The sequence below is a fragment of the Staurois parvus genome, unplaced genomic scaffold, assembly GCF_062004578.1.
Source record: "Staurois parvus isolate SC_StPar_1 unplaced genomic scaffold, SC_StPar_1.0 ptg000422l, whole genome shotgun sequence".
Classification (NCBI taxonomy): Eukaryota; Metazoa; Chordata; class Amphibia; order Anura; family Ranidae; genus Staurois; species Staurois parvus.
The window spans coordinates 3,829,087-4,887,500 of record NW_028318218.1 but is presented as its reverse complement, the minus strand read 5'-3'; the positions used below and the strand labels follow the sequence as shown (position 1 = coordinate 4,887,500).

General features: G+C 41.9%; 6 protein-coding genes and 1 pseudogene across 8 annotated transcripts; 5 read left to right on the top strand and 2 right to left on the bottom strand.

The window, feature by feature from the left end:
- Positions 1-101,063: 101,063 nt before the first annotated feature.
- DYNC2H1 (dynein cytoplasmic 2 heavy chain 1) lies at positions 101,064-698,181 on the bottom strand. Of its 3 annotated transcripts, none has more exons than XM_089687276.1 (90): positions 697,909-698,181; positions 670,314-670,484; positions 663,693-663,831; positions 658,785-658,903; positions 655,258-655,402; positions 653,188-653,420; positions 649,026-649,160; positions 648,831-648,944; positions 647,001-647,112; positions 627,188-627,312; positions 616,062-616,237; positions 613,766-613,961; positions 611,176-611,271; positions 609,110-609,271; positions 608,294-608,392; positions 606,737-606,876; positions 606,428-606,656; positions 595,024-595,151; positions 591,388-591,503; positions 589,181-589,308; positions 588,025-588,174; positions 586,376-586,581; positions 584,630-584,785; positions 580,548-580,662; positions 575,762-575,932; positions 574,916-575,298; positions 571,976-572,108; positions 571,597-571,714; positions 569,229-569,341; positions 568,176-568,295; positions 562,386-562,524; positions 560,440-560,648; positions 557,825-558,007; positions 556,065-556,247; positions 555,757-555,980; positions 552,182-552,297; positions 547,496-547,695; positions 544,021-544,285; positions 539,312-539,519; positions 539,095-539,224; positions 536,359-536,514; positions 535,526-535,785; positions 533,107-533,353; positions 530,739-530,890; positions 526,371-526,515; positions 525,214-525,316; positions 521,826-521,993; positions 518,994-519,124; positions 514,467-514,715; positions 511,956-512,064; positions 505,127-505,240; positions 498,794-498,936; positions 497,704-497,776; positions 492,205-492,359; positions 489,709-489,846; positions 486,808-486,921; positions 484,026-484,186; positions 477,970-478,093; positions 476,549-476,670; positions 470,434-470,520; positions 469,110-469,236; positions 466,658-466,799; positions 464,082-464,191; positions 457,128-457,148; positions 450,503-450,601; positions 443,737-443,860; positions 442,993-443,156; positions 436,799-436,918; positions 432,785-432,919; positions 426,456-426,599; positions 406,096-406,185; positions 386,695-386,760; positions 383,372-383,422; positions 382,130-382,207; positions 381,717-381,848; positions 371,780-371,852; positions 362,568-362,728; positions 355,556-355,681; positions 352,854-352,964; positions 347,167-347,322; positions 333,705-333,780; positions 329,522-329,721; positions 314,984-315,088; positions 234,941-235,057; positions 214,152-214,361; positions 209,278-209,367; positions 125,833-125,942; positions 115,674-115,755; positions 106,541-106,657; positions 101,064-101,389 (listed from the first exon to the last, which is right to left on the bottom strand). In XM_089687276.1, the coding sequence occupies exons 1-90, from the start codon at positions 698,089-698,091 to the stop codon at positions 101,231-101,233; spliced, it is 12,915 nt and encodes a 4,304-aa protein (XP_089543402.1). In that variant the 5' UTR covers positions 698,092-698,181; the 3' UTR covers positions 101,064-101,230. The 3 variants fall into 3 exon arrangements, with proteins under 3 accessions (XP_089543402.1, XP_089543404.1, XP_089543403.1); XM_089687278.1 differs by having other exon boundaries at positions 521,826-521,972; positions 697,909-698,180; XM_089687277.1 differs by lacking the exon at positions 457,128-457,148 and having other exon boundaries at positions 697,909-698,180.
- Positions 698,182-702,969: 4,788 nt separating this feature from the next.
- On the top strand, positions 702,970-737,396 carry DCUN1D5 (defective in cullin neddylation 1 domain containing 5). Its single transcript, XM_089687275.1, has 9 exons — positions 702,970-703,098; positions 709,372-709,476; positions 712,777-712,865; positions 717,213-717,283; positions 719,723-719,814; positions 721,827-721,935; positions 728,280-728,384; positions 731,654-731,756; positions 734,139-737,396. The coding sequence occupies exons 2-9, from the start codon at positions 709,409-709,411 to the stop codon at positions 734,192-734,194; spliced, it is 693 nt and encodes a 230-aa protein (XP_089543401.1). The 5' UTR covers positions 702,970-703,098; positions 709,372-709,408; the 3' UTR covers positions 734,195-737,396.
- Positions 737,397-833,338: 95,942 nt separating this feature from the next.
- On the top strand, positions 833,339-860,625 carry LOC149454625 (collagenase 3-like). Its single transcript, XM_089687249.1, has 10 exons — positions 833,339-833,524; positions 839,175-839,335; positions 842,261-842,409; positions 842,494-842,619; positions 848,858-849,019; positions 850,317-850,419; positions 854,843-854,976; positions 855,702-855,861; positions 857,969-858,075; positions 860,534-860,625. The coding sequence occupies exons 1-10, from the start codon at positions 833,339-833,341 to the stop codon at positions 860,623-860,625; spliced, it is 1,380 nt and encodes a 459-aa protein (XP_089543375.1).
- Positions 860,626-876,248: 15,623 nt separating this feature from the next.
- LOC149454624 (collagenase 3-like) lies at positions 876,249-898,007 on the top strand. The gene is made up of 10 exons (XM_089687274.1): positions 876,249-876,448; positions 883,178-883,422; positions 884,032-884,180; positions 885,313-885,438; positions 886,836-886,997; positions 889,483-889,600; positions 890,820-890,953; positions 892,513-892,672; positions 893,611-893,714; positions 895,154-898,007. Exons 1-10 carry the CDS (start codon positions 876,329-876,331, stop codon positions 895,252-895,254), a joined length of 1,419 nt encoding a protein of 472 aa, XP_089543400.1. The 5' UTR covers positions 876,249-876,328; the 3' UTR covers positions 895,255-898,007.
- A 71,952-nt stretch (positions 898,008-969,959) lies between these two features.
- On the top strand, positions 969,960-992,987 carry LOC149454623 (uncharacterized). The gene is made up of 6 exons (XM_089687244.1): positions 969,960-970,053; positions 980,070-980,162; positions 985,329-985,412; positions 986,679-986,780; positions 988,494-988,683; positions 991,909-992,987. Exons 1-5 carry the CDS (start codon positions 969,967-969,969, stop codon positions 988,674-988,676), a joined length of 549 nt encoding a protein of 182 aa, XP_089543370.1. The 5' UTR covers positions 969,960-969,966; the 3' UTR covers positions 988,677-988,683; positions 991,909-992,987.
- A 17,022-nt stretch (positions 992,988-1,010,009) lies between these two features.
- Positions 1,010,010-1,020,119, top strand: LOC149454622 (matrix metalloproteinase-18-like). The gene is made up of 10 exons (XM_089687273.1): positions 1,010,010-1,010,157; positions 1,011,842-1,012,086; positions 1,013,255-1,013,403; positions 1,013,497-1,013,622; positions 1,014,413-1,014,574; positions 1,014,707-1,014,824; positions 1,015,977-1,016,110; positions 1,017,160-1,017,316; positions 1,018,360-1,018,463; positions 1,019,810-1,020,119. Exons 1-10 carry the CDS (start codon positions 1,010,053-1,010,055, stop codon positions 1,019,908-1,019,910), a joined length of 1,401 nt encoding a protein of 466 aa, XP_089543399.1. The 5' UTR covers positions 1,010,010-1,010,052; the 3' UTR covers positions 1,019,911-1,020,119.
- A 9,554-nt stretch (positions 1,020,120-1,029,673) lies between these two features.
- LOC149454621 (U2 spliceosomal RNA) lies at positions 1,029,674-1,029,789 on the bottom strand (annotated as a pseudogene).
- Positions 1,029,790-1,058,414: the final 28,625 nt, after the last annotated feature.

The following is a 1,058,414-nucleotide window of genomic DNA, read 5'->3' as shown; positions in this document are numbered from 1 at the left end:
ATATATATGTGTGTATATATATATATGTGTGTATATATATATATGTGTGTATATATATATATGTGTGTATATATATATATGTGTGTATATATATATATGTGTGTATATATATATATGTGTGTATATATATATATGTGTGTATATATATATATGTGTGTATATATATATATGTGTGTATATATATATATGTGTGTATATATATATATGTGTGTATATATATATATGTGTGTATATATATATATGTGTGTATATATATATATGTGTGTATATATATATATGTGTGTATATATATATATGTGTGTATATATATATATATGTGTATATATATATATATATATACAGTCATGGCCGAAATTGTTGGCACCCTTGATATTTCTCCAGGAAATCATGTATTTCTCACGAAACGTATTGCATTAACACATGTTTTGCTATACACATGTTTATTCCCTTTGTGTGTATTGGGACAAAACAAAAAAAGGGAGGAAAGAAAGCAAATTCGACATAATGTCACACAAACCTCCAAAAATGGGCTGGACAAAAGTATTGGCACCCTTTCACAACTGCGGATAAATAAGAATGTTACAAGCATGTGATGCTCCTGTAAACTCACCTGGGGCAAGTAACAGGTGTGGGCAATATAGAAATCACACCTGAAAGCAGATAAAAAGGAGAGACGTTCACTTAACCTTTGCATTGTGTGTCTGTCTGTGCCACACTAAGCATGGACAACAGAAAGAGGAGACGAGAACTGTCTGAGGACCTGAGAACCAAAATTGTGGCAAAATATCAACAATCTCAAGGTTACAAGTCCATCTCCAGAGAACTAGATTTGCCTTTGTCCACAGTGCGCAACATTATCAAGAAGTTTGCAACCCATGGCACTGTAGCTAATCTCCCTGGTCGTGGACGGATGAGGAAAATTGATGAAAGATTGCAACGCAGAATAGTCCGGATGGTGGATAAGCAGCCCCAAACATGTTCCAAAGACATTCAAGCTGTCCTGCAGGCTCAGGGAGCATCAGTGTCAGCGCGAACTATCCGTCGACATTTAAATGAAATGAAACGCTATGGCAGGAGACCCAGGAGGACCCCACTGCTGACACAGAGACATAAAAAAGCAAGACTACAGTTTGCCAAAATGTACTTGAGTAAGCCAAAAGCCTTCTGGGAAAACGTCTTGTGGACAGATGAGACCAAGATAGAGCTTTTCGGTAAAGCACATCATTCTACTGTTTACCGAAAACGGAATGAGGCCTACAAAGAACAAAACACAGTACCTACGGTAAAATATGGTGGAGGTTCAATGATGTTTTGGGGTTGTTTTGCTGCCTCTGGCACTGGGTGCCTTGACTGTGTGCAAGGCATCATGAAATCTGAGGATTACCAAAGGATTTTGGGTCGCACTGTAGGGCCCAGTGTCAGAAAGCTGGGTTTGCGTCCAAGATCCTGGGTCTTCCAGCAGGACAATGACCCCAAACATACGTCAAAAAGCACTCAGAAATGGATGGCAAAGAAGCGCTGGAGAGTTCTGAAGTGGCCAGCAATGAGCCCAGATCTAAATCCCATTGAACACCTGTGGAGAGATCTTAAAATTGCTGTTGGGAAAAGGTGTCCTTCCAATAAGAGAGACCTGGAGCTGTTTGCAAAGGAAGAGTGGTCCAAAATTCCGGGTGAGAGGTGTCAGAAGCTTATTGATGGTTATAGGAAGCGACTGATTTCAGTTATGTTTTCCAAAGGGTGTGCAACCAAATATTAAGTTAAGGGTGCCAATACTTTTGTCCAGCCCATTTTTGGGGTTTTGTGTGACATTATGTCATATTTGCTTTTCTGCCTCTGTTTTATATTTGTTCCAATACATACAAAGGGAATAAACATGTGTATAGCAAAACATGTGTTAATGCAATACCTTTTTTGTGTGAAATACTTGATTTTCAGGAAAAATATCAAGGGTGCCAACAATTTCGGCCATGACTGTATATATATATATATATATATATATATATATATATATGCAGTGAAAAAAACAAATACCGTGCAAAAAATAATTCCTGTGAAAACATTATCACATATAATAAGGCAGCAAAAGTCCACTAAAGTCCAATGATAGTGCTGTTGGAATCCTCCCCACAAAAACAGTGCTCCACTACCAACAAGGAACTGGTGCCATGCGGTTTTACACTCCAAACAAATCCTAAAATGGCTAAAATGCCCGCTCACCTCCAATAAGTGACCCTACGGGCCAACACACTTTTGGATCACACCAGGATCCTATGATATAGATCTCCTTAGTAGTAATATAGTATATGTAAAAATATATGTTAAAATGACTTTTATATGTTAAAAAAACTCTGAAGAATATATTTATCAAAAATATATTTTTAAAAATATATATTTTTTAAATATATTCTTCAGATTACAATAAAGCAGCACCTCTCCCCCGGGGGGGAAATCAGGCTCTTCATCCCTCACTGGCCAGGACCGGACCATGACAGCTTCGCCTACTGTGGTGAGTGACTCTCGGCGGCCCCCCCAGTCACCTTCCAGCCCTGCACTACCCGAGTCCTAGACTTCGACCTACTCACTAGGCCACGATTCCCCTGCCTCCTCACCTTTGAGTGGTGAGATAACGGTCATCTTCTGTAGCCAGAATAGCGGCCCAAAACCTGAAGATGACAGCCCTGCTCACTCGCCAGCAATCCTTCCAGATCCACCACAATACTCAGGTGATGCAACCTTAATAGCTCGGTTCGCCGATTTACTGCAACGCAAACTGGATAGAGCTACTTCAAAATTGGAGGCTGACCTTAAACAGGATTTTCAGGAATTGGGCCAACGCCTGGACAGTATCGAGTCTAACGTTGATGCGACAGTCCACAGCGTATCCCAAAATTCCAATATGATTACCGACTTGCAAGATCGCTTGGAGGAAGCTTACTCTAAAATTGATGATTTGGAAAATGGGGCTAGGCGCTACAATTTCGCATTCGAGGACTACCTGAGTCAGTTAAAGAGCTCACTAGCTGCACATAAACCCTCATACGGTCTGCATTACCCAATATCGATGATCTTCACACTAAAATAGATTGTATCCATAGAGAATCGATCCCTCCTAGACATGGTGGGCCTCCTAGGGATATCATTGTAAAGCCTCACTTTTTTCAGGTCAAGGAAGCGGTTATGAAGTATAGTAGGGAGACTCCGGAACTGGAGTTTGCGAAACATAAGATACAAATTTTTGCTGATGTCTCTCCGACCACCATCCAGAAACGGCGATCTCTTAAGCCACTACTTTCCCACTTAGTGCAGAAGGATATCCGGTACCGATGGGCCTACCCTTTTTGCCTACAATTCAATTTTAATGGAAAGCCTTATGGGTTCTCTACATTCCAGGATGGCGAGGACTTGTTACTTCAACTGGGCATTTATAAAAACAGTGCGGCGCTACAAACAATGAATATAAACAAAAGTATAAAAACACAATCAATTATACTATTAATAAGTTACTATTAATAAGTATTATAGCCCAAATAACCATAAACATATATGGGGAGTGCAGGCTGGTGATATTACACACTCAAACAGGGGTCTCATGCACTGTAGTGATTTCAACACAGTTTAGTGGATAGTGTCCATGTGCATTTATAAATTACATGCGGATGTGAACTCTAGGTGCCAATCCTCAGTAGGTGCAGTGCCCCCTCACCTTCCTGCCCAGGCCCCTAAGGACCAATGAGCCTTGGTATATAACAAGTATCTCTCCTGGAGCTGGATGGATCCTTCAAGTAATGGTGGTGGGACCCCCTTCTTGTCTCTATCCTGGATCGTAGGTGGTATAGATATATGCCCCTCCAGAATGGTCACCAGTAAGGAAAGAAAAGCTTATATAGTGTAAAACCGTTTTATTGAGAAATATAGTTTAAAAGGAACAAAATCCTACTCACACTTTACTTCAGTAAAATCAGGCCTTCACACCACTCAAAGGGTGTACTGCATACAAGAAACAAGGAGCACCAAGATGGCGCCCGCGCCGGATATGACGTCAAGTCGTCAGTCCTTCTTTCTTGTATGCAGTAAATATCTCTTGGTTACTACGGTTAGTGCTGTGGTAGTGGCACTTCTAGTGCTGGCTGCTTAGTGACATTAGCATTCCTAGTGGCGCAGGAGACATACTCTAATTATTTTGTATTCAACTGGGCATTATCTCCCGTAGTCCACATCCCACTACCCAGCAAGATTGGCTTCTCGACCTCCACCGCTTTCACCATTGTGGACTGCTCCAAATTCTAGGAAGATGGGGTCACGGAAATTGCCCAGGAAGATTTCCTGAATTCACATATCCTTTTATGGGTTTTCTTCTGTGATTTTTGATAGGTGGTGGCTTCTCCGTGGCTTCTTGGGAACATTGGCCACCGCTGCTCCGATGTTATGAGAAGATTGGCGGGGGGGGGGGGCCTTTGGGGTTACCTCACATCCATCCACTAATTACAGTATCAGAAGGTTCGGTTATTTTATCTTTATCTGTACTACTATTTGATATATTATTGATAGGTTAATGTTATTGTTGGTGCCGGGAAGTGTCTATGTGCCCTCCTCAATTGGAAGACTCTTCCCTGAGTTATTTTCTCTGGGTAGATCCATTCCATTACAGGGCTATAGCTCTGCTATTACTGGTACACAGTTTGATTTGCTTATATTATAATATTTTGTGTACTATCACTGGTTTATTCTTTTTTCTCTCTCTTTTTCCTCCTCCTCCCCCCCCCCCCCCTTTTTTTTTTTTTTCCTTCTCTCGTTTTCTCTTCCTTTTCCAGGGTCAGCTGTCAGCATATCTGGATTCTTCAGACCATTTTCATGCTCCAAGAGTGGATGGTTCCCATCTTATTTAGTTCCTTAATTGTCGATTATGTCTTTTCTACGGTCTAATAGCGGAACTATCCATCTACTTTCTCACAACGTTCAGGGGCTCAATTCCCCCTCCAAACGTATAAAGGCCTTTAATTCATACCGCTCTTTTGGGGCGGACATAGTTGCTCTGCAGGAGACACATTTTCCCCACGATACGTTCATAAAGATTATCCTGTCTGTTATTTTGCTAATGCTACAGAGAAAAAACTGGGGGGTTGCCCTTTGCTTGTCTCGCCGTTTGTCCTTTACCGCATCTAAAATTATCCGGGACAGGGAGGGGCAGTATCTTCTGGTGAAAGGCCACTTACGAGGACACTTACTCACTTTTCTAATCTACTACACTCCGAATACCAACCAAGTGGATTATTTTCAATCCTTATTGAGCTCTATGGCTAAGGAATTTGAAGATGATGGTATTCTGGCCAGTGACTCTAATATAGCATTGGATCAGATTTTGGATCGTTCCCGAACCACCGTGCTTCAGCCCCCTTCTAGACAGAGCCGTAAGTTGGCCCAGCTACTGTATCGTTATGACTTTGTCGATGCTTGGAGAGAAGCTAACCCAACTTCTTGAGATTACTCCCATTATTCTAGGGCTCATAATTGTTATTCTCGCATTGACCATATATTTCTTCATACACACTCACTCCCCAGACTCCTCACTGCTAAAATTCTCTCCACACCTTGGTCTGACTATGACCCGATTTCTATAACATTGTCATCCTGGATATTTGGAAAAACTGCTTATTACTGGCATCTTAATGAATCTATTTTGGGTAGCCCCTCCTATTATCGGGACATCTCCTCACACTTGCAAGCATACTTTGAACTTAATAAAGCAGAGGCTACGAGCCTGGCAATTAATTAGACAGCCCAATATGCCTCGGTTAGGGGGTTTATTATTCAACTTTCCTCACAAATTAAAAAAGCCCGAAACAGCCTACTAGCCACCAAAACTCAATCATATACTGACTTGGTTGCCCAGCATAAGCAAAATCCCAGTCTGGATTTTCTGCTTAAACTCAATCAGGCCCGATTGGAACTAAACCTATGTCTTACTACCACTACTGACAAACAGCTACGATGGTCTAACTATAAATTTTTTATTTGGAGGGATAGACCTGGCACCTTATTCGCACGCAAGTTGACTCCCAGACAGTCCCAAACGGCTCTCCCTGAACTCAGATTGGATAACGAAAAGTTATCTCAAGACCCTGGTAAGATCATCCACAAATTTCATACTTTTTACACTAAACTATAAAGCTCGCCTCAGGGAGATGCTTCTTCGTCTCTTGACACCTTTTTGAGCTCTGTTCCTCTTCCCTCTCTCTAGGAAGCCCATAGAGAGTCGATGGAACAGCCTATCTCGTGCGAAGAAATGAGGAGTGCTATGAAATCTCTTGCCCCTCATAAAGTCCCAGGACCAGATGGTCTTCCTCATAACTATTACAAAGTTTTTCCTGATATCCTGATTCCCCATATGGCTCTTTATTTTAATTATCTACGGGATGGGGGACTGGTGCTCCCTGACGAAAACAAGGCATTCATCAGTGTCACCCCCAAACCCCTCAAGGACGCTTCTATAGTCTCTAATTATCGGCCTATCTCCTTAATTAATTGTGATCTAAAGATTCTAACTAAAATCCTGGCCTTACGCCTCCATAAATTTTTGGCCCTGTATATTCATGATGACCAGTCAGGATTCATAAGCGGTCGACCAACATCGGACCAAATTCGTCAGACTTTAGCCCTGCTGTCACCTGTACAATCCAATTGGGACAAATCCTCACAGAGGGAAATCCTATTGTTATCATTAGATATTCATAAAGCGTTTGACAGTATCTTGGGACTACTTATTTTAGATGTTGGATAAGTTTGGGTTTGGTCCTTTTTTCACAACATTATTACGGGCCCTATATTCTAACCCGTCAGCTCAAGTCTCCATTCGCGGATATAAATCAGCCTCCCTTTTGATAGAGCGAGGAACTAGACAGGGATGTTCTCTTTCTCCACTACTATTTGCTTTGGCAATGGAACCACTTGCGATTGCTATCCGCTCTGATCCCACCATCTCGGGCATCCACTGCAGTCAACTGGACCATAAATATGCCCTATTTGCTGATGATGTCCTTATGTATATATCCAGTCCTCAAACTTCTTTACCAGGTCTCCTCCACCTGTTTCATCGTTTCTCTGAGGCCTCTGGTCTTACACATAATTCCTCTAAGACAACTGCCTTAAATTACCTGGCTCAGAGGTTCATCACCTCCAGGATAATTTTTACTTCCAGTGGGCCTCTTGTTCTCTCCCCTATTTGGGGATCCACCTCACGAAATCTATTTCATCGTTATATAAGACCAATTATCTCCCGCTCTTCAAACGACTCAAATCTGACTTACTAGAATGGCAGGATCTTCCACTTTCCTGGTTTGGTAGAATTAATTCTATTAAAATGAAAATTAAAATTTAAAATTAAAATTAAAATTTACTTTAGGACGTTACCGATCATGGTTCACAAACGGGAACTGTTACTATTACAAGCAGCAGTCTCTAGATTCATCTGGAAGGGAAAACGTACTAGGGTTAACAAGTCAACCCTGTTTTCCCTAAAGAATGTCGGTTTGGGACTTCCTAATCTCTTGGCCTATTTTCAGGTGGCTCAAATAGCACAGTTATCTTGCACTACGGCCATGGGTTACATCCCCCAGTGGGTTGGTATTGAGGCCTTATCTTGCCATCCTTACGCTATTGGTGCTCTTATGTGGCTTCCCAGTCGATTGTATCCTCCTATTCTATGTTGTCCTATGTTGTCCTATTTGTTAACGGTGTGGGATTGATGGCGAGCTCGCAAACCTTTCTTCTCCCCACATACCCCACTAGCTCCAGTATTTTGCAATCCCAAGTTTATTCCTGGCTTATCACCATCGGTGTTCCAATGGTGGATGAATAAGGGTTTGCTGCGTATCGGAGACTACCTGGATGTGCTTCGTCCTCGTTCTCTTCAGTGCTTTTTGACAAAGTATCAGATGCCTCCAGGGTAATTGTTTCGCTACTATCAACTTATCTCATTTATCACTAGCAAACTCAAATTAATCTTAGAACCTTGCACACTCACTCCTTTAGAGGTCTCCTGTGGGGCAACTGGGATGATGAGTCGTTTGTCCATTATCTATGCTTCCCTTGTTGATCCACTCACTAAATTATGCTATATGACTCAATGGGAAAGGGATTTCAATAGCTCACTAGACCTGGATACTTGGCAGAATGAGGCCCATACTTTATCAAAGATCTCGATTAATACTGTTCTTATCGAATCCAATTATAAAATGCTACTTCGTTGGTATCTGGTTCCTACGTGCCTTGCTAAAATGTACCCTTCAGTATCATCTAGCTGCTTCCGACACTGCAGACAAGAGGGCACTATGTTCCATATCTGGTGGAAATGTCCTGTAGTGAATAGGTTTTGGATCTGAATGTTTAATTTTATCTATTCGGTAACAGGAATTAATATTCGTAGATCACCGGAAGTGGCCTTATTTCATTTGCTACCCGCTGACATTCCCAAAAAATCGATTAAATTAATTCTTTACCTCTTACTGGCGGCACGCATTGCCATAGCTGATCCCGCTAGACGGGGTTAAACAAAAACTCAATTGGATAATGGTAAATGATAAACTTACAAGCATTGTCAATAATGATGTCTCTAGATTTGAGGTAACGTGGGAACCATGGATCAGATATATATCTATATCTTAATAGTACTGCAGCTGACCCTCTCTCTCTCCCCTCCCCCTTGGGTGTCTTTTTTTTTTCCTTCTCTCTCCTCTTCTCCCCCCTCTTTTCTGTCTTATCCTAGATCTTTTTTTTCCTGTTTTCTTTATTCTTAATCCTTTTTTTTCCCCTGAATTGGTTTTTATACTTTTGGTAAATTTCTATGACAATGCCTATGTTCAATGATTGATGGAACGTTTGTTACCTGGTGGAGATGGTGTTCTCTGTATATATTGTCATTGACTAATAATATTTTTTTTTCATGTGCTTATATGTTCTATGAATATGTTTATGCACTCCATTTCACCATGCAGGTGGAAATTGTTTCTATTTCTGTGTATATCACTGTATACCAATTTTTCAATAAAAATATTGAAGTATAAAATATATTTTTCTTCCATGTGGACAGGAGCACAGTTCGAACACCATGAACAATGATTTCAGCTTCTCACCTGCTCTAGAAGTGAGACGTGTCATAATCTAGGTGACATCAGGATATTTTATAAATAGCATCCTAAATCCCAGAAGTCCCTTTCCATAGTGATTTCTACTGAAGGTTTTCAAATAACATTTTGCATTACAATTCCGTAATGACATTACAAATACAAAAGTAGACAAGGTCTACATGGAAAAATACTGTACCTATCTGGGGAGATTTACTAAAACTGGAGTGTGAAAAATCTGGTGCAGCTCTACAAAGAAACCAATCAGCTTCCAGGTTTCATTGGTAAAGCCTAATTGAACAATCTAGAAGCTAATTGGCTACCACGCACAACTGCACTAGATTCTGAGTGTTCAAGTAAAATCAAGTAACGAAAATGTATCATTCTAGTAAGGGTCTCATGTTCATTCTACTGCTTTTCTCGAGTGTGCTCTCAGACAGTTAAGTTGGGTCTTGAAATAATTAGAAATTAACCACCTCCAAAATAAAATAAATGCCCTATAACACCATCAACACCCTCCCCTAAAGGTGTGCAAAATCATATAAAGTGACAGTGAATTTACAAATTTATCCTAATGTACAATAACTGTGAAATATAATATCTCTATATACCTTTGTCCCAAAAAATGAAAATTATTATTATTTTTTTATATATCCAGTCCACTACAAAATAAAATCCACTCAAATTTATGTACAATCCACCAACTAAAAAGTCCAAAAATTTCTTCCAACGATGTCCCAAAATATATCCACCTCAAAAAAAGGAAAATCACATAGTGCATTACCCTTTATACATCACAATTTCCATATACTTCATATAGTGAATATCCGTGAAAAATTTGTGAAAAACGTGAAACAAACGTGAATCAGTGAAAAAAAATGAATGTATATAACACTCAACAGTGCCACATCAACGCCACAGCAAAGTTTAGTGCCACTTCTATTTATAGTAAGGGTACCCTTACCAACTATCCCAAAATAGTATGCTTCAAAATGCTTCAGGAACTTTCCAGGCTAGCCCTCTCATAGATTTTACTTTAGACCTCTCTTGTTTTCACGGTACTCTCTGATCTCCTCAGACACTCTGTTTGTATTCATCTCCAAGAGAACACACAGGACATAGTATAATACCGCCAGATAGATATATCAAATATACTTTAATGTAAACTGCTCACATGATAAAAGATTTAAAACCGCTTTATAGGCAATGAAAGGAGTCTCACAACCATCCAGGGAAACGTCCAAGTGTAACTCCACGATTTTCCCTTCTCCAAGATGGCCGCCAGTAAACTTCCGGTTCCGGTAAAACATCTTGACGTCACTATCCTTGACGCGTTTCGTCATCGACTTAATCATACGGGGTGTGACCGTCAAGCAGACAAGTTCTATTTGTACCCCTCCTCCTCATGGCGTCAGACTACTCGCCGCCATATTGGAACAGGGAGCAATGCCAGCAATGTCCGATACATACTTATAGGAGTACGGTATATACTTCTGTACAATACGTAAAAACGGCTTAGTACATGGTCATATATCACCATTCTCAATAACATTATATAAAACCCCGGCTGGTATTATTACAAATAGATTATAAAAACATATCATTCTATATACATATGCACAACCTACTCCTATCAAAATAGGGTCTTGAAATAGAAGGTTCAGGAGGGAAGGGAGGGCAAGTCAGCCCCTATTCAATTATTGTGCAGCGATTGATAAGGATGTCTTCTTGTGTATCTAGATGGCTGTTCCTGAACTAGATCCAGGGCTATCAGGGTAGGGTTGGCAATGGAATTGTAGGGTGGGTTGGAAGGGTTGGAATGAGAAAAAGGGATGGGAAGCCCATATATTATTAATTTTGTTTTTGTCCAAACAGCAGGAAGAACAGAAAAAAAAGATGACCTGATTCCCCCATCCACACACTTGATGTGGATGGGGGAATCCTTCCCACTGAGGTTTTGTATTCTGACAGCAGGAAGACTTTCCCACCGTCTGAATACACTCTCCAGTGCTGCCAGTGGCACTTCTCAATCGGGAAAAACCCAAAGGGGTGGTTGTACAGAAGTGGATCAATGGATCCACTTCTGTACAACCACCCTGCTGATACATAGACTAAAATTCACTGGCTGAACAAAAAAAAACATGAATAATGTATGGCCTGCTGTAGCAGGAATAGAAGAGTGTCTGGAGGGCCCGTTTGCCACTGTGCATTCTGCATAATTGGTCTATCTGTTCCTGTTTTTTAGACGTCTTCATTAATAAGATCGGTACAGCGTTTTTGGTGTTAAGGTTAATATTGGTTAGCGTTAGGTTTGGGGTTAAGGGTTTAAAGGATAGTTGTGTTTTTTTCAATTAATTTATTTATTTACCTTTCTCGGAAGACATTCCTGCACCTCCTTAATTCTTGAATAGACGAGAATGAAGTTTGCAGCACCCTCAGCCTCCTTGGATACCCACAACATGCATATCAGGAGACACTACCTTGGGTCATCATGAATCCAGCTGTCTTTTACTGGTTTTTGCAGGCATCCCTCTGATTATGTGTTGTGGCACATGCATGTCATCAGAAGGCCAGCTGCAAGAACACTCCCCATGACATCACTGAAGAAGATGCACCCAATGTGCTGCAGCTGTTCCAAAAATCCCTACAGGACATTGCTGGATTGCAAGGCATGTGAGAATGATTTCTGTGAAGTTCTTCTTTAGGGTAAACCTGACACAATCCTGGGGCAATATACGAGCACAAGGTTACCTTCAGTCAATCCAGAGATAAAGACAACTGAAATTTTCCAGTAAATACTTGGTTCCACCCTCTCCACCTTCCAAGGCTTCCTATTTATCAGTGGGGACACCCATAACATTAAATTACCAATAGGGTATGTAGCACTACCCCTTAGGGACTGCTGATGAATTTGGGTCTCCCTTTAGTCCTGGCACAGCTGGTCAGGTAGCATTTTTCACACAGCGTTCATTCACAGACAGAAATCAGGCCTTAAGCGTTGGTTTTGTTGTTTTATTGAGGGGATTAAACTTGGATAGGATAAAGGGGTGTACAGGATGCCCAAGGGAACTGAACCCTGAGAACAACTTCCTGAACTATTCACAGCTCCTTCTCTCTATGACAGTGGTTCTCAACCTTTCTAACGCCGCGACCCCTTAATACAGTTCCTCATGTTGTGGTGACCCCCAACCATAAAATTATTTTCGTTGCTACTTCAGAACTGTAATTTTGCAGTGGGAGGAATAGTGCCCCATCATTGGTATCAGTGGGAGGACTAGCGCCCCATCATTGGTATCAGTGGGAGGAATAGTGCCCCATCACTGATGTCAGTGGGAGGAATAGTGTCCCATCGTTGGTATCAGTGGGAGGAATAGTGTCCCGCCATTGGTGTCAGTGGGAGGAATAGTGCCCCATCATTGGTATCAGTGGGAGGAATAGTGCCCCATCATTGGTATCAGTGGGAGGACTAGCGCCCCATCACTGATGTCAGTGGGAGGAATAGTGTCCCATCGTTGGTATCAGTGGGAGGAATAGTGCCCCATCGTTGGTGTCAGTGGGAGGAATAGTGCCCCATCATTGGTATCAGTGGGAGGAATAGTGCCCCATCATTGGTGTCAGTGGGAGGAATAGTGCCCCATCATTGGTGTCAGTGGGGGGAATAGTGCTCCATCATTGGTGTCAGTGGGAGGAATAGTGTCCCATCATTGGTGTCAGTGGGAGGAATAGTGCCCCATCATTGGTATCAGTGGGAGGAATGGTGTCCCATCATTGGTGTCAGTGGGAGGAATAGTGTCCCATCATTGGTGTCAGTGGGAGGAATAGTGCCCCATCATTGGTGTCAGTGGGAGGAATAGTGCCCCATCATTGGTGTCAGTGGGAGGAATAGTGCCCCATCATTGGTGTCAGTGGGAGGAATAGTGCCCCATCATTGGTATCAGTGGGAGGAATAGTGCCCCATCATTGGTGTCAGTGGGAGGAATAGTGCCCCATCATTGGTATCAGTGGGAGGAATAGTGCCTCATCATTGGTATCAGTGGGAGGAATAGTGCCCCATCATTGGTGTCAGTGGGAGGAATAGTGCCTATCATTGGTGTCAGTGGGGGGAGGAATAGTGCCCCATCATTGGTGTCAGTGGGGGGAGGAATAGTGCCCCATCGTTGGTGTCAGTGGGGGGAGGAATAGTGCCCCATCGTTGGTGTCAGTGGGGGGAGGAATAGTGCCCCATCGTTGGTGTCAGTGGGGGGAGGAATAGTGCCCCATCGTTGGTGTCAGTGGGGGGAGGAATAGTGCCCCATCGTTGGTGTCAGTGGGGGGAGGAATAGTGCCCCATCGTTGGTGTCAGTGGGGGGAGGAATAGTGCCCCATCGTTGGTGTCAGTGGGGGGAGGAATAGTGCCCCATCGTTGGTGTCAGTGGGGGGAGGAATAGTGCCCCATCGTTGGTGTCAGTGGGGGGAGGAATAGTGCCCCATCGTTGGTGTCAGTGGGGGGAGGAATAGTGCCCCATCGTTGGTGTCAGTGGGGGGAGGAATAGTGCCAATCGTTGGTGTCAGTGGGGGGAGGAATAGTGCCTACCATTGGTGTCAGTAGGGGGAGGAATAGTGCCTATCATTGGTGCCAGTGGGAGGAATAGTGCCCCATCGTTGGTGTCAGTGGGGGGAGGAATAGTGCCCCATCGTTGGTGTCAGTGGGGGGAGGAATAGTGCCCCATCGTTGGTGTCAGTGGGGGGAGAAATAGTGCCCCATCGTTGGTGTCAGTGGGAGGAATAGTGCCCCATCATTGGTGTCAGTGGGAGGAATAGTGTCCCATCGTTGGTGTCAGTGGGAGGAATAGTGCCCCATCGTTGGTGTCAGTGGGGGGAGGAATAGTGCCTATCATTGGTGTCAGTGGGGGGAGGAATAGTGCCCCATCGTTGGTATTAGTGACACAAATGATGGGGCACTATTCCTCCCACTGACACCAATGATACTTACCTTGCTGACCCCTGCTCCAGCCTGGGCTCGCTCTCTCCCTCTCCCATCTACAGCCTGCAGAAGCAAAATTTGCACTTACCTGTCAGCTGTCTTCCTTCTCTGGCCTCTCTCCTCTTCACTCGGTCCTGCAGCTCCCTCGATCTTCTTCGATCTGCGCGCTCTGCCGCTCGGCTCCTCCTCTCCAAGCTCCACCTCCTCGCCGGTGATTGGCCGCCTGTGTGCCTCTCCTGAGCTACAGTTCCGGTGGCCAATCAGCGGCGAGGAGGCGGAGCTGTTGAGTGATCCCGGAGGTGTGGCCAGGTTATAGGGGCAGCATATCATCCCGCCCACAGATCGCGAGACAGAGCAGCGGTGTCTCGGTTCCTAAGACCATCGGAAATATGTTTTCCGATGGTCTTAGGCGACCCCTGGGAAATGGTCGTTCGACCCCCAAAGGGGTCGCGACCCCCAGGTTGAGAACCGCTGCTCTATGACATGGGGGGGGGGATTTACTAAAATTGGAGTACTCAGAATCTGGTGCAGCTCTGCATGGTAGCCAATCAGCTACTAACTTCAGCTTGATCAATTCAGCTTTAATATTAAAACCTGGAAGTTGATTGGTTTCTATGCAGAGCTGCACCAGATTATGCACTGTGGTTTTAGTAAATTAACTCCACAGTCTCTGTTGGAGTGCCAGCCAGCAGCTCCAGTTGTACTACCCCAGACTCTAGATGACACCTCTTCACCCACCAATCTGAAAGTGTTCTTCCTGACCAGGGGATCTGGCTCCTGTTCCCTTAACTAAGGTGCACAGTCACTAGCAGAAGGCTAATCTGGTTCCCACCAGAGTGCTCCCTCCCCTATCTACTCAGGGGGTAGAGTTGTATTCACTTAGTCCCTCTCCTGTACAGCTTGTGGAATGGTTGCTGCTACCAGGCCTATCAACTGGGCTGCTCCTTCCTTGCCACACAGGTGGTCCTTTCTCAGGGGATCAATCCGTGAGTCCTGAGGTTTCCTCCTTTCCAGCTCCAGTTTCGCAGGCAAGCCCTATCCTAGCAGGCCTTCTGGCAGCCTTCTTCTTCCAGCCTCATCTCTTTCTGACTCTCACTTCTCTTCCACCACCACACTCCAACTCCTCAACTCCTGCTACTGAGCAGACTCTAGCACCTTTTAAGTCCCTTGCCAAGCCTCCTGTTGGGGATTGGCTGAGGTCCCTAAAAGGTGCAGCCTACCACTCCTCAGATCTACCCACTCCCTCCAAGGCCCTCCTTCGAAAGCCTCAGAGCAGGAGGAAATTCCATAGAGGTGGCCTGCAGAGTTTCAGCCCTGACCCAAATTTGTCCCTGCTAGCTATTCAGCTCCTGTCTAACCATGAGGGATCTAGCTCCACCTAGTGTAACTAGGAGGGTGCTACAGGTCATTTAGGAGGCGGGAGAGGTGATGCCAAGCAGTCTGCTGCCTTCTGTATCTCTCATCTACTGAACAGGTTTTCACATAGTCTTTATTGAAGGTCTTTTTCATCACGTTCTCTTTGGATTGCTCAGGACTAGTTTGCCCAAGAGACAATTATTTCAAATGGATTGAAGTGAGTAGCTATCACTACAGAGTCCTGAAATTAAAAAAGCAAATTGAAGACTTGAAGGTAACAAGCAAGTAGGTGAAAATAGTATGAAGATGTAGCATCAAACAATAAATCAGAGGATTGAACTCAGAGATGCTGAATGTGTGGTCTAAACAGAAAATAAGAATGCCAAATGAAAGAAATAAAAATTTACAATGATAGGTTTCCCTGAGCAGATGTGCCATCTGCCAGCAGTTAAAGTGTTCAGTATTAGTGGACACTTTATTGGAGAAAGGTAGAATATTCTGGGATGCAGCATGGGATAACAGAAGCAAGTGTGGATGCTTGTACCAAAAAGGTTACCCATACAGGCTGAATGAGAGAAATCTAATAGATTCTTTCGTACACACTAACCAGCAGCAAGGGCTTCTTGAATATCCAAACAGTGACTGCATCTAATTGACTATAGTCATTATTCGGCCAACAATTTTCCACCGGGCTTTTTCAATGTTTCAATTAAAGTTTGTCAAGCCAAGTGGTGCTGGCAGGGCCACCCATGTTTTGAATTCCAACCAATTCAGCAGAAATCAAACAAAATTCAAACCATGTATGGCCAGCTTAGCTCATTGCAAACAATGGATAACATTCTCAGTATGATCACAATGTTAAGGAAAGATCTAAACTTTGTATGTTTTGAGCAGAACATAAAAAAAATCAATTTTAGTGGTTCTAAAGGCTTGTTTTCTTTTTTAAATTAACATAACAAAGAGGTTTATATTTCCCTGCTCTGTGCAATGATATTGAACAGAGTGGTATCTTACCTTTTTTTTAGTGGTCCCCCACTGGTGCAGTCCCCTCTTTCTCCTGTGAGTGCCCCCATAGTAAGCTGGCTGCTGTGGGGGCACTCTTGAAGGCAAGCTCCCGAGCCAGGCTGTGTGCATCCATAGACACATACAGTATGTCTCAGCAATTCCTCCTGCTCTCAGTGAAGCTTGTGAGAGCAGGAAGAGGGGAGAGAAGAGCTGCAGCAGGGCACAGCACTGGATCAACAGAGTAGAGTGTTTAGAGAGGGAGGGGAGGAAACATGCATTAAGGTAAAACACCTAGACTTTAAAACTACTTTAAATGTTATATATATATATATATATATATATATATATATATATATATATATATACATATATACATACACACACAGCGGGTAAAATAAGTATTGAACACATCATCGTTTTTCCATTTTTCTCAGTAAATATATTTCTAAAGGTGCTATTGACATGAACGTTTTATCATGTGTCGCTAACCCATGCAATCCATACATACAAAGAAACCAAAACAAAAAAGTTCAGACGTTATGTGTAATAAATTGGAATGACACAGGTAAAAAGTATTTAACAAATGAAGAAAGGCTAATGCAAAAAGACATGGAAAGCCAAGACACCATCTGAAATCTATCAGTAATTAGAAAGCAATCCTGCCCCTTGTCAGTGCAAATTAATATCAGCTGGTTCAGTCTCAACTGATGGCCTATAAAAAGGTGTTACCAAGGTGTCACACAAGAAAACATCTCATGATGCGAAAAAGCAAAGCAAAGAGCTCTCTGAAGACCTTTGCAAACTTATTGTTTCAAAAGATACTGATGGCATTAAAAGGTAAATATACTAATAGTGCCGCGCTCCTGTATATATTATCCCTGATGATTAGTGTTGTAATTTTCAAATCAATTAATAAATAAACATGAACAATTTAAATAAATTACCAGCTGTAAATAATATATATTCTTATATCTGGTGCAAAAAATAAATAAACATAAACCATCTATTGCCTATAACATCGTATCATAATACCCTAATGAAGTCACGTGACCCGGTGATGTAACGTGTAGGGGAGGGGCTCTGACGTCACGACGTTGTCTCGGATAAGCACGGCGAGTATAGCAGAGACTGCAGGCCAGGCTGACATTGTCTCAACTCACAGCAAACATCAACATTGTGAATGGCATATTTAGCAGCAATAAAATACATCTTTTAAAAGGATAAGGCACCATGGTTTCTTTTTCCCTTATATAATCCATCCGTGATATACTGGAGAGAGATCAATATAGGAGGAAGGAGACCCCTGGAGGGGAAAAAAGGGAGATATCCATCCAGCCATCCATTCCTGACAAGCATCAGTCATATTCAGTGCAGAGACCCCAGGTGGATTAAGATTTAATTACAACCATCCATTTGCCATTTGGAAAATCCCACACAGGAGGATCATCTCATCAGTCCTATAAGGACAAAAAGCTAGTTTTGCCTTTTTTATAAGGCAAAACTTAAGGTGAGCGCATATTAAGACCACACTGCACTTGGATTGTGGGAGCGGCATTGCACCATTGCAATTTATATTGAAAGAGGACTGTTTATGAGCACGTTTATATATATTGATTTTTGCTCACCATTAGAATTCACCAATTATCACTAGCACAATATTTAATTTTTTTTTATACGATGTTTTATTTTTATACGATGTTATAGGCAATAGATGATTTATGTTTATTTTTTTTTTGCACCAGATATAAGAATATATATTATTTACAGCTGATAATTTATTTAAATTGTTCATGTTTATTTATTAATTGATTTGAAAATTACAGCCCTAATCATCAGGGATAATATATACAGGAGTGCGGCACTATTCGTATATTTACCTTTCAATCACAGAACACTGTTTAATGAGTTGGTGTGAGTGCCAGCGAACAACAGGTGTATTATATATTTTGTTTGTCACTTTATCAAGATAAGCAATTGGAACATTTTAGGTAAACACCATAGTAGCTCACAAGTATATATATAATTTTTAATACTGATGGCATTAGTTACAAAAGGATTTCTAAATTTCTGAATGTTCCAGGGACCACTGTTAGGGCCAAAAGTGCAAGGAACATCATTTCACCATGAATCAGCCATGAGCAGGTGCTCCTCACAATTTTTCTGACAGAGGAGTGAAAAGAATTATAAGAAGAGTTGTCCAAGAGCCAAGGACCACTTGTGGAGAGCTTCAGAAAGACCTGGAATTAGCAGGTACAATTGTTTTAAAGAAAACAGTAAGCAATGCACTCAACCTCCCAAGACTCCATTGTTGACGAAAAAGCATGTTGAAGCTTGTTTAAAGTTTGCTGCACAACATTTGGACAAGCCTGTGCAATATTGGGAGAATATAGTCTGGTGAGATGAGACCAAAATTGAACTCTTTGGATGCCCTAATACACACCATGTTTGGAGGTCAAATGGCACTGCACATCACCCCAAAAACACCATACCAACAGTGGAGTTTGGAGGTGGGAACATCATGGTGATTTTCAGAATACAGTACTGGCAAATAGAGATGAGCGAATCGAAGTATCCGAAGTGGAATTCGAGTCGAATATCGGAAAAATTTCGATTCGTGCCGAATCCGAAAAACAGCCTAATTCGGACGCGCGAATCGAAATTTTTCCGAAAATGGCGGCTGACATGTGCGGCGACGGAGCGGGGATGTCGGGGAAGGCGCGCAGACAAGGCGCGCTGCCCCATAATGCATTCCTCAACGACATGTGATCGCATCAGCCAATCAGCAGCCAGCCAGCCAGCACTGTGTAATGGTCGAGGTATATATAGCGGCCATTTTGGAAATCTTCATTTGCCTGCAGTCATTGAACAGAGGCAGACCGCTCTGTACTAGGGACAGGGACAGAGTTAGGGCCACAGAAACGAGAATTGGGGACAGAGAGAAGTTACTTAGGGACAGAGAACCATTACTCAGGGACACAGACTTGTTAATGAGGGCCACAGAATCGTTATTTAGGGACAAAGAAACGCTAGTTAGGGCCACAGAATTCATACTCAGGGACAGACAGAATTGTTACTCAGTGCCAGAGAATTGTTACTTAGGGCCACAGAAACGTTATTAGGGCCACAGAATTTTTACTCAGGGACAGACAGAATTGTTACTGAGTGCCAGAGAATTGTTACTCAGGGACAGACAGAATTGTTACTGAGTGCCAGAGAATTCTTAGGGCCACAGAATTCATTCTCAGGGACAGACAGAATTGTTACTCAGGGACAGACAGAATTGTTACTGAGTGCCAGAGAATTGTTACTCAGGGACAGACAGAATTGTTACTGAGTGCCAGAGAATTGTTACTCAGGGACAGACAGAATTGTTACTGAGTGCCAGAGAATTGTTACTCAGGGACAGACAGAATTGTTACTGAGTGCCAGAGAATTGTTACTCAGGGACAGACAGAATTGTTACTGAGTGCCAGAGAATTGTTACTCAGGGACAGACAGAATTGTTACTGAGTGCCAGAGAATTGTTACTCAGGGACAGACAGAATTGTTACTGAGTGCCAGAGAATTGTTACTCAGGGACAGACAGAATTGTTACTGAGTGCCAGAGAATTGTTACTCGCACAGACACAAAATTGTTACTTGCACAGACACAGAATTGTTACTCGCACAGACACAGAATTGTTACTCAGGGCCACAGAATTCATACTCAGGGATAGACAGAATTGTTACTGAGTGCCAGAGAATTGTTACTCAGGGACAGACAGAATTGTTACTGAGTGCCAGAGAATTGTTACTCAGGGACAGACAGAATTGTTACTGAGTGCCAGAGAATTGTTACTCGCACAGACACAAAATTGTTACTTGCACAGACACAGAATTGTTACTCGCACAGACACAGAATTGTTACTCAGGGCCACAGAATTCATACTCAGGGACAGACAGAATTGTTACTGAGTGCCAGAGAATTGTTACTCAGGGACAGACAGAATTGTTACTGAGTGCCAGAGAATTGTTACTCAGGGACAGACAGAATTGTTACTGAGTGCCAGAGAATTGTTACTCAGGGACAGACAGAATTGTTACTGAGTGCCAGAGAATTGTTACTCAGGGACAGACAGAATTGTTACTGAGTGCCAGAGAATTGTTACTCGCACAGACACAAAATTGTTACTTGCACAGACACAGAATTGTTACTCGCACAGACACAGAATTGTTACTCAGGGCCACAGAATTCATACTCAGGGACAGACAGAATTGTTACTGAGTGCCAGAGAATTGTTACTCAGGGACAGACAGAATTGTTACTGAGTGCCAGAGAATTGTTACTCAGGGACAGACAGAATTGTTACTGAGTGCCAGAGAATTGTTACTCAGGGACAGACAGAATTGTTACTGAGTGCCAGAGAATTGTTACTCAGGGACAGACAGAATTGTTACTGAGTGCCAGAGAATTGTTACTCGCACAGACACAAAATTGTTACTTGCACAGACACAGAATTGTTACTCGCACAGACACAGAATTGTTACTCAGGGCCACAGAATTCATACTCAGGGATAGACAGAATTGTTACTGAGTGCCAGAGAATTGTTACTCAGGGACAGACAGAATTGTTACTGAGTGCCAGAGAATTGTTACTCAGGGACAGACAGAATTGTTACTGAGTGCCAGAGAATTGTTACTCGCACAGACACAAAATTGTTACTTGCACAGACACAGAATTGTTACTCGCACAGACACAGAATTGTTACTCAGGGCCACAGAATTCATACTCAGGGATAGACAGAATTGTTACTGAGTGCCAGAGAATTGTTACTCAGGGACAGACAGAATTGTTACTGAGTGCCAGAGAATTGTTACTCAGGGACAGACAGAATTGTTACTGAGTGCCAGAGAATTGTTACTCGCACAGACACAAAATTGTTACTTGCACAGACACAGAATTGTTACTCGCACAGACACAGAATTGTTACTCAGGGCCACAGAATTCATACTCAGGGACAGACAGAATTGTTACTGAGTGCCAGAGAATTGTTACTCAGGGACAGACAGAATTGTTACTGAGTGCCAGAGAATTGTTACTCAGGGACAGACAGAATTGTTACTGAGTGCCAGAGAATTGTTACTCGCACAGACACAAAATTGTTACTTGCACAGACACAGAATTGTTACTCGCACAGACACAGAATTGTTACTCAGGGCCACAGAATTCATACTCAGGGATAGACAGAATTGTTACTGAGTGCCAGAGAATTGTTACTCAGGGACAGACAGAATTGTTACTGAGTGCCAGAGAATTGTTACTCAGGGACAGACAGAATTGTTACTGAGTGCCAGAGAATTGTTACTCGCACAGACACAAAATTGTTACTTGCACAGACACAGAATTGTTACTCGCACAGACACAGAATTGTTACTCAGGGCCACAGAATTCATACTCAGGGACAGACAGAATTGTTACTGAGTGCCAGAGAATTGTTACTCAGGGACAGACAGAATTGTTACTGAGTGCCAGAGAATTGTTACTCGCACAGACACAAAATTGTTACTTGCACAGACACAGAATTGTTACTCGCACAGACACAGAATTGTTACTCAGGGCCACAGAATTCATACTCAGGGACAGACAGAATTGTTACTGAGTGCCAGAGAATTGTTACTCAGGGACAGACAGAATTGTTACTGAGTGCCAGAGAATTGTTACTCGCACAGACACAAAATTGTTACTTGCACAGACACAGAATTGTTACTCGCACAGACACAGAATTGTTACTCGCACAGACACATAATTGTTACTCAGGGCCACAGAATTCATACTCAGGGACAGACAGAATTGTTACTGAGTGCCAGAGAATTGTTACTCAGGGACACCTAATCGTTGAATTAAATAGTATGTCAGACAACATGCAGAGGAGTGGCAGAGGAGGCAATGTTTTAGGAGCGAGCAGACGTGGCAGCAGAGGAAGGGGTCGAGGCAGCAGTATTCGCAGCCAGAGGCCAGTGCTCCCGGTGTCATCCAGCGGTCGTGTCTCCACCGACAACCCTGCCGTCATTGATTGGTTGGCTCGGTCGTCTTCCTCTTCCCAGGTCACCTCTGACACCTACAGCCAACGGTCGGTGGGTACGTCAGACACAACCGTTAGTTGGCATGGCCCGGGACCAAGCCCACTGAAATCACGTGTCCTCTACCTGCCCCTGTCCTTTGCTGTTCCCTCACCAAGCGAAGTATCGCATGCTGTGGGCTCAGCCCCACTGTACAGTGAGGAAGAGCTAACAGAGGGCGGTCAGGAACGGGGGGAGACATCGGCCTTTTCAGCAGCCAAGCGAACAAGTACTGGCGAGGAGAGTGGCTCGGTAGCCGGTCTAGAGACAGGTCTGTCTCCTGACCCAGACGCAGCCGAGGGGGCTAGTAGTGAGGCGGAGACCCTACTTGATGATGAGGAGGTTGATCGCACTTGGCAGCCTCGTCGTCATCAGGCAATTTCTTCCGCATCATCAGGAGAAGAGGGTGGCAGCTTGGCAGCGAGCAAAACAGTCGGTGGGTTGCCCAGGAGACAGCAGCAGGGTCGCATCAGTGTCAGTGGAGCCAAACGTCCACGGAGTAGAGCACCAGCTCCACTGCAGCCTACCACCACGGCCAGTAGTGGTGCCGTTGCGCACGGAGGAAGTAGCAGTCAGCCAGTGAAGAGTAGCGGGGGCAAAGTTTCCTACTCGGTGGTGTGGCAATTTTTCCTCAAGCCGCCCGAGGAAGTAAACGTAGCCGTATGTCGACTATGTGGCCAGAAATGCAAGCGTGGCCAGGGGGCCCATGTTGGGACTACAGCGTTGCGTCAGCATATGCAGCGTCACCATTCGGTGGCCTGGGAAAACCGTGATAAACATACGGCGGTTCTGCCTGCCCCAGCCCCCGCTCCATCACCCGCTCCGTTACTTGCTCCGTCACCCGACGTCGTCAATCGCCCTCTATCAGCCAGTCAAGGCTCCAACACCTCTGCTGAGGGGAGTTGTCGCTCATTGGCATCTTCCGCTCGTTCAGATGCTCCTTCTCCTGCTACTCCTCTTCTCGGATTCCGTCAACAGTCTTTCTTGGAATCCGTATCCAAGAGACAACAGTTTGCGAGCACGCACCCGACGGTGCAAAAGCTGAACGTCCTCCTGTCCAAGTTGCTGGTGCTGCAGTCCCTCCCTTTCCAACTGGTGGACTCAGCACCTTTCCGAGAAATGATGGCTTGTGCCGCGCCGCGGTGGAGAGTGCCAAGCCGTCATTTCTTTGCCCAAAAGGCAGTGCCAGCCCTGCATTCACATGTAGAAGAGATGGTGGGCCAGTCTTTGAGCATGTCGGTCTCTGCCAAAGTGCACGGCAGCGCCGACGTGTGGAGCTGTAACTACGGTCAGGGACAGTACATGTCATTTACGGCCCACTGGGTGAACGTGGTGCCGGCACAGCCGCACCAGCAACTTGGACAGGTCACGACGCTTTTGCCTCCACGTTTGCACGTCCTTGGTCCAGCAAGCATGTCCGCCTCTACCACCTCTTTTTCCGCCGTGTCCTCAGCCGCCACCCCCGTGCCAAGTCCCATTACCCGACCGGCATATCACATGTGCAGGGCGCAACGGTGTCACGCTGTGCTGCACCTGGTATGCCTTGGCGAACGTAGTCACACAGGGGAGGAACTGCTGAGTGTAATGAACAGAGAAATCGACAGATGGCTGTCTCCGCGCAAACTAAAAATCGGAACCATGTTGACTGACAACGGAAAGAACATGGTGTCTGCTCTGCGTCAAGGAAGGTTGTGCCATGCGCCATGCATGGCTCACGTGTTCAATCTGGTTGTCAAGCGGTTCCTAAAATCCACCATCCCACTGCAAGACATCCTTAAAATGTCACGTAAACTGTGCATGCATTTCAGCCATTCCTACACCGCAAAGAACACCCTCATTGAGCTGCAGCGGCAGAACGGAATTCCACAGCATCGCCTGATCTGCGACGTTGCAACAAGGTGGAATTCAACCCTACACATGTTAGACCGCCTTTACGAGCAGCGAAAGGCCATCACCGATTTCCTGATGTTACAAGCGGATAAAGGTACTCCCCTGTGTAACTTAGATGTCAGCCATTGGCAGCTCATGCGTGACACCTGCCGCTTGCTCAGGCCCTTTGAGGAGGCCACGCTATTCGTGAGTCGGCAGGACTATGGGATGAACGACGTCATTCCTCTGTTGCACGTCCTGGAACAAATGCTGTTAACAATGGCTGGTCAGGGTGCGGTAGACGTGGCGCACAGATCTCAACGCCACATGACCCCTGTGGGGGCAGGACAGGAAGAAGAGGAGGAGGTAGAGGAGGACATTTGTGCTCAGGAATTATTGAGTGAAATGGGTGGTTTTTCCACTCAGCGGACAGGAGTGGAGGAGCAGGAGCATCTGGTAGAGGAGGAGGAGGAGGAGACAGAGGACCCAGACGCACCGTGGCAGTATGCTGTGGAGATGGAGGCAGGGAGTCCCTCGCATTCCTTGGCACAAATGGCCCATAGCATGCTCGGTTGCTTGCGTAGCGACAGCCGAATAATAACCATCAGACAGAGGGATGACTTTTGGCTGTCCACCTTGTTGGACCCTCGCTACCGGTCCAAAATGGTGGCCTTTTTCACACCTGCTGAGAGGGAGGCCAAAATTACGTACTATAAAAACCACCTATGTAGTCAGTTGGTCTCTGCCTTTGTGCGCCAACGTCCATCCTCAGACACTGTGGGCCCTGTGCGCTCGCGTTCCGCTGGCATGGCAGCAGGGGAGGGGTGGGGTGGTAGGAGCAGTGGCAGCTCCACCAGCAGTGGCTGCCTCAGTCTGCAGTCGATGATGAGTAGCTTTCTTCACCAGCGCAGTGAGGAAACTACTAACCAGCCGCAGCAGCAGCAGCAGCATCAGGTGGACCTGGAGCAGGAGCTCAAACAACAGGCTTGGGCCTACTTGGACAGCACCCTGCCAACCGAGGTAGACAATCCCCTTGACTACTGGGCAACGAAACTTGACCTTTGGCCCCAACTAGCTGAATTTGCCCTTGAAAGGCTGTCATGCCCGGCCAGTAGCGTGGCATCGGAGCGCGTGTTTAGTGCGGCAGGAGGTATTGTAACTCCGCGGAGGACACGACTGTCCACCCAAAGTGTGGAGAGACTCACGTTTGTGAAAATGAATCAGGCGTGGATTAGTCTGGATTTCAAACCACCAGTTCCTGACACAACTGACTAAATCCGCCATGAATCATGCCTCAAACATGTGCCACTTTCAGGTCTCCTCACACTGCTGGTGTGTTTAATTTTTTGACATAGGGTGCTGGCAGATTACGGGCCTCACATAGCTGCTGCCAGGCCCCTAATCTGCCATAGGCCCCTATATACCGCCTCCTCATGCTGCTGCTAGGTCCAGAGTCTCTCATGGGTCCCTGTACGGCCTCCCATTGCTGCTGTCTCCATCGCCACACTCTGCTGCCATGTGCCACTTTCAGGTCTCTTCACACTGCTGGTGTGTTTAATTTTTTGACATAGGGTGCAGGCAGATTACGGGCCTCACATAGCTGCTGCCAGGCCCCTAATCTGCCATGGGCCCCTATAAACCGCCTCCTCATGCTGCTGCCAAGTCTAGAGTCTCTCATGGGTCCCTGTACGGCCTCCCATTGCTGCTGTCTCCATCGCCACACTCTGCTGCCATGTGCCACTTTCAGGTCTCTTCACACTGCTGGTGTGTTAAATTTTTTGACATAGGGTGCAGGCAGATTACGGGCCTCACATAGCTGCTGCCAGGCCCCTAATCTGCCATGGGCCCCTATATACCGCCTCCTCATGCTGCTGCCAAGTCTAGAGTCTCTCATGGGTCCCTGTACGGCCTCCCATTGCTGCTGTCTCCATCGCCACACTCTGCTGCCATGTGCCACTTTCAGGTCTCTTCACACTGCTGGTGTGTTAAATTTTTTGACATAGGGTGCAGGCAGATTACGGGCCTCACATAGCTGCTGCCAGGCCCCTAATCTGCCATGGGCCCCTATATACCGCCTCCTCATGCTGCTGCCAAGTCCAGAGTCTCTCATGGGTCCCTGTACGGCCTCCCATTGCTGCTGTCTCCATCGCCACACTCTGCTGCCATGTGCCACTTTCAGGTCTCTTCACACTGCTGGTGTGTTAAATTTTTTGACATAGGGTGCAGGCAGATTACGGGCCTCACATAGCTGCTGCCAGGCCCCTAATCTGCCATGGGCCCCTATATACCGCCTCCTCATGCTGCTGCCAAGTCTAGAGTCTCTCATGGGTCCCTGTACGGCCTCCCATTGCTGCTGTCTCCATCGCCACACTCTGCTGCCATGTGCCACTTTCAGGTCTCTTCACACTGCTGGTGTGTTAAATTTTTTGACATAGGGTGCAGGCAGATTACGGGCCTCACATAGCTGCTGCCAGGCCCCTAATCTGCCATGGGCCCCTATATACCGCCTCCTCATGCTGCTGCCAAGTCTAGAGTCTCTCATGGGTCCCTGTACGGCCTCCCATTGCTGCTGTCTCCATCGCCACACTCTGCTGCCATGTGCCACTTTCAGGTCTCTTCACACTGCTGGTGTGTTTAATTTTTTGACATAGGGTGCTGCAAGATAACGGGCCTCACATAGCTGCTGCCAGGCCCCTAATCTGCCATGGGCCCCTATATACCGCCTCCTCATGCTGCTGCCAAGTCCAGAGTCTCTCATGGGTCCCTGTACGGCCTCCCATTGCTGCTGTCTCCATCGCCACACTCTGCTGCCATGTGCCACTTTCAGGTCTCTTCACACTGCTGGTGTGTTAAATTTTTTGACATAGGGTGCAGGCAGATTACGGGCCTCACATAGCTGCTGCCAGGCCCCTAATCTGCCATGGGCCCCTATATACCGCCTCCTCATGCTGCTGCCAAGTCCAGAGTCTCTCATGGGTCCCTGTACGGCCTCCCATTGCTGCTGTCTCCATCGCCACACTCTGCTGCCATGTGCCACTTTCAGGTCTCTTCACACTGCTGGTGTGTTAAATTTTTTGACATAGGGTGCAGGCAGATTACGGGCCTCACATAGCTGCTGCCAGGCCCCTAATCTGCCATGGGCCCCTATATACCGCCTCCTCATGCTGCTGCCAAGTCTAGAGTCTCTCATGGGTCCCTGTACGGCCTCCCATTGCTGCTGTCTCCATCGCCACACTCTGCTGCCATGTGCCACTTTCAGGTCTCTTCACACTGCTGGTGTGTTTAATTTTTTGACATAGGGTGCAGGCAGATTACGGGCCTCACATAGCTGCTGCCAGGCCCCTAATCTGCCATGGGCCCCTATAAACCGCCTCCTCATGCTGCTGCCAAGTCTAGAGTCTCTCATGGGTCCCTGTACGGCCTCCCATTGCTGCTGTCTCCATCGCCACACTCTGCTGCCATGTGCCACTTTCAGGTCTCTTCACACTGCTGGTGTGTTAAATTTTTTGACATAGGGTGCAGGCAGATTACGGGCCTCACATAGCTGCTGCCAGGCCCCTAATCTGCCATGGGCCCCTATATACCGCCTCCTCATGCTGCTGCCAAGTCTAGAGTCTCTCATGGGTCCCTGTACGGCCTCCCATTGCTGCTGTCTCCATCGCCACACTCTGCTGCCATGTGCCACTTTCAGGTCTCTTCACACTGCTGGTGTGTTAAATTTTTTGACATAGGGTGCAGGCAGATTACGGGCCTCACATAGCTGCTGCCAGGCCCCTAATCTGCCATGGGCCCCTATATACCGCCTCCTCATGCTGCTGCCAAGTCTAGAGTCTCTCATGGGTCCCTGTACGGCCTCCCATTGCTGCTGTCTCCATCGCCACACTCTGCTGCCATGTGCCACTTTCAGGTCTCTTCACACTGCTGGTGTGTTTAATTTTTTGACATAGGGTGCTGCAAGATAACGGGCCTCACATAGCTGCTGCCAGGCCCCTAATCTGCCATGGGCCCCTATATACCGCCTCCTCATGCTGCTGCCAAGTCCAGAGTCTCTCATGGGTCCCTGTACGGCCTCCCATTGCTGCTGTCTCCATCGCCACACTCTGCTGCCATGTGCCACTTTCAGGTCTCTTCACACTGCTGGTGTGTTAAATTTTTTGACATAGGGTGCAGGCAGATTACGGGCCTCACATAGCTGCTGCCAGGCCCCTAATCTGCCATGGGCCCCTATATACCGCCTCCTCATGCTGCTGCCAAGTCTAGAGTCTGTCATGGGTCCCTGTACGGCCTCCCATTGCTGCTGTCTCCATCGCCACACTCTGCTGCCATGTGCCACTTTCAGGTCTCCTCACACTGCTGGTGTGTAGAATTTTTTGACATAGGGTGCTGGCAGATTATGGGCCTCCTATAGCTGCTGCCAGGCCCCTAATCTGCCATAGGCCCCTATATACCGCTTCCTCATGCTGCTGCCAGGTCCAGAGTCTCTCATGGGTCCCTGTACGGCCTCCCATTGCTGCTGTCTCCATCGCCACACTCTGCCATGTGCCACTTTCAGGTCTCCTCACACACTGCTGGTGTGTAGAATTTTTTGACATAGGGTGCTGGCAGATTATGGGCCTCCTATAGCTGCTGCCAGGCCCCTAATCTGCCATAGGCCCCTATATACCGCTTCCTCATGCTGCTGCCAGGTCCAGAGTCTCTCATGGGTCCCTGTACGGCCTCCCATTGCTGCTGTCTCCATCGCCACACTCTGCCATGTGCCACTTTCAGGTCTCTTCACACTGCTGGTGTGTTAAATTTTTTGACATAGGGTGCAGGCAGATTACGGGCCTCACATAGCTGCTGCCAGGCCCCTAATCTGCCATGGGCCCCTATATACCGCCTCCTCATGCTGCTGCCAAGTCCAGAGTCTGTCATGGGTCCCTGTATGGCCTCCCATTGCTGCTGTCTCCATCGCCACACTCTGCTGCCATGTGCCACTTTCAGGTCTCTTCACACTGCTGGTGTGTTAAATTTTTTGACATAGGGTGCAGGCAGATTACGGGCCTCACATAGCTGCTGCCAGGCCCCTAATCTGCCATGGGCCCCTATATACCGCCTCCTCATGCTGCTGCCAAGTCTAGAGTCTGTCATGGGTCCCTGTACGGCCTCCCATTGCTGCTGTCTCCATCGCCACACTCTGCTGCCATGTGCCACTTTCAGGTCTCCTCACACTGCTGGTGTGTAGAATTTTTTGACATAGGGTGCTGGCAGATTATGGGCCTCCTATAGCTGCTGCCAGGCCCCTAATCTGCCATAGGCCCCTATATACCGCCTCCTCATGCTGCTGCCAGGTCCAGAGTCTCTCATGGGTCCCTGTACGGCCTCCCATTGCTGCTGTCTCCATCGCCACACTCTGCCATGTGCCACTTTCAGGTCTCCTCACACACTGCTGGTGTGTAGAATTTTTTGACATAGGGTGCTGGCAGATTATGGGCCTCCTATAGCTGCTGCCAGGCCCCTAATCTGCCATAGGCCCCTATATACCGCTTCCTCATGCTGCTGCCAGGTCCAGAGTCTCTCATGGGTCCCTGTACGGCCTCCCATTGCTGCTGTCTCCATCGCCACACTCTGCCATGTGCCACTTTCAGGTCTCCTCACACACTGCTGGTGTGTTAAATTTTTTGACATAGGGTGCAGGCAGATTACGGGCCTCACATAGCTGCTGCCAGGCCCCTAATCTGCCATGGGCCCCTATATACCGCCTCCTCATGCTGCTGCCAAGTCTAGAGTCTCTCATGGGTCCCTGTACGGCCTCCCATTGCTGCTGTCTCCATCGCCACACTCTGCTGCCATGTGCCACTTTCAGGTCTCTTCACACTGCTGGTGTGTTAAATTTTTTGACATAGGGTGCAGGCAGATTACGGGCCTCACATAGCTGCTGCCAGGCCCCTAATCTGCCATGGGCCCCTATATACCGCCTCCTCATGCTGCTGCCAAGTCCAGAGTCTGTCATGGGTCCCTGTATGGCCTCCCATTGCTGCTGTCTCCATCGCCACACTCTGCTGCCATGTGCCACTTTCAGGTCTCTTCACACTGCTGGTGTGTTAAATTTTTTGACATAGGGTGCAGGCAGATTACGGGCCTCACATAGCTGCTGCCAGACATGTAATCTGCCATGGGCCCCCGTACCGACTCCTCATGCTGTGACGTTGCAACAAGGTGGAATTCAACCCTACATATGTTAGACCGCCTTTACGAACAGCTAAAGGCCATCACAGATTTCCTGATGTTAAAAGCGGATAAAGGTACTCCCTGTGTAACTTAGATGTCAGCCATTGGCAGCTCATGTGTGACACCTGCGCTTGCTCAGGCCCTTTGAGGAGGCCACGCTATTCGTGAGTCGGCAGGACTATGGGATGAATGAGGTCAAATCGGCCATGGGCCCCCGTACCGCCTGTTCACGCTGATGCTGGTCCCACAGTGTGACCTGGGTCCCTGTACGGCCTTCCATTGCTTCCACTCTGCCATGTGCCACTTTGAAATCTCCTCACACTCCTGCGGTTGTCCATTTTGTCATAGGTTGCTGGCAGATTACAGGCCTTCCATAGGTGCCACCAAGCCCCATATCGGCCATGGGCCCCCGTACCGCCTGGTCACGCTGCTGCTGGGCCCATAGTGTGACCTGGGTCCCTGTACCGCCTCCCATTGCTCCCACTCTGCCATGTGCCACTTTCAGGTCTCCTCACGCTCCTGCTGGTTTCCATTTTGTCATAGGTTGCTGTATGGCCTCCCATTGCTGCTGCCTCCACCGCCACACTGTGGCTCCAAACACTGGTTTTGGCCCCGTGACTGGCCAAAGGAGTGAAGTGTGCAGTGATTCTAAGATCGACGGCACTCATCTGCATGTCATACTGACAGACAGTATTATTTCTCTTCCCCAGCAGACTCCAAGGGCATTTAAATTAAAGGTACAGTGTTCTGCACTAATATTAAGTCTCTCTGAAGCCTAGAAACACCCTTTTTTAAGTTAAATTCACAGCGAATTTATTCGACTCGAATCGAATATTGTCCACGAATTCGCCGAATCAGTCGAATCGAATTTTTCATTTCTTCGCTCATCTCTACTGGCAAACTTCATATCATTGAAGGAAGGATAAATGGAAAAGACATTCTTGATAAAAATCTGCTGCCATCTACCAGGATGATGATGATAGGAGGGTGGACATTTCAGAAAGACAATGATCCCAAACACAAAGCCAAGGAAACTCTCAGTTGGTTTCAAAAAAAGAAAATAAAGCTGCTAGAATGGCCCAGCCAATCACCTGACTTGAATCCAATAAAAAATCTAAGGAGAGAACTAAAGATCAGAATTCATAAAAGAGGCCCACAAAACCTTCAAGATTTGAAGACTGTTTTTGTGGAAGAATGGGCCAAAATCACACCTGAGCAATGCACGCGGCTAATCTCCATACAGGAAGCGTCTTGAAGCTGTCATTACCAACAAAGGATTTTGTACAAAGTATTAAATAAATTTCAGTTAGCATGTTCAATAATTTTCCCTGTGTCATTCCATTTTATTACACATAACCTAATTTCTGAACTTATTTGTTTGGATTGCATGGGTTGTTACCGATATGTGGTGAAAATATCATGTCAATAGCATCTTTAGAAATATATTTTCTGAGGAAAATGGCGACGTGTTCAATACTTCTTTTACCCGCTGTGTTCGTGTGTGTGTATATATATATACAGTGGGGATCGAAAGTTTGGGCACCCCAGCTAAAAATTTGTATTAATGTGCATAAAGAAGCCAAGGAAAGATGGAAAAATCTCCAAAAGGCATCAAATTACAGATTAGACATTCTTATAATATGTCAACAAAAGTTAGATTTTATTTCCATCATTTACACTTTCAAAATAACCAAAAACAAAAAAATGGCATCTGCAAATGTTTAGGCACCCTGCAGAATTAATATATTGTACTGCCCCCTTTGGCAAGTATCACAGCTTGTAAATGCTTTTTGTAGCCAGCCAAGAGTCTTTCAATTCTTGTTTGAGGTATCTTTGCCCATTCTTCCTTACAAAAGTCTTCCAGTTCTTTGAGATTTCTGGGCTGTCTGTCACACACTGCTGTTTTAAGGTCTATCCATAGATTTTCAATTATGTTGAGGTCAGGAGATTGTGAAGGCCATGGCAAAACCTTCAGTTTACGCCTCTTGATGTAATCCCCCGTGGATTTCGAGGTGTGTTTAGGATCATTATCCATTTGTAGAAGCCATCCTCTCTTTAACTTCAGCTTTGTCACAGATGGCATCAAGTTACCATCCAAAATTTGTTGAAATTTTATTGAATCTATTTTTCCTTCTACTCGTGAGATGTTCCCTGTGCCACTGGCTGCAACACAACCCCAAAGCATGATTGATCCAACCCCATGCTTAACAGTTGGACAGAGGTTCTTTTCATTAAATTCTGTGCCCCTTCTTCTCCAAACGTACCTTTGCTCATTCCGGCCAAAACGTTCAATTTTAACCTCATCGGTCCACAGAATGTGTTTCCAAAATGCATCAGGCTTGTCTATATGTTCATTTGCAAAGTTCAAACGATGATTTTTGTGGTGAGGACGTAGAAGAGGTTTTCTTCTGATGACTCTTCCATGAAGACCATATTTGTACAAGTATCTCTTTATAGTGGAATAGTGTACCACAACTCCAGTGTCTGCCAGATCTTTCTGGAGGGATCATGCAGTCAAACGTGGGTTTTGAATTGTTTTTCTCACAATCCTGCGAGCTGTTCTGTCTGATATTTTTCTTGGTCTTCCAGATCTTGCTTTAACTTCCACTGTTCCTGATGACTGCCATTTCTTAATTACATTCCGAACAGAGGATATTGACATCTGAAAACGCTTTGCTATCTTCTTCTCCTTCTCCAGCTTTGTGAGTGTCAACTATTTTCAGTTTCAGTTTTCTAGACAACTGCTTAGAAGAACCCATGGTGCTGATTGTTGGGGCAAGGTCAGATGAGTCTGGGCATTTAAAACCTTTGAGATTGACATCATCTGGTCTTCCCAGACGATGACTGAGAACAATCCATGACACTGGCAGGTCTCAGCTTTGCAAAGGGGGCAGTGCATGCTATAAATTCTGCAGGGTGCCCAAACTTTTGCAGACGCCATTTTTTTGTTTTCTGTTATTTTGAAAGTGTAAATGATGGAAATAAAATCTAACTTTTGTTGACATATTATAAGAATGTCTAATCTGTAATTTGATGCCTTTTGGAGATTTTTCCATCTTTCCTTGGCTTCTTTATGCACATTAATACAAATTTTTAGCTGGGGTGCCCAAACTTTCGATCCCCACTGTATATATATATATATATATATATATATATATACACACACACACACACTGTATGTAGGATCATATACAGTATATGCAATCAGCCTGTCTGTAGCTGATCATGAATATAAAATATCGCTGTAACTATGAACTCGACATGTTATTTTACTTATTCTTGTATGATTTAAATAAACCTGCGTTTTGTTTGTTGAAAAAAAAAATATGCCTATAATCTGGTTTTATGTATTTCTCCTGTTCAAAATAAAACTAGAGAACAGATTGTTTAATGGCTTGAAGTCTTAAGTTTCCAGTTGCTAGTAGATGCATTTGTGGGCAGTAAATCAGTTTGCAAATATCAATAGCTGTAATTATTGCATGTCTGTATATGGAAGAGACGGCTTCAAAATTCAAATTACTTTTAAGGAGCAAATTTTCAGTTATTAAAGGATCATAAAGTCACTCACACTGAGCTAACAAGCCTCTAAGTACTAAGTTTTCAGCCAAACATAACATTTACATTTATGATGCTTACACTCTGTGTTTAAATCTTAAAAGTAGGCAAAATAAGAAATATACTTCTAAAGCAAAGCGTATGATTGTGGGTGTGTTATATCCAGAGAAGGAGCTGTTATAGCACAGTATTCAGGAAAAAACACAATTCAGCTAGTCATTTATTATGGGATATTAGGAAGCACAGCAGAGAGATAGAAAGCAGCAGGTCTGCTTAGTAAAACACAACACAGTACACAAAAAAAAAAAATCACTCCATAACACACAGTCAACCCTTTGATCGCCCCATATGTTAACCCCTTCCTGCTCAGTGTCATTAGTACAGTGTCAGTGCTTTTTATTAGCACTGATCACTGTATTAGTGTCACTGGAGATGTCAGTGGCAGTTTGTCAGTTCCCCCAGTGTCAGATTGCCCACTGCAGTCCCGCTATAAGTCACTGATCGCCGCCATTACTAGTATAAAAAAAATATTCCAGTATATATACCGCCATTTGTAGACGCTATAACTTTCATGCAAACCAATTAATATACACTTATTGGGATTTTTTTAGCAAAGACATGGAGCAGAATACATTTTGTCCTACATTTATGACAAAATTTTATTTTTTTTTATTGGATATGTTCTATAGCAAAAAGTCAAAAATAGTTTTGGTTTTTTTTGGTTTTTTTCAAAATTGTCAGTGTGTTTTTGTTTATAGAGCAAAAATTTAAAACTGCACAGGTGATCAAATAGCACAAAAAGAAAGCTCCATTTGTGGGAAAAAATGACATAAATTCCATTTATGTACAGCGTTGCATGACCACACAATTGTCAGTTAAATTAATTGCAAAAAATGGCCTGGTCAGGAAGGGGGTAAATCTTCCGAAGGGCAAGTTGTTAAAGTCCGCATTTTTCCATGATCTCCTCTCCTTTCCATTGGGGGGTTCTTACAGAAATTATTATTGTGGTATGTAGTACTTTTGGGGATGGTGCTATTGTATTTTAAATGAAAAAACCTCCCACCCAATGTTTATACCATAGATGCAGCTACAAACTTATAAACACTGCCAAAGATGCTTTATCTTTATCAGCTAACCAATTTGCTTGACTGTGATGCAATTGGTTGGAGCTGGCAAAACCAGTTATTCTTTTTCTACACCCACTATGGGCCCCTTAAGAGACTGATAAATATATTGGGACTCTTATAATGCTACATACATGGCTTCACTCACTTTTCCTGTTACATAGTTATTCTGGCCGAAAAAAGACAAAAGTCCATCCAGTTCAACCATTACAAAAAAAATAAATAAAGTTATAATCCTATATTCACAGTTGATCCAGAGGAAGGCAAAAACACACACAAAAGCATGATCCAATTTGCTCCTGCAGGGGAAAAAATCCTTCCTGATCCCCCGAGAGGCAATCTGATATTCCCTGGATCAACTTTACATATAAATGTTAGTATCCAGTTATATTCTGTGTATCCAAGAAACAATCCAGGCCTTTTTTGAAGCAATCCACTGAGCTGGCCAGAACCAATTTGTGAAGGAGTCTATTCCAAATTTTCACGGCTCTTACTGTGAGGGAACCTTTCCATATTTGGAGATTAAATTTCTTTTCCTCCAGACGTAAAGAGTGCCCCCTTGTCCTCTGTGATGACCTCAGGGTGAATAGCTCTACACCGAGTTCACTATATGAACCACTAATGTATTTATACATGTTGATCATATCCCCCCTTAATCTCCTCTTCTCAAGAGAGAATACATTCAGTTCTTCTAATCTTTCCTCATAGCTGAGCTCCTCTATGCTTCTTATCAGTTTGGTTGGATGTCTGTGCGAAGGAGGTATGAGGTGATCATGAAAGATACATCTCTATCAGTGCACCATTTCCTCCTCTGGACCACAGTGAACATTTCTACCCATAAGGGATGTCTACCATTGCTCCAGTCTTTGTCTCATATTGTCAGGGACTGCGGGTCTCGCCGCGGCGCACGGGTCTGCGCATGCGCAGATTGCCTAGGCGCACTGGTGTGCAGGCACTAGGACCTGGGCATCGGCGGCGGCAATTGCAGGCGTGTGCCTGGCACCAATGGCGGTGCAGGGCGCACTAAACTGGCCAGGCGGTGATCAGGTCGCCGCAAGGTCTAGTACCTGTGTTTCTGAAGTGTGTTCCTGTTGCCGATCCTGCTTGTCCTGATTTGTGTTGACCTTCTCCTGCTCTGACTCCCAGCTCGTCCCTGACTACTCTTCGGCCTGTTGTTATATTACTATTGGACCCCCCGTTGCTGAACCTTGACTCGTGACCCGGCTGCTCTCTGTCTACTGCTTGGTACCTACCTGCCTCCACCGTTACCGATCCGGCTAGTCTGACTACGCTCATTCCTGACTGTCATCCATCCATCCCGCTCGGGACCTGGACTTGTCAGCCTCTTCACATCAGGCTCACCCCCAGCACATACCCTTGGCGGGACCCCTCTACCATAGTTGGGTGCACTCAGGGGTCACGACCTGGTTTCAGTCTTGCACCAAGTCCATCAGGGGCTCTGGTGAAAAGGCAGACTGGGACTTAGACTCCACGTCCTGGGGAATCCCGTTCTGTGGATCACTAGAGATCCCGCTGGGCGGTGTCTGACACATATACAATGGGTGAGTCTGTTGAAGTGTGTCTATACCTGTGTGAGGGAGGTACGAGGCAATAAAGAATAAGCATCTTCAGTCATATATTTACCCATTGTTTCCTCTTCTGGACCACAGTAACCACTCCTGTTTAAATAATCTCCAGGATTGCATCCATATCCATGATGTTGAATGAAAGCCTTTCACTGCATGTTATGGAATATTTCTATTTCTCTGGATCACTTATACTGCTGAAAATTTTAAATTAATCTAAGGATAAGGATATTTTTCAACAAACCGTGGAAGGACTTTCAGTTTGTACTCATCCATTTACCTATAGCCTTGACCCTTAGGATCCATTTACATCAGATTGTGCCCACTGATTGTTATGCATTAATAGTCAATGATATATATATAGATAGATAGATAGATAGATATATATATATATATATACACACACATATGGGGACACGTTTACCATCAGATTTAAATTGACATTGATATATAGTTTAAGATTGGTTTGAACCATAAGTCCATTTTTGGATTTTAATTTCTTTATTATGTTAGGACTTCTGTGCCCAAGAAGTCTGTGACAAGTGTGGATGAAATGTGAATGTTTTTCCTCCGTGGCAGTATTACCCATCTCATTGCAGTTCAGCTGGCACAGTTCATCTGTAATTTTAGCCTTTGAAAGTAAGATATCTCCTTTTGTGATGGCACAAGTGTCACCTTGGAAGGTCACTACATTGCCTTGTTTTGTTTGCTCCTTTACTGACAAAAGATTAGCTTCAAGAGCAGGGACATGCAGGACATTTTTCACTGGTATCCTTCTAGAGTTGGGAAATAGGGAAGAAAAAAAAACATCTCCTATTCCTTCTGATTCCTTTATTTGCCCATTAGCTGTGGTAATGTTTTCTGTTTTACTCTGGTCAAGATGAATAAAAGACATTTCTGTTGTTTGTCATGTGACTCATAGCTCCTGATCAACACCCCATGCATGCAAAGATGAGGTGCAACTTTTGGATTGAAAAACATATTCATTATCTGAAGGAAAATCTTGTTTCTTCCTTCACACTTTTGACCTTTTTGCAGTTTAGTTTGTTTTTGCATTCTAGCTTTCTAGATTAAGCAATCTGCTTTTAAATGGTCTTGTTTCTTGCACACAAAGCATTCACATGTTTCTTGTTGCATGTTACTGTTTTTATTTCTATTTTTCATCGTTAAAGCAGACTCTGCAACAGCAGTGTCACTATTAATGCTTTCTGCTTACGCTCATATTCATCCACAAGTTTGTCCTTAACATAGTCCAGTGACAGTTCATCACCTGGACGAGCATCAAGTGCTGTGACAAACGTTTCATAACTTTCTGGTAAAGTAATAGTGCTGCGACAATCTGCAAAATCTTTTATTTCTTCTCCTATACCTCTCAGGCGGTCAGCCATTTCTAAGGTGTGTCTTATGTAATCCTGCATATCCTGGCCTTTCATCAGCTTGGTTTGGTATAGCTTTCTAATCAAATATAGTTTATTGCTGACATTAGCTCTTTCATGCACCTTTTGTAACCCTGTTTCCTCACAGCGTGATTATCTGCTGATTACACTGTTCAACAAATTTTTATTTTTTTGCCAGTTTTGGAAACAAAAGGATCCATTTCTTAATGAATTTCACATTCTGAGTTCAAATATAACAATGAAATTTGTCAATTGGCTCTAGTTTTTCTGTAAACGGAAAGTTTTCTACTATAGGCGTAATGACTACATAATGCACAATAATTATATAGATAGATGTCTTTCCACAAATATAAAGCAAGTGATATTGACTACATAACAAAGCCTAAATGGCATAATATATTGCATAGGATTACCAAGAAAAATTATAGCCATAAGCTAAGTTGAATCATTTTAATACTTAGGATTCTCACTAGTTTTGTCTTCAGTTTGTGTCGGTTTTGCTTCTCTTGGCTTTTCTCTTGTATTCGAGGAAAGGGCTATCTCTTACAACTGCACGTGACTACACGCTTCAGGTTCTTCCTCACTTGACTCAACCACAAAGGATTCTGGTGCTTTAGGAATTGGTAGCCCCTCTCCATGAGGAACTGGACATATTGCCAATGGAATATTTGGATAGTGCACAGATAACTTTTTCTTCTTATTTAGCCCTTTTGTTGGAGGCACCATACAAAAGTAACAATTACTAACATGATCTGTTGGCTCTCTCCAAATCATTGGCACAGCGAAAGGCATAGATGCCTTTTTTCCATTCAACCATTGCTCCAGTGCCGTCCCACAAGAATTGCAGCATATATGTGGTGCCCAGCTCTTGTCCTGGTCTCCTATCTTGCAGCCAAAATACAAGTTGTAGGCTTTCTTAATCATTCCTGTTATCCTCCTTTTTTGTGAGATAAAAGTTATTTCACCGCAGATATAGCAGAAATTATCTGCTTTATTCACACAAGTTCGAGGCATTACTGAGTAGCCTATATAAGCATAAAACGAAATGTAAAGACGCTGTGGAACTACAATCAGCTACAGATACTGCAGCTTTTATGCAGTGAAGTGATGCAATTAAAGGCTAATATTGCATCATCTCAGTATACATGCAATTTTCTATTGGTCACCAGTATCAATTGCGCAATATGCAGCTGAAGTTGCATCATAATTTTGAATGGCTTACGTCATTAGATGGGTGAATATATCATGGAAACTAGAGCCAATCAACATTTTTTAGGGTCATTTTCGTTTTCAGCACCCCAAAATTATGTAAGATTAGCTAATTTTATGCCCAAAACTTTTTAACTGTTGAACAGTGTTATCGTGTCCAGCAGTGCCACCCATCTGTGCCCATCAGTGCCACCCATCAGTGCTGCCAGTCAGTGCCCAGCAGTGCCGCTAGTCAATGCCACCCAGCAGTGCTGCCTATCAGTGCCCATCATTGTTGCATATCAGTGCTGCCTATCAGTGCTCGTCGTTGTATATCAGTGCCAGCTCATCAGTGCCTGTCAGTGCTGCCTATCAGTGCAGCCTCATCAACGCAAATTTGTGAAGGAGAAAAATTACCTGTTTGCAAAATTTTATAATAGAAACAAAGAAAAAAAAATTTTGTTTTATAAATTTGTGCTCTCTTTTTGTTTATAGCACAAAAAATAAAATACCTAGCAGTGAGTACATAGCACCAAAAGAAAGCTCTATTTGTGTGAAAAAAATGATAATTTCATATGGGTACAGTTTTGCATGACCGCGCAATTGTCACTCAAAGTGCAACAGTGCTGAAAGCTGAAAATTGACCTCGGCAGGAAGGGGGTATAAGTGCCTGGTAGGCAAGGGGTTAATCACCACTGGGTGTTTTATTTTTTGCACTATAAATGAAAAAAGAGTGAAAATTTAAAAAAAAAGTTTTCTCTGTTTCTATTATAAAATTTTGCTAAAAGGTAATTTCTCTCCTTCACTGATGTGCGTTGATGAGGTTGCCCTGATAGGCAGCACTGATGTGGTGGCACTGGTGGGCATTGATGAGGCGGCAATGATAGGGACTGATAGCTAGCACTGACGGGCAGCACAGTTGGGCACTTTTGAGGCTACACTGATTATCAGTGCAGATGTCTGTTTTGACAGTTGCCGGTTACCAGCAGTACTTTCCTCCCACTGTGACAGTGTAAGGAAAGTACTGCCGATAACCGGCCAGTGTATTTACATGGTGCTCAGACTGGACACAGCTGATCATGTGGCAAAAGGGCGCTGTGATTGGCCTTTTACCATGTCATGTGATCAGCTGTGTCCAAAAGACACAGCAATCACATACAGCGCCGGGGGGCTCGTTCTAGGAGGACATCATATGATGCCCTCCCCGAACTGGGCTACTGCGGAGTAGCACGGTAGTAAAGTGATTCATCTATACAGGTTGCAGTTATAAAACATAAAGAGTTCTGAGACATCAGTAAAAGGCATTCCAGAAATTGTAATATCACAGTCTAAGACCTGCTCTGCTACACATCGCTCTTGCATTCTATGATTGTTTCCAGTCGGGTGCCTTCCCACTGGGCTGTGAAGAAAACCTGCCATTTGACATACACCTAAGCAGCCATTGCTGACCTTTCCTTCTGAAAATGCTAGTTTCCTGTCATGCTGATGACTTGGCTTCAATAATTTCTGAATCATTGAACTGCTAAAAGTATACATAGCAGATGTTCCCACCTTTCTCTGACTTATATTTGGCATGTCTTATTATTTATTTACATCAGTGAATCAGAGGTATTGAAGCCAGGCACAGTCTTAGTAAGGACAGACAGAAGGCATCTCACCGCAGACTGAGCAGTTCTGGACTTTTTTTAGCATTTAGTTTTCTTTTTTATTCTGCATTTTATATCGTGTGTGGACATTCACACTTTAATGTGTATCAGCTACATGAATCTTCAGCATACAGTTTTCTCTGGCTACAATCCATATTCCTACTGACATCATCAGGCCCCTTGCAGAGTATTGTATTCACCTAGTTGTATTCCATTTGTACACAGTAATGGAGATGATATAAATACTATGCATTTCTCAGCTTGGCTCCTGATGTGTTTATTAAATCATGAAAAATGTCAGGAATGGACATGCGGTTTGGTGCATTTTTCCACTCTTGTGTTTACTGTTCTGGTAAGAAAATCTAACAGAAAGAAAGGAAAAAGGGAGGCAGAGAGGGGGAAAGGGAGAGAGATGAGGAAACACGGCACCGAGAGAGTCACAGCACCCTGGGTCCAAAGCCAGAGGTGATCTGTTCTAGAACAGGGGACTTAAAGGGTATGTAAACCCAAAATCTATTTCTTATTATGTATGGCAATATGCCTCAAGGAATACAGTTTTCTTAAGGAAATAATTTTTTTTGACAACACTAAGCCACTGCCATGGATTTGCAGTCTGAGTTGTTATCCTTCCATAATAGCTCCTCTCATTGTTTGTTAGGCTTCTTATCTGAATGTTGTCAATCTGTACCAAGAAGTGATGTTACCAAAAGGCAGGGCTGCTGTTAGAAACCATGGGGCCCCATACAGCCAATCTGACAGGGCCCTCCCAAAAAAAAACAAAGTTTACAATGCTTCAGTTATCAATGAACAGTGAATGAAGGTGCTGGTAATTGTGATATATTTACTGGACCCTTCCCCTACTCTCTATCCTGAAGGATCCTATTGTGTACTTGCAGATGCCAGTAGGAAGGAAGCCGGCAGCACTGCAGGGGTGGAGGCATACAGGGGGGCCTGGGCTGCAGGGGGAAACATATTGTGCACAGGGAGGGTTGTGGGTGGGGGGGGGCTATTACTGGAACCAGAGCACTTGTATGGCTCTCTCTTCAGCAGCTAAAAATCAGTGGGAGGGAAAGGAGGAGAAACCAGCTTCCAGCTACTGAGAGAGAGCCATACAGGGGATCGGTTCCAGTAATAGCCCCCCGCCACATCCATCACCCTCCCTGCTCACATCTGATTCACCAGCTGCCTGGGTCCCCCTGCTGACCTGGACCCTGTACAAGAGCACTGGTGGTACCCCCTTATCCACGGCCCTGCCAACAGCATCTCCAAACTTTGCAAAAGATTTACAAAACATGAAAGATGTGTAGGCCAGTGCAGCCTGTTATCTCCACTGCAGGTAGCCACGTTTACAGAGTTTTTTTATGATGTCCTCTGGCACATGGGATCCAGTTAGATGCTTGTGCCTCATGTGACCTTGATGGCCATCTTGGGTCAGGCAGAGTCTTTTTAAGACTCTGACCCCTGGGGCTTGGTGAGCTTTATGCAAGTAGCTAGTGCAGGGAGATATTTCCCATCGGGCAGAGAGTACTGGGCATTAGGGAAAGGTTCCAGAGGAGGAGGGAGAGAGTAGTGCCTGGCTCATCAGGAAGTTTTCCCTTTGGGTTGGACTGCCCCTCATGGCAGAAGCTGTCAGTATCCTTGGCTCCTTGGGCTGCTGCTTCTCTGTGAATAGTTGTGTTACTGGACGGTGATCCTTCCCTCCAGGCAAGGTATACAAGTTGAATTTTTATCAATACATCGTTTCTGAAAAACAGGACTCTGAGTGTTCCCTACCTGCCACACTGCACTGCACCTACTCAACAGGTGTACAATGAGGCATGATGGCAGACTTACTAAAAAGAAGATTTATATAGCGATTTCAGGTTTACATAAACCTTAAGGCTGAAGTCTAGGTAGGATCTTTATTGCATAGCTACATTGGTCCAGCATGAGGGGGACCACTGTGGTTGTTTAGTTTCCACTACTACAGTGATCACCACAATTTTCCTTGCCCTGTGCCAAGGCATTCACAGAACACCTTGTATTTATTCAATGAATACAAGCTACTATCTGATTGGATGAGGCAGGGAGGCTATATCACAATCTCCACTTCATCCAATCAGAGAACACATTGTTTTCCTTAAAAGAATTACAAGGCTTTCTGTGAATGGTGGTAGTACTGATCGAGTGATGACTGCTACAATAATTGTCACCTTCCATAGCAGTCCCTCAGGTAAGAGAGATGCATACTAACATTGGTCAAAACTGGACCAATGTAACTGTGCAATAAAGAGTATAATTATTACTTATCAAGACTCATTACTTATTTGTTACAGGTATTTATCTAGCACCCTTAAGGAGTTTATATAAAGATCTAAGATCCCTGCCTCACATGCATGCATTCACATACTAGGGTTGCTTACCAAGACATTGTATTGCTCTGTAAAGTGTACTATCATATTTCTGGCCCAGCAGGGAATCTATATATGTACAAGGGATAGAGGCACCTGCTAGCTTCTTAGACAACGCTTCTATTGGAAGCTTTTAGGGCTGCTGAGACACTTGAAGGCAGCCTTTCTCAGCCTTTTACCCCAGATGAACCCTTGATTTGTGTGTCAGATCTTGGGGAACTCAAGTAAGTATATGCACAGGTTGCAGTATGTTAGCATGAAAACTTAATTGTGGAATATTTTATATATAGGAATAAATGGCATAGCTAGCATAATTGGCACCCTGGGAAGATAGGTTTTGTACAGTTTTTGTTCAGTACAACAAAATTGTAGTTATATTCTTGAAATTTAAGATAATACCAATAATAGAAAAAAAACATATAAAGTAAAAATAGTGTCCTCTAACATTAGTAGTCAGTATAGACGTTCCCCCTTGCATCGGTGGCTAGTGTATATAGACGATCAATTCCTCATTGCCTACTGCTCAGGGAACCCTTAGCAACCTCAGAAAGAAACCTAGGGTTCCAAGGAATCCTGGTTGAGAAAGGCTGCTCTGTGGGAAAGGTGCAAGTAATTGCAGACACCTCTGATTGTTGTATGCCATCTGTAATAACAGCTGGGGAGTTTACACTAGTTGTAGGTTTTCTTTAGGGCTTAGTGTAGACTATTGTGTCTCCTTATTAAGTGTTTGCTATTATGGGAAAATAAAATGTTAGATTGAGGGGGAATTTAGTACAACAGTCACAGATGTTGTCCTGAAAAAAGAGAACATGGATATGCAAAGGGCCAATATCTAATCATATGAGAAAGTGAACCTAACTTTACAAGAAGCATGGCTTCTTGTTTCTAAATCCTTTTAGATCTGATAAATCAGGGGTAGTGTACATCACCCTTCTTCACATATTCTGGTTGTGCGATAATTTCTGAGGCTTTTGGTCATAGGTAAGGACCATAATGAAACAATTGACATACTGTGATCTAGGGGAAGATCCAGCGATATATCTGTTACATTTATCTTATCTCCTCAGACATAAGTATAAGAAAACTATGATGATCCGTCTTTTGAACGTGGCAAAGGTGTGCATTCTTGCCTCTGGAAACAGGTACTCCCCCTGACGATCAGACTGTGGTTCTCTAAGATTACTAAGCTTCATTTTTACATAGTTAGTCTGGCAGAAAAAAGACCTCCTGCACGGGAAAAAGTTCCTTCCTGATCCCCCGAGAGACAATCGGATATTGACTGGATCAACTTTACCTATAAATGTTAGTATCCAGTTATATTCTGTGTATCTAGGAAAGAATCCAGGCCTTTTTTAAAGCAATCCCCCATTATTATCACTTTCCCAGCCCTTTTGATCTGTGCAAGGAGCTGAGTCTCCACCTCCTCATTAACACTGGGAAGCCTATAACAAACTCCATTGATTACCTTTGTAGTACGCACCCCCATGTGCAGTTCCACCCATAATACTTCAGCCTCATCACACTCTCCATCAACTAGGTCCTCTTTCACACTCGCTCTGAGATCACTTCTCACATAGAGACAGACACCACCACCTTTCCTATTTACCCTGTCTCTCCAAAAGAGAACATAGCCAGGAATATTAATGGCCCAGTCATGTGAAGAATGAAGCCAAGATTCTGCAATACCTATTAAATCATAGTTCTCTTCTTGCAGCAAAGTCTCCAACTCACCTATTTTGCTTGGCAGGCTTCTGGCATTGGTGAACAAACACTTTAATAAATTGACACCTTGTACACACATATTTTGCATATTTCATTTCATCACATGGAAAATATCATGGCTACTCTAAAAGGGAGGGAGGGAGGAAAGGTTCAGGCACACGTGGGTACATTGGACAATTATTATATGTTCTAGGGAATATGAAATTCTCCTGGCAGGTGAGGACTGAGACATCTATACCCTCTTCCTTCACTCTGGAATGGGGTGTATGGAGTGACATACCAGGATAGCCCTTCCCCTTCCCCCTCCAAAATACTCTCTTCTCCCTTTACTTCCCCTTTTTCCTTTCTTCTCCATTCTGCTTTCTTTTTCCTTGCCTTTCTCTTTCCTCTAACTGGTAATATGACCAGGTGGGAATCAAACCACCAAGCAGCCCATTTCTGATGGTCACTGTATGCAGGCAGTAATCTTGTATGCTTTTAGTCTATATTATCCTTCCTGAAAATTGTATAAATAAAGAATAACAAAAGAGCAGTGTGCACCTTCCCAGCCCTATTTTGTATGCAGCATTTTGTTTGATATGAATTTACAGTTGCACTATAAACCGGTCCATTGACTGTTATCAAGCAGGCACAACTATTCACCATAGACATTTTGACCTTTTCACCACACACTGGAAATATAAAAAAAAAAAAAAGTGTACAGGAAGGGCTGTGAAAGAAGAACGTGCTCTGCAGAGATGCGGCATTTCTGTCTTCATCTTAGAAAACATAATCTGGCAAGGTTTTCTTCCTGTCATGCTCCATCCAGCAAGAGCAACTCTTCAGTGCTCTGTGTGATTTAGTAATGATCTTTTCCAGTTTCAAAAATTCTCCTAGGAATTGTGTGAAATCTCACAAGATAGCATTTTTCTTTCTGTTATAAACTAAAAAGCAATATTGTCTGCTGATTTTTGGTTCTGTTTGCAAAGTTGCACTATCAGTTAAAATTAACCGAGTCTGGATGTGTGCAGGACAAAAAAGAATTTGATTTGGCCATGAAAACAATTTGCCTTGTTGTAAAAATTCTAATTTAAATTTTACCATGTGGCACTGCTAGCCCAGAGGATTAATATAAGAAATCTATAAAAGTATTCTAATAAATGTATTTCTAGAATGCTTGGCATTGTTAAACATTAATACATTTATTTCTTACACTGTTTGGCATGGTTAGGCCAAATATGCTACAAAATTGGTTAAGGGTTTACATATGCTTTAAGTCTCCATTTATGCACCTCAGGTTTTGGGCTCTTGGGGTGCTCTCTCTTCCTCCTCCCACTCTCTCCTTTGTCTACCCACCCCATGTCTCTCTCACCTCTTTCTGTTCTCTCTCCCTATTCCCCCTCTCTGCCTCCATTTTCCCTTTCTTTCTGTTGGATTTTCTTACCAGGATAGTAAACACAACAGTGGAAAATGCACCAAACTGCATGTCCATTCCTGACATTTTTCATGATTTAATAAACACACCAGGAGCAAAACTGAAAGATGCATAGTATTTATATCAGCAACATTACTTGAACAAATGACCAAACATGATGTCGCCCAGGATCCCCGCCCATTTGTTTACATTCGGCTACGGGGTCAGAAAATGTCATTTGCAGTAGGTGTCATCCATTGCTATTGACCTGGATATACATTGCTGCACATTATGATTGAACAATGTACAGTATTTATACTGTAAGACATTTTTGTTTAATAAAGGACTCTGTCAAATATGTGACATGTTTATGTACTACTTAATTTTTTAATGAATGAGTAACCCGGGTTGCTATGTACACTATACCAGGTGCGGACTGACCATTTGGAAACTCGGGCACTGCCCGAGGGCCTGGGGTCAGTAGGGGGCCCCATGAGATGCCCCTGGTACCTTTTTCATAGGCTTTTTTGAGTTTGGGCAAGGACACAGGGTCCCCATGAGTTGTCAGTCCGCCCCTGCCCTATACTCTATCACAAATCAAGCGGAAGGGCAGAAAACTCCTTATTTTAAAGGGGACAGTCTGTTTTTTAATTTTTTCTATTTTTATCATATTTTATAGTATTATTTTTTTGCTTAAGACAATACATAGCATATTTATAAAAAAAAAAAACACACACATCCTCCATGGCATTCATTCTCTCTTCCAGAGCAAAGATTCTTTCCTGTATTGTTTGAATCCAAGTTTATTAAAAGTTATTTCCTCTCCAAGAGCATCCATCTGAAATTGTATCCATGAAATAGAAAAGCCACATTCCTGCTCTGCAATTAAACATCTCTCACCTTGAAATTGTTCAGAGATACCTAAAGGAGTTAATGTGCTTACTGTATTCTGAGAATGTAGTATATTGCTGGCAACTAAATGCTCAAATGAGTACTGGGCTGTGCTGATACCAGTAGTGCTTAAAGCAGAGTTCCACCTAAAAAAAAAAAAAATAAATAAAAGTCAGCAGCTACAAAAACTGTAGCTGCTGACTTTTAAAATACAGACACTTACCTGTCCCTCGGGCCAGCGGTGTCCTCACCACCGCTGGTTTCACCGGCCGTCTGCTCTCCCTGGTGCCGGCATCTTCAGTGTAGGCACCAGGCTGTGACAGCTTGCGGCTTCACAGCTGGGTGCTCACTGCGCATGCGCGAGAAGCGTTGCGCTTTGTGAATGGCCCTGTAATCTTCTAGGACCTGTCACATGTCCCAGAAGACTACGGAGAGGGAGGACAACCTCCGCTTCCGATCGCCTAGGTGATTGCAGCAGAAGTGGGAGCAGGTACCTGTCAAATTTGGGTACCCGCTTCCCAAAGATGCCAATCCTTAATGGGGAACAGGGGACAAAAGCTTAAAGTGGAACTTCCCCTTTTGGATGGAGCTCTGCTTTGAGTGGTAAGCAGAGCCCTTCAGGAGCAAGGAACTGCACAGGGCAGGATACTCAAAACGCATGGACCATGGGTTCTGGTGTGAAGGAGCCCTAAAAAAGGAAAGCTTCCAGGGCAGTGTAATGATTAGCAAGTATGCTTTACAGCACTAGGGTCCTTGGTTTGATTAGCAACCAGGACACTACCTGCACAGAATTTGCATGTTCTCCCTGTGCATACGTGGGTTTCCTATAGGTACTCTAGTTTCTTCTCATATTCCAAAGACATGCTGGTAGGTTAACTTCCTCCAGTCTTGCATGTGAGAAAGGGACCTTGGATTATAAGTTCCTTGAGGGCAGGAGCAGATGTCAATGTACAAAATATATGTAAAATGTGAGCACTAAATAAATACAGTACATGTAATACATAAAATAATAGCTTCAATTTCTTCAAACAATTTTTTCTGACAGTACATTTTTTTGCTGCCCAAGTGCAGCTATAAACATATAACATATACAGTTGCAAGAAAAAGTATGTGAACCCCTTGGGATTACGTGGAGTTTTGCATGAATTGGGCATAAAATGTGTTCTGAACGTCATCTAAGTCACAACAATAGAAGAACACAGTCTGCTGAACATAATACTACACAAACATTAGATTTTGCCATGGTTTAATTGCACATAACATGTAAACATTCACAGTGGAGGGAGGAAAAAGTATGTGAGGCCCTAGCTTAATGACTTCTCCCAGAGCTAATTGGAGCCAGGAGTGAGCCAACCTTGACTCCAATCAGTGTGATTATATTGGATGTGTTGCTGTCAGCTGTCCTGCCCTTAAAAAACACACACCTGTTTTGGGTTTACTGGTTTCAAGAAGCACTGTCTGATGTGAACCATGCCTCGCAGAAAAGAGCTCTCAGAAGACCTACGATCAAGAATTGTTGACTTGCATGAAGCTGGAAAGGGTTACAAAAGTATCTCCAAAAGCCTTGATGTTCATGTGTCCATGGTAAGACAGACTGTCTACAAATGGAGAAAGTTTAGCACTGTTGCTACTCTCCCTAGGCATGGTCGTCCTGTAAAAATGACTGCAAGAGCACAGCGCAGAATGCTGCATGAGGTAAAGAAGAATCCCAGAGTGTCAGCTAAAGACCTACAGAAATCTCTGGCATATGCTAACGTTTTTGTTGACACATCTACAATAAGGAAAACATTAAACAAGAATAGAGTACATGGGAGGACACCACGGAGGAAGCCATTGCTGTCCAAAAAGAATATTGCAGCACGTTTGAAGTTTGCAAAAGAGCACCTGGATGTTTCACAGCACTACTGGCAAAATATACTGTGGACAGATGAAACCAAGATTGAGGTGTTTGGGAAGAACACACAACACTATGTGTGGAGAAAAAAAGGCACAGCACAACAACATCAAAACCTCATCCCCACTGTAAAACATGGCGGAGAGAGCATCATGGTTTGGGGCTGCTTTGCTGCCTCAGGGCCTGGACGGATTGTTGTCATTGATGAGAAAATGAATTCCAGAGTTTATCAAGACATTTTGCAGGAAAACGTACGACCATCTGTCCGCCAATTGAAGCTCCGCAGAGGATGGGTGATGCAACAGGACAATGACCCAAAGCATACAAGTAATTCAACAAAACAATGGCTGCAACAGCACAGAATACGCCTTCTGGAGTGGCCCAGTCAGAGTCCTGACCTCAACCCAATTGAAATGCTGTGGCATGACCTTAAGAGAGCAATTCACACCAGACATCCCAAGAATATTGCTACACTGAAACAGTTTTGTGAAGAGGAGTGGTCCAAAATTACTCCAGATCGTTGTGCAGGTCTGATCTGCAACTACAGGAAATGTTTGGTTGAGGTTATTGCTGCCAAAGGAGGGTCAACCAGTTATTAAGTCCAAAGGTTCACATACTTTTTCCTCCCTGCACTGTGAATGTTTACATGTTATGCGCAATTTACCATGGCAACATCTAATGTTTGTGTAGTATTAAGTTCAGCAGACTGTGTTCTTCTATTGTTGTGACTTAGATGACGTTCAGAGCACATTTTATGCCCAATTCATGCAAAACTCCACGTAATCCCAAGGGGTTCACATACTTTTTCTTGCAACTGTATAGCCCTCTTTTTTGGGGGGAGGGCTATGGGAAATGTCGCTCTCCAAACATGAATTTGCACTAAACCTGTAAGAGAACCAGAACTTCCACTAAGTGGAAGACTGGGTTTTATGATAAAGTTGGCAGTGCCTCTACCCAAGACAGGGTCTCTTTGAACAGAGGGGATAAACGTCTGGGGAAATTAATGATTAATCTAAACAAAGTATTTGAGAACAGAATAACTACTGCAACCACCATAACATTAGCTATAAATGTAGTGATGCACAACAGTATTTAAATAATACAAGCTTGGTATAAGAAAAGATTAATAGTAGTACATACATCTAATGTACAAACAGGCATTATCAGCAAAAGGCCTGATAGGAGCCCTGGTGGAATTGTGCATATACTGTATACCCATGTATATTGTATATACAGTACTTATTAACAATGATAAATCCAGATGAATGTTGCAGCAAAGTTCAGTTGCAGGGGCCCCTGAGGATGATCACAATGCAACATTTGTATTTGTCTTGAAGACAAGATCAGCATTGAAGGAGAGATCCTCCAACTTTGTGTTATCCAACCAGCATGGAACACAGCTTCTCATATGCAGTAGTTTCTAATCTGACAGGCAACTGGACTTCTATATACCTGAAGTGGTCACATGCCTAACCTGGTCCTAGTCTATGCTGGTTATTGAGCCCTAAGCTAAAACTAGCTATAGAATCCTAAACCAGAAGGAACAGAGTTAACTGAAATAACAAGAGCTGCATATAAACTCTATTGCAATAAACAGGTTCACCTACTAAAATACAGCAAGGTGGTTACTACATACAGGTCTAGCTATCTGGAACTATGCATGTGAGATAATAACATAAGGACAGAGATACTCTGTCTCTAAGATTCAGCTCAATCTATGGGCAGCTACAGCCAGAATAAAGGAACAATTACCTAATAGTCTCTGCTTCTGGTCTGGATAAAATACAGTATCGCAGTGATGCAGCTCCTCTATGTAGACATTTCCTCCTTCTGGGGTTTTCAAAGCCAGCATCCCAAAGACAGGAAGTGCTAATACATAATTAAAGGAGAAGTACAGCCAATGCTCTTTTGGCTGTACTTCTGTGGATCACAGATGTACAGTTCATTCTACACTCCTGTGACCCATTCTCAGCTGACAGCAGGGTGAAGTCCGGTGTCAGCTGATGTTAATCAGCCAGTCCAGGCTGGGGAAAGATCCAAATTTTGAAGTTGGGATCCATCCCAGAGTCTAGAGCGGCACCTGGCTCAGCCTCCCAGTGAGTCTCTGAGAGCCTGAGCCAGCAGTGAGCTCTGGGGGGGGGACACAGCAGGCAGTGATGACTGACACAGTAAAGTTCTCTCACTTAGAGCCAGCGGGGGACCAATGCTGCATCCACCCAGGAAAGTATAAATAGGTGAAAAAAGCCCTACTTCTCTTTTAAACATTACACTGTGATATTAGCAATTAATAATAGAGGACAGCAGATCCTTACACATATTTCTTTGTTTGTCCTGAATCCAAGACTACCTAGCGTGAGTATATTACTTACATTTGATGTTTATAGAAGCAACTACATTTCAGTTCACAAAGTGTGTTTTAATTTTTAATCCATTAGCATTTATGGAGAGGCTCTTTATTGCAAAACTATCATAAATTCTGCTACATGCACTCTATTTACAATGGCAAGCTCCAAAATTCATTAATATACAAATTATTCCAATTTATGTAACAACTATTTTATTTTACTCAGTGTACTCTTATAGTATGAATTGCAATATAGTAAGACAATAAAACTTTATTTTTTTCAACAACTGCTGTCTTTGAGTGTTTTTTTTCCCATTGAAATTGTTCAGTTACATTCATTTATAAAACATAAGACACTTCTGTGTTGTACAAAATGACCCCACATATGTCTTATTCATTGCCAGTCTGACTGTGATGACCATCATCCATTTCCTTTGTATTGCTTCTATTAAAAACAGCTTTAACCATAAAATGAATAGAGCACATTTTGTTTTTTCAAGGGGCATTTTTTCCATAATAGATTTCTTTACTTCATACTGGTGATAAGTGAAATTAATTGCTTTGGTTCGTCAAAATTTTTGTGAAAATATCTCCTTCCCAATGGAATGCATTGAAATCATTGTTTCTTTTTCCATAGAAAGATGACAGAAACAGCAAAAAAAAAAAGGTTAAAATAAAACATTTAGATGTATGAACAACGTATCTTTTTGGAAGAAAGTTTCTACATAAAAAAACACTAGTATGGTCTACATAGTACATGTGTTTATACACTTATATATTCATGGGAAGGGTGTGATTTGCCCTTGTTTTCATGCATAGGCACATAAAATACTGACCAGTATTGCTGATTTTTGTACTGTGGCACTAGTTCACAGATATTTATGCACCTGTGTGTACAGGCCCATTAAAATCAATGGGCTCTATTAAAATCAGTAAGAAAAAACATCTGAATATCTAAAAAGAGCCCTTAAAGTGACAGTATAGAAATAATAAAATACACAAAAAGTGTTTAAAAAAAAAAGCAAATACAATTAACACAAAATGAAATACACCAGACCAGGATTCAAAATTTTAAGTCCTGAGCTACTAGCCAGGACTTAAGAGTTACTCTCCACTCTCAACCAGTTGCCCCACCCAATTCCTAACCTGCCCTGCCCCTAATTCCACCCCTAAACAAGCCCCTGTAAATTATGTCATGAAATGGCACTGTTAAATGTTTTATGCAAGTGGAAGGAAGCGAGGGGTGGAAGGGAGGGAGGAAAGGAAAAAAGGGAGGGAAGGAAGGGGTGGGTGGGTGGAAGGAAGGAATGAAAGGGTGGGTAGAAGGAACGAAAGGAGAGGTGGAAGGCAGAGGTGGAAGGGAGGGGTGGATGGAAGGGAGGGGTGGATGGAAGGGAGGGGTGGAAGGAAGGGAGGGGTGGAAGGAAGGGAGGGTGGAAGCAAGGGAATGGTGAAAGGAAGGATGAGTGGGTGGAAGGAAGGGAGGGGTGCAAGGAAGGATTGGAGGGAAGGGAGGGGTGGGTAAAAGGAAGGGTGGGTGGAAGGAAGGAAGGGGTGGAAGGAAAGAAGGGTGGGTGGAAGAAAGGAAGGAAGGGGTGGAAGAAAGGAAGAAAGGGGTGGAAGGAAGTAAGGGTGGGTGGAAGGAAAGGGTGGGTGGAAGGAAGGGTGGGTGGAAGGAAGTGTGGGTGTAAGAAAGGGGTGGGTGGAAGGAAGGGGTTGATAGAAGGAAGGGAGGGTGGGTGGAAGGAAAGAAGGGAGAGGTGAAAGAAAGGAAGGGGTGGGTGGAAGGAAAGAAGGGAGGGTGGAAGGAAGGAAGGGAGGGATGGGAGGGTGGAAGGAAGGAAGGGAGGGATGGGAGGGTGGAAGGAAGGAAGGAAGGAAGGGAGGGAGGGAGGGAGGGAGGGAAGGAAGGAAGGAAGGAAGGAAGGAAGGAAGGAAGGAAGGAAGGAAGTGTGGGTGGATGGAAGGAAGGGGTTGGTGGAAGGAAGGAAGGGAGGGGCGGAAGAAAGGAAAGGGTGGAAGGAAGGAAGGGGTGGCTGAAAGGAAGGGAGGGGTGGAAGGAAGGAAAGAAGGGTGGGTGGAAGGAAGGAAAAAGGTGGGTGGAAGGAAGGAAAAGGTGTGTGGAAGGAAGGAAGGAAGGTAGCTCAGACTCACATGCTCATTCAGAAGCATCAGAACTGTCGGCTGCTGTGTTCAATTTCCCACCCACACATCCTCTGAAGCTCTACGGACTGGAGCATGGGCGGGCACAGGGGGAGGCAGAGCAGATCCAGCCTCTCTCTCCTTCTCCTCCCTCCTCCTTCAATGAAGCACCTGGAAGCCGCAGGAGGGAGAGGAGAGAACTGAAAGCCATACAGGAGATCGCTGATTGTCACCGCTGAACAGATCATACCTGATCATTCCGTTTCTTTCCTGCCCCTCTTCTCACTTCTTCAGTGCCTAGTCTCCTATTGGTGCGGTGGATAGGGGGAGGGGCTGGGGGGCAGGAAAGAAACAGAACGTTCGGGTATGATTTGTGCAGCGGTAAGGGCAGTGACAAGCAACGATCTCCTGTATGGCTTTCAATGAAGCAGCTGAAAGGCGCCTCTCCTCCTCTCCCTCCACCAGCTTTCAGCTGCTTCATTGAAAGCTATACAGGAGATCGCTGCTTGTCACCGCCCCCACCGCCACCCCTCCCACACACCCCTTGTTCTGGTGCTGTTTGCCCCCACCTTATTTCCACTCGCCCAATGCGAGCGGATGAGTGGAAATTTTGAGGGTTGCACTAGACTATCCTGAAATACCCTAACCAGGATGACACTTTTGGTTCTTGTAGAAAAAGACCTGCCTGTGCCTCTAGCACACTTTAGCCTTGACTTGCTCATTAAAGCTGCCCTGCTGCTGATCAATTTTTACAAAGCCGAGTTACTGTATATCCTCTTTGGTTTGGTGCTCTTAAATCTTGTAGGAAAACACCTGCCTTTGTCTTACGTGTTTTTTAATTCCTATTCTTTCTCATTAAAAATGTTCCATCATAATAGAAATCTATTCATTGATCCAAGCAGACCTTTTACACTTGAAAAATAAGCATATGTCACTTGTAATGCCTCATTCACACCTGTGTGGGTAGAGATGACTCTTACGAATTCATACACCTGTGCAAATGAAGCCTGAATCTATCGGGACAAAAAAAAACCCTTCTTTTTTAAAAACTGTCTCTAATCAGATTGGGTTACTGATGCTATATATAACCCAAACTAAATGTAAATAAAATAAATTCCACAGCCAAGTATGCGGACTGTAAAAATTGTGCTGTTCCATATCACTGTGTACAGCTTTAAGACTTACCCCAAGCTTGTAATTGAAAGAATTTGTGTGTTTTCATTATTGTCCTTGACGCAGTCTCCAGTTTCCTATGCCTTTTTTATATTTTAAATTGGTTGCTCTAAAAATGGCCAGAATTTACATTTTGTGCCCCATAGGCATCCACAGGATTCACCACTAAGCACTATTCTGCGAGGTCCCAAAACATTGTCCTGTGATGCCTGTTGCTTTATGTAACTAACACGCCGGTCACAATAAAGCCGATTTTGAAATTGTGCGACTTACAGTGAAGTCGCACGATTTCAAAGTCAGGTGACTTGCCGATTTGAGGTGCGATGTGCAAGATTTCTGGCACAGAGGTTTATGTAAATCGCACCAAAAGTAGTGCATGCACTACTTTAGAAATCGGTGCGGCTCTGACCAAGTTGGAACCACACTGATATGACAAATTGCATGCCAAGTCGCACCTGACGTGACCAGGGCGTGAAGACAAGATTATCACTATACTAAGGTGTGCTAGTGAAGGTCCTTATGAATGCATGGTGGCACCATCCACTATAGTACCCTACAGGAATGCGGGTGAGCTTGCAAGGAATGGGATGAGTACAATACAGCTTCTCCTTCCCTGCAAGGAAAATCTTAGGGCCAGATGGACAGAAATTCTAATCCTTTGACAGATAAAAAAGCACTCCTATATGAATATCTTGTGTGTATTTAACTGCATGCCTGGAGTTCACCTTTAAATGTTTGTACTTGGACAGTTGATATTTTATATACCAACACTTTAAAGAGACTGCTCCTTCAAAAAACGCACATGCAGTGGTGCTTGATATTATGAAATGTTGCTTTGAACTACAGGAATTGAACATGTATATATTATATGGCTCTTAGATTATTTTAGGATGAAAAAACAGACATCTGAAAACCAGATAATTTTCACCTCTACAGATCAATTGTTTTGACAGCATTTCATAATGACAGCCCTCTTAAGGAATGTTTGCCTGAAGATTGATGGTTTATTTAGATCACTACTTATTGTTTATGGGTATTGTGACGATCGCGCGTCAGATCCCTGACCTTCTCACCAAACGCGTGACCAAAGGACTAGCTAATTTGAAACCGCGATGTCACGTGCGTAACAATGCCACGCCCAGCTGCACCCTGCACAACGATTTTTCCATCTAATGGACCACAAATCGATGTATCGGCAGCCTGAATGCGATTGATACTGGGTCAGGTTAATTACGCAATTAACCCTTCACACTGCCACCACCTCCTTTTTGTACAGAGAAAGAGGAAACTCTGCAATATCAGCAATAACACTATGATGGTCGAGATAATCGTCTGTATAGCACGGTCACCGCAGACAGGTTAAACAGAGGGTTAATCAAACACAGTGGCGTTCTCTTAGAGGCAGGAATTCGTAAGTTGCATTACCGAGCTATAGAAACAGTTCAACACTTTCAGAAAGAATGATTTATTACTAAAAGGTCAAAAGGGTACAATAAAAATATTTACAGAGAAAAGATGTAAACAATATATATATATAAATATACAGAGCACAATAGCACAGCAAAGAGGTAACAGAAAGGAGGTTAAAGGGTTAAAGTACTTGCCAATCAGCCTTGGGTTAAGCAGATCAAGTTTCAGAGCAAAAGGGCGCCATCTCCCAAGTTGATTCTGATGTTAAACGGGAGAATTCTTCAACTTCCACTCTTAGGCCTGACAGCCTATTTTGTAGTCCCCCAGCAGGGGGTGTCTCTGAAGCCAAGGACCAATGCCTCATTTGGGGAGGGGTTGTCTGGGCGGAGACCCAAACTAGAAACAAAATCTCTCATAGTTCATATTTTGGCTCATAACTTTTCCTAGGCACAAATAACATTCCACCGCGGGTATATGAATATGCAGACGCATCTGAGGAACGGTTAGATATGAGATATGAAATACATACTTGAGTGGTTCAAGAGATGTAATGTTCTGCTTTCCTATGTACTCCAGCCAAGGAGAGTGACATATCAAACTGTTTATCTTCTCATGGCCAATCTGGAGATATGCCTGTTTTTTATGTAGGTCTCTCATATTCCAAGATATGAGACATAGGAGAAAAATGGATTTTAAAAAGTGTTATCTAGTTTCTTACTCGTCTGGAATGTCCTTGAACTCAGAGAAAGGCTTGGGTTATCTTTGTACGAGGTGCCAGATTGCTCAGCTGCCCAGCCAGCCCAGCACCCTGCTGTGCCCTGGCCAGCCTGTGACACTTCCAACACACACACACCGACCAAATGTCACTGTGACTCTCAGAGAGGGAGGGGGAGAATGAGGGGAGATATGTTTGTAGAAGATGGATGATCCTTTGCCAAGATGGAGGTTGGAGCCAAACTGGTTGAAACCCGTCCCTCTCTGTGGGCATGATTGCTACACCTTCCCCCTCAGGTGGTTGCATGGCAGGGAACTGCAATTTCCCTCCTGACGCAACCGACTTCTGCTGTCGGTTTGTCTGACCAGGGCACAGAGCCACTGTGCCCAGGGGTTCACCTTGGGGTGATATGCACTGCGGGAGAACCAGGTTCCTTCTGAGAAGAAAGCTGTTCTCCCCAGCAACACTGCTGTGCCAACCATGTGAGTGGTCATGGGTGAGCACCAGTTGGCTGTGACTATCCGGATATCTGTTCAGGGGTGTCATCTGCTAACATATTAAGCTCCCATCTTCTTCCTCAGGCCTAGGACTACATCTGACCCAAAGGTAGTGGCGCCTGTGTGCACCGGAATCGGACAGGCAAATTCTGGAACTCGCCTCCCCGATGTGTCCACAGGTACCTTCATCCAAGATGAACAGTCCTCTTTACCTGCTAGCATCCAGGACACCAGTTCCGCCAGTTTCTTGTCTGCCAGGTCAGTCACAGGTCCAGCTGAGCTGTGATAGTTGCACCCAGGCGTCTTACCGTAGCCAGCTGCACCCACAACTGACGTAACCTGCTTTTTGGCCTGGGGAGTAGGCCAGGCCACCACTGCCTCAGCCTCCCCATGCCCAGACCTCTGGGGGTCTCTTCCTACCGGTGGTTCCCAAAGCTGAACCACTGACATGCCCCTCTGAAAGTTACCATTCTCGACTGTCAGACTAGGCACGGGCAGTTTATTCCTGACTAGTGACAAGGGCCCAAGTTGCTCTTCCCAGACAGGGCCGAACACCGCAAGGCCCCTAAAGTGGGCAACTGCACCCAGTTCCACTCCACATTGCAGGTCATTCCTGACCCCTGGGGAGGTGATTGGTGCATTCTCAACCCCAACTAGCTTTCCCGTGAATTCAGGCAAGCCATATGGTGTGGTGAAGGCTGACTCATCCTGAACCTCCTGGGTTAGAGATGGTGGCCCATACCCCCTGCTCAGGTCCGTGATGGTTAAACAGAGGGCACCTTCTGGAGGCTTCATTACCTCATAGCCCCTGGGCATGGGGTGGGCCACACCCACAGGGCTGGCACTCAGTTTTCCAAGGTCCTCAAAAAGCCTGGTCATCTGATCCTGTTTGGGGATCAAGACTACCGGGGATGCCCAGACTCAAGCTGACCCCTGAATTCCTGACTGCGCTATTCCCTCTGTCTCTTTGGTCCATTCAGTCTGCACCTCCTGGGAGATGAGGTTGGCTGAAGGCATGAGGGAGGGATACACTCTGCCATCCAACTCCTGAACAGCACGGTGAGCTCTCCCTCCCCGGGTTTTCCTGAATTCTGACACCATCTCTCATAGGCCTTGCCAGCAGCTTCTGTACCTGAATGGAAAGGAGAGGTGATTGGAGCTGAAGGCCGCAGCCCCCTCTCTGAGATCCGATGATGCACTCCAAGGAGGCCCCTCGCACTTCCAATCCAGGTGTGCTGTCACTGCCTAGGACACAGGTTTTTCTACCTGGTGACACACCAGGACAGGTCAGATCTGATGACATGCTTTCAGTCTCCAAGCCCCCTGCTGGTAGACCATCATTCCATCCTCCCTGTCAGGCCTTTGTTTACCCTTCTCAGCAGGGAAGCTCACAGTTAGCTGGAGGCTGAAACCCATGTGGTGATTGCTTTCCAGTGCTGCCTTACTCGTGGAACTACAAGCCCCAGCCGGCTGTCCAGCACCATGCAAGGACAACTGCTGAGCGCTTAGGTAGAATCCTCTGGGCCTGGGCAAGGAACAGGCCTATCCAGACCATCCCTTTGCTCAGCCCCCAGAGATTGTACCTCTGCCCCCTTCACAGCACTGTGGGTGACCCCCAACAATGAAAATGCATCATTTGTATCATCATGACCATCATAATCATCATTAGCATTACCGACCTTATCATCAACATTACTGACATTATCAATATCAGCATCATCGTCATCATTATCATTATCAACAGTTACGTTTATAATATCAATGACACGAGTTCAACACCTCCCCAGGCAAGGGGATTTCTTCTCATTCTCCAGCTAATGGAGAATCCTGTAGCCCCATTCCATTCCCAGCCCCCTCCCTCTGTCCATCCACAGGTTGCCCAGACATTACCCCAACATCTGCACACAGTACCTTGGCATGTCCAGAGAGTTCCAGGGGGGCCTTCCGGGTATTCTCGGCAGGGGCATAATAGGAAGCAAGAGAGCCTAGATCAGCACCCAGCAAAACAGGGGTGGGAATTTCATCCAAGACCCCCACCTCCCTCATCCCCCTTCCCGCACCCCAATCTAGGAATACCTTGGCACAGGGTATGCATGAATGGGTCCCCCTGTGAGGGTAAGGAATTTTCCTGGGATGAGGTTCCTTTGCTCAATCACCTCTGGCCGGATCAAGGTGACTTCTGCCCCGGTGTCCCGGAAACCAGTTACAGACCGGTTGCCCACAGTGACTGGCTGCAAGTTGGCGGGGGTTACCCGCATCTTCCTGTGGACAAACAGCACAGAAGAAGAGTTTCTGGTCGGCTGGCCAGGTGATGTCATCTGCTTCTGCTCAGGACACTGCGTCCTGAGATGTCTGGCTTTCCCAAAGGTGAAACATCTGCGGTTGTCAGGCAGGGGTGGCTTGGGTCCAAGTGCTGCAGGTGTTGGTTGAGGGGGAGCTTGACTCACCGGCATAGGAGGGGTTGCTATGGGTGATTTCCCTCCTTTACAGCCGTTCGGAGGAGCCTTGCGAGGGTCAGACACCCGCGTGTGGACGTAGGTATCTGCCAAATCGGCTGCAGCTTTAGCCGATGCTGGTTCTCTTTCTAAGACAAACTGTCGTCTGCCGGGCAGATATGCAGGAGTTGATCTCTTATCATGAGATCTTCCAAAGACTCATAGGAGTCAGCTTTCAGTCCTTTAGTCCACTGCTGGAATGTGGTGCTTAAGCGACTCGTCACATCCATGTAAGAGTCCCTAGGTCCCTTTTGCAAGGACCTGAACTGCTTGCGGTACACTTCCAGGGTCATCTGGTACCTTCGGATAATGGCATCTTTTAAAGCTTCATAATCATCGTCCTGCCCCTCTGGCATTTCAACAAACGCATCCAGGGCCTTGCCTCGTAGCCCTGGTGTCAGGTACCGAGCCCATTGTGTTTGGGGCAGATGGTACTGACGGCATGTTTTTTCAAATGACAGTAAATACGTGTCAATGTCACTATCTTTTTCCATCACTGGAAACTTGGCGGCTGTGCCCACGGCCAGAGAGGCAACCCTGTGCTCTAAGGATCTGAGGTTCTGATTCTGTCGTTGCTGTAGCCTTGCCATCTCCAGTTCGTGCTGATGATCAGCTTCACTCCGGCGTTCCTCTCTCTCAGCCTGGCATTCCGCAGCTGCTCTGTCAGCCACTGCTTGGCGTTCCACAGCCTCTCTGTCAGCCGCTCTCTCAGCCTAGCGGTCAAGGAGCTGCAAGTATGCCATAGGATCTGTCTCCATGATGCGTTTCAGGGCTTCCTGCATCTGAGGAGAGTCTCTGTTGGTTACAGGCACTCCGGTGTTGGCCCGCTCAGGCGGTGGTGTGACAATACCATTCGGTGATCCTCCAGTGTCAGTCTCTGTATGCCCATCCTGCGAGGCTGTCTCTGAGCCACTGGGAACGTAGGTAGCGGGAACCCCGTCATGGTCAAGTTCCCCCGAGTTCTGATCTGCTCGGCTATCATGCTCCTGTAGGTCCCGAATCAAATCTTCATGAGTTTTGCGACCGACCTCCATTCCTCATGAGGTACATTGCGCACTCAAATCACTTTTGCTCATTTTCTCGTATTCTGCGTCACCAGGCATAATTGCAAGCAAAGATAGAATAGAAAGTAGAAAAAGGAAGGAGCTGTTGCTATATGTCTCTCTCTCTATATATATATATAAAATATGCACCGCTTGTTTCGAAGGACTGGTTACAATCCTTCAGTGCAGAGCAAATTCCTAACACTGCACTGGAGCTCTAATGCAACTATCCCACGTAAGCTGCCAGCCAATATGTGACGATCGAGCGTCAGACCCCTGACCTTATCACCAAACTCGTAACCAAAGGACTAGCTAATCTGAAACCGCGATGTCACGTGCGTAACAATGCCACGCCCAGCTGCACCCTGCACAACGATTTTTCCAGCTAATGGACCACAAATCGATGTATCGGCAGCCTGAATGCGATTGTTACTGGGTCAGGTTAATTACGCAATTAACCCTTCACACTGCCACCACCTCCTTTTTGTACAGAGAAAGAGGAAACTCTGCAATATCAGCAATAACACTATGATGGTTGAGATAATCGTCTGTATAGCACGATCACCGCAGACAGGTTATACAGAGGGTTAATCAAACACAGTAGCGCTCTCTTAGAGGCAGGAATTCGTAAGTTGCATTAATGAGCTTTAGAGACAGTTCAACACTTTCAGAAAGAAAGATTACTAAAAGGTCAAAAGGGTGCAATAAAAATATTTACAGAGAAAAGATGTAACCAATATACAGTTGTGTTCAAAATAATAGCAGTGTGTTGAAAAAAGTGAATAAAGCTCAAAATCCTTCTAATAGCTTTTATTTCCATACACACAAATGCATTGGGAACACTACACATTCTATTACAAATCAAAACATGAAGAAAAATATATCAAATTTGTGTTGTTCCTATGAAAAAATTGAAGAAAAGTGAATATTAGACTGTTCAAAAAAATAGCAGTGTTTGTATTCTTCTTTACAAACTCAAACATTCACTATATAAACTGAAAAATGTTTGAAGATTTTGCTTTCCTTTGAATCACTTAATTAATATTTAGTTGTATAAGCACTGTTTCTGAGAACTGCTGTACATCTGTGTTGCATGGAGTCAACCAACTTCTGGCACCTGTGAACAGGTATTCCAGCTCAGGATGATTGGACTACATTCCACAGTTCTCTATTTCTTGGTTTTGCCTTAGAAACTGCATTTTTGATGTCACCCCACAAGTTTTCTATTGGATTAAGATCCGATGATTGGGCTGGCCATTCCATAACGTCAATCTTGTTGGTCTGGAACCAAGATGCACGTTTACTGGTGTGTTTGGGGTCGTTGTCTTGTTGGAACACCCATTTTAAGGGCATTTCCTCTTCAGCATAAGGCAGCATCACATCTTCAAGTATTCTGATGTATTCAAACTGACCCATGATCCCTGGTATGCGATAAATAGGCCCAACACCGTAGTATGAGAAACATCCCCATATCATGATGCTTGCACAACCATGCTTCACTGTCTTCACAGTGTACTGTGGCTTGAATTCAGTGTTTGGGGGTCGTCTGACAAACTGTCTCCGGCCACTAGACCCAAAAAGAACAATCTTACTTTTATCAGTCCACAAAATGTTCCTCCATTTCTCTTTAGGCCAGTCAGTGTGCTCTTTGGCAAATTGTAACCTCTTCAGCACGTCTTTTTTTCAACAGTGGGACTTTGCGGGGGCTTCTAGCAGATAGCTTGGCTTCATATAGGCGTCTTCTAATTGTAACAGTACTCACAGGTAACTTTAGACCTTCTTTGATCTTCCTGGAGCTGATTGTTGGCTGAGTCCTTGTCATTTTAGCTATTCTTCTATCCATTCGAATGGTAGTTTTTCACTTTCTTCCATGTCTTTCAGGTTTTGGTTGCCTATTTAAAGCATTTGCGATCATTTTAGCTAAGCAGCCTATCATTTTCTGCACTTCTTTATAGGTTTCCCCTCTCCAATCAACTTTTTAATCAAGGTACGCTGTTCTGCTGAACAATGTCTGGAACGACCCATTTAACTCAGAATTTCAGAGAGAAATGCACTGTAACCAGTATGTACAACATTTGCTGCCTTCCTTCCTTAAATAAGGGCAATAATTGCCACCTGTTTTTCAAAGAATGAATGACCTCACTAATAGAACTCCACACTGCTATTATTTTGAACATGCCCCTTTCAATTAGTGATTCAATTACACAGAATCAGCAGCATGCATGTCATGACTGTTGGGTCTGTTGGATTTCTATTACTCTGCTACACCGGCTAGTAAATTATTTGCCATGTAGAAATATCATTTCTACCAAAAACAGTGATTGATCAGGTTAGTGATGTCTGACTGCTATTATTTTGAACACAACTGTATATATAAATATACAGAGAACAACAGCACAGCAAAGAGGTAACAGAAAGGAGGTTAAAGGGTTAAAGTACTTGCCAATCAGCCTTGGGTTAAGCAGATCAAGTTTCAGAGCAAAAGGGCGCCGTCTCCCAAGTTGATTCTGATGTTAAACAGGAGAATTCTTCAACTTCCACTCTTAGGCCTGACAGCCTATTTTGTAGTCCCCCAGCAGGGGGTGTCTCTGAAGCCAAGGACCAATGCCTCATTTGGGGAGGGGTTGTCTGGGCGGAGACCCAAACTAGAAACAAAATCTCTCATAGTTCATATTTTGGCTCATAACTTTTCCTAGGCACAAATAACATTCCACCAGCGGGTAGATTAATATGCAGACACATCTGAGGAACGGTTAGATATGAGATATGAAACACATACTTGAGTGGTTCAAGAGATGTAATGTTCTGCTTTCCTATGTACTCCAGCCAAGGAGAGTAATATATCAAACTGTTTGTCTTCTCGTGGCCAATCTGAAGATATGCATGTTTTTTATGTAAGTCTCTCATATTCCAAGTATGAGACAAAGGGGAAAAATGGATTTTAAAAGTGTTATCTAGTTTCTTACTCATCTGGAATGTCTTTGAACTCAGGGGAAGGCTTGGGTTATCTTTGTACGAGGTGCCAGATTGCTCAGCTTCCCAGCCAGCCCGGCAGCTAGCTCAAATATGGTTTATAGCACGGAGCTCCCTGCTGTGCCCTGGCCGGCCGGCCGGTGACACTTCCAACACACACACACACACACTGACCAAATGTCACTGTGACTCTCAGAGAGGGAGGGGGAGAATGAGGGGAGATATGTTTGTACAAGATGGATGATCCTTTGCCAAGATGGCGGTTGGAGCCAAAATGGTTGAACCGCGTGTCCCTCTCTGTGGGCATGATTGCTACAGGTATCCCACCCAAACCAAAAATAACAAGGTGTGTGTAAACCCAATTACTAAAATATCATAGAAACTTTAACGTTAATATAAGCAGCACAGTGGCTAAATGGTTAGCACTTCCGCCTGGCAGTACTAGGGTCATTGGTTCGAATCCCAGCCACGGCACCACCTGCCTGGAGTTTGCATGTTCTCCCTGTGCCTTTGTGGGTTTCCTCCAGGTACTCCGGTTTCCTCCTACACTTCAAAGACTTGCTGGTAGGTTAATTGGATCCTGTCTAAATTGCCCCTAATATGTGTATGTATGAATGTAAGTTAGGGACCTTAGATTGTACACCCCTTGAGGGTTAGGGACTGATGTACAATATATATGTGTAAAGCGCTGTGTAAATTGACGGCGCTATATAAGTACCTGAAATAAATAAATAAATAAAAGTAATATTTGGGTTCTTTGATTCCAAGAACAAACTCAGCCCCTCTGACACACTTGGTTGAATGAAAGCACTTAAAAGAACACGAGTACAGATACCTTTAACTCAGCTGTGAATGAGGCATTACTCACTCATATGCTTATTTTGCAAGTGTAAATGGTCTGCCTGGATCAATGAATAGATTTCTATTATGATGGGACATTATTAATGAGAAAGAATAGGAGGAAATAAAAAAGACAAAAGACACAGGCAGTTGTTTCCTACAAGATTTAAGAGCACCAAACCAAAGAGAATATAACTCGGCTTTGTAAAAATTGGCCAGCAGCAGGGCAGCTTTAAGGAATATGTAAATATAAGACAAGGTAGACAGTCTACTCCTTTTCACATACAGAAAATGATATAGTTTAACTGGCAAACATCCTCAGTCCCCACTGAGCATTTCATGTTAGAGTAGAGGAAGCAGAAATGCAGCAATGCCAGACCTTGTCGAACGTTTTGTGGCAGCCTCTGCTCAAGTAGGTCACCTTATACATTGATAACATCTTGTTAATCAGAGACTTCCAATATGAAATAGTGGGAGCTGAAGGTTTTTTCCAGTGGAGCAGGATGGCCTTACGGGCATAATAGAGGGTCGCTGATAGGAAGGTGCACTGCACATGTAAGGATGCCAGCTTCTGAACCAATCTGTTAGGAATGGACTGGCCAGCAATGGTGGGACTCACCTGCCTTTTGATCTGCAGTACCAGGGCTGGCCAGCGAGTGCTCCCAGCAATCAGAGACTCAACCTTTCAGCCAGCTAACACCTGGAACTGATGATGCTGGGGTATTTAAGGGATGGCCAGACCCACAGACTCTGCCTTGGTGTTGTGTTTGTCCTGGGCCCTGTATCTGTCCTGCATCCTGTTTCTGTCCCTCTGCCTGACCCTCTGTACTACGCTGCTTGTTACCTGTTTTGATCTCTGGCTTGTGGCCCTGACCATCCCTCTGCCTGACCCTCTGTACTACGCTGCTTGCTACCTGCTGAACCTGGCCTGTGACCCCGACCATTCTCTGCTTGCTCCCCCTGTACCTACCTGCCCAATTGATATTGACCCGGCCTGCCTGACGACGCTTGCTTGTATGTACTGTTATCTGTGGGTGGTTTGGTTTGGTTTGTTTGCACTGTATTATGTTTAGTATTGCACTGCGTTTATGTTTGTATGGTTAGTGTTAATAAATTGTATTGTTTATCACATATCTGAAGTCTGCGTTTCCCTGCATCAGTCACACACCTCTGGTCATACCTGGGAGCCCTGACACAATCCAAGAAGGCACACTGAAACGGTCTGCGGGTTTGCAATGTTGTGAGATCAACCAGAGACCGGAGAACCTCACGCACAACAGGCCATCTTTAAGTAGACAATGAACTTTGCAACACCAATATAAGGCATGCCCATCCTGGGGTTTCAATTAATTTGCTTTAGTACCTCAGTGCATCTCTGTTACCAGGCTCCTCTATTCCCATCAGCTCATTGCACCAGGCTAAGCTCCACCCAAAGTTTATATACAATCCTGCCAAGAAGGATGTGAATGCATCTCACTTCTGGGAAGATTAAACCACTTTACAACCATGCTATAGCCAAAAGATGGCTAAAGCACGGTTGTCCAGTTCTGGGAGGCCATCATATGACATCCTCCCAGAACTTTTTTTGTTTATAGTGCAAAAAATAAAACACCCAGTGATGATTAAATACCACCAAAAGAAATCTCTATTAGTATGAAAAAAATAATTTCATATGGGTACAATATTGCATGACCGCGCAATTGCCATACAAAGTGCGACCGCTCTGAAAATTAGCCTGGGCACGAAAGGGGTAAAAGCGCCTGGTAGGCAAGAAACGTTCTATTTTAAAGGGGCAGTGAATTACCTCCTGCCTACATGCATGTTCCTTGTGAAATGTAAGTTGGGATACAGAAAATGCATGAAGACAAGAAGCTATGTGCTCCATCCATCTGTTTTTGGATTTATATAGTAGCAGTATACTGTTGTCTGCTGAATACTGGACCATAAGAGACTAAAGAGCAGAGTAGATTGGCTGACTCTGAGTTCCAGTGACACAGTTCCAGTGCCACACCACAGTTAGAAGCTCCGTTCCAGACTGGTTGGAAACAGTTGGATGATCTCCCATTCACCATTCATCTTGTCTTCAGGTCTATGACACAAAACAGATGCTGCATCATCCTCAGGGGCCTCTGCAACTGGACTTTGCTGCAACATTTATCTGGAGCTATCTCTATTAATAACTATACAGTATACACCCAGGTATACGTGCACAATTCCACCAGGACTCCTATTGGGCCCTATGCTGATAATACGTTTGTACATTGGATGTATGCACTGTTATTAATCTCTTCTTATAAAAGCCTTGGGTTATTTCTATACTGATATGCATCTATATGCTTATGGTATGCTGATTGCAGTAGTTCTACTGCTCCCAAATACTTTGTTTAGAGTACTGATTCATTTCCCAGGAAAGGAATCCCTTCTGTTCACAGAGACCCTGTCCTGGGTGGACGTACACATGCGTACATATTTACAGCTGACCAGTGGCCTATTTAAACCTGGATCCTGCACTGGTCCTGTGCAGTATGGTCTTCAGCCTTGTCCCTGTTATTCAGTCTTGATACCTATCCGTAACGCTGTTATTGACCAAGCTACCTCTGAACTTGATCTCAGATTATCCTTGCCTGCTTATGTGTGCTGTCTGTCTATGCTACCAACTCCGACCTGGACTACTGACCATGCTTCTGCCTGGTGACTTTGTACCTTGTTGCCCAACTGTGGCAGACCTCTTCCTTTTCCTGACTCTGATTCCATGTATAGCCCCTTGACCGGCATCAATTGAACTTGGTACAACCACAGTGCATCACCAGCTATACCTCATCTTCTCATATATCCCATCGCTCCCAAGTTCCTGCTTACAGTGGCTACACCTTGGTACTTGTGCCTTTCCGTCACCCCTGCAGTCCCTGTCTCACTATCCAAAGATGCTCGGATTGGAACTGTACAAGAGGGCACCATCGTCATCTCAGATTCAACACACAGGTACGTGACAGAGGGATATAATATATATATATATACACACACATACATACAGTGCTCAGCATAAATTAGTACACCCCAACATATTTGTCAGAGAACCTTTACTTTCCTTCCAGAATCAACATTTTCTATGAGACACGATACTACAAAATACTCCCACAAATGCGGGTCATTGATTGCAAACAATATTTGTTAATTTGCACACACAAAAAAGTTTTTTTTCCTAACATATTCATTCAAGACCATGTTGCAAAAATGAATACACCCCAATAAAAGTCTTAGGGGCAAAACTGAATTTTAGACAACAAAATCCTAAAGACCAAGAATTCAACAACAGATGAGTTTAATTATTTATTAAACAGGTGTCCAGCAGACAGTTGATTATAAAAGGGCGTTACCTAACAAAGAAAATCCATTCCCATTTCATGCTGTCAGCTATGGCACCACATGGAACAAAAATGTCACAGGGCCTGAGAAAGAAAATAATTTCTTTACTCAAGAAAGATGAAGGCTACAAGAAGATCAGCAAAGCTTTACTTGTCAGTCAGAATACTGTAGCAAAATTGATACAAAAATTTAACGAAGATGGAACTGCAACCATCTCATAGAGACATCCAGGCCGCCCACAGAAGTTAACACCTCGACAGGAGTGTCTTCTGATGAAAAGGATTGAAGAAAATAACCATGCAAGTTCACTGCAGTTAGCTAAAGAAGTAGAAAGCCAAACTAGGGTGATTGTTTCCCATGACACAATACTGCATACACTGCAGAGGAATGGCATGCATGGTTGTCATCCACAAAGGAAGCCTCCCCTAAAGCCCATGTACAAAAAAGCCACCTAGAATTTGCCAGGGTCCATGCTGAAAAAACAAGACTACTGGGACTTTGTACTCTGTAGTGATGAGACCAAAATAAATGTTTATGGAACTGATCACTTCAAAACTGTATGGTGTTGCAAAGGCGAGGAGTACAAAGAAAAATGCATGGTGCCTACAGTGAAACATGGTGGTGGCAGTGTCCTTCTGTGGGGCTGCATGAGTGCTGCTTGTGTCAGGGAGCTGCATTTCATTGATGGTATCATGAATTCACAGATCTACTGCTCGATATTGAAAGAGAAGATGCTACCATCACTCCGTGCTCTTGGTCGTCGTGAACTTTTCCATAATGACAATGATCCAAAACACACATCCAAGGCCACTGTTGCATTTCTGAAGAGGAACAGGGTGAAAGTGATTCAGTGGACAAGTATGTCTCCTGATCTGAATCCAATTGAACACCTATGGGGAATTCTGAAGACACAAGCTAGCATCACTCTCCATCCAGCATCCAGGCACTAAAGAGGTCGTTCTTGAAGAATGGAAAATATTAGATGTTGCAATATGTCACCAATATGTTCATTCCATGCCTAGACTTGGTGCTGTCCTCACAAATCATGGAGGTCATACAAAATACTAGATGTAGTAGTTTTTGTTGTGGGGTGTATTTATTTTTGCATCAACTAATTTGAGTAAAACTGAAGATTTTGTAATCTAAGCTATATTATTAACCTTATTTTAATGTAATGAACTAAACAAATGTTCTATAAGACTCAGTTTTGTAAAAATTTTGGAAATTGTTCCTGTGTTCATTATTATTAAAATCTTACTTTTCGAAAGGGCTGTACTAATTTTTGCTAAGCACTATATATATACACAGACATACAGTGCCTTGAAAAAGTATTCATACCCTTGAAATTTTTCACATTTTGTCATGTTACAACCAAAAATGTAAATGTGTTTTATTGGGATTTTATGTGGTAGACTAACACAGAGTAGCACACAATTGTAAAGTGGAAGGAAAAAGATAAATGTTTTCAAAATTTTTTACAAATAAATATGTGAAAAGTGTGGCGTGCATTTGTATTCAGCCCCCCTTTTGCTGCAATTACAGCTGCAAGTCTTTTTGGGGATGTCTCTACCAGCTATGCACATCTAGAGAGTGAAATGTTTGCCCATTCTTCTTTACAAACTAGCTCAAGCTCTGTCAGATTGGATGGAGAACATCTGTGAACAGCAATTTTCAAGTCTTGCAACAGATTCTCAATTGGATTTAGGTCTGGACTTTGAGTGGGCCATTCTAACACATCAATATGCTTTGATCTAAACCATTCCATTGTAGCTCTGGCTGTATGTTTAGGGTCATTGTCCTGCTGGAAGGTGAATCTCCGCCCCAGTCTCAAGTCTTTTGCAGACTCTAACAGGTTTTCTTCTAAGATTATACAATGAATACAAAATCTGTGTCCAAGAAACAAAAATAAAATGTGAATAAATTAATACCCTATATATTGACACTTAAAAGTCACACTTTCACCTTTGAAAGTCGAAAAATATAAATAATGAATCCTCTTTAGTGTCAGTGAATCTTCCCAAATATTTCTTCAGTGTAATAATCCCAAAATATGATCTATTTTTGCCGTAACAAAATCTCCAAAAAATTAAATAAAAGCTAGATAATGTATTACCCTCAATAAATCAGTGATTAAAACTATATATACATATGTGAAAAATTGTGAAAACACAATATGAAAACAGCACGTGAAAACACATGAAATAGTGAGGCACTCCATGTACCCTTCTGTATAAAAGGGTACACGGAGTGCCCCACTATTTCACGTGTTTTCATATTGTGTTTTCACAAATTTTCACATACAGGTGAAACTCGAAAAATTAGAATATCGTGCAAAAGTTCATTTACTTCAGTAATGCAACTTAAAAGGTGAAACTAATATATGAGATAGACTCATTACATGCAAAGCAAGATAGTTTAAGCTGTGATTTGTCATAATTGTGATGATTATGGCTTACAGCTCATGAAAACCCCAAATCCACAATCTCAGAAAATTTGAATATTATATGCAATCAATAAAACAAGGACTGTACATAGAACAATATCGGACCTCTGAAAAGTATAAGCATGCATATGTACTCAATACTTGGTTTGGGCCCCTTTTGCAGCAATTACTGCCTCAATGAGGCATGGCATGGAAGCTATCAGCCTGTGGCACTGCTGAGGTGTTATGGAAGGCCAGGTTGCTTCAATAGCGGCCTTCAGCTCTTCTGCATTGTTCGGTCTCATGTCTCTCATCTTTCTCTTGGCAATGCCCCATAGATTCTCTGTGGGGTTCAGGTCAGGCGAGTTTGCTGGCCAATCAAGCACAGTAATCCCACGGTCATTGAACCAGGTTTTGGTGCTTTTGGCAGTGTGGGCAGGTGCCAAGTCCTGCTGGAAAATGAAGTCAGCATCCTCATAAAGCTCGTTTGCAGAAGGAAGCATGAATTGCTCCAAAATCTCCTGGTAGACGGCTGCGTTGACCCTGGACTTAATGAAGCACAGTGGACCAACACCAGCAGATGACATGGCTCCCCAAATCAACACAGACTGTGGAAACTTCATACTGGACTTCAAGCATCTTGCAGTGTGTGCCTCTCCATTCTTCCTCCATACTCTGGGTCTTTGGTTTCCAAATGAGATGCAAAAGTTGTTCTCATCAGAAAAGAGGACATTGGACCACCGTGCAACAGACCAGGTCTGTTTTTCTGAAGTTGTTTGTTGTTCAGGAGCGGCTTGACAAGAGGAATACAACATTTGAAGCCCATGTCCAGGATCTGTCTGTGTGTGGTGGCTCTTGATGCACTGACTCCAGCCTCAGTCCACTCCTTGTGAAAGTCCCCAACACTTTTGAATGGCCTTTTCCTGACAATCCTCTCCAGGCTGCGGTCATCCCTGCTGCTTGTGCACCTTTTTCTTCCACACTTTTCCCTTCCACATAACTTTCTATTAATGTGCTTTGATACAGCACTTTGGGAACATCCAACATCTTTTGCAATTACGTTTTGAGGCTTTCCCTCCTTATGGAGGGTGACAATGATGGTTTTCTGCACAACTGTCAGGTCAGCAGTCTTTCCCATGATTGTGATTCCTACTGAACCAGACTGAGAGACCATTTAAAGGCTCAGGAACCCTTTGCAGGTATTATGGCTTAATTTGCGGATTAGAGTGGGACACTTTGAGCCTAGAATATTGCACCTTTTCACAATATTCAAATTTTCTGAGATTGTGGATTTGGGGTTTTCATGAGCTGTAAGCCATAATCATCACAATTATAACAAATCACGGCTTGAACGATCTTGCTTTGCATGTAATGAGTCTATCTCATATATTAATTTCACCTTTTAAATTGCATTACTGAAATAAATTAACTTTTGCACGATATTCTAATTTTTTTAGTTTCACCTGTATGTATATATGGTTTTGATCACTGATTTATTGAGTGTAATACACTATCTAGCTTTTATTTCATTTTTTTGTATGTATACGGCCAAAATGGATCATATTTTGGGATTATTATACTGAAGAAATATTTGGGAAGATTCACTGATACTAAAGAGGATTCATTATTTATATTTCTTCTAAGATTGTCCTGTATTTGGCTCCATACATCTTCCCATCAACTCTGACCAGCTTCCCTGTCCCTGCTGAAGAAAAGCATCCCCACAACATGATGCTGCCACCACCATGTTTCACGGTGGGGATGGTGTGTTCAGGGTAATGTGTAGTGTTATTTTTCCGCCACACATAGCGTTTTGATTTTAGGCCAAAAAATTCAATTTGGGCCTCATCTGACCAGAGCACCTTCTTCCACATGTTTGCTGTGTCCCCCACATGGCTTCTCGCAACCTGTAAATGGGTGTCATTGATCGCGGCTCCGAAATCCGGGATCGCGGTGCCTTCCCCCGCGCATGCGCACTGGCGGCAGATCACGCCGGGACACAGGCACTAGGTCCCGGCGAGCTGCGGCTGACAGGACGCCGCGCATGCGCAGTAGGAGCCACGGGCATGCCTCAGGCGTCCAATGACAGCCGGGGGCGCGTCCTAGCCGGCCAATGACAGTGCAGGGCGCACTATTTAAAGATGCCCTGCACTGTCACAGATTGCCGCAAGGTCTATCTGTGATTCTGAGTTCCTGCACCCGTCTAGTGACCCTGATTGACCCTGACTACGCTGCCTGCCCCTGTGATTGACCCGGATTGCCCTGACTACTCTGCCTGCTCCTGTGATTGACCCGGATTGCCCTGACCATTCTACGGACTGACTACCCTGCTGATCCTGCGTGTGACCCGACTACTCTTTGCCCGCCGATTCTGTACCCCGCTTACCCCCACGGGACCCCGATCCGTTACCACCCTGCTGGGCCGCCATCCTCTTCACATCTGGCTCTCCCGGTACCTGCATACGTCCCCGGAGGTCTCCTCAGCCACTGGTGGGCCTGCTCAGAGGTCGTGACCTGGTCCGGGACTGTTTCAAGTCCATCCCCACCATCAGGGGCCCTGGTGAAAGCACAGCTCGGGCTTAGACCCCACGCTCTGGGTAGGTCTGTCAGTTGGCAGCCTGAGGCACCACCTGGCGGATCATAACAGTACCTTGCGGCCATGACAGAGCCAGGAAGTGGACCGGCGTCCCTAGAGGATATTTGCCAGCACCTGGCAACTTTAACCCAGGATTTCCAGAATTTCCACAGTAGCTGCGCCCGACTGGAGGACCGCATGGAGTCGTTAGCCCTCCTGACTCCCCCTGCTCAGAGTCCTCCATCTGCAGAACCTCCCGCTACCCCAGCATCCGGAGCGGTTGCCACATCCCTAGCTCCTGAACCCCGTGTTCCCCTGCCGGAATGATTCCGTGGTGACCGGAGCCGCTTCCGAGCCTTCCGGAATGCTTGCACCCTGTATTTCGACTTGCAGCCCCGCACGTTCACCACCGAGACCGTCAAGGTAGGGTTTATAGTCTCTCTCCTTCAGGATGAGCCCCAGGATTGGGCTCACCGTCTGATGGAGAAGCACGACCCCCATCTTGACTCCGTGACCGAGTTCTTTCAGGCCATGGCTGTTTTGTATGACGACCCTCAGCGGGCTGCTTCCGCAGAGGCTACCCTATACTCTCTACGGCAAGGCCGCCGGACAGCCGAAGAATACGCGTCCAATTTTAGGCGTTGCATGGGAGACACCAGATGGAACGATGCGGCCTTATGTCACCAGTTCCGCATCGGGCTGTCTGAGTCTCTCAAAGACGAACTAGCACGAGTAGGCCTATCTGACTCCCTGGAAAAACTGATTGAGTTGGCCATTCAAATTGACTGTAGACTAAGGGAACGTCGGCTGGAAAGGAGCAGCCAGGGTCAAAGGGTGGCATGGATTCCACCGAGAGACACAGCTCCAGCCCCAGGGAACCATCCGCGAAGCACGGAATCAGGGGACAACCCGGAACCCATGCAACTGGGACTGGCCCGTTCCCACTTATCGGTCGAGGAACGTCAGAGGAGACGATCACAGAACCTATGTCTGTACTGCGGGGAAGCTGGTCACCAGGTGCGCTCCTGTCCTGCAAAAATGAGTAAGTCCACGTCCTTTTCTTTTACTTTACCTATAGGAAGGGATGATCAGTCAAGTTACCTGGCCATACCTGTGTCTTTACAGCTCTCCGGAGGAACATTGTCGGTGACCGCAATCATTGACTCAGGAGCCTGTAGTTGTTTTATCGATCTGACTTTTGCCCACCGGCAAAAAATCCCTCTCCAGACCAAAGAAAGGGGGTTCAATATCTTCTTGGCAGATGGGTCCAGTATAAAATCAGGGGTGGTGGACCAGGAGACACCACCCATTTTCACCACAATGGCAGACCATCACCAGGAGTTCCTCCGTTTGGATGCCATCGCATCTCCCCTTTTTCCAGTCATTCTGGGGCTCCCTTGGCTGCGGGCCCATAACCCCCAGATTGACTGGGAAAAGGGAACAATTCAATTTCGGTCACCTTACTGTTTGAGTCACTGCCACGTCACAGGATCCGTGGTTCCCCGGTTCCTCCTGTGCTTGGATGGCGACACCAATCTATCCCAGGTTATTCCTCCGGCCTACCATGACTTCTTAGACGTTTTCAGTAAATGAGGAGCTGACATTCTTCCTCCGCACCGTTCCTATGATTGCCCCATAGACCTCCTGCCCGGATCTGAAATCTTGTTTGGCCGTATCTTTCCTTTGTCTGAAACGGAATCGGGAGTACTGAGGGAATATATTGACGAAAACCTTCGGAAGGGATTTATTCGTCCATCCACATCCCCAGCCGGGGCCGGGTTGTTCTTCGTAGAGAAGAAGGACAAATCATTACGGCCCTGCATAGACTACCGTGATCTGAACAAAATAACGGTAAAGAATCGTTATCCCTTACCCCTAGTCCCTGAGCTCCTCCAGAGATTGAGATCAGCAATGATATTTACTAAATTAGACCTGCAGGGGGCCTATAACCTTGTTCGTATCAGGGAGGGGGATGAGTGGAAGACGGCTTTCCGTACGAGATTCGGCCACTATGAGTATTTTGTGATGCCGTTCGGGCTCTGTAACGCACCGGCAACCTTCCAGCACTTTATCAACGATGTTTTTCGTGATTTCCTCGATGTTTTCGTGGTGGTTTATTTGGATGACATCTTAATTTTTTCCCCCTCACTGGAGGTTCATCGAGGTCACGTGTCACGGGTATTAGAACGGTTACATCAACACGGGCTATACGCTAAGGCAGAAAAGTGCTGTTTCGAACAGCGTGAAATCACATTCTTGGGACTGGTTCTCTCTTCCGCGGGGGTCGCGATGGATCCCCAGAAAGTCACGGCGATCTTAGATTGGCCAATACCCGCCGACAAAAAGGGGGTACAGCGTTTCATCGGCTTTTCTAACTTTTATAGAAAGTTTGTTAGGAACTTCTCCGGTCTGGTCTCCCCGATCACGCAACTGACGAAACAAGGGGTCCGCTTTAAGTGGACTCCCGAAGCTCAGACGGCATTCGAAAAGCTCAAGAAATTGTTCACCTCTGCTCCCATTCTCTGCCATCCGGATTCTTCTCTCCCATATGTTTTAAAAGTGGACGCCTCCGAAAACGCGGTAGGAGCGGTGCTGTCCCAAAGGAATGGTACCAAGGAACTACTGCACCCTGTGGCGTTCTTCTCCAGGAAGTTGACACCGGCAGAACGTAACTATGACATTGGAGATCGGGAGCTCCTGGCCATTAAATCCGCTCTAGAAAAATGGAGGTATTTACTGGAAGGAGCCACACACCCAATCCTAATATTCACAGATCACAAAAACCTTGAATATTTAAGAACGGCAAAACGACTGAGACCTCGCCAGGCGAGATGGGCTCTTTTCTTTTCTCGATTTATATTCCATATAACGTACCGACCCGGTACTAAGAATACAAAACCAGACGCTCTGTCCCGCATGTTTGAGGACCCCGACGACGCAGTGGTACCTGACAAAATTCTTACCTTCCGGAAGCTTCCTCGCTCTACAAACGGAACTTCGCTCCCGACTTCTCGATGCTTCTGTAGGACTACCAGTTCCGTCTGGGTCACCCCTCCAGAACCACGGTGGGCTGTTTTGGAAGGAAGACCGGATCATGGTCCCAGAAGAAGTGCGAACCTTGGTCCTAGGGCACTGCCACGACCATCCAATGGCGGGTCACTTCGGGGTTACGAAAACTCTGGAACTACTACGGCGCTCGTTCTGGTGGCCGGATATGATCAAGGATTGCGAGCGTTACGTCCAGACCTGTCCCACCTGTCAAAGGAACAAGCCCTCCAGGAGCAGGGCATGGGGATTGTTACGTCCATTACCTATACCCAAACGGGCCTGGCAGATGATAGCCATGGATTTTGTGGTCGAACTCCCACCATCCCAAGGCTACACAGCAATAATGGTGATCGTCGACCGCTTCTCAAAGATGGCACATTTCGTACCCCTAGAGAAGACCCCATCGGCACCAGAAACGGCACGGATCTTCATTAAGGAAGTAGTGAGGCTTCATGGGGTTCCCGAAGATATAGTGTCAGATCGGGGTGTCCAATTCACCTCCAGGTTCTGGAACGCCTTGTGTAAAGCGCTGGAAATCAAGCTGTCGCTTTCATCCGCCTACCATCCACAGACCAACGGCCAAACCGAGAGGACCACCAAACGCTGGAACAGTACTTACGATGCTACACATCCTACCTTCAGGATGACTGGCTGATGTTGTTGCCTTCCGCAGAATTCTCGTACAACAACTCGAATCACTCAGCTACGGGTCAATCCCCGTTCTTTTCCAATTACGGGTATCATCCCACATTCCTCCCTGATCTGATGCCTGAAAATCCGGTACCGGCGTCTCAAGACATCTTGAACTTCTTTTCTGTCAATAACAAAACGATTCAGGAAGCCATCGCTAAAGCCCAAGAGGACAGTAAAAGGGCGTTCGACTGGAAGAGAAGAGGAGAGTTACTGCTTCAACCAGGGGATCAGGTTTGGCTGGCAACGACCAACTTGAAGATGCTGTGTCCTTCAAGGAAGCTGGGACCCAAGTACATTGGCCCATTTCCGGTAAAACGAGTAGTCAACGAGGTGGCCTACGAACTCGAGCTTCCGCGAACCTTCAAGATACATCCTGTGTTTCATGTGTCTCTCCTGAAGCCATCCAGACCGGATCCCTTCCCGGACCATGAATCCAGACTTCCCGAGGCAGTCACCATAGGTGACCAGGAGGAATATGAAGTGGAGACTATCCTCAGTTGCCGAAAGAGGGGGGGGCCAGACACAGTTCCTGATAAAATGGAAGGGTTATGGCCCTGAGGAGAACTCATGGGAACCCGCCCAGAACGTTCACGCACCCAGGCTCATCCGGGAGTTTTTTCGTAGTCACCCGCGGTGGAGAGATCAGTGGGGCTCCCGGAGGGTGCCCATTGGGGGGGAGCAATGTCAGGGATCGCGGCTCTGGAATCCGGGAGCGCGGCGCCTTCCCCCGCGCATGCGCACTGGCGGCAGATCACGCCGGGACACAGGCACTAGGTCCCGGCGAGCTGCGGCTGACAGGACGCCGCGCATGCGCAGTAGGAGCCGCGGGCGCGCCTCAGGCGTCCAATGACAGCCGGGGGCGCGTCCTAGCCGGCCAATGACAGTGCAGGGCGCACTATTTAAAGATGCCCTGCACTGTCACAGATTGCCGCAAGGTCTATCTGTGATTCTGAGTTCCTGCACCCGTCTAGTGACCCTGACTACGCTGCCTGCCCCTGTGATTGACCCGGATTGCCCTGACTACGCTGCCTGCTCCTGTGATTGACCCGGATTGCCCTGACTACTCTGCTTGCTCCTGTGATTGACCCGGATTGCCCTGACCATTCTACGGACTGACTACCCTGCTGATCCTGCGTGTGACCCGACTACTCTTTGCCCGCCGATTCTGTACCCCGCGTACCCCCACGGGACCCCGATCCGTTACCACCCTGCTGGGGCCACCATCCTCTTTACATCTGTCTGTCCCGGTACCTGCATACGTCCCTGGAGGTCTCCTCAGCCACTGGTGGGCCTGCTCAGAGGTCGTGACCTGGCCCGGGACTGTTTCAAGTCCATCCCCACCATCAGGGGCCCTGGTGAAAGCACAGCCCGGGCTTAGACCCCACGCTCTGGGTAGGTCTGTCAGTTGGCAGCCTGAGGCACCACCTGGCGGATCATAACAATGGGACTTCTTATGGCTTTCTTTTAACAATGGCTTTCTTCTTGCCACTCTTCTATAAAGGCCAGATTTGTGGAGTACACGACTAAAAGTTGTCCTGTGGACGGATTCTCCCACCTGAGCTGTGGATCTCTGCAGCTTCTCTTATAAATGCTCTCCTTGCCCAGCCTATCAGTTTAGGTGGATGCCCATGTCTTGGTAGGTTTGCAGTTGTGTCATACGCTTTCCATTTCGGATGATGGATTGAACAGTGCTCTGTAAGATGTTCAAAGCTTGGGAATTTTTTTTTATAACCTAACCCTGCTTTAAACTTCTCCACAACTTTATCCCTGACCTGTCTGGTGTGTTCCTTGGCCTTCATGATGCTGTTTGTTCACTAATGTTCTTTAACAAACCACTGAGGGCTTCACAGAACAGCTGTATTTATACTGAGATTAAATTACACACAGGTAGACTCTATTTACTAATTAGGTAACTTCTGAAGGCAATTGGTTCCACTAGATTTTAGTTAGGGGTATCAGAGTAAAAGGGGGCTGAATACAAATGCAAGCTACACTTTTCAGATATTTTATTTGTAAAAAATTTTGAAAACCATTTATCATTGTCCTTCCACTTCACAATTATGTGCCACTTTGTGTTGGTATATCACATAAAATCCCAAAAAATAAATTTACGTTTTTGGTTATAACATGACAAAATGTGGAAACTTTCAAGGGGTATGAATACTTTTGCAAGGCACTGTACACACATTATATGTATATATATTTTTTTCATCTGTGTATTTAGCTGTTTGCTTGGGGTTCAGCTTTAAATTTCCTTTTTTGGGCATATCAGTTCACTTCTATGCCCTGAAAAACCATGCATTAAAACGTATCCATTGTTTTAAATTGGCAGTTTAGTAAAATGCATCCTCTGAGAACATGCTTCATAAAAGGTAATAGAAGATGTATCATCAATACAGTCAAACTGGAAAAGATTTTATTTGCTCCTCTCTATAAAATAAGGTCTGGACTGCACTGCCGACACAAATTTTTTTCTTTTATTTTCCATGCAGTAAACAGCACAATCATAATGGTCCTTCATACTGTGAACAATTGGAAGATCAGATCAGCAGTACAAATCATAAAATACCAAATAGGTTTTCAATTTAAAACCTGGGTTGCACCCTCCTAAATCAGGTTGGTAAAGAGGTTAAGGCAAATTTAATATTTTTAGCTCCTAATCAGTGGAGCGGTGTGTGATTCAGTTTGGCTTTTCTAGGTCTTATTTCATGCAGGCTCAACTACTTTGCCCTGCTTTCTAGTGGATTCTAGAATATAGTGGACTGGAAGAGGCAGACCCTGAGCCTGAATATTAATGTGCTCCAAGCCAAACCCTGGGGGAAAGAATTCCTACAAGGTGGCTAAGAAGGCATAAATAGTCTGGGGACTGGAACAGATGGGTTCTTGTCCAGGAGGAGAAGACCAAGCCTGAAGGGGAAGGGCTAAAGTTTTGAGGAGTTCATCAAGTTCCCAGCTCAGAAGGAGCTGGGGGACCTATTTTCTAAGAGGAGATGGAGCTAATTCGGAAGGGCTTCACTGAGGATCTGGCCTGGAGGCTCTCAGGAGAAGTGTCTGGGTGGTATTGGATGGTGGCACGGGAACATTGTGAGTATAGCTGGAATGAGAGATTCTAATGACTATTGCTGCTTAACCCTTTGAGCATCTGCTCCAGAGTAACTGACTTGCTCTTGTACTTGAAGTCCTCTATGTTGTTTGCTCACCTATTGCTAGTCCAGAAGGGAGTTGCCCTGAAGAGTCTATTTATGCCAGAGAGTGCCTACTGTTACTTAACCACATGCCGCCCAGCCACTGTACATATACGGAAGCAGGGCGGCACTCACAGGCAAAACCACGTTTTAAGACGTGTGTTTTGTAAACAAATAGGGGGCGCGCGCGAGGCGCGCCGCCGCCCTATTTGTCCCGTGGTTCTCTGCCGCAGATGTCAGTCGCCGGGTCACAGCCGCTCCTTAGCGGCTATGTCCCGGCGATCGGTGGCAAACAGTGACAGAGAGCACAGCTGCAGTAGCTGTGCTGTCAGTCACTTCCCTGACAGCTCGAGGATGAGCTGATCGAGAAAGAACAGTTTTTCTTTTTCGATCAGCCTTGTCCTGCACAGTACACACCCCCCGCCCCCTAGTAAAACACTCCCCTCACTCCTATAACCCTTCCCTGCTAAATAAAGTTAACCCCTTCCTCCCCATTGCCATTAGTACAGTGTCTTTTTTTTTTTTTTGCACTGATCACTGTATTAGTGTTTTTGGGGATGTCAGTGACCCCAAGTCAGTACCCCCCAATGTCAAAATGTCCGCCGCAGTCCCGCCATAGTCGCTGGTCGCTGCCATAAGTCCCTGATCGCCGCCATTATCAGTATAAAAAAAACCCCTAAAAATCCCAGTATCTTTCCCACCATTTGTAAACGCTATAACTTTCATGTAAACCAATTAATTTCAACGTATTGGGTTTTTTTTTAGCAAAGACATGTCACAGAATACATTTTGGCAGAAATTTATGACTAAATTTGATTTTTGCATTTTTTTTTAACTGGACCTGTTTTATAGCAAAAAGTCCAAAATATTGTTTTTTTTTTTCCTCAAAATTGTCAGACTTTTTTTTTTATAGCGCAAAAAATAAAAACCGCACAGGCGATCAAATACCACCAAAAGAAAGCTCAATTTGTGGGAAAAAAAAAGATGTAAATTTCATTTATGTACCATATTGCATGACCGCGCAATTGTCCGTTAAACTAGCGCAGCGCTGTATAGCAGAAAAATGGCGTAAATTGCAGTATTTATACCATAGTTTGTAGACGCTATAACTTTCACAAAAAGCAATCAATATACACTTATTGGGATTTTTTTACCAAAAACATGTAGCAGAATACATTTTGGCCTAAATTTATAACCAACTTTGAGTTTACTATATATTTTTTATAGCTGAAAATAAAAAAATATTGTTTTTCTTCAAAATTTTTGGCCTTTTTTTGTTTATAGCGTGAAAAATAAAAAGCGCACAGATGATCAAATACCACTGAAAGAAAGCTCTATTTGTGTGAAAAAAAGGACGTAAATTTCTTTTTGGTGCAGCATTGCATGACCGCGCAATTATCAGTTGAATTAGTGCAGCGCCGAGTCGCAAAAAGAGGCCTGGTCATTAAGGGGGGTAAATCCTCAGGAGCTCAAGTGGTTAATGCACCAAATTTTGAGTATCCCAAGGCATAACCTGCACCCCAACCAAGTTCAACAATCATTCACAAGACACTCACTGCCTGATCATTGTGCTGTGAGACTGTGGGATCTGCTGTGTGCCTGGTTGCTTTGCACTCTGGGAAGAGAACCTGGGGCAAATCTGCGGGGCCTGTCAGGGGTCTGAGTTACACCTGTAAAAGATACATCTGCAGATGTTTTCAAATTTTTAAGCTGAAGTTTAGCTATGGCCATTTTTACATTTTTAGCCAGGTGCCAGCTATATTATTATGCCTTTCAGGGACATTTACAGATGAAACCATGGTTAATCTGTTTTCCCCCAGTGCTGGGACTGCTACATCACTTCCTGTTAGCAGAGTGGATTCAGTTTTTCTGACAGCAGAGGATCTTGGGACCTGTAGTCCTATAGCCAATACATCCTGTATTCCTGAGTGCTCATTGAACTACAATTACCAGACAGCTGGCGAATGGGGAGGATGCAGGAAAAGCAGATATATTCTACCAGGGACTGGCTCTCTCTCTTGGCATGAGATTCAGAGCTGAACACGGGGGGGCTGTTGGTCTCCTCCAGGGAGAGACTGCTGACCTACTGCTGCGGAACTCTGCACATACTCTCAGCACAGTGGTGACAGCGCTCGCTACATCGGGATAACATTAGCTTCTCTGCATCAAGACTGTCATTGTCCGGTCTTCACAAAGACATTTCTATTTGCCGTGCTGACAGGCCGTCAGGTGGTAACTCTGCACATCCTTGCAAACATGGCATCTGTCATCACTCTAGAGACACTGCGTGCAGACACCTTTACACCTCAGTACCAGGAGACCATTGCTTTATGCAGTACCACAGTCTGCTTAATTGCATTGAATTACCAGTATTCACTAATGTTTATGGGCCCTACCATTGCTAGCAGAAAACAGATACCATATTAGGAACTTTAAAAATCACAGGACTCAAGTTGCAATCTCTAGTTAAAGGGACCTCTTCTCTTTTAAAGCCATTGCTATTCAAATTGGGGTACTTATATCTATTCATAGTGGAGTGTACATTTACATAATTCTTTGTTCTTCATTCCCCATTATGGCACCAGTGGTCTAGAGGGAGCTGATAAGTCAACAAGGCCTTGCAATTAAATGGTTGAAGCTTACTACTCATAACTGTATAATCTGCTAAATGTTGCTAATTGATTATTTCTACTTTACCAGTGTTCTGCTTTTATGTGTTAACTGGAATTGTATATCCTAAACCTATTATTCCTGTGGACTACTCTTTTGAACAAGTTTAATATAGATGAAATACTAAATAATTGTGTCTCTTGTATTATTATTATATACTGTTGAAATACACTATATTGCCAAAAGTATTGGGACACCCCTATAAAATCATTGGATTCAGGTGTTCAAATCACCTCCATGGCCACAGGTGTAAAAAATCAAGCATCTAGGCATGCAGACTACTTCTACAAACATTTGTGAAAGAACGGGTCGCTCTCAGGAGCTCAGTGAATCCAGGCGTGGTACCGTGATAGGTTGCCACCTGTGCAATAAGTCAATCTGTGAAATTTCCCTGCTACTATATATTCCCCGGTTAACCGTTAGTGGTATTGTAACAAAGTGGAAGTAACTGGGAACAACAGTAACTCAGCCACAAAGTGGTAGGCCACGTAAAATGACAGAGCAGGGTCAGCGCATGCTGAAGTGCACAGTGCACAGAAGTTGTCATCTGTCTGCAGAATCAATAGCTAAAGACCTCTAAACTTTGTGTGGTCTTCATATTTGCACAACAGTGCGTAGAGAGCTTCATGGAATGCGTTTCCATGGCCGAGCAGCTGCATCCAAGCCTTACATCACCAAGTGCAATGCAAAGCATCAGATGCAGTAGTGTAAAGCATGCCGCCACTGGACTCTAGAGCCGTGGAGACGTGTTCTCTGGAGTAATGAATCCCACTTCTCTGCCTGGCAATCCGATGGACATGTCTGGGTTTGGTGGCTGCCAGGAGAACAGTACTTGCCTGACTACATTGTGCCAATTGTAAAGTTTGGTGGAGGGGGCATTATGGTGAGGGGTTGTGTTTCAAGGGTTGGGCTTGGCCCCTTAGTTCCAGTGAAGGGAATTCTTATGACGTCAGCACACCAAGACATTTTGGACAATTTCATGCTTTAAACTTTGTGGGAACAGTTTGGGGATGGCCCCATCCTGTTCGAACATGACCACACTAATCCACAAAGGAAGGTCCATACATGGACATGGAGGAGTGAGTTTGGGGTGGAGGAACTTGAATGGCCTGCACGGAGTCCTGACCTCAACACAATAGAACACCTTCGGAATGAATTTGAGTGAAGACTGCGAGCCAGACCTTCTCGACCGACATCAGAGCCTGACCTCACAAATGAGCTTCTGGAAGAATGGTCAAACATTCCCATAGACACACTCCTTGTGGACAGCCTTGCCAGAAGAGCTAAAGCTGTTATAGCTGCAAAGGGTGGGCCAACTCAATATTGAACCCTACAGACTAAGACTGGGATGCCATTAAAGTTCATGTGCGTGTAAAGGCAGGCATCCCAATACTTTTTTATAGAAGAGTCCAAACACATCATAATTGATGCTCAAGCGGAAGGTATCCTTACTAAAACTGAGGCATCCTTCTTTTTAAAAGAATTCTTTTCCCTACTTTTATCATCTGCCTAAGATACACAAGGACCCCACTAATCCACCTGGGTGACCAATTGTTGCTGCCATGGAGAGTATCACTACTAAATACTCTCTCTCTATATTGACAACTTTCTTCAGCCGTTAGCCCAAGCATTGCCCTCTTACATTCGAGATGGTACTCATCTTCTAGAATTACTTAGGCCCTAATCTTGGGAATCTTCTTATTTATGGGTCTCATTAGATGTTCGCTCATTGTATACATTAATTCTCCATGAGTTGGGCTTATTAGCCGTTTCACTTTTTTTTAATGAATGATCCCCATCTTAACACCAAACAAATAATTTCATCCTTACTGCTACTAAGTTTTGTTTCGAACACAATTATTTTCTTTTTGAGGGTGAGTACTATTTACAAAAGCAAGGCACAGCTATGGGAGCGAATTTTGCTCCCAGTTATGCTAATCTGACAATGGGCTTCTGGGAAAACCAATATATCTGGAAACATAATCCCTTCACTAAACACCTAGTTTTCTATGGTTGATATATTGATGATGTCATCATCATCTGGGTTGGCCCCCAGACCTCAGTACAAGACTTTGTTTTTTTAATGCCAACACCTTTGGTCTAACTTTCACCTCTGTGGTGGACCCTATTTCCTTGTGTTTCTTAGATTTGGAATTTATACATCTAGATTCTACCATCATTGCTAAAAATTACAATAAACCCACGGCAGGTAATTCTTTTCCCCATTTTTCCAGTTGTCATCATCCAAGATGGGTCCGTAATGTTCCCTAAAGCCAATTCCATTGTCTGAGGCGCAACTGTACGAGATTGGACAATTAAATACAACAAATTTTTCAATAAAGGGTACCCTTCCCATTTAATTGATGAAGCCTACTCCTTTTACTTAACAGATCAATCACCCATTTCCAAAGAAGCTCATTAATCCAGATTTATGACCTAGTACCATTCTGTATATCGAAAAAATGGAAAACATTTTTAAAAAACATTGGTCTATTTTGTCCAAGGACCGACATCTGACATCCTCTATTCCTTCCTTACCAAAATTTATCTACAGGAGGGCACCAAGTGTCAAGAACAAAATTGCACCTAGTAAAATAAAAACTCTCACCAAAGGTACTAGCTTAAAGCAACTCTCTTTAATTCCATTGCTAGGTATGTTCTGATGCAATAAATCATTGTGTAACTTGTGCATATGTTCCCCATGGTAAAACAAACTTCCATTCAAATACTAAAACTTTTACGATCAGTTCCTTTTACTATTGCTCCTTAACCTATGTGGTATATTGCCTTTCCTGCCCTTGTGGTTTGTTAAACATTGGCCGAACCATAAGAACACTTCGAAAAAGGTTCGGAGAGCACCGTTTTGTGCAAGATGCCAATCCAAAACATAGTGTCCCACGTCATTTTTTCGAGTACCACCAGAAATCCATCTCTGATCTCCAAATGTGGATAACTGATTCTATATCAGAACAATATTCATCAGCTGAAAGATTAAAACTATTATGTAAGCAAGAAACTTATTGGATTTATACTTTGGACACGCTAGTCCCTCAAGGTTTAAATGAGGAGATTAAGGTTCATACCATTTTATAAAATATCTACTTGTAGTTTGACAGAATTCATAAAATCATTGCATTAACATATCTGATAGTACAGCTTATAGGGGGTTTAGGTACTTATATGTACAGATTCCATACAGTATATTCATTCATACTCATCTCACTATATATATATATATATATATATATATATATATATATATATATATACACATACATATACACACACACACACATATATACCCACACCTACCTGCAGAATATATTTTATTTTTTTTATCATTTTCATTATAATTTGTTGTTAATGAAGTATTACCTACCTATTATTATTTATACAAATTTTTTACTTTTAATTTTTTTATATGTATTCCAGAAATTTGTACATGTAATCTACAAATCAATTGTATTGGTATGTAATATATATTTAATAATATACTCGTGGAGATATGTTGGGAGAGTTTTAGATATACATATATGATGTTTCATCCATTATGTGCATTTCGCTGGTTGTATAATTGGTCACGCTCCGCCCGCTCCTCCCACATAATCTACTATAGTGACAATCGAGCCATCCTATCAGGTCTGAAGAAAAACCGGAAGCTTTGTAACGCATCACATGACTCATCCTCGCGTTCCCATTGGATGTTGCATCCGGTCCGGTCTTCCGTGCGCTCTGCGGTGGTTACGGCATTCTCGACTGATGGCCCACGTTTACACCAGATCTGTGGGGCCCAGGCTCCAGTGACATACACCAGCTCCTGCATATGTCCTTTTGGGACACGATAAATGCCAATATACTTACCCCAGCTGTGAGTAGTTATTTGGCTATTTTTAATAAACTTGTCTTTTAATACTGCACTTAGGCTGGCGCCCCCCTTGTGTTCCTTTTCATATTTCCACAGAGTCTTGCTTCACTGTATGGGGAGCTGCTGCTATATAGTGCTCATTCCATTGACTCTATGGACCTTGTAATACGTTTTCTGATATAGCAACCTTATGTTACGGTGTTTATTGTCTTCTCTCAGAGCCAGTTATATGTGTTGTCCCAATACTTTTGTCAATATAGTGTATGTCTGAATCCAGAGCATCAGAGGTGTCGGGAGGCTTGCAAGATCAGTACAACCACTGGGGACAAGCATTATCAAGCGGCTCCTGCAGTTCCACCTAGAACCAATATAAGTATATATGTACCATATCTGTGGGATCCCTGTGGAATCTGGAAAACTCTGTACTAGGCACTCCTACTCCAGTGATCTCCACTTGATTCTGGAACTAGTGTTGAGCAGCTGCCCTACTGCATCGTGAACACATGAGATCATTGCTCAGCACGGGTGCCATTAACAGAGCACTTTGATTTTCTCAATAGATGCAAAGTATGCTCTGATTGGACTAGGTGGAAATCATGAAGTCACCACCCCACCTCTCCTTGTCCTCCAATCAGAGAATACATGTGTTCATTATGAAAATGCGTGTTAACTGAATGTTGCTCAAGCAACCAACCTCTTCTGTTCAGAATGCAACAAGGCAGTTACTCAGCACAGGATTCAGAAACAAGTGATTTCCAGCTTCTACAGGGTTCAGGCACGTATGACACATATGTGTAGGCGGGCATACCGAGGATACCCAGTTCGGGAGAAACCACCATGCAGTCTCAGAGATAAATGTATTTATCCTGCAGCTGTTTTAGACTATCCAGATCAGTATTCACTGACTCACAATCACATGTGCCAGAGGAGTGCTTCCGCTTTAGTGGTGGCAGTACTGCACTGTAAACCAATGTACTGTTTCCGGCTATATATGTACCAGGTACCGGAGTGTAGAATCCACAACAGGAGGACTTTACCCTGCCCCTGGCTTGACTGGAACCTTTCCCTGGCTCTAATTGCTATCCTTAGCCAGCGGGTATCTATCTCTCTCCTCACACTTTCTCCATGCACACTCAAATGACATAGGGGCACCCATTTTATCAGGTCCCCCATCAACACAGCTGCCTCAAATCTTGTGAGATTTCAGTATCCAGTCAGACAGCTTTATTCTCCAAGGTGACTGATGGAATCCACGAGGGGAGAATTCCCTTAAACTCCTCCACCTGCCTGCCTACATACTTACATGGGTCCAAGCTGGACCAATGTATCTATGTAAACAATTGCCGTACCTGGATTTCATTTTTTGGTTGTTCATTCACACTACTCTGCAGCCCAAAACATAGCTGCCTAAACACTACACTGGTGTGGGGGAACAAGTGTTTTGAACTACCGAGCCATGAAGCAGGGAGAGGGGAGGGTGTTGCGCATTTTATCGCATCCCACAGCTTCCTTTTTTCCTTTAAGGAAATGTATTTGGAGTGTATAAAGTTACACGTCATTCATGCAACTGCACAGCAGCGTGGGGCATTGTGCTTGCTGTGTGGTGACATGAAGGGCCATCCAGAGTGGTGCGATATTATGCAAACATGTTGCATAATATGGCACAGCTCTAGAAGACAGTGGAACACTGTGTTCTGGTGTGAATATGACACACAGAAAACTATTGTTTTTGTGTGTCATTGCAGTAACCTGCACATAGTGTGAATGGATCAAGGTTGTGTGGGAGGACAGAAATACAGAGGAACTCTAGAAGGTAACACATTCCAAATATTTGGGCCACACACTCCCCCTAACAATGCAAGTTACTGGAATGTTCAGCATTGCCATAGGCAGCATTCCTTCCAGGTACTGGGGGAATTTAACAAAACAGAAATGTTAATAACAATGTACCCTTGTGGCTGACAGAAACTGTGATTCAAAATAGACTAGAAAAACTTAATATGAACAAATCACCAGGACAAGATGGCTTTCACCCAAGACTTTTCAAGGAACTTAGCATTTTATAGCCAGGCCATTATTTTTAATTTTTAAAAACAGTTTACTGACTGGAATGGTACCACCTGATTGTTGAAAAGCAAACATAGTACCAATATCAAAAAAGGGCCAGAATATACCTGGAAACTGCGTACCAGTCAGCCCAACATCAATAGTACATTATGTAAACTACTGGAAGGAATGATAAGGAACATACCCAAGAATTTGCTGATAAGAAAAGTATCATTACTAGTAACCAACATGGATTTATGAAAAACTATTCTTTCCAGATCAACCTTTTAATATTGTATGAAGAAATAAGTTGTAATTTGAAAAGACGAAGGAAGGATCTGAGTGACTGTGCTGTTGCTGCTATCCAGCTTGTACTGAAAGGAAGACATTGTTCCTGGTGTCCTTGTGTAGCTCGGCCCATGATTTGCTGCTGCATGGACTTTGCACAAAAGATAGGCTTCCTCAAGATTCTACTTAACATTGCCAGAGTATCCCATTGTTACCCTGCATCCATCCACATTCAAGTTTTTTTTTTCCAATAAAGCATCAAAAAGAATACCCCTAGACTGATCGTTGAGCCAGAGAAGTGACAGACTGTGTGCCTGGCTGCTAGAGCACCTTCTGGGGAAAGAACCTTGGGACCAAATCAACAAACCCTTTAGTGGGTTAAGCGGTAGATAAATGGCACAGAATTGATCCAGTACAGGTGGAGCTTAAATAGATGGATTCAATTTGACTGGTTCAGCAGGGTCTGGCAGAATTTTAATTCATCGAACAATAAATATCTTTCAAACAGAAAGTTTGGCAAAACACTTGTCGATCAGCTGCTGCAGCCACTGATCAATGTAGTCTGACAGTAGAATCCTGATGTCACAATACAATGTCACAGCAGGGAGGATTGCTCCATTTATCTCGCTTGTTTCTGCTGGCTGATTGAAAAAACAAAAAAACAAGTCATCTATGTGTAAGGTGGGTCTGCATTGGTTAGATATTGGTGCCATGTGGACCTTGGACCCACCCTGTTCCTTCTTACATAAAACAGTCATCCACCTGTTGTTTCAGAGAAACTCTGCCATATTACGTCATCTTCTGCTGGCCTGAAGTCTGCTCACACACAAATTCCCAACCTGAGGCCTGTTACCCGGATCAATAAATTGTTTATTACAGGTACTTACACAGCACTTTACATACACAAGGTGTGACAGTTTACATCGCAGAATGCTCACGGCGTAGCACTATGGCGGTGAGCCACAAAGCCATTCGTACTCAAGCGTGTTCTGACATGTTCTAACTTGCACTCGCCTGGGTCGCAGACGAGTTGACTCAGTCTTTACTGAAGAAATGGCGCATGTGTTGCGCTGTTAGTGGAAAATGAGTGACAGGAATCTGGAGCAGCGAATTAATATCAAATTCAGGGTGAAATTTGGCAAAATGGAAAGTGCTTTGTTACAACAGGTTTATGGTGAACATTCCATGAAAAAAATCAAGTGTTTTTGAATTATATAGGTGGTTTAAGGAGAGGCTGGAAGATGTCTACAATAACACAAGAAATGGGCAGCCAAAAATGCAAAAGACAGATGCAAATGTGCACACCTTCTTGCGCTCAGATCAAAGATTGTGTGAATGATGACAGAAGAATTGAACATGAACAGGAAAACAGTGCGACAGATTCTAATGGAGGGTTTGGGAATGAGAAACATGGCGCCTTTGCTTTGTCTTTGAATTTCATACGATTAATTAAAAAATAAGGAGGTGTTTGATAGGGTTATTAGCAGTCCATTCCGGAAAGTAAATTGTCACACCTCACATTCATACATGTACATATTAGGGCCAATTTAAACTGGAGCCAATTAACCTACTAGCATGTCTAAGGAGTGTGGGAGGAAACTGGAGGTGGAAACCCACAGAGGCACAGGGAGAACATACAAACTCCAAGTAGGTGGTTGGGATTCAAACCGACAACCCTAGTGCTGCCAGGCAGATGCGCTAACCACTTAGCTGCCCACAATGTCCAGTCAAGCTGCATATTCACTGCTTTACTGCATAAACGTCACTCCAGCACAAATCTCCAGTTACAGGAACATTGTAGCACATTTACAGTTCAAACTCACTGATAACAGTTTATAGTACAGAGCACTCTCCTCTTTTCTCATAACTTGATATTCAGTGGTCACACAAGTGCAGAACACCTAACAGTCTCTCACATCACTAAATCCATATTTCCCAGTTGTTTCAGTCTATTTAGCAAGGTATTACTCACTTCTCCCACACAAAGGAGATCCTTCAAAGTTATAGGAGCTCCCATCAAATCCTACGCATAAACCCTGGCTGAGGGTCAAGAGTGGCTAGGTTTCTCAGATCCTAAGTGTCCTCTCTCATCACTCTGGCAGTTCAGCTCCAGCTCAGCACTACATCCCTGCAGACCAGGGTTGTCCCACTCCCATACCCTAAATTCACTGGGCCCCACCCACAGCTAGCATAGAAAGAGACACTATCTCCACTCATTACATCACTACAGGAGGGGCAACAATTAAAGGGGCACCAACACCTACTAACATATGGCCAGCCTTAATTAATAAGATAAAGCTGTGTTCACTTTATGTGCTGATTAGGTATCCAAAGTGAATGTAGGTTCACCTTATTTACTATCATTTACTTGTTCAGTGACCAGCCCCTGCTCCTTTAGTAAATTTAGTCAATCAACCCCAATAAGGCATTCAATACAATATAGATTTATAGGGAAAAAAGGCTTTTTATAGTTAACGGTGCTTCAACCCTCATGAATTTTTTCTTATAGATGTTAGATTTCAATGTGTGTAGTGGAAAATAACAGATCCAGACCAATGCAATTTATGAATCCATTTGTGTGAACAAAGCATTTTAAGGTAACATATTATGGGGAAAATTAATGTATAAATGTAAAATAAGTCTTACCTGATACCCTTTATTTCTTCTTTTTGAATTGCCGAATGGCGATTTTACATCATGGGACCAATGCTTGGCTTGAATTTGTGGTGTGGCACCATTGACCTCAATTGGTGAAATTAACAGGTGCCTATCAAACTCTGCAGCCCAAAGAAAAACATTCTGCAGCATGTGTACAGCCCTCTCCGGCTGTTATGTCACAACCACACAGGGTCTGTAGCCACCTGTTTTTACACCCCATCCCTGACCGCCAGTATGAAACAGCTGTTAGTTTTGTTTCCAATTGGATTCCTCACCTTGCTTATTACGTTTGCATATATATGTAAACGAATAGGATTGTCTAATATTTATGAAACATTTCTATTATCATTTATTAGGGTTAGAGACAGATGAGCAATTACCCAGCTGCATTTTAAGTAGGGAGGTTAATCATTCCTTTGCTGAAATAAAGTAATTAATGGACCTTCATAAGAGTTTATAGTGTAGAAATGCCGGTCCTAAAACTCAATTCATCATTATGGACCTGATATGTCAAAGTATCAGTACTAAGAGCTGGAGTTATTTCCCCAGAGACACCAATCAAACTCAAAGTCTCAGGGCAGATTTGATCTGATTGGTGGCTGTGCAGAATTAACTCCAGTTCTTAGTAGCGACACTTTGATGCATAGGCCCTTTGTGTCTCAGAAGTGATTAAGCTTACCATTTAGGATGTGATTTAGAAACCCGTTATAATCAACACTGGAACATTAAAGGGATGTTAAAGGTGCCATGCTCATTGCAATCTGTTTGGACAAGCTACTAAGTTTAAGTTGAATGCCTAAAAAATACAAATATCAAAATGTAAGACTCCATATACACCTCGATCTGACACATGGGTAAGAATCATGTTGTTTAGGCATCCTCTAGCAGGCAGTAATACCTGCAACTAATTCTGGCAGTACTTATCAAACAAAAATATATTCCCAATACCTAAAAATGCCGCTTGCCCCTCCACCACTCCTTTGCAGCCGCCTGTGACATGTTTTCTATTCCAGGAGACTCCAGGAACATTCACAGAGCTGGGCACAAGTTCTCACATGCACTGTGCAGAACAGGATATAACTTCTTAGGAATCCACAGCTGGCTCTCATATCCAAGATGCAAGGCACCTGCAGCAGTGAGAAGAACCGGATGATTTTTAAAAGTCAGCAGCAACAGCATTTGTAGCTGCTGACGTAAAAAAATAAAAACAAAACAAAAAACTTAAGTTCCTCTCTAATGCAAAGAAGGATAGAAAGTGTTTTGGAATGTACACTGGTTTGGTACATACTGTACTGTATTTATAGCTGGGATTGAAAAAAATGTTTATTTTATGCAGGTAAATATGAAATATTGTGTACACAGTACAGTTTTGTATTCTACCAATAGGTTAGCCTTTGGGCTGCTTTTAATATGTTTTGCAGTTTCTCACTACTACCTGTTGTAAAATGTATTGGCTGAGGTCAATAGCTCAATATGAAATTAACACAATAATAATAAAAATGTAAAAGTGAGCGCTATCCAATCAGCAGCTAAGCACTGAAGGTAACCAACATAAACCTTACAAATAGAATAGATAAAACAGTGCAGCGCTAAAATTATGATACCAAATAAAGGACGGTATTGAACGACAAACTGCTAATAAAGTTCAATATAAATGACAGTCTATGTGACTATAAAGTGCCAGGTGACTGGTTAAAACTCGATGGTGGTGCTCCGTGAAAAATGACAGAATTACGCACTCACCAGTTGCGTAATAGTTATACACATTAAGTATCACATCCAGAGGTTTCCACATCAGATATAGGTCTGGTCAGGGCTTAGGTGAGCCTCCCTCAGGGTGGTAGACAGCAAATGCCCAGGTAACAAATTACTTGGATCCAGGGAACCAGAGGTCCCTTTAAGGGATGGATAGAAGAGGCTGCCTGCTTACAGGATAACTTCCTTCTCTGGGTAAGGCAACTGGATTACAAAAAATGGGCTCTGCAAATAAATACTCCTCAGAGGAGTAACCCTATACTATGAGAAATTGTTAATAACAACAATTTCTCTAACCTAAAGTAATGCTTCCACTTTTAATCCTCCTCAACAAACTAACTCTGCCGTTGGTCTTTTCAAAGAACAACTTTGAAGGACCTTAATAAACTCCATATTAAGAAGTTTTATGCTGACCAATCCATTAATGGTGCTGTAAAATCACTTCTAGAGAAGAAAGATTTAGTAGTTCGCCCTGCGGACAAAGGCGGCGGCGTGGTCATAATGAACAAACAGGACTATGTGGATGAGGTCTACAAGATTTTAGATGACACCTCCACCTACTTTCCGATGAAGAAAAACCCTATTTTTTCATACAAAAAATCCCTTAAAACCATTATCAAATTAGGTTATAACAATATCATTAATAAAAAGAAAATAATTTCTTTGTCCTAAGGCACCAAGGTTACCCATTCTTTATATCTTGCCAAAGATACATAAGGATCCTGTAAAAACCCCTGGTAGGCCTGTAGTCAGCGGGATCAATTCTTTGTGCTCCAAGGGTCAGACACCCGCGTGTGGACGAAGGTATCTGCCAGATCTGCTGCAGCTTTAGTAGATGCTGGCTCTCTCTCCAAGATGAACTGTCTGACGTCGGCTGGGCAAATGTGCAAATGTTGATCTCGTATCATGAGATCTTCCAAAGACTCATAGGAGTCAGCTCTCAGTCCCTTAGTCCACTGTCGGAATGTGGTGCGTAAGCGACTTGCCACATCCGTGTAAGAGTCCCCAGGTCCCTTCTGCATGGACCTGAACCGCTTGCGGTATACTTCCGGGGTCATCTGGTACTTCCGTATGATGGCTTCTTTTAAAGCTTCATAATCGTTGTCCTGCCCCTCTGGCATTTCAACAAACGCATCCAGGACCTTGCCTCGTAGCCCTGGTGTCAGGTACCGAGCCCATTGAGTTGGGGGCACATGGTACTGACGGCACGTTTTTTCAAAGGACAGTAAGTACGTGTCAATGTCACTATCTTTTTCCATCACTGGAAACTTGGCTGCTGGGCCCACGACCAGAGAGGCGTCCCTGTGCTCTAAGGACCCGAGGTTCTGGCTCTGTCGCTGCTGGAGCCTCGCCATCTCCAGTTTGTGCCGACGATCAGCTTCCCTCTGGCGTTCCTCTCTCTCAGCCTGGTGTTCCGCCGTTTCTCTGTCAGCCTGGCGTTCAATGAACCACAGGTATGCCTCAAGATCTGTCTCCATGAGGCGTTTTAGGGCTTCCTGCATCTGAGGAGAGTCTCTGCTGGTTACTGGCACTCCGGTGCTGGCCCGCTCAGGCCATGGTGTGATGATAACATTCGGTGATCTTCCAGTGTCAGTCTCTGTATGCCCATCCTGTGAGGCCATCTCTGAGCCACTGGGAATGTGGGTAACGGGAACCCCTTTATGTTCAAGTTCCCCCGAGTTCTGATCTGCTCGGATATCATACTCCACTAGATCACTAATCAAATCTTCACGATTTTTGCAACCGACGTCCAATCCTTGTGAGGCACATTCCGCCTTCAAATCACCTTTGCTATTTTACCGTATTCTGCATTACCAGGCATAATTGCAAGCAAGGATAGAATAGAAACTAGGAAAAGGAAGGAGCTGTTGCTATATGTCTCCATATATATATATATATATATATATATAAAACATATGCGCTACTTGTTTCTAAGGACTGTTTTCGCAAAGGTTACAATGCTTCAGTGCAGAGCCAATTTTATAACACTGCACTGAAGCTCTTAATGCAACTATCCAACGTACGCTGCCAACAATATGTCACGATTGCAAGATCGCCACCACCAACATGCGACAATCCCACGATCGCGACATCTAATATGTCACGATCGTGGCGTCAGACCCCAGACCTTCTCACCAAACTCCTGACCGAAGGACTAGCCAATCTAAAAATGCGATGTGACGTGCGTAACAATGCCATGCCCAGCTGCACCCTGCACAACGATTTTCCAGCTAACGGACCACAATCGATGTACCGACAGCCTGGGCGATCGTTACTGGATCAGGTTAATTACGCAACTAACCCTCCACACTGCCACCACCTCCTTTTTGTACAGAGAAAGAGGAAACTCGTGTTATCAGTTATAACACTATAATGATTGAAATAATTGTCTGTATAAAACGGTCCGCAGGCCGGTTATACAGAGGTTTAAACAAACAGTAGCGTCTCTTTAGAGGCAGGAATTCGTAAGTTGCAATACAGAGCTATAGAAACAGTTCAACACTTTCAGAAGGAAAGATTTATTACTAAAAGGTCAAACAGGAGCAATAAAAATATTTAAAGAGCAAAGATGTAACTACGTTATATATATATACATATACAAAGAACCATAGCACAGCAAAGAGATATCAGAGAGAGAGTAAAGGGTTAAGGTACTTGCCATTAAGCCTTGGATGTAAGCAGATCAAGTTTCTGAGCAGAAGGGGCACGGATCTCCCCCAGGTGGTATTGATGTTAAAATGGGAGACGTCTTCAACTCACTTATTAGGCCTGACAGCCTGTTTTAAAGTCCCCAGCAGGGGGTGGCTCTGAAGCCAGGGACCAATACCTCGTGTAGGCGTGGAGGTCTGGGTGTCGACCTAAACTAGAGCCAAAATCTTGTTTAGTTCATATTTGGGCTCATAACTTTTCCTATGCACAAGTGACATCCCACCCGCGGGTAGATTATTAAGCAGACAAGTTTGAGGATTGATTAGATATGAATTATGAAAGTGTAGGCAAAATGGTTCCCAAGATCTATTTTTCTGCTTTCCTGTGTATGCGAGACAAGTCGAGTGACCCATCAAACTGTTCGGCTCCTCCTAGCTAATCTGAGGGTATGTCTGGTTTTTATGTAAGTCTCTCATATTCCAAGATATGAGACATAGGGGAAACATGGTTTTAACAGAGGTTATCTGATTCTATCACCTATGCTGAGCTAGGTTTATGAGGTCGGAATCTCTTTCAACTCTTAAGAAAGCTTGCCTTATCTCTTAGGAGGTGTGAGATGGCACAGGGTCTTGGGACAGTGAGGCACCTCATGGCTCCCTGCTGGAATCTGGCCTGTGACACTTTTAAAACACACACATCTGTCACTGTGCCTCTCAGAGTGAGGGGGGGGAAGAATGAGGGAATAACATGGCTACTCTTAACCACTTCCCGACCGGCCGTTGTATATAAACGGCCGGACGGTGGCAGTGCAGGGGATCGGGTGGCCGTCTATAAACGGCCTCCCCGAACCCTGCTTGTGCGCGCTCCCTGGGAGCGCGCAGCACCGCGATCCGGTGCCCGCTGTGTCCTCCGGACACAGTGAAACACCGATCGTCGGACGGGACCTCTGTACGAGGTCCCGATCATGTGATCACTGATTGGCCAATCAGTGATCACATGCAAAGTAGTAAGCAAGATGTCACTTCTGACATCATTGCTTACTATGTGTGAAATCTGTGAATGATCACAGAGGTCACATGGTACAAGGCTATTCACAAAAGCCTTGTACCATGTGACAAGCTGTGACCAATCACAGCTCACTCTGTATTTCTCAATGAGTGCAGGAATGCACACAGAGAGAAAGAGAAATGATTGCTTTTACATCCTATATGGGTGTAAAAGCAATCAGTGTAAAAAAAAAAAAAAAAAAATCTTTATCACCCCTCACAAGTAGTACAGTGTCACCATGGTGACACTGTGCTGCTAGGGTGACAGTTTGTAAAAAAAAAAAAAAAAAAAAAAAAAATAATATAAAAAAATAAAATAAAAATGTAAAAAAAAATGTTTAAAAATTATAATTTTTGCTTATAAACTAATTTGAATATTTTTTTTTTATTAAAAAGATAACGGAATAAATTTTGGCTAAGATTTATGATGAAATATTATTTATTTGCAAAATTTTATAAAAAAAACACTTTTTAAAAAAATCTTTGGACATTTCATTTACATAGCAAAAAAAATACAAATCCCAGTGGTGAATAAATACCACCAAAATAAAGCTTTATCTATCTAAAAAAAATGGTAAAAAATTCATTTGGGTACAGTGTTGCATGAACGCGCAATTGTCATTCAAAGTGTGATAGCGCTAAAAGCTGAAAATTGCCCTGGTCAGGAAGGGGGTAAAAGTGTCCGGTCTGGAAGTGGTTAACAAAATGGCAGACTGCGTCAGTCTCTGGTGCGCACATTTGCGACATTACCCAGAGAAGGAAGTTATCCTGTAAGCAGGCAGCCTCTTCTACCCATCCCTTAAAGGGACCTCTGGTTCCCTGGATCTGAGTAATTTGTTACCTGGGCATTTGCTGTCTACCACCCTGAGGGAGGATCACCTAAGCCATGACCAGACCTATATCTGATGTGGAAACCTCTGGATGTGATACTTAATGCGTATAACTATTACGCATCTGGTGTGTAATTCTGCCATTTTTCACGGAGCACCACCATTGAGTTTTCCCCAGTCACCTGGCACTTTATAGTCACATAGACTGTCATTTATATCGAACTTTATTAGCAGTTTGTCTTTCAATACCGTCCTTTATTTGGTATCATAATTTTAGCGCTGACCTGTTTTAGCTATGAAATTAACACACACACAAAAAAAAATAAAACATCAGGAGGAGTGACTCATCCTTATTAGGTAGGTCAGCCTGAGGTTTCAATCAGAAAAAGCACACCTCAATGCAGCCAATCAAAATAACCCATAGGGTTCTGGAGATTGTTTTGTCATCCAATTAATATTTGTTAAATATTGTACATACAGTATTGTGGATATAGATATAAAATAATTTTTTCTCCAGAATTATTTTTTTAAATTTACATTGATCCAGCTTGTTACCTATAGTGCCGTGTTTTAATACAGCATTAGTTTTAAGTGTTAGTACACTATGTTTCATATGCTTCTCTACCATGCTTGAGTGTTTGTGGAGAAAGTGACAGAGATGTTTTTAAAGCGGGGATTTGGATATTATGTGCAATAAGATGTTTAGAATTTGAGGTCCATCGATTTTGGTGAGTATACTTTTTGAAAGAGAGCTTATATAAAGTACCCCTCTCCACCTCATTGGACGAGGAGGGGGGCGGAGACATTTCAATCTCAAACTTGTACAATAAGAGCATGCCTTGCATTTGATGAAAAAATGCTAAGACGTTCTATGAATGGCAGAGATGCTGAGTGATCCATGTTCAGCATATAGAAGGCAAGTCACTCAAGCAGCAACCAAAAGAAACCAACACTGACTGTATGAAGCACAGGCTACTACAGTGAATTTCTGCATCCCCAACAGACGTCCAGATGTTAGATATGAAGAGTTAGATGTAACCAAGCTGGACCAATGTACTGCAAGTTAAAAAAAAATCCTGGAGTTCAGCTTTTCTCTCTAAATTTAACAGATTGCTCCATTAGGTTGTAAAATGTATGGACAGACCTTTTCTGTATATCTCCTGCTTCAAAAATGCTACTTGCCTGGATATCATGCCAATTCTCTGACTTTAAGACCTTCTGAGTGATACAGCAAGAAAAGAAAACATCAAAGCCAAAGGGTCAGCATGATTGCCAGGCAATGCCATTTCATTATTGGCAATGACTACCCAAATAGTTTTCATCTTTAAAGTAAATCAATAACTTTACTCTTGCATGATTAAATTCTTATGTTACAATATAAAGCAGCTGTCGTGTGTCTGGGTGGTTTTGAACCTGGATCCTTCTGGTTCTGCAGCTTTATTCATGCTGCCACTGGAAAATCTGACTCTCTATAGCATATACTCTGCTTAGTGCTTCTGCCCCAGGGACTCTTTATCTCCACCTGCCTTCCAGCTACAGTCAATCTGCAATCAGCTCAGCCTTTAAATAGCAGGACTTCCTGTGATTTGTGCCCGTTTGTGTGGATTTGTTCCCTGGGTGTGTGCTTTTCTGTGTGAACTGCTGAACTACTGGATTCTGCCTGATTTCTTGACTACACTTTCACCTGCTGATACTGCATTCCTCTGCCAGACTATGAGTGAGCCCTGCCTGCTTTTTACTGTCCTCCTGGATTCTGATGTTGTGCCATTCTGCCAAGATTTGTTCCTGACCTGGCCTGCCTGACTACACTGATGCCTCAACCTTCAGCCTAAGCTCCACTTTGGACTCTACCTTACAGCAGCATTTTTTTTCAAAAGCCCAACCTTTTCTTTTTTTTTTAATTAAAAAGCAATTTTTAATTCTAAAATTACTGGGCAACAGAATTGTAAAAAGAGCTCAAGCTGGAGTTGAGCAACGGTCTGCTGGCTCTAAACTGAGGTGGCAAATAAGATGGCTGCTTTATGAACAAACTGGCTGCATTACAAGGATTTTAATCTGCACTTGCTTTTCTTCTTTGCATGTACTCTTGATATTTTTAAATGTAATGACTTACCAAAAATTATGATTTATGTTTGGAGGAACTGTGGCAGAGAAGTTCCTGGAAAAAGGTCTTTGGATGTTATTTTTGACAGGCACATCAACTAAATAAATAAACATCCTCTATCGATAACTTTTTGATAAACTTTCATCACATGACATTTAAATATATGCATTCTGTAATCATACTACTTTTTGGTTACCCCGTTTTGTACCTTTACACAACCTACATGACATATGTCAGTCTACATACTTAATCTGAGAGCATTTCAAAATAAAAGGAACAGCTTACTCATCATTTTTTAATCTGTCTGGTCTTCATGTAGCTACACAATATATCTTGAATTGGTATCACTGACTAATGGAGGTCAGGTACCCGAGTTTAAAAAATCCCACAACAAAGTGAGCTCTCAAATTCAACATTCATCTGTCCAGCCTTAATCAAAAGTGTTTTTTTAATTATCAGCTTACAGTAAACCCCTCTTTTTCAAAAGCTATATTTCAAAGTCCACTCACTTCAAAGTTGATTCCTTTGCTGATGAAGCCCTATTCTATAAATATCCTATTTTATAATCAGTTGATTTCCAATGCAGGAACTGTGATGCAATTAAAAATGTTAAACAGCTTCTAACAGATCTGCAGGAACCTGAGAAGCATATGGAGAGATTGAACCACAACTCCCCCATGGGGGTCTATTTACCATTTATTGCCAAAAGCAGAAATAATTGTTATCGCTGCAAATGTAAAAGTGAATGATATATGAATATGATGAGGAATCATAGATTTAGGTGTTATTTGAAAAAAAACCAAAACAAAACAGACTGAATGTATAATTTTTATAAATTCTGGAAACTCTTTAATAAAACAATCTCATAAATATAATGCAACAGAAACAATGATAAACAACTATTACAAAATATTAACTGTATATAAATATCACATGGAGGTAATATATCAGATTCCTGTATAATCAGATGTGTAATCTTCTCGTATTTCTCTACTGATTCTTCAGGAACAGTGCAGCCCCGCATTGTATCCACTTATTTTGGCTTCCTCCACATGGCACATCAATGTTGGTCACAACTCGATCCCGCTCAGCACTGGTGTATACCGGCAGAGAGATGCACTCCTCCGGAGAATATATACTAAGTGAATTCTGTTGATATATTAAAGCACAAAGGGTCAACAATAGCTATGTCCTTGTATGTGTTTACAAATGCTATTCAGCAATGCTTATAGAAGAATTCTGTTAAGCATTATTGAAATAGGTGAATGAGTTTTGGAGTGTGTGGCCTTTTGCCCTCTCTAGTGATTCTGACACTTGTGAAATGACAGGTTTTAAGGTCTTCAGTTTCACTCCCCTCAGCAAAATGCCATCATGGAGTTTGTACTGTATATGGCCTCCATATCAGTGCAGGTATCATTAATTGCTCTGGTTTAATCTCAAAAACCAAGAACACAGCCATACTGTGTATGAATGTAGTAGTAATGTTATTGAGCATAAAATGTAGCCTGTACAGTTATATGAAAATATTATGATTTGATTATAAACTCCATTGGGGATGGCACTAAGGTGAATGGTTCACTGTCCCCATTGTTGGCTTAATCTGGACTGTCTACTCACCACTTGGGTAGCTACATTCTACAGGAGTTAAAAAGTGTGCTTTTAATATGAACTATTCAGGTCATTCTGTTATTTTGTAGTCTGAAATTGTTACATGGAAACAATTTCCTTAATGTTTCTGGGTAGGCTTAAATCCTAATACAAAAATGTGTATTATTATTAAAATTATTTGCATAACTTTGTAACTACACTACTCAAAAACATTAAAGGGACACTTTTATCAGAGTATAGCATCAAGTCAATTAAACTCCTGGGATATTAATCTGGTCAGTTAAGTAGCAGAATTGTTAATCAGTTTCAGCTGCTTTGGTGTTAATGAAATTAACAACAGGTGCACTATATGGGCAACAATGAGACAACCCCCAAAACAGGAATGGTTTTACAGGTGGAAGTCACTGACATTTGTTTTCCTACTCAACTTTTCTGACTATTTTTCACTAGTTTTGCATTTGTCTCAGGTCAGTGTCACTACTATTAGCATGAGGCGATACCTGGACCCTACAGAGCTTGCACAGGCAGTCCAACTCCTCCAGGATGGCACATCAATACGTGCCATTGCCATAAGGTTTGCTGTGTCTCCCAGCATAGGCTCGAGAGCATGGAGGAGGTTCCAGGAGACAGGCAGTTACTCTAGGAGAGCTGGACAGGGCCGTAGAAGGTCCTTAACCCATCAGCAGGACCGGTATCTGCTCCTTTGTGCAAGGAGGAACGAGATGAGCACTGCCACAGCCCTACAAAATGACCTTCAGCAGGTCACTGGTGTGAATGTCTTTGACCAAACAATCAGAAACAGAATTCATGAGGGTTTCCTGAGGGCCCAATGCCCTCTATTGGGCCCTGTGCTCACTGCCAAGCACCATATAGCTCGATTGGCATTTGCCATTGAACACCAGAATTGGCAGGTTGGCCACTGGCGCCCTGTGCTTTTCACAGATGAGAGCAGATTCACCCTGAGCACATGTGACAGATGTGAAAGGGTCTGGAGAAGCCTTGGAGAACATTATGCTGCCTGTAACATCGTTCAGCATGACCGTTTTGGTGGTGGGTCAGTGATGGTCTGGGGAGGCATATCCATGGAGGGACGCACAGATCACTACCCGCTAGACAATAGCACCCTGACTGCCATTAGGTATCGGGATGAAATCATTGGACCAACTGTCAGACCCTACACTGGAGCAGTGGGTCCTGGGATTCTCCTGGTGCATAACATTGTCCGGCCTCATGTGGCGAGAGTATGCAGGCAGTTCCTGGAAGATGAAGGAATTGATACCAATGAATGCCCCCCACACTCGTGTGACCTAAATCCAATAGAACACCTTTGGGATATCATGTTTCGGTCCATCTGACGCCGCCAGGTTGCACCTCAGACTATCTAGGAGCTCAGTTATGCCCTGGTCCAGATCTGGGACCCAGACCCAGGACACCATACGTCATCTCATTAGAAGCATGCCTCGACATTGTCAGGCATGCATACAAGCACGCGGGGCCATACAAACTACTGAGTACCATTTTGAGTTGCTGCAATGAAATTTCAGCAAAATGGACTAGCCTGCTGCATCATTTTTTCACTTTGATTTTCAGGGTTTCTTTGAATTTAGTACTCTGTAGTTTGATGATCTTCATTTCCATCAAATGATGAGGCATCCTTATGTTCCTAACATATTACCCAGTCCATATCAGTATAGATATACAGCATGATATTTTTCTCCATTGAGATCTGATGTGTTTTCAAAGTGTTCCTTTAATTTTTTTGAGCAGTGTATATATTTGTACATGAAGACAGCCATATTTACTTATTACACAATCTGGATCTGCTTCTTTTAGTAATCTAAAAGACCATACATGTGTCTTTGAGAAGCTTGATCTTTTTTTTCAGGAAAATGAGCATTTGCTACATTTTGCAGTATCTACATATACAGTTGTGTTCAAAATAATAGCAGTGTGTTGAAAAACGTGAATAAAGCTCAAAATGCTTCTAATAGCTTTTATTTCCATACACACAAATGCACTGGGAAAAATAGCAGTGTTTGTATTCTTCTTTACAAACTCAAACATTCACTATATAAACTGAAAAATGTTTGAAGATTTTGTTTCCTTTGAATCACTTAATATTTAGTTGTATAGCCACTGTTTCTGAGAACTGCTGTACATCTGTGTTGCATGGAGTCAACCAACTTCTGGCACCTGTGAACAGGTATTCCAGCCCAGGATGATTGGACTACATTCCACAGTTCTTCTCTATTTCTTGGTTTTGCCTCAGAAACTGCATTTTTGATGTCACCCCACAAGTTTTCTATTGGATTAAGATCCGGGGATTGGGCTGGCCACTGCATAACGTCAATCTTGTTGGTCTGGAACCAAGATGTTGCACATTTACTGGTGTGTTTGGGGTCGTTGTCTTGTTGGAACACCCATTTCAAGGGCATTTCCTCTTCAGCATAAGGCAGCATGGCCTCTTCAAGTATTCTGATGTATTCAAACTGATCCATGATCCCTGGTATGCGATAAATAGGCCCAACACCATAGTATGAGAAACATCCCCATATCATGATGCTTGTACAACCATGCTTCACTGTCTTCACAGTGTACTGTGGCTTGAATTCAGTGTTTGGGGGTCGTCTGACAAACTGTCTCCGGCCACTAGACCCAAAAAGAACAATCTTACTTTCATCAGTCCACAAAATGTTGCGCCATTTCTCTTTAGGCCAGTCAATGTGCTCTTTGGCAAAATGTAACCTCTTCAGCACATGTCTTTTTTTCAACAGTGGGACTTTGCGGGGGCTTCTTGCAGATAGCTTGGCTTCACATAGGCGTCTTCTAATTGTAACAGTACTCACAGGTAACTTTAGACCTTCTTTGATCTTCCTGGAGCTGATTGTTGGCTGAGTCCTTGCCATTTTGGCTATTCTTCTATCCATTCGAATGGTAGTTTTTCGCTTTCTTCCACGTCTGTCAGGTTTTGGTTGCCATTTTAAAGCATTTGCGATCATTTTAGCTGAGCAGCCTATCATTTTCTGCACTTCTTTATATGTTTTCCCCTCTCCAATCAACTTTTTAATCAAGGTACGCTGTTCTTCTGAACAATGTCTGGAATGCCCCATTTTTATCAGAATTTCAGAGAGAAATGCACTGTAACCAGCATGTACAACATTTGCTGCCTTCCTTCCTTAAATAAGGGCAATAATTGCCACCTGCTTTTCAAAGAATGAATGACCTCACTAATAGAACTCCACACTGCTATTATTTTGAACATGCCCCTTTCAATTAGTGATTCAATTACACAGAATCAGCAGCATGCATGTCATGAGTGTTGGGTCTGTTGGATTTCTATTACTCTACTACACCTGCTAGTAAATTATTTGCCATGTAGAAATATCATTTTTACCAAAAATAGTGATTGATCAGGTTAGTGATGTCTGACTGCTATTATTTTGAACACAACTGTATCTGTTGAAAAAGTGAGCTGTGTACAGACCTTACAGTCACGGCACTCTATCACAGCCTTTTTCAACAAGGTTTAGTCAAAAGGTTGCTTGGAATTTCACTAAAAATTGGGATAGGGTCAGACCATATTGTTCTCAAAGTTTCAGAGGCAACAGTACAGCACCAGTGGTCCCTCTCCTATCATCTCTCAGGTAAACAACCACTGGCATCTATAATCTTTTTAGCCATCTCTTAGATAAGCATTCTTCCCACCAACTACTGATGTAAGGGAGCACCTCTCCCCTTGACCACCAATGTAAGGGGGGCCCTTTTTCCACTGGGCACCTATTTAAGGGGCCCTTTCCCACCATCCACCAATGTAGGAAGACATTTTTCCACTGAGAACCAATTAAGGCAGGCACTTCTTTACGGACCACAAATATAGGGGAACATTTTTCCACTGAAAATCAATGTAAGGGGGAACATTTTCACTAACCACCAATGTAAATGGGAACTACAATTTTCACTGTCTGCATTTCTTTTCTGGCCATTGTTATCATTTGTTTATTTTCATTAATATTACTGAAAATGATTATGTCCTGTAGAGCAAGGGTATTACCCCACCACTTGGGTGGAAAATACTCAAAACTTGCCATGTTGTTTACTGTTTCTTTAGAATATCCACAATTTACTAATGTTAATATATGTGAGGATATGTTATAGGAAATACCCAAAGAAGGGAATTACATGAGACCTCAAATTTATTTCAAGTGTTCTTCTGGGTAAAAAGGTTTAAAAAGGCTGGTCGATCGAAAAGACACGATCCCTACAGTATTATAAAAGCAAAAAACATATTTAAAATGTTAGTAGTAACCCTGTACAACAGAAGTTAGCCTTTTCTGTCAGACCTTGACTGTGCGGATGGCAGGATGGATGATTTGCTACTTCAGTGATGACATATCTGTGGCACACTACTATGATATGCTAAGGTGACAATTGAAATATGATTGCTTATAACCTTGCATGTTATTTCTGTGGAAGGGGGGATTTACAATAATTGTTTGATGGCAGTGATTGTTGGAAGCTTACACTAACACAGGAAAATTTTTTTTTAACCTTCAGATTACTCCCAGTGGCATGAAGAAAAGCCGGGGGGTACAGCACATGCCCCATTAGGGGATTGAGTACAGCCAAACAGTGCTGGCACTAGTGGCTGGATCTTTCTTGATTGCAAAAGATGTACAACTACCAGTACTGTACCTGTGTAATCCAGGCCATATAACAAGGAGGTACCATAGATACGCTTGGAGAGTCATGCTGGTTTTCTGAAAGTCGATTTCCATCAAAACTGCATCCTTCCAGCTGTAGTCCGCTGATCTAACAACACAAACACAGGAGATCATCAGCTGCAGAATGCTGCCTTAGATGCATATTCTATATTCGTGACCAACAGAATGGCAGGGTATGGAGCCTCAGATACACATGTAAATAACAGGAAGACAAGGAATGCACTGTGATGTGTGAGAAGAGGAAATCCAGATTCAAAACAAACACCTCAACTATTCCTCATTGTTAGCTTCCAGGAGACTGGAATTTGCTTTAGCAATAAAAACCATGTCGAAATGTCAAAACCTAGCAGGTGGTATTGTTTAGTAGGAAGCTGAACTGCAATATAGTGAATATACTTCTTGCATTACTCAATGGTGCCGAAAGACATCTCGAACAATGATCAAAACTTCCCGGGTCTGATAAAATGCATTTTATATATATCTACACTTTTATCCAAATTTACAAAACTATTCTACAAAGTCATCTAAAGCTAGTACTCTATTCTCGGGTAAGTTGATGAGAATGTGAGTATGTACTTCCCTGCTGTGAAGATCTACAACTGTGAGGTTACTTTGATGCTGTTGTCACTAGTCACCCCAGTCTGAGTATTCTGGAACTATCTGACTTTAATTAGGAATCTAAAAATGCAGAGTTACCTGTAGAGTGGGACATGCCTAAAACATTGAGGCTGAATTCATACACAACGGAGAGCTGCCGCAGTGCTTTATTCATGTGACATCTCTCCATTGCCAGCTGTGGTAGGGTGCAGTGTTGTGTGCGATTCAACGCAACACACGGTTCCTTTTTTTTGTACGAACTTTATTTGAAGTGTACAAAATGTACACTTCATTCACGGCAATGTACAGCAATGTGATGTGCTGCATTTCTGTAATTTGCCATGCGATTCGGCACAGTGCACTGTGATAAAATGCAGCATGTCTGCATCTTAGCACAACCCTAGGCTTCTAATTGGGATACCAATTCTAGTGACTCTGGTAAAAATGAGGGATTCCCTCTTGCCGTATTTTGGCTATGGGACAGGAAGTGAAAGGAAATCTCCCTAATAAGACACAGGTGGCAAAAAATTACAGGGGTTATATAACCCTCCTTACTGTATCTGAGATGAATAAAAATGTTGTGCCTTTAGTCAGTGGTGCCCCTAGGGGGGTGCGGGCTGCACCGGGTGACACCGTTACAGGGGGTGCAGGAGCAGGATGCCAGCAGAGCTTCTGGGCTCTGTGAAGGTCCTGGCCAATTATTGGGGTGATCCCGGATTCCCGGCACAGTGACAGCTGCCCCAGGTGTAGCAGTAAAATGAGTATCCCGTGAAGATATGTATCCCCTGAAGCAACTGCGCATGCGCCGGTTTTAGGCTGAAGCAGCTGATCTCCGATCTCTGACTTTAGCACAGAGCTGCCACAATTAACCTCTTGCAGGCTGCAACCCGCTGAAGATGATCCCGCGGATCACTATGGGTTGCAAGATCAGTTAACCCCATATAGGTTCAACCTATACAGGGTTAACTGATCTTGCAACCCATAGTGATCCGTGGGATCAGCTTCAGCAATTGCAGCCTGTAAGGGGTTAACTGTGGCAGCTCTGTGCTAAAGTCGGAAATCGGCTTCTTCGGCCTGGAACTGGAACATGCGCACTTGCTTCAGGGGATACATATCTTCACGGCATACTCATTTTACTGCTACACTGACACCGCTCCTTCCTCTCTGGAGGGGTGACACCAGATGTTACTGCACCGGGTGACACCAACCCTAGGGATGCCTCTGCCTTTAGTTCTACTTTAAACATACACGGCCTAAGCCTGCTACACACAGGACAAAAATTGGCTGGTTCCACAGGAACCAGTCAACTTGGGGTCTCTGTGTACAGCTGGAAAAGCAGCATTCAATCAGCCCTTGCAGCCAATGACTACACTGATCAGTTCATTCTGGTAGTGGGTATTCCTTGTCAGAATGCAATATCTCAGCAGAAGAGATTCCTGTATCAACATCGCTTGTGGATGCAGGGATCAGTCAGTTGTTTTATTTTCGTTCAATCAATTGGTTGAACAAAAAAATAAAAGTGTGTGTACCCAGCTTTAGTGAGATTTTCCTTTTGTATTAACAGATCTTTTTACCAGTTGAAGATCACAGAGAATGAATAGATCTCTGGCCTGCTGATACAAGTGACACATGCACACCCAATTCATTTTAATACAAACACCTAAACATAATGGCAAATTAAAGATACCTAAATGAGCAGCTATTATCATCAATCAACTTCCTTTAATTATTCTCTAATTGCTCTGCATTCAAATCCAACTATTCAGAGCTAGGCGTACTTTAATGGAACAAAGTCGTTAAACACTATTTGGTGTGGCTAAACAATGCTCAACCCAAACATAAATGAGGCCAAAGTAAATAAAATCAGTGAGAGGGGAATATTACACCCACTGAAAAACAATGGAGACATACAAGCAATCAACAGGCAGTTGTTATCTCCTGGACTCTGTAATTATGGTCCATTAAACAATATGATGTTTTTGGGTTTTAATAGGAGCTAAATTTTGCCTTTTATTTTTCTTAAATGCTATTCACGTCATACAAGTGGTGACGTCCGTGTAACAAGCGTTCTGTCCTGGAGAAAGGTCTCTGTAGAGTATAACACAGGAAGTCATTTGGTGGTACCCTATTCAACAGTAAAAAGACCATACGGTCTAATAGGTTCTGGAATCATCTGCAGTACAGACTCCAAACTTGTGTTCTCATAGACAAGTTCCTGCCATTGTCAACCACTTTACTTTAATAAGATTAGAAAGGAGAGAATATAAGACTAATATAATTCAATGGCAATTATGTGAAAGAGCTAATAGCACCATGCACAAATATATATGTTGCTTGGTAACAGAAATTGCTAATCAGCCAATCACATGGCAGCAACTCAATGCATTTAGGTATCTATATTTAGGTGAAGACGACTTGCTGTAGTTCAAACCAAGCATCAGAATTGGGAAGAAAGTGGATTTAAGAGACTTTGAACAAGGCATGGTTGTTGGTGCCAGACGGGCTGGTCTGAGTATTTCAAAAACTGCTGATCTACTTTTTCACGCACAACCAAGTTGTGTTCCCTGCCCCCCCATAATCTTCTGGCACACGTGACAGGTCCCAAAAGACTACGGGACCATTCACAAGGCACAGTACTACTAGCACATGCGCAGTGGGCACCCAGGTGTGAAGCCACAAGCTGTGACAGCCGGGTGCCCACTCTTCAGATGCCAGTGCTGGGGAGAGAGGACAGCCGGTGAACCACACCGCTGAATTAAGGAACAGATGAGTGTCTGTTTTTTAAAATTGATTTTGACTGGAGCTCCACTTTAAGGTGGAAGGCTGAGACCTACTCACCCTGAGTAAAAAAGGCAGGTCCTTGTGAAGAATCAGGAAGGGCTCTACATGAGAGCAGGGCCATAGATAATTTTTCTTCCTGAGAGGGGGTGGGGGTTGGTTCAGCTGTCTCAATTTGCAACAGTGACAGAAAATGTTTCCCACAATTGCTGATCTGGCAAAAGGTACAGTAAGGTGGGCGGGACTTAAGCAGCACTTTTAGTGCCAGCTTGGCCATATTATATCACAGTCACTGCACAGTGCACATGGGCCAGCTGCAGTGCAGATCACCCCAGCGGTCAATTTTATTTTACTGACTCGGGCACTGTTGCTGTGTCACGTGGCAGCACTGGCAAGGTTATCAACTCCATAGAACACTTTTTTACTGACAAAACAAGAACATTTACTGATGGGGCATATTTTTACTGACAATCTTAAATAGGCCAGAAACTCATATTTGCGCATGAAAATTATCAATATTTAAACAGTATGAACAAAAAATACAATACCACAACAAATAAACTGCCTTGCTTTATAGTTAAAAAGTCAAACAGGCATGACTAAATGGTTAACTGGGTGCTTTACACTCTCTTTTGAGAACTGATGTCTAGTCTACTATTGTTATCCCATCTTTGTGGCACAGGTTATCACATCTGGGATTTAAGAAGTTAGCGAGCCTACAACGGGATACCTCAAAAAGGCAATAGTGACACGCATAGCGCACCACACTGATACAGGGGTATTAGTAGCGCTGCATACATCACTCCAAAATAAAGACAATGCCTTAGGGCCTGCTACATGCATCACAGCAAGCTGAAATATGAGGCTGACAGTGACAGAGGAAAAAGTACCCTAGCACTGTGGTGTCAGTTGAAGGAAAAATTGTCAGAGAAGAGAGGAGAGGGGGAAAGCAGAAAGGGAGAAGGGATTGGGGGAAAGAGAAAAAGATGGGGGAGATAGAATACGGGACAGAAGAGAGAGAGGGAAGCCAGAATGTGTCAGAATCTTGCTTCTACTGCTGCATTTTCATAATACAAAAACAAGTTCAGTGCATTTTAATATATATAGTAAGCCAGTAGATAAATGACTGACTACAATTCAGTTCTGACACCAATCCACCCAAGACTGAAATATCTCTTCTGGCTGGACTAGCTCTATAAAATGCCTTGGGTCCATTTACATTTTTACAGTGTGTTAACCTGTATTGTGTTATGTACTAAAGCAGCTCATTAAAATGAATGGGCTGACAATGCACGAAAACATCCTGAAAATCAGACATAACTTTTTTTTTTTGTTAAGTTTTCTGGCAGTATAAATTTGTTTGTTTGAAACAAGCTGGTCCAAATGAGCTATGCCCTTCACTAACAGACTAACAGATGTGCCTGCTGTCAGCACTGTATATACTGTTATCAGCTACATACCGTGTACAGCACCCCATCCCACTATCGAAGCACAATGTTGTACACGGTATGTAGCCAATAAAGTTTATATAGCGCTGACAGCAGGCACATCTGTTAGTGAAGGGCATAGCTCATTGGGACCAGCTTGGTCCAAACGAACTAATTTAGGGCCAGTTCAATTCATGGTGCAGAAATATCAGTTTTTCTGAATGCGTTCTGTAAGGGCACAACCAATAAATTGTTCTCTGTGCCCTGTTTACAACACAACACTAGAATTTTTCTGCGCAGGAATCTACAATATGTATAAAACTCTTTGAGGCGCATATGAAAAATGAGGTCTCTGAAAGTGAAATCTGCACATCATTTTCCATCAGTTTTTCTGCACGTGTGATGTGAACGAGGCCTTAAACTGGCAGAAATCTGGAGTTGGGCTTTAACACAGCACACCACAACACAGTACTGTGCTTTAGTGCGCTGGGGTCCCACTAAATTGCACTGCAACCCACATCAAGACATGCAAAGTGTGTTACCGCACACAACCACAATGCACAAGTCTAAAAGGGTCCTCAAAGTATTTGCACACCATTCGCATAAGGCTTACAGTATATATAAGTAAATTAATGTGCAAATACTATACTAGTAGGGTCCCCCACTCTTTTATGTAAAAAGTCCCTTTCCACCAAAAATGGTGTTGTGCCCGATTAAAAAATATGTACCTCTGCAGCGTGGTCTTCCCTTCATGTTTCCCAGTCCCATCACTGAAGCAGCAGATGAGACTGTATATTTTGCACCCCTGACAGCCTAACTATAGACTCATCCATGTTGGTTAATGGCTCATGGCTGGGGAGACTCTGAATAAGCCGCCTGTGATGTGCTGGCTTTGACATCACAGCACAGGTGCCAGAGTTCAGCCAATCTTGAATCTGATGACTCGGAGCCTGCACATGCACAGGTGTGATTGACAGTGTCGGTTGACAGTGGCAATGTTTGTACTGGTGCTTGCTCCAGTCCAGACAATTATGGATGGGAGCAAAACACCACTTTTTTGGCAACCTTGGGCACTTGGGCAGGATACTCAGGGGGACGGGGTGTTGGACCCCCCTAATTCCTTCCTTATCTACGCCCCTGCATGAGAGAGCTGCTAAATCAGAAACATGTCTGACAGATGTGATAGCCAACATGGAGGCCACTTTGAAGGTCCTAATATGAGTGCTAGTAGTGGTTTCTGTAGGGCAGAGATAACCAAACTCAGATCCCAAGGAATCACAGGGTGTTGTAATAGGGGTCTGATCCATGGGACACCTTAAATTGACATTCTAGCAAATGAAAACTAAGCCTTCTGGAATAGTATGGATAAGGCTAAAACCTGTTCCTTAAGAGTACTTAACGTCAAATTCTGGTCAAGTCCCAACTGTAGAAAGGCTGAATTGCAAGGTACAGAGTAATATCTGGAGAAAAGTCTGTGTTCACACCAGCTGAAATATGATTTCCAATATATTTTCAGGTACGGCTGTATATTTTTTGTTAGGTGTCATTTCTGGCTCTGAGGTGGGAATGACAGAGTCAGAATTACCCCTGTCCATCAAGACAAATTGAAGTTGTTTGTCTCCTATGGTACAGAAAGTGTTGGTGAGGTAGAAATGTGCAGGTAGGCATCTGTAATGAAGCAAGATATTCTCCTTTTCTAAGATTGATGTACCTTGTTGATTCCATGAGAAACTTTGGAACACTAAATGTGCATGTTTAATTATTTTAGCTCCACAATAAGACAAATACCACCTTTGGGTTTTGGTATTGTAAAAAGGCTTGAATAAAATCCTTTGAACGTGTTTTCTAGTAGTACTGGAAAAACCACTTCTTGGGACAAGAGGTGGATCAGTCTGGAAATCTGACTGTCCTTTGGCAGATTTTGGCTGGTTTGCGAGAAGAAAATGGTCTGAATCCTAATGATTGGTAAGGTGCAAAATATTAAATTTTTGCTTTGTGTTTAAAACCGCTTTAACAGTGTCTCAGAATACTTAAATGAAGGAATATCTTCTATATATAGACAGAGTAAGATGTTTATTTAAGACAAAAAAGGCATATATATACACATACATACACGCACAAACACACGAGTTCAGCGAAAAATGATCAGTGTAACAAAATTGTGCCTCCTCTCCCTTGCTTAAAGGAGAAGTTTGCCTTTGGAGAAAAAAAAATGCACAGGATTTTGCAGGAAAAAAAAAATGTGCACTTATTATTTTTTTGGATCATGGGTACAATGTCAGGCTCCTGTAGACACTTAATCCAGCTTTCTTGCCATTGCCTCTGTATGGGCTTTCTGTTAGAAAGTTGGAGGAATTGTCAGTGAACTACAACTTAATTCAGAATTACAAGCTATTTCCCCCGGTAGAAAACGTGACTTGTAATATCTTCATCCACAGATTGCTGTGAATGAATGATGCGGCTGTGCGGGTAAAGCCGTGCTGATTTTGAACGTGAGAGCGAGTGTAGGAAAGAAGAATCCAAGTCCACTATCACAGAAGGAGGGAGGATTGGGGGGAGATGTTGGAGCATGTTACATGTTACACCCTAAATATGGATGTAACTAGAACATGCTCTAAATGTGAACTTCACCTTTATTATTATTGTTATTATAATAATACAGGATTTATATAGTGCATACAGTTTGTGCAGAGCTTTACATTACTTATATTGTAAAGCGCTGAGCAAACTGTTGGTGCTATATAAATCCTGTATAATAAATAATAATAAAGGGAGACTGTACAGCAACAACACAATTCAATACAAGAGGGCTAGGAGGGCCGTGCTCCTGAGAGAAAACAATCTAATAGGGAAGGGCAAGTGGAACAAAAAAGGTAATAACTGCGAGGGATAAACTCATGAGAGCCTTTAAGCCTGGGTTCACATATGTGCGGTGCGTTATATCGCATGTGATTCGCACAGGAACCGCACTGTATTTCTGTGCAAATCACATGCGATTTGTGTGCGGTGCAATTGGAGCTATACATTTTGTATGGCGCACCCGCGCCAAAAACGTGCAGGGCCCTTTTTTGGATCCGTACTAGAATCGGATCGCATAGGTATTCACACCTATGCGATCGTTTCTGCACATCACACCAAGCTTGGCCCCACCTCATTTTGCCTCCTAAGTTTCTCTATACTAATAGGGAGGCTCTGAAGTCAGAAGGAGCTGGGCTTAGCTTGACTTTTGCAAGTAACAAGATGGTTGCTTAAATATCCTGCTGCCTATAACTCTGCTTCTACTTACTGTTCTGACCTGTAGTGTTCACTGAAGGAACCCTCAGCTTATGTATTATGTGCCCAGATACACCCTGGCAATACACTTATATGCTAAACAATACAGATGGGCAAATCTCCCGACGCCTATTGTATTCTAAAAGCTGGCATCTGCGGCTGTCAGAATACTCCAATATTGGCTGCATATGATTTGAAACAGTTACTATTCAGAGGACAATTGTCCATCCAGCTCCTCCAACAAAAGTCAGCGACTTCTGTTGAGACGGGTGGTGCTGTCAGGAGTTATGCAAGAGTCAATTGAAGTTTGAGCCATGTATGGCAAGATTTATAGGGTAAAGCTATCCGGCAGTAGTTTATGTCTCAGTTCATGTTTCTAACCTCTTCCACAAGGCTGTAACTAATGGGTCATGCAACACTGGTCTTGGAAGTGATTGTAGCAGTTGTTGGACATGCATACGTCATCATTGGTATTCTAAACAGATACAAGGAGCTAGTAAGTAATTTAATTTACCAGTAGCCATGAAGATGGACAAACTCATTTAAAAAGAGGTATGATTTTCAGTTTAACACATACTTTTAATCTAAATGAAATACTTCATAAATATTTAATGCAGATGCATATTTTGGCTGTGACCCACACCATTCCTCTTTTAATAAGTGTGATTATACAAAGCAGATCTGCAGCAGAAAAACTGCTGACATGTGAAGTTCTGCAGCTTATTATTCTATAATACGGAATGGTGCCAGACAGCAGCCATTATAAACCATCCTGTGGGCTGTTAATTTAATTGTTGACTTCTACAGAGGTCACATACAGCTGTGCCCTGTTTGCAAATTATGCCAAGTAACATGGAATACACAACGGGCTGTTTGACTAATAGGGAAACACGGCAAAGGTAAATCACAATGGAGTTTTAAAGGAGTTTTATTATGTATTGAGCTGAGCTGCATACCAATGACCAGAACATCTTGTCTGAACATGACGTTTTCATTGTGCCGTGTGATGTTTATTGTGTGTTTTATTACCTTGACTTGGAGCTTGGCATCATGAATGCGTCCTTTCCAGGATGCTACAAATCTGAGGTTATCCATTGAGCAGTTCATTGTTCTAGTAGGATAAAAAATGTAGCAGAGATGTTAAAGGAAGGACGAAAAAATATATTGAAAGCTTACAGCTGCATTATGCTCATTTTTACTTAAACAAAATTCAGCAAGAGGGCAAGTATGTTCTCTAAAAACATGATTGTATAAACCACTGGCATTTATCAATCTTTATATGTACAGATAGTATGTAAACCCTAACAGTAAACTTCTATTATTTTAACTAAACACCAAGCAAAACTTTTCTTTAGTTGTGGGCACAGTGGATTAGGGTAGAGTCTCTATCTGGTTTTTATTTGCATTATGTGTCCCCCTTTGAGGAGTAGGGTTCCAATGATTATTATTACTGCTCGTGTCTTAGTGTCCCAGGGGCATACACTTCATTCATTTCTGATTACAGGTACAGGAAGTGAGGTTAAATCTCCCCAACAAGGTCAATAGGCAGCAATAAAAAACTTTCCAGAAGTATTTACTATTTTCAAGTCTAGCCAAAAAAATCCAAAACAATTAGAACTAAGTATGTTTGGCATCATGCTAAAGTTTCCTTACCTCCAATACTGTGCTAATCTAACCTGACTCCCCCCTCCCCTTCAGCTAAATACTGAAATGTTTACATGCATCTGACCATCTTCTTTTTCCACTGCCAATGAATGTGCAGTAGAGTCCCAGAGTCTGATATATGCCTAGCCTGTTCTGTGATTGATCCCAGCAGGGGGATCTTCCTTCACCCCACACAGCCTGACATATACCTATTCCACTCTGTGGCTGATCCCATATAGGCTGTTTCCCTTCATCCCATATAGGCTGTTTCCCTTCACCCCACACAGTCTGACATATACATATTCCGCTCTGTGATTGATCCTATATGGGGGTTTCCCTTCACCCCACACAGTCTGACATATGCCTATTCCATTCGGTGATTGATCTCATATGGGAGGTCTCTCTTCACCCCACACAGTCTGACAAATACAGTACCTATTCCACTCTGTGATTTATCTATGACAGCACCTTCCATGTCATCCAGTCCATCTCAGCATGGCTGATTTCAGACAGCCATCACATGGTTTTCAGCTCTCCCATGAACATAGTGAATAGAGCACTGTAAATCACTGAACAAACTGCTTGAAAACTAATGAAGATAGTTTTATGGGAACCTGTGATGAGAATACCACTGCTATCAACTGGTACCAATCCAACTGTAATTCTTAGAATTCTTTTTGCCTGGACAACTTCCCTAAGCTAGTTCTAAACAAAGTATGAAGGTCAGGGATCTTGACTTCATCACCTGCATACTTATTCTGGATTAAAGGGTCACTTTATGGCCTAGTTAAAAAGCAGGGCTGTGGTACTACCACTGCCATACTGCTACTTAAAAAAGACACATTTATTAAAAACAGAGCTGCGCTTTATAAATATGTTTGATACTTTGGTGTGGAATGTGGGAGACCTGTTCAATTTTATGAACGGAATAAAATTGTTGGTAGGTTGAAAGCAGGTCAAATGACCTGTCAAAGCTGTGCGATGGCATCTTCTCCTATCACAGGGTGTTCTATGCAGTGTTATGCACAGAACACTACAAAGGGATTAAAGACTGCACACTACACACGCTCTGCATGTTAAAAATCCCTTGTAAATTTCAGATGAAGTGTGGAGTAAATACTGTGGTTTCCAGCAGAGAATGATACAGCGGGTAAAATAAGTATTGAACACGTCACCATTTTTCTCAGTAAATATATTTCTAAAGGTGCTATTGACATGAAATTTTCACCACGTCGGTAACAACCCATGCAATCCATACATAAATAGAGACCAAAGCAAATAAGTTAGAAATTAAATTATGTGTAATGAAATGGAATACTTGGTACAAAATCCTTTGTTAGTAATGACAATTTCAGGACACCTCTTGTATGGAGAAACTAGTGACGTCCATTGCTCAGGTGTGATTTTGGCCCACTCTTCCACAGTCTTCAAATCTTGAAGGTTCCGTGGGCTTCTTCTATGAACTCTGATCTTTAGTTCTTTCCATAGATTTTCTATTGGATTCAAGTTAGGTGATTGGCTGGGCCATTCTAGCAGCTTTATGTTCTTTCTTTGAAACTAATTGAGAGTTTCCTTGGCTTTCTATTTGGGATCCTTCTCTTGCTGAAATGTCCACCATCGTATCATCTTCATCACCCTGGTAGCTGGCAGCAGATTTTTATCAAGAATGTGTTGGTACATTTTTCCATTCATCCTTCAATGACATGAAGTTTGTCAGTACCGTATGCTAAAAAATAGCCCCACATCATGATGTTCTCACCTCCAAACTTCACTGTTGGCATGGTTTGTAAAGTGCTATTGAGCTCCAAACATGGTGTGTTTTATGGCATCCAAAGAGTTCTATTTTGCTCTTAACTTACCAGGCTATATTCTCCCAGTATTTCACAGGCTTGTCTAAATGATGTGCAGCAAACTTTAAATGAGCTTCAACATACTTTTTCTTCAGCAATGGAGTCTTGCATGGGGAGAGTGCATACAGGCCATGGCAGTTGAGTGCATTGCTTATTGTTTTCTTTGAAATAATTGCACCTGCTAATTCCAGGTCTTTCTGAATCTCTCCACAAGTGGTCTTTGGCTCTTGGACAACTCTTCTGATCATTCTTTTCACTCCTCTGTTAGAAATCTTGGGAGGAGTACCTGGTCATAGCCAGTTTAATGTGAAATGATTTTCTTTCCACTTCCAGATTATGGCCCCAACAATGCTCAATGGAACATTAAAAAGTTTAGAAATTCTTCTGTAACCAATGCCATCAGTATATTTTGCAACAATTAGGTTGCGAAGGTCTTGGGAGAGCTTTTTGATTGTGTGACACCTCATTACGAGACACCTTTTTATAGGCCAGCAGTTGAGACTGAACCAGCTGATAATAATTTGCACTGACAAGGGGCAGAGTTGCTTTCTAATTACTGAAAGATTTCAGCTGCTGTCTTGACTTTCCATGCCTTTTTGCACCTCCCTTTCTTCATGTGTTCAATACTTTTTCCATGTGTCATTCCATTTCATTACAAATAATCTATTTTCTGAACTTATTTGCTTTGGTTTCTTTGTATGTGTAGATTTCATGGGTTGTTACCGACATATGGTGAAAATGTCATGTCAATAGCACCTTTAGAAATATATTTACTGAGAAAAATGGTGACGTTTTTAATACTTATTTTACCCTCTTTATTTGCTCTCTGTTTTAAATTGATAGTGTGGGTATTTTCCTTCATTTCATGTTCCCTTTAAAATTCTTCACACTCTAGCAAAAAAAAAAAAAAAAAAGGTTTTACTCAATGTTAGGCCATGTGTATGTAAAGTATGTTCTTCATTATGAGATGTAGCAGCACCAGGGGGGCGGAGCCTGAACATGGCGGCAATGTAGGAGCTCGTGGACGGAGCTCCGTGGTCTGACCTCCCCAGGCCTCCAAGCTTATCCCCTGGAGTATGTTAGAGCCTAGCGGTGGGGGACTTACCCGGTCTGACGGCTCCCGGCGGAGGAGAGACTGATGCGGGTGAGGGAAAAGAAAGGAGCGGCTGGCGATTGAGGAAGAGAGAGTCCCTGGACGCTGGGAGACGAGAGGGGCCGGCGCGATCACGTGACCGGCCGCAAAGCACCTCTGGGAGACCGGGAAGCCGGCCGGCCGGCGTTTTGTGGAGAGAGAGCAGCGCTGACCTGTTTGCCGGGGGCCGACACACTCTCACACTCTCCCACTCTCCCCCTACCCCCCTAGTAACCCTGGAGCCTAAAAGTAGGAGAAAGGAGAACTACTGAGACCTGGACAAGGAGTCTGAAGAGACCCTGGGGAGTTCCCCCCCATGAACAGACCCTCAGAGGAATCGACCGAAAAGGCACTCACTGGAAGAAGACATAGGAGGAGGGTGAGTGACACTTATGAATAGCATTTTTTGAAGATCTATCATGCTGACCTCTAAAAAGTGTGTATAAGAACGGGGGACCCCTAGAGACTGTATAAAAAGTGGAAGAGATACGCAGAGAGAAGAGGAGAGGCTCGGGGAGAAGAAGGGGGAGAGGGGGGAAGGAGGAGGAGGAGGAGAAGAGAAGGAGAAAAAACCAGCAGGGGGACAGAGCAGAGACTTGAAAGATTTAAGAAATAATTTCCCGCCCTACCCACAAACTTATAAAGGACTATAAGAAGGATAAGTGCCACAGAGAAAAATGAAAAACAAAAATGTAAAAGGAAGTGGGCTTAAAGGATCCCAGACTGGCACAATTAAAAAATACACATCCCAAGGAAACGTAACCCCAGAAAGACCTCAGAGCAGATCTGAAAAAGGAGAAGCAGACCTTAGTATGGAAAGAAGCCCTAGAGTATCAATAGGCCCGGACACTAGTAACCAGCAAATATCAGGCAATACAGAGGCGGAAAAAGACCTACAAATACCTAATAAAAAGGAAATGGCAGAAATGTTTAAAGAACTGGAGAAAACAATAAAACAAGAAATGGTAAACATTCGCAGTGATCTGGGGCACCTCTTGGAGAGAATTGAGGAAACGGAGGAGAAAGTTAAAGGTCAGACCCAGGCTATCTCTGAACTTGAAAAAGAACTAATTAATATAGGGAAAGTCCAAGAAAAACTGTTATATAAGGCTGAGATACAAGAAAATAAAGATAGGAAAAGAAACATCTTGATACGTGGGGTTTCAGAAGACCTAAAGGGAGAAAGCTTGCAAGAGATGGTTTGCAAAATATTTAACATTATAACAGACAGCTCTGAAATGGAAAGCTCTAAAATAGAAGGAACCTTTAGAAAAGGGAAAATCCTGAGAAACCTGGGGAAAGAAAGGCCGAGAGATATAATTGTCAAATTTTATGAATTTCGGGATAAAGAAAAAATCTGGAGGAAGACTAAGGGAAAATCAGTAATTAAGTATGAAGGAGGAGACATACAGATATATGCGGATCTGGCGCCAGAGACTTTGTGGAGAAGGAGAACTTTGAGACCCCTATTGAAAAGGTTGAAAGAACAAAAGGTGCAATATAGATGGGGGACTCCCGAAAGCCTAATAGGATGGAAAAATGGGACTACAGCATACCTTAGGTTTCCAGAAGATATGAAAAATTTTTGTGACAGTTTAAAAATTCAAAGAATGGAAATCCCTGGCTGGGAAGAAGAACGATGAGAAAGTAGAGCGAAGAGAAAAGAGGACTGGCAATTTGTGAGGGGGAGGAGGTGGAGGGGGCGAGAGGGATGGAGGAAGAGAGAGGTGTGTGTTTTTTTTTTTTTTTTTTTTTTTTTTATCTCCTTCTTCTCCTCTCGCCACCTACCCCCACTCTATTGCCTTTGTTATGGATTTTTTCTTCTTTTTTTTCATTTTTTTTCTCTCTCTCTCTTTTCTGCCGGTGATAATATCCAGGTGGGGCTTGGGAGGTTATGGGGAGGTTAGTCAAGGGGAAAGTCGTCCATGGACGGAGTTTTAGCCCAAGGATCAAATCAAAGGTGGATTTTTAATCCATAAATGATTAGTAGGCAAATGTTAGGCCTAAAAAGAGGGGGGAGGGGAGGGGGGAGGGAGGGGGTTGGAAGGTTGGCAGGGTGGGAAATGGGGGGGAGGGAGGGGGTTGGAAGGTTGGCAGGGTGGGAAATGGGAGAGGGAGGTTGTTTTCTCTGCAAAATAAAAGATGATATAAAAACAAGTGAGAAGGGAGAAGGAGAGAGAAATAAAAAATATAGATGGAGGAGAAAAGAGGAAATTTAAGGAAGATGGAAGAGATTCAGTTTATAACATATAACATAAATGGGTTGAACTGTCCCGGGAAAAGATATAGATTATTTAAAGAATTACATCATAGAGAAGCCTCAGTGATATTTTTACAGGAGACACATCTTGAGATAAGCTCAAATGTTAGACTGAGGTCTAAAAAATACCCAACATGGTACTATGCAGATTCCCCGGTTAAAAGAGCAAAAGGGGTAGCAATAGGCCTGGCAAAGAACGTTAGGTTTGAGTTGGAAGATAGAAAAACAGACCCAGATGGGAGATTTTTGTTCTTAAGGGGCAAGTTACAGGAGATCGAGTGTACACTGGCCAACATCTACTGCCCTAATAAAAAACCGGAGGAGTATCTGAAAAAGGTGTTGAGGAAGTTGATGGACTTTAAAAAAGGACGTTTGATCCTGGCAGGGGATTTTAACTTCTGTATGGACCCACAAAGGGATGCCACCTCCCATATAAAGACAGAAGGAAGTAAGGCCCTGAAATTATTGAAAAAAGAATTACACATAAGTCAACTGGTAGATGCCTGGAGAATTACACACACGCAAGATAGAGATTATACTTTTTTCTCAAATATGCACAAGAGATATTCAAGATTAGATTATATATTAATAGAACATCAATTAATCGACCATCTGACCCAGGTAGATATAGAGACAATAACTTTATCAGACCACGCTCCAGTTACTATGAAAATGGAATGGGGGAGAAGGAAAAGCGGAGGGCTGGGATGGAAATTGAATGAGACACTTTTAGTGGAAAGGGAAATAGCTCAGAAAATAGGGGAGGAGATCGAACGCTTTTTTAAGGAGAATGAGACAGGGGAGGTGTCAACAGCCACAGTGTGGGAGGCTCACAAAGCTTATATAAGAGGAATATTAATGGCGATTGGGGCTAGAAAGAAAAAAGAAAGAAGGGAGAAAATGAATGAGCTCTTAGAAGAAATAGATAAATTAGAACAAATACATAAGAATAGAATAACAAAAGAAATAGAGCTGAAGTTAAAAAAACAGAAGGAAGAACTGAAAGAAATGATAGAAGAGGAGAGGAGAAAAGTATATAATAGAGTTCTAAGTGAGAGATATAGATGGGGAGAAAGACCTGGAAAGTATCTGATGAGAGCCCTGAGGAAAAAGAAAAATAGAAATTATATAGAAAAAATAAAAGATGCTAAAGGAAACATGAAACACTCAAATAAAGATATCACCAAAGCCTTCATAGAATATTACAGGAAACTGTATAATATAAGCCCCTCGGAAAGTTCAGAAACTATAGACAGTGAGAAAAACCAGAAAAGAAAGAAATATTTGGAAATGGCTAGGTTATTAAAATTAAGTGAGGACCAACTAAACTCCCTAGACGCAGATATCTCACAGGAAGAAATAAAACTAGCATTAAAGGGGACAGTGTCGGGGAAAAGCCCAGGCCCAGATGGTTATACAGTGAGATACTATAAAAAATTCAGTGAAATCTTAGTACCAAAACTCAAAAACTACATGAATGCACTAGGTGGAGAGATGGAAGTAAGAAGAGAATCATTACAAGCCCAACTCGTGCTCATTCAGAAAGAGGGAAAAGATCCCTCTCAGTGTTCTAGCTATAGACCTATTTCACTACTGAACACAGACACTAAGTTGTACGCAAAGGTCCTAGCAAACAGATTGAAAGAGCTAATGCCTGGATGGATACATGAGGATCAGGTGGGCTTTGTTCCAGGGAGGGAAGGAAAAGATAATGGGGTACGATCATTGATGCTAATCCAAAAGAGTAAAAAGGGAAAAGAACCGGCGGTACTACTGTCTATAGATGCTGAAAAAGCGTTTGATAGGGTAAATTGGAGATTCATGATGGATACTCTGGAAGCTTTGGGAATCGGGCCTAGGATGAGAGAATGGATAGGAAAGCTGTACAGATACCCCTCGGTGGTCATTGGGGTAAATGGGGAGAGGTCAGAACCCATTGAGATGTCAAACGGAACAAGACAGGGATGCCCATTATCCCCATTGCTGTATGTTATATCTCTAGAACCTCTACTATCAACAATAAGACTGAATAGAGACGTAAAGGGAATCCGAATAGGAGATACGGAACATAAAGTTGCTGCCTTCGCAGACGACTTGTTGTTCTATGTAGGAAACCCCAGGATAACACTTCCAAACTTAATGAAGTCACTAAAGGAGTACGGAGAACTATCAAATTTAAAGATAAATCCAACAAAAACGGAGATTCTAAATATAAACATCTTAAAAAACGAAAAAGAAAGGATACAAAAAGAATTTCCCTTTAAATGGAAAGATAGAGATATAAAATATCTAGGAGTAAAACTCACAGCCTCACATAAACATCTATATAAACTAAACTATATTACACTGATAAATGAGATTAGAGATGAATTAAAAAGATTGGAGGGAGGAACCCCGACATGGATGGGCCGTATTAATCTGGTAAAAATGGTAATAGTACCAAAAATCATATATAGATATCAAATGATCCCAATTAAACTCCCAGAGATTTTCTTTAAAATAATTAAGAAATTGATAACAAGATACATATGGAGGAATAAAAAACCAAGACTGTCATACGAACTGCTAAGTAGGAGGAAAGAAAGAGGGGGTTTAGGGCTCCCAGACTTTAAAAGATACTACAAAGCGGTAATACTGGCAAGAACCATAGATTGGATATTTAATAATAAAAAAAGCTGGGTGAGAATAGAGAATGAACTCAGCGGAATAGACTTGGGAAGAATGATATGGGTACCAACACAGTATAGGGGTTTAAATGACAAGGTAAATACATACACTTTGAATGTTTTAAAGATTTGGGATAACTTACACAGAAGTATGAAATGGACTTTTAATTCTACACTGATTCCACTAAAAAATACAGAGTTTTTCCCCCCAGGTAGAGAAGAAATAGGAGGGAAGTGGTTTAAAAAAGATAAGGTGCAATTAGGAGATATCTTGGTGGGAGATGAAATAGGAGCATATGGCGAATTGAAAAAAAAAGAGGGAGAGATTTTCACTAAATTAGACGAATGGCGGTATTTCCAATTGAGGTGTTTTGTCGGAAGTTTGCCAAGACCTTTAAGGACAAGAGACAATTGGAACTTGTTTGAAAAGACATTGGGAACACAAGGTGATGGGAAACACGGGATTGCTAGAATTTATAAAATACTCACTGAACTAGACACAAACACGAAACCAACATATTTAACAAAATGGGAAATGGATATGGGAGTTGTGATAGATGAGGAAAAGCAGAGGAGAATGTATAGATTAACTCACGAAAACGTCTCTATGAGAGAAGTAGAAATGAACTATAAGTGTTTGACAAGATGGCACATTTCACCAGTAGTAGAAAATAAGATGTGTGGAGAGAGTACACCGCTGTGTTGGAGGGGATGTGGAGAAATAGGCACAATATACCATATATGGTGGGGATGCCCAAAAATCCAGATATTCTGGACAACAATAATCCACTTAATAAGAAAATTGACAGAAATAGATATAAATCTAGATCCAGAAGTATGTATTTTGCACATCACGGATATAACGGTAAATAAATATAAAAAATCAGGGATATGGAACTATATAAATGCTGCAAAAGCCCTGATACCCAAGTTCTGGAGGCAAATAGAGGCACCAAAGGAAGAGGACTGGATTGAAAGAGTTGAGCAGATTAAAAAGATGGAAAGGCTGTGCCATACCCAAGAAGATAAGATGGAGGTTTATCATGGGAAATGGGAGAACTGGGAAAAAGCCAGATTATATATGAGGTGTAGGAAAGAATAAAGATAACAACAGAAAAATTCCACTTGCTGATATAAGAAGACGTAGAGAAAAGATAGAATAGGCAGAGGGGACATAGGGTGGGGGGTGGAGAAGGGGGGAAAAGGTTGCATAGAGTATATAAAGTAGAAATGTTGGTTAATATAATATTATAGAATATATTTTATATATATATATATATTTATATTGTGATGATGAAATGTAATTGAAATGGAAAATTAATAAATATTTGAATTATAAAAAAAAAGAGATGTAGCAGCACCTGTCATGAAACTGGTAGTTTGCACAGGGAGGGTTCATTAGCGAATAGTTTGTAGTGGTTTGAAATAACCCAAAATACTCTTTGCAGGAATACTTTATTTGCTACAGGCCAAAAACTTTACTTTTTTTTTTTTTTTTACAAATTGCTACATGCAATAACAAAAATCAGACACAAGATAATATGAGTTTTCACGTTACTAACCTCCATATCTTCTCTGGAGATCTCCTTAACATTCATTAAACAAATGCAGACATACATATAATGTATAGATTTACCTTGCTGTTTCCTGTCGTAAAGCATTCAGGAATGTATCCGGATGAAAAATTTCTGACAGGTCTAGGGTGTCTGATAAAAGATTCTGTTTTTCTGCTTTCTCCACCCAATTCTGTTTCAAATAGCAAAACAAAAAATTAAAATGCAGGAAGAAAATCTATATTGATTACAATTCCAAAATAAAAACGTAAAACAGAGGGCACTGGATCAAGCAAATAAAAACACCTCAATGATAAACAAAAAGGTAAAATTGCACTTACACTAAAGTGATATGTTTAGGTTATATCATCAGGAATACCCATGGGAATGCAGGCCGCACCTTTTCTCCCTCTCCCGAATACCCAATATATAACTATCATATATAACTATTTAAATAAATACACACACATAAACTTTAATGGCAAAATTTTGGCCTCGGCACTTCATTGGTTTAAATAAATAAATAACAAATACTATAAATAATTAATTAATAATCACGTTTATACTTCTCTTATCAAATAACAATCAAACAGCTCAGTCGTTAAGGACTCGAGCTCAAACTGAATAAATATAACAACGGTCCCCACTTTAAACGTAAAGGATGACAATACCACATAATGTGCCTTGCGACAAAAAAAAGGGGGGGGGGCTCATTGCACTGACACTGACCAGCTGGCAATCTCCCACCTACTGAGCTCCTTTGTCTAATAAGCTCCACTGTCATGTGACCTTCTGGAATTTTCTCCCAGGTCACGTGCTACTTGTTTTCCTGCCCAAACTCTTTAAAATTTAAAGGAACAGTGTGTGTGTGTATATATATATATACACTTTTTTTAATTAAAAGAGGGAGGGGCAGCTGCCTACCCATGTGATTGGGCTCAAAGGACTGAGCCCTCTTAATGCATTCTACTGGTAACCCAGGTCACACCAAGAGATGCCAAAAGCACTCCTGCTACGTATGTTGGTGAAAGGAGAGATGTTAATAGTAATGATAACAACTGAAGTGGAGACTGAAAGAACCATGGAGAAGGAATATATAAAAAACATCCCTGAAGTGTGCAAATAGAGGACTAAAGTTGTATCCTGAATGGGTATAGTACCTCCACTAGCATGTTGCGAAGCCCACTTTCCTTCATCAGAATGGAGGTTAACCACCTCTGCTAACCTATCTCCTTTTGCAAGCTGCTTAATAAGAGTGTCTTCAGAATCTGTTAACGTGACCTGGTTTATTGATGGAATGGTTATTCCTGATTATATGCTATGATCAAGTCACTTGCAATTTTACCACTTTCCATACATTAAAAGGTGTTTTTATCTGCAGGATCTAGTGTGCTCTATTTTTTGTTTCTATTTTGTATGCGCATATGGCCTTTAGATGTGCGCATATGGCCTTTAGATATATGCAGAACCTCCATGGACAGACAGATTTCCCATGGTATCAATGAAGCACAATACATTTGAAGAGGTTATATTTTCAGCATTGCTCTAATCTCACCGCTTCTAATCTCAGCTTGTTACCTGTATGAAAGACACCTGGTAGCCAGAAATCCTGCTGAATGATAGGGGAACAAATACTTATTTCCCTCATGAACATGGAAATCAGTGCATAATTTGTTAGACATGCATTTCTTTTGAATTTTTTGTTGCTATTCTGTCTCTCAGTGTTACAATACACCTACCAGTCGATTTTTAGACTGATAATTTCAAAATCAGCAGGGGATCAAACACTTATTTCCTTCACTGTATGATCTCAAGATCCAGCTGTGTCCTTCAATGAACGGAGCAGAAAAAATAATTTGAATGGGGGATCCACTTGATATCCACTCAAATCCTATGCTAAATCCTTCCAGGGGGTAACCAAAACGAGCAAGTATCCAGCTCTCTGCTTGATGAGGACTACACAGATTAATACTCTACAGTCAATTTGATGGCTGGGGTGTTAGTGGCACGTCTTTGAAATCCTATGTCATTAAAGAGACACTGGGCAGCACATTTAACTAACATACTGTAGTAGTAACATGTTTAAATACAAATTACACTGCATGTGTGTGTGGTCAGAGGCAGGTTTTATTCTACTGCAGTGCTATTTTCCACCTGAAGGGGAATTTATAAATTAAGCTGCCAAAGTATAATATATCTGTCACAAACCTGTTTCACTGCTGCTGCTTAGCATTTTGTGTGGCTGTGAGACAGAATCAATAAATGCTCCCTCGAGAATGGTGGAATCTTGTAAAGAAGGGTTTCAGGAATGTGTATTTTTATATATAGTTCCTATATACACTCATCTACTATCACCCAAACTTTGTGGACAACTCATTATCACATCTATATGGTTTGTTGGACTTCCCAATCCAAAAGTACACAGAAAGCAATAAAAATAAAACACAGGTTTTAAGTCTTCTCAACTCTATCCAAATTTAAAAAAAAAAATTTTTTAGATATACTTTAAGCTAAATAGGACTGAATGTCAATTATGTGGATGTAGTAGTTCTCGATCCAGCACTGTGCCCGAGAGCAACGGCTCTCTCCTCTCGCTCCCACCTCACTGGACATGCTGCTGTTAATCACAGCCTCTGAGGAGGAATCACGGGGCGGGTCCGAGCTGCACTGTGTGTGTCAATGGACACACAGAGCTTGGCTCAGGATTGGGCCCACATGAGTGCCAAGAAAGGGGGATGGAGCAAGGAGCACTGGAGGGGGACCCCAGAAGAGAAGGATCAGGGATGCTCTGTACAATACCATTGCATAAAACAGGTAAGTATGGCATGTTTGTTATTTTAACAAGAAAATATTTTTATCTTTACAATCACTTTAATTAACCACTTGCCACATACCAAAAGTAAATTTACTGCTGGTGGGTGGCACAGTATCGTACCCGTACGTTGTGGTGTGCTACCTCGTTTTTGGGCACACATGTGCGCGCACCCTGCTGATCTGAGTTTGTCAGCAGAAAACAGTTAATCATTTTGTCTGTATACCTGCTGGTTGGCTGTGGCCAATCACAGCACAGAGTTCTGTGTTTACATAATGCACAGAACACTGATCTGGCTGTTTCTGAGTTCAAGGAGAAAAGAACGCTGCATCCTTTGAGAAAAAGCAGCACATATTACACACAATTAACCCCTTTATTGCCCTTCTTATCAACCCTGTCACCCAGCCATTGTCATTAGTACAGTGTATAGTATTAACATTGATCACTGTATTAGTGTCACTTGTGACGTCAGTGTCAGTGTAAATCCCAGCCAGTGGCAGTTGGCGCCAGATTGCCCACCACACTATCACAGTCACACTATAAGTTGCTGATCACTGCCATTACTGGTATAGTGTCTATAGCTTAGTAAATTCCAGTATATATACAGTTACATAGTTAGCATGGCTGAAAAAAGACAAAAGTCCATCCAGTTCAACCAAAAAAGTTATAATCCTATACCCACAGTTGATCCAGAGGAAGGCAAAAAAAACCCAGCAAAGCATGATACAATTTGCTCCTGCAGAGGAAAAAACTCCTTCCTGATCCCCTGAAAGGCAATCGGACATTCCCTGGATCAACTTTAACTGTAAATGTTAGCAACCAGTTATATTCTGTGTATCTAAGAAAGAATCCAGGCCTTTTTTAAAGCAATCCATTGAACTGGCCAGAACTAACTCTTGAGGAAGTCTATTCCACATTTTCACAGCTCTTACTGTGAAGAACCCTTTCAATGTTTGGAGATTACATTTCTTTTCCTCCAGACGTAAAGAGTGCCCCCTTGTTCTCTGTGAATAACTCTACCCCGAGTTCACTATATGAACCACTGATATATTTATACATGCTGATCATATCCCCCCTTAATCTCCTCTTCTCAAAAGAGAATAAATTTAGTTCCTCTAATCTTTCCTCATAGCTGAGCTCCTCCATGCCTCTTATCAGTTTGGTTGCCCTTCTTTGTACTTTCTCCAGTTCCCCAATGTTCTTTAGGCGAATTGGTGCCCAAAATTGAACTGTATATTCCAGATGAGGTCTTACTAATGATTTGTACCGGGGTAATATGATATCTCTCTCTCTAGAGTCTATACCTCTTTTAATACAAGAGAGGGTTTTGCTTGCTTTAGAAACCGCAGCTTGGCATTGCATGCCATTATTAAGCTTGTGGTCTACCAGAACTCCCAGATCCTTCTCCACCATTGATTCCCCCAGTTGTACCCCCCTAGTATGTAAGATGCATGCATATTCTTAGCTCCCAAGTGCATAACCTTACATTTATCAACATTAAACCTCATTTGCCACATAGTTGTCCAATTAAACAGTGCATTGAGTTTGGCTTGAAAGTCTGAAGACATCCTGTAAGGATGTTATTCCACTGCACAGCTTGGTGTCATCTGCAAAGACTGAAATGGTATTTTTAATCCCAGACCCTATAGGATTTATAAATATATTAAACAGTAAGGGTCCCAACACTGAACTTTGGGGTACACCACTGACAACCCTAGACCATTCAGAGTATGAATCATTAACCACTACTCTCTGAATACGAGCTTTTAGCCAGTTTTCTATCCATTTCCATACAGATTTTTCCAAGCCTGTAGACTTTACCTTACAGATTAGCCATGTGTGGGGAACTGTGTCAAACGCTTTTGCAAAATCCAAGTATACCAAGTCCACCGCCACCGCACTGTCCAAGGTTTTGCTCACCCCCTCATAAAAAGAAATTAGATTTGTTTAACAACTTCTGTATTTCATGAATCCATGCTGTCTGTTGCTTAAAATACATTTTTTCCAGCAATAACTTATCTATGTGGTCTTTTATTAAACTCTCCAGTATCTTCCCAACTATAGAAGTTAAACGAACAGGTCTATAATTACTTGGTAAATATTTTTACCCCTTTTTAAATATAGGCACCACATTGGACTTATGCCAATCCAGTGGTACTATGCCAATCATTAAAGAGTCTCTAAAAATTAGAAACAATTGCTTTGAAATGAGTTCAATTCTTTAAGGACCCGTGGGTGTATGCCATCCGGTCCAGGTGCTTTATTCTGTCTAAATAATTCTGGATCATATCAATTGTGAGCCAATGTGAATCATCTGGAGCTGTGTCAATACCATGCCCAATATGGACAAGAGCTCCCCCATGCTCCTTTGTATACACAGAGCTGAAGAAGGTATTTAATAAATTTGCCTTCTCTTTGTCCCCAGTCACCCACTCTAGATTATTTTGTAAAGGGCCTACATGCTGGGACCAGACCTTTTTTACTATTAATATTTTAGAAGAATTTTTTTGGGTTTGTCCTGCTATCTTTTGCAATCTGTCATTCGTGTTCAATTTTTACGGCCTTTATTTCCTTTTTGCACATTCTTTTATATTCTTTGTAATGTTTAAATGATGATAGCGTTCCTTCATGTTTATATTGAATAAAAGCTCTTTTCTTATTATCTATAGCTTTTTAACTTTGGCCGTAAGCCACACAGGTCTGATTTTTAGCCTTTTAAACTTGTTGCCCATGGGAATATATTTGCAGTGTGTTCACATACAGTCTTTTTGAAGAACTCCCATTTCTGTGCTGTGTTCATCGATGCCAATATTCCCTCCCAGTTTAAGTCTTGGAGAGCAGCTCTCAGCCTTGGAAAATTAGCTCTCTTAAAGTTGTGTTTTTATTTTTCCCGTATATGCTTGATGTTTACAGCTAACAAATTAAATCATGTTATGGTCACTGCTACCCAGATGTTCTTTTATCTAGATAATCGTAATAAGCTCTGCATGGTTTGAGATTAACAGGTCCAGCAGAGCATCATTCCTGGTTGGGGCCTCAATGAACTGTACCATAAAATTGTCCTGTAGTAGGTTTTTAAATTTATGCCCTTTAACTGTTCCTGCAGTACCATTACTCCATTCAATTTCCTGGTAGTTAAAATCTCCCATTATTATCACTGTCCCAGCCCTTTCAATCTGTGCAAGGAGCTGAGTCTCCATCTCCTCATTAACACTGGGAGGCCTATAACAAACTCCAATGATTACCTTTGTAGTACGCACTCCCATGAGCAGTTCCACCCATAATGCTTAAGCCTCATCACACTCTCCATCAACTATGTCCTCTTTCACACTCACTCAGAGATCACTTCTCACATAGAGACAGCCACCACCACCTTTTCTTTTTACCCTGTCTTTCCGAAAGAGAACATAGCCAGGAATATTAATGGCCCAGTAATGTTGAGAATTAAGCCAAGATTCTGCAATACCAATTAAATCATAGTTCTGTTCATGCACCAAAGCTTCCAACTCACCTATTTTGCTTGGCAGACTTCTGGCATTGGTAAACAAACACTTTAATACATTGACACCCTGTGCACACGTATTTTGCATATTTTTTATTTTCATACAAATGGTACCAATTCCAATGGTTGTTTGTAACATGGGAACCTTCTTATCATCTGCCATAGCCCTCCCACCATCTTTCCCCATTCCACCCACCAATAAGGATTGACCCCTGTCTGATCTGTCTACCCCATTATAATCTAATTCTCCCTCCCCCCTCGATCCTAGTTTAAATACTCCTCCAGCCTCCCCATAAACCTCTCCACCAGCACAGCAGACCCCCTTCCATTTATGTGCAAACCATCTCTAACATTTAGGTTGCACCCCAATGAAAAGTCAGCCCACTGCTCTAGAAACTCAAATCCTTCCCTCTTACACCAGGTGTTTAGCCATGCATTGAGTTCTCTAATCTCCCCGTCTTTCCTGAGTTGTGCAAGGCACAGGTAATATTTCTGAGAATATCACCTTGGAGGTCCTTCCCTTCAACTTGCAGTCTTGTTCTTTAAATTGATTCTTAAGGAGCCTCTGCACAAAACCTTCAACCCTGCTAGCACTCATATCCCAGTTACAATATTAATAATACTAATAGGAAATATCAGTTGTCACAGGTTAGTAGACGCCTGTTATAAACTCCGTTTTTTTAACTCCACTTGATCAAATGTCCACTTAGTCAAAGGTCTGGCAAGCAAAATACAAGCAAGCTCAAGAATGAGCTCTACAGAAAGTTATATGGTACTTGGAGCACCTGTGACCAATTAATCCCCTCCCCTTAATTATCAGACTGAAGGAAGGCAAGGAAAGGAAGAAAAAAAAATGCTATTTAAAAAGTGACAGAGAAGGTGATTTAAAAAATTAAAAGCTTCTAGCAAAAGCCAAATAAGAAAATAAAACAACTACAAGCACCTGGAATCACCAGCAGTCAAAAGTAAAACTGTTTCACTCTCCACCAAATTTCCCACTCTTTTTAGCTATCAGCCAGCAAAATGTGCCAGGCACAAATGTGTGCGCTACAGAAAGTTATATAGTACCTGGAGCACCTGTGACCAATTAACCCCTCCCCTTAATTAGCAGACTGAAGGAAGGCAAGGAAAGGAAGAAAAAAAATATTTAAAAAGTGACAGAAAAAGTGATTTAAAAAAGTGAAAGCTTCTAGCAAGACCTAAAGAAAAAATAAAACAACTACAAAGCACCAGCAGTCAAAAGTAAAACAGTTTTCAGCCAGAAAAATGTGCCAGACGATAGTTTGCAGATGCTATACCTTTCATACAAATCAATTAATATACACTTATGATTTTTTTTACCAAAGACATGCAGCAGAATACATTATGGCCTAAATTTATAAAGAAATTGGATTTTTTGGAATGTATCAGATTTTTTTCCAAGTTTTAGATATTTTTTATGTTTGTGTAATAAAAAAACTCAGTTGTGATCATATACCACCAAAATAAAGCTCTATTTGTGTGAAAAAATTATATAAATTTAGTTTGGGTACTGCGTTGCATGATTGTGCAATTACCAGTTAAAGTAGTGCAGTTGTTTACCCTATTTACCAATTTTCACATTGCAAAGTGAACAAACACTTTTCTAAGTGAACAGATTTTATTCCTTAAGTAAATTAATCCTGATCCTACAAAGGTCAAGTGGCTTCTTGGGATCAAGTTGATTGTAATCCCATTAAAATGTTAGCTTACAAACATAAATCCACATACAGATAGTAACACATATATATTTATTTCAGCATGTATTTTACTACACTTACGCACAGCTACTGGACAAGTGTGGCCCAATAATATTTTAAACTGCCCATTTGACAATGCTATGACAGACAATTTATCACTCAAGCTAACACTGGCTTATATCCGCCTCGGAAAATCAACAGTATTAGAGGGCAGGTGATGAAGCATTTATGTGGCCACATGCTTTCTAGTGGACTCTCCACTGGAATATAAAAATCATTCCCTTAGTGACAACTCTGCTTAAAGTCAATCACATCCTGAAAGGCCATCTTGGCATTGGGAGTGATCTCTCCATCAATAGAGACTCAATGGGCAATCAAACTCTATTCCACTCAAAATCAGAATTATCTAATTGGTAGAAATTGTCTTTAACCACTTCCTGTCCAGACACTTTTACCCCCTTCCTGTCCAGGGCAATTTTCAGCTTTCAGCAGTATCACACTTTGAATGACAATTGCGCAGTCATGCATTACTGTACCCATATGAATTTTTTACCATTTTTTTGAGACAGATAAAGCTTTATTTTGGTGTTATTTATTCACCGCTGGGATTTTTATTTTTTTTACTATGTAAATGAAAAAGTCCAAAAATTTGGAAAAAAAGTGTTTGTTTTTTTTTATAAAATTTTGCAAATAAATAATATCTCATCATAAATCTTGGCCAAAATTTATTCCGTTATTTTTTTAGTAAAAAAAAAATAATCCAAATTAGTTTATAACCAAAAATTATAATTTTTAAACATTTTTTTTTACATTTTTATTTTTTTTTTTATATTATTTTTTTTTTACATACTGTCACCCTAGCAGTACAGTGTCAACATGGTGACACTGTACTACTTGTGGGGGGTGATGAAGATTTTTTTTTTTTTTTTACACTGATTGCTTTTACACCCATATAGGATGTAAAAGCAATCATTTCTCTTTCTCTCTGTCTGCATTCTTGCAGTCATTGAGAAGTACTGAGTGAGCTGTGATTGGTCACAGCTTGTCACATGGTACAAGGCTGTTGTGAATAGCCTTGTACCATGTGACCTCTGTGATCATTCACAGATTTCACACGTAGTAAGCAATGATGTCACAAGTGACATCTTGCTTACTACTTTGCATGTGATCACTGATTCGCCAATCAGTGATCACATGATCGGGACCTCGTACAGAGGTCCCGTCCGACGATCGGTGTTTCACTGTGTCCGGAGGACACAGCAGGCACCGGATCGCGGAGCTGCCAGGGAGCGCGCACAGCTAGAAAAGGCGGGTGCCGTTTATGAACGGCAACCCGCCCCTGGACTGCAACCGCCCTGCTGTTTATAAACAGCAGGCGGACGGCAAGTGGTTAAAGTATATGTAAATCCAATCACTAAAATCTCATAAAAACTGTACTAGGTTAATATGAACTCAAAAGTCAGCTGGGCTTCCAATGGAGACTACAAGTAGCCATTTAATACACAATAAGTAGGTGTTGTCACCATCACGAAACCATGCAGCCATCGATTGAGTGAATGCAGCCAGGAGGTCAAAGCAAAAAGGTTTCAGGAGATCAAGCTCACAGAGATGCAGCAAAGGATGAAAAAAAAAAACTTTAGTTAGAAAAAATATGGCAATTGTTTATGACACACAGGGCTTTTGCAAAATAAGGGGGAGATTTACTAAAACTGGAGCACTCAGAATCTAACGTAGCTGTGCATGGTAGCCAATCAGCTTAAACGTCAGCTTGTTCAATTAAACTTTGACAATAAAACCTGGAAGCTGATCAGTTTCTATGCAGAGCTGTAACAGGTTTTGCACTCTCCAATTTTAGCAAATCTTCCCCTATGTGTCAATCAGTTATGGTTTACATCTACTTTAAGGCTAAACAGCCCTAATTAGCATTGCAAATAAAATAAAAACAAAAATAATTGCTATATTTAGCCTAAAATCCAGCTGTGCGATACAAATGTATATCTCTGGAGAAGGTTCACATTTAATCCAGGAAGACTGATTGCTGTCAAAGTAGCATAACGCCAGCTCCTCATCGACCTGTCAAAACAGCGATCACAGCATTCAAGTAATTAAGAACTCAGGGGAGGTGAGAACTATTTTAAGTTCAAGCGCACATCTCAGGTTTTGTTTTAAAATTAATTGCTTGCTGGACTGATTGTAGATCCCTGTGAGGTTGCTTTTAATAAGCGATGGAAGAGCTTTGCATCTTAGATATTCAGAGTCCATTCTGAGACAGCCAATTAAAGCACAAGAGTTGGTGGCCACTGCCAGCAATCTCTGATCACACAGAACACAATCTGCATTTTTATATGCATTACCAACTATAATCATTTCAAAGAAGACTGTTCATCCATTTATAATCAGTCATATTAATAGCTTCACACTATGTGATTTGAAAATGATTATTTATTTGAAATCTCCCTTTCTTTGCAGTTCAATGCATATGAACTCCCTACTAACTGTGCCATGGCTGACTTCTGCATCAATATCTGAAAATATCTATACCCTCGTATTTAGGGTGTAACATGGTGCAAAAGCTGGAGTTACCCTTTAAATACACCTTTTCTTTTTTTTTTTTTGCAATACACGTAATTTTAAATTAGTTCACCTTTGAAAGAATGGAGGAAAATGTGGCTATTATAGAACAATTTGGTTTTTTTTTTATGACAGAAACCCTTACTTGGCCTCTGGAATACGGGGTAAAATTATTACCGACTTGAACACAGGTGTATTATTGTCTATTGAACAACGCCAACAGCTGTATAAAGATCAGTAATACAGCGATAAGTACAATACAAAAAAAAAGAAAGTTTTACATTTGAGTTCAGTAATGTATGCACATACGCTTGTATACAGCTGAATATTGCAACACTGGCAACTAGAAGACTTCTACACATGTACTGTTCCAAGAAAAAGTATGTGAACCCCTTGGGATTACATGGAGTTTTGCATGAATTGGGCATAAAATGTGCTCTGAACGTCATCTAAGTCACAATAACAGAAGAACACAGTCTGCTGAACATAATACTACACAAACATTATATGTTGCCATGGTTTAATTGCACATAACATGTAAACATTCACAGTGCAGGGAGGAAAAAGTATGTGAACCTTTGGACTTAATAACTGGTGGACCCTCCTTTGGCAACAATAACCTCAACCAAACGTTTCCTGTAGTTGCAGATCAGACCTGCACAACAATCTGGAGTAATTTTGGACCACTCCTCTTCACAAAACTGTTTCAGTGTAGCAATATTCTTGGGATGTCTCGTGTGAATTGCTCTCTTAAGGTCATGCCACAGCATTTCAATCGGGTTGAGGTCAGGACTCTGACTGGGCCACTCCAGAAGGCGTATTCTGTGCTGTTGCAGCCATTGTTTTGTGGAATTACTTGTATGCTTTGGGTCATTGTCCTGTTGCATCACCCATCCTCTGCGGAGCTTCAGTTGGCGGACAGATGGTCGTACGTTTTCCTGCAAAATGTCTTGATAAACTCTGGAATTCATTTTCCCATCAATGACAACAATCCGTCCAGGCCCTGAGGCAGCAAAGCAGCCCCAAACCATGATGCTCCCTCCGCCATGTTTTACAGTGGGGATGAGGTTTTGATGTTGGTGTGCTGTGCCTTTTTTTCTCCACACATAGTGTTGTGTGTTCTTCCCAAACACCTCAATCTTGGTTTCATCTGTCCACAGTATATTTTGCCAGTAGTGCTGTGGAACATCCAGGTGCTCTTTTGCAAACTTCAAACGTGCTGCAGTATTCTTTTTGGACAGCAATGGCTTCCTCCGTGGTGTCCTCCCATGTACTCCATTCTTGTTTAATGTTTTCCTTATTGTAGATGTGTCAACAAAAATGTTAGCATGTGCCAGAGATTTCTGTAGATCTTTAGCTGACACTCTGGGATTCTTCTTTACCTCATGCAGCATTCTGCGCTGTGCTCTTGCAGTCATTTTTACAGGAAGACCACGCCTAGGGAGAGTAGCAACAGTGCTAAACTTTCTCCATTTGTAGACAGTCTGTGTTACCGTGGAGACATGAACATCAAGGCTTTTGGAGATACTTTTGTAACCCTTTCCAGCTTCATGCAAGTCAACAATTCTTGATCGTAGGTCTTCTGAGAGCTCTTTTCTGCGAGGCATGGTTCACATCAGGCAGTGCTTCTTGAAACCAGTAAACCCAAAACAGGTGTGTGTTTTTTAAGGGCAGGACAGCTGTCAGCAACACATCCAATATCATCACACTGATTGGAGTCAAGGTTGGCTCACTCCTGGCTCCAATTAGCTCTGGGAGAAGTCATTAAGCTAGGGCCTCACATACTTTTTCCTCCCTGCAGTGTGAATGTTTACATGTTATGTGCAATTAAACTATGGCAACATCTAATGTTTGTGTAGTATTATGTTCAGCAGACTGTGTTCTTCTATTGTTGTGACTTAGATGACGTTCAGAGCACATTTTATGCCCAATTCATGCAAAACTCCACGTAATCCCAAGGGGTTCACATATTTTTTCTTGCAACTGTATATGCATACACATTAACACAAAGTGCAGAACAAGGCACTGTATGTCAGTACTGGAGAAAATATCAGAGGCAGGGGGCCTAGTATTTGGCCCTCTACTTGGCATTTTGGGGGTAAAGCTAAATATCTTCTGTAAAACACATTACTACAAATGCATAGGTGTGCAGCCAGTCTAAAATATACATGAAGTACAGCAATTTACATGCTGAAATTTCATTTCAAATCATATACTTTCATAAGCATCCTTGTTGTCAGCATCAGCCGGCCTCTTAAAACAATTGCAGTTGATGTCTATTTTTTACTTTTATGTTTTCTATTCCTATGGTGTTTCTTTCCAAAATGCACTTTATTGATTTTCTTAGCACAGCTGCCATGTTTTCAGCTTCTATTTTAGCACATTTATTTGAAGGAATAAACTGTGAGTTCAACAAGGAATTATCTCAGATTTTCTGGGACTCCAAAGCTGCACTGCAGGTTGTAGCAAATAAGATGTCTCACTTCTGGAGCCCGGGCTGCAGTCTTTTCTGTGATGGAGCAGCCACCATGCAGGAGACGGAACACTACAACACTGTAAACATGTCAGTGTGAGCCAAGACTTGTCATTTGCAAGAACTTGTCTCAACCACAGTTCTACTTTGCAAGTAAATGAAATACTGAGCTCCAGCTGTTCCAATATAATGATTTCAGTCCTTTAATCATATCCAGTATGGTAGAGTCATGTATTTATAAACTGAAGCTTGACCTATCACTAGCTAAAGCCATTATGAGGTAGTAAGCTAAGCTGGCTAGATGAAAGGATGGGCCCCCTTCCTTTGCATTTTCACTGCCCAACCATTTCTTTTAGCTTTACCTATTTTACAATTGCAAAGGTTTTAGTGTATTTTTATTTATATATTTTACTCCCATTTACCATTGATCTTTTTATTGTATTAACTTGTTAAATAATTGTTGTTTTTTAGATTGGCTATTATATTACAATTCTGGAAACAACTCTAATATTTATATTAATATTAGATAAGTCAAAAACATATATTTGTATACTTTTAACACTTGTATTTCTAATAACACCGGACCCTTTGTGCAGCATTGCCCAATGCAGGCAGAATGCAAGGACAAGGCAAAAGTCTTGCCTTTTATAGGCCTGTTCATATCAATGCACTGTGTTGGTGTGTGCTGCCTTACATTGCAGGTAATTTTACGGCAGCACGTCACAGAATCGCAGCACTTCGCAATATGCTCCTGTGCAGAGACTTGAATGTAATTTTGTGACCCTTCCAATAAAGTTACAAAAGTAAAAAAGAAAACTAAAAAGTAAACCGTGAGATGAGCTGTAAAGGAGCATTGCACTGCCCCTTACTACATATACACATGGGTGTCCTTTTATCATGCAGTGGTAAATGACCGCTGCTCAGTTCTCCGGCATTCTCAGAGAAAGTTCTCCTCTGAATGCCGTTTTCTGAAGCGGTGTAGATCACTTCTCAGAATGAAAGAGAAGTGACCTACAAATGCTTTGAACACTGGAAAATGGCTGCTTTTACTATAATCTCACGAGATTACAGTAAGAGATCAGTCAAACATCATTTACTCGTTTGCGGTTCCTCCAATTCTCCAGCTCTGGGCTGGAGAATCTGGAGGGAGAACACAGATCGCCAGTGAAGGGCTGACATCGCTCCTTCATATACTGGCCATCTGTGTGCTGAGATGATCAGTGGAGAACATGTTCTCTACTGATCATCTCTGTTTCTTAAACCACTAATGGTCAGAGATCAGCAACGATCCTCAGGATTGCCGCTGATCTCTGCTTCATAAAAGGACACCATGGTACACTAACAATTGTGCACTGTAGAGTGATGCACTAGGTAACTTATCACTTTATTTCATACATGCACCTGCACTTCTACAGTCAAAGCAGAGACAAAATTTGCAAAAATGTGTCCATAATTATTTACAATGTTTCCATTTCATTTCATTATAGCATTATAAAAAAAAAAGGTATCAGATTGGGCTGGGGAGGCAATTAATCACATCAAATGGCTAGCGTCTCTAACATACAGTCCAAAGTCTTACAGTCCAAATACAGTCAAAACCTTTTTTTTACTTCCTTGGCGTTCAAGATTCTGCTCTCCTCTCATAATTACTGACTTACCAACATGGATGTCACACCACTTTCCCAAACTAAATCTCTCTAAAATCGAGCTGGTAATATTCCTCCCCACTAGTGCCCTCCTCCATCACTTTTCCATCAAGACCAATAATACAACTATCAGTCCTTCCCCCCACACCAGGGTACTAGGTGTAATCCTAGATTCTGACCTGTCCTTTTGGCCCCAAATTCAAACGCTTTCAAAAGCTTGTAGTCTTCACCTCTGAAACATCTCTAAAATTTGCCCCTTTTTAACTAATAAAACCACCAAACTACTAATTCACTCCCTTGTTATCTCTCACCTTGACTATTGCAATTCCCTTCTCATAGGTCTACCTCTCCATTGGTTATCCCCTTCTCATTCTATTATTAACACTTCTGCCAGACTCATCTAACTTACCAACCACTCAGTGTCTGCCATCGCTCTCTGTCAATCCCTCTATTGTTTGGGCATTGTCCAGTGAATTAAACTAAAAATACTAACAAAAACAAACATACAAAGCCATCCGCAACTCTGCCCCAAGCTATATCACCCAAACCATCCTTTCTGTTCCTCCCAAGGCCACCTGCTCTCAAGTTCTCTTGTCTCCTCCAACCTGCTTGTCTCCAGGACTTCTCCAGAGCCTCTCCCATCCTCTAGAACTCTGTACCTCAATCTGTCCAGATATCTCATACTCTGGCCACCTTTAGGCTATCCCTGAAAACTCATCTCTTCAGGGAAGCCTATCACTCCTCCAACTAACTGAACATTTAACTCTTAAATCAGCTCATACCCACATCTATAACCTTTTGTTTCATTTCCCCCACCCTATTAGATTGTAAGCTCTTATCAGCAGAGCCCTCTTAACTTTTTTGTATTTTATTGTAATGTAACTACTGTTTCCCTTTAGATTGTAAAGCACTAAGCAAACTGCTGGTGGCAGGAAATGAAAGGAAATCTCCTACATAGGACACAGTCAGCAATACAAAAAAACAGGGAGGTTTACAAACTGTTGGGTTTTCATTGCTGTCTGTGTCCCCGTGAGGTTGATTTCACTTACTTTTTGTAAGTGAACAGCTGCAGAAAGGAAAGAAGGGGATAGCTCCTCATCTGAGAAACAGACATTTTATACCTGAAAGAAGAAAACCTGAAATGATGACACAATGAACATTAAAAGTCTATGAAACATTCTGGATTAAGGTGGGAGTTCCACGAAAATTCGTCGAGGTCAAGTAGATATTAAGGCGAGATTGAACGACTGGTGGTGCCGAGGAAAGAGGTGGTAAGGAAGATGGTAAAAAAAAAACTTGCGTAAAATGCAAGTGGTCTGAGTAGCTTGACTTGCTACTTCAGGTATGGGGGGTTTGAACAGGCTTTGACCGTAAAGAAGGTCATGCCAAACATTTCCTTGTAACATAAAACTTTCTTAACATGGCCGATCGCCAGAGATTAGTGAGGTGGGATGACAACTTTGAGGTGGTGCATTGGTGTTGTAGCGGAGGTGAGTTGCAATAGGCTTATTCAGCCTCCATATTCTGGAAGTTGGTAGGTGTGGGTTGTTGTGCGTCCTCGGGATTATTTTCCAAGCTTTGAGCAGGTCTAGGCCCGCTTTGAGGTTTTTGATGGTAAAGACTTTACCGTGCTGTTTTACGGTTAGCTTTGTGGGAAAACCCCACTGATATGCTGTGCTGTGATTTCGTAGGGCTTTAGTAATGGAAATCATCTTTTTGCGGTTAAGTAGCGTGGTCTTGGAGAGGTCTGCGAATAACTGGATATTTGCATGTGATGGCGGGAGTGCAGATGTATTTTTGGCCGCCGACATAACTTTTTCTTTTATATGATAGAAGTGAATCTGGGTTAGAACATCTCTTGGGATGGATGCCAACATTAATGAGGGTTTAGGTACTCTGTGGGCTCGGTCTATAGCATGCTCTAGGTCGGAGATAGATGGAATGAGGAGCTATATATACTGTTGTATATAGGGTAGCAATGCTTCATTAGTGATGCTTTCAGGGATACCCCTGAACTTGATATTGTTACGTCTTGATCGATCTTCTAGATCAGCTAGTTTCAGATTGATTTGTTTGATGTCCGACGTATGATATGTATGTGCGTCAGTCAAATCATTGTGCGCTGTAATGATACCGCCCATTTTGGATTCAATATGTTGTAATCTGTGTTCTTGTTGTTTGACCACGTTGGTGATTTGTACTAAAGATGATGATAAATCGTTATGCAGGGTTTGCCTGAGCGATAACAACATATTCTTCATGCATATCTCAATTATGGGTTGGTCTGCTGCCGGGAATGCCTCTATGACAGGGAGGTCTGTGTGTGTCTGAGGTGTTGGATGGCTGAGGGCCTGATATGCAGGCTGTTGTTCAGGGTCTAGTCTGGGTCTAGACTTGGCCGGGCTGCTTGTGGTAGGGGACAGAGGGGGAGACAACTCACCAGGTCCCCTGGATACAGCGGGTATTGCAGCCTGTGGTCTTTCTGCTGGGCTGTGTAGTCCCCCTCCTGTCTGCTGTCTCTTATGGTGCTGCCGCCGGCGCCATCTTGAATCCCTGCTGTGATGGCAGGGAAGAATTGTGTCAGTTTCCCCGGCTGCCCCAGGGTTTTCCTCTTGCGGAGCATAGCTGGTGAGGTTCGGGCACCTCTTATGCAGGTCACTGTGGGGTTTAAAATCCCTGGGGTCTGGGTGTGCCGCGATTGCTCTGGCGGATGGACGGAGCCTCTCTCACTGCACGTCCATTCGGGAGCTCTATGAAACATTCTAAACCTTTGTCATTCTATCCGATTTTAGTGGACCTGAGCTTTAAAATGGTATAAAACCCAAAAACAAAAATTTTATATATTGCAGCTTACCACATCTCGGTGTGTTGGCTGCATTTGCTTTCTTTTTTTCTATTCACCTGTTAATCTAGCCTGTAATTGTTGTTTCTCAACAGACCAAGCTGTTCAGCAAAAGTGACAGTTAGAGGGTTGAGACAAACCATTCACCACTGGCAGGGGTGCTTACAATGGTCATCTGTAATTAATTTAATTAAAACCTTTATCACAAAAGAAAAAAGTCTGTAACTGCTTAAAAGTGTTAGCTGGAGTTTGGATTTGATTTGTCAGTTAACTCCATCTAAATCTGCTAGTGTATCTAACATCTAATCTTTCCAAACTGACAATGCAGCTGTCGAAAGGTGTCTCTGTCGCTCTTCTGTCAAGAGCAGAGACAAGCTAAGACATGAAGTGGGTTACTGGATGGATCACTAGGTAAAAATAAAGGAAAACAGCCTACAAAAAAAGAAAAAGAAAAACAAATGTATTCAACTACATGTAAGGTTTGGTAAGCTACAATATATAACATTTTTGTTTTTGGGTTTAATAATGCTTTAACAGCTTAATAGTCTCAAAAAGCAGACTGAATAAGCAGCATAACATAGGTGAAAGCCAGGTAATTGTGTGTCGAAGACAAAATGGGGGCGGCAACAGTGTCACATGAACTTTCTTCTCTGCGTCATTCAGGATCCAAGTTTTCAAACACTGTGCTTAAAATCCACATAGAAAATGACTGCATCTTCTATACACCCCTCCTGGGCAGATCACAATTAATCACTATGTATCTGCACAGATATGGTTGTTCCAACACTAATTCAATGGATACACTGGACCACCATACAGGTGAGTCAACAAGCACGTCGAAGAATAGCCTTTTGGTCCCTGGATCAACAAACACACACAGATCCCTCCAAGCTGTATTTTGTCTTACAATGTTTAGTAAAAAGTAATACACCATGAAGATTTTTGAGTTACATGCTTCCGTACTCAGACATGCTGTGACTGTTAAAGTGCAAGCCTTTACATTGATGCTGGTTTGAAACCAGAGACAAGCAAACCAGAGAACCAAAGGGGAGTGCTTACCAAAGGATGGTATCTGCTAAACCTTTTTCCCTTCTGTATCAGATAAGCAGGGACTTCAGAGTGAGTTGTGGGAGTGATAAGGAGAGAGAGCAGCTTGGAGGACCCAAATGTAACACGCTAATGATTGGTGACGCTACATAGTTATTGTTTAGTAGTACTCACGACCCATCAACCTCTACAGGATGGATAAGAAGGAACAGCCATGCAGCATATTAGGAATTCTAAAAAAAATAAATAAATATATATATATATATATATATATATATATATATATATACATACACTGGGTGGGTGGTGAACTGAGGAAGGGGGGATACAAAGCTCAAAATGGCCATTATCACTGTACAAAAAGCCCATAACATTTTCACCTGTCACTTAAACAAAAAACATACCGTGATTGTACAAAATGTTTTTTATATGCTGGGTAAAGTCTACTGAGCATGGAGCTCCTACTACCGATCACAGCTTAATCACTGAAAACATACTCTGATATGGAATGCTTTCTAACATTTTCTAAGCAGAGTCCACTATTAAGAATAATGTAAGTCCGCTCTGTGCAAACAGCACAAATATAATCATAGAGAAACTTTCAGTGTGGACATAATAAGGTGCATAATTTAATATCCTGGCTTAGGCTCGCGTTTTATTAGTGCCATGCCAAGTAAATATTGGGTTTATATAAACACAGAGTACATCTTGACACAGCGCAGGCAACTGGAACTATAAATAAGGAAAAAGATGCATAATGGAAAATTCAAATATTGTTTCATGTAGCCACAATGCACTCAGTATTTACATATTACAATGGAAAAAAGGACCAAGAAAACATTGTATACACTGAGATTTGTTTAATGTGCAAAACTAAAAAGAAATACCAAATTCTTTCCAAAAAAAAAGATTTTTTTTTTTTTTATTTTGGAACAGAAAAGGGCTATGATGCACACAAAAGAAAACATCCTACTAGGATGCTTATAGAACTGGCTGTAAAAACAAACAAAAAAAACTTAATGAAGCCATCTAAACTGGTATTAACAGATACAGATGAATATATTTCTTATTGAGAAGTTTTCCTTTAAGAAAAAATAAGCTGGTGCATCTGATGGCTTTGTCCATATAATGGGATTTATAAGTTGGTGGGAGACACCACAACACCAAACAGTTATTTTGTGTGATAATGAGACATCTCTGAAGTGAAAACATAGTTCTGGATTGAAATGGCTACAAAGCCTCATAACAGGAAAGTTGGGTATGATTTCTTTTCTACAACACTGGAGAACATTGCTGCCATTCTCCTCCTCCCCTCCCTACATTTGCTTGTTTGCAATAAGAAAATATGTTTAGATTTTATTGCAATGTTTAACGTTACAGAATGTTAAGAAACAATTAATAAAACTGTCTCCCCCCACTGTTGAAAGATCCAGTGCTTGTTTTCTTTCTAAGGGATGGGTAACTCACATTACTGCCTATCTTAATCCAGCAAGCAGTCCAGTCTTCTGCTCTTCAGCCCTGGAAGGTGGGTGGGCATTCCTACCAGTTGCCACATCCAGTGGCATGACAGCTGGTTCTGCACTGGTCATGATGATGTTAGAGAGAGGGGCGGAAACAAGACAGGTCTTGGACCAGAAAGAAAAGCAGCTTTGAGAAACTGGTCATCACAATCAGAACTGGGGTGAGGAAGATCTTACATGACTTTGGAATGGTGTGGCTTACCCTTTTTTCTTTAAAAAAAAAAACACGCATACCAAATTCAGAAAAACATGGCTTTATTGGATAGAATTTATACGCACTGACCAATTCAAGTGACTATTCATTGTCTAAAATGGTTGCTGTCAAGGCAATGTTGTGGGTGGCTTGTAGGAGCCATTTTCCATTACCTCTAACAAGACCACTGAAGACCACCCCTTTCCTTGTTCCACTCATATATCCCTCACCAGGTGCACCCCCCCCCCCTATTTCCTTTTTTGTCTCTTCACTATCATCTAACTCCCCGTCTGAATCCATTCCCTCTTTATACACTGCATCATGGGTCCTCGGTTTAGATTCCCAAATTGAGTTCTGTTTATCTACCTTCGGACTTCATGGACTTTGACCATTGCATAATGTAGCTGAGTCTCCTTATGTAGCAGATCTCCTCTCCACAAAGTCCATAATATGTCCACTCCTTTTACCAAGGGACCACCTGATTGTTATTTACCGTTATAATATTACCCCTCGAGAGTCTGTACTGTTCTTTGTTTTTTATTATAATCATTCTTGTGTTTGTGCAAAACCTTCATTACATAGAATTCTTTTTTTCAGATTACCATTGTAGCTCGCCCTCTGTTAGACTTACATGGCTATGCAATAGACTGTTATATGTGTTTTCCTTTCTTTGCTTTGTACAGACAAATCTTATATGTGCATAAATGCATAAAAGAAAAAAAAAAGTTTAGTGACTCAAGGCTACATCCAGGCCTTTTTTTTTACTGTTCCTTGCATTGTGAAATCACAAGGCTGTCATGATGCAAGTTCTTAGGACCCTGTGAGAACCTCTCTGGATTCTTACAGCCAGTGGGAAATGCCCATGTAAGTGACACTGACACTCAAAGAAGGACATTCCCACACTGCAGTCCAGAAAAAAAGAACAGAGACTTAGTCTATTACATAACCATGTTAGTACAAAATCCAGGGTTTTAGTCTTATATAAAATATTTATTTAGTAATATATAAATATTACTTACTGATTAATTAGAGGGAGTGGGGGTTATCCTGGAAAAGGGTTTTAATTTTTTTTCCCACAAAACTTTTTCAAAATCTAAAAGAGTGTCTAGCTTCCTACTTTGCAGCATTTAATCTTGCCATACTTTTCATGTACACTTTATACAAATGTCAGAATGTTGTTCTTTTTATGAATTACAGCACATTTTATTATGTAGCAAGTAAGTGAAAGTCCTCCATAGGTTTGCACCACTCAAAGAATAGACCCTAGTCAGTTATATTTTATACTGGCATAAGGATACCAAACTGAATAGATGTAGATAATATTTCTCTCGAAATGTGTCTTCAGATCCAACATGCATTACTTTAAATGATGTTATCTGTGGAGTTCAACAATCTGGCTGAAAATTCATTAGGGGTTACAAGCAGTTCTAGAATCTGCAGGGTGGCATTACTAGGAATTTGTGGCAAGGTATAGTGAAGTAGTGTGTCATTGGGGCCTCATTCTCCTTGTACTCTCCTCTCCGTTAACCGAAATATCTTCAGCAATAAAACAGGAATAGGAAATCTATTACACTAATATGTTTATGCTGTAATATACAAGAGAGTCAGGAGGACCATTGAAAGTGGGAGAAAAATGAAAAAAGAGAGGCTTGTGTCAATATGGTAGTTTGCTTGAGAAAAATACAGCTTAAGGTTTAGGAACATGGTAAACTTGTAAAAATAGCCAACTTCAATAAAGACACCTAACTCTTAAAGTGATATTAAAGGGTGTGTTATTGGTTAAAATAAAAAACAGGTTTTCCTTACCTTCTCTTCTGGCAGTCCCCCACTGGCAGTGTCTGGTCCTCCTTTCTCCAGGTCCCTCCTTAGAAAGCCCAGTGCTAAGGAGACACCCGTGTGTGCATGCTCCCAAGTCAGGCTGTGTGTATTTATAGTCAGATACAGGGCTGGTAAGCCACACTCCTGTTCCCTCCTCAATGGAGTTTGACTGACAGCAGCAGAAGCCTATGGCGCCACTGCCTTCAGCGTCTTCTGTAAAAGCAGAAAGTGGGGGGAGTGGTGCTGTAGCCAAGACAGTACTGGTGTGGTGACAGGAGCCAGGTAAGTGTTTAGGGGTAGGAGTGGGTAGGACATGTAGTGGGGTGTTTTTAACTTAATGCGAAATGTGCAATAAGGTAAAAAAACCTTTTTAGAACCACTTTAAGGGGAATAACTTTCAGCAAAAAAAAAAAAAATGAATTCTGAAGTCCAACCAGTATTTTTATTATTACTAAAATATTACCATTATGAAGGATTTATAGAGCGCCAACAGTTTGCACAGTGCTTTAAGGCGATTCTAAAAGGTTCATTTTTTTTTTGTAAAATAACAAACATGCTATACTAACCTGCTGTGTGTCGCGGTTTTGCCTGGATCCTCCTCTTCAAGGGTCCCCGCAGGCTCTCCTGGCTCCTCCTTTCTCTCAGGTGCCTTAAAACTGCTTGATATGGGGGCACCCACTGCTCCGTGTGTCCATTCACACATGGAGCCATGACTTGTCCCCACCCCCCTCTCTCCTATTTGGCTGACTGGCTGTGATTGACAGCAGTGGGAGCCAATGGCTCCAGTTTTTGTCTTAGCCAATTAGGAGGCAGAGACCTGGGATAGCTGAGGCTGTCATGTACACTGCTGCATCTCGATGGGGCTCAGGTAAGTATTAGGGGGCTGGGGGCACTGCTGCACTGAGAAGGTTTTTTTACCGTCATGCATAGAATGCAAGAAGATAAAATACCTTGAGCCTTTACAACCACTTTAAGATTATTTTTTTTTATTATTATTCATTTATTGTTGTTTAAGATTGTCATGAGTTATTGCACATTATATTATGAACTGTTTATATTAAAGTATGATCAAAAGCCAAAAAGTAGGGAATGGTTAAAAACCCTGTCAATATTTTGCCTTTTTTGTTCTATTGGGAAGGTTTCCCTTCACTTCCTTTCCTGTATAAACAATAAGAAAAGACAGGAAACCCGGCCAAAGTAAGGATAATGCAAATCTTAGTTATCATTGGAGAAACGGCCGCAGTGGAAGATCTTGTTCTGTTAACAAGACACACACCAAAACTGGACCATTCTCCCAAAAGGGATACCCAAGGTAAGCCTATAGAAAAGAAGAGACAGCAGCCACTGCTTGTAGCGCTCAGGTCTTCACACTGCTGTGTCAGCAAACATATGTGTAAATTGGGATGCTCGGCTTAATCCGCACATTGAGATACATTGCGGGTTACTTATTAAAACTGGAGCATACAAAATCTGGTGAAGCTCTTTAACCTCCCTAACGGTATTCCCGAGTGTAGCTCGGGGTAGAGTTTCAGTACCAAAAGCGGTAACCCCGAGCTACACTCGGGCTTACCATGCAGCGTTGCATAGGGAGTCCCTGCAGCGCTTACCTTGTCCTTCGCTCCCGCGATGCATCCCCTGCAGCATCCACGGCCATCTCCTCCAGCCGATGCCGGCATCCGGCTTCCGTGTTCCGGTCCCTGTGACGTCGGGACGTACGGCGGCAAATTTTAAATTCTTAAAAAAATTTCATTTTTTTAAAAATGATTATTACATAGTAAAACATTGCTGTTTCAAAACATTTCACATACATTTTGTCCCGAGTGCTTTGTCCTGTGCCCTGCCTGCATTTTGACTGTTCTTTCTGCCTGGAAACTTAGAAAAGTCCATGGCGTCCAAAAAGCGTCTCTTTATGTCAAAAGCGGTTTTAGACCAGCTAGAGAACAGCGATAGTAAATCAGAACCACTTGCAGAATTGAGTGATAATGATTTGTGGAGAAATTCGTCATCAGACACTGAAAACGATTCTGCGACTTTGCTCAGCGATGTGCGAGCTTGGCGCTATATTTCAAATTTCAGTGTTTTTGGTTTGATTATATTATTTAATTACATTTATTATTATTTTGTATAATTATTTATTAAATTATAATTTATGATTTTATGTTTCAAGTTTTATCATATCTGGAATGTTTACTAGACTCTTGTTCGGACAGATTTCAGTGAGTTATTCCTAAATGACAGGCCTACAATAAAAAAAAACACATATTTCCATGCAAAAAAATGGTACCGCTTTCAGCACCAAAAATCTGAAATAATCATACCGCTAGGGAGGTTAAAGAAACCAATCAGCTGCCAGGTTCCATTGTCAAAGCTTAATTGAACAAGCTGAAGTTAGAAGCTGATTGGCTACCATGCACAGCTGCACTAGATTCTAAGTGCTCCAGTTTTATTAACCACTTGCTTGCCTACCAGCACTGTCACCTCCTTCCTGCCTAGGCCACTTTTCAGCTTTCAGTGCTGTCACACTTTAAATGACAATTGCGCAGTCATGCAACACTGTACCCATATGAATTTTTTTTCTTCACACAAATAGATATTTCTTTTGGTGGGATTTACTTGCCACTGGGGTTTTTATTTTTTGAACTATAAAAAAAAAAAAGAGCAAAAAATTAAAAAAAAAAGGATTTCTTTGTTTTTATAATACAATTTTGCAAACAGGTAATTTTTCTCCTTCACTGATGTGCATTGATGAGGCTGTACTGATAGGCAGCACTAATAAGGTAGCACTGATGGGCACTGATGAGCTGGCGCTGGTGAGCATTGATGAGGATGCACTGATATGCAGCAACGATGGGCACTGATAGGCGGCACTACTGAGCAGCACTGACTGGAGGCACTGACAGATGGCACTGCTGGGCAGCACTGATAGTCAGTGCAGATCTCCCCTCTCACATTTGCCAGTTATCAGCAGTACTTTCCTTATGCTGTCAAAGTGCAGCCGATAACCGACAACTGTATTGACTTTGTGATCGGCTGTGACATTGGACAGAGCTGATTACGTGATAAAAGGCCGCTGGGATTGGCCATTTACCTAATCATGTGATCAGTTTTGTCTGTAGAACACAGCAATCGCCGGGTGCGCTCCGCTGGGGGCGCATTCTGGGAGGACGTCCATGGACGCCTTCCCAGAATTGGACAACCACACTGTAGCCATTTTTCGGCTATAGCACGGTTGGGAAGCAGTTAAAGGATAAGTTCACCTTTTAGCAAAAAATAATAAATGCACATTTTTTTGCAGGGAAAAAAATATGCATTTATTATTTTCTGTTTGTGGAGCCTCTAAAGCATTGCACTAGCGATCAGCAGATTGCTGGTGCCATGCAGGTCTGCCCCTGACTTGTCAGTATATTTGCTTGCTTGTACATCCCGTACAGGCAAGCAGATTATTTTTGACAGGAAGGCTCAAAGGCTGTCGGAACTGAATAAGCGAATTGGGGGGGCTGCGTTTTTTAAAAATTGTGACAGCTAGTGGGAGGGAAAAGACCCTCGTTAGCTGTCACAACGGAGATTGTGGAGGGTGCGGGGGTTGGTCCGATCGTAACATGTTACACCTTGAATATGGGTGTAACATGTTACGAAAGGTGAAATTATCCTTTAAATCTCTCAAGAGGGTATGCTTAGCAGGAATTCGAACAACCTGACAAGCACATCTCTACAATTGCACCAAAAAGATGTCCTTACTGAGCTGGAGGATTACATCATCAGAAAATATCAGAGGAATGTTTTTCACTTCAAAAAAATAGGAACATCTGAGGTTGCCCACATTAGCACATATAAATAAATTACCCTGTACATACTTTTCATATAAAAATATATTAGCCAATATAAATGTTAATTTGTGGAGCTCAGAAAACTAGATTCAAGAGATTTTGGGAGAAAGAAGGAAAAACTGACATTCAAAAGGTTTTCTGAAAATAGGATTGCAGTGCAAGATCATGAAATAAAAATAAAATCAGTGAGCATAGATATAGCTGAAGCTGGTCTTTGGACTGTCAAAGTTAATACACTTATAAAAGAAAAAAAAAGAAATCTTGCTATGTAACATACCTTCTAAAGACCATATGTGCCTTCTGTCTTCAGAAAATAAAAGTCCAAACTAATTAAACTACAGACCAAAGCCTGGAGAATTTGATGTCATGCTTCTAAGCAAAGATTAAAAAATGCAATGCTAATCACATAATATAGATTTATTCAAAAAGCAGAAAATATAACAGGCCTCTTGGATCTGTTTGTTGTATAAAACCTATGATTATGTTGTAGACACGACAGGCACTTAAATTCAAATTAAAGTGCCTCTGTTGCTTTTTTTTTCAATTGCTTTTCCTGCCTGTCAACATGTGTGTACACTGAGCTGCATATGCACAGCTCAGCATACAATTATGGCACGGGTCTGTGCTGAGACAATGTGACTCCTATGTGTATATCCTCGTCCAGCCAATCAAGCAATTGAAGATTTTGAACCTGGAAGGGTGGGAGAAGATGGAAGCACCCATGACCCACAGAAGCACTGATGCTGAAGATCTTGGGGGCATCACTTGCAATGTACACTGTTGTGAAAAAGTATTTGCCCCTTCCTGATTTTTTTTTTTTTTTGCATATTTGTTACACCTAAATGATTTAAATCATGAAACAAATTTTAATATTACACATAGATAACCTGAGTAAATACAAAATGAAGTTTTAAAATGATGATTAAAGTGGTAGTAAATTCTTTAAAAAGAAAAAAAGAAAAAGTATCCTGCTGCAAGGCAATATTATAATGTGGTAGTATTCACGGCATACTAGCGAATTATGAAAAACTTACCTTACAACAAAGCCCTCCAGTGGCACACTGTGCTGTAGAGGCTGCCATCTTTACCAGGTCTTCCTTCTGGGTTCGCAGGCTGCAGATGTTTGGATTGCCGCGGTGAACGCGGGAGTCTCGGCCACAGCACAGAGCTCTCAGGGAGCACAGAGCACATGCGCTGGTGACGTCACTGGCTGCTGCTCACTACAATATCTCCTAAATGGTGCATGGGTGCATGTGGTTCAGTAGCGCAAAATATATTAAAATAAAACGATAAAAACGAAATGTCCAAATGTGATTTTTGATGTAAAACAAAGTCCTACATAAAGTCCCAAAAAACCTTCAAATTCTCCAAACAAATTCACCACATGTACAAAATAAATAAATGTCCCCGCTTTATACATGTGGTGAATTTGTTTGGAGAATTTGAAGGTTTTTTTGGGACTTTATGTAGTATTTTTTTCACATCAAAAATCACATTTGGACATTTAGTTTTTATTGTTTTTATTTTATGATATTTTGCGCTACTGAACCACATTAAGTTGTTTTTTTTGGCACATTTATTTATTAGAAGTGGCAGCAATGATTTGAGAACCAATTGTATTTGTTGGCACGTTAATGTAAGTGCAGTTTTTGTTTGTTTTTGGATATGTATTATAAGCTTACAATCAACATTGTGACTTTACTACCACTTTAAGGGAAAAAAGTTGTCCAAAGTTGCCTGGCCCTATGTGAAAAGGTAATTGCCCCTAAACCTAATAACTGGTTTGCCACATCGCTGTGGAGGAATTTTGGCCCACTTCTGTTTTAATTCAGCCATATTGGAGGCTGATAGCACAGTAACAGCGTTAGACTGTGACTCCTCTGGGGCAAGCTCATCAGTCAAAAATTGCAACAATTCAGAATCAGAGCTTCTGCAGCCAATGTCAGCACAGTCACTTAGACCAGGGCAAATTATATCTAGAATCTGCAGGAGAGGATGTGGGAACGCACTTGTGGTTTCTGCAATCAGAGTGCGCAAATAACTGGGTGATTTGGATTATAAAAATGTGTTACTAAAAAAATCAGGAAGGGGGCAAATACTTCTTCACAGCTCTGTAAGTCTGCCTTAATGTAATAATATGGTGTGCATGCTATGGCTAAAAGCTCCTTTTTTGCAGAAATGTATTTGAGTGAGTTGTGTATTGTGGAAGCTGTGCCCCTATTACAGCCTTTTTCTGCACTGCCTCTGTGTTTTGGCAGAGAAGCAAGGCTTTGGTTACTCATGTTAGGGTTGTCCCTCTGATGACTGGTGATCTAGAGACTGGTAGAGTACTGATCAAGAAGCAGCAGGAAAGGTGACATAAGCTCCACAGAATGAAGCAGAAGAAAAGATATGTATGCACTGCAGATCATGTACATCATGTACAGTGAGTAGCGCAGTAGTGACATCACTATATCTCAGTTTAAATCTCTTAAGACCAGCAGTCACAGGCAGCAGTGCCTTAGATGATCCCACACTGTAGATCTACAACTATCAGGCTGCAAAACAGGAGTGCTTACACACACTCACATGCCTGGACACTGCTATTTTCAGGCAGAAAAATTTAAATTTTAGGGAAATGCTTAGACACTATTAACATTTCATGATAATCCCTGTAAAACAGAAAATCTTAACTTTTTGAGTTCAGGTAGAATTATTATGTGAGAAAGTATAGTGGTGATAGCCACAGAACATCATGTTTGTTCCTGTGAAGGGGATGGGTATGAAATGAGCTTCAGTGGTAGAGGCTGCTAATGCTGTTTACCTACTTAGTGCAAACTGGTGGGATGCAGGACTCATCTGTCCATCATAAGACAGGAAGTTGACCATGGGTAACGTACAAGCTCACCCTTTCTTTGTCCCCCTTCTACTCCTATCAGCCTCTGGGATCAAATAAAAAGACAAAGTGCTTCCAGGTATTAAGGAATATGTAATAAACTCCCTTTTCACAAATGTGATAGTGCATGGTGACTGGCCCAGCATTGTCATAAAAGGGTAAGGGGAGAGTAATGACTTACACAAGACTTCCTTTCTTCACTATCAGCGGCTGATTGGAGAAGAAAGAAAGGAGAGTATGTGCTGCTGGTACTGATACTTGAAATATTTTGCTCGTACACTACATGCTTAAAAGTAGTGTGGACACTGTTCAGGTTATTGAGCTCAGGGGCACAAAGCCAGGTCCATAAAGACACAGTTTACTGAGTTTGGTGTGGAGGAATTCCACAAGGATGGTATTGATGGGAGAAAATTATTTAACTTCAGGTCTTTAAAGAAGACACACGGCCACACAATGAAGTTGGGTGAGAAGCAGTTCATTCTTAAAACAATTATACAATAACCACCTCCAATTATTGTGATTCCCCTACAACAGAAATCAACACCCTTCCCTAAAGGTGTACCAAATTATATAGATGAAAATGTGTTTTTATATAATTAATCCAAAAATTAATAAATAAAATATAACACGTGAGTGCAATTCCTAAATATATCACCCAATATTAAACTTAATCCCTCAATGTTTTCATAAAAAATATATATAGTCCACTACTAAATATAAAGTCCAAAAAAATATATAATGCATAAAAATCCACAAAAAAATCCACAAAAATCAATCAAAAAAAAGGAAATCAATCAAGCCAATTCTTCCACCGAATCCACCTCAAAAAAAGAAAAATTCACATAGTGCATTATCTTTTTAAATAAATTTATCAGCTTCATATATAGTGAATCCGTGAAAAAGACAGTGAAAAAATGTGAAAAACGTGATCAAACAGTGAAAATAAAGTGTATATACCACTCTTTAGTGCCACACCAAAAAACAATTCAAACAGGTGTACACTTCTGTTTTGCTGTAAGGGTACCCTTACCAACCATCCATATAAAGTATGCCTATCACATTCCAAGGACTGCACAGACTAGACCTCATATATATCCTGTTGCTGCGACACTCTCTGGGCTCCTCAGACCTCTGCTCTCAATATCTCCAAAAAAAGATATAGGACAACATAGTATAATACCGCCAAACGGATTTATAATTTAAATATTTATTCCCAACTGCTCACGATATAAAATTAAAAACCGCTTTTAGTGCAATAGAAGGAGTCTCACAGCCATCCAGGGAGCGTCCCAATGCGCTTACACGTCCTTCTACCTTATCCAAAATGGCCATCAGTCGACTTCCGGTATGCGTCTTGACGTCACTCTCCCTTGACGCGTTTCGTCATCTACTTAGTCATAAGGGGTGACTAAGTAGATGACGAAACGCGTCAAGGGAGAGTGATGTCAAGACGCATACCGGAGGTCGACTGGCGGCCATTTTGGATAAGGGAGAAGGATGTGTAAGCGCATTGGGACGCTCCCTGGATGGCTGTGAGACTCCTTCTATTGCACTAAAAGCGGTTTTTAATTTTATATCATGTGAGCAGTTGGGAATAAATATTTAAATTATAAATCCGTTTGGTGGTATTATACTATGTTGCCCTGTATCTTTTTTTGGAGATATTGAGAGCAGAGGTCTGAGGAGCCCAGAGAGTGTCGCAGCAACAGGATATATATGAGGTCTAGTCTGTGCAGTCCTTGGAATGTGATAGGCATACTTTATATGGATGGTTGGTAAGGGTACCCTTACAGCAAAATAGAAGTGTACACCTGTTTGAATTGTTTTTTGGTGTGGCACTAAAGAGTGGTATATACACTTTATTTTCACTGTTTGATCACGTTTTTTCACATTTTTTCACTGTCTTTTTCACGGATTCACTATATATGAAGCTGATAAATTTATTTAAAAAGATAATGCACTATGTGAATTTTTCTTTTTTTGAGGTGGATTCGGTGGAAGAATTGGCTTGATTGATTTCCTTTTTTTTATTGATTTTTGTGGATTTTTTTGTGGATTATATATTTTTTTGGACTTTATATTTAGTAGTGGACTATATATATTTTTTATGAAAACATTGAGGGATTAAGTTGAATATTGGGGGATATATTTAGGAATTGCACTCACGTGTTATATTTTATTTATTAATTTTTGGATTAATTATATAAAAACACATTTTCATTCTTAAAACAGTATTAAACCCAAAACCAAAAATGTAATATATTGCAGCTTAGCAATCATTAGATGTGGTGCAGGGAGAGCTGAGGGAAATGGGAGTGTTAAATGTATTAGCAGATTTGAATTCAAATAAGAAATTAAAGCCAAAACTCCAGGTCACACTTTATAATCGGTTAGAGCAAACAGTTTTGTTCTTTTGGGATAAAGGTTTTACATGAATAAATCAGAGCTGATCATTTTAATCACCCCTGCCAGTGGTAGAAGGATGGTCTCATCCAAGTAAGCTGAAACATGCTGCTGGACAGCTTCAGCTTCTGAAAGACAGCAGAGTTGCTGGCTGAATCATCGGATGAAAATAGAAGAAAAAAAGCCAAAAAAGGAAACTAATACAGCCATTTCATCTAAGAAACGGTAATCTGCAATATAATAAATGTTTGCTTTGGGGTTTAAAACTGCTTTAACAACAACACATAAGGGGTTCTTTACTGTAAGAGAACTCCCTTCCACAGTTGATGGTGTCAGCGCAGAGTCTGAATAAATAAAAAACATTTTCTTTATACAGGAATATTGAAAATAGTGGTGACATAAACACAAACGTGCATGTGCACACACACATTGAACTGGATGGTCTTTATTGAACCTTACCAACTACTGTAAGTACCTCGAGTGGCAAGCACAGAGCTCTGAGCTCAACTCTACTGAACACCTTTGGGATAAGATAGAATGCTAGTTGTGAGCCAGGACTTCTCAGTACCTGACCTCACAAATGCTGTTACAGACATGTTTCAATATCATGTGGAAAGCCTTGGAAAGTGGGGGCTGTTTTAGCTGCATGGGGTAGGGCAGCTAACTCTAAATTAATATTCATGGTTTTGGAATGTGATACAAATGCTTTGGATTTGGAAACTAGGGTTCACTTAGCTTAGTTTTTTTGGTGAAATTTCATTTTGAAAAGAATACCCAACTAAAGGAAAGGAAAATAAAAAACAGTATTATTGCTTGCACATGATTAAATGCTGGAAGTCCACAGAGCTTCCCACCTTCACTAAGCGAAGGGAAATATTCCCCTTTAAAGTGAACTTTGTTTTGGAAAGTGAACAGTCTATTAACCTTTAGTAAATCAACTACAAAGTGTAGAGCTAATGAACATCTGTACAATAAAATAAACACACAAGCATGTTGGCCACACTGACTGATAAAATAGTTTTCTTTTTTTTTTTTTTTACTAAGTTTAGCAATAAATAAACCCATCTTTAAAAAAGCATCAGGTTAAAATAGAGGCCTTTTTAAAGTCAAAGTTACTGAACAGGTCATCACTGCAATACTTCCTCTGAAATGCTTGCTGTTGTACAGTAAAATGGTATACATTTCATGTTTTTTCTTCTTCTTTATTTCACCTCAAAAAATCAATTTGAACCACCTGTAAGTCTTTCCTATCATTTCTTTATTAAGGATATAACTTTTATCTCATATGGGCCATAGCAAAAATAAATAAGAGAAAAAAGCCCTTCTAGCAGTAAAGGTCAAGGAATATTCGGAAAAAAAACCCATTGTATTGCCACAGGGAGGGAGAAAAATCTTTATAACGTCATTTTATTTTGCACAAGCCTTTGTATAAAACTTTCTCTTTTTGAAGCCAAGACCTTGTTAAATGTCTGACAATAGAAAATTGGCATGTTTGTAGACTGAACAGTGCCATGCTTTATATCACAGGAAGAAAATGATATTCTTTTCGAAATATCTATTTTGTCTTCTTACCAGCTCTAAACTAACACAGCAAGTGACTGTTTCAACCTAAAGTCATCCAACCATGGGATGCACAATGAATGTGCTAGACAGGAGCCTGACACAGGACCTCCTCTGTACAAGGTGATTAGATCTTCATGAACCTTTTAAGGAACTGTCAAAAGACTGACGCTAAACAGCTGGAGAAGCCACTTATACTGCCTATACTGGGGCCTATACTCCTTTCAGAAATATTAAACAACAAAACTTAAACACCCTGTGAGCCATTTCATTGCAGATCAAACCTGTGCAAAACAAAAACTTCAGAATGTAGGACATAGCAATGATCCCCAAAGGAAGATGAATTGTTTGACTTTGCTATGAATTAAAAAAATGGGGTTATTATATATATATATATATATATATATAGCAGTTTTGTAAGCCACCTTTACATTAGATCTAGACGTGTCTCCATACAAAGGTGAATCAAAGTGAAAACACTGAGAATTACTGATGGAAAAAATGACTTGCTAAACTGCAGTAGAGAATATTCAGTAGTTGAAGGTGATGTCTAAACACTTATTTACGAAAAAAAAAATTGCTGTGCGAGTGCTTGAGACATTGGCACAGAAATTATTTTTTACATAAATAAACCACAAAGTGTGAAATACTGCTTGTAGTTTGCCTGTTCATTTCATATGACTCTCAGCTCCATCTAGTAGGTAATATGAGGTATTTTCTTGAAATACCTCAGTCAAGAAAATACTGAATCATGGCCACTTAATGGAGCTGATAATCAGAAAAAATAAACATACCAGGCAGCGTAATTGTTAATGGTGATGTCTAAACACTTAGTGGTCTATTTAAAAAAAAACCTCAAAATGTTGTGCAAATGCTATAATGACAACCCATGAACATGTCATAGGTGAGCTCTTAGTCATGTTCCCTAGGTTGGCTAGGTCTCAACTACAGTGCGTTTTTTTTTCAGTCAGGGTGGCATCAGATCACAGCTGTAACAAAGTCATGTGACTCTAGTGGGTCACAAACAGTAATTTCATTTTGCCCAGATGGACCATATAATGGCCCAAATAATGCCACATTTGTAGGTGATATCTGGTTTCATACCATGTTGCCCATATGGAGCCATGTCAACCACTATTAATTCCATGTTGCCAGCATGCAGCTAACATCATTACATTTCCATAAGGTAAGCTCAGAATGTCATCATTGTGGCCATACATGCCTGACTTCAATCTACAAGAGTATTCCACCATCTTCTACCCCACCCTTCTTGTGTTATGTCTCTCTACTACCTTGCCATTGAGACATTGGCAAGGAATTTTACTGTGTATCTGCCTCTTGCTCAAATATTCATTGCCAGCAGCTACAGGAAAGCCAGAAGTGGGTGATCAACAGAACACATCACAACCAGTTATGGAATATGCTGAGACCTGAAGGAGAGTGGAATCAACAGTATCATACCCCAGTTCAGCAACTGGTACAATGATGTGAAGTTGGGTTTGCACAAGTCAGCATCTGGACCACTGTCACTTATGAGCCACCTATAGGATAAGGATAAAGGCACAGCCCAGGTTAGTTGACAGATAGATGTCAAGCAATTGTGAAGCAGTGGGGCTTGGGTGACATTTCAGTTCAACCTAATATGAATGGATGACACAGCAAGGAAAGTGGCTGGGGAGTCAGACATTCTTCCTAACTACTCTGCATGAGATATTTCACCTTAAGGAATGAAAATGGGTAATATGAAATGAACCAGCATGTTTACAGAAATTTGGTTGCTCAAACTGCCGAGCACTGCACATTTCCAGCTCTTCTGAATGGTTTCCAGAACATGTGGTTATAACATCAGCTCTTGGCACTTTCTGAAGTTTTGAAATTAGCCAGGAAAATAAAGAATGGAATTCAAGTCCAAAATGTTCGGAACAACATCTGTAAACAAGGTTTCTCTTTTCTATCCACCATAATAGTTCCACTAGAATAAACATTATTTATCAGTGGTTTTAAACTTGTGAAGCAGGTATTATTTCACGTCTTGTTTGGTGTCCCTTCTATTTTAGATGGTCAATTATGAATAAACATATGCTGTCCTGCAAGTACCTGGGCACATAATGTATATGGAAATGTAAGGGCCAATAGTACTTTCTACGTTAAATTAGTGACAGGCCTGGGTGCATTTTAACAGTTTAAAAGTCTAAATGTACTTTCCACTCATGGAAACTAGCACCATCAACTTTAAACGAACACAGGAGATGCTTGTTTTACGTTAAATTCCTATAGCTGCCAGCTGCTGTATTACACATATCCCTGAATTTGAGTCTGGGAAAATGCAGGCACCATGTTTATTTTAACACGACCTGTTCTCGGATGCCACTTAATCTTCATGTACACATACTAGAGCATTTGGAGGAGCTGTGGGAAGCCTGCTGAATGTGGCTGATTATTTAAATCTTAGGCTGCCCATACATGAATCATTTCCCCCATCCACACAAGCGAGGTAGATAGAGGAATCCTCCACACTGTGGTATTGTAATCTGACAAAAGGGACTTCTCCGCTGTGGGAATACACTGATCAGCATGGTAGCCGATTGGTTGCAGGTGCTAATCACCTGAACAATTTCCAACAGTTCCGTTTGAGAGAAGTCGATGATTAGATTGACTTCAGTTGAGCAGCAAAAGCCATAGATGGATCGAAAATCGTCTGGTTCCTGCTGAACACGCCATATCTAGATCCATCTGTGGCCAGCTTTAGATTAAAAAATAACCAAGTGGATTCTTAAAGTGGACCTTTACCCGCCTTCTCAACTTTCCTCCACCCCTCCTTCCATGCTCTATAGGTTTGGCGCTGTTTTTTTTTTTCTTTTATGTTGACCTTTTTTTTTATTTCAATAAAAATATTCAGCCCTGCCTCCCCATGCTTAGGCGAATGACATGCACATTGCCCGCTGTGCCTCCTGGGGAATGCACGTCACATATCCAAGGAGACATAGCTTTCCATAGATGAAGGGAGGAGGAGGCTGGGCCTACTGGCGCATCATCAGGATTCTGCCCACTGAACCAGGAAGAGCTGGTGGGCCTTTTGATGCCGTCAGGACAGAGCTGTGGCTGGGCATGAGAGGATCTCAGTGGAACAATGCTGGATGGGTGAAATCTGCACATACCATCCTAAAGTGAGGGGGCCGGGAAAAAAAAGGGAGGGTGAGTCGGGTGCAGATCCGCTTTAGGCATGCAGTTTCCAGGTAAAGCTAAAGTTTAACCACTTGCTGTCCCGCCTACTGTTTTTCAACGGCAGGACGGTGGCACTCCAGGGACGGGTTGCCGTTCATAAATGGCACCCGCTATTCCTAGTTGTGCGCGCTCCCTGGGAGCGCACAGCAACGCGATCCGGTGCCCGCTGTGTCCTCCAGACATAGTGAAACACCGATCGTCGGACGGGACCTCTGTACGAGGTCCTGATCATGTGATCACTGATTGGCCAATCAGTGATCACATGCAAAGTATTAAGCAAGATGTCACTTGTGACATCATTGCTTACTACGTGTGAAATCTGTGAATGATCACAGAGGTCACATGGTACAAGGCTATTCACAACAGCCTTGTACCATGTGACAAGCTCTGACCAATCACAGCTCACACAGTATTTCTCAATGGCTGCAAGAATGCAGACAGAGAGAAAGAGAAATGATTGCTTTTACATCCTATATGGGTGTAAAAGCAATCACTGTAAAAAAAAAAAAAAAAAAATCTTCATCACCGCCCCACAAGTAGCACAGTGTCACCATATGTAAAAACAAAAAAAACAAATAATAATATAAAAAAATAAAATAAAAATGTAAAACAAAATGTTTAAAAATTATAATTTTTGGTTATAAACTAATTTGGCGTATTTTTTTTTTTACTAAAAAGATAACAGAATAAATTTTGGCCAAGATTTATGATGAAATATTATTTATTTGCAAAATTTTATAAGAAAAACACTTTTTTCAAAATTTTTGGACTTTTTCATTTACATAGCAAAACAAAAAAAAACCCCAGCGGTGAAAAAATACCACCAAAATAAAGCTTTATCGGTCTCAAAAAAATGGTAAATTATTCATATGGGTACAGTGTTGCATGACCACGCAATTGTCATTCAAAGTGTGATAGCGCTGAAAGCTGAAAATTGCCCTGGACAGGAAGGGGGTAAAAGTGTCCGGTCTGGAAGTGGTTAAAGTGAACCTAAACTCCAATAGTGAAGATTTGTGCTAGAGGCAGAGGGAACATCTAGACATTTGGTAGTGGTAAAAGGAACATCTAGACATGTCAACTGTTCCTGCGTACAGTAGTACCCTGAAAAATGTACTTTGTGTCTTGAATTCCTCTAGAAAACAGCAAAGCACTTCCTGTGCCTAGGAACTCCTTGATATTTATAGCTATATATCTGTGTGAGATTACCTTTGCTGGAGAGGAAACTGTACTTGAAGATCTCCAGACAAACATACTCTTGCTTTAGTTTCATTTTGTGGGCTTTTGTTTTCTGCACCTCTACTACTGCTGCTTTGTTATCCCTTCATTATTTATGAGATCAAAAGTCATTGAGGGGGGCAGCTGAGACTTTCAGTAAGCAAAGATTTGCTCTTCTTCCAAGACGACCACCTCCATAAAGAAATACAGGGTAGAATAAGGCAAGCTAAGACAGTAATGGAGAAAAATATCAGCTGCAGGGAGAAATACTTTTGTCCTTTGCTTGCTTTTTTGGGCACAACTTCCATAGATCAGATCCTCTTTAACCGACTGATCTAATTTTCAAAGTAAGAATATATTTCCCCAACTTGGTCTACACATTCACCAAAGTGCCAGCCTGGTTTGTTTAAAGTTAAATTTACATGTTTGCGGGTGATCACACTAGTATGCTGAAAAGCTTAATGTGCACATTTCATGCTGATATAAGATTTGTTTTTTTTTTAAGATAGCATTACAAAGCGTAATTTTGTGTTCCTGTGTCTATGCTGCTTTGAATACAAGAAGATTATTTTACATACAGTACAAATATCCTTCAAGATTTGTATGCAACTGGTCTTAACTGTTGACTGGACTTGTTCTTTAATCTGCTTATAGATAACAGATGATTGTCATTCATTCTCGCAAATATTGATCTGGTTCTGGATGGCAGATGTCCATAAGGTATCACAGACACACTTTGCAATACTTCTCAGTTGATATAATTTTGCTTATTTAAGAGAATAATGTCGGCTACTATTGATGACCCCATTTTGAAAATGCTCTTTGAAGGCAGCATTACTTGTAGGCAAAATCTTTCCAGGTTAGTAACTGAAGCCAGAGGATCTACATCATAGCAACTGGAACTTTTTAAGAAGAAGATTAGAAGTGGAAACCTACACATTTCTCTGTACACATTTTCTGAAAAAATGGCTCACAGTGGACAGTAATGACATACGATCCTATGGCTACAGCCATTGTCCACTATACTGGACCAACCCGCAAGCTTCTGGTACTCAATTCAGTTATATCAACAATGAAATCTTGGGTGTGTATAGCTGTGTAGGTAACATTGATACTATCTGGAAATATTCTTTAAGGCACTTGACCTTTAATATGTAGACATCTAGGTGTCATGCCAATATTGCATTCATTACCCATACAATATAAAAATGTACTTGCATCACAAGAACATTTTTAAGTGTGACCCACGCAATGGTATTTGTTACATGCTCACTTTAAAATATAATTAATCCCCAAAGCTCTCACAAATAAACTCAGAAACACATCTGTGAATGCCAAACTAATTCTTACAAAATATTAAACAAAAAAAAACACATACAGAGAAAAACATTCCAAAGCTTAACCATGATATCAAATGGAGAGTGTTCTCATGCTCACAAGCATATATAAATGTCAGAATCCCACACATTTCCAACAATTTTGACATACTCCTGTGCAAAACACTGTTATATTATGGTTTTGGCACATGGAAAATACATTTTTTTCTTGGTGTCCTGTTTTATATTGACTTTGTCCTTCCAAAAATAGTCTGCAAATATTATTATGTGTTTTAAGGAGACTGTGCTACTTTGAAGAAAAGCAAACAGTGTTCTACAAAAAAAATGTTAATATTACAATTGTAGTCATGTAATTTTACCTAATAAATACATATATTGTTTGTGGTTTCTAGCCTTGAGGCAATCTATAATATTATTACTAAAAAGGGGATTCATCCCTGCAATAACACACGAAGGGAGTTTATCAAAACTGGAGCAACTATGCATGACAAGCAATCGACTCCTATATTTCATTTTCAAAGCTTAACAAGTGTTATTGAAGTTAGAAGTTGATTAGTTACTGTGCACAGCTGCTCCAGATTCTGTCTGATCCAGTTTTGATAAATTTCCCTAAATGTTCTGCGTGCTCCTGAAAAAATCTGTAGGTATAGGCGAATTTTCCCAGCATGCTATACAGATAAATCCATTAGGGATCAGTCATGATCCACAACAACTTATTAGCCCTCCAAACTGAAATTAATCTCATGTAACAGTCTGCTTTCCCTTGGGTTGGATTTATAATAGAAAGTCTAGAAGTCAGCTTTTACTTAGCCTCTTATCCATAACATAACATATTGTGTATAATATATTTTTTTCCCTTTTACCTGCGAAGAGCTTAGATTTACATCTACCTGAAGTTCAAGACAAAATTTGTCATTCTTCATATGTACGTATTATGCATATATGCAGTTTAAAGCAATAATAAACTCAAAAACAATCAAAAATTTTCAGCTTCAATATAGAAAATGTGTAGCGCAGCTAAAATCTGTAAAATCCAATATAAATGTGAAAAAATATAAAAAAAAGAAAATAAAGGAAAACGCATGTAAATTAATCAAACACAACATGTTATATAACCGATAATATGAATAGATAAAGTGCAATGAATAACCCAATATCAAATGTGCAAAAATGTTTTTAACCGCTAGCCTACAGGGCACTTATACCCCCTTCCTGCCCAGGCCAATTTCCAGCTTTCAGCACTTTGAATGACAATTGCGCGGTCATGCAACACTGTACCTATATGACATTTTTATCATTTTTTTGTGACAGATAGAGCTTTATTTTGGTGGTATTTAATCACCTCTGGGTTTTTTATTTTTTCTTAAACAAACCAAAAACCACTGAAAATTTTGGAAAAAAATTTGTTTTCTTAGTTTTTGTTATAAAATTTTGTAAATAAGTGATTTTACTCCTTCACTGATGTGCGCTAATGAGGCTGCAGTGGTGGGCACTGATAGGCTGCACTGATGTACACTGATAGGTGGCACTGATGGGCATTGAGAGGCATCACTGATGGGCACTGAAAGGCAGCACTGATACATGGCACTGATATATGGCACTGATAGGCGGCACTGACTGGCATTGATGGGTGACAGTGAAAGGCAGCTCAGATGGGCACTGATATGTGGCATTGATGTGCACTGGTAGGCACTGATGAGCACTGACGGACACTGACAGGTGGCACTGCTGGGGCTACACTGATCATCAGTGCCCTGATGACCAGTGTACATGTCCCCTCCGCGGAAAGCCGATTACCGTCTCTCCTCTCCTCTCGAGCTGTCAGCGTGACAGCTCGAGAGGAGAGAAATGCTGATAACCGGCATTTCCCTGTTTACATGTGATCAGCTGTGATTGGACACAGCTGATCACATGACCGAACCGACATCTTCAGCTCTTTCCGTGATCGGTGATCCGCTGTGCCCGAGGGACATAGCGCACCGCCGATCGCCGCGCGCTCCCTGAGCCGCACATGCGCGGTGAGAATGGGAGGACGTCATATAACGTCCTCCCAGAACAAGAGAACCACCTTGCGCCCGTCATTGGACTATATCGCGGGCAGGAGGTGGTTAAATAAAAATGGCAAACGCATGTAAATGCATAAAACACAGTAAGTGAGATGACTGATGATATGAATAGATAACGTGCAATGAATCACAACCCAACGCATCAGGAGAGGGGGGCCACTAGACACCATTAAGCCTGAAAGTACGGGTTCGGCCATTTTAGACACTACTCCAGAAATATGCATCTTTAAGTGGGCCATATACTATTGGAATGGAAATGTAAACAAGCAATCAATCTAATGCACTGGATGTTACAAGTGCCCCGTACGTGTGTGTGTTTTTAACCAGTTGCCGACCAGCCACAGTACATTTACTGTGGCAGGGCGGGACCACTGCGCAAAATCACGTATATACAGTTGAGCTCAAAAGTTTACATACCCTGGCAGAAATTGTGAAATTTTGGCATTGATATTTAAAATATGACTGATCATGCCAAAAAATGCTCTTTAATTGAAGGATGATGATCATATGAAGCCATTTATTATCAAATAGTTGTTTGGCTCCTTTTTAAATCATAATAACAGAAATCACCCAAATGGCCATGATCAACAGTTTACATACCCTGGAATGTTTGGCCTTGGTACAGACACACAAGGTGACACACACGGGTTAAAATGCCAGTTAGAGGTTAATGTCCCACATCTGTGGATTTTTAAATTACAATTAGTGTCAGTGTATAAATAGTCGAGTTTGTTAGCTCTTACGTGGAAGCACTGACTAGGCTAGATACTGAGCCATGGGGATCAGAAAAGAACTGTCAAAAGCCCTGCGTAACAAGGTAATGGAACTTTATAAAGATAAAAAAGGACATAAAAAGATGTCCAAAGCCTTGAATATGCCAATCAGTACTGTTAAATCACCTATTAAGAAGGGGATCTCTTGATACCAAGCCAAGGTCAGGTAGACCAAGAAAGATTGCAGCCATAACTGACAGAAGAATTGTCCGGGATTCAAAGAAAAACCCACAGGCAACCTCAAAAGAAATACAGGCTGCTCTGGAAAAAGATGGTGTGGTTGTTTTTAAGGAGTACAATACGGTGATACTTGAACAAAAATGAGCTTTTTGGTCGAGGTGCCAGAAAGAAGTTTTTACTGCACCAATGCCACAAAAAAGCCCAGTTACAATATGCCTGACAACACCTTGACATGCCTAACCAGCCTTTTGTGTGTCATTGATGCAGTAAAGGCTTCTTTCTTGCACCTTGACCATGCAGCTCATTTTTGTTCAAGTGTCGTCATATTGTGCTCCTTCAAAACAACCACATTGTCTTTTTCCAGAGCCTGTATTTTTCTTGTGGTTACCCATGGGTTTCCCTTCGTATCCCGAACAATTCTTCTGGCAGTTGTGGCTGCAATCTTTCTTGGTCTACCTGTACTTAGCTTGGTATCAAGAGGTCCCTGAATTTTTGTCAGGGTCCTGTCCATGGCAGAAGTTCTGGAATATCTGGCATTTCTGCCAGTACCCTGCATGGCCGCAGAAGCACGCATCAGCCTCAAGTTGCTGGATGATCTCTAGCTCCCCATTCCTTGTTTCTGTTTCCTGTGTTATTGTGACCTGTGATTTCCTGATACCGACTTGGCTTGCTCTTGCATCTGTCTGCTCTGCTTAACCCCTGATCTGACTAACAGATACTCTCTCTCTCGCTCCTCTGTATATGACCTCGGCTATCCCATCTGACTACGTCTGCTCTGACTCCCACCTGGTACCTGACCTTGGCTTGAACCAGCTATTCATTAATCCTCTATTCCCAGAAGGGCTTGCATACCTCGCACAGGCGCCACCTGTCTACAGACCTCATCTCCGTGCATCAGCTGTGCTCCTGGGTGGACCACCAACAAGCAATGACTGGCATATTCAAGGCTTTGGACATCTTTTTATGTCCTTTTCCATCTTTATAAAGTTCCATTACCTTGTTACACAGGACGTTTGACAGTTCTTTTCTGATCCCCATGGCTCAGTATCTAGCCTAGTCAGTGCTTCCACATAAGAGCTAACAAACTCATTGACTATGTATACACCAACACTACGGTAATTGCAATTTAAAAAGCCACAGATGTGGGACATTAACCTCTAATTGGCATTATAACTCGTGTGTGTCACCTTGTGTGTCCGTACCAAGGCCAAACATTCCAGGGTATGTAAACTTTTGATCAGGGCCATTTGGGTGATTTCTGTTATCATTATGATTTAAAAAGGAGCCAAACAACTGTTAGACAATAAATTGCTTCATACGATCATCATCCTTCAATAAAAGAGCATTTTTTGGCATGATCAGTCATATTTTCAATATCAATGCGAACATTTCACAATTTCTGCCAGGGTATGCAAACTTTTGAGCACAACTGTATACATGATTTTGCATATCGTGCCGGGGGTGCGCACGAGGCGCGTGACCGCCCTACTCGTGACGCCGATCGTGGCCGTGGGTGTCAATCACCAGGTCCTGGCCGGTGATTACCTGCCGGAGCCCGGCGATTACCAGCAGTCACTGACAGGGAGCTCTCCTTCCTGTCAATTTCCAGCACACTATTCCAGAGAGCGGAGTTCAGCTTTCTGAATCAGTGTGTTCCTGTGAAGTACACATCCCCGCCCCCTAGTGAAACACTCCCCTCACACAGTTAACCCTTTGATTGCCTAAAAATGTTAACCCCTTCCTCCCCAGCGCCAGTAGTACAGTGTCAGTTTTTTTTTTTTGCACTGATCACTGTATTGGTGTCACTGGGGATGTCAGTGACCCCAAGTCAGTTCTCCCCCCAGTGTCAGAATGTCCGCCGCAGTCCCGCCATAAGACGCTGATCGCCGCCATAAGTCGCTGATCACCGCCATTATTAATATTAAAAAAAAAAAATTCCAGTATCTGTACCGCCATTTGTAAACGCTATAACTGTCACGTAAACCAATTAATTTACACGTATTGGGATTTTTTTTTAGCAAAGATGTTGCAGAATACATTTTGGCCGAAATTTATGATGAATTTTGATTTTATAATTTTTTACTGGACGTTTTATAGCAAAAGTTCCAAAATAGTTTTTTTTCTCAAAATTGTCGGTCTTTTAGTGCAAAAAATAAAAAACGCATAGGCGATCAAATGCCACTGAAAGAAAGCTCAAGGGGAAAAAAAGGACGTAAATTTAATTTGGGTGCAGCGTTGAATGACCGTGCAATTGTCAGTTAAAATAACTAAGCACCGTAACACAAACCTCTTCTGTAACCGCTTCCTGACCGCCCTATAGCAAAAATACTGCTACAGAGCGGCACGGGTGTGCAAAATCACATATATATATATAAATATACATGATTTGCGCTCCCGTGGTTTTCACACCCCTCCCAGATAGCGTCAGATTGCCCATCGGTACACCAGTAATCACATTTAACCCCTTGATTGCCAGGAAGACGCTCATGCACAATAAACCTCCATTGCTAGTATAGTGTCTAAACGGATCAATATCTTTGATCAGATCAGCACTATACCAACGTTCACATTAGTATAGTGTCCCAAAAAATGCAGCGTTAGCGGGATCAGCCCCGGCACCTGCCAGCACCTGTGTTTAGCCCCTACGCTTAACCCCCCCCCCCTTCTTCCCCAGCAAGTGCAGGTCACTGTCACTTGATACATTGAACGCAAAACCGCAGTGCTTGCAGAATCAGGCCTGATCTCTGTTAGCACTTGCCAGTAAATTTTGACTATAATACGCAGCAGAGTGCCAGTACTAGTGCCACGCTACTTTTTGGTGAACTGGCGAGCACTAGTGGCCTAGTACATCCTGGTCTTTCACATACCTCTTAGATTGTAAGCTCCCAGGATCAGGCCCTCCCAACCCTCTTGCATTAAACTGTATTGTTGCTGTATTGTCTCCGGTTATATTGTAAAGCTCTGAGCAAACTGTTGGCGCTATATAAATCCTCTATAATAATAATACCAGCACTGCAGTATGACTTGGTGATTTGGCGAGTCCCATAAGTGCAGTACAAGCTGGTGCGGTGGCAAGCACAAGTATTGTCCCATAACCAGAAAGAATTCGCACACAGGCCCATAGAGCCCCTAGTGTCCTCCCGGATGTGCTTGCAAATCCCGATTGGCAACCCACAAATTCTGCAGCACCCGTACTTCCACCATTCACTGCCCATCCCGGAATTCAGGTGGAAACAGCAAATTTAACTACTCCCCTTGATTTTTTGGAGCTGTTTATCACGGAAGATCTGTACGCATTGATTGTGGATCAAAGCAATTTATATGCACAACAATTTATCGCCGCCAACCCAAATTCAAACCTTGCCAGACCATTCACATGGAAACCCATTACGGTTTCCGAATTTATATTTTTTTTGGGAAAACCCTCAACATGGGCATTACTAAAAAAAAATTAATTGCAGTTGTATCGGTCCACAGACTTGATTCATCATATGCCCGTGCACCGTGTGACCTAATGTGTGCCCACAATTAGAAGTGGGTGGATGCAGGGCGGTATATTCTAATGGTGGGTATACCACACACTTTTTCTGGCAGAGATTTCTTCTCTTTTTTTCATTCAGTCCACAGGCTGCATACAAAAAAAAAAAAAGAACATAGCATATATACCCAACAAGGATCAGCAACGTACTGGTATATTCCTGGACTTTGAATGGCTATACCAGGATGATGCCTACAGCTGCAGGCATCATCCTGGTATCGTTTTTTTTCAGCTGGCGATCAGCTTTCATGTAAAAGCAATCCAAGTGGCTAATTAGCTGCAGGGTTGCTTTTAAAGGCAGCAGGAGATGATGCCACCTCCCCCGCTGCTTTCCATGGTCTTCTCGGGCAGTCTTGTGCCAACAGGAGAACCTGAGAATACAACCGGTGTTTCTGTCAGCTGACCATAGAGCTGATTGGAGACCAGAATGGTGCCAATCATCTCTATAGTCTAAGAAATCGGAAGCTACGAGCATTTCATCACTTAAGTTTCGCAGGATATAAACAGCGCCATTTGTAAATTGGTTTTGGTGAGATTAGATAATGTAAGGGCAGAGGAGATATCTAGAGTCTGATAGACCCCAGATTTCTCAGAAAAGAATATATAACAATGCCCATTGAAGTTATAGGGGATATTTGCATTCCCTGTGATAGCATTAAAAGTGATGGAAAAAAAAATGAAAGGGACAGTGTAAAAATAATAAAAAAAAAAATCAAACCTGTGTGCATCAGCATTGACCCTGTGCCAGTATGTAAACAGCGGTTGCACCATGCATGTGAGGTATCGCCGCGCACGTCAGATCAAGGGCAGTAATTCTAACACTAGACCTCCTCTGTAAATCTAAAATGGTAATTTGTAAAGGCTTTTAAAACGTTGCCTATGGATATTAAAAATGTATGCAGTTTGTCGCCATTGCATGGGGCATGCGCAGTTTTAAATCAGGTCATGTTTGGTATCCATTGAATCGGCATACCATCATCTTTTATATGTTATCAAATAATTGGCCAATATATTGTGTTTTTGTGCATTAAAAGTAAAAAAAAAATTTATTTTTTTTTTATTTTCTTTTGAAAAACATAAAAAATTGTAGTACCCACAATTTTATTCAGTAGGGTGTCTGCTATAAATGGATTTCCTAGCAAAAAACTGATTGTTTTTCATGTGAACAAAAAGTGAAAATGCTTGATCGTCAGGTGGTTAGAAGAGTGAATGATGTGTGGCATAAACTTTTAATGCTGGACATAAAATTCCCCCACCCCCCTTTTTGGAAAGTAGACACCCCAAACTATATGCTGAGAGGTATGTTGAATCAATAGAAGAATTTATTTTTTTACCACAAGTTTTTGGAAAATGACAAAATGACACAAAATTGTCACTTAAATGATTTACTACTCACACAAGCCATGGGTATATGTGGAATTACTCCCCAAAATGCGTTCTGCTACTTCTCCCAAGTATGGGGCTTTATTTCTTCATTACACTTCCTGACTACCCATCACAGTTTCGGAGGCCCTGAAATGCCAGGATAGCACCAAACCCCCCTAAATGACCCCTTTTTGGAAAGCATACACCCCAAATAATTTGATAAGAAGCATGGTGAGTATTTTGCAGACCTCGTTTGTTGCCACAGGTTTTTGGAAAATGAAGAAAAAAAACAAAAAACATTTTTTCTTTTTTTAGATTTCAAAACCTTGTGAGAAAAAATGAGATCTGCAAAATACTCACCTAGCCTCTTTTTAAATTCCTTGGGGTGTCTACTTTCCAAAAAAGGGGTAATTTGGGCGGTTTGGTGCTATCCTGACATTTCAGGGCCTCCCGAAACTGTGATAGGTAGCGAGGAAGGGAAAAGAGGAAATTACGCACCTTCAGGCTTTCAAAGTGGTCATTGGATTTCAGGCTCCTGTATGTGGCTAGGCTCCCAAAAAATCTCAAACGTGGTATCCCCATACTCGGTAGAAGTAGCAGAATGTATTTTGGGGTGTAATTCCACATATACCTATGGCTTGTGTGAGAAATAAATCATTTAAATGACAAGGTTGTGTAAAAAAAAAAATGTTTTTGTCGTTTTCCAGAAACTTGTGGAAAAAAAAAAAATCTTTCAAGGACTCAATATGCCTCTCAGCAAATAGCTTAGGGTGTCTACTTTCTGAAAAGGGGTCATTTGAGGGCGTTTGTACTGTCCTGGTATTTTAGCACCTCAAGAAATATGATAAGCAGTCAGAAAGTAAAAGCTATGTAAATTCCATTATCTATACCATAGTTTGTAGACGCTATAACTTTCACAAAAAGCAATCAATATACACTTATTGGGATTTTTTTAACCAAAAACATGTAGCAGAATACATTTTGGCCTAAATTTATGATGAAATTTTAGTTTTTTTTAATATTTTTTATGACCAAAATTAGAAAATATTCTTTTTTTAAAAAAAAAAAAAAATTTTCCTTCAAAGCTTTTTTTGTTTATAGCGCCAAAAATAAAAAGTGCACAGATGATCAAATACCACCAAAAGAAAGCTCTATTTGTATGAAAAAAAGGACATAAATTTCATTTATGTACCATATTGCATGACCGCGCAATTGTCCGTTAAACTAATGCAGTGCTGTATAGCAAAAAAATGGCGTAAATTGCAGTATCTATACCATAGTTTGTAGACGCTATAACTTTCACACAAAGCAATAAATATATACTTATTAGGATTTTTTTTACCAAAAACGTAGCAGAATACATTTTGGCCTAAATTTATAACTAACTTTGAGTTTACTATATATTTTTTATAGCCGAAAGTAAAAAATATTGCTTTTCTTCAAAATTTGCGGTCTTTTTTTGTTTATAGCGCGAAAAATAAAAAGCGCACAGGTGACCGAAAGAAAGCTCTATTTGAGTGAAAAAAGCACATAAATTTAATTTGGGTACAGCATTGCATGACCGTGCAATTATTAGTTGAATTAGTGCAGCGCCGAGTAGCATGGTCATTAAGGGGGGTAAATCCTCTGGAGGGCAAGTGGTTAATCTTCTTTTAATAAACAATATGAAGTTACTCTGATACTACACCATGAGATCTTTTTTGTTTTATTTTTCACATTGATTTGGTAGGAGTCTTGTGGTCTTAAAGTGATACTTTTCTATTACAAGTGAATTGGAGGAATATTGCCAGTTATTACACACAGAGTGTTGGGAAAGAGTGTTTGACCTTACCTTTGTGTAGGTCAAACCTTGAGGTAAGTGGCAGCATTGGAAGGTGAGGGTTCACTGTGGTAGAGCACATCAGCAATTTTATATTGAGCATGCATGACACGAAACGCGATATTTTGAAGAAAAATTTCTCACTGGATATTCTGGGACTCTGCTTTTTGCATTTGTTGATATTAGTTTAGAGTATGGGGGAATATGAATTATTAAGCTCTAGAGTGCCTTGAAACAGTATTCATACCCCTTGAAATTTTACACATTTTGTCATGTTACAACCAAAAATGTTAATGTTTTTTGTTGGGATTTTATGTGATAGGCCAACACAAAGTGGCACATAATTGTGAAGTGGAAGGAAAATAACTGGTTTTCAAAATTGTTTACAAATAAATATGTGAAAAGTGTGACGTGCATTTGTATTCAGCCCGCCTGAGTCAATACTTTCTAGAACCACCTTTCGCTGCAATTATAGCTGCAAGTTTTTTTGGGGGATGTCTCTACCAGCTTTGCACATCCAGAAAGTGAACGTTTTGCAAATTCCTCTTTGCAAATTAGCTTAAGCTCTGTCATATTGGATGGAGAGCGTCTGTGAACACCAATTTTCAAGTCTTGTTACAGATTCTCCATTGAATTTAGGTCTGGACTTTGACCGGGCCATTCTAACACATCAATATGCTTTGATCTAAACCATTCCATTGTAGCTCTGGCTGTATGTTTAGGGTCGTTGTCCTACTGGAAGGTGAACCTCCGCCCCAGTCTCAAGTCTTTTACAGACTCTAACAGGTTTTCTTTTAAGATTGCCCTGTATTTGGCTCCATACATCTTCCCATCAACTCTGACCAGCTTCCTCTGTCCCTGCTAAAGAAAACCATTCCTACAACATGATGCTCCCACCTCCATGTTTCACAGTGGGGATGGTGTGTTCAGGGTGATGTGTAGTGTTCGTTTTCTGCCACACATGGCGTTATGCTTTTAGGCCAAAAAGTTCAATTTTGGTCTCATCTGATCAGAACACCTTCTTCGACATGTTTGCTGTCTCCCCCACATGGCTTCTCGCAAACAGCAAACGGGACTTCTTATGGCTTTCTTTCAACAATGGCTGTCTCTTTCATAAAGGCAAAATTTGTGGAGATGCTGTTTGTTCACTAATGTTCTCTAACAAACCTCTGAGGGCTTCACAGAACAGCTGAATTTACACTGAGATTAAATTAAGCACAGGTGGACTCAATTTACTAATTAGGTGGCTTCTGAAGGCAATTGGCTCCACTAGATTTTAGTTAGGGGTATTAGAGTAAATACAAATGCATGTCACACTTTTCAGATATTGATTCATAAAAAATTTTGAAAACCATTTATCATTATTCTTCCACTTCACAATTACGTGCCACTCTGTGTTGGTCTATTACAAAAATTCCACTAAAATACATTTACGTTTTTGGTTATAACATGACAAAATGTGGAAAATTCCAAGGGGTAGGAATACTATTTAAAGGCACTGTGTGTGTGTATATTATTATTATACAGGATTTATATAGCGCCAACAGTTTGCTCAGCGCTTTACAATATAAAGGGAGACCATACAGCAACAATACAGTTCAATACAAGAGGGTTAAGAGGGCCCTGCTCCTTGGCGCTTACAATCTAATATATATATGGGAGTTTGGGATTCATTGCACGTTATCTATTCATATCATCAGTCATATCACTTACTGTGTTTTATGCATTTGCCATTTTTATTTAAAAACATTTTCTTTGCACATTTGATTGGGTTATTCATTGCAATTTATTCATATTATCAGTTATTCACAAGCGTTTCCTTTTTTAAACATTTTTTAAAATTTTTTTTGCACATTTATATTGGAGTATACACATTTTAGCTGTGCTACACTTTATCTATATTGATTTCTATTGGTGTTTGAACGCACAACAGTGAGGAGCTGCAACATAATACATAGGGTTTTGATATACAGTGGGGATCGAAAGTTTGGGCACCCCAGCTAAAAATTTGTATTAATGTGCATAAAGAAGCCAAGGAAAGATGGAAAAATCTCCAAAAGGCATCAAATTACAGATTAGACATTCTTATAATATGTGAACAAAAGTTAGATTTTATTTCCATCATTTACACTTTCAAAATAACAGAAAACAAAAAAATGGCGTCTGCAAAAGTTTGGGCACCCTGCAGAATTTATAGCATGCACTGTCCCCTTTGCAAAGCTGAGACCTGCCAGTGTCATGGATTGTTCTCAATCATCGTCTGGGAAGACCAGGTGATGTCAATCTCAAAGGTTTTAAATGCCCAGACTCATCTGACCTTGCCCCAACAATCAGCACCATGGGTTCTTCTAAGCAGTTGTCTAGAAAACTGAAACTGAAAATAGTTGACGCTCACAAAGCTGGAGAAGCCTATAAGAAGATAGCAAAGCGTTTTCAGATGTCAATATCCTCTGTTCGGAATGTAATTAAGAAATGGCAGTCATCAGGAAAAGTGGAAGTTAAAGCAAGATCTGGAAGACCAAGAAAAATATCAGACAGAACAGCTCGCAGGATTGTGAGAAAAACAATTCAAAACCCACGTTTGACAGCACGATCCCTCCAGAAAGATCTGGCAGACACTGGAGTTGTGGTACACTATTCCACTATAAAGAGATACTTGTACAAATATGGTCTTCATGGAAGAGTCATCAGAAGAAAACCTCTTCTACGTCCTCACCACAAAAATCATCGTTTGAACTTTGCAAATGAATATATAGACAAGCCTGATGCATTTTGGAAACAAGTTCTGTGGACCGATGAGGTTAAAATTGAACTTTTTGGCCGAAATGAACAAAGGTACGTTTGGAGAAGAAGGGGCACAGAATTTAATGAAAAGAACCTCTGTCCAACTGTTAAGCATGGGGTTGGATCAATCATGCTTTGGGGTTGTGTTGCAGCCAGTGGCACAGGGAACATCTCACGAGTAGAAGGAAAAATGGATTCAATAAAATTTCAGAAAATTTTGGATGGTAACTTGATGCCATCTGTGAAAAAGCTGAAGTTAAAGAGAGGATGACTTCTACAAATGGATAATGATCCTAAACACACCTCGAAATCCACGGGGGATTACATCACGAGGCGTAAACTGAAGGTTTTGCCATGGCCTTCACAATCTCCTGACCTCAACATAATTAAAAATCTATGGATAGACCTTAAAAGAGCAGTGCGTGACAGACAGCCCAGAAATCTCAAAGAACTGGAAGACTTTTGTAAGGAAGAATGGGCAAAGATACCTCAAACAAGAATTGAAAGACTCTTGGCTGGCTACAAAAAGCGTTTACAAGCTGTGATACTTGCCAAAGGGGGCAGTACAAGATATTAACTCTGCAGGGTGCCCAAACTTTTGCAGACGCCATTTTTTTGTTTTCTGTTATTTTGAAAGTGTAAATGATGGAAATAAAATCTAACTTTTGTTGACATATTATAAGAATGTCTAATCTGTAATTTGATGCCTTTTGGAGATTTTTCCATCTTTCCTTGGTTTCTTTATGCACATTAATACAAATTTTTAGCTGGGGTGCCCAAACTTTCGATCCCCACTGTATATTTTAGTTAGAGCAGAGGTTTTCATTTGTTTGGTCTATTTTTCAGCTTACTGATCCTTAGATGTAGTGGTTGTTTTGGTTTTCTTTTTTTTTTATGTTTTTTTCTTTATTTTCCCTAGGTGATCTGGCCAGTAACACACTTCCTGTCTAAGGGTGGCTCCTCTATCTACAGAGGACCAACTGAGACACCTTGAGGCAGCAGGAATGCCTGGAGAGGGTTGTGTTAGATGGACTTCAGCTAACACTTTTAAAGCAGTAACAGAAACAGTTTTTTCACTTTTGGGATAAAGGTTTTAACTAAGTAAATAAAATCTGACCATCATTAGCACCCCTCCTCTCTCAGTGTTAAATGGCTTGTTTCAGTCATCTAACTGCACTTTTTCAGGACAGCTTGGTCTGTTAAAGAAAGTTGAAAAATAATAGATTACTGCCAGATCACCAGGTGTTTGTTGTTCTTTTTTATAGAGTAAATCTTTTTTAAGTGTTTTACAAAAAAAAAAAAAAAAAGACAGTAAACAGGAAATCAACTGTAACATCAAAACATCACATACAAATTTGACAAACAGACACAACAGCAATTTTGTAAAACTTGTGACTTGTTCATAGTAGGGGCCCGAAAACCTTAGGTGCAGTGGATTTGTTTTATTTGGGGCCATGGAAATGTGGAAGTACATGCCTGTTGGATTATATAGTATAGTATATCATTCCAAGTGATTGAAACAGCGACAGGTGCCCGAATGAGGGACCCACACAAATCTCAGACCAGTGAATTGTAAGGTTGTGTAAATATTCGGACTAAGACATCTAAATGGAGTAGAACTAAAAAATGCAACCCATATGAAATTAGCCTTTAGGATGCCCTGTCCTTCCTTACAATCCATAATACGTAGCTTTTGTCAGACAGTAAACACTCCTGCCCCAAAGGCACCAAGTGGAAAAGCATTTTACATACTGTAATGCCTATGAAATGTGTTGGCCTTGGACCCTTTGTTTCTTGGGTAATTTTTACAATAAAGCATTGTTGCCCAAATGCCAGGGGCATGAGAGGTGACTGATGTGTCATTTCTCTAGGTCAAAGGAAGAAAGTCACAAGATATTCTGCTGAGAGCAAGATAAAAATTTGTTTATGGAATGAATCGTGTTTATGACATCTAGTAACCTCACATTAGGAGATAAAAACCTGTTTAAGGATGTCTAAGTTAGAAATCCTTAAGTCTGGGGGAGGTGAAAAGGGGTTTTGGGGTAGATAAAAAGCAAATGTGTGACTTTTCAGATAACGAATATGGTGGTTGAACATGACTCTTATCCTCATGGAACCCTTCTGCTAGCTCCTCCTGTGGTGGGTGTGGCACCTCCTACTATTGGACAGCTTCCAAAAAATGGGTTTATAAGGCGGAGGTCCGGGCGAGACCAGTAGAAGCCCCCCCTTAGTGGCAAGAGGACGCTCTGACACTAGGATTTTGGCCAAGGCTATATGGGCTCATCCGGCTTCTCTGTGACCCCCTGGTCAGTTTGGTTCTGATGGGATTTGTTCATCCCAGCTTCTAACATAGCTTTGGTAATGTATTAATTCTATGCTGTGATGCTGTCAAATGATGTGTCTATTTCATGCTGTAATGCTCACATTATTACTGGTGTGTGTTATTATGCAGATTGTGATGACTATAAGATATATCCTCCTGTATGTCGTGTGCTAAGAATATTGCAGTTGGATTCTGTTATTTCTTGGAGTGCCGACTGAATGCTATGATGTGCCAGGGCAGGTGTTTATTTGATAGATGGTCTTTCACATGCTTAGAATATGTAATGGTTTAAATGCTGATTAAAAGGTACCTGCATGACTACATGTTGATTGTGTGCATGTATATGACTTGTTTTTAGTTATTGCACCAAGCATTTTTTATTACACATATCTATTGTCAATTGGGCAGGAATTGAAGGAGAGTCACTCTGCTCAAAGGGTCAGAAATAGTACTGCCCTGATCACTGCTCACATATAGGTGCTGGCGTAAGGACCACCAACTGCTGCTGCTGGAGAAAAAAGATTTGTGATGTCATTTGACCTGGAATAGAGCTGGACCCCGCCAGTCACAGTGCTGCTGTGCCAACTAGTCATATAAACCCCAAGTAATAACACTTCACAGGCTGCCTGCTATAATCCAGGGCCCTCACAGTGCAACCCACACAAGCCAGGGAGCTGTATAAGCTTGATGGCTGGACTTGGGCGACTACCAGATATGTATATGTGGCCTGTCACCCAGCAAACAGCTTAAGTAGAGATCATGCTTAGATAGGAGATGAAGACAAAAATAACTTCAAAGGAAAAATAAAAATAGAAAAAAGAAATCAAAGACCTAAATCCCAGCAGAAAATTAGGTCCTAACTTTTTCACAGATGGCAAAAAAAACTAGCAAAGGGGTTTGGCCACCAGTAAGGCTGCCCCTTGATTGAGCTCTGTTTTGTGTCTAGTGTTCTATTCCTGTAGGTGGTAGGACAACTCAACCAAGGTGAATATTAAACAAGCTGTTTCTGTTAATGAAATATTGATAATTACATCGCAATTGCAAAAAAGTGCTGGGCAGGAGGGTGGAGATCACATCAAATTACAACATAAAGGTATGTGCACAGCGGTTAAACGGTCAGCACTTCCACCTAGCAGCATTAGGGTCGCTGGTTCAAATCCCAACCACGGCACCACCTGTCTGCAGTTTGCATGTTCTCCCTGTCCCCGAGTTTCCTCCCACACTCCAAAGACATGCTGGCAGGTTAATTGGCTCCTGTTTAAATTGGCCCTAGTAAGTGTATGTATGAATGTGAGTTAGGGACCTTATACTGTACGCTCCTTGAGAGTTAGGAAGTGATGTGAATGTACTATATATATATATATAAATATATATATATATATATATATGTAATGTATTGCGTAAATTGACGGCACTATATAAGTACCTATAATGCCAAATAAGTAATATAAATTCTAATTTTTTTAACATAAATGTGGACATACTTTTTAAGAGCATGCATAATACAAAAGAAGAAGAAAACATTTCCTCTTGAGGTTACTAAATTTATAGTGGAAACCAGAAGTTAACATTGATTTTTGAATGCAGAATACATGGCCTGGATAACATCCTCCTATCCCCAGGAAACCCAGTGTTTCTTTGAATGAAACTCGCCTGGCTACAGCTGCTCTTTGTCCAATTGTGCTGATTGATTTCTGGGCTCTGAAAATCTATTTTCATGCTTCAGAATGACTGTATCCAATTTAACTTTTGTAATAAGTGACCCCTGTCACATGTGAAATGAGAATATCATTAACTTCCTTCAGGAGTCTAATCACCGTCTTCAAGCACTTTGTAACGGCATCTCCATTTAAATGCTGATCTATAGACTGTAATGTAGGGCATTAAATTAACTGGTGTTTAGCTGTTTGGTAAAAAATACATAGGGGACCATCGTTCCCATGGCAACAAGTGTCTTTTTTTCTTAAATTCACACTGGTATGGAACATGTCTGGAGTATTAAGATAACACAACTCTGTTCTAAATGATGAAGCATATTATTTGCTGGCTAATGTTACATTTTTCAGGGATGATGAAGAGAGTAAGAAGATTTTTATTCTCTGGAAGTGAATATATTTCAATAATAACCTTTACCCGATAGAACTTGAAGGGAGTGCTGCTTTCCTAAAAATGGTTCTAAAGGCATAAGGTTTTGCACCTTAAAGCATTTTCTGCATAATGGTAAAAATCTTCCAATATCAGCTCGCCCTAGCCCTCCCTTAAACTCTTACCTGGCTCCTCTTTCGATCCAGCGGTGTGCTTGTCTACAGCAGTGCGGCTTTCTCTCCCTCTTCTCACAGGGCACAGGGGCAGCATCAGGAGCGATTGGCTGCTGCCAATCAAATCCTGTGATGGGGGTTGGGGGGCAGGCAAGACGCACACAGCCTGGTTTGGAAGTATGCACACATGAGTGCCTCCATAACAGGTGGCTTTCTATGGGGGCACTCAGAGAAAAGGGGGAGTGGACAGTGCAAGCGGGGGACCCCAAAAGAGGAGGTAAGAGGTCACTCTGTGCAACACCACTGCACTGCACAGAGCAGATAGAAATAATATGTTTAATATTTAAAAAAAATATTTGCCTTAACAACCGCCTAAAGAAGATGAAAACCCTAATTGAATGACATGGAGTTTATAAAGCACAGTGTAGCAAACAATTGCAGATTTAAAAAAAAAATAAAATACTTGTTTGCATCTTTATTGAAGCTCATTGATTCTGATCTCCTACGTTCCATCCGCAGCCACTTCCTGTCCACATGTACTCTACTGATGACTGCATAGCTAGGTGGGTTTCTTGATGGTGACAATGTTGGACCATGTGTGTGTAATGTATATTGAAACAGCCATCTGTATTCTCCATTGGAAACGTGCAACAGCGATATGGCTGAACCACAATTGAGAGACAGAGCTTTGTCAACCAAAAATAGGAAGTATCAGGATATTCATGGCCGGATTTCCAGGTATTATTTCAATAAAAGTGACTTTTTATATAAATCGCCATGTGAAAAAGTAATGCACACCATGGAATTTTTTGCTTTTTTTAATATATTGGAACAGGCAAACATAATTTGTTCAAACAGTGCTAATGTGATATACTTGAGCAACATGAAGAAAATATGCCTTTTTAATCATTTATTCAACAAAAACATCCACATATACTGTATATACAATATAATGGTGAATTGAGGAAAAGTTGTACACTTAGGTGGTAAAGCCCCCTTTAACACAACTTATTTCTTGTGGGTGTTTTGCATACATGCCCATCAGTCTCTGAAATTTAACCACTAGCCTACAGGGCACTTATACCCCCCTCCTGCCCAGGCCAATTTCCAGCTTTCAGCGCTGTTGAACTTTGAATAACAATTGCGCGGTCATGCAACACTGTACCCATACGAAATTTTTATCATTTTTTTTGTGACAGATAGAGCTTTATTTTGGTGGTATTTAATCACCTCTGGGTTTTTTATTTTTTCTTAAACAAACCAAAAACCACTAACAATTTTGAAAAAAAAAATGTTTTTTCTTAGTTTGTGTTTTAAAATGTTGTAAATAAGTGATTTTTCTCCTTCACTGATGTGCGCTAATGAGGCTGGAGTGATGGGCACTGATAGGTGGCACTGATTAGGAGGCACTGGTAGGTGGCACTGATGGGTAGCACTCATATATGGCAATGATAGGCGGCACTGATGCACACTGATAGGCGGCATTGATTGGCACTGATGGGTGACACTGAAAGGCAGCTCAGATGGACACTGGCAGGTGGCATGGATGAGCACTGAGAGCTGGCACTGACGGACACTGACAGGTGGCGCTGCTGGGGCTACACAGATCATCAGGGCACACTGATCATCAGTGCTCTGATGATCAGTGTACATGTCCCCTGTCCCCTCCGAGGAATGCCGATTACCGACTCTCCTCTCCCCACAAGCTGTCACGCTAACCGGCATTTCCCTGTTTACATGTGATCAGCTGTGATTGGACACAGCTGATCACATGACCGAGCCGACATCTTAGGCTCTTTCCGTTGATTGGTGATCCGCTGTGTCCGAGGGACACAGCGCACTGCCGCGCTGTGCGCTCCCGGAGCCGCGCATGCACGGTTAGAAAGGGAGAACGTCATATGACGTCCCCCAGAACGAGAGAACTGCCTTGCATCTGTCATTTTACTATATGGCGGGCGGGAGGCGGTTAAACAAGTGAAAGTTTTGACCACTCCTCCATGCAAAATTCCTTTAGCAGTAAGATGTTTGTGGGTTTCCTAACAAACTTCCCATTTCAAATCCCTCATAACATTTCAATTGGATTTAAATAAGGGATTTGACTAGGCCAATCCATAACCAATTTCTTCTTTTTGGAGTGATTTATTGATGCCCTAGTGTGCTTCAGATCAATATTGTGTTGAGTTTCTACTTTTTGAACAGAAGCCTTGTATTCTCATCAAACACACTTTAGGATTCATAGTTCATTTGATGACAGTAAGCTGCCCAGGCTCTGAAGCAGCAAAACAATCCCAAACCATACCATTCTATCACCATACTTCAGAGCTGGTAAGAGGTTCTCCTGAAATTATTATTATTATTATACCTAAAAGTGAGCAGAGTAGGCGATAATCTGATAGATTGGGGTAGAGAGTTCCAGAGGATAGGGGAGGCTCTGGAGAAGTCCTGGAGATGAGTAATGGGAGGAGGAAACAAGGGAGCTAGAGAGCAGGAGGTCATGCGAGGAGCGGAGAGTACAGTTTGGGTGATATTTGGAGACAAGATTGGTGATCTAATTTGAGGCAGAGTTATAAATGGCTTTATATGTTATTGTTAATGTTTTGAATTTTATCCATTGCGCAATGGGAAGCCAGTGGAGGGATTGGCAGAGAGGGGTGGCAGATACAGAATGGTTAGTAAGGTGGATGAGTCTGGCATCAGCATTCATGATAGACTGAAGAGGGGATAGCCTGCAATGAGGTAGGCCAATGAGGAGGGAGTTACAATAGTCAAGGCGAGAGATAACAAGGGAGTGAATAAGTTGTTTAGTGGTTTCCGAGGTTAAGAACGGGCATGTCTTGGAAATATTGCAGAGGTGAAGTCTACAAAATTTGGAGAGCAATTGGATTTGGGGCTGAAAAGACAGATGGGAGTCTAGGATTACACCTACCACCCTGGCATGAGGGGAGGAACTGATGGTTGTGTTATTGATCTAGATGGAGAAGTCAGGGGAAGGGGCACGGGCTGGAGGGAATACTAGGAGCTCAGTTTTTGAAAGATTGAGTTTGAGGAAGTGGAGTGATATCCATGCCGATATGTCGCTTAGTAGGTTAGTAATGCAAGAGGAGCAAGGATGGGTGAGGTGAGGAGTAGAAAGATAGATTTGTGTGTCATCAGCATAGAGATGGTACTTAAAGCCATGGGAGTTTATCAAGAGACTAAGGGAGGAGGTAGCCAACTTCTAACAGGAAGTCAGATCACAGAAATAAAGAAATGGAGGATGCTGATGGAAATAGAAGGAATAAAATGTTAATCTAATTGACTAAAAGTGAGTTTCTGGTCTTATCAGATGAAAATAAAGGAAAAAACCCTAACACAGTCTCCACAATTAAGGACTGATTGGCTATACCATACCTATGTACCTGGAGAGGATTTTGCCACCATAACGTATATTCCTGAGGGGGAGATCACTGCAGGGAGAGGTTCGCAGTGGCAGAGGAGTCTTGTACATGGAGGATCCTGTTTGGTGTTCTTACAGGTGTTTTGACCCTTGTGGGTCAAAGGAAGGAGGTGAGCGGGTATTTCAGCTGTTTGTGGATATCTTTCTGTGGTCACGCACATCCACTATCCACTTGCACGAGTGTTTTATATACTGGACTACGTGGTTTTATATACTGGATTACGTGGTATTTAAACACCAATTTCAACATATTCACCTTTATATATATTTTTTTTATGTTGTCATTCGTTTATTTATGCATGTTCATCGGACTTAGTGTGACACGGTGTGTTATTTCACTTCCGTGTTTATTTTTATTGTCACGTGGTATTTTTTCTGATCTTTTCACATATTTTATGTGTTTGGGTTGATATTTGTCTCGTGGGGGGTATTATACTTTTTTTTCCTTATTTGTGGGGGAGTGATTGTTCACATTTATTAAAGAGTTTTCTCCTGGATGTTCGTGCGGTTTCTTCGGTCTTTAGTCCTTTTTTGGACAGTGCTCATTTTATAGTCCCATTTGGACTATTATCTAATTCATACTTATTGTTTGAATTGTTCACCATCACTGTGGATCCAATTCAAGATCAGTTCACGTATACACTATATTTTGTGGGATTACTGGTGTGTAAACTTTAGGTATCGGTATCACTTTAGATCCCTTAGGGCAGTGGTGGGCAACCTTTTTTTTTCAACTGAGCCAAATCTCGCCAAAACCAGGATTGAAATTTATTTTGAGAGCCACATTTTTAAAACTGAAAATACATAGGATGGTACACTGTTTTTAGTTTCAATAAGTTTTTATAGTAATTCATCCCCCATATAGTAATTCATCCCCCATAGTAATTCATCCCCCATAGTAATTCATCCCCCATATAGTAATTCATCCCCCATAGTAATTCATCCCCCCATAGTAATTCATCCCCCCATAGTAATTCATCCCCCATAGTAATTCATCCCCCATAGTAATTCATCCCCCATATAGTAATTCATCCCCCATATAGTAATTCATCCCCCATAGTAATTCATCCCCCATATAGTAATTCATCCCCCATATAGTAATTCATCCCCCCATATAGTAATTCATCCCCCATAGTAATTCATCCCCCCTATAGTAATTCATCCCCCCTATAGTAATTCATCCCCCATAGTAATTCATCCCCCATAGTAATTCATCCCCCATATAGTAATTCATCCCCCATATAGTAATTCATCCCCCATATAGTAATTCATCCCCCATAGTAATTCATCCCCCATATAGTAATTCATCCCCCCATATAGTAATTCATCCCCCCATAGTAATTCATCCCCCATATTAATTCATCCCTCATATAGTAGTAGTAAGTAAGTAGCAAGTAGTAAGCCAAGTCCTCCCTGTGTCAATTCACTTACCTTTGCTCCGCGCGTTCCTCTCGCCGTGTTCCCGCGTCGTTCCGGTCTTCAGGGCGGACTGTGAGAGGAGCCTAGCTCCCCTCACGTTCGTCACGCTGCCCCGCCTACACACATCCTGACAGCCAATCACTGGCTATCAGGATGGGAGTGGCAGCGAGACTGGCCAATCATTGCATTTGAGCGCGCTGCCCTGGCTGTTTTTTTTTGGATCACGCTGCAGAGTCCCTGCCGCCTGAGAGGAGGGAGGGGAGCGGGCGCCTGGCACACAAGAGCCGCATTAAAGCGTGTAAAGAGCCGCATGTGGCTCGCGAGCCGCGGCTTGCCGACCACTGCCTTAGGGGATTGTTATTCACCTCTTTTCACATATGGATCCCTAGTGGATCAGGACACATATACACTTATAGTATTTGCGTTTGTTTATGTAATGTAATTTTATTTATGTATGAATATTATATTATTTGGTTAGTGCTACATGATTTATTTCTGTTTTGCTCATTTGTCATAAGGTATATGATTAGATGTTAGCAGCAGCTTCTTTTGTTTAGGGGTATTTTCATTTGGATTAGCACTAATTAGGAGCGCAGGAGGTTTACACCAATATATTCTGCGGGTAATTGATTGCTGCTTGGAGGAATAGGTGTTGTAGATGGTTGAATTTGATGGAAATGGATCCAAAGGTTATCTGCAGAACCCAAAATTACAAGTTCTTGGAGACTTATTTTACTGTGTAAAGGTCAGCTCTTTTGAATTTGCTGGGCTGGCCCGTCCTGGTCAAACTAAAAGTCACTAGAAATCTCTGCCACTTATGGAAATTTTTTTACCTTATTGTAAAATGATTGATTTCAAATCATTTCACAATCTTTTAAAAAAATATTCCCAGACTCATTGGCATCCGCAAGTTTCTTTCTGGGGACCTTAGCTATATTAACTTTTGGATAATGACACAAAACACATCAACAGCAAAGAGAACATCACACTCTAAATAGCTGAGGTTTAAATAAGTCAGGTTCTACCTGCATACTCCCCAAGTAGATTCTAATCATTAGCACCTAATTTGGAACACCCAATTCTTATTTCATGGTTTTGAAGTAGTGGTAAATGTAGGGAGGTGTATGTACCTTTTACAGGTGACAAATCTGCATTTTTGCTCATTTAAATTTTAATAATGAAAACCATGTCATATCATTGGTTCAATATACCACCATTATCTGTAGACACTATTTGAATCAGGATCTAATGTTTGCCTGTTCACATATGTTAAAAAAAACAATTTCTATAGAGCATACTTACTTTTTTATATGACTACATTTTAACTTTACTTTATCAGCACAGTGTCACTTCTTATGTAGATAGAAAAAAAATATACTTACCCCCTGCAGAAGTCTGCTTTATGAAACATAGCTTTTTTGCTGCTCTTGCATGTGGTGGTTCCTCCAGATGCCTTGTATGTACTGTGATAACATATGAGCTAGTGGGAGAAACCACTGCATATGGCAGGAGAGCAGGTATTCCACACTGGGAATCATGGAATACTTTCAGTAGACAGGATGCAGACTCTACAATTAGCCTGCTGAAAAGGGAATATTATATTCTATTACGCAACTATGAGATCAAGCTGCGAGATGATGTCCCACCAAAGGCTGTTCATGAAAGCATGGACTCACAGGAAGTGGGCTGAATGATTCTGGCCATCAAACAATCTGGAAGAAACTGACAGAACAGAATGGAAGGCAAAATGGGGGAAAGAGCTTTTTTTTTATACCGGAGGGGAAAGCCCTATGATTTAAAAAGGAAACTTTGGAAAATACGCTTTAATTTCCCTGTTCTATGTTCCCTTACCATTACACCACTGGCACAGGATCAAACAGCCTTTTTACACAATGTGGAGGATTAACCCCTTAGTTTCCACAGTGAGTATAACAAGCATGCTTTACTGCATATACAGACTGATTTTAACTGTTGTGGGTTTAGTAACACTTTAATTCTTCCATTTTCTCTATAAAGTAAACAATATTTTATTCATTGCATTACCATGCAACTTTTTCAGAAAATTACAACAAAGATGCAATAGGTTCGATTTTTAAGGTGCTGAACTAAAATGCAGATGTATGAGAGTAGTATACATGCTGAAAAGTACAGATTTCTTCCGCGGCATCATATCCGCAAAGATCTAAATAGGAAAAAAAGGTCAGCCATTATACAAGGTGAGCTCTCCCAGGTCCGATTCTCTGTGAATTGTGCTGTCAACCAGAAAAATACAGTGGAAGACATGCACATTTTATGCTGTAAGGTTTACGTTGTAAGGCTGTGAAAATCTCCTCATCTGCACATTGGCTTCACTCTTATATAAAAATCAGGTAGAAGTTAAAAGGTATGTCCATCCAAAATCTTTTCTGCATTGTGTCAAAGAAAACCTTGCTTTAGGCAATCAAATCTATGATTAATCTCTTGTTGATAAATACATGTAAACAAGCAGTATTCTGCGTGGCAGTACTAGGGTCGTTGGTTCGAATCCCAGCCCGAATCCCAGAGTTTGCATGTTCTCCCTGTGACTGTGTGGGTTTACTCCGGGTACCTCCCACACTCCAAAGACATGCTGGTAGGTTGTCTCTTGTCTAAATTGTTCCTAGTATGTGTATATATGAATGTGAGTTAGGGACCTTAGATTTTACGCCCCTTGAGGGTTAGGGACTGAAGTGAATATACAGTGGGGATCGAAAGTTTGGGCACCCCAGCTAAAAATTTGTATTAATGTGCATAAAGAAGCCATGGAAAGATGGAAAAATCTCCAAAAGGCATCAAATTACAGATTAGACATTCTTATAATATGTCAACAAAAGTTAGATTTTATTTCCATCATTTACACTTTCAAAATAACAGAAAACAAAAAAATGGCGTCTGCAAAAGTTTGGGCACCCTGCAGAGTTAATATCTTGTACTGCCCCCTTTGGCAAGTATCACAGCTTGTAAACGCTTTTTGTAGCCAGCCAAGAGTCTTTCAATTCTTGTTTGAGGTATCTTTGCCCATTCTTCCTTACAAAAGTCTTCCAGTTCTTTGAGATTTCTGGGCTGTCTGTCACGCACTGCTCTTTTAAGGTCTATCCATAGATTTTTAATTATGTTGAGGTCAGGAGATTGTGAAGGCCATGGCAAAACCTTCAGTTTACGCCTCTTGATGTAATCCCCCGTGGATTTCGAGGTGTGTTTAGGATCATTATCCATTTGTAGAAGCCATCCTCTCTTTAACTTCAGCTTTTTCACAGATGGCATCAAGTTACCATCCAAAATTTTCTGAAATTTTATTGAATCCATTTTTCCTTCTACTCGTGAGATGTTCCCTGTGCCACTGGCTGCAACACAACCCCAAAGCATGATTGATCCAACCCCATGCTTAACAGTTGGACAGAGGTTCTTTTCATTAAATTCTGTGCCCCTTCTTCTCCAAACGTACCTTTGCTCATTCCGGCCAAAAAGTTCAATTTTAAGCTCATCGGTCCACAGAACTTGTTTCCAAAATGCATCAGGCTTGTCTATATGTTCATTTGCAAAGTTCAAACGATGATTTTTGTGGTGAGGACGTAGAAGAGGTTTTCTTCTGATGACTCTTCCATGAAGACCATATTTGTACAAGTATCTCTTTATAGTGGAATAGTGTACCACAACTCCAGTGTCTGCCAGATCTTTCTGGAGGGATCGTGCAGTCAAACGTGGGTTTTGAATTGTTATTCTCACAATCCTGCAAGCTGTTCTGTCTGATATTTTTCTTGGTCTTCCAGATCTTGCTTTAACTTCCACTGTTCCTGATGACTGCCATTTCTTAATTACATTCCGAACAGAGGATATTGACATCTGAAAACGCTTTGCTATCTTCTTATAGCCTTCTCCAGCTTTGTGAGCGTCAACTATTTTCAGTTTCAGTTTTCTAGACAACTGCTTAGAAGAACCCATGGTGCTGATTGTTGGGGCAAGGTCAGATGAGTCTGGGCATTTAAAACCTTTGAGATTGACATCACCTGGTCTTCTCAGACAATGATTGAGAACAATCCATGACACTGGCAGGTCTCAGCTTTGCAAAGGGGACAGTGCATGCTATAAATTCTGCAGGGTGCCCAAACTTTTGCAGACGCCATTTTTTTGTTTTCTGTTATTTTGAAAGTGTAAATGATGGAAATAAAATCTAACTTTTGTTGACATATTATAAGAATGTCTAATCTGTAATTTGATGCCTTTTGGAGATTTTTCCATCTTTCCTTGGCTTCTTTATGCACATTAATACAAATTTTTAGCTGGGGTGCCCAAACTTTTGATCCCCACTGTATGTATGTAAAAGCGTTGCGTAAATTGACGGCGCTATATAAGTACCTGAAATAAATAATAAATACATTTGTGTACATTTTATATACTACTGAGTTGTTCAGAGAGATGCATCAACGGCACATGAAAAAGTAGCAGCATGCAAGTGCCTGCTTCTGTCCAGCCACAACCAGCTCATGAACTGTGCTGCGGTAAAACATTTCTGAAAAAAATATGGCATGTCAGATTTATGATTTGCTTGTGGTGTTGCTGGGAAAATGCCAACTGAACATTCAAAAGAGAAACATGGTTACATTCTGGTTTTATGGCTAGAAATCCATACCGTCAATTTAAGCACCTCAAAGAAGTCTGTAATAAGAGTAATGATAAACATTTAGTGCATAGAGAGGTCATTTTAAGAACAAATGCATGGAAATTTAGACAACAGAATTTTGTTAAGAACAAACTGTATGCATTAGAAAAAGTCCAGCTATGGTATGAAGCAAAATTAGTAACTACAACCCAAAGTCAAATCTACCAATACAGCCATTTACTTTTTTGTGTTTTCCTGCCTCTCCCTGTTCAGCAATGCCACCTCTGGTCCAATGGTGTCATGTGTCCTAGACCTAGTAAATACCTCTGCAATATGAATTCAGATTAAAACAACAAAATAAAAAGGCCAGCCAAACACAGCTCAGCAAAGGCCACTCACCAGGCAGTCAATAAGCAACAGTACAGTAATTAAACATTGTCTGTGAATGTAGTTTCTTATTTAGCAATGACATGCTGAAGATTTCTACATACTTACTAATGACTAATGTACAAAATGAAGCACAGTCAGTATAAGTTGCTGAACATGATAATAAATCAATGACTAGTTTGCTTACCTACATAATTTTTTTTCATTTTATAAAAGACATATAAAAGTGAAAAAAATATTTAAACCTTTATTAAACTTAAAAAACTTAGTCAGTGTACAGTGCTGTTTACAAACAAATCAATCTGATCACAAACTATGCAGATTGGTTTCCCTATTTGTGGAGGACCAGAACTGTCAGTGACAGTCGGGCCTAACAGTTGTCAGCTGCTAGCGTTCTCCCTACAAGCCTATATAAAAATTGTAGAAAGGAAGAGGTTAAGCAAAAATACATGCCAAATTCAGTGGTTAGGACCTCAAAAGGTATTGAGTACTGTGGAAAGTCAAGAGTTATGTTATAATACTACAATAATTCAATGCTTTATACTGGAATTCCTGTTTTAATTTGCCTTTACAGCTGTACAAAAATCTGACCCAGAGATAAATTAGAAGAATCTAAAGTAAACCTTTTAACAGTAAAAGGCCATACTATGAGACTGAACCTCAAACCACCTGCTATTATTTTAATTAACCAGAAAACCCTTCTCTGTGGGGTTGATTTAGCTCTACTTTGTTACAAAAGACTTGACTTCCCTAACTTCTGGACAAAGCCCCTCCAACCTTCATGCACCTTGACCATCAAAATTAACTTTAAAAGCCATTAAAGTGTTAGCCGGGGAGGCAGTTGATCAGGACTAATGCTTGCTTAACAAACAGACATTTTCAGATGATTTCATCCTTTCAACCTGCTTTTGATTGCTAATAATATCAAAACAAAGGCAACCTACCAATAAACTGAAAATATAGCCAAAAACGTTGTTAGTTTCAGAGTATGGGAAGGGTAAAAGCCCTATGATGCTATTGTTTGCTGGGGACATTTTTCTTTACTTTCTGTTCAGTTGATGCAATAGAAAATGAAAGGAAATCACCCTGAAGGGAGCAGAATTCTCATATTAGAGAGTTGTCATAGAAATAGGTGTCCCAATTGGAGGAATTTCCCTCACTTCTTGTTGTGCTGACCTCTCTAAAACAAGGAACAATGGGCCCACAGGACAAATAGAGAATGTGAATGCCCCTAGTTTGGACACAGACAGTAAGAAAAACCTTTGATTTTACTAACACGTTAAACTGATTTATCCCTAGTTTATACCAGTCTGACTTGTCATGTGACTTGACAGTTCAAAGTTGCATGATAAGTCGCACCCCATTTGAGGCAATGGGATTGATCAAATCGGTGCGACTCAGGTCGCACTGACTTTGAAAAAGGTGCCTGCACTATTTCTTCACTATTTCATTGACATCTGATAAATGAAGTTGTACAGAATGTCAGGAAGCCGCACCGGTGTGAACCAGGGCTTAACCAACAGATTTGGATTGACTTTAAAGATTAACACAGATTTAATAGATAGCAAGTATAACTTCAATTACATAGAAATCAAAAGAAAACAGGAAACCTGATAGAAAGTTCATCATTGCTCATCATTTTCAAGATGCCCACACGTTACAATTTGATTTTTTCATACATCCAATTAGTGAATTCAATCTTTTTTTAATTCAATTTTTGGTCTCTTAAAATTTTTTGCTTGGAGTGAAATTTAAAAATAGAAAAATGGGCACAATATTTGCTATAGGTTTCAAAGGGATGTGCAAAACATCAAATTACTGATTTTGATTCAGTCCTTGCTATTGTCAGTCAAATTTGAAGGTGATCTGATGTTTGAATAGGGTTCCATAGGAAAGTATTGATTAATTTGCAAATTGCAATTCACTGGCCTAAAAAAAATAAATTAAAACACACACACAAACACACAAAAAGAAATCCAAGATCCAATTCAAATTTTAAATTGGATATTAAAAAAAGAAATAAAAAAATCAATAAGTGTGTGGATAGCAAACCGCAGTGGTATAGAGGACATGGCGTGAGGATATGGAGAGAAAGGATGGCTGCAATGAAAGGGCTCCAGCTTTCCATTAAGAACACATTGTAATGCAGATTGCTGTCTGCCTGTCTCATTCTAGCTCACCTGCCTGATCTACATTCTACATAGAATAAAAGCATGTTTGCACTGACTTAGCTTCTGAGTGGAATGATTGAAAACTGTAAACAAAGGTGTTCTGTTATTTGGAAATGATACACAGACTGCTTTGAAAGGTTACTATTAGCATATGTGGTTGGTTTCCCATTGTAAATGTGTATAACAACCCAACAAAATGACTTGCACACATCTATGCTATTTGACCACAACAGTAGAAGTATCATTTAGATGCTCTGCTTTAAAGGGAACCTGAAGCAACAAAAAAGCCAACAGTGCTCACTAACAGAGAGCAAAGAGCGTGCCCGGCAATACATGTATCTGGAATGCTTTGAAGGTTATCATCACTCCTTTGATATCACATTATCTAGTCATTAAAAACCAGTGGCATGGCCTTATCGAATCCATACTGCTACACCTAAAAAAAAAGACAGCAGCACAATATTAAAGCACAGTGGTGAGCTTCTAGAATGTGCATTGCTCTCTGCTGGCTTCAAGAGTCTGAAGACATAGAAACACAAAAAAAATGATTGAGAAGAGAGAGAAAAAAAGAGCTATGGGGAGAGAGCCCAGCCACATGACCTGCCAAGTAATCAGCTCTGCCCAATCAAAGAGTCATTTCTCCAGGAATTTTACAGGCCACAAGCTCTATACCACAGCCAGCATTTTATAAATGGTAGGGCTGCAACTAACACATATTTTCAGAATCGATTAGTTGGCTGATTATTGTTTCGATTATTCAGATAGAAACCTCAAAAAATGTTTGGTGTATAACTTAGTTTATTTGTCTTTGAATATCTATATACAGTGGTAAATATAAATAACCAGCTATATGGTTAGGGAACAAAATATCTAATCCACTCAGAGATCAAAATTTTTATTTAAAGAAAAAAACATTTAAAAAGACCTAAAACACTGTTTTGCATATTTTCTGACAGAACTGTAATACACTACTTAAAAAAATTAAAGGAAAACTTTTTAACCAGAGTATAGCATCAAGTCAGTTAAACTCCTGGGATATTGATCTGGTCAGTTAAGTAGCAGAGGGGGTTGTTAATCAGTTTCAGCTGCTTTGGTGTTAATGAAATTACCAACAGGTGCACTATATGGGCAACAATAGACAACCCCCAAAACAGGAATGGTTTTACAGGTGGAGGCCACTGACTTTTTTCCCCTACTTATCTTTTCTGTTTTTCACAAGTTTTGCATTTGGCTAGGGTCAGTGTCACTACTGGTAGCATGAGGGGATACATGGACCCTACAGAGGTTGCACAGGCAGTCTAACTCCTCTAGGATGGCACATCAATACGTGCCATTGCCAGAAGGTTTGCTGTGTCTCCCAGCACAGTCTCAAGAGCATGGAGGAGATTCCAGGAGGCAGGCAGTTATTCTATGAGAGCTGGGCAGGTTCGTAGAAGGTTCTTAACCCAGCAGCAGGAGCTATCTGCTCCTTTGTGCAAGGAGAAACGGAATGAGCACTGCCAGAGCCCTATAAAATGACCTCCAGCAGGCCACTGGTGTGAATGTCTCTGACCAAACAATCAGAAACAGATTTCATGAGGGTGGCCTGAGGGCGCGAAGTCCTCTAGTGGGCCCTGTGCTCACTGCCCAGCACCACAGAGCTCGATTGGCATTTGCCATTGAACACCATAATTGGCAGGCCACTGGCACCCTGTGCTTTTCTCAGATAAGAGCAGGTTCACCCTGAGCACATGTGAGAAGCTGTGGAGAACGTTATGCTGCCTGTAACATCGTTCAGCTTGACTGTTTTGGTGGTGGGTCAGTGATGGTCTGGGGAGGCATATCCATGGACGGACGCACAGACCTCTACAGGCTAGACAATGGCACCCTGACTGCCATTAGGTATCGGGATGAAATCCTTGGATCCATTGTCAGACCCTAAGCTGGTGCAGTGGGTCCTGGGTTCCTCCTGGTGCATGACAATGCCCGGCCCCATGTGATGAGAGTATGCAGGCAGTTCCTGGAGGATGAAGGAATTGATACCACTGATTGGTCCCCATGCTGGCCTCACCTAAATCCAATAGAACATCTCTGGGATATCATATTTTGGTCCATCCGATGCCGCCAGCTTGCACCTCAGACTGTCCAGGAGTTCAGTGATGCCCTGGTCCAGATCTGGGAGGAAATACCCCAGGAAACCATCCGTCGCCTCATTAGGAGCATGCCCAGTCATTGCCAAGCATGCATACAAGCACATGGAGGCCATACAAACTACTGAGTACCATTTTGAGTTGCTGCAATGAAATTTCAGAAAAATGGACTAGCCTGCTGCATTATTTTTTCACTTTGACTTTCGGGGTGTCTTTGAATTCAGTACTCTGTAGGATGACCATTTTCATTTACATCAAATGCTGGGGCATCCTTACATTCCTACAACATTACCCAGGACATATCAGTATAGATACCCAGCATGATATTTTTCCCCATTGAGATCTGATGGGTTATCAAAGTGTTCCATTAATTTTTTTTTTTTGAGGAGTGTATATACAGTGGGTAAAGAAAAGAATCACCCCACCTTTAAAATAATCACATTTTGTTGCTTTACTGCTTGAAATGAAGACAGACACAGTTTTTGTTTTATCCAGCTGTATTTACTTATAACATCCAAGTGAAAGATATAACAGCCAGTCAAAAATTGAAAAAAAAAAAAAAAAATCACTGAGTTGAAAAAAGGTTCACCCCTCCTCAAATGGCACACCGAGCCATTTGACTTTCAACTGTAATCAGCTCTGGTCATTTTGATTAGCTCAGCATGAAAAAAGCTTTCCTGGGGCATTTCAGTCCCAATAGTGCAACTGAATCTTTGTTTGAGGGTCTTTATGCTTTTAGTTTTTCCTTCAGCAAGTGAAATGCATGCTCAATTGGGATGAGATCGGGTGATTGACGCGGCCATTGCAGAATATTACACTTCTTTTCCTTCAAAAGCTCCTGAGTTGCTTTTGCAGTGTGTTTTGGATCATTGTCCACCTGTACTGTGAAGCTGCGTCCAATCAACTGCTACATTTGGTTGAATCTGGGCTGACAGTATATCTCTAAACACTACAAAATTAATCCGACTGCTTCTGTCACATCATCAATAAACACCAGTGACCCAGTGTTACTGGAAGCCATGCACATCCATGCCATCACACTGCCTCCACCATGTTTTACAGATGACATTGTGTGCTTTGGATCATGAGCTGTTCTAAGCCTTCTCCACACTTTTTTCTTCCCGTCATTCTGGTACAGATTAATCTTAGTTTCATCTGTCCAAAGAATGCTTTTCCAGAACTGGTCTGGCTTTTTTAGATGTTTTTGGGAAAATCTAATATGGCTTTTTGATTTTTCAGGCTTATGAATGGTTTGCACCTTGTAGTGAACCCTCTGCATTTGCTCTCGTGAAGTCTTCTCTTGATTGTAGACTTTGACAATGATACACCCACCTCCTGAAGAGTGTCCTTCACTTGTCTGGATGTTGTGAATGGGATTTTCTTTACCATAGAGAGGATCCTGTGATCATCCACCACTGTTGTCTTCTGTGGACGTCCATGCCTTTTTATGTTGCTCACCAGTGCATTCTTCTTCCCTCAGAATGTACCAAACTGTTGATTTGGCCACTCCTAATGTTGCTATCTCTCTGATGGATTTGTTTTGTTTCTGAAGCCTTACAATGGCCTGTTTCATTTGCATGGACAGCTCCTCTGAACGCATGATGTAGGTTCACAGCAATAGATTCCAAATGCAAATACCACACTTAGAATCAACTCCAGACCTTTTACCTGCTTAATTGATTAAGAAATAAGGAAGGAGTAGCCCACTCCTGGCCATGAAACAGGTTTTGATTCAATTGTCCAATTACTTTTGGTCCCTTGAAAAAGGGGGGGTGGCTACTCTTAAGAGCTGTAATTCCTAAACCCTTCCTACAATTTGGATGTACATACCCTGAAATTAAATCTGAAAGTGTGCACTTGCAGCCCATATCCATTATATAACTATAGCTTGAATAGGTTTTGGTAAATACCTGAAATAAAGCTAACATTTTGCCTGTGTCCAAATGCATATGGACCTAACTGTATATATATATATATATATATATATATATATATATATATATTGGACCTAACTGTATATGTATATACATATATATATATTTATATATATATATATATATATATTGGACCTAACTGTATGTATATATATATATATATATATATAGGACCTAACTGTATGTATATATATATATATATATATAGGACCTATGTGTGTGTATATATATATATATATATATATACATATACATACACACACACACACATACATAAATGTACACACACACACACACACACTTTCAGTTAGTGTATATGGGGTATTGTTACTGGGAGTCAGACCTAAAACTATATGAAGGGTGGAGGGGGGATTTAAATCTTTTATATTAAAGTAGACTTTTTTCATGGATATAATCATTTTAAAATGCACAATACTGGTAAACTTTAACTTTATCTTTAATTTAAATACCTTGTATTACTTCCAGTCTATTAGCCTCCAGCTTCTCTGGATTCAGATGCTGATCTTCCCTGCACAGAGCCCTTAAAGTGATTGTAAACCTTGGATTTTTCTTAACTACAAACTTGTCATACGTACCTGCTGTGTGCAATGGTTTTGCACAGAGCAGTCCCAATCCTCCACTTTTGGGGTTCCCCACCAGCACTACTAGCTCCTCCTGCCTTCAGAGTGTCCCTATAGCAAGCCACAAGGTATAGTATAGAGTGCCCCATAGCAAGGTAAACAAACATCTGCCTTTAGAATTACTCACATCCTTCTGATGCCCAGGACTACCTGTCCAATGAGGCATTGCTCCTCACAGATTCACAAGTTCTCAGGCACCTACGACATGTATGGATGCTGTATGTGTGCTGTACTTTTTTGACATGTAACAAATAATGCATTCTGTATGCAGGCCAATTATTCGGGTGACCAACTAATTGATTATGAAAACAGTTGATAACTCTTTTCATAATGGATTATAATCGATTATGTTGTTTAGTTGTTTCAGTCATAATACATGGGCCACAAAATTCGAACTTCGGTCTGGAGAAGTTCTGCAAAATATAATGAAAAGCAAATAGCGATATCCATCCCAAAAATCTAATAAGGAAAAGTGTGAGAAAAATGGAAACACAAAAGCATACATTTCACAACGTAAGCCCTAAAGTGATGAAAGCAACTGTTAGGTCATTCAATTCACCATCATCCACCAAAAACTATAAAAAAATAAATTGGGGGGGTTGACTGACGCTCTACCTGAAGGTGTCACAGTCTACTGACCATGCATATACTACAACGTGCAAGTGTACCATATCAGCAGGATGTCTTCATAAACATAACACAGCATTGCTAATTTACACTTTCCATAAAACTGCTAATTAAATTGTTTGTGTAGCAGCAGTAAATCTTTAAAGGTTTTAGGAAGAAAGGCAGAACGTAAAAACCATATTCACAGCAGTACAGCACTACAGGGCAACGTGTCTCACCCTGACCTCCAAGGGATTTCACCGCTTTGTTACAATCATGTTAATTAAAAGCTGCATTGTTAGAAATTCACAGGAACATTTCCCAGGAATAGAAGTATATTTGTTTCTCATATAATTCTCAGCAATGCTAATTATCTCATTCCAGTCGATGAGACTGCTAAAGAGTCATATATTATGTATTCATTTTTTCCTCCACTGTTGCTGCATTTATAGATATGGCCCATACATAAGAGGGTTGGCTACTCAGTCCCATTGTTAACATTCATAAAAAGAAGGGGGGCACCTTGTAAAAAAAAACATAGGCTGCAGCATTAATGTCAACAGTCAATTTAGCACTTCTGGTGTTAGGAACATGTGCTAAGGAAAATGGAAGTTCCTGCTGCACACCAAGCGATACTACTATCCTAGGCTCAGCTTTAACATGGTTGTAAACCCTTACATATACCCAGCATTGTACAGAAAAGTGGGGATTTTTAAGGTGCTCAACAAATTTCAAACGCTTGATATTGTACTAAAATAATACAAAGCTTTATTCCATATTGTCATATAAAAAAACTACATCACATTAGTAGTTGTAAGAAATATAAAACCAGCATGATACTTCATATGGCTTGAAGTTCACAATGCAACAATTCCAACTCGACATGTTTCGCCGATTTTCTGCCTTCTTCAGGAGTTTTACAGACAGTTGCATATAATTGCCACTAGAAAACAACAGGTTTATATATATATATATATATATATATATATATATATATATATATATATATATATATACAGTCAGGTCCATAAATATTGGGACATCGACACAATTCTAACATTTTTGGCTCTATACACCACCACAATGGATTTGAAATGAAATGAACAAGATGTGCTTTAACTGCAGACTGTCAGCTTTAATTTGAGGGTATTTACATCCAAATCAGGTGAACGGTGTAGGAATTACAACAGTTTTCATATGTGCCTCCCACTTTTTAAGGGACCAAAAGTAATGGGACAATTGGCTTCTCAGCTGTTCCATGGCCAGGTGTGTGTTATCCCCTCATTATCCCAATTACAATGAGCAGATAAAAGGTCCAGAGTTCATTTCAAGTGTGCTATTTGCATTTGGAATCTGTTGCTGTCAACTCTCAAGATGAGATCCAAAGAGCTGTCACTATCAGTGAAGCAAGCCATCATTAGGCTGAAAAAACAAAACAAACCCATCAGAGAGATAGCAAAAACATTAGGCGTGGCCAAAACAACTGTTTGGAACATTCTTAAAAAGAAGGAACGCACCGGTGAGCTCAGCAACACCAAAAGACCCGGAAGACTACGGAAAACAACTGTGGTGGATGACCGAAGAATTCTTTCCCTGGTGAAGAAACACCCTTCACAACAGTTGGCCAGATCAAGAACACTCTCCAGGAGGTAGGTGTATGTGTGTCAAAGTCAACAGTCAAGAGAAGACTTCACCAGAGTGAATACAGAGGGTTCACCACAAGATGGAAACCATTGGTGAGCCTCAAAAACAGGAAGATCAGAGTTTGTCAAACGACATCTAAAAAAGCCTTCACAGTTCTGGAACAACATCCTATGGACAGATGAGACCAAGATCAACTTGTACCAGAGTGATGGGAAGAGAAGAGTATGGAGAAGGAAAGGAACTGCTCATGATCCTAAGCATACCTCCTCATCAGTGAAGCATGGTGGTGGTAGTCTCATGGCGTGGGCATGTATGGCTGCCAATGGAACTGGTTCTCTTGTATTTATTGATGATGTGACTGCTGACAAAAGCAGCAGGATGAATTCTGAAGTGTTTCGGGCAATATTATCTGCTCATATTCAGCCAAATGCTTCACAACTCATTGGACGCTTCACAGTGCAGATGGACAATGACCCAAAGCAGACTGCAAAAGCAACCAAAGAGTTTTTTAAGGGAAAGAAGTGGAATGTTATGCAATGGCCAAGTCAATCACCTGACCTGAATCCGATTGAGCATGCATTTCACTTGCTGAAGACAAAACTGAAGGGAAAATGCCCCAAGAACCAGCAGGAATTGAAGACAGTTGCAGTAGAGGCCTGGCAGAGCATCACCAGGGATGAAACCCAGCGTCTGGTGATGTCTATGCGTTCCACACTTCAGGCTGTAATTGACTGCAAAGGATTTGCAACCAAGTATTAAAAAATGAAAGTTTGATTTATGATTATTATTCTGTCCCATTACTTTTGGTCCCTTAACAAGTGGGAGGCACATATGCAAACTGTTGTACTTCCTACACCGTTCACCTGATTTGGATGTAAATACCCTCAAATTAAAGCTGACAGTCTGCAGTTAAAGCACATCTTGTTTGTTTCATTTCAAATCCGTTGTGGTGGTGTATAGAGCCAAAAATTTTAGAATTGTGTCGATGTCCCAATATTTATGGACCTGACTGTATATATATATATATATATATATATATATATATATATATATATATATATATATAGGTTCATATATAGAAAACCCAGCACAAAAGCATCCACTTCTATATCCCCAGGGGAATCCAAGATGAACCAAAAAAGGGAAAGGGTTGCAACCCATGAATACAGGCCTCCCTACAAAAGGAACTGCAGAGTCCAAGAAAAACTAATTGGCAAACTTAACTCAAACAATCCAGAGTTTGATATCGGTAACTGAATGCCCCCAAGGGATACAAGGGGGACCACACCAAACAGTTCTATAGACACCATATACTGGAGAGGTCACAAAATAGCTGGGTATAGCATGTGTACACAGAGAGTGATGAGATAAAACAAATCCTCCTATATACGTCATATATGTTGACCTGCAGTCATCTCTTCTCTACATACTTTCAAAATCTATAATTTATAAAGATTGTCAGAGCCTTGTGAAAGCAGGGGGAGGGGAGCTGAAATTACACACTGCAAAGCTCAGTGAGGAGAGCTGAGTGGAGAGAAGGGACACACCCTACCTTCACACAGCACACAGAAGCAGGTATGATGCTGTTAATCACAGGATGGAGGTCCCTCCTTTATCACTTGTATTCTCTTGGTGTCAGGAAAAGTTGTCGGAAGTGATTCAAGTTTATTCAAGTTGATAGCAGAGGAATGAGACAGCAGGCAACAATTACACTTAGTGCTCTTAATTGAGACAAGTACACACTATAGAAAGATATGCTTTGTTCACATTTCATGTCAGGTTTACAACCACTTGAAGGATGCCATGATAATCAGACAGCTGTACTGTCGAATATAAATAACACCATAATATTGCTCAATTTGAATTCATTATAAAGTCACCAGCAGGAGCAATGTTTTGGGGCTATGGAGGATTCTCCTCTCCAAGTAGACACTTGAATACTAGTGACTCTACAATAATTTTAGATTAACCACCTCATCCCCAGAAGGTTTTCCCCCCTTCCTGACCAGGCCATTTTTTGGTATTCGGCACTGCGCTATTTCAACCAGTAATAATATGGTCATGGTTATGTTTACCCAAACATAATTGATATCCTTTTTCACACAAATAGAGCTTTCTTTTGGTGGTATTTGATCACCACAGGGTTTTTTATTTTTTGTGATATAAAGGAAAAAAAAATGAAAATTTTGAAAAAAAAAAAAAAAAATTTCCCTTATGACTAAGTCCCGGATATGACGAAACGTGTCAAGAGGAAGTGACGTCAAACGCAAGGAGCAGGAACCGGAAGTGTCACGGCGGCCATCTTTGTTGGGGGAATCGCTGTACAGCTCGTGTAGGAACTGCCTGGTAATCCCCAGAAAGTGGGGTTTTGTTCCAAACCACAATTCTAATCAACTTTAAATGTAAGCAGATTCATTAAAATGGTACTATCTTGAATATATACGGAGTCACATCATGGTTAATTTCTATTACATTGGAGCCTGGGAAATCTGTGATCAAGGCTTGTGATTGAGGATGGTATTACAGTATTACTCTAGTAACAAGTGAAGGAGGAGAGGAGGAGAAAGTTCCTTTGGAGGATTTCTACAAGTTGTATTATAAAGGCGCTGGTTTTCCTACTGTTGGTAAGGGTATATTTGCCTTACTCACTAGAAGTGTCACGTGTGGGTAGGATTCTCACTGAGTGTATCACTTCAGGATTATATATTTTCTTGAGCACGAGTGTTAATAATTTTTTTCGGAATGTTTCACAAGTGTTTCACTGCTTTTTGTCTCACTTAGTGTTGCACATTCTTTTTGATATACATATGTGTGTGCATGTATGTGTATATATATATATACACACATATATATATATATATTTTTTTCTGTTTGTGTTATGTTAATGCACTATTTTGAGTTTCTTTATCTTTGAGGTTTCTCATAAAAGTTATTGGACACAATCAACATTGCAAGAAAATTTTCAAATTCTACACTATTGATTTATTGACTACCGAGACACTGGACTTTATGATTTTTTTCAGTTTGCGTATATAATTATTGCTGATATGGGGGAGGTCTTGGTGTTTTAATATAGGTGGTAAATTTGTTGAAAGAGGGAAGATTCTTTTTTGGATTAATATATTATATTTTCTACTTTGTGTTATAAAAAAAATACCCAATAAATTCAAATTTAGTGATAAATTTAGGCGAAAATCTATTCTGCTACATGTCTTTGGTAAAAAAAAATTCCCAATACATGTATGTTAATTGGTTTGTGTAAAAGTTATAGCGTCCACAAACTATGGTATATATATTGGAATATACATAGCTTTTACTTTCTTACTGCCTATCACATTTCTTGAGGTGCTAAAATGCCAGGGCAGTACAAAGACCTCCCAATTTACCCCTTTTTGGAAAGTAAACACCTCAAGGAATTTGCTGCGAGGCATATTGAGTCCATGGAAGATTTTACCACAAATTTTTGGAAATCGGCCTATTTTTTCCCCCCACAAAGTTGGCACTTAAATGATATATTGCGCACACATGCTATGAGTACATGTGGAATAACACCCCAAAACACATTCTGCTACTTATCCGGAGTATGAGACTTTATGAATTTTAATGCATACGTCACTTTGCCCAGAGCCATCACCTGCCCGCACATTGCAGGCAGGTGTCAAATAGTAGTAGTTACCATAGCGGTGGTTCAATGTTACCATAGTGGGGGGGGGGGGGTGATGGGTGACGGGTTTTTTTTTTTTGCTTTGAACTGTCATGAATGGGTTAAGTTCATGAAAGTTTAAAATACTGGCGATCTGTAATTGGCTACAGCTAAACACATGGTACAGGGTGCTGTGATTGGCCCATGTACCATGTGAGAGGTGTGGGCCAATCACAGCTCACCAGGAAGATAAGCAGAGCTGTTATGAATCAGATTGATTCATAACAGGTTTGCTAACATTCATTGTGATTGATCATGTGATCGCATAGCAACCACATAAGCACCAGGTACCGATTACCGGGACCTATCCTGCAGACGCGGTAGGGAAGGTTTGTGCACTGCGTTAGTGTTAATACAGTGTGTTAGTACAGAACTAACGACGTACCTGTAGGTTGCTCTGCCTGTAGCTGCCGCCCGTTTGCAGTACAATTACTGCGGGCAGTCAGCTACAAGGCTTCAAAAGATCAGTCCACCCATCACTGATATTTCACTAACTGGTGGGCTAAATACCTCAATAAGTTTTTATATCTTTTGAGGGCTCCAGAGGTGAGATTAGCACCTAAAACCTTTTCAAGCCCAACTTGTAGTCTCACTCTTTCAGCAACAAACGGGCTTGTACTTGCTGTACCTAGTGCTGTCTTTTAAAGATAATTAAACGCTTATCAAAAGACAGTAGGATACCCTTACAACTACCGTGGCAAACCTGAGAACTGGAGTACATGCTGTAGATCTAAACAAAGAAGAAACCAATGGGCTGTTTAAACTTGTACTAATGTAAAAGGTACCAAGCCAAGTCAGAAATTTAAAACTTAAAGTGAAAGAAAACCCTATCTATAACTATTCTTAAAAATGTTCCACCCCCCTCCTCCTACCTAACCTGTATAAAAAGATCTGTATACTTATTCATTTATACTCTTCTCCGGTATGACAAAGTCCTCCCTGTAACACCATATCTCATATGTATCACCATAAGCTTTCAAGACACTTATTTCTAATGTGTTACTGTTTAACCTCCCTAGCGGTATGATTATGTCAGTATTTCTGTACTCTAAATATGTTGTTTTTTTATTGTAGGCCTGTAATTCTTAGGAATAACTCACTGAAATCTGTCCGAACAAGAGTCTAGTAGACATCCCGGGTATGATGACATTTTAAGCAAAAAATCATAAATTATAATATAATAAATAATCATAAAAAAGAATAATATAATAATAAATTTAATTCAATAATGTAATCAAACCAAAAACACTGAAATTTGAAATAGAGCGCCAGGTTCGCACATCACTGAGCAAAGTCGCAGAATCATTTTCAGTGTCTGATGACGAATTTCCCCGCGAATCATTATAACTCAATTCTGCAAGTGGTTCTAATTTACTATCGCTGTTCTCTAGCTGGTGAAAAACCGCTTTAAACCTAAAGGGACACTTGTTGGATGCCATGGACTTTTCTGAGTTTCCAGGCAGAAAGAACAGTAAAAATGCAGGCAGGGCACTGGACAAAGCAGTAGGGACAAAATGTATGTGAATTGGATTGATACAGTAACGTATTACTATCAGATTTTAGTGTATTATGTGTATGGAAAATTTTGACATTTTTAAATTTCCCGCCTGTGACGAACGCAGGATCACTGCCACCAATATGTGACGATCCCACGATCGCTGTTACCAATATGTGACGGATGTGGCGTCAGACCCCTGACCTTCTCACCAAACTCGTGACCGAAGGACTGGCCAATCTGAAGCCGCGATGTCACGTGCGTAAAAATGCCACACCCAGCCACACCCTGCACGATTTTCCAGCTAATGGACCACAATCGATGTACCAGCAGCCTGAGCGATTGTTACTGGGTCAGGTTAACTACGCAATTAACCCTTCACGCTGCCACCACCTTAATTTTTTATGTAAGTCTCTCATATTCCAAGATATGAGACATAGGGGAAAAATGGATTTTAACAAAGGTTATCTGGTCGTGTTTCCTTGGAATGTTCTTTGAACTCCTGGGAAAGCTTGCCTTATCTTATACGAGGTGTTACATTTTACAGGTTCTTTGGACAGCGAGGCCCCGGCTCCCTTGGGGGTCCTATAGCTCATAGCCCCCCTGCTGGCTCTGGCCTGTGACACTTTTACCACACACACACGCTGCCATATGTCACTGTGCCTCTCAGAGAGGGAGGGGGGAAGAATGAGGGAATATCATGGATACTCTTAACAAAATGAAGGCTGCGTCCTTCACTTTGTGTACACTAGTTACACCACCGGTTCCGTCCCCGTACGTCCCAACGCTTGCAGGGAATGGAACCTGGAGGGCATGGCCAAGGATGCAGTGGGAGGACAGAGTGGGACAAGGTAAGTGATCCAGGGATCCCAGAGCAACGCTGCAGTGTAATCCCAAGTGTAGCTCTGGGTTACCACTTCTGGTACTGAAACTTAACCCCGAACTACACTCGGGAATACCTCCAGGGAGGTTAGATTTAAAAGGGCTATTTTAACTTTACCTAAAAACTGCCTATGTAGAAAATGAGCAGCTGTAGACAAAAACTAACTGTGCAGCTTTGACCAAAGTTGAATAATACCATTACTATGGGTGTTGCCCATTTACATACCTTTTGAAGACTGTCTGAAATACTCCTAGTAAATTGCTAGGATGTGGTTAAGAGAGGCATAGTCGTTACTGCTCACCTCCACCATCACAGGAGTGAGCTCTCAAACACTGCACTACTGCATCTCATCAGCTACATGTGAAAAGAGCTTCTGACTGGCCTTGTACCGGCTGTTTCCATTACAAACTGCTATTCATTCAGTTTTAGAGTTAAGCCACATCTGAACACTAATGACATTATAAATGTGAATAACACCTGAACTGCACAAATGTTCCTATATATACACACACATATACATATATGTATATATAAAAATCACACTTACACTTTGTATCAGGCACACTGGGGGTTAGTTACCCCTGGTGCAACCTTCTATAAATCAATGAGTAGATGGGGGTGGCTTAGTTCTATGAGGAAGTCTGCACGGATGAAATATTGCAGAGCATAACCACACGTAGGACCGCAAGTGTGGCAGACAAGCTGATTCGGAGGAGACACGGAGGTAGCGAGCTGCCCCATGAGGTGGTGAGGCATCAGAGATCCGACTTGTGCATGGAAAGCGGGCGCACTGACAGCTTTTTTTAATGGTTGAAGGCAATGCATTTTAATATGTCTGTGAGTATTTTATGGTTTTAATAAACTCTGAAGGTGTAAAGGTACTGCTATTGTGATCCTTTCTTTTTCATGGATGACGGTCGGAAGGTGAATGTTTAACAAGATCTTTCTTTCTGAAGCAAGAGAACCATGAGATACAGTGCCTTGAAAAAGTATTCATACACCTTGAAATTTTCCACATTTTGTCATGTTACAACCAAAAATGTAATTGTATTTTATTGGGATTTTATGTGAAGGAAAATAATAAATGGTTTTCAAACTTTTTTGCAAATAAATATGTGAAAAGTGTGGCATGCATTTGTACTCAGCCCCCCTGAGTTAATACTTTGTAGAACCACCTTTCACTGCAATTACATCCACAAGTCTTTTTGGGGATATCTCTATCAGCTTTTCTGATCTAGAGAGGGACATTTTTTCCCATTCTTCTTTGCAAAATAGCTCAAGCTCTGTCAGATTGGATGGAGAGCATCTGTGAACAGCAATTTTCAAGTCTTGCCACAGATTCTAAATTGGATTTAGGTCTGTACTTTGACTGGGCCATTCTAACACATCAATATGCTTTGATCTAAACCATCCCATTGTAGCTCTGGCTATATGCTTAGGGTCGCCGTCCTACTGGAAGGTGAACCTCCACCCCAGTCTCAAGTCTTTTGCAGACTCTAACAGCTTTTGCCTTGTATTTGGCTCCATTCATCTTCCCATCAACTCTGGCTAGCTAGCCCTGTCCCTGAAGAAAACCATCCCCACAACATGATGCTGCCACCACCATGATTCACGGTGGGGATGATGTGTTCAGGTTGATGTGCAGTGTTATTTTTTAGGCCAAAAAGTTCAATTTTGGTCTCATCTGACCAGAGCACCTTCTTCCACATGTTTGCTGTGTCCCCCACATTGCTTCTTACAAACTGAAAATAGGACTTCTTACGGCTTTCTTTCAACAATGGCTTTATTCTTGCCACTCTTCCATAAAGGCCAGATTTGTGGAGTGCACGACTAATAGCTGTCCTGTGGACAGTTTCTCCCACCTGAGCTGTGGATCTCTGCAGCTCCTTCAGAGTTTCCATGGGCCTGGCCACGGCCAAGTCTTGGTAGGTTTGCAGTTGTTCCATACTCTCCATTTTCAGATGATGGATTGAACAGTGCTCCGTGATATGTTCAAAGCTTGGGATTTTGTTTTTAACCTAACTCTGCTTTAAACCTCTCCACAACTTTATCCCTGACCTGTCTGGTGTGTTCCTGGGCCTTCATGATGCTCTTTGTTCATTAGTGCTCTCTAACAAAGTTCTGAGGGCTTCACAGAACAGCTGTATTTATACTGAGATTAAACTACACACAGGTAGACTCTATTTAATAATTAGATGACTTCTGAAGGCAATTGGTTCCACTAGATTTTAGTTAGTGGTAACATAGTAAAGGGGGCTAAAAACAAATGCATGCCACACTTTTCAAATATTTATTTGTAAAACATTTTAAAAACCATTTTCCTTACACTTCACAATTATGCGCCATTTTGTGTTGGTCTATCACATTAAATCCCAAAAAAATACATTTACGTTTTTGGTTGTAACACTACAAAATGTGGAAAATTTCAAGGGGTATGAATACTTTTTCAAGGCACTGTACATGTGAAGGTGTCATTAACTATTTCAGCTCTGCATGCTGATCATAGATGTGAGGCATTGCGTTTTGGCGAATCATTGAATTCACATTGAGGGAGTGGTGGTCATGAGAACTGCAGCACAAAGAAGGAAATTATCTGATTATATGAGGACAGCATTGGTGATTCATAATACGTATTGTATTGAATATGTAGTGGCGGTATGAGGATTTGCAGCGCCACCTAATGTCTGTCTATTTGATATTATTTTAACTGAATAGGTTGTTTTATAAGGTGAGGGTTTACTCATGATATATGTTAGAATACATTTTTTGTACCTGAATTGCTACTGCTCGTGATACCAGCCCTCTCAGGTACTGTAAAGGATCTTCTGGACCTTCCCATTTGCTTTGCCAGGCGAGTGGACACTGAAAAAACAGAACAATATATATACATATATATTCATTTTTTTCTCTAATAGCATCTGTATCATTTAATGCAAATAAAGTTCCAGTAAACTACCTAGCAATAGTTAGTCTCAAGTAGCTGGACATGTCAAATGATGTTAGACACCATTGGTATACTATTTAAGTACAATGTGAATTTTGTTTCAGACAGAATGGGGAAGTGTTAAGTCTTCTATAAGGTTTTTATTGCTGTCTCTTTTCCCTTCTCTAAAGGGAAACATTACTAATGCCCTTTAAAAGCAAGTGAAACAACCAATCCAGGTAACAGCAATGCTCTGGATCATGGAATGAAAGTGAAAGAACCATTTCCCAGTGGGAACACACTCCAGCCACTGTGTGGCTGGAGTTTAACTTTTAATAAGGTTGAACAGTGGCAGAGGAGCTACCACAAATCCCAGCATGTCAATGGGGACTGTTGTCAGGCCTACTGTGACGGAGGTCCCTTTCACATTTGCAGTGCATTACCACATGCACATTAGCAACTATTTTGACTGTCAATTTGAATGAGCAATTTCAATGATGTGTACCATAATGATTTCCATGTAGATGGTGTCATGTATGCTGAAATGCACATCCACCGAGTTTTTAATTTGCAAGGTACATGAAGGGGGGGGGGGGGGGTGGATTCAGTGTACTACACCATGGACCATGCATTACAACAATGCAGTAAAAAATATGTGTTTATTAGGTGTTACTGCAAGGCATAGGTGTATAAAACAGTTCTACATCTGGAGGTGTATACGTTGCTCATTGCTAGATTGCAGGATATCAGTTTGCCGGTTTCCTCGTCACATTTCCTTTAAACAAAAAACAAAAAAAACAAGAACTTGTGACTGCATCAATGCTAATGCTGTATGTTTAGAAAATCATTCTGCTCTTCCCAGAGCTCTGCGACATTGCAAAGCTTGTAAACAGTACAATATATCGGTCCATTAAAAGTCATCATGTTATTTATGGCTCCATTCTGCTCTTCTCTAGGCTGGCAAGAGCATATCGGCATTATTTCATCCCAGCTTAGGGGCCTTGTTCACACACGCACACATTTATATTAACTACAGAGGGGCAGATTTATCGAGGGAATGAAAGGAACGACTGCTATGTGAAAAGGAGATTGCAGGCATTTAATTGTGCTATGAACGATGTTCTACAATTTAACCAGGCGGTGTTAGAGCTGCAATAATTGATGTGTATATAAAAGTGTTCATAGTACAATATATTCCAGAGAAATATCTCTCAATCTTCACACTAGTATTTTTTAAAGGAAAACCCCACTTATTGCTGACTGGACGACCCAGGTGAGAAGAGTATTGTATAAACTACATCTCTGTGTCACTGATACACAACCTGCGCCTTTGAAAAATGTATTAATTCAAATCTGGAGCATTTCTGTAAAATGCTGACAAGCACTACTTAAGCTCTATAAAGATCACATGCAACTTTTTAAAAGTTGATGTCTGCATTGGCTCAAGCCCCTTCTCCCTATGTGTGACAGCTGGGAGCTGGTAATATGTCGCTGTGGAAATGAGTGCTGCATTGACAGATGAGTGAGAATGGGGAAAAGGCAAGTCATCTTTATCCCATTCCCCAAAAGTCAGGTTGGTTCAGGGGTGCTTAGAAACGCTGCAGTCATGAGTATATGTATTATGTTGTACACTCTTTAGACATTTACCAACTGTAAAAGAGAAGTATGGACAAAGTATTTTCAACCATACTTCTCTTGTGGGTCACAGCAGTACAATTACTTTTGTCCTCCTATGACCAGTGGTGTATTAAGATTTTGTGCTGCCCTAGGCAACACAAAAATGTTGTGCCCCCCCCCAGTGAGAGAGTTCAATAAGTGTGTGAATGTATATATGATTCTCTCATCTCTCCCTCTCTTCCCTCTTTCTCGCTCTCTCTTCCCTCTCTCATCTCTCACCCCTCTCTCAGATCGTATGGGACTACACACACACAGTATGATTACCCCCCCCCACCTCCTGCAAGGGCTGCTGATCTCCGTGCAGCAGGAAATGTGGGCAGGGGGTGGTAATCATACTGTGCGTGTGCAGTTACATATGATCTATCAGTGATCGTGTATCATGTGCTGCATGGAAGACAGGAGAGAGAGCCAGGAAAACATAAAACAGCTCACCTCCACCAGGCTCTTTCTTCTCTGCCACTTCTCCTCTCCCTGGCTCCAGGCTGTCCCCTGGTCCTGGCCCTGAGTGTGGGCGGGGGAAGGAGCTCAGCGGAGAGCGGCCACTCAGGAACACCCCCTCGATCCGGACAGGTCTGTATCTCCCTCCAACAGCAGAAAGCTGGTGGGAGAGGGGGAGAAACCTCAAACCGGCTTTCAGCTTCTGGAGGGAGAGATACATGAGCATCGTTCTGCAACTGCTCTCCCCCACCACACCGATCCTCCTGCTGTCCGGGTCACCTACAGGAGTACCAGTGGTACCTCTCTGATGGTGGCCCTGCATGGCTCTGTCCACCGCTGTTCACCAGGTTCCTTCTTCCAGGGTGGTGCCGCCCCCTAAAAATTGCTGCCCTAGGCAAATGCCTTGTTTGCCTCTTGGTAGATACGCCCCTGCCTATGACCCAGAGTCTGCTGATAGCTGGCTTTCTAACAGCTAAAAGGATAGAGCCGCTCCAGGCTCTGGAAGGATCCTGACCATATTGTCAGGATCCACCACACTGCACGATTGACAGCTGGCTACACCTTTCAGCATGTGGCGGAGAGCGAGTGCCAGCTGCTCTCACCCCCTCCCCAGTGTGGCAACACTCCAGTGAGTGCTGCGGGACATAGAGGAGAGCGGTGATGACAGTCAATGTTCTTCACTTGGGGTAGGCAGAGAACAGTCAGTGGTCATGTAATCACTCAGTTCTCAGTCTTAGAGAAGACGTGGGACAGCTGCAGCATGCTATAGCATGTAGGTGGGTAAAGTAAGTTTATTTTTTAATTCCTTATTTCTCCTTTAAGAGACCCATTCACGCTTTTACGTTCTGTTGTGATGTGTTACTGCAAGCATATCGATGTGGTATATTGTGCATTAACATACATTTCGTTATGGTTGCAAAATAATTTAGAATGGGCTGCAAAGCACAGGGCAATGGATAAAAATATGCCCATATAAACATTTTTTTATGCAGCACACTAACCCATGGTACCACAACCTACCTGGTAATAGGACCCTGTAGGAGAGTTGGACAACAAAGCCAAGTGAAAACCGTAAGCACATATATAAAAATGTGTTGAAAATCAATGGTATGATCTTACCATGGCCATTCCACTGCTTAAAAAAATAAATATCAATAAAGCACAGCAAACTTGCTTTACAAATGTGGTTACCACTCCTCTGGCTTCAGTACAAATTGGAGCACTAATAAATAATAGATAAAAAAACAAACAAAAACAGAGAGAACAACCTGTCCTGGCATTTGTAAACAAACTAGCTAGGGATCTTGCTTGAACCCATTGATCAAATACGGTCATGCATGTACCTGCTGCAAACACCTCCCCCCCCTTATCTTTTTTGGAAGACAGAATGTGGGGATGAGGCCCTTACATGCTTGCACAGTTTTTTTTTTTTTTGGTTAGTTTTATGGTCACTGGACTGTGAATAGGCTGGTCTCAGGTCAAACACATGTTCGACTCAAACCCAAAGTTTATCGCTAGTGGTGATTGGAATTGTTGCTGACCCAGCGCTATGGTGGAATAGAATATAAAAAAAAGTTCTAAACTGTGTGATACATGGTTTTTATTGCAACATATGAATAGTGGAATATTTATTGTGAACTACAGTATATGGCCTCATGGATGCTGAGGCCTGTATACCATGAATGGGCCATTTTTTTTCCATGCCTCTAGACTCCTGCTTATTCAAGTCTAATAGGATGCATAGACTGCAGAGATACAGATGCTAGCCTTAATGTGCCACCAAATACTTGTGATGTGCTGATTAGAATGAGCACCTGTTGTGTCCTAATAGCCTTGAAAGGGGTGCCTGCATGAACCACATGGAGTCTAGAAAAGCTGAGAAAAAAAAAAAAAGTCTGTCCACAGAACACGGGCCTCAGCACCCACGTGAGTGAGGCCTAGGTGACAGAGATACTTTTAACATTATGATGTTTTTTCACAATAATGGGAATTTACTAAGACTGGAGCAGCCAGAACCCAGAGAAGCAGTATATGAATCAGCTTCTAGCTTTCATTTTCTAATTTAACTGAACAATACAAAAATAGAAGCTGATTGGTTACATGCACAGCTGTTCCAGGCTCTGTCTGTTCAGTTTTATTAAATCCCTCATATTTTAACATAAGTTTTTGTTTTACTCTCAACTAGGAGTCCGGTCAGAATGGTTCTGTGAGCATTATATAGTATACAATACAATATATGTTATACACATGTATTGATTTTTTTTTCACGTTACCATGGGAAGAACCGTATCACTGAGGTAATTATACATTGTACACCAGATAATAGTAACATCATCAGAATAGAATTCTTTAAAAACACCATTACAACACCAGTACTACAATAGGTAAACATACAGCCTCATTTACAGTCATGGCTCAATTAAAATTTTTATACAAACACCAAGTTAAGCATAATAGTTTCATTTAATATGATGATTAATACCATGCTAAATGCATTTGGAACTGGGCTTTGAAATAATAATGGTCAGTCTTTCATTTGGCAATGCAATCATAACATTTGAAACACATTAAAGTGATTTTGTTAATAAGCCATGATACATTAACTTACCTTCTGTTCTAGTAAAGCACTTGCGAGACTCTGTACTTCCGAGCTCAACAACGATGTTCCCCGGATGACCTTACTAAGAGCCGCAAGAGATTGGTGAATACTCTGTACCAGGCGGATAGCGCTGAACTGCTCCAGGATGATGAATGACAGGATGGGTGACCCATGTCGTTCTGTAGGAGGGGATACCTTCTGATGGATCAGGTTGGAGTTCTGAAAAAAGATATTCATACAATTTTACAGTGTTCTTCATTTGGTCTCCACTAATACTACTGATATACACTGTTTTAATAGTAAAGTATGATGTGATAGAATTAAAGAGCCACTACACACCAGAATAATGTTATATGTATTATGTAAAAGAGTGGCGAATAAGGTTTAGACTAATATGGACTGGGGCCATAAAAGTACAACAGTTGAGATATCTCATATTTAAGTCACTTTGCTATGCATTACATTGCTTTGTGTTACAGCCATTGAAGGCAAAAGGAACGTAAAATTAACATCATGGTCATGAAGCTACATCTCTTTTAGCAGAGCTTATGCAAAAGTTTTCTGTGTGTATTTGCACCCACTGTGGCTGGAATTCTGGACAGCCAACTAAGACAGATTTCAAAGTTCTGGGAAAGATTTAGCACCGAAGATAAGAAAGACTTTCACTCTAAACGGACACAATGAAAGTGGAACTAATAATGTTGCGGGCTCCAGAGCTTATTCTATGGTATGCAAGTATGCATTGCATACTTCCACATTATGGCACACTTACCCCCCTAGCGTGCTCTCCCCCAGTGATACAAGGGCAGAGCTTTCCCTACATTACTTCCATCTTATCCCAGTCTGTTACTGGGTCTGACCTCTCCTGACTACTGGTTGACACGGATGAAGTAACTTCAGTGCATGCCCATGGGACTCTCATTTTCCAGTTGTACAGTGCACTGCATATGCAACACAGCCATTATCCAATTTATGAAAAAATTGTTAACAGGAAGGAAAAAGGGTAGACATAACATGCAGAGTTTCTTCTGCTCAACCTGCTAACAATTGCTAATAAAACTCAACCTGCTAACTACTGTTTATAGTAGAAATTTAGGCTACTTTTAAGAAGTAGTTGAGGAAAATTTTGTTCTGTTGATCACTTTTACATGCCACTTTACATATATAATGGATCTATTCAGAATATAATCTGCAGCATGCTAACAAATATCTAGTATCAGTGTGTCTGATCATGAATCTAAAAATTGTCATATCTATGGACATGTAGTTTATTGACAGCAAGTTTATTAGAGTACTGGGAAAGATTATATGTGTACTAGTATTGTTTGCAATCTAGTTGGTTGGCGATGTTGAAATGTTTAATAAATGGTTTTAAAGTGTTACTAAACCCACAACATTAAAATCAGTCTGCATATGCAGTAAAGAATGCTTGATATACAGTTAGGTCCATATATATTTGGACACATGCACAATTTTCATACTTTTAGCTCTGTATGCCACCAGAATAAATTAAAACGAAACAATCCAAATGAATTTGAAGTGCAGACTTTCAGCTTTAATTCAAGGGATTGAACATCACATACAAATTTTAGGAACTGCAACCATTTTTATACACAGTCCCTCCATTTACAGGGGATCAAATTTAATTGGACAAATGAATATAATCATAAATAAAATGTTCATTTTTAATATTTTGGTGAGAATTCTTTAATGGCAATGACTGTCTGAAGTCTGGAACCCATGGACTGGGTTTCCTCCTTTCTAGTGCTTTGCCAGGCTCTAACTGCAGCTGTTTTCAGATGTTCTTTGTTTGTGGGTCTTTCTGCCTTTAGTTTTGCTACAGCAAGTGAAATGCATTGCTCAATTAGGTTGAGATCAGGTGATTGACTTGCCATTGCCAAATATTCCACTTCTTTTCCTTCAAAAGCTCCTGGGTTGCTTTTGCAGTGTGTTTTGGATCATTGTCCGTCTGTACTGTGAAGCGCCGTCCAATCAACTTTGCTGCATTTGGCTGAATCTGGGTTGACAGTATATCTCTAAACACTGCAGAATTCATCCGGGTGCTTCTGTCTTTTGTCACATCATCAATAAACACCAATGACCCAGTGCCACTGCAAGCCATGCACATCCATGCCATCACACTGCCTCCACCATATTTTACAGATGACGTTGTGTGCTTTGGATCATGTGCTGTTCCAAGCCTTTTCTTCTTTTTTCTTCCCATCATTCTGGTACAGATTAATCTTAGTTTCATCCGTCCAAAGAATGCTTTTCCAGAGCTGGTCTGGCTTTTTAAGATGTTTTTTGGGAAAGTCTAATATGGCTTTTCGATTCTTCAGGCTTATGCATGGTTAGCACATTGCGGTTAAACCCTCTGTATTTGCTCTTGTGAAGTCTTCTCTTGATTGTAGACTTTGACAATGATACGCCCAATTCCTGGAATGTGTCCTTCACTTGCCTGGATGTTGTCAATGGGTTTTTCTTTACCATAGAGAGGATCCTGCAATCATCCACCACTGTTGTCTTCTGTGAACATCCATGTCTTTTTATGTTGCTGAGCTCACCAGTGCGTTCTTTTTTCCTCAGAATGTACCAAACTGTTGATTTGGCCACTCCTAATGTTGCTGCTATCTCCCTGATGGATTTGTTTTGTTTTTGAAGCCTTATAATGACCTGTTTCACTTGCATAGACATCTCCTTTGAACACATCATGTAGGTTCATAGCAATAGATTCCAAATGCAAATACCACACTTAGAATCAACTCCAGACCTTTTACCTGCTTAATTAATGAAGAAATAATGAAGGGGTAGCCCACACCTGGCCATGAAACAGGTTTTGATTCAATTGTCCAATTACTTTTGGTCCTTTGAAAAAGGGGGGTGGCTAATTTTAAGAGCTGTAATTCCTAAACCCTTCCTCCAATTTGGATGTGCATACCCTCAAATTAAACCTGAGAGTGTGCACTTTCAGCCCATATCCATTATATAACTATAGCTTGAATATGTTTTGGTATATACCTGAAAAAACTAAAATTGTGCCTGTGTCCAAATATGTATGGCCCTAGCTGTACTTACTGTGGAACCTAAGGGGTTAATCATCTGCATTGTGTAAAAAGGCTGTTTGATCCTAATGCTCTCCTTCTTTCAGTGTCCCCCTCTTATTTCCTGATAAGACATATCATGTGGAGACACTCTGCACATGTTCAGTTTGGTAAACAGGTAAAACTGTTTAAGTTAACCTCAATCACTTAATGAATTATGACCTCCTCCATAAAATTAAATACATTTTTAATTTTTTTTTTAATGTTCATTTTATTATGCCTAGATGGATATTTGATGCCCATTATATCCTCTACAACTGCTTTGGACGTGTGGGTCAATTAAGGTTCTTGATAGGTTATTTCCATTTAGCTCTGCAAGCTTTCACATCCAGGGTGAGCCATTGAGTCCCATATATATATATATATATATATATATATATATATATATATATATATATATATATACATACATACAGTTGTGTTCAAAATAATAGCAGTCAGACATCACTAACCTGATCAATCACTCTTTTTGGTAGAAATGATATTTCTACATGGCAAATAATTTACTAGCAGGTGTAGTAGAGTAATAGAAATCCAACAGACCCAACAGTCATGACATGCATGCTGCTGATTCTGTGTAATTGAATCACTAATTGAAAGGGGCATGTTCAAAATAATAGCAGTGTGGAGTTCTATTAGTGAGGTCATTCATTCTTTGAAAAACAGGTGGCAATTATTGCCCTTATTTAAGGAAGGAAGGAAGGCAGCAAATGTTGTACATGCTGGTTACAGTGCATTTCTCTCTGAAATTCTGAGGAAAATGGGTCGTTCCAGACATTGTTCAGAAGAACAGCGTACCTTGATTAAAAAGTTGATTGGAGAGGGGAAACCATATAAAGAAGTGCAGAAAATGATAGGCTGCTCAGCTAAAATGATCGCAAATGCTTTAAAATGGCAACCAAAACCTGAAAGAAAGTGAAAAACTACCATTCAAATGGATAGAAGAATAGCCAAAATGGCAAGGACTCAGCCAACAATCAGCTCTAGGAAGATCAAAGAAGGTCTAAAGTTACCTGTGAGTACTGTTACAATTAGAAGACACCTATGTGAAGCCAAGCTATCTGCAAGAAGCCCCCGCAAAGTCCCACTGTTGAAAAAAAGACGTGCTGAAGAGGTTACAATTTGCCAAAGAGCACATTGACTGGCCTAAAGAGAAATGGAGCAATATTTTGTGGACTGATGAAAGTAAGATTGTTCTTTTTGGGTCTAATGGCCGGAGACAGTTTGTCAGACGACCCCCAAACACTGAATTCAAGCCATAGTACACTGTGAAGACAGTGAAGCATGGTTGTGCAAGCATCATGATATGGGGATGTTTCTCATACTACGGTGTTGGGCCTACTTATCGCAAACCAAGAATCATGGATCAGTTTGAATACATCAGAATACTTGAAGAGGTCATGCTGCCTTATGCTGAAGAGGAACTGCCCTTGAAATGGGTGTTCCAACAGGACAACGACCCCAAACACACCAGTAAACGTGCAACATCTTGGTTCCAGACCAACAAGATTGACGTTATGGAGGGGCCAGCCCAATCCCCGGATCTTAATCCAATAGAAAACTTGTGGGGTGAGATCAAAAATGCAGTTTCTGAGGCAAAACCAAGAAATAGAGAAGAACTGTGGAATGTAGTCCAATCATCCTGGGCTGGAATACCTGTTCACAGGTGCCAGAAGTTGGCTGACTCCATGCAACACAGATGTACAGCAGTTCTCAGAAACAGTGCTTATACAACTAAATATTAATTAAGTGATTCAAAGGAAAGCAAAATCTTCAAACATTTTTCAGTTTATATAGCAAATGTTTGAGTTTGTAAAGAAGAATACAAACACTGTTTTTTTTTTTTTGAACAGTCTAATATTCACTTTTCTACAACATTAAAGTTGTTTGGTACTTGTATAGTTTTTTTAATATACTTTTAGACTGTCGTGGTGGTTGAAATCTCTTAAAAAATCTCCCCTGAAGAAGCCTGTGAGGGGGAAACATGTAGGGAGTAACTACAATTATATAATCAAGTTCAAATTTAGGTTCCACACTTAGTACTGAAATAGTTTTTATGTTTTTGTATTTCTTTTTTTGTTTTAAAAACAAAAATTATATATCTTTTTAATATGTTTGGTATTCATGTTCATGCACCCTGAAAGTCCCATCCTTTCTATTGAATATCCTATGTTCAGTTTGGTGTGTATTGCTAGAGAGTTTTTTTTTCTTGGGAGAGTGCATAGCACAGGGCCAATCAGCACTGTTCAGAGAGAGGGTCAGGGGTTCTGCATCATCCTAGAGCAGAAAGGAAACTCCTCCTACACGCTTTAACCAGTGCTCTGCTAAACACTGATAGAAGTCGCAAGACTTCTCTAACTGCTGATGAGAAAAGGTATTTATATTTACTAACATAATTGCATTTCCATGTTCTGTGTACTGTGGGAGAGCAGATAGAGAGAACGCAGGGTCCTGGGTTTAGTAACACTTTGACTTTTGGTGACAAATAAAAGTATAGAATTATAACCTCTCCTTAATCTACCCAAATAAATTTCCTCTGCAGGGGAGAGGAGAGAGCACCAACAGCTGGGACATGGGAGCCAATGAGTGACATCACAGTTGCGGAGTACTCCCTCCTCACATGAGCAAACCAAAACATTCTAAAAATAGGTTAAGCATCCACATCTTTTTTAAACAGGTTAGGCAGGATGGGGGGGGGGGGGGATTTCACTAGGTGGATATAATAAACCACGCTTTCCCTTTCAGGAATTAGCCTTTGAAGAACATAGTGAAACAAACAGCTTTTTTTTCATCAGAATAAAAAAAATAAGGTAGGAGTCTGCTACAAAGTTTGTTAAAATATTTGCAATACACATATACCACCCAAAGGGGAAGTAGTGTTACACTTTAGGGAAAAAGGAGCCATAAAGAATGAACACTTTAAAATATCTTGTAGGTTTTTATTACTGTGTCCCCGTAATGCTATTTTTGGCATATATGGTCTCCATATGAGGACCCAAATAAAAAAACCAACAGAGGTTCTGCTACTTCTTTGCTCTAATCAAAACTAAAAAAAAAAATAAAATTAATAAATAATAACTTGGGCTTTAACATAAAGGAAAATATATGTAAACTATGATATGTATCTTGCAGAAAAAAAATTTCATCAAATTTCGCAGAAGCCAAACAGGCAATTTTGTATATTTTATTTATAGCTCAGAATACAGTATGTATATTTCACATCATATACGTTAAGGACAGCAAGCCTCTCTGCTCTTTTAAAGCTCCCCTGTGATCCTACATGCTCTAATCTTCTGCTCTTAACAGTAAAGCTGTTAATAGAAATCTTTGAATTTACAAAATTTCATATGAATAAAGGACCTATGAAATCTGCTCTCCTTCACCTTGACTGCTGTGAAATCAGTTCAGATTAATGATATCAGCACAGGGCCAAAGTGGTAGATTCTAGTGTTTTTGTTGTGATTAAATCTGAGGCAATTACTTCCTGTCATAGGAGACAAATTGGAAATCCACACTCAGGAACAAGATTTTTAATTTTTTTTAACTTGTCTTTAAAACTTTTAGGAAACAAATATATTTAAACTGAACCCTGGTCACGTAATAAAATTCCCCTTGCAGTTGGGGCTTTCACATGTCTTGTCTAGGGGGAAAGGAATAAGCAACGGTACAAGGCCTTTTACCTTCACCACTCTACTAGTTTTAGAAACTCTAACGTCATGCTACCAGTTCTGCATGGTACAGGAGGACGGCAAGGGAGGGTCAAAGTGCATGATGGCCCCACTGCAAATGACATTTTTTCACTTCACCTGGATTTCAGCTGTAAAATTTCTTCAGACATTGAGGTTAATTTCACAATGGGCTGTTAAATGTTTAAATGGACCTGCAACTTTTTTTTTTCAAAGCAGTTCATGACAATATACAAATAATGTGGTGTGCATAGGGTGCCATTTAAAATGAATGGTACTGCAATGCAGTGAATGTGGTGTGTTACAGTGAGTTGCAGTTACTGGAAAGCACAGTAGCAAATCCGGCCTTAAGATTTGTTGTTGGTTTTTTTTTTTAAACAAAAGAATAATGCATTACAATCAAACTCTAAGCATTTTGTAGGCCTCATTCAAACTTGCAATGGCATTTAAACTGTATGTGTTTATAGGACATTTGCAATCACATTTAAAATTCACCCTGTGTGTTCCATGTGCATTCAGTTTAGCTGTGTTTAAAGAAAATAGAATTCTGTGCATCCAGAGGCAGATTAGATACGTTAGACATATCTGGGAAACAGAAACAGTGTTTGTTTATACTTCCCAAAAAAATCACACTAGCCTCTTGCATTCGGTTTATTTAAACCGAGGAGGCGAGTGTGAATTTAGTCTTAAACCTGCAGAAGAAAACAGAACCAGAAGGTTTCAGGAGCCAAACCCATCAACTTTGCCCCGGTGGGGGGTGAACCTCTGGGGGATTGTGGATGGATAAGGATCTGGAGGTCCTAGCAGATTACAGACTGAGAGCAATAGCACACAATGCCAAGGTGCAATAAGCAAGAACAGCAGACTATTAGCATACATTAAAAAGGGCATTTATTAAAGAGATAAAACTATAATTCTACCACTTTACAAAACTCTGGTTTGGGTGTATCTTGACTATGAAAGACGCACAGCATCGGGTGATGGAATTTGGTTTTAAAGCTTTCAGCATATCACATTTTTGTAACTGAACTTTAAATGGAGCTTAAATCTTATCTAAACCCAATTGAAGCCATGGCTATTTTTTTTTTAAATTTGGATTTTCATATTATCACTGTCATTTTTAATAATACTTGAGGAGCTAAAAAAAATGATAAATAATTTAAAACGAATTATTTAATAAATAAAATGAAATGTGGTTGGAGGTGGACTTTAATGTATTGCGGTGTACCAGTCCTCGCATGTAGAGGCAGCATTCAGTTTTCCATTTTTAGTGGGTTTTTCCCCCCTCCTTTATTTTCACCTAATCATGTCCTTGGTGACAACTCACTAAATTTATCTATTGAGGGAGCCCTGGTGGTCACCCTAGGATGCTCTCTTGATTTAGATTACAAACAAGTCCTCCTCTCTTAATTGTCATAACAAGGCATTGCTTCATATACAGGTTCAGTGAACAGAAAGTGACAAAGACCCTCTATCTCAAACCTTTGAAAAATATCAGCACGCTCCCTCTGATAAAAGCAAAGGAAAATTAGAACCTAATAATTATCATTACCATTTCTTTCCGGTTTTAATAAAAGTAAGTAAAGGCACGAATGAGTCAAGTACTATTTGCATACATTCAGCGTTCAATTAATCTATGCAGCAGGAGAGGAAAAAAATGGCATGTCTATATTTAAGATCTGTGCTTGAATCTCTTCACACTAATTCCAGGGAAGAAAAATTCCTCTGTGACTGCTTGATAGGTGATAATTAAAAGGTAAACGAGCTAATGGACTCCCCATATGTTAACTATTCCATTTCACATACTGCACTATACTACGCATTCTTAAACACGGAGCTGTAACAAACTCAAGGCAGCCTCGATCTTTGCCTGCTTGTTCACTACAGCTGTATTGTTCTGAGGAATACATAATATGATAATGAGATTTGTAAAGACTGAGCAATGAAATATGAGATAATTGACATGCTACTAGAAGTGGAACTCGGGCCAATTTGTTTTTCTTTAGTTCTGTACAGTGTTGGGAGAGTTGGAATCCCAGGCCTTTTTATCATGGCATGTTCCATTGACAAATATTCCTTTTACTTCTAGTTGGAAAAACAAAAAGTAAAAGAGTCTCCCACAACAGTGACCAAAAACATCTTGACAAAGGTTCTTTCCCATTCTATTCAGAACAAACAAACAAACAAAAAAGCTTGGACCCTTTCCTCTTGCCTCTTCTCTCCCTCTCCTCTACAATCCAATCTCAATGCCTCTTTTCTACTCCTTCCAATAAATTTAGCCTCACTACCTCTTATTTCCCCACGTTTCACAGTCTGGTCTCTCTGCTTTTTCTCTCTCCCTCCTCCATAATCCGATCTTTCTGCCTTGTCTCCCGGCTATCTACAATCAGATCTTGATGCATCTTCTCTCCCCCTTTCTATAATCTGGTGTTGCTAACTGATGAACTGTAGATACAAAACTAATGATTGCCAAAGCATGCACAATAAGTCAATAGGTAGTCTTGTGTTTTATCTGGTATGTTAGATATCCCAAAAATGTTGATGCAGCTTACACTATGCATAAAGCTTTCTCCATTAATTGCGTAAAACTGTAATAAATCAAAAACCAAAAATATAATCTATTGCAGCTTACCAATCACTAGAAGTGGTGGCTGCATTACTTTTTATTTAGACTTTTCCTCCCCACTGTTTTCGCCTGGTGATCTGGCCGTAACACACCTCCTATATTAGAGTGCCTCCACTCTGGATGAATGAGCACAGGGGGTACCTTTGGACAGCAGCATTATCAGACTGGAGGGGAGAAGAGTGCTAAATGTACTGGCAGATTTAGATACACAAATTGAAGCCAAACTCCAGCTAATACTTTATAATCAGTTACAGCAAAAGTTTTTTTCCTTTTGGGATAAAGGTTTTACATAAATAAAAGTGATCATTGTAAGCATCCCTACCAGTGGTGTTAAATGGTCTGTGTCATCCCTGTAGCTACAAGAGAGCATTTCTTAAAACAAAAAAAAAAACAAAAAAAAAATACTGGCTGGATTGCCAGATGAAAATAGAAAAAAAAGCCTAGAAAAGCAAACTAACGTAGCCACCACATCTAAGTGAGCTGCAATATAATAAATGTTTGCTCTTGGGTTTAATACCACTTTAATTAGTACTTGCAATAATAATACTCATTCTTCAATATGAACATACATAGAAAACATCATTGTATCGCTTTGTTTTGTATAGTTGGCCCCTTTATGATGCTTTCAAGGACACTACTTTGTTTCTGAGAATCTAACCAGTGTTTCCATTGCAGCACTGACAATACTGGAGGATGTATTGTGCTCATACTGTACGTCAACATAAGCTGAATGAGAGAAATTAGATGTGATGATTGCATGGTGTTTTGTTTGAGTCCATGTCATTTTCTGAGAGCAGTGAACATCTTGTTTAGTTCATAAAGTATTTGTAAAAATCTACCCTTCACAACATCAAAAATTTAACATATACAGTATAATGAATTTCCATTTGAAAAGGTGTTTGTCAGAAAAATATGCCCTTTAAAACTACACTCACATCTGGCTAAGTCCACCAATTGTTGTGAAATGGCCAGTTGCCTGTGATATCCCTGCAGGCCAAAAGATCCCAGTCCTTCTTTGCTACTGCACTACACGCTCAAATGTCTCCAAATGTGACAATGTCCTCATTTCTACTCCCCTAAAGGTGTTCTGCGATGACATTACGCACACTTATTTCAAATTTAATTAATAGAAATAGTGACATTAATTACAGAGGTATATAGTGAACGCCAGGGAAGATAAACGGGTCACTACACACTTTCAATTCTGTTATTCTGAAGCATAACTGATTATAATAAATGGACTTACAGCGCTTCAACGGAAACAATATAAAAGCAGTAGACGAGACAGGCATTGGTTTAAAGAGTATTGTATCATTTAATTGGCAATATTATTCCGAGGATGGAGCGTGAAACGCTCTGTGGTGCACAGAAAGATACGTTTTTGCCACTGATGTATAATGAAAGTAATGAAAATTAGGGAATATTCTTGCAGGTTTAATCTTTGTCATTACTTTTGTACAGTTTCTGTCATTTTCATGGTACATGGGCTATGCTGTAAAAAAGACTCAAGGAATGTTTCACTCTGCCTATGTCTCAAATGACATGTCAATGATTTCCAAGGGGTGCAGTGTATACCACATTGTTTGAAGGGGGACTGAAAAAATAGTGGAAACACCATGTGGCAATGGAAGAACATAAAAATGCAATGTCAAAGGTGAATCAAAGGTTGCCAGTTAGCAATATGTATCATTTATAATTTGTAAAAAAAAAAAAAAAAAAGAATCCATTTAGCACTTTCAATTGTGAAGTGTCAAAGCAGTGTGAGGTATCTAACTGTGCATCAAAATGTTTCATCCTTAGAGCAGGAGGAGAAGGGGAAATTTGGCCACCTCTTCCAGTGATAGGGGATAGTTCTTTACTTTAAGAGGAGATGCCATTCACTTCCTGTTGTGTCTCTGGACAGGAAGTGAAGACATAACAGACATATGCAGCACAAGAAAACACAACAGAGACTGTAGCCTCCCTAGTGGTCTGATTATGTCAGTATTTCTGTGCTCAAAGCGGTACGTTTTTTGGCATGGAAACATATTTTTTTTCTATTGTAGACCTGTCATTTTTAGGAATAACTCACTGAAATCTGTCCGAACAAGAGTCTAGTAAACATCCCGGGTATGATAAAATTTGAAACACAAAATCATAAATTATAATTTAATAAATAATCATAAAAATAATAATATAATAATACATTTAATTCAATAATATAATCAAACCAAAAACACTGAAATTTGAAATATAGCACCAAGTTCGCACATCACTGAGCAAAGTTGCAAAATTGTTTTCAGTGTCTGATGACGAATTTCCCCACGAATCATTATCACTCAATTCTGCAAGTGGTTCTAATTTACTATCGCTGTTCTCTAGCTGGTCTAAAACCACTTTTGACCTAAAGGGACGCTTTTTGGACACCATGGACATTTCTCAGTTTCCAGGCAGAAAGAACAGTAAAAATGTATGCAGGGCACAGGACAAAGCACTAGGGACAAAATGTATGTGAAATGCTTTGATACAGTAATGTTTTACTATGTGATTTTAGTGTATTTAGTGAATGTCACTTTTTGACATTTTTAAATTTCCCACCAGTTCCATCTCCTGTATGTCCCCACATCGCAGGGAACGGAACCCAGAAGATGGATGCCGGCATCGGCTGGAAGGACATTACCGGGGACACTGCAGGAGGGACATTGCGGGAGCGAAGGACAAAGTAAGTGAAGAAGGGATCCCGGAGAGGCATGCAGGGTATTCCCAAGTGTAGCTCGGGATTACCGCTTGTGGTGCTGAAACTTTACCCCGAGCTACACTCGGGAATACCTCCAGAGAGGTTAAAGCGGAACTATGATTTAAAGTAGAACTATATTCAAAACTTTTTAAATATTTTGGATAGAGTAGGTGAGGGGTATAACCCCTGTCGGTGTCCCACTGAGAAGTTTTACCTTCACTTCCTTTCCCTTAGCCATAACAGGAAGTGAGAGATAATCCCAGCAAATTAAGGGAATTCCTTGGGTCCCCCAGGTCACCAAAACTAGTGTACCCATTGGAAGATTTCCCCCTATTACTTTTCTGGGGACAACCCAAAATTTGCAGGTTTTCTTTTATTTTCACTTTTGTTGACAATGGCAAACAGGACAAATAGGGTCAATCTCCCTAAAGGGGACACAGACCGCAATAAAAACCATCTCCACTCTATCCAAAACTAAAAAAAAAAAAGTTTTGCCTTTAGTTATATTTTAATATGAAAAAGATATGAGCAGGCAGTCTTTAGTATGTTTCTTTAAAACTAAACCTTCTTACCTGCCTGTTTACCTTCTTATTGAGAATCTTCAGTGAGCTGCAAAAGCAGTGAATGTGTACATTCTCTGCATGTCTCGATGCTAGGATGAATACATCCTGGCCTTAAGAGCGAGAGAGAGCTAGGGGAGGTGAGTATAGTTATGATTTAACCATTCCCTACTCTTTTCAAAACAAGTTTTGAATTTACAATGTGTGAAAGGAACAGCTTAAAAAATGTAAGACTGTAAGATCAGATATGGGCATAGGAGATGATTTTCCAGCTAATAACAGGAAACAGTAAAAATCCTGTGACCTTTAAGACCTTGCAATGCAGCTCAAAGTAAGAGTGAGGTATTCTTCCCATCGGAGTGGGGTGCTGGCATCGGATATCACTCATCCAGAGGTGCAGACAAAGGTAGTTTGAGACACAGGTTGCCCAGCCCAAACCATGTAAATGTGCATATGTATAACAGCCTCAGCCAGTGCTGCTCCACAGACTACGTAGTCAGCGGAACAGCACTGGCTGAAGCCGTTAAACATATACACATTCCCATGGATCGGGCTGGGAAGCGGAATGAAAATATTGTGTTGTGGGCTCCTAGAATCAAATTTTACTTTCCATGAAGTATGGGTTCACATAAAACTAAAGGCTGGATGCTTTTGTTGGGCTGTCAAACACTACTTCTTTGAGGAGAAGTCGTCTGCCAAAGTCTGTTTGGAAACTGCCAATTCTGAGAGTGTTTGTCTCTTGTATGCCGCACTGCACTCAGTGGCTGCTCCTTCTTACCACCATGTCACTAGAGAAATATAAAAGTGATGTGAAAGATGACAGGATGAAGAAATGAGTGTAACAAGGAACCAGGAGAGTGACACTCACAAAGTGGATCATCCCTTCAAGGGATGATCTCTCTCTCTTTTTACTTTTTTTTTGTTTCAGCGAGAACTTTTTTGGGCAATTCTAAATTTTACATCAAAGTTGCTTTAATGAGGACAAGAATGACAGGACAGACATCAAGGACAGTCACTGTAAACAGATAAGGTTTGAAGATCATAGCTATCACAGTAAAATTGGTTCATATAGCTCTCAAACACCTTGCTTTGAAATACAAATTCCAGGACTTTAGGTAGTTCCCAGACACAGCAAAAGTGGTACATAGCTGACCTAAGTTTGAGGGTCAAGGTTTTTTTTATTTAAAAAAAAAAAAAAAAGCGCTTATTTATTTTTTGTACGCTTATTTTTTAAAAATGTTCTTGTACGCTGTACATATTGTACATTCAAATCAGTCCCTGTCCTCATGGAGCTTACGATCTAAGGAGTGCTAACCACTAAGCCACTGTATATTTTATACATAAAATATAGGTGCATGTTTGATTGTGATCCCCTTAATGTGACTGAAGTTATCACTAAGTTTAAATGTTTTAAAAAGTTTTCCAGGTAAAATCTGTAATTATATATTTACACAAGGGGAGCTGTATCTGCTCATTACATATTCAGCATGTGTTTTTAGTAATGCATAATGACTATGCTGAGTTTATCTCAATAGTCTACAAAGCTACAAGGGCAATTTTAATCTCCTATTTACTAAAAACACATTGCTGCTTTCCCTTAAAAGATAAAAGACGGCAAAAACCTTCACACATAAGTTACATTATATTAATACACAGCATTGTAGTCATTTCATTATAAACTCCTTGAGGGCAAGAACTGATGTAAATATACAAAACATGTAAAGCGCTATACAAATACATGTAATAAATAAATACATTGAATGGCCCTTTGTGATGCTGAGCAAGTCCTCTATACACCATAGAAGAGAAAGTGTGCTCCTTCAATGAACCGTAATATATATATTTTTTTTATTTTGTCAATTATAATTTTATTTCAAATGCGTTTTTATTGAGCTTTCAGCAGAGAGAATAGAGACAATATACATATAAGTATCAAACCAGTACATGATACATCAATCCAGAATAACAAAAAGTATAATATATGATAGACAGTATAGAGTTAAGTGATAAACTGAAACTAGGTGAAATCAGATCAGAACAAGTCAAAATCACCCAATGGAAGTTCTGAATTGCTTCCAGAGATTCCATTTTCGGTGAAAGTAATCAACTGAGCCATCTTAATATGCCATTGCCTGTTCATATTCAGATATATCTAGGTGTTGTTGATCCTCTAATATTCTAGGGATCAAGGCAGATTTCCATTTCCTAACAATTAGGAGACGTGCTGTAGATACAATATTCAATGATATAGGTTTTACTGGGGGGGGGGGGTATTTACCCATATTCACACTCAAAATGGCTTGTTCTGCATCGATACTGTTAAGGACACCTGTTCTTTTAGTAATCTGACCATCTTGATCCCAATATCCTCTGATGTGGGGGCAGGTCCAAACCATGTGGCCCAATGTCACAACCTGCCCACATCCTCTCCAGCAAACATTTAAATCTCCTTTAGATAATTTAGCCATTGTAGAAGGGGTAAGGTACCATCTAAGATGCATTTTTTGTGCCAATTCCCAATAGGTTGAACATTTGGAGAATGAGTAATTGTAATTGATTGCTTTTTGCCACTGAGCCTCTGTAATAGATATATTCAGTTCTCTTCCCCATTTGAATAAAGGGGTGGATTTAGTAAATACTAGTTTAGAGTGAAGCATGGGGTAAAACAGGGATATTCCCCTTTTCGCCAAAGGATAGGAAGTCCAGAAAGACCAGGCTGAAGTTGGAAGAATTAGGTCTAAGATTTTATGTTGCTTAAGACATGCCACGACTTTGGCATATAGTAAAAAATCACATTGGGAAATTGAGAATTTTGTGGTGAGTTCATCAAATGAAACCACGTTCTCTTTTTCAAAGAGATCCAAGATGTTTTTGATTCCTTTAGCTTCCCACTGAGTAAATTAAACCCCCTGGAGGAGGAGTTGAACAGAATGTAGCGGTATGGGAATTTTTGTAGTATGTAAGGATTTGTTACCGTCAGTAAGAAGGTACGTCCATGCTTCACATGCTGCTTTTATAGTAGGGTGCGATTTGGTATTTTTAATTAGACATCGTTTGGACAGCACTGATAAGGAACATAGATCCCCTGAGGGGAGAGGGGCTTGTTCTATTTGACACAAAAGTTTGAGCTTAAGGGGTAGAATCCAGAATTTCACCTGGCTGCCATGTGATAGTCTTTTAAAAAGGGTACCCCCATGCCACCTGCTGTTCTATGTTTCATAAGGACAGTGAAAGAGCATCTGGGCTTTTTGCTTAGTCAAATATATTTAGACAGTTCAGTTTGAAGATTCCAACAGAAGATGGGTAATGTTCTAAAGTAATACAAAATCTTTGCGAGAATAAGCATCTTAAACGCCGCTACTCTACCTGACCACGATAATGTTTCGCTAGTTTTCCTAGACCACGACATACTTCCTCAGTAAGGTGAATATAGTTTGCTGTATAGAGATTACAGACAGGAGAGGTAAGGAAAATGCCCAAATATTGTAAAGATCCCCTATTCCATGGGAAAGAAAACTTAGATCGTAAGGAGGATTGCAATTCTGCATTAATATTAGGACCTAAAATACTAGATTTTGTTTAATTGGCTTTGTAGTAAGACACTTCATTAAATAGTTGCAATATCTCATGTGCTTTAGACAGGGAGAAAGCTTGATTCATTAATGTCAAAATATCGTCATCCGCGAATAACGTTATGGTATGTAGTTTATCAAGTACCTTAATTCCTGTGATTTGCAAGTTTGTGTGAAGCTTTTCTGCAAGTGGTTCCATGAGCAGCGTGAAAATTAAAGAAAAAGGGGCATCCCTGCCTTGTACCATTCATAATAGAGAAACTTTTAGAGAAAAGGCCTTCTGTGAATACAAAGGCTGAAGGATATATGTATAATGCTGAGATAGCTGCGTGTATTTCTCCATTTTGACCAAACTTGTGTAACACCTGCAACAAGTAGCCCCAGTGAATCCTATCGAAGGCCTTTTCTGCTTCTACTGTAAGAAACAGAGAAGGCTCACCTGATTTTTATACCCAATGCATAAGGTTCAAAATACGCCTGGTCGCGTCTGGGGCTTGTCACCTGGCAATAAAGCCCACTTGGTCATGTTTTATTAAGTCAGGTAGGAAACGTGCAAGTCTGGTTGCAATGAGCTTGGCATAGATTTTGAGAGCTACATTGAGTAATGAAATCGGTCTAAAATGTTGAGGGGAATTCGGCTCTTTCCCTGGCTTAGGAAGTGTCACTATAGTGGCAGTTAACATTTCGGGTGGAAAAGAAGCAAAGGAGATTACTGCGTTATATACCTTCTCAAGGTGAGGGGTTAGCAAAGTAGAGAATAATTTATAATATTCGGAAGAATAACCATCAGGCCCAGGAGATTTATTATAGGGTAAAGTAGTTATTACATCAGTTAGTAGCAAATGGTTGGTTTAAAGCTAAGAGATCTGTTTGTTCTATTTTTGGTAGAGTGACTGAATCTAGAAATTCAGAAATGTGTTCAGGAGTTGGCTGTGGGATGGAGGCATTATCCCCCAAATTGTATAAGTTGCTGAAATATGTGCTAAAAGCATCGTCTATGTCCTGTGGGTTATGCATTTTATTACCATTAGTAGGATGTATCAAAAAGGGAATTTTTTCTTAGTAATTTTATCTTTACGTTGGTTGGCCAATAGCTTGCCAGCCTTGTTGCCCTGGGAATATTGATTTGCTTTTAGTGCTCGTAATCTATGATTATGATGAGACAGCAAAAGCGTTCTGAGTTCTTGTATAGCTTGAGAAAGTTTTGTGTACGTAAAGACTCTAGGCAGCTTTTTATTTATTTGCTCTAGGGTTTGAATCCTAGTAAGGAGGTTGTCTAACAATTGTGTCCTATGTCTTTTGGCTATACTACTCATTTACTTCAATATGCCTCGCATATAAGCTTTCTGTGAGTTCCACAGTGTGAAAGGGTCTAAAATAGATTTGTCATAAAAAAAATTATTTGATATGTTGGGCCAATTTACTCCTATTTGTGGGTAGAGTCATCAGGAAAACATTGTTTCTCCATCTATTGGCTTTGGTTTCTATACAACCCCCTCCAACTGACATCTGAGTTACTCTGCGGGAGCTTTTCCGTTTATGGTTTGACAGGTCAAGAAAGTTGTAATGTAAAGCGTTGAAGTCCCCACATAATATGATATGTGCTTGGAGTAAATTCTTTGCCTTCTTCCAAATTTTCTTCAAATAGCAGAGAGGTTTCTCATTAGACAGGTACACATTGACTAAGGTGTAAGTAGTGTTATTGATTTCACAGATTAAAATAATAAAGCGACCTTGATCATCTGTGGATTCAGAGATGAGCTTAAAAGCAACTGTATCTTTAATTGCTACCAGCACACCCCCTTTTTTTTTTGATGAGGTATTGGACTGGAATATAAGTGAGAAGTGCTTGTGGGAGAATGCGGTCGGTTTTCGTGAATTGAAGTGCGTCTCTTGGAAGCACAAGATATCGCATTGGAGAGATTGAGCTTCTTTCCATACCATATTCTGCTTAAATTAACTATTTAACCCTTTGACATTTAAGGATGAGATTCTGAATTGCATCTTGAGTAAGATGTAGAGAAGCTATATATATATAAGCTATAATTGATTAACTAGCTTCCACCACATAACGAGTGTGGACAGTGCTTTATGTAGAGGTAGTCTCTTGAGATTTTCCTGCTCCGGATCTTGGAAAGATACGTGGGCAAAAGTTACTGCTCAAAACCGCTGTGGATAACAGACTAATTACAGACTCCCTTGTGTGCTTCGAAAAAGAAAAACAAAAAAATACCAAGAAAGAATGAATAACACTGGAGAAAACTTCCTTTTGGTAAGACACCAACAACAAATTCTGGTGAAGCAACCAAATGGGTATAAAAATAACGATGCTTTAAAGAATCTGGGCAGATATTTATCTGCTTCACTCTTAGGGATTTTAGAAAAATAACAACTATGAACAACTTTACGTGGGCCTGCCAGAACTATACTCATGAACATGAACATTACATATACAGAGTCTATTAACGGTCTTCCAAATCTGCTAGTTTTGATCCAGGTGATGTCGACTTCTCGTTCGTTGTGCACATCCACCAAATTGTTAAAGGTGTCTGCGAATTCCCAATTTTATGTTCAATATGAGCCACTCTGTTGTTCACCTCACTGATGTCCGATTTAAATTACTGAACTAAAGTTAGGATATTAGTGTGGATAGTACTTCTTAAGGAGACCAGCATATCCTTTAAAGTGGTGTCTAAGACTGGCTGATTACTAGTAGGAAAAGCCAGTATGGAGTCTGCTAATTCCTTTGTATCTTCCAGTGAAAGATCTGAGGCACTCACCTTTATTGAAGCAGAAGCAGGAGACAACCTCTGTCTTACTTTGACTGGACTTGCAGCATTAGATGAAGCCTGAGAAGTAGGGCTGCTGTGTTGTGGCTGCATAGGTTTTGCACCTCTTTGGCTGTGTCCCTTCTTCTCCTTCCCTGAAGCATGGCTGTGCTGCATAGAGGAAGGAGTATTGCCACCATCTTGGCTGCGAGGACGGAGCGGCTGTGTAAAGAAATCCGTCAGCTGTCTCACTCTGTCTTTCCTCTTCCTGGACATGTTCTCTGATGGTGCCCGGTGCTCTAGAGCGGAAAACTGCCATTGTTTGAGGCTCTGTATCGCTGCTGTGTGCCCCGGAAGCCTTCTCACATGCAGAGCTACGCAATTAAGTGGCCATGATGCCCGAGCGCCGGTCACACCCCCCCCCCAAATCGTAATATTTTAAATAAAGGGATACTGCAAAAATGTGTGGCAATGGTAAAAAATAAACATTTTAAAATTTCTGCATAAACAGTATTGCCATACTTTCATTTGTCTTTGAGATAGATAGATAGATAGATAGATAGATAGATAGATAGATAGATAGATAGATAATCACCTTTTAATGAGTACTCTCACAATCCCAATCCTTCCTGATGTGATTTTCCTTATACTGAAATCCTATTTACACCCTGACCATGACACTATGAAAAGCAATGAACAGACTAACACATGGCAGACTATGTCTGTGAAAGTTACCATTTATCCAGGTCATGGTATAGCTAGTAGTAGTCAGAAACATTTAGTTGGACCCTAATGCTGAAACATAATAGACGAAGTCCAGCTGAATATGACTAACCTCTTCCAACTCAATGTGGTAGAAAGAAAGAAAAAAGGATACAAAGAGAAAGTAAGAAAAAAAAAAAAAAGATGTTGAAACCAACTAGAATGGAGAAAAGTAGGAAAGAAAACTAAAAAACAGATGTATACATGACGTGGATAAACAGATGCAAGTTAAATTGGACTTGGTAGATTTAAAGATTTTGTAATACTATTAGCCCCGGTTCACACCAAATGTGACACTGAAATCATGCTACTTCACTTGAAGTAGTGTGATTTCAAAGCCGCGGTCCCGGAGCGATTTCATCTGCGGCTTGCCTGACATCTGTGCAATTTTATGCACAGATGTCAATGCAAGTTGCACCTGAAATCGCCGAAATAGTGCAGAAACTATATTCAAAATAGCTGTAACTCTGACAGAGTCGGAGTCGTACCAATCTGAACAGTTCCATTGCCCACAACAGGGTGCGACTTGTCATGCTATTTGGAACTGTCAAATCGCGTTACAAGTCGCACCGGTGTGAATCGGAGCTTAGAGGAAGTAATCAGTAGTGGAGTAGAGACTGGTCATCTAATGTCAATTTTGGAGTAGAGCCTAGTCATGTAATGTCAACTGTCGAGTAGAGTCTGGTCATGTAATGTCAACAGTGGAGTAGAGTCTGGTCATGTAATGTCAACAGTGGAGTCAAGCTCGGTCATGTACTATCAACAGTGGATAGAGCCTGGTCATGTAATCTCAACAGTGGAGTACAGCCTGGTTCTGTAATCTCAATAGGCCATGTAATCTCAATAGTAGAGTAGAGCAAGGCCATGTAATTTCAATAGTGGAGTAAAGCCTGTGTATGCAATCTCAATGGATTACCCAAGTTCCTTGCTTCTTTTACATTTTTGGAAAAATGGAAACTGTACACATTTTCAGAACATATATTGTGTATTTATGATCATGACTGCACCTGGTTGAGCTTCTTCCACAGGTTGAGGACAGGAGACAGTTCATTAGACCACAATTCACGATCGAACTTGGAGCCTGCAGTTACTGAACGGCTTAGAATCCTCAGCTGCGATATCACCTGGGCAGAGCACAGATATTATGGTAAGTAAAATTTATGTTCAAACAACCTACTTTTGGAAAAAAAAAATGATATACAGTATTATACAAAAGTTTCAGGCATGTGTGAAAAAATGCTGTAAATTAAGAAAGCTTTCAGAAACAGAAGTGCTAATAGTTTATTTTTATTAAGAAAATGATTAGAAAAAAAAAAAGTAAATGAACAGAAGAGAAGTCCAAATCAATCAACATTTGGTGTGACCACCCTTTGCCTTCAAAACAACATCAATTCTTCTAGCTAGACTTACAAACAGTTTCTGATTGAACCCAGCAGATAGGTAGTTCCAATCATCTTGGAGAACTAACCACAGATCTTCTATGGATGTAGGCTGCCGCAAATCCTTCTGGTTCTACGTGTAATCCCAGACAGACTCGATGATGTGGAGCTCAGGGCTCTGTGAGCGCCAAACCACCAAATCCAAGATGCCTTGTTTGTCTGTATGCTGAAGATAGTTCGAAATGACATTGGCTGTATGTTTGGCTGTAATTTGCGGCCAATCACACACCTCCCTGATGCTATGACCTGGTGCATAAGTATCTACCTGTATTTCTCAAAACTGAGGACACTGTTGATGACCGCAGACACTCTGGTCGGCCACGGAAACACTGCGCACACAGTAGTATGAACTAGCCTAATAAAAAAATTGGGGGTGTTTTAGTTTAGCCAGGTTAGCTAGAATTTTGACTGCTTTGCTGCCTTGTTTGAAAATTCATCATAGGGGTATTATCTGATGGTCCCCCCCCCCCCCTGTAACTAATTTTTTTGGTATGAACTGTATGTGTTCTATTGTGTACATATGGTGCAAGCTTAAAGTTTGTATACATGAATTTGGGGGATTCAGACTGCATTAACATTCCATATGAATGTTTTTATTGGTAGCATTTACATATGAGATAATATTCAGTCTCAAAAAAAGCCTTAGACGTATCTCAGAAAAACTTAATATGCTGACATGGTGTAAACTGACATTTCAGCCACCAGAACGTCAAGGCTGCGGTAGAGTTTTCCTCAAGCAAAGCACTAATTCTTTGGTATTCTGATATACAATACAGGACTGATTTCACATACTTATGTATTGTGACCTGTTGTGGTACACAAAGATTTCCCTCCTACAATGTAATCTATGCTAGTCAAAGTGTGGTGAAGATGAAGGTGATAAGCACACAGCCTCCTTAAATAGGAATGTAATGTATGCATTATTACTAATACTGAGAGTAGAAAACAGTAGCTGTTGGTAGGTGACATTACATTCCCATGTGCTGCTGCTGGAGTTGAAAGTCCTTAACAGGTTTTAATAACAAGGGCCTATTCACACCATATGCATTGGGCTGCCATAGGTAACACTGCTGCTGTTGGGCAATCCCAATGCATAGACAAGGCAATTCGCCTTACATCCTATTGTTTCAGCTTACACCAATGCACTGCATTGATGTGCGATGAAAAAAAGTAGGAAGGAATGCAGTTTTATGCTGCACAGCGTGTTATGACACACTACATCACACCATGTGCTGTGGTGCAGAAAGCTGAATGAAATATTTCATGTAATTTCCAAAAAGTTTCAAAACAAAGATAAATAAAGTAAACAGTGCAATGTCCTCTAAAAAAACATTGTGCTGCCACTTCACAGTTCACACTAGCATGTGTGTGTTATACAAAGCAGAGGTGAAAATGGGTCCTTAGGGATGAATATGTAAACCTTTCAGGATATTTACAATAGAATATATTTGATGGGAAATAATATTTCCCTGCACACTGTTACAATGAACACCACCATGTTCCAATCAATCCCTTCTACTGCAGCCAAGCCTGCATACCCATAAGTACGGGAGAGGGGCTGTATGGGGCAGAACCAAGTGAAAAAACTACAGCCCTACCCAGAAAAACAGTGAAAACCCTGCTGAATCTGGCAGCAATGGATGATATAAAACTCAGATTAATGGTAACCAAAAAAAGAATATGCATCACACCTGCAGTGTTGTCAAAAGGCATGGACTGCACAAATAACAGTCCATAAAAGAACTGTTGTATGCACCAAAGTGCAACCAAGGACTGGGAATATATGTGTTGGCTTGCATAGGAAAAAAAGAAAGGCTTCCCTAATGTTTTGTATAGGTGGTTCCGTGAAAGCAGATTTTAACAGAGATATGCAGGTCTATAAATTTTTGATGAAAGAGTTGAGGAGAAACTGTTTTGGATTTTGCTTTCTTTTTAATATGCTCAATTAATATTTCACAATGCTGTCAGCAAGAACTACTATTTAATCAAACAAGAAGCAATGCTTATTAATGTAATCTTATTTCAGTGGGTTTAAAAATATAAATAAATAGGAACTGTAGCAAATGTAAATGTTTTCCACGATAGCAAACGCTATGTCAGTACAGCTATGTTTTTAAACATGAAAGAGGCGCAGGAAAATAAATACCCTTATGATGTGTATATACAAAGCATAATATAGTAAGAGAAATAACATCAGCGCTTGTCAGTTGACAGATGGTTCTAATTAAGTGCTTGCCCAAGTGAAGATTCTGGGGCTTCTCGCTATTCATGTGCCTTTTCCCAGTCAACCATGAAATTACTTCCCAGCTTTAATAACAAAATGATACATTCTATTTTTTCATACCGCAACAACAGCGCAATTAGCAACGGGTTAAAAAATGTTGATGGCAGAATGAATGGGTGACCGGTCCTTGTCGTGCTCAGGCTGAATGGATTGGATTGCTGCACTTCTCATGCGCTGAATGCACGTAGAGAGCATTGGACTGCTGGAATTCCAGTCTCTAGATGCAGCAATTGAAGAGTATGACACTGGCTGAATATTAAACAGGGGAGTCTGTACATGTATGGCAAAATGTGCCTTTTCAATGCACAGAGCATAGTGACTTTAACGTCTGCCAGAATCAAGTTCAGTGAAACAACTCCACAGGCAGCATAACAATGCAGCCATCAGGGTTACTAAGGTATTGCAGGACACACCAAACATGTGAACACATTCAAGTATGGGATCCTTAAAAAGGTGTTTTGTTGGGCAAATATATAAAAATTCAGTAAACCAGTAGTGGTTAAAGTGGATCTACCATCATATATAGGAGTAGAAAAAAATAGTTAAAGCAGAACTAAACCTTCCTATCTTTTAAAGCCAAGGAAGCCGCCATCTTAGTCTCTGTTTGACCTGCAGGTGTCGAGGTGCTGTCAGCTATGACCAGCCATTTGATGGTTTGACAGTTCAGTAAAGAACATAAGCACACTAGTAACCATAACAGCTATCTTTCAAGGCATGCCTTGAATGTAAGACCCCTTTCACATGGGGAGGAATCAGATTTGTTCAGCAGGGGATAAGCGGACAGATCAGAGCGGGTGACAGGTCCATGTCTGCTCAATTTATGCAGCACAAACATGGACAAAGCCCGCTCTGCTCTGTGGGTGGCCGGGTGTAAATGGACCGACTGTCCTTTTAGACCCGACTGCCCTTCGATCAGCCTACATGAAAGGGGACTTTCGAAGTCCCCTTCCCATTTTCTTTATTTAGCGGACTGGATCAGATTGGAGGTAGGGGGGTGTGAACAGGCACAAGTCTGTTTACACCCGCTGGTCTTATCGGGATACGTGGACCACCTGATCAGGTCCACCTGAAAAACTGACAGGTGGACCTGATTGGATCGGCTGTGTGAAAGGGACCTGTTTTGGAAAACAGTTAAAGCATACTAAACCTAACTTGTCAAAAACTGCAAGCAGGAAGCTCTTTACTGAAGAAGAGACATGCTATGCCTCCTCCGCAATAACACATATTTACTTGCCTACTCATAATCTACTAAATGTACACTGAGCTGCGGGATGACAACATCCTCAATCAGCCAATCAAGAAGCCAAAAACCCGGCACCTGAAAGTAGCCCAGAAGAAGATGACAGCGGCTGCTGAGAGATGTAAATGCTGGAAGGTGGTGATATATTCAAGCGTTTAGTTCTGCTTTACAGAGGAAGTAAACTCAGCAATCTAGCAGTTTCTCATTCCCAAAACATGTTATGTTCAGGGCATTCCTCTGGTGATAACTGTCAATCTGCTTATGTTATCTCTCATCAGAACTTTCAAGGCATCAAATTGCTGGTGTCATAGCTGATCAAATGTGCAGCACCTCAGCAAAAGCAGATTCAAACAGAAGCTAACTTTCCTTGGCTGTAAAGGCTAGGAGTATTTACAGTAGTTCCATTTTAATATACCTACCTTTCCCCTGACTTCTGTACTTGCTGCAGGGAGTGATGTCACCATCCTTCTAGTGAGATTCCGGAATGCTGAATAGCCCAAATCTACTTGAAGAAAAAACTACAACACAATCCAGGAACATCTTCTTGCAAAATTTGGGCTACTCATTGATCCTTAGAATCTCACCAGAAGGATGATGATGATGGTACCCTCATTGGGAAGGGGGCCCTCAGTGAAAAAACAGACCTGCTTTAAGTGCATGTGTGTTACATAATGTGTGGGGGTAACATATATAAGAAATTATGACCTCTTAGAGAGATCACAGTGCTGCCGCTGACATCTGCTTTTCTCTAGAGAAGTACAGCACCATCTTTGTTTAAGCATCATCCAGGATAAACATTTACTTTCTAGACTGATGACTGACACCATTAAGTAAACCCTGGTATCAGGGAAGCTTTTGGCTGTGTTCACAAATTACACAGTTCAGCTACAGCCTCTTACCTTGTGAGATGCTCCAAAGTTATAATGTATAACTGATAACTGGGACCAAGGAGACTGGGAAAAAAAAAGCTTTTTCCTGCCTCAGCAAACTGATGACATCGTTTCAGCCTAGGCAAAGTCATTTGGACTGAAGCTCTTTTGAAAAATTAGGGCTCATTCATACAACTGATTAGCCTGCTCCATTCAGATTCTATGGCTGCATACACACTGAACATGATTAGCTGTGGCCAGTATGTCTGTGGCTAGAACCACCAGCCCTGGATATAAACTGTCCGTGTCCAGGGCCTGTCAGAGGCATATGAGCAGTTACATGCAAACAGCAGTGGTGCTGCCATTTTCTGTGCACATGCTCTGTGTATACAGTATATTACAGATAGAAAACTGGAAGACAAAATGTGGGAGGAAGGAATACATTTTTTGCCCAGAAATGGGCTTTAAAGCTCATTTACTGTAGGTTAAGAATCTGTAAATAACCAAATTGTCATTGTCTGGCCACAGTTCTTTAGCCTAGACTATGGATGAAATTATCCCTAACAAGCAGAAAAAGAGAGTGAAAACATTCCATCACTGACCTCTATATCGGTTTGTACTGGGAAGTAATGTTCTCAAATATTTTAATACTTCTTGCTCAGAATATGTAAATAATTTAGTGTGCAAAGTCTGGGCAAAGGTTGACCTTGAGTCCCAATAGGAAACTTTTAATTAGGGACCACTGGTTTATACCATAGATAGCACCTAAACCCACATACAACTTTTTTCAGCTTCTTCGGTAGTAGAAAGGTAATAAATTTACGGTCTCCAATGGAACACAGCTTGAGGAGTAACATGCTGTACTTTACAATGTTTTACTGATAAGCTTTTTGTTTACTTCGGGCACACCCACCGTAATATGAATGGCTGTGTTTAAAAGAAATAGATAACTCAAATGGTTTTTCCTGGTAGTTAGCAACCCTGACACGTTCCACCTGAAACTGTAAAACAAGAAAGTTACTATAATTTTCAAATCACTCTAGCTGATTGCCTGAGTGTCGCTGATCGGTCTTCTACACGATTCATCATGCTGACAGGTGTTTTGGTACTAACTTACCACCATGACAACAGCTGTCATCACTCCGGTGGATGACAATGCCAGGCACTTCAAGCTGGAGAGCAAACCCTCTCCATAAAACATTAGCTACATTCATATTTTTAATTAAACAAAGTGCTGTGTTGGCGAACACCAAAGAGATGATGATGATATGTTTGTGGAAGTCTGCTACAATTCTTATTGAGGCCTACACATTTCTATTTTACACAATTGTGCACAACATTACTCTATGTATACTTAAATTATGAGCTGCAATTACTTTTTTGAAAAAAGATAGTAAAGTATACATCCATCAGTAAGCCTGCTTTACTGGAAATGCAATGGGTTCAGTTGTCCAGGGCTTAATGAGAATGTTGTACCCATATAACTCATTCCCATTTCCCACTCATAACCCATTCTCAATGAGAATGTTATACTTATATATGAGAATGTTGTACCCCATATTGTAATTTAAAGTATAGGTATACTCAATCACCACATTCTTACATAAAGTTTGACATTTCAATAGTAATTGTGAATCATTTTAAATCTGCAGCTTACATGAAAATGAAATTTGGAAATCCTGAAATGAAGGCCCTTGTTTAAGCACCTCCTGTTCTAATGTGACAATTCTGTTTACCTGTTTCCCAGTTGTGCCTGTGTGAATAAGGAATAAGGCTCGGTTCACACTGCTGCGACCACATTGTCACACAATTTCCAGTGTGACTTGAGGAGTCTATAGCACTCAAGACATATGATAGACGCATCGAAGTAGTGCAGGAAACAAATATGTGTATGACTTCACTCAAAATCTCAAGTGTTAAACTATCTAAAACAAGAAAAAGTATTAAAATAATACCATGTAAAATTTATCAACAAAATATTTACTTTCAAAATATTGTGCAACTCTGTTCACAATCAATGCGTCCATAATAATTATTATTAAAGTCCAATAAACAAAGTCCTTAACCACGTGCCCTCCTGACCAGGCCATTTTTTTGCTGGTAGGCACTGCGCTATTTCAACCTGTAATTGCGCGGATGTGCAATGCTGTACCCAAACAAAATTTATGTCCTTTTTTTCACACAAATAGAGCTTTCTTTTGGTGGTATTTGATCACCTCTGCGGTTTTTATTTTTTGCGCTATAAACAAAAAAAATAAAATCGAAAAGAAAACAATATTTTTCACTTTTGGTTATAAAATATATCTAATAAACTCAGTTAGTCATAAATTTAGACTAAAATGTATTCTGCTACATGTCGTTGGTAAAAAATAAACTCAATACGTGTATATTAATTGGTTTGTGTGAAAGTTATAATGTCTACAAACTATGGTATATATATTGGTATTTACATAGCCTTTACGTTCTGTCTCCCTATCACATTTCTTGAGGTGCTAAAATGCCAGGGCAGTACAACCCCCCCAAATGACCCCTTTTTGGAAAGTAGCCACCCCAAGGATTTTGCAGAGAGGCATGTTGAGTCCATGGAACATTTTATTTTTTGCTACAAATTTTTTGAATATGACAATTTTGGAAAGTAGACACCCTAAGGAATTTGATAAGAGGCATGGTGAGTATTTCACAGATATTATTTTTGTCACAGGGTTTTGAAAAAGAAAAAAAGAAAAGAAAAAATAAATTTTTTCTTTCCTTTTTTCCTTTTCCAAAAACATGTGGCAACAAATCAGATCTGCAAAACACTCACCATGCCTCTTAGCAAATAACTTGGAGTGTCTACTTTCCAAAAAGGGGTCATTTGACGGGTTGCTTCTACTATCCTGGCATCTCAGGGCCAACATTAGAAGCTTATGCCACACATCACCCACTCTTGAAGACCAAGCCTTTTCTGACACTTTTTGTCCACATGAAAAAACTGTTTTTTGCTAGAAAATTACTTTGAACCCCAAAACATTATATATTTTTTAAAGCAGAGGCCCTAGAGAATAAAACGGTGGGTGTTGAAAATTTTTACGTCACACACATTTGCGCAGCAGTTTTTCAACCACAAATCTTTTGGGAAAAATACACTTTTTAGAATTTTAATGCACAAAAATACAATATATTGCCCAATTGTTTCATAAACAATAAAAGATGATGTTACTCTGAGTAAAAAGATACCAAACAAGGCATGCTTTAAAATTGCGCATGCCCGTGCAATGGCAAAGTACATACATATTTATTATCGCTAGGCGACACTTTAAAAGCTTATACAGGTCACCAATTTATATTTACACAGGAAATCCAGTGCTAGAATTACTGCCTTGATCTGACGTTTGCGTCGATACCTCACATGCATGGTGCAACCACTGTTTATATACCGGCATGGGGTCAAAGGTGCTTCCTTTTTTTTTTTTTTTTTTTCAGTTATTTTGATTTTTAAATTATTTTTATGCTGTCCCTTTCATTTTTCTTTTTTTTTTATCACTTTTAATGCTATCACAGGGAATGCAAATATCCCCAATAACTTCAATGGGCATTGTCATATATATATATATTTTTTTTTTAGATATCTGGGGTCTATCAGACTCTAGATATCTCCTCTGCTCTTACATTATCTAATCTCACTAAGATCAGTGTGATCAGATGCTTTCCCAATTTACAAATGGTGCTTTTTATATCCTGTGAAACTGAAGTGATGAAATGCTCATAGCTTCCGATTTCTTAAGACTATAGAGATGATTGGACCCATTCTGGTCTCTGACCAGCTCTATGGTCAGCCAGCGGGACTGCTGGCTGAATTCTCGGATACCCTAGTGGGATAGGAGAGTCCAAGAAGACTGTGGAAGGCAGCAGGAGGAAGGGGGGGGGGGATGTCCCTTCCAACTGCTTGTAAAAACAATTCAGCAGCTAATTGGCCATTAGGATTGTTTTTACATGAAAGCCGACCAACAGCTGAAAAAAAAAGATACCAGGATGATGCCTATAGCTGCAGGCATCATCTCGGTATAACCACTCAAAGTCCAACGACGTACCAATACATTGCTGGTCCATGCTGGGCATATATGTAACAGCAGAGAACATGGGCATACGATGAATTGGCTCTGTGGATCAAGATAACTGCAATTCTTTCTTTTCTGTAATGCCCATGTTGGGGGTTAGGCCCAAAAGAGTTTTAAATTCAGAAACCGTGATAGGCTTCCATGAGAATTGTCTGGCAAGAGTTGAATTTGGGTGGGCGGTCATGTATTGTTGTGCGTATAAATTGCCTTTGCCCACAACCAATTGATACAAATCTTCCATGAAAAACAGCAGAGGAGCTAAACGCTAGTGCTAGCAGCGAACGGGGGTGATCCTGCTAACTCTGCGTTTTTGTGGACACTACACAAAGGAGGCACTAGTATAGTTCTGTTCATGATCAATATATTGATCTGTACAAACACTATACTAGTAATGGCGGTGATCAGCGACCTATAGCGTGAGTGCAATAGTGTGAGGGCAATCTAACGCTAGCTGACCCTGGTTGAGAGGGATGCTTACTCATCCTGATGCTATCTGATGTCGCTAGTGGCAGGAATACAGTGATCAGTGAAAAGTTCTATATACTGACACTGTACTAATGGCACTGGCTGGGTGAGGGGCGATCAAACGGTTAATAGGGGCAATCAAAGGGTTAAATGTGCTAATTTAACGCATGTGCAAAATGCAGTGGTGCTTTTACTCGGTGTAGTGTTCTCTCTTCTCTCCCTGGACTGATGGGTAGGGGCGCAGGTGCATTCACACCCCAAATGATCACGTCACTTTGCTAAGAGCTGCTGCTCGCCCGCAAAATGCGAGTAAGCGGTTGGCAAGTACTTAAAAGAGAAAAAAAACTCAATATGGTGTTATATTTTTTTTAACATTTTTATTATTTTTTTTAATACTTTTATCAGAAGAGTACAATGTTACCATAGTAACATTGTACTACTGTGTGCGTGTGGGTGATCAGAGATTTGTTTTTTTTTTTTTTTGAGAACTGTCATGAATGAGTTAAGTTGTCAACTCAGGATAGTGATCTGTGATTGACTGGAGCTGGTCACATGGTACAGGGTGCTGTGATTGGGCCCCATGTATCATGTGACAGCTGTGGGCCAATCACAGCTCACTAGGAAGAGAAGCAGAGCTGTTATGAATGACATTGATTCATAACAGCTTTGCTTACATAGTGATCATGTGATTGCATAGTGATCACATGATCACCTGGGCCAGCTCACCGGGATCTGCATTCCGCTGGACACAGCAACCGCGGGGGGTATAATTCGGGTGGTTGTGGTGGGGGGGGGGGTATTGGGGTGGGCGCAGCACCTTGTGTTAGTATAGCCAGAACGGGTACATTGCTCTGCCTGTAGCTGCCGCCTGGCTGCAGTACATTGTGGGCAGGCAGGAAGTGGTTAAGGATACAGTATATACTGTATAGTGAAATACATTGGTACAAAAAAATCACTTTGCAAAAAAGTGTGCTGTCAAAGCACCAAGTTTCCTTCACTTCAAGTAAATGGCTCACCTCTTTCAACCCAACTTATAATACAAAGTAAAAATGTGTTAATTTAAAAGGTATCATATGCAATGCAATCCACTTTCAATCTTGTTGGAGCACTATGCAATCTTTAACAGCCAACAATGGGTTAATAGATCCACTCTCTTCATTAATGGGCTTGCAAGGTTCTCACAGTTCCAGACTGTTTGCCAACATATCAAAAAACAGAAGGGAAGGTTTCACAGCAGCGTAAAACAATCTATTATTTATTAATAAAAACCATCATATGTACGCTCACATTGCCATGTGTCATGCCGACACTAAAAAGGTATGTGCATATATAATTAAGGCCGCTGGCCATTTTATTAGGTACACCTGTTCAATTGCTTGGTAACACAAATTGCTAATCAGCCAATCACATGGAAGCATCTCAATGGATTTAGACATCTAGACGTGGTGAAGACGACTTGATGAAGTTCAAACCGAGCATCAAAACTGGGAAGAAGGGGGATTTAAGTGACTTTGAGTGTGGAATGGTGGTTGGTGCCAGACGGGCTTGATCTGAGTATTTCAAAAACTGCTGATCTACTGGGATTTTTACACACAACCATCTCTGGGGTTTACAGAGAATGGTCAGAAAAGAGAAAATATCCAGTGAGCGACAGGTGTGTGGTGAAAAACGCAGTTATTTACCTGTTAACTGTATTTCCAGGAATCTTCTAGGACAGCTCACTTGAGAGATAGGGCTCCTCCCAGGAAACACCCGCTCCACCTTTTTTTCCCCTTTATAGGCGTCCTCTCTCCCATTGGCCCCCAGTATAAGAATATGACCGAAGGCCTAGGAGAAAAACAAAGAAGAAAACCAGTAATAAAGATATCCCCCATAGGTTCGCAACATACCTGCACATAATCGTGTGATCAAACAGTAATCGGGGGGGAGTTACGCTGTCCTAGAAGATTCCTGGAAATACAGTTAACAGGTAAATAACTGCGTTTTCCCGAGTCATCTTCTAGGACAGCTCACTTGAGAGGAGTAGAATAGAAATACGTACATTAGGGCGGGCACCCTGCTTGTAGGACCTTCCTGCCAAATGCCTGGTCCTTGCTGCCGATCAGATCCAGCCTGTAATGTTTAGTGAAGGTGGCGAAACTGGACCACGTCGCGGCTCTGCAGATCTGTCCGGGGGAGGCCCCCCCTTTTTCCGCCCAGGAGGCCGCAGTGGCCCTTGTGGAGTGGGCTTTTAGGCCGGGCGGTGGTGACAGGCCTGCCGACTTGTAACCTTCCGAAACTGCCTCTCTGATCCATCTGGCGATGGTGCCCTTGGAGGCACCGTCCCCCTTCCTTGGTCCCTGGAATAGGACGAAAAGCCGGGACGAGCGTCTCCATGTCTTTGTGCGTTCGATGTACGTGATCAAACACCGTCTTACGTCTAACCTGCTACAGTCCTCCGCGCTGCCCGGATCGGCCTCCAGGGAAGGTATTACTATTTCCTGAGATCTATGGAAGTGTGACGCGACCTTAGGTAGGAAGGCCGCGTCCGTGCGGAGGATGATTCTATCCAATAAGATGGTGCAGTACGGCTCGATCACTGAAAGGGCATGCAACTCGCTGACCCTGCGGGCAGAAACTAGTGCCGTGAGGAGGATGGTTTTAAGAGTCAAAGATCTGAGCGAACATTCATCCAGCGGTTCGAAAGGCCCCCGCTGAAAGCTCTTCAGGACCGTGCCCAGGTCCCATGATGGAAGTTTTGGCAAGGACGGGGCACGGCGCCTGGAGATAGCCCTCAGGAATCTGATTACTAATGGGTCTGCCGCCAACCTCAGCTCGAGAAAGTTCGACAGAGCCGCTACCTGTACTTTGAGGGTATTGGCGGCCAGACTCTTATCCGCCCCGGCTTGAAGGAATTCAAGAACTGTATGCAAAATGGGCGTGCCCGGTGCTTCGTTTCTGACCTTCCAGGCGGAAAACTTCTTCCAGACCTTGTCGTACAAGGCGTTCGTCGACCTCTTCCGGCCATCCAAAAGGGTGGCGACCACTCTTGCCGAGAGCCCCTTTTCCGCTAGCCTGTCCCACTCAGAAGCCACGCCGCTAAGGACAGCCTTTCTGGATGAGGATGCATCACCCTCCCTTGGTTGAGTAAATCGCGCGTGGGTGGTATCATCCAAGGGTCTGCTAAACTGAGCTCCTTCAACCGGGAGAACCAAGATCTCTTGGGCCAGAATGGCGCGATCAGAATAACTTTGGCTTGAGACACCCGGATCTTCTGAATCACCTTCGGCAGTAGTCTGAATGGAGGGAAGGCATAAAGGAGGTCTCCTTCCCACTGCTGGGCTAGCGCATCTATCCCCTCGCTTTTGGGGTCTTTCTGCAGGCAGAAGTACCTTTCCCACTTTGTGTTCTGGCCGTTGGCAAATAGATCGATAGAGGGGGAGCCCCACCTGGCGCAAATCTGATCGAACGCTGACTGGCTGAGGCACCATTCTGTCTGGATGACCTCTCTTCGGCTCAGTTGATCCGCCAACTGGTTCAGGTCCCCTTTCAGATGTACTGCCGTGATGAACTCCAGGTTTTCCTCCGCCCAGCTCAGGAGGGATCCGGCCAACTCCATCAGCCTTGGGGACCTTGTGCCTCCCTGCCTGTTCAAATACGCCACTGCAGTGGTATTGTCGGAGAGAATCTGGACACCTCTCCCCCTTATCTTTTCCTGAAAGGTCGTAAGTGCCTTGAAAACTGCCAGCAGCTCCCTGTAATTTGACGACCTGCTGGAGTCTGCTGCACTCCACGTGCCCTGGGCCAGGCCGTCTTCCATATGGGCGCCCCAACCAGTCATGCTTGCATCCGTGGTGATCCGCAGTGGGTTGGCCAGCCTCCAACTTCTTCCTCGTTCCAAGGTGAGGCTGCTTCCCCACCACCTTAGCGATTCCTTCACTTCGTGCGTGATGTGGATCCTGGAACTCAGACCTGCTCGGCTGCCGTCCCAGTGGGAAAGGGTGTGATTTTGCAGCACCCTGGAGTGAAGTTGCGCCCATTGCACCCCTGGAATTGCCGCTGTCATCCGCCCGATTATTCTCATCGCGGTCCTGACCGTGCAGGTCGACATCCTCCGGAGGGCCCTTGTGTCCTGCCGCAGGTTGAGGGCTTTTTCTGATGTTAGGTACGATCGGGCCTGTGCGGAGTCCAGGACGTACCCCAAGTACGTAATCCTCTTGGAGGGGGTTAGCTGTGACTTCTCCTTGTTGATAAGCCACCCCAGACTTTCCAGAAAAGATATCGTACGTTCGATGTGCGATCTCAGGCCTCCCTCTGTGTCCGCAAATACAAGCAGGTCGTCCAAATAGGGGATAATGTTTATCCCTTCCAGTCTCAAAACTCTTAAAGGCTCCGCTAAAATCTTGGTGAATATCCTCGGGGCCGACGACAGGCCGAAGGGGAGTGTGTTGAACTGAAATAGCACCGGACCCTTTTCTCCTTCCAGCGCAAACCTCAGGAATCTCCTGGAATCTTCTCTTATCGGGACATGTAGGTATGCGTCTTGCAGATCTATCGAGGCCATGAACACCCCAGGTGAAAGGAGTTCCTTCACCGTGTATATGGATTCCATACGGAATTTGCTGGGCCTCACGAACTCGTTCACCTTCCGCAGATTCAATATCATCCTGTAAGTACCTGACGGTTTTTTCCTTAGAAAGAAATGGGAGAAGAATCCACTTCCCCTTTCCTCTTCTCTCAACTGGCAGATAACGTTCTGACTGAGCATATTTTGTAGGAGGTCCACCAGCGCATCCGCCATAGCCCTGTCCTTTGGCAGGGGTGTTGCAAAGAATCTCTGAGGGGGGGCCCTTGTGAACTCTATTCTGTACCCCCTGTGGATGGCCTCCAGAATGTAGGTGTTCTGGGTTATCCTTAGCCATTGTGCGTGGAAGCGCCCCAGTCTTGCTCCCACCTGGCCTCTCCAGTCACTTCGGCTGGGTTTTGGGTCTATTCTGGCCGGGGTTGAAAAGGAAACCTCCCCTGCCTCTCGGCTCGTTCCTGCCTCTTCTTCCGCCCCAGCCTGGGCGCTGGGTTTGGAACCTAGCTTCCCTTGACGCGTATCGCCTGGATGGGCGAAACCCCTTCCGTCCAACCTGCCTGCTGGGGACCGGGAAGCTCTTTTTCCTGTCGGCCGACCTTTCCAGGACTGAATTCAGCTCCGGGCCGAAAAGGAGTTTACCTTCAAACGGCAGGCCACAGAGTTTAGATTTGGAGGCCAGATCCCCCTGCCACAATTCCAGCCAGATAGCCCTCCTTGCCGTGTTTATGAGCGCTGTAGATCTAGCAGAGAGTCTGATGGTCTCTGCTGATGCGTCCGCGATGAAGGCTACCGCTTTCTCCAGCACCGGAAGGGACTTCAGAATCTCTTCCCCCGGAGTGCCTTGTTCCAGATGCGAACGGAGCTGCCCCAACCACACATCCAGGGTTGTGGACACACAGGTCGTTGCCACTGCAGGTTTAAAATTCACTGCGGACGCTTCCCATGCCCTCTTCAGGAAGGCGTCCGCTTTCCGATCCATCGGGTCTTTTAGGGACCCACCGTCTTCAAAGGACAGATCCGTGTCCTTCGAGATCCTCGAGAGAGGGGCGTCTGGCTTTGGGCAAGTCTCCAAAACCGAGGCATCTTCCTCCTTAAAGGGGAAACGTCTCTTGAGGTTCTTGGGAAGGAAAGCCTTCTTCTCTGGCTCTTCCCATTCTCTCCTGATCGTGGACCATAGGGCAGGGTGTACTGGGAATGTACGGCTGCTTTTTGCCTGTAGCCCTGCGTACAGTTGGTCGTGGAGGGAGAGGTCCTGCTGTTCTTCCTCCAGATCCAGGGTCTCATAGATCACCTTTAACAGGTCCTCCGTGTCTTCCACCTGAAAAAGGAACCTGTCTGCCTTTGGGCCCTGAGCCTCAATCTCACCCTCCTCCGAGTCTGAGGTGTCCGACTGTTCGTCCTCCCAGTCCCTTACCGGCGCTACCAGCTTCCTCTTTTTCCCCCCTTGGGTGCCAGAAGTGCCCGGTTGGGGCTCATCCTGGGCCGGTCCCGGCTTCTGTTCTCTGAAGCTTTGAAATGTCTTGGACATCTCTTGTGTCATATTCTGTAGGAAGTCTTTAAAAAGAGATCCAGACTCCTTCTTGATGAGCTTGTCTATGCACCCCTGGCAGAGCTGCTTCCTCCAGGAGCTCGCCAGTTTCTTCCTACAAGTGGCACACTTCTTTTTCTGCTCACAAGGAGCTTCTTTCTCCCCTCTATCCTCCTCCTGTGGGCCCATCTGGGGACAAGGAGATACACGCGTTCATGCGTCTGTAACAGCAACGCCTCCCCCCCTGTGCCACTGTGCAAGCTCCAGCTGTGGGTCTGGGGGGGGGGGAGAGGGGGGCTGTGTGTGCGTGGGGGGTACCCAATCATCCCGGGGAGGGGGGAGGGGGGGGGGGGGGAGAGGGGGGGGGGGAGGAGGGGGGTAAAAACAAAAGGAAGTTTGCCAAACAAGGCCCTTACCTTACTGCAGGCCTCCCCCGCTCCTGACAGATCTGCCTCCATGCCGCCGCAGACTCTGCCTCGGTGCGACGGTTTTTCAGGGGCTGGTGGGCTCCGCCCCCCCCCTGCGATCCCCCCTCGCCGACCCCCCTCTCACGGCCGCCGGTGGAGAAGCGGCCGTGGCACGGGTTCCTTCCACGGCCCGCCGCCCATTTCCAAGATGGCGGCGGCCGTTCCCTGCTCCTGCGCCGGAAGTGACGACACCCGGCGCCCGGAAGTGACGACACCCGGCGCCCGGAAGTGACGCGATCGCAGCGTCCAGACCCACCGCAGCCGAGCCTCCTGGCCATGCTGCCGGGATCCAGGAGCAGGTAAGACTTACCTGAACCCCCAGGGAAAGGCACCAATGCCTCGGTCGGCGGAGCGGGCTCTACCCCCCTGGAGAGCCCCGCTGGGACCATCTGGGGCCGACGCCCCCACCCCACAACGGGCATCCCTGGTGAAACTGGCTGAAAGGTCCCCCCCCCTCACAAGGCCCCTGCCTTGCTTGGAGGAAGGGGGGGGCCCCAGCCAGGGACCCTCTGTACTCCGCCAGAGAGCCCAGATAAAAAATAAAAAACGGGCGTAGCTCCTTCCTGGCCGGAGGAAACACTAAAACTGGGGGCCAATGGGAGAGAGGACGCCTATAAAGGGGAAAAAAAGGTGGAGCGGGTGTTTCCTGGGAGGAGCCCTATCTCTCAAGTGAGCTGTCCTAGAAGATGACTCGGGAAAATGCCTTGTTGATGTCAGAGGTCAGAGGAGAATGGGCAGACTGGTTGCTGCGATATTCAGATGGTAAAGTCAGAATTTGGTGTAAACAACATGAAAGCATGGATCCATCCTGCCTTGTATCAACAGTTTAGGCTGGTGGTGGTGGTGTAATGGTGTGAGGGATATTTTCTTGGTGCTAGCAAGGTGTACCTAATAAAATGGCCGGTGAGTGTATGTTCAGTCAGAAGAGAGAGAGCAAAGAAAATAGCTGCTCTCCTGCACAGTGCTGGATCAAGATTGGGCTCAGGTAAATATAAGACCCCTTTCAGTTTTTCATGCAGACCTGATTGGATGGTCCACATATTTCTTACTCATGTCTATTTACACCTGCCTGCCTCGAATCTGATCTGGTCTGCTAAAAAAAAGATGAAAGGAGATCTGTCCCCCTCCATCTAGGCTGATCGGATCGGAGGGCAGATGGGTGTAAATAGACAGATGGTTTGTTTACACCCGGCCGCCCATAGAGCAGAGCAGGCTCTGGCCAGACACTGATCTGTCATCAGTCCACTCTGCTCAGCAGGGTATCAGTGGACATATCCCCTACTGTGAAAATAGGATTCCGCCTCTTGTGAAAGGGGCCTAAGCGGATGCTGGGGGGGAGGGGGCAGCAAATGGAAGTTTTTTTTTACCTTAATGCAGAGAATGCATTAAGGTAAAAAAACATTCTACCTTTACAACCACGTTATGCTCTTCCTGTCCTTTTCTTGTACTACAAGTCAATTAGTCCTTATACTACAGATAAGAAGCCGGTAGTATTGGTGGGATAGTATAACTGAAGGTAATGGGCAGGGCTGACACCAGTCCACCAAAATGCTATATGTTTTCAGTCTACAAAAGGAAAACAAAAATTGTTTCTGTATTTGCAAGGTTTTTAAAGTGATAAAACATGGGCAGGTTTGCATGTATTGCAGAGATGTACTGCTTAGGAGTTTTTGTGAATGGGGCAGATGGATGTGCTACACTATAACAGGTGAATAGACATACACTATATTGCCAGATGTATTGGGACACCCCTCCAAATCATTGGATTCAGAAGTTCCAATCACCTCTATGCCAACAGGTGTATAAAAATCAAGCACCTAGGCATGCAAACTGCTTCTACAAACATCTCTGGAGCTCAGTGAATTCAAGAATGGTACTATGATCCATCCCTGAAATTTCCTTGCTACTAATTATTCCATTGTCAATTTTTAGTGGCATTATAACAAAAGTGGAAGCTACAGCAACTCAGCCATAAAGTGGTATGACACGTAAAAAGTGGGGTCAGCCCATGCTGGAGCAGAGTGTGCAGAAGTCGCCAACTGTCTTCAGGGTTAACAGCTAAAGACTGTCAAACTTCCTGTGGCCTTCAGATTAGCACAACAACAGTACGTAGATAGCTTCATGGAATGGGTTTCTATGGCCGAGCAGCTGCATCCAAGCCTTACATCACCAAGTGCAATGCAAAGCGTCAGATGCAGTGGTATAAAGCACACCGCCACTGAACTCTAGAGCAATGGAGACGTGTTCTCTGGAGTGACGAATCATGTTTCTCTGTCTGACAATCCGATAGACATGTCTGCGTTTGGCAGTTACCAGGAGAATAGTACTTGCCTGACTGCATTGTGCCAAGTGTAAAGTTTGGTGGAGGGGGGATTATGGTGTGGGGTTGTTTTTCCAGGGGTTGGGCTTGGCCCCTTAGTTCCAGTTAAGGGAACTCTTAAGGCGTTAGCATACCAAGACATTTTGGACAATTTCATGCTCCCAACTTTTTGGGAACAGTTTGGGGATTGCCCCTTCCTGTTCCAATATGACTGCGCAACATTGCGCAAAGAAGGACCCAAAAAGACATGGATGAGCGAGTTTGGCCTGGAGGAACCTGACTGGCCTGACCCGAACTTGACAGAACACCTTTGGTATGAATTAGAGCAGAGACTGCGAGCCAGGCCTTCTCGTCCAACATCAGTGCCTGACCTCAGAAATGTGCTTCTGAAAGAATGGTAAACATTCCCATAGACACACTCCTAAACCTTGTGGACGGCCTTCCTAGAAGAGTTGAAGCTATTACAGCTGCAAAGGGTGGGCCAACTCAATATTGAACCCCACGGAATAAGACTGGGATGCTATTAAAGTTCATGTGCGTGTAAAGGCAGGTGTCCCAATACTTTTGACAATATAGTGTATATACAGTTAGGTCCATATATATATTTGAACACAGGCACAATTTTAGCTTTTTTTCAGGTATTTACCATAACATATTCAAGCTATAGTTATATAATAGGTTAGGACTGAAAGTGCACACTCTCAGGTTTAATTTGAGGGCATGTACATCCAAATTGGATGAAGGGTCTAGGAATTAAAGCTCTTATGAGTAGCCATCCCCCCTTTTTCAAGGCATCAAAAGTAATTGGACAATTGAATATAATCATAAATAAAATGTTCATTTTTAATATTTTGGTTAGAATCCATTACTGGCAATGACTGCCTGAAGTCTGGAACCCATGGACATTACCAAATATCGGGTTTCCTCCTTTCTGATGCTTTGCCAGGCTCTAACTGTAGCTGTCTTCAGTTTTTCTTTGTTTGAGGGCCTTTCTGCCTTTAGTATTGCCTTCAGCAAGTGAAATGCATGTTCAATTGGGTTGAGATCAGGTGATTGACTCAGCCATTGCAGAATATTCCACTTCTTTTCCTTCAAAAGCTCCTGGGTTGCTTTTGCAGTGTGTTTTGGATCATTGTCCATCTGTACTGTGAAGCGCCATCCAATCAACTTTGCTGCATCTTCAGAATGAATTTTGGCTTTTGGCTGAAACACTGCAGAATTCATCCGGCTGCACATCATCAATAAATACCAATGACCCAGTGCCACTGGAAGCCATGCATGCGCAAGCCATCACACTGCCTCCACCATGTTTTACAGATGACGTTGTGTGCTTTGGATCATGAGCTGTTCTAAGCCTTCTCCACACTTTTTTATTTCCACCATTCTGGTACAGATTAATCTTAGTTTCATCCGTCCAAAGAATGCATTTTCAGAACTGGTCTGGCTTTTTTTTTTTAGATGTTTTTTGTCAAAGTCTAATCTGGCTTTTCTATTCTTCAGGGTTATGAATGGTTTGCACCTTGTGGTGAACCCACTGTAGTTGCTCTCATGAAGTCTTCTCTTGATTGCAGACGTTTTTGGAGGGACATCCAGTTCTTGGTAATGTCACTGATGCGTCATATTTTCTCCACGTGATGATGACTGTCTTCACTGTGTTCCATGGTATATCTAATGCCTTGGAAATTCTTTTGTACCCTTCTCCTGATTGATACCTTTTAACAATCAGATCCCTCTGATGATTTGGAAGCTCTCTGCGGGCCATGGCTTTTGCTGTAGGATGCAACTAAGAAAATGTCAGTAAAACCTACTAGAACAGCTGAACTTTATTTGGGGTTAATCAGAGGCACTTTAAATGATGGCAGGTGTGTACTGACTCCTATTTAAAATGATTTTGAATGTGATTGCTTAAATCTGAACACATCCTCAGTTATAAAAGGATGTGCACACTTATGCAACCACATTATTTTAGTTTTTTATGTTTACCCCCCCCCCCCACCCTAAAAGATTTCAGTTTGTTTTTCAGTTGAGTTGTACAGTTTATAGACCACATTAAAGGTGGAAAAAGTTCTGAAATGATTTATCTTTGTCTCATTTTTTACATCACAGAAACCTGACATTTTAACAGGGGTGTGTAGACTTTTTAGATCCACTGTACCTGTAAAAAACTAAAATTGTGCCTGTGTCCAAATATATATGGACCTAACTGTATAAAATATATATCATATATTTTGAGAAAAAGCTCACTTCTCTGATAATAAACCTGTCAGCAGGTCCGTTTGCTCAGCAGTGGACCTGTCTGCTGATTCCCGCTGAGCAAGGGGTTGATAGGTCCGTGTCCGCTCCGCTTATGCAGAGCCCACTGTCTTCTATGGGTGTTCGGAAGAAAATGGACCTCTCTGTTTCCATCTGACTGCCATCTGATCTGATGGACAGAAGGGGAATGGATCCCCATCCATCTCTTTTTGGCAGATCAGATCCGACTGGATGTCAGACACGTCTGTTTACACCCACCACTCCATAGAAGACAATAGAGGTTCCGATCGGGTCCGCCTGAAAAACGGGCAGGCAGACCCGATTGGAACAACCGTATGAAAGGAGCCTACGTATCACAGTTGGTACTATAGGCAATTCTGCCACCAGTGAAACCACAAAAAACTTCAGCACAGTCACTGAAAAGGAGAATATGGTACTACTATTTCACTCTAATAAAAGTGCTACATGATAGTAAATATGAGTATTATGAATAATCTAGTGACCATAAGCCAAAGTGCATGTGTGCTTATATATTAAATAATAAAAAAAACGCATGTAAATTCATAGACTAGTGTCCTTAAAGTTTTATTTCATATAAACATTTGGAGCTTTATTTGAATATATTTTGAAATTTATTTGATTACATTTATTTGGATATACAGCTGTGTTCAAAATAATAGCAGTCAGACATCACTATCCTGATCAATCACTGTTTTTGGTAGAAATTATATTTCTACATGGCAAATAATTTACTAACAGGTGTAGTAGAGTAATAGAAATCCAACAGACCCAACAGTCATGACATGCATGATTCTGTGTAACTGAATCACTAATTGAAAGGGGCATGTTCAAAATAATAGCAGTGTGGAGTTCTATTAGTGAGGTCATTCATTCTTTGAAAAACAGGTGGCAATTATTGCCCTTATTTAAGGAAGGAAGGCAGCAAATGTTGTACATGCTGGTTACAGTGCGTTTCTCTCTGAAATTCTGAGGAAAATGGGTTGTTCCAGACATTGTTCGGAAGAACAGCGTACCTTGATTAAAACGTTGATTGGAGAGGGGAAAACATATAAAGAAGTGCAGAAAATGATAGGCTGCTCAGCTAAAATGATCACAAATGCTTTAAAATGGCAACCAAAACCTGAAAGACGAGGGAGAAAGCGAAAAACTACCATTCGAATGGATAGAAGAATAGCCAAAATGGCAAGGACTCAGCCAACAATCAGCTCCAGGAAAGGAAGAAGGTCTAAAGTTACCTGTGAGTACTGTTACAATTAGAAGACGCCTATGTGAAGCCAAGCTATCTGCAAGAAGCCCCCGCAAAGTCCCACTGTTGAAAAAAAGACATGTGCTGAAGAGGTTACAATTTGCCAAAGAGCACATTGACTGGCCTAAAGAGAAATGGCGCAACATTTTGTGGACTGATGAAAGTAAGATTGTTCTTTTTGGGTCTAGTGGCCGAAGACAGTTTGTCAGACGACCCCCAAACACTGAACTTTAGCCACAGTACACTGTGAAGACAGTGAAGCATGGTTGCGCAAGCATCATGATATGGGGATGTTTCTCATACTACGGTGTTGGGCCTATTTATCGCATACCAGGGATCATGGATCAGTTTGAATACATCAGAATACTTGAAGAGGTCATGCTGCCTTATGCTGAAGAGGAAATGCCCTTGAAATGGGTGTTCCAACAAGACAACGACCCCAAACACACCAGTAAACGTGCAACATCTTGGTTCCAGACCAACAAGATTGACGTTATGGAGTGGCCAGCCCAATCCCCGGATCTTAATCCAATAGAAAACTTGTGGGGGTGACATTAAAAATGCCGTTTCTGAGGCAAAACCAAGAAATAGAGAAGAACTGTGGAATGTAGTCCAATCATCCTGGGCTGGAATACCTGTTCAAGGTGCCAGAAGTTGGTTACTCCATGCAACACAGATGTACAGCAGTTCTCAGAAACAGTGCGACTACAACTAAATATTAATTAAGTGATTCAAAGGAAAGCAAAATCTTCAAACATTTTTCAGTTATTCATAGTGAATGTTTGAGTTTGTAAAGAAGAATACAAACACTGCTATTTTTTTGAACAGTCTAAGATTCACTTTTCTTCATTTTTTGTAAAGGAACAACACAAATTTGATATATTTTTTGATTTGGAATAGAATGTGTAGTGTTCCCAATTCATTTTTTTTAACACACTGCTATTATTTTGAACACAACTGTATGTGGCATATATTGCATTGGTATATGCATTGGTATATGTTTGTTAGGATAACTCACTTTATATTTTAGACGTATTTATACTGTGTGACACTGTCACAAAAGTTTACTTATAATCCTGCCACAAGCCTTATGGACAGAAGGGAAGACCCAATGAGAGTTCAAAATAGTTCCGCCCACATCATCCAGAATAGTAGTTCATTTTCAGTGAAGTTGTTCTTTGCTGATATAAGTGTGGATTCACTGGTCTTCCAAAATAAACCTCATTTTCATAAGTAAAAAAAGTAAAGAAAAAAAATGCCTATTTGCTATTTCACCTGCAAATAATTTGCACCAGCTCTGCTGGTGCCCCTCAAGGATTGTTCTCGCAAGGGATTAAATGAAATACCAGACTTCAATCTCATTGTTAGTGACTAAACACACAAAGATGGTATATGTGCATGACATAGGCACACTTTATTGTGTGTTATAATTGGAGATACTGGTTTGCCTTGTTCAGACTTTGCAGGCAGACTCAATTTGGCCTAATGAAAATCATTGAAAAAGTAATAGTCTTAATATTTAAGTATCACAGATCTTGAACTTAATATGAAACAATAAAGTAATGAGGAAATTAAACTAATTTGGAACAGTAAAACTAGTGTGTTATTAGTGTAAACACATATTAAGATGTAATAGTTCTGAACTCACTGCCGAGTACAGAAATATGGGAGAAATAATTAAAATAGCAATAAACATCAGCTTGTTCCTGTGCAGGGAATTACATGGTGTGAGCTGGCAAATCGCAATCTGGGAAAATTAAAAGGATACCTAAAAGCATATCTAAACAAAAAAAAACAAATATGTAATACATTGCAGCTAATCAGATGTGATGGCTGCTTTAGTTTTCCCAGTTTTTTCCCTTTATTTTCATTAGGTGATCTGGCCAGTGACACACCACCTGTCTTAGTATGACTCCTTTATCTATGAGGAGCAATGGAAACACCCTTGGACAACATCATTGTCTGGAAAAAGTAGTGTTAGAAAGACTAGTAGATTTAGGAGGACTAACAAATTAAGGCCTAGTTCCAGCTAAATTATTTAAGCAGAGACAGAAACCATTTTTTTCCTGTTGGAATAAAAGTTTTACAAAAATAAATGAAAGCTGGCCATTGTGTGCACCCCCCGATCAGTGATAAATGGTTTGTCTCAACCCTCTAACTTCCACTTTTGTTTTACAGTTTGACCTGTTAAAGAAAATAACAGACTTACTGACTGGATCACCAAGGAACAAATGCTTAAAAAAAGCAAATTAACGCAGCTGCCACATCTAAGGATTGGTAAGATACAATATATTACATTTTCTTGCCTTTGGATGTAAATACACTTTAAGAATATGTAAATATCCATGTCCATAGCCTGGCCACAATCACACCTTATGGAGTACCTAAATTCAAAAACAGATATTGTTTATCTTTATTATATGGGGGTTGATAAGTAGTTTCTGGTGAGATCATCAGGTATTCTTGTACTTGATGAAAATGTACTTCTGTCAGTGTTAGATGGTTTCTATCAAGTAGTGATGGGCCAAAAATCCCTGACCGATTCGCAGTCGAACATTCAAGAGGGCAATCCACTAAGCGTTATCTTACCGCATCTGAGTATGATACCACACAGCTACTAAAAACATTCCTTAATGTTTCAGCTGTCAGCGGGGTGAATATAATAATAAATGGCAGCATTGCCTGGCAAATAAAAGAATTTAAAAAAAAAAAAGGCGTGGTGCCCCCCCCCCCTATTCTTAGCAAGCTTTTCGGGTCTGGTATGGATTTTGAGGGGAACCCCCACGCCATTTAAAAAAAAAATCCATACCAGACCCTTATCTGAGTATGCAGCCCAGCAGATCAAGAAAGGGCACCTCAATATGGGTGGTGCTTTGGGGCAAGGTGGGCCATGTTGATGGAGACAAGGTCCTCTTCCCTACAACTATGGCTGGTAGTTGTGGGGGTCTGCAGGCAGGAGGCTTATCAGAATCTGGAAGCCGCCTTTTAACAAGAGGGACCCCAGATCCCACCCACCATGTGAATGAGTAAGGGGTACATAATACCACTACTCATTCTCAAAAAAAAAAAAGTGTAGTGTAAAAAATGACAGCAGTCTTTGAGAAGTCCTTTATTAAAAACAAAAATAAAAAACATATCCCCCTAAGTAGATTCAACGTCAAACACGATGCCCGCTGCCACCACTGACCAGAAAGAAAAAAAAAAAAAAGCTCTCGCCGTCTTGACAGCTGTTCTGGGATGACAGATCTTAAATACTGTGATGATGTCACAAGGGGCGGGGTCACCCTGCCCCTTGTGATGTCATCGTGCGCTGTGATTGGCCAAAGCATTGCACCTGATCTGTGGTCAGGTGCATTGCTTTTGCCAATCACAATGCACTGTCAAAGCACAGTGTTTTGTGGGGCGCGGAATACACAAACAGCCAATGTTCAAGTTGAACTTATGTTTGACTCGAACATCATGCCCAATACAACACAACTCTCAACCCTCCAAATGCCACTTTAGTTGAAAAATAACAACTTGCTGGCTGGATCAGCACGTGAAAATAAAGGAAAAAAAAAACCCACTTAAAAATAAAACTAATGTAGGTGCACCATATAAAGACTGGTAAGCTGCAATGTATCCAATTATTGTTCTGGGGTTTAGTGGGGCTTTTCCTAACGATGCTTAAACCTGCTCCCACTCCCATTCTGACTGCTATTCCAACTACCCTGTGAAAGGATGATTTGTATTCTTACCTATTCTGAGGGCACTCCAGTCCTGTCATGTTATCGGCTCCCAGCAGTGGCTTCACGGGAGAGGAGGAACAACAAACAACCAGTGCTGGGACAAAGACATCTAGCAGCCAGGGCGAATATGCCGAACTGCTCCACCCCCCTCCCCAAAGATGTATGAGGCATCATGTGTCAGCAAAAATTCTCTCCCCCCCCTAAAAAAAAATCAAGCACTAATTGGCACGTTAAGTCCCTAAGCATAAATTCTCTTTGAAAACCACAATTCTCCCCCCCAAAAAATACTCCCTCTGCCAGTAAAAATCTACCCCCTCCCATCTCCCCTCTAAGCTCAAATCCTCTCTCTCCCCAAATCTCCCCTGCTAGCACGACCCCTCCCCCACACACGAAAAAAGCACCCCCTTAGCACACATCCCCACCCCTCAAATTTCCCCTTCCACCGCATATCCTCACCCCCCCTCTAAACCCCCTCCCCCAAATTTCCCTTCCTAGCACAAATACCTCCCAGTAATGTAATCCCTACTAGCACAAATCCCCTCCCCCCCCACCAAATTCCCCCTCCTAGCACAAATACCCACCAATTATCCCTACTAGCACAACCTTCCCCCCTCCCCCCCACCAAAAAAAATGCCCTCCCTAACACCAATTCCTCCCCCCAATTTCCTCTTCTTGCACAACCCCCCCCCCCCCAAATCATCCTTTCTAGCACAACCCCCCAAATCCCCCCTCCTAGCACAAATCTTCCCCCCATCCTCGCAACAAAATGCCCAAATCACTCCTCCTAGAAACCCCCCCCCCTCAAATGTCCCTCTTAGAATAAATCTAATCCTTGTCACCCCCCAAATTTCCCCTCCCAGCAAAAATCCACCCTTCCAAATCCCCCCCCCAGCACAAACACCCCCCAATCATCCTTATTATCATAAATCCTGCTGTCACGTACCTGATGGGAGACTGAAATGACGAGATCGGCCTCACTTGTGTCACTAGTCCTGACCCCGCTGGAGTAGGAACAGAGGGAGTCTAGAACCCAGGGGAATAAGAGTACCAGTAGTTGTTGTTTGCAGCTCTTGCTGATGAAAACCTTGGAAGGCTGATGATCCTCTGATCTTGGCACAGTAGTAGTAGGCAGAGCAGGTTTTGCAGATTGCCAGGCGCTCACCAGAGCAAGGCAGGTAGTGAGGACAAGAGACAGGAGCAAATGTCAAAGAATAGCCAGGGTCATCAACAGTTGGGCAGCACGGTACAGAATCAGAAGGAAAAGCCAAGGGCAGGAGCAGACCTGAAGTCAGGAACCAGTATCAGGAGAGCAATCAGAGTCCGTTGAGGAACAAGCTGGGTCAGCAACAAAGGAATCATACAGGAACAGGCAGGACACGGGGGAGCTGAAGACCAGTCAGCACTGAACATGAGCAGAGACACTCTTTAAATAGGCCGTCTGGTGCCAATCTTCGCGGTGCGTATGCGCGATCGTGGATTTCCGGTCACGATTTGTCTTGCCGGAAATCCCTTACGTTGCCCCCCCCCCCTTAGGGGCAGCCTCCAGATGCCCATTAGGGCTTGTTTTTCATGGTGACGACGGAGATAGGCTTGAACTATCTGTGGGGCATGGACATTAGTGGATGGTTCCCAGGAGTTATCCATAACCTTTCCATTTGATGAGGAACTGGGTCTGTCCTCCCCTCTTCCTACAATTCAAGATAGCCTCAACCTCGTACTCTTCATTTCCCTCAACCAGCAGTGGAGCAGGCGCCTCCGAATTCCGGGTGGGAAACCCACTTGGGATATGTGGCTTTAACAGGGAGCAATGGAATACCGGGTGAATCTTCATGTTAGCAGGTAGTTCCAATTCAAAGGCCACAGGGTTCACCTTTCTCTTGATATTGAATGGTCCCAGGTATCTTGGACCAAGCTTTCTTGATGGACAACTTAATTTTAGATTAGCCGTGGATAACCAGACTTTATCCCCTTGTTTCAGTTTCAAGTTGCCCCTTCTCTTTCTGTCAAAAAATGTTTTGTTACTCGCCTGAGCTTCAGAAATCGTCTTCTGTAATACGTCGCCGTTCCTCCTGAAGGACTCCATCCTTTCTTGTACTGCCGGAACAGCGGCCTCCACTGGTATTTCCGGAAGAAAGGAGGGATGGTATCCGTAGTTAGAGTAAAAAGGAGATTGCTTGGTGGCGGAGTGAATGGAATTATTGTATGCAAATTCTGCTAATGGAAGAAGCGATGCCCAGTCATCCTGTGAATATGAGAAGCATCAAAGGTATTGCTCCAGAGTTTGGTTTGTCCTTTCCGTTTGTCCAATTGTTTGTGGGTGATAAGCAGAGGAAAAGCGTAACTCGATCTCTAATGCCTCACACAGAGCTTTCCAAAATTTGGATGTAAATTGCACTCCTCAATCAGACACAATATTTAGGGGAACGCCATGTAGTCTTACGATCTCCTTGATGAAAGCGGAGGCAGTTTACGTGGCAGAAGGAGTCCCTTTCAAGGGAATGAAGTGAGCCATCTTGGACAGGCGATCAATTACTACAAAAATAGTGGTGAATCCCTCTGATGGGGGAAGTTCAACAATAAAGTCCATGGAGATCATACTCCAAAGTTTTTCCGGTACGGGCAAGGATTCCAACAGGCCCCAAGTCTTGGCTTTATCAGACTTGTTCCTCAGACAGACTGTGCAAGATTTCACATAGTCCTGGCAATCCTTTATTGCGTTTGGCCACTAGAAAGAGCAAGAGACGAAATCTTAAGTCTCATGAATTCCAAAGTGACCTGCTAAGGGATGGTCGTGACATCTCTTGAGAATAAGAGTCCTGAGTTCTTTGGGCACAAAGATTTGTTCCTTGTGGAAGTACAGACCATCCTTTAATTGCAAATGCATATTTATGGGAGGTGGATGATTATCCACGACTTCTTTTATTTGCGTTACAAGGTCTGTCTGGAGAAGTAAGAAATTCTTGGCTGGCAAAATTGTGTCGGGTTCAGACTGCACAATTGGGTCGGTAAACATACGGGAGAGTGCGTAAGGTTTACCATTTTTTGATCCAGGACGGTACGTCAGATGGAAGACAAAGCGGGAGAAAAATAATACCCATCCTACTTGTCATGGACCTGAGTCGTTTTGCCGTTTTCAGGTACTCTTAGGTTTTTATGATCAGTGAAGATGAGAATAGGGTGGGATGCTCCCTCCAGTAAGTAGCGCCATTCTTCCAATGCTGTCTTGATGGCTAGTAACTCTCTGTCTCCCACATCATAATTTCTTTCCGAGACGCTTAATTTCCTGGAGAAAAATGCAACAGGATGCAGAAGGGATTTAAGTCCCTGTCTTTGTGACAATATGGCTCCTACCGCGTTCTCCGAAGTGTCCACTTCAAGGACAAAGGCTAGAGCAGGGTCTGGATGCTTCAGGATTCAGGAGGTGAACATGATTTTTAATTGCTCAAAGGCTGCTTGGGCCTCAGGAGTCCACTTGAATGGAATATGCTGCCTGGTGAGCTGTGTCACTGGTGCGATGATTCCAGAGAAGTTTTTGTTAAATTTCCTATAGAAATTTGCGAACCCTATAAAGCGCTGCACTGCTTTCCTGTCTCCTAAAATGGGCCATTCTAAGACGGCGGACACCTTTTGGGGGTCCATAGAGATGCCCTCAGAAGTGATCACAAGCCCAAGGAACTGGATGGATTGCCTCTCAATTTCGCATTTCTTGGCCTTTGCGTAGAGGCGATGCTGGCGTAGTCTATCCAAAGTTTTCTTTACGTGATCCCGATGACTTTCTATAGAACTGGAGAAAACCAGGATGTCATCCAGATAAACGATGAGGAATAGATCCAGATAGTCCCGAAATACATCATTTACTAGGTGTTGGAAGGTTGCTGGGCATTACAGAGACCAAAAGGCATTACCAGATATTCAAAATGCCCAAATCAGTGTTCGAAAGGCCGTCTTCCATTCGTCACCTTCAAGAATTCTCACTAGATTGTAAGCACCCCTCAGATCCAATTTAGAGAAAAAACATGCTCCTCGCAGCCTTTGAAATAATTCGGGGATTAGAGGAAGAGGATAACGATTCTTGACCATTATCTTGTTTAGGTCACGGTAGTCTACACAAGGTCTAAGAGTGTGATCCTTCTTCTCAACAAAGAAAATGCCGGCTCCTGCTGGTGATGGAGAAGGCCAAATAAACCCCTTTTCCCCAAACTTTCGTCTATATACCCCCGGAGGAATTCTAATTCGACTTCGGATAAGGGGTAAATTCGACTGAAAGGAATTTCGGCGCCAGGCAGGAGCTCAATCGGGCAGTCATAGGAGCGATGAGGAGGAAGGGTATTGGCACTCTTTTTATTGAAAATGTCCAGATACTCGTGATACACCACAGGAACAAGTTTCATGGTCTCAGGATCAGAGTGAATACTGAGAAGAGGAGTTGCTACACTTGTTTCTTTAGGAGTGCAGTGAGTCAGACAATATTCTTAAGGGAAGAAGATTTCTCCAGACAACCAATTGATGGTTGCGTTGTGCGCTCTTAGCCAAGGCATGCCGAGAATAACTGGAAAAATCGGGGAAGTAATAATATCCAAACATAGAAATTCCTGGTGTCCTGAAGGAGAGTAGCAGAATATTGGCATGGTTTCTTGTGTTACAGGGCCAGAACTGATACCAGACCCGTCTGCCAGATGAACTGCAAGTCTTTGTGCTTTGGTACGGAGTGGAATCTTATTCTGGGTAGCGAAGTGCAAACCCATAAAACAGCTGCAAGCACCCGAGTCTATGATGGCCGAGACCCTGATTGTCCTTTCGGCCAGTTGTAGTTGCAGATGAAAGGAGAGGTGCGTTCGGCTTGTCCCTTGGGGTTGCATCATGTAAAAACAGTTGGGAGAGGACTTATGAGGTTTTATCGGGCAGGTCGCCACAAAATGATCTGCATCACCACAGTAGAGGCAGAGGTTGGATTTCTGCCGTCAAAGGCGTTCTGCTGCGGATAACTGTGGTCTCCAAAAGCTTCTCCTAGCTGGATTGGTGGGCGATTCTGACGGAACAACATTCGTGGAGGGCACGGAGGGCCCAATTTCTGAGCATATCAGAATCTTCCCATTATTCCTCTCATCCTGTCTTTCCCGAATCCGACGGTCAATGTGGATCGTCAGGTCTATCAGACTCTCCAATCTGGTTGGTACCCCCACTCGGGCCAGCTCATCCTTCAGGGTATCAGAAAGACCAAGACGGAACTGATAGCGGAGATCAGACTCGTTCCACTGAGTATCAGAACTCCAGATGCGGAAATCAGTGACATATTCCTCCACAGGCATCTGGCCTTGCTGTAGCTTACTGAGCATAGATTCAGCGGTTCGGCGCCGGAAAGGATCAGCATAGATTTGTGCCATTGCTGTAAAAAACAAGTCCACTGAAGTTAGGGCCGGATCATGTTGTTCACGGAGGTGGTATGCCCAGGACTGAGGTTCATTCCTAAGAAGCGTGATGATAAATCCCACCTTAGTATTTGGTGAAGAGAAGGTCCTGGGGAGTAGGGAAAAATATAACTCACAGGAATTACGAAAAGTCCTGAACTTCCGGCGGTCTCCTGTAAAGAACTCAGGCGTAGGCACCCAAGGTTTCGATAGGGCAGGGTTTTCAAAGATCATATTGGTCTCCATTTGAGTGCCTGCATCAAAGGCTGCCGTGAGATCTGTGTCTGTGAGGACATTAGAGTCGGTTAGCAGTTTACTCTCCAGATGTTCTAAGTTTTTCTGCAGGTCCTGTATCATGTTAAACAAGGTAGTTACTGATTGGCGAATGTCCCCCAGTTGCGAGGCCTCCCTTTCAGACTCCATCATTTGGCTGACTCCTGCCCACCAAATCTCCACCTTTTAACATCCCCAGATTCCTCCTGATAGCACAAATCCCCCCTCCAAATCATCCCTTCAAGCAGAACACCCAATCCCCTGTCCTTTCACAAATCATCTTCCTGCCATCCCCCAGCACCCCCCCCCCCAAATTTTTACTCCTAGAACAAATCTTACTCTGTCACTCCCCAAATTCCGCCTCCTAGGACAAATCCCCCCCAGCACAGATATTTATTACTCTACCCCTGTCGCCAGTGCAATAATCCCTTCCCTCACACAGACCTGTGCCCCCACCTGTCTCTCTCCTTCGTACTACTGTCACTGTAACATTCTTGTATCAGGACTGTTAAATTGGGACTTTACAGGTTTGCTTACCTGCCTCATCTCATTCCAACAAAGAATGTGAGTAGGGGGCGGTAAACAAACTCTGTTAAATCCTGATCTGACATCATGTGGAGTTCCTGAGCAGATTTGGATTATGTAATCTGGCACTAATCTGACAGGAGTAGTGAAGCCACGGTCATTACTCCTGTCAGCTTCTAATGCCACAAATTCTGGCTGTGCTCCCCCTCACCTCGACATGTTACAGGCGCCTCCTGCCCCCACCCCCATATGCCCTATAGCAAGCCTACAGATCACGACACTATACTGCCAATTCAGTCGGCAATTTCGCCCCTCCCCTGAAGCCGGTCGCTGAAGAGATCACGTGACTGGACCAGAGCGCTCTCAGAAAAGGAAAGTATACACATGTTCTTTTGCAGGGGAGTTAGAAGGCAGGTGTGGGCAGGTTTAAGCTTAGTCAGGAATAGCTTGGACTTCCACTTTAAGTTGTACAACCAATAACACTGTTAGTAAGCCCTAGTAATCATACTGCTTAAATCAATACAGGCACATGTCAAACTAAACATATTTCTATGTAATCTATTCAGAAATCTGTACAGTATAAAGTTATACATAAGTGACAAGTTCCTCTTTGAGGATATTTCCAATTTACTAATTATCGCATCTATATCTACACTATGCTTGGTGTGAATATGTCAGAAGGGACTGGTAGTTTAGTCTCCTAGCTAACACAATGAATTTTAACATGAATTCAATGCACTGCAATTGCCACAAATTAATGTTTAAATATCATGGAACAATGTTTCTTTCTACTTAAAATGTCCTTATTTTTCACAATACCATATTTAAATGGAGAATTGTAAAAGTTTTGATAAACCCAACTGATGTTTTTTAATTCCACTATAGTTTTAATGATCTTGTTTAGAAATGGAGGTTTTTTTTTCTACAGGTGCTCTAGTGCCACCTACCTGTACAATGAAAACAAACAAAGTTTGTTCTTCAAGATTAAACTATATTCTTAGAAGCTCTCATTCTCCGAACATCTTCTAATACAAATGCACAGTACAGCAACTAGATATATACAGTTAGGTCCATATATATTTGGACACATGCACAATTTTCATACTTTTGGCTCTGTATGCCACCAGAATAAATTAAAACAAAACAATCCAAATGAATTTGAAGTGCAGACTTTCAGCTTTAATTCAAGGGGTTAAACATAAATATCAAGTACAAATTTTAGGAACTGCAACCATTTTTATACACAGTTCCTCCATTTTCAAGGACTCAAATGTAATTGGACAAATGAATATAATCATAAATAAAATGTTCAATTTTTATATTTTGTTGAGAATCCTTTACTGGCAATGACAGCCTGAAGTCTGGAACCCATGGACATTACCAAAGACTGAGTTTCCTCCTTTCTGATGCTTTGCCAGGCTCTAACTGCAGCTGTTGTTAGTTGTTCTTTGTTTGTGGGTCTTTCTGGCTTTAGTTGTGCCTTCAGAAAGTGAAATGCATACTCAATTGGGTTGAGATCAGGTGATTGACTCGGCCATTGCAGAATATTCCACTTCTTTTCCTTCAAAAGCTCTGGGGTTGCTTTTGCAGTGTGTTTTGGATCATTGTCCATCTGTACTGTGAAGCGCTGTCCAATCAACTTTACTGCATTTGGCTGAATCTGGGCTGACAGTAACTATCTAAATACTGCAGAATTCATCCGGCTGCTTCTGTCTTCTGTTACATTATCAATTATCACCACTGACCCAGTGCCACTGGAAGCCATGCATGCACATGCCATCACACTGCCTCCACCATGTTTTACAGATGGCGTTGTGTGCTTTAGATCATAAGCTGTTCCAAGCCTTCTCCACACGTTTTTCTTCCCGTCATTCTGGTACAGATTAATCTTAGTCTCATCCATCCAAAGAATGATTTTCCAGAACTGGTCTGGCTTTTTTCAGATATTTTTTGGCAAAGTCTAATCTGGCTTTTCGATTCTTCGAGCTTATGAATGGTTTGCACCTTGTGCTGAATCCTCTGTACCTGCTCTCGTGAAGTCTTCTCTTGATTGTAGACTTTGACAATGATACTCCCACCTCCTGGAAAGTGTCCTTCACTTGTCTGGATGTTGTGAATGGGTTTTTCTTTACCATAGAGAGGATCCTGTGATCATCCACCACTGTTGTCTTCCCTGGACGTCCATTCCTTTTTATGTTGCTGAGCTTACCAGTGCATTCTTCTTTCCTCCGAATGTACCAAACTGTTGATTTGGCTACTCCTAATGTTGCTGCTATCTCTTTGATGGATTTGTTTTGTTTTTTGAAGCCTTACAATGGCCTGTTTCACTTACATGGACAGCTCCTTTGAACACATGATGTAGGTTCACAGCAATGGATTCCAAATGCAAATACCACACTTAGAATCAACTCCAGACCTTTTATCTGCCTAATTGATGAAGTAATAATGAAGGAGTAGCCCACACCTGGCCATGAAACAGCTTTTCATTCAATTGTCCAATTACTTTTTTCCCTTGAAAAAGGAGGGATAGCTACTCTTAAGAGCTGTAATTCCTAAACCCTTCCTTCAATTTGGATGTATATACCCTTAAATTAAACCCAAGAGTGTGCACTTTCAGCCTATATCCATTATATAACTTTAGCTTGAATATGTTTCGGTAAATATCTGAAAAAGTTGTGCCTGTGTCCAAATATATATGGAACTAACTGTATGTGTTCCAGGAAAAGTCCTGGTTTAACAAAGGTTGCTGCTGATTGAAAAAAGCCCCTTGAAATTTAAGCATACTCATGCCTGCTGTTGCTCACAGTGCAGACCAGCCAGCCAGCTACTATTTAGCAGGGGACATGGCCTCAGCAAAGGTTTTATACATTAATAAATGTCACATGAAACTAAACAATTTTTATGAGCCTTTTTATCTTCCTTTAGCTGGCTAGGTCACCTAACTTGATTTAGTCAGTACGACGTGGCACTAAAGTAACAGGCCAAGTTTATTCCTCCTTCCGTTGTTCTATGAACTGCACCATTTCCGTATGCAGCCCTGCTTCATTAAATTGACAACATGATTTCATATTGTCAGATTCAGTGCAGTATGTTGTACAGTCTATCCTTATATAGGCAGTGGCCAATTTATGCCTATAGTGGAGAACAAAATTTCCTTCTTGTAACCATTAATGGCAATCGCATTAAAAGAAAAAAAAAACAGACTAAAAACATATCACTTCCCTCCTAAAGTAATAAATGCCCCCCCCCACCACCCAGTACTTATATTTACCTTCCCCGCTGCGATTTGCCACATCAATCCCTTTCACACCCATGATATGACTAATAATTCCTATGAATCATTGGACATGTAATTTCTAATAAGAAGACCATTTTCAGATAAAAAAAAAAAGTTTGCCTTCATATGCCTGTTTTGTTTTTAGATTTCAAAGTCAGAAAGTCGGCTAAACTGAAGAAACCCCATACTAGCAGCAATAATAGGACTTTTTTTGTACTCACCATAAAATCCTTTTCTTGCAGTTCTTTGGGGGATACAGGAAGTCTTTAACCTTCAAGTTAAATTGCCATATCTCCCAACTTTTGAACATCAGAATGAGGGAGAAAGTGACCTGTGGCATAAGTAGCTGCTCTGGCAAATGGGTGTGACCAAATGTGTAACAGGGAGAGGGGCCAAAGGGGCATGGTTAAACAAAACCCGGGCTTCCTTGTACCTATAAAATATGCTTTGATTGCTGTGCCACAAACAAGTCTCACGGACACAAACCCCAGCACAATTATTAAAAAAAAAGAATAAAGGCTTCTGTTACAAATGGTTTTGCACAAACTGTGGAAGAATGTGTTACACAAAGTCTGGAAGGATTCAGGAATGCATTATGCACAGAGTGCAGGATTCAGGAGTGTGTTATGTACAGAGTGCAGGATTTAGGAATGCGTTACGTACAGAGTGCAGGATTCAGGAGTGTGTTATGTACAGAATGCAGGATTCAGGAGTGTGTTATGTACAGAATGCAGGATTCAGGAATGCGTTACATACAGAGTGCAGAATTCAGGGATATGTTTCATACCAGGGGCGGACTGACAACTCATGGGGCCCCCGTGCAATAGGGGATCATGGGGCCCCTGTGTCCTTGCCCAAACTCAAAAAAACCTATGAAAAAGGTACCAGGGGCATCTCATGGGGCCCCCTACTGACCCCGGGCCCTCGGGCAGTGCCCGAGTTTCCAAATGGTCAGTCCGCCCCTGTTTCATACAGAGTACAAGGTTCAGGAATGTGTTATGTACAGAGTGCAGGATTCAGGAATGTGTTATGTACTGAGTGCAAGATTCAGAAGTTAAACTGCAAAGACACCAATTAAACATACAATGACATTCTAAAATCTTGATTAACAGCATACAGGACCCAAGGCAAGAATGCAGGCATCAGGTGGATAACAAATGAGTGTAGCCGAGCAGAATGTGGATCAGTGTGAACATCTAGCATAGTCAGGGATTGGTGAACAAGCAGGCGGGAGAACGGCAGCAATGACAGAGATTGCAGCTGTCAAGTCCAATCTGTGACATCAGGGATGGGCAGACCCAATGTGAGCTTCAGGGGCTCCTGCCCCCCTTTAAAAAAAAACCCCATTCATAGGGAAACAGCTGGCATTTATACAGTATCAACTGGGAAAAAGGTGGCAAGGGTCAGGACCAACTGGAACTACTGCAGGTGCACCCGCGGTGGTGTATAATTCAGGTTTATTATATACACCACTGCAGGTGCACATGCAATGGTTTCAATTGGTCCTGCCCCTTGTCACCGTCTTTCTGGCAAGCAATGTATAAATGCATTGGATTTGACAGCTGCACACTCTCTGTCATTGCAGCTGCAAGCCCCACTGGCTTGCCCGCCAATCCCTGGCTATGCTGGCTATGGGCATACTGTTCACACTACTGCAGGTCCTGCTCTGCTGGAAGTTAGCATATAAAGAATAGATAGAGTAATGCGGGACAAGGCTCCAGTACACTGGGACCGCGGGATAAAGGTGAAAATGCAGGAAAGTCCCGCCTAATCCGGGACTGTTGGGAGGTATGAATTGCCATCTACAGGAGGATTGGAAACTGGCAAACAAAAAACTGTAGGCCAGCCAAAAATAACATATTCCACAACCAGCATGTCTCAGTTTTATAGCAAAGTAATGCTGAAAACATGATCAGGAACACAGAGGGGTGGGACTTGTGTCTTTTAATGGACTTCAAGAAATGGCAAGTACAAAAAAAACCCTATTTTCTTTCTTGTCCATTATGAGACACAAGAAACTTTTTAAAAAAGGGATGACAGGCACATGGAATAAGCAGTCCGCATAGTCTTTAGGCGGAGTATGGGGTCAGGAGCCGGCAGGGGAACAAACAGTCTGGAGACACCCGGCGAGCTGTGATAGAGTGAAGCAATGACTCTGGAGTGGACAAGAAGAGAAACACAGTGCCTCCGAGTGAAGACTGTAAGATGTATTTAATGGTTAGGATAAATAAAACCACTCTAATGTAGTAAGTAGGCTCATAAGGTGTTAAAGCACATCCTAGTTGTAATCTGGAACAGTGAACAGGAATGCCAGCTGGACAGCAGGGAGCGCTGGAGAGGTGTTTAATGAAGCCTGTAGTACAAGCCGGCAAGTCTGAGTGAACTCCAGCTGGACAGCAGGGAGCGTTGAAGTGATGTTAGATGAAGCCTGGAAGCGAAAGCCTGGCAAGTCCCTGTGCACTCCGGAGCAGCGTCGATGGCGTGTGACGTCATAAGCATGCAACGCGTTTCTGAGCATGAACGGGATCCGAGGAACGGTGCGCTCCTTTCTCAAGCATAGGGAGAACTCTGACACAGAGAGAGCCTTATATGGAGCAGGGGGAGACGTGGATTGAAGCAGGAAACATATAGTTAACAATTTAAAGGGGAAGGAAAGGCTGGGAAGGTGTTCGTAGCAAAAATACAATGGGAAGGAAATAAAAAAGGAGAAATGAAGAATAAAAAATAAAAAAAGAGGAAATAGGAAGAAATAAAATGAGGAAACACAAACAACAAGAAAAAAAGGGAGGGGAATTAAAACGAGGAGGAATTAAATAGATGGGAAGTAAATGTATGGGTAGAAGTTATATCCTAACGTACACACAATAGAAGGAATCCAAAAACCACAATTAAAACAAAATAAATGCTAAACCTTATTGCAATTATAACAATGTGAAAAATAGGTCTGGGCTCTGGTTACTGATCCAAACAATATAGAATTGTGTTGTTATACATAAATAACATATACAGTATCTCACTGAAGTGAGTACACCACTCACATTTTTATCAATATTTGATTCTTTTCCATGTGACAATACTGAAGAAATGAAAATTTGCTACAATGTAAAGTAGTGAGTGTACAGCTTGTATAACAATGTAAATTTTCTGTCCCCTCAAAATAACTCAACACACAGCCATTAATGTCTAAACCACTGGCAACAAAAGTGAGTACACCCCTAAGTGAAAATGTCCAAATTGGGCCCAATTAGCCATTTTCCCTCCCTGGTGTCATGTGACTCATTAGTGTTACAAGGTCTCAGGTGTGAATGGGGAGCAGCTGTGTTAAATTTGGTGTTATCGCTCTCACTCTCTCATACTGGTCACTGGAAGTTCAACATGGCACCTCACGGCAAAGAACTCTTTGAGGAACTGAAAAAAAGAATTGTTGCTCTACATAAAGATGGCCTAGGCTATAAGAAGATTGCCAAGACCCTGAAACTGAGCTACAGCACGGTGGCCAAGACCATACAGCAGTTTAACAGGACAGGTTCCACTCAGAACAGGCCTCGCCATGGTCGACCAAAGAAGTTGAGTGCACGTGCTCAGGGTCATATCTAGAGGTTATCTTTGGGAAATAAAATGTATGAGTGCTGCCAGCATTGCTGCAGAGGTTGAAGGGGTGGGGGGGTCAGCCTGTCAGTGCTTAGACCATACACAGCACAAATTGTCTGCATGGCTGTCTTCCCAGAAGGAAGCCTCTTCTAAAGATGATGCACAAGAAAGTCCAAAAACAGTTTGCTGAAGACAAGCAGACTAAAGACATGGATTACTGGAACCATGTCCTGTGGTCTGATGAGACCAAGATAAACTTATTTTGTTCAGATGGTCTCAAGCGTGTGGGGCGGCAACCAGGTGAGGAGTACAAAGACAAGTGTGTCTTGCCTACAGTCAAGCATGGTGCTGGGAGTGTCACGGTCTGGGGCTGCATGAATGCTGCCGGCACTGGGGAGCTACAGTTCATTGAGGGAACCATGAATGCCAACATGTACTGTGACATACTGAAGCAAAGCATAATCCCCTTCCTTCGGAGACTGGGCCGCAGGGTAGTATTCCAACATGATAATGACCCCAATCACACCTCCAAGATGACCACTGCCTTGCTAAAGAAGCTGAAGGTAAAGGTGATGAACTGGCCAAGCATGTCTCCAGACCTAAACCCTATTGAGCATCTGTGGGGCATCCTCAAACAGAAGGTGGAGGGGCGCAAGGTCTCTAACATCCACCAGCTCCGTGATGTCATCATGGAGGAGTGGAAGACGCCTCCAGTGGCAACCTGTGAAGCTCTGGTGAACTCCATGCCCAAGAGGGTTAAGGCAGTGCTGGAAAATAATGGTGGCCACACAAAATATTGACACTTTCGGCTCAATTTGGACATTTTCACTTAGGGGTGTACTGGCTTTTGTTGCCAGCGGTTTAGACATTAACGGCTGTGTGTTGAGTTATTTTGAGGGGACAGCAAATTTACACTGTTATACAAGCTGTACACTCACTACTTGTAGCAAAGTGGCATTTCTTCAGTGTTGTCACAGGAAAAGATATAATAAAATATTTACAAAAATGTGAGGGGTGTATTCACTTCTGGGAGATACTATATGTATATAAAAGCAAATTACTATAACTGTATACATGCTGATGGTGACAGATAAATATATATATATAAAATGGTACGGAAACAGTAAGGAATTTTTACCAGTGTCAACCTACCCAGGTGGAATATGTAGTAAAGATGGATGTATAGAAAACCATTTGCAACACAGTGCGTATCTGAATATATATATATATATATATATATATTTATGGAAATGTTGTGTATATGTATGTCATGATGTGGATAATAGTTTCTGTATGATTTGACTATTATCCACATCACGACATACACAAAACATTTCCATACACACACATATATATATTTCCTTACTGTTTCCATACCGTTTATATGTATATTTATCAGTCACCATCAGCATGTATACAGTTACAGTAATTTGCTCTTATATATAAATATATGTTATTTATGTATAACAACACAATTCTGTATTGTTTGGATCAGTACCCAGAGCCCAGACATATTTTTCACATTGTAATAATTGCAATATGGTTTAGCCTTTATTTTGTTTTAATTGTGCTTTTTGGATTCCTTCTATTGTGAGTATGTTAGGATAAAACTTCTACCCATGCATTTAATTCCTCCTCATTAAAAGTCTCCCTTTTTTTCTAGTTTTTTGTGTTTCCTCCTTTTATTTCTTCTTTTTTTATTCTTCATTTCTTCTTTTTTATTTCCTTCCTGTTCTATTTTTGCTATGAACACCTTCCCGGTCCTTTCTTCCCCTTTAAATTGTTAACTACATGTTTCCTGCTTCAATCCACGTCTCCCCCTGCTCCATACGGCTCTCTCTGTATAAAAGTTCTTCCTATGCTTGAAAAAGGAGCATGCTGGTCTTCGGATCCTGCGCATGCTCAGAAACGCTGTGCTTTGTTAACCCCTTATGAGCCTACTTATTACCATCTACATGTGAGTGGTTTTATTTATGTTCACCATTAAATACATCTTACAGTCTACACTTAGAGGCGCTGTGTTTCTCTTCTTGTCCACACAAGACAATCTTTAACCCTCAGAACATCTAAAAGCAGTTCAACTGAGGGGTGGGCACCACGCAAACTAAGGGATGCCTGCAGCTTAGCCCATTTTCAGCTGTGGTACTTTCACAATTTAAATGACAATTGCACAGTCATGCAACACTGTACCCAAATTAAATTATTTTTTTTTTCACATAAATAGAGCTTTCTTGTGGCGGTACTTTATATTTTTTGCTAAATAAAATAAAGACTGAAAATTTGGAAATTGTATACAATTTTGCAAATGAATAATTTTTCTTCTTAAATTTAGGACAACATGTATTCAGCTACATTTGGTAAAAATAACCCAAATTAGTGTATACTATTTAGTCAGTATATATATATATATATATATATATATATATATATATATATATATATATATATATATATGAGAATCGATCAATCCTGATGTACTGATGACCTACAGTATCTAACTTCTTGAGGCTGACAATCTCAGGACAGCACAAATGCCACCAAAATGTCCCCTTTTTGGAGAATAAACAGGTATTTATTAAGAGGCATGGCAAAATTTTTGAAGTTGTACTTTTTTGTCACATATTTTTGGAGAATGGAGAACTTACATTTTTTTTTCTTTCTTTTCAACATACTGTCACCAGTGCAGTACAGCATCATCATATAACTGCTGTGGCGGTGATCAGGGACTTTTCAACTTTTTTTTTCTTTTTCTTCCATACTGTGACCAAAGCAATACAGTGGTACCATAGTAACACTGTACTACTTTGGGGAGGTGATCAGGATTTTTTTAAACTTTTTTATTTGCAAGCTTTGATTGCTTATATGATTGTTATAAGCAACCATTTTTTATTAATGGAATCCATCCAGTGTGCACTATTGTAATCAGCTGAGATTGGTCACAGCCAAACATGTGGTACAGATGGGCTGTAATTGGCCCTGTCTGTACCATGTGATCACTGTGACCAATTACAGAGATCAAAACAATAGTACACAATAAATGGATTTGAGCGGAAGCCATTCATTGTGTATAATTGCCATGTGATCTGTTGTGATTGGTCGCAGCGATCACATGGTACCGGCAGTGACCTGGTACACTAATCTCTCAACCTCTGGGTATGGTGGACTCAGTGGGTGACACATCGTGGTGCAGAGAGGCTAGTGGGGTGCGATCCTAGGGAGATGACCTTTGAGACCATAAGCTTGAATGATGGTCTGCCTGAGTCACCATGAGATGGTAGAATGAGAAGCCAGTGCACTCTTACAGGGTCCTTCCAGGAGTACGAAAAAGAAATCAGTTTTCCACGAAAAAGCAGTAGATGACAGTCTATGTCCTGGAAATATGGAAACTACCATAGGCCAGACAGAAGTCCTGGGCATCAACACTTCTAGAAAACCAAAAAGGGTTCCTTGAAAGGTAAGGTGGAAAGCTCAGTCACTCACCTTGCAGAGATGATGGCTACAAAAATACCACCTTGTAGGAGACAGTACAAAGAGAATGTGTCAGGAATGGACTGGCCAGCAATAGTGGGACTCACCTGCCTTATGAGCTGCAGTACCAGGGCTGGCCAGCGGGTGCTCCCAGCAATCAGAGACTCAACCTTGCAGCCAGTCAAACACCTGGAACTGATTATACTGGTGTATTTAAGGGATGGCCAGACCTGCAGACTCTGCCTTGGTGTGTGTTTTTCCTGGGCCCCGTATCCTGTTCCTGCATCCTGTTCCTGTCTTGTCGCTGACCCTGCCTGATCTGACCTCTGCTGACTTCTCCTGCTCTGACCCCGGCTCGTTCCTGACCATCCCTCTGCCTGACCCTCTGTACCACTCTGCCCGCTACCTGCTGAACCTGGCTTGTGACCCCGACCATTCTCCGCTTGCTCCCCCTGTACCTACCTGCCCGATTGATATTGACCAGGCCTGCCTGACGACGCTTGCATTGTATGTACTGTCATCTGTGGGTGGTTGGTTTGGTTTGTTTGCACTGTGTTATGTTTTAGTATTGCACTGCGTTTATGTTTGTATTGTTAGTGTTAATAAATTACATTGTTTATAACATATCTGAAGTCTGCGTTTCCCTGCGTCAGTCACACACCTCTGGTCATACCCGGGAGCCCTGACATTACACCAAGGCCAATCCTGACCAGAAGTGGCTGCACAGGGAAGCCATCTTGGCTAGTTGCTGGGAAAGATGGATCTTGATGAGGTTGTGTATTTATATCTGCTAGTGTTTGATGACAGAGAGTATGCTTATAAAACTCTGAAGGAGTATCCCAGGGATGAACTGCTAGAATGTATATGGCTCGCTCATGTTCTAGTAGATCAGGGCACAGAATTCTCTGAGGTGCAGCCATTGATTCAGATTTGTGCTGAGTTGGTTTCATCTGGTACCCCCGAATGCAGGGATGAATTTTTGCCGCCATTTAGTGCCGACCAGGTAGAGTCCCTGGTGTGGTTATTAGAGGATGATGTGGATTACTTTCTGGAGCGTTATTCTGCATGTTCACCACAGGTACTAAGAGATTGTATAAACGCAGTGCAGTCTTTGGTCAGACAGGCTTTGTGTAAGCTCAGCTTTGTTCAACCCATACTGCAGACATGGACAGATTTGTTGCACCCAGCCTCAGTCAGCCTACAAAAACCCAGACCTGCTTCTAATCTATTTCCTCAAAGCTCTATTCCTGCATTCCCAACAGCTCCTCCTGCCCTGCTATCTACCGCATGTCAGTACCCTGTTCCCACTCGCTGCACCTATCCTGCCTTTAACCCTGTAAGAAAGCCCTCAGTAGCAACTGTTCCCTTCCCTGTTCCATCTTCCAGCTCTTCTCTGTCTCCAGCTGCTCCATTCATTTGCAGACCTGCGTTTACTTGCAGTGCTCCAGTAGTTAAAACCAGAAAAAAGCGAAAATTCTTTCCAACCAATACCATCCTGCCAGTATCCAAACCGGTGAGCCTGCCGTCTGAGAACCTGCCTTCCGTGGTTCAGCCTGAAGCCTCTACTCAGCCTGAAGCCTGTACCCAGCCTGATGCCTGTACCCAGCCTGATGCCTGTACGCAGCCTGATGCCTGTACTCAGCCTGATGCCTGTACTCAGCCTGATGCCTGTATGCAGCCTGATGCCTGCACCCAGCCTGGTGCCTCTATTCAGCCTGATGCCTCTACTCAGCCTGATGCCTCCATTCAGCCTGATGCCTCTCGTTTGCAGACCTGCGTTTACTTGCAGTGCTCCAGTAGTTAAAACCAGAAAAAAGCGAAAATTCTTTCCAACCAATACCATCCTGCCAGTATCCAAACCGGTGAACTTGCCTTCCGTGGTTCAGCCTGAAGCCTCTACTCAGCCTGAATCCTCTACTCAGCCTGATGCCTCTACTCAGCTTGATGCCTCTACTCAGCCTGATGCCTCTACTCAGCCTGATGCCTCTACTCAGCCTGATGCCTCTACTCAGCCTGATGCCTCTACTCAGCCTGATGCCTCTACTCAGCCGGATGCCTCCATTCAGCCGGATGCCTCTACCCAGCATAATGAACTGATCCAGCCTGACGATCCTATTAGGCCAGTTGACTCGATGCCCGCTGTTGATCCAGACGATCCGGTACCTGATCCGGTGCCCGCTGTCGTGCCAGTTGACTCAGAGCCCGCTGTCGTGCCTGGTGACTCGGTGCCCACTGCCTTGCCAGATGACGCGGTGCCCGCTGGCAAGCCAAATGACCTGATGCCTGGTGACCCAGTGCCCGCTGTCATACCTGGTGACCTGATGCCCGCTGTCGAGCCAGACAATCCGGTACCTGATGACCCGGTGCCCGCTGTCGTGCCAATTGAGTCAGAGCCCACTGTCGTGCCTGGTGACTTGGTACCTACTGTCTTGCCAGATGACGCGGTGCCCGCTGTTGAGCCAAATGACCTGATGCCTGGTGACCCGATGCCCGCTGTCCAGCCAGACGATCCAATGTCTGACCCAGTGCCCGCGGTCATACCAGTTGACTCGGAGCCCACTGCCTTGCCAAATGACGCGGTGCCCGCTGTCGAGCCAAATGACCTGATGCCTGGTGACCCGATGCCCGCTGTCCAGCCAGACGATCCAATGTCTGACCCAGTGCCCGCGGTCATACCAGTTGACTCGGAGCCCACTGCCTTGCCAAATGACGCGGTGCCCGCTGTCGAGCCAAATGACCTGATGCCTGGTGACCCGATGCCCGCTGTCCAGCCAGACGATCCAATGTCTGACCCAGTGCCCGCGGTCATGCCAGTTGACTCGAAGCCCACTGCCTTGCCAGATGACGCGGTGCCCGCTGTCGAGCCAAGTGACCTGACGCCTGGTGACCCGATGCCCGCTGTCCAGCCAGACGATCCATTGTCTGACCCAGTGCCGGCGGTCATGCCAGTTGACTCGGAGCCCACTGTCGTACCTGGTGACCCGGTGTCTGTCGCTCCGCCTGGGGGTCCGGCGCCCGCCGCTCCGCCTGGGGGCCCGAGACCTGTCGCTCCGCCTGGGGGTCCGGCGCCCGCCGCTCCGCCTGGGGGCCCGAGACCTGTCGCTCCGCCTGGGAGTCCGGCACCCGCCGCTCCGCCTGGGGGCCCGAGACCTGTCGCTCCGCCTGGGGGTCCGGCGCCCGCCGCTCCGCCTGGGGGCCCGATGCCTGTCGCCCCGCCTGGGGGCCCGATGCCTGTCGCCCCGCCTGGGGGCCCGATGCCTGTCGCCCCGTCTGGGGACCCGGCGCCCGCCGCTCCGCCTGGGGGCCCGATGCCTGTCGCCCCGCCTGGGGGCCCGATGCCTGTCGCCCCGTCTGGGGGCCCGATGCCTGTCGCCCCGTCTGGGGACCCGGCGCCCGCCGCTCCGCCTGGGGGCCCGATGCCTGTCGCCCCGCCTGGTGGCCCGCTGCCTGCTGCTTCGCCTGGTGATCCGATGTGCCTCTGCCCGGAGTCCTGCCCGATGTGCCTCTGCCCGGAGTCCTGCCCGATGTGCCTCTGCCCGGAGTCCAGCCCGATGTGCCTCTGCCCGGAGTCCAGCCCGATGTGCCTCTGCCCGGAGTCCAGCCCGATGTGCCTCTGCCCGGAGTCTAGCCCGATGTGCCGCTGCCCGGAGTCCAGCCCGATGTGCCGCTGCCCGGAGTCCAGCCCGATGTGCCGCTGCCCGGAGTCCAGCCCGATGTGCCTCTGCCCGGAGTCCAGCCCGATGTGCCTCTGCCCGGAGTCCAGCCCGATGTGCCTCTGCCCGGAGTCCAGCCCGATGTGCCTCTGCCCGGAGTCCAGCCCGATGTGCCTCTGCCCGGAGTCCAGCCCGATGTGCCTCTGCCCGGAGTCCAGCCCGATGTGCCTCTGCCCGGAGTCCAGCCCGATGTGCCTCTGCCCGGATTCCAGCCCGATGTGCCTCTGCCCGGAGTCCAGCCCGATGTGCCTCTGCCCGGAGTGACTCTGCCCGGTGTGCCCCTGCCCGGTGTGCCGCTGCCCGGAGTCCTGCCCGGTGTGCCAGTCTTTGATATCCTGCCAGTTACCAGACCCGGGCGGTGGAACATTTTGCCCAGCTAGGACTGTGTGGAGCGTCCTGAGGCTGCTCCTTGAGGGGGGGGTACTGTCAGAAATGGACTGGCCAGCAATAGTGGGACTCACCTGCCTTATGAGCTGCAGTACCAGGGCTGGCCAGCGGGTGCTCCCAGCAATCAGAGACTCAACCTTGCAGCCAGTCAAACACCTGGAACTGATTATACTGGTGTATTTAAGGGATGGCCAGACCTGCAGACTCTGCCTTGGTGTGTGTTTTTTCTGGGCCCTGTATCCTGTTCCTGCATCCTGTTCCTGTCTTGTCGCTGACCCTGCCTGATCTGACCTCTGCTGACTTCTCCTGCTCTGACCCCGGCTCATTCCTGACCATCCCTCTGCCTGACCCTCTGTACCACTCTGCCTGCTACCTGCTGAACCTGGCTTGTTTTTTCTTTCTTTTCAACATACTGTCACCAGTGCAGTACAGCATCATCATATAACTGCTGTGGCGGTGATCAGGGACTTTTCAACTTTTTTTTTCTTTTTCTTTTTCTTCCATACTGTGACCAAAGCAATACAGTGGTACCATAGTAACACTGTACTACTTTGGGGAGGTGATCAGGATTTTTTAAACTTTTTTATTTGCAAGCTTTGATTGCTTATATGATTGTTATAAGCAACCATTTTTTATTAATGGAATCCATCCAGTGTGCACTATTGTAATCAGCTGAGATTGGTCACAGCCAAACATGTGGTACAGATGGGCTGTAATTGGCCCTGTCTGTACCATGTGATCACTGTGACCAATTACAGAGATCAAAACAATAGTACACAATAAATGGATTTGAGCGGAAGCCATTCATTGTGTATAATTGCCATGTGATCTGTTGTGATTGGTCGCAGCGATCACATGGTACCGGCAGTGACCTGGTACACTAATCTCTCAACCTCTGGGTATGGTGGACTCAGTGGGTGACACATCGTGGTGCAGAGAGGCTAGTGGGGTGCGATCTTAGGGAGATGACCTTTGAGACCATAAGCTTGAATGATGGTCTGCCTGAGTCACCATGAGATGGTAGAATGAGAAGCCAGTGCACTCTTACAGGGTCCTTCCAGGAGTACGAAAAAGAAATCAGTTTTCCACGAAAAAGCAGTAGATGACAGTCTATGTCCTGGAAATATGGAAACTACCATAGGCCAGACAGAAGTCCTGGGCATCAACACTTCTAGAAAACCAAAAAGGGTTCCTTGAAAGGTAAGGTGGAAAGCTCAGTCACTCACCTTGCAGAGATGATGGCTACAAAAATACCACCTTGTAGGAGACAGTACAAAGAGAATGTGTCAGGAATGGACTGGCCAGCAATAGTGGGACTCACCTGCCTTATGAGCTGCAGTACCAGGGCTGGCCAGCGGGTGCTCCCAGCAATCAGAGACTCAACCTTGCAGCCAGTCAAACACCTGGAACTGATTATACTGGTGTATTTAAGGGATGGCCAGACCTGCAGACTCTGCCTTGGTGTGTGTTTTTCCTGGGCCCCGTATCCTGTTCCTGCATCCTGTTCCTGTTCCTGTCTTGTCGCTGACCCTGCCTGATCTGACCTCTGCTGACTTCTCCTGCTCTGACCCCGGCTTGTTCCTGACCATCCCTCTGCCTGACCCTCTGTACCACTCTGCCCGCTACCTGCTGAACCTGGCTTGTGACCCCGACCATTCTCCGCTTGCTCCCCCTGTACCTAGCTGCCCGATTGATATTGACCCAGCCTGCCTGACGACGCTTGCATTGTATGTACTGTCATCTGTGGGTGGTTGGTTTGGTTTGTTTGCACTGTGTTATGTTTTAGTATTGCACTGCGTTTATGTTTGTATTGTTAGTGTTAATAAATTACATTGTTTATAACATATCTGAAGTCTGCGTTTCCCTGCGTCAGTCACACACCTCTGGTCATACCCGGGAGCCCTGACAGAATGTCTAATGGGTTCAAGCAGCAATTTCTGAAGTGCATAGAGAATCAGATTCAGATCTCATGGAGTAACAGGATAAAAGAAGAGAGGAGCTACATGGAAGACTCCCTGTAAAAAAGGCCTTAATCAAAGAGTAAGAGGCAAACTGACTACGAAATAGAATAGAAAGGGAAAAAAACCTGACCATTGATAATAATGAAAGCCATACACTGGTGCAGACCCAGCTGCAGGAAAGGGAGAATTCATCCTACAGAAAAAGCCAGCGACCATGAAGCAGGATGGCAAATCCGTCCATAGAAGAGATGATCCTAATGATACGGTAGAGCCCAAGAAGCCTCTGCTAGGTGTTTTACCAGGTCAGCACACCACATCCGTCTAGGCTTGCCTGAACCAATAAAGATAAATGAAATGCCCTCCAACGCGATCCTGGGAAGCAGATGAGGAAGAGGTTTAAGAGGAAGATAGATCATGGTGTACTGATCTCACTGAGCCACCAGAGCATCCTCTGCTTCCACCAGAGGATTTCTGCAACTGGAGACCAACCTGTCCAGTTTGATGTTGAACTTGTGGACTAGGTGGTCCACATCCATGGTCTCTCAAGTGATATTTGAATATACAAACCATTATTTTACTCTCTTGTCACAGTAAACACTTAAGGTTCCCCCCGATGACTAATATACACCAACACCATGCAACTGTCCAACTGAATTTGCATCAGATAACCCTTCAATGTACAGTCAGACAAACTGACGTTCTAGACTGTTTTCTGGGAGACAAGATTCAACAAGTCCCCTGTACTGACAAGAGTGCCCGGGACTCCTCCCCAGCCTGAGAGGATGACACCTGTTATGGGGATCCAGCAAAAGACGGGACAGAAGGAATTTCCCCATTTCAGGGCCAGATTTCTGAACCACCAGTTCAGGGACAACTTGTTCCTCAGTGACAAGTCGGTATGACCAAATAACAGATTGACTTTTTCCACTGCAACAGAATGTTGTGTTTAGGGGTCTGCAGTGAAACTGGGCAAATAGTACAATCTCAAAAGAGGCTACCATTAGACCTAGGACTCTCATATACAGGTGAAACTCGAAAAATTAGAATATCGTGCAAAAGTTCATTTATTTAAGTAATGCAACTTAAAAGGTGAAATATATAAGATAGACTCATTACATGCAAAGCAAGATAGTTCAAGCCGTGATTTGTCATAATTGTGATGATTATGGCTTACAGCTCATGAAAACCCCAAATCCACAATCTCAGAAAATTAGACAAGGATTGTACATAGAACAATATCGGACCTCTGAAAAGTATAAGCATGCATATGTACTCAGTACTTGGTTTGGGCCCCTTTTGCAGCAATTACTACTTCAATGCGGCGTGGCATGGACGCTATCAGCCTGTGGCACTGCTGAGGTGTTATGGAAGACCAGGATGCTTCAATAGCGGCCATCAGCTCTTCTGCATTGTTCAATCTCATGTCTCTCATCTTTCTCTTGGCAATGCCCCATAGATTCTCTATGGGGTTCAGCTCAGGCGAGTTTGCTGGCCAATCAAGCACAGTAATCCCACGGTCATTGAACCAGGTTTTGGTGCTTTTGGCAGTGTGGGCAGGTGCCAAGTCCTGCTGGAAAATGAAGTCAGCATCCCCATAAAGCTCGTCTGTGGAAGGAAGCATGAAGTGCTCCAAAATCTCCTGGTAGACGGCTGCGTTGACCCTGGACTTAATGAAGCACAGTGGACAAACACCAGCAGATGACATGGCTCCCCAAATCAACACAGACACTGGAAACTTCACACTGGACTTAAAACATCTTGCAGTGTGTGCCTCTCCATTCTTCCTCCATACTCTGGGTCCTTGGTTTCCAAATGAGATGCAAAAGTAGCTATAATCAGAAAAGAGGACTTTGGACCACTGAGCAACAGGCCAGATCTGTTTTTCTTTAGCCCAGGTAAGATGCTTCTGACGTTGTTTGTTGTTCAGGAATGGCTTGACAAGAGGAATACGACATTTGAAGCCCATGTCCAGGATCCATTTGTGTGTAGTGGCTCTTGATGCACTGACTCCAGCCTCAGTCCACTTATTGTGAAAGTCACCAACACTTTTGAATGGCCTTTTCCTGACAATCCCCTCCAGGCTGCAGTCATCCCTGCTGCTTGTGCACCTTTTTCTTCCACACTTTTCCCTTCCACATAACTTTCTATTAATGTGCTTTGATACAGCACTTTGGGAACATCCAGCTTCTTTTGTAATTACCTTTTGAGGCTTTCCCTCCTCATGGAGGGTGTCAATGATGGTTTTCTACACAACTGTCAGGTCAGCAGTCTTTCCCATGATTGTGATTCCTACTGAACCAGACTGAGAGACCATTTAAAGGCTCAGGAACCCTTTGCAGGTGTTATGGCTTAATTAACTGATTAGAGTGGGGCACTCTGAGCCTAGATTATTGCACCTTTTCACAATATTCTAATTTTCTGAGATTGTGAATTTGGGGATTTCATGAGCTGTAAGCCATAATCATTACAATTATGACAAATCACGGCTTGAACTATCTTGCTTTGCATGTAATGAGTCTATCTCATATATTAGTTTCACCTTTTAAGTTGCATTACTGAAATAAATGAACTTTTGCACGATATTCTAATTTTTTGAGTTTCACCTGTAGAAGTGGAGAGTAGAACGGCTCTTAGACAGTAGAGTTTGAATCTGAGATCAGAGTGCTCGAGGTTTCTCCAGTGGAAGGAATACTCTGGCTTGATCTGTGTCCAGTACTAGATGCAGATACCTCAATAAATGAGTAGTTTCAACAACAATTTCTGAAGGTTTGGGACCCATCCAAATCACTAACGTTTGGCTGCTAAATTTTAAGTTGTCCAACATAAAGGTAAGAGGCAGAAGAGCACAAGCTGGTGGAGCAGAAACCTCACAACAAAGCGTAGGAATCACTGTTGAGCTGGAAAGATGGGGACATGTAAGCATCTTTAATGTCCACAAAAGAAAAAAATAGTCTACCCAGTAAAGGGAGGCAATGACAAACCTAGTACATACAGAGTTTCAGAGCTTGAAAGAAGACACTTTTGGACCCAAGATGGGGTGGACTCCCTCTTTGGGTTTAGGAAAAGTAAGCAGGTTGGAGTAAAACTCATGAACAGTTCTTCCACAGGAACTGTGGCAATGACACCTCGATCAAGAAGACTTGAGATGGTTCCTTACAGATTTTCTATTCTGTGCAGTGACATAGGAAGGTTGGAGATGGGAAACTGATGAGGGGGCAGGGAGTCAAATTCCAGTTTGAAGCCCTTGATTATCATATCCTGCACCCAAGCATCTAAGATGCAAACTGTTCAAGTATTTGCAAAGGTTAAACAACCTTTCATATGCAGAGGAAAACTTGTCTGAGGATCTGGCAGACTTTGAGTGTGTGTGGATGCTTGGAGTGGAGTTTCTTCATGGTGGTCAACGGAGTGGAGAAACAAAAGGGGCATTTCCTAACAGAGAGGGAAGGAGAAGATGCTGCAGTTTGTTTAGGTTTCTTCTTATGGAGAAAAGCAGAGAAAAGAAAGGGAACATTCTTCACAGAGAAGTCTGCTCCTTAAGCTTCTTCTGCTGGGGAAGATGGATGTTCTTGCTACCAGTAGCATCCACGATGATATTGTCAAGAGCGGACATAAAGAGGTGCTGTCCCTTGAAGGCTTGTAACAAACACTTTTTACAATAGCTCAGCACTTCAGCCAAAGTGCCAAATGTACTGTATATGAACTGACATGCGAGAAACGAGACAAAAGCCTTCCAGAAAACCATCACAACTGTAACACTATAGTCATTTGCTCCATGTGTTCAATAAGCAAGGGATTCATCTCAGCAGCAGTTAAATCTCTTTTAAGGCAATTCGACCTGTCAGACATGGTCTGGCAAAGTAAGGTCATAGTTAGGATTGGATGAAGGGCAGGGCCCTCTAGCAAGAACAGAGCTCTGAAAAGGACTTTCAACCACTTACCACTTAGAATGGCAAGTGCCCTGTTAAGGCGAAGCACTTCGGGAACCAGAGTGCGAATAGATCACTACTGCACCAAGTACTCAATATATTGATACAAGACTAATAAGGGTTTTGAGGGAGCAAATACCCTTAGAGAAATAGTTGGAGCCCACTGTGGAGAGAGAAAATCTTTTTTGCCTTAGGAGTTTGAAATTACCCAAGGCTGGAAACAGCACTGGTAGATGCAACAGGCTGATCCTCTAGTTTCAGAGTAGTGTGCACCGCATCAGTTAGAGTTGAAACATTCTTATTTAATATGGAGTAATAGCAGTAGACTGCAACTCCTCTGGGGCAAGCTCATCAATCAAGGACTGGAGCATTTCAGGATAAGTGCCTCTGTAGCCAATGTCAGCAAAGTCGCTTAGACCAGGGCAAATCATATCTAGAATATGCAGGAGAGGATGTGGGAATGCACTTGTGGTTTTTGCAATCAGAGCCAGCAAATAATTGGGTGATTTGGATTACAAAATGTTGCACAACCATGGTAAAAACCTCACCTGGGAGGGGAGAGGGTCAAGCCACCCAAGATAGAGGCAGGGAAGTCTCCAATGATGGAAGAGACTCTAAGAGCAGAGGATAAAGAGATTCCAGGCTGCAAATTTTGGCACAGACTGTCAGTAGGCATTAGAAGAGTGTGAGCTAGGGGTACCTAGTACAGTAGTCTTTAAAGATAGGGCAAGCAATAAGGCACTGCTAAAGGCTCTGGACCTAGAAAGCACTCCACAATGAAGTCTGGAAAACAATCTTTGCAGAACCCAGTGCTGGAATGTTATTTTCAGGCTTTTATGCACATCCAGTCAAGCTTAGACAAAAAAACTGCAATCAAAGAGATGACGCTGCAATACTTAGGTAGAGAAGAGTATTGATTAAAGGGAAAAACCATAGACAAAAGTGCTAGAAAATATGTCCATTCTCCCCGGGACACTAGCAAAAAACAAGATGTGTTGGTAGTGGGAGGGTTATCCTGGGCTACAGTTTTTCAGTGTCCAATCCTCTGGTAGGCAACAGTATATCCCAAAGTTTAAAGACTTCCTGCATCTTTCAATTAATAAAAAAGAAATGCCTTTTTTGAAAGTTTTGAAACCAATGGCCCAGGGAGTGGAGGGGTGATGGGGGTAGTGTGCTACACAAATCACATTCCCAAGTTAACAATTTTGTAATTGTAATTCCTCAGGTTGCAAACAGGACCTCACACTGTAGCAAAGGCATGATTGCACACTTTCCAATGCACAGTCCCACAACCCAAACAAAAAGCATATTTGTTTGTTGCATGTTTGCATTGTTCCTGCTTCACACCTTATGTGCTAGATCTTAGACTATCCTTGGTGTTCATTTGAAAGATCGGATCACTCTAATGTACAGGTGAGTCACCATGTATTTTCTATAGTAAGATATAGCAGATGTTGTGTCACTTCAGTTGTGTACAAAAGCAATTTACTTGCTGCAGAAATTCTAGTGGTGCACAAAAATTAATATTCTGGACTGAAACCTAAAATTCAGACAGTTTTTAAAAGATACTATTTATAGACACCCACTATCACTTTATTAGGTACAACTGTTCAATTGCTTGGTAACACAAATTGCTAATCAGCCAATCACATGGAAGCAACTCAATGCATTTAGGCATCTAGATGTGGTGAAGACGATTTTCTGAAGTTCAAACTGAGCATCTGATTGGGGAAGAAAGGAGATTTAAGTGACTTTGAACGAGGCATGGTTGTTGGTGCCAGACGGGCTGGTCTGAGTATTTCAAAAACTGCTGCTCTACTGGGATTTTCACACACAACCATCTCTAGGGTTTACAGAGAATGGTCAGAAAAAGAGAAAATATCAAGTGAGTGTGTGGACGAAAATGCCTTGTTGATGTCAAAGGTCAGAGGAGAATGGGCAGACTGGTTCAGATGGTAGGGTCAGAATTTGGTGTAAACTACATGAAAGCATGGATCCATCTTGCCTTGTATCAACAGTTCAGGCTGGTAGTGGTGGTGTAATGGTGTGGGGGTGTACCTAATAAAGTGGTCAGTGAGAGTATAATTATATTGTATTTGACTTTTTAATTAATATTATAAATTTAAAAAATATAATCCAGTAACGTAAAAGAACAATAACTGAAAGTAATCTGGTGTCCACAGAGGCTACATATTACGCCATGGCACTGGCCATAATATGCGTGAGGTAAGCTAATCTTTTCGGCCAGTGCTGGAACCTTTTTTTTTCTATCAGCAAAACACCAATAACCCAATTTTCAGCCAATAATTTGTGGCAGCTGATATATCAGTGCATCACTTCACATGTAGATGGCTTGAAATGTACTTTATCATGGAGCAGCTTTGTACCCCACTAATATCCAAACAAATTATAGTTAAAATGTTACTAAGTAAACAATGACTGCACAAAGGAAAGCAATGGCTTCTTTTGGAATGTCTTCAGTAGTGTTTCTACAAATAAGAACTGTACAGTATTTATATGATTTACATGTAAAAGGAAATAATCTTGGACTTGCTATTGTACTATATGAAAACAAAGAATGGCCATTAATATTCCGCAAACTAATACATCTATTTATACTTTATTAACCCATTATACTGTAACTTCACAGGAAATGCACAGCATTCCAACTTATATGTGAGACTTCTAAACACCAGAACAGAATTGCTGGTAGAATAATGCATCTCATTTGCAGTCCTGGAAGTACCTTGAATAAAAAATGTGCTCCTTTACCTGTGTTAGGAAACAAACCCAAATAATGTCAACCCCCTCCCAGTGTACAGAAGGCACCTTTCAGTGTCTTAAAAAATATGTACTAAAAGGAAAATTTAATTGAAGCTATATATTGCTAAACTCGAGTATTGCCTTTATTGATATTAAGAAGCGCGGCACTATTTTTTATATATTATTTTGTGCTACTGATTGGTGTGGGAACACTTGTGGGTGCCTGCAGCTGTAGTGTAGTCTCTTTGGCAGTGAATAAAACACTATCTATTTATTTATTAATAACTGCCTTTATGGATATTAAGAAGCGTGGCACTATTTTTTATATATTATATTGTGCTACGGATTGGTGTGGGAACACTTGTGGGTGCCTGCAGCTGTAGTGTAGTCTCTTTGGTACTGCATAAGACACTATTTATTTATTAATAACTATTGTTAGCATTGCTATTACAATGTTGATGTTACATAATGAAAGTATATGCTATGACCATAGATCTCTTTTAAAGTTCAGAACAGAAACCAAGTTGATCTGCTGCCTTTGTTTCCCATTATTCCTCCCTCAAGGTCCCAAAATTGCCTGTTGATTTTGCCAGTGAAGTCCACATATGCTGCTTCCATTTTATGATAACACTGTTCATGAATTCGGAGGCTGATAAAAAGCGAAGACCCCCTGAAATTTTTTCCTGTGTTTTGGTGGTCTCATCGTTGGAGGATGTATATGCAAATGGAACCCTGACAATTTCTTCCTACAGTGCTGATACTATGTGTGTTTTTTTACCATCTAGATGCTGAGTTGCACCATCTCTGCCCATTGGTCAAATGCAAGTGCCTTTGAGATCACCTGAAGTGAAATTGTCACTGTTGATTCACAAGCCTGTAGGTTGTCAGTCATCAGCAGGCCATGTTTAGCCATGCCAGCTGCATTCAATATGCTCAAGTGGCTATTAAGAGCTGCATTGTATGCAGCAGCTTGTCAGTCAAAGAAAAATGACATGCAAGCATTGCAGAAGCATTCCCAACATGGGACGGTGAGACGTGTACCAGGAGGACTTTTGATATGCAGTGAGGTAAGTGACTGCTGTTTTTCATATTTAATAAATTAGCTTTCTCATTGAGATTTACATAGGGTTTTTGGAGATATTTTCATATAATCAGAAGAGCTGTTAGATGTACTTTAAGCATTAGGCATTGTTCACATGAGATAAAAGCAGCGTTTAGCCATCTCTTGCTAAGCACTGGAAATGCTTTTAACAGCTTTCTGAAGACTTAAAACAAAACTGCAGTTCCAGTATGAAGATTCCATTGGGAATAATGGTAACCTATAAAAGTAGTAGCTTTCAAAAAACTAGTCGCAGTATCTTTTTCTAACATCATCATTGTAAAAGAAACACAAACAATAGGTAATTTTGACAGTTCAATATATGCTTACTTGTAAAAATTTTAATTAAATATGGAAATTAATAAAGTGAATTAAAATGTTGAACAAAGATATACTAAATTGTGCTGAAACCTAAAGAAGCCTGCTAGCAGCTTGTTTAGAGTGACCACGCCACCATTATTATTTGTGTTTAACATTCCCACATTGGAGTTAAAGTGGAGCTTCACACAAAAGGGTAAGTTCCACTTTAAGGCCCCCTTTGCCCTCATCTTTACGAAACAGCATTTTTTTTGATGGGGGGTACCTGGTTTTAACAGGTACCCGCTCCCACTTCTGCCTGGGTCACCTAAGTAATCCAAGCAGAAGTTCTCCGAACCTCCCCTTCCCGCAGTCTTCTGGGACATGTCACAGGTCCCAGAAGACTGTGGAACCATTCACAATGCACAGAGCCGCTTGTGCATGTGCAGTGGGCACCCGATTCTGAAGATGCAAGCTGTCACAGCCAAGTGCCCACAGTTGAGATGTCGGCGCTGGGGACAGAAGACCAATGGAAAGCATGGCTTGGGTGAACACATCGCTGGATCCTGGGACAGGTGAGAGTCTGTTTATTAAAAATCAGCAGCTACATGTTTTGTAGCTGCTGACTTTTAATAAACACAAATATAACAGAAGCTTCTGTTTCAGTGGTGCTTTAAATGATTCAGCAGAGGTCCTCAAAGCTTGTGAACACCTTTGTAAATGCTGGCTATAAACACCGCTCTTATACAAACTGAAGCTTGTATTTACAAGGCTTTCGTAACCCATTGGTGTAGTGTTTATTTAATCTTTATCTGTATAACCCTATTAAAAATATAAAAAGCTCAGAAGCACTAATGCAGAGTACAATTTAAAAACACATCTAGTGAGGTTTCCACAAATATGTGGACTAAATGGAAGACCTACAGTACATTCACCCAGAGTTCGTGATTAATCCTCATTTAGGGTTGGGGGGGATTTTAGATCCATATTCTATTTCCTTATGATGACTAAGTGAAGGCAACTGTACTAAATGCATTCTTCTCAGTTAAGACTATAACATTAGTAACATATCACAGAATGTTTTGTGGATAACAAAAGCCAGTGTCCGAAAAAGACTAGAAAAGCTTAACACAAATAAATCACCAGGACGAGATGGCTTACACCCACAAGTCCTCAAAGAACTCGCTTAGGTTATAGCCAGACCACTATTCCTAATTTTTATGGACAGAATACTGAAATGAATGGTACCAGCTGATTGGCGAAGGGCCAATATGGTAGCAATATTCAAAAAATGGACAGAGATAAATTCCTGGAAACTACAGACCAGCCAATCTAACATTGATAGTATGTAAACTATTGGAGGGGATTATAGGGGACAATACCCAAGAATTTGCTGACAAAACCAGTCAGGCAATAGTTCGCTGACACCTGCCGGCATGCAATCTGATCCTGTATGCCAAAAAGAGACAGATGAGTATCCATTCCCCATCCATCCAGCGGATCGGATGACAACTGGGTGGAAACTGACAGGCAGTACGTTTCCATTTGATCATCCCCTTGAAATCAGCAGCTGCGGAGTGGACAGAGACCTGTCACCCACCTGCTCAGTGGGGATCAGCGGAGAGATCCCCCACTGAGCAGGCGGATCACGCTGACTGATCTGCCTCGTCTGAAAGGGGCCTAATAGTGAGTACTCAGAATGGTCTGGAGTGGTAAGTGAGGTACTTCAAAGCTAATTCTGTTTAACTTATTCATAAATAATATAGAGGTTGGTATAAATAGCTCAATCTCAGTGTATGCTGATTATACAAAGCTAAGTAGGGCAATAACCTTACAGCAGTATATAGAAACCTTACAAGGAGACCGCAATAAAATAAGGGGTGGGACAAATACATGACAAATGAGGTTTCATGTTGAAAAATGTCAAGTAATGCACTTGGGGGCTAAAAACATGAACCCAAGTTACCCGCTAGGAGGAGAACCCCTGGGGGAATCCTGGATGGAAAATGATCTGGGGGTCCCAGTAGATGACAGACTCAGTAATGGCATGCAATGCCAAGTTGCAGCAAGCAAAGTTAGCTGAATATTAGCATGCATAATAAAAGGGAATGTATTCAAGAGATAAAACTAGAATCCTGCCACTTTATAAAACATCTGGAGTATGCCGTCCAGTTTTGGTCACCAACCCTCAGGAAGGATGTGCTAGAATTTGGAGAGAGTCCAGAGAAGAGCAACAAAGTTAATAAGGGGACTGGAGGACCTCAGTGTCAGGGCTCTGTCCTCAGCAGGTGTTAGGAGACCTGGAACCCCTGTCAGTACCTTGCATGGCCGCAGAAGTTCACATCAGCTCAAATTTGGCTCCAAACAGCCTTTGTAAGGAAACCCTGCCCTACTCTCAGGTGCTGGTTGATCTCTGGCTTCCAGTACCTTGTTCCTGTGCTATTGTGATCTGTGATTTCTTGATACTGACTCAGCTTGCTCTTGGACCTGTCTTCTCTGCTTAACCCCTGATCTGACCTTGGCTTAGCTAACGGATACTCCCTCTGCTAATCTGTGTATGACCTTAGCTATCCCATCTGACTACATCTGCTCTGATTTCCACCTGGTACCTGACCTCGGCTTTGAACTGGCTATCCCGTGATCTTCTGTTTCCTGGAAGGCTTGCATACCTTGCACAGTCACCACCTGTCTGCAGATCCCATCTCAGTGCATCAGCTGTGCTCCTGGGTGGACCACCAACGAGCACTCCTACAGGCGACCTGTGCCACTTTGGGCCTGACTCCTGCTGTCCCACTCTCAGGGGAGTCTGGAACTTAGCAGCAAGGGAAGCCCTCTCTCCATTGGCCTCTAACACCAGGTACGTGATATTCAGTTACGAGGAAAAACTACATGCATTAAACGTACAGTATTTCTCACTGTAGAGGAGAGATATGAGAGCAATATACAAATACTTCAATGGTGACTCTAGCAGAGGGGATAAACTATTCAGTCTCAGGGAGTGTAGGAAGACACAGCCACAAAATGAAACAGGAGCAGAAGCGGTTTAACCATAAACTGTATAGGGGGTTTTCACTGTCAGGGCAGTAAGGATGTGGAACTCACTTCCACAATCGGCAGTGTCAGTGGGAAGTATTGATAGTTTTAAAAAACTCTAGGATTGGTATCTTTACGAGTACAGTGTACAGGGATATGGGAATTTCTTTATTTTTTTTTTTTTTTAACGTGGACACACACATACCCACACAGGCTGAACTGGATGGACTAGTGTCTTTTTTCAACCTTACCAACTATGTAACTATGACTAACACCCGTAATCCAGTTCTCCTGACTAAATGCCAAAGAAAAATTAATAATGTTAACTGATCAAAATCTTGGTTTAACCAATCTAGAGCACTGTAAGAGGTTTTCATAGAGAAACAAGTTAAAACATCAAGCGAAGGGATTTACAATCTACATGGTGAGATATGAATGTCTGTAAGATTGCATTTTGCTGCAGGGTTCCACTGATTTCTAAAAGAAAGAGGATGAGTCACTTTGTTGCAGGCTGTTTTCAGAGCTGTACTGCATCATTTCATCCCATATACTAACACTATCTGTCACAGCGCAACATCTTTCTACTGCACACATGATTTTTTTACAAAGCCGCATTCAAAAAGCTTGCTGAAGGTTAAGCACGAACAAAAGAAATGTCCGTACTGCTCTTGGCAGTGGAAAACCTTGGCTAATCAGTTAAGCGGAGAAGAGATATTAGATGTGGGAGAGCAAAAAAGGGTAACGGGGATGATGAGATCTATTAGATATAGATTGGCAAATGGATCATGCAGAGTGAAAAGTGTATCAGGGTCTCTTTCAAGACAGGTTAATCTGCATTCCAACACACTCCCCAGGAAATGTGCTTTGTGTGTGTGTGTATATATATATATATACACACACACACACACACACACACACACACACACACACACAGTTTTTTTCAGGTATTTATCAAAACATATTCACACTATTCACACTATAGTTGTATAATGGAAATGGGCTGCAAGTGCACACTTTCAGGTTTATTTGATGGTATGTACATCCAAATTGGAGTAAGGCTATATGGACCACTGAGCAGTAGACCAGGTCTGTTTTTCTTTAGCCCAGATAAGACGCTTCTGACGTTGTTTGTTGTTCAGGAGCGGCTTGACAAAAGGACATTTGAAGCCCATGTCCAGGATCCATCTGTGTGTGGTGGCTCTTGATGCACTGACTCCAGCCTCAGTCCACTCCTTGTGAAAGTCCCCAACACTTTTGAATGGCCTTTTCCTGACAGTTCTCTAAAGGCTGTGGTCATCCCTGCTGCTTGTGCACCTTTTTCTTCCACACTTTTCCCTTCCACATAACTTTCTATTAATGTGCTTTGATACAGCACTTTGGGAACATCCAACTTCTTTTGTAATTACCTTTTGAGACTTTCCCTCCTTATGGAGGGTGTCAATGATGGTTTTCTGCACAACTGTCAGGCCAGCAGTCTTTCCCATGATTGTGATTCCTACTGAACCAGACTGAGAGACCATTTAAAGGCTAAGGAACCCTTTGCAGGTGTTATGTCTTAATTAGCTGATTAGAGTGGGATACTTTGAGCCTAGAATATTGCACCTTTTCACAATATTCTAATTTTCTGAGATTGTGGATTTGGGGTTTTCATGAGCTGTAAGCCATAATCATCACAATTATGACAAATCACGGCTTGAACTACCTTGCTTTGCATGTAATGAGTCTATCTCATATATTAGTTTCACCTTTTAAGTTGCATTACTGAAATAAATGAACTTTTGCACGATATTCTAATTTGTCGAGTTTCACCTGTATATCAGGGGAATATTGATTGCGATAGGGGCAGAAGAAAAGAAAGAACGGGGGGAAAAAAATAAAGATGGTGATGGCGGAGCTCTATAAGTTAGAACAGTTACATTAAAAAAAGATAGGTACAGACTTATACCAGAAGAAAATTTTCAAAAGAGAAAATTAAAAGATCTTGTGGAACAGGAGTCAAGAAGGATACTTAAGAGGGTATCAAAAGAAAGATATCAGTGGGGGAATAGAATCCTGCCACTTTATAAAAGTTAAAAAATAAATTTAAAAACTTTATAGACAAAATTCAAGATGGTAAAGGAGAATTGGTGTACGCCACCACTGATCTCGCTAGCAGGTTCCAAAAATATTATAGCAACCTGTATGACGTGAGGGCCAGAAACCATAAAGAGATGGAGTATGAAAAGAAGAGAAATAGGCAGAAATACCTAAAGGAGATGTCAAGAATAACAGAAGAGAAATTAGAGGTCATAGAGAGAACTAATACCCTGCAGGAAATCATCTTTACCCTAATGAACACGGCAGCAGGAAAGAGTCCTGGCCCAGATGGATATACTGTGGGCTACTTTAAAAAAATTTAGAGATCTTCTGGTGCCTAAAATATGTGGTTATATGAATGCAATAGGAGAGGGGCAGGAAACGAGGGAAGAATCATTGCAAGCATATATAACTATCATACTTAAAGAAGGGAAGGATAGCTCACAGTGTGCAAGTTATAGGCCCATATACTTACTAAACATTGACACAAAATTATATGCTAAGGTACTGTCAACTAGACTGAAGGAGCTTATGCCAGAGTGCATACACCTGGATCAGGTAGGCCTGAGATCATTGCTCCTCTCAAAAAGAGCAAAGAGAGAGAAACAGCTGACAATATTCCTGTCGATTGATACCGAAAAGGCTTTTGACAGGGTTGAGTGGGGATTTATGTTTGCTACGTTATAGGTCTTAGGAATAGGGTCTAAAATGTTGAAGTGGATAAAAGGGCTTTACAACAGTCTGTCAGCAGCGGTTAAGGTCAATGGATCCCTCCCTCAGTTCTTTAAAATGTACAATGGTACTAGACAAGGATGTCCACTATCTCCATTGCTATTTGTATTATCCCTGGAACCCGTCCTGGCGAGGGTAAGACAGTGTGTAGATATAGCATGAATAAATATAGGGGAAATTGAACATAAGGTGGCAGCATACACAGATGATATGTTATTTTATTTTGTAAATCCTAGAATAACGTTGCTTTATTTAATCAGCTTATTAAAACAATATGGCGAGTAATCAAATCTGAAAATAAGCCCTGCAAAGTCAGAGACTTTAAACATCAACATCCCAAAGTAAGAGAAGTTGAGTCTACAAAACGGTTTTCTATTTAGCTGGAGGGAAAAGGAAATAGGCTATCTGGAAATAAAATGAACTCCTTCAATAAAAGGCCTATACCAGGCAAATTATATTCCATTAATAAATGAAATAAAAGATGAGTTGGGGAGACTTTCAAAGGGAGGAGCTTCCTGGATAGGTCGTACAAACCTGGTAAAGCTGGTGATAGTACCAAAAATCCTCTATAAGTTCCACATGTTCCCAGTAAACCTACCAGTGTCTTTCTTTGGGATAATAAAGAAAATGATACTCAGGTTTATATGGGCAAATAAGAAACCGAGAATTAGGTATGAGGTATTGTGTAGGGCAAAAGGGAATGAGGGATTGGGTTTGCCTAACTTTAGGAAATATTATGCAGCGGTGATATTATCACAAACAGTAGATTAGACAAGGGAAAGGTTGGGTAAATATGGAAAAGATTTTGAGTAAGGCACAGTTAGGGAAGATTGTTTGGATACCACATACATTTTGTACATTGGGTGTGAACACTAGTCCATTGACAAAGAACATTTTAAGTGTTTGGGATATATTATACAAGCAAAAGGGATGGAAATACAAGACTCCTTTGGTGGGTATGGAGTATTCCCCCCCCCCCCCCGGGAAGGATAATATTTCCGGAAAATGGATTAAAGATAAAAATGCACGTTTGAATGATATTTTGAATAAAGGGAATTTGCACACTTTTCCAGATTTAAAGAAAAAAAAAAAAAGTTATTTTTCACATTAGATGAGTGGCGGTACTGTCAATTAGGACATTTTGTCTCAACGCTCCCACAACCATTGTGGACGTTAGAGGATATGTATCCATTACAAAAATTGTTGAACATAAATATAGTCCCAAAACAAGCCTCCTCTAGGATACACAATATCCTTATGGATATGGAAGGAACTGCTCCTCCCGTGTTCTTGGAAAAATGGGAAAAGGAGCTTGGAACAGAATGGGAGCTTGGAATAAGCAACAAAAGAGTAAAATAGGTAAGACGGTATATTAAACCGAGTGTGGCACATAGACAGCAAGTTGATTTTTCACCTTTTTGCTGAAGAGGTTGTGGGAAAAAGAGAACAATAGCACATATATGGTGGGATTGTCCGAAAATACAGGATTACTGGAAGACCCGTGGATGTTTTTATTTTATAATTTTGAGCCTTCAGTTAAACTGCATAAAAACAGGGTACTATATCATTTAATCAGTGCGGCTAAGGGCTTGATTCCCAAATTTTGGCAAGTTCCAGAGCCACCAAGAATAAATGATTGGATAAATAGAGTTGAAAATATGTATAGGATAAATAAGTTATATCATATAGAGGAGGATAAAATAGAAACATTTAGGAAAACATGGAGTAGTTGGTTAGATTTTAAAACATCTAAAAGATATCCGGAACTGGTCTGGAGTTTAGGGGAAACAGCCTAGAGAACGTTCGACGGAGTATCTGAAAGGGAGAGTGGAGGTGAGAGGGAAAGGATATAGATATAGATAGATAAGTATGAGGAGTTAGAAATTAGTTAAGAGGATATGGACAGGGGTAACTGGATGGGGTGATGGTGGTAGGAAGGGTGGGGATAAGGTGTTGTAAAATGGAACTTATGTATATGTGAAGTGTTCCTGTATTAGGTTGTTTTATTTTTGTATTGGAAAATTTAATAAAATATATAATAATTAAAAAAAAAAAGCTGTTTCATGGCCAGACGTGAGCTACTTCTTCGTTATTTCTTCATCAATTAAGCAGATAAAATGTCTGGAGTTGATTCTAAGTGTGGTATTTGCATTTGGAATCTATTGCTGTGAACCTAAATCATGCATTCAAAGGAGCTGTCCATACAAGTGAAACAGGCCATCGTAAGGCTTCAAAAATGAAACAAATCCACCAGAGAGATAGCAGCAACATTAATAGTGGCCAGATCGACAGTTTGGTACATTGTAGTGAAAGAAGAACGCACTGGTAAGCTCAGCAACATAAAAAGGCATGGACGTCCACAGAAGACAATAGTTGTGGATGATTGCAGGATCCTTTCTATGGTAAAGAAAAACCCATTCACAACATCTAGACAAGTGAAGGACACTCTCCAGGAGGTGAGCGTATCATTGTCAAAGTCTACAATCAAGAGAAGATTTCACGAGAGCAAATACAGAGCGTTCACCACAAGGTGCAAACCATTCATAAGCCCGAAGAATAGAAAAGCCAGATTAGACTTTGACAAAAAACATCTGAAAAAAGCCAGACCAGTTCTGGAAAAGCATTCTTTGGATGGATGAGACTAAGGTTAATCTGTACCAGAATGACGGGAAGAATAAAGTGTGAAGAAGGCTTGGAACAGCTCATGATCCAAAGCACACAACACCATCTGGAAAACATGGTGGAGGCAGTGTGTGAGGCAGTGTGATGGCATGGGCTAGTGGCAATGGGTCACTGGTGTTTATTGATGATGTGACAGAAGACAGAAGCAGCCGGATGAATTCTGCAGTGTTTAAAGATATACGGTCAGCCAAGATTCAGCCAAATGCAGCAAAGTTGATTAGACGTTGTTTCACAGTACAGATGGACAATGATCCAAAACAAACTGCAAAAGCAACCCAGGAGCTTTTGAAGGAAAAGAAGTGGAATATTCTGCAATGGGGCAAGTTAATAACCTGATCTCAACCCAACTGACCATACATTTCACTTGCTGAAGGCAAAACTAAAGGCAGAAAGACCCACAAACAAAGAACAACTGAAGACAGCTGCAGTTCGATCCTGGCAAATCATCAGAAAGGAGGAAACCCAGTCTTAGGTAATGTCAATGGGTTCCAGACTTCAGGCAGTTATTGCCAGCAAAGGATTCTCAACAAAATATAAAAAAATAAAATTTTATTTAAGATTATATTAATTTGTCCAATTACATTTAAGTCCCTGAAAAAAGAGGGACTGTGTATAAAAATGGTTGCAGTTCCTAAAATGTGTACTAGATATTTATGTTCAGCCCCTTGAATTAAAACTGAAAGTCTGCACTTCAATTCTTTTTGGATTGTTTTGTATTAATTTATTCTGGTGGCATACAGAGCCAAAAGTATGAAAATTGTGCCTGTGTCCAAATATATATGGACCTGTGTGTATGTGTATATACAGTTGTGTTCAAAATAATAGCAGTCAGACATCACTAACCTGATCAATCACTGTTTTTGGTAGAAATGATATTTCTACATGGCAAATCATTTACTAGCAGGTGTAGTAGAGTAATAGAAATTCAACAGATCCAACAGTCATGACATGCATGCTGCTGATTCTGTGTAATTGAATCACTAATTGAAAGGGGCATGTTCAAAATAATAGCAGTGTGGAGATCTATTAGTGAGGTCATTCATTCTTTGAAAAACAGGTGGCAATTATTGCCCTTATTTAAGGAAGGAAGGCAGCAAATGTTGTACATGCTGGTTACAGTGCATTTCTCTCTGAAATTCTGAGGAAAATGGGTCGTTCCAGTCATTGTTCAGAAGAACAACCTACCTTGATTAAAAAGTTGATTAGGAAAACATATATAGAAGTACAGAAAATGATAAGCTGCTCAGCTAAAATGATTGCAAATGCTTTAAAATGGCAACCAAAACCTGAAAGATGTGGAAGAAAGCAAAAAACTACCATTCGAATGGATAGAAGAATAGCCAAAATGGTAAGGACTCAGCCAACAATCAGCTCCAGGAAGATCAAAGAAGGTCTAAAGTTACCTGTGAGTACTGTTACAATTAGAAGATGCCTATGTGAAGTCAAGCTATCTGCAAGAAGCCCCCGCAAGGTCCCACTGTTGAAAAAAAGACGTGCTGAAGAGGTTACAATTTGCCAAAAAGAGCACATTGACTGGCCTAAAGAGAAATGGCGCAACATTTTGTGGACTGATGAAAGTAAGATTGTTCTTTTTGGGTCTAGTGGCCGGAGAGTTTGTCAGACGACCCTCAAACACTGAATTCAAGCCACATTACCCTGTGAAGACAGTGAAGCATGGTAGCTCAAGCATCATGATATGGGGATGTTTCTCATACTATGGTGTTGGGCCTATTTATCGCATACCAGGGATCATGGATCAGTTTGAATACATCAGAATACTTGAAGAGGTCATGCTGCCTTATGCTGAAGAGGAAATGCCCTTGAAATGGGTGTTCCAACAAGACAACGACCCCAAACACACCACTAAACGTGCAACATCTTGGTTCCAGACCAACAAGATTGATGTTATGGAGTGGCCAGCCCAATCCTCGGATCTTAATCCAATAGAAAACTTGTAAATGCAGTGTCTGAGGCAAAACCAAGAAATAGAGAAGAACTGTGGAATATAGTCCAATCATCCTGGGCTGGAATACCTGTTCACAGGTGCCAGAAATTGGTTGACTCCATGCAACACAGATGTACAGCAGTTCTCAGAAACAGTGCTTATACAACTAATTATTAATTAAGTGATTCAAAGGAAAGCAAAATCTTCAAACATTTTTCAGTTTATATAGTGAATGTTTGAGTTTGTAAAGAAGAATACAAACACTGCTATTTTTTTGAACAGTCTAATACTCACTTTTCTTCAATTTTCTTTAGAGGAACAACACAAATTTGATATATTTTTCTTCATGTTTTGATTTGGAATAGAATGTGTAGTGTTCCCATTGCATTTGTGTGTATGGAAATAAAGCTATTAGAAGGATTTTGAGCTTTATTCACTTTTTTCAACACACTGCTATTATTTTGAACACAACTGTATGTGGTTATATTATTTCCTTTTAGTTTATCTATTAATAACTGTAATAAATGGTAGTAGACAAGCTATAAGCTTACAAATATTAGGGAATGCAAATTAAACTGATTGAAAAGGTTCCAATTTTTTTTTTTTGTAAATAACAAACATGTCATACTCACCTGCTCTGTGTAATGGTGAGCCTCGATGCTCCTCTTCTCAGGTCCCCTGCCAGCGCTCCTGCCCCTCCCCCCTGCTGAGTGCTACAAGGAGGGGTTTGCTTTGGGGCACTCATGCGTACTCACTCTCAAGCCACCTCTGTGTGTCTGAGATGCTTGGCCCCATCCCCTGCTTCTTTTTCACTTGCTGTGATTGGCTCCCGCTGCTGTGTCTCAGCCAATGAGGAGGCAGAGACCCAGAAGATAATAAAGATTTTTGATTTTAGTATGTAGTATTTAGTACTACAATAATATGTCCACCAACATTTATATGTGCTTTTCCCATTGTCTAAATTTCAGCCCCCGGTATTATCGGTATTTATATAGGTTAATTCCCTTATGTGGCTGCATAGTACTTAGTTTTTAAAAGAATAATATCGGGCAGGGGGGATTAGATGCTATTCCAAGCACCACCATCCACGGATGTATAAGTAGGGAGACATACTGATCAGCGTGCTTCGGCAATATGTCTGCCGGAGGTCCGCCTCCAGAATTTGAGTGACAGTCGGCCTCCAATAAATTTAACAACTCGTCACTAGGGGCGTCTACCCTGATGAAGTCACGTGACGCAATGCGTTGGTACGCAACTTCCGGTGACGCACCTCCGGGCATGGGGGCCATTTTGGTACACCCAACAACCCATGCAATACACCCATAGCATGAGGTTTAGATGCTTTATATCTATGGAGAAAATGTGAGTGGGCAATTTGTTTTTCATGTGATTTATTGAGTAATAAATGTTATTGTACCATGGAGGATCTCTTTTCTGTCTTATCAATATGATCCTGAGTGGGGAGTGAGCTGTATTGCGGTACCTGTGCCTGGAAGGACCAGAAGGGAGTAAGTGGTATTGCTGAAGGGAGCTTATGTGGCATCTTTTTCCTGTGGTGAGATAACATCCATATGGATCGTGGGGTGACCCTAAAAAGCGAGCTGGCCCTTGTGGTCACAGTTTGGAGGTGAGGGGCCATTTCTGCTATTTGAGAATTTTTCACAAGAGTGGAGATCACTTATTTCACCTCATCACCTGCATGAATTGTTTGAAGATCACGGCTATATGTTTACTGTGCATTGGACATTATTTATGATTGATTTACATTTGTGATATTTTATATGAGGTTGATTTATAAGAGGGTTCTTTTGTCATTAATTATGACTGGCACTCATCACTACTATTGATTTTTTCCCCAGATAGGGGATTCACTTGTTACACTTTTATTTTTGGTTTTGAATAGTCCCATTATTATCTATTTTGAGTCACTCTATAAGTGTGTATTCAAACAGGTCATTCCTGTGTTTTCACCAGTTTGCACTTTCATAATCACTGATTGGATCTTTGATTGGATCAGAGCACCGTTTGTGGATAATAATATGTTTGTTTATTTTTGTTATTTATTTATTGTTTAGCGCTTCATTATTTTTATTTATATTGATTTGCACACAACAATTGGGTCAGGTTGGGTGAGAGCAGCTTGGATTTAGGCACATCCATATAAGCACAGGAGGATATACCAACACTTATTGTCAGGGACCTCAGTGGTTGCTGCGATCGCGCTCGGGTCTGCGCATGTGCGGTGTGCCCGGCCGCACTAGCGTGTGAGCATTGGGACCAGGGCACCCGCGATTGCAGCGGCGCTTGGGCATGCTCACTCGCGATTGAGGGCACGAGCCTGGCACCAATCAGGGCACAGGGCGCCCTATTTAAAACAGGTTAGGACTGCATTGAATTGCCGTATGGTCTTACCTGTTTCCTGATTAGTAGACTGTCTTGTTGCCGACCCTGCTCGACCCTGATATGCTGTCTGTCTCCTGTTCTGATCTCTGGCTTGTCTGACCATTCTCCTGCTTGTACCACGCCGCCACCACTGTTACTGACCCGGCCTGCCTGACGCTGCTCTTGTGACCTCCTTACATCAGACTCTCACCTGTTATACAGCTCCAATGGTGCTTCTACCACAGCTGGGTGAACCCAGGGGCCGCGACCTGGTCTCGGCCTGCTCCAAGTCCATCCCCACCATCAGGGGCCCTGGTGAACAAGCAGGTAGGGGCTTAGATTCCGCGTCTTGGGGGAATCCGGTCTGTGGAGCGCTAGAGGCTACCGCAGTAGGATCCCTGACACTTATTTTTGTTTAGAGACCCAGAAGAGCTTAGAACCACTTTAATTCAATATAAATAGGGTTATCCAAGGCTTTCTTATGTGCTAAACTCACTTATTTCCTTGTCCCAGCATACAGTATTCATGTGTTGATCCCTTATGTCCTATTAAAAAGCACTATTAGTAGATTTCAATGGGTTCTCATCTTGGGGCGGGTGTGTGTGTGTATATATATATATATATATATATATTTTTTTTATTTTTTTTATTAGAGTTCTTTAGAAATCTGGATACGCAACACTTAGGTTCAAGTGATGAATCTGACTGCTCATGGTCAGCTTTAGTTCATACTTCCCCTAACTACACGTAAAAATTATAACTGGGAGAATCTGCTCTTTATAGGACCGAACATATCGCTGGTATCAAGAGAAAAACACTTTCCTGTCATATGTGCCTCAGTGCTTTAACATTCATGTCTCTCTCTGTTGGTCAATAACTCACACATTTTAACTTTTCCTAAAGGCTTAAGGGCTGTACTCTGCAAATCCCATAATAAGTTAAGAGTGATAATGGCAGCAAACAGTATGTGAAAAGGGTGCATATAAGCTTCCAATGACCTTGTAGATGAAAATTTTCAAGACTTATTTTCACACTGATTCACAGACAGCTCTCTTGTGCTTTGATGTTAAAATGTGGTATAAAAGGATTACAGTTTAGAAGAACTACTTTTAAACTCTATTGTTATATTTGTTTTGAATATATAACATCACACCTGAGGAAGCAGCTTTTTGCCACGATGAATGTGGAGCCATTATGATTTGACATCCACTCCACTGGTAAGTTGAATTTCCTGAGGTCTTACTTACCTTAAAGTATAAAGCCTAAACTTTTTTTTCCCCATTTTGAATAGAGTAGGGAATTTTAAACACCTATCTTTTTTTTGTCATCTGTGTTTCATTTTAGAAATTTTAGAAATTTCCGTTTGGCACAACAGGAAGGAGGTCATTAAAGCAGGTGTCTCGATCTGAAGGTTTAACCTCATTTCCTGTTTTAGTGACAGTGGAAATTCTAGAACAGAGTGAATCTCTATATTTGGTTCTAACTCGTTGCCACTTTATCCAAAAATGAAGTAATTAAAAAGTGGTCTTTAGATAAGCTTCATGTTCAGAGTTCTAGATCACTTATATCCATATTGCAATACTTTTGTATATCAATTGCTTAGTGATTTTCTTTTCAGAGACTGAATTATCTTTCTAGGTTACCATGTAATATATTTTATTAAGGTCGTTGGTTCAAATCCCAACCACGGCACCACCTGCCTGGAGTTTGCATGTTCTCCCTGTGCGGGTTTCCTCCGGGTACTTCGGTTTCCTCCCACACTCCAAAGACATGCTGGTAGGTGAATTGGCTCCTGTCTAAACTGGACCTAGTATGTGTACATATGAATGTGAGTTAGGGACCTTAGATTGTACGCCCCTTGAGGGTTAGGGACTTATGTACTGATGTGGATGCACAATAGATATGTAAAGCGCTGTGTAAAATTGATGGCGCTATAAAAAAAAAAAAGTAAGTACCTGAAATTAAAGAAATAAAATAAATGTTCATTTCTTGTACTACACTAAAATCACAACAACTGATATTAGCCTTGCCCAGTTCACCTACATAGACAACAGAACACCTTTCTCTATGTTATGGAGATTAGCAGAGGGGGAGATATTTTGTAATCCTAACACACTTCCTCCTGTCCTAGGGTGACAACACTGTTCCTCTAGCGCTTTTACCCTAGAACAGGAAGTGTGTCATGACTACAGAACATACTCTCTCCTTATCTCCATAACATAGAGGAGGTGGTGAGGTGCCCAGTCCACAGAGATAAACTGGGCAGGACTAAGAACACTGATATTTCTTTGCAGCAGAGGATATATTGCACAGGAATTTCAGAAATAATAAATGCTTTCAAAGAACTGATAAGATACAAGAAGCAGTATAACTTTTTTGTACATGGATTTTGATGAGTTTTTTATACCACCCAAAGCAGGAGAACATACATTTGTCACTACAGAACTGACGTCACTACGCGTTACGCCACCAACCACGTGGCTTCCTCAGGGAAAGGCCACCCAGTGACACTCACAGGAAATATATACAGCTCAGTAGCTATAGCAACCAGACCAATTTGACTCTGAAGAGCCCGAGGACAAACTAAATGTCCCCTAAAAGCAAAAAACCCCACACCAAGCCGTCTATCAATCAATACTAATGGTACAAATTATAAAAAAAGATAAAAAAGAAACATTTAATTACCGTATTTGCCGGCGTATAAGACGACTGGGCGTATAAGACGACCCCCCTACTTTTCCTGCTAAAATGTAGTGTTTGGGCTATACTCGCCGTATAAGACTACCCCTCTTCCAATGCACACCAGTGGGAGGAATAGTGCCCCATCATTGATGTCAGTGGGAGGAATAGTGCCCCATCATTGGTATTAGTGGCAGGAATAGTACCCTATCATTGGTATCAGTGGAGGAATAGTGCTCCATCATTGGTGTCAGTGGGAGGAACAGTGCCCCATCATTGGTGTCAGTGGGAGGAATAGTGCCCCATCATTGGTATCAGTGGCAGGAATAGTGCCCCATCATTGGTATCAGTGGCAGGAATGGTGCCCCATCATTGGTATCAGTGGCAGGAATGGTGCCCCATCATTGGTATCAGTGGCGGGAATAGTGCCCCATCATTGGTGTCAGTGGGAGGAATGGTGTCCCATCATTGGTGTCAGTGGGAGGAATGGTGTCCCATCATTGGTGTCAGTGAGGGGTGGAATAGTGCCCCATCATTGGTGTCAGTGGGGGGTGGAATAGTGCCCCATCGTTGGTGTCAGTGGGGGGGGGAATAGTGCCCCATCATTGGTGTCAGTGGGTGGGAGGAATAGTGCCCCATCGTTGGTGTCAGTGGGAGGAATAGTGCCCCATCATTGGTATCAGTGACACCAATGATGGGGCACTATTCCTCCCACTGAGACTTGCTGACCCTGTTCTCGTATGGTGCTGCTGCAGCCAGCATATGTGGTTGCAGCAGCACCTCTACACAGAACACTTACCTGCTGCTCCGGCACTCAATTTTCGCGGGGGGCCGCTCGGCTCCGCCCCCTTGCCGGTGATTGGCCGCCTGTGTGCCTTTCCTGAACTACAGTTCTGGCGGCCAATCACCGGTGAGGAGGCGGAGCCGAGCAGCCGCACGAACATCCAGTGGCCGAACTGAAGGAGACGCCGCGCTTCCTGGACCGGATCGTCGTGGGACTGGATCCAGGTAAGAGACATCAGCCCCTGCAAGCCCCTGTACTTAATGCCGCAGCCCCCCTAAACATGTGTACCGGCGTATAAGACGACCCCCGACTTTTGAGAAGATTTTCAAGGGTCAAAAAGTCGTCTTATACGCCGGCAAATACGGTATATTCTTCTCCTATAAAACTTTTTGAGGAATATAAACCCCATCTAATGGTCAAAATATATATGACATCCCAAAGCGTATTAAATAATCCTAAACCCCATTTTATATATGACATCCCTAAGTGTATTAAATAATCCTAAACCCGATCTTGTGGTGAAAACAATTACCGTATTTTTCGCTCCATAAGACGCACCTGACCATAAGACGCACCTAGGTTTTAGAGGGGAAAAACAAGAAAAAAAAATATTCTGAACCAATGGACTGCAGACACAGTACAGGGGATGACCAGAGACTGCGGACACAGTACAGGAGATGACCAGAGACTGCGGACACAGTACAGGAGATGACCAGAGATGCGGACACAGTACAGGAGATGACCAGAGACTGCGGACACAGTACAGGAGATGACCAGAGACTGCGGACACAGTACAGGAGATGACCAGAGACTGCGGACACAGTGCAGGAGATGACCAGAGACTGCGGACACAGTGCAGGAGATGACCAGAGACTGCGGACACAGTGCAGGAGATGACCAGAGACTGCGGACACAGTGCAGGAGATGACCAGAGACTGCGGACACAGTGCAGGAGATGACCAGAGACTGCGGACACAGTGCAGGAGATGACCAGAGACTGCGGACACAGTGCAGGAGATGACCAGAGACTGCGGACACAGTGCAGGGGATGACCAGAGACTGCGGACACAGTGCAGGGGATGACCAGAGACTGCGGACACAGTGCAGGGGATGACCAGAGACTGCGGACACAGTGCAGGGGATGACCAGAGACTGCGGACACAGTGCAGGGGATGACCAGAGACTGCGGACACAGTGCAGGAGATGACCAGAGACTGCGGACACAGTGCAGGAGAGGACCAGAGACTGCAGACAGTGCAGGGGATGACCAGAGACTGCAGACAGTGCAGGGAATGACCAGAGACTGCAGACAGTGCAGGGAATGACCAGAGACTGCAGACAGTGCAGGGAATGACCAGAGACTGCAGACAGTGCAGGGGATGACCAGAGACTGCAGACAGTGCAGGGGATGACCAGAGACTGCAGACAGTGCAGGGGATGACCAGAGACTGCAGACAGTGCAGGGGATGACCAGAGACTGCAGACAGTGCAGGGGATGACCAGAGACTGCAGACAGTGCAGGGGATGACCAGAGACTGCAGACAGTGCAGGGGATGACCAGAGACTGCAGACAGTGCAGGGAATGACCAGAGACTGCAGACAGTGCAGGGAATGACCAGAGACTGCAGACAGTGCAGGGAATGACCAGAGACTGCTGACCTTTGGGGAGGGAGGGGGAGCGGGTACCTGAATTTGACAGGTACCCGCTCCCACTTCCGCGGAGTTGTCCTTCCTTCCTTCTTCCCGGGCCGGCTTCTGTGACAGCCGGGTGCCCACTGCGCATGCGCGAGAAGCGCTGCGCTTTGTGAATGGCCCGGCGCCTTCTGGGACCTGTCATGTGTCCCAGAAGACACCGGATCATTCACAAAGCGCAGCACATGCGCAGTGGGCACCCGGCTGTCACAGAAGCCAGCGCGGGAAGACTGTGCAGCGCTGGAGCGAGGAACAGGTAAGGCCCTGCAGGGGAGAACAGCTGAGCGGCCGGCCCGATATTCTGACATGGTGGCGGCAGAAATACCGGACCGGCCGCTTTATATTCGCTCCATAAGACGCACTGACATTTTCCCCCCTTTTTTTGGGGGAAAAAAGTGCGTCTTATGGAGCGAAAAATACGGTATATGACACTCCAGAAATAAATAATAATAGAATATATATACCAAAATATATAAAAACCTATCTAGTGGTGAAAATATATATACCCCAAAAATCTATTAATTAATACAAAATGAATCTAAATAATTAATACAAATATTTTTAAAAAACAAATATTACATATTTCTAATAAAACAATTAAGATCAAATTCGACATTGTGACCTATTGGATATAAAGTCTGTAGCTCATATAGCCAAAAAGATTCCCGCTGACTAAGAGACCAAATTTTATTACTACCCCTCCAATGTAGATGGTAATTTTCAATTCCCCAAAATTTTAAACCAGATGGATCTTTATTGTTCACTGTGGCAAAATATCTACATACACTAAGATTTTTAAAACCTTTACAGATATTTTGAACATGTTCTCTAATTTTCTTCCATAAGGGCCTTTTGGTCCTTTCCGACATACTGTACACCACAGCTACATTCTAATGCATATACTACCCCTTCAGTTTTACCCGTGATAAAATCATTAATCCGATATTGCTTCTCTGTACTTGCTGATATAAAACTGGCTCGTTTAGGATAAAGCCCTTTAGTTTTTACACATCCAAAACACCTTCAACATGGGAAAAAAACCTTTGCCAGTAAATAGAGAAAAATTATTTTTCTTTGGAGGAATAACCACATTTTACGCTAAACAATCTCACAACCTTGGAGCTCTTCTGTAAACAAACTTCGGTTGTGCTGGTAAGCACTTGGATAAAATGTTTATCAGCCAAAAGTATTGACCAGTAATTCTTAAAAATCCTCTCTGCCTTTCTGAATTGTATACCATAGTTCAAAATAATAGGGCAATCATCTCTTTGGCCAGTTTTTTAGGCCCATCTTTAATAAGGTCTTCTCTATCTAGCTGTTCCACCTCATAGATTTTCTCTTGTATAAAAGACTCATCATAACCTTTTTCAACAAACCTCCAGCCAATCATCTTAGCTTGATCATCGTAATCCTCTTTTCTCGTGCAATATCTCCTCAATCTGACAAATTGTCCCTTAGGTACATTCAGGAAATGTGATGACAACTACTCAGGGGTATACAGCCATTACGAACTACTGTCTTAAAGAATGTTTTTGTTTATATAGAATCCTGTTTCACCATAATCTCCAAATGTAAGAAGTTGATGATCTCATCATTCATCTCCCAGGTGAAGACAATAATCTTACCATTTAAATTCAGCCGCTCAAGAAATAATAACAAATCATCTTTTTCTGCTTCCCATACGATAATATCATCAATAAACCTATTATATATCCTCAACAGTCCAGGCATATCATTATAAATGGCTTCACTCTCCCATTTTGCCATAAATAAATTAGCTATGCCAAGTGCACAGCGAGCACCCATAGCTATTCCTCTGATTTGCTTATAATAGGTATTTTCATACCAGAAATAATTATGGGTAAGGCAATAATCTAAACATTCAATCAAAAATTTCCATTGAGTGCATGGAAGAGTACTAAATTCCTTTACAGCCCACTTTACAGCTTCCACTGCATCCTGATGATTAATAATTGTGTACAATGAATTAACATCAGCTGTAACTAAGAAAGTCGGACTTCTACCTATCTCAACCTTCTCTAGTAGCTGTATAAGATGTTTAGTATCTCGCAAATAAGATTGCGTTTTCTGAACCAAAGGCTGCAAAAATTGATCCACATATTCACCCAACCTAGCCCCCACTGATTGAATCCCGTTCACTATTGGGCGACCAGGTGAATTGTCTTTATTTTTATGTAATTTGGGGATAGTGTACATAGCAGGAAGCCTGCATGAATTAGGGACTAAATATATCCCTTCATTTTTATTTAATATCCCTTTAGCCACGCCCTTATGCATCAATTTCTCCAATTCTTTCTTGTATTTAATAGTTGGATAGATGATATTGGACAATAAGTATCTATATCATCTAATTGCTGCTGTAATTCGGCCATATAATAAGATTTGGATAAAACCACAATCCCTCCCCCCCTTGTCAGCGGGTCCAATGACTATATCACCTCAACTTTCCAAACTCTTTATCCCTAAATCTAATTCTTTATTTTCTTTAAACTTCTTAACCACCATTAGATGTAAATCCTGAGATACCATCTTCTTGAAAACATCAGTATGTCCATTATCATTAATTTGCGGATTAAATAGTAACTTATTTTTCAATGCTGTATGCTGATAATTGTTAGCTTTGTTACTGACCATTTTCTCCTCTGGTTTTCCCAACATATATTTTTTAATATTTAATTTTCTCACATACTTCTGGAGATCAATGTAGGCATTAAATGTATTTATATTCTTTTTTGGGGCAAATTTTAAGCCTTTATCAAGGACTTTTTTTTCTTCCTTATGGAGGTACGGAGAGATCCTTGATTTATGATCGTATACAGTTATTCATGGTAGCCTCAATCAGCTCTCTACTGCCATCTGGAGCCTTTTTATTGGATCCCTATGCTTGGTTGACCTATAATATTATATAGGTCCTTTTTATGAGGTGAGCTGCCATCCACCGGTGGTGGTGCACTTATTGTTGCAGTGGAGCACTATCGTTTTGAAACACGTTTTTTCAAGCACATTTAAGCACAATATTGGATTTGAACTTTCACAGGATAAAGACTCTGTTTTCCTTATTTATCTTTTTATTGAGTTTAATGTGTTATGAGTTAGCACAACACAACACAATAACACATTATTTTTGATTTTGTTGTATTCAGTGTGTGATCACTTATAAGTGTATTGCAGCGGCTTATTTAATGTTCAAAGTTTTTATTTTATGATAGCGCACATTGATTTTTCTTTTAATTTCATATATTTTTGTCTACAGGAGCCTGGAAATCATTGGACCAGTGATCAGCAGATTGCTGATGCCATGAAGGTCTGTTTTAATAGTAAAGAACACTTTTCTCAATCTAAAGCTAAACCTCATTTCTTCGAACCTGATTTCATGGTTGCGTGTCTTCTTCACGGAACTTACAGTAAAGAGTTTATTACAGTTACTGGAGTCAACTTTCATATATTTGTACATTGTAATCATATCCCATTCATAAGTGCTTCTCCAGAATCAATAATTCTATTCTTTAATCAACCCTCATAGCTGAAGTCTTCCATTAATTTAGTTGCCTCTTGCTGAACCCTTTCTAATTCAACAATGTCTTTCCTGAGGATTGGTGACAAAAACTGAACAGCATAGTGAAGATGAGGCTGAATGTAAAGGGGTAGAATTATTGATTTATCTCTTGAATGTATGTCTTTTTTTAATGCTGGACAGTATTTTACTAGCTGTGGCTTGGTATTGCTTGGGTTACGTTTGCTAAATCTGTGATCTACAAGCACTCCCAGATCCCCTTCCATCACTGAATCTCACGGCAGTCCCTCATACTGCGTTGTAAATATTTTGTGTGCGTATTTTGGCATCCAAGTGCATAACTTTACTTTTCTCAGTACTGAATCTCATCTGCCTTGTAGATGCCCAAACCCCTATTTTGTCAAGGTCTTCCTGTAATGATGCTACATCCTGTGTCAAAGTGATTTCCTGACATAATTTGATAATTTGGTATCATCAGCAAACCCTTAAATTTAGCTCTTGATTCCACCCTCTATATCATTAATAAACAAACTGAGCAGCATTGCCCCCAAGATAGAAACCTGGGGCATGCCACTGACATTGTTAGACCATTCAGAGAATGGTCTGGACATGTTCCTGTAACCAGCTTCCTATCCATGTACATACAATTTCTTCAACTCCAACAGTCATTATTTTATAGATTAAATGTTTATGAGGTGCAGTATCAAATGCCTTAGCAAAATCTAGATAAACTGTTGTACGTCCACTGGACTTCCACCATCCAATTTTCCACTTATTTCCACATAGAGTGATAACAGGTTGGTCTGACAAGAATGGTCTTTCATAAATCCCTGCTGGTTATTACTTATGATATCTTTGTCAAAGACACATTTCTGTATACCATTACCATTCTCTCAAATACATTACATATAATTGATGTTATGCAGACTGGTCTGTAGTTTCCTGCTATACATCGCAATCATGTTTTGTAAATTGGCACCACATTTACACCAATTAGTTGCTACCATTCCAGTCAGTAAGATGTCTTCAAATATTAGAAACAGCGGCTTGGTTACAACGGCACAGTTTCCTAAGGACTAGCAAGTGTAAGCCATCTGGATCTGGTGATTTGTTTACATTAAGTTTCTCTAGTGCATGACTTCTTCAGGCACTAAAGAAACTTGTGCCTGATCAGTTGTGCCAGATTTACTACCACTAGATGTACTATTATCTTGGTGACAGGAACTCTCAGACATACAGCTTCCAGATATGAAGTTATAACCTCAACCAACTTTAACCGGTTGTTTACTTGTTCTAGGTCACCGATTTCAAATCAGAGTAATGATTAGCCAGGCAGCTATTTTTTTAAAAAAGTAGGGCAGCATTATCTGTTTTTCTCAGCAGAGTTTTCATTGGTAAACCCAGTCTATGTTGTGCTTTAGCAGTTTTCATTGTACTTGCTACACAAATGTAATATGATCAAATTAAGCAAAGCGCAGGGTGGTCAAACATTTATAGTTTCATAACTTTTCTAAACTTAAACTATGTTCCAGTGGACTAATGTGATCATTTTTAAGGTATTTTATATATTTAGTCATTTATATACCATTACTCATTTGTATACTATTATACACAATTAATACATCCTGAAGCTCCTGAAATAACACTAGTCATTTCCTTACATTCCCATACAGAAATGCACACATTAAGGCCACTTTGGTGCAGTTAGTTAACTAGAATATTTTAAGTTAATCTCACACAAACAGGAGAACATACAGTATAAAGTCCAGGCAGAACATCTAATAAAGATTGAACACAATCATTGAAAGGCAAATGAGCCAACTGTGTTGCCAAAAGTGGGAGTTGAGCAGACACTATTTTCTATCATACATTTATATTATTATGGTAAATACACCAGCAAGTACATTGTTCATTAAAAGACTTACAGATATTAGCACTTCGCATTTAGTAGATTTAAAGAAATCTAAAGCCATGCCTTAAGCCAAATTTTTTTTCCTTTTCGTATTGGATAGAGTGAGGAAGCGCTGAACCCCTATCAAGCTTTTATTACTGCCTGTGTCCTCACTGGGGAGACTCACCCAGCTTAGCAAGCATTATCACTGGACCAAAAAGTGATGAGAATATTCAGAATTTTACAGTAAATAGAAATTTTCCTGAAAAGGATATTAAACCATTTCTTGCTGTATTCCATTCTAAGATAAAACTATTTAGCTTACAATATTTTTCAACACATTTTGTTATTTGTTATAATAGTGCCTGCTTCAAGCTAAAAAAGACAAACTATTACATTAGAGCAGGTACCTGTGAGCTGATCATGCGCTGTGATGAACGGGCAATATTGGCTGGAAGACCAAAGAAAGCAGGCTTATCATCCTCTGGGAGACTTTCAATCACAGCGCGATAGTCCTGTAGGCAAATTGAATAATGAGCAAATTAGTTTTCTTCAGTGCATTCAAATATCATGCAAAAAGTCCAACAAGTATAATAGATGACTGAAAAAAAATACTGTAATTAGTGGAACAAATTCCAAAGATTGCTAGAGAACAACAGACTCCTGGGGAATACGGATACAGTGAGATTATTCTTTGAATAAAAAAAAATATATATATATATATATATAAAATTTATTTATTTTAATATATATGTATAATGTACACAAAAAGAGCGGAGTGCTTTACGATATGTGAGTTTGGCCGCACTCTACACTTCTACACACCTTCTGCTGGTAACAGGGCGTTTCTCCATACATATTAGTATATACTATATACATATAAACCAATCAACCATAACATTATGACCACGGACAGGTAAAGTGAATAACACTGTTATCTTGTTACAATGGCATCTAATAGTGGATAGTATATATATTAGGCAGCAAGTGAACATATTGTCCCTGAAGTTAAGGTGTTGAAAGCAGAAAAAATTTAAAAGTGTAAGGATTTGAGCTACTTTAACCACTTGTCCTTCGGAAGGTTTTACGCCCTTCCAGACCAGGCTATTTTTTGGTATGCGGCACTGCACTACTTTAACTGCCGACTGTGTGGTAATGCAATGCTGTACCTAAATGAAATTTATATAATTGGTTTCACAAAAATAGAGCTTTATTTTATTGGTATTTGATCACCCATGGGTTTTTTATTTGCTATTGGCAGGTTTTGCTGGCTGGAAGCTAAAAACAGTGGGAAATTTGAGTGCAGAGTGAAAAGTTTTGATTTTGACTGCTGGTGATTGCTGGTGCTTGTTGTTTTATTTTCTTCATTAAGGTTGCTAGCAGCTTTTACTTTTTTAAATCACTTTTTCTGTCACTTTTTAAATAGCATTTTTCTTCCTTTCCTTCCTTCAGTCTGCTAATTAAGGGGAGGGATTAATCTGGTCACAGGTGCACCAGATACGATAAAACATTCTGTAGAGCTCACTCTGAGCTTGCTCATTCTGGAGCTTGCCTGTATTTTGTTTGCTGGATCAAAGTGTGCCCGAGCTGACAGGGAGGAAGACTGTTTGTAAATAAAACGGTCTTCCTCCCCATCGGTGATTGTCAGTAATCACCGGGCGCCGGAGGGACCCGATGATTGACATCCGCGGCCGCGAATGGCAGAGCAGCTAGGGCTCGTGCGCCCCCACCAGGAAATGAAAATCACGTAAATATATATCTGATTTTGCACACTCGTGCCGCCGTGTAGCAGTAAATCTGCTATACGGCAGCGGGGAAGCGGTTAATGACTGGCATAGTACCACTGGATTGGTGCAAGACCAATGCGGTGCCTATATTTAAAAAGAGATCAAAATCTTTGCCAAGTAATTATAGACCTGTTAGTTTAACTTCTATAGTTGGGAAGATACTGGAGAGTTTAATAAAAGACCACATAGATGAGTTATTGCTGGAAAAAATATTTTAACCAACAGACAGCATGGATCCATGAAAGACAGAATGTCAAACAAATCTGATTTCTTTTTATGAGGAGGTGAGCAAAACCTTGGACAGAGGGGTGGCGGTGGACGTGGTATACTTGGATTCTGCAAAAGCGTTTGACACAGTTCCCCACACATGGCTAATGTGTAAGGTAAAGTCTACGGGCTTGGAGAAATCTGTATGTAAATGGATAGAAAACTGGCTAAAAGATCAAATTCAGATAGCAGTGGTTAATGATTCATACTCTGAATGGTCTAGGGTTGTTAGTTGTGTACCCCAAGGTCCAGTGTTGGGACCCTTACTTTTTAATTTATTTAGAAACAATATAGGGTCTGGGATTAAAAATACAATTTTAGTATTTGAAGGTGACACCAGGTAACGTCCTTACAGGATGTCTCCAACTTACAAGCCCACCTCAATGCACTGTTTAATTGGGCAACTATGTGGCAAATGAGGTTTAATGTTGATAAATGTAAGGTTATGCACTTGGGGGATAAGAATATGCATGCATCATATATACTAGGGGGGTACAACTGGGGGAATCAATGGTGGAGAAGGATCTGGGAGTTCTGGTACATCACAAGCTTAATAATGGCATGCAATACCAAGCTGTGGTTTCTAAAGCGAGCAAAATCCTCTCTTGTATTAAAAGAGGTATAGAGATATCATTTAACCCCTGTACAAATCATTAGTAAGACCTCGTCTGGAATATGCAGTTCAGTTTTGGGCACCAATTCACAAAAAGAACATTGGGGAACTGGGGAAAGTACAGAGAAGGGCAACTAAACTGGTAAGAGGCATGGAGGAGCTCAGCTATGAAGAAAGATGAAAGAAATTGAATTTATTCTCTTTTGAGAAGAGGAGATTAGGGAGGGGTATGATCAACATGTATAAAAAAATTAATGGTTCATATAGTGAACTCAATGTAGAGTTATTCACACTGAGGTAATCGCAGAGGACAAGAAGGCACCCTTTACATCTGGAGGAAAATCCATGGAATATTTGATTGCCGCTTGTGGGATCAGGAAGGAATCTTTTCCCCTACAGAAGCAAATTGGATCATGCTTTGCTGGAGGGGTTTTTGCCTTCCTCTGGATCAACTGAGGGGTATAGGATTATAACTTTTTTTTATGGATGAACTAGATGGACTTTTGTCTTTTTTCAGCCAGACTAACTATGTAACTATTATACAAACGAAAAAAGACCAACAATATTGAATAAAAAAACAGACAATATTTTTTACTTTCTGCTATAAAACATATCCCATTAAAAAATAAAAACAAATCAAATCTCTTAATACATTTTGGCCAAAATGTATTCTGCTACATGTCTGTGGTAAAAAAAAAAATCCCATTAAGTGTATATTGATTGTTTTATGTGAAAGTTATAGTGTCTTTAAAATTTTAGATATATACTGGAATTTCTATTTATTTATTTTTGATACTAGTAATGGCGGTGATCAGCGACTTATAACGGGACTGCGATAATGTGGCGGGCAATCTGATACTGATAGAAACTGACTAACTGCCAGTGACTTCACCAGTGATTACTAATAATATGAACTGTTACTGTACTAAAGACACTGGGCAGGAAGGAGTTAACAACTAGGGCACTCAAGGGGTTAAATGTGTGCTTAACAAGTGATTGTGTGTGTACTGTGTGCTGCTTTTATTGGGGATCTAGTTGTTTTCATTTACTGTTTAGCAGGAAATGAACCAAGAACATCCTCTGTCACCGAAAGTAGCTCTGTTTTCCTTACATTGCTGAGCTATGTTCGGTGAAGCTCAGAGCCGAACACCAGGTGCTAGCGGTCAATGATTGGGCGGGACCCGGTGATTGGCATGTGCCATGTTGAATCACAGCACAGCCGGGCTGGCGTGCGTGCGCCCCTGCCCAAGTAAGCAAATCATGTACTAGGTAATTGGTCCAGTGCAGGGTGGCTGCTCTGCAGCCAGCAAGTGGCTAACAAGGGCAAAATTGTAATGGCTAGACAAATAGGTCAGAACAACTCCAAAACCGCAGGTCTTGTGGGATGTTCCCAGTCTGCATCTATCAAAAGTGGCCCAAGGAAGGAAAACCACCAAACCAGCAACAGGGTCATGGGTGGCCAAGGCTCACTGGTGCATCCGGGGGAGCGAAGGCTAGCCAGTGTAGTCTGATACAATAGGTACTGTAGCTCAAATTGCTGAAAAAAAGGTAATGCTGGTAACAATAGAAAGGTGTCAGAACACACAGTGCATCAGTTTGTTGCATATGGGGTTGCATAGCCGCACACCACTCAGGGTGTCCATAGCCAAAAGCACCAACAATGGGCATGTGAGAATCAGAACTGGACCATGTGTTGGCAGGTGCACTCAGCTTGCCTGCCACTAGATAGCTCTGCTGCTATTGTGGCATGGTAAGGGGTTGTAAGCAAGTGTCAGCTCCCTTTTTAGGTCAACCCCTCCTCTAGTGATGTAATGGGTAGCGTTAGTGCCCATATACAAGGTCTGTCCGGAAAACGTTCAGCCATTATTAACATATTGAGGACGGTTTGCACAACATCGATGTAATCTTGCAGCCAAGGAAAGTGGACTTGAATGCTTATGTGTTAACAATGAAGACTTTGCTGTACTAGTCAGAAGGGGTACTAGGCACCACTGAATAATCATGTTTACCACATGGCATTCACTTTCAAAATTACTGAGCGAGTAGAGCAACAAATCTGCATCAAATTTTGTGGCAAAGCGGTAGTAAAAAAAAAAAAAAAAAAAAAAAAAAAAAAAAAAGAAGGGTTTCGGGGGACGATGCAATGCATGCAGCGCAAATAAAAGTGTAGCACAAGTGCTTCAAAGATGGTCAAGAATCTGTTGAACGTGATCCATGTTCTGAAAGCCCTGCAACAAGCAGAAGACCTGAACATATAAGGGCTGCAATCAAAGCGACTGACGAGATTGTGCGAGAACTAGAAGCATCATTGTCCTATGTTTCTTGTATCTTTCTTAAAAACTGTCTCTATTTTTCAAAGTACATTGAACTGGACACCTTAACCACTTGAGCCCCAGAGGATTTACCCCCCTTAATGACCAGGCCTTTTTTTGCTGTTTGGCGCTGCACTAATTCAAATGATAATTGCGCGGTCATGCAATGCTGTACCCAAACAAAATTTACGTCCTTTTCTTCACACAAATGGAGCTTTCTTTTGGTGGTATTTGATCACCTGTGCACTTTTTATTTTCTGCGCTATAAACAAAAAAAACACGAAAATTTTGAAAAAAAACAATTTTTTCTACTTTCAGCTATAAAAAATATATCGTAAACTCAAAGTTAGTCATAAATTTAAGCCAAAATGTATTCTGCTACATGTTTTTGGTAAAAAAAATCCCAATAAGTGTATATTGATTGCTTTGTGTGAACGTTATAGCGTCTACAAACTATGGTATAGATACTGTAATTTATGCCTTTTTTTGCTATACAGCGCTGCACTAATTCAAATGATAATTGCGCGGTCATGCAATGCTGTACCCAAACAAAATGTACGTCCTTTTTTTCACACAAATAGAGCTTTCTTTTGGTGGTATTTGATCACCTGTGCGCTTTTTATTTTCGGCGTTATAAACAAAAAAAACACGAAAATCTTGAAAAAAAAACAATTTTTTCTACTTTCAGCTATAAAAAATATATCGTAAACTCAAAGTTAGTCATAAATTTCAGCCAAAATGTATTCTGCTACATGTTTTTGGTAAAAAAAATCCCAATAAGTGTATATTGATTGCTTTGTGTGAACGTTATAGCGTCTACAAACTATGGTATAGATACTGTAATTTATGCCTTTTTTTGCTATACAGCGCTGCACTAATTCAAATGATAATTGCACGGTCATGCAATGCTGTACCCAATCGAAATTTACGTCCTTTTTTTCACACAAATAGAGCTTTCTTTTGGTGGTATTTGATCACCTGTGCGCTTTTTATTTTTGGCGCTATAAACAAAAAAACACGAAAATCTTGAAAAAAAAAACAATTTTTTCTACTTTCAGCTATAAAAAATATATCGTAAACTCAGTTAGTCATAAATTTAAGCCAAAATGTATTCTGCTACATGTTTTTGGTAAAAAAAATCCCAATAAGTGTATATTGATTGCTTTGTGTGAACGTTATAGCGTCTACAAACTATGGTATAGATAATTTGAAATTTACACAGCTTTTACTTTCTGACCGCCCATCACATCTCTTGAGGTGCTAAAATACCAGGATAGAACAAACACCCCCAAATGACCCCTTTTTGGAAAGCAGACACCCTAAGCTATCTGCTGAGAGACATATTGTGTCCATGGAAGATTTATTTTTTTTCCACAAGTTTCTGGAAAATGACAAAAACTTTTTTTTTGTTTTTTTTTTTACACAAAATTGTCATTTAAATGATTTATTTCTTGCACAAGCCATGGGTATATGTGGAAATATACCCCAAAATACATTCTGCTACTTCTACCGAGTATGAGGATACCACACGTGTGACACTTCTTGGGAGCCTAGCCACATACAGGAGCCTGAAATCCAATGAGCACTTTGAAAGCCTGAAAGTGCGTAACTTCTTCATTTCACTTCCCCACTACCTATCACAGTTTTGGAGGCCCTGACATGCCAGGATAGCACCAAACCCCCCCAAATGACCCCTTTTTGGAAAGTAGACACTCCAAGGAATTTAAAAAGAGGCATGGTAAGTATTTTGCAGATCTAATTTTTTCTCACAAGGTTTTGAAATATAAAAAAGAAAAGAAAAAATATATTTTTATTTTCTTTCTTCATTTTCCAAAAACTTGTGGTAAAAAAATAAATTCTTCTATTGATTCAACATGCCTCTCAGCAAATAGTTTGGGGTGTCTACTTTCCAAAAAGGGGTCATTTTGAGGGGTGGGGGCATTTTATGCCCAGCATTAGAGGTTTATGCCACACATCACTCACTCTTCTAACCACCTGAGGACCAAGCCTTTTCTGACACTTTTTGTTCACATTAAAAAAATCTGTATTTTTGCTAGGAAATTAAAGTGAACCCCCAAACATTATATATTTTCTTAGAGCAGACAGCCTAGTAAATAAAATGGTGGGTGGTGCAATTTTTTATCTCACATATTACTTACACAGCGATTTTTCAAACGCAATTTTTTTGAAAAATATACACTTTTTTAATTTTAATGCACAAAATTACAATATATTGGCCAATTATTTGGTATGATATAAAAGATGATGCTATGCTGAGTAAATAGATACCAAACATGACATGCTTTAAAATTACGCATGCCCTGTGCAATGGCGACAAACTGCATACATTTTTAATATCTATAGGCAACGCTTTAAAAGCCTTTACAAGCTACCATTTTAGATTTACAGAGGAGGTCTAGAGCTATAATAACTGCCCTTGTTCTGACGTTCGTGGCGATACCTCACATGCATGGTGCAATTGCTGTTTCCATACTGGGAAAGGGTCAACGCTCACGACCGCAGGTGTGCGCGTGCGCGGATGGGCGAGGGTCCTTTTTTTTTTTTTTTTTTTTTTTTTTTTCTGATTTATTTAATTATTTTTACACTGTCCCTTTAATTTATTTATTTTTTAATCACTTTTAATGCTATCTCAGGGAGGGGGAGGGGGGGCCATTTTCTCCTGCTGCTTGTAAAGGCAATTCTGCAGCTAATTAACCACTAGGAATGCTTTTACATGAAAGCCCATTGCCGGCTGAAAAAAATAAAACCAGGATGATGCCTGCAGCTGCAGGCATCACCCTGGTATAACCATTCAAAGTCCAGTGATGTACCAATACGTCACTGGTCCTTGTTGGGTGTATATGCTATGTTCTTTTTTTCTTTATGCAGCCTGTGGGCTGAATGAAAAAAAAGAGAAGAAATCTCTGCCAGAAAAAGTGTGTGGTATGCCCACCATTAGAAACCTCCCTCAATCCACCCACTTCTAATGGTGGGCACATATGAAATGTGCCAACAAATATAAAATATATATGCCGAAGCATGGGGGCCATCCACCCACTGGCCACCCCAGGCCCCCATGCTTTGGCATACATTCTCTTTTTTTTAACTGCGGATGAAAAATCTCATCCGACAGCACTGCACACACCTACTTATGTCTATTCTGAAAGCAAGACCCTGTTGCTGTCATAATAAACAGGTCAGTGCTGCAGTTTGACGTTCCTGCAAAGAAATCAACAATGGTTAACAATAAAACATAAACTCAATAAAACAACTTTATAAGGAAAAGTGTGTGGTGGTATGCCCACCATTAGAAACCTCCCTCAATCCACCCACTTCTAATGGTGGGCACACATGAAATGTGCCAACAAATATAAAATATATATGCCGAAGCATAGGGGCCATCCACCCACTGGCCACCCCAGGCCCCCATGCTTTGGCATATATTCTCTTTTTTTTAACTGCGGATGAAAAATCTCATCCAACAGCACTGCACACACCTACTTATGTCTATTCTGAAAGCAAGACCCTGTTGCTGTCAGAATAAACAGGTCAGTGCTGCAGTTTAACGTTCCTGCAAAGAAATCAACAATGGTTAACAATAAAACATAAACTCAATAAAACAACTTTATAAGGAAAAGTGTGTGGTGGTATGCCCACCATTAGAAACCTCCCTCAATCCACCCACTTCTAATGGTGGGCACATATGAAATGTGCCAACAAATATAAAATATATATGCCGAAGCATAGGGGCCATCCACCCACTGGCCACCCCAGGCCCCCATGCTTTGGCATATATTCTGTTTTTTATAACTGCGGATGAAAAATCTCATCCAACAGCGCTGCCCACGCTGACTTATGTCTATTCTGAGAGCAAGTTCCTGTTGCTGTCAGAATAAACAGGTCAACGCTGCAGCTGAAAGCATTCCTGCAAACAGAAATGGTTAACAATAAAACAACAATAAACCAGTGAAAGTCGAACAATCACAAAAATGACAACAACAAAAAAAACTATAACTATTTTTGGTTTTTATATTTTTTTATTTTTTTGGGGGGTATTTGTACTTTTATTTATTTTTTTTATTTTTTTAACTTTTTTTTTCCAAACTTCAAACATTTAAACAGCTGGTAGGGTCTCTCCAAATGCGATAGCCAGTTTCCTGACTACCTAACATCTTTTGAGACCCTGTGTAAATGTGCCCTGATCTGTGCCGTGCTGTACCCTATACTAATAGTTCACTAGTGTATGGTAGAGGCGGAAGCAGGGCTTGATGCAGAGGCCAGGTTGGCCAGGACAGGAGGGACAACAATAGCGGCTGTCACGCCTAATTCCACGTTTGCTGCAGACACGACATCTTTTTTGGGGTCTTCTTTGGGTTGGGGTACCAGGAATGGTATCGAGAAAATGTCTCTCATGCAGACGGCTAACTGCATCTGGGAGAGGGATTTGGGGCGCAGCACCTTCTGGATACAAAAGGGCCCTGATGTTCTCTAACTGGAAATTTAGGTATGATCCACTATGTCCAGTTGCTTTATAGAGAACAAAAGCATTATATAGAGCCAATTGAAATAAATAAACTGACACTTTTATGTACCAGCGTTTGGATTTTCGGGAAACTAAATACGGCTGCATCATCTGGTCATTGAAGTCCACCCCTCCCATGTTAAGGTTATAATCGTGGACACAGAGGGGCTTCTCAACAACACCACCTGCCGTGGTAATTTGGACGGTCGTATCTGCGTGAATGGAAGACAGGAGGTAAACATCCCGTTTGTCCTTCCACTTCACTGCGAGCAATTCTTCATTTCTCAAGCAGGCTTTTTCCCCCTTTTTAAGACGGGTATTTACAAGCCGTTGGGGGAAGCCTCGGCGATTAGATCGCACAGTGCCACATGTGCAAATTCCCAAATTGAACAAATGTCTAAATAGTGGCACGCTTGAATAAAAATTGTCCACGTATAAGTGGTACCCCATATGGAAATAGGATGACGCCAAGTCCCAAACTATCTTGCCACTGCTCCCCATGTAGTCTGGGCATCCGGGGGGCTCCAAGTAACTATCTTTTCCCTCGTAAATCCAAAACTTACATGTATAGCCTGTTGCCCTCTCACAGGTCTTATACATCTTGATCCCATATCTGGCACGCTTGCTGGGGAGATATTGTTTGATTACAAGGCGGCCAGAATATTGAATGAGGGACTCATCGATACAGATGTTTTTCTGGGGAGTATACACATCTGCAAATTTTTGGTTAAAGTGATTTACGAGGGGCCGAATTTTGTGGAGCCGGTCAAATTCAGGGTCACCCTGAGGACGACTGAGTGAGTTGTCGTAGAAGTGCATAAAACGCCTTATCGTCTCATATCTATGCCTGGCCATGGCAGCAGAGAACACGGACATGTGAACAAGAGGGTCGGTGGACCAATACAACCGCAATTGATTTTTATCATTAATGCCCATGTTGAGGGTTAGGCCCAAAAAAACTTTAAATTCGGAAACCGTAATGGGTTTCCATGCGAATGGTCTGGCAAGGTTTGAATTTGGGTTGGCGGCGATAAATTGGCGTGCATATAAATTGCTTTGATCCACAATCAATGCATAAAGATCTTCTGTGAAAAACAGCTCAAAAAAATTAAGGGGAGTATTTAAATTTGCTGTTTCCACCTGAATTCCGGGTTGGGCAGTGAATGGGGGAAGTACGGGTGCTGCAGAATTTGTGGGCTGCCAATCGGGATTTGCAAGCACATCCGGAAGGACACTAGGGGCTCTACGGGCCTGTCTGCGAATTCTTGGTGGCCGCGGGACACTACTTGTGCTCGCCACCGCACCAGCTTGTACTGCACTTATGGGACTCGCCACGTCACCAAGTGATACTGCAGTGCTGGTATGCCTACGACCAGGACGTACTAGGCCGCTGGTGCTCGCCAGTTCACCAAAAGATACTGCGGCACTAGTACTGGCACTCTGCTGCATATGAGAGTCATCATGCATTTGTACCACCTCAGCAACCTGTGAATGGGATCGGGTACGCCTGACCTTAGCAGGGACCACTTCCTCGTCGTCTGAGCTAGCTGTCAGGGTGCCGCTGCTGTCTATAGGTTCGTATTCTGAGCCTGGTTCTGCCAGTGAGTCTTCCCCTTCGCTCTCACTTGACATGCTCAGAATCCTATAGGCCTCTTCACTAGTGTACCTTTGCTTAGACATTTTGGCCACTAAATTTACAGGTACCTAGTGCGACTCACGGGAAAAAGAGCGCCTGGCTGTCAGGGACTGCTTGAACCGCTACAAAAAATTTACCGACAAGTGCTAACAGATATCAGGCCTGATTCTGTGAACACTGCGGTTTTGTGTGTAATATGTATCAAGTGACAGTTATCTACTGACACTGCACTTGCCGGGGGAGAAGGGGGGGGCGTAGGGGCTAAACGCAGGTGCTGGCAGGTGTTGGGGCTGATCCCGCTAACACTGCGTTTTTGGGGATACTAAAGTAATGTGAATGCTGGTATAGCGCTGATCTGATCAAAGATATTGATCCAATCAGACACTATACTAGCAATGAAGGTTTAGCGTGCAAGTAAGCGTGTTCCTGGCAATCAAGGGGTCAAATGTGATTATTTGTGTACTAGCGGGCAAACTGGTGCTATCTGGGAGGGGCGCTAAAACTATCGGAAGTCACCAGTACCAAGTCACCAGTACCAATACAGTGATCAGTAAAAATCTGTTCACTGTAATCAATGACACTGGTGACAGGGCAGTGAAGGGGTTAACTGGGGGGGGGGGGGGCGATCAAGGGGTTAAATGGGATTACTGATGTACTGGCGGGTAAACTGGCGCTATCTGGGAGGGGCGCTAACACTATTGGAAGTCGCCAGCGACACTGATACAGTGATCAGTAAAAATTGGTTCACTGATCAGTGACACTGGTGACAGGGCAGTGAAGGGGTCAACTCAGGGGGGGGGGGGGGGCGCGATTAAGGGGTTAGACGGGACTACTGGTGTATTAGCGGGCAATCTGGCGCTATCTGGGAGGGGCGCTAACACTAACGGAAGTCGCCAGCGACACTGATACAGTGATCAGTAAAAATTGGTTCACTGATCAGTGACACTGGTGAGAGGGCAGTGAAGGGGTCAACTCAGGGGGGGGGGGGGGGGGGCGATCAAGGGGTTAGACGGGACTACTGGTGTATTAGTGGGCAATCTGGCGCTATATGGGAGGGGCGCTAACACTATCGGAAGTCGCCAGCGACACTGATACAGTGATCAGTAAAAATCGCTTCACTGATCAGTGACACTGGTGACAGGGCAGTTAAGGGGTTAACTGGGGGGGTGGGGGGGGGAAATTAAGGGGTTAAATGGCTTTATTGGTGTACTGGGGGGCAAACTGGCGCTATCTGGGAGGGGCGCTAGCACTATTGGAAGTCGCCAGCGACACTGATACAGTGATCAATAAAAATCGCTTCACTGATCAGTGACACTGGTGACAGGGCAGTGAAGGGTTAACTGGGGGGGGCAATCAGGGGGTTAAATGTGTCCTAGACTGTGTTCTAACTGTCAGTGTGCTGTTTTACTCACGTTTAAATGTCTCTTCTTCTCTGTCTGGAACGGAATGTGTCCAGGCAGAGAAGAATGACATCATATCCTGCCCTGTGTAAATATCAACACAGGACAGGATAGGACAGGGACCGATCATCCGATTTCAGCCAGAAATCACTGGCTGAAATCTAATGATTGATCCCTCCTGGATCGAATCGGATCACCCGCGGGTCGGCGGGAGCGCGCGCGCGCGCCCCCCTGCCGGCGAAAGTGTCGGGAGCGCGGAACCCGTTTTTAAACGTGGTTTTGCGCTCCACTGCCGCCCTGCACACGTATATACACAGTGGCAGGGCGGCAAGCGGTTAAAGCTGCAAAGATGTAATCCTGTACTGAGCTGACCTAAAGAGCCTTGTGCAGGGCAGAATTTCCAGAAGTGGCACAGATAATGTGAGGACTAGCTGTAGTTGCCTTGTCTACCCCAACCTCCTTCTGCAGGTCTTGTAGCATGGTGGATAAGGCCTCACCAGAGTTATAAAGTTTGTTTGACGCTTTCCGTCTACTGGCTACACATGCAAGTTTTGAAATTCCCAGCACCTTTTTGAGTATGTTGCTCTGGAGGCCATTATATTCAAGCAAGCACAGAACCTGTGTGTACTTTAATACCTGAACAGTAACGGCATCTGATTGGATGCAGTCACTGTTCGGCCAACATTTTTCCACCAGGGTCAGTTTATCTTTCAACAGAGTTTAGTCAAGCTTGGTGGATCACTCACTGCACAAATGTCATCCAATTAAGCAAGAAATGGCTGATATTGGAGTTGTGCATGGTAGGCTTGGTCAATGGTCAACAGGACAAACAGAGAAGGCAAACCTCCCTAGGGTTGACACAGACATCCATAAAAAGCCAACAGCAGTTGTTGACTCTTCTGAAATCCAAAGCCATTAAAATATTGTTTTTTGATACACTTTTAAAGATGTCCCCTCCCCGCGCCCCCCCCCCCCCATCCTTTCCATCACTACCAACAACACCACCATCAATCCAGCCCCGCAAGCCAAGGTCCTTGGCGTCATTCTGGACTCAAACCTTTCCTTTCAACCTCATGTCAAATCACTTACAAACACATGCAGGCTCCACCTTCGCAACATCGCCAAGATACGCTCCTTCCTTACCCCAGACACCACTAAACTACTCGTACACTCCCCGATTGTCTCACGCCTTGACTACTGCAACTCCCTCCTCACCGGCCTACCCCAGTGCAAACTCTCCCCGCTTCAGACCATCCTGAACTCAGTGGCCAGACTCATCCACCTCACCAGCCGCTCCACCTCTGCCACCCCCCTCTGCCTCTCCCTCCACTGGCTCCCCATTGCCCAACGCATTAAATTCAAACTGCTCACTCTGACCTATAAGGCCATTCACAACACTGCCCCTAACTACCTCACCGACCTGATTCCCAGGTACCACCCTACCTGTACCCTTCGCTCTTCACGGGACCTCCTTCTATCTTGTTCCCTGGTCTCCTCCTCCCATGCACGCCTGCAAGACTTCTCCAGGTCCTCCCCCATCCTCTGGAACTCACTACCCCAATCCATCAGACTGTCACCTTCCCTCCTCACCTTCAGGCGCTCCCTGAAAACCCACCTCTTCAGGGAAGCCTACCCCACCCTCACCTAACAGCCGCTGCCCTTCCCTCCTCCTACCACTCCATTCCCCACAGCCATTTCGTCCTGTACCACTACCCCCTCCCTCCTAGATTGTAAGCTCGAAAGAGTAGGGCCCTCTAACCCCTCATGTGCTGTTTGTTGTTACTGTACTGTTTCATGTATTGTCCCCCCCCCTCTATTGTACAGCGCTGAGCAAACCCTTTGGCGCTATATAAACTCGATATAATAATAATAATAATAATGTCTAGAATGTACAAACCTGAAATATATTGGTCCTTTCATGAGGTTTTCTTTTTTTCAGGCTCGTACATTTACAACAAGTACAGAAAATATCTGTTGATCTTGCTAGAAATGCAGTGTCCATGTCAATTCCTGTAAGCATATTAGGGGAGGAGTAAATGTATCCACCCAAGCACTGGAACTGTGTTTTTTGTGAGATTACCAGGTAAATAAAGAGAACTAATACAGACACCACAACTAAAAGCTGTCAATCTACAATACAGAACACTTTTGTTTTGGGTTTAGATTTGAATATGCCGAGTTGCTACCTGTATACAAACTGTAAGGAGGGGGTGAAGATAAAAACTACTTTTTCTATGGATTTGTGATGAAAGAGATGACATTTCACAAAATGTAAAAAAGTAGTTTTGTCCTACACAGTATTCTGTTGGTGAGCTTGATAGTGGTTGCAAGCCTATTTCCTAATTGCACTCATTCTTGCATTGATCATAAAAACATAGCTCGCAAAATAAATTAATAAAAAAAAATCTTACCATAATGCTGCAGGAATTTGGCAGAGATGCAGACAACGGGAAAGTCATCTTGCTTCCCTTTAATCCTCCAGCATGAGAATTGAAAAACTGTTCCAGATAGGAGCGAAGAACTCGTAAATCAAAGTAGTTATCTACACGTCCTCCATAGATTGCGTTCTCTAAGAGACCGTGCACAAACTCCCACTGAAAGTTTCTGCCACCTGAAAAAAAAATGTCCCCAAGTTTTAAAGAGCAGTTTTGGAGTGGTTCAAATTAATTTACTTTGAGTCATTATTTTAAAATGTGGCTTTGAGATTACAGTAAGGAAATGGTGATCCATACGAACCAGCTTGAGTAAAAGATTTTTTTACTACTTTTAAAAATTACATTCGAATGCCTCTAATGCCTGTATTTATAACTCGCCCTAAATGGAACCCCCTTTTCACAACTCAGAATACACTGGTGATGGGCCAGGTAAGTTGAGTCTATTACTTCATGGATCATAGCCATATGGAGACTTGCAGCTGCCTGCTTCCTAACAATGTAGACGACTGCTACTGAAACTGACACAGCAATGTAATGTTACCATACACAGGCTTTTAAATAACCAATTGGAGTGGTTAGATCAGGCTTTAGATGAAATCACATGGGGGTATATTCTAACACTGAAGAAAGCAATAACAAATTGGTTACTGCAATATAAAGCAAGCATTTTAGCACATATATAAAGTTGCCAATTATACATTGTATTTAAAGGTTCATCCGCAAAAAAATTAAATACATTATTTGTTGCAGTAACTAGGTTAGATGTGCAAAATAACAGTGCAGTCCTGAGAATGGGCTCCTAACCTTATTCTATGGGTGTCCTTATACCAACTACCAACTGAGTGCAATTGGCTGAGTCTGTGTATGTCATACAGTTCAGCTACAATGGTGAGTAGACAGACCCTATGTGCCTCCACCAAAGGGATAAATCAGCAGGTGCTGTCTTTCAGAGGGGCCTACAATTAGTGAAAGGTTTACCTAATAATCTTTTGAAGAAAGCCTCTTTAACCACTTCAGAAAAAGCTGCTGTTTAAAGATGAACTCCAGGAAAACTGAAAATCCACTCTTGCAGTGGGGCTGCTCCCACACTGCAAGCGTTAACCGTTTGTTTAGGTCTAGGGAATTTGGAAAATAACTTTTTACCTACTCGATCCTGTGCTCCTGCAGGCTCCTTCACACTGCTCAACAGGTCCCTGCAGCCTCTTCTCCCTCACACTCCAGCAGTCTAAGGACTTCTGACATCATCAAGACGGATACAGAGTCCTTAGCCTTGCACTAGATGTGAGGATGCAAGGGACAGTCCACCATTAGAGCATGGGAGAGCAAACAAGTAAAATGCCTTTACCGTTTCCTACACAGAAGTGAGCATTTAAATCTTGCATTGTGGGCATACACCCAAGACAGCAATTAGCTAACCCATATACATATATGCATCCTACATGCTGAAAAAGCACAACTCCAGGCATTATCTTTTTTGCAAACTTGTATTGGTCCAGCTTGGTTCGATGTAAATATCCATATCTCATATATGGAGGGTTCCTGGGCATGCCAGGAACCCTAGATTGGCCACAGGTGTATAAAGAGGTGCTTTTTCGTCCACACAACTGCCACTCACTGTATATTTTCTCTTTTACAGACCATTCTCTGTAAACCCTGGAGATGGTTGTGCGTGAAAGTCCAAGTAGATCAGTCTTTAAATATTCAGACCAGCCCGCCTGGCACCAACAACCATGCCACATTCAAAGTCACAAAAATCCCCTTTCTTCCCCATTCTGATGCTTGGTGTAAACTTCAGCAAGGCGTCTTCACCATGTCTGGATGCCTAAATGCATTTAGTTGATACCATGTGATTGCCTGATTAGCAATTTGTGTTAACAACTGAACATGTGTACCTAATAAAGTGGCCGGTGAGTGTGTTTATATACACTATATCAGCCTGTCTCAACCAGGGTGCCCGGGAACCCTGGGGTGCCTTGAGGTTTCTTCAGGGGAGCCTTAGCAAAATGTCTAAAAATTGCCCAAAACTTGTCTACAAGCCAGCGGGTGGAACAAACCTGCCTTTTAGTTACACCCACATGTTTTCAATGTGCGCCATCACAACCTTCTAGCCGCCAGCGTCCTGACAACCAATGGCATCATCAATTGATAAGGAGGATGTCAGCTGCCTGCACAGAATCCTAGTTTGACCCTCCCTTGTCCTTCTCTGTCAGTGCTGGGGTCACATTAGCTCAGTGATGGAGAAAAACTGAGGGGGAAGAGAAACATTGGAATACTAGTCAGTAACAGTGTGCAAAAGTGTATTTGCTTTGGAAGAATACATCACCTCTAATGTTGGGTGTCCTACATGTGTGGGTTTTGCGGTTAGAATAGTTTTTAGAATGGGGTGCCCTTTTAAAATTATGGACAGTCTCGAGGAACCCCATTTTAGAATGGGGTGCCTCGGGACTGTCCATAATTTTAAGGGGTGTCTTGGGACTGTCCATAAGTTTAAAGGGTGCCTTGACTGAAAGAAGGTTGAGAAACACTGCACTATATTGCCAAAAGTATTGGAACACCCCTCCAAATCATTGGATTCAGGTGTTCCAATCACCTCCATGGCCACAGGTGTATAAAATCAAGCCCCGAGGCATGCAGACTGCTTCTACAAACATTTGTGAAAGAATGGGTCACTCTCAGGAGCTCAGTGAATTCAATTGTGGTACCGTGATAGGTTGCCATCTGTGCAATAAGTCCGTCCGTGAAATTTCCTTGCTACTAAATATTCCACGGTGAACTGTTAGTGGTATTATAACAAAGTGGAAGCAACTGGGAACAACAGCAACTCAGCCACCAAATAGTAGGCCATGTAAAATGACAGAGCGGGGTCAGCGCATAGTGCGCAGAAGTCACCAACTGTCTCCAGAGTCAATAGCTAAAGACCTCCAAACTTTATGTGGCCTGCATGCACAACAACAGTGTATAGAGAGCTTCATGGAATGGGTTTGCATGGCCAAGCAGCTGCAACCAAGCCTTACATTACCAAGTGCAATGCAAAGTGTCGGATGCAGTGGTGTAAAGCATGCCGCCACTGGATTCTAGAGCAGTGGAGATGTGTTCTCTGGAGTGATGAATCACGCTTTTTTGTCTGAAAATTTGCTGGACATGTCTGGGTTTGGCCGGTTGCCAGGAGAACGGTACTTGCTTGACTGCATTGTACCAAGTGTAAAGTTTGGTGGAGGGGGATTATGGTGCGGGGCTGTTTTTCAGGGGTTGGGCTTGGCCCCTTAGTTCCAGTGAAGGGAACTCTTAAGGCATCAGCATACCTAACCATTTTGGACAATTTCATGCTCCCAACTTTGTGGGAACAGTTTGGGGATGACCCCTTTCTGTTCCAACATGACTGCACACCAATGCACAAAGCAAGGTCCATACAGACATGGATGAGTGAGTTTCAGGTGGAAGAACTTGACTGGCCAACATAGAGTCCTGACCTCAACCCGATAGAACACCTCTGGGATGAATTAGAGCAGAGACTGTGAGCCATGTCTTTTTTATTTTTTACAGGGGCTTATATAGTGCCATCAATTTACGCAGCGCTTTACGTGTGTGTGTGTATATATATATATATTGTACATTCACATCAGTCCCTAACCCTCAAGGGGCATACAATCTAAGGTCCCTAACTCATACATACACATACCAGGGCCCATTTAGACAGGATTCAATTAACCTATTAGCATGTCTTTGGAGTGTGGAAGGAAACCAGAGTACCCGGAGGAAACCCACGCAGGCACAGGGAGAACATGTAAACTCCAGGCAGGTGGTGCCATGGTTGGGATTTGAACCAACAACCCTAGTACTGCCAGGCGGAAGTGCTAACCATTTAGCCACTGTGCTGCCCACCTCAAAAATGCGCTTCTGGAAGAATGGTCAAACATTCCCATAGACACAATCTTAAACCTTGTGAACAGCCTGCCTAAAAGAGTTGAAGCTGTTATAGCTGCAAAGGGTGGGCCAACTCAATATTGAACCCTACGGACTAAGACTGGGATGCCATTAAAAGTTCATGTGTGTGTAAAGGCAGGCGTGCCAAAATTTTTGGCAATATAGTATATATATATATATATATATATATATATATATATTTCACAAAGTTATAATTTCACTTGTGAAGACATACCTTCAAACAGCCGATCAATAATATCATATGCAGCACGCAGATCTGATAGAGAGAATTCGTAAAATTTTGTCCAACCCTAAAAAAAAAAATAGAAGAGTTATTTAAAAACAAAGGTAAAACATTTAGCATCTAACAAGAAAACCTTTTCAACTGAAAACATGTCCTGAGCTTCTGTCCAAAACTAACCATTTCAGGAGCAAATCAGTGAGACGTGAATTGAAGAATTAGACTAAGAATTTCATGTGAAGCATGTCACAGCTCTCATGACCAAAGAAGGTTTTAGGATTCGGAGAATCTGACAGTTTATATAAAAACTGTTCTTACAGTGAGGAACAGAAGTATTTGAACACCCTGCGATTTTGCAAGTTCTCCCACTTAGAAATCATGGAGGGGTCTGAAATTCACATTGTAGGTGCATTCCTACTCTGAGAGACAGAATTTAAAAAAAAATTCAGGAAATCACATTGTATGATTTTTAAAGAATGTATTTGTCTTGCACTGCTGAACATACGTATTTGAACACCTAAGAAACAGCAAGAATTCTGGCTCTCAAAGACCAGTTACTGTGCCTTTAAAAAGTCCACCTCTACTCCACTCATTAATCTAACTTAGTAGCACCTGTCTGAGCTCTTTAAAGACACCTGTCCACCCCACAGTCAGTCAAACTTCAACTACTACCATGGGCAAGACCACAGAGCTGTCAAAAGACACCACAGACAAAATTGTGGACCTACACAAGGCTGGAAAGGGCTACGGGGCAATTGCCAAGCAGCTTGGTGAAAATAGATCAGCAATTGTTAGAAAATGGAAGAGGCTAAAGACGACTGTCAGTCTCCCTCGGACTTGGGGCTCCATGCAAGATCTCACCTCGTGGGGTATCACTGATAAGAAAGGGGAGGAATCAGCCCAGAACTACAAGGGAGGAGCTGGTCAATGACATGAAGAGAGCTGGGACCACAGTTTCAAAGGTCATTGTCGGTAGAACACTACGCCGTCATGGTTTCAAATCATGCATTGCACGGAAGGTTCCCCTGCTCAAGTCATCACATGTCCAGGCCCATCTGAAGTTTGCCAATGACCATCTGGATGATCCAGCGGAGGCATGGGAGAAAGTCATGTGGTCAGATGAGACCAAAGTAGAACTTTTTGGTCTAAACTTCACTTGTCGTGTTTGGAGGAAAAAGAAGGATAAGTTGCATCCCAAGAACACCATCCATACTGTGAAGCATGGGGGTGGTAACATCATGCTTTGGGGGTGCTTTTCTGTGAAGGGGATAGGACGACTGCACTGTATTAAGGAGAGGATGAATGGGGCCATTTATTGTGAGATTTTGAGCAACAACCTCCTCCCTCAGTCAGAGCATTGAAGATGGGTCGTGTTTGGGTCTTCCAACATGACAACGTCCCGAAGCACACAGCCAGGATAACCAAGGAGTGGCTCCGTAAGAAGCATATCAAGGTTCTGGAGTGGCCTAGCCAGTCTCCAGACCTAAATCCAATAGAATATCTTTGAAGGGAGCTGAAACTCCGTGTTGCTCAGCGACAGCCCCGAAACCTGACAGATCTAGAGGAGATCTGTGTGGAGGAGTGGGCCAAAATCCCTGTTGCAGTGTGTGTAAACCTGGTCAAGAACTACAGGAAACGTTTGACCTCTGTAATTGCAAACAAAGGCTTCTGTACCAAATATTAACACTGATTTTCTCAGGTGTTCAGCAGTGCAAGACAAATATATTCTTTAAAAATCATACAATGTGATTTCCTGAATTTTTTTTTAAAATTCTGTCTCTCAGAGTGGGAATGCACCTACAATGTGAATTTCAGACCCCTCCATGATTTCTAAGTGGGAGAACTTGCAAAATCGCAGGCGGTTCAAATACTTCTGTTCCTCACTGTATGTGTGGAAATGTTATTTTGGGAAAAAAAAAAAACATTCCAAATTTGAAAAAATTGTTGTTGGCTCCACCTACTATTACAATATAATATCTATAAAACATAATTTAGCATGGACTGCCAGGGCACAGAAATGGATTAAAAATCAGACCCATACAGTATATTTTTAATTTTTTTATTGCTTTGGGACAAGAGGGAGAGCCAAGGTTATTTACAAGAAGTATTCTCATATTGGTTACTTGGGCTGTAAATTATCACATGACTGGAAATTAGGCTGATTGGCTCTTGGCTATTACTGATGGAAACGCATGTATCACTCAGATTACAAAACCCTAAAGCGCACAATTAAGAGGTCAAATTACTTATGAATAACACACATGGTATTTATGGTATTTGCTAAATCTTATGACCTAAATTTCTTTTTGAATGGCTAAATGTTTTATTGCATGCATTAGGTAAATTTAGAAAATGCACATTATACTGTATAGCTTAAATATTTTTTTTAATTAGCTTGGCTAAAACACAGCAACAGTCCTCCCCAATCTGATTTCAGTTTGGGAATATTTTTTTCAGGTAGCCTAATCAGAGACAAACGGTAAGCCCACTTTGACTGGCAGATAGAAATTGGTCAGTTTCTCACTGTGGCAGTCCCTGTTTTTGCTGATTTAAAACTGTCCTGCTGCTGAAAAATTTGTATCAAACTCTTGCTAAGAATTAGGAAACAGCAGATTACATAGCGGTGTAAAATTGGCCAGGAGCAGGACAATTTTAATTAGAAAGGCTAGGCTGTTTTTTGCTGTTAGCTTTTTTTTTGTTCAAATGATGCAGTTGTGTAGTTGTGAGCTGCAAAAAAACGCCACCTTAAAGATAGTCAATAACAAGTGAATACTGCACTTTACGCAATCCAAACTTAAAAAGGCCCTATCAACATAAAATAAAAGTAGTTAAAAATAAAACTTGCAGGGAAAAAAAAAGTTTAACCTAGAGGTTAAAATCCTTATTATTATAAAATAAAAACAATGCACACTGAAAACAAATGAAAACCCCAAAATGTAATCTCCTGCAATACAAGAACATTTTCTAAAGAAAAGCCTTGCAGCAAAAAAAAAAAAGAAAAAAAAAAAAAAGAGGATTGCTATGGAAGGAAAGCAGCTAAAAGTGACTGCTGATCTCAAACCAAAACACAAAATAAAATGAAAGACAAAAAAGCCCCCCACTATGAAGTACAGAAAAGACTGCAAAGGGGTTGAGCTAAGCATCAGAATTACAGTTTTTCTACTGACCCTAGTCTCTTCTTAGGCAGTTTATCAGCTTTCCCCTGGCTCTCTCTACATCAGCTTTCAATATACTGTCACTATGGCTACTTTTACCCTCCCTTTTATAGTTAGGGGCCTGGCATATCCAAAAGTCCCCTTATTGACCATCTAAGTCAACTGGCCATAATTCAAAGGTCATGCAATGGACTGTGGTTTAAAAGAATGTTCCTGGGGGACTATGCACAGGATTCACCTCAAACCAGTGGTAACAGCGAACCACCTAAAACTCATTCCTACAGCCCAGATTTCATCTTTCTAAAATGATCTAAATTTTACCCAAAGTAAGTCTGATGGATAATAAGGAGTTAATATGCAGATTTACTACTTCTGATGGCAAAAAACAAAGGGCTTGTTCACATTATGGTGCAGAGATGTCAGTTTTTCTGCAAGGGCACAACAAAATCAATTGTTCTCTATGTGTCCTGTTCACAACACAACACTGGTATCACAGGCAGATTTATTTTCTGCGCAGGAATCTGCAATGTGTATAAAACTCATTAAAGTAATGAAAACTGATGTAAACTGCTGTCTCCGCAAGTGAAATCTGTGCATCAGTTTCCATCAGTTTTTCTGCATGTATGTTGTGAACAAGACCTAAGTCTCAAATAGCTGTATTCTGCCAAAAAGAAGCTCTTGTACGTTTTTGAGCAACAGGCGTTCTGCCTCAAAACAGAATGCTTATATGTGAACAGGGGATATCGCATGAACAGGATTTGGATTGTTGAGTGTTTTAGAGCTACAAGCTTCAAGCAGAAAATCGCTCAAGTGAGAATTTGATCCAGGGTAATCATTTTGTGGAACTGTGTGAGCTAACTAAGCAGGTATTGAGGATGATTTACTAAAACTGGAGTGTGGAAATCTGGTGCAGTTGTGCATAGAAACAAATCAGCTTCCAGTTTATTATTGTCAAAGCTTCATTGAACAAGCTGAAGTTAGAAGCCAATTGGCTATCATGCACAGCTGCACCAGATTTTGCACTCTCCAATTTTAGTAAATCAACCCCATTGGTGTGTTATCATGTTTAGATGTATAGGTATACTGTACATATACCAATAAGTACAATTTTTATTTTCACTTGTGATTTATGATACATTATAGTATTTTTTATAACGGTATTCCTTTAAGCCACATGAAAATCTTTGTGGTTTTCCCTATACTGTAATATAACTGTAAAAGATTCATGTGAATGGTAAAAATTTGTCTTTTGTCTCAAGCAGAACATTTTGGTATAAATGTGAAACAACAAAATGAAGGACTGTATGCTGCTACATCTGAAGTCAATCTACATACTATAATAGCATTTCCAGCAAGGCGCAGTAAATTCTCCCAGGTGCCTATCCTTGGCCCTGTGTGTCACAGGCAGCCAGGAGGATAAATGAGGTTGGCTTACAGTGTTAAGGTGCTAAGTAATTTATTGCCATGTGGCCTCAGGATAAATTAGCATTATCGCAACTCCCAGCTAAGCACAAGGATAAGTGAGAAATAATCGCTATAGACAAAATTAAATTCCATATAATGGAAAAATAAAAAAGTAAAAGGAAGCTTTCTGAGGGCATATTAATGTTGAATTCTATTTAACTTATGAAGCAGTATTTTAACTAATAAAATACACAACATGGACACATACCATATAGCCATATGTGATCAAATTTCCAAATTATTGTGTTCAGGTGTTTCTGGTGAAGAGTACAGTTATCAATACAGCATAAAATGACATTTTAGGTAATTGTGCAATTCCAACAAGGCTCTATTCCAGCAGAATTGTGTCCCAGAGGACAAAGCCAGCTCCAAAAAAAGATGTGGTTTGATCATTTTGGTTTGGAGTAACTCAACCTGCCTGCATAGAGTCCTGACCTCAACTATACTGACAATCTTAGGGATGAACTGGAGTGCCGATTGCAAGCCAGGGCTTCTCATCCAACATCAGTACCTGCCTCCACAAATGCCCTTTTGCTAAATTGGCACCAATTTCCACAGACACATTCCAAATTCTTGTGAAAAGCCTTTGCAAATAAGTGGCGGATGTTAAAGCTGCAAAGGGGGTGCCAACTCTTAATTAATACCCATGGTTTTAGAATGGGATGTCCAAGATAATTTAGGTGTGATGGTCAAGTGTCCAAAAACATTTGGCCATGATACTAAGCATTATCATCTCACAAAAGGTGAGAAAAAAGTTGATTAAAGAGTATGGGTGTGTGTTTTTCAGTTAGTTTATCTTGAAGAAAAGGGAGTAAAATGATGCTTCAGCTTATGTTTCACTTATATATTACTGATGTGAATATTAGGGAAGTCTTGTTTTTCCACACTAGCCTTTATGAAGATTTCAGCTGTGTGTGTAACTCCATTGCCTTCTCATCTTCCTTAATCTAAATGTGGCTGTATGCATGAAAGCTGTTCACTGGGTTTCACTTTTCCATTAGATGAGTGTCACTCCCAGAAGTGTTTTCAAATGAGAATAAGCTGGACATATAGGCACACTCTAGGAAAATCTCATCAAATCAGACACCTGACAGCCAACCACTTTTGGAGGGGTGCGACACAATGAACAGATATAGAAACTTTTTTCTGATTACTGTCCCCTCCCCCAAGATAAGCTGGCGCTGTGTTCAAATGTGTCTTCCCATTATGCCTACCGTTCAGTTATTCTCCTTGTTATGAGAGACCTTTGCAAATTAAACAATGTAGACGCTGCTATGGCCAAACTCACTGTGAATAGTATATGGCACAACTGATTCTAGGCTTGGAGGTGATTGATGCAATTGCAGAAATGCTTGGTGATCTCTTCCAGAAAAGAAATATCTTATAAGCGCGTAGGAGATCTAGTCCCCCTATAAGCAACCTAAAGATGTACATATGGTAAGGCCTTATTCACACAGGCGGCTTGGAGGTGGGGGTGGGAGATAAAGCAGGTGGTTTAGCCACACTTTTACCATCCCCCCGAATGTCCCCCTACCTTCAGAAACTCAGGGCTGTACACATAGTGCAGCCCCTGATGCTGTGCTCTGTGGCCATGGCAAAAATTAAACCCCTCGTTCTGCTCAGTGGGCAGGATCACTACCAAATATGGCTCATTAAGCGAATGAGGCCCTGCCGCAACTGTTGTGCAATGCACATGGTTGCAGTGAGTCGTTATCAGGGTTAAAACAGGTTATGAGAGGATAACATACTGCCTCCCAGTCAACTGCCCTCTGAAAAGTGATCCACTGCAGAACACTTTTCAGAGGGGTGGAAAGGGCTGCCACCTGTGTGAACAAGGCCTAAAGGAAATAGTAGTTTGCCAACAAATGTGATGTTTATATTTGTTTTCTTTCACACAATCTATTCATATATTACTGAGTGACAGTGAATGACGGCACAGCCACCTTGCCTGTACTGAAATGACAGTAAGCGTTTGCAAGTATAAAAAATGTATTATATTGCAACATTTAGCCCAGCAAGAACAACTGAATAGAATTAAATTATTTTTCTAGAGAAAAAAAATGCCTAAGTGCTAATAAGTCTCATTCCAAACAGAAAATTCAACATTGCATCGACCATTTGTTTAAAAAAAGTGAAATAGGAAGGCAATTTAGTGACTATAGGATGCAAATGGAAATCAATGCCTGAGTTATAGAGTCTGTATTATTTTACATTTTAGTATATCATATCCTTTATGGATCTTCTGGGGGAACATTTTCTTTCTTCTTTTTTTTTTTTTTCCATTACTGCTACTAAAGCGGAAATAAATTTGAATTTAAAAATTGCTTAAAAACCTACCTACATGTTCACAATCCTCTTCAGAATGAAGGAACTTCCATGCGCATGGGAGTTAAATCATTCCTTGGACAGCCAGTTACGACAGTCAAAGTCTCTGCTACCAGAAATACTGAGACAGAAGATGTGGATAATGGCTAAGGACCTCACTTCGTTGACGAGAAGTGTGTATATCCTAAAACTTTTTTTGGGATACAGTGGGGAAAGAGGACTAACCCTTTTGTTTTTTATTGCAGTTTGTGTTCCTACTGGGGAGATGCAACCCCCATTTGTCCTGCTGACTATTGCCACTGGGACACAAAGGGGTTTGATTTACTAAAACTAGAGCGTGCAATAGGTGGTGCAGATATCCATAGAAACCAATCAGCTTCCAGGTTTTTTTGAGTCAAAGCTTAATTGAACAAGTTGAAGTTAGAAACTGTTACAGCTCATACACACAATAAGAAAATTGTACAAAACTTTCAGTACGAGGAACAATCAGCCAATTATCTGACTGCTAGTATAGTACTTTTGACAGCCAATTCAGACTTCGAATGACAAAAAACGAGGATGCAAGCTATGAAATTTTAATCGTACGTGAACACAACATCGATTTTCGGTTAATGTGTATAGCAATCATACAGACATAATCAAAGTTAAAAAAAATGAACAGAAGCAAAGAATGACCCTACATATCCTCTTCTACTATACTAGTATGCAGCTATATTAGCTTTTGTCGGCCGAGAGTTTTCTTACAAGTCAGTACCATTCCAACTATGTACTTTTGAGGAAAATCGGATGATCGGTCGTACGATTTACTCATAGTGTGTACTAAGCTTTAGGGCTACTATGTACAGCTGCATCAGATATTGCACTCTCCAGTTTTGGTAAATCAACCCCAAAATGTCAAAAGATTTAAGTTGCTACTGATACAGAAACAGAAGGGATGAGTTATCTAAGGAAGAGGAAATGAAAGGAAATATTCCCACATGCATGGCAAAAAGAAAACATCCTTCCCTCCTATGCTATCCAAAATGTTTTGGCTTTAGATATTCATTCAAGTTCCTTTTAGCCCTCAAAGCCAGGGAGTTTAAAATGTTTTTTTCCTGCTGTAGAACGGGGCTGAAGTGATGCCCATTACCATAGGAACTGGGTTCTGTTAACCTTTATACATGTGCTAAGGCTTGTATTCCATATTGTAGGCACTAGAGTATGTGTTCTGCTGCCTAATGCATAAGCAGTTACTAGGCAACGTATACAGTGGGGCAAAAAAGTATTTAGTCAGCCACCAATTGTTCAAGTTCTCCCACTTAAAAAGGTGAGAGAGGCCTGTAATTGGCATCATAGGTAGACCTCAACTATGAGAGACAAAATGAGAAAAAAAATCAAGACAATCACATTGGCTGATTTGGAAAGAATTTATTTGCAAATTATGGTGGAAAATAAGTATTTGGTCAATATCAAAAGTTCATCTCAATACTTTGTTATATATCCTTTGTTGGCAATGACAGAGGTCAAACGTTTCCTGTAAGTCTTCACAAGGTTGGCACACACTGTTGCTGGTATGTTGGCCCATTCCTCCATGCAGATCTCCTCTAGAGCAGTGATGTTTTGGGGCTGTCGCTGGGCAACACGGACTTTCAACTCCCTCCAAAGGTTTTCTATGGGGTTGAGATCTGGAGACTGGCTAGGCCACTCCAGGACCTTCAAATGCTTCTTACAAAGCCACTCCTTCGTCGTCCGGGCGGTATGTTTGGGATCATTGTCATGTTGGAAGACCCAGCCACATTTCATCTTCAATGCCCTTGCTGACGGAAGGAGGTTTGCACTCAAAATCTCAAGATACATGGCCCCATTCATTCTGTCCTGTACATGGATCAGTCGTCCTGGTCCCTTTGCGGAGAAACAGCCCCAAAGCATGATGTTGCCACCCCCATGCTTCACAGTAGGTATGGTGTTCTTTGGATGCAACTCAGCATTCTCTCTACTCCAAACACGACGTGTTTTGTTTCTACCAAACAATTCTATTTTGGTTTTATCTGACCATATGACATTCTCCCAATCCTCTTCTGGATCATCCAAATGCTCTCTAGCAAACTTCAGATGGGCCCGGACATGTACTGACTTAAGCAGGGGGACACATCTAGCACTGCAAGATCTGGAGTCCCTAGCGGCGTAGTGTGTTATTGATGGTAGCCTTTGTTACATTGGTCCCAGCTCTCTGCAGGTCATTCACTAGGTCCCCCGTGTGGTCCTGGGATTTTTGCTCACCGTTCTTGTGATCATTTTGACCCCACAGGGTGAGATCTTGCGTGGAGCCCCAGATCGAGGGGGAGATTATTAGTGGTCTTGTATGTCTTCCATTTTCTAATTATTGCTCCCACAGTTGATTTGTTCACACCAAGCTGCTTGCCTATTGCAGATTCAGTCTTCCCAGCCTGGTGCAGGTCTACAATTTTGTTTCTGGTGTCCTTCGACAGCTCTTTGGTCTTCACCATAGTGGCGTTTGGAGTGTGACTGTTTGAGGTTGTGGACAGGTGTCTTTTATACTGATAAGTTCAAAGAGGTGCCATTGATACAGGTAATGAGTGCAGGACAGAGGAGCCTCTTAAAGAAGAAGGTACAGGTCTGTGAGAGCCAGAAATCTTGCTTGTTTGTAGGTGACCAAATACTTATTTTCCACCATAATTTGCAAATAAATTCTTTCCAAATCAGCCAATGTGATTGTCTGGATTTGTTTTCTCATTTTGTCTCTCATAGTTGAGGTCTACCTATGATGCCAATTGCAGGCCTCTCTCATCTTTTTAAGTGCGAGAACTTGCACAATTGGTGGCTGACTAAATACTTTTTTGCCCCACTGTATATTGTTGTCTTCAACCTTATTTTTTTTTGCGAAGACACTGTCCTCACCTTACCTTCCTCAGTCTCCTGAGCACAACATTATTTTTTATCGGGCTGATCTCTGATCTTCAGGTTTTTCAATTATTTCATTAAAATGGCTTTGATAAGATTTGGATTTGATATGATTAGGGTATTACTGGTCATGACATCATGTTTTTTAACGGTTAGCTCATGTTTTTAAACTCTGACTCACTCTGTAATGTTTGAAAAGTCAAATTTGTCAATCCAAACATGTTCAAAATACGCAACACTATACTGTAAAGGACACTTTCATAAAACATCTCAGATCTTATGTTTCTAAACAAACTATATACTGTACTTTGTTTTATGCTTACAAAAAATAATACAAATCAGAATAAACATTTATTAGACTTTGTGTCACCTTACAAGTTTTGCAGTAAAGAAATAACTTTCTTTGCTGGCATCATTTACTTACTAGTTAATAGCACTTGCCTGTACTCAACCATTCCTAGGCTCTTAGGAACCTTTACAGAATAGACTTTTAACGAATAGCAACTACCGTATTACTACTTTCAGAAATCTGAAAAATGGTCTTTGAGTCATACATGCACCATCCACGTACACTCCATAGCACCATATCTTTCAATGGTATATTTTATACTGCCCCTTGAATGTCTGTTTGGTTTCTTTTCCCTGTCCTGCTGGGTATCTAATGCAGATTTGGGTATGGCTAGATGTTCGAGTCAAACACAAGTTCGACTGGAACATCGGCCATTCGTGTGTTTGTCGAACACACAAACGGTAAGGTCATTCGGCAGGCTATTCGCCCACCGTGCCCCACAATGAGCTGCAACATGACAGTGCATTGTGATTGACCAAAGCAATGCACCTGAACACAAGTCAGGTGCAATGCTTTTGTCAATCACAGCATATGATGACATCACAAGGGACGGCGGTGACCCCACCCCTTGTGACACCATCACAGTATTTAAGAACTGTCAGACTAGCGCAGCTGTCAGATTGAGGGAGTCAACGTCGAGAGCGGAATGGGTTTTTTTTTTCTGGTCGGTGGTGGTGACAGGCATCGTAATTGATGTTGGATCTACGTCAGGAGACATTTTAGTTTTTAATAAAGGACTTGTCAAAGACTGTCTACTGTCATTTTTTTGGTGAATGGGGACAAGGTGTTTTAGAGGGGGGGACCCTGCCCCAAAGCACCCCTCCCCATGTTGAGGGCATGCGGCCTGGTATGGTTCAGGAGGGCTGCATGCTGGGATAAGGGTCTGGTATAGATTTTTGGGGGGCCCCCATGCCATTAAAAAAAATATTTTGGCGTGGGGATTGCCCTCAAAAGCCATACCAGACCTAAAGGGCTTGGTATGAATGGGGAGGACCTCACGCCATTTTAAAAGAAAAAAATGTTAACTGCTGGGGATTGCTGGCAATTATTTTTACATTCAGCTGTCAGTGGGGAACCCAGAGAACACGTCCCTTAATGTGTAGCCAGACCTCCTTTTGTTTCAGGTCTGAGGATCTGGAAAGCAGTTTGTGACCATCGGTGTACACAAGCAGTGAAAAGTCTATCCAACTGTGGGATTATTTGAACTGCTATATTTGCATTGAATTTTTTGTTTGGTCACAGACTACGAATTTAGAACTTTATGAGCACATACAGTTGTGTTCAAAATAATAGCAGTGTTTTGAATAAAGTGAATAAAGCTCTAAATCCTTCTAATAGCTTTTATTTCCATACACACAAATGCATTGGGAACACTACACATTCTATTCCAAATCAAAACATGAAGAAAAATATATCAAATTTGTGTTGTTCCTCTAAAAAAAATTGAAGAAAAGTGAATATTAGACTGTTCAAAAAAATAGCAGTGTTTGTATTCTTCTTTACAAACTCAAACATTCACTATATAAACTGAAAAATGTTTGAAGATTTTGCTTTCCTTTGAATGAATATTTAGTTGTATAAGCACTGTTTCTGAGAACTGCTGTACATCTGTGTTGCATGGAGTCAACCAACTTCTGGCACCTGTGAACAGGTATTCCAGCCCAGGATGATTGGACTACTTTCCACAGTTCTTCTCTATTTCTTGGTTTTGCCTCAGAAACTGCATTTTTATTGTCACCCCACAAGTTTTCTATTGGATTAAGATCCGGGGATTGGGCTGGCCACTCCATAACGTCAATCTTGTTGGTCTGGAACCAAGATGTTGCATGTTTACTGGTGTGTTTGGGGTCGTTGTCTTGTTGGAACACCCATTTCAAGGGCATTTCCTCTTCAGCATAAGGCAGCATGACCTCTTCAAGTATTCTGATGTATTCAAACTGATCCATGATCCCTGGTATGCGATAAATAGGCCCAACACCGTAGTATGAGAAACATCCCCATATCATGATGCTTGCGCAACCATGCTTCAGTGTTTTCACAGTGTACTGTGGCTTGAATTCAGTGTTTGGGGGTAATCTGACAAATTGCCTCCGGCTACTAGACCCAAAAAGAACAATCTTACTTTCATCAGTCCACAAAATGTTGCGCCATTTCTCTTTAGGCCAGTCAATGTGCTCTTTGGCAAATTGTAACCTCTTCAGCACGTCTTTTTTTCAACAGTGGGACTTTGCGCGGGCTTCTTGCAGATACCTTGGTTTCACATAGGCGTCTTCTAATTGTAACAGTACTCACAGGTAACTTTAGACCTTCTTTGATCTTCCTGGAGCTGATTGTTGGCTGAGTCCATTTTGGCTATTTTTCTATCCATTCGAATGGTAGTTTTTTGCTGTCTTTCACGTTTTGGTTGCCATTTTAAAGCATTTGCGATCATTTTAGCTGAGCAGCCTATCATTTTCTGCACTTCTTTATATGTTATGTCTTTAATAGAACTCCACACTGCTATTATTTTGAACATGCCCCTTTCAATTAGTGATTCAATTACACAGAATCAGCAGCATGCATGTCATGATTGTTGGGTCTGTTGGATTTCTATTACTCTACTACACCTGCTAGTAAATTATTTGCCATGTAGAAATATAATTTCTACCAAAAACAGTGATTGATCAGGTTAGTGATGTCTGACTGCTATTATTTTGAACTCAACTGTATATGAACTTTTATATCTTTATGAATTAGTTATTTATTTTATGCACATGCACTTTGTATTTGTGAGCAGTGAAACAGAATTACAATAAATCGTATAAAGAATTGCTGGCTACTGACCCCCCCCCCCCCCAAGTGGAAATCTGAGGAATACTCTCTTAGCCTTTTGCCTCCTCCCTCCCTCGAACAACCCCCCTTTTATTCTTTCCCCTTCTTCTTATCTAATATTTGTGTTACATTTATAGCTCAGTCTTAAATATTTTTATTGAAAAATTTAGGTGGGATCAGTCTTTTTTTCAAAATCCCCACAAGCCACCCTCTTGTATATTCTTACTTTTATCTACAGAACTATTATCTTTTGGCATCTTCATGATATAAACAAAAAAACATTTTTGATAAGGGTTATTGTGAAACTACGCCTTCAAAGGCATCTATGTTATTGTAAGAAGCCTGGTTTAACATCGCTTTGCTTACTTTATATACTCTTTGGACATCCCGATTATTATTTTAATTCTTGGTAGGCAACAAAAACAAAGAAAGTGTAATATGGAGTAATTACCTGAGGAATATAGTTTCTTCTTTCCTGGCACACAGCATGAAACCATGCCAAGCTGAACAAAGCCTGTGCCCGAGCTGAAAGGCCATTTTTACTGACTTGTTCTGGTGTCCAAGTTTCGTATGTTCTCAGCAGATTTTTCTTTAATCCAGGTGGTGCCTTAAATAAACAAATCCCAGATTATATTAATTTCTGCTAATTTGTTTCTATTACAAAATTATCTGCAGACATTAAGTTAATGAAATAATACTTAGGGTGCCATATAGCAAGTTCCTAGAAAGGACTGCAGCCTCTGTCTAGTCATTCCACACTGTATCTACAATGAGTTCCTGGATTCTGCATAGGGGTTGGATCAAAGATGGGACTACATCTGATCTATCTGAACCACCCTGGGCTTACAGAACAGGAAATGGATGGTTCATGAATTTGCTCTGTTACGGTGTATTTAAAGTATCATTAAATGCAAACATTTTCCGCGTGTTAATTTATTTACAATTATCACCTCTACCTCTGAACCTTTCCATCCTCCAATATTTCATTTTTGGTAAATACCTGGTTGATCCTGCTATTTCCATGGACCTCGCTTTCAGTAGTGGAAATGCTTTAGCAGCTGTTCCTCTTCCAATTTCCTATAGTGGAGCTAATAATTTCTTCTTCCTTCCTATTTAATCTGCACATGTGACTTTTTTCATCAGCTTGTGGGTGGCTCCAGCTTTGTTATTGACATCCAGTGGACACAATAGTGCCAAAAAGCACTGGGTGGCCACTGGCAAAAGAAACAACCCCTTCTGTAGTGATGTCTGCAAAATCTATCAGAGGTTTCCTGCTTGCTCCACACCACCCACTGCACAGTGAAGTGCGCAGCAAGTGAAAAATTGCCAGGTTGTGTCAGGAATAAAAGAGAAATTTGGAAACAGTATTTTAATATTTAGACCTGCTCTTGCTTTACTACTATATTCACCTATCATACATATGAAGTGGTGTTCTGCATTTAATGTCACTTTAAAGACTCATACAGGTTAGAATTGAGAATCCCTAGTGGATTAGGGTAAAATCACAAGCTAAGGACGAGGCATTCACAGAACAACTGGTTAATGGCAACAAGAAAATTATACACAGCTAGAGGACCTTGTATGATAAAAAAAAAACAAAAGTCAGTGGTGAGTAGGCTGAAGGTTGGGTCCCCTGTCTCTATTCGCAAATGCCCATGCTCAATTTTGGGGAGGTGAACTTAAAAAAATGATTTATACAGACAGAATCCTACTACATTTCTACTCTTCTGAAGTCAGCAAAATCAGTTATGCCCCCCCGCCACCACAGACCTTAGAAAACATCTCAGCATACCGTATGTCAATGAGGCTAGAGGGTTGTCTTTTTTTTGACAGGCTGACCTTCGCTGAAAAGCAACTTGACTTTCTGCTTCACACAGACACACACACTTGTAGGATATTGACATACATGTGAATGTGTCCTTTGGGTGTAGAGATCTACCAGAAGTCAAATGATCAATCAGCTTTTGACCACTAACTAAAATCTGTGGGTAGCTTGAAATTGCTATTACAAGCCTTACAGTACAATAAAATTGCTGTGTGTCCGAAAGTTAAAAAAAAAAAAAAAAAAAAAAGAGGATACTTATGTAAAGCTCTTCATTTCCCAGAAATTAGCACAGCTATATGTTATGCCCTGAATAAACACTGCTTATATAACAGATACGTTTATAAACACTTATGAGCTGGAAGAAATATAAGCAGCTGCTTAACACAGGCGGGCTGAGTTTTCTAGTGTCTGAGGCTGTTTATGAGATCCTATGCTTGTGGCACTCTTGAAGCAGACGGCTATTGAAACCTGGGCATTTGTTCGTCAGATCAAAGAAAAAAATCCAATGTGTACTGCTACAGAGAGTAGGGAGAACTACATAGCAACAATGATCTTAATTAAATGAATAAAATGAAAGGGATGTCATTATCAAGACTTTATTCATGTACAAAAGTAGAATCATACTGCACAGTGGAAGAGAACACTTGGACTTAAAATAAGTCATCATAGCAGCATTTATAGCCAGGTCTTGACTTGTGGTCCCCATTCCTTATCCCTAACAGAGGCACAATAAGTCACATGACAGTTAAAGGTCCACATCTCCAGCTGATTTACTCCACCAGAGTATACGAGTACACAAAGAAAATACAATGTCAAAACGTTCAAAGTAAAAAATGACATCAAACTTTGAATAGAGACATCTACCTCACTGGAAGCCCCTCAGAATTAATTTTTTATATACATACCTTCTTCAAGATGTCTTTACTCTGGTAACATGATTAGCAGGGTCCTTTACTTGTTCATATCTTCTCCTGCCATGGGCAAAGAAAATCCAATGTAATGACATCAGTGCTGTTCACTGTACCATTACATTGTGGGCACAGGGCAAGGCAATTGCCTTTCTCACTGTCCTTCCTTTCCACCTCATCAAATCAGAGAACACCTTGTATTAATTTAAAAAACACCCCCCCCCCCCAGAACTTTCAAAATATGGTGACAGTGCCAAGCATGTGACCTCCTCTGTGGTCAGCGTGCAGAGGGAAATCATTTGCACAGGACACGGAAGATTGCAACTATCACTGTAGCAGAGCCATCTACTACACTGATTGTCAGCTTCCCCAGAGGCCCATCGGGTAGGAGCTGTGCTTATGTACATTGTGTCAAAGCAAGAATACAGAAATTCAGAGGGGAGCTCAAAGGCACCTACATCCCAAATGGCAACATGATGCATTGTTTTACATAATTATGTTGGTCCAGCTTGGAACCACAGCATATAACCATACCACAGTAGACAATGCTACTCCAGTTATTTCCAATAAAGTCTGCAAAGTCTTTTCTGATAGGACAAGGTAGGAAAGTGGACAGTGATGTCACGTTCTCCACCTTGTCCAATCAGAGAAATCTTTGCATGGTGCCCATGCTGAGTGACTGACCTACTGTGTTCACAATGAAGTAGGGCAGCTGATCAGTACATACGGTATACATTGGGTCAAAAAAGTGTTTAGTCAGCCACCAATTGTGCAAGTTCTCCCACTTAAAAAGATGAGAGAGGCCTGTAATTGGCATCATAGGTAGACCTCAACTATGAGAGACAAAATGAGAAAACAAATCCAGACAATCACATTGGCTGATTTGGAAAGAATTTATTTGCAAATTATGGTGGAAAATAAGTATTTGGTCAATATCAAAAGTTCATCTCAATACTTTGTTATATATCCTTTGTTGGCAATGACAGAGGTCAAACGTTTCCTGTAAGTCTTCACAAGGTTGGCACACACTGTTGCTGGTATGTTGGTCCATTCCTCCATGCAGATCTCCTCTAGAGCAGTGATGTTTTGGGGCTGTCGCTGGGCAACATGGACTTTCAACTCCCTCCAAAGGTTTTCTATGGGGTTGAGATCTGGAAACTGGCTAGGCCACTCCAGGACCTTTGAAATGCTTCTTACGAAGCCACTCCTTCATTGCCCGGGCGGTATGTTTGGGATCATTGTCATGTTGGAAGACCCAGCCACGTTTCATCCTCAGTGCCCTTGCTGATGGAAGGAGGTTTGCACTCAAAATCTCACGATACATGGCCCAATTCATTCTGTCCTGTACATGGATCAGTCGTCCTGGTCCCTTTGTGGAGAAACAGCCCCAAAGCATGATGTTGCCACCCTCATGCTTCACAGTAGGTATGGTGTTCTTTGGATGCAACTCAGCATTCTCTCTCCTCCAAACACGATGAGTTGTGTTTCTACCAAACAGTTCTATTTTGGTTTTATCTGACCATATGACATTCTCCCAATCCTCTTCTGGATCATCCAAATGCTCTCTAGCAAACTTCAGACGGGCCCGGACATGTACTGGCTTAAGCAGGGGGACATGTCTGGCACTGCAGGATCTGAGTCCCTGGCGGCGTAGTGTGTTACTGATGGTAGCCTTTGTTACGTTGGTCCCAGCTCTCTGTAGGTCATTCACTAGGTCCCCCCGTGTGGTCCTGGGATTTTTGCTCACCGTTCTTGTGATCATTTTGACCCCACGGGGTGAGATCTTGCGTGGAGCCCCAGATCGAGGGAGATAATCAGTGGTCTTGTATGTCTTCCATTTTCTAATTATTGCTCCCACAGTTGATTTGTTCACACCAAGCTGCTTGCCTATTGCAGATTCAGTCTTCCCAGCCTGGTGCAGGTCTACAATTTTGTTTCTGGTGTCTTTCGACAGCTCTTTGGTCTTCACCATAGTGGAGTTTGGAGTGTGACTGTTTGAACTTGTTATCAGTATAAAAGACACCTGTCCACAACCTCAAACAGGTGCCATTGATACAGGCAATGAGTGCAGGACAGAGGAGCCTCTTAACCTCCTTGGCGGTATGATTCCTTCTGATTTTTTGTGCTGAAAGCGGTACCATTTTTTCGCATGGAAATAGTTTTTTATTGTAGGCTGTAATTTTTAGGAAAATTTCCCCACAAATCATTATCACTCAATTCTGTAAGTGGTTCTGATTTACTATCGCTGTTCTCTAGCCGGTCTAAAACAGCTTTTGACGTAAAGGGACGCTTTTTGGACGCCATGGACTTTTCTAAGTTTCCAGGCAGAAAGAACAGACAAAATGCAGGCAGGGCACAGGGCAAAGTACTAGGGACAATATGTATGTGAAATGGGATGAAACAGCAATGTTTTACTATTTAAAATTGAAAAAAAAAAAATGACATTTTTTAAATTTTTTAAATTTCCCGCCGCCGGCGGCGCCCGTACGTCCCGACGTCACGGGGACCGGAACACAGAAGCCGGATGCTGGCATCGGCCGGAGGAGATGGCCGGGGACGCTGCAGGGGACACATCGTGGGAACGAAGGACAAGGTAAGTGCTGCAGGGACCCCCAGAGCAGCGCCGCATGGTAAGCCCGAGTGTAGCTCGGGGTTACCGCTTGTGGTATAGAAATTCTACCCCGAGCTACACTCGGGAAAACCGCCAGGGAGGTTAAAGAAAAAGGTACAGGTCTGTGAGAGCCAGAAATCTTGCTTGTTTGTAGGTGACCAAATACTTATTTTCCACCATAATTTGCAAATAAATTCTTTCCAAATCAGCCAATGTGATTGTCTGGATTTTTTTTCTCATTTTGTCTCTCATAGTTGAGGTCTACCTATGATGCCAATTACAGGCCTCTCTCATCTTTTTAAGTGGGAGAACTTGCACATTTGGTGGCTGACTAAATACTTTTTTGCCCCACTGTATGTATAGTTATATTGGTCCAAGGTGCGCCAATGTAACTATGTAAAAATGCCATAACTGGAAATCTTCTTTAACACATGATAAAAGAACTGTGTGTGAACCCTCAAAGAGCATAGCTCATATTATTTGTTTTTAGGCATAATGTCTCTCAATGAAACCTCAAATCTGACAAAGGATGAGCCACTTCTCTGACTCATTGAATTTTATCTGTGCATTTCAGTTTGAACTATTGAGCCTTGTAAATAGTTTTTTTTTCATCAGGTAGTAAGGAGAATAAAAAAAAAAAAAAAGTGTAAAAATTAGCTGAGAGCCCCATCTGCTCAGGTTTAGATTTATTACATGCAATGAAGAAAAGATATACATAACCACTACACATTCCCTTTAACGTCTTTTCACTATAACTAAGCACAGGATGGCATTTTACATTAGAAGAAGTTTACCTCATATGTTATCTTCAAGCTCGACTGTAATAAGATTGGGGTAAATTTGGGGTGAACTTCAGCAGTAAGCCACAGACGGAACCCGGGTTTTGGTTGAAGGGTGTTTAATTCCTGTTTATGTACAAAGATCTGGTCGTTAGAGTATACACACAGATGAAACCAACATGGAGAAGATAAACCAGGATATTAAAAACAAGGATACACTCCCTAATGTATCAAGCAAAGAGGAGAAAACTGTAAAAAACAAATTCAGACCACTCCTATAGGTAACAGAAAGGATACTAGTCACCCAAAAAATGCTTCATTCACAGTACAAGCCAGGAACAAAATGGAAAATATTGGCTAAGGTGTCTCACTCCTTACTATTATTTCACTAAGAGTTATAACAAAGGCACAATGTTTCCACTGCTATGCAGATGATTAAAAAAGGGATAGCAACTGTTTGCCCTTTTTTGAGTATCTTTGAGGATAATGTGTCTGCAGCTAAAGATGTCAGGGCTTGCTCTAAAGCGATTTTACCATTTGTTAAAATTATAGAAATACTTTAATGTCCATAGCCTGTGCACAGGTGTAGTTTCATTAAAAAAAAAACAAAAAAAAAAAAAACAAAAAAAAAAAAAACAACAAGACAGCTGTCCTATCTCTCCTGATGATTTAAACCCTTAGAACACTATTTTGGCTAACTCATTTAAACTTTGGTCTCATTATAATCCAAATTATGCTCTACAGTCACCTACACCTCTGCAAGCACCCTTTTAGGGGAGCTCAATTTTCCAGGTGCTTTTCCTAAACATAAACAGTTTGAATGATGGACCCGTCATAATCTGACAACTTGAACTCAGTTACATGATTCTTCAAGTGTGACGTTTGCCCATCTCACTCAGGAAAAACGTGTTCCACATCTTGAGCAAGTTTGATACTCTCAAATTAAACATTTTTATTCCATTCATTATGCCCTCACAAGAACCTCTCCTCCCACTCTTTGAGAGAGTGCAAAATCTGGTGCATCTGTGTATTATAGCCAATCAGCTTCTGACTTCAGCTTGTTCAATTAAGCTTTGATAATAAAACCTGGAAGCTGATTGGTTTCTACACAGAGCTGCGCCAGATTTTGCACTCTCCAGTTTTAGTAAATCAACCCGTCTGTCACAAAAACCCAATGGGTAAGGATATTGTCTCTGATTTATATAAATGTTTCACTAATGATGACCCTACTTAAAAATTAGATTACATGATAAAATGGGAAAGCAAAGGACATTTTAACCTAACACCTAAAGATTGGGATAATTCTATTGATAAACTGCGTAAATGTACGAAATCTCTTTACATTTTTTTTACCAGATGGCGCTTAACCCCAACTAAAATGAATGCAATCTATCCTACAGTATCCCTGAACTGTTTCCGAAGTTGTCCCCTTCCTGGTAACTTTGTACATATATTTTTGTCTATCGAAAAAATAGTTCCAACCTGGCACAAGGTTAATGAACTCACCTCTAAGTTAGTGGGTAACTCTATCACATTAACCATGGCTAATTGTTTCTCCCGTACGAAAAGCCTCACATGCCTCTGAAAGGTTAATACACACAGCTTGTGTGGATACCTATTGGACTATAGCTTTTCTCAGGAAATCAACAGAAGTTTTGTGTTGATAAGAAACAGACTAGATTGGACCATGCTTATGAAGCGTATTTACCATACATTGCACCATACTTTGCCCCTTTTCCACAAACAAAGGGATACTTCGTATGAATGTAGACAACTGTTGTCTTAACTTTGCAACCTTCCTAACTATACTAAAAACATAGGAACTTTTGACCTCTGTATTGTGGGATCTAACATAAGTTTAATCCGATGATTATATGTTTGGATTCATTTTCCAGTGTGTCTTTTTTCTATGTATGATATTTTTATCTATGGTTTCAAAGACTCGGTTGTATTTTGAATTTTCTCCATATGCTTGCTTTTTAGGCATCTTTGATGCCAACTTTGTTTACAAATTTCCATTCAATAAATGTTTGTAAACAAAAAAAAAAAACCAGGACAGCTGTCAGTTGCCAAAGCTCAAGCTCCTGTTTAATGCTGGAAGCTTCCATTACCTGGATACCATTAGTGATGCTAGATATGCAGCAAAATATTCTTCTGCAGCATCCTGCACAGCAACAAGCCTTTCCCATTAACTTGCACTGTTTACATGATTGAGGCAACCACAGTTTTTAGTGCTGGAGGAGAGACTATGTTATGAAATATCCACCGCCTTTAGAACACTAGGAATCATAACTCTTTGTTATAGGAAACTCTACATTACACAGTCTGCCAGTTATAGTAAATAAATAGATTCATTTGGGTTTACACGAACAGTGACCTTGATGAGCTTCAATAGTTTGGCTTGGTGGTCCAGACTATTAACCATAAAAACAGATCAGCTTGTTAAGTCTTGTAAGTAACCAGCCTTAATGTCACTTGCTTCACTAATTGCTTGTTCAAATTAAGACCAGTTAATGCCAAAAAAGGGAACTACAGGTTACGTGTAATGCCAGTCACTAGGTTCAAAGCACAGCTTTCCAGGCATCAGACATATATAAATGTTGTTCTTGAGAAGATGTCATTTTCATGATTGAGATTAAAGAATAAAAAAAATTGAAAAAAAAAGATATGTTTAGATTTTTTCAGATTCATTTAAGAAATATTTTTGTCTGACTTGCCTTTTCCAGGACTGGCAGCCAAGAGATGACAAGATGCAGATTCTTGAGGCAAAGCCATTCCCCTTCCCGGGTGCATTCTCTCAGTGTCTGGATGGCCAGATCGGCTTGGCCCTGTCCCATCGCCACCTACAAGTACAGTTTTCCACTCCAGTCAGCAAATTCTTAACAATTACACCGAGCTGATGGTGTATGGTTTTAAAGTGCCCCTATCTTCTACACACAGCAAAGGCAGGATTTTCAATGCAGAGAATTACATTTAAGCAGTTCATTACAAACTGTAAACCACTATGAGATGAAGTACAAAAACATTAACAAAAAGATAAATGGTGCATATACATGTTCACACTTACAGGAAGCTCCCAAAGTTCTCCATTCTGAGTTTTAAACTTTCAAACACTAATAATAAAAAAAGAGCACTTCTGGACTCCAGAATATATGTTTCTACTGATTATAAACTGCTCAGTGCTTATTCCATCACATGGTTAAAGCGTTGTGCAATCAACAAGAAAATGCAGCTAACAATCACTTTCCACTTAAAGAAATCTGTGTAATAAACAATTCTTTAAAAGTTCCATAGGCATTAAGCTGCCATAACTGTTCAATCTGACACATCTTCTCCCTGTCTGGATAGTATGTAATTACAAAAACAACTGGTGGAGAAGGAAGTGAATAAAAGGGAGCTCTGAGAAGATCTGGTTCCCAAAAAGAAGCTGGATCTCTGAGCCGCAAGAAAACCAGATAGGGGTGTCAGGATTGGAATGAAGGATCAATGAGTAAACAGTATAGCTCAACCACAAAGTAGGAATGAGAGATGTATTATTTTTAACCTTAGATTCAGAACTTTGACAGATTAGGAAAAATCTGTGTTATAAAAGCTTACAATTTGGAAACTCACATTGAAAAAATATTTCCAAAAAACTATTGAAAAAAGTGAGACTGTGGAAAGATTTCCTCAGGCCCAAGTCCATTTTCAATCCATGCTGAAGTTAATAAGGAAAGTAACCCCCCTTTCCCCCCAGAGACCCATAGATTCAGGAGTCGAGTCTAACACTTTCTGAATACATGGACCTCCACATACATCAATTGGTGCAAAAACTACCCTCATATCTAAAAGATATGAAGGATGTTCTAAAATATCTGGGAAATGTCCAATGGCAGGATGGATGGCACTTGGTAACTTGAGGCACTTGATATTGGCGGGTTCCCCTTATTGTATTATTTTGCCCGTTGTTGCTGGGGAGTCCTTAATATAGTTGTGCCTTATCTCCTTATGTACCCCCGGTTCTCTTTTGTGAGCTCCTTCCATGTGTGTCCATTCCCCACTGAGGTTCACGGACCCTCTGGAAGGGTTCAGTGCTTTTTGGGATTTTTTAAATTGTTTCTCCTTTGTTGTTTTCCTTCATGTTTTCTTTTTTGTTATCTTTGGGTGTCGGGTAGCTCTGCTCCCAGTGAGAGAATTTCTCTCTCCTACTATACTTTCTCTGTTCTCTCTAATATTTTTCTTTTTTCTTTGCTTTTATATCTCTTTTTACCCCTCTCCCTTCCCCCTCCCTCCCCCCTCCTTTTTTTTCTCTCTCTCTGCTCTCCTCCTATTTTCTTCCTTTTCTCTTCATTTTCTTTTCTCTTTTCTGTTGTTTCTTTTTTTAGTTTCTTCTGAGGATGACGTCCAGGGCCCACCCCCTACTCCCCTTAAGCTTTGTTCTTATAATGTTAATGGGTTAAATAACCAATCTAAGAGGGAACAAATACTATACTCCCTGCACAAGTCCCAGGTTGACATTGCATTGTTCCAGGAGACCCACTTTTGTGCTGACAGCCTCACGACTTGCACTAGGAGATACTACTCTAGATGGTTCCCCAGTATCCTTCCCTCATCTAAAATGAGGGGCATTTCCATTGCCATTCATAAACATCTCCAGATTCTCTCTTTGGAACATACGGCAGATTCCAATGGGCGGTTCTCCCTTTGGAACAGGATGGACACCGTGGCTAATTTCAATGTCCCAAACCAGGATCAGGTTACCTCTGTGACACGCTATTTGCACTTTCTTGCGGACTTTGCGGAGGGTACGGACGGTGGTGTTGGGAGGTGATTTTAATGTGGTTTTGGAACCCCTCGATTCCTCTTCCCACCGTTCCCAACTATCCTAAAGCCGTCTTCGGCTTTTGAAGAAACAATTTCATGATCATCGACTCTTGGATCTCTGGCGTTCACTTTATCCCGAGTCTCGTAACTACATGTACTTTTCGTTGGCCCATTAATCTTATAGCTGCCTTGATTATTTCTTTGCAAGCTCCCAGGTAATTGAGTGGCATCCATCTATGGATATCGGTTCTCTTATCTGGTTGGATCATTCCCCCTTCTTCCTTACTCTGCATCCTCACCGACCTGATACCCAAATACCACCCAACCCGTACTCTTCGCTCATCACTAAACCTCCCACTTTCTAGCTTCCTGGTCTCCTCCTCTCACGCCCGACTGCAGGACTTCTACAGGACTTCCCCCATCCTCTGGAACTCTCTACCCCAATCCATCAGACTGTCACCTACCCTCCTCACCTTCAGGCGCACCCTGAAAACCCAGCTCTTCAGGGAAGCCTACCCCACCCTCACCTAACAGCCGATCTCCTCCACTCCTCCTACCACTCCATCCCCCACAGCCACTTCCTCCTGTACCACTATCCCCTCCCTCCTAGATTGTAAGCTCAAAAGAGCAGGGCCCTCAAACCCCTCGTGTATTGTTTTGTTACTGTATTGTCTCATGTACTGTCCCCACTATAATGTACAGCGCTGAGCAAACCTTTTGGCGCTATATAAATACTGTATAATAATAATAATAATACCCTGCCGGCTGATCCTACATGCTGATTTCCACCACAATTGGCAATTTTTTCTCTGATCACGCCATTGGATGAACCCCCTTTACCGTTCCAATGGGAGGCCCTCAAGGCGGTGTTGTGGGGGGTTTTCATTCAACAAGGGGCTCGGCTTAACCACGAATGGTCTGAGTGTATTCAAACCACTCTTCAGAAGCTTTGTGACTTGGAAACTCGTCATAATTATTCCTACTCTGGATCTGCTTGCCTCCATCTCTGCGACCAGAACCTCTTTATAACAACTTTATACGGTTTCCCACAGTTAGTACCAACGTCTTTTAGCCTTTCGCAGATATCGTTTTGGGGACAAATGCAGTCGCCAGCTCTCCATCCTCGTACCTCGCAGACTTTTATCTCTTCAACTTGGACTTCTTCAGGTGACCTGACGTCGGACCCGGTTCGCAGGAGGTCAAATTGGCTCTTTTCGCGGATGATCTCCTGCTTTATGTCTCTAATCCTCATGTGTCTCTGCCTTCTATTTTATCAGAATTCCATCAGTACAGTGAGTTTAGCAATTTCAAGGTCAACCTAAGTTGGAGATTCTTAATGTTTCTATGTCACCTCTTCGGCTGCGAGAGCTGAGGGATAACGTTCCTTTCAAGCTTTGCTCTGGCTCTCTCAAATACCTATATGTTTCTCACATATTCTCCGTGCCTTATATTCCTGGTTCAGCCGGATCAATATATTGAAAATGGACATTGCACCCTGCTTTCTTTATTTGTTCCAGACTCTGCCTATTGCCATCCCTCGGCCCTTTTTCAGAAATTTGCAATCTGCTTTTATGAAATTCTTTTGGGGTCCTCGGAAGCCGAGATTACATAGAACGATATTGACACTTCCCAAATAGAGGAGCGGGGGCTCCCGACATGTGTCTTTATGATGCGGCGGCGGTTCTTACTCGTTTGTTAAACTGGTTCCACCACGCCTCTATGAAACAGTGGGTTTCCTCAGAACAGGCCATGGTACTATGTGATCTTCTAGCTCTTCCCTTGACGGTCACTGCATTTCAGAGTCCGTCTTCCTCTTTACCGTTTCTGACTGCTCATCTTTTGTGAACGTGGGATAATATGGTCCTGCTGCTTGAGGTTTCTTCCCCTGTTGGTTCCCTCTGCTTGGAAACCTCCAGTTTCCTTCGGCTCAATCTCGCTGCCATTTTCTTTGTTGGAGCATAGGCGTTTGGTACAAATACTTAACCGAGGGTGTCTTCCATCTTTCCGACATTCCTGCACCCTGGGTCAGGCCTCCTTTGTCCAATGGATGGAGTATAGGCAACTCTGCTCCTTTATGCGCACTTTTGTTGATTTTAATTTGCTGACCAGGGAACTCTACGCCACTTCAATCCTTGTTCCTTCGGTATCTTCCTCCCCTGCGTCCTCTTTCTATGATTTATCAGATCCTTCTCTCTAAGGTGCATCCAGATCTTACACCATATGCCTCTAAGTGGGCTGGGACTCTTGCTACCCAGATCTCGGATGAGGACTGGCTGAAATCCTTTACTCTTACCCACCGTTAGTCTCTGACCAGCAAAGCGCAGGAAACCAATTTCAAGTTGCTCACTCGGTGGTATAGATGTCCCTTCCACCTCTGATCTCTGTTGGCACTGTTGGGCTTCCCCCAGCTCTCTTCTCCATGTCTGGTGGGAATGCCCCCCCTATTCACGCATTTTGGGATCTTGTTTTGCAAGTCTATTCTGTGGTTACAGACCAAGCGGTCTCCGATACGCCTCAAGTTGTTCTGCTTTCTATCCTGCCTGGCTCCTTCAAACGTATCAAATGCGGACTTCTGTGTCACAGTTTGATAGCCGCCAGGCTGGTAATACCTCGCCATTGGAGAACTAGCTGTGTCCCGACCCTTCTAAAGTGGGTTGAGGAGATCATATTGAAAGTATGGAGTCGCTCTTGGCTCAGGAATTGGGTGCTTCCGAATGCTGTTGTCAGACCTGGCTCTCCTGGAATATGTATAGGGAGTCCTCTGCACTCCGTGCTCTCTTGGCTGCTTGAACGGGAGTTATCTCTTTCCTCCCCTTCCTCCCCTTACTGGTTTGTTGTCCCGCTGGGTGCTTTTCCTCAGGCGGGTCTATTCTTCTTCTCTTTCTTTTTCTTACTCTTCCCTCCCCTCTCCCTTTTTTCTTTTTCTTTCTTTTCTCCTTTCTTGGGCGCTGATTTACTGGAGGGGGGGGTATGGTGGACCGCTGATGGGGGGTTCCATCTCTCCTTCCCCTGGGCTGACATCTATTTCTTATTATGTTGCCTCCTCTTCCAGGTTTTTTTTTTTTTTTTTTTATTGCTCATTGTGTCTTTGTTTGTACCCTTTGGGAGCCTGACCCTATTGTACAACCAGGCTACCTGCAATGTGACCTTAGATTTTGTCATTGAAGATACTTAACACCAGCATATTTCAGTTTTTGATTGCTTCTTGCCCTACTTGCCCATCCTATTTTCTTCCCCTTCCCTTATTCTGTATTGTTTTTTGTTTGTGTGTTTCTGTTTGTTTGGTCTTATATCCCTCCAATGTTATTGTTTGTGTGAATGCTCCCTTTTTTTTTGTATTGTTTACGCAACTTTAATAAATTCAGATTGATCATAAAGATAAGTCACCATTACTGGAAAGGAATGAGACCACAGTCTTTATCTTACCAAACGGTGATGAAAATGTGAAGGTCACCAAGGTTATCAACAGATAGATTTTACTGAAGAGGGGACCAGTTTGAAATCTGTACTGCCATCTAACCTAAGTCCGTTTTTAAGAAGGCCCCAAATCTTCGAGATATCCTAGAGAAAAATGTTTTAATGGACACAAAACCTCCCCCAAGAACTTTTTTGTTGGGTGTAAAGGGATTAACAAGATGTAGGAGGTGCTTTTTAAACTCAATGCAAATAAATACATTAATATAGACACCTTTAAATCTAATGTCACAGGGAAAATGTATAAAAATGAACAATTCCCAACATGTGACTCCACAAATGGGTTATTACCTTTTTGGAGTGCATTTGGGGATATAATACATTGGAAGAACATAAAGGACTCTAGCCAAAACGGCACAGCAGCATATCCAAAATAAAATCAAAGGCAAGAATGACCACAATGTACCAAAGTACTTTAAAAAATGGCACAGTAAGGGCCCCACTCTCAAAGTTTTCAGCTATCCAACACGTCCAAGTGAAGTGAAGCGGAATTGATATGATCAATCTGCTGAGCAGAAAAGAACAAGTGTGGATGTACAGGTTAGAAACCCTGTACCCAAAATGGTTTTATATGGAATTTGATGTAAAATGTTATTTATAATCTTTTAATTCCTAATTTGTCACAGTGGGGAAGTTTTTATTGAGACATTGTGCTATTAAATAAAGTGTTATGTACTGTATGTAAATAATTTATTTGATTTGTTTATTGAATACATTTGATCTAAGGGATGTTGTGGCTAATGGGTTAATGGATAGGATAGGGTTAATCACTTTAGGGATAAAAGGAAGTAAGAGCCGTCAGTCCTCCTTCCACCCACCTTGAAGACATTCAACTCCTGAGAGCTTCCAGGTAGGAATTAGCTGCATTTCACAGTTCCAAGTGAAAAACTCTATTTTAGATAAATTGTATGTGAAAGAAGATGATGAATCACTGGATTATGAACATTTCAGATAGGGAGAAGCTAGGTCAGGTTGGGCAGTTGTTGCAGTAAAAAACAAAACCTATGAAACTTTTAAAGAACTGATTCCTTCAAGTGGAAAGTGACTGTAAGGCTCCTTGCACACCACAAGCAGAAAAAAAAAGCTGGGAAAATTCTGTATAAAAAATGCTCAATATGAGCATTTTTTCCCCAGCGTTTTTCCCTTTTGTGTGCCGACATTTTGAAGTTTAGCTGGTTCTTACGGAGCAGGCCGGCCACCGTGTCCTTCACAACCCTGCTGACAGCTGAATGTAAACAAAAGAATTGTTAGCAATGAAAATTTGAGGGAAAAAAAAACAGCATGTGGGTCCCCTTCAGGTCTGGTATGGGTTTAAAGGGAAGCCCCATGCCAAAATGAAAAAAAAAAAAACAAACCAAAAAAAAACAGCATAGAATAGTTCAATCTAGAGTTTTACATTCAAGACCTGAAGGCCAAACATAACAGACAATCCAAGTGGTCCTATATACTCACTTCCCGATAACATTCCCTGCCAACTTCAGCACTGGCCAGTTCCTGTAGTTCCTGGGATGGGTCGGCCCCGGGAGATATAATAATGAGAATGGGTTCAATAGCCAGTGTGTCCTTACTGAGACGTTTTAGGTTAAGAGGTGCAGGAGACAATTCTTTCAGTCCTAAAAAACCACACCAAAACAGAGGAGGGTTAAACAAGTCCAAATATCAGTTTCATTGCATTCAGATACTAAATAAGTGAAGAATATGTTTGCAATTGTAAATGATCTGTTGTAAAAGTACCATAAAAGCAGCCAATGTGATAGTTATCAGAGTGTATAATCTACAGTAAAGTGTACAATCCATCCTAAACATTCCAACTTTGTCAATAAAGGAAGTACCAGCAGATTTGTATGTACCTACAATGCTGATGAATGTTGCTTCATTGATAAATGAAGCATTTATAGATTTCTCTTAACCAATGAGCAGTGACAGGCCGAAGCAATATTCTACTTGGCAGTTTACCCGTAACCGCAGAAGACTTCAAGAATTATGGAGGATGTGGTTATTTAGAGGATATAGGACGTGAACCAAACAGTGCCAAACAAATTTGAAGGTCTAAGTGTAAAGTCTCTCTATTGTTATTCTGTGAACACATATTAGAAATTATAAGGGCAATACTTTATTATGGCTGTGGAACTTAAAATAAGAGAACCAGACTGATTAAGCTTTAATAAAAAAAATCAGACTAACCGCTGAAGTGTGGTAAAGGCTCTTTGGCACTTTTCTGTCATCATATCGCTAATCTGGTTGTTTATGAAGGCTCATTCAGACTGGTCCTTCCTCTCAATGTCCAAGCTCTAATGAAGGGTGTAGTCTTATATTCACCAAAAAAATTGCTGACAAAAGTGTTTTCAAAATAAATAGGTTTGAGCCTCAGTTCACTCATGTTACACTGTTCACATGTCTTGTCTGAAGCATTTCATTATTGCCTTTTTGATTTGAGAGCAGCCTAACCTGCACTGTGTAACCAAAAGTTTCTGGACACCTGACTATCACACCTATACTATATATAATCTTGCTGGACATCCCAATCCAAAACCATGAGAATTTATATGAAGTTAGCTTTCCCCTTTGCGACTACAACAGTTTCCATTCTTCTGGGAGGGCTTTTCACAAGAATTTTGAGTGTGTCTGTGGGAATTTGTGCAGATTTTTAAAAAAAGATCTAGTGAGCTTAGGTACTGATGTTGGATGAGAAGACATGGTTCGCAACTGGAGTTCCGGTTCATCACAAAGGTGTTCAGTAGGGTTAAGGTGAGGGCTCTGTGCAGATTACATGAGCTCCTCCACACCAATATACAGAAAGAGGATTTCACCAAACTGTTGCTGCCGGGGTTAAAAGCATACAACTGTTTAAACATCTTCATGTGCTGTAGCATTAACTGTGCCCTTCAATTAAAAACACCTACGGTACCTTAAAAAAGTCAGAAGTCACGTAATTAGTAAATAGAGTCTACCTGTGTGTAATTTAATCTCAGTATAAATACAGGTGTTCTGTGAAGCCCTCGGAGGATTGTTAGAGAACATTAGTGAACAAATAGCATCATAAAGGCGAAGGAACACACCAGACAGGTCAGGGATAAAGTTGTGGAGAAGTTTAACGCAGTATTAGGTTATAAAAAACCACCCCAAGCTTTGAACATATCACGGAGCACTGTTCAAACCATCATCCGAAAATAGAAAGAGCATGGCACAACTGCAAACCTACCAAGACATGGCCATCCACCTAAACAGACAGGCCAAGCAAAGAGAGCATTAATCAAAAAAGCAGCCAAGAGGCTCATGGAAACCCAGCTCAGGTGGGAGAATCTGTCCACAGGACAACTGATAGTCGTGCACTCCACAAAGATGATCTTTATAGAAGAGTGGCAAGAAGAAAGCCATTGTTGAACGAAAGCCATAAGAAGTTCTGATTGCAGTTTGCGAGAAGCCATGTGGGGGCCACAGCAAACATTTGGAAGAAGGTGCTCTGGTCAGATGAGGCCCAAATTGAACTTTTTGGCCTAAAAGCAAGATGCTATGTGTGGCAGAAAACACTGCACATAACCCTGACTACACCATCCCAACTGTGAAACATGGTGGTGGCAGAATCATGTTGTGGGGATGCTTTTCTTCATCAGGGACAGGAAAGCTGGTCGGAGTTGCTGGGAAGATCGATGGAGCTAAATACAGGGCAATCTTAGAAAAAAACATATTAGACTCTGCAAAAGACTTCTGACTGGGGCGGAGGTTCACATTCCAGCAGGAAAACGACCCTAAACATACAGCCAGAGCTACAATGGAATGGTTTAGATCAAAGCACATTCATGTGTTAGAATGGCCCAGTCAAAGTCCAGACCTAAATCCAATTGAAAAACTGTGGCAAGACTTGAAAATTGCTGTTCACCAATGCTCTCCATCCAATTGGAGCTTGAGCTATTTTGCAAAGAAGAATGGGCAAAAATGTCCCTCTCTAAATGTGCAAAGCTGGTAGAGACATCCCCAAAAAGACTTGCAGCTGTAATTGCAGTGAAAGGCGGTTCTACAAAGTATTGACTCAGGGAGGCTGAATACAAATGCATGCCACACTTTTTACATATTTATTTCTAAAAAATTTTGAAAACCATTTATTTATCATTTTCCTTCCACTTCACAATTATGTGCCACTTTGTGTTGGTCTATCACATAAAATCCCAATAAAATATTTATATTTTTGGTTGTAACATGACAAAATTTGGGAAAATTCCAAGGGGTATGAATACTTTTTCAAGGCACTGTAAGACACCTAAGTTTTAGGACTGTCTGCATGCATTTTGCCATACAGTGAACTAAGATATATGGAAACCATCTTACTACAACAGATCAAACTTTTAGATTTAACAACACAGACATAGGATGGAGAAATCAGGGTATGTGGGAATGGCTCTACTCTTCTCAATAGCTTTTTTTCTCATTCGATTATGTAAAATATATAATAGGAAACTGACAATTTCATGTAGAAAACAATTTTTAATGAGGAATGGAAAACAAATAGGAGACAACTCTAATAATCACAGGTGGAGGCCCAGACCTGCTAGTGAATTTAGAGAATATTCTGTCACTGGCTCAGAGATAGTAAAGAACACAAAGTGCTATTTCTGTTACTTGTTTATAAGCAATCTGCAACATTCCACTGGTTATTAATGTGAAATTCTTTAAAACCTCAACCTCAATTACTTGTTATTGTAAACAGCCTCCAACCACGTGCAATGACTCAGAGGAAATATGTTGAAATGGAAACTACTCCTCCTAGCAGACTGAAGACATGGACCTTAAAAATCATAAAAAACTTAATTGCAGAATCAGCTTTGGATGGGAAGAAATCTCATTACGTAAAAATAATTAAAATAAAATATTAAGCACAATTTGCCAGAAATGGCTAAATGTATGTTTTGAATGTACAAGCCATATACAAATTCAACCACAAGTATTTATTGCGGATAAGAAATAATTGGCATGGTTCCACTGAAAAGGAAAACCGCAGCCAAGCAGACAAAAAAAACAAATTATTATTTCAAGATAAAAAAAAAAATGGAGTACAAAAAAATGGGAACTGCCACTCCTGATTTGTTTTTAAAGGTGCAGATCACAGGGTTATCACAAACCCAGATACAGGTATGAAAGCTGGTAAACTCAATCCTTGTAGAGCTTATTACTATAAAAGAACAGCAGCAGCAACAGAGCAGTAGCAGTGACCATAACATTATTTAACTTAATGTAAGCTATAAACAACAAACACATGGACTGGCACTGGAAAGGTAGAAACCTTAATTTTAAAACAGCAAACTTTCCAAGGCTGAGGGCTGCTCTCAAAGACTTGGACTAGAAGAAAATGTTATCATCAAAGAACAAAGACAAAACAAAAAGACAAAGACAGAACAAAAATGGAAATATATTCACACACTGCAAAATATGTTCACATAGGCAATACAATTAAAGGTTAAAAATAAAACCTATGTGGCTCACTTCCAAAAATATTTTTTTTTTACAAAAAAGGCACTTAAAATATACAAATGAAGGAACACTCAAAAAAACAGAATATGTACAAGGAAAATCAATGCTATAAAATTCTAAAACCTTTCTTAGCTCTTACAATGCCTCTCCCTTGCATTCCTGCCTCTTCAGAATCTCCCCTTTAGAAGCCTGATTTGTGGGTGTTACTCTTGGGAAGCTCAGGGCTCATTTGATTCCATTCCATGTTTGGTGAACAAACTAAGGGGGGCTGCATACAAATGCACGGCACACTTTCAGATATTTATTTGTAAAAAATTTTGAAAACCATTTATCATTTTCCTTGAACTTGACACTTTGTGCCACTTTGTGTTGGTCTAGCACATAAAAGCCCAATAAAATACATTTTTGGTTGTAACATAACAAAATGTGGAAAATTTCAAGGGGTATGAGTACTTCGAGGCACTGTATAATAAGCAAATCACATCCACATATACATCTGAAAATGTAAGGCTGCAGATTTCCTTCAAGAGAAAAGCTCTTCTTTCCTCATGCTGACAAGCAAGACTGCCCTCTACACTCTGCATATTCCTTGCTTGACTTTATGGAAATTATTCTTTCTATAACATTAACATAAGTAGAATAGTACAGTAAATGGCTGCAAGTTTTAGGCAGCAATGTCTAATCATTTAATGTGTCTATCTTGCGCTGTCACTTTCTTTGAAAATGTCAGCAGTATAGAAACGAGTATCCCAGGAGAATCAGCTATTGCAAAGCTATTAATTCTTTCCTAATGTAGGGACGGCATATAATGTTTTATATATATATATATATATATATATATATATATATACATATATAAGTCCTGTCACAGAACTATCTCAATAAAGATACACCATTAATGCACAGTCTGCTGCTGTATCAAATCCAGTCGGCTCATCAGCACTGTGCTGTGTTACAGGAAACTAGGGAGCATTTGAGTAAATTGCAGTTCTTCGCAGGATTACTTGAATAGAACAAGCCACAACTAGGCTTATATAGCAATTGGAATACTGGAAGTGTGTAGGTTTAAGTATGAAAAAAACAAATTGGTCTCCTTATTTACGTTTACTTTGTCTGAGCCTGGTATACAGTATATATCAACATTTTTTTATAGGATAATAGGACAAGATACGGTCTGCCCTGTGCCCAAGATGTGGGCACTAGCTTGTGTGATCTTTTGATAAATCCAGGAAAATGCAATACCTGAGCCACTCCTTCAATGTGGTGTAGGAGCTGTGATTGAGCTTATGACTGATGATTTCATGCGGTGTGCTATTATAGTGATCCCTGTTCCTACCACAGGTAAAAGGAGATGACATGGACAATGCCATGACTGTTACTCTTAGGGCTCATTCACACCATGGTGCAGATAGTTGTGCAAGGGCACAACAAAATCAATTGTTCTCTAAGTGCCCTGTTCACACCACAACACGGGAATCTGAAACGTGTATTAAACTCATTGAAGCGTGTATGAAAACTGATTTAAACTGAAGTCTCTGCAAGTGAAATCAGTTTCCTTCAGTTTTATGCACATATGGTGTGAACGAGCCCTTAGAAGCATATCTTTGAAGTCTTATAATTCCAATATTTTAATCAGTTAGCTATAAGTTTTATCTATTTTTAACATACTTTATTGAACATGGATTGCAAATGGCAAAACAAATAATTTTCACAGAAATGATTTGACCAGTTGAGAGTTGGTCTGGCATTTCTTATATTTTAGTACATTTTTCCCATATAAACTTGTGGTGCATTCGTTTTTTTGTCTCATATCCCTCATTCTTAATAGCAACGCCAGATCTTCTCTACTACAAACTTTAAGTACTAATCAGTCTCAAACACTATTCATCCTCTGCCTGAGGTATTTTAATTAGTCACTGCATTAAACGAAAATGGGGGGGGGGGGGGCACCAAAGGCCAAACTCTCAGCAGTCAGGTTGTTTCAATGGAAAGAGGAAGCCTGGAAAATAGACATACAATGGGAGTTTTATACTAAAACTGCATGGTTAAATGTAATAGGTCTGCGCTATAACAATAATAATAAAGGTGAGGCTGCTAGGAATAGGCAAGCATACAACAAAACCTATGTATAACAGTAATAAAAGTGCAGTGCCTTAATATAGAAAAAACAAATTAATTAAGTAAAAAATACATTACAACATCCACTATAAATCATGTGCATAAAAATGTGAAAGTGAAATTCACACAAAAAAAAAATGCATAAATAAACTAAAAAGTCCTTTAGCTTCAGAAATGTCCATGTATTGCTTCCACCATCCAAAGAAAGGAGACACTACATACAACTGAGGGTAATACTGTACTCACAATCCCACTAGCTGCCAATGCAGCAAGCACACTTTGGGAATTAACAATCTCAGCTTCCATTCTATGGATATCCAGCTCCATCCATCCACTTGAGGTCATCTGATTGTAGCAGCAGTAGCTAGGGGAAATTTGGAAAAGCCCACAATGCCACTGGATGGAAAAGAAGCACTCGTGCAAAGAGCCAAATACCAAAACAGGCCAAATATTCTGCAGTGATATATTACGAAGGCAGAAGAATCACATAAAATGGAAGTGATGGCGTGACGTCAACGTATAGCTACTCCCTTTTGGTTTTTAGTTAATTTATGTATTTTTTGGGTATAATCTTCACTTTTGCATTTTTATGCACAGGGTTTATAGTGGAAGCTTTAATTTATTATTTACTTGATTATTTAATTTGTTGTTGCTATATTAAGGCACTTCACTTTTATTACTGTAAAACTGCATGGTGCAAAAACTGGACCGACACTGCACAGAAACTAATCAGCGTCCAGGTTTTATTGTCAACGCTTAAGTGAACAAGCTGAAGTCAAAAGCTGACTGGCTACCATGCACAGCTGAACCTGGATGCTTCAGTTTTAGTAAATCTCCCCAGTGTATCAAACTGATTAATAAAAATGATAAGTTAAATGGGACAGGTCCACTTTGAAGTACAGTATATCATCCACAGTGGCAGAACACAAAGCAGGACCCTAGTAAGAAGAGGTACCCTTAAACTTTGCACAATTGTTACAGGATTTGCTTGGCATAATACTAGAACTTTGTATCATATCACCCAACTCACTTCTTCACTCTAAACAACGTATATATGGCTGCTTGTAATAAAGTGAGCTATGTCATGGCTGAAGCAAGAGTAGAAGAAGCTGTCTGATCTGAGGACGTATAACAACCTGACAAAGGCCAATCTCATTCCCACTCAATACAAAATCAATTCACTTTTAGTAGGGACACTCTTCAAGGAATAATGCAGTACATAATGCAAAGATGAGCAGGTATCCCCAGTCACCCAATCAAAATGTGGAGATTAAGCAACATAAAAAGCAGCAGCAGTGGAATGCTGATAATTGCACTTTGTACTTTGCACACTGCTTATAAGTCAGATGTTTAGTACGTTTTAAAATTCGGCATGGCAGATTTGTGTCTTGGTAGTCAGCAGTCAAATCACATGAGAAAATTTGTAGGCACTCTATTTATCTATTAACTGCTTTGCTATTCTATGTATTTATCAGCATGATACGTAGATGTGGAGACCACAGAGACAGTGTTGTCATGGTGATAGAAGATGCAGTCTAGACGTTCACCTCCTACGATTTCATGCTCCATGAATGTTCATTTACACCAATAAAAACTAACTGAATCACTGAGCACAAAGAGCTGCTGTGGTTTTTTTTTTTTTTTGCATCATTCACGCAACTCCTATATTGCGCTCAAGGCCATTTTTCCCAATGCTGGAAACTCTATGATAACTTATTGCCTGTACTACCACCTACACACAGAACACTAAACATACACAGTATATAATTAAATATTTTTACAGGGGCTACTTACCTTCCAATAACAGCCTATGGCAAATCCTACATAGTTGTATAAACAGTTTTCAACAGTGAGGGCTCAAACATACAGATTATTATTAGCATATAGGATTTATATAGCGGCAACAGTTTCCACAGCGCTTTACAATATAAGGGAAACAGTACAATTAAAATTCATTACAAGAGGGTTAGGATGGCCCTGCTTGTGAGAGCTTACAATCTAAAAGGGATGTCAGTATTTTTAAGCTTTGGGAAAGTCGCCTCAACACTCTTCAACTACCTGTGTCAATAATTATTATGCAAGTGCCCCACGTGTTTCAAGAGCGCCAACATCATTTCACATTGATAAAAATGTTGGCTACACACATTTCAAGCTGCAACAGTGCTTATATTGCAAGTCAATGTGAATGGTGGAAAATGCAATTATTCAGGTTTAGCTGGTATATTTATTATCCCAGAATGCAGGTAGAGAACTTTGTTCTGGCATCAGAAAAGCTTTAGAAGTTTAATTGTGTTAGCACTATGCTAAAGCTTGCTAAAGCTATATAGGAATTGACAATCTGCCAAATATTTTTTTTCACCATTTTTGTCCCATTGGGGAGATTAACCTTCACTTCCTGTGATAGTGTGAATGAAGAGCCAATCCAGTAAGCCTGTAGTAACAAGCCCCCCACCACATCCACCATTCTCGCCTACTGCATTAATGCCATGGAGGCATGGAAAAGAAGAAATAAATATAAAAATATAATAAGAAATATCCTATAGCTGCCATGGGTTTAACATAGGTCTTTTTCTTCAACCACCTTAAAGTGATAATAAAGTATTTTTTTTATTAAATAACAAACATGTTATAATTACCTGCTCTGTGCAATGGTTTTGCACAGTGCAGTCCGGATCCTTCTCTTCTCTGGTCCCCCGACGATGCTCCTGGCCCCTCCCTCCTATCGGGTGCCTCCACAACAAGCAGCTTGCTATGGGGGCATTCGAGCAGGTGCACTCCTAAGCTGCGGCTCTGCAGTTCTGCATTCAAGCACAAAGCTGCGGCTCATCCCCACCCCCTCCCTTGCCTGATTGGCTTACTGGCTGCGATTAACAGCAGCTGCCTCAGCCAATCAGGAATGAGAGTCCCCAGAGAACTGAGGCTCTTGTGGACACCGCTGGATCAGAATGGGGCTCAGGTAAGTGTTAGGGGCACTTGCTACACACAGGTTTTTTTTTTTTTTTTTTACAATCATGAAGGTAAAAAACCCTGAGCCTTTACAACCACTTTAATAAACAATGCCATGAGCATTCTATTCTTACCCAAAGTCCTGCATGCAAATAATGCCATTGCACTCTGCAGTCTGTCTGGCCGAATGGCTTGTACCACTAAGATCTAGAAAACACAAACAATACATCAGTGAAGCAGTAGAGAAGATATTGTACATCTAACATATTACTCCACCCTCTATACAAAAATACAGGGGGGGTTTTCCACAGATGTGAGGATAAAACCACTGTGACCAACTATAACTTGTGCTGCCCCATTACAAATGGTTTGTAGGACCCCCGGGGTCTCCAGTTTTGAATTTCAGGGAATAATGTTATTTTTTACCTCCATTACTCATTACCTCTATTAAAAAGGAATACATCTCCACATAAGGGAGACAGCAATGCTAAACCAATTTAGAAATATTACCAGTACCCACTTACAGTTGAATATATTAAAGCAACTCTGTCATTAAAAAAAATATGGGGGCAACTATCACTGGTATTTAGTACCTGATTATGTCTGGCTTTCAAATTTTTCAGTCATTCACCTGAAACAAGCATGCTATAATTTAGTATCAGATTTCCTTATCTCTATACTTGTTTCAGATCAAAAAGCATTGCAGCCAAAGCATCAGCATGATAGCCAGGGAACAAGCATTCTCAAATAACAGGTCAATAGAGGCAGCCACATATTTATCTCATGGCTCAGTCACATTAACTACTTGTTGTCTTTTTCCCCCTTAACCCCAAGCCCTGGTGCATATTGTTTTGGAGAAGTTTTGGTTGCGCACATTTTCATTTACCGTTTGTAGAATACACTAACATATTATACAGGGGCGGACTGACAACTCATGGGGCCCCCAGGCAATAGGGGATCATGGGGCCCCTGTGTCCTTGCCCAAACTCAAAAAAGCCTATGAAAAAGGTACCAGGCAGGGGCAGACTGACAACTCATGGGGCCCCTGGGCAATAGGGGATCATGGGGCATCTCATGGGGCCCCCTACTGACCCCGGGCCCTTGGGCAGTGCCCGAGTTTCCAAATGGTCAGTCCGCACCTGATATTATACATCTTTTCTTTTCAGAACAGAAAGGGCTTTAATTTGGTAGCAGATTTGATTAACTATATTTTTGTTTTATTTTGGAAAGACATGGTGAAAAATGGAAAAATAGCATTTTACTGTAATTTTTGCAAATGCAGTATACACGTCATTTGGGGACTCTGAATATTTACCCCAAAAAATAAGCACCAAAGTCTGCATAATAAAATGCCTAATAAAATGTTATTTTTATGCAACATAGTGAAACAGTAACGCTCAAAGTATCAGCATGTATTTTACTTTAGGAGAGCTTTATTCCCCGTTCAACGCCGTACTGCAATACATGCAGGAAAAAAATTGTTATACTCTGAAAATGGGTGTAACATATTACTAACAGTAAACTTATCCTTTCAGATAAGGTAGGTGAGGTTGGCACGTGCACAACTAGCAGGGCTGCAACTTTTTCCAGGTTTGCGATCACTAAAAATCACAATGGGTTCATTTCTGCAGGCTTTAGATGCTTACACAACATTTTTTCAAAGTATTTTTTTAGAGGACATAAAATGTATATTATATTTTTTAATACTTTTCATTTTTTTTTTATCCAAAAAAGCAATAAACATTTTTTGGTAGAATTAACTTTAAATATCCAACTTATTCCTGGACAGCAATGTCACAAAGCACTACTCAAAAACACCATTTATTTCAGTTTATCCAAGCCACATTGGCCAACCATCTGCATAATAATGATGCTGTTTGCTGACTTCAGTGGAAAACAAATAGTCCTGGTAATTACAGTCTTTAGATAAAATCAGAAAGATGATAAATGTTTACCCTTTATGGGAGCTTGTGAGCTATAACGCACCAGAGACATGATAGAAAATAGACTAATAAGTTGTCCCTTCCGAATCAGCACATTACTGAAGCATACAATACTGAACAGCTAGCCTAGAAATAATGTACTGTGTGTATATATATATATATATATATATATATATATATACACACACACACACACACACAGTATCTCACAGAGTACACCCCTCACATTTTTGTAAATATTTTATTATATCTTTTCTTGTGACAACACTGAAGAAATAACACTTTGCTACAATGTGACGTAGTGAGTGTACAGCTTGTATAACAGTGTAAATTTGCTGTCCCCTCAAAATAACTCAACACACAGCCATTACTGTCTAAACCCTGGACCTTGTTTTCTCTCATCTCTGCACCCCCCACAACCTCACAAACACCCCCTTCCCTCTCTCTGACCACAACCTCATTACGTTCTCCGTCTCCCCGTCCTCAAACACCCCCCCCCCCCCAAATGTCAAACCATCACCAGCCGAAACCTCCGCAACCTGAACCCTCTCCACTCTGCAGCTGACCGACTTTACGACAGTATCCTTCCACTGTCCTGCCCTGACCTGGCCTTTACTGCTTATAACAACTCGCTGTCAGCCGCCCTAGACTCCTTAGCACCCCTAACCACACGCAGCATTAGACCCTGACTACTTCAACCCTGGCAGATTGACCACACCAAAAATCTTAAACGACGCAGTCGTGCGCTGGAGTGATTATGGCGCAACCAGATCCCCTCAAGCGTTCACCCTTTACAAATCCACCTTCCTCACCTACAACTCCTCCCTCCACGCTGCCAAACAAGCCTACTTCGTAACCCTCATCAATACCCTTTCCACCTGTCCTCGCTGGCTCTTCTCCACTTTTAACTTCCTACTCGCTCCCCCCCACCTCCACCCAGTACCTCACTCACCACCCACGAGATTGCTAACCACTTCCAAAATAAGATCGACGCTATTCGTAAAGACATCGCCAATGCTCAATCTACCACCCCACCTAGCCTCCCTCCCACGATAACCCCCTCAACACTCCCCTCCTCTGACCTCGCAACTGCCCTGACCCCCACCACACCTAACATTCCGCACACTAAAACCCCCCCAACACTCCACTCCTTCGGCCTTGCTACCACTGAAGAGGTCACTAAGGTCTTCTCAGAAGCCCGCCTCACCACCTGCCCCCTTGACCCTGTCCCCACACAACTCCTCCGGTCACCCTCCTCCTCCATCCTACACTCCCTCACCCACATCTTCAATCTCTTCATCTCTACTGGCACATTCCCCTCCCCCCTAAAGCACACGCATATCACTCCCATACTCAAAAAACCCTCCCTGGACCCCACCGACCTGAACAACCTTAGACCCATCTCCCTGTTGCCATTTACATCCAAACTCCTCTATAATCGCCTAAGCTCCCACCTCAACAACAACAACAACCTCCTTGATCCCCTACAGTCTGACTTCCGTCCCCTACACTCCACCGAAACCACCTTACTCAAAATCACCAACGATCTGCTAACCGCCAAAGCTAATGGCCACTACTCAGTCCTCCAACTCCTCGAACCTCTCCACGGCCTTCGACACAGTTGACCACCCCCTTCTCCTTAAAAAACTATACTCCCTTGGCATCAGAGACTCCGCTCTCTCCTGGCTCTCCTCCTATCTATCCTAGCGCTCCTTCAGTGTTACCTATAACGCTGCCACCTCCCCCCTCTCTGTTGGGGTCCCCCAAGGCTCTGTCCTTGGGCCCCATCTCTTCTCCATCTACACCTCCTCCCTTGTCCAACTGCTACACTCCCACCTCTATGCCGATGACACGCAAATCTACCTTTGCCTACTGAATGACATATCAGACTGGATGTCACTCCACTTCCTCAAATTAAACCTTTCCAAAACCAAGCTCCTAGTTTTCCCCCCAGCCCGTGCCCCACCCATCCTCTCCATCACGACCAATAACGCCACCATCAGTCCCACCCCGCAAGCCAAAGTCCTAGGTGTCACTCTAGACTCCAATCTGTCCTTCCAACCTCATGTCCAATCGCTGGCAAATTCATGCAGGCTCCACCTCCGCAACATCTCCAACATACGTTCGTTCCTAACCCCAGACACTACTAAACAACTCATTCACTCCCTTATTATCTCACGACTCGACTACTGCAAGTCCCTCCTCACCGGCTTACCTCATTACAGACTATCCCTGCTTCAGTCTATCCTGAACTCAGCGGCCAGACTCATCCACCTTACCAAGCGCTCCATATCTACCACCCCCCTCTGTCATTCCCTCCACTGGCTTCCGATTGCCCAACGCATATAATTCAAACTACTAACATTGACGTACAAAGCTATTCATAATACTGCCCCAAACTACCTTACGACCTGATATCCAAATACCACCCAGCACGTACTCTTCGCTCCTCACAAGACCTCCTACTCTCTAGCTCCTTAGTCTCCTCCTCCCATGCCCGACTCCAGGACTTCTCCAGGACTTCCCCCATCCTCTGGAACTCACTACCCCAATCCATCAGACTGTCACCTACCCTCCTCACCTTTAGGAGCACCCTGAAAACTCATCTCTTCAGGGAAGCCTACCCCGCCCTCACCTAACAGCCGATCTCTTCCACTCCTCCTACCACTCCATCCCCTACAGCCACTTCCTCCTGTACCACTATCCCCTCCCTCCTAGATTGTAAGCTCCAAAGAGCAGGGCCCTCAAACCCCTTGTGTATTGTATTGTTACTGTATTGTCTCATGTACTGTCCCCCACTACAATGTACAGCACTGAGCAAACGTTTTGGTGCTATATAAATACTGTATAATAATAATAATAAACCACTGGCAACAAAAGCGAGTATACCCAAGTGAAAATCGCCAAATTGGGCCCAATCAGCCTTTTCCCTCCCCGATGTCATGTGACTTGTTAGTGTTACAAGGTCTCAGGTGTGAATGGGGAGCAGGTGTGTTAAATTTGATGTTATCGCTTTCACTCTCTCATACTGGTCACAGGAAGTTCAACATGGCACCTCATGGTAAAGAACTCTCTGAGGATCTGAAAAAAGAATTGTTGCTCTACATAAAGATGGCCTAGGCTATAAGAAGATTGAGTGCACGTGCTCAGCGTCATAACCAGAGGTTGTCTTTGGGAAATAGACGTATGAGTGCTGCCAGAATGGCTGCCGAGGTTGAAGGGGTGGGAGGGATCAGCATGTCAGTGCTCAGACCATATGCCGCACAATGCGTCAAATTGGACTGCATGTCTGTCATCCCAGAAGGAAGCCTCTTTTTAAGATGATGCACAAGAAAGCCCGCAAACAGTTTACTGAAGACAAGCAGACTAAGGACATGGATTACTGGAACCATGTCCTGTGGCCTGATGAGACCAGGATAAACTTATTTTGTTCAGATGGTGTCAAGCGTGTGTGGCGGCAACCATGTGAGGAGTACAAAGACAAGTGTGTCTTGCCTACAGTCAAGCATGGTGGTGGGAGTGTCATGGTCTCCGGCACTGGGGAGCTACAGTTCATTGAGGGAACCATGAATGCCAACATGTACTGTGACATAATGAAGCAGAGCATGATCCCCTCCGCAGGGTAGTATTCCAACATGATAACAACCCCAAACACACCTCCAAGATGACCACTGCCTTACTAAAGAAGCTGAGGGTAAAAGTGATGGACTGGCCAAGCATGACCTAAATCCTATTGAGCATCTGTCGGGCATCCTCAAATGAAAAGGTTGAGGAGTGCAAGGTCTCTAACATCCAACAGCTCCGTGATGTCATCATATAGGAGTGGAAGAGGACTCCAGTGGAAACCTGTGAAGCTCTGGTGAACTCCATGACCAAGAGGGTTAAGGCAGTGCTGGAAAATAATGGCCACACACATATATTGACACTTTGGGCCAAATTTGGACATTTTCACTTAAGAGATGCACTCACTTTTGTTGCCAGTGGTTTAGACATTAATGGCTGTGTGTTGAGTTATTTTGAGAGGATAGCAAATTTACACTGTTATACAAGCTGTACACTCACTACTTTACAAAGTATAATTTCTTCAGTGTTGTCACATGAAAAGATATAATAAAATATTTACAAATACTGTGTGTATGTATGTATATATATATATATATATATATATATATATATATATATATATATATAAATAAATACATACACACATTGTTGGCCAAACCTTTTAAACCACCATTTTCCACCAATTTTTATTAAACATTTTCATTAATAATACAGAGTATGGTTATACACGAAAAAATAGAAGACAGGTATGAAAGGACTGTGGACATAGCTCGGCAAAAGTCTTAGCATGTCCAAAAAAAAAGGAAGTACACAAATTTCCATTCCAAGAGAAAGCCATTACCATTGATGAAGCATAACTAACATAGGCACATGAGTGACTATGGAAAAATACTATGTAGCTTACTTATACAAGTTAAGTGTATTGTAAGGTATTCTAAGTACAGCTGGAGATTTCCAGGTAGTAGTGATAGATCAATTGATCAGCATTATGGCTATGCAACCAGCCCAAACCACAATAATATAATAATGAAAAAAAAAAAGAAAAAAGAGAGAAAAGAAAAAAAGAAAAGGAGAAAAAGGAAGAAAAAATAAGGTAAGAGAGAAAGAGAGTAAGAGTAAGAAAGAAGTATGTGTCTCTCCAATATCTTTGTCCCTCAGTCACATAAAAAGAAAGGGAGCAAAGTAAGACCTCAGGATCCATTAACAGTGGGCCACAATTCACAAACCATGTTATGTTTCTCTAAATTGTCCCCAAGGCGAGCAATTAACATTTCCATGGCTGGCTAATAGAAATGCGCATGCGCGCAGCAATCTCCGCAGAATGGTGACCACCCGTGTGCATGTGCAATCACGCACATACACGCGCACAGTAAATATTGGCACCAGGTGGACTATTTAAAGGACGCTTCTGCCTGTGCTTAGTGCTGACTGGTCTTCAGCTGTTTTTCATGTCCTACTGTATTCTTGTATGATCCCCTTGTTGTTGACCCGGCTTGTTCCTGACCTGACATTGGATTCCGCTCCTGACTTGTTGCTATTTCCTGTCCTGAATCTGTTCCCGACTTCGACTCTGCTCATGATTTGGTACCTCGCTGCCCGCCTGTTGATCACCTTGGCTATTCATGTGACCTTGCTCCTGTCTCTGATTCCAGCTTCCTGTCCTGCTCGAGTGCCCGCCTGGCTGTCCATTATACCAGCTCTGCACACCATTGAATGGTCCTGCTTCAAGTTGGCTGGGAGATCTGACACACCACTTATCCTGAACCTGTTGTGCAAGCAGAGTGCCATTTTAACCCAGGTGGGATTTCGGAATATCACTACCGTTCCTGAACCAGTGGTTCGCGAGTCTCTGCAGAACTCCAACTGCAAGCTCTTCATGCAACATCTGCTAGCACTCTTGTTGCCCTGGTCCCTCGGCACTCTCTGTTCCACTTCCAGTGGGGACTAGTGACACAAGTGAGGAAAACCTAGTCATTTCATTCTCCTATCAGGTAATCAGGTACGTGACATTGTTCTCCCCCCCCCCCCTTTTTTTGTTTTTTAATTATTTTATTTTAACAAATGAGGATGTTCTACAGATCACAAGCTAATTTTTTTTGCCTCCTTTGAGACATAGCCATTCATATTCATATTTTATCTATGGGTCAAATGATACAATTTTTAGTTGTTTGTATTTTACCTCAGTATCTTTTGTAGTTGCCCTTAAAGTCCTGTACCATTTATTTTTGGGGGTTTTCTGATCTCTGATTTCTCTATTTGGGATGTTGGCAACAGTTGATAGACTGATGTTAGTGATCTCTTTAATTGTCTTTTTCCAGTTAAGAGCAATCAAACATTTGGTCAGGATGTGCCTCAGCAGCTTTTTGGAGGTTTGGAGAGATTTTGGGATAGCAGACCCAGTAAGAACAATTTACGGGTAAAAGGAAAAGTGGAGCCAAATATTCGTTGTACCATTTGATGATCTGCTCTCCAATGGGGTACAATTCGAGGACAAATCCAGTAAATATGGAAAAAGGAGCCTTCATTTTCCAGTTTTTATTAGAATTTAAGCAGTACAAGTCCAATCAAAGTGAAAGGTAAGCGGTGAACTGCTAGAGGTTAAAAAAATGTTAGGTTACCAAAATCTGAAAATAAAACACAATTTAGAGTTATAACCTTTAGGTCTTGTTCACACCAGCCCCACTGGGCTACACTATGCAGTGTTGCTCAGCACAGTCCCAATACACAGACAAAGCAATTTGTCTTGTCATATTGATTCAGTTCCCACCAATGAGTTGCATTGGTGTGTCCTAAAAAACACAGGACATGTTGCATTTTTTCAAAGTGCATTGCGACATATAATGTACTACAACATGCTGCCGTGTGTAGATTTAAATGGAGCGTCAGCTTTCTTAGTCCCTAATACCTATACATGCTGCATACTTTTTCCAGTTGGTGACTTAGAAAGGTTTACAGTTAGAGACAGTCAGGCACCCAGCTTTTTCAGAAAGAGGTCAGCAATAGCAGCCAACATACTCCTCTCTGTACAGGTTCCCTTTAAAGTCTTACTATACCCAGGACCCTGCATTCACTATCTGGTCTCCCACAGTACACAGAACATGGAAATGCAATTATTTTAGTAAATATAAACTGCTAAATACCTTTTCTCATCAGTGGAGCACTGGTTAAAGCTTGTAGGAGTTTTACTGCTGCTCTAGGAGGATGCAAAACTCCTGACCTCTGTCTCGACAGTGCTGATTAGTTGCAGTCCCCCAAGAAAAAAAAAACCTCTCTAGCAATACACACTAAAATGAGCTTGTGCATAATGGCTACAATTCAGTCTGTCTTTTCAAGAGATAAGATGTGGACATTTGAACAAGTGGAGGAGCAGATAAGTCAGGATCAAACGGCTTTTTTACACAATGCAGAGGATTAACCCCTTAGGTTCCACAATGAGTATAACAAGCATGCTTCACTACATATGCAGACTGATTTTCCTGTTGTGGGTTTAGTAATACTTTAAAGCTGAACTCCAGGCAGATACAAATGGCACTATATTCATCTATACAACAATAAATGTATTTGTTTAATGCACTCACAGTATAAGTACCTGACTTTGATCAGGTAATGAACTCTTCCAATCCCCCTGTACAATAGAGCTCAGACAGAGATAAGTAACACAAGAAGCCAATAATGTGAGCTGCAGTGTTCATGAGCTAAAAAAGGAACCCACTTAAAAAAGCAGACAGCAGAGTGATAGAGAGAAGAGCTCATCAGTTTGTTGCTTCTCCTTCCCTGTCCAGTCTTAGGCTGAGGTAGGAATACCCGTAAGTGCTACTTTAAGCAGCAATAAAGCTACACTGTTATAAACAGCAAGCAGGCATGTTTTTTTATTGCAGAAGAGACAAGTAATATCTCTTCTACAATAAAATACACCTACCTGTCTGCTTGCTGTCTTCTATGGCAATGTAAATAGAGCTATGCATGTGCAACTCAGCTTACATTACTGGTGTTGGGATGATGGCCTCCTGAACATGTAAAGAAACTCGTAAAGGTACCAAAAAAAAAACCCTTGGTCCCAGAAATGCTATTAAGGACATGTGTGGCTTCAATTTTCAAAAATACAACAACTTTATTCAGTATCAAAAGACACAAAAATATAAATTGCAGGAGTGACATTATCCTGCGCCAGACAAAGAAGATGGTCAAAGACTGACACTTAGGAGAAGATGCTGGCACCAGCGAGGGCCAGGAGCTGTTGAAGGATAGGTAAGTTTAGCTCACTTCAGTTCCAGGTTAAGTACAGCAGACAAAAATCAGGTACTCCGTGCTGTCAGACAGAGCTGTGTAAATTTCAGGACAGAAATAAAATTATTTTGGTAAGTAAAAAAACTTCCATGATATGCATTTGATCTGAGTATGTAGCTGTTTGCCTGAAGCTTAGTTTTAATAAATAATGACAATAAAAAGTTAAGGGTGTACCTTTAACATTTCTCATTGCCACCAACATGCAAACAAAGCTGCAGACAGTTTATCAAGCCAGATAGTGGACAGTTCATTAGAAGTGTTAGTGATAACAAATTACCTGTTGGAACAAGGACACTTTCTTGGCAATGGCTACTGGGAATTCTTGCTCGCACACCGAGCTCTTTGAGAAATGACTCCACAGATTTGAATCTTCCAGGCTTAGGCTCTGATAAAGAGCCGGAAGAGAGGCCTGTGAGATAAAACACTTGGTTCATGTTTAAATGGCTGGAAACATATTTTATATGCACAGTGATTTTAATTAAGCAATAAATTGTTTTGGACAGGGAGTATGAGGGATGAGATAAGAGTGAAAAGAATGAAGTCACTTGATCATGGTCATATGGGAACTTAAATATAGAAAATAATCACAGGAAAGCTGAATCAGCAGAATAAGTCCTGCAGTCTAGTTATCTCCGCCACCATTGTAAGTATTCAGCAATTTGGAATGTAAAAAAGAAAAGACCAAACTACCTTCAACAATGCCACAGCCCAAGCTCTTTCCTGCTCTATCCAAGATGGGATCTGATCTCGCAGAGACTTCTGAGAGTCCTTTCAATGTCAGAAAATTAAAAAATGACACAAGTTACAATGGAGCTCTCTGAACACAATATATTCACAGCAGAAAGGCATAGTCACAAACTTACACTAGTTCAAGATGAGAAATACAGTGCATACATTACACTATTAAAGAGTAACACCACTTTTGTAGAGGAAAAAAAAAAAAAGCAATCCCCTCTGGGTGATTTATGTACATTGCAGGGATTTAAGGCCTTGTTCACATCATACATGCAGAAAAACTGATGGAAATAAACACGCAGATTTCACTTGCAGAGACATCCATTTACATCAGTTTTCAATGTGGCTGCAATGAGCTTTGTACACGTTGCAGATTAGTGCGCAGAAAAAAAATTTGTACGTGATACCAGTGTTGTGGTATGAACAAGACATATAGAGAACAATTGTTTTCTTTGTGCCCTTGCAGAATGAATGCAGAAAAACTGACGTCTCTTCACCATGGTCTAAAAATAAAACTTTGCAGCAGAATCCTACCAGTTTCTGTTCTTAACAAAGAGCTCTATGTTCAACTATATCCTGGAATACCGATTCATCTATAGGAGTGTCTTTGTTCAATATAATCAGCTGATGTACTTTGAGGTTCTAATGAGGTATGTTGCATTGTCTGCATCCCTTTAGAAGTAAGCACCCTTTTTGGAGTATCTCGCCAAAAATATAATTTCTATTGCAGAGGATGCCTTAAAATTTACTCATAGCTTAGGGCAGACCTCTGGAAAAATCAGTATGCCAATCCCATGAGCAGGAAATGATATTTATGGAGGTGTGCCTCCAGGTTGTCACATTGCAATAGGTTTTGCAGAAAATTACAGTGACTGCAGATTGAAAAGGAAAGGTCGTTTTTAAAACCATGATATTACAATATGGTTTGTGTAGCAATTGTACATGCTATTTTTTATTTTATACATATAAATATTTTTTTATGACAGTGGATGTATCCTTTAAGTAGAATCTTCTATTTGCCTTTAAAGTGGTTCTCTTGAAACTAGCCTAAAACAGAACCAGGTTAAAAAAAAAAAAGCTATCTCCTACAGAAAAAAAAAAACGATATATATTTTTTTACTATTTATACAATTTATGGGTCAGCCATAATGTCATAATGTTATTTTAACAAAGTATCAGTAGAAGATGTGTACTTACCGATTTCTTGAACATATCCCCAATAATGACACCAGTGAATACATCCCACTCCTGTGAAACATAAATACTAGTGTTACAAATTTCTTAAAATGAACCTGTGATTTACCCACACAGGACAAAGTAGATGATCTGCTGTTGCTATACTCAGTTGCATGGAGTGAAGAAAACACCAAGGTAAGAGGTAGCATATGTCTTATGCCAGCCATAGACGGGTCAAAAATCGGCCGATTTTCGCACCGTTAGTGGGTTAATTGGTCGGCCGTTATTCAGGGTTGTTGCACATTTTTTTTAATCGGTCATGTTGGAAAATTCATGGCCGATTTTGCCGATCGCCCGATTTTCCCGGCAATGATGGTCAAATCAGCCGATCGTTTTACCGATAAAAAATCTGTGCATGAGCCGTGACCTGCAAGAAGAAGAAAAAGAAGAAAAGAAGAAGAAAAAGAAGAGGAAGAAAAAGAAGAGGAATTCCAGTCCGCTATTATATTTTATATGAAAAAGTCTTGCGGTTGCAACAAATGTATCCATCTGTATCCAAATAAAAACATTGCAATCCAAATAATGTATTACAATGTTTTTATTTGGATACAAATGGATACATTTGTTGCAACCGCAAGACTTTTTCATATAAAATATAATAGCGGACTGGAATTCTTTTTCTTCTTCTTCATATTCTTATGTATTGCTGTCACTTTGTATGGTGTGCTCCCTTGTCTCTGCAAGGGATAGAAGTTATGGGGTTAATAGATGGGACGAAAATTGGCCGATTTTTTTAACGTTGGTGGTAATGTCGGACGATCGAACAACCGATTTAAAAAAAAAAAAAAAAAAAAAAAAAAAAAATCGGCCAATTTTCAACCCGTCTATGGCCTGCATTACTCCCCTTCCTCTTATGTTACAACGCTGGTGCTTGACCCTGTGCTGTTACATGTGGGGGCTTAGACCTCTCTAAGCTCAAAGAAAGGTGAGTATGTAGTGGCATGGACTAAGCAGATGTTTGCTTTAAAAGGGGCCCCAAAATAAACCTAAAGGCTTTCAAATCTAAGGTTGTGAAGACAAATATAAAACAGCATCCTGGTTACAAACTGCCTATGCTGACCAGATGCATCTTGGGAAACTGAGGTCATCTGGCTTCCTCCCTTATTGATCCATCTACAGATTGGACAGAATTAGACAGATTAGGGAGAGAAGCCTGAAGATCCCAATCTCTCAAAATGCATCTGAACAGCCCAAGCAGCTTGCTAGAAGGAATTAAGTATGAATAACAGTAAAACCTTTTTTTTTTAGTTTTGGAGTGAAGAGGAATTAGATCCCCTGTAAGGTTTCATTGCTGTCGGTGCCCTCATTAAGGAGAGTTGTCCTCTCTATTTGTCCTGTTTATTATTATTATTGAAAGTGAAAGTTAAAGAAATTCCCAATTTTGGGGTCGTCCCCAGAAAAGTAATAGAGGGAAAATCTTCCAATGGGGACACTATTTCTGGTGACCTGGGAGCCCCAAGGAATTCCCTTAATTTACAGAGATTTCCTCTCACTTTCTGCTTGGCTATGAGGCATGAAGTGAAGGGAAATCTCCACAATGGGACACAGGTGGCGGAAAAAAAAATCTGACAGCCGTTATAACCCTCCCTTGCTCTATCCAAAATGAAAAAAAAAAAAGTTTTGCCTTTAAATGTTTCTGATTCGCTGATTAATCTGTCTTCCCCAAATGTGTATGTTTGGCCTATGAAGGAGGTAAGAAGAGCACATGAATTTCCAGTTCTCACTTAGAATAAAATAACAGTCATCCAGGAAAATTCAATTCTGCCTTAAACAAGGCTCAACAAAAGTATGTTGGCTGGTGCCATTGAGGAGGTACAAACATCAGAGTAGTTGACTAGATCGTGTGAACATTCCTTTATGTCTAGAGTAACTATCCTGCATATCCTCACTAGAGGATTCACTCTCTCTATTTATTCTGGTGACCATTGTCACTGGAAAAGAAGTTTAGTCTATTTTCACATTTTGGTGCCACAGCTGTTGTAATAAAAACACAAGTTTCAATGCATTTCTCATTTATTTAGATTTCTTTTATCTTTTTCTTCTTTAAACAAAAGGAAAAAGTGCAGAGTTTAACAAGGTTACAGAAGTAGCAGACAGAAAATTGTATCACAATAGAAATTTTATTTAGGATACATTCAATGCATTACTGGCAGATGGCAGAGAAACATAAAACATGATGATCACAAGTACAGAAGTGGGAAAATTGGTCTAACAGCAACCAAATAAATCATCTGTTGTTTGTGTCTTAGTTAGCAGTTGATCACAGGTACTTTACCTATCTATTCTCCTCTCAAGACATATGCTACAAGAGCACTTTAATGACCTCTGCAGTGAGGAGCACCGAGTATGGCCCACTAGTTGTACAACCCAGCAACATTATCCAAAACGAATATAAATATGTGTATTGGCCAGCTGCCCTTTTATAGAAGACCACTCCTGTTCTGGGCATCTACTTAGTGTTCCCTATGAGGGAGGTTGAGTTGTGGTGTGCCATGAGTTGCTACCTACAACAACCACAGAAGCAACACTCTGGAATGAATTCTTCCTTATCTACAGCAGCAGTGTTTCATACCAATGTGAGAAATGTGACTGCAATGGTAGGGTACGTCACCTGTGTTCCATTCTCTAGTACTCAGATCTGCAGCTCTCTGCCTCCACATTAAACTCTAGCCCTTACAAGTGACAGGCAACCAATGCCAACATTTGTAGAGCTCCTGTCTTTTTCTTGAGTCCCTTCAAATTTCAATGCCTGTACAGAGCAAGCACCAGCTATGCAGGTAAGAGTACAGTGCCAGAAGCATGTTTCATGAAACCCGTACACAATCTGTGACTCATGTAGCAAGTCCGCAGTACCTAACTGTCTCCTGTAACCTGTTTGCAATCTTTTTCTCCTCTAGAAGGCCAGTTGTCTCTTGTAGCATGTTCACACTCTCTGGCTCCTGTAGGATATCCATAGTCTCTGACTGTTTCCTGCAGCATGCCTGCAGGCCCCAACATTTTCAGTATTGCATATGCTGATTATAATGCATATCCCTTTGGTGGCATAAAGAACTATAATTGAGGATAGCTATATCTAAGCACACTGACCACTTCTAATTTACAGCGATAGCAATCAATCCACAGCCAGATTTTCTACAGCTTCCATTGTTAGTTTGTTATTTTTTTAGAGCCTGAAATAGTTTCTTCCTAAAAAAGCTCAGTGGAATAAAAAGCCTATTGGAAAACATTGGGACTCATTTGGAACCCTGACAACAAAGTGCGATACAGAATTCATATATACTTACATTCTCCTGAAAGAGCTCAGCATGCATGCCACGCACAAAATGTAAAGCAAACATCAGCTGGTCAGCCTTAAAAACATGAATTATATTTCAAATATTTAATATACAGCATAAAAACATTGCAGTGCAAATATAAAACATTCTAATCCTCAATTACATAATGGATAATGGTTACCAGCTTAATAAAGCATAACTAAAATCATTCGTTCGTGGAATAGAATGGTCATAAAAAGACTTCATATAAATATAAACACATACATAATGCTCAGCATAAATGAGTACACCCCTTTTGAAAAGAGTACGATTTTAATCAATATATCAATGAACACCAGAACAATTTCCAAAATTTGTGCATCTCATTACATGAAAGTAAGGTTAATAATAGAACTTAGATTACAAAATCTTCAGTTTTACTCAAATTAGTTGATGCAAAAATGAATACACCCCACAACAAAAACTACTACATCTAGTATGTTGTATGATCTCCATGATTTGTAAGGGCAGCACCAAGTCTTCTAGGCATGAAATGAACAAGTTGGCGACATATTGCCACATCTATCTTTTTCCATTCTTCAAGAATAACATCTTTTAGAGCCTGGATGCCGGAATGGAGAGCGATGCTCCACTTGTCTCTTCAGAATTCCCCATAGGTGGCCAACTGGGTTCAGATCAGACCACTGAATCACTTTCACCCTGTTCTTCTTCAGAAATGCAACAGTGGCCTTAGATGTGTGTTTTGGATCATTGTCATGTTGGAAGAGTACATGACGACCAAGGGCACCGAGTGATGGTAGCATCTTCTCTTTCAATACAGAGCAGTACATCTGTGAATTAATGATACCATCAATGAAATGCAGCTCCCTAACACCAACGGCACTCAAGAAGCTCCACAGAAGGACACTGCCACCACCATGTTTCACTGTAGGCACCATGCATTTTTCTTTGTACTCCTAACATTTGCAATTCCATACAGTTTTGAAGCCATCAGTTTCAAAAACATTTATCTGAGTACAGAGTCCCAGTAGTCTTCCTTTTCAGCATGGGCCCTGGCAAATTCTAGGCGGGCTTTTTTGTGCATGGTCTTTAGGAGAGGTTTCTTTCATGGACGACACCCATGCATGCCTTTCTTCTGCAGTGTACGCCATATAGTGTCACGGGAAACAATCACCCCAGTTTGGCTTTTTACTTCTTTAGCTAACTTCAGTGAACTTGCATGGCAATTTTTTTCAAACCTTCTCATCAGTGGACGCTCCTGACGAGATGTTAACTTCCATGGATGGCCTGGATGTCTGTGTGAGATGGTTGCAGTTCCATCTTTGTTAAATTTTTGTATCCCTTCTGCTACACTATTCTGACTGATAAGTAAAGCTTTGCTGATCTTCTTGTAGCCTTCACCTTTCTTGTATAAAGAAATTATTTTCTTTCTCAGGCCTTATGGTATTTCTCTTCCATGTGGTGCCATTGCTGACAGCATGAAATAGGAACTAATTTTCTTTGTTAAGTAACACCCTATTATAAACAATGGTCTGCTGGACACCTGTTTAATGAATAATTAGATTCACATGTAGTTGAATTCTCGCTAATTAGGATTTTGTTGTCTAAAATTTAGCTTTGCTCCTAAGACTAAGACTTTCATTAGGGTGTATTCATTTCTGCAACATGGTCTTGAATTAATTTGTCAGGAAAAAAAAATACTTTTCTGTGTGTGCAAATTAACAAATCTTGTTTGCATTTGTGGGAGTATTTTGTAGCATAGTGTCCCATAGACAATGTTGATTCTAAAAGGAAAGTAAAGGTTTTCTGACAAATCTGTTGGGGTGTACTCAGTAATGAAGAGCAGTGTGTGTACACTATATAGCAAGAATATTAAATCAAGCAAACACATTTTCATTAGAAAAATATACACGATTTTTTCTGATTGATATTTATGTAATACAATCATTATATGTACATATTATTCAAAAGCAAGCTATGGTCTTTTAAAGTACATAAAGTTTCAAACAGTGAAAACTGCAGCAACACTGTAACATTCTGTGCACTTACTGTATATAGAACACTCTTAGAAACCTAATTTTGTCTGACTGACTTGCTGCTTTTCTTGAAAGTCTGCACAATGCTTAAGGTAAAACTTTCAGGCTTCCCCAGCACTGTCCTTAGAATGTTGCAGTAAGTTTTATCTTTGGCGAGATATTTCGTAAGAGTATTACTGCACATCTGGAGGAAAGTCAAAATTCAAGACATCTCTCTATATAATACTACTACTGATTGTGTAAATAAAGCAGGATAATGCTCCCAATTAGCAGTCTGGAGAAGAAAGTTCATATCTGTCATGTACTCAGACACTTTAACAGGGCAAGAATCTCCAATGCAGTTCACTTAAAGCAGAACTAAAGTTGTGCTGTAAGAAACAGCAAGCAGGCAGGCTTTTATTGCAAAAAGGACATGCACTGCCTCTTCTGAAATAAAATGCCATGACCTTCCTACTCAATGTCTTTTCCGGCGCTGTAAACGGAGCTGTGCATGTGCAGGAGACCAGCACTCAGAAGAAGATGCCAGCGCCAGACCAATGGACAGGAAAGTATTTTTAGGCATTTCAAAGTCTAAAACTGAAAAAGCTTACTGATCCTTAGATGAGGTATTACATTGGTTTTCTTTTTTTTTCCTCATGTTTTTTTCCCTTTGACATTTATCTGGTAATTCTGGGAGTCACATATGTTCTTTTCCAACAGGGACTATGCTCACTCCTCCACTGTAGCCACCCAGGCTGGACTTCAATCAAGTCCGGCTTTGTTCATCTCCATGCCATGTAGGATGATGGAATTAGTAGTTTACACAATACATAAAAGATTGTTTTGGTTTTCAGTTTTGTCATAAATTTAGGCCAAAATTTATTCTGCTACATGTCTTTGCTAAAACAAAAACCCCAATATGTGTAAATGAATTGGTTTACGTTAAAGTTATAGCATCTACAAATGGCAGTATATACCGGAATTATTTTTTTAATACTAGTGCTGGCAGCGATCAGCAACTTATAGAGGTACTGCGGCGGGCATTCTGACACTGGGGGGTAAACTGACTGTCACTGACATCCCCAGTGACACTAATACAGTGATCAGTGCACTAAAAAATACTGACACTGTACTAATGACACTTGGCAGGAAGGGGTTAACATCTGGGGCAATCAAATGTTAACTGTGTGCTGTTTTACTGTGTGTGTTTTAAGGGGTTTCTGACGCTGGTAGGCGGGGTTTAGGGTAATGTGACCGCCGTGATTGGCTGTCACGGCAGTCACATGATCAGAAAGGTCCGATCGCAAGGAGAGATCGGGACCTTTCCGTGGGACACCAGCAAATGTGCTGAGAGTGCGCAGGGTGCGCATGTATGTTTGTTTACAAATGGTACGCAAATAAGCGGCCGTTCGGCGTCAAGGCCCAACTGCCGAGAGGCTGTATATTTACGTACTGTCGGAGTGAAGATGTTAAAGAGGATCTATCATCATTGTTTACAGTTATGTCCCCCTATAGAACAAAGTATATATAGTATGGTGTCCCATGTTGATAGGCATTTTCTAACCCCAGCTATGAGACCTGAACTGCCCACCCCTTCTGGCCCCCTGCAAAGGATAACCTGACAACAGCTAGGAAGGAGATGGCTGCTTCAAAATTGCATGTTATCTATGGCAAGAGCAGAGAGGGAATGTGTGACTTGGATTGGGGTGGCAGGGGAACATGGGAGCAGGTCAGACCTCATAACAAGGGTTAGGAAACACCTAGCAACATGGGATGAAGTGCTATGCTGTATAGTGGGCAGAACTGAGAAAAAAAATATGTTGGTTTCCACTAACTCAACGTATAAAATGCAAAATACTAACCTCAACATACAAAGCCAACCATATTACTGCACCTAGCTACATCACCAACTTCATCCACAGATATTGTCCAAACCACCCGCTCTGCTCCTTCCAAGACATCTTGCTCTCTAGCTCCTTTGTCATCTCCTCCCACGCTCGCCTCAAGGACTTTTCTATAGCCTCCCCCATCCTCTGGAACTCCCTACCCCAGTATGTCTGATCAGCGCTGCACAAACTGTTGAAGCTATATAAATCCTGTATGATAATAATCTTCTTTACGTTTTACTTAATCATCATTCTGTTGAAAAGTAAATGATCAATCAATGATCAATTCATGTCTATGAATGTTTGGTCTCCCCCAACCCTTATTCCACAGTTTTTCTAAAGTATGCAATAACAGTCCTTCTAAACCATATGGTCCCAGGCCTTTTCACAGAGCCACAGAAATTAGCTACATTCTTATACTTGATTGCTATCCAAACGACTGCTAAAGCTTAGAAGAACGTCACTTTCAAGAATTCAGTGTATGAATTTGATGCTGGTTAATGAGAAATACCTTGAAGTATCTTGAATGATTCACAAACTAAATTTGTAAAAATATGAGAACCATTGCTTACCTACACCTTTTCTAGTCTTGAATCCATCTAGCCTGAATTACTTGTAGGTTACTTACTCGGTTTAGTCCCAAGTCAAGGGGTCCTTATTTCCAAGTATTCCCCAAAACTCCCCTTCCCCCAGATCCCATGACCCTTTACTCCCCTCTCCCATTTTCTTACCCCCAAGAGTTTTCCTATCTCCCCTTTCTCAATAGTTCTCAGTCTCCCCTGCCCCTACTTTTTCTACTCTAATAAGACCCATAGGCTTCCATGTAGGTTTGCTGTGCTCGCCAATGCCATTTAGTCCTCAAAAGGCCCTCAGATAAGACAGGGGTTAGGGCCCTGTTAATTTACTTCCATACAAACCTTACTCTGTATTTCTATTATCTGGTTTTTGTTCCAAATATTGTAACCCCTGTTATACTTGTTATTCCTAATAAAACCCAATAAAATGATTGAAAAAGAAAACAAAACGTGGTATGGAGACTTGCCAAAAATAACTGGTTCTCTGCAATTATATGGTTAAGAATATAATTAAAAGAAAGGCCCAGATTTGTGGGCCAGAAAGTGAGGTAGATAAGAAGTACGCCATGAGAAGGTAAAAGGAAGTCAAATATATTCAGGAGTAAGGTGACATGTTTTATAAGCTAGCATTCAGGAAAGTGATGTGTTGGAACTGCTTGCTTGAACCAATACTTTATGGTTCTGTTAAAAACATATCAGGTATGTATTTGTGGTCTGTGGATGCGTTTTGAGTGTCCATTAAAAATGTGTGGCCAATTCCCTGCAATGTGCATTGTCATGCCAAAAAACGATCCCACTTTCTCACTGGTTTGAATGGGCCCTCAAACCATGTTCACTGGAGTTTTACATTTTGCAATGAAATATATACAAAACATTCTTGAGGTAAGGGGTGCGCTTATAAAGCAGTAGTGCAGTCTTCTTTGGCCATACAGCTATTTTAACAAATAAAATACACAATTAGGCATATAAACACACAATAAGGAATACCATTGTACTGTACTAATGTCCTTTAGCACTCCAAAAGAAAGCCAAGCCTCATTTCAATGAATAGTTGGAAAATTAAGTGTGAGTGGTTACATAATTTTGACAGGCCATCTGGATAAATAACAGATATTAAGGCATGACAATGTACTTTATAAATATGCAGAATATTTCAGTGTACTGAAGAAGCAAAGTCCCATTTACTTCAACAAAAGAAAAAAGCTTCTGGAGAAAGAAAGCCCAGTCACATGACCTGTTACTAGACGAGGCTCTCATTCTATCACAAAGTTCCCTCTGCAGTGTTATGCAGAGAACACTCCAATAGGACACTACAGGCTTAACATAGTGATCTGCATTTTATAAATGACTAAATTGTAAAATGTAGAGTGCAGTGTGGCGTACGCACTATGGTGTCCAGCGGAGAGCAGATAGTGTTATCTACTCTACATTAAAAATGGGCCCCTAAAGTTCCTAGAAGGATCAAAAAAGTACAACAAAAATGCATAAACTAGATAGATGTCAGATGATATCCTCTTCTTAAAATCATTCCCGGCAATGTATTCTAATTTCAGTTTTGTGTATCTAGAAAACCAGTAACCCTTGGGATGTTTTTGCCATACTCTCTACACACAAGAGAGGCTGTTCTTTGCTTTGGATTGCAGTTAATTACTGTAATCACACAGGAGGTTTCTACAAAACATAAAGCTACTTCCCCCTGTAATTCAGGTCATGGTGTTAAATAAAAAAAAAATGCTGCCTATTTCTTGGTAAGTGAAGAAGTTTTCTCAGCCTCTATTCACTGGGGAAGCTTTATATAGACTGCTAGCTGCATTACTAACCATGGTTTCATTGCCATTCACTGCAGCCAATCCTGTGTGCGCCTAAACAGTAAGAAACCGCATGTTTCATATTTTCTGTATGTTATAGCTATAACAGGTCTGTACTGGAGTCTTTATTTTCTCTAGTAAATAAAAAAAGTGTGACACAAATTCCAATACTTTAAAGTTGAACACTGGGAGTTACAAAAAATCTATCCCTGCCCCCTCTACCCCGTGGCACTGCAGGAGTTAAATGCTGGTACATACTATGGGAGCATGGATAAGGTGTATTACTTAACTTATTTATGGCTCTGGCAGCCTTCCTCTATCCATGTTCAGCACTGTTACCTCTCTAATGCGCTCTAAGTCATGGTCGCATGCTTGTTTATTCCATGTATAAATACAGAATTACGAAAAGCCCTCTGCATTTGAGCCAGTGAACAAGTACAGGTATACATTTAAACAATGGGATTTGTGGAAATAGTTGTACAGCTGTGGCTTCAGGCAGTCTGTCATTAATGTGTACAGGCTGCTTGTATGCTGCTGTACTGTCCACCTGTTATTCCAGGGCGGAGAAATACAGCCCAGTGTACGCTGTACAGCTCTCTCGCAGTTGCAAGCAATAGGCTTTAAAGTACATTGTTAACTTTAGATCTTTTAAAGTAAAAGTATCTTCAATAAGTGTATAATGAAGTTGCATGCTGCTGTTTCCAAAGAGCTAACATCAACTTTATTGTTGCAGCGCAAGAGAGAACATTCCACCCAGACTCCTATTCTGCGCATTTCACCCACTATCGGACTTAATCATAAAACTACGATGAAGCTAGAGAGCGAAACATGCCAGAAGGAGATGAGTGGAGTGTATTCTTGTATTTGAACAAAAAGTTGATTTTAGCACTTTTGAAACAGCAGTGTGCAGCTTCATTATGCAGTTCATGATCATAGTGGGAGGTGATGGACCTGACATGCAGACACCTGTGGCTAGAATGTCTAGAGGGCAAAGACCTCCGAGTGGTATGAGGGCACAGAGTGACAATTACCAAAGAATAACACAGCAATGTTTTGTTCCAGGGAATAAAACCAACAATTACAGAGTCAGAAGGATCCAAAGCGGGCTACACTTGCCTATGGTTCTGTAGATCAAAACTGTTGATGTTTATTAGTTCCTAGTCTATCTCCAGAGCAAGTGAGCAAGAGAGGGTGGCTAGTTACCTACATTTAAACTCTCAAATGCTCAACAATTTTCCTCTGCGCCACGGAAATCTTCAACTTATCATCTCACATAGACTGCTGCCACTTTAGAGCTTATAAAATATAACCCACCAAGTGCCGACGTGTTTTGTCATCACGACTTTGTATAGGATAAAGTCATGATGATGAAACGCGTCAGTGGTGGCTGTACGGCAACTGGAAGTGACATGGCACGTTAGACCGGAAATGACATTCCGTGAGTGATGGAGGAGCTGTCGGGTGACACACAGATACAGTCCGCCTGGTTAGGCTTATCCCATCACTGGAGCAATTGTGTATAGCGTTAAGGTTTTTAAGCCTTTTGGCTTATAAGTGGATTTTGAAGCAGAAAGGAATATAAAAGGTGTTTTAACATTATTACTCTCTTGAAGTTCCTCTTTTCTTTTTCTTCTATAAATGTTTTTATCATTTATGAATGAGCCGATCTGGAGGGTCCCGGTGATGGAGTGGATCAAATAAAGATAAAACACTTGCTATGCCGATCATGAGAATGTGAGACATATGAATTGGGAGTTTGTGACACTAGGCACGTGGAGTGGTGTGGATCCAAAGAAGATTTCATACATTGCATTAAGACTGTGGATTATTGGACTTTTATGTGGTTTAACCACTTCCCGACCGGCCGTTGCATATAAACGGCCGGACGGTGGCAGTACAGGGTCAGGTGGCCGTTTATGAACGGCCTCCCCGCACCCTGCTTGTGCGCGCTCCCTGGGAGCGCGCAGCACCGCGATCCGGTGCCCGCTGTGTCCTCCGGACACAGTGAAACATCGATCGTCGGACGGGACCTCTGTACGAGGTCCCGATCATGTGATCACTGATTGGCCAATCAGTGATCACATGCAAAGTAGTAAGCAAGATGTCACTTGTGACATCATTGCTTACTACGTGTGAAATCTGTGAATGATCAGAGGTCACATGGTACAAGGCTATTCACAACAGCCTTGTACCATGTGACAAGCTGTGACCAATCACAGCTCACTCTGTATTTCTCAATGAGTGCAGGAATGCACACAGAGAGAAAGAGAAATGATTGCTTTTACATCCTATATGGGTGTAAAAGCAATCATTGTAAAAAAAAAAAAGAAAAAATCTTCATCACCCTCCACAAGTAGTACAGTGTCACCATGGTGACACTGTACTGCTAGGGTGACAGTATGTAAAAAAATAAAAAAAATAAAAAATAATAATATAAAAAAATAAAATAAAAATGTAAAAAAAAATGTTTAAAAATTATAATTTTTGGTTATAAACTAATTTGTTTTTTTTTGTTTTTTTTACTAAAAAGATAACGAAATACATTTTGGCAAAGATTTATGATGAAATATTATTTATTTGCAAAATTTTATAAAAAAAACACTTTTGTTCAAAATTTTTGGACTTTTTCATTTACATAGCAGAAAAAATAAAAATCCCAGCAGTGAATAAATACCACCAAAATAAAGCTTTATCTGTCGCAAAAAAATGGTAAAAAATTAATTTGGGTACAGTGTTGCATGACTGCGCAATTGTCATTCAAAGTGTGATAGCGCTGAAAGCTGAAAATTGCCCTGGTCAGGAAGTGGGTAAAAGTGTCCGGTCTGGAAGTGGTTAAAGCACAATAAGACACTGAGTGGATTTTCTTTTTATAATTTTTTTACATTTACTATATATATTTCTATATTTTGCATATTTTTGTTCAGTTGTTTTGTCATATTTTCACTGGTTGTCTAATATAAGATAGCACTGCTGTTTTTTTTTACCTAACTGTAGGAAGTATATGGTAGGTTACACTTTCCTATTTACAGCAGGACCATGGAGAGGGAATGTAGCCACCCTCTAACAGGATGTTGCATCACAGCAAAAATAAAAAAGAATTTGGAGATCTGCAGGAGGCCAAAAACAACAGGACACAGGTTTCTGAGATAAGAATACATAGTTGAAAAGATTTTTTTAAAACCAGAGTTCAGTGTAATTTTAAAGTCCAACTCTATTCAAAACTTTTGTATTTAGATAAAGATGGTGAAGGTTTTAAACATTTGTAAGGTTTTTCTTTTGCTCCCTTTGTTGACATTAACTCTCACTTCCTATCCAATTTATATGGGATCATGGAATTATGGGAAATGTCTCCAAAATCTTCCCTCAAGATCCCTTTGCTGCTTGCACCCTTTTTCAGTGACCCTCGTTGCCCTCATTGCTCTGGTGTTACAGGGATAAAAAAGGAAACAGAAAATCCTCAATGGAATTAAAAAAAAAAAAAAATCCTACCAGAAGTTCTAACTTATTCTCACTCTATCGCAAACTGAGAAAAAGTTTTGGCTGGAGATTTGATTAAAATGCAAATATGTATTACTCAGCTAGGTCTCCATGAACTTCAATAAGCACTGAGTCAGCTTGCTAAAACAAGCCAAGAAGATGCAGCTGAACACTTTCAAGTAGTAAAGAGATATTTATATGCCACCCCAGCATAAGCTCTTTTCTCTCTCCTCATTTGAAGATGAATTAAGGAAATTAATTAATGAACACCAATGTCAAAATCCATTCCTTATTGTTTAAGGTCCATGATTCAAAACCATAGACTAAAGCTTAATAGAGAGATTAAAACATGTGAATCATACTGTAACACATTAATAAGCTGCTGGGAAGAATATATCACACATTAAATGTTAACATTCTCATTCACATTTCTGGAAATCAATGAAGGTATGATATATTCTGAGGGAACCAGAACATATCTTTTATCTAAAGATAAAAAAAAAATCGAATTCTGTCCTATAAATACATCTTAAAGTGCAATGTAATCTTTACAATTCAAGAAAAACATAGCTGAATGCTTCCCATGTGCACATACTGTATAATTCACTATTTACATATGGTTTTTATTCAGATTTTGCACATACATAAAATGCATTCACAATTGTCCTCTGAGGCTGCTGAGAGATGCAATTTGTGTGACTGGCAGTTGCTAATAGGTTAGGTTGGCTCTTGAATCCATTTGGTGCAATATAAAGTAAAATGCAGTAAAATCTGAAGACATGGGAGGGAACAGTAAGGGTCCTTTCACAAGGGCATTCCGTTCATCCATTTAGTCACCTTTTTTGGTAGAAAATCGTATGAAAAAATGGATCTAGGCTTCAGTTTTTACATCCATTGTGTACATCCATGTTTAGATCCATTTTCTATTGAAATTCTAATTTTTGGAACAATTAGAATTCCAAATCAGTCAAAAATTGATCTACCGATCCGAATTCTATTTGAAGAATAGCTCGTTGCTAAGGAGTGAGACGGAAAGCTGGCTACCGCGCCCCTTAACAACTTATGAGTCATCAGCTGTCAGCGGGATTCCCCACTGAAAGCTGAATGCAAAGAAAACATTGCTGCAGTCAAAATTGTGAAAAAAACAATGTGGGGGTCCCCCAATCCATACCAGGCCCTTCAGGTCTAGTATGGATTTTAGGGAAACCTCACATCAGAAAACCTCGGAAAAAATAAATAGCGTGGAGTCCCCCTCAAATCCACACCAGACCCTTATCCAAGCATGCAGCCCGGCAGGTCTGGAAAGGGGGGGGGGGGGTTTGACAAGTGAGCACCCCCCCCTCCTGAATCCTACCAGGCCACATGCCCTCAACATGGGGGGGGTGCTTTGGGGCATCCTCCTGCTTAGCGGGGATCAGAAGAGAGATCCCCTGCTGAGCAAGCAGATCGCAGGCAGAATCTGCCCTGTGTGAAAGGGGCCTTATTGAGATTTTCCCCTCACTTCCTTCCCTGGTGACAACAATTTCCCCCAGACAGACAGGATAAATGTCTAACACTGCTACAAAGACAGAAATTGAAAAAACAATCTTATGCTGACCATACACGGATTAAAATTTGTCCAGTTCAGCAGGGAACATATTCATTTCGATCAGTGTATAGACATCCCTGCTTGACAGAAGTTGAGCATTGGATCTACTTCTGTCGAAGAGATATGCTCAAAAATGTTGTGGAGTTGCGGCTGATAAATGTGAGACCAGTGTACTGAATGAAAACAACTAACACTGTATGGCTAGCTTAAGTAGAGTAGGGGAAGTCTAGAACACTTGTGAGCTTTAAAGTGTTACTAAACCCAGTACCCTGCATTCACTATAGCTGGTCTCCCACAGTACACATGGAAGTGCAATTATTTTAGTAAATATAAACTGCTAAATACCTTTTCTCAGCAGCAGTTAGAGCAGTCTTGTGACTTCTATCAGTGTCCAGCTGAGCACATGTTAAAGCTTGTAGAAGGAGTTTTTCTTTTGCTCTAGGAGGATGCAGAACCCTTGACCTCTGGACAGTGCTGTTTGGCCCTGTGTTGATCACATGAACTCTCCCAAGAAAAAAAACCCAAACCTCTCTAGCAATACACACCAAACTGAGCATGTGCAGAGTGACTCCACACAATATGTCTTATCAGGAGATAAGAGGGGGATATTAGAAGAAGGGGAGGATCAGAGAAGTAAGGATCAAACAGCGTTTTTACACAAGGCAGAGGATTAACCCCTTAGGTTCCAAAGTGAGTATAACAAGCATGCTTTACTGCATATACAGACTAATTTTTCTGTTGTGGGTTTAGTAACACTTTAAGTGTGGTCTGTCTCCCTGTTGCAGATTCATCCTCACTTCTTGTCTGGTGAAACCACTGTCAATAGGCCAGAGAGTGAGAGAAAATCCCTCTAATGAAGCCCTACATAGCAGTAAACCCCCCTATCCCACCCTGACAGGGGTTCTAACCCTTCTCTACTCTATCCACAGCTATAAAAAAAAGTTTTGACTGGGCAAACACTTTAATATTTTTTACATAAATTTCATATTTTATATGCTTATAGTGTCATATTTTATATTGTAATATCCCAAATACAGATTTAAGGCAACTCTCTATGGGTTGCACATCCTTGCTGAATGACTGCTATGACAACATTAGGCAAACCACTGTTAACCCTGATATTGTACTGCTATCTAGACCACCCATCTTCAAACTGTGAGGGGGGCTTGACTCAAAGGGGTCAGCTCTAGTTAGTAGCTCCTGTAATGTGCTCACTGTGTGATGACATTTAGGGAAGGCGTGAGCATCCCCTATAACTAGCATGTGAGGCATTACAGCAATAATGTTGGAGAACCTCTGATTTAAGACTGTGTTAGGAATGCATCAAGACAGACACAATGTAAATCAGTGGCCCATCAAGTGCAGGAGACCACAAATTAGAATGAAGATTTTTCTTTCATTTTTGACCCCTGTACCATCATATCATCTTTCATTCTGAGAACTAGTTCAGTTATTCTTGCCAGTGTTACTTTAGAAGTGAAGCAACCTTTCATTTCAGTTGGCTGTACATCTCTAGCTTGCTTTGATGGTGCAGTAAGATTTACTATAACTAGAGAGGAAGGATCGCAAGGAAAACTGCAACCCAATCGGACATTTCCCTATTATATTATAGAATATTATTTTGCATGAGCTGCCAGTGTGACCTTTTGTAACTATCTCATACTTGAAATATTCTGCTAAACGATACGTTCACCTTTTAACAAAACATAATAAACTAAAAAATTTTGCGCATGTGCATTTATTATTTTTTATTTGTGGAGCCTCTAAAGCATTGCACCCGTGATCAGCAGATCGTTGGTGCCATGCCGGTTTCTCCATGACCTGTCAGTATATCTGCTTGCTCATACATCCTGTAGGGACAAGCAGATACATATTGACAGGAAGGCTCAGTGAACTACCCCAGTGCTGTGGAGCACCGTGGTAGGTAATTTTAAACTACATTGTGGATGTGAGAGTCCTGGAAGGAAAAGGTTGTATATCTGCTGGAACTGAAGCCGGTTATACATAATAAACATGCCTTTAGCAAGTGATTAACATGTGAGTGGCCTTAATCTCTATTTGGAATAAGTTACTATGGTGTGACAATATTATGCTATGTGAGTTTTTTTCTTTTGGTTGGATGGTGGAGTCTATTCGGAGGGTGAAGATTTTCCCTAGCGTGGCACCAAAGAGGGTTTAGGATCCTTAAAATTCCTTAAAAGGTCTTTTACTCACCAAGTTCTGGTGAGTGTATTCAATGTTGGTGTGTGCACTGGTGGAAGGTGAAAATATTTTTTGAAGAAAAGAAGTTGGCACTTTCATTATATTATTTTTTATTTCTACAATTTAATTATGTTTTCAGCACATAGACTTTTGGGTGTTTTTGTTTATTATTAAGGGGAAACACGAATAATTTATGCACTTATTTTAATGATTTATTATATTGATTAATTATCTAAATTTGCGCTGTTTTTTTATATTTATAATTTTAAACTACAAGCTGATAGCTGCAAAGGCTGCCAGGACTTGTGGTTTTCCCATTCACAGATTACTGTGAATGAGTGACGCGGCCGGGCGGGCAGAGCCCCGAGCTCCGGGGTTTTTTTTTGCATTATGACAGCTAGCGGGGAGGAGAAGTCACAGCGATGATCAGGGAGGGGGGTTGCAGGGGCCAGTCCAATCGTAACTGGATATGGGTGTAACATGTAACATGTTATGAAAGGTGAACTTATCCTTTAATTGACATATAAAGCTTTCAGTTAAAGTGTATGTCCAACCAAAACTGCTACTGCTACTCAGAGCTTCATTAGAGAGATGTTTTCTCACTATCTTTCCCGGACAGAAGTTTATTGGGACAGAAACTGAAAGAAAATCTACAACAGGGACAAAGATAGAAATAAAAATCTGACAGGGGTTATAGCATTCCACCGCACTACCAAAAAAAAAAAAAAGAAGCAGTTTCATTTTTGTCTGTCGTTGCTGTTGGAGAGTTCCTCTCTCTGCCTGTCTGATAAAAATGCTGTCGGCAAGACAAGAACTGAGGGAAATCTCTCTGAGACAGCAAGCGGGAGCCACAGGGAGGCAGCAAATGCGGGGAGAGAGGGGACAGGGCCAAGCCACGGCTCTGTGGATGCTTGCCGTGGGGGCACCTGACAGGAGGGAGGGGAGAGGACAGCCTACAGGGGACTCATGAAGAGGAAGATCCGGGCTGCTCTGTGCAAAACCACTGCACATGGTAGGTAAGTATAGACATATTTGTTATTTTCCAAAAAAAAAAAAAAAAACCTTTAGAATAGCTTTAAAACCCAACATTTGAGCTGTCACCAAATTCTCATAAAAAAAAAACATCTGCACACAGGATTTTGTTTGTATTAAAAGTTCTTTCACTTTGCAAAAGCATGGCACTACAGACGTTTTCTCCTAGCTTCTTAAAGGGTTAGACATAGTCTGAAACATTGCTAGGTTAAAAGGGAGCTTGACATTTTTTGTACTGCCACTATTTTGCAAAAAACTAAAATAGCTTTTAATAAGGACAAATACTTCTGTGCAGATGTACCATGTTTTTTGCAGGCTTGAGGTTCTTCAGAGTTGTCAAAGGCAATTTAATTCTGGCACCAGGCACTAAAAAAGTTGTGTGCTCTGAAGGACACATACACCCTCATATAGACAGAAACAGTAAAAAACAGCCACTGGGAAAAAAGGTTTGTAGTTTGTAATCTGTATATTGTAGTCCAGTATACACTGAACTAAACGTGATATGCATTGCTGTTTCTTTTTTTTTTTTTTGCTTTACTGAACGGTAAAAAAGACTTCTTTCAACTCTTTGCACAACAGAGTCTTGAGTCGCTCTGCCATGCATCGTAACACATCGTACATTGCCCAACCCATGGTCTAAACAGTCAGCATATAATCCGAGATAGGCAAAATCACTATGCTTTATATGCTCTACAGGAAACCTAACATGCATATGCAATGAGCAAACATAGCTGCTCCCACGTTTTTATATAATTACACTCTATAAATAGCACTTTTCAAACTGATAGCTTTATATATTAACACATTAGTAAAATCATTACATAAAGCTTATGACATTCATAAACACATCTTAAAAAAATAATAAGATTTGCATTAAATTGACCTTGACCTTGGGCAATGTGGGAAACGCATCCCTGAATGAACGGCATTTTAATCAGCACTATTCCACTTGAGAAAAAAAAAATATTTTCCAAAGTGTACTATTAATGAAAATTAAAATGCTCCCATTTCGCTTCTATTAAGCTTTGACATCTGCTTTATCATCTAATTACACATGCAAAAGAAACATAATTCTCAATTAATTTGAAATCTAAGGCTGGAGCCAGTGGATGTGGAATGCTGGTGATCCTTACTGCCTGGTAGCCAAGTTTACAGATGCCCTTGCTCAGGAAGGACATGCTGCTCGCTTTGAATGCCTTGTTTTATTTTTAGTATTCTGTATAGCGTTAGACAAAACTATGAAAAGGAGTGGTAGAGAAAACTCCCTGCTGGAACTCTCCGGCGGGAAGTAAAAAACTCCCCAGCGTGCTTTTTAAGTTGGCACGCCGAAGAGAATTTACAATAAATAAATCTACCGCTTGGTCCCTGTTTGATGATATAAAAAGAAAATGAAAATAAACAAAAAACTATGCAACATGGAAAAAAATAAATATATTTTAGGTAAAAGAAAAAAAAAAGTCCAGAAAACAAAGAATGAAGCAAGCCTAAAACACTGCTGAGCTCAATAATAGAAGCACCAAATGTTTTCTACTGTTGTCGGTAGCTGGGTTCCACCAGTCATATATAAATCTCATCTTCCAGTGCTTCTAGGTCAAAATATGTCATCTAACGTTTTGAGTCACTAAACAGATAATAGTACTATATATGTATATATATATGTATACAGTTGTGTTCAAAATAATAGCAGTCAGACATCACTAACCTGATCAATCACTGTTTTTGGTAGAAATGATATTTCTACATGGCAAATAATTTACTAGCAGGTGTAGTAGAGTAATAGAAATCCAGCAGACCCAACAGTCATGACATGCATGCTGCTGATTCTGTGTAATTGAATCACTCATTGAAAGGGACATGTTCAAAATAATAGCAGTGTGGAGTTCTATTAGTGAGGTCATTCATTCTTTGAAAAACAGGTGGCAATTATTGCCCTTATTTAAGGAAGGAAGGCAGCAAATGTTGTACATGCTGGTTACAGTGCATTTCTCTCTGATATTCTGAGGAAAATGGGTTGTTCCAGACATTGTTCAGAAGAACAGCGTACCTTGATTAAAAAGTTGATTGGAGAGGGGAAAACATATAAAGAAGTGCAGAAAATGATAGGCTGATCAGCTAAAACGATTGCAAATGCTTTAAAATGACAACCAAAACCTGAAAGACGTGGAAGAAAGCAAAAAACTACCATTTGAATGGATAGAATAGCCAAAATGGCAAGGACTCAGCCAACAATCAGCTCCAGGAAGATCAAAGAAGGTCTAAAGTTCCCTGTGAGTACTGTTACAATTAGAAGACGCCTATGTGAAGCCAAGCTATCTGCAAGAAGCCCCCACAAAGTCCCACTGTTGAAAAAAAGACGTGCTGAAGAGGTACAATTTGCCAAAGAGCACATTGACTGACCTAAAGAGAAATGGTGCAACATTTTGTGGACTGATGAAAGTAAGATTGTTTTTTTTGGGTCTAGTGGCCGGAGACAGTTTGTCAGACGACCCCCAAACACTGAATTCAAGCCACAGTACACTGTGAAGACAGTGAAGCATGGTTGTGCAAGCATCATGATATGGGGATGTTTCTCATACTACGGTGTTGGGCCTATTTATCGCATACCAGGGATCATGGATCAGTTTGAATACAGCAGAATACTTGAAGAGGTCATGCTGCCTTATGCTGAAGAGGAAATGCCCTTGAAATGGGTGTTCCAACAAGACAACGACCCCAAACACACCAGTAAATGTGCAACATCTTGGTTCCAGACCAACAAGATTGACGTTATGGAGTGGCCAGCCCAATTCCCGGATCTTAATCCAATAGAAAACTTGTGGGGTGACATCAAAAATGCAGTATCTGAGGCAAAACCAAGAAATAGAGAAGAACTGTGGAATGTAGTCCAATCATCCTGGGCTGGAATACCTGTTCACAGGTGCCAGACGTTGGTTGACTCCATGCAACACAGATGTACAGCAGTTCTCAGAAACAGTGCTTATACAACGAAATATTAATTAAGTGATTCAAAGGAAAGCAAAATCTTCAAACATTTTTCAGTTTATATAGTGATTGTTTGAGTTTGTAAAGAAGAATACAAACACTGCTATTTTTTTGAACAGTCTAATATTCACTTTTCTTCAATTGTTTTAGAAGAACAACACAAATTTGATATATTTTTCTTCATGTTTTGATTTGGAATAGAATGTGTAGTGTTCCCATTGCATTTGTGTGTATGGAAATAAAAGCTATTAGAAGGATTTTGAGCTTTATTCACTTTTTTCAACACACTGCTATTATTTTGAACACAACTGTATGTAGCACAAAAAGATCATAAAATGAGCTCTACCTTGAAGCAAATGTTAAAGCCTCCTAAAACTAATAAACTAAAGTAGCCATTCTCAGCCAGGGTTCCATGGAACCCTAGGCTTCCTCTAGAGGTCATTAGGGATTCATTGTGTTGTGGCTAATTGACCTTCCTATTTGGGTGGGTAGGGCATTTCTAGTGGGAGGGGCCTGGCCCTGAAATTAGAGACAGTAAGCCCTTAGTGCAGTGGCTTAGTGGTTAGAAATGATGCTATACCCCAGGGGTCACCAAACTTTGAAAAACAAGGTCAGTTTATTTCATTACTACAGGTATTTATATAGTGCCAACAATTTATGTAGCACTTTACATACATATTTTGTACATTCACATCAGTCCCTGCCCTCAAGGAGCTTGAGACCTAAGGTCCCTAACTCACATTCATACATATACCTACTAGAGCCAATTTAGACAGGACCCAGCTAACCTACCAGCATGTCTTTGGAGTGTGGGAGGAAACCAGAGGGAACCCACACAGGCACATGGAGAACATACAAACTCTAGGCAGGTAGTGTCGTGATTGGGATTTCATGACCCTAGTGCTGCTAGGCAGAAGTGCTAACTACTTAGCCACTGTGCTACCCAGTTTTTTGTCCTTCTGACTTTGGGCTGGAGTGTGGCTAGTAAGAGTTAAGAATGCTCCAGCATCAGTGAGAGTAGACAGTGTCCTATTATTGGTGTTCGTGGGAGAAATCGTGCCCTATCGATAGTGTTAGTAGAAAGAAGAATACCCCACCAATGGTGTCAGTGGGAGGAATTATGCCCCACTGTTGGTGCCAGGAGTGGGGAGGTGGCGAGGGTGTAGTGTGTTGGTTCACTTTTTCATTGTCTGTGAAAAGGTGAACTTAAACTTTATGAAAAAATGTAACCTACCAACAACAGTTTTAATCGAATTTGTGAAATATTTGAAACTGTAGGTTGTCCTGAGTCATTTGATCATTTTGCAATGGAAAGCTGGTTGAAGGTAGTTATAATTACTACAAAACCGCTAAGCATACCACAGTCTGCTTACAATCTTTTGATGTAGCAAAATTATGCAATATGGATTACTACTTAAACATTCCGTTCAATTTGTATCTAAACAAACAGTTCCTTGTACTGCAGTGTAGACTGTACAATCAGATTGTAATGGCGGCTTTAGAGTTAGCTCACATCTGTGTCTTTGCCACAGAATGTTTGTCTAAATAGGGTGCTTAAACTTTAGAGAAAAATCAAAAACATTTTGCCTCCCTAAGCTTTAAAGCTTCACCTATGTTCTCCTCTAAGACCAGGAAAAAAAAAAACACACAGCACATAAAAATAATCAAAACCTTGCATCAATCTGTGCAATTACATGCGATAAAGTGATTTAGAGATACATGTTGCATGGGCATGTAGTATGTATACTCATACATGTGGGCAGACCCTAAATATCATTTTGGGTGAAGCTGTTCCTCAGTACACCAGAAAATGCTCTTTAACATGCTAAAAATACACTGACTTACCTTAAATAGTGAGAGACATACATACTCATAGATCGTATGCTTTAAGGAGCCTATTAGTGATTTGATCCTCAGTTCAGTGCTGCCTTGTTCCTGGAGAAAAAGAGATCATGGAAAATGAGATTCAACACAGCCAGCTATAGAAGAAACATATTAAAGCAGAAATACACTGCATCTGAACACAACGGACCGGAAACGCTATTTAATTCATTTTTAATATTCAAAGCAAATTCCCTCATCCATCCATGTCTCCATGCTTTGTTTTGCTGAGAAATCACTTTAAAAGTCACTTTAAGCATTTCTGGCTGTGGCCATCTTGAGCAAGGACAGATGATTCATGTAGCATTTACTTCCTGGAATCCATCTGCTCTTACCTCAGGCATACAGGCAGGATGGTGTGCTAAGCTGAGAAAACCCCTAGGTTCTAGGGCTGGAAACCAGGAAGTAACTTAAGACACTTAAAGTGGAGTTCCACCCAAAATGGGAAGTTCCGCTTTAAAGACTGGTACCCCGCTCCCCATTAAGGATTGGCACCTTTGGAGAGTGGGGAGCAGGTAACCGAAATTGACAGGTACCCACTCCCATTTCTGCTGTGATCGCCTAGGCGATCGGAAGCGGAAGTTGTCCTCCTACCCCTCCCTCCCCGTAGTTCTGTGGAAGGGAATTGAATTGACTCTTCCTGTAGCAGTCAAATGTTCTAGTAAGTTCAAAGGCACACTGCAAGTGAATATTTATTTAGCAATGCATACCCATATCCCCATTTTTTGTCCCTGTTGATCATCAGAAAATGCAATGTGCTCAAAACTTCCACTTTGAGTTGACTCTGCGGAACTTAAGTCTGATACAGTTCTCCCCTGTTGGACCACACATTGCATTTCCCTAAACTAGTCAGTAGGGTGTTTCCCTTGTGTCGATTCATCTGCTGTTGGTAGTAATTCTCTTCTGTCCTCCATCAGCCCTTTAGGTGCATTAGCCCCTGCCATACCGGAAAACTGCAGTGTTATATCCCTTGTGCTGATTTTTCTGTTTTTGATTTTGGCTGCACTCAGGCTTTAAGATGAGGAGAGGAGGTGATGTTCTGTAGTCAAGCAGAAGAGAAGGGCTAGGAACACTGCTTGGAATTTAAAGTGCAGCAAAGGCATGGTTTAGTCAGCTCAGACAGAATGTTAGGATCAATAGGTAATATATGTACTTGCAAGTTTAAGCTCTTTTTTAATACATGACTCAGGCATAACATTTAAAGTGTTAATACATTTCCCTGTCCCAGAGACTTTTGGTCATCAGCAAAAAAAAGAAAAAAAAGGGGAGAAACTCCCCAACAGGACCTTCTAGGGTATGCGCACCAGACAATTCAGTTTCACAAGGTTCCTATTGTTAATGTTATATAACAAACAATACAGCAATACAATGACCAATCAGGGAACAGCTAATGCTGTTCAGCAGACACTGCAGACATGCTAACATCTGAAAGGTCTACTCAGTATATATTAACCTGAGTTTTGTGTAGTCCACTTATCCCGACATGTTCAGTGGCCTGTGCATCCAGACCTCTGCCCTATAGAACTATTTCTCTCTCTTTTGCTGATCATTGGTCAGATTCTAATTTTCAAGGAAGGTCTGGATTTGATCATACTTTTGAGAAATGTTTGACTGCTGACACTTTATTACATCTGATTTTCTGCATGTGAGAGACATCAAGATCATCATGAACAGGAAAGCAAAAAGGGCACCAGGATCAACTACTAAGAAGAAAGTGGAGTAGACTAGAACACTACAGCTAAAACTGAAGCTCTGAGCAGGAAGTCTTTTCTGACTTTATGCATTTCAAAGCTAATCACACACTATTATTTTTCTAGAACGTCTGTCTGGTTTTACATGTTGCCTCAGACCTTGTTGAGAAGATTTTCCCATAGAGTAGATCTGTTTTCTCTTCCTGTTTTGTCTGAGAGCCATCTCCTGCACAGGAATGGAGAGTAACTCTACTCATTAGGACACAGGCAACAATTAAATCTGAAGTTCAAAACTTTACTCAATAGGAAATATGTTCTTAATGCGACTTCTGTGTGGGCAATTCCCCTGTTCTGTCTGACCCTTTTCAAACAGGAAGTAAGAAGAAATCGCCCAAAGGGAGAAATAAACAATAAGAAGATTACAGGTTTTCACACCCTTCCACACTGTATCCAGAATAATAATACATTTTTGCTAGAGTTGAGCTTTGGGCTCATGCACATGGGCACAAACAATGTTGTGTTTTCATCTGCTCAGGGTTTGTTTTTTGAATGCAGATATATGGAGTCTTCTATGGGCCCACAGCTGCATAAAGATCAGTAAACGTGTGCTGTGCTCAGATCTATAAAAAAAAAAAAAAATGCCACTATCAGACCTGCCCCGCAGGCCAGAGTACTTGGTGTCATTCTGGACTCCAACCTATCCTTCCAGACCCAAGTCCAATCATTAACAAACTCATGCAGACTCCACCTCCGCAACATCGCCAAAATACGACTGTTCCTAACCCCAGAAACCACTAAACAGCTCATCCACTCCCTCATCATATCACGACTCGATTACTGCAACTCCCTCCTCACTGGCCTGCCTCGCCACAGGCTATCCCTGCTTCAGTCGATCCTAAATACGGCAGCCAGACTCATTCACCTTACCAACCGCTCCGTTTCTGCCACCCCCCTCTGCCAATCCCTACACTGGCTTCCGATTGCCCAACGGATCAAATTCAAAATCCTAACACTGACGTACAAAGCTGTCCACCATACTGCCCCAAATTACATCACCGACCTAATATCCAAGTACCACCCAACACGCACACTCCGCTCCTCACAAGACCTCCTTCTCTCTAGTTCCCTGGTCTCCTCCTCCCATGCCCGCCTCCAGGATTTCTCCAGGGTGTCACCCATCCTCTGGAACTCCCTGCCCCAACCCATCAGACTATCACCTACTCTCCTCTCCTTTAGGCGCACCCTGAAAACCCAACTCTTCAGGGGAGCCTACCCCACCCCCTGCTAATTTTCAACCTCCTCCACTTTTCCTACCACTCCATCCCCCACAGCTATCTCCTCCTGTACCACTATCCCCTCCCTCCTAGATTGTAAGCTCGAAAGAGCAGGGCCCTCGAACCCCTCGCGTATCACATTGTATTGTTATTGTACTGTCGCATGTTCTGTCTCCCTTTACAATGTACAGCGCTGAGCGAACTGTTGGCGCTTTATAAATACTGTATAATAATAATAATAATAATAAAATATATCTGTTTCTGAGGTCCTATGTAAGGACCTATTGTGCACAGCACACATGTGAATTGGAAATTTACTCTACTGGAGTTGTCTGCATCCTAGCAAGCAAAGGCAATTTATGCTGTGATGCTGCATGCATGTTTGCATTGCTCAAACATTACACGAGCACAGTGTACAAAGCCCTTTTTTACACAGGATGTCCTGAGTAACATTCAAGGCATATTTTGAATTATAACTATTGTAAAATATCCCAAACCTCTCTGCTACAAGCTTCCCCTCACAGCTCCATTTACTGAAAGATGCATGCTCCAGGATGGTCCATGATCTGCCATCACCAATAAAAATCAAACAAGGATGGAGCTTCTCAACTTCTGAAAACCCAAGATATGTTTATTAAAGTCATCCAATACATAGGAGAGCCACCTGCTCCTTTTACGCGTTTCACTCCAAAAGTGAAACTACAGCTTAGCTCCTGTTGGAGTCAAATGCATAAGGAAGCAAGGGGATTTCCCCCTCTATTGGATGATATTCGTAAACATATCTTGAACTCTTGGAAAATGGGAAGCTTCATCCTTGTTTGCTTTTCATTAGTGCATGAAATTGTCACAGTTGCCTGTGGTCTCAACTGAACTGCCAAGCCCTCCAATGGCTGGTGTCATAACTGATCACACGTGCAGCACCACTGCAATTGCAAATTAAACAGAGGTGAAGATGGCAGCTTTTGTGGCTGTAACGAATAAGAGGGCTTAGTTCCACTTTTAAAGGCAACTGTTTGGGCAGAGAAGTAAGAATTATCGCTTGTCCCAGCCCCTGTCACTTTGATGGACAGCTTGGTGTGTATATAAATATAGAAAAAGAAAATAGAAATAAAGATGTATGAAATAAACAGGAAATATTATATGACATTTTAACAGAATGATGTATGTGGATTAACCTCACACAGTTATCACAGCATAACATTTTCACAACAATGGTCCATTCATTTACAATTTTCCCATTACTGTACCAAATAGGGACGTCTGATCATGTTTTAAATCCAAATATACAGTATATTTTTTTGACAGTTAAAGAAACTCTCCAACATATATACACATTCTCCACCTTTTTTGAAAGGTAGGGCTAAACTCATACTGGGGAAATAAGTCTAGGGATAGGCTCATCAATAGGATCAGCTGACCATACAAACATAGGTAAATATCTGGCTCTCTCACAATGGTAGAATAGAGAACTGGAGGGCTGTCTTTTTTGTCTTGCTGACTTTAGAATGAGATGAACACTGAAGAGTGTGTTCCTCTACATATTGAGAAAGCAGAACATTTGCTGATCATTATCATAGATTTTCTCTGCATCCAATAGCAGTCACATCCAACTCAAGCGTTCAATAAAGCTAACAAGTTAACCCTTGCACAACCAGATAAACCATTTACTGATTTTCCTGATTTAGAGCCAATCTGCACTTTAGCAATCCGTGCAGTGCATTAGTATACATACGTTAACACGAGTTACTAAACTTCGTGTGCATTAAAGTGACACCAAACTCACAAAGTTGTTTCCGCTCTCAAATTCAAGTTTTTTTTCTGCTGTTCTCAGACTTTCAGTTCTAGGATGGCTATGTTTGTTATCCATGCACTCCTTGTATATGTGAACCTAGTCACACTTTTCTGTTCACCCCACTCCCTGAGATAGACAACACATCTACCTGCAGACACATTCATTTCTATGGGAATTGTAGTAAACATAGAGCAGAGCATGTGGCCAAAAAGAATGGCACTGCTTGCTCTACCCTAGCAGCTGTGAATTGTATCATTTGAGGATACAGAGTGTGCACAGAACAAAAAAGAAGCCTGAAAAAAGTAAAAAAAAAAAAAAAAAAAAAAACAGACCCATGGAATACTTGATATTTTAGAACGATTGATGTTAAAAAAAAAAAAGAAAAGAGTTTAGTGTCACTTTAAAGAATATGTAAATCCAAAATTTTGTGTGTCTGTTGTACCATGTACTTGTATGAAAAAGTATCCTGTTCTCTTTGTATTGCTTCCTTTGAGTAAAATCTCTGGTGATTCAGCCAGTCCCTCTGCTTTCCTACTAAAAACTGACCACACTAAGCATGGCAGCACAGCTTGGTCAGTTTTCTAGCTCAGACTTTTTCAACCAGGGTGCCCAGGCACCCTGCGGTGCCTTCAGGTCTCTTCAGGGGTGCCTTGGCAAAATGCCGATAAATTGCTCAAAAATTGTATACCAGTGGGTGGATGCAGCCTGTCTTTTAGTTGCACAAAGCCACATGTTATCATTGTGCAACTTTCCAGGCACTGGCATCCTAACAACCAATGATAATCCTGGGGGTTAGGTGCTCATAGTAGAGCCAGAAAAAATGGGGGTCTCATAGTGTAGTAACATTGACAGCACAGGTCTTTTGAATTTTAGTATTACATCTGTATGTGACCAAACTTCACCACATGTATGTGTTTACTTTTATGCATCCACTTTTTAATTTTAATAAAATCTTTTATCATACTACACTATGAGACCCCCCTTTTTTCTGGCTCTATGAGCACCTAACCCCCAGGATCCAGGTTTCATCCAGCTCGGAGGAAGGAACATATTCTATGACCAGACCTTTCTTTTGATCCTGGAGAGGGACCTTGGATTCACTACCAGAGGTGGACAACATCTAGACCAGACCAGGTTCCATTAGATGGGAGTCCCCTAAGCCGGATTATATCATCTAATTGCGCATTTAAATAGCACTTCTGGTGAGTTTGCAATCCCGCTAATCTTTCGCACACCACCGGATGTTTCTCACTCCCTGGCTGATTATTCACTCCCAGATTCAATCACTTATTGAAGTCTCATCATATGAAGTGACATTTCTTTACCATTTATTCACCTACTCATTAGGACTTTTATTTGGATCATACGATATAATTTATCATTAACCCATCTTTATGACATTCATTTATTTTCAATTTATGCGCTGCACTACCGTTATGGCTTTATGATTTTCCAGAGAGGAATTGTAGTTCCTTTTTTTGTGCATTTGCCGCTATCTTAGTTAGCGCTCGCTGTTGTCATGTGTTTATAGCTCTAAGGTTTGGTGTCCTATATGCGTGGATGTTGCTGCATCATGTAAAATGTTTAGTTTAGTTCTTGACATTTAAGAATGGGGTGCCTCGAGATGGTGCAAAATTGTACAGGGTGCCATGACTGAAAAATGATTGAGTAACACTGCTCTAGCTATGCTGGGAATTCAGTGTGCTCTCCTCCAATGATGAGACTTGTCCTGACACCACCCCGGCGACATGTGCAATTAGGTTTGCGCTATTGCAGAGCGATTTGTCACACGACAATCGCGGCAGAATCACCCCGCAGTTTTAGGTGTCATTGAAATGAATGGAGTCTGAACGCGCTGGTGTGTGATTTTAAGAGTGCATTTTGAAATTGCAGGAAGAACCGCGTCAATTTCGCCTGCTATTCAAAACGCCTCTATGTGAATGCAGCCCTATAAAAAAAAAAAAGAGAAAAAAAAATGTTTAGAAATGTGTTTTCATATCTATTCACAGATGTTTTGCACCTTTCATTTAGATTTTAAACTGAATGTGTTGTTTTACAAGATTTTACATATACAAGGCAACCCATTTGTTATAAATCTACCAATGCATATTAGATCACATAATTCACATGACCCTATATTAGCAATGTAGCACACAATGCTTACAGTATGTGGTTTTTGATGTGCTGCATTGTACTCTACAGTGCGTTGGGGTGTCATTCACAATGAACAGCACCCCAACTCCCTGCACACAGAGCATGCCATTGTGTACCGCACACATTTTACACTTTGTTACTGCAATGCACAAAGGTGAATGGGCCCTTAAATTAAAAAAGAAAAACAAAAAACATTAATGCTAGCCAGATATTTTGACACTGATCACCATATGATATATCTTCCCTGACAAATCAAAAGGTTGACAGTAAATAAATAAATTGCCACAGCCTGTCACTGCCATTTCATTCACACTGCTTCATTATGTATGTGTGGAAATAATGTGCAAATGCAGATATGCGAGCCCTAGAAGAGCTCAGACTCTCCAAAAATGTACATCTGGTCAGAGAAGACAGCTGTCAAGGTCATTCTGATCTAATGGAGCTCTTTTTTAAAGATGAGTTTACAAATATTTAAAGCAGGCATGATTTTACCAGTTTACATCCCCATCTGCTTTTATCAGAAACTAGTACACAAGTGTATTACTTATAGCTATGCAAAGGGGGAGATTAATTAAGCCAAGAAAAGAGAAAGAGGGTCCTCAAGAGCAGCAGAAATTTAAGCCCAATTTCACTTTTAAATATATTGTTATGAGGACTGTCCAGAACCTTAGCAGGGGTAAAGAGGACCCGGCACATATAACACGACTGGCCTCTGCTGTAGGAAAAAAAAAAGTAGGTTAAAAAAAAAAAAAAATCAAAAATACATAAGGGGTGAGGGATCTTGGGAATGGGTAGTTGGGCTTTTAAAGCCAGTTCCACCTAAAATCCATATTGCCATGGCAAGTTGATTCTCAGTTTCCTGTATAAGTCTTGCTTTTTCAAACTGCTGCAGCCTTTACAAAGCCGAATAACGGTGTAGTACCCCCCCTATTGATTCACAGCCCCATAGTTATAATAAATGAAGAATACAGGAAGTTATAGGAAGACATTCCTGCTTAAACTCCAGCAGTACTCATGGGTTAGCAAGCCTAAAAGTTGTCAAAAAAGATGGATCAAAATTTGACCAACAGCAGCAACCGCCCAAATTTCACTGTGTGTATGTCCATCCCAATTTGACAGAAGTCAATCTTTAGATTAACACCCTGAAAAATGTTTGTCGATCAGCGCCTGCTGATCAGAGTATTCTGACAGCGGAAAGTCCCGCTGTTAGAATACAATGTCCCAGCAGGGCAGGAGATTCCTCCATCTACCTCACTGGCTGGAGGAATCTGTTCATTTTTTATTGTTCAGCATACTGGCTGAATTAAAAACACAGACCCATCTGTGCAATAGTGAATAGCTGAGGCTGGTTTTTAGCAATATGGCACAGACAAAAGCACTGCCCTCTGCCTTTTTATTGAGGACACCACATATAGTTAACATGCACCATATTGATAAAGATGGGCCTTATTCATAAAGGAATTCGTACATTCATACGTTGGTTAACAATACACACCGTTTCTGTTAAATAGTAACTCCACTTTCGTGGGAAAAAAAATTAACAAATACAAAAAAAAAAAAATATATATATATATATATATATATATATAGCGTATACAATTGTGACTCAAGTCATACTGTAATTGAATGTCATTAAAAATGACCTTTCCTTTCCAATCTGCAATGCTGTAATTTTCGATAAAATTCAAAGCAATAGGGCAACCTGGAGAGACACTGTACACAGATTGTGTACAGAACGCCCCCTGAAAATGTAATTTCCTGTTTCTGTGATTGGATACTCCCAAAGGGAAATCCAATTAAAAGGGATGCAGACATTGCCAATTTCCTCATTAGAGCCCTGCAGGTGCAGCAGCTGATTCATAAACACAAAATCACTTTGTACATGTACACAGACAAACAGACGGCTATTTCTTCAGAATAACAAAAGGTAGGAATCTGTTAAAATCCTTGCAAGGTACATTGATCACCCAGAGGGGAATGGTTTTTTTTTCAGCAAAAGCTTAATTACTCTTTAAAGCTGAATTCCAGGAAAAAAGTGAAGGCACTCAATGATTGCATGAAATCTCCTGGACTTATGTCTATTATTTATAACGGACAGGTTTGCAGTACTTCCAGAAGACAGCTATCAGTGTACCTCTGGGAGCCTGATGCTAATCTGCTAATTCTTTTGATCTTTACATCTTGAACAGTAAAGTTGTTTCAGCTGCTGCTTATGTGAACGCATTTACAAAATACAAAGGCTTCTGTGAATGGGCAGCAGAGGGGAGAGGCATGCATAGCAGCTGTGTGCTTCTTTCCTCTTACAGCCCAGAGTGTCTCTACAGGAGAGCAATAAACCTGTCAGATGGAAATATTAGAGATAAGTCCAGGAGGTGTCATGCACCTAGTTCGACTCATAGGGGTTTATTTACTAGAGCTGGAAAGTGCAACATGAGCTTCTAACCTCAGCTTGTTCAATTAAGCTTTGGCAATAAAACCTAGAAACTGATTGGTTTCTATGCAGAAGGGAGCCTGATTTTCATTTTTTACCAAGTGGCTGAATTCCTGGAATTCAGTTTAAAAAAATCACTATGACATCAGTTAACATGTGTTCTTCACTGGGAAAAAAGGTGCTTATTATGAAGCTGGCCATACACTGAGCGAAAGTTGCACAGTGGTAGTGCTTGCCTGCCAAAAGAAATCTAACACTGTAGGACCTGCTTCAAATTCACCTTATTTATAAAAGGGTAAAATATGCTCTGGGGAGAGGTACCCTGGAGTTCCCTTAGAAATCATCGCCTATATCTGGACTAATACCAAATAACAGTTTGTACTCCATTATGTCACAGAAAGACGGAATTTGTTTCCCCAGAATCACAAAATCACTGAAACAGAAGGTACACATGGTCCATTTATAAAGCAGTGGCACCTACTGACTTCAAAGGGGGCCAGGTTACATACTGTGCTTCTGACCTGTATTCTGTCCTGTACATTACATATTTCACTTTGTACAGTGTCATGTTCATTACCAACTCCAGACCTAATTCCTTAAAACTGTGCTGTATGATATACTGTATACTGCAAATCACCCCACACTGTATTGCATGTTACATAATGTGGGCAAATAAACTCTTATACAGTGTTGTACGTTACATTGTACAGCCTGTTGCGATCAATGCATTATAGTACGTTACATACTCTGAACCGCTGCATTCTATGGACAGCACAATGACTAAATGGTTAGCACTTTTGCCTGGCAGTACTAGGGTCCTTGGTTCGAATCCCAATAACGGCACCACCTGCCTGGAGTTTGCATGTTCTCCCTGTGCCTGTGTGGGTTTCCTCCGGGTACTCCGGTTTCCTCTCAGACTCCAAAGACATGCAGTTAGGTAAAATTGGCTCCTGTCTAAATTGGCCCTAGTATGTGTATGTATGAATGTGAGTTAGGGACCTTAGATTTTACGCCCCTTGAGGGTTAGGAACTAATGTGTATGTACAATATATATGTACAGCGCTGTGTAAATGGACGGCGCTATATATGTACCTGAAATATATAAAATAAATAATAAATTCTACACATAGTGCTGTATGTTATGTCATACTCTGGACCACTGCAATCTGTTCACTGAACTGTATGCTACATACTAAAGAACTTTGCACAATGTACATTTTCTTGTACATTGCAGAGAGTGGACCACTGTACTATGTATGATTTACTGTATGTTACATACTCTGGAATGCACCCCCCCCCCATTGCACCTTTAAGGCTGAACTAAACTTTATCATTCAACATTAACTATTTTTATTCCTTATATTACAAGCCTCAGTAAACAGATAAAAAGGTATATTATATTTATTTTAGCCTTGGTTGACATTCCTTCAGTTGCTTCCTGGTTTCTGGCCTAGGCCAAAATGATGTCATGCATCCCAGTAAACTTCATGGACATTTTTTTTATTCTGGGGGAGGTAGGGGCTCTCTCAGCCAAGCACATTCTCCTGACTGCACGTCTGAGCTAAGGTCCAATTCCAGGAAGTAAATGTTACATGAATAATCTAGGCTTACTCAAGATGGCCACAGCTAAAAATGCTGGGGAGGGGGGGGTTTAAACTGATTTCTCGAAAAAATAAAGTATGGAGGCATGGATGGATAGGGGAGTTTTCTGTGAATAATAAAAATGATCTAAATGGCATTTTCAGATTGTGATGCTCAGACACAGTTAAGTTCCGCTTTATGTAAGGAACATTTTAAGGCTGGTCCGAAAGCTTCAAAAGAACTTTGAAAAGACACATTTGCATTTTAAAAAGCAAAAAAAAAATAATTTCATACAGTGTACATGGCGTGTGCTTAACCTCTTGTCTGAAATGTTAAGTCATCAGAGCCATTGCTCTTTTTAAATGATTTTATCCCTGGCACATTTTCTTTCTTGACAGTCTTTCAAGGTGTTGCTGACTCATGCAAAGGATGGAAAAAAAATGCCAGTGGAAATATCAGGCAGAGCTTTTGATCCAATAAAGGTGGCACAATGTTTGTCCTACTTTTAAATAATTTACTTGTTAAAATGGAAATTTAAGTTCGCTCCACAGATGGCTTTGAAGCACAATAAACGCACACGGACAATGGCCAGAATCCTTTAATGTTAAATTCACTGAATTGGTCAACTATAAAAACTTATAACAGTGTATAATGTGTAGAAAACTACTGCTACTGTGTGCTGAACACGAAAAGTGGTAATAAAAATGGAAACAAAGCTTTTTAAAGGAAGAAGGGAAAACAATTTTGTTGCTGAATAACACAACAAATGCTCTAACTCTACTTTACCGGCCAATTTTGCTATTGCAAAGTAGGACAATTAAGTAATCAGTTTAGCAAATTGTAGTTCTCGGCTTGTCACTGTGTGCTTTGTACAGGCTCTACTGTGCATAGTGGGAAGAAATTGAAGTGTAGTGTACACAGAGGGGTTAAACTACTAAAGGCAAATACAGTATAGGCTGTTTACTTTGCAAGGGAATAATCCCTTAGCTTACTGAATGTATTGAATATTCACTTTGCAAACAATACTCAATCACATGCAAGTAAAATTTAAAAACAACATTTTTGCTTGCTCATGATTGGATGAAATACACATTTATGTGCTTCCCATTGAGTTATGAGAGGGACTTCATCAGAGTTGTTAAGTTGGAAGTACTCTTGCAAATATTTCTGAAGTTCACTAAAGTCGATTGGGTCTTTCAAAAGAGAGGAATCGAAGTGCCAGATTTTTGTACGCCATTCCGTGGATGGAAGTCAGTGTCAAAGATTAAAAATCCCATTTCAGTCTTTGCAGATGTCACCAAGCTGTGCAGTGGAATAACGTCCTTACAGGATGTCTCCAACTTACAAGCCGACCTCAATGCACTGTTTAATTGGGCAACTATGTGGTAAATGAGGTTTAATGTTGATAAATGTAAGGTTCTGCACTTGGGGGCTAAGAATATGCATGTATCATACATACTAGGGGGGGTACAACTGGGGGAAATCAATCGTGGAGAAGGATATGGGAGTTATGGTAGACCACAAGCTTAATAATGGCATGCAATGCCAAGCTGCGGTTTCTAAAGCGAGCAAAATCCTCTCTTGTATTAAAAGAGGTATAGACTCCAGAGAGAGAGATATCATATTACCCCGGTACAAATCATTAGTAACACCTCATCTGGAATATGCAGTTCAGTTTTGGGCACCAATTCACAAAAAGAACATTGGGGAACTGGGGAAAGTACAGAGAAGGGCAACCAAACTGATAAGAGGCATGGAGTTCAATTATGAGGAAAATTAGAGGAACTGAATTTATTCTCTCTTGAGAAGAGGAGATTGAGGGGGGATATGATCAACATGTATAAATACATCAGTGGTTCATATAGTGAACTCGGTGTAGAGCTAATCACCCTGAGGTCATCACAGAGGACAAGGGGGCATTCTTTACGTCTGAAGGAAAAGAAATGTAATCTCCAAACACGGAAAGGTTTCTTCACAGTGAGAGCAGTGAAAATGTGGAATAGACTCCCTCAAGAGCTGGTTCTGGCCAGCTCAGTGGATTGCTTTAAAAAAGGCCTGGATTCTTTCTTGGATACACAGAACATTACTGGATACTAACATTTATAGGTAAATGGATCAACTGTGAGTATAGTATTATAATTTTTTTTTTTTAATGGTTGAACTGGATGGACTTTTGTCTTTTTTCAGCCAGACTAACTATGTAACTATGTAAAGAGACAGAGTTGTGGTCAGAAATGACTGTGAGATCTACAGACACGTCCTTCAGATAATGTATGTCAGATTGTGAAAAGAACCAATAGTCTATCCTAGAGTATGTATTGTGTGGGGAAGAAAAGAATGTAAATTATTTCACTGTAGGATAGAGCGCTCTCCATGTGTCATGAAGATTTAGCTTGATCAGGGAATTCTTAATGCTCTGTAAAGCTCTGTAAGGTAACACGGAAGCCCCATTGGAAGTATCCAACATCAGGGTTAACGGGACATTTAAGTCCCCCCTTAAAAGTAAAATACCTTTCCTAAAGTTAAGAAGGAGAGTACAGACCTGTCTAAAGAAAGTGACCTGATTAGAGTTTGGGCTATATATATTAGCTAAGGTAATCGGCTTACCGGACAACATTCCTTTAAAAAAAAAAAGGAATCTACCCCCTCATCAGTCAGTCGGTCCTCTGATTTGAATAATGTGTGCTGGGAGAACAAATTTGCAACACCCTTTGATTTAGCAAGTGGGTTTGTGGCGTGGTAGACCGTAGGAAAGCGATGATCAGAAAGCCGAGTAATATTATCAGAACAGAAATGGGTTTCCTGCAAAAAGGCCATCTGACATCTCTTCCTGTGTAAATCCTGTATGACCATGGTTCTCTTTTCAGGCGTGTTAAGGCCCTTGACGTTGAAGGAGAGGAATTTATATTTCAAGTCAAACTCCCTGCAGCTACTGTGGGCTATCCTTGCTCCTGAAATCCAACACCGCTCGCCGTGCAACAAAAACAAGAAAGAGAACGTAAAGGGAAAAAAAAGGGGGGGGGGGGAGTTGTCACGCAAGACCCTTGGGAAAACTAAAAACCTCCCATTGGGTTTAAAAAGTTGTGGGGGGTGGTACAAATCGTAGGAAACCACAAGAGAAGGACCGAAATACAGAGCAGAAAGCTCAAATTGCATAATCGTAGAAACACAAAATATACAGATAGAGATATAACAAGCAGCCCTGTAGTATCGCATTGTAAGGATATACTATATAAGCTAAGCCATTGGGGAATCCATGTGCTAAGAAAGTATCCAATCCCATGTGCTAAGAAAGTATCCCAGATCAAAAGTGCCACCAGATTAGGGCGTGCCTATCCCTGACATAGCATAGTGTATGGCGCTAAAACGGGTAATACTCTGCTAACCCTGTTAAATCAAGGGCGGCAGCATGCACACGAACCATCCCCATTCAATAATAGGAATGGTGCTAAGCGCCTAAGAATCCATTTTAGACGACCAAAAAATCTGCGTAGAAGATAATTGCAAAATAATTGTTGCTAACAATGGAAAGTCTCTTATAGAGGAGGGAGGGCTGTCTGTCCTCGAGGGCCCAGATGAGAAGAGCGAGATCTGCGGCGGTTTCAGGATAATGTGCTGGGAGCATTCAGATCACTACTCTGCCCCGCAACAGGAAAACGGAACTCATGGTACCAGTCCAGCACTTCTGTGAGTGGGATATGCAGGGTATTGCAAAATTATTGGAGATCTGCCGGATATCTGAGGGTTGCCGTGCAGTCTGCGTGCAAGTCTGTCATACAAAACAGGAACTGCCATCTGTATGGTATCTTGCATTCTCTGAGTGCCTCTAGGAGGGGTCTAAGCGCTCTGCAATTACAGAGGGTAATTTGGGATAAGTCCTGGAAGACCTGGAGTTCAGACCAGTTGAATATAAATTCCTCTTGATCACGTACTGCACAGATCACTTCTTCCTTAATGTGAAAGTCAGTAAAGCAGCAAACAATGTCTCGAGGTGGGTCAGTGTCTCTCCCCCTAGGCCTTAAGGATCTGTGAACTCTTTCAAATGTGACCGGTGAATCCGGAGGTCGTTCTAGCAGGTCATCGAATGACATTTGTAGGGTCTGGGGTATCTGTTCAACTGCTACTGATTCTTGTATGCCTCTTACCCTCAAATTCCGTCTCCGGCCCCGATTATCCAAATCCTCCATGTGGCGTTGCATTTCTATTAGCTGAAGGTTGTGATGTGCCACTGTGGCAATCTCCATGTCATGGCATGTTACTGCGTGTTCAGTATCCGTGAGTCTGGCCGTGACTGACATGAGATCCTAAGTTCAGTGATGGCTGATGTTAAAGTTGTTTTGATGTCAGCCACGATATTCTGTAGGTCACTCATCCGCGGCATCTGTTGGAAGATTTCTGACATAGAAGTCAGTGAGTCCCCTGTTCCAGCACTCATGGCCACAGCCTGTGCGGAGGCCTGTGCTGTTGCGGCCTGAGGCGGCAGGGAGCTCCGTGTGTGGGTATCTCCATGCTGCGACTGGAACATAGGCGGTAGCTGCCATTCCAGTTCCGAGTGCGGGGATCAGGCCTGTGACGGAGTTCTTCCGATCTTTCCCATGGTCGACTGCGCTCAATAAGCTTGGCAGGGCGGCTAGACTCTCCCTCTTTGTTGCAGAGCCTCACTACAGAGCGTCCATCTTGGATGCCACAGAGACCACTCCCCCTCTAATGCATTATTAAACCTCAGGTTTACACCTTTCTAAACTCTCAACCCTACCTCTAGAACAGCCTTTCTCAACCCTTTTTACATGGAGGAACCCCTGAACTAACTTACTAAACTCAGGAAACCCCTGCTAATAATTACTATAGCTAAAGCTCACAGAATATTAGTGTGATGGTCACTAGGGAGAAAGCTCCTTACATTGGTGGTCATTGGGAAGAATCTCACCTTACAGATTGCTAAAAAAATTATTGGTTTCAGTGGTTACATATTTGAGAGTTAGAAATTGCTCACAGCTCAAGGAACTCTTAGCAAGCTCTATAGGAACCCTAGGTGAGAAAGCCTACTCTAGGGTTGCATTTTAGCAAAATTAGAACCAGCAGTTCTGTCATACTGTGTAGGCACTGAATCCAAGACAAGGAGCATGAGATCTACAGGTAGATGAACACTCAATAACACTCTATGGTTAGCTGTCAGCACATGATGAGAACTGCAGACAGCTTCACTTGGGATGATGAATTCCTGCTGGAGGTACAGAGAGTAAGTCTAATTTGATATTGTAGGAAGCAAAACGATATCAGTCTACATCTGGGGTCTAGATAATAACTACTAACCTTAATTTGGAGGGGAAGGTGCACTTACATATAAAAATGATAATAAAGGTGCAGTTATCTTTTGGCCTATTTACAAAAGAAATCCCTCCAAAGTGAGGGAATTCCTGGTTGTCATCAGGGTCACCATTGAAATATTTCTCCTCTATTACTGTTTTGGGCGGGACAGCCCAAAATTTGGGATTTTCTTTTACTTTCAGTTTTGATGATAATGGTATACATGACAAACAGAGATGGTGAATCTTCCTAACAGGGGAACAGACAGCAATAAAACAAAAACCTGCCAGTTGTTCCAATTTCACTCGATCCAAATTAAAAAAAAAAAAAGGTTTTGCCCTTAGTTATACTTTAGGTTCACACATACAATGCCCACTTGCTGCGAGAACAGTACTTAATGCAGAATAATATGCTGAATATTTTTTTTTTCATTTCTCCAGTATCTCCTGCAAGGGGGGCTCAATGCCTTGGCATTGAACATGGACTAAGTTTGCCTCCCCTCCTGATTCTCCTCTGTTTACCCTTGAGAACTGGACTAAGTGTATGGTGTGCATCCTTGTATCTGGATCTACAAGCTGATATATAAGCCAGAATTATAGTCAAGGTACTAACACATACAGCCTTTACTGGCATTAGATATACTTACTTATTTTATCTATTGTCTTCTAGGGCCAATGTGGGTCTTGAATGTGGACAGGAACCTTGTCCACAGATTGCTACCCTGATTAGTGGTTTTTATTGGGGAGCTACTTTATCGGCCACAAGATTTGTATTTTTGTCCATCCAGTCATAAGATTTAAATAGCCAAACAGCACAGCCCTGTCTGGCAGGCAAGAGAACTGATTTTGCTCTGCTGAAGTTAGGTAGCACTTGCTGATCTCTTCCCCAGCCTGGAACTGGACAGTGAAAAGAGAATTGGAAGACTGATGAGCTTTTCTCTCTGTCACTCTCTTGTTTCTTACTATCGGCATGATCCTTGTTTGGCCATGAGCACTGCAACCTATCTGACTGGCTCCTTGTGCTGCTTCTCCCTCTCCTGGTCTGAGCTCTGCCTAATAGGGATTTACAAAAAAAGGATACCAAGTCAATTCAAGTACTTACACTTCTAGCATCTCAAAAAAAATTATTAGTTTTGTACAGTCTGTGAATAAAGTGAATCTGGTTTCAACAAAACCGGGCACTGGGATTGCTTGCGCTTGCCTATCCAGGAAACGATGGTACTGCTACCTTACCGTCACATTATCCATTTAATAAATGCACCTTTTATTTTACAGCTATTTTGTAGCAAATTATTGTTGTTTTCAAGGATATCTCATGTTTTCAAGGATACCTCATTCACAGTCATGATTCATTTTTATATTTTATCCATTCAAAGTTTACAGAATGTTTGTCCATTTAGAGCTTTCTGCTCTTTTGTGAGTATTTTTATGCACATCCACAGTTGAACTGTAGAATGCAGCATTTTTTTTAAAAGAACAGTATGGGGCAGAGCATGTGAGTGCACATCTGTAAATAGACCTTGAGGCAATAATAAGAAGGAATATAAACAAACTGAAAACCTTAAAAAAAACCTGATAAATAACTTTTAACCCTTTTTGTTTGTCAATCAGGGCAGAGGAGGAGGCATGTCAGCCAGTGAAGTCACAAGTTGACAACGGGACTTCACACATGCTGTTTGTTGGCACAGTATCCTGTAATCTCAATACAAGATTGAGCATGGGATGGTGACAACAATAATGTGAAGTTTGAAGGCTGTGGCTAGTCTTCGCAGTCTGATACAGTCAAAGCAACATCAAAGAAAATACATGGAATATTAGATTTAACTTGTTTTACCATTTTCTAGGTTTACAAACACCTAAAGACCAGGTTCACACTACAGAGGACAGCTGCCAGAAAGCTTTACCTGGATACTCTATATCAGCCTCTCTCAACCTTTTCAACATGGAGGAATCCTTGAAAAAAAAATCCTGTTAATAATTACTTTACCTACAGCTTATGATACATTAGCATGATGGTCAGTAAGAATGCTGCTTATAGATGTGGACATTGGGGAGAATCTCCCCCACCTTACAGATAGCATAAAGTATTATTGTTGTCAGTGATTACACATCTGAGAGGCAAAAATTATTCAGTGCTCAAGGAACCTCTAGCAACCTTTGGAGGCACCCAAGGGTTCCACAAAAGTCTGGTTGATAAAGGCTACCCTATAGTATTAACTTTCACTTCTCCAGCATTTACATAATATATTATGTAGGGAAGTGAGAGTAAGGCCAGGGGAGCTAGCTCAGCACAGAGAGTAATAAGACACTCTCTGAAGAGGGATTTCTATGGAATAGACTTCTCATTTTTTCTAGCAAGCTCAGAGGCATACTGGAAGTGTTAAAAACATTTAGGGGAAGGAAAAAGATGTATATAAACATTTTAAATACTTCATTTTTCTGTGCTTTTCCCTGCAATTTTTTAAGTTGGTAACAAGGTCTCCTAAATTAGTCTCCAGGTATACTGCCAACCAGAACCTTTGCTCTGCTCATGCACTTTTCTCTTCCTACCAAGTCTCTATTTTTCTCTCAGACTTATTTCATTCTCTCTCGGGACTTACTTCCTTCTGCCCCCTTTTTTCTAAAATTCCCATCCACATGGCACTGAACAATGCCCAATGCTTCAAGTCTTTAAAATGCTCTCAAATGCCATCTCCAATACAACTACTGCAACCGAATTTCCCCTACTTGTATCTACTCCTAATCTTTTTAGACTATAATTTCCTTTGAGTAAGATCCTCAGTTCTATTCTTTTATGTCTCTGTGTATGTTTTAAAGAGGGCCTAGCATATATGACACATATATTTCCAATTAAGTGCATGCGTGCTGAGTAATGTGTGGAGTCTAACACTTCGAGATGTTTTTCACCTTTCATAAAGCTCACAGTACTCCATCTAACAGCACCATTGTTGGTTTTTATCATAAAGACAACACTATCTTTGTTCAGGCACTTTCTAGGGTCAGCATCTCTTTTCTTGACCTAAGGCAGAAACGATCCAAAGCTTGCAAGGTCCATCGCTGGTACCAGCATCTTCTACCTTATTTTTCCAGTGTCAGTCGTCGGCCTTCTTGATGATGACATCACTCAACCTGGCACACTGGCTCTGTGCCGGAAATGAGCAGCTCTGTTTACATTCTGTGGAAGATTGCTGACAGGTGGATAAGTGTATTTTATTGCAGAAAAACATGGCATGTCTCTTCTGCAATAAAGATCCTGCCTGTTGGCAAAAAATAAAAAAAAAAGACTTTAGGGTAATCCGCGTGCCTGCAACGGTCTTGGCTGTGTGCACAAATGTCTGACACATACATGCTATAGTAGAGTTACCATGTCGCAACGTGATTACTGAGGGAGAGGAGACTGGGGAAATGCTTTCTTCTGCCTGCAGGAGACAGATCATCTAAGCCTAGGTAAAGTCAATAGACAAGAGGTCAGGCATGGCTTTTTATTTATATATGTAGGTGGAGCCTTTCTGAAAAATGATCCTGTTGCCATATATTTTGACAATAATGTATTCCAGACGATATTTGAAAATTACTAAAAGGTGCACTTAAAAGTGGTTCTAAAAGGCTGAAGGTTCTTTACCTTCATGTATTTAATGCATGAAGGTGAAAAAACCTTCAGTGTGCAGCACCAGCGGGGGACCCAAAAAGAGGTGGATTGGGGCTGTTCTGTGCAAACCCATTGCACAGAGCAGGTAAGTATGACATGTTTATTATTTTAAAAAAATAAAAATGAATCTTTTAGTATCATGCTAAATGCTATTATAGTCACTGTAAGTTCCTCTTTTGGAAGATGCTGGAACTATATAAACAAATAAAGTTATCTTCATAAAGACAAGTTACCTCAGGACAGCATGACAGTCTGTACTTCTACTTGTCAGGACATCAGGTACAGGTTTTTACAAAGCATTTTAAATTGACTGCCCATAACTAAATGATATGTTGTCATATTGCATAATGAGGCATGAAGCATGAATGTCAAATTATTCACCTTGCTGCTTTTAGAACGGTTAATTGAGTAGAGAACATGCCATGCGGCTGACAACAGAAACATACCTGTTTGCTAAGCAAAGTTCGTTGAAAGAGTCTCAGGAAAGCGGCTAGACTAAAGCGGTACATGTTATTTATTTTGGATAAGTCACAGATAATGAAGTACATCTTGCTGGCACTTTCTGCCAGAGGAAGATAGGCATTCCGCTCCTGTAGACAGAAAGAGAAGACATGGGATGAAATCACATGTTGGGCTTTTACTGCCATCTAATGGTCAACCAGAAAAAAAAAAAAAACCTCAAAAGCTTTAACTTTTAAATTATCCCACTCATCAATCAGTTTCGTGTACATCTTGAAATTTTCCAATTTTTCTTTGTACTTGGTACAAATTACTATTTTTTAGTGCTTGAGAAAGAGCTGACCTGTCCATTTTAATGCATTCCTCCTACATCGGTCCTTTCTTCTGCCCTCGTTCCTTTTAGCACAGCTTCCTCCTGCTAGGAGTGTCAGGAAGCTACTGAATCTCTCCACTCTTTCCTTTGACTGACATTAGTACTAAACTCCAGGCACAGAAACTTTCATTTACATATATTCTTCAATAGTCACAAATGGTATTAATTGACTGTGTGTGCACCAAATACCTCTGCAAACCCAGATATTACATAGTAAAAGTAATAGTGCCATTATTACTGTGCTGCACATAGCCTACGCAGAGAGCGGAGCTGTAGTAGAGATACAGCAGATCCACCTGTAGCAATGGAGAGATGGACGCAGTTCAACCATTTTGGCTCCAACCTCCATCTTGGCAAAGGATCAACCATCTTGTACAAACATATCTCCCTTCATTCTCCCCCCTCCATCTCTGAGAGTCACAGTGACACTTGGTCGGTGTGTTGGAAGTGTCACAGGCCAGCCAGGGCACAGCTCCGAGCTATAAACCATCTTTGAGCTGGGTTCCGGGCGGGCTGGGAAGCTGAGCAATCTGGCACCTTGTAAAAAGATAACCCAAGCCTTCCCCTGAGTTCAAAGACATTCCAGAGGAGTAAGAGACTAGATAACACTCTTAAAATCCATTTTTCCCCTATGTCTCATATCTTGGAATATGAGAGACTTACATAAAAACCAGGCCTATCTTCAGATGGCCCACGATCAGACAAATAGTTTGGTAGGTCACACTCCCTGACTGGAATACCTAGGAAAGCAGAAAATTACATCTCTTGAACCCTTCAAGTATTTCATATCTACCCGTTCCTCAGAGGCGTCTGCATACTAATCTACCCGCTGCTGGAATTGTACTTATGCCTAGGAAAAGTTATGAGCCAAAATATGATTTAGGAGAGATTTTGGTTCCAGTTTGGATCTCCGCCCAGACAATCCGTCCCCAAATGAGGCATTGGTCCTTGGCTTCAGAGACACCCCCTGCTGGGGGACTACAAAATAGGCTGTCAGGCCTAAGAGAAGAAGTTGAAGAATTCTCCCGTTTAACATCAGAACCAGCTTGGGAGCCCTTTTGCTCTGAAACTTGATCTGCTTAACCCAAGGCTGATTGGCAAGTACTTTAACCCTTTAACCTCCTTTCTGTTACCTCTTTGCTGTGCTGTTCTTTGTATATTTATATATATATATTGGTTACATCTTTTTTCTGTAAATATTTTTATTGCACCCTTTTGATCTTTTAGTAATAAATCTTTCTTTCTGAAAGTGTTGAACTGTTTCTATAGCTCGTTAATGCAACTTACGAATTCCTGCCTCTAAAAGAGCGCTACTGTGTTTGTTTAACCCTCTGTATAACCTGTCTGCGGTGACAGTGCTATACAGATGATTATCTCAACCATCATAGTGTTTGTAGCTGATATTGCTCTTTCTCTGTACAAAAAGGAGTGGTGGCAGTGTGAAGGGTTAATTGCGTAATTAATCTGACCCAGTAACAATTGCATTCAGGCTGCCGGTACATCGATTTGTGGTCCATTAACTGGAAAATCGCTGTGCAGGGTGCAGCTGGGCGTGGCATTGTTACACACGTGACATCGCGGTTTCAGATTGGCTAGTCCTTCGGTTACGAGTTTGGTGAGAAGGTCAGGGGTCTGACGCACAATCGTCACACCACCCACTACCGACTGGTATGCAAGTGGCTGATGGACACATCATAATACAACACATAAACCTAAAATAAGGCTGCACACAATATAAAGAAGCTGCAGAAGCAGGCCACTACACTAGCTAGGGTGCAAGCCTGAATTGTGCATTTAATGAAGCCACTCTCTGGGTGGAAACAGTTGCAAGTATAATCCAGACTCTCAGCAGTATGAAGCAAGAGGATCTCTAAAACAAGGCAGACATTTCACAGTGTTCGCATTGTCAATAGAACTGTACCAAGACATGAGGAAAAGCATTTGTGATACTTAAGTGGCCAAACCCTTGGTTGCATCTGGATGTGCCAAGTGAAAAGAGAATATTAAGATCCCCCATCCAGCCACTTTTAGTTCTCAAGTATTTCAGCTGAACAGGTGCTCTCTGTGCGCTCGCAACATTAGTCAACTGCCAATGCACAACTGGGATTGCTTGTGGGCATGTGCCCATTTGGGGTTATGCTCTATAAAGGATCTACCTCATGTTGTTTTGTGTAAGCTGTGTTTATTGTTTTACCATGTCTACTGCCAGGCTGTCTGGGGCTTAGAGAACGATTGAAGTGTTACTAAACCCACAACAGTAAAATCAGTCTGTATATGCAGTAAAGCATGCTTATGATACTCACTGTGGAACCTAAGGGGTTAATCCTCCACAATGTTTAAAAAGGCTGTTTGATCCTGTCTTCTTTGATCCTCCCCTTCTCCCACTGTCCCCAATCCATCTGCTGATAGTACAGAGCTTTGGGGGCAAGCTGCACATGCTCAGCTTGGTGTGTATTGCTAGATAGTTTTTTTGGGAGGGTTCATGTGATCAGCACAGGGCCAATTAGCACTGTCAAGACAGAGGGTCAGGGGTTAGGCAGCCTCATAGGACAGTGATAGGAGAATGAAAACCCCTCCTAAGAGGTTTAACCAGTGCTCAGCTGGACACTGCTAAAAGTCACAAGACTGCCATATACTGCTGATGAGAAAAGGTACTTAGCAGTTTATATTTACTATAATAATTGCATTTCCATGTTCTGTGTACTGTGGGAGACCAGATATAGCGAATGCAGGGTCCTGTTTAGTAACACTTTAAGGTTGTTGGTTCCCAGGTATTCATAACACCACCCCTTTGTGGCGGGCTAAAAACTCAAGGGGAGGCAACCCTGCAAGATCCTTGGATGGGAATAGTCTTGTGAAACTGTTGCACCATGTAAGACACTTCTGTTATTCAGCTCCTACTTTGTTGGGTACCCAGTCCAGGTACAGAAGGCCGACCTATCTTAAGATGGACTTGGATAAAGAGACTCTGAGCTTGTGGAAGTATGATGCGGGGCAGCCTGAAGTGAGGTTACTTGTGTGCAAAATTAGGGAAATTATGTGTGACGAAAACGGAAATGAACATTTTGCAATGCTGAAGAATCTCCAGGAGAGTTCTGAAAGTTTCTGCTTGTTCTGCCCTAAATGGGTGCATGCATGGCATAGAGAAAGAGGACGTGGATAGTTGGGAAGAAAGCTGTGTTCATGTCTTCTATGCAGGAAGTTAACGGGTGACTTGGCCCGGGTGACTGATGCCCTGATAGTGAAGGAGCTTGTGAGCTTGGCTCCTTCCCTAGCAATTAAAACCCCACATGCTGGGTCTGAGATCATGGCAGGGGGGCACCTTAGGGACCCAGCCTGTATGTCACAGGAGTCCAAACCTAGTGTTAGGCCAAAGTCACTGGGAATGAGGTGACTGGAACCTAAACCGGTGTGATTCAGTGCAAGCTCTGCAGCACTGACTCAGAAACGCTGCAACAACGGAGGGAAAATCCAGAATATGGAGAACATCTGAACTGTGCGTGGAGTCTAAGGTTTAATCAGGCACCTGGAAGAGAGCTGCTTCTAAGACAGAGGGCCTCTTTAACATTGCACCAGTGTGACTGGCAGCCTCAGAAAATCCAAGCATTAGAGAATGCTATCTCCAGTTCCCCGAACATAAGTGCAGTAAGCCCTGCCCACTTGCTGCTTACAGAGTTTGCTGATCCCTTAGAACATCAGCTGGGCATTCCACTTTAGTCTTGTTAAGGCTGCATTAATGTGGACCAAGTCTCAGATAAATCTTTCTATACTAAGTGTGGGCAAAGGAAGGAAAGAAGGGGAAGCCATGATAAGCGCTGCTTTTTCATGATAAAAGATGTAGCTTTTCTCAAAGATTAAACTATGTATGTATGTACGGTGGATATAAAAGGTCTACACACGCCTGTTAAAATGTCAGGTTTCTGTGATGTAAAAAAATGAGGCAAAGATAAATCTTTTCAGAACTTTTTCCACCTTTAATGTGGCCCATAAACTGTACAACTCAGTTGAAAAACAAACTGAAATCTTTTAGGGGGGGACATAAAAAACTAAAATAATATGGTTGCATAAGTGTGCACATCCTCTTATAACTGGGGATGTAGCTGTGTTCAGAATTAAGAAATCAAATTCAAAAGCATGTTAAATAGGAGTCAATACACACCTGCCATCATTTAAGGTGCCTCTGCTTTGAAGCCCAACTAAAGTTCAGCTGTTCTAGAAGGTCTTTCTTGACATTTTCTTAGCCGCATCCTACAGCAAAAGCCATGGTCCACAGAGAGCTTCCAAAGCATCAGAGGGATCTCATTGTTAAGAGGTATCAGGCAGGTGAAAGGTACAAAAGAATTTCCAAGGCATTAGATATACCATGGAACACAGTGAAGACAGTCATCATCAAGTGGATAAAATATGGCGCAACAGTGACATTACCAAGAACTGGACGGCCCTCCAAAATTGATGAAAAGACAAGAAGAACACTGGTCTGGGAGGCTGCCAAGAGACCTACAGCAACATTAAAGGAGCTGCAGGAATATCTGGCAAGTACTGGCTGTGTGGTACATGTGACAACAATCTCCCGTATTCTTCATGTCAGGGCTACGGGGTAGCGTGGCAAGACGGAAGCCCTTTCTTACGAAGAAAAACATCCAAGCCCGGCTAAATTTTGAAAATACACATCTGAAGTCTCCCAAAGGAATGTGGGAAATGTGTTATGGTCTGATGAAATCAAGGTTTAATTTTTTGGCCATAATTGCAAAAGATATGTTTGGTGCAAAAACAACACTGCACATCACCAAAAGAACACCATACTCACAGTGAAGCATGGTGGTGGCAGCATCATGCTTTGTGGCTGTTTTTCTTCAGCTGGTACTGGGACCTTAGCCAAGGTAGAGGGAATTATGAACAGTTCCAAATACCAGTCAATATTGGCACAAAACCTTCGGGCTTCTGCTAGAAAGCTGAACATGAAGAGGAACTTCATCTTTCAGCCTGACGACGATCCAAAGCATACATTCAAATCAACAAAGGAATGGCTCTACCAGAAGAAGATTAAAGTTTTGGAATGGCCTACCAGAGCCCAGACATGAATCCAATTGAAAATCTGTGGGGTGATCTGAAGAGGGCTGTGCACAGGAGATGCCCTCACAATCTGACAGATTTGGTGTTTTTGCAAGGAAGAGTGGGTAAATATTGCCAAGTCAAGTTGTGTCATGCTGATAGACTCATACCCAAAAAGACTGAGTGCTGGAATCAAATCAAAAGGTACTTCAACAAAGTATTAGTTTAAGGGTGTACACACTTATGCAACCATATTATTTAGTTTTTCATTTTTACTTCCCTCCACCTAAAAGATTTCAGTTTGTTGTTCGACCGAGTTGTACAGTTTATAGTTTACATTAAAGGGAAAAAGTTCTGAAATTATTTATCTTTGCCTCATTTTTTTACATCACAGAAACCGGACATTTTAACAGGGGTGTGTAGACTTTTTATATCCACTGTATGTATATTGGAACATGTCAGAAACGTACACATGCAGTTTGTAAATTTACTCCAAGATCCACTAGGTAGAGTTAGGTACAGCCAATGCTTGGGTGGACTCTGGTCAACATTTTTCACCTATCCTAAACAGTCATAATAAAGAGAGGAATAAAATAAATATCGGACTCTCCACGCAGCCATGCATTTCCCCAGTATGTCACAGGCGGTCAGGTCTACTGACATACCAGGAGCTGCCCCTGTTCTAATCAGTGGAAACTTTGCTGTCAATCAACATGACAAATGTAAAGAGCCTGACACATGTTAACAGGGTGTCAAGTCTTGGGCTGCATATTAGAAGCTCTATTACTGCAGGGAAATTAGTCAAAAAAAGTTAATAGTATTTTATCTAACTGAAGTCTCTTAAATAGATATGATGTTTATTACGTGAATGACCACATGTAATAGCAGTACCTGATCTAGAGAAATCTGAAGTCTGTTCGATTCGCTAAGAGACTCTTGGATGAGGGCACTACTCGCTTTAGTTTGATTCAAGGAGTTTATTAACTCTTTATTGTCCAGAATGTTTCCTTGGGAAGTTGCCAGTGTCTGGAAGAACAGGAATATCAGAATTAGGGCACACAATCAAGTATGGACTTATCACTGTATTTACTGAACCTATCATATGTTTAAGTATGATATATAAGACTGAATATGACTATAGTAGACATTTATATATATAGACACACACACACACACACACAGTATATACATATATATATATATTTGTGTTCAAAATAATAGCAGAATAGCAGTCAGACATCACTAACCTGATCAATCACTGTTTTTGGTAGAAATAATATTTCTACATGGCAAATAATTTACTAGCAGATGTAGTAGAGTAATAGAAATCCAACAGACCCAACAGTCATGACATGCATGCTGCTGATTCTGTGTAATTGAATCACTAATTGAAAGGGGCATGTTCAAAATAATAGCAGTGTGGAGTTCTATTAGTGAGGTCATTCATTCTTTGAAAAACAGGTGGCAATTATTGCCCTTATTTAAGGAAGGAAGGCAGCAAACGTTGTACATGCTGGTTACAGTGCATTTCTCTCTGAAATTCTGAGGAAAATGGGTCATTCCAGACAGGCTGCTCAGCTAAAATGATCGCAATGGGGATGTTTCTCATACTATGGTGTTGGGCCTATTTATCGCATATTAGGGATCATGGATCAGTTTGAATACATCAGAATACTTGAAGAGGTCATGCTGCCTTATGCTGAAGAGGAAATGCCCTTGAAATGGGGGTTCCAACAAGACAATGACCCCAAACACACCAGTAAACGTGCAACATCTTGGTTCCAGACCAACAAGATTGACGTTATGGAGTGGCCAGCCCAATCTCCGGATCTTAATCCAATAGAAAACTTGTGGGGTGACATCAAAAATGCAGTTTCTGAGGCAAAACCAAGAAATAGAGAAGAACTGTGGAATGTAGTCCAATCATCCTGGGCTGGAATACCTGTTCACAGGTGCCAGAAGTTGGTTGACTCCATGCAACACAGATGTACAGCAGTTCTCAGAAACAGTGCTTATACAACTAAATATTCATTAAGTGATTCAAAGGAAAGCAAAATCTTCAAACATTTTTCAGTTTATATAGTGAATGTTTGAGTTTGTAAAGAAGAATACAAACACTGCTATTTTTTTGAACAGTCTAATATTCACTTTTCTTAAATTTTTTTTAGAGGAACAACACAAATTTGATATATTTTTCTTCATGTTTTGATTTGGAATAGAATGTGTAGTGTTCCCAATGCATTTGTGTGTGTGGAAATAAAAGCTATTAGAAGGATTTTGAGCTTTACTCACTTTTTTCAACACACTGCTTATATTTTGAACACAACTGTATATTCATAAACATACACACACACACTCATACCAAGTTTTCACAAGTTTTATCATCCCTCAGTCAAAATGAATCCACAGCAGAAAACACAGTGTATTCATGGTTTAAGGAAACAACTAGAAACACAGGTCCAATAAATGATTAAAACTTAATACAATAGGTTGCCTACCATATGATCTTGGTATTAAAGAGATTATGCAAGAAGATAAAGTTGCCGGTAAGAAATTTGGACTAGTGCACCTGGCTTTGTTTAATAAAACCATTATAGGCACTATGCTTTCTGCAAAGGATTCATTTAATTGAATTCGGCATTATCTGCAAAAATAATTAGAAAACTTGAGATTCACATTGTCAATTTGTTTTATATAAACCCTTTTTACTACAGAAAAAAAAGTTCACATTTCCAAGAACTAGGGGAAGGTAAAAGCAAACGTGATCCCAACAACAACCAGATAAAGAATATGTTTATGCACAACAATGGCAGGCAAATACTTAGCATTAGTGGTATGCCCTAACTCTTGTACATGGAGATCCAATGAGGTAGTCAGGGCTGTGGATAAAGGGGTACCACCGGTTCTCCTGTACTATGCCAAGGCCAGAATCAGATGTGGGCAGGGAGGGTGATCAGTATTGCTGGAGGGAAGTTACTGGAACCTATCCCCTACATGTCTCTCTCTGCAACAGTTGAAAGCTGGCTTCATCTCCTCTCCCTCCCACTTGTTTTCAGCTGCTGCAGAGAGAGCAATACATGGGAATTGGTTTGAGCAATTGCCTACCCCCCCCCCCCCCCCCCCGTTCACCCATCACCCTCCCTGTGCACCATATGTTTCCCCCTGCTGCCCAGAACCCCACTGTGTGCTCCCATCCCCGCAGTGCTTCTGGCTTCCCTCCTCTCCTTTCCACTGGCAGCTGCAAGCACACAATAGGATCCTTCAAGATGGAGAGTGGGGAAAGGGTCCAGTAAATATGTCACATTTACCAGCCCCTTCTTTTCTTGAATAAACGCAATGAGTGATTGGTACTGACCACTCAATGTGTTCATTCATAACCGAAGCATAGTAAACTGTTTTTTTAGTGTGTGTGTGTGTGTGTGTGTGGGGGGCTATCAGGTTAGCTGCATGGGGCCCCGTGGCTTCTAACAGCAGCCCTGGTTGTAGTATACTGGAAACCCAGTACAAAGCATTGCACATCTGAAAATCTAGGTGTCTCCAAAATCCAACCATATTTGAAGCCCTGATCCACAGAATACACTGAAGTAATATTAATACAAACCTAAATCAAAGAGCACAAAATGTATATATTGCAGCTGATCAGTCCTTTAATGTGATGGTTGCTTTTGTTTTCTTTTTTTCCTTTTCTCTCACCTGGTGATCTGGGCCGTAAGTCTATTTTTTTAACTTCCTTTAACAGACCAAGCTGTCCAGCAAAAGTGGCAGTTAGAGGGTTGAGACAAACCATTTTATACTGACAGGGGTGCTTACAATGGTCATCCTTTATTATTTTATGTACAACCTTTAAGAAAGAAAACATTTGCTGTAACTGCTTAAAAATTGTTAGCTGGAGCTCAGGTTCAATTTGTTAGTCAAGTCCATCTAAATCTCAAAGCCTAACACTAGCCTCTCCCCAGACACTGGTGCTGTTCATGGATGTTCACATTGCCCCTACATCCAGAGTGAAGACACTCTAAGACAGGAAGTGTGTTCTTTAAAAATAACAGGCATGTTATACTTACCTGTTCTGTGCAATGGTTTTCCACAAAGCAGCCCTCATCCACCTCTTCTGGGGTCCCCTGCTGGCGCTCCTGGCCCCCCTTCCCCCAACAAGTGCTCCCATAGCAAGCTACTTGCTATGGAGGCTATTGTGTCTCGCGACTGAGCCATGCTCTGTGTGTCCATTCACATACAAGAGTGCAGCTCGGCACCACCCCCTGCTCCCATCTCATTGGCAGTGATTAAAAGCAGCAGGAGCCAATGAGGAGGGAGAGAGCTGATATCATGCATATCGCTGGATGGAGATCGGGCTCAGGTAAGTATAAGGGAGCTGTACACAGAAGGTTTTTTACCTTCATGCAGAGAACGCAGTAAGGTAAAAAAAAAATTCTACCTTCAGAACCACTTTTGGTAAGCTGCAATGTAAAACATTTTTCTTTTTTGCTTTAGATGCACTTTAAGGCTTGCTACCAGCACATGCTACTCTAACATTGTCATTTTCTTTAATATACCTCTTTTTACTTTCTCTGCCGTATTTCTAAGCAAACACATAACAGCCATAAACTGGAGAACTGGCATTGATTAAAGGCTAGTTTTATATTTTAAAGTGTTGCTTAGTTACAGCTGCAAAAACAACAACATATTATAAAAGCTACAAAGAATTCTGTGCAACTCAGTCTTCTCAGATCTGGATTTTCATTTTTTAATAGATGACATTTTCACAGCAACATTTGTAGATTAAAAATAGCGTTCAACAGAACAAATCAAAGTAACCCTCGCTTCTGTTCTAAAGCAGCCCACAAATCACACCGGGACCGCATAAAATAAACGCTGGTTGTAAATGAAAGTTGCTTCTACATATTTTACCTCCAGGAGAGACTCTTCCAGCTTAGCCAGTTGAATTTTCTTATCTTCTTCTTGTTGTAACAATTTAGTTTTCTGTTCTTCAAGGTCTGGTTTTTCATGCTGAATGGTTAAAGCTAGAAGCTAAACAAGTATTTCCATGAATTAGCGTATATGTGCCATCGACAACAATAAATCAAGAAATTCCTTATGCAGCATGCTTAGTAATTACAAAACACTCGCTTTTCCTACTTCTTTTAACGTACTACATCAAATCATTTGCATTCTTTTCACAGAAGCCCTCGGTTTTCCAAATACATTTGCAGCATGTGATTGTCTGATCTCTCAAGGGTGACCACATGTGAAGTATTTCTCCAGTGAAAACTTGTAAGATGTAAGCACAAAGGAGTAATTATTACACGCTAGATACACATTCTGCATTTCTAACAATAGAATCAACTAGATCTACATAACAATGCAAAAAAAAAAAGGAGGCAAAGGAGAAAGCCAGTAAAGGTAGACATCGGCAGGCATGTGCTTTCCCTTCCTTGCTCCTAAAATTCATCATTATTACTTAAATCATTCTACAGCAGGGATTTTTCTTTTTAACGACATAATACATAAATTACAAAAGGCGTAATGAATTTGAGATGCATTACATAGTCCATGTCCACACTGTCAGAGCTCCTAAATTTCATCATATTCATGATTTAGGTCACTGCAATATAGATAGCAATGCTTTCTACCAAATTGTGTGAGTTTATTTACATATTACACTTTCATAGGTCCTACCTAGGATATTAAATCTGTCCAGTCATTTACCATTAATGTAAGGTCATAGAAAAAAAAAGGGTGGGGAGAGGACATCCACCGAGGAGCAGACAGGAAGAGATATCTCCTCAAGCCATAATTAAATCTCTCACAGTCATTTCCAAAATAGATAGTCTCTGTGATACTCTTCTTCACATTTGAGCACGTTAAAGTGTGAGGCGAATTATGTCTACTGACCAAAATATCCATTTAAGAACCATAAGATTTAAGGTTGTAACATGAGCATAGAGGAGAAAGGAAGAACTCAAACAAATGGAGGATAGAATATCACTTAAATACAGTGGTCAGACCTCCTATTTCTCTAATACATTCACTCCAAATAACTCCTCCACTCTAAGGAACACAAACACATTCATGCACATTTAGGAATGAAATAGGTTCCCAGTGACTAACTACAACATCCCAATCAATCATCCTTAACCCTATATGAACATGTTTCGCCATACTGTTCTGGCTTCTTCAGGAATTATTTTAAGTGCTAATATTCACCAAACAATGCTCCCAAAGCACTGTAACCACTACACACACACGCATTAAAGTGTAACTAAAGGCAAAATGTTTCTTTTTTTAGTTTGGATAGAGAGGAGAGGGATTAGAACGTAGAGTAATCTTTGGGACTGCAGTGCCTGTTCACCAGGCAAGAAAATATTTCCAGGTACAATAGTAGATCTTCCTGGAAGTGGCTTTTCTTCCTTTCAACAAGGTAGTAATAAGACTCACAAACCCCTCTATCTTTTAAGAACTAGGCTTCAACAGCCCTGCCAGGGTCTGAGACAGCAGATCTAGCCAGGGGTCATCTGCTAAAAATCCAAGTATGCCTGTTTACCATGTTCCTCCAGGTGAGTTCAGTGCAATGAAAATCATTGTTTTCCTCTCTTGCTCTATCTTTTTGAGCAGATGAGGCAGAATATGTACTGGAGGGAAGGCGTAGATTAGTCTGAATGGAGAACAGTGATTTACCAAGGCCAGTACTAGAGGATTCTTGATCCAGGAAAGGTAGTTTGCTGTTGAATCCACAGTCCACCATTTCTGACATATCAGATTAAAGATGTCTCAGTGAAGGACCCATTCCCCTTGATCCGGGCAGTGGCAGCTGAGGTACAGTAAACTATTTGAAGATATCCACTCCTGGGTTGTGGAATGCAGACAGAGATTGCTGAACAGTGAGTTTCTGTCCATTAAATTATCTGGTTTGCTTCCTTCAAGGATGCAAGGCACTTTGTGCCCCCTTGGCGGCTAATGTAATCTATAACTGTGGCATTGCCTGACTGCACCCTCATTGGGTGTCCTCACAGAAGGGGGGGGGGGGGGCGGCAGTGTTGCAGAGCCATATGAACTTCTCTGAGCTCCAGGACATTGGTGAGACTTGGCTAACCATGTTCTCTGGACTCCTCCCTTGCATGAAATACTGGCATTGTAGTTATCACTTTCCAGTAATAGATAAGGAAAGATTTAATTATCGTTATAGCAGCACTGGAGATCCATTGATGTTAGGAAATCTCTTGCTTGGCTGGACAGGAGCATGGGTAGTTCATAAGAAATAGCATGCTTGTTCCAGGTCGACAACATGTTGTGTTAGAGAGGGCCTGAATGACATTGGGTAAATGGTACACCCTCAATGGAGGCTACCAAAGACCTATTACTCTCATGGAGAATCTCATTGTGGGAGGTCTCTTTGACCTCATTTCTCAAATATAGACTCTAAAAAGAACAATTTTGTTTTCTTGAAGAAAAACCTTTGCTTGGGATGTGTCCAGGACCAGACCCAATATTCCATGCAAAGAGAAGACTGGAGTCTTTTTATGCTCAGCCAGTGAAAACCTGGAGCACCTTAATTGTCCTGTGGATGCATGCTGAGAGCTGGGAGGGTGATGAGTCCTTCTGAAAAGGTTAGGAATCCAAGTATACAAATTCAAATGCACACATTCCTGCATTAAAAGTGTGTATAAGTGGGTACTGCAGTGACCATCGGCTGGAACTGAACAGAATCAGCAAGGGAGAATGTCACCTGCACACCGAGGATCACCAATATGGGTCCAAAAGTGTTAATGAACGATCACATAGTTACAGCAAGGCAAAGTTTCGGAGCCTCGCAGGACCCCTTCATCAGCCATGTGTCACATGCCTCATGAAGGGGTCCTGCGGTACGGCGCCCGCCATTTTGCACTGTGCGCATTCCCTGGGAGCGTGCAGCACTGCGATTCGGTGCCCGCTGTGTCCTTTGGACACAGTGGAACACCGATCATCGTACCTCTGTGCGAGGTCCCGATCATGTGATAACTGATTGGCCAATCAGTGATCACATGCAGAGTAGTAAGCAAGATGTCATTTCTAACATCATTGCTTACTACGTGTGAAATCTGTGAATGATCACAGAGGTCACATGGTACAAGGCTATTCACAACCGCCTTGTACCATGTGTCAAGCTGTGACCAATCACAGCTCACACAGTATTTCTCAATGGCTGCAATAATGCAGCCAGAGAGAAGGAGAAATGATTGTTTTTACAGTCTTTATGGGTGTAAAAGCAATCAGTGTAAAAAAAAAAATCTTCATCACCCCCCACAAGTATTACAGTGTCACCATGGTGACACTGTACTGCTAGGGTGACAGTATGTAAAAAAAAACAAAACAAAAAAACAAATAATATAAAAAAAAAATAAACATGTAAAAAAAAATGTTTTAAATTAGCATTTTTGTTTATAAACTAATTTGGGTTATTTTTTTCTTACTAAAAAGATGACTGAATAAATCTTGGCCAAGATTTATGATGAAATATTATGTATTTGCAAAATTTTATAAGAAAAACACATTTTTTCAAAATTTTGGGACTTTTTTATTTATATAGTTGAGTTTCTGATCCAGTTGTCATAGACTGCATATTTTATCTGTTCATAAACAGGGAATGACTTTGAGGGTTTTACAGGTCTCTTTGTACCCATAGGGGCATGGCGAGATGGATGAACATAAAGCTGTCAATTACTTTTGCTGATGGTGGCTGTGAGCTTCTGTGTCTGCCTCGTCTAGGGTAGGAAATGGGAATAGGAGAAGATGCATGGCATTTTTAAGCCATGTCTGTGGTAAAGCCATCATTTGTCTGAGGAAATGTGACATAGCTGCAGAAAATTCAGCTTTTTACACCTAGGCTGTTTGTTGCATGCCCAAAATAGAATTGGATGCAGAGACTGGTGTTACAGTTTTGCCTGCTTTTCTGCAATAGCTCCCTTTCGCCTGGTCTCCACCTTAGCTACATGTGAAAGTAGAGTGCAGAATCCAGGGTAACTATGTCTACAAGGAGAATGCAGCAACCTAGATGTAGATCTGTAGCAAATACTCATGGTGAAAGGGCAGTAGAAAGTGTACAAAATAAGGGCTCTAGGTGGGAATGGCAATAAAATGTGCGACCTGTTGTGTGGTACTTTGAAGCAGTTGGCCAGCTTAAACATATATTGCAATATGTGTGAACCAAATATCCCTATTTATTGCAAAGTCTGCTTGAAAGGGTATATACCAGTGTGCAGAGGGTCCTTCAGAATTTTTGTGGTGTGGTATAACACTTTGTCATCCATCTGAGACTAAGCTCTGAGTTTTAGCGCCAAATTTGAAAACTTTACACTGTAGTGAATACAATTAGATATAGGGTGATCCTGTCTTACCTGTCCACAGTGCTGGACTGTATAAAGGGTCCAGGCTTTGCCTGTCTTGGTGGTCATACCCATGTAGATGTGGTTAGGGACTGGGTTTCGTATGGATGGACCACAGCCCTGGAACTGAATAGCACCCTGTGGGGTGCCAAGGTAAGGGCCCATGCAGGATTTGGTGACAAAAGCAACATTACAGGCTGCCCCACAGTGCGGCTACCAAGGTTTACCGAGTTTGTGCCAATCTGGATACACTTCTTCTATTTGTGGCAGAAATTGTAAAAAGTAATTAAGCAAAGAGTGATTTCTTCATCAAGGAGAAGGGAACCATACCATTGAGTCAGTAACACAAAACTGAGGATTCAAAAAGTTGGTTAGGGTCATAGGGGAAGCACATATGAGTCTGTCCTTGACAGATTGCCAGTATCCAATCACCTGAAAGTAAAGGCCTAAAACCCATGGTCTATGAATAATTTGCTTGTGTCCTGTATTGTACAACTCTGGCCAAAAGTTTTAAGAATTACACAAATATTACTTTTCACAAAGTCTGCTGCTTCAGTGTTTTTAGGTCTTTTTGTCAGATGTTACTATGATATACTGAAGTATAATTACAAGCATTTCAGAAATGTCAAAGGCTTTTATTGACAATTACATTAAACTTTTGCAGAAAGTCAATATTTGCAGTGTTGACCCTTCTTTTTCAAGACCTCTGCAACTCACCCTGGCATGCTGTCAATCAACTTATTGGCCACATCCTGACTGATAGCAGCCCATTCTTGCATAATCAATGCTTAAAGTTTGTAAGAATTTGTGGGTTTTTTTTGGTCACCTGCCTCATGAGGATTGACCACAAGTTCTCAATGGGATTAAGGTCTGGGAAGTTTCCTTGCCATAGACCCAAAATGTTGATGTTTTGTTCCCCAAGACGCATTGTTTGTCACCAAACAGTTCTTGGATGGTTGGGAGAAGTTACTCTCGAAGGATGTTTTTGTACCATTCATTATTCATGCCTGTGTTCTTAGGCAAAATTGTGAGTGAGCCCACTCCCTTGGCTGAGAAGCAACCCCACACATGAATGGTATCAGCATACTTCACTGTTGGCATGACACAGGACTGATGGTAACGCTCACCTTTTCTTCTTCAGACAAAGTTTTTTCCGGATGCCCCAAACAATCAGAGAGGAGATTCATCAGAGAAAACGACTTTTCCCCAGTCCTGAGCAGTCCAATCCCTGTACCTTTTGCAGAATATCAGTCTGTCCCTGTTTTTCCTGGAGAAAAGTGGCTTCTTTGCTGCCCTTCTTCACATAAGGCCATCCTCCAAAAGACTTCGCCTCACTGTGCGTGCAGATGCACTCACACCTGCCTGCTGCCATTCCTGAGCAAGCTCTGCACTGGTGGTGCCCCGGTCCGGCAGCAGAATCAACCTTAGGAGTTGGTTCTCCTTGAAGTTCTTGATGATCTGATAAATGGTTGATTTAGGTGCAAACTTAGTAACAGCAATATCCTTTCCTATGAATCCCTTTTTGTGCAAAGCAATGATGACTGCACATGTTTCCTTGCAGATAAATTAATATTTGTGTAATTCTCAAAACTTTTGGTCAGAGCTGTATGATTAGGATAAATGTTTTTAAAATAAAGCTTAGTATAATTTAATAATCGTAGAAGGAATAGACATGATCAGTAAATAAAAAGCAAAATGAAAACTAGTATTAACTAAAATTAAAGTGACAATCTGTCTGATTACCTGTCCTCGTAATCCAGCCCTAGTGGTAGTAAAATTAACTTCTGTAACAACTGATGATGCGTCGGGTGGTATGAATGGATTTGGGTTACGGGTCGCAAGAAACAAGCGGAACTCTTCATTATAATCAATGGTTTTCTCACCAATCTGGACAACATAGCGAGGCCCTGTAAAATCAAACAGTATTGTGATGAGGTATCAGTGATTAATATAAATATCTATCACGTTATGGTAAGATATTCCAAAGTGTCGTTTTATAATTTTGTACGTTAGGCACATTTTGCAGGGAAAGAATTTTTTTGACACTTTGTACACCTGAGACAAACTGGCACAGACTGGCTCTGGTCAGGTCAAGGAGCCTGTTCCTGCTCTCCATGCTTCCGATAGCAACACTAATGTGGCAAATTACTAAACACGGATATCAGCGGTTTTCAAGACCATTTATTTACAGGATGATCAGCACATACTCCCATACTCCCCACCCGAATCCCTGCCTCCTACACATTTCGCTCTTAAACAGGGCTTAATCATAGAGATACCTCTTTGTATCTCTTAGCACTGTTCAAAAAAAAGAAATCCTTAAAGTCCCAAAGATGGATTATGAGGTCCCCAATTTACAATGGTCAGCATTAATCAAAGAACAGCATTAATCAAAGCACACTCTTACTATACTTCCAATTTCTAGTATTTATCAGCAGTAGGGTAAAATGAGTGACACAACTGAATTTCCTCTGGCAGCTAGCTTACCCTGAGCAATCAAATCTTTTCTAAGTAACGGATACAACACTGGTTCCACTCCATCCATCTCCTGGATAATAAGTGTCTTGCCAAATCGGACGGCCAACTCGAGAGCTGTAATGAAGTTTGCATCCTGTGTGCACATAAAATACAACATTGCAAGTTCCAGATTACTGAACTAGCAGCTCAGAGTAAATTGCTGATATGCATGAATAAAATACAGCACAAACCCAATGATGCCGGAAAGTCTACAGAAAAAAAATATCTGCATGTTAAACACATTCGCATACATTCTTTTGGATTAACAGCCAAAACATGTTATACTGTTTATGTATATTTATATATATTTTACAGTGGATAACAGATCTTTTAAAATTGTCTGCTCAATATGCAAAACCCACCAATACAGTAAATCCGAGTTTCTTTCAGAGAGCGCATTTGTAAGTACAAGTTGTTCTTAAGCCCAACTAAGATCAGTACTTGCAGACAATGACTGTGTTCTGGCAGGGGGAGTCCCTGGTCAGAACACAAAGGCACAGCGGCGGATATCGCCACACCAACATTGCTTTTGGTATGGTAATCGGTCTGGTTTTTTTTTTTTTCAACCCAGGGGGCTGATTGTGTGTACCCAGATTTACAAGACTGGATATGCAAACACATGTTCACATCTTTTAAAGTTCGCAAGTTGATCCTTAGTATGTAGGGGAGTTACTGCACTGGTGCCTATTCAAAATGAGCATAAAAACCACTCCTTACATAGCTCACCTTGTGTTATGGGTATTTACAGAATCCCTGCTAGGACTGCCAATAGTACTTGCAGAATCCCTGCAGAACCTCCAATGGTACTCACAATGTTCCTGCCAGGACTTCCGAAGTCTCCTGGGAACAACACTGGATGTGTCCTTTGATCAAAATGGTATTTAAACTCCTGCCTTTGAACTGGCTGGTACTGTTCTTCTTGCAGCTACCTGTTAGCTGAATAGCTATAATACATATCTATAGTTGATGACCTAGATTGACCTGTCTGCTTTCTCACTTCCTACCTGCCTCGACCTCTGCATGGACCTTGACTATTCTTTTGCTTGACATCTGCCTGGACTCCGACTACTCTTGTGCCCTTCCTGACTACTACTGGCTATCAACCCTCTGCTTCATTACATCCTGTCTCCTGAACATTGCCACCCTGGTGGGGCAAACCAGAAGGCTATGTGGCTTTGAAAAACCAAAGAACTATACAATGTATGGCTCTTTCATCTCTCTTTCCCCACGTCCCTTGTTTTTTCCACTCTTATTTTTTTCCAAAGAGCGACAACGATAGAACTTTTTTTTCTAATTGTTATTAGAACAGTAACTGCTGTGCATTTTCTATTCTAATTGTGCTTAGAAAACTAACTGCCTTGCAATTTCTGTCCCACCCACTGTAAGCTGCTGGCTACCTACCACTCAGGGAAATAAATATGCACACAACAGAAGTGTGTAATCTAAAGCTGTAGCATCCACAAGAACATGCTGGAGCTTCTTAAAATCTGACTCCATTAGATAAACTGAGATATTACAAAACCAAGTGGACGTTTTGACTTTTAGCACAATTTTAATATATTCGACATACGATTAGTGGATTACATTTTGTTTGCAGCCTGGAGTTGCTCTTTTTTAAAGTAAATTCAGAACCTCTTTAATTTTGCTCCAATATAGTAGATAATAGCAGACATTCATTCACTATGTATTGATCAGTAGAATGATGCAGAAGATAAACAAATACTGTCTAAATACAAGAAGCCTGCGTATTAATTACTTAAATCTTTGTTTCATTTGTGTATTTCTTCCAGATCTGTGCAGTAATCCAGTGTGAAACTTTGCCTCTGTGCAGGAGGCTCCTGTAATGAAGACCACTCACTATTGCTCTCTCCTAGTACAGGGTGACTGGTCTTGTATTCGCCCCCTTCTGTAGTTTTCTACAGACAGCCTGTAGCGGATGGGGCTTGTGGGTCCTTTCACAGTTCTGCTCCCTCCACAGGCTAGGCACAGCAGTTAGGATGTAACCTGGCACTTTTACAAGAAACAGTAATATCTAAGTTTGAAAAGGTATTTGGCGCACACAAAGTAGATTTATATCTTTTGTGACTTAAAGAATATCCTTTAATGAAAGTTTTTGTGCCCGGAGTTCAGTTTTAATGAACACTGTTAGAGGGAAAAAAAAAAATCATTGTTTCTCTGGTGAGGTAAGGACATCCAGAAACTTATCTAGCATGAAACTACTTCCATTTATTTCTTTTCAAATCAAAGTGAAATTACGAAACAGCCCGATCCACTGCTCTGCGCCTGATAAGACTTCAGGATTGTGTTAATTCTCTGCAGTATATTTAGCAATTATCATTTATCCTGGCAGCTTTCACGATTTCAAAGTGGAAAGCCTGCCAATCCTCCCCACCCCCAATTTTTGGATAGAACAAGGACAAGCCAGAATTTTTGTTAGAATTTTGTGTACCGGCTGATTGGTGGTCATCAGGACTTCAGATAGTGAGCTGAAATATAACCAGTAGGGGCATCCAGTAAAAATAAAAGGCTTTTCGTACAGTGCAAATTGGTTAGAACCCCTATTCATTGTTTATTGCTGCTTGTGTCCACTGTTAAGGCCATACATTATTTTTCAGTATTTAAAAACTGGTGGAGGACATTTGGAGGAAAAGCTATAGGTATAATTATGAAATGTGAATTTCACTGTAAACACCCATGTCCTGTCAAATGATTAGAGCAGTGGTTCTTAACCTGGGTTCGATCGAACCCCAGGGGTTCGGTGAGTCAGTCTCGGGGGTTCGGCGGAGGTGACCCACACCCGACTCATATGATTTGTGATGACATGCCCCGCTTGTCCATCATTGGCTGCAGGTGGTCACGCAACATCGCTTAGCCCAGTGGTCGGCAAGCCGCGGCTCTTGTGTGCCGGGCGCCCGCTCCCCTCCCTCCTCTCGGGCGGCAGGGACTCAAATGCAATGATTGGCCAGTCTCGCTGCCACTCACATCCTGATAGCCAGTGATTGGCTGTCAGGATGTGTGTAGGCGGGGCAGCGTGACGAACGTGAGAGGAGCTAGGCTCCTCTCACAGTCCGCCCTGAAGACCGGAACGGCGCGGGAATACAGCGAGAGGAACGTGCGGAGCAAAGGTAAGTGAATTTACACAGGGGGGACTTGGGGACTTAATATGGGGGATGAATTAATATGGAGAATGAATTACTATAGGGGGGATGAATTACTATATGGGGGATGAATTATTATATGGGGGGTGAATTACTATATGGGGGATGTATTACTATATGGGGGATGTATTACTATATGGGGGATGAATTACTATGAGGGATGAATTACTATGGGGGATGAATTACTATGAGGGATGAATTACTATGGGGGATGAATTACTATATGGGGGATGAATTACTATATGGGGGATGAATTACTATATAGGGGATGAATTGCTATATGGGGGATGAATTACTATGGGGGATGAATTTTCATACCGTTTGTTACAACATATCTTTGCGAGCAATCCTTTTCGAGGATGCTGGACATAAAGACGAAGAAAAGGAACAGACTTTGTTGCGAAAATGACATGAGAGTGGCACTTGCCAAGGTAATGCCGCGCATTTCTGAACTGGCCTCTGAAAGACAACAGCAGAAGTCACACTGATTTGCGGTAAATATTCATTATTTTGTTTTTGTGTGAAAATCATGTTTTAATGGTTTTGTTCTTTGTTCTTAATGGTTTTGTTCATTTTGTGCACCTATGTATAAATATATACCTATGTTTTGAATTTTAAAAATCATATTTTATTTTTCCAATTAAGAAGGGTTCGGTGAATGCGCATATGAAACTGGTGGGGTTCAGTACCTCCAAAAAGGTTAAGAACCACTGGATTAGAGCCTATTCACACATAGGGTTGATTTACTAAAACTGAGGAATGCAAAATCTGGTGCAGCTAAGCATGGTAGGCAATCAACTTCTAACTTCAGCTTGTTCAATTAAGTTTTGGCAATAAAACCTGGAAGCTGATTCATTTCTATGCAAAGCTGCACCAGATTTTGCACTCTCCTGTTTTAGTAAATCAACCCCTTAGTGTGCTGTGGTTAAGTGGTATGCACTGCTTTGAAGGATAAATGAGCTGCGGTAATGCGCCATGTTACAATGAACGATAAACTGTGTTGCAACACATATGTGACTCTTGTGTAAGGTAGTGTGAAAGGGCCCTTAATTATCCTCACACTTTTCCTCACCCTCACATAAATTAGACATTGAACCCTTTACTGTCAAATAAAAAAAAAGAACATTAATTAAAGGCTGCATTAAATAAGCCTTTAACCACTTGCCACCCAAAGGACGTCCTTCTACGCCCTTACGTTTGAGTGGTTATATCGAGGCCATGGTTGCAGCTGCAGCCATGACCACGGTATCAGCCTTTTCAGCTGGCAATGCTGAATACAGTAGAAACAATCCAAGCAGCTAATTAGCCACTGGATTGGTTTTACAGGCAGTGGAGGGGAGGGGTTCCCTGGAAGCGACAAGTATTTTATCACTTCTGGTTTTGATCTAATGTAAACAGACCATTACCAGCCTGTGAAAGCATCAGGTCAAACTGATCTTGGTTTGATCTGATACTTTGAAGGGCAGGGGACAGGTCTGGGGTCTAATAGAGGTCCATAAAGAAGGCCTGTCAATGCTCCAGGTATCATGGGATGTTGTTCACCCCTTGTGACAGCCACAAAAGAGCTAAAAAAATTAAACAAGAGACAAGGTAAAAAGTAAAAAATAAATAAATAAAATGTTGAGCACCACCACCCCCTATCCCCCCGTGCTCACACGCATCGTTACCGCTGCCTGTGTACACCCCCCACCGCTGCCTCTGCAGGTAAAGGGGTAGCAGCTTGAGGAGGAAGAGTGGGGTTTTAAAGGCAGCTCAACTGTGGGATTTTACTGCCCCCCAACCTCACATGTTAACAAGCCTTAAGACGGGGGTCAGCAACCAGTACATCGCTACAATGTGACTGGTAGATCATGATCTGGGCTTCCTTACCCGCCATCCCAGAGCATCAGAGTGCAATCTAGAAGGGACTACTTGTGAAGTTGGAGCTGTAGTAGGGAGTAAGAGCAGCATAAGCCGATGCCTCCTCTGTCGTGCTGGCTCCTGTCCCATGTAAAGTGATACCAACTGCACTCCAATCACAATCATGGGGAAGACTGCTGACCTGACAGTTGTCCAGAAGACAGTCATTGACACCCTCCACAAGGACGGTAACTCATAAAAGGTCTTTATTTATCTGGAGGTACCTAGTGGAAATATTACCCATCAGAGGAGGAAGTACCACCACTACTGCTGAGGAGGTACCCAAGGTGTTGTGGGAGGATAACAGAGAGGCAATTGTCTGGATCAGTGGTCCTGCGGGGCCTGGGCAGGAAGGTGAGGGGGCACCCCTGTCACTGTGGATTCACATTACAATTGGGAGCACCTGCATGAAGATTGTTGTGTGTGTTTTTCACATAATAGGACGGATCTATATACTGGGAGGAATCACAGCACCACATGTTGTTTTTATCTTTTTGTATTAAGTTATATGGATAGGGAATTTATAGCGCTGCACTGTTTTTATAATTTTATAATTTTCTTAACTGCACTCCACCTTTTATCACGACTAGCGGTCTCCGGAGTGCTTCCAGAAATAGGAAAGAAGAGATCTTCAGGTCAGTGTGAAGCAATACACTGGCCATAATTGTATAGGTCTGCTTTCACATTGATGCACTGCAGTTTACCCACAATGTGGGTGCAGTGCACCTGCAGCTTTCCTGAGTTTGCTGCACTTAGCCATAGACGTCCATTATATCCTGTAGGTTTGGCACACTTTCTGAAAGCATAAGAAAAGCACTTTTTTTTTTCAAAATGTTTGGACTTTTTCATTTATATAGCAAAAAAAAAAAAAAAATCCCAGTGGTGAAAAAATTCCACCAAGATAAAGTTTTCTCTGTCTCAAAAAAATGCTAAAAAATTCACATGGGTACAGTGTTGCATGACTGCGAAATTGTCATTCAAAGTGTGATAGCACTGAAAGCTGAAAATTGGCCTGGACAAGAAGGGGTGAAAGTGTCCGGACTTGAAGTGGTTAAACAGTGCAGGTCACAGCATCCAAGTGAATGAGCCCCAATAACTAATTCACACAAAGAGCTTCATTTATTTCCTCAATACATTGCTTTTATTTAGCAAAAACATTATTTGATATTTCCAGTGGGGGGGTAGGGAATGCCCTGTCAGGTTGGCTGTACAGGGCCCTGTGATTTCTAACAGCAGCCCTGGCTATGACATGCAAGGAGGGTGGGGGGCTGTGCTAGGGAATTGATTCCTCTGCAGTGGTCAAATGTGCTAGCAAGTTCAAAAACACATGCAAGTGAATAAACAAAATCTATGGAAAGGAAAATGTAGACAAGCACTTATAATCGTTGATTTTTCAGTGCTCTTACCTGCAATTTTTTTAAATTGATGACAGGTCCTCTTTAAATTCATTCACAGGATCAATGGTTACAGACATGAATGTTTCAGATATAATAAGCTACCTTTCACCAAAATAGTCTATTTCTCTAAAATTATATGTGTTCAATATAGAAACAAATAGAGATTATATAGCTAAATGCCGTAAATTTCAGTAAGACATCCATTTTTCTGAATACATTTCATGTCTAGATCACGGCCCTAGAAATCAGTTGACAAGGAGTGTTAGCTTTCTCCTTATTTACCTGTTGATTGATGACTTCCAGACGAGACTCTTTCAAATGTGTTTTTAACCACTCCGTGGCTTGGGAAGAAGGATCGATTAAAAATGGGCAAACTTGACTCTGGATAACAAAGAAAAGAGCAGTAAATTGTATGCCTTATTAGGATTAATGTTCATATTAAGGGCAGGAACACAGAAAACTGCATTTAGAGATCCTACAGAAGGGTAAAGGTTACCTAAATTGCAAAAATTACTTTAAAGTGAATCTGCTGCCAAGCTATGCAAATTCAGGAACTTACGTATTCCTTATACACAGTAAATGAAATGTAAGACAAGCTCTGCCTGACTTCTGCTGGCACTGTAGAGCAATTCATCCGAGCACTCACTCCGTAATAGCGATGTCCTTGATGTTTGAGTTGAACGTGAGTTCGACTCGAGCATCGGCCGTTTGTGTGTTCACCAAACACACAAATGGTAAGGGAGTTCGGCGGGCTGTTTGCCTGTTGTGCCCCATAGTGCATTGTGCTCTGACAGTGCATTGTGATTCGCCAAAGCAATGCACCTAACCACAGGTTAGGTGTAATGCTTTGGCCAATCACAGCACAGTTGGGCTGAGCTAGCGGTGATGTCACCGCTCGCTCCACCCAATTGCTTACATCTGACCGGCAAATGTCACATAGCAGCGAGTGCTCGGCGGGTGCAGATGGGTCAGTGGGCATCGGGGTTTTTTTTTTTTTCTATTTGGGCGAGTCGACGTCGTCATGACAAAGCTGGACACCGTGACTGACAATGGATTACAACAATGATATCATTTTTTTGGCTTTTTTGACAGGACTTGTCAAAAACTGTTGTGTTTTTATTCACATTTTACACTTGTTGCTTAACAGGTACCCTGTACTTATTCACTGGGGGTGGGGGGGTGGGGGGGATATGATCTTGGGGCCCCTTTGTGAAAGGGGGCTTCCAGATTCTGATAAATCTCCTCCGCAGACCCCCACATCCACAAAAATAGAGCTTTCTTTTTGGGGTATTTACTCGCCGCTGTGTTTTATTTTTTGAAAAAAAAGTTTTCCTTTGTTTCTATTATAAAATTTTTCTCCTTCACTGATGTGTGTTGATGAGGCTGCACTGATAGGTAGCACTGATAAGCAGCACTGATTGATAAGCAGCACTGATGGGCATGGATAGGCAGCACTGATGAGCTGGCACTGATATACAACAATGATGGGCACTGATAGGCAGCACTGATGGGTGGCACTGCTGGGAAGCACTGATGAGTGGCACTGCTGGGCAGAGGTGGGTGGCACTACTAGGCACTGATCAGCACAGGTGGGTGGCAGTGCTGTGCGGCCCTAATGATCGGTGCCGATCCGTCCTCTGACAATTGGCAGTTATCGGCAGTACTTTCCTCATGCTGTGACAGCGTGGGGAAAGTGCAGCCGATAACCGGCAACTGCATTTACCGGTGATCTGCTGTGTCAATGGACATGGCTGATCATGTGGTAAGAGGCCGCTGTGATTGGCCTTTTACCACATCACGTGATCAGGTGTGCACGTAGGACACAGAGATCACGAAGATCGCCGGGTGCACGCCCCCGGGGGTGCATAGGAGGGCGTGTTCTGGAAGGACGTCATATGGCAAGTGGTTAAAAACTACTTTTTTGAATAAAAAATTATTTTCACTGATTCATGTCCCTCAGGGCAGTACCGAGTCCCCATACCCCTTTTATGGCTAATAACTTGCATATAAGCCTTCACTTTTTAGTTTACAAGTGCGAGTCCCAAAGACTTGCATTAAGTGCGAAGTTCGCGGTCGAACTTTAGCTAGGTTCGAATGTTCGACTGCAAACCAAAAAGGGGGGTGTTCGGCCCATCACTGCTCAGCAATTCCTGCACCAGCAACAACTGAAGTCAAAATGCGCTGCTGTTTGAAAACACACATGGCTACCATTCATTTTGAATGCCGCCACCACACAACTAAAAACACAGCATGTTTGCGGGTGGGAAACCGGGTGGGGAACCGTGGTGAAATTGCATGGAGCAAAAGCACCATGCAATTTCCAAGCCACTGTGTTTTTAGAATGGTTCAATAAGCTTTTTCCCACATGGATGTGAACAAGGCCTTTTTTTTTTTCTATACTAGTAATGGCAGTGACTAGCAACTTATAGTGGGACTGTAATAGTGCAGGCAATCTGACAGTAACTGATGTTATCAAGGGTTAATGTGTGCATTATCTGCTGCTTTTTACTAAAAATCTCTTTATTCCTTCTCCCTCTGTACAGATCCCTGTGTTGTTTGTCAAGGGGAGGAGGGATGCTGTCATGATTTTAGTATTTTTAGGCTGGGGGAACCTGTCAGGTAGGCTGTATTGATTTCTAACAGTGGCCCTGCATGAGAACAAAATGGAGAGATTATTATTATACAGTATTTATAAAGCGCCAATAGTTCGCTCAGCGCTGTACATTACAAAGGGGGACAGAACAATACCAATACAATGCAAAACATGAGGGGATTGAGGGCCCTGCTCTTTCGAGCTTACAATCTAGGAGGGAGGGGATGGTGGCACAGGAGGAGATAGCTGTGGGAGATGGAGTGGTAGAAAGAGTGGAGGAGGTCGGCAAGTTAGCAGGGGGTGGGGTAGGCTTCCCTGAAGAGGTGGGTTTTCAGGGTGCGCCTAAAGGAGAGGAGAGTAGGTGATAATCTGATGGGTTGGGGCAGGGAGTTCCAGAGGATGGGTGACACCCTGGAGAAGTCCTGGAGGCGGGCATGGGAGGAGGAGACCAGGGAACTAGAGAGAAGGAGGTCTTGTGAGGAGCGGAGAGTGCGTGTTGGGTGGTACTTGGATATTAGGTCGGTGATGTAGTTCGGGGCAGTATGGTGGACAGCTTTGTACGTCAGTGTTAGGATTTTGAATTTGATCCGTTGCGCAATCGGAAGCCAGTGTAGGGACTGGCAGAGGGGGGTGGCGGAAACAGAGCGGTTGTAAAGGTGAATGAGTCTGGCAGCCGTATTCAGGAGAGATGACCTCATACTACCTTCATCCAATCACACTGCACCTTTTGTTTGCTATCTTATAATATTTATGTATGTAGCAATCTATTCATGTGCAAAGTGACCTGCAGGCTTCTAGAGCTGCTGATTATATCTGATAAAGCAGTCTGGTGCTTACTTCCTACCTCTGCCATCTATTTTTTACCACAATGACAGACCTAATTTAATGAAGTACACAGGGCGGGCTTATTATTATTTAGGAGAGTCGAATAGTTTTCTAGCAAAAACAGACATGCAGATTTGATAAAACTGTGCTACGGATATATACAGTTTTATGCATTTCCCTTACTTTATTAATGATTTCTCTCAATGAAAGTTGCCAGTATGACAAAATGCTGGGAAATGATTTTACATATTCTTGAAATGCAATAAAATGGCAAAATGAACAGTTCCTCGGTATTGCAGTACATCAAATATTTCTGTGCAAGTACAAAGTCATCTTGATCATTTACCATAAACCATTAAATTACATAAGTTACTGCGACAAGAACTAAAAAATGTATTAAACACCCTTCAAGGACCATAAAGTAATAAAGAAAGAACATTTTAAACCTAGAGAGCAGTAACCACAGACCCAAGTTAGAATAGACATGATTTGCACCAGAATTTCAAATTAAATGGATACTACAAATTAAAATGAATATTCACTTTTTGACACATACTGTATGGAAAGGTTACATCATCTATGTGTTCTTATGGCTCTTAGGGCCTTTGGCGGTAATTTCTGTGCTTAAATTCCCATTTCTGCATATCTGCTGCTGCACCAAATATCAAGATATCAAAGATATATCAAACTCACTGATAGTTTTTTTATTTTAAGTGGTTGTAAAGGCAGAAGTATTTTCACCTTAATGCAATCTCTGCATTAGGGTAAAAAGAACCTTCTTGTTCAGTCCTCACTAGAAATGGAGACATCAGAGGGAGTTATTGGCTCCTGCTGCTGTCAATCATAGCTTATAAAGGAGAATGCAAGGGGCAGGGCAGGGCTGGGCAGGGCTGTGTGTGTCAATGGACACACATAGCCTAGCTCAGGACTAAGCCCGCACAAGTGCCTCCATAGCAAGCCGCTTGCTATTGAGGCACTCGGAAGAGGGGAGGAGCTCTGACAGGGACCACAGAAGAGAATGATCAGGGCTGTGCTGTGCAAAACCACTGCACAGAGAAGGTAAGTAAGACATTTGTTATTAAGAAAAAAAAAAATTACCCTTACAATAACGCTAATTCTTTAAAGTGGAAGCAAATCCTAACTATAACTATTCTTAAAAATGTTCCCTCCCCCATCTCCTACCTATCCTGTATATAAAAACAAATGTGTGTACTGATTCATATTTAATCTGCTTCAGTTTGGTCAACGGATCCCAGTGTAAGTAAGCGCCTCCTGCAGGGGAGAGGAAGGAGCACCAACAACAGCTGGGCCATTGGAAGTTTATGGGTGATGCCACGGTGGGCTGAAATCACAGCTGTTGTTCAGCATCCCCTTACACAAAACTGCAGGATCACATGACTGGATGGATTGAAAATAGGTAAGTACATATCTATTTTACACAGGTTAGGTAGGATAGGTAGCAGGATAGGGGAGAGAACATGAGTGCCTCTTGAGGAAAAATATTTTTTGTCCAAGTGTTTTGAGAGGAGGTAAGGTGAGTTTTATGTGTTAACCTAAAAGGGTAGAATGATTTTATGGGTGGGAAGGAAGGGATAGGTGCCAGTGGTTAGGTGAGAGGAAGAAGTCAGTGCCATATAAGAGTAAAACTGGGAAAGGGGGAAAGGGAGAGGTTGAGAAGGAGAAAGAGAGAGGTTTGGAAGGGGAAAGGAAGGGAAGAGGATTGGAAGGGGAAAGGGAGAGGTTTGGAAGAGGAAAGGGAGAGGTTTGGAAGGGGAAAGGGAGAGGTTTGGAAGGAGAAAGGGAGAGGTTTGGAAGAGGAAAGGGAGAGGTTTGGAAGAGGAAAGGGAGAGGTTTGGAAGGGGAAAGGGAGAGGTTTGGAAGGGGAAAGGGAGAGGTTTGGAAGGGGAAAGAGAAAGGTTTGGAAGGGGAAAGGGAGAGGTTTGGAAGGGGAAAGGGAGAGGTTTGGAAGGGGAAAGGGAGAGGTTTGGAAGGGGAAGGCAGAGCAAGCTGCATCCTTCTGGTTACCATTTGTCCCACTTGGTTCTCATGGAGCCCTGGTGCTCAACCTGCAGTCCTTTGGAATGTGTGCGGCCCTCAGGACTCCTGTAGTCACTACTCTGTGTTTCCTGTCTATTACACCTGAAGTATGTCCCTAGTCTCCTGTGGCATTTCCACAGTCTCTGGCCATCTCCTGTAGTATGTCCACAGGTTTTGACCATCTCTTGTGTCATGTCCATAGCCTCTGACAATATCATATTGTGTTTCTATTGTTTCTAACACTGAATATTTCCTGAATATTATGTGTGGCCCTTTGGTGATGTCATGGCCACACTTGAAGCTTCCTATATTTAGAAAGAGTTGACCACCACTGTCTTAGGGCTCATGTACACGGGGCGTTTGGAAAACTTTTTTGAACGATGGAAACTGACTGCTGGAAAACATATGTTAAAAAATGTCAGTTTAGCCGCGTCTGCATACCGCGTTTATGTGCATTTATGTGTGTTTGCGTTTAGAAGTGTTTTTAAAAGATAATCTCAGGAGACCTTCCCAAATGCCCAGACTGCACTGAAAAATAGTACAAAATTAACTATTTCAGACATTTTGAGAGGAATAGAGAGAGCAGAAGCAGAGAGAGCAGTATGTGTTGAGATGACCTGTCTTTTCTGGTTGTATTCACTATAAATCCCATCATAATGCAGCACATTCTACCATTTTTTCCTTCATGCAAAACCTGGAACTGACTGCGCTGGTGTACTAGGTCCTTTTGAATACATGGAAAACACTTTGCATGCATTTCAAATGATGAAAAAAGGCTCTGGATATGGAACAGTTAAAAACACTTCTAAATGCTAACACTTATAAACGCGGTGAACCGCGTTTACAAGCATTTGGCGTTTGAAACTCCTGAACGCAAGTTTAGTGCATTAAAAAAGAACTACTGTAAACGCAACTGCCTGTAAACGACTGTAAACAGTGTACATGTACACATAGGAAAACATTAGGGAGAGTTCAGGGGCTGCTGAAAAAAAACACTGAACAGCTCCTGAACGTCCGTTTAGCAGCTGCAGTGTACATGAGCCCTAAGAGTGTTGTATGTTAGTACATGAACAAGAGAAATCTCACTGATGAAGCCTTAAGAGGTATAAGAAGATAGCAAGTGACAGCCTTCCTAGATTCCCCTGATCACTTTTAGGATGACTCACCATTTAGCTGAAGTGTTTGGGTGAGATGTGTCTTTTATGTTTTTATTACTAGAATTAAAATCATATAGTATTACAGTTCTTTTTTTAAGTTTGAAAATATAAATTAAAATCCTTTTCAAAGAGCAGCCCACAAGAAATCACACTGATCTGTATGTGAAACTACTGGTGCAAGACATGTAAACTAATTCTACAACCAGGTTCCATAGAAACAAAATGAGATAAGACATCAGCTAATGAAGCCAAGAAGTTTTAGGTAGGATGTGGAGATAGGCACACAATTTCTTACCGATGATTTCAAGTAATAGATCTAATGCAGCAAAGTCAATAAAAAACAAAAACAAAAAAAACATGAATTTTTTTTTTTTTACAAATGAGATAATCATGAATTAAAAAGAAATATGAATACATATAAACTGCAGTGAGGAAAACCTACTTTCATTAAGATTCATGATATTCAAATAAGACATAAAATCCAATGAAAAAGCATATTATTTACTGCAGGTCATTCAGCCGAATGTTTATTTGCAGTACGTACAATGATATCCATGAAGGAAACCCACCTACTCTGGAAAGATGCAGTGTCTAAAATTCAACTAAATGCAAGGGTCTATCAATGAGGGAATCTTCTACCCAAGCCCCCGTTCACATCAAGCCTGACTTTGAAATGGTGCGACTTACAGTGAAGTCGCATGATTTCAAAGCCGGGGGACCCGCCAATTTCAGAATGCGATTTGCAAGACATCTGATACAGATGTATATGTAAATCGCACCAAAAGTAGTGCATGTACTACTTTAGAAATCGGTGCAACTCCGACCAAATTGGAACCGCACCGCTTTGACTGCTGTAATTTTGGACAATAGGGTGCGACTTGGCATGCGACTGGGGTGTAAAGGAAGAACAACCTGGCAAATGCACAAAGCTTAGCATCTTTATAGGACAGTATATTCTAGGCAGGCTTGCTGGCATTTCCCAGCAGTGATGCTAAGGTTTACCAGCTGAAGGAACACAGCAGTTCGGCCACCCTCGGATGTTCGCATCCGCACCTGTAACTACTTTTACAGGGTAGGCTATCTTATTGTTGACAAGCTTGATTTTAGTAGTGCACCATTACAGGGCAGTTCACCTTTTTCAGAAAAAAAATTAAAAAGTGAACTAACAGCCTACATCTTCTTCAGCCGTCCCCGTCTCCAATGTACTTCTGTGTGTGATGAACTGTTCGTGCCCACGCAGCTGGCATAGCAGTCTGGGGATCTGATATTCTTGCTTTACTTGCCCTTCTTTCTGTAGGGCTTCCAGGGCAGATCAGAGTAATTCTGACCAATCTGAATCGCTCTAATTCATCCTGGAAGCCCTGAAGAAAGAAGAGGGAGAAGAGCAGGGATTTCAAATCACCAGACTGCTGCACAGTCTGCATTGGCACAGACAGCTCATTGCCAAGAGAGGTAAGTACAGCAGGGACTGGGGAGTGTAGGATATTAGTTCATCTTTTCTGAAAAGGTGAACTTGTATACTTGAAATCTGTCATGCTCAACTTGTGGCCCTCAAGGCCCTCTGATGAGGTCCTCTACCTCAAACCAGGGGCATGCCCACGGTTGGCAACACATTGAGCGCAATCTGGGCTTGCCCCGACCCACTATCCTAGAGCATCAGAGTGCATCAAGCCTGAATACCGGAGTTTTGGTGCGTATTCAGAAAAATTCTTCAAGATATAATAGACGTCTACGGCAAAGCGCAGCTAACCCGCAGGTGCACCATAGCACATCAGTGTGAGGTGAAGTCTTATAGGGGGCTCAGGACAGTAAGGGCTTGTTTACAGTTTGTGCTTGGGGGGGTGGTAAAACCCCATAGTTGAGACTTGTTTCTACCTCACCCTCAACAACTGGTGTAGCGTTAGGGGTCACAATAGCAGCTCCACCCGATGTTCCAAGTGGTGGCCCATTCAGTCTCCCTGTCAGATTCTGTTTTCCACTTAGACAGGAGGTGCGGCAGGAGTGGCAAATATAGGAACCGATCCTCTCCATTTCATTCCTGCAAACTCTGAAAGCCAACTTTTCCTTCTCTCCCTCCCACTGGCATTCAGCAGCTTCAGAAGGAAAATGTTCATTATGCTATTCAGAAAAAAAATTCTATCTTATCAGTTATATTTCACTATGGCCCATGACCAGTTGCCAAATCACTTAAGTGGCTCTCGCTCTTCAATAGGTTGAGCACCCTTGCTTTAAATCAACAAGCAAAGCCCAACTTAGGTGTGGGCAGCACAAAGAATATTGTTTAGCTCTCTCTAACTCTTACAACTGATTAAAAGAAAGATAGGTGTGGAGAATCACTTTAAAGAGGACCTTGCAAATGAAATATTTTAACATGTAAAGTGCAGGTGTGTAAAGTAATTTGCCTTTAATTCCTGGACTTGCTGGCAAGACAATTATGTACAGTCAGGTCCATAAATATTGGGACATCGACACAATTCTAACATTGTTGGCACTATACACCCCCACAATGGATTTGAAATGAAACGAACAAGATGTGCTTTAACTGCAGACTGCCAGCTTTAATTTGAGGGTATTTACATCCAAATCAGGTGAACGGTGTAGGAATTACAACAGTTTGCATATGTGCCTCCCACTTGTTAAGGGACCAAAAGTAATGGGACAATTGGCTTCTCAGCTGTTCCATGGCCAGGTGTGTGTTATTCCCTCATTATCCCAATTACAATGAGCAGATAAAAGGTCCAGAGTTCATTTCAAGTGTGCTATTTGCATTTGGAATCTGTTGCTGTCAACTCTCAAGATGAGATCCAAAGAGCTGTCACTATCAGTGAAGCAAGCCATCATTAGGCTGAAAAAACAAAACAAACCCATCAGAGAGATAGCATAAACATTAGGCGTGGCCAAAACAACTGTTTGGAACATTCTTAAAAAGAAGGAACGCACCGGTGAGCTCAGCAACACCAAAAGACCCGGAAGACCACGGAAAACAATTGTGGTCGATGACCGAAGAATTCTTTCCCTGGTGAAGAAAACACCCTTCACAGCAGTTGGCCAGATCAAGAACACTCTCCAGGAGGTAGGTGTATGTGTGTCAAAGTCACTAATCAAGAGAAGACTTCACCAGAGTGAATACAGAGGGTTCACCACAAGATGGAAACCATTGGTGAGCCTCAAAAACAGGAAGGCCAGATTAGAGTTTGCCAAACAACATCTAAAAAAGCCTTCACAGTTCTGGAACAACATCCTATGGACAGATGAGACCAAGATCAACTTGTACCAGAGTGATGGGAAGAGAAGAGTATGGAGAAGGAAAGGAACTGCTCATGATCCTAAGCATACCACCTCATCAGTGAAGCATGGTGGTGGTAGTGTCATGGCGTGGGCATGTATGGCTGCCAATGGAACTGGTTCTCTTGTATTTATTGATGATGTGACTGCTGACAAAAGCAGCAGGATGAATTCTGAAGTGTTTCGGGAATATTATCTGCTCATATTCAGCCAAATGCTTCACAACTCATTGGACGCCGCTTCACAGTACAGATGGACAATGACCCAAAGCATACTGCAAAAGCAACCAAAGAGTTTTTTAAGGGAAAGAAGTGGAATGTTATGCAATGGCCAAGTCAATCACCTGACCTGAATCCGATTGAGCATGCATTTCACTTGCTGAAGACAAAACTGAAGGGAAAATGCCCCAAGAACAAGCAGGAACTGAAGACAGTTGCAGTAGAGGCCTGGCAGAGCATCACCAGGGATGAAACCCAGCGTCTGGTGATGTCTATGCGTTCCACACTTCAGGCTGTAATTGACTGCAAAGTATTTGCAACCAAGTATTAAAAAGTGAAAGTTTGATTTATGATTATTACTCTGTCCCATTACTTTTGGTCCCTTAAAAAGTGGGAGGCACATATGCAAACTGTTGTAATTCCTACACTGGTCACCTGATTTGGATGTAAATACCCTCAAATTACAGCTGACAGTCTGCAGTTAAAGCACATCTTGTTTGTTTCATTTCAAATCCATTGTGGTGGTGTATAGAGCCAAAAATGTTAGAATTGTGTCGATGTCCCAATATTTATGGACCTGACTGTAAATCCTGGTGCAGTTTATATGCAATTCTTTGTTGTTGTCGAAATGTCCAACACAAATCATTCCATGCTGCACCCTCTCACCTTGTGCCTTACTACAAAGTAACAGTGTGCAGTCTGATCACTGCAGAAGAAGAGACTGAGAAAATGCTTCCTCCTGCTGGCAAAAGACTAATGATATCATATCAGTCTAGACAAAGCTGTTCTTTTTTATGAAAAGAACAGCTTTTTTTTTTTTTTAAACACTGATACTGTTGCTGTAGTAATTTATTTGTGGTTTGTAAAGTTACTAAAAGATCTACTTAAACAAATTTCAAACATACAAATGATGTAGAGTGAATTTGTTTTATTACTCTAACCCAGGAGTCTTCAAACTGCGCCCCTTTATCCGGCCCTTAGGGAACTCCACTGATACAAGGCACTAATCCTCCCACTGACATCAACAATGGGGCTGTAACAGAGAACAAAAACAAAAGCGCACCAACCTTGCGCATTACCTCAGTGAGTAAAGGGGGAATTTATTAAATTGAGATAAATACTCACAAAAGTAGCAATATTAAAAAAACATATAGAATCCAACATCAGCGCACTGGGATAGAAGACACGTGCACATCCCATCGAGAGGGGAGACTCTCAGGATGAACTGACGCATTTCGAAGGGTGATCCCTTCTTCCTCAAAGCTAGCAAAACTGAGATTAGCCTCCTCTATATATAGCACTAAGCCAAGTGTGAGCCTTCCCATATGGGCAGGACATTCACATCATGGGGGGCTGGGGCAACAGTGTCACAAAGTCACAAAGCAAATATAAATAAACATAACCATAAAAACATGCTCAGAATAAAATATATGCATATGCATATATACCCATATATATGTATAAATAAATAGATTGCCTAAAAAATAAATAACAAATAAACTGCATGATGGCCGTAATTTGCTTGATTGCTCAGATAAATAATTCATTAGAAATGGTAATGAAAAACAGACATTTCACTTTACCTTAAACTTGTGCTTAGATCTTAAGCATCTTTATGCAGAGTGATCTAGACAAGGGTCCATAATTAGGGTTTTTAAAATTATTCAAAGTTTCTGAAAAGCTTCTTAGAACATCTTTAGCACCCTTTAAAAAGTGGTCAGGTAAGTGTGGGAGAATAAATTCGGCGTTTGGATGTCATAGATATGAATCCATTGAAAATGGTAGTGGATAGAGGGAATCAGATGGCGGTGGAACGCACGCTGAGAAAGACCGCTAGTGTGCACCTGCGAGATGCTTTCCAGCCGCCATCTTGAAGAGCACGTCACCAGAGGTATAACGGAGTGTTGTGCCTGCACACTACATAGAGGATGCCATAGCAACCGCTTGTATGCTGCAGTCTGTGCATTCGAGAGGACAGAGGACAGAGGGACGACTGCGCGAACTCCTCCAGCTGGAGTCCCCTGCTGTCTGAGTCTATACTATAATATGGAACATTTAAATGGGGAGCCACGCTGCAATGCAGACCTCAAAAGGATACTCAGAAGGGATGGAGGAGCACAACATCCTCCCTGCATCAATTAAGGATAATTAGATCCATAAATAAATAATGGATACCAAAAGGGGGAGGAATCTGGAATCATAAGCATAAAATATATATATATATATATATATATATATATATAAAAATATGTAAAAAACATATATACAAAATGTATATCAGTATTAATAAATAATTAATAAATACCCAATTAATAATGCTCTAAGAACTGCTCAAGTACTACTCAAAAACGCCTCCAAAAAAATAATGCTCAAAAATAGGGCTCTGACATAGAGCCCCTTAATAGTGCCCAAAAAATGAATAATAAAAATAAATAGTAAAAATAAATGATGAATAATAAAAAATAGCAACGCATAGTTACTAAATAATAAAATAATAAAGAAATAATAAAGAAGATCCCTCCATAGATACTAACAATTGAGCCATGATATTATTGGAAGGAAATTCCATAAATGTTACATGATGCATGATATTACCCAGCTGAGATAAAAAAAAAACAGAAGCGGAGGACAAGCTAGGTCTTTCTAAATAGTGGGAATACTGGAAGAGATTGCACTAAAAATATATATTATACATGAAACCAATGTGTGAATTGCATGTATGTAAGGGGCTAGACTAGGGTATGTGTTTCAAGATCATCATTCAAACCTTTCATGGATAAGGTTTCTAGTGTGAAAATCCAGTAGCTCTCTCTTCTGCAGAGTTTTTGGTGTCTCCTGCCATTGTCCAAATCTTTTGGAATGGCCTCCACAGGCTTCCCCAGCCTTGTGTTAGAGCTGCACAACCTTTGTTTGGCCACCAGATTAACTTTTATATATGGTTCAACCCACTGAATTCTGAACTGTTTCTTTGAGCGCAGGAGGTTTTGTTTCTGTATCAACAATGGAGAACTATGCCTTCCACTAACACCAATGATGGGGCACTATGCCTCCCACTAACACCAATGACGGGGCACTATGCCTCCCACTGACACCAATGATCGGGAACTATTCCTCCCACTGACACCAACAATGAAGCACTATTCCCCCCACTGACACCAACAATGGGGCACTATTTCTCCCACAGATACCAATGATCGGGCACTATTCCTGCCATTGACACCAATGAATGGGCACTATTCCTCCCATTGACACCAATGATCAGGCACTATTACTCCCACTGACACTAATTATGGGATATTATCACTCCCACTGACAACAATGAACAAGCACTATTCTTCCCACCGTCACCAATTTTACTTCTATTTAGTAAACCAAACCCATGGCATTTTCTACTCCCACTGGCCATAGTCCAGCCCCCCTAAATTTTGAAGGGCAGTAAACTGGCCCTTAGTTTCAAATTTTGGAGACCCCTAATCTACCCTACCCCTGATCTATCTCTTGCACCTATAGCCATTTCAAATTACTTGTTTATCTGCATTAATTCAATAGACCACTCCTGTTTGGCATATAGGCATTCATGCAGCAAATGCATCATTGATAAAAAAAAAAAAGTTGTATGTACTCTATCAAGCATTATGTAATATGTAAACACTATAAAAAAAAAAAAAGGGAAATAAGTATTATGCTCCATTTATTTATAATCAGTATAAAAGCAGGCAGAAAGACATTCAAGATGCAGAGCTTACCTGCAGAATAACCAGAGCATTCTCTATAGACAGCTCATCAGACGGCAGCCCTTCACTTTTCCAAATAAGCTGCTCACTTTCCGTGGACAAAAACCGTCTTAAATCAAATGCTGGCAAAACAAGGAAATCATTATCTGTTACTTTCTTCTTTAGGTAATGAGCAGAGAAAACAATAAATTAATCCTACAAGTAGCTGTGTGTAGTCAACTGACCTTAATTATTCCTTGTCATGGAGGCAAAAATGTGCATATTTACATTAAAAGCTAATTCACACACAATAGCGATACTATTGGCAACAGATTACTGCTTTAAAAGTAGTGGTGCACCGAAATAAAAATTCTGATGCCGAAAACAAACATTCAAAATGCACTTGGCCGAAAACTGAAACACGCAGTTTTTAAAAATGAATATATATTTTTTGGGAAAAAATACACTTTATGATTTAAAAAAAACAATATATACCCTAATTTTTTCATAAAATATGAAAGAGGATGTTACAGCGAGTAAATAGATACCCAACATGTCACGCTTTAAAATTGTGCATGCTCGTGGAATGCCGTGAAACTGCGGTACTTAAAAATCTCCATGGGTGATGCTTTAAAAATGTCTACAGGTTAGCAGTGTAAAGTTACAGAAGAGGTTTAGTGCGAAAATTATTGCTCTTGCTCTGGCATTCGTGGCGACACCTCATGTGTGTGGCTTGAACACCATTTACACATGTAGGCATGGCCTATGTATGCCTTCACCACTACTTGGGGGGACGGGGGCACTTTAAACTTGTTTTTTTAAGTGTATTTAATGTTTTGGGGGTTTTTCACACTGTTCCTTTAAAAAAAAATGTAATCACTTTTATTCGTATCACAAGAAATGCATGCATCCCTTGTAATAGAAATCGTAAGTGACAGATCCTCTTTATGGAGAGATATGGGGTCAATAAGACCCCATATCTCTCCCCTGCATTAAGCATTGGATAAAAAAAAAAGCATTGATTTAGTGCTTTAGAAAAAAAAAAAAAGAAGAAAAATGGCCGGAATGGAAAGTGACATCGCTCTGGTCCTCCAAGGACATAGAGATGTGTGGTGGCCTTCTTTCCTTCACTCATCTCTATGCCCAGCGCCAGGATCGATGGTTTCTGTGGTAAGGCTGAACTACCGAGCAGCGGCTGGTGGCGAGGGGCGGCGGAAGAGGGGTCTGAGAGGGGCGGGGTTTTTTCAGCACCTGTATAGGTGCTTTCTTTCATTTCGGCCGACGGCCAAATTCATTTCAGCCACCGAAGTTTCAGTGCATCCCTATTTAAAAGGTTAGAGTTTACAGAAGCACCTGGCTTGGACTAAAATGCAAATCACAAGTGGCCTAACATAGAATTGATTTTTTCATAGCAATCATTCAACAACTATGATGAATGTAACACCAATAAAAAGGGACCCAAGCAAAATATCAATTTGTTGCTGTCTCTATTTTGAAGATTCACTGACCACCCACCATAACATTATGACTACCCTTCTAATATTGAGTAGGTCCCCCTTTTTCCGCCAACACAGCCCTAACCAACTGAGGCATTAATGCAACTAGACAAAGCATCACACTGCCTGTGCCAGCTTTCCTTCTTACCATACTGAATCCTGATGCTATCTCTTCCCCAGCTGAGTGACACACATGCACCCGGCCATCCACATGATATAAAAGAAAAAATGTGATTCATCAGACCAGGTTACCTTCGTCCATTGCTCTTGTGGTTCTGTTCTGATGCCCATGCACCCATTGTAGGCAATTTTGACTGTGGATACAGGCCAGCATGGGCACCCTGACCAATCTATGGCTATGCAGCCCCATACACAAAAAACTGTGATAACCTGTGTATTCGGACACCTTTCTATCAGAACCATCATTAACTTTTTCTGCAGTCTGAGCTACAGTAGCTCTTCTATTGGATCAGACTACACAGGCCAACCTCTCCCCATGTTCATCAATAAGCCTTGGCTGCCCATAACCCTGCTGCTGGTTTGCCATTTTTCCTACCTTGGACTACTTTTGGTAGGTCCTGACCACTGCAGACTGGGAACATTCCACAAGAGCTGCATTTTGGAGTTACCCAGTCATCTAGCCATTACAATTTGGCCCTTGTCAAATTCGCTCAAATCCTTAAGCTTGCCCAAATCCTGCTTTCAACACATCAACTTCAGGGACAACATGCTTACTTGCTGCCTATAATATCCCCACCCACTTTCAGGTGTCATTGTTACAAGATATTCAGTGTCATTCACTTTACCTCTCAGTTGTATATATGTACAAGTAAATAGCTCCTTTTATTTTGTGCATTCAGAACATTTAATGCTTTTTTTGAAGACTGTTAGGACATGGTTCTTGTGAACAACCAGTGCACACTTTCACAGCTCTTACAGTAAAGAACCCTTTTACTATGTGAACTGAAATCAAAGTTAAAATAATTTTCACAATAATAGCTAGCACATTAGCTTATATATAGCATTATTTAATTTCACATTTTTGCTGTTAAAACATATGCCCAAATAAAGATGTAGATATACAGAATAAATAGGTATAAAATCAGTTATTACTTTCCAATCTCACTGCTTTCATCCATTGATCTATGCTGTCCTTCCTCTGGTCTTCAGGAGCGGCTGATATATACGTGATGAAAGCAGCTGCCAGCTGGGCTCTCTTTGGTAAAGAACTCAATTCTTCAGTTATTTCTTCCACCTAAACAAGAAAAAAGATGCGTTTATCAACAGCACCTAGAAATCTTTAGGAGGCTGGCTACTGCTTTATATTACATCCATTTATGCACAGTCTCCGTTTATGCAACATATGCTTGAATAGAAAATTTAGGTGAACATCACTTGTACTTGAGTCTTTTGGTGACCCTGAAGCTGCCCATATGCTAGATCCGTGTTTCTCAACCTTTTTCTAGTCAAGGTACCCTTTACAATTCTGGACAATCTTGAGGAACTCTCTTCTATTATGACGGCATCCACACACATAAGACACCAAACTGTAGAGATTAATTATTCTTTCAAAGCAAACACATTTTTGCACACTGGCACTGACTAGTATTCCAGCAGTTTTCTTCCTAATTTTCTATCCTCCACGTATATAACGTGACCCCAGTAAGGGCCGGAGGGGGTTGTTTGGGAGTCAAACAAGGATGTTGGGCAGGTGCCCAATGTCCTGCTTATCAAACAATAAGATTTCAGCAGTTGTTTGGATGCTGGAGGCTGCCTTGCACAAAGCTCAAGGTTGTAATGCTGCATGATGAAAACCTGTGGTTCTGTGTCATAAAAAGGCAGGCTTGATCCACCCATTAACTTGCACATAGTTTTTGGACACTTTGTGGAAATTTTTAGCCATTTTGTCAAGGCACCCCTGAAGAACCCAGAAGGCACCCCAGGGTCCCAAGGCACCTTGGTTTGTAAAGACTGTGCTACCTAGCTCATATCATCAGAAGGAACATATTACATTACATTTTGCACAACACAAATGCTGGTTTTTGCTTTTGCCTTAATTAACCTTGATATGGGGAAAACAGAAGAGACCAGTAGTATAATAGGGTCCATTAGGATCTTGAATACTTAGGTCTAGTACACTAAGTCAGTGCTGTATGAACTGTATGTAGCCTCAGCTACATACAGTATACAGTGTTGTGTTCCAGCACTGGGATGCACATTTTCTGTCTCGCTCCACTCCGCCATTCACAGGAAACTTTGAATTTTTTCAATGAATGCAAGGCTTCCTCTGATGGACTGAAGTGGAGAGGTGGGCGGAATATACAATCATTGAAAGCTTTGTATTAATTCAGAAAATACAAAGCTTCCAGTGAATGGTGGTCAACCTGACTCAATTTTGTTTCAGAAACGGAACAGGAAGTGCCCCCCATTGCCAAAACACAGAGCTGTATATTGTATGTAGCTGAGACTACAGACAGTCCATATATCCCTGAGAGCACGTTAGTGAAATAATTTGTTTGTTTGGGCCATTTAAAGTTCACTAAAACATGAAGGGAGGGAGTTTCTTACATGTCGGCTAGGTGTTGATATGCAATGTGTGGTTTGCCATAATGAATATTATTTTGAGGTCATCCGTTTATGTTAGTTAACCACTTTCTGACTGCCCCATAGCAGAAGTACTGCTACAGGGTGGCAGGGCTGTGCAAAATCGTGTATATATAGGTGATTTTGCATTTCCGGGTAGGGGGCACGCACCGCCCTACCTGCGACGCCATTGGTGGCTACAGATGCCGATCACTGGGTCCTGACCGGAGAGAAAAAAACAGCAGTATGCTTCTCTAGTAAAACACAGCACACATAGTAAAACAGCACACAGTTAACCCTTTGATCACCCCAGATGGTAACCCCTTCCTGCCCAGTGTCATTAGTACAGTGTCAGTGATTTTTATTAGCACTGATCACTGTATTAGTGTCATTGGGATGTCAGTGAGGAGGCACCAATGATGCTGCACTGATATGCAGCAATGATGGGCACTGATAGGCGGCACTAATATGCGTCACCAACAGGCAGCACTGACTGGTGGCACTGCTGGGCGGCACGAATTATCAGTGCAGATCTGCTCTGTGACATTTGCCGGTTATCGGCAGTACTTTCTTCACGCTGTAACTGTATTTACTTTGTGATCTGCTGTGTCATTGGACACAGCTGATCACATGGTAAAAGGCCACTGTGATTGGCCTTTTACCTAGTCATGTGATCAGATGTGTCCGTAGGACACAGCGCTCACTGACAGCGCTGGGTGTGGGCTGCTTGGGGCACGCATTCTGGGAGGACATCATATGATGCCCTCCCAGAACTGGACAACTGCGCTGTAGCCATCATTCAGCTATAGCAAAGATGTAAAGTGGTTAAATAGCAAGTCAAGAAAACATAAAAAAAAACTTAGAGTCATTGTTCAGGTGGCAACACTAAAGCCTTGCACTGCAGTCTTGCACCTACACATTATTCATTGCGGGTTACTGGATCCCTGTGAAGATAGTCCAATCAAAGACAGTAGATACAGACCTGTGCATTCCACCGTTTGTGCTCCCCATCCAGCTGGCCTATCAGTAGCTCAGCAGACTGAATTATTTCCTGAGCTTTTGACAATTCAGCTTCAAGTTTAGCAGCTTCAGTTGTCCGCGTCTGAAACCTGTAAAACATATTCTACTATTTAGCAAAATATTTTACACACATTTTACTCTAAACACAGACGTTAATGAGTTACATATGTACTCTTAAGGCATCCATACATGGATCGAAATTCAGTCAGTTCAGCAGGGACCAGCCAAGTTTCGATCCATGTATGGGCAGGCTGGTTGTACAGAAGTTGAACTACCGATCGACTTCTGTATAAATGGTCTGTCAGGTTTTTAAAGAATAATCGGTGCTGCCGGCAAAACACTGATCAGGGTATTCTGATGGCAAGGATGTCTCCCTGCCATCAGAACACAAAAACTCAGTAGGAGGATTCGCCATCTACATTGAATCAGATTTGAGTTTTAATGAATGGTAAAGCTTTAGCCCTTCATGCCTAGGAGTATTTTCTGCCTTTGTGATTCTGTTGTGGTTTAAACTGATGTTTTCACCACTTAGATACATAAAATGTGTTTGTCAGTCATAATTAAGTAGTTTTCCACTATGTGTCAACAATTGGCTGAAAAGTCAGGAAGCTAAAGCCTCCGCAGCAAAGTGATACTAATCTCAGACTACTCTTAGGCAGCATGAAGCAAACGGTCACAAAGATTTTATCATACCGGCCCTGGTAAATCAACATACCATAATTAAAGACTGTAGTCTCCACAAAGTCAATCAGATTCCAACCTGCCCCAGAGAGTTGGAAATTGAATGTCTGAATAATAACTTGTACTGTTGCACTGGGTATGCAGCAGTTTTAATTAAACTATTAGTTCCAATGGTTTAGCGACTGAAGAGCCAGTGTTTATCAGGGTGAAATTAAGATTGCTGTGGCAGACAAGCTATATCCCCTAAATTATTAAAGGTAACAAATGATCATTTTGAATTTTATTTATTAAAAACTGATCATGTCTAATTGTGATACAAGTTCCTTTACTCCAAACAAAACTTGATTTTGTAGAAGTTGGTATCACCGGTGGAGAGATTACAATCACTCCTGAAACAGGAACTACGGAGACATCTCTCCGAAACAGATCAGGGCTCTATCCCTTCCTTACTCTGTATGAAGCAAAAAAAGTAGGGATTTAGCCATGACAGCTTTTTCAGCAGCATAATTGGATATATATGCTGCAGGTTTTTATTTTCCACAGACAACATTCAGAATAACCTCAACAACCATCTTTTATATCACAGCATGCAATAGAACACTTACTTTTCTTTCAGCTCTGCCACTCTCTGTCCAACTGTATTAAGCTGGTCCTCCAGTTTCTTCTTCCTCTCTTCTGTCCTTTTGAAATTTCTAAAAGTGTTTCAAAAATACTCCAGTAAGTACAGATTTACAAGCACATCACTGTCTTCATAAAGGACAAGTCATGAGAGAAGTGCTAAAAATGCTAGCTGCCTGGTTGTCATAATAATGCATTGCTTCAATATTTTCTGATTCACGGATCCAGAACAAATAATGACATAAGGAAAGGTGATTGATGACTTTTCAGGTTTGTGATTCAGAGGTAAGCAAGTCATAAATAAACAGCAAACTAGCATTTTCAGAAGTCAAGCAATGTCAGCCTCCCTTATTGTTCCAATAACACTTATGTGATATCACAAATTCACAATTGCTCATTTAAATAGAGCATGGGTGTTGTTCCTTTATGCCCCAGTGGTTGACTCCTTATCCAGTTCAGATGGTTTATTAAGGGAAATGTATGTCCTTTTTGTCTGTCATTTTGTTTTCCCCCTCCATTTTAAATCTTGTATTCCATGTTGATTAATTGTTTTATATTATACCCAGAATGAGTTAATGAAAATATGCTGTGTCAGTTATGTGTTACAGAACTGTGCTCACACATTCTTTTGTTTTTTATCTTAGCTTAGCCTTGGTAGAGGCAGGGAAAGTATCCAGTTATTTCTTTGTACTAACAGCATTTGTTTCTGCTATGATATAGTTAAAAGTCAATTACTTCTGTCCCATGGGAAAATAACTGTTGGTTACTTGTAACTGATTCAAGGTTTGAGAAACCTAAATTGTTCACGTACACCCTCCCTATCCTTCTCCTCCTTCGAGGCCCACTGTGTCCGACTATTCTCCCCAACCCCCCTGAAGATTGCTGTGATATACCGGCCTCCTGGATCCATACCCCGCTTCCTGGAAGACTTCTCCTCCTGGCTACCCTTCTTCCTCTCCTCTGAGCTACCCACTATCATCCTTGGGGATTTCAACATCCCTGTCAACCTCGACAACCCGGACACAGCCCGTCTCCTCCACTTAACCTCCTCCTTTGCACTTGCACAGTGCATACAATCCACCACCCACTCCGACGGTAATATCCTTGATCTTGTCTTCTCCAACCGCTGCGCTCCCCACAACCTCACTAACACCCCCTTCCCTCTCTCTGACCACAACCTGATTACTTTCTCTATCTCCTCATCCTCCAATGCCTACCCTTCCAAATGTCACACTATTACCAGCCGTAACCTCCGCAACCTTAACCCTGCCTCCCTCCAATCCGCAGTTGATCAACTCCATGACCGCATCCTCCCCCTGTCCTGCCCCGACTTGGCTATGACCGCCTACAACAATGCGCTGTCAACAGCCCTTGACTCACTAGCGCCTTTAACCACACGCAACATCAGACCCCGACCGCTCCAGCCCTGGCAGACTGATCACACCAAAACCCTCAAACGACACAGTCGTGCCCTGGAGCGACTATGGCGCAAAACCAAATCCCAACAAGCCTTCACCCGATACAAATCTGCCTTCCACACCTACACCTCCTCCCTCCATACTGCCAAACAAGCCTACTTCCTGACCCTCATCAAGGCCCTCTCCTCCAATCCTCGCCGACTCTTCTCCGCCTTCAACTCTCTACTCTCGCCACCCCCACCTCCACCCAGCACCTCACTCACTGCCCTTGAGATTGCCAATCACTTCAAAAACAAGATTGACAAAATTCGCAAGGACATTGCCGCAACTCACACGCCGTCTCAACCCGTCCCCTCTCACACAGCTACCCCCTCATCCCCCCTCCCCCTCGACATAACCCACAGGGACTTCGTCGCTGCTCAAACTCCCTCCAACCCCCTTCCCCCTCACTCAGCTACCCCCTCTACACCCCTCTCCCACGGCCCCACCACTGCTCTAACCTCCTCTCCCACCCCACCCTACATTCCTCATACTGAAGCTCCCCCAACACTCCGCACCTTTGACCTTACTACCATCGAAGAAGTCTCCAGGATCCTCTCTGATGCCCACCTCACCACCTGCCCCCTTGACCCTATCCCCACACAACTCCTACGACCTCCCTCCCCCTCCATCCTACGCTCCCTCACCCACATCTTCAATCTCTCCCTCTCCTCCGGCACTTTCCCTTCCCCTCTGAAACATGCACACATCACCCCCATACTTAAAAAGCCCTCCCTGGACCCCAATGACCCGAACAACCTCAGACCCATCTCCCTGCTCCCATTTACATCTAAACTCCTTGAGCGCCTAGTCTACGCCCGCCTATGCTCTCACCTCAACGACAACAACCTCCTCGATCCCCTACAGTCCGGCTTCCGTCCCCTACACTCCACCGAAACTGCCTTACTCAAACTCTCCAACGACCTGCTAACCGCCAAAGCTAATGGCCACTATTCAGTGCTCCTACTCCTTGACCTCTCTGCGGCCTTTGACACAGTCGACCACCCCCTCCTCCTCAAAAAACTACACTCCCTCGGCCTCAGAGATTCTGCTCTCTCCTGGCTCTCATCCTACCTGTCACAACGCTCTTTCAGCGTTACCTATAATGCCACCACCTCCCTCTCACTCCCCCTCTCTGCTGGGGTCCCTCAAGGCTCTGTCCTCGGGCCCCTTCTCTTCTCCATCTACACCTCCTCCCTTGGCCGACTCATACACTCTCACGGCTTCAACTACCACCTCTATGCCGACGACACACAAATCTATCTCTCAACCCCCCACCTCACCCCCTCGGTCTCCGCCCGAATCACACACCTGTTGAGCGACATATCAGACTGGATGTCGCTCCACTTCCTTAAACTGAACCTCTCCAAAACCGAGTTTCTTGTCTTCCCTCCAGCCCGGACACCACCCCCCATTGACTTCTCCATCATGTCCAACAACGCCACCATCAAACCCGCCCCGCAGGCCAGAGTACTTGGTGTTATTTTGGACTCCAACCTATCCTTCCAGCCCCAAGTCCACTCTTTAACAAACTCGTGCAGACTCCACCTCCGCAACATCGCCAAAATCCGCACGTTCCTAACTCCAGAAACCACTAAACAGCTCATCCACTCCCTCATCATATCGCGACTCGACTACTGCAACTCCCTCCTCACTGGCCTGCCTCGCCGCTGGCTATCCCCGCTTCAGTCCATCCTGAATACGGCTGCCAGACTCATTCACCTTTCCAACCGCTCCGTTTCCGCCACCCCCCTCTGCCAATCCCTCCACTGGCTTCCGATTGCGCAACGGATCAAATTCAAAATCCTAACGCTGACATACAAAGCTGTCCACCATACTGCCCCGAACTACATCACTGACCTAATATCCAAGTACCGCCCAGCACGCACACTCCGCTCCTCACAAGACCTCCTTCTCTCTAGTTCCCTGGTCTCCTCCTCCCATGCCCGCCTCCAGGACTTCTCCAGGGTGTCACCCATCCTCTGGAACTCCCTGCCCCAACCCATCAGATTATCACCTACTCTCCTCTCCTTTAGGCGCACCCTGAAAACCCATCTCTTCAGGGAAGCCTACCCCGCCCCCTTCTAACTTGCCGACCTCCTCCACTCTTCCTACCACTCCATCCCCCACAGCTATCTCCTCCTGTGCCACCATCCCCTCCCTCCTAGATTGTAAGCTTGAAAGAGCAGGGCCCTCGATCCCCTCATGTTTTGCATTGTATTGGTATTGTTCTGTCACATGTTCTGTCCCCTTTGTAATGTACAGCGCTGAGCGAACTATTGGCGCTTTATAAATACTGTATAATAATAATAATAATAATAATAATACACAGCCTTGACAAGTATCCAGTAAAATTCTATTCTATGATTCTCTGTTACAATTTATCATATATAAGGAGGAATATTATGAATAAAGATTAGACTGTTCTTTGGAAGCTGGTGTGCATGTGTGGATTTCTTTCTTGCAGAGAACAGTCTCTTGGGCCCAACGGGGGGGCCAAAACCTACCAGTGGTCATTAGAGGCACAAATCCCTTTCAGTTTATAGCAGACACAGCCAAAATAATATAAAACACTATAGCCAATTAGCACTTGTCTTTTTTTTTTAGGGCTGTTACTTGCATGCAATATACAAACACCACATCTGTGATAGGATAGCAACAAGATATGAAAACAATTTAGTCCTGGTGAGGAGTCTCATATGCAAATATAAAGCTTTTTTATGGTATTTTATCCGAGGTTTTGGATCTTTTTTTTGGCCTTCTCAGCATAACCTGTCTAGTTAGAATGTGTAGCTGATTCCCAGATCACACAGTTACCAAAAAAGGTATGGAGAAGATCATGTTGTTCATATAAATCTAGCCTTATACTAAAAATATTGAGTACAAATGATTAGATTTGTCAATGTGCCAGTGAAATATATCAACTAATTATTAGGTAGGAATGCTTCTTCATTTGCCATGGTTATCCTTTTTTAAGATATATCATGTAATCTACCCTTAGCCATAACTGGGGACTTTCAAAAAACAAAGATTCTAATCCATACAATCAAGACTTCATTGCAGTCACTTTTACAGTAAGTTTCATCAGACAAGATTGTACTGGGATCACTTCATATATTCACTATGAAAAATTTTACACCATGTGAGTGCCTACAGGGCCAGTGCTTGACTATTTTGCGCCCTAAGCAAGTCCAGCTACTTGTGCCCCCCCAAAAAACAATACATAAAAAAAAAAACTTCCCCTGTAGTTCTACTTTACCTCTCCAAGCACACATCCTCTTTCCCTCAAATTTTCTACCCTAGCACGCATCCTCTTCCTCAAATCCCCCCTGCTAGCATAAATCCCCCTAATCCCGCTTCCTAGCACAAATCCCCTTAAATGACTCTTCCTAGCACAAATCCCTCTAAATTACTCTTCCCAGGACAAGTCCTTCCTCCCCACCCAAATCCCCCTCCTAGCATAACTCCTCCCAATCCCCCCTCCTAGCACAATTCACCCCCTCTCAACCCCCATTCCTAACACATATCCCCCCACCCAATCCCGCTCTCCTAGCACAAATTCCCTCACAATCCCCCATCCTAGCACAACCCCCTCCCCACCCTTCTCCATTCCCGCTCTCCTAGCACAAATTCCCCCACAATCTCCCCTCCTAGCACAACCCCCTCCAATGCCCTTCTCCTAACACAAATCCCCCTCAACCCCCTCCCAATACAAATCCTCCCTCCTAGCACCAATCCTCTTCCTACAATCCCCTCACCTAGGACAAACTCCCTCAAATACCTCCTCTAGCTAAAACTCCTCGAAATTACCTTTCCCAGCATAAAATCTTCCCACCTTACCAAAATCCCTCCCTTTTAGTACAAATCCCCCGCAAACCTCCCTCCTACTCCTAGCACATATCCCCCATTCTTTCTCCTAGTACAAATTCCCAAACCCCAATCATCCTCATTACCTTTCCCAGCACAAACAGCCCCCAAGAACAAACCTCTCATCTCAGCACAAATGACTGTTACCCCTCCCCCCTCCTTTAGGCCCCCCTGAACTTACAGGAGGGAAACCAGGTGGAGGTGAGAGTTGTTCTGTGCTCTCACTCCTGTCTGTAGAGCGATCCTCCATATTGCAGATGGCACAGGATTGCTCTTGGATCAGGCTGTACACAGTTTGATTACCCTGCCCCTATCTCTTCCAATGACTGCTCATCTCTCGGCAGCTGAGAAACAAATACTGAACATGCTAATGTAAGAGTGATCCTGCGTCATCTGCTTTATGGAGGATCACTCCACTGACAGGAGAAGAGAGCACAGCCCCCCCATCCCAGCTCTCTCGTGTTAGTTCTCCTTTGCAGGCTTCACTACTCTAGACTGCTCTCCCAGCCATGAGTGCGGGGATGGGGAAAGACACTCAGCGGCCCTGAAGGGGGGCACAACTAAAATCTTGGGAGGGTGTAGCCAACATCCCCCTAGATCTGGCCATGGCGAAGAGTAGGGGAACCAGCAGGAGTGGCTGCGCCCTAGGCGGCTACCTAGTTCACCCAGCGGTAATGCTGGCCCTGCCTGCAGATCAAGATGGGATATTCTCAAACTATAATATGCAGTCTTTTTGGGCATGACTGGAAGGTTGTATTAGATTGTAAATAATACATACGATTGCAGCACAGCTTGCTCCTTTTCCAGAGGTTGGATCTTCTCCAGCACATAGGAATACTTTACATTGGCCTTCACCCAGGCAGCAAGAGGTGCTGCAGCAGCACTGGCTCTTTTGGCATTCTGTAGATTGAATGTGAGACACAGATTAGTCAACTTGATCATGAACATCTCATATAAGCTTTAATGCGTTCATTTAATCTATAAATACATTTTTATTTGTTTTTAAATATACAGATTTCATTAAAATAAAACTTGGCAACCCCGTAAAAGGAGGGTCCTTATTCAGGAACTGCCTGTAATAGGGTGACCATGCTCTTTCCCCGTCTCCCAGATGAGATCTGGCATTGCCATACTGTCACATGTGCTTCCAATAGAGAATACAAGTGGACATTTCAACTCACATATACTTTTGTCACCGTCAGGAAAGCCCACCCTGAGAAATGCCAGGTAGCAATCCCTGGAGAACATGTAGGCAAGAAGTGTATGAAGTTAGGCTACAGGTAATCACAGCATTGAGATGCAATGAAGGAAGTAAGAAGTGAAAATAAAAAATGTCAATGGACTCAAGTACACTGGGGGAATCAAAGCTGCTGTGACACTTTTCTGGCTTTAAAGCTTATTGTTAACATACTGCGCTAAATTAATTAAAGCATTTGCAACATTTTTGGTTCAGACAGTGACTTGTGCACCAAATTCAGGTAGTTCTACAATGAGCCACTTTTACATTGTGTTGCATTGAATGTGCCACTTTTACATTGTGTCTCATTGAATGCTCCAAATGAGAAAGTGGAGCTAATTAAGACCAACTCTCTTTTGGCGTACAGAGAGAAAAACGGCTCAGACTGATTTTGCTGACTTGTCTCCCATGCATACTAAAAGTGGCGCAGCATGAGCCAAATTCACTTACATGTTCTAGACAGATACATGAATTTGTCACATTCTTTACAACTTTCAGAATGCATGAGACACACTTTTGCAAATTCTGCCTGCACCAGTCTTGAATTCTACAGTAGTGACTGTGCTTTAGAAAAGCAAACATCATTTCCTTTTGGATAAATCTACTTTAGGAATGATTTGTGCCCTTGTTATATTTAGTGTAATGTTACTAGTTTGATAATCCAGCTGCTGTCACACCCAGCCTCAGTTCTCACACTCTGAATGCAAACTGCCAAAGCAGGAAGAAACAGTATACCTGGTGGTCAATAAGAGATTGTCCTACTATAAAATTATTAGGTAGGTACCACAAGCCTTTGTACAAGCGCAGTCATTGCCAGGGTACACAGGGGCTTTAGATGACAGCAGACTAAATGTATAACAATACATTTCAGACGTGAAACAAATCTAAAAGTAAAAAGAACGTATATAAAGAACTTATAACCCTATATACTTACAGGGTCCTATAAATATGGAGCAAAGTACCTTGGCCTCAAAAGATGTATTATTCCTCTCAAGGAGTTCCTCCACACTTTCACGTATTTCTTTTGAGATGTTTCTAGCATCGAATGTCACAATCTCTTCCCGTACACCTCTTTTGGCAAGAAAGCTATAGAAGAAATGCACCAAATGACATAAAAGCGTGCTTTCAGATAGGTGTTATATAGGCATGCATTTGAAATAAATGTATTTAAAGGATAAATACAAAACATTTTTTTATAATTTTTAAATTTTTAAAAAAAATGTAAAAAAAAATAAACACATTTTTTACAGAAAAAATTTGTTTTTATTACTTTTTTTCACAGGAGCCTGAAATGCATTGCATCTGTGGATCACAGGTGCAATGGCAAGCTCTTGCAGACTCTTCCTCTAGCTCATTGCCTGTATTGATATACAGGCTTTCAGTTGGTAAGCTGGAGGAAGTGTCAATGGACTAAGAGCTCAGTGATCACAATGCTTGTGTTCCATTGAGAACTACAAGTCTTTCTACCATGGGGGCATATGCAACTTGTAGTTCATAAATCTATGTGAATGCACGATGAGCTGTACTGGCAGAGACCCACACAGCAACACCTATTTCAAAAGTAACATCTGATGCTCATGCTTTCCTTTCTTAAAATTTAAAAGAAAACATTTTGTCAGCACATACACTTTAACCACTTGCCCTCCTGAGGATTTACCCCCCTCCCCCCCCCCCCTCCTGACCAGGCCATTTTTTGCGTTACGGCGCTGTATTATTTTAACTGAGAATTGCGCGGTCATGCAACACTTCACCCAGATGAAATTTACATCCTTTTTTCCCCACAAAATGGCTTTCTCTTGGTGGCACTTGATCGCCTGTGCGTTTTTATTTTTTGCTCTATAAAAAAAAAAGACCAACAAGCTTGAGAAAAAAAACAATATTTTTGTCTTTTTGCGATTAAACATGTCCAGTAAAAAAATTCTAAAAATCAAATTTCAGCATAAATTTACACCAAAGTGTACTCTGCTACATTTCTTTGCTAAAACAAATTCCCAATACGTGCAAATTAATTGGTTTACGTGAAAATTATAGCATTTACAAATGGCGGTATACATACTGGGATTTTTATTTTTACTAATAATGGCGGCGATCAGCGACTTATAACAGGACTGTGGCGGACATTCTGACACTGGGGGGAACTGACTTGGTGTCACTGACATCCCCAGTGAAACCAATACAGTGATCAGTGCTAAAAAAAAAAAAAAAGCACTGACACTGTACTAATGGTACTGGGCAGGAAGGGGTTAACATAAGGGGCGATCAAAGGGTTAACTGTGTGCAGCGAGTGTTTTACTAGGGGGCTGTGTCAGTGTGCTTCACTGTAATCACTCTGCTCTGGATGGCTGTGCTGTGCCCGAGCTGACAGGGAGGAGAACTGTTAGTAAACAAAACAGCTCTCCTCCCTGTCGGAGATCTTTAGAAAATACTGGGCGCCGGCGAGTAATTACCGGTCAGGACCCAGTGATTGACAGTCGCGCGCCCCCTATCCAGAATTGCAAAATCACATATATATGCATGATTTTGTGCACCCGTGCCGCCCTGTAGCAGTATTTCTGCTATAGAGCAGATGGGGAGTGGTTAAATTGTTTTTGTGCCCATTATTTTACCTACAGGGTGGAGGGTGGTTGTCTGTGTAGCAAACTAGCTCATCAGAGCTGGAAGCGGAGTTCCCCTGTTCCTTGCTGTATTTGAGGTCTTCCTCGAATCATTCCTCACATCCCCCCCTTGCATTCCTGTGAGGCAGACTTTATCTCCTGGCAGATGATGTGGAACAACCGGGCTAAGACATGAGAAGTGGAGCCAGCCCGTCTGCGGAGGTGTCACTTTGGTCACCCACAGCTATGTAAGCCCACACATTATCAAATTGACCGGAGAACTGAACATTCCTCAGGTCAACCGTATGTTCATATCATGGGACATGAGCTGACAGTTTCAGTTTAAAATCTCCCAATGACCACTCCCAAAAGGTGTAGTCAGAGCCCCCCTCCCCTTTGAGAGGGACTTTCAAGAGAGTTAGAGCTTGTCACACTCACTCACACACACTCAGAGAAGTCTCCATAACATCGTAACAAAAGGAGACTAGGAGTCACACTTCTCTACCAGAATCTGCTTAAAACCAGGCAAGGCAAGTAACTTACCCTGTAATTCCCTCGCTATTCTATGTTTGCTGTGTCTTTATATACATATATATATATATTTTTGTGACATCTCCTTGTAAATATTTTATCGCACCTGTTTTGACCCTGTTAGGAATAAATCTTTCTTTCTGAAAGTGTTAAACTGTTTCTAAGCGCTTACTTGCAATTCACGAATCCCTGCCTTTGAAGAGACGCTACTGTTTGTTATATCTCTGTATAGTAGGTCCGCGGGCCATGCTATATAGATCAATATTTCAATCATTATAGTGTATATTTAAAAACGGGAGTTTCCCAGTCTCCAACAAAAGTGGTGGTGGCAGTAGAGGGTTAGTGGCGTAATTAACCCGACCCAGTAACAAGCGCATTCAGGCTGCAGGCACAGATTGTAGACAATTAGCTGGACAATCGCTGTGTAGGGTGCAGCTGAGTGTGGCCTTGTTACGCGCGTCACACCACGGTTTTAGATCGGCTGGTCCTTTGGTCACGAGTTTGGTGAGAAGGTCTGGGGTCTGACGCCGTGGGCGTGAGGTATTACTGTTAGTCGCAGCTGTGCGATTGTCGCCCTGTTGGTGGTGGCGACCGCGGGTCGTGACAGTCTGGGCTGGCAAAGTTGACACAATTAGATTTTCCCAGTAAATTTGAATATTCCTCTGCGGTAAGCCAGCCGCCAGATGCTTCCCTTCTTCACTGGCCACAAAAATCTAATTTTGTGTCCCTCACAACATGTTTTACTTATTTTGCTTTGCTCCCATCCAGATACATTCCCCAAAGAAAGCAGAGAGAATGAGTCTGTTTAGGAGTCCCCACTCATCTAGACTGGCTTCTACTCCTCAAAATATTTAGATATTTGCATAACTCCCAGGACCCAAAACACTGCTTGCATCATGCATGAGGGTCCTGAGAGCAGGAACCAGGGAATTATTATTATTAGTACACAGGATTTATATAGCACCAACAGTTTGCTCAGAGCTTTACAATATGAAGGGAGACAATACAGCAATGATACAATTCAATACAAGAGGGTTAGGATGGCCCTGCTTCTTGAAGCTTACAATCTAAGAGGGAGGGGCTGGTGTGGTGGTACAAAAGGTAATAACTGTGGGGGGATGAACCTGATAGGAGAAATAGAAGCTTCAGTAATTAGCTGAAGGCAGGATAGGCTTCCCTGAAGAGGGAGGTTTTCAGAGATTGCCTAAACATGGGCGATAATCGGATACATTGGGGTAGAAGATGGGGGAGGCTCTGGAGAAGTCCTGGAGATGAGCATGGGAGGAGGAGACAAGGGAGATAGAGAGCAGGAGGTCATGGGAGGAGCAGAGAGGATAGTTTGTGTGATATTTGAAGACAAGATTGGTGATGTAATTTGGGGCAGAGTTACAAATGGCTTTCTATGTTATTGTTAATGTTTTGAATTTTATTCGCTGGGTAATGGAAAGCCAGTGGAGGGATTGGCAGAGAGGGATGGCAGGTATAGAACAGTTGGTAAGGTGGATGAGTCTGGCAGCAGCATTCATGATAGACTGAAGAGGGGATAGCCTGCGATAAGGTAGGCCAATGAGGAGGGAGTTACAATAGTCAAGGCGAGAGATGACAAGGGAGTGAATACGTTTCTTAGTGGTTTCAGTGGTAAAACAGGGTCATATCTTGGAGATGTTCTGGAGGTGAAGTCTACAAGATTTGGACAGCGATTGGATTTGGAGCTGAAAGGACAGATGGGAGACCAGTATTACACCTAGTACCCTGGCATGAGGGGAGGGACTGATGGTTGTATTATTGATCTTGATGGAGAAGTCAGGGGAGGGGGCATGGGCTGGAGGGAATAGTATGAGCTCCGTTTTAGAAATATTTAGCTTGAGGAAGTAGAGTGACATCCATGCTGATAAGTCACTTAGTAGGTTAAAAATGCGAGAGGAGACTGAAGGGGTGAGGTGAGGAGTAGAAAGATAGATTTGTGTATCACCAGCATAGAGATGGCACTTGAAGCCATCAGAGTTTATCAAGTGCCCAAGGGAGGAGGCGTAGATGGAGAAGAGAAGGGGTCCAAAGACAGAACCTTGAGGGACCCCTACAGAAAGAGGAAGTGGAACAGAGGAGACAGAGTTACAATTAACACTGAAGGAGCGCTGCGATAGGTAGGAGGAGAACCAGCAGAGAGCAGGATCTCAGAGGCCAAGAGAGATGAGTTTTTTGTGGAGGAGGGGATGCTCAACAGTATTAAAAGCCACAGAGAAGTCAAGTAGTAAGAGTACAGAGTAGTGGCCATGGGTTTTAGCAATTAGTAAATCATTAGTGAGTTTTAGAAGGGCAATTTCAGTGAAGTGTAGTGTGCGAAAGCCAGACTGTAAAGGGTAAAGAAGGTTGTTGTCAGTGAGGTTGGTGGGGTCCAGTGAGAGCTTTTTAAGTATGGGAGTGATCTGTGCATGCTTTATAGGGGTGGGGAAGGTGCCTGTAGAGAGGGAGAGATTGAAGATGTGAGTGAGGGAGCAAAGGATAGCAGAAGAGGGTGACCATAGTAGTTGTGAAGGAACAGATCTAGAGAGCAGGTGGTGGGATGGGCTTCTGAGAAAACTTTAGTAACCTCTTCGGTAGTAGCAAGGTCAAAAGAGGAAAGTGTTGAGGGAGGTTTAGTATAAGGTATGCTAAGTGGGATAGATGTCTGTGTAGTAGAGATGCCCCTACGAATTGCATCAATCTTGTTTTTGAAATGATTGGCAATCTCGTAAGCAGCATGGAGGGAGAAATTGTATTTTAAGAAAGCAGATTTATATAGGGTGAATGCTTGCTGGGATTTGGTTTTACGCCACAATCACTCCAGTGCACGACTATGTCTCTTAAGATTTCTGGGGCGTTGTCAGTCTGCCATGGTTATAATAATTGGGGCCTGATACTTCGTGTAGTTAGAGGAGCAAGTGAGTCTAGTGTGGATGAAAGTGAACTGTTGTAGACAGCAGTGGCCAGGTCAGGGCAGGACAGGGGAGAGATTCTGTCATAGAGGTGCTCAGCTGCAGAGTAAAAAAGAGAAAGGTTAAAGTTGTGAACGGTTCTGCGGGAAATTGCTGCTTGGAGGGATAGGTGTTTGAAGATGAGGATACTGTAAAGGTAATGAGATTGTGAACAGAGAGAGGAAAGGGGGTGTTTGTGAGGTTGTAGGGAGTGCAAAGATAGGAGAAAACAAGGTCTAATGTATTCCTATCAGAGTGAGTGGAGGACTGTATCCATTGTGTTAAGGCAAAAATGAGGTTAGGTTAAAGAGTTGGGATGTAGCCGGGTAGTTCACATTAATGGGGATGTTAGAATCTCCAAGAATGATAGTGGGTATTTCAGAGGAGAGAAAGTAGGGTATCCAGGCAGAGAAGTCATTAAGAAAGGGTGACACCGGTCCAGGAGGACGATATATCACTGCAATCCTCAGAGAAATGGGAGAAAACAGCCGAATGCAGTGGGTCTCAAAAGAAGAAACAGGGAAAGCAAAACATAAGAAGAATTACCATCAGCTTAAATGTAACTTGCATGCTGTATGTTAGGTGCATGTTCAGTCATTATGCGGCAAGCTGATGAATCATCTCTTAGCACTGAACATACCTCAGACATGACATGTAGCTTCTGACCAGTTAGTTACAGTTATCTATGCAGTCACTGTGCCTCAACCTGGTCATTCATCTGTCAACGTTGAATGCAACTTAAATGCTGCAGCAAACATCTTCCTATGTTTCTGTGTGTAGTCTATTAAATACAGTCACCTTTGAAGTAACTTACTAGCAAACAAGCCACGCTTTATCTATACTCCAGACAGCATATAAATGTACCAACAAAAACTACAATGCCTTTTACAGATAATAACATCAGCCACAAAGTTGTAATACAAGAATACATAACATTACCTTTTCATGCTAAACCAAGAAGTATCAAAAATGCCCATGAGTCTTAGCACACCTTCGAGAATGTCTCTGATAATATCAGGTGGCATACGTAAGGAACGGATCTCAGACAAAGATTCCGGTTTAATGTTCCCGACTGCCTGCTTGGCTTCCTCGACCAGAGGCTGTAAAAAAACAGCAATCATGGTGTCAGCTTGTGTGAACAGTTTTGACTTTTCTTAACCTTGTTAACACAAAGGAACCCTTGAAATAATTTTCATGTCTCAGGGAAGCCCTTCTAAATGATTACATCTCTAGCTTACAGCACATTTGCATGGTCAGTAAGTTGTAAATATAATAGCACATAAAAGAAAAAAGAATGTAGTGTATCTAGCATATTTGACACCCGGAGCAGATTTAACACTACCCTGCTCTATAAGAAAAAAATTGTTTCAGTAAAAATCATGAAATGGGACAGATAATAATAATGTTCAGAAAAGAAATAACAGTGAAAATGTTAGTGCCCTTTACATTGGTGGTCAGTGGAAAAGTGCCTTTATATTGGTAGTCGGTGTAGTAGTCCCATACATTAGTGGCCAATGAAAGAAGAATCCTTTATATTAATGGTCAGTGGGAGAAGAACACTCTTACATGGTTTACCAGTGGGAAAGCACAGCTGCAAAAAATATAATTTTTATTATCAGTGGTTACTGGGAGGTAGAGAATCTTCACTGCTCGAGGAAGCCCTAGCAATCTCTGCATCTGCCCATCAACACAGGCCCTAACTCTTTAGCAAGTCACAAGGTGAAAGGTTGCAGCAAGGGCTGTTCTGGGTCCAGAGGAGGACTGGTGGGCATTTCCCCCCTTGGCCATTACAATTAAGGTGCATTGAACAGGTAACCCTAAGTGAAAATACTTCCTTTGCTGCTTTGCGATGTCACATGACTGAATGCTGAGAGCCCATAAAGAAGCGGATGCTGGAGGATGTGAAAGAAGGGGGAAACACAATTTGTTAAAGTGGTTGTAAACCCTCTCCTATACCCAGTGAAGTGACTGGCCTCAGGTGATACAGAGAGATGAAACAAATTCAACCACATAAGTTGTACATGTTTATCTGCACTCTTCTCTTCAACCATTCAAAGTGATGTATTGAAATACTTGTCTGAGATTTCAAAAAACAGGGGGTAGAGAGCTAAAGTTACACTCTGCAGAGCTCAGTGAGGAGAGCTCTAAGAACTGATTGGTGGGGAGAGACACACACCTCTCCGCACAGCAACAGAGCTGAGGCTGTCAATCTGCTGGAGGTCCCTCCCCTGTAACCATTTTTTTCTTCTGTCATGAAAACCTGTCAGAAGTCATTCATGCAGATAACAGAGGAACAAAGCAGCAGACAGAAATGTCACTTAGCGCTCTTGATTAAGACAACTACACTACAGAGGGATATGCTTTGTTCAAATTTAATGTCTGAGGTTTACAACTTTTTTAACTACTTCAGTAGTGGGCACTTTTACCCCCTTCCTACCCAGGCCAATTTTCAGCTTGCAGCGCTGTTGCACTTTAAATGACAATTAAGCGGTCATGCAACACTGTACCCACATGAATTTTTTAGCATTTTTTTCACACAAATAGAGCTTTCTTTTGGTGGTATTTAATCACCACTGAGTTTTTTTTTTTTTTTTTGCTAAATAAAACAAAATACACCTGAAACTTTTGAAAAAATGCACTTCTCTTTGTTTCGGTTATAAAATTTTGCAAATAAATACCATTTCTTCATAAATTTAGGTCAAAATGTATTCTGCTACATTTCGTTGGTGAAAATGATAATAATAATTGAATTTGTATTTTTTTTTCAAATGTTTCTATTATTTTTATTACCTTTTTCCTTTTTTTACTATTTTATTTTTCAGCACACTGTGACCAAAGCAACTACTCTGGGCTAGTGAACAGGATTTTTTTTTTCTTTAACACATTACGATTGCGAATACCAATGTATTTCATTGTTACTGAATGAAACTGATTCATTCCGTCTTTTGGTGTGATTAGCTGTGATTGGGCAAAGCTGATGATACAGATGGGCTGTGATTGGCCCTGTCTGTATCATGTGACTGCCTTGACCAATCACAGCTAACAACATAATTGTATACAATGGATGGCATGACAGGAAGCCATCCATTGTATACAATTGACATGTGATTTGCTGCTATTGGTTAAAGCGGTTACATGACACTGGCAACGGGTCGGTGTAGTGATATGCCATTGGCTGTGTCCCGTGGACACAGCCGGTGACAGATCGCGCTGCTGTGCGGCCCTGCGGCCGCGTCAGCTGCTCATTTTGACAGGATGTCATATAACGCCCAGTCATAACGAGAGTGTCCCACCCGGCCATCAATCTGCTATACGCTGGGCGGGAAGGTTTTAACATACATTAAGAAGCACTGAGTTTAGGCAGCCTGTGCATTTTAATGCGCTGGCCATGCATATCAGATGGTACATATTCGTGAGTTGTGGTACCCTGAAGTGCTTGTGCATTGGGGTTAGCTAACAAGGGGGGAGGTGGTACCACTCAAAATTTCCTGCAATGTACATTTCTAAATGGGGCCATATACCTTCTGGCTGTCCTAGGACCAGCTGGATATTGTTAAGGATAAACTCAAGTCCTCAGCTAAACTCAGCCTACTGTCCCATGACCACAGCTAAAATCAGCAGATAGAAACTTTGAAATAATGTGCATATCCCTGTACATATCTCTTCTAAATATCCGTTTTGTGCATTATATTGCTTCATAAGTTAGATCTTATCTTGTTACCTGAACGTCTTTTAGTTCATCATCAATTTGTCTTTGCCTCTCCTCAATCTTGGCAGACTCCTCTGCTATTTTATGTTTTATTTTCTCCATTTCATTTTTTTGATCACTGGCGTTCTGGAAGATAAAAAGAACATATTGCTAAGTACTTCACTCACAACAAGCGCACAAAGAGCAGATGTCTGCCACGACTGTTTTTCTGAATCGCCTCGCTTCCAGGCATGCCATTGCCTCAAAACATGAGCTGTTTGAGAAATAAACTCATCTGATAGAACATTTGTAGTTACATTTACAGGAATTTGTGAAAATATTATTCCCTATTATCTCATGCCTGGTGACTAACCCCTGGTTCACATATATGGGGCCGTACGGGCCACGTTTTGCAAAGGCATGAGAGCCCACTCATTTCAATGGACTCCCATGCTCCGTGACACGCAGGGAAGAAGTCCAAGCACTTCTTCTGAAAACACAGCCCGCACAGGAACCTTGTTTCCCAGTACAGTTGCGTTTTTCAGTGCGGGTGGCGTGCTATTAGAATTAATGGTACCCTCCCGCAGGTCCGCATTCCTCTGTGCGGGTGGTGCGGCTGCACGGATTTTCGTGCAGATTCGAAGCTGCACCACCCGAACATATTAATACTGAATTTGTGGGGGGGGGGGGGGGGGCCATGATAAAAAATACTAAAATTCAAAAAATAGGTGTAGCGCTCTCTAACCAAACAGTGACTGAAATCCCCAACAGGGAATATTGATGTGGTTAATAGTGAAAACACAACCAACTTAAAGTGTTCCAATCCTGGATACATAAACACAAGTGAATAAGCTCAATACAACGTATTGATATATAGTAAAAAAATCACACGTGATCCCAACACTGGGGGATAAATCCTGCAAAAAAAGTGACAAAAAAGTGCTCTGTGTCCAAACACTCACATCATATAATGAATATATAAATGAATATATAAACCCCTATAAAAATATATGATTGATCCAGTAATGAACCAGTAACAATATTGTGAATAGAAAACATATAAATCTTCTGTAAAATATATAAACGCAAATCCATCTGACAATACATGACACCAGTGTCCACAAAAAAAAATGTAAAAACATGCAGGTGATTCTTGTGCGTTGCAGCCTCTGGTGATGAATCCTCACACAGCTAGATTGGCTCCTTACCGTGAACCTAAAAGGGCCTACAAGCCTTTTGGATCACTCCTGGATCCTCTCAGATCAAATCGTCTCCTCCAAACAATTTCACAACAAAAAATACTAGATGCCTCCAGTTGGGCTGTGTAATGAAAACTGAAGCTGTTGCCCATAAACTCCAATCAGTTGTCAGCTTTCAAAATAAACATGCAATCTGATTGCTGTTATCAAATGCTTCTCTTATGCTCCTGGCTTTCTACATGGTGTTCCTGAAATATCAGAATATTTCCTAACAAAGCAATGTTAAACAGTGATGACACCTACAAGAATGCACATTTTTCATCTACACCTTCTTAACTGGTATCAGTTCTTTCTAAACAATCCTTTATACTTTTAAAACAATAAAACACCATTGTCTTTGTGTAACTGTTGTTTCAGTAAAATTTTATACTAGAATATTAAGTTTACTCTAAACAATCAAAGTAATCAATAGAACAAATTCTCTGTATGCAACTTAGGCTTCCATTCTACTTTCAACAAAGTATATCTGTATTATAAGGTATACAACTTTTAAACACCAAAAAGAATGACACCTAAAGCGCACAAGGGTGTCAGGGATTGCTAAGACCACATCAAAGCTTACCAGTCCTTAGATGTGGTAGTTGCATTATTTTTATTTTTCCAAGCTTTTTTTTTTTTCTTTAGCAAGAATACATGGAATTTTGGAAATGGCTTCAGTTAGGCTACAGGCCTGATTGTTATAGCATGTTCTTCTTCAGGTCCTTTAACCTTGCAGAGGGTTAATAAACAAGATTGCATGCATGTGTTATAGGTGAAGCTTGTGGGAATAGGTATGAGGAACGCTAAAGGTGCGTACATACAGATGGAAATTCACCCAGTTCCGTAGGTCCTGGCTGAATTTCGATGTGTGTTGCGTTCCCTATTTGATAAACGTTTCCACGCTGGAAAACGTTTATCGAACTACGGCAGCAGCCAATGAACAGTATATTCTGACATCGGAGAGTCCCGCAACTAGTTGACATAGCTACAATTTGAGCATGTCTTCTCGATGTTGGATGTCTAGAAGGTTACATAGGTGGGTTTGGTCCATATAAATGAATATGTCAAATGTTTATCAGGCTGTTTGCATAAACAAAATGGTATAAATTTATAAATGAAATGTTAAAAATCTACCAACTCCTTTTTACTGTTGAATTGCTACATATATACACTCAAATAACTTGAATTACATTTTTCACCACATCAGACAGTGGTCTACAACATCCTTTTTTCCATATCATAATGGGAGGTGCTCTGTAGTTCACAAAGAGAACTAGTAACAGTGCTAAGAGTCAGCAGAGGCAAACAGCATAGGAAGTTATCAGCTCACTAAATTTTTCAAAGGATCAACAGATATTGTTTGCACATATCTAACAGATTAACAGATATAGCAAAATGTTTTCAATTGTGTATTTAACAGAGCAAAAGGAACCCAATAAGAGAAACTCACTGTTGGAGTTCTTTAAAAGTTTGAAAAATTTGGTCTGGCTAACTCAAAGTATTTTTTTTGTAAAAACTTTATTTATCTATTGCTTTTTATGCAGGTTTTATTTGAAGGCCAAACAAAAAGGCAGATTCGATAGGTTTGATATTTGATAATGTTATACAGTTTAATTAGCAGGAAGATATTTCTACTCTCCCATCCATATTTATACAAAGTCCCTATGGGGCTGCAGATCACATATTCTGTCATTACCTGCATAGAGGTGGTGATCTCCTGGAGCGCAGAGTCAGCCTCAGCCTGTTTGCTTTTTAACAATAAGCTTTGTTCTCCAGCTTTCCTCTTCAGCTCATCTACCAGAGACTTGGCTTCATTCAGCTTTGATACACCAGCCTACACAAACAAAGCGTCACATCAGAAAATCAGGATAATGTACAGACAGTCCCTCTTCCTTGGGCAACAATGAGAGATTCATAGGAAGATGTAAGACCCAGATGTATCCCAACATTTATTGTGAGCCCCTACATAATAAGGGTCCTGGCAGCTATTTACCAGCGCCTTCTCTCTGTATCAGTTCAACAAACTGACAGACAACCAGTATGATGAGAGCTTGGTTTTACTTATTACATTGCTATCTTGACTAATTAAGTTGGCTTTATAATAACCTATTAGCATTCCACAGTTAAAATCCGGTCTGTTTAACATTGCTAATTCAACTGTCAATATGAATGTCTATGACTGAAAAAACAGAAAACAATTCAAATATCGTCAACATGTGTGAATGTTACATTAGGCCTACTTTACTAAGTGATAAAGAGACGTGCTCCAGTGCTGCAGCCTTCATCAGTCTCTTTGGCGATCAACACTTCCAGGAATGTTGAATATCTATGTCCACCCTCACCACGTACCATAGTTTTAGCCTCCAACACCTATGTCACTACAGGAGTCAGCTATGACATAGGGGCAAAGGGGTCAGGGGCTGGAACTACGGGGTGCAGCGGGATAGGGGGTACAGGCATCTGAAAATTCCAGAAGTGTCAAGTGTCAAAGACTGTAACAGAGGCTACAAGAGGCTGCTGGAAGCACAAGTATGGCACATCTTCTCTTGCAGGTTAATGGTTGGATTGTGATGGATAAATGCAGTGAAATAAGCCTGTGGTCAATTAAAATGTTGTTTAATGGGGAAAGAGCCTCACTATTTTTCAAATTTACCTGCACAAATGGATGTCAAAGATCACTGCACAACAGCTCATGCTGATACTGAACATGTGATCTACACATGTACAGTAAGTTGCAGACACAGTTTCACTCAAACGCTGCCCCATCACCTCCTCAGTTGCCTCCCAGGAAGAAGGGAAGAGACCCTGAGTAAGCTCTAAGCCAATCTTGCTGTAGAATTTAGTGTATAGGGCTATGGGCTCTCTTCACAGCCTAATGTGACAGCACTTGTGTCTGACAAAAATTGGCCATTAGGCATCCACATTATAATGCACATCAAAATACATGTTATAGCACATTATGGCAATTAACTGTATATGTATGTTGCAGTGCACTGCTATTGTAAATTGAATCACAAAGCACTTATACAGTATGCTGCAGTGTTACTGTGCCTGTGTTTTAAAATGCATGGCATTTAGATGTGTTGATAGCCTATTCAAAATGAGCTGCCACAACCCCATAAAATGCATTTGCTGAAGCTCATTGTGTTGTAAACTGGCCCTTAGGAGAGTAAGTCACTCATGCAACAATACTCAGAAGTACCAGGTGTTAATTTTTGCCCCTATGGCTTAAACAGTGTGGTGGGACAGCGAGTACATGCAAATGTGGGGCAAAGCACAGGTTCACTTTAAGTAAATTAAAAAATCCAATGATGACACCATGGTACCAAGATGGTAATGATATCAATTGGATTTTGTAAGATTCATTAAAAACACAATAAGTTAGATTCACAAAAGTAGAACACATGGTATTTAAATTTTTTTTTTTTTTCACAATAAAACATTAATTTTCACCAGGCATCCAGATCAGTCAGTTTACAAAGAAGATCACTAAAATTGTTGTTTCGTAAAGAGACACTACCACCGTGCCCATGCAAGGCAAATGGACAGTGACTCTGCAAAAGTCACCCCCATATATGCACCTTGCCAACACTTCCTCACAGCTTCCTTCTGGGGCCACATAAAAGTGCTTGAGCCTAATGACTATTAGACAAGAATAATGTCACAAGTGAAGAGGTCATGTGCTCCTCCATACCACTAAGTGCCAAATATTGTCACCATCTGCAGAGTAATGCTAACAATGTGAGTATTAGAATGTCGTTTAAAATACAGCTAGCTTTGAGGTAGCAGGAAAATAGTGCTTCATGTCACAAAATAATAAAATAATAAGAAAATAAGGTCTTTGACAGTAACTGTACATGTCTAACTCATTCAAAAAATAATTCTATCTTTACTATAATGTTTTAGAAGTGAACATTTTTAGGTGAACACAGACATCATCCCATCCTAGTGAGGTAAAGGAGACGTACAGCCAAAGCTTGTTTGGATGCACTTCTCCTGTGGATCACAGGAGACAGTCACCAGCTCTCAGCTCATAGAGCACTGAGAAATGAGCAATCAGCGGTTCTTTGATCGTTCAGTTCTCAGAATTAGAGACAGCGGGGGACAGACGCATCCACCTAGGCAAGTGTGATTTCTTTAAAAGAAAAAAAAAACCTTAAGTGCCCTTTTAAGCCTAATCTTTTTTACGTACCTGTAAGTGTTGTTGTTTTTTGGTTAGCTCTGTCCTTTTGCTCTCAAAAAGTGCCTCATAAACCTGAAGGAAAGTCATGTATCGTCTTGGAGTGGCACCGTGTGCTTTGCAAGACTCGTGGATCATCAGAAAGGAGTTATAAAAGTCGGCATCACCTTTGAAAGCATAACAGGAAAAGTAAAGATTGAATGAATTAAAGAGGTCTTTTATTTTAACACCATTTTCTCAATTAGGGTCCACACACAATCGCTTAAAAAAACACTGCTCCTAGAGAAGTTTAGCATTTTGCCTGTAGAAGCAACTAATGTTATCCATATATATGTCCATGAACATTAGGTCATTTAGAGGCATATTTTAAGCTCAGCAGTTAGAGGCAGAAAAAACCTCTGTCATTTTTTAGAACAGTTTTTTGGCAGAGAAACACTCCTAAATGCTCATACAAAAAACACTCAAAATTAGCATTTTTTTTCTACCAAGAGCACTGGCGTTCTTTTAAGCGAGTGTACATGGACCCTTAAAACTTAAAGCAGACAGGTTTTGTAGGATCCATGTATTCTTGTTATTACTTACTGTAATTAAGCACTGTCCTTCCAAATTACTTATGTTATTCCTGCATATACACTGACAAAGTGTTTCACTGTATCGTTCGTTCAAGCACAAGAGACTCCATTTTGGTTGCAATGTCCATTTCGTTCACAGACTGAAGTTTTCTAGAATGTTCTCACTCTCTCTCTCTCTCTCTCCTCCTCCCTTCTCAAGGTTTTAGTTTCACAACTTTTAGATACTTCTTATATTGGGTATAAAGTAGGATGTAGCAAATACATTTTAAAACAGATGCTTTGACAATTATCCAGTGCCGTCTCTTCCTGCTTTTTAAGTGTACTCTGACATTGCATATTTAGTTTAGTTTTCAGTATCTCAACCAGAAAAATCCATAACGGTTTTCGGCAGGCCCGGAGCCAGGAGTGGACAGACTCAAATAGAAAGAACTGTAATATGACCAGGACCTTCAAGAACACAGACAACTAAGTGCCTTGTGTATGCGCACAAGGGTATAGGCACAAGTAAAGAAGAGAAAAGACTGGCCAGTCATTATAGGCATTAAATTAAGGGAATAAAGGGTAAGAGAAAATGCCCAACTCAAGAGGAGCATTAAAGAATATAGGAACCAAAGGTACAGTTTCCACCTATACTAAGCCTCAAGATAAATTAGTAGAATAGACAAAATGGACTTTTGATGTAGAAGCATTGAGAACTTTTCTGCACGATTTTGGTCCCTTACTGTTCAGTGAAGGAACATGCAGAATAGCTTGCAGATGGGAGGTGGCTAGAGACAGAAATAGGCCTGAATTAATAGTAAGGTCTATCCAAATAGGTGAGGATCAACCTAACTGGGACACAGACGTGTATAGAGCAAGCACATTTGGGGTAATTGTTGTTCACACTGAGCCACATGGCTAAGAATTTCCATTTGGAGCATGATATTGCATGCTTATGAGTGGAGAACTTGAAATGATCATGGACAAATTTTGAAGTATAATTGGAGCACAGAGTCACTTTATGGTTTATTATTGTTCATGCACACAGGAGCACAAAGACACTTTATGATTTATAAAATAGATATTCATTTGATTGTATGAAGCACAGAGACACTTGATTGATTGATTGATTATTATTTGTTTAGTATAAGAATTGATTTAATAAGAAGTGTTGCACTGCTATTTGTTGATTGTTTTAGACTGTGCTTTAGTGATTTCACAGGAATGTTTAGCAGCTTCTAACACATAATTATGATAATATTTTCAATTTTCAGTTGGATTGTTTTAATAGCGCAAGGGTATTTATTGATATGTAATAAACTTAGGCTTCTTAAATTGACAGGACTAATCTTTGTACCACATAAACACATAGCCAGTCTGTGGGAGCCAGAATTATTGGTGGTTTGTAGGGGATCAAATACTTATTTTACTCACTGAATTGCAACTCAATTTATCACATTTGTATCATGTTTTTTTTTCAGGATTTTCGGTTGATATTCGGTCTCTGTCATTTAAAATACACCTATCATACAAATTGTAGACCCTTCATTTCTTTGTAAGTGGGCAAATTTACTAAATCTGCAGGGGATCAAAAAATTATTTTCATGTGTGTGTATAAACAAATATATATACAATTGTGTCCAAAATAATAGCAATCAGACACCACTAACCTGAACAATCACTGTTTTTGGTAGAAATGATATTTCTACATGGCAAATAATTTACTAGCAGGTGTAGTAGAGTAATAGAAATCCAACAGACCCAACAGTCATGACATGCATGCTGCTGATTCTGTGTAATTGAATCACTAATTGAAAGGGGCATGTTCAAAATAATAGCAGTGTGGAGTTCTATTAGTGAGGTCATTCATTCTTTGAAAAACAGGTGGCAATTATTGCCCTTATTTAAGGAAGGAAGGCAGCAAATGTTGTACATGCTGGTTACAGTTCATTTCTCTCTGAAATTCTGAGAAAAATGGGTCGTTCCAGACGTTGTTCAGAAGAACAGCGTACCTTGATTAAAAAGTTGATTGGAGAGGGGAAAACATATAAAGAAGTGCAGAAAATTATAGGCTGCTCAGCTAAAATGATCGCAAATGCTTTAAAATGGCAACCAAATTCTGAAAGACATGGAAGAAAGTTAAAAACTACCATTAGAATGGATAGAATAGCCAAAATGGCAAGGACTCAGCCAACAATCAGCTCCAGGAAGATCAAAGAAGGTGTAAAGTTACCTGTGAGTACTGTTACAATTAGAAGACGCCTATGTGAAGCCAAGCTATCTGCAAGAAGCCCCCACAAAGTCCCACTGTTGAAAAAAAGACATGTGCTGAAGAGGTTACAATTTGCCAAAGAGCACATTGACTGGCCTAAGGAGAAATGGCGCAACATTTTGTGGACTGATGAAAGTAAGATTGTTCTTTTTGGGTCCAGTGGCCGGAGACAGTTTGTCAGATGACCCCCAAACACTGAATTCAAGCCACAGTACACTGTGAAGACAGTGAAGCATGGTTGCGCAAGCATCATGATATGGGGATGTTTCTCATACTACGGTGTTGGGCCTATTTATCGCATACCAGGGATCATGGATCAGTTTGAATACATCAGAATACTTGAAGAGGTCATGCTGCCTTATGCTGAAGAGGAAATTCCCTTGAAATGGGTGTTCCAACAAGACAACGACCCCAAACACACTAGTAAACGTGCAACATCTTGGTTACAGACCAACAAGATTGACGTTATGGAGTGGCCAGCCCCATCCCCGGATCTTAATCCAATAGAAAACTTGCGGGGTGACATCAAAATGCAGTTTCTGAGGCAAAACCAAGAAATAGAGAAGAACTGTGGAATGTAGTCCAATCATCCTGGGCTGGAATACCTGTTCACAGGTGCCAGAAGTTGGTTGACTCCATGCAACACAGATGTACAGCAGTTCTCAGAAACAGTGCTTATACAACTAAATATTAATTGATTCAAAGGAAAGCAAAATCTTCAAACATTTTTCAGTTTATATAGTGAATGTTTGAGTTTGTAAAGAAGAATACAAACACTGCTATTTTTTTGAACAGTCTAATATTCACTTTTCTTCAATTTTTTTAGAGGAACAACACAAATTTGATATATGTTTCTTCATGTTTTGATTTGGAATAGAATGTGTAGTGTTCCCAATGCACTTGTGTGTTTGGAAATAAAAGTTATTAGAAGGATTTTGAGCTTTATTAACTTTTTTCAACACACTGCTATTATTTTGAACACAACTGTATGTACAACTGTAAATTATATGCCATGTAGAAATATCATTTCTACCAAAAACAGTGATTGATCAGGTTAGTGATGTCTGACTATTATTTTGAACACAACTGTAATATATATATATATATATATATATATATATATATATACACACATATTATATTGCCAAAAGTATTGGGATGCCTGCCTTTACACGCACATGAACTTTAATGGCATTCCAGTCTTCGTCCATAGGGTTCAATATTGAGTTGGCCCACCCTATATGTAGCTATAACAGCTTCTCTTCTGGGAAGGTTGTCCGCAAGGTTTAGGAGTGTGTCTATGGAATTGTTTGACCATTCTTCCAGAAGTGCATTTGTGAGGTCAGGCACTGATGTCGGACGAGAAGGCCTGGCTCGCAGTTTCCGCTCTAATTCATCCCAAAGATGTTCTATGGGATTGAGGTCAGGACTCTGTGCAGGCCAGTCAAGTTCCTCCACCCCAAACTGGCTCATCCATGTCTTTATGGACCTTGTTTTGTGCACTGTTGTGCAGTCATGTAGGAACAGGAAGGGGCCATCCCCACACTGTTCCCACAAAGTTGGGAGCATGAAATTGTTCAAAATGTCTTAGTATGCTGACACCTTAAGAGTCCCCTTCACTGGAACTAAGGGGCCAAACCCAACCCCTGAAAAAAAAACCCCACACCATAATCCCCCTCCACCAAAACCTTTCACTTGGCACAATGCAGTCAGGCAAGTACCATTCTCCTGGCAACCACCAAACCAAGACAAATCTATCGGATTGCCAGAGAAGTGTGATTGATCACTCTGGAGAACAAATCTCCACTGCTCTAGAGTCTAGTGATTCCCCCTTTACAGATAGCTAAAAAGTTCAACGGTGTCAGTAGAAACGTATCTGAGAGACAGAAACTGCTCATTGCTCAAGGAAACCCTAGTAACCTATGAAGGAATCCTGGGGTTCCGTGGAACTCTGGTTGAGAAACCCTGTTATATGGGATAGCAACAGGTTACAGAAAACATGAGTTTACATTGTTATGTTTCTGTTTTGCATACTTGTTTACTTTTTCATCAGACTGTGCTATGTACCATCAGACAGTCTACCTCCCCCAATGAACTGGTCATTTGGAGAAAGCCAAGGGAGAAATAAACATATTCATTCTGTGCCAATGTAGCAGGAGCTACCAGCAGTTGGCTGAAGGTAACGTAGAAAAGAATAGTGTTAAATAAAAAATGGCGGGAAAGGACGAACACTTTCACTGTACTGTTCATTTAAGCACAAGAGACTCAATTTTACATGCAATGTCCTTCTTGTACAGAGGCTTACCTAGAGTGTTCTATCTCGCCCCCTCTCCACCTTCCGTCTCAAGGTTTTAGTTTCACAACTTTTAGAGATAGTTTCTGACATCTGAGATGTGACATTATTCTATTTTTCTGGATTTAAAAATATCTCACACCAACCACTTACTTATCTTTGGTATAAAATTAAAGGTAACAAACTTTAGAACAGAGGCTTTGAAAACATCTGGTACCTAGTCTTTCTGTTTTATTTGTTCTCTGTAATTGCATTATTAGTTTTGTTTTCAGTGTCTCAACCAGACAAATCTATAACATGTTATATCTCACTCACTAGAACAAAATCGTGAAATGTCAGCTACATTTACCTGAATCTCAGGGAAAAGCCTAAAGTCTATAAAATAAGAAGTATACCTGAAGTAGACTTTTTGTGTTGGGAGTCTTCTTCCTTTTCCTGACTTTTTTCACAAAATAACATTTTAGGAATCTGGAAAAAATAACCAGCATTACATTATCATGTCTTTCATTCCTGTTATATCTGTTCAGTTTTTAAATATTCTCTACATTTACCCTCGTATACAATCTTAGCTTTGTTTAAAGTCTTCACCTTTGAGAGGCAGTATCATACAAGAAAGCCTCTGCAGCAAGGCACGCAGCTGTAAAGAAGAAATTGAATACTTGCCTCTCCTGCTCTGCTCAACAATACTCTGCTTTAGAGAAAATATCTCCCAAAGCCTGCTGGGAAACCGACACTTCAAAGAGTGTCAATCTCCTTAGTCCCCTGCAGCTCTCAATGGTTCCACCTGCTGACCTCCATGTTACTACAGAAAAAAGTAATGACATGGAGGCCAGGTCAGCTCAAGGAGTAGGAAACCCACACCTTAAGGAGAAATATAAAAATTGCACCATTATAATAATACAGATTAATAATTAGGAACAAATGCTGAGATTCTCGCATCACCCTAATCTTGAGGGTTCTTTCAAATGGTTGTTTTGATGAGAATTATAGATGATACATATGATCACAGGGCATAAATAAGTGATTTTCATGTCTCCACACAGTCCTACAATGATGATAAGAGTAGGCATGTCAGTTTAAGATGTAGATTTCTTGGTTAGCCACCCAGTGTCCAAGGATCCAGTGGGCCATTGGCTCTCCATAGATTTCCCTCTACTGCATGCAGAGCACATCATATTAATCATATCCATTTCTAAGCAACCATTATATTTCACTTTCTGCCACTTCAGGCTTTTTGTTCATAATAAACAGCTCCAGTTAAAAGGATTTTTTTTTAATTTTTGGATGGAGTCTGGAAGGGTTAGAACCTATGTTGGTTTATTAATGTTGTTTCTGGCACTGGAGTATAAATAGGTTTCGTGTGGCCAACAAGTTTCAGTTTAGGAAGGCACACATAGTGAGAGCCAGATTGTGATTCCTCAAGGACCCCATTCATGTCCAACAAAAATATGGTGCAATGCCACACACATAGTATAGTTAGCTTACCTTCTTCATGCTTCTGTCAGACCAGCCTTCCATCCACTGCACAGAACATTTCTTGTACAGAGCTGGATTACTTTCACAGTTTATGGTGAAATTAGTGTTTGTACAATCCATGATGAGAACAATATGCAAATTTTGTTGAACCTCTGAAACAAAAAACACCCAAAACATATCAGGGAAGATCTATAACTTTCACACAATGCAGCAGTAAACAACTTCTGTATTTGCTGCATACTGATTGCACTGAAAACCGCATTTTTATGAGGACTATCATGGTTTCTGCTACTAATGATGTACAGTGGGTATAGAAACGAATCACCCCCTTTTAAAACAATCACATGTTATTCCTTTGCAGCCTGAAATGAAGACGGACACAGTTTTTTGTTTTATCCAGCTGTATTTGCTCAGTGCAACTTATAATATCCAAGTGAAAGATATAACACCAACAAGTCAGAAAAAAATGTAATCGAAAACAGAATCACTGAGTTTGAAATAGGATCACTCCCCCCCCTCCTATAAATGACTTGTGAACTCATTCAGGTGTAGCTAATCACCTACTCAATGGCACACAAAGCCATTAACCAATTCAATACCGGGCAATTTTACACCTTCCTGCCCAGGCCAGTTTCAGCGCTCTCACACTTGGAATGACAATTGCGCGGTCATACAACATTGTACCCAAACTAAAATTTTATAATTTTCTTCACTCAACTAGAGCTTTCTTTTGTTGGTATTTAATCATCGCTGGGGTTATTTTTTGCTAAATTAACAAAAAAAGACCAAAAATTTTGAAAAAAAAACACACGTTTTTCTTTGTTTCTGTTATAAAAGTTTGCAAATAAATAATTGTTCTTCATAAATTTAGGCCAAGATGTATTCTACTACATGTCTTTGGTGAAAATAATTCAAATTAGGATGTATTTTTTAGTTTGTAGGAAAGGTTTAGAGTTCACAAACTATGGTATAGATCTGAAAATTGATCCATCCTGAAGTACTGACGGCCAATCTAATTTCTTGAGGTCCAAGAATGTCAGAATAGTACAGATATCCCCCAAATGACCCCTTTTTGCAGAGTAGACAGTCCGACGTACTTCATAAGAGGCGTGGCGGTTTTTTGAAGTTGTATTTTTTTTCGTCATAATTTTTCGGAAAACTAAAAAATGCAAAAAATTTTTTTCGCTATTTTTTTTTTTACATACTGTCACCAGTGCAGTACAGCGTCTTCATATAACTGGCACGGCGGTGATCAGGGACACTGGTGACAGTATGAAAAAAAAAAGAAAAAAAAAAATGTTATTTATTTTTGGTTTTTTTTATTTTTAATTTTTTATTACTTTTTTAAGATTTTTTTTTCCTCCATATTTCACTATGTCCAAAGTAGTACAATGTTACCATAGTAACATTGTACTACTTTGGGGAAGTGATCAGTATTTTTTTTTTTTTTACACAATTTGCTTATAGCAAAGAATTACTTTGCTATAAGCAAGCATTTACCTGAATGACATCGATTCATTCAAGGTTTTTTTTTTTTTTTTGTGCTTAGCTGTGATTTGGCCACAGCTAATCACATGACATGTGCATGTGATTAGCTGTGACCATTCACAGCTAGACACTAGTATACAATGGATGGCATGAATGAAGCCATTCATTGTATACAACTGTCATGTAACCTGCTGTGATTGGTCACAGCAGGTCACATGGTACTGGCAACGGGGCCGATACTCAGATCGGTCATCGGCCGTGTCCGAGGTACACGGCTGGTGACAGATCGCGCAGCTGCGCGCAAAAAGTGTGCATATGCGGGAGGACGCCATATGGTGTCCACCCGGAACGCTAATGACATTTGCCGGCCGCCATTCGGCCATAGGGCGGGCGGCAAATGATTAAAAAAGTACTGCCTCGTGTAATATCATCAAAATTCCCTTCCAGTTGATTTTCCCGTTGCTAAGTGAGCCCACAGTCCCGGTGATGTAAGTTTTCAATATTTGTGCTCCAACACAACCGTGATACCCAATGGCCCCTCACCTTCACAAATGAACCTACAGGTTATAGTAGGTCACAATGCGCCTCTCCCCTTCCTATGGGGTTAACCAATAGCTCTCTACTGGTCTCGATTCTCCTCACAAATCAGCCACTTCCTGGGGGGGGGGGCTCTAAATCCTCAGTATTTGTACTGTTGTCTTGCTTCTAGGATCAAACTCACAGCCACAAAACAGCATCCATAGTGTAGTATTTAAAACCATGAAAAAATATTTATTAAAATAAATACTGCAACTGGAAGGGACTTTTGATGATATACATTTATCAGAGACTTTACCACTTGTGCATGTTCTTTTTTTCCGGAGTATTTGCAGGCACCATTGGGTGGTTTTTTTTAAATTGAATTTCTAGATTATATTGTCATTACACGGGGCAGTGCAACACCTTTATTTCTTTTTTTTTTGTGTTATTTCTGTATGTCACAAACATGCATATTTGGTCATTGCAGCAGCTCAGCACAGCATACACGATTACACATTCTGAGTGGCAGCACACATTATCTTTTCTTATACACAAAGCCATTTGACTTTCAACTGTGATAAGCTGTAGTCATTTTAATTAGCTCAGTATGAAAAAGCTTTCCTGGAGCATTTCAGTGCCTGGCAGTGCAACTGAAGCAGCAATCAACTAGAGGTGGCAAGGCACTGTCAAAAGATCTCCAGGATAAAGTTGCAGACAGGAGATGGATACAAAAAAATTTCAAAGGCTTTATTGATGCTTAGAAACGCAGTGAAGTATATTATTAAGAAGTGGAAGGTATCTGGTACAACACAGACCCTCCCTGGATCAGGACATCGCTCTAAACTGGATTAAACAGCATGGAGGAAACTGATCAGAGAGGCTACCAAGAGGCCTACAGCAACTCTGAAGCAGTCGCAGGAATTTATGACAAAGAGTGGTCATTGTGTGTATGTGAAAACAATATCACATATTCTCCACAAATGTGACTTGTATGGGAGGGTTGCAAAAAAAAAGCCACTCCTCAAGAAAGCACACATACAGTCACCACTGAACTTTGCCAAAACGCACCTTGAAGAGTCTGAGGCCACATAGAAAAAAGGGTTAAAGCCAGATGAGACTAAAATTGAATTAATTGGCCTCAACACTAAACGTAATGTCTGGCGGAAAACCAATACAGCTCACCGTCCAAATAAAACCATTCCTACAGTAAAGCATGGAGGTGGTAATATACTGTTATGGGTGGGTGGGGGTTCTCTGTAACAGGGACTGGAGCACTTGTCAGGATAAAAAGAAAAATGGATGGGGAAAAAATACTGTCAAATTCTTGAGGAAAATCTGCTGCCCTCTGCCAGAAAGTTGTCAATGGAAAGAAGGTTTACCTTCCAACATGACAATGACCCAAAGCACACAGCAAAAATTACCACACAGAGGTTAAATGAGAAATAGGTGAATGTCCTTACATGGCTTAGTCAGAACCCAGACTTAAACCCCATTGAAAATCTGTGGAATGACTTGAAGACTGCAGTCCACAAATGGTCACTATCAAATATAACTGAACTTGAGCAGTTCTGCAAAGAAGAGTGGGCAAACACTGCAAAGTCAGTAAAGACATATCCCAACAGACTAAAGGCTTTTTTTCTGTCATGTTGGTGTCATATCTTTCACTTGAGTAAATATAGCTGGATGAAACAAAAACTGTGTCTGTCCTCATTTCGGGCTGCAAAGCAACAAAATGTGATTTTAAAGGAGGTGATTATTTTCTACACCCACTGTATGGGGACCACCTAGGAGTAAGTAAGGACTCCATGACAACAAATCAAGTGACTGCTTGATTAGGTCAGGAAACACACAAAGAAGATTAAAAGACCCACCACTCAAGCTCTTCAGTGTTTTCCCATTCCTATCAGGGTAGGATGAAAATATAGGATGTGAGTCTCGTAGGCCCATATTTTTTTTTTACTTCCGGCCTCCAGGTGGAGTTGCAGCATTTCCCTTTTAAAGAGTTTAATGCCTACCTAGCCAGTAAGTACTTCAAATGAAGAGAGTGGTTTAAAAAGGTGACTTTAATCTTTACTCAGTGAATCCTTCTGCCCTCTCTCTAAGCCAAGGCAAAGATGAGTCAGGTTTTAGAGCTTGCAGCAACTACCCTCTTTATAGAGGAGACGGTGCCTTCATCTTTCCTGCCCCAGCACCGTACCAGCACTGGGCTGATCACTCGGATGTAGGGCATGGGATTTGCATTACAAAGAGGGCACAACTTCCAGTTTTTAGAACACACAACTCCTGGAAGTAATGTAATTTAACACTTCATGTCAGATGCTACTGGGATAGACAGAAATGTCGCATATGAGGCATTTCTACCCTAACAATTCTGCGTACAGAAACTGGAACTTGAAAGAGTAATGGGCAGTCTTTTATCTCCTGGTCAAACATAAGAGGTCAGTAATTTTGTAGATCCACTCTGCTCCAGGTCTGAACCAGCAACACTGATCTGATACCCAGGTCAGTACTGGAAAGCAGTCACTTATTCAACAAGATTCACTTTTTATTGCTAACTGATGGAATTTCAGCAGACACACATGTATTGAGCTATTGAGCTCTGTGGACATGTTCAGCTTCCCATGACCTTTAATGTGGAGGTCAGTGTATATGCATTGGCTACATGTATAGTATTCATTTTTACTCTTTTTTTATTCATTTATAATGCTTATTTATTAGTCTGGACCTTTTGTATTCCAATTAGGTCTTTAGGCACTTCAGCTAAGAAAAATCTAAGCCTCTATTAGAGCTCCATTTATTAAAATTCTGGAAGACAAAGTAAAATTTTTATTTCTGCCAGTTAAGAACTCTTACAAGTCTTCACGACAGCCAGTAATCCACCCAGTACCATAAATAGGTTTTTCTCAAACACTGAGAAGGGGTGGGTAAGATGGGCCTTTTAATTTTCTATGTGTGTTTCCTGTCCTGATCACTGTCTATCTGCACACTGTCTGCATTCAGGGACAAGTACCCACACCCACACAGCTGTCAAACTGAGACCAGCTACTGTGTCATCGCAGCCACTGTGTCAAAACAGACATGAAGGGGACTGCCTGCACATGGAAGCAAGTAACATCTGTGCAATGCATGAGGGCAAGGATGGCCCTGTGCACAGTGTCAGCAGAAGGCTGATCTTTCGAAGAGAGCACAGCTAGAGAAATGACCACATTGTGTTCTCTTGCCTAGTGTAGTCAGTTTTTAATAGGAAAGCACAGTGACTGGCAGGAACACCAGGGATTTCACACAAAGGAAACAATACAAACAGAACAGGATACTTCTTCATACAAGTGAATGGTACAGCAGGCACATATCAGGAATATGAAATGTTGGGTTTACATATTCTTTAACCAGAACTAGCATGCATTCCATAATAAATACATAATTCCCACTCAGTTTATTCCTCAACACCTCTAGCGTTCAAGAGCCATAAAGACTGAGGGAATAAGCTATTTTGCAACCTGGTGGTACGAGAGCAAATACTTCTATACCGCCTACCAGAAGAGGTAGCAATGTATACACAACATTACCAGGATGTGAAGCATCTTCCAATATATTAATTGCTCTGCGAAGACACCTCCCCTCCCCCAATTCTTCAATGCTCGGTAAACTTTTGGTAATGCTCGCTATCTGGCTTTCATGCTAATGCTTTGGTTTCAATGCTGTCTGAGTTTCTTACCTGAAACAAGTAAAGAGATAACCAATTCTGGCATTTTTCTGCCATTCATTAAAAGCATGCTAGGTTTCAGATTCAAAAGGACATGAGTCAGCCCCCATACTTCCCTCATGACAGGTTTTTAAACAACAGACATTTACTAAAGACATTTTATGACTGTAAGTATGCAACCCAAAGCTGATAAGTCAGGTTTTAAAGGTTGCCATCATGACAAATAATCCACTAAAAACTTAAAATATCTTGGGGCATTTTACTGTACATTTTCATTTCTACCCACCTGCCAGGGTCAAGGGTCTTATTCTTGTTTAAGTCACCATTTACATGACAAAGAAGGCAAGGACGTAGCCTCACTTTCTTGTTTTATAATGCATCTGCCCCGTTGATCTACCCTGACATAGTTAATCATGGAAACCTGCAGCCTAGTTTGAGATATACCATGAATGGCAGTGTCAAATCTGGCAGATGATGACCACATTCCTTTAGAACCAGTGCACCATTTCACAAAGTGATCATGTGTTAGCATTAGATGTTAAATCATCAAACTAAATACACTTCTCGGTGCTCTGTATCACTTGACAAGCCTGAGCAACCTATGAATGTTGTGTTCCTCTAGCCAAACTTACTGCAGGTAAAATAGGAAAACACTGGTCCAGTAAAGCCGTCTTCTGATGCCTGGTCTTTCAGTGGAGACAAAAGCGGCTCCAATTCCTCTGTAGTATATAAACCGGGAACCTCACCTACGTAAAAAGAAATATATATTGAAACAAGGTATACCAAACAAAATGAAAGTGAAAAGCATGTCTAAGAATCACACAAATATCAAAGACTGAGCCCCAGAAATGTATATTGTGTGGTTTTTGTGACTAAAACTATAAAAAATATCAAGAGTGCACTAAGATCACGACAAGACCTGAAACCAGTACACTGAACTAAGTGTAAACCTTGATATTTAAACTGCATCAACCTCCTATTTTGAAATTGATGACTATCCATGGCTAGCACAGTGATGTCTTCAGTGATTTTTGAAAATTGAAGAAAAACGTGGAGGAGTTGTCCATATTTAAGAAACTTCAGGCCTCCTGTCATATACCCTTTCCATGCAACTGCATTTCATGCACCACTTTCCCAATGCTACTTGACTGATAAAAGCAAAACTTTTAGGGCTCATGTACACTGCAGCTAATAAACTCACGTTTAGGAGATGTTCAGCGTTTTTTTCAGCAGCCCCTGAACTCACCCTAATGTTTTCCTATGTGTTCTTGTACACATCTTCGTTTACAGTAATTTACAAGCATTTGAGTTTACAGTCGTTTTTTTAACACAGAAAACTTGCGTTCAGCAGTTGATTTTATCAGCATTTCAAACGCAAAATGCTTGTAAACGCAGCACATCACGTTTATAAGCGTTTGCGTCTGAAAATGTTTAACTCTTCCAGTTCCCAATGCTGTCCAGAGCCTTTTTTCATCATGAAAAATGCATGCAAAGCGTTTTCAAGGTATTCAGATGGACAAAACACTTAACACAGGATGTTCCTACCAAGCTTGTCACACATTGTAATGACCAATTGACACCTCAGACTTCTCCCACCCTTGGAAACAAAAGATATGTTAATACCCTTTTACACCCCAAATTCCTCATGAAGACCCCCTGCCAAGTGAGCTTAAGGACTCACTCCACCAGACACCTCTCCCACCCTTGGAAACAAAAGAAATGTTAATGAGCAACTCACACCTAATTATCTCAACATATACTGCTGTCTCTGCTTCTACTCTGTGTATTTCTCTGAAACAGTCTGAAATCACTAATAATTTACCACTTTTCAGTGCATTCTGGGCATTTGGGAGGTTCTCCAGTGCTTATCTTTAAAAAACGCTTCTAAACACAAACACACATAAACGCGCATAAACGCGTTATGCAAACGTGGCTAAACAGACGTTTTTTAACCTACATTTTCCAGCAGTCAGTTTCCATTGTTCAGAAGTGTCCTGTATACATGGGGCCTTAATGGCTACCTAAGAAAGACTGTCCCATTTTTCTCTTGTGACAGTTTTCATGAAATAGTCCTAATACAACGTATGGCTAAAGGTTTGTGGACACCTAAACATGAGCTTGTTGTACAACCTATTCTAAATCCATAGGTTTCACTATTCAGCTATGCTTGAGGTGATTGTAGCCCTATTAGTGCATTTGCGACAGAAACAATTGAGTACTGTCCATGATACTTGTTTTATTTGCACTAACATACAATTTTGAGGACAAGCTTTCGGGGTATGTCCCCTTCTTCAAAGTCCAAACAGTACTATTACAAATCACAAAGTTTAAGCAGAATATTATAAGGGATTGAGAAGAAAAAAAAAAGGCTACAGATAAGATACATCAAGAGCGAGGGGGGGAGGGGCGGGGGAATACTACATTCACACAGAGGGGGTCAAGCTTCAGCTAATAGATAGTCATAAAGCTGTTGGATAATGGTTGAGGAATCCCATGTCCAAGTTAAGGCCGTTATCTTTTGTGTCAAATAGAATTATCATTCTTAGTTCAAATGTTTTTCTTTCCTGGATAGATTTGAATTTTCCTTTCAGAACCAAGACATTGAGGTCTTCCATATCCCGGACATACCCCGAAAGCTTGTCCTCAAAACTGTATGTTAGTGCAAATAAAAAAAATTAAAAAAGTATCACGGACAGTACTCAATTGTTACTATTCAGCTATAACATCCTCTACTATTCTGAGAAGGATTTCCACAGGATTTTGAAGTGTGCCTGTGAAGTCTCATACACACAATGAGAATATAAGACAAAAAAAATGCTTTTAGAGTGATCATCTCATAAACTGATCATTAGTACACAGCTTTCAAGAGCCGATCATAACAATTCATGCAAAAATATGCAAAGGGGCAAGCACGAAAATTGTTTCATAAAATAACAGGATGAACTTGTAATTAGTATAGTATTTGTAAGAAAAAAGTGACAAAAAAGTTGTGTGAAAAATTGCCAAAGGCCACACATAATCGGAAACAAAAGAATACAATACAATACTTTACATCACTTATATTCTGTCTTTCCAGAATTTTTGTAACTTTAGTAATCCATTAATTTTTTATATGGAACTGGCATGCAAAAAAAAAAAAAGGATTATTCATCTGATATTCTCATTGTGTGTACTAGGTTTTAGACTTTATGCCAAAGGAAACAGGCATGCTGGAACACAAAAGGGCCTTCACCAAACAGTTGCCACAAAGTTGAAAGTGGACAATTGTCGAAAATACTTTTGTATGCTGTAGATTACCGTTGCATGCTCTAGTTTACCAATCATGGATAAGGTGGCTGCGTTAGTCTTTTTTTTTTTTTTTTTCAAACTTTTACTCCTTTATTTTCTTCTGGTGATAAGTAGGTAACACACCTCAAAATCACAGGTAACAAACTACAGCAGGTTACAGTACAGACTGCATATGCCATTTTTATTTCGGCTATAGTTACACTTTAAGAGTTCCCTTCACTGGAAAAAGCTGAACCCAACAATTTGGAGGTGTATCCACATAACTTTGACCATATATTAGATGTGATGGCTAGGTGTCCATATATTGAATGTACTGTATATATACACATTACTGCAGATAGTACCAATTATAGCTTCCTTTAAAGCCTCCTATTAGATTAGATTGTAAACACTCCCTTAGAATGTAAGCTCTTATGAGCAGACCCTCTTAACCCTCTTGTATTTCATTGTATCGTAACTGTACTGTCTCCCTTTTTTATTGTAAAGTGCTGTGCAAACTCTGTTGGTGCTATAGAAATCCTGTATATTAATAATAATAATAATAATATTAACATCCAAGTCACATCATCCCTTCTGGCAAATAGCAGAAGTGCCTCCTGTGGCCTCTATCACACTTATCTCACTTCAATCAGTTTTAACAGTCTAGTTATGAATGTTCCCCATCACCTTTCATATTGCATACATGTAAATGGCTTGGGTAGTTAATTAAAACAAAGTGAGTCTGCCACAAGCCTAATTCAGCAGCTGTTAACTACACAAGAACATAATGCTTAGTAAAATGAAACTTACACAGCTGTTGCTCTGCTTCTACTTCCATTAATTTAAAAAAAAAAGTCTCTGTCACAAAGCTAAATATCGGTCTTCTAACTGCCATTGTCTTACAACCTGCATGCTGGTTCTACTGCAATCACCAACCTGACAGTGATGACAAGCAGAAGCTTCAAAGCCCTGGAATTAGCATGCAGTTCACCATAAAACAGGTGTGACACTTGCTGACAGATTCCCTATAAAGTTCAAATTTAAGACAGATATGAAAGGTACACATTATTGCAGCTTTGTATTCATTTATACACCATTATTTGTTTTTCCAAACACAAGAAATGCATGAATTTGACCTGAAACCAGCCCCTTGCAAATGTAAGTACAGAAAAATTCAGGGTGGGAGAGGGAGAAGCAGTAAAAGGAGCCAAGCAGGTTTTCTGCAGTGTTCAAGTGCTAACAAGCAACAAACTGTTAGTGGAGAGAGCAACATAGAAATGACCTCAATCTGCCACTTCTCCTTTCAATGTACAGTCACAGTCTGTGGGAGGGACAAGACCTGTAAATGTTACTGAACTGCAGTAGAAAAAAATCCAGTCTTCTGCCAGGCCAGACAAGGCTGTGCTGTGTGGCAGAGCTGCATAAAACTCATGACTGGATGGTCAGAAGTAAAAACCCTTTTTGCAGGTAAATCAACTACTTTATATGTATTTTCTCTCTTTATTTAGTCATTTTCTGGTGTTCATCTTTAAAGAAAAGCTAGGGTGGCATGTCTAGAAGAGGCCGGGTCTCTAACGATGACACTCCTGCTCCCTGTTGCTATGTTGTCCCTTCTAAAATAGGTCAGGTCTCTGTAATGATGACACTGCTCCTGCCTGTTGCTATGGTGACATGTCTAGAAAAAGTCTGGCCTCTGTAGTCATGACACTACTTGTCAGAGCCTGGGTCCGAACCTGGGCCTTCTGCGGTGAGTGGCAATGTTTATTCTTGCTGAGCCACCTGGAATGCTGGACAGCTCCCTTGATAACTATTTGGATGATCCTACCTTGACCTTGTTTGGCATGAACCTTGAACCCCTTGCTCCTCCCATGAACTTCCTGATATACAGTGAGGAACAGAAGTATTTGAACCCCCTGCGATTTTGCAAGTTCTCCCACTTAGAAATCATGGAGGGGTCTGAAATTCACATTGTAGGTGCATTCCCACTCTGAGAGACAGAATTGAAAAAAAAATTCAGGAAATCACATTGTATGGTTTTTAAAGAATTAATTTGTCTTGCACTGCTGAACATCTTTGGAGGGAGCTGAAACTCTGTGTTGCTCAGCGACAGCCCCAAAACCTGACAGATCTAGAGGAGATCTGTGTGGAGGAGGGGCCAAAATCCCTGTTGCAGTGTGTGCAAACCTGGTCAAGAACTACAGGAAACATTTGATCTCTGTAATTGCAAACAAAGGCTTCTGTACCAAATATTAACACAGATTTTCTCAGGTGTTCAAATACTTATGTTCAGCAGTGCAAGACAAATAAATTCTTTAAAAATCATACAATGTGATTTCCTGAATTTTTTTTTAAATTCTGTCTCTCAGAGTGGGAATACACCTACAATGTGAATTTCAGACCCCTCCATGGTTTCTAAGTGGGAGAACTTAGATCGCAAAATCGCAGGGTGTTCAAATACTTCTGTTCCTCACTGTAAGCCATGTCTCTGCACTTCCTGTTTTCCAGATTATTGTGCTCTCCAGCCAGTACCTTGCTCCTTGCCTTCTCTGCTGTTATCCATATTTTGCTACCACTCGCTGGATCGTTATTTGAGGGTGGATCCCAAGCCATATAGATATAAGGACACTGGATTCTGTCCTGTGACTTCTGCCAGAGGCTCAGAGCTGGCACTGTGTCTCCACTGTTGGGCTGCCTGCTGAGTGGTCACTGCACACTGATCACTTCCAGTTCCAGCCAGCTCCTGGAAAGGGAGGGGAGTGGAGAATCCAGTGTCCTTATATCTATATGGCTTGGCGATCCACCCTCAAATCGCTTTTCAGAGGTGTTTAATAGGTAGTGAGGAGGCGATGTGATGCTAGCAAGGGAGTGGAGGTTTACTGAGCCATTTCTAAGGAGGAAGACTGACATCTATTGGTGCCGTGGCTGGGCTGAATTGAGTATTAAGGAGCAGTTCCTTCCCCTTCCCCTGTGCTGGATTGGTCTGTTGGATGTCTGGAGTGATTCCCCTGCTGTATGAGTGTGCCAGTGAAGCCACCTTCTGCACGTGACCAGATCCATGATGAACACCAGGGTTCTGTTTGGAAATTATTACTACATGCGCATATGACTTGCGCTTCTGGTAAGAGCAAGCACATATTAATTATTCACCACCTGAAGTCACGAGCACTGGAGTCATTCCTAATCCCAGTCACCAGAATCACTTTTGGGTTTGAAGTTTTGAAATCGTTCTGATTCTCATCCAATCACGAGTATACTTGATTATGAATTATAGAGCACTTTTGTTGCACTTCATGAACTGTATTTATTCAAATTGAACTTTATTTATTGATATTCAGAATTACCTTTTGGTGCAGTATTTGTGCACCTATTTTGCTCACTGTTCACATTTTTATCCAGCTACAACATTACTGGATTGCTTCCTTGCTGGCACTTTTAGGCACTTTATTTATTCATGTTTACAATCATATACTTATAGTGCAATATATATATATATATATATATATATATATATACTGTACACACATATTGGTAATGCAATAATTTTATATTTTCATGTTTACTATTAGGTATAATCATTCATCCATTCACTATATACCTTGCTACTGGATTTTAATCTTTCTATATTTTATTAGCGCTGCATATTGTTAAATGTGCAAAAAAGTAACAATTTTCTGGTTACCATTTGCAACACTGTATGTACAGCAGAAGAACTGAACACCCTGCTGTTGTCTCCTGCCTCTCCCTGTAATATAACTGAACGATCCGATATTTTGCTCAGGCTTTGGGAATTGGATTGTTGGGTGGGACAGTAGGCATGCATGTTACCCACTACCAGGATGTGAAGAATTAACAAGATATGCTTTGGGCAGCAATGGAGGGCTGAATGTAAAATATGTAGTGCCTGCTGACAGTATGTGCTATCAGCCATCTTGCCGTTCAGCCAGTTTAGGACCTTCCCATGCTGCCTATAGATTTGTTTTGAGACATTTTTAATATCTAACATAAATGGAAATATTGCAGTAACTTACCCCAATACACAATGTTTTAATTTTAAAAAAGTCATGAAACTAACTACAGTAGCAAATATGATAAGTTCATGGTGACATGGTTTCATTACATTTTGCCATAAACAGAATATAGTAACCCTGAAGCCAGGGGTTGACTGATTGCTTAGTAAACATCTACTGACAGTACCTGATGAAAGCAGGCTGTTGATCATTTCTAAGAATGTTGGATGGACAAACTGATAATCCTCAAGGAGAAGCACTACTTGCTGCCCTTCAATGCCAGCCATCTGCATGACCTGAAGACAAAGAGCCTAGTTAATTCATCAAGGCAGCAATGACAATTGCACACATTCATGTGAAAGACAGTAAAGAAAGCCCAATGCAAACAACTGCCATGGCTGAAGGATCAGAACCTTAAATAACTGACTAAACTATAACTATAGGAAGCACAAATCTGTCTGATTTCACACAGTAAATGAAAATAATTCTTCATATGCCAGACAAGCTGCTGAAAAAAGCACATATTTAAATGACACACATCATCAGCAGCTCACTTTAAAAGGTCTGATCTCAAACATGTTAATGTCTGAAAAGTGCTACTGGGCCACTATTGTCTTCCAAGCTGAACTCCATGCAGAAAGATAAGATACAAATCAATTGCTCTGTGTGGTCATTAATAAATCATATCATATTTTAATGCAATTGGTGTATGTATCTGAATTTAACTTGGCATTGGTCTCCTGCAATCCCTGTACATCAGCACACAGACTGGGTTAAAGAGGGTCAAATACCAGGGGCCAATCAGGTGTGCTAGATATAAATGTGCTAATAAACACACTTACAGCAAAGAGAGAGCAGAGTGAGCAGAGGGATGATCCAACTGTTGTGCTGCTGCTCACTGTCTAATAAGTATGCTGGATGTTACAAGATGACACCACTGTATTCATTAACTGTAAAAGACGTTTCATCTACCTGACTTTGTTCTTTTATCTGTAAATGTTAGAACTAGATGAACTGATTTTTTTTTAATGCGGCTAGTTTATGTACCTAAATTTACCTTGTATCAACCTCATGCTGTAAAGGATCAGCCAGACTAAATAAGAGGTGGTACTTGCAGAAAATCTGGTGTGCTGCATACAAGCATGCTGTCAAAGAGGCAAGTCACAAGGAACATGGTTACAGGAACAAGCCTCCCAGTTAGCAATCCCCAAATCCTGCCTTGTTGCTAATCCATGAAAACCCATTGTGAGAGTCACTCCCAGTATTACAGAAGTAAAAAAAATGGTTTTCACGTCGCGGAAACAAGGAAGAATGTGGGGATTGCTAACTGGATATGACAATAAAATCAGTGAACATTATACAAAGCTGTATAGTTTTTTAATACCCACTGGAGCCCCTTGACTGCATAGGCCTTTTTTTTTAAAAAGGATGAACTTAGCCTTTAAAATAATACTAAAGGCTCTGTTTTTTTTCCTTTTAAATAATAAACATGTCATACTTACCTGCTCTGTGCAATGGTTTAGCACAGAGCAGCCCCGATCCTCCTCTTCTCAGGTCACCCACCAGCACTCCTGGCCTCTTTTTCCTGCCAAGTGCCCCCAGAGCAAGCAGCTTCCTATGGGGGCACCCAAGCTGTGATGCTGTGAATGAACATTGTCCCAGCTCTCTCCTCATTGGCTCACTGGCTGTGATTGACAGCAGCAGGAACCAATGGCTCAAACTGCTGTGTGACCGGAGAGAGCCACTGCTCTCCAGCACATCGCTGGATCGAGATGGGGTTCAGCTAAGTATAAGGGGGACTGGGGGAAGGGGGGAGCTGCACCCAGAAGGTTTTTTTACCTTAGTGCATAAAATGCATCAAGGCGGTAGTAAACTCTAGAATTAGAAAAATAAAAGTTTTCCCCTGCAAGACAAAGGCATAATGTGATGGTATGCATTGCATACTAGCACATAAAGTGAAACTTACCTTACAATGAAGACCATCAGCAGCCCTTCACAATGTCACTGCTGACACGACTTCCATCTTCACTCTTCTTCCAGGTTCGTGGGCTCCGGCGGCTTGAATGGCTGAGCCGCGATGATGTGCACGTCACTTATGGCACACAGCTCTGAAGGAATGACAGGAACGTTCCTTCAAAGAGCATGCACTGGTGCTGCTACACAGGAAAATATATCCTAATATATATGCACCGTTTAGGAGATATTTTCCTGTGTAGAAACCAGCTTACAGTACCTATGGGTAAGCCTTATTATAAGCTTACTTGTAGGTACAAGTAAAAAAATAAACTTTACTACCACTTTAAGGTAAAAAAACCTTCTGCCTGTAGAACTTTAACTGGTATAGCAAATGTGATGTCATCCTCCAAAGTATTAAGCAGTTTTCCTGGAGTTCAGCTTTGAAAATAGAGTGTTGCACAACTTTAAATAAAATCTCTACTGAACAGGACAGATTGGTTTGGATGGTAATGTCATTCTACCCTTGTGGTCTCGGGTAACTGGCAGAACCTTACAAGTTAGAGGAATATTGAACTTGCAAGAGAAAAATTACACGGAGGCAGCAAAAAAGGCATACTGTATCTTAACAGAGTGTGACCAAAACCACACAAGGATGACTACTACAAAATTATGAAAATCATTAACAAAAGATTACACAAAGATAGCTAGTGTATACTACACTTAGACAAATGACTGTACTCACCTGCTTTAGATCATTTTTGAATTGCTTGAGCTCATATCCTCTGGAGATCTTAGGAGTGACGAGTACAGCTCCATGCATATGACTCACTAGTGAAGTGACAGTCCTACGACCAACACCACATCGTCCTGCCAGTAAAAGGGAGCCGCCAGGAAAGCTCAGAACACGGTCCACACGGGAAATATGGTCCAGTACTTCATGGAAGAGGAGGATATTCAACTCCCGGTTATCTCGGCTAAAGTGGATTAGGCCCTGAAGGTATAGGGGTTGATTAAGGCAAATAGACAGTGCACTTTCCAATTGCAGTTACACTTTCCCCAGAGCTTGGAGAATGTAGTGAAGCTTCACTATGTAAATAATACCCAATCAGGTGCAAAAAAACAATATTTTGCTTGCACATAATTGCATAATGGACATGCTACAAAAGATGAAATATAAAAAAAAAAAATATTTTCTTTAAAAAAAATGGCAATTGTTTATAAACCACAGTGCTTTGACAAATTAAATGTCTTTCAGTTAGGGAAAACATTTACTTTATGGGCTTGCCAAGTGATTGGAAAATACAGCTGCATGTAATACTGTCCGGGACACAAGTAAGAACATGGCCTTTCCTTGTGTTCAAAAATACAATATGCTCCACCATCATCACACACTGGCACAGGATGCCATTAGTCACCTAAATCTGAAGAGTGGTAACTTAGGTCAGGGGTGCTCCAGCGATGGTTAAGGGGTAAAATGCCATCATCTGTTGTGTTATCCTTGAGGTTTAAAAATATTCTCTTTATCCAAAGATTCTGTCTGAGTGGAGTGTTGTCTTGTGGTTTGGCTAACTAAAGTCCGAGTGAACAGGTGGTACAATATTAATGTGTTTTTACTAGACTAAGGAATGTACAGCATGTACAAACTACAGTTACAGGACAAAAAAGTAATATAAAGTCATGGCCAAAAATATTGTCACCCCTACATTTATGTCAGATAATGCACCACCTCGCCCATAAAATTGTTGCAATTACAAATGTTTAGGCATTTTTATGTTTATTTCTCTTGTTTGTATTGGTATGACACAAAAAAGTGGAGAAACAAAAAGCCAAATCTGACACATTCCATGCAAAACCCAAAAATGAACTGGACAAAATTACTGGCACCCTCAGTTTAATGTTTGTTAACACAGTTCTTGGAAAAAAAATTACTGAAATCAATCACTTTATATAACCATCGATGAGTTTCTTACACCTTTCTACTGGAATTTTGGACCACATTTCTTTTGCCAACTGCTCCAGGTCTCTCAGATTGGAAGGGTTCCTTTTCCCAATTGCTGTTTTGAGATCTCTCTACAGGTGCTCTATGGGACTGAGATCTGGACTCATTGCTTACCAGTTCTAAACTCACCAGAGCTTGGTCTGAAACCATTTCCATGTGCTTTTTGATGTGTGTTTTGGGATATTGTTCTACTGTAAGACCCATAACCTCTGACAGAGACCCAACTTTGTGACACTGGGTCCCACATTGCACCCCAGAATTCTTTGGTAGTCTTCAGATTTCTAATGCCATGCACATGGTCAAGACAACCAGTGTCTAAAGCAGCAAAGCAACGTTAGTGAACATCCACAAAGTTTGACTGTAGGGAATGTATACTTTTCTTTTAAAGGCCTTATTGCTTTTTCTGAACACAGTAGAATGATGGGCTTTCCCAAAAATTTTGTTTCATCTGTCCACAGCACAATCTCCCAAAAGGATTTTGGCTTCTTCAGGTAAGTTTTGGCCAACTCCAATCTGGCTTTTTTACGTTTCTGTGTCAGCAGTGGAGTCCTCCTGGGCCTCCTACTATAGCGTCCCTTTTCATTCAGATGGCGACGTATAGTGTGAGCTGAGACAGTCATACCCTGTGCCTGAAGGTCAGCTTGAATTTGTCTGAAAGTTGATCGAGGTTCTTTAGCCACCATTCAAACAATCCTTTGTTTTAATCTTTGAACAATTTTTCCTCTTTTGTCCACATCCAGGGAGACTAGCTACATTGCCATGGGCTGTAAACGTCTTGACAATGTTGCGTACAGTGGATACAGGAACATTAAGATATCTGGAGATGGACTTGTAACCTTGAGGTTGTCCATGCTTTTCCACAATTTTTGTACTCAAATCCTCAGACAATTATTTTCTGTTCTTCCTTTTCTCCATGCTCCACGTGGCACAGAGAGACACACAACAGAAAGGTTGAGTAATTTTTCACCATTTTAACTGGTTGCCAGTGTGATTTCTATTTTGTCAGCAGCTGTTAATTGATACAGGCGAGTTTAATTACAAATTACAGGAGCATCACAAACTTGGAATTAAATCATTTCTTACTATTTTGAGAAGGTGCCAATAATTTTGTCCAGTCCATTTTTGGAGTTTTGCGTGGAACGTGTCACATATGTCTTTTTGTTTCTCCACTCATACCATTCCAAACAAATGAAATAAACATAAGAATGCCTAAACATTTTGTAATTGCACCAATTTTCTGAGCGGAGTGGTGTATTATCTGACAGAAACACAGGAGTGCCAATATTTTTGGCCATAACTGTATACTGAGGGAAACACATGTTTATGTATGTGCTAGATACACTAACTTCTCTGTACATATTGCCCTATTTAATCAGTTGTACACTTTTTATACGTTTAATTTCAATAAAGATAGTCTGTCTTACACCTTATTTGTGTCAATGCCTACACTTTGAAAAGAACTGTATAGCCATAAAACTAATTAGCAATCCAAAAGAAAAGTAATATGTAGAACATCCAATACTGTACATATAGCTGACCATTACTGTACTGTTGTATTCACTATTCCTGGCACTAGACATGCTTCCTAGTGATGTTGGTGGTTTCGACATTCCTATAATACAGACTTACTGCACACAAATAGAGCCCCAAGTTCTCTCTCTGCAGAATAATCAAAGTTGATTTAAAGATTGTCATTGCTAATCAAAATGACAAATATTAAAATAATTGCCCTCATAAATTGTAATGGGTACATATAAAGCCCAATCGCTAACGGTTGTCAAAACTGATGTAGAAAAATACCATGCATTTGTATTTACTGTACATTTACTGGCACAGTCTTGCACCAAATACACCATCAATGGCCTTCACATGGTCATGTGCAGGTAACTGTTATGTTATCAGAACATTTCATACTGAAGAGAAAACAGAATATTTTGGACATTTCAGTAAAAAGTTATCTGCATCAGTAAACGTACACTAATATGTAATTTTATTGAAACTGCTACATTAGGAATTTAAAATTAAAATATACAAGTAAAATCAATGAAGCTTTCAAACATCATGGAGTGCAATAGCTTACACTAGACTTTCTCAACCTTTTTAACTGAGCAGAATCCTTGAAATATTTTCCTGGTCTCAGGGAACAGATACTAAAACCAATTAATTGATGGTCACTGGGAAATACCCCTTACATTGGTAGTCAGTGGGAAGTAAGAACCTTATATTGGGGGTCAGTGGGAAGAATGTCCATAACATTGATGGTCAGTGAGAAAAATGACCCTTATTTTGGGGGTCAGTGGGAAAAATTCACCTTATATTGGTGGTCAGTGGGAAGAATGTACCTTACGTTGGTGGTCAGTGGGGGAAAAATAACCCTTATATATGGGGTCAGTGGGAAGAATAAACCTTACATTGGTGGTCAGTGGGAAAAATGACCCTTATTTTGGGGGTCAGTGGGAAGAAAGCACCTTACATTGGTGGTCAGTGGGGAAAAATAACCCTTATATTGAAGGTCAGTGGGAAGAATGAACCTTACATTGGTGGTCAGTGAGAAAAGTGACCCTTATTTTGGGGGTCAGTGGGAAGAAATCACCTTACATTGGTGGTCAATGGGAAGAATAATCCTTATTTTGGGGGTCAGTGGGAAAAGTGCACTTTACATTGGTGGTCACTGGGATGACTGACCCTTATTTCTGAGGTCAGTGGGAAGACTGATCCTTACATTGGTGGTCACTGGTAAGAATTTTGAGGATCAGTGGGAAGAGTGCACTTTACACTAGTGGTCACTGGGATGACTAACCCTTATTTTTTGGGTCAGTGGGAAGAACGATCCTTACATTGGTGGTCACTGGTAAGAATGCCCCCCTACCCACCTTGCAGACAGCTAAAAAATATCATTGGTGTCATGTAGCTAGCTCTGCCAAGTGGTGTTGGCCCTGGAATTAGGCAAGCACCATCAAATGAGCGGTCAATCAGCTACACATCAAAGAACCCCTAACAACCACCGGAGGGTCCCTAGGTTTCCACAGAACTCTGGAGAATAGCTGACACCAACATGTCTGATGAGAACTATCTAAAAAAAGTACAACATATTCACCCACAGCGCCACACATTTTTCCCACTTGCGCACACACACAAGGTCCTAATATAACTTAGGACATTGTAACAATATGTAAATTAACTCATGATATGACTGAAATTCTACTTTGGCTCTAATGCCTATTGTGTTAAAAAGTAAAGGAAAAAACTTAAGAAAATATAGTCACTTACTTTCTTAATGACATCTTTGAAGTCTGCAGAGTTTAGCCTTCCAAGAGGCCGCCCATGAGGGGGTAAAGACTGTCCTGGGGCAAGCCTGGATCCTGCTTCATGTGGGGCACCCCAAGTGACATTGAAAAAGTCTAAAGAGGGCAAAAAGTAAACATTACACACATAGGACTCTGGATTTTTCATATAATGTATATAAAGCGCACATAGAATTAACAGGGTGTTAAGGAGCTTTGCTAACCATATATTAAAATGTATGCCCAGGCAAGATTTTTCTTAACTTTGGATAGAGGGGGAAAGGTTAGAAACCATCACTTTCTGTACTGATGACAACATTTTACCAAACAGGAAATGAGAGTAACTCTCTAACAGCAACAAACAGAAATAAAAATGATTTTTCTTTTATATAGAGGAGAAGGTTAGAAACCCAGTTACATTTTTACTTTTTTCAGTGTCTCTGTTGCAAATTTTCCCTTTACTTTCTTTCTGGTGTTAGGAGGGCATGCTAAATCTCTCTAATAAAGCCCTATATAGCAGTAAAAACAAACAGGAACTTTAATCCTCCTTAATTTCTCATTCTATCTAAATTGATGGCTATATAAGTACCTGTAATAAATAATAAAAAAAAAAATGAATGTCCATAATTTTATTTCCCTGATCCTCAATGGGGACATACAGACAGCAATCTGTGCAGGACATCCTACTTTCTCTTTACCCCCCTACACATTAAAAAAAAAAACTGAGCCAAAGTAATCAGATACTTAACAGATACATTGTGATTCATTGTTATTATGCAATGCCCATAAGGTACAGCTTAGCCCTGGTTCACACTGATGCGAATTGTCATGTGATTTGACCGTTTCGCATTGGAATTGTTCTAATCAGTGCAAGTCCGACTTCGTCAAAGTTGCACCGACTAGAAAAACAGTTCCTACTACTTTTCCAGATTTGGGGTGCGACTTGCGTAGACATCTGTGCGTGAAATTGCATAGATTTCTATGAAGTCACACTGCCATCCGACTTTGAAATTGTGCAACTTCAAGTGAAGTCGCACGATTTCAAAGTCAGATCCAGTGTGAAACAGGGCTTAATCTGATTTGTGTGGTCCAACAATTAGATATTCAATGAAAACTGTGAATCACAAACCACCAAAAAAGCATATAAATTACCCTATCTCTGGCAAATGACAGATTTTAAATAATTAATATGGAACCCAATGTTTATAGCCAATTAGTGCACATGGAAGGGGCAAGCACACACAAGAGGTTCTCAGCTGTCCTGTTTGAGTCTGGATCTCCAATCCCTAGGTTAACTTGTTATCGGTTTATTTATTGCTATGCACAGACTATTGTTGTGCATCCATAGTTTAGAGTAGGACCATAGTTTACAGAAGCTCACAGATATATTTGTAAATGTATGCAAGTGCCTTGTTTTTTCTTAAGAGACATAACATAAGGGTTTCCATCATGTGATAGGTTATTTGGCTCAATCCAGTATAACCAAATGGCTGCATGACCTAATAAGCACTTTGATTCCCCAGGGAGAAATGTGCTATAGAAATAGAAATGAAAAAAAAAAATATTAAAGCTATTCAGGGTCTTCTGACACCTCTCAGCAACTTTTGTGCCAAGTCACCCCCTACAGACTTCTTGCTACAAATAGATGGAACAGACCAAAAGAGGGAACCCTATTGCCATAACTACTGACCCATTGTGGTAAATACAGCTGGGGTAGTGCTTAGTGGCATTTACTGACAGAAGCACGTGGACTTCTACTTTTGGCTTCCTTCAGAAAATGCTGGTTTTCCTGACTGTTATTCTAACCCTATGGCTTCAATACTCTTGAGTCATTCAACTGGACCCAAAACATATATATCACTTCTGACTTCATGGGCTGCATGCTTGTTCTATATCAAAGAGTGAAGCCTTATACAGCTAGATGACTAGCATAAGAAGTAAAAGCATTGGCAGCCCTGTATTTGAGAGATTTGCTTTGTTGATTTTGCACTACACAAAAGCATTTAGTATTACCCATGTGTGAGTGTGAGCTGGTGATCTAGGCAAATACATACCTGAATGACATGTTGTAAGTATAAGCAAATATTAGAATGTCTCATAATTGCAAAAAAATTTTCATCAAAGTGTTACTGAACCCAGGACCCTGCATTCACTATATTTTGTCTTCCACAGTACACAGAACATGGAAATGCAATTATTTTAGCGAATATAAATTGCTAAATACTTTTTCTCATCAGTAGTTAGAGCAGTCTTGTGACGTCTATCAGTGCCCAGCCAAGCACTGGCAAAAGCTTGTAGAAGGAGTTTTCATTCTGCTCTGACTGTCCTAAGAGGTTGCATGACCCCTGGCCCTCTGGACAGTGCTGACTGGTCCTGAGCTGACCACATGCTCCTTCCCAAAGAAAAAAAATTCTCTAGCAATACACACTAAACTAAGCATGTGCAGTGACTCCTAGAGCTCTGTACTATCAGCAGATGGACTGGGGACAGCAGAAGAAGGGGAGGATCAGAGAAGACAGGATCAAACAGCTTTATAACACAATGCAGAGGATTGACCCCTTAGGTTCCACAGTGAGTATAACTAGCATGCTTTACTGCATATACAGACTGATTTTACTGATGTGGGTTTAGTAACACATTGTGTCATTGTTGCCAGTGTGCAATTTGCTAAGGCTTCTTATGGACCAAAAAACATTTGCCTTAAATTTACACTTACACTCATATCTTTCACAAAGCTTTCCATGTGATATTTGTAGGGCTATACTCTGCTTCATTTTAATAAAACCTTCTGAACGAATGCTTGCGATGTTGTCATTACCTGCCACGTTGTCAAGAACATCAGAACCCCAGTCTCCTTGCAGAACTGACACTAAAATATTGTCAAAGACATTGAGCTCTTTAGAGGTCACAATCCTGTCACGAAATAATCTACGAGCTTCATATGCTACAATTTCCAGAACGTGGTCTTGAGATTGTTTTCCAGATCCTAAACAGCAAGAAGGTAATTATTGTACACTGCTAGAGCACCAGACTACTACAGCACATGTATAGTGATGGATTAGAAGAAGACAGAACTTACCAAGGTAACACAAGTATGATCAGAGAATAGGGGAGATAGGAAAAAGAGGATTAACATTCACAGTTGCACACAAAGAAAATACACACAGTCATATCTTTACATGTACAAGTGCATTTCAATTCATTAGAATATCAACAAAAAGTTAATTTATTTCAGTAATTCAATTAAAAAACCCATATATTATACAGATTCATTACGCACAGTGTGATATATTTCAAGAATTTCTTTCTTTTAATTTTGATGATTATGGCTTACAGCTAGTGAAAACCCAAAACTCAGTATCTCAGAAAATTATAATATTGCAAAAACGCAATATTGTAGAATCATGGTGTCACACTCTAATCAGCTAATTAATGCAAAACACCTGTAATGGTTTTATGAGCCTTTAAACAGTCTCTCAGTCTGGTTCAGTAGGTTACACAATCATGGGGAAGACTGCTGACTTGACAGTTGTTCAGATGACAGTCATTGGCACCCTCCACAAGGAGGGCAAGTCACAAAAGGTAATTGCTAAATAAGCTGGCTTGGAGGTTTTCTCTTTATTTTTTTCTATTGTTTGAACTAGATGGACTTGTTTCTTTTCAATATAACTATGTAATGCTACAGCACAAAATATACATACACAGTTGTACCCTTTCAACCTTGTGAGAAACGTTGAGGAAGTCCCATTTCTGTTGCATCATCTTTGGGCCCTGTACACAAGGCCAGCTTTATAAAGACATGGTGTAAACAGTTGGCATGGAGGAATTTGAGTCACCTGCACAGAGCCTCAACCCCAATGAACACCTGTATTTTAAATTCAAACACTGTTTGCAAGCAAAGTCTTCTTGTTCAAAACCTAACCTTACAACATTCTTTTGGCTGAGGGCTGGTTCACACCACAAGTCCAGTGCATTTTTTTCTGCATCAAAAATGCATTGAAACCAGTGTGGTCAGTTCCAGAAAAAAAAAAAAGTGGAACATTTTGCATTGATTTTTGCACTGAATTCTACTGGAAAGCACCAAATCAAAAATGCTCTGAAACACACCAAAACACACTGGAACGCACATGTCCTTATTTAGGGCCAGTATGCACCAGAGAAATGCAGTCCAGATGCGTTTGTGCATGCACATTCTTTAAGCGTTCTGGTGTGTTTGATTAATTTTTTTGGCGACCCAGTTCATTTCCCCCCCCCTTTATTTCCACCTTAAATAAGGACATATGCGTTTTAGTGCGTTTGTGATGCACTGTGGCGCGTTCCAGTACAGTTCAGTGCAGAAAAAAAAGCAACATGTTCTTTTATCACAATTGCGACATGTGTCACAGATGTAAAAAACAAATTGAACTCAACTTCCCAATCCTTCTGCTAAGACTACCTTTCATTGCTTGAAGCCTCTGTGCAGCACATATATACTTTGGGGGAGAGGGAGAGAGAGAGACAGGCAGACAGAGAGAGAGAGGAAGGGGGAGAGGGGGGGAGAGAGAGAGAGGGGGGGGGAGATAGGGAAGGGAGAGGGAGAGAGGGAAGGTAGAGGGAGGGGGGGGGAGAGGGAGAGGGGGGGAGAGAGGGGGGGAGAGGGGGAGAGGGAGAGAGGGGAGGGAGAGGGAGAGAGGGGAGGGGGGGGAGAGGGAGAGAGGGGAGGGAGAGGGAGAGAGGGGAGAGAGGGGAGGGAGAGAGGGGAGGGAGAGGGAGAGAGGGGAGAGGGGAGAGAGGGGAGGGAGAGGGAGAGAGGGGAGAGAGGGGAGAGAGAGAGGAGAGAGAGGGGAGAGAGAGGGGAGAGAGAGGGGAGAGAGAGGGGAGAGAGAGGGGAGAGAGAGGGGAGAGAGAGGGGAGAGAGAGGGGAGAGAGAGGGGAGAGAGAGGGGAGAGAGAGGGGAGAGAGGGGAGAGAGAGGAGAGAGAGGGGAGAGAGAGGAGAGAGGGGAGGAGAGAGAGGGGAGGAGAGAGAGGGGAGGAGAGAGAGGGGAGGAGAGAGAGGGGAGGGGAGGGAGGGGGAGAGGGGGGAGAGAGAGAGGGAGGGGGGGAGAGAGAGGGGGGAGAGAGAGGGAGGGGAGGGGAGGGAGGGAGAGAGAGAGGGAGGGGAGGAGGGAGAGGGAGAGAGAGAGGGGGAGGGGAGGAGAGAGAGGGAGAGAGAGGGAGAGAGGGGGAGAGAGAGGGGGGAGCGGGGGAGAGAGAGGGGGAGGGGGGAGAGAGAGGGGGGAGGGGGGAGAGAGAGGGGGGAGAGAGAGGGGGGAGGGGGGAGAGAGAGGGGGGAGGGGGAGGGGGGAGAGAGAGGGGGGAGGGGGAGAGGGGGAGGGGGGAGAGAGAGGGGGAGGGGGAGAGAGGGAGGGGGGAGAGAGGGAGGGGGGGAGAGAGGGAGGGGGGGGAGAGAAAGAGAGAGTAAAATGTATTTTCTCCTCATACAAATAAAGCTATCACATTAAGGCCCCCCTTCATATGGACCCCAGTGGCTGACTACAATCTGCAGTAGGTCACTTTGTCAGCAGTTGATGGCCAGCAGACAATCAGGATAAGATATACTGCCTCCTGCACACCCATTTGAAGAGAGAATTCACACAGAAATCACTATTCACCACACCCATTCAATGCTGTTGCACTGCACCATGGCCTCATTCACCTCTCACTAGCATGACCTGTGCAGCCCAGACAGCATCTTCAATGCTTGTGGGTGTGGCAGGCTCTGCAATAATGCAAATGTGCTAAATAGAAATACAGGAAGGCCCAAGGAAGATATAAGCAGGTCAACAGATGGGAACATCTGATTTTCCGTCAGCGTTTGTTATTTTTGGTGAGCAGGATGATATCCAAGGTAAACTGCAGCTATCCTTTAAAGTGAGAATGACAGCTGCAATCTGTTTGCAAACCAAACTGCCTCCTTTCATTCAGCATGTAGATATCAAGTTCATGCTGAACAAGTTAGGCAACAGATTTTCCCTTTTTCATTACACAGTAATACGTAAACTGAAATATTAGGAAAAATCCTGTAAGCGAGATTCATGTCTTTTTTTTCTTTTACATCTACATTACATAAACGATAGCACACTTTACTATATTTAAGAATATTTAGTAGTAGTAGTAGTAGTAGTAGTAGTAGTAGGAGTAGTAGCACCAGTTATTAAAAACAACAACCACCTCCGTGAGCACCTACCTCCAGGTAAATCATATCTAAAGAGCCCCAGAATCCATTGAGTCAGGATACATGGTGTAAACAGATAGTGGCTATGATCATCAACTGAAAACTTTGCACGAACCTAAAATGTAGAGAGAGTGGGAATAATTCTAGTTTGTCAAAGCTGAACTCCAAGAAAACAGCTAAACACAAAGAACAAGTAAATATTAGAGAGCTGCTTTATCTACCAAAGGGTTTGTATTTCTGTCCATCCAGTTCTAAGATTCAGGAGATATCAAGCAGAGCAGGACACCGATTTTGTTTTCTAATGCACTTCAGTAATACTTACAGGCCCAGTCCTTCACCCCAACCTCTGATTGAACAGTGAAGGACAAGTGGCAAATCTACGGCTCTATTATTCTGCTTTCTCTCTATCAGTATGTCCCAGTATGAGCACTGTCAAAGAACTGTCTGGCCCCCTGTGCTGCTTCACTCTCCCAGGCTGAGTTCTATTGTACAGGAATTGCAAGAAGCTGATTCCAGGTAATATTTATGTAAGTACACTGCTTGCATTTAAAAAACACAATTTTTGTTATCATGGTCAAAACTAACAAATTTATTTTAACATTTTTTGTTTTCCTGTCAAATTATGAAATATTGCCAATTATTCTACATACTCCTTTAGAGCCAGAAGGGAGAGCTTTAGGTTCCTTTTACCATATTCCAAGCTCTCCTACTGATTTTTTATGTAAAGCTTGTATGCAGAAGTGGACAGCTCAAGCTTACATTTATACAAACACGTGGGTGATCCATGAATAATCAGTCAACCAGATCTGAATATTCAGTGAAATGAACTGTGGCTTTAATCAGGCATTGTTTGCTGTGCTATCACTTTAGCTAACCCACTGTGGGAATTGCTATTCATTTATTAGACATTAACTTGTAAAAAAAAAAAAAAGTGTAAAAAATGCCTAGGCGATCGCAGCGGAAGTGGAAACCTGTCAAATTCGGGTACCCGCTCCCCAAAGGTGCTAATCCTTACTGGGGAGTGGGGGACAAAGCATTAAAGCAGAACTTCCCCTTTTGGATGGAGCTCCGCTTTAAACTACAGAGAGCACAGGGTGGGAAGGCAAGATAGTTATAGTCAAGCAATTCATTAAATTCAGAAGATAATTTATTAGAAGTCTAATATCTACCTGTTCATAGACCTGAACCATTGACCCTGCTAACTGGTGAATCTTTGACAGAGAGCTCCACACTGGATGTTTCTTCAGATTCTTATGAAGAACTGGCTCTAAATAGGAACTACAAATTGTCTGTAGTTGGTCCCTTTCAGGATAGCTGCAATAAATTAACAATCATAAATTAATAGCAGTATCTACTTTCCTCACAGAACAAAATCTCACTTCAGTTTTGCTATATAAATCATTTAAAAAGTCAGTTAATAATCAAATATCTATGAGCAATCTGTGATCTCTGCATAAACTCCCAGGTGGACCGTTATCAGAGTGTAAATCAATAGGCTAGAGCAAATTTTTGCTAATCTTTCTTTGAGTTACTCAGGAACTTGTGACGTCCATGTGCAAAGGACCAAAACTGTGTGTAAAGACCTGAGTAATGCTGAATATAGGCCAGCAAAGGTATGTAAGCATTTAGACGAGTATAGACAAGTGAAATTCTTCTTCATTCCTAGTATTGTAATATACTCATATATACTCGCGTAAACATTATAAACGAGTAAACACACGAGTCATTTACTGCATTAAAATTAAACATTTTCTATTTTTGTTTTACTGCTGTGTACTTAATGCTGTATTACTGATCTTTATTCAGGTGTGTGCAATGACCCATAGACAACAATGAATCTCATTTCAGATCAGTAAAAAAACTAAATTTTTTACTCCCGTGTGCAACAGGCCTAACTATTGTGAAACCTTATGCTGCTAGCATTAGTAAATAGAATGCCCTCCTACCAACATGCTACATGAATCCTCTGCCACTACTCAAAATGTCTGCAGATAGAAATGCTAGGAGGTGCTTTTCAAAGGGATTTCTTTACAATATAAATCATGGAGACATTAATTAAAAAGTGTTTTCTGTTAGTGGTGCTCAGATACAGCTAAATTCCACTTTAATAAGATTACATAAGATCTGTGTTTTAAGAACAAGAGACACATGAAGCATACAGAGGAAACACTGGTACCTTTTATTAACCTCCTCTACAAGTTTAAAGCAGCCACACTGAGAATGTACTTCACTGCTTTTTTAATAGAGCATTGCGTGTGTATATAAGTGGTACTAAAATAAAAAGGCAAACTAAAATATGTAGATTATTTTTGTAAATGTTTAGTAATTAAATATGTTTAAAAAAAAATAACATAGCTAAAATGTAATAGTGTCAGCCTCCAAAGACATTTGTGCATCATTTGCGGACAGTGAATGGGATCAAGACCTTCCAGCAATTAAAGGGTTTACTCTTCCCAATTCTATGTTATTTTGTTTCTTTCAAATATGTCACATGCTTAGGGCAAAATTCCTAGTGATAATTTTGTCCCTACTACTTTTTCCATATTAGAGATGGTCTGTGGTCCCCCCCCCCTCCAAGCTGATCTCTCCTTTCTGTATAATACTCTTTACCCCTTAACCACTTCAAGTCCGGACACTTTTACCCCCTTCCTGTCCAGGCCAATTTTCAGATTTCAGCGCTGTCACACTTTGAATTGCGCGGTCATGCAACACTGTACCCATACTTTATTTTGGTGGTATTTATTCACCACTGGGATTTTTTTTTTTTGCTATATAAATGTTTTTAAAAAAGTGTTTTTGTTATAAAATTTTGCAAATAAATAATCTTTCTTCATAAATTTTAGTAAAAAAAAATAACCCAAATTAGTTTATAACCAAAAATTATAATTTTTCAAAAATGTTTTATATTATTATTTATGTGGTTTTTTAACATACTGTCACCCTAGCAGTAGAGTGTCACCATAGTGACACTGTACTACTTGTGGGGGATGATGAAGATTTTTTTTTTTTTTACACCGATTGCTTTTACACCCATAAAAGGCTGTAAAAGCAATCATTTCTCTTTCTCTCTGGCTGCATTCTTGCAGCCATTGATACATAGTGTGAGAGCTGTGATTGGTCACAGCTAGTCACATGGTACAAGGCTGTTGTGAATAGCATTGTACCATGTGATCTCTGTGATCATTCACAGATTTCACTAGTGGTAAGCAATGTCAGGAAGTGACATCTTGCTTACTACTACTCATGTGATCACTGATTGGCCAATCAGTGATCACAGGATCGGGACCTCACACAGAGGGCCCGTACAGCGATCAGTGTCCTCCGGACACAGCAGGCACCTGATCGCAGTGCCACGCGCTCCCAGGCTAAAATGGCGGGCGCTGTTTATGAACAGCAACCCGCTCCTGCACTGCTCCCGTCCGGCCGTTTATATACATGTGCCGGATGGGAAGTGGTTAAGCGATTGTGCTGGCCTACCAACCCAAACATAAGTGGGATGGGGATATTAGGGCTATGAAAGATGAGGACTGGGATGAAAACCTGTAGACCGGATAAGACTAAGTTATTTGATAGGCTTACACTGTTATATACATTATAACAGCGTAAGCCCATTATTAGGACACCCCTCAAAATCATTGGATTCAGGTGTTCCAATCACCTCCATGGACACAGGTGTGTAAAATCAAGCACCTAGGCATGCAGACTGCTTCTACAAACATTTGTGAAAGAACGGGCTTCTCTCAGGAGCTCAGTGAATTCAAGTGTGGTACTGTGCTAGGTTGCTACCTGTGCAATAAGTTCCTCTGTGAAATTTCCTTGCTACTAAATAATCCACGGCTAACTGTTAGTGGTATTATAACAAAGTGGAAGCAACTGGGAACAACAGCAACTCAGCCATAAAGTGGTAGGCCAAGTAAAGTGACAGAGCGGGGTCAGACCATGCTGAAGCGCACAGTGCACAGAAACCGCCAACTGTCTGCAGAGTCAAGAGCTAAAGACCTTTGAACTTCGTGTGGCCTTCAAATTAGCACAACAGTGCATAGAGAGCTTCATGGAATGGGTTTCCATGGCCGAGCAACTGCATCCAAGCCTTATATCTCCAAGTGCAATGCAAAGTGTCAGATGAAGTGGTGTAAAGCATTCTTCCACTGGACTCTAGAGCAGTGGAGACATGTTCTCTGGAGTGGCGAATCCCGCTTGTCTGTCTGGCAATCCGATGGACATGTCTGGGTTTTGTGGTTGTCAAGAGAATGGTACTTGCATGACTGCATTATACCAAATGCAATGGTGGAGGGGAGATTATGGTGTGGGCTGTTTTTTCTGGGGTTGGGCTTGGTCCCTTAGTTCCAGTGAAGGGAATTCTTAAGGTGTCAGCATACCAAGACATTTTGGACAATTTCATGCTCCCAACTTTGTGGGAACAGTTTGGGGATGGCCCCTTCCTGTTCCAACATGACTGTGCACCAGTGCACAAAGGAAGGTCCATACATGGACATGAATGAGCGAACCTGGGGTGGAGGAACTTTACTAGCCTGCAGAGTCCTGACCTCAACCCGAAAGAACACCTTTGGGATGAATTAGAGTGGAGACTGTGAGCCAGTTAAGTTCATGTGTGTGTAAAGGCAGGCATTACTTTTGGCAATATAGTGTATCTTGCACAAGTCCTATTTAACACCTATACATTTTTCCACATTTAGGCCTAATCACAGTCTCTTTTTTTTCCAGGTGCTCCAGGCATGTTTAAATGTTTACTCTGGGCATGCCCTTTATTTCAAGGCTACTGGCAGCAAAATATACTCTCCAGTCTCTCCAATCTCCATGAACCCAAAGTATTTGTCTTTTGGGTTTAGAAATGGATAAATGCACTATTGCCTTCATGAAACTTCATTTGCTGCTTGCAAGCAGACTGGACGTACCTGTATTCAAGCCATTCCACTGACTCTGGAATCGTGGTTTCTGCACATTAATGCCAACATTTCTTATAAAAAGAAAAACTCATATGTTCATCAAGGCTGTTCTACCACATTATCACCTATTACAGAAGATTTTGGATATGTGGATGGATTAATCAGATACCTGCAACCTGGGCTTTCCTCCCAATACCCCAGTACACCAGTTGACTGAGAGACCTTGTTGCTTCAAAATTCTTAGTCTACCTTACTGTCATGTTATAATAGTGATGTGTAACGCTACAGTATATTACTGATAATATGCCCCTTTATTTCTTGCGGAGCTTGGTTGTCGTGTAGAGCACTGTGTAATCTGTTAATTGCTGTATTGTAATTTCCTTTTTTTTTTTTGGTTGAACTGGTTGGACTTTTGTCTTTTTTCAGACAGACTAACTATGTAAATGTTCCTGCATGAGGGGGACCCCACCCCCTCACTTTTTCTAATTTTTTCTTCTGTATACCATCTCTTTGCCTTTTGCTACCTCAAAAAAATTGTTTTTGTAGATAAGAAAATGTAGCTGTCTCTGCAAAGGGTCAAATCAAAGCTGAGATACGGTATGTGGAATACTACGAGAATAATATACTCACTCTATTGCACAAATACGGACCACAGAAGTTAATCTGGTTGTCAGTTTATGTCTCCCAATAGTGCCACCGGCAGACATGGATGCCACGATCTGAATATTTTCTAAGCCAACCCATTCAAGATTGTCATCATAGAAACCATGATATGTTAAAACCTAAAACAACACCACAACATATATAATAGGTTTAAAGTGACATTAAAGACAACTTTTTTTTTATAAAAGAAATAACAAACATGTTTACCTGCAATGGTTTTGCACAGAGCAGCCCTGATTCTTCTCTTCTCACGTCCCCTGCCGGCACTTCTAGCCCCTCCCTCCTGCCCCCAGAGAAAGCAGCTTGCTATGGAAGCACCCATGCCAGCTCACTCCTGAGCTGCTGCTCTGCATGTCCATTCACACACACAGAGTCACAGCTCGGCCCTGCCCCCTTTCTCTTATTGGCTCACGAGAGCCGAGGCTCTCGTGCACATTGCTGGGTCGTGATAGGGTTCGGGTAAGTATTAGGGGGGTTGGGGTGCTGCTGCATACAAAGTTTTTGACCTTGCCATGCATAGAATTACATGAATGTAAAAATCCTTTAGCCTTTAGAACCCCTTTAAGTCATTAGTAGGATCCAAATATGTTTCTTGAACAAACTAGAACATGACAATCCTAATGAATATACTAAAACAAGAGCATTTTTCTCCCAGAAACCTTTTGGAAATCCAAACCACCAAAAGGAACACTGAAGCCATATAGCCATCTGAAACAATGAGATTCTGTCTGAATTTAACATCATGTGAAATTGGGGGTCAACTCTATCAACTCATAACCAATGACACATTTCCAAAACAGGCTTTCATTTGATTGCTGGCTATGAGAAACACCTAATACTAGGATTATTTTTTAAACCAGGAGGATGCTCCAACATCACAAAGAGGCATTTTAAGTTATCCAGATTACCAATAAGATAATGTAGTTTCCAGAGTGTCAAGGGATTTATAACATAAATCTATACATCAGTTCCTGAAGCCAAGCTCTTGTCCATCTCCCCCAACAAATTACATCTAGTCAATGAGGATTCCCATCACAGAAATGGACCAACAAGAGTTAAAAAGGGGTACATTGTTTAATAAACAAAGAGGGGGCAAGCTATTCCTAATATAAGCTTGCAAAATATTTAGCTCTACATTAACACAGTCATACAGTATGTCTGTATGAATAATGCTGTTAGGCTAACACAGAATGAGCACCTGTGTTTTACTCCAGCTGAAAGAATTGCCGGGTACATTGCTTTAATTTTATATCTTCGGTCTTCATTTAGAAAATAAGAAACAACTTTGGACCATTGGCATACTTTGTTTTCCTATAAGACACTAAGCACACTGGTGCGATGTCATTCAATTTGACATTCGGCAATGGAACCATTCAAATCTGTGTGACTTTGCGGTGCCGCACCTGAAATCGCACTGACCTGCGGCTTTGAAATCATGCGACTTCACTTAATTTTAAAGTTGGATTCAGTGTGAACCCGGGCTGCATACTACCTATATATGGTATATAACTCATAACAGAGAAGTGTTTGGAGTGTGCAAAGTGTTCTAGGCAAGGCTAATACCCACTGATCTGAAAAGTACCCCAATAAATAAGAAGCATACAGATTTGTATACAGCCAGGCTTTGTTCAGTTCAGTGACTGGTAAAAAGTCCGGATTCTCGTTATTGGGGCTCTGTTAGAGGAATTTTCCCTCACTTACTATCATGAAAACAATAGCTCCACCAGACAGAAAATGAGGGAAAATCTGCAGCTTGAACACATCAATAGCACAAAGGTAGACAAAGGTTTCAGCTTTCCCAGATTCTGCTAAATGTTAGAGATTTACCTGTCTGGTGAAACCATTGCCGCTGGGACAGTAAGTAAGGGAGAATCTCTCTAACGGAGCCTTGGATAACAGTAAAAACACAACAGAGGTTCTAATCCTTCCCCACTCTTTACAGAACTAAACAAAAGTTTCAACAGGAATTGCAACTTAGGCTTTTACATTTTAGGGACAACTCTGATTTTTTCACAAACTTATTTATGTAATTTTCCATCCTCTTATCTGATCCTAATAGGGCTGCATGAATAGTAGCCTGGACTACTCAGACCAGATTTCGGTTTGCCTTTTCATAAAATATGGTCTGTAATCATAATGGAGGAACTCTCAAGAAAATAATATGGGAAGTACAATTCAATTCCTCCATTTCATTCTAGATTAACAGTGAACACCTTCAATTGAAGCCTCCCAGTCAGGTGTTCACACCACCTCACCTGCTATTTTCTGGGCTACTATTGGCATTGCTCCATGTTTATGTGATTAACTTAACACCTGATTATAATATCTTCCTCACCTGTTGTAAAAATGCTACCAGTGAGTTTGTCCCCCACTTGTCAGGTTTGGGGAGATTGATGTCCTTTAAGTAGAGAACAAGCCGTTCACAGTCTTTTGGCCTGTAGACTCGACCAGTGTTGGTGCTGATTACCAGGCAGGTCTGGGTCAGTTTCTGTAAGACATGGCGGGAAGACGTCTGAGCGCTGCAGTGAACCGTGGCGATTTGCGTGGAGCGGAGCTGAGAAAATGCATAACGAAGAAGCATTCTGAAAAGAACAATTGCAGTATAATTTATTATGAGGAAAGCACAACTGCAAGGCACCACAACACAAATAATTTTGTTTCAAAATAGGCGTTGTTACTAAAAATAAAAAATTACTAAATATAAATATGACCAAAAGCCATGCGACCTACTTTCCTTGCAAAAAGGAAACCAACTAATATGCAAAACCTCACAAATAGTGCATCTGCTTTCCCCAACTCTTTATAATGTGAAAACTTACAGCGCAATATGCCTATCCAAATAACTATAATAAATAAATGAAAATAAAAATAAAATATTTCAGCTAACATATACAGTGTTCCCACATACAAATACTAATATACAAAAAATGCAGCGCAATATTATAAATAAATATTAAATATGCATAAATCTTGCTCTGTGACAATAATTAAATACCATATAAGTGCATATTCTGTGCTCAAAAAGTATAGCTTTAAATACAACACAATAACGCACACTTCCACATAATACCATGCGTATTCTCAATTTTATCTAATGTGCGTTTATCTTATAATAGTGTCCCAATATAAATCTTGGTGAACCGTCCCTTTAAGACTCAGTGTTCCAAGTGCTAATGTGCAATTTCTTCTCTGTATATATTCATCCAGTGATGTCAAGTGACCCCCAGTGTTAGATCCACCTCCGACACACTTATGCGCTCACCTTGTGGTTTGACCCGAACTGTCAGGTCAAACCGCGCCTTTCCCTTTAACCCGGGTAGGTATACTGGTGTATCAATCTCCAACTCTGATGACGTCAAGCCGTAACCGGTAGTGTACATAACGCCATCTTGGATAGGGGATCCTATGCAGTTTCATTCACAAAATTACTATACAAAGAGATATTGATCCTGTAGCGTCCCAGAAGGACGCAAATAAATGTGAGTGGGAGATTTTAGGAGTTTTAATAAAGTTTACAATGATTTGATATACTTCACCATCTGGAGCATTTTTTCCATTTTCTGTGGTGCGTTTTGGAGTGTGGAGGAGTTGGATATATACACCAGCAAAGGGAAAGGCACGCTTTTGACCTGGCAGTTCGGGTCAACGTCCAAGTGGTGCGTTTTGGAGTTTGGAGGTGCAGAAGGAGTTTGAGATTGATACACCAGTATACCCACCCGGGTTAAAGGGAAAGGCGCGGTTTGACCTGACGGTTCGGGTCAAACCACAAGGTGAGCGCATAAGTGTGTCGGAGGTGGATCTAACACTTCCCCGACTCTTGCTTATTAAACTGATTTAAGTTAATCTCAGCATCAACATCTTAGCATCTAAATTTCAGGGCAATACTTAATTTTTGTAAACATGGCCAATTTAAATTATCTTGCAGTGTCCAATTACATCAGCATTTCTCAACCGGGGTTCCAAGGTGATCTACCCATCAATCACAGACAGCAGACAGGTACATCTAGTCTCAGCAAACATATGCAGAGTAGTGCTGGAAAGGGCAATAATAAGACCTCTCTCATAAAGCGATCCTTAACACTGGCCCCTCCTTTCCTCCCATCCACCCCAGATGCTTGTAGGTGACATCATCTGGGGTGGATGGGAGGAAAGGAGGGGCCAGCGGGAAGGATAGCGCTATGAGAGAGGAATTATTAATGCTTCCCACTACTCTGCATTTGAAGGAAACAGTCTACAACAGTGTACCCTGTTCCCTTTTGTGTGCCCTGTACCCTGATGTTTGCCCTATACCCTGCTGTGAGCCTTGAGATATACCCTGCTGTGTGCCCCATGCCCTGCTGTGAGCCCCTTGATGTGCCCCATATTCTGCTGTGTGCCCTGTGATTTACCCCATGTTTTGCTGTGTGCCCCATGATGTGCCCTATGTTCTGCTGTGTGCCCTGTGATGTACCCCATGTTTAATATTTTTTTTCTATTATTTAATGCCATTTCCTAAAATAAATTGTTGTTATATCACAGTTCGATGATCAATGTTCTGTGAGCTGTAGGTTCCCCAAGATCCCAGACTTTTTGCCAGGGGTTCCACAAAAGGTAAAAAGGTTGAGAAACACTGGATTACAGAGTAATGCGAAGAATTCTCGCATTTATGCTGCTTTGAGATATAGAATCAAATATTAAAACAAGGGTTATCATAAATACTAACTTTCAATCTGAACTATAACACTGCTGCTGTTGAGAAGGAAAATCACACTTACCCCTTCCCGCAGCCCTCTGGTCCAACCAGTATAAAGGGCTGTTTGGTGTCAGAGCCAAGCCATGGTCTGAAGTAGTCAAGCCCTCTCTGGATGTCAGGGGTTCTGATAACTGGAAGGGCCTGAGGATTACTAAAATCTTCAATAGTTAAGTTATCTGGTTTTTCCAGGTTGTAGGACATTAAGCGTCCAGTTTTATTGTCATAATAGGTTTCCAGTGGTTTACGTGGATCAGGTGGAGATTCCCTAGCCCAGTTGAAAACCTAGAGCAAAATAAGAAAATAAACAAACAGGCCCCACGTGATAAAAAGAATTGAGAACTAACTACTAAAATAAATAAATAAACATAGGGCCTAATATAAACTGGCTTTGAGTCATGAAAAAAACATGTGGATCAAATTGGCAAGTTTGTATCCAGAATAAAAGCCAATATTGGTTTTTAATTGAGAAAGATGATACATCTTGTGTCTTATTCCAGCAATTTTAGTAGAATTACATGACTTTGCCTTTTAAGGGGCAATACAAATTGCTGAAAAAGACCTTGGAAGAAATTTTGATTAGTTGAGTACATTTTTGACAGATAAGCCATTCTCCCACTGTTCCTGACCCCCAGGGAAAAGCTAGACACTATGGACTATGAGCAAACAGTTACCAAATATCATTTTATAGACCGATTATAAAAGGTGACTTTGACAATGTTTTTAATGTTTTAGGCCTTATTTTAAAGTCTTTGATGAAGAATCACGTAAAAATGTAACAGATTTAAAAACGGTTACATGATAGCAGACCTGACATGTTACACATGACATAAATTCATGTAGGTTTTGGTTAACTACCTCTTTAGCAAAATCATTCCTAGACTTCATATTGAGATTTCCTCCGAGGCCTCGGATAAGACCGATAATGAACTCACTGCGATCAGTACAGCCATGAAGGTGAGACAATCCATTCATAACTGTTCCTATGAGACTGGTTTCCACTACAAAATCATTCTGTGGACGAGACATTAGAGAAATTAAAGTTTTTGTCAAGGGTAGGGGGGGGGGGGGGGGGACACACATTACAAGCACATTTCTTTGTTTAAAATACCTTTTCCTTTAGAAATCCAGAGAGCAACTAAATCCTCTTTATTTACTGACAACACTGCATATGTTGCTCTAAAATCCAAACTGCGCGTGAGCCAAATACAAACAATTTTGTTTAGAGTAAGGGAAGATGTAGTTCTGGGGGTTTGCCTACGTCAACAGGGACTGATATAAGGAATTCTGCTAATCCCTTTCCAAGTAGCTGTCCCTGCAAGAATATTGCACATCTGGTGATGATGTCACGCAGAGTATCAAAATTTGTTTCTTGCTACAGAGCTAGGTGAAAGACAATGAATGCTTGGCTGTGCACAGGATAGGCAAAGGAAAGCTTGATTTCCCTGAATTAGACCTACACAGCTATAAAGTATAAAAAATGGGATGGCGGCAAAACTTTGAGTGTGCGTGTATATATATATATATATATATATATAGATAGATAGATATACACACATATACATACACACAATATATACACTCACTGGCCATTTAATAGGTACTCCTTGTTAGTACCGGGTTAAACCCTCTGTAGCCTTCAGAACTGCCTTTTTTCTTCATGGCATAGATTCAACAAAGTGTTGGAAACATTCCTCAGAGATTTTGTTCCATATTTATTTTAGGTACTTCTATAACGGTGACAATTTACGCAGCGCTTTACATATATACCGTACATTCACATCAGTCCCTAAAGCTGGCCATACATGTATATATTTTTGTTCGGGAATTTTCGTTTCAAGAATATTCGCTTGATTTTCTAATCATTAGTGGGGTCAAATCAATGTTCATTTTTGACAGCAGTGATGGGAAAATTCGAAGGGGGAGGAAGGAAAACTTTTCTTGATCAAATTTTCAATCAGTGTATGTGGTTATAATCAAAACTTACATTCCTTTTAAAGTCGAATGATAAAAGCAAAAGACAATTTTCGAATGACAATAGTCCATTCATCAAATGTTCAAAGAATTTTTGTATGACATTTCTTGCAAATATTCTCGTCCGAAAATCTACACTTGTATGGCCAGCTTAACCCTCAAGGGGTGGTACAATCTAAGGTCCCTAACTTACATTTATACATACACACACACACACATACTAGGGCCAATTTAGACAGGATACAATTAACCTACCAGCATGTCTTTGGAGCGTGGTAGGAAACCGGAGTACCCAGAGAAAACCCATGCAGGCACTGTGCTTGACATAACATCACGCAGTTGCTGCAGATTTGTTGGCTGCACATCCATGATGCAAATCTCCCTTTCCACTACATCCCAAAGGTGCTCTACTGGATTGAGATCTGGTGACTGTGGAGGTCACTGGAGTACAATGGACTGATTGTCATGTTCAAGAAACCAGTTTGAGATGATTTGAGCTTTGTGACATGGTGCATTATCCTGCTGGAAGTATCCACAAGTGTACCTAATAAAGAGGCCAGTGAGTGTATACGTTCGTTGGGGGGTTCTTTAGCAGGAAATAGTGCTTAGTGAACAACAACTAACCTAGAATATAATCCAGTGTTAAGAGTAGAAGGCCAAATGTTTAACAGCACGACTCTTTTGGGAGGGCTTTCCCCAAGGTGTTTTAGTACATTTGTGGGAATCTGTCAAATTTGCCAAAAGAGATTTTGTGAGGTTAGGTATTGATGTTGGCTGAGAAGACCTGGCTTGCAAACAGCGTTCCAATTCACCCCAAAGGTGTTCAACAAATCTAAGATCTCTGCAGGACACTCATGTTTCACCACACAAAACTAGTCAATGTAGTTGACTTTATGCAAAGCGGCACAGTCATGCTGGAACAGAAAAGAGCACTTCCCAAGATGTGGCAAAACAGAAGAGCACAATTATCTAAAATTTCTATGTATGCTGTGACATAAACAGTATTATCCATGCAATTATCTAAAAGAGTGTCAACATACCTTTGACTTATTGTGTAGGTGTGATGGTCAGGTGTCCACAAACCTTTGGCAATGCTGTGTTTGTTAGCATAGCATTTATCCAAAAGAATAATCATTTTAATGCAAACTGCAAAGTCTACTGTACAACACTATTTAACATATCATAGAACCGCAAAATGTATGGCTTCTGGCAAAAAATCTCATTAACTCCAGAGTTTCACCTCCAACCAATCTCAGTTCTATCAGAAGTTTTCAAACTTCAGAAATCACCTTTTTGTACTATCTATGAGGGAAGTGCTGACTGTTAATTTGGAGGCAGTACATGATATACAGAGACAGTAATAAAAGCCTCAGCAGGCAAGAGCTGCTCATTTCATTACAATATTACGGTTTTGAAACATAAAGTTCCGCTTATTTTTTTCCCGCTCGTACACATGCCTGGAATGGATCACACTATGTAATTCAGTCAGTGCCCCAAGCACAGAACACATCAAACTCTAGTATTTCATTCCTCTGCTGCCAACAGGGAATGTAATATACTGCTGATGGCCCAGAAAAAGATATAAAAATGTAGAACAGCACATATTACTCACTAATGTACCTGTTTAAGAACCCAATTTAATGCCTTCTCAAAATAATCTCCAATCCAGTTCTCCAAATTATGTCTGTGTGCTTCTGGCTGTCCCCGAAGCCAGGAATGGATCAAAGAGTTCAAATCAGTGTTCTCGTCGCTACAGAAGAAAATCATATAAAGTTATTTCAAGAAAAGCAATAATGGATGATCAAAGGTGCTCTTGGTAGAGTGCAAGTTTGATTACCTCATGAAAATCATTCCCATTCTAGATATGGTTGCTGGAGAGGCACTGCTCAGATCATGTGTTTCAAAAATAAAGTTTACATTGGGACCAAACTGGATTCGTTCTCCACTTGGCATTGTGAGGAGCCGGTTATCGTCAAGTACAGAATTTAGAGACTCAATCCATTCTGGGTCAATATCACCATCACAGATTATCCAAGAGTTGATTTCTATTGAAAGCAATACAATTCAAGTGCTGAATTAAAAGCAGGTTTAAAGTAATCCCCTATCCAGAGAAGCTCTTTTAACTTATATAACAGTAATGACCAAACCAGGGAAAGACCCTTCTCTTTGTTCAAATTATAGGCCCATCTCCCTATTAAACACGGACACAATTTTTCCAAACTCTTAACTTCCAGACTGCAAGACCTTATTGCATCCATAGTTCACCCTGATCAAACTAGCCTCAGAGTAGGTCGAAATGCAAGAGATAACACTGTTAGAGCCCCCATTATTCGGCACTGGGCAAGGCAAGGGCCAGAAAAAGTACCCGGGGTGTGGAAATTTTTGAAAGAACTACTTGTCCAGGGACTGAATCTACTTGTTTCTCATGACATCCTACTTGTCCTGGTAAGAAAAATTTTTTTTTAACCAAAACCATATTTAAATTGGTGGTGATTTTAGGAATGTCTGGGGCTTTTAAAAACAAAAGGGGCTTTATTGCGACTTAAATGTGTAATATTTTTAACATTGTGCTGTTTATCTCCTCCTCCCCTCCCTGCCTGTCTCCAGCACCGCAACTTTATCCCTTTCACTGCCATAGCCATTGTTGCGTTTTCGCTGCCAGAGCCATTTTTGCGTTTTTTTGCACACGTTTAAAAAATCATATTAAGCCTGATGATTACATAACACCCCCAAACATTATATATTTTCTGAAAGCAGAGACCCTACAGAATAAAACAGTGGTAGTTCCAATTTTAATATCGCATGATTTTACCGCAAAATTTTAGTAAAAAATACAAGTAAGTTCATTTTAGGGCACAAAAAAAGCAATAAATTACCCTACTTTTTTGTAAAATATAAAAGATGAGGTTGCAGCTAGTAAATAGATATCCAACTGGTCAAACCTTAAATTTGCGATGAACTTCAGTACCCTATATTTTCTATATGTTGACACATTTAAAGCTCCTTATAGGTCACCAGTATAGTGTACGGAGGAGGCCTGGTGCTAGAATTATCGCTCACATCCTGGCGTGCGCGGCGATATGTGACAGGAGTATCGCAATCGCCGGTTTCATGGGTCGGCGCCCCAGCGTGTGCTTTTACGTTTGTACGTGCATATATGTGGGGGTGGAGGCCTAAATATTTTTATTGGGGAGGATGGTATGTGCTTGGGTGTAACTTTCATTTTTTTACAATAAAAAAAAAAACTTGCTTTTTTTTCATCATATAGGGGACAAAGTCCCCTATGTGATGATTTTTGGTAACAGGTTCTCTTTGAGACATCTAAGGTCTAAAAGACCCTGCATGTCTCCCCTTTGCTCCACTGAATGTAATGTGGTGCACATCTGCACCATATTACATTCATTCCTGGGGATTGTATTGCAATCTGTCATCAGGGACCCGGAAGTGACATCGTAATGTCACTTCCAGGTCAGCACAAGAAGAGGAGGGGAGCGGACATGTCCGCTCTTCTTCCCCCCCTCTAGCCGATGGCGAGCCGGTCCCGCAGATGGGCAAGTGGAGCCCGGGGGTGGGGGCGCAGAGAGGCTGGTACTGTGTGGAAGCAATCGCCGGCAGCGCTGCCGTCGATTGCATCCACCTGACAGGTGAGCCCGCTGCTTGCTCGCAACAGGGCTAAAGGAGGAAAAAAACTACTTGCCCGGCACCCGGAACTACATGTGCCGGGCGTTGGGCGATAGGAATTCAACATCCCTGAGTACCCTACCTGATATTCTCAAATGATGCAAAAAAAGCTTTTGACAGGTTGGTTGTATATGGAAGATTTGCTGTGAATGCTGGGCCTGGGTGAATAGATAACGTGTTGGATCCTTGCTTAGAAGATAGAAGGATATTAAAGGCATTCAAATAGGCTAAAACTTTCCACTTGCACAGAAGATGTCTTATTTTATGTCTCTCAGTCAATTACCACTGTCCCAGTCCTAATGCTTGAATTGCACAAATTTGGGCAATTGTCCAACTTTAAAATCAGTTATGCAAAGTCCAAAATCCTCCCAAATAATGTTTATGAGGTCTTGGCTCCCACCTGTGCAGATCTTTCCATTTGTCTGGCGGTGTGAATTCCTGCCGTATCTGGGGACTCGCATCTCATCAGATGTTTGTGCGACCATAACTATGGTACCCTCCTTAACAGACTGGGTAGGGACCTACAGACATGGCAGGGCCTTTATCCTACCTGGTTGGGGAGGACCTCCCTCAAGTCTTCTTTAGACAATTGAGGTGAATTCTCTCAACATTTGTTTGGCAAGGGAAAAATTCCAGACTAGCCTATACAATACTAAGCAGACTGAAGGTACATGGAGGTCTGGGCTTACCTGATCTAACTTTTTATTGCAAAGTGATGGCACTTGTCCGCATGGTAAATTGGCATCACAACTGAGCTGATAAACTGTGGGTGCCATTAGAAAAAACTGTAATGGAGAAACCTAGCAGGTGCCTTTTGGATACCGGCCATACATAGGGGGCTTTCCTCCTGGACATTCCCACTTACCCCAACAACTTTGAATGTTTGAGAGAGACTGAATATTAACAGTGACTTAGCCCCAAAGACTACAGGCATAGGGGATGGATGGAAATACTAAATGCGCTAAGTTTGCTCCTGCTGGAATTTTACTGCCCCTGTTAGCTATGGGACAATCTCTAGGGGTCTCCCCAAATGGTTTCCTACAGATACCAACAACTATATGATTTCACTCACAAAGTTGCCCCTAAATTATAAGCGGCTTGCAAACTCACTCCTTTTGAGTATCTATGCATAAAAGCGCAGGATATGAGACATCTTCTTTCCCGTATGAATAAACTCTTACTTATGTTACACTCCGCATAGATCCCCCTATTTTATCAGAGAATGGGAGGAGGAGTTTGAAATTTAATTCAAGTCCTCTCAACTACAAAAAATTATAAGACTTATCCATAAGCTTCAAAGTCCTGGAGGCTTGTTTTTAAATAGATAGTATAAAACTCCTTTCAGTTTGGAGCAAACCTTTCTAGGGGTGAACTTGAGATGCTTAAAAGGTCAAAAGGGTACAATTCTCCACATATAGTGGTCACATCCAAAAATTAGGATCTTTTGGGAATCAACCTCCCCTGGATTCGGATGACCACCCTTAAACCAATTAGAAGTAAACTTCTACACTACTTCTTACATGACACGCCCTCAGCTCTAAAATCTTATAAGAATAAATGAATCCGTATTTACTAATGCAGCTAAAAGCTTGATGCAGAAATTCTGAAAACAAACCCTTGTCCAACAATCTCAAACTAGAAGAGAGAGTTAGATATTATAATGGAAGCTGAACGCTGGATTCACACTTCTAAAAAGAAACAAGAAAAATTTAGGGACACGTGTACTACTCCTGTGAGATTTCAGATACTTCACAAAATGTACATACTGGGAGTACTAGGCCTTTTATGGCACCAGTACCTTTCTGCAATATCTTCTGATACCGATAATGGAGTAGAGCTTTCCCAAACAGTTCTTTTATCATGGCTATTAGTATTAGGTCTCATGACCACTTGCACTGGTTTCTGACAATTTTTTGTATCAATCTTATCACTACCTTGAGTTTCTTGTCAATATGAATGTGTTTATAGTTTAGACGACATGGCTCAGAGCACTCAAGAGTTTATAATGGAAAGAGTGCTCACACTGAACCTGTAGCTGCTCTTTCAATTGTATTTCTTGTCAACACCAGATATTGTTGTCCAGATATATAACAAATATGATATGTTGTTTATCCATTTAAGCCATGTTCACATTATCCCTTGGCGCCATTTCTAAAGGTGTGGCTTGACACACGATTCAGATGCACGGCAATCATGGCAGAATCACATTGTGTTTGAGGTGCCACTGAAGGATAATGGCACCCACACACATGCAGCACATTGTGCTGTGATTGCCACGCGATTTGGTCTGATGAATATACAACTGAAGTGTTTGCTATATCTGTGCAATACATGCACAAAATAACAGTTGATCCTGCCAGAAATCCAGTAAGCTCACAAGTTCCTGTGCATTCCTCAGCATTATCTCAAGAAGAATTATCAGTTCAGTCATGTCCACATCTGTAAACTACAGAACACATCCCATGATATAGTGCTAACACACTTTCTGACCTAGGGTGCAAATGTTGCACTTCTATAGATACAGTACAGCGAGTGAGCATTGCCCCCCTAAGGTAGGAAGTTTGTTAGTGGCAGGATCACCATAAGAGAAAAAAATGCCTAAGAAAACGAATGCAGCCACCATATCGAAGGACTGAACAGCTGCAATCTCAAGGAGAATCCAGTATATTCAAATGTAACCAAAATATGATTGAGTTTTTAAACAATACAAGACATTACAAACTGGAATAAGCATATCTAAAGTATATGTTGTAAAATTGGCCACATGCCTTACAATCATTTTATTCAATCAGTTTTCCTCACATTTTCACTGTCAGATGCTTTTTTTTTACCAATGTACCAATACTAAATGAAGAAATGACTGACCTTGAGGCCCTCTGACAACCTGACGAGCGCTGTTTGTTAGGACTCCATCTGACCACTCTCTTGTGTCCATGTCTATGTGACCCAACAGTTGGTGCCTAGGCATCGCTTTAGGGTTCATGGTATACTGTTTCACAACCTTCCCAGTCTTGGCAAGTGCTCCTCTTAACATGCGCCATAGGGTAGACTTGCCTGCGCCACTGGGCCCAACAATGACCACCCCCATTCTCTGGCGAAGCTGTTCATAGAGTTCCAGAGCTTTTTTAATCTAGATCAGGGAGAGAGAGCAATAAAAAAGATCTTCAGTGTGATTAAAGCGCATAAAAAGAAGCTGTTGAAAGGAATAAATATAATCAATAACAATGCTTTCCTTGCAATGTGAAAGAAAATAACGTGCGCACTACATGTCTGTAACCACTTCCTCCTGTATAGAAGTTGCAAGAATTTGGACCGAATGTTTGTACATGGGTTAAAGCAAAACTGTGCTCATTCAGGGCAAAGCAACAATACTTTAATACCTACTCACTAAAAGCACATATTTAGCGTTCCTTTGTTGCCCCACTGTTTCATTCTACTTCCTGGAATTCAGGAAAGGAGGCCCAGTGTACGTTCCAAGACTCTACAACTAAGTCTCTCTACAAAGTGCTGACAGCTCTCTCTCTCCTCCCCCATGTGACAACACTGAGCCATTCACCAAGCATCAGTACTGTCACCAGAGAGGAAAAGGAGTCAGCCACATGCTCCTCCATACACAGAAGCACTGGCAGACGTGCAAACAAAAGTTAAGTATGTATTGCTGGGGAGGGCAACATTAGAGTAAATCTGTTCCTTTTCTCTGCATAAGGAAACAACAGGTTGCTTTAAGAACTAACTACAGACCGAAGACAAGGTGAAGTTGTAAATTAAACAATTTGGGCTAACTTTAGCAGTGCTGTACCTCAAGGGCCGGTGTTCAGCCTAGTTATTTTCAATATATTAGTGAATGATCTAGGGAATTAAATAAAATAGCATTGTTGTACTCACTGTGTCCCTTTCCTGGAGTCCATTGAGGGACACAGGAGTTCCTAAATCTTTGGGTTTTACTACGCATATATGATTGGATAAAAGCATAAACACTATGCCAGCCCTGAGAAACCCTTCCTACTAGCAGCAATCCTCAGTTTAGAAGCAAAGCAGTACCAATACCATGTCCTAAATACAAACAGGTGGGACCTGTGTACTTCAAAGGAATCCAAGAAATGGTTTCTATTGGGAGTGCAAGAATTTTATTTTTTCTTTCTCATCCATTGAGGGACACAGGAGGTCATAAAACTTTGGGACCTCCAAAAGCAGTGCAACATAGGGGTGGACAACATACCCAAAAACAGCTAATACAAGAACAAAAGACCATCTTCAGCTCAAGGAGCTGCCTGCAGGACCTGATGTCCAAGGCTGGCAACAGATGAAGCAGATACATCCTTCTGCTGCAAACTAGTAGGAAACATTGTAATACAAATTAAGTGTCCAGTGACTAAAAGAAATTGAAAGAGTTCATGATGCAAAGACGGCCTTAATGGCCTACCCACACAGGTGAGTCTTCAGAGAAAGAGCAAACACAAAGGCCATACTTATGGCTTTGGACCTGGAAACCGCTAGTTTGCAAAGTGCTTAAGTGGAGCCCAGAGCCCGAGGGTCACTTCCAGACTTAGCCTGCAAGGTCACATACAGCTGGGTCTGCTCGCCTATAAGATCAAAGATCAAGACTGAGGACAACAATGCCAGATAGTTTCAAAAGAATGGAAGCGCCACACTAGCTTGTACATCAGGGCTAAAAATGCGATAATGTAGGCACCTGGATTGGAAAAGCTGGCCCCAGCAAAATGCGTTGGCTGTTACAAAATGAATACAAATCTTTTAAAGGACTGTACAAGCTGGTGTGGCACTCCCATTCTTTCAAGACTTTAGTAAACTTCTCTGGGGGTCCAGCAAGACCCCAGAGTTGCCAGAGAGCAGTCTCTAGGACCGTAAACCACCCATTGCGTTATAACACATCTCCATCTGGTTTAGCGCTCCTACATCACAAAGGTAGTTTAGACAAGCAAGCAAGACCTCCTGCAGCTACAGGGAGATGAATCTCAATTGAAGCAAATAATAGTTTAGTTTACTAGAAAAAAAAAAGCCAAATCTTTGAATCAGAGGACTTTATGAAATAAATTCTTCCTCCTAAGACACTTAACGTGAAACTAAGGAATGCTGGTAGTAGTTATCCCAGGGCTGACCTACAGGTTTTTTGTTTGGTAGTATCCAATCCCTGTGTAGGCAGCAGTATAACCCAAAGGTTTAAGACTTCCTATGTCTCTTAACAGACAAGAAAGAAATAGTAATGCTGACATTTTTTGCTATGAAACTAAATTATGTTGATTAATCAGGATAATGATATATTACAGAGGAATACTGAAAATATGAACAGCTAAATTGAAAACAAAATTTAAATTGGAAATAAACCAACATATCCTTTACAGCTAAGAAAGCAGCCATCTTGTAATCAGTTATGACATCAGCAACCTGATGGCTTTGGTTGAGAGCCAAAGCAACTGTGATAGTTTTCCTTCATGGTATGCCTTGAATGTAACTATTTTGGAAAACAGAAGGGGTTTCATTAAGCTTAGTGTGAGAAAAAGGTGAGGAAACAAATTTGCTACTTAAAGTGTTACTAAACCCAGGACCCTGCATTCACTATATCCCACAGTACACAGAACATGGAAGTGCAATTATTTTTGAAATTATAAACTGCTAAATACCTATTCTCATCAGCGGTCAGAGCAGTCTTGTGACTTCTATCAGTATTCAGCAGAGCACTGGTTAAAGCTAGTAGAAGTTTTCTTTCTGCTCTAGGAGGATGCAAAACCCCTGACCTCTGTCTGGACAATGCTGATTGGCACTGTGCTGATCACATGCACTCTTCCCAAGACAAAAAAAAAAGCTCTCTAGCAATATACACTGAACTGAGCATGTGCATTAGAGCTATGGGTTCAGTCTTTTTTTATCAGCATTGATATTTAAACAAGAGGAGGGGCAGAGAAGACAGGATCAAACAGCCTTTTTACACAATGCAGAGGATTAACCCCTTAAGTTCCACAGGGAGTATAATAAACATGCTTTACTGCATATACAGACTGATTTTACTGTTGTGGGTTTAGTAACACTTTAAGCAATGTCTTTACAGAAATGCCACATTCCCAAATTTCTGTCTGTAAAAATGCCCTGTCAGGATCATGTCAGAATTCACAAGAAGAACCACATTTCCCTCTAAACTAGAAATTTCAATGACTTTCCCAAGAACAGTTTGCATCTTAAATTGGAAGAAAGGAGGGTTGGACTGGCTTGCAAGGACGGTGACCCTCCAACCCACAAAGGGTTATGAAAAATAAGAAAAGTTGAAAGATTAAAGGTTTATGCTTTTACGTTAAAAACAATTTTGATATTATATGTCACATACCTGACTTTGTATAATTTCTAGATTTGCCTCTTCAAAGACTTGCTGCAAAGCAGCATTTAACTCCAAGTACTCTACATCTTTAAAATCAATCCCTGGAAAGACATCCTTAATCAAAGCATCACAGTGGGAGCAGTCAGCAAATGTCAGCTTTGACATAGTATTTAGCCTCAGGGCCTGAACCACAATATGGCTTTCGTTAACTATAAGACAGACAACAATTTTTCATTATTAAAGGTTCATCAGTAAAACAACATAAGAAAAGCAAAGGAAATGGATAATTAGTCTCTCACACCCTATTGAATAAGGAGCAATTCGTACCACATTGGGAAGCTTCATACAGATAGGCATTATTTAATTTTGGCTTGTCAATGCTTAAAGTTTGCTAAAAGTATGTTCAAAGCTGCAGCTGGACCTGTAATCAACATACCCAAACTAGAGGTGAAGGGTGCTTTATGGACTTCAATAAATCTGCTTGCTAAATGCGTGGTAAATGCTTGCCAGGTCTAATTCTCTCAGGCTCGGGTTTACAAGCTATTGGAGACTAGTAAAGGGTACAAAGAGAAACTAAATTAAATTATATTGAAAGCCAAAACTTTTTATTTCTCCTTTTTGAATGGAATGATTAACATTGATGCAATCTACGTCTCACTATGTTGGTTTTCCTTCACTTCCTGTCCTGTAGAGTAAATAGGAAGTGAAAGGATATCTTGTAATATGAGGTATACAAGGTGGAATCAAAACATTTGAAGACTAGTTTTGTAACACACCAACAGATGACAGCACAAGGCTGCATGCACAGTCACTGGGAGCACCAACCTTCATAAATCAGTGTGTTAAAAGACATTGTCTACACTGTATATAGCAGTGATGGCAAACCTTTTTGAGCCCGAGTGCCCAAAACTACAACACAAAACCAACTTTTTTATTTCAAAGTGCCAACACTGCAATTAACCACTTGCCTACCGGGCACTTCTACCCCCTTCCTGCCCAGACCAATTTTCAGCTTTCAGTGCTGTTGCACTTGACAATGACAATTGTGCGGTCATGCAACACTCATTTTTTCACACAAATAGAGCTTTTTTTGGTGGTATTTAATCACCTTTGGGCGTTTTATTTTTTGCACTATAAATGAAAAAACGAGCAAAAAATTAAAAACATAAAAGGTTTTCTTTGCTTCTATTATAACATTTTGCAAACAGGTAATATTTCTTCTTTGATGTGCATTGGTGAGGCTGCACTAATAGGCAGCACTGATGGGCAATGACGAGGCGCCACAGATAGGTAGCACTGATGAGGCGGCACTGGTGGGCATTGATGAGGAGGCACTGATGATGCACTGATATGCAGCAATGATGGGCACTGATAAGCGGCACTGACTGATAGCACCAACTGGAGGCACTGACAGACGACAGTGATCGGCGGCACTGCTGGGCATCATTGATGGGCAGCACTGATGGGCGAAACTGATGGGCGAAACTGCTGGGCACTGACAGGTGGCACTGCTGGGCAGCACTGACAGGCGACACTGCTGGGCACTGATGGGTGACACTTCTGGGCACTGATGGGTGACACTGCAAGCAGTTAATCTCACCTCTGGCAGTGTCGGTGTGGCTTCCAGCCCAGCAGCTCATTCCCATCCACGCTGAACACATCACCCCTGGCCCCGGAGCAGTGTGGGAGCCTCTTCCTCTCTTCCACGCCCATCCCCGGCTACATCACCCCTGGTGCCAGATCCGCATAGGAGCCGTTTCCTCTCGTCCACACCCACCCTGGCCCCAGAGACATGTGGGAGATGTAGTTTGATGGGGGTCCACTGTGGACGAAATCTGGATGGCCGGTCAGTGTGCGTGGTCCCTGTGCGCTCATCTTCCTCTTCTTTCTGGCGTGCCCACTGAGATGGGCCATAGGTTCGCCATCACTGGTATATAGTATACATCTATATGCTTTTAAATAAATTTGTGTTTCACCACGGTAATGCACGATGAAAGTGCGCCCTGTTTTGCTTTTGTTTACCAGTACCAAGATTTCCCGATCCTCCAAGGGCCGCACCTCAACGTTTGGCATTTAAAGTTTTCCTAGTCTGCATGAAGATTTGAGCGCTGGTTTCATTTCTACATTTGAAACGTGTAATTCTGCGTGAAACTTATTTGGCAAGTGAACTTAAGTAGTTAGTATGAAGGAAAAATGTTTCTACAACTTTCATTGGAAAAGGTTCTTTAGCATAATAGCGATTTCAGTAATACACTATCCCTTCAGTAAATTATATATAAGCTTTGTTAAAGTAATTTTCAAAGTTATTAAATCTGCAACTTTCATTGAAATAATACTTGGTGGCCCTATCAAATCATTGCGCAGACACTTTTTGTTATTGGGCGACAAAAGTTCTTTCCCTGTGTACTGATGTTTTTTCCTGTGTTGTTACCGTGTCACACGCTCTCCCCAATGTACTGTAGAATATAGAGGTTATTTACTAAAACTGGAGAGTGAAAAAACTAGTGCAGTTCTGCATAGAAAACAATCAGCTTCCAGATTTTATTTCCAAAGCTTAACAGAACAAGCTGAAGTTAGAAGCTGATTGGCTACAATGCACAGCTGCAACAGATTTTAAGTGCTCCGGTTTTAGTAAATTTTCCCCTATAAGTTGCCATGATGGCTTGCACTGCACAGGAATGTTACACGATTGTCAAGAAACCTGTCCAGAGAAATGAGGTGCTGCATATAGACAGGAAGTGCTGAAAAATGGCTGCAAGGGATCACATATATATATATTAGGATTAAAAACAGTAACATTTTATCAAGTTAGGTTATACATGCACATAAAGCTCTAAAATGCCCTATTTCAGTGAGGTAGTAACTGCAATATTAACAACAGCAGGGTCAAATAAGGAGTAACTGGTCAACCGCACACCGCTCTTTCACTGATTCAAACAATGACACTCTCAACCTCATCCTGCACAAATATTTTCCAGTTTGCGGGAGACCACAATCTAACTGCCAACAGACAGAGTGATCATCACTAGGTTTAGTTAGCTAAGCAATAGTTTAGTTAGCTAAGCAATAAACTCTTTAAAACTGCTACCAGAGACTTTTATCGAGAAGTAGGAAACGTTCACAATACTAGCAATAGCAAGTATATGATCTTAGAATAAACGTCAGTAACACACACTGTCACTACAGACAGGTATATGCAGAGATTTACCAGGCAGTAGCACTCTTCAAGAGACAGGGATTCTTTGGGCTCTACGTTAGGGCATTAGATACAATTTAACACTTTCCAAAAGGCAAACAATGGTAAAAAGAAAATTTTTACAAAAAAAGGTAATACAAAGAGCAGAAAGAGACAACACTGCAATAGCAAAACAAAAGGTTGAAGAATGAAAAATACTTATCAAGTCCTGGTGCAGCAGAGTCCAATAAATCAAGCAAGATAGTACATTGGCTCTCATATGACAAGTGTTTGTTCCAAACTGCAAGGGCAGCCCCCTTTTCTTGTCAGTGGGGGGGGGGGGGTGTTGACTGAAATGCTCTGACCAATTAAGCGGCTGAGGAGTGGCCATGAATGTCACTATGTTTACGACTGTACCATGGCCATTCATTACAGTTTTATACCGATATTAATATCTTTAAATATTTATAAGTTGCATTCTGGAAACTGGTAGATTATTGTTCAGCATTGAACTTTGTGTCCAGAGATACCAAACACGGGGTCTCTCAAATAGACCTGTCACCCAGGAGGAACTACCAGCCGCCAGTCGCTAAGGCTGTCGGGACTTGTAGTTCATTTATTCACAAAACTTTGTGAATGAATGACATGGCTGTGTGGGCAGAATCCCACATGGCCGATCTGTTTTTAAAAAGTGACAGCTAGTACATGGAACTTCTCCCCATACTGCTGTCACAGAGGGGGGGGGAGAAATCGGGCAGTGGCTGCAGTATTGGGAACATGTTACATGTTTCACCCTAAAAACAGGTGGAACAAGTAACATGTTCCCAAATTTTAACATCCTTTAATGTGACTTGGTCCTGTCTGATTTTAGGAATTGTATGTAGATTTGTTTTAAATTGTGAGGCAGAGGTCTTTGAAAGGTCGCTGCAGGCCTGGCAAGCTTTACGATACTCATTGGCCCTGGGTACAATATTTTATGGCACGCTGTATTCCTAATGGAGTTGACTGCCCTACAAACCATGGGTGACAGCACTGAATAATTTTGTGACTCTTTTATGATGGGCGAATTCCACTTCTCCCCAGAGTGAAATGATAATCTGTAGATGTTTATGGATAGCAGACAGAGCCTGACACCCTGCCAGATTCTCAAATAGATATTTACAGCTCTGGTACATGCCTGTGTACTGGTACCTGCTGTTCCTAAGTTGAGATAACAAGCTCTTTGAAATTCCAGACCATGCAGAAAGGTGACTTAATTTAAAAGACTATAGAGGTCCACTCTTAGAAATTATCTGCTGCAGTGTGTCCCCGTTCTCCAAAACCATCATGACCGACCTATGATTTCTGAACAACATGGCTGCGGGACATGGCTTTTCAAGTGCCCAGTATGTGATATCACTACAAAAGGAAGTTACTACTAGGCACTGCACACATCGGAGCTTCTAAAATATTGTGTGTTAACAGCTGGTCTTATGTCTTATGGAAATTGGACACACATGAATTGTACATATTTATCTTACTTTTGATTTTCATTCCATTTTTCTTTAATGGGTGAAGTAAATTCCCACATCCTCGGAGGACGGTCTTCAGTGCACGTAATCCCCAATCATAATGCTGTTGAGGTGTGAGGAGCTCCCTGCAATGTAAAGATTCAAGTACATTCTGAAAGATGTGTTTTGTTTAAAGCTGAAATTCAGACAAACCGCTAAATATAGAAATTAAATGCTTATCAGGGAGCTGATTTACCTGCCATAGGATTTCTGTTCCTGTACACCAGTCTCTGAGATTTGAACAGCTCTGCCACACTGTAAAGCACTGTCTGGTAGGACAGGAGACCTGCCTTTTTTTTGCTACTGCAGTTAGGATGATTGTAAACACTTTTTTTTTAAACAACAAAACAGGCTTATACTAACCCGCTCTGGGCAATTCTATTGCATAGAGTGTCCCTGATACTCCCCTTATCGGGTCCCCCACCGGCGCTCCTGATCTTCTTGGTGTGCTCCCATAGCAAGCAGATTCCTAGTATTGCTCAGCCATTCATGGGAAGGTTTGTATTCTATGAAAAAAAGGGGATTGGGGTACCCTCGGGTACTGGGTCACTGCCATGGAATATATACACTAGTGCCATGTCCTAAATTGACCAGTCAAAGAGGAAAAAGAAATACAAATGGACTTTAAAAGGCACAGAAAATGCATACACAATATTAGATCAAATCAAAATTACTTTATTTGACAATGCGTCACAAAAACATTGTTCAATTAAAAGATCATTGTACAATATCCCTGCAATGTCCCAAAGCCCACCATATATAAGGAGCAAAAACCCGTGATAAGACATACAATAAACCACCAGGATGATCCTATGGGAGGGGTGAGGGACATTCTAGCGCTGGAAAAATCCCCACAGGATCACCCTGGTGGTTTATTGTATAGTAATTTTGATTTTATCTAATAATGTGTATGTAGTTTCTTTGCCTTTAAAGTCCATTTGTATTTCTTTTTCTTTGACTTGTATTCTATGGATAAGTGGGGAGGCAGACTGATGACACCACAAACTCTGCCTCAGTCAATCAGAGGAAGCTTTGTATTCATTCATAGAACACAAGCTTTCTTTGAATGGTTGAGCAGCACTATTTTTTCCCAGGAACACAGTTAATGCAGTGCACACAGAAAGCGCACCTGTTAGTGCAGTAAATAATCTGAATGGGCCAGCTTGGGTCAAACAAACTATTTGAATGGAAAATAAATGTGATATTAGGCTTTAATATACAACAAGCTTTATTACAAGGAGTACAAAGTCAGACTGTGACACATTGCTCACCACCAGACCTTCTACTTCCTCAAATCATTTGTCCCCAATAGTGGATTAGTCATGAAGCCCTTGACTAAGCCCGTATTGGAAAGAAACACATCAAAAGAGGAGTGCTGTGTTACAGTTTGGCTTTGTGAGTTTGTTTCAATTGCAATATAATTTGGTGAGAAAAAAAAAGTGGAAGTGCAACCTGTTTTGTATTTTGATACTGCAGCGAGGAATGGTTCCTCATAGGTATTTACCTGCATCCTGTGGATGATCTGTAAGACAATCTGGAGTGGTAATATTTGTATATACTGTATGTTTTCTTACACTGTTTGCATTTAAATGCATTTAAGGATGTACAGAGTTGCATTAATTTGTGTCTTTTATATTGGTCTGGAGCAGGGCTTTTAGTCAAACCTCATTACCTGTTTATTACAGTTTAAATCAATGAAATGCAAACGTTTACATAACCTAACCACTAATAAGGCAAGAGATCACCACCCCGTCTCTTCACCTAGGCTAATCACAGAACGGCCTGCAGTCACTGAGAAGGCTCAAAGTGTTCCCTGAATGGTGCCCATGCCAAGTAAACAACCTCCTATATTCACAATGCAGAAGGGTAGCCACTCGGCATGGGACCCTGAAGCTAGTGGAGATCACTGGAGTAGCAATGTCCCCTATAGTGATTTCTAAATTACCTGGGAAACCCACGGGCATTACACAAATATACTTACATTGGTCCAAAAACAGACCAGTGTAAGTACGTAAAAATTGCTATAACTGGAATTCAGCTTTCTACAAATATATGTTGCGCTCCTAAATACTTCTCAATAAATACTAATTAAATTATTACCATTAAATTAATTCAAATTATGATACAAATAACTAATAAAAGTGTATAAATAAAAAAAAATATTTAAATAGATAGTTTCAACTAATCAATCTCCTCTAAATAAATATCAAAATAATTCCACATGAAATACTCCTCTAAAAAAATTTTTTACCAAGTGCTCATGAATCATCTATTAGTGACATGATGTACTTACTAATACCCTCAATTTCATTTAAATTCATAATACCCTCATTTAATATAATAAAAATAGTAAACCAACTAATAACCCTCAACTAAAACGCATTTAGATGATCCCCCATAAATAAAAATAACCAAATGCTCATAAATAATTAATAGTGATTAGTATGAATCCAAATATCATCAAAATAATAGTTCCATTGAATAAACAATTGTTTATATATAGTGACTTGGTGCTTGTTGTTCTTCAATTTGTGACTTTTGTGAATCCTTCAAATAGTGAAGATGTGCGCTCACCTCCTTTGATGCCTGCAATTAGGCTATACACGCTTTCGGTTCACTTTCCCTGGAACCTGCTAGACATATACTTTTGAAATAGGGAGATCCTTCCTTTAGGAGTAATGGATGTATCCTCTGGTGGCTGATTATCCCCTCAGGGATTACACACTCCTTTTGTTATCCCAGACCTCCTAATTATCCTCTCCTTGTGTTACTCCGCATGCAGGAAGAAATAGAGGACATAGTGCTTTACCTTTTAAAACTTTTTATTCCCACCATCCAAGTATTAAACTCACATTACACAGGTTTAAGTAACGCAATATCCCATTGGAAATCCTCTGCTGGCGTCTGAGTCATACACCTGCCGTCTATCGTGTTGTGCGGCACCTCTCTGAGTGATGACGTAGCCCCTCCCCTACGCGTTACGCCTCCAATCACGTGGCTTCATCAGGGGGTTGTGATAGGTCAAAGTTGGTTATTAGTTGGTTTACTATTTTTATTATATTAAATGAGGGTATTATGAATTTAAATGAAATTGAGGGTATTCGTAAGTACATCATGTCACTAATAGATGATTTATGAGCACTTGGTAAAAAAGTTTTTTAGAGGAGTATTTCATGTGGAATTATTTTGATATTTATTTGGAGGAGATTGATTAGTTGAAACTATCTATTTAAATATTTTTTGGTATTTATACACTTTTATTAGTTATTTATATCATAATTTGAATTAATTTAATGGTAATAATTTAATTAGTATTTATTGAGAAGTATTTAGGAGCGCAACATATATTTGTAGATATTTCCAACACAGTTGTAGTTATGTGTTTCATGTTTGCGATCCTCTAGTAATTATCACACCTGTAGCTCGCAAGTTACTCTGATTCATCTATACCTGTTTGGAATTCAGCTTTAAATTAGCTTTTAACTGGATTTCATAGGTAGTTCCTGAGCTGTTACTGTTATTAAATAACTTTGAAGGATATTTACCTTGCTAGGTTGAAGATAGCCACTAGCTTCCTGCCAAGTGTTTTAGCCTCCTTGAACCCTTCTGAATAGAGGATGACTTCGGCAATAAGCTCATTGTCAGGTCGCGACATGGCGACTGGTCGGAATAACTGTTTAAGGTTATCTGGTAACTTTTGGCGCCCACCATAACCTTTGCCAGCAGGGTTCATAGTTATAAAAATACCAGAATTAGGATCTAGCTCCACCTAAAAAAGAAAACAAAAAAAGTCAAAACACATACCTAAGCATCCGTTAGTGAATACAAATATCCCATGATAACCGACGATTACCTCTTTTCCCAGAAGTTCACAGGAAGATTTGTGATTCTTCAGAGCATCTTGAATGGTCTGAATTTGCATGGAGACAGCAGAAAGCACAGCTTCCTCAAGCCTGTTGAATTCATCAAAGCAACCCCAAGCGCCACACTTCACTAACCCAACAAAGATCCTTCCCATGGATTTTACATCAATACCCTGGGAGAAACATGCAAAAATGAACATGTCATGGTCTTTACTTTTATACTGATATCACAAAAACTATACATAAGTATGACTGGCTCAGATATTCAGGCTATTTGAAGTCATTTCCCATGGCGTAGCACATATAAAACACAAGGGACCTGCAGCTGTGTTGAAAAGGATGCATACACTTCACCCAAGTCACAGGAGCAAAGAGGTCCTCTTAAAACCAAACAATGTAGCATATTTTATCATGTGAAACACATGGTCAGCATGGGTCCCTGTCACTGTACTTTTAAACTGATAAATACAAAGGGGCAGAGAAACCCAGTTTGGGGCAAAACCAGGCTCTTGAATATACCAGGGCTACAAAATAAGTAATTTACAGTGTATGTATAGCCAAAACTTTTTTCTAGTTCAAGACAGAGAAGAGAAGGATTAACAGAGATTATAATAAATCTTAGTGCTAGCCTACGTATAGATGGAATATGGATTAGAGTCCAAAAACCTGTTGGCTCCAAGGGGGACAAAATAGTTCAAGGTGATGAAAATCTTGATCCAGGCATGTGACTGGATTGGGGAGGGGGGGGGCAGCATCTGCCCAGCCATCAAGAGATGGCTAACCCCCTAACAGTTCATTTCTTGCAGTCTTGTACCATCGGGGACATTTCTAAACAGGGGAATTCCACTCTTAGACAGTTGTCACTTGAACAGCAGTCCCTATTAGAAAGCATTTTCTGACTCGGTGACAATGATCTCCAGGAGAAATATAAAGGGTGAATCTACGAAGAGGGGACAAGGAAAGCAAAGAAATCTTGAATGGGGTTGTAATATTACTCCATTCAGAATACTAATTTGCAAAGCAGGACTAACAAAGCCTTAGAACAGTCATCCAATCTACTGAGCTGTGTTTGGTGCGAGATTAAAACGCGTGAAGTGTTTCAAACGCGCGAGTTTCAGCGCCTGTCTACATAAGCCCTTAAAGTGCAACTAAACTTTCTTAAGTAACATTAACTATTTTTATGATGCTAGTATTAGCAAATAGATAGGAAGGTACTATATATTATATTTATTTGTTTTAAACATTTTTTCAGTTGCTTTCTGGTTTCTCTCATACATTCCAGGGGTCTTCATGCGCATTTGTTTTCTTTCATCTGGAGGAGCGACATAGTCAGCTACATAAACTCTCCTTTAGGCATGCCTGAGCTAAGGGTAGATGAATTCCAGGAATTGTATGCTACATAAATCATCTGCCCTTACCCAAGATGACTGTGGCTAGAAATGCTGGGGGAGTGTTTTTCAAAGTGATTTCTCAACAAAATAAAGCATGGAGACATGTGGATGGATGGGTGAGTTTGTTTTGAATATTAAAAATGAACGAAAGAGCATTTTCAGTTTGTTTTGCTCAGACACAGTTTAGTTCCACTTTAGGAAGGACCTGACCTTTTTGAAATCTCTCATTCATCAATCAGTCCAATTCAAGCTATGGCATTTTCTAATGTTATATTTGGCAACCTATTTCAAAACAAGCAATAAATGAATTTATTGATAAGATTTTCCAACATTTTTATTAGACAAAAATAGCATTTTACCTCATCACAGTTGAAAACCAAAACTTGTCGTCCCAGTAGTCCACCCAAGGCTTTCACAGATTCTGTTTTGCCAGTTCCTGCAGGGCCGTATGGGTTTCCTCCGAGTCCCATCTTAATGGCCTGAGTCAGCGTAAGATAGCATTTATCTGTCAGAGGAGTGTATACCAACTTGGGTGCATTGCCCTGGAAGAAAAAAAAATACCTTTGTAAAATCTGACAGAACAAACATGCTTACTTTTCAAAGTGCAAAAGTGGGAGGGTGGGCCTTATAGGGCTTACAAGGCTCTGTCATTTTGCTCTGCATAGATATTGTGACAGTGTCTCTTTAAAACCTTCATGTACCACAATTTTCCTTCTCTGCAGCGAGCTCCAAATTTTATGGTCTAATGTATTATATCATGATATGGTGCAAAGGAAATTAGTTTTTTCCCACAAAATCCAGCCTGGATCTTTTTGTCTTGGTGGCTCAGTGGTTAGCATTTTCAGCTTGCATTCCTATACAGTTATGTTCAAAATAATAGCAGTCCAACATCACTAACCAGATCAGTCATTGTTTTTGGTACAAATTAAATTTCTACGTGGCAAATAATTTGCTAGTAGGTGAAGTAAAGTAATAGAAAACCAACAGACCCAACAGTCATGACATGCATGCTGCTGATTCTGTGTAACTGAATTATTAACTGAAAGGTGTGTGTTCAATATAATAGCAGTGTGGAGTTCTATTAGTGAGGTCATTCATTCTTTGAAAAACAGATGGTAATTATTGCCCTTATTTAAGGAAGGAAGGCAGCAAATGTTGTACATGCTGGTTACAGTGCATTTCTCTCTGAAAATATGAGTAAAATGGGTCGTTCCAGATATTGTTCAGAAGAACAGCGTACCTTGATTAAAAAGTTGATTGGAGATGGGAAACATATAAAGAAGTGCAGAAACTGATAGGCTGCTCAGCTAAAATGATCGCAAATGCTTTAAAATGGCAACCAAAACCAGAAAGATGTGGAAGAAAATGGAAAATTACCATTCAAATGGAAGAAAGAATAGCCAAAATGGCAAAGACTCAGCCAATGATCAGCTCCAGGATAATCAAAGAAGGTCTAAAGTTATCTGCGAGTATTGTAACAATTAGAAGACGCCTATGTGAAGCCAAAATATTGGCAAGAAGTTCCCGCAAAGTCCCATTGTTGAAGAAACAAAATGTGGTGAAGCGGTTACAGTTTGCCAAAGAACACAATGACTGACCTAAAGAAAAATGGCACATTTTGTGGACTGATGAAAGCAAGATTGTTCTTTTTGGGTCTAGGGGCTGCACCCCTAAACATTGGCGCCCCCCAAACACTGAATTCAAGCCACAGAACACTGTAAAGGCAGTGAAGCATGGTGGCGCAAGCATCATGATATGAGGATGTTTCTCATACTATGGTGTTGGACCTATTCATCGCATACCAGGGATCATGGCTCAGTTTGAATACATCAAACTACTTGAAAAGAGCATGATGCCTAAAGCCGAAGAGGAAATACCCTTGAAAAGGGGAAAAGGGTGTTTCAACAAGACATCAACCCCAAACACACCAGTAAGCAAGTAGCATCTTGGTCCTAGACCAACAACATTAATGTTATGGAGGGGCCAGCCCAATCCACGGACCTTAATCCAATAGAAAACTTGTGGGGTGACATCAAAAATTTTGTTTCTGAGGTAAAACCCAAAAATTCAGAGGAATTGTGGAATTTAATGCAATTGTCCTGGGATGGAATACCTGAAGCTACACAGATGTGAAGCAGTTCCCAGAAACAGCGGTTACACAACTAAACATGAGTTCAGTGATTCAGAGGAAAGCTAAATCTTAAAGCATTTTTTCACTTAATCAGTAAATATTTGAGTTTGTAAAGAAAAACGCAGACACTGCTATTTTTTTTTTGAACAGCTTAATATTCCTTTTTTTTTCGCTTTCTGTAAAGTAATAACAAATTTGAAACATTTTTCTTCATATTTTGATTTGGAATAGACTGTGTAGTGTTCCCAATGCATTTGTGTGTATGGAAATAAAAGCTATTATAAGGATTTTGAACTTTACTCACTCTTCTAAACACACTGCTATTATTTTTAACACAACTGTATGTCCAGGATTCTTTATGCATGCATTGAGGATTTAAGATAGTTCAAACAATAAAATGTGTGAATATTTATTTTAATTATCCAGTCATTTAAAAAAAAAACCCTGATTACATACTGCACATAATTAGATAATTGACGTGAGCATTCATATTTTTTTATGTGAACATTCTAAATCTTTTAGTAAATCAGCCTCATAGTTTTCTCATGTTTTCCCAAAGTGCTCATAGCAAAATACTGGTAAGTTAATTAATTAAAGTTTAAAAAAAGAAAGAAAATATTTTGATCCTTTGGATAATTTCCATAAAACCTGAAGCTAAGAACAAGTAAATGGGGGGAGGGGGGAGTGGTGGTGTAGATCAGTAAGTGGGAGTTGGTATCAGACTGGTTGAAATGGGGCATGCGTCTGTCTTTCCTATAGGTTTTCATTGAAAAACAAATCTAAAATCTGGCTCATAAGATGTTAGTAAAAGGGATTCTGGCATGGGAAGAAAGAATATAATACCTGGTACTCATAGGTGTACTCAATCTCTGCATCGACCATCTGCACATAACACTTCTTGGCGGGTGACATATAAAATCTCAGCTGTTTCTTCCATGCCCAGTCTTCAGTGCTGTATACCTGGGCTTGAATCAGCTGTTTTACCACATCGATATTGTGGATGATATCCAGGATAAGAGCCTTCAGCTTTAATTCAAGTATGCCTGCATCATCTACAATATATGGAAGAAGGATGGGTAAGGAAATTTATTTTCAAGAGGAGTTCAAGTTCAAGAACATAAATCTCTTCTCTTTAGAAAAATACCAACAGCAATAGTACTGGCAGTATTTCTGTATTTACTGAACAGGATTTTATTAGGGTCAGAGGTGGATAAACTCATGCAGAAATCAGCAGCCACTTTAAGCAATACAGACGGTAAAAAAAAAAAAAGCACCTTCAAAGACCAACTCCAGCCAAAACGTGTTTTTTAGCATTAGATACAATGTGAAAGAAAAAGCATCTCTGAAAAAAACTTTTTATTACTGACAGAATTGAAGAATCAATACACTAATAAAGTCCAGAATAAGATTTTATTTTAATTCACCAGGAAACACCTATAGTCTTCTGAGGTTACAAAAGCACCCTTCTTTAGGGCTACGAACATCTATAGCGATAAATATAGTTATATCTGTATCTAGTCTACAATTTTTTTTCATTGATGTGCCCCTCAGTTTCTGTCTATTTGTTGAGTGTCAGACAAAACAGGAAGGTTGGGGAATTTTTCCCCTCAGTGGGAGACAGACAGCAATAAAACCACATTTTCCAGTATAGTGAAGGTTTAAAGCCACTATTGGCATCAGAATAGTATCAGCACGTTTACAGCTTCCTCCCCGAGCCTGTAACTGAGTTACAGGTTTTCGTTTGCGGAGTGGGGAGTGAGTACTGACTTCTCGGTACCCGCTCCAAATTTTGTAATCTTTGCCTAGTCAAGGATGAACTCTCACTTGCCTCTCCCCCCAAATGACACATTTCCAGGAGGCTGCAGGACTATTTACAGAACACTGTGAGAGTTTGCATAGGCGCAGTGAGGAGCTATGGTTCCTCAGAAAGCCACAGACGGCTCCCATATGCAAGATGGTGGTGCCAGAAACCTGCAGCAGTAAGAACTGTCAACAAAAAATTAATTAAACTTCCACTTCTAGACTTAAAAGTTATCTGATATCTGGGATCAGTGCTGAGTCACTGCTTTGAGTGATCAAGCAGGATGAGCGGAGATAATAAGTCACTGCGGAGAGGAGAGGAGGTGCAAAGCTGGCCATACACTAATTAACATCAGTGTGTGAGCTCTCCCACTAAACAGAAGTCAACTGTTAACTGACTTCTGTTGAAGGAACATCTTGGAAAATTGTCTATCAATCAGCAGCAACCAAGCTGCAGAGACTGATCAGTGTATTATGACAATACAGTGACTCAAGCAGGGGGTGGCCACAAGCAAGGTGAATGGAGGAATTTGTTAGTTTTTTTTCTTTTTGTTTAGCCCACTGGTGAAAAAAAAAATTGTCCAACAAGCTGGTAGTCATAAATTGAAAGATCTGAAAGGCTCTAGCGTGAGCCCAGCCCTACATATAACAATACCCTGATTTAATCAGAACTAAACCCACCAATTTAATTATTTCCCAAAAGTGTCAAATTTAAGGCATGTCTTGAATTATAACTGTTAGGCTGGTCATAAATGCCTCATTTTTCTTTGGTCAGCCACAAGACTATCCCTCACTTGTTAATTGGTATGCTGAAATGACAAACTGTATGTTATCCATGTTATATTAGTATACTCAATCTTCCCTATGAGAAGTAGCAGGAATATTTCCTATTCAGATGCTCTGCACAGTGTTTGCCGTCAATATAATGCATAAGGGGCTTGAATGTTCTCCTAAAAGACCATCTACACAAGCCCTAACTCTTCTTGTACCTGAACCTGAAGTGTCATCAATGCTGGTATAATGTTCCAGTTTAGCAGTAAGTTCCAGTTCCACCTCATGGAGATTATGAGACCGTACTGCATTCTCAACATCTTCTGTGAACTGAATCTGTTCTGCTAGGCAAAGGATCTAGGAGAATAAAAGATTATTATTTAATAGGCTCAGCCAAAGTAGATTAATTATCCTCTAAAGTGAAACATGCTAGTCACACATGCATGGTGCAGCCATGGTAAATACAAACAATTTATAATTGCTACACAAAGTCATTTTGCAATTTATTATAAAACATGATCATTTACTTTTAATCTGCCTCTAACAGAGGTATTCATTGCATTCCTTCACAAACATATATGAGAGCAACACACTGCTATCATGTGACCTGACGAAGGGGGCCGCCTCGAAATATATAGTCGTTACAACTAACTGGCTGGATTACGTATTGCCTCTCCATCTGCCGCCTAAAACTGAGGGTTTGCCTTGCAGTTCCACCAAGTAGCGCGCCTTCTAAGATACAGCTTTCCCGATGCCCCTCTAGTGATGCTCCTGTGGGTTACTTCCGCCAGTCCTTTGCATCAAATCCGGCCTTGCTTACGTCACTGCTGGTTGCGGTCATCCGCTGTCCTGGGAACCCAGGGCTGCTGGAATCCCCCCTCTTCAGTATGTGGAACCGGACATTGGTGACAGCCTGGTATGTGCTGTTAAATGATCTATATATGGTATATCATCGGTATCTGGCTTATGGTATATGGCAATATGGCATAATTTTGCTTAACAAATGCAACCGTCTTTGTGGTTTTAATAAACTATGACTTTTTAATACTTATTATGCCTGAAATTTCTGGACTTTAATGCAATTCTATTACCATTTACATTATTGCTACGACAGAGCGCTCCTTTTTGGTTTCTGTTCTTTTTCTGTCATACATGTTCATAGAGTAGTGAAGCATCCTGGCATATTGCATTTTTTATACAAGATTTGTGGTATCATGTGAGTGTCCCGACTTGGTAGCAATGTAACAGGGAAATTATACATATAAAGCCAAGATGTTTATTCATTACAAACTGTTATACAGGTGGGCATTGGATAACACTGTGTGACAAATCTAAAATGGCCCAAAGAGGGACTGCTTAGACTTTCTACCTCCATGGCACATGGCAATGAAGCATGCCTGTCTAGTTCTAGGACTAAGCAAGTGGTTTGTCTCTTCTTATTCTGAGAAAAAAGGTAAACAAATCTTAACGCTTGACACGGGTTTTGCAACTTTAGTAAAACTGTGTTAGTAAAACTGTAGGTATCATCGCAACTAATTAGAGCTGATTCACACATGAACAGTGCGGAATGAAGCTCAGGTTTCACAGCTAATTGATACTGTAGTTGTTCACAGGTTCACATCAAGTTTACATCAAGTCAGGACAGGATTAGCTCAGGATCTTATTCTGTTCACACATATGCAGTTTAGAAATGGTTCCCATAGAAGTCAATAGCCTGTAATCCACAGCTGATCCAGACTGCACTTCTCAGAAATCACACATGGCTCTTTTTCAAACTGCACTGCATCCGCACTGCCAGTGCATCAGACATATGTGAACAGGCACCACAGGGAGCAACGTTTTTTCACATGCCATGCGGATTGGATGCGGTTTGAACCGGTATATATGTGAACCGGAACTTACTGTAATGTGTCCTGAATCCAGGTGAATTATACCTTGTTCTTTTTCAGGATAAATAGAGCCTTCATTTGTTTGGTAAATGTTTGTGTAGATCTCCTGGCCCAAAAGAAAGAAAAAAAAAAACACAACCCAAAACAAAATCTCCTACTCCTGACGATCTCAGTAATACCACATAGAGCACTTTTTTTTTTTTCAAATCACACCGATTGTGACCTTTTGATGCTAACCTTTACCCTAAACCCTGACACTGACCTAGCTAAAACCCTGGTCAAGCCATTTTAACTTTATTTTATTTTTTTACACAACTTTTCTTTTTTATACAATCCTCTAGCAAAGATAAAAAGACACAATGCATTTCTTTCTCTATTTTACAAGAGAAAACACAGGGGTGGGTTGTATAACTGCTGATCACTGTGCTAGCCAATCACAGGCTATTACAGTGATCACAAGATCAACAGCCAGTTCTCACAGCTCCATCTGTTTAGTACAACGCCCGTAGCTGTCGGTGAAAGCACAGTCTTTATGCTGGGAGCACACCACAAACATAAGTATGCACATACAGTCATGGCCGAAATTGTTGGCACCCTTGATATTTTTCCTGAAAATCAAGTATTTCACACAAAAAAGGTATTGCATTAACACATGTTTTGCTATACACATGTTTATTCCCTTTGTATGTATTGGAACAAATATAAAACAGAGGCAGAAAAGCAAATATGACATAATGTCACACAAAACCCCAAAAATGGGCTGGACAAAAGTATTGGCACCCTTAACTTAATATTTGGTTGCACACCCTTTGGAAAACATAACTGAAATCAGTCGCTTCCTATAACCATCAATAAGCTTCTGACACCTCTCACCCGGAATTTTGGACCACTCTTCCTTTGCAAACAGCTCCAGGTCTCTCTTATTGGAAGGACACCTTTTCCCAACAGCAATTTTAAGATCTCTCCACAGGTGTTCAATGGGATTTAGATCTGGGCTCATTGCTGGCCACTTCAGAACTCTCCAGCGCTTCTTTGCCATCCATTTCTGAGTGCTTTTTGACGTATGTTTGGGGTCATTGTCCTGCTGGAAGACCCAGGATCTTGGACGCAAACCCAGCTTTCTGACACTGGGCCCTACAGTGCGACCCAAAATCCTTTGGTAATCCTCAGATTTCATGATGCCTTGCACACAGTCAAGGCACCCAGTGCCAGAGGCAGCAAAACAACCCCAAAACATCATTGAACCTCCACCATATTTTACCGTAGGTACTGTGTTTTGTTCTTTGTAGGCCTCATTCCGTTTTCGGTAAACAGTAGAATGATGTGCTTTACCGAAAAGCTCTATCTTGGTCTCATCTGTCCACAAGACGTTTTCCCAGAAGGCTTTTGGCTTACTCAAGTACATTTTGGCAAACTGTAGTCTTGCTTTTTTATGTCTCTGTGTCAGCAGTGGGGTCCTCCTGGGTCTCCTGCCATAGCGTTTCATTTCATTTAAATGTCGACGGATAGTTCGCGCTGACACTGATGCTCCCTGAGCCTGCAGGACAGCTTGAATGTCTTTGGAACATGTTTGGGGCTGCTTATCCACCATCCGGACTATTCTGCGTTGCAATCTTTCATCAATTTTCCTCATCCGTCCACGACCAGGGAGATTAGCTACAGTGCCATGGGTTGCAAACTTCTTGATAATGTTGCGCACTGTGGACAAAGGCAAATCTAGTTCTCTGGAGATGGACTTGTAACCTTGAGATTGTTGATATTTTGCCACAATTTTGGTTCTCAGGTCCTCAGACAGTTCTCGTCTCCTCTTTCTGTTGTCCATGCTTAGTGTGGCACAGACAGACACACAATGCAAAGGTTAAGTGAACGTCTCTCCTTTTTATCTGCTTTCAGGTGTGATTTCTATATTGCCCACACCTGTTACTTGCCCCAGGTGAGTTTACAGGAGCATCACATGCTTGTAACATTCTTATTTATCCGCAGTTGTGAAAGGGTGCCAATACTTTTGTCCAGCCCATTTTTGGAGGTTTGTGTGACATTATGTCGAATTTGCTTTCTTTCCTCCCTTTTTTTGTTTTGTCCCAATACACACAAAGGGAATAAACATGTGTATAGCAAAACATGTGTTAATGCAATACGTTTCGTGAGAAATACATGATTTCCTGGAGAAATATCAAGGGTGCCAACAATTTCGGCCATGACTGTATATGGTCTCACTGAAGCAGGTCCTTTGTAAAGGGGTTAATGATCTTATTGGTTGTCTCTAAGGAGCTAATCTTCCTACTGACAGCCAATGTAAGGGGGCACTACAATTTACACTGTCATACTTTACTTTGTAGTCTAATTTCAAGATTATTACTGAAGATACTTTTGACTTAGAGAGAAGGAAGTGCTAAAAGAAATGATCTGCCTGGGATATCACATGCACTAGGTACACCAACATTGGTACACACAAAGACATTATTTAACCTCCCTGGCGGTATGATTATTTCAGATGTTTGGTGCTGAAAGCGGTACCATTATTTTGCATGGAAATTTGGCGTTTTATATTGTAGGCCTGTAATTCTTAGGAATAACTCAAAAGTCTAGTAAACATCCCGGGTAGGTTAAATTTGAAACACAAAATCATAAATTTAATAAATAATCATAAAAAATAATAATATAATAATAAATTTAATTCAATAATATAATCAAACCAAAAACACTGAAATTTGAAATATAGCGCCAAGTTCGAATCATTATCACACAATTCTGCAAGTGGTTCTGATTTACTATCGCTGTTCTCTAGCCGGTCTAAAACCGCTTTTGACCTAAAGGGACGCTTTTTGGATGTCATGGACATTTCGCAGTTTCCAGGCAATAAGAACAGTAAAAATGCAGGCAGGGCACAGGACAAAGCACTAGGGACAAAATGTATGTGAAATGGTTTGATACACTAATGTTTTACTATGCGATTTTAGTGAATGTCACTTTTTGTCATTTTCAAAATTTCCCGCCGTTCCGTCCCACGTACGTCCCAACGCTCGCAGGGGACGGAACCCAGAAGACAGATGCCGGCATCCGCCAGATTACATTGCCGAGGACACTGCAGGAGGAACATCACAGGAGCGCAGGACAAGGTAAGTGATAGAGGGATCGCGGAGCAGCGACACATGGTATTCCCAAGTGTAGCTCGGGGTTACCGCTTGTGATACTGAAACTTTACCCCGAGCTACACTCAGGAATACCGCCAGGGAGGTTAATTGTGAGACACTGGAGACCAAAATTTTCAAAGACACCGAAAAGCCTCCCATGTATAAATACCAAATGCTGAGGTCTATGTCACTGCTTGAGAAGAACACCAAAAGCCTTTCTACTGTACATGCTGTATTTCTAAATAGGAAAGAGCTTAATTCATGAGAACTCCACATTCCCAGTACAGCTAGATGGCAAAGTGAGGGCATGGGACATGTTTTTATTGCTTACTTACTGTAAATAAAATTAATTAGATCTTTCTTTCTCAAGCAAGTTATTTATATATTCAACCAAGATCTCTGGGATAAGAAAATATCATCTAAAGACAAGAGAGGTGTATTTTTACTTGAATCTTGGTGTGCTTTGTGTATTCCTTCCAGATTTGTGCAGTAATCCAGCATGACACTTTGCCTCTGTGCAAAAGCTTCCTTTATTAAGACTGGACACTGCTGCTATCTTTCCTTGTGCAGGGTGACTGGTCTTGCATCCGTCATCCTCTTCTGTAGCTTTCTGCAGCCAACCTATATTGAGTGGAGCCTACTGGGTCCCTTCTACAGCCCTGCTCTCTGCACAGGTTATGTACGTGAAAATTTGCATTTGATAAACCTCTGCATAAATATTGCGAGGCACACAAAATTGCAACAAACACCATTTTATTCTCCGGGGCCTCTGCTTAAAAATTACATGTTTGGGAGTTCTAAGTAATTTTCCAGCAAAAACAATGCAGGATTTTACATGTATGTGAACAGAATTGGCCTGGTTTAAAAGTGGTTAAGTTCACAACATGTGCTAAAAACAAAAGATGTAAAAACATTGTTTAAGTAAAAAAGCTCTTTATAAAAATCACATAAATCAGGAAACAGTGGAAACTCCATTGACACTTACCTGAGAAGGAAAGCGAAGGGGGTCTATGGTACCCTGAGACTTCTTGCCAGATGCTACGCATTCCACCAGTAATGTTTGTAAGGTGGACTTCATCTGGGAAGCCAAACTACTAAGCCAGACCTATGAGACAAAAGAACTGAAGTCAGCTGTCAAGCACTATGGGGCTGCCTTCTGGAACCTGCAGGAAAATGGCTGTCTTGTCAGCTGGATATCAGCATAGGTTTCTTTCTAACTATGACATAAAATCTGTGCACTTATCTAACCAGCACCACTTGTTTCAATCATCACAAGAAAGTCTGGAGCCTCCATTTTTTTCATAATCTTAATCTGATGCAGGATGACTCAACTCAGTGCTAATGTGTGGACTTAGGTGTCCATAGATAGGGGGTGATTATATGCATATTATATGATCTAATTGTCGTTGGACATCAAAGCCTGCCAGAGCACCAATACATGAGGGTTAAGCCAAGTATTTGTGAACGTTAGGCCAAGTACTCATTTTTACTGTATATCAATGAACAAGGGTAAAGGAAGGAGCAGTGCTGTCATCAAGCGGGGAGAGGGGAATGGCAATAGCAGTAGATGACCAGGTGAGTGCATTCTCATGTCTGTGGCTAGTTTAGCCCAGTGAAAGGTGGTGGTTTAAGTAAATCATATTTGACAAAATTTCAGCAAATAGATGGGTAGTTCTAAATGAGATGTGATGAGCAGCCTCAGTGACCAACAATGAGGCACAGCAGATGGCCAGACAGAACTCAAGTTTCCTTATTGCAATGAATAGCTTTATATTAGAACAACCGTGTTCAGAGCTTCTGAGAAAATACTGAAAACTATGTACAGGCCTCTAAATAGTTAGTTTCATTAATGTTACCACTTCATACAGGTTTTAGTAAAGAAAGATTACTGAAAGCCTTTATATTATCATCTGGAAAGAAGACATATGGGATCAGGCTTTTAGCTTAGGGCAACACGGTCGCTATTCTTCCACCAGGTCCAATACATTGAGTTTTATTAATAATGTGATTTGTTGGTACCTATATTCTTATATCTCACCTCAACATCCGTAGTGACCAGGACCTTGTTTTGTAATGGAACAACCTCACCTTCCAGAGATTTCATGGCAACTATGTTCTTGAAGTCATTATCAAAATCAACACTATTCACTCCTGTGTGGAGGATAGGAAAAATACAATATTTATCAGCAAACTAAATAAGGTAGAAGGTATTTAAGGTTTATAACCCATTTAAAGAGGTCCTGTCAGCTGTATGGGCACATAGTGGATATAAAAAGTCTACACACCCTTGTTAAAATGTCAGGTTTCAGTGATGTAAAAAAATGAGACAAAGATAAATCATTTCAGAACTTTTTCAACCTTTAACTACTTGCCCTCCTGAGGATTTACCCCCCTTTCTGACCAGGCCATTTTTTGCGTTACAGCACTACGTTACTTTAACTGACAATTGCGCAGTCATGCAATGCTGCACTCTAATGAAATGTATGTCCTTTTTTTTCCCACAAATTGAGCTTTCTTTTGATGGTATTTGATCGCCGCTGGGGTTTCTATTTTTTGCACTATAAAAAAAAGTCGTAAATTTTAAGAAAAAAACTATATTTTTGACTTTTTGCTATTAAACAAGTCCAGTAAAAAAAAAATGTAAAAATCCAATTTTGTCATAAATTTAGGCCAAAATGTGTTCTGCAACATGTCTTTGCTAAAAGAAAAAAAAATTACCAATACGTGTAAATTAGTTGGTTTACGTGAACGTTATAGCGTTTCCAAATGGCAGTATATATATATATATATATATATATATATATATAAAGGAATTTTTTTTTTTTACTATAAAAAAAGGGGTCAAATTCCAAAAAGGAGTCATTTGGGGGTGTTTGTACCGTCCTGGTATATTAACACCTCAAGAAATGTGATGAGCAGTCAGAAGGCAAAAGCGGTGTAAATTCCATTATCTATACCTTAGTTTGTAGATGCTATAACTTTCACTCAAACAATTAATATACACTTATTGCTTGTTTTTTTTACCAAAAACATGTAGCAGAATACATTTTGGCCTAAATGTATGACTAAATTTGAGTTTTTTTGATGTTGTTTATGACAGAAATGAGAAAATATTGTCTTTTTTTCGGTCTTTCTTTGTTTATAGCGCGAAAAATAAAAAGCGCACAGGTGATCAAATACCACCAAAAGATCGTGCTATTTGTGTGAAAAAAAGAACATACATTTTATTTATGTACAGCATTGCATGTACAAGCAATTGTCAGTTAAACTAGTGCATAGCTGTATAGTAAAAAATGGCGTAAATTGCAGTATTTATACCATAGTTTGTAGACGCTATAACTTTCACACAAAGCAATCAATATACACTTATTGGGATTTTTTTTTACCAAAAACATGTAGCAGAATACCTTTTGGCCTAAATTTATAACCAACTTTGAGTTTACTATATATTTTTTATAGCCGAAAGTAAACAATATCTTTTTTTGCTTTCGCTTTTTTTGTTTATAGCGCAAAAAATTAAAAGCGCACAGGTGATCAAATACCACCAAAAGAAAGCTCTATTTGTGTGAAAAAAGGACGTCAATTTTGTTTGGGTACAGCATTGCATGACCGCGCAATTACCAGCTGAAATAGTGCACCGCCAAATAGCAAAAAGAGGCCTGGTCAGGAAGGGGGTATAAATCCTCAGGATGGCAAGTGGTTAATATCACTTCAAGTGTCAACGGCATATCCATTATCACCTATTTACAACACAAATACTGCCTAAAATTACTGAATCATGTATTATACACTTGAGGCCCACACTTGACTTGTGCTAACAAGCCTGAACCAGCTGTATGAAATCTGTATAAAGGTTTAGGAAGCATAATAGAATTATTTGCACAGCACTTTTTACATTTAAAATAAATGCCTTTTTTGTTAAATTTATAATGGAAGTGCGAAAATGTAAGGCAATGGTGTGCCTGACTGTATTTTTATGAAGGACACTTTGGTCCATTTTGCCACTTTACTGCATTCTAACTAGATTTCAAATTAGACATCTGTAGTCTAGACAGCACAGCAGCATTCTGTGCTTCATGGAAAATTTGATTGAACATGGAAAATTCTCAAATAAAGCAGTTCTACAATAATGAAAGCTTTTAACAGTTTACAGTAGCATAAGTAAAATTTAATTTTACAATCCTTTTAACCCATCCATAAAAACAATAAATCGCTGGTATAACTATGGATATATAAGTGATCATCATTCTGACATAGTAACTCTGAAGGGCAACATTCTTGTCCAGACCTCTACAACCACCAACACATAGATTGAGGTCTGCTGTACCCCCAATGTCCAATGAGAAAAATAGATAAAATTCATCAATTACTATCAATTGGAATAATATATGCATTAATAATTTTACCAGCAAAAAGTTTCTTAAGGTGTGACTGGATGACTGTGGGGTTAGTGGACTGGCCCAGTATCTCAAGCAGATCATCATCTCCAATAAAATAAAATCGGGGGAAAGCTGAACGCTTTTCCTGTTAAGGCAAAACAAGGGGCACATTGTAAAGTGTGATCTGGGATAAAAAGGAAATATTGGGGGTTATTCACTAAAACTGAAGAGTGTAAAATCTGGTGCAACTCTGCATAGAAACCAATCAGCTTTCATTACCAAAGCTTAACCAAATAAACTGAAGTTAGAAGCTGATTGGCTACCATGCACAGTTGCACCAGATTCTGAGTGTACCAGTTTTAGTAAATCTACCCCTGTATGTGCGACAAACATAGGCATGTTATACCTCCAGAAACTCATTCAAGGATTTCTGGCATCTCTGAAGCTGATCCAGGATAGTTATCAAAGAGTTTCTTATTCCAACCCGTGATGTCAACATTGTCACTCTGTTGTCTCTTTTTATATCTGACATTATAGACCTGTTTATAATAATAAAAAAGCAGAATGAGATGTGACAAAATAATACAGTATATTTACAGCTTACGAGCACCCAAAGTTGGGTTACGTTAGAGGACTGGCAGGCTGCCAAGATTCTGCTTCCATATAAAGTGAAGAGGAATAGAGCTGCAATTTCAGTGCCTCTGTTGAGAATTTTGAAGACATTTTCTATACTGCCTATAGCTACATAGGGGAACAAGAGCTTATTTTAAAGTGCTTTGAATGTTTGTTCAAAATATGTAAATACTTTTGTCTAGGTACTGGATCACCAATCGACTGCAGCCATTTATCGGTGTATTCAGACAGCGCCGGGACCCGCTTCCAGAATACAATGTCCCAGCAGGGGGAATTCCTCCATCCACCTTGAGGAATATCTTCATTTTTTTTTCTGTTCAGCCTGCTGGCTAAACAAGAAAAAAAAAAAAAAACAACTCATCTACAGCCAGCTTTAGTGTCTGCATACCACTATCATGAGAATTTCACATGAAAACCAGGAATAAGCTGGCAGTTAATCAAGATGCAGCAATGCTACTCTACACATAAAATATACAGCATAATCTACATAAAATGCACGTATACTAGCTTTTTTGAAAGTCACATAGAATCATCCTCATCTTGAGTTATACAAAGTAAAAGGTGGCTTTATGATTAGGCACGATAAAAGCTCTGTGGGGGACACATAAATCTGAAGTGTCACTAGGAATGGTTCACTAATAATAAACAAAGAGGGAAGACTTTCTTCCCTCGTGCCACATACATTGCACACATACAATTCTTGTTTATTATAGGAAAATCCTCAAGCCTAAAAATCCAGCAAATGCCAACAAAATGTGAAATAAAAGTTATAAAATCAAAGGTCAAGAAAAATCACAATTTTATATTAATATATATGCATCACAGTCAAATGGGCTATTTTTATATTTAAATATACAAGTCAGCTACTTTAAATAAATAAGCCTATCAGTTACTTAGGGACTTTTAAACAAAATACCCTTTTGATCCAGTCACTGAGCTCAAATTGACGACCCTCCCTAGATGCACACTTATCAAGAAATGTTTAGTGCTCTGGCCTTCCTTTGGGGTTCTATAGAGCCAAATCCTGAGGCTGGAGCTGCTCAGAAGATGGCCTTCTTGGAATTCTTTGGGAAGATATCGTGCAGGTGCAGCCAGAATACTGAGAATCTGCTGGCTGGATGTAAAACAGTAAAGGCTGCGACTGACATCCCAGGCTTTGTTCATGCCATATATTCAGAAAAACTGATGGAGGTCGACATGCAGATTTCACTTTCAGAGACATCAGTTTATATCAGTTTTCATTCACGCTTCAATATGTTGCAGGTTCCTGTGCAAAAAAATCTGCATGTGATACTAGTGTTGTGGTGTGAACAGGGAACATAGAGAACAATTGATTTTGTTGTGTCCTTGCAGAACATGTGCAGAAAAACTGCCATCTCTGCATCATGGTGTGAACGAGTTCTCACTAAATATGTATAAGTGAAAAGGATAAGTTCACTTAGCCTGAAAGTACCCAATTATATATTTGTGGTGTGATGATGTGTGTTGTGTTAAGACACCCCATTAATTATCTCCTATAAGCCCAGAACAAACTAACAAAGGCACATACACAATTGTTAGCAATGGAGTGCACAACAATTCAAGTGAATTGGGAAAGGTCTGTTGATCCACCCTTCAGAATGAATATAAATTACAGGGTTCATTCAGAATTTCAAGTATTCAGAATGAATGGCACCGCAGTGCACAAAGGTGCATAATGAGCACTGCTGTGTGTTAAAGCAATGAAACTTTGTGAATTCATTGTTGATGCTTTCTAAACCTTGTTTTTAAGCTAGGCTCGGAATGATAAAGTATGTGTACTGTATGGATGCAGAATCTGTCTTCTTGTCATGTATACAACATGGCAAGGTAGCAGCTTTGTCCCCCCCCACCACCACCCCACCCTCCCCTCATTCCAGTGGCTGACGTTGATATGGACTGCAACAGATACAGCCATATAAAAATGCTTTGGAAGAGAGATGTCCTTTTTTTTTTTTGGTAAAGTGTATGCGACTAAGAAATATGTTTGACAGTATTGATTTTGAAATGAATGGGTTTGGATAGCTATAATTTAATGTTATATAAGGGGAGGTGGTTGTGATATCAATAATTTCATTCAGTTTCCCATCAGGACTACAACTTATGCAGAAATGAGAAGGAAAATTTATTTTTCAAAAAAGGATGGATACTGATGAAATATGCATAGAGTGATATAGCAGTCACACTTTTTTTTGTCTTGAGTAGCCTGGCTAAACTGTGGTGATTAGATTTTCTAAAGCCTGCCATAGATAGATCGAATCTCATCCGGTTCAGCCGGATCAGCCAAGATTTGATCCTTGTATGGGCAGGCTGATTGTACCCAAGTCAATCCATCAATTGACTTGGGTAAAACCAGCAGGTTGTATTTTTAGCATGCAATTGATGATAGCAGCTATAGCCGATAGCAATAATCATTGTGCTCTCCCTGCAGGGAAGGCTCCCCGCATTCCCCCTCGCCCCCTTCCCGCCAGAAGAAGACAATAGCTCTGCGGGAGGGATTTCCCCATCAACATCCATGGTTGCAGGAAAGAAAATGACATCATCTATGGCCTGCCTAAGCCAAGTGTGATATTGAAATAGCCAACAGAGACAAGTGTTATTTAGTGGAGGACAGTAAATGTAGCCAAGCATATTTTGAGGTATATTAAATGTAGATAGATCAGCACAACATTCTACTGGGCAAACTGCTAAATACCGAAAGTCTTCATCAACTCTGTTGAATCGAGCTTCTTCTCTTGGAAGGGCTCCACGACCAAAAATGGGCTCCAGGTAGACCCATTTCCTCTGAATCTGGTTGAGATTTTGAAGATACTCATCGAGTTCTGCCAGTTTTTTCTCCCAAATGGATACTTTATCCTCAAAACCTTTGTAGTAGGGAGAGTCTTTCAAAGACTGGAGGAGACAACGGTTGTCCCCCACCTGATTGACAATGTCTTTCCAATCTTTAATTAGCTTTATCATCTGTTTATGGCTGTCCTCATAATCCGTTAAGGTAAACACCGCACCAGTCCCCCAAATGTCCAGTTCTCGTAGGGCTTCTCGAATTGTTATTTCTCCTTGGGCTCGACTGTTCAAATCCTAGCAATTTTAAAAATAAATTCATTATGACAATATATAAACAGGAAAATAGAAAAAGAAGACAAAACATAGTCATGTCTAGGACCTGTTTTGATGCCAGATAAGTTTTCTATTCCTATATAAGTCTATGGGAATGTAAAAGCTGCTTATATAATGGGTCAGCTGCAGGGAAAATGCACCTAAAATTTAATTTAAAATGATATCACAAGAATCTCAAGCTGAAGCTCCCTGGGTTTCAGAGCCATTGGAGCACTGTACATGTGAGTGTGCACACTTGCTGGTACCTCTAGGTATCTGCTTTTAATATCTGCAGCCCAACTGCCACATTAAACTGACAAAAGGGATACTTTAATAAATACAAAACCAACATTATTTCCAACTGTTTCAATTTAAGCTGATTACAGGTGTGAAGTTGCAGTTCAGCACTGACCCAAATCCTAAAGTATCTTTACATTATACTCACTTTGAGTTCTGAAGCTTTTGATATTATCATATCAGATACTTTTAGTAAATCTCCAAACAGCAACTTTTCCAAAGTAGTTCCCTTTGGAAGTCCAAGAAGTCTAAAGAGGTCAAGCCAATGGTCTTGTGACAAGTGCTCGCCACGAACATACTTAAGGACAGGAACCACCAGCTGTGAAAAAATCAGCAGGACAATTATGTTAACTGTGCAAAACAAAAATAACAATATGTATATATCATTATACTTCAGTGTTTGACACAATTCTGCTGCATAATTTAGATGAGACCCAGCTGTTGGCATGTAAATGCATCTTACTAGACTTATTTTCCTTTGCCATTCACTCTGCAATCAGATCATTTAGTCTTTAAAAGTCCTTGCTCTAATGTCTAAATGTTTCTAGGAGGCTTATCGACACATGGTAAATAGTGCTCTGAACTGCCAAAGAACTTTCTGCACCAGTCAATGATAAATGATTTCTAATGACCTGCAAAAATAACAAGGGCATATATAGTGCAGAACATGGGAAATGTATTCTATATAGCCGAATACACTTAATTTTTTATAAAGACAAAAGCAACATGGCTGTGGAATGATCTTTGTTATAATTGAGAGTGTGTGAAAAATATTTTTCCTTTTTAAGCTACTTTTCAAATAAATTTTTATCACTCTTTCAGCATGTGACCAAGAACCGTTCTATATCAGCAAAGTAGGTGTTGAACAAAAGCACCCTCCTATAGCTCCACATGAACAGAAGCCTTACTTTAACCCCAGATGCCAGCATGCTCTGTAACAACACCAGCTTTCCGTTCCTCATCCTATATGAACATACGTTATACCGAGCCTAAAAAACGTGAAACTACTTAAAAAGCGATACTGGCACTTACCATAAAATCTTTTTCTTGGAGTCCTCTGAGGGACAGAGAAAGGCTTTCAGGTTATACTGCCGCCTACAGAAGGATTGAACACTGGCAAACAAAAACCTGTAGGTCAGCCTGGGATAATGCCTACTACCACCAGCATGCCTCACATATGTAGCAAAGCAGTACCAAAAGAATAATCATTAAAGGTGGTGGTGGGGTTATATCCTTCAAAGCAGTCCAAGAAAAGGGTTTTACAGTGATTACAAAAATCCACTTCTCTTTCTCATCCTTTGAAGACACAGGAAGCACAGATCTAGCAGAGTGTGTGTGGACAGAAAAGGGTGGAACCAGATCCGTTATAACTATAACCTCAATGATGTTCTGTTTGAGCCACCCAGAGATGGAGAAAAGAAAAGTCAGTGAACTGTACAGGGACCATCTGGGATGAATTATATAAAGAGGTGATAACCAGGAACTACTACAGGGTATTTCCTTACATATTTACTTTTATTAATTTATCAAGTACAAACACAACAATTATAAAGCACACTTTTCCCCAGACAATGTTTTCCAAAAAAATCGGAACTAGGCTAAGCTGGTATTAGCCTTACATCTCACCATCTGGAATGACCAAAAGGGAATTTGTTTTTCTGAAGCTTAATGTTGAGGTAAAAAGGCAGAAATTACCTTAGGTAAGAAGAAAGTTTTGGGCCTCAAAACCACCTTGTCTCTGTGCAAGATCATAAAATATTCCTTGCAGGATAACGTCACCAGTTTAGAAACTCAAATCACAGATGTTGGTGGCTGCAAGGAACACCACCGAGTAAGAAAGGAATGTCTCTAATGGGTTGAAACAGTGGTTTCTCAAATGCACAGAGAATCGGATTCAGAACCCCATCAAGCCACAGGGGAACGACAACGGCTACATGAGAGACTCCCTGTAAAAAGGTCCTAATCAAGAGGGAGAGACCAAAGTCGCAGATACAAGATAGAAAGGGCAGAAAATTGACCTTCAATAATCCTGGTCGAGGTCCAGCTGTAAGGACAATCTGTGAGGGGAAAAAGCCCCAATACTCACACCATGTGAAGTATGCCTTTCATGTCTGACCTTTCAGAAATTAGACTTTCTAGCTTTTAATACTGTAGAAACACCAATTCAGAGATGCCCGTCACTCAGAACCTCATGGCTTCAAACAAGTGTCCTTAAAGCAAAATGGTAAATCAGTTCTTGAGAAAGAATCTGGACAAACTGATAGAGCCCACAAGGCATCCACCACTTTTCAGGGGAGGAAAGGAGTAAATTAGGGTGTATTGATCACATGGAGTCACCAGCGCATCCACTGATTCCACTAGATAGAGATTCCATTGACCTGGAGAAAATTTGGTCTAGTTATTTGTTGAACCTGGAGTCCAGAAGGTGAACATCCAGTGCTACCCATCAATGACATAGGTCTGGCAATACCTCTGGGTATAGGTATCACTCCTCCTAGGTCCAGACATTGATGAAGTCTGCCTGCCCGCTGTCTAAAAAGCACACTGCAACATGAAATTCTGCCCAGGACATTATGTAATATTCCTTCCTTGCCGCAGCAAGATGGTTTCTGTGCTGCAGTTAAACTGAATCCAAATTGTATGAGCCTCCAACAGGATAGTCCAATGTTTTAAAGACAGCCATATCACCCATAGCTTCAGAATCCTGATAATGAGACAAGAATTCTCTGAAAACCAGGTCCCATTAACTTACAATGTGCCCTGGACTCTTCTCCAGCCAACAGGTTGTGAGGATCTTCCAGAAGGTGGGAAGGAAGGACTTCACCAATTTTACAGCCTGATTCCTGAGCTACCAAGCCAGGGAAAACTGAATCTCTGTGTCCAAGTGGTAATTTCAAAGGCTTGAAGGACTTGTCCCACAACAACAGAAAGTGTTGTGGAATTATGAAGTGAAACTGAACAAAGAGGACTGCTTTCAAGGAGACTACCATAAGACCCAAGACTCCCATGCAAAAGTGAAGAGTATGATGACTCTTGGACTGGATAGTCTGAATCTGAGATTGGAGAGTCTGAATTTCTCCAGCAGAAGAAACATTGTAGCCTGCACTGTGTCCAGGATAAGACCCAGATATTCCACATGATTTGGTCGCAGAAATGATTTCTGAACGTTTAGGATCCATCCAAACCACTGTATTGTCTGGACGGCCAAAGCCACATGGTCCAACAAAGCCTGTTTTGCCAGCTTCCTCAACATGTCTATCTCCTTGCCGATCAGCATGTGCCGGGGGTCATCCATTGGCCGGCACACGCTGATTGACTTCTGCTGTGACAAATCACAGCAGAAGCAGTATGATTTGATATGTGATTTCTTCAGAATCCTAAAGATTTGCTGCATAAATGATGAATATACAGCTTTTTATAGAGAACACCTGACCACTTACATCACTTTGTGGTTTGAAGGCATTCACAGTCTAATGATCATATCATAGGTATACAGACACACATATGGTGGACATCAAGGATTCATAACTACATGTCTTCATCTTGCCAGTGTATTGGCATTTCCTACACTTTGCTGTGGAACCCCTACACCACCAGTTTGTGGCCCTGCTTTTTGACTTTGTGTGCTCTCTCAGGTGTTCACTAAGGTGCTTGCTCAACTACTAGCTCTGCTTTGCTCTTGTGGCTTCAATATTGTGGAATATATAAGCTGGCTATAGACAGTTTGATTTAATTCAGCTAGTGAGCTGAAAGAAAATTAACAGATTCCTCCATCCAAGCAAACAAGGTAGATGGAGGAGTCCCCTCACTGGGACACTGTATTCGGACAAGGATTCCCGCGACTGTTGGAATACACTGATCAGCAGCTGCAACTTATTAGTGGCAGCCATTGATCAAGGAATGTTTTCCAACTTCCAGCAGATCTAAATTTGACCAGTTCAGCAGGGACCTGACAAATTTCAATCAGTGTGTGGCCATCCCTGTTTGACAGAAATCAATGGTCAAAAGTTTTCGCATGAGCCCACATTTAATGTATTTAAGAATTTTTTAACCAGTAAGGACCACCCTATAGCAGATGTAGTGCTACGGGGCGGCTGCTCTGTGCAAAATCATATATATATGTGATTTTGCACATCCTGATTTAGGGGGCATACACATGCTTCCGGCATGCTGCTTCTGTTGTGATTTGTCACAGTAGAAGCCAATCAGCGTGTGCCGGTGGTCATTCATTCAGAACACAGCTGCCTATGTTGAGGAAGCAGCCAAAGCAGGCTTTGTTGAACCATGTGGCTTTAGCTATCCAGACAATTCAGTATTGTATTGCAGAATACATATCAGCCTTAATTTATGAAGAAATTAGATTTTTTTATTTTTTTTATTGGATATGTTTTAAAGCAGAAAGTAAATAATATTGTTATTTTTTGGCTGTCTTTATTGTTTATAGCGCAACAAATAAAAAAACCCAGTGGTGATCAAATACCACCAAAAAAAAAGCTCTATTTGTGGGAAAAACTTACAAATTTAATTTATGTACAGCATTGCATGACCTCCCAATTGTCAGTTACAGGAATGCAGTGCCATATAGCAAAAAAATGGCCTGGTCAGGAAGGGGGTAAATCCTCTGGAGGAGGTCAAGTGGTTAAAAAATATATCCTAAAAGGTACCACATTTTTCTACTGTCAGTAGAAAATTTAAAATATCCTTACTACCGCTTTAATTTGTCTTTAGGATGATGTTCAGTAACTTTAAGAAAACATCTGAGCCCATATCAACGACTAAACTACCCTAATAATGGCTCTAGTTCTCTTAATCCAGAAGTAATTACACACTTACAATACAATTAGATTCCCATATAAACTATGCTCAGAATAGAGCCATCTGCTGCTCCTTACAGATCTCAGCAAGAAATGACTTCAAAATCCCAAATGATGTACCTTATATTTGTCAATTTCTGCCTGTAACTTCACAGACATGGTAGTGTGCTCCTCCATTTTCCTCAGTCTGTCGTGCCAAGACAGCAAAAACTCCTCAAAGCTGTAATATCTGCTCCTGGGAATGAAACAGATGGTTGAAATGGTTCATCCTCCATGAGAACAAAGAACAACTGTGCTCCAATTAAAATGCAGAACTCAACTCAAATTAGGAAATTGCTGACATCAATAAATACAGTATATACTAATTGTCATTTTCAGTGTGGGTTGAGCTGTTTTGGGTTTGGTGGGCAATCAGAGTAGTCTGATCCACAATACAAGAATACTTGGCCTATGTTAACTGATCCTGCAGTATAATGCAGTTCCAGCCGCCATGATGGCCCAGCTGTGATAGCAGAATTGCCATGGCTTTTTTTGTTCTCCATGCTAAAAATCAATGAACCGAAATCTGTAAAATGACTGCTTACAAAAAAAATTTGTCAAATTAAAGGCTCGCTGTAGCGAACAATGCTATATTCTGGCAACTGTATGAAGTCAAAACCTGTAATTAGTAGTAGTATTTTGTTTACAATTTTCTTTTCCATTTTACAGGCTTTCATTAATATTTTTCTCTCCTGTTTAAACATAAACCAAGCTGTCCAAAAAACCTATTGGTAGAACATAAAAATGTCAAACAGAGGTAGGCTTTAATTCGTTACTTAAATCTCATTTAGACCCCGTTTACACTTGAGCATTTTTCAGCTCGAAGCTCAAGAACAAGTAAAATGCCATTATTTACAATTGCCCCTGTTCCCACTTGAGCATTCTGTCACCTGTAGCAAAATGCCTGTTGCTTAACCAGTTGCCGCCCGGCCTATAGCCAGATAGCGGCTGGGCGAACAGCTCGTCCCCCCGGGGGGACGCCATGTGGCGTCCTTTCCGGAACACGCATTGTGCATGCCCGCAGGGCCGCGCTGCAGTGCGATCTGTCACCGGCCGTGTACCTCAGACACGGCCGATGACAGATCTGTGTATTGGCCCTGTTGTCAGTACCATGTGACCTGCTGTGACCAATCACAGCAGGTCACATGACAGTAGTATACAATGGATGGCTTCCTTTCATGCCATCAATTGTATACTAGTGTGTCTAGCTGTGAATGGTCACAGCGATCACAAGCACAAGCTGGACCAATTACAGCTCAGCTGTGTCATGTGATTAGCCATGGCCAAATCACAGCTAATCACATAAAAAAAACCCTGAATTAAATCGATTTCATTCAGGTAAAATTCTTGCTTATAGCAAAGTAATTCTTTGCTATAAGCAAATTGTGTAAACAAAAAAAATACTGATCACTTCCCCAAAGTAGTACAATGTTACTATAGTAACATTATACTACTTTGGTCATAGTGAAATATGAGAAAAAAATCTTAAAAAAAGAGAAAAATGTAATAAAAAAAATTAAAAATAATAACAAAATTTTAATTTTATTTTTTTTTCGTACTATCACCAGTCAGTGTCCCTGATCACCACCATCTCAATTATATGACGCTGTACTACACTGGTGACAGTATGTAAAAAAAAAAAAATAGTGAAAATAATTTTTTTCATTTCTTCAGTTTCCGAAAAATGATGACAAAAAAATTACAATTTCAAAAAACTCGCCATGCCTCTTATGAAATACGTCGGACTGTCTACTTTGCAAAAAGGGGTCATTTGGGGGATATCTGTACTGTTCTGACATTCTTGGACCTCAAGAAATTAGATTGGCTGTCAGTACTTCAGGATTGATCAATTTTCAGATATATCCCATAGTTTGTAAACTCTATAACTTTCATACAGACTAAATAATAAATACTAATTTGGGTTATTTTCACCAAAGAAATGTAGCAGAATACATCTTGGCCTAAATTTATGAAGAACAATTATTTATTTGCAAACTTTTATAACAAAAACAAAGAAAAACATGGTTTTTTTTAATAGCAAAAAATAAAAACCCCAGTGGTGATTAAATACCACCAAAAGAAAGCTCTTGTTCTGTAAAGAAAATGATAAAATTTTACTTTGGGTACAGTGTTGCATGACCGCGCAATTGTCATTCAAAGTGTGAGAGCACTGAAACCTGAAAATTGGCCTGGGCAGGAAGGGGGTAAAAGTGCCCTGTATGGAAGTGGTTAAAGAAGGACTTTTCAGGTAGATCTGAGCATAGTGTCCCCATAGAATTGAATGGAAAACGCCTGAACAGTGGGAATGAGAATTTTTTTCAAGCATTTTATTCAGGCGTTTTCATCTCATACAGCAGCTATTTCTATTTCTATCAGCGACAGCAAAACCGCCTAAATGAAAAATGCCTGAAAAAACACCTAATAAAATTTGCATGGCAATTGGAAATAATGGGATTTTACTTGTTGAGCTTCGAGCTGAAAAACGATCAAGTGTGAATGGGAACTTAAGCATAGCTGTCTAATTAAAACTACCCTGTCCACCAGGTGACACAGCTGAGCAATTTCACCACAGAACTGAACAGCACTGTCACTTTGTTAAAAGGAAAAAGTAATGAATCTACAGGTAATAAAACTATGTTATAGGGGAGACAAAGAATAAGAAAAATGGTGTGGTAAAGATGTTTATTCAGCTTATATTTTGATATTCTTGTTCTTCCCTGTGCTCCTCATCAATTCTCTAATTAAGTTTTTAAAAGAAACCTGTTTTCATTACATACCTCATTTTGGAGGTATGGGACAGGCCAGCATGGAACTGTACAAAGCTACCTGAAACATCACAGTACCCTGCCTAGGTGCTCTCTCAAAAGCCTTCAGTCCTGATGAAAGCAGTGGGCTGCCTCTTGCAAAGAGTTATGCACATGTATAAATGCCTAAGCCTCCATGATTTAAAGACATGAAGTCCAGTGAATAAAAGGGGCAGGCTAGGGACAGTTAGGCTGGAGGGAAAAGAGCTAGATGATGTTGGACCAAGTAAGGTAAAATAAGTTTTTGTTTACTTCATGAGGCTTGTGCATCACATTGTAATTGGATTAGGTACTTATTTAGACCGTCATACAAAAGCCTACAGTTGTACTTTAACCCTTTACAGAAACAAACTGTTTGGGAAATGGGAAAAAATGGCACCCAGTGACCAATAAAAGAGGGAGTTCCTGATGCTTGACTCAACAAGCCTACTAAGCTAAGTATTCAGAGACATGGCAAGCACAGAGGCAGTGCCAGTGGCTCTGGACCTGGAAAGGACTCCACAACTAACTCACAAAAATTGGGTGTGGAAAACGGCCCACAAGAAACTCTGTTCCCAAAAGTCTCTTCCAGGCTAGCCCCACAATATCCAGCCATCAGGATCCAGATGCAAAGCTCAAATTCCAGGCAGAGGATGGCAGCACTGGATAGTTGCTGATTCAAGGGGAAGTAGAGAGGAGTGTTGCTTGAAGAAAAATTTAAGAAAAAAGTACTATTGAATAAATTAGCCTTTACAAAAACAGAAAAAATGTTCTAATGTAATAAGATATAATCCTCCTAGGACACTAGCAAAAAAACTGCTAGTAGTCAGAGGGTTATACTCTGGGCTTAGGAACATTTTTTTTTTTTGGTTGCCAGTGCCCAAGCAGTATAACCTGAAAGTTAAAGATTTATTATGCCACTCAGTGGACAAGAAATACATTTTGTTTAAACTCTAATCTCATTAGGGACCTAGTAATATATTCCCATAAATACTAGCTAGGAACTACTATTTTTAAAGGGACACATGGCTTGGTTTGACTTTTATGTATCAGGTTTCTAATTAATTTTTTGAAATGCTTCGCCATAACATCATGATCTTAAAAACGATATTTAACAAAGAGACAGGTCTGCAGTAAGCTACCTCATCTGGATTTATACCAGTTTCTAAAAACATAGTCACACATAGTCACATTGGCAGCAGACATAGTCACTTTGGCAACTGCATACCTTCTACAAAAAATTTATTATACAAATTGGTTACACTAGACAGGTTTTAAGGCCCTGGACCTAATGCGTTACCTAGAAATTTCACAAAATTTTTACAAAAAGAAATTGAACCATTTATGTGGTAGTTAAGTCACTTTAAGGAGCTAGTGTACCTGAAAGAGATCCAGTCTTCTCTTGCCTTATCATTAAATTCTTGATAGAACTCTTCATACAGAGACCAGGTTTTCATGCAGCCGTCAATATCAAGCCGTATCTCCTCTGCTATGGAGAAGTCCAGAGCCTCCAGTTCAAAATGCAGACAGTCCTCACTGTGTGAAGTGATATGATTACAAACATGAGAAGATTGTTCAGCTTTGTCAAGCAGCAGTAAAAAATAGTAGCAATGTCATACTGCTTACTGAGACATTTCCTAAAGTCTCATTCATACATGATCCCCTTTGTTACTAAAAAGTAGCACTGAACCAATATAAAACATGCCATGGGACTATTACTTAGAGATAAACAACCCTAAAATGGTAAATCTGATGGAAATATGTGTAAAACTGTTACAGTTACATGACTATTATTGCAAAGAGAGTGTTCATAATCAAGTAGGTGAATTAATCTGTATCAATATCTTGCTGAACACATCCCATGCGGAGTTTCTTCATAATACAAATCAGACAGACCTGTGTATTTATGATTGGTTAAGTCTCAGAGCTCATTGACACCTAGTCGGTCTGCTACAGTGCATTTAGCACATTTGCATTATGTTGCACAATAATGTAAGTTGCATTAAGTCAGTCTATATATTTGTAGTATATTTTACTGCAACTTCCTGGTGTGAATGGGTCCATTAACAGATTTCCACTTTTCAAGCGTAGTCCAAACCAATACAATTATTCTGGGCTACTACTGAGGCAGCATCAAAGGACATGCTTAGTGTTTAATATTAAAGTGCAAGTCCAACTTTTGTTTTTAGATTTGGATAGAGTGGTTAGAACCCCTGTCAAGTTTTACTGCTATCCAGGGCTTAGTTGGAGATACTTCCCCTCACTTAGGGCTCATTCACATTAGCACCGTTGGTTTGCACTGAGCAGAGCTGTTCAACACAGTTCCAACAAAGGCAATCTTCTTTGTGCCTTATGGCTTCAGTTCACAGCAACAAGCAGCATTGGTGTGCACTGAAAAAAAACTGGATATGTGAATACATCACAACATGCTGCTGTGAATAGGATTGCAAAGAAGTTAAAAAAAAAAAAAAAAGTAAACTGCAATATTTTAGAACAAGGATAGCAGTGCGCATGTTTACAGTGAACATCAGTGTACACATATTACAAGCACAATAATGCACATTGTGTTTTAAATGAGCCATTACTGTCGCTATGATAATGGTTTCATACACAAAAAGTGAGGGAATATCTCCAACAGCACAGACAGCAATTGTTTTTGTTTTTTTAGTAGATGAGGGAGGAGACTAGAACACCCCCTTAAAATTGCACTGATGTCTCTGTTGCCATTAGAGATTTTGCCTCACTTCCTGTCTACTTTCCAGTGTGACAGTAACTGAGAAACACATGACACTCTCCTGCTCTCCCATAATTTTAGAGAGAGACATTTTTAAGTTAAAGCAAAACTGTAAAGAGCTAAAACAGAGAGAGGCGGTATCTAGCCTGGATAGGGAATTGTTTAGTGTAAGGTCTACTTTGTTAGTCAAAGTTCATATAGCCGGGACATTATACACGGGACGTTTTCCTTCCGGAATCCCTGAAAGAATAGAAGAATGTAACTACAGGATAATCTTCAACATCTAAACTCTGTCTTGAAACTATTTTGACCAATAACGTACTAATAAACGTTATGTTGTAGTTTTGCCTATGTTTCTTATATAGACATTCCATAAAATAGGCTTGGCTTACATCAGTTTCTTCTTTGTTGCTTCAAGCTCATCAAACTCCATTTTCTTCTCTTTTATAGACTGAGCACTTTTTTGTAAAATGTCTTCATTTCCACTTTCAATTATATCATCGCCAGGTTTAAACTGATCCCAGCGGGCTTTGAATTTTTCTAGTTCTTGGGTGTAAATCTTTACTCTTGCCTTCACATTTTCCTTCATTATTTCAATCTATATGGACATTTAAGAAGTTAAGAAACAGAACTATGACTGGATTTGTTAGCAATGTGAATAATCAAAAATGATCAAATATTCTGTTGTTGTACGCCTGATCAGAATATATTCAATACATCTTTGTGATACATGCACATTTCCCCATGTTTTGTCTCTTTAAAAAGGCAGAATGAAAATAGGAATGGGAAGGAAGAAAATGAGACTGGGAGGAATAGGAGAGATGGGATATTGAGAAGTGGGATGGAAGAGGGAAAATGAGGAGTAATGGAAGGTAGGAAGCAAGATGAAAAGGAATAAGAGGGAAGAGGTGACATTGGATGAAATGGAAAGGTGGAAGGGAGACGGGGAAGAATAGGAGGGGGGAAGTGAGATGGGAAGGAGTGGGAGGGAGGAGGGGAAATGAGGAGGAATGGGAGGGGAACTGAGGGGGAATGAGATTATGTAGAATGGAAAGGAAGAAGGGAGATGGGGAAGAATGGGGGGGGGAGATAGTGAGATGGGTAGGAATGGAAGGGAGGAAGTGATATTGGGAGGAATGGGAGGGAGGAAGTGATATTGGGAGGAATGGGAGGGAGGAAGTGATATTGGGAGGAATGGTAAAAAGGAAGTGAGAAGGTGAGGACTGGAAGGGAGGGAGGGAGGAAGGGAAATGAGGAGGAATGGGAGGAAAGATTTGAGATGTGGAGGAATGGTAGGGAGATAGTGAGACTGGGAGGAATGAGAGCAAGGAAGTGAGATTAGGAGGAATGGGAAAGAGGAAGTAAGAAGGCAAGGAATGGGAGGTAGGAAGGGAAATAAGGAGGAAAGGAAGCAAGGAAATGAGATGCGGAGAAAAAGTAGGGAGGAAGTGGAATGGAAAGGAATCAGAGGTAGGAAGTGAGATTTGGAGAAATAGGAGGGAGAAAGTGAGATGGGAAGGAAAGGAGGTAAAGATATTTGGGTGAATGGGATGGAGGAAGTATTATTGAGAGGAAAGGGAAGGAAAAACGTGAGATGGGGAGGAATAAGAGGGAGGAAATTAGATGGGGAGGAATGGGAGGGAGGAAGAGAGATGTGGAGCATTGGGAGGGTGGACGTGAGATGGGGAGGAAGTACAGTTTGGAGGAATGGGAAAGAGGAAGGGATATGGGTAAAAATAGGAGGGAGGAGATGAGATGCGGAGGAATGGGAGGGAGAAAGCAAGATGAGGAGGAATGGGAGGGAGGAAGCGAGATAGGGAAGAATGGAAGGGAGGAAGCGAGATAGGGAAGAATTGGAGGGAGGAAGCGAGATAGGGAAGAATGGGAGGGAGGAAGCGAGATGGGGAGGAATGGGAGGGAGGAAGCGAAATGGGGAGGAATGGGAGGGAGGAAGCGAAATGGGGAGGAATGGGAGGGAGGAAGCAAGATGGGGAGGAATGGGAGAGGGGGAGGGAAGGGTGAAGAGGAAGATCGTTCTTACCTGCTCCTTCACCATTAGCTGATGACTCTCTATCATTAATTCAAATTTATCCCACTTTGCCCTGAGATTACTAATGGTATCCAAGCCACTTCCTGCCACTGAGCGCAGTAACCTGTTTTTATCTTCAGCGTCTTTAAATAAAGGAAGTATCTGCAAAAAAACATATTTTAAGCAAGAAAACACATTCAGACTTCATCTATGTGAAGCTAACTTTGGACAGACTGCTGTCACAATCTTATGTTACTTTCTGGAATATGCAAAAAAGCGAGGCATGCTTTTTGGCTTTATAATTGTCTAGACCAGTGTTTTAGTGTACAACCACCGTCAGATTTTTCCGTCTTGATCAGCACTGCGGGCTATAGTCAGCAAAGCTGATCAGTGTATTCTAACAGTGGGGAAATCTCAAATGTGTGGATGGGGGAATCAGGTCAGTGTTTTTCATTCAACCCGCTGGCTGAACAAAAGAAACTGACTCATCTGTGGGCTGCTGTAGTTTTCCAAAGCAAATACTCCTTTACACATACTGTCTAGTATTTTAGCATGTCTCTTCATCGGTGCTGATAGAGAGGGGTAGCAGAGGGCAGACAAGGATGTTGGGTAGGCGCCCAACATCCTCCTTATCAACTGATGATGTCACTAATTGTTAGGACACTGGGGCTGAAAGGTTGTAATGAGGCACAATGAAACCCCATGGCTTTGTTTAACTAAAAGGCAGTCTTGATCCACTTGCTGAAAGGAGGATTCTGATAAGAGGAGAGAGTTGAGTAATAGAAGGATGAGCTCAATCTGCTGTTTCTTCCTTCACTGTTTAGTCACAGGCTGGGAAAGCGACAAGACCTTTAAGTGTTACATAACCAGAGCAGAGGGAAAATCGTGTCTCCTGCCCTGCTGTATGGTTTAACAGAACTGTGTAAATTGCAGGACTGGATGAGCAGAAATACAAATCCTTTGACAGGTAAAAAGGTCATTCTTTGGTATGTCAAAGCTCCTCTACCATATACATATTTCAGCTGTGTATTTAGCGGTTTGCCTGGAGTTCAGGTTTAAACATCCAAATGGGTATTCTGTAATATGGTGTTTATAGGAAGCGGAGTGAGTTTAAATGGAAGTGTTATATCCCAGTGTGGATAACTGGCATGAGGATAATAAATAGCACCTCAGGTTTCTTAAGTTTCAACTCTCCATGTTTCTTGTTGGCTTCTCCAATCTCTTCAATACTCTGGGGTCGGCTGGACAACATCTCCATTCCGTCGGACACAAAACTATCAATCTCATGCAATTGTGCTGAAAAGAGACAACCATGAAGAGGTCAGTAACCTAAAAAAAACTTTTTATCTTGTTTCCAATGTCCAGTAGTTTAAAACTCAATAGGACAATGATTATTATTTAAAGTATAACTTTGGCTTGGATAGAGTGGAGATGGTTTAGAACCCGTCAGGTTTTTATTGCGGTCTGTTACCCCATGGAGATTCATTATACCTATTTGTCCTGTTAGCCATTATACCATTATCAGCGTAAGAAAATCCAAAGTTTTAGGTTATCATCAAAATAAGAATAGAGGGGAAGTCTTCCAATGGGGACACTATTTTGCTGACCCTTGTGCAACCAGGAATTCACTTACATTGAAGCGATTTTCCCTCACTTTCTCTTCTGGCTGTGGGCAGGAAATAAAGAAAAACTTCTCCAATGGGACAGGAGTTATAGCGCTTTCTCAGTCTATCCAAAATAAAATAAAGTTTTATCTTAGTCTAGTTCTGCTTTATTTTTAGCTTTTGAAGTTAAAAATGTGGATGCCGGCTGTTACTCCGGTACCCACACTCACAGGAGAATATCCTTGTTACTTACTCAAACCTGTTCAGTTATGAAATGTTGAGATGAAGGAGTGGCAATAGAGGTTAGGCAAAAAAAAAAAAAAATAGAAACACTACATGATTTGCAGGTGTGAAAGTGACAATATGTTTTGCGCTGAAAGCGGAAGTGATGTAACATTCTTTTTCTTCCGCTGTGCGATGAGACACCTAGCTAACAGTTGGAAAGTCTCACTTTTAGCATTCACTGTGTGCGCGGCTAATGATGTGGAGCTGACTGAGCTTCAAAAGAGGGCAAATTGTTGTTGCCCGCTTATCTGGTGCCTCTGTGACTGGAGTTGCCAATTTATTTGCTGTGTCACGAGGCACAGTATCAAAGGTTATGACGGCATATAGAGTTTCCGGGAAGACATCATCTGATAAGCATAAGCGACAAAAGGACAGGAATGTGACGGGAATAAGAAAACAACTGCTGCAAAAGTGACTGCAGAGCTCAATCTCAGTCCCGTGAAGACTGCATTCTGCATTCTGTGAATAAGAAAACTACAAGTCCTGATGGCCTTTTTGACAGTCAGCTTGTAGTTCTTAATGACCTACCATGGTGCTGTGAAGCGCTGTGGCAGTTCATTGAGGCTTCCTGTCAGTGTATCTGCTTGCCCTGTTTTGCATGGGCAGACAGATACACTGACAGGTCTGCAATGCTTTAGGGGCTTCAGAAACAAAAAACAGTAAGTGAACATTCTTTTTACCTGCAAAAAAAATGTGCATTTGTTATTTTTTGTTAAAAGGTGAACTAATCCTTTAAATTGGTTTTAAAGCTTTGTGGGGTTTTTTTTTTTTTGCTAAAATAACAAACATGTTATACTTACCTGCTCTGTGCCGCTTCCTTTCCTTTGGTGGCACATGTGCAGGCTCGCTCCAGAGCCAGGCTGTGTGCAACCACAAACACACACAACATGGCTCGACTCCACCCCCTGGTCCCAGCATTTGATTGAGAGCAGCAGGAGCCAAATACTCTCGCTGCTGTCTCTGAGCCTGTGAGAGATGAGACAGAGAACCAGCATTGCTGCAGACAGGCACAGTGTTGGATTAATAACGGACCCAGGTAAATATTTAGGACGGGGAGTGGGGGGGGGAAACTAGTGGAAGGTTTTTTTACCTTAATGCAGGTAATGCATTAAGGTAAAAAACCTTTTGGCTATAGAATCACTTTCATTTTCTAAATATCATGTTACAATGTTATAACCACGCCACAAAATACATACTACTCTTATCGGCTTAATACTGACCATACACATAACAATAAACAATCACTTGTAATTCTGTAATTTGTAAACAATCTTTACAGCTAAATGTTCTGTTAGAACCTCTTCTAATGAAAATGGTAATTTATTTATCTATTTACTAAATTGCACATTGTGGGATTTCTAAAATAATTCTTGCTAACAATTCTAAATAAAGTGTCTCAAACTGATATAATTTTGAATACTGTATCCTGCAATAACTTTCCACAGAACTAATTCTGGAGTTTTCCATTTTGACCAGTGTTTCTTACCTTGGATGGATCTTTTTAAAGATAATACTAGAGAATCAAACAACTTCTGAATGAGATCATCTATGATGGTCTTTACTGGATTACAGTTAATGGTCATGCAGTCTATCTTCATAGTGCTGGAAAAGAAATGATTAATATAAAGCTGGTATTTCATGTTAAATTATAAAATTGTGCAACATTAAATATTAACTAGTAACACTAAAGTGTAAAATCTGAGAAGCAATGCATACAATGCACAGCTTACATGACAAGTGTTACCTACAGAACTCTGAGCTGGACACATCAAAGGAAACTGGGCCCTATGCTGGCCATATGTGGATCGAAATACCACTGGTTCAGCTGGGAGCGGCCAGATTTTGATCCATGTATTGGCACTGTGGTTGAACAGAAGCTGATCTACCGACAGACTTCTGTTCCATCAGCCTTTTAGAAAATTTCTGAATAATCAGCATTGCATGCTATAGCCTGCAGCACTGATCAGTGTTTTCTGATGGCGGGAAAGTCTCCCCGCTGTCAGAATACAATAATACAGTGGGAAGATTCACACATTCGAGGTGGACGGGGGAAACTGGTGAGTTTTTTTCCATTCAAACCACTGACTGAATGGAAAAAAAATTACCAAGGCAGCTCATACATTATTACAATTTTTTTTTCCGTTCAACCAGGTTGAACAAATGAAAATGCCTTGATTCCCCCCCATTTGATGTTGATGGGGGAATCCATCCCACTGTGATATTGTATTCGGACAGCTGGGAGCCTTCCCAGCTGAAAATAAATAATTTTCCTTTACAGGCACTTTAATGTATGGGCATACTCTTATGTAGTGAAAAGGAAACTGCTTCAAGGTATTTGTGGGCAAAGCTCTACAGCTCTAGGCACTCATTCCACTACCAAACACAAGCATAGTAAAACAATGTGATCTCACCGTGATTTAGATCTGTCAGGAGTCAAAACTTCCCTGGTTTGCATTAGAAAATGCAAAGTATTGCTGAATGGCACCCGTGCCAAGTGAGCATGGCAGCCAATTGATACAAGACCCGGAAGCTAATGAAGATCACTGTAATATCAGTGTCTGCTACAGTGATTTACAGCTTCCACTGGGATCCCACAGGCATGGCACATACACTCACCAGCCGCTTCATTAGGTACACTTTGATAGTACCGGGTTGGACCCCCTTTTACCTTCAGAACTGCCTTAATTCTTCGTGGCATAGATTCAACAAGGTGTTGGAAACATTCCTCAGAGATTTTGGTCCATATTGACAATATAGCATCACGCAGTTGCTGCAGATTTGTCGGCTGCACATCCATGATGTGAAATCTCCCATATCAACACATCCCAAAGGTGTGCTATTGGATTGAGATCTGGTGACTGTGGAGGCCATTGGAGAACCGTGAACTCATTGTCATATTCAAAAGAACAGTATGAGATGGTTTGACCTTTGTGATATGATGCATTATCCTGCTGGAAGTAGCCATCAGAACATGGGGACACTGTAGTCATAAGGGGATGGACATGGTCAGCAACAATACTCAGGTAGGCCGTGTTATTTAAACGATGCTCAATTGTTACTAGGGGGCCCAAGGTGTGCCAAGAAAATATCCCCCACACCATCATACCTCCAGCCTGCACGGTTGATACAAGGCAGGATGGATCCATGCTTTCAAGTTATTTACGCCAAATTCTGACCCTACCATGTGTCGCAGCTGAAATCGAGTCTCATCAGACCAGGCAACGTTTGTCCAATTATCTATTGTCCAATTTTGTTGAGCCTGTGCAAATTGCAGCCTCCATTTTCTGTCCTTAGCTGACAGGAGTGGCACCACGTGTGGTCTTCTGCTGCTGTAGCCCATCTTCTGCAAGGTTCGACGTGATGTGCGTTCAGATATGGTATTCTGCATACCTTGGTTGTAACAAGAGGTTATTTGAGTTACTGTTGCCTATCTATCATCTTGAACCAGTTTACTCATTCTCCTCTGACATCAACAAGGCATTTTTGTTCACACGCTGGATATTTTCTCTTTTTCAGACCATTCTTTGTAAACACTAGAAATAGCTGTGTGTGAAAATTCCAGTAGATCAGCAGTTTTTGAAATACTCAGACCAGCCCGCATGGGAGCACCAGCCATGCCACGTTCAAAGTCACTTAAATCCCATTTCGTCCACATTCTGATGCTCAGTTTGAACTTCAGCAAGTTGTCTTCACCACGTCTAGATGCCTAACTACATTGAGTTGCTGCCACGTGATTGGCTGATTAGCAATTTGTGTTACCAAGAAAGTAAACAGGTGTACTTAATAAAGAGGCTGGTGAGTGTATATACTTACGTTGGTGCAGTGACTACATAAAAATTGCCACACCTACATTTCTGCTTTCAGTTGGTCATACACGGATCAAAATTAGTCCAGTTCCTGCTGAATCTCCTGCAATTCATTCCATGGGTGTCCCTGTTGGCTCAACAAAAGTCACTTTTTCAAATGAAACAGGCGTAAAATCGTCGGCTGAACATGCAGGCAGAAAATTCTCAGCCAAAGAGCTCCTGCATGCAGTCAGATGCTGACATTGTTTGCCGTAGAATTTTTGTGGCTGTCAGACTACAATAGTCAGCACACTGTTTAGCTTCAATAGGGGAGACCCACAATGGGGGAGATTTCTCTAATTCTGTGTGTGGGCTAAGCAAGAGACATCATGATGTATAAAACCAGATTTATATAAGCTTATTGGAGATCCCATTCTTAAAACTATGGATAATAATATGGAGATGCCCCCTCTCTCTCCCCTCACCACCTTTGTAGCTATAACAGCCTCCAATCCTCCTCTCTACATGATTTTGATACAAGACCTGGAAGCTAATGAAGATCATTGTAATATCAGTGTCTGCTACAGTGATTTACAGCTTCCACTGGGATCCCACAGGCATGGCACATACACTCACCAGCCACTTTATTAGGTACACTTTAATAGTACCGGGTTGGACCCCCTTTTGCTTTCCGAACTGCCTTACTTCTTCATGGTATAGATTCAACAAGGTGTTGGAAACATTCCTCAGAGATTTTGGTCCATATTGACATGATAGCATCATGCAGTTACTGCAGATTTGTCGGCTGCACATCCATGATGTGAAATCTCCCATTCCAACACATCCCAAAGGTGTGCTATTGGATTGAGATCTGGTGACTGTGGAGGCCATTGGAGAACAGTGAACTCATTGTCACATTCAAAAACCAGTATGAAATGGTTTGACCTCCCCTCACCACCTTTGTAGCTATAACAGCCTCCACTTCTCCTCTCTACATGATTTTGCAGTGTCAGCGGGAATTTGTACCATTTCAGCTAGATATTTCCCATACTCTTGCCACAAGGATGGAAGTTACCTGTTATGGAAAATCTCTTTGTATGCTGAAGCATTAATAGTACCCTTCACTGGAAACACCTGAACTCAATCATATGGAGAGCTGTGCAAATACTTCTGGCTATATAGTGTAGCACAAGAGAAAAAAGTAGATAACCAGAAATTAGTATTTTGGTAGGTAGCACAGGTCATACAATTTCCTTTCCTTTCTGTGTCTCTTCAGTTGTCTGAAAATGTGCTTGAAACCAAGTGGTATCAGAAAAAGATGCTCAAGAATAAAATACCTTGGCAGTCGTTCAGCTTCTTTTCCTCTCATTTTAAGGGCCTTAAAGTTTTTCTCCCAGTCATGAACGTCACGTAAATGTTTTTCAATCAGGGTGTCCACATCCACTTGACCAATTACTACCCATTCCTGCCAACAAATGCAAATGGGATAAAAGTAAGCTTGCAGTGGGAGCCTTGTGCAGTGCTCCGTACCTTAAAACTTATTTGCAACCTCCAGATCCATGCACACACCCCGATACATACATTAAAGTAAGTTATTAAAATGTAGTTCTACTTTTGCAGTCAAATTGGGATAATGCCTACTCATTTATGCTTGTGACAAGGCCCCCCCCCCCCCCCCATAGCCTAACATGGCACCCTGGAGGGGATGAGCACACATGCCTTGGCTGTGCTGCTTAATGACACAAATTATACCACAGGTCATGTTTGGCAGGCAACACTGCCACCAAATGAAACCCATTCAAGTGAATAGGGCTATGGTTTTTCAAAGGTTAAAACAGTTGTCCTGAAGGTGGCATATCAACTCTGAGCCGTCTGTCAAATGCTTCTGAAAGGCGTTCCACTGCAGATCACTTTTAAAAGAAGTATAAGCTAGTCCTTGCAAAAATGTTTAAAAAAAGCTTCTTACCTGTTAAAATGCTCTTTTCTGAAAACTGGATATGAAAAATCTAACTTAAAGTGGTTGAAAACCTCAGACATGAAATATGAACAAAGAAAATCCTTCCATACTGTGTACTTGTTTCAATCCAGAGCACTAAATGTCATTTCTGTCTGCTGCCTGGTTCTTCTGATATACGCATGAGTCACTTCACTTGGTATATGTAAGGGTTTACAACCACTTTAGTTCTCCCTGTCTAGAAGGGGGCTGGAGTTGTGTGTCAAAATTGTGTGAATTGTGTTTACTGTGCTGGCTGATTTCATTATTGCATGTGTAGGTCTGTCTGTCCAAACAAAGGTTTAAAGTTTTCCAGGCTTGCCTGGCTCACTGTATGTTAATAAGTAAAAAAAGTAACAGTAATGGGGTAGAGTAGGAGGAAGTGAAATAAATAAATAAGATCAGGTTGTGCTTTAGCTTTTCCACCAGCTTTATGCAGCAATTTTGGTGAAATATTTTTATATCCCCTACAGCAGGGGTAGGCAACCCCTGGCACTAGTGCCGGAGGTGGCACGTGACAGAATCAAGGACGGCACCCAAGGGGAGTCCTGGGAGACTTTCACTAGCGGTGTACTTGCTCTCCCTCCGAACATTTCTCTCCCTCAGTATCCATGCGACTGGCTCGGACTGGAGGGAATATAGACAGAGAGGTTTATCATAAAATGGCTATTAACCCCTTCCACATCTTTTACGATTAACTCAATGCAAAGAAGGATTTAATGTTTAGGAAGATGGTTTTTCAAGGCTTTTCTGACATAACAGCTATTGGGTACTAATAATTTACGCTACCAGTCGCAAAGGCATTTAGCCACAGTGCAAATGGCAGAGGCAGGAATCTGCTGATTCTTGCTGATGTTTTTGACACCAGTAAGCAGTTAGCTGCAGCCGCCAAGCCTGTACAGTACACTATAATGACAGGTTACTGGGGGTTTCAGCTATTTGTGACTATTCACACAATCAGCGATTACCTGCAGCGATGGGTACTGGACACACACTTTGTGTGCATTCAGCAGCGATCACCACAGGTAATCACCGGTTGTGTGAACAGCCACAAATACAGTTGTGTTCAAAATAATAGCAGTGTGTTGAAAAAAGTGAATAAAGCTCAAAATCCTTCTAATAGCTTTTATTTCCATACACACAAATGCATTGGGGACACTACACATTCTATTCCAAATAAAAACATGAAGACAAATATATCAAATTTGTGTTGTTCCTCTAAAAAAATTGAAGAAAAGTGAATATTAGACTGTTCAAAAAAATAGTGTTTGTATTCTTCTTTACAAACTCAAACATTCACTATATAAACTGAAAAATGTTTGAAGATTTTGCTTTCCTTTGAATCACTTAATGAATATTTAGTTGTATAAGCACTGTTTCTGAGAACTGCTGTACATCTGTGTTGCATGGAGTCAACCAACTTCTGGCACCTGTGAACAGCTATTTCAGCCCAGGATGATTGGACTACATTCCACAGTTCTTCTCTATTTCTTGGTTTTGCCTCAGAAACTGCATTTTTGATGTCACCCCACAAGTTTTCTATTGGATTAAGATCCGGGGATTGGGCTGGGCACTCCATAACGTCAATCCTGTTGGTCTGGAACCAAGATGTTGCACGTTTACTGGTGTGTTTGGGGTCGTTGTCTTGTTGGAACACCCATTTCAAGGGCATTTCCTCTTCAGCATAAGGCAGCATGACCTCTTCAAGTATTCTGCTGTATTCAAACTGATCCATGATCCCTGGTATGTGATAAATAGGCCCAACACCATAGTATAAGAAACATCCCCATATCATGATGCTTGCGCAACCATGCTTCACTGTCTTCACAGTGTACTGTGGCTTGAATTCAGTGTTTGGGGGTCGTCTGACAAACTGTCTCCGGCCACTAGACCCAAAAAGAACAATCTTACTTTCATCAGTCCACAAAATGTTACGCCATTTCTCTTTAGGCCAGTCAATGTGCTCTTTGGCAAATTGTAACCTCTTCAGCACATGTCTTTTTTTCAACAGTGGGACTTTGCGGGGGCTTCTTGCAGATAGCTTGGCTTCACATAGGCGTCTTCTAATTGTAACAGTACTCACAGGTAACTTTACACCTTCTTTGATCTTCCTGGAGCTGATTGTTGGCTGAGTCTTTGCCATTTTGGCTATTCTTCTATCCATTCGAATGGTAGTTTTTCGCTTTCTTCCACGTCTTTCAGAATTTGGTTGCCATTTTAAAGCATTTGCGATCATTTTAGCTGAGCAGCCTATCATTTTCTGCACTTCTTTATATGTTTTCCCCTCTCCAATCAACTTTTTAATCAAGGTATGCTGTTCTTCTGAACAATGTCTGGAACGACCCATTTTCCTCAGAATTTCAGAGAGAAATGCACTGTAACCAGCATGTACAAAATTTGCTGCCTGCCTGCCTGCCTTCCTTCCTTAAATAAGGGCAATAATTGCCACCTGTTTTTCAAAGAATGAATGACCTCACTAATAGAACTCCACACTGCTATTATTTTGAACATGCCCCTTTCAATCAGTGATTCAATTACACAGAATCAGCAGCATGCATGTCATGACTGTTGGGTCTGTTGGATTTCTATTACTCTACTACACCTGCTAGTAAATTATTTGCCATGTAGAAATATCATTTCTACCAAAAACAGTGATTGATCAGGTTAGTGATGTCTGACTGCTATTATTTTGAACACAACTGTAGCTACGGCCGCCCGCCACTTGTCATAAAAGTGTACTGTACAGGCTTGATGGCTGCAGCTAGCAGTTCACAGGTTTCAAAAACAACAGCAGGAATCAGCAAACAGAGTTTGGCAACTACTACTTTAGAACTTCTATTGGGAACTACAACTTCAGAACAAATATTGGCAACTGACACCTTAGAAAAAGGAATTAGGAATTGCAAGAATTGGGACTCAATTCTCCAATACTACTGCATGGTACAGCTGGTGCTGTCTTGACTGGAGCATTGGTTGGTGTTCATTTCTGAAGCATCTATGTGGAAATGGCCTGGTCTATTTATGCCAGAAGGTACAGAAATTGGGGCTGATCTGAGGCTTGAAGGAGAAATTGGGGATGATCTGGGATGTGAAAGTGCAGGAATTGGGGTGGTCTGAGGTGTGAAAGTGCATTCATTAGGTGATCAGAGGTGTGAAAGTGCAGGAATGGCGGTGATTTCAGGTGTGAAAGTGCAGTATTTGAGGTGAGCTGAAATGTGAAGGTGCAGTAATTGGGGTGATATGCAAGGATGCAGGAATTTGATATGATCAAAGGTGTAAAGGTGCAGGTATTTGGTTGATCTGAGGTGGGAAAACGCAGGAATTGGGACTGATCTTTGGCCTGAAAGAACAGGAATTGGGGATGATCTGGGTTGTAAAAATGCAGGAATTGGGGTGAACGGAGGTCTGGAGGTGCAGAAATTAGGACTGATCTGAGGTGTGAAGGTGCAGGAATTGGGGCTGATCTGGGGTTTGGAGATGCAGGAATTGGGATGATCTAAGCTGAGAAGGTGCAGGAATTGTCGCTGGAGAATGGGTGTGAATGTGAAGAAATTAAGGCTGATCTAAGGCCTGGAGGTGCAGGGATTGGGTCTGATCTGAGATGTTCAGGTGCAGGAATTCGGGATGATCTGAGGCGTGATGGTACAGGTATTGGAGCTGATCTAAGGCCTGAAGGTACAGGAATTGTTGCTGGAGAACGGGGAGTGAAGTTACAAGAATTGAGGTGAGCTGAGGTGTGAAGGTGCAGAAATTGGGGCCAGGTGTTCTCCAGTGCTCAAGATTTCCAACAAGTTGCACTTTGAAATTTGCGATCAACAAAACAACCGTATAATTACAAAGTCAGTGATCCTAATTACAATTTCTGCAAGGTGAGGAAAGTTCTGAAAGCATAACCTGTTGGGGGAACTTGTAATGTTAACCATCCTTTAAAATAATAACACGGTCATGTACACCTGACAAAACAAAGGTATAGTGTGAGGAAAAACTATGTCATGTAGATATTACCAGCTCTGCAAGTCTCTGAAAAATTACAGAGCACAGAATACCTCAGTGACTCTGCAACCAAACTCTTGTTATGTAGACTGAAATAATATAATCTAATTACAGCATCTGGTGTTGTTGCATCAATTTCTCATACACTTATACCTGAAAAGGCGCTAAATCTGCTGAAAGAATTTGCAGCATTAAGGACAGTACCACTGGCTATATTGTGATCTCACCACACATCTTGTGTGTACTTATGCATTTAGAGCTGAACTCCAGGAATTCAGGCACTTTTTAAAATGTTCTTGATTACTAGGGGTTCACTTTGTGGACTTGTCTCTTTAAATTCCTATTTTTCTGAGCATTGGGAGCAAAGCTATGATTATGCTTTTGGCACTCTGACACTGGACCTTCTGGTCTCAGCTCTTGCAGCTGCAAAGTTGTATGCAGTTTTTTGGCCCGCCCCTCCCCTTGGCCAATCACAGAGCGCTTTGTATTATGCAACCCAATCAGAAAATATAAAGCCATCTGTGAATGGGCAGCAGTGTGGAGAGGTTAGCTGTATGAAAAGACAGCGTTTCTCATGTCAGAGCACCAGGAGTATAGCGCTAGCTATATTCCCAGTGTTACATAAAACTGTGGGATATAAATTAAAGATATACGTTCACGAGGTGGTATGCACCTCGTTGGACTTAACCCACATTAAAACAGTATATTTTAGAAAGTGTCTGAATTCCTGGAATTCAGCTTTAAAGTACAACTATACTAAATGCATAACAGTGTGAGCCAAACAAGGTTTTAGAATAATGAATAGTGTACTAAAGACTGCAGTTTCATGCTGATTTATATATTTTAGATATACTCTATTTTGCCTGCAGTGAACACAATGCAGTATTGTCAGTGTTCTAATGTGCACTGGGGAGGAGCGTTATCAAAAACTAACCAGAACTAGGGAAAGCACTCAACTGTTTCTCTAATGTTGCTTGCTTGCTGCCAGAAACTCTGTAAAATCTCACTAACCAGAACGGGAGCAGTATTGGAGCAACACCTCACTTGTTAGGCCCTTGAGGGTGTGACACTCCTGGAGCAAGAAAGAGTTTGTAGTTTGAGTCTATGATTATTTTGTTTTCGAAGGTAGATATTTCACCATTTTTTGACTTGTTTGGTAGTGTATAACCACATGACGGAAAATGTTCCATCCCTTTTAACTTTTTCAAATATATAGTACAGTTTAACCTTAACTATTAGCGAGCCACACATGACATTTTCTAAAGCAATTAATGTAGATCTAAAGATTTACAACAAGGCAGAAGAAGCATGAACTGTAGCACACCCATACTCGAGACATAGAAGGATAATGGAGCAAAGTGATTTTGTCAAGTAAAAAAGATGGTTATTAGACAAAAGATGCTTGCCTGTCTAAAAAGAGCTGACTGCTCATATACACTGAAAATCTCTGCTAGCAGTGTGAAGGGGGATCAACAGTTCTACCTCCCTTTTATCAGTATGTGTATAGAATGCTAAAAAGAAACTCTGAAGTCAAAATAGGATTTTTGTACTCACTGTCAAATTCCTTTTTTTGGAGTCCATTGAGGGAAGTCTTTAATCTCTGGTTTACACTGCTGACTACTGGAGGATTGGATGCTGGGCAAACTAAATAACTGTAGGATAGCATCTACTACCAGCATGACTTAGTTTTGTACCAAGAGCATGATCTGAAACACAGAGGGGTAGGACCTGTGTTCCTCAATGGACTCCAAGAAAAGGATTTTACAGTGAGAACAAAGAAAAAAAAATAATTTTATTTCTTATCCATTACAGGAAGTCTTTAACCTTCGGGTCATCCCAAAGCAGCAAAACGCTGCCAACAATCAATAACATACTCAATTAAAGCAACCGATAATTGGGAGCTGCTTGCAACAGAAAGAGCCACCTGAAGAACCTTACATTCAAAGCTTGCATCAGATGGGAATGAAACATTCACCTGGTTGAATTTAGAGAACATGTGAATAGAAAACCAGGTGGCAACCTCGAAAATCTAGAAAGATGCCGAAAAGCACAAGAAGCACTCATATCTAGTGGAGTTTGTGTTGACAGGAAAGGGTGGATCCCAATCCTTGCAAAAAACTTGGATAGTGGTCTGCCTGAGCAACTTAGAGATGGCTGAATGAGAACAGTCTTCCTTAAAGGATAAGTTCACTTTGAAAATAAATACCAATTTTTTTCAGATAAAAAAAATGTGCATTTACTACTTTTTTTGTTTTTGGGAGCCTGGAAAGCATTGCACCAGCAATCAGCAGTGAGTGAATCTGTGTGCTTGTACATACCTTGTACGGGCAAGCAGATATATTGTGACAGGAAGAATCAATGTACTACCACAGCGCTCAACAGGGACTTGTAGTTAATTAATTAACAGATCTCTATGAATGAATGACGTGGCCGTGTGAGCGGTCACAGTGAGAGAGGACAGTGGGCGGCGGCTGCAGCAGTGGGAACGCTTTACATGTTCCACCTCAAAAATGAGTGGAACATGTGACATGTTTCCAAAAGGTGAAGCTGGCCATACATAAATTGAAATTTGGCTGGTTCAGCATGGACCGGCTTAATTTCAATCCATGTATGGCCACTGTGGGTGAACAGAAGTCGATCCACCAATTGGATCAACTGGTTCAACTGCCCTGTTTGGGGAAAAAAAATGTTTGATCCGCACTGCAGGCTATGTAGTCTGCAGCACTGATCAATGTATTCTGATGGTGGGGAATTCTTCCCGTTGCCAGAATAAAAAGACCAGCCTCCTCGAATGTGTGGTTCCTGGAATCGGTCAGTTTTGACCTCATCTGACTCATCTATGGCCAGCAATTAGACAGGAAGGAAGGTGCCTCAACACTATCTTGTTCCTGTGTAAAAATAAAGATAAGGATCCTTGCAGAATAAGGCCACCATTTCAGACTCTTAACTCACAGAGGTGATGGCTATATCTCATGGAGTCACAGGGAAACAGACAGGTGGAGCTAGATGGCAGACCCTCTATACAAAAGTCTTATCAAACAGTGGAAAGCCAACAATGAGTCTGAAACAGAATATAAAGGAGAAAAACCAGACTCATAATAGTACTGAGCTGGCTAAGGAAAAAGAGGATTAGTCCTATGGAGAAACTCCTGGGGTGGAAGTCCCAAGACTCACGCCAAGTGAAGTGTACTCCATGTCTGAAGATGGAGCTTGTGGGATATAGACTTCCTAGCTTTTGAAATCGTAAGAATCAAAGAGCCAGGAATACCCCCATGTCTCAGAAATCAGGTTTCAACAGCCATGCCATTAGAGCCAGTGACTGTAAAGCAAGATAGAAAATCAGACCTTGGGACAGAAGATCCTGGCACTCCAGCAGTGCTCACAGGACATCTACCAGGAGTATTACTAGGTTGGAAAACTACACTCACCTTAGAGAGTTCAGAGCAATAAGAATCATTGGAATCTGAATTTTGATCCTGGATCCTGGGGTGGAAAGGCACAAATCAGGGTGTACTAATCCCATGGAGTCACCAGAATCTGCTAGAGGATCCCTGTACCTGGAGACACAACTGCAATTTGTTGCTGATCCTAGAGACCAGGAGGTACACACCTCCTGCTGGTTGAGGAAATTTGCCTGGCATTAGTCTACGCCTGAAATTAATGTGACAGAAAAGGCTGCAACATAAAGCTCTGCCCAGAACAGGATCTAATCTACTTGACTTGTTGCAGCGAGAGTTATGGTTCCTCCGTGATGATTGTTGTCCAGCTGAATCCAAATCATGTGACCATAGGATGGTTCAACACCGCAGAGACAGATAAATCTCCCAAAGTTTCAGGATGCTGATCGGGGGATGAGACTCCAACAATGATCAAGTTCCTGGCACCAAAAGGGTGCCCAGGCCTGCTCCTCAGCCCAACAAGCTAGTATCCAATATGAGGATACTCCAAAAGTTGGGAAGTTAGGACTTCCGACTACAAAGCTGGATTTGTAAGCCACCATGATAGGGACAACCTTATTCTCAGAATCAAAAAATCAGTCTGCCCAGAGACTGGATCAACTTGTCCCACGACCACAGAATGTTGCGTTGCAGAGGTCTGGACTGAAATTGGGCAAATTTCAAATTGAGTTGGATAACCTCTGGACTGAAGAGTTTGAAAATGAGACCGTAGAGTTTTTCCTGTGGAAGGAACACTCGGAGCCTGAGCGGTGTCCAGGACTAGACCCAGATACTCCAAACGATGAGTCAGTTCCAGCATTGATTTCTGAAGTTTCAGGATCCACCTGAACTGTTGTAGCATCCGGAGAGTTAGTGACAAGCTGTCTTACAAAGCCCACATTAACAGTTTCCTGGAAATGAGTCTAAGTATCTCACAACGAGGATGCTACGAGAACACAACAGGGTAAAACTGGGGCCATCGCCTTGGTAAATACCCAAAGTGCACAGAAAGGTATGAGGATTTTCCTCAGTCCAGCACTTTCTCCAAAGTACCCTATATGTATTGCATGAGACACGTGGGAAATGAGGCTCCCAGCAAACAGTCTCAATTGAAGTTTACGTTACAGCCATCTGCTCTAAGCACTCAATAGGGAAGATACCAGTTGCAGCAGTGGTTTGATAAACAAGTCACAGCCAGAATTGAGAAAGGGCAGGAACTGCCAGAGACAAAGTGGTGCTGGAGAGAGTTTCCAACCATGTGAATCCTTGAAAAAAGGTGTGTCCTCCACCAGCATGGCGAGCGTCTTATTAATACAGGATACGTCTAGATCTGCAATGGGAACAGACCACATCTGAACGAAAGCCTCACGAAAATGGACACAAGGCTAATAAGCTCTTAGGGAGCAAATAACATATCGGGATGCATTCAATCTCCACAGAAAAATAGTTGCAAAAGCAGTTGCAAATGGAAAGTCTTTGTGTCCTTATAAATTTTAAAGGACACAAGACTGGAAACAGCACTGGTAGAAGCAAAAGGCTGATATTTAGTTTCAGAGTGGTCGGCCAAATGATTGACTTCTGTCAAGCAAGGGCAGCCACACACTAATCGAAATACGGCTTGTTCTTACTGAACTGGCAGAATTTCGATTAATGTATGGCCAGCTTAACAGCAGGGGGCAACATGACTTCAGGCTATAGACATTAGCACCATCAGCAGGCATGCAGCAAGCTGCCTTGGATGCATTAGTAGAAAGTGAGCCCTCTGCAAATAAAAAATAAAAAAAAAAACACACAAAAAGGAGAATTAAGGAACCTGATGACCTATGCAAATGAAGTACCGTAGCTCCCAGTGCTCAGCCCCACTGGCCCAATCCTTAAGTGAGTTTTTACAGACAGGGCAAGCACGTATGCAATGTTTGTTGCTCTGGACCTGATAAGCGCTTCACGGCTAACTTTTACCAGACTAGATTGTGAAAAGCACCCCACGCAGAACCCAGTGCCCAAAGGTCACTTACAACCTATCCCAACAACGTCTATTCCAGAGGGGTTCAGAGAGGCCAGATAGCTGCAATCAAATAGCCAAAGCTCCAAGAGTGATAGAGAGAAGATTCTCAATTGAAAAAAAGTGCTAGGTTAGTCTTTAACACAGCAGAGATGAAGACATCCAACCTTCCAGGATGCTAGCAAACTCCTGAGGCATACTGGTAGGAGGAGTTATCCTGGGCTAGCCTACAGTTTCTTTTTTTGCTTGCATTGTCCAGTACTCTTGTAGGCTGCAGTATAACCTGAAGGTTAAAGACTTCCTGTGTCCCTTAATAGACAAAAAAGAATTAACATTTTTCCATTTAAACTGACTTGGCCTGGCGCACCTGCTGAATGGCTCCAATTGCCATCCTAGAATTCATCTTGTACACCCAGCTGCCTCGCAAAATTGCTGGTACCCCTCAAATGGTCCTGAATTTGAGAAAATTGGGTTGATGTGTTCACTGGTTTGAGCAGTTGCTTCTCTGAATCCACTGTAATTATATCTACACACACAATGCGGTGGTCAATGTAAAAAACTATTTCATGGCAGTAGATTAAGTTAAGCTCAAATGAACGTGTGGGCTTTTTTCCCCAGCAGCACCATATTCTGGATAGCATTTGCGGTTTACTGACCTATTCTTTGAAAGCAAAATAGCTGTAAAAATCACAAATTGTAAAGATCTACTTCATTACTATACAAGTTGTTTTTTAAAGGTCCCCCCATCTCCCAGAGTATAAGTCACATACCTAAATCCTTACCTTTAGCCTTGCACAGGAGATCTTACTTGGGTGGCCTGCGTGACAGAGTTTGCACAAAGTGCTGAATATGCCCTGCACCTAGTATCTATGTTTGGTGCTTACCCCATTCATTCTTACAGCTGTGGCTGTACTCCTGTAGATGGCTGTTGCCTCTATGAATGCAGAGTGAACAGAGCGAGGGGCAGGCACATGCAGGGCAGTAAGAGCAGAACGTGGCCAGGGCCTATTTATGTAAAGGTGCCAGGCAGGGTAATGCAGTGAAGCTCTCTGGAGTGGGGCTTAAGGTAAATATTTAGTTAGAGACCTTACACTGAGGGCTATGGGGTGATCTTTTAAAGGACAGCTTCACTGAAAGCAGTCTCTGTGGCTGTCCCTTACTTGATATTATTTTCTGTCTCACAAGTAAAGAAAGGTTAGGGGCCTCTGCTACAAAGGAACAGCAACTATTACCATTTGCTCTCAACAAAAACACTGCAGTAGAGTACAGCTCAGCCTTAAATACCAGACAAAGCCCTATTGAAATGCAGAGCGCACCTTAAATCGATCCATGACAGCAGATAACCTTCGGAACAAATCCTCTGCTTTACTGAACACGGTGATGAGGCCATTAGCATTCCTGTCAGGTATCGCAGTAAAAATTGGCTCGTCGCCGGGCTCACTCAGGCCCCGGAACTGGTTCGGAATAGAAATGAACCTTTTCATATCTCGGTAATATTTGGCACGGATTTCTTCGTAGGGAGGTTTAAACTGTAATCTTCCTTGCCTGCAATAGATCAGCCATCAGTACATAAGCTGATGTTTGTGCTATTCTGCATCTATTTCAGGACACAAAACTATTCTTACTTAAAGGTCAGATCAATGGTAATTTCTGGGAGATTTTCATTAAGTGCCTCCAGGCCCATTTGATACTGATGCTCAAGAGCCTTGTAAAGCTGATGATCCCAGTGTTGGCGCCAGGCCTTCATGTCACTCGACCGCATCCCCTGAAACCCAAAATAGAAAAATGAAGGAAAAAAATACAATCAAAACAGCTTCATGCATGAGAACAATGAGAATTTTTACATACATATATATAGCCAAACCCAGAGGACATTTGAGTTAAAGCTGAACTCTAAGCACAAATTAATGTAGTTCTGTAATCATTTTAATACATTCTTAAGTGTAATTTTTAAATGCAAGCAGTGCACGTTTTTTTACCTGTTACCAGCCCCTTGCAGTCCTTGTACAGCAGGGTTGGAGTGTTAGATGAAGAAGCAATACAATGAGCCAATCAATTCAAGTGCTAACAAGAAGCAAGTGCTAACAAGAAGCATACTACAGTGCCATGCAGTTTGGTGTGGCGCGATCTTTAAAAGTTACACCTGCCCTGCTTTTTATGTGTTCCTAATCGTTTGGCAGCCAACTGAAATGAATGAGCTGTCAACAACAGAACACAAGGTAATGCACAAAACAGTGTACATGACGGTGTGAACTGGCTGTAAAGGTGAATATCACAGTAAAAGCTGGTTTTGTTATTCTATATCTAATTAGACTATTAAATTATTTCTATTTTTGATTCTGTCAATCTTAAAAAAAACACACAAACAGCTGACGGGTATGAATTTCAGGCACCTGTCAAGCATTCAACTTCACCCAAATACCAGCTTAGGTAAAACTCTAAATTTCCAGGTAGTACCATTCTCCTACATTTCTAAGTCACACTTATGGGAGTGTCAATCTCCTAGGTCTTTCACAGCACTCAGTGATTAGTCCTACACACCTTCTCAAAACTATTGTATCCTGTATTGACAAGGAGGCTGCTAATAGGAACCACTGAAGGCTGCAGGAGACTAGGGATTATTACTCCAAAGTTTTGCTCTCTTTGTGGATCTCAGAGGATTTATTTATTATTTACTCCAGGTATATATATACTGTACATTCACATTAGTCCCTGCCTTCAAGAAGCAATGAATCTAAGGTCCCTAACTCACAATCATACATGCACATACTAGGGCCAATTTAGACAGGAGTGTGAGAGTATGGGAGGAAACCAGAGTAACCAGAGGAAATACATGCAGGAACAGGGAGAACATGCAAACTCCAGGCAGGTGGTGCTGTGGTTGGGATTCGAACCAACAACCCTAGTGCTGCCAGGCGGAAGTGCTAACCATTTAGCCACTGCGCTGCTCATGCCCTTTTTTTTTTTTCATGAACAGAGCAGTATTCTGTCGATATGGGCAGCGGGAAAGGCAATTATTCACAGCCTTCTTTTGCTTGTATGCCTGTTTAACGTTTTTAGGTTTTTTTTGCTTTTTTTTTTTTTTTTTAATTCTAATGAAAGGGTCACTTTAAAAAATGTATCGCTTATGTTTAATGATTCATGGTGCTATAGTTTTCACATGAAGACGACTTTTGCATTACCCGATATTCAAGATCGGAGAAGACATTGCGCATTTCCACAAGACCATCCTTCCATCGCTGTTGTTGACGTAGTAGATCAACATTCATAAGAGCAGCAACCTGCAAAAAAGGGACACTCAGAAATCTTTTAGTATGGTCAATACAACCAAAATGGGGTCCCCTTACATTTTAATCAATTAGCTACAAGGTAGGGGGAGCTCATTGGTTGAAACTCAAACATCAGCAAAATTTTGTTTGCTTACCGGGCATTGTCAGCATCACCCAAGTGTGTAATGCCAGAGACAGACATGCTGCTCTTCTTATCAGCAATGCTGAGGTAGAGCAGAAAGCGGGTGAATGCTGCCATAACTCCTAAGCATCTCAATCTTTTGGTCAAAAGGTGGGCAAGACAAACTGAGAAGGAGAGTACTTCCTTTATATTCACTCCTCCACAGGAGCCTGGAAGGTCAGTAAGTAATGATGAAAGTAACCACCATTTTGATTGATTTAAACAAGGCAGACCATGGCAAAATCTTTATTTTTAAGAAAAAATGTATTTATATTATAGCCCATATATCAATACAGGACACAGAGGTGACATAGGGTTCAGCAGATTAATTTACAGCGCTCAGTGAGGGACAAGAAATTCAGAAATGTCAGGAGTGGCGACTGTTTTCATCTTTGCAGAGAAGAGTTTATTTTGAATATTTATTTTAGCAACAGGGTCCCTTGGATTTAAATTCATCCACAGTCATTATCAAATACTACATGGACCAAAGTACCGATGAGGTGTTTGTGCTCCCTCCCTCTTCCTGCCATTCATATTTGACAGTTTACCTTCTCACAGAAGTCAAAGTGCTTCTTCCGGAGCTTCCTATTCTCAGTGGATAGCTGCTCAGCTGCACTCTGGAGCTTCTCAATATAACTCTGCAGCTCTTTAGGACTGTCCCATGTTATACGTGCCTTTTCTTCCTTTTCACCAGAATTTACTCTGGAACTCTGTCAGAACAAATGAACATTAATAAAATAACCTAATCTTGGAAGGAATAGTTGAGAAGCAACACACAAATACATACAAAATATGTGTCCACGGACTTGTAGGACAAGTAGACATATTGCAGAAATCAATCAGTTTTGGTGCATTTCATTCCACAAATTTACCGACTATGTAATATATGATGACCTATTATGAGTTAAGTCAAAGGAGGTGCATATCACCTCCTGGACGTATCTTGTTTATTTACAACTGACAGTTTTATGGAGCTCCAGCAAGTAAAGCTTTCACAAACTATCAAAGCTCTGATGCTGGACCACTCCTGTAGCTGCAGAGTTGCTTGCAGATGCTTTGTCCCTTCCTGCCCAATCACTTTGTGTTATGTGAACCCATTCAAAGTATACAAAGCCTTCTGTGAATGGGCAGCAGACAGGTTGGGAGGGGTGGACAGTGCTGGAGCTTTGTACTTGAAGACTGCAGAGAATTTTCAGTATGTCTGCATGTAAGATCCATGTATTACATCACTGATATAATACACTTTGCAAAATACTAACCTCCACCTTCCAGAGATGTAGCAATTACATCCTGGCCACTACCATATTCTCAATGGACTACTTCCAGGTCCTGGGTTTTTGGCCTCTTGAATGCGCATGCGCATGGGAGTCAGCCATTCAAGTGCTGCTGGAGTGTGCCAAGAATACACGCTGAGCTGTGCATGCGCAGTTCAGTGTACACTCAAAAGAGGATGGCAAGCAGTGTGTCTTATTGCAGAAGAGACATAGCATGTCTCACATTTTTGTAATTATAGGTTTAGTTCTTCTTTAAGAGAAGGAGGCTACTTTCAACTTGGAATATAGACAGCCACTGTCAGTGATTACAATCAGCCTTGAGGCCTTTCCCTCTAATGCCCATGTGCTCATCCTGTCCTACTGTGTTGTCATATATGAAATGATAACGTGTGAGATGACATGAGATTGAGCTGAATTAGTGAACCAGTGGATAACTGAGGGCTAAGCAAGCAGAGGGTTGAAAAACAGCTAGTAGACCACCAAGTAGTATGTTGTTTTACACTTTATTATTTTAATAACTTCGATATCAAGTAAAATATTATATATATATATATATATATATATATATATATATATACACACACACACACACACACACACACACACATATATACATACACACACACACATACACTGTATATATATTGCCTGATTTTTTTTTCCTTGCATAACTGAGGCAAGTGAGGCCTACAGTTCTTTAGATGCTGTTGTGGGCTTTTTTATGACCTCCTGGATGAGTCCTCTTTGTGCTCTTGGAGTAATTTTGGTAGACTGGCCACTCCTGGAAAGGTTCACCACTGTTCCAAGTTTTCTCCATTTGTGGATAAAGGTTCTCACCGTGGTTCGCTGGAGTCCCAAAGCTTTAGAAATGTTATAATTATCAATCAGCTAATGAGGAAAGTGGCAGGGTCTGAATCCCCTTAGATGTGATTCCAATTTGGGAGTATATCACCAAACATAAAATTTTTCTTGCAGAGGATGCCCAAAAAGTCTTGGTGCAGCCTTCTGAGAAAATCAGCAAAGCAAATCACACAAGCAGGAAACGAAATTTCAAGGGGGCGGTCTGTATACCATGTGTACAGGACACCTCCAGGTTGCCATATTGCATTGCATTTTACAGAAAATTACAGCGCTGCAGATTGAAAAGGAAAGGTCATTTATATTAACATTCAATTACAATATGACTTGTGCAGTAATTGTATATGCAATATTATATTTTTTTTACTTGCCATCCCCCCAACCCCATCTATTAAAGTGAAGTAAACTGCAGCATACCAAGCTATCATTTCTTTACAGCTATGCTGTATATATTCTTTATTGTTAGTCCTAATCACACTTACCTTTATTATCTGCTCAAAAGCCAGTGCAGACTTTAACATCATGGGCCGTTGACTTTGTATCATTTGCTGATCTATTGTATTGTAGAAATGAGCAACCTAAAGAAAACAGAATTCATCATTCATATCAGATATACATCCTACACAAACAAGCATAAAGATAAAGCACATACTTCAGTCGCAGAGGTTATTCATATATATTTAATTAACTATTTTGAGCAAATGTAAAGATTTAAAACCTCTGCCAGTTTACATTTCATTAGGGAGATTTTCCATTCCAAAACCATCAAAGTGCAATATTACTGAATAAGTGTTCTAAAAAAATATGGCAGGAGATCTCAGCCATGTTAGCGGTCAAAGTTACATATTTGGCTTTCCTCCAAAACACAGAGCTCTCTCTGCAGGGTCCACCTCGCAGACTGCTATTGAACTATGAATAGGTCCTAAAATATGGGCCATGGGGTATGAAGCAGTGTGGTGTATAACGGAGAGTGAATGGTGGAATCCTTTATAAATGGAACCCCTTTTTTTGTAAAACAAAGACTACAATCACTGTATAAAAACAGATATACAGTGGATATAAAAAGTCTACATGTCCCTGTTAAAATGTCAGGTTTCTGTGATGTAAAAAAATCACAAAGATAAAAAATTTCAGAACTTTTTCCACCCTTAAAATATACAATTGTACAGTTGAACAACAAACTGAAATCTTTTAGGTGGAGGGAAGTAAAAATAAAAAACTAAAATAATATGGTTGCATAAACTAATACTTTGTTTTGTTTGTTGTTCAGCTGAGTTGTACAGTTTATAGGTTACATTAAAGGTGGAAATAGTTCTGAAATGATTTATCTTTGTCTCAATTTTTTACATCACAGAAACCTGACATTTTAATAGGGGCGTGTAGACTTTTTATATTCACTGTAAAACAATATTTTCCTCACGCCATTTTAGTTTTATTCTAAAGGACTTTTCACTTGAAATGTTACAGATGCTGGAGAGTAAAATCAGTAAAAGGTTTATTTTGACTCTTCAGTGGAAGAATCTCTCAGCCAAGTTGCCAGTCAAGTTCCTAATATATCCAATCTTTCTGGAGGAATTTTCATTTGTTTTATATGATGAGGAATACAACAAGGAGAGCAGAACACCCACAACTTTAAAGTATTACTAAACCCAGGACCCTGCATCCACTATATCTGGTCTCCCACAGTACACAGAACATGGAAGTGCAATTATTTTAGTAAATATACACTGCTAAATACCTTTTCTCATCAGAAGTATATAGCAGTCTTGTGACTTCTGTGTCCAGCCCAGCACTAGCTAAAGCTTGAAGGAGGAGATTTCTTTCTGCTCTAGGAGGATGCAAAACCTCTGACTTCTATCTGACCAGTGCTGATTGGCCCTGTGCTGACAATACACACTAAACTGAGCATGTGCAAATGCCTACGGTTCAGTCTGTTTTATCAGGATAAGAGGTGGTCACTTGAAAAAGGGGAGGAACAGAGAAGAAAGGATCAAACAGCCTTTTTACACAATGCAGAGGATTAACCCCTTAGGTTCCACGGTGAGTATAACAAGCATGCTTTACTGCATATACAGACTGATTTTACTGTTGTGGGTCTAATAATACTTTAAAAGAGTGTTAGGCTGCCTGCCGAAAACTATAGAAGGCAGAAATAAGACCAGTCACCCTGCAGAAGGAGAGCAGTAATGACTGGTCTTTATTACAGGAAGCTGCTGCATAGAGGCATATTGCAGGAGTTGTATCATGCTGGATTACTGAACATGCCTCATGAACATACTGTAGACCAGGGGTGTCCAAACTTTTTTCAAAGAGGGCCAGATTGGATGAAGTGAACATGGTGGAGGGCCGAACATTTTTCCGAACATTCTTTGAACCATTACAATTAAATGCAAATAAATTATTTTATGCCAAGTTAATTGCAAACTACATACTTTTCATTTCATAACATTAAGATCGACTGACAGCTGAGTTTTCACAATGTATTGAAAATAAATTAAAAAAAAACTTACCTGCACTAATGTGAAGGGTGAAAAAGGTAGCTGGAGCTGAAGTCTCTGCTCGGCAGCCGGGAGGGGAAGAGAAACACACTTCACGCTGAAAGCCCGGCCCTGACGTCACCGCCCTCTGTCGATCCCAGCACGGCGCAGTCACGTATGCACACTGCTCTCAAGCAGAAGACTGTCTGCCACAGAAGGGAGGGCCGTGCGACAGCCGCATTTACACAGACCAGGGAGAACGCGCCGCAGTCAGGCATGCGCACTGCCCTCTGCTCTCAAGCAGAAGACTGTCTGCCATAGAAGGGAGGGCCGTGGGAGGGCCACATTACACAGAGCAGGGAGGGCTGTTGGAGAGCCGTATTAAACCGACCCCCGGGCCGTAAATGGCCCGCGGGCCGGACTTTGGACATGCCTGCTGTAGACAATATCTGGATTTCAGCATTACAGTAACACACTGAAACATATTCCAGGAGATATTTGGTGCCTCCAACACATGTATGTTTGCTGGTTTTAAGTCTAAGACCAAAGAAAGATACAATATCATCAATATCTCAGCAGGGTATTACTACAATACCTGTTTAAGAATCATTGCTGGTTTATAGAACTTCTCGGCAGTTTTGGTTGCTTGTTGGATCTTTGCTGGGATTAATAATCCGAGCGCTGAAAGCTGCCGAACTTCCCGCAACAGAGTTACAAGCCGGTCAGAATAGTGGATTTTCAATGCTCCATTAGCATGATCTAGTTCCATAACCAGATTGTTGGCCTGAATGCTGCACAAAAATATAAACAATGTTACACATTAACTGCTAGAGTCATCTTTCTCTGAAAACAAAACCATTTAGGAATGTATACCCCATTTTAAATCTGTCCTTGGTTCAAGTTCTGGTTAAGGCACTAGTGATATCAGTACTCCCCATTCCCATGTTTTATTCGATACTGCAGGACATCAAGTCATTGCAAACGCATTGGGTGGATACTTGTTGCTCTTTTAGGAGAAAGTAAAGTTCTGGGGCTACTAGAAAAGTAACCTCTACACCACCCATTTTAAAACCAGGGCTCGTCCAGAGGGGGCTTGGGGTTTCTTGAGCTGTGGCCGATTTACCTCCCATCTGATGGCGCCTGGTAGTCTGTGAGGGTGTAATTCTGACCACTATTGTAAGGAAGTCTTCCCATTGACCACCGATATACGAAGGTTGGGGGGGAATCTTCCTACTATCACAAATATAAGGTAGGCATTCTTCCCACTGACCACCAATATAATGAGTATACTTCCACTTACCACCATTGTAAAGGAAGCATTCTATCCACTGCTACAAATGTAAGGGGCATTCTTCCCTCTGACCACCATGGTAAGGTGCGCATTCTCCCCTTGCCCACCATCATATGGGGAATTCTTTCTACTGACCAGCAATGTAATGTGGCATGTTTCCAAATAACCCCCAACAAATTAATTCTAGCAGGGATTACCTGGAATCTGAAAATTATTTCAAGAGTTCTTTTGGGAAAAAAGTGGTTAAGGAAGGCTGTTCTATACACTATACTGCCAAATGTTTGTGGACGTCTGATCATCACATCTACATGAACTCACAAGGATGGAAGCACCCCATTGTCTCAAACATCTTTGTATATTGAAGTATTAACAGTATCCTTCTCTGGAAACTCTGGATGGCAATAATTTGGAGGGAAGTCCACTTCTGGTCATACAGTAAAGTGTATATTAGTCCCATTGACCACTATAAAAATTCTATTGAAAGGTTATTCTAATTTGTACAATCATATAGGACAAGGAATATCACATTTTATGGGAAAATGTATGTCTTTACTGATAAAAACATACTGGACGCTATCTGGAAAGCACAGACTGATTACTATTCCTCATCTGAAGTGCAGTTCACGGTTACTCATGTCACCATCTTTTGTTTCAATGCCTCCTCTAGTTGCTTTTTCTCTTAAAGGGCTGGTTCACATTTTCAGTGCTCCCTGAGGAGTGATCCACGTTCACATCCAGTTATGCCTGCAGAAAGCAACAGGGGGTATAATTGCTGCTGTGCTCGCAAAGTAAAACATTGCGGCTGTGACAAGTGTACACCCCTGGCCACTGCCTCTGCAGCTAAAGGGAGTAGCAATTGGGGGGGGGGGTTTAAAATCGTGGCTCCACCACTGAGTTTTATTCCACAGCCTCACGTGTACACAAGCTCTAAAATGGAACTCAAACATTTTCCGCCACCCCCTCTTCCATGCGCTCTTTACAACAGTTTTTACAGATACACTATACATATTTCCTGCATTCTCCAGACTAGTTTGGTGCTGTCAAGAGTCCTTACTCCTTATCTTCTGAGGATAAGTGTTGTCCTTCTTCCTGGATATAGCTGTACTTTTATCAGTTGGTATGGTATTTCATGACGTGTCAGTGCTACTCAGTACAGGAGTACTGCTAGACCAGGCTGCGTGATTATGCCTCGTAAAGGGCAGATCCATGACAGCCTGAAATCACAGAAAGTGAGCAAAATGGCATCGGCCATCATTCAAACTAAAAGACTGCCGACATTTTGTGCTAGAGATGAGGTACTTTGAGGGCCATCTCTGGACTAAAGGTGAGCACTGCAGCAAAAGCATTTTTTAATTTTACAAAGAAAAAATTTTATTTTGAAAAGGAAATCTTTCATTTATAGGTTTTATTTATTACCCTTTATTTAAAAAGAACTAACAGTATAAAAGAAAACTAAAATTAGCTTCGCATTTAATAATCCAGATTGCTCTGCAGACTTTGCACTTGTGACTTCTCCCCTAAAATTCATGGCTTGGCACCATGGCACAGTCATTCAGTCACTGTTCTCAGAAAAAAGAAGACTTTCAAGAGGAATACTGACCAGAATCCTGATTTAATGTCGGATAACCCAGCCTGAATTTCCCTCGACCAGTCGTTAAATTGTTCTTGTTCATATTCTTTGAACTGCTCCAGCAGCTCTGAAGCTTTTTTATGGAAGGACTGAAATCCAGACAAGTCAGACAGAAGGGCCTCCGCTATCTTCATTGAATCTTCCACCTTATTCGAAAAGAAAGGAGCAAAAAGCAAAAAAGACAATGGTAAAGCATTGTAAGTGTCCTGGGAGTATAGGTGGTTTCCTTTTTCCACTGAACTATTAAAGGAAAAATGGCACAAGGCTTTATTTTCTTTCAGTTAACCTGGGTAATTTTTTTTTAAATGTTTACCTTTATCTGATTTTAGCATTTTTCTACTGAGGAAAAACGTGTGAAATTGGTGATGTGAATAGAACTGAAAATAGGGAAACCGAAATAGACAGTTTGATCCAGAAGCATTGTGCTTTTGGTATCTGGGGAGAACCCCTGCCACACATATCAAGAGATGAGTCAGTTACCTGTCTTCTATATACAATGCACATATGAGGCAGTACATACAAGGCTTGCAGCTGCAGTCTATAGGAGCAGCTACAGGATTTGGCGATAAGGAAACACCATGCAGTTAGTCTCTCCTTCCCAGAGACTAGTAGCAGAAAAATCCAAAGGAAAGATGGTAACAGCAGATGAAGATCTTGTTCATTAGTTAAAGATTATGGTTTTCTAAATGGAATAGAGAATACATTCTAAAGTATTCCATATTTATAGCCATCAGTTCAATTTTAGGATTTACAGTGGGGATCGAAAGTTTGGGCACCCCAGCTAAAAATTTGTATTAATGTGCATAAAGAAGCCAAGGAAAGATGGAAAAATCTCCAAAAGGCATCAAATTACAGATTAGACATTCTTATAATATGTCAACAAAAGTTAGATTTTATTTCCATCATTTACACTTTCAAAATAACCGAAAACAAAAAAATGGCGTCTGCAAAAGAGTTAATATTTTGTACTGCCCCCTTTGGCAAGTATCACAGCTTGTAAACGCTTTTTGTAGCCAGCCAAGAGTCTTTCAATTCTTGTTTGAGGTATCTTTGCCCATTCTTCCTTACAAAAGTCTTCCAGTTCTTTGAGATTTCTGTCACGCACTGCTCTTTTAAGGTCTATCCATAGATTTTCAATTATGTTGAGGTCAGGAGATTGTGAAGGCCATGGCAAAACCTTCAGTTTACGCCTCTTGATGTAATCCCCTGTGGATTTCGAGGTGTGTTTAGGATCATTATCCATTTGTAGAAGCCATCCTCTCTTTAACTTCAGCTTTTTCACAGATGGCATCAAGTTACCATCCAAAATTTGCTGAAATTTTATTGAATCCATTTTTCCTTCTACTCGTGAGATGTTCCCTATGCCACTGGCTGCAACACAACCTCAAAGCATGATTGATCCAACCCCATGCTTAACAGTTGGACAGAGGTTCTTTTCATTAAATTCTGTGCCCCTTCTCCAAACGTACCTTTGCTCATTCCGGCCAAAAAGTTCAATTTTAACCTCATCGGTCCACAGAACTTGTTTCCAAGATGCATCAGGCTTGTCTAAATATTCATTTGCAAAGTTCAAACAATGATTTTTGTGGTGAGGACGTAGAAGAGGTTTTCTTCTGATGACTCTTCCATGAAGACCATATTTGTACAAGTATCTCTTTATAGTGGAATAGTGTACCACAACTCCAGTGTCTGCCAGATCTTTCTGGAGGGATCGTGCAGTCAAACGTGGGTTTTGAATTGTTTTTCTCACAATCCTGCGAGCTGTTCTGTCTGATATTTTTCTTGGTCTTCCAGATCTTGCTTTAACTTCCACTGTTCCTGATGACTGCCATTTCTTAATTACATTCCGAACAGAGGATATTGACATCTGAAAACGCTTTGCTATCTTCTTATAGCCTTCTCCAGCTTTGTGAGCGTCAACTATTTTCAGTTTCAGTTTTCTAGACAACTGATTAGAAGAACCCATGGTGCTGATTGTTGGGGCAAGGTCAGATGAGTCTGGGCATTTAAAACCTTTGAGATTGACATCACCTGGTCTTCCCAGACGATGATTGAGAACAATCCATGACACTGGCAGGTCTCAGCTTGGCAAAGGGGGCAGTGCATGCTATAAATTCTGCAGGGTGCCCAAACTTTTGCAGACGACATTTTTTTGTTTTCTGTTATTTTGAAAGTGTAAATGATGGAAATAAAATCTAACTTTTGTTGACATATTATAAGAATGTCTAATCTGTAATTTGATGCCTTTTGGAGATTTTTCCATCTTTCCTTGGCTTCTTTATGCACATTAATACAAATTTTTAGCTGGGGTGCCCAAACGTTCGATCCCCACTGTATGTCACAGAAGAAAAATGCAGATAAAGTCAAAGATGAAAGAAGAAATATAGATGGTTAAGTACAAAGCAACTTCCTACTGCAATCTATAGATTAATGCTAACCCTGCATTAGGCTCTGTCCTGAGCAAACATTAAAGCAACCTGAACTTAAAAGTGAAAACCATACTAACCATGCTGCCTGATAGAACCTCTCTGTTCTCCTCTGCATTCAGGAGATACCACTGGCTGAAAACCCTTCAACAGCCAACATGTCCAGGAGTGTAAGATGCTGGTGTTCCCGCTGCACTCTGTGGTTCCTTCAGCCAACCTCCACAGGACACAGTAGTGATGCAGGAACCAGAGGAATGAACTGCAGGGGGGGGGGGGGCAGGCATCCAATACACCCATAAGCGTGCCAGATACTGAAGAATCTTCAAGCCATTGGTATCTTTTAAAAACAGAGGAGAATGATAGCAAGGAAAGTGAGAAGCATACGTTTTAAATGGCTTTTCTTTAGGCAGCGTGGTTTATCATTTTCAACTCAAGATAACAAGGTTGCTTTAATATATGCTCCTCCGTTGACAGCTAGTTAGTCAACACTGTGCAAGGCTGCTAACGTTAAACTGTCACATGGGGGTTGATTTACTAAAACTGGAGAGTGCAAAATCTGGTGTAGCTCTGCATATGAACCAATCAGCTTCCAGGTTTTTTGGTCAGCTTAACTGAACAAGGTGAAGTAAAAAGCTGATTGGCTACCATGCACAGCTGCACTAGATTTTGCACTCTCCAGTTTTAGTAAATCAACCCTAGAGTGTCAAACAGGTAAAACCAGTAAAGAAATGAATGGCCAAATTTCTTAGCAGTACTTCACAAGGATGGTAATTGGGCAGCTGGATATACAGAAGACCATAAGAGGAAGAACCTTCAAACTATTATATGAAATACAGTCATAAAATATGACAGCTCAAACAAGTGACTTTTAGGTAAATTTTACAAAATCTCATCTGCTTGTCCACTTGTTAAAGTTTAGTCTGCTCCCATGATCGCAGCCCCCCACTTTTCTGTTTGAGATTTGCTCTACTACCTTGCTTGGTTCTTTGGAGCTACCCGTTTGTCCAAGCTCCTGGGAGAGGACTGCATGCAGACATAAGGAAACTACCCAACAAAAGGCAGCCCGAGAGGACAACACAGAATACTCACTTCCGAGGGAAGTGATTGACAGCACTGCCTTGGAAGACACCTTCAATCATGTGTGTAGTACTCTCGGGCTGCCTGCGCATGTCAGCATGTCGGAAATGCATGCTGGTGCAAGGAATGATGGGACATGCAGTCCGAAGTTGTGACTTGTGATATTAGGAGGGTACACTCCCCAACCAAAGGTTTGTGGAAGCAAAGCACAGTAAGCAGGAGGATGAAGTTGAAAAAGGATCAAAATACATGTTTTCATAGATCGTGTTAAAAGTAATCGATGGGGAAATTACATATTACCTTATTAAATGCTGGCCTCACAAATATCTAATAACATTAAATGACTTCAGGCCATAGGAATTGCATTGCACATTGACCATATAGACAAGCCAGTCCACTAATCTCTTTTCAGGAATGTGTGATTATAAGCTGGCGAAGTCCTTAAAGGTCATGCTATTGTTGCTTACGAGGGGAGTTGGCTGGGCGCTGTCCATTGTCTATATACTACAGTTGCAGCTTGAAACATATAGTCTCATCTTCAGTGCTTGCAATCAAGCATGCGTCTGTGGTCACTTGTGTGTCATGTTGTGTGAAAATGGGGGGACTCCGCGGCAGAAACAGCATCTTTAGTTAAGTATTGTTATATTTTCTTTATCTGTATCTGTCATTACTTATAAATGTTATGCTTGTAAGTATTTGTGTGATCTCTCTATGCACATATTGAATACAAACCCAAAACCGTAACAAAACACATGGTACCAGAAGTGGGGTTTGATCTGTGTGAACAAATAGTATAAATATACAAATAATGATGCAGAATTGTGCTAGATTGTCTGTGCTGGGTTTAATGTTATTATATGCCATAGTACATTCAGAAAGCGTAGAAAATACTTAGCTGGCTTTATTGAGATGCCTGTAGGTTATCACGTGCAAGCCCATTCCAGTGTTGGGTGGAATCCCATTGCACTCACGTTTCTTACCAATCGGTGAAAGAATTGTTTTAGTTTGATTTGTTGGGCGAGAGACTGATATACAAGGGAATGGTTCTATTGTCAGGAAGCTTCAATTTGTGATAGTAAAAGTGTTGGACTCTGTAGGCAATTTCAGAGCTATTAGCTTTTTAAGGTATGAAAACGATGAGCTGATGCTCAGATTGTGAGTACTGCAGTAACGTAAGAGATGTGTGTATGTCCGAATCTAAACGTGTTTTGTTTGTAACTAGCTAATGTTAAGGACATGGTACTTGTATGAAGACATGATGGATGCATGTTGTTTTGTCTATGGTAAATGTGACAATGTTACCTGAATTAAGATAGAAAGGTAAAGCTAAGTACAGCTGATTTGTAAAATATTTTTTTGCTACTTATATTTGTGAGTAAGTTTCTGCTGCAGTTAGTGACTGCATTTGTGTGTATGACCCCTCTGTGCTGTGTGTTTGTATAAAACAGAGACACGAGCGAGAGGGAGTTTCCAGATTGCTCCCTCTCCCCTCTCCTGTACCTGTGAAATACAGGGTCATTTGTTAATTTTTGACCATCTAAGAAATGTGTATAATGTGATGTTCAAATGTGGGTGACCTGAGTGATTTTATAAAGCAATAGGAAATATTTAATTATGTTGCAAAAGTTAAAAAAACAAAGAAAAGAAAATGGCCAATATCAGGTCGACACCCTGTAAATTGCTGAACAGCAGCCACGATTATTATAATTATTTAAATGTGTGGACAGCACAGTGGCTAAATTGTTAGCACTTCTACCTGGCAGTACTAGGGTTGTTGGTTTGAATCCCAGCCACAGCACCACCTGCCTGGAGTTTGCATGTTCTCCCTGTGCCTGAGTGGGTTTCCTCCCGGTACTCCGGTTCCATCCCGCACTCCAAAGACTTGCTGGTAGGTTAATTGGTTCCTATCTAAATTTGCCCTAGTATGTGTATGTATGAATGTGAGTTAGGGACCTTAGATTGTACACTCCTGGAGGGTTAGGGACTGATGTGAATCTACAATATATACATGTAAAGCGTTGTGTAAATCGACGGCGCTATATAAGTACCTGTAATAAATAAAAAATAAATGTTTTGCTCTCATTCCAGCCTACTGGACATGGAAAAGGAAGAAGGCTCCACCCACTGACAAAACCTGGTGGTACCCCTAACGTAACAGTCAGTTGAACAAGATAGTTGAGGTCTACATAACATGTTAAATGTATGACTAACACTGACGATGTGTCCAGATTTGAGAGGACCTGGGAGCCTTGGATTGATTATATCACTGTATCGTGAGTGTCTGGCAGCTGACCCCCCCCCACCCCTCTTGTTTCTTTTTTTTTTTTTTTCTCTCACTTTTCGCCTCTCTCTTCCTCTTTTCTTCTTACTTTATTCGTTGCAAAATTTCTTGTTTCTTTTTTCTCTCTGTTATTTCTGGTTTATTTTGGTTTAATTATTGTTTATTGATTTATGAAACTAGTATGTCCTGATGGCTATGACACTTTTTGGGTGAATTGTAATGCTACTGTCTGCAAATTTCTTTTTTTTTCATATACCGATAAGTGTTATGATTCTGATTCTATAACTTGTCCCACCATGCGGGTGGGCATCCTTTTTCTTTGTGTTTGCCATCTTGTTCTCTGTTATAATTTGCTGGTTTCTCAATAAAAATATTGAAATATAAATGTATGACTAAGCTAAAAGCAATAGAACAAGATAGGTCAATGGTGAATGATCACTAGATTTGTACATGTACCGTATTTTCCGGCGTATAAGACGACTTTTTACCCCTTGAAAATCTTCTCAAAAGTCGGGGGTCGTCTTATGCGCCGGTAACGGCATGCTGACACTTTTTAGGGGGGCGGCGTGGTGCCGCCCCCCCCCCCCTTCCAACAGAAGGGACACTAAGTACAGGGGTGGGTAGGGGCTGCTGTCTCTTACCTGGCTCCGGTCCCACGACGATCCGGCTGCTCCTTCCTTCGGTTCGTCCACTGGCTGTTCGCGCGGCTGCTCGGCTCCGCCTCCTCACTGGTGATCGGCCGCCAGAACTGTAGCTCAGGAAAGGCACACAGGCGGCCAATCACCGGCAAGTAGGCGGAGCTGAGCGGCCCCGCGAAAATCGAGTGGAGATGCAGGTAAGTGTGCCGTGCTTAGGTGCTGCTGCAACCACATATGCTGGCTGCAGCAGCACCGTACTGGAACAGGGGTCAGCAAGTGTCAGTGGGAGGAATAGTGCCCCATCGTTGGTGTCACTGATACCAATGATGGGGCATTATTCCTCCCACTGACACCAACGATGGGGCACTTTTCCTCCCCCCCACTGACACCAACGATGGGGCACTATTCCTCCCCCCCCCCACAGACACCAATGATGGGGCACTATTCCACCCCCCACTGACACCAACGATGGGGCACTATTCCTCCCCCCCCCCCCACTGACACCAATGATGGGATACTATTCCTCCCACTGACACCAAAGATGGGGCACTATTCCACTGACACCAATGATGGGGTGCTATTCCCCCCAATGATATTAATGATGGGGCACAATTCCTCCCACTGACACCAATGATGGGGCACTATTCCTCCCACTGATACCAATGATGGGACACTATTCCTTCCACTGACACCAATGATGGGGCACTATTCTTGCCACTGATACTAATGATGGGGTGCTATTCCTCCCACTGACACCAATGATGGGGAACTATTCCTGCCACTGATACCAATGATGGGGTACTATTCCTGCCACTGATACTAATGATGGGGCACTATTCCACCCACTGACACCAATGATGGGGCACTATTCCTACCACTGATACTAATGATGGGGCACTATTCCTCCAACTGACACCAATGATGGGGCACGATTTGTCGCTCTGACACCAATGATGGGACACTATTCCTCCCACTAATACCAATGATGGGACATTATTCCTCCCACTGACACCAATGATGGGGCACGATTCTTCCCACTGGTGTGCACTGGAAGAGGGGTAGTCTTATACGGCGAGTATAGCCCAAACACTACATTTTAAACAGGAAATGTAGGGGGTCGTCTTATACGCCGGAAAATATGGTATATTTTTACATTGTTCTTATGGCGATTGTAATAGTGTTCTATTCTAGAATATTACACCTAATTGTTTTTAAGTTTTTTCATCAATACAGAAGGAACCCAATATCCTAGAAGTTACCAAGATCTGTATGTGATTGTACAAAATGTTGAAATAGAAAAATCGACATGGATTTTGATGTATAATGTTTGTGCACAAATGTAATGAATCTGTGAATGTCATCTCAACCAAGGTGAATTATTGATAACTTTTGATGAACATCCTTTAATGAAAATCCACGTGGTGATAATTAATTTAATTAACTGATACGAGTTCATTTAATATGGGTAACAGAGTAGACTCATGAATCAACAATATAATGGCCATATGTTTTGTATTTTGTGGTTAAGTGTTTTGTATGGTGATTTTATCTGTTTTTTTAACAATAGATTTTTATTAAATTTTTTATACATTACAGGAAAGAGGGTCTAAGTGTTTTGTATGTTTTTTGCTAACCACTTGTTTATTTCTAGGAAGGAAAGGTGTTGTTACCTCTCTATGACCTTTTACTTTATTTAGTTCCTAGATAATACTAAACGGCATCAATATATGGTAAATTGAACAGAATTAAAGAAGAAGATTACAGATTTAATGGACAATTTGCATCAGCTTATTATTCTTTTATGTAATATGTGAATGTAATGAAAGTTTTTGTTAGAGCCAATTGTAAACAGAGCAGCTAATAATATTGGTGCTGCATGATGGCTATTTAAAGGTTTTCTCTGGTTAAGTTAAATATGAAACAATAGAGAAAAACTTAGTGTTTGATTAATAGTAATATTGTTTTCACATCTGGGATGGTTTACTTATATTGTGGTGTTTTGAAGGGTAAAGAATACCTAAACATTTACATTAAAAATGTGGTTGTACATCTTTCTGTATTGTTCTTTCCTGTGTGTATTTAAGCTAGATTATGGTGGTATGTACTTTGGTATATTCTGCCATAATCATCGTAGTGGAACTGTAAGCCAGAACCACTGGCAGAGTGAAAAACAGAACCCACAGGATGTGCACAGTACAGGTAGTGAAAGGGTGACATGAAACGTTTAACTTGGGTTTTACATAAAACTGATGTTTAATTTTGTAGATTTCTGTACATAATTGAGAGTTAAAATCACTTCAGCTAATCATTTTGTACATTAATTAAATTACTCATAACTGTTGGTTTTAATTAAAGATAACCATGTTATTGCAGTAGATGCAATTTTTTTTAAAGTAAGTCCTTTAAAATAAAGTGCTCTAAATACTGATATATACTGCCCCATAGATTGTTATCTGAGACTCAGCGATCCTTTGCCCACCACGTTTTATACACTTACTTGAGTTTTCATACATTTGCTAAATCATAAAGAAACAGGTTACCAGGTTTTTCCTCAACCCTCCCTGATTGCTTGGGTGTGGAACTGGCATCCAGAGTACGATGACACATATGTATGGGTAATTTGTATACACATACTGGGGTTAGTGTAGACAAGAGCCAGTTAGCCTGCCAGAATGTCTTTAGTATGTGGGAGGAGACCAGAGTACACAGAGGAAACATACACATTTGAAGTTTGGGCCTATAGTTTGACATTTTAGTTTAGATACATTGTAATTGAGAATTCAGGTGGTAGATGTGTGGTGTTCCTGTAACAATATTTTACCCTAAGGAAAAGGTAGGGTTTTAATGTCAGGTCACTAGGGATCATGGATTTACCTTTCAGAAATCTATAATGAGCTATATGGACATTTTTGTTAGTTATGGAATGTTGGACTGACAGTCTTGGTAACACCTACCTTGACATCAACCAGAAGCATATTGGAAAAAGGAGACAAATGCTTTTAACAGCAGCAACCGTCTATAAAGACTTTGCCACTTATCAGCAGCTCAACTGTTTGTGCAAGTTCCACCTGCTATGATGGTCAAATACCGAAACTGTTCTATCTGTTCCGCTGGTCAAGTACTAGAACTGTTGTATCTGCTATGATGGTCAAGTACCGGAACTGTTCTATCTGTTCTGCTGGTCAAGTACCTGAACTGTCTATACAAATAAGCAAAACATTCCATCTACCATGGTGCTTATGTGACTGCACGTCTATGACTTGTGAACTATAATAGTCCAGAGGAAGAAATTGGTTTTGTATTCTACAGTTCTTTGAGTTCTACAGCATTGCAATTGATGTGCTGCAGCTGCGATCTGATCATCGGATGTCTAAGACTCTGCTGTCTAGATATGGAGGACTTGTGGATAAGTTTCTACATTTCTAAACTCTTAGAAAAAGTCTTATGTTCTTATCTGCGTGCTTTCGAATTCTTGAAAGGAAAAAAAGTTTGGTGTTCTTTTGTTAGTCCAACATGTAATTTTTTGGGGGTCCTTATATTTTTTAATTTTGAATATTTTTTTTATATTTTTCAGCCCTAACATAACTGAATAAGATTTTCTGTGTAGGTAAATCAGAAAGTAGGTATCTACACTCATAACAGACACACTTTAGATCCCCCAATTTTTATTTAAGGTAAAATTTACCCAAGGGGTGGTAGGATGTAGAACTTTTGTTTACTATAGCTAGGTGCTTTCTTTCCACTGTTGACATGTTTCCTTTATGTACGGTTGGGGGCATTACTGTATGATATTTGTGAGCCAGGGGGTGGAGTGATGGGGAAATTGCATATTTCCTTATTATGGTTGGCCTCACAAATATTTAATAACCTTAAATGACTTCAGCCCATAGGAATTTCATTGTAAGCGGACCATATGGACAAGCCAGCCCAATAATCTTTTTTCAGGAATGTGTGATTACAAACTGACTAAGTCCTTAAAAAGGTCATATTGTTGCTTACGAGGGAAGTTGGCTGGGGGCTGTCCATAGTCTATATACTATAGCTGTAGCTTGAAACATTCAGTCTCGTCTTCAGAGCTTGCAATCATGTATGCGTCTGTGGTCACCTGTGTGCCAAGCCGTGTAAAAGAGGGGGGAATTTGTGGTGGAAACAGCATCTTAAGTTAAGTATGGTTATATTTTCTTTATCTGTATCTGTCGTTACTTGTAATAAATGATTTACTTATAAGTATTTGTGTGATCTCTCTTTGCACATATCAAATACAACCCAAAAACTGTTACAAAACAGTGATCACATATTGTAATGTTCTAGTTGCGTCTATACCAAGGTGTTTCTTATAGCAAAAAAAGTTTTAGTACTACTGTAAGGTGCCTACAAATGATCAGCACAAAGGGCTCCTTTATCCTCCACAATATAAACTCATGCATGGGCAAGCTACATTAGATGAAAAGAAATATGTAATTTCGAGCACCCTATCAATGAATACTGCCCATGTAACACCTTAAAAGAATGCATATTTTCCCCTGATCGACAGGTATTACCTAATTCTAAAATATTTCTGGCCATCATCATGGATTACTGAATATTAGGTATTTTATGTTGCCAATATCCAAGACACAGGAGTCCCTAATGACCTAATGTGACTGTTTAGAGGCCACTCAGGAAAAACCTTACCTTTAACTGCAGCTGGCGGACCCACACAATATTATTCACAACTTCAGGGAGGTTCTTGCCTGATAGCGGACCAGATGATTCTCCAGGCAAACCATGACAATGTGTTTCAAAATCAGACTGAATATCTAAAAAAAAAAAAAAAAGAAATCCAACAATCATGAACTATGTGTCCTATATACAGTACATTTAAAAAAAGGAAATAAGCAGCTCCCTACAAAAAGAAACACTGCCCGTGCCACCATATTCTGTTTACTGCAGGTCTAAGCTTGCAGAAAATCTTTATTTTCCAGCACACTTCTAGGAGTGTCAGATGCCTGGTCTTATCTTGAGCTCTGTGGCCTCTGCTGCCAGCCCCTTTGTCCTATATTGACGATGGGCCAGCAGAAAAAAACAACAGATGCAGAATTCGACACTCCTGGAAGTGTCAAATACTGAACATTCTTCAACAAAGCTTGGATCTTCAAAGAAGTGAAGTTTGGTTGAACTGGATGAACTTTTGTCTTTTTTCAGCCAGACTAACTATGTAACTTGGTGGTATGGGCAACAGAAAAGTTAAGTATTCTTTGCTTTCTTTGCATGGATGTTCCTTTTTTTTTTTGAGTCCTCTTAAAATGGAACTCAACTGCTGAATAAATCTCCTCCCCCCGCGCCACCATCTTTCAAAATCCACACATGCATGCCCAGCAGTTTTCTGTGCATTTGCACAAGTGCCCCCATTTCTTGGAACTGAGCGCTATAGCTGTCCACAGCATTTGCTGACCATGTAGTGACTGGACACAACACAAGTTTGTGAGCAAGTTTCATCCAATGATTTTGGCTGAAACCTGTTGTTCAGCTATAGTCAATCACAGCACAGAGTTCTTTGTTTACAATCACTCAGAGCTCTTTGTACACAGAACAGCAATTTAGCTTTTTCTTCCCCCTGTAAAGCAGGAAGAAAAAACAGCCAGATCTGTGAGTAAAAGCAGCACACATTACACTTGTAAGGCAAACAATTAACCCCTTCAATGCCCCTTGATGTTAACCCTTTCCCCGTCAGCGTCATGAGTACAGTGTACACTGATCACTGTATTAGTGTCACTAGTGACGTCAGTGTCCCTCCCAGCCAGTGTCAGTTAGCGCCAGAATGTCCGCCACACTATCACGGTCACACTATAAGTTGCTGATCACCGCCATTACTAGTATAGTGTCTATACTGATCAGTATCTTGATCTCGATCAGAACTATACCCAAAAACACAGTTTGATTTTTACCAGAGACATGTAGCACAATATATTGTGGACTAAATTTGTTTGATTTTATTGGATACGCTCTATAACAGAAAGTAGAATTTTTTTTTTCAATATTTTTGATCTTTTTTCCTTTATATAGCAAAAAAATAAAAAACTCAGTGGTGATCAAATACCGCAAAAGAAAGCTCTATTTGTGTGAAAAAAATTATATAAAATTTGTTTGGGTACAATGTTTCAGGACAGTGCAATCTCCAGTTAAAGTAGAATAGTGCTGAATAATAAAAAAAATGCCTTGGTCATGAAGGGGGTAGATCCTTCTGGAGGTCAAGTGCTGAAACGTGTAAGTTAATGCAATCATAAGAATGCAAATATTCTTATCAATATGTGTTAAGATTTCACAAAAAAAACGATTTACTGACATGAAGTAAAAGCATGAAATTGACTTTCTGGTAAACATTATGACAACACAAAAGGAATGCTCACTTAAAAATGTTCTATAATTTAATCCAAGATTATAAAATAATCCAATATATCCATAGTTCCTAGAAATGGATTCCATTTAATTTTCTTTCTGGCATCCAAGCTCATCTGAAGTTGATTTAGTCACTAAATTAAAACCATCCTGGATTATCAGAAATATGAAGATATCTAACATCTAGGAACGCGGGAAAGGTCTAATTGACCTAAATTTCTTCTCTTAGACTAGGCCTTGCAGAGTGTCCCCCATTTTCCCATCTCATCCCTCTTCTGCCCCTGCTCTCTTAGGGCTAGTTCACATTAGATGCAGTCCAGTGTGGTTTTTTTTTTCTCCATCAAAAATGCATGCACAGTGTTTTCCATGTATTCCAATGGCCCTACATCAGATCAGTGCAGTCAGTTCCAGTCAGTTTATAGTGCAGAAAAAAAAAGTAGAACATGCTGCATTTTTTCTGCACAGAACTGTACCAGAACAAAGAAAACTGCATCAAAACTGCACCGGAACTGTGTGTGGTGTGAACTGTAAACAAAACCGTATCCACAATGCATCTGGAGTGTGTTTTTGGGGTGTGAACTGGCCCTAAGTCTTTTCGCCTCTCACACCTCCCTGCCTGCTCCCATCACTGCTCGATGTGCCAACGTATTTACTTTGCTGTGCATTTGGACACGTTACCATGAGTTGCGGCATGGCAGCCCATTCACTTGATTGGGCTGCCTACTGCATTCAAATCGCAGCAAAGTCTATGACCTTTTGCCCTGTTTCACACTGAATTCAACTTTGAAATCAAGCTACTTCACTTGAAGTAGTACGATTTCAAAGCCACATGTCAGTGCGATTTCATATGCAACGTGCCTGACATCTGTGCGACTTCATGCACAGATGTCTATGCAAGTCACACATGAAATTGCAAAATATTAAAATCGCAAAGTAGTACAGGAACTTTTTTCCCCAAATCGGTGCGGCACCTCAAGTTAGAGTAGCAACGATTTGAACGGTTCCATAGGTGCCAATAGGGTGCAACTTGTCATGCAGTTTGGAACTGTCAAATCGCACAAGTCACACCAGGGTGAACCACAGCTTATTGCTTTAGGCTTGACACTTATGCGACTTTGGATTGCATCAAAGCTACATTCCAAAGTCGCACAATTTCCAATGCCAATTTGGAATGCAACTTCGATGAGTCGTACAAGTGTCAATAGAGCCTTAAATTGTGCTTCACCATAACACATGGTAATAAGTTTTTGTGCATTTCTCGGCAATGCAACGCACAATGCGATGGCTGGTTCTATGGGGTGCCATTACGAATTATTGGCATTGCAGTGCACATAGTAATAAGCAATCTCGTGTGGCACGGGAACGCATGCATTCCTGCATCGCAAATATCTGAATGTAACTAATCTTCAGTCCTAAAATGTGCATTTTAACATGTGAGCAAAAAAGTGAAAAACTGGCTCTGATAGTGAAGTAGTTAATTTTATCTTTCCTATTCAATTCAATGTATTTCACTGAATCTGTAAAATTATTTACAGTATATAATTTTGCCATTAGCCAAAATTATGCAGAAATGAGAACTCTTATTTTTACTCCCTAATGTCAGCTTTGTAAGGGATAGTTATATCTCATGTATGTGTTACAGTGGGAGGATACAAGAATCAAACTATACATTATTATTATTATTATTATACAGGACTTATATAGCGCCGACAGTTTCCTCACCGCTTTACATTATCATATGTACGTATTTATTTATCACAGTATATTCTGAGTATAGATGAGTTCAGGTGTATTTGGATCCTAGCCTGAAACCACCTGAGTGACCTCGCCAGGAAACAGTCGCTGTACCAGGGTCACGCTTAAGCACCGGAAGCATTCCCCACATCATGGCCACGTGTATTCAAAGGGAGTGTGTATATGCCGGGCATAGAATGCCCCGGCTGCTTATGATTGGCCTGGAATAGTGACAGCTTCATTGTGCGATCTCTCAGGTGGGTTTGGACTAGGAACCAAACTTACCTGAGCTTATTGTTAACCCTGAGGTGTTATACTGCCTGTAATATTTTTTTCCTTTATTGAGGAGCAGATATACTGTAGTTGTGTAAAAACTTAAAAAAATCATCACGGATCAACCCCCCCCCCCCAACCTTCCCACCTCCTATAACACACTGCTGGGGTAGGCAGAGTTCATTTCCCACAAGCTGTGCCTGTGCTCTGCACCACTGAGCATGTGCCAACCCATACCGAGTAATGATCCCATCTACTGTACACAGCATTCAAGAGAGAAGCTGAAACAAGCAAAATTAAAAACACGTAGCACAATGAAGGCAGAAGTAAGCCGATTGCTACCTATACTTTCAATATAACAAACAACTTCTTGCATTTATATACTATGGCCTTGAAGTCTAATTAGCAATGAAAAATATTTATGACAGCCAATCAGGTATAATCCATCATTATTATAGATTGTAAGCTCCAAGGAGCAGGGCCCTCCTATCCCTCTTGTATTGAACTGTATTGTTGCTGTATTGTCTCCCTATATATTGTAAAGCGCTGAGCAAACTGTTGGCGCTATATAAATCCTGTATAATAATTATTATTATTTTGAACACCATAAACTACTGAAATATAATTTGTATTTGTTTTGTATATGACACTGCACAAAGATCAGATACAATTCTAGGATCATTTCAGGCAATGAGTGAGAACGGTCAGTGAACTGGTAGGGTGATTTAGGAAAGATGCAGATTTGATAAGGTCTAGACATTCTCTCAAATTTAGCTTAAAACAAAGATGTGCAACTAAAAAATGGCAACAATGACAAATTATATTCCAGACACCTTCAAGTGTCAGCTTGGGTCTCATGCAAAGCACCATAGAATCCTACAAAACCCCAAGGGCTTTCTTTTTCTCATGTGAACAATGGCCGGTTTTCCTGATGTTTGCTATGGCGCCTCTTCTACCACCTCATGCATCACAGTAATGGGCAAAGAGCAACATGCACAAGAAGGTAGAGTGCAGACAAGATCTGGCAACCAGGGAGACAATCTGATGATTTTCTATTATTACAACACCCCACAGTTTTGAAGGATTCTGAGACCTTTTAATCCTCATTCACACAGATAGTAACATACATTATATGCATTTTTTGAGCATTTATAGGACATTTTTAATGAATATAAATACATGCAATGATTTTAAATTAAATTATTGACTTTGATGAAATTTACTAAGACTGGTGCAGACAGAATCAGGAGTCGCGGTGCATGGCAACCAATCAGGTTTTATCTTTAATTTTCGAAGTGTAAAAGAAGGATGGCCAAACCTTTCTTGCACTCTCCGGTGACCCAGAATCAGCCAACACAGTTGGTGTCACAGACCTGCTCCATGCTTCAGGCAGTGGATGCATGGACACGGAGTTGCACGCCCTAATGCGACACGTGTGCAGGTGAGCACACTGTCTGCGTTCGAGGATGCTCACCTGCACACCTGTCAAATTAGGATGCATGCCTGTGCTCATACAGACACTGTGCCCCTATAGACTTGAATGGGTTGCCTGCACTCAGCACCTGGCAGCTCCAGCCACCTAAACAAACAAACAGCCCATTCATGGTGTAGGAGCCTCAGCAGCCGTGTGAATGAGGCCTTGGAGAAAACAGATATCTGTCCATCCAGAGGCACATTAGATCCTCTGAAAGCACCTAAATTCATGCAAACCCATGCAAATGCAAGTACATTTAAATGCAGAATTTGATTTGGGAAGCGTAAAGTTTATTTATACTTCCAATATAGAATATATTATTATTAGTAATATACAGGATTTGTATAGCACCAACAGTTTGCACAGAGCTTTACAAAATGATGGTAGACATTACAGTTACAATACAATTTGGTACAAGAGGAAACAGAGGGCCCGGCTCGTTAGAGCTTACAATCTAGGAGGAAGGGTTGAGTGATACAAAAGATAATAGCTGTGGGGGATGAGCTGATGGAGGAAATAAATGGCGGTTTACTAGGTAGAAGCAGGATAGGCTTCTTTAAAGAGAAAGGTTTTCAGGGATCGTCTAAAGGTGGATAGATTAGGAGACAACCGGACAGATTAGGTTCGGGAGTTGCATAGGATGGGAGAAGCTCGGGAGACGTCCTGAAGGCGAGTATGGGAGGAGGTGATACAGGAACTAGAGAGCAGAAGGTCTTGGGAGGATCGAAGAGAGCAGTTTGGTAGATATTTTGAGACCATGTTGGTGATGTAGCTGGGGGCAGAGTTGTGGATGGCTTTGTAAGCTGCTAGTATTTTGAATTTTATTCGTTGGGCGAGTGGAAGCCAGTGGAGGGATTGGCAGAGAGGGGTAGCAGACACTGAATGGTTGATAAGGTGGATGAGTCTGGCAGCAGTAGTCATGATGGACGGGAGGGGGATAGTCTATGTAAAGGTGCGCCAATGAGGAGGGATTTGCAGTAGTCGAGGCGAGAGATGACCATGGAGTGAATTAGGAGCTTTGTGGTATGATTGGTTAAAAAGGGGCATATTCTGGACATATTCTGGAGCCCCTCTGACGTCACAACGTTTTTATAGGAGAATTACACGGAGAGTATTAGCAGTGTGGAAAACACACAGAGGAGATCAAAATCTTACAAAAAGTTACTATTATTGTTATGAAATGTGAGTGCAATAATATCTGAAGTATAAATAAATATTTTAAAGAAGATAAGGCACTATTTGATTCTTTTGGTTGCATGTCACCAACACATGGAGTAATAAGAAGAGGAGCTGTAGGAAGTGGAGAGACCCCGCTGGAGGAGAGAGGGAGATATCCATCCTGATCCAGTATTACAGAGTTTTAAAGGACGGCGAGACCCCCAGTGGAAAAAGCACATTACTACACTCATCTATCCATCCATCCATCCATCTGGGATACAGATACAGTCTGGAAAATACCCATGAGTCCAAATACAGGACACAAGCTGTTTTGACCTGACTTAACGGTTTGGTCAAAATATTAAGGTGAGCGTATAAAGGAGAAGGAATACTTTTCTGTCACCAGAACACTTTACATGGTTTATGGATAATTTTTCATTAATTTACAAGTGGAATAATAATCATTTTTATTGAGATAATTTTGCTCATATAATATAATTGGGATCACTGGAGCGCGACACAATTTTATATTATATTTTTTAGAGTCACACATTATAATGAGTATGAGTATAGTGTAAGCAAACCACATAAATATTGTTTATAAGATTAATAATTTATTTTAATACACCATATTAGCCCGCAAGCACTTCTATTATTTAATATACTTCCAATATAATTTCAATTTACTTTTGAGGGCTGGTTCACACCAAAAAAAGGAAAGGTGCATTCCATGTGCGTTTCCCACACCTAGTTCAAACATGCTGCCCATGCAATTGGGTGCCAAAGGACTGTTAACAGCACCCCAAATGCAGATTGCAAACTCAGTGCAATTACAGGCACCAAATCACATGGTACTACAGTACCACAGTCAGTCCTCAGAATAAATATTAACTACACCAAAAGACTTTTTTTGTTTTCCCCTTAGTTCACCTTTAAATGTCAGTTTACCAAATTTCATATGGCCACAGGTGTTCACTCAATAACTACTGCAATTTCTACAGATTTCAGAGAGCTCCTCACATCGAGTGGGTGAGCCTACATCCCAGTAATTGATGTTCCAAAGTATTATTGGGGCTGTGATTGGGGGCTATACTGAACTTAGTGCTAACACTCTGAAACATCATTTTATCCATATGTGAGAGCCAGCAACAGCCTATAGTAGTTGTGTTTGGGAAATGTCTGTACTGCATGAGACAAGAAACTGGGTTCACAGATCATTAGATTATTCACAAAAGGAGTATGGAGAACTGGCCCCACACAGCTATGCCTGCATGAAAAACCAAAGACCCAATTTTTACTAGAGATATACTCTGCTTCATTTGGGCAGAGGTGTACCTCTTTCAATACACAAAAAGGAGGGATTTTTAAGGTGCAAAACAATCATACCCCTGGTTCACATCTGTGAGGATGGTGCCGCTGCGGGACCCACAAAAAATACCTGCAACCGCACCACCTACACAGAGGAATGTAGGACCCGCAGGCGGGTGCCATTAATTTTAATGGCACGCCGCCCAAACTGGAAATCACAACCATACTGGGAACCTCGGTTCCTGTACGGGCTGCGACTTCTATAGTGCAGGGACTTCTTCCCTGAATGTTCCGGGGCACAGGAGTCCATTCAATTGAATGGGCTCTCGTACCCGTGCAAAGCGCGGCCCACATGAAAGCACAGATGTGAACCGTGGCTTAGAAATAGTCACAATGTTATTAAAAAGTTATATTTTATTAGATACAAAAGTATTAAAATCAAAATAAATCCCATATTGTATACATTCGCTATTTCCTAGTATTGGGCCTCAAAGTCAAACAGACATTTCCCATTTGCAGTATCATATTAGTTTTCACCATAATACAGATAACATACAATTTCCTAGTAAAAATCGGAAAAACAACATCTGTATTAAATAAGACGAGAGGTCCTACTGTTCCCCATGTGTTTCATGTTGTATCACTTCTTCGGGAGACTTTCAAAGATTTTAGGAGCTTGATAATAGTTATTTTTGCAAATAGTGCTGTATCCGAGCCAAAGAGACAGTCTGCAGGACTGGGACCCAAGATCAAAACCAAGGAGAGATGGAGCCAAAAAAAGGGAATAATCAGTTATGATAAGGGATAGCCAAAAAGAACATTACCGGGGTCCCCTGTTATCACCTACTCCTGTTATTTTGGGGTGCTCTTTATCACAACTGATGCACCCCCTTCTTTTTGGCTCCATTGCTGCCCACTCTCTCTTTGGTGTTGATCTTGGGTTTCTGTCTGCAGATTGTCTCTCTTTGGCTCGGATACAGTACTATTTGCCATAATAACCAGTATTAAGCTCCTAATATCTTTGAAGGTTTCCAGAAGAAACAATACACTGCAAAGCGCTTCGGAGCCAGTGGAGTCTCTCATCTTATTCGATACAGATGCTATTTTTCCTATTTTTACTGGAAAAATGCATATTATATGTATTATGGTGAAAACTAATGTGAAACCGCAAATGGGAAATGTCTGTTTGACTTTGAGATCCAATATTGTGAAAGAGTGAATGTTTGGATTTATTTAAACTATGGGTTTTATTTTGATTTTAATGCTTTTGTATCTAATAAAATGTAACTTAAAAGTCAAAATAAATCCTCAAGTGAATGAGGCAGGTTGCAGGAGAAGATTCTGGCATCATAAACCGTCACCAAACACCTGAATAGATAAGCCCCTTATCAGACGTTCAGACCGTATAATATCGGTCGATATGCACGGTACACAAGGAATCAATGAGGCAGGTATTTTTCACCTGTCAGACATGCTGAGGAGATTGCAGATGTCATGTGTGTGGTAGAAGAACCTATGCAGGTAACAATGTGAAGCAGGATGGGAGTTTTTCCAGCTTTTGAAGATCTTTAAAGAGGAGTATTCATCACCTTAAGGAAGATTGTTAGAGAAAAATACCTGCCTCATTGATTCCTTATGTACTGCGCATATTGACCAATATTATACGGACTGAATGTCCGATAAGTGGTTTATTTATTCGGGTGCTTGGTGAAGGTTTATGACGCCAGAATCTTCTCCTGCAACCTGTCTCATTCACGTAAGGATTTATTTGGACATTTATGTTGATATTTTAATGCATTATTGATTAGCGCTGCATTTTTGTTATTCATTTTTAAATTTGCCTTTTGTGTGCAAGCTGCTTTTCCTTACTATTTTGCTCTCTTGAATTTAGAGTGTGGTTACATCCAAGCGCAGGTTTTGTGTGTTTTAAAAAATAAAATGTAACAATTTTATAATATTGAGGTTGTGACTATTGCTGAGAGGGTTTAACATGTAAAAATCCCACCTTCTTTTGCTTTTGTGTATTGAAATGTATTTTGGGGCTTATGTCTAATATTAGAAGTCTACCTCTGATTTTATATCCAGGAGTCCCTTACACCTAGCAACTATTTGGCACCATCTACTGGCCAAATGTAAAAATGTCACTGTATGTCAAAGTTCTAACAGCACATAAATTCCAATGGGGACAATTCACTAAAAGGTTATCGCAAGCGTTATGTCGATCACGTGACCATATATTCAAATGCAATAATGAAAATGTCAATTCACTATTGCTTGTATGCGGTATTTACCGCAAGTGACAAAACCGCTTGGTAAATACCACATAAAAAGGTGATAAAGTCAAGGCACAGAAGGAAATAAATGAATCCATGCGGTAATAAAGTAGTGGTCCAGGCTTTCGATAAGCATGCGAATTGTCAAATCTGGTTTAGGTGGTCAGGGATTGGCTTAAAAAAAATAGGTGGGAAAGTGCAAGCTGGACCAGGTAGCAGCTAGATTCCACTCAGGATTTGTCTCTGGAGGCTGGCAGACTGCATAGCACAGACGATGGAGCCCTTTGTAAGCAATCTTCTGGAATGTAAAGTAATGCAGAACAGGAAGAGGAGAAGTTCAAGAGTGGTCCTATTAAAGGAATGATGCTTTAAGGAGCGCACATTGCTGGATAATTACATGGATGCTGGTAGCCTCCAGAAATTCCAGTTATCCAAGGCACTAATTATGGAGCTATATGTCCAACGCAAAGGGTACCTTGAGCCCTCAACCCAGTGAAGTCCTGCCATACCAGCCATGACTAAATTGTTGGCTGCATTAAATTTTTTTTGGAAAGCATCCTATCAGATGGTAGCTTCATATTCTCCATTTTTTTTTAATTATTTATTTATTTTAATTTGGAAGCACTTCCGGTCCTGGCTGGCTAAGCAATTACGTCACTAGGCGAATCAATATGGAATATGCAAATGAGGATTTTAGGCTAGGATCCTCATCTGCAGTGCTGGACATGAACATTAAAGTGGGGTTGAGTACACTGAGTTTCTAGCAAAAAAAAACAGAAACACAATGGGGATTGAATGATAAAATCAATGTTATGCCATTTATAAGGGAAAGGGTTTCAAAACGATTGTGTTGGTGAATCCATTATTGGCCAAATAATAAATATGGTGAATGTCACCACAACTACATACTGTATAGGCTGAATGGTGGTGAAAGCTCCCCAACCGAGTCAACACACATTAATAAGGAATGCATCTTAAATCTAAAGCCAAAAACCAACAACCACTGAGAATCAACCACTGGCTGCTTTAAAAATATGCCCCCTTAGTCAAAAAATGACCTGCGTGGTTTAAGAGTACAGGTGGCATCCAACTCAAAGGTTGTGAGGCGCCAAACCAAAGAGTACCTGGGAACTAGGGATATCAGGAAATCACTGGGCAAGGATATAGAGCAGCTCTAAACTGGAGATGAGAGTTGAGCAAAGCAGGCAAGTGCCAAAGCCCCTATAGAACGCAGGAGCAAAGGAAGAGCAACCACCCCCAAGGAAATCCTCGGAACACAGAGATGGTGACTTAACGAAGTCGACTGGTACTAAGGTTAAGGCCTTAGGATGGTAAGGGCAGGATGAACACTTTAGACCACAAACAGTGAACTGGCAAACCACAGCTGTGGAAAAGGGAAGGGTGTTTCAGAGCTCAGGACAGAGCCTGAGGGGTGAAGGCTACAGAGGAAGGCATTTTGGCCATAAGCAGTAGCAGGGGCTCTATGTTGTGGAACGTTCTCAAGTAGAGGGGAGCAGGATCCAGGGATATGAGAGTAATAATCTACACCTAGGCTTTCTCAACAAACATATGTGAGAAGTAATCTCATGAGGGACAGTTTAAGAGCACAAGAATTTTTTTTCTGTAGCATGGATCGGGAAAAAGACGGGAATGTCAAGCTATAAGGAGGGCGTCATTAGACCTTGGAGCCTAGACAAGAGTTGTAATCTCAAAGAAAGGATTAGGATTATCTATATCAGGAAAAAAAACTCACTCACAATTTCTCCAGCCCAGTTTGCCATAGTCTGGGCAAAGGGCTATATCCAGCTCTAGGGCAGGGCCTGTCAGAGCAAAGAAACACTTCAAAAGAGTCTCTAAATGCCTATCCACTGAATCTTTAAATGGAGGGGGTACACTCAAAAGAAATAGTAGATTAATCATTCAGTGTAAGAATAGTCGAGTCCACAGTGGGGAAAGACCATTTTTTGGTCCATAGAATATAAAAGTTCTGTCAGGAATCAGCGGTAGAGATGACCAGATATGTGTGACTACACTCAGAAAACTGGGAAAGACTATGCATGCTTTAAGTAAGATTTACTTACAGAGAAATAAAATTCATCCAAACGCCAACACACAGCAAATGTGAACAAAAAACCCCAGTGACAGAATTCCTAACTAATAAACCTAACAGTCAGAACATCTAAATAACAGCTCACTATATATAATATATGTAACATGGCGAACAGAGAAAAGCAGGGAAAACAGGAGATGAAGGAAGCAGATTGGAAGGGAGAACCAAAACAGGGGTCAGGAACAAAGGAGAGCAGGTACAAGACAGGTTACGAGGCAGGAGCAAATCAGGATTACTGGTAACAATATCTGGCAGCAGCAAAGTCAGGCAAGCAAAAACACTGGTGCTCAGTGTAATAGCAAAGGAGGACCTATATACCTTCCCAGCAGCCAGCATCAGGTGGAGACTGATTACTGGAAGCTGCTGGCTGCTAGGAGACACCCGCTGGTGGACATTGGAACTACAATCCTCTGCACAGGGAACCACAGTGCCATCAGCAGGCGATCCAGGTCCTAACAGCTTCAAAGTTACAAGGAAGGGGAAATTACCTCTTCAAATTTGGCCAGTTATTGTATAGTGCCAAACTTGCCTGATCCGTGGGAGGAAAAGCCTTTCTATAAAAAAGGCCCTATTTTGTGTGCAGGTGCTGTGCAGCATCAAGCGTATCTATCCATAAATTAGCATACATCCCCTCAAATCAATCCACAGTAGACCGCAAGAAGAAAGTAACTTCCCTTATCATGGCAGTAAAAAATCCTGAGCTGCCTCTGCCAAAATGCCTGAATCACCTTTGTTTTCTGCCCCTGGAAGTGTGCTAGGCAATTTTGGTTTTGGCCCATGAACATAGTCAGGGGAAAAAGAGGCAGATTAATGCTTGCAGCCTATAGCCCCAGCCAGTTCCAGAAGTGGTGATAGGCTCTGGAATATATTAGACATAGTGGCACTAATTCTGCTTTATTCAGACAGGCTGTACATTGCACAACTGTAAGGGAGCCAAAGTCATGAGGCAGGAGAGGTGTTGGTGCTAGACTTTGCTCCAGAACAGGGGAACTACTATTGGACCATCATGGGGGCACAGATACTGACCACCAAGGAGGGCATTGCCGGTCTAACCCATTCCCACTCTCACCAGCCTCCTCCTCGGGAAGAAGGTCCCAGCGGTCAGAGCGGCTGTTTGAAATCATGGGGCCCTGTATAGGCTAACTGAAAGTGCTCCCCACCCATGTGTGGGTGCAGGTGTATGGCGTTCAACACAGTTTTTTGCATTTGGGGCCGCTCACCTGCACATCTGTCAAATTAGGACTCGCCGCTGTGTTCCTACAGCCATTGCATCCCAATAGAATAAGCCCTAAGTTCACATCTATGCTTATCTGAAATGCAAGCTAAATCACACGCTTTTCTGATGTGCACAGGAATGCGATGCCATTTAGAAGACTCATGGCGATGCCATTGTTTATGGCACACCCACACATGCAAATGCGAGGTTTTTTGACAAGCTAAACCATGCGGTACGGTGTGGTGGGTTTTCAGAAAAGAGTAAGGGACTTCTTTTCGGTTTCTTGTTCATAGGGCTACCAATTGAAACAAATAGGCTTTCCTATGTGTGAAAAACACTAGGGGAAATGCACCCATGCTTGGTCGCACTTGTAGGTGTCAGCCAAGCCCAACAGGCAGCTCAATCCCCATGAACAATCCGCTCATTCACACAGCCAGAATACCTGTGAGAATGAGCATTAAAATTAAACTATACTCATCTGTTGTCCAGCAATGCAATGTCCCACCAGCACACTGCTTACATCTTTAGCCCAGCGGCTTCTGGATATCGATTCCTGACTGTTTTCAGTGGCCAGGCCGAGATGACGTCACTCCCTTGCATGCAGCTTTGCCAAAATTGTACAATGAGATGTGCTTGCACAGCTCAGTGTACGGAGGAATGGCACAAATACTGGAACTGATCCCTCTGCAGCAGCTGCAGATAGCAGGAGGGAAAGTAGGAAAAGAGAGCAGCACTGCAGGGGGGACACAGGGGTTTGGAGCTGCGGGAAGGGGTGGAATATTGTAAAGTAAGGGAGGATGATCAGAGTGCTGGGAGGGAGTGTGACGGACCATCTCTCACCCCAATTGCGTGATTCCGTCAGAGAGAACTGCTTCCTCACCGCTGTGACATAGGACCTAGGTATTATAGCTGGGTATGGGAGCCAACATTAGATGACACTAGCTTAGATGCAAACTGGAACTACTTTATTGAACAGGAACACAGGTTTTTATACACTTCAAAAAGAGGGGCAGTCCCCATATGAAAAACAAAACAAATATTAAACCTTAGGATAAACATCCCACAATGATTAGGTAACTAGGTGAAGAGGACACCAGACTAATCCCATCATGTAGGAGCCTCCAGGAGGACTGAGCCAATAGGTCACTCAATTAACCACTTGCCGACCACAGATAGCCGAATGATGGCTACCCTGCGGCCAGCCAGTTCTGGGAGGGCGTCATATGACGTCCTCCCAGAACGGGGCGAGCACCCGGCGATCTCCGTGATTGCTGTGTCCTACGGACACACCTGATCACGTGATGTAGTAAAAGGCCAATCACAGCGGCCTTTTACCACGTGATCAGCCGTGTCCAATGACACGCTGATTACCGGGAAATGCAATTGCCTGTTCTCGGCTGCACTTTCCTCACGCTGTCAGAGCGTAAAGGAAAGTACTGCCAAGAACCAGCAGTTGTCAGAGCAGGGAACAGCACCGATCATCCGGGCACTGATGATCAGTGCCCTGATGATCGGTGCCCAGCAGTGCCACCCACCAGTTCCACCCATCTGTGCCCAGCAGTGCATCCACCTGTGCCTAGCAGTGCACCCACCTGTGCCACTCAGCAGTGCCACACACCTGTGCTCAGAAGTGCCACCTACCTGTGCCCAGCAGTGCCACCCACATGTGCCCAGCAGTGCCATCCACCTGTGCCCACCAGTGCAGCCCAGCAGTGCTGCCAGTCAGTGCCAGTCGGTGCCCGGTGGTTGTGCCAGTCAGTGCCCTGCAGTTGCGCCGGTCAATGCCTAGCAGTGCCGCCAGACAGTGCCCAGCAGTGATGCCAGTCAGTGCCACCTATCAATGCTGTCTATCAGTGCTGTCTATCAGTGCCACCTATCAGTGCCGCCTATCAGTGCCGCCTCATTAGTGCTGCCTATCAGTGCCGTCTATCCGTGCCACCTCATTAGTGCTGCCTATCAGTGCCGTCTATCCGTGCCACCTCATTAGTGCTGCCTATCAGTGCCGCCCATCAGTGCTGCCTATCAGTGCCCATCAGTGCTGCCTCATCAACGCACATCAGTGAAGGAGAAAAATTACCTGTTTGAAAAATGTTATAATAAAAACAAAGAAACTTTTTTTTTTTCAATTTTTTTGCAATTTTTTGGTTTATAGCGCAAAAAGTAAAACACCCAGCAGCAATTAAATACCACCAAAAGAAAGCTCTATTTGTGAGAAAAAAATGATACAAATTTCATATGGGTACAATCTTGCATGACCGCGCAATTGTCAATCAAAGTGCGACAGCGCTGAAAGCTGAAAATTAGCCTGGTAAAGAAGGGGGTATAAGTGCCCGGTAGGCAAGTGGTTAACAATGGGACAAGGACACAGTAAACTCATACCACCTTAATAAACAAAATATAGCAGAGTCCTCAGCATCAGATTGTTTTTAGCTGATTAATCAGTGAGCCGACCCAGACAGGCCAGAGCCTACACAGGAATACACAAAGTACATTACACTCGTGCTGAGGTGTCTGGACCCCACCTGCACAATCTGTCCATTATGAAACAAAACTCACACAATATTCCAAAAGTCTGAAAAAGTGGAATTATTTTATCTTCATAGATAACTTGAGGGAGATTGCTGATAAATATTTCTGTCCCAGATAGAGGAGCTTCTCCAATCCAATCAGCATGAGGGCCACATATTTCCTCTGACCATCAACCTTTGCAAGATTAATATTACACTTTTCCATCCACTCCAGAAGGGAAGATTTATTGTCTTTATGCAGAAAATGAATCCAAGTATTGCTCTAAGCATTCACATGGGTGTGGAAATTTTTGAAAAAACTACTTGTACAGGGACTAAATCGGTGTACCAAAACTACTTGTCCCTCATGACAATCTACTTGCCCTGATAAAAAAAAAATTTTTTTAACCAAAACCGTATTTAAATCTGAGGTGCTGTTAGGAATGTCTGGGACTTTAAAAATCAAAAGGGGCTTTATGGCGACTTAAACGTTTAATTTTTTTGACATTGCACCATTTTATCTCCTCCTCCCCTCCCTGCCTGTCTCCAGCACCGAACACAGGAACTAGCAGGGAGGAGAGAGACCTTGCAGTGTAATGAGCACTGATTGGGTTCTCGTCAGGAAAGGGGAGTGTCCGGATTATCCTTTATCCCTTTTGCTGCAAGAGCAGTTTTTGCACACGTTAAAAAATAATTTTAGGCTTGAAGATGACACAAAAACCTCCAAACATTATGTATTTTCTGAAATCAGATACCCTAGAGAATAAAATAGTGCTAGCTCCAAATGTTGCATGATATTACCGCAAAGGTCTAGGAAACGCAAAAATTCAGTAAAAAATACACATTAATTTTATGGCACAAAAAAGCAATAAATTACCCTATTTTTTGGTAAGATATAAAAGATGTGGTTCCACTGAGTAAACAGATATCCAACATGTCAAACCTTAAATTTGCATGCAGTCATGAAATGGCGACAAACTTCAGTACCCTATATTTTTCATAGGCAACCCTTTTAAAGCCTGTTATAGGTCATCAGTTTAGTGTTATGGAGGAGCATAGGCACCCCAGTATGTGATTTTACTTTTGTACGTGCATATATGTGGGGGCTCAAATTTTTTTTTTGAGGGGATGTTATGTGCTTTGGTGCAACTTTGATTTTGTTTACTATTAGAAAAAAAAAATTCTACTTAACTACTTTTTTCATCATAGAGGGGACAAAGGTACCCTATGTGATGATTTTTTGGTGACAGGTTCTCTTTAATGAGACATGCAGGGTCTAAAAGACCCTGCGTGTCTCCCCCTGCTCCCCTGAATGTAATGCAGTGCACATCACACGGCATTACATTCTTTGCAGGCCTCAATAGCTGGGAATCTGTGAATGAGGACCTGGAAATGCAGTCCAACGTCACTTCCGGGTCAGGACAAGAAGGGGAGGGGAGCGGACGTGTTCGCCATCCTCTCTAGATGCCGGCGCACACTGAGCCAGTCCCGGACCCGCAGATGGGCAAGTGGAGCCCGGGAGAAATTGGCAGGTAGGGAGGAGGTTCACACGCGGGGCTGGAGGCGGAAGCTGGCAATGTAGGCTGTGTAGAAGCCCGAGTGCTTCCACCTGACAGGTGAGCCCTGCTGCTTGCCCGCAGCAGGGCTACAGGTTGGAAAAAGCTACCTGCCCAACGACTGAAAATACAGGTCACAGGCATCGTGCGTTACAAATTCAACATCCCTGATTCATAACATTGTTATTCATCATTAAGTGTTCTTGCATGGCAAGACCACTTACTGTTATCTCACATATATATTCTTATTATTATAGCCAAATTTACCACCCTAACTCCTCCCACAGTTTTTACACTACATAGACAGTAATATACCGAAACGTGCGGATTGTTCCCAGTTGGTGTGCTATTACTTTGTGGAACGTTTTGCCGAATGGTTCACGAAATATCGGTGTTTTTGTGGTGAAATTGGTCCCATAGGAATGAATGGCGGAATGTTCAAAACTAGAGTGGGAGCTGACAAAAGCTAGAGTGTGAGCTGAAAAATCAGGACATGATTTCTAAACTGCCATCACTCCCTCATTTTCAAGCCCACCTACACAAATCTTATATCAAAACGTTCAGCTATCCCTGCTGCCACTAAAACAGCTAAGCCATACTCCTGATAGTTTTCACAATATGACCATTTGTTTGCAACTCACACCGCCTATTGACATTCATTGAAACCCCACTCTAGCCACCTCAAATTCGAAGGGCAATTTCTAAACTGTGACTGTGCCTTAATTTTTAATATTTCAGAGACATACTATGCATGTAGGTCTGGGTCTTGTGATTCTCACAATATAAAGCTCTTTGGTGTAGGATTTATAATTTTTAAACTACAACCGTTTGAAGATGGCAACCGCCAGTGAAGTGAGCAAGTTGGAGCAGTTTGTTTTTAACCGCTCTTCTCTGCCCTTGCTGTACAGTGAGTTGCCATAGGAACCCAGGTGTGTGAGCAGGCAGCAGAATGACAAGCCCCTCCACCTAGTTACTCCGCCCACTCCAGTTGTACTGGTGGAGGCAAGAACACTTCACACAATTTCCCCAGAAATTGTAGCTTTTCAAGTTAGAGAATGATCTGCTCTCTCCATGGGCCATAATCAGTGGGTTTCCCCCTAGGGCTACCCCCTAGTCCTCTGCAAAAGCCCCTGTCCCGGTTGGGTCTGTCACAGGGGAGAATGGCACAATTACTGAAACAGATCCCCTATGGCTCCCCTTGCATCAGCTGAAAGCTGGCGGGAGGGAGAGGAAGAGAAGCCAGCTGCAGTGCAGGGGAGAGGACCACAGGGGGACTGGTTCCAGTAATTGCACTAATCCCCCCTTCCCCCCACGATCATCCTCCCGCCACTTTCCAAACCCCTGCCCTTTCCTGCAAGTATCAGAGGAGGCAGCCAAGTGGGACAGAAGTTGACAATTAATTTTTCAGCCAGTGCTCTAATTTAAGTCTATATGCCTGTACACTTTTGTGCAGGTACTTAAGTATACAGGTTTATAGACATAAATTTCTTTAGTCAATCTGATCTTTACACGGCGGTGTACATTGTGTCATAGGAAACAGTGCATGAGTTTAAAGATCCATAAAAACTTGGCATTTTTCACTCTAATGTGCAACTGGCCTATGTCACTAGATGCAAAGGAACTTCCGAGGTAGAAACTTTGTGAGGTGGAAAAAAAAGACCAACAAATTTAAATATGTAAAGCTATGTTACCTAAAAGGCCGGATAGCGAGACAATAAAGTTAGAGAAAACCACTAAGGATGCAAATCCCCCTACACCTGTACCTTCTATGTATGTCTTTTAAGATAAGGATGTAGTGTATGTGTATGGCTGTCATCAAGCCAGGGACCGTATGTAAAAGGATATAGGAAAACCCTGGTCTTACCTTGCCCACATAGCTGGCCCTGTTCAGGGTTCACCCATCACAGTGGGCATACCCCCAAAATCATTTTCAGAGTCTGGGTGTCATAGGAACAGATTACGGCTATGAACTTGTGTACCACCTTGCAGCTAACTACACTTGCTGCACCACATGCCAAGGTGAGCACCAAACGCAGGACCCAGTGCCCAAAGCGAACATTACAGGTCAGCCCTACTGCTTCAGTTATCAAGTTGTACTTGAGGGGCACCGATGCAAAAACTGCTCATAAGCCATGAAGGCAAGAAGCAGTCAGATCTAAAAATACGTGTTCGTTAAATGATGTAAAATAAATTTGGTGAAAGATAGGAGGAAATTCACTAAAGAACACTAACAAAAAAACTGGAGCCTCAGGAAGTGGGTGGGGTTATACTGGTGCACTAGAGGGAAGACCCAGTGAAGAATTTGCTAGTGTCAAATCATGTGAAGATAACGTATAACCCATAGCCTATCAATTCCTGTGTCCTGTACTGTGCAATAAAGATAAAATGCTTTAATACATCATAGACGCACCACAAATAAAAAAATGTGCTTGTTTTAGTTACCTTTGTGGCAAGAAAAAAAAAAATCAGCATTCTTGTATGTTTAAAAAGACTTGATTACCTTTTATATAATCCAAGAGTCTTGCCAGCAGAGTTTCTCTTTCAGTAATGAGCTGTTTCCCAATATTTGGTCTCTTCACCATTTCTTTATGTTTCTGAAAAGCTTGCAAGAGCTTAAAAATATAAAAAGAAAATATACAGAGAATAAAAAAAAATTCTCACAACAGGGAAGAGAATTATTACATGTGAGCTAGAAAAGCACTCTTTGCAAACCCCACCTTCACTTAAATATCTATCAAAAAGAGATGCTATGGCAGAAAAGTACATTTTCTTTCATGCAGATACCACACCTAGCTAAAAGCTTCCTGCAGGATAGGTAACACACTCACCTCTTTCGCAGCCTCCACTCCATTCCAGCATTGAAGCCTTTGTCAGTCTCTTCAGCATTTAAAACTTCCAGTAGTTTTGGATGCTTGTGTCCCCAACCACATAGTGTGGTTCCATTCTATGACCCCATGTCATTACAAGACTCAGCTAGGACGTAGGGGTGGGAGGATTCAACCACAGCTTGCAGCGGGAAGCACAAGTATCTAACATTCTCAAAAGTGTCAAATGATAAAGACTGGTGGAGACTCCAGTGCTGAATATAAAAAGGGAAGGTTTTTTGAGAACAGGGCAGGATTGATTTAAACATCATTAGTTCTTTTTGGTGTCTGTGAAACATTTCTGGGGACCCATGAGATTCCAGGGTGTGCTGACAGCACCAGGGGTCAGCTGAAGCCTCTGTACATTAGTACCATATACCAAAGACTTCCAGAATGTATGGTATGGTATCAAGGTAAATATACTGATATTTCACAATGAGTAGAATAGATATACCTGGCCCTAGTAAACAAAATGTGCAACTGTGTATTAATACAGTAAACCTTAATGAACATATTTTCAACAATAGGCAAAAAACAGCCAACACAACAATATACCATTCAAAGTGTTTGCTGTAAGAGTTAAGCCAGCCATAAACAGATCTAAATTTGTCCAGTTCAGCAGGAACAGGGCAAATTTCGATCCATCTATGGGCAGGCTGGTTATACTGAAGTCAATCTATCAATCAACTTCAGTAAAACCAGCCTATCAGGTTTTTTTTTTTTAAGAAGATCACTGCCAGTGGCTATTGCCACCAGCAATGATCATTGTATTCTGATGGTGGAGAAACCTCCCACTGTCAGATTCAATAGCACAGTGGGAGGGATTCCCCCATCAACACTGACTGCATTGATGGAGGTATTGAGTGATTTTCTTTCCTTCAACCCATAGTTGAAAGAAAGAAAATTGCATAATAAACCGCCAGCCATATATATTAGTGTTGAAAAACAACAGTCGTGTGCCATATACCAAAGTGCTTCCACTTTCAAGTCAGCACAAAGCCAATTACAGAATATTTAATTGTCTTGTAACTAATGAACATACAACATAACAGGTTAGCGCCAGTACTATGCAGATTCAACAATGATATTGCCTTTATATGACATTTCACCAAATACATTTCTCCATGATTAAAGAAGTGGTCCTCCCGATCCTTCCCAGGTCTTCTAAGCTGTCTGAGATACTGGGAGGTCTCACCTCATATCTATCCTAGCCCAGTAGTCACAAGCCAAGAACCTGTTCAGCCTAGCTACCTGTTGTCAAAAGCAGGTGCACTCGAGTGGATTCTTAAAAAAAAAAAAAAGCACAGGTACACAGACATGAAGACCTGGTAGTGGGTTGAATCCAGCACCATTCAACTAAATTGCATAAATGCTGTTCGTTTCAAGGAAAATAGCTATTCAAAGGATAACAATTTTTCTCTTACCATATACCATTTATAACAATAGTTTCTGCCACGTATACCAACCTGTTGTGGACTTTCATGAATCTCTGAAAAGTAGGATTTCAGTTTGCTGGCTATTTTCTCCTCTGCAGGTTCAATTATTCTTTCATACTGAGAAACTGCAGCTCTCCAGAGAGGCTGGAAGAATGTTAAAAACCATCATCAGAACCATGTTCACTATCACACAGACAGCAGATCATAAATTCAGCTTTGTACTACCTCTGTGTATGGGTTGTAATGCACTGGATTCAATCCAGAAAAAGGTTCAAACACTTTCCCATATCGCTGAGTACGATCTTCACCAGTGGGCAGGAAATGGGCCAACTTTTCATACATGATTCTTATAGTGAACACCTATAAAGGAGCAATCGTTTCCTTTGTTAATTAAATACAAAATTCATTATAGATTTTTACAGGTATATAAGCTGTACCTAAATTGTTACAATATATGTAAACCCAGTCTCTAAAGTCTCATATAGTCTTTAACATGCTATACCAATAACAGAGAATTTCAAGATTTTTAAATCTGCAGCTTTTATTTAAAGGATACCTGTTGACGCTGCCTGTTAAAGGTTAACAACAACAACAATCCCTTTCTCTTCACCATTGTCTGCGTTGTCACCCTTTCACATGCTCTCCCTATGAAGTCTTTAAGCGGCTGTACGGATGCACATTGTACAGGCATGAACCACTGTTGCCATTATTAGGAAACTTGCTTTGAGAAATGTCATGTAGCAGTTGCTAGAGTGCATGTATGAGGAAAGGCCTTCAAGAGAAACTCAGCAGTGATGTGCCGATATGTAGCAAATAAAAAAATGGGTGAAAAAAATATTTTGTTAAAAAAAATAATGGCAATTTATTTAAGGTGCTATGTACTTTAACAAACTCTAATCAAAAATAGAAACAAAGTGCACCAACCCCATTTGAACCAATTACTTTAAGGCTACGTTCACACTAGCCTTGTGTGCAGGCGGCAGAGAGGCGTTTGGGAAGCGTTTTTACCGCTTCCCAAACGCCTCTGCCAACTCTGCACATTACAGCACATGGTGCTGTTCTAACAGGAGCGTTTGCGTCGCGTCACGGCAAAACGGATGCCTCTGGTCAAGTCAGGAGGCTTTGAAGCCTCCTATTCTCGTCTATGGTGCCGCTCCGCAAACGCCCGGCCGGCGTTTGCGGTGCGGTTGCGACGCGGTTGCGGGGCGTTTGCGGAGCGGTAACACCACTCAAATGCATTATAGGCGTTTGTGGGGCGTTATTAACGCTCGGCAAACGCCTAGCAACCGCCGCTAAACCGCGCATGCGGCGTTTGCGGAGCGTTTGCCGAGCGTTAAAAACGCTCCGCAAACACCGGACCAACGCTTGCCAAACGCTATAGGGGCGTTTGGCAAGCGTTGGCAAAACAGCCTAGTGTGAACGAGCCCTAATAAGACAAAAACTGAACAACCGCACTCATAAGTGTATGGTAAACTCATTGCTTATACGTGGTTGGAGGTGGGATGGTAGTCTCCTGACTAGGGGCCCTTTCAAGGTGGCCAGCAGAGGGGCTTATAAGGAGTGAATTCACCATACACTTGTGAGCACAATTGTTCATTTTTATTCTTTTTTTTTTTTTTAATTAAAGTAGCTGTATTGTACAAGATTGTCCCACTTTGTCTCTATATTTGCTTTTAGTGCTGGTGGGTGCTCCCAACAAACCATTTGAAACTGTAAACTGCCACTTATTTCCACCTTACACCAGCAGGAATTCTACTAGATCATTGTACAGTAATACCTCGGTTGACAAATTTATTTCGTTCTGCAGGACATTTCATATAGCGAAAAATTTGTAAACCGAAACACTGCTTCCCATAGGAATGTATTGAAAACCAACTAATCCGTTCCGAAGGTCAGAAAACCAGTAAACACTACTAAAATACCGCATGAGTTATTTTATTAACTCATGCGGTATTTTAGTAGTGACAACCATGTGTTAATGTTTCAGCTGTCAGCGGGGTTCTCCACTGACAGCTGAATGTTGAAGAATTGCCGGCAAATAAAAAACTATTTAAAAAAAAAAAGGCGTGGGGTTCCCCCTCCCATCCATACCAAGCCTTTCGGGTCTGGTATGGATTTTAAGGGGAACTCCCACGCCAAAATTAAAAAAAAAAATGGCATGAGGGTCCCCCTCAAAATCCATACCAGACCCTTATCCAAGCATGCAGCCCAGCAGGTCAGGAAAGGGGGGGACAGATGAGCGAGCTCCCCCCTCCTGAACCATACCAGGCCACATGCCCTCAACATGGGGGGGTGCTTTGGGGCAGGGGGATCCCCCCCCTCCCGAAAGCACCTTGTCCCCATGTTGATGGGGACAAGGGCCTCTTCCCCACAACCCTTGCCGGTGATTGTGGGAGTCTGCGGTAAGGGGGCTTATTGGAATCTGGAAACCCCCTTTAACAAGAGGGTCCCCAGATCCAAGCCCCCCCCCATGTGAATAAGGATGGGGTACATGGTACCCCATCCTCATTCAAAAAAAAAAAAAAAAAAAGTGTAGTGTAAAAAAAATACAGGACACGGTCTTTGACAAGTCCTTTAATAAAGAAAAATCTAAAAGAATGTCCCCCGCAGTAGATCCAACGTCAATGACGATGTCCACCGCAGCCGACCTGAAAAAAGAAGGTAAAAAAAAAAAGTTCCGTTCCCGATGCTGGCTGCCAGCCTTCTGCTCTGAGCTGGCTTGACAGTTTTTAAATATGGCACATTGGGTGGAGTCACTCGGGTGATGTCCCTGGGTGGCCCCACCCTTACATATTTAAGAACTTTTAAGCCAGGTCAGAGGCAGAAGGCTGGCAGCCAGCAACGAGAACGGAACCTTTTTTTTTTTTTCCTCCTTTTTTGGGTTGGCGGCGGCGGACATCGTGATTGACGTTGGATCTACTGCGGGGACATTCTTTAAGATTTTACTTCTATTAAAGGACTTGTCAAAGACCGTGTCCTGTTTTTTTTTACGCTACAATTTTTTTTTGTTGTGAACGGGTAGCAGCACCATGTACCCAATCCTCATTCACATGGGGGGGGGGCAGGATCTGGGGGCCCCCTTGTTAAAGGTGGCTTCCAGATTCCGATAGGCCCCCTGCCCGCAGACCCCAGGGTTGTGGGGAAGAAGCCCTTGTCCCCATCAAGCACCCCCCCATGTTGAGGGCATGTGGCCTGGTATGGTTCAGGAGGGGGGGGGCGCTCGCTTGTCCCCCCCCCCCCCCCTTTCCTGACCTGCATGCTCGGATAAGGGTCTGTTATGGATATTGGTGTGGGGGACCCCAAGCCATTTTTTTTTTCATTTTGGTGTGGGAGTTCCCCTTAAAATCCATGCCAGAACCTAGGAGCTTGGTATGGATGGGAGGGGGGACCCCATGCCGTTTTTTTTTATAATTTTTTTAATTGCCGGCAATTCTTTTACACTCAGTTGCCAGGTGCCAGTTTTTAAATGTGATTACCGCTTTTTTTTTTTCTTCCTCCTCCTGCTAAAAGAGAGACATTTCTTTTAGTTTATTTCCCCAAGTTAAAAGAAACAATGTTTCCTTTCAGTTTCTTAAAAGATACAAAGTTTCCTGTAACTCTGGGGAAAGTGACAACTAATGTTGTGAGCTATAGTGAAGAAAAAAAAAAAAAAAGACAGCAATCGCACTTAAAAATTACGTTAACCGAGGCATTCGTAAACCAAGGTATTACTGTATACTGTAATACATAAGCCCTTTGGCCAGTTTTTGTTTTTTTTTGTTTTGTTTTTTTTTTACTAAGATTGAGCCTTTTTAGTTTTTCATTTTGTTTTTTATCCACTTTAACATACTAAATGTCATACAATTAAGGATTACATGTACATTAAATATAAGCATAATTAATAGATCATACCATTCCTGTAGAACAAACATTGCAATAGACCTTTAATTATTTTTTTAACCTAGAACATAGCATAAGCAGAGATCACTGATCTCCAAGAAGGGACAGAATGGCCATGCATCAAAGTGGTAAAACCTAAATGACTGGACTTGGCAAAGAACACCGAATCTTACCCTTCGGAGCCACACAGGAAAAAATACAGGAAGTATGTGTGCACAAAACTCCATGAAAAAAAATCATTCTAATTATTCAAATGCTAGAAAGGGTACTGAAATAAACTAGAAATTAAATAAATACATGTTCCTTCCTTAATCCAGCCTTCTGGAAATAGTTGGGTAGAAGGAAAGTTGCAGAGCATAGAATGACTGGCTGATTTCTGATAATGGGGTTATCAATACGTCTAAAATATATCTAGTTCCCTGGATATCATCTATTTACTGACTGATTTTTTCGGCAGCCTGGAGTTGATCTTTAAACAAGTGACCTGAAAGACACAAGAGCAGAATACCTCTTCCAGACGTTTGCCTAGTTTGTAAAGGAATTCTGGGAAATATTTCTCATTCTTCCAGGGGTGTGGAGTGTAGCGCTGCCACAGCTGACCAGTAAGGTATTCACATGCTGCTGTCCACTGCTCACAGACACTGATTCCTGCCCGCAGGTTCTCCTTCACTACAGGGAATGGGTCTGTCCAGAGGTTCATTGCTCCAAGGTTCTTCTGAACACTTCTGCCCAAAGCATTTCCTGAGACAAAAAATGATCATCACGAAAGTCAAAATATGACTGGTCAAGTTGAAAAATATGTAAGAATTTTAAATTTTTTACCAATAAAAGTACAAACACATTGTACAAAAAAATGAATTAACACACCAAATATTATGATTTTTTTAAAACCATGTTGGTTTTACTCTTCATTATAGTGAACAGCTAAGGGATACCTTTACCCGCAAGCAGCAAATTGCCTGGACTCAGACTGCCCCCAAAAAAACTAACCATTTTTGGAATGCACCTATTCTTTAAGACATTGGTAATGCTTTACAACCAGGGCCATAAACAAAAATCATGAAGCCCCATAGAAAAATTTAGAAGTGGCCCTGTAGTTAACTCTCTCTGTAGAAGCTGGCAGGGACAAAACATATCATTGATCTTACAGTTTAACTAAAGACACATTTTTTGTTTCTTAGTATTGGACACAGTGGAGAGGGATTAGAACACCTGTCGGGTTTTTACTGCGGTCTATGCCCCCATTAGGGAGATTCACACCCTATAGTTGTCCTGTTTACTATTATCATCGAAAGGGAAAGTAAAAGAAACCCCATATTTTTGGTTATCCACAGAAAAGTAATTTTCCAATGAGGACGCATTCCTTTGGGGGTCCCCAAGGAATTCCCTCAATTTGCAGAGATTTTCTCTCACTTCCTGTTTTGGTTATGGAACAGAAAATGAAAGTAAATCCCCCAATAGGACACAGATGTCAAAAAATAAACTGAGAGTGGTTATAACCCTCACTTCTATCTATCTATCCATTCAGTCGTATCCGACCCTTGGCGATTGCATGGAACGTCACTCGAAAGCGACTTTTTCCATGAATTCTCTTAGCAATTATTTTACAGGGTAGGTTGCCAGGTCTTTCCCCAACCCCTACCATGCAGGAGATCCCGCATGGCCAGGGATGAAACTAGGACAATTTAGACAGGAGCCAGTTAACCTACCAGCATGTCTTTGGAGTGTGGGAGGAAACCAGAGTACCCGCAGGAAACCCACGCAAGCACAGGGAGAACATGCAAACTCCATGCAGGAGGCGCCATGGTTGGGAATTGAGCCCATGACCCATTTACTGCACGGCAGACGTGCTAACCACTAAGCCACTGTGCCGCCCAACCCTCACTTACTCTATCAAAAATGAAAAAAAAAGGTTTTGTTTATAGTTCTAATTTATTAGAAAGTATGCCTACATTAAGGAAAGGCAACAGGAAAGCTGTCAGTATAGTCAGCCTACTTGGGACCAGTGCTTTGGACAAAAGTTATAGCAGCAATGATAATAATAATGATCACACTAATATTTTATATTATGTCAAACTTTTGTAGATTTTTGTAGAAATACAAACCTCAGATGTCCCTTGAGGTTTTATCAGTGGAGAAACTCTGGAATTTTTGACTGCATTGGACAAACAGGGTTAATTTCCATCTGTAGCAAAACTTCAGAAATAATAAATCTACACTGCTAAGGAAATGTTTCTGCAGGATCACTAGTCACAGGGGTATCTGTGACTAGTCATCCTAAAATCTGACTTCAGCCATTCTATGCCAGAAACGTCACAGATTAGTTTTCCTTAACAGCCTAATCGAGCCCCCCCTCCAATCCCAGGCCCCATAGCTGCCATATGGGCTGCTATGGCTATTGTTTTGCCACAAGTCCTTAAAGAATCTGGTGGCAAGTGACAATAAGAGATGTATTCAAAGTGTTAATTATAAAGAAATGACATGGTCCCTTCCAATTGCTTGTTTTTGTATGTTGCTTAACGGTCAAAAGATTGCATTCCATTGTGTAATTCAACCCATGAGATGCTCTTATACTTACCAATGATCTCCAACAAGTGCTTCATCCGGTGCTCAGAAAATGGCTCATGCTCAGTTTGTCTCCACACGTCATCCACTGTTTCCTTTGTAGTTTCTACCAATTCCACCACCTCAGCCAAGGGCAGATTATCCAGACTATTGTAATACTAGAACACAACAAACACAGCGTCACTAGATTAGTTACAAAATCAACTGCACACGATGATCTATCAGAATGACCACAATGAAATATTCTGGTTGTTTAAAGTAGATCTAAACCTTAATTGGATGACAGTTTTCTCTGTGCATTGTGCATCATAAACCATTGCCATTTTTTCTTTAAAATACTGTATTCACTTTTTTTCATCCTTTTTGTATCTCAGTGCGCATCTCCTTTAGTCTCTTTCAGCTAGTTCCTGTGTACATGTTATGTTTCCAGTGGTTGCATTTCATTATTCTGGAGTGACAATAGTGGACTATGTCTGTGCAAGTGTGTATACACACAAACTACAAACTCATAGTCCTCTTTTGTCACTATCTGGAAGCTGGTCCAGAACAATGAGATACAGATCAGCACTTTACATTGTGGTGGACTGTGTTACTAAAAACGCTGCGGATGTGACTTTGAGTCTATTGTGGTGTGCTTTCAATTAATAAAATGAATGATTGTCTTAACACAAGTCAACCCACAGCATAATGCATGTTAACTGTTTTCATTTGTTTGTTGTATTAAAAAGCTGCTTTAAAGTGTATCTAAACCAAAGAAAAAAAATGTTATATACCATATCTTATCAGTCCTTACATGCGGTGGCTACATTTATTTGTCAGTTTTTTTTTATTTTAACCTGAGAATCTTGCAATAACAAACTTCCTGTCCTAGGGTGACAACACTCACTGTATTGTATCTCAGAAGAGCAAAGTTGCCACCCCGAGCAAGGAAGTGTGTTAGCATAACAAAACAGTCCCAACCAGCTCCATAACATTGGCAGGCAGTGGTGATCTGTAATTCACCGAGGTAACCTGTATAGAACTGATAAGACTGTTGGAGATAGGATGACAGCACTGGATTTCTTAGGTGGCAACTTTTATTTTATTTTTGTAATGCACTCCCTGTAAATGAAGGCGGAAGAGTCTCAAACCTTTTCTGCAACGGGCTGATAGTCAAAGCCACTGCCAATTTCTTTTTTCCCCACTAAATTCCAATTCAATGTGTTTCAATAAGTTATTCACAGATTTTCTATGATCTTTCCATTAGATTTCCATCAAAGTCTCTATGAAGGCCATAATGGTAACCCTACAACGCTTTGACCCTCACCAGAACTACCGATTGCTCTTGTTTCTTTCAGTAAAAAATATATTACAATTGCCATTTTGTTTTCATTCCGAATGTCTGGCTAAGGAAAGCTTACGAATGATTCTCGATAAATATTCACTTTTAATCACTAGATGGCCCTGTTGCACAATGTATATACTAAGATCAAGCTTGGTATTCAGTGATACATTAGTTCTTTGCTCTATAAAGTAAATATTAAAAGGTATTTTTAAAAATTCCCTTGCAGTAGGTCCCCTGCATTGCAAGGGTTACATGCTGATTAAATATAGGGCATGATGAATGAGCTGTAAGCCCTGGTTCACATATTGGATGCATTGTAAATCGCATCTGATTTGCATGACGTGAACAAAACCAGCTTTCTATTTAGCCGGTTCACATATGTGTGGCCGGCCGCAGTGCGATTTTAAAAAGAGTCAGGTACGATTTTCAGTGTTATACACTTTACAAATCTGCACCTGAACCACTGAACGAAATCATACCGGACTCTTTTTACAAATCGCACTGAAACCGGCCCCGCACATATGTGAATCTGGTCTTATACTGATCCCATGGAAGTGGGCATTTAATTCTTCTCTTTGAGGGTCTGTGTTGTGGGTGGGCTGTTGTCATCTTTATGTATAGTGCAAGACTGCTGGTCTTGCATTGTATGTGATGATATCAGATGAGGCCTGCGACCAGCAGAGTGGTAAAGGGAAGTGGCTTTGGGGGACCAGTGGCACAGCATAGTTGAAGCCTGCTGAAGCGGGAATAATTTTATTACTGCTTTATTCCCTTCTCCTAGACTTATAAGCATTTAACCCTTAAAGTGTGGGGAGGCCCCACTGTAAGGGTCATTTTCTTCTGCTGCCTAGAGTGGGGCTTTAAACACCAAATAATCTTATGTTGTCACAGAAAGAGCACTATTATACCCAGGCACTAGTGAGGTGCAAGGACCAATATTTCATTTCAGATCACAAACTGATCCATTTATAAAGGCGGCTCACTTAAAGCGGAACTAAAACTGCAATACTTACTTCTCCTTCAACAGTCTGAGGTCCTTAGCCAGCGTTGTCTACCACCAGGCTTCTTCCGGGTGCTGGGCTGTGGCCATCTTCACTGGCCAGCACGGGATGACGTCACTCATGTGCATTAGAGTTCAGTCATCCCAGCACACAGGATCTGTGCCAGAATGTAAACTGAGCTACATAAGTGCATCTTAGTGCACATTCTAAAGAAGTCTGAAAGCATATGGGTAGATTTAGGTAGTCTTCCGGTTTGCAATTTTTGAAATGGAGACAATAGTTTTGTTTAAACTGATACCCGGACCTAAGCCGCACCAAGGAATGCAGCTTCCACATATTGTATATGTGCAAATGTTTTGCAACTAAAACACAAATTATTCAACAGTGTAATTTGTTTATTGTATTATTTTTACCTGGAACTATGTCTTGGGTCCTATCTTTCCTTATACATGAGCATTATAATGTTTTCAGTGTTGGGGACTCATGTAAATGTTGTAGCTGCCCCAAGTATCCCTAAAGCACCCCAAGTAGCCTGATCCCTAAAAGTCCTCAGAACACTGAACACACAATCCCCCCCTCCTCACCTCCACAACACCAAACTCTTAAGCTGCTCAATAAAGGCTAAGTCCATCATTTATATTATAATAATAAATGCATATTGTAGGAAAAAGAATATGCATTATTTTTTGTAAACCAGTCTGCAATGCATTGCAAAGAAGATCAGTGGATCACGAGTGCAGTGCCAGGCTCCTGCAGACTCTTCATCCAGCTCTATGTCTGTACTGAGGTATGGACTTTTTATTAGAGCTGGGAGAATTGTCAATGGACTACAAGTGCTGTGATCACTACACTCGTGTTCATTGAGAACTAAAAGTCTGTCTGGCGTGGTGACAGACGGGACTTGCAGTTCATTCATTCACGGATCTATGAATGAATGAAGCAGCTGATAGGGAAGAACCCCCACACACTGTTACATGGTTGTCCCATTTGCACTATGTTATACCCTAAATACGGGTGTAAGATGTAACATGGTGCAAGAGGTGGAGCTACCTTTACTTACTAACCAATCCTCTGCGCAGATAAATTAATGAATACAAATCTGTATCAATTTGTGTATTTTACATCTGCCTAGAGTTCCACTTTAAGTGTGCCCATCCAATCATTCCGTATAAGAAACAGCCTGGTAACATCACTGAGAAAAAAAAAGGGGAATACCTTTTCAATAGTTTGAAAGAGATTCGTAAAATGACCCGCTCTTTCCTTGATGTTAGGTTTACATCTGCCCTCTGCGATTTCTGCCCAGAACTGAAACTCATCACTGGGGATTACAATACCTAGAAGACACACAGGAAAAAAAAAAGAAGAAAACATTTCCATTAGATCAGCGGTTCTCAACCTGGGGGTCGCGACCCCTTTGGGGGTCGAACGACCATTTCACAGGGGTCGCCTAAGACCATCGGAAAACACATATTTCCGATGGTCTTAGGAACCGAGACACCGCTCCTGTCTCAGGCGATCTGTGGGCGGCATGATATGCTGCCCCTGTAACCTGGCCACACCTCCGGGATCACTCAACAGCTCCGCCTCCTCGCCGCTGATTGGCCACTGGAAATGTAGCTCAGGAGAGACACACAGGCGGCCAATCACCGGCGAGGAGGTGGAGCTTGGAGAGATGGAGCCGAGCGGCAGCGCGCGAACATCGAAGAAGATCGAGGGAGCTGCAGGAGCGAGTGAAGAGGAGAGCGGCCAGAGAAGGAAGACAGCTGACAGGTAAGTGCAAATTTTGCTGCTGCAGCCAGGTATGCAGGCTGTAGATGGGAGAGGGAGAGAGCGAGCCCAGGCTGGAGCAGGAGTCAGCAAGGTAAGTATCATTGGTGTCAGTGGAAGGGATAGTGCCCCATCATTTGTGTCACTAATACCAACGATGGGGCACTATTCCTCCCCCCACTGACACCAACGATGGGGCACTATTCCTCCCCCCACTGACACCAACGATGGGGCACTATTCCTCCCACTGACACCAATGATGGGGCACTATTCCTCCCACTGACACCAATGATGGGGCACTATTCCTCCCACTGACACCAATGATGGGGCACTATTCCTCCCACTGACACCAATGATGGGGCACTATTCCTCCCACTGACACCAATGATGGGGCACTATTCCTCCCACTGACACCAACGATGAGGCACTATTCCTCCCAATGACACCCACAATGGGGCACTATTCCTCCCACTGACACCCACGATGGGGCACTATTCCTCCCACTGATACCCACGATGGGGCACGATTCCTCCCACTGACACCCACGATGGGGCACTATTCCTCCCACTGACACCCACGATGGGGCACTATTCCTCCCACTGACACCCACGATGGGGCACTATTCTTCCCACTGACGCCAATGATTGGGCACTATTCCTCCCACTGACGCCAATGATTGGGCACTATTCCTCTCACTGACGCCAATGATTGGGCACTATTCCTCCCACTGATGCCAATGATGGGGCACTATTCCTCCCACTGACACCAATGATGGGGCACTATTCCTCCCACTGATACCAATGATGGGACACTATTCCTCCCACTAATGCCAATGATGGGACACTATTCCTCCCACTAATGCCAATGATGGGGCACTATTCCTCCCACTAATGCCAATGATGGGGCACTATTCCTCCCACTGATACCAATGATGGGGCACTATTCCTCCCACTAATGCCAATGATGGGGCACTATTCCTCCCACTGATACCAATGATGGGGCACTATTCCACCCACTGACACCAATGATTGGGCACTATTCCTCTCACTGACGCCAATGATTGGGCACTATTCCTCCCACTGATGCCAATGATTGTACACTATTCCTCCCACTGACGCCAATGATGGGGCACTATTCCTCCCACTGACGCCAATGATGGGGCACTATTCCTCCCACTGACGCCAATGATGGGGCACTATTCCTCCCACTGACGCCAATGATGGGGCACTATTCCTCCCACTGACGCCAATGATGGGGCACTATTCCTCCCACTGACGCCAATGATGGTACACTATTCCTCCCACTGATGCCAATGATGGGGCACTATTCCTCCCACTGACACCAATGATGGGGCACTATTCCTCCCACTGATACCAATGATGGGGCACTATTCCTCCCACTGACACCAATGATGGGACACTATTCCTCCCACTAATGCCAATGATGGGACACTATTCCTCCCACTAATGCCAATGATGGGGCACTATTCCTCCCACTGATACCAATGATGGGGCACTATTCCTCCCACTGACACCAACGATGGGACACTATTCCTCCCACTGACACCAACGATGAGGCACTATTCATCCCACGGATACCAACGATGGGGCACTATTCCTCCCACTGACATCAGTGATGGGGCGTTAGTCCTCCCACTGCAAAATTACAGTTATGAAGTAGCAACGAAAATAATTTTATGGTTGGGGGTCACCACAACATGAGGAACTGTATTAAGGGGTCGCGGCATTAGAAAGGTTGAGAACCACTGCATTAGATGTTAACACAATGAAGCCAAATTATGAAAACTGCAAGAAAGTTAATAAGGGTATTTCCAGATAAACAGATTTGCTTCAATCAATTTTCTAGCCTGTAATAAAATATTAAAAGGTAGGATTTGAAGGGGAATTAAACTCTCTTTTCAGAATGGTGCCATCTTAGCTTTCACTTAAGATCTGCACTTGCCATGGTTAACTAAAGATCAGCTATGGCACCAGCCATTTTAGGGCTTAAAGACAACTGACATAAGCCAACTGGCATGCCACCTCACCACGCTGCTCCCCTGACACTCTATTTGACCTATTTGGCAGTTTCATTATTATTATAGAGGATATATATAGTACCAGCAGTCTACGAAGAGCTTTACCACATAAGGGCAGACAGTGCAGTTACAGTCCAATTCAATACATGAGGAATCAGAGGGTCCTGCTCATTAGAGCTTACATTCTAAAAGGGAGGGTTAAGCGACACCCAAGGTAAAAACTGTGGGGGATGAGCTGACAGAGAAAACAAAAGTTTAGTTGGTTGGTGTAGGCAAGACAGGCTTCTCTAAAGAGAAGAATTTTAAGAGATTGACTAAATGTGGAAAGAGTAGGAAACAGTTAGATAGGAGTAAGGAGCTCCAAAGGATGAGAGAAGCTCTGGAGAAGTCCTGAAAGTGAGCATGGGAGGAGGTGACAAGGGAGTCAGAGAGCAGGAAGTCTTGGGAGGAGCAATTTGAGATATTTTGAGACAAGGTTAGTGAGGTAGCTGGAGGCAAAGTTGTGGGTGGTTTTGTAAGTTACTAAAGTATTTTGGATTTTATATGTTTAGTTAGCGTAAGCCAGTGGAGAGATCGTCAGAGAGGGGTAGCAGACAATAAACAGTTGGTTAGGTGGATGAGTCTGGTAGCAGCATTCATGATGGACTGAAGGCGGGCTGAGTATGTAAAGGTAAGCCAATGAGGAAGAAATTGCAGTCAAGGCAAGAGATGACCAAGGAGTGAAACAGAAGCTTTGTTGTATCATTGGTTAGGAAGGGGTGTGTTTTGGAGATGTTGCAGCTGTTGAGGCAGCAAGATTTGGAAAGCGATTGGATGCGGGACTGAAAGGAAAATTCAGAGTACAGGACTACACCTAACACTCTGGAATGCAGGGATGATAGTTGTGCCATCAATCTCAACAGAAAAGCCAGGGGAAGGGGCACTCGAGAGAAAATCTAAAACTGATTTTAGATACAGTGGGGTCGATTTACTAAAGGAAAATATGCTCTGCACTGCAAGTGCAGTTGCTCCAGACCTTAGTAAATGAGGTAAAGCTTCACTTTGCAAAGAATACACAATGAAATCCAGGGAGAATTAAAAAAACTTAATTTTTGCTTGCACATGATTGGATGATAGAAATCAGCAGAGCTTCCCCTCATTTAATGCAGGCCATAGACGGGTCGTTTATCGGCCGAATTTTCATCCGCACGAAAAATCGGCCGATATTCACGCCATTAGTGGGGCCAGCCCGTCGGCCGTTTTTGGAAGATCTTCTCATTTATTTTTATCGGTCATGCTGGAAAATCCACGAAATATGGCAGTTTTTAATGGACATTGGTGGCAGCATCGGAAACGGGGCCGACCGATTTTTCGTTTATCGGCCGAAAATTCGGCCGATAAACGGCCCGTCTATGGCCTGCATAAGAGCAACTGCACTTGTGGTGCACAGTTTATTTGCCTTTACTAAATCAACCCCATTGAGTTTGAGGAAGTGGTGTGACATGTATACTAATAAATCTGTTAGCAAATCAGTGATCTGTTATAAGATTGATGAATTGAGCTGAGGGGTAGAAAGACAGGTATGGGTGTCATCAGCATAGAAACAGTAATGGAAGCCATGGGAGGCTACCAGCTGACCCAGGGAGGAGATGTAGACTGAGAATAAGAGAAGTCCAAGAACCGAACCCTGGGGGACCCCGGAATTGGAGAGGATGAGGTAGAGTTGTAAGTAACACTGAAAGTGTGGTGCAATAGGTAAGATGAGAGCCAATGAAGAGTACAGTCACAGAGACCAAATGAGTGGAGTTTTTTGAGGAGGAGGTGGTCAACTGTATCAAATGCAGCAGAAAGGTACAAGACTAAGAGGACAGAATAGAGACCATTGATTTTAGCCATTAGAAAATTGTTGGTGAGTTTTAGGGGGAATATGGATGGAAGAAAGAGCCTTCCTCCTACAATGCAGGGAGCGACCAATCATAACAAACCAATGCTTTTACAAGGACCCAGGAAAAGACTTCTTATCTCCGTGTAAGCACTGACTGGAGTGAGCTGAAGCTTACATAGCACTAGTTCTCTTTGACACCATGGGCAAGCTAAGTAGCAGGGAAATGAAGTAAAGAATAAGCAGCTACACTGACAAAGTTCATGCTCACTATAAAGCCAAACCCTGAGCTGAATCATTTTTTATGTAAATGGTGCCACAGGCTAGCAGATCACTGCATGATCAAGGATTCAGAGGTATCCAGCATTTCCGGCCAGTAGTCAGCAATTGACATCTTATGTGTTTCTATATACACAGGATTTTTTATATAAAATGAACAAATGCAATGCACACAAACCTTGCAGGTTGTCTTCTCCACCAGACTTAGAACCCTCTCTGCTAGACACAGGCCTTCTCAGCACACTGCCTAGACCAGCCTCCAGGTCACTGAGCAAAGCTTGTAGCTTGGGATCAAAATCCTTACTCCATTTCTCATCCTTAGAAAAACACATTGATAATCAGAGATGACCAACCCAGAACCGCATATTAAAAACACCAGAATTTAAATAAAAATAAAGAAAATAAAATGTCTTTTAAAAGAGCATATATGACCAGTGACATCATGCCAAATTTATAGAGGAACTTCACTTTTTTCATTTCGTCAGCAACTATAAGTTTCGTAGATCCTGACTTTTAAAAGTAGAGTCCAGAGATAGCATTGCCGCCATTTTGGATATGGAAGCTGACTGTAACTACCTGAGGAATCACAGTCACCTCCCTGGTGCACATGTGCAAGATTTCCCAGTGCTGCAGGTTGGGAGGCATGGGCAAGGGGTGTGCCTAAGTGCAAATCATTCTCATCTATGCAAAAGTGAGGAAGTGGGAGCGGATACCTGTCCAAAAAAGGTACCTGCTAACCAATAGAATGAGAAATACATTTTCAAAAGTGTTAGGCCTAATTCACACTGCAACGCATAGCAGCAGACATGATTCAAGTTCTGGACGCTCAGTGTTGCACGATTCAGCGCATCACACGGCTCTCCTTTTTTTTTTTTTACAAGCTTTATTTGAAGTGTACAAAATGTGCATATCATTCTCATATCATTCTGCAGTGCTAGGCTGCATTGCAGTGTAAATAGAACACATAGGAAACAATAGTTTCATGTGTGTCCCTGCTGTGACAGACATTTTATCATGCAGTAAAAAGTCTGGCACCACATGTAGTGTGAATTGGCCCTTTGCACAGGGGGAGAAATTATGCCTTTTCTCCTCTGAATCCTGTTCAAACAGTGCTGCCCTGATAGATCAGTTAAAAAAAATATTGTCAAAAATATTATGGAAGGGGATGAAGAATTGAATAGACAGCACTTTCACTTTAATTGAATAACCATTTTAATTAGTATGATTTTGGTGCAGCAGTTGCACTGTGCCAACAGCTCACTACAGGAAGTTTGGAGTGGATTGCATTTCTGGCAGGATCACCATATCACCAACATTTTTAAGCCTCGGTTCACACCAGTGTGACGGTTCCAAATCGCATGACAAGTTGAACCCTATTGTGGGCAATGGAACCTGCACTATTTTTGGCGACTTCAGGTGCAGCTTGCATTGACAGCTGTGCATAAAGTTGCACAGATGTCAGGCAAGCCGCATATGAAGTTGTACCGGGACAGCGGCTTGGAAATCATGCTACTTCAAGTGAATGTCACATTTGTGTGAGCCGGGGTTAGTGGTGCACCGAAATGAAAATTCTGGTGCCGAAACCGAAAATTCAGAATGCACTTGGCCGAAAACAGAATATTTTTCAAACTCAATTTTTTTGGAAAAAATTACACTTTAATGATTAAAAAAAAACAATATATACCACAATTTTTTTGTAAAATATGAAAGATGATGTTGCGCCGAGTAAATAGATACCGAACATGTAATGCTGTAAAATTGTGCACGCTCGTGGAATGGCGGCAAACTACAGTACTTAAAAATCTCCATTGGTAACGATTTAAACATTTCTACAGGTTAGCAGTGTAAAGTTGCAGAGGAGGTCTAGTGCTAGAATTATTGCTCTTATGTTCGTGGCGATACCTCACATGTGTGGTTTGAACACCGTTTACATGTGGGTATGCCTACGTATGCGTTCACCACTACACGTGAGCATGGGGGACGGGGGCACGTTAAACTTTTTTTTTTTTTTTTTTTACACTGTACCTTTATAAAAAAATGTAATCACTTTTATTCTTATTACAAGAAATGCATGCATCTCTTGTGATTATTATTATTATACAGTATTTATAAAGCGCCAATAGTTCACTCAGCGCTGTACATTACAAAGGGGGACAGAACATGTGACAGAACAATACCAATACAATGCAAAACATGAGGGGATCGAGGGCCCTGCTCTTTCGAGCTTACAATCTAGAAGGGATGGGATAGTGGTACAGGAGGAGATAGCTGTGGGGGATGGAGTGGTAGGAAGAGTGGAGGAGGTCAGCAAGTTAGCAGGGGGTGAGGTAGGCTTCCCTGAAGAGATGGGTTTTCAGGGTGCGCCTAAAGGAGAGGAGAGTAGGTGATAATCTGATGGGTTGGGGAAGGGAGTTCCAGAGGATGGGTGACACCCTGGAGAAGTCCTGGAGGCGGGCATGGGAGGAGGAGACCAAGGAACTAGAGAGAAGGAGGTCTTGTGAGAAGCGGAGTGTGCGTGCTGGGCGGTACTTGGATATTAGGTCAGTGATGTAGTTCGGGGCAGTATGGTGGACAGCTTTGCACGTCAGTGTTAGGATTTTAAATTTGATCCATTGCGCAATCGGAAGCCAGTGGAGGGATTGGCAGAGGGGGGTGGCGGAAATGGAGCGGTTGGAAAGGTGAATGAGTCTGGCAGCCGTATTCAGGATCGACTGAAGCGGGGATAGCCAGCGGCGAGGCAGGCCAGTGAGGAGGGAGTTGCAGTAGTCGAGTCGTGATATGATGAGGGAGTGGATGAGCTGCTTAGTGGTTTCTGGGGTTAGGAACGTGTGAATTTTGGCGATGTTGCGGAGGTGGAGTCTGCACGAGTTTGTTAAAGATTGGACTTGGGGCTGGAAGGATAGGTTGGAGTCAAGAATGACACCAAGTACTCTGGCCTGCAGAGCGGGTTTGATATTGGCGTTGTTGGATGTGATGTAGAAGTCAATGGGGGGTGGGGTTCGGGCTGGGGGGAAGACAAGGAGCTCGGTTTTGGAGAGATTCAGTTTAAGGAAGTGGAGCGACATCCAATCTGATATGTCGCTCAGTAGGTGTGTGATTTGGGCAGAGACCGAGGGGGTGAGGTGGGGGGTTGAGAGATAGATTTGTGTGTCGTCGGCATAGAGGTGGTAGTTGAAGCCGTGAGAGTGTATGAGTTGGCCAAGGGAGGAGGTGTAGATGGAGAAGAGAAGGGGCCCAAGGACAGAGCCTTGAGGGACCCCAACAGAGAGGGGGAGTGAGGGGGAGGTGGTAGCATTATAGGTAACGCTGAAGGAGCGTTGTGACAGGTAGGATGAGAGCCAGGAGAGAGCAGAATCTCTGAGGCCGAGGGAGTGTAGTATTTTGAGGAGGAGGGGGTGGTCAACTGTGTCGAAGGCCGCAGAGAGGTCAAGGAGTAGGAGCACTGAATAGTGGCCATTAGCTTTGGCGGTTAGAAGGTCGTTGGAGAGTTTGAGTAAGGCGGTTTCGGTGGAGTGTAGGGGGCGGAAGCCAGACTGTAGGGGATCGAGGAGGTTGTTGTTGTTGAGGTGAGAGCATAGGCGGGTGTAGACGAGGCGCTCGAGGAGTTTAGATGTAAGTGGGAGCAGGGAGATGGGTCTGAGGTTGTTCGGGTCATTGGGGTCCAGGGAGGGCTTTTTAAGTATGGGGGTGATGTGTGCATGCTTCAGTGGGGAGGGGAAAGTGCCGGAGGAGAGGGAGAGATTAAAGATGTGGGTGAGGGAGCGTAGGATGGAGGGGGAGGGAGGTCGTAGGAATTGTGAGGGGATAGGGTCGAGGGGGCAGGTGGTGAGGCGGGCATCAGAGAGGATCTTGGAGACTTCCTCGATGGTAGTAAGGTCAAAGGTGTGGAGTGTTGGGGGAGCTTCAGTATGAGGAATGTAGGGTGGGGTGGGAGTGGAGGTCAGAGCAGTGGTGGGGCCGTGGGAGAGGGGTGATGAGGGGGTAGCTGAGTGAGGGGGAACGGGGTTGGAGGGAGTTTGAGCAGTGACGAAGTCCCTGCGGGTAATGTCGAGGGGGAGGGGGGATGAGGGGGTAGCTGTGTGAGAGGGGACGGGTTGAGAGGGGGTGTGAGTTGCGGCAATGTCCTTGCGAATTGTGTCAATCTTGTTTTTGAAGTGATTGGCAATCTCAAGGGCAGTGAGTGAGGTGCTGGGTGGAGGTGGGGGTGGAGAGAGTAGAGAGTTGAAGGTGAAGAAGAGTCGGCGAGGATTGGAGGAGAGGGCCTTGATGAGGGTCAGGAAGTAGGCTTGTTTGGCTGCGTGGAGGGAGGAGGTGTAGGTGCGGAAGGCAGATTTGTAGCAGGTGAAAGCTTGTTGGGATTTTGTTTTGAGCCCTAAGTGGCTCCAGGGCACGACTGCGTCGTTTGAGGGTTTTGGTGTGATCAGTCTGCCAGGGCTGGAGCGGTCGGAGTCTGATGTTGCGTGTGGTTAAAGGCGCTAGTGAGTCAAGGGCTGCTGACAGCGCGTTGTTGTAGGCAGTCATAGCCAAGTCGGGGCAAGACAGGGGGAGGATGCGGTCGTGGAGTTGATCAGCTGCAGAGTGGAGGGGGGCAGGGTTAAGGTTGCGGAGGTTACAGCTGGTAGTAGTGTGACATTTGGAGGGGTAGGCGTTGGAGGACGAGGAGATAGAGAAGGTGATCAGGTTGTGGTCAGAGAGAGGGAAGGGAGTGTTAGTGAGGTTGTGGGGAGCGCAGCGGTTGGAGAAGACAAGATCAAGGATATTACCGTCGGAGTGGGTGGTGGATTGTATGCACTGTGCAAGTGCAAAGGAGGAGGTTAAGTGGAGGAGACGGGCTGTGTCTGGGTTGTCAAGGTTGACAGGGATGTTGAAATCCCCAAGAATGATGGTGGGTAGCTCAGAGGAGAGGAAGAAGGGTAGCCAGGAGGAAAAGTCATCCAGGAAGCGGGGTATGGATCCAGGAGGCCGGTATATCACAGCAATCTTCAGGGGGGTTGGGGAGAATAGTCGGACGCAGTGGGCCTTGAAGGAGGAGAAGGATAGGGAGGGGGGGTTTGGGAGGACTCGGAAGGTGCTCTGCGGTGACAGGAGCAGACCAACCCCACCACCTTTACGACCGTTAGGTCTGGGTGAGTGGGTCCAGGTGAGACCTCCATAGGAGAGTGCAGCAGGGGAGGTAGTCAGTGGGCTGGATCCAGGTTTCTGTGATCGCCAGGAGGTTGAGGGAGCGGGAAACAAAGAGGTCGTGGATGGCGGTAAGCTTGTTGCACACCGATCGGGCATTCAGGAGTGCACATGAAAACGGGGGGGAGATTTTAGGGAGCAGGGGGACAGATACTAGGTTGCGGGGGTTGCGGTAGGACATGGAGGCGGGAGGGTGTTGTGCGGGGTGAGGGAGGTGGTGGAGGGCCAGGATTCGGGGAGATGTCTCCCGCGGCTAGGAGGAGGAGAAGAATGAGAAAGGTGGCATGGGAGCGGGATGTGCAGGAGCGTGAGAAACTCCTAGTGGAGGTGTTCGGGTCAGTGGGAGAGTGGAATAATAGGAGGAGGTGGTGGGTGCCATAGAGGGGCGAAGGAAGCAGTGAGGACACAATATACAAATGTTTAGGAGGAGCAGAGGGATATAGTGAATGGATTTTGGGAATGGAGGAGAGGAAAATGAGAAGGAGTAGAAGAGGCATTTTGGGGGATGATGAGAGCAGTAGTAGGGAGATGATAGCAATGAGGGGGAGATGTGCAAGTTTTGGGGTGGAGCAGAGGGGTAAAGAAATGAGATTTGGGAACAGAGGATAGTAGTATGAAGAGAAGTGTATTATATAAAAGGTACACAGAGTGGGACTCAGGCATGTAAGAGATGTTTCCCAGGGTGTTTGCTTGCAGTCTGTCCAGCATGCAGTAGAGTTTCTTGCTGTTGTGTCTTTCTCCTGCTTTAGTTCAACTGCTGTGTTTAACTGCTTCGCACTCTTTCGAAGCCGCACTCCATCAGAAGCAGCACCCCCATCAGAGACTGTGCCCCCCATCAGAGATCTCCCCCCATGAGCTGATCTAAATTTATAGGGAGATGCTCAAATGAGCATTCAACTCCACCCCAATTAGAAGCTGATAAGGCTCACATGAATAGTGGGGGATGTCTCATAAGAACCAGGCTACAGTCGTAAACTGGGTGCAACTGGAGGTGAGGACTGCTCAACATACACACAAATATAAATACACCATTTGTTCTGAATATAACAGGAGTGAAAGCGATTTTGAGTTAGGAGTGGAGGTAGGAGAGATGCATTTACCCAGGGGGAAAACAGCAGATAGAAATAAGTAGTGACAGGTCCTCTTTATGGAGAGATGTGGGGTCAATAAGACCTTGTTTACAGGGTGATGGCGCCCCAGTCCTCCAACGGCATAGCGATGAGTGGAGGCCACCTTTCCTTCACTTATCTCTATGCCCAGCGCTGGGACCATTCGGTGATTTATCAGGTAAGGCTGAGAACCACCGAGTGGCGGCGGCAGGCAGTCAGTGAGGGGCTTATTTTCGGCATCTGTATTGGTGCTTATTTCCATATCGGACAATGGCCGACAGGTGTGGTTTCGGCCGAAACGTTTCAGCCACCGAAATTTCGATGCATCCCTACCCGGGGCAAAAGGGAATAACAGTTGGGGAAATGTACATGTATTGCAGAGATGTACTACTTTTTTTTAAAGACAAAGTTCTTTTTAGTAAATTATCACATAGATAAGTAATGTCTTGGGTCTGCGCAGGACCCTTTATAAGGTATGTGATTTAACAAGACATGCCATAGCAACGCACCTTTAATAACAATGGAGCAAAGATTTGCCTGACAGCGTGGTATAGGGTATTGATTGGGGAATCCAACATAGATGAAACCAATACATTTTCATGCAGATTGTCCTCCGTGATGACATCTGGTCGTATCTTGAAATATACAAGAACTTTTTCTTTTGTGTCGCTGGAGTCCACCTAATATAACAAAGTAATCATATAAAAACAATCTTATATACTGTATATGCCACATGTATTGTAAAGGTTATTCATACACATAAAATCACGTCCTATTCGGCAGTCTTCTCTACTTTGAACAGTTATTTCCAGGAAATAAGGGTGTCCAAATACCAACTTATAAAATGTATCTAGATTTAAAGAGGAACTTCTTTGTAGTGACTTCCTCCCTTCAGCTCTAACAATGCGCATGCGCAGATGTGCCCAGGAGGCCCGGCAGAGCCCTTTGGTACATCTGCGCAGGTGATTTATCATCATAATACACTGCCTTTGCACATATGCAAAATACCAGTGTGTGCACAGCTGTTTGGAGAAACCCAGCACAAATAACGGTCCTAAATAAAAATAAATAAGTTGATGACTCAATATGAAGATGGGAGGGGAGGGGAGAGGAGGCAGACCAATATGACATTTACACTAAGGTGAAGGTCTACTTTAGGAACAAAAAAATAATGTACTGCAGCACACAAATATAATGTGTTGCAGCACACCAGTCCTTAGATGTGGTGGCTGCAATAGTTTTTAGGCTTTCTCTTTTCTTCATCATCACATCAGACTGTTCTCCTGATTTAGACTACAAACACCTCCCCTTCTCCTATTCATTTTCACAGATACATCCAAGGGTATCATTACAAAAAATTCACAAATAAACATTGTTTTGGGAGTCTATGTTAATTAATAAGACTGGAAATCAGACTTCAGAAATAAATAAAGTCGTTATCATATTTCTCTAGTCCGATTTTTTTTTTTTTTTTTTTTAATTCCCACATTTGCTTTTATACCATTTCTTCCTGCGATAGCCATCATTGGAAAGAAAACATGATCATCAAATACAGTTCTGAGCTCTAATATCTGATAGTACATATGTTCACACTTTTTTTTTTACTGCATGAGAATGTGTTTTACAAAACTGGGAGGAAACCTGTCAAAGGAAAAGTAGTAGTGTGCTTCTCAATTTGTATGCTGGAACCTGCTCAGGGTGTGTGTGTCTGCATTAAACTGTCCTGTATAAAAAGTACTCTGTGTTACTCACCCCTGACCCCTTTACTGTAAATTACTTTCTACTAACCTCTGAAACCTGCTTTAGTTTCTACTAACCTCTGAAATAAGTGTTACCTACTATGGATCTTCAAACTTTAAAGGAGAAGCCCCTTTAAAGGAGAAAGCTCTCTTAGCCACACTTCTACTGTGACCAAAATTCAGCTAACAGTGAGCTAAAGTCCACTGCTGTCAAACCTCCGGACTCCGCACTGCAGCAGAAGACCTCCGGACTCCACACTGCACCTGGAACACTTCCGCGCTGCTGCCGGAAGACCTCCGGACTCCGCGCTGCTGCCGGAAGACCTCCGGACTCCGCGCTGCTGCCGGAAGACCTCCGGACTCCGCGCTGCTGCCGGAAGACCTCCGGACTCTGCACTACTTACTCCTGAGCTCTGAACTTTGTTACCTATAATTGGTCCCAGAGTTCTAAGGGATCATCTCCTAAAGGATTCCACATGCGATATGAAGGTCACATGACTCAATTTGCAGAAATATATAATTGTATTCTATTTTGTATGCTATGCCTATGTATTGTACACTGCATTCATTGTGCACATGGCACTAATGTTTTGATTATGTCTACATTCTTTGAAGTCATGATTAGAAAATAGCCTGCCTATGTAACACCCTTTGTTACCATAACAGTTCCCTACTGCAGTAGTTATTATTCATTTGGAATCACTATGAGGATAGGAGTTGCCTACCTATAAAATTTCAGTATTAAAGTTAGCGGTGCACTAAAATGAAAATTCTTGGACCGAAACCAAAAATTCAGGATGCAAATTTTTTTATATATAATAGTATTATATTTGGCTTTTTAATTAATATCATGAATTTAGATGAATATGAATTTATTTTCAGCATCTTTCAGTCAATAGGCTGCTTTCATGCTGAGCAGTTTTGCAGCAATTTTGCATTAAAAAAAAAAAGGCACAAAAAAGCTCTAGAAAAAAGCAAGCTTTTACATTCAATGTATGTCTTCATTCTGGTCCATTGTGCTTCCCTTGCGGTGTTGAAAATTCTGCTGACCGCATTTTTGGTGCATATTTGGTGAATCTGAAAAAAAAAAAAAAAAAAAACACACCTCCCCATTGAGGCCTGGTTCACACTATGCGATGTTTTAGGGCTTTTTGCAGAAACGCACTACAGTCCATTTAACATGGTTTCCTATGGGACACGTTCACATCTATTGTTTTTTGGGCTGCTGCGGGGTCAGGGACTTTTTTTTAGATACAAACCGTTACTTCTTTGGTTCAAAAGACTTCAATGGAGACACTGCAGAAAACGTATGTTGTGTGCTTTTGCAGCATTTGTGATACATTTTGCATTTTTATCTGCCTGGCAACAACTTGGCCAAAAAAAAAAAAAAACCACATTTTAAAAAAAACGCGTAAAAAATGTGCGTGCAAAACAAACTGCAAAACGGACAAAACGCAAACTGCATTGGTGTGAACCAGGCCTGTAATGCATTGAAAAGGCACAAAATCGCACACGTGTTGCAATTTGCTGCTTTTTTTTAGTAAAATGACCTATAAAAACCAGACCCTAAATGTGGCAAAATCACGGCAAAATCATGGGTAAATTCATAGCAAAACACAGCGTGTTTTTGCCAACCATTATCGCCACCTTTTTTCCTATCGCCAAAATGTCAATAACACTATTTTCAGCTGATACATTTCCCCCCCTCCCCCCCAATCCTTATCGGAGACCCCTCCGATCCAAAGACAATCTCAACAGCCTCTGTTGTCTGGGGACTCTTGCTCCTCATTGGTCGAGACAGCAGGGGGAACCCATTGGCCAGCCAGTGAGCCAATGAGGAGAGAGCGGGGGGGGGGGGATCAAGCCGCAGCTCTATGTGTCTTATGGACGCATAGAGCATGCAGCGGTGCCCCCATGGTGAGTGGCTTTCCCTGGGGGCGCTGCTTGAGGGGGAGGAGCCAGAAGTACCGGCAGGGACCCGAAGAGGATCGGAGATACAGGTAAGTAAAAAAATAAAATAAATAACATGTCTAGAAACAAAGCTTTAGTGTCACTTTAATGTCCAAAACAGACGGTGAGCCAGTCATGAGGGGATTTACAGGTGATCCTGACAATCCAAAATGAGGAGCCTGAAACGATCTGGGAATTTCTGATAATCAGCCGGCTTACATTTGAGGTATCAGACTTCCTTGATCGGTAAGGACCCCTTAATCGGAGTGTATTGATTGGTGGATAGATGTTATCTTGTCATTGTCTACTGTCCATTGCAGTGTTATAGATAAGAAAAGGGAGAATAATGCTTAACAGGTTATATGAAGCACACATCTGCTATAATAGATCCAGAGGCAAGAGGGTATGGCACATGTACAGAAAATACTGGCGAGTCATTATGGGCATTAAATTAACTAAGGTAGTGAAAGGTAAGAGGGTACCCTCAGAAAATGCCCAGCGCAAGTGGAGCAATAGAGAAAATATGAGCCAAAAGTGCGGTTCTGCCTATACTGAGCCCCTAGATAAAACGGTTAAAGTGGACAGAGATCCACAATGGGCAACAGAGTTACCCACTCCACAGGAACTAAGAATCAGGCAGAATAAACAGCTAGAGGAACAGCTGTCTATTTGAGAAGGATTGATGAAGGGTGGCAGACAATGTAACATTAGACATAAGGGGAAATTTTGAAGATAAATTGTGGAATGAATTTAGAGTAAGGCACCACAACTAGTAAATTCTAAAACATGAGAAAAAGCTAAAACAGAGAGAGGAGAGTCAAATTGTATAGAAATAACAATTTATGGTCCTGGCCCAACCAGAATACTTCATATTGGTCTCAAAAGGAAGACTGGATGAGCACTATGGCTTCGCATCTGATCACAGAAACTGAAATAAATTGAGTACGGGATTACAGTACATGGGATTAAGGGATATTAGAGAACAAAATAAAGTAAGTAGAATTTAGGGAGATAAAACTAACTTGAGCAGGGAAATTTTGAAGAGAGTTAAAAGAAAGTGAGAGCATGATATGCATGTGTTGTGTAAAAATGGGAAAAATGTAAGCAATTTTAGAGAGATAATCATGTATGTGTGTAAATGGTTGTGCTGGGACTTTTAGTCCTACATCCATTGTGTGTTCTGTAGCTCTGCGTAGATTTCCCCCCTCCCTTTTCTTTCCCATGAGAAGAAGGTGTTGGGATGAGATGTATGATATGACTACTGGTAAAAAAAAAATAAATAAACAGAAGCAGTTACACTTACAGTAATGCCTTTTCCAGGAGTCTTTCAGTACAGCACCTTTCAGACTTCCTCCCCACTTGAGGAATCACCTCCACACCCAGATTAAAAGTGCAGCCTCCCCACACCAACCTCAGCTTATGACTTAGCACCTCCGGTTACCTGTGGAGACAATACAAGACACAAAAAAAAATACCGTACTGCAAACGATAAAAAGGGTGGGTAACTGGAGCTGTCCTGAAAGACTCCTGGAAAAGGCGTTACCAAAAGTGTAACTTTGCTTTTTCCCCTCCCCGTCTTTCAGGACAGCACCTTTGAAAGGATATGCGAGAACTCACCCCTAGAGCGGGACCACCGCTTGCAGAGCCTTGTGTCCGAAGGTCTGCTCCTCTACCGAGAACAGGTCAAGTCTATAATGCTTACCGAAGGTGTTGTAATTGGACCAGGTAGCTGCCCTACAAATCTGTCCTGGGGTTGCACCAGCTCAGCGTACGTGACCGCCATGGCCCGGGTGGAGTATCCCACAATGCCCTCTGGGACTTCTAGACCTTCAGCTATATATGCCTGTCTAATTGCCAGTCTCAGCCACTTAGCTAAGATATATTAAAATACACAGCACAAAACCCCGTGTAATTTCCCAGAAAAGTAATCCACCTCCACCCTTGAAGGCTAAACAAGTAGAAATGATCAAACTTTCCTCTTTTTCTAAAAATAAAAAATCACAATCAAATATAAAACAAACAAATGTCCAGAAAAAATGAACCCCACAGGTGTAAACAATTGTCCAACACAGTCTTTTTTTCTTCTTCCAACAACAAGTCTCTTTCTCAATACCCGCAAATCCTGATGGCAATATACCTCAAAAAACAGGCATCCATCTTGGATCCAAGATGGATGCCAGCACATGGAGTAACATAACCTCTGGGAAAATGCTTTCTGCTTGATAAAAACAGAACTCACATCTGGAAGTGCCTTTAAGTGTATGAAGGGCGGTATTTAAGGAGTCGATGCGCAGACGTCCTTTCCCTTCTGAAAAAGTCATAGGAAGTGACGAAACGCACCAGAGACACGTGACGTCAGACGCATCAACGCTGACCGGAAGTGCGATCGCGGCCATCTTGGAAGTGGGAACATGTGGCCAGTGTTCCCTAACTTGCCTATACTTGTATCCCTATGAGGAGGAGCTGCTTCATCCAAATTTTAAATGTAAGTTGCTAAAATAAAGGATGTTATCTTTGGATTCACTTTTGTAATGGCTGATTCTCTTATGAGGAAAATGGAAGAAAAACCCTAAGACTGGATGGGACCCCAATGACAAGAAGTCAACCCAGATTTGTGTTATGCCCTGTCATTTTATTTATAGGGTAATTATCCATCAGTACACGAGTTGGAGAGTGTTGGTTTGGGTTTAAAGGTGTTCACTGATGAATATAGAGTGCGGTGATACACTCCTGCATTGTTATATTTGGTTTTTTTCACAGTCTGTGTAATAGACACGTTGGGTGAGTGTTTTCACTTGTAGATATATTTTTGGTACACAAAGGAATATTTGCATGTGTGTAGATATTGCACATTGAGTGGCACGTGTGTATTTATTATTTGTAAGGTATGACACTATGTTGAGTTTTTGTTTTTTGAGGTATATTGCCATCAGGATTTGCGGATATTGAGAAAGAGACTTGTTGTTGGAAGAAGAAAAAAAGACTGTGTTGGACAATTGTTTACACCTGTGGGGTTCATTTTTTCTGGACATTTGTTTGTTTTATATTTGATTGTGATTTTTTATTTTTAGAAAAAGAGGAAAGTTTGATAATTTCCACTTAGCTAAGAGGCGCCTAGAAGCTTTACAACCCTTTCTTGCTCCTGAAAATGATACAAAAAGGGAATCTGACTTTCTGATCTCTTTAGTCCTATCAAATAAAGAAGAACACATCTTATAACATCCAACGTGTGAAATTTTCTTTCTTGGTCACACGAGGGGTTAGAACAAATGACGGTAAAGTAATCTCTTGGCCTTGATTAAATCTCAAGGCTATCTTGGGTAAGAAGGCCGGGTCCGTCCTAAACATTACCCTATCTCCAAAAATCTGGAGGAAGGGGGCACTAATTGATAGGGCTTCCAACTCACTTGCTCTCCTCGCTGTAGTAACCACTACCAGGAATACTGTCTTGAGGGTCAGGATTTTGAGGAAACCTGAATCCAGAGGTTCAAACGTGGGGCCTGTCAGAGCATTGAGCACTGTCATCAGGTTCAACTTCGGAAAGGGCCTTTCTCTTACTGGCTTTTGTCTTGTCAAGGACTTAAAGAATCTCGCCACAAGCTCATCCCTGGCTAGGGAAGACTCAAGGAATATGCTAAGAGCCAAGACTTGGCCTTTTAGCGTACTCAGCGCTAGTCCCTTGTCGGCCCCTGCCTGCACAAATTCCAGGACTGAAATTAAGCTTTTACTTCCGAGGAAGTCTGGCCACACCATCTGTTAAAGAGCTTCCAGACCTCAAGGTAGATTGAACGGGTCTCTTCTTTTTTACTATTTAGGAGGGTGGATACTACCCTAGCAGAAAACCCTTTGCTTCTCAGCAGCTGTTCCTCAGAAACCAGGCCAATAGGTTCCATCTGTCTACCTGGGGACAAAGGACCAGACACTGTGAAAGCAGGTCCTTTCTGCATGGCAATATCCAAGGAAGGTAAACAGCCCGGACCCCAGGGTCGAAAACCAAGCATGCCTGGGCCAGTGCGGGGCTATCAGGATCAGGGAAGTGCACTCGGACCTGAATTTCCTAAGAACTGCTGGCAATAAAGAGACTGGGGGGAGGCATAGCACAGGGGAAAGTCCCACCGCTGCACTAGTGCATCCACCACCAATGCCCGTCCCAACGGTTTAGGAAGAAGAAAACCAGGACTTTGGCATTCTGGCCTGACACGAAAAGGTCTATGGACGGAGACCCCCACTCCCCTATGAAGGCTTGATAAATCTCCCAACTGAGCACCCATTCCGATTTCCTCAGCTGCCTTCTGCTGAGAATGTCTGCCTTTAGGTGAACGGTGGATAGGGACGCTACATTGGTCTCAGCCGAGGTGAGCAGTTCCAAGGCTAGGGACCACAGTTTTGCTTTGAGTTCCTCCCAATCTGTTGACATACGCCACAACGGAGGAGTTGTCCGAGAGCACCCGCACATGTCCCCGCTGCTGATCCCAGAAGGAAACAAGGGCAACAAGACCCACACAGCACCTTCGTCCAGGAGTCTTTGAGGGTCACCCTGCATGAGAGGCACTTCTTTTTAGCCCTGTAGTGTGGCTTGGGTTTCTCCCTGGCTTTCACCTGAAAACAGAGCACACAGAAAACGGGGCTCCCATTACACCATAGACAAGGCTGGACTCCCCCTCCCTTCCTTACGGCCTCTGGCAGGGAATGGGAATCTTCTAAGCTGAGACCCCCTCCCACCCCCTCCCCTTGTCCCTCCAACGACCAGGAGAGCTGAGGACACCCCCTGGAGCTAGGGTCCAATCAGATAGGGGAAAAAAGCTCCACTGAGCAACCTACCTGAGACTGGCTGGTGCCATCATCTGGTCCCGATGCCTCTGCTCCGGACATGGCCCAAGGTGGTGGTCCACCCTGAGGTCCTGCGTAGCCCGCCTCTGCAGGATGCAGCCCTCTGCACCAGTAGCACTCCAGTCCACTTTTCAAAGGACGCAGCTGGAAGCTGCATCCTGGGAGGAAGTCCGGTCCCTCGACCAGAAGTGACATCATCCGGCCTGGCTAGAAGATCCATTTGCCGGCACACCATGGAGCAGCGGTACTTCTCCCTAGGTTCCCCTTGACGAAGAAAAGTGGATGCACGGCTCCCCGATCTCCCCACAGTGGGGGCCGGGCCAGAGAAACGCAGGTAACGGACACCCCCCATGCCAAGGGGGCCCGGTCCCTCCTTCCACAACCCGGGGGGAGGGCACACAGACAGACAACACCCGGTCCAACACCCTCCTCCCCATCTCCCAGACACAGCGCGACCCTCTGGCCGCCCTGGAAGGGCTTCGGAGAACGTGTCTTCCCACCGGAGGAAACACCATTACTGAGGTTGGTGTGGGGAGGCCGCCCTTTTAATCTGGGTGGAGGTGTTTCCTCAAGTGAGGAGGAGCCGAAGTCTCAAGGGTGCTGTCCTAAAAGACGGGGAGAGGAAAAAGTAATGACATTATGTGCCTGCTTAATCTGATGAACAATGTGATCACAATTATTTTTAATCTGTTTTCCAAATATGTTAAAATGAAGGATAAATTGAAAAGTGCATATAGTATAAATTAACACAAATTAAATATATTTTAATAGTGGAAACGGTGCATTAAAAAAGGGAAATGAGATAAAGCATCCTCCATTAAGGAGATGTATCTGTGTAATTGAAATTAGGGTGTAATACTGAGATTATCACTTAAGTATTAATTTCTGATATGTTAATTTTATTAATGATATTGTAACGGGGTTCGCTCTGCAGCGGGTGTGTGTGACCCCCTGGATGGGTGCACAACACAAAAACACAGGCACAGCACAACAACAGTGGAGGTGAAAAACAAAGGTGGTGCAGTTTATTTACAATATTTACAGGAAAACGTCAAACAAAAAAGAAATATCACATCAAATCCTGGCCAACGTGGCTACTTACTGTACAAATGGCTTCCCTAGCTATCCACTAGGTACAGCCTGATGCTATACCTAGTCCCTGCTAGTTGGAGGCTAGCCACACAGGCTTTTGTCTCCCTGCACTCAGATAGTATGTTGCTCCCCAGTCAGTTCAGGCACAGATCTGGCTCCAGGATGGAGCAAGTCCCTAAGCAGGCTGGGAAGTTTTAGAACGTCCTTAATGAGCCCAGTACCTTCAGCTGGGCTCATTACCTCAGTGCTGCAGGACTCAGCACTTTCCCCTAGTGCAGGGGTCTGCAACCTTTAAGACATAAAGAGCCACTTGGATCCGTTTCCGAAGGGAAAAAAAAGACTGGGAGCCGCAAAACCATTGCAACATTTATAACAAATCCGACACTGCATATATTGCAAAAAGCACTCTGGTCATGAAGGGGGTTTAAGGGCCCAGTAAGCAAAGGGTTAATCGGGGCCACAGTGTATCTTCATAATCACAATCATAGCCTTAGGTCAGTGGTGGGCAACCTTTTTTTTCAACTGAGCCAAATCTCGCCAAAACCACGATTGAAATTTATTTTGACAGCCACATTTTTAAAACTGAAAATACATCCCCCATATAGTAATTCATCCCCCATAGTAATTCATCCCCCATATAGTAATTCATCCCCCATATAGTAATTCATCCCCCATATAGTAATTCATCCCCCATAGTAATTCATCCCCCATATAGTAATTCATCCCCCATATAGTAATTCATCCCCCATATAGTAATTCTTCCCCCATAGTAATTCATCCCCCATATAGTAATTCATCCCCCATATAGTAATTCTTCCCCCATATAGTAATTCATCCCCCATAGTAATTCATCCCCCATATAGTAATTCATCCCCCATATAGTAATTCATCCCCCATATAGTAATTCATCCCCCATAGTAATTCATCCCCCACATAGTAATTCATCCCCCATAGTAATTCATCCCCCATATAGTAATTCATCCCCCATATAGTAATTCATCCCCCATAGTAATTCATCCCCCATATAGTAATTCATCCCCCATATAGTAATTCTTCCCCCATAGTAATTCATCCCCCATATAGTAATTCTTCCCCCATAGTAATTCATCCCCCATATAGTAATTCTTCCCCCATAGTAATTCATCCCCCACATAGTAATTCATCCCCCACATAGTAATTCATCCCCCACACAGTAATTCATCCCCCACACAGTAATTCATCCCCCACATAGTAATTCATCCCCCATATTGTCTCAATTCACTTACCTTTGCTCCGCGCGTTCCTCTCGCTGTGTTCCCGCGCCGTTCTGGTCTTCAGGGCGGACTGAGAGAGGAGTTCGTCACTCTGCCCCGCCTACATCCTGGCTGCCCCACCTACATCCTGACAGCCAATGTTCCACGCTCCGCGGGCCGAATTTTTGAGGAGGAAGGGGAGCGGGCGCCCGGCACACAGAAGAGCCGCATGTGGCTCGCGATCTGCGGCTTGCCGACCACCTGGTGGGCAGTGTGCTCCGGAGCCGCAGCAAAGATGAAAAAGAGCCGCATGCGGCTCCGGAGCCGCGGGTTGCCGACACCCGCCCTAGTGGAACAAATCCACATAGAGTCTATACCTTGGACAACTGTATCGTCCATCCAGGACGCAACCAGGTGATTTCACCTGCCTAGTGTCACAATATAGATATATTTTAATGGGTTTAGACAACCTTTGGTTAGAAATGTAATATATGGGTAGTAGGAAAATTTGTACATGTGTAATATGGGGTTACTTTAGATTAACATGGTGGTTATATTGCAGTTGCCTTAATACTTCATAGAGCCTAAAAGGCCGGGATACATGAGAACGTTTTCCATAAAACTTAAATCTAAAAGGTCTAATAATTTGATGTACAGTTCATGACGTGAGAGTAATAAATAAAATTACAGACCCAGCTCACCAAGTCCAAACACCCTGTTAGGACAGATGCGACTTGCAGCAGGCTCTTTTATAGTTTTTTGATCTGGCTGATGATTTTTCTATTCTTTCATATAAAGATTGTTGGTACTTATTGTTTTTATTTAATTTTTATTCTTGAATCCAAAGCAGAATGTGTGGATTGTGAAATGATGTGTCCCTTTTCCATGTAAGTGCAGTGCTAAGCTCAAGAAAACCTTAGATTAATGGACATCTCAATGAATATGCATGAATGCACGGTATCGTTATCATATATTACGTTGTGACTTTGGAAAAATATGTATGATGGAAACTAAGGATTTGTATTATCCAGCTAAAACTAACAATAGAGCAAGCAAAGAAAAATTATAATATTGCCAGGAAAAGGTTGTCTTTTTAGAACATGAAACTGGAGTTCTTACGCAAAGAGAATGATAGGAAAAAACAAGCCATTGAGATGTATTCCATGCAAGCTGGATCCTGTAACGACAACTGGCTATGGTGTCCGTTTATGACACAGAGAATAGCTGCGATTCAGAGGATCGCAGCTATTCTCTGGTCATTCACAGTTTATGACACTCAGGTGATCAGCGGAGAAAATGTTCAGCCCTTCATTGGAGATCTGTGTTCTCCCTCCAGATTCTCCAGCCCAGAGCTGGAGAATCAGAGGGACCGCAAACTAAGCAGCGATAATTTATCTCTGCTTAGTAAACTGATCTTTTACTGTAATCTCGCGAGATTATAGTAAAATCAGCCGTTTTCCACCGTTTGTAGACCGTTCTCCAGCGTTTGTAGACCGTTCTCCCTTCGTTCGGAGAACTGCTTCATAAAAGGCATTCACAGGAGAACTGTGTTCTCCGAGAATGCTGGAGAAATGAGCAGCGATCATTTATCGCTGGTTCATAAACGGACACCTACATCAGAGCAGTAGCTGCATGCAAGGTGCTACTGGACAAAGTCACTGACATTATTTTGGTCAATTATTCAACTTTAATGGTCCCACATTCTGTGCAGGAATTATTTCAAATTATTTGTCAAATTCTAGGCTCATAAAATATCAATTTGTATTGTTATTTATGTACAAAATCTAACAATGAAAAAGGCATACCATTGAACCAAGCCACCTTATTGCCTGTGTTGGAGGAGGCTGGAGACAAAGAAAAACCACGTGTGTTAAATTGTTGACACAGGAATCAGCTGCTTGTGAGCCCCGTAAGACTCACTCCTTGAAGACCCAGATATCTAATTTTTTTATGGATTTGATCCTGGTTTTATACCGAGCATGGCAAGACCCATACTGAATATGCAGCTATCACCCAGAAGGACACTCTATATTCACAGTCATGGTCCTTCTTCTCCAGCTCAAAAAGCAGAACTCTATGCTTTAGCAAAGCCTTGGAGCTATCAAAAGAGTATACAGTACATTTACACAGATAGTAGAGATTTAGAGAGCTTTTGGGCTGGTGCATGATTTTGGTTCCATTTGAAGGGCTAGATGTTTTTTTTTTTACTTCGGCAGATAGAGGTTATGCCTACCTTCATTTTATAAAGTGCTGCGCAAACTGTTGGCACTATATAAATCCTGTATAATAATAATAATAATAGTGTGTTTTCTCCCCAAATTTCAGATTCTAAACAGTTTGGAAGGATCTTGTAAGTAAACTAAAGCCAGATGACTTGTGGATTGTTAAGAGACATATATATATATATATATATATATACACACACACACATACATACACAAACATATACATACATACACTGTATATATATATATATATATATATATATATATATATATATATGGAAATGTTTGGAGACTCAATAGAGCATCTGTTTCATGCACAATTTACAAAACTTGAAGAAAAAAAAGTCACCTGGATCTACACCAGACACTGCAAGGATGACTACATGAAATTATCTCTGTGTTTCATTTGGTTTCCTCTTGGAATCACAGTCTGGGGTACTATTTTATTCAAATATTCAAATACTTTAATAAATATATAAGTAAGGGATATATGTATATTTAATGTGATTTGAAAAGTAGTTCAGTCATATTGTCTTATATATCTTCCATTTTATGTAGAATTGTCCGTGTTTACCTATGCTGCTAAGTCAGCATGTCCACAATTCAGCTACAAGACCATTCTGGCCGCAGAATCTGAGTGTACAGCCAATCACTCTGCAAATATTTTTTTATCAATCATTTGTTCTATTTAAGTTTTAGTTACAATAAAAGGTCATTTTGTAATAATATAGCTGCTCTCAGCTATTAGATTCTCCCCAGTGGAGTTTGCCTCCTAGACCAGGACTAGTTTCGCCTAAATGTAAGGAAGTTCCAGGTTAAAGGTGATAGTAGGTGTGGTCTTTGATCAAAATGTAAAATACTGTAAATTCTGTATAACATTGCATTGCTGTGCCTATGTATTGAACACTGAACTCATTGTGCACAGGGCACTAATAATGTTTTCATTATACATTTGCATTTTTTCAAATCCTGATTAGAAATTAGCCTATGTAACACCCCTTGTCACCATAAAAGTACAATTGTAATATTAATGCGATACCTACGTAATCATGTGTTTAAAAAACTTTCATATGCACCGAATAAACAGGACAGTGATTTGGAAAGATGCTGAGTGTATCTTTTTGTGTCAGTTTCCTACTGGAGGAGTTATTTATTTGGAACCATAAGCAACATGAGGATAGGAGTTCCCTATAAAATTTCAGTATTAATGCCCAGAACAAGGTTAATATTGTACATTTGTTAAAAATGTGCAGTAATTACTTAAAAAAACAAAAGAGAGATCATTAAAGTCAATAAAAAAAAAACACAGAATTTGGTGCAGGTGTGCACAGTAACCAATCAGCTTTTCACTTAAGTTTTGACAAAAAACCTGGAAGCCGATTGGTGTCTATGCAAAACTGCACTAGATTTTGCACTCTCCAGGTTTAGTAAATCAACCCCAAAGTATCAGTATGAAAATGTTCTACCCTGAGCTCTGGGTGAAAATAAATTGTAACATCACCAGAGGGAGATCGTTCTCTGAATGAAAGAACTCTAGAATGTTTTCAAAGTTTCACAATATTTCTGTGTGCATTATTTACAGAACTATCTTCCACTGGTGCATGTAAAAAAATGTAATGTTTGCTAAATATCGCAAAACAAATATTTAACACATTTGTAAAATAATGCATGTTTTTTAGCGAATCGACTAATTGTGAGATAAGTATCACATGAGTTATTTTATCTCAAAAATTCATGTGGTATCTATCTCTCTCATTGCCCTTGCGATCTGCAGCGCGGCAGTGCAAACTTAACGGCACCCCAAATGCAGGTATCAGACGCAGTGCGTTTGCCTAGACTGGATCATTTGGCACAAAACGACAAGCAATCTGATTGCAGTGTGGTTTCAAAATTGGTGCATGCATGACTATGGTGCAATCTCAGCCCCTTCAAAATGAATGGGCTCAAATCGCACTGCACTGAATCACATGTAAATTGCACAGGAATGTAGTCCATAATGTGAAGCTTAGTGAACTGACCCTTTTGTTACAAACAAATCCCTGACATCTATGTTACATACTAGTGAAGTCTGAACTATTTAGTTAAACCTTACTTTTTAATGGGATCTTGTTAGGCTCTCCTAAAAAACAAAAAAAAACAAACAACACATTGCACCTTGGTGATGAGAACCCTTTTCTCCAGGGTTGTCTACCCCTGCCTTAGTAAAAATGTTCTACTACTAACATAAAATACAGTGCTGACTTTATTTCTCTTGGCTAGAAAAGTGGCTTCAGTGAGTCCTGTGGGGATGTTCTTAACCGTGAAAGTCTTAAAGTGGTCCTTCACTGGGAAAAATGTATTTTATTTCCTTAAACCCTACCCCAAAATCAGCAAGAATCCCCCACCCCCTCCTTTTTTTTTTTTTTTTTTTTTAACAGTTCAGCCTGCTCCACCCTCCATTTTCACCCTGGAAAGAATGATGTGCTGTGCTCTCAATGCCCCATGAGATATGCACCTCACATATCCCATGAGGCATTAGCTTCCATTCATTGAAGGAAGAGGAGGGTGGGCCTAGTGGTATGTCAACGGAAGAGACAGCCATCTCCCAATAACATCACAGAAGAAGCTGGCGCTGTAGTACCCAGATGGTGGATCGTAATAGGACAACACTGGACCCGTTGGGTGGGCGAGTATGTGATTTTTGGACAACACTGCATTAGTTAATAGAGGATTTAAAAATATGCCTCTGGAGGTCATATGTACAAAAACTTCAATTGCTGGCATTCATATGAACTTGACCATCAATGTTAACCACTTCCCGACCGGCCGTTGCATATAAACGGCCGGACGGTGGCAGCGCAGGGTCGGGTGGTCGTTTATAAACGGCCTCCCCGCACCCTGCTTGTGCGCACTCCCTCGGAGCGCGCAGCACCGCGATCCGGTGCCCGCTGTGTCCTCCGGACACAGTGAAACACCGATCGTCGGACGGGACCTCTGTACGAGGTCACGATCATGTGATCACTGATTGGCCAATCAGTGATCACATGCAAAGTAGTAAGCAAGATGTCACTTGTGACATCATTGCTTACTACGTGTGAAATCTGTGAATGATCACAGAGGTCACATGGTACAAGGCTATTCACAACAGCCTTGTACCATGTGACAAGCTGTGACCAATCACAGCTCACTCAGTACTTCTCAATGAGTGCAAGAATGCACACAGAGAGAAAGAGAAATGATTGCTTTTACACCCATATAGGATGTAAAAGCAATCAGTGTAAAAAAAAAAAAAAAAATCTTCATCACCCCCCACAAGTAGTACAGTGTCACCATGGTGACACTGTACTGCTAAGGTGACAGTATTTAATAAAAAAAAAAAAAAATAATATAAAAAAATAAAAAATGTAAAAAAAATGTTTAAAAATTATAATTTTTGGTTATAAACTAATTTGGATTTTTTTTTTTACTAAAAAGATAATGGAATAAATTGTGGCAAAGATTTATGACGAAATATTAATTAATATTAATTTTAAAAAAACACTTTTTTAAAAAAAGTTTTGGACTTTTTCATTTACATAGCAAAAAAAATAAAAATCCCAGCGGTGAATAAATACCACCAAAATAAAGCTTTATCTGTCTCAAAAAAATGGTAAAAAATTCATTTGGGTACAGTGTTGCATGACCGCGCAATTGTCATTCAAAGTGTGATAGCGCTGAAAGCTGAAAATTGCCCTGGTCAGGAAGGGGGTAAAAGTGTCCGGTCTGGAAGTGGTTAACATCGTAGCCCATTCATACATCTGCGTGTGCTTGAAAAGTCCCCAATTCTGTTTAAGGATGTAGTTTGTATTGTGTAAGTTATTAAATGGCATAATAAGAATGGAAACAGTTAATTTGAGAACAGGTTTTAATATGTCACTTAACTGTGATACTATTAGATGGAATTAAAGATCGCCTAAAATCTTTAGTATTTTCTAATAAACCCCATAACTGCCATTTTCATATAAAATGAAGTCCTGATAGATCACTTCAGGCTGGCCCCTTCTACAGGTATTTAAAATAAGTACAGGTATAGCTATGTAAAACATTAAAAATAAGTGCCTATATTGTTTAGAAGAAGTGACAGGACAAACTCTGCTGCCAGGAAGACACAAATAACTTATGCTTACAAGGATAGGATCTTATCTTATCTTTCTGATATCCTCTCCTTTCTCTCTCATCAGTAGCCAGTGAACTTCAGCACCATAAAGCTTCTTTCAGCCTTCCTCTCTAACTAAGCCAAGTCATACAATCATTGCTGGAAATGTGCATAATTTAATTACAGAAAGTGACATATACAGTAGTTTTTGAGACAAAGAAGAGATGGAAAGTTCTTATTGTGACTTGGAGTGACTGCTGTAGGCTTCAACAAAATGGCAGCCACCAGCAAGAAGAAACAGGAGCAATGCTGGAGGCAATTACAGCACACATTAATTTTGGTAGCATCCTTCACTTCCCCTAGTAAAAGCACCACCTAGTGTACACCAAGCACATAGCTAGGCACACAGTTATCCCTTTGATCACAATAGATGTTTAACCCCTTCCCAGCCAGTGTCATTTGTACAGTGCCAGTGAATATTTTTAGCACCGATCATTGTATTAGTGTCACTGGTTCCCACAAAGTGACAGTTAGTGTAAAAATGTCTGCCACAGTATCGCAGTCCCCTTATAAGTTGCTGATCGCCGCCATTACTAGTATAAAAAAATTAATTAAAAAATTCCAGTATATGTCCCATAGTTTGTAGACAATATATAACGTTTGTGCAAACTAACCATTATACACCTATTGGGATTTTTTGTTTACCAAAAATATGTAGCAGAATACATTTTGGCCTAAATTTATGAAGAAATTAGATTTTTAAACATTTTTTACTGGATATGTTTTATAGCAGAAAAAAAATATTGGGGTTTTTGTACAGCGTTGCATGAGCGCACAATTATCAGTTAAAGTAATGCAGCTTCCTATCGCAAAAAATGGTCAGGAAGGTGGGGTAAATTGGAGATTAAGTGGTTAATAAACTGACCTGTGAGATCTGTGCCAAAAACGCAAGCAGAGAACAAACAATTAGTCAATATTGCTAGGTTCCCTGCAGCAAACCTTTGCCCATTACTAACTTTCTATACCTTGCTCCACACTGTCTCTCTATGTGGTGGCAGTCATACTGGTAGAGGAGAGCTTTGCTTCCTCATAACAGAGCTGTTTCTTGATGACTAGTGATCTGATGATTGGTGGGGGATTATTTAAAAAGCAATAAGAAAGGTTCAGAATTCACAGGTCCACAGAATAAATAAAAGCAGAAGCAAAGAAATCCTTGCATTGCAGGTCTTCAGATGCAGCTTTATCCCCAGCAAGGAGAACAGTGAGCAGCAAAGTAGTGACATCACCAAGTCTGATGAGACTAACAGTCGGGGGAGAAGTGTCTTAGATTATACCAGACTGCAGATATATAGCTAGCAGTGCGCCAGACCTGAACTGAAATATTTTGTATGAATTTAAGGCAAACGGGTGGGGTTTTCAGGGTACTGCTAAGGCACAAGTCGCTTTTCTGGATTAACATGTCAAATGTTCATTGTAGGAGCGCACATTTTTCTGTGGACAGAATTTGTCGATGTACTTGTACCACATTTTTTTGTGGCACAGGTACATCAATGATATTTTCATGATTTGCAGTGAGTCACGGACGGGTCTGGATGTGTTTATGAATTACATTCATTGTAATGAACTCAACTTGAAGTTTACGATGACCTGTAACCAAAAGTCATCTTTCTTGATATTCAGATGGAAATAAGCTCTGATGGCCATCTGACATCCAGTCTGTACCAAAAACCCGCTGCAGCAAATACTATTTTGCATGCTGTCACGCACATCCTAAACCTTTGAAAGAGAGTATACCTTACAGTCAGTACTTAAGTGATATTATACACACACTGCTTAATTTATATTACACCTATTTCTGTATGTGGATGATGGCACTGTAATTATTGAAAAAAAAAGTATTTTTTTTCTAATTCTAATGCAGCTGTCACATGACCCAGACTGCAGGGAAATATAAGCAGGAGGAGCTTCTAGTTCTCAGCTGCTGGTCACATGTTCAAAATACAAAAAAAAAAAAAAAATAGCCTTTGAGATACAGAGTAAAAATAAATGGTTTTAAATTGTCATACAAATATAGATCTTTGAAATCAAAGCTTTTTTATTTTGTGGAAATAACATGGTGTGGGCAGATTTCTGCTAATCACAGGCTGTGTCACACCCCTCCAGCCTGAGTATTAGAATAAGAGGGAGGTGGTTCCTCTATTAATCTACATGCTCATCTACATGCTCATGACAACACATGGGGCCCCCGGGCAATAGGGGATCATGGGGCCCCTGTGTCCTTGCCCAAACTCAAAAAAGCCTATGAAAAAGGTACCAGGGGCATCTCATGGGGCCCCCTACTGACCCCGGGCAGTGCCCGAGTTTCCAAATGGTCAGTCCGCCCCTGTCTACATGTAATATTCTGCCCCCGTTGTGTTTAGCTGGTTAATGGGCATGAAGCAGGAGGGAGGGAGTGGATTGTCATTTATCACTGTGTATATGCCCACGTGTGACTCTATAGTCACATGGGCCGCTCGGATGTGATAAGGAGTATAGAATAGAATAGAATAGAAACTCATTGAAAACTGAGCATGTGCAGGGTTGCCAACACTTTCCTGCAAAATCCCTAGCTGCATTGGGGACTTGGACAAAAGGGGGAGATAAAACAGGCAGGATCAACCAGGTTTTTTGCAGAATACAGAAAATAAATCTCACAGTGAATGAGCGGGTATGAACAGCATGCAAGGCAGCATTTTTCCATAGTTTTTATGACGTGGGTTTAGCAACACTTTAAGAATTAAAAAAAATGTTCTAGAGAAGACTTCATAGTTCAGGTTAACCATTTGCAGTATTGATGACTGCAGAGGGGGCTGCAATAAGAAATGCCTTAAAAGAGCATTTAGGAAATTCAAACTCAGAATGCGGGAATTGCTTATTCATGCATCTAAGAGATCTCAGCCAATGAATACCACCCATCCTTTACCCATTTTTCTCAGCATCACAAGCAAGTGGCAGACATTTTACACAAGCATTTACACCTATTAAGGGAAGATCTGGTGGTAGCTAAATACATAGGTGATAGGCCCCAAGTCACATTTAAACAAGCTAGGTCATTGCATGAGTATCTTATGCATAGTCACCTTAAAAATAAAATTCCCCATACTATTTGGTGACATGGAACCTTTGCTTGTGGGAGGTGTAATCTTTGTAACTGGATTCTCACAGCTAGCAGCCTATCTCTCCCTAATGGGAAGTCTTGGAGCCCATGGGTTGCCATTATTTGTCACATGACAGGAGCGGTTTACTACCTGCAACGCTCATGTATAGCGTTCTATGAGGGCAAAACGAAACGTTTTTTGGAAGCAGATCAGGGATCATATATACCTGATACGCAGTGGTAAGATGGTGACTTTTGTGAGTCCTCACGTTGGCTTGTTTAACAGTTTTGACCCAAGTGTTATCAGTTTTTTTGCCCCTGAACATGTGAAGGGGGGGGGGGGGTTAGTGGAATAAACAATCTCCTTCAGCTGGAGACTAAGGTGATCTTTCATCTGGAGGTGACCAAATTACCAGGCATTGATGAAAACATTAGCTTCAAGTCCTTCTTATAAGTGCTTCCTCACCTGTACACTGATATAGGTCACTGTCCACAATTTTTATTTTCATTTTCATAGTTTATCATATATTTTGTTTTGTTCAGTAATTTGAATTTCATTTGTATATTATGATACAAATAAGATTTTGGTATGCAGCTGTATACAGTGGAGGGGTTTCTGTATATTTCTTTATATATTTTTTGGAGATGTTACATCTGGGTTGCATTGGTTGCTGTTGCCTAGGTGGGCATATGGATGTGTGAGCCTCGCTTTTTATAATTAGAACTAGTTTGTTATATTGGATCCTAGTGGTGCACTGAAATGAAAATTCTGGTACCGAAAATTCAAAATGCACTTGGCCGAAAACTGAAATGCGCAGTTTTTAAAAATGAATATATATTTTTTGGGGGAAAAATACATGGATTAAAAAGAAACAAACAAAAAAAAACAATATATACCACAATTCTTTTGTAAAATATGAAAGAGGATGTTACGGCGAGTAAATAGATACAAAACATGTCACGCTTTAAAAATGCGCACACTCGTGGAATGGCGTGAAACTGCAGTACTTAAAAATCTCCATGTGTGATGCTTTAAAAATGTCCATAGGTTAGCAGTGTAAAGTTACGGAGGAGGTCTAGTGCTAGGATTATTGCTCTAGCTCTGACGTTTGTGGCGATACCTCACATGTGTGGTTTTAACACCGTTTACATATGTGGGCATGGCCTATGTATGCGCTCACCACTACGTGAGAGCACGGGGGGGACGGGGGCACTTTAAACTTTTTTTTCATTTATTTAATTTTTTTGTTTTGTTTAGTTTTTTTTTCACTGTCCCTTTAAAAAAAATATTAATCACTTTTATTCCTATCACAAGGAATGCATGCATCCCTTGTAATAGAAATAGTTAGTGACTGGTCCTCTTTATGGAGAGATATGGGGTCAATAAGACCCCACCCGAAAGGGGTGTTTTGAGCCACCAAAATCTCGGTGCATCCCTATTGGATCCACCTGTACTATTGTGTATTCAATATTTCTTTTTTTTGGGGGGGGGCGCCTTGTTTTCAACCCTATGAAACTGTGGTGAGAGAACAGGTGACATTCAGTTTAGTCAGTATCCTCTGCCGGTACACTATAGTTTATTTGATCCTTTAACTGTTTCTTTGATATGCCCAAGTGGGTACATCTTGATGACCAGTAACTTTGAGGAGGTACCTCATTGCTTAGCCGCCCAACATACAGGCAGGGCGGTACAGCGGAGGTCATCCAGATGAGACAAGTTAGTTGTACCTTGTTTGGTCCATTCATGTGTTCTTTTTATCCTTATTTCACTAACGTTTATACGTATGCCAAACACCATATACAGTGGGGATCGAAAGTTTGGGCACCCCAGCTAAAACTTTGTATTAATGTGCATAAAGAAGCCAAGGAAAGATGGAAAAATCTCCAAAAGGCATCAAATTACAGATTAGACATTCTTATAATATGTCAACAAAAGGTAGATTTTATTTCCATCATTTACACTTTCAAAATAAAAGAAAACAAAAAAATGGCGTCTGCAAAAGTTTGGGCACCCTGCAGAATTTATAGCATGCACTGCCCCCTTTGCAAAGCTGAGACCTGCCAGTGTCATGGATTGTTCTCAATCATCGTCTGGGAAGACCAGGTGATGTCAAGCTCAAAGGTTTTAAATGCTCATCTGACCTTGCCCCAACAATCAGCACCATGGGTTCTTCTAAGCAGTTGTCTAGAAAACTGAAACTGAAAATAGTTGACGCTCACAAAGCTGGAGAAGGCTATAAGAAGATAGCAAAGCGTTTTCAGATGTCAATATCCTCTGTTCGGAATGGAATTAAGAAATGGCAGTCATCAGGAACAGTGGAAGTTAAAGCAAGATCTGGAAGACCAAGAAAAATATCAGACAGAACAGCTCGCAGGATTGTGAGAAAAACAATTCAAAACCCACGTTTGACTGCACGATCCCTCCAGAAAGATCTGGCAGACACTGGAGTTGTGGTACACTATTCCACTATAAAGAGATACTTGTACAAATATGGTCTTCATGGAAGAGTCATCAGAAGAAAACCTCTTCTATGTCCTCACCACAAAAATCATCGTTTGAACTTTGCAAATGAACATATAGACAAGCCTGATGCATTTGGGAAACAAGTTCTGTGGACCGATGAGGTTAAAATTGAACTTTTTAGCCGGAATGAGCAAAGGTGCGTTTGGAGAAGAAGGGGCACAGAATTTAATGAAAAGAACCTCTGTCCAACTGTTAAGCATGGGGTTGGATCAATCATGCTTTGGGGTTGTGTTGCAGCCAGTGGCACAGGGTACATCTCACGAGTAGAAGATAAAATGGATTCAATAAAATTTCAGCAAATTTTGGATGGTAACTTGATGCCATCTGTGAAAAAGCTGAAGTTAAAGAGAGGATGGCTTCTACAAATGGATAATGATCCTAAACACACCTCGAAATCCACGGGGGATTACATCAAGAGGCGTAAACTGAAGGTTTTGCCATGGCCTTCACAATCTCCTGACCTCAACATAATTGAAAATCTATGGATAGACCTTAAAAGAGCAGTGCGTGACAGACAGCCCAGAAATCTCAAAGAACTGGAAGACTTTTGTAAGGAAGAATGGGCAAAGATACCTCAAACAAGAATTGAAAGACTTGGCTGGCTACAAAAAGCGTTTACAAGCTGTGATACTTGCCAAAGGGGGCAGTGCAAGATATTAACTCTGCAGGGTGCCCAAACTTTTGCAGACGCCATTTTTTTTTTTCCAGTTATTTTGAAAGTGTAAATGATGGAAATAAAATCTAACTTTTGTTGACATATTATAAGAATGTCTAATCTGTAATTTGATGCCTTTTGGAGATTTTTCCATCTTTCCTTGGCTTCTTTATGCACATTAATACAAATTTTTAGCTGGGGTGCCCAAACTTTCGATCCCAACTGTATGTGCTTTTATTTCTTTTTCTGTAATTGAAAACCACAAATAAAGATTATACAAGAAAAAAAACTGTGTATTCAGTACACTGATTGAGTGCCATACATGTGTAAAAATATTTCCCAGAGACGGGCTATATGTAGATCAAGTGTGGACTTTTTAGGTTAGTGTTTTCCTGTCTAGGGGTGAGCTTATATTGTTTATACTGGTTGTTTACATCATGTGCATTTCATTTTTTTATTATTCATTGTTATACAGGGCCTTGAAAAAGTGTTCATACCCCTTGAAATGTCAATTTACAACCAAAAACGTAAATGTATTTTATTGGGATTTTATGTGATAGACCAACACAAAGTGGCACATAATTGTGAAGTGGAAGGAAAATAATAAATGGTTTTCAAAATTTTTTACAAATAAATATGTGAAAAGTGTGGTGCATTTGTTTTCAGCCCCCCGGAGTCAATACTTTGCAGAACCACCTTTCACTGCAATTACAGCTGCAAGTCTTTTTGGGTGTCTCTCTACCAGCTTTGCACATCTAAAGTGAAATTTTTGCCCATTCTTCTTTGCAAAATAGATCAAGCTCTGTCTGATTGGATGGAGAGCATCCAGCAATTTCCAAGTCTTGCCACAGATTCTCAATTGGATTTAGGTTTGGACTTTGACTGGGCGATTCTAACACATGAATATGCTTTGATCTAAACCATTCCATTGTAGCTCTGGCTGTATGTTTAGGGTTGTCGTCCTGCTGGAAGGTGAACCCCCCTGTATTTGGATCCATCCATTTTCCCATCAACTCTGACCAGCTTCCCTGTCCCTGCTGAAGAAAAGCATCCCCACAACATGATGCTGCCACCACCATGTTTCACAGTGGGGATGGTGTGTTCAGAATGATGTGCAGTGTTAGTTTTCCGCCACACATAGCGTTTTGCATTTAGGCCAAAAGGTTAAAATTTTGGTCTCAGCTGACCAGAGCACCTTCTTCCATATGTTTGCTGTGTCCGCCACAGGGCTTCTCACAAACTACAAATGGGACTTCTAATGGCTTTCTTTCAACAATGGCTTTCTTCTTGCCACTCTTCCATAAAGACCAGATTTGTGGAGTACACGACTAATAGGTGTCCTGTAGACAGATTCTTCCACCTGAGCTGTGGATCTCTGCAGCTCCTTCAGAGTTACCATGGGCCTACTGGCTGCTTCTCTGATTAATGCTCTCCTTGCCTGGCCTGTAAGTGTAGGTGGATAGCCTTGTCTTGGTAGGTTTGCAGTTGCGCCATACTCTCTCCATTTTCGGATGATGGATTGAACAGTGCTCTGTGAGATGTTCAAAGCTTGGGATTTTTTTTTATTATAACCTAATCCTGCTTTAAACGTCTCTACAACTTTATCCCTGACCTGTCTGGTGTGTACCTTGGCGTTCATGTTTGTTTACTAATGTTCTCTAACAAACCTCTGAGGGCTTCACAGAACAGCTGTATTTATACTGAGCTTAAATTACACACAGGTGGACTCTATTTACTAATTAGGTGACTTCTGAAGGAAATTGGTTCCACAAAATTTTAGTTAGAGGTATCAGAGTAAAGGGGACTGAATACAAATGCACACCACACTTTTCAGATATTTGCAAAAAATGTTGAAAACTTATTATCAATTTTCCTTACACGTCACAATTATGTGCCACTTTGTGTTGGTCTATCACATAAAATCCCAATAAAATATATTTATGTTTTTGGTTGTAACATGACAAAATGTGAAAATTTCAAGGGGTACGAATACGTCTTCAAGGCACTGTATTTATTTCAATGAAATGACATCAGATGTAAGTATCGTGCACTCACCACCGCCGGACCTCTCAAAATGGCGCTCCCACGTCACTTCCGATTCTGGCTCCTAACATCACTTCCGGTCACCGCACAGCCTCACTGTGACGCGTTTTGTCACTTTCGTCATAGGGATGGCTGTATGGCGCGGCAACTCTCTCTATATACCCTCCTCATTGCCGCCATTGCTCAGTCTTTATCATTGGGTGGAAAGCTCTCATAGCCCGCCCATTTAAACGGATATCTCACCGCATATTATTAAGACCAAATCCAGTTAATATATTTTAACTCCTCTTTACCCAGGAGTTAATCTTTAAAAGGAAACTCCTATAACGGGATAAATGCTAAATGTAATATATAACTGCCCTATATTCTACTTAGAGGCAATAAGGGGACATACACAGTGATTACAGTCACTAAAAATTTTAGCAGTCAAAGCACAAATCATAAAACATTTCAATGTAAACTGAATACACATAAACTCAAAAAATATATATGGAAAAATAAGTAACATAAAATCAAATTTAAAATACATACTCTTCCCTCTAAAACTAGCCTACGGCCAAATTCCCATTTTGTTTCTAAAAGTCACTAATATAACAATTAATATCCAGCTCAATATTTAAGCCACCAGATGCCGTACAGCCATCCCTATGACTAAATTGGAAGAAACGAAACGCCTCAGTGAGGCTATGTGGCTACCGGAAGTGACATTAGGAGCCGGAAGTGACACGGGAGCACCATTCTGAGAGGTCCAGCGGTGGTGAGAGCACAATACTTACATCTGATGTCATTTTATTGTAATATATGAATTCTTTCATTTATATTTTGAGAGTAGCTTTTTAAACTTTTTGAACAAAATGGAGAGTATTGGTTACTGTACCATTGGAGTAGATCTTTTACTTTTTCATGATGATACCTGATGGAGAGGAGTAAGGAGGTTTTTTGAAGTCTAAAGAAGTTTACATGACGGTACTACAATTGGAGATTTAACAAACGATACAACTATGAGAGTGGGAGGCATGTGGATCTGGTGAGTGCATATCTGAAAGGGAAGGCTGTCTCACAAGCACGTGGTGATTTTGGTTTGGGATACCAAGTAACAGGAAGATTAAAACACTGGAAGTGACATCCACATGATATAATGAACTTTATTATTTCACAGTAGTGGATTGATTTATATTATAAGATTGTTAAATTGTAGTTTTCTTTCACTATTCATTATATCTCTGTAGAAGGTGTTTTGTGTATTGTTCACAGTGCCACTGCTGTATGCAATTTGTGTTATTATTCTCAGCTATTGTTTTTTAAGGTGGCAGAAGTGTTTGACAGTTACTTATCATTGTTAATTATCATAAGGAAGAGATCATTTAATTTACAGGGTTTTTATTACCAGGGGTGGACTGACAACTCATGGGGCCCCTGTGTCCTTGCCCAAACTCAAAAACGTCTATGAAAAAGGTACCAGGGGCATCTCATGGGGCCCCCTACTGACCCCGGGCCCTTGGGCAGTGCCCACGTTTCCTAATGGTCGGTCGGCCCCTGTTTAATACTGACTGTATTTGTTTTGTCCCCCTGGGTGGAGATGTGGAGCTGGTTATGCAGGGCGCCCTGGCACAGTCTGGGGGCGCAGGGGACCCTGGCACAGTCTGGGGGCGCAGGGGACCCTGGCACAGTCTGGGGGCGCAGGGGACCCTGGCACAGTCTGGGGGCGCAGGGGACCCTGGCACAGTCTGGGGGCGCAGGGGACCCTGGCACAGTCTGGGGGCGCAGGGGACTCTGGCACAGTCTGGGGGCGCAGGGGACTCTGGCACAGTCTGGGGGCACAGTCTGGGGGCGCAGGGGACCCTGGCACAGTCTGGGGGCGCAGGGGACTCTGGCACAGTCTGGGGGCACAGTCTGGGGGCGCAGGGGACTCTGGCACAGTCTGGGGGCGCAGGGGACCCTGGCACAGTCTGGGGGCGCAGGGGACCCTGGCACAGTCTGGGGGCGCAGGGGACTCTGGCACAGTCTGGGGGCGCAGGGGACTCTGGCACAGTCTGGGGGCGCAGGGGACTCTGGCACAGTCTGGGGGCGCAGGGGACTCTGGCACAGTCTGGGGGTGCAGGGGACTCTGGCACAGTCTGGGGGCACAGTCTGGGGGCGCAGGGGACTCTGGCACAGTCTGGGGGCGCAGGGGACCCTGGCACAGTCTGGGGGCGCAGGGGACCCTGGCACAGTCTGGGGGCGCAGGGGACCCTGGCACAGTCTGGGGGCGCAGGGGACTCTGGCACAGTCTGGGGGCGCAGGGGACTCTGGCACAGTCTGGGGGCGCAGGGGACTCTGGCACAGTCTGGGGGCGCAGGGGACTCTGGCACAGTCTGGGGGCGCAGGGGACTCTGGCACAGTCTGGGGGCGCAGGGGACTCTGGCACAGTCTGGGGGCGCAGGGGACTCTGGCACAGTCTGGGGGCGCAGGGGACTCAGTGACAGGGAGGAAGGAGATGGGTGACGGTGAGGTGGACACGGGGTACCGTCTGGCAGTGTGTGGCCCTCACATGGGACCCCCCAGCCCCTTCCCCGGGTGTGTACCTTGTTGGAGAGGCTGACCCGGGCCCCGCTCCTGCGGGCGGACAGGACGAACTCACTGGCATCATCCAGGAACCGGTCCAGCCCCGGACAGTCCTCCACCTCCTCCCCCGCCGGGAGCCCGAAGTAATTGTGCACAGTGGTGAGGAGGAAACGTTTCCTCGGGTCCCCGGGTCCGGCCGGCATGTTCCCCGCACTCCACACACACCTCACTCCCAGGCAGCAGCTTGTTGAAGGGCCGCTACCATAGCAACGCGGCCATAAACGCCACAGCTCGGAGAAACGCCGCGTCCCTACGTGCGCGCTCACGGAACCCCGAGCAGGCGCAATGCTGTACTCTGTTCCTTGGAGCAGGCAGAGCCATGGAGGAATCTGCACCCTACAGGGGGAAGTGTAGAGGGGCAGTCATAGGGAGGCTCAGGGATCGCCACTGCAATGCTAGTTGTCTGGCTGCTATTGTGACCCTACATGAAAGCAGTGTGTGTGTATGAGGATGGTGATACGTATTGAAGGCGGAGGATCAGTATGACAGCCGGCATTTCCTCAGACGTCAGCCCCTATGAGCCTCTCATGACTGCTAGATTAACAAATGTGCAGATTAAACGTCCCTGTATTAGAGGTGTCAGTGTAACGAGAATGAACAATCGGCACAAGGGACAGAGCGTTCATTCAGCAGGATGTGTCCCTTGTGCTGATTCCTCTTTTAGTGAAAATCTTCCCCCAACCCACAGCTGTCGCATTCCGACTCCTTGGGTTCATAGAATGAATAGGCATTCACAGGCTCGCCGCAAGAAACTGCAACTATGCCCGCCCTTTCTGCTCAGCTCCTCCAATCACAGAGGCCAGATTACATCTATGAATTATACAGGAGCCATGAATAGAGGGGGCAGGGCTATCAATCATCCACCCCTCCTCCAATCATAAAGGCCATATTACATCTATGAATTATACAGGAGCCATGACTAGAGGGGGCGAGAATATCAATCATCCACCCCTCCTCCAATCATAAAAGCCATATTACATCTATGAATTATACAGAATCCATGAACAGAGGGTGCGGGGCTATAAATAATCCACCCCTTCTCCATCAGGCTGAAAAATCTGGCTGAAAAAAGACAAAAGTCCATCCAGTTCAACCATTAAAAAAAAAGTTATAATCCTACACCCACAGTTGATCCAGAGGAAGGCAAAAAAACTCAGCAAAGCATGATCCAATTTGCTCCTGCAGGGGAAAATATTCCTTTCTGATCCCCTGAGAGGCAATCAGATGTTCCCTGGATCAACTTTACCTATAAATGTTAGTATCCAGTAATATTCTGTGTATCTAGGAAACAATCCAGGACTTTTTTAAAGCAATCCACTGAGCTGGTCAGAACCAACTCTTGAGGGAGTCTATTCCACATTTTCACAGCTCTCACTGTGAAGAACCCTTTCCGTGCTTGGAGATTAAATTTCTTTTCCTCCAGACGTAAAGAGTGCCCCCTTGTCCTCTGTGATGACCTCAGGGTGAATAACTCTACACCGAGTTCACTATATGAACCACTGATGTATTTATACATGGTGATCATATCCCCCCTTAATCTCCTCTTCTGAAGAGAGAATAAATTCAGTTCCTCTAATCTTTCCTCATAGCTGAGCTCCTCCATGCCTCTTATCAGTTTGGTTGCCCTTCTCTGTATTTTCTCCAGTTCCCCAATGTTCTTTTTGTGAATTGGTGCCCAAAACTGACCTGCATATTTCAGATTACATCTCCCAATAATTATACAGGATCCATGAACAGAGGGGGCGGAGCTATAAATCATCCACCCCCTCCTTCATTCATAGAGGCCATATTACATCTTCTATGAATTACACAGGATCCATGAATAGAGGGGTCATAACTATCAATCATCCACTCCTCCTCCATTCATAGATTCATTCATTCACGGTGGCTGTAGTACAGCTTCTATGAAGGAAGAGCTGGGTGCAAAAGAAGGCGTAGTTGTATTCTTTATGAGAGCCTGTGACAGCCCATTAGTTGTATTAACTCCCACAGCACCTGAAGATTACAGCAGCAGGGGTGGGGTGGCATGGATAGAGCAAAATTACTACTAAAAGAATCAGCACAAGGGACACGTCCTACTGTCCCTTGTGCTCATTTTTCTGTGTTTTTTTTATGTACGTTATGTCCCTTGTGCTCATTTTTCTGTTATATTCGGTAAGTTATGTCCCTTGTGCTCATTTTTCTGTTTTATTTTGTAAGTTATGCCCCTTGTGCTCATTTTCCTTTTATATTCTGTAAGCTATGCCCCTTTTGCTCATTTTTCAGGGGGGTATGCAAGTTATGTCCATTGTGCTCATTTTTCTGTTTGTTTTCTATAAGTTATGTCCCTTGTGCTCATTTTTCAGTTTTTCTATGTAAGCTACGTCCCTTGTGATCATTTTTATGTCTTATTATGTAAGTTATGTCCCTTGTGTCCATTTTTCTGTTTTATTATGTAAGTTATGTCCCTTATGCTCATTTTTCTTTTTTATTATGTACATTATGTCCCTTGTGTTAATTTTTGTTTTTTTTATGTAAGCTACATCCCTTATGCTCATTTTTCTGTTTGTTTTCTGTAAGCTGCAGCACTTGTGCTCATTTTTCTGTTTTGTATGTAAGTTCTATCCCTTGTTCTTATTTTTATGTAAGCTACGTCCCTTGTGCTCATTTTTCTGTTTTATTATGTAAGCTACATCCCTTGTGATAAGGGTGAGAAGACAGAGAGCAGGCAGGTAGGGGCATTTTATTGCAGCAGAGACGGTACGTGACTCTTCTGCAATCAAAGCCTGTCTGCTCTCTGTTTCATACAGCAGAACTTCAGTTCCACTATAACAGGCATTGCATTAAGGCAACCATTTATTGGCAAGGGCTGGTAACACACCAGAAATGGGGAATGAGTTCTTTCTGGCAGCTCCCTACACCTCAATGCATGTTAGTTGGTTGTGCTGCAAGACCTGTCTGTCGAATGGAGCATTGAGGTGTCCTTTAGAATGAATGGCACCGTACGACATCAATGCATGTGTACTGCAGCACAACTGTTAATCGGCTCTTATACTTACCTCTCTGACAGCCCGTGTCTAATACCTTCCCTTTGTTCCAGGGCTGTCTCCTCCATACGTCTCCTCAGCATTCTGCACTGTTGCGATTGAGCGTGCACCTGTTCTCCCGCGGTGCACTGTGATCCCTTTGTCTGATCCATATACAATATCAGTACAGGAGGGACATGCTGGTGATATAGAGGTCATAGCATGGAACCTCAGCACTTAGGGACAGGGCTTAGAAGATGGAACCACAGCAGGAAGGGTGAGAGGATAGAACCACAGCATCCCAGGGATCAGAGTCAGAAGATTGAGCCACAGAGGCAGGTGTCAGAGGATAGAACCACACTGCTCAGAGGTAGGTATCAGAAGATGGAACCACAGCGATAGGGATCAGAGGATGGAACCACAGCGATAGGGGTCAGAGGATTAAACCACAGCGATAGGGGTCAGAGGATGGAACCACAGCGATAGGGATAAGAGGATGGAACCACAGCGATAGGGGTCAGAGGATGGAAGCACAGCGATAGGGGTCAGAGGATGGAAGCACAGCGATAGGGATCAGAGCATGGAGTCACAGCGATAGGGGTCAGAGGATGGAGCCACAGCGATAGGGATCAGAGGATGGAGCCACAGTGATAGGGATCAGAGGATGGAGCCACAGCGATCGGGATCAGAGGATGGAGCCACAGCGATAGGGGTCAGAGGATGGAGCCACAGTGATAGGGATCAGAGGATGGAGCCACAGCGATCGGGATCAGAGGATGGAGCCACAGCGATAGGGGTCAGAGGATGGAGTCACAGCGACAGGGGTCAGAGGATGGAACCACAGCGATAGGGATCAGGGGATGGAACCACAGCGATAGGGATCAGAGGATGGAACCACAGCGATAGGGATCAGAGGATGGAACCAGAGCGATAGGGGTCAGAGGATGGAAGCACAGCGATAGGGATCAGAGGATGGAAGCACAGCGATAGGGATCAGAGGATGGAACCACAGCGATAGGGATCAGAGGATGGAACCACAGCGATAGGGATCAGAGGATGGAACCAGAGCGATAGGGGTCAGAGGATGGAAGCACAGCGATAGGGATCAGAGGATGGAAGCACAGCGATAGGGATCAGAGGATGGAAGCACAGCGATAGGGATCAGAGGATGGAGCCACAATGTTCAGCAGTGTGGTGTGAACAAGCTGTCAGTATGGCATTATGGCGTGATGTGGTGTCATACCTTTTGATTGGCTCCCTAACACATCTTGCCAACACAGACACACGTAGCAGACTTTTTGGCAGGACACATCTACTGACAAGGTGCGTTGCGGTGTCATTCAGTCGCATTTAGCATGCGTTGCTGCAGTATGACATAATATGCAACTGCTGGTTTGAATGAGCCCCTAGGCCTTGCCTACCCTTGCTTTCCGAAGAGCGATCTCCATTCGGCCTGCTCCTCAGAGAACATTTGACAGATGGTGAGGAGGCCTTGTATTCCCTCACCGCCTGCTTTAACCACCTAAATGCCAGACTACCACGCAGAAACCAATCGCGTTGATCACGGCCGCGGGGCAGATGCAGCGCAGCCTCATTAATTTGTATGGGTCTCTTCAGGCAGGACCTGCAGAGCACAACAGGGACTACAATTCCTGCTGCTTCATGTGAACACCCCCGCTGTTAGTCCAAGTAAAGGGTTGTTGAGGGGTGGTAAAAATGTGCCTCCACTGCAAGGTTTTACCACTCCCCAGCCACTAGTATGAATGAGGTTAGAGTGTACAACAGGCAGAAGTACAGAAGAGACCTGGCAGGGTCAGCAGGTTTGCCCTCAGTAGACATGTATAACAAGTGTTTTCAGTGGCACATTTACCAGCCCAGAGTGCAGAGCAGGGGAAGCTGACTGGTGGGTGTACTACAAAGCAGACATTTCTAGGGCTGTGTGTGTCCCGGTACCTATCCCCCCTCCCTATGAGGTGACCGGCACTCTCAGCACACAGTCACTGCACACGCCAGGAGAGTCGCTCCGCGTTACGTCATCAGCGTGTGCGGAGGACGTCAGTGCGGCGACGTTATCATCTGTAGACCGGCCGTTGTAGCGGACTGAGCTCCTGTCTGAGCCGCTGCAGAGAGAGCCGGAGGAGAGAGGTAACAATGGAGGGAGCCCGGGGAGGGAAGGGAGCCATGACTGAGCAACATTACAGCCTGGTGGGGAGGGTGTGCACCGTGACCAGGACACCTCCATACTGCGTGCCGGCATATGTGTGCCCCATTGCTGGGTGATCCCTGTAGCTGACAGGCACCAGGCCGGGTCACGCCAACAGTCCTGACTGTGATAGATTATATACTGCCCTAGAGCTATCAATCAGCCCCATTGCTGGCTGGATGAGTGAGCCACCGATCCCTCCATGGTGAAAACACTGCGAAATGGCATTGCCACGGCGAGGGGGGACGAGGCGTGGATGGCGGCGAGGGGGGACGAGGCGTGGATGGCGGCGAGGGGGGACGAGGCGTGGATGGCGGCGAGGGGGGACGAGGCGTGGATGGCAGCGAGGGGGGACGAGGCGTGGAAGGCGGCAAGGTGGGGACGAGGAGTGGATGGCGGCGAGGGGCCACGAGGCGTGGAAGGCGGCGTGAGGTGGGGACGAGGCGTGGATGGCGGCGAGGGGCCACGAGGCGTGGAAGGCGGCGTGAGGTGGGGACGAGGCGTGGATGGCGGCGAGGGGCCACGAGGCATGGAAGGCGGCGTGAGGTGGGGACGAGGCGTAAAAGGTGGCGAGGGGCCACAAGGCGTGGAAGGTGGCGTGAGGTGGGGACGAGGCGTGGAAGGCGGCGAGGTGGGGACGAGGCGTGGAAGGCGGCGAGGTGGGGACGAGGCGTGGAAGGCGGCGAGGTGGGGACGAGGCGTGGAAGGCGGCGAGGTGGGGACGAGGCGTGGAGGGCGGCGAGGTGGGGACGAGGCGGCGAGGTGGGGACGAGGCGTGGATGGCGGCGAGGGGGGACGAGGCGTGGATGGCGGCGAGGTGGGGACGAGGCGTGGATGGCGGCAAGGGGCCACGAGGCGTGGAAGGCGGCGTGAGGTGGGGACGAGGCGTGGATGGCGGCGAGGGGCCACGAGGCGTGGAAGGCGGCGAGAGGTGGGGACGAGGCGTGGAAGGCGGCGAGAGGTGGGGACGAGGCGTGGAAGGCGGCGAGAGGTGGGGACGAGGCGTGGAAGGCGGCGAGAGGTGGGGACGAGGCGTGGAAGGCGGCGTGAGGTGGGGACGAGGCGTGGAAGGCGGCGTGAGGTGGGGACGAGGCGTGGAAGGCGGCGTGAGGTGGGGACGGTGCGGGGGGGTGGAAGGCGATGAGGGGGAGGCGTGGAAGGTGGCAAGGGGGGAGAGGTGTGGATGGTGGAGAGGCATGGACGAGGCCTGGATAGCGGCAAGGGGGTTTGAGGCATGGAAGGTGGCGAGGGGGGGGGGGTGGAATGCGATGAGGGGGTGTTTGTTAGGCGGCAAGGGCGGAGGGAGGTGTGGAGAGGCCTGGAAGGCAGAGAGGGGGGATGAGGCGTGGAAGGAGGCGACGGCGGGGGACGTGGTGGGGGGTGAGTTGTGGAAATGGTGACCAGTAAGGGGGTGTATAGATGTGGAAGGAGGCGAGGGGGGGCAAGGCATGGAATGCAATGCGTAATCCTCATAACAATCCTGACACTGGCTGTCACCAACAAATTGATTGCCATTCCTACATGACTCTTGAAGCGGAACTAAACCCATCAATTTAAGTTTTAAAAAACAGTCACAATCCAGGAATGGTAACTGTCACAGTTGCTTGTGCTCTCAGCCAAACTGTCAAACCATCAAATGTCTGGTGTCATAACTGATCACATGTGCAGCACCATGACGAGTGCAGATCAGAGGCCAAGATGGCAGCTTCCTTGGCTACACTATAGAAACTCAGTCCAGATGCGTTCCGGATGCTTTTTTTGCATGCGTGTTTTTGGCGCGTTCTGGTGCGTTTTTGAGGCATTCCAGTTCATTTTTTTCTCCTCTTTTTCTTCAGATTAAATAGGGACATGCTTTCCAGTGTGTTCCGATGTGTTTTACCGCGTTCCAGTACAGTTCTGTACAGAAACAATTCAGCCTGTTCTACTTTTTTTTCTGCTCCCGGAATGCGCTGGAACTGCAAGCACTGATGTGAACTATGGCATTGAAAACCACATAAACTACTTTCTGTGCGCTTTGGATACAGAAATAACACAAATGAAACTCGTAGTGTGTCCTGGCCCTGAAGGATGTCATACACTGTACAATCTCCTTTAGATTTACCAGAACTGTAATAAGAGGATCCACCTAATCTCTCCAATCATGCAGGCCCTTGCACTACAGAATTGTTTTTAGATCAGAAGGAGATTGTACAATCAGATTGTATAGTGTCTTGCAAGCTTCAAGCAGAACTAAACCCTCCTCTCCTTTTCAGCCAAGAAATCTAACCCGCTCCCCTGTATCAGTCAGTACACTGCAGAATAGAGGAGGTTGTGCCAGCAACAGACAGGTCATTGAATTCTATGGATGATGTCACCACTCCAGGCTTTACTAGCTGTTGTCAGAGTGCTCTCCCCTGCAGCAGCCGCTGGCTGACACTGGGGTTTGTGTTACCAGACTGCAGTGGCCTGAAAATAAGGGAAGTATACATATCGTTCTTACTCAGGTTAGTAAGCATAGGTGTTAGGAGGGAAGAGGAGACCGATTTAGGAGTAGTTAGGGCTACCCCACAACTCCACTTTAAATATTGTTAATGTATGGGCAAGATCAAAATTGATGTGTACGATGTCGACTTTCACTAGCATTAGGACTACAGTTTTTCTCCGTTTTTTTACCCTGTAGTATAGTTTTATTACCTGTTAATTACGTGTCCGCAGCCAAAAGTGCTTGCAAGGGGCACATGAGCATCAGAACTGGACCACAGAGCAATGGAAGAAGGTTTTCATTTACATCATGTGGATGGACAGGTGCATAGATGGCACCAGGATGAATGGGAAGTCCAGTCCATGGAGGCCCCACCATGCAACATACAGGACTTAAAGGATCTGCTACTGGTGGCTTGGTGCCAGATACCACAGCATACCTTCAGAAGTTCAGTGGCATCCATGCCTTGACAGATCAGGGTCTTTTGGCTGCAAAAGAGATACCTACACCTAATTATCTGGGTCGTCCTAATGTTATGGCTGATCATTTTGTCACACACCCCCAAGACAGATTTCAGAGTATTCATGAGCCTGTTAATGATTTTCAGGGTGTGTGTTGTATTGTCCCAATCCCTGTACAGTTTGGTGGACATGTAATTGTGGAGGAAAATATCAATAAGTTTGTGAAATTCCTATTCCGAATAATATTCTTACAGTGGTGGCCCTTTTACCCCATAGAGGAGGCAGAGCAGTGGTATGGATTATATATTTCCAGGAGTTGTGATTTAACTAGTTCCAGACTTTGGACATGCTACACACTTCCAAAAATGGTCATTGTACACAGGATGTGAACGTTTCTGCCCTGCTCTCCTCTCCCAATACACAGCGATTCGGCTCTGCATATTAAGGCCAGATTAACCAGTTGCCGCCTGGCCTATAGCCATATTATTATTACACAGGATTTATATAGCGCCAACAGTTTGCTCAGCGCTTTACAATATAACGGGAGACAATACAGCAATGATACAGTTCAAAACAAGAGGGATTTGAAGGCCCTGCTCCTTGGAGCTTACAATCTAGGAATGGCGGCCGGGCGAGCAGCTCATCCCTCCGGGTGGATACCATATGGCATCCTTTCCGGAATGTTCATTGCGCGTGCCCACAGGGCTGCACTGTAGCGAGATCTGTCACCGGCCGTGTACCTCGGACATGGCCGATGACAGATCTGTGTACTGGCCCCATTGCCAGTAGCATGTGACCTAATGTGACCAATCACTGCAGGTCACATGGCAATTGTATACACTGGATGGCTTCCTTTCATGCCATTCATTGTATACAAGCGTGTCTAGCTGTGAATGGTCACAGCGATCACATACGCAAGCTGGGCCAATCACTGCCCAACTGTGTCATGTGATTAGCCATACCCGACAAAAAATTACAGCTTCAAAAAACTCGCCATGCCTTTTATGAAATACGTCGGACTGGCTACTCTGCAAAAAGGGGTCATTTGGAGGATATCTGTACTGTTCTGACATTCTTAAACCTCAAGAAATTAGATTGGCCGTCAGTACTTCAGGATTGATCAATATTCAGATATATACCATAGTTTGTGAACTCTATAACTTTCCTACAAACTAAATAAATACTGATTTGGGTTATTTTCATCAAAGACATGTAGCAGAATACATCTTGGCCTAAATTTATAAAGAACTATTTATTTGCAAACTTTTATAACAGAAACAAAGAAACGTGGGGGTTTTTTTCTATATATTTTTTTTTTTTAATTTAGCAAAACCTAAAAACCCCAGCAGTGACTAAAGACCACCAAAAGAAAGCTCTACTTGTGTGAAGAAAATGATAACATTTTAGCTTGTGTACAATGTTGTATGACCGCGCAATTGTCATTTAAAGTGTGGCAGCGATGAAACCTGAAAATTGGCCTGGGCAGGAAGGGGGTAAAAGTGCCCGGTATAGAAGTGGTTAATGTGTGCATAGAGAAGGTCTGAGAAGCTGCAGCTGGTGAAATAAAGAAATAAAAATAGCAGTCAGGCAATGTTTATCAACAATGTGCCTTGATCCTATATAAAGATACATATTGTTACTTTTGTATCTATTCTGTTCATTCATCTGCAGATCGCAGGGATAGACTTCAATCTGCAGATTTCAGTTAAAGCAACCTGACAAGTGTAAAAAAAAAAAAAAAATTTGTTTTTTTGCGGGGTTTTTTTCATTAAAATATGTTTGTTTAACCCCTTTTTAACCCTTAGTTTGCGCTAATCAGCTGCAGTGATCTCTTTATCCATTCAATTATTATTTTCCTGCTAACTTTTTTTTTTTTTCTATTTTATTATCCATAAATGTTTAAACTTTTTTTTTTTTTTAATTATGATTTGTTAATAACTTTTGCACATTTTAACATATATTTACACTTTTCACATTTAGGGTCAGTTCACACCACAAAAACACACTCCAGATGCTTTCTGGATAAGTTTTTACTTACATTTCACACCACACTTCATTCTGGTGCATTTATGGGAGTGTTTTTTCTGTGTTCCGGTACAGTTCTGTGTAGAAAGAAATTCAGCATTTTCTTTTTTTTTTTTTCTGCACCAGAAACTGACTGTATTGGTGTAAACAACCCTAGCAGGGGCAGACTGACCATTTGGAAACTTGGGCACTGCCCGAGGGCCCATGGTCAGTAGGGGCCCCCATGAGATGCCCCGGGTACCTTTTTCATAGGCTTTTTTGAGTTTAGGCAAGGGCACAGGGGCCCCATGATCCCCTATTGCCTGGGGGCCCCATGAGTTGTCAGTCCACCCCTGAACCCTAGTTCACAGCAGTACAGTCAGTTCTAGTCAGTTTCTGGTTCATGCATTTTTGATGCAGAAAAAAAATCGCACTGGACTGCATCTGGTGTGGACCAGCCCAAAGCACAAAATTAAAAAAGAAAAACAATTTGTTAATAACTTTGTAATGCTTTGCATCAGAATGATAATTTTAGTGTCATTTTAAACAGGACAAATTAAAAAAATGTGAATTTTTTTTAATTTTTTATCTGCAGTCATACTATTTTTTAATTTAACACTGGTCACAAAAAAGTGTATTTTGTTTGGCTTTGTTACATGTAATTGTCTAAGGATTGCGGGGAAAAAAAAAAAAAGGTTGTAAGACCATTATGAAAAAAGACTGTAAAAGAAAAAAAAAAAGATATAAGTATTACGTGATCTAAGTAATGACAGTTATCGCCGAATAGACATGTCCATAGCAGAATTGTAAAAATTGCTCTGGTCTGTAGGGGTGAACAGGTGTGAGAGGTGAAGCGGTTAAACACAAGGTCTGTGTATTTATTGGTTTTTTTTTTTTTCTCGTGACCAATTCCACTCAAATCTGATCAATTATGTCACCAGTGGCAAGATTTTCCTGGTGTAGTTTGTTTCCTTCACATTCTACATGGCAGCAGCTAAATTCTCAAGTTTTTTTTTTTTTTTTTTTTCTCACTTTACATTTTGCAGTCTCCATCATGGGAGACATGAATATGCTTTACAGCGGCCACAATATATGTGCAGGTGTAAGAATCTCGCCATTTTAAATTCTGGCATGTCATTTAGCATTCTAGCATCCATGCAAAAATGATGGAGCCTTCCATTGGATCATCATCAGGTCGTGTATTTCACAGCAGTGACAGGACATGCAACAGTTTATATTTTCCTCCACCTTGTTAATTCTCTCACAATAATTGCTTTTTTTTTCCCCAGTGTCTAGAGTGTGTTTCGATATTCATCTTATAACAATATGTCTGTGAAAAAAAAGAGAAAATCCACTGCCGAGGAAGTGAATGTGAAGAAATGTAGAATTACAAGGTAACTGTAATAACATTCTTGTGGGGGTATTTGCTGGGAGCAAAAAATATTCCCATGGGCAACAAGTTTTAAAAGGCTAAAAATCTATGCGGCTTACAGCCAAAGTTTAAGAAAACTATAGATAATAAGAAAAGAGCTTTTATAAAATATAAAAATTAAGGAACACTATCATCCTTTAAACATTACAAAGAATATAACAGAATATGCAAAAAGGAAATAAAGGCCGCAAAAATTGAAAACAAATGACATATTGCAAAAGGTAGCAGGACCAACCCCCAAAACATTCTTCAAATATATTAATAGTAAAAAGGTCCAGTTCGAGCATGTAGGCCCTTTACAAAATAATCTAGAGTGGGTGACTGGGGACAAAGAGAAGGCAAATTTATTAAATACCTTCTTCAGCTCTATGTATACAAAGGAGCATGGGGGAGCTCTTGTCCATAATGGGCATGGTATTGACACAGCTCCAGATGATCCACATTGGTTCACAATTGATATGATCCAGAAATATTTAGACAGAATAAAGGTGAATAAATCACTTGGACCGGATGGCATGCACCCACGGGTCCTGAAAGAATTGAGCTCTGTCATTTCAAAGCCATTGTTTCTTTTAGGGACTCTTTAATGACTGGCATAGTACCACTGGATTGGCGTAAGGCCAATGTGGTGCCAATATTTAAAAAGGGGTCCAAATCTTTACCAAGTAATTATAGACCTGTTAGTTTACCATCTATAGTTGGGAAGATACTGGAGAGTTTAATAAAAGACCACATAGATGAGTTCTTGCTGGAAAAAAATAATTAAGCAACAGACAGCATGGATTCATGAAAGACAGAAGTTGTCAAACAAATCTGATTTCTTTTTATGAGGAGGTGAGCAAAACCTTGGACAGAGGGGTGGCAGCGGACGTAGTATACTTGGACAGAGGGGTGGTGGTCGGTGTGGTATACTTGGATTTTGCAAAAGCGTTTGACACAGTTCCCCACACACGGCTAATGTGTAAGGTAAAGTCTACAGGCTTGGAAATATCCGTATGTAAATGGAGAACTGGCTAAAATATTGTATTCTGAGAGTAGTGGTTAATGATTCATACTCTGAATGGTCTAGGGTTGTCAGTGGTGTACCCCAAGGTTCAGTGTTGGGACCCTTACTTTTTATTATATTTATAAACAATATAGGGTCTGAAATTAAAAATCCCGTTTCAGTCTTTGCAGATGACACCAAGCTGTGCAGTGGAATAATGTCCTTACAGGATGTCTCCAATTTGCAAGCCGACCTCAATGCACTGTTTTAATTGGGCAACTATGTGGCAAATGAGGTTTAATGTTGACAAGTAAGAATATGCATGCGTCATACATACTAGGGGGGGTACAACTGGGGGAATAAATGGTGGAGAAGGATCTGGGAGTTCTGGTAGATCACAAGCTTAATAATGGCATGCAATGCCAAGCTCCGGTTTCTAAAGCGAGCAAAATCCTCTCTTGTATTAAGTGGTAAAGACACCAGAGAGAGAGATATCATATTACCCCGGTGCAAATCGTTAGTAATACCTCATCTGGAATATACAGTTCACTTTTGGGCACCAATTCACAAAAAGAACATTGGGGAACTGGAGAAAGTACAGAGAAGGGCAACCAAACTGATACGAGGCATGAAGGAGATCAGCTATGAGGAAAGATTAGAGGAACTGAATTTATTCTCTCTTTAGAAGTTGAGATTAAGGGGTTGGTTCTGGCCAGCTCAGTGGATTGCTTTAAAAAAGGCCTGGATTCTTTCTTGGATACACAGAATATAACTGGTTACTAATATTTATAGGTAATATTAGTAACCAGTTCAGGGAATATCCGATTTACCTCTTAGGGATCAGGAAGGATTTTTTTCCCCTGCAGGAGCCATTTGGATCACGCTTTGCTGGGTTTTTTGTTTTCCTCTGGATCAACTGCATGAGGATTCTAACTTTTTTTTTTTTTTTTTTTTTTTCAATGGTTGAACTGGATGGACTTTTTTTTTTTTTTTTCTGCCAGACTAACTATGTAAAATGACTTGATTACCCCATCCACACACTTAATGTGGGTAGAGGAATCCTCCCAGCTGTGCTATTGTATTCTGTCGATGGGGGGCCTTTCCCACTGTCAGAATACAGTGATCAGCACTGCAGGTTATAGCCAATTGGTAGATTGACTTTTAAACAACCACCCTGCCTATACAAATATAGAAATTCTGCCGGTTTCTGCTCATCTGGCCGAATTTCGATCCATGTATGGATAAAGTAAGCTATTTGATGCGTCATTATAAGGCATTTGCACCACTCCCCTCACAGCGCAAACTCACACCCATGGTATAACGCAGCCACTGGTGTGAACGAGCTTAGGCTTCAATGGCATTTTAAGACTTAAAGCTCATTAGATAAATAAAGCCTCTAGCCTTTATGTACTTATGGTCATATCTAACCATGATAACATGATTGGAAACCAGTCTGTTCCTGGTCATCAGTGGGGCCTGGAAGTGACAACCAGGATAATGAAGACACCAGCTTCGCAAAGTGTCAGCTTTTAGCCCTCAAATGGAGTCTTAAAAATGCTCTCGTGCTCTCCACCCCCCTCCCAACACCTATGCTGACTAACCTGTGTAAGAAAGATGTATATACTTACTTATTTTCAGCCCACTTCAGACCGGTCATGTGATCCCCTGTATCAGCCTGTTGAGGCTGCAGGGGAGAAAAGAGCACTCAACAACAGTTGGTAAAGCATGGAGTGGTGACATCACCCATAGGCTTCCTTGGCCCATCCGTTGTCTGTGCTCTATCTTCTCCCCTGCAGCCATCGCTGACTGACACGGGAGACGAATCCTGTAACAGAACAGAGCAGGCTAAACATAGGTATGTATACACAGGTCTGTATAGGTTTGGAGGCATTTTTTAAAACTAGTCAGATTTATTCTGGAATTCTACTTTAATGTATCCACAGATGCATATTATGGACAGGAAGGGGTAAACACTGTAGCTTGGATGATTGTTCTGATGCTGCAATGCATCAGCAGCAGCACCCTTAGAGTATGTTCTGCTGTGTGAACAGATCCATTCATCCACAGGGAAAAATAAAGCCAGTTAGATTTGTTCAAAATGTCTTCATAGAAGAAGAGTGTGTAAACCATATCTACAGGGCACAGCTCATTGACCCTTAGAAATCTTCTCAGACTGCATTGTTTTTACTGTGTCTGAGGTCTAGTTTGAGAGCCCCCTTATTCATGTGCTTTATCTGTCTATCAAATCTTTTAATGTATTTTTTTTTCTCCCCACAGCTATTGCAGGACACAGACAGCCAGTAGAATAATAAATGAAGACTTGTTTTCAAGCAAAAAGTGCCTGGCTTGGTTTTATGAGTATGCAGGTGGGTACTGAACAGATTGGGCCCTCTTTACTGCTTAGACTCTTGTATTTGTTTTTTTGCCATACACATAATAAACGTACTGTGCGACATTTGAATATAACAATCCGTACATTACAACTTGCTTAAGCCATCTTACACAGAAGTCTGAAATAGCATAGCATGTGTGCAGTTGCATACAGAAGTACTTTATCTTGTAGTCAGCTGCTGGAATTGCTGTTCAGATTATACATACAATTACCGTATTCTTTATGTTTGTATGCCATCAATCTATATATAAAGTAGAACAGTGTAAATTCAATAAACAATAGGCAAATATACAACAAAAAACAAATATTTGGAGTGCTTCATATCGCTTTTGTGTATCAGCCAAAAACCAGATCACATCTTCCCAATCTTTAACAACCACTATTATATATTCTAAATCCAAACGAAAATGTGTTAACCTATTCCTGTTTTTTTAGCGTTAATAAGCCTGTCAGTAGCCCCCCTTTGTGTTTATGGGGTGTATGTGATGAGACTAATGGAGAGGTAATACCTCCATCAACCTCTTCTATCCCACCCCCATAGTGTTTAGCAATATGAGGAGGAGGGAGGGGGAGTGTCATTTACAACTATGTACACATCCGCATGTGTGACTCTGTAGTCACATGGGTTGCACAGATAAAATAAAGAAGGAAATTAACAGCTTAGATGGGAAGTGAAACTGCTCAGTATATGTCCATAGTTGTCTACAGGATCTCAGGCTGCAGCGGGGAAACAGACAAGGAGGGAGGCACAGTGTACAGCAGGATTTTTTGCAGTCTACAGAAAACAAATTCTTTAGTGGATGAGTGAGGATGAACACAATGTGATATAGCATGTATAGACTGTTTCTGATGATTTGGGTTTAATGACACTTTAAGTCCTGTGTTCACAAAAACTAAGCAGATTGCATGGGCTGGGTTAGAGGCAGTATACATATCACATAACATGAAAACTAAAAGGTTTGCTATAATGTCAATACCTGGCTGCAGCCAACAACAGGCAGCAGGGAAGGCCAGCTTTTTGCTCCAGAACACAAAAAGGTCGCATTTTTTAGTGTTACTAATGTCTTATGGGTTTTTTTTTTAAATAATAAACATGTCTATACTTGCCTGTTCTGTGTAATGGTTTTGCACACAGCAGACCGGATCCTCCTTCTCTCATGTCCCCGTCCTGCGCTCCAGGCCCCTCCCTCCTGTCGGATGCCCCCACAGCAAGTGTGCTTCCGAGCCATGGCTCTGTGTGTCCACTCACACACAGAGCTGCTGCTCAGCCCCCTCCTAATTGGCTCACTGGCTGTGATTGACAGAAGCTAGTGCCAATGACGGCCAATCAGAAATGTGAGTCCCCGGAGAACAGAGGCTTTCATGGATATTGCTGGATCAGGATTGGGCTCGGGTAAGCATTACAGGGACTGCCACATATAGAAGGGTTTTTTTTTTTTTTTTTTTTCAAGGTAAAAATCCTTGAGCCTTTAGACCCACTTTAATGTTTTAATGCAGTTTACAAAGAAGAATGGGCAACCATATTACATCAGAGCGGAGGATAGAATAGTCAGAACCTCCTCCTTCGCGCTCACACAGCACACTCAATCCTCCACCCACATCATTGGGAACACCCTGGACCTCGTCTTCTCCCACCTCTGTACCCTCAACCAGTTCTCTAACACCCCCTTCCCTCTCTCCGACCACCACCTCCTCACGTTCTCCATCTCCCCTTCCCCTAACTCCCCCCCCCCAGAGCGCCAAACCATCACCAGCCGCAACCTTCGCAACCTGAACCCGGCCCCCCTCCACTCAGCTGCCGACCGCCTACACGACAGAATCCTTCCACTGTCTTGTCCTGACCTAGCCACTAACACGTACAACGACTCACTATCAGCTACCCTAGACTCTCTGGCACCCCTAACCACACGCTACATCAAACCCAGACCGCTCCAACCATGGCAGAACGACCACACTAAATGCCTCAAACGTCGCAGTCGTGCGCTGGAGAGACTATGGCGCAAAACCAGGTCCCCCCGTTCATTCTCCCTCTACAAATCTGCCTTCCTCACTTACACCTCCTCCCTCCACGCCGCCAAGCAGGCTTACTTCGTAAACCTGATTAACACCCTCTCCTCCTGCCCTCGCCGACTCTTCTCCACCTTCAACTCCCTGCTCTCTCCCCCCCCTCCTCCACTCAGTACCTCACTCACCGCCCACGAGATTGCCACTCATTTCCACAATAAAATTGATGCTGTCCGTCAGGACATAGTCAACTCGCAATCTACCTCCCCACCTAGCCTCCCCCCCCCTATCTCCCCCTCATCTCTTCCCTCCTCTGACCTCGCAACCGCACTGCCCCCCTCCACACCCAAGACCCCGCTTACCGTAACCCCACCAGCTCTGCACTCCTTCAGCCCCGCTACCACTGAGGAAGTCACCAGGGTCTTCTCTGAAGCCCGCCTCACTACCTGCCCCCTAGACCCTATCCCCTCTCGACTCCTCCAGTCACCCCCCTCTTCCCTCATCTGCTCCCTCACCCACATCTTCAATCTCTCCCTCTCTACCGGCGTATTCCCCTCCCCCCTAAAGCATGCGCACATCACCCCCATACTCAAAAAGCCCTCCCTGGACCCCTCTGACCCAAACAACCTCAGACCCATCTCCCTGCTGCCACTCACTTCCAAACTCCTGGAGCGCTTAGTCTACAACCGCCTAAGCGCCCACCTAACTGACAACAACCTCCTTGATCCACTACAGTCCGGCTTCCGTCCCCTACACTCCACCGAAACCGCCCTCCTCAAAATCACCAACGACCTACTTACCGCCAAAGCCAAAGGCGACTACTCTGTCCTCCTCCTCCTGGACCTCTCCGCGGCCTTCGACACAGTTGACCACCCCCTCCTCCTTAATAAACTATTCTCCCTTGGCGTCAGAGACACCGCTCTCTCCTGGTTCTCCTCTTACCTATCCCGACGCTCCTTCAGCGTTTCCTACAATGGTGCCACCTCCCCTTCCCTCCCCCTCTCTGTTGGGGTCCCCCAGGGCTCTGTCCTTGGACCCCTTCTCTTCTCCATCTACACCTCCTCCCTTGGCAAACTCATACACTCCCACGGCTTCAACTACCATCTCTATGCTGATGACACTCAAATTTACCTCTCCACCCCTCACCTCACCTCCACTTTCTCCGCCCGCATCACTCACCTCCTAAACGACATCTCTGACTGGATGTCGCTCCATTTCCTCAAACTCAACCTCTCCAAAACCGAGCTTCTCGTCTTCCCTCCTGCCCGCGCCCCCCCCCCCCCATCCTATCCATCACTACTAACATCACCACCATCAATCCCGCCCCGCAAGCCAAAGTCCTTGGGGTCATTCTGGACTCTAACCTCTCCTTCCAACCTCATGTCAAATCACTGACAAACACATGCAGGCTCCACCTCCGCAATATCGCCAAAATACGCACCTTCCTTACCCCAGACACCGCTAAACTACTTGTGCACTCCCTGATTATCTCACGCCTTGACTACTGCAACTCCCTCCTCACCGGCCTACCCCAGTGCAAACTCTCCCCGCTTCAGACCATCCTGAACTCAGCTGCCAGACTCATCCACCTCACCAGCCGCTCCACCTCTGCCACCCCCCTCTGCCTCTCCCTCCACTGGCTCCCTATCGCCCAACGCATCAAATTCAAACTACTCACTCTGACCTAGAAAACCATTCACAACACTGCCCCTAACTACCTCACCGACCTGATTCCCAAGTACCACCCTACCCGTACCCTTCGCTCTTCACAGGACCTCCTTCTATCTTGCTCCCTGGTCTCCTCCTCACACGCACGTCTGCAAGACTTCTCCAGGTCCTCCCCCATCCTCTGGAACTCACTACCCCAATCCATCAGACTGTCACCTTCCCTCCTCACCTTCAGGCGCTGCCTGAAAACCCACCTCTTCAGGGAAGCCTACCCCACCCTCACCTAACTGCTGCTCTCCTTCATTCCTCCTACCACTCCATCCCCCACAGCCACTTCCTCCTGTACCACTACCCCCTCCCTCCCAGATTGTAAGCTCGAAAGAGTAGGGCCCTCTTACCCCTCGTGTGCTGTTCGTAGCTGCTGTAATGTTTCATGTATTGTCCCCCCCTCTATTGTACAGCGCTGAGCAAACCCTTTGGCGCTATATAAACTCAATGTAATGTAATGTAATGTCAGATGAATTAATTCAGCTTCTCTTTTTAGATATTATGGAATATTTTATGGATTCGTTTTATAGGCCATATTTCCTCTAATACCGGAAGTTCGATATTCTTTAGGAAAACACTTTTGCTTTGTTTCATTTAACAGGTCCAGATGAAATTGTTGGGCCAGAAGCAATGGAAAAATTCTGTGAGGATATAGGTGTAGAACCAGAAAACGTAAGAAATGTGTTTTTAGTTTTGTTTTATTTATCGAAGTATAGATTATTTGTACTTCCTGCCCCTGGGGCGTGATTCTTATGAGAAATTGTCATATCAATTTGTGCTTTTTTCTATTTTTCTTATAAGCTGGTCATATGTACAGTGCCTTGAAAAAGTATTCATACCCCTTGAAATTTTCCACAGTTTGTCATGTTACAACCAAAACCGTAAATGTATTTTCTTGGGATTTTATGTGATAGACCAACACAAAGTGGCACATAATTGTGAAATGGAAGGAAAATGATAAATGGTTTTAAAATTTTTTTACAAATAAAATATCTGAAAAATGTGGCTTGTATTTTTATTCAGCCCCCTTTACTCTGATACCCCCTAACTAAAATCTAGTGGAACCAATTGCCTTCAGAAGTCACCTAATTAGTAAATGGAGTCCACCTGTGTGTAATTTCAGCTCATTATAAATACAGCTGTTCTGTGAAGCCCTCAGAGGTTTGTTAGAGAACACTAGTGAACAAACGGTATCATGAAGGTCAAGGATCACACCAGAATGGTCAGGGATGAAGTTGTGGAGAAGTTTAAAGAAGGGAGATCTATATAAAATATGCCAAGCTTTGAACATCTCACAGAGCATTTGTTCAATCCACCATCCGAAAATGGAAAGAGTATGGCACAACTACAAACCTACCAAGGCATGGCCCTCCACCTAAACTGACAGGCTGGGCAAGGAGAGCATTAATCATAGAAGCAGCCAAAAGGCCCATGGTAACTGGAGGAGCTAGAGATCCACAGCTCAGATGAGAGAATCTGTCCACAGGACAACTTTTAGTCGTGCACTCCACAAATCTGGCCTTTATGGAGGAGTAGCAAGAAGAAAGTCATTATTGAAAGAGAGCCATAAGAAGTCACCTTGAACACACCATCCCCACCACGAAACGTGGTGGCAGCATCATGTTGTGGGGATACTTTTCTTCAGCAGGGACAAGGAAGCTGGTCTGAGTTGAAAACCATGTTATTATTTTCCTTCCACTTCACAATTATGTTTCAATTTGTGTTGGTCTATCCACATAACATCCCAATAAAATACATTTACGTTTTTGGTTGTAACGTGACAAAATGTGGAAAAATTTCAAGAAGTATAAATACTTTTTCAAGGCACTGTATTAAAGTCTGTACAAAAAAGTTACAATAAGACACCCTTCTCAAAGAATTATGCATACACATTCACTACTTAATGGCCCTGGAAACTATTTTTTATAAAATTTTCTTTGTTTTTTTTTTTCTGTCTGATCACAGAGTTTAGTATTGCTTTAGTGTATGTGTCTGTATGAGGGACTACCTGATTTGGATTTTTATTGAAAAAGTTGTTTATATATTGACCTTACACTTTCATACACCATGAGGTTGCTTTACTAAAACTGGTGAGTGCAAGATCTAGTGCAGGTGTGCATGGTAGCCAATCGCTTCTACCTTCAGCTTGTTCAATTAATCTTTGACAACCAAAAAAAAAAAATCTGGAAACTGATTTGATTGGTTTATATGCAGAGCTTCATCAGATTTTTCACTTTCCAACTTTAGTAAATAAACCCCTATATGACCAACGTTTGTGGACCCCTTACTTGGGCTTAGCTGTATGGCCAAAAGTATACAGCTGGACACTCCTGCAAACATTTTAGTGTAAGCAGTTTATGTGGGGGCTTCCTTTAAAACGACAGCATGAAATTTGTGCGCTTTCAGTCTAGTGGCAAAAGTTAGGGGAAGACTGTTTTCTTTTCCAGTATGACCGTGGCTCCACGCACAAAGCCAGCACCATAACGATTTGGCATGAGTTTTGTGTGGAGAAACCTGAGTGACCTGCTCACAACCTTGATTTAAATCTTGCTAAACACCTATGAAATGAGTAAGCATACGGATTGTGGGTCAAGTCTTCTCATCTAACATCAGTACCTGACCTCACAAATGCTCTTTTGGCTGAACTGGCACACATTCCCACAGACAAACCCCAAAATCTTGTAGAAAGCCTTTTCTGAGGATTGAAAGAGTGAAGGCTGTAATAGCCACAAAAGGGGAGGGGGCTCCCTATTAATGCCCATGGTTTTAGAATGGGATTTTCAACCAGCTCATATACTGTAGGTTTGATGTCCACAAACCTTTCAGCGCATAGTGTATCTGATAAATCTAGAGAAAATTATTTTATATGGTATAATGGGTATGGCCAGCTTAAAGCCATCTAAATACAGTACAGTCTCCTTTTGTGTGTGTATATGTATATAATATGTAAAAACTATGTAATGCCAGGGCCTTTCTAAACAATCCACTGAATTTGTTTCAAGTTAGGAAGACCCTACGTACTGCTTAGTTATTTGTTTTTCTGAGATAAGTTGTTCAATTAGTCTTTGTGCATTACCTTATTTGTCTTCTGTTTGCTGTTGTCTTCCCCAGATAATTATGTTGGTTCTTGCATGGAAATTAGAGGCAGAAAATATGGGCTTTTTCACAAAAGAGGAGTGGTTGAAAGGAATGACCTCTCTACAGTAAGAATGGCTTTCTATCTTGTCCCAATGTTGTGCATGTGAAAGGCGTGGCATAACGTATATCAACCTGCTCATGGATTTCACCCTATTTTGTGAGAATCATGGTTGGGTTGAAGTTTCCCATTTGGGTTGGGTTGAAATTTGCCATTTTTGTACATGTATTTTTATATTGTACACTTAATAATTTTCCTGGCACCACACCAGTGTTTGTTTCTCGAATTGTATTCCTATCTACATACAGTATAAATAGTTTGGTGCATTAGCTTCCGGTGCCGGGGTCTCCTGTTTTTGGGGTGTCTAACTCCCAAGAAGAAGTAAAATGGAATTTTAAAAACTGTTCCCTATCATGAAGCACCCTTAACACATTAACAGTTAATCCTATTCTACATGAGCCTAAGTACAGGCTGGACTCCATTCCCAGCCAGCCACTTTTTTTTTTTTTTTTTTTTTTTTTTTTTGTGACTTCCTCTTATTCCTATTCCTTCTCCAGAGAGAGGCATTCTGAATGCTGGCGAAAATTGTTCACCTGATTAAGATGTAAATACCCTCAAATTAAAGCTGACAGTCTGCAGTTAAAGCACACCTTGTTCGTTTCATTTCAAATCCATTGTGGTGGTGTATAGAGCCAAAAATGTTAGAATTGTGTCGATGTCCCAATAATTATGGACCTGACTGTATTGACATCTTTGCCATTGCCTGCAGTGTTCTTCTCCTTTGTGCCCAGGCACCGAGTATTACAGTATGGGAGAAAGGGGAAGAGGCTTGTGTTCTCCCATATCACAAAGTACAACGTATGTTATTTATGCTCTGGCAGGTGAATGGGCTTTCAGGGAGCAGCGGGGTGTGTGTGGAGTCCAGCAAGCCTGTTATTGTCATGAATAGGCAAAGCACTAGTTTGCTTCAATGGTTGTCCTATTTCTTTAAACCTTTAAAACCGAAAGCTAAACCTAACTCCTATCACTTGCTTTCTGTGTACAATGCACTTAAGTTGGCATGCATTTTTTAATGAGTTGCAATGATGTGAGCAAACATACCTCTCTGTTCCTTACCACAGGTTGTAGTGCATTGTGTTACAATCAAATAAAACATCAATGCAGTACCCTAGTATGTTCTGGGCCTTTTAAAAAGAATGGACTTTAGGTTATCATTTTGTTGGGCCTGCACTGCGAAACACACATGGTGTCAATGGGCCATTACTCTTTCTCTTTAAATCCTGATCCACCTAACGCCTGAACCTAACTTAAAATGGAACTGTGGGAAAAATCAATAATTACTCATAAGATGCAGTCTATCAATCTCATGAATATGGCAGTTTTTCAGCATCCTCCTTGCAAGGTAGTTTTGTTACCTGTTGATCAGTTATTTTTCCACTTCCTGTAACTGTCCAGCAGAAGTTGCCCTTAAATGGCTTGTCCCAATCCCTCTAATACTGATAGATTCTTACAATGGTCAGCTTTTACTTTTGTGTTTTTTAAACCTTCCTTTTTTTTTTTTAACAAAAAACAACATAAAAAGTGCATATAGGACTTTTCCATCCATCAGGCAACAACACTGTTCCATTGTCACCCTGTTAAAGGAAATGACCAAATATTGACCCGCTGGCAGGTCAGCGGGTACTAAAACTGCTGTGTTAATGCTAATGACAGACTGCATTATATAATGTAATAGTTAATTTAGCCCATGGTTCCAGTTTAACCCCTTCTGCTTCATACTTGATTCGTTGTGTTGGAGCCTCTGCAGCAAAAGACAAAAGCGTGTGTTTCCTTTATCTAAAATCCTCTTCTATTGCTATTGACTAGTGTAACACTTCCCTGTGTTGGATCTAATGATAAATATTCAATAGTATATGTACAATGCTCACTGACCATGCTGTGTTTTTATTGTGAAGTCTATTGGATTGAATTGTTTTGTGAAAGGGTTCTGGCACCAGGAGCTACTGGATCATTTTGATTAGCGTTGGCAATAAGGAATTCCTCTGTGATGTTAACCTGTGTTTCATACCTGTGTTTAAGATGTGACTGCACAGAGAAGTTACAGGGTAAATTTGACTATCTTCGGGCGCAACTGAACGATAACACTGCCTTTAAGAATATTTACAGATATGCATTTGATTTTGCAAGGGTAAGTACATATCAAATTGTGTGTTTTGACAGACCGTGCCAGTCCACATACAAAATACTTACTTTGTAAGGAATTTGGGACATAATAAATCAGCAAATTTGTTTAACACACCATGAGTATGGTGTCAGCCTGTAATGTAAGAAGTTTCCCAATATAGTCAGCTTGCATTTGAGATGTTGCTGAGGGTTGTCTAGTTTTGTCTTGCTTAAATCACAGCTATTACTTACTTTAAAGTACTATGACGGTAGAAAATGGGGGAGTAGGAAGCTGGATTTTGTTCTTTTAGTAAAGAAGGTTTTGGTTTTAGGATATTTCATTTTTGGGGGCCTTCTTTTTAGTGTGTATGGTGTGCCTGTGTTGTTGTGGCAGACTAGCAGATTAAAATAAGGGAGAGTTGAATAGGACTGATCAGCTCCCCTTAACCATCTCAAAACCTCAGTAAATTGATGCCAAACTGTTCCATGGATTATATTACTTCAGTGGTCATCTACAAATGGACTCAAGGTTAAAGCTGAACTCCAGGAATTTGTAAAATTTGCTGGCATACTATGAGGTAATGCCAACAAGGTGCATGCCACCTTGTAGACTTCTCTCTTTAATTTACATCTGACAGTTTTACGGAGCTCCAGGAGTGCAGTTATCACTACACTCCTAGGGCTTTGACAGAAGTGACAGGGTGTTCTCACACACAGCATCTCCACCAACCCTGCCCCATTTCAGCTCTCCCCTCCCCTCTTGCTGTTCATTCACAGAAGGCTTTGTATTCTGTAAATTAGTTCACTTAATACAAAGTGCTCTGTGATTGGGCAGGATGAGGGGGCACAGAAGCTGCATGTGACTCTGTAGCCTCAATATGTGAGAACAGAAGGTCCTGCATCTGAGCCCCCGGAGCATAGCAATAGTTATGCTCCCAGCCCTCCAGAAAATATGAAAACTGTAAATTAAAGAGACAAGTCCACAATGTGGCATGCACCTCGTTGGAATTAACCCCTACTAATACAGCACATTGTACAAAGTAGCTGAATTCCTGGAGTTCAACTTTAAAGCGTATCTAAACCTATTAGCTATTTTGTAATGTATTGTAGCCTCCTTGGATAAGGTGGCTGAATTAGTTTTCGGTTTACTGGCTTTTTTCATCTGGTGATCCTGCCAGTAACACTCCTGTTTTAGGGGGTGACAGTGCTGTATGTATGGAGGAGCAGCCTTTTCACCTTAAGTGTGTTGACCAAAAACTAAAAAAAAAATTCAATTGTTTCCTGCATCCACACCAGCAAGGTGGATACAGGAATCTTCCCCGCCAGCACATTGCGTTCTGCCAGCGGAAACTCTCCTCTGTCAGGATACACTGAGCAGCACTGTACTTACTAATTGAAGGTTTCCAAGCGGGTCCGTTCAACAGACGCCAATATAACAATCAGCTGCTGAACAGGGAGAGCCACAGAGAGTCCCTGCTGAACTACCGAATTTCGGTCTAAGTGTACCCAGCTTTAGTACAGGACTACATTCCCATTCCCCCCCCTTCTCCATAACTTGAGGTGAAGGTATTGAATACTCTACAGAGAACCTGCAAACAGTATAACTGATAAGTTCCCTGTTGGTCCTTTTGATGTTATGTTTCTCTGTCTTTTCAGGTGAGGCAGCTAGCCCACCTGATCCATGGTTTGTTGTACTTTCTTTAGCTTTAGGGGCTCTTAGGGCCCTGCCTCTACTGTTTTATGTTTTTGTCTTTTTGATAATTTTGGTACATGATGGTAGTCATACACAATTTTGTGGATCTCCTTGCTGCATCTTTGTGGCTTGGATATTCCATAAAATGATACTGACAGACTTCACCTTACAGGTTGCAGATCCGGGTGCTCCGCAGAGAAGACAAACTTTTCTGATATGGCTCAGATGGATACAATAGATACTATTTTTGTAATATTTAGCCATGGTCATTCATTGCATCTCACATAATATCCAGGGTTTCAATTCTCCAAATAAGTGCAAAACTGACTTCCTCCAATATAGATGTCTAGGGGCGAAGATTATTCTATTACAAGAGACTCATTTCGCAGCGGCTAAACCTCCTACATTCTGTCATAGATCTTCTATGTAAGGGTTTTACACCTTACATTCCACTACGAGCAACGGTGTAGCGGTTTTTCTTCACAACTAGTTTCCCTTTGAGGTTCAACATGTCCATCGTGATCCTGAGAGCAGATTTCTCACTATTAAAGGTATCCTTTCGGGTCGTGAACTCACAATAGCCAATGTTTATGCACCGAACTCTGCTCAAGCAACTTATATATTTTTTTATTTTCTTTTTTATGTTCTTGATAAGTTCCTGTCCCCCCATTTATTAGTGGGAGGTGACTGTAATCTGGTGGCTAACCCCTTAATAGAAGTTCGTCCTCACCTTCTTCCACGGCCTTCCCAAAATCCGTCACTAAAAAACTAGAAGCATTTCAGCTAGTGGACTCCTGGAGAACACACTATGTTGGAGCAAGGGATTACTAATTTTACTCCCACCCGCATAACTCTTATGCTAGGCTAGATTACATCTACTGCTCCCCAATTTTGCTAGCCAACTTCACTAAGACAGGCATACATTTGTGGTGTTGGTCAGATCATAATATTGTGGCACTGTCAATCACCTTTATAGATCTAGCACCTACTCCCTACTCTTGGCGGTTGAATGACTCTATGTTTACAGATGCTAACTCCCGTCAAGAAGTGGCTACCTCCATCCAAGAATACTTTCAGCTGAACACAACTCCTGACACCTCCTCCGGCTACTTTATGGGTGGCCCACAAGGCGGTTCTGCAAGGCCGCCTTATCTCTATGGCGGCAGTTAGGAATAGGGAGCGTTGGAAACAAATTCAGAAACTTACTAGGGAATTGGAAACGCATTATAGAACACACGTAGGCAATCCATCTCTCCTGATCAGAACTATATCGCAAAAGCGCTTAGAATTAAATACCTTACTATCCCAGAAAACTGAAGAGGCTTTGCGCTGGTCTAAGGCTTCTTTTTTATTACATAGCAATTCAGCGTCAACTATGTTCGCACGGAAATTTAACCATTCTATGCGGTCCCCACATATCTATAAGCTACGTATTTAGAATGGTAACGTCTTCTCTTTGCCTCATCAAGTTCTGGGAATTTTTAAAGAATTTCACTCCACCCTCTTCGCTCCCCCACAAACGACTTCCACTCCCCTCGATGGCTCGTGGTTTGATTCTTTACCCCTCCCTGCTCTCACACTCTGATATCTTCTCTCAATGCCCCATGAACTCTGCAGGAAATAACCCCTGCGATTAGTGCACTGCGAACTTCTACAGCACCGGGCCCCAATGGGTTCACGGCTAGTTATTTTAAGCATTTTACTTCTCTGTTAGCTCCTTTTTTGGCGTCCCTGTTCAACGATAGTTTGCAGGGCGGCAGGTTTCCTGAGGAGATGCTGTTGGCTAACATGTCCCTGTTATCTAAACCCTTAAAAGATCATCTTCTAGCTCAAAACTATAGACCCATCTCAGTGATGAACAGCGATTTAAAGATATTTGGCCGTATTTTGGAACATAGATTGGCCCCTATTATCTCCTCATTGGTCTCACCTGACCAATCGGGATTTATCCCGGACTGACTTATCACAGACAACATACGTCTCACACTCACATTAAATGTCATTCAGGATGCTAACCTACACTTTAAAGAAGAGTTGTTATTGAGCCTGGACATCAATAAGGCCTTTGATAGTGTCCTCCTGGCCCTATTTGTTTTCACTGTTGCAGAAATTGGGCTTCAGTGATGAATTGTTATCTGGTGTACGTGCTCTGTATGCCTCCCCCCAAACAAGAATTAGACTCCCAGGCTGCAACTCTCACTTTTTTACATTGGGCAGAGGCACCCGTCAGGGTTGTCCGCTTTCGCCCTTACTATTTGTGCTGGTTTTGGAACCCTTGGCAATTGTTTTAAGATCACACCCGGATATTTCAGGGTACCCACATTTGGTCTCACAATTCAAATTCTGTATATATGCAGATTATGTCATGCTTTTCCTTACTAACCCATTAGTATCATTGCCTAATTTATGCACGTTATTCAATGATTTTGCATCCATATTGGGTCTCGCGTTAAATTTTACTAAATCCGTTGTCGTGCCTATTAATGTCAATAAATCCCTGAATGAATCCCTCCGTGGTTCTTTCCCATTTCGCTGGGCCACGGACCGGATCCTATATTTGGGTATCTATCTTACACCCAGGTACTCAGGACTATTTGCAGCTAATTATCCACCATGTGTGTCGCCTTTCTACTTTGTTAAAGATCTGGCATGGATACCCAATCTCATTTTTGGGCAGAGTCACGGCTATGAAAATGTATGTTTTACCAAAATTACTTTATTTATTCCGAGCACTCCCAATCTCGGTCTCGAAAACATTCCTTGATCGTTTTCAATGGGTGATTAATAATTTTATCTGGCGTAATAAACATCCACGTTTTACTTCATCCGTCCTATATCAGTCGCAACGGGCGGGTGACCTCAGACTCCCCAATTTTTGGCTTTATTACCGGTCTGCCCGCTTTTCACAACTATCACAATGGGCGACTATTAACTCCCAGATCCCCTGGGTCAGATATGAATCTCAATCTATACACCCGTTCTATTTACTAGGTCTATTATGGACGAAAATTCCCCCCTGCTTGTTGTTGACCTATAATTCATTTGTTGCCCACTCATTGATACTTTTGGTCCCGTTATACATTTAAATTAGATCTGGTCCCCTCTGTTTCACCGGGTTCGTCATTTTTTGGAGATCTGAATTTTCTTGTGGCATTTTTGTCTTTGCAGGCATTCCACTGGTGGTACGATTGAGCCTTTATCAGATTTTCAAAGAGGTGGATCTTCTATCACTTTTGAGACATTACAAACACTTTTCGATATCCCACTTCGTGAATACTATCGTTATTGGCAAATAAAACATTTCTTTAATTCACATTTTGGATTGACACTTTCGTCCCCCGATCACTTTTTTTTAATGCATTTGCTGTGACTCTCATAGGGGTAGGGGTCTTATTTCAGATTTTGTATTGCCTTTTTTTGGCAACTATCTTTCCCTTACCCCCCTTGTATAGACATAAATGGGAGGCTGATTGTGATATCACCTTCTATGAAGAGGATTGGGACTCCATGGTGGATAACATACGTAAGAGCTCTAGATTTTTCTGTCTGTGAGGCGGCCCTAAAGGTCTTAACCCGATGGTATTATACCCCCTCTAGACTACATATCATGTTCCCAGGGACGTCCCACCTCTGCTTCCGGGGTTGTGGCCTTGCTGGTACCCTTGTGCATATATTTTGGGCCTGTCCCGGCCTTTCATGGGTAGGTCGTAAAATTTCTGAAGTGTCTTCTGCTGTGGAAGACAATCCGGTGCATCTGTCTGTGCAGATTTGCTTATTGGGAGCCCCTATCTCGGGAATACAAACCGAGGCTATGAGGCTAATTCACACCATCTGTGTCTCAACCCTATGGGCCATTGCCCTTCATTGGAAGTCGCTTACAGTGCCATTAGCCTCAGTTCTATGAAGAGTCGATGTGGTGATGCTCATGGAACTTATTCAATATACGTTACTGGATAGGATGCACTTATTTGACAGAAAATGACATGTTTGGAAAACTCATCAACATTTATTGTCTGACTGATGAATATTCATGATTTAATTGATAGTGTTCCTCTGTTGGTAGCCTTATTGCTCTGCCTGCCTTCCTTCCTACTTTGTTCATGTACTTAATCTTTATGTCTTACATAATTGTACTTGATTGGAATGATTATTACATATGTTGTATACTCTACTTTATGCTGTTATGCTATTTTTGCAGTCTATTCCTTAATAAAAAAAAAAAAAGTTTGTAAACAAAAAATAAAACCGCAAATGCAACCTGAATAAGAATGACACCCAAATACAGTCAGTTTTTATGTGGAGTGCATTGGTAGAGTGATATGCTTGTTGCCATGTTTTCTCTACTGAGTTCTCAAATGAAAGATTATGTTCTTGCCTGCCACAAAGGGTGATTCTGCTGCATTTCCTGTAATGTAGGTTCTACCGTTGCCTTCAAATTGCAACAATTTCTAAGAATCCGCTTGGAGTCTGTTCGGTATATTGATACTTTTGTGACAAGTATGACTAATATGTAACCAATATACCCTGTACAATAATCAAGTCTATATACCCAAGTAAAATAGTCAAGTCTATAATGTCCTTTAGTTTCATGTGCTAGTTTGACTTGGTGGATTCGTCTATGAACTTTCTGTAAATAGAAATTGTATGAACTAACTAGATCTGTGTTTTTACAATAGGACAAAGTCCAGCGGAGTCTGGACATAGATACTGCAAAAACTATGTTGGCACTTTTACTTGGAAGAACATGGCCATTATTTTCTGTGTTCTACCAGTACCTGGAGGTAAGAGAGCCCAGTTTGCTGTTGTTTATGCCACTTAATATAAAAGAGAAAGCGTTCAATAGCTGCACTAACTTTGTTCGTAACTCGAGACTTTACCCATAACAGCTTTATAACAATTTAATGTTCTTTTAACAAAAGAACATACATTCCACTTCAATTATGCAACCAAAATTAGTGTGGGCTGTAAATTGCCTCCAGCATTGCTCCTTTTTCTTCTTGTTGAAGACTGCCATTTTGTTGAAGCCTAGAGCAGTTATTTCATTTGTGGAAACTCTCTCCTTCTCCTTGGTTTCAAAATCTATATGTCACTTTCTGTAATTTAAAATGGGTACATTTGCAGCCTTCATTGTGGGGTTTATTTACTAAAGCTGGTTCACTCATAATCTCGTGCACCTGTGCATGGTAGCCAATCAGCTTCTAACCTCAGCTTGTTCGGTTAAGCTTTAGCAATAAAACCTGGAAGCTGATTGGTTTCTATGCTAAGTGCATGAGATTCTGAGCGATCCAGCTTTAGTAAATAAACCCTTGTATGTCTAGGCTCAGTTAGGGCTTGTTCACACCAGATGCAGTCCACTGCCTTTTTATTCTGCTTCCAAAATGCATGGACCGTGTTTAACATGGATTCCAGTGGCCCTTGTTCACACCAGTGCAGTGCATTCCAGTGCAGTCAACGAAAGTAGAGTAAGTAAGTTGCATTTTTTTCTTTATGTAACGGCAAAACACAAACTCACTGGACTGTTTGGGGTTTATTTACTAAAGCTGGAGAGTCCAAAATCAGATTCACTTCTGCATAGAAACCAATCAGCTTCCAGGTTTCATTGCCAAAGCTTCATTGAACAAGCTGAGGTTAGAAGCTGATTGGGAGTCTGATTTTGCAGAAGGGAGTCTGATTTTGGACTCTCCAGCTTTAGTAAATAAACCCCCATGTGTCTTCAGTTGAAAGAAAAGAAAAATAAAAAAGGGAAAAAACACACTGGAATGCATCAAAAACATGCACACAGAAACGCAACCAGAATACAGAAATTTTGGTATGAACCAGCTCTCAGGCTGACAGAAGCTATACAGTGCTGAAATTCACAGATTGTTTAAGGAGAGAATATCAGGGAGATGAGACACTATCCTCGTAAGTTTAGCTCTTGTGTCTCCCTGCCAGCAGAGTTTGTCCTGTCACTTCTGCTTTTCTTTTCTTCCTCCCTAATCTGTGTTCCCTCCACACAGTCTGTCATTCCTGTTACTTTCTTCCCTCTTCAGCAACAGTGAATCTTAAAGCTGTCATCTGATCGGCCTCTATTGGCTCTGATTTTAGGCACAGTGCTGAGAATAGAGAGCAACTGAGCAAGTGCAGGGCAGACCGTGATGGAGAACAATGCATTACTGAATTTTAAATAAAATTTGGCACCTATTTTTAATGTTTTGCATAGCTATACCTGCAACATACCTCCCTTAGGATTTGTAATTCAGTTCATCCATTCCAGGCATATACACAGCCCTTCCACAGCAGGGCAAATGACACCATTTTTTCTGTTGCGCTTGCAAAATGTAGCAGGAATGCAGTTGTGTCATCTCTCCACCCTCAACATGCAGACAGGACAGTTAACACTGAACTCTAGGTATTATCTTAATTACATAGTTACATTAATCCAGCTTGGACCAATGTAAGTAATCATATATCTTACAGTCGTTTTTCAAAGAATACAAAGCTTTCTCTGATTGGATGAGGGGGAGAGGAGAGAATAGTCAATGAAAATTGCAAGGCCTTCTGTGAATGACAGTGGTCAACAACCCCTGGGTCAGGACCTGTAAAATAGCAGCAATCACTGTAGTAGCGCCAACTACAGCAATGATTGTGAGCTGCCGCAGCAGTCTCTTAGGAATGCAGTATGCATACTTGCATTTGTCCAAGCTGGACCAGCGTATTTATGCAAATAAGAGAATACCTAGAGATCAGCTATAAAGAGCAGCTGACTGATGAGATCATCTCTCTCATCACTTTGCACTCTCCACATATCATCATGTTTCATACAGCACACCTCTTGGATTTTCAGTTTGAGGGCTACTATACATAAAATTGCAAAAGATTGCTATTGAGTCGAATGTAGGTACTTACACTATTGGCATTTAAAATAATATATTCAGAGATACAAACCTGCAATCATTTGTATCTTTTTATGTAAATGCCTGGAGTTCAGCTTTAAAGTGCACCTAACCATTTTTAAGTTTTCCGGATGAGCTTGTTTTTCCAGTTTTCATGTATGTAAAATGAGTTGCAGAATCTGTATATAACAAGTGCTAAGATGATGATCTATGTATATATAAAGTGCAGCGCTAAAATAAATAAAAAACAATGTTGAAAATCAATGCAATAATGAATGGGTATAGATGAATGACCCTTAATTAATCCAGAACCCTACATATATAAATATATATGAGTTTAGATGGAAATGTGATCAAAAAGTCAAAAAAGTGACTATAGTGCTCAGGTGCCATTAGGGTCCGGTATCCATGCAATAATGGTAAAGGTATTGCGCACTCACCGGACGCGCATGTTATATGTGCTTTTTAGTGTAAAAAATCCAGATGTCATCTGATAGTGGGTGGTTCTCCCTCTACTGTTAGGTAGTATGAAGCTGGTGTGGGTGGTCCTCTTTCTTTAGAGGTCCCCCTATATTCCTGGTGGGTAGTATCCCTCTGGGTGGGCAGACTTTCACTGTGTGGCAATGATCCGTCCAGGAAATCGGTCTGTGGACTAAAGTACTCCCCCAGGGGGCGACAGAGTTACTTCCATAGTATAGTAGATGTTAAAAGCTGCGTCTTCCAGCACACAGCAACAGTAGAGGGAGGACCACCCACTATCAGATGACATCTGGATTTTTTACACTAAAAAGTGCATATAACATGCGCGCCCGGTGAGTGCGCATTACCTTTACCATTATTGCACGGATACCAGACCCTCATGGCACCTGAGCACTATAGTCACTTTATTGACTTTTTTGATCACATTTCCGTCTGAACTCATATATATTTATATGTGTAGGGTTCTGGATTAATTAAGGGTCATTCATCTATACCCATTCATTATTGCATTGACTTTCTATTGATTTTCAACATTGTTTTTTGTTCATTTTAGCGCTGCACTTTATATATACATTGATGTTCTGGGGTGATATTGGTTACCTTTTTGTGTATAGCAGCTTGCTTTTTTATATATATATATTAAGGCGCTTTTACTCATTTTTTATATAAGATGATCTTCTGTCTTGTTTTAACAGCAGTCCAAATACAGAGTAATGAACAAAGACCAGTGGTATAATGTATTAGAATTCAGTCGGACCGTTAATTCCGATCTTAGTAACTATGATGAAGATGGTGCCTGTAAGTAATGATCAATTTTTTTCGTTCTTGGGGATGCAGAATACAAAAAATGGCAGTATTTGTGCTCAAAAAGCTATTTTTTCAGTGGAAATGTAGGTGACGTTGCCTGCTGTTAGTTTACGTGCAGCCTGCCTCACCCAGGGTTGATATTTGAATGACTCACTTCCTGGCTCCTGGGGCTCCAATGGCTAGATATTCCTAGTAGATTTCCTAGATTTCACATCTAGTATGTACATTACAAACATGGATGATGTGGTCACATTATTGAGTAGATTCTGCCAATGAAGAATAAGCAGATACTTGGGGCTTCAGCTCTGACCTTTACACCTTTGTCATACCTAGTTAGCCAGAGGTAAAAACTAGGGTATTAAAATGACTGTTATGTCTCCAATTCAAGGCAAAGTGACAGTCTCTTGAAAGCTGACCCCTGATCCAAATATATTTCACTCGCATGGCTCTTGCAGAGCCCTCACAAATCAGCCGGTGGTTCTGGGTATGGGATAGCATATGACTCCTCCCAGGATGGAGCATATGGGTCTAAGCAGCCAGTGTACAGGCCTAAACACTATCGTATGATGAGGAGAAAGTTATCAATTCTTTGTAAAGGAGCCTATAGAGGGTTTACCTCCGGGGTCTGCTGGAAAAACTGATGATGCATCTTTTCTGAATGTCCTAGTTGGAAGATAAACATCTACTGAGCCATTGGTTCTTAGTTGTAGACCTATACTAGATTCTGATTGGAAACTAACCCACCTATTCAAACCTTGGGGGCATAATGTAAGTGTGCAGCATATAATTAGGGGGATATGCAGAGGCTGGACCAAAAAAATTGAACCACAACATGATTTGTAGGTGTGAAAGTGACAACATGTCTTGGGTTGAAAATGGAAGTGATGTAACATACTTTTGCTTCCACTATGTGATGAGACACCCAGCTTACAGGTGGGAAGCCTCAATTTCGTCATTTACTGTGTGCGCTGCTAGTTATACAGAGCCATGTCAGAGCTTACTGAGCAAAGAGGGCAAATTGTTGGTGCCGCTTGGGCGGTGCCTCTGTGACTGAAGTTGCCAATTTATTGGCCGTGTTGCAGTATTGAAGGTTTTGAGGGCATATACAGTTTCTGGAAAAACGTTGTCTGATAGTGCAGTCAACATGGTCAGCTGACCGAAAGAGACAAAAGGACATTGCGCAGGATTGTGACCCAGAATAGGAAAACTGCTGCAAGAATGACTGCAGAGCTCAATCACAGTCTTCACAGGACTTATATTGAGCTGTGCAGTCAGTTTTGCAGAAGTTGTTTCTGATTCCACATCACAGTCCTGCACATTGTCTTTTATATGCATATATGCTGTCATGGCCTTTGATGCTGTACTTCCTGACACTGCAAATAAATTAGCAACTTCAGTCACAGAGGCACCAGCTAAGTGGCACCATCAATTTGCCCTATTTTGAAGCTCAGTAAGCTCTGACATGATTCCATATTACTAGCAGTGCACACCGTGAATGACGAAAGTGAGGCTTCCCCCCCCCCTGTTAGCCAGGTGTCTCATCACACAGCAGAAGGTAAAGAATGTTACATCACTACTGCTTTCAATGCGAAACATGTCATCACTTTCACACCTGTAAATCATGAAGTGTTTCCATATTTGTTTTTGGTCAAACCCCTGTATGTGGCTTGTGGACTACATGTTTTTGTACATTATGCACCTTGTCGCTGCTATGAATTGGCTTTTATTCTTTAGCAGTGTTTTGCATGTAGTCTGTATTTTTGCATATCCTACTTCTTGCAAGAGGTGCCGTGGCTGGGATTCGAACCAACGACCCTAGTGCTGCCAGGCGGAAGTGCTAACCATTTAGCCACTGTGCTGCCCAATATATGACAACTGTTGCAAACATACTTGCAGGTTATTGGTTTTCATAGATTGAGCAATAAAAACTTGACAGAGTGTTAATGGAGGTCTGTCGTCACAGCATACACCTTTGTTTTATAGCATCAGCATTGTAATAACTATATATATGTATGAGCAGCACAGTGGCTAAATGGTTAGCACTTCCGCCTGGCAGTACTAGGGTTGTTGGTTCGAATCCCAGCCACGGCACCACCTGCCTGGAGTTTGCATGTTCTCCCTGTGCCTGAGTGGGTTTCCTCCCACACTCCAAAGACATGCTGGTAGGTTAATTGGATCCTGTCTAAATTGGCCCTAATATGTGTATGTGTGAATGTAAGTTAGGGACCTTAGATTGTAACGATGATTACCAACGGAGATGTGACCAACATTTCCGAAATCCTTTCCCATAGTCTTTAACCAGATTTTGCGTTGGCAAAATTTTATTTAAAAATGTACTGTATGCACCTAATGTATCTGTCTAAATCCTTTCAGGGCCAGTTCTTCTCGATGAATTTGTTGAGTGGTATAAACATCGTCCCTCATTATAGCAAGATCTGTTCTGGAAACAAAACATGAACTTTCAGATGTCCCACAAGCCCTAAACATGAAGTGTTTGAAGAATACTCTCATCTTTGCCGAAGCCTTCAAAGTCTTGCCAGTGCTAATGAAATCAGCAGAACTCTGTCCCTTGCCGATGGCTTGATTGACTTTCATCAAGAAATGCAATTCTGGATGAAAAAACCTAAAACATCGACCAAGACCCGTTTTACATTTGTTTCCCTTATTTTCCTCTAAGTTTCTGTGGCCCGAAGTGTGTACACTTTTTTCGAATCGTATTCGAATTAACTAGAATTACGAGATACTTTTTTTTTTTTATTTAGATCTCTACACAAAACCGTTTTTGGTTTTCAAGATTTCACCACTTGTTAAATCAATTTTTTTTTTTTTTTTTGCTGTTTCCCAATTTCAAAATAGATTTGGAAACCTTGTGATTGTAACAGCAATATTTTATAACACATGGTAACAATGGATTTCTTTAAAGAGGCATTCTAAAAGTCGATACATATAATCCTTTTTTTTTTTTTTCTTTTTTTTCATCTCATACATATGACTTTTTTTAACTTCATTTCGTACGAGTGCTTGGGTCCACTGACAGCTGGAAGACAGTTGTGGTCATCAACAAATGCTCACATATGTAGAATATTCTTCAGAGTTTGAGTGTTAGGAGCTGCTGATGTTGGGCAATTGTTGGTTCTTAGGATATCTGTTACCGCTTTGAACGGGTCATGTTTTTGCATATATCAGAATTCCATGTCGCTACCTCCATGTAACCAGCAGATGTTTGAAGGTCATGCCCACTCCTTACTTTATCTGCGACTCTGTTTTATCAGTCAGAGTTCAATCTTCTGATGATTTTTATAGTCTCTGATATCCAATCAAAAGCTTTTTACCACTTTAAAGTGTAACACTGCCTTTCTCATCAATGTGATGATATAAGATAGGACAGCGAAATCCTAAAATTTGTAAATAGTATCCATTACCTGTTTTGTTCAGTTGTGCCTGTGGACATATTTGAAATATCCATTGTGCCAAAACAGTTCCAATTTTTCTTATTTCATGGGGGTGTGGCTACAACTGTTATACGGTTGGCGGCAATGTTTATCACTTGATGATAGCAGCATTCCCTCTAGTGAAAGAATGGGTATTTCAAGGCTTGTGCTGACCATTTTGAATGATGGGTAATAATATTTACTGTGGATAGTTTCTCTGTCTTACCTTTAAGTTATAGGAAATGCCATAAAGGAGCAGCACTTTAACGAGCAACAAACATCTGCCTCATGTGGATGCAGCACATATTATGCCGTTTGTCTCGGATCATTAAATGTCTTTGGTTGTTTCCATATCTGAGCTATAAGCAGGTCAAGGACAGGTTCTGTATATTACTCTCTAATTCATTGTTTAATAGGACATCCCGTATTACCAGGATTTTGTTTTCAACCTACACTGGTGTTATTCTGTGGCACAAGTGTCGAGCCTACATGTCATTAAAGAACCCCTTAGTTTGCCAATCTGTTCCTCCAGTTTTGTTAATTATATTTATTGTAGTATCTGGGAAAAAAAACCATTTCACTGATTGCTGAAGATGGTCCAATAACCCCTGAAATTTTGGAGTGGGATGAAAAGGGCCATTTCTACTATACTTGCTCTTAATTTTTTTTTCTCTTCTCACAGATGTCATATTAATTGTCCAGTTTTTTTTTTGTTTTTGTTTTTTTGAGTTTACATGCAACATTAAAGACCTTGTTTTTGGAATCATTCAAGACTTTTTTTTTTTCTACCATCTTAAGACCTAAAGCTCAACCCTGCCCTCTCCCCTCCAGAGTCCCCCCTGCATGTATTTTTTGTTTCTTAAAATATACTGTATATAAAAAGAGTAAAAGGAACCTTCTCTAGATGTACTCAGGCCAGTTGTATTACCTGCTGGGTCCTCTTCTTTTTAGATCTTCCCTGGCAGGGCTTGGTCCTCAGTGATGTATCATGCAGTTCTGATGTGATGTTAGTATTGCTCTCTGTAATACTTTCCTATGAGTAATTCCACTGCATTTATTGTAGATCTAGGAAGACCTTAGATGGGTAGAACTAGGAAGAGCTCAGATGGGTATTCCAGTACTGGAAACCTTTACAGTAGATTTATCTTTCTCTCATAAGGCAAGTTGTAAGAGAACCTGCACCCAATGTTGTGTATAGAGGATATGAATTTTGAGCAGAATTTTGGGAAACTTCACTGTGATTCTAGAGCAAGCTGATGATGTCCCCTCAGAGGCAAGTCCATGATGCCCTGCTCTTGCAGTATCTCCTTAAGCTGCTTTTACACTGCTCTCTTGCAAAAATGCAGTAAAACAACATACGTGTTTTTGGCGTGTTTCCGGTGCGGTTTTGCACCTGTGAAAGTAAAATTGAAACAACACAACTGCAGATGCGTTTTTGATGTGCTTTCCGTTCTTTTAAATGGGAAGGTGTGGTTTTTTTTGTTTTTTTTTTTAGTTTACCTCACCAAATGTACCAAAAAATGCAGTAGGCAGGACTTTAAAAAAAGCGCAACAGACCTGCAACTGACCATTGTGAAGAGGTCCATAGGATTTAATGGTCATTAATTTTTCTTGCTTTCTTAACGAAAAAAAAAAAGGTCAGTGCAAAAGCAGCCTTTAGTCTTCTGAGTTGAATGGGCCAAGCTGATAGAACACCTGCTGCAACCACAAAACCTCTACGGCTTAAATATGTCCATAAATAGATGGAGAAGTTTATATCCCACAGTGGAGGTGGGGGATAATCAATTGGCCAAACCTAGTATTCCATGACAAAGACCTTGTCAGACACCTCACAAGTGGTGGCAGGAATCGCCTATACAAGGGAACCATTTCCATTAATGGAAACATTCCCTCATTGGGCCAAACCACTGCAGAGCACCACTTGCTAAGGCAGAGAGCATCCACAGAGCAACATTTTGCTTGTCTGGCTATCGAGGTAGTGACTCCATTGGAAAAGAGAACAAGTCTAGTCCCATGACTGACATGGCCGTAAAGTTGAAAAAGAAACGCTGTTCAGAGTGTAAACATGTCTGTTCGGTCATTAGCAGCATGCATGTTCACATCTGTTCAGAATAAATTGTGGAGATGTCGATACATACATTCACCTCTGTTTTTGTATCTATAACCAGCTTTAGAATAAAACCATGAGCCTGTTTGTTTATATTGCATGTTGTGTTGTCTATCGGTCTTCAGAGAAATATTATTACTGCCATTTATATCTAAAAATGCTACTTGCCTCACTGTTTTGTCTTTGATATTTTCCTCAGGCATAGGCCTAAACCATATAACAAATGCATGTTAAATTTTTTTAAGTCAGAGCATTGGTATGACAGTCAGGAATCTCGTATTTTCAAAAAGAATGGTCAGAAACCGTAGCCTGCATTTTTCTGCCCTTAAGAAAAAAAAAAAGTTTTTTTTTTTTTTTTATTCTCCCTTTAAAGGATTTTGAGTTTTCAGAAAGTACAAAAAAAGGAACAAAAATATCACAGCATGAGGAAAGTACTGTCGATAACTGGCAAATGTGATCTGCACTGATAATCAGGGCACTGATTATCATCGCCTAGTAGTGCTTCCAGATAGTGCTATCAGTGCTGCCCATCATTGCTGCATATCAGTGCTACCTGTCAGTGCCGCCTCATCAACGCACATCAGTGAAGGAGAAAAATTACCTGTGTGCAAAATGTTATAATAGAAACAAAGAAAACCTTTTTTTGTTAATAGTGCAAAAAATAAAAATCCCAATGGCGATTTAAATACCACCAAAATAAAGCTCTGTGTGAAAAAAAAAAATTAGAAAAATGTGATCTGGGCACGGTGTTGCATGACCGTGCAATTGTCATTCAAACTGCAACAGTGCTGAAAGCTGAAAATTGGCCTGGGCAGGAAGAGGGTAAAAGTGCCCGGTAGGTAAGTGGTTAAAGGCAGCCAAGCTTTTTCTCCTGAATGCAGAAGAATCGCATACAGGAGACAAGCTTTTGGGCTTTAAAAATGTCAAACGCACCTAGGCGCATTTAAGCACTTCAGTGTTTATTAATTTGAATAGCCAGAATAAATTAAAGCAGAGCTCCACCCAAAAGGGGAAGTTCTGCTTTAAGGACTGCTCCCTCTTAAGGATTTGCACCTTTTGGGGGGCGGGGGGAATGGGCACCTGAATTTGACAGGTACCCTCTCCCACTTCCGGTCCATGAGCCTAGGCGATTGGAAGCGGAAGGTGTCCTCCCTCCCTTCCTGTAGTCTTTTGGGACACATGACAGGTCCTAGAAGACTACAGGACCATTCATGCAGCGCTACTCATGCATGCGCAGTGGGTACCCAGCAGTGAAGCCGCAAGCTATCACAGCCGGATGCCCACACTGAAGATGCCGGCCTCCTGGAATACAGGACGGCCGGTGAAATTGGCTGCAGGGCACACACCGAGGGACAGGTAAGTGGCTGTTTTTTTTAAAAGTCAGCAGCTACAGTTTTTGTAACTGCTGACTTTTATTTTTTGACAGTGTGAGTGGAACTCCGCTTTAAGATTCTGGCCAATGAAACAAACAGCCAAACACTGCTAAACTGGTTTGAAAAAAGAAAAAAAACGCATCTTAGGTAAGTTTTTAACGCTGATTTTCTCCTGTTAGGAGAAACAGCTTTTACAGTAAACCATGAGCATGAGGCCTAACTCTTCTTCTGCAGGGTGACAGGTCTTGTCTTTGCCCACTTCTGTAGTTTTCTGCAGGGAGCCTGTAGTGGGCGGACCAGCTGAGCCACTCCCACAGCTCTGCTCTATGTATGGCACAGTGATGATGTTACTGCTACTTTTATAAACTAATATCTGTGTTTGCAAAGGCATTTGGTATACACAAAGTGGAATTTAGGTTAATGTGAAATATATTTCATTGAAAATTTGTGTTAAGCTATAATGAATAAAATCTATGGACTGGGTAATTTTATAGATTTGTGAAGAAATGGAGGGCAGGTTGGCCGCACTACAACGATGTTGCAGATAAAACATCATTTATTGAAGTCCTTAGGACAATACAAACAGCTCCTATAAGGACAAGGAAAAGTAGATGCATTTTACAGTAAAAATGTTTCACAGTGTAAAATATAAATAGGCTTAAAAAGATATTTATCTGGAACTGTTCTTTACCCCGGTAAAAAAAACAAATATGATATGCTGACCATAGAATTCAGCTGCCAATCATCCAGTCTGTAATTACAATGGTGGGATTTCATGTTTTTACATCGTGCACTATGTGGTGTTGTTTACCACTAGGTGTCACTGTAGTTTCAAGACTTTTATTTTGTACCGATTGATTCCCAAAAAGTAAAACACACTGCATAGCCCAAATTTTGTGCATACCTGACCATCTATATGAGCTTATTGGACATCCTATTCTAAAGACATGAATTTTGAACATGCAGCTTGTCATGGCCAAAAATATTGGTACCCCTTGCATATCTGTCAGACAGTGCACCACTTCGCCCAGAAAATTGTTGCAATTACAAATGTTTAGCTGTTCTCATGTTTATTTCTTTTTTTTGTATCGGTATGACACAAAAAAGTGGAGAAACAAAAACCCAAATGTGACACATTCCACGCAAAACCCCAAAAATGGATTGGACAAAATTGGCACCTTGTCAAAATTGTAAGAAATAATTGCATTCCAAGTTTGTAATGCTCCTATAATTTGTAATTAAACTCACCTGTATCAATGAACAGCTGCTGACAATATACAAAATCACACCGACAACCAGATAAAATAGTGAAAAATCGACACAACCTTTCTGTTGTGTGTCTCTGTTTGCCACATGGAGAAGAGAACGTGCAGCAAAGAATTGTCTGAGGATTTCAGAACAAAAATTGTGGAAAAACATGGACAATCTCAGGGTTACATGTCCATCTCCAGATATCTTAATGTACCTATGTCCACTGTGTGCAATATTGTCAAAAAATTAACAGCCCATGTCACTGGAGCTAATCTCCCTGGACGTGGACGAAAGAGAAAAATTGATCAAAGATTGCATCGAAGGATTGTTTGAATGGTGGCTAAAGAACCTCGATCAACTTTCAGACAAATTCAAGCTGACCTTCAGGCACAGGGTACGACGAGGTCAGCTCACACTGTCACCATCTGAATGAAAAGGGATGCTATGGTAGGAGACCCAGGAGGACCCCACTGCTGACACAAACATAAAAAAGCCAGATTGGAGTTGGCCAAAACTTACCTGAGGAAGCCAAAATCTTTTTGGGAGAATGTGCTGTGGACAGATGAAACAAAATTACATTTTGATAAAGCCCATCATTCTACTGTTTTCAGAAAAAGAAATGTGGCCTTTAAAGAAAAGAATACAGTCCGTACAGTCAAACATGGTGGAGGTTCACTGATGTTTTGAGGTTGCTTTGCTGCTTTACGCACTGAATGACCATGTGCATGGCCTTATGAAATCTGAAGACTGCCAAAGAATTCTGGGGTGCAATGTAGGGTCCAGTGTCAGAAAGTTGGGTCTCCGTCAGAGGACATGGGTCTTACACCAGGACAATGACCCAAAACACACGTCAAAAAGCACCCAGAAATGGTTTAAGACAAAGTGCTGAAGAGGACTGAACAGGCCAGTAATGAGTCCAGATCTCAGTCCCATAAAGCACCTGTGGAGCTATCTCAAAACAGCAGTCAGGAAAAGGAACCCTTCCAATCTGAGAGACCTGGAGCAGTTGGCGAAAGAAGAGTGGTCCAAAATTCCAGTAGAGGTGTAAGAAGCTCATTGATGGTTTCAGAAAGCAATTGATTTCAGTTATTTTTTCCAAGGGGTGTACTAACAAATATTAAAATGAGGGTGCCAATAATTTTGTCCAGTCCATTTTTGGAGTTTTGGGTGAAATGTGTCAGATTTGGCTTTTTTTGTTCCTCCACTTTGTTGTAATACCAATACAAACAAAAGAATAAACATGAGAATGCCAAAATATTTGTAATTGAAAAATTTTCTAGGTGAAGTGGTGCATTATCTGACAGAAATGCAGGGGTGCCAATATTTTGGCCATGACTGTTTAACTGCCTCCAGTCTTCTGGGAAGGTTGTCACAAGATTTTGGGAGTGCATTTTTAGGAATTTGTGCCCATTTAGCTAAAAAAAAAAGCATATATAAGGTCGGGTACTGATGTTGAATGAGAAGATCGGGCTGACAAACAGTGTTCCAATTCGCTCTAAGGCTCCATGCACATTAGCTCAAAAAATGCTGGGAATATTGTTTTTAACTGCTTAAGGCCTGCACAGAGTACATTTACTGCTGCAGGGCGGGCTCTCTCCGTAAGAGCACGTGTGTATATATACGTGATTTTGCATTTCTGGGTAGGTGGTGCGCGCGAGGCGCCCTACCTGTGCCGCCGATCACGGCCCCGGGTGTGAATCACCGGGTCCCGGCCGGTAATTACCCACTGCCGGCCAATGATTACCGGCGATCACCAACAGGGAGGAAGGCTGTAGCCCTCCTCCCTGTCAGTTTGGGCACACTGCTCGGGATGGCTGAGCACTACAGTGAAGCACCCCCCCGCCCCCTAGTAAAACACTCCCATCACACAGTTAACCCTTTGATCACCCCCAAATGTTAACCCCCTTCCTCCCCAGTGCCATTAGTACAGTGTCAGTGCTTTTTTTTTTTTTTTATTAGCACTGATCACTGTATTGGTGTCACTGGGGATGTCAGTGACACCAAGTCAGTTCCCCCCAGTGTCAGAATGTCTGATGCAGTCCCGCTATAAGTCGCTGATCACCGCCATTAGTATAAAAAAAATTCCAGTGTATATAATATATATATATATATATATATATATATATATATATATATATATATATATATATATATATATATATATACCGCCATTTGTAAACCCTATGACTTTCACGTAAACCAATTAATTTACACATATTGGGATTTTTTTTTTAGCAAAGACATGTTGCAGAATACATTTTGGCCTAAATTAAAATTTTTTTACTCGACATGTTTAATAGCAAAAAGTCCAAAATATTGTTTTTTCTTTTAATCAAAATTTTTTCTTTTTTTTATAGTGCAAAAAATAAAAAACGGATCAGATCAGCACTATACCAGAGTTCACCTTAGTATAGTGTCCCCAAAAGCGCAGCGTTATCGGGATTAGCCCTGGCACCTGCCAGCACCTGCGTTTAGGCACACAAAACCGCAGTGTTTGCAGAATCAGGCCTGATCTCTGTTAGCACTTGCCAGTAAATTTTAATGACTCATGCAGCAGAGTGCCAGTACTAGTGCTACGCCAACTTTTGGTGAACTGGCAAGCACCAGTGGCCTAGTACATCCTGGTCTTTCACATACCAGAACTGCAGTATCACTTGGTGACTTGGCAAGTCCCATAAGTGCAGTACAAACTGGTGCGGTGACTAGCACAAGTATTGTCCCGCAACCACCAAGAATTTGCACAGAAGCACATAGAGCCCCTAGTATCCTTCCGAATGTGCTTGCAAATCCCGATTAGCAGCCCAAAAATTCTGAAGCACCTGTATTTCCCCCATTCACTGCCCAACATGGAATTCAGGTGGAAACAGCAAATTTAACTTCTCCCAGTGATTTTTTTTTTTTTGGAGCTGTTTTTCACTGAAGATCTGTATGCATTGATTGAGGATCAAAGCAACTTATATGCACAAAAAGTTATCGCCGCCAACCCAAATTCAGACCTTGCCAGACCATTTGCATGGAAACCCGTTACGGTTTCTGAATTTGAATTTTTTTGGGGCCTAAACCTCAACATGGCATTATAAAAAAAATGAATTGCAGTTGTATTGGTCCACAGACCCGCTTCATCATATGCCCGTGTTCTCTGCTGCAATGGCCAGGCATAGATATGAGAGTATAATGTGTTATATGCATTTAAACGACAATACACTGTTGTCCTTGTTGATCGGCTCCACAAAATTCGGCCCCTCGTAAATCACCTAAACAAAAAATTTTCAGATGTCTATACTCCCCAGCAAAACATCTGCGTTGATGAGTCCCTCATTAATTTTTCTGGCCACCTTGCATTCAAACAATTTCTCCCCAGCAAGCATGCCAGATATGGGGTCAAGATGTAGAAGACCCGTGAGAGGACAACAGACTATACATATAAGTTTTGGATTTATGAGGAAAAAGATAGTCACGTGGAGCCCCCCAGATGCCCAGACTACATGGGGAGTAGTGGCAAGATAGTTTGGGACTTGGTGTTATCCTTTTTCCATATGGGGTACCACTTATACGTGGACAATTTTTATTCAAGCGTGCCACTAATTAGACATTTGTACAATCTTGAAATTGGCGCATGTGGCTCCGTGTGACCTAATGTGTGTCCACCATTAGAAGTGGGTGGATGCAGGCAGTATATTCTAATGGTCAGCATACCACACACTTTTTCTGGCAGAAATGTCTTCTCTTTTTTTCATTCAGCCCACAGGCTGTATACAAAAAAAAAAAACATAGCATATATACCCAACAAGGACCAGTGATGTACTGGTTCATCACTGGACTTTAGTTATACCAGGATGATGCCTACAGCTGCAGGCATCATCCTGGTATTGTTTTTTTTTCCAGCTGGCGATCGGCTTTCATGTAAAAGCAATTTTAGTGGCTAGATAGCTGCAGGATTACTTTTACAAGCAGCTGGAGACTATGCCCCCCCCTCCCCCGCTGCCTTCCATGGCCTTCTCGGGCAGTCCTGTGCCATTGGGGGAACCTGAGAATGCAGCAGGTGTTTCTGCCAGCTGACCATAGAGCTGATTGGAGACTGGAATGGTGCCAATCATCTCTATAGTCTAGAATTGGAAGCTACGAGCATTTCATCACTTCAGGTTCGCAGGATATAAACAGCGCCATTTGTAAATTGGGAAAGCATCTGATTACACCGATTTTGGTGAGATTAGATCTAAAATAAATTGAATAACTCAATCGCTAACTATGGTGAAATAAAAACAAAACAAAAATTTAAATCAAGCGTATAAATACTGTAGCCGCTAGTGCACACAACCCATATCTCAGTGGGGCAAATTATACAATCATATTGTGAAGTGAAAAAATGCTGCGCTACATGAAACAATGGCACAATCCTTATATAACAAAAAACAAAGTGAAAAAATGAAAATATATATAGAAGATAAAATAGTTGAAAAATTATTAATATTGTAAAAAATAAATAAATAGATATTTTTTTTACATTCATTTTTTCAACAATTTTATCATATATATATATATATATATATATATGATAAAATTAGCACAGCATTTTTTCACTTCACAATATGATTGGTGAGATTTAGAGATGAGCGAAGTATTCAAAAATTCGATTCGACTGATTCGGCGAATTCGTGGAAAAATTTCGATTCGAGTCGAATATATTCGCTGTGAATTTAACTTAAAAAAGGGTGTTTCTAGGCTTCAGAGAGACTTAATATTAGTGCTGAACACTGTACCTTTAATTTAAATGCCCTTGGAGTCTGCTGGGGAAGAGAAATAATACTGTCAGGCAGTATGACATGCAGATGAGTGCCGTCGATCTTAGAATCACCGCACACTTCACTCATTTGGCCAGTCACGGGGCCAAAACCAGAGTGTGGAGCCACAGTGTGGCGGTGGAGGCAGCAGCAATGGGAGGCCATACAGCACCCTATGACAAAAATGGAAACCACCAGCAGTGTGAGGAGACCTGAAAGTGGCACATGGCAGAGTGTGGCGATAGAGACAGCAGCAATGGGAGGCCGTACAGGGACCCATGACACACTCTGGACCTGGCAGCAGCATGAGGAGGCGGTACAGGGGCCCATGGCAGATTACGGGCCTGGCAGCAGCATGAGGAGTCGGTACGGGGGCCCATGGCAGATTACAGGCCTGGCAGCAGCAATGGGAGGCCGTACAGGGACCCATGACACAATCTGGACCTGGCAGCAGCATGGGGAGGCGGTACAGGGGCCCATGACAGATTACGGGTCTGGCAGCAGCATTTGGAGTCGGTACGGGGGCCCATGACACACTCTGGACCTGGCAGCAGCATGAGGAGGCGGTACAGGGGCGCATGACAGATTACGAGCCTGGCAGCAGCAACTTGGACAGGAGGACGTTCAGTTTCTGCACCGTCTGGTGCGTGCTCGCAAACTGTTGTCTCTTGGAAACGGATTCCAAGAAAGACTGCTGACGGAATCCGTGAAGAGGAGTAGCAGGAGAAGGAGCATCTGAACGAGCGGAATATGCCAACAAGCGACAACAGGGGCCCATGACAGATTACGGGCCTGGCAGCAGCATGAGGAGTCGGTACGGGGGCCCATGGCAGATTAGGGGCCTGGCAGCAGCTATGGGAGGCCCGTAATCTGCCAGCACCCTATGACAAAAAATGGAACCCACCAGCAGTGTGAGGAGACCTGAAAGTGGCACATGGCAGAGTGTGGCGATGGAGACAGCAGCAATGGGAGGCCGTACAGGGACCCATGACAGACTCTGGACCTGGCAGCAGCATGAGGAGGCGGTATAGGGGCCCATGGCAGATTAGGGGCCTGGCAGCAGCTATGGGAGGCCCGTAATCTGCCAGCACCCTATGACAAAAAATGGAATACACCAGCAGTGTGAGGAGACCTGAAAGTGGCACATGGCAGAGTGTGGCGATGGAGACAGCAGCAATGGGAGGCCGTACAGGGACCCATGAGAGACTCTGGACTTGGCAGCAGCATGAGGAGGCGGTATAGGGGCCCATGGCAGATTAGGGGCCTGGCAGCAGCTATGGGAGGCCCGTAATCTGCCAGCACCCTATGACAAAAAATGGAACACACCAGCAGTGTGAGGAGACCTGAAAGTGGCACATGTTTGGGGCATGATTCATGGCGGATTTAGTCAGTTGTGTCAGGAACTGGTGGTTTGAAATCCAGACTAATCCACGCCTGATTCATTTTCACAAACGTCAGTCTCTCCACACTTTGGGTGGACAGTCGTGTCCTCCGCGGAGTTGCAATACCTCCTGCCGCACTAAACACGCGCTCCGATGCCACGCTACTGGCCGGGCATGACAGCCTTTCAAGGGCAAATTCAGCTAGTTGGGGCCAAAGGTCAAGGTCCAAAGGTTTCGTTGCCCAGTAGTCAAGGGGATTGTCTACCTCGGTTGGCAGGGTGCTGTCCAAGTAGGCCCAAGCCTGTTGTTTGAGGTCCTGCTCCAGGTCCACCTGATGCTGCTGCTGCTGCTGCTGCTGCTGCGGCTGGTTAGTAGTTTCCTCACTGCGCTGGTGAAGAAAGCTACTCATCATCGACTGCAGACTGAGGCAGCCGCTGCTGGTGGAGCTGCCACTGCTCCTACCACCCCACCCCTCCCCTGCTGCCATGGCAGCGGAACGCGAGCGCACAGGGCCCACAGTGTCTGAGGATGGACGTTGGCGCAGACAGGCAGAGACCAGCTGACTACAAAGGTGGTTTTTATAGTACGTTATTTTGGCCTCCCTCTCAGCAGGTGTGAAAAAGGCCACCATTTTTGAACGGTAGCGAGGGTCCAACAAGGTGGACAGCCAAAAGTCATCCCTCTGTCTGATGGTTATTATTCGGCTGTCGCTACGCAAGCAACCGAGCATGCTATGGGCCATTTGTGCCAAGGAATGCGAGGGACTCCCTGCCTCCATCTCCACAGCATACTGCCACGGTGCGTCTGGGTCCTCTGTCTCCTCCTCCTCCTCCTCCTCTACCAGATGCTCCTGCTCCTCCACTCCTGTCCGCTGAGTGGAAAAACCACCCATTTCACTCAATAATTCCTGAGCACCAATGTCCTCCTCTACCTCCTCCTCTTCTTCCTGTCCTGCCCCCACAGGGGTCATGTGGCGTTGAGATCTGTGCGCCACGTCTACCGCACCCTGACCAGCCATTGTTAACAGCATTTGTTCCAGGACGTGCAACAGAGGAATGACGTCGTTCATCCCATAGTCCTGGCGACTCACGAATAGCGTGGCCTCCTCAAAGGGCCTGAGCAAGCGCAGGTGTCACGCATGAGCTGCCAATGGCTGACATCTAAGTTACACAGGGAGTACCTTTATCCGCTTTTAACATCAGGAAATCTGTGATGGCCTTTCGCTGTTCGTAAAGGCGGTCTAACATATGTAGGGTTGAATTCCACCTTGTTGCAACGTCACAGCATGAGGAGTCGGTACGGGGGCCCATGGCAGATTACGTGCCTGGCAGCAGCAATGGGAGGCCCGTAATCTGCCAGCACCCTATGTCAAAAAATTCAACACACCAGCAGTGTGAGGAGACCTGAAAGTGGCACATGGCAGAGTGTGGCTATGGAGACAGCAGCAATGGGAGGCCGTACAGGGACCCATGACACACTCTGGACTTGGCAGCAGCATGAGGAGGCGGTATAGGGGCCCATGGCAGATTAGGGGCCTGGCAGCAGCAATGGGAGGCCCGTAATCTGCCAGCACCCTATGTCAAAAAATTCTACACACCAGCAGTGTGAGGAGACCTGAAAGTGGCACATGGCAGAGTGTGGCGATGGAGACAGCAGCAATGGGAGGCCGTAAAGGGACCCATGAGAGACTCTGGACCTGGCAGCAGCATGAGGAGGCGGTATATAGGGGCCTATGGCAGATTAGGGGCCTGGCAGCAGCTATGGGAGGCCCGTAATCTGCCAGCACCCTATGTCAAAAAATTCTACACACCAGCAGTGTGAGGAGACCTGAAAGTGGCACATGGCAGAGTGTGGCGATGGAGACAGCAGCAATGGGAGGCCGTACAGGGACCCATGAGAGACTCTGGACCTGGCAGCAGCATGAGGAGGCGGTATATAGGGGCCTATGGCAGATTAGGGGCCTGGCAGCAGCTATGGGAGGCCCGTAATCTGCCAGCACCCTATGTCAAAAAATTCTACACACCAGCAGTGTGAGGAGACCTGAAAGTGGCACATGGCAGAGTTTGGCGATGGAGACAGCAGCAATGGGAGGCCGTACAGGGACCCATGAGAGACTCTGGACCTGGCAGCAGCATGAGGAGGCGGTATATAGGGGCCTATGGCAGATTAGGGGCCTGGCAGCAGCTATGGGAGGCCCGTAATCTGCCAGCACCCTATGTCAAAAAATTCTACACACCAGCAGTGTGAGGAGACCTGAAAGTGGCACATGGCAGAGTGTGGCGATGGAGACAGCAGCAATGGGAGGCCGTACAGGGACCCATGAGAGACTCTGGACCTGGCAGCAGCATGAGGAGGCGGTATATAGGGGCCTATGGCAGATTAGGGGCCTGGCAGCAGCTATGGGAGGCCCGTAATCTGCCAGCACCCTATGTCAAAAAATTCTACACACCAGCAGTGTGAGGAGACCTGAAAGTGGCACATGGCAGAGTGTGGCGATGGAGACAGCAGCAATGGGAGGCCGTACAGGGACCCATGACAGACTCTGGACCTGGCAGCAGCATGAGGAGGCGGTATATAGGGGCCTATGGCAGATTAGGGGCCTGGCAGCAGCTATAGGAGGCCCGTAATCTGCCAGCACCCTATGTCAAAAAATTCTACACACCAGCAGTGTGTGAGGAGACCTGAAAGTGGCACATGGCAGAGTGTGGCGATGGAGACAGCAGCAATGGGAGGCCGTACAGGGACCCATGAGAGACTCTGGACCTGGCAGCAGCATGAGGAGGCGGTATATAGGGGCCCATGGCAGATTAGGGGCCTGGCAGCAGCAATGGGAGGCCCGTAATCTGCCAACACCCTATGTCAAAAAATTCTACACACCAGCAGTGTGTGAGGAGACCTGAAAGTGGCACATGGCAGAGTGTGGCGATGGAGACAGCAGCAATGGGAGGCCGTACAGGGAACCATGAGAGACTCTGGACCTGGCAGCAGCATGAGGAGGCGGTATATAGGGGCCTATGGCAGATTAGGGGCCTGGCAGCAGCTATGGGAGGCCCGTAATCTGCCAGCACCCTATGTCAAAAAATTCTACACACCAGCAGTGTGTGAGGAGACCTGAAAGTGGCACATGGCAGAGTGTGGTGATGGAGACAGCAGCAATGGGAGGCCGTACAGGGACCCATGAGAGACTCTGGACCTGGCAGCAGCATGAGGAGGCGGTATATAGGGGCCTATGGCAGATTAGGGGCCTGGCAGCAGCTATGGGAGGCCCGTAATCTGCCAGCACCCTATGTCAAAAAATTCTACACACCAGCAGTGTGAGGAGACCTGAAAGTGGCACATGGCAGAGTGTGGCGATGGAGACAGCAGCAATGGGAGGCCGTACAGGGAACCATGAGAGACTCTGGACCTGGCAGCAGCATGAGGAGGCGGTATATAGGGGCCTATGGCAGATTAGGGGCCTGGCAGCAGCTATGGGAGGCCCGTAATCTGCCAGCACCCTATGTGAAAAATTCTACACACCAGCAGTGTGTGAGGAGACCTGAAAGTGGCACATGGCAGAGTGTGGCGATGGAGACAGCAGCAATGGGAGGCCGTACAGGGACCCATGAGAGACTCTGGACCTGGCAGCAGCATGAGGAGGCGGTATATAGGGGCCTATGGCAGATTAGGGGCCTGGCAGCAGCTTTGGGAGGCCCGTAATCTGCCAGCACCCTATGTCAAAAAATTCAACACACCAGCAGTGTGAGGAGACCTGAAAGTGGCACATGGCAGAGTGTGGCGATGGAGACAGCAGCAATGGGAGGCCGTACAGGGACCCATGACAGACTCTGGACCTGGCAGCAGCATGAGGAGGCGGTATATAGGGGCCTATGGCAGATTAGGGGCCTGGCAGCAGCTATAGGAGGCCCGTAATCTGCCAGCACCCTATGTCAAAAAATTCTACACACCAGCAGTGTGTGAGGAGACCTGAAAGTGGCACATGGCAGAGTGTGGCGATGGAGACAGCAGCAATGGGAGGCCGTACAGGGACCCATGAGAGACTCTGGACCTGGCAGCAGCATGAGGAGGCGGTATATAGGGGCCTATGGCAGATTAGGGGCCTGGCAGCAGCTATAGGAGGCCCATAATCTGCCAGCACCCTATGTCAAAAAATTCAACACACCAGCAGTGTGTGAGGAGACCTGAAAGTGGCACATGGCAGAGTGTGGCGATGGAGACAGCAGCAATGGGAGGCCGTACAGGGACCCATGAGAGACTCTGGACCTGGCAGCAGCATGAGGAGGCGGTATATAGGGGCCTATGGCAGATTAGGGGCCTGGCAGCAGCTATGGGAGGCCCGTAATCTGCCAGCACCCTATGTCAAAAAATTCAACACACCAGCAGTGTGTGAGGAGACCTGAAAGTGGCACATGGCAGAGTGTGGCGATGGAGACAGCAGCAATGGGAGGCCGTACAGGGACCCATGAGAGACTCTGGACCTGGCAGCAGCATGAGGAGGCGGTATATAGGGGCCTATGGCAGATTAGGGGCCTGGCAGCAGCTATGGGAGGCCCGTAATCTGCCAGCACCCTATGTCAAAAAATTCTACACACCAGCAGTGTGAGGAGACCTGAAAGTGGCACATGGCATGAGACACTGTGGACCTGGCAGCAGCATGAGGAGGCGGTATATAGGGGCCTATGGCAGATTAGGGGCCTGGCAGCAGCTATGGGAGGCCCGTAATCTGCCAGCACCCTATGTCAAAAAATTCAACACACCAGCAGTGTGTGAGGAGACCTGAAAGTGGCACATGGCAGAGTGTGGCGATGGAGACAGCAGCAATGGGAGGCCGTACAGGGACCCATGACAGACTCTGGACTTGGCAGCAGCATGAGGAGGCGGTATATAGGGGCCTATGGCAGATTAGGGGCCTGGCAGCAGCTATGGGAGGCCCGTAATCTGCCAGCACCCTATGTCAAAAAATTCTACACACCAGCAGTGTGAGGAGACCTGAAAGTGGCACATGGCAGAGTGTGGCGATGGAGACAGCAGCAATGGGAGGCCGTACAGGGACCCATGAGAGACTCTGGACCTGGCAGCAGCATGAGGAGGCGGTATATAGGGGCCTATGGCAGATTAGGGGCCTGGCAGCAGCTATGGGAGGCCCGTAATCTGCCAGCACCCTATGTCAAAAAATTCTACACACCAGCAGTGTGAGGAGACCTGAAAGTGGCACATGGCAGAGTGTGGCGATGGAGACAGCAGCAATGGGAGGCCGTACAGGGACCCATGAGAGACTCTGGACCTGGCAGCAGCATGAGGAGGCGGTATATAGGGGCCTATGGCAGATTAGGGGCCTGGCAGCAGCTATGGGAGGCCCGTAATCTGCCAGCACCCTATGTCAAAAAATTCAACACACCAGCAGTGTGTGAGGAGACCTGAAAGTGGCACATGGCAGAGTGTGGCGATGGAGACAGCAGCAATGGGAGGCCGTACAGGGACCCATGAGAGACTCTGGACCTGGCAGCAGCATGAGGAGGCGGTATATAGGGGCCTATGGCAGATTAGGGGCCTGGCAGCAGCTATAGGAGGCCCATAATCTGCCAGCACCCTATGTCAAAAAATTCAACACACCAGCAGTGTGAGGAGACCTGAAAGTGGCACATGGCATGAGACACTGTGGACCTGGCAGCAGCATGAGGAGGCGGTATATAGGGGCCCATGGCAGATTAGGGGCCTGGCAGCAGCTATGGGAGGCCCGTAATCTGCCAGCACCCTATGTCAAAAAATTCAACACACCAGCAGTGTGTGAGGAGACCTGAAAGTGGCACATGGCAGAGTGTGGCGATGGAGACAGCAGCAATGGGAGGCCATACAGGGACCCATGACAGACTCTGGACTTGGCAGCAGCATGAGGAGGCGGTATATAGGGGCCTATGGCAGATTAGGGGCCTGGCAGCAGCTATGGGAGGCCCGTAATCTGCCAGCACCCTATGTCAAAAAATTCTACACACCAGCAGTGTGTGAGGAGACCTGAAAGTGGCACATGGCAGAGTGTGGCGATGGAGACAGCAGCAATGGGAGGCCGTACAGGGACCCATGAGAGACTCTGGACCTGGCAGCAGCATGAGGAGGCGGTATATAGGGGCCTATGGCAGATTAGGGGCCTGGCAGCAGCTATGGGAGGCCCGTAATCTGCCAGCACCCTATGTCAAAAAATTCTACACACCAGCAGTGTGAGGAGACCTGAAAGTGGCACATGGCATGAGACACTGTGGACCTGGCAGCAGCATGAGGAGGCGGTATATAGGGGCCCATGGCAGATTAGGGGCCTGGCAGCAGCTATGGGAGGCCCGTAATCTGCCAGCACCCTATGTCAAAAAATTCAACACACCAGCAGTGTGTGAGGAGACCTGAAAGTGGCACATGGCAGAGTGTGGCGATGGAGACAGCAGCAATGGGAGGCCGTACAGGGACCCATGAGAGACTCTGGACCTGGCAGCAGCATGAGGAGGCGGTATATAGGGGCCTATGGCAGATTAGGGGCCTGGCAGCAGCTATGGGAGGCCCGTAATCTGCCAGCACCCTATGTCAAAAAATTCAACACACCAGCAGTGTGTGAGGAGACCTGAAAGTGGCACATGGCAGAGTGTGGCGATGGAGACAGCAGCAATGGGAGGTCTCCCATTGTCCCAACATGGCCCAAATAGTCCCAACATGGGCCCCCTGGCCACGCTTGACTTTCTGGCCACATAGTCGACATACGGCTACGTTTACTTCCTCGGGCGGCTTGACGAAAAATTGCCACACCGCCGAGTAGGAAACTTTGCCCCCGATACTCCTCACTGGCTGACTGCTGCTTCCTCGGTGCACACCGGCACCACTACTGGCCGTGCTGGTAGGCTGCAGTGGAGCTGGTGCTCTACTCCGTGGCCGTTTGGCTCCACTGACACTGCTTCCACTGACACTGCTGCGACCATGCTGCTGTCTCCTGGGCAACCCACCGACTGTTTCGCTCACTGCCAAGCTGCCACCCTCTTCTCCTGATGATGCGGAAGAAATTGCCTGATGACGACGAGGCTGCCAAGTGCGATCAACCTCCTCATCATCAAGTAGGGTCTCCGCCTCACTACTAGCCCCCTCGGCTGCGTCTGGGTCAGGAGACAGACCTGTCTCTAGACCGGCTACCGGGCCACTCTCCTCGCCACTACTTCTTCGCCTGGCTGCTGAAAAGGCGGATGTCTCCCCCCGTTCCTGACCGCCCTCTGTTAGCTCTTCCTCACTGTACAGTGGGGCTGAGCCCACAGCATGCGATACTTCGCTTGGTGAGGGAACACCAAAGGACAGGGGCAGGTAGAGGACACGTGATTTCAGTGGGCTTGGTCCCGGGCCATGCCAACTAACGGTTGTGTCTGACGTACCCACCGACCGTTGGCTGTAGGTGTCAGAGGTGACCTGGGAAGAGGAAGACGACCGAGCCAACCAATCGATGACGGCAGGGTTGTCGGTGGAGACACGACCGCTGGATGACACCGGGAGCACTGGCCTCTGGCTGCGAATAGTGCTGCCTCGACCCCTTCCTCTGCTGCCACGTCTGCTCGCTCCTAAAACATTGCCTCCTCTGCCACTCCTCTGCATGTTGTCTGACATACTCTTTAATTAAACGATTATGTGTCCCTGAGTAACAATTCTGTGTCCCTGAGTAACAATTCTGTGTCTGTGCGAGTAACAATTCTGTGGCCCTAAGTAACGGTTCTGTGGCCCTCAGTAACAGTTCTGTGTCCCTGTGTAACAATTCTGTGTCTGTGCGAGTAACAATTCTGTGGCCCTAAGTAACAGTTCTGTGGTCCTCAGTAACAATTCTGTGTCTGTGCGAGTAACAATTCTGTGGCCCTAAGTAACAGTTCTGTGGCCCTCAGTAACAATTCTGTGTCTGTCCCTGAGTAACAATTCTGTGGCCCTAACTAAAGTTTCTGTGGCCCTAAGTAACAATTCTCTGGCACTCAGTAACAATTCTGTCTGTCCCTGAGTAACAATTCTGTGGCCCTAATAACGTTTCTGTGGCCCTAAGTAACAATTATCTGGCACTCAGTAACAATTCTGTCTGTCCCTGAGTAACAATTCTCTGGCACTCAGTAACAATTCTGTCTGTCCCTGAGTAAAAATTCTGTGGCCCTTAGTAAAGTTTCTGTGGCCGTGAGTAACAATTCTCTGGCACTCCGTAACAATTCTGTCTGTCCCTGAGTAACAATTCTCTGGCACTCAGTAACAATTCTGTCTGTCCCTGAGTAAAAATTCTGTGGCCCTAAGTAAAGTTTCTGTGGCCCTGAGTAACAATTCTCTGGCACTCCGTAACAATTCTGTCTGTCCCTGAGTAACAATTCTCTGGCACTCAGTAACAATTCTGTCTGTCCCTGAGTAAACATTCTGTGGCCCTAATTAAAGTTTCTGTGGCCCTAAGTAACAATTCTCTGGCACTCAGTAACAATTCTGTCTGTCCCTGAGTAACAATTCTCTGGCACTCCGTAACAATTCTGTCTGTCCCTGAGTAACAATTCTCTGGCACTCAGTAACAATTCTGTCTGTCCCTGAGTAAAAATTCTGTGGCCCTAAGTAAAGTTTCTGTGGCCCTGAGTAACAATTCTCTGGCACTCCGTAACAATTCTGTCTGTCCCTGAGTATGAATTCTGTGGCCCTAACTAGCGTTTCTTTGTCCCTAAGTAACAGTTCTGTGGCCCTGAGTAACAATTCTGTGTCTGTGCGAGTAACAATTCTGTGGCCCTAAGTAACAGTTCTGTGGCCCTCAGTAACAGTTCTGTGTCTGTGCGAGTAACAATTCTGTGTCTGTGCGAGTAACAATTCTGTGGCCCTAAGTAAAGTTTCTGTGGCCCTCAGTAACAGTTCTGTGTCTGTGCGAGTAACAATTCTGTGTCTGTGCGAGTAACAATTCTGTGGCCCTAAGTAAAGTTTCTGTGGCCCTAAGTAACAATTCTCTGGCACTCAGTAACAATTCTGTCTGTCCCTGAGTAACAATTCTCTGGCACTCAGTAACAATTCTGTCTGTCCCTGAGTAAAAATTCTGTGGCCCTAAGTAAAGTTTCTGTGGCCCTGAGTAACAATTCTCTGGCACTCCGTAACAATTCTGTCTGTCCCTGAGTAACAATTCTCTGGCACTCAGTAACAATTCTGTCTGTCCCTGAGTAAAAATTCTGTGGCCCTAAGTAAAGTTTCTGTGGCCCTGAGTAACAATTCTCTGGCACTCCGTAACAATTCTGTCTGTCCCTGAGTATGAATTCTGTGGCCCTAACTAGCGTTTCTTTGTCCCTAAGTAACAGTTCTGTGGCCCTGAGTAACAATTCTGTGTCTGTGCGAGTAACAATTCTGTGGCCCTAAGTAACAGTTCTGTGGCCCTCAGTAACAGTTCTGTGTCTGTGCGAGTAACAATTCTGTGTCTGTGCGAGTAACAATTCTGTGGCCCTAAGTAACAGTTCTGTGGCCTTCAGTAACAATTCTGTGTCTGTGCGAGTAACAATTCTGTGTCTGTGCGAGTAACAATTCTGTGGCCCTAAGTAAAGTTTCTGTGGCCCTAAGTAACAATTCTCTGGCACTCAGTAACAATTCTGTCTGTCCGAGTAACAATTCTCTGGCACTCAGTAACAATTCTGTCTGTCCCTGAGTAAAAATTCTGTGGCCCTAAGTAAAGTTTCTGGGGCCCTGAGTAACAATTATCTGGCACTCAGTAACAATTCTGTCTGTCCCTGAGTAACAATTCTCTGGCACTCAGTAACAATTCTGTCTGTCCCTGAGTAAAAATTCTGTGGCCCTAAGTAAAGTTTCTGTGGCCTTGAGTAACAATTCTCTGGCACTCCGTAACAATTCTGTCTGTCCCTGAGTAACAATTCTCTGGCACTCAGTAACAATTCTGTCTGTCCCTGAGTAAAAATTCTGTGGCCCTAAGTAAAGTTTCTGTGGCCCTGAGTAACAATTCTCTGGCACTCCGTAACAATTCTGTCTGTCCCTGAGTATGAATTCTGTGGCCCTAACTAGCGTTTCTTTGTCCCTAAGTAACAGTTCTGTGGCCCTCAGTAACAATTCTGTGTCTGTGCGAGTAACAATTCTGTGGCCCTAAGTAACAGTTCTGTGGCCCTCAGTAACAATTCTGTGTCTGTGCGAGTAACAATTCTGTGGCCCTAAGTAACAGTTCTGTGGCCTTCAGTAACAATTCTGTGTCTGTGCGAGTAACAATTCTGTGTCTGTGCGAGTAACAATTCTGTGGCCCTAAGTAAAGTTTCTGTGGCCCTAAGTAACAATTCTCTGGCACTCAGTAACAATTCTGTCTGTCCCTCAGTAACAATTCTCTGGCACTCAGTAACAATTCTGTCTGTCCCTGAGTAAAAATTCTGTGGCCCTAAGTAAAGTTTCTGGGGCCCTGAGTAACAATTCTCTGGCACTCAGTAACAATTCTGTCTGTCCCTGAGTAACAATTCTCTGGCACTCAGTAACAATTCTGTCTGTCCCTGAGTAAAAATTCTGTGGCCCTAAGTAAAGTTTCTGTGGCCCTAAGTAACAATTCTCTGGCACTCAGTAACAATTCTGTCTGTCCCTGAGTAACAATTCTCTGGCACTCAGTAACAATTCTGTCTGTCCCTGAGTAAAAATTCTGTGGCCCTAATTAAAGTTTCTGTGGCCCTAAGTAACAATTCTCTGGCACTCAGTAACAATTCTGTCTGTCCCTGAGTAACAATTCTCTGGCACTCAGTAACAATTCTGTCTGTCCCTGAGTAAAAATTCTGTGGCCCTAATAACGTTTCTGTGGCCCTAAGTAACAATTCTCTGGCACTGAGTAACAATTCTGTCTGTCCCTGATTATGAATTCTGTGGCCCTAACTAGCGTTTCTTTGTCCCTAAATAACGATTCTGTGGCCCTCATTAACAAGTCTGTGTCCCTGAGTAATGGTTCTCTGTCCCTAAGTAACTTTTCTCTGTCCCCAATTATCGTTTCTGTGGCCCTAACTCTGTCCCTGTCCCTAGTACAGAGCGGTCTGCCTCTGTTCAATAACTGCAGGCAAATGAAGAATTCCAAAATGGCCGCTATTTATAGCTCGACCATTACACAGTGCTGGCTGGCTGGCTGCTGATTGGCTGATGCGATCACATGTAGTTGAGGAATGCATTATGGGTCAGCGCGCCTTGTCTGTGCGCGTTCCCAGACATCCCCGCTCCGTCGCCGCACATGTCAGCCGCCATTTTCTGAAAAATTTCAATTCGCGCGTCCGAATTAGGCTATTTTTCGGATTCGGCACGAATCGAAATTTTTCCGATATTCGACTCGAATTCCACTTCGGATACTTCGATTCGCTCATCTCTAGTGAGATTAGATAATGTAAGAGCAGAGGAGATATCTAGAGTCTAATAGACCCCAGATTTCTCAAAAAAGAATATATAACAATGCCCATTTGAAGTTATAGGGGATATTTGCATTCCCTGTGATAGCATTAAAAGTGATTAAAAAAAATTAAAGGGACAGTGTAAAAGTAATTTAAAAAAATCAAAATAACTAAAAAAAAAAAAAAAAAGCACCTTCGCCCGCCCACACACTGTCAGTATGTAAACAGCGGTTGTGCCATGCATGTGAGGTATCGCCATGAACATCAGATCAAGGGCAGTAATTCACGTCCTCTGTAAATCTAAAATGGTAGCTTGTAAAGTCTTTTAAAGCGTTGCCTATGGATATTAAAAATGTGTGCAGTTTTTCACCATTGCATGGGGCATGCGCAGTTTTAGAGCATGTCATGTTTGGTAACGATTTTGCTTGGAATACCACCACCTTTTATATTTTACCAAATAATTGGCCAATATATTGTGTTTTTGTGCATTTAAAAGTAAAAAAATATATATATTTTTTTAAAAATTGCATTTGAAAAATCGCTGCGCAGTTGTGTGACATAAATTGCAGCACCCACCATTATATTCACTAGGGTGTCTGCTTTTAAAAAATATACAATGTTTGGGGTTCAAAGTAATTTCCTAGCAAAAAATACAGATTTTTTTTTTCATGTAAACAAAAAGTGTCAGAAAAGGCTTGGTCTTAAGCTGGTTAGAAGACTGAATGATGTGTGGCATAAACTTATTATGCTGGGTATAAAATGCCCCCACCCCCCAAAATGACCCCTTTTTGGAAAGTAGACACCCCAAACTATTTTCTGAGAGGCATGTTGAGTCAATAGAAGAATTTATTTCTTTACAAGTTTTTTTGAAAATGACAAATTTTTTTTTAACACGAAATTGTCACTTAAATGATTTATTGCTCACACATGCCATGGGTATATGTGGAATTACTCCCCAAAATACATTCTGCTACCTCTCCCGAGTATGGGGGTACCACATGTGAGAGACATTTTGGCAGTCTAGCCAAGTACAGGACCCCAAAATCCAAAAAGGACCTTTAGGCTTTTAAAGGGCTTTATTTCCTCATTACACTTCCTGACTACCCATCACAGTTTTTCAGAGGCCCTGCAATGCCAAAATAGCAACAAACCCCCCAAATGACCCCTTTTTGGAAAGTAAACACCCCAAGGAATTTGATAAGAAGCATGTTGAGTATTTTGCAGATCTCGTTTGTTGCCACAAGTTTTTGGAAAATGAAGAAAGAAAACTTTTTTTTTTTTCATATTTCAAAACCTTGTAAGAAAAAATGAGATCTGCAATATACTCTTTTTAAATTCCTTGGGGTGTCTACTATCCAAAAAGCACCAAACCCCCAAAAATGACCTTTATCCTGGCATTTCAGGGCCTCCGAAACTGTGATAGGTAGTGAGGAAGTGAAATGAGGAAGTTACGCACCTTCAGGCTTTCAAAGTGGTCATTGGATTTCAGGCTTCTGTATGTGGCTAGTTCCCAAATAGTCTCACATGTGGTATCCCCATACTCGGTAGAAGTAGCAGAATGTATTTTGGGGTATAATTCTACATATATATTTCTTACACAAGCCATGGGTATAATTTAAATGACAACTTTGTAAAAAAATAAAAACAAAATGTTTTGTCATTTTCCAAAAACGTGTGGGAAAAAAATAAATTTTCCATGGACTCAATATGCTTCTCAGCAGATAGCTTAGGGTGTCTACCTTCTGAAAAGGGGTCATTTATACTGTTGTGGTATTTTAGCACATCAAGAAATGTGATGGGCAGTCAGAAAGTATTTGTAAATGTGTAAATTCCATTATCTATATCATAGTTTGTAGATGCTATAACTTTCACACAAAGCAATCAATATACACTTCTTGGATTTTTTTTAACCAAAAACATGTAGCAGAATATATTTTGGCCTAAATTTATGACAAAATTTTAGTTTTTTTAGATATTTTTTATGACAGAAATGAGAAAATATCGGGGGTTTTTTTCAAAACGTTTTTTGTTTATAGTGCCAAAAATAAAAAGCGCAAAAGTTACATAGTTAGTCTGGCTGAAAAAAGACAAAACTCCATTAAGTTCAACCATTAAAAAAAAAATGTAAATCCTACACCCACAGATGATCCAGAGGAAGGCAAAAAAAAACAGCAAAGCGCAATCCAATTTGCTCCTGCAGGGAAAAAAATTCCTTCCTGATCCCCCGAGAGGCAATCGGATATTCCCTGGATCAACTTTACCTATAAATGTTAGTATCCAGTTATATTCTGTGTATCTAAGAAACGATCCAGGCTTTTTTAAAGCGATCCACTGAGCTGGCCAGAAACAACTCTTGAGGGAGTCTATTCCACATTTTCACAGCTCTTACTGTGAAGAAACCTTTCCCTGTTTAGCGATTAAATTTGTTTTCCTCCAGACGTAAAGAGTGCCCCCTTGTCCTCTGTGATGACCTTAGGGTGAATAGCTCTACACCGAGTTCACTATATGAACCACTGATGTATGTATACATGTTCATCATATCCCTCCTTAATCTCCTCTTCTCAAGAGAGAATAAATTCAGTTCCTCTAATCTTTCCTCATAGCTGAGCTCCTCCATGTCCCTTATCAGTTTTGTTGCCCTTCTTTGTACTTTTTCTAGTTCAACAATTGTTCTTTTTGTGAATTGGTGCCCAAAACTGAACAGCATATTCCAGATGAGGTGTTACTAATGATTTGTACCGGGGTAATATGATATCTCTCTCTCTGGAGTCTATACCTCTTTTAATACAAGAGAGGATTTTGCTCACTTTGGAAACTGCAGCTTGGCATTGCATGTCATTATTAAGCTTGTGATCTACCAGAACTCCCAGATCCTTCTCCACCATTGATTCCCCCAGTTGTACCCCCCCTAGTATGTATGATGCATGCATATTCTTAGCCCCCAAGTGCATAACCTTACATTTATCAACATTAAACCTCATTTGCCACATAGTTGCCCAATTAAACAGTGCATTGAGGTCGGCTTGTAAATTGAAGATATTCTGTAAGGATGTTATTCCACTGCACAGCTTGGTGTCATCTGCAAAGACTGAATTGGAATTTCTAATCTCAGACCCTATATCGTTTATAAATATATTAAACATTAAGGATCCCAACACTGAACCTTGGGTTACACCACTGACAACCCTAGACCAGTGGTGGGCAACCTTTTTTTTCAACTGAGCCAAATCTCGCCAAAACCACGATTGAAATTTATTTTGAGAGCCACATTTTTAAAACTGAAAATACATCCCCCATAGTAATTCATCCCCCATATAGTAATTCATCCCCCATAGTAATTCATCCCCCATATAGTAATTCATCCCATATAGTAATTCATCCCCCATATAGTAATTCATCCCCCATAGTAATTCATCCCCCATATAGTAATTCATCCCCCATAGTAATTCATCCCCCATATAGTAATTCATCCCCCATATAGTAATTCATCCCCCATATAGTAATTCATCCCCCATAGTAATTCATCCCCCATATAGTAATTCATCCCCCATAGAAATTCATCCCCCATATAGTAATTCATCCCCCATAGTAATTAATCCCCATATAGTAATTCATCCCCCATAGTAATTAATCCCCCATATATCTAGTAGTAATTAATCCCCCACATAGTAATTAATCCCCCATAGGCGGTGATCTACTAACCGCCAAAGCCAAAGGCGACTACTCTGTCCTCCTCCTCCTAGACCTCTCCGCGGCCTTTGACACAGTCGACCACCCCCTCCTCCTTAATAAACTACTCTCCCTTGGCATCAGAGACACCGCTCTCTCTTGGTTCTCGTCCTATCTATCCCAACGCTCCTTCAGCGTTTCCTACAACGATGCCACCTCCTCTTCCCTCCCCCTCTCTGTTGGGGTCCCCCAGGGCTCTGTCCTTGGACCCCTTCTCTTCTCCATCTACACCTCCTCCCTTGGCAAACTCATACACTCCCACGGCTTCAACTACCACCTCTACGCTGATGATACTCAAATCTACCTATCCACCCCTCACCTCACCCCCACATTCTCCGCCCGCATCACTCACCTCCTAAACGACATCTCCGACTGGATGTCACTCCATTTCCTCAAGCTCAACCTCTCCAAAACCGAGCTTCTCGTCTTCCCCCCAGCCCGCGCCCCCCCCCATCCTTTCCATCACTACCAACAACACCACCATCAATCTCGCCCAGCAAGCCAAGGTCCTTGGCGTCATTCTGGACTCAAACCTTTCCTTTCAACCTCATATCAAATCACTTACAAACACATGCAGGCTCCACCTCCGGAACATCGCCAAGATACGCTCCTTCCTTACCCCAGACACCACTAAACTGCTCGTACACTCCCTGATTATCTCACGCCTTGACTACTGCAACTCCCTCCTCACCGGCCTACCCCAGTGCAAACTCTCCCCGCTTCAGGCCATCCTGAACTCAGCTGCCAGACTCATCCACCGCACCAGCCGCTCCACCTCTGCCACCCCCCTCTGCCTCTCCCTCCACTGGCTCCCCATTGCCCAACGCATTAAATTCAAATTGCTCACCCTGACCTATAAGGCCATTCACAACACTGCCCCTAACTACCTCACCGACCTGATTCCCAGGTACCACCCTACCCGTACCCTTCGCTCTTCACAGGACCTCCTTCTATCTTGCTCCCTGGTCTCCTCCTCCCACGCACGACTGCAAGACTTCTCCAGGTCCTCCCCCATCCTCTGGAACTCACTACCCCAATCCATCAGACTGTCACCTTCCCTCCTCACCTTCAGGCGCTCCCTGAAAACCCACCTCTTCAGGGAAGCCTACCCCACCCTCACCTAACAGCCGCTGCCCTTCCCTCCTCCTACCACTCCATCCCCCACAGCCGTTTCCTCCTGTGCCTCTACCCCCTCCCTCCTAGATTGTAAGCTCGAAAGAGTAGGGCCCTCTTACCCCTTGTGTACTGTTTGATGTTACTGTTCTGTTTCATGTATTGTCCCCCCCTCTATTGTACAGCGCTGAGCAAACCCTTTGGCGCTATATAAACTCGATAAATAAATAAATATAGTAATTCATCCCCCATAGTAATTCATCCCCATATAGTAATTCATCCCCCATATAGTAATTCATCCCCCATATAGTAATTAATCCCCCATATAGTAATTCATCCCCCCATAGTAATTCATCCCCCATATAGTAATTCATCCCCCCTATAGTAATTCATCCCCCCTATAGTAATTCATTCTCCATATTGTGTCAATTCACTTACCTTTGCTCCGCGCGTTCCTCTCGCCGTGTTCCCACGCTGTTCCGGTCTTCAGGGCGGACTGTGAGAGGAGAGGAGTTCGTCACGCTGCCCCGCCTACATCCTGACAGCCAATGTTTGCCACGCTCCGCGGGCCGGATTAAAAGGTCCGCCGGGCCGTAGTTTGCCCATTGCTGGGCTAGCTGCAGAGTCCTGACTTTTGGGGCGGCCGCCCAAGAGGAGGGATGGGAGCGGGCGCCCGGCACACAGAAGAGCCGCATTAAATTGTGTAAAGAGCCGATGTGGCTCGCGAGCCGCGGTTTGCCGACCACTGCCCTAGATCATTCAGAGTATGAATCATTAACTACTACTCTATGAATACGATCTTTTAGCCAGTTTTCTATCCATTTACATTCAGATTTTTCCAACCTTACACATTAGCTGTGTGTGGGAAACTGTGTCAAGCGGTTTTGCAAAATCCAAGTATACCACGTCCACCAACACCCCTCTGTCCAAGGTTTTGCTCACCTCCTCATAAAAAGAAACAGATTTGTTTGACAAATTCTGTCTTTCATGAGTCCATGCTGTCTGTTGCTTAAAATATTTTTTTCCAGCAAGAACTCATCTATGTGGTCTTTTATTAAACTCTCCAATATCTTCCCAACTATAGAAGTTAAACTAACAGGTCTATAATTACTTGGTAAAGATTTTGACCCCTTTTTAAATATTGACACCACATTGGCCTTACGCCAATCCAGTGGTACTATGCCAGTCATTAAAGAGTCCCTAAAAATTAGAAACAATGGCTTTGAAATGACAGAGCTCAATTCTTTAAGGACCCGTGGGTGTATGCCATCCAGTCCAGGTGCTTTATTCATCTTTATTCTGTCTAAATATTTTTGGAGCATATCAATTGTGAGCAAATGTGGATCATCTGGAACTGTGTCAATACCATGCCCATTATGGACAAGAGCTCCCCATGCTCCTTTGTATACAGAGCTGAAGAAGGTATTTAATACATTTGCCTTCTCTTTGTCCCCAGTCACCCACTCTAGATTATTTTGTAAAGTGCCTACATGCTCAGATACTGCTCAAAAAAATTAAAGGAACACTTTTTAATCAGAGTATAGCATCAAGTCAATTAAACTCCTGGGATATTGATCTTGTCAGTTAAGTAGCAGAGGGGGGTGTTAATCAGTTTCAGCTGCTTTGGTGTTAATGAAATTAACAGGTGCACTAGATGGGCAACAACAACAATGAGACGACCCCAAAACAGGAATGGTTTTACAGATGGAGGCTACTGACATTTTTTTCCCTACTCATCTTTTCTGACTGTTTTTCTTTAGTCTTGCATTTGGCCAGGGTCAGTGTCACTACTGGTAACATGAGGTGATACCTGGACAGAGGTTGCACAGGCAGTCCAACTCCTCCAGGATGGCACATGCCATAGCCAGAAAGTTTTCTGTGTCTCCCAGCAGAGTCTCAAGAGCATGGAGGAGATTCCAGGAGACAGGCAGTTACTCTAGGAGAGCTGGACAGGGCCGTAGAAGGTCCTTAACCCATCAGCAGGACCAGTATCTGCTCCTTTGTGCTCCTTTGAGGAACAGGATGAACACTGCCAGAACATCAGAATTGTCATGTCCGTCACTGGCACCCTTTGCTTTTCACAGATGAGAGCAGGTTCACCCTGAGCACATGTGACAGAGGTGAAAGGGTCTGGAGAAGCCATGAAGAACATTATGCTGCCTGTAACATCATTCAACATGACCGTTTTGGTGGTGGGTCATTGATGGTCTGGGGAGGCATATCCATGAAGAAACACAGACCTCTACAGGCTAGACAATGGCACACTGACTGCCATTAGGTATCGGTATGGAATCCTTGGACCCATTGTCAGACCCTACGCTGGTGGAGTGGGTTCTGGGTTCCTCCTGGTGCACTACATTGCCCAGCCTCATGTGGTGAGAGTATGCAGGCAGTTCCTGGAGGATGAAGGAATTGATACTATTGAATGGCCCCACGCTTGCCTGACCTAAATCCAATAGAACACCTCAGGGATATAATGTTTCGGTCCATCAGACACCGCCAGGTTGCACCTCAGACTCTTCAGGAGCTCAGTGATGCCCTGGTCCAGATCTGGGAGGAAATACCCCAGGACACCATCCGTTGTCTCATTAGGAGCATGTCCCGACATTGTCAGGCATGCATATGAGCATGTGGGGGCCATACAAACTACTGATTACCATTTTGAGTTGCTGCAATGAAATTTCAGCAAAATGGACTATCCTGCTGCATCATTTTTTCACTTTGATTTTTGTGGTGTCTTTGAATTCAGTCCGCTGTAGGTTGATAATTTTCATTTCCATCAAACAATGGGGCATATTTACATTCCTAACACATTACCCAGTCCATATCAGTATTGATATCCAGCATGATATTTTTCCCCATTGAGATCTGATGTGTTTTCAAAGTGTTCCTTAAAGCGGAGTTCCACCCAAAAGGGGAAGTTCCGCTTTAAAGATTGGTCTCCCGCTCCCAATTAAGGATTGGCACCTTTGGGGAGTGGGGACCCGAATTTGACAGGTACCCGCTCCCACTCGGAAATGGAAGTTGTCCTCCTACCCTCCCCGAAGTCTTGTGGGACATGTGACGGGTCCTGGAAGATGGGGCCATTCAGGAAGTGCAGCACTACTCACGCATGTGCAGTGGGTACCCGGCTGTGAAGCCACAAGCTGTCACAGCCGGGTGCCCACACTGAAGATGCCGGCCTCCTGGAATATAGGACGGCCGGTGAAATGAGCTGCGGTGGGGGCAATGCGGGATTGTGGGACAAGTGAGTGGCTGTCTTTTAAAAGTCAGCAGCTACAGTTTTTGTAGCTGCTGACTTATTTTTTAACAGAGCGAGTGGAACTCCGCTTTAAATTTTTTTAAACAGTGTACATAGTAATCATTACAACGACTAACAGCAGTATCTTTGTTCAATATTATGAAATGCAGTTTATTTAAAGCCCAACTCTGGGATGTCTGAAAATTCTCCCTTGCTGTAGAGGCACAGTTTTGGCAAGGGGAGAGTAAAAGCATTTTATTCATCTGGTCCTACGCTCACCTGACAGACAGTGTTCCAATGGTGGACTGTCCCTCAGCACCCCTACATCCAATGCAGAATTGTGGACCCTGCATCAGTCTTCATGATGTCAGGACCTTGGAATGCTGGGGTATGGGGGAAGAAGACACTGTAGGGTCCAGTCTAGCAGCGAGGAGGATTGTGTAAGTAAATCTTTTCTATGCCCCCCAGACCTAAAAGTACCATTGCATGGGAGAATTTTTGAATTTCCTGGAGTTCAACTTTAATTTCAAACTACATGCACTTTTTCTTTATTACCTGTTGATCCTTCTAGCTCTAACTTTGTTTCCTCTTCCTTTAACAAGGTGACACCATTCAGGCACATTGCATAACAGTGTTGTCACCCTGTAGACAGGATTTTCTTGGATGATTATGCTTAAATGTACTTTTTCATTATTGAAGAATTAAAAGGACTTTAAAATGTAACTAAACCCTCCTATCTGCCAAGGACGGTGTCATCTTAACTTCTGTTTAGATCTGCAGTTTCCATAGTGCTGCACATGCAACCAGCTCTATGACACCAGCCATTTGATTGCTGACATAAGCACACTGACAACTCGTGACATTTCTCACCAGAGGCATGCCTTGAATTTAGCAGACACTGCACTTGTGCTAGTAGGCAGAATGTAACTCAAAATACAGCAAAAAAACAACATTGGTATATTTCATTAACCACTTGTCCTCCGGAAGATCAACCCCCCTTCCTGACCAGGCCATTTTTTGCTATTTGGCACTGCACTATTTCAACTGGTAATTGCGCGGTCATGCAATGCTGTACCCAAACAAAGTTTATGTCCTTTTTTCTTCGCAGCCATGGGTGTCATTAACTGGGTCCTGGCCGGTAATTACCCGCCGGCGCCTGATGATTACCAGCAATCACAGACTGGGAGGAAGACTGTTTTGTTTACAATCTTCCTCCCTGTCAGCTCAAGCACTCTGCTCGGGATGGCTGTGCACAGCACAGCCATCCTGATCAGTGTGCTTACAGTAAAGCACACACCCACCATCCCCTAGTAAAACACTCCCAGCACATAGTTAACCATTTGATTTCCCCTCACATTAACCCCTTCCTGCCCAGTGCCATTAGTACAGTGTCAGTGGGGTTTTTTTTTCAGCACTGATCACTGTATTGGTGTCACTGGGGATGTCAGTGACATCAAGTTAGTCTCCCCCCCCCCCCCCAGTGTCAGAATGTCCGCCGCAGTCCCGCTAAAAGTTGCTGATTACTAGTAGAAGAAAAAAAAATCCCAGTATCTATACCACCAGTTCTAAACACTATAACTTTCACGTAAACCAATTAATTTACATGTATTGGGATTTTTTTTTAGCAAAGACATGTAGCAGAATACATTTTGGCCTAAAGTTGACAAAATTTTATTTTTTTTACTGGACATGTTTAATAGCAAAAGTCCAAATTATTTTTTTTCCCAAAATTGTAGGTCTTTTTTTGCTTACAGAGCAAAAAATAAAAAATGCACAGGTGATCAAATACCACAGAAAGAAAGCTCAATTTTTGGGGAAAAAAGGCTGTAAATTTAATTTGGGTGCAGCATTGCATGACCGCGCAATTGTCAGTTAAAGTAACGCAGCGCCGTAAAGCAAAAAATGATCTGGTTAGGAAGGGGGGTAAATCCTCAGGAGGGAGTGATTAATGAATATCACAATGAACACAAAAACAATTTCCAGAATTTTGACAAAACTGAGTTTTTTAGAACATTAGTTTAGCTCATTACATGAAAGTAAGCTTAATAATATAACTTAGACTACAAAATCTTCTGTTTTACTCAAATTAGTTGATGCAAAAATGGATACACCCCACAACAAATCTACTCCATCTAGTATTTTGTATGACCTCTATGATTTCTAAGGACAGCACCAAGTCTTCTAGGCATGGAATGAACAAGTTGGCGACATATTGCAAAACCTATCTTTTTCCATTCTTCAAGAACAACTTCTTTTAGAGCCTGGATGCTGGATGCAGAGTGATGCTCAACTTGTCTCTTCAGAATTCCCCATATGTGCTTGATTGAGTTTGGATCAGGAAGCATACTTGGCCACTGAATCACTTTCATCCTGATCTTCTTCAGAAATGTAACAGTGGTCTTAGATGTGTGTTTTAGATCATTGTCATGTTTTGGAAAAGCGCACGACGACCAAGAGCAATGGTAGCATCTTCTCATGATACCATCCATGAAATGCAGCTCCCTGACACCAGCAGCGCTCATGCAGTCCCACAGAAGGACACTGCCACCACCATGTTTTACTGCCACATTTCTTGAGGTGTTAAAATGCCAGGACAGTACAAAACCACCCAAATTACCCTTTTTTGGAAGGGAAGGAATTTGCTGAGAGGCATGTTGAGTCCATGGAACATTTTAATTTTGCCACAAATATTTGGAAAATTACTTTTTTTTTTTTTTTTACACAAAGTTGTCAATTAAATGATATATTGCTTAAGCATGCCATGGGTATATGTGGAATAACACCCCAAAACACATTGTGCTACTTCTCCCGAGTATGGAGATACCACATGTGAGAGACTTTTTGACAGCCTAGCCACATACACGCTCCCAAAATCCAATGACCACCTCTAGGCTTTCAAAGGGCATATTTCCTCATATCACTTTCTCACTACTTATTACAGTTTCGGAGGCCCTAAAATGCCAGGACAGTACAAACCCCCCCCCCCCAAATGACCCCTTTTGGAAAGTGGAAACCCAATGGAATTTGATAAAAAGCGTGGTGAGTATTTTGCAGATATAATTTTTGTCACAGGTTTTTAAAAAAGAATAAAAGAAAAAAATGGGTCATGGGGAGTTGGGGGGGGGGGGGGGGGGGGCTTTTACAATACTGGCATTTCAGGGCCAACATTAGAAGTTTATATCAGACATCACCCACTTTTTGTACCTTTTCTGACACTTTTTGTTTACTTGAAAAAAAACTGTTTTTTTTGCTAGATAATTGCTTTGAACCCCCAAATATTATAGATTGTTTTAAAAACAGAGACCCTAGAGAATAAAACGGTGGGTGTTGAATTTTTTTTATGTCACACGGTATTTGCACAGCAGTTTTTCAAATGCAATTTTATAAAAAAAAATAAAAGATGATGTAAAGCCGAGTAAATGGATACCAAACATGACATACTTTAAAATTGCACATGCCCGTGCAGCAGCAACAAATTTGTAATATCTATAGGCAACGCTTTAAAAGCCTTTACAGGTCACCACTTTAGATTTACACAGAAGGTCTAGTGCTAGAATTACTGCCCTCAATCTGACATTGTGATACCTCACATGCATGGTGCACTCTGTTTACATACTGCCATGGGACTGGGACCACTCCTTGCGTTTGCCTTTGCAAGTGAACAGGGGATGGGGGTGGGGGAGATTTTTTTTGTAAATTATTTCTTTTGATTTTTTTAATTATTTTAACTGTCCCTTTCATATTTTTTTTTTATTACTTTTGTTGTTATTACAGGCACTTTTACCCCCTTCCTACCCAGGTAAATTTTCAGCTTTCAGCGTTATCACACTTTGAATGACAATTGCGCGGTCATGCAACACTGTACCCGGCAAATTTTTATCTTTTCTTGAAACAGATAGAGTTTTCCTTTGGTGGTATTTAGCCACCACTTTATTTTTTGCTAAACAAACTAAAAAAGACTGAAAAGTTTGAAAAAAAGTTTTTACTTAGTTTCTGTTATAAAAGTTTGTAAATAAGTAATTTTTCTCTTTCACTAATGTGCGCTACTGAGGCTGCATTGATGGGCACTGATAGACTGCACTGATAAGCAACACTGATGAGGAGGCACTGATAGGCGGCACGGATGGGCATTGACAGGCTCCACTGGTGGGCACTGAAAGGCACTAATAAATGGCACTGATAGGCGGCACCAGGGGCGGACTGACAACTCCTGGGGCCCCCATACAATAGGGGATTATGGGGCCCCTGTGTCCTTGCCCACACTCAAAAAAAGCCTATAAAAAAGGTACCAGGGGCATTTCATGGGGCCCCCTACTGACCCCGGGCCCTTGGGCAGTGCCCGACTACTTGAATGGTCAGTCCGCCCCTGGGCGGCACTGATTGGAACTGGTAGGCTGCGCTGACGGGCACTGATAGGCAGCACTGATGGGCACAGATAGGCGGCACTGACTGGCACTGAAAGGCAGCTCTGATTGGCATTGATACGTGGCATTGATGTGCACTGATATGTGGCATTGATGGGCACTGATAGGTGGCAATTATGGGGCTACACTGATGACCAGTGCCCTGATGATCAGTATACATGTCCTCTCTGAGGAATGTCGCTTACTGGCTGTCCTGTCCTCACATGCTATCAGCATGAGGAGAGGTCTGCTGATAACCGGCATTTCCTATTTACATGCGATCAGCTGTGATTGGACACAGCTGATCACATGATAGAGCCTATGTCATCGGCTTTTTACTGCAATCGGTGATCCGCTGTATCCCAGGGACACACCGCACCATGGATCGGCGCGCATGCGCAGCTAGAGTGGGAGGATGTCATATGATGTCCTTCCAGAACAAGAGAACATTTTCCTTATATGGTGGGCGGGAGGCAGTTAAAGCACCTGATGACATCAAGATCGGTGTGATCAGATGCTTTCCCAATTTTAAAATGGCACTGTTTATATCTGGCATAGCGGAAATGATGAAACGCTGAAAGCTTCCAGTCTCTTAGACCATAAAGATGATTGGAAGCATTCCAGTCTCCTTTCGGTGCTTTTGTCAGCCAGCGGAACTGCCAGCTGCATTTTTGGGTTCCCCAGTGGGACAGAAGAGCTCAAGAAAACCTTGGAAGGTGGTGGGAGGGGTGGCGGAGTCCTTTCCCACTGCTTGTAAACGCAATCCAGCTGCTAATTAGCGGCTAGGATTGTTTTTACATGAAAGACGACCACCAGCTGAAAAATACAATACCAGCATGATGCCTGTAGCTGCAGACATCATCCCGGTATAACCACTCAAAGTCCAGCGACATACTAGTATGTTACTGGTCCATGTTGGACATATATGTAACAGCAAAGAACACGGGCATATGATGAATCGGGTTCGTGGACCAATATGAACATAATTCATTCTTTTTTTGTAATGCCCATGTTGAGGGTTAGGCTCAAAATAGTTTTAAATTCCAAAGCCATGATAGGTTTCCATGTAAATTGTCTGGCAAGAGCTGAATTTGGGTGGACGGCGATGTATTGTTGTGCATATAAATTGCTTTGGCCCACAATTAATTAATATAAATCTTCAGTGAAAAACAGTGGAGGGACTAAACGCTAGTGCTGACAGTGAACAGGGCTGATCCTGCTAACACTGTGTTTTTGGGGACACTATACTAAGGAGGCACTAGTATTGTTCTGTTCATGATCAATATATTGATCCGTACAAACACTATACTAGTAATGGGGGTGATCAGTGACCTATAGCGTGAGTGCGATAGTGTGAGGGCAATCTAATGCTAGCTGACCCTGGCTGGGAGGGACACTAACTGACCCTGACGCTATCTGATGTCGCTAGTGGATGTAATTCAGTGATCAGTGAAAAGTTCTATATTATGACATTGCACTAATGCCACTCTTTAGGTGACGGGGTGATCAGTGGGTTAATAGGGGCAATCAAAGAGTTAAATGTGCTAATCTAACACGTGCTTGTAAAATGTAGTGCTTTTACTCGGTACCGTGTTCTCTCTTCTCTCCCTGAATCGCACGGGGCAGCGGGGGGCGCAAGCATGCGCACACACACCCGGAAATAGAAAGCAACGTAAGATTACGTCACTTTGCGCAGAGCCGCCACTCGCCCATGCAAGTAGTTAAAAGAAAAAAAAAATTTAATTTCTATCAATAATTTTTTTAAACATAATTTTTTTTTTTTTTACTTTCATCAGAGTAGATTAGATTAGTCAGTTGCTGTCTGTGTCTGTTTTATGGAGATTCTCCCTCTCTATTTGTCCTGTTTGCTATTGTCATTAAAAGTGAAAGTAAAAGAAAATCCCAAATTTTGGGTTGTCCCCAGAAAAGTGAGGGAAAATCTTCCAATGGGGACACTAGTTCCGGCGACCTCGGGGTCTCCAAGAGATTCCCTTCATTTGAGAGATTTCCTCTCACTTTCTGTTTGGCTATGGGACAGGAAGTGAAGGAAAATCTCCCCAATGGGGCACAAATGGTGAAAAAAAATCTGACAGGGGTTATACCCTCCATTGCTTTATCCAAAATGAAGAAAAAAATTTGCCTAGAATTATTCTTTAAGCATTTAATAACATTTCTAAGTTTGTACACAGTTGGGAAACAGCTCAAGTGGTAGGTTTAGTGCCCCTTTAATGTTTTCAGAAAAGTGGAGATGGGTCAGGAGGTTAAATATCTGCTAAATACCTGCCATCCCCTGTGCTGCTACTTTTGATTCTGAGGCACTGACAACCAAAGCTAAACAGACTCTGCTTCACTGTCAAATGCAGCCTGTAAATCGATGAATGGGAATGTTGTCTGAGGCCTCTGAGATGTGTTTAGCTCTTTGAGTCTCTTTTTAACCACTTGCCTACCGGGCACTTATACCCCCTTCCTGCCCACCGGGCACTTATACCCCCTTCCTGCCCACCGGGCACTTATACCCCCTTCCTGCCGAGGCCAATTTTCAGGTTTCCTGTCCCACCTTGAATGACAATTGCGCGATCATGCAACATTGCACCCATATGAAATTTTTGTAATTTAAAAAAAAACCCATAGCTTTCTTTTGGTGGTATTTAATCGCCACTGGGTGTTTTATTGTTTGCGCTATAAACAAATAAATAGCAAAACATTTAAAAAATATAAGTTTTTCTTTGTTTCTATTATAACATTTTGCAAACAGGTAATTTGTCTCCTTCACTGATGTGCGTTGATGAGGCTGCACTGATGGGCACTGATAGGCGGCACTGATGGGCATTGATAAGCGGCACTGATAGGGGACACTGATGAGGTGGCATGGATTGGCAGCACTGATAGAAAGCACTGATGAGGTGGCACTGATGACGCTGCACTGATATGCAACAACGATGGGCACTGATAGGTGGCACTGATTGGTGGCACTGCTGGTCACTGACTGGCAGCACTGATGGATGGCACTGATGGGCAGCACTGATGGGGGGCACTGCTGGGCACTAGTGGGTGGCACTCTGGATGGAGGAGCAACAGAGACGCCTTTGGACAGCAGCATTGTCAGTCTGGGGGAGGGGAGTGTTACTCTAGGTCCACACCTAAGCGTTTCCCGCAGCGTTTTGCATTTTGCATAAACACAGTACAGTCCATTTAACATGATTTCCTATGGGACACGTTCACATCTCCGCATTTTCACCAGGTGAGTTTTTTAGAAAGGTTCAGGGAGTTTACTGAATGCGTAAAAGTTGTGTTTTTGGTTCTATAGACTTCAATGGAAACTCTGCAGAAAATCATGTAGTGCATTTTTACTGCATTTTTTTATGTGTTTTTGCCACGTTTTTATGTGTTTTTTATGCTTTTTGCGTTTTAAATCTGCCTAGCAACAAGAAAAAATAAAAACTGCAAAATGCATCACAAATGCGGCAAAAACACAGGTGCAAAATACAATACAAAACGCAATGCAGAAATGGCTCAAACGCAAACTCCATAGGTGTGAACCTAGCCTTAGACTAGCAGATTTAAATGGACCTGACTAACAAATTGAAGCTGAACTCCAGCTAACACTTTTTAAGTAGTTACAGAAAACAGTTTTTCTTCATGGGATAAATATTTGACATAAGTGAATACAAGCTGATCATTATAAACAACACTGCCAGGAGTAAATGGTTTGTGCCAACCCTCTAACTGCTACTTTGTCTGCACAGCTTAGTCTGTTGAAGGAAGTTGCAAAATAACAGGCTTACTGACTGGATTGCCAGTTGGAAAAAAAAGGGGAAAAAAGTCTGAAAAGAAAACTAATGCAGCCATCTATCTATGTATTGGTAAGCTTCAATATAATACAATTTTTTAAATATTGCTTTGATTTTGTAAATTGCTGCACAAACTCTTGGTGCTTAATAAATCCTGTATAATAATAATAATAGTAACCTGCCTCAGCCGAGACATTTGTCCAACACTGGAAGCTGCTATTGTCGACTCCTGGCAGTCCTTGTAACATAATTAGTGATAGCCAACAACTTTTTAACCCACAATATTCAGTCTTTCCTTTTAAGGTATAAAAAAAGAATTAAAAAAATGACCACAGAATGATAAAATTCTGTAATTTATGACACAACTTACCAGAAAGGCAAAATACTGAAAGCCACATGTCAGCGGAGAAGAAGAAATCAGCACAGTCAGCAAGAAGGAAGAAAGGAGAGTTAGGAAGTTGGTCATACATACCAGAGCAGCGAGCGTTGGCACACGACCTCCAATAACAACAACAAGCAGATAAACTGCGGCTGCGGCAGATGACTGCACATGTTTTCAATAAATAGAGCTGACTGCAAGCTGGAAATGATCTGTGTACGTCTTGGGAGCACTTCAGTCAGGGATTGAAGAACCCGTGACCTGCAAGTCTCTGAGAATTCCCCATTTTTCTGTTTGAAGGATGGCCTTCTTCACACACAGACTCTATTACCCTACAGCGCGGAACTCTTCTCACCAATACTGCCATACAGTAAATAGCACAAGATAAAGTTAAAGCCTAACGTCAGGCTTTGTGCTAATATAAATAGTTTGTTCTGTTTCAAATGCTGCTTTATGAACTAACATACCTCCTTAGACCCAGTCTGTGCAGAGAGTACTTGCTGACTTGGCATCAGCTACAGGCAGCTTAACTCTTCACAAGAGCTGAATTTTATTTATTTCAGGTACTTGTATAGCGCTGTCAATTTACGCAGCGCTTTACATATATACAGTATGTTGTAAATTCACATCAGTCCCTAACCCTCAAGGGGCGAGTTCAATGTAATTTTGCAGTACAGAGGATGTTTTCCAGTCTTTGAACATGAATAAGGGAGAGTTCTCAGCGCGCTAATGGCTAATGTCCAGTGTTATTTGTCCATAAGTCCCAATAAAGTCTATGGCTAGTAACAGATTCAGATAGCAGCCATCCCAGAGTAAGCCAGCTCTGTATGCAAAAAGAAAAAGGAGAAGAAAGGCGACCTCTGGGTGCAGTATGCAGGAAAAATTTAATGAACCACAATGATAAAGCACATGACAAGGGTAGAATATACGCCTTCCAACTTAACCAAGCCTGCTAAGCCATACCCTCCACCATCCCAGCTATACAACATACACAAACCAAGTTTTTGGAGTCAAAATGGCCATAGCAGCCTTTTATTTACCAAAAAATTATTTCAACATAGATAACATAACATTCCAAATTATAAACGAGGAAAAAACGTGGCGGTCATTTGAGGGCCATAAACCCAACTTCACTTTTGCAGAAAACATTCCTTCAACTTAGGCCCCCAGCCGCAACCCATCGGCTAGGGGACAATCCTACTTATCCCCAGCCACAATACACCAGCTCGGGGATAACCCTACTTATCCGCAGTGACCACCATTTTACCTGTTCCAAGTTAGACCCTTGTTAACTGGAATGTACCGAGGTCCCCATACCACTGATGGGTCCCAAATCTGTCTCCATACAGAATTCTTTCCTCCTCCAAAGACCAATCACCGCCAAGGCCACCGTGACAGTCCGAACCAAAGCACAAAGGGGAAGGAGGGTGGGAAGCTTCTTCTTCTTCCAAACTTCCCCCACTGGACTTCCTGAGGACAGACTCTCCTTTTTCTCCCTGGGAGAACCACCCCAACATCCCCTATCCAATAAGGTAAGCCTTAATCCCCAAAAGTTCCTTCCCATAATTTAACGCTCTGTTGTCCCACTATTCCCCCTAGTCATGTCGACCCTACGCTTATTTTATATTTTTTGCTCCATGCCTACCTCAATGTAAAGAAGTTAAAAAGGCCAGTAGAAGGAGCAGTTAGTTCCGAGCGTGTAGCCTTGTGTCCTCCCTTCAGTTCACCGCATCTCTTCCTGTGTGATGTCACGTCTGCCCCGTTGCGGTTCACGCTGGTCACAGATACTTCTGGTTCCAGTCGGACGACAGAGCCTTGGATTCCCTATCACCTCCAGCAGCCTGGGATTCTGCTTGACACTCATCACGAGACTGTGAGATCCTCTACTCTCTCCAGCAGCCCGGGATCCTGTCACCATCTTAAGTGGCCAGCTCCCCATGGGATGGACCCCTGCAGGACACAGTAATGGTGTACTGATGCGCTTGTTTAACTTTTTTACATTGTGGGTTTTATCATTGTGTTCATTAAATTTTTCCTGCATACTGCACACAGAGGGCACCTCTCTTCTTCTTTTTCTTTTTCCAGTCTTTTGAAGTCTTTCCTAAGACCAAACTCTGTGAATAACTAACACTGACTAAGGGAACATGGAAGAAGTGGGGTGGACTAGCTAAGGCCTCATGCACACATCACATTTTGCCAAACTTCCTAGATGTCTTTCCTCTTGTCAGCAGCATTTCTGCAGAAAAACAGCTTGTTGCTTGTAAAAGCATGTAATGCTTTTAGGTACATCAAGTGCTTGGGCGTTAATTCATGTCATTGGCCAGAATAATAATTTATTCTGGCCACTGAACCAAAATAACACTGAAGCGCTAAACGCGCCCAGGGTTAAGGAGTGTTTAGATGCAATTAGGTGTCAAGGATTTTTTCTGCCAAAATACAGCTGCTACTGGATGCACTGGCAGTGTTGTTTTTTTTTCTGGCTGTAAACTCTTCTAAGTACCTATTTGCGCATGGACATATAGTCTGACATGCAGGGGCATTTAAAGGCAGGAACAAAAACACCAGAAACGGCTAGGAGCAGCTGAAAAGATGTCCAGTGTGCATGAGGTCTAAGACTAAACTAACTAGCCCTAGATTCTCCTAATTCAGCCAATCTGGTGAATCCCTGAGCAGGGGATTAAGTGCTTGTCACTTTAAAGTAAGGCAGTCCCAGGTAGTTGCTAATCTGCTTTCCCACAGAGCGTTCTTCCTCTATCTGGCCCAGGGGGTGCAGGTTTACCCACTTAGTCCTTCTCCTGTGTTGCTGGTGGGTTGGTGGCTGCTACCAGGCCTTCTGGCTGGGCCACTCCTTTCATGCCATACAGGTGGTCCTCTCTCAGGGGGCAGGTGAAGTCAGAAGCTTTCCTCCTTCCGCAATTCCTGCCTGGAAGTGAGACCCTTTTCCATCTGGGCCCCCTCCTAGGCTCCTGTTCTCCAGCCTCACTTCCTTATCTTCACCCGAATTCTCCTTCAACTCTCCTCCTGCTGAGCAGGCTCAGTTACTCTTATAGGCTGTCCTGGCCACTTACCAAGCCTCTTGTTTGAGATTGGCCAGGATCCTCTAAGAGTACAGACCAGCCACTCCTCACTTTCACCGCTGCTTCTAGATCTTTCTACAAAGTTCTAGAGGAAGGGGAAATCCCAGAGATCTGGTCTGCAGAGCCTCTCAGCTCTGACCTAAATTTGACCCACCTGGCCATCACACCCAGGCTGCTTCTCAGCCCTCCCTACTAACAACTATAGCTAGAGCTCTCCCTAGCTACCTAGGAGAATGCTACATGAAAGAGGGAATAAAAGAGTCTGGAAGAGCAACCAATGCAGCGTATGCTATAGAGAGACCTCTTAGTATAGGTCGCCCAGCAATACAGAGGCACTCAAAGATGGTAGGTATATTAGAAATCTCTGATTGTAAAGATATCAAAAAGAGTAATGCCTTAATTAAATAATTTGCCATAACAGAATGGGTGGTGAGATCCTGGATTGAATATCAGCTATTCCAACCACCCCCTTCCCTAAAATCTTGCACTCTAAACTTCCCTGCTTCCCTATTTATTTAACGCATCATTATGCTTACTGAAGCTTACTTTACTTGTTTCCGGTCTTAATATTTATTCCTTTGTACTATATCTATATTGATATTACTTAAAGCAGAATTAACTGTAAAGCGTATCTAAACCCCAAAATAATTTTTTTGTCCATCTTCCAGCTAGGGATTATTGTGGTGTAGGGATTAACAAAATTGAGAGGTTTTGTTTCCCTGAAATAATGGCATATAACAGGAGATTTGGGAAGAAATTTCACTATTCTTGATCCTGGGGGGTTACAGAAGCTCCTTTTAACCCACTTGGACCTGTTTCTCTTCTTTTATTTTTGTTTGTTTGTCCCTTTACAGAAAGAAGCCAGACAGTAGGGAAATAAAAGTAAAAAAAAATTTAAATGTTAGTATACAAATAACAAATACACACAAAATTAAAAAAAAAAAGACAAATAAAACCAAATTAAATTATCTAAACTACTCTAAATGCAAACCTCAAAATACACACCATAAATAAAGAAAAATAATACATTTTTTTTCCACACACATTTCACCTGAACAGTGCTAGGAGTGAGATGGGGATTTTCTGCTTCTCGAAATTTCAGTGACAGTAAAATCAGTAATATTGCAGACTAAATCTGACCATACGCTCATACAACTTTGGCTGGTTTCTGATGCACTGAATGAAGATCAAGCAGTGGGTGACCCTGGCGACACCCTACTACCCAACGTCCTGCAATCTGAAAGTAAAAGGATTTGGGTGTATAATTCTTAGTGGATGCTGAAGTCAGTAATCAGCAGTCATTGTTTGACATAGTCCACTATATTCTGATGGTTGCTGTCACTGGCTGTTAGAATACAATAGTCTCAACTGTAGATTTATTATTCTCTAAAGACATTGCTTGTGTTATAAGTTTCCAAACTCATTCAGAGAAGGCAGTGTTTCCTCATACAACAGTCTTTCAATTAACAACAACAACTTGCACAGTGCATACAATCCACCACCCACTCCGACGGTAATATTCTTGATCTTGTCTTCTCCAACCACTGCGCTCCCCACCACATCACTAACACCCCCTTTCCTCTCTCTGACCACAACCTGATTACCTTCTCTATCTCCTCGTCCTCCAATGCCTACCCCTCCAAATGTCACACTACTACCAGCCGTAACCTCCGCAACCTTAACCCTGCCCCCCTCCAATCTGCAGCTGATCAACTCCATGACAGCATCCTCCCCCTGTCCTGCCCTGACTTGCTATGACTGCCTACAACAACGCGCTGTCAGCAGCCCTTGACTCACTAGCGCCTTTAACCACACGCAACATCAGAACCCGACCGCTCCAGCCCTGGCAGACTGATCACACCAAAACCCTCAAACGACACAGTCGTGCCCTGGAGCGATTATGGCGCAAAACAAAATCCCAACAAGCCTTCACCCGCTACAAATCTGCCGCACCTACACCTCCTCCCTCCACGCAGCCAAACAAGCCTACTTCCTGACCCTCATCAAGACCCTCTCCTCCAACCCTCGCCGACTCTTCTCCACCTTCAACTCTCTACTCTCTCCACCCCCACCTCCACCCAGCACCTCACTCACCGCCCTTGAGATTGCCAATCACTTCAAAAACAAGATTGACACAATTCGCAAGGACATTGCCGCAACTCACACACCCTCTCAACCCGTCCCCTCTCACACAGCTACCCCCTCATCCCCCCTCCCCTTCGACATTACCCGCAGGGACTTTGTCACTGCTCAAACTCCCTCTAACCCCGTTCCCCCTCACTCAGCTGCTCCCTCATCACCCCTCTCCCACGGCCCCACCACTGCTCTGACCTCCACTTCCACCCCACCCTACATTCCTCATACTGAAGCTCCCCCAACACTCCACACCTTTGACCTTACTACCATCGAGGAAGTCTCCAAGATCCTCTCTGATGCCCGCCTCACCACCTGCCCCCTCGACCCTATCCCCTCACAATTCCTACGACCTCCCTTTCCCTCCATCCTACGCTCCTTCACCCACATCTTTAATCTCTCCCTCTCCTCCGGCACTTTCCCCTCCCCACTGAAGCATGCACACATCACCCCCATACTTAAAAAGCCCTCCCTGGACCCCAATGACCCGAACAACCTCAGACCCATCTCCCTGCTCCCACTTACATCTAAACTCCTGGAGCGCCTCGTCTACACCCGCCTATGCTCTCACCTCAACGACAACAACCTCCTCGATCCCCTACAGTCTGGCCTCCGTCACCTACACTCCACTGAAAGCGCCTTACTCAAACTCTCCAACGACCTTCTAACCGCCAAAGCTAATGGCCACTATTCAGTGCTCCTACTCCTTGACCTCTCTGCGGCCTTCGACACAGTTGACCACCCCCTCCTCCTCAAAATACTACACTTCCTCGGCCTCAGAGATTCTGCTCTCTCCTGGCTCTCATCCTACCTGTCACAACGCTCTTTCAGCGTTACCTATAATGCTACCACCTCCCCCTCACTCCCCCTCTCTGTTGGGGTCCCTCAAGGCTCTGTCCTTGGGCCCCTTCTATTCTCCATCTACACCTCCTCCCTTGGCCAACTCATACACTCTCATGGCTTCAACTACCACCTCTATGCCGACGACACACAAATCTATCTCTCAACCCCCCACCTCACCCCCTCGGTCTCTGCCCGAATCACACACCTACTGAGCGACATATCAGATTGGATGTCACTCTACTTCCTTAAACTGAATCTCTCCAAAACCGAGTTTCTTGTCTTCCCCCCAGCCCGAACCCCACCCCCCATTGACTTCTCCATCACATCCAACAACGCCAATATCAAACCCGCCCTGCAGGCCAGAGTACTTGGTGTCATTCTGGACTCCAACCTATCCTTCCAGCCCCAAGTCCAATCTTTAACAAACTCGCACAGACTCCACCTCCGCAACATCGCCAAAATACGCACGTTCCTAACCCCAGAAACCACTAAACAGCTCATCCACTCCCTCATCATATCACGACTCGACTACTGCAACTCCCTCCTCACTGGCCTGCCTCGCCGCTGGCTATCCACGCTTCAGTCGATCCTGAATACGGCTGCCAGACTCATTCACCTTTCCAACCGCTCTGTTTCCGCCACCCCCCTCTGCCAATCCCTCCACTGGCTTCCGATTGCGCAACGGATCAAATTTAAAATCCTAACACTGACGTACAAAGCCGTCCACCATACTGCCCGAACTACATCACCGACCTAATATCCAAGTACCGCCCAGCACGCACACTCCGCTCCTCACAAGACCTCCTTCTCTCTAGTTCCCTGGTCTCCTCCTCCCATGCCTGCCTCCAGGACTTCTCCAGGGTGTCACCCATCCTCTGGAACTCCCTTCCCCAACCCATCAGATTATCACCTACTCTCCTCTCCTTTAGGCGCACCCTGAAAACCCATCTCTTCAGGGAAGCATACCCCCTGCTAACTTGACCGACCTCCTCCACTCTTCCTACCACTCCATCCCCCACAGCTATCTCCTCCTGTACCACTATCCCGTCCCTTCTAGATTGTAAGCTCGAAAGAGCAGGGCCCTCGATCCCCTCATGTTTTGCATTGTATTGGTATTGTTCTGTCACATGTTCTGTCCCCCTTTGTAATGTACAGCGCTGAGTGAACTATCGGCGCTTTATAAATACTGTATAATAATAATAATAACAATACCCTATCAATTACTGATCAAGTAGATCTAAACCCAAGTTCAAGAATCTCATATAAGTTATAATATAATAATAATATATATTCTATATATATATATATATATATATATATATATATACAGTTGCAAGAAAAAGTATGTGAACCCCTTGGGATTACGTGGAGTTTTGCATGAATTGGGCATAAAATGTGCTCTGAACGTCATCTAAGTCACAGCAATAGAAGAACACAGTCTGCTGAACATAATACTACACAAACATTAGATGTTGCCATAGTTTAATTGCACATAACATGTAAACATTCACAGTGCAGGGAGGAAAAAGTATGTGAGGCCCTAGCTTAATGACTTCTCCCAGAGCTAATTGGAGCCAGGAGTGAGCCAACCTTGACTCCAATCAGTGTGATGATATTGGATGTGTTGCTGACAGCTGTCCTGCCCTTAAAAAACAACACCTGTTTTGGGTTTACTGGTTTCAAGAAGCACTGTCTGATGTGAACCATGCCTCGCAGAAAAGAGCTCTAAGAAGACCTACGATCAAGAATTGATGACTTGCATGAACTGGAAAGGGTTACAAAAGTATCTCCAAAAGCCTTGATGTTCATGTGTCCACGGTAAGACAGACTGTCTACAAATGGAGAAAGTTTAGCACTGTTGCTACTCTCCCTAGGCATGGTCGTCCTGTAAAAATGACTGCAAGAGCACAGCGCAGAATGCTGCATGAGGTAAAGAAGAATCCCAGAGTGTCAGCTAAAGACCTACAGAAATCTCTGGCACATGCTAACATTTTTGTTGACACATCTACAATAAGGAAAACATTAAACAAGAATGGAGTACATGGGAGGACACCACGGAGGAAGCCATTGCTGTCCAAAAAGAATATTGCAGCACGTTTGAAGTTTGCAAAAGAGCACCTGGATGTTCCACAGCACTACTGGCAAAATATACTGTGGACAGATGAAACCAAGATTGAGTTGTTTGGGAAGAACACACAACACTATGTGTGGAGAAAAAAAGGCACAGCACACCAACATCAAAACCTCATCCCCACTGTAAAACATGGCGGAGGGAGCATCATGGTTTGGGGCTGCTTTGCTGCCTCAGGGCCTGGACGGATTGTTGTCATTGATGGGAAAATGAATTCCAGAGTTTATCAAGACATTTTGCAGGAAAACGTACGACCATCTGTCCACCAACTGAAGCTCCGCAGAGGATGGGTGATGCAACAGGACAATGACCCAAAGCATACAAGTAATTCAACAAACCAATGGCTGCAACAGCACAGAATACGCCTTCTGGAGTGGCCCAGTCAGAGTCCTGACCTCAACCCGATTGAAATGCTGTGGCATGACCTTAAGAGAGCGATTCACACCAGACATCCCAAAAATATTGCTACACTGAAACAGTTTTGTGAAGAGGAGTGGTCCAAAATTACTCCAGATCGTTGTGCAGGTCTGATCTGCAACTACAGGAAACGTTTGGTTGAGGTTATTGCTGCCAAAGCAGGGTCAACCAGTTATTAAGTCCAAAGGTTCACATACTTTTTCCTCCCTGCACTGTGAATGTTTACATGTTATGTGCAATTAAACCATGGCAACATCTAATGTTTGTGTAGTATTATGTTCAGCAGACTGTGTTCTTCTATTGTTGTGACTTAGATGACGTTCAGAGCACATTTTATGCCCAATTCATGCAAAACTCCACGTAATCCCAGGGGGTTCACATACTTTTTCTTGCAACTGTATATATATTATAATATAATAACATAATAATATATATAATATAATAATATAATAAGTGTAATTTCAAAAGATTTAAAAATATTTATCTGTAGCTTCCATTAAACAAGATATCTATATTCATTTTTTTCAGTATTCTGTCCCCAAGGGAACACGCAGTGCTTTGTCTTGTGTTCCTATGTGCTTTGTAAGCCTAGCTACAAAGTTGGACGGGGCAAGTTCCCCCACATCCCCGCGTGTCTGACATACCTAACAAGGAGACAACTGCTTGATAGTCTCAGCTTCAAGTAGGGCTAGATTTAGACTTTGTGGGACTCAGGGCACTTCAGGTATGGCGGTCCACTTATACACAAGAGTAAAAACTTTTACAGATGATGGCCAACAAAATATTACTTCCCAAGCTACATTTAATAAAAGAAGGTATTTTTTTAATACATTTTATATTATGTTATTATTAATATTTCTATTGTATTTTTATATACTTTTTTAAAATATTGTTTTATATAATTTTTGTATTGAGGGGAACCCTTCTGTTAGGGGGGCCCAGGGCTTTTGCCCCCTTTTATGTCCGGCACTGGCTCTAAGCACTTGACCAAAACAATTGGCGGAAAGTGGAATGCAGGGGTGGGGGTTGCTTGCTTCTTGTCCCTCTATATTCCTCTTGCCATTGCTTGTCTTGGGCAAATGCTTGGAGCCGAGACTAGCATTAGTTGGCAAGCCATCTTTGTTGGTTGTCAAGCCATCTTCTTTCTAGCTACATTGTCAAACAGGAGTAGGGGGTGCTCATTGTTGAGCCTTGTACCTAGAATTATAAAGCACTTACGAACAAATTACTACATGCACTTTGACCCCTGCAAGACAGGATATGGCAAAAAATTGAAATGAGAGTTCTTCTTTATAAGAATACCTGGTGATCTTGCTATGAAAATCCTTCCTGTTATAGGTAGATACCTGTCTCTCCCAGTTGTGCTCCATTGTTATCACCCTGTCACATGCTTCCCTGATGGAAACTACAAGAGGCCTGACTGACACGCATTGCACAGGCGTGATCCATGATTGTTTTTATCAGGAAGCTGGTCCAGACCAAAGATGAACAGTCGATGCTTGAGCGAGTGCATGTGGACAGTGAGTGGCTGATAGAGTTTGCAGGAGATTAGCAATGCTGAAATACAAGATAGGCTGAAAAAAAATTAAAACAATAATTTATGGGAAAAAATATGGCAATTGTTTATAATAAATAGTGCTTTAGCAAACTATATGTCACCCAGTTAGGGTGTAGATGTCTATTGAAGGATTTGAGGTTATGGTAAAATAACAGTAAATGGAAAATAAACTTTGGAAAGTTTCTACAGTGTGTCTTGTGTTTGTATGTGGCATGTCATATCGCAAACAGCAATGTTATGGTTGGCCACAGTTTTACTGTAAATGAAAGACAATACCCAACTGGAACCGGCTGTGCGGTCATAGTGGGTGATGATGAGAAATGTATTTTGGTGACCCAGCTCATCTTTTCTTGTAAATGATACTCTTTGGAGTCACTCGAGTAATACAAATCACATGTAGCTTTTGACATGAGATGTCTGTTAAGGGATCACATTGATTTTACTGTGTTAAAGTGGAACTTCACTCTCTCAGTCAACATTGACTATTTTTAATCCTTAGTAAATCCATTAGTAAATGGATAGCAAAGTATATCATATTTACTTTTAATTTTAATTTTTTTTATATTTCTTAAGTTACTTCCTGGTTTCTGGCTCAGGCAAATTATGTCATACATCCCAGGAGTCTTGCAGATGGGAGGGAGGGTTCTCAGCTAAGCCAATGATGAGCTATGGGCATATGGATTCCAGGACGTAAGTGCTACATGAATCAGCTGCCCTTATTTAAGATGACCATGGCCTGAAATGCCAAGGGGTGTTTTTCAATGATTTCTCAGCAAAATAAAGTATGAAGACATGGATGGATGGGGGAGTTTGCTATGAATATTAACAATGAATTAAATAGCATTTTTGGTTTGTGGTGCTCACATGCAGTACAGTTTCACTTTAAGTAGAGACAGAAAAGGGGAATTGCTTATTGGCTTCTGCAATGGAGTACAAAGTACAAGGATGGAGATAGGCAATTGTCACCAGCAAATATATGCAAAGAAGCCTGTCCAAAAGGAGGCAGGCCTTCAAGATAAATACCATTTTAATAATATATATCTAAATCTATAAACAATTTGCCCTTTAAAAAAACAATCTAAAAACAAAATTGTAATATAATGCAACTTATCAGTCCTTAGATATAGTGACTGCAAAAGTATATTTAGGGCTTTTTTTTATACTTTATTTTCACCTGGTGACTTGGCCAGTGTAAGGGCCCTTAACACCGGTGAAATTTTTTCCAGTCAGCAGGGAATCCATGAACAGATTCCCTGCAGAATTGGAGCAGAACAAAATGGTGGTCACCTTTGTAAAATCTTTGTCCATTTAGGTGTAGCACCATCCTAGTGTAGGAAGCTAGGCAAATTTAGTTTATGGCTCCTTCTGTAGACAAGGGAACAGTGATTGCTTGTTCTTGTCTGTTCAGGGTTTCACAGGTTGGGAGTTTGATTGCCGCCCTCTGCCTCAGGAAGAAGTTTCCAGAACATAGGGAGGGAGAATTAAAATGACCAGCCTGAATATGTATCATGCTCCAGCCAATTCTTGGAGAGGAGAGCCCAGAAGGGGTCTGGAAAGGTGATAAATAGTCTAAAGCCCTGGAGAGATTGTTCCTTCTCTCCAGGATTGTTCCAGAGTCTCAGGGGTTGCTGCCCTGAGGCAGCTCATGAACTGTGTAGCTGTTCTTGAGGCCTCAGCATTGTCAGTGCTAAGGACTTGGATTGATCTCCAGAGAAGTTGGCTGTAGCTCTTCACCAAAAAGGTATCTAGTTTGTAGAAGGATTATCTCCCTCCACTGAACCGTGTCCATAAGAAGCAGGAAGCTGGCAGCTGTCCTGGGGACTTGTGAGTAATGACCCTGAATTGATTCTTGGTGACTGCATGCTTTTGAGGTATGTAAAGCTCAGAGATAGCTTAGATGTCTGTAATTGAGTCTAAGAGTTCTTGTCCTTCCCCTGTTCTCAGCAGAATCTTGGAGCGTGAGTTCCTCTGTTACTGTACACTAGCCTGAAATTTGTATTGGGTGCCAACAGTTGTGCAGTGGCGCAAGGAAACCAGATGCCAAAGAAATTGCCTTATGGTTTACAGCTGGGAGACGTTAGACTGTTCTGTGTCCTTAGTTACCTCCAAAGAGAGAATAGAGCAAAGATTGTTCTCTCATTCCTGTTACTAATCATTTTTGGAGTATCTTATGCCTCAAACACTCTTCTGTTAAAGTTCTTCAAGCAATACATTTCAAAATATATCTGCTAAACTTATTCGAGCCAGTGTGAATGGAACTGATGCTTGTGATGGTGGGCAACCTCTCTACTATTACAACGGCCCCTGTGGGGGTAGTTCCACATAGGTTTTTCCTCCATCCTGAAACTGGAACTTAACGGACACAGGTCAGTCTATGGGCGGGCAGATGTAAATGAACGTGCAGCCGTTTACATCCTTTTACCTCCCATCTGTCACATTTAGGTTAAATATAAAAGAACAAAAAAAAAGTCTGAAATCTTTTTAATTTTTTACCTTTTTGGAGGTAATCAGATACAAGCAAAGGCACACCTGTTTACATCTGCCTGCCGATAGACGGACATTGAACTTCCGAATGGAACAGCCAAAAAGTATTGTCTAGTCTTCACTAAGAACCTTGTCATCTACATTTTGCACCACACCACCCAAGTGTATCTTACCTCAATAACATAACTTTTACACATTGTAATGTACCGTATTTTTCGCCGTATAAGACGCACTTTTTCTTCCCCAAAACTGGGGGGGGGAAAGTTGGTGCGTCTTATACGACGAATAGAGAGAATCCGTGAGGCGCGGCCACGGCCGTAGGAAAGGCCGCGGCTTTGGCCTATCTCTGGAGCGGTCGGCCATCTTAGTACACCCGGCGGTGCGCGCTGACCTCATCACCCCCTCTGCTCGTGGATCCTACCATAGCTCGGATCTACAACAACAGGTGAGGAGCGGGGCAATGCAATGTTACTGGCTATTATTACTATGTTGGAGGCAATGTTACTGGCTATTATTACTAATGTGGGGGCAATGTTACTGGCTATTATTACTATGTTGGGGGCAATGTTACTGGCTATTATTACTAATGTGGGGGCAATGTTACTGGCTATTATTACTATGTTGGGGGCAATGTTACTGGCTATTATTACTAATGTGGGGGCAATGTTACTGGCTATTATTACTAATGTGGGGGCAATGTTACTGGCTATTATTACTAATGTGGGGGCAATGTTGCACTGGAACAGTGATGGTGATGACGAGTGGGGGGCAATGGTGGACTTTACAGTGATGAGTGGGGGCAATGGTGGACATTACGTGATGAGTGGGGGCAATGGTGGACATTATGTGATGAGTGGGGGCAATGGTGGATGATGTATTAAACAAAAAGACTCTGTTAATGAGAGTAAAGATAGTTCTTAATATGTTACATGGTTGGCATAAAATTGTTCTTAAACTGCTGTTAACTTTATACAGTTGATATAAAATATTTTACTACAATATTGGGTTCAGAATCTTTTTTTTCTAGATTTTCCTCCTTTAAAATTGGGTGCGTCTTATATCCCGGAGCGTCTTATATGGCGAAAAATACGGTACCAGTTCTTTTTTTATTCTGTTATTTACTATACTTGGTGATCCTGCCAGTGAAATTCTTCAGTCCTAGGCTGAAAGCGCTCACTCATTGTGCTGTGTCTATGGAAGAGCAGTGTTGTAACCCTAGGACAGGAAATGTGTTGAGACTATGGAATACCTCCCTTTGTGTCCATTAATTTAACATGGGGAGACCTGGTAATATTATTGATATTAGTGTGGCACAGACAGAGTGTACAGGAAGCGACACGATCAGTAGATTTCTTGCAGCTCAGCCAGTATTTTTATGCACTAACTAAACAGGTGTAATAAAATGGTCTTTGTAATTGACCAAAAGGGAGCAAATAAGAGAAGTTTGTTGTTAGAATTTTCATACATTTTCATTCCCTATGCAATAGTATAGCATAGGGGCCTTTTCTGAACCACAACATTTATCCATAGACTATACAGGTCTGATCTCTGGGCTTCATTAGCATGGGGCTGGTGGTTTTGTTTGGGAAAAGCCACAGGAACAACTGCACTAGCCACCCCCTTCCCCCTTTGCACTAAATACTTGACGAGCTCACTTGTAAACAAGTGCATGTACCTATACATATAAAGTCTTGAGTGGTAATTGATACTTTACAAATTAACTCTACACAACCAATTCAAGTATAGAAAATGTGTATGTAAAATGTGTGATGTGCACTTTTTCAGGTGTTTTATTTAGGTGAGTGATTTATTGTACTCATTTATTTATTTAGGTGAGTGATTTGTTGTGCACTTTTTTAGGTGTTAGGTTTTATATATATTCACATCACATTTGCGTGGTGAATATGCGGTTTATATATCAATTCAAGTATATGCAAATTGATGAGCTACATTCAATAAAGCATTTGCAACACTTTTCTGGCAGTATGGTTCCTTTAAAACACCCTATGCCTAATTCATGGAAGCCATTTCCTAAGCCCTCATAAACATGGGACATTTTGATAACGCTGGTAACGTTAGCTGTGTAAAATAATGTTAAAAACGTGAGTTTTTCAGCTTTTTTTAGCGTTTTTCAATTAGCATTTAGCGGCGTTTCGCGAAGATTAAGTTTTTTACTGCTACACGGCGGCACAGGTGCACAAAATCACATATATATATATACTTGATTGTGCATTTCCAGGTAGGAGACGTGCGCTAGCCGTGCATGCGATCTACCAGTGCCGCCATTTGCGGCCACGGATGTCAATCACCGGGTCCCCGCTGGTGATTAACCGCCAGCGCCTGGTGATTACCGACAATCCCTGATGGGGAGGAAGACTGTTTTGTTTACAGTCTTCCTCCCTCTCAGCTCGGGCACACTGCTTGGGATGGCTGTGCACAGCGCAGCCATCAGGATCAGTGTGCTTACAGTGAAGCACACAACTCCCGCTAAAACACTCCCTACATGCAGTTAACCCTTTGATCACCCCTCACATTAACCCCTTCCTGCCTAGTGCCATTAGTACAGTGTCAGTGCTGTTTTTTTTAACACTGATGACTGTATTGGTGTCACTGGGGATGTCAGTGACACCAAGTTAGTTCCCCCCCAGTGTCAGAATGCCCGCTGCAGTCCTGCTAAAAGTCACTGATTGCCGCCATTACTATTAGGAAAAAAAAAATCCCAGTATCTATACCGCCATTTGTAAATGCTATAACTTTCACGCAAACCAATTAATTTACACGTATTTGGATTTTTTGTTTTAGCAAAACCATGTAGCAGAATACATTTTGACCTAAATTTATGACGAAATTAGATTTTTTTAATTTTTTACTGGACACGTTTAATAGCAAAAAGTCCAAAATATATATTTTTTTCTCAAAATTGTCAGTCTTTTTTTTTTAATAGCGCAAAAAATAAAAAAACGCACAAGTTATCAAATACCACTGAAACAATGAAAGTGGGATCTCATTTGGATGTGACTTATGTTTGTGACTGGAGTTCATTGATAGGACAACCCTGGCATTCTGCGTATCATCATCTTAATAAAGAAATACTATACTACCTTTGTAGAACAAAATGTACTACGGAATAATACTTTCCTATTGGGTCGATCATGTAACAGTAGCAGGAATTTTTACCCTATACAAAACCTCAAAAATGCTCATACCTGCCATGGTTGGAGTACACTAGTGGGTTTAGCTCATTCTCTGATAAAACACAGGATCCCTGTGGGTTGTGGGTCTGCTGCATGAGCTGTACTCTGCATGACCACCAAAGCGTAGCATGGTTGGACAGGGCAACAACAGTGGGAAAATTTCCTTGCTGAGGTAGTTGAAGCACAACAATCGACTATGCGAATTATTCCACCCACATCCACACATTACTAAAATATCAGTTTTCTGTGTTTCTTCCTCTTGTGTCAATGGTTGTCAACTTACAAGGCACAGAGTGCCTCAGTTGTGCCTTCTGATATCACCAAAGGACCACACATAACATTGGGTGTATGTAATGCTATGTGGACATACTAAAGGAGATGGTCAGAGGCTATGAATATAATACAGGTATGGTTGGACACTGGAGACATTTGGATGGACATAGGCAAAGATTGAGAAGATGTTAAAAGAGACTGCTTAAACGCATAGTTCACCTTTACCAAAAAACTGGTAAAGTTGAACTATAAGGGACATCTATAGATAAAAGAAAGATGTGCAGATATGACCAAAGTTAAATAGTGCCCTTGTTATAAGTGTAGGCCCCTTTTGTACCTCCTAACATCAGGCTGAAAAACTCCCAGAGATGGCATCATTCCTTTCTGCCTTACTACTAGGACGTTGCTAAGACCTTCCCAACAATTACTGCTCACCCCCTACCATCGCAGGAGAGAAATCTCAAATATGTGCAGTCCACTATCTCCTCCATCGCAGCATCACCAAGCTCAGAGCTATTGCGACAGGGGAGACAGTGAAAGCGCATGCAAAGGGGTTTGAATCAGCTAGGATTGTTTTCGCAACATCCTAGCAAAGTGGCAGGATGGAGTGATGCCACCTCTGGTAGCTTTTCAGTGAGGCTTCAGAAGATAATTAAATGGCTTATACTTATAGCAAAGGCATTATTCCACTTTGACCAAAACTGCACAGTTTGTTTTTATCTATCTGCATAGGCAGGTTAACTAACCTTTAAATCGCCACCATTGCAGCCCCTTTACAAATCAATGATTCAACAACTGCTGGGACCTGAGGGTAACACAACAGATACTTCCGCCTGGCAGTACTAGGGTGGCCGGTTCGAACCCCAACCAGGGCACCACCTGCCTGGACTTTTCATGTTCTCCCTGTGCCTGCGTGGGTTTCCTCTGGGTACTCCGGTTTCCTCCTACACTCTAAAGACATGCTGGTAGGTTAATTGGATCCTGTCTAAATTGGCACTAATATGTGTATGTACAGTATGAATGTAAGTTAGGGACCTTAGATTGTACACCGCTTGAGAGTTAGGGACTGATGAGAATGTACAATACATATTTAAAACGCTGCGTAAATTGACGGCGCTATATATGTACTTGTAATAAATAAATAAAATACCAAAGGGTAGCCTTATGTGTACTATTTCAATCAGCTGTTTAGCTCCTCCCTAAAGTGTGAGATTGCAATAATCATTCATGGAAAGGAAAGGATGTCTATAAACCAAACAATGCTGGCAGTTTGCCTTACTTCCTTGGCTTCACAGTAAGCTCAAATCACAATGAATGCATTTCGTAACTTGTGCATGTTATCCATTAACACTGAGTGCTGCATATGCTGGGCAATGCAGAATCTGTCATAATAAAACTGTCACAGTAACCGCACACTGTGTAATCAGGAGCCCTATGAATAATTGGGTGGTTTCATTTATTAGCCTTGTAGAGGCCAACAATTGGGTCAAGCAGGTCAGTGATGGGCTTTAAATGATCTTGTATACACTTACTGTATGTTTCTGCTGATGATATACTGGAGATTTTGCTACTAGTGACAAATCGGCAGCAGCGGATCGCTAAAAAGGCTGTCTGTATGTTTAAATGGAATCACTCCCTCTGTAGCCACATGCAGCAAGATCTTGCTTTGTCTCCTGAATGCTGCAAAATTTTCTTTGCTAGTGACATCTTGCTGCCTCAGCTACGGGAGGGAGAATTCCATTAGGGACAAAAAGAGGCAGCCTCTAGACCCAAAGCAATAAAAAACAAAAAAAAAAAATAGGCAAAAGGCAGATAGGACTAGGTAGAAGGGGAGACAAAGAAGAGATAAGGTTAGCATCTGGAATCAAGGGGATGTCTAGGTAGGCGGCCAAGTTGTTGGATTCTTTGGAGGAGGTCAAAATTAACAGCGATATAGGGACACCTCTATGGTATTGTGTTCTCTGAAGAATTTCCAGTTAACGGTGGGTTAATTGGGAAGTTTGGAAATGGAGGTACCTGAGGAGAGATGGGATTGTCCTTGAGCCAACCTTTAAGGGGTTCCTCAGATACATAATTGATGGTTGGCCCTTTGGTGCCTTCAAAGAGTGACAACCTTGATCATTGTTTTTATTGCCAGCATGTTTTAAACCACTTAAAGCATGGGTGTCAAAGTGGCGGCCCTCCAGCTGGTGCCAAACTACAAGTCCCATGAGGCATTGCAAGTTTGACAGTTACAAGCATGAATCCCAAAGGTAGGGGTTTGATGGGACTTGTAGTTTCGCAACAGCTAGAGGGACGCCAGTTTGACACCCCTGACTTAAAGAGTTACCAAACCCAGGACCCTACATTCACTATACCTAGTCTTCCACAGTACACAGAACATGGAAATGCAATTATTTCAGTAAATATAAACTGCTAAATACCTTTTCTCATCAGCAGTATATAGCAGTCTTGTGACTTCTATCAGTGTCCGGCCAAGCATTGGTTAATCATGTCGAAGGAGTTTTCATTCTCCCCTGATTGTCTTATGAGGCTGCATGACCCTCTGGACAGTGCTGTTTGGCCCTGTACTAATCACATGCACTCTCCCCAAAAAGAAAAAAACTCTCCAGCAATACACACCAAACTGAACATGTGTAGAGTGCCTCCTAGGGCTCAGTAGTATCAGCAGATGGATTGGGGACAGTAGAAGAAGACTAGGATCAGAGAAGACAGGATCAAGCAGTCTTTTTACACAATGCGGAAGATCAACCCCTTAAGTTCCACAGTTAGTATAACAAGCATGCTTTACTGCATATACACACTTATTTTACTGTTGTGGGTTTAGTAACACTTCAAGCTTGGTAATATTTTACCCTCTTCATGACCAGGCCATTTTTTGCTATTTAGCACTGTACTACTTTAACTGGAAATTAATTGTGCGGTAACACAACATTGTACACAACCACAATGTTTTTTCCCCACGAATAAAACTTTCTTTTGGTGGTATTTGATCACCATTGTTTTTTTAATTTTTAATTTTATACACAAAATAAAAGACCAAAAAGTTTGAAAAAAATACCAATATTTTTTACTTTCTGCTATAAAACATATCCAATAAAATAAATTTCAAAAAATCTAACTTCTCCATAAATTTAGGTGAAAAATGTATTCTGCTACATGTCTGGTACATGGCAAAACAAATAATAGGTGTTTATTAAATGGTTTGAGTGAAGGTTATAGCATCTACAAACTATGGGATATATACTGGAATTTTTATTTATTTATTTTTTATACTAGTAATGGTGATGGTCAGCGACTTTTAGCTGGACTGCGATAGTGCAGTGGGCAGTCTGACACTTTGTGGGAACTTACTAAATGACACTGACATCTCTAGTGACACTAATACAGTAAATCAGTGCTAAAAATATACACGGTGTAGCAATAAAGGGGCCGCTGGATTTTGGGTCCCCCTTTGTCTGCACAGCCAGGCAACACACATTTTCAGCAGGCACACAGTCAGAAAACCAGTCCCTGGGATTATTTTTATGTTTTATTGGGGAATATAAACTTGGATGGGGATAACAGGTTATGAAAGGCCCAATACTGAGTTCAAAAACAACTTGGAGGACAACTTCTTGATGTACAACTTATGCAGGAAAAATGGATCCTAGACTGTACTCCCTCTGGAATAATGTCAGTCCTGGCCCCAGTCGATGATGTCACAAGAGGGCGTGGTCATCTGGTGACATCACCGGATGGCACCGCCCCTTAGTTATTTAAGAACTGTCAAGCAGCAGAACTGTCAGACAGTGGGAGCCTTCGTTGAGAGCAGAGCCTTTTTTGTTTTTCTCTTTTTCCGGTTTGGCGATGGCAGCAGCCATCATGATTGATGATGGATCTACACCGGGGGACACTTTTTTTTATTTTTGTTTTTCAATAAAGGACTTGTAAAAAACTGTCTCCTGTGTTTTTTTACACTACACTTTTTTTTTGCAACTGAGTAGCGGTACCATGTACCCCATAATCATTCACATTGGGGGGGGGGAGCCGGGATCTGGGAGCAGTGGGGCTTATGGGCTTGTGGGGAAGATGCCCTTGTCCCTATCATCATGGTGCTTTGGGGGTGGACCCCTCCCCCTGCCTCAAAGAACCCCCCATGTTAAGGGCATGTGGCCTGGTATGGTTTAGGGGGGGGGGGCTATCTCGTCCCTCTCCTTTCCTGACCTGCTGGGCTGCATGCTCGGATAAGGGTCTGGCATTGATTTTGGGACCCGAAGGGCTTGGTATGGATAAGGGGGCCCCCCACACCATTTTTTTAAATTAATTTATAATTGACGGCAGTTCATTTTTTTACATTTAGCTGTCAGCGGAAAACATGCTGACAGCTGATACATCACTGCATGTTTTCACTACTAAAATATCGTTTGACTTAATAAAAAAACTCAAACTTTTAGTAGTGTTTTTAGCGAATGTCAACTTTTTTTAAAAAATGCTGTGCGCTATCTTACCGCAAACTTGGATGCAGTAAGATACTACTTTGCGAATTGTCCCCAAATTCCAGACTGTGTTTCCAGGGTAAATTACTTTCAACAGACTGGTAAAGCACTTCAAATACTGATCCCAGTACTGGCGCATTAGCACAAGACTATCTTAAGCAGGGGTGAAGGTTGGCAGAAGCTGTCCCTTCTGGATGGCTAGCTGGGTATTGCACCTGGCAGCCTCTCCCCTATAGGCTTTGGGTGGTGAAAGTAGAGGTACTCACACTGTCCCTTGAAATCCTGCTACTCGGTAAACACTGCTGTTCAGGCCTCCTGCTGTGTAAGTCTTCCCTTGCAATACAGGGTGTCCCCTAGATGAGACTGGAGGGTGGTAAAGATCCCTCTGATAAAACTGCTCCTTTCCTTCCTTCCTCAGATCCTGTTTGGAGGCAAAGCCCCTAGCCTCGAGGTCCCCTCCAGGCCTCACGATTTTTGACTCAGCACTCCATTCTCCAACCAGTCACAAAACCCTGCTAGCCAGGTTCTTTCATAATTATGGACACATCTTACCACCATGCCAGGCTTCCTGCTTGGGGATTGGTCAAACTGCCATGAATATTCAGATCCCTGCCCCTGTAGCCTTGCCCACTAGCTTCTAGAAGATTCTGGAAGCTTCCAGAACCAAGGGGAGGTGACAGAGGCCTGACCTGCAAAGCCCTCCAGCCTTACCTGAGCTTGAACCTCACAGACATGCTCACTTCAGCTACTTGTGAGCCAAATCAAATTTACCTGACTATGCACACTAGAGGGTGCTACAAGTGTCACTGTACTAATGACATTGGCTGGGAAGAGGTTAACATCTAGGGGCAAGCAAGGGGTTAATTGTGTACCTAGCAAGTGTTAATGTGTTTACTGTGTGCTGCCTAGTACTTCAGATCGATTTATTTCTTTTCCTTGCTCACCAACTTAACATTTTTATGGTAAAATCACAAACAAATCAAAGATTCAAAATGGTGCCTTGCAGCCCGGGCCAGTGCTTACACTAGGCAAACCTAGAGGTGCCTGGGCGCTGCACAGGCCGGCACTCTCTCTGTGTGGCTCAAAAAAATGAAAGGAACACTTTTTAATCAGAGTATAGTATCAAGTCAATTAACTCCTGGGATATTGATCTGGTCAGTTAAGTAGCAGAGGGGGTTGTTAATCAGTTTCAGCTGCTTTGGTGTTAAGGAAATTAACAACAGGTGCACTAGATGGACAACAATGAGACAACCCCCAAAACAGGAATGGTTTTACAGGTGGAGGCCACTGACATTTTTTTCCCTACTCATCTTTTCTAACTGTTTTTCATTAGTTTTTCATTTGGCTAGGATCAGTGTCACTACTGGCAGCATGAGGCTATACCTGGACCCTACAGAGGTTTCACAGGCAGTTCAACTCCTCCAGGATGGCACATCAATACGGGCCATTGCCAGAAGGTTTGCTGTATCTCTCAGCACAGTCTCAAGAGCATGGCGGAGATTCCAGGAAACAGGCAGTTACTCCAGGAGAGCTGGACAGGGCCATAGAAGGTCCTTAACCCATCAGCAATACCGGTATCTGCTTCTTTGTGCAAGGAGGAACAGGATGAGCACTGCCAGAGCCCTACAAAATGACCTCCAGCAGGCCACTGGTGTGAATGTCTCTGACCAAACACTCAGAAACAGACTTTATGAGGGTGGCCTGAGGGCCGAACATCCTCTTGTGGGCCTGTGCTCACTGCCCAGCACCATAGAGCTCGACCGGCATTTTCCATTGAACACTAGAATTGGCAGGTCTGCCACTGGCACCCTGTGCTTTTCACAGATGAAAGCATGTTTACCCTGAGCACATGTGACAGACGTGAAAGGGTCTGGAGAAGCTGTGGAGAACGTTCTGCTGCCTATAACATCATTCAGCATGACCATTTTGGTGGTGGGTCAGTGATAGTCTGGATAGCCATATCCATGGAGGATGCACAGATCTCTACAGGCTAGACAATGGCACCCTGACTGTCATTAGGTATCGGGATGAAATCCTTGGACCCATTATCAGACCCTACTCTGGTTCAGTGGGTCCTGGATTCCTCCTGGTGCATGACAATGCCGGCGAGAGTATGCAGGCAGTTCCTGGAGGATGAAATGATACCATTGAATGGCCCCCACGCTCGCCTGACCTAAATCCAATAGAACACCTCTGGGATATCATGTTTCAGTCAATCCACCGCTGTCAGGTTGCACCTCAGACTGTCCAGGAGCTCAGTAATGCCCTGGTCCAGACCAAGATTGGTGTTTTATTTTAATGCTTTTATTTTTTTGAAAATGGCGCTGTTGACATCCGAGTAAACCAGAAGTGATGTCAGGTCATTGCTTCTGGGTTACCATAGCAGAGACCAGCTTAAAGTCGATTCTGGCTTTGTTTGGGTTTCCAGCCAGCCAGCGGACTGATAGCTAGGTTCTCCTGGTGGGACAGGAGAGCCTGAAGGAACAGCAGAAGGTGGCAGGAGAGGGGGAAGGGGTGCATCCCCTCCCACTGCTTGTAATAGCATGCAATGGCATCATCCCGGTACAATGGCTCAAACTTCAGTGACTTACAGGCACATCGCTGGACCTGAAGTGGTAATACTTTTGTCACTTATGATTGGTTTCTGCAACAACCAAAAAAAAACTGAACTGAAGACAGATGTAAAAACTGATGAAAACTGAATCTGTATTCATTAGTTTTTTCTTAGCAAAAACATGAGTGAACTGATGATGCCTGTGTGAAAGGACCCTTAAAATGGTTGTAAACCCTTACATATACCCAGTGAAGTGATACACAGAGATGAAACAAATCCTCCTAAGTTGTACCTTCTTATCTGCAGTCTTCTCTTCAGCCATTAAAAGTCCAGAATTTATAAAGCTTGTCTGAGCTTTCAGAAAAAGGGAGGTGCGACATGAATTTACACACAGTGAGGAGACGTGAGAGCTAATTGGAGGGGAGGGGAGGGAGCTGAGGGGAGGGGAGGGACCCCACCCCCACCCCCACCCCCACCCCTTCACACAACACACAGGAACAGAGCTGAGGCTGTCAATCACAGGCTGTATGCTAGATGTCCCTCCTCTGCCATTTTTCTCTTGGTGTCAGGAAAACTTGTCAGAATGTATTCATGCTGACAGCAGAAAAACAAGGCAGCAGACAGAACTGACAGTTCTTTGATTTCAGACAAGTACACACTATAGAGGGATATGCTTCATTCATATTTCATGTTTGAGGTTTACAATCGCTTTAGGTGGACTTCAATTGAGGGAGGTGGAGGAGCTTCATGATCACATAATTAGCTCTCACAGCACTCATGTAATTGGAAGTCTGTCCCAAGCCATGACTGAGAGCTGTGTGAGACAATTGGTCATTGCGTTAGGAGCACACAGTAACTGCTATGGACGCATATGTAGGGCGGCTGGGTGTTAAGGTGCATATTTCCTGCCACCGCATATATGCGTCCATAAGAGGTTAATAACTGAATGTGAATAGACAGTAATATCTATTTACTATTCCTATTTCAGTCTCCTGGGTGTTGCGCTGTGTTTAGTACGGTCTGGCCAGTCTGACCTACTTTTAGATTTATGTATTTTGCAGGGATGTGGTCACATATTTTTGGTGATGGAGCTAAAACCAGTCACAGGCAGGTGTGTGTAAATAAAATTCCATGCATGAAATAAGAAGAAACGAACAGAGAAATGTTACACAAGAAACATTTAAGGTCATAGGGAGAAAAAAGAGATAGCAAAATAAAAACTTTGCAACAGGCAAATAGACCTTCTTTAAACCCAAAGCCGCATTCCTTTAAAAAAGATTGTCCAATTTAAATTTTCAGTCCATCCAAAATTAATATTTTAGTTTAGATAAAGGTGTCCTTAAATCTTAGTGGTTCGATCATGGCTACGTTCAATTGTCCTCTAAGGTCTGTGGCAGTGTTTCTCAACCAGGGTGCCGTGAGCATGGGGTCCAGTTTGCCCTGGATCAGTATCAGTTGTCAAGGTGTGTGTGGGTCGGCCACCAGCACCATTACACCCAATGAAGCCCTAACACAGTACACACAGTGTAATTTGCTGTTATGGCGTTGGCAACTGGCCCACCTGCACCAGGGCAACTGTCTGGGATCAGCAGCAGGGATGGCTGGCCAAATCTGCGTAGCTACACTTAGGAAATTGGGACCAGACTATATAGTACAATAAATGTTTTAACATTAAAACAAAAGACATCCAAACACCAGCAAACAGGAAACCCAGCAAATGTGAATATACTAGTGAACCATAACCACATGACAAAATACCTAACTGACTGACAGAAAGCCTAAGTAGCAAACTAACTGTAGCACTACCCTCTCAGGGGCCGCTGGATTTGAACTGGGTCCCCCTATGCTCTGCACGGCTAGGCAACACACATTTTTCACACTTTGCACACTGGAGTCACTAAACCATCTTTGAGCTTGGTTTTGTGATTTTATTAAGGGATTCAACTTGGATAGGGTCTAAGGATATATGGGATGCTCGAGGAGCTGTACAACTTGAACATAACTCCTTAGCAACCATGTAATAAAATGCGGATTAGAAACAGTCTCACTTTAAGGAGCACTAAACCCCTTCGGTGTACCTCCTCGGACCCTTGATGATTCCTCCTCTTCACCCAGCTGCACTGAGGGTATTTCTTGGGCAAGGGGACCCAGAAGCTGTCAACTGAACAGTCCCAGATAAGAAGCTAGTTGGGTCTTGCACCTGACTGCCCTCTCCCCTTATCTGGCCCAGGGGGTGTAGGAGTACTCACACTGTCCCCTTCTGTTAGCTTAGTGGGTTGGTGGCTGCCTTCAGGCCTTACATTGGGCTAGCTCCTTCCCTGGCTGTCCTCTCCAGGAGACATTTAGGCAATGGAGAGCCTCTTCTCCAGCGACCTGCCTGTAGGCCCTGGGGCGCCCTCCTAGGCTCCTTACTCCAGCCTTCCTCAATCCATCTTCCACACAACACTGCATGCCTCCCCCCAGGCTCTGCCACATTTGAGGGCTGCCCTGGTCACCATGCCCAGCCTCCTGATAGGGGATTGGCCAAGGTCCCTCAAACAGATCTGGGCCTTCACCCCTCTTCCAGAACGTTTTCCAGTTTCTGGAGAGGTGGGGGGGGGGGCTTCAGAAGCTCTGACCTTTTTGAGCATCCCAGCCTGTCCTGAGGTGAACTCACTACCTCACTCCCAGGCTGACTCATCCCAGGTTGCTACTCAGCCTTTATCTAAAAAAACAACATACTCTAGCTAACCTAGAAGGCGTTACATAACAATGTACAATATATACAAAATAGGGAACATGGACAAACAGGGAAATGCCGGAGGTGAAAGGAACAGTCAGGAAAGGGATCCAAGTCTGGGATCAAGAATAAGGGGAACAGGTACAAGGCAACAGTGTATAGGTCCAAGGCAAAAGCAAGAGCAGGAGCTGCTGGCTGCTAGGAGACACCCACTGGTGGACAACAGAACTACAGCCTTCCGCTCTGGGAACCACAGTGCTACCAGCAGGTGCTCCAAGTCCTGACAGCAACTCATGAAGCTGAGCCAGGGCAGGCATCATGCAGGGCTGCCACCAGCATCCAGGAGAGGACAGAATATGGGTGATGATAAAATATGATATATGATGGATATACCACATAACGGGTATTGCCACACACAGAATTAGAATCATTTATGCTTAATGCTAAGGCAATGGCTTGTAGAGGCTTTTAAAGTGTTAGCCATGGACACTTTTGTCTATCATAGTTTGTTGCTGTGCAGAGGGCACATGTAGTTTTGAGCACATATGTTTTTACTCAATTCTGCCTCATCTTTATTATTTTACAGAAAATTGTGATATTGTATTATTGTATAGCCTGGAGCAGTCCTCTTCAGTACTTCTTTTTCACTACAGGATGTCCTCAGTCTTTTAAAGGTGGCATTTAACCTGAAAGACTGATGTCATACTATGAATGCAGGGAGGTATGGCCCCACCCCTTTGTGTGTCATGTGACTGGCCAAAAGACTTTGGACAAAGCTAAATATATTAAGGAAAATCATAAAAATACGACTGGTTGGGATCTCCAGCAGTGGAAAGGGGACCGTATGAGAGGGAGAGCGTGAAGCCCAAAGTTGGGCTTTGAAGCTTTAAAACTCCAAAATTAATTTAGAAAGAAAAAACACTTTCCCCCTGTAAGGCAATGTTATAATGTGCTAGTATGCATCGCATACTAACACATTATGTGAAACTCACCTTAAAACGAAGCCCTCCATCAGCGCGCTGTCACCACTGGCAGGGCTTCTATCTTCAGCAGGTCTTCCTTCTGAGATCACGGGCTGCAGCCACTTCAATGGCCAGCCTGCGATGATGTCACACCCGTAAATGCGTGTGGGAGTCACTGTTTATGACATAGGGCTCTAAAGAAATGGCATGGGTATATCGTTCCTTCAGAGCGCATGCACTGGTGAAGTTACTGGCGGTTACACAAGTAAATATCTCCAAAACAGTGCAAGTTTAGGACATATTTACAGTACTTACAGTTAAGCCGTAACATAGGCTTACCTGTAGGTAAAACATAAACATATTCACTTTACTAACACTTTAAGATATGCAAGAATACCTAGATCCTTCTCCATCAATGTTTTGACAAACGCCCACACATTGAGCCTAGAGGCCAGAATGTGATTTTTTTCCCCATAAAAACCTTAATTCGGAAAAACATATTATGGCCATTAGGTGGTCCTGACAAGATAGGAACTTCATATAATAGAGAAAATACAGCGATTTGCAATAAATGTGCAGATGTCTGTCACGTGCACAATGAACACTTTACACATACAGTGGGGCAAAAAAGTATTTAGTCAGCCACCAATTGTGCAAGTTCTCTCACTTAAAAAGATGAGAGAGGCCTGTAATTGGCATCATAGGTAGACCTCAACTATGAGAGACAAAATGAGAAAAAAAATCCAGACAATCACATTGGCTGATTTGGAAAGAATTTATTTGCAAATTATGGTGGAAAATAAGTATTTGGTCAATATCAAAAGTTCATCTCAATACTTTGTTATACATTGTTGGCAATGACAGAGGTCAAACGTTTCCTGTAAGTCTTCACAAGGTTGGCACACACTGTTGCTGGTATGTTGGCCCATTCCTCCATGCAGATCTCCTCTAGAGCAGTGATGTTTTGGGGCAACATGGACTTTCAACTCCCTCCAAAGGTTTTCTATGGGGTTGAGATCTGGAGACTAGCTAGGCCACTCCAGGACCTTGAAATGCTTCTTACGAAGCCACTCCTTCGTTGCCCGGGTGGTATGTTTGGGATCATTGTCATGTTGGAAGACCCAGCCACGTTTCATCTTCAATGCCCTTGCTGATGGAAGGAGGTTTGCACTCAAAATCTCACGATACATGGCCCCATTCATTCTGTCCTGTACATGGATCAGTCGTCCTGGTCCCTTTGCGGAGAAACAGCCCCAAAGCGTGATGTTTCCACCCCCATGCTTCACAGTAGGTATGGTGTTCTTTGGATGCAACTCAGCATTCTCTCTCCTCCAAACACGACGAGTTGTGTTTCTACCAAACAGTTCTATTTTTGTTTCATCTGACCATATGATATTCTCCCAATCCTCTTCTGGATCATCCAAATACTCTCTAGCAAACTTCAGACGGGCCCGGACATGTACTGGCTTAAGCAGGGGGACACGTCTGGCACTGCAGGATCTGAGTCCCTGGCGGCGTAGTATGTTACTGATGGTAGCCTTTGTTACGTTGGTCCCAGCTCTCTGCAGGTCATTCACTAGGTCCCCTCGTGTGGTCCTGGGATTTTTGCTCACCATTCTTGTGATCATTTTGACCCCACAGGGTGAGATCTTGCGTGGAGCCCCAGATCGAGGGAGATTATCAGTGGTCTTGTATGTCTTCCATTTTCTAATTATTGCTCCCACAGTTGATTTGTTCACACCAAGCTGCTTGCCTATTGCAGATTCAGTCTTCCCAGCCTGGTGCAGGTCTACAATTTTGTTTCTGGTGTCCTTCGACAGCTCTTTGGTCTTCACCATAGTGGAGTTTGGAGTGTGACTGTTTGAGGTTGTGGACAGGTGTCTTTTATACTGTTAACAAGTTCAAACAGGTGCCATTGATACAGGTAATGAGTGCAATGAGGTAATGACAGAGGTGCCTCTTAAAGAAGAAGGTACAGGTCTGTGAGAGCCAGAAATCTTGCTTGTTTGTAGGTGACCAAATACTTATTTTCCACCATAATTTGCAAATAAATTCTTTCCAAATCAGCCAATGTGATTGTCTGGATTTTGTTTCTCATTTTGTCTCTCATAGTTGAGGTCTACCTATGATGCCAATTACAGGCCTCTCTCATCTTTTTAAGTGGGAGAACTTGCACAATTGGTGGCTGACTAAACACTTTTTTGCCCCACTGTATACCCCATACTGTGTTGTGTGAATCAATAGTTCTTAAAGCATCAGTCCAAACAAAAATTTGAATTTCAACTTACTTTTGGTTATACAGTACAGTAGGTGTAGCCTTGTAGACTGGTCTATTCTCTGACTTCTTATATGTCTTGGATATTGCAGTGGAGAGATTGGTCAGGGAGCCAGAGCTTCCAGGTGGACAGAAAGAGTCAGAAATTATGGCAGGCAGATCTTGTATGTTCCAGCTCCTCCTATTCCAGTCTGCTTAAAGCGGAGTTCCACCCAAAAGGGGAAGTTCCGCTTTAAAGATTGGCCCCCCCGCTCCCCATTAAGGATTGGCACCTTTGGGCGGCAGGGGGGAGTGGGTACCCAAATTTGCTCCCACTTCCGCTGCGATCACCTTGGCGATTGTAAACGAACGTTGTCCAAGTACCCTCCCTCCCTGAAGTGTTGTGGGACACGTGACAGGTCCCAGAAGATTACAGGGCCATTCAGGAAGCGCAGCACTACTCGCGCATGCGCAGTGGGTATCCGGCTGTGAAGCCGCAAGCTGTTACAGCCGGGTGCCCACACTGAAGATGTTGGTCTCCTGGAATACAAGATGGCTGGTGAAGCGGGCTGTGGCGGGGGCAACGTGGAATCGTGGGACAGGTGAATGGCTCATTTTTAAAAGTCAGCAGCTACAGTTTTTGTAGCTGCTGACTTTTATTTTTTTACAGTGAGTGAGTGGAACTCCGCTTTAATAAAAAAAGAATAAGAATGTGACATGGAGAGTTGGATCTCCACATATTGTATGCAGACCCAGGGACTCAAAAACTGCTGATCTACTGGAATTTTCTCCCACAACCATCTCTAGGGTTTACAAAGAATGGTCTGAAAAAGAGAAAATATCCAGTGAGCGGCAGAAGTGTGGACGAAAATGCCTGGTTTGAGATGATAGAAAGGCAACAGTAACTCTAATAACCATTCATTACAACCAAGGTATGCAGAATACCATCTCTGAATGCACAACACATCAAACCTTGAAGCAGATGGGCTACAGCAGCAGAAGACCACATCGGGTGCCAGTCCTGTCAGCTAAGAACAGGAAACGGAGGCTACAATTCACACAGTCACCAAAATTGGACAATAGAAGATTGTAATAAAATTGCCTGGTCTGACGAGTCTTCATTTCCCTAGAGATGGTCATGTGTGAAAATCCCAGTAGTGCCACATTCAAAGTCACTTAAATCCCATTTCGTCCCCATTCTGATGCTCAGTTTGAACTTCAGCAAGTCATCTTCAACACATGCCTAAATCCATTGAGTTGCTGCCATATCATTGGCTGAGTAGCAATTTGTGTTACCATACAACTGAACAGGTAATAAAGTGGCTGGTGAGTGTATATACAGTGTATGTATGTATGTAGTATGTATGTATATATATATTATAAGTCTTCTGGCTTCTTATTTTTTATTATAAATAGAAAAGAATCCATACACTTACTGTTGTTCAAGCAATCTTCAAGCTGTTTTTGATTTTCAGCTCTGCCCTGGACTAACAATATTCTGTCTGTCTTGTAGTTGGGGTTGGATCAGGGGCGGACTGACCATTTGGAAACTCGGGCACGGCCCGGGGTCAGTAGGGGGCCCCATGAGATGCCCCTGGTACTTTTTCATAGGCTTTTTTGAGTTTGGGCAAGGACACAGAGGCCCCATGATCCCCTATTGCCCGGGGGCCCCATGAGTTGTCAGTCTGCCCCTGGGTTGGACTTTGAAGCCCAGTACACACTATAAGTAAATTGGATGAACAATCGTCCCAAACTGATGATAATAACTATACGAAAATTCTTATAGGCAAAGGCTTTTTTTTTTTGTTGTTTGTTGTTTCTGATCATGTGCAGTCTTTCGTGTCCAAGTTTTCTTGTACGAAAACCGCAATTTTTCAATCAAATACTTTTGTTTTTAAATATCCTCTTTGAGACCCAAGGATGGCATCATTGCATCTGTCTGCTGGCCTTTCTTTTATTTTGGTAGGAGTGGCAGGCAAGTTCCTGTAAATGCCGGATCATCCTGTCCGATCTTCTTTTAAGCACATTATATGAAAGAACATGTTTCTGTTATCCTTTTAGACGTACATACTCCTACCTGTTGGCCACTGGTTGCTGCACACGTAAAGTGGAGTTTCAGCCGTTTTTGTGTTTATTAAAATTCAGCAGCTACAAAAACTGTAGCTGCTGACTTTTTACCTCTCTAGTGGTATGATTATCTCAGTATTTCTGTGCTCAAAGCGGTACATTGTTTTCAATGGAAATATGTTGCTTTTTTATTGTAGGCCTGTAATTCTTAGGAATAACTCACTGAAATCTGTCCGAACAAGAGTCTAGTAAACATCCCAGGTATGATAAAATCTGAAACACAAAATCATAAATTATAATATAATAAATAATCATAAAAAATAATAATATAATAATAAATTTAATTCAATAATGTAATCAAACCAAAAACACTGAAATTTGAAATAGAGCGCCAAGTTCGCACATCACTGAGCTCAGTCGCAAAATCGTTTTCAGTGTCTGATGATGAATTTCCCCACGAATCATTATCACTCAATTCTGCAAGTGGTTCTAATTTACTATCGCTGTTCTCTAGCTGGTCTAAAACTGCTTTTGACCTAAAGGGACGCTTTTTGGATGCTATGGACGTTTCTCAGTTTCAGTAAAAATGCAGGCAGGGCACAGGACAAAGCACTAGGGACAAAGTGTATGTGAAATGGTTTGATACAGTAATGTAATACTATCAGATTTTAGTGTATGTCAAATTTTAAAATTTTTGAAATTTCTGCCGGTTCCACCCACCGTACGTACCGATGCTCGCAGGGAATGGAACCTGGAAGACAGATGCTGGCATCGGCCGGAGGACATCGCGGGACCTTCAGGACAAGGTAAGTGCTCGAGGGATCGCTGGAGAAGTGCTGCAGTGTAACCCCGAGTGGAGCTCGGTGTTACCACTTCTGGTACTGAAAGTTAACCCCAAGCTACGCTTGGGATTACCGCTAGGCAGGTTAATAAACACACACTCCAGCGATGTTCTCATACCATGCCGTCCCTTTTTCCCTTCTCTCTTCCACGGCGCCAGCATTTCAACTTTGGACACCAGGCTGTGACAACTTGCGGCTTCACAGCCTGGAGCCCACTGCACATGCACGAGTTGCGCTGCACCTCCTAATTGGTCCGGCAGTCTTCTGGGACCTGCGAAAGTTCCCAGGAGACTGTGGGAGGGAGGAGAGGGCCAAACATCCGGCTCACTTTGGCACGGCGAACTGAGCTGAAAATGGGAGCGGGTACCTGTCAAAACCAGGTACTCGCTCCCCCCCAAAAGGTGCCAAATATGGCAGTGGAGGAGGCAAATAAGCGGAGCTTCAACTTTTGAGGGGAACTCCGCTTTAAGCTGTGCAATTAGGTTGCTTGTCTAAAGGGATGCTGGGGATGTGTGGTTTCTTATAATGCTCAAAAACAAAATGATGGCAGAGAGAGCTGATAGCTGTGAGAGGTAGGCCAACAACAGTACAGATCAGGAGGAGAGAGGGTTGATGAATGATTAAAATTGTTCAGTCAGAAAATGAAAGTGGGCTGAAAATAGCTGCTGTATCGTTAAATGGTTATACTGTGGAGATGCAAGTTTGCAGGGAATTGGGGAAAAAAATTATATCTGCAGTTCAGCTTTAATGCAGAGATTAGACGTCGAGGATGTAATTAGTGAGAATTCAGCATATAAGTATTATGGTATTTCTCAAAGCCGATTACTCAGTGTTTTGCTTACTCAACAAATATTATGCAGTATCACTCCTTCCTTCTTACACATTTGATATTATTGATGAGATAATCTACCCACTCGGAGCTATTTATAGAAGCAATCGTTAGAAATCCTTAATATTCTGATGATTCATTCTGAGCTGCAGACAGACAATACATTTATACTATTTAAACACAGACATCAATACCCGGCGGATATATGACAATTGTTGTTGAAAGCCCCAGGAGAGGGCGGGGGAATGAAAAATCCACATATTTTTATTCTGGTACTTGCTTGTACAAATGCTGTTAGCATACACAGACAGAATTTAATCAGTGATAAGGGTAATTCAGGAGACATATAACTCATCTTTTTTTATATAGATGTAAATACTAAGTGAATAACATAAAGGGCATGTTCACACAGGTGGCCAATTCTACCAGGTGCAGAGCACTGTCAGCCTACAACAGTAGAAACTGCATTGGGCCACTTAGTCCCAAAATGGATACAGCCCTAATTTTTCATAAAAATGAAGGCACTTTTTAGAGATTTGATTTGAAAAAAGAAGTCCCCTAGTATTAACCACTTAAGCTCTGGAAGATTTTATCCCCATCATGACCAGGTCATTTTTTTTGCTATTCAGCACTGTGCAACTTTAACTGGCAATTGCACGGTCAATCACTGCTATACTCAAATGGGAGTTAATTTTTTTTCTCACACAAATAGAGCTTTCTTTTGCTGGTATATGTTCACTACTGGGTTTTTTATTTTCTATTATATAAACGAAAAAAGACCAAAAATTTGGAAAAAAATGTTTTTGTAACTGTCCGCTATAAAACATATCAAAAAAAATTTAAAAATCAAGTTTCATCATAGATTTGGACCAAAATATATTCTGTTACGTGGTTTGGTAAAAAAAAATCCCAATAAGTGTGTATTAATTGGTTTGCGTGAAAGATATATTGTCTACAAATTATGGTATATACAGGTGAAACTCAAAAAATTAGAATATCGTGCAAAAGTTCATTTATTTCAGTAATGCAATTTAAAAGGTGAAACTAATATATGAGAGAGACTCATTACATGCAAAGCAAGATAGTTCAAGCTGTGATTTGTCATAACTGTGATGATTATGGCTAACAGCTCATGAAAACCCCAAATCCACAATCTCAGAAAATTGGAATATTACATGCAATCAATAAAACAAGGATTGTACATAGAACAATATCAGACCTCTGAAAAGTATAAGCATGCATATGTACTCAGTACTTGGTTTGGGCCCGTTTTGCAGCAATTACTGCCTCAATGCGGCGTGGCATGGAAGCTATCAGCCTGTGGCACTGCTGAGGTGTTATGGAAGACCAGGATGCTTCAATAGCAGCCTTCAGCTCTTCTGCATTGTTGTTGGTTATAGGTAGTAGTTCAGATGACTTTTGCGTTGATACCATACAATCAGTGTAGAGTTTTTTCTCTCTCTCTCTCTCTCTCTCTCTCTCTCTCTCCCCCCTGAGTTTCTCTACGCAGTCAGGATGAGACATAACCCCTGATGTAATAGGTGTGGTCATTCTTCAAGATTCTTTATCCATCTCATGTGACCATGCCGGAAGTTGAAGAGATATTGGACTGAGGTTGTAGGTACAGTACATTGAATGGCTTACATTTTAGCGGAACCCCTTGCATACCTCTTAGGCCATATTAATTCCTCTTTTATGGACCAAGATCTGGTGCTTACCATCTCTAGAGCTTTATTATAGCTCGTAGGCAGATTGCTCTTAAATGGACCTTGCGTCACCCACCAACTTGGATCTAAATAGATATATTTCTCATGAAAAACATACGTATTATTTGAGAAATTCTATGTATAAATGTAATGCTATATGGTCCCAATGGATGGAACCTATGCTTTCTCCTCTTTAGATCCCTATATGTTTGTTTGTTTTTCTATAGATGTATTTGTCATATATTTCTCTTTCTACTTTGGTTTAAACATTGTGTATTACTGATTTTTGGTTTGTATTTGTTCTACACCCTGCATGGCAGTTTGTCTTCATGGTGTTAAAGTATAAAAACTTGCTTTAATGTTAGGGTTGCTTTTCTGGTTTAAAAAAATTGAATTCTGCAACAATGTAATAATGGTGTACTGCTCATTTATGTTTGTTCAGTTCACACCCCTGTGCTATGGAGTGACCTTTGTACTGTTCATGAAGTAATTGTAAACCACACAACTGAAGGATGGAATAGTTGTAAAAAGGCATCAATCAGGAGAGCTAACTTTGAGTATCACCTCCAGCCAGATCTGTAAAATTCACCAAAGCATGGACTGGGCTTATTGTTTTTCTGGAATTTCACAAATCATACCTATCTTAGACACATGTGGCTACCCTGGGTTTTTTTCTATACAGATATATTCTTTCTACTCCACCTGTTTATACCAGAAGTAAACATTATGGCCTAGAAGAGGTTTGTTAAATTGTCCATACGTAGCCGCCCTGGCCCTAGCAGGAGTTACTATTTGAATTTAATGTTGCATGGTTATATCAGCCTAAACTGAGATTGATATGTCTGTATTCATGTGGTCTCCTCAAACCTCCAGTGTCATTGTTTGCTTTTGCCTGTTGCTTGGTAGGGTCCCTGGCATTAAAGCACAAGGATCCAATGATGCTAGTTTATAAATACAATGCTCAAAAAATTGAAGGAACACTTTGAAAACACATCAGATCTCTAAGGGGAAAAATCTCAAGCTGGATATCTATACTGATATGGACTGGGTAATGTGTTAGGAACATAAGGATGCCCCATCGTTTGATGGAAATGAAAATTATCAACCTACAGAGGACTGAATTCAAAGACACCCCAAAAATCAAAGTGAAAAAATGATGCAGCAGGCTAGTCCATTTTGCTGAAATTTCATTGCAACAACTCAAAATGGTACTCAGCAGTTTGTATGGCCCCCACGTGCTGGTATGCATGCCTGACAACATCGGGGAATGCTCCTAATGAGATGACGGATGGTGTGCTGGGGTATTTCTTCCCAGATCTGGACCAGGGCATCACTGAGCTCCTGGACAGTCTGAGGTCCAACCTGCCGAGTGTGGGGGCCATTCAATGGTATCAATTCCTTCATCCTCCAGGAACTGCCTGCATACTCTCATCACATGAGGCCGGCATTGCTATGCACCAGGAGGAACTCCGGACCCACTGCACCAGTGTAGGGTCTGACAATGGGTCCATGGATTTCATCCTGATACCTAATGGCAGTCAGGGTGCCATTGTCTAGCCTGTAGAAGTCTGTGCGTCCCTCCATGGATATGCCTCCCCAGACCATCACTGACCCACCACCAAAACGGTCATGCTAAACGATGTTACAGGCAGCATAACGTTCTCCATGGCTTCTCCAGACCCTTTCATGTCTGTCGCATGTACTCAGGGTGAACCTGCTCTCATCTGTGATAAGCACAGGACACTAGTGGCAGACCTTCCAATTCTGGTGTTCAATGGCAAATGCCAATTGAGCTCTATGGTGCTGGGCAGTGAGCACACAAGGATGTTAGGTCCTCAGGCCACCTTCATGAAGTGTTTCTGATTGTTTGGTCAGAGACATACACATCAGTGGCCTGCTGGAGGTGATTATGTAGGGCTTTGGCAGTGCTCATCCTATTCCTCCATGCACAAAGGAGCAGATACCGGTCCTGCTGATAGGTTAAGGACCTTCTACGGCCCTGTCCAGCTCTCCTAGAGTAACTGCCTGTCTCCTGGAATATCCTCCATGCTCTTGAGACTGTACTGGGGCACACAGCAAAGCTTCTAGCAATAGCACGTATTGATGTGCCATCCTGGAGGAGTTGGACTGCCTGTGCAACCTCTGTAGGGTCCAGGTATCGCCTCATGCTACCAGTAGTGACACTGACCCTAGCCAAATGCAAAACTAGTGAAAAATAGTTAGAAAAGATGAGTAGGGAAAAAAGTCAGTGGCCTCCACCTGTAAAACCATTCCTGTTTTAGGGGTCAACTCATTGCTGCCCATCTAGTGCACCTGTTGTTAATTTCTTTACCACCAAAACGGCTGAAACTGATTAACACCCCCCTCTGCTACTTAATTGACCAGATCAATATCCCAGGAGTTTAATTGAATTGATGCTATACTCTGATTAAAAAGTGTTCCTTTAATTTTTTTGAGCAGTGTATTTATGTTTCCCCTGACCAGCCACTAGAAAGTATATCCATTTGCTGACCAGTCATGTACCTGGTAAATCACTGGACTTCAAATGGTTGGACTGGAATGTACTGGTTTTTAGAGCCGACTGTTGGTTAAAGAGCCACTCAATTGCCGTTACAAGCAGCTGGAGGGGATGTTCCCCCCGCCCCCACCTCCTTCTTCAGCTTCAGCTGGATCTCGCGTCCCACTGAGAGACCCAGTTGACCAGCCAGCACTACTCTGGCTGGTCACAGAGTTGAAACAAAGACTGGGATGGCTTTGTTTGGCTCTGTTAAATAGAAACCCGTAAGTGATGATCTGACATCACTTCTGGTTTACCCGTAAATGCACAGCACCGATTAAAAAATAAAAACATTCAATCACACCGATCTTGGTGTGATATAATGCCTTTAAGGGCATAGGAGGGATTTGAGGTCTTATTGACCCCAGATCCCTCCATAAAGAGTACCTGTCACAGGCCTATTGCTGTCACAAGAAATGTAAACATGTAAAAGTGATCCAAAAAAACCTTTTTTTAAAGAGACACTGTAAAAACAATTTTGCTTGCACGTAAATGTGAATGCACAGGTCAGTCCTGCATGCACATAAACAGTGATCATCCCACACATGTGAGGTATCACTGCAAACATCAGATCATGGGCAGTAATTCTAGCACCAGATCTCCTCTGTAAAACTAAAGTGGTAATCTGTAAAGCTTTGTAAAACTTTGAAGCGTCGCTTATGTATAGTAAAATGTACGCCGTTTGTCACCATTGCACGGGCGTGCGCAATTTTAAAGCATGACATATTTACTCAAAGTAACATCATCTTTTATATTTAAAAAAAATTAGGGTTATGTATCATGTTTTCTTACATTACAGATCAAAAAAGTTTACTTATTCCCATAAAATTACATTTGAAAAACCGCTGCGCAATATTGTGTGACATAAGAAATTAAAATCCCACCAGTTTATTCTCTAGGGCTTCTGCTTAAAAAAAAACCAATTATATATATATATAAAAATCTTTGGGGCGTCTAAGAAATTTTCTAGCAAAAACTACTGATTGTTTAATGTGAACAAAAAGTGCCAGAAAATGCCTGGTCTTAGGCTCCATGTACATGAGTCACTTCTGAACGATGGAAACTGACTGCTGGTAAACGTAGGTTAAAAAACATCTGTTTAGCCGCATTTGGATACTGTGTTTATGCATGAGTGTTTGCGTTTAGAAGCGTTTTTTAAAGATAACCTCAGGAGACCTTCCTAAATGCCCAGAATGCACTGAAAATCAGTAAGAAATTAACTATTTCAGACATTTTGAGAGAAATAGAGAGAGCAGAAGTAGAGAGAGTAGTATTTGTTGAGATTAGCTGTGTTTTTTTGTTTGTGGTGTTTGGATGTGTTCCAGCTCATTTCTGTGCAGAAATTATTGCAGCAGTGTCTAACATATTTTCTTTCATGCAACACCTCCTGCAAGTACCAGGTCCATTTGAGTACCGGGAAAATGCTTTGCTTGCATTTTTCATGATGAAAAAAGGCTCTGGACAGCATCTGGAAATGGAAGTGTTAAAAAATGTTTCCAAACGCAAACGCTTATAAACACGCGTTTACAAGTGTTTGGCATTTGAAACGCTGATAAAATCTACTCCCGAATGCGTTTGGTGCATTAAAAAAACAACTGTAAACTCAACTGCCTGTAAATGACTATAAATGATGATGTGTACATGGACACATAGGAAAACATTAGGGGGAGTTCAGGGGCTGCTGAAAAAAATGCAGAAAAGCTCCTAAACGTGAGTTTATCAGCTGCAGTGTACATGGAGCCTTAAAGTGGATATTGTCAATGGTGAGGGCTGGGAAAGGATAATAATATCTACATGTAACCTTGTAAAAGGATTTCCCATGGACACCTGCCTGAGCAGGGGTGGACTGACCATTTGGAAACTCAGGCGCTGCCCAAGGGCCCGGGGTCAGTAGGGGGCCCCATGAGATGCCCCTGGTACCTTTTTCATAGGCTTTTTTGAGTTTTGGAAGGACACAGGGGCCCCATGATCCCCTATTGCCTGGGGGCCCCATGAGTTGTCAGTCCGCCCCTGTGCCTGAGAGAGCGTATTTTGGATGTCTTATCCTCCTTGGCCTGCTTCTTAGGGAGGGCAACCATGTGCTCATTAGACAAGTCCATAGTCTTTGCCTAAGCTCACACTACCCAGAACACCATGGACGAACTTTGTCTGGAGGTGCTGAGAAGGAACAATATTTGGGACCTTGTGTAAAGTATGGTGCAGGGGCGGACTGACCATTTGGAAACCCGGGCACTGCCCGAGGGCCCGGGGTCAGTAGGGGGCCCCATGAGATGCCCCTGGTACCTTTTTTATAGGCTTTTTCGGGCTTGGGTAAGGACACAGGGGCCCCATGATCCCCTATTGCCCGGGGGCCCCATGAGTTGTCAGTCTGCCCCTGGTATGGTGTCTTGCTTGGGTGTTTACTGAACCTCATCTACTCTACTACTCTACTGTATAGCCAGAATTTTAAAGTGTTAGTTCAGCTTTACCAAGAGCACATTACAATATCCCATATGGGTAAAGCTGCATTGTGTGATAAACATACCTACCGGGACCTCCTTTCTATTTAAACACCAACAACCACAAATGCATTTAGAAGAAGCTTCTTTAAATCCTCTGTGACTAGAGATGGCTATGTCCCAAATTATAGAAGTGACAGAGTGGTCATTGGAACTAGTATTATGGGAGGGAGTGCTGTCCTGTTCTTTTGGGCCGCACATGCTCATTGTGTACTCTCTCCTGTTGCCGACACTGAGCTCATCATAAGCGGCAGAAGACAGTACACACTGCACATGTGTGACCCGAAAGAACAGGATGGCACTTCATGTAGGGTACAGAGAGGCTAAAACTCCTGCTGTATGTGTTCCTGTTGCAGATTGCCTCTCACTTCCTGTAACTGTTGTCACCAAGACAGGAAGTGAAGGTAAGCCTCTATAAGTGAATCCTGGATAGCAGCAAAAACCTGACAGAGGTTCTAATCCTTTCCCGCTCAATTAACAGCTAGAAAAACGTTTTGGCTGGACATACATGTAACACCCTGCTATTATTCAGACTGCAGGATGTTAAAAGAGACACAAAGTGGCAATGTCCTGCTACTCAGTGACACACACTTTGGTTCTATGGATCTGATAGGCTGAACTGCAGGACTTTGTAGAAGGCTGCTAATTCGGGAACTACATTTTTCCCAGAAGAGCCGGAGTGTGGGCAGGGGCATATAAATATAGAAGTCTGGGAGCAGGAAGAGGGAGTGAGAGGGAAAAGAGCTGGAGAGCAGAAATGGAGAGAGAGCGGGAGCTGTGTGGGCCACCAGAGGGAGAGAGGAGAGGAGCCAGGAGGGATCGCTGACCACCAACATCGCCAACCTAGAGGGAGAGAGACATCCTGCCGGCGGGCGACTCAGGGTGCTCTGATCAGACTGAGCGCTGCAGTGGTTGATCAGAGAACCACTGGGGGTCCTCATCCACCGAGAGAGAGACCACCAGGACCTGCTGGAAGCCACAGATTGGGTGAGAGAGTCCCATACACCAAGCAAACAAGTGAACACTAACACTCCTTTCCAATCTGACACTTTCCTGCACACAGTTGTGGACATTGCATATACCATATTTTTAGCTCCATAAGACGCACTTTTTTCCACCCAAAAATGAGGGGAAATGTCTGTGCGTCTTATGGAGCAAAACATGTTAGAATACTGGAGCCGGCCACTCGGCTCTGTGCAGCAGATCCTGCAGACCTCTAGAGGTCCTACCTGTTCCTTGGTCCAGCGGTGTCCTCACCGTCTTCTCTCCTGTCGCCAGCATCTTTAGTGTGGTCACCCGGCTGTGACAGCCTGCTGCTTCACAGCCAGGTGCCCACTGCGCATGCGCGAGAAGCGCTGCACTTTGTGAATGGCGCTGTAGTATTCTGGGACCTGTCACGTGTCCCAGAAGACTACAGGAAAGGAGGGGGAAGGATTGTCGAAATTTTGATACCCGCTCCCCCCCCCCTCTGCTCCCCAAAGGTCCGCAGTCTCTGGTCATCTATACTATGTCTGCAGTCTGGTCATCTCCTGTACTATGTCCGCAGTCTCTGGTCATCTCCTGTACTATGTCCGCAGTCTCTGGTCATCTCCTGTACTGTGTCCGCAGTCTCTGGTCATCTCCTGTACTGTGTCCGCAGTCTCTGGTCATCCCCTGTACTATGTCCGCAGTCTCTGGTCATCCCCTGTACTGTGTCCGCAGTCTCTGGTCATCTCCTGTACTGTGTCTGCAGTCTCTGGTCATCTCCTATACTGTGTCCGCAGTCTCTGGTTATCTCCTTTACTATGTCCGCAGTCTCTGGTCATCTCCTGTACTATGTCTGCAGTCTCTGGTCATCTCCTGTACTATGTCTGCAGTCTCTGGTCATCTCCTGTACTATGTCTGTAGTCTGGTCATCTCCTGTACTGTGTCCGCAGTCTCTGGTCATCTCCTGTACTGTGTCCGCAGTCTCTGGTCATCTCCTGTACTATGTCCGCAGTCTCTGGTCATCTCCTGTACTATGTCCGCAGTCTCTGGTCATCTCCTGTACTATGTCTGCAGTCTCTGGTCATCTCCTGTTGTATGTCTGCAATCTCTGACCATCCTCTGTACTATGTCCACAATCTCTGGCCATCTCCTATGCTATGTTCGCAGTCTCTGGTCATCCCCTGTATTGTGTCCGCAATCTCTGGCCATCTCCTGTACTGTGTCCGCAGTCTCTGGTCATCTCTTGTACTGTGTCCGCAATCTCTGGCCATCTCCTGTACTGTGTCCGCAGTCTCTGGTCATCTCCTGTACTGTGTCCGCAGTCTCTGGTCACCCCCTGTACTGTGTACGCAGTCTCTGGTCATCTCCTGTACTGTCCGCAGTCTCTGGTCATCTCCTGTACTGTGTCCGCAATCTCTAGTCATCTCCTGTACCGTGTCCGCAGTCTCTGGTCATCTGTACTGTGTCCGAAGTCTCTGGTCATCTCCTGTACTGTTTCCGCAGTCTCTGGTCATCTCCTGTACTGTGTCCGCAGACTCTGGTTATCTCCTGTAGTATGTCCGCAGTCTCTGGTCATCCCCTGTAGTATGTCCGCAGTCTCTGGTCATCCCCTGTACTGTCCGCAGACTCTGGTCATCTCCTTTACTGTGTCCGCAGTCTCTGGTTATCTCCTGTACTGTGTCCGCAGTCTCTGGTCATCTCCTGAACTGTGTCCGCAGTCTCTGGTCATCTCCTGTACTGTATCCGCAGTCTCTGGTCATCTCCTGTACCGTGTCCGCAGTCTCTGGTCATCTCCTGTACTATGTCCGCAGACTCTGGTCATCTCCTATACTATGTCCGCAGTCTCTGGTTATCTCCTGTACTGTGTCCGCAGTCTCTGGTCATCTCCTGAACTGTGTCCGCAGTCTCTGGTCATCTCCTGAACTGTGTCCGCAGTCTCTGGTCATCTCCTGTACCATGTCCGCAGTCTCTGGTCATCTCCTGTACTATGTCCGCAGACTCTGGTCATCTCCTGTACTATGTCAGCAGTCTCTGGTCATCTCCTGTACTGTGTCCGCAGTCTCTGGTCATCTCCTGTACTATGTCCGCAGACTCTGGTCATCTCCTGTACTATGTCTGCAGGCTCTGGTCATTTCCTGTACTATGTCCGCAGTCCGTTGGTTCAGAATATTTTTTTTCTTGTTTTCCTCCTCTAAAACCTAGGTGCGTTTTATGTTCAGGTGCGTCTTATGGAGCGATAAATACGGTAATTAACATGTGTTGCGGCCTAGTTCTTGCTACTATTGACCATATTTGCAGTATAGTTCACTCATCAGAGCTGACGGCAGCGCACACCTTCTGCAGGCCAAACCACATCATTGTTCCCTTAACTATCGATCTACCCTCTTAAATGAACATCTACCAGCATTGCCATTATTTGCTTCAGCCCAGAGAGGAGTTGCCCTTTGTCAGCAAGTGCTTCAGCCAACTTCTGACGCCTTTTTGCCTAAACTTTGCAACCTGCTTAGTGCATTAAAGGGACACCACCCAAGTCAAGTGCTACTTAAAGGATTGTATCTGTTCTCCCTTTTTTTCCCCTTGTTTTAATCCTTTTGAGGGACTGCCACTTTCATCTTTTCCCACTTGAAAAGTCTGGATCGTTGTAGTGCACCAACTGGGCCCCAACGAGTGCGCAAAAGATTCCTCACTGCATTTAAAGGGAAGTTGACTACACTAATTAAAGGAGCTCCTTCTATTTCAGATTTAAACCTTGATATCATATCCTGAGGGCCCAAAGTGAACTAATTCCACTTTTGATAGTTTCCTTGCTCACTGGGGACTAGAAGCACCTCAGGTTAGAGGTTTTGGGTTAACTTCTGAAAGCAGGCCTTCCAGCACTGATTGACATTTTGCTGAATGTGTAGTTTTTTAAGTGTTATTAAAAGTGGTAATTGCCAATATGTACACATATATCACTTTATGCTGTTTGAGCGAGCTTACATCCAAGTTTAATATAAACATCGTATCAGTTCATCCCAATCTGTGTGTGAGTCTATTTTCTAGTGATAATTTACTTTGGTTAGGAGAGTACTGTGGTGTCAGCAGGCGCTGGAATTTCAGAGTGGGGTCAAGAGTGACAGGGAGCCCGAAAATAACTCCCCGACCCTAAATGGGGTAGTGCTACATACACTTTAAGCAGAATGTTACTAGTGGTATACCTCTGCCCTGGGCCTCACTTATGTTTCCGTTTCCTGCTGGCTTCATTAATGTTTGCCAGCAGGTCTTAGCAAGGACAGTAATGTACTTTAATAGCAGAGAGAAAGAACATTTGCAGAAACCTGTAGTAAACACTTTTGAACATGAAAAGAAAAGCAGAATAAGCACAATATCCGCTATAATCTCACATTCTTTACTACATTCACCTAGAAACTATTTGAATGGTTCACTTTATACCAAATCAGCAAACAACAAAAGTCAGATAAGACTGTCTGTCTGGCATGATCGAAGCCTAATGAAATGCCAAATATTTTCATTGGATTGCCCTAATTTTGATGTCAGTGGATGAGTTTGTGTTCAGCTGAAAACATTATATATTTTTTGTACCAGAGATGTGCCTTTTATGGAAAATACATAGCAGCTTGAAATACTGGGACATCACAGTCTATGGGTTCTGGAATCAATTCATGCCACTATTAGGGGATTGTTTAACTTGCGGTGATTTTAACCCCTGGGGTGTAGCCCCATTTAGTAGAACTCGCTGGGGGGATCATTTTTGCCATGTTGCAATGCAAAGTACCATGGCCACAGCACGAGTCTACTCCTGTCTGCTGTCTTTGCAGCTTAAGGGGAGCAGTTGGGGGTGGCAGTAAAAATTCAGCTCAACCACATATTTTAGTGCCCCTAACCATGAGATCTTAGTATGAAATTGTGTCTCTTTGTTTTTGGGTTGTTATAAAGGAGTTTGTGTTCAGACTTTATAAGTATTCATAGATAAATATATACATCTCAAATGAAAATGGTGCAGTAAGGGGTAATAGTTTTCAGTAATGCAATGAAAGGAAGCTATATTGTAATTGTGGTATTTTGCATGGTATGGTTAACCAAGAAGGCCACACTTATGTTTTTGGACCACAAATTGCCCCCATCTTTACAACACCAAGCATCTTCAGATATGTCAACTATAAGACCTGTCACTGTCAGGGTCTGGGGGAGAATATGGTAGCATTGTGTGGATGAGCCATGGCCAGTGGGGGGTAATAGGGAGCAGGGGATGGATCCTCCAAATCCCAGATCTACCCACTAACTATAGCTAACTGAACACAATCTACTGTCATTGTTCATTGGGCTGGCCATACAACCAGCCTGGTCATATGGGTGATTCTGTGTTGACACCCCCAAGCAAGCTACATCCATAGCTCCACCTTCTCCCACCACATCCAACCTTGGCAGTGAAATTAGGGTGACACACACTAACTCCAATGCCTTCTACACTAGAGCTCCCTTCTATGAACCTAATTATAGATGTTCAGGCATCGATCTTCCTACTTCACACTACTTATAATTGAATACCAAAATCTGTATACATAACATTTCCAACAACTACAACTCACAGAGACTCACGTTTATTATTAAAGTGACACTAAGTGCCCGTTCACATATATGTGGATAGGATGTGATTTGAACCGCATCCAATCCGCATGACATGTGAAATAACATTGCTTCATATGGTGCCGGTTCACATACAGTTGCAAGAAAAAGTATGTGAACCCCTTGGGATTACGTGGAGTTTTGCATGAATTAGGCATAAAATGTGCTCTGAACGTCATCTAAGTCACAACAATAGAAGAACACAGTCTGCTGAACATAATACTACACAAACATTAGATGTTGCCATGGTTTAATTGTACATAACATGTAAACATTCACAGTGCAGGGAGGAAAAAGTATGTGAACCTTTGGACTTAATAACTGGTTGACCCTCCTTTGGCAGCAATAACCTCAACCAAACATTTCCTGTAGTTGCAGATCAGACCTGCACAACGATCTGGAATAATTTTGGACCACTCCTCTTCACAAAACTGTTTCAGTGTAGCAATATTCTTGGGATGTCTGGTGTGAATCGCTCTCTTAAGGTCATGCCACAGCATTTCAATCGGGTTGAGGTCAGGACTCTGACTGGGCCACTCCAGAAGGCGTATTCTATGCTGTTGCAGTCATTGTTTTGTTGAATTACTTGTAAGCTTTGGGTCATTGTCCTGTTGCATCACCCATCCTCTGCGGAGCTGCAGTTGGCGGACAGATGGTCGTATGTTTTCCTTCGAAATGTCTTGATAAACTCTGGAATTCATTTTCCCATCAATGACAACAATCCGTCCAGGCCCTGAGGCAGCAAAGCAGCCCCAAACCATGATGCTCCCTCCGCCATGTTTTACAGTGGGGATGAGGTTTTGATGTTGGTGTGCTGTGCCTTTTTTTCTGCACACATAGTGTTGTGTGTTCTTCCCAAACAACTCAATCTTGGTTTCATCTGTCCACAGTATATTTTGCCAGTAGTGCTGTGGAACATCCAGATGCTCTTTTGCAAACTTCAAACGTGCTGCAATATTCTTTTTGGACAGCAATGGCTTCCTCCGTGGTGTCCTCCCATGTACTCCATTCTTGTTTAATGTTTTCCTTATTGTCGATGTGTCAACAAAAATGTTAGCATGTGCCAGAGATTTCTGTAGGTCTTTAGCTGACACTCTGGGATTCTTCTTTACCTCATGCAGCATTCTGCGCTGTGCTCTTGCAGTCATTTTTACAGGACGACCATGCCTAGGGAGAGTAGCAACAGTGCTAAACTTTCTCCATTTGTAGACAGTCTATCTTACCGTGGACACATGAACATCAAGGCTTTTGGAGATACTTTTGTAACCCTTTCCAGCTTCATGCAAGTCAACAATTCTTGATCGAAGGTCTTCTGAGAGCTCTTTTCTGCGAGGCATGGTTCACATCAGACAGTGCTTCTTGAAACCAGTAAACCCAAAACAGGTGTGTGTTTTTTAAGGGCAGGACAGCTGTCAGCAACACATCCAATATCATCACACTGATTGGAGTCAAGGTTGGCTCACTCCTGGCTCCAATTAGCTCTGGGAGAATTCATTAAGCTAGGGCCTCACATACTTTTTCCTCCCTTCACTGTGAATGTTTACATGTTATGTGCAATTAAACCATGGCAACATCTAATGTTTGTGTAGTATTATGTTCAGCAGACTGTGTTCTTCTATTGTTGTGACGTTCAGAGCACATTTTATGCCCAATTCATGCAAAACTCCACGTAATCCCAAGGGGTTCACATACTTTTTCTTGCAACTGTATGTCCGGTGCACTGGCAGTGTGGATTCAGGGAAGATTAAAAAGAGTCATGTCCGATTTCTGAGCAGTGCGGACCAGTTCAGGTGCATATTACAGGCTATTGACTTCTATGGGAACTGTTTCTAAACCGCACACGTCATCAGTTGTAAACAGGATAAAATCCTGTCCTGAACCTGATCTAAACATGATCCTGATCTGATGTAAATCTGACCTGAACCTGAGCTGATCAGATTTGATTCACACAAGTGTGGTGCGGATTGAAGCTCAGGTTTCAAAGCTAATTGATACTATAGTTGTTCACTGGTTCATGTCAGGTTCCCATCAGGTTCTGGACAGGATTAGGTCAGGATTTTATCTTGTTCATACATATGCGGTTTAGAAACGGTTCCCATAGCAGTCAATAGCCTGTACCTGAACCTGACAGCACTGCTCAGAAATCATACATGACACTTTTTCAAATCGAATTGAATCTGCACCAGCAGTGCAGTGGACATATGCGAACAGGCATCGATGTTATTTCAGATGTCATGCGGATTGGATGTGGTTCAAACTGCATCCAATCCACACATATGTGAACCGGCACTAATCCCTAAATACAAAAATACAGATAGTGCTGTAGACCATAGCACTACCCTTGTTTGTGTGTCTGTTGTTCCAGGAATGCTGTGCCTACTTTCAAATTTCAGTATTTAGCCTGGGTTCACACTGATGCGGTGCAAAATTTGCACCGGTTTCTGTGCGATTTCCGCACCACATCATAATTACACGAACCATTTTGGGTGTGTATTTTAAGTTAACCACAAAATAGACAAAATCATTTCGCAAAACACGGTGTGATGTGCAGAATCGGATTGCATAGGAGTGAACACCCATGCGATCCGATTCTAGTGCGGACCAAAAAAAGGGTCCTGGACCTTTTTGGTGCGAAAATGGTGCGATTTGAGCCATACAAAATGTATGGCTCAAATCGCACCGCACAGAATTCGCATGTGATTTGCACAGGAATGCGGTGTGGTTCCTGTGCGAATCACATGCGGTATGTTGCACCGCACAAGTGTGAACCCAGGCTCAGGCTACAAGCAAGTAGAATATGCAATTAGCAATGTGATTTAAGGTAGATTTTAGGGCAAAAACATTTATTTTATTTTCTATATAGTAAGCAAGTAGCTCAGGGACAGGACTCTGGAGAGCAAGAAATTAGAATGTGCAGGCACACACATGAAATTGACTCTCACGGTGACACTGACAGCAGTGTGCAGCAGCACACATGACATCTCACCGACATGACACATCCCCTCCTGAGTCACAGTGACAGTCTCTGTCTACACCAGGGGTGGACTGTCAACTCATGGGGCCCCCGGGCAATAGGGGATCATGGGGCCCCTGTGTCCTTGCCCAAACTCAAAAAAGCCTATGAAAAAGGTACCAGGGGCATCTCATGGGGCCCCCTACTGACCCCGGGCTCTCAGGCAGTGCCCGAGTTTCCAAATGGTCAGTCCGCCCCTGGTCTACACCATTTGGCCCATTCAGTCCACTCTAGTCCAAACAGCACTGATAGTCCCGCTCCTGGCTGCCTTGCTTCCTTCTCGCAGACCCACACACGAGGCTCTGACCACTCCGCTTGACTCCCTTGCGCCATGACATCACACAGGACGCTCAGGCACCGCCTCTGCTAGACTTGCCCCCCCCCCGCGCCGTCTGAACACACTGTAGCAGGCACTCCGATGGTCTCACCCGACTCTGGACCAGAACTGTGCATGTGCAGTTCCAAGCCGACCTTCACAGCCATATTTTTAACTGGCAGCCTTTTCCTTTCACTGGCATTTACTAGCAAGAAAGAAGTGCCAGTTTCTTACTGGCTGCCAGTAAAAATACTGACAGTTGGCAATGCTGCTACACGGTTGAACCTACTTACACCCAATGAATCCTACAGACTTGGCAGAAAGCCACTAGCCTGCCAGCAGTGCTGAGCTGGTAAGGAAAGTAGATGTTTGGCACACATATTAAGAAATGCTGCACTGCTTGATATTACCGAGCACGTTATAAAGCAGAGGGTTTAGTGTAATGTAAAATCTTTTTCCCCTTACCAAATCCTTCAAATATTTAGGGACAACTAAGTGGGCAGAGAGTTTTTAAACAGAGGGAGGGAGATGAGGGCAGAGAAAATGTCATATGACCACTGACAGCCAATACCAGATGACAGAAGAAAAAGTGGGTGTACCCCTACATGGGTATTACTTACTCTTAAAGCATTATTAAACTCAAAACCAAAAATGTAATATTTTGCAGCCGGGGCGGACTGACCATTTGGAAACTCGGGCACTGCCTGAGGACACGGGGTCCGTAGGGGGCCCCATGAGATGCCCCTGGTACCTTTTTCATAGGCTTTTTTTAGTTTGGGCAAGGACACAGGGGCCCCATGATCCCCTATTGCCCGGGGGCCCCATAAGTTGTCAGTCCGCCCCTGATTGCAGCTTACTAATCATTAGATGTGGTGACTGCATTCATTTTCTTTTTTTGTCTTTTCCCCTCTGTTTTCATCTGGTGATCTGGCCAGTAATACACCTTCTGTATTAGAGTGCCCCCACTCTGGATGAAGGAGCACAGAAGGCACCCTTGGACAGCAGCATAGTCAGTCTGGAGGGAGGGCAGTGTTAGATGTACTAGTAGATTTAGACACCATAACAAATGGAACCCAAAACTCCACTTTGTAAACGGTTACAGCTACGTTTTTTTTCCCTTTTAGGATTAAGGTTTTACATAATTAAATAACTAATTAAATTAAATAGCTGATCATTGTAACCACCCCTGTGAGTAGTACATGGTTTGTCCCATCCCTCTAACTGATACATCTGCAAGAGAGCATGTTCTTTTGAAAAAAAAACCCAACAGACTTATCGGTTGGATCACCAGATGAAAATAAAGGAAAGTTTAAAAAAGTAAACAAATGCAGCATTAAATTAGATGTTTGCTTTGGGGTTAATACTGCTTTAATAATACAAATTGACCACATAATGGGAAACATTGAAAACTACATATATGGATACACAATGACCATCAAGTAGGTGGGGTACACTCACCACCAGTGTCAGAAAGCACACTGACCACCAGTGTAAGAAAGCACACTTACCACCAGTGTAAGAGAGAACACTGACCACCAGTGTAAGAGAGCACACTAACCACCAGTGTAAGAGAGCACACTGACCACCAGTGTAAGGGAGAACACTCACCACCAGTGTAATAAAGCACACTGACCACCAGTGTAAGGGAGAACACTGACCACCAGTGTAAGGGAGAACACTGACCACCAGTGTAAGAAAGCACACTTACCACCAGTGTAAGAGAGAACACTGACCACCAGTGTAAGGGAGAACACTGACCACCAGTGTAAGAAAGCATACTGACCACCAGTGTAAGGGAGAACACTGACCACCAGTGTAATAAAGCACACTGACCACCAGTGTAAAGGAGAACACTGACCACCAGTGTAAAGGAGAACACTGACCACCAGTGTAAGAAAGCACACTGACCACCAGTGTAATAAATCACACTGACCACCAGTGTAAGAGAGAACACTGACCACCAGTGTAAGAAAGCACACTGACCACCAGTGTAAGAAAGCACACTGACCACCAGTGTAAGGGAGAACACTGACCACCAGTGCAATGGAGAACACTGACCACCAGTGTAAGAAAGCTCACTGACCACCAGCGTAAGAGAGCACACTGACCACCAGTGTAACGGAGAACACTAACCACCAGTGTAAGAAAACTCACTGACCACCAGTGTAAGGGAGAACACTGACCACCAGTGTAACGGAGAACACTAACCACCAGTGTAAGAAAGCTCACTGATCATCAGTGTAATGGAGAACATTGACCACCACTGTAAGGGAGAACATTGACCACCAGTGTAAGAAAGCTCATTGACCACCAGTGTAAGAAAGCTCACTGACCACCAGTGTAAGGGAGAACACTGACCACCAGTGTAACTGAGAACACTAACCACCAGTGTAAGAAAGCTCACTGACCACCAGTGTAAGGGAGAACACTGACCACCAGTGTAAGGGAGAACACTAACCACCAGTGTAAGAAAGCTCACTGACCATCAGTGTAATGGAGAACATTGACCACCAGTGTAAGAGAGAACATTGACCACCAGTGTAAGAAAGCTCACTGACCACCAGTGTAATGGACACCACTGACCATCTTGTAAGTGGAACACACTGAAACCAGTGTAGGGGGCACACTGACTATCATGTAGGTGGAACATTCTGATTACCAGAGTAGGGAGCATACTGACCACAAGTGTAGGGGGCACACTGATCACCAGTGTAGGTGGCACACCGATCACCAGTGTAAAGGGTCACATTGACCACTGACTACCAATATAGAGGGGACACACAAAGCACCAATATAAGAAGACACACTGAGAATTGACCACCAATATAACAGGATGCACTGAGCACCTATGCAGGCAGGAGGGTATGCTTAGCTGAGAAAGCCCCTCCTCCAGATGAAAGAAGAAAAAATGCCCATGAAGATTCCTGGAATGTATGACATCTTTGTGGCCTAGACCAGAAACCAACTGAAGAAATGTAAAAATATGTTTAAAACAAGTAAATATAACACATCTTCCTGTCTATTTCTAATGCCGGCAGCTAAGGATTAAAAATAGTCAATGTTGATTGAGAAAGTTTAGGTCCAATTAACCGCTTGCACGGGTGCGCAAAATCATGTATACAGTGCATCCAGAAAGTACTCAAAGCGCTTAACTTTTGCCACATTTTGTTATGTTACAGCATTATTCCAAAAGGGATTAAATAATTTTTTCCTCAGCATTCTACAAACAATACACCATAATGACAACGTATTGATGCACTGTATATATGTGATTTAGCAGTTCCGGGTAGGGGCCCTACCCGTGCCGCCATTCACGACTGTCAGTCACCAGGTCTCCGCCGGTGATTCCCTGCCGGCACTCGGTGATCTCCAAACATTTCCTCCCCTGTCAGCTCCTGCACACTGCAGAGCCATACAAAGCAATGTACTTACAGTGAAACACACACACAGCAAAACAGCACACAGTTAACCCTTTGATCGCCCCAGATGTTAATCCCTTCCTGCCCAGTGTCATTAAAACAGTGTCAGTACTTTTTATTAGCACTGATCACTGTATTGGTCTCACTAGGGATGCCAGTGACACCAAGTTAGTTCCCCCCCAGTGTCAGAATGACCACTGCAATCCTGCTAAAAGTCGCAGATCGCCGCCATTACTAGTAGGGAAAAAAAAATCCCAGTATCTATACCGCCATTTGTAAACGCTATACCTTTCACGTAAACCAATTCATTTACACATATTGGGATTTTTTTTTTCAACAAAGACATGTCGCAGAATACATTTTGGCCTAAATTTATGATAAAATTAGTTTTTTTTACATTTTTTCACTGGACATTTTTAATAGCAAAAAGTCAAAAATATTGTTTTTTTCTCAAAATTAACGATGTTTTTTTGTTTATAGCACAAAAAATAAGAAACGCACAGGCAACCAAATACCACCAAAAGAAAGCTCAATTTGTGGGGAAAAAGGGACATATATTTCATTTGGGTGCAGTGTTGTATGACCGCGTAATTGTCAGTTAAAGTAATGCAGCGCTGTAATGCAAAACATGGCTTGATCAGGAAGGGGGGTAAATCCTTTGTCGGGCAAGTGGTCAATGTTCTATGAATCGTATTGTAGCAATGATGATGAGCCAGGCTGGGCAAGTTCTGTAAATCAATTTACTTGAAAATTGTTCAGCGTTTCAAAGGCATTAACAATGAGCATTCATGTTAGTTTCCAAGTATAAAAACCAGGTGTCAGGTGACTCAGATTTTTTTTTGATAAATCCCAGATTTCACAGCATCCCACATCACTCAGGTATTTCTTCTGTACAAATGACTAACTGACCCCGAAGTCGAAGGGACTTTCCGTGGAATATAAAGCGCTCCGCTCCTGTTTGGCGAGTGGCCTGGCTCTTCCTATTGTGGGTGTCCGGTCATTTGTAATAAAGCACAGTGGAGGATGTTGCAATATGATGTAGGAGGTTTTCTAGGAGGTTGTGTCACCTTTGCAGACAATGCGGTGAATGGGGTGGGGTGGGGGGTGTCTACCTGATAACATATTTCATTTATAACACATGGGGAGTCAGGAGGCAGGTAATGCTCAGTACCGTCAAGGTGCAGACATCATTTATTGTGTCATGAGACGTCTATTACATGATCTGATCTGTATCCCCGTAGGGCAGTCTGTCAGATTCTTACTGACAGTGTCAATATGTCTGTGTGTACCTGTCTGTATACAGCAAATGTACATCTATACAAAGCAGGGGCGGACTGACCATTTGGAAACTCGGGCACTGCCCGAGGGCCCGGGGTCAGTAGGGGGCCCCATGAGATGCCCCTGGAACCTTTTTCATAGGCTTTTTTGAGTTTGGGCAAGGACACAGGGGCCCCATGATCCCCTATTGCCCGGGGGCCCCATGAATTGTCAGTCCGCCCCTGGTACAAAGTGAAAGACATCTTCAGGAGGAGAACTGAAGAGAGCGGAACAATTATTACAGCTTTAGGGCCAGTTCACACTACATGCCTCTCAGTTGCTTTTTTTTCAGCATCCAAAACGCACAGAAAGTAGGTTATATGGTTGTCAATGTCATAGTTCACATCAGTGCTTGCAGTTCCAGCGTGTTCTGGTTACAGAAAAAAAAGTAGACCATGCTGCATTTTTTCTGCACAGAACTGCACTGGAACACACCAAAACGCACTGGAATGCACATTTCCCTATTTAAATTGAAGAAAACGATAGGGGAAAAAATGAACTGGAATGCATAAAAACGCACTGGAACGCATCAAAAATGCACCAGAATGCGCCATAAACGGTAAAAAATGCACACGCAAAAACGCATCCAGAACGCATCTGCATTTCTATAGTGTGAACCAGCCCTAAGGGCTAGTTCACACCAGATGCAATACAGTGCATTTTATTTTCTGCATCAAAAAAGCATGCACAGTGTTTTCCATGTATTCCAATGGCCTTGGTTCACACCAGTGCAGTCAGTTCCAGTCAATTTCCAGTGCAGAAATAAAAGTAGAAAATTCTGCATTTTTTCTGCACAGAACCATACTGGAACATAGCCAACTGCATCAAAACTGCGCCGGAACTGTGTGTGGTGTGAACTGTAAGCAAAAACGTTTCCGGAATGCATCCGGAATGCATCCGGAGTGCGTTTTTGTAGCGTGAACGGGCCCTAAAGATTACGCTCATCTTTCACATAAACTGGCCAATGCAGACAAGGGGCCCCAGGGCTCTAAAATGAACTGTGCTATTTGGAAAAATATTGTTTAACCCCTTCACACCTACGGGTAAAACAAATCTTAATTCCTAAGTAACATTTTGCAACTGACATGTGTTAGTAAAACCGTACATATAACCACAACTGCTGTGTATATCCAGGTGGATTATACCTTCTTTTTTTTTTCTTTTTCAGGATAATTGGGCTTTCATTTGGTGGTAAATAGTAATAGATTTCTCCTGACTTTTTTTCATTATCAAAGGAAAACTGGCCCAAAATAGTGAAAAAAAAAATCTTTTTTTTTTTTTGTAAATTTAGCTGTGTGTTTCTTGTTACTACTAAAACCTACCACCAAAAACAACCCAAAATAAATTCTCCAGCTCCTGATGAATGCAGTGATACCACATACTGATACTAATTAAAAAAAAACATTAAAAAATTTAACAAATCCTGACCTTTGACCCTGATCTTTGACCCTAACCTTTCACCCAAACACTAACCCTGCCACTGACCTAGGTCAAACCTTGATCTAGGTTTATTTTATTTTATATTTTAATATGTATTTTTATTTATTTTTCCTCCATTCAGAGAGAAAGAAAACACGGGGGTGGGCTTCACACTGACTGATCAGAGGCTATCACAGCGATCGGGTCCTGATTGTTAGTACGGGACCCGAAGCTCTCAGTGACCCCCCGGTGTTTGTGTTGGGAGTTCGTTGTGCGGCATGCTGCAAGCACAAGGACAGATATACAAGTATGCGGCCCCACAGAAAAAAGCCTGGTTCCATGCGGCCGCATATTTTTGTTATGTCGGCGTCAAGGGGTTAAAGTAAAACTTTAGGCAAATTTTTTTTTTCTTTTCATTTTGGATAGAGCAAGGGAGGGTTATAATCCCTGTCAGTTTTTTTTTCACCATCTGTGTCCCCTTGCAGTGATTTCCCTTCATTTGCTGTCTCATAGCCAAACAGGAAGTGAGATGAAATCTCTGCAAATTAGGGGAATTTCTTGGGGCCCCCCAGGTGTTATAGAGTTATTATGCAAATACTGTGACCCTACTTGCATATGGTAATATTGCATTGCCTTATACTTCCTGTTTGCTGTTCTATGCTGACCTGGATGTAGTTCTGTTGTACAACATGATTCCTCTCACCAGCATCTTGTGTTGTCTGCATTCCTGTACATGAAACATGGTGTCAGAAGTGACTGGAATCAGGTCTGAGCCTCTTGTTTGGAGCACAGCAGCTTTGGGAAACACAGGTTTGTGAACTACGGCCTGAGACTGAGGATTTTCTGATATTTGATAGCTCAGAGGCTTACTGACATTATGGCTGCCATGAATTGCATACCTCCCCCAGAGGGGATGACAATGAGTGGGGATTGGAGCAGCAATTGGGAATCTTTCAGAGCTGAATTTGAAGATTATTCTCTGGCTACAGGCTTGAATGAGAAATGTGCAGTAGTGCAGGCAGCAACCCTGAGAAGAGTCATGGGCAGTGAATGCAGGCATGTGTATAAACACAATCTGACCCTCACAGCAGATCAGCATAACAATGTTACAGCCATTCTAAATGCACTGGAAGCTTATTTCAAACCTGCTAAAAATGTCATTTATGAAAGGTATGTGTTTGGATGCTGCAAACAAGAAGAGGGAGAATCTTTGGATAACTTTGTTACACGCTTGAGAGTAAAGGCAGCAACTTGTGAATATGGCACACTCAGAGACGAATTGATAAGGGACAAAATTGTTCTTGGTATAGCTAGCGAGAGCACACGCAGGCGCCTCCTAAGAGAACATGATTTAACTCTAAACACAGCCACTGAGACATGCCGTACAGCAGAGCTCACTGACAGACGTCTGAAAGTTATGGAACAGAACAGACAGCAGACCGACAGCATAAACATTGCAATGCAGCATCGCAACATAAACAAACCGCAGCAACGCTGCCTGATTAGCACAAATACTGCCAACCCTACGGCTTGCAAATACTGTGGGACTGTGCATGAAAGAATTAAAGAGCAGTGTCCAGCTTATGGGAAGTCTTGTAAGTCTTGTGGAAGAACAAACCATTTTGCTAACGTTTGTTTGTCAAGTAAACGACGGCCATCAATAGGCAAATTACACAATGTGGAGAACACATCCACATATGAGGAAGAGACACAAACCACTGAAGTTATATACAGCAGTGAATTGATCGGCACTGTGCAATCCAGAGGAAAGAAATGGTTTGTCACTTTACATTTAAATAATAAGCCCCAATCCTGCCAGCTCGATTCAGGAGCAACTTGTGATGTAATGTGCTTGAGACAAAATGGTGTTAGCACCAGAAGCACGTCTACTGCCAAGTGACACCAAGTTTAAGTTATACTCAGGTGCGATTATGAAATCTCTAGGGCTCTTCAAGACAGAATGTGCCATACGTGGACTGACACACAAGCTGGAGTTTGAAATTGTGGAAGCCTGCCAAAAGCCACTGTTGTCTGGCTCAACCTGTGAGCGTCTAGGGCTGATACGTTTCTCCGTCCCTGCAGAGCTTAATGTGATGGACAATCTATCCAAGGGGCCCTTGACAAAACAACTGCTGCTAAAGGAATTTAGTGATGTGTTTACTGGGCCAGTGGAATCTGTACCAGGGGAAGTTCATTTCGACCTTGATGTGAGTGTCCCTCCAGTCCAATGTGCACCACGCAATGTGCCGGTGGCGTTAAAACAAGCAGTTAAGGCTCAGCTTGACCAGTATGAGGCCAATGGACACTTGGCACCAGTGACTGACCCAACTGACTGGATAAGTAACATGGTGATTGTAAGGAAGCCAAATAAGCTACGAATATGCATAGATCCCAAATTCTTAAATATGGCACTGAGACGATCTCACTACATAATGCCAACTCTCGAGGATGTTTTGTACAAGCTGCCAAAGGCACGTCTGTTCACACTTGTTGATGCCCGGGATGCATTTTTACAGTGTAAGTTGGATGATGCAAGTAGTTACATGACCACCTTCTGGACTCCGTGGGGCAGGAAAAGATGGCTCAAACTGCCGTTTGGAGTATCAGTTGCACCAGAGGTGTATCAACGTAAACAACATGAACTATTGGCTGGACTCGGTGGTATTGAACCAATAGCTGATGACATTCTTGTGGTTGGCTGTGGGGACACAGATGAGGAAGCAGAGCAAGATCATGATGGCAAACTGCTGGAACTGATGAATCGTTGTAGGCAGGTAAAATTGAGACTTGGCATGAAAAAACTGCAATTCAAGGTCAAAGAGGTCCGCTTTCATGGACACATTCTAACCTGGGAGGGTTTGAAGGCTGACCCAGAAAAAATCAGAGCCATACTGGATATGCCGCAGCCAGAAAATGTGAAATCCCTGCAGCGCTTCATTGGATTTGTTACCTACCTAGCAAAATTCCTACCACACCTCTCAGAGGTCTGCGAGCCATTGAGAAGGCTTCTGGACAAGAACGCTGTTTGGCATTGGCTTCCTAAGCATGATAATGCAGTGCAGGACATCAAACGCTTGGTCACGGACACACCTGTCCTGAAGTACTATGACGTTACAAAACCTGTAACTATTCAAAGTGATGCAAGCAAAACTGGACTTGGGTGTTGCCTATTGCAAGCTGGCCAGCCTATCGCTTTTGCTTCATGGGCACTGACTCTTACCGAACAAAACTACGCACAAATAGAAAAGGAGTGTCTGAGTATAGTGTTTGCCTGTCAGCGCTTTCATCACTACCTCCATGGGCGCGACGAGATCATGGCAGAAACTGACCATAAACCTCTGATTTCTATTTTCAAGAAACCCCTTTTGTGTGCACCCAAACGTCTACAGAGCATGTTGCTCACATTACAAAACTATTGCCTAAATGTTGTCTATAAACCTGGTCCTGAAATGTACATTAGTGACACTCTTAGCAGAGCTACAGCAGCAGGTGGTACACCTGAGTATGCACAACACACAGTTTGCAATGTTCAACAGGACCTGGATGTCCTGTCACAGATTAATCATTCAGACTATTTAAACGTCACAGACCAACGATTGCTTCAGATAAAACAGCACACTGAAACTGATGAGAGTTTGCAGGCTCTTAAATATATTGTTCTGAATGGTTGGCCTGATTCCAAGTTGGAAGTGCCATTACTTGTGAGAGAATATTGGACTTTCAGAGATGAAATCGCCATTCAGGATGGTATACTGTGCAAGGGGCCAAGGGTCATCATTCCTAAATCTTTAAGATCAGAGATGCTGACTCGTATTCATGCCAGTCACATTGGCGGAGAAGCATGCTATAGGCAAGCACATGATACCCTATACTGGCTCAACATGCAGAATGAGATTAGAGACTTTGTTAGCTGTTGCTCGGCATGCAATGAATATGCGCAGGCACAACAGAAAGAACCTATGATGTCGCATGTGCTGCCCACCCGGCCTTGGCAAATTGTAAGCATGGACTTGCTGAATTATGCTGGCCAGGATTTTCTACTAATTGTTGATCACTATTCTGACTTTTGGGAGATTGAGCTACTTCCTGACCTGTCTGCTGATACTACCATCAAGCGTTGTAAAGCACAGTTTGCACGTTATGGCCAGCCGGATAGAGTAATCTCAGATAATGGACCTCAATTTGCATGTGAGCAATTCAGACGGTTCTCTAAAGATTGGGGATTCGAGCATGTTACCTCATCCCCAAGGCACCCGCAAGCAAATGGCAAAGCGGAATCGGCTGTCAAGATAGTGAAGAATCTTTGTAAGAAGGCCAAGTTTGATGGTACTGATCCGTGGAAGGCCATTCTACATTGGAGGAACACCCCATCTGAAGGCATGGACAGTAGTCCTGCACAGCGCTTGATGTCTAGGAGACTAAAGACTTCATTGCCTGTGGCCAACATATTACTTGATCCTTGTGTGGTTACAGGTGTCCCGGCGAAACTGCAGCGGAGGAAACAGATTGCCAAGCTGTCATACGATGTGTCTGCTAAAGACTTACCTGAACTAAGCATTGGAGAGCCAATCCGTATGAAGCTGCTTCCAGGTGACAGGACCGGTCGCTGGAGACTGGGTTCCTGTGTTCAGAGAGTTGCACCTCGATCATATCTTGTGGATGTAGAAGGCAGTCTTTACCGCCGCAATCGAGTGGACCTGCGAAAGGCAGAACGATTCACCACACAAGCCTATGAGCATCCTGCACGTGATCCTCCTGAGGTGCTCAATGACCCGAGTCCTACTGGACTATATACTCAAAGCAGAGAGAACTTTGCTGTCATATCGGGATACAATGAGGATGACATAATGCAGCCACATATCCCGTCAAGTTCTTCTTTGCCAAACACACCAGCCAGGAAAGAGGGTAGCTCCTTATCAACACCTTCTGGAGCTGATTTCCCCAGGCAAAATCCCTGTGGTCTTGCGTAGTGGTCGAGTTTCAAGACCACCAGATAGACTCAATCTGTAGTGTATCTACTAGTAACACAGTATGCCATGTTCAAGACTGTTCAGGATCAACCTATCCTTCCAGCCCCAAGTCCAATCTTTAACAAACTCGTGCAGACTCCACCTCCGCAACATCGCCAAAATCCGCACGTTCCTAACCCCAGAAACCACTAAACAGCTCATCCACTCCCTCATCATATCACGACTCGACTACTGCAACTCCCTCCTCACTGGCCTGCCTCGCCGCTGGCTATCCCCTCTTCGGTCCATCCTGAACACGGCTGCCAGACTCATTCACCTTTCCAACCGCACTGTCTCCGCCACCCCCCTCTGCCAATCCCTCCACTGGCTTCCGATTGCGCAACGGATCAAATTCAAAATCCTAACGCTGACGTACAAAGCTGTCCACCATACTGCCCCGAACTACATCACTGACCTAATATCCAAGTACCGCCCAGCACGCACACTCCGCTCCTCACAAGACCTCCTTCTCTCTAGTTCCCTGGTCTCCTCCTCCCATGCCCGCCTCCAGGACTTCTCCAGGGTGTCACCCATCCTCTGGAACTCCCTGCCCCAACCCATCAGATTATCACCTACTCTCCTCTCCTTTAGGCGCACCCTGAAAACCCATCTCTTCAGGGAAGCCTACCCCACCCCCTGCTAACTTGCCGACCTCCTCCACTCTTCCTACCACTCCATCCCCCACAGCTATCTCCTCCTGTGCCACCACCCCCTCCCTCCTAGATTGTAAGCTCGAAAGAGCAGGGCCCTTGATCCCCTCATGTTTTGCATTGTATTGGTATTGTTCTGTCACATGTTCTGTCTCCCTTTTGTAATGTACAGTGCTGAGCGAACTATTGGCGCTTTATAAATACTGTATAATAATAATAATAATAATAATCTGTTTTAGTTTCATTGTTTGCAAGGTTTGAATTGAATGTAAAAAAGGGAGATGTATAGAGTTATTATGCAAATACTGTGACCCTACTTGCATATGGTAATATTGCATTGTCTTATACTTCCTGTTTCCTCTTCTATGCTGACCTGGATGTAGTTCTGTTGTACAACATGATTCCTCTCACCAGCATCTTGTGTTGTCTTCATTCCTGTACATGAAACACCAGGTCACCAGAACTAGTGTACCTATTGGAAGATTTTCCCTGTATTACTTTTTGGGATTTTCTTTTACTTTCACTTCCAATGATAATAGCAAACAGGACAAATAGAGGGGGAGAATCTCCCTAATGGGGATACAGACCGCAATAATAACTGCCAGGAGTTCACATTTTTCTGCTCTCTATCCAAAACTAAAAGAAAAGTTTTGCCTTTAGTTATACTTTAATGCAAATGCTATTGCTGAAGGCAGTGCCGGGACAAGGTCATGCCCCCTCTTCTCTTCATGACATGCGAGCTCAGGGGATGCACTTAAGAGGTGCGAAACCCACACCTCCGACCGGCTCTCTCCTCACTGCCCCCAGAGCTGGGCTGATACGAGTATTTGCCCCCATCCCTTTAATAAACCATTGCACCCAGGGCAGCAGCCCCTCCTGCCCACACCTTGTCCCGGCCCTGCCTGAATGAAGGCCTTTTCTGTCAATCATGAGGCCTGCCTGAAATACTCTGAATGTTTACATTCCTATTTACCTTTCCCTGTGTAGACCTTCCACCTGCCTTGCGGGTAAGGAAAGAATCTCTGCCGAGTTTTCATTTTGTGGCTTTTTTTTAATTAAAATTGAGAAGGATTAGAACCTCAGTCAGGGTATTCACACTTTCTGTGTTTAATGAAAAAAAGCCTAGGCTTTAAAACTTTCCTGAAAACCTGGAAAAATTGTACGTTGTTTACTATAAAATCATCCTTTATACTTCCTACCCGAAAGTCTTTTTTGCCTCTTCCCCTTCCCTGGTAACATGTTATAGCCAAAACTTACAAAGCTGAAATGATTTGGTCCATAAGGTCTAAACAACCAAAAGCCCAGGTTCACACATGAGTTGCCATTGATGCAATTTTCCAGCATGTTTTGAAGTGTGTTTTGTGTTTTTGACACTTTTGATGTATTTTGTGTTTGCTTGTTTTTTTCCCAGTAGGAAAGTATTGACTTTGATGCCACCTTGATGCGACTTTGATGTGACTTTGGATGAGAGGGATTTGGATACGGTTTTTGATGGGTGCAACTTGGATGTGGCTTGGATGCGAATTGAGTGTGAGAGAGTGTAAGGTCACATCAAAGTCAATATTTTCCTATTATCAAACAAAACTCAAAGTGCATCAAAAATGCAAGATTTCGTTTTTGATGTGGTTCCATTAAAGTTTATTGTGCAAAAAACACAATCTGCTGCTGAAAAAAAAAGTCCCTGACCCTTTAAAAAAACGCACCAGCTCAAACACACAGATGTGAACTAGATCCATAGGAAATCATGTGAAATGGATTATTGCAAACTGGAAACGCACTGAAAGACGCTCGAGTGTGAACCTAGGGTAAGTTTTAGTTAACCACTTCCCGTCCGGCCCATGTATATAAACGGCCGGATGGGAGCATTGCAGGAGCGGGTGGCCGTTTATAGAGTCCTTCCCGCTCCCTACCTATGCGCACTCCCTGGCAACGCGTGGCACCGAGATCCAGTGCCCGCTGTGTCCTCCGAACACAGGTCGCTGTACAGGACCTCTGTGTGAGGTCCCGATCATGTGATTACTGATTGGCCAATCAGTGATCACATGAATAGTAGTAAGCAAGACTTCTGACTTCTGACATCATTTCTTACTACTAGTGAAATCTGTGAATGATCACAGAAGTCACATGGTACAAGGCTGTTCACAACAGCCTTGTACCATGTGTAAAGCTGTGACCAATCGCAGCTCACACAGTATTTCTCAATGGCTGCAAGAATTCAGCCAGAGAGAAAGAAATTATTGCTTTTAAACCCTTTATGGGTGTAAAAGCAATCAGTGCAAAAAAAAAAATCTTCATCACTATGGTGACACTGTACTGCTAGGGTGACAGTATGTTAAAAAAAACATAAATAATAATATAAAAAAATAAAATAAAAATGTAAAAAACATTTTTTGAAAAATTATAATTTTTGGTTATAAACTAATTTGGGTTATTTTATTTTTTTTAACTAAAAAGATAGATGAATACCTTTTGGCCAAGGTTTATGAAGAAAGATTATTAAGAAAAACACTTTTTTTTTCAAAATGTTTGGACTTTTTCATTTATATAGCAAAAAAATAAAAATCCCAGTGGTGAATAAATAACACCAAAAGAAAGTTTTATCTGTCTCAAAAAAATGCAAAAAAATTCATATGGGTACAGTGTTGCATGACCGCGCAATTGTCATTCAAAGTGTGATAGTGCTGAAAATTGGCCTGGACAGGAAGGGGGTGAAAGTGTCCGGACTTGAAGTGGTTAAATATCACAGAATTATTATTATTATTATTTTTTTTCATCTTAAAAATTGCAAATTTTGATGTTTCTTGCTGTTTTGAAATAGGGTCATCCTTTTGCTATACGCATGCAGATTTTCTTATTTGCTCATATATGAAGAATGTCATCCAGTCTGATAAGAGATTGATGTCACTGACTCCAACTATAAATATTATCATGCTGATTGCTTTCAAGTCAAATGACCGGCTTTATTAGAGTAGAACATGATCCAAATCATACTCTGCTTCATTCTTTGGGGTGCAAGAAGCATCACATATGGCTTGCCAATTGCAGCCAACCAAAATCTGGATGACAATCTGAAGTCTACAATGGTAAGTGCTCTATCTATCTATCTATCTATCCATCTATCCATCCATCCATCCATCCATCATTCTACCTATCTATTTATCTAGTGCTTTTTTCAGCGGGAACGTGGGGAAACATAGTTAAATGTATGTAATAGCAAGGGGTGCTGGGGTGTTCTGGAGGGTCTATTGATGCTGGCTGCTGAGGGATCTATTGTTCCTGGGGATCTATATTTTCATGGAGATCTATTGTTGCTGGGGGATTCTGTTGCTGCTGGTTGGTGAACTACTGTTGCTAGGGGGTCATGTTTCTAGGGAGGGGTTTATTGATGCCAGCAGAAGGGAGATCTTTGGCTGCTGCTGGGGATTATTGTTTTTGGGGATTATTGTTTTTGGGGTGAATCTATTGTTGCTGGTGAGATCTATTGTTGCTGGGTGGGGGGATCTCTTCTTGTTGGCTGAAGGGGATCTATTTCACCCGCTTTTCTTGTTAATAAGAGTAATCTCTCCCTCTCTTCTGACGCATTCCCCTCCCCTCTGAAGCACGCGCACATCACCCCCATACTTAAAAAGCCCTCCCAGGACCCCACCGACCTGAACAACCTTAGACCCATCTGCCTGCTACCATTCACATCCAAACTCCTTGAGCGCTTAGTAATCGCCTAAGCTCCCACCTCAACGAGAACAACCTCCTCGATCCCCTACAGTCCAGCTTCCATCCCCTACAATCCACCGAAACTGCCTTACTCAAACTCACCAATGACCTTCTAACCGCCAAAGCCAATGGCAACTATTCAGTGCTCCTACTCCTTGACCTCTCTAATCCTTCCCCCAAAAAGTTGGCCTTTGCCCTTAATCACACGGGTGCTGAGGCCCATAGACTGTGAGCAGGCTGTTTTTGTACACAGCTTGAGCCGCTGGGTGCTGTGTGCAGGCAGCTCATGTAGGTCTATGGGGACACTTCACAGACACAAAGGCTCGCCAAAATTTTGCAGGTGCACTCTCTGTTTTCAGGGCCGCTTACCCACATACCCATCAAATTACAAAGAGCTGTGGCTGCATGCATCAAATGGCAGCTTAAGCCTTCTACGATCTATGGGCCTCAGCACCAGACTGAATGAGACCTATACATAAACTGTAAAGAAAGCTGCAGATTTAACAATATTGAAAATTACTTTTTAAATGCCATTTATGTTAAACCTACATGGGATTTTAGTGACTGGATTAACATATTCTTTTTTGAAGAAATTTGTGTTGTGAATTTTTGAATGTGATTGAATTTTTAATTCCTTTAGTTGTTGACTGGTATGAGTTGTTTTTTTTGATGACTTGGAGTGTCCATTGAAATGGGTGGGAGGTTAGCCATGCATGCACTTCCCAAGTACCCAGTGCCACCTGATACTATATTCAACTTGAATATTCAGCCTGGCTAAGCAATTATATTCTGGCCATTGGACACAGTGGGGAGGGGGGTGGCACAGACAATTGCTTGTTGCTTATCTGGAGGTGGGATGGCAGCAGGACTGGAATCTAAAAGGTCCAATCTGAGAGTAGTCAGCCAGCAGACATCAATAGGCATTAGGACATCACCTAATGTGCCTGAAAATACCACAATGTACCCTTCCGAACATGTCTGATAGAGCTTGAGTTTTTGTTCAGGCAATAAATAGTATCAATTTAACTACTTCTGTACAGGCACTTAGAACACAAACTGTCAGTACTTTACCTATGGACCGGGATTTTGAATTAAAGAAAGCTAACATGAAGGATCTGGCAAGATGTGGAGTTCCTGATGTTGCAGGCTATAAAATAATTCATATGAATTTAAAGTGGTCCTCCAGAATCATAAGTTACCAGTAAGTATATTTGCAGGAAATGCTATGTATAGTAGCCCATTTGTATCATTTTTTGTAGTTACCTGTGTTAAAAATGTTCATTGTCATTACACTACCCCTCTATTTGGTTAACCACAATAAGGCACCTTTTATAGCTGTAGGATGTCCTGTCCTGCTATAATGACCCTTTACTGCTGTTGGGAGAACTGTACAATGCTGAGTGTCTTCACCAAAGCAATACAGCCTTTTTTTATAAGGCAAAAAGCAGTTTACTCAGGGCCGGTGTTCCATTAGGCGGCCGCCTAGGGTGCACTGCCACATAGGGGTGCCTGGGCACAGCACAGGCCAGCACTCTCTCTGTGTGTGCTGCTGACACATCATGAATGATCCTCCAGCTTAGAGGAGGGTAAGGAAGATGCCTGGTGTCTGAGGCCAGTCTAGCATCTGAGCTTCTGCCCCTTTCAGTGTTCCTCTCAGACTCAGTCCCTTACTGCAAGCCGGCTGGTGGTTGCTAATCACTGTGGAGTTCCAGCCCTTCTCTTCCCATTCAACAGCAGAGGCAGAGCTGCACCTGCGGAGGAAGGTAATGTCTGATGTCTTGTGTCTGTGTGAGTGTGACCCGGCCAGCTGGTCATCCATCACATGTGCAATGTGTCATTGAGTGATGACATCATCACGATCCCAAAGCCTGCTCTTTTAGTGCCTGCTGGGCCTGACGATCTGTGCAAGCCTGGGTTCATACTTCTGCGGTGCGGCATATCGCATGTGATTTGCACAGGAACCGCTCCACATTCCTGTGCAAATCACATGCGAATTCTGTGCGGTGCAATTTGAGCCGTACATTTTGTATGGCTCAAATCGCACCGCATCTACACCAAAAAGGTGCAGGACCCTTTTTTTTTGTCCGCACTAGAATCGAATTGCATAGGTATTCACATCCATGTGATCCGATTCTGCACATCGCACCGCGTTTTGCAAACCTATTTCGGGGTGTTGTTAACTTAATATACACACCCGCAGTGGTTCACATGAATGGGGTGCGTTTATGATTGCGTTTTTGATGTATTTTTGATGCGTTTTGCAGTTAAAATCTGCCTAGCAACAAGAAAAATTTGAAATAATTAACAAAAGCAAATGCTAAACACATCAAAAACGTGGCAAAAACCACAAGTGCAAAAACGCAATGCAAAATGCAATGCACAAACGCCTCAAACACAATCTGCATAGGTGTGAACCTGGCCTTATACCTGCTTGAAAATGAGAACTTTCCTTGGGTGTACCTTGCTGTTAATATACTTTTCATGCAGGATTTATATAGCGCCAACAGTTTGCGCTGCACTTTACAATATAAAGGGAGACAGTACAATTACAATACAGTTCAATACAAAAGGAATAGGAGGGCCCTGCTCAGGGATGTGGCCATTAGGCTATCCTATCTTTATAACTCACTCTTGTTATATGCTAACATCTCATAGTCCTATGCCCCATTTTGTTATGATTTATGACCAAATTTTGCCTTAAAGATTTCTTTCTCATCGAAAATGCCTCTACTTGTGCTTCCACTCCAGTGCTCTGTGTTGGTAGACCTGAGTACCAGCCCAACCCCTGATCACAAGTGTCTATAGACTTGTAGTGTAGAGGAGGAGAGGGGACGTTCGACCTGTTCCTGCCATCCGTTTCTAACATGCTTACTCTATACGTTGATTATGTTCAATCGGCTGCTGCACAAAAAGCGTAACCCTAAACTATAGTGATATAATCATTTTGAATTTATGAATCAGTCACAGCAGTCACATGACTGGAAAGCCTGTCTTCGCCTCCCAATCAAATTCTTTTATAGATCCAAGGGGCAGGAGCTATAAAGGATCTAGATTTTAGGATTTAGTCTGGGTTCACATTGATGCGATGTGGAATTTGCAAAGGTTACTATGCCCCCGTTCATGTGAACCGCTGCGGGTGTGTATGTTATGTTAACAACACCAAAAAAACACGGTGTGATGTGCAGAATCGGATCGCTTGGGTGTGAATACCCATGCAATTCGACTCTATTGCGGACTAAAAAAGGGTCCCGCACCTTTTTGGTGCGAATGCGGTGCGATTTGAGCCATACACAATGTATGGCTCAAATCACATCACACAGAATTTGCATGTGATTTGCACAGGAATGCGGTGTGGTTCCTGTGCGAATCACATGCGATGTGCCGCACCGCATCAATGTGAATCCAGGCTTAGGTCTGCTGCTGATTACTGAGTACACTGGGTTTAACTGTGATGACTATTAGACTACACAATTGTATTTATTCACCTTGAACAACTGCTGTACCAGGAACGTGTAAGACTAAGAAAATGTATGATAATAATACACTGTCTATCCAACTATATATCTTTTTCTGTGACTTAAATTGGGGTATAACCAGGGGTGGACTGACAACTCATGGGGCCCCCGGGCAATAGGGGATCATGGGGCCCCTGTGTCCTTGCCCAAACTCAAAAAAGCCTATGAAAAAGGTACCAGGGGCATCTCATGGGGCCCCCTACTGACCCCGGGCAGTGCCCGAGTTTCCAAATGGTCAGTCCGCTCCTGGGTATAAAACAAACTTAACAGAATGCACAGAGGGCTGGAAGCCCCATGATGAGAAATATGAGCATTTATTTCCTCCCATCAGTTTGAGGTGACAAGATGAGTTCAGAATCTCTCTGCATTCGCTGGCAGGATGCTGTCTAAAGGAAATTGTTCTCCTGTACAATATTGCCAGGTGTGCTTCATTCCTAATGTAGTAGCACCTTGTAGGTGGCACAAAAGAGTCAATGATTTCAAGGAAAGCAACTGCTAACAAACCTTTATTTCTGCCCAAGATGGCAGCCAGTCATTTCTCATATTTCTGGCTTGATTTCAATTCAAGTGAAAGCCTTTATATATTGACAGTTTTCTCCTTCACTATACAGGATTTTTAATTACACTCCAGATTTACCTCCAGCTGAAGTAGATAAAGCGATACAAAGAGCCTTCAGAGTGTGGAGTAAGAAGACTCCACTTCAATTCATCCAGCTTCAGAACGGAACAGCAGACATGATGATATCCTTTGGTGTGAGAGGTATATTTAATTTATATAATTTATAACAGACATGGATATTTGTACATGAATTAATAAATAATTTATATCTGTGGTGTCATCTAGAACACGGAGATTTCTTTCCTTTTGATGGCCCTTCAGGTGTGCTAGCTCATGCCTTTCCTCCTGGTGACCACCTTGGTGGAGACATCCATTTTGATGATGAGGAGAAATGGACTATGGATGTTTCTGGTAGGTGGCTTCAATAATTTTTAGGTTCTTTATTAAAGCTATGAGGCTGTCTTGTTGTAGTGCTCTTTGTACGCTCCTTGAAAAGTTTGGTTAAAGAATAAGCTTTTTTTAAAGGTATCTTAGAACTATCAACATAAAAAGAAAGGCCAGCATAACTTCAAATGGGATTTCACCCTCTCCTATCATATGGCCAATTACACAATAGGACAGCAAAACATTTTGGACGGGTTAAGTGTCTTTTCTGCGGGAGCTGGACTCGCATTTTCTACTTTTTGGCCTAGGTGAGAATGACATCACCCCCCGTTTGGAGCCTCTGTGGATACCAACGTCACATATCCCAGGAGGCTTTGGGCAATCTTGGCCTCATGCACATGCACCAAACAAATCTTCGGTACACTGCACATGCATAAGGAAAATCTCTGCTGCACTGCATATATGTCACCGCACGTCATCAGGGGCCAGCTGAGAACTGAGAAGAGACGGTCGACCTCCTGGTCACATCACATGAGAAGATGCAGGACAGGACCTGGACAGGGCGGGGCGGGTGACTATGTTTTTTCAGGATAACCCAGTAGTATAGATAAAAGAGTAAAAATGAAAAAAAAAAAACATGAAGGGACCTGAAGTTCCTCTTTAAGGGGTCATTTATTTTCCTAGGCCTTAAGATAGGTAAAATGCATGAACTATCTTAGCAAATCCTCTACATGACCTTTTTAAACTGACAAGGCTTATGATGGAGCTCTGATTTCTGATAAGCAGCTAAACTAATTAAGTAATATAGTTCTAAAAAAAAACACACATACAGTGTGTGTGTATGTATGTGTATGTATGTGTGTGTATATATATATATATATATATATATATATATATATATATAGTTGTAGGTCAATAATAATCATTTGAATACTAATTCAAAAATATTATTCTTCAATACGATCATACCGTGCCTTGGAAAAGTATTCAAACCCCTCAAAATTTTCCCCACTTTGTCATGTTACATCCATTTTATTTGGATTTTATGTGACAGGGCAACAAAAAGTGGCACGTAATTGTGAAGTGGAAGGAAAATGATAAATGGTTTTCAAAATTTTTTACAAATAAATATCTGAAAAGTGTGGTGTGCATTTGTATTCAGCCCCCCCTGAGTCAATACATTGTAGAACCACCTTTCGCTGCAATTACAGATGCAAGTCTTTTTGGGTATGTCCCTACCTATCTAGACAGTGAAATTTTTGCTCATTCTTCTTTGAAAAATAGCTCAAGCTCAGATTGGATGGAGAACGTCTGTGAACAGCAATTTTCAAGTCTTGCCACAGATTCTCAACTGAATTCTCAATTTAGGTCTGGACTTTGACTGGGCCATGCTAACACATGAATATGCTTTGATCTAAACCATTCCATTGTAGCTCTGGCTGTATGTTTAGGGTCGTTGTCCTGCTGGAAGGTGAACCTCCACCCCAATCTCAGGTCTTTTGCAGACTCTAACAGGTTTTCTTCTTGATTGCCCTGTATTTGGCTCCATCCATCTTCCCATCAACTCTGACCAATTCCCTGCCCCTGCAGAAAAGCATCTCCACAACATGATGCTGCCACCGCCATGTTTTATGATGGAGATGGTGTGCTCAGAGTGATCTGTAGTGTTAGTTTTCTGCCACACATGCTTTTAGGCCAAAAAGTTCAATTTTGGTCTTATCTAACCAGAGCACCTCTTCCACATGTTTGCTGTGTCCCCCACATGGCTTCTTGCAAACTGCAAACGGGACTTCTTATGGCTTTCTTACAACAAAGGATTTCTTCTTGCTCCATAAAAGCCAGATTTGTGGAGTGCATGACTAATAGTTGTCCTGTGGACAGATTCTCCCACCGGAGCCGTGGATCTCTGCAGCTTCTCCAGAGTTACCATGACCCTTTTTGCTGTTTCTCTGATTTCCATTTTCAGATGATGGATTGAACAGTGCTCCGTGAGATGTTCAAAGCTTGGGATATTTTTTTATAACCTAACCCTGCTTTAAACTTCTCCACAACTTTATCCCTGACCTGTCTGGTGTGTTCTTTGGCCTTTATGATGCTGTTTTTTCACTAATGTTCTCTAACAAAGCTCTGAGGACTTCAAAGAACAGCTGTATTTATACTGAGATTAAATTACACACAGGGGGACTCTATTTACTAAGTAGGTGACTTCTGAAGGCAATTGGTTCCACTAGATTTTAGTTAGGGGTATCAGAGTAAAGGGGGTTGAATACAATTGCACGCCACACTTTTCAGATATTTATATGTAAAAAAGTTTGGAAAACCATTTATCATTTTCCTTCCACTTCACAAATATGTGGCACTTTGTGTTGGTCACATAAAATCCCAATAAAATACATTTACGTTTTTGGTTGTAGCATGACAAAATGTGGAAAATTTCAAGGGGTATGAACTTTTTCAAAGCATTGTAGGTGACTTGCAAGTGAATGAGTGGCACAACAACAATTGTCTAAATTCCATGTACAAAAATGAATTATATCATACACATAGATATACAAGCTTGAAAAATGTCTAATTACACTTATTACATTACAATACAAATCTAGGCACATTCTACCTGGGACAGACAATTATCATACTCCATATCATTACCCCTATCCATTCCTCTAGACCTTCTCCTGGATCTCTTCTTGAGGCCCATCTTTCCTGTTCTGTGCTCCCAGCCACAATATCCCTTATTTTAGGGAAATCCTTTATATCTCTCCCAGAACTTTCAGGTCATGTCCATATATGAATAACCATTCCTACCCATGCACAGAATTCTTTTGATGGTTGTCTCTTTAATCACAAAGTGTATAGGACTATATTCAAATGATGTTTGGTAACAGCTAATGTTGGACTATTTATTATTCAATTAACGAGCATTATTATTATTATTTATTATTTTACAGTATTTATATAGCGCTAAAAGGTTTGCTCAGCGCTGTACATTATAGTGGGGGACAGAACATGAGACAATACAGTAACAAAACACGAGGGGGTCAAGGGCCCTGCTCTTTCGAGCTTACAATCTAGGAGGGAGGGGATAGTGGTGCAGGAGGAAGTGGCTGTGGGGATGGAGTGGTAGGAGGAGTGGAGGAGATCGGCTGTTAGGTGAGGGTGGGGTAGGCTTCCCTGAAGAGATGGGTTTTCAGGGTGTGCCTAAAGGTGAGGAGGGTAGGTGACAGTCTTATGGATTGGGGTAGTGAGTTCCAGAGGATGGGGGAAGTCCTGGAGAAGTCCTGCAGTCGGGCATGGGAGGTGGAGACCAGGGAACTAGAAAGTAGGTCTTGTGAGGAGCGAAGATTACATGTAGGGTGTTATTTGGGTATCAGGTCGGTGAGGTAGTTTGGGGCAATGTTATGAATGGCTTTGTATGTCTGTGTTAGTAGTTTGAATTTGATGCGTTGGGCAATCGGGAGCCAGTGGAGGGAATGACAGAGGGGGGTGGCAGAAGCGGAGCGGTTGGTAAGGTGGATAAGTCTGAGTTCAGGATAGACTGAAGCGGGGAGTCTGTGATGAGGTAGGCCGGTGAGAAGGGAGTTGCAGTAGTCCAGACGTGAGATAATGAGGGAGTGAACGAGTTGTTTACTAGTGTCTGGGGTTAGGAACGGTTGTATTTTGGAGATGTTGCGGAGGTGGAGCCTGCATGAGTTTGCCAACGATTGGACATGGGGTTGGAAGGACAGGTTTGAGTCTAGAGTGACACCTAGGACTTTGGCTTGCGGGGTGGGACTGATGGTGGCGTTGTGGTCGTAATGGAGAGGGTGGGGTGGGGGGGCACGGGCTGGGGGGAAAATCAGGAGCTCGGTTTCGGAAAGGTTCAATTTGAGGAAATAGAGCGACATCCAATCTGATATGTCGTTCAGTAGGTGGGTGATACGGGCGGAGACTGAAGGGGTGAGGCGAGGGGTGGAGAGGTAAATTTGTGTGTCATCGGCGTAGAGGTGGTAGTTGAAGCCGTGGGAGTGTATCAGTTTGCTGAGGGAGGAGGTGTAGATGGAGAAGAGAAGGGGCCTGAGGACAGAGCCTTGGGGGACCCCAACAGAGAGGGGAAGTGAGGGGGAGGTGGTAGCGTTATAGGTAACGCTGAAGGAGCGTTGGGATAGATAGGAGGAGAGCCAGGAGAGAGCGGAGTCTCTGAGGCCAAGGGAGTGTAGTTTATTAAGGAGGAGGGGGTGGTCAACTGTGTCGAAGGCCATGGAAAGGTTGAGGAGTAGGAGGACTGAGTAGTGGCCATTAGCTTTGGCGGTTAGCAGGTCATTAGTGATTTTGAGTAGGGCGGTTTTGGTGGAGTGTAGGGGACGGAAGCCAGACTGTAGTGGATCGAGGAGGTTGTTGCCAGTGAGGTGGGCGCTTAGGCGATTGTAGACTAAGCGCTCAAGGAGCTTGGAAGTAAATGGCAGCAGGGAGATGGGTCTAAGGTTGTTCAGGTCGGTGGGGTCCAGGGAGGGTTTTTTGAGTATGGGGGTGATGTGCGCGTGCTTTAGGGGGGAGGGGAATGTGCCAGTAGAGAGGGAGAGATTGAAGATGTGGGTGAGGGAGCGTAGGATGGAGGAGGAGGGAAACCGGAGGAGTTGTGTGGGGACAGGGTCAAGGGGGCAAGTGGTGAGGCGGGCTTTTGAGAAGACCTTAGTGACCTCAGTGGTAGCAAAGCTGAAGGAGCGGAGTGTTGGGGAGGTTATAGTGTGCGGGACGTTAGGTGTGGTGGGGGGCAGGGCGGTTGCGAGGTCAGAGGAGGGGAGAGTTGATGGGGTTATAGTGGGAGGGAGGTTAGGTGGGGAGCATCCTTTGAATCTCTGATCAACCCATTTTATATAAAGGGGAAATTTCATCAATGTTTTCCATTCATACCTAAAGGCCCCTATAGATGGCTCAATTTTCAGCAAAGTCCTGCTGCATCATCTAGACTTCGAGTTGAGGGTGGCTGTGCAAGCACCATTTGGATCTATAAAAGTTAATTAAAAAATCACCATGGACGGATTGAATGTTATTGGCAGAAAAGTAACTGCATCCTATTTTATGGAGGAATTGATCTTTTCTCATTCAGCATGTGCATATTGCCCCAAGAGTATGGCAGTAACAGCCAAAGCATTGTTGTGACCTAAACTTTCTGATACACCACACTACTATGCATTCTTCATATATTCCTATAGAGAGTCCATCGCCAGGGGCCCTAGAATTTCATAACCACCAATAACATTAAAACATATACAGTAAACAAACATTAAAATCAACACAAATTCAGTTGAAATATTAACCACTTGCCCTCCAGAGGATTTCTCCCTTTTCCTTACCAGGCAATTTTTTTTGATACGGCGCTGCATTACTTTAACTGACAATTGCGTGGTCATGCAACGCTGTACATAAATTAAATTTATTACCTTTTTTCCCCACAAATAGAGCTTTCTTTTGGTGGTATTTGATCACTTTCTGCTAAAAAACATATCCAATAAAAAAATTTAAACCATCAAATTTCATCATAAATTTAGGCCAAAATGTATTCTGCGACATGTCTTTGCTAAAAAAAAATTCTCAATACATGTAAATTAATTGGTTTATGTGAAAGTTATAGCGTCTACAAATGGCGGTATATATACTGGAATTTTTCATTTTTATTTTTTTTATACTGGTAATGGCACCAATCAGTGACTTATAGCGGGACTGCAGCTGGCATTCTGAGACTGGGTGGGAACTGACTAACTGCCGCTGACATCCCCAGTGACACTAATACAGTGATCAGTGCTACTATAAAGCACTGACACTGTGCTAATGATACTGGGCAGGAAGGAGTTAACTTTTGGGTGATCAAAGGGTTAACTGTGTGCTGTGTGTGTTTTACTATGTGTGCTGTGTGTGTTTTACTGTGGAGACATGCTGCTTTGTATTTCTCTGCTGTGCAGAGAAATACAAAGCAGCATGTCCTTGCTGGCAGGAGAGAGACCTGTGTTTACACACATGTCTCTCCCCTGTCAGCTTTACATGGTGATCGCCGGGTGCTGGTGGGGAATCTTCGGGCGGGACCCGGTGATTGACATCCCTAGCTGCCAATGGTGGCGTGGGTAGGGCAGTGCACACATCCCCTACTCAGAAATGCAAATTACGTGTATATATATGTGATTTTGCGCAGCTCTGCCGCCCTGTAGCAGTACTTCTACTATAGGGCAGTGGGCATGTGGTTAAACAATGTATATTACAGTATTTGAGTGACAGTGTCTTTTCCTTATAGACTACAATTTGTTTTCTGTGGCTGTACATGAGATCGGTCATTCGTTGGGATTGGATCACGCTGGTAACCCTCAGGCTCTTATGTTTCCCTTCTACACACATTATAGTTCAGAGGTCTTTACCCTTCCGGCTGATGACGTCATGGGAATACAGGAACTGTATGGTAATATTTCCATGTATATATACTGTATATATATTTTTTTTATCTTCTGTTTCATATACAGTATATTAGTAATAATTTCACATTATTGGTCAATAATTATCTCCTATATCTCTATAATATGGAAACTTAATGTTGCCTTATATTTTTCTGTCAAGATTGTTTATAGTGAATACTAACAGACAGGGGCGGACTGACCATTTGGAAACTCGGGCACTGCCCGAGGGCCCGGGGTCAGTAGGGGGCCCCATGAGATGCCCCTGGTACCTTTTTCATAGGCTTTTTTGAGTTTGGACAAGGACACAGGGGCCCCATGATCCCCTATTGCCCGGGGGCCCCATGAGTTGTCAGTCCGCCCCTGTTAACAGATACTTTGTAGCAATTTCTGTTACTAACAAACACATAAGTAATCATAATCCAGACTGTGATAATGAGATTCATCAATTTAAAGGCCAAATTAACCTTCAGTTTAAATCCGCGAACTGCATTGCAGGCACATCAAACCAAAAAGTGTTCAAAGTCTTACAGTTTGCTTTCTTTTGAAAGCAGCCACTGCAGGAGTAGAAAATCCTATCCCCTGCCAGCAACTACAGAGTGGGACCACCATTTATAGTGTGAAGGTAGTGGTCTCTCTGTAGCGGTCCAACATGCCACCTGCAGAGTCTTACCTATAGCTCTGCAATCAAATTAATGAGAATTGGCTTTGCGTCAGCAGTGGCTGTGTTGGACCTCTCCACAGAGACCAATGCTTCCACACAGAGAGCAAGGGTCCTCTGTTGTAACATGCTGGCAGAACACAGGCTTTTCTACTTAGTCCAAGGTTGCTACAGTATTTAAAGAAAATATACTGTAAGACTTAATTAAGAATTATTACTGGAAAATGTAAGCTTAAATTTCCATTGGCTGTTCATGGTAGAATATTATTGTATCCATACCTGTCCTCACCACCTTGCTTTTAAGGCTTAGTATGGTATATTACTGCTACTACTTGCATTTCCGTGATAGTAATAGGCTGGCTATGGACATGAGATGACAGCTGGATATATGATTACAATTTAGAAGCAAAAGGTTTTTTTTCAAGTCTGCTACATGGAGATGCATGTCTGTACTGCCAGAATGGGCATTTTAGTGTCTGCTCGGTTTTGGATGGAAAGCTGGGAAACAGTTGGCTCACTAACAACAAATTGAATGAATTAATTGATGTCTATTTAATGTCTATATGTAAACATTAATTGGACACCATAAATGTTATAATAGTGCATTTAATGTATTTATCTTTTTTCCTACAATTATATTCCAGGCTCTAAACCATCAAGGATCATAACCCCAACAATCTGTAGCCAGGAGCTTCCTATGGATGCCACAGCTCACTGGGAAGAAAGCATGATTACCTTCAAAGACAGGTATTATCTAAGCCATGGATGTCAAACTGGCAGCCCTCCAGCTGTTGCCAAACTACAATTCCCATGAGGCATTTCAAGATTGACAGTTATAAGCATGACTCCCAAAGGCACAGGCATGATGGGACTTGTAGTTTCACAACAGCTGGAGGATCGCCAGTTTGACACCCCTGGTCTAAGCCTTTAGTAGCAGACAAGATTGTTTTTTTTTTTTAACAAATGGTTAATAGAAGTAGCTTACCATGAGATTTGTCAGTTGATTTGCAAATCTGGTTGTCCAACAAACCATTAAAACAGATGTCCAACCTGAAAACATTTGTCAAATTATGAATTACACTGTTTGTAAATCACAATTGCTTGGATTTCCAAATTGTTTGAGTCCCCACAGCTTAGACAAATATTCATGAAAATATTCAAGCAAATTAATATAGACCAAAATTGCTGATTTGTTTGATTTGACATCAGACAGGTCTAAAGTCAAAAATAGCATTAGATACTAGGTGAGTTTAAGTGTATGTATGGGCAAAAATCTAGATTTGGATTGAGTAAAGAGGGGTTATCACTTCTGCCTGGCAGTACTAGGGTCGCCGGTTCGAATCCCAACCACGGCACCACCTGCCTGGAGTTTGCATGTTCTCCCTGTGCCTGTGTGGGTTTCCTCTGGGTACTCCGGTTTACTCCAGGTACTCCACACTCCAAAGACATGCTGGTAGGTTCATTGTCTCCTGTCTAAATGGTCCCTAGTATGTGTATATATGAATGTGAGTTAGGGACTTTAGATTCTACGCCCCTTGAGAGTTAGGGACTGATGTGAATGTACAATATATATGTAAAGCGCTGCGTAAATTGACAGCGCTATATAAGTACCTGAAATAAATAAAATAAATAAAAAATAAATAAAACACCTGTCAGGTTATTAGTTGCTGTCTGTGCACAGCTAGGGAGATTTTTCTTACGACGTGTCATGAAGATACAAAAGGAAATGATAGGAAATCTCTACTAAGTTAGGGGTTTCCCTTTTTAGAAAGATTTTATCAAGTGGGGACACAGATAGTGATAAAAACTTGATAGAGGGTTTAGAGGGCCTTCGACCAACAACACAAAAAGTTCTGCTTTGACAGTTAGAAAAAAAAAATAACATCCATTAGTTCTGGGTGAGCTTACCAACCAAGAAAAAAAGAGGCCAAATTTCAGACTTTAAAGGCACTGCAACAATAATTCCTTAAAATCACTTTTTTATTGGAATATAAGCCATTACATAGCAATGCATAAAAATACTACGCTAACAATGCAAAACCCCCACATTGGGGTGATACATTCTATGCAGTTACAAAACTCGTAGATACATATAATAATTACAATTGATACAGATATACTGTGTCCCAGTAAGGGTATCAAGGAACATAAATCAGATGTCAATGATTGTAGTCACTCAACATGTTTCGTGAGAATATCGCTTCTTCAGGAGTTACCACATGAAAGAAAATTGAATATGAGTATAACATAATATAATATTTTGTAAGATCAATTATTACTCATTGTACAAATCCTGTATATACCTTGAAGTATCGGCTACAGTATAAGGATTGTGTGGGGGGTTTATTGTGCGTGTGGAGCATCCGAGTCTCAAGCAAGTCAGCAGGGGGATCCCACAAGGATATATCACATACTGAGTAGTTCCAAAAGGGGTCTCCTGATGTATAAAAGGTATGCAATCAATAAAACCTGATGAGAACCTTCCCAAATGTAGATATAGATTGTAATGATGGTAGAGAATACTGTACTAAACGTCCATTCATGGAGACTGCAAAATTATTATTGTCACCAATTTCAGAGCCAAACAGGCCACTTGAATAGTATTTGATGACGTGAACAATGTGGAGAGGATGTAATTAAACCTTAAATAGGATCTGCACAGGCACCAATGATTGTTGGGCAGTGTTTGTAGTATCTGGAAAAGTCCAGGAAGGGGGGTAATTAGGGAAGATATCAAGTATGCTAACGTTGCGTCATAGCCAACTAATATATAAACCACTCCAGTGTCTAGGGGTTAACGCTACATGACAAAAAGAGTACTGACCTTATTAGGTACAGACAGGGAGGAAAAACAAGAGAGTAAAACCTATATAGTAGGGTTCAACAATCTCACAGTATTGGAATCAAGTTAGGCATGTTAGGGTAGTCCATCAGACTTTTATCTATAAACAAAAGAGCCACAGAGATCCAAAATTGTACAAAACGTAACCCAAATATCAGTGTATTTAAGCTGCTTGTAAGAGGGTGTCAGGGACTGCGGGTCTCGCAGCGGCGCACAGGTCTGCACATATGCAGATTGCCTAGGTGCACTAATGTGCAGGCACTAGGACCTGGGCGTCGGCGACGGCAATTGCACCAATGACTGTGCAAGGCGCACTATTTAAACTGGCCAGACGGTGACTAGGTTGCCGCAAGGTCTAGTTCCTGTACCCGTGTTCTGAAGTGTGTTCTTGTTGCCGATCCTGCTTGTCCTGATTTGTGTTGACCATCACCTGCTCTGACCCCCGGCTCGTCCCTGACTACTCTCCTGCCTGTTGTTATATTACTATTGGACCTTCTGTTGCTGAACCTTGGCTCGTGACCCGGCTGCTCTCTGTCCACTGTTTAGTACCTACCTGCCTCCACCGTTACCGACCCGGCTCATTCCTGACTGTCATCCATCCCGCTCGGGACCTGGACTTGTCAGCCTCTTCTCAGCAGGCTCACCCCCTGGCACGTACCCTCGGCAGGACCCCTCTACCACAGTTGGGTGCACTCAGGGGTCGCGACCTGGTTTCAGTCTTGCACCATGTCCATCCCCACCATCAGGGGCTCTGATGAAAAGGCAGACTGGGACTTAGACTCCGCGTCCTGGGGAATCCCGTTCTGTGGATCACTAGAGATCCCGCCGGGCGGTGCCTGACAGAGGGTTATTGTCATGTGTACATCCAGTCATACCTGAATCAGAGGATAAAAAAACCCGACCAATTTAATCAACAAATCCCCCTTAGCCCAATCAGGGCTATCGTCTGAGCACACCTGTCCTGACCACCAAGACTGCCTGATAGTATGACGCTGGAGCCCCCCGCTCTCCGACCCACTGTGTTGGCTGCAGGACCGAGAGAATGGCTCCCTCTTAAGGGATCCCAGCGTGGGAAGCCTGAAGTCCCACCAAACAGCGTATGATGTCACCACGCTCGGCCAGGGTAGGCCGCGCATGCGCACAGCAGCATGCACCCACCATCAAAAGTCGTATTAAACCTTTAGTGCAAATTGATGTTTTGTTTCTAGATCAATGCAACTAACTGATAGACAAATGCCTCTATTCATCTCTGCCGTGCTTTACCCAACCTTCTGATGTTGGAGTGTGCACCATGAAATTTTTATGAAATGATGCTTTAAAACAACATGTTCCATGATTCTTTGCCCATTCCTCATACTGCACATGTGCACCTAACACAGTGAAGACCCCAGGCCACACAGCATGCCTTGGCATCCAATGAGCACAATACTAAGCACTGTAGCCATACTGTGCATGCACGCTCCATGCACACACCTGAGCAGACACAATGAGAAGCACTCAAGTCACACTGCACATGCCCACCTTATGCATAAAGCCTGAGCATGCACAGAATGAGAAAGATGTGGCCAGGAACATGCCTGTCAGGGTAGCTCCAGGTAGAGCTGCAAGGCAATGGAGCCCCACTTATAGGTGGATGTGAGTTAAGCCCTGTACACACGATGAAAATATTAGACGAATGATAGTCTCCATATCGAAAATGAAGAAGTCACTAAAGTTACGAAAATTCTTGAACGACAGAATAAAAATTCAAAAGTGATGTATTGTATTGAATTTTTGGATAAAAACTGTGCTGTTTAAATGAAAATCGTACGATCTGGTATCATAAGAGAAAAATTTTCATGCTTGTCCCTTCAAATAATTTTGTGCGAAAGCTGTGTACTAACAATCAGATTATCATAGGATTGCTTCAAATGAGGTATTTTTACTCTAATTTTCTGATCCTGTGTAGGCTTTACACTTCCATTCAAAAGCTAATTATCCTAGACACAGAGACTAAACGCAAAACAGGGCTGGAAATACTTTGAGCTTAACCCTTTTGCTGCCAGGTGCGTACGACCTACAGACCTGACAGCGAAGCACTTTCCACACAATATGTTGATCACTGGTCCAATGCATTCCAGGCTCACAAACAAAAATAAAAAAGTAAATGCACATTTTTTTACCTGCAAAAAAATTTCCATTTATTATTCTTTGTTGAAGGTGAACTTATCCCTTAAGATATTTAATCAGAGTATTATATATGGTAAGGCAACTCTAAACAATCGAAAATATAGTACAAAGATTTGCAAAAATAACAGAATTGTTTTATGTTTTTTTCTTTGTTTTTAGAAAAATAAGGTATTATCACCCAAACGCTCCGGAATCTAGATCATTCTTAATTAATTCACTTTGGAAAAATGTTCCAAATACCATAGATGCAGCTTATAATTCCCCAGGAAAAGAAACTCTCTATTTATTCAGTGGTAAGTGAAGACAATATTAACAACAGTAAACTTGCTAATGGAGCATCAAAAATAAGAAAGTGCTCCTTGTATGCTACTATTCCTGAAAAACGGGCACTTTGCCTTGGAATGTGTTTTTGGTGCAGACTGAAATCTATAAGTGTGGTCTGATTTTTTCAAGTGATAACATTTCTAATGAGTTCCATATCTGTTAAATGAACAGGTTCTACAACTGTGAGAAGATTTCAGGTTATATATATATTCTTATATACGGCAGTGTGATTCCCAGATATGCGCTCCACTTGCTTCGGAAGTGCTATTATTAAATATATTGAAATAAAAAGCTTGGAGGAGTGCCCAGTCACATGACCTGTCAAAGTCATGTGGTTGGCCTCCTCCAATTGTGGTATTCTTTCTGTAGCACTAATAGATAGCGGTATCCAAAAGTATCCTAAAGTCTGACCAGCCCCTAAGGAAGTGAGACCGTCTAATCAGATGGATCTTTTGTGATATTAATATCTCTTAATAAATTCACTGCCTTTCACTTTTTTATGTACTTTTGTGGTTTGTGAGCATTGTGTAATCTGCTACGTTGAATAAGAACCAATCAGATTTCAGTTTATTCTGTGATCTGCTAGTGCATCATTGTTGCTCTTTAGGCCTACAAGTGAGCATTTCTAATTAATATATTATCCCATTTAGTACTAGTTCTTGAATATCCGCTAATTGTGAAGACTTGCATCTAGGAAGAAAATTCTGGGCTGTCAATGGATCTATCTTGCTGAATGAAGGTCCCAGAGATATTGATGAATATGGCATCCCACAATATGTGCAGAAAATAGATGCTGCTTTTCATGATACAGAAATAGGAAGAACCTTTTTCTTTGCTGGAGACCTGTGCTGGAGGTATGTTAACAGTAAATGTATGGCAAAGATTTCTTTATTATAATTACTGCACAGCACAGTGTATGTGATGCTTTGAATGACATACACTGTTAAAGACCCAATATGCTGTAGACAGCTAAAATGTTCATTGGTGTCATGCAGCTGGTTCTGCCAAGTGGCATTGCCCTTGGATATTTACTCACTATTGTTGATATTGAAAGGTTTTTGGTGATTCCCTGTAGTTCAGAGTGGATCCCGGTGGCTACCAGCTTCATTCCACCTACACTGAGCCTCAGTGTACCGTACTGTATCTTTCATGGATCTGCCCCCTTTTAGCTCCTTATATTTTAGTGGGTCGCCCAGAGTAGAAAGGTTGAGGAAGAAGCACGAGAGCTTTGAAATGTGTTCCAGTGTCTACTGTGCATGTGCCATCCAAGTAATGTTGGTGGCTTCCTCTGCCGGGTTTGTAGCATTCCCACAGACCAGTGACAGTGGCTCCTTCCATCACAAGCACGTTCCATCCCCAGGCCGGTGTCCAAGGTTGGGTCTTTCCTGGTTACTGTTCGGCAATTTCTGGCTTTTCAGTCACCCCTGCTGCTATTGTATAAACATTTAAAAAACACCACAACACCATGCAATGAGACCAATATTTTATAAAATAAATACCTACTTTTTGTTGCCGCTAAACCACTGTCATGTGTTTCCACATCCAAAAAATTGTGCTATCAAAAGTGTAGCACAACAATTCCGATATTTATGCAGTAACTCAACAATTTTGATATTTGCGCAGTAGGGCAACAATTTCGATATTTGTGAAGTAGGGCAACAATTTCGATATTTGTGAAGTAGGGCAACAATTTCGATATTTGTGCAGCAGCGAAACAATTCCGATATTTGTTCAGTAGCTCAACAATTCTGATATTTGTGCAGTAGCTTAACAATTCCGATATTTGTTCAGTAGCTCAACAATTACGATATTTGTTCAGTAGCTCAACAATTACGATATTTGTTCAGTAGCTCAATGATTTCAATATTTGTGCAGTAGCGCAACAATTCTGATATTTGTGCAGTAGCGCAACAATTCTGATATTTGTGCAGTAGCTCAACAATTCTGATATTTGTGCAGTAGCACAACAATTCTGAAATTTGTGCAGTAGAGCAATAATTCTGATATTTGTGCAGTAGAGCAATAATTCTGATATTTGCGCAGTAGCTCAACAATTCTGATATTTGTGCAGTAGCGCAACAATTCTGATATTTGTGCAGTAGAGCAATAATTCTGATATTTGTGCAGTAGTGCAACAATTCTGATATTTGTGCAGTAGCGCAACAATTCTGATATTTGTTCAGTAGCACAACAATTCTGATATTTGTGCAGTAGCGCAACAATTCTGAGATTTGTGCAGTAGCGCAACAATTCTGATATTTGTGCAGTAGCGCAACAATTCCGATATTTGTGCAGTAACGCAACAATTCTGATATTTTTGCAGTAGCGCAACAATTCTGATATTTCTGCAGTAGCGCAACAATTCCAATATTTGTGCAGTAGCGCAACAATTCTGATATTTGTGCAGTAGCGCAACAATTCCGATATTTGTGCAGTAGCTCAACAATTCCGATATTTGTGCAGTAGCGCAACAATTTCGATATTTGTGCAGTAGCGCAACAATTCCGATATTTGTGCAGTAGCGCAACAATTCCGATATTTGTGCAGTAGCGCAACAATTCTGATATTTCTGCAGTAGCGCAACAATTCTGATATTTCTGCAGCAGTGATAGTAAGGGTAGTAACCCTTCAAGTCAACAGCCTAACTGCAACCACAGCTTATTTTTTTCAGCTGTGAATCAAGTCAAAAGGGGATCTAACCTCTGCCAGCTTCTTATTGCTGTCTGCATGGTCACAGGGACAGGAAGTTGGAGGAAACACAAATACAGCCAGGAATTGACTGAAGACAGGCCATAACCTTAACTGATATACATAGCAGTAGGTGTAAGAAAATCTCACTATTGAGGTCACATACATCAGTTAAAGCCACCAGAAGTAAAGAAAACATTTGGGTTGGAGCTCTGCTTTAAAATGCAGAACAGATTTTTTTCATATTTAAATATTTTGCTCCTGTTTGTTTAGTTATGATGAAGAAAGAAAACAGCTCAACAGCGGATTCCCTGTACATCTGGGGTCACAATTTCCTGGCATTGGGAGTAAAATAGACGCAGCCGATATGCATAATAACGGTAAGCTAGCCAGTAAATATGGGTTTTAACATATACGATATGCCCAAAGGTTTATGAACACCTGACCATAAAATCTATATGGGCTTGTTGGATGGCTCATTCTAAAACCATGGGCATTAATATGGCATTGCCTTCCTTTTATGGCTTAAACAGCCTTCATTTTTCTAGGAAGGCTTTCCAGAAGATTTTGGAGTGTTTGTGTCCATTCAGCCAAAAGAGTTTAGGAATTAACTGATGATTAACGAGAAGACATAAAGTGCTGAGCAAACTGTTGGCGCTATATGAATCCTGTATAATAATAATAAAGACATGATTTACCCCCTCCCTCCTAGATTGTAAGCTCGTAAGAGTAGGGCCCTCTTACCCCTCGTACGTTGTTTGTTGTTGTTGTACTGTGCCATGTATTGTCCCCCCTATTGTACAGCGCTGAGCAAACCCTTTGGCGCTATATAAACTCGTAGTAATAATAATAATAATAATAATAATTAACAAGAAGACCCGGCTAACAATCAGCTTTCCAATTCATCCCAAAGGTGTTTAATAGGGTTGAGGTATGGGCTCTGTGCAAGCCACCTACTTTCTCCACACCAAATGTATTACTCCTTGTCTTTACAGAGATAGTTGTGCACAGGGGTGCAGTTTTACAGGAACAGAAAATGCCTTCTGTAGACTGTTACCACAAAGCTGGAATCACTCAGTTATCTAAAATGTCTTTTTATGCTGTACATTTACTAGTACCTTTTACTGGAAACACCTGAATTCAATAGATTGGAGAGGTGTCCATGTATTTTGGCCCTGTGGTGTTAGCAGTGTCAAAGTCAGGTGTCCACAATCTTTAGGCTATAGTTTTCATGTACTGAATGCTAACAGGCATACCTTTAAGCATTTTAGCCCCTTCCCATACAGACCCAGCATTCCTTTAAATAGAAATTTATGCCTGAAAAGGGGGGCCGAAAAGAATTCCTAGTCATGTGGCCATTGTGATTGGTTGTCACATGCTTAGGAGCCCATCCTGTTGGCTCCCGACCATGAAAACAGGCTGAGATCTGTGTATAAAAGCAAGCAAGCTCTCAGCACAGAAACCTCGGCCGTCAATGGGCTCATATGTAAGCCCAACCTCTTTGCAGCTGCACATATAGGTTACGTGGAAGTTAAAACAGTTGTAAAGGTAATGTTTTTTTTTTAAAATTACGCTTCCCATAGGGGCACTCGTGCATGCTCATTCCCAAGCCCCACTGCTGCATCCATTGACATAGACATCAGGACTCCCTCACCACTAGCTTTGATTGACAGCACTGGGAGCCAATGGCTCCCGATGTCCCAACAAAGCTAGCGATATACAGAAGTGAGGGCAGAGAAGAGCTGCAGGCCTGCATGGCGCTGGATTGAATGAGGGCTCAGGTAAATAAAAGGGGGGTGAGAGGAGATGCTGATGCCTAAACATTTTGTACTTTAATGCAAGGAATGCATTAAGGTAAAAAATGTATAGGCTTTGGAACCACTTTAACAGTGGCATTCTTGACATATTATGAGGCTCGGGAATTGAGAGAAGGCAGCACCAATCTCATTTTCCATAGGAAACAATTACGTTTTCTTGTAAGTTCAGCTGCTTCTATCTTGGTGTTTGCTATATGTGTTTTGCAGGATGTAGAAGAGAGTGTACATGCAGTTGTACATTTCAGTCTCAGTTCAATTTTTATTAACTTGTTCTTTTCTGCAGGACAAAGTACATGTAGTACTTTGTCCCATTTTCCTAGGTGCTACATAAGGTTAGCTCTGAGGTCAGTCAGGTTGTTCCTCCTCCCAGGGGCGGACTGATAACTCATGGGGCCCCCGGGCAATAGGGGATCATGGGGCCCCCTGTGTCCTTGCCCAAACTCAAAAAAGCCTATGAAAAAGGTACCAGGGGCATGTCATGGGGCCCCCTACTGACCCCGGGCCCTCGGGCAGTGCCCGAGTTTCCAAATGGTCAGTCCGCCCCTGCCTCCTCCCTATATGGCTGTCTGATAACACAGCTAGCAAGGAGGAGGCGTGTCAACTAAAATGTTCCAGGCAAATGCTTGGAGATGGAGAAAACTACTGCCTGTCAGAGCAGCCATGTCCTTGCTAGCTGTGTTGTTGAAAGGCCATGTAGGGAGGAGAAGTGCCCTGGCCGACCTCAAAGCTAACCTTACATGGCACCTAGGAAGATGGGACAAAATACTACATGTACTTTGTGCCATGGGGAACTAACATGTTAAAAAATGGGAGAGAGAACTCTTTAAGCCTTACTGTCTATTTCTTTAATGGCCTTAAAAACCGAGCCTATAGTGGCTTGACCGTGACCTTAATTTATTCGCACTTTTGCATTCTCTGTAACAGTTTTTCATACATTTTACAACTGTTGCACTGTATCTCAAACAAACATACATTACTTACTTCATCCTCAGATTATAATCTATACTCCCCTATTCTACAGGGTTCATCTATTTTTACCAGCAAACAACACAGATTGAATATGACTCTAGAAGAAACGTTGTCACAAATATCTCAGAAATATATCCATGTTAATGTCAAAATTGTTTTTACGTATACATATATTTATATGTCTTTAAACATACATATATGTAATAAAATTCTATAGAATTTTCATATCTTGTATTAAAACCCTTCTTAATGTTAAGTATTGTGTATTATCTTTATTGATTATACAAAAAAAAGTTTGTAAAACATTATTTTTCATAAAATGGGTTAGTTGGACATGTGGAATACCATGTAGTATAATATTATTGCTAAAATGAAGTATAATAAGTAATAATATAATGAATAATATAATGAAGTAACACATGAAGTGCACTAAACATTCACTGCTGTTATATCCTCCTACTGAATGTGTTTTACTATATAGTGAAGGATTCACCATTAATGAATGTTTGGCCTGAAACAGCCGTAAAATGTGACAAATGTTCTAACAATTGCCTTCACTATCCAAAATATAAAAAAAAGTATAGGTTCTTAACTTTTTCCTAACACTAAAGCTGTCCATTAAAAAAAATCAGGCAAAATTTTAACAGCGGATGGCCCTTGCGGCTTGACAAAATTTGATTACCTAATTGACTTTTTCCGAAGCAGCTGGGGTGAAAATTGTCATGTGAACATTGCTTACAGCCAGTCAGCTGTCTGGGTGTTCAGACAGCTGCCACTTGCAGCCATCAGAATACTATAGCCCAGCAAGAGGTATTCATCCTAATACATGGATGAAAGAATCTGTTAGATTTATTTTGTTCAGCCTATAGGCATGGTGTGTGAAAATCAATTTTGTCACAGGATGCATCAGCATTATGGTTGCCCGCAATGGCCAGTTGTATCTGTAAAGCCAAAAAAATGTATCCAGGGCTTTTTTCCCTAGAGAATATGTACAGAGCGCAGTTTCAGTGGTGCCCTATGCACAGAGTGCAGAGTTCAGGGGTGTGCTACACACCAAGTGCAGGATTCAGGGGTGCACTGGGTACAGCGCAAGGTTGAGGTGTGTGCTACATACACAGTGCAGGGTTTAGTTCCCAGGTTTGGAGTTCCACCACATTCTAGCTGAAAAAAAGTCCTGGGTATGAGGGCCACATGACATGGTCTGACAGGATGAATTTGTCCCATGGGCCTTGTGTTTGACACATGCCATAGGCTGAATGAAAGAAATCTGTTAATGTATGGCCAGCCTAAAGTAGAACTATAGGCAAAACTTTTTTTTTTCCATTTTGGATAGAGTAAGAGAGGGTTATAACCCCTCTCAGTTTATTTTTTTGCCATCTGTGTCCCATTGGGGAGATTTACCTTCAACTTCCTGTGTCATGGCAAAAACAGGAAGTGAGAGGAAATCCCTGCAAATAAAAGGATAAGTTCATCTTTCAGTAAAAAAATTATAATTGCACACATTTTTGCAGGTAAAAAATGTGCATTTATTATTTTTGTCTGCAGGAGCCTGTAAAGCATTGCACCAGTGATTCAGCAGATCGCTGGTGTCATGCGGTGTCATGCAGGTCTCCTGCAGATCTGTCTGTGCGAGCAAGCAGATATACTGACAGGAAGAATGAAAGAACTACCACAGCGTCTTGGTAGTTCATTGTGGACTACAAGCTGACAGCTGCTAAGGGTGTCAGGACTTGTAGTCTCTCATTCACAGAGGACTATGAATGAGTGGTGGTGGAGCCCACATGGCTGAATTTTTTTTAAAATTTGACAGCGGGGGGGGGGGGGGGGGGCAGAGTAGATCCCCCGCTAGCTGTCAAAGCAGGGAGCGGTGGTCAGTCTGATTGTAATATACTACATGTTACACCCTGAATATGGGTGTAACATAGAACTTGTTACAAAAGGTGAACTTATCCTTTAAGGAAATCCCTTGGGACCCCCAGGTCACCAAGACTAGTGCCTCCATTGGAAGATTTCTCCTTTCTTACTTTTCTGGGGGAAACACAAAATTTGGGGTTTCTTTTAACATTCTTTACTTTACTTTTGATAATAACGGTAAACAAATAGAGAGGGTGAACCTCTTTAACGGAAGCACAGACAGCAATAAAAACTGACAGGGGTTCTAATCCCTCTCCACTCTATCCAAAACTAAAAAAAAAAAAAGTTTTGCCTTTAGTTACACTTTAATTCTTAACCCTAGGTTACACCTTTTTTATGTATGTTTAATGTTTTATGTTATGTCTTACTCTGGATACTACATCTCCCACAAGTCCTTACCCCTCTCAGCAGGCTTTGTCCACTCCCAGGGTGCACAGCGTTACATTATAGCTTCCTCTGCTATCCCTAGTGGTGGGCGGGGCTTTCTTCTGGCTCTCACTGTGACTGCACACAGCCCTGGAAATGTTCATTGCTTTGTCTCTCTCTCTCTTCTCCTCCTTACTGCCAGGCAAGGGCATGGAAAATAGATGCAGCACTGACTGTGTGTGAATGGCTGCAGCATGTGGGACACTGTCTATGCAGCTGTACTCCAGAGTGTGCCTCGGACCCGGAGTACATAAATAAGCATTTGTGTCCTGCTTCTGATGCATTCATAAAGCAGTTCTGTAATTTGGCAAGCAACCTTAGAATTATGTATTGGTTCTTATTCAGTAATAAACACTTTGCAGATTACTTATATGACGGTGACAAGTAATACAGAAATGGTGTTTGCATGCACATTGTAGCACAGTGGTTTAGTGGTTAGCACATTTTCTTGCAGTACTGGTTGCTTGCTTGGGTTTCCTCGGGGTACTTCAAAGACATGCTGGTAGGTTAATTGACTCCTGTCTAAATTGACCCTAGCATGTGACAGAGGAACCTTAGATTGTAAGTTCCTTGAGGGCAGGGATTGATGTTAGTGTACAATATATAAAGATAGACTGCATTCTGATCTGTGCATGGGTGTGCAGGAGACGTATGGATCCATGCACCTATTCTTTTTTTAATTATAAAATAGACCTATTCAGCTGAATTGTAAGTAGGGTTGCCACCTCATCCCTTTAAAACTGAACACATATTAATTACACAGGTTCTGAGGCTGATTTATTGCACATAAGGCACTCAGTGAGTTTAATTACCACCTTAATCAGCCACAGAACCTGTGTAATTAATGTGTTCGATTTTAAAGGTATGAGGTGGCAACCCTAATTGTAAGTGATGTCAGAAATAGACAATAGCCCAGGAAACTATTCTAAGGGTAGTGTGACAGTTTGAGGTTCTGTCACTGTGTAATTAGTCAGCTAAAGGACACAGGGTTTGCAGGACTAAGGCGCATATGTTTTGGATGGAGAAAACTGCTTTTGCAACTTTCTCCAGGTTTTGGTATTCCTGGATGGGGTTCCATAGTTTGGAGGTTCCATAGTGCCTTGGGTGGGATGGAATCTCCAACCCAGTCTCTAGGTTTTGTGGAGGAACAGCAGGGTGTGTGCCCAAGTGCACACAGCCCTTATAATGGAGGTTTAGGAATACCTCAGGGCTCCAGCCAAGGTAGACAGGAGGTCTCCTACAGGAGTCCGAGGGGCTGCACCTGGCAGCCTGAGTATGATTGTCTGCAAGAGACAGTTGATGGCCTGAGGATTTGGCTAGAGGAGCCATGTGCATCTGAGAACCTCTAAGCTGTGTGCCTGGAAGAGCTGGTGGTCGGAGGGACCAATATCTATAGCAGCAGTGCTGCTGAAGAGTATTCAGGTGGGCTAGCATTTTCATTCAGATTGTGGGAATTTTACTGGAGAAGAACCCCCGTGTGGGAAACCTGATGTTTCCAAAATGTGTTTTGGACTTTCCGCTTTCCTTTTAATACAAGTGGGCTACCCAGCCCTGAAATGTAGTTCTTGGCTGACGTGATCTCACTTGCAAACGCATCTACCACGGAGCTAAACATACCCCATATCACAGTGGTTACAATATATTAAAGTATATGTGAACATTTGTATGTATATGTGTGTGTATGTATGTGTGTGTGTATATATATATATATATATATATATATATATATATATATATAAAACTTTTTTTTTGTTTTATAAGTAGCTACATAGTTAGTCTTGCTGAAAAAAGATAGAAGTCCATCCAGTTCAACCATTAAAAAAAAAAAAAAAAAAGTTGTAATCCTATACCCACAGTTGATCAAGAGGAAGGCAAAAAAACCCCCAGCAAAGCATGATCCAATTTGCTCCTGCAGGGAAAAAAATTCCTTCCTGATCCCCCGAGAGGCAATCTGATATTCCCTGGATCAACTTTACCTATAAATGTTAGTATCCAGTTATATTCTGTGTATCTAAGGAACAATCCAGGTCTTTTTTAAAGCAATCCACTGAGCTGACCAGAACCAACTCTTGAGGGAGTCTATTCCACATTTTCACAGCTCTCACTGTGAAGAAACCTTTCTGTGTTTGGAGATTAAATTTCTTTTCCTCCAGACGTAAAGAGTGCCCCCTTGTCCTCTGTGATGACCTCAGGGTGAATAGCTCTACACCGAGTTCACTATATGAACCACTGATGTATTTATACATGGTGATCATATCCCCCCTTAATCTCCTCTTCTCAAGAGAGAATAAATTCAGTTCCTCTAATCTTTCCTCATAGCTGAGCTCCTCCATGCCTCTTATCAGTTTGGTTGCCCTTCTCTGTACTTTCTCCAGTTCCCCAATATTCATTTTGTGAATTGGTGCCCAAAACTGAACTTCATATTCCAGATGAGGTCTTACTAATGATTTGTACCGGGGTAATATGATATCTCTCTCTCTGGAGTCTATACCTCTTTTAATACAAGAGAGGATTTTGCTCGCTTTAGAAACCGCAGCTTGGCATTGCATGCCATTATTAAGCTTGTGATCTACCAGAACGCCCAGATCCTTCTCCACCATTGATTCCCCTAGTTGTGCATGATCTCTGTTCTCAGCTGGGGGGCTTAGAAAGCTCAGGTGGAGAAACCGCTATATACTGATCTTCCCAGTGAATGGCAGTGCGGGGTGAGGATGGGGTTGTCAGCACAAGTCTGATCATTGGAAGACAGGCAGGCTGTGCTCCCTTCACAGCTAAACAACTGGCCATGCTGGGATGATTGTGCTTCATGCCTAGCTTGGTCAGTTTGAAATAGGAAATTAGGGGGACTGCAGGGTCACCAGGTATTTCACACACCGGAAGTAATACAAAGAGAACAACATACTTTTTAACATAAGTAGAAGGTATGGTAGACACATAAAAGGAATATATATATTTTTTTTTTCAGGTACTTATATAGCGCTGTCAATTTATGCAGTGCTTTACATATATATATTGTACATTCACATCAGTCCCTAACCCTCAAGGGGTGTACAATCTAAGGTTCCTAACTCACATTCATACATATGCATACTAGGGCCAATTTTAGACAGGATCCAAGTAACCTATGTCTTTGGAGTGTGGGAGGAAGTCCACACAGACACAGGGAGAACATGCAAACGCCAGGCAGGTGGTGCCGTGGTTGGGATTCAAACCAACGACCCTAGAGCTGCCAGGTGGAAGTGCTAACCATTTAGCCACTGTGCTGCCCAAAATGTTGAGCTAACATACACTTTAAATAGGAGTTCAATATAATGAACAAAGTATAATGTACTGAAAAGTGGTATAATATAATGAAAGTGGTATAATCTATTAATATTATAGTATTGTATATTATAAGGCAATATGTACAGAAAGTGTGAAATGTACTGTGTACTCATTTTCAGAAATAACCCCATATTTCATGTAAGTGAGAATATAAAGCAATCATTCATCTCCTGTGTGTAAACAGCTTTCCGACAGGACACATCATGCTGTGATCACCCACTGCTTACTTATTTGGGGAAAATGAAATGTTTTCCTCCCCCTGCCATCAATTTTCGGTGTTCCAGATGTAGAAAGACCAGACTGAGAGCTGCTGGTTTTTCATTACCCAACACTAAAGTATGTTTTCATTGCTGCAAAACCAGCATTGATGTTCGTAGAAGATCAGGCTCCATCTGGCAGTAAAAAACAATCTCCACACATTTCCTTGTCTTTACAGAGATCACACATGCCTGTCACAAATAACGCATTATCACCCGCAGGTAAGCGGTAATATGGCCCTACATGAGACGCTTGTGACTCATTTTATTATAGACAGCTGCATCTTTGTGTCATTAACACGTAAAGAAATGCTTTGTAGATGAGTTTATATAAAAGAACTGTTAGTAACTCAAACCAAAATGTATAGAAAAGACACTTGACGCGGCTAAACCTGTCTAAACGCATGATAACGCTAGGCGCGTTTAACGCTTGAGCATTAATTCATTTCAATAGCCAGAATAAATTATTATTCTGGTCAACAAAATTAATTAACGCCCAAGTGCTTGATGCCTATATATGCCCTTAAACGCTTGTGAAAGCATCACACACTTTTACAAGCGTCAGGCGTTGTTTTCTGCCAAAATACTGCTGCCACGTTTTTAAAACCTCCTGTGTGCATGACTCTTAATACAGTATATCAGTAATGAATATGTAAGATGTTTAAAGGGATTCTGGTCCTAACAAAGGAGATCTTGCACTTTGAAAACTAACAGCCTTGTCTTGTCTCTCTGTTACCCTAAGTTCACATTGATGCAACTCTGTGAGCTGTGTTTTGCATAGGCACAGCAGCCTATTTGTTTGGGTGGGCTGTTGTGCTTCCTGAAATGCAGAGAAAAGATCCCTGCACCATTTCTAGAATCCCAACCCGCAAGTGCAAGTTGGTTCCCAGTGGAGAGCGATTTCCAGTGCGTGCGGTGTACCTTTTAGGATTAATGGCCTGTGCCTGCGTGTTTCCTCCGGGTACTCCGGTTTCCTCCCACACTCCAAAGACATCCTGGTAGGCAGGGGCGGACTGACAACTCATGGGGCCCTGGGCAATAGGGGATCATGGGGCCCCTGTGTCCTTGCCCAAACTCAAAAAAGCCTATGAAAAAGGTACCAGGGGCATCTCATGGGGCCCCCTACTGACCCCGGGCCCTCGGGCAGTGCCTGAGTTTCCAAATGGTCAGTCCGCCCCTGCTGGTAGGTTAATTGGATCCTGTCTAAATTGGCCCTAGTATGTGTATGTATGAATGTGAGTTAGGGACCTTAGATTGTACACCCCTTGAGGGTTAGGGACTGATGTGAATGTACAATATATATGTAAAGAACTGCGTAAATTGACGGCTCTATATAAGTACCTGAAATAAATAAATAAATGGCACCCGCACACATCCAGCATGATTTTCTGTGCGAGTGTTTGCAGGTGTGGTCTCGCAGTGGAAATCAGCTGCACAGATATGAACCTAGCTTTTTAAGTGCCCTGTCACACCAGGTGCGACTTGCCATGCCATGCGAGTTGCAAATCGCATGGCAAGTCGTACCCTATTGGACGCAATTAAAACGGTCAAATTGGCGCCATTCTGACTTAGTCAGAGCCGCATCGATTTCTAAAGCAGTGCATGCACTACTTCAGGTGCGACTTGCATAGACATCTGTGTCTTCAAGTCACACCTCGAGTCGGAAAGACATGCTGACTTTGAGATTTCAAAAGCGATTTCAAAGTCGGATCGGTGTGTAAAGGAAGTAGAAAATCAACTGATCTTCTGTCATGGTCAAGGGGTAATGAAACAATGTGCTGGGGGGGGGGGGGGGTATTTAGAAAAACAAACTATTTGTTTTAACCCCTTCCTGCCTAAGGGTAAAACTGGCCACTTTTACCCACTTCCTGCCCAGGCCAATTTTCAGCTTTCAGCACTGTTGCACTTTGAATGACAATTGCGCGGTCATGCAACACTGTACCCATAGGAAATTGTTATCATTTTTTTAACACAAATAGAGCTTCTTTAGGTGGTATTTAATCGCAACTGGGTGTTTATTTTTTGCACTATAAACAACAAGCAATAAAATTGAAAACAAAATGCTTTTCTGTCTATTATAAAATTTTGCAAACAGGTAATTTTTCTCCTTCACTGATGTGCGTTGATGAGGCGGCACTGATAGACTGAACTGATGAGGTGGCATTGATGATGCTGTACTGATATGCAGCAATGATGGGCACTGACTGGCTGCACTGCTGGACACGGATGGGTGACAGTGCTGGGCACTGATGGGTGGCACTTCTGATCAGTGCCCTGATTATCAGTACAGATCTGCTTTTTGATATTTGCCGGTTATCGGCTATCACAGCGTGAGGAAAGTGCTGCTGATAACCGGCAACTGGATTTACTTTGTGATCTGTTGTGTCATTGGACACAGCTGATCACGTGGTAAAAGGCCACTGTGACTGACAGCCCTGGGTGCGCGCCACTGGGGGCGTGTTCTGGGAGGACGTCATATGACGCTCTCCCAGAACTGGACAACTGCGCTGTAGCACGGTTGTAACATGGTTAATGCCTAAACACAATTTTGCGCCTTTGACATGTGTTAGTAAAACTGTACATATGTCACAATTACTTACCGTATTTTCCGGCGTATAAGACGACCCCCTACTTTTCCTGTTAAAATATAGGGTTTGAGCTATACTCGCCGTATAAGACTACCCCTCTTCCAACGCACACCAAATAAAAATGAAAAAACATCAGATTTGATTTCAATATGGTATGCTATTTCAGTATGGTATTCCAATGATGGGGTGCTATTCCTCCCACTGACACCAATGATGGGACACTATTCCTCCCACTGATACCAATGATGGGACACTATTCCTCCCACTGATACCAATGATGAGGCACTACTCCTCCCACTGACACCAATGATGGGGCACTATTTCATCCACTGACACCAATGATGGGGCACTATTCCTCCCACTGATACCAATGATGGTGTCCCATCATTAGTGTTAGTGTGTGAGGAATAGTGTCCCATCATTAGTGTCAATGGGAGGAATAGTGCCCCATCATTGGTGTCAGTGGGAGGAATAGTGCCCCATCATTGGTGTCAGTGGGGAGGAATAGTGCCCCATCATTGGTGTCAGTGGGAAGAATCGTGCCCCATCATTGGTGTCAGTGGGAAGAATCGTGCCCCATCATTGGTGTCAGTGGGAGGAATAGCGCCCCATCATTGGTGTCAGTGGGAGGAATAGCGCCCCATCATTGGTGTCAGTGGGAGGAGTAGCGCCTCATCATTGGTATCAGTGGGAGGAATAGTGCCCCATCATTGGTATCAGTGGGAGGAATAGTGCCCCATCATTGGTGTCAGTGGGGAGGAATAGTGCCCCATCATTGGTGTCAGTGGGAAGAATCGTGCCCCATCATTGGTGTCAGTGGGAGGAATAGCGCCCCATCATTGGTGTCAGTGGGAGGAATAGCGCCCCATCATTGGTGTCAGTGGGAGGAGTAGCGCCTCATCATTAGTCAGTGGGAGGAATAGTGCCCCATCATTGGTGTCAGTGGGGAGGAATAGTGCCCCATCATTGGTGTCAGTGGGAAGAATCGTGCCCCATCATTGGTGTCAGTGGGAGGAATAGCGCCCCATCGTTGGTGTCAGTGGGAGGAATAGCGCCCCATCGTTGGTGTCAGTGGGAGGAATAGCGCCCCATCGTTGGTGTCAGTGGGAGGAATAGCGCCCCATCGTTGGTGTCAGTGGGAGGAATAGCGCCCCATCGTTGGTGTCAGTGGGAGGAATAGCGCCCCATCGTTGGTGTCAGTGGGAGGAATAGCGCCCCATCGTTGGTGTCAGTGGGAGGAATAGCGCCCCATCGTTGGTGTCAGTGGGAGGAATAGCGCCCCATCGTTGGTGTCAGTGGGAGGAATAGCGCCCCATCGTTGGTGTCAGTGGGAGGAATAGCGCCCCATCGTTGGTGTCAGTGGAAGGAATAGCGCCCTATTGTTGGTATCAGTGGCGGGAAAAGCGCCCCATCATTGGTATCAGTGGGGGGGGGAATAGTGCCCCATCGTTGGTGTCAGTGGGGAGGAGGAATAGTGCCCCATCGTTGGTGTCAGTGGGGGAGGAACAGTGCCTCATCGTTGGTGTCAGTGTGGAGGAGGAACAGTGCCTCATCGTTGGTGTCAGTGTGGAGGAGGAACAGTGCCTCATCGTTGGTGTCAGTGTGGAGGAGGAACAGTGCCTTATCATTGGTGTCATGGGGGAGGAGGAACAGTGCCCCATCGTTGGTGTCATTGGGGAGGAGGAACAGTGCCCCATCGTTGGTGTCATTGGGGAGGAGGAACAGTGCCCCATCGTTGGTGTCATTGGGGAGGAGGAACAGTGCCCCATCGTTGGTGTCATTGGGGAGGAGGAACAGTGCCCCATCGTTGGTGTCATTGGGGAGGAGGAACAGTGCCCCATCGTTGGTGTCATTGGGGAGGAGGAACAGTGCCCCATCGTTGGTGTCATTGGGGAGGAGGAATAGTGCCCCATCGTTGGTGTCATTGGGGAGGAGGAATAGTGCCCCATCGTTAGTGTCAGTGGGGGAGAGGAATAGTGCCAAGAGTGTCACAGCATGGTGCTGCTGCACACTTACTGGCCGCTCCCTCACTCGATTTTCACGGGGCCGCTCGGTTCCGCCTCCTCGCCGGTGATTGGTCGCCTGTGTGCCTTTCCAGTGCTGGCGCCAGTGCTGGAGCGGCTGCGCGACCGAACTGAAAGAAGGAGCAGCCACGCTTCCTGGACCGGATCGTCGTGGGACCGGAGCCAGGTAAGGTACAGCAGCCCCCTGCCCGCCCCTGTACTTAGTGTCCCTTCCGTTGGAGGAGGAGGGAGGGCGGCACCGCGCCTCCCCTCGAAAAAGTGCCGCCCTGATACCGGTGTATAAGACGACCCCCGATTTTTCAGAAGATTTTCATGGGTTAAAAAGTCGTCTTATACGCCGGAAAATACGGTACTGTATCCAGGTGGATTATACCGCGTTTGTTTTTCTTCAGGACAAATTGGGCTGTCTTTTGGGGGTAAATAACAACGGACATCATCTTCTGATTTTTTTATTTTTTTTTTTTGTTATCAAAGGAAAACTGGCTCGAAATAGTAAAATAAATATATATATATTTAAAACTTAGCTAAATATTTCTTGCTATTACCATAATTTGCCACCAAAGAACAACTCAAAATAAATTTTCCTGCGCCTGACGATTGTAGCGATACCACAGTTGTTGTTTGTACCCATAGTAGGGCCCAGAAACAATGGTGCTTTTTTTTTTTTTTTCTTATTCTGCCTAAAACATAATGACACTGACACTAACTGACACTGATGCTAATTTAAATTTTCTTTTTTAATTCTTCCCAAAATATGATGACTGTGACCTTTGACCTTGACCTTAACACTAGCCCTGGAAAACCTTGAACTAATAATTTTTTTCTTTATTTTTTATTATTTCATTTAAAAAAAAAATTTTGTTTTTTTTTTTTTTTTTTTTTTACACACTTCTTTGTGTATATCTTCCTCTCCTACAAGCAGAAAAAGATACAATGTATCTTTTCTTTTCATTCAGAAGAGGAAGTAAACACAGGGACTGTCTGACAGTGACTGATCAGGTTAGTCCTGGGATGAGTACGTGACCTTGAGCTCTCAGTGAGACCTCTGGTCTCTGTGCTGGGAGTGCACTGTGCGGAGCACTCTCAGCACAATGAGAGATATTCATATATGCAGCCCCATGGCAAAAGACCCACTTTCATGAAGCCTCATGTATGCGTATGGTCAGTGGGAATGGGTTAAAGTCGATGGTGAAGCCTCCCTGTTTATTACTGTAGTGCAGTCAGGCTGCATATACAGTAATAAATATGCTCTTATAGAAGCAAGGTTTATGGCAAGCTTAAGGGCTTGTTCTCACAGGTGGCCAAAGGGGTGACAAAAAGCAGGAGGCTTAGCTGCGGGAAACTCCAGACCCCCAGAATGTGTATCTATAGAAGGAAATGTAGCCACTCATGTCCTGGCTACAGCAAAAATGTTGCATTTCCCAGGCAGTACTACCATTGAATGTGATCTATTCAAGTGAATGGGGTTGCACTGCTACTGCCCTGCAACCACATGCCAACGCCCTCAGTTGCGGCCAGGTGGCTCAACCAAGTGCTGAGGAGGTGACATATCACCTCCCAGCCACCTGTCAACCGCTCTCTGAAAAAGTGATGCATGGTGGATATGCAGTTGCTCCACAACACATATGCTGGCCACACCCATTATAGTTTCCGATGAGAATATTCAGAAGAATGTTCATCCATAAAATCTCTGTACATCCCTTGAATGAACGAATGTCGTTCAAAATTCCCAAACAAAAAGTACACACTGTATACAGTCCGAAAATTCATTCAAGAAAAAATTTCCATTCTGATCCTTTGAATTTTCTCGTCACTGTAGTTGAAAACGAGCGTCGATTTGACCCCACTAACAATAAGAAAATCAAACTGCTGTTCTTGCAGTGCAGTGGTTTGACCTTTTTAGGGTTAAAACAGGAACAAAGAAGGCAACATTCCCTTTCAGCTGCCTGCCAACTGCTCTCTGAAAAGTGATCCGCCACACATCGGTTCTGAGAGGGGTGGCAAGGGCTCTGCATGACGGCCTCGGCACCATTTTTGTATGGGGATGAATATCTATGTGATGCCAGCAGGAGGGGATTTGTGACAGATGAAATATTGGGTATGACTGGACTGTATGCTTTGGTTACATTGGTGGGGCCTCCCCTTTTTTGTTTTGGTTTAATTGAGAATAACATGCCTGTCCGGCATCACTTTTTATTTGATTTAGGCATTTGAAGACATGTCATATGGATGGAAATATGTGATGTCACTTTAACATGGCAATTTATCATTAATCCCTGGATAAATTATCTCTGCTTAGTCATATTTGCGCCTCTGTTCCAGCAAGTGGATCCTGAAGAAGCAAGCTGTATGAGAAACACATCAATTCACCAGTTTCTGTATGATCTCTGTACTACAGCAGATATGGCGACCTTATTATTGATGATTTTAACCACATTTTAATGTAAAAATAAAGTTTTATATCTTTTATGTACACACTCACTGGCCACTTTATTAAGTGCACCTGTTCAATTGCTTGATAAAACAAATTGCTAGTTAGCCAATCACATGGCAGCAATTCAATGGATTTAGGCATCTAGATGTGGTGAAGACAACTTGCTGAAGTTCAAACCAAGATTTAGGTGACTTTGAACGTGGCATGGTTGTTGGTGCCAGACGGGCTGGTCTGAGTATTTTAAAAACTGCTGATCTACTGGGATTTTCACGTACAACCATCTCTATGGCATACAGAGAGTGGTCTGAAAAAGAGAAAATATCCAGTGAGCAGCAGTTGTGTGGACAAAAATGCCCAAAAAAATGGCAACCATCCCAACCTATAACCAACCTTAGCAGTAAGGTGCACATGGAAGGCACATCGCAAACAAACAAAGGATTTCCCAGCACACTTATCAGCCAGCCTGCAAAACAACTAATTTGGCCCCGTCTAACACATTTGCAAATACATGCGTAAGCCACAGTCCCATGTCAAGGGTCCTCTGTATACTGTGAAGCAAATTTAAATTTCCAAAGTCTTTATTGTAGGAGCACATGTATCAATGGATAGGTTAATTGCAGGTGTGCTTGGAGGAGCCCATCCCTCCTTAACGGTACAGGGACGCACATGATGCCCAAATATACCAAAATGACAGCAACGGCATCCAGTGCATCCCTGCATCCAAATTAGCCAACTGCACAAAAAATGTGGTGGACAAAAATGCCTTGTTGATGTCAGAGGGAAATGGGCAGACCAGTTGCAGCGACATTCAGAAGGTAGGCTCAGAATTTGGCGTAAACAAAATGAAAGCATGGATCCATTCTGCCTTATATCAACAGTTCAGGCTGGTGGTGTAATGGTGTGGGGAATATTTTCTTGGCATTAACAAGTGGCTGGTGAGTGTATATTGTTGTTGTGGCACATTTAACTACTTGCCAACCGCAGATAGCCGAATGACGGCTACACTGCGGCCGGCCAGTTCTGGGAGGGCGTCATATGACGTCCTCCCAGAATGTGCTCTCCTGCACGCCCCCGGCGATCTCCGTGATCGCTGTGTCCTACGGACACAGCTGATCACGTGATGTGCTAAAAGGCCAATCACAGCAGCCTTTTACCACGTGATCAGCCGTGTCCAATGACACGCTGATCACCGGGAAATGCAATTGCCGGTTCTTGGCTTCACTTTCCTCACGCTGTCAGTGTCCTAATGATCGGTGCCCAGCAGTGCCACTCACCAGTTCCGCCCACCTGTGCCCACCAGTGCCACCCACCTGTGCCCACCAGTGCAGCCCACCTGTGCCCACCAGTGCAGCCCAGCAGTGCTGCTAGTCAGTGCCACCAGTCAGTGCCCAGCGGTTGTGCCAGTCAGTGCCCAGCGGTTGCGCCAGTCAATGCTTAGCAGTGCCGCCAGTCAGTACTCAGCAGTGATGCCAGTCAGTGCCACCTATCAGTGCCGCCTATCCGTGACACCTCATTAGTCCTGCCTATCCATGCCACCTCATTAGTCCTGCCTATCAGTGCCGCCTATTAGTGCCCATCAGTGCAGCCTCATCAATGCACATCAGGGAAGGAGAAAAATTACCTGTTTGAAAAATTTTATAATAGAAACAAAGAAACTTTTTGTTGTTCAAATTTTTTGCACTTTTTTTTTGTTTATAGCGCAAATAGTAATGTGCCCAGCTGCAATTAAATACCATCAAAAGAAATCTCTATTTGTGAGAAAAAAATGATAAAAATTTCATATGGGTACAATCTTGCATGACCGCGCAATTGTCAATCAAAGTGCGACAGCGCTGAAAGCTGAAAATTGGCCTGGTAAAGAAGGGGGTATAACTGCCCGGTAAGCAAGTGGTTAAAGCCCCTTCTTCCCAGCCCACACCAAAGTGTGCGGGTGGGTGGTTGTTTACAATATTCATACAAAGTTTGTACAAAAATTCCTTGTACATTCAATGAATATCATTTGAAAAAATAAACATACAACGTAATTCCCAAACAAAAAACGCATACACTGTTGGAAAACTAGTTCATTTGAGAAAACATTTCCATCCTGCTCCTTTGAATTTTTTCTCATCACTGGGGTTGAAAAGGAATGTCGATTTGACCGCACTAATGATTACAAAATTGAACAAATGTTCTTAAAACTAAATGTTTCAAACCACAGCACAGTGGTTCAGTCTTTTCAGGGTTAAGGCAGGCATAGAGAAGGCAACATGCTGCCTCCCAGCTGCCTGCCAACTTGCTCTCTGAAAATCTGTCCGCCATGCATTTGGTTTTCAGAGGGATGACAAGGGCTCTGAATGAGGCCTAAATCTCTGAATCACCTGATCTTTGTGACCTGTAGGTTTCATTGAACGTAAGCTCGCCTTTTATGTTGCTTGGTTTGAATTGTTCAGGTGTGAGACATGTTTGCTCTCTCTCTATATCTCTAGGTTGACCTCCTTGTATACACTGTGTAGACTGCATTCTGCCTGTCCGACTCATTCTCAGCACTTTCTTTCTCCTTTTTCAGACTTGAGTAGGAAATATTTTTCTGCACACTAATGAATAAAGACCAAACCCTGTGTGGTACTTTATGCAACTCCGTACTTCCCACACATGATTCTGCTGAGGGAATATTTACTTTAAGATATCCTTTAAAAAAAAGGCACGGATGTATAGGTTTTCTGTCTCCCACCACAAACCAGAATGACTGTTGGGAGGATTCAGTAGTAATCATATTTACACTGCTCTGGTCAGGGGCTGCTGCATGATTGAGTGGAGTGACTCATGGCCCTCATACTATTTAAGGAGCCTTGTTTGTAGCAGACAGCCACAGAAGACTCTCAGAAGAAGAAGCCAAACATGACCCCTGCAGTGCTAAGAGCCGCACTACTGCTGGCCGGACTGGGCTGTTATCTATCAGTCCCCATTCCTCAGGATGACAGTGAAGAGTTCACCGACAATGACCTTCGCTTGGCACAGGTAGGTCATGGCTTCCTGCTTATAACTTAGATGTCACTGAATCCTTTGAAAGCCTTTTACTTAAAGTGACACTAAACAATATCTTGATTATTTCAAAAAGAATTCTTACATATCCACTACTTAAAGGATAGGTTCACCTTTTGTAACATGTTACATCCATGTTACAGATACACTGGCTTCCACTCCCCCTCAGATCCTTTGGATCTTCTCCTCCCCACTAGCTGTCACGATCTGAAATAAACCTGACCGTGCCGGGCTCTGCTTGCCTGGCCACATCATCCATTCAGTGTTCTGTGAGAGGAAAAACTACAAGTCCCGACAGCCTTTGCGGCTGTGGGCATGTAGTTCTCAATTCACTACCAGGGCTCTGTTGATCAATCTAGGTCAGTGGTTCTCAACCTTCCTAACGCCGTGACCATTTAATACAGTTCCTCATGTTGTGGTGACCCCCAACCATAAAATTATTTACCCAGTAATTATAATTCATGAGTGTCGTTTTACCTCCAATACTGCTGCTTTCAACGCAGTAGCTGCTTTTAACAGAGTAGCTGCTTTCAACACAGCAGCTGCTTTCTACACAGTAGCTGCTCTTTACACATCGGAAATATGTGTTTTCTGATGGTCTTAGGGGACCCCTGTGAAAGGGTCGTTCGACCCCCAAAGGGGTCGTGACCCACAGGTTGAGAACCACTGATCTAGGTAGTTCATTTCATTGAGCTTCCTGTCAGAGAATAACTGTCTGCCTGTATCGGAGGTATAGGCAGACAGCTACTCAGATAGTCTGCAGGACCGTGACATTAAATCCATGATCTTCTGATTGTGAGTGTAATGCTTTACAGGTCCCTAACAAAATAAAAATAATGAATCCATATTTTTTGACCTGCAAAACCTTTTACCCTTTTTCTTTTTTGTAAAGGTGAACTGATCCTTTAATGGATATAAACAACAACACCTGCGCTATATTGACTCCCCCTGTTCACAATAGCTGCTGTAATAGGCACAATAGTGTGTAAAAACAAATCTAACCCACAATATACAGCGCTTACTTAAATATAAAGTGCAAAATGACAAATATCCACGTGTTTCCTATATTGTACAAACTTATGACTTCTTAAGTTTATGAAAAACGTCATGTATATCCTTCAAATTAGTCCATTATCCATAAGTTGCAATAGTTCCTCTACAACAAAATGCCATAATGTATAACTTTTCCTGTGTGAAATAAAGTGCTTCATGCAATTCCACCACTTCCATTTTCTGCTCCTTGTGCTCTACTCCACCTCCATGTACCACCACCACTACTGAGAACTCACCAGACAGCCATGACCTTCTCAATCAAGAGTTGGTCTATATGCGCTTATTTGTATATATGGATTCCCCCACTCCAGTATGTCACTTCACCATGCTCCTAACTTGTAACTTTGCCAGAGGTATCATGTTTTAAAAGGGAGAAGTGTATTAGAGTGACCATCTTGAAATCTATAAAGGTATTGTTTTCATAATTAATGATATTGTAAGGGACCGCCTGGCGGTACCACTAGCACTCCACTGAATAGGCGTCCCCAGCGCACGGAATCTAAGTCCCAGGGTGCTTGTTCACCAGGGCCCCTGATGGTGGGGATGGACTTGGAGCTCCCCGAGACCAGGTCGTGACTACTGGGTGCGTCCGTCAGTGGTAGTAGTATGCGCCAAGGGCTCCCACGGGGAAGAGTCTGATGTGAGGAGGTCAGAAGACCCCACTGCAAGGGATGGATGGATGGATGGATGAGCAAGGTCAGACGGGCCGGGTCGGTAACAGAGTGGACGGCAAGGTACAAGGCAGCGGGCATAGAATGGTCGGGTCACACGCCAGGTCAGCAACAGCAGGTCAAATCCAATCAGGGGCATTCAGGAGAGAGGTCAGGCAAAGCAAGGGTCAGAACAGGAGAAAGCAGCAAGGTCAGGTATAATCCGGGTCAAAACTTACAAAGGGTACAGGTTCACAGGTTCACAGGATGCAGGGAAGACCAGAAGGCACTGATTGACAGCTCAGGGCCATTTAAATATCCCGCCCTGCGCTGCCATTGGTGCCCAGCGGGCGGCCGCGGCTTCTACTGCGCATGCGCAAACTCGAACGCCGCGGCCGGACATAGTGCCCGTGTCCCTGCACAGGGCGGTGCACTGTGCCTGCGCCGGGACCATCGCGGCAGGGATCGAGGAGATCCCTGACATTGCCCCCCCCTACGGGCAGCCTCCAGATGCCCACCCGATCTCTCCACCACGGGTGATCGCGAAAAAACCTCCGGACAAGTCTGGGTGCATGGACATTAATGGGCTGGTTCCCAAGAATTGTCCTCAGGGCCATAGCCCTTCCATTTGATAAGGAATTGGGTCTGGCCTCCCCTCCTTCGACACTTCAGGATTGTTTCAACCTCAAATTCTTCTTCTCCCTCGACCGTTACTGCTTCCGGGGGTCTAGATTCCCGGTCAGGGAAGGCATCTGGGACCACTGGCTTCAGCAGGGACACATGGAAGACTGGGTGGATCTTGAGCGTGTCAGGGAGGACGAGTTCGTAGGCTACTTCGTTAACCATCCGTTTAATGCAGAAGGGGCCTATAAATTTGGGTCCCAATTTCTTTGACGGGCAAAGCATCTTTAAATTGGACGTCGCCAGCCAAACCTTCTCCCCAGGCCGCAATACCAGATCTCCTCTCCGTTTCCTGTTGAATGCTTTCCTGTAGTCTTCCTGGGCCCGACTGATGGCCTCTTGAAGCTTCTTATTGTTCGCGGCGAAAAACGTTACCACATCTTGCGTTGCAGGTACTGGGCATTCCGAGACCAAATCCGGGAGGAAGACTGGGTGAAAGCCATAGTTGGCAAAGAACGGGGACTGTCCTGTCGCTGAGTGGCGGGCGTTGTACGCAAATTCCGCTAGAGGTAGAAGTGGCATCCAGTCATCTTGAGTAAACGAAGTATAGCATCTTAAGTATTGCTCTAAGGTCTGATTGGTCCTTTCGGTTTGACCGTTAGTTTGAGGGTGGAACGCAGAGGAGAGAGACAATTTGATGTCCAGGGCTTTGCACAGTGCTCTCCAAAATCTTGACGTGAACTGGACCCCCCGGTCCGAGACAATGTCTTCGGGGACCCCATGCAACCTTACTACCTCACGAATGAAGACTCGCGCGGTCTCGGCCGCCGAGGGGGTTTTCTTCAACGGGATGAAGTGGGCCATCTTCGACAAGCGGTCCACGACCACCAGGATTGCCGTGTGGTCTAGGGATGGCGGAAGCTCGACTATAAAGTCTAATGAGATCTTTTGCCAAGGCCGTTCAGGAATAGGTAAGGGTCGCAGCAGACCCCAAACCTTGTTTCTTGCTGGTTTGTTCTTCTGGCAGGTGACACAGGACCTTACATAGCCCTTACAATCCTTAGCCATGTCTGGCCACCAGAATGAGCGTCGGAGAAGTTCCAGGGTCTTTTCTGGGCCAAAGTGCCCCGCCATCGGGTGGTCATGGCAATGCCCCAAGACCAGGGTTCGGGCTTCTTCCGGCACCACAATTCGATCTTCCCTCCATAGGAGTCCCCCCTTGTTCTGGAGCGGCCCTCCGCCTGGGGTAGAGAAGTTTGTGGATGCCTCCATTAGCCTGGAACGAAGGTCCGATTGAAGGGCTAAGAAGTTACCCGAGGACAGGATGGTGTCGGGTACTGGGATCTCCTTGGCGTCTTCGTACATCCGTGATAACGCATCCGGCTTAGTGTTTTTTGATCCAGGCCGGTACGTAATGTGGAAGTTGAATCTTGAAAAGAATAGTGCCCATCTCGCCTGTCGCGGGCGTAGACGCTTGGCGGTTCTCAGATATTCTAAGTTCTTGTGGTCAGTAAATATTAAGATGGGGTGCACCACACCTTCCAGTAGGTACCTCCATTCCTCTAACGCCGTTTTGATCGCTAGTAGCTCTCGATCACCGATATCATAGTTCCTCTCCGCTGGGGTAAGCTTCCGTGAGAAGAATGCCACAGGATGGAGCAGTTCCTTGGTGCCTTTTCGTTGGGAGAGGATGGAGCCTACCGCATTCTCCGATGCATCTACCTCCAAGATATAGGGCAGGGCGGCGTCTGGGTGACCCAAAATGGGTGCCGAAGTGAACAGCTTCTTCAAGGCTTCGAAAGCTCCCTGCGCTTCTGGTGTCCATCTGAACCGGGTTCCCAGCTTGGTTAGCTGAGTAATGGGGGAGACCAGACCCGAGAAGTTCTTGATGAACTTCCGGTAAAAATTTGCAAAACCGACGAATCGTTGGAGGCCTTTCCTGTCTGTGGGTTCAGGCCAATCCAGTATTGCTGCGACCTTCTGGGGATCCATCGCGACCCCCGCGGTGGAGATAATCAGGCCCAAGAAGGCAATGCTGGATTGTTCAAAACAACATTTCTCTGCCTTGGCGTACAACCCATGCTGCCGCAATCGCCCCAATACCTTTGCTACATGTATTCTGTGGTCCCCCAAAGACGGGGAGAAAATCAGAATGTCGTCTAAATAAACGATAACAAAGACATCCAAAAAGTCCCTAAAAATATCATTCACAAAGTGTTGAAACGTGGCCGGAGCATTACACAGCCCGAACGGCATGACCAGATATTCAAAATGGCCGAAGCGGGTGCGGAAGGCCGTCTTCCACTCGTCCCCCTCCCTTATGCGAATCAAGTTGTACGCCCCCCTCAGATCCAGCTTGGTAAAAACCACTGCTGATTTTAAACTTTGGAACAGCTCTGGTACTAACGGTAGTGGGTAACGGTTTTTTATCGTGACCCTGTTCAATTCCCTGTAATCGATACACGGCCTTAAGGTTTTGTCTTTCTTTTCAACAAAGAAAATTCCCGCCCCCGCCGGTGAAGTGGAGTGGCGGATGAACCCCTTCTGGAGGCTGTCCTCGATATATTCATTTAGGGCCCCCAATTCGGGCTCTGAAAGGGGGAAGATTTGCCCAAAAGGAATTTCTGAGCCGGGTAACAGGTCAACGGGACAGTCATAAGGGCGGTGGGGGGTAGAGTATCGGCTCCCCGTTTGCTGAACACATCTAGAAACCCATGGTAGACTGCAGGGATTACTTGTTTTAATTCAGCTTCCCCCTCAGAGCACAGGAGGATTTGGGGGGCCCCCGGGCCCGAAGTGCGGCAGTATACCCGACAGTATGGGGAAGGGAACGTGATTACTCCGGTCTGGAATTGGGTTTCAATCTGCTGACCTCTATCCTGCAGGGCCGATACGGCCTGTGTCAAATTAGACAGGTGCCTGCAGATCTCCTCAAGCGGCGAGGGCCCTCCTCTAGACTCAGTCATGGCCTTCTGGTACTGTAAGGGACCGCCTGGCGGTACCACTAGCACTCCACTGAATAGGCGTCCCCAGCGCACGGAATCTAAGTCCCAGGGTGCTGGTTCACCAGGGCCCCTGATGGTGGGGATGGACTTGGAGCTCCCCGAGACCAGGTCGTGACTACTGGGTGCGTCCGTCAGTGGTAGTAGTATACGCCAAGGGCTCCCACGGGGAAGAGTCTGATGTGAGGAGGTCAGAAGACCCCACTGCAAGGGATGGATGGATGGATGAGCAAGGTCAGACGGGCCGGGTTGGTAACAGAGTGGACGGCAAGGTACAAGGCAGCGGGCATAGAATGGTCGGGTCACACGCCAGGTCAGCAACAACAGGTCAAATCCAATCAGGGGCATTCAGGAGAGAGGTCAGGCAAAGCAAGGGTTAGAACAGGAGAAAGCAGCAAGGTCAGGTATAATCCGGGTCAAAACTTACAAAGGGTACAGGTTCACAGGATGTAGGGAAGACCAGAAGGCACTGAATGACAGCTCAGGGCCATTTAAATATCCCGCCCTGCGCTGCCATTGGTGCCCAGCGGGCGGCTGCGGCTTCTACTGCGCATGCGCGAACTCGAACGCCGCGGCCGGCCCGGACCTAGTGCCCGTGTCCCTGCACAGGGCGGTGCACTGCGCCTGCGCCGGGACCATCGCGGCAGGGATCGAGGAGATCCCTGACAGATATTCTAAAAGAAAAAAAAAGACCGTACAAAATCACAATCAGACAAACTTACAATAACTAAAATGGGTCTGAATGCTGAATACCAGCTAAAGTTCGATCAGGAAGTGGCCCAGTTGGTCCCCTCCTACCTAACATTCTTTAATGAAAAAATTTAAGGGGGAATGCGGGGGAGAGTTGATGGGTTTGTTGGCTGAAAAGAGGCTGCATCAGATGGTGGAAGTCATGATGTCATCCCCCCATCTCGGCTAATTAATTGATAAAAATACAAGAATTCTACTGAATGCAAAGAAGCACTCTCTTTGATTCTGCCAGCAGATGGAAAGTTGCCTGTACTGCTGCTGAAACACAACTAGCTAAAGCTACTAAAGTATATTATAGCACATGTAATGGCTGCATTCTTTAGTAATGGAAATAGTTTGTTAAGGCCAGCTTGGCCTAAATGCACTATATAAAGTTAATTGAAACCTGGAATCCTACTTTAAAGAATTTTCACGTTTTCAGTGAGGAATGTCAGATTTCATTGTTGATATTGTAGTGTCTAAAGCCAACTATGACTACTTATACATGACAATGTAATATTCACTTAGGCACAGCATTCAAATACCTATGCATCCTCTGTGCTAAAAGGCAACATTTTCATCAGACACATAGCCCATTTTTATATATTTGTTTACAGTACAAATGATTACAAATTATTTTCCTTCTATAGAAATATCTCAGCACTTTGTATAGTTCTCCTGCTAACCCAGCTGGAATTCTGAGGCGTAGCGGTGGTAAAAGTGTTCAAGCTCAGCTGAAAGAAATGCAATCTTTCTTCGGACTGGAAGTGACAGGAAAACTGGACGAGGAAACCTTAGACATCATGAAACAGCCAAGATGTGGAGTTCCTGATATTGGTGAATACAACTTCTTCCCACGGAAGCTCAAATGGCCCAGACTGAATCTCACATACAGGTATTTTCAGCCATGATTTATATGTAGAGCATTGTCTTCTATAGTGGTTTATAGGGTACACAAGTGTGCAGATGGACATTTATGTGTATTGGGCTTCTCTTTAACATTCAACTCCTTAAGGCACAGTTCACACTGCTGTGACCCCATAGTTGTGGGACTTACTTGCTATTTTTGTGATTTAACATTGCAGTCTATGGCACTTAAGTTGCACCAGTGTTGCAGAAAGGTAGTGCAGCAACCTTCTTCGTTGCTGTGACTTGAGTTACATTGATTAAGACGCCACCCATTGAAATGAATGTGTTTTGACTTTTCATGCGACTTTATGTGCCACAAGTCACATGATAAGTTGCAGAAGTGTGAACCGGGACTACGGGTTTATTCACACCAGCCACAATGCAGTGGATGCTGTGCGGTGCGATGCAGTAGGATCATATCATGTTTCAGCACACTGCCTTTCACCAGACCCTGCTCCTTCTCAACCGGCATAATCATAGATGTGTTTGGACTTGATGTTGTGAACTCATTCATGTTACAATAAAGTTTTTGATCAATAAAAAAGAATTTTAATTGTATTGCCTAGTACTAAATTATTTTATTTTTTTTTTACAGAATTGTTAACTACACCCCTGATTTAACCCATGCAGATGTGGATAGAGCTATGAAAAAGGCATTTAAAGTATGGAGTGATGTTACTCCATTAAATTTCACCAGACTGCGCTCTGGCACTGCCGATATCATGATAGCCTTTGGAAAGAAAGGTAGGGCAAATCTAAGAAAAATATATTCATATGCTTCTAATATATATAAAACTGAGAAATCACCAGAAAAAAATTAAAAAAGGTCAATTTAGCTCAGAGATTTGGCTTCTTTTTCCATTTAAGTCATTAAAAGAAGCCACCTGGAGCTCCATTTATAACAATGATTTCACTACGCTGCATTTTACAGCCCATTCATAATTTAAAGACTGTGGTATGGAGATTGCAGTGTCTTATGGAGTTCTCTCTGTTTAACTTGGGCTCCACTGGCTTTGGGACTTCTAAACACATTTGTAAAAACATTGCTGTGCTTTATACATGTGCAGTTGTTTTTTTAAAGTAACCATATGGCCTTAATAAGGCAATACGGTAGCTTTATAAAGATGTCCCCTAAAAGAGAACTATGTTTTGTTTTTTTAAATCATACTTACATAGGTGGATCAGATCGGATCTGTCCCCTAGCTCTAAGGCGTGAGAACTGAGCGATCAGACACTGCTGATCACTCAGTTCTCCTTGGCGCTCTAAATAGAGAGCAGTGACTCTCAGCCACCACTGTCTGCTCTGCTCCATCCCAGCACTCACTGGAACGCTGGACTCTGGAGGGAGAGGGAGCCGCTGGCTTAGTCTTTCAGCGGCTCGCTAGGTGGATCCCAACCATATTGATGCAATCTTACCCCAGCCTGGACTAGCTGAGTAACATCAGCTGACAGCAAACCTTAGCCCACTGTAGGTTGAAAATGGGTCACAGGAGTACGGAACAAACAGCACTCCTGTGATCCACAGAAAAAGTACAGCCAAATGAGCTTTGGCTGTACTTCTCCTTTTAAATATTTGACATTGGATGCCATGATCCAAATAGTGTTCATGAAAAAGTTGAAGTTGGTTTGGTTTGAAGATGGTTTTAGAATCAATGTATTCAACCAATTAATCATTTTCAAACCTCAGCATCTAATTTTGAGTTTAGTGAAGGCATTGTACCTCCTAATAGAGTGTAATTCTCATGATTTTCTACTCTCCTATTATACTTTGCCTGTAGCCATTTAAACTAATACATGGCACAATCCACTTGGATACATTGTATACATTTGAACTATATTGCCTGAAGTATCACACTTTTATCTTTCTTTTCTCTAGAACATGGAGATTACTATCCTTTTGATGGCCCTAATGGCCTGCTGGCTCATGCTTTCCCCCCTGGTGAAAAAATTGGAGGGGACACCCATTTTGATGATGATGAACATTTCACCAATGACTATAAAGGTAAATGATATGGGTGGGCTACTGACATTAGACATAGGAAGGCTCTCATTATGTGTCCATCTGTCTGTCTGTTTAGTGGCTTTAGGGGGTACAAAAAACAGCCTTGGACTGCAAAGTGTTTTTAATAGAACTGGAACAATATGCACACTGCTATACACCCTTAGATGTTTCTTTCAAACTTTTACATAAAAACAGGGATTCTTGGCTGACATTAATTGCAAAAATATGTTCAAGCTGGCCAACTGTGTCCAAATGATCCCTCTCTGGCTAATCCCTACTCCATTTAGCAAAAAGCCAAATACTTAGTTGTATATAGCATACTTTAATGAAAATATGGTGCCAATATACTGTAGGCTAAACTGACACAAATGGAGATCTGTGGTAACCAATAATCTCTGTTTTTATGTACAAGCTGGTTAGAAGCACATAAGGGTGCAAAGTAATGTACAGTTTTAAATTCGATTTAGCTACAAAAGTAAAGCTTCCATTGATACATAACACCAGACTACAAAAATCATTTTGAAAAACTGCTCTGTGTAGGACTTTTATGAAAAAAATTAAATATGAATTGAAAGTGTAACTTCACTTTTGTTGAGGAAATAAACCTCCCCCCCTGGGTGATACATTGCAAGAATTTTAACAAACTTTGTTGCAGATTCCTACCTTTTGTTATTCTGAAGAAATAGCTGTTGGTTTGTCTGTGTACATGTACAAAGGGAATCTGGGAGTGGTTTCATAATTATCAGTCAGCTGCTGCATCTGCAGGGCTCTAATGAGAAAATTGTCAGGGGCTACATCCCTTTAGATAGGATTTCCTTTCAAAAATATCTCACGAAAAATGACCTGGGAAAATCAGTAAGCCAATCACACAAACAGGAAATTACATTTTCGGGGGGGGGGGGAGGGACGTTCTGTACATCATCTGTTTACAGAACTCTTGCAGATAGGCATATTGCATTGCATTTTACACAAAATGATAGCGCTACAGATGAAAAAACAAAGGCTTTTTTTAATAACAGTCAATTACAATATGACTCGAGTTGCAAATGTATAATATTTATTACTTTTTTTGCTACATTTTTTTCATGAAAGTGGAGTTACCCTATAAATGCATCTGGAGCTGGTCTATGAACAACCAGAACTGAAATCTGGCCTTAAAAAACAGACCTTTCAATTAAAGATTTTAAATTAATAAGGTGTACCAAAAAAAAACAGTTCCAAAATTTACAATGTAATACCTATAAATACAAAACATATTGTACAAAATTGTGTAGTAAAACAAACCTGGCTTACAATCAATAAGTCCATAAGCTTAGTGCAAACTCATCAGCATTGTAAAAGGCTGAACACTTTATGAATATAAACACAATTCCAGCATCTGTTCCATTATCTTGCAGGATACAATCTGTTTATTGTGGCAGCTCATGAATTTGGCCATGCCCTTGGTCTGGACCACTCCAGGGATCCAGGGTCGCTTATGTATCCAGTTTATACATATTCTGAAACCAGTAGCTTTGTCCTTCCTGACGATGATGTACAGGGGATCCAGGAGCTGTATGGTGAGTGGAGCCTTTTATAGCACTGAAACAAATGGCTACATAACCACATGATGGGTATAGAATTGCATTCCTTTCTACAAAGTAATTGTAACATGACTTTACTTGCCATAGTCCATTAAAAGAAATTTGACTTACTTTCTGTTTTGTTACTTCTCCTCAACAGCCTCTCATCAAAATTTCACCTCCTATGATTCAGCTATTACTGATTTAGTGAAGGTGGACACAAAGAGTATCAGAAAATATTATGAGTTCCAGTTTAGCTGCTCTTTCTGTATGAATGTAGGAGAAGCTTTCACTGGTTTTAAAGTATAACTAAGAGCAAAAATTAGTTTTGAAAAGAGTGGAGAGGGATTAGAACACCTGTCAGGTTTTATTGCTGTCTGTACCCTGTTAGGGAGACTCACCCTCTCTTTTTGTCCTGTTTATGGTTATCATCAAGAGTGAAAGAAAATCCCAAATTTTGGGTTGACTCCAGAACAGTAATAGCAGAGAACTCTTCTAATGGATGACTCAGATGGCAAAAACTGACAGGGGTTAAAACCTCCCTTTCGTCTAGCAAAAAATTAGTGCTACCTTTGTGCCTGTGCCTCCCAACCCTTTAAGAGTTTCAGAAGCCGGGAGGCGGGTGGGGATTTAGGGTCATGTGACTGCCGCGATTCGCTGCCACAGTGGTCACATGATCGGAAAAGGTCTTGATCGCAAGGGGAGATCGGCACCGTTCCATGAGTCATGGATATATGTGCTGGGAGCGCACAGGGCGCGCGCTCTCAGCACATATGTATTTTCTAATGACACGCAAATATGCGGACACTCGGCATGAAGGCCCATACGCCAAGAGGCCGCATATTTGCGTGCACTCGGCGTCTAGGGGTTAAGTAATGTTGACAGTTTATCCATTTAAAATTATATTCTGCTTTGTATCTGGGCTAGCGTTCCTCTTTAAAGAGAACCTGCCATAGTAAAATAGATGTCTAACAAATGCTAGTGGCCTAGGAGCATGTTTAAGTGTGTCCTAATTCTCTTTTTCACCTGAACTGTCACTCAGCACTTGACCGTAAATCCTCTATGTTGGAATGTGGGTGCCTTTCTTTTGCCCCTGAAAAACCAGTATTGTATTGAAAGATTTTAGGGTGGGGATTATGTCATAGCTCAGATGTGAAGCCGCAAGGCCTATATAGGTCAGACGTTTAATTTTATATAACAGGTTCACACAAAGTCTTTATTAGCACACCGTTCAAATATCTTTATATTGCTGAGTAAGGTAAAATTTTCAGAGCTCAGATTGGCTAAACTAGTGGTCCGCAAACTGCAGACTTTGCCGGCTTCTATACAGCCCTTGGAACAATATCCCCCCCACTGACAGAGTAAAACACAATTCCTTCCACTGATAATATGATGGAACATGATATCTCCTACTGACACCACCAACAGGCCATTTTTACTCCTACTGACACCAACCGTGTGGCATTATTTCTCCCACAGACACCAACAATGAAGCATCATTCCCACTAACACCAACAATGGGACACAATTCCTCCCACTGCATCCATAATGGGGTACTATTCCTCCTATTTATACCAATTATTGGACACAATATTCTCGACTGCCACCAACAATAGGGCATGTATTCTTCCCACTGACACCAACGATGGACACAGTTCATTCTACTGAGACCAACGATGGGGCAAAATTCCCCTCACTGACTCCAACAATGGAAAATTACCCATCCACCTTCTCACACACAAACATGCACACACACTGACACCAATGATAGGGCATCATTCCTCCCACTGATGCCAATGTTGGACACAATTCCTCCCCCTGATGTCAGTGATGCAACACCATTCCACTCACTGACACCAACAATGGTGCAATATTCCTCCCACTGACACCAACAATGGGACATTATTCCTCCCACTGACACTAATAATGGGGCATTATTCCTCCCACAGATGGGAAACTATTCCTCCCCTTGATACTAACGATGGGGCACTATTCCTTTCACTGACATTGATGAGGCACTCCCATTGACCACAAGCATTACATTAAAATTTTTTACTCTATCTAACCACCAAGTCTGAGGCATTGTTTACCTCAAAGTCTGAAGGACAGTGAACCGGCACTTTGTTTAGTTTAGAAAGTTTGGAACTTCAGGGGTAGTCTATAAATCAGTCAGTGCAGTTGTTATAATTTGATTGACCAAATGGGGGTTTAAAGATTTTTGAGATGAGTGTTAAAGTTGTACAGTTGCATTATAAAGTGCAGTAAGAATACATTTGCTGGCTTGCGTTATTTAATATCATGTCATAAAAAGTCTGAAGTCCAGTAATCCCTGTGATCAGATTTCATTGTTTAGAAGCCTGCTTTAGTCATACCAGTGGAAGTTGATTTCAGATTAGTTACAATGGCTCACAACACAGGACTGCTCTTTCCATCTGTATTAAATTATTCAAGCAAATCAAAAGCGTTTTGATATTATTTATAGGACCTGGAAACAAAGACCCCAACCACAAACATCCAATAACTCCTGAGAAGTGTGATCCTGCACTGGAGATCGATGCTATAACTGAACTCAGAGGGGAAAGGTTTATCTTTAAAGACAGGTTGGTTTCAGTTTTTAATTATGTATTCCCCTTCAAATTTCCTTTTAATTTAACTCTAATCTGAGCATTTTGTAATGTCTTCTGATGTAATATCTATGGGCGAGACTGCAATGGGATTAGAATAGGGGACAGGAAGCCCTACAGGCAAAAGATATTTTTAGTGTGAAAATGCTGGCAGTCATATGGATTAAGCTGGATAGGCAGGTGTAGAAGTTGCCAAGTTTAGTCTGGTCAAATGCTGATTGTTCGCAAAAAAGAAAAAAGGCTGATTGTACAGAAGTCAGTCGGTAGATCAAGTTCTGTACATCCAGCCTCCCCGTACATGGATAGAAATTTAGACAGTCCCTGCTGAACTGGCCACATTTCGGTCAATGTATAGTGTAGCCTTTACACTTGACCAGGCTAAACAACGTGCCTGCTCTTTCATGTAATTTTCAGGCCAAAACACAGCATACTTGATTAGGTAAACAAAAACCTGTACCCATTATCCAGAATATATAGGTGGAGCCCATTAATAAAAAAAAGCATTTTGAAAGTACATATACATAATTACAATCTTAAAGAAATCCCTTCCCTAGCCTATATTTACAGAAACTACTTCCAAATATAAACTATTTAGCTTATAAATAACTCATCCATGAATAATGAGTCTGATTTACTAAAGGAGTGAACATTCTCAGCTCCTTTATTACATCAGCCTGTGTCATTGAATATAGACTTCTAGTCTGTTGCTGTTCTGCTGTTGTGTTCTAGTCTGATCCTAGGTACCCAAGCAATTTCCCCAGTGGGTGCTGCCATCTTGCTTCTCGCACAAGGAAAAGCTGCCTGTCAGTCATAGTCCACCTGTCAAAGACACCACTGCCCCTTTCCTGTGACAGTTACATGTCTCTGAATACATCATTAACGGGAAAAAGAGGATGTGGGTGGTTAGAAATGCAATTGAGGTTTTAGCTGTTGACTTTTGACAAAATAAAGTTATAATCTCCATTTTAGAAAACATTGTTTAGTCTCCTTGGGTTGCACATTTCGGAGAAAGGAGGAATGCATATGAAACAGCTGATGGAGTGGGGTCATGAGTGTACCACTATGTTTATGCTAGGAGAATGGAATAATTAACTTTAAATACCACACGAAAGGAATATCCATTAATCATTACATTTATGATGTGTACATATATAACATTTTCTGATGTGACCATTGTATATCTTTTTCTGTATAGATTCTTTTGGAGGGTTCACCCACAGATGACAGATGCAGAGTTAACTTTGATTAAATCTTTCTGGCCTGAACTTCCCAATAAAATTGATGCAGCATATGAATACCCACAGAAGGATCTTGTGTATATATTCCGAGGTGGGTTTCTGTTCTCTTGATTTCATTAAGTAATTTCCTAAAATATACACTAGAATCTGCAGAATGATGTCAAACATAGGTCAATGACTAGAGTGTCACCATAGAAAGTGCAGAAGATGTAACAGCCCCTGAGTCCATCCGTTCATAAGGCCCAAACACAACTGCTATGTCCAGTTAAATGCCTGCTGTGAGCTCCAATCATATTTCATTCAGAGATTCAAGTGGTGAAATTTTCATGCATTGGTTTTGGCTTCACCTACTTTCACAAAGTAATGGCAAAACCATCTATTGCAGCTGTATTCCCTGTTTATGTATCTACAGTATGTTATTGAGAATTTCTCAATGGAACATGACACCGTGATTAAACCTATTAGTGGGTGCAGCAGTTGTGTAGGTTTGGGCGTTCTGGTGGGGATATCTTACTACTAGACTCTTTCAAAAAAAGCTAACATATAATTCAAAGTACAAAACTAAACTAAAATGCTATTTTTAGGTAGTGTAACCATTAAAGAGATTGACATAAAATATGAGGGTGGTCCCAGATTAAATTCTGAACCAGGGCAGTTTATGAGAAATATATGCTGTATACACTACTTTACTGGACGAGTGTACGTAATATTGAAGGAGGACTTCTTACATTCTCAGTGCCAATGCAAGTGTGGAAAAACAAGATTAATGACAAAATTCCTGTAGTCATTTTCACAGGGCAATAGACTGAAAACACTGATCATAGTTCTGCCTGTAAGCCTCATATTGATAAGTGGATCCTGTGCATTGAACCTTAATTGGGTGCCCAAGACAAGTTGAATGGGCTGGCATGCAAATGATAACGGGACTATAAGTTTAGCCTGTTTAACCTGGATGTAGATATGAAATGAATAGTTACTCTGAATTCCTTTTTTAGTATTAACTGTTGTTATGCACAACTACTGATAGCCAATGTGATTTCCAGAACACTGTACAGTCACAGGGATCAATTTAGGGTCTTTACTCGCAAGGCACCAAGACGGCTGCCATCTTCCATGTTCCTTCAAACACAGTCTAGTGACTGAGACAGTCCTTCTCCAGACCAGATGGTGGTGAGATCCTGCAATCAGCTTCTAGGAAAATTCATATAGGCCTTCATCCCTGACACCGCTGAGGCTTCAAGAACAGCTACACAGTCCTTGGGCTGTCTGAGGGCAGCAGCACCTAAGGCTCTGGAAGCCCTCTTGGGGAGAGAGAACTCAGCTCTCCAGTGCCTCAGTCTATTGATCACCCTTCCAGTATCCTTCTGGACACTCCTCTCCTGGGATTGGCTGGAGCTTGATAAATATTCAGGCTGGTTATTTGAATCTCCCAGCCTAAGCTTTGGAAGCTTCTTCTAGAGACAGGGGGAAGCAGTCAAACTTTCAGACTGTGAAACCCTGAACAGAGCAGGACAAACAATCACTGCTCCCTTGATTACAGAAGGAGCCAAACAATAAATTGTCCTAGCATCCTAAGCTAGAAGGGTGCTACATGAGTTAACTGAAAAAGCAAAGTTTTTCATAGAAACTATATTTTCTATTTTTTTTCAGGAAAAAAAGTGTGGGCTATAAATGGTTATGATATAGCAGATGGATATCCCAAAAAACTGCATGAACTTGGACTGCCAAAGACTTTGAAGTCTATAGATGCTGCTGTTCATAATGTTGCCAGTGGGAAAACTCTATTCTTTACAGGGGACAAATATTGGAGGTAGGAAAGCATTTGTTTCTTTTTTTTTTCCCTTTTCACCCTTTTCGTTGTTTCTATTTGCTGTGTGGACTAAGGGTGACTAAACAAATCTTTGAAAAGTTCAGTGAATATTAATTTAGGAAAGCTACAAAGTCATTAGTGATCTACTGAAACAGGAAATATTGGCTGAAATTATTTTCTGGTGTTTTGGTAAATGTTTCTTCATTGACTATAATTTTCCATAACTGTCAAATCAATTGTTCACCAGCTGTAGCAGACTGAATGTCATTGGCCTTTTTGTAAATCTGATAGCAAAGGTAGATCTTAGACTGGAAACATCAAATTTTTTCACCTGAAAACTGAACATATAAATCAATCACAACATGCGCTGTGATTTTTTGAGTCCTTGCAGTCTCAATATGATATTAAGTTTGTTGGCTGAAAAATTATAATTTGACCCATTAATGGCCACCCCAAGTCTTTTCAGATGTGATAACAATGTTACTTCTCAAAGCTCCTGAAAAACTAAAAGTCCTGCCTTCCTGTGGTACTGACCGCAGACTGCTTGGATTAACAGTTTGTTTAGTCTAGGGGATACTATGAGCAGTTTTAATTACCTGATCCTCTGCTCCCCCCAGCAAACATTGCTCCCCTATGATCTGGTAGTGGACTGTGCTTTGGTATGTTCATGTCCAGTGCAAGGCAAAGGTCCCTGCATCGGCCCAGAGCACCTTAGACCACCAGAGTGCAGGGGAGAAGAAATTGAAGGGACCAGGTCTAACAGTACAGAGGAGCCTGTGGGAGCTGAGGATTGAGTAAGTAAAACACAGACACCTGGAAAAATCTCTAAGTAGAGATAAAAAAAAATTGAATTAGTAAGCATCCTTCTTCTAGTAGTACATTAATGGTTACTTTTGGAAATTATAATTTGTGTTCTATGATTTTGTGTTCCTATGTAGTTATGATGAAGAAAGTATGACTTGGGATAAAGGCCACCCTAGAGCCATCGCAGATGATTTCATGGGAATTGGAGAGAAAGTTGATGCAGCATATAGGAGAAACGGTAAATATTTGGCTGCCTGTGTCATCTACCGATCCTTCTCTTTGTTTATTAATTCATATATCCATTCATTTATTTTCACTTTGTACCTTATGCACCTATTACAAACCCTTTATACCTCTGAGGGTAATAATCTTAATGTGGACCCATTATTTCTCCTTTTTTTTCCTAAAACAATGCTATCCCTTTATGTATAACAAAATATGGCTGGGGGGGGTTTAGGCTAGGCAGCCATAACAACAATTGCCGCAAATGCACATGGGGCCTCTGTATACTGGGAAAACAAGTACTATGACAAATTCTTGAGATACCTCTGTTGAATGATTCATGCATAATATCAACTTGACCTATAGAAGGCATCCCCAGCCCTTCCCCTTTGAGATCTATCTGCTAGTAAACCCCAGCCTGGCTAACATAAATGCTATATGGCCAAAGGTTTATGGACACCTGGCCATTACACCCACTATATGGCCAAAAGTATGTGGACATCCTTCCATAATACTGAAATCAGATGTTCCTAGTGAAGGGGACTGTTAATGCTAGTCAACTATGGTCTTTCAACAAAGAGATATAAAGTTTGATGAATTTGGTGTGGAGAAACTCAAGTGGCTAGTACAGAGCCCTGACGTCAATCAAACTGATCACCTTTGAGATGAATTGGAATGCTGATTTTGAAAAAGTGTTCTTTTTTTTTTTTAAACTGAGATTTTTTGAAAAATGCCAGTCAGACCAAAATATATGCAAATTTTACAGTTACATAATCATCATACATTAAAAGTAGGAGCATTACTGCAATACAGAAAAGGTCCCAAGGACTTGTAGAATAATTACCCAGAGAATAAGCAACTGTGTCCATAATAGTGTCTGAAACCCATCAATCATAAGGTAGACCGAGCAAAAACTTTAAAAATATAAAAAACAAAACAAGAAATGATAAGGAAAAAAAATATATAAAGTTCATCCACCTGTAAAGAAAATAAGACAAAGGTTATCCGTCAGGGCAGGGGTCTGAGGAGAAGAGAGTCATCTTATTCAATATCAGTACCTGATCTCACAAATGCTGTCTTGAGGGAATGGACACAAATTCCCCCAGGCACACTCCATAATCTTGTGGAAAGTTATCCCAGGAGAGTGGAAGTTGTTAAAATGGTTAAAAAAAAAGGGGGGGGGGGCAAATCCACAATAAAGTCCATGGTTTTGAAATGTTCAACAAGCTCATATTGGTGTGATGGTCAGGTTTCTGATGGCTGAGATTCTGGTGCCTGAATTGTTCCTGGTACTATTGATATTTTTGGTCAATCCTGTTTGTGGCATTTTGGATGGATTTGTTATATCCTGAAAACCAGACATAATTTTATGACTATGTATACTTAAGCAGATTTATGTTTGGGAGTAGTTTCTGTTGGAATGGTTTCTAATAACATTAACATTTCCTATTCTAGGTTATATTTACTTCTTCACTGGACCCCTTCAGTATGAATACAGCATATGGAGCAAAAAAGTCACTCGTGTAATGAAGACCAACTCTATCCTGTGGTGTTAGTCCTATGAATGTATTGTGCCCCTTAAAGCAGGCTGCTGAGCAGTCCATTATAAGAGTACATTTAATGTATCTTACACTGTATATTACATGGCGCTGGATAGCTGAACAGTACAGTGATATTTCTTACAGGTTTCACGGTTTTGGTGTTAACCAAAATACAACATAACATTCCCTTGTCTAAGATGTGATCATGGTGGCTAATGTTAAATTTTGTTTTTTTTTTAAAGCTTTGTGTTATACACTAATTGTGGGGACAACAATCTTATGAACTTAATTAGATTCCCTTAGAACTGGAGGCATCATTGAGAGATGCCACAGTGGAGGTGCTGTCCCTAGCAATCAATCCGACTTGTGCTTTTATTCGTATAATGTGCATGAAAGGGCAAAGCTTTTTGTTTTCATTTTGGATAGTTTGGGGAAGTACTGGATCCTCCTTCACTTTTTTTGCTGTTTTTGTCCTCACTAGGTAGATCCACCATCTCTATTAGTGTTGGTCCCCTTAGTAACTGAGGCAGAAAATGAGGGAAATCCAAAATGTTAAGAGTTGGCTCTACAGCAGGAGTGGATGATAAAGCATCCAATGGTCACAAATGTTGTCATGGAAACTGTCTTAGATGGAAATTTCCATCACTTTAAAAAGATTCCCATTTACATCCTGTTGGATATTTAGCATAGGAAGTCACAGGGAAATCTCCCAATAAAAAAAGAACCCAATAAGGGTTGTTAGCCCTTTCTTACTCTATCTAAAACAGAAAAAAAGTTTTGGCTTCATGTGAACTTTAATGCAAGATAGGAAAAAAGAGGGCTAGCAGCCTGATGGTTGTTGTGGGAATGCTGTTTATATACATACATTTGCCAATAAAAGCTGTACCTGTAATAAATATAGTAAACACCTCTTTTGTGTCAAGGAACACTGCTCCATTTAAAAGAAATCCGCTGCTGAGCTCCTTTGAAATCAGAACTTCCAGGAGTATGGAACTCCTGTGTCCCCTGTAGTGCGCTGTGGTTCTTCCCTGACCCTTAGGTCATTACAGGAAACAGTAGTGATGTCATGGCTGGTGGATGGAAACAATGAGCACAGTGGGGGGCATAGGATCAATAGGAGATATTTGATTTTAGAAGGGATTCTGTTGGAGTATTTCTCTTCAATGGAGTTACATTTGAAAATGCAGGCAGCAAAAGAAGTATGTATTTACAATCTTCTTTACAGGTACATCTTTTATTTGCCAATTTATTTAGGCCTTGTACTTTGAACATGAGGCCTACATATTTTGTTAATTGCTAGGTAAGACTTCTGGGACTATTAATCTAAACCAAAAGAATGCCTCTACCTCTCTGTATATTGCAGGTACTGAGAGTTTTAACCAGTAATACAGAGTAGGAAATAAACTCAACAGATTATGGGCAGGCCCAACACAATTTACAGTATACTTGCTGAAGGCATTTTCAGACTATGTTAATGTGATACTGTTTTTTATAGGATATTTTTTTAAATATTTATTGTACCACATTTTGAGGAATAACGTTTATTTCCACCCTTGTTTCATTTTGAAATGCTCTGTGATATCAAGAAGTGTGTTTTTCTTGTAGGGTGCTAACCCTTCATAAGGGAGGCTTTTAACAATAAACAATTCATTCAAACTGTCCTTATTTAGTAGTCAAATCAGGAAAATCCTGATCTGGATATGTGTTGATTGCATTTCTTGTCTCTACTATTACATCTACAGGCTGTTTCTTAAAGATAATATAGGAGGAGGGTCATTGACTCATTTTAAAGGGGTTGTCCACTTAAAAAAGTATTTATAATTTACTGGTATAAGAAACATACAAAAATGGTAGCACTCCCTTACATGGCCCTTGGGGAGCTGCTCTGCCTATGCTTGAAAGTGGTCCTGTATTTAAGCTAATGGTCAAGGTCTCTGCTGCCTGACGATCGTCCTCAAGGTGGCCTACCTGCTGGATTATAGGCATCTGAGGTCAGACTAAATCTAGACCCAGTGCAGACCAGAGGCAGACTGACCATTTGGGGTCAGTAGGGGGCCCCATGAGATGCCCCTGGTACCTTTTTCATAGGCTTTTTTGAGTTTGGGCAAGGACACAGGGGCCCCATGATCCCCTATTGCCCGTGGGCCCCATGAGTTGTCAGTCCGCCCCTGGTGCAGACCCAGTATACCTGTGGAATGTCTCCTTGCTCCTTAGGCTGCTGTTTGTTGGTAATCAACCTCTTGACCTCTGCAGATGTCATAGAGGAGAAATAAATGGTTGTATTTACAAATTTCAGTAGCTCCCCTCTTTAAAACAATATCCACTCTTATTTAGGTAGCCTACTGTTGTTATATGTGAGGGTAGAACCATTCCCAAGACAAAACCTTTGCCTTTCCACATTGCTACAACTTTGTCCATAGAACTACCGATGTAGTTATATAGATGTATTTTTGGCCAAATTTGCATTATGAGCACTATTTTGGCAGAAGGCTCTGTCCATATACTACCATTCCTTGATAGAATTGGCTGAAAAGAGGCTGTATAACATTAATACATAGGTAATATTTATTAGTAAATGAATACTAGTGAAACACACACAGCAGAGGAAGTAATGATGTGGACCAAAGCAACATCTGGCATAGTGCCATCAAATTGGCCGCATTTATTGTGTAGACGCAATATGAAATGTGTATGTTCAAGGGTATGTCCACAGTAAATATGTCTTGTTTTTCAATTTTAATACATAAATAAAAAAATAAGCAAATGAACCATGCCATTGCATTCTTACCTACTTGATTGATTTGACATTTCTTGTCTCTTTAAAGCATAACTCTAATTTTCCTGAGAGAAATTCTTGCTTGGTCAGTTACATATTTTATTAGCTTTTCACTTCACACTCCAGTCTATTGTATTTTTGTTGGAGCTTCCACTTACTGTACATCCTACTTCCTTTATTCCCTCCTTCCTCAGTGATTGGGTCTTCATTCCATAGTCACATGTTTATCCCCAGTGTACCCAGCGAAGAAAACTGTTGTGAGCACCAGTGAGCCAATTATATGATTAGGAAAATACATTTCTAGGAGAGTTTTCTGTGGCAGGAATGCTATCTTTTAATTTGTCAGTTTTAGAAAGCCCTAGTTGTCTGCAGATTGAACTAGAAAGAATGTTTTTAATAACATTAAAGTGATATTTACCACTTGCTCTCCAGAGGATTTACCCTCCTTAATGACCAGGCCATTTTTTGCTACTCGGCGCTGCACTATTTCAACTGGTAATTGCACAATCATGCAACACAAACAAAATTTATGTCCTTTTTTTTATAGACCTTTGTTTTGGTGGTGTTTGATCACCACTGGGTTTTTTATTTTTTGGGATATAAATGAAGAAAGACCAACATTTTGGAAAAAAAGTCATTTTCTACATTCTGTTATAAAAAAATATTAAACTCAAATTTAGTCATATATTTAAGCCAAAATGTATTCTACTACATGTCTTTGGTACAAAAAAATCCCAATAAGTGTATATTCATTGATTTGTGTGAAAGTTATTAAGCATCTACACACTATGGTATATATTCTGGAATTAACACCGCTTTTACAGTACTTTCTGACTGCAATTCTTGAGGTGCTAAAATGCCAAGGCAGTACAAACACCCCTCAAAAGACCTTTTTCGGAAAGTAGATACCCTAAGCTATTTGCTGAGAGGCATGTTAAAAGTCTATGGAAGATTTATTTTTTTTCCCCAAGTTTTTGGAAAATGGCAAAACATTTTTTTTTTTACACAAAGTTGTCATTTAAATGATATATTGCTCACACATGCCATGGGTATATGTGGAATTGTACCCCAAAAAAATTCTGCTATTTCTCCTGAGTATGGGGATATCACATGTGTGAGATTGTTTGGCAGTCTAGCTGCATACAGGAGCCCAAAATCCAATGACCCCTTTGAAAGCCTGAAGGTGCGTAACTTCCTCATTTCACTTGCTCAATACCTATCACAGTTTCAGAGGACCTGAAATGCCAGGATAGCACAATCCCTCCACCCATCTCTCCCTCCAAATGGCCTCTTTTTGGAAAGTAGACATTCCAAGGAATTTAATAAGAGGTATGGCGAGTATTTTGCCTATCTCATTTTTTGCCACAAGGTTTTGAAAAATAAAAATACATTTTTGTTTTCTTTCTTAATTTTCCAAAACTTGTGGCAACAAATGAGATCTGCAAAATACTCACCATGCCTCTGAGGAAATACCTTGGAGTGTCTACTTTCCAAAAAGGGGTCATTTGAGGGGGGGGGGTGGGCTGTACTATTTTGGCATTTCAGGGCCTCTGAAACTGATAAGTGCTCAGGAGGTGTAACGAGGAAATAAAGCCCTTTAAAAGCTTGAAGGTGCTTACTGGAGTTTGGGGTCCTGGGGTCCATTTTTTTTGGTCATTTATTTTTTACCACAAAACCTTGTGGTAAAAAATAAATTCTTCTATTGGCTCAACATGCCTCTGAGCAAAAAGTTTGCGGTGTCTACTTTCCAAAAAGGGGTAATTTTGGGTGGGTTTTGTGCTATCGGTGTTTTTTTCTGTGGCAGGGATGCCATGTTTTAATTTGTCAGTTTTAGAAAGCCCTAGTTGTCTGCAGATTGATCTAGAAAGAATGTTTTTAATAACAATAAAGTGATATTTAAACACTTGCCCTCCAGAGGATTTACCCCCCTTAATGACCAAGCCATTTTTGCTATTCGGCACTGCTCTATTTAAACTGGTAATTGCACCATCATGCAACGCAAACAAAATTTATGTCCTTTTTTTCACACAAATAGACCTTTCTTTTGGTGGTATTTGATCACCACTGGGTTTTTTTTAATTTTTTGGGATATAAATGAGCAAACAAAGCCCTTTAAAAAGCTTGAAGGTGCTTTCTGGATTTTGGGGTCCATTTTTTTTTTTTTTGTCATTTTCCAAAAAACTTGTGGTAAAAAATAAATTCTTCTATTGATTCAACATGCCGCTCAGCAAAAAGTTTGCGGTGTCCACTTTCCAAAAAGGGGTAATTTGGGTGGGTTTTGTGCTATCCTGGCATTTTATGCCCAATATTAGCACACGCACGTTACCCACTTTTTCCAACCACTTGAAGATGAGGCCTTTTCTGAAGCTTTTTGCTCACATGAAAAAAAAATCTGTATTTTTTGCTAGAAAATTATATATTATATTACTCTCAAACATTATATATTTTTTAAAGCAGAGGCCCTAGAGAATAAAATGGTGGGTGTTGCAATTTGTTATGTCACAGTGCTTGCGCAGCAATTTTTCAATTGCAAATTGTTTGGAAAAAAGACATTTTTTTAATTTTAATGCACAAAAACACAATATTTTGGCCAATTGTTTAGAAAATAGATACCAAACATGACATACTTTAAAACTGCACACACCCTGTGCAACAGTGACAAACTACGTACATTTTATTTTCCATAGGCAATGTTTTAAAAGCCTTTACAGGTTACCACTTTAGTTTTACACTGATCTACCTCCCTCAATCTGACGTTCACAGCAATACCTCACAATCATGGTGCAACTGCTGTTTACTTATTGACACGTGGCCAATACTTGTGTATGCCTTTTGGCGTAAGCGCGGGGGGGAAAAGGGTGCTTTTTTTTAACAAATTTATTAAGCTTTTTTTTACTTTTACACTGTCCCTTTCACGTATTTATCTATTTTTTTTTATCACTTTTTTTGTTATCACATGGAATGTAATTATCCCCTATGATAGCAATAGGCGGTGACAGGTACTCTTTTTCTGAGGAATCTGAGGTCTACTAGACTGTAGATCTCTCCTCTACCTTTAAAGCATCTGATCACACCAAGATTAGTGTGATCAGATGCTTTTCTATTTTAAAATAGTGTTGTTTATATCTGGCAAAAGCGAAGTGATGAAATGATTGGCGTTTCTGGTTTCTTAGACCATAGAGATGATTGAAACCATTCTGGATTCTGATCAGCTGTGTGGTCAGCAGGCAGAACCATCGGCTGCATTCTCAGGTTCCCTGGTAGGACAGGAGAGCCCAAGAAAGCCAAGGAAGGCGTGTGAGGGGGAGCATCCCCTCCCGCTGCTTGTAAAAGCAATCCAGTAGCTAAATAGCCACTAGAATTGCTTTTACATGAATGATGACCGTTGGCTGGAAAAAAACGATACCTGGATGATGCCTGTAGCTGCATGCTTGGACATATATGTAATGTTCTTTTTTTTCATGCAACCTGTGGGCTGAGCGAAAAAGAGAACCTAACAGATTATTTCATTCACATCAGTGTGGATGAGGAAATCTCAGCCAGAAAAAGTGTGGTATGCCCACCATTAGAATATACCGCTCTGCATCCACCCACTTCTAATGTTGGGCAGACATGTAATGTTCTTTTTTTCATGCAACCTGTGGGCTGAGCGAAAAAAGAGAACCTAACAGATTGCTTCATTCACATCACTGTGGATGAAGAAATCTCGGCCAGAAAGTGTGGTATGCCCACCATTAGACTATAGCGCTCTGCATCCACTCACTTCTAATGTTGGGCATACATGTAATGTTCTTTTTTTTTTGTTCAGCCCATGGGCTGAACGAAAAAAAGAACCTAAGAGATTCTTTAATTCACATTGATCAAAGTAAATGAAGAAATCTCTGCCAGAGAAAATGAAAAACATATATGCTGAAGCATAGGAGCGATCCACCCACTGACCACTCCAGGCCCTCATGCTTGAGCTTATATGTTCTTTTTTTAACTGCAGATGAAAAATCTCATCCAGCAGCTCTGCATGCACTGACGTATATTCTAAGAGCAAGAAACTGAGAGCTGCAGCTGAATGGTGTTCCTGCAAAGCAAACAACAATAGTAAAACAAAACAATAAAACACAGTAACAATGGAACATTAACTCAATGAAACAATAACTAAATGGTGTTCCTGCAAAGCAAACAATAACGGTTAACAATAAAACAAAGTAACAATAGAACTCACTAAAAGGACAACTTTTTTTGCAGGGCTTTTTTATTTTAAATTAAATTTGTCATTTATTTATTATTTATTTTTTTTACTTTTTTGTAATTTTTAAAAACAGCCTCTGATTTTTGGGTCTTTCAGAATGCGATGGACCATTTCCTGACTATCTAACATCTTTTGAGACCCTGTGTGAAAATGGTGAATATGTGCCCTAGACTGTGTCGTGTTGTACCCTATACTAATACTCCACTAGTGTGTGGTAGCGACGGAAGCAGTCCTTGAGGCAGAGACCAGGTTGGCCAGGACAGGAGGGACAAAAAAGTGGGTGTTGCATCTTATTCCTTGTCAGCTACAGACACGACATCTTCTTTGTGGTGACCTTTGGGTTGGGGTACCAGAGAGGATATCCGTAAAATGCCTCTCATACAACCAGCTCACTGCATCTAGATTTGAGAATTGGGCCACAGCACCTTCTAGATACAAAAGGGCTGTGATGATCCCTGAAATTGTAGAAAGGATCCACTTTGTCCAATTGCTTTGTAAATTACAAAAGCGTTATATATGTAGCCAATTGAAATAAATAAATAGACACCTTTTTGTAGCAGTATCGAACTTTGCGGGAAACTAGGTACGGATTCATCATTTGGTCTTTGAAGGCCACCCCTTCCATGTTAAGGCTATAGAAGGGAACACAGAAAGGTTTCTGAACAACGTCAGATGCCGTGCTAATTTCTACGTAAATAGAAGACAGGACAAAAACATCCAGTTTGTCCTTTCACTTCACTGCAAGCAATTCATCATTTCTCAAGCAGGCTTTCTCACATTTTCTAAGTCAGGTGTTTACAAGCCATGGGGGGGAAGCCCCAGTGATTAGGTTGCATGGTGCCAAATGAGCCAATTCCAAGATTGTACAAATGTCTAAACAGTGGCACTCATGTATAGAAATTGTCCACATATAAGTGGTACCCCTTGTGGAACAAAGACAACACCAAGTCCCATACTATCTTGCTGCTCCTTTCCATATAGTCTGGGCTGGCGGGGGGCTCTACTTCCCTCATAAACCCTAAAATTGTATGTATAGCCTGTGGCTCTCTCACTGAGCTTATACAATTTGACCCCATATCTGGCACACTTGATGGGGAGGTACTGTTTGAATGCAAGGTGGCCAGTAAAGTGAATGAGGGACTCATCCACACAAATTTTGTAGAGCCTGTCATGTTCAGGATCACCCCGAGGATGACAAAGTATGTCCTCACTGAAATGCATGAATCTCATATCTACGTCTGGCTATGGCAGCAGGGAACATGGGCATAAGATGAATTGGGTCTGTGGACCAATACGACCACAACTCATTATTTTTTGTAATGTCCATGTTGAGAGTTAGGCACAAAAAAGTTTTAAATTCAGAACCGTAATAGGCTTTCATGCAATTGGTCTGGCAAGAGCTGAATTTGGGTTGACGGCAATACATTGTTGTGCATATAAATTGCTTTGGCTCACAAACAAATTATACAAATCTTCTGTGACAGGCAGCTCCAAAAAATCATATGATGATGCTGTTCTGCACTTCTGGCAGTGTCTAAAAAAATTGTGGAAAACACCCCCCAAATTTTTATTCAGTTTTTTCATTTTCAAATTGTGGCAAAAAATTACAACTTCAAAAAGTTTCCATTCCTCTTACAAAATGCCTCAGACTGTCTACAGTACTTTCCCAAAAGGGGTCATTTGGGGGATATTTGTACTGTCCTGGCATTTTAGGACCGCAAGAAACGGGATTGGCTGTCTGTACATCAGAATTGATCAATTTTCAAATACTGTATACTGTATATATATATACCAGTTTGTAGATTGCTATAACTTTCAAGAAAACCAATTAATATACACTTATTGGGATTTTTTTTTACAAAAAAAAATACATTTTGCTCTAAATTTATGACAAAGTTGATTTTCAAACACCACCAAAAGAAAGAAAGCTCTATGTGTGTGAACAAAAATAATGAAAATGTAATTTGTGTACAGTATTGCATGATCACGTAATTACCAGTGAAAGCAGCACAGTGCTGAATAGCAAAAATGCCCTGGTCACAAAAATCTGCCAGAGTTCAAGTGGTTAAGAAACAGTGGCTTGCCATTGTCAGCCTGCAACAGGGTGTGCTCTTGCTAGCAGGAACTTCAGGTAAGAAAATTTACTACAGATTTGCCATAAAGTAGTTGATATATATATATATATATATATACACATTAAATGCAGTTTGGTATACTGCATATACAGTATATAATAAGGAAATAAGGACTATAATAAGGAAAATCCCTTTAAATCATACTTAACAGCTTTCAATAAATTTGTTGAAAGCTGTTGGTTATGATTTAAAGGGATAGCACATCTATCTTTTTTAGTACAATTTTATTGTGTTTTGGTATCCTGACATGTTTTAGCATGCACCATCCCTTATTTTGTATTTTTAATACATTTACATGATATTATTTATTGATTAACTTTTCACACTAAGTGCAAAGTACATTATTTTTTATATACTGTATATACATATTTATATATCATAATGTTCAATTAATTTTCGATTTCAATAGCAAATGGCTCTATTAAGTTAGTTGCTCTCAAAACCATTATGTGCCTAAATGCTGCAAATAATCATTTAAATGGTCATACCCAGAGGAAACGTGAGGGTCTATTTATAAAGCAGAAAATATGACTTTCACAAACATGCGCTGGTAGAAAACCATCCAGTGTCATGGTTGTCACTGTGTAAAATTAACCCAGTGGCTAACTTGTGGCTTCAAGCAGCTATGAACCGACTGACAATGGTAGATCATGTAATTACAAAAGATGGAGCACTTCTTAGTTCGATCACGTGGTGGTGCTGTTGATCTGAATATTATTTAGCCAAGTGTCCCAGGGCTCTCCTGTGCTGCACACATTCAGGCTGACCATATACTGGATAAAATCTACAAGAAAGACTTATGTTTCTAGCGTATTCATATAATTAAAAGGTTCAACTCTGGAGTAGTAACAATGCTTGATAACATTAGTAGAGGTTTTCCATCCTTTTTCAAACATGCGTGGTCAATGTGATGAATAGTAACAACTAGCATTCAGTATAAATTATACTACACTGCTACCACTAAAGCTTTGGATTTGGAATCATGTTTTTATATATACTGAATGTATTATACGTGCTGCGACTCACCATTTAAAGACACTACCTAGAATTCATAGGGACATTCTTTAGAGCTGCTTTGTGCTTTCGTAGAACAAATATTTACCTGCAACAGATTCATGTACCTGTAACAAGTACATAAATGTATTGCACGGAGGCATGATGGAGGGTGGCGCTGAAATCATGTTGTGTACACTTAGCCTTAGTGCATGTTCAGCCCCCAAGGCCGCACATTGTCACTGCTTACCAGGACTAACAATGTCCCTAGCTTCTAGGATGCTGCTGGCTGTGCAGCCGACAGTGTCCTAGCAACCAGTGATGCTGTATAGCTGACAACATCCTAGCAAACAATGACGGGTGGGGGGGGGAGGTGGTAGGTGATGTATCACATCTGTGCATTGCAATGTGTTCGTAAACAGGCGCTACCAAAATGTTCTCTGTGTTAAAAGTTTTTTACTGCTATGTTCATGCTCTGGGGTTTCAACTGTGTTTATGTGTGAAAGCAATTTGCACCAATGTAGGTTTTGACTTGTTGAGCTGGTGGTACCTAAGAAGGAAGGGTTAATGCTGCTGGCCAGGTTTTCACACTCTTTTCAGAATGGTTACTGTCCCCTACAGATCATACCATGTAAGTAGGGGCTCATTAGTGCCCAGAGATGGTCGCCTTGGGGAAAGACTGGCAAAATGTAGCTGCTATGCTGTCCATCTGCACCACCCGTTGGGGGGAGCCAAGTCAGGGTTCCTAGTGAGGTCTGAAACCTGTGGACTTATATGGACTTGTAAAACCTTAAGCTGGACCCTGGTATCAATTAATGCTACCTCTTGTGTATTTGTTACCAAATATGGACTCTTGCCTTGAGAAGGACTCTCTATGAACTTAGCCATCTGCCTAAGGTATGACTACCTAATGGGGCACTATTCAGGGGCACTGGAGAACTTTGTACAGGAAAGTGTGTTGAAGATGTCACTGAGGAATGTTAATTTGCTATCTTTAACTATCTCAGTAAAAGATCTTAGTTGTTCATCTGCATTGCCTGGTCTGAAGTCTCTCAAGAGGAGCATGTAAGGTGTATCAAAGAACATTGCTTACAACAGGGGACTGAAGAGGATATTGAAGATACAGTACAGAGGTCTAACAAGCATAGAGCTGTCCTAAGGAGGCTATATTGCTGTTGTTAATGACTACCATGTTTGTGTCATGCTTGGCCCCTTTACTAACAACCGGTTCCCCACATACTGGGACCAACCTCGCGGCACAGAGTACCTAGGGATCTAGTCTGGAGTCAAAGAGATGTAGTAGGGGCCCCAAGAGGAGAATAAGTATGGAGTTAAGGAGAAGTGCATTTCCTGTGTCCATTAGTAACATACAGACTGGTCACTGACTTGGTGGAGACCAGTACATGCTCCATGTTACTGGCTCAGAAATGCTGCACACCTAGGGAGAGGTGTTCTCCAACAGAAGTTGTGTCTGCCTTACATTAGTGTCAACAGTGTAGGAGTATGGCCATGGATTACAAAAGAGTTAACTGTACAAGTTGCCTGCTCCCTTCCAAGTGTGGAGTTCTGCCTTAAGGTGGATTTAACCTGAACAAGGCTCCTGCCTTTGGTTTAGGTATTTGCGGGTGCAGTTACAATGTCCCTACTAGGGTGTCTTAAGCCCTGCCCACATGCTATCTAGCTGCATTGGAATGCCCTTTGAAATGAAGAGCACCACAACTCACTGCACTGTGTTTATTGCATAGTGGCCTGTTGTTGCAACGCAATAAAGTGAATAGAGCCCTATGACTGTGTAGCCCACATTAACCAATTTAGATCTAAGACTGTAGATACCAACAGATGGATGGAATCCTAATATATCAATCTGAATGGATCACTGCCACTCATCTTTTCTCAAGAAACCTTAAAGCTGAAGTTTATCTAGAAATTATGTTTTAGCCCTTGTCAGGAATGGACTCAGCACTGGTGGTGGGACTCACCTGCCGTGTGGGCTGCAGTACCAGGGCTGACCAGCGGGTGCTCTCAGCAGCCAGAAGCTCACTCCTGCAGTCAGCCAACACCTGGGGCTGATTGCAGGAGGTGTATTTAAGGAATGACCAGGCCTGTGATCAGTGCCTTGGTGTATGTTTTCCATGAGCCCCTGTACCTTGTATCCTGTGTTCCTGTTCCTCTGCCTATCTGATTTGTTGCCCTACAGTTTCATTGACCTAACTTACCTGAATATGTCCCATCTCAAGCAGGCAGCTGGATCTTGTAGAAATCTTGACTGTGGAGGTGTCCCATCCTCTTCCTGTCTCTGAACTTCCGGTGCACAAGGAGTTAACCTTGGAAGATTTCTGTAGGATTAGGCAGCCTGCGCAATGTGGGACGTGCTGTTAATGCCTATGCTGTCCTGCGCTTCCTCTCCCTCTCTCAGACCACCAGAGAACTGTAGGAGCGGAGCAGGAAGTGAGAGAGGACACCGATTGGTGTAGGGCTATGGTACAGTCTGAGATCCAGACTCACTGCCACAGAAGAACAAAGGAAGCTATAATTGGCTGCTGTGCAGCCTGGGAGAGGACAGAGTCTACTGGGAGGAACAAGGACTTGTGGGGATGTAGTCCCCAGACAGACTTAGCTTAGTGCTGTAGAGCTGATGTGGAACTACAAGTTTCAGCAAAACCAGGGATCTGGGGATGTGGAAAAGGAAGAGAGTTCCTGGTCTCGGGGCAATTTTTTTGGTGGGTAGTGTGGAGTACATATTTAATTGGGTCATTGTGTTGAAGAGGGCTACCTACTGAATGATTCACCGCAGTGTTGGAGATGTGATGTGACTTGGTTGCTGACATCTCCAGATCTGTGGGATTGCCATCAGTGAATCTAGTGCCACCACCAGGTGGTGGAGAGTTGTGTCACAGCTGACATCACTGAGCCCAAATGGAGTACTAGAAGAGGCAAGCCATCACCTTATTCAGTGGAGAGAGGCCACTGGTCACAACCTTCTTCCCACTGTGCAAGGGCAATATTACTCATTTGGAATAAGGTTTGGGCACTTACGCCCAGTTTGGTGGGACTTGCTCATGTTCGAGCGTTCCATCTCTGGATTTAGACCTCAACGTACACCAATGGAAGGTTTGAAAGATACTTAAGGAACTCTATTCTTAGGATAGTTATTGTTTTGATGTGGGTTGAAACAATAATCATTCACCCTTCAGCCTTGGTATGTCAGAGAGTGTGATGCTGCCCTGAGAGTCATTGGGGACCCGAGAAACAGAGGATACCTGGTACATAACTACGCAACCTCTTATTGTCAAATATTGCCTTATAGTATTGTAAATTCTCTATGGTTCAATCAGAACTAAAACAGTATTGAACAATAAAGCAGGCTACTCTCAGATCCCCACCTTTTTTTTTAATCTTTATTTAGAAGAAGCGGTATATCATGTCCTTTCAACACATACATATCAGCATGAAATGCAACAAATATTGTACACCAAAAAGTCAAATACAAGTAAATTGAAGGTATTGGAAAGGATCCCTACCCTTCATTAATAAAAGAAAGCCTACACTGACCCAAAAGACCCATTTCCTAGTGTGATCATTTGTTTAATAATAGCTGTGCACACGATACAGCTGGAGGCAAACATCGTGTCCAATGACTACACCAGCTGCACCTGGTAATAACAGTAATTGCTGCACCATTGCAGGTATGATTGGCAAGTGTAATCAGTCACCATTATGGTAAATATGTAAAAATATAATGCAAGAGTTGCATTTTAAACCTGACCTCCATAGCATATAGAGCAACAACCCTAGCTTGTGTTGCAGCAATTGCACCAATTATGTGGGTACAATACCTGTAATAAAACACTGCAAATTAGTACATTTACTGCAGCGTGTTAATGTAAAATCCTCGACACATTAAAGTGGACCTTTCAGTAACTTTACAAGTCTTCAAGATATATTCCTGGAATGGCACAATATATGGAAACAGTGAATTTAGAAAAAAAAAATCCTTATTAAAAGCAGTTGTTGAGCTTGGGTTTAGAAACTTTGCTTAGACAAAGATGATACAATCTGTCTGCTGCAGGCAAGAGGAAGTATTTCTGTAGTCACCTCTCCATCAGTGATGCTCTGTAGAAAGTTACAAGTAACAGCTGCAGCAGGGGCTGATATGTGTCAGATATTTGCAAGAACTGCACAGTCACTGGGATTTACATGATGGTGCCATCTCCGAGCTAGCAGCCCAGTCCAGGAAGTACATACTGAGCTTGAGTGATGCCTGATCAAAGATGGCTCTGTCCTTCTGAAGGGAATAGCAAATGAAGACATAGTCAGGAAGAGCTATGTGATTTCTGTGAGGAGTAATAAATGCTTTGAAGCATTACATTTACATAGTACTTAGCATGCATGCACTATATCAATATACTGTATATAATATATGCAAAATATCTGATATTGATATTTAAACATAGCTGATGTTCATTTTAAGAGAGTACAGATTTAAAAAGTGAAATCCTGTGTATTACATAATTTTTGCAACACCATCAAATGGGAGGTCAATCAGCCACAACTCAAGGAACCCTTATAAACTTTTGAAGGAACGCTGATTGAGAATAGTTGGTCTAGTGGCTTCTTTAAATATCTTTGAAGCTGTAACTTTGACTAATGTCTTCATGGAATGTGGCTTTATATAGATACAACAATGATAAACATTGGTCAAGCAAGGGATGCATAAACTTTACAGCAATATCACTTGTCTATGTTAATCCTCTTATATACATGTATACGTATTAAGCACTCAGTCATCGAAATGAGAAATGTGAAGCCCAGAGTTAGTGGGTGTAAAGGAAGATGACATTGTGAAATCTCTAGTATTCACAGCTGGGAAAAGGAAATTAATGACAGACTTGGCTTCTGCTGTATATGCAAATGTATACAAGTGTATACAGATGTCTATCTGCAGTGTAATTTGTCAACAATTTTTCCGATATCTGTTGTCTTTCATGAGAATTTGTTGTAGTGCTGGGAAAATCCAATGAGCCATGTTACTAAAACTGATGGTGGTGATGGTCAGACAAGTCCAGGGGGTGGGCTGAAGAGGCAGCTGCCTTGGGTGCTTCAGCAGGAAGGGGGGCTGAAAAAGGACAGCCTATGCGGCTAAAATAGTTCACAGCACAGGGTACAGTGTGCACCCCCTGCCCAGAAATGCAAAATCACATAAATATACGTGATTTTGGCAGGCCTGACACCCTGCATCAGAATTTCTGCTATAGGGTTGCTGGAAAGCGGTTAACCAGCTAACACATCATGCTCGTTTTGTTCTGAGAGCCAAACTTTACATGACGTAACCCAAAAGGAGACTGTGAGGGAATGGGTCAAAAGGTAAAGAGTACTGATGGTAGTTCCTCAAGTAAGTTTATGCTTACCTTTGTAGGGTGAGTTAAATATTAACCGAGGTTCTCAGAGCATGTGCAGGACAGATGTAGGTTGGCGCTCTTTCATCGGGCTTGCGTATGCTCAGAAACATACGGGCATCAGACGCCCAATGTGACCAACCCCAGACATTTTGGAGACTCAGCCAGGCTTCACCACCTATGCTTTACCTGATACAGCACCACCTGCTGGCAGACCAAGGCTATCTCCTCTCTGGATGAGTCACCTTAAATCTGGCTACAGCCGTGGTACATCACCTCCCTATGAGCCTGTTTTTAATATCTAAGATGTGAGTTGCTATACTTACCTTCGTATTAAATATTATCACAGTATACACTTAGAGGTGCTGTGTTCTTTGGTTCTTCTACTGCAGAGTTTGCTTCGCTCCATCGCAGCCTGCCCTTAGTGCCTACTGGACTACCCCTGCCCACTTTGGAACTTATTACACTATATACATGGACTGCTGAACCATGCTCCTGTCATTCTCCTCATACAAGCATCTCAGTTAACCCAGCTGAGGCCTCACGAACAGCACGCACCTGTCAGGACTGCCCAGAGGGCAGCAGGCCCTCCAGGCTGGACTCATCTCCAAGAAAAGACAAGACTCTTTTAGATTTCAGACTATTTATACCCATGTCCCAACAGCCACCTGTGCAGGGCTCTCAAAGAATGGCTGGGACTGCATAAATATTCATGCTGCCCATCTACATTACTCCACACCTATGTTCCAAAACTGTCCAGGTAGTTCTGGAGATACAGAGTGAGAACAATTAAATCTGCCGCCTGTGAGACACAAAGCAAACCCTAAAGACTACAGTGAGCTAGAACTAAATTTGCCTAACCCAGATTTGCAGCCACACTGAGTATAGTAAGATGCAGCTCCACTGGATACAGTGAGCCAAAACTAAATCTATCTACTCCTAGCACCTATCTAGGAGGGTGCTACATATTACAACACATCTATTAAAAAAGACAAGTGTTAAAATGATAAGTGATCATAGCACAGCTTGGGTATAGTATTTTCATATTCCAACATGTTTCAAGACACTCTCTTCTTCAAGGGAATAGAGGACATGGAGCCCATGGGATCACAGAACATTGATGATAAAAACACATCACACTAGGGGGATGCCCACCCACTACCATGCAGCAGGTTCAGAAACATCTTGCTTGAGAGGATCACAGGCGCCACTCTCGCAGATTTTGAAGCCGTTCAACCCAGGGCTTCTTTTCAGCAGGAACATGGGGGGCACGCAGATCTGGCACCTCCAGTACTGAATGCATGTGATGCAAGGGGTGCTGGGGTGTGCTGAAGTTGCTGGATAGTATCTATTTTTCATGGCAGTCTTTTTTTGCTTGGTAGGTCTATTGTTGCTGGTGGGGAAGAAGGCTTATGTTATTGGGATCAATTGTTGCTGGAAGGGATCTACTGTTGAGGGAGGGGTTGCTGGAGTCTATTGATGCTGGCTGCTGGGAGATCTATTTTACTTCTTTTTTTGTTGTTATTAACACATTCCATATAAATTACTTAGCACCACAAAATGATACTTGGCTCTATATTTTCAAAAAGGAGTGTTACTGGGAGGTGGTAGGGGGTGGAACCAAGGGACGGTGCTCGGAGGTGGGTAGGGGGCGGAGACAAGAAGTGGCTCAGAACGGGCGCCCGCACCTATTCCTTCAGAAAAAAGCCTTGGTTCAACCAAAAAAAGGTCACAGGCTTGGGTAAAATATGAAAGGCCAAGGTTGTGCAGCAAGTTGCAAGGTTTAGTGCCCATATATTATAATGCTGCCTCTGTCAGATACCAAAGAATCATCAGACAGAGGTGTCACATTGGGGATGTCTGAAGATTCTTTGGTATCTGACAGAGGCAGCATTGTAATACTCATGAGGTCTTCATGGGCTGCATGACTGGATCTATGTTAAAGCCATATTTTTGCCTGAACTTTTTTTTGTCTCTCATTTCAATCCCCATAAATATGGAGGGATGAGATGCATATAAGAAATTACAATTATAACACCTGTTATTTCTAAAATGAAGTATACAGTATAACTAAATAAAATAAATGAGGACATGTTAGGTAACAATTCTTTGTTTATATTCTGGGGTGAATAAAATATTCCCAGATGATCGTATTTAACTCCACATTTAACAAACCACAACATTTTGAAATCAGCCAGATACTAATTACAATTTTTTTTTTTTTTTTTTTTTTTTTTACATATGTAAGGTTAACTCTGTCCTTATCAAGATTCCTCATCTTTCCTAGCAATGCTTACAGTAGAGGTTTCCAACGGACTTTGTCTAAATGATTTGATTGCATGAGTCTGATTTTCCACTGCCTTTGTATGGGATTGAACCTGGCATACAAATGGCCATACACAATTCACTAATTGTCACATGCTGCACATATGCAAATTTCTGACAGTAATTCCAAGCATTAGTGACTTCAATGAACAGTAACAGACCCAACTGGGATTTTCCCAATTTTTTAACACACTTCTTTATTCCAGAACATGTGGTTGTTCTTAATCATGTCATGAAAAATGAACGTAACAAAAGTACTCGTCATCTGCCTATCACTGGGTTTTAAAAAAAAAATATATATTTATTAGGAGGATTTCATAAATTCAAAATGTGACAAGTATATAACAAAAGCCCACCAATTACCCAAAAATAATATTAAACAAAAGATTACCTACCATGAACAAGGAAAGAAAGTAAAAGAAATATATAAACACATATAATGGAAATCAAAGGACACTCAAAAACTTGTAAACACTTTTTATATATTGTTCATGGCATTACGTACGTAAAAGAATTAATGGGATATAACAACAAATAACACCAAAAATTCCCCCACTCATACACTCCATAGCCTTTTGCCTCAACAGCTCAATCAATCAGATTTAAAGATACTTATCAAAAATAGTCATCAAAGAGCATTCTGAATACTAAATAGTCATGATGGTCAAAGTACAACATTCCATTTGTGTCTTACACACATATATCCCATACAAAAATCATGAAATAAAAATAAATAAACAAAAAAAACTTTCTTTATGCACTGAAAAAAACATGTGCTTTCCCATGCAAGTTAAAGCAGCAAAGAGTGGAGTTTAGTAACCTCTTCTATACCGGGCACTCTCACAATCCTCCTGTCCAGACCAATTTTCAGTTTTCAGTGCTGTCACACTTTGATTGCCAGTTGCGTGGTCATGCAACACTGTACCTATAGGAAATGTTTATCTTTTTTTCACACAAGTAGAGCTTTCTTTTAGTGGTATTTAGTCACCACTGGGTGTTTTTTTTTATTTTTTGCTAAACAAGACAGAATTTTTGAAAAAAAGTTTTTCTTAGTTTCTGTTATAAAATTTAGCAAATAAGTATTTTTTCTTCTTCACTGATGTGTGCTGATGTGGCTGTACTGATGGGCACTGCTGAATCTGCTCAGATAAGCACTGAAGGCTGCACTTATGTGCACTGATGAGGTGGCACCGATGGGCACTGAGGAGGCAGCACTGATTGGCACTGATAAACTGCACTGATGGGCACTGATAGGTGGCACTGATAACCTGCACTGATGGGCACTGACAATCTGCACTGTTAGGCACTAATTGGCACTGATGGGGCTGCACTGATAATCAGGGCACTGATGATCAGTGTCCTGATTATCAGTGTAAACGGTGCACTGTCAGACTGGCCAGTTATCGGTTCCCCTTTTCTCATACAGAGACAGAGTGTGAAGAAAGGAAATGCAGATAACCAGCAAGTCTGTTTACATGTGACCAGCTGTGATTAGACACAGCTAATCACATGATAAAAGGCTGCTGTCATTGGCCCATTACCAAAGGACACAGAGGTCACAGAGCACGCCCGTGGGAGGATGACCATGGACATCCTCCCAGAACTGGAAAGCCGTGCTGTAGCCGTCTTTTGGCTATATCACAGTAGGCAAGTGGTTAAGGCCTGTTTCACATGGGAATCAGTTTGTGTAAGAGCAGTTTGAACAGCAAGCTTTGACAAAGCATTTGACAGATCCTAATGGGAGTGCTGATTGCCACTTTAACCCCTTCATGCCTAAGGGTAAAACAAATTAAATGCCTAAGCACAATTTTGCAACATTGACATGTGTTAGTAAAACTGTACATATCATCACAACGACTTTGTACATCCAAGTGAATTATACCGCTTTTTTTTCAGGACAAATTGGGCTTTCATTTGGTGGTAAATTGTAATGGATATCTCCTGTTTTTTTTTTATCAAAGGAAAACTGGCCCAAAATAGTAAAAAATAAAAATAATTTTTTTATTGTTTAGATGTGTGTTTCTTGTTACTACCAAAACCTACCACCAAAGAACAACCCAAAAAAAATTTTCTAGCTCTTGACGATCACAGCGATACCATATATGCGTATGTTATTTGTTGTTTGTACCCGTAGTACAGCCCAGAAACAATAGTGCGCATTTTGTCTTTTTTTAACCTAAAACCCACTGACACCAAATTTCTTTTTTAAATCCTGACCTTTGACCTTGACCTTTAACCCTGACCTTGACCCAAACACTAACCCTGGCACTGAACTAGATCAAACCTTGATCTAGGTATTTTTCTTTATTTTTTATTTCATTGTTTAATATTTATTTATCTTTTTTTTTTTACAAACATTTTTTCCCCCTCTATGCCAGGAGTTAGAGAGATACAATGTATCTCTCTCCTCCATTCACTGAGAGAAAAAAATAAAGGGGGCCAGGCTGTACAGTGACTGATCCCTGTGATAGCCATAGAGGCTATCACAGCGATCATGTGACCCGGAATTGGGGGTCCCGGGTCCCGATCGTTAGAACGGGACCTGGTACCCTCAGTGACACCCCAGTCTTTGTGCTGGGAGTGCGCCCTGCGTTGTGCTCCCAGCAGAAAGACAGGTACGCAAATATGCGGCCCCACAGAAAAAAGGCCAGTTCTGCGAGGCTGCATATTTGTGTTATGTCGGCGTCAAGGGGTTAAACAAGATTCTAGCAGGTTTCAGCAGGCTTTCAACAAGCTTCAAGTAGTACTGAAGCCTGCTACCAAACTGTTTAAAGTGGCAATCAGCACTCACATTAGAATCTGCGTTCAACATTTACCAACTAAAGCTGGGTGGTAGTTAAAGCTTGCTGAAAGCTCAACAAATGCTTTGTCAATGCTTGCTGTTCACACGGCTCATATACAAACTGAATCCTGTGTGAAATAGGCTTCAGATTAGGGCATCTGTGCATGACAACCAATCAGCTTTTAGGTTTCAATTTTAAAGTTTAACTGAACAAACTGAAGATAGAAGCTGATTGGTTTCTACACAGAGCTGCTCCAGATTGGATCTACTCCAGCATTAGTAAATTCCCTCCAATGTATGTTTTAAAGGCCAATCCTCTAAAGCATTTGCTCACCTTTCCTTCACTCACCTAAGACTCCATATGCATCCCATTTTACTGAGACACATTATTAATACAAATATTGTAGACAAACGACACATCCCTGCCAATAAAGCGAACCATGGAGAATTAAGGTGGAAGTCCAGGATTGATCTAAGTCTAAAACAACTCCCACCTCCTTTCTAAATACTTTTCTAACTACCCTGTAAAAATAAGATGGTTTTATAGTGAAGAGGAGAGATCGCCAACAAAGGCTGCAATACCTGCTCAGTGACATCATCCACAGGCTTACAATGAGGCATCCGTTGTCTGCTGTTTCTCCTCTCCTCTTGATGGCTACAAAGCTTTAACAGGAAACGATAATGTCACAATCCTGGTTGAGCAGCACAGGAGAGATGTGCAATTCACCACACTGGACATGATTGTAAACCTTTTGGAAAAGTAAAACCATTGTCATATCAGTATGTCCAATTTTCTTTTAAATCTCCTTTTTAAGCTGAACAATGGAAAGAGTGAATTTTTCGGGATGGGATTAAAGCTGGCATGCAAGTGGTTGCATGCATTTTCGCTGTCACGTGCTTTACAGATGCTAATTTCTGGCAGTAATTACAAGCATTGGTGATTTTCCAGCACCGTAACAGACCCAGCTGGGAATTTCCTAGCTTTTTCAAATATTTCCTAAGCTTAGACCATATGGTTGTCCTTAATCACGTCATCAATAATGAACATGACAAAGATATCCATCAGGTGCCTGTCATCATATCATATCCATGTACATTACATGCCCTCTGGAAGATTCCCCCCCCCCCCTCATGACCAGGCCATTTTCTGCTTTATGGTGCTGCTCTACTTTAACAATTGTGCAGTCATGCAACGCTGTACAAAAATGAAGTATACATAATTTTTTCACACAAATAAATCTTTCTTTTGGTGATTTTTTATTTTTTGCACTATAAACAAAAAAAGACCATAAATTAAAAAAACAACAATGTTTTTTCTGTTTGATATAAAACATATCCAATTAAAAAATAAATAAATAAGTATAAATATATATAAATTTAGGTCAAAATGTATTTTGCTACATGTCTTTGGTATAAAAATGCATGAAAATTATAGCGTCTAAAAATAATAGTATAGATACTGGAATATTTTTTTAATTAATAATAGTAATGGCGGCGATCATTGACTATAGCAGGACTGTTATAGTACGGTGAGCATTATGACACTAACTGGCAGTGGGTGGGAACTGAATAATTACCATTGATATCTCCAGTGACACTAATACAGTAATCGGTGCTAATAAAAAGCACTGACACTGTACTAACACAGGGCAGAAGGGGCAGCTTTACTGCTACAGGGCGGCTGCTCTGTGCAGCATCACATAAATATACGTGATTCTGCTTCTCTGATTAGGGGCGCTTGTGCCCTCCTACTTGCGCTGTCATTGGCTCCTGTACATGTCAATTACCGGGTCCCGGCCAGCGATTCATGGCCCGATGATCGGCGGAGCAACTGACAGAAGAGAGATCTGTGAATGCAAAGCAGGGAGATAAAAACTAGCACATCCCCTAGTAAAACACCACACAGTACACAGTAAAAACGCTCCCTAACACACAATTAACCCTTTCGCTCCAGATGTTATTTATGACAAGTGACCTGTTTTTAATGTATCAATTAAGTATTTAAATTATGTAATTAAATAAAGGAGTTGGAGGCATTCAGTGACATCATTTACTATTGCGTTCATCATGTCTTTTACCATATGTATCAGTCTGCTTTTTGGACAATGCATTGCATCCCCCTACTGATTTATTATGCAATGTGCAATGAAAAGAACTACAAAACTATCAGCAAAGTAAACCAGTTAAAACTATTCTAAAGGTAATTTTTTTTTCGTTTGTAAAATAGCAAACATGCTATACTTACCTGCTGTGTGCAGTGGCTTTACACAGAGCAGCCTGGATCCTCCACTTCTCGGGTCTCCTGCAGGCTCTGCTGGCCCCTCCCCTGTCGGGTGCCCCCACAGCAAGCAGTTTGCTTTGGGGGCACCTGCTGCTCCATGTGTTCATTTACACGTGAAGCCACCCCCCCTCTCTCTCCTCATTGGCTGACTGGCTGTGATTGACAGCAGCGGGAGCCAGTGGCTGTCATTCACATCGCTGGATCGCGATGAGGCTCAGGTAAGTATTGAGGGGGCTCAATACTTCTGCTGCACACAGAAGGTTTTTTATCTTCATGCATAGAATGCGTGAAGGTAAAAAACCTTGAGCCTTTACAACCACTTTAAAATATATGTACTGTATATTATATGGCCAAAATAATGCGCCTTATTATGTTCAGATGCTTCCAGCGAAAGGAATACAAATATATATTTATATATAGTTTTACATTTTTTTAAATTGTAGCAATAGTTTAAGGGGAAGATCCCATTCTGCTCTAGCCTAAATGTACCCTGTGCACAAAGCCAGGTCCATAAACACAAGTCTGATGTGGAGGACCTCAAGTGGACTCTACAAACTCCTGCCTTCAATCCTATTAAACACCCTTAGGTTAAAGTTTAAAACAATTACTTCACAAATGGGCACAGATGCCAATCAACACAATTTCATGGAAAGCCTTCAAGAATTGGACACAATAAAAAGGGGGTTGGGGGTAGGGGAAGGCAGCGGCTCCATAATAATATTCACAGTTTTGAAATGGAATGTCCAAAAAGCCCTAAAGGTCTGTTGGTCAACTTTCCATAAACTTGTAGCCACGTAGAGTATGTTAGCTATGTATTTAGCTGATGGACTTGAATTCAAGCTGGATTGCTCAAATCCATAGAAAAGGAACAAACATATACATTCTGGTAATGCTTGTGAATTTTTTATAGTTGAATACTGAACTGTTGGAAAACGTTCTCATATTTGGATCCTTTACTGCTAGGAATTATTATAGAATGAATGAACATTTGCTACTTTGGAATTCTCTAAGTTATAGTGAAAAAGGGAATTTTGCCTGGATATACTGGTCATTCGCAGAACAGGAATTTTAAAGTCTAATGCTCTAATTTATTTATTACAGGTACTTATATAGCAATTTACGCAGCGCTTCACATATATATAGTACATTTACATCAGTCTCTTACCTTCAAGGAGTGTACAATCTAAGGTCCCTAACTCACATTCATACATACACATACTAGGGCCAAGTTTAGACAGGAGCCAATTAACCTGCCAGCATGTCTTTGGAGTGTGGGAGGAAACGGGAGTACCTGGAGGAAACCCATGCAGGCACAGAGAGAACATGCAAACTCCTGGCAGGTGGTGCCGTGGTTGGGATTTGAACTGAAGCCCCTAGTGCTGCCAGGCGGAAGTGCTAACAATTTAGCCACTGTGCTGCCCATTTAATTTAAGTCAAATATTTGCTAAACAGGCCATTCCAAAGACTGTTTGGCAAAATAAGCTGGACAAAAACCCTCATTCTCAATTGGGAAGAAAATCTGAGATCTGGAATGGAACAAAGATAAAAAGTAAGATGCATGCTTTCCTTATTATATCCAACAAACTATGACACAAGAGACAAAATCCCGAGGCAGCCTAAAACATACAAGACTATTTGGACAAAACAAAAGAGCTGGAAAAAGAAATAAGGAAGGAAGGGGACAAAGGGGGCATGGAGAAGGAGAGAGATGGAAAAAAAAAAAGGTGGAGCGGGGGTTGGGGAGTCTGACTTCCCTGTTTGCATGACTAATCCATATTCCCTAGAACAGGTAAAGAGGTTCCAATAGAACCATTTATGTCCAGATTTCTCCTTCTTACCACATATTGAGGCTATGATACTTTCCATGGAGTAAATTTCAGCAAATTTATCAAACCATAGGGCGAGGGTTTGCTACTTCCAAAGTAGCGTTATACAGGTACAGGCAGCATTTAACAAGTAGACTAACATAAAGTTTTTATACCTTTTCCTTGAGAGATCAGAGTGGTGCAGTATGTAACTAGCTGGATAGACCCTGTACCAACGGGTAAGCACTTTGTAGCCTAGCTCTTGGTATTTGCTTGCTATGATGGAATAGTGGGCAAAGTACAAATTCTTTGTTCCGCCAAGAATTCTTTGCCCAAGTCTCTCTGTCATTGAGTAGGTAGGAAGGCACAAAAGGGTCAGCAGGACAAATCAGAGATTTGCAAGCACTCAGAACCTCATGAGAAGTAGAGTCAGGTTCCAGACAAAGATCCTTGAAGGGAGTATTAGAACGAGAGAAGATCTCTTAATGAGTCTTAGTGGTAGGGAAATAGAGAAGCTGTTGGATCTGCCAATCGTCTAGCGGTGGTGAGAATAACAATCGCAGAGCCAATGCATCCTTAAGCGCCTGGCCAGATATAAAATTGCAGAGTCAGAACATGCCCTGGGGTATACAGTATGTTACTTTAATCTACCAGCTGTCAAACCTGGTGAGAAGAAAGGCTTTGCAATCACTGGGTACAAACGAGTAAATGCAAGGCCTGAGCTAATGCAAAGAAGGTGTTCTAATGTGCTACGTGACTGCTGAAAGTTTGGGCATTTATCAAGAAAGGCTCCTGAGTCAATTAATGGGGAATGTTATGGCCTAGGTATAAGTTTAAATTCCATCTCTCTCCACAGTTTGCTCAGAATGACAGTACAGTGCATACAGTACCTTCCATCCATGTTTGAGGGAGTTCATAACATTTGTGGGTGGCCTTTTGGGAAGAGAGGCCCACTGGATTACAAATGTTCAAGTATGAATATATACCATAAAAGGGTCTTGTATAACTGAGTATAGTTGGGTGATGGATGAGTATGCATGAGGAGCCAACAGAGTGTTTGTTTTATGGTGGGCAAGAAAGGGGGCACCCAAATTCCTCATGTGCAAGATGTTGGGTGTGCAGCAACAAGTACACAAGAAAAAGCATGGAATGTCCTGTGCAGGAAACATTTAAAGTATCACCAAAGGCATAGCTTTCTTTTTACATTTTGAATAGAGTAAGGGAGGCTTATAACCCTTGTTAGTGTTCGGTCAGTTTGAAGGAAATCCCTTCAAACTGACCGAATCCTGGGGTGTCAACAGAACTAGTGTCTTCATTGGATGATTTCCTCTCTATTCCTGTTCTGATATCAACCCAAAATTTGGGATTTTCTTGTACTTTCACTTCTGGCAATAACAGTAAACAGGACAATAGAATAACCGAATCTCACTAATGGGGGCACAGACAGCAATAAAACATGACAGGTGCTTTAATCCCTCTCCACTATATCCTAAACTAAAAAACCTTTAGTGATATTTAAAAAGAAACAACTTGCCCTAGATCATTTTCCCTATCCAAATGGTGAATGTGAGATTCAGTTCAGACCCTGTGGCATTTAATAGCCTTCCTTGCATAGTTTTACCTGAGCCTCAGGAAATGGTAGTCACAGGTTTCAGGGTGAAGCAGTCATTCTGCATGGGGATAAGTACAGAACCATTGACTGGCTGCATGGGTAAAGAATTGATGTTAAACATGGGTTACCATTAGTACTTTAAGCACTTTCCGACCGCCCTATAGCAGAAATACTGCTACATGGCAGCACGGGTGCACAAAATCACGTATATAGATGTGACATTGCATTTCCGTGTAGATGGTGCATGCGCCGCACGCGTGCCCTACCCGCGCTGACATTCGTGGCCGCCAATCACCGGGCCCCGGCAAGTAATTACCCACCGGCGCCCGGTGATTACCAAGCATCTCCGACGGGGAGGAAGACTGTTTTGTTTAGAAACAGTCTTCCTACCTGTCAGCTTGGGCACACTGCTCAGGATGGCTGTGCACAGCATAGCCATCCCAATCAGTGTGCTTACAGCAAAGCACACACCCCTCGCTCCCTAGTAAAACACTCCCTACTTATAGTTAACCCTTTGATCACCTCTCATGTTAACCCCTTATCAAGTATCTATACCACCAGTTGTAAACACTATAACGTTCACGTAAACCAATTAATTTACACGTTTTGGGAATTTTTTTTTTTTAGCAAAGACATGGAACAGAATACATTTTGGCCTAAATTTATGATGAAATTTGATTTTTTAAATTTTTTTACTGGACTTGTTTAGTAGCAAAAAGTCCAACATGTTTTTTTCTCGAAATTGTCAGTCTTTTTTTTTTATAGCGCAAAAAAATAAAAAAAAGCACAGGCTATCAAATACCATGGAAAAAAAGGACGTAAATGTTATTTGGGTGCAGCGTTGCATGACCGCACAATTGTCAGTTAAAGTAACAGTGCCGTAACGCAAAAAATGGCCTGGTCAGGAAGGAGGGGGGGGGGGGTGGTAAATCCTCAGCAGGGTAAGTGGTTGAAGTAAGATATTATTTTGTGCAGACACATAAAATAAACTCAAGACTGCAATACCTTTGTGATCATAGCAATTCTCGTAAATGGCCCCCAGACCACTTCCTGTCGTATTTCTTATGTATAATACTTTTAAGGAACATGCAAGAACATGATCAGCCTTTTTATATTTTAAAATATCTGCATTTGTGATATGACAGCTGCGTGTTTCACATACGTCAGATTGTTCATTGGTAATCTTGAACTAACTAAAAGCCACACAGCTACGTGAAGCCTTGAGAATAGAGTGCCTTGGCCCACACACACTACACTGATGACCAAGAGACATTTTAAGTCGTAAACAAATTTACACTAATATCAGCTTCTCCGCATATGTATGACTCATGTATGAGTGTATCTAACATTATACAGGTACTGACTGGGAAGGAGTGGTGCTCAGATATGTTATCTGTTTACTGAAGTCCTTTATCAGTAATTGATGGTGTTATCCTACTTCTTACTAAACTACTGTCTGAAAATATACACGCCGATTTTAACACTTTAGAAAAAGAATTGGGGGCACAATGGTTAACTTTTTTCCCTCAAACTTTGAAGTGTATCTAAACCCAAGAACACAAATGTAATATATTGTAGTCCTTGGATATGCTGGCTGCATTAATTGAGGATAATGCACTATGTGTAGTTTATTTTTTTGAGGTACTAAGAGTGGAAGAGGAGAAATCGGTTTGGAGAAAAATTGGGAAATGGTGGACAATATCACCAGTATATATGGGAAATCCTTGAGAAATTTTGGGACTTTTTGTTGTTTGTTTTTCCTCAAACATTGAAGTGTATCTAAACCCAAGAACACAAATGTAATATATTGTATTCCTTGGATATGGTGGGTGCATTCATTTTTTTTTTGTTAAGGTTTTTCTCCCTTATTTTCACTAGGCAATTCTGTCAATAAAATGCCTTCTGTCCCTGGGTAGCTACAATCACTTACCCCACTGTATCTTTGGACAGATCCATGGTTGTCACATTGGCTGGACTTTAAACATGTCTTCTCCGTTACATGGGGTGGGGGGATTAGTAATTTACAGATGGAAGGTCCCATTGCTTTCCGTTCAGCTCACAGAAAGTGACAAGTACACTGCATTTTTGGCAAGATCAACAGGTATTTTCTGTATTTGCTGAACATGTTCTCTTGTTCAAGCATTTTATTGTTTTTTCAAGTACAGTGACATATGTGAGACAATCAAATTACATTCACAGAAATAAAGAGAAATAAGAAGTAATAACATGAGGCCAAATGGCCAATTAAACGTGGCAAGCTTACATGAACAGTATGGAACTGCAATGAACGGGAGCGGATGTGTGTGATGTTAAAGGGAGTGAGCCAATAAAGTACGTAAACCAGGGAGTGTAGTTCCAAGAACTAAAGTGCAGATTCCTTAAAAAGGCAAAAGAAGGGAGTGGAGCGGTGTGAAAGGTATAAGGGAATGAGAGCAAGAAAAGGGGATAGAAGAGGGGCTGAAGGGACGTATGACTTCCAGAGTAAGGGAGGGGGCTAGGGACCGGACCAAGGTTCAGGACTACCAATAGGTGACGTCGGGGGGTATTAGGGAAGAGGCAGTGATTCATAAAAGTCCGGGGAAGGAGGTTTTCCACCCAGGGGGTCCAAATTTACAAAAATTTGGGGACAGTGTCCAGTATGGGCTGAACATGTTCTCAAGAAGAAAAATAAAAGCTGATGCAGCCGCTACATTTAGGGCTAGTAAGCTGCAATATATTACATATTTGTTTATGGGATAGATATACTTTAAGATTATTGTAAATTAGTGTATTGTACAGAAGAGAAAAGGGGCAACAGTGGCTTTTTATAAGAACAATCTAGACAATGTAGCAAAAGACAATGGACAAAAACCTTTTACTTCTTAGGGTTAGTGTATGTGACAATGAAAGATCCAAATCTGTATGTGAATGTATTTCAGTTTTCATTCAGATTCTACATACTGTATTTTCTGTGGAATTAAAGGGGGACTACATTTTTCTTATTTTTGGAAAGAGTAAGGAAGGTTTAAATTCTCTATTTTGATTTTATTGCTGTTTCTCTGTTGGGGAGATTCTCCCTTACTTCCCGTCCCAGTGACAGTTGACAGCAGGACAGAAAACAAGAAGTAATCCAAAAAGTTGATAGTTGTCACTGGAATAAAAAGTGAAGGTCAGAATCCCAATGGGGCCACTGGCTCTAGCTACAGTTATAATAGATGGCATTTCCCATGTCTTTGGGGCAATTTATGTTGAGTCTCTGGGATAAAGAGTGAGGGGAAATCTTATCAGTGGGGACAAATTGGTTAGAGTTTCATGGTTATATTCAATAGCGATCCTTTGAAAAAGTTGTGATGACAAAACGCATCAGGAAGTGATGCCAGACGTTGCCGGAAGTATTGCGGTGGCCATTTTGGATGAGGTCCGGACTGACTACAAATAATAGAAAGTCACAGGCTTGGAGGAGATATCTTACTGCTGCAAATGCTCTGCAAATATGTAAGTGCTTTTAATAAAGTATATAGCTTTAATCCAAGACGTTGTTATGCGATGATTGTTTACTTTCCTTCTGGGTACCTGCCATCACTGAAATTATGGTCCTGGAGTAAAGAGTCTGTCTGAGCAAAGCCTTCATTACCTGTCAATCTGGTAAGGTACATGGGTTGACTGGTGTTGTACCATTCGGCTGTTTCACTGTATGATCATTAGTGGGGTGTGCGACATGGCACTGATTCACAGTATATGAAGGATCCTGTAATCACTTGAGCTCATTAAGCAAGTTATCTATCTACTCAGGGTAAGGGTAGGAATTGCAGTCACTGGATGAACACATGATCACTGGGGGCACATGTTTTGAACACTTTGATGTGAGCACATCACTAGTATTTGCGTTATATTTTGAGGATAATGCACTATGTGTAGTTTATTTTTTGGAAGTACTAACAGTGGAAGAGGAGAAATCGATTTGGAGAAAAATTGGGAATTGGTGGACAATACGAAGATATCATCAGTATATATGGGAAATCCTTGAGAACTTTTGGGACTTTTTGTTGGATGTTTTGTATTTGAACTTTATGTTGGCTGCTATTGAATATAACTAAGATTTGAGCTTCCTGGGTGGAAGTACTATTACAGCGGTTCAGGGGTTATTGTAATCACTTTACATTTGACATAGGAGGGTGTGGTTTACTCACATGGTTAGAGTTTCAGCCAACCTTTCTATGTTCTCAGTTTAGGTTTCATAAAACAATTGAATACTTAAAATAATGGTTATTGGTTTTAGTTACATAGTTGGGAGGGTTGAATAAAGACACCAGTCCATCCAGTTCAATGTGTGTGTGTGTGTGTGTGTGTTTATGTCACTACCATTTTCAATATCCCTGTACATTGTGCTCACTAAGAAATACATTTAAACGTGTTTTGAATGTATCTACACACTCCTCTGACATCACCAATTAAAGGTAGTTCCACATCCTTAACACACTTACAGAAATGAACCCCTTAAACAGTTTACAATTGAACTGCTTTTCCACCAACTTCATTATGCGGCCATATGTCTTCTTTAGAAGTGAAATAGTTTCCTCTCAATGTTACATTCAAAGATTTGTAATTGTGATAATTCCTCCTCTTATGCATCTCTTGTCCCGGGAGCTTACGTTTAATGTTTGTAGTTGTTCCCAGATCATCCAACCATTTTATTAGCTTCCTAGAGTCCTTCATTAGCTATTAGAGTCCTTCTCTGGACTCTCTCCAGTTCAAGCACATCCTTCCTGGGGACTTGTGACCAAAACTGGAGAGGGCATACTCAAGATGTGTCTGAACCAGAGTATTGTACAGTGGTAGAATTATAATTTTATTATTTTTAATGTATGCAACTAGTCTGCTAGGTTTGCTTGGTGTAGCTTGGAATTGCATTATATTGCTGAGTCTGTGATCTACTATTTGTGGCCCCCATATGTATTACTTTACATTTTTTTAATATTAAACCTCCTCTTCCATAGAGCTGCCCACCTCTTTATGTTATCTAGGTCTACTTGTAAAGTTTCTATATCCTGTTGTGAAGATTTTACTCTGTTTAGCTTTGTATCATCCACAAACACTGAGATTGAACCATGTATCCTAACTTTTATATCGTTTATGAACAATTTAAACAGAATTGTTCTCAGGAAAGAGCCCTGGGGTACTCTTCATACCACTCTAGACCATTCAGAAAATATGCCATTAATCACCAACCTCTGGATGCTCTCCTGCAGCCAGTTGTTGTCTATACACGTACACACAATATCATCAGTGCCAAAAGACCTTAACCACTTCCCGTCCGGCCGTTGTATATAAACAGCTAAACGGTGGCAGTGCAGGGGTGGGTTGTCATTCATATACGGCACCCACCATTTTGGACTGTGTGCGCTCCCTGGCACCGCAATACGTTGTATGGGACCTCTGTGTGAGGTCCCGATCATGTGATCACTGATTGGCCAATCAGTGATCACAAGAATAGGTGTAAGCAAGATCTCACTTCTGACATCATTGCTTACTACTTGCGAAATCTGTGAATGATTACAGAGGTCACATGATACAAGCCTATTCACAACAGCTTTGTACCATGTGACAAGCTGTGACCAATCACAGCTCTCACAGTATTTCTCAATGCCTGCAAGAATGCAGCCAGAGAGAAAGAAAAATTATTGCTTTTACAGCCTTTATGGGTGTAAAAGCAATCAGTGTAAAAAAAAAAAAAAAAAACTTCATCACCCCCCACAAGTAGTACAGTGTCACTATGGTGACACTGTACTGCTAGGGTGACAGTATGTAAAAAAGAAAACATAAATAATAATATAAAAAAATTAAATAAAAATGTAAAATAAAATTTTTGTAAAATTATAATTTTTGGTTATAAATAGAGATGAGCGAATCGAAGCATCCGAAGTGGAATTCGAGTCGAATATCGGAAAAATTTCGATTCGTGCCGAATCCGAAAAACAGCCTAATTCGGACGCGCGAATCGAAATTTTTCCGAAAATGGCGGCTGACATGTGCGGCGACGGAGCGGGGATGTCGGGGAAGGCGCGCAGACAAGGCGCGCTGCCCCATAATGCATTCCTCAACGACATGTGATCGCATCAGCCAATCAGCAGCCAGCCAGCCAGCACTGTGTAATGGTCGAGGTATATATAGCGGCCATTTTGGAAATCTTCATTTGCCTGCAGTCATTGAACAGAGGCAGACCGCTCTGTACTAGGGACAGGGACAGAGTTAGGGCCACAGAAACGAGAATTGGGGACAGAGAGAAGTTACTTAGGGACAGAGAACCATTACTCAGGGACACAGACTTGTTAATGAGGGCCACAGAATCGTTATTTAGGGACAAAGAAACGCTAGTTAGGGCCACAGAATTCATACTCAGGGACAGACAGAATTGTTACTCAGTGCCAGAGAATTGTTACTTAGGGCCACAGAAACGTTATTAGGGCCACAGAATTTTTACTCAGGGACAGACAGAATTGTTACTGAGTGCCAGAGAATTGTTACTCAGGGACAGACAGAATTGTTACTGAGTGCCAGAGAATTCTTAGGGCCACAGAATTCATTCTCAGGGACAGACAGAATTGTTACTCAGGGACAGACAGAATTGTTACTGAGTGCCAGAGAATTGTTACTCAGGGACAGACAGAATTGTTACTGAGTGCCAGAGAATTGTTACTCAGGGACAGACAGAATTGTTACTGAGTGCCAGAGAATTGTTACTCAGGGACAGACAGAATTGTTACTGAGTGCCAGAGAATTGTTACTCAGGGACAGACAGAATTGTTACTGAGTGCCAGAGAATTGTTACTCGCACAGACACAAAATTGTTACTTGCACAGACACAGAATTGTTACTCGCACAGACACAGAATTGTTACTCAGGGCCACAGAATTCATACTCAGGGATAGACAGAATTGTTACTGAGTGCCAGAGAATTGTTACTCAGGGACAGACAGAATTGTTACTGAGTGCCAGAGAATTGTTACTCAGGGACAGACAGAATTGTTACTGAGTGCCAGAGAATTGTTACTCTCACAGACACAAAATTGTTACTTGCACAGACACAGAATTGTTACTCGCACAGACACAGAATTGTTACTCAGGGCCACAGAATTCATACTCAGGGACAGACAGAATTGTTACTGAGTGCCAGAGAATTGTTACTCAGGGACAGACAGAATTGTTACTGAGTGCCAGAGAATTGTTACTCAGGGACAGACAGAATTGTTACTGAGTGCCAGAGAATTGTTACTCGCACAGACACAAAATTGTTACTTGCACAGACACAGAATTGTTACTCGCACAGACACAGAATTGTTACTCAGGGCCACAGAATTCATACTCAGGGACAGACAGAATTGTTACTGAGTGCCAGAGAATTGTTACTCAGGGACAGACAGAATTGTTACTGAGTGCCAGAGAATTGTTACTCAGGGACAGACAGAATTGTTACTGAGTGCCAGAGAATTGTTACTCAGGGACAGACAGAATTGTTACTGAGTGCCAGAGAATTGTTACTCAGGGACAGACAGAATTGTTACTGAGTGCCAGAGAATTGTTACTCGCACAGACACAAAATTGTTACTTGCACAGACACAGAATTGTTACTCGCACAGACACAGAATTGTTACTCAGGGCCACAGAATTCATACTCAGGGACAGACAGAATTGTTACTGAGTGCCAGAGAATTGTTACTCAGGGACAGACAGAATTGTTACTGAGTGCCAGAGAATTGTTACTCAGGGACAGACAGAATTGTTACTGAGTGCCAGAGAATTGTTACTCAGGGACAGACAGAATTGTTACTGAGTGCCAGAGAATTGTTACTCAGGGACAGACAGAATTGTTACTGAGTGCCAGAGAATTGTTACTCGCACAGACACAAAATTGTTACTTGCACAGACACAGAATTGTTACTCGCACAGACACAGAATTGTTACTCAGGGCCACAGAATTCATACTCAGGGACAGACAGAATTGTTACTGAGTGCCAGAGAATTGTTACTCAGGGACAGACAGAATTGTTACTGAGTGCCAGAGAATTGTTACTCAGGGACAGACAGAATTGTTACTGAGTGCCAGAGATTTGTTACTCGCACAGACACAAAATTGTTACTTGCACAGACACAGAATTGTTACTCGCACAGACACAGAATTGTTACTCAGGGCCACAGAATTCATACTCAGGGACAGACAGAATTGTTACTGAGTGCCAGAGAATTGTTACTCAGGGACAGACAGAATTGTTACTGAGTGCCAGAGAATTGTTACTCAGGGACAGACAGAATTGTTACTGAGTGCCAGAGAATTGTTACTCGCACAGACACAAAATTGTTACTTGCACAGACACAGAATTGTTACTCGCACAGACACAGAATTGTTACTCAGGGCCACAGAATTCATACTCAGGGATAGACAGAATTGTTACTGAGTGCCAGAGAATTGTTACTCAGGGACAGACAGAATTGTTACTGAGTGCCAGAGAATTGTTACTCAGGGACAGACAGAATTGTTACTGAGTGCCAGAGAATTGTTACTCGCACAGACACAAAATTGTTACTTGCACAGACACAGAATTGTTACTCGCACAGACACAGAATTGTTACTCAGGGCCACAGAATTCATACTCAGGGACAGACAGAATTGTTACTGAGTGCCAGAGAATTGTTACTCAGGGACAGACAGAATTGTTACTGAGTGCCAGAGAATTGTTACTCGCACAGACACAAAATTGTTACTTGCACAGACACAGAATTGTTACTCGCACAGACACAGAATTGTTACTCAGGGCCACAGAATTCATACTCAGGGACAGACAGAATTGTTACTGAGTGCCAGAGAATTGTTACTCAGGGACAGACAGAATTGTTACTGAGTGCCAGAGAATTGTTACTCAGGGACAGACAGAATTGTTACTGAGTGCCAGAGATTTGTTACTCGCACAGACACAAAATTGTTACTTGCACAGACACAGAATTGTTACTCGCACAGACACAGAATTGTTACTCAGGGCCACAGAATTCATACTCAGGGACAGACAGAATTGTTACTGAGTGCCAGAGAATTGTTACTCAGGGACAGACAGAATTGTTACTGAGTGCCAGAGAATTGTTACTCAGGGACAGACAGAATTGTTACTGAGTGCCAGAGATTTGTTACTCGCACAGACACAAAATTGTTACTTGCACAGACACAGAATTGTTACTCGCACAGACACAGAATTGTTACTCAGGGCCACAGAATTCATACTCAGGGACAGACAGAATTGTTACTGAGTGCCAGAGAATTGTTACTCAGGGACAGACAGAATTGTTACTGAGTGCCAGAGAATTGTTACTCGCACAGACACAAAATTGTTACTTGCACAGACACAGAATTGTTACTCGCACAGACACAGAATTGTTACTCAGGGCCACAGAATTCATACTCAGGGACAGACAGAATTGTTACTGAGTGCCAGAGAATTGTTACTCAGGGACAGACAGAATTGTTACTGAGTGCCAGAGAATTGTTACTCAGGGACAGACAGAATTGTTACTGAGTGCCAGAGATTTGTTACTCGCACAGACACAAAATTGTTACTTGCACAGACACAGAATTGTTACTCGCACAGACACAGAATTGTTACTCAGGGCCACAGAATTCATACTCAGGGACAGACAGAATTGTTACTGAGTGCCAGAGAATTGTTACTCAGGGACACCTAATCGTTGAATTAAATAGTATGTCAGACAACATGCAGAGGAGTGGCAGAGGAGGCAATGTTTTAGGAGCGAGCAGACGTGGCAGCAGAGGAAGGGGTCGAGGCAGCAGTATTCGCAGCCAGAGGCCAGTGCTCCCGGTGTCATCCAGCGGTCGTGTCTCCACCGACAACCCTGCCGTCATTGATTGGTTGGCTCGGTCGTCTTCCTCTTCCCAGGTCACCTCTGACACCTACAGCCAACGGTCGGTGGGTACGTCAGACACAACCGTTAGTTGGCATGGCCCGGGACCAAGCCCACTGAAATCACGTGTCCTCTACCTGCCCCTGTCCTTTGCTGTTCCCTCACCAAGCGAAGTATCGCATGCTGTGGGCTCAGCCCCACTGTACAGTGAGGAAGAGCTAACAGAGGGCGGTCAGGAACGGGGGGAGACATCGGCCTTTTCAGCAGCCAAGCGAACAAGTACTGGCGAGGAGAGTGGCTCGGTAGCCGGTCTAGAGACAGGTCTGTCTCCTGACCCAGACGCAGCCGAGGGGGCTAGTAGTGAGGCGGAGACCCTACTTGATGATGAGGAGGTTGATCGCACTTGGCAGCCTCGTCGTCATCAGGCAATTTCTTCCGCATCATCAGGAGAAGAGGGTGGCAGCTTGGCAGCGAGCAAAACAGTCGGTGGGTTGCCCAGGAGACAGCAGCAGGGTCGCATCAGTGTCAGTGGAGCCAAACGTCCACGGAGTAGAGCACCAGCTCCACTGCAGCCTACCACCACGGCCAGTAGTGGTGCCGTTGCGCACGGAGGAAGTAGCAGTCAGCCAGTGAAGAGTAGCGGGGGCAAAGTTTCCTACTCGGTGGTGTGGCAATTTTTCCTCAAGCCGCCCGAGGAAGTAAACGTAGCCGTATGTCGACTATGTGGCCAGAAATGCAAGCGTGGCCAGGGGGCCCATGTTGGGACTACAGCGTTGCGTCAGCATATGCAGCGTCACCATTCGGTGGCCTGGGAAAACCGTGATAAACATACGGCGGTTCTGCCTGCCCCAGCCCCCGCTCCATCACCCGCTCCGTTACTTGCTCCGTCACCCGACGTCGTCAATCGCCCTCTATCAGCCAGTCAAGGCTCCAACACCTCTGCTGAGGGGAGTTGTCGCTCATTGGCATCTTCCGCTCGTTCAGATGCTCCTTCTCCTGCTACTCCTCTTCTCGGATTCCGTCAACAGTCTTTCTTGGAATCCGTATCCAAGAGACAACAGTTTGCGAGCACGCACCCGACGGTGCAAAAGCTGAACGTCCTCCTGTCCAAGTTGCTGGTGCTGCAGTCCCTCCCTTTCCAACTGGTGGACTCAGCACCTTTCCGAGAAATGATGGCTTGTGCCGCGCCGCGGTGGAGAGTGCCAAGCCGTCATTTCTTTGCCCAAAAGGCAGTGCCAGCCCTGCATTCACATGTAGAAGAGATGGTGGGCCAGTCTTTGAGCATGTCGGTCTCTGCCAAAGTGCACGGCAGCGCCGACGTGTGGAGCTGTAACTACGGTCAGGGACAGTACATGTCATTTACGGCCCACTGGGTGAACGTGGTGCCGGCACAGCCGCACCAGCAACTTGGACAGGTCACGACGCTTTTGCCTCCACGTTTGCACGTCCTTGGTCCAGCAAGCATGTCCGCCTCTACCACCTCTTTTTCCGCCGTGTCCTCAGCCGCCACCCCCGTGCCAAGTCCCATTACCCGACCGGCATATCACATGTGCAGGGCGCAACGGTGTCACGCTGTGCTGCACCTGGTATGCCTTGGCGAACGTAGTCACACAGGGGAGGAACTGCTGAGTGTAATGAACAGAGAAATCGACAGATGGCTGTCTCCGCGCAAACTAAAAATCGGAACCATGTTGACTGACAACGGAAAGAACATGGTGTCTGCTCTGCGTCAAGGAAGGTTGTGCCATGCGCCATGCATGGCTCACGTGTTCAATCTGGTTGTCAAGCGGTTCCTAAAATCCACCATCCCACTGCAAGACATCCTTAAAATGTCACGTAAACTGTGCATGCATTTCAGCCATTCCTACACCGCAAAGAACACCCTCATTGAGCTGCAGCGGCAGAACGGAATTCCACAGCATCGCCTGATCTGCGACGTTGCAACAAGGTGGAATTCAACCCTACACATGTTAGACCGCCTTTACGAGCAGCGAAAGGCCATCACCGATTTCCTGATGTTACAAGCGGATAAAGGTACTCCCCTGTGTAACTTAGATGTCAGCCATTGGCAGCTCATGCGTGACACCTGCCGCTTGCTCAGGCCCTTTGAGGAGGCCACGCTATTCGTGAGTCGGCAGGACTATGGGATGAACGACGTCATTCCTCTGTTGCACGTCCTGGAACAAATGCTGTTAACAATGGCTGGTCAGGGTGCGGTAGACGTGGCGCACAGATCTCAACGCCACATGACCCCTGTGGGGGCAGGACAGGAAGAAGAGGAGGAGGTAGAGGAGGACATTTGTGCTCAGGAATTATTGAGTGAAATGGGTGGTTTTTCCACTCAGCGGACAGGAGTGGAGGAGCAGGAGCATCTGGTAGAGGAGGAGGAGGAGGAGACAGAGGACCCAGACGCACCGTGGCAGTATGCTGTGGAGATGGAGGCAGGGAGTCCCTCGCATTCCTTGGCACAAATGGCCCATAGCATGCTCTGTTGCTTGCGTAGCGACAGCCGAATAATAACCATCAGACAGAGGGATGACTTTTGGCTGTCCACCTTGTTGGACCCTCGCTACCGGTCCAAAATGGTGGCCTTTTTCACACCTGCTGAGAGGGAGGCCAAAATTACGTACTATAAAAACCACCTATGTAGTCAGTTGGTCTCTGCCTTTGTGCGCCAACGTCCATCCTCAGACACTGTGGGCCCTGTGCGCTCGCGTTCCGCTGGCATGGCAGCAGGGGAGGGGTGGGGTGGTAGGAGCAGTGGCAGCTCCACCAGCAGCGGCTGCCTCAGTCTGCAGTCGATGATGAGTAGCTTTCTTCACCAGCGCAGTGAGGAAACTACTAACCAGCCGCAGCAGCAGCAGCAGCATCAGGTGGACCTGGAGCAGGAGCTCAAACAACAGGCTTGGGCCTACTTGGACAGCACCCTGCCAACCGAGGTAGACAATCCCCTTGACTACTGGGCAACGAAACTTGACCTTTGGCCCCAACTAGCTGAATTTGCCCTTGAAAGGCTGTCATGCCCGGCCAGTAGCGTGGCATCGGAGCGCGTGTTTAGTGCGGCAGGAGGTATTGTAACTCCGCGGAGGACACGACTGTCCACCCAAAGTGTGGAGAGACTCACGTTTGTGAAAATGAATCAGGCGTGGATTAGTCTGGATTTCAAACCACCAGTTCCTGACACAACTGACTAAATCCGCCATGAATCATGCCTCAAACATGTGCCACTTTCAGGTCTCCTCACACTGCTGGTGTGTTTAATTTTTTGACATAGGGTGCTGGCAGATTACGGGCCTCCTATAGCTGCTGCCAGGCCCCTAATCTGCCATAGGCCCCTATATACCGCCTCCTCATGCTGCTGCCAAGTCCAGAGTCTGTCATGGGTCCCTGTATGGCCTCCCATTGCTGCTGTCTCCATCGCCACACTCTGCTGCCATGTGCCACTTTCAGGTCTCTTCACACTGCTGGTGTGTTAAATTTTTTGACATAGGGTGCAGGCAGATTACGGGCCTCACATAGCTGCTGCCAGGCCCCTAATCTGCCATGGGCCCCTATATACCGCCTCCTCATGCTGCTGCCAAGTCTAGAGTCTGTCATGGGTCCCTGTACGGCCTCCCATTGCTGCTGTCTCCATCGCCACACTCTGCTGCCATGTGCCACTTTCAGGTCTCCTCACACTGCTGGTGTGTAGAATTTTTTGACATAGGGTGCTGGCAGATTATGGGCCTCCTATAGCTGCTGCCAGGCCCCTAATCTGCCATAGGCCCCTATATACCGCCTCCTCATGCTGCTGCCAGGTCCAGAGTCTCTCATGGGTCCCTGTACGGCCTCCCATTGCTGCTGTCTCCATCGCCACACTCTGCCATGTGCCACTTTCAGGTCTCCTCACACACTGCTGGTGTGTAGAATTTTTTGACATAGGGTGCTGGCAGATTATGGGCCTCACATAGCTGCTGCCAGGCCCCTAATCTGCCATGGGCCCCTATATACCGCCTCCTCATGCTGCTGCCAAGTCCAGAGTCTGTCATGGGTCCCTGTATGGCCTCCCATTGCTGCTGTCTCCATCGCCACACTCTGCTGCCATGTGCCACTTTCAGGTCTCTTCACACTGCTGGTGTGTTAAATTTTTTGACATAGGGTGCAGGCAGATTACGGGCCTCACATAGCTGCTGCCAGGCCCCTAATCTGCCATGGGCCCCTATATACCGCCTCCTCATGCTGCTGCCAAGTCCAGAGTCTCTCATGGGTCCCTGTACGGCCTCCCATTGCTGCTGTCTCCATCGCCACACTCTGCTGCCATGTGCCACTTTCAGGTCTCTTCACACTGCTGGTGTGTTAAATTTTTTGACATAGGGTGCAGGCAGATTACGGGCCTCACATAGCTGCTGCCAGGCCCCTAATCTGCCATGGGCCCCTATATACCGCCTCCTCATGCTGCTGCCAAGTCCAGAGTCTGTCATGGGTCCCTGTATGGCCTCCCATTGCTGCTGTCTCCATCGCCACACTCTGCTGCCATGTGCCACTTTCAGGTCTCTTCACACTGCTGGTGTGTTAAATTTTTTGACATAGGGTGCAGGCAGATTACGGGCCTCACATAGCTGCTGCCAGGCCCCTAATCTGCCATGGGCCCCTATATACCGCCTCCTCATGCTGCTGCCAAGTCCAGAGTCTGTCATGGGTCCCTGTATGGCCTCCCATTGCTGCTGTCTCCATCGCCACACTCTGCTGCCATGTGCCACTTTCAGGTCTCTTCACACTGCTGGTGTGTTAAATTTTTTGACATAGGGTGCAGGCAGATTACGGGCCTCACATAGCTGCTGCCAGGCCCCTAATCTGCCATGGGCCCCTATATACCGCCTCCTCATGCTGCTGCCAAGTCCAGAGTCTCTCATGGGTCCCTGTACGGCCTCCCATTGCTGCTGTCTCCATCGCCACACTCTGCTGCCATGTGCCACTTTCAGGTCTCCTCACACTGCTGGTGTGTAGAATTTTTTGACATAGGGTGCTGGCAGATTATGGGCCTCCTATAGCTGCTGCCAGGCCCCTAATCTGCCATAGGCCCCTATATACCGCCTCCTCATGCTGCTGCCAGGTCCAGAGTCTCTCATGGGTCCCTGTACGGCCTCCCATTGCTGCTGTCTCCATCGCCACACTCTGCCATGTGCCACTTTCAGGTCTCCTCACACACTGCTGGTGTGTTACATTTTTTGACATAGGGTGCAGGCAGATTACGGGCCTCACATAGCTGCTGCCAGGCCCCTAATCTGCCATGGGCCCCTATATACCGCCTCCTCATGCTGCTGCCAAGTCCAGAGTCTGTCATGGGTCCCTGTATGGCCTCCCATTGCTGCTGTCTCCATCGCCACACTCTGCTGCCATGTGCCACTTTCAGGTCTCTTCACACTGCTGGTGTGTTAAATTTTTTGACATAGGGTGCAGGCAGATTACGGGCCTCACATAGCTGCTGCCAGGCCCCTAATCTGCCATGGGCCCCTATATACCGCCTCCTCATGCTGCTGCCAAGTCCAGAGTCTCTCATGGGTCCCTGTACGGCCTCCCATTGCTGCTGTCTCCATCGCCACACTCTGCTGCCATGTGCCACTTTCAGGTCTCTTCACACTGCTGGTGTGTTAAATTTTTTGACATAGGGTGCAGGCAGATTACGGGCCTCACATAGCTGCTGCCAGGCCCCTAATCTGCCATGGGCCCCTATATACCGCCTCCTCATGCTGCTGCCAAGTCTAGAGTCTGTCATGGGTCCCTGTACGGCCTCCCATTGCTGCTGTCTCCATCGCCACACTCTGCTGCCATGTGCCACTTTCAGGTCTCCTCACACTGCTGGTGTGTAGAATTTTTTGACATAGGGTGCTGGCAGATTATGGGCCTCCTATAGCTGCTGCCAGGCCCCTAATCTGCCATAGGCCCCTATATACCGCCTCCTCATGCTGCTGCCAGGTCCAGAGTCTCTCATGGGTCCCTGTACGGCCTCCCATTGCTGCTGTCTCCATCGCCACACTCTGCTGCCATGTGCCACTTTCAGGTCTCTTCACACTGCTGGTGTGTTAAATTTTTTGACATAGGGTGCAGGCAGATTACGGGCCTCACATAGCTGCTGCCAGGCCCCTAATCTGCCATGGGCCCCTATATACCGCCTCCTCATGCTGCTGCCAAGTCCAGAGTCTGTCATGGGTCCCTGTATGGCCTCCCATTGCTGCTGTCTCCATCGCCACACTCTGCTGCCATGTGCCACTTTCAGGTCTCTTCACACTGCTGGTGTGTTAAATTTTTTGACATAGGGTGCAGGCAGATTACGGGCCTCACATAGCTGCTGCCAGGCCCCTAATCTGCCATGGGCCCCTATATACCGCCTCCTCATGCTGCTGCCAAGTCCAGAGTCTCTCATGGGTCCCTGTACGGCCTCCCATTGCTGCTGTCTCCATCGCCACACTCTGCTGCCATGTGCCACTTTCAGGTCTCTTCACACTGCTGGTGTGTTAAATTTTTTGACATAGGGTGCAGGCAGATTACGGGCCTCACATAGCTGCTGCCAGGCCCCTAATCTGCCATGGGCCCCTATATACCGCCTCCTCATGCTGCTGCCAAGTCCAGAGTCTGTCATGGGTCCCTGTATGGCCTCCCATTGCTGCTGTCTCCATCGCCACACTCTGCTGCCATGTGCCACTTTCAGGTCTCTTCACACTGCTGGTGTGTTAAATTTTTTGACATAGGGTGCAGGCAGATTACGGGCCTCACATAGCTGCTGCCAGGCCCCTAATCTGCCATGGGCCCCTATATACCGCCTCCTCATGCTGCTGCCAAGTCTAGAGTCTGTCATGGGTCCCTGTACGGCCTCCCATTGCTGCTGTCTCCATCGCCACACTCTGCTGCCATGTGCCACTTTCAGGTCTCCTCACACTGCTGGTGTGTAGAATTTTTTGACATAGGGTGCTGGCAGATTATGGGCCTCCTATAGCTGCTGCCAGGCCCCTAATCTGCCATAGGCCCCTATATACCGCCTCCTCATGCTGCTGCCAGGTCCAGAGTCTCTCATGGGTCCCTGTACGGCCTCCCATTGCTGCTGTCTCCATCGCCACACTCTGCCATGTGCCACTTTCAGGTCTCCTCACACACTGCTGGTGTGTAGAATTTTTTGACATAGGGTGCTGGCAGATTATGGGCCTCCTATAGCTGCTGCCAGGCCCCTAATCTGCCATAGGCCCCTATATACCGCTTCCTCATGCTGCTGCCAGGTCCAGAGTCTCTCATGGGTCCCTGTACGGCCTCCCATTGCTGCTGTCTCCATCGCCACACTCTGCCATGTGCCACTTTCAGGTCTCCTCACACACTGCTGGTGTGTTACATTTTTTGACATAGGGTGCAGGCAGATTACGGGCCTCACATAGCTGCTGCCAGGCCCCTAATCTGCCATGGGCCCCTATATACCGCCTCCTCATGCTGCTGCCAAGTCCAGAGTCTGTCATGGGTCCCTGTATGGCCTCCCATTGCTGCTGTCTCCATCGCCACACTCTGCTGCCATGTGCCACTTTCAGGTCTCTTCACACTGCTGGTGTGTTAAATTTTTTGACATAGGGTGCAGGCAGATTACGGGCCTCACATAGCTGCTGCCAGGCCCCTAATCTGCCATGGGCCCCTATATACCGCCTCCTCATGCTGCTGCCAAGTCCAGAGTCTCTCATGGGTCCCTGTACGGCCTCCCATTGCTGCTGTCTCCATCGCCACACTCTGCTGCCATGTGCCACTTTCAGGTCTCTTCACACTGCTGGTGTGTTAAATTTTTTGACATAGGGTGCAGGCAGATTACGGGCCTCACATAGCTGCTGCCAGGCCCCTAATCTGCCATGGGCCCCTATATACCGCCTCCTCATGCTGCTGCCAAGTCCAGAGTCTGTCATGGGTCCCTGTATGGCCTCCCATTGCTGCTGTCTCCATCGCCACACTCTGCTGCCATGTGCCACTTTCAGGTCTCTTCACACTGCTGGTGTGTTTAATTTTTTGACATAGGGTGCAGGCAGATTACGGGCCTCACATAGCTGCTGCCAGGCCCCTAATCTGCCATGGGCCCCTATATACCGCCTCCTCATGCTGCTGCCAAGTCCAGAGTCTCTCATGGGTCCCTGTACGGCCTCCCATTGCTGCTGTCTCCATCGCCACACTCTGCTGCCATGTGCCACTTTCAGGTCTCTTCACACTGCTGGTGTGTTAAATTTTTTGACATAGGGTGCAGGCAGATTACGGGCCTCACATAGCTGCTGCCAGGCCCCTAATCTGCCATGGGCCCCTATATACCGCCTCCTCATGCTGCTGCCAAGTCCAGAGTCTGTCATGGGTCCCTGTATGGCCTCCCATTGCTGCTGTCTCCATCGCCACACTCTGCTGCCATGTGCCACTTTCAGGTCTCTTCACACTGCTGGTGTGTTAAATTTTTTGACATAGGGTGCAGGCAGATTACGGGCCTCACATAGCTGCTGCCAGGCCCCTAATCTGCCATGGGCCCCTATATACCGCCTCCTCATGCTGCTGCCAAGTCCAGAGTCTCTCATGGGTCCCTGTACGGCCTCCCATTGCTGCTGTCTCCATCGCCACACTCTGCTGCCATGTGCCACTTTCAGGTCTCTTCACACTGCTGGTGTGTTAAATTTTTTGACATAGGGTGCAGGCAGATTACGGGCCTCACATAGCTGCTGCCAGACATGTAATCTGCCATGGGCCCCCGTACCGACTCCTCATGCTGTGACGTTGCAACAAGGTGGAATTCAACCCTACATATGTTAGACCGCCTTTACGAACAGCTAAAGGCCATCACAGATTTCCTGATGTTAAAAGCGGATAAAGGTACTCCCTGTGTAACTTAGATGTCAGCCATTGGCAGCTCATGTGTGACACCTGCGCTTGCTCAGGCCCTTTGAGGAGGCCACGCTATTCGTGAGTCGGCAGGACTATGGGATGAATGAGGTCAAATCGGCCATGGGCCCCCGTACCGCCTGTTCACGCTGATGCTGGTCCCACAGTGTGACCTGGGTCCCTGTACGGCCTTCCATTGCTTCCACTCTGCCATGTGCCACTTTGAAATCTCCTCACACTCCTGCGGTTGTCCATTTTGTCATAGGTTGCTGGCAGATTACAGGCCTTCCATAGGTGCCACCAAGCCCCATATCGGCCATGGGCCCCCGTACCGCCTGGTCACGCTGCTGCTGGGCCCATAGTGTGACCTGGGTCCCTGTACCGCCTCCCATTGCTCCCACTCTGCCATGTGCCACTTTCAGGTCTCCTCACGCTCCTGCTGGTTTCCATTTTGTCATAGGTTGCTGTATGGCCTCCCATTGCTGCTGCCTCCACCGCCACACTGTGGCTCCAAACACTGGTTTTGGCCCCGTGACTGGCCAAAGGAGTGAAGTGTGCAGTGATTCTAAGATCGACGGCACTCATCTGCATGTCATACTGACAGACAGTATTATTTCTCTTCCCCAGCAGACTCCAAGGGCATTTAAATTAAAGGTACAGTGTTCTGCACTAATATTAAGTCTCTCTGAAGCCTAGAAACACCCTTTTTTAAGTTAAATTCACAGCGAATTTATTCGACTCGAATCGAATATTGTCCACGAATTCGCCGAATCAGTCGAATCGAATTTTTCATTTCTTCGCTCATCTCTAGTTATAAACTAATTTGGGTTATCTTTTTTTATTAAAAGGATAAATGAATACAGTTTGGCCAAGATTTATGAAGAAAGATTATTTATTTGCAAAATTTTATAAGAAAAACACTTTTTTAAAAAATTGAATGAGGGATGTAAGCACAGGTCAGCAGTGTGTCCCACAGACATATGATCACCCCCTAATCCAACTGTTATTGACTTAATTAGACAACAATGTTCATGATTTAAAGCTGGCAATACATGGCTCGAATTTTGGCAATATCACAGGATTTTCATTCTACCTATTGCAGAAAGACCAGAATTTTAAGCATACGTATTGTGGCTATGATGCTGATACTGTAAAACTAGGTCTATTACACCCTGCTACACCCTACTGCACTCTTACCTATCACTCTCAGATCCCATGGCCAGCAATAGACAGTGTGGATGAAGGAACCTCCCCTGCTGGTTATTGTATTCTGAAAGCTGGCAACAGTGGCTGTCATAATGTCTGTATAGTAAGCATAATACCATAATCTGGTTATACTAAAGGGCAGCCTTTCTCAACCTTTTCACCATTGAGGAACCCTTGAAATACATTTCAGTCCCTAGGGGAACCCATAAAATAATTTTCAGATGTACAGATCATAGTATGTTAGTGTAAGCAGTGAATTGTAGATAAAATAATACATTTGCCTTTTCAATGAGAAACGTGGACTTCGTTTTGGTAGCACAAACATTAAATTCTCCTGAAAATATTTCTATATGTTGGCACTTTAGAAATACAGAAGATAAATATTAGAGATCTCAGGTACCGTATGTATTTTCTAACTTGATGACGATGATTCGGAGTTATAATTACTTTATAATGAAAAGAAGAGTTCTGTGCCCATTATATTCCCTCTGTACATCCTTACCTACCACTCCCATCACAGGGCCTAAGGCTAGGTGTACACAGGGTAGATAGAGGAATCTACCATGACAGCTGTTCTATTCTAACATCCAGCACTTGCAGCTGTCAGAAGGGCTATATAGTTAATGCTTCTGATTTGGAAGAAGTTACTGTTCAGCTGACAGTTTTCCACTCAGCTCAGTTTTTCAGTTGAAGTTTATCAAACCAGTGCTGACAGGGCCACCCATGGAATGGATTTGTGGCAAACATAAGAGGGTAGTTAGGATGACAATAATATTGATCGTGTGAGAATTTCTTTATGGGGATGGGGGCTACTGGAAAGCAAGTAAGAAGTCTTTGTATTCTATGTTTGTTTTTGGATGTTGGTATTTTGAAAGTCCTTTTCAGATATGCCATTATTATTGTCATGCTGATCCCCTCTATCTACCCTCTTGGGCTCTGTGCTTGGTGTGATAGTTAGGGTTTTCAGAGGAGATATGTTGGCAGCAGAGCTGTTCTTTTCATTATATAGTAATCATAAACCCCCATTATGCATTTCACAGGAGTACTGACCTACACCCCAACCACTGTGTTGAAGTCATTTGCTTGTTGTACGCTCCACATTGGTTCCCCTGCTTTCTAGCCACTTTCTCTGTTTAGTGTGTGACTCCGTGAACCAAGGGAAGTGACTGTTCTTGCTGTTTATAAGCAAAGTTGGCCTACTCCACCTTCCTTACTGCACCAGCCCCGTTACCACCGTATTCCAGACACATTGCTTTCTTTTCTCTGCCAGCTCTGGCACATCCTTGGTGGAACCCTTCAGAACCTCTCATGGAACCATGGTTGAGAAATTCTGCTTATTGGTAACCCTTGTAAATCTTGTAAACCTTACCTCCGATCTTTTTTTAATTTTATTTATTTATTTTTTTACTAATCTCTAATACTTTAAATTATATTGTAGTCTTGTGTAACATCCCATGTCCACAGCAGGTGTGCAGACCCAGTAGCTCAAAAGCAGATCGTTCATAAATAAGGTCCCCAAGACAAAAAGTAACATGTCATGTAGTTTTGGGTTAGATGGCCCTTTAAATATAAACCTGGACTGCAGAACTGTAAGACATCAATGCTAGGTACTAAATTACTATTTTCCAAAAAGCAATTAGTACAGATTATCAAGGGTCACATGCAGCAAAAACAATGAAGTGATTTATTAGAAGCCATGAGACAGGTTCAGGTTTGTGGGTTACTTAAATGCAAGTATACTGTATTTATTACTAATTACCAAACAATCTTTGAAAGAATACGGGAACTTGTAAACTAATGACATGTGGTTCAACTCAGAAATGACATAGGCTAGGCTAGCGGTAAGTGAACTATAGAGATACACCTCTATAAGATAATGGCTTCCCAGGGTTGTCAGAGTTCATGTGCTGATGTGTTCATTTTCGGTAAACTGATTACACTTTTCTAAATACTTTCACCTTTGATTTACCTTATAAATGTCAATCAATCTAATCCTGTAATCTAAAGCATTCTTTTTCTTCAGCTGCGTACTTTTCAAGTCGCAACATATTCTGTTATTGTGCAGTTCTGGGGAAATCTTAAATCCTATACTTTTTATTCAGTTTATTGCCTAACTACAGAAGAAAAAGTATTCTAAAGGTATGTTAAACAATTGGAGAGTAATGGGAATGCATTCAAAGGGTCAAACTACAGAAAACTGATATTTCAATAAGTGGATGCTGCGGATCTGAGTCTCCAACTGGATTCTTATATTACATGGAGATGTGAACAACAAAACCTCATCTAACTATGAATAGTAATGGGAGAATCCGCCCAGGTTTGATTCCCCAAGAGTTTGGTGAAAAAAACAAATCACATGACACTGGGCACTGCCATTAGGAACATGTACCAATACAAAACATGTAAAAAAAAAGGAGTGGATGGCATCATGCTTTTCACATTGGCCAATCAGAAGAAGCCTTGTATTCATTGATTAAAATACAAGGCTTCTCCTGAAAGGCAGAGAAGCACTCAGGATAACTTTTGTTTTATTCACTTGTCCTCTATACTCCTTAGAAAGCAATATTTTCCACAAAACATGTCAAGAAACCCTGTACTTCCCCTACACTTGCTGATTTACTACTTTCTATGCTGGTTGCATGTACTTTAATGGTCTATGTACTTTGTTTGTGGGGGGTCCTCACATGCAAATATATGGATGCAATATTGTACAAGTGTGGTTTTCAGATTTGTGGTTTCTATTATGTGTTGTAAAACATTTTTTGATGAATACGCTTTTGATTTTATGTTTATGTTGTCCAGTCTCTGGGGTGCCAATAAAGTTAATTTATTGTCTAAGAACATTATTTCTTTACATGCAGTGAATTATGGTTTTTAAAAATTCACCCGGTTGATTCATACATTTTCTGGGACCGTGAATCTCAAACCCACAGGATTCTCTTCAAACCCAAGGTACTGACAAATCTGAACTTCATCCCTATCTATAAATCCTATTAGTCTATCAATGGCAAAAAAAGAAGAAGACTGTGCCATATCTTCTTTTGATCCCCTTTACAACACATAAGTTGACAATCTGGAACACATAACTTGTGTCCGCAGGTATTGTGACCAGTCATTCAGCTTCTTTCTTGATCTTTTCTGCATTGATGAAATCAGCATGCTAGATACGCCAACTAGGGGCAAGAATCTCAATTTATAATGCTTAAAGTCACACATCATGGCCATTCAGGGCTACCTTGCCTGCACTCCCCTTGTTCACCTTCCTCATTACCTGTTGGTACTGAAATCAGTGGTGTCAATGACTCAGAGCATTGAACGACCTCAGATATGACAGGCCTGAGCACTGTCACAGGAGTGCGACAGAAGAAGGAGCGTCAAGGAAGTGCAGGCAAGCTGAGTAAAAGAGGGTCTGGGGGACCCTTTGCAGTGACACTTTCACTTTACCCTACATGACTTGCAAAATGACAACGTCTCTTGAATCTATTAATACCAGCCATAATGATCATTATTTTGAGTAAAGAGAGCTGAAAATAACAAGTACATAGCTGAAAATAATGACAACTGGAGTAAATAATACATTCGTTACAGCTTAGTGAATTCAGCCTAAAAACCCTCCATAGCCTTGTACAGCATTATTCTTCTCTAATATTTTAATTTAGAAAGACTTCATGTAAAATGTAAATCCCCATTCTACTGACTTTAAATTGATTGATAGCACAATGACCCAATACATAGCTCCACTTTATTTTTACTCCTGAAGAAGTGAATTTCTTTCAAGAAACGCGTCGAGATGTGTTTGCCTCCCACCATAGCATAATAACTGAAATTAGAACATGGGGTAGGAGGCAAGAAGGTGACATTATTATTTTGTGATATGATTTAAAACAAATATGAGATTGAGCCCCACATGTTTCTGTTTATCTTTGTTTAGTTAACAAATGTCTTTAACCACTTGCCCTCCTTAGGATTTACCCCCCTTCCTGACCAGGCTATTTTTTGCAACACGGTGCTGCGTTACTTTAACTGACAATTGCACGGTCATGCAACGTTGCACCCAAATGAAATTTATGTCCCTTTTTCCCCACAAATAGAGTTTTCTTTTGGTCATATTTGATCACCAGTGTGGTTTTTATTGTTTGCGCTATAAAAAAAAGATCAACAATTTTGAGAAAAAAAACAATATTTTTTACTTTTTGCTATTAAACATGTCCAGTAAAAAAATTACAAAAATCAAATTTCATCATAGATTTACGCCAAAATGTATTCTGTTACATGTCTTTGCTAAAAAAAATCCCAATACGTGTAAATTAATTGGTTTACGTGAAAGTTATAGCACTTACAAATGGCAATATATACTAGGATTTTTTTTGTTTTAAAATTTTTACTAGTAACAGCGGCGATCAGTGACTTATAGTGGGACATTCTGACACTGGGGGGAACTGACTTGGTGTCACTGACATCCCCAGTGACACTAATACAGTGATCAGTGCTAAAAAAAAAGTACTGACACTGTACTAATGGCACTGGGCAGAAAGGGGTTAACATGAGGGGCGATCAAAGGGTTAACTGTGTGCAGGAAGTGTTTTAATAGGGGGAGGTGTCAGTGTGCTTCACTGTAATCACACTGCTCTGGATGGCTGTGCTGTGAGTAAAGAAACAGCTCTCCTCCCCATCGGAGATCTTCGGAAATCACTGAGCACCGGCGAGTAATTACCATCTGGTAATGACAGCCGCGGCTGCGAATGGCGGCACGAGTAGGGCTCGCCCCTTACCCAGAAATGCAAAATCGTGTATATATACGTGATTTTGCACACCCGTGTCGCCCTGTAGCAGTGTTTCTGCTATAGGGCGGCCGGGAAGCGGTTAATTTACTTTACCTATCATAATTAAAATCTTTCTTGGACATCCTGATAGCTAAAAGATAAAGGAAACATTCCTTCAGGTTCCATCTTCCACAAACCCCAAACTAGCCTCACCTAAATTTAGAATGCTTTAATGCGGGTAAACAGAACAAGAAATATAATTCAAAATCATACTTGGAAGTCCTGCAGCTTTTGTTTTTGACTTCCAAGAGCTTGGGCTGTTGTAAGTGTGCATAAATACAATGTTAATCTTCCCCCTACTTGTCCCACTATGTCATGTGGACAGTAATTGAGGGTTCATCTGTAAAATGAGGAAATGCTATGCATTAAAACACTTTATTAGAATGGAAAAAGGTCAAATAATCAGTCGAGCTTTTATTGCTGTCTGAGTCCCATTAACTTTAAAAAGAAAATAAGTACAGAATGTACACTATTAAATGCATTATTTTGTTGAATGTAATACCTTTACAATTACATTACAAGTGTATCCAAAGCAATAACCTTTTGTTCCACCGCAAGGACACAGACAGCAATAAAAACCTGACGTGGTTTAACATTTCTATTTTTTAGATGCACTTGGAAATTAAGGGTATGCACAACTGTTTTTTTGTATAATTAGGTCACAATCATAGTGAAGAAGCAATAAAAATTACAATTATGTTTCATTTATTAAAGTGGTTCTAAAGTCTGCATTAACCACTTGACCTCTGGAGGATTTACCCCCCTTCCTGACCTGGCCATTTTTTTGCTATACGGTACTGCATCACTTTAACTGACATTTGTGCGGTCATGCCACGCTGTAGATAAATTATATTTATGTCATTTTTTCCCCCACAAATAGAGCTTTCTTTTGGTGGTATTTCATCACTGTTGTTTTGTTTTGTGCTATAAACAAAAAAAAAGAATGTCAATTTTGGAAAAAAAATAATTTTTAACTTTCTGCTATAAAACACATCCAATAAACAAATTTTAAAAATCTAAATTCTTCATAAATTTAAGCCAATGTGTATTCTGCTACATATTTTTGGTAAAACAAAATCCCAATAAGCGTATATTGATTGGTTTGTGCAAAAATTATAGCATCAACAAACTATGGTATGTATACTGGAATTTTTATTTATACTAGTAATGTCGGCAATCAGCCTAACAAGTGTTTATATGTGTACTATATGGTGCTTTTGCTAAGGTATGTGCTGGATTATATTCCCTGCATAGCAGGGAAACAGAATCCAGCACATCGCCGCTAACAAGACACAGCTTTGCCTTGTTTACATAGGCAGAACTGTGTTCTGTCTCTCTCCTCACCGATCAGCGGGTGCCAGGGGTCATCCTTTAGCCGGGACACGCTGATCATCTTCTGCTGTGAGTAATCACAGCAGAAGTGGCGCGCCGGGTGTGCTGGAGCCCTACCAGGAAGTGTGGAATCACATATACAGTATATACTAAAGTAAAGCTGCTATAGGGTGGTCAACAACTGGTTAAGGTAAAAAACCTCTACTACCTATCCTGTCCACCCTCATCCCTAAACACTTACCTGACGCCTGTCACCGCTCCAACGCTGTCCCGGCTCCAACACCACTCTTTCACTTTCTGGTCTCACAGAAAACACTGAGAGCAGCAGGCAGACAGAACCAGTGGGGGACTTCCAAAGAAGAGATAAGGAACTGCTCTGTGCAATATTGCTGCACAGAGTAGGTAATTATAACATCTTTTTTATTTTAATTTAAAAAAATTTAACCTTTAGTATCACTTCAAGCACTTTCATAGTCTGTAGTGTTTCACGGGAGAATTTAACAAGCTTATATCTTTATATTATAGTTTCATTTACTTAAAATATACCCCAAAGCTTGGTGGATAAAAAAAAAGGTTCTGACAAGGAGCAACCTTGGAAAACATGATAATCCTTGAAATCACCTACAGAAATCCAACCTAAATCCTGAACGTTCTTACTCTAGTATCTACAACACTCCCTTTACTGTTCTGTTTGTTCAAGTCCTCTGCCTTGGGCCAATATCCAATTCCAAGGTTCTGGCTCACTAATGATGGAAACCCCAAAAGCTGCAGGCTGCAAGGGTGTGCACCAGTTAATTAGTGGTCAAGCTTTAGATTTTATTACTGAACTGCTACTATACAGATGTGGTCATGATACACCTTGTTAGACTATTAGACTATTAAATCTATTAAGTCTGTCTGTTGTTGCTTATCTGCAAATGGTGATGAATGATTACATGGTACTGGCAAGGGGACTTTCCTCCTTATCATTCTCAATTTACTGCTTTCCTGTTCTCTTCTTACTGTTCCTATCCAGCAATACACCTGGTAGAATGCTCCTAGTTTTATTTGTTATGGCTCTATGATTACAGAACATTGCACTGTGTATACCATGTACAACAATTATGTAACACTGTGAGTATACAGACACATGCTCTGCGGTGGTTATGCACCAACACCCATGAATACTGCTCTATCTTCGATGTATGATTTTGTGCACATTATAATCCAAAATTTTCCATAAAAATTATTTGATTTAAAAAAAGTTGATAAAACCCTGCACTTGGGTAGATATGTCCTACTCCTGAGTAATCTGCTCGAAATTCTGCTTGTGCCAATTACATTACCCTCCCATGAATTTCTGGTTTAACTTGGGTAACCTACCCAATCTGTGAAAGTGGAAAGTGCCTATTACAATGTCATCCATCTAGTTTTCAAGTAGATTTGACAAAATAGCTTTGCTTTCCCCCATGCTTGCTGCTTAAGAGCTTAAAAAAAATAAAAACTGAGGTTAAAGCGGAGCTCCACCCAAAAGGGGAAGTTCTGCTTTAAGGACTGCTCCCCCACTCCCCATTAAGGATTGGCACCTTTGGGGGGCGGGGGGGGAGCAGGTACCCATATTAGACAGGTACCCGTTCCCACTTCGGGTCCGATCGCCTAGGAAGGTGTCCTCCCTCCATCCCTCCCTGTAGTCTTTTGGGACACGTGACAGGTCCCAGAAGACAACAGGACCATTCACGAAGTGCAGCACTACTCGTGCATGTGCAGTGTGTACTTGGCTGTGAAGCCGCAAGCTGTCACACACTGAAGATGCCGGCATCCTGGAATACAGGACAGCACACCATGGGACCAAGGGACAGGTGAGTGGCTGTTTTTTAAAAGTCAGCAGCAGGGGTGGACTGACAACTCATGGGACCCCCGGGCAATAGGCCCACACTCAAACCACACCCAAAAAACCTATGAAAGGTACCAAGGGGCATCTCATGGGGTCCCCTACTGACCCCGGGCCCTCGGTCAGTGCCCGAGTTCCCAAATGGTCAGTTCACCCCTGGTCAGCAGCTACAGTTTTTGTAGCTGCTGACTTATATTTTTTGACAGTGTGAGTGGAACTCCACTTTAAGAACTTAGTTCCTATTTATTAAATATCCAATATGAAACTTCTGTATGAAAAGAGCTTGGTATAAATGTTGTGCAGTAACGTTATTATGCAATAAAAAGATTGAAACAGAAATGCAAATCCTTCTAAAGTGAGTAGTTAGTGGTAGCCCGTAGCTATGAGGCCCCTTTCACATGGGGGTTCCATTTGTCCGTTTTTCATCTATCCATTGACGGATGAAAAAATGGATATCAATGCATCTCTATGGAAAAATAGATGATCATCCGTTTACTTCTGTTTACATCAGCATCTGTCAACATCCGTTTCTTGAAATGGATCAAAGTCCTATTTTTGTTCTGTTAAAAAAACGGAATGGATGAATAACAGATGTAAATGGACAAACGGTCCACTTTCGCATCAGTAGTGGATTTAAAAAAACTCATGTAAAAACCTATGAGAAACTGATTAAAAAACTCATGAGAAACTGATGTAAAACTGATGTAAACAAAATAGTTTTTTTCTTTGGAAAAACTTGACTGAACTGATAAACAAATGTAACGCCCATGTGACAAGACCCTTAATTTGTGCAGGATTCCCCTACTTTCCCTTACTTCAAAGCTACTAGAATTATCTGTTTACTGATTTATATACATACATTCTGCCATTAGAAGCTGAGTGTTGTGTTGCATGGCAGTCAATACAGCTATAACTTAAGGATGTATCTTGTAGCCTCCAGGCCTATTTCGTAAGTTCTTTGCCATTTAAAAATATTTCAAATACCAAAAACTGATAATGACTCGGGAGATGTAGAGAACATTTACTTCCGATACTTCCTTTTTTCTTGGGCTGAAAACTATTCCTTGCGGCAATACTAGACCAAACTGCTTCCTTAATGACTCTATAAATTAGAGAACAGAGGAAGAGGAGATGACAGAGCAGACACTTGTACAGTTGTTGGTACATACATGACGTGTTTGTGGTCACTTCCATATTAGGACAAACATTAGGAAAAAACAGAGAATGCATCATACCCAATAAAATACATACCTAGATCTGGATTTAACGAGATCTAGCAAACCAAGGATCAGTATTTGATAGTGTCTTTATTTATTTATATATTTATTTATTTCAGATAGTTATACAGTGCTGTCAATTTACGCAGCGCTTTAAATGTATATTGTACATTCACATCAATCCCTAACCCTCACGGGGCATACAATCTAAAGTCCATAACTCACATTCATATGTACACATACTAGGACCAATTTAGACAGGATCCAATTAACCTACCAGCATGTCTTTGGAGTGTGGGAGGAAACCAGAGTACCCGGAGGAAGCCCACACAGGCACAGGGAGAACATGAAAACTCCAGGCAGGTGGTGCTGTGGTTGGGATCTGAACCGATGACCATAGTACTGCCAGTTGAAAGTGCTAAGCATTTACCCACTGTGCTGCCCATTACTTTGAGTAATTACTGACTATTGACATAACGATGCATTTGATAAAGCCCAACTCCATCCCAGTTATTTTTGTTAATTTTAAATAGAGTCTGGGCCCCACTGGGCAGTTTTTTCCTTATTTCCTTTTCCTATAATGTCTGTACATAAAATTGTGGGTGAGGGTTTTGGGGAGGAAGACATGCGATGCCACAGGTAAAAATGAAAACCTTGTCAGATGTTCCAAACCCTTGACCACTCTACTAAAATGTGTGTTTTTTCTCTTTTACTGTTGGATATATCCCATCACTTCTTGTCTGATAGTAAAAGAAAGCTGTGCTCGCCAAAACAAAATAAAACCGGAATTGGGCTTTAAAGCTCAATAGAAGATTTATTTTTGCTTGTAATGTAGTCAGGGTTCATAACAGGTTAGGGATCTTGTATTATTATTAATATTGTAGAATGTAACTACTAACTTGAGTTTAATTGTACAAAGCCGCCCTGTAATAGCAGCACGTGCTATTTGATGCACACGGGCCAAAGCGCTAGCGTGCATATGACCTTAAACACACAAACTAATTAAATAATATTATTATTATTATTATTATTATTATTAATAATAATAATAATAATAATAATAATAATGCAATAACCTTTACTTATTATGCCATCTCCTTTACCCAATATATTATTATTATTATTTTATTGATATTATTATTTCTGTATCATTGTTTATTGTTGATTAATTTATTTCTAATTTATTTATTATTATTTTTTTATTAATAATATTATTATTATAATCGCTTTTTTCAGCATGAACACGGGGGAACACAGTTCTGGCACCTCCAACACTGAATGTGTGTAAAAGCAAGGGTGCTTGGGAGTGCTGGAAGGTCTATTGATGATGGCTGCTATCACTGGAGGGAATCTATTTTTGCATTGAGGTATATTATTGCTGAGGAGGTCTATTATTGCTTATAAGGGATCTGTTGTTGCTGGAATGGATCTACTGTTGAGAGAGGGGTCCATTGTTGCTGGATCCTGGAAAGTCTATTGATGCTGGCTGCTGGGAGATCTGTTGTTGCTGCTGGGGGTCTTTTGTTACTGAGGTGGTATTTTGTTGCGGTATCCCTCTGTTTTCACCTGGTTATCTGGCCACTAACACACCTCCTGTATTAGAGTGCCCCCACTCTGGATGAAGAAGGACAGGGCACCTTTGGACAGCAGCATTGCTAATCTGGGGGGGGGGGGGGGAGGAGTGTTAAATGCCCTAGCAGATTTAAATACACTAACAAATTGAAACCAGACTGCACAAAAGAAATGTAGCCATCACACCTAAGAATTGGTAACCTGCATTATAAAAAATGTTTGCTTTTGGGTGTAATACCTCTCTAGTCGCTTTCCGCCTCCCTATAGCAAAAATACACAGCAGAGAGGTACAAAACAGCATTTCTAGAAAAGGGAAACACACACAGCACACAGTTAACCCTTGGATCGCCCCAGATATTAACCCCCTCTTGCCCAGTGTCATTAGTACAGTGTCAGAGCTTTTTATTAGCACTGATAACTGTATTAGTGTCACTGAGGATGTCAGTGCCAGTTAGCCAGTTATATATATATATATATACACACACACAGCGCCTTTACTAGTATAAATAAAATTAAAATTCCAATATATATATCACCATTTGTAGACGCTATAACTTCCACGTAAACCAATTAATTTACACGTATTTGGATTTTTTTTTAGCAAAGACATGTAGCAGAATACATTTTGGCCTAAATTTATGACGAAATTAGATTTTTTAATTTTTTTTATTGGATATGTTTTATAGCAAAAAGTCAAAAATATTTCAAAATTGTTGTTTTTTTGTATGATGTTGGTGGGGGGGGGGGGGGGGCAACAGGACAGGAGAAAAGGGAGGGGTTTGGCGAGGAGGAAGCTTTCTGGCATGTGGAGTAAGCAGTCCTCTCTATTAGAGCCCCCCTAAACTAAGTGTGCATTATATCCTGAATATATGGGGAGCACACGCTGAATTTTATTTGGCTAGATCAAATTAGGTTTTAACATAGCAAGAGTCAGTATGACAAATCTTTACATTAGTGTAAGGAAAATGACCATTATGACACAATATGCCATTTAATTAGAAAACCATACAAGTATGATGTCACAGGAAAGGTATATGAGAACGTGCCTAAACCACACAAGCCACTGGCACATTGACTATGCAGCTTTAATTGTTAATTTTCTGTGACTAAGATCTATGATGTGTCAACATGAATGCGTGATTTGAGCTGCTGCCATCACACGTTATGCAGAATCCCTGGCAGTTGTATTTCATGGAATCAGAATATGTGTGAATGTATCAGGTAATCAAAACAGTTTGTCTAGCGATTGTTCATTTTACTGTGATAAAATGGGATATTTATGTAGTATTTATTACAGGTACTTATATAGCGCCGTCAATTTACATAGCGTATTACATATATATTGTACATTCACATCAGTCCCTAACCCCCAAGTGTCATACAATCTAAGGTCCCTAACTCACATTCATACATACACATTCTGCGGCCAATTTAGACAGGAGACAATTTACCTACCAGCATGTCTTTGGAGTGTGGGAGGAAACCCACGCAGGCACAAGGAGAACATGCAAATTCTAGGCAGGTGGTGCTGTGGTTGGGATATGGGGCAAATTCTTCATCATATAATATAAGTGAGATGTAAAAATTCACAAACGTCAGGGGAACCTACTTTTTTGCTGAGTTTCTGCCAGTTATAAGTTGCTAGCCATTTGTTAGCCTACAATGCTTTTGGAAGCTTTAAGGGCTAATGCAATCTTTTACTATAATATAAGACAGTGGCCTTCAAACTGCAGCACGGGGGCCAGATACGGCCCTTTACTTGCCTTTATCTGGCCCTTGGGGCACTATTCCTCCCACTGACACTATTCTGCCAACTGATACCAACAATGGGGGATCATTCCTCCCATTGACACCAACAATGTTCATCCCCCTAATACCAAATGTGGTGATGTTTACTCCCACTGACGCCAGGAAAATTTCCACTCCCACTGGCCACAGTCCGAACCCCTAAAGTCTAAAGGAAATGAAATTGGCCCTTTGTTTAGAAAGATGTGGAGACCCTGATATAAGAGAAAGAAGTATTTTTAGCCTTCTGTATGGCTCACTGTGGCAGTCAGGGGAATGAGCTGCATCAGAGAGTCCTACATCCTCTAAGACACTGTCTGCCTGTGCTAAATGTAAGTAGATCACTTGCATCATATCCTTCAAAGTATAGTATTGCAAACCCAATCACTAAACTCTCATTTAATCATTAACTACTTGCCGACTGCCCCATGTATTTATACTGTGGAGAGGCGGCTCTTCTGCGCTGGATCTGGCATATCTGGGTAAGGGGCATGCATGCGCCCTCCTGTTCTGCCATTTGCTACAGCACAATCCAATCAGCGGGTCCCGGTTAGTGATTTATGTCTGTGACCCGCTAATCGGCCAAGCTAATGACAGAAAAGAACACTGTGTTGGTAAAGAGCACAGGGCTCTCTACTAGTGTAGTGATGTGGCTTTTGTTTCCTCCCTACAAAGCAGGGAGTAAACACAGTCACATCCATTACTAAAAGCAGCACACTGTACACATTGATAGGCACATAGTTAACCCTTTGATTGCTCCTAGTTGTTAACCCCTTCCCAGTCAATGTCATTAGCACAGTGACAGTGTATATTATTAGCACTGACCACTGCATTAGTGTCACTGGTAATGTCAGTGCCAATTAGCCAGTTCTCACAAAGTGTCAGTTATTGTCAGATTGCCCACTGCTCACAGTCCCACTATAAGTCGCTGATCACCGCCATTACTAGTATAAAAAAAATTAAAATTCCAGTATATATATATATATATATATATATATATATATATATATATATACACACACAGGAGTGTATTTACCACAAGGCAAACAAGGCATTTGCCTAGGGTGGCATTTTCAGGGGGGCAGCGCTGTCCCCCCAAAAGAAGGAAAGGAAGAAGGTACACATGCAGCACAGGGACCAGGTGGGATCTGAGAGGCTGTGGGCTGCTTGATGGTGTATGCAGAACCCGACTCTTGTTCCTGGGGATATCCGGAGCTGTGAAGGTGAGTGTGTTATCTCTTGCCGGGGTGGGGGGGTTGCCAGTGTATGGGAAGCGGTGGTAGCGGAAGGCTTTCTCACGTGGGGGTGCTGGGGTGTTGTTGGTGTCAGGATCTCTCTGTGTGTGGGGGGTGGGGGGCAATTTTTGTGTTGCCTAGAGCAGCACAAAATCTAAATACACCACTGTGTATATATATATATATATATATATATATATATATATATATATATATCGGGTAAAATAAGTATTGAACACATCACCTTTTTCTCAGTAAATATTTTTCTAAAGGTTCCATTGACGTGAAATTTTCATCACATGTCAAAACAAATAAGTTCAGAAATGATATGTATATATATGTACAGTGTATATATACACACCATCATTTGCAGATGCTGTGGCACAAACCAATTAATATACGGTTATTGTAATTTTTGTAGCAGAACATTTTGACCTAAATCTATGAAGACATTTTTAAATCATTTTTGTTTGCTTTAGAGCAGAAAGTAAAACATATTGTTTTTCAAAATGCTCGGTATTTTTTATTTAAATATTACAAAAATAAATAGACGAGTGGTGATCAAATACCACCAAAAGAAAGCTTTCTGTGTAGAGAGCAGTATGACTGCGCTAATTTAACTGCCAATTGCGCGGTGTTAAATAGCAAAAAATGGCCTGGTCATGAACGGGGTAAAATATTAAAGAGCCAGAGTGGTTAACATGTTATTTAAAAAAAAGTTTAAAAAAAATAAAAGTTCTACTGGTCAACAGGTAATAAAACTATGTTGTTCGTTTTTGTTTTTGCACATAGTTACACTTTAAGGCTACATTTGTCCCAACAATTTGGTGTGAATTGCAGTGGCAGGAATCTGCTGATTGGCTAGCTGCTGCGCACATTCCCTATAATGACAGGTCGCTGGCGGCCGCAGCTATCTGCCCACAGTAGCAGCAGGAATCACCTGGACAAATCACCTTGCAATTGTTGCCTTAATGGTGCAAAACAGAAATTAAAGCAGGCCTTCCAAGTAAATGGAAGGTCCGCTCTGTTGAAAGCCCTCAAAATCAAATCACCTACAATGGAGTTTAAGAAATGAAACTATTATGAAAAAAAAGTACTTACAGTACCTCTTCCTCAGCTGTTCTTGGCTTCCTGATTTTCCCAGAGTTCTGCATCAGGATACAAGTCAGATTTTGGCATCCCCTGCCACAAGAACATCATTTTTGGTGAGATGCCCCAAGGGAAAATCATGTCTAAAGGGATGCAGACTCTGCAATTTTTCCTCATTAGAGCCTTGTAAGAGCAGTGGCTGATTATAATTATGAAATCACCCACCATGCACATTCATTTTTTCTCATGGACACAGACAAACAAACAGCTTTTAGAAAAGGTAGAAATCTGCAACAAATGTGGAGTTGCTCTTTAAGCAAATACTCCACCAGACAAATACAGGTATCCTGGACATATTTCTTTATAAGAAAAAAAACCCTGCTGAAATAAAAAGTGTCCCTTTGGCATATTCTTTGACCTTTCCAAGAAATCTTTCTACAATTATTACCAACCACTGACAAAATATTATCTTTGCTTTCTCCGCTTCCAATTACGTAAATAGCGTTAGCTTCCGATCTGCAGTGTAGAAAAGTAATTACTTTCTTTGTTTTGACAAACTACGTGTGGTTGGCTTACAGGCCCCATGATACCAAGTTATCTAAATACTATTATATTTATTTTTACAGTATAAATACATGTTAAGTTTTATTTATGAGCTGGTGGTTAGTACACAACTGTATAAAAAAAAATATTCAAAATATTCATTAACTGGCCATATTGAAATGCACCATTATATCTGCTATGCTATTTCTATTTGTTAGATGGGGATCTTAAAGATGAAAGCCAGGTATTGTTATATTATATAGTTACTTTGGTATAGCTTAAACAAAGCATTTGCCGTAGTTCCCCATAAGCTGTTAATTTACAAAATGAGGCCTGTTGGCATGGACAATAGTGTACAGAATGTACTTGGATAGAAAACTGGTTAAAGGGGCGCGTCCAAAGGGTGGTGGTAAATAGTGTGCACCCAGACTGGTCTGGAGCTGTAAGTGGGTACCCCAAGGCTCTGTTCTGGGACCAATTCTGTTTAATTTATTCATAAATGATATAGAGGATGGCATAAATACAGTAGCTCAATATCAGTGTTTGCTGACAATACAAAGCTAAGTAGGGCAATAACTTTACATCAGGATATAGAAACGTTATAAGCAGGGGCGGACTGACAGCTCATGGGGCCTGTGGGCAATAGGGGATCATGGGGCCCCTGTGTCCTTGCCCAAACTCAAAAAAGCCTATGAAAAAGGTACCAGGGGCATCTCATTGGGCCTATTACTGACCACGGGCCCTCAGGCAGTGCCCGAGTTTTCAAATGGTCAGTCCGCCCCTGGTTATAAGAAGACCTTGATAAAATAAATGGCTGGGCACTTATGGGGTTAAAAGTATGAATGCAAGTTACTCTCTTGGGGGTGAACCTTTGGTGGTCCTAGTAGTTCACAGGCTCAGCAATAGCAAGCAATGCCAAGCTGCAGCAACCAAGGTCAGCAGGCTATTAGCTTGCATTAAAAAAGTATATCTACTTAGGAGAAAAGACTATAATTCTACTGCTTTACAGAACTCTGGTCTAGCCACATCTTCAGTATGCTGTCCTGTTCTGCTGACCCTCAGGAAGGGTGTGCTAGAACTGGAGATATTCCAAGAAGGGCAACAAAGCTGATAAGAAAATTGGAGGACTTCAGTTACAAGGATCAACAACAAGCATTAAACTTATTTTCCCTGATATGATAGTGATATACAAATATTTTAATGGTGATTCTAGCATAGGGAATAAATTATTCAGCCTCAGGTCACTTACCCCCCAGTTTACATGACACGCAGGGAAAAAAGTCCCTGCACTTCTTTGGAAAACGCAGCCCACACGGGAACCTCGGTTCCCAGTACAGTTGAGTTTTCCAGTGCAGGCGGCGTGCCATTAGAACTAATGGCACCCGCCCGCAGGTCCCCACTTCTCTGTGCAGGTGGTGCGGCTGCACGAATCCGCAGCGGCACCACCCGCACAGATGTGAACCTAGGGTTAAGAGGTATTTTGTATTTCTAAAGTTTAAAAATAAAACTTAGGAAAATATTGATACTCCATCCAGGATTACTGGTAGTAATTATACTCATCCTAAACCCCTTGAGCCTTGTAAGGTCTTCTTAACCTTACAAGCAGCAACTACTGTATGTATAATTCCAAGAAGAATGACATGAGTTTGCAGTTTAGGATGTGCTGGCGTCATTGTGTAGTCTGTGTGTATTGTGTTTATTTACTCACTTGTTATTGCGACATGTTATCCAGATGTACCGCATACACTCGAAGATGCTATTTTTATGTGAGGAAGTGCTGCATCCAGCATGACCACAACATGATTATAGTGACACTGTCTCTGCCAACATGTCCTTCACTGGCCTCAATAACATAGCTCCTAACTTGGACGGGCTGTCCCTTTTTTGGAACCATTCCCTCTGTCCCTTCTTACCTTCTCGGTTTTCTCTTATTTTGACCTGATGTATAGACCTCTATAAAAATGAACTATTTCATTGCTGAAAATGTTATATTACATTAAACATTTTGATTCCAGCCTAAAAAATATTTCTTTATTCTATTATTTCTTTCTTTTATTTCTTATTTTTAAAAAGTCTTTATGAAGTAAAAGTGTGAGGTTAAAAAAAGCACTTGTGGGCTTAAAGGCAAAACATTTTTTACCCTGCATTAAGGTAAAAAAAATGTTCCAGCAGAAGTATTGTTCCCTCACCCCCATATATTTACCCGAGTCCTATCTTGATTCTAGCACTGTACTGGTCTGCAACAGTGCTGGCCTCTCTTTCTCGTCTCACAGGACAGGGAGTAGGACTCCTGCTGCTGTCAATCAAATCCTGTGTGTACCTCAGGAGCAAGCCTGCAGATGTGCCCCCACAGAAAGTGGCTTCCTATAGTGGCGCAAAAGGAAGGGGGAGCCAGGAGCACTGGCAGGGGACCCCAGGAGAGGAGGCTTGGGGCTGCTCTATGCAATATTATTGCACAGAGCAGGCAAGCCTAACATGTTTGTTATATACAAATTAAAAAACTGAACAAAAAATGAGACCACCTTGCAGTGTCTACTTTTCAAAAGAGGGTCATTTTGGGTGGTTTTCATACTATTGGCATTTTTAATGTTAACAGAAAATGAGGGAAACAGTTTGTATTCAAAATGTATGGTCATTTTACCCCTTTTATAGAAAGAAAATATTTTGGTTTTTAAAACTGTGACTAATAAAGCGGAGTTCCAGTGAAAAAAAAAAGTCAGCAGCTATAAAAACTGTAGCTGCTGACTTAAAAAAAAATGGATACTTACCTGTTCCTCGATCCTGTGGTGTTTGTCCCCCCCCACAGCCAGTTTCACCTGCTGCTCGGTTCTCAGCGCAGGCATCTTCAGTGTGAGTACCAGGCTGTGACAGGTTGTGGCTTGACAGCCGGGTGCTCATTGTGCATGTGCAAGTAGCAAAGCGCTTTGTGAATGGTCCCGTAGTTTTCTGGGACCTGTCATGTGTCCCAGAAAACTATGGAGAGGGAGGACAACTTCCCTGAACACCTAGGTGATCGCAGCAGATGTGGGAGAGGGTACCTGTCAATTTTGGGTGCCCGCTCCCCAAAGGTGCCAATCCTTAACGGGGAGCGGGGGACCAATCCTTAAAGTGGAACTTCACCTTTTGGGTGGAGCTCCGCTTTAAATACCACCATAAGAAAGCTCTATCTCAAACAAAGTTATACAAAATTAATTTGGGTACAGTGTTGCATGAGTAATAGTCAGACAAACTATCACAGCACTAAAAATTGAAGAATATCCTGGTAATGAAGGGGTGTCACAAGCTGGTACATTAGTGGTTAAGGAGGCAAAACTCCAGCATACTGTCACATGTAAGTCTACCTACTTGAACTGCCTTGATACAGATCTGTAAAAGTGCCTGATTGTACATATGAATACTTTGGGATCATTACTGCAATGTTGTACTGTTTAGTATGCATTATATAAACCATAAAACTCTTAGAAGGTGTCCCACCTGATCCCTTTTTAAATCCCTGCCACTAAGTTTGCTCCGCCCACAAACTATTTTAGGTTTAAAAGAATTTACTGTGCTGACTTATGCAGGCCATACATGGGTTGAATTCAGAACAAATTTTCTTTAGAAAATGGGAAATTTTGTACATTTTGTAAATCGATGGTGCCACCATTGATTTCGAAATTCAACCAACCAAGCTATCAATTTCACATGTTGCTACAGAAAAGAGTTTTCGTGGCTAAGAATTTTTTTTTTCTTTACAGGTCACAGCTCATGCTTGTTTCTTTTTCGATTATATTTTTCCCACAATTCTGCCATTATTGATTAAAAATGCGTTCATTTTTTACAAAATTTCCAACATGCCTGACCACTCAAATTCGGTGGTTAATCGAAAATGGCCATTTCTGTGGCTCACTAATGGTGCGAAATTCGAACGAAAATTCTTAGAAAAGATTTTCGAAAGAAAATTCTTTTGGAATTTGACTTGTGTGGCCGGCTTTACTGTACATGAAGTCAGCTATGAGTAGTAAAAAAATCTTCCTGACAATCGAAACTTTATCTTAAATATTGCCATTTCCTGTTTTCCCAGAGAATGACAATATAGGTTTGCCGTTGAAATAATAGTTTTATTGGTGATTCTGCAGTATCCATATAGATGGTTATCATATCCTTCTTCCCAGTTACTTTGGTAAAACCATAGCTGCTTATCAGCAGACAGTCATAAAGTACCGTATTTTTCGCTCCATAAGACGCACTTTTTTTCCCCCAAAAAAGGGGGGAAAATGTCAGTGCGTCTTATGGAGCGAATATAAAGCGGCCGGTCCGGTATTTCTGCAGCCACCAAGTCAGAATACCGGGCCGGCCGCTCAGCTGTTCTCTCCTGCAGGGCCTTACCTGTTCCTCGCTCCAGAGCTGCACAGTCTTCCCGCGCTGGCTTCTGTGACAGCCGGGTGCCCACTGCGCATGCGCTGCGCTTTGTGAATGGTCCGGTGTATTCTGGGACACATGACAGGTCCCAGAAGGCGCCGGGCCATTCACAAAGCGCAGAGCTTCTCACGCATGCGCAGTGGGCACCCGGCTGTCACAGAAGCCAGCGTGGGAAGAAGAGGGAAGGACAACTCCGCGGAAGTGGGAGTGGGTACCTGTCAAATTTAGGGAACCGCTTCCCCTCCCTCCCCAAAGGTCTGCAGTCTCTGGTCATCCCCTGCACTGTCTGCAGTCTCTGGTCATCCCCTGCACTGTCTGCAGTCTATGGTCATCCCCTGCACTGTCTGCAGTCTCTGGTCATCCCCTGCACTGTCTGCAGTCTCTGGTTATTCCCTGCACTGTCTGCAGTCTCTGGTCATCCCCTGCACTGTCTGCAGTCTATGGTCATCCCCTGCACTGTCTGCAGTCTCTGGTCATCCCCTGCACTGTCTGCAGTCTATGGTCATCCCCTGCACTGTCTGCAGTCTCTGGTCATCCCCTGCACTGTCCGCAGTCTCTGGATATTCCCTGCACTGTCTGCAGTCTCTGGTCATCTGTACTGTGTCCCTGGTATTTTCCCTGTACTATGTCCGCAGTCTCTGGTCATCTCCTGTACTGTGTCCGCAGTCTCTGGTCATCTCCTGTACTGTGCCCACAGTCTCTGGTCATCTCCTGTATTGTGCCCGCAGTCTCTGGTCATCTCCTGTACTGTGCCCGCAGTCTCTGGTCATCTCCTGTACTGTGTCCGCAGTCTCTGGTCATCTCCTGTACTGTGCCCGCAGTCTCTGGTCATCTCCTGTACTGTGCCCGCAGTCTCTGGTCATCTCCTGTACTGTGCCCGCAGTCTCTGGTCATCTCCTGTACTGTGTCTGCAGTCTCTGGTCATCTCCTGTACTGTGTCTGCAGTCTCTGGTCATCTCCTGTACTGTGTCCGCAGTCTCTTGGTCATTCCCTATACTGTCTGCAGTCTCTGGTCATCTCCTGTACTGTGTCCGCAGTCTCTGGTCATCTCCTGTAGTATGTCCGCAGTCTCTGGTCATCTCCTGTACTATGTCCGCAGTCTCTGGTCATCTCCTGTACTATGTCCGCAGTCTCTGGTCATCTCCTGTACTGTGTCCGCAGTCTCTGGTCATCTCCTGTACTATGTCCGTAGTCTCTGGTCATCTCCTGTACTATGTCCGTAGTCTCTGGTCATCTCCTGTACTATGTCCGCAGTCTCTGGTCATCTCCTGTACTATGTCCGCAGTCTCTGGTCATCTCCTGTACTGTGTCCGCAGTCTCTGGTCATCTCCTGTACTATGTCCGTAGTCTCTGGTCATCTCCTGTACTATGTCCGTAGTCTCTGGTCATCTCCTGTACTATGTCCGCAGTCTCTGGTCATCCCCTGTACTATGTCTGCAGTCCATTGGTTCAGAATATTTTTTTTCTTGTTTTTCGCCTCTAAAACCTAGGTGCGTCTTATGGTCAGGTGCGTCTTATGGAACGAAAAATACGGTAACTGATGTAGTGTGACCTCACTGCTCATCATGATATAAGGAGAGATACGGAGAGATTATTGTAATGGAAATTAAATCACCATATCAGCATATTTATCATCATGAATCCATTAGAAATCAGAGAAAATTATAGAATTTTTACACAGACAGTAGAAACATTGCAACACATATATTTAGGTTTCTCAATTTTCTACATGTTATATTTTGAGCACACTGTCTATACATTTTTTTGAATTCTGTCTTTTTAATATATTTCTCTACTGTTGCTATGAGCTTCTATAGCTACTCCCTCTTTGTAAAGAAAAAATGCCAATTGGGACTAAATTAAAACTAAGTATGATGGCTCAGCCCACCAGGGAGAAGTACATTCAGAGAAGTAATGTATGTTTAGCCCCCTCATGGAACAACAGAGTCAGAAAAAAAGAACTGTTGTTGGTGAAGGGATGGTAAATGGTCCATGTCATTCCTGGAGCCATGAAAACTATTCAACATCCTCTTCCCACCTACAGCCTGTTTTGTATGTCACATTATTACCTCTCTCTGTCAATGAGATATTAAGACACTGGCACACAGATCTGGTGTCTTGTAGCTTTGAATATTGCACATTTTGGGATGATATAGTCTGTTTTTACACTTATTTTTGGAAGTGTTCTCTTTCATACATCCATAAAAAACTGTGTGATACAAATTAATATTTGAAAATTATACCATCTATACTGATCAGTCAGTGCTTCCTTATTTATTTATGCACATGTTAGCTACTTGACATCAGTACCTGCAAACCAGGATTTGTGAACTTTACCATTTATTTTAATGGCATACATTTTCTAGTATGTCCACGCGTACTATTTGCTGGACATCAGCACATGCAAAGTAACATAGGTTAACATTGCAATTACAGCACTGTCCACATACACTATTTGCTGGGTATTAGCACATCAGGATTTATTGGATCTTCACACCATGACTTGATTTTGTTCATACAAACACATTTTCTATGTCTTTACGTGGTAATGTTCCTCTCTGAGATTGTCTAACCCTATTAGAGGGCAATAATTGTTTGAGGCAAACACAAAAACTCCCACTTTTGGAGCTGTGCTCATCTGGTGTCTGACATATACATGTAGTGCTTATCTCCAGAGGAGCTGCTTGGTATGACAGATTCTGTGTTCTTTGCTACAACTTTGAGAACTGCTTCAGCCCTTCAGACACACCTGGTTAGATAATGGCATATAGGATAGCAGCCAGCCTAAATCACCATGGTACTAAGCAAGATTAGCCTAGTAACAGCAACACTAGTATTAAGCAGTATAAAAAGTGAAATGTATAAACAAACAATGAACAGTTTAAACAGTAAGTCTCACAGAAACTCCTCTGCAATAAATAATCAGTAGGTGTCTCAGAATATACTCTGTATATATCCTCCTGAGTGTAGGTTTTAATCTCTGTATGAGAAGGGTCCCCCCGGGAGGCAGTGGTATATGGTGCCTGACCAGGAAACTTCAGCCGGCTAATGGTGGGGCCTAGTATGTATGATAGTGCACTAAATTACCATCCTTTTAAATCTGCATGACATGTTTTTGGAGCTACTAGGCAAATGGGCAGTCTCTTGCTGTCCTGAACTGCTAAATAGTGGTAAAATAGGCACAGCTGCAACCACCCACCAATCCTTACACCCAGCAAACCTCGTCCAGGATTCATCTGTTTCTGGTCCTCAGGAGCACAATCCTTAGTGAATCAGCTCTCACTCTGGTCATCAGTGGCTCAGTTCCAGCATTCTGGTCCTCACTGGCTCTCTCCAGTCACTGCACACACGGCACACGGTTCTTAACAACACTAGAACCCGCGCAGCAAGACTCAACTTCTATCTCAATGGCCAGAAAAACTCTCCACTCCCTTCCTCTTGCATGTCTTTCCCTGTGGGGTTTTCAGTATGTCCCTTATTCACTCCCAGAGCACAGTTTTTAACCCATGATCTGGCACTGTTGTATCATAGCAGTTCTGGTCCTTCCTGTCCTTCTGATTCCCCTCAGTGTGCGGAGGTGAGACAGCACCAGCCAAGTCAACCAGGAATCCCAGCACTGCATAGAGAGCAGCTGTAGCCAGCCTCTCTGCGCCCACCTCCCTCAAGGAATCTAGGCACTCGGCTACATACAATAAGTTTTAATATCCCAATAAGTTATTATTAACAGTGGGGAGGAGTCCTTGCTGACAAATTTATATTTGCCACAATTATACTTTCAAGTTGGGACAAGTTGTCTTGCTTGGAAGATGTACTGAGATAATTGTTTGGATGCTAGAGATAATCAATATGCAACTATTTAATCTGACTACAGAATGCCTATGCAAAAGCTACCTAGCTCCTTTAGATTTTGAAGCAGTAAATCAGTATTAAACCCAAAAGCAAACTTTTATCATATTGTAGATTACCAATTCTTAGATGGGATGGCTGCATTAGTTCTGCCCTTTATTTTCCCCTGTTGACCCTGCCAGTAAGTCTGTTGTTTTTCAAAAGAACAAGCTGTCCTGCATGCCATGGTATTCCTTTCATTGTAAAAAACGATTTGCGCAAATGATTGAGTTTAAAGTTGAGGGATCAGGTAGAATTAGGTTGTGGACCTTTGACCAGTTGCTGCCTGGAACTAGAAGTTGCCACGGGGAGATAACAATTAGCTACCAACACATTTTACAAGCAGGCAGACTATATCCTTCTTCTGGGGAAAAGGAGGCTACCACAGGGACTCTGCTCATGAGGGGAGACATGAAGGTACTCCCAAATGAAGGTCTATAAGGAGCCTGGAGATTTAGAGCTTTGATAGATAAGAATACACAGAGACTATGAATTCTGTCCTCTGTAAAAAAATCCCTAGCTAAAACACATGGGAAAACTTTGTTTGCTGTGAGGATCACTGTTAAGTACCCTTCTTTACATTAACATCAAGCAAAATGTTAGCAATCTTGATAAATAAAAAAGTTTAAATAGAACGTTTTTATTATTATTATTATTATTATTATATATTTTTTTATTGATGATCTTTTGAATCCTTGTTTGTAAGTAATTTTCCAGTTCCTGTTTCTATTGTCACCTTTCTGCAAATATAACATTTCACTAATGCTACATTGAAGACATTGACAGCCACCATTGCTCCATGTGTCCATTGCAAAACATTTCAATGGAAACACACCAGAATATTTGTAATCATGTTTGCAATCACAGAGATGTAATGTTACTTAACAGGAATTATTGTTTGTGTAAGAAAATTAAAAGGAACTACTGAGAAGCATAGGCTTAACATATTTACAACTTTATATACTACCATTCCCCGTCTTGTTTGCTAACTACACAGACACTATTAGTTCGAAGGGCAAGACCATAGCTTTATTGATTTATAGTCTAAATCAATCAATCTAATATGCAAAAATCATCACCATCAAGGCTAACAGGAACACAACATTGACAGCCACAGCAGTGCTGTGAGCACCAAGTTATCATAATGTAGCATTGCTGCCTGTTTTAACCATCAGTTCAAGACAAGCACCATCTGAACACAACCCTATAAAGGTATAAAACATATAATTTTGTAGCTGGCAAGGTAAACATTCCGCAACTTTCAACTGTTGCAGCAACATACCAAAGAAAGAACCTTTCTGATGCTGTAATGCAGTCCTAGATTAAAAATGTTGAGGCTAATGTCATTCAGATTGATTCCATCAGCTCTTAGTAAATTGCTAATCTCACCCTCTAACCACTTGGCCTCCTAAAGAATGAACAAATGTAGATACCCAGGAAAACCATTTTCCTACTGTATTCAAGAACAGAGATGCCATCCACCCAAACCCTAGGAGGCATAACTTTGAATTAAACTATAATGGTCTTCTTAAAAATGGTGCAACAGCATGCAACAACATGAAAACACCCAAGGCCATCACCTCCAACAATTGAAACCATTCAGAAAAAGCTGAGACCAGTGCCTGCCCCTGATACCCCACCAGCCTACCTCAGAGGAAAAGCTGAGGTTTCTTCCATAGGTTCTGCTTTCAGCACAGTGACAGACCCAATAAATATATGCAACTCCGATGATCCAAGTTATAACTAGATGAGAATTTAAGGTTGAAAACAAAAGTGAGGTCTTAAATACAACTGGAAACAAGAAGATTCCCATCTATCCAGAGTCAGTTACCGATAAACCCAAATCAGCTAGGCATAATATAAAAACTCAAAGAAATTGAAAATGGCTAAAACATCTTAAATTGGTGTGTACTAGAAAAACAGGGACAGGGGATGGGGACATATAGATGAGTATTGATGTGCCAAAGGGGCAGGACAGAAGGGACCACCACATTTAAATATTATAACCAGTTTACCCTTGACTAATTGGCCACCTTTTGAGTTATGAATAAAAACTGTTACATTGAATTCTGAAAGGAATACATTGTCGGCTTTAATACCACCAAGAGAAAACTGGCTGTTTGATACTAGTTCTCTGATGCAGAGAGCTCCAAAAAAGGCCCAGGTAAACACCAAATAGAAAAAAAGTAATTCAAAAGGTCAAAAAGAAACCCAAAGAAAAATATCAAAAATACGAGTAAGTGAAATAGGCACAACAGAGCAGATATACATTTTTCTACCACTGAACTCAAAATGCCTTTGTTACAAACCTATTAAATACCTGAAACAGAAATGTATCCGTCTTGGTGGTTGTCCAAATTCCACTCACATAGGAAATGAGATGACCACTCATACTATACCTGTTGGTAAAAGAACCACAACAACAATATTAGCAAGACGCAGATGAGCTCAAGGAGTCTTTTAAAACATTGTTATATAGAAGTTCTGGACAAGAGAGGCCAAAGTTTGAAAATGCTCCCACTGAGAATGGGAAAGAGCATCATTGATAAAATGATTCCCCCCGAAACTTGTTTTGTCATGAACCAAAACATTTTAAAACTAAAAACTGTAACTGGTAGTCACTGTCAACGCAACTGTACAACACTAAGGTATCTGTCCAAAATATGTCATCTGTGCTTTAAACATTCTTCCCATAGTTCCACTGCCACAATAATGGAAAACAATGTAAATCTGCTTGGAACCAGGAGGCCGGACAAGTTTCTGCAGACCATTCACCTTAGATGTAGGCCCCATTTCCGCAAGATCCTGCAGGTTCATGCACAGAATTGTGTACCACTTCAAGTTCCCAACATGTTTAACCATTGAATTCTCCAGGAAGGATAACTACACAGAGAAATCATCTTGCGTAGCCTTGGTGATTCTGACGCTGTGGTGCATAGATATGACTCCTTCATTTGACTAATCGTTTTAACAAAATTGCCCTCATCATTGGAATAATGGAACACACTGTTATTCTCTGATGGGATGGGATAAGTGTCAAAATGTTGTATTGCACATAATTCTTAGGATGCTATGTCTCCAGTCACTTTACAAAGGCCAGTGATGGATGCTTCCTAATAGATTTGGTAGCTGCTGGTTCACTCCACCCATGGTCACTTGGCAGAGCGTCTTCTGTCGGTTCTGTAGTGCAACTGCATGTATCACATATATTTAATATCAGTCCCTTGAGCAATTCTCTATGCTCAACCAAGAAGGACTCTCCTAGCTGTACCTCTCAGTTACCACTACCCAAGGTACCAGGAAATCTTGAAATACACAAAGGGCTTACCCATCCTCTTAAGGAGCTATCAATAATTTTTCCTCTCATACATCATCAAGTATGCAAGACTGTACATATATAGGGCAAAATGTGCTGATTGTTTCCCTCACAGATCCTCTATTCCTAATACAGTATATGATTGATTCTGTGTCTCCTGCGTTTCCACCTCCATGCCTATACTGGTCACCTGATTTTGTTCAAAATATCCTCATGCCAACAATCACTGCTATACATTTATTTTCAAGGGATTGAAACCCTCTATAGCCCACCCAATCTCAATACACCTGTAAATGGGCCCTGTTGCTTATATTACACCCACATTTTGATTTATAAACTTGTGCTCACATGTTGTGTTATAAACATGATTGGCTTTTTCTATAAAATCAATTATGAGTAAGTATTTTGTAGTCAAATTGAAAAGAAAAGTTCTGCTATTGGTTCTACTTTAAACTGGCCATACATTGGATACATTTCTGCTGGTTTCTGATGAACCAGCTGAATTTGAGCAGTGGATAGCCCTGTTGGCACCCTATTTCCCAACATTTTTAGAACCAAAAGTCAGATGAGCTTGTAAGGAGGATCATGACTGGCTGTGTGTTGGCACCAAATCGCTAGAGTTCCCGCCCCACTGCCCACACAAAGAGTATATTTTTCACACTTTACTGATACTCTTCAAAGATGGCAGTGACATATACCAGCATTTTAACATTGTCATACACAAGAGCAAACAGAATGCCTGCACATTTATTTACCAGCTATCTTCCCTTATCTCTTCTTGGGAGCAGCACAGTGATGGGTCCAATCTCCATGTATACAAGATTCCTTAGCATTCCGCTTGTGCAAGACCAAGATTCACATGGTGCTTTTCCAGCCAATCTGTGTTTGGTAGCGCCCATTGTATTCTCACAGCCATCAGTGCTGGGTGTTAGATTGCAATAGTCTCAGCAGAAGATTCATCAGTCTGTGCTGTTTAGCATGGATGGAAAAATCTGTTAAATTTTTTTTACATTTAGCCTGCAGGCTAAATGAAAAACGTTTATTAGTGCACGGTCATCTTCACTTATTTGTTCTCTTCAAAAAGCACCCTGGAAGTAGCCTTTATTTCAGTATATAACACCTGGGTAACCATTTTACTTGTGCTAGTCTTTTTCTCAATCCCCTGGTCTGTTGTGCAACTGTACAATATTCTATGTAATTAGCAGGAAATGGTCAGCAACACCTATATTCTCTAGAAAAATATGGCTTTACCTGTCACTTTGCGGCACTAAATTTCATTGGAATTAGAAGAAAAGGTGATATAAATGGATGACAATCCGGACAGACTCACTCCTTGTTACAAATCCAATAACAGAACAATGTATTGTTTTCCAGCTGTGTTATTCTGGGCTCTGTCCGTTACTGCACTCCCTCCTCCATGGCAAGAAGACCAGCCACCTGAAGAGGTACGTTTAACATTGGGCACTATGAGTTAACATAGAGACTATAACAATTGTGCTTTTTTTTTTTTAAAGAGTTGTATGTGAATGTATGGAAATACATTTGGATAACTAAAAAGAAATACAATTTGAGATAATAGCAGACTATTTAATAAATAAATTATAGATGATATAATAATATAGTGCATATAGTAATAATAATATATTTTATAATAATAACCGCTGTATGTATTACAGTGGCAAACTAATGTTTACTTTGGGTATTCTGTTGGGATTTAAAAGAGGGTTCGTTTAAGGATTTTATGTTTTTATGGGCTTGGCTGTATGCATTGTATTTTTTGTAATGTTTGTATTTTTTAATGTTTTTTTTTTATTGTATAAATACAATTTTAATAATTGCTATGAAGCAACCTGTTTCAGGAGTGCTTCCTCTTTTTTTGTGAATCTCAGTTGTAAAATTTCATTATTAATAAATCTAAAACCTAGATAAAATGCTATGTATCTCAGAGCTTTTAAAATCCAAATTACATCGCTACTTTTATTGATGAAAAAAGTACCAGTATATTTCAGTGTTTTTAGTTGATTTTTTTACATACTGGCGTTGACTAATGTTGGTGTTTGCAATTTAATGAATATGTTTCCTTTGCTTATGAATTATTGCCAGTCTACATGATTACAAATGTGTAAATACATAAGAGGACAAGGGGGCACTCTTAGGTCTGGAGAAAAAGAGATTTACCAACAAACATGGAAATGCTTCTTCACACTCTTTCTGTGAAAATGTAGAGTAGGCTCCCTCAATAACTAGTTCTGGCCAATTCTGTAAATTGTTTTAAAAAAGATCTGGAGGCATTCCTAAATACATAAAATATAACTGAATACTGACATTTATAGGTAATAACACCAGGTGTGTATATGTACATCCCAGCAGGTAGGGTATCAAAGAAACTATAACTGCAGATACTGTATGTGCCAGGATGGAAGGAAGGTGGCACTGTTTATTTTAAGCCAGCACACAAAGCTCAGATATTTGGGTTCAAATATGACTTCAAACATACCTGCTATTGCCCATCTCCATTACATAGGGGCTGATAGGACTTCTAGCTTGTTTGGAAGACCTTTAACACCCCAAGTTGATAGCTCAGGGGTGCTTTAAAGAAGAACTCTCACTTCTATTTACTGTTCTGTGTATGTACTCCCATAAAGGAAGTCTGCTTTGTACTGTACAACATATACTTTGATATCTTAACATGTAATTCTTAATCATCAAATTAAGGACAACCTTTCTCAACCTTTTTAAACCCCAGAGGAACACCTAAATAACTTCCAAGTCTTGGAGACCAGCTACTGAAACCAATTCTTAAGGGGTCAATGGCAAAATGCTACTGGTGATCAGTAGGTAGAATGCAATCTTCATAGTGGTGGCCAGAAGGACACCTTTACAGACTACTAAACAGATAATTTGCATCATACAGTTGGCTTTTCCAAGTGGTTTTGGTTCTGGAACTATGAAGGCACCATCAAATGGGAGCTCAATCAGCTAAAGCTCAAGGAATCCCTAGCAGCCTCTTGAGGAACCCAAGGGTTTTACAGAACCCTGGTTGAAAATAGCTGATCTAGAAAGTATTAAAGAGATTATAACCCCCCCTTCCCAAAAAAAAATCTTCCAGGTGACATCTATTAACTTTCGGTGTCCTTATAAAAAATAACCTGGCCACTGCTAGTGCTTCTTCCTTCTTGGTGGCAACGATCTGCATGCTCATAATGCCTCTGCAGCGTTGCCACAACAGTGTACGTGCTCCAGAATTTGTTAAGTAAGTAAGCTGTGAATTGCTATACACAGCTTACTTACTAGGTCATGTGACCGCTGTTCCTATTACTGCAGCACGACGTGGATTTGAGGCAGAGCTAAACCACAGAGCATCACGTCATGTGATGTCTCTTTAGCTAATCTACACCCTCCCTTCCATGTCATTCAGAACAGAAAGCACTGCCAGTCAGGCATGTTCTCCGTCCTCTAGGAGGATCAGATAGTTGACTGACAGCGCTCTCCACTCTGAATGGTACAGAAGAGGGAGGGAGTGTAATAGCTAAAGCAATGTTACAAGACATATGACGTGCTGTGATGTAGCTCCACCCCCTCTCAGGCCATGCTGCAGTGAAAATAGGGACATTGATCAGGTGACCTAGGGAGAAAAAATAAAAAATAAAGTGCAGGCAGGAAGATTTTTAAAGACCTGTGTATATAAAATATGTAACTGGTGCCATGCCCTACCTATACAAGTGGGAACAGATATATGGGTTGAGTACCACTTTAAGATGAAGGAAAGCCAACATCTACAGAATCTTGTCTTTTTTAATGACTGGACCTAGAGGTGAGCCAACATTCACCTTGTAATAATGGAGTAGATGGCAAAGGTCAGAATGCTCAGGACAGAAAGGGCAAAGACAGAAAAATAAAGTATAAAATAATTATTATTTAATAATCCCCAAACATTTAATTTTTATTAGGACTATCTAAAAATAATTAAAGTGTATCTTATTCTAAAAATAAAATTGTAGTATATGATATTTCAGCTTATCAGTTTGAATATGGTGGCTGTATTTGTTTTCCATTTAGAGGCTAATAGCATTTTTAGCAAGTACAAAACAGAAAATTTGATCATGACAAAAATACAATGTCCTGTTTGATATTTGATGTCTACTCTGTATGAAAACCATGGCTTCCTGCATGAATACAGAGGAGAGATGAGTGTAGTTGCCTAGGGATGGGGAGTGTGTTTTTTGCAGCATCACCAAGATATAAAGGGAACAAGCCTAGAAAAAAGAAAAAAGAAAACAGGTAAGCTGCAATGTATTAAATTTTTGTGCTCAGCGTCCACTTGATAAAATAGATGTCAAAACTCAGAATCTTGGTTTGGGTCAAAGACTGGACCCAAAGATATTAAAGGCAAATGGGGACAGATGCCACATTTCTGTCCTCATAGATTGCCTTTAGGAACTGCATTTGATTCCAGCCTAGAGCTCAAGGATGCTTAAAGGTTATCAAAACTCAAGAAAAAAAATTAACTATATTGCAGCTTACCATTTCTTAAAGTGGAACTTCACTCAAAAACTGAGGTCCCACTGGTTCGATCCTCCCCTCCAGCCTGTAATTGGGTTACAGTTTTATTTCGGGGGTAGGGGGAAGCAAGTACAGATTTTTATCAGTACGTGATGCCAAGTTTGCAATCCTTGCATAGGTAAGGATGACGACCCTCTTCGCTAGTCTTCGGGTCCCCAGTGCCACCATCTTGGATGTGACTTCCTGGTGTTTCACAGCCAACTCCTCACTGTGCATGTGCAAGATGTGCTGTGCTATTAGAAAGGTTCCTCATTCTCCTGGGGTGTGTGATGTATCCCTGGAAGTTGCGAGCAGGACGTACATATGCTTTGCTTGCCTAGGTGAGTAGAGGGAAAGTGGGAGTGGGTACCTATCAGAAATAGGTACCCGCTCCCTGAAGAAAAAGATGTTCCCTATAGTGAAATGGGAGGGGGGAGCAGGATGAAAGGAACATCACATTTCAGGTGAAGCTCTGCTCTAACATGTATGTAAACTCCAATAATAAACTACGCTTATTTGCTTCCTAATGGTTTGTTGATATACCATTGAAATTATTTTGTTATACAATATTGTTAAGTGCAACCTGGAGTGACAATGCTGCTCCTCCATAGATACAATATAGTAAATGTTGTCACCGTAGGGCAGGAAGCTTATTACTTACAATTAGGGATGTACCGATCCTGATACCATTATCGGTATTGGTGGCGATACTGAGTATTTTCATGAGTGCTTGTACTGGTGAAAATACTCCCGATACCTTAATTGATACGTTGCGGTGCGATATGTGCTAATGGACACAAATTGCACCGCAAAGACTAGCATGTGATTTAAACAGGAATGCGATTCCTATCCAAATCACATGTGGTTTCCCCACTACTCCTGTGTGAACCCAGGCTTGTCAGAGCCCAAATTCACACAGGAGTAGTGCAGGAAACCTCCCTGCATGCATCCCATGCTGAGTCCCAGTGATAGGAGAGGAGAGAAAGTGGCGGCAATTTCAAGTCACTTTCTTTCCTCTCCTTGCAGGGATGAGAGTATGGTTAGAGGGCTGTTGAATGGTCAGCACTGTCACATGGACAGTGCTGACCAATCAGATGCCATCTAGCCCGTACTGTCATTGCTGCAAGGAGAGCAGAGAAAGCTGTGGGAATTTCAAATCCCCATACCTGTAAAGCGCCTTTCTCTCTTCTCCTTGTATCAATGACAGTATGGGGCTAGATGGCATCTGATTGGTCAGCACTGTCCATGTGATGGTGCCGACCATTCTACATCCCTCTAGCTTGAACTGTCATCGCTGTGGATTGGTCAGCACCTTCCATGTGTCATCATCTTCTCTCCTTTCCTACCACTGAGAATATGGAGCATCTGCCTCCATAGTATACATACCCACTAGCCCACTCTCCGCTGCAGGAAACCTCCCTGCACCGCTCCTGTTTGAAATCAGGCTATGACAAGCCTGGGTTCACACAGGAGTAGTGGAGAACTGGCATGCGATTTGGACAGGAATTGCTTTTCTGTTCAAATTGCATGCTATTCTTTGCGATGCAATTTGCATCCATTTACACAAATTGCAATTCAAGGTATCGGTAATTGGTATCTGTGAGTACTTGACCAATAGTATCAGTACTCGTACTCGCCGATAAAAAACGGTATTGGTGCATCCCTACTTGCAGTGCTATGCAAATTGGTTCTTGAATCCTCAGACTTGTGTTCACAAGCTAAAATTAAACAAAACCTTGTATAAAGTATGCAAGGTAAAGAAAATCTGGAATCCGTTGCACTCTTCAATCTTTATTCGTGGTTTTGAATAAGCACTATGAATAAACGCTAGTTTTCAGCGTGAAACGCATTAACCTTTTTGTCCCTGACACTGTCTACCATATGGATTTTACTTATAACAAAGAAAAATTGAAGAGTGCAGCGGGTTCCGGATTTTTTTACCTTGCAGTTTCACAGACAAGCTGTGCATACACCTTCACTCTAATGGTCAGAGGATGATCCATACTACTCATCTGGAGAGGCTTTGCTGTGTGCTTGTATAAAGCATATACAGCATGTGATCAATTTTTTTTTTTATTACATGAATATGTGATAGGTTTAATGTAAATAATGACATTATTATTATAATACAGGATTTATATAGCGCCAATAGTTTACTCAGCACTTTACAAAATAAAGGGAGACAATACAGTTCAATACAAGAGGGTTAGGAGGGCCCTGCTCCTTGGAGCTTGCAATCTAAAAGGAAGGGGCTAGTGGTACAAAAGGTAGTGACTGTGGGGGATGGACTGGTAGGAGGAATAGAAGATTCCATTTATTAGCTGAAGGCAGGATAGGCTTCCCTGAAGAGATAGGTTTTCAGAGATCGCATAAAAGTGGGAACAATTAGGGTGCAATTAGGGTGTTATGATTTACATTTGTAATTATACATGTACATTGGGGCTGCCACATTAGTTTGTTACACCTTTAAAACCCAGCTTTAGGTACATAAAAAAATTGCTACCATGACTAAAGCGTATGTCAGAGCTTTAAAAAAAAACAACAAAAAGCAGCTTCCTAAATGTTCCTGTCATGGCTGAAGGCCTGGCTGTTTTGACTGATAAATCTCTGACACTTTCACGTAGAGTTGGAGTTTGCGATAAGGTGTCTGCACATTACACTGCAGCGATTTCCCCTCCTTCCCCAGTGACAAAGTCTCTTTAAGAAATTTACCATTGTTCGCAGTCTGCAAATTAGTAGACTTTGTGGGGTTGATTTACTAAAGGCAGATAGGCTGTTCACTTTGCAAGGAAATTTTCCCCAGAGCTTAGCGAATGTGGGGAAGTTTCACTTTGTAAATCACAAAGCAAATCACATGCCAGGAAGATAGAAAAAACTGCAATTTTGCTTGCACCTGATTGGATGGATGATGGAAATCAGCAGAGATTTACCTCAAATCAAGTTCTGATGCAAATTTCCTTGCGAAGTGCAACTTTCCTTTTAAAGTGCACAGCCTGTTTGATTTTAGTAAATCATCCCCTGTGTCTTTGTCACAACTCCTGCCAGCTCTTTGAACGAATAATTATCAGCACACTGGAGATACCTACCCAGAATTTACATCCTTCTTTAAGCTTTTCTAAATATGTCTCACTCCTGTCTATGCTTGAGTTACCAAATGCTCTAGTTATCTACCCATCCTTCCTCAGCTATATGACTAGAGAGCCAAAAGTCCTACTCCTGAAGCACCACCTTGTAAGGAGCCGATAGTTAGGGTGGGTCTTCCATTGCTGGCCTCAACCTTTTTAAAGACCTCACATCAGGCTGAGTACACAAACCCACAGTATCACAGGGAAATCAAGGACAGTAGCACTAAGTACCCAACAGTAATGATATTTTAAATAATGCACACACCAAATCAACTAGAAAAAACAGCTTATTATATCGTTGTCATAAAACGTTAGTAGCAGGCAAGTAGCGATATGAGGTGAGAGGAATAATGATAGTGATAATACAATTAATAAACATGATAATTAGCAATGAAGACAAGGCATAAGATGTCACTTGCTGTCCAGATCAGCATAAAAAGTAACAACACCACCCAAAGTGCAGCGATGAGTAGTAAGAGACTTGAACTTTAAACCCCTGGAGATATACTGCCAGAGTGCATGAATGGTGGCTATGCTAAGCCTAAAACCATCTGTTAAGCACAGTTTAAATTTAAGGTGTGGGGAAAAGATATGGGATTTTTGGACAAATTATATGCTGGGGGCAGTCCTCAAGATGTTTCTTCTGATGGCTATCATTGGGGCCTTTTAAGAAGAGTAGGTGCACTTAATGACAGTCCTGGTTAGCCTGCAGGCGGTTAGTTTAGGCTAAAGAGGTAGTGTAGTTTTTGAATGGGTATAACGTAGATGCTGGTCAGAAAGTGAATATTCAGTACAACTGTGGTATAAAGTTGGTATGGGTTTGGTGTACGTCTTGTACAACTGCAGAATGAACAAGGTGTGCTTGGCATCCTGCTGTAGTCAACTCTTTCTCCGTTAGCAGTGTAATTAATGGGCTGATAGCCCTTCCACCAGTTCCTAGTGTGCAGTTGAAGGTTTCCAAGGTGGAAAGCGACCCCTATGTCCCTCCCTGAAGCCTCTGTCAAGCAGCGGTGTGAACAGGTGGTGGATAGGTGCTCAGATCCCCTCATGGCAGTGGCATGGATATTATGGGTTAAGCCAATGCAGTGCTGTAACATGCATCTCTGACACACTGTCCTAAGATTAGGTCTCTCCCAGTCAGTGCTACAGTAAACAGAAGCAAGTGAGCAGAGTCCCTCTCTCCTCCAGATCCTGGGCGCCAAGCCCCGACTTTCCCAGGCAGTGAAGTAAAAGTGCCCTCTAACTGCAAGTCTTCTTAGTTTACTGGGATCTGTATTACCTATTGGTCCGAGCATCAGCTGCTGGATGGGAGGGGGAAAACAGGAGTGAGAGAGAGCAGGGCAGGCACCTAAGCACAGACCCACAGGAGGGACAAGTGGGAACCACCATAACCGTCGGCGCCCAGCTACACTCCTTTTTAGTCCTACTGGCAACATTCTGGTCCCCCAACAGTCTGACAGACAGTACGCCTGTCTTATACTGTATAAATACAGGCTGCAATACAATATACAGTACATTTTGAGATCTTGACATTTAAAACTCAGATTTTCATCTTGCATCTAGAAAGTATTAAGATTGAGAAAAGAATATCTCTACCTGGGAATAATGGAACAGCTCAATATTAGACGTGCAATTTTGTTCTTTATAAATCTAAATTTGGACAAAATTATTATTTGGAGATTCAGATGTATCCAAATCACAATTGTAATACATTTCAACAAATCCAAAATAAATTTTAACGAAACTAATTATTTATCATTCATTTGTTTAATTTGAATGGAATGATGCAATAGTTTGGGCCTATTCTTAATGTTTGAAGCATCCGAAATAATGTAAGGCCTGGTTCACAATTATGCATTTTTTGTAGTGCTTTTTGCGTTTTGCAGAAACTCACTACAGTCTATTTAACAAGGTTTCCTATGGGACACGTTCACATCTATGTATTTTTGGAAAGGGTCAGGGACTTTTTTTCCAGCAGCAAATTGCAAAACGCATAGGTCTGAACCAGCAATATAACAAGTGATCTGAATTTATTCAAATCCATTTCATGTTTATTTTGCACTAACATTTTTATCTTATATTATATTATTTTTTTATTATAAAAAAATCACTACATATGAAATGGAAACATATTGCAATAAATACAGTATGGTATAAAAGGGAAAAAAGATGATGTTTCCTACTTATTGTGTTTGAGTTGGATGGAGGTGGATCCATTAGAATCTCTGAATCATAACATAACGAATAAATCCAAAATTTATTTTGTTCCATTCATTCTTCTGGATGCATGCAACTCCAGTTGATATTGTCCAATCAGCTCATTCCATTTCTCTTTGTGGGCTGGACAAGCAGAGATGACTCAAAGTGCATAAGAACTAAGGAATGAACACGTTAAAATGAATATAAGCAATCTTCCAAAAGAACAATGAATATAAAAAATGAACCCAAATATATGAAACAAATTCAAATATACAAAACTAATTCCAAAAATGAATCACTCTATCATAACAAATATTATTCAATTATTATTCAAAGAGTGCTATTGTAAAAACAATGATTAATGCAAAAAAATGAAAAAAGTGATCATCAAAGATAAAAGTCTAAAATAAACAAATAACTGTGCTCAAACTTTACAAAACATTTTTTACAGAGTAAAAAACACCCATTAATCCAACAGGGTTGAAGAGGAAACACCTCAGAGATCTGGTGATGATGAAAGTGAGTTAGGATGCTTACCCGGATCTGTTTGGCTTTCAAATTAATGAAAAAGCCCCACCGCGCTTCAGGGGTGAACCCCAAACAGGTCAACGGTCAGGTAATGCTCTGACCTTTGGCTCTGCTCCAACTTCACTTTTAATCAATATGAGCATATAAGATACAAAAGCTCATAGTGCAGTATATCCTTATATAAAAGATTTATTGAAGATGAAAATATTGCACTCACACTAGGTTAAAAGTAGACAGGCATCATAATCTCAAAGCTGCAGCAATCACAATGTCAACAATGCATTCCTTTTGACTGGCGGCCACTAAGCGTGGTGACATCACGTTAGGCCACGCCTCTGATGACGGCAAACAGATGATGATTAGTAGGGTGCCTAACATGACGTTATCACGCTTAGAGGCCGCCGGCCGGAAGGAAAACATTGCTGACATTGTGATTGTAATACTTTAAAAAAAACTCTGCTAATGGGGAAAAGAGGGGTCAACTTCTACAGATGAAAATGCAGGGTCCTAGAGGTTCACAAATCTGCTGTAGCCTCCCAAATCCTCTTGTCATAGCTGAATGCTGTTTTGAGAAGCAAAGCTCTGGCCTTTTCAAGTAATGTTGGAGTTTGTCATTAGGTGCTGGCACAATATACTGTAGCAGTATGCGCTCCTTTTACCCCAGTAACAGTCTCTTTAGGAAATACACCATTGTTTCACAGTCTGAAAATCAGGAGACTTTGTGCCTTTGTCTCAACCACTGACAGCTCTATGGTCAAATACTGGTGGGCACACTGGAGAATCCTACCTGGAGCTGACTGTCTCCTTTAACATTTCTAAGTTTCTAAGTATTTCCCACTCTTGTATCCTTTAAAGTAGAACAACGAAATGCTCTAGTTATCCCCCTGTCCTTGCTGAGCTATATGGCCAGAAAGCTTAAACTTTTACTCCTTTTTTATTCCTTCTGGCCATGGTTTGGCCCCCCAACAGTCTGACAGACAGTATGCCTGTCTTATATAATCATGGGTTGCTATACAACTTCCATTTTGAGATCTTGACTTTTAAAACCTCTGATTTTTATTTTGCAGGATTATCTAGAACGTATTCAGACAAACATACCTCCACCTGGGAAAATTGGAAAACATCAGAATCCTGGTATTCCACGACACCTGAATCCAGAGGTATTGCACGTAGCTGTGGTTTCATGAAAAATACAGTCCAGTCACCCAGATGTCTATATGGAAAAAGAGTTCAAGGAGATGAAAACTTCTGCCTTTTTAACCATCTGTATCCCATTTTGAAGAATTACTTCACTTTATGTCCTGCACACAGAAGATGAAGTAAGAGGAATTCTCTGTAAGAGGAAAGTCACTGGAGAAACGTGTCCCTTTTAAAAAAATTTCCCTCTTTTCTTGTTGCAGTGACAACTCACAACTTCAAATTTTGCCTCAATTTCTGCCCAATTGATAGTAGTTGCCAGGAGACAAATAGGGTGAATCTCCCTGTTGGAGACATAGGCAGCAATAAAAACCTAACAGGGTTTTTAACTTTAACTCTTCACTATTCTATCCAAAACAACAACAAAAAAATGGCATTAGATACCCTTTAAAAGACTCTGTTACTGGGGATAAGAGGAGCCAACTGCTGGAGTGGAATAAAGGGACCTAGAAGTTCACATATCTGCAGTAGCTTCTAAAATCTTCCTTTCAGTGCAGAGTGCCTGGCTATTTTGACAGGCAAAGCTTCAAACCTTTCAAGTAGAGTAGGAATTTGTGATTAAGTGTCTGCCCAATATTCTGCAGCAATCTGTTCTTCTTCCCCCAGTGACCTAGGGGATTATTTACTAAAACTGCATAGTGCAAATTCTGATGCAGCTCTGCGCATAAACCAATCAGCTTCCATGTTTTATAGTCAAAGCTTAATTAAACAAGCTGTAGTTAAAGTGTTACTAAACCCACAACAGTAAAATCAGTCTGTATATGCAGTAAATCGTGCTTGTTATACTCACTGTGGAACCTAAGGGTTTTATCCTCCATATTGGGTAAAAAGGCTGTTCAATCCTGTCTTCTCTGATCCCCCCCTTCTTCTTCTGTTCCCAATCCATCTGCTGATAGAGCAGAGACTTGGGGGCAAGCTGCACATGCTCAGTTTGGTATGTATTGCTAGAGAGTTTTTTTTTCTCTCTTGGAAGAGTGTATGTGATCAGTACAGGACCGATCAGCGCTGTTCAGACAGAGGGTCAGGGGTTATGCAGCCTCATTGGACAATTAGGGGGGGATATAAACTCCTCCTACAAGCTTTAACCAGTGCTCCACTGGACACTGATAGAAATCACAAGACAGCTCTAACTGCTGTTGAGAAAAGGTATTTAGCAGTTTGTATTTAGTAAAATAATTGCATTTCCATGTTCTCTGTACTGTGGGAGACCAGATATAGTGAATGCAGGGTCCTGGGTATAGTAACACTTTACAAGCTCATTGGCTGCCTTGCATAGCTGCACCAAATTCTGAGTGATTACATTTTAGTAAATCCCCCCCAGAGTTTCTCTTTAAGAAATGTACCATTATTTCACAATCTGCAGATTAGTAGACTTTTTGGACTTGACTTGCTAAAGGCATATAGGCTGTTCACATTGCAAGGGAACATGTCCCAGAGCTTAGCAAATGTGGAGAAGTTTTACTTTGCAAAGAATACCAAATCCCATTCAAGGAGAAAAAAACCCCTACTCTTGTGCTTGCACCCATTTGGATGATGGAAGTCAGCAGATTAACCTCATTAACTACGTTCTGGGACAAACGTTCCCTTGTGAAGTGCAACTTTCCTTTCCTATTTGGCTTTCGTAAATCAGCCCCTGTGTTTTTGTCACAACTCCTGCCAGCTAATTGGAATAATAATGATGAACACCCTGGAGAAACCTACCCAGATTTTACTTTCTTTTTTAGTATTGCCCACTGCTGCCTCCTTTAAAACAGAACAACCAAATGCTGGAGTTCTCCATCTGTTCCTGCTCAGCTATATGACTAGACAGCCTCAAGTATTTTTCCTTTTAGTTCCTACTGGCCACAGATTGCCCCCCCCCCCCTAACATTCTGACCAGCAGTTTAGCTGTCTTATATAAATATAGGCTGAAATACAACATGCCTTTTAAGATCTTGATATTTAAAACTCAGATTATCATTTTGCAGGACTATCTAGAACGTACTAAGATTCAGAAAAGGAGTTCTAAGAACAACGTAACAGGTCAATATCCCGGTCTTGCTCGATGCCTGGACCCAGAGGTCTTGCAGGTGAACAAATGTAGCTGTGGTTTCATGAAAGTTCAGTCCAATCACCCGGAGGTCCTTATAAAAAAAAGAGTTCGGGAAGGTTTAAACCTCCTATTTTTTTTCCATCTGGTAAAAAAAGGGACAATTACCTTACTTTATAGTACATTGGCAGAAGAGGGTGGAATGCAGCCTGACCAGTCTGAGCCCAATGGGGAGACTTCCGATGTAGGATGGCGTGTCCCCAGCCTGTCCCTACTCATCCAGAACCTTTTCCTACTGCTATTCACTCTCTCTGACAGACGGATGCACTGTCCCTACGCTATCCACTCATAAAAAAAACACCAAAGCCTGGGGCAGACACTCAAAAAGGCTTTGCTGACCCAAGATGGCCACCGAGACCCCATGGATGCAGCGTAGCCAACTGGAACGCTGCTTAGGAACCAAGGAAACTATAGAGAAACCAGGTTTCTCTTGACTTCCTTCCCAGCTACAGTACTGCTCTGGCCGAGCATGACCTACAGTGGAGAACAGAGACTGCACCTGCCTGTATTGGGGCATATTTACTAAAACTGGTGCATAGTTGATGGTGTATAGTAACCGATCAGCTTGTAGCTTTTGTTGTCAAAACTTATTTGAACAAGCTGAAGTTGGATGCTGATTGGTTACTATGCACAGCTGCACCAGATTCTGTGTGCAGAAGTTTCAGTAAATCTCCAACTTTGTGTCTTTCTCTCAATTCCTGCCAGCCAGCTCTTTGGACTAATAATGATCAGCACACTGGAGAAACCTTCCCTAGATTTACTTTCCTTTCTTCTGCAAGCTCCCCTGAGTATTTTCCACTTCTTTTCTTAGTTACATAGTTAGTCTGGCTGAAAAAAGACAAAAGTCCATCCAGTTCAAGCATAAAAAAAAAGTTATAATCCTTTACCCACATTACCCCAATTTGCTCCTGCAGGGGAAAAAATTCCTTCCTGATCCCTGGAGAGGCAATCGGATATTCCCTGGATCAACTTTACCTATAAATGTTAATATCCAGTTATATTCTGTGTATCTAAGAAAGAATCCAGGATATTTTTAAAACAATCCACTGAGCTGGCCAGAACCAACTCTTGAGGGAGTCTATTCCACATTTTCACAGCTCTTACTGTGAAGAATTTGGAGAATAAATCTTTTCCTCCAGATATAAAGAGTGCCTCTTTGTTTTCTGTGATGACCTCAAGGTGAATAACCCTACACCGAGTTCACTATATGAACCACTGATGTATTTATACATGTTGATCATATCCCCCCTCAATCTCCTCTTCTCAAGAGAGAATAAATTCAGTTCCTCTAATCTTTCCTCATAGCTGAGCTCCTCCATGCCTCTTATCAGTTTAGTTGCCCTTCTCTATACTTTCTCCAGTTCCCCAATGTTCTTTTTGTGAATTGGTGCCCAAAAGTGAACTGCATATTCCAAATGAGGTCTTACTAATGATTTGTACCGGGGTAATATGATATCTCTCTCTCAGGAATCTGTACCTCTCTTAATATAAGAGAGGATTTTGCTCAGTTTAGAAACCGCAGCTTGGCATTGCATGCCATTATTAAGCTTGTGATCTACCAGAACTCCAAAATCCTTCTCCACCATTGATTCCCCCAGTTGTACCCCCCTAGTATGTATGATGTATGCATATTCTTAGCCCCCAAGTGCATAACCTTACATTTATCAACATCAAACCTCATTTGCCACGTAGTTTGCCAATTAAACAGTGCATTGAGGTCGGCTTGTAAATTGGAGACATTCTGTAAGGACATTATTCCACTGCACAGCTTGGTGTCATCTGCAAGACTGAAATGGGATTTTTAATCCCAGACCCTATATTGTTTATAAATATATTAAAAAGTAAGGGTTCCAACACTGAACCTTGGGGTACACCACTGATGACCCTAGACCATTCAGAGTATGAATCATTAACCACTACTCTCTGAATATGATCTTTTAGCCAGTTTTCTATCCATTTACATACAGATTTTTCCAAGCCTGTAGACTTTACCTTATACATTAGCCATGTGTGGGGAACTGTGTCAAACGCTTTTGCAAAATCCAAGTATACCACGTCCACCACCACCCCTCTGTCCAAGTATACCACGTCCACCACCACCCCTCTGTCCAAGGTTTTGCTCACCTCCTCATAAAAAGAAATCAGATTTGTTTGACAACTTCTGTCTTTCATGAATCCATGCTGTCTGTTGCTTAAAATATTTTTTTTCAGCAAGAACTCATCTATGTGGTCTTTTATTAAACTCTCCAGTATCTTCCCAACTATAGAAGTTAAACTAACAGGTCTGTAATTACTTGGTAAAGATTTAGACCCCTTTTTAAATATTGGCACCACATTGGCCTTACGCCAATCCAGTGGTACTATGCCAGTCATTAAAGAGTCCCTAAAAATTAGAAACAATGATATGAAATGACAGAGCTCAATTCTTTAAGGACCTGTGGGTGTACTCCATCCAGTCCAGGTGCTTTATTCACCTTTATTCTGTCTAAATATTTCTGGATCATATCAATTGTGAGCCAATGTGGATCATCTGGAGCTGTGTCAATACCATGCCCATTATGAACAAGAGCGCCCCCATGCTCCTTTGTATACACAGAGCTGAAGAAGGCATTCAATAAATTTGCCTTCTCTTTGTCCCCAGTCACCCACTCTAGATTATTTTGTAAAGGGCCTACATGCTCGGACCGGACCTGTTTACTATTAATATATTTGAAGAATTTTTTGGGGGTTGTCCTGCTTTCTTTTGCAATCTGTTGTTGGTTTTCAATTTTTGCAGCCTTTATTTCCTTTTTGCATATTCTGTTATATTCTTTGTTATGTTTAAATGATGATAGCGTTCCTTCATTTTTATATTTAATAAAATCGCTTTTCTTATTATCTATAGCTTTTTTAACTTTGGTCGTAAGCCACATAGGTTTGATTTTTAGCCTTTTTAACTGGGCCTTAACCGTCTGACAGACAGTACACTTGTTTTATATGAATACAGATTACTATACAAAATACATTTTGACATTTAAAACCTTTGATTTTCATTTTGCAGGACTATCTAGAACTTGCTAAGATCTTGAGAAACAGACCTCAAAATCCTGGTATTCCTCGACTACTGGACACAGAGGTCTTACAGGTGAACAAATGTAACTGTGGTTTCATGAAAGTTGCAAAAAACAGCCCAATCGCCCGGAGGTTCATATAAAAAAGTGTTCAGGGAGGTTTTTTTAAACATCTGTGTCCCATTGGGGAGAATTACCTCACTTTATGTCCTGTACACAGAAGACAAAGTAAGAGGAAATCTCTGTATGAGAAAAGTCACTGGAGAAAAGTGTCCTTTTTGAAATATTTTCCCTCTTCCTATTGCAGTGACAACTCACAATTTAAAATTTTGTCTCAATTTCAGTCCAATTGACAGTGGTTGCCAGGACATATAGAGAGGGTGAATTTCCCTGTTGGAGACACAGACAGCAATAAAAACCTGAGAGGGGTTTTAACTCTTTTCAATTCTCCAAAACTAGAAAAAAATTGGCTTTAGATACCCTTTAAAAAGACTCTTACTGGGGGTAAGAGGAGCCAGCTGCTGCAGATGTGGAATACAGGGACCCAGAAGTTGACATATCTGCAGTAGCTTCCCACATTTTCCTTTCATGGCTGAATGTCTGGCCATTTTGACAGGCAAAGCTCCAATACTTTCAAGTAGAGTTGGAATTTGTGATTAGATGTCTGCACATTATACTGCAGCAATTTGCCCTCCTTACCCCAATGACATAATAAATAGAATATTATTTCACAGTTTGCAATTCAGTAGACTTTGAAGGGTTGATTTACTAAAGGCAAATAGGTTGTTCACTTTGCAAGGGAATTTGCCCCAGAGCTTAGCAAATGTGGTCAAGTTTCAATTTGCACGGAATACCAAATCACATGCAAGGAAAATAAAGAAAACAGCATGTTTGGTTGCACTAGATTGGATGATGGAAGTCAGCAGACGCACTTTATTCACTAGGTTCTGGAGAAAATTACCTTGTGAAGTACAACTTTCCTTGCAAAGTGGGAAGCCTATTTGCCTTTAGTAAATCAGCCCTGTGTCTACGTCACAGATCCTGCCAGCTCTTTGGACTAATAATGATCAGCACACTGGAAATACCTACTTACTGGAACTTACTTTCTGCTTTAATCCCTGCTAAGTATTTATCACTCCTGTCTCCTTCAAACTAGAACAACCAAATGTCCAAGTTATCCACCCAACCCTACTCAGCTATATGACTAGATAGCCCAAAGTCTTACCTATTTTAATTCCTACTGGCCATGGCTGACAGTAAACCTGACTAAAAATACAGGCTGCTATACAACAAGCATTTTGAGACATTGACAGTTAAAACCTCTGATTTTCATTTTGCAGGACTATCCAGAACATATTCAGAGAAACATACCTCCACGTGAGAACAATGGAAAAAGTCAAAATCCTGGTATTCCCCAACTCCTGAACCCAGAGGTCTTGCAGGTGAACAAATGTAGCCGTGGTTTCATGAAAGTGGAAAATTCTGTCCAATCACCCGAATGTCCATATGGAAAAAGAGTTCAGGAAGGTGGCATCTTTGGACAGCAGCATTGTCAGCCTGGGGGAAAGGGAATGTCAGATGTACTAATAGGTTTAGAAAGTAGTAGAAATAGAAGTTGAACTTCAGCTAATACTTTTTAAACAGTTACAGCAAACTGTTTTTTTTCCCTTTAGAATAAAGGTCTTACATAAATAAATAAAAGCTGATTATTGTAAGCACCCCTGCCAATGTTAAATGGTTTGTCTCATCCCTGTAACTTTATACATCTGCAAGAGAGCTTGTTCTTTTGAAAAGCAACAAACTTAATGGCTGGATCACCATATAAAAGGAAAAGAAAATAAGACTAAAAAAAAAAAAAAAAAATGCCATAACATTCTGTAAGCTGTAATATAATAATTTGCTTTTGGGTTTAATACTGCTTTAAGCTCCCAAAGTATATCCCACTCCTGCCCATCAGATTGGATGCCCCCACTGCAAGTCTTCAACTTTCATGCAGTGTGTGGCAGATGAGCATAGAGGCAGCAATCAGGTTATTATATAGCTTCATGCCAAAGGTTGCATGCAAAAGGAAGCTTCTGACATCAGAGTGGAGGTAATATGTTAGACCTTGTCAGGCAAGGTAATGTCCTGATCAATACGGGCCAATATAATTCCAGCTATGACATTATCTGGCCATTAGAGGAGAAGTGTAGTATGGAACATGGAGTGTATTCATAAGTAACCACTGATCATTGCCAAGGGGACTTTCCTAATCCCAGCAACACTTACCAGCCAGCCTGCAAAACAACCAATTTGGCCCTGTCTAACCATTTGCGTTAAAATCAGAGGGTTTTGTTTGCACACATTTGCAAATACATGCAAAAGCCACAGTCTCACATCAAGGGTCCTCTGTGTATTGTGGACCTAACTAAAATTTCCAAAGCCTCTATAGTAGGAGCACATGTATCAATGGATAAGGGCAAGTGTGCCTGGCAGAGCCCATCCCTCCTTAAAGGTACAGGGATGCACGTGATGCCCAGCTATACCAAAATGATAGCAAAGCAATCCAGTGCAACTCTGCATCCAAATTAGCCAACTGCACAAAAATTGGCAACCGTTCCAACCTATAACCAGCCTTAGCAATAAGGTGCACATGGAAGGGCAATGCACATCGCAAACAAACAAAAGGATTTCCCAGCAACACTTACCAGCCAGCCTACAAAACAACCAGTTTGGCCCTGTCTAACCGTTTGCATTAAAAACAGAGGGTTTTGTTTGCACACATTTGCAAATACATGCATAAGCCACTGTCCAACGTCAAGGCTTTCCTAATCTCTCTGACTCCAATGATAGGAAATTATTCTTACCACTGACAGCAATGTTGTGGCACAATTCCTCCTACTGACACCAGTTTTGGGGTGCTATTCTTCCTACTGACACTAACATTGTGGCACCATTCCTTTTAGTGACTACCGAAGAGTTTATTACTTCTGCTTACCATTGCCTCTGTAATTTTTTACTTCTACTGACCACTGAAGCTGGGACATCTTTCTTGACCACTGTCTTGTCCCCCAACAGTTTGACAAACATCATACCTGTTTTAAATAAATAAAGGTTGCTATATAACATACATTTTGGGATCTTGACATTTAAAACCTCCGATTTTCATATTGCAGGACTATCTACAACGTATTAAGATTCAGAAAAAAATTCCTCTCTCTACCAGAGGTCAACATCCAGTTTTTGGTCGACGTCTGGACCCAGAGGTCTTACAAGTGAACAAATTTAACCGTGGTTTCATAAAGTTACAAAATACAGTCCAGTTGCCCGCGGGTCCATATAATAAAATAAGGATCTAACCGACAGGTAATTTCTTTATAATGTAGCATCTTCACATATTTGCATTTCTGTTTTGTTTGTTTATGTTTACTGTAAAAAAAACATAACAATATATGTGCTGCCACAGCATCCTTTCTGCTGTTTTATTTATTTTTTTTGCATTTTGTATGTTCTCATGTTTGCTTCCTCCTGTTTTGTTACCTCATAGTATAGTCCCTTTTTGGCCACTCCCAGCCTCTCCATGCTAGAGGTTAGCTTCTTTTTTTCATGCTAAGAGACAAAAAAAACATCCTCTGTAATTTACTAAGCGTGGTTAAAACTATGCTGGATTCTTCTTCTTTGTCTTCTTGGAGAGTTAAACTTCCTGTGAGTCTTGCCAAGTGAGCAAGTCACTATATTTTCATTACAGACTGGGTGGACTCAGGAGGTAAATATTTTGCATTTAGTGACATTTGAAACAGAACACTATTTTTACTTATATTGGCCAAAGTTCAAATTGTCACATTTGTAGGCTGACCATTTGAAAAGTGTAATGGGCTAAGTACATTTTCAGTTAGCTTCCACTTAAAGACTTGTGTTCAATCCTCTTTGCCTGCTAGCATTTTCAAACTGTTTTTGAAGAACCAGATTAGAAGGGGAGATAATCCTATAGGGATATCAAACACATAGAAGGGTCAGTGTATCAAGCACAGCATCCTAAATAAAAACACTAACAAATTCCCCAAAAAAAACATTTTGGACTTTAAGGGTGCGGAAGAACAAACTTGCTTCTTCAAGAGGACTTCAAGGGATATAGGATCTAAACTATCATATGTAGTAAAAATGGATTATATACAAAAATAGTCCATGAACGTTGCAAATATGCATCACAGTATATATAACAATAGCAACGTTCCCTATCTTACTCACTGAGGCCAAGGTCCAATCTGCCACAAACCCAGATCAGGGGAGAAACCTTGACATCATCAAAACCCATAGGAGTAGCTAAAGAAAAAGAGAGCAGCAAGGAGTAAGGCACTATTACTGCAAAGATGTAACACCATTAGCCACATTTTTGTTCTATTAAAACCTACTTAGGGTATTAGATGAATGGGATCTAATCAAAAAGCAGTAGAAGATATGTTATTGACCTTGCAATCTTCAAAGTGCATTGTTATAGGGGTGATCACCTCAGTGTTGAAGCAGCTTAAACCACTATGTCTGTTGGTTACTCTTACCTATAAAAGACAAGGTAATGGTGGAAAACATGGGATAATTATAAAAACTCTACAGGGGTGACAAGGTAAAAAGGACCTTAAAACACACAGATTTTACCAGACAAGTCGCTTATATAGAGATGATTGTATTGGTCCAGATGTGATCCTAATTTATGAGTCTATCAGTGGTTTAGGATCAGCTCAACAAATGGGGTCCATGTAAAAAGTAGAGATAAGAGAACAATTCTCTAGATAAAGATCTGTGTGTATCTCTCCTAAAATATCTTTAACTCTGGTTCTCATCTATCCACATCACATTCTCACTCAACTATCCCCATATATTACTAACGCCTTCCATACTCCACACAACTCATTCATACCACATGCACTAGTCCCAAAAAATGTTCCTACCTTCAAATCATCCCAGCATCCATCTACTCCAAGCCACCCAACCCCATTCAATATGTGCATCCCACATTCATACATGCATTTTCCAGCCACACAACACCAATCATCCCAAATTTTCCCAAAGATCATAATCTCACAATAGTCCTATCACATCTACCAGGCTAAACCAAGCAAGTTAAAACATACATCATACCGATTAGATGAAAACCAATCCTCCTCACTCATTCACATACCCACAAAATGCTGCAAAATCCAAACTTCCAATCTTCCCCCAGCAGCTGCAAATTGTGTAATTCTGGTGATAATGTCACATGGTGTAATACAAGTTGTTTCTTTATAGACGACCAAGGTGAAAGAAAAAAAAAAAGGTAATATTAGGGGTGAGGGAGTTTTTGGAATAAATTTCGGTCATGGCTACAGATCACCTTCAACTTCCCTGAACAGAAAATGAAGGTTTTCAGGCTTAAGGACTGCTGCTTGAGGCTTGCTGTAAGCTTTTCTAAAGTTTAGATTTACTCAAATTGTTTTTTCTAAACAGCACAAGGGACAGTACTTACATTCAATGCGAATTGTCTACTGCTGGCTGCTGTTTGAGTTGAAATCTGAAGTTCTCCTACTCTCCACTACCCCCACAGCCATAATCTTCCAGTGCTGCAGGGGCACAAACAAAGGGATCTGCCATGGGTAAAGAGTGCCAACTATGCCCGTCTTTTCTGCTCCACTCCTTTATTAATAGAAGTTGCACTATAGCTTCCATAAAAGAAAGTATTATATGAATGAAGGGCAGGCGGGTGAATGATAGGTCCATCTCCAGCATTCATAAGCTGCAGTTCATTGATGTACACTATTTGTACAGCTTTTATAAATAGAGGAGGGGGGTGAAAAGTGCAGGTATAATTGTCACTCTTGATGAGTGTGTATGATAGGGTCCTTGGCTTGCATTAACCCCCGCAGCACCTTAAGATTATAAGTATAGGAGGGGATCAGAGGTCTTCAGGTTTCAACAAAAACAACAGCTAGCAGCACAAAGGCCCTTTCATATTGAATGTAAGTACCATCCCTTGTGCCGATTAAAAAAAAAAAGACTAAATATAGGCTTTAAAGTAGTTGTAAAGACATGACAGTTTGTTTTGATAATGCATTCACTGCATTATGGTACAAAATGTCCAAGCATTTGTTCCCCCCCACACCCAAATACGTACCTAAGTCCTCACTCGATCCAGCGATGTGCCTTTCTATAGCTGCTCTCTCCTCTCTCCCTGCATTCATAGGACAGAAAGGCAGTGGGAGCCATTGGCTTCTGCTAATGTCAATCAAATACTGTGAGCAGTGAGTGGGGGGTGAAGTCACGCCATGAGCTAGCCTGCATATAAGCCCCCATATGAAACTGCTTCTTATGGTGACACAGAGAGAAAAGAGGGGCAGCCAAGAGCGCCGGTGGGGAACCCCAGAAGTGGAAGTTCAGGGCAGCTCTGTGCAATATCATTGCACAAAGCTGGTAAGTATAACATGTTTGTTATTAAATAAAACAACCTTTACAATCGCTTTAATACTTTGCAAATCTTTCTGTATGCGTATGTATCCTGTATAAAGCCTGTATGTGCAAGACTAATCTCCTTAATACCAATAACTGTGTTTTTTCTTCTAGACATGCTCCATTTGTTTGACAAGAATGTGAAGTATGAAGTCAACATTAATGCAAGGGGCAAATTGCAGGACGCATTCAAAAGCTACCTAAAAATTACTGGCTGGCATGATAAGGCATCACAAATCCCTGCAGAGCTTACCTGCAGGCAGGGCTGGTGCTAGACTATTTTGAGCCCTAGGCAAGACCAGCTACTTGCACCCCTCCAAAAAAAATAAAACATTACCTATAGTTCTACTTCACCCCTACTAGCACATATCCTCTTCCCCCTCAAATTTTCCACCCTAGCACAAATCCTCTACCCAAATCCCCCCTCCTACCATAAATCCCCCCCAATCCCACCTAACACCCCCCTCCAAATTACCCTTCCAAGCACAAATCCTTCTTCCCCACCCAAATCCCCCATCCTAGCACAAATCCCCCACCTAGCACATCCATTCCCAATCCCACCTGCTAGCACAATCCCCCCCCCCCCAATCCCTCTCCTAACACAGATACCCCTCTCCTAGCACAAATTTCCTCTTAATCCCCTCTCCTAGCACAACTTTCCCCCAAAATCCCCCCTCCTAGCACACACCCTCAATCCCCCCTCCTAGCACAATTCACCCCCAATCCTCACTTCTAGCACAACCCTGCCCCCCCATCCCCCCTTCTAGCACAAATCCCCCAATCCCCCTCCCAGCTTTACTCCTTTTCCTTTAATCCCCCCACCTAGGACAAAATCCCCCATATCCCTCCTCTAACTAAACCCCCTCCAAATTACCCTTCCCAGCATAAAATCCTCCCACCTTACCCAAATCTCCTCAAAGCCCATCCAAGCACCCCCCCTAGATCCAGCCATGGATAAAATAGGGAAATCAGCACCCGTGGCTGTGCCCCTAATCAGTGACAGAGATCCCTAGGTGGTTGCCTAGTTTGCCCAGTGGTAGCACCGGCCCTGCCTGCAGGATATGCTTCATATCATTCATTTTGCATTGTATCTATTGCTGATTACATTTTTCAGCTATTCTTTCTGCTTTTTCTTATTTTTTTGCTGATATAACATGGCCTACTGCAGCTGCAATATATATTATAAAAGATGCAATGCCTACAATAAACCTTTTCATTTTAAATAATTCTGATTGATCTTATCTGACTGCTATACAGGCACAAGGGACAAATAAAATACAAATGCACATGCACTCCTTTTAGTTGGCAGGTCATTGACTTCCAACACCCTGATAGTTTAATTGTCCTTATCACCTTTTCAATGTTATTAGTGATAGGAAATATTAATCTGTGAAGTCTGGGTTATGTAACATTTGGCATTGTCCGTATCCCTGTCACACATAACACATCTGCTAACATTGGATGGAGTTTGAGCTTTGAGAGTTGTAAAGTAGAAAGTAAAAACACTTTCTTAATCATTCGTTATCTTATTACTGCATACGTGAGTTAGCTGCAGGAGTCATTTATTACTTGTACCATGAGTTCAAAGGAATACTACAGATACATTATTTCAGAACACATCAGGAGCCTTCTATATACCCATTCTTACACATTTTATTTTGTCATTTGTGTTCTGCAAGCAACAAATTCATTCTGTTGCATTAAGGCACACATTTTGGTATACAGTTTTCCACACAAAATGCATTATAAAATAAATCCAACTCTGCTGGAAAAACATATTGATTAACATCATATTTATATGGTATGGTTATGCTTTCTATGAAGACATATTGCAGTCATATAGCAGACCATACAGCAGGTAACTCATACTCTATAGCAGGTTTTCTCAAAGTTATTACCCCTGAGGAACCCTTAAAAATAATTTTAAGGTCTGGGGAAACCCATGTTAGAAGTAATCATGCCTAAAGCTCATAGCGTGGTCAATAAATTATAGACATTTTTAAAATGAAACAATAAGTAATGTATTGTACCTATGGGCATATTTGACACCCATAGCAGGTATTTTTTAATATGTCCCCTACAAATTCATTTTCAGTAATATCACTGAAATAAAATTACCATTAGTGCAATCAGTTAAAATTGTCATGTCCCTTTACATCTTTGCCTTTTGTGTCATCAGAAGATGTTAGTCTTCATCAAGCCTTAACATACTGTAGGTACTGTAGTGCATTCAGTTGTGAATTATCAGTCTTTAAGTTGTTTTATTAACATTGACTGCTCAAGCCCTGAAGGAAGGGGTTTTGGCTGTATTTGATGCTCTTAGCCATTAAATGTTTCAAAACATTTCTTATGTGAGATTAACTTTTTTGCCAGGCACTACTCAATATACATCCATGCCTTTATATTAGTGGTCAGTGTAAAAATTATGTATTACATTGGTGGTAAGTGGAAAGTTGTCCCATTGCATTGTTGGTCAGTGGGAGGTCATTTGAGCTTACCGCTCAAGGGACTCCTAGCAACCTCAGGGGGAACCATAGATTTGCATGGAATCACTGCTCTATAGCATGATTGTGAGTCTGTGCCTGCCCAGCAACTAATGCGAGTGTACCTAGGAAACACATTACCACTAGTGTCAGTGAGCTGTACATACCCTCAATACATGCATACAGTACATGAAATCACTGAGAGCAGTTTATTCATATGCAAGGGAAATTTTCTTTAGTTTCTTACATACTAATGACATCATGTTGGCAGTAGATGACAAATATAGTAGCCACATTTAAGAAAAGAGGCAATAACACATTTCCTAAAATCTAAGTCTTTTTTGGCTGTGCCATTTTTGGCTCCAGGTATAAAGTTGACTGTTACACAAAAACCACCCGTGCCTAATAGTAGCAAATAATATCAAATAATGACAAATAAATTCATGACTGCAGCCACTATCACTTATATTAGACGATCTAAGTTACCATATACAGCCGATAACGCTTGCTAAATAATACTCAATATAATGTGAAAAACTTATAACATAAATGTGCTCTAAAAACACATTCCTCATATCCACTTACGAGTGCAAAGTCCATAATAAATCCTCAAAACAATGTTATGTGCAAAGTCCCAAATGATGTATGCTTGCATCAACTTCAACACCATAAATTATATAGGAAGTCCATATAACATGAAAAGAGTGCTCTATCCACCGATCCCATCCATAAAGTGTTCTACCACCAGTGAATGTAAACTCTCCTCACTTACCAGATTCTATTGACTTCGTAGCTATACAACAAGAAAAGTCACATTGTGCTTTGTGGTCCCTCAAGGGCCTGCTTGGAACTCCTGCCTGGCACCTGTCTGTGTTGTTATCTCCTCAGCATATCCAAGCAGTATTCCAATGATTAAAACAACATATTTTTTAAAAAAAGAGAGAAGAGGAATCCTCTCATAGTGTAAAACTGTGTGTTTTATAAAAAAAGATTATGTATAAAAAAGGATCATGCCCATAAGAAATTGAAAAAAATGTACAAGCAATCCCCCCTTCCAATCATGTGGAAGCTGCTGACTCCTCAGCGGGCGTTCCACACCAGACCGGAAGTAACTCACTGGAAGTTCTTATCGAGACGTTTTGTCATCAATACGTGCCGTCTTCAAAAGCAGGAAGGCACGGTGGGTGCTCACCTCTCACATATATACTTTACATTCCCAAGACCGTCCATACCACTCAATTTACATAATCTCTGAAATATCACTAAAACAAGAAGAAACAACCAAAAAGTAATGCCATATGAGCTGTATCATTTAGTTCAATCTCTTATATATAAATATTCAGGTTTAGATGAAAGACAGGCCCCACCAATACAATGGTGTCCCGTGTAATATATATACCATCTTGTGGATCAAAATGATAATGCCACCCCTCTAGATATAAAAACCCATTTGATCTCCTATACTTAATTAAGATAACCTGACCCAATATTAGTGAGTTAAATTATATTAAATTGCTCTAACCCATTAAAGACTAATATAAAAACTTTGTTATTGTCTTTCCTTTTACATAAACTTTCCCCTTACTTAAAAATTTTATATAAAGCAATTTATGTCAATGTTGATATTCATGCCATTTGTAATCAAAGTACATAATTCATGTATCCAACGTGTCTCATTCTTTGACACTGCCTTACACATGTCAGTACTTCTCCAATGGCACTCTACCTTACCAATGCAGAATGTTACAAGGCTAGGATCCCTATCGTGGAATTGCCTAAAATGGCCAGATAAACTATGATTCTTATAGCTCTTCTTTCTTTATGTTGTTCAAATGTTCCCCCAATCTCATACTAAATTTTGAGTTGTGCGGCCCACATACTGTTTGCTGCATGGGCACGAAAGTAAGTATGTGACATGAGTACCTTGGCAGGTTATTAGTTTTTTTTTATCAGGTCAGTCCTCTGTGTAACGTTCATTGTGAACGATAGAGTTTTTTTATTGCTACTAATTACTGTAATACATGGTATACACCAAATATTGGAATAAAAACCCTTCTGGTCCAGGAAAGTGCCCAATTTTTCACGAGCGTCAGGCACATTCTGGACCAGTCTTTCCCTCAAGTTTGGAACCCTGCGGTAAACAAATTGTGGTTTTTTTTGTAATATGTTTACTAATGTTTTATCTCTGAATAGGTCAATATTTGCATATTGCCTGTTCAAACTGTTTATATTGCCTGTTACAGTTAGTTATAAATACTGTTCCAAACCCTTTCTTATCTTTGGGTTTATCCTCCAATAATAACTTTCTGTCTAGAGTTGATACTTGCTGTCTGATATCTCTCAACTAAGCTTCTTTGTATCCTATGGCCATAAATCTATCAATAAGTGACTGTGAAAGAGGACCTAGTTGATGGAGAGTGTGATGAGGCTGAAGTATTATGGGTGGAACTGCACATAGGGGTGCATACTACAAAGGTAATCATTGGAGTTTGTTATAGGCCTTACAGTGTTAATGAGGAAGTGGAGACTCAGCTCCTTGCACAGATTGAAAGGGCTGCAAGGGCTGGGACAGTGATAATAATGGGGGATTTTAACTACCCAGAAATTGAGTGGAGTAATGGTACTACAGGAACAGTTAAAGGGCAAAAATGTTTAAACCTACTACAGGACAATTTTATGGTACAGTTCATATAGGCCCCTATTAGGAATGATGCTCTGCTGGCCTGGTAATCTCAAACCATGCAGAGCTTTTTACGAATGTCCATGTAAAAGGACATCTGGGTAACAGTGACCATAACATGATTTAATTTATTTTTAGCTGTAAACAGCAAGCACATATGGGAAAAATAAAAACACTCAATTTTAAGAGAGCCAATTTTCCAAGGTTGAGAGCTGCTCTCCAAGACTTAGACTGGGAGGGAATATTGGCATCAATAAACACAACACAGAAATCGGAGTTCTTCAAAAAGACTGTATGTGAACACACTACAAAATATATTCCCATGGGCAACAAGTTTAAAAGGCTAAAAATCAAACCTATGTGGCTTACGGCCAAAGTTAACAAATCTATAGATAATAAGAAAAGAGTTTTTATTAAATATAAAAATAAAGGAACGCTATCATTGTTTAAACATTACAAAGAATATAACAGAATATGCTAAAATTAAATAAAGGCCGCAAAAATTGTAAATGAACAACAGATTGCAAGAGATAGCAAGACCAACCCCAAAATATTCTTCAAATATATTAACCTCCCTGGCGGTATGATTATTTCAGATTTTTGGTGCTGAAAGCGGTACCATTATTTTGCATGGAAATATGTTTTTTTTTTATTGTAGGGCTGTAATTTTTAGGAATAACTCACTGAAATCTGTTCGAACAAGAGTCTAGTAAACATCCCGGGTATGATAAAATTTGAAACACTAAATCATAAATTATAATTTAATAAATAATCATAAAAATAATAATATAATAATAATAAATTTAATTTAATAATATAATCAAACCAAAAACACTTAAATTTGAAATATAGCGCCAAGTTCGCACATCACTGAGCAAAGTCGCAAAATCGTTTTCACTGTTTGATGACGAATTTCCCCACAAATCATTATCACTCAATTCTGCAAGTGGTTCTGATTTACTATCGCTGTTCTCTAGCCGGTCTAAAACCGCTTTTGACCTAAAGTGACGCTTTTTGGACACCATGGACATTTCTCAGTTTCCAGGCAATAAGAACAGTAAAAATGCAGGCAGGACACAGGACAAAGCACTCGGGACAAAATGTATGTGAAATGGTTTGATACAGTAATGGAATACTATGTGATTTTAGTGATTTTAGTGAATGTCACTTTTTGTCATTTTTTAATTTCCCGCCGTTCCGTCCCCCGTACGTCCCGACGCTCACAGGGGACGGAACCCATATGACAGATGCCGGCATCCGCCGGATTACATTGTCGGGGACACTGCAGGAGGGACATCGTGGGAGCGCAGGACAAGGTAAGTGATACAGGGATCGTGGAGCAGCGCCGCATGGTATTCCCGAGTGTAGCTCGGGGTTACCGCTTGTGGTACTGAAACCTTACCCCGAGCTACACTCGGAATACCGCCAGGGAGGTTAATAGTAAAAAGGTCTGGTCCGAGCATGTAGGCCCTTTACAAAATAATCTACAGTGGGTGACTGGGGACAAAGAGAAGGCAAAATTAAATACCTTCTTCAGCTCTGTGTATACAAAGGAGCATGGGGGAGCTCATGTCCATAATGGGCATGGTATTGACAGCTCCAGATGATCCACATTGGCTCACAATTGATATGATCCAAAAATATTTAGACAGTATAAAGGTGAATAAAGCACCTGGACTGGATGGCATACACCCACAGGTCCTTAAAGAATTGAGCTCTGTCATTTCAAAGACATTGTTTCTAATTTTTAGGGACTCTTTAATGACTGGCATAGTACCACTGGATTGGCGTAAAGCCAATGTGGTGCCAATATTTAAAAAGGGGTCTAAATCTTTACCAAGTAATTATAGACCTGTTAGTTTAACATCTATAGTTGGGAAGATACTGGAGAGTTTAATAAAAAGCCAGATAGATGAGTTCTTGCTGGAATAAAATATTTTAAGCAACAGACAGCATGGATTCAAGAAAGACTGAAGTTGTCAAACAAATCTGATTTCTTTTTATGAGGAGGTGAGCAAAACCTTGGACAGAGGGGTGGCGGTGGACGTGGTATACTTGGATTTTGCAAAGGCGTTTGACACAGTTCCCCACACACAGCTAATGTGTAAGGTAAAGTCTATGGGCTTCAAAACAATCTGTATGTAAATGGAGAGAAAACTGGCTAAAAGATCATATTCAGAGAGTAGTGGTTAATGATTCATACTCTGAATGGTCTAGGGTTGTCATTGGTGTACCCCAAGGTTCAGTGTTGGGACCCTTACTTTTTAACCATTTGCCGCCCACCCTATGGCCGAATGGCCGCCGGCAAATGTCATCAGCGTTCCGGGTGGACGCCGTATGGCGTCCTCCCGCACATGCGCAGATTGCGCTCCTGCAGAGCCGCGCAGCGGCGCAATCTGTTATTCATGCCATCCATTGTATACTAGTGTCTAGCTGTGAATGGTCACAGATAATTACATGCACATGTCATGTGATTAGCTGTGGCCAAATCACAGCTAAGCACACAAGAAAAAACCCCTGAATGAATCAATGTCATTCAGGTAAATGCTTGCTTATAGCAAAGTAATTCTTTGCTATAAGCAAATTGTGTAAAAAAAAAAAAAAAATACTGATCACTTCCCCAAAGTAGTACAATGTTACTATGGTAACATTGTACTACTTTGGTCATAGTGAAATATGAAAAAAAAAATCTTAAAAAAAATAAAAACATTTAATAAAAAATAATAAAAAAAACAAAAAAAAAATATATTTTTTTTTTCATACTGTCACCAGTCAGTGTCCCTGATCACCGCCATGCCAGTTATATAATGATGCTGTACTGCACTGGTGACAATATGTAAAAAAAAAAAATAGTGAAACTAATTTTTTTCATTTTTTCATTTTCCGAAAAATTATGACAAAAAAAATACAACTTCAAAAAACTCGCCATGCCTCTTATGAAGTACGCCAGACTGTCTACTTTGCAAAAAGGGGTCATTTGGGGGATATCTGTACTGTTCTGACATTCTTGGACCTCAAGAAATTAGATTGTCTGTCAGTACTTCAGGATTGATCAATATTCAGATCTATACCATAGTTTGTGAACTCTATAACTTTCCTACAAACTAAAAAATACATCCTAATTTGGGTTATTTTCACCAAAGACATGTAGCAGAATACATCTCGGCCTAAATTTATGAAGAACAATTATTTATTTGCAAACTTTTATAACAGAAACAAAGAAAAACGTGTTTTTTTCAAAAAATTTTTTTTTTTTTAATTTAGCAAAAAATAAAAACCCCAGTGGTGATTAAATACCACCAAAAGAAAGCTCTAGTTGTGTGAAGAAAATGATAACATTTTAGTTTGGGTGCAATGTTGCATGACCGCGCAATTGTCATTCAAAGTGTGAGAGCGCTGAAACCTGAAAACTGGCCTGGGCAGGAAGGTGTAAAATTGCCCGGGATTGAATTGGTTAAATATTTATAAACAATATAGGGTCTGGGATTAAAATCCCATTTCAGTGTTTGCAGATGACACCAAGCTGTACAGTGGAATAATGTCCTTACAGGATGTCTCCAATTTACAAGCCGACCTCAATGCAATGTTTAAATGGGAAAATGAGGTTTAATGTTGACAAATGTAAGGTTATGCACTTGGGGGCTAAGAATATGCATGTATCATACATACTGGGGGGGTACAACTGGGGGAATCAATGGTGGAGAAGGATCTAGGAGTTCTGGTAGACCACAAGCTTAATACTAGCATGCAATGCCAAGCTGCGGTTTCTTGTATTAAAAGAGGTATAGACTCCAGAGAGAGAGATATAATTTCCCTCGGTACAAATCATTAGTAAGACCTCAACTGGAATATGCAGTTCAGTTTTGGGCACCAGTTCACAAAAAGAATTGGGAAATGGAGAAAGTACAGAGAAGGGCAACCAAACTGATGAGAGGCATGGAGGCGCTCAGCCAGGGGCGGACTGACCATTTGGAAACTCGGGCACTGCCCGAGGGCCCGGGGTCAGTAGGGGGCCCCATGAGATGCCCTTGGTACCTTTTTCATAGGCTTTTTTGAGTTTGGGCAAGGACACAGGGGCCCCATGAGTTGTCAGTCCGCCTCTGAGCTCAGCTATGAGGAAAGATTATAGGAACTGATTTTATTCTCTCTTGAGAAGAGGAGATTAAGGGGGGATATGATCAACATGTATAAAGACATCAGTGGTTCATATAGTGAACTTGGTGTAAGCTATTCATTCGGAGGCCATCACAGAGGACAAGGGGGCACTCTTTACATCTGGATGAAAAGAAATTTAATCTCCAAACACGGAAAGGTTTCTTCACAGTGAGAGCTGTGAAAATGTGGAATAGACTCCCTCAAGAGTTGGTTCTGGCCAGCTCAGTGGATTGCTTTAAAAAAGGCCTGGATTCTTTCTTAGAGACACAGAATATAACTGGATCTGGATACTAACATTTATAGGTAAAGTTGATCCAGGGAATATCTAACTGCCTCTCGGGGGATCAGGAAGGAATTTATTTATGCCCACCGCAGTCCCGCTATAAGTTGCTGATCGCAGCCATTACTAGTAAAATAAAAATTCCAGTATATATACCGCCATTTGTAGACACTATAACGTTCACATAAACCAATTAATTTACATGTATTGGGATTTTTTTAGCAAAGACATGTAGCTGAATACATTTTGGCTTAAATTTGACAACATTTAATTTTTACAATTTTTTTACTGGATATGTTTTATAGCAAAAAATCAAAAATATGTTTTTTTTTTCAAAATTGTCAGTCTTTTTTTGTTTATAGCGCAAAAAAAAAAAAACGCACAGGTGATCAAATACCACTGAAAGAAAGCTCTATTTGTGAGAAAAAAAGGACATAAATTTCATGTATGTACAACATTGCATGACTGCACAATTTTCAGGTAAAATAACGCAGCACCGTATCGCAAAAAATGGCCTGGGGGTGCGTGGTCTAGCCGTGATCCAAAATGGCCACTTAACCCAGCTGAGGACCTACACTCTACACTACAGCGTAACGGGTGAGCACAGTACCACCACAATATGCGGAAAGCAGACCAGAACACCACTGGTTCCCGATCCCGCTCTCCCAGGGCTACTACCTCCTAGCAGTCCCGACATATCACAGAGCTCTTTCACTCCCAGCAGAGGGACACACCACCGCCATCTTTTTCCCTTCCTCCTCCAGTAGGATAAGCCCTGTGAGAGACAGCCTTCCACATCATGATCTTTCCTCAGTGGCCCACATGCTGTCCTTGAGAGACCTCCAGGCAGTTGCTGTGGACATTAAAGATACATTACCACAGCCCTAGCAGACCTTCGTAGTGATCTACAAACACTGGGCACAAGATTAGAAGGAGATTAAATTAATTCTGTGTCCTACATCCCTGTTCACACATCCAATGTCATGCGTTAAGTACAGAGACTTCGATTTCCCTGCTGGGTGAACTTGGTCACCTTACTCACCTCTATATGGTACCCCAGGCTGATTTAGTCGTACAATTCACACCGCACTATCCCCTCTACGAAGAGACTGCTGTGAGAAAGCCCTCTTCAGCCCCCTGCTTAAATACATAATTAGGTGGATACACTAATCCCTCATTTTCAAAGCTTTTAAGGTCCCCCTAATGGTGGGTTCTCCCCATTTGGTTCTACTATACTCTTGTTCCCCACACAGTAGGCTCTGTGAGCTGTTACTGACCATTTCCAGTACATTTCTCCCCCCTTCTTCTCCTTTCTCATTCTTATTTTTGACATAGCTGGTCTATTCTCATTCCCGTAACCTTTTCCTTTCTCTCTCTCTCTTTCTGCCCTTCCTTACTGACCTATCACCCTTTACCCCTCTTCCATCTCCCTCCCTCCCTCCCTTCTCTCCTACCTTTAACTTACCCTCCCCCCCATTCTCCCCCCTCTTTTTTTTTCTTCTTTTCCCTCCCTTCCTGTCCTTTCCTCCTTCCTTTCTTCTTTCTCTAGGTCTGTGGCATCTTTCTTCCCTCCCCCCCTCCTTAACTGACCTTGACTCATCTGCCAGTAATCTCGCTCCCTCCATCATGGAGGCTCCCAGAACCTCACTAGGCCACTCCTCCTTGAAAGTACTCTCTCTCTCAACGCTTAAGGCCTTAACAAACCTGAAAAACGTTCTCTATTGCTCTCCTCCATGCACAAACAGAAAGCTGACATTGTCTTTCTACAAGAGACGTACTTCCGTGCAGATTCTATTCCTAAAAACGCTTCCCAACATGCTCTCAATTCCTTAGCCAAATCTAAAGGAGTTTCAATCCTAATTGCTAAACACCTTCCCCTGGTTGTAATGGATTCCTTAATTGACCATGATGGACGTTACCTGTTTCTTAAAGGGAAACTTGCCGATAGACCGATCACGTTAGGCACCATTTACTCCCCCAATGTTAAACAGGTCCTCTTTTTTCAATCAGTAGCCAACTTACCTCTTTTCAGGCAGGATTGCTAATCATGGGGGGAGACTTTAATGTCCCCTTATGCCCTTTAGTGGACTCTTCCTCCGGTACCTCTTTTTTACCATATAGAGCACTGTGCCAGATCCACACACAACTCCAATATCTTTTGCTCCACGACATCTGGTGTGTTCTGCACCCTAATGTAAAGGATTTCACGCTTTACTCCCCGCCACAAAACAGTTACTCTACAATCGACTACCTCTTTCTCACCCAAACTGACTTACCTTACCTGCACGAAGCTGCCATTGAGCCAATGTTTATCTCGGATCATCATCCCTTTACGCTCACATTGCGTTTTCCGGAAAGACAGACCCGCACTAAAGTGTGGCGGCTAGACGCCTCTTTCTTGTCCGACATAGCTCATGAAGCTACTATCCGCACTGATCTTCTGGAATACTTCAACATTAACCAAGCTCCAGACACTTCTTCTATTGCCCTGGCCCCAAAATGCAAGCTTGAACGGCAAGCGCACATAAATACCCTTATGGATCGCATTGCTTTTCTGGAAAGGGCCCATAAATGCACTCAAGTTTCTCTGACTCTGGCTGAACTGACTGAGGCTCGATCTAAGCTTTTGGGAGAATTGGGTAAAGCGACAAAATGTAGGTATATCTTGACACAAAAACTTTTCCATGAGCATGCCAAGTGGCAAATTCCTGGCCAGAGCTCTTCGCGCTAAGAAATCGAGATTAACGGTTCACCGAATACGGGGCACTGATGGCTTGGGGTAAAGCGACAAAATGAAGGTATATCTTGACACAAAAACTTTTCCATGAGCATGCCAAGTGGCAAATTCCTAGCCAGAGCTCTTCGCGCTAAGAAATCAAGATTAACGGTTCACCGAATACGGGGCACTGATGGCTCTCTGGCTACTTCAAATGTGAATATTGCTTCTCATTTCGAGCGTTTTTATAATACCCTGTATAACCTCCCCTCGGAGTCTCCACCCATCATGGGTCTAGGGCCAACGTGATTTCTGACTTCTTATGTCTATATAGTCCATCATCGATCCTGGAGGAAGCAGCCCAAGACTTGGAACGACCTATCTCCATCTGTGAGTTGGAACAAGCAATCAAACAAATGAAGCCTGGAAAAAGTCCTGGCCCTGTCGGTCTCTCTTTAGCCTATTACAAAACATTTCCGGATATACTGAATGTTCCGTTCCTGTTGGCCTTTAACACCTTTTCTACGATCCCTGCCTTGCAGCATCATTTTTTAGAGGCGCACATTATGGTTATCCCCAAAGGAGATAAAGATGCGACGTCTGTGACCAGCTGCAGGCCCATATCGCTGCTGAACGTTGACGTCAAACTTTTAAAATTTTAGCTAATCGTCTTCTACCCGTTCTGCCTTCCCTCATAAACTTAGATCAGGTGGGCTTTATTCCTGGGAGGGAAGCTAGAGACAACACCATCAAGGCCCTGAACCTTCATCACTGACTACGCACTTCTAAAAACAGCGGATTCTTCCTCTCTCTAGACGCCGAGAAGGCTTTCGACAGGGTGGCTTGGGACTAAATGGTAGGGATCCTGAAGGCCATTGGCCTCCAAGATCACATGCTTAATTTTATAATGGCCCTCTATTCTAGCCTGAAAGCCTGAGTACGTGTAAATAGCCACCTGTCGAAAGCCTTTTCACTTCGGAATGGCACGCGTCAAGGGTGCCCTCTCTCGCCACTACTGTCTGTCCTGACACTTGAGCAACTTCTTTGTAGACTTTGTTCTAATCCAGATGTTAAGGGCATCTCAGCTGCGGGATGTGATTACAAGATCACCGTTTATACGGATGACATCATACTCTATCTCTCAGAACCCCATACTGCTCTGCCCAATCTGCTTAAGGATTTTGCATATTTCCAGAATATATCGAATTTAAAGATTAATTTCTCCAAGTCATATGCTTTGAACATTTCCCTTTCCATAGAACTGATCTCTTTCTGCCAATCACAAAACGGATGCCATCACATAGCTAGGGATTCAACTTCCAGGTGATCTTTCCGAACTCTATGTAAGAAACCTCCTCCCTGCTATCTGCTCTCTCCGATCTGACTGAAATGGCATTTACCTGGCTTCTCCTGATTTGGGAGAGCAGCCATACTGAAGATGAACATACTTCCCAATCTACTCTTCCTATTTCAAGCCCTCCCTATTCACCTGTCCCCCACGTTTGTTACTCTCTGTAGGTAGCTTTCTTTGGGATCACAAACACCCGCGTATTTCCTTCTCTCAATTGGTGCTCTTCAAATCCAGAGGGGGATTGGGCTCCTAGACTTCCAAAAATATCATTGGGCCTGTCACCTCTACAGAATCACTGAATGGAATGTCCATTCATCTACTAAGGCTTGGGTGAACCTGGAACACTTTTTTTCGCAAGCGTCCCTTGCTTCGATTCCTCTAGTTTCCCCCATACTCTTTTCTCTCACCCAGTCCTAGGACCGACTCTGAAAACCTTCTACTCTGCCTGTAAGGCAGCTTCCATCTCCTCTATACCTAGCCCACTGACCTCCATACACTTGAACCTGGAATTCCTTCCAGACATGCACAACGCCTTTCTAGCCAGTCATTGGCCCCATCGGCACATGCGTGCCAAGCGCTTTTTCCATAAGGGCCAGGTGGCGACCCACATGCCCCTAGCCAGATCCATGTGCAATCAGACCTTCCCTTTCTGGATCTATCTCCATCTACAACACTTTCTCCAGACTCTAGCATATCTTCATAAATGCAGTTAACCTCTTACCCCCTTTGAAACTCTCTGCGTCAAAACTGAACCTCAAAGGCACCTTGTGTCGACCACATATCTGCTACTAAATAATCAATAAAATGCAGCGCTAAAGTATACAGATTAAGATGACGTAAATAAATAAATGAATAAAAGTCTTTAGAAAAAGGTGCAATGTGATAATTGTGGTTCATTAGATAGCTGTTAGGTTATCGTGACTTCCGTGGCTGTGGAGAATGAGTATACAATACACTAACCAGATAGCACAAAGTTTTGTGCGTTGGAGTAAATAAGACCTACTCCAAGGTACTCTGAAAGCGGGAACTCTGCAACCAGGTGAAGTCGTCAGGTGGAGTTGAGTCACCAGATGTCATCAGACCATTTCCTCATTCCAGTGTAGTGTATAATCATCATATTAGATACATCATGTGGTACGGATTTCAACCACCGGGGGCATCATACACTTAAGTGTAAATCGCCTACCATGTTCCACCTTGAAGGAAGGGGGGGGCACAAAATCCAAAAAAAAGGGAGCCTCCCTTTGATAATGTGTGATTACACGAAACGCGTCAGTGAGACCCCCCTGTACATGGATTACTGACCTATTATGCTACTCTATTCATTCCTGGATGTAAGTGTCCGTTTTTTTACTTGTTTATAATTGTAACTCCACTTGTCTAATAAATACTACACTATTGGAGTTTTTTCTTTCTCTCTGGGCTCATTTTTTTGGATTTTGTGAGCCCCCCCCTTCCTTCAAGGTGGAACATGGTAGGCGATTTACACTTAAGTGTATGATCCCCCCGGTGGTTGAAATCCGTACCACATGATGTATCTAATATGATGATTATACACTACACTGGAATGAGGAAATCTGCCTTGGTCTGATGACATCTGGTGACTCAACTCCACCTGACGACTTCACCTGGTTGCAGAATTCCCGCTTCCCGAGTACCTTGGAGTAGGTCTTATTTACTCCAACGCACAAAACTTTGTGCTATCTGGTTAGTGCATTGTATACTCTTTCTCCACAGCCACGGAAGTCACGATAACCTAACAGCTACCTAATGAACCACGATTATCACATTGCACCTTTTTCTAAAGACTTTTATTCATTTATTTATTTATTTATTTACGTCATCTTAATCTGTATACTTTAGTGCTGCATTTTATTGATTATTTTGTATATTATTGGAGGATTTAAGGTATTCCCTCTTATTTTGCTGGCTGCTTATCCTGTTTGTTGTTTTAGATGTTATCCAGCGCTCGTATATTTACTGCTTTACATATCTGCTACTGTTTGGTACTGAGGTTCCACAAACATTTCCTGCTTGCCAAGCTTGGGAAAAAGACCTAGTTGTAGAGATGACGGCATCGGATTGGGAACAAATCTTTACTTTCTCTCATAAAGTTTCTGTCAACCTTTCCACCCAGGAAAATGGGTACAAACTCTTCTCACGTCGGTATAGAACCCCCTCGAGGATTCATCGGTTCAACATCTCAGTGTCCAACAAATGTTGGAGATGTGGTGGGGAAGTGGGCTCTCTTTTTCATATCTGGTGGAGTTTCCCTTCTATACAACCCTACTGAAGGGAGGTGCATCGTATTACTTCCTCCGTCTCCACTCCCACTCTCGAATATGCCACAGCCCAACTTATTCTCCATCACACCTCCCTCCCCAGACTTTGTATTTTAAGTCATTGGCAATGCATATGATAAACGCTGCTAGACTCTGTATCCCAGTCCTGTGGGGATCTACTCGTGTCCCATTGGTACGTGACTGGATTATCCGACCTGGGAGAATCGTGAATATGGAGGAATTGAATGCGACATCTCAGGATAACCCAACAAAATTATCTCATATCTGGTCTTGCTGGACCCATTTTCAAACTACCTCTGAATATCATAGACTTATGGGAACTTCCCACCAATGCACTACCTGAAGGGAGCCCCCATTGAGGACTATACATGCATACCCATAGGCCATCTATTTGTCCCCTTTCACTGTACTTCAATATACCCCACACACCCCTGGGCACATAGCGCTATGTTCTACAACGATTGGCCTTGTTCTTTGATTGGGCTCTCTTTTGTAAGGACTGTTTCAAGGTCCAGACTACAACCCATCACCCCTCTCCCCTTCCCTTCCCCTCCTACCATCACCCTCCCTTACCTCCCCTCCCTACAACCTTCCCCTGCCTTTTCCCTGCCACGATTCACTCCCCACCTTCCCCTCTTCTCCTCTCTACCCTCTTTTCCAACCTTCCTCTCTTTTTGTTATCCTTTCCCTCTCTCTCATTCCCCTCCTTTCTCTTTCTTTTTCCCTTCCTATCTTCCCCCTCCTCCTCTCATCTATGTTTCTCTCATCTTTCCCTCTACATTCTATCTCCTTTATTTGCTTCTCAGCTGACTTCTATGATGTTTTTCTGTCTGTCCCCTTCTTGGTCACACATATGCCTCCTGCTCCACAACTGCCCATTCCCACATACTGTATCGATGTACAATATATGCAACTCTCAATGCTTGTACTCACTAACGAAGCTTGCATGGCAACATGCCCTCCTTCGCATAGGACCCTGCCCCACGTAGTCTCATTTACAATGCACCATATGATACCATTATACTTGCCCTTCTTTCTTAAATGCCCCTCTCACCGAGCTTATTAGACGACTCTGGTTACTAGTGGATTTCAATATCACCTTTTTCATGTTATGTTATACATGCTCTTCCCTTACTCAATATGCCTGTTTAGGAGAGAAGTCATTATAATTTTTTGTCGATGTTTAATGTGTGCTCCAGGATTACATATGTCGCTTAGTTGAGTGTGACTTTTATGCCTTACGTGTATACACTGTATTCAGCTGTACACCTTTCTTTCTGTTATGTTGCATCTCCATTCTCAATAAAACATTATGGAATTAAAAAAAAAATGGCCTGGTCAGGAAGGGGGGTAAATCCTCTGGAGGGCAAGTGGTTAATGTGTTAGTCAAGTCCATCTAAGTCTGCTAGTGCATCTGACACTACCCTTTCCCCACACTGACAATGTTGCTATCCAAAGGTGTCTGCTTTACTACTTCACCCTATGACAGGGCACACACACGAAGTGTGCTAATGGACAGATCACCAGATGAAAATAAAGAAAAAAGCCTAACAAAGGAAAATGAATGCATCCTTGACCTCTAGGGGTTGGAAATCTGCAACAGGTTGGAACTCTGATTACTTCTTATTCATGTACATAACATTCACATAGCTCATAGTTCTGGAAATTCAGAAATAGAAGCGCAAGAACTAATCTGGTTTACTATAATGTCCTTGGCTGGGAGAACATTCATCAAGGGTATAGGGGCTGCAAGACTATTCTGGCTTAACCTGGATATAACACTCATGCATGCTATCAATTAACTCCACCCATCAATTTTCACTTATACAAAATTTCTTTTTAAATATGAATTTGCAGACAGACAGTGATTAAGCAATGTGTATATACTTTTCATGGGATTAATGCCAATCAAGTTATGCTTGGTACTGGATCACGATTAATAGCCCCATTGGCACTCTGCTTGGCATCATCATGATGTAGGTCTAAACTCCAGCAGTTATATGTACTGACAAGGATCACCTATGCTTTGTAAGCAGTTTGTTTGACATAACTACCTGGAAGCCTTGGGGCAATGCATTTCCTGTCATTTACACAGCACTCTGGATTTTTATAGTATTACTTAACTGAAGTTGTGTCAGATTTTTGGCTCGAAGTCATGATTTTCTGCGGTAATTAGGAAAGACTAGCATGACTCATATTGTTATGAGACATGGATGGGCTATATAAAGACGACCGTGCAGTCTGGAATCAGCATACAACCTCAGATTGAGGAAACATCCCATCCAGCAGAATGACAAGTCTTCTACTCCTCTTCCTGTCTTGTGCAGCCTTGGCTGCTGCCTTCCCAGCTGCTCCACAAGATGACCTAGAAAGCAAACACGCACAATTGGCAGAGGTAATATTTTCTTCTTAGAATGCTGATCTAGTACGCACACTAGTGATGTAGTAACTGAAATAACTCTTACTTGTCTACTGCTTTTTTGCATTTGCTTTTCTAGTTTTGGATAGAATAGGGATTAGAGCCTTTGTTTTTATTGCTGTCTTTACCTCCATTGGGTAGATTTACCATCAGATTGACTATTGACTATTGTCAGTGGGATATTACAGCTGTCACCAGAATGGGAGATGAAGGTACATCTTTCAAGGGGGTCCCCTGTTTCAATGACAACTGTCTAAAAGATTTCCTCTCACTTTTTGTTCCATCTCTAGAAGAGGAAATGAAGAGAAATATCCCCAAGGGGACACAGACAGGAAAAAAAATAGACTAAGGTGGGGTATAGCTGGGTCTTTTTTTTCTGCTTAGTCAGCAGGCTGATAGAAAAAAAATGAATGGATTCCCCCATCCACACAAGCAAGGTGGAGGAATCCTCCCCATTGTGCTATTGTATTATCTTCTGCTGTCAGAATACAGTGATTAAAGCTGCAGCCGATTGGTTGTAGTAGTTGATCATAGAAAAATGACCCAACATTTCCGTTCAACCATTGAGTGGGAATGGCCTGCTGTTTGATCCATCTAGGGTTAACTTTATAAAAAAGTTCAGGCTTGTAATAAAACAAACATTTATACTCACCTAGGTGGATGCAGCATCTGCCTGATGCTACATCTGTCCCCCACCACTTCTAAGATTGAAAACTGAGCGATCAAAGACTGCCGAGCACTCCTGTGCTGTGGAACGGCTGGCTCAGGTTCTCAGTAGCATACTAAGAGGCTGAGCCAGCTGCAGGTCCTGGTATCTGGGAGAATCCCGACATCAAAGTTGGAATCCCTCCAGAGTCTGGACCAGCTAAGTGACATTAGCCAACAGTGGACTTTAGCCCTTTGTTGTCTGAAACCAGGTCACAGGAGTGCAGAACAAAATGCACTCCTTTGATTCCCTGAAGAAGAATAGCCAAAAGAGCTTTGGTCCTACTTCCCCTTTAAGAAAAAATATTTTTTATATATAAACACATATTTAAAAAAAAACAGGGGTCTGTGTCTCCACCATCAGGTTTTTTGAAAACAAAAAACAAGGGGAGTGGAAAAGGAACAAAGACAATAGGACAATAGACAGAGAACGGCTGTTCCTTAAGCAAAAATGTATTTTGTTTCCATTAAGCCAGAGATCAGGAAACATTGGCAGTAGCATTTGTTATTAAATATTTGATCAAATCAAGATGAGTGTGCATTTTGCATGATAAAAACATTTTCAGAAGTTAAAAACAATTTTCTTGACTGGCCTCTGTCTAATTATGTGTGTAAGTACCTTTTAAAATGCAAACCTAAATTTAAAACTGAACTCAAGGCTGATATTAAATACACAAAATAATACAGCTGCTCTGTAAGTGTTAATAAACCACAGTGGGGGGAAAACAATAAAGTTTGCTGCTTTGAAAATCTCAAAACAGAAAAAAATAATAATTCAAAATTATTTTCACCGGATGCTGAAATCTGATTAGTTGCTGCTTTTTTCATCATCTGTGTTGTTTTGCATTATTTTATTATGAATATAGAATATAAATCGATGATTTAAATATGTAAATGTTCTATACTTGTATTAATTAATTAATTTTATTACAATAGATCTATTTTATATTTTCAGAAATATCTAGAAAAGTTTTATGACCTGAAAGCAACTGGGGGAAAAACTGGGAGGAAAAATATCAAAAATCCCTTCATTGAAAAGCTTGAACAAATGCAGAAGTTTTTCGGTCTGAATGTAACGGGAAAACTGGATCGTAAGACTGTAGAAATGATGGAGAAACCTCGCTGTGGAGTCCATGACATCGGCCAGTACAGTACAGTCCCAAAAAGCTCTGCCTGGCAAAAGACAGACCTGACCTACAAGTAAATATCTTACTATATCATTGATTATTATAGCACAATCTGTAGGTAGCAAATAGTAACAGCATTCAAGCATCAGACTAAAAAAATAGGGTGCAGAAATCTGTACTAGCCAAAAATCCATTACAGCCTATCAGTGCCTCCCCTGAATAAACTTGGCCATAATCATTGGGAAGACCAATCATTGGGAAGACATAGATATACGTTCTTCAACCCAACTAGCTGAAATAGCTGGATCAGTTGAAGGTTCTAAAATGACTGCAGCCACCTTAACTTGGTCTTGTCAAAGATAGATTCATTGACAGCACCCTTGGTCTGCTCACTCTCTGTACTTCTTGAGATTTTTTTTCATCTGGATATCTTTATATACATAGCTAATGGGAGGCTCATCTGTGGTCTTAACCCAGAGAGCAGGACTACTTCTAGATGGGAGATCCCTGTTAGTTTAGAAATTAATAATGACTCTCTGACCCTAATTTACTAAATTGTGGAGTGAACCTACCACATGGTTGAGTGCGATGATGTGCTTGCCGCAAACATCCAACCTTCAAAGAAGTCATTACCTTTTTTAAATTGTGCTTCATATATTTAGATGTGAATGGAAATTGATGTCATGCTAGATTGTTTAATGAGACCCATCTTCAGTTTACTTTAGCCTCACAATTCAGTAAATCAGGCTCACACACTGCCTAGGAATTATTATTGTGATTATTCATACAAACCTAAGTTTCCTAATTTTAATTTACATGGTACAATCCCTGGCCAGAAACAGAATAAAGCAGACTAAGGACCATAGGCAAGGTAGCAGCATTGCAATAACCTACATCTCTTGTCTTGTGAATGATTTGGCTTTGTCCCTGGCCTGTATCTCCTTTTACCAATACTATACCTATAGCAAAGACCCTTATTCTTCTCAATGTAAGTTTATTACTTTCTACATCTCCATATGGTTTAAATCTCAGCAACTCTAAGTCAAGACAGCTAAGGGGTAAAAAAACCCACTAGGAGTAGAGGAATCTTCAAATTAGATTCATAGAGAGTACAACAAAGATGAGAACATTTTAAGATGATTTTAGAAAAAAAAACTTTAAAATATATTGAAAATGAACTTTTTCATGAGAATATCATAGAGCAAAGAACAAATTAACTTTGAATTTTATTTCTTTTGAAGGATTGTGAATTTCACACCAGACATGCCTCAGGCAGATGTGGAGAGTTCCTTGGCGAGAGCTTTCAAAGTGTGGAGTGACGTCACCCCATTAACCTTCACCAGAGTCTATAATGGAGAATGCGATATTGAGATCAAGTTTGTAGCTGGAGGTAACAGCGGTACCCTTTCTCTTTAGTGTTAAATTATTTGACAAATTTAAATTTCAATGTCTGATGTTGATTTGTGTCCTCTGACTTTTGTAGATCACAGTGATAACTCTCCATTTGATGGACCTAATGGGGTTTTAGCCCATGCTTTTCAGCCTGGTAAAGGCATTGGTGGGGATGCTCACTTTGATGAAGATGAACAATTCACAAAAAACAGCCAACGTAAGCCATTATTAGCTCTGTAAAAATGTCACAACAAATATAGTGTATTCTAAGTAATATAGTCAATTGATTATTATACTGTATAAACCCTGTGTCATTAATAATATAAATATACTGTATATGCATTCAGAAATCTAACCCCAAGGTAAGGATCCTTATTTAAAAAAAAAGCACAAAGTACAAATTTTCAGCTAAGTCAAATGAAATTTGAAAATTTGTCACATGTTCATAAATAAAGATCCTTAACCTCCTGTTAAAGCTTTGGGAATAACGCCTTTTATTTTTAAAATGTAACTATAAACTGCAAGAGTGTAAGATCATGTAACCACGGGTTGCAGGAAAAAAAATCGCTTGATTCCCCCATCAATGAATTGTCAGTGTTTTTCAGTGTTGATCAGGTAATTCCTCTGGTGGAGCTATTGTGTTCTCCTGGCAGGTAGGTATAGGGAACAGTCCCTGCCGGGAGAACACATATGTTATTGCTAGCAGCTATGCTAGAAATTCAACATGCTGGTTTTGAAGATGGATCCACTTGGGTAAACTCAGCCTGACTATAGATGGATCAAATCTCGGCCGTTCCCTGCTGAATCAGCCGATTTTCAAACCATCTATGGCCAGCTTTAAAAAACAAATCTGGAATATATAGATAAGTGCCTAGCACAGATCTTCATAATAAGATATAGATAATTCTTTAAGACCAAGATCTTTGCATTGTATGTAATTTATGTGAAATGTATGTCTTCGTTCTATGATGAATTTGTGATTTACTGATGTTGCTGTTTTATTTTAGAATATAATTTGTTTTTGGTGGCGGCTCATGAATTTGGACATTCACTTGGTCTGCACCATTCTGAAGACCCTGGGGCATTAATGTACCCCAATTACCCACACACAGACCCCAGCCGGTTCAAGCTTCCTCAGGATGACATCGATGCTATCCAATCTCTCTATGGTAAGACAATCTCTAATCAATGTATTAATTAATAATGGAATTAGAGAGGTATCACATTATATGAGAATGCATTGCAGTTTTTTCATAAGATGCATTATTTTTATTTCTCAAGTTTTTCTTCTGTTGTTTTAGGCAAGACCTCAGATGAAGTGCAGCCAACAGGACCCACCACCCCTTCCAAATGTGACCAAAACCTTGTGTTTGATGCTGTCACCACCCTCCGAGGAGAATTGTTTTTCTTTATAAACAGGTAACAGCACTTAGCTGTGAAGCTCTCATTATATAGTGAAGAGATAGTCATTATGTACAGATATGATTGTTTCATTCATGAGAGCCATTATTTAGTGTTTGAGAAGATATATTTATATTTCACTCTTTTTATTTTTACTCTTTGGACACCAATTGGGACTTGGATTTAGAGTCCGTAGACACTCTAGTATTCAACAATTTCTGCCAAGTCAACTGCCGGTCCCCATGCTGGCAACAAATACTAACTACTAAAGTTTTTTTGCCCAGAGTTCAGCTTTAAGTAAATTTAAGTAGGAGTGTAAATGAAACACCTTCATAGATGAGACAGCACCATCTTAATCATGTAAGAATGCATATTCCAGTTCTTCAATGTGCTCAGCTTTGTGTCTTTTTAAGCTGACAAATAATGAGAACACTAATACGGTTGTGATAAAAGTCACTTTGTTTAAGATAGAAAAATAGGAGATATGCATTGACATCTCCCTACGGCTTGGCAGTTCAGAAAGTAACATAAAGATTGTTCAAGGTTAGGAGAGCCCCACAGATGAAATGGGGATAGTTCAAACACTCCAGGAATGTAAAGATTATCTCTGAGTTGCTTGGATATTTTTCCCTTTTTCTATATACACAAGCACACACATGCATACATCTGAAAATGCAATTAAATAAAGGGTAAAGGTCCTTTAAAGCTGAACTCCGGGATAAACATTTATTGTCTAAATACAAATCATGTGTGTCCTTCCTTAAATCTCAGTGTGCTTTGTGTATTTCTTCCAGTTCTGTGCAGCAATTTAGTGTGAAATGTTGCCTCTGTGCAGTAGCTAATAAAGACCAGTCACTGTTGCTCTCTTTCATTGTGCAGGGTGACTGGTCTTGTATCCACCTCTACAGTTTTCTGTAGGTAGCCTTTTTTTGGGTGGAGCTTGCTAGGTCCCTCCCACAGTTCTGCTCTCTGCACAGGCTTTGTTAGTACACTGCTACTTTAATAAGGTACAGTATATCCAGATTTGCTAATCTGTTCCGCGCACCAAATGTGGAATTATGCTATCTGTGAATACTGAGGAATACATTAAGATAAAACTTTTGGTGCCGTTAATTCAGCCTTAACAGACTATAGTGTACAAGAATGGTAATTGTTGACTTTTTCCATTAGGTTTGTATGGCGTAAACATCCACAAGGAGGTGAAGCTGATCTGCTTTTTATCCAGAGTCTGTGGCCAACTTTACCCAATGACATTGATGCTGCTTATGAGAATCCTATTACTGGAGAAGTTCTTGTATTTAAAGGTAAAATGGAGGACATGCTTTATTATCAGTGCTATAAAATGACAAAAGTTATTTTAGTCCTAACAAATGTGTTTTGAGCATGCACTCCTAGTTAAAATTGGATGCGGTTTTAGCCTTCTTAAAATGTAGGTTCACCCTGGTCCTTGCTGTATTTACAGAATCTCTATGAGTATTGAGCTGTCAGTACCCATCAAATCTGTGTAGTGGTGTGACAATTTGAAATCCATGCTTTTCTTCCTCTTCTTTGTGTAAGGCTTCGAGGATGGACTAGAGTGATTCTGATTGGTCAGTGCCATGTTACCATTTTGACCAATTGGAGCCAGTCTGATTTGTCCCGGAAGCCCTACAGAAAGAAGGGGAAGAAGAGTGAGTATATCAGGACCCTGGACTGCTACACTGGCTGCATGGGCACTGACAGTTCATCACCCACAGAGGTAAGTACAGCAGGGACCGGGAGGGGTGGGGTGTTACTAATTTTTTTTTCTGAAAAGGTGAATTAACCCTTTAAATGTCATCACAGAGATGTCACTGCATTGCTTAAATGGAACATAGTGTCTGCACTTGTGGGTACAATGCCCTTTGCTAGATTTAAGCAGCCTGGCATTTAGCTGGAAGTTTGCAAGGCAGATGTACAAATGGACAGTAAGCACTAACATGATTTTCAATCTGGCCACATCTCATTAACCTGCTGCAATACAGCCCATTTTAGCATTCAGTAACTCCTGAAGATGGTCAGTCACATATTTTGGAGTATCATACCAAACTAATCACTACTCCATGGGGAGTCATTTGTTCCATTTGTTTACTGATCAATTTCTACAATAGTTCAACTGAGCTAATAAAAATCTCAAGTATACCTTTAGCCTAATAAAGTCACTGCCAGCAAGTGGTTAAAGCTAATGCCCAGGCTAATGTCTAGGGGGATTGAAATAAAGTGATATACTGTACTTACCTTACTCATCACTCCCTAAATGTAGTTCAGTGGTGATTGTTTTGCATATCTATCTGTTTTTGCCTTTTCATCTAATAAGGTTGAATTTTACAATTAGGGGACAAATATTGGACTCTTGATGGATTTGATGTTTCACAAGGAGCTAAAAGCCTCACCAAGCTGGGATTTCCTAGAAATGTTAAGAAAATTGATGCGATTGTCCATGTGGAGCACCTGGGAAAGACTTACTTCTTCGTCAAAAATAAGTACTGGAGGTTAGTATTCCACAGATCATACTTAACATGCAGCACTGGGGTGATTGACTGCCATGAAATCCAACAAAAGGTCACCTAATGTACACACAGCAGTCTAAGGCAAGATGAAGGCTTACCCATTGCTGAATTGTTTAGAAGCTCATCCTTGATTCAGCTTCTTCCATTCTAGTAAAGCAAGGATGAAGATAACTGCCCCTGAACTTTCACCTTCAATAATATTAGAACTGAGTTTTTTCTGCTTCCAGCATCCTAATAACATACTTAGCACTTCCAGCATGGCATCATCTAGAAAGTTTGTCCATAACAATAAACCCTACAAATAAACTATAGGCATACTGTCTCTAATCACATATCAAACCCCCCTTCGGTAGAAACTTGGACCTTGCATCCAAATCCCCAGCAAAGCTGCTGCCATACCATGTTTCTGTAGAGCTAGCTTTCCTAAAGTTTGCAAGCAATTGAAAGACTCCAAAGAAGGCAGCTGCCTCCTCTATCAAGGACAATTCTATAAGTAGCATTATTTTCTTTGATCATGCCAGTTTCATAGATACACACATTTCTTGGTCAAACTGACCTTCTTAGTGCCTGAAATTCAGGTTTTCCATTCATGCCCAAACTGATACATCAATTAAACACACAGAATGATTTACAGAAGCTGCAAGGAATAAAGTAACTATTGGGGAGGTTTACTAAAACTGGTGCACTTAGAATTTGGTGCAGCTGTGCATGGTAGTCAGTCAGCTTCTAACCTCACCTTGGTCAATTAAGCTTTGGCAATAAAACCCAGAGGCTGATTGATTTCTATGCAGAGCTGCACCAAATTTTGCACTCTTCAGTTTTAGGTCCCTTTGACGCAAGAGGACCGATGGTATCCGCCTGCCTGTTTTTCAGGCAGACCAGATCGGTCCATCAATAGACTTCTATGGGCCGGCGGGTGTATAGTCACTTTTTTTGCTTGACAAACCTTTGTGTACTATGGGATTATTTTTATACATTCATTGATGGCAGCTGATGAGTTACATTGGTGTCATTTTTCTTTTCAGTTATGACGAAGACAAAAAATCAGTGGATGAAGGATTTCCAAAGTTCATTGCTAAAGGATTTCCAGGAATGAGTCCAAATATTGATGCTGTGGTTTATTATAGAGGTAAATATGATTATGAGCCTGGAGGGATGCCAGGTCTTGCTTGAGCATGCATCTGTGAATTTGAAATGACCATGATACACCCTCTGTATGATTCATATAACACAAATATAAATAGACAAACAAAAAAGTGCTTAAACTGCTAAACTGGAGCTGTTTTTACCAAATGAAACAGTTGGAATTTGAATGCTTTAATTTGATTGGTAGCTAAGGGAAGGGCAGACATGTCTGCTTTAAAATGCACCCATAACCAGGCTATGGTCAATAAACTATTTACACATTCTTAACAAGAAGTAAAAAGATTTAAAGCAAGCCATTCCTGCCCTCTTTAGGTGCTTTTACAGTGAATGTATTTATTCTCATATATCCTCAAAGATGTTTTTGCACTGTTATATTTTCAGGACAGGTTTTCGTGGGTCTACCCTCTTCTTCCTCTTCCTCTCGGTCCTTGCAGTACTGATTAGACCCCTGAAAGGTTGTCCTGAACATGAAACTCTTACTGCAAATAAAACAAGTATCAGACAGTGCTAAACTGTGTTGTTTCAAAGGTCACAAGAAAGACTGCAGAGTTGATTTCGGTCAGTTTCTAACAGCTTAGAAATACTAGCTGTGTGCTCACATAACTGTACATACAGTACTTTAATAAAGAAAGTGAAGAGTTTCTGCTGAGCTTTTCATTAGGAATTCCAGCAAGCTTTGCAACACAGTGTCCTTCAAGCAACCTGAACTAAATTATTTTAGAAGAATGATATTATACAAATAATAAAACAAATATGAGTTCAGTTTTTAAACTTGTACACATTAAAGATATAAAATAAATTAACACACAACACTATGAATTATAATACCTCAAATCTGTATAAGAAAGAAACTTGCTTGATAAGAAGTCTATGCTTGCAAGAAGAAAATACATTTTTGTGTTTGTATTGGGTGTGGTAAATCCTCCTGCTCAACATATCATATTTGCACTAACTTGAGTCTGGGTAAAAAAGGAAACCTTAACCTCCGAAGATACAATGCAAGCATTCAGTGGGGTATATTTACTAAAACTGGTGCACTCCGAATCTGGTACAGCTGTACATGATAGCCACTTGGCATCTAACTTCAGCATGTTCAATTAAGCTTTGACAATAAAATCTAGAATCTGATTGTTTTTTATACACAGTACTCTCCAGTTTTATTAAATGAATCCCAGTGTTCTGTGAATGCTGTAATATCTATTAGAAGAACATATTGGAGAGAATTATAATGGATGTCATATGATGGACATTGAATTAGATGCACCTCCAATAAGATAGAAGTCAAATGTCATTCCTATTAAAGTTGACCATTGTGTGTTTTTTCTGCAGGCCTTCTTTACTTCTTCCAAGGAACATCACAGTTCCAGTACAGCATTGAGTCAAGAAGAATCCTCCAGGTGCTGGCCACCAACAGCTGGATGGGATGTTAAAGACATTGACACTGCAACTGAACCTTAAATACTTATAAAGCATCAGACTACATGTTTGGCTGAAAAAATGTTTACAAATGTGAATAGTCAAGAAAAGTTTTGATTGTACAATTTATAGTAGTGCATTCATTGAATTGCCTAAATATATGTGGTTATTATTTTATATATTTAGTATTAATTAAGTAATAAATAATTATTTTTTGGAATAATTTTTTATGTTTAGTGTTTTCTGTTTTAAATACTGATCCATTTTAACTTGATGGTTTCATAAACGTCAAAAGATAAATTCATAAGTTAACACCTGTGGAGGTTTTCCTGGTTGCTTAGTGTGTTAGATTGTATTGTGTTACCAATGGCAAGAACGTTCTTTAGCATACTAATTTTCACACTGCAGATTCTTCATACCCATCTAGTGCTATTATAGGCTCAGGTTCTTTAATACACCAGCCCCATTATGCACGTCTTCAAATAACTTCAGACCAGGCCCATGGAACAGTTAATGTTACCATTGCTGAACCAGTTGCAGGGTAACAGTTTTTCTGGTTCTTAGTTTTTCTGGTTTTCCTTTAAGATGTCATTCAGAGCATAATTAAAATAAATAAAAATGTCCACCAGCTGTTGCAGATTATAATGTTTGTTTTACTAGGAGATGATAAAATGGAGAGGGATACCTACCCTAACCAAGGGATCCTCAGCAACCACCAGACTTTTCCTTCTCTTTTCAGCACTGACATGAGGGTAGGAACTTCCATGTCATCACATACAAAGTAGGATCATTCTCCACCATTGGTTTACAGCATATATCACCTCTTAGAAAAATAAGTATTATATTCTGCGTCAGCTGGGGCTGGGGAGAAGGAGGTGGAATTTTTTTGTTTATATTTTTTCCCCCCAGAGTCGGGCCTTAAAAATCAGCTTAAATCTGTTCAACTTAAATTTTAATCATCCATCTAATGCAGACCAAAGCCTGTCAACTCAGGCCATTACAATAGTGCACATATGGTGGTATGATCATGGGTTTATTCATGAACTCTTATGGGACAGATCAACCATTAAACTGTATGGACTGACCTAGTCTTAAGGGTCTGTGATTATGGTTTTTAAACTCAAAAGGCATTTTTCCCTTAATTGTACATGCTAAGATTCTGTGATCCTGCCAAATTTTCTTTCTCTGATTTTATTGTTTGTTGCTTAACTTTCTTACTAAGTACATTGCTAAATTCATTCTTTGGATGGTAAAGTATTTAATAAATGTACCATTACAGACAAGAAAGTCATGATTACACTCTGCTAATTGTGAAATGTTTAAAAAAAGGTAGGCCCCAGGCCCCTCAACATGAGTGACACGAGAACATGAGAATGCTCTGCTCCCAAACATCTTCCTTTCTAATTAAAATTAAATCTTCCTTGCTTATTCCTGGAATTAGTGAATTAAATCTCCTGGGCTTGGTTCAAGAATTCCTGTGAATTATTTGCTTAAATAGCAGGTGCTTAGCTACAAAGTTGCAGTCATGCTATTTGCATTGGTGTGATGTGGTGCCATTCATTCTGTATGCAGGGCTGCTGTTAAAAATTGCAGGGCCCCATACAGCCTACTTGACAGGGCCCCTCCCCTCTGAAAATATCAACTGCCCTATTGGGGAAGCTTTGGTGAAATTTCAGGTGTTAAACAAACCCCTGATGTCTCACATTTGTACAGAGAAAGGGAATGATGACATAGATTCTTCAGTTTCTTTTTCTGCAGCCTCACTGGACAGTGAATGAATATGAAGCTCTCTGAGATTTTCTGTTAATGCACAAACTGAAGCATAGTAAACACAGTATACTATGCTTCAGTGATGAATGGACACAGAACTGATCAGTACTGATCGCTCACTGTGTTCATTCAAGAAAGGAAGGGCCCGGTAAATATGACATATGTACTGCCCCCCACTCCTGCAGCAGCCAGTGAGAGAGGAGAGAAGGGAAGCCAGCAGTGCTGCGGGGGAGGGGGACACATGGAGGATCCGACAGCAGGTGGAAGGGGGCACAGATCCTAAAGCTGATTCCCCTGCAGCGTAGCCAGAGGGAGAAACAGGAGGAGAAGCTGGCAGCCAGCCCTCCTTCTCTGCAGGTGCCCTGGCCCCTGTTTTGTACTGATGAGGCTTGGGCCCAGTACAGGAGGGCTGGCTGTACTGCCTTATCAGCGGCCCTGTCTGTATGCCAACCCAACACACCTTGTGGAGGGCACAACATATGGCAATGCACAAACGTGTTGCAGTGCTCTTCCAGATATGGTACAGGCATTTTTCCTGTTTGTTAGGCAGCCAGTTCAAAAGAATGGTCTACCTTAACACAATGAGCTTTAACGCGTGTGCACTAATAAACTATAATCGTGTGAATGAGCCCTTAAAAAAGTAATGAAATAGTGCAACTGATATTAACAACAGACTTGATCTTATCAACTGTTTACAAAAATATAAAGAGGATCTCCAGGTAAACATTTAATTCAACTTTTTTTTAAGCAAAATAGCCTCACATTAACCAGCAGGGTGCAGTTTAATTCTTAATTTAAGAAGGGAGGGGTTGGATGTTTAAAAAACTGCCCTCTTATTAACCCTTTTCTGCAGTTTACAAACAATCTGAAATGCCTATGAACTCCCACAACACTCCATTAAATAGTGCTGCCTGCTACCATTTGTATAATCCAACTCCAGGATGTCATTAAAGTATAATTAAACACAACACTATTTTTTTCATTTTGTATAGAGTGGAGAGAAATTAGCCCTCTGTTGGGTTTATACTGCTGTCTGTGCCCTTGTCAGGGAGATTCACACTCTCTATTTATTCTATTTACCATTTACACCAAAATTTAAAGTGAAAGGAAATCCTAAGCTTTGGGTTGTCACCAGAACAGCAATGGAGGGGAAATCTAAGAGTGGGACACTCGTTTTGATGATATGGACAACCAGGGATTTCCTCACTTTGCAAGGATTCTCCTTCACTTCCTGTTTTGAATATGAGAAAAGAGGAGAATGGAAATCTCCCCAATTGGACACAGGTGGCAGACTAAAAAAAAAAAAAAACTAACAGGGGTTATAACCTGCCTCACACTATCTAAAATGAAAAAAGTTTGGCATATAGTTTTTTTATATTTAAAGTTACATATGCATTGGGTTCCCCCATGGACTGTAAGGGGTAATTGATTGTTTGGCTAGGGAGAAAGAGTAAATACAAATACTTACCTTATTCTTTCAAACATAAATAACTGCTATGCTGCCACTAATGAGTGAATGTGCCACACTACGTTCGTGATAGTGGCCCACACATAAACATATACCTCTATAGCCTATAAACTTAAAATGTGCCCCTCCACCTCAGGGTCTTAATGCAACCTTGTAATATAGAAATTGGTTAAATGCCCTACGTGCTTAGTCCAGTGCTGTCAATAGTGTTAAATGAGTGAAATATTGTTCAATTAGTGTACCAATCATGAACATCAATATTCCCAGTATAAATCAGTGGCATTCAAAAACATCAAACCATAAATATACTTAAACACAGTGCATTTGTAGGCAAGTTCATTCAAATACGTAAAGTCCCAATGTGAGAAACTCCCCCATCCACATCCAATGTGAAACTAGGTGATGCCGTGACAGCCTTCTTATCCGTGACAAACTTAGTGATAGGTGCTCTGCTTAGTGTTCCCCCTCCAGAGCCCCACTCCCCACAAGATGTTGACCGCCTGCATAGGTAGGTCAGACTGCGCATTTGATGCTTCAGCACACTCCTGCAGCAATTGGCTGTCTGTATGACCTTGATGCATCTATCCGCTAATTACAGACTCCATATGCGAAAAACCTCCAGACCATCCTCAATACTCCTCCACCGCCTCACGGGCACGTTCATGTCCTCCCCGTCTGCTCACACTGGCCCTCTCTAACAGACAAGCCACATTCAGTTACAGACGGGCCTGAGAGCGTACAGTAAACAAGGTACTCAGCTTGTCTATTAGAGCGGGCTGGTGTGAGCAGACGGGGAGGACATGATATATTTATGGTTTGATGTTTTTGAATGCCCCTGATTCATACTGGGAATATTGATGTTCATGATTGGTACACTAATTGAACAATATATCACTCATTTAACACTATTGACAGCACTGGACTAAGCACATGGGGCATTTAACCAATTTCTATATTACAAGGTTGCATTAAGACCCTGAGGTGGAGGGGCACATTTTAAGTTTTATAAGCTATGAACATAGTGTGGCACATTCACTCATTAGTGGCAGCGCAGCAGTTATTTATGTTTGTATGTACACATTGTTTTGTATTTCACACATTTGTGGTATTGCTAGCAGAAGCCAGTTCATTTCCAGCAAAATGTTCTTTTCATTTCCCCTCTATACCTTTTCCTAACCAAAAAGATATCCAGACTTAAATGTGCAATCTTAATTACCCCAAATACACATCCACCATTGGGGTAATTAAGATTGCACATTTAAGTCTGGATATCTTTTTGGTTAGGAAAAGGTATAGAGGGGAAATGAAAAGAACTTTTTGCTGAATATATCACTTTCAAGGGTGAAAGTAGTTTATCTTTTCTGTTTAGGTTATTGTTTATCTTTGGGAGTGTTCGTATTATTCACAGTTCATTTCCACATTAACCACAGTCCACTGCACAGGCTTCACTATATATATTACCATATTCTTTGCTTCCCCTGGCAACCAGCACTGTCCTCCATTGTTCATTACTCCAGAATGTGGGTGGGCTCCAGCAGGCTTCCTACATCAAAGCCCATCAAAGCCACTCTTCCTAGATAGTCAATCATATACAATGCAAGACCAGTGGTTCTACATTGTATGTGTCTGGGGCTGAGTTTGGAGTAGATTAGAGTGCTAGCTGCCAGGGAGGCAAGGAATAAGGTCAGGATTCCTCTCTGCTATATCCCTCTAGACAAATGAGAATTAGACCCTTACTATTTAAGGGGTGGGTGGAGGTTTATAGGGGGTAACCAGACGCTTTGGTCCCCAACTTGGGAGATATCATACACACAGTTTGGGATGTAGTATAATATTTTGTGTATTGTGATAAGATTTACAGAGGTATTTGCAGAATAGCTATAGTTACATATATGCAAGCAGGATGTTCATACAGTTGTAATATAGAACTCAGAAAAGGCACAGTATTGCAGCTGCAAATTATTTGGCAATGGCATAGTGTTTCCTCAGTATAGTTCCAGGTTTAGCCTGTTTTACCAGAAGACAGCTTCTGCTGAAGAGATGGTAAAGATATCTCCCAGTTGCGGATCCGGATACTGGAATGTCTGTGGAGAACAAGTAGTGTCCCTGCACTGCTCGCTCGGGAACCTCTGTGCTTGTAACTCTTACTGACAAACAGGGTCTCTCTCCCTTACCTATCCACTCACTTCATTTGTAGGCACCCTAATTTATAGAGTCCAACACCAATATGGCTGCCAAAAGTCACCAGAAGTTGCAGCATCCAATAAGACTTCTTCAACCTCTGACAACTATGGAGTCTACAAAGGAACACTTTTCTCTTAGATTCCTCTCCAAAGCCTGCTTGGTCTGTTTCTTATGTGTCTATTTATGTCTTTATAAATTGAGCTTGCCATGAGATTACAATCACTTGACCTGGACACTTAAGCCACTTTGGACAAAAATCCATTGTGTATGGCACCAACAGACAATGCTAAATCCTCCTAGGTTCTCTCCATTGTTTCCACTATTGTCTTTATAGTGTAAACATGTATAGCTTAAATGACTTGGGTGTGCATGTTTATGCATAAGGCTGGCCAGAGAGACTGACCTAATATATGGACAGGCCATTTTCACACTTGTGACCATCTTCTCAGGTGGTCAAAACTCAGCAATGGCTGCCTGACATTCCCATGCACAATGTAGGGGCAGCAAGAATTTGCATTGTGGCAAACAAGTAAGACATGTACTGTCTGCCAATGTGCACCATCGAAGTATATGAGGCTGTGTGCTGCAACTGCATCTAATGGATGCAGTTGGGGTGCATGAAGAGGGATTTCAGTGTAATATCAGTTCAACATCCAACAGGAAAATGGGATCCTGCCTTCATGACCACAATAGTTATTCAGAAACAGATCTCTAAACATTGCACTCCTCAAGAGCAGTGAAGGGACAAGGTCCTTTCACACACAGGGCAAGGATACCAAACTGAAAGCTTAATCCTGTAAAGTGTTCCCTGTTTAATCATCAGAGCCCTGAGACAGCCAGCAGAGCTCTGTTAATTACACAGCATGAGCTATAGGACTGGTCAGTCTATTTGAAAGTTCGGTCTTATCAGTGCAGGAGATAGCCGGACGATAAAGATGCAGAAGACGCTCCTGCCTCAGCTGCCCCCCCACCTCCTTCCCTAATGACATGCAGGGTGGGTAGCTTTTCTGCCTCTGCCTTGGCCAGAGAGATATAAGAAACTGTCAGGTGATTTAAAGTGGTTCTAAAGGCTGAAGGTTTTTTTTCCTCCATGCATCCAATTCATGAAGGTAAAAAAACCTTCAGTATGCAGCTACCCCCTCAGCTCCCACCAAAACTTACGTGAGCCCAATCTTGATCCAGCCATGTAAACAAGAGCAGTGGCTCTCCAGGGGCTCTCCATCCTTTTTGGCTAAGAGACAGGAGTGGGAGCCATTAGCCACTGTTGTCAATCACAGCCAGTGAGGAGGGAGAGAGGGCAAGGCCAAACTATGCACTGTGTGTCTTATGAACACACAGAGGCAGCTCAGTAGAATGCAGCTTGCTCTGAGGGCACTTAGCAGGGGGGAGGGGCCAGGAACGCCGTTGGGGGTCCAGAGAACAGGAGAATCGGGGCTGTTCTGTGCAAAACGCACAGAGCAAGTATGATGTTTATTATTTAAAGAAAATAAAAATTAAACCTTTAGTATCGTTTTAACGTTCCAGAATCTACCAAAACCTAAAATAACTAAATGAACTAAAAACTGGTTTGGACTAACCCATTAAATACATATTCCACTTCAAACTGATTTTTGAATTAATTTTGGATATTACTTTAATGAATAAATTACCCCTTATATCTTTTACATAACACCAGTGTCAAAGTCTTCCTACTTTTGCTTCACTTGGAAAAAATGTACCTCCTCCTGATGCATGTAAAAAGCAAAAAATGTTAGAGGTTGAGGGAAAACCCTTAGTTATGGCTGTGGAAGGTTCTTGGCCTGTGAAATCAAGTGCGGAGATTTCACTTTTGGAGACCCTGGCAAACAATGACGTTGTTTCATCTTGGTGTCATCAAGGGTAGTTCCCTACTATGCATTATTCTCTTCATTGTCCGTTAATTATTACAGCGCACACCATGCGTTTTGGGTGAAGCTTATCTCCTGTGCCTCTATGTGGTGCAACTACGCCACATAATGCAAGACTCTTATTGTGGTTCAGAATAGGACAAGCCCTGGAGTGAGAAAAAAATCGGGCATTTCCAAAATTTGTCAGAAGCATGAAACAACAACCTAACTTGTACACTTGTATTTACTTAGCTTTGATAGATTCAATTAAGACAAGTCTATGTTTTTGTAATATGTTTAAATAAATGTAAAAACCACAATATGGGCTAGGCATTCTCACTGCTTGGCAGTAACATGCAATTTCGGTCCAAATTCTACATTTGTATAGCAACGATTTGTGTAATAATGAATCAAACATTTATGTAGCTGTAAGAGCACTAAGTTCAGATAAATTAGTCATGATATTTCCAGCGGTAGGTAAATGGCCTGAAGGGAAATCCAGATACCACACAGGTCACATGTTTTACTGAGACCATAATGTTTGTTTAGCAATGGAAAACATAAGATGTATATAAAGCTTTCATAGAGAAAATTCCTCCTTTGCTCATAGCTGACTGTCATTTGCTGAAACACCATCCATCCCTTGCCTGAGGCTGTGCAACTACTCTGGGAAATCCCAGTCTGTAGGATAATCAGGAATGAGCCGGCTACAGAGACCCCAAGGCTTGTTCATGTCATTGTATGTTACTCATTTTAAATGCATATCTTCATTGAAGAGATAGCAAATTTTTAGTAATAATTGATCGGAAGTGACAAGGAAATATTTCCAATCTCAATACCTCATGACTGTCTCTTTTGTTATCTAATAGAGTACTGTAAGTTAGATGATTGTTAAAAAGTAGCCAACAGTTGCTTTAGTGATAGGTTTGCCAGTGTTTGACCTTCTGGAAAAATGGGCCCAATATCTCCACAGTTGCCTCTATCCCCTCCCCCTTGTCACTGAAATACTTAAATGTTTAAGGCCCATTTTTATCTGTCCATTGTGTATTGTGCTGTCATTCATTTTGAATACTGTCCTGATACATTAAGTCAGCACACACAGGCACTTAGCCATAGGACGGCTTCCCCGTATATTGCTCAAAAAGACTATTTGGTACCCCATTTGTAGTTACTTTATGAAGCCATTTTTGAAGACAAAGTACTGCCTGCTACTGTGAGAGAAGCCTTATTTGTACTAATCTGTGAATCCTTTCATCCCATATCCTTGATTAATACAGACCTTAAGATCCTATCTAATTCTAGCCAGTCACTTTAACTTCGTGATGACCTTGGTGGTAAAATCTGATCAAACGGGCTTCATCCCTAGTCGCTTCACACACATTAATCTGAGCAAACTGTTTACCAATCTGCAACTGACAAATGCTTTGGATACCCCCCAGATATCCTTCAACAGATAGATTCCATCAAATGGCCCTGTCTGGTTTGCGTTTTACAGGCTTTTGAATTTGGGGAGGTCTTTATAACATGGATACGAATTCTTTACATGCAACAGCAGGCCTGTATCTGAGTTGATGACCATGTCGCAGACTCATTCCCTATACAAAGAGGCAATAGGAAGTGAAGGAAAGTGCCCACTTTCACCCCTTTTTTTTTAAGTCCGCAAACGTGCAACTATAAACGAAAAACCTGTAAGTGTATCACAAAAACAGTGCAAGTGCAAAACACCACACGAAAAAGTGCACTTAGGGGTGTGCTGTGTCCTACCCCTAAAGGGGCTTGGACCGCTTACCCTGATCCCCCAGGGCACGAAGCTCCTGACGGGGACAAGGTTCCCAATTGGTCCTCCTGGCCAAAAGGCCTGGTGGACCACCGTTCCTTGTGTCCAGCCGAAGCCAGACACACAGTACTTGGTCAGGGGGCTCTCCCGAAGAAAAGCCCCCTAGGGATCAGGGGAGGAAGGAACCAAAAGGTCACACATCCTCCCCCTAGACTTCAGGGTAGGCCCGAGGACCCACACCCTCCATCCGTGAAAACACACACATAAGCGAAAGAAAAAGTGACAAACGTGGGAGGTGTAAATAAATTAAATAAACAAAAAATAAAAAAGTGGTACCGTGCCAAATAGTGCACAGACCAGGCCCTGAGGCCCGTAGCAAAAATTGCCCTGGACTTAGCCAAAAGGCCTGGTCCTTAGGGCGCTGTGCAAAAAGAATGTAAAAACAGTGACCATGTGCCATGTTCACACAGTGGGGTCCCACACCCAGGTGTTACTAGTGGCACCCCTGAGAGCATCTACTCAGGGGGCACCGAGTTTGCGGACTTTCTGCCTCCTCAGCCCCTGGCCAGACCAAGGTAGATCCGTCCAAATCAGGAGGTACTGGGTCTTTCCAGTCTTCTCGGAGGAATTACTCCCAGGGCCCCAGCATAACTCGTGGCGCTCCCCGGTTTCTGTCCCTCTGGTACTAGCCTTCCGGACCCCCATCATACCAGTGAGGGTACTATACAACAGCCATCCCCGCAAAGTTAGAATGGCCGGGAGCACCCCCACTGGACACTGATAAGAACAGATACTACACTTGATCTTAGCCAAAAGGCCGAGAACCGAGAAGCCCACTTTCACCCCTACTGTTTGTCCTGGCAATAGAGCTCCTTGCAGAACTTCTAAGTCAACACACATGCATTTTAGTGTACCACAATGCACAGCAAAGAACCATAGAGAGATATGGTGCATTGCTTGAGAATTTTGTGGCATATCTGGTTTTCAGGACATTCCATTTTGCCAACGGTCCATTTTTTTATGGGCTGCTGCAAAGCAGTGCACGTTAATACACAACATAATGTCTGGTAATGCACCACAAAAATTTAAATGGGCTCCCAACAATTTTTTGCTCGGTCAGCATTGCATCCCTCTCAGTTACTGATCTAAATAATCTTTTTAAACGCTGCTTCAAATACATCTGATGTTTTGACTGTTGTACTTGCTAATATCTTTTAACTGTTGTTATGCGCAATTGTACATTTACCTCAATAAGCTTTAAACCCTCAGAAACCACGGTCTATACATTGCCCCAATCATTTTTTATTTTTCCATCATGGCTATTCACCTTATCAAATAGTTGACATGGAAAATAAGGATCTTTAGCGAGCCACTTCAGAGGTCATTAGTGTTTAAATGACAACTTCACTTTTATTATTAATATTATTACTATGGATTTATAGCTCGGACAGTTTGTGCAGCACTTTATAAAATAAATGGAGACAGCACAGTTACAATGCAGTTCGATATAAGCTGATGGAGAAAGTATAGGTGGAGGTAACAAATAACAATAAACACTCTGTGCCACAGGCAAAACCAAAAGAAACAAAAAATAAAGCACCTGTTCACCTATCTTTTGGTTTTCAATCAACTAATATTTGAATGGGACTTACTGATATATTGGACATTAGTTGGATTTTCTGCTGTTTATTTATCTATTTTTTGCACTTTTATGTGGCATACTGTTTAGTAACCTTAATTTACATTTTTGAAAGTGTGGTCTATCTACACATTTATAGGTGGAGGTAGGATAGGTCTCCCTGAAGTGAGGAGTTTTCAGGTATCACCTAAAGGCAGATAGAGTAGGAGAAAGTCAAACAGAATTGAGTAGCAAGCTCCACAGGATGGGAGAGGCTATGGAGGCAAGCATGTAAGGAGGTGAGAGGGGAGTAGAAAGTAGGAAGTCTTGAGAAGTGTAGAGAAGCTGGTTTGGGTGATATTATGAGATGAAGTTGGTGAAGTAGGTTGGGGCAGAGCTGTGGAAGGCTTTGTATGTTGAGAGGGATGGTGGACACTGAACAGTTGGTAAGGTGGATGAGTCTGGCAGCAGCTTTCATAAAAGAAAGAAGGAGGATAGCCTATGTAAAGGTAGGCCAAAGAGGAGGGAGTTGCAATAGTCAAGGTAAGAGATAATAAGGAAATCAATTAGTAGCTTTGTGCTGTCATGATTATGAAGGGGCATGTTTTGAAGATGTTATGGAGGTTAAAGTGGCAAGTAACAGTGACTGTATGCGGGGATGAAAGGAGAGGGCAGAGTCCAGGATTACATCTTGTACCTTGGTGTGAGGGGAGGAACTGATAGTTGTGCTATTGATCTCAATGAAGAAATCAAGAAGGGGGCATTGGAGAGGGATGGGGGAGAATATTATGAGCTCATTTCTGGAAAAGACTCCCTCTAATAGATGTATCACACTAAGAGGAGAACCACCATCATGATGTTTTGCCTGTGTAGGGATGTAATATTTTTTTAAATTCCCTTTTTGTATTTTGAGATCTGTTTGAGCTTTGTCTGCTTAGCTGTGTGCTGGCTGTTGTACCACTTGCCATCCATCCTATAGCAGAAGTACTGCTACAGGGTGGCATGGCTGCGCAAAATCACGTATATATATACGTGATTTGCATTTGCAGGTAGGGGGCACTGCTATTGGAGGCTGGGGATGTCAGTCAATGGGTCCCAGCTGGTGATTCCTGGCTGGCACTCGGTGATCATTGGCAAAGCTGACAGGGGAGAGACCTGTGTGTAAACAACACAGGTCTTTCTCCTGCCAGCATGGACATGCTGCTTTGTATTTCTCTGTACAGCAGAGAGATACAGAGCAGCATGTCTCCCAAGTAAAACAGCACAGAGCACACAATGTAAAACACACACAGCACACTGTTAATCCTTTGATCACCCCAGATGTTAACCCTTCCAACACTGATCACTGTATTAGTATCACTGGAGATGTTAGTAGCAGTTAGTCAGTTCCCACCCAGTGTCAGAATGCCCACCGCAGTCCTGCAGTCCTGCTGATCACCGCCATTACTAGTATAAAAAAAATAAATATAATAATCCCAGTTTATATACATCCACTTGTAGACTTTCACGTAAACCAATTAATATATACTTATTTTTTTTTTCTAGCAAAGACATGTAGCAGAATACATTTTGGCCTAAATTTATGAAGAAATTTGATTTATTTATTTATTTTTTATTGGATATGTTTTATAGCAAAAAGTCAAAAAGATTTTTTTTTAAATTGTCCTTTTTTTTTATAGCTCTAAAAATAAAAAACCCAGAGGTGACCAAATACTACCAATAGAAAGCTCTATTTGTGGGAAAAAAAGGATATACATTTCATTTGGGTGCAGCATTGCATGACCGCGTAATTATCAGTTAAAATAATGTATCGCCGTATCACAAAAAATAGCCTGGTCAGGAAGGGGGGTAAATCCTCTGGAAGGCAAGTGTTTATAATAAAAATTGTTATTACTAGTTACTAATTTAAAGCAACTCTTAATTTCACTTTATGTGGAATTAAAAAGCAATGGCAACAAAATTCACAGATGAAAGATAAAAATGAAACAAACTTTATAAATCACTCAAAAAAAAATATAAATTTTTTGCAAAAAAAAAAAATCAAGGCAAATGCTGATTCTTACTGCTGGAATCTGATGTTTGCATCTAAATGGCCAAGTGGAGAAGGCCTTATAACTGTAAGATACAGGAACTGCTATATGGTGAAATTCAACTACTGTTGCTTTTTTCAGCCTTCCCATAAATACCACTTTAATATCTTATTTTGTAATGCCGTGTGTCTAGCGGGCTAAATTTACTTTCGGTATGATGGCAGATTTGGCAAATTTGAATGATGCTAAAACTTTTAAAACAGACACAATAACACTGAGCTAACATAATTGTGTCATTTTAACTGCAAGTAACATTTTCCTTGTTTTTACCAGTGGTAACTCCAGCAGTTATGAAACATATCCACATATTTTACTTTGCATAGAGAAAACTGTTTAGCTTGGCTGCTGAAAGCCTGAAATATGTGTAATGCTTCTGCTTGACAAAATTCCCACTTTGGTCATAGCCGAGAATCTGGAGTTTACAACATTTTCCATCTCATTCCTGAAGGTAATCAAACACACTAGAAAATCCCTCAGGAGCAGAAATGAATGACACTGCACAGCTTGTTTAACCACTTCATTTCCCACCTCTGTATAGCTTTTATGGACCAATTTTTACATTTCTGCTACGGGCCTGTAAGATACCATATACATGTTTTTTTCATGCCATACAAGGTTTTCTTTTAGTGAAATTGTCTTGCAAAAACAATTTTATTTTCCAATTGCTCTATGGACAAAAATTGTAACAAAACTGAAAAAAATGTTCTGTATTAATAAAAAAAATAGTGTTACTGTAAATAGAAAAACATATATATATACAGGTATATAATATAATAATATTATATTAATATAGTATATAAAATAATAATAACAATAATAATTTACAGTCATGGCCAAAAATATTGGCATTCCTACATTTCTGTCAGATAATGCCCACATCACCCAGAAAATTGTTGCAATTACAAATGTTTAGGTATTCTCATGTTTATTCTATTGTTTGTATTGGTATGACACAAAAATGTGGCGAAACAAAAAGCCAAATCTGATGCATTCCACACAAAACCCCAAAAATGGACTGGACAAAATCTTTGACACCCTCAATTTAATATTTGGTAGCACACCCTTTGGAAAATAACTGAAATCAGTTGCTTCCTGTAACCATCAAATAGTTTCTTCCACCTCTCTACTGGAATTTTGGACCACTTTTCCTTTGCCAACTGCTCCAGGTCTCTCAGATTGGAAGGGTTCCTTTTCCCAACTGCTGCTTTCAGATCTCTCCACAGGTGCTCTATGGCACTGAGATCTTGACTCATTGCTGGCCAGTTCAGTACTTTCCAGTGCTTTGTCTGAAACCATTTCTGGGTGCTTTTGATATGTGCTTTAGGTCATTGTCCTGCTGTAAGACCCATGACCTCTGACGGAGACCCAACTTTCTGACACAGGGCCCTACGCTGCACCCCAGAATTCTTTGGTAGTCTTCAGATTTTGTAATGCAATGTACGTGGTCAAGACATCCAGTGCCTGAAGCAGCAAAGCAACCCAAAAACATCAGTGAACCTACACCAAGTTTGACTGTAGGGACTGTATTCTTTTCTTTAAAGGCCTCCTTTCTTTTTCTGAAAACAGTAGAATGCGGAAAGCTGAGCAACAATGCATGTGAACAGAGCCCGACATCAGAGCATCAGTTGCGGTGACGGCCACCCACAGGCAATCCAGTCTTGCCGAACTCACTGGTTGTTGTCTGATTGTCCAGGAATGACTCGGATTTTTGGGAGAGAGCCCGAGACAAAGACTTGTTGGGGCAATTTGTGACAGTTAGCAACTATGCACTTCTGCAGTCCCCTGGTGGCTCTTCTGGCTTCACCTCCAGGTGCCCCCATAGGAAGCAGCTTCTCGAGCCGTGCTGCCTTGTCTGTAGATACAGACAGTGCAACTGGGCCCTGATTCCCCACTCCCTTATCACAGGATATGATTGACAGCAGCAGGAGCCAAAGGCATCCACTGCTGTCAATCTGCCATGAAGAGAGAGACAGTGAAGAGAGCTGCTGCTCTCAGGCACAGTGCTGAATCAAGATCGAGCTCAGGTAAGTATAAAGAGTGGAAAAGGGGGATTATGTGGCACAGAAGGTTTTTTTTTACCTTAATGCACAGAATGCATTAAGGAAAAAAAAACCCTTAAATGATAAGTTCACCTTTCATAACATGTTATAACATATTCAGAGTGTAACATTTTATGATCAGACTGGCCTCAGCTCCCCCATTTTGACAGCTAGTTGGGCTTGGCCTCTTAGTTCCAGTGAAGGGAACTCTTAAGGTGTCAGATACCAAGAAATTTTAGACAATTTCATGCTCCCAACAGTTTGGGGATGGCCTCTTCCTTTTTCAACATGACTGCGCACCAGTGCACAAAGCAAGGTCCATAAAGACATGGATGAGCGAGTTTGGGGTGGAAGAACTTGACTGGCCTCTATTCCCCCCCTCTCTCCCCCTCTATCTCTCCGCCTTCTCTCCCCCCTCTTTCTCTCCCCTCCTCTAACTCCCCCTCTATCCCCCCCGCTTTCCCCCTCTATCCCTCCATCTCTCCCCCCTCTATCCCCCCCTTCTCTCCCCCATCTCTCCCCCTTCCTTCTCTCCCCATCTCTCCCATCACCTCTTTCCCCCATCTTTCTCCCTCCCCCTCTCTGTTCATGTTAACACTTAGGGACAACTTTAGTATTATTTGGAATGGCTGACAATCTGAAGGCTGGATAAAAGGATGGAGTTATTACTCACAAGTTTGTGATGCTTCTGTTTAACCCCTTCCTGCCCAGTCCCAGCATCTCCTTAGGGGATTCTCCACATGAACTTTGGTCTCTAAAGAGCCATCTGCATTCAGATCATTCTTCAGAGAGCAGTTGGCAGGCAGTGAGGAGACCTCCTCACCACCTGCTTTAACCCCTAGAACCCCACACTAGCGCACTGCACAAACGTGTATTGCATGCAGTTGTGGGGTGCTTGCAGAGCAGCCTCATTCACTTGAATGGGTCACATTCAGTAGTCACTGTGCCCACAGAAAGCAACAGAGGATAGAATTTCTTCATGGCCACAAAACACCACAGTGGCAGTATGTGGACACCCCAACCCTGTGTTGCCAACCATCCATAAATACATCTTTTTGTTCATTTACATCCGTTTTTGTCCTTTTACATCCGTTTACATCTGTTTTTGTCTATTTATATTAATTTTTCGTCCGTTCCGTTTTTTCTAACGGAAGAAAAATAGAGTTCCTCCGTTCAAAAAAACAGATGTTAACAAATGCGAACATTAATGGATGAAAACAGATGATCATCCGTTTACATCTGCTAGTCCACAGAAATACATGGATGCCCGTTTTTCATCCATAAACAGACAGATGAAAAACGGACATACAAAATGACCGTGTGAAAGCATCAAGTCAATTAAACTCCTGGGATATTGATCTGGTCAGTTAAGTAGCAGATGGGGTTGTCAACCAGTTTCAGTTGCTTTGGTGTTAATGAAATTAACAACAGGTGCACTAGATGGGCAACAGTAAGACGACCCCCAAAACAGGAATGGTTCTACAGGTGGAGGCCACTTTCATTTGTTTCCCTACTCATCTTTTCTGACTCTTTTTCACTAGTTTTGCATTTGACTAGGGTCAATGTCACTACTGGTAGCATGAGGCAATACCTGGACTCTACAAAGATTGCACAGGCAGTCCAACTCGTCCAGGATGGCACCTCAACATGTGTCATTGCCAGAAGGTTTGCTGTCTCTCCCAGCATAGTCTCAAGAGCATGGAGGAGATTCCAGTAGACAGGCAGTTACCCTAGGAGAGCTGAACAGGACCGTAGAAGGTCCTTAACCCATCAGCAGGACCGGTATCTGCTCCTTTGTGCAGAAGGAACAGGATGAGCACTGCCAGAGCCCTACAAAATGACCTCCAGCAGGCCACTGGTGTGAATGACCAAATAACAAGAAACAGACTTCATGAGGGTAGCCTAAGGGCCCAATGTCCAGTAGTGGGCCCTGTACTCACTGCCCGGCACCATACAGCTCCATTGGCATTTGCCATTGAACACCAAAATTGTGCTTTTCACAGATGAGAGCAGGTTCACCCTGAGCACATGTGACAGACGTGAAAGGGTCTGGAGAAGCCGTGGAGAATGTTATGCTGCCTGTAACATCATTCAACATGACCGTTTTGGTGGTGGGTCAGTGATGGTCTGGGGAGGCATATCCATGGAGGGATGCACAGATCTCTACAGGCTAGACAAGGCACCCTGACTGCTATTAGGTAACGGGATGAAATCCTTGGACCCATTGTCAGAACCTTCGCTGGTGCAATGGGTCCTGGGTTCCTCCTGCTGCACGACAATGTCCGGCCTCATGTGGCGAGACTATGCAGGCAGTTCCTGGAGGATGAAGGAATTGATTCCATTGAATGGCCCCCACACTCGTCTGACCTAAATCCAATAGAATACCTCTGGGATATCATGTCAGTCCATGCAATGCCACCAGGTTGCACCTCAGACTGTCCAGGAGCTCAGTGATGCCCTGGTCCAGATCTGGGAGGAAATACCCCAGGACACCATCCGTTGTCTCATGGCATGCATACAAGCATACAAGCACGTTGCGGCCATACAAACTTCTGAGTACTATTCTGAGTTGTTGTAATGAAATTTCAGCAAATCAGACTAGCCTGCTTTATCATCTTTTATTCACTTTGATTTTCAGGGTGTCTTTGAATTCATTTCTCTGTAGGTTGATAATTTTTATTTCCATCAAACGAAGTGGCATCCTTACATTCCAAACACATAACCCAGTATAGATATCCAGCATGATATTTTTTTCCATTGAGATCTGATGTGTTTTAAAAGTGTCCCATAAAAGTAATATTATTACTAAAATACATATTGTGCGCAAAAGTTTCTGGACCTCAGACTATCACAATGATCACATGGTCAGAAGTGTGTGGACACCCCTCCAAATTCTTGAGTTCAGGTGTTTCCAGTGAAGGGAATGTTAACGCTACAACATACAAATACATTTTTGAGAATTGTGTGCTTACAACCTTGTGACAACAGTTTGAGGAAGGCCCTTTCCTGTTACAACATGATTGTGCTCACTTGCACAAAGCCAGCTTCATAAAGACATGGTTTGACCAGTTTTGTATGGAGGAAAGAGTTAGGGTTACTACCCATCTCATCTTATAAGGAATCATCTGAAGCTGACATGCTGCACCCCATATTGATGCAATATGGGCAACAGTTTATCCTGTAATTCTACAGCTTCACCACCTCCCGCTGCCTCCACAGCCAATAGATAGACAGCCCTAGCCCTAGCGTCAGTTGACAAGAAAGCTGAAGATCTTGGTGTGGATACGGGAACATAAAGGTTCAGGGACACTGAATGGTGGTTGAGTAGTCCTGGGGTGTTGAAAAGTCTGTTCACACAAAGCACTATGTAGCAATCATACACTTTTTTCAATGGCAATAATTTCTACAGATAAACAAAATAATTGGGGAATGCGTCTCAAATAGCCTTGATTGTGTGCTTTAAAGTGGTTCTAAAGGTATAACCTTCTAGGTGTAGTTCCCCCCTCAGCCCCCCCCTTAAACTTACCTGAGCCCCATCTCACTCCAGCGATGTGCATGAGAGCCACAGCTCTTCTGGGTCTCTCTGTCCTCATTGGCTCACACAGAGGCGAGAGCCATTGGCTTCTGCTACTGTCAATCACAGCCAGTGAGCCATTGAGGAGAGAGCAGGGGGCAAGAGGCTTACTTTTGCTGGCACTCGGCTGGGGAGAGGAGCCAGGACCAACGGTGGTGGACCCAAAAAGAAGAGAATCTGGGCTGCTCTGTACAAAACCATCACACAGAGCAGGTAAGTATATCTTTTTTTTCCTTTTTTTAAATTCCAACCTTTAGAATCACTTTAAATGTAACACCATGATTCTGAGCTTATATTTGTTTGAAGGGTGTGGCTTGCCACGAGTAGTTTATTTAGAAAATAGGATCATTTAGCAAGCAAATATTCATCTAGGTTGTACTTCCAGTGAATGTTAACAAATAGTTTATAGAATTACAGTGCCTTAAGATAGTATAGGATTGTTTGCTAAATTTACAATAAAAAAGTCCTGTGCCTACACCAAGGTACTCCAGATTGTGGCTGTTCCAAATTCTCCTTGCTATGGATTAATAGGTCCATGTCTGGCAGGATATGCAAAGGAAGACATAACCCCTAAGAGATTAAAGTGGATGTTTCCCCTAGTGATGGATTGAATGATCAAAAGTTCAAAAATAAATGGTTTAAGTTTTTCAATCATTGCAAGAGGAAGTTTTTGAGGTTATTGACTTAGAGCAGAAAGAACAAAAGGGTAAAAAGATAGGATTTAAAAGAGCAATTATTGCCATTTAGGAACTTTTCAGATTATAAGGAATTATTCAAAAATTTACAAGATTTGTTGAGAAAATGTACAGTATATGGAAATAAAGGTGGAAAAACAAAAAAAATATGCAAGATGTTATGGGTTTTAATAGTTCTTGGGTCTATAAATAGGAAGAAGATGGGAATGGAATTGATCAAGAACACAAAGCCTCAAGAAATGTGCATGATTTGGAATCATCCAGTAACTAATCCCTCCCTAAAATTTGGAAATTTTTTTGAACTCAAAGAAAAAATGTAAAATTTTAACATACAAGAGGATGGAAAGTTGAAAACAGAAGTATCAGTGGAAAGGATTCAAATTTAAGAATAGACAGACAGATCCCAGAAGGATCGCAAAACAGAATGTTTAGTGTTCCTTCCGATAATAGATTTAACCCTTTACAGAACAATAAAGAGGAATATCTAGGCCATAGTTAGTAAAACATTTATTAGGAATTAACAAACAGCTGTTTTTCAGGCAGAATTTTCAAGGATGTCTTCCAAACGAACCACAGAGGGGACCCCAGACTCCCCAGATGTATGGAGGGAATTCAGAGCATGGAAGGTCATAACAAAGGAGGAATTGGAGACAAAAGATTGGATTATAACTAATAGTGACCTGGAACCCAAACAGAAATGGACATACATAAAGCAGAGTCAATAGGTTTTAGAGGACTGAGTTTTTAGTTTAAGTGCCCGGTCATACCAGTGTGATTTCAGGTGCGATTTGTGAATTGAAATCGCACCTAAAATTGCATCTAATGAATGTGAATGTCAGTGTCTTAACATGTGCGATTTGATGCAGTGCGATTTCTAAAGTAGTTCTTGCATTACTTTTTCTGCAGTTTTGTTGCGATTTCACATACATAGAATATAATGAAAATCGCACTGCAAATTGGAAGAAATCGTTGAAAATCTTCACAAGTAGCAATAAAGTCTTTTAGAAATCACACCTGAAATCGTGCTGAAATTGCACACAAATCAAGCGATTTTAAATCTCAGAGAAATTGCACACAAATCGCACGATTATAAATCACAGAGGTGTGACCGGTGACTTAATGAAATTGTTATATCTAAGAATGAAATTAAGGTTTTAGATTTAAACTTGACGTATGCCCCCATGTAAAGGGTTACATTAATTTGCACATTCATAGATTTGCAAAAAATTTGTGGAAACATTAAATATTAAGAAATATTTTGCTACTAACCCTGGTCCTACATGTAAAGAAAATAATATTTCAGATAGGTCTAGGCATATACATTTGCCTATGAGCAAATAGGCCAAGTTTCAGCCACAATTTGTCTGCAGTAATTTTTGGCTGCCTTTAAAAAAATGGTGGATAGTGACATTAGGGACTTGGAGCTTAATGATAAAAGGGAATCAGATGAAATTTTAAAAGGCATTAGATAATTCAAAGGAATAAGGATATTGTTATTCAACCAGCAAAAAACAAGGGGGGGTAGTGTTATCTTATTAAAGATGTAAAACTACCAGACAGAATTGATGCAGTCATTTGGAGATAAGATACGTATATATTATTTGGAGATGACTACACTAAATTTTGTTTTTAAAAACTAAAAGAGTTAATAAAGGAAGTGAGATATGAAGGAATAGTAGATAAAGAAAGAAAGTTTGTGGTCTCTGTGGACCCTAAAATACCAACTATATATTATCTCCCTAAAATTCAAAAAAAGGTAAAACCTGCACCTCTGGGAGGCCTATAGTGAGTGGTGTTACTTCCCTCTCTTTCAGGTCATGTGAATATATGGATTTTTATTTACAGTCCTTAGTGTGGATTCACACATGTGCGGTGCAGATTGCAGCTCAGGTTTCACAGCTAATTGACACAGTAGTTCAGCGGTTCAGGTCAGGTTTACATCAGGTTCTGGACAGGATCAGCTCAGGATTTTATCCTGTTCACACACATCAACTTAGAGATGGTTCCCATAGAAGTCAATAGCCTATAAACCTTACCAGAACCGGACCCCACTGTTCAGAAATCGGACAGCATTCTTTTTCAATCCACAGTGAACCGGCACTGCCAGTGCACAGGACATATGTGAACAGGCACCATATTAAGCAATGTTATTTCACATGTCATGTGGATTGCATGAGGTTCAAACTGCATCCAGTCCGCATATATGTGAGCCAGCACCTAAAAACCAACACTGTTCTTTCTTAAATTTGTATTTTTTTAAATAAATTGTCTAGAAAAAATGCTTTTTAGATTTGCAACTCCAGATTAGAGACACCTTTATTGCCATTTCTTTACTTTTAGCTATATAAGGGCATTTTCTAAATCAAATTGTTTACATACAAACATCAATTAAGAAAGTTTGGTGGTTTTAATGTACATCCTGCAGTGTGGGTTTGCATCATGAATTGATGAATCAAACCAATAGCAAGAAATGGAGAAGTAAGGACAACTGTATCAAAGGTCCTAGTTTAAAACTGTAAATTGTAATCAGCCTAAAGCCTTGCTTATGAAATACAGTCGGTGAGTAATATGGATTGTGAAAGAAAGCTACAGGATATGGTCTGTTTTATCAGCGGAAGTTCAGTGATCAATGTAGTTGTCACTGGCATTTTCACACACTATTGCATACTTCAGATGCTGGCAAAATATATTTCTATAATTTACACATATCCAGAATAAACTGCTTTGGATTCTATAACAATATTATACAACATTTCCCCAGATCTGCATCTGTTTTGGCAAGGTTAAACATAAATTGCTGCCCTAAAATAGGAGTCATTTGACTTCACGTGAACCTCCACTATCACCTGCCTGTTTTTCACATATAAAAGAAGATAAGGAAGAATCGCAATGGGTCATGTGACCGCACATCATTCATAATTTATACAAAAGAAAAATAAGGAATGCCTCAATGTTAAAGTGTTACTAAACCCAGGACCCTGCATTTGCTATATCTGGACTGCCATAGTACATGCCGACGACACACAAATCTATCTCTCAACCCCCCACCTCACCCCCTCGGTCTCCGCCCGAATCACACACCTACTGAGCGACATATCAGACTGGATGTCGCTCCACTTCCTTAAACTAAACCTCTCCAAAACCAAGTATCTTGTCTTCCCCCCAGCCCGGACACCACCCCCCATTGACTTCTCCATCACATCCAACAACGCCACCATCAAACCCGCCCCGTAGGCCAGAGTACTTGATGTCATTCTGGACTCCAACCTATCCTTCCAGCCCCAAGTCCAATCTTTAACAAACTCGTGCAGACTCCACCTCCGCAACATCGCCAAAATACACACGTTCCTAACCCCAGAAACCACTAAACAGCTCATCCACTCCCTCATCATATCACGACTCGATTACTGCAACTCCCTCCTCACTGGCCTGCCTTGCCGCTGGCTATTTCCGCTTCAGTCGATCCTGAATACGGCTGCCAGACTCATTCACCTTTCCAACTGCTCCATCTCCGCCACCCCCCTCTGCCAATCCCTCCACTGGCTTCTGATTGCGCAACGGATCAAATTCAAAATCCTAACACTGATGTACAAAGCTGTCCATCATACTGCCCCGTACTACATCACTGACCTAATATCCAAGTACCACCCAGCACGCACACTCCGCTCCTCACAAGACCTCCTTCTCTCTAGTTCCCTGGTCTCCTCCTCCCATGCCCGCCTCCAGGACTTCTCCAGGGTGTCACCCATCCTCTGGAACTCCCTGCCCCAACCCATCAGATTATCACCTACTCTCCTCTCCTTTAGGCGCACCCTGAAAACCCATCTCTTCAGGGAAGCCTACCCCACCCCCTGCTAACTTGCCGACCTCCTCCACTCTTCCTACCACTCCATCCCCCACAGCTATCTCCTCCTGTACCACTATCCCCTCCCTCCTAGATTGTAAGCTCGAAAGAGCAGGGCCCTCGATCCCCTCATGTTTTGCATTGTATTGGTATTGTTCTGTCACATGTTCTGTCCCCCTTTGTAATGTACAGCGCTGAGCGAACTATTGGCGCTTTATAAATACTGTATAATAATAATAATAATAATTTTAGTAAATATAAACTGCTAAATACCTTTTCTCATCAGCAGTTAGAACAGTCTTGTGACTTCTATCAGTGTCCAGCAGAGCACTGGTTAAAGCTTGTAGGAGGAGTTTTTTTTCTGCTCTAGGATGATGCAGAACCCCCAACCTCTGTCTGGACAGTGGTGATTGGCCCTGTGCTGATCACATGTACTCTCCCAAGGGGAAAAAAAAAATATCTCTAGCAATACACACTAAACTAAGCATGTGCAATGTCTCAACACGATATGTCTTATCAGGAGATAAGAGGGAGACACTGGGAGAAGGGGAGAATCAGATAAGTCAGGATCAAACAGCATTTTTACACAATGAGGATTAACCCCTTAGGTTCCACAGTGAGTATAACTAGCATGCTTTACTGCATATACAGACTGATTTTACTGTTGTGGGTTTAGTAACATGTAAGCTTTTATTTGATCAGTTTCTTTTTAGAAACATCATTCTTAAGTAAACCCCATAAAAAAGGCCAGCAAAATACAGGTACACCTCTGTCTGTTGTATGACCTTTAAAAAAGTTTGTACTATTTAAAGTGTAGGTCAAGCCAAAAACTTTCTTTTTTTGATAGAATGGTAAAGGATTAGAACTCCTGTCAGGTTTTTACTGCTGTCTGAGTCCTCTACTCCTTTAACCATTTGCCTACAGGGCACTTATACACCCTTTTTCAGCTTTCAGCGCTGTCACGCTTTGAGTGACAATTGCATGGTATTTCACTGTACCCATATGACATTTTTACCATTTTTTTGAGCAGATAGAGCTTTCTTTTGGTGGTATTTAATCACCTCTGGCTTTTTATTTTTTGCTAAACAAACCAAAAACAACTGAACATTTTGAAAAAAAAAGTTTTTTTCTTAGCTTTTGTTATAAATTTTCATAAATACGTGATTTTTCTCCTTCACTGGTGTGTGCTAATGAGGCTGCAGTGATGGGCACTGATAGGCTGCGCTGATGGACACTGATAGGTGACACTGATGAGGAGGCACTGGTAGGTGGCACTGATGGGCATTGATAGGCATCACTGATGGGCACTGAAAGGCAGCACTCATATATGACACTGATAGGCAGCACTGACTGTCACTGATAGGCAGCACTGACTGGCACTGTTCGGTGGCACTGACTGGCACTGTTAGGCAGCACTGATAGGCAGCACTGATGGGCACTGATAGGTGGCACTGATGCAGCACTAACTGGCACTGTTAGGTGGCACTGACTGGCACTGTTAGGCAGCACTGATGGGCACTGATGTGCACTCATATGACGTCCTCCCAGAATGAGAGAACTGCCTTGCACCCATCATTTCCTTATATGGCGGGTGGGAGGAGGTTAAAGCGATTTACCCTTACTAAATCCTCCTGCTGACAACAGTGGCAACTACACCTTTAAAAAAAAGAAAAAGGGAAAGTATATGGTGGATGCCACTTTTGCCACCTGTCCTCTTAAATGTCTAATTGCCGTGCTGTCATGCTGATCCACTAGCTTCAATATTTTCTAACACAATGACCCTGAACAAGTATGCAGAGTCCTATTTGTACTGGAATGAAGTATCCGTGTTTCTCGGATAGATGTCTCCATATCATCAGGAACATAGGGAAAGGTAATGTATTGACCCCTGTTTCTCCCCTTTCCCTATGCTCCTGATGGAGTGGATGTGGAAGTCATCTATCCATGAAACGCGTTAAGCTATACTACATTCCAGTGCACCTGCAATGTAAAAGCAGGGAACCATATGTATGGAAAACTTGTATGTACCCACAGGAGTGGGCATGGAATAATAAGAAGTCACATATACTTTTTAATATTTTGGTATTGCTACTAGTTAGCTGGTTCCCGCCTGCCCTCAGTTCATTAAATGCAGGTGGGTGACTAAGTAGGCTGGATCATGTACATGTACATCATCCAGTCTGCTCTGGGTTAGGAGTGCGCATGCACACATCCCTTGCTGATCCATGCTGTCACTGGCGACAGCGGAATTTTGTCAGCAGGTCCTGGCCAATGATTCATGTATGAGACCTGTTGAATGATTGTAGCAAATCACAGCACAGAGTCCTGTGTTTACACGCACACAGGGCTCTGTACACAGATCAAAGATCTGGCTGTTTCTTCTCCAAGAAGAAAGCAAAGTAGAGACAAAAAACTGCCAGATCTCTTAGTAAAAGCAGCACATATTACACACATTACACATTGTTAGGCAGCCCTTTATTGTCCCTTGATGTTAACCCCTTCCAAGCCAGTGTCATTAGTACAGTGTACAGCATTATATCTGACCTCTGTAATACTGTCACTAGTGATGTCACTGTCAGTTATTAACAATTTCAAGTCCAGACACTTTCACCCCCTTCCTCCCCAAGCCAATGTTCAGCTTTCAGTGCTATCTCAATTGCGGGGTCATGCAACACTGTACCTGTATTAATTTTTTTGCATTTTTTTGAGACAGATAAAACTTTATTTTGGTGGCATTTATTCACCACTGGGATTTTAGTATTTTTGCTATATAAATTAAAAAGTCCAAAAATTTTGAAAAAAAAGTGTTTTGTAAATACATAATCTTTCTTCATAAATCTTGGCCAAAATGTATTCATCTATCTTTTTATTAAAAAAAAAAACCCAAATTAATTTATAACCAAAAATAATAAATTTTCCAAAAAATGTTTTACATTTTTATTTTATTTTTTAATATTATTATTTATGGGGTTTTGGTTTTTTTTTCACATGTCACCCTAGCCAGTACAGTGTCACCATAGTGACACTGTATTACTTGTGGGGGGGGGGGGGTGATGAAGATTTTTTTTTCACACTGATTGCTTTTACACATAAAGGCTGTAAAAGCAATAATTTCTCCTTCTCTCTGGCTGCATTCCTGCATCCATTGAGAAATACTATGAGAGCTGTGATTGGTCACAGCTTGTCACATGGTACAAGGCTGTTGTGAATAGCCTTGTACCATGTGACCTCTGTGATCATTCACAAATTTCGTAAGCAATGATGTCAGGAAGTGACATCTTGTTTACTACTATTCATGTGATCACTGATTGGCCAATCAGTGATCACATGAATCAGGACCTCACACAAAGGTACCGTACAGTGATCTGTGTTCCGCAGTGTCCTCCGGACACAGCGGGCACTGATCGCGGTGCTGCGAACTCCCAGGGAGCACGCACATGCAATGGATGTGGGGGGACGTTTAGAATTGTCCATCCGCATCGGCAGCGCTCCCGTCCAGCCGTTTATCTACATAGGTTAAGTTAGTGTACCTCCCAGCAAGGGTCTGTTAACACCAGATTGCCCGCCACACTATCACAGTCTCACTAAAAGTTGTTGATCACTGCTATTACCAGTATAGAGTCTTAGCAGCATAAATTTGAGTATACAGTTAGGTCCATATATATTTGGACACAGGCACAATTTTAGATTTTTTCAAGTATTTACCAAAACATATTGAATCTATAGTTATATAATGGATATGGGCTGAAAGTTCTCACTCTCAGGTTTAATTTGAGGGTTTGTACATCCAAATTGGAGGAAGGATTTAGGAATTACAGCTCTTTAGATTAGCCATCCCCCCCTTTTCAATTACCAAAAGTAATGGGACAATTGAATCAAAAGATGTTTCATGGCCAGCTGTGGGCTACTTCTTCATTATTTATTCATCAATTAAGCAGGTAAAGGTCTGGAGATGATTCAAAGTGTGGTATTTGCATTTGGAATCTATTGCTGTGAACCTACATCATGTGCTCAAAGGAGCTGTCCATGCAAGTGAAATAGATCATTGTAAGGCTTCAAAAACAAGACAAATCTATCAGAGAGACAGCAGCAACATTAGGAGTGGCCAAATCAACAGTTTGGTACATTATGAGGAATATACCAGCAACATAAAAAGGCATGGATGTCCATGGAAGACAACAGTGGTGGATGATCGCAGGATCCTCTCTATGGTAAAGAAAAACCCATTCACAACATCCATACAAGTGAAGGACACTCTTCAGGAGGTGGGCGTATCATTGTCAAAGTCTACAATCAAGAGAAGACTTCATGAGAGCAAATACAAAGGGTTCACCACAAGGTGAAAACCATTCATAAGCCTGAAGAATAGAAAAGCCAGATTAGACTTTGCCAAAAAACATCTAACAAAGCCAGACCAGTCCTGGAAATGCATTCTTTGGATGGATGAAACTAAGAATAATCTGTACCAGAATGATGGGAAGAAAAAAGTGTGAAGAAGGCTTGGAACAGCTCATGATCCAAAGCACACAACATTATCTGTAAAACATGGTGGAGGCAGTGTAATGGCATGGGCATGCATGGCTTCCAGTGGCACTGGGTCATTGGTGTTTATTGATGATGTGACAGAAGACAGAAGCACCCGGATGAATTCTGCAGTGTTTAGAGATAAATTGTCAGCCCAGATTCAGCCAAATGCAGCAAAGTTGATTGGACGGCGCTTCACAGTACAGATGGACAATGATCCAAAACACACTGCAAAAGCAAACCAGGAGCTTTTGAAGGAAAATAAGTGCAATATTCTGCATTGGCCAAGTCAATCACCTGATCTCAACCCAATTGAGCATGCATTTCACTTGCTGAAGGCAAAACTAAAGACAAAAAGACCCACAAACAAAGAACAACTGAAGACAGCTGCAGTTAGAGTCTGGCAAAGCATCAGAAAGGAGGAAACCCAGTCTTTGGTAATGTACATGGGTTCCAGACTTCAGACAGTCATTGCCAGTAAAGGATTCTCAACAAAATATTAAAAATTAACATTTTATTTATGATTCTATTCATTTGTTCAATTACATTTGAGCTCCTGAAAATGGAGAGACTGTGCATAAAATTGGTTGCAGTTCCTGAAATTTGTACTTGATATTTATGTTCAACCCCTTTAATTAAAGCTGAAAGTTTGCACTTCAAATTCATTTGGATTGTTCATTTTAATTTATTCTGGTGGCATACAGAGCCAAAAGTATGAAAATTGTGCATGTGTCCAAATATATATGGACCAAACTGTATATATTATTGTTTATGGACACTATAACTTTTACACAAAACAATGAACACTTATTGGGATTTTTTTTTACCAAAGCCATATAGCAGAATACATTTTTTTGAATAAATTTGATTTTTCGTTTTTTCTATTAGATATGTTTTATAAAAGAAAGTAGAAAATTGCATGTTTTTTAAAATTTGCTGTCTTTTTTCATTTATATAATAGGAAATAAGAAACCCAGTGGTGATCAAATACCAGTAAAAGAAAACTCTATTTGTGTGAAAAAAATAATATAAATTTTATTTGCATACAGTGTTGCGTGACCAAACAATTTGCCAGTTAGTGCAGTGCATAGCACAGTGCTGAATTGCAAAAAATGCCCCGGTCATGAAAAACCTTCTGGAGGTCAAGTAGTTAAAAAGATGTTTTTTTTTCTTGTTTTAATTTTTGTCTAAGTTTTGCACCAATTAATAAAATATGTATACTGTTAAGATAAAATGCATTTCATAAAGTGCCTTTAAAGTCCCCCACTTTGTATAAATAACTGTTTTCACACATTTTTTAGCCAATTTTATGTCTCAGCACTGCTGATCTCAAGCAACCTCTTATCTACATGTATTCGCTCCATCTGTTTCACATTATTGCTTTGGATTTGTTTTCTGATAGTAATAAAGGTGGACCATGTTTTGTCATTCTATAATATAAAGTACCTGAACAAACACTTTGATGTAAAAATTATCAGATATTATTTTTATGAAAGCTGCAGATTTAAAAATTTTAAATCAGTTTTGAAATTACACTAGCATGTTAAAGACTACATAAGAGTTTAGTAAATGTTCAAACTTTACAACGACTTTGCTGTTGGCTTATTTTTCCGTTTCAGTGAAGATTTTTCCTGATATTGAATGAAGAAAGAACGAGTCTTACATAACAGTTTTTTTTGCTACATATAGATGTTATCAGGACTTGTTGGCAGTTTGAAACAGATGCAGCATGAAGTAATAAATCTAAGAAACATATGGAGAAGAAGCATTAATTGTGAAGCCACATCCAGCAATGAAGACCCTCCTTCTCGAGATGTTGCTCTTATCAACATCTTTTCTACCATTTTCTCATCACAATCACACTGGAAATGAAACCGACTTTGCTGAAGTAAGTATATTAGAAGCAAAAGAAGTGGAATTTTAGATATCTGTGTAAATCTTAAGAGCACTAACAAGTTTTAATTGACAATTATTTTCTGTCATCAGAAAGAAGCTGCAAACTTTCTTCTGATTTCCAACTTAAAGGATTTCTAGGGCCATTTTTTTTAAAATTTGAACTTAAATGCAGCTATGTTATCATTATTACAGCCTTATTTTTTTATTTTAAATGCAAGCAATGTACTGTAAGTACCTAAATTTGACTTGGTACAGCCTCTCACATTCCATATACAGCAGAGCTCAGAATATGAAAGGAAGAAGCAGCACACAGAGCCAATTGGATGGCTTGCAGTGCTGATAGGAGGAGAGAGCAGAGTATAGGGATGAGCTCATCAGTCTGCTGCTTTACTTTTCACGGTCTTGTCACAGGCTGGGTTAGAGTAGGAGGCATATAAATGTCATTGAACTGTAGGTGAAAAAATCAGATATTTTGCCCTGCCAGACAGGATTCTGTAGTGTGGCAGAGCTGTGTAAATCCTGGGACAGACATACAAAACCTTTGGCAGGTAAGACAGCTCCCATATATATATATATACATGTCCTCTGTATATTAGCTGTATATTTACCTGGAGCTCATATTAAGGTTTTGATAGTAGGGTTAGAACCCCCACCAGATTTTTTTTAGCTTTCTGTGTCCCATTGGGGAGATCTTCCTTCACTTCACTCTTTCTCATGGACAGAACAGCAAGTAAAAATTAAATCTGTCCAAATTAGGGAAATCCCCTCTTAGACAGCTGTCTCTGGATCAGGTATCGCCAATGTAAGGTTGCCCCTAACTTCCTATAACTTTGGATTTTCAATCACTTTTTGCCCAGGTGACAATGGTCAGCAGGACAAATGAAGAAGGAGAATGTAACGGTTCCGCATGCTATCCAAACTGAAAAAAAATTATTAATGGATATACTTTAAAATGATCTAATGTCTGTAGGAGCAATTTCGATTACATGGATCACGGTTCATTTTTATTTATTGTTTTTTTTTTTCTTTTTGCCATGCATACTGTACTAGATTTCTTTAAGCATTCTTTTAAATTTGAACTGATATATGTACAAGTCAAAGTGGAAATAATGGCCTTAAATAGTTGTCAGTCTACATGAATGCCCAATTACAGCTTACACACTGAATAAAAGAATGTAAGTCTACGGCAGGAGTTAAAAATAAAAAAGCAGCTCCAAGTGCTATACGCGCCCTATCATTCAACCCACCTTCTATGAGTCGAGGGTGTCATAGCTCTGCAGCTCACCATAGACTCACAGGTAAATGCTGCAGTGTGGTGCCACAAAATTTCATGGTGTTAAATCATAATATGGTGCCACTCCCCACAGCATTTACTGTAAGATCCATTCACCATCAGAGGAAGAAAGGTGTGAAGAGAACCTGTGAGTTCACCATACTGAACCCTGAAAAAAGGTTTGTATAGCTGAACCTGGATTTGTGCCTTAAGGCACTGGATTCCAGAAAGCGGAGGGTTTAGGCAGCCTACAAGATGATTGATGCATTGATCTTTTAAATGTATAACTCTATACAAATTATTATTATTATTATACAGGATTTATATAGCGCCAACAGTTTGCTCAGCACTTTACAATATAAACGGGAGACACTACAGCAACAATACAGTTCAATACAAGAGGGTTAGAAGGGCCCTGCTCTTTGGAGCTTACAATCTAAGAGGGAGGGGCTATTGGCACAAAAGGTAGTAACTGTGGGGGATGGACTGGTAGGAGGAGTAGAAGATTCCATTATTAGCTGAGGGCAGGATAAGCTTCCCTGAAGAGATAGGTTTTCAGAGATCGCCTAAACTTGAGCAGAGTAGGCGATAGTCTGGTAAACTGGGGTAGAGAGTACCAAAGGATGGGGGAAGCTCTGGAGAGGTCCTGGAGATGAGCATGGGAGGAGGAGACAAGGGAGCTAGAGAGCAGGAGGTCGTGCGAGGAGCAGAGAGTACGGTTTGGGTGATATTTGGAGACAAGATTGGTGATGTAATTTTGGGCCGAGTTATAAATGGCTTTATATGTTATTGTTAATGTTTTGAATTTTATCTGTTGGGCAATGGGAAACCAGTGGAGGGATTGGCAGAGAGGGGTGGCAGATACAGAACAGTTGGTAAGGTGGATGAGTCTGGAAGCAGCATTCATGATTGACTGAAGAGGGGATAGCCTGCGATGAGGTAGGCCAATGAGGAGGGAGTTACAATAGTCAAGGCGAGATAACAAGGGAGTGAATAAGTTGCTTAGTGGTTTCCGAGGTTAGGAACGGGCGTATCTTGGAGATGTTGCGGAGGTGAAGTCTACAAGATTTGGACAGCGATTGGATCAGGGGCTAAAAGGACAGATGGGAGTCTAGGATTTCACCTAGCACCCTGGCATGAGGGAAGGGATTTATGATTGTATTATTGATCTTGATGGAGAAGTCGGGGGAGGGGGCACGGGATGGAGGGAATACTAAGAGCTCAGTTTTGGAAAGATTGAGTTTGAGGAAGTGGAGTGACATCCATGCCGATATGTCACTTAGTAGGTTAGTAATGTGAGAGGAGACTGAAGGGGTGAGGTGAGGAGTATAAAGATAGATTTGTGTGTCATCAGCATAGAGATGGTACTTAACCTCCCTAGCGGTATTCCTGAGTCTGGCTCAGAGTGAAATGCAGCTGTCAAAAACGGTAACCCCAAGCCAGACTCGGGCTGACCTCAATAGTATTACCTGGTGCCGTTCTGTGTCCCTGGTCCTGCGCTGCTAGCAGCCATCCCCTCCATCTGTCCCCAGTCTGCTTCCCCGCTTCCCTGCTCCTCTGGTTCCCGTCTATTTCACGCTGATCAGTGTGATCAGCGCGAGTCTGACGTGCTGTCGGGGGGCGGGGCTTGTGGGAGGTGGGAATTCTAAAAATAGCTCACAGTCAAAAATAAAGTGTTACTCTGTGCATACATTGTAACTCCACCTGTGAATATAGCCATAGTGCAGTTTTTGTGACTAAAAACAATTTTGCGCTCATGGCTTCCAAAAAGCGCCTTGCTAGCAATAAAGCAGTTTATGATGAGCTAGCGAACAGCGACAGTGAGGAGCTGCTTGAATTAAGTGATAGCGACTCATGTGGTGATTTATCATCTGACACCGAAAGTGAAGATAGCGGCGAATCTGATATTGACGTGAGTGATCTGCGCACATGGTGCACTATTGATTGCAATACGCCAGCGCCGCCAAGATTTCCGTTTACCGGCACACCTGGTATGAAAATACACGTTGAAGGTGACAATCCCTTGGCATACTTGGAATTGTTTATGACCGATGAGATCATTGAAATTATTGTGACGGAGACAAACTGGTACGCAGCGCAACAAATGGGTGCTCCACAGAGCCGGTTTTCACGCAGCAGAAAGTGGGAGCCTGTCACCAAAGAGGACATTTGGTTGTTTCTCAGCCTAATTATTGTGCAAGGAGTGGTGGGGAAACCGCTGCAGAAGTGGTACTGGAGCACCAACAAAATGCTCGCCACGCCGTTCTTTGGCACCGTCATGTCGGAGTACAATTTTTCCCTCATTATGAAATATTTGCACTTCGCAAATAATGAGGATTTTGATGAAATGAGTCATCCGGCTCCCAAGCTAAAAAAAATTGGGAACTCTACCAAGTAATTATACGAAATTTCCAGCAGAACTATGTGCCAAAGAGGGATATCAGCGTAGACGAAAGTCTAATGGCCTACAAAGGAAGGCTAAGCTGGATACAGTACATTGCGTCCAAGAGAGCACGATTTGGCGTGAAATCCTATCTGCTGTGCGAATCCTCTACTGGCTACATCTGGAATGCAGTCATATACACCGGCAAAGGAACAAAATTTGATCCTAAGTACAGCAGCTACGGACTGGCAACATCATCCATCCTGTCACTAATCGAGCCTCTGCTAAACTAAGGCTACTGCATAATGACGGACAATTTTTACACCTCGCCAGAACTTTACGAGGTTCTTCTTCAACACAGAACGGATGCCTACGGAACCGTTCGGGCTAACCGGCGTAACCTGCCATCCATGTTTGGAAAAAACAAACTAAAGTCGGGAGAATTAGTTGTCTGGCAGAAAGGCAAAATGATTGCGCTGCGATGGCAGGACAAGAAGGATGTGTGCCTGATGAGTACCATTCACAATGCCTCCACAGTAATGATCCAAACAAAAGGTGGCAAAAACATCCAAAAGCAGCAGGTTGTCATGGACTACAACAAAACCATGGGAGGTGTCGACAGAGCTGACCAAGCTATGACGTTTTATCCTGCGATGAGAAAGCAGCAGAGAAAGTATTATAAAAAGATTTTCTGGCATCTTCTGGAGCAGTGTTTGTGGAATGCATACGTTCTGTTCTGAAAAACACAGTGAAAAGCCTGTGGTTCATGCGGACTTTATATGGAAATTGGCGGAATCCATCTTCCTGAAATACCAAACGCCATCAGTGTCTGTAGGTAGATCCGGACGACGTTCTGTGGAAGTTGTCAACCCAGAACGTCTGATTGGACGTCATTTTATGGACCACATCCCACCAACCCAAAAAAAGGCAGCACCTACCAGGATGTGCGTGGTATGTTGCTCTCAGGGAGATGACAGTGGAAAAAAAATCTGCAAGGAAACGAGGTTCCACTGTCCTGATTGCGATGTCGGACTTTGTGCAGTCCCATGTTTCAAAATTTACCAAACCCGGGATGTTTACTAAAAAAAAATGCAGTGTCTGTATAATATTGTTTGGACAGAGTTCCGTGTGTTTGATTTGATTACATTATTTAATTTATTGTTATTTTTTATTATATTATAATTTATGATTTAATTTATTAAAATTTATTGCACCAAACATGTCTAGTGGACTCTTGTTGAAAAAGATTTCAGGGAGTTATTCCTAAGAATTACAGGCCTACAATAAAAAAACAACAAATTTCCATTGAAAAAAATGTACCGCTTTTAGCACAGAAATACTGACATAATCATACCACTAGGGAGGTTAAAGCCATGGAAGTTTATCAAGTGACCAAGGGAAGAGGTGTAGATGGAGAAGAGTAGGGGTCCAAGGAAAGGACCTTGAGGGACCCCTACAGAAAGAGGGAGTAGAGAGGAGGAGCCAGAGTTATAGGTACCGCTGAAGGAGCTCTGCAATAGGTAGGAGGAGAACCAGGAGAGAACAGAGTCTCGGAGGCCAAGAGAGTTGAGTTTTTTGAGGAGATGCAGTTTCAGTGGAGTGGAGTGAGCGAAAGCCAGACTGTAATTGGTCAAGAAGGTTGTTGTCAGTGAGGTAGGAGCTCAGGTGATTGTAGACTAAGCATTCTAAGAGGTAAACAGGAGCAGGGAGATGGGTCTTAAGTTCTGCAGGTTGGTGGGGTCCACGGAGGGCTTTTTAAGTATGGGAGTGATGTGTGAATGCTTTAGAGGGGAGGGGAAGGCACTGTTAGAGAGGGAGAGATTGAAGATGTGAGTGAGGGAGCATAGGATGGAAGAAGAGGGTGACCGTAGTAGTTGTGAGGAGACAGGATCTATGGGGCAGGTAGTGAGATGGACTTCTGAGAAAACCTTAGTGACCTCTTCGGTAGTAGCAAGGTCAAAAGAGGAAAGTGTTGAGGGAGGTTTAGTATAAGATATGCTAAGTGGGATAGATGTCTGTGCAGTGGAGATTCCCCTACGAATTGCATCAATCTTGTTTTTGAAATTATTTGCAATCTCGTAAGCAGTGAGTGAGTTACTGGGTGGAGGTGGAGAAAGTAGAGAGTTAAAAGTAGAGAAGAGACGATGAGGATTGGATGACAAGCTACTGATGAGAGTGACAAAGGTGGTTTGTTTGGCAGCATGGAGAGAGGAATTGTATGTTAAGAAAGCAGATTTATATCGGGTGAATGCTTGTTGAGATTTGGTTTTACTCCACAATCGCTCCAGCGCACGACTATGTCGCTTAAGATTTCTGGTGTCGTCAGTCTGCCAAGGTTGTAATGGTTGTGGCCTAATGCTTTGTGTTGTTAGAGGAGCAAGTGAGCAATGTGGATGAAAATGAACTGTTGTAGACAGCAGTGGCCAGGTCAGGCCAGGACAGGGGAGAGATTCTGTCATAGAGGCGGTCAGTTGCAGAGTGGAACAGAGAAGGGTTAAAGTTTTGAAGGTTTCTGCGAGTGATTGTTTGCTGCTTGGAGGGATAGGTGTTTGAAGATGAGGACACTGTGAAGGTGATGAGATTGTGACCAGAGAGAGGAAAGGTGTTTGTGAAGTTGTAGGGAGTGCAACGATGGGAGAAAACAAGGTCTAATGTATTCCCATCAGAGTGAGTGGAGGACTGTGTCCATTGTGTTAAGGCAAAAGATGAGGTTAGGTTAAAAAGTTGGGATGTAGCCGGGTTGTTCACATTAATGGGGATGTTAAAATCTCAAATAATGATAGTGGGTAGTTCAGAGGAGAGAAAGTAGGGTAGCCAGGAGGAGAAATCATCAAGAAAGTGAGACACCGGTCCAGGAGGCCGATAGATCACTGCAATCCTCAGAGAAATGGGAGAAAACAGCAGAATGCAGTGAGTCTCGAAAGAAGAGAAGGATAGAGAGGGAGGGGTAGAGAGGACTTGAAAGGTGCTCAGTGGGGATAGAAGCAAACCATCTCCACCACCTTTCCTTTTTTTTTAATATATATATTTTATTGCTTTTACCATTTTCAATTTTACATTCACTTGAAAAAAGAGAAAACATATTTACATATCTAATAAATAATGTTTTAACATATACATACACTAGTTTAAATTTTCTGTACCCCTTCCCCAATTCCACCCCCCCTCATCCTCCCCATTCCCTTTCCCCTCAGCTCTCTCCCTGTTCCGCACTCTATTATCATCTTTCCTGGGAATATTATGCACTATTATTCTACTTTTGACTTATTTTCTAGTTTGTTTCTCCTCGTCTTTCTATTTCAGGGTACTATATTTTACTTTGATCTTCTATAATCCTCCCATTTTTCCCATCTCTTCTGGAAGATCTCCATTCTATCCTCGTCTATATGGTAATGTTCTTCCATTCTGTATATCTGATCCACTTTTCCCAACCAATCTTTTATTTTTGGTGCTTCTTGTTCCTTCCAAAATTTGGGTATTAAACTTTTTGCTGCATTTAAATAATATAATTAGCCAGAGTTTTTATATTTTTCTACTGAAAACATAGTACCATGGAAGAGACATATCACTGGATCTTTTGGAATTTTAATCTCAGTTATCTTCTGAATCTCGTGAATTATTTCCTCCCAATACTTTTTTATTTTAAAGCATTCCCACCATATGTGTAACATTGTGCCCCTTTCCCCACATCCACGCCAACACGGAGGTGAATTATCTACACTTTGTCTATGTGCTATATTAGGAGTGATATACCACTTTGACAAAAATATGTAATTCATTTCCACATCCTTCATGTTTACATTCCCGTGTATGATTCTATATATTTTCTTTTGTTTTTCCTCTTCTATTTTCACTCCTAATTCTTTTCCCCATTTCTCCATATATGGAGGAGTCGTGTCCGTTAATAGTCTAGTGAAAATTTTATATACTCTCGAAGTCCTGTGTTTCCCATCTCCCTGTGTATTCATTAAGTGTTCAAATGGATTCCAGTTATTCTTTGTTCTTAAAGGTTTGGGGAGCTTCCTAACAAAATGTTTTAACTGAAAATAACGCCACTCATCAAATCTAGTGAATAACTCTTTCTTATTTTTCAATTCCGTGAATGCATACAGTATATTTCCTCTCCTTTCATTTATATCCCTTAATTGTGTGTCTTCCTTTTGTAACCACCTCCCCGCTATGCTTTCGTTCCCTGGTTGAAAAAAACTTTGTGGACACAATTGGCATTAACATGGAATTAAATTCCCATCCCATTTGTGTATGTACTGCATCCCATATTTTTAATACATTTCTTGTGTATGAGCTTGTGCTATTTACCAGTCCTTGATATTGGGGTGGTATCCATACTATCCTACTCAATTGTGTCTCGCTTAATGTGTTTTCTATTTTTACCCAACTTTTCCCAAGTACGTTATGTGTCCAATCAAAAATTCGTGCCACTAGTACAGAATTATAATATCTCTTCATATCTGGTACCCCCAATCCTCCATTCTCTTTATCTTTACTTAATACTTCATAACTTATCCTCGGTTTTTTATTTCCCGAGATGTATCTTATTAATATATTTTTAATAATTTTAAAATATATTCCTAGGAATTTTATTGGTATCATATGAAATTTTTGGAACAATTACCATTTTTATCCAGTTTATTTGTCCTATCCAAGATAGAATCCCTAAACCCGCTTTTCTCACTTCCCCCTTAATCTCATTCAATAGTGGGATATAATTTGCTTTATATACATTTTTTTGTGATACAGTTAGATTTATTCCCAAATATTTTAGTTCTCTTTCCTTCCATATAAACGGGAACTCTTCTTGTAGAATTCCTTTCTCTTTATTCAGCAGGTTTACATTTAAGATCTCCGTTTTTGCTGGATTTATGATTACATTTGTTACCTCACCATATTCTTTCAATGTTTTCATTAAGTTCGGCAATGTTATCCTAGGATTGACCACGTAAAACAACAAGTCATCCGCATAAGCTGCTACCTTATGTTCCGTTTCTCCTATTCTTACTCTCATTATATCTATAATTTTCCTTATAGTAGTTAAAAGTGATTCCAAGGACAGGACAAACAGTGGGAAAAATTAGAAAATCTGCAGGGGATCAAATAATTATTTTCCTCACTGTACCATTATTTTATCCATTATTCATATGAGGAAACTTAGTGAGATATTTAATGGTTTTCTTTCCATAGTTCACAATGACATCTACCCATTTGATGGCCCCAGCAATATACTAGGACATGCTTTTCTACCCGGAAATGGAATTGGTGGTGATGTTCATTTTGATGGTGATGAAACCTGGACATATGGGCAAAAACGTGGTATTTTCAAATGTTATACACATTCCATGGTGAAATTTATATTTAAAAACAGGAGATAACATGTTGTAATGCAGTCCTGAAACCTTTTAGCTTAGGTGACATTAGTAAGTTTTGTAAGGCCCAGGGAGCACATAGTTCCCTTACAATAATAGAAGAGCTTCAGAAAGTGAAAGCATATCTAAGGTGAAAA

Bases quoted from the DNA above. Each gene is read 5' to 3' on its own strand.
- DYNC2H1 (XM_089687276.1), bottom strand. From the start codon at position 698,091: ATGCCGGCCGGACCCGGGGACCCGAGGAAACGTTTCCTCCTCACCACT. The intron at 608,393-609,109 runs GTAAACTGTCAA...CCTTTTTTGCAG, and splicing joins ACTTTGACTTCTGTGAGAAG to GTTGCTGCTCTTATGAATGT. The intron at 386,761-406,095 runs GTAAGTCAGTGT...CATGTTTTTAAG, and splicing joins TATGTCTCTCACTATTTAAG to GCTGACCAGCTGATGTTTGC.
- DCUN1D5 (XM_089687275.1), top strand. From the start codon at position 709,409: ATGTCTGTGAAAAAAAAGAGAAAATCCACTGCCGAGGAAGTGAATGTG. The intron at 709,477-712,776 runs GTAACTGTAATA...TTCTCCCCACAG, and splicing joins AAGAAATGTAGAATTACAAG to CTATTGCAGGACACAGACAG. The intron at 712,866-717,212 runs GTGGGTACTGAA...TTCATTTAACAG, and splicing joins TTGGTTTTATGAGTATGCAG to GTCCAGATGAAATTGTTGGG.
- LOC149454625 (XM_089687249.1), top strand. From the start codon at position 833,339: ATGAAGCTGCTTCCAGGTGACAGGACCGGTCGCTGGAGACTGGGTTCC. The intron at 833,525-839,174 runs GTGCTCAATGAC...ACTTCTGTACAG, and splicing joins CTGCACGTGATCCTCCTGAG to GCACTTAGAACACAAACTGT. The intron at 854,977-855,701 runs GTAAGTGAAGAC...ACTTGCATCTAG, and splicing joins AACTCTCTATTTATTCAGTG to GAAGAAAATTCTGGGCTGTC.
- LOC149454624 (XM_089687274.1), top strand. From the start codon at position 876,329: ATGACCCCTGCAGTGCTAAGAGCCGCACTACTGCTGGCCGGACTGGGC. The intron at 883,423-884,031 runs GTATTTTCAGCC...TTTTTTTTACAG, and splicing joins AGACTGAATCTCACATACAG to AATTGTTAACTACACCCCTG. The intron at 885,439-886,835 runs GTAAATGATATG...ATTATCTTGCAG, and splicing joins TTTCACCAATGACTATAAAG to GATACAATCTGTTTATTGTG.
- LOC149454623 (XM_089687244.1), top strand. From the start codon at position 969,967: ATGTATTGTTTTCCAGCTGTGTTATTCTGGGCTCTGTCCGTTACTGCA. The intron at 970,054-980,069 runs GTACGTTTAACA...TTTATTTTGCAG, and splicing joins AAGACCAGCCACCTGAAGAG to GATTATCTAGAACGTATTCA. The intron at 980,163-985,328 runs GTATTGCACGTA...TTCATTTTGCAG, and splicing joins CACGACACCTGAATCCAGAG to GACTATCTAGAACTTGCTAA.
- LOC149454622 (XM_089687273.1), top strand. From the start codon at position 1,010,053: ATGACAAGTCTTCTACTCCTCTTCCTGTCTTGTGCAGCCTTGGCTGCT. The intron at 1,013,404-1,013,496 runs GTAACAGCGGTA...TGACTTTTGTAG, and splicing joins GATCAAGTTTGTAGCTGGAG to ATCACAGTGATAACTCTCCA. The intron at 1,017,317-1,018,359 runs GTTAGTATTCCA...TTTTCTTTTCAG, and splicing joins GTCAAAAATAAGTACTGGAG to TTATGACGAAGACAAAAAAT.